Genomic DNA, 1,153,433 nt, shown 5'->3' on the forward strand with positions numbered 1-1,153,433 from the left:
CTAGACAAAATGCAGTGTCCTGGATAAGTTTGTTCTGCCGTGGTCATGAAACCTCTGCTGGACAGAGTAGTTTCCGACTGAGCCTGGGCATTGGAGGCAGCTCAGCCTCACCCTTCCCCCCACAGAGCCACAGTGCTGGGAGGCAGGGGCCATATCTGAGAGTCATCAACTTGGCTCACACAGTTTGTTCCACCCTGGGGAATCCCTGAGCCTCTGCCCTACCCAATTTATGGCCAATCAAAGATGTTAACAGTGCCTTTTTCATATGAATGACTGGTCTCAGGTCAAGCTTCACATCTTCCTAAGTCCTCTCAAACAGGCAACGACCAGCCTCAGCAAACCCCCAGCCCCTGTACATCTGGCTACATCGCCCCAGGCATGGCACTAGCCGCACCTAACTTTGGATCACGTTTGGCTTTGCCTGGGAACCTCCAAGCCCAGCACAAGTAGCAGCCATCTCAGATTGCTTCATAGCTCAGGCAGGGTAGTCCCAGGTAAAATACAGGTTAGGGATGACCCTGGCATGCACCATCTGGGAAACCTCAGAACCTGTGCACCCAGTGGACAGCTACAGAGTACATCAGAGCACCACCACACTGCGCCTGCACTGCTGATGCTCCATGGAGAGCAGAAGGTGGTGGTCAGTGGTCACAGCCAGTCCTTGCAGCTGACTGGCCTGGGTAAATCCATCCCATTGACCTGCCAACAGCAATCGAGGCCCAATTACAAGAGGATTGTGTACTCATCCCACATGGAGGGCACACCTCAAGTACCTAGCTTGGATGATAGGGGAGGCTATTCCACCAAAGCCTACAGGACAGCTACTATATTAGTCCACGCCACCAAGACACAGAGTCAAAGGACCTCTATTTATACATAGAAACAGAGAGAGGTTGCCAAAATGAGGAGACAAAGAAACATGGTCCAAATGAAAGAACAGATCAAAACTTCAGAAAAAGAACTAAACAAAATAGAGATGAGCAATTTATCAGATGCATAATTCAAAACACTGTTATAAGGATGCTGAAGGAACTTAGTGAGTACCTCAACAGCATAAAAACACCCAGGCTGAAATTAATGCTATATTAATGAAAATAAAGAACAATTTACAGGAAATCAACAGTAGAATGAATGAAGTCAAGAATCAAAACAATGATATGGAACACAAGAAAATGGAAAACAACCACGCAGAACAACTAGAAGAAAAAATATTCCAAACAAATGAGGATAGTGTAAGGAGCCTCTGGCACAGCTTCAAGTGTACCAGCATTCGCATCATGAGGGTGCCAGAAGAAGAGAAAGAGCCATAAATTGAATTTATTTGAAAAGAATAATGAAAGAAACTTCCCTAATTTGGCAAAAGAAATATACATGCAAGTCCTGAAAACACAGAGAGTCCCAAACAAGATGGATGCAAAGAGGCCTACTCCAAGACACATCATAGTTAAAAATGCCAAAGGTTAAAGATAAAGAGAGAATATTAGAAGCAGCAAGAGAAAAGATGTTAGTTCCCTACAGGGGACTTCCCATAAGACTGTCAGCTGATTTCTCAAAAGAAACTTTGCACACTAGAAGAGATTGGCAAGAAATATTCAAAATCATGAAAACAGGGACCTATAGCCAAGATTGCTCTACCCAGCAAAGTTATCATTTAGAATTGAAGGGCAGATAAAGAGCTTCCCAGACAAGAAAAAAAACAAAAACAAAAACTAAAGAAGTTCATCATCACCAAACCATTATTATATGAAATGTTAAAGGGACTTATTTAAGAAAAAGAAGAAGCTCAAAACTATGAACAATAAAATGGCAATAAACATATACTTTTTCACAATTGAATATAAAAAACAAACTAAGCAAACAAGAACAGAGACAGAATCATGGATACTAAGAATGTTTTCATGGTTGCCAGATGGGAGGGAGGGTCTGAGGGAATGGATGAAGAGGTGAGAGGATTAAGAAGTACAAATTGGTAGTCACAGAATAGCCATGGGAATGTAAAGTACAGTACAGGAAATGAAGTAGCCAAGGAATTTATACACATGACCCATGAGCGTGAACAAAGGTATGGGGATTACCCTAGAGAGTGAGGGGTGTGGGGTGGGGGGGGGCAAAGAGGAAAATTTGGACAACTGTAACAACACAATCCATAAAATATAATTTAGAAGAAAAAAATAGAAATAAATAAATAAATAAAATATTTAGAAAAACGCTAAGATCACAGCAGAAAATGAAAATACAGATAATTCACAGAAAATGCTAAATGAACAAGTGAAAAATTAAGCATGATAAAAGCATATACTAAAACCATAAAATATTTTAATAAATTTTGCAAAGAAAATTGAATTACACTATTTCTTACTTGCAAGGGTGAGGTGAAAAGAACAATTATTATGCACTGGATTTTCTTACAACATTGTTGTGTAGCAACTAAGACACTCTAAAGGTGCATATTCTTTAACCATAATTTTACTGCTAGGGACCCATAATTCTACTTTTAAGAAGTAGATACATATTCGTACTCACAAGAGGATGCAATGACTAATGTCTTAAAAGCAAAGGATGGTTAGAATCTGTCTCTAATCCACATCATCCTTGATTTCCAAGACACATTCAGTGGTTATTTATTGAGCTGAATTAAGATGAAAAAAAATGAATAGAGTCCTGAAAAAGCATAATTAGACTACTTTGTCTCTATTAGTTGTCTCCTACTCACTCTAAAGTTCACCAAAACTTAGGCGGTGGAGGTGTCTACCTACTAATACAAGCATGGTTGAACCAAAAAGACCAACACACTTGAAAGAGAAACCCTAATACCAGACACATAAGAGATGCTTGATAGTTTTGGTCACTTATCTCCTGCCCGTGTTAAGAAGAAGAAAAAGAAGAAGGATGAGGAGAAGAAAGAGGAGGAGAATGAGAAAAAGAAGAAAGCAGCATATTTATTTTAAAAAGATATTGATTTGCAGCATCATTTACAGTAATGAAAAATAGAAAAAAAAACTAAGTTTTCAATTACCTGAGGAATTATTAGGTAATTGAAATCTCCCTATGCACCTGATCTCATCCCCAGCAATTTTTTTTTCCCTTGATGAAAAAAAGTCTTCAAAGGGAAACATTTTCCTGATGTGGAAGAGGGAAAACAAAAACTGACAGAAACACTAAAAGGTATCAAAATCGAGTTCAAAAACTGTTTTGAGCAGTGGAAAAACATGACAGATGTATTGCATCAAATGGAGAGCACTTTTAAGGTGACTGAAGTATAAACATGTAAGAATAAGTGCATAATTTTAATAAATAAATTCTGGGTTTTTTGAGTCCATCCTCATATGTATAATATAATATAATATAATATCGTCGTCGGCAGCCGTCCGTCTCGAGAGATGATGGTGTAGCTTCTTAAGAGTCTATCTGCACCGCCGAGAATGGCTGTGCAGTCCGACTCGGGAGTGACACGGTATCTGTCTCCTCCCGTGTTGAATCGACATCTTACGATGACGCTGAAGTGTCCTCTCCAGTGAAGCTGAAGCTACAGAGCCTGGGCAGGGTGATATGGAGGGTCTGCTGTTGCCCATGCAGCAGACCCCCCCTCTCTTCGCAGCTGAAGGGTCCAAGGGAAAGACGGAGTCAATACAGCTTGGCTTCAGGTGCGCCGCAGGAGTTGCCGGTGTTGACTACAACGTCAAACCGCCTTAGGGACTCCGGCTCCGGATTTCCTGTTGGGGTTTACTCCCTTAGCCTTTCCCCTGAAGAGGTATGCCGCAAGGCAGCGGAGGTTTTTTGGAGTCAGAGTTTTCCTTCTCTGATGTGCCCTGACTGGAAGATCGAACCAGTGACACTTAGCTCGCAGGCCGACGCTCAATCCACTGAGCCAAACCAGCCAGGGCTTATAATATACAGTATGTGTTAACATATATAATGTTATATATTCTATATATAAACTACACATAAAACATTAAATATGCAGAATCTATAAGAAAACTAGAAAACGTTACCGAGGAACATCACACAAAATTTAGGAAAATAAATAAGATTTCCAAGAACTCCATTGAAAATATTTATATTGTAAATATGACAGTTTTCCCCAAATTTAATTTATGAACTTGATGCAATTACTGTACCACCAAGATAACAATGGTATTATTTTTTGTGACTTTATTAAATTAATCTAGAGTTTAGATAGAAGAGTAAGTAAACAATAATGAACTTTGGGAGGGAAAGAAGTAGAAATATTTGGGAGCAAGGGTTGAGAGGGTGCTTGATCCACTATATATTAACAGGTGTGTTAAAACTGCACTGGTCTTGATGGTCTGTGACTAGCTTAGGAAGAGATGGACTAGACCAGCAGATTAAACTAGAAACAGACAACAATATATAAGACATGGTAGGACTGGTGCTTCCATCCATATGGCATAGCTGTAGCTCCAGAATTCCTTTGGAAACATTTTTAGGGTGGCTCTCTGGTGAGCAGGGAGGGCAGGAGATTCTTGAATCCCAAGGAAATATTAATTGTGCATATCAAAGAAATGTCCAGAGATGGTTAATGGAATATTATATGGCCTCATGTGACCTAAGCTACCCCTTCTCTCCCATGCTGGTGGAAAAATGATGTGTACCACAAACAGATTGAACAGTTAGAAAAAATATGGCTAATCCCTATCTTAAATCTTAAACCAAATTCAATCCTAGACAGATTAAAAATATACATGTCAGCTAATGAAAGTATAAAAGTATATGGTGAAAATAATTTTTTTTAAATGTTGGGGATGGAGAAGGTCTTTGCAAGCATGAAAGCAAAAGGAGAAAATGGTCAAGTGTCAAAGATATGTGTTTAAGCAAGGTCATAACAACATTCTTTATAGGGATAAAGAAAGAAATGGGAACAAGAGTAGGAAAGGCATAAGCTATATAGTAGGGAGTGTTGGTTCAACTACACTCTGTACTGCATTGATAAGGAGAGATGTCCACAAGATCACCAGTTCTTGTTAAGGGGAAAAAATCAGTTCACAAATCCTTTGTGTTTGTGAGAAAAATGCGTACATGGAAGAAAACATACAGAGGGATCCATCCCAAATAGCAAACTGATTCTCACCAGATAGTGGGATTATGGTGCTTTTTAACTTTCTATTTGCCTTAATATTTCTACAATGTGAATGTTATATCTTTTATAATCAGGTAAAAAGGGAAATAAAAATCTGTATGTTGTATGAACTAAATAATGTAAAATTGGATTTCTGTAGTAAAAAAGTGGAAGCCAAATTTTATATACAAATTTTAATGATGGCTTTCTCTGGTTGATGGGATTGTGAGTGGTTATTTCTAAAATTGCTACAATGGAAGCCAATAGATTTTATAATCAGAACAGAAAAAATACAATTTATAGGCTATGTGGAGGAAAAAGAGATTAGAAAGGCAGGAAGGAGCTGAGGCTACAGAAAGGAACTGACAATCTGGTAGGGGCAGCAAGGAAATCTGAGTGAACCAGAAAAATTACAGAGTAGCAGATGTGGTGAAGGAGAGAAACCAGGATGTGGGAAGTAATACAGAAGGGAAGAAGTAGCTTCATCTGCTCTCCTCTTTACCACTCTTCCACACTGAGCTCCTATTACCTCTTTGTGTCCCTAGTTCCACAAGGGTCAAGTGACAGGCAAAACAAGTGGTTGGGTACTCTGTTGCTGAGAAACCAATTCCATAGTGCAGCAAAACAGTTGCATAGCAATTGTATGTAAGGTGAAGAGATGGCATGGTGGAGAGTTCCATCCTTCACAAGAACCAAGGAAGTGGATGAGAAGCTGCCTCATGGCACTATCACATGAGAGAGAAAGTCAAATGAGAAAGGGTCTTATGACAGCCTCTCAAAAGACTGTTCATCTTCTGATGCTCCTGGGAGGATCATGGGCCATTCCACCAAGACTTTAGTCAGGCTGTGGTGTGCCTTGCTTACATGACCTGTGTGGAGACATGCAAGGTCACCAGAGTGCCATGGCAGTTTTTCCCTTGCATTTATTGTGTCTCAAACATAGGAAAAACACTCCTGCCTTGGGGCTTTTTAACTTGTTGTTCCTGTTTTCTAGAATACTCTTTCCCCATTTGTCTGCACAGCTATCCCCATTGCCTGCTTTAAATGTTCAAATATTACCTCTCAGTGTCACCCCTTACCTCTTTCCATACCCCCTTTCTGCTTTATTTTTCTCCACGGGCCTTATCACCACCTAACATGCTACAAAGTACATATTATTGTGAGTTGAAATTAAATTTTAATTAGAAATTTTTTACAGAATATCAGACTTGTGAGCCTACAATACACCCAAATAGGAAAAAAAAGTCTTATTCAATCACAATTATATATTAGTTACCCTTCCTGGATATGAGAATTCTTAGAACAAGTGTAAGCTCAGATTCAGTTGACTGAGGTACATCTCTTTAATATTACCTCTGTTAATTTCAGAGACTCATTTCTGTAAAGACTCATATTTAAGAAGTACATTTTTATTTTTATGTTTTGTTCACATTTCAGTATCTGAAATAAGATTGCCTGTTATCTTACAATAAATACTGCCATGTGGACAACAACCACGACACACATGCAAACTTCAAAAGGATCAACCTAAAGACAGCAGGGTGAGTTTCCGTGTTGGAGAAAATCCCTGACTCAAAAGAGGACCACTCCTTTAACCTCTAGGAACCAATGGCAATGGGGACAGGGTGGGAAGGTAGTGCTAAGGTGGTGAATCAAATGTGATCAGCTAGATTAACTATATTCCGCAAGCAGGAGTCCAAAGTGGGCTAGTGTCTGAGAATCACAAAGCCTGCTTTAGAGCCTACAGGGCACCTCCCCAGTGCTCCTGCTGGCAAAGAGGACTATCCTGGGTGGGAAAACAGGCCACCTATAAGTCTCAGTCAAGAAGTAATTCAAGTAAGATAGCCTCAGAATGTGAGCAAGTTTACTTTAACCAATTTATTTTGCTTATATTTTCCTTTTTATGCAAGCACCAGAGAGATCCATGATAAAAATCAATGCCTTGGAAGGAAGATGGCGGAGGAGTGAGAGGAGGCTGCACTTTCAGGATCCTGAGACCCGTCTGTAGTTTGGACTAATTGCAGACAGAACATCTCATTGAGCAGCTGGACACTGGCAGGAGTCGAGCCTTGGCACTGCTGGATTAGAGAAAAACCATCTGGGAACAACCTGTTTGGTGAGGATAGTGGAGGAAAAAGGGATGAGATGGAATTCCTGACTGGGGTGGCTGCCTGAGCTGTGGCTGGAAGTACACAAAGGCATTTTGGCAACCACAGGCTTCCCCAGAGAGGAGTCGGGAGGAGAGCGGATCTCTGCCCTCTGGCAGAGACAGGACTCGACCAGGTGGCATTGGTGCTGAAGGACAGGAGACAACATACTGCTGTGCAAGTGAGAATGTAATTTTACTTCATATTTTTCTCTTGTGGACTGCAGAGAGGGGTGGAAAGTTTGGGGGTGGTAACACATTCTTGAGGAGCGCAACCCTCAACCCTCCCCAACCCTTCCCTTGGGTCGCTAGGGTGCACATAGGGAAGTGCCCTCATTCACTGGCCCAGGTGCATGGGGCCACGAGACCAGGTGCTCCTCGGACACGCCCCAACAGACATAAGATCAGTGCCCCAATGGGCACAGGGAGGGCCCACTGGACATGCAGAAGACCATGCGCAGACACCCCTGGCCAGCTCCAGTGGGCGCCAGGCCAGAGTGCCAGGCCGGAGTGCAGACCACTTGCTCAGGCTCTGCTCGTGCCCGCCCAGGCGGGTGTGGAACGGCGGGCGAATGCGATGCGGGAACAGCGGGCAGCAGCGACTCACAGATGCTCACTTCCACAGTGCACAAGTGTCCGGGGCCCCACCCTAAGAGGAGAGAGACCAACTCCCGGAGCTTGGCTCAGCAGGGGCGCACGCGCAAGGGCACCTTGGCTAGCTCCAACAGGTGCCAAAGGAACACGCCATGCCGGCCACTGCAGGCACACACCACTGCTGCAAGGAACAGGAACCTCTGACCTGTCTCATTAGACCAGCTGTGGATGCAGAAAAAAAAAGATGACACACAAAGGCTGAACTGAGTAAAAACTTTTTTTTTTCCTTAAAGGGAAAGAGGAAAAAAAAAATCTTTAATCTGTTTCATACAATCTCTCCCTCTCATCATTTCTCTTTAATTTTTATTTGTTTGTGTGTCTAGTTTAGGCTCCCTTTCACTCTAAATAAACAGAATATAATTACTATATAAATCGAATACTCTACAATCCCACTTTCTTACTATATTCTGCATTCTTTCCTCCTTTTCTTCTATTGTTATTAACATACAATGTAAATATTACCTACTGGCTTGCATAGTCTCAAATATTATTAATCTATCATCCTCTCTCTCAAAAATCATATTTTTCCTCCCTAAAAACAACTCTTATTCTATTCTTCCTATAGTACAAAAGCTCTAATCTCTCTAAATTTATATTAATACTGGCTCGTTTGTTGACGAAAGTAGGGTAGAGGGTGGGGGATATTTTTGAGGGTGCGGGTCTCCTGCCTAGGCTTTGTGTTTACATTTTTAACAGCATCTCCACAAAAGAACTCAAGACAAAGTGCATAAAGTGACTCTCAATTAACTAGCCAGAAGGAAGATCCTACCAAAGAGCATTTGAAATATAACCAGACAACATAAACAACTGACAGAAAGGGTACCCCAAGAACATCAAGCTCAGGAGATCAAAGAGACTGCACCACTGAAACCCCAGATCTCCTATAAAGAATCTCATACCACAAAGGTGGGAAGTCAAAGCTAACAAAACCCAAAAACAAAAACAAACAAGAAGAATCCAACATGGTAAGATGTAGAAATAACCTCTCAATGAAAAGAAAAGAGGAATCCCCAGAAAAAGAAGTAGATGGAACAGACATAGCCCAAATGTCAGACATGGAATTCAAAACAATGATAGCGAAGAAGCTCAATATACTCAGCAACCTCAAAAAACAACTACAACAACCTCCAAGAACGTTACCAACAGCTCCAAGAAAACTAAAGGGAATTTACAGAGAACTACACCAGCATTAAAAAGGACATAGAAACTATTAACAAGAACTGGGAAGAAATGAAGAATTCAATCTCTGAACTGAAAAACACAGTAGAATCAGTCAAAAGAAGACTAAATGAAGCAGAGGATTGGCTTAGTGAGTTAGAAAATAATGGAGAGAAAAATTCCCAGACAATACAGCAAAATGAAAAATGAATGAAAAAGTACAAAGAAGAAGTAAGGGAATTACAGGATAGCATAAGAAAAACAATATCAGAATCATTGGAATTAAAGAGGGATCAGAAGAACAAGGAATAGAAAAAGTGATAAGAGAAATAGTGACAAAAAATTTTCCCAACCTGATGAGAGAAAAACTTATACAACTTCAGGAAGCACAGAGAGTCCCAATGAAGAGGAACCCAAAAAAAACCCCTCCAAGGCACATCATAATTAAAATGGCAACATTCGAAGACAAAGAGAGAATTCTAAAAGCAGCAAGAGAAAAACAGCAAATAACATACAAGGGAGCTCCGATAAGGCTATCGATCGATTTCTCAACAGAAACATTACAATCCAGAAGGGAATGGTCAAAAATATTTCAAACAATGAAAAACAAAGGCCTATGACCAAAAATACTCTACCCAGCAAGGCTCTTACTCAAAATGGAAGGTGAAATAAGGAGTTTCTCAGACAAAGGAAGACTGAAAGAATACATCTCCACCAAACCAGCATTGCAAGAGATGCTAAAGGGAATGTTGTAAGAAAAAAGAAGGAATAAAACAAAAAAAGAGTAGAGGAACAGAGGTACAAAGAGAAATGAATAAATACAGATCAATAATAACCTTAAATGTAAATGGATTAAATGCTCCAATTAAAAGACATATGGTAATGGAATGGATTAGAAAACAAGAGCCACATATTTGCTGTCTACAAGAAACACACCTCAAAACAAAAGATTTACATAGACTGAAAGTAAAGGGATATAAAAAAATATTCCAAGCAAATGGACCTGAAAAAAAAAAGCCGGGGTAGCAGTCCTCATATCAGACAAAACGGATTTCAAAGCAAGGGCAATAAAAAGAGACAAAGAAGGACATTTCATAATACTTAAAGGAACAATCAATCAAGAAGATATAACACTGATAAACATATATGCACCCAACATAGGAGCACCCAAATACATAAAGCAAATACTAGAAGACCACAAGAAGGAAATTAACAACAACACACTCATAGTAGGGGACTTCAACACTCCATTATCAACAATAGACAGATCTTCAAAGCAAAGAAACACCAAGGATATACAGGCATTGAACAACACACTAAACCACATGGACTTAACTGATATATATAGAACTTTTCACCCCAAAGAAGCAAAATATACATTCTTTTCAAAGGCACATGGGACATTTTCAAAGATAGACCACATGATAGGACACAAAACAGGCCTCAACAAATTCAAGAAAATTGAAAGCATGTCAAACATCTTTTCAGACCACGATACCTTGAAACTAAAAATCAACCTCAGAGAAAAAAATCAAAGACACCCAAACTCATGGAGAATGAATAACATGCTATTCTATAATGAATGGTTAACAATGACATCAAAGAAGAAATCAAGAAATTTCTGGAAACTAATGATAATGAACACACAACAGCCCAAAACTTATGGGACACAGCAAATGCAGTCCTAAGAGGGAAGTTCATATCAATACAGGCATATCTGAAAAGGATAAAAGAATCTCAAATAAAAAATCAAACTCTAAAGCTACAAGAACTAGAACAACAACAACAAACAAAGCCTAAGGCAAGAAGAAGGAAGGAAATCATCAAGATCAGAGGAGAATTAATGACATAGAAACTAAACAAACAATCCAACAGATCAACGAAACTAGGAGCTGGTTCTTCAAAAAATAAACAAAATCGACAAGCCTCTAGCCAGACTCATCAAGAAAAAAGAGAGAAGACGTAAAAAGAAAAAATCAGAAACAAAAAAGAAGAAATCACGACTGATACCACAGAAATACAAACGATTGTAAGGAATTACTACAAACAACTGTATGGCAAGAAATTTGACAACCCAGAAGAAATGGACAAATTTCTAGAAACATATAACCTTCCAAAACTGAATCAAGAAGTAGAAAGTATCAACAGACCAATAACAAAGAAGGAAATGGAAACAGTAATCAAGAATCTCCCTGCACACAAAAACCCTGGACCGGATGGCTTCACAGGCGAATTTTACAAAGCATTTAGGGAAGAACTAACTCCTACCCTACTCAAAGTATTTCAAAAAATTCAAGAAGAGGGAAAAATTCCAAACTTTCTATGAAGCCAGTATTATCCTAATCCCAAAACCATGTCAAGACAAAACAAAGAAAGAAAATTAGAGGCCAATATTACTGATGAACATAGATGATAAAATCCTCAATAAAATATTGGCAAACAGGATCCAGCAACACATCAGAAAGATCACACACCACGATGAAGTGGGATTCATCCCACGGATGCAATGGTGGTTTAATCAATAAATATGATACATCACTTAAATAAAATGAAAGACAAAAATCACATGATCATACCAATAGATGAAAAAAAAAAGTATTTGATAAAGTACAACACCCATTTATGATGAAAACACTCAGCAAAATGGGAACAGAGGGAGCATACCTTACCATAATTAAGGCTGTATATGAGAATCATGAAGCCAATATCATACTCGATGGACAAAAACTGAAAGCATTCCCCCTGAAATCAGGAACTAGACAAGGCTTTCCACTCTCTCCACTCCTATTCAACATAGTGTTGGAAGTCCTAGCCACAGCGATCAGACAAGAAAAAGAAATAAAAGGCATCCAAATTGGGAAAGAAGAAGTAAAACTATCATTATATGCAGATAACATGATAGTATACATAGAAAACCCTATAAACTCCACTAAAATACTACTCAACATAATAAGTGAATTTGGCAAAATAGTAGGGTAGAAAATAAATATATAGAAATCTAAGGCATTTCTGTACATTAACAATAAAATATCAAAGACAGAGACAAAAAAAATACCATTTAATATAGCAACAAGAAAAATAAAGTATCTAGGAGTAAACTTAACCAATGAGATAAAAGACTTGTACTCTGAAAATTATGTAACATTGAAAAAATAAATTAAGGAAGATACAAATAAATGGAAGTAAATACCATGTTCTTGGATGGGAAAAATCAACATCATCAAAATGGCCATACTACCCAAAGCAATTTACAGATTCAATGCAATCCCTATTAAAATACCAATGACATATTTCACAGACCTAGAACAAATCCTCCAAAAATTCATATGGAACCAAAAAAGACCCCGAATAGCAAAAGCAATCTTGAGGCAGAAAAACACAGCAGGAGGAATCACAATATCAGACATCAAACAATACTACAAAGCCACTGTGATCAAAACAGTCTGGTACTGGCATAAGTACAGACATATAGATCAGTGGAACAGAATAAAGAGCCCAGAAATAAACCCAGGTCTCTATGGTCAACTAATATTAAATAAAGGAGGAAGGAACATAAAATGGAGTGGTAAGAGCCTCTTTAACAAGTGGTGTTGGGAGAACTGGACAAGGACGTTCAAAAAAATGAAACTACACCACCAACTTACACCACACACAAGAATAAACTGAAGATGGATCAAGACTTAAATGTAAGCCATGGCACCATAAAAGTCCTAGAGGAAAACATAGGCAAGAAAATTTCAGATATCTCACGTAACAATATTTTCACTGGTACATCTCCTAAGGCAAGGGAAAAAAAGGAAAAAATATATAAATGGGCGTACATCAAGCTAAAGAGTTTCTGCTCAGCAAAAGAAAACATCAGCAAGATGAAAAGGAAACCAACCATATGGAAAAACATATTTGCCAATGGTATCACAGACAGGGGACTGATCTCTAAAATATATAAAGAGCTTATATGACTCAACATCAAGAAAACAAACAACCCAATTAAAAAATGGGCAAAGGACCTGAACAAACACTTCTCCGAAGAGGACATACAGAAGGTCCATTAGACACATGAAAAAATGCTCAACATCATTAGCCATCAGGGAGATGCAAATAAAAACAACAATGAGATACCACTTTACACCAGTCAGAATGGCCATCATCAACAAATCAACAAACAACAAGTGCTGGCGAGGATGTGAAGAAACGGGAACCCTACTGCACTGTTGGTGGGAATGCAGACTGGTGCAGCTGCTATGGAAAATAGTATGGAATTGGAGGAGGTAAGATGGCGGAGGAGTGAGGAGAGGTTGCGGTTTTAGGCTCCGGAGACCCATCTGCAGTTTGGGCTAATTGCAGACAGAACATCTCAGTGAGCAGCTGGACATTGGCGGGAGTTGAGCCAAGGCAATGCTGGATTAGAGAAAATCCATCTGGGAACAACCTGTTTAGTGAAGATAGTGGAGAAAAAGGGGACAAAACGGGATTCCTGACTGGGGCGGCTGCCCGGGCTGCGGCGGGAAGCACACAAAGGATTTTTGGCGACCACAGGCTACCCCAGAGAGGAGTCAGGCGGAGAGCAGATCTCTGCCCACTGGCAGAGATGGGACTCGACCAAGTGGCATTGGCGCTGAAGGACAGGAGACAGCGTGCTGCCGGGCAAATGAGAACATAATTCTCCTTTATATTTTTCTCTAGTGGACGGTGGAGAGGGGAGGAAAGTTTGGGGGTGGTAGGCCGTTCTGGAGGAGCCCAGGCGCAGAGGCGGCTCATCCACTCCTCAACCCTACCATTGGGTCGCGGGGGCGCACATAGAGAAGTGCTCTCATTCACTGGCCCAGGTGCGCGGGGCCGTGAGTCCAGGCGTCCCTCGGACACTCCCCAACGGACATAAGATCAGTGCCCCAACGGGCACAGGGAGGGCCCACTGAACACGCAGAGGACTGTGCACAGACACCCCTAGACAGCTCCCGTGGGCGCAGGGCCCCAGGCCGGAAAGCAGACCACTAGCGCAGGCTCTGTTTGTGCCCGCCCAGACGGGTGAGGGAAGGCGGGCAGCTGCAGCACGGGAACAGCGGGAGGCGGCGACCCACTGACGCTCGATTCCACTGAGCACAAGTGTCCCCGGCCCTGCCCTAGGAGGCGAGAGACCAACTCCCGGAGCTCGGCTCAGCGGGACTGAGGGCACGGGGCGGCGCGTGAGCACGAAATCACCTCAGCCCGGGGTCAGTGGGCATCAATCCCGGGGAAAGCTCTCGGGCCGCCCGCGCGGGCAGGGACACCTCGGCGCGAACGGGGAACCGCCGCGGCCCAGCGAAAGCAGGAGCCAATCCCGGGGAAAGCGCTCGGGCCGCCGGCGCGGGCATGGACACCTCGGCGCGAACGGGGAACCGCCGTGGCCCGGCGGCAGTGGGCTCCAACTGCGGGGCAAACTCTCGGGCCGCCCGAGCGCACAGGGGCTTGCGCGCAAGGGCACCTCAACTGGCTCCAGCAAGCAGCAAGGGAGCACGCCGTGCCGGCAACCGCGGGCGCGCACCATAGCGGCAACCGGGGGCGCACACCAGTCCTGCAAAAAACAAGAACCTCTGACCTGCCACACTAGACCAGCTGCGGACCCAGAAAAAGAAGGCAACACACCAAGGCTAAAACGGAGTAAAAACATCGCTTTATTTATTTATTTATTTATTTTTCCAAAATTTTTTCTCTCTTGTTCTTTCTTTCTTCTTAATTATTTCTTTTCTTTCCTTCTTTCTTTATTCTTTTCCTGGGGTTTTTTTGGGGGGTTTTTTGGGGGTATATATATATATTTTTTAAATTTTTTTTCTCTCTTTCTTTCTTCTTTATTCTTTCTTTTCTATCTTTCTTTGTTCCTTTCTTTCTTCCCTTTTGGGTTTTTTTTTGGGGGGGGTTGTGGTAAATTTTTTATTTTCTTCTCTTTCTCTCTTCTTTTCTTTCTTCTATTTTCTTGGGGATTTTTTTGGGGGGGTGTTTTTCCTTCACCTCTTCCAATAATAACAAACTTTATCTCTAACGTGTTGCATATAACCTCTCCTTCTCATCCTTTCTCTTTAATCGTGGTTTATTCGTTTGTGTGTCTAGCTTAGCCCCCCTATCACTCTAAATAATATAATATAATTACTATATAAACCCCAATACAATACAATCCCACTTTCTTACTATACTATGTATTTTTCTATCCTTTTCTTCTATTTTTATTAACATACAATGTAAATATTACTAACTGGCTTGCACAGTCTCAACTATTATTAATCTATCAACCCCTCTATCAAAAATTATATTTTCCTCCCCCAAAACAACTCCTATCTATTCTTCTTATAGTATAAAAGCTCAAATCTCTTTATATTTATATTAATACGGGTTAGTTGGCTAACGATAGCAGGATAGAGTGGGGGATACTTTCCGAGGGTGTGGGTCTCCTGCCTGGGCTGTGTGTTTATGTCTTTAACAGCATATCCACAAAAGAACTCAAGACAAAGCAGATAGAGTGACTCTCAACCAAGTAGCCAGAAGGAAGATCCTATCAAAGAACATCTGAACTATAACCGAACAGCATAAACAAACGACATGAAGGGTAACTCAAGACCATCAGGCTCAGGATATCAAAGAGACTGCACCACTGAAACTCCCAGACCTTCGATAAAGAATATTACACCACAAAGGAGGGAAGTCAAAGCAGACTACCCCCCCAAAATAAATAAATAAATAAATAAATAAATAAATAAAAACAAAAAGAATCCAACATGGTAAGACGCAAAAATAACCCCTCAATGAAAAGAAAAGAGGAATCCTCAGAAAGAGAGATAGACGAAATAGACATAGCCCAAATGTCAGACATGGAATTCAAAACAATGGTGGTAAAGAAGCTCAATATACTCGACATCCTTAAAATCAACTATGACAACCTTCAAGGAAGTTACCAGCAGCTCCAAGAAAATTACAGGGAACTTGCAGAGAACTACACCAGCATTAAAAAAGACATAGAAATTGTTAACAGGAACCAGGAAGAACTTAAGAATACAATCTCTGAACTGAAAAACACAGTAGAATCAGTCAAAAGCAGACTTAACGAAGCAGAGGATCGGATTAGTGAGTTAGAAGATAATGTAGAGAAAAACTCCCAGACAATACAGCAAAATGAAAAACGATTGAAAAAATATGAACAAGATGTAAGGGAATTACAGGATAGCATTAGGAAAAATAATTTAAGGATCATCGGAATACGAGAGGGAGAAGAAAAGGAACATGGAATTGAAAATCTGATAGGAGAAATAGTGACAGAAAATTTTCCGAACCTGATGAGAGGAAAAGCTATGCAAGTCCAAGAAGCACTGAGAGTTCCAATCAAGAGGAACCCCCAAAAACCCACTCCAAGGCACATCATAGTTAAAATGGCAACATTCCAAGACAAAGAGAGAATCCTAAAAGCAGCAAGAGAAAAGCAGCAAATAACATACAAGGGAGCTCCGATAAGGCTATCAACTGATTTCTCAACAGAAACATTACAAGCCAGAAGGGAATGGTCAAAAATATTTCAAGCAATGAAAAACAAAGGCCTACAACCAAGAATACTCTACCCAGCAAGGCTCTCATTCAAAATAGAAGGTGAAATAAGGAGTTTCTCAGACAAAGGAAGACTGAAAGAATACATCTCCACCAAACCAGCATTGCAAGAGATGCTAAAGGGACTGTGCTAAGAAAAAAAGAAGAAAAAAACAAGAGAGGAGAGGAACAGAGGAAATGAATAAATACACGTCAATAATAACCTTAAATGTAAATGGATTAAATGCTCCAATTAAAAGACATAGGGTAACGGAATGGATAAGAAAACAGGACCCACATATTTGCTGTCTACAAGAAACACACCTCAAAACAAAAGATTTACATAGACTGAAAGTAAAGGGATATAAAAAAATATTCCAAGCAAACGGACCGGAAAAAAAAGCCGGGGTAGCAGTTCTCATATCAGACAAAATGGATTTCAAAGCAAGGACAATAAAAAGAGACAAAGAAGGACACTTCATAATACTTAAAGGAACAATCCATCAAGAAGATATGACTTTGATAAACATATATGCACTCAACATAGGAGCACCCAAATACATAAAGCAAATACTAGAAGACCACAAAAAGGATATCAACAACAACACACTCATAGTAGGGGACTTCAACACTCCATTATCAACAATAGACAGATCATCAAAGCAAAGAAACACCAAGGATATACAGGCATTGAACAATACACTAAACCACATGGATCTAACTGATATATATAGAACTTTTCACCCCAAAGAAGCAAAATATACATTCTTTTCAGGTGCACATGGGACATTTTCAAAGAAAGACCACATGATAGGTCACAAAACAAGCCTCAACAAATTCAAGAAAATTGAAATCATATCAAGCATCTTTTCAGATCACAATGCCCTGAAACTAGAAATCAACCTTAGAGAAAAAAAATCAAAGACACCCAAACTCATGGAGATTGAATAACATGCTATTAAATAATGAATGGGTCAACAATGACATCAAAGCAGAAATCAAGAAATTTCTGGAAACTAATGATAATGAGCACACAACAACCCAAAACCTGTGGGACACAGCACAAGCAGTCCTGAGAGGGAAGTTTATAGCAATACAGGCATATCTGAAAAGGCTAGAAGAATCTCAAATAAAAAACCTAACCACAATGCTACAAGAACTAGAACAACAACAACAAACAAAGCCTAGGGCAAGAAGAAGGAATGAAATCATCAAGATCAGAGCAGAACTAAATGACATAGAGACTAAACAAACAATCCAAAAGATCAACAAAACTAGGAGCTGGTTCTTCGAAAAAATCAACAAAATCGACAAGCCCCTAGCCAGTCTAATCAAGAAAAAAAGAGAGAAGACACAAATAAACAAAATCAGAAATGAAAGAGGAGAAATCACGACTGATACCTCAGAAATACAAATGATAGTTAGAAATTACTTCAGACAACTGTATGACAAGAAATTTGACAATCTAGAAGAAATGGACAAATTTCTAGAAACATACAACCTTCCAAAACTGAATCAAGAAGAAGTGGAAAGTCTGAACAAACCAATAACAAAAAAGGAAATTGAAACAGTAATCCAAAATCTCCCGGCACACAAAAGCCCTGGACCGGATGGCTTCACAGGCGAATCCTACAAAACATTCAGGGAAGAACTAACTCCTATCCTCCTCAAACTGTTCCAAAAAATCCAAGAAGAGGGGAAAATCCCAAACTCTTTCTATGAAGCCAGTATTATCCTAATCCCCAAACCAGGTCAAGACACAACAAAGAAAGAAAACTACAGGCCAATATCACTGATGAACATCGATGCTAAAATCCTCAATAACATATTGGCAAACAGGATCCAGCAATACATCAAAAAGATCATACATCATGATCAAGTGGGCTTCATTCCAGGGATGCAAGGATGGTTTAATATTCGCAAATCAATAAATATAATACATCACCTAAACAGAATGAAAGACAAAAATCACATGATCATATCAATAGATGCAGAAAAAGCATTTGATAAAGTACAACACCCATTTATGATGAAAACACTCAGCAAAATGGGAATAAAGGGAGCATATCTTAACATAATAAAGGCTATATATGAGAAGCCTGAGGCCAACATCATACTCAATGGACAAAAACTGAAAGCATTCCCCCTGAACTCAGGAACTAGACAAGGTTGTCCACTCTCTCCACTCCTTTTCAACATAGTGTTGGAAGTCCTAGCCATAGCAATCAGACAAGAAAAAGAAATAAAAGGCATCCAAGTTGGGAAAGAGGAAGTGAAACTTTCATTATATGCAGATGACATGATAGTATATATAGAAAATCCTATAAACTCCACTAAAAGACTACTCAATATAATAAGTGAATTTGGCAAAATCGCAGGGTACAAAATAAGTATACAGAAATCTAAGGCATTTCTGCACACCAACAATAAAATAGCAGAGACAGAGACAAAAAAGAAAATACCATTTACTATAGCAACAAGAAAAATAAAGTACCTAGGAGTAAACTTAACCAAAGAGATAAAAGACCTGTACTCTGAAAATTACATAACATTGAAGAAAGAAATTAAGGAAGAAACAAATAAATGGAAGCAAATACCATGTTCTTGGATGGGAAGAATCAACATCATCAAAATGGCCATACTACCCAAAGCAATTTACAAATTCAATGTAATTCCTATTAAAATACCAATGACATATTTCACAGACCTAGAACAAATACTCCATAAATTCATATGGAACCAAAAAAGACCCCGAATAGCAAAAGCAATCTTGAGACAGAAGAACACAGCAGGAGGAATCACAACACCAGATATCAAACAATACTACAAAGCCACTGTAATCAAAACAGTATGGTACTGGCATAAAAACAGACATATAGATCAGTGGAACAGAATAGAGAGTCCAGAAATAAACCCAGGGCTCTATGGTCAACTAATCTTTGATAAAGGAGGAAGGAACATAAAATGGAGTGAGAAGAGCCTCTTTAACAAATGGTGCTGGGAGAACTGGATAGGGACCTGCAAAAAAATGAAACTAGACCACCAACTAACACCACACACGAGAATAAACTCAAGATGGATCAAAGACTTAAATGTAAGCCGTGACACCATAAAAGTCCTAGAGGAAAACATAGGCAAGAAAATATCAGATATCTCACGTAACAATCTCTTCACAGATACATCTCCTAAAGCAAGAGAAATAAAGGAAAAAATAAATAAATGGGATTACATGAAACTGAAGAGTTTCTGCTCAGCAAAAGAAAACATCAGCAAGATGAAAAGGAAACCAACCATATGGGAAAACATATTTGCCAATGACATCACAGACAGGGGACTGATTTCCAAAATATATAAAGAGCTGATACGACTCAACATCAAGAAAACAAACAACCCAATTAAAAAATGGGCAAGGGACCTGAACAAACACTTCTCCGAAGAGGACATACAGAAGGTCCATAGACACATGAAAAAATGCTCAACATCATTAGCCATCAGGGAGATGCAAATAAAAACCACAATGAGATACCATTTTACACCAGTCAGAATGGCCATCATCAACAAATCAACAAGCAACAAGTGCTGGCGAGGATGTGGAGAAACGGGAACCCTACTGCACTGTTGGTGGGAATGCAGACAGGTGCAGCCACTATGGAGAACAGTATGGAAATACCTCAAAAGATTAAAAATGGAACTGCCTTTTGAACCAGCGACTCCACTACTAGGATTATACCCGAAGAATCTTGAAACCCCAATTCAAAAGAACTTATGCACTCCTATGTTCATTGCAGCACTGTTTACAATAGCTAAGTGCTGGAAACAACCTAAGTGCCCATCTGTAGATGAGTGGATCAAAAAACTGTGGTACATTTACACAATGGAATACTATGTAGCAGAAAGAAAGAAGGAACTCCTGCCATTTGCAACAACATGGATGGAACTAGAGAGAATTATGCTTAGTGAAATAAGCCAGGTAAAGAAAGAAAAATACCATATGATATCACCTAATACAGGAAACTAAAGAACAACACAAACAAAGGAACTAAATAGAACAAAGAGCAGAATAGCAGTCAATAGGGGGGAGGGGAGAGGGAGAGAAGGGGGATAAGTAAGGGAAGGGTTTAATTAAAGAGCCTGTATGAAAGACTCATGGACATGGACAACGGGGAGGGATATGATTGCGGGAGAGGGGGTGGGTTGGGTGGGGAGAGAAATTGGGGGAAAAGGGGACAACTGTAATTGAAAAACCAAAATAAAAAAATTTAAAAAAAAAAGAAAATAGTATGGAATTACCTCAAAAACTAAAAATGGAACTGCCTTTTGAACCAGCAATTCCACTGCTAGGACTGTACCTGAAAAATCCTAAAAACCTAATTCAAAAGAACTTATGCACCCCTATGTTCATAGCAGCACTGTTTACAATAGCTAGTGGTAGAAACACGTAAATGCCCATCTGTAGATCAGTGGACCAAAAAACGGTGGTACATTTACACAATGGAATACTATGTAACAGAAAGAAAGAAAGAAGTCCTGCCATTTGTAACAACATGGATGGAACTAGAGAGAATTATGCTTAATGAAATAAGCCAGCAAAGAAAGAAAAATACGATATGATATCACCTAATACAGGAAACTAAAGAACAACACAAACAAACGAACTAAACAGGACAAAGAGCAGAATAGCAGTCAATACGGGGGAGGGGGGAGGGAGAGAAGGGAGACAAGTAACGGAAGCAAGCGTTTAGTCAAAGAAGGTGTATAAATGACTCATGGTCATGGACAACAGGGAGGGATATGATTGTGAGAGAAGGGGTGGGGTGGGTGGGGGAGAGAAATGGGGGAAAAATGGGATGAATGTAATAGAAAAACTAAAAAAAAATCAATGTCTTGTAAAGTCTAAAAGAGCTCTTTTAATATCTACAGAATAAAAATCATATGTGCTAAAAGAGCATTATGTTATGGCTTAACTGGAAGCATGGCTTAGTTGCTAGATCATGCAATTGATGTCATCTTTGATTTGACGAAATATGATTTATATTTTGCTTATTTATTACTGTGTTATCTGTCTACCCTCACTGTACTGTCTATAAAGGCAAGGCCTTTATACAATTTGGTTCACTGCTTTACTTTTAGCCTCTTGAACATAACTGTGCATAGTGGGTGTTCAATAAGCATTTGTTATACACTTTGAACAAAGATAATTCCAGGTAAAAGAACCAGTATAACACATCCTGAGGTGAGAACTTGCTTATGGTGTTCCTGGAATAGCAAGGAGGCCACTGTGGCTTGAGCTGAGTGACAGAAGCTGTTCTATTTACTCTGACTGATACAGTTGTCATTTGACCTCTTGGTTCCTTCACCAGCATCTTCTACCCTAAAGTATCTACTTCCAAAAACCAGAGGCTGGTGGCTGGTGTTACCTCTGATGCTTCAAGAACTTTTCAGTTAAGGCAGTGGCTCCAGGAGGTTTAATTCTTTCTGAAAACCAACATGATGCTACTGCCTCACGCCAATCATAAGAGTCAGGAGCAAGGAATATATTAGGACTTGAGTTTGGAGTCCTTAAGCCTGGTTGATGAAAATTGTGTGATGTGGTATCCAGAGAGGCCTGGCATGCCCTTGCCTTGCCCATAGGCGAGTGGGGAGGGGGGGAAGGGAGTGGGAGAGTAGTGGTAGTGGTGGCAGCTCTGGTGCCCACATTGTCTAGGACATGGCAATAAGAAAAATAAAATGTACTGAGAGGTGGTGTGGAGGGCTGAGGTCCCTGGGAATTTGTTTGCTTAAGTGTCTTTTTCTGGAGTAGGGTGTGTGTGTGTATGTAGGGATGGAAGGGGTGTGTGGTTGTGACAGGCTATATTAATGGCCACTTAGCCCTAGATTGAACCTGGTTGTTCCAGGTAACCCTACTCAGACCTATCAGGAGCCTATCTCAGGCCCTGAGATGCTCTTGATGATTCCTAAATTTCTAAGGTTCCTAAAAACCTGATATACTTACTCACTGACCTCCTAAATCTGAGCTCAATCTGTTTCCTCTCACAGTCCATCTTCTGAGAGCCCTCTGCTGGGATGTGCACGTGTGTGTGTGTGTGAGAGAGAGAGAGAGAGAGAGAGAGAGAGAGAGAGAGAGATGCTTCTCATGCAGATTAGAGCTGTGTTTTTGAAAGTTTGGTCTACCTGGAGCCTTGCATCCATGTCATCAAATCGCTGGCACACTGGGTGTTGTACAGGATGTCAATCAAGACATGCAAATTTCCATGACTAAAAACAACTCAGATAATTCCTGTACATCACAGTTTTTGAGAAAAATACCATATGATATCACCTAATACAGGAAACTAAAGAACAACACAAACAAAGGAACTAAATAGAACAAAGAGCAGAATAGCAGTCAATAGGGGGGAGGGGAGAGGGAGAGAAGGGGGATAAGTAAGGGAAGGGATTAGTCAAAGAACCCGTATAAAAGACTCATGGACATGGACAACGGGGAGGGATATGATTGCGGGAGAGGGGGTGGGTTGGGTGGGGGAGAGAAATTAGGGGAAAAGGGGACAACTGTAATTGAAAAACCAAAAAAAAAAAAAACTGGTCTAGAGGTTCCTTTAACCCTAGTCAGGGCATATGGCCAAAGGGACAATGAATGCCCAGTGAAAGGAAGGAAGTTCCACTTCTAGGGCAGAGGTGTCAGGGACCATTCAGCCACTGAGGGAACTTTGTCTTCCTCTTTAGAGTACGTCCAGACTCCCATTTCCAGTAGTTCTTCAGCTGTTCTCAAGCTCCCAGGATTCTGGACCCTCAGGCCTTGGCTGTCCAAGGAACACACTGGGCCACATGGAGGAGGAATCTCTGCCCCTGAGCTGATTGCTGAGAGGCAGTTTAACATCAACTGGGAAGGAAAAAACTGCTCTGACACTCTTAGCCCTGCAACCTCATTTCTTGTCCCACTTTCCCTGCCAGAGTTTGTCAAAAGCACATCAGAGCTTGCTGGGAGCATCCCAAAGACCCAGGTGTGGGTAGAGGGTGAGGGGTAGAGACTCCCTTGTGATGATATGCAGATGTCTAGGCTGAGTCTCACCTTTGGGATGAAAGAAATCAACGTAGAAGCACCCAGTGTGCCAGAACATTTGCCCAAGACTAATATATTTTTGTAGCTAGCATTGACTGAGACCTCACTGGAGCAGGTGCTGTGCTAAACTCCTAACTTGCATTACCTCATCAGTCCTTATAAGGATTTTGGAAAGTGAGAGCTCTTTTTTCTTGTTTTGCTTTTAAGTATATTTTATTGGTTACGTTATTACACTAGCCCCAATTCTTTTTCCCTTTGCTCCCCTCCACCCAGTACCCACCTTCCCTCCAGCAATCCCACCCCCTTTAGTTCATGTCCATGGGTTGTGCATATAAGTTCTTTAGCTTCACCCTTTCCTATATTATTCTTAACTTCTCCCTGTCTATTTTGTACCAACCAATTATGCTTCTTAATCCCTGCACCATTTCACCATTTCTCCCCCTTCCCCCTCCCAGCTAATAACCCTCTAAATGATCCCCATACCTATGATTCTGTTCCTATTCTGGTTTGCTTACTTGGATTTTGTTTTTATTTTTTTGATTCAGTTGTTGATAGTTGTGTTTGTTGTCATTTTAGTGTTCATAGTTTTGATCTTCTTTTTCTTAAATAAGCCCCTTTAACATTTCATATAATAAGGGCTTGGTGATGATGAACTCCTTTAGCTTTACCTTGTCTGGGAAGCACTTTATCTGCCCTTCCATTCTAAATGACAGCTTTGCTGGATAGACTAGTCTTGGTTGTAGATCCTTGCTTTTCATCACATTGAATATTGCTTGCCAGTCCCTTCATGCCTGCAAAGTGACCTCTGAGAAATCAGCTGATAGTCTTATAAGGCACCCCTTTGTAGGTAACGCTCTGCTTTTCTCTTGCTGCTTTTAAGATTCTCTCTTTATCTTGAATCTTTGGCTTTTTAATTATGATTGTCTTGGTGTGGTCCTCTTTGGGTCTAGCTTGTTTGGGACTCTTTGTGCTTCCTCGACTTGTATGTTTATTTCCTTTGCCAAGTTTGGGAAGTTTTCCTTCGTTATTTTTTCACATAAGCTTTCAATTGCTTGCTCTTCCTCTCCTCCTTCTGGTACTCCTATGCTTAGGATGTTGGCACGTTTAAAGGTGTCCCAGAGGTTTCTAAGCCCTCGCCTCAATTTTTTCAATTATTGTTTCTTCATTCTGTACTGGTTGACTTTTTCTTCCTTATGTTCCAAATCATTGATTTGAACCCCGGTTTTCTTCCCTTCACCATTGGTTCTGTGTGGACTTTACTTTGTTTCATTTACCATTGCCTTCACTTCTTCCCTTACGTGTTTGCTGTACTTAAGCATATCTGTTAAGCCTGTGAGCATCTTTATCACCAGTGTTTTGAACGCTATGTCTGTTAGGTTGGCTATCTCCTCACCACTTAGTTCTCCCACTGGGACCTTGATCTGTTCCCCCTTTTGGGCCATACTTTTCTGTCTCCTCATCTTGACAGGCTCCTGTGTTTGTTTTCCTCTGTGTCTTAGGTAGAGCTGTCACACCTGTTACATGGTAAGGGGTGGAGCCTGAGGTATTCGTCATATGGGCGACCCATTTCACCATGTTGTGGCACTGTATGTGGGGGAGGGGTCTGAGAGGGAACAATGCTGCCTGCTCAGCACTCACCCCTTTTGCAGGCACTTCTCCCACCTCCGTATGGGACTGGTGCCTCTCTAGTTGTTGCCCTGGCCATCATTTCCAGAATGGGTGGATCTGCAGACGTTCTAGGACTGTGGGGGCCCTTTAAACAAGTGGACTCTGCTAGGAGACTGGCAGTTTCTTCATCTGCCCTAACCCTCACTGATTTTCACAGTCAGAAGAAATGAGGCTTTATTTACCCTAGTGCTGGAACCATGAGCTGTTCGGTCTGCCCTGGTGCTGGGAGCACTCTCCAGGGTGTCCCTTCCTGCTTTTTAAAACATGTGACTGTGCTTTCTGCCAGCCTGCCACTACTGCTGCTGCTGCCACCACCACTCCGAGTCCTATCTGCCCCAGCTCTGCCCCTCCTACCTGTCTGGGTGAGTATTTGTTATTTATATCTTTGTTCGTTGAACTTCCATGAAGCTTGATTTTCTGGAACTTCTGGTTGTCTCTAGTTTTGAGGTAGTTGAATTACTTCTTAGTTGTGGAGGGAGATGCAGCGTGTCTCAAGATTTCTTATCATTCTCATTTTTCATATGAGAAAACTGAGGTCTAGAGAGGTAGAGTCATTTGCCCAAGGCACACAGTTTGCAAGTACAAAGGCTGACTTTGAACCTGGTCAGCCTGACTCCAGAGATTGTGCTTCCTATCCAGGAATGGTATAAGAAATGGGGATGGAGGAAGTGTAGGGAGGTGGTGTGTGGTCAGGGATAGGATTGTGAGAAGATGCAAGATGAAGTGAGGGCCAGCCAGGGGTGTTGATGATCATTACAGTGGAAGAACACTGGAGCTAGAGTAGGAGTTGGGATGGGAACAAGGGAGGAGGCATGAGATACAATAGGGTCTGAGCAAGGTGATGTGTGGGTTTGGGGTAGGGCTCAGGGATAGACCTAGGATCAGGTGGGTCTTGGTCAAAGAGCCAGTAGGGCTCAGGGACAGGGCTTGGAGGGGCTCTGTCTAGAAGTGAGGGCCAGGAATGGAGGAGCTTCTTGGAAGAAGTAAGTGTTGGAACAGTGCAAAACTTAGGGAGCACATGAAGCTCGATGACGAAGCTCAGCTGAAGGTTAAGGAATAGATGATAGTCAAGGATGTCACTGGGGGCTAGCCTGAGGTCAAGCCCAGGAAGGAGGTGAAAGTCAGTGCAGGGTTTGGAGTAGGAAGGCTCTGGGGGAGTGATTGAAGCCACATATTTTCACCATGGGCTGGCCTGGGGTGAGAATCCCACAGCCTGGGAGGCTCCAGGCTTGGATTAGAATTAGGTTGAGGTATGAGTTTCTGTCTTGGTTTCCACCATTGCACCAACTGCCTTCTTAGATATTCTCTGTGTTTGCTTATTTATAGTCCCTCTCCGTCCAACTAGAATAGAAGCAAGGCAGAGACTTGGTCTGCTGGATTCACCCTATGTAAACAGCAGCATGCGTAGTGCCTGGCACATAGGAGATACTTAATTAAATGCTCAAGGGCAAGGCACATGAAAGGGATGGCAGATTAGGACATAGGGTGTGACTATCACTAGGGCATAGGCTCAGTGGGGGCATGACCTCCAGGGCAAGTGAGGTTGAGGGAGGGGTGAGAGTCTAATAAGAGGTGAAGCTTGGGAATGGGGTGCCCTTCAGGATCATGATAAGTCTGAGGAATGAAGTGAGGGGTTGGGGAGGAGATAAGCTTTCAGAGGACCTGATATATGTACATTCTTGATGATTTCAATATCTACATAGAAAATTCAACCTTCTGGTCTTTAAGTCTCTGGACCTACTCTCTACCAATGCTCTTTCCCTGCTCCCAACTGCAGCCACTTACCCCCATGGTCACATTTTAAGAATTTATCATGGTTTATCATGACCACCCTTCCATGATCTTCATCATATATGATGCTCTCTGAAAGCCAGTTCATTCCTTCTACTATTACATAAACTCCAAATATCTTTTAACCACTACTGGGACCCTTCAACTAATAACCCTACTCTTTTTTCCACTCTCTTTCATAAAATGCTGACTCTATCCTTACTTCTCTGCTTACCCAGGCTAACATTCATGATCAATTATCACAAATTTTACCTTAAATCCACAAGAAACTCCTGTGTCCCTCTGCCATGTATTTGTACTCATCTAACAAAATTCAACCTCATAAAATCCAGCTTTCCACCTACTCTGGGTCTACACCCATATGATTGAACATGGCTGGAGAAAACCATGCAGACATGCTGAGTAATTTCACTTTAAATTAATAGCCACTAAACCCCAATTAGGCACTTAATGCAGACCAACAATCACTCTACATTTCCAGCCTCCCCATCTCCCAGAAGGCTATTTCAAGCCTTCTCTCCTCAAACCACCCTTTCTCCCAGTTGGTGGTCTAGTGAGCTGTTTCACTGACAAAATAGAGGGAGGCCATCAGAAGAGAACTTCTCCAAGCTCTACCATCACCTCTCCTACCTACCTGCACCTTTGCACCTCTCTCTTGCATTAGAAGTTTTTCCCTTTTTACTGGCTCATTGGCATACAAACATCTAAACATGCTTTAATATTTCCCATGTTAAATACTTTTACCTTGTCTTCTTGTAGCTCCACAACCACCACTTTACCCTTTTTCTTCTTTTCTTTACAGCAAATCCTCAAAAGAGTGGTCAGTCAGTACTCACTGTTTCTAATTTTTTGCTTTCCACTCTTGATTGAAAACACTCAGATCTGTTTTTGTACCCCCACATGTCCCTGGATTTTGCTCTTGAAGGCCACCAATGACCTCCACATTGGTAAACACAATGGTCAATTCTTTGTCTTACTTTTACTTGCTCAGTCAGTAGGATTTGAATAACTTATCACTCTTTCCTGGTTTCATTTGTTCCTTTTCCTCTACTCCAACTGTAAATGTTGGACTGTCCCAGGGCTTGATTCTTGGGTGTTTTTTTTGTACTCACTCCCTTGCTGATCCCATCCAGTCTCATAACTTTTAATACTGATTAGATGCTACTTATTCTTCAAATGTATCTGCAGCCCTGATGTTGCTTTGTATTACAGACTCCTCATTCAAATTACTCCATCCTTCATCACTGTCTTCCTTAATTCAGCTAAGGTACCTATATCCTTCCCGTTCATCTGCCTAAAATCCTCAGAGCTATCCTTGACTCCTGTTTTTTCTGTCATATCCCAATATTAGCCTGTCATCAAAGTCTAATGACTCTACCATCAAAACCAACCCAGTATCTGCTTACCTCTCACCACCTCCACTGCATCACCTCACATAAGGCACCATTGTCTCCTACCTGTATTATTTGAATAGTCCCTAAATAGTCTCCCTGCTTCTACCCTTGCCTCTCTTCAATTATTCTCATAAAGCAGCCATATTAATCATATATAAAAAAATGGATATCAGATCATGGTACCCCTTACCTCAGACCCCTCAATATCTCTCCACATCACTTTAATAGCCAAAGTCCTCACAATGGCCTGAAAAACCCTACATAATTCCTCGCCACCCTTATCATGGCTTCTCTGGCCATGCCCCCCATCCTCCTCCTCTCTAACTCTCTCCATGTCAACATACCAGCTCCCTAGCTAACCCAAAGGTGTGCTAGGCATGCCTCTAATTCCAGGGATTTTGCACATGTAGGCCCCTTGACCTGGAGCAGTATGGCCCCTCATCTCCATTGGGTCTTGGCTCAAATGCTATCTTCTCAGTAGGGTCTTCCTTTACCACCATATTTAAACACTCCATGCCCCAAGAACCTTCTCTGGTTGATTTTTATCCATAGCACCTATCATCACCTAACATCCTGTATTTACAACTTTTTTTCCTTGTCTAATCTCTGTGACAGTAGGAGTTTTTGTTTGTTTTATTGGCTTCTGCAATCCTGGGTCCTAGAAAAGTCCCTGGCACGTAGTAGCTCTGAGTAAATATTGTTCACAAGCTACCATACAAAGTACCACAGACTAGGTAACTTAAACCACAGGCATTTATTTTCTTCTAGTTCTGGAGGCCAGGAGTTTGAGATCAAGGTGTCAGCAAGGTTGGTTTATTCAGAGTGCTCTCTCGGCCTGTAGATGGCTGTCTTCTCCCTGTGTCCTCACATGGTCTTCCCTTTATATGTCTGTGTACTAATCTTTTGTTATATTGGAGTAGGGCCCACCAAAATGGCCTGATTTTACCTTAGTTACCACTGTAAAGACTGTGTCTCCAAATATTCTAGGGTAAGGGGATTAAGACTTCAACACATGAATGGGGGGGGGTGCTACAATTCAGCCCATAACACTTGATTAAGTGGTTAATCAGTTTACAAAGATTAATTGAGGCTCTTATGGTATAAGGATCAGTGTTTAGGCTCAGGGATGGAGTGAGGCTCGGTGAAGACGTAAGGAAATGGGGAACAACAGAGCTCATAGAAGGGTTCAGTTCTGGGTGAATACAGGTTGGGTAGAGAGTGAAGTACCAGGGGTGAGTGAGGCTGCAAGAGGGTGAGACACAGAAATGGAGTTAGGGAGAAGCTATGTAGAGGAAGATGAAGAACTGGTGTATTGAGAGGTGAGAAAAGGAGGGATAGGTCAAGGCTTGAAGAGAGGAGGATGAGAAGGGTTAGAAGAGTGGCAAGGTAGTTGAGACCCTGGGATAGGATCAAGGATGTTGGGAATATCACTGATGGGCAAGATCACCTACATATTTTGCAGGGCCCAGTGTAAAATGAAAATACAAGTCTCTTGTTCAAAAAGTATTAAGAATTTCAAGATGGCAACAGCTGAGCCTTAAAACCAAGCACGGGGAACTCTTCTAAGTGCTGGGCCCTGTCAAAAGTTTGTAATTCCAACACTCAGGAAGCTGGCCCTGCCAGATGGGGTCTGGATCAGAAATGGAGGCAATTTAGAAGTTTTAACAACGTTGGGTGGAAGGTCTGTTGTCTCACACAGTACTAGGAATTTTTAAAAAAATCCTCACCTGAGGATATTTTTTAATTGCTTTTTAGAGAGAGGAAGGGAGAGAAAAAAACATCAATACAAGAGAGAGTCATTGATGTATTGCCTCCCATACGCGCCCTGACTGGGGATCTTCTGGGCCTGGATCGATGATCAAACCTGCAGCCTAGGCATGTGCCCTGACTAGAAATCTAACCTATAACTTTTCTGTTACAGGACAATGCTCCAACCAACTGAGCCACACTGGCCAGCCGGCCAGGACTTGGGCATTTTTATTGAAATATGATCTACCTTTTGTCATCTTTTGAAATTATTAGCAATTGTACTGCACTTTTTTTGTAGCTGGTTCCTCCTCCCATGATCCTTTGTACCCTACACATGTGGTTTTGATGTGTGTCAAGGTGTGTTTGTTGAGATTGCCAATGCAATGAGTAAGAGAAGGTGCATGATGAATGTGGCAGAGATAGGGGTGAGGGAGTCAATACTCACAGGAAGACCAGAATATCTCTCCAGAATTTGGATAATGAAGATCTAAACTGTGCCAGTAGCCTAGGGAAGGTTAAAGTAACCATGATTTTGTTGAAAAAAATAATTGCACCAGTAACTGGGCAAGGCAGTTAAGTCAGTGGCCAAGCCCTTTCTATCCTATTGCAGAGGCAGACTATTCAAATCAAGATCTAAGAGTAGGGTGGGGGCCCTGGGCCTGGGGGTAAAGAGGAAGGGCTTAAGACCTCCCCAGACAATCCCTGGTAGTGCCTGAACTCATCCTGAGGGAAGTTAGAAAACCCTCTAAGGAAGCCAAGATCTGGAGGAAGGCAGGAAGCCAAGACTCAGGCTCCCCATGGGGAGGGAGTAGGGGCCAGAGCCACTGGTGGTGTTGGGACACATCGGTGTTAAGTTGAAGGTTGAGCTCCACACCTCAGCCCACCCTCTCCCACCTCAGCTTTGCAAGCATCTAGTGACCTTACTGCAGATGAGGCTCTGTGTCGGTTGCTAGAGACACATGAGGAGACAAGGTCTCTGACTCCAAGGTAGAGGAGGCAAGTGTGCACCCTGTGAGCAACCAAATGAACACAATGCATCTGAATGTGGTCAAAACTGACTTCTACTAGGCTCATATTAAGCATCAGGCACTTAATGTGATTACCCACTTTGCCCTCATCACTTTTTGAGGCAGGTGCTATTATTATTCTCATTTAACAAATGAAGAAACTGAGATGCAGTCAAGTTAAATGACTTGCTGAGGATCATAGAGTTGATCAGTGGTGCAGCCAAGTATTGAAGCAGGCAGCATGATGCACAGGTGCTGCTTGGAATCCTTCCCACCCTTGGCATCTACAGAGGCCCCCCACTTATAGTTTCTGCAAACTGAGTACTGAAAATGTAACAGTTGACACAGGTGGGGGTAGAGAATCCCACAAGACCTCACAGTAGAGGTGTCAGTTCAGCTATGTGGGAAGAATGAATACAGTGCACAGAGGCCAATAGTGGGAGTAAAGGCATTCTGGGCTGGATGGGAACTATTAGACTGGTGGTGCTGCAGTCAGAAGCTTAGGTAGGGGGCTGGGAGGAGGGCAGAAGCTATAGACCCTTGCCTCATACACTGAAAGCTGTGTGAAGTGTCTTGTGAATATAGTGGTTGTTAAGATCAGGGTGGGGACATGGTAGTACATTAGGAGACCCAGAAAGTAGAGTCCTGAAGATTCCCAGTTTCCTCTATCAACCATGACCCAGGATCCTTCCCCCTGAACTGAGGATGCTTCCAAAACATATACAGTCTTTGGGCCCCAAAGGAGCCTCATTCTCATTCTCAGGTGACCTTGATTTTTTTTTTTTTTTTTTTGGAAGCCTGCCTCACAAGCTAGGGGCTTGTGGTGCTGCTGCCTTCAATTGGGGGGGGGGGTCGCCAAGGAGGTCTTTCCTGTGCAGGGAAGGAGCTCCTGCAGCCATGAAAGAGCAAGCAAGCCAGGAGAGGACTCTGAGAAACAAAGGCAGAGATGGAGGGAGAGTGCCATTGAAAATGGGGGGAAAGGAGAAAGAGGGGGAACTCACCTGCCCAAGAATAATTTCTGCTAATTCTTAGAGCTGGGCTGGCACAGGCCAGGCCCTGAAGTGACGGAAATCTCCCTCACCCCTATTTTTCCTGTCACCCTGCAGCAGGACAGGTTGGTGTTTCTCTGCCTGGAATCTGCCCCAAAGCACCAAATTGGGAGGGAGGGTGCACCAACTCCAGTGCTTGGCTGTGCTCCAGAGGTGCAGAGAACAAAGAGAGCCCTGAAAGCTCAGCAGGATGCACCTGGCCCCTCCTAGGAGGCTTTGGCAGAGGAGATCCTGAGCTCTCTTAGAACAGTCCACCTCGTTGCCTGGATTTCCCTAGACTTGTGTCATCCTTCTGCTACCAGTGTCTTGTCCTGTCATGCTGAACCTCTCACAGTGCTGCCTCCTGAGTATCCCCACTCCGCCGCCCACCCAGCAACTCCCCTTGCAGGCCCAGGAGATTCCTTCCTCTCCCCTTTCTGCACCTGAAGAGTTTTCCAAACCTATTTCCTCCTCTATTTCGCTGCAGTCCTGTTGCAGGATTCTCCCCATTTTCCAGATTTGACAGGAGAGAAGCCTGCTATTACTGGGCAGGGTGGGGATGGTATAAGTGAAGAAGCCAAGGTCACCCAGTCATTGGTGGAACGCGGCCCTGACTTGGACTTTCTTCTGCAGCTCCTTGGAGCCCTGACAAAGTGGACTCAGGCTGCTGTCCCACGCCCCTCTTTTCTCCACTGGCATTAGGAGGCAGGCCGTCAGGAATCACAGGTGAGCCAAGGTAGGGGACAGTTGGGGTGGGGGTTGGGGTTGGGCTGCGCGGGGACACCTGGTGCATGGGCCTTGGACTCGGCAGCGGAAACCGCCGCGGCGCCAGGGTTTCCGAGTGCCTGAGCCTGGGAGCACGACTGGAACCGGTGCCTTTGGCCGAGGGTCGCTAGCGCTCCTGACCTGCGGGCCAGGCCCCGCCCCACACCCCCGCTGTACGGGCGCGGACAGGGGCGGTGCTGGTAGAGTGGGGCGCGGGCGCGCTGTCCTTAGTGCGCGCAGCCGCCCCTCTGGCCCAGCTCGCCCGCCAGCCCTCCCTACCCCCTTGGACCGCTCTCATCGCCCCCACCCCTTCTCCTCTCCTCTGCCTGGCAGCCCGGTGCCTGGTGCGGCGCGACGATCTCGGCCTGGTCATCGGGTCACAGTGGTCGTGGCGCTCAAGGGTGGCGTGCCAAGCGCGGGGCGCGAGGCCAGGCCGGGCGCGGCGGGGTTTTGGGGGGGCGGGCAACAGCGGAGCCTCTAAAGGAGAGCAGGGCAGGGGGGTACCAAGGTAATAAACAGGCCTGGACTCCCAGCTGCGAGGGGTGGAGGAGCTCCAGGCGCACTTCGACCCCAGCCGGGGAGGCACCAAGGCGCCTGGGGCAGCGGGAGGGCAGTGGGGCGGGGAGGGAGGGAGGAGGCGGCTGGGTTGGGCCGGGGGCTTGGCCGACTGGGAGCAGGTGGGCGGGGACAGGGGCCCTGTTGGAAAAGGCGCAGCAGCGAGGTGGCGGGCTGCGTGCGCAAACAGAGCGGCCGCCTCCTGGGCCTGGAGAACGGTGAGGGGTGAGGCCGTTTGGGTTGGGCGCCCCAGCCCCGAGGGCATGGTTCGGTGTTCAGGACCACCGAACTGGGCGCAGGGCACTATTGGGGGAGGATCTGGAGGCCCGGCCGGGCCAAGGCATTGGGGGTCTGGAGCACACCCGTGAGAAGAGTGTTGTTGGGCCAGTGTCTTGGGCAGGGTGCTGGTGGTGGGCTATGGAGGGCAAGTATAGGCACTTGAGGACTGGCAGAGTTTCAGTTAGAGCATAATTTGAGAGTTCCGTGTCACTGGGTGGGTTGATGAGTCATAAGATTTGGAGACCACAGGAGCTTTCCTACTGATCAATTCTAAGTGAGGGAAATAAAAAGGACTTGGATTTGGAGAAGTGGTTTAGAGGCCATGTCTTGGGACTTCAGGTCTGACGGCCACCCGTCCCCATGTGAGGGATTTGGGGAGCCATGTCCCAGAGCACTAAGATTCAGAAGCCTGGGGTGGGGTTAAGGAAGGTCTCTGTGGTGGCCTTCCTTCCTAGGCCTTCAGGATTCAGCTGTGTTCCTGTGGGGAGTGGGTTAAAATTTCCTCTGGCCTGCAATCAGCCTTACAGTATCCACCAAAGGCAGGAGGAACATATACATGCATGACTGCTGCAGCATTCTCTGTGTTGGAGCCCTCATGTTGCCATAGTAACAGTCTATTGATGCTGTATTTATAGGGGAAGAAGCAGGCACTACATTTGGGGGAAGGCAGGGGAGGAGGCCTCATAGCAGCAGCAGCAGCAGCAACAGTGACATTCCTTGGCTATAGAATTGTTAATGGAGTGGGGCTATACCCTGTGAGTTGTTTGGGGTAGCTCTTGGCTCATTTGAAACTTAAAAAATCAACTAATGACTTTTGCAGGTGTCAGGATAGCACACATTTTGGGCTATGAGATGTGTGGATGTGCACGTACCAAAGTGAGGTGTTTTGAGGCAAGGGGTGACTATATATAAGCTGTTATGTAACTTTTTCACATATTTTTTTAAATGTTGCAGTTCTCTTTGAAAAACAATGAAACATATTTTTCTATATTCACTTATTAGCAAAACCTTTACTCATTCTCTTCAAACCCTGCCACAAAGGCTTCATTTTTCTTCAATCAAAAACCTTGCTGTTAGGCATGCCACACCCATACCCTGGTCACATGATCACAGTTCACTCTAGGGAAACCTCAGAGATCCACAATGAAAGCAGAATTTAGAGATAATGTTCCATTTTCACTCTCATAAACATTGAGGTTAACTTTTCTCACATTGCAGGCCCATCTGTTGACAGATTCACATGTTGATAGTTTTGGGTGGGATTGTTTTGGAATTCAAATGAGAAAAGGCTCCTTGACATGGTGTTTCCATAGATGAATGTTAGATTTACTGGTTTCCCTTTAGTTTGTGATTTATATCCTACGTGTTTGCCAAAAGGATTAGAAAATATATTTTAGATATATTTAATACTCTGAAAACAAAAAGTAAAAAGTGTATACCATGTCACGGGGGAGAAACATATGTACATAACAGATGGGCATTCAAGGTGCCTGTCCTTGATGGTCATTGTTAATGCTGAACTTTCGGGCAGCCTAGGCAAAAAGAGTAGCACAATGGCTTACACCATTCACGAGTCCTGCATCCTGTTAGTCATAACACCAGAACTTCTACTTGGGGAGGGAGCAGCGTGGTGATTGCTTCCAGGTGTGGACAGTTTGGCCAGTGCTCCAGAATATGTGTATGAGTGGGAGTATGTGTTGGGGAGAGCAGTGTGCTATGGCTGGGGTTTACATAGTGGCTGGATAATTCCTAAGCAGGAGCAAAGTTTTCAGATAATAGCTCATGAGGTGGAGTTGCCTTACACACCCTAGGCTCAGTTGGAAGTTGCTCTGTCCAGCAGAGGCTTCGTGACCATGGTGAAACAAACTTTTACCCAGGACACTTTATTATGTCTGGAGGAAGGAAAGTGACCGCTCTCTCTAGTGGAGAAGAGCGATTAGACCTTCTTCCCTCATGCCTTTTATTGAGGAGGATACACATGAGAGATACAAAATCAAGATTCATGAGTCATCAATAGTTTGGAGGTGTTAGGATTACAGTTGACAGTAACAGATTGCATGTACTGGTACAGAGGGTACAGTGACCAGTCTGTGTCAGAGTCTATCAAACATCTTGACGCCACACTGGCAGTAGGTGCAAGGTTTCATACATATCTTGCTAGAGATTGTTTATGTTATATTAAAAGATAAGCAGAGAAAGTTCTAAAGCATAATAAGCATTCTTTAAATCCAATTCCCACAGCAACCCTCTGAGTGGCTTTCGGTTATGTCTCCTGTGCAGCCTTATGTTGAGACTTAAAGACAAGCACAGCCGGGATGCTGGCAGCAGTCATGCTCAAGCTGGGGCTACAATTCCCTAAACCACAAGGAGTGGTTGCCCACAAGTTCACATCAGAAGTAACACTTGTATTGAGTTAGCATCTCAGTTTTGATCACATCAATCAATGTCTTGGTATTCTGCCGCAGTTTTCTTTAATGCAAAGAGTGGATAGATGACTGGTTTCAGGAGATCCTTGCCACCATGTCTGGTGAAAATGAATGTAGCATGTCACTTTTGAGATGGTGGTTGTTGCCACATACCTGTTTCTTAAACACATGCTGCCTTTTTTTCAAGGAACGTGCTTGTATAGAGGTATCTGGGACTTGCCATTGTGAGCAAAATTAGTTTTCAAAACAGGTCATCTCTCTATTGCTGTTGATTTGCTTAGCTTTGCCTAAGTCCCAGTATCTCTGAGGTCCTTTCCAACTTAAGAAATGCACAGATTCCTTGAAGGAAGCAAGGAAGGAGGAATCTCAGTCTGTAAGAGGTTTTCTTTATTAAAGAAAAAGTCAAGGTCTAGATCTTCTAGACCCTCAGAATATTCTTGGGGGAAAGAGATAGAAGGTTTGCTTTGGGCACTGCAGGGCCTCAGGGATCTCTGGAGGAGTGCTCAAGGTAGAATGGGAAGCAGTAGAGCCATGAGTGGCTATATAGAGAGTGCTGTGCCTCATAAGGTACTACATTGACCTTTGACCAAGCCAGTGGGGGTGTGGTTCATATTCTAGGGTCAAGAGGGTGCCCTATAAGTTTCAGGGTATGATTTCACTGTGACTCTTGCTTTTCTCCTTTGCCAGGCAAGTGAGACACTGGATCTGAGGGAACACTATGGCAGGTGAGTTTTTCTGACCCTAGGCCAAGTGGTGAAGGGCCATGCTTAAGGGCTCTGGGAAAAATGCACATCCACCTTTCAAGTCCTTCTCAGCTTTCTTCACCCCAGGTATTCCTGTGGCCCCTGTCTGATTAGCTTTTTCTGAAGTACATGTTCACCTGACGATGTGCACCTTCCCATACCACTATGAGAGAAACTAATATGACAGGTCATGAAGCCTGGAGAAGGGTGCCTACCTGCTGGCAAAACTCTACCTGCCTGGGCACAAGAGGGACTGGTTGACATGAGAACTAAGAAGTCTTAATCTCTAGGTGAATATCAGGAGCAGATGTTGCCTCTTCTTATACTCTCTAGTCTCAAGTCAGGCTTATGGAGGTACATAGTTCATATTATGCCAGTCAGCTCAACTGTAGCTGGGTTTCTTCCTTTGGAATAAATAGATATAGGTACCACTCCATGACATTTTTTTCAGGAGGCATTTGTACACAGTCAACAAAGGCTTAGATTCTCCCTATGAAATGTGTTACCCTCTTCCCAGGTTCTTGTACATTCAGTCCTGTCCTCTGATCCACCCTTTCCTGGGTTTGTGCTAGACTGTCTTGGGCAAGGCTATTAATGCCAGGTAATCTGATGGCACAGCTGGTCATTTGAGTGGAGGGAAGCTACCATGATAGAGACTTAGGATGTTATTTGGTATAGGTCACCAGCATCAGCCTCAAAGAAGAATAAATTTTTGTGATAAGGGCTGCAATTTTCTCATTTTGACATGAGGCAAGAAATACTGGTTGTTTTTTCACTGATGACTGCAAAACTCAAAATCCTTGATGCCCATCGTTTCTACACAACATGCACTCCCATTTTCCTCCATAGCACCAGAGACCTGAGTCTTATTTCGTCCATGGTATTCTAGGCAGATACATCATGGTATCACAGAAAATCAGTCATTCCATTCCTGTTACTAAATGACAGCTATGTCTGGGGTGGTGGCTAGCAAGATGGCTTTGCCTTGCTTCCCTCCATCATTGTGCTTCTGTGCCTGGTCTGAGTCTGGTTTGAAGGAGCCTCTGGGCACCTCCCCATCCCAGGCCTCAGTACAACTTTCTCCTCAGTGTTTCTGGAGGCCAAGAATGCCCATTCGGTCCTGAAACGGTTCCCTCGTGCCAATGAGTTCCTGGAGGAGCTACGCCAGGGTACCATCGAGCGGGAGTGCATGGAGGAGATCTGCAGCTACGAGGAGGTCAAGGAGGTGTTTGAGGACAAAGAGAAAACGGCATGTACTGCCCTGTGGCTGGGTTCTGGGAGCAGAAGTAACCTCAGGAATAACAAGAGCAGGCTCAGGTGCCTCAGATGAGTCAGAAGCAATGAAGGCAAGGCTGTTGGGACCATAGAAGAACAGACAACATGTCTTTAGAGTCCCATCTGCCTGGCTGTGGGGGCCTTCTCACTTGGGCTCATTGCTCTTTGTCATTGGTGCATTCCATAGCCTTTCTGATAGCTCTTAGGAGCTCAGTCAGATGGGTTGACATGGGAAGCAGCCTTGTGGAAGGTCTTTGAGGTCCATCTAGGACATGAGCACTTGTGTAGAAGTGTAAGTGGCTCTTTTTTTTTTTTTTTTTTTTTTCAGATGGAGTTCTGGAAGGGGTACCCGAATGCAGTCTACTCAGTCAGAGACCCTGCACAGAGCTCAGATGCTATGTATGTGGTGGTTCCTCTTCTGGGGGTGGCATTGCTGATTGTCATTGCCCTGTTCATCATCTGGAGGTGCCAGCTGCAGAAAGCCACCCGTCATCACCACTCATATGCTCAGAACCGGTACCTAGCCAGTCGCACCGGGCACAGCCTGCCCCGGGTCATGGTGTACAGGGGCACTGTGCATAGCCAGGGGGAGTCCTCTGGACACCGGGAGGCAGGGAGCAACCCACAAGTGGTGCTGGGGCCTAGTCGGGGGGGCAGAACCACGGTCCGCCTTGAGAGCACCCTCTACCTTCCTGAGCTCTCTCTTTCCAGGCTGTCCAGTGCCACTCCTCCTCCATCCTATGAGGAGGTGACTGCGCCCCTGGAGAGCAGCAGTGAGGAGGCAAGTGTCTCTTACAGCGACCCACCCCCAAAGTATGAGGAGATAGTGGCTGCCAACCCTGACTCAGACAAGTAGTGGACTTATGTCCTGTCAAGTATGAAAGCTTTTTTCAGGGTTCTTCTATTTTCTTTTTAACTTTTTAAAGACTGTGCCACCACAAAACAGCCTTAGCCTCCTTGTTGCCAAAAATTTCCTAACCATGGATTTGTAGGAAGTCAGTTTTCAGAGACAGGTATAGGGGGGTAGGGAACACATATACCCCTGGAATGAGCCACAGGCCGGAGAGGCCAGCTCTTCCAGAAGCATCTGTGCCCCACAATTCTGTCCTCCAGTCAGTGACTGGCTTCTATTATGCCAAAGGAATCACCCCATGAAGTTCATTGTGGCCAGAATGTCTGTAGGTTTGGGCCCCAAGGCCATGCAGCTGACTGGAGACCTGTTTGTGTCTGGAAACCTAGGCCACAGAGATGAGGGAGAGAAGACAGCCTTTTAGTACTCTTTCCCCTCAACTGTCCTGTGCTTACTGTCCTGGCTTACATTTTGAGGACAGGAACAGTACTGAACAAAAAACAAAATGAATAGCAGACAAATAATGAACACAATAAAATAAAACACTGTAAGATGATTTATTGGGAGCCAAGGGAAATTAACCTCAGAAGTATCTGTGATACTTCTCTCCCCCAATGCCCACCCCCACCCTCCTGACCAGGTTAAAAGGAATGTCTAGAGCAACTTGGAAGGAGGACAGGGTGTGTGAAGGATGAGGGGCAGGGATGTGGTTGACAGAACTGCCTCCTCCAGATTGAACTTTGCCATGCTGCAGTGGTAGCTCTGGTTCTGGTGTGCTTGGCCTCTCCCAGGCCTTGACTCTCAAAACGTGTACTGGCTGTGCTAAAACTGCTACCCACTGGCATGACCCCAGTCCTAGCCCTGGGAAAACCTATATGGCTGACTCTGGCTGCAGAGTCTATGGCCTCTGAATGGTTGGGGTACAGGCAGGGACAGAGAGCTGAAGTTTTCTCCTCATGAGATTGATTGGTCCATGGCATGATTAAACCCATGAACTTGGCCTCCTCAGCATTGGGCTCTCTAGTTTTGAACTTTTGAGATACTTGCCTTTTCATGAGTAGATATGTTGAGTTGAACTTGAACTTTATATGGCTCATTCCTCCTTAACAATGGTGCCCACCTGGGAAGAAGATCATAAGTGTCCCTTTTTAGAAATTTCTTTGTGAGGGAGATGGGGAAGCCCATGATCTAAGGTAGGAGGCCCATCTAGGATTAGCCCTGTCATTACCAGGTGCTGGTCCATTTTTAGTAACTCCTTCCTGTGGCCCAGGAGTTCTCCCTTTCCATTTTATTGAGGTTTTGGACAGCAGTGGGGCAGAGGTGACCTGTCTTTTAACTGTCAGTGACCACACAAAAGACTATCTACACCATCTCCCCCACCCCTCCATCTCTATTTCCTGGCCTTGGTGCCAAACCATTTCTCCTCTGTGGTGCTTTTATAAATGTAGCAAATTTTTGTGGAGCCCAAAAGAGTGCACAGCCAGGGTCTCTTGTCATCCACAGCAGTTTGAAAACCACTGAGAAGACAAGCTTCTTTCTGTTTAAACAGCTCTCCAAGCAGTCATCAGGCCTTCTTGTTTGAATGCAGCCCTGCCTTGGGGCCACAGATGACATCCGGAGGCCTCTTTAGTCCTGGACATTTGCCCTGAGACTTGCTGCATGTCAGGAAGCTTGTGTTCTTATCCCAGTGAGACCACCAGCTTGAACACCTTGACCCTGTGGCTGGGGTTTTCTATCCTTCCCCCTACCTCATAGGCCTGTTTGGAGGCTGACTGAGCTAATGCCTGTACAGAAGGTTTGCCTTTAGGAAGATTCTTCTAGAAATGTGTAGGTTATAGGGGACCAGTGTTAGTGGATGCTTTTGTATAACTCTCATGTTTAGTCTTGGTCTGGGGAGTCAATCTCTTGCTAGTTGACCCTTTCTATCCCCTCCCCCCTCCCCTGAGCGCTCACTAATGCCAGAGGTGCTGAAAAGGCAGCATTCCAATTTTCCTTCCTCTTTTCCTCCCTGTGGGTCCCTAGCACTATACTCCTACCCTTTCTCACAAAGACATTTTTGTCCTAGAAATCCCCTGCTTTTTTCCATAATGGAGGCTAGGGTCAATCCTATTTGGCCATATTGGAGAACCTGGGGCAGTCTGTAGCTCTGGAGCTAGCCTCTGCTCTCCAAGCATTTTCTCTTACGCCTATGTGTCTCCTCTCCACTGAGCAGAGAGCCAGGCATGGGCCCCATTCACCAGAGCCAAGGAATGCCTGCTGCCTTTGGCAACTGTTGAGCCCTTCTTTGCTGAGCTGCCAGGTAGTTTGCAGCTGGGTGGAGACAGAATAGATATGGAAGCAAGAACCTGGCCCTATGGAGGCTGGCACATATCCTTCAGACACAGAGCACAGGTCTTCAGGGAAAGCCTACTCAGAGGCAGTTCCTTAAGGCCTTGTGCTCCCTGGTTCCGGTGCTTTGCAGCATTCTTTTAGGTGGGGGTGCCACCATGGTCTCTGGGATTTTTTTTGCAGTATATTGTAGGAAAAGACTGTATAGTCCACAACGGTCATTATTCCTCACGGTGCACATTTTGGCTTTTATGAATGCTCTGTACATATCTTTCAAATTCTGTCTTTGTATGGATGTTGATTTGATATAGTGCTAATGCTGCAGTAGCCACATTTTTTGCTGTTTTTGAACTTCTGTGTGAGTGTGTGTGTATACACTTGTGCACGTTGCCTTTTTTTCACATTGCTTATCTGCAACAATAGCCAGTGTGTGGCTATACTTGTACCAGGAAAGAGGATTCCCATCTGAAGGGAAGAATGTCCCCTCCTGATAACAGGACTCTGAGTGAGGGAAGCTGAGATTTGCTGTCAGAGCCCCCCCCCCCCCCCCCCAAGTCACTGCCTTTTGCCATCCTCTCACAAAAAGCTTTGGAAGAAGATGAAGCATCTCCATCCTGGGGCCTCCACCTGCTGGGACCCTAACTCACACAGCCTTTTTATTTGGTGTCCTTGGCCTTGGTTTTTGTTCTGTGGGTGTCAGCAGCTGGAGGAATTCTGAGTGCTCCTGAGACTTTTTATTTTATTTTATTTTTTTGATGGAAAGATGTATGACTATTGACTCTGGGAATGGCAGGGCTAGTTATGTAGATATTTTTCATTAAAAAAGAAAAGGCTCTAAACATTTCTTGAAATATGACTGTCACTTGTTTCCAACCAAAAACTTTCTAAGAAGTTTTAAAACAAGAGTCACAATCTTGCCCCTCTCCTGCTGCTCCCCATCATCCAGGGATTTCAAAATGAAAGCACAAGAGAAAGAGTGGAGTGCACAGGTGCCCAGCATGAATGTGCAGTATCAGCATTGTGCCCTGGCTGATGGAAACACAACATGGAGCAACTGGAGGCCAGGGGCCTCCTCTTCTACTTGCCAATCCCATTGCCATTAGTGTGAATTCCTTAGGGTGCTTTGAAAAACAGGAATCTGCCTGATATGTTTGACTTTTTTTGTAGCCTGTGAGGAATTAAGGACAAGAAAGTGTCTGTTAAAAAGTTGGAGCCAGATAGTTTCTCTCTGGCTGGCTGAGTTTGATCTTTTGACAACCAAATAGCATCCCACGAGAAGAAGAAATAAACGACATTGCCTCTAGATTGTTCTTTTATCCCAGAGAGATCATCGAGAGAGACTGTGCTCTGTTTTTCTAGAAGTATGTGCTTGAGCTATGTCTCATGTGTGTGCCCTGACTTTCAAGGCCAAGCTGCTGGTGTAGGGTGCTTTTCAGCTAGACAAGTAATGATGCTCCATTTCTGGATTGTGTTGATTCAGAAATAAGTACATCCTCCCCACTGAACTCTCCTCATACTAAATAGTATAATTAGCTAATTTAAAAGTACTGTAATCAGACTGCCTGCAACTATGGTAAAAGCCCACTAACTTGAAGCCCACTAATTCAGAACTTAAAGAAAATAACAACTTAAGATAATTCATGGTAACTGTGATTCTTGATCCGTAGAAATATTTCAAATGCTCTTCCCTGTAGTCAATTTTCAGAATCATATGTGTAAGAGGGATCTAGTATAAAATGAATACCATTTTCACATAAAAGGCTCAAGATATTAAGGATCCCTGCACTGTGCCTTCAGCTTTGGTGTTCAGCAATTCTCATATGTAAGGCTTTTTCTGCACTGGATGATCTCTTGTTCTCTCTTCATTGTGAGGATGTTGGGTATTACAGGTTTTCACTCTATTCTTTTATTTACCCTAGGAGTAATACAGTTTGTGAACTAGACTGCAATTTAAAGTAATAAACTGTGTATCTTGCTAACTACTCTGTAAAGCAGATGTTTTGCTATCAGACTGTCCACTTCTATCACTTTCCCCCAAATAATCAAATGTAGAAAGTGTTTTCTTTCACAGGCTGTGGGTGGTGGGTCTCTTTAGCAAGAATTTCTCTGACAAAGATATCCAATCAGCACACCCCCTTGGGCTCAATGTCTCAACAGTTGTTCCACTGTACTGAGATATTTATCTGCCCATGGAACAGTGCCTCCCCTTCTCCCACCCTGGCCCCAGCATTAACACAGATATTCAAGATTGGGACAAATCCCACAGCTGCTTTTGCCTTCAAATCCACCTCCCCTTATGGATGCCACTTTCCCAGGCCTGAACACACCTGCTATTTCACTGTGTAACTGAATTTGTGATAGTGGAAACCCTGATTGTGCAACTGAACTTATTAGACATGATTACTGTGAAATGGATTAATTTTTGGTACCATTTTAAACTGTTCATATTCATGTGTTGACCCATGTCATCTGAGAAATCTGCATTCAGTAATAGGTCAGGATTTCACTGGAGCCTGGGGGCAACACACTTGCTTCTGATCTCCCCTCTCGTTGTAATTATTGAGTTTAGCTGTTATATTTTGTCTTTTCCTGTACAAGGACATAATGAATAATAATAATAAAGAGCAAATGCCGTTCACTTGTGTCATGTCCTCATCTATTTTGAATTTCCAGACCTCCACAGGACATGGATGATTGTGGGCCAAACTGGTTTTTCCAAAAGTCAGACTATAGATAAGGAAACAGCCTAAACAAGTTTGGAAGCGGGAAGCAGAGTTGTCCTGGGTCCTAATGTTTGTCCATGTGCATTTAAGATGATCTCCGACACACCCTCCTGGGATGAAGTTAGTAAGATTTGGCACAAATCACATCAACAACTTCCCTGTCACCTGATACCTGGTTACTCACAGAGTTGTCCCTTGCTAGAAGGATGCCTGCATTTCAGAGTTGGGGGAGGAACTGGAATGAAGGTTTTTTCTTGTGCCCTTTGTAGGTGGGATATGATACAGTACTCAGACTTTACTCTGGCTCAGCTTCCTGCATTTTGAGGATGGGAGGAGTGAGTCAGACACGATTCAGAGGGCAATGATATCCTAACCTCTTCCTTGGCGGAAGTGTGGTGTTAGCCCCAAACACTCAGCTCTTGGTGTGGAGCGAGATATGGCCATGGGACGTGTTCATCACAAGTTGTGTCAATCCCCAATAATGAAAGTAATCTGCTCATTAATAGGAAAAGCCATGGCTGTGATGACACAATAGCAATAAAATTCAGGGACTCCTTCAAGGATTGAATGTAGAGGCTAAATGCCAGAAATGACAGCCAGAGGCCTTTAGTTCCTTTCTTACCCCAGTCTGACTTACTGAGTGGTGCAAACCTTCTGGAGATGCTGGGCAGTGAAATGAAGACTTGTTAAACAGACTCCAACACACACATGGACTTGGAACTTTTGGCTTTTATGCCAGAAACAAGCATTCTAGGCAGTGACTTAGGGTCCCAGCCTAGCCTATGCAAGGAAGATAACTCATGAGGGAGGTCTCAGGCTTCAAGTGCCCTTTGGGATACTACCTAAGGAGCTCAGCCTCCATTTTTTATCTCCCAACTGTACAGTAATACCATAGATTCTAGAGCAAAGGCAGTTAGATTGCTTGGAGAGAGTGAGGGAAAATTTGAGGCAGGGAGGTACTTAGAGAGGTGATGGTGAGGAGAGATGGCCCTACCTTAGTCTCTCTCAGTCCCTGCTGGAGAAGACAAAGGGAATCAGGTGAGGGGCAGAGACTGTGCTTCAGGGGTGTGCCTCGGAAAGCTGGGACCCCTCTTTTTATCCTTTCCCCACTGCCACACTTTTAGCAGTTGACCTGAGACTGCATGGAGTGAAGGGACAGGAGGACATTGGGGAGAATCCATGAGTTGTGCTTGAAATGGGTACTGCCAAAGCAAGCCTCTGAGAAAGCTATGCCCGAGTTAAAGACTGAAGGATAAGTAGAAATAAGTTAGACAAAGAGCATAGAAGACAATTAAACCAGGTAAAGGAGCAGCCTGTGAAGAGGCCTGGAGTCCAGCAAGGCCATTGTGTTTTTAAGGAAACAGAAGAAGCCAGAGTGACATAAGTAGAAAGATTTGTGCAAGATGAGATTGGAAAGGTAGACGAAATCTCATGCAGAGCTCCCTAGGCCACACTCAGAGCTGTAGTTTTTATTTTAGTGATAATGGGAGGCCATTAAGGAGTGATTTAAAGAGCATGATGGCGATGGCATGACCAGGGCCTGTTATGTTTAAAACAATCTCTCTAATTATTATGTGAAGAATGGACTAGAGGGGCCATGATGGGATCAGAGAGATAAGGTATGAGGCTGTTACAGTCATTCAAGCAATAGATGATGGTGGGATTGGCTAGGTTGCTGACAGAAGACACAGAAGTGGACTAGTAAAAAGATTTTTGCTCAAATACTTAACTATCTATTGTGAAGGTTATATTGGGGTTCTTCAGAGATGCAGAACCAATAAGATATATAAATAAATATAAATATATATAGAGAGAAAGGTAAAATAGAGATATATAGATATATCTATTTGAAGTTGACCCTTGAACAACACAGGTTTGAACTGCACTGGTCCACATATACACAGAATGTTTTAAACAAATATGCTGTCAGCCCTCCATATCCCCAGGTTTTGCATCCACAGATTCAACCAACTTCAGATCCAAATCAGTATTTTTGATCTGTGAGGATATGGAGGGCTGACTGTATGCATTGTTCTCTGCCATTTCATATAAGGGATTTGCACATCCGTGGGGTTTGATATTTGTGCAGTGCAGGGGGCAGTCCTGAATGAAACCAATCCCCAGTGGGTACTTAGGCACTGTAGTTAAATGTTTTGTGAGTCAAATGTCATATGTGCATTTTCAACTGTGTGGAGATCAGCATCCCAAACCCTGTGTTGTTCATGATTCAACTGTATATCTATCTGTTTATCTATCTATTTATAAAGAGATTCATTTATTTTAAGGAACCAGTTCATGCAATTGCAATTATGGAGACTGAAAAGTCCCACAATCTGCCCTCTGCAAGCTGGAGATGCAGGAATGCCAATGGCGGAGTTCCAGTCTGAGTCCAAAGGTCTGAGAACTGCAGAACCAATGGTGTAAGTTCCAGTTCAAAGAGAGGAGAAGACCAGTGTCCCAGCTTAAGTGGTCAGGAATACATATATATAAGGTAGGGACCCAAAAAACCTGGAATTGTCTTCTAGAGGGTGGGCCCTTTGTAGTATAGGCTTCCTCCTGGATGAGAGTTCTAGGGACCAATCTGTGTCAGTGTGCCAGCTGGCATTGTCATGAGAGGCTGCATTTGGCTTCAGTGAATTTTTTTTCTTTAAGTATATTTTATTGATTATGCTATTAAAGTTGTCCTGATTTTTCCCCCTTTGCCCCCTTCACGCAGCACCCCTCACTCCCTCAGGCCATCCCCCACATTGTTCACATCCATGGGTCATGGGTATAAGTTATTTGGCTGCCTCATTTCCTATATTGTACTTTACATACCCTGTACTTTACATTGTGTAACTACCTATTTGTACTTCTTAATCCCCTCACCTCTTCACCTATTCCCCCATACTCCCCTCCCATCGGGCAACCTTCAAAACACTCTCCGTATCCATGATTCTGTTTCTGTACTTATCATTTGCTTAGTTTGTTCTTTAAATTCAATTCTTGATAGATATGTATTTTTGCCATTTTATTGGTCATAGTTTTTATTTTATTTTTCTTAAGTCCTTTTAACATTTCATATAATAAGGGCTTGGTGATGATGAACTCCTTTAGCTTTACCTTGTCTGGGGAGCACTTTATCCTCCTTTTGATTCTAAGTGACAACTTTGCTGGGTAGAGCAATCTTGGCTGTAGGTCCCTGCTTTTCATGATTTTGAATATTTCTTGCCAGTTCCTTCTAGCCTGCAAAGTTCTTTTTTTCTTTTTAGTTTTTAAAAGTATATTATATTGATTACGTTTTTACAGTAGTCCCAATTTTTTTCCTTCTGCTCCCCTCCACCCAGTACCCCTTTCCCTCCAGCAATTCCACCCCCCCCTTAGTTCATGTCCATGGGTGTGCATGTAAGTTCTTTGACTTTACCCTTTCTTGTACTACTATTAAGATCCCCTTGTCTATTCTGCACCCTCCTACTATGCTTATTAATTCCTGCGCAATTTCCCTCCTTCTCTCCCCTTCCCCTTCCCAGCTGACATCCCTCCACATGTTCCCCATACCTATGATTCTCTTCCCAGTTTGGTTGCTTGCTTAGTTTGTCTTTGTTTTTATTTTTTAGATTCTGTTGTTCATAGTTGTGATTGTTGTCATTTTAATATTCACAATTTTTCTTACATAAGTCCCTTTAACATTTCATATAATAAGGGCTTGGTGATGATGAACTCCTTTAGCTTTACCTTGTCTGGGAAGCACTTCATCTGCCCTTCCATTCTAAATGATAGCTTTGCTATATAGAGTAATCTTGGTTGTAGATCCTTGCTTTTCATCACATTAATATTTCTTGCCAGTCCCTTCTTCCCTGAAAAGTTTCTTTTGAGAAATCAGCTGATAGTCTTATAGGCACCCATTTGTAGGTAACTCTCTGCTTTTCTCTTGCTGTGTTTATGATTCTTTCTCTTGAATCTTTGGCTTTTTAATTATGATGGGTCTTGGTGTGATCCTCCTTGGGTCTAGCTGGTTTGGGACTCTGCGTGCTTTTTGGACTTATATGTCTGTTTCCTCCGCCAAATTTGGGAAGTTTTCCTTCATTATTTTTTCACATAAGTTTTCAATTTCTTGCTCTTCCTCTTCTCCTTCTAGCACTCTTATGATCTAGATTTTGGTATGTTTAAAATTGTCCAAGAGGGTCCTAAACATCTCATTTTTTTCAGTTTTTGTTTCCTCATTCTGTACTGGTTGACTTTTTTTCTTCCTTATGTTCCAAATCATTGATTTGAACCCAAGATTCCTTCCTTTCACAATTGGTTTTGTGTGGATTTTCCTTCGTTTCATTTAGCAGAGCTTTCATTTCTTCCCTTATATGTTTGCCATAGTTAAGCATATCTGTGAAGTCTGTGAGCATGTTTATCATCAGTGAGCTGGACTCTGCGTCTGTTAGGTTGGCTATCTCCTCGTAGCTTAGTTCTCCCACTGGAATCTTGATCCGTTCCCTCTTTTGGGCCATACTTCTCTGTCTCCTCATCTTAACAGGCTCCTGTATTTGTTTGCCTCTGTATTTTAAGTAGAGCTGTCGCACCTGTTACATTGTAAGGGGCAGAGGCTGAGCTATTGGTCAGTACAGGTGACCCATTCCACCATGTTGTGGCATTGAACATGGGGGAGGGATCTGAGAGGGAAAAATGCTGCCTGCTCAGCACTCACCTCTTTTGCAGGCACTTCTTCCACCTCCATATGGAACTGGCACCTCTCTAGCTGTTGCCCTGGCCATCGTTTCCAGAATGGATGGGTCTGCAGATGTTCTAGGACTGTGGGGGCCCATTAAACAAGCAGAATCTGCTGAGAGACTGGCAATTTCTTCTTCTGTCACTGATTTGCACAGTCGGAAGCAATGAAGCTTTACTTACCCTGGTGCTGGAACCATGAGCTATGCGGTCTGGTTTGGTGCTGGGAGCGCTCCCAGGTGTCCCTCCCTACTTTTAAAAATGTGTGACTGTGCTTTCTGCCAGCCTTCCACTGCCGCTGCTGCTGCCGCCGCCGCCACCACACCGCATCCCCTCTGCCCCAGCTCTGCCCCTTCTACCTGTCTGGATGAGTATTTCTTCTTTATATATTTGTTGGTTGGACTTCCATGCAGCTCATTTTTCTGGAACTTCTGGTTGTCTCTAGTTTGAAGTAGTTTTATCCATTCTTAATTGTGGGGAGAGATGCAGCATGTCTCTCTAGGCCTCTATCTTGGCCGGAAGTCTTGAAAAAAATGTTTTAAGACTCAACACGTTTGCTCATTTCATGATGGGTGATTTACAAGGGCACCTGCCCAACACCACGCTGAGTATTCAGCAGTTTTTGAGCAAAAAAGAGGATGACCCCAGTGCCCCACCCTCCCTATTCTCCTGATCTCACCCTGAGTAACTTTTTGTTGTTATTGTTTCCCTGGATAAAAAAAATTCTCAAAGGGAAATATTTTGCTGATGTGAAAAGGTGAAACAAAAAATGGCAGAAACACTAAAAGACATCAGAATCAATGAGTTCAAAAACTGTTTTGAGCCATGGAAAAAATATCTTGATAGGTGTATGTATTGCATTAAATGGAGAGTACTTTGAAGGTGGCTGAAGTTTAAACATATAAGAATAAATACACATTTTTTAAATAAATAAATTCCCAGTTTTTTGGCATACATATATATACATATGTGTGTGTGTGTGTGTATGAGAGCAAACTTCTTTATCTGCCTTTTTATTCTATTATTCAGGCCCTTAATGGAGGGTATAATGTCTGCCCATATTAAGGAGGGTCATCTGTTTTACTCTGTCCACTCTTATAAATGTTGATCTCATCTAGAAGTACCCTCACAGACATATCCAGAAATGATGTTTGACTAAATATCTAGGCACCTTGTGGCCAGTCCAGTTGACATATAATTTAATTATCACAGATGAGACATAATCATGCATAGTGACTAATTGCATTGCGAGGGGGTGGGGAGGAATCCTAGATAACCCTCAGATTTGGGGGATCAGACAGTGGGGTAGATGGTGGGACCATTCACCAGGAAGGATCACAATAGAGGAGGAACAGTTTTGTGGGGAGCATGTTGAGTGTGTGGTGTGGAGTCTGTCTGAAGGAAACTAAAGAGGGAAGACTAGGCTAAAGCAGTAGATATCAGAGTTCCTTAAATTACCATAAAGATAAGAACCAAAGTCTTGGGTGTGGACCCAATGGACCAGGAGTGAGGCCAGATAAGCAGGGGGGAAACTACGGGAGTGTGGAGTCCTGGAAACCAAAGGAGGAAGAAAACAATGATTTGAAAGGCTTCTAAGAAGTCAAGTAAGATGAAGAGTGCAGTGGATTCATTGGATTCAAGGAGGTCACTGGTGACCTTGGCCTGGGGGGTTTCAGCTGAGTGGTGTATGAGAAAGCCAGACTTGAATGAGGACAGGAATTTTTGGGGATGGAAACAGTGTGCATGGTGGGGGCAACACAATTAAGGTGTTGAGAGAGGACAGTGGGATGAGTGAGGACAGGTTAAAAAATATTCAGGTCATTTTAATTCAGGACCTATTCAATAAGTTCCTACCATAAGTGAGGCAGTGCACTAAGTTCAGGGGAGACAGACAGAGGTGAGAGAAGCTGACAAGGTGCTGGGAAAGATGTGACAAGTTTTCCATGTTGGAATCATCTTGGTGAGGCGAGGAGCTGAAGGCCCAAGAGAATGCAGAGAGGTCACTGATAGAGCTGGGGCTGGAGCCTGAGCACAGGGGCTACCAGACTTGTTAGTGGCATGGACAGCTCATCTTTTGTAAAAGGGCAACTGGGAAGGCCTTGTGGACTGTGAGAAAATCCTAGCAGCCTGGGCTTTAAGCACTAGCTCTGCTAGGAACTGGCTACTTTACATTCCATGAGCTCTTACCTGCCTTTTCTAGGTGGGATCACTGAGGCACAGCTAAGTGAGAAGCTAGAGCTCAAATGTCATGGCAGGGGTTGGGGGCTGTAGGACTGCAGAGCTGGACTCTGATCAACCCCACTCTCCCTGGTGTGCACTGCTTGTGTTATGACCTGTCTGCTGGCTCTGTCCTGTGAGAGTGAAGGCATGTCAGAATGGGGATGGGTCTGAAGGATGTTTGCTGAAATTCTCTTGAGTCAGTTCCTCCCTGGAACCTCCCCTTTTTCCAGCAAGAACCCTGAATTGCCTGTCTGAAGACATAATTTACATCTAAACTTTCCCACTGAATTGCTAGGTGAATGGAGTCATGTCCCAGCCCTCTCTGAGCCCCAGCTTGTCCATCTATAAAATGGGGGATACTGGGAAGACTGTATGCTTCATAGATAGGAGGGCTAGTTTCTTATCTTTAAAAAACATGCAATTTCTCAGGCCTGTTTCTCCTCTCCTCGTCTTTCTCCAGCTCAGAGGAGAGGCTGCTATTTGTGCTTTTGAGCTGGTCAGCGTCTCAGACTTGGCACTATTTTTTTCCAATTCTTCATTATTGTTGGCCGTTTCCCTTTGGCCTCTGATTCCCTTGAATTTTATGTACACATCACATTTCAGTCACTGGACATGGAAACAATTGAAATCAGATGCCTTTTGACCTGAGGAGTCACCCCCACAGGCAAAGCTGAGGGTTTCTTCAAAGTCACCTTGTCCAATGCCCTCCCTGAGGATCAGGAAAGAGATCCTTTCCCATCAGCTTCAAGGGTTCCTTGAACATGGGGTAAAGTTGACCAAATAGACAAGTGATTAAATCCCTCTGAGTTTCCCAATTTGCTTCCAGCTTTTGGGGGAAGGGATTCTTGGACTAGCAGAGAAGAAGAAGGAGCAGTAGGGACATCAGCTGGCTATACTATGAGGCATGGGGCAAGCTGCCCCCTTTTTGCTCTTTGTTGCTGCTCTTAGCTCCACATGCAGGGCCATTCTGAGTTACACAGTGGACTATCAGCCAGTAACAATTATCCTAAACTCACTGCAGATCCACCTGACTTATTCAGACAGCCCAACAGAGCAGAGGGAAAATTTAGGGGCTGATCTGAAGGAACACAGAGAAACATAGCATTTCGGTGGCCATGACCCTGCCTGCAGGTCTGTCAGCCAGGACTGTGGCTATGTATAAATGTCTTTAACCCACCTCTGCTGGAGCTGCTATCCACAGACTGGACCAGAGTTCAGGGGGCATGACCAGTGCCCCCTGACTTTCTACCAATCTGAGCCCCCTTGAGAAGTAGTGAGTCATCCTGGAGATGTGTAGTTAGAGCCTGAAGGTGCTAGGGAAAATGGTCAGGCCCTCCCTCTTAGGTTGACAGAGCTCTAGGGAAATACCATACTCCCTGGGAGGCAGAGTGTGGCAAGAGCAAGACTGCCACAAAAACAACTCCTGGTATTGTCCCCATGGACACATGGACTTTCTGACTGCCGACATGTTTCTATAAGCCCTCTACAGCATGAGCTCCATGAGGACTGAGACCTTGTCCTTACCTCCAGTGCCTGACAGTCATTCTTGATTCAAGACAGCCATAATGAATGAGAGGAACCCATGCTTGGAAATCGAGGTGCTCCCTATAATCTCCTGCTGGTTGCCTCATCCCCATGGGGGCTGTGTTCTAAGGGCGACCTCAGGTGGTTCTACCACTTATTTCCCTCTCTCTACTCATGAAGTGACCCTCCTTTCCTGGGCCAACTACAATTCCTGCAGTTTGCTGTCTTTCCTGTCTCTTCAAGAAAAGGAAAAACAGCTGCAAGGCTCTGCTAGTCCACCTTCCCCTTCCCCTCCCCCTTCTCCTTCCTCTCTGGCTGGGAAGGGCCTGGGGCTCCAGGGATGACCTCAGTACCAGCTGCTTCCAGGAGCAGGAAGGAAAATTATTTACAGGTTCATAAGTTTTGTTTTCAAGTGGAGAGGAAACTCCCTGATGCCTGGAAGATCTGGATTTGCAGCCAAAATTGGATTTGCTTGCTTGGGTTTGAGATAGTAGATGCCAGAGATAGGGCTCTGAGCAGAGAAGGCAGCAGACAATCGTGCCCATTGACTTTTTAATTTTATTTGTTTCTTTTTCTTTTTACTGAAAATCACACCTGCAGTTCAAGTGTAATAAAATTAAAGGGTTTTATAGAGCTACAGTTTAATAGTATTGCCTGTAATAATTGTTTCCTGTTTCTTTTTTAAATTTGTTTATTTATATTCAATATTATTTTGTATTAGTTTCAGGAGTACAGTATTCCCTCACTAATTGCGGGTATTATGTTTTAGACCCCACCGCGAAGTAGGAACCTTACATTTATTTTACACTCTTAAACCTACATAACTTTAACAACATACATATACAGTACCAAAAAATCCCATGATATAGGGAAAAATCCTCAATAAATAATTAAATATAATATTTTTTAAAATCCCATGATACAGTGAGGCCATGATAAGTGAACTGCAATATAGAGAGGGACTACTGTACAGCAGAGTGGTTAGACAATTATATACTTTACAAAGTATTTCCCCCTTATTTCCAGTATCTACCTGGCACCATACATAGTTATTATAATATTATTGGCTATATGCCCTATGATGTACTTTACATCCCTGGGACTATTCTGTAATTACCAATTTGTACCTCTTAATCTCTTCATCTTTTTCACCCAGCCCCCAAACCCCACCCCTCTGGCAACCATCAGTGTGTTCTCTGTAGCTATGAGTGTTTCTGTTTTGTTTGCTCATTTATTTTGTTCTTTAGGTTGCACATATAAGTGAAATTGTAAGGTATTTGTCTTTCTCTGACTTACTTCACCTAGCATAATAACCCCTAGGTCCATCCATGCTGTCACAAATAGTAAGATTTCATTGTTTTTTATGGCCAAGTATTATTTCATTGCATATACAGTAGTCCCTCTCTATATCACGATTCACTTAGTGTGGCCTCACTGTATCGCGGGATTTTAAAAAAAGATTATATTTAATTATTTATTGCGGGTTTTTTGCTATATCATGGGATTTTGCTGTACTATATACATATGTTGTTAAAGTTATGTAGGTTTAATAGTGTAGAATATGTTTAAGAATATAAGTAGTGTTTATAAAAATGTGGAAAAGGTTAATAAGGGACTGGGAACGGTTTATAAGTGTTTACAAAGCCTTAATATATATATAAATACTAAAATAAATGTAAGTTTCCTACTTCATGAATTTTCACCTATTGCGGGGGGTGGTGTCAAGAACTAATACCCGTAATAAGTGAGGGAATACTGTATGTACCCCAACTTTTTAATCTACTTATTTCCATGCCCATTGGTTTTGAATGCCCTCTTCCATGGAACCCCAGTATAAGAAAATGAGAAAGGCAGGACTGTTCTTGGAGAAGAGAAGCTGGAGTCTTCCCTGAAGTTCAGTTAGCCCCAATACACCTCTTTGAAACCAAGAAACAGAATTTGAAATATGATTTTAGCCCAATCTCCCATGTAAAGATGGGGATCTGAGGCTCTGAGCAGAAGCAACTTGCCAAAGGTGACACGATATCTGAGCTAGAAGTCACTCCCACAAGTACTAACACTAGGCCAGGGTCCTTGTCACCTCCCACTGCTGCTTGCAAGGGAGGTAGGAGCAGGTAGTACACAGGCAGGCCATCAGACCTCAAGCTGGTCAAGAGTCTGAAGAGAATACATGACTGGTTAAATAGCTGAAAGAAGCCAGTGGTGAGAAGGCATTGGTGGAGGCAGGTGGTGGGGCAGGCAGAGCGACAGACACAAGACAAGAGCAGACAGTCAGATAGGAAGGTACCATCTCTCTATGCTACACAGCTGCTCTGTGGGGTGCTGGATGCCCTCTAGATTTCAACACAAAATTGGATGCAATTAACTGTTTTGTCCCCAGTGGAGGTTCTGTGTTCACTGTCACCTTTAGGGAAAATGATGACATGTTTTCTTTGGAGATCCTTAGCTTGAAGAGAGAGAGAGCTTTTGCCCCTATTCTTTTCTGTTAATAAAACTGCTCTTATTTTAACAAAGATCCAAGCCCTCCAGCAGACAGGTCACAGGAAAGATACAAATAAGATCAATAAGCATGAAAAATTGCTCAGGTTTACTCATAATTAAAGCAATATAAATTAAGGCAACAATGCAATAAATATAATTTTCACCCATCATAATGATGCCTTTAGAAAGTTTCATAATGCAGTATCTTGATAAGGCCGTATAAAAACCAGCACTTTCTTCCCCTTAGTGAGGTCCCACTTGGTGCAGCCTCTTTGGTGGGGACATTGATCATATTAGTCAATATCAGTCAAAAAAACACACATATCCTAGGACTCCACAATACCTCTTGTATGCACCTGCTCTACAAAACCATTTACCCATGTGTGCCGAGGCATATCTAGTAATGTTCACTGCAACATTGTTTATAAAAGTCAAAAGCTCTAGATACCCCAAATGTCCATGAGCAGGTTAATAAACAGGGGTGCATCTGTGCAGCAAAATACTGTGCTGTGTTTAAAAGACTGAGGTACTTTTGTTCTGATGTGAGAGATCCCCAAGGCACACAGTTCACTTTAAAAAGTAAGTTGCAGAACAGCCCTATCTCAAATGCATGATCTCATTTGTGTAAAATACTGCAAACACACACACACACACACATTTAAACCAGATGTTCTCTAGACCCCTCCCTCATCTTCCCAGAAGCACCTGTCTAACCTCCTGGGGGAAGAGCTTTGGGTCCTGTGGTCCTCTGCTCTGGGAGCCTTCCACTGGGTTCTAGGTCTCTGTAGCCCATCACTTACGCTTGGCCATGGGTCATCCTTCTGGCCCCCATAAGGCTTGGCAAATCTCTCTGTACCCAGGGATGCTCTAGCCCTTCAGGACCCCAAGGCTGACATACCAGACAGTGAGGGCTTTTCAGAGTGTTTGGAATTGCAGTTTGGGGGCAATTTCAGGAGAAAATTATGATAGAGTGAAAAGTTTAGCATGCTAGAGAGACATGTTAAGGGACAAGTTCAAGCCCCTTCCTCTGCCTGACCTTAAAGAAGCCACATATCCTCTGCACTGTCTGGGCAGCTTACCTATGGCAGTTCACCTCCTATGTCCATACTCTTTTCTAGCCCAAAGCTCCCCCACTAAGAAAGAGTGAGAAAGAAACAGCATGCAGATTTTGTCACCTATCACCCAGTCATCTTTGGTTCCCAAGGTGAAATACTGGGGTTTCTGGGTGGGATTGAGACACTGGGATGGGGGAAGTCTCCCCATCCATTTTGCTTGGCTTTAGGTAGTGGGTACCTTTGCCACCAGGGGCCAGTGCTTCTGCGTGCACCTGGCCTAGTGCCCCAATACCCAGGAAGCCTTGACTGGTCAACGCCAGTTGGCAGTCAGAGGGGGTAATCTGATCTGAGGTTAATAATGCGAAGTCCTGCCTGTGCCTGTCCACACTATTTTGACTATGCCGACTTGAGTGCTCTCCTAATCCAGCCACCCTATAGGGGAAAGGATTGTTAGCTTTATTGTTCAATGGGGAAACTGAGACCCCAATAAAGGAAAGACTTGCTCAAGGTTAAATAGAGATCATGGCGAGGATGGGCAGGGCATAGGGTTGCTAGATAAAATACAGGGTACCCAGTTTAATGTGAATGTCAGATAAACAATGACTAATTTTTAGTGCAAGTATGTCCCAAATGTTACATGGAGCATACTTACACTAAAACAATTTTTGTTGTTTATTTGAAAAGTTCAATTGGCATCCTGTATTTTTACTTCTTCAGTGTGGCAACCCTGGTCCAGCAGAAACCAATGGTTCCTGGTTCTCAAACCCCTAAGGTGCCCTTCAGAAAGCTCAAATTTCATGGCAGCTGCTCTGCTGAAGCTGGAAAGAGCTTCTTTAGGGGACCTTGCCAACGCAGGAAAGACCTATGTCAGCTCTGCTCCAGAGAGCTTGGTCCCAGAGCTGAACAGGTGAAGCCAGGGAAGGGAACAAGGTGCTAATACCACACAGCCCTCTGTAAACAAGTCCTGACCCCACCTTTCCTCTTTTCTTGCCTTTTCCTTCCTTCCTTCCTCCTTCTCTGCACCTTACTTCTTTTCCTTCCACCTGGTCCCAGCTGTGCTTGGCTCCTATTACAAAAAGCCTCCTCTTTCCCTAGGGGCTCCGGGGCTGTTCCTAAGAGCTGAGGGTTCCCAAGGGCTGGTCCATACAACCTTTGGTGGTTGCATTAGCCAGGGTTCTTCAGAGGAAAAGAAACTAATAAGATGGATGGATATATATGCACATGCATGTGTATGTATATAGAGATTTACTTTAAGGAATTGGCTCATGCCATTGTGGGGCTAGACAAGGCCAAAATTTGTAGGGCAGGCCTGCAGTCTGGAATCTTAAGGAGGGGTTAATGCTGCAGTCTTGAGACAAAATTTCTTCTCTGGGTAAGCTTAGTATTTGCTCTTAAGGCCTTCCAACTGATTGGATGAGGCCCACCCACATTATCAATGGTTAATAGTCTTCAACACTTAAAGTTCACTGATTGTAAATATTAACTACAGCTACAAAATACCTTCACAGCAACACCCAGGCTAGTGTTGGATGGAATGAATTGGGGACTGTAGGCTAGCCAAGTGGCCACATAAACCTCACAGTGGTCTAATCACTAGGCAAGCTGAGGGAGAATTTGGACTTATATCAGAAGGTGCGGGGTCTAGGAACCCTAGAGATTCCAATGTCAACAGGCAGGTCCCTCTTTTCCTGCTTTCCCTCTTTTGGTTTTCATTGTTCCTGCACAAGCTGACTCAGGGCATCTAGAGACCAGCTCTTCTGCCTGCGAGCTCTGGAATGGGAAGGCAGGCTATACTCAGATGCCTTTGAAGGATGCCTCTACCCAGAGCTGGGCTTGCAGGATCCATGACAGGCCCGGGATAACCCTGCTTTGGCTACTGGCTGACTCCCTATGCTGCTTACAGAGTAGCAGGGGAGAAGGCCGCGAACCTAGCCAACAACATACAGCAGGAACAGAAGGTACTGGTTCAAGGCTTAAGTCCAAATGGGTATCTGGCTCCACCCTCATGTCAGGGTATATTGACCTTGAGTTATGACCCCTCGAAGGGCTGATTTTCTGAGTGCTTCCTCTCTGCCTTGCTTCCTGTGCATCCTTGGCCATAGCTTACAAGTGTACAGCTGGTTGTGATGGGAGGAGTCCCTCCTAGCCCCAAGGATGAGATAGAAATGTCCATGTCTGAAGACCTGGTTCCTGGAAGCCATGGGCAAAGTCAAGAACATCTGGTGATAACAGGTGAGGATCCCCTGAAATGGCCCTTTCCTTGGGTGTCTGCATCTGTGCATGTGTGTTGGAGAAAGTGTTGTGAGGCTGGGCAGACACTCATATATGCATGTATGTGTTTGAATGCATGCATGGGTTATGTGTTATTGTTTGTGCCTTGGTATGCATATACATGTATTTGTGGCCTGAGCGACAGGGAGCTGGGGTGAAAGGGATTGATGTAAACATTTTGCAGCCCATGAGGGAGGACATTTGCAGTCCTTTGGTCTCTTCTTTATCCAAGCCAACACTATGTGTATTGCAAAACATTCAGAAAGCTCAATTTATAAGATCAATCAGAGCAATTCTCTTTTAACCCTCTAATGTCTTCTGCCTTTTAGAGTGAAATTTAAACTTCTTATCATGATCTACAAGATCTGATCAAGGTCTACTCCTCAATATATTTCATGCCGTGGCATGGTAATCCACACTCCACACTGCATTTATGCTCATCCTTATAACACCCCAAGACTGGTTCTTCCTCACAGCCCTTGTGCAAGCTGTTCCCTCTGCCAGGAATGCCATTTCCCTAGATTTTCCATGGCTGGGCTTTGTCTGTTCAGGTCTCTGCCTCAATGTTGTTTCTGACTTTTCTAGAAGCAGTCCCTTCCTTCTGTCATGTTGTCCTGTTTTTATCATTTTGGAAACATGTGTCTCTTGATTTGAATCTACAGTGACAGATTGTTTTCTATTTTGCCCCATTACTCCCATTTATACAAAGACAGTCGGTTTCTTGATTGCTGCAATCTTATCTCTTGGTCATTGCTCTGTGCCCAGTAACTTAGTGAAGAGCTTGACCCTAACTAAATACTGGCTAATCTTTTGAATATATGAATAAGCTGAGGCCTGGGACTGGCAGTGGACAGCAGTAAATGGGTGTTGAGTTATTCCTAGGAATAACCCAACCTCTTTCTGGTCTATTCTGTGCCCAGGAAGCCTTGGTAAAGCCATAATGGGTGTTTCTGGGGCCTCTGTTCTTCTCCCCAGAAATACCAGAGCTTGGATCCTGGTCCCTGGGTGTCTCTCAGTGGCAACAAGAGATGAATTGAAAAGCTGCTGGCTCTGCTGTAGGCCAGCCGGTTTGGAATATGACTGCCACCTGACCCAAGAAGGTGGTATTCTATGGGATCCTTGGCACATGGTGCCTGGGTTGGGGTTGGGAGTACTGGCTATAGGGGCTCCAGCCTGACAATGGTGAAATATTTACTTGGGAGGGAGAAGGAAGCAGGCAAATGCAGGCAGAGGCATCCAGCAAGAGGTCAGAGCCATCCTTTGGTGGACTGGGAGTTCAACCTTGAGAGTCCAGAATGCCTGGAGCACATATTGCTTGAGGAGTACATACATACTTTATTCTGAAAAACTCTAGTGTGTGTGAAATGACACTTCCCTTTATTAAAAAATAAGTAACTATATCTTGCTCTCCATATATTATATACATATATCTATATTTAAATACTTATATTTTATTTATTATATACAAATATATTTCTACATATAAATATAAATATAAATATTTTAAGATACAAATGTATTTAAATAAAAAATTATATATCTCAGAGCTAGAACAATGATAAGGCAAGTGAGATTCCTATGCTTCTTGGCTGTTAGGAAATCCAGTCAATGGAACCTAATGATTTTGTAGCCAATGCTTTAAGCTACATTCACCTTGGTGAGGGAATATTCTAAGGAAAAAAAGGTGGCCTTATTGTTGGAAAGGAAAAGGCTGTTATTTTGGAGAGGATAAAGACCTGTTTGTTCTAAGAAATCACTTGAGCCCAGTACTTCTGTAGCCAATTCTGTTAGCTACATTCATGGGTGAGGGCAAGTTTTATTTTATTTTATTTTTTAAATGTATTTTATTGATTATATTGTTACAATAGTTCCAATTTTCTTCCCTTTACTCCCCTCCACCCAGCATCTCCCTCCCCCAGCAACCCCCCCCAAGTCCATACCCATGGTTCGTGAAAAATAACTATCACTCCCTCTCAGATATTAAGACCCTTTGTAATCTTGTAAAGGACAATGGGCGAAGGTCTCAAGCTCCTCTAGTTGCTTCAAGCTGGACATGGTCGTCGTCCTACCTACCCTTGGGTCCAGAAAACCCTAATAATAGTGGGGGTGTGGAGGGGAGGGTGGCCTTCCCACATGGGAAAGGATCGTGCAGACTCCAGGTCAGTTGGCTGTCTCCGGACAACTGCGTGCTTGGTTTACAAAGCTGGCATCCTTGTTCTGTTCTGGGGGCAACAGATTTGTCAAAAAGGGTTAAAAGACATCATTCAATCCTGACAAAAGGCAGGGATTAATTTTTCAATGTTCCACATTAGGAGAAAGAAGAAGAAAAAAAAAGAAAACAAGGGCTTCTTTGGAGGAAGGTGTGCTAGGCACCTCTCACCTGTCCAAAACCCTTTTGCCCACCATACTTAGTTTGGGCTGAGGGAAATAGTTTAGGTTTCCCCCCTCTCAGACCTCTGGGCCCTTTCTGTCCAAGCCATTAGGATAGAAAAGAGAAACCAGTTTTAAAGTGAAGCCCACAGACCACCCCATTCTTCACCAACCCAGCCATTTAGTTCAGCCAAACCATTGAGTCTCAGGAGGCAGCGCTACAGAGAGAATTAAGTGAGGCTTATGTGTACAGACAATCACTCAGGTAATGCGGTCATAGGCTTGTGCCCTTTGAAAACAAAAAACACATGTTAATTTATGTAACATAACCAACAAACAAGTCTCTAAATCTGTAAGACTGTCTTATTGGGAAGACATCCAGTTGCAAGGCACTTGACATTCTACTTGCCTGCAACTTGAATATCTTTGATGATATCACAGACATGGTTTAATTTTCAAGTGAAACCATATTTTAAATGAGAAGAAACTTTTAAGACTGTTAGTTGCCCTACTTTATACTCTACTACTGATCATTGTGATTTTCCTTGAATAATGATTTTTCTCCCTAAGATTACCCTCCTTGTCTTTAAAGGGACTACATTAAGTCCATTTTTAGTTTATCTTGTTCATTTGCATAAACATAACAAGAGCAGCAAGTGATCACTTATTATCTTTAGTTCTGCTTTGCTGGAACTTACCCAAGGAACATTTAGGGTGACCCTCAGTCTGCTCTTCATGGCACAGAAGCTGAGCCACATACCTGGCATTCATCCTTGCCTGTACACACCTGTCCTTTCCAAGTCTTTCTGGTTTTTCATTGTGCCTTAAGGTCCCTTCTAGCCATCTTTCAGGAAAACAGCCTTCGTTCCTTCCCTGGAAAGATTGCTGTGGACCGCACAACCGACCATGGTACCAGGCCTTTTATCTCGCGGGCTTTTATTACCTTCGAAAGTCATTCCCAGTTCCTCAGGGCTTTTTGGTAACAACCTGAGCCCAAGTATGTCTCCTTTAGGCTTGACATTTCAGTCCAAGACTTGGTCCAAAAAAAAGAGAGAGAAAAAAAATTAAGAACCTCTATTAACAACTGGTCTTATTAGTTTTATGCAAAGAAACTTATGTCATTACTTACTTGTTTAGAATGCCAAACTCTGGAGGAATCAAATAAGGAGAAAAATATACAATGTGAAGGAAAATCTTTGTCCTAATATTCACTGAACTGGCATTTCCATTCTTCATGTTTTCATTTTTCCTCCACTAAAAAAAAAAAAAAAAAAATTGTTTCTTTTTCCATTACAGTTGTCTCACTTTTTTCCCCCTCTTGCTTCCCTGCACCCTGCCCCTCCCTTCCCCCACATTCAGTCCCCACTCAGTTTGAGGGCAAGTTTTAGAAAAATGGTTGTTACACTGTTGCAAAGGTTACTATAGAAAGGCAACAAGGTTGGAGAGCAAGAAGACCTCATTGTTCTAGGGAATGGATTAAGATAAATGATGAAATTATTCCATCTCCAATGAATAAAGAGAAAAACGGCTTCCAGTTCAGAGACTTCCTGGGAATGAGAATAAGCCAGAAATATGAAATTGGCATCTTGTGTCCAAAGGCTGAAGCCAAATTAAGTTTCTCCACTGGTCAGGCTCCATCTAGCAACCCACTCAAGCCCCTAAAACTGAGAGAGTGGTGAGAGTGGTACAGCCTCTGGATTAATTAAAGTTACCTGTTCAGACTTCCGGCCAAGATGGAGGCTTAGACGGACACACTCGCTCTCCCTCTACAACTAGAGAGGAATACAACTACTTCAAAACAAAAGATAACTAGAAATTCCAGAAAATAAAACTACACGGAAGCCCAACGTATGAAGTTATAAACCACCGGTGCCTTTTGGGCAGGTAGGAAGAGTGAAAGTGGGTGGTGCTGTTTGCGGTCGCACCAGGGACAGCGGCAGGGAGAACAATCTCAGCAGCAGGGAGAACAATCCCAGCGGCAGGGAGAACAATCCTGGCTGCAGTCAAACCCCGGCAGCTTGCAACCCCAACGCTGGGGAAAGCAGCCACCACATCGTCTTGAACAGTGAGGCCCAGAGGGCGGGAGGACGGATCCGGTCTCCTCGCAGAATAACTGTGTGAATCCATCTTGGACCCCCGCCCCCACACAAAGCGCCACAGCGCTGCGAAATAGGTTGCGGACAGGCGCCGGTCGCTGGATTGTGACGACAAAGCACCACAGCGCAGCGAGAAAGGTTGCTGGACCACCGCCGGTCGCTGGGTTGTGACAACAAAGGGCCACAGCGCAGTGAAAAAGGTTGCGGATTGCTGCCGGTCACTGGGTTGTGACAAGTACACAGGCACTGCCCCCTATCGCCGGCCCAAGAAAGCAAAACGCATCTGTCAAAATGAGGCAGACAACTATAGAAATCCCGGTGGCGCAGCTCACCAGGCAACAGATGAAGAATCTGACAGATGAACAAATAAGAAACCTGTCAGAGGCTCAGTTCAGGGCCATTGTTATCAGGTGGCTTACAGAATTAACAAAAGATCTGGAAAAAGATGAGAAAGAATCGAAAAACACTCATAATGAAAGAAACAAAACCTCATACGAGACAGATGGTGAGGAAATAAAATCCAGAGTTCAAATCAACAAACCAGAACACAGAGAAGGAACAAACAGTCAACCAGTGCAGAGAGAGGAAACAGGAAGCAAAGAAAATGATGAGAGGATCAGAAACCTCTGGGACAGCTATAAAAGGCCCAACATAAGAATCATTGGTTTGCCAGAGGGCAAAGAAGATGAACTAGAAATTGAAAAATTAAGTGAAAACATAATAAAGCAGAACTTCCCAAACTTGGGGAAGGAAATAGACTTACAGGTCCAGGAAGCACAGAGAGTTCCAAAAAAAACTGGACCCAGGGAGAACCACTCCAAGACACATTATAATCAAAATGTCAAAAGTTAAAGATAAAGAGAGAATCTTAAAAGCAGCAAGAGAGAAGAAAAGAATCATGTACAAAGGGGTCCCAATTAGACTATCAGCTGACTTCTCAAGGGAGACCCTGCAGGCAAGAAGGGACTGGCAAGAAATATTCAAAGTAATGAAAAGCAAAAACATACAACCACGAATACTCTATCCAGCGAAGCTGTCATTCAGAATGGAAGGGCAGAGAAAGTGTTTCCAGGACAAAACAAAACGGAAAGAGTTCATTAGATCCAAACCACTGTTATATGAGATGTTAAAGGGACTGGTTTAGAAGAAGGAGGATCAAAACTATGAACACTAAAATGAAAACTGCATCACAAGAAACAACAACAGAAGCTAGAGAATTGAAACAAAGACAAGCTAAACAGGCAACAAGAGTGGAAAAAGAACTATAGGTATGGGGAACATATTGGGGGGAGGTCAGCAGGGAGGGGGAAGGGGGAGAGGGAGGGAGATGATATAGGAATTAAGGATCATGGTAGGAGGGAATGGAATAGACAGAGGTTGAGAAGAACTATATGCACAACTAATGGACATGGTCTAAAAGGGGGGGACAACTGGAGGGAGGGGGGCCACCGGGTGGAGGGGAGAAGAGGGAAGGGAAATTGGGACAAATGTAACATTATAATCAATAAAACACATTAAAAAAAAAAGTTACCTGTTCAGACCAGAGAAGTACACTTAAAAAAAATAAAGTCATTATATGAACCTTGGAAGTAAACTTAGACATTTAGAGTTCAGAAATTTAATTTATCAATTCTATTTATTTATCTATTATTTTGGAGTAAAAAAAGAATGGAACTCTTACTTCCTCTGAGAAAACCACACCATGAAAGGACAAACATATAATAATATTTTTCTGCTGATTTGGGGGAAATATGTAATGTGCCTTAAACGGTACATGAAGATAAAAATAATACTTTTAAAATTACTTAACAGAGGGAAGCTGGGACTATCTGCAGTTCAACAATTTTCCTAATATAAAACTCTATGTTTTACAATGTATATCATTCTAATTAGAGGGTTTCTAAAATAAAAAAAAAAGACAATTGTTTTTGAAGTTAGACCTATGTCATTATAGGTGATGGCAATAAATTATCATTGAATTGTAGATGTTGTTAATTCTTATTATATTGATGTTAAAACAAATTATATTATCACAAAGAAACTCTAGCCACCAGTCACTCACCTTTATTTTGCCTTCAAATCTCTCAAAAAAACCTTTCTGTCCTTCTAATGCCAATCTTTAGGAAAATCAAGGGGACGGTGTGGAAAATGTTCTAGGAGACACTGTCCATCAAGTTCCCCTTTGTAGTCTTGGGGTCTTCTTGACACGCACTGTCTTTTTAATGCTATTTTTGAGGTTTCTTAAGAAGAGGCAGAGGAAAATAAAATAGTATGGCTATGGGGTACTGTTCTCAAAAAAAATTGACACCAGTGTGCACTTTTGAGAAAGATAAATTTTGTATTATTAAAATAAATAGAGCATGATGACAGAGTTCCTATGAAAATCGTTTATACAGAAATTGTTCCAGCTTGCAGTTTAATGTTGTTTTAAGAACAAAGGAGAGTTGCAGCTCTTTCTCAGGTGACAGACAAGCCTAGGCTGTCTATTTGCTTTTTAATAATGAGGTAAATATAAAAACCATCCTGGGGCTCTGACTCTTGGTGAGGACTGTCAGATGGCAGGTTCTCCTTCAGCAAGGTGGGCAGGTGTGGAATTGGCTGTTATCCTGAGGTATCCTTAAATGACATAATGGAGAAGATTCTACTTTGTGGCACTACCACCTCTGCTTTCCCATTCATTTAGTTCAGGTTTGGAATTGGAGGTAAGTTCCTAGTTGCCAGCCAGGTTGAGTGGGAAGGGCAAATAACTATTCCATGTATATACCTTCAGTTAATGCCATTGTTTTCCACTTTGATCTTCAAGACCACGCTAGTGTCCTTGTAGCCTCCAAGCCCATGTCTTCTCTGGGTGCTGGCAGGTGGGGATTCTTCCTCACCTGCTCCCCATCTACTCCCAAGCCACACTGAGTCTTGCTTCATTTACTTTTGCCTTCATTATTGGCACTTTCTGAATTTTACAGTCTTGCTGAGCTCTTTCATTCTCTGTTAACTCTCCCATTATCTTCTTTCTTTTGGGCTTCTATCATTTTACTGTCTTCATTGTCTTCTTTTATATAATATATTTAAAGTATATTTTATTGATTATGTTGTTACAGTAGTTTCAATATTTTCTCCATTGTTGCCCTCTGCCCAGTATCCCCCCTTCCCTCCAGGAGTCCCACCCCTTTAGTTTATGTCCATGGGTTGTGCATATAAGTTCTTTGGCTTCACCCTTTCCTATATTATTCTTAACTTTCCCCAGTCTATTTTGTATTTACCAATTATGCTTCTTTGTATTTTTTTCCTGGAGTGTACTTTTATTTATTTTTTTTGTTTGTTTATTTTTTAGTTTTTCAATTACAGTTGTCCCATTTTTCCCCCATTGCTCTCCCCCACCCAGCCCACCCCCTCTCCCACAATCATATTCCTCCCCGTTGTCCATGTCCATGAGTCATTTATACACATTCCTTGACTAAACCCTTCCCTTACTTATCCCCGTTCTCTCCCTCCCCCCTCCTCCCTATTGACTGCTATTCTGCTCCTTGTCCTATTTAGTTTGTTTGTATATGTTGTTCTTTAGTTTCCTGTATTAGATGATATCATATGGTATTTTTCTTTCTTTGCCTGGCTTATTTCACTAAGCATAATTCTCTCTAGTTCCATGCATGTTGTCGCAAATGACAGGAGTTCCTTCTTTCTCTCTGATGCATAGTATTCCGTTGTATAAACGTACCACAGTTTATTCATCCACTCATCTACAGGTGGGCACTTGGACTGTTTCCAGCACTTAGCTATTGTAAACAGTGCTGCTATGAACATAGGGGAGCATAAGTCCCTTTGAATTAGGGTTTTAGGATTTTTCGGGTATAATCCTAGCAGTGGAATCGCTGGTTCAAAAGGCAGTTCCATTTTTAGGTTTTTGAGGTAATTCCACACTGTTTTCCATAGTGGCTGCACCAGTCTGCATTCCCACCAACAGTGCAGTAGGGTTCCCATTTCTCCACATCCTCGCCAGCACTGGTTGTTCATTGATTTGTTGATGATGGCCATTCTGACTGGTGTAAAGTGGTATGACATTGTGGTTTTTATTTGCATTTCTCTGATGGCTAGTGATATTGAGCATTTTTTCATGTGTTTATGAACCTTCTGTATGTCCTCTTCGGAGAAGTATTTATTCAGGTCCTTTGCCCATTTTTAAATTGGGTTATCTGTTTTCTTGATGTTGAGTCGTATAAGCTCTTTATATACTTTGGAGATCAGTCCCCTGTCTGATATCATTGGCAAATATGTTTTCCCATATGGTTGGTTTCCTTTTCATCTTGCTGATGTTTTCTTTTGCTGAGCAGAAACTCTTTAGTTTGATGTAGTCCCATTTGTTTATTTTTTCCTTTATTTCTCTTGCCTTAGGATATGTATCTGTGAAAATATTGTTATGTAGGATGTCTGAAATTTTCCTGTCTATGTCTTCCTCTAGGACTTTTATGGTGTCATGGCTTACATTTAAGTCTTTGATCCATCTTGAGTTTATTCTCGTATGTGGTGTAAGTTGATGGTCTAATTTCATTTTTTTGCACATCCCTGTCCATTCTCCCAGCACCATTTGTTAAAGAGGCTCTTCCCACTCCATTTTATGTTCCTTCCTGCTTTATTTAATATTAGTTGACCATAGAGGCCTGGGTTTATTTCTGAGCTCTCTATTCTGTTCCACTGATCTACATGTCTGTTCTTATGCCAGTACCAGACTGTTATGATCACAGTGGCTGTGTAGTATTGATTGATGTCTGGTATTATGATTCCTCCTGCTGTGTTCTTCTGCCTCAAGATTGTTTTGCTATTCGGGGTCTTTATTGTTTCCCTATGAATTTTTGGAGTATTTGTTCTAGGTCTGTGAAATATGTCATTGGTATTTTAATAAGGATTGCATTGAATCTGTAAATTGCTTTGGGTAGTATGGCCATTTTGATGATGTTGATTCTTCCCATCCAAGAACATGGTATTTGCTTCCATTTATTTGTATCTTCCTTAATTTCTTTCTTCATTGTTACGTAATTTTCAGAGTACAGACTTTTATCTCTTTGGTTACATTTATTCCTAGGTACTTTATTTTTCTTGTTGCTATAGTAAATAGGATTTTTTTTCTAGTTTCTATCTCTGATATTTTATTGTTGGTGTACAGAAATGCCTTATATTTCAGTATAATTATTTTGCACCCTGCTATTTTGCCAAATTAACTTATTATGTCGAGTAGTCTTTTCGTGGAGTTTATAGGGTTGTTTAGGCATACTATCATGTCATCTGCATATAATGACAGTTTTACTTCTTCTTTCCCAATTTGGATCCCTTTTATTTCTTTTACTTATCTGATTGCTGTGGCTAGGATTTCCAACACCATGTTGAATAGGAGTGAAGAGAGTGGACAGCCTTCTCTAGTTCCTGATTTAAGGGGGAATGCTTTCAGTTTTTGTCCATTATGCTGTTGGCTTCAGGCTTCTCATATATAGCCTTAATTATGTTAAGGTATGCTCCCTCTATTCCCATTTTGCTGAGTGCTTTCATCATAAATGGCTGTTGTACTTATCAAATGCATTTTCTGCATCTATTGATATGATCAAGTGATTTTTGTCTTTCATTCTTTTTAGGTGATGTATTACATTTATTGATTTGTTAATATTAAACCATCCTTGCATTCCTGGGATGAATCCCACTTGATTGTGGTGTATGATCTTTTTGATGTATTGCTGGATGCTGTTTGCCAATATTTTATTGAGGATTTCAGCATCTATGTTCATCAGTGATATTGGCCTGTAGTTTTCTTTCTTTGCTGTGTCTTGACCTGGCTTTGGGATTAGGGTAATACTGCCTTCATAGAAAGAGTTTGGAATTTTTTCCTCTTCTTGGATTTTTTGGAATAGTTTGAGGAGGGTAGGAGTTAGTTCTTCCCTAAATGTTTTGTAAAATTTGCCTGTGAAGCCATCCGGTCCAGGGCTTTTGTGTGCAGGGATATTCTTGATTACTGTTTCAATTTTCTTCTTTGTTATTGGTTTGTTGAGACATTCTACTTCTTGATTCAGTTTTGGAAGGTTATATGTTTCTAGAAATTTGTCCATTTCTTCTAGGTTGTCAAATTTCTTGCCATACAGTTGTTTGTAGTAATTTCTTACAATCCTTTGTATTTCTGTGGTATCAGTCGTGATTTCTTCTTTTTGGTTTCTGATTTTGTTTATTTGGGTCTTCTCTCCTTTTTTCTTGATGAGCCTGGCTAGAGGCTTGTCGATCTTGTTTATTTTTTTGAAGAGCCAGCTCCTAGTTTCGTTGATCTGTTGGATTGTTTGTTTGGTCTCTATGTCATTTAATTCTTCTCTGATCTTGATGATTTCCTTCCTTCTTCTTGCCCTAGGCTTTGTTTGTTGTTGTTGTTCTACTTCTTGTAGCTTTAGGGTTAGATTTTTTATTTGAGATTCTTTTATCCTTTTCAGATATGCCTGTATTGCTATGAACTTCCCTCTTAGGACTGCTTTTGCTATGTCCCATAGTTTTTGGGCTGTTGTGTGTTTATTATCATTAGTTTCTAGAAATTTCTTGATTTCTTCTTTGATGTCATTATTAACCCATTCATTATTGAATAGTGTGTTATTCATTCTCCATGAGTTTAGGTGTCTTTGATTTTTTTCCCTAAGGTTGATTTTTAGTTTCAAGGCATTGTGGTCTGAAAAGATGCTTGATATGATTTTAATTTTCTTGAATTTGTTGAGGCTTGTTTTGTGTCCTATCATGTGGTCTATGTTTGAAAATGTCCCATGAGCCTTTGAAAAGAATGTATATTTTGCTTCTTTGGGGTGGAAAGTTCTATATATATCAGTTAAGTCCATGTGGTTTAGTGTGTTGTTCAATGCCTTTATATCCTTGGTGTTTCTTTGCTTCGATGATCTGTCTTTTGTTGATAATGGAGTGTTGAAGTCCCCTACTATGAGTGTGTTGTTGTTAATACCCTTCTTGTGGTCTTCTAGTATTAGCTTTATGTATTTGGGTGCTCCTACGTTGGGTGCATATATGTTTATCAGTGTCATATCTTCTTGATGGATTGTTCCTTTAAGTATTATGAAATGTCCTTCTCTGTCTCTTTTTATTGCCTTTGCTTTGAAATCTGTCTTGTCTAATATGAGGACAGCTACCCCAGCTTTTTGTTCATGTCTGTTTGGTTGGAATATTTTTTTATATCCCTTTACTTTCAGTCTATGTAAATCTTTTGTTTTGAGATGTGTTTCTTGTATACAGCAAATATATGGGTTCTGTTTTCTTAACCGTTCTGTTACACTATGTCTTTTAATTGGAACATTTAATCCATTTACATTTAAGGTTATTACTGACATGTATTTATTCATTTGCCTTTGTACCTGTGTTCCTCTTCTCTTTTTTCTTCTTTTTCTGAAAGCATTCCCTTTAGCATCTCTTACAATGCTGATTTGGTGGAGATGTATTCTTTCAGTCTTCCGTTGTCTGAGAAACTCCTTATTTCACCTTCCATTTTGAATGAGAGCTTTGCTGGGTAGAGTATTCTTGGTTTTTCATTGCTTGAAATATTTTTTACCATTCCCTTCTGGCTTGTAGTGTTTCTGTTGAGAAATCGGTCGATATCCTTATCGGAGTTCCCTTGTATGTTATTTGCTGTTTTTCTCTTGCTGCTTTTAAGATTTTCTCTTTGTCTTGGAATGTTGCCATTTTAACTATGATGTGCCTTGGAGGGGTTTTTTTGGCGTTCCTCTTCATTGGGACTCTCTGTGCTTCCTGGACTTGCATAACTTTTTCTCTCGTCAGGTTGGGAAAATTTTTTCATTATTTCTCCTATCTCCCTCTTAATTCCAATGACTCTGATGTTGTTTTTCCTCATGCTATCCTGTAATTCCCTTATATCTTCTTCATACTTTTTCAGTCTTTTTTCATTTTGTTGTGTTGTCTGGGAATTTTTTTCTACATTATCCTCTATCTCACTGATCCGATCCTCTGCTTCGTTTAGTCTTCTTTTGATAGATTATACTTTGTTTTTCAGTTCAGAGATTGTATTCTTCATTTCTTCCTGTTTCTTGTTAATATTTTCTATGTCTTTTTTTATGCTGGTTTAGTTCTCTACAAGTTCCCTATAACTTTCTTGGAGCTGTTGGTAACTTCTTTGGAGGTTGTCATAGTTGTTTTTGAGGTTGTTGAGTAAATTGAGCTTCTTCACCACCACTGTTTTGAATTCCATGTCTCACATTTGGGCTATGTCTATTCCATCTACCTCTCTTTCTGTACATTCCTCTTTTCTTGTCATTGAGAGGTTATTTCTGGGTCTTACCATGTTGGATTCTTCTTGTTTTTTTTATTTTTTATTTTTTTATTTTTCTGCTTTGATTTCCCACCTTTATGGTATGAGATTCTTTATAAGAGATCTGGGGTTTCAGTGATGCAGTTTCTTCGATCTCCTGAGCCTGATATTTTTGGGGTGCCCTTTCTGTCATTTTTTAATGCTGTCTTGTTATATTTCAGATGCTCTTTGGTAGGATCTTCCCTCTGGCTAGTTGATTCAGAGTCAGTCTCTCCACTTTGTCTTGAGTTCTTTTGTGGAGATGCTGTTAACATAAACACAGCCCAGGCAGGAGACCCACACCTTCCAAAATATCTCCCACCCTCTATCCCGCTATCGTCAGCCAACAAGCAAGTATTAATATAAATGTAGAGAGATTAGAGCTTTTATACTATAGGAAGAATAGATAAGAGTTGTTTTTAAGGAGGAAAAATATGATTTTTGATAGAGGGGATGTTAGATTAATAATAGTTGAGACTATGCAAGACAGTAGGTAATATTTACATTGTATGTTAATAATGATAGAAGTAAAGGTGGAAAGAATGCAGAATATAGTAAGAAAGTGGGATTGTATAGTATTAGATTTATATAGTAGTTATATTCTATTTATTTAGTGTGAAAGGGAGGCTAAACTAGACACACAAACAAATAAACAAAAATTAAAGAGGAAGGATGAGAAAAAGAGATTGTATGAAACAAATTAAAGATATAGTTTTTTAAAGAAAAATATTTTAAAAAGTAACAATTAAAATTGAAATTAAATTAAAAATTAAAAATAAGAAATTAAAAAAAATTAAAATAAAATACAAATTAAAAACTCTAATAGAAATAAAAATTAAGAAAATATATAAAAGGAATGTTTTTACTCAGTTCAGCCTTTGTGTGTCGTCTTCTTTTTCTGCATCCACAACTGGTCTAATGAGGCAGGCCAGAGGTTCCTGTTCCTTGCAGCAGCGGTGTGCATCTGTAGTGGCTGGCGCAGTGCATTCCTTTGGCACCTGTTGGAGCTGGCCGAGGTGCTTTTGCGTGCACACCCTTGCGCGCACAAGGCGGTCTGAGCGCTACCCTCAGGTCTGCCGAGCCGCACTCTGGGAGTTGGTCTCTCGCCTCTTGGAGCGGGCTCCGGACACTTGTGCACGGTGGAAGAGAGCATCTGTGAGTCACTGCTGTCTGCCATTCCCTCACCTGCCTGGGCGGGCATGAGCAGAGCCTGAGAAAGTGGTCTGCGCTCCGGTCTGGTGCTCACTGGAGCTGGCCAGGGGTGTCTGCGCACGGTCTTCTGCATGCCCAGAAGACCCTCCCTGTGCCCATTGGGGCACTGATATCATGTCTGTTGTGGTGTGTCGGAGGGGCACCTGGATGCGCGTGGCCCCGCGCACCTGGGCCAGTGAATGAGGGCACTTCTCTATGCGCGCCTATGCGACCCCAGGGGAGGGTTGGGGAGTGCCCAGTTATGCTTCTTAATCCCTGCACCATTTCCCCATTTCTCACCCTCCCCACTCCGAATGATCCTCATACCTATGGTTCTGTTCCTATTCTAGTTTGCTAAGTTGAATTTTGTTCTTACTTTTTAGATTCAGGTGTTGGTAGTTTTGAGTTTGTTGTCATTTTAATGTTCATAATTTTGATCTTCTTTTCCTTAAGTAAGTCCCTTTGACATTTCATATAATAATAGCTTGGTGATGATGAACTTCTTCAACTTTACCTTGTCTGGGAAGCACTTGATTTGCCCTTCCATTCTAAATGATAGCTTTGCTGGATAGAGTAATCTTGGTTGTAAGTCCTTGCTTTTCATCACCTTGAATACTTCTTTCCAGTCCCTTCTTGCCTGCAAAGTTTCTTTTGAGAAATCAGCTGATAGTGTTATAGGCATCCCTTTGTAGGTAACTCTCTGCTTTTCTCTTTTTGCTTTTAAGATTTTCTCTTTATCTCGAACCTTTGGCATATTAATTATGATGTGTCTTGGTTTGGTCCTTTTTGGGTCTTCTAGCTTGTTTGGGACTCTCTGTGCTTCCTGGACTTGTATGTCTATTTCCTTTGCCAAGTTTGGCAAGTTTTACTGCATTGTTTTTTTTTACATAAGCTTTCAATGTCTTGTTCTTCCTCTTCTCCTTCTGGCACCCTTATTGTTCAGATGTTGGCATGTTTAAAGTTGTCCCAGAGGTTCCTAATTCTCTTCTCAGTTTTTTCAATTCTTGTTTCCTCTTTCTGTACTGACTGACTGTTTTTTTTTTTTTTCTTCATTATGTTCCAAATCATTGATCTGAACCCTGGTTTCCTTCCCTTCATCATTGGTTTTGTGTGGATTTTTCTTTGTTTCATTTAACATAGCTTTCAATTCTTCCTTTATGTGTTTGCTTTACTTAAGCATATCTGTCAAGCCTGTGAACATCTTTATCACCAGTGTTTTGAACTCTGCATCTGTTAGATTGGCTATCTCCTCCTTTGTTAGGTTGGCTATCTGCTCATTGCTTAGTTCTCCCACTGGAACCTTGATCCATTCGCTATTTTGGGCCATACTTCTGTCTCCTCATCTTGACAGGCTCCAGTGTTTGTTTGCCTCTGTGTCTTAGGTAGAGCTGTCGCTCCTATTATGTTGTAAGGGGCAGAGCCTTATGGTTTCTCATCAGTAGAGGGCAACCCATTTCTCCACGTTGTGGTGCTGTATGTGGGGGAGGGGTCTGAGAGGTAACAATGCTGCTTGCTCAGCACTCGCCCATTTCCCAGGCACTTCTCCCACTTTGTATAGGACTGGCGCCTCTCTAGTTGTTGCCCTAGCTGTCGTTCCCAGAGTGGGTTGGTCTGTGGACATTCTAGGACTGTGGGGGCCCTTTAAACAAGCAGACTCTGCTGAGAGACTGGCAGTGTCTGCCTCCACCCCAACCCCCACTGGTTTGCACAGTCAGAAGCAATGAGGCTTTATTTTCCCTGGCACTGGGACCATGAACTAAGTGGTCTGGTCTGGTGCTGAAAGTGCTCCCCAGGTGTCCCTCCTCAGTTTTTTTTTAATGTTAATTTTTTCACTTTTTAGAAAGTATATTTTATTGATTGTATTGTTACAATAGTTCCAATTTTTTCCCTTTTGCTCCCTCTGCCCAGTACCCGCCTTCCCCAGCAATCCTCCCCACCCCACTCCATGCCCATGGGTCATACATACAAGTTCTCTGGCTTCACCCTTTCCTATTTTTAAAAAAGAATAATAATTAAATAATTAGTTTTTTATAACAATAAAAAATAACACCCCCCTTCAGACTTAAGACCCTTTATAATCTTATAAAGGACAATGGGCGAAGGTCTCGAGCTCCTCTAGCTGCTTCAAGCTGGATATGGTCATCGTCCTACCTACCCTTGGGTCCTAATAAGAGTGGGAGTGTGGAGGGGAGGGTGACCTTCCCACATGGGGAAGGATCGTGCAGACTCCAGGTCAGTTGGCTGTCCCTGCACAATGGTGTGCTTGGTTTAACAGGCTGGCATCTTTGTTGTATTCTGCGGGCAACAGATTTGGCAACAGGGTTAAAAGACATCATTCAATCCATAACCACTAGATGACAAAAGGCAGGTATTAATTTTTCAATGTCCCACATTAAGAAAAATGGGGCTTCTTTGGAGGAAGGTGTGCCGGGCACATCACACCTGTCCAAAACCCTTTTGCCCATTATACTTAGTTTGGGCTGAGGGAAATATTTTAGATTTCCCCCCTCTCAGACTTCTTGGCCCTTTCTGTTTAACCCATTAGGATAAAAAAGAGAAACCAGTTTTAAAGTGAAGCCTACAGACCACCCCATTCTTCAACAACCAAGTAACTTAGTTCAGCCAAACCATTGAGTCTCAGGAGGCAGCGATGCATACAGGATTAAGTGAGGCCTATACGATGAGACCCTCCTCACTTTTTAAAATGTGTGACTGTGCTTTCTGGCAGCCTACCACTGCCACCACTGCTATTGCCACCACACCACATCCTCTCTGCCCCAGCCCCGCCCCTCCTACCTGTCTGGATGAGTATTTCTTCCTTATATCTTTGTTTGTTGGACTTCCATGCAGCTTGATTTCCTGGAACTTCTTGTTGTCTCTAGTTTTGAGGTAGTTGTATTTCTTCTTAGTTGTGGAGGGAGATGCAACGTGTCTGTCTTGGCCTCTGTCTTGCCCAGAAGTCCTTCATTATCTTCTTAATACAGCCTTAAGGGGAAGCAGTGTCATGTATGAGAGGTATCACAGTGTAATGGTTAAGAGTACAACTTCTGAAACAAAATGTCCTGGATTCAAATTTCTGCTCTGCTACTTACCTGTTAAGTGATGTGGACAAGTTATTTGACCTTTCTGTGTCTCAGTTTTCTCATCTGTAAAAATGATCTGATAAATAATACTTGTTTTCAAAGGGTCATGATGAGGATATAATGACTTGATATTGGTAAGGGCTTAGAGGATGACATGGTCGCTGGCATATGGTAGGTGTGTATTAAGTAATCATCTTGTGAGTTACTTATTCTTGCACTGGAAAGCCAGAGCTGAAATTCAAACCCAGGTGGGTCAGTCTCATTCTGCTTCTCTAGCTCACACTAACTCTTTAATGCATGAAATACTTCTGGTGCCAGAGCTCTGGGCAAGAGACATCTGCTGCAGAGAGTCATTAGCAGACAGAAATGAAAGACACAGGGATGGCTGGGTCCACCTAGAATAGGAGAAGGAGGCTATGGTTTCCCAGTAGTTAGGTTTCTATCCTGATTTCTGACACTTACCATGTATCGTTAGGAAGTGCAGTCACCTCTTCAAGAATCAATTTCCTTGGCTTTTAAAGTGAGGTTTTCTGTTCTTCATCAGTGGTTGCAGACACTCACCTGATGGCTGTATGTGATAGTGCTGGCATAGGACAGGGAACCCTGTCACTGATTTTTCTTTTCTTCAGCCTAGATGGCCAGGAACTACTGAGGATCATGATGTGGGTGGGGTGGTGTCATGAAGCCAACTTGTGAGGTTCCCAGGCTCCCCTACTGGTCTGAAGTTTCCAGCCTCTGATTCTGGAAGATGAGATACCATGTGACTCCTGGGGGGAGGTGTACCACTGGTCCTGGGCAAAGTGTAGGGCAGTCACATTTCTCAGACAGGTGTGAGAAAGTTACTTTGACTGACCATTCATTTACTTTAGGGTACTCAGCTGCCAATACCCAGAATGTCAAGAGAACCAGTCCATGGGGATATTTATCCCCAGGAGTATTCTGGCGGCTTCCAAATCATGAGATTTCATTAGGAGAGGTAAGATGGATCCTAGAAACCCTGAAAGAAGAAATGAGCTTCATGGCCAGGGATCGGGGGTGCTCCAGAGTGTCTAGTAAGCACACTGTCCAAGAAGGAATTGTGAGCAGCTGGCCATGATTGTTCGGGACCTGTTGCCTCCTCTCCATAGCCCCTGAGCCTTCTGGCCCCTTGCCTATTTGAGTTCTCCCAGTTCTCTGCAGCTGGGCTGGGCTGCACTGGGCAGGGTTGGCTCCCAGCCCTTAGCTACATGATCTTTTTACCAAGGTAGGGAAGGGCTGGAGGCTGACAGAATTACTGTCCAGAGAAGGATTTTACCTTACACATTTGCCCTTATAGCCTTCCTGCGCTTCTTGCCAGGCCTGGCCTGGGCCAAATCAGCAACTCTGAGTCACTATATTTTCTTATTTCCCAGTGACTCAGAGGCAGATATGATTGTAGAGATTGGCCTGGAAGAACCAAATGGACTGGAGATGGAAGTCATAAGAAGGAAGGTGAGTGTCTGCTGTACTGGGGACTCACTTGGAGGGTAGAGGCAGAATCATGGTGTTTTGCACAACCAGTCCACTCATCTTATCCTCAAGCAGCTGTGGTGATGTCAGGCTCCCATCCCCTACCTCTCAATCCCCAAGGCTGTGGAGTCCCATTTTGCTGTCCAGCCTTGAGACTGCCTCTCTCCCAAGATATGGGAAGGAAATGGAGAGGGAAAAAGATGACTAAGAGGGAATATAAGAGGATGGAGGCATCTATGCAGAGAGAGTGGCTTTGAGGTCTGAGAGAGGGGTCTTCTTGGGTGGGCAGAGTGTAGCAGCATGGATGTATGGAGGGCTATCGGTCTGGTGGCCCTTTCTCTCTGGCCCCTGAATGTCACCCCATCTTGGATCTTTCACTCCAGTGTGGCTGTTTCCCCTATGCCAGCCCTCCCCAGGATTAAAATGCCCTTCCCCACTCACCCTGCACAGCTGTGAAAAGCTGGCTTCATCCAAACAACCTGATGCACTTAGAGGAGGGTGCAAGGGAGATGGGCCTGCCAACACAGGCAGCCAAGAACACTCCAAGCCTCTGATCTCAGCTGCTTCTTACCCAGAGGCACTTTTGCCTCCCAAAAAGCATCACAGCCCCTTCCTGTTTTAACTTCATACTTTTTCCCACTGGTGGGCTATGGGCTCCCGTAGAACAGCCTTGCTCGCCAGCCTGCTCTTGGTCTCTCTGCAGCTGCGTGTGATCAATGGGCATCTGTGCTCCCTGGAGGACCAGGCAGCCATCAGTCACCAGAAAGAAGCTGTGTTCCTCACCATGCTACAGTCAGCCTGCATTGCTAACCTGTGGCCGTGGGTGCGCCAGTGATGCTTCACCTGCCATCCTGCTGAAAGAGCCCTCTACTTCTCCCCCTTTTTTTTTTCTGTCCCCAGGTCACCCTTGCCCTTCCTCTTTATGCTGCTGGACAGTGCAGGGAGATCTGAATGGGCTGAGATGCAGCCCTTTGGAGGTTGAGAAGGGGGGCACATGGTCCTCACAGTAACATCACTGGCAAGTGCTTCCTGTTTGTCCATCAGGACTCCACGGTGACCATATCCTCCCTTCTGTTCCATCCTATGTGGCAGGGGTTTAGTCGTGTCTTTCTATTTTTTTCCACATTGTGCATAGGGCTCTGCACAGAGAAAATGCTTAATGAAAGTTCAGTGATAGCAGCAAAACCTGGCAGCTGAGTTTCTTTAGTCCAGAACTTATGTGGGGCTCTTATTCCCTCTCTCTTCTCCCTGCCACTGTCCCCCATCCCAGGCAGGGGCCTCCTTAAAGGCAGACCTTGCAGATTCTTCCTGCTGGACTCAGGCCAGCAAGTACCTGTGGGGAAGTGTTTTCTGCGGCAGCTTGTCTGGGCCAGGTGTTGCAAAGACTCAAACAGAGGAAATCTCCTGGAAGGGGCCAGAAAACTTTTCATTTTCCCAGGAGGAAATTGAGTCCTTGAGAAGGGAAACACAGCCCCCAGACTGTCCAGCAAGATCAGGACAGGGCTCGGTCTAGGATATGTTCTTCTGAGTCCCTCCTACAGACTTGCTGAGGATAAGGCCCCTACTCATCTCTGGAGGATGGATGAGAGGCCACACGGAGGGGCTTTGAACTTCATTCATCATGTCTACAGCCCTGTGAAGCAGGGTTGCTGGGTAAGGCAGTGGAACTCAAACAAAGAGTGTCATTGCTTTGGGCCCAATCACAGAGCAAATGTGCTGGGTTGCAAGAGGCCTTCAGGAGAGCTGTTGTCCCTTTCCCTGGGACAAAGAGATAAATGCATGTCTCTTGGGAACAAGGACCCAGAACATTCTCATTGGCTTTAGTGGCTTGCCAGCCCATCCCTAACCCCCCAAATTTGTCATGAGTTCTCCGTTATAAAGAAGAGTGTGTTAGTCAAGAGATATAAAGTAAACATGACTACATGCGTGTGTTTTGGGGAGAGAGAGAGAAAGGGGGTGGCAGAGGGAGAAAGTGAGGGAAGGAGGGTGAAGAGAGTCAGAGAGGGAGAGACTTGAGTCCTTGAGCCTGTTCTGCCCCTGCCCCACCCCTCTCCGGTCCTCCATAGACCCTGTACAATGAGAGGGTTCTTCCACTCCTTACTCTTTGGAGCTTGCAATACTTCTAAGAATCAAAAGGACTGAAATGAACATGGAACCTCCCTGCCTCCTCCAAATAGGCTCTAGAGCCCCTGGAATCACCAGGGAGCTAGGAGGAAAACTGGGGTTCCTCCTTGCAGGCCACACCTCCACTCCCCTCAGCCTCAGGACAGACTCAGGTGTGGGAACTAATTAAGGGGAGCAGCCCGCTATTCAGGTTCAGTGAGGGTCAGCATGCATAGCTTCCTGCTGCCAGCCCCAAATGCCCGCTATCTTTGATGACATGGAAGGTAAGCCAAGCAGAGTGGAGTTGACTGAAGCTAAGGATGCCAGGAGGCCTCCCCTAGAGTGGCCCTCCTCAAGCTTCCCCATTCTTCTGCTCCAGCTGGGCCACACAAGAAAGCTAAGAGGAAAAGAAGGCTATTGTGGGTAAAGGCCTGCCTTCAGGACACGTGTATGTGTATGTGTGACCAGACACAGACATATTTGCAGGAAAAGTCTGGTTGGAAATATGTTGTGAAACAAAAGTTCACCTTTGGGAGCAATTTAGTTGAGATGCAAACAGAGTGGCAGTCCCTTGGAGAAATGACTTGTAGGCTGGGGGAACTGTTCTTCCACCCACCTTGAGGTGTGACTGGCTGTTCCTAGCCCTGCCTGTCTGCTCCATCTCCAGGGTCCTCTAGAGGGAAACCAGAGCCAGAGTTGTCCATGCTGGCCTCCATTGCAGTAGAACCCTCTGCAGGGTTCTGTGAGGGACTCTATTGTTGGGGATTGGCACCTCCTGCCTGACTCTTTGGATATTATCTGTCTGGAATGCCTGCCTTCTTGATGTTATTTCCATGCCAAGCTGCCTTGGCTCTCTAGCATGAGGCCAACCCTCTCCCAACAAGCCTGGAACTTCCCCGTGGATAAGTAGAGGGGAGGGTGGGACTCATTTATAGTTGAAGGTATAGAGGAGGTTCTTCTGCAGCATGTTGTTTATTGCTCCTCTGTGAAATTTTCTATAGGTTACCCAGGCTTGGTATTAGAGGGGTATACTGCCAGTCCACCTACCCCCCAACTGGATCAGGAGCTGCAAAAGTAAATGGCTGGCCAGAAGGCTTCTGACCAGGGTCCCCAGAGAACAATTCTAACCTGATTGCCTCCTGAAAGGAAGGCTGGCTTTGCCTTGGTCATAGAAGTCTGACATTTGGGGTATATGTTCTCTGTGAAGTCTGGCATTTGGGGTATATGTTCGCTGTGGAAAAGCTTTCTGCATAAATGTCAGTCAATTCTTACCACTACTTTCTCTGGTACATGTACTATGTGCCAGCATGTTGCATTTTTAAAAATATTGGATTATGCAATCCTACTTGATGATATCCTCCTGAAAAATGCAAACATTACAGGAGTAGCTAACAAAGTCCCTTGTCCCCAGTGTCATGCCACCCCAGAGAAATTCTCATGGTTGGCTTGGTGTGCATCTTTGCAAATTCTTGCTCTCACATGCAGATATGTGTACCTGGGCTTTGTGCACAGGTTCTCACAAAAGCTGCCTCCACAGTCCTCTGAGAGAGGGGAAAGTTCCCTAAACTGTGTGTGCAGGTGGGGAAAGCTGTAAGCCTCTGTACATGCTACTCTGCTGGGAAGACCCCAGACCCCCGCTAGCCCCAGCAGACACTGAAACTTAATATTCCAGGTTTTCTGTCTCAAGTTGGCTTCCCACAGCTGGAGGGAGGCAGGCAGAAGAAGGTGGGTATGTGGGTGCAGGAGATGAGGGTATACGAATGGGGGGTTATATTGTACACGGGAGCAACCTAAGATCCTGGCTTCTTCAAAATGAGCCAATCACTCGCCATCCAAGGGCTCTTGCCTACTTTCCTTTCCCCAACCCTGGATTTTCTTGGAGACCAAGTCCAGGCAGCCCTGGAGGGGAAGAAATGGATTTTATCTGAGTCCTGCCTCACTCCAGAAACCTCTTCTCTTTCAGGTTTCTCACTGGCCTGCCCTTGGCCAGGTAGGCTGACTGGGAATGTGACCAAGGCTGGAAGGCAAGTGCTTGAGGGCAGTGATCTGGTAGCTTTGAGTCCCCAGACACAAAACCCTGAGTGAGGCAGGCTCCGTGTAAGGGAGGACTCCTCAGGGAGCTTGGGAGGGGCTGCCTTCCATGTCTGGGCAGACAAGCAGCTTTCACAGCTGGGAATATCAGCATCCAGCCCTCATATGCTAACAGCTTAGGGTATGCAGGGCCCACAGTGAGAGGGTCAGCCATCCAACAAGCAGGCAAGACATCTCCAGTGGGCAGAGGCCACCCTGGGCCAGGGTCTCGAGCTTGCCTCTGCAGTGGACATGAGCTTCTCTGGGCCACCACCAGCCTCCTCTGCTGGCATCAGGCAAGGTGGGGCAGTTTTATGACTTGGAGGCTGCCAGCTGTGTGGGGGTTCAAAGAACCTACTAACATAAGGACAGGAGTGCCAGGTCATCTCTGGTGGCTTCAAGTGCTAATGAGTCTCCAGAGGCCCATCTCTGATTGGAGGCTTCACAGACAGACCAACAGGTGCTGATCCTGCCTCTGAAGTCATCTGATTGGTGAGGAAAGGGGCTGGGATTGGGCTGAGACACCCACTGACCAAGGGCTGATATCTTCTTGTGGCCACAGGCCAATGACTTCCATGGGGTTGGGGCTGGAGCTCATGAAATGTATGTCCTAGAGCCAGGCTTGGCATGGGCCCTCACGTGTCTCATCTGAGGGAAAGTAACTGTGTGAAGAACATTTTTTTTCTTGCCAAAGCAGACAAATGAAATTCTGGGGCTCTGGGAGTATGGAGGCACTGAGTGTTACGCTAGGCTTGTCCCAAGGCAGGTGAGCCTTTGTTTTCTCATAGAAGGGTGGCTGGAGAAGGTTTGAAACAGAGGGACCAAGAAAGGAACCTATGGGCCTCACCACTTGTGCCCACCTGTATTGCCTACCTACCCAGGACATTTCAGGGCATCCCAGCCTCAGAACATAGAGTGTGCTGCTTGGAGTTCCATGGCTCTCTGTGTACGAGGAGTAATTGAGATAGGGTTGTGGTTTATGTGTGCTTATCCTAGAAAGCCTGCTGGGATTGTGGCCTTTGCTTTCAGCCCTTTGAGCTGCATCCTGGCCTCCTCAGGAGAGCCTTGAGGTAAAGCATGCACTACAAGCCTCTTAGGCTTCAGGAGCCTGCTCCTCTGCCATTTGGGCAAATGCATCTTCAGTGAAGCCTTTGCAGCTTCTGACTGAGGGAAGATTCTAGGATCAAGCAGCAAGCCTGGGGCAGGGACAGGCTTCCCATTTTGGCTCTGCAGCTGAGCTTGCCCTTCATCTCCACTTGTGCCCAGACAAGCAAGTGTCAACTTCATCCATGTCAGATTGTAGCCATAGGAGGCAGTTACTGCTAGGGTAGCCTCTTTTCTAGATGTCCTGCCAGTATTGGGGCCCTGCTGTTGGAAGAGCATGGGCAAAGCCCTTAACACCACTTGTTAAATGGAGGCTTCCAGGGTGGTAGCTGCTTCCTCCAGAGGGAGAGACACTGAATGCTTGGACTGGGCACATGTACTTCAAGTTGAGCCCCAACTTTGGCTGACAAAATGTGTACCTGAATGGCCCTCAGGTGTCACAATGGCCTCAGAACTGCCAGGACCAGCCCTGGCCACACCTCACCAGGCTCTAACATGAGTTGACCCCACAAGAGATGAGACTGCAAAGATGAGTCTAGTGAGACTTACAAGGGATTTGAATTCCCAAGTGCAGAATTTAGAATTTATCATGTAGATGACATGTCCATCCATTCAACAGGTACCTGCCCACATGGATATGACCATCTTGTAGGGGACAGATAATAGGAAAGTAAATAATTGTCAGGACATGATAAATATGCTATACAACTAAAGTGGGGGACAGTGAACATGAAACGAGGTGTGGATCTGGGAAAATACAGATCAAGTTTAGGGAATGCATTCATTCATTCACTTCTAAATATGCACTGCATGCCATTGGGCTAGGCTCTAGGAATTAATGACTAAAATAAAACAGACAAGTCCTTGTCTTGAGAAAGTTTATTTCTAGGGTGAGGGCATCTGTCCACTGGTATTGGAAGGAGGACTGACACACAGACCCAGGCGTGAACTTACTGAACTCACCCTGGTGGTATGAAAGGTAGAGAAGAGGAAGGTCTGGAAATAGGAAGGCTAACAGGCAATAAATCAGAAGACTGTGACAAGGGTTGAGGCCAGGCCAAGGGTAGCAGCAGTCTGGCTGGACAGGGAAGAAGGTCCTGGAGAGGGATTTCAACAGAAGAGCCAAGAGAATTGGGTGGGGGTATTAAAGATGACTCCTAGGTTTCTGGATTGAGCGCATGCAGGGAGAGATGTGTTTTTCTTAAGATAAAGCACTGGGAAGATAGGAGCTGGGGCCAGGGTGAGAAAGTCATGTCGGTTTGTGATATGGTGAGTCTAGGAGTTCAGTGACTGCTCCCAGGAAATATAGATGGCCTCTGGGCACCTAGAGATGTGGAGCACAGGGGTAGTTTCTCAATGAGGACAGCAGGGACTGGGATCCAGCCCGCCCCCCTAGGAGGAGCCTTCCCTGGATGTGAACTGAATATGGCTGTTGTCAGATATAATGCCCAGCCCTATCTTTGTAAAGAAATTAAGACTCACTTGGCAACAGCAGCCCAGCCATGTCAAATTTCTGATGTAATGGTGTCTACACTAGAAGCTCCAGCCCTTTTTCAAAGTAGTGACTGACCACATTGGCCTGCCAGCCTCTTGGGCAAAACACTGCCTTCTCTGTGTCCTGTTGGAGATTTCATTTACTCAGTAAATAGTTCTCAAGCATTCGTTATATGAAGGTGCTAGGCTGGAGCCTGAGCTCATGGTAGCTAATTACAGCCAAAGGTAAATTAGCCTCTAGGACTGACTGCCTGACTGGTGAGTGCCAAACACTCTCTTCATCTATAGCTTGGGGCTGCACACCAGCTCCTACAAATCTCCTTTGTCATGGCTGGGCCCCCTCCAACTGTCCCTCCAGATCTGGAACACACAAGGGTCATTGTAGCTTCAGCTCCATGCTGAAAAGTCAACTCCAAGAGCCTGCTAAGCCTGGTGCAGTTATGACCTAACTCTCTTTTTGCTATTGTCCAGGTTCCTGGCTCTGTTTACCTTCCAGGTTTCCCCTGTGGTCCAGTATGCTTTGGATGCCAGATTGCTTGCTTTTGAATCTCTGCAATGGAGATAACAATTGTAGCAGCCTTGTCAGGTTTTTGTGAGGATTAAATTAGTTATTTTAGGTCAAGAGCTTAGACTGTGGTAGCTGCTGAATGAATAAAAAGTTGCCTCTTACCTCTTGGCTCTCCTTGCTGCTGTCTACTTGCCTGCCCACCTCCCTGATTTCCTGCCTGCCTGACCTATGCCCTGCCACCCATGATGTGTATGACCCTACCCTTGGCATCATTTTCTGCCTCCTGCACAGGACTTTTCACACTACAATGGCCAAAATTGAATATCTGCAGAACTAATTTCTGGATAAGACTTGGAGCCTGCCTCTTTAGGCTGGTAGTTATGGAAGAGTTCCCTTCCCAGTCACAGTGGAAAAACTTTGGCTGATATGAACATGAATCTGAGGCCAGGATGGCCTAGAGTTTAAAAGAAGCTGGGCTACCTGACCACCTGAAGGGTTTTATGTTCCTTTTGGGAAGACCCACTGGAGCTAGTCTCTCCTACTAGCAACTATGTCCTCCGAGATTCCTCAGAACTGCACCAAGGTCTAACCTTTATGTGTTCTTCTCCTTCTCCCTTCTTCCCTCCCACCCTCCTTTCTTCTTTTCACCAATATGTATGGAGTGCGGTCCAGGATCCATCCCCACTGCTATGTCAGGATGCAGTACATAACAATGCAGACAATGAAGCTTGCCCTCAGGCAGTGCAAACTCTAGTGTAGGAGGGTGCTGGCAAGAAAGGTGGCATAGTCTGGACTGAGGTTTTGTCCCAGGACCTTGGGAAGTTGACAGAAAACTGTTCACAGGCAGAATGAACATGGACATGATCTTCAGGGAGAATTTTGAGTGCCAAGACATCCTGAAGGTCAGAAGCTAAAGACTTGGAGCCTCAGTCTGCCACAACTGTCTAAGGACCAATGGTGGTGATGAATTCAGTGTGACTGGGGACAGGGTGAGTTGTGCCTGTCCAATGGCAGCCAGAGTGTAATGTTCATTTGGAAGATGTAAGAAAAGCCCGAAGCTCAGCAGAAAGGTGCTGCTGTTGTTCTCACCTTTATTACTAAAAATTTGATGCCATCCTTACTTTTGTGACTGTACATAATATGTTTTATTTCTCTGGCTACTTTAAAATTTTTTCCTGTTATCAATGAAGTGTGCAGTTTGCTCATAATGTACCTTGGTGTAGTTTTTTTTTTCATGTTTCTTATGTTTGGGTGTCATTGAGCTTCTTATATCTGTGGGTTTATAGTTTTATCAAATTTGGAAAACTTTTGGCCAGTATTTTTTAGTATCTTTTCTTGCCTCTCACTCCTTTGAGAATTTCAACTACGCCTATATTAAGCCACTTTAAGTTGTGCCACAATTTGCTGATATTTGCTCTCTCTTTTTCTGATTTGCTTTTCTTTCTGTGGTTCATTTTGGGTAGTTTTATTATGCTGTCTTAAAGTTCACTAATCTCATCTTCAGTATGTAATCTGTAGTTAATTCCATCTAATGTAGTTTTCATCTCAAAATATGTAGTTTTCATCTTTAGAAGATTGATTTGGATCTTTTCATATATTCTATAACCATACTTACCTTTTTGAATATATAGAATACAGTTATATTCAGTTTTTTAATACTCCTGTCTGGTAATTTTATATTTTGATTGATAGATTGTTTCTTCTTCATTATGGAGAAAGTATGTGCATGCCTGGTAGTTTTTGAGTGGATGCCACACTGAGTTTTCTCTTGTTGGATACTGGATACTTCTTTTACTTCTAAAAATATTTTTAAAAGTAAAATAAAATGAAAACGTTTTTGAGATTTGTCCCCATTATATATGCAAGACATTTCTGGATACGCTACTCTATACCCTGCAAATCATTAGCTTTTCCAGGCTAGTTGTTAACATCAGGCATTATTTCAAGCCTCGTGTTTGGGATGGGGACTATAAACTCTAATTTTGGGGGATGGTTCTTTCCCCAGCCATGGATAGCTTCCTCGTAGTGTGCACTGATAAATACTTGGCTGAATACTTGAGAGGGACAGTCTGCAGATCTCCAGAGTTTTCTTTCTGTGCAGCTCTCTCTTCTCTAGTATTCTATTCTGCAAATTCTAGCTGATTTGATCTCCTTGAATTCTCTGTCTTCTCAACCTAGGGAATCCATCAGGTTCCCCCCTCAGTTTCCCCTCTTTGTGTCATGGTTTGAAAACTCTCATGAGAGAGTAATCTGGGACAACTGTAAGGATCACCTCATTTGTTTCCTGTCTCTTAGGGATCGCTGCTCATTGTTTTCTAGTGTCTAGTGTCTTGAAAATTGCTGTTTCATATATTTGCTTAAGTTTGGTTATTTAATTCTGGAGGGCATATCTGGTCCCTTTTACTCCATCTTGTCCAGATGTAGAAGTGTTGTATAGTCCTTTAAAATCAGCTAATTCATATAGTGGAGGCCTAAGCTGAGTGATGGAAGTAGAAAGAAGTAATTGCCTGGGAAATGTACAGAAATTATTTATTGACTATTCATAAAAAGCTTACTTATTAAACATCTATCATGTGCCAGGCAATGAGAAATGGTAGTATTTTGGACTAAGGTGTTAATGGTAGAGATAATGAAAAGTGATTGGATATAGGGTATGTTTTGAAGGTAGATTTTACATAATTTGCATATGTAGAGTGTGGGGATATGAAAGAAAGAGAGGTGTCAAGGATGACTTTGAGGCTTTTAACTCAGTAACTGGGAGAATGATATAGCTTTGTTAAGATGCAGGTTAGTGTGGGAGGATACGATTTGGAGGGGAGATCAAGAGCTCAATTTTGGACATATTCAGCCTGAGATGCCTATTCAACATCCTAGTGGTAATGTCAAGGAGGAAAACTGGAGTACAGGGGAGAGGCTGGGCTGGTGCTATAAATTTGCAAATCATCAGCATACAGATATGTTTGAAGCCACAAGGCTGGATGAGGAAATAATTAAGACACAAAAAAATAAGGATTCCATCCAAAGACAGTTCAGGACACTCCAAACTTTAGAGTTGCAAAAAAGGAGGGGCTTCTTCAGAGGACGCTGTGAAGAAGTGGCTAGTGAGGCAAGATGAAAACCAGGAGAGGGAACCTATTGTGGATAGCTATGTCAAATGCTACTGAGAAATAGAATAGAGATGGACAAACAAGTGACCCTAAGATTGAATTGTGTTCCTGACTGTTTTCTCTTTTATTCTGGGAGCAACACTGAAGTCAGAGACTGCCAGATAAATCTCCCTAAACTAAAGTACCTAGCACTGACCTGGTACATAACAGATGCCTTGAGAATGAATATATATGTGATATATACACACACTACATGAGTAGTGGCCACCAGTGAACATTTGAAAGAGCCACAAACTGGGAGTGAGTAGCTCTTGCTTCTATTAACTTGTCCCTTTTGTCCCTGGCCTTAATATCTATAAAGGAATTGTCTGCATAATGCTTTCAGCCAGGGTCCAAGATACTTCTTAGACCAAGGTAGATTTTCTATAAAAGTCTTGGGCTGGTTGTTTAACTTGTGGATGAAGAGAAAAGACACCCAGAAGTATACCATGATTGATGTTGAGCTTTTTATAGAATCACTGTGTCTCACTCTTAGTTTAAAAATCTCCCTTCTTGAGGATCACACTTTCCACCTAGGACTTTTGCTTTTCTCTTTGTCATCTACATGGTCTGATATCTTCCTCACCCATTCCAGTCCTGCCCTCACACTTGTCTGGTTTCCCCTGTGCATCCCTGCAGCAGCTATTGCAAACTTTCTGGCCTCACCCATTTCACTGAGAATGCTTAGGTTTTGTATGAGTGAGCCTCTTCAGCTGTCTTTCACTGTAGCTCACAAACATCTAAAATGTTTGTGTATCACCTTTTTCTCTCCTGGCCAGTTAATCAGTGGACCCTCTCCTGTGTGCTTGATAAGTCTCTTCTCACCAACTCTCATACCTGAATCAACCCATTATATCCATCTTTCATGAGCTCCAGCCTTAACTGGAGTTGGTCACAAGCACAGATATTTTCATTATCTATTAAATCCCTCCTCAAAACCATTGCACTCATTTTATTATCTTCTTTCTATAAAAGGATAAAAATAATAGCAATACAGAGAAACTGTTGCAACCTCATATGCTCCAGTTCCCACCTTATCTCTCTCTTTTCTCTTGGTCAAGATTCTAAAAACAGTTAGATACATTTTCTATCTCCTGGCCTCACCTCCTACTACTTATTCTGAAACCCTGAAAATTATGCCCTTTTTTTTCACACCACTCCTGAGGCTGCTCTGGATAAGATAGCCAGTGAGATCCCTGTTGGTGGATGCAGGACCCCTTCAGCTTTCATCTCAGGGAGAAGAAGATGCAGGCTCTAGAGGTAGCCCTGCTCTTCCTCACATGGGGGCAGGGTATTGTCCCTACACACTCCTCCCTTCCTTAGACTCTTCCCTGATGCTTTTCTCCCTTAGACTCCTCCACTTGGTCAGTTCTTCAAGCCCTATGTCACCTTTGCAGCTCCTCAGAACTCTCCCTCAGCTTCCTCTCTGCTTTTATGCTATGGGAGGATCGCTCATCCCTCTGTGAGAACTTTAACCACCAGCAAACCCTGATGGTGTCCATGTCTCCCCTTTAGTCCAGACCCTAGTGAGTGCTGGGCCAGTCAGAGTCTGCTGCAGTAAGCCTGGAATGATAGTGAATGTTCAAGGCCTTGGGTACAGAGAGTAGTAGTTTGACACTTTGTGCGTACAGTCGGCTAAGGTCAGAGACTGCTTGGATGTGATAATTGAAGAAAGGAAGTTTCTGGCTTGGGTGACTGGGTAGAGGGCAGGCTCTTCTATGAGATGAGCAAATTGGAGGAGAAACCAGTTTGTAGTTAAGAGTGTCAAGTTCAGTTTTAGCTACATTGGGTTTAGGTGCCTCAAAAGAAAAGCAGCTGGAGATATGGATGAGCAGCTTGGGAGAGAGACACCTTGTTTGCAACATGATGGCAACTGAAGCCTTAGGACTAGATGAGATTTCTTGAAGAGAGTATGAGAAACACTGACCTGTTTCCTGGCAAGTGATCTGAAGGAGCAGTTCTGATGCAGGGGAGTGTGTATGGCAGAGCAGCCACCTCTGGGCAGCCAGACTCAGGGAAGGGCTCGTTTCTTGCAAAGAAGGATTGGGTATCATGGGAGAAGAATCTCTCTTGATGCTGGAACCTTAGAAAGGGCATAACTGGTGTCATGGCCCATGAGCTACTGTCTTGTGGGCTCAGGGTCACTGATATTGGGGATTATCAGTAAGGAGGGGAGGAATCCAACTGCTGGCAGGCAGAGACTACACTGTCTCTCTATCAGTGAGACGCTGTCCCAAGTTCTCTGCCTGGTGTTCACAGCCTCCCCAGTCTGTTCCTGGCCACCTCTGCCTTTTTCTTGTAAGCACAGCTCACTCTCCAGCCCAGATCCAGCCTTCCCCACACTAGTATCCCTTCCATCTGGACAATAGACTTCTCTTTCACTGTCTCTCTTCTATCCTTAACCTTCATTCACTGTGGTATAGCCTCTCTTAATCTTTAGGCTTTCAGGCCATCTTTGAGACCCTGATCAGTATGAGTAGCTACAGCTTTGTTTGTGTTGCTTGGAAGTTTTTGTCTCCATGGTCGGCTGCCTCTAGGGCCCAAGCAGGTTCCTTTCCCTCAGGTGTCCTTATTAGCATCCCAGTGCTGTAGTCCCACAGAGATCCTGGGGAGTCTCTCTGAGGCTGTTTGTTATTACCACTCACCACAGAGGCCAACATGCCTGCTCTCATCATGGTGACAGCTCCAGAAGCTGGAACAAACTATGGGGTAGTGCTCCAGCAGTAGGGACCACAGGCAATCTAGTGGGTGCTGACCATTTCTGAACAAATCTGGTGGGGCATAACAACCAGCTTCAGCAGGGAAGAGTTGCTCTGAGTCTCTTTTGATCCAGACTACCTGACTTCATGGCAGACATTTTGCAACACAATCTCCTGTCTCTCTTCTATTTTGCATCTCAAGTTGCTCCTTTTCAGTCTATTTTGTGGATACCTCCTACTCTACTCTGCCCTGGACCCTCACTCTGTATTCTTTTCCTGCATGATCCCACCCATTTGCTCTCCCTTGATTCCCACACTCAATCCTTCTCTGAGTGCTGTTCATTCTCCTTCCTAAATATTTTTCCATTCTGCTTTGTGTCACGCTTCAGTGACACCATCTTCTCCCTACCACCTCGTTTCCACTCTTTCTCCCCCTATAATCTAGTCTCCACAATGTAGCAGCCACAAGGATCTTTCTAGAATATAATGCTGTCCTTGTCATGTTCCTGATCAGCCCTTCCAAGACTCCTATAGCCAAAAGGTGAGAGTCCTGACTTGGACCACTGCCTATGAACCCTATTGGAGATCTCTCTTCTCTCCTCCTCACTCGCTTCCCCACTCACAGGGCACCTCTCTGTTCCTCAGCCTGAGTAATGCTATTTGAGGATGCTGGAGTGAATGTGATTTGAGCTGAAATGAAGGACCCCCAGAGATAATGCCTCTGGCTGAAAAAGTCAAAGTGAGATGGGACTCCTATCTGAAGAGCATGAATTCTGGGAAGGTCTTGGTTTAGGATAACCAGAGAGCACTTGGGTCAAAGAGATACATCTCCTCCCATGGAGCAAGAGTTTGGGGGCAGTGGCTGCTTTGGAGGTGCTCAACAGCCTAAGCATATGCCAAACATCTGCAAAGCAGGGCACCAGAAGATGGCTTAAGCAATTTTCTTGTTTCTTTTGTATTATCTCTGATAGTTAATGTCAAAAATTTTAATGGAGTAAAAGAAAAACACATTTTGCAATTTAGCATCATTTCCCTTTATATTATCTATCAGAGTGGGATGAGCACTATCATCTTCTTGATGATTGGACCCTGGCACTTAGACAATACTGGGTCCCCTTGCCCTGCACTGCCATAGCAGTACCCAGAGGTGCTGGTGTTTGCCAACTGGGCCCTTGTTCTCTTCGCACTACTCTCCTGCAGCTCCCCTGACTTATATGGGTGCCAGGGTCCTTTGTGACCTTCCTCCTTTCCCTCTCCCTGGCAGGTAAGGGACCCAATAGTACATGAAAGATGACAGAAAAATCTAATGTTGTGGAGAGCTCTCCAGCCAACAACCACAATCATCATGCACATCCTTTCATCAAGACCAATGGCAAAGATGACCGAAGGACCAGTGACAGGTAAGTCTTCTGAAGCTGAGTCATTTTAGAGATGGCCTGGAGGCTGCTACTCCCTCCAAACCCTACCTCATTGCCACAGAGTAAACAATCTTTGACTTAAGAACATCCTCTAAAGGAACCATGGGATGTCTAGGTGACCCATAGGAAGAGACAGTGCTGATAGGAGACAAGGTGTGATCACGGAACCCATGGTCAACTGCTTCTTCCTCTGCAGGCCACAGTCTGCAGCTGAAGATAACACATCCTCAGAACTGCAGAGGCTGGCGGATATGGATACCCCCCAGCAGGAGAGGTGTGGTTTCCGCAGGTGGGTTCCACAAAGGTCCTGCTTCTACACCCTCCCATCCATGGGGACTGTAAAAGTGGATATCATGACTCTCCTTTTTTCAGCCCTTCTGGGCTTTTCCATGAAGATATCTGGGAAGCACTGTCACTGCTGTCCTAGCTCAATGGTTTCCTCCTGAGGAAACTCATCTGAACAAGTTTGGAGTGACCAAAGGAGGTCTCCATTTAGACTTGCCTGTCTCAGCATCATGGGGGAGGGATCCTTCACAGTACAGGGCTCTGAGACCTGCAGCCCAGAGATGTAGGTTTTACAGGGAAATTGGGAAGTTTGGAACAACCCTCTTCCTGGCCTGTCCTCTCTTAGCACAACTTCCATCTTGCCTTGGAAACCTCCTATTTGTTTTTCACAACAAACTGAGATGGCACTTCCTACAGGAAGTCTTCTCTTTCACCTCAGGCTGCATTCCAAGTCATGCTTGAGCCCCATCTCCCTGCCCTCAGCACTAGTCTTGATCCCAGTTCTTAGCACTGTGAAATAATGGACTGGCTCATTTCCCATCTTCCACATCAGACACTAAGCTCTCAGGTGCAGGTTCCGATCACACAGTTCTCTCTGGTTCATAATTCCTCTCTCACCTCTAGGATTGCCCACCTGGTGGGGGTCATTAGAAAGTGGGCCATCAATAATTTCCATGAGGAGGAACCTAGACCTGACTCGTTCCTTGAGCGTTTCCGTGGTCCTGAGCTCCAGACCGTGACTACGCAGCAAGAGGATGACAAAGACGACAAGGACGGCGACGGCAAGGGCACTAAGTATACCTGTCCTGCCTGTGGGGCTAGATAGCCTCCCGAGCATGCAATTGGAGGGCTCAGTGGGGTTTTTTATGTCACCATCATGGGCAGACTGGGGTCTATACCAAGCCCTGCCATGTCAGGGGAAGGGGTGGGCAGAGAAGACCTGCTATGGTTTTAACTCTAGGATACTTTCATTGACCGAGCCAATAGCTTTTACAATAGCCAGTGACTCACTTGCCATCAGAGCTCCTAGTGGCTTTTCTCACCTAAGCTGCCATTTTCCAGGTGTCTTCTCACTGCTCATGAAGCAAGTAGCAAGAACACCTGAATGTAGGCAGAAGGAGGGCTCTACGGCAGCCCCTGTTCTAGCAGTCAGTAAATGCAGAAGAGGGTGCTGTTATGGACTGCTGTTGAAAGTGTGCTCCTACCAGCACCAATGTGGGTGCAGAGGTGGGTCTTTAAAGAGGTCATGCTGAAGACCTGCTGGCAGGGAAGGCCCAGAGGCAATTCAACAAGAGGGGCTGGGGAGAACAGAGAAGGTAGAGCTAGAAGGTCTGTTCTCAGAGGAATGAGCAGGCAACTGCAGATGTCTGGCCAAGCTGACATTCCTCACCTCTGGCCAGTATATTATAAGAGTTCTTGCCAAGGCAGGATACAGCATCTGGGAAAGTGATTTGAGGGCTGGAGGCCAGGCAGTAAATAAGAGTGGAGTGTGGGTAGGGGTTGGGCAGAAAGCACGTGGCACTCACTTGCTTGGAGAGCCTGTCTCTTCCTGGGAGGGTTGTAGGAACAGGTCCTGAGACCTCATTACCATTCTGTGATAGTCCCTCCTCAGGTTCTGAAGCCCAACCCAATAACAACGCTGTCCCTTCTCATTCACTCTGGGCAAGGGGCCTCCAGAAAGTATAGGAGCCAATGGGCATATGGGGGTTTAAATAGGAAAAGCAGTGTACTTTGCTCATTGGAGCTCTGCTCAGGTACCCAGCATCAGGTTGTGACTCCCTAAAAAACGGGGCCCTAAGCCAAACTACCCCTCAACCCATCCATCCCCTTAAGTATTGCTTTTTAGGGACCATTGGCCTCTGGGAGTGGGGATGTTACCACATGTGGGGCCTATTCTCCAAGCCTGGTCTTCGTCTCCTCAGGAAGAAATTGCAGCTATTTGTCTTGGACCCAGCTGGGGACTGGTATTACCGTTGGCTGTTTGTCATTGCCATGCCTGTCCTCTACAACTGGTGCCTTCTGGTGGCCAGGTGAGTAGGGAGAGTCTGGGAAGGGGTGGCCAAAGCAGCTCAGAGTCCACAGGCCCTGGAGTTGAGAGTATACCAGTTCCAGCTGTGGTCACAGAGCTTACCCCAGCCCAGTCCTCTCTCTGCATTCCATGCTTGCAAATGGCATCTTCTGCCCTATTAAAGCCACCTCCCCCAGCTTCCCGCGCTTGATTTAATATGCTACCAAAGCCTCATGTCTATCCTTTTGCTCTTTTTCTTGTTGTCTGTAATCTGTTCCTATTTTTTCATTGCCACCAAATACTATCCTACATGAGGCCACATTCCTCTTCCCCTGGAACAGCTACAACAGCCCCACACCCCTTCCTTGCAGGCACTCTTGCTTATCTTCCACACGTGTAACTAGCATGGTTGGTAGAAATTAGGATTTGATTATGTCACTTCCTCCTCACAAACTCTTCAGTGGCCCCCTATTGCCCACAGGAGGAAGTTCAAGCCCTCAGCATGACCTTCAAGGCCCTCTGGACCTGGCCTTCTCTCTAGCTCCACCTTCTGGATACATCCAGCTCCAGCATTTCCTATTTCTGAATCACAACATGGTGTTTCCTCAAAAGAAAATTCCCTCTCCCAGTTTTTAGGCTATGGAGATTCTTCTTGCAGTCTCAGTTCCAAAGCCACATTAGCTTTCCCTGACAGCACTTCCTACCCCACATACCCCCCACCCCACTCATTTATTCAGCAAGGAGTTGACTGAGCACCAGGCTGATTGTGACTCATCAGTTCCCCTGGTACCCATCCTATGCCCTGAACTCGGCTGGGGTCCTCTAGGAGACCTTAGATGGCTTTAAGGGTAAAGCCTAGCCCTGTTTTCCTGTAGAGCCTGCTTCAATGACCTACAGAAAGGCTACTACCTAGTGTGGCTGGTGCTGGACTACTTCTCAGATGTGGTCTATATTGCAGACCTCTTCATCCGATTGCGCACAGGTAAGTGAGCAACTGAGATGCACAGGCAGAAGCATGACCCATATGTCCAAAGGCCTGAGTCCAAATTTTCAGGAAACCCTCTCAACACAGTGATAGAATCAACTGCTTGGCTGGTACTTGGGTTGGTGCCTGCCCCTTTTGAACTTCATGGTCCTCACATGCTTGGTGAGGTACAGACCAGGGGGTTTTCTGTTAGGGTCCTTCTGGCCAGTCCTGCTACATGAATTTCCTATACCCCCCCTTGGGAAGGAACAGTTGTCCCTTGCTGTGTGATAGCCTATCAGGAGGGAGAAGCCTGAAGGCAGAGGTGATATGTTTGTTGGCTTGCATCTTTACTAGGTTTCCTAGAGCAGGGGCTGCTGATCAAAGATGCCAAGAAGCTGCGGGAGAACTATATCCACACTCTGCAGTTCAAGCTAGATATGGCTTCTATCATCCCCACGGACCTGGTCTATTTTGCTGTGGGCATACACAGCCCTGAGCTGCGCTTCAACCGCCTACTGCACTTTGCCCGCATATTTGAATTCTTTGACAGAACTGAGACACGCACCAGTTACCCCAACATCTTCCGCATCAGTAACCTGGTCCTCTACATCTTAATCATCATCCACTGGAATGCCTGCATCTACTATGCCATCTCTAAGTCCATTGGCTTTGGGGTTGACACCTGGGTTTATCCCAACATCACTGACCCTCAGTATGGCTACTTGGGTAGGGAATACATCTATTGCCTTTACTGGTCTACACTGACTCTCACTACCATTGGGGAGACACCACCGCCTGTAAAGGATGAGGAGTACCTATTTGTCATTTTTGACTTCCTGATTGGTGTCCTCATATTTGCTACTATTGTGGGAAATGTGGGTTCCATGATTTCCAACATGAATGCCACCCGAGCTGAGTTCCAGGCCAAGATCGATGCAGTCAAACATTACATGCAGTTCCGCAAGGTCAGCAAGGAGATGGAAGCCAAGGTCATTAAGTGGTTTGACTACCTTTGGACAAATAAGAAAACTGTGGATGAGCGGGAAGTTCTCAAAAATCTGCCAGCCAAGCTGAGGGCTGAAATAGCCATCAATGTCCACCTGTCCACACTCAAGAAAGTGCGCATCTTCCAGGATTGTGAGGCTGGCCTGCTGGTGGAGCTGGTATTGAAGCTCCGTCCTCAGGTCTTCAGCCCTGGGGATTACATTTGCCACAAGGGTGATATTGGCAAGGAGATGTACATAATCAAGGAGGGCAAGCTGGCAGTAGTGGCTGATGATGGTGTCACTCAGTATGCCCTGCTCTTGGCTGGGAGTTGTTTTGGAGAAATCAGTATCCTTAATATTAAGGGTAGCAAAATGGGCAATCGACGCACAGCCAATATCCGCAGCCTGGGCTACTCAGATCTCTTCTGCTTGTCTAAGGATGATCTTATGGAAGCTGTGACTGAGTATCCCGATGCCAAGAAGGTCTTGGAGGAGAGGGGTCGGGAGATCCTGATGAAGGAGGGGCTGCTGGATGAGAATGAGGTGGCAGCCAGCATGGAAGTGGATGTTCAGGAGAAGCTAGAACAGCTGGAGACCAACATGGAGACCTTGTACACTCGCTTTGGCCGCCTGCTGGCTGAGTACACAGGGGCCCAGCAGAAACTCAAGCAACGCATCACAGTTCTAGAAACCAAGATGAAGCAGAGCAATGAGGATGATTACCTTTCTGATGGGATGAACAGCCCTGAGCCAGCTGTTGCTGAAAAGCCATAAGGGCTTGGGCTTAACTGCCTCTCCAACCTTGGCCTTGACACCAGGAGATAGAAGAGCTGTGTAGGTCTTCACATTTGAATACATCACTCCCATGTCACCTTGAATTCTCCTCAAAGCCTTTCTGTCAGCAGGTTTTTGGCTCTACCATCCAGGAGTCCTCCTCTAAGTCCAGTTAACAGCTAAGATTTTGCAGAGTAAAGATTGTGTTGGCTTGCTTTCCAGGAGCTTCAGCCTGTCCCAATCTGAAGAAGGAAGAGGGGAGCAGCTGAACTGTCTTCAAAGGGCCTCTTCTGGGATGGGAGCCAAGGCAATACTCTTCTCTGAAGAAGCCCATCTGCAGTTGGAATGATATGTACTCTGCTGCAACACTCCCTTATCTCTGGGTGCCTCTGCACCTAGCCACTTCCCACTTGGTTCTAGCCCTTGCTTTTTCTAATATATGTTCTGAAGATCCCAATTTCCATGTGCATATATGTAATTTAAACGCTGGTTGCAAACCTTTGACACAGGTACCAAGTGTCTGTCTCCCAAGGCAGGAAAAGGGTGTGGAGGGGGGGCGAGGAGGAGGGTGCTTACTTACAGATGCCTCTCCATGCCAGGCACTCCAACTCCTGCTCTGGTCTGTCTATCTGCCAGCCAGGATTGGAATCTCTAGTCTTCTCTGGACCAGAGAGATTATGATGCTTCTAGCTTCTGGTCCACTTTAGGGCAGAGAGTGAGGAGCAAGGTAACTGCCAGTCAGCCAGCAGTTAATGCCACCGGGAGGAGGCGTCCAGAAGTTCTGGCTATCATTCCTCTATGCAGAACATTTCTGAAGAGGCCCTGAAGTCTTGTGATGGGTGGGAGACTCTCCAAGGCAATGTCTGCAGTAGAGGCCCATACAAGTTAATAAATTCCTTTGAACTATTGGTGCTTATTGCACAGCTCTGCTATTCACATTCTTTCCATTCCTCTCTCAACTTCTCTTTTCCCCCCATACTTTCCTTTCCCCCTTATTCTGGACTCACTCACCTAGAATACCCTCTGCTGTTTTTGTCCACCTGTCTAAGCCCTACTGGTCTCTTATGACTCAGCTCAGGTACCATATCTTCTTGGAGAAGGCCCGCTGACTGTAGTTGCTTCCATGCTATGCAGGCCATCACCCTCTCTAGGCATTCACAATGCTCATTGGCTCGTAGCACATGGTGTGGCTGGTTTTGAAGGATTTGATTTCCCCTGAAGATTGTGGGCTCTGATGGCAGGGCCAAGACAGTCTTATTGCTCTGCCTGTAGCCTTGGCACAGAGGAGAATGTTTATTCACCATGGCAGTAATCAAACACACCAAAGCTTCTATGCTTCTATTTGCCAGCAGCTATGTCTGGGAACTTGAAGAGGATCTCCTGGAGGAGCAAATATTTGAGTGAGTACCACCAGATGATCAGGAACCTAAATGACAAGTGCTAATTAGTGGGAAAGAAGATCTAGGTGCAGACTCAGATGCCTTTGTGTATACCAGTGCTCCCCTCTGCTTAATCATGGTACAATACACATAAAATTTACCATTTTGAATATGTTTAAGTGTACAATTTGGTAGTGTTAAGGATAGTCACATTGTTGTGAAACATATTTTCAGAACATTTATAATCTTCCCAAATTAAAACTCTGTTCCCATTAAATTATTTTCTTCCCCCTGCCACTTAGTCCTTGGCACCCAGCATTGTACTTTCTGTCTCTATGAATTTGACTACTTTAGATACTTCATAAAAATGATATTATACACTATTTATCTTTTTGTGGCTGGCTTATTTTACTTAATATAATGTCCTCAAAATTCACCCATGCTGTAGCATGTGTCAGAATTTCCTTCTTTTTAAAGGCTGAATAACTATTCTATTGTATTAAACCACATTTTGTTTAGCCATTCATCCATCAATGCACAATTGGGTTGTTTCCATCTTTTCATAACTGTGAATAGTGTTGCTATGCACATGAGTGTACAAATATCTGTTTAGGTTTATGCTTTCACTTCTTTTATGTGTATACCCAGATATGGAATTGCTATGTCATACATAATAATTCTATGGGGTTGGCCAAAAAGTCTGTTTGATTTTTTCCCATAAGATGGCTTCAGTATCATTAGTTGTCTTTAACTTCATTTAAAACAATCTTGTTAGATTGCATTGTGACAGCTGCCATATCAGCATGCATTAAAAAAAAAAAAATCTTATCGGGTGAAGAGAGGGACTTTGGCCAAGACGGAGGCATAGACAGACACACTGCATCTCCCTCCACAACTAAGAAGTAATACAACTACCTCAAAACTAGAAACAACCAGAAGTTCCAGAAAATCAAACTGCAGGGAAGTCCAGCAAACAAAGATATATAAAAAACAAACAAACTCATTCAGACAGGTAGGAGGGGCGGAGCTGGGGTGGAGAGAATGCAGTGTGGTGGTGGCAGCAGCGGTGGCAGCAGTGGCAGGCCGGATGAAAGCACAGTCACACATTTTAAAAAGTCAGGAGGGCCACCCGGGAAGCCTTCCCAGCTCCTCACCGCACCTTGCAGCCCATGGTCCCAGCACCGAGGAAAATCAAGCCATATTGCTTCTGACTGTGCAGACCAGTGGGGGTTGGGGTGGAAGTAGAAACTGCCAGATTCAGCAGAGTCTGCTTGTTTAAAGAGCCCCCAAGTCCTAGAATGTTCACAGACCCACCCACTCTGGTAACGATGGCCAGGGCAGCAGCTAGAGGGGTGCCATTCCAGTGCGGAAGTGGGAGAGGTGCCTGGAAAAGGTGCGAGTGCTGGGCAGGTGGCATTGTTTCCTCTCGGACCCCTCCCCAACAAACAGTGCCACAACGTGGTGAAACAGGTCATCCTGTACTGATGAATCCCTAAGGCTCCACCCCTTACAATGTAACAGGAGCGACAGCTCTACCTGGGATGTGGAGGCAAACAAACACAGGAGCCTGTCAGAATGAGGAGACAGAGAAGTATGGCCCAAAAGGGGAAACAGTTCAAGGTTCCAGTGGGAGAACTAAGTGACGAGGAGATAGCCAACCTAACAGATGAGGAGATAGACAACCTAACAGACACAGAATTCAAAACACTGGTGATAAAGATGCTCACAGGCTTGACAGACATGCTTGAGTATCGCAAACGCATAAGAGAAGAAGTGAAGGCTATACTAAGTGAAATGAAAGAAAATCCACACAAAACTAATGGTGAAGGGAAGGAAACTGGGGTTCAAATCAATGATTTGGAACACAAGGAAGAAAAAAAATAGTCAACCAGTACAGAAGGAGTAAGCAAGAATTGAAAAAAAATGAAGAAAGTTTCCCAAGTTTTGCAACGAAGATGGACATACACATCCTGGAAGCACGGAGGGTCCTGGGTGAGCTGGACCCAGAGAGGACCACACCAGGACCCATCATGACTGAGATGCCAAAGGTGAAAGATAAAGACAGAGTCCTGGGGGTAGCAAGAGAGAGGTGGAGAGTTGCCTACAGGAGGGTACCTATCGGACTACCAGCTGATTTCTCAGAGGACACTTTGCAGGCAGCAAAGGACTGGCAAGCAGTATTCAATATGATGAAAAGCAACCTACAACCAAAATTACTCTATCCAGCAAAGCTATAATTTGGAATGGAAGGGCAGATGAAGTGCTTCCCAGACAAGGTGAAGCTAAAGGGGTTCATCATCACCAAGCCATTATTATATGAAATGTTAAAGGGACTTACTTAAGAAAAGATCAAAACTATGAACAGTAAAATGACAACAAACTCATAACTATTCACAACTGAATTTAAAAAATAAAAACAAGAGGAGTCACAAAAATGGGGAGACAGAGAAACAACCCCCCATCGAAAGGAAAGGTAGAGTCCCCAGAAAGAGTGCTAAATGAAATAGAGGGGAGCCAACTATCAGATATGGAATTGAAAGCATGGATTATGGAGAAGCTCAATGAGCTCAGCGGAAACTACAAAGAACTCCAGAAAAACTACAGTGAACTCCAGAAGAACTATAAGGAACTTACTGAGAATTATACCAGCATCAAAAAGGACATGGAAGCTATCAATAAGAGCCAGGAGGAAATGAAGAATACGATCTCTGAATTGAAGAACATAGTAGAAGGAATTAAAAACAGGCTAGAGGAAGCAGAAGATCGGATCAGCGAGCTGGAGGACAATGTAGACGAAAACTCACAGACAGTGCAACGAAACGAAAAAAGACTGAACAAGACTGAAGAGGCTCTAAGACAGCTGCAGGACAACATGAAACGTAATAATATCCGTATCATAGGTATTCCAGAAGGAGAAGAAGAAGAGCAAGGGATAGAAAACCTCTTTGAAAAACTAATGACAGAAAACTTCCCTAACATGAAGAGAGGAAGAATCATGCAAGTCCAGGAAGCACAGAGAGTCCCAATGAAGATGAACCCCAACAGGCCCACTTCAAGACACATCATAATTAAAATGCCAACATTCAAAGACAAAGAGAGAATCCTAAAAGCAGCAAGAGAGAAACAACTAATAACATACAAGGGAGCTCCAATAAGGCTATCATCAGATTTCTCAGCAGAAACACACTACAAGCCAGAAGGGAATGGGAAAATATATTCCAAGTAATGAAAAACAAAGGCCTACAACCAAGAATACTCTACCCAGCAAGGCTCTCATTCAAAATGGAAGGTGAAATAAGGAGTTTCCAAGACAAAAGAAGGCTAAAAGAATACATCTCCACCAAACCAGCATTGCAAGAGATGCTAAAGGGTCTGCTTTAAGAAGATGAAGAAACAGAGAGAGACAGAGAGGAACATGAGTACAAAGGGGGAAAATGACAATGAATAAGTACTGAAAGAAAGAAGGAACTTTTACCATTTGCAACAACATGATTGGAACTAGAGAGAATTATGCTTAGCGAAATAAGCCAGGCAACAAAAGAAAATTACCTTATGCTATCACCTGTTACAGGAAACTAATGAACAACACAAACAAATGAGCAAAATTGAACCAGAGGGCATAAGCCTACAATCTCATTACCTGAGTGATTGTCTGTACGTATAGACCTCACTTAATCCTGTCTGCATTGCTGCCTCCTGAGACTCAACGGTTTGGCTGAACTAAGTGGCTGGGTTGGTGAAGAACGGGGTGGTCTGTGGGCTTCACTTTAAAACTGGTTTCTCTTTTCTATCCTAATGGCTTGAACAGAAAGAGCCCAGAGGCCTGAGAGGGGGAAAACCTAAAATATTTCCCTCAGTTCAAACTAAGTATAATGGGCAAAAGGGTTTTGGACAGGTGAGATGTACCTGGCATACCTTCCTCCAAAGAAGCCCTTCTTTTCCCTAATGTGGGACATTGAAAAATTAATACCTGTCTTTTGTCATCTAGTGGTTACGGATTGAATGATGTCCTTTAACCCTGTTGCCCCCAGAATACAACAAGGATGCCAGCCTGTTAAACCAAGCATGCCATTGTCCAGAGACAGCCAACCAACCTGGAGTCTGCACGATCCTTCCCCTTGTGGCAAGGCCACCCTCCATTCCACGCCCCCACTCTTATTAGGACCCAAGGGTAGGTAGGACGACGACCATGTCCAGCTTGAAGCAGCTAGAGGAGCTTGAGACCTTCGTCCATTGTCCTTTATAAGATTGTAAAGGGTCTTAAGTCTGAGAGAGAGGGATTGTTATTTTTTATTGTTAAAATATTTAACTAATTAATTAATTATTTTTAAAAAAGGAAGAAGAATATATGAAAGGGTGAGGCAGGAGAGCTTGTATGTACGACCCATGGGCATGGACTTGGGGAGGGGATTGTTGGGGAAGGGGGGTGCTGGGCGAAGGGGAGCAAAGGGGAAAAAATTGGAACTATTGTAACGATCAATAAAAAAAATATAAAAAAATAAAAACAAAATCCAACTAAGCAAACCAGAATACGAACAGAATCATAGGTATAGGGATCATTTGGGGGTTATCAATTGGGAGAGAGTAGGGGGAAAAATGGGGAAATGGTGCAGGGACTAAGAAGCATAACTGGTTGGTACAAAATAGACAGGGGGAAGTTAAGAATAATATAGAAAAAGGTGAAGCCAAAGAACTTATTTGCACGACCCATGGATGTGAACTAAGAGGGGTGGGACTGCTGGAGGGAAGGAGGGTACCGGGCAGAGGGGAGCGAAGGGGAAAAAATTGGAACTACTGTAACAACATAACAAAATATACTAAAGAAAAACTTATCAAAATTGGTAAATTTTGTGTAGCCATTTTATTATTGAAGATGGAAGAAAATACACAATATTTTTGACATATCATGATTTACTATTTCACGAAAGGTAAAAACACAACTAAAATGCAGAAAAAGATTTGTTAAGTGTATGGAGAAGGTGCTGTTACTGATTGAATGTGTCAAAAGTGGTTTGCCAAGTTTTGTGCTAGAGATTTCTCTCTGGACAATGCCCCATAGTTGGGTAGACCAGTTGAAGTTGATAGCGCTCAAATTGAGATATTAATTGAGAAGAATCAATGTTATATACCACATGGGAGAAAGCCAACATACTTAAAATAGCCAAATCAATAGTTATTGGTGAAAATAAAAAATGTATCTTTTATTTTACAGAAAAAATATATGAACTTTTTGGCCGACCCAATATTTTTAATTTTTTCAAGAACCACAGTACTGCTTTCTTTAAAAACTGCTCCATTTTACATTCATATCAACAAGTGCACAGGCTATTTACTAGTTTCTTCACATCCTCATCAACACTTGTTTTTCATAATATCTTTTTTTTATTGGTGTGAGGTGGTATTTCATTGTAGTTTTGATATTAATTTTCCTGATGATTAGCGATGTTAAGCATCCCTTCATATGCTTGTTCAGGCCATTTGTCTTCTTTAGAGACTGTCTATTTAGTATTTTGCTCAGTTTTTAATTGTGATGTTTGCTTTTTCTTGTTCTTGCTGTTGTTAAGTTATGAGAGTTCTTTATATATTCTGGATTAACTCATATTATCTATAGGATTTGAAAATTTTCTCTATTCCATACATTGCCTTTTCACTCTGTTTATTATGTCTTTTGTTGTACAATTTTAAATTTTGATGTAGTCCATTTATTAATTTTTTCCATTGTTTCCTGGTTTTTGGTATTACCATCCATTTTTAATTGGAATTCACTTTTTATCTTAAAAAAAAAGGTTTTTTTAATTTATTTATTTTTAGAGAGAAAGGAAGGGAAGGAGAAAGAGAATATCAGTTGGTTGCCTCCTGCACGCCCCTGAGTGGAGACCTGGCTCACTCAGGGCTTGTGCCCTGGCTGGTAATTGAACCAGCAACTTTTTGGATCGCAGGCCGGCACTCAACCCACTGAGTCACATCAGCCAGGGCTCTAGACTTCTTTTAAATTTAATGTGATTTCTTTTCCTCCTCCTTAGTTTACAGTAATAAATCTTAACCAAGCGCAAACTCACTTAAAGGGATCTGTAACATTACCCATGCCTAGGTCTTGGTTTCTGAGAGTGGTAGCACACAGGAAAGCAGCTTTCATGATGGAACAGTATTCTGTGTATGCTTTCCCTTTGGATGCTGGGTTTGAAGAAAAGGCTCTAAACCCTTTTACTACAAGAGAGGCTGAGCCAAAAGGAGGTGGAGTCCTTGGAGACCCAGCCAACTGCTTGCCCAGATGCTCATTGCTAAAGATACACTAAGGAGCTCAGTTTTCACCATGTGCCGGAACTTGAGTAGACGTTAGTTTTTCAGCCCTAGGAAGGCACTGCGCCAAGAGGCAGAGGGGGTAACTCTATTGAAAAATGTTGCCTTTGTTTCAGCAAGAAATCTGCAGCATTTCTCCCTGGAGCCTGGATCACCCTCAGTCAAGCCCAAAGGGTACCTGATTTCCAGCCCACTTCAATTGGGTGGACATTGCACCTTGTATCTGGTTTTCTCCAGGGCAAAGCAGGTGGTTCATATGGGTCACATGAGGAGCCCAATGGTTTGGTACACACACTTCATTCAGTCTCAACTCTCACCCTCCCCCAGCTTCCTTTTCCTCAAACGTCCTCAGGTCCAGTTACTCATGACTTTTCTCAGTGCCTCAAATATCTATGCTCTCTTAAACTTCCAGGACTTTTATCATGCTGATTATGCTGCCTGGATCACCCTTTCCTGTCTTTTCTTCCTCTCATGCTCAGTTCACAAGCCCCTCCTCTGAGCACCACCACAGCCTTCTATGTGAGACCCCTTGCACACTGGACTGCAAATATCTATTTAGCAATTGATCTCTTCTCATCTAAACACAGTTTGTTCATTGAGAAAGGATGAAGTAACAGAAAGACTATCCATGTATGTGTGTGTGTGTGTGTGAGAGAGAGAGAGAATGTCTGTGCATGTGTGTGCATGCACACCTGCGTGGACACCTGTGGATGTGGTGTGGGTGGTTAGGATGTTTTTCTGAGCACCTAGATGTCAGCCTAGGCAGACTGTCTATCTGTGCTGCTCTCTTCCCAACCCCGTTCCTGGTTGCTCTCTCTGCAAGTATGACTCTCTCCTGCCTGTTGCCAGCTGGCACCCCCACTTCTCTCCCACCACTGGGCATAAGAAGTGAAGTACATTTGTCATTATGTGTTGGATTTATTCAGCAGCCTGATGTTCTCTGCTCTTAATTTTAAAATGTTTAAATTGGAACATTTTTTATTTTCCTTTGAAAAAAAATCCACCTAAGGTATATTGCCCAATTTCCTTCTCTCTGCATTGGTAAGCTTCTATGGAAAACAAAAGCCCCTGCTCTCATCCACCACTCTTCTTCCCTATCAGGTCTGACCTTTGGTGGCCCCTGCCTATCTTGCAGACTGTTGCCCCTACTTCAGCCCAGCCTGAGTCACAAGCTTCAGCAGCATCTATCTGTCCCTCAGTCTGGATCTTAAAGCTAGTCTGGCCTCTAGTCCTTTCCCTCCAGGGAAGGCCAAGGCAGGGGGTCCTTCTCTTTGGTATAGCCTGGAAACTAGCTCAGAAGCCCCCAGTCCACAGAAACAGAAAACCCAACCACCAGAGGGCGCATGAACCTAAGGAAAGTGTTGTGACCTTTGCTCTGTGAACCTCCCTCTCCCCTGACAGTGAAAGCATAGGGCTGAGCAGAGCCTACTGAGGCAGTTATGTGGCTGCCCACTGGGCTTCACTGAGCTATAGAACCAGGCACTCTCCCTGAATGCCCCACCGTTATCCCTCTGAATGTCCTCAGAGATTCTTCAGTGTCAAAACCAATGTCCCAGTTCAAATTTGTATACGCTAGGTGCCCAGACTTTGCAGCGATTGATGATGGAGGACACAACAGAATTGAACTACAGTGGGACCTCAGAACTCTGGTTGTCATTATTTTAATGTGTATTCAGAAAAGATACTAGTAGTCCACAAAACCCTTGATGTTATGAATATTAGTGCTTAGCATGGAACTAAAGAAAAAAGTGACCTGATTTAACATTGATTTAAAGAAAACAATTGTGTAAATAATTGTTCTAATGGCACATGAAGGCAGAACACATGTAATGGTGAATATTCAAATGCTTACCTGACACCACCCTGGTATTTCAAAAATTAACACAGTTATAACTCACCTCTTGATAGCTTTTCTCCCAAACCAGCTCCCTCCCATCTTCCTCACATCAGTAATGGAATGTCCACCTTTCTATTTGTGAAGTAATCCTGGACTCCTCTCTTTCCTTCAACTACCATATTCAGTCAACCAAGAAATACTCTCTCTTTAATATTCTAAGTAAAATTAGAATTCATCCACCTCTCCTGTGTCCATTGACTCTACTCTGGTCCAGACCATGACCAGCTCTCTTCTTGATGTTTGCAATCACCTCTAGACTAGTGTCCTTGCTTCCACCTTGCCTTTCCACAATTCTCTCCACCCAGCCACCAGGGCTTTTTAAAAATGAAAATATTGTCACATCACTTCCCTGTTTAAAACCTCCCAGTGATTGGTTTCCTCTTATTCTTATAATAATGTCCAAACTCATGACTGTGGTCTCCAGGTTCTGTCTGTTATGGCCCCTGCCTGCATCTCTGACCCGACCCAGTCTTTCTCTCCTTTTGCTTCTCTCCACCCCAGGCCCTTCAGTCTCCATTTGATCCTTTGCACATGCCCACTAAGCTTCTTCCTATCTTGGTGGTCTGGCACTTGCTGTCCCTCTGCCTTGGTCCCTCTTCCTCTGGAGCTCCATGGCTGGCTCCTTGTCTTCAGGGCTCTGAAAAGGTCCTCACAGAAACCCCCATCTAAAATAGCCCCCTTTGGGAGGAAGATGGTGGAGGAGTGAGGGAAGGCTGTGCTTTCTAGCTCCCAAGACCCATCTGTAGTTTGGACTAATTGCAGGCAGAACATATCGGTGAACATCTGGACACTGGAAGGAGTTGAGCCTTGGCACTGCTGCATCAGAGAAGATTATCTGGGAATGACCTGTTTGGTGAGGATAGCAAAGGGAAAAGGGACAAGACGAGATTTCTGACTAGGTTGGCTTCCCGAGCTGCAGCTGGAAGTACAAAAAGACTTTAGTGACCACAGGCTTCCCCAGAGAGGAATCAGGAGGAGAGCGGGTCTCTGCCCGCTGGCAGAGCCAGGAGTGGGCCAGGTGGCATCTGGCACTGAGAGACAAGAAACAGCATACTGCTGTGTATATAAGAATGTGTTTTTCCTTTATATTTTTCTCTTGTATGCTGCAGAGAGGGGAGGTGAGGTTGGGAGTGATAGAAGATTCTTGAGGAGCGCAGGTGCAGAAGTGCACTCGCCCACTCCCCAACCCTCCCCTTGGGTCGCGTGAGCACACACAGGAAGATGCCCTCATTCGTTGGCCCAGGCGCGCAAAAAAGTCGCTGGCCACGTGTCCAGGTGCCCCTCAGACCCACACCAACAGGCATAAAATCAATGCGCCAACAGGCGCAAAATCAACCCGCTGGGCACACAGGAGACCATGCGCAGACACCCCTGACCCACTCCAATAGGCGCCAAACTAATGCACAGCCCACTTGCACAAGCCCTCCTCATGCCCACCCAAGCAGGTGCAAGAACAGCGGGCGGCCACAACTCACAGATGCCCACTTCCACCGTGCACAAGTGTCCGGGGCCCAGCCCCAAGGGGTGAGAAACCAACTTCCAAGGAATGACTTAGCAGGCCTCAGGCTAACATGCAGGCCACCGTGGCGCATGACCCAGCGAGCGCAAGGCTAGCCTGACTAACAAGGCATGAAGGTGCACACCGATGCTGCCATGATCAGGAACCCCTGGCCAGCCTCAATAGATCAGCTGTGGATCCAGAAAAAGTAGACTGCGCACAAGGCTGAACTGAGTAAAAACTTTCTTTTTTTAAAAATTTTAATTTCTATTTTAGCTTTTTTAGTCGTATTTTATTTTATTTTTATTTTTTAAATTTCTTATTTTTTATTTTAATTTTAATTTTTACTTTTATTAAAAAAATTTAAACTATATCTTTAATTTGTTTCATGTCATCTCTCCCTCTCATCCTTCCTCTTTAATTTTTGTTTGTTTCTTTGTCTGTTTTGATGAGCCTCCCTTTCACACTAAATCTATAGCATGTAACTACTATATAAATCTGATACTATACAATTCCACTTTCTTACTATATTCTATATTCTTCCCTCTTTTTTATTATTAACATACAATGTAAATATTACTTGCTGTCTTGCATAGTCTTGACACTACTTGCTACTATTATTATTCTGTCATCGCCCCTCTCAAAAATCATCTTTTTCTTCATTAAAAACAACTCTTATCTATTCTTTCTATAGTATAAAAGTCCTAACCTCTCTACACTTATATTAATACTGGCTCATTGGCTGACGATAGTGGGATCGAGGGTGGGGGATATTTTTGAGGGTGTAGGTTTATTGCATGGGCTGTGTGTTTATGTTTTAAACAGCATCTCCACAAAAGAACTCAAGACAAAGTGGGTAGAGTGACTCTCAATCAACTGGCCAGAGGAAAGGTCCCACCAAAGAGCATCTGAAATATAACCGGACAGTATAAACAAATGACATAAAGGGTATCCCAAGAACATCAGGCTCAGGAGATCAAAGAGACTGCACTGCTGAAACCCCCAGATCTCTTATAAGGAATTTCATACCACAAAGGCAGGAAGTCAAAGCAGTAAAATCCAAAAATTAAAACAAACAAGAAGAATCCAACATGGTAAGATGGAGAAACAACCTCCCAATGACAAGAAAAGAGAAATCCCCAGAAAGAGAGGTAGATGGAATAGACATAGCCCAAATGTGAGACATAGAATTCAAAACAATGGTGGTGAAAAAGCTCAATGTACTCGACAACCTCAAAAATAACTATAACAACCTCCAAGGAAGTTAGCAACAGCTCCAAGAAAATTACAGGGAATATATAGAGAACTACACAAGCATAAAAAAGGACATAGAAATGATTAATAAGAACCAGGAGTAAATAAAGAATATAATCTTTGAACTGAAAAACACAGTAGAATCAATCAAAATCAGGCTAAACAAAGCAGAGTATCAGATCAGTGATTTAGAGGACAATGTAGAAAAAAATTTCCAGACAATACAACAACAACAAAAAGATTGAAAAAGTATGAAGATCTAAGGGAATTACAGGATAACATGACAAAATAATATCCAGGATATTGGAATAAAAGAGGGAGAAGAAGAAGAACAAGGGATACAGAAGCCGGTTGGAGAAGTAATGGCAAAAAAGTTTCCTAACCTGATGAGAGAAAAAGTCATGAAGTCCAGGAAGCACAGAGAGTCCCAATGAAGAGGAACTCCAAAATGCCCATTCCAAGGCACATCATAATGAAAATGGCAACATTCCAAGACAAAGAGAGACTACTGAAAGCAGCAAGATAAAAAGAGCAAGTAACATACAAGGAAGCTCCAACAAGGCTATCAACCGATTTCTCAACAGAAACACTACAAGCCAGAGTGGAATGGTCAAAAATATTTTAAACAATGAAAAACAGGCCTACAACCAAGAATACTCTACCTAGCAAGGCTCTCATTCAAAATGGAAGGTAAAATAAGGAGTTTTTCAGACAAAGGAAGACTAAAAGAATACATCTCCACCAAACCAGCATTGTAAGATATGCTAAAGAAAATGCTTTCAGAAAAAGAAGAGAAAAAGAGGAACAGAGGTACAAAGGGAAATGAATAAATACATGTCAATAATAACCTTAAATGTAAATTAATTAAATGCTCCAATTAAAAGACATAGGGTAGCGGAATGTATATGAAAACAGGACCCACATATTTGCTGCCTACAAGAAACACATCTCAAAACAAAACATTTACACAGACTGAAAGTAAAGGGGTATAAAAAAGTATTCCAAGCAAACGAACATAAAAAAAAAGCTGGGGTAGCAGTCCTCACATCAGACAAAACAGATTTCAAAGCAAGGGCAAGAAAAAGAGACAAAGAAGGACATTTCTTAATACTTAAGGGAACAATCCATCAAGAAGACATAACACTGATAAACATATATGCACCCAATATAGGAGCACCCAAATACATAAATAAAATACTATAAGACCACAAGAAGGATATAAACAGCAACACACTAATAGTAGGGAACTTTAACACTCCATTATCAACAAAGACAGATCTTTGAAACAAAGAAACAACAAGGATATACAGGCATTGAACAACACAATAAACCACATGGACTTAACTGATGTATATAGAACTTTTAACACCAGAGAAGCAAAATATACCTTCATTTCAAATGCACATGGGACATTTTCAAAGATAGACCACATGACAGGACACAATACAAGCCTCAACAAATTCAAGAAAATAAAAATAATATCAAGCATCTTTTCAGACCACAATGCCTTGAAACTAAAAATCAACCTAAAAAAAAAAAAATCAATGACATCCAAACTCATGGAGAATGAATAACATGCTATTCAATAATAAATGGGTTAACAATGACATCAAAGAAGAAATCAAGAAGTTTCTGGAAACTAATGATAATGAACACACAACAGACCAAAACCTATGGGACACAACAAAAGCAATCCTAAGAGGGAAGTTCATAGCAATACAGGCATACCTGAAAAGGATAGAAGAATCTCAAATAAAAAATCTAACCCTACAGCTACAAGAACCAGAACAACAACAAACAAAGCCTAGGTCAAGAAGAAGAAAGGAAATCATCAAGATCAGAGCAGAATTAAATGACAGAGACTAAGAGGGGAAGATGGCGGAGGAGTGAGGAGAGGCTGCGGTTTCAGGCTCCCGAACCCGTCTGCAGTTTGGGCTAATTGCAGACAGAACATCTCAGTGAGCAGCTGGACACTGGCAGGAATCGAGCCAAGGCACTGCTGGATTAGAGAAAATCCATCTGGGAACAACCTGTTTAGTGAGGATAGCGGAGGAAAAGGGGACTAAACGGGATTCTTGACTGGGATGGCTGCCCAAGCTGCGGCTGGAAGTACACAAAGGCTTTTTGGCGACCACAGGCTACCCGTGAGAGGAGTTGGAAGGAGAGCGAATCTCTGCCCACTGGCAGAGATGGGACTCGACCAAGTAGCATTGACGCTGAAGGACAGGAGACAGCGTGCTCCCGGGCAAGTGAGAACATAACTCCCCTTTATATTTTTCTATAGTGGACGGTGGAAAGGGGAGAAAAGTTTGGGGGTGGTAGGCCATTCTTGAGGAGCGCAGGTGCAGAGGCATGCTCACCCACTCACCAACCCTACCCTTGGGTCCCGGGGGCACGCATAGGTAAAGGCTCTCAATCACTGGCCCAGGTGCATGGGACAGTGAGTCCAGATGTCCCTCAGACACTCCTCAATGGACATAAGATCAGTGCCCCAACGGGCACAGGGAGGGCCCACTGAACACGCAGAGGACCGTGCGCAGAAACCCCTAGACAGCTCCCATGGGAGCCGGGCCCCAGGCCAGAAACAGACCACTAGCTCAGGCTTTGTTCCTGCTGGCCCAGACGGGTGAGGGAAGGCAGTCGGCTGCGGCGACAGAACAGAGGGCAGCAGTGACTCACAAATGCTCACTTCCACTGAGCACAAGTGTCCGCGGCCCCGCCCTAAGAGGCGAGAGACCAACTTCTGGAGCTCGGCTCAGTGGGACAAAGGGCACGGGCACGCGAGCGCAAAAACATCTCAGCCCGGGGACAATAGGCGCCAATCGCGGGGCAATTTCTCCAGCCGCTCGCTCGCGTGCAGGGACGCGCACAGGGACACCTCGGCGCGAACGCGGAACCACCTCAGCCAGGCAACAATAGGCTCCAATCGCGGGACAAGCTCTCGGCCGCCCCGCCTATGCAGGGGCTCGCACCCAAGGACACCTCAACTGACTCCGGTGGGCAGCAAGGGAGCGTGCCGTGCCGGCAACCGCGGGCGCGCGCCATAGCGGCAACCGGGGGCGCACACCATTGATTCACGAAACAAGAACCTCTGAACCACCACACTAGACCAGCTGTGGACGCAGAAAAAGAAGGCGACACACCAAGGCTAAAACGGACATCTCCACAAAAGAATTCAAGATAAAGTGGATAGAGTGACTCTCAATCAACAAGCCAGGAGGAAGATCCTAACAAAAAAATCTGAAATATAACCAGACAGCATAAACAAATGATATAAAAGGTACCCCAAGAACATTAGGCTCAGGAGATCAAAGAGACTGCACCACTGAAACCCCCAGATCTACCATAAAAAATCTCATACCACAAAGGTGGGAAGGCAAAGCAGACAAATCCAAATAACAAAAACAAACAAGAAGAATCCAACATGGTAAGACGCAGAAACAACCTCTCAATGAAAAGAAAAGAGGAATCCCCAGAAAGAGAGGTAGATGGAATAGACATAGCCCAAATGTCAAACATGGAATTCAAAACTATGGTGGTGAAGAAGCTCAATATGCTCAAAAACCTCAAAAACAACTATGACAACCTCCAAGGAAGTTACCAACAGCTCCAAGAAAATTACAGGGAACTTACAGAGAACTACACCAGCATAAAAAAAGACATAGAAACTATCAACAAGAACCAGGAAGAAATGAAGAATGCAATCTCTGAACTGAAAAACACAGTAGAATCAGTCAAAAGCAGACTAAACGCAGCAGAGGATCGGATTAGTGAGTTAGAGGATAATGTAGGTAATAATTCTCAAATGATACAGCAAAATGAAAAACGATTGAAAAAATATGAACAAGATGTAAGGGAATTACAGGATAGCATTAAAAAATAATATCAGGATCATCGGAATAGGAGAGGGAGAAGAAAAGGAGCATGGAATTGAAAAACTGATAGGAGAAATAGTGACAGAAAATTTTTCGAACCTGATGAGAGAAAAAGTTATGCAAGTCCAAGAAGCACTGAGAGTTCCAATAAAGAGGAACCCCCAAAAACCCACTCCAAGGCACATCATAGTTAAAATGGCAACATTCCAAGACAAAGAAAGAATCCTAAAAGCAGCAAGAGAAAAACAGCAAATAACTTACAAGGAAGCTCCAATAAGGCTATCGACCGATCTCTCAACAGAAACATTACAAGCCAGAAGGGAATGGTAAAAAATATTTCAAGCAATGAAAAACAAAGGCCTACAACCAAGAATACTCTACCCAGAAAGGCTTTCATTCAAAATAGAAGGTGAAATAAGGAGTTTCTCAGACAAAGGAAGACTGAAAGAATACATCTCCACCAAACCAGCATTGCAAGAGATGTTAAAGGGAATATTCTAAGAAAAAGGAAGAGAAAAAACAAAAAAAGAGTAGAGGAACAGAGATACAAAAGGGAAATGAATAAATACATGTCAATAATAACGTTAAATGTAAATGGTTTAAATGCTCCCATTAAAAGACATAGGGTAACAGAATGGATAAGAAAACAGGACCCACATATTTGCTGTCTACAAGAAACACATCTCAAAACAAAAGATTTACATAGACTGAAAGTAAAGGGATATAAAAAAATATTCCAAGCAAATGGACCTGAAAAAAAAGCTGGGGTAGCAGTCCTCATATCAAACAAAATGGATTTCAAAGCAAGGGCAATAAAAAGAGACAAAGAAGGACATTTCATAATACTTAAAGGAACGATTCATCAAGAAGATATAACACTGATAAACATATATGCACCCAACATAGGAGCACCCAAATACATAAGGCAAATACTAGAAAACCACAAGAAGGATATTAACAACAACACACTCATAGTAGGGGACTTCAACACTCCATTATCAACAATAGACAGATCATCCAAGCAAAGAAACACCAAGGATATACAGGCATTGAACAACACACTAAACCACATGGACTTAACTGATATATATAGAACTTTTCACCCCAAAGAAGCAAAATATACATTCTTTTCAAAGGCACATGGGACATTTTCAAAGATAGACCACATAATAGGACACAAAACAAGCCTCAACAAATTCAAGAAAATTGAAATTATATCAAGCATCTTGTCAGACCACAATGCCTTGAAACTAAAAATCAACCTCAGAGAAAATAATCAAAGACACCCAAACTCATGGAGAATGAATAACACGCTCTTAAATAACGAATGGGTTAACAATGACATCAAAGAGGAAATCAAGAAATTTCTAGAAACTAATGACAATGAACACACAACAGCCCAAAACCTATGGGACACAGCAAAAGCAGTCCTAAGAGGGAAGTTCATAGCAATACAGGCATATCTGAAAAGGATAGAAGAATCACAAGTAAAAAACCTAACCCTAAAGCTACAAGAACTAGAACAGTAACAACAAACAAAGCCTAGGGCAAAAAGAAGAAAGGAAATCATCAAGATCAAAGCAGAATTAAACGACATAGAAAGTAAATGAACAATCCAAAAAATCAACAAAACTAGGAGCTGGTTTTTTGAAAAAATAAACAGAATTGACAAGCCTCTAGCCAGGCTCATTAAGAAAAAAAGAGAGAAGACCCAAATAAACAAAATCAGAAAAGAAAGAGGAGAAATCACGACCGACACCTCAGAAATACAAACAATTATAAGAAATTACTACAAACAACTATATGGCAAGAAATTTGACAACCTAGTAGAAATGGACAGATTTCTAGAAACATATAACCTTCCAAAACTGAATCAAGAAGAAGTAGAAAGTCTCAACAGACCAATAACAAAGAAGGAAATTGAAACAGTAATCCAAAATCTCCCTGCACACAAAAGCCCTGGACCGGATGGCTTCACAGGCAAATTTTACAAAACATTTAGGGAAGAACTAACTCCTACCCTCCTCAAACTATTCCAAACAATCCAAGAAGAGGGAAAAATCCCAAACTCTTTCTATGAAGCCAGTATTACCCTAATCCCAAAACCAGGTCAAGACACAGCAAAGAAAGAAAACTACAGGCCAATATCACTGATGAACATAGATGCTAAAATCCTCAATAAAATCTTGGCAAACAGGATCCAACAATACATCCAAAAGATCATACACCATGATCAAGTGGGATTCATCCCAGGGATGCAAGGATGGTTTAATATTCGCAAATCAATAAATATAATACATCACCTAAACAAAATGAAAGACAAAAATCACATGATCATATCTATAGATGCAGAAAAAGCATTTGATAAAGTACAACACCCATTTATGTTGAAAACACTCAGCAAAATGGGAATAGAGGGAGCATACCTTAACATCATTAAGGCTATATATGAGAAGCCTGAAGCCAACATCATACTCAATGGACAAAAACTGAAAGCATGCCCCCTGAAATCAGGAACTAGACAAGGCTGTCCACTTTCCTCACTTCTATTCAGCACAGTGTTGGAAGTCCTAGCCACAGCAATCAGACAAGACAAAGAAATAAAAGGCATCCAAATTGGGAAAGAAGAAGTAAAACTATCACTATTTGCAGACGACATGATAGTATGCCTAGAAAACCCTATAAAATCCACTAAAAGACTATTCGATATAATAAGTGAATTTGGCAAAATAGCAGGGTACAAAATAAATATACAGAAATCTAAGGCATTTCTGTATGCCAACAATAAAATATCAGAGACAGAAGCAAAAAAGATAATACCATTTACTATAGCAATAAGAAAAATAAAGTACCTAGGAATAAACTTAACCAAAGAGATAAAAGACCTGTACACTGAAAATTATGCAACATTGAAGAAAGAAATTAAGGAACATACAAATAAATGAAAGCAAATACCATGTTCTTGGATGGGAAGAATCAACATCATCAAAATGTCCATACTACCCAAAGCAATTTACAAATTCAATGCAATCCCTATTAAAATACCAATGACATATTTCACTGACCTAGAACAAATCCTCCGAAAATTCATATGGAACCAAAAAAGACCCCGAATAGCAAAAGCAATCTTGAAACAGAAGAACACAGCAGGAAGAATCACGATACCAGACATCAAAAAATACTACAAAGCCACTGTGATCAAAACAGTCTGGTATTGGCATAAGAACAGACATGTAGATCAGTGGAACAGAATTGAAAGCCCAGAAATAAACCCAGGCCTCTATGGTCAACTAATCTTTGATAAAGGAGGAAGGAACATAAAATGGAGTGAGAAGAGCCTCTTTAACAAATGGTGCTGGGAGAACTGGACAGGGACGTGCAAAAAAATGAAACTAGACCATCAACTTACACCACACACGAGAATAAACTCAAGATGGATTAAAGACTTAAATGTAAGCTGTGATACCATAAAAGTCCTAGAGGAAAACATAGGCAGGAAAATTTCAGATATCACACGTCACAATATCTTCACGGATACATCTCCTAAGGCAAGAGAAATAAAGGAAAAAATAAACAAATGGGACTACATCAAACTAAAAAGTTTCTGCTCATCAAAAGAAAACATCAGCAAGATGAAAAGGAAACCAACCACATGGGAAAACATATTTTCCAATGATATCACAGACAGGGGACTGATCTCCGAAATATATAAAGAGCTTATACAACTCAACATCAAGAAAACAAACAAACCAATTTAAAAAAGGGCAAAAAACCTGAACAAACACTTCTCCGAAGAGGACATACAGAAGGTCCATAGGCACATGAAAAAATTCTCAACATCATTGGCCACCAGAGAGATGCAAGTAAAAATCACAATGAGATACCACCTTACACCTGTCAGAATGGCCATCATCAACAAATCAAAAAACAACTTGTGCTGGAAAGGATGCGGAGAAATGGGAACTCTGGTGCATTGCTGGTGGGAATGCAGACTGGTGCAGCCACTATGGAAAACAGTATGGAATTACCTCAAAAAATTAAAAATGGAACTGCTATTTGAACCAGTGATTCCACTGCTAGGATTATACCCGAAAAATCCTAAAACCCTAATTCAAAAAAACCTATGCACCCCTATGTTTATAGCAGCCCTGTTTACAATAGCTAAGTGCTGGAAACAGCCTAAGTGCCCATCTGTAGATGAGTGGATCAAAAAACTGTGGTACATCTACACAATGGAATACTATGTAGCAGAAAGAAAGAAGGAACTCCTGCCATTTGCGACAACATGGATGGAACTAGAGAGGATTATGCTTAGTGAAATAAGCTAGGCAAAGAAAGCAAAATATCATATGATATCACCCAATACGGGAAACTAAAGAGCAACACAAACAAACGAACTAAATAGGTAAAGACTAGAATAGTAGTCAGTAGAGGGTAGGGGGGAGGGAGAGAAGAGGGATAAGTAAGGGAAGGGTCTAGTCAAGGAACGTATATGAATGACTCATGGACATGGAGAATGGGGAGGGATATAATTGTGGGAGAAGGGATGGGCTGGGAGGGGGGAGTAATGGGGGAAAAATGGGACAACTGTAATTGAATAACCAAAAAATAAAATTTAAAAAAAAGAAAAAAGCTGTGGTACATTTACATAATGTAATATTATGCAGCAGTAAAATAGAAGAAACTTTTACAATTTGGGACAGTACAGATGGACCTGGAGACTGTGATGCTAAGTGAAATAAGTCAGTCAATGAAAGACAAATGCCACGTGATCTCACTTATATGTGGAATCTAATGAACAAAATAGAAACAGTGGCATAGATATATGAATCTGACTGACAGCTGTCAGAAGGGAAGGAGGAGGGGAATCTGGCTGAAAGAAGGTAAACAGATTAGCAAAAAAAATATGTTCATAACACGTGGACATGAAAAGTGGTTTCAGAATTGCCTGGGGTGGGGTTGGGTAGAGACAGGCAAAGGGGGGAAAAGTGAGGAAAACTTTAATAGCATAAACAATAAAATATGTAAAAATGGGAAAGTTTATGGTCATACCACCCTTAACACACTAGATCTCATCTAAAAAAATTGACAAAAAAAATTAATGAACACTTCCCCAAAGATAAACAAATGGCTAATAAGTACATGAAAAGTTGCTTATATAATCAGTCATCTATCTTGGAAATAAAAATTAAACTCACAATGATACACCGTTACACACTTACCAGAATAGTTGCAGATAAAAAGACTGACAATACCAGATATTGATGAGGATATGGAGAAAATAACTGTCACACATTGTTGGTAAGAATGTATTCACTTTGGGAGTTTCTTATAAAGTTTGACATCTACTTACCCTATGACACAACCATTCAGTTTCTAGGTTTTTTCCCAAGAGTCACAAAAATACATGTCTATAAAAACAATCATACAAGAATGTTCATAGCAGTTTTATTAATAATAGCTTAAAATTGGAGTCAACAAGACAATGAAAAGCAAACTGGAGAGGATTGTATGTACCAGTTTGATAAAAAACTTGTGACATATATTTATTCAATAGACACTGCTCAGCAATAAAAGAAAATCACTGATACATGCAATGGCATGGATGTATCACAAAAGCATCGTGCTGAATGAAATAATTTAGACACAAAAGAGTACATTGTTGTTCAGGTTCAGATCCCTGCTTCTTTCATGAAAGAGATTAGTATAAGAGTGTGGCTTTTTTTGTTATTGTTTTTTACATAAGATTTAAATTAATTTCCCTCTAAATACCTACCCATTTATCTTAACATATTTTTATATTGATCTGAGATGCCTTCTTTCTCATGTGCTAGATATTTATATTTTTGAGTCTGCTTCTAGACCTATTCTGTACACTAATCTTTTTTATCACATCTTACTATAATTATTGTGACTTTAGAATACATTTTAATATCTGTTATACAAGTGTTTATTTATTTAAAAAATAGTTTCTAGGTATTATGAATTGTGTATATTCCATATCGGCTTAAGAATCATCCTGTCTAGGATCCCAAATATCCAGTTGGGATTTTGTTACATATGTAGATTTATTGGAGAAGAGTTGACATTTTTTTCTTTGATAATGAGGTTTCCCATATAGGAATAAGCTCTCTTTTGTTCATTTGTTTAATTGTCCTCTTAAAAAAAAAAAAAGGACAACAGGACTTGAGGGTAGAAGATGGCGGTGGTGTAGGTAGTAGTGTTGTCTGCTTGCTCCCATCGCGGAAGAACTTGGAGTACAAACACGGAGAGGAGTGAGTATGGATTTCAGATAGCGCGAACAAGGACGGTAACGTGGGAGTGGCATGCAAGAGGGCAGAAAGTTCGGCCTGTGCTCTCCAAGTAGAGTCACTGGGCCACCAAGCCCAGCATCTCTGCCACACTGCACCCGAAAGGGGCAGCTGCAAGCCAGTTCATTAGCCGGGATTTGCTTAGAAACTTTCCTATGCCATAGGCTCTCAGACCAGCAAAGTCCTGAAGGGAGACAATGAGAGAGTTTCATTGAAACAGCTGGAGGTGTGGGAAGACAGTGAATAGCCTGGACCATGAGAAACTGTATGAACTGAGTCTAGGTGGGGACTCCCTGGGCTGGCAACCCTGCACCCCAGGCGCTCACAGCATGGCTCCAACAAACAAAAAAGCAGAACTGAGCTGTGGAGAGGGGCCCCTACAGGAAAGCTGTGGCCGAAATGCAGACTTGATAGAGATCCCAGGCTGGCAAGTGGTACCCACAGGTGCACAATAAGGCATTGCCAGCCAGGGACGCAGACCAGTGCTGCAGGTGGGAGGCAACACAGAGACTTTTTTGAGGACCCGAGGTTGGGCAGGGACTAGGGGCTTGCGCACTGGCTTGCCAGCAGAAAAGCATTGCTAGATAAGCCTGAGGAGGGCTGGAGGGTGCCGCAGGACAAGTGGGGAGAGACCCAACTCAGTGCGACTCATAGCAGGAAGTGGCGGCAGGCCCACAAGTGAGAAAATAGCAGCCTCAGAATCCAGCTAGATCTCCTCACAGCCAGCCAGCCAGAAAACATTTGAACCCATGGATATTGACCAAGGACGGATCCAGAAAAAGAACAGTGTCCAAAGGGTGTACTGGAAAAAGAAATCTTTCTTTAATCTGTTCCCTACTTTCTCTCCCTCCTATTCTTCTTCTTTAATTTTTTTTGTTTGTCTGTTTTGTTTTCTTCCCTCTCACACTAAATATATAGTATAAAACTGTTATATAAACCTAATATTACACATTTAAAATTTCTCATTTTATTCTGCCTTCTTCCCTCCCTTTTTCAACATACAATGTAAATACTACTTACTGTCTCGCATAGCCTTGGCCCTACTCACTACTACTATTATTTCACCATCTTGCCTCTCAAAAATCATCTCTCTATCAGTTAAAACAACTCTCTTATCAGTTTTTCATATAGTATAATAGTCTTAACATTTTTACATCTACATTAATACTGACTTATTTGCTAATGACAGTGTGATTGTGGGTGGGGGATATTTTTGAGGGTGCAGTTTTCTTGCATGGGTTGTGTGTTTATGTTTTAACAGCATCGCCACAAAAGAACTCAAGACAAGGTGGACACAGTGACTCTCAATCAACTAGCCAGAGGGAAGGTTCCACCGAAGGGTAACTAAAATACAACCAGACAGTTAAAACAAACAACATAATGGGCATCCCAAGAGCATCAAGCTCAGGAGATCAAAGAGAACTGCACCACTGAATCCCCCAGGTCTCCTATACAGAATCTCATACAACAAAGGTGGGAAATCAAAGCAGACAAATCCAAGAAACAAAAACAAACATGAAGCATATAACATTGGGAGACACAGAAACAACCTCCCAATGAAAGGAAAAGGGGAATCCTGAGAGAGAGAGAGAGAGAGAGAGAGAGAGAGAGAGAGAGAGAGAGATGAAATAGAGGCAAGCAAACTATCAGACATGGAATTCAAAAGAATGGTTATAAGGAAGCTCAATGAATTTGAGAAACTCAGAGAAAACTACAACAAACTCCAGGGGAATTACAAAAAGCTCCAGGGAAGCTACAAAGAACTTACGGAGATCACACCAGCTTAAAAAAGGACACAGAAACTAACAATAAGAACCAGGAAGAAATTAAGAATACAATTTCTGAACTGAAGAACACAGTAGAAGCAATAAAAAGCAAGCTAAATGAAGAAGAGAATTGGATCAGTGAGTTAGAGGACAATGTAGAAAAAAATTCCCAGACAGTACAACAAAATGAAAAAAGTTTGGAGAAAAATGAAGAGGGTTTAAGAGAACTACAGGACAACATAACATGAAACAACATTAGAATCATAGGGATACAAGAAGGAGAAGAAGAGGAACAAGGTATAGAAAACATGATTGAAAGAGTAAAAATAGAAAATTTTCCTAACTTGGTGAGAGAAAAAGTCATCGAAGTCCCGGAAGCACAGAGGATCCTAATGAAGATGAACCCAAAAAGGCCCACTCCAAGGCACATCATAGTTAAAATGGCAACATTCCAAGAGAAAGAGAGAATCCTAAAAGCAGCAAGAGAAAAACAGCAAACAACTTACAAGGGAGCTCCAATAAGGCATATCGACCGATTTCTCAACAGAAGCACTACAAGCCAGAAGGGAATCGTCAAAAATATTTCAAGCAATGAAAAACAGAGGCCTACAACCAAGAATACTCTACCCAGCAAGGCTCTCATTCAAAATGGAAGCTGAAATAAGGAGTTTCTCAGACAAAGGAAACTAAAAGAATACATCTCCACCAAACCAGCATTGCAAGAGATGCTAAAGGGAATGCTTTAAAAAAAAAGAAGAAAAAGAGAGAGGGAGAGGAACACAAGAACAAAGGGAAATAAACAAATACCTGTCAATAATAACCTTAATATAAATGGATTAAGTGCTCCAATCAAAAAACATAGGGTAGTGAAATGGATACAAAAACACAACACACATATATGCTGTCTACAAGAAACACACCTTAAAACAAAAGATTTACACAGAGTGAAAGTGAAGGGATGGAAGAAATTATTCCAGGCAAATTGCCATGAAAAATAACAGCGGTAGCAATATTTATATCAGACAAAACAGATTTCACAGCAAAGGCCATCAAAAGAGAAAAAGAAGAGCATTTTATAATACTTAAGGGAACAATCTAACAAGAAGATATAACCCTGGTAACCATATATGCACCCAACATAGGAGAACCCAAATATATAAGGAAAACACTATAAGACTACAAGAAGGATATCAACAGCAACACACTCATAGTAAGGGTTTTTAACACCTCATTATCAATGATAGACCTTTGAAGCAAAGAAACACCAAGGATATCGAGGCATTGGACAACACTCTAGACAAAATGAACTTAATTGATACATATAGAACTTTTCACCCCAAAGAAGCAAAATATATATTCTTTTCAAATGCACATGGGACATTTTCAAAGATAGACCACATGGTAGGACACAAGAACAAGCTCAAAAAATTCAAGAAAATTGAAATCATATCAAACATCTTCTCAGACCACAATGCCTTGAAACTAGAAACCAACCTCAAAAAAAAAAAAAAAAAACCCAAAGATGTTCAAACATGGAGAATGAATAACATGATATTAAATAATGAATGGGTTAACAATGACATTAAGGAAGAAATCAAGAAGTTTCTGGAAACTAATGATAATGAGCACAAAACAGCACAAAACCTATGGGACATAGAAGAAGCAGTCCTGAGAGCAAAGTTCATAGCAATACAGGCATACCTGAGAACGATAGAAGAATCTCAAAGAAAAAATCTAACCTTACAGCTAAAAATCTAGAACAACAACAACAAACAAAGCCCAGGGCGAGTAAAAGGAACGAAATCATCAAGATCAGAGCAGAATTAAATAACATAGAGACTAAACAAACAATTCAAAAGATCAACAAAACTAGGAGCTGGTTCTTTCAAAAGATAAACAAAATCGACAAGCCTTTAGCCAGGCTCATCAAGAAAAAAAGAGAGAAGACCCAAATAAACAAAATCAGAAATGAAAGAGGAGAGACCACGACTGATATCACGGAAATACAAAGGATTGCAAGAAATTACTATAAACAACTGTAGGGAAAGAAGCATGAAACATAGATGAAATGGACAAATTTCTAGAAACATATAATATTCCAAAACTGAATCAAGAATAAGTAGTGTTACGGCAGATTCAGTGAGAATAAACCACTCAGAGATAGTGGATAAGGAAAGCAAAGGGTTTATTGCCGGCAGTCGGGCCGAGACCAAGTCTCAAAAATGGTGCCTATCCTGAATGGTTTTTAGGGCAGGGTTCATATAGGGTCTTTTCCTTCGGCGGGAAAATAACCCCAGCAGGAAGTGGTGGTGGGGAAGCTGCAGAAAGGTGTGTACGTGACATTTGGCAGCAAGGGACAAGGTTATCTTCAGTCATAGTCAGCTGCTTAGCCGTATTCTCTGCAAGACAGCTCTGCAAAAAGGTTAGATTCTCTCCAAGAGAAAAGCCTCAAAAAGGCAATTACTCAATACTAGCAGCAGACATTTACAAATTTTTACAGACCTTAGGCAATAGGGCCCTTAAGGGATGACTGAAATTCCTCACAAGGAATGGCTGAAGCCCCTACATAATCCCTCCTCTCAGACTTATGACCCTTTATAATCTTATAAAAAACAATGGGCAAAGGTCTCGTGCCCTTCTAGCTGCTTCCTGCTGGACATGGTCATCGTCCTACCTAACCTTGGGTCTAGAAATCCCTAATAAGAGTAAAGGTGTTTTAGGGGAGGGTGGCCTTCCCACATGGGGAAGGATCTTGCAGAGTCGAGATCAGTTGGCTATCCCTGGGCAGCAGAATGCTCAGTTTCCAAGGGTTGGCACTGTTGGACAAGCTGGCATCCTCTTCGTATTCTGGGGGCAATAGATTTAGCAACAGAGTTAAAAGGCATCATTAAAACCATAAGCACTAGATGACAAAAAAATGGTTTCTTTGGAGTAAAGTGTGCAGAGCATGTCACACCAATCCAAAACCCTTTTGCCCACTATACTTAGTTTAGGTTGAGGGGAATATTTTAGGATTTCCCCACTCTCAGACCTCTGTGCCTTTCTGTTTAAGTCATCAGGAGAGAAAAGAGAAACCAGTTTTTAAGTGAAGCCCAGAGACCACCCTATACTTCACCAACCCAGCCACTGAGTTCAGCCAAACCGTCGAGTCTCAGGTGGCGGTTATGCAAACAGGATTAAGTGAGGCCTCTACGTACAGACAATCACTCAGGTAATGAGATCACAGGCTTATGCCCTATGAAAACAGAAATAAGAACACACATGTTAATTCACACAACACAATTCACAAACCAGTATCTAAATCTACGAGACTGTCTTATTGGGAAGACATCCAGTTGCAAGGCATTTGACATTCTTCTTGCCTGTAAATTAAGCATCTTTGATAATGTCACAGATCTGGTTTAACTTTCAAATGAAAACAAAATTTAAATCAAAATAAACTTTATAGGTAGTTAACTGCACTAGTTCATAGTTTACCACTGAGCATTGTGATTTTCCTTGAGTCATGATTTTTCTCCTTATGATTACCCTCCTTGTCATTAAAGGGCTTGCGTTAAGTCCAGTTTTAATTTAGCCTGCTCATTTGCATAAACACAACAAAAGCAGTGATTCATCATATATGATCTTTAAGTCTGCTTTCTGGAACTTATATAAGGAACCTTCATGTTGTCTGCCATCAGGGCACAGAAGCTGAGCCACACACCTGTCATCCAGCCTTGCCTGTAAACACCTGTCTTTTACGAGTCCTTTGAGTTTCCCATTGTGCCTTAAGGTTCATTCTAGCCATCTTTCAGGAAAGCAACCTTCGTTCCTTCCCTAAAAAGTGCCACGAACTGCACAACCAACCAAGGTGCCAGGTATTTTTGTGGGCTTTTCTTAGCTTCAAAAGTCAAGTCAAGTTTCTCTGGGCTTTCTGGTAACAACCAGAGCCTAAGCATACCTCCTTCAGGCATGACATTGCAGTCAAAGTCTTGGTTAACAGAACCTCTATTAACAACTAATCTTATTAGTTTTATGCAAAGAAACCTAATGTCATTACTTATTTCTTCAAATTGCCAAATTCTGAAGGGATCAGGTAGGGAGAAAAACATACAGTGTGAAGGGAAAGCCTTGTCCTTCTAATATTCACTAAAATTGCATTTCCATGCCTTATAATTTGTTGTTAACTCTCCTACACGTGAAGTTTTTAACTTTCTCTGGAAAAACCTCAATTTTCCTTTTAGATTATATGGCTAACACCAATACAGAGAATTCTAGACCTTTCTCAATGGCCAATACCAAACCAATATAAGGCACATCACCTGAAGAGCATACTTAGCCCACCATTTTGCCCACTTCATAGATGGTGGCAGCACTACATCCAGCATCTTCAAAGATGGCAGCACCTATGTACCACCCACAAGATGGTGGGAAACACATGTAATTTATCCACCATGGTGGAGCACTCGCATGACTTAATTAGCTTGCTTTAAATTGGGAGGCCCCCAGTGTATACTGGGTTCCTTGGTGAGTTCTGGTGGGGGAGACCCACTCCTCCTACGGGGGTTAAGCCGTGGGCTTTGAAGTCACTTCAGAGGCCATAACCAAAAGGGGTGGTGGGAGGGAAGCGCCCTGAGTTTGCAGAGGGCTAGGCACTGTGGAAGCCACTCCCACCTGTGGAGGAGGTGGTGCGGTGGAAGTGCCTCCACCTGTAGAGAGGGAAGAGCTGCAGAAACCGCCTCTACCTGGGCATATTTTGGTGCCAAAATCGCTCCTTTTGTCTGTGAGTCTTTGTCCCCCGGATTCAGAGTGTTAATGGGGGCTATTTCCTCATTCTCTCTTTCTTTTGGTGTTTTCCTCTCAGAAAAAAAGCTTTGGGATCACTTTTTCCTCTCCACCATTCCATGGTCAAAACCCCTCCCATCTTCTTGGGACCTTGGAATAACCAAAGCCATTTGCATAACTGAGACACAATTTACTAGCCATAGTCATGCAAAGGCATCTTAAAAACTGTTCCGTTTCCCCCAACCTACAACCTGCAGGTTCTGGGGATTTTTTTTGGAGACACCCACTCTGTAACAGTAGAAAGCCTGAACAGACCAATAACAAAGAGCAAAATTGAAACAGTAATCAAAAACCTCCCAGCACACAAAAGCCCTGGATTGGATGGCTACACAGGTGAATTTTACAAAACACTTAGGGAAGAATTAATGCCTACCCTTCTCAAACTATTCCAAAGATCCAAGAAGAGGCAATACTCCTAAACTCTTTCTATGAAGCCAGTATTACCCTAATTCCAAAACCAGGTCAAGATGCAGCAAAGAAAGAAAACTCCAGGCCAATATCGCTGAGGAACATAGATGCTAAAATCCTCAACAACATATTGGCAAAAAGGATCCAGCAACACATTAAAAAGATCATATACCATGATCAAGTGGGATTCATCCAGGGATGCAAGGATGGTTTAATATTTGCAAATCAATAAATGTAATACATCATATAAACAAAATGAAAGACAAGAACCACATGATCATATCAATAGATGCTGAAAAAGCATTTGATAAAGTACAACACCCGTTTATGATGAAAACTCTCAGCAAAATGGGAATAGAGGGAGCATACCTCAACATCGTAAAGGCTATATACGAGAAACCTGAAGCCAACATCATACTCAATGGACAAAAACTAAAGGCATACCCCTGAGATCAGGAACAAGACAAGGGTGTCCACTCTCTCCACGCCTACTCAACATAGTCTTGGAAGTACTAGCCACAGCAGTCAGACAAGAAAAAGAAATAAAAGGCATCCAAATTGGAAAAGAGGATGTAAAACTGTCACTATTTGCAGATGACATGATAGTGTACATAGAAAACCCTATAGGCTCCACTAATAAACTACCTGACATAATGAGTGAATTTGCAAAATGTCAGGGTACAAAGTCAATATTCAGAAATTTAAGACATTTCTTTACACCAACAATAAAATGTCAGAGATAGAAACAAAAAAAAAATCAAATTTACTATAGCAACAAGAAAAATAAAATACCTAAAAATAAACTTAACTAAAGAGATAAAAGACCTGTACTTGGAAAACTATAGATCTCTGAAGAAAGAAATTAAGGAAGATACAAATAAATGGAAGCAAATGTCATGTTCATGGATGGGAAGAATCAACTTCATTAAAATGTCCATACTACAAAAGCAATTTATAGATTCAATGCAATACCTATTAAAATACCAGTGACATATTTCACAGCCCTAAAACAAATACTTCAAAAATTTATATGGAACCAAAAAACTCTGAATAGCCACAGCAATCTTGAGGAAGAAGAACACAGTAGCAGGAATCATAATACCTGACATCAAACTATACTACAAAGCCACTGTGATCAAGACAGCCTGGTACTGGCATAAGACCAGACATATATATCAGTGGAACAAAATAGAGAGCCCTGAAATAAACCCAGGTCTATATGGTCAACTAATATTCAACAAAGGGGGAAGGAACATAAAATGGGGTGAGAAGAGCCTCTTTAACAAATGGTGCTGGGAGAACTGGACAGGCACATGCAAAAAAATGAAAGTAGACCACCAACTTACAGCACACACCAGAATAAACTCAAGATGGATCAAAGACTTAAATGTAAGCCATGACAACGTAAAAGTCCTAGAGGAAAACATAAGCAGTAAAAGTTCAGATATGCCACGTAGAAATATTTTCAGTGATACATCTCCTAAGACAAGGGAAATAAAAGAAAGAATAAACAAATAGGACTAAATCAAACTAAAGATTTTCTGCTCAGCAAAAGAACACATCAGCAAGATGAAAAGAGAACCAACCATATGGGAAAATATATTTGCCAGTGATATCACAGACTAGGGATTGATCTCTAAAAAATATAAAGAACTTACACATCTGAACACCATGAAGACAAACAGCCCAATTATAAAATGGGCAAAGGTCCTGAACAAACACTTCTCCAAGGAGGATACACAGAGGGTCCATAGACATATGAAAGAGTGCTCAACATCACTAGTCATTTGAGATGCAAATAAAAACCACAATGAGATACCACTTTACAGCAGTCAGAATGGCCATTAACAAGTCAACAAAAATGGCCATTAACAAGTCAAGAAACAACAAGTGCTGATGAGGATGTGGAGAAACAGGAACCCTAGTGCACTTTTGGTGGAAATGCAGACTGGTGCAGCCACTATGGAAAACGGTATGGAATTACCTCATAAAACTAAAAATGAGACTGCCTTTTCAACCAGCAAATCCACTGCTAGGACTATACCTGAAGAATCCTGAAACCCCAATTCAAAAGAACCTATTCACCCCTATATTCATAGCAGTGCTATTTACAATACCCAAGTGCTGGAAATAGTTAAGTGCCCATCTGTAGATGAGTGGATTAAAAGACTGTGGTACATTTACACGATGGAATATTATGCAGCAGAAAGAAAGAAGGCACTCCTACCATTTGTGACAACATGGATGAAACTAGAGAGAATTATGCTTAGCAAAATAAGCCCCGCAATGAAAGAAAAATACAATATGATATCATGTAATACAGGACACTAATGAACAACAGAAACAAATGAACAAAATTGAACAAGGAGTAGAAAAACAGTTATTGGGGTGGGGGGAGAAGGGGTAAATAGGGTAGGGGTCTAGTAAAGGAACTAGTAGAAATAACCTATGGACATGGACAACGGGGTGTTGAATGACTATGGGAGAAGGAGTGTGCTGGGTGGGGGGGTGAAATGGGGTAAAATGGGACATCTGTAATAGAAAAACAATAAAATAAAATTTAAAACAATAAGAAATAAAAAAAGGTTTTTTTTTTTTTAATTTTTAGAGACGGGGAAAGGAGAGAAAATGAGACGGAGAGAAACATCAATGTGTGTTTGCCTCTCATGCAGCCCCCACTTGTGTTCCTGGTCTGCAACCCAGGTATGTGCCCTGAATGGGAATCAAACCTACTACCTTGGCTTATCAGGATGGTGCTCTAACCAAATGAGCCACCTGGCCAGGGCCCTGTGCCTTAGCTTTAGTTGTTTATATTTCTGAATCATCTACTAGACTGAGAGTTCAGGGCTTTTATTTTTCAAATTTTAATCCCCAAGGACCTAGCAAAATACTTAGCACATAAGATCAAAGTAGTCCATTGTGAGCACATGGATGCTTAATAAATGGCATCTTTGAAAAGGAGTAGAATGGAAATAAAATGACTTGAGAAAGCCTTACAAAATGTGCCTTTTATACACTCATTAGACATTATTCTCTCAATGTTTATTTATTTATTTTTAGAGAGAGAGGAAGGGAGAGAGAAAGAGGGAGAGAAACATCAATGTGTAGTTGCCTCTCATGCGCCCACAACCCAGGCATATGCCCTGACTTGGTACAAGACTGGGCTAACTGTCCTCTTAAATAACAATAGAATTTTATATTTTTTGTCATATAGTTGAAAGCTGAAATGGCCAATGAGTCAGGGATATAGCAAGGCAAGGTAGGGCCACCAGTCCAAAGTGCCTCAATAAGGAGAGAGCTAGCCTGGGAATAACAAAACACAATAATCTCTATCCCAAAATCAGCTTCCGGCCAAGATGGAGGCATAGATAGAAATGCTGTGTCTCCATCACAACTAAGAAGGAATTTACAACCACTTCCAAACTAAAAACAAACAAACAAACCCAGAAAATCCAGAAAATTGAAACTACAGGGAAGTTCATCAAAGAAATAAAGAAGAAATATTCAGCCAGAAAGGTATAACAGCTCTACTTACAACACAGAAGTAAACACAGAAAGTTGTCAGCCACAAAGTGGGGGTAGATCAAGGTTCCCATCATGGAACTAAGCGATGAGGAGATAGTGAACCAAACAGATGAAGAGATATCCAACCCAATAGATTCAGAGTTCAAAGTTCTGGTGATAAAGATGCCCACAAACTTGACAGAAAAAGTTCATCGGGATAGGGAAGAAATGGAGGCTATACTAAGTGAAATGAAGGAAAACCCACATGAAACTAGAGATGAAGGAAAGGAAACCAGAGTTAAAATCAATGAGTTGGAACATAAGGAAGAAATAAAGAGTCAAATAGTACAGAAGAAAAAAACAAGAATTTTAAAAAATGAGGAGAAGCTTAGAAGCCTCTGGGATAGCTTCAAATGTGCCAATATCCAAATCATAGGGATGCCAGAAGGAGAAGAGGAAGAGCAACAAATTGAAAAATTATGTGAAAAAATAATGAAGGAAAACTTCCATAATTTGGGGAAGGAAATAGACATATGGGTCCAGGAAGCACAGAGTGTACCAAAGAAACTAGACCAGGGAGGACCACACCAAGACATATCATAATCAAAATGCCAAAGGTCAACGATAAAGAGAGAATCTTAAAAGCAGCAAGCAAAAAGAAGAAAATTACATATAAGACTGTCAGCTGAGTTCTCAAAAGAAACTTTGCAGGCAAGGAGTGTCTGGCAAGAAGTATTAAATGTGATGAAAAGCAGGGACCTACAGCCAAGATTATTCTATCCAGCAAAGCTATCATTTAGAATGGAAGGACAGAGAAAGTGCTTCACAGACAAGGTAAAGCTGAAAGAGTTAATTATCACCAAGCCATTATTATATAAAATATTAAAGGGGCTTATTTAAGAAAAAGAATAGGCTCTGGCTGCTGTGGCTCAGTGGATTGAGCATTGGCCTGTGAACCAAGTGTTGCTGGTTCGATTCCCAGTCAGGGCACATGACTAGGTTGCACACCAGATCCCCAGTTGGGGGCGCATGAGAGGCAACCACATTGATGTTTTTCTCCCTCTCTTTCTCCTTTCCCTTCTCTCTAAAAACAGATAAATAAAATAAAAATTAAAACAAATTTACAGTATTAAAAATATATATCTTAAAAAAAAAACCATACAGGTTTCAATCATATAACTCTATAGACTTAAAAAAAAGAAAAAGAAAAAGAAGATCAAAACTATGAATGTTAAAATGACAACAAAATCACAATTATCAACAACAGAAGCTAAAAAACAAAAACAAAAACAAACTAAGCAGACACCCAGAGTGGGAAAAGAATCATAGGTAGGGGGAGCATGTGGAGCGGTGTCAGCTGAGAGGAAGAAGTTGGGAGAAGGAGGGAAATGATGTAGGAATTAAGAAGCATTGTAGGGGGGTGCAGAATAGACAGGGGGAGGTAGAGCAGAGCTTACACATATGTACCATGGACATGGGCTGAGGGGGATGAGACTGATGGAGGGAGGGGGTTTCTGGGTGGAAGGAAGCAAAGGGAAAAGAAATTGGGACAATTGTAACAGCATAATCAATAAAACATTTTTAAAAGTATCCAGCTCCTCATGCAGTACCAACCCCCTCCCCACTTCTGGTCTGGCCCCATTGATTAGTGAACTGTTCATGAGTCATTTGTGCATTTGTTCTGCATCCTTATTCTGGAAATTCCATTTGGGAAAAAAGATAATACTCTACATGTGCACTGTTTAATATGGTAGCCACTATTGGACAGTGTTGATCTGGGACACTGGTTTCTAGTTAAGTCTGGGATTTGGGAGGTGGTATGAATATTCTGATTACTCATATGAACACTTTGACCACCAAAAATGTAGCACTAGCAGGTTCTTAGTTGTCTTTAGTCCTAATGTCCCTATGTACTAATTCTACTTATGGGCATGCTTCTTTTGACCTCTCTTTTTGGCTATGAACCTCTGACTTAGTGCTCCTTGGACAATCCCAGCTCAGTCAGAGAACTCTCTGATAACTAATTAGACAGGAAGAGTTCTCCAGCCTCCTTAGTTTGACTAATTTTCACTCATCAGACCTTGGTGCTGTGAGCCAAGGACTTGGATAATTTGCTTTGCTATAATGCCACATAAAAGATAGAACACAGTCCTCTCTAAGCCTCTTCACTGTCACTGCCACATAGGCTGACCAGAAAATGGAAAGAACATTAATGTTGAAGGAGAGGTCCACACATCAGCATCTGGGCTGAGGCCTGGATTGGGGAAGGTATCCAGGAACTTGAGGCCCAGTATGACTGCTGTAAGTAATCAGTAATGGTATCCAACCAGCAGTCAGTGCCACAAGTCATAGAGCAAACAGAGTCAAGTCAAGCCACACATCAACAATGAGACACTGAGGTTCTGGGTTCAGGTAGTCCCTGCATAGACTTGACCAGGAGCAGTAGCAGGGAAAGCTAGAAACACAAAGCAGTATGGAAAAAAAAAAAAAGATACTGGCAGATACTAATCTTATGGGCATCCAGTGTCACTCTAAAGAAGATTGGTCATTTTTTCTGGAGTAGGGTTCACTTACAAGACTTCTCAGAGCAGGTCAGCTGAGACCAGAAGCCAGATGAGTGACTGAGGCAGGAGGGGAACTATAAACAGCAAAGTTAGGAGACCAATAATGTGGGATAGAGGCTTCTCTGAGTCTTGTCTGGAGATCTAGGCTTCTTGGTATGAACATCTAGCCAAACAAAGGCTCTTTAGGGGAATAGAGATACAAAGATAGGCCTCGTTGAAGAATCTATGCCAGTGCAGAGTAGGTAGAGGCCCTGATTGAAGCCAAGAGTCCCATACTGGTCATGGTAAAAATACCAGGTGAGCCCTGACTGGTGTGGCTCAGTGGATTGAGTGTCGGCTTGTGAACCAAAAGGTCACTGATTCAATTCCCAGTCAAACCACATGCCTGGATTATGGGCCAGGTCCCCAGTTTGAGGGATGTGAGAAGCAACTGAGATTAATGTATCTCTCACACATCTCCCTCTTTATCTCCCTCCCGTCCCCTCTCTCTAAAAATAAATAAATAAAAATAAATAAATTCCAAGGACTCATGGGATCTCAGATCAGTGTACTAACAATTAGGGAGTTACAAAGGGCTAATAGGGATCTCTGAGTTCTCTGAAACCCTCAAGATGTGTCCTAGGAAATGAGATTGTTCCTAGCACTCCCCTCACTTCCTTCATGTTGCTCTTAGGCCACTGTCTGTTTCCACTCCCTTCTTCTTGTTCTTTTGTGCTTCATGCTCCCCTCCTTCATTTGGGAAATGACCCGACAAAATTCCCCTGATTCCATTTTCATTTATCCAACCCCCCAAAAAAATCACCAGCATTTTGTACTAGGGACTTACGGAAAATGTTCTAGTATCCAAAGGTCCAGTCTTTATCTCTTCCATCTTCCACAACATCTGTATGATAATGCCCAGAATCCTATGCCTCAGGATTTCTCTATAATCTTGGAGGGAAAAACTCATCACACCTTTCCTGCTTCTAAGCATTTCTCCATTCTCTGCATCTACAGGTTCCTGCTTCCAAAGCTTTCTTTTCAGCTTTTGATCTAAACAAAAAACTGGAAGCCTCCCTTCCAATTAGACTCAGTGAGTCTTTTCCATCTCAGGAGATGCAGACCAACCAACTCCAAAGTCCCTGAGTTCCTATCCTCACCCCACAGAAAAAAAAAAAAAAAAAAAAGTCACAATTGGACATTTCCTACAAGGACCCTAGACCAGAGTTACAGTTGAGGACTCTGATGTTGGGTCTGATTTCATAGCACACATGAAAAAAAAAATTCACATATGCTTTTTTAGAAACCTGCTTATGCTCTTGGAATATTTTCTTAGTCATTCCATTCTGGCATAATTCAGTTTTCCAAGTCCAAATCCTAACAGAAAACAGTTTGAGGAGTGGTGATTGCTAAGGGATCACCCAACATATATTGTGAATTATATATGCATTACAGGGCAAGGAACTTATGTTGGGAAAAGGAACATTTAATTCCTCCTGGTTCGGAAAAAGACAATCACAGTTTCATGCTGGGAAGAAGCCCATACATAGCCATCTTTCTTTCTCTTTTGAATTCCCTCAGATTCCTTTTAAATAAAGGCAGAAGCACTTTGAAAAGAAGAAAATGGCATCTCTTATTAATGACTTCAGTAGAGGGCAAGGATGGTTCCTTCAACATCAGAGCTCATGATGAGGGAGGGTAGTGCCAAAGGAGAGGTAAACAAGTCATTCTTCTTCTTTAGATCCTTTGCTTGAGATGGCAGGCAGTCAAAAATTTGAAGTAAGCTCAATATAAACCTGATATAGAAACTAGCAGATTAATGCAAGGGAAAGAAGGAGAGTACTAGGTTGATTAGTTTAGGTTTAGCAAGTAAGTTTCTTTACAGTTCTTAGGAACTTGTGTTTCTCTAAAACTTGCTCTAATTGTGCATTCCATTAAGTCATTCTAGTTTATATTAATGCCCAGCTATATTAATGAAGTTGTCTCCTTGTTGGGTTACAATTAAGTAGTAAAGCTCATTAATACTTACACAACTTAAAACACTGTGTGAGGCCAGGTCAGGCCAGAACAATTGGAATACTGGGTCACCAGTTCCTCCCCATCATCTGCAGGCAAAGCCCAAGCTCCTCAGCCACTTTGAGAGGCTCTGTGAGCTGCTCTCAATCTACCTCTCTAGGTTCATCTGCCACCTCTGCCCCTCGCTCACAGACCCTTCCTTCTCTTCAGTCACACAGATTGACTTGCTAGTCCCCAAATTCACACCCCTCCCTGCTACTGTACTTTTGATCAAGCTTCTTCTATCATCCCTCCAACAACTCCACTACCCCTCACACACTGTTCACATACTCATTCTTCAAAGCCCAGTCTAAATGCTATTTATTTCAATAAGCCTATCTTGATACCTACACCTTCTGCTCTGCTTTTCCTCTGGTTGCAGAGTTAGCTGTATGATCTGGGGGAGCTGATGGTCGAAGTCGTCGAAGTCGAAGTCGGCAGCCGTCCGTCTCGAGAGACGATGGTGTAGCTTCTTAAGAGTCTATCTGCACCGCCGAGAATGGCTGTGCAGTCCAACTCGGGAGTGACACGGTATCTGTCTCCTCCCGTGTTGAATCGACATCTTGCGATGACGCTGGAGTGTCCTCTCCAGTGAAGCTGAAGCTACAGAGCCTGGGCAGGGTGATATGGAGGGTCTGCTGTTGCCCATGCAGCAGACCCCCCCTCTCTTCGCAGCTGAAGGATCCAAGGGAAAGACGGAGTCAATACAGCTTGGCTTCAGGTGCGCCGCAGGAGTTGCCGGTGTTGGCTACAACGTCAAACCGCCTTAGGGACTCCGGCTCCGGATTTTCTGTCGGGGTTTACTCCCTTAGCCTTTCCCCTGAAGAGGTATGCCGCAAGGCAGCGGAGGTTTTTTGGAGTCAGTTTTCCTTCTCTGATGTGCCCTGACTGGAAGATCGAACCAGCGACACTTAGCTCGCAGGCCGACGCTCAATCCACTGAGCCAAACCAGCCAGGGAAGGAGCTGATGGTAAAGAGGGACTAAAGCCGACTCAGCCCTGTGGCCCCAAGAGGATTTATCCAAATCCTGAGTTGGAGCAGGTTCCAGATACATTCTTGCTAGAATGAAATTCATTTCTTCCACTTCAGAGATGGAGAAAGTCTTTTTTTCCTTCTTCCAAACTTTTTCAGTTTTCACTTATGGAGTCAATTAACTTGGTTATTGTCCTCTCTTCTCATCCTTTATACCTGGCTCTCTAGAAGGCTGAATTTTTAGTTCCAAGGTAGAATTAAATAAGTGATCTTTGTGGGGCATTTTGTAGTTTTCAAAGCACTTTCCCAGCTACTACCTAATTGAGCCCCACAGTCACCTGTGAATTATTTCCAATTTAGAGCTGATAAAACTGGCTCCTGTGTGAAGCAACTTGTCCAGGTCAGTGCAATGAAGCGGTCAATCAGGGACAAGAGACCAGACTGTCTGCCTCTAAATCATGTGCTCCCCACTAACAGCAACTGCAACCACAGGAATAACAGATGTAAGTATTTATTGACCACTTACTCAGTGCCAGAAACAGTGCTAGGCACCTCACATGGGTTATTATGTTTTATTCCAATCACAATGTTATGAGGCAGGTGCTATTATTTCTGGTTTACAGAGGATTTGGGTGTTTAGAGAGCTTGGCAACAAACTGAAGGGCACATGGCTAGTGAGCGTTGGAGTTGGCACTTAAATCCAGACCTGGCAGACTCCACAGAGACTGGTTGGTTGAAACTGCAGTTTCTGAGTAGACCTGTGCAATGGTAAGGGCTGATGCCTTGGCATTCGTAGCCACCTGTGTGTATCCACTAGACTAGAAGAGCCAGTAGTACCCTGAGTCAGAAGCTTTGTGCACCATTCCTGGCTTGGCCATCTTTGCTAAGGAAATCACTGACTGTTCTTGGACTTCAGGTTTTCATTTGTAAAAGAAGAATGATATTTCTATGGATATGGACATTGAAGTACTGGAGACTCTAGGGCAACTGAGTGCACCCTGACTTTGGGCGAGGCTGCTGGTCATGCTTTGTTTGCTGGCGCCATCCTGTTTAAGCCAAACTCAATTCTGTTTCCAAATCAGTTCTTCTGAGGCCTTTCCATACTTGTCTTGCTCCCAAACACACTCTCATCCCCCTCACCTGCAGTAAACTTGCCTCCTACTTTTTCTGTAAGGCTGTTCAACATGAATGAGCAAGGGCTTCTTGGATCTTGTCCCATAGACCAGGGCTGAATTCCTGTCTCTTTCACTAACCAGCAGTGGGATATTTGATCTGTGTGATTTTTATTTCATTTCTCTGTAGAATATTAGTAATAATTGTACCTACTTCATGACATGAAATAATGCCTGAGGAGTACTCATACTGATGCCTGGCACCATGTATATGCTTAAAGAATGGTGGTTGCAAATGGCATCATTTCTTCCCTAGGTATAGAATATTGCATTTTTCCATCTCAATATTTCTCCTTTCCTCTGATCCTGAGGCCCCATCTCTCTACTGGCACTCTCACTGCCCTCCCATCTAGTTTTCTGAGGTCTCAGCTTTGTGAATCACCACCATCCATGCTTACTTTCCAGCCTCTGGCTTTATGGGCTTTTGCCCTGCGGTCTAGAAAATGCCTAAGCATATCCATCCTACTCTCCTGAACTAATTTTTTTTCCTTTGCTTTAACTCTAAACTCCGAAGAGTGGAGATTGCCTTCAGGCCATCCCATCCTCACCCTGGCTCCCTTCTCAGTTCCCAGCCATCTATTTCTGTCTCCCAATACTTCACAGAACCTGATCCCACAACAGGCACTGAATACCTCCTAACTCCAAATCCAGTGGCCTCATCTTGCCTGCTGCATCCTCAAGCCCTCAAGTATAGAGCTACTAGACCCACTTTCCTGTGATGAAGGTCTTTACTTCCCAGCTGCCATCTCTTACACTGCAGGCTTGGCCTTTTCTCTCACCAAGCACACCTTACATTTGAGTCTCCCAGAAAGTTTCTGAAAACTATCAAGAACAAAACACTGAGACAGGAATGCTGGCCTTTTCCCAACCCTGTTGACCCCCTTGGCTTCTCTCCCTCCTCCCATCTCCTAACATAAACATTCCATACGTTTCAGTCCTTGGCCCAGTTCTCTAGCTTGACACTTTCTCCCCTGGAGATCTCTCACACTCCCACTGTTTCTGTGCTCACTTACTTGTGGATGGTTTCCAGGTCCCTGTCTTCAGTGCTGTTCCCATCTGAGCCCCATATTCCTATCTCTAACTGCCTGTTAGATGCCCCACCAGCCACAGAATCTTCACACATTTGAAGCAACACTGTCTCCCCCATCAAACTTGTTCTGCTTGCTTAGCTTATTTCTGATCATGGCATCAACACCTCTTAATCACCCATGAGTCATCTAGGAGAGCCTTCTTTGTGTTTTTCCCCATTATAAACCAAGTCCTAGGAAATATGCTCCTGCACTAGAGCTTCTGCCCACCCATCCTCTCCGAGCTCGCTAACCTTGCCTCATTCAAGCTTTAATTATTTTCACCTGGATGACTGTGGTGGCTCTTAACTGGTCCCCTGACATCCAACCTTCTACCCCTTACTCTTTCCCCCATCATAGCAGCCAGAGGGATCTTCTTACAACATTGACACAATTCTTCTTTCCATTGAGGTGCCATGTTTTCTTTAAGAGATGACACCTTCTCTTAAGTTCGAGAGAAATTAAATTATATATTTTTGTTTAAGATATCATTTATATATGGATGCCACTGGAAATTGTTCACCTGTCTTCCCTCCTTGCCCCTTCCCTCTTCTCTATACCCATTTTCACTCCATGTATGGATATAAAGGCAAGGTTAGAATGAGGTTTGCCCTAACAATAATTATTGACTTTTAAAAATTTTTTCTTATTTGACATTCTCTGTATTGATTTAGTTTCTAAGTAGGAGACTACAAATTTTACAAAAACAATAAAGTCATTATTCAGGGGCAAAAATCTTCCAATGGCTCCCCATTGTTGCTAGAACAAAGTTCAAACTCCTTAACCTGGTGTTAGAGGCCCTCGGTTATTGACCTCTGTATACTTGTCTTCACTGAAGGCCACTCTCCCCTCCCTCTGCTGTCCAGAGCTCCAGCCCCTAAATCTCTTGAAGACTCACCATTCCTAGTACATACTTTGCCCTTCCTCTTCTTCATACTACCCTTTGAAAGCATGTCCTCCCTGGTGGATAAAACATACAATGAGAACAATTAGATATCTCTGTAGACTGATAAGTCTTTCTGTTTCTCAAGCATAGTCCTGGCCTAAGAGCCAGTCATTGACAGCCAGGAAGTCAACCCTCCTTTCAAGTGCAGCAGCCTTCTGATGGAGGAGCAGGACTGGGTACCAGGCATAGGTCTATTAAGTCCTGACTCTGGACAGGAGGCAGAAAGAGTGGCTCAAGAAAGAAGGACTTGAGATTCCTGGTGAACAAGGTCATCCTTGCTACAAGGTGCTCCTCTGGTATGTACATGAGCTTGGTGATCCATTTTCCTTCCCACACCAATCACATGAGGCATGAGGAGTATATGCCTTCAGGCACCAAATGGTCTTCAACTATCGAGATCCGAGGTAGCCCAATAGTCTCCACTCCAAACATGGGTCTTCTGTGGGGACAGAGAACTCTAAAACCAAAGGCACTACATTGGATAGCCTCTACCCATCTTTTCTCAATCCTGTTAACCTCTGCTGGTCTTATGCTACTGTGAAGGTGAAGGGCAAAGTGCCCTATGCATGCCACCGTCATCATCCCTTATAAGCCCAGCTCTGTTTCCACAGGGAGCTCTTTGTAGAGATTTCTTAACTATTCTTCCAGTACCTCAAACACAAAATGTTTAAGACATAACCCAACCCTGCCTCCCCCTAACTACCACCACAAGCTATTATGCTTTCTGTGTCCCAGATCACAACTAATGGTACTACTACCATCCTCCTCATCCCTGGCTCATAATTATCATCATGCTGTTTCACACCTTGCTGCCTTAAAATATACTGTGTACTTTCTTGCAATACCTGTACCCTCTTCCTTTCACCCGGTCCCCATCAAGATGCAGTTCAGCAATTAGCTCTTGTGACAATTTTCCCTTTTGCTTTCCAATATTCTTGATATTAGATTTGGAACCCCTCCTCTGTGCCCCTCAGCAACTAGGAATACACTACATTGTCACTTTCTTGCCTGTTTTTTTTTTTTTTTAAATCAGATCTCAAGCTACCTGAGTGCAGGCACCAAATATTATATATCTCTGAGAATTTCAAAGCACAAAATTCTTTTATATTCATCTGATGCTCAGTGAAAGCTAGTTAAAATATTTTATGAATTCATAAATCCTAGAAAATTTTCATGGCTTTTATGTATTAAATTCAGTCCATCACTATGTCCTGTTCCTCTGTCTTCTTAATGATCTCTGGATCAAGTCAGCTTCTCTTCAACCCTAGGATATTTGGACCATCATCATCTCAATCTCCAACCATCTCAGCCTCCTAAGTTGTGTTCCAAACACCACACAGTAGCAAGACAAAGCCTTTTAAAACATGAATTTGCTTGTCTCACCCCTCTCAAAACATTTAAGAGGCTTGGCACCACCTTCAGCACAAAGTGCAAGTCCTTGACAGCAGCTCATGTCAGAGACCTTGGGGGATTCAGCTCCTGCAGCTCTCTTCAGCCTTGATTCCCACACTCCTTTTCTAGAGTCCCAGAGCTCAAGAAAACAAAACAACTTGATGCTATTTTAAATCATTTATTTTCCAACTTCTATCACCCTGCTTGTGCTATTAGCTCAACTTGCAATCCCCTCCTCAATGTGGAATCCCCTCCCTTGTTTTCCTTCTGTTCAAACTGATCCCCTATTTCAAGGCTGTACTTCAGTGCTCTATTTCAGGAGCCACTGGGAATCCTGGACACCACCAGGTCCATAGCTCATGTAAATTCCTTGGACCATCTGAGAAAGAAGGATAGGCATTCTCTGGTTGGGACCTTGGCTGGTACATAGGACTTGCTGAGCTGCCCTGTTTCAGTAGAGAACTCTTTAGCCCAGAGAATCTCCTTCTCAGTTTGGGAGTTAGAAGGAGACCACTGAGCCCTCTGGATTACTCAAGGTCAGCACTCTGCCTTTTAGCTGCTGGCAAGGCTGTCAGTTCTTATCTCCATGTGTAGAAAGCCTTTGGGCCACTTTTATGGGTGAATAATGCTGGGTACTGGGACTCTTCCCAAAAATACAACTTTCCCATCAGCCAAGTCAAACTCAGTGCCTGATTTAGGAGATGAAGCTGAGGAAACCAAGTGAAAATGAACTTGATCTTATGATGCATTTTTGTGAGAGCTATGGTTTTTCTTGAGATTGGGAAAAATTTGGGCCCAGAGCTTTCCTTGCAGGCAGATGGATGACTTGGCTGAAGTGACCAGGAGACTCAGTAAAATAACTCTGTGCTATGTCAGAAAGAATAAAAAGGCAGTGACTGAATGACATGGGGGTGGAAGAGGCTCCTTTGTCCAGAGTTCTGCCAGTCCAGGATACATATGTGGGCAGAATTCAGTGACTGCTAAATCAGGGCTGTGTGATTCCTAGAAAAACAAATGTTATTCTGAATTCAGGGAGGCAGTCAATGAAAGCAATATTAACAGAGTGCCTACTCAGTGCCAGGCACTGGGGACACAGAAATGACACAGAAGTGACTCTTGCCCTGTTCCTTCAAGGAACTTCTGGTCTAGACTAGAAAGGTATTATATCCTTAGTGGACTTGTGTGCCCGGAGGTGGGAGCAAGGGAGGAGTAGATATTAGGAAGTGTTAGAGAGGTTCCCAAGCATGCTCCATGGAGACATTGATACCCCATTCCTCTCTCCCTTTTCAGCTTGGGTTGAGTTAGTGTCAGAAATGCTTTGCAATGTGAAGGGGAGGTGTAGGCAGGGGCTCTCTATTGGGTTGTTTCCAATTTTCTCATATTTCTGAGATCTAGAAGTTTTGAAAAATAACTCATGTGGAATTTATTGACCTATGCTTTTCTTTTTCTCATCCCTTCTGTAATGACTTAAACATCAACCCTCAGCCCTGCCTTCTTGTATTGATAGATGTAGTTATTGGGCCATTCTGGCTAGGAGGTAAAAAATGAAACACAGCTAGTTACAGTTGCTTGCTTTCTTAGGACCAAAGTGCTTTATTGACCGGAATAGCTATTGTCTTACTTCTCAGCTTGTCTCTGAGTTACTTTGGCTGTGTCAATAACAATACCACCAATGTGTTGTCTTAAGACCAATTGACTGTTTGCTCACCTGAATGATTTCTTGACTACCAATGTGAATCTGTCCCAAAATAGCACATTCAGTGGATCACACGGCTTCACTCTATGTGGTTTTCACACAATCACTTCAATCTTCTGTTCTATGGTTTTCCTGTCAAGTCAATAGTTTTGTTGAGTGGATGTGCTGATTTGCTGAGAATACCCACGGGTTTAGTGGAGGCTAAGGACAAATGTGCTAGAGCAAGCAAGCCTTGCTGGCCCCAAGATGTTTCTGGAGGCATGTTTTATGTCTTAGACAGGTCCTTTAGGACCTCTAAAGATGGAAGAATGGGTGAAAGCCATGTGCATATACACATACCTGTGTGTGAACACGAGGTTCTCTCTCCCTTGAATGCTCTCTCCATGTCCTCACTACCCAACCACCACAGGTATCTAGTTAACTCAGATTCCAATTTCCCCATTAATTCCTTGGGGAAACCTCTACTATCGCCCCTGGGCTAGGTCAGACCATCTTGGTATTCACTCTCAGAGCAGCTTGCAATTTTCCTTCTTAGCACTTACCTCTGCTGGCAAAGATAATTCATTTCTGTGACTGTTTGGTTAATATCTGTCTCTCCAGCTAAGAAGTTCCTCAAAGAAGTGACCACAATTCTCTTACCCCTTGAACACAGCACAGATCCCACTATTTAGTACAATCTCATTTTTTTCTACCTCTGTAGGTATAGTTGTAATTTATATATCATTTCCTCTCCTACCTACATTAGCCAATAGTTTATGTTTAGTCACTAGTCATAAGACTTCTCCCTTGCTTATCCTGCTTTTTCCCCAACTCTCTACAGCCCATTCAGATGCACAGAGGCCATATTCATCTTCTAAAAACATTTGTCTTTAATCATTCACATGGGCTCCTAGATCACCTAAACAGATGTGTCCCTTCTGCTATTACATTTTCCCTATTCTCCAGTCTAATTTTTCTGGTTTAGTCAAGCCAGTCATCTCAGGCACTGTATTCCATGAACTGAATCAACCTTTTTATGGCAGTCTAGGTCCACCACTGCTTCCTTATATAGTGTAAAATGTACTTTGCTTCCTGGCGTTTTTCTTGATTAAACCCATTCACGTCATACTTATCCTGGCTCAGTTCATCAAATACATTGCTCCCTAACAGATTCAATGCAGTTGCAATGAAGTTTATGTAATCACTTAGATTTTATTTGACTATGACTGAGCACTTACTGAGTTTCAGACACTGTTCTGGATCCCGGGGATATGGCTATGACCATGAACGACATAGTTCTCTCTCCATGAACTGAACAGTCCACTGGAGAATCTAGACATGAAGCAAGTAACTCCAAGTATGATGGATATCTCAAAAGTGCAAGTGCTCAGTGCTTGAGGGAGCTTATTCAGCCTGGAGTCAGGCAAGGCCTCCCTAAGGAAGGGCCATCTCAGCTGGAACCTGAACATGAGTAGGACTTAAACTCACCAAGGAGTAGGATAAGGGCAGGAAGGGGCAGAGTAGCAAAGGAGTTCTAGGCAGAGAAATGATGTGAAAAAGCCCTGCATGAAACAAAAGCAAAAGAAAACAGCAGTAAAGCGAGGCAAGGGCTGAAGCAAGCAGGGCTTTTAGGCCATGGGAAGGAGTTTGAATTTTATTCTGAGGTAAAATAAAGTGATAAGTTTTTCATTTTACAAAGATTACTCTGATTGCCACACGGCAAGTGGATTGCAGGCAGGCAATAATAGAAGCAGAGAGATTAGCAAGAAGGCTGTGCTGGTTAATTTTTAGCCCCTTAAATCCAAATTTACCCTTTTTGCTGGCTTTGTGAAATTGGATCTAGTTCCTCCAAATATTTTTTCCTTGCCAGTTGTCACAAAAACTTTGTCAGTAGAGGGCACTGAAGAGACATTGCAGGAGAGAAGAGGTGGTTTTGTGTGTGTGTGTCTGTGTGTGTGTGTGTGTCTGTGTGTGTGTGTGTGTCTGTGTGTGTGTGTTTCCCTTCCTAGTTCTTGTGTGTTCCTTTCTTCCTGGTTCTGGTGTGTTCTTTCAGCAGTCCCTTACACCTATGTGGATGGCTTCTTTGGGTCTCTCTGTAACACATATCCATATGGCTTCCCCAGTGCCTGGTTCCTATAGTACTTGTAGCTTTTACAGAACTCAGATCCTGCAGAAAACAGTGGTCAGCAGCACCCAGTGGCTAGCAGCTTCCTCTGGCACCTCCCTTGGAGAGTTTTAGTTAGACATCGTCCAGTGAACAGCTTTCCTCATCACCCTAAAGAGCAGATTTCTGACCAACAAGTTCCAGAGGGTGTATTTCCAGCAAGTTTAGCAGCATACCATCACAATGACTTCTCTGCCATTTAATAAGCCATGGTTATGCCCTCCCCAGCAAGGTATGCATCCCCAAGGTCAACAATGTCTAGAGGATATGAGGGGACTTTACATTGGGTGCTGTGCGTCATCCCTAGGGGTACTATCTGCTCCTTACTTCTGCTATTTCTATGATCTTTAGAGTTCTCTTTACTTGTTGCAAGCTAATCCTTTGTTAATCCAACCCCCTGTCATAGTTCATTTTCCTTTAAAAATAGTTTTATTGAGATAGAATTTTAAATATCATAAAATCTTTCATCTTAAAGTGCACAATTCAAAGATTTTAAATAAATTTACAGAGTTGTGAAACCATCACCACAATTTAAGAAATATTGTGTCCATTAGCAGTCGTCCTGTGAGAAATGCTCACAATAAAACACCGGGACACTGGATTTTAGCAGTAACCGAGGTAGTTGTTTATTCACAAATCTGCAGCTCTGAGCGCAGCCAAAAAGCCAAATCAAGGTGCACGCCAAAAAGATGGATCTGGCTGTTTTTATCTTATGCAAGTAAAGTCCCCCTTTCCCCTCTCCCCCTCCTTCCCCTTCTCCATTTTTCCATGCTGGATACTCTGGAGTTACAATCTAACACGATTAACTAAATTAACTGAGGGTGAAAACTAACTCAGGGTGATTTGGTTATAGGTCTGTCTCCAGTTCTTCTTTGAAATTTCCCTATCTTGTTTGCTGGGTTGTCTGGCTACATTTTCCCATTTCCCTGAGTTTAGTGATGACTATCTCCCCCTTCTTTTATCTCAGATATCCTTTGTTCTTAGAAGCATTTGTGCTGAGCTGAAGAATGCCCCTTTCCTGATTTGTAAATATGCTAATACAGTTAACTCTGGCTCAGAGACCCTCTAATTACATTTGCCCTTTGCTGCTAATTATTTTCTACTGGTTTTGGAGTCACCAGTTTCCTTGGCCCTTAAAATCCCCTGTCCCTATCCTCTGCCCTGGAGAACCACTTATCTAAATTCTGTCTCTATAAAAGAAGCTTTCTCTGGACATTTCCAAAACATGTGTTCTTCTGTGAGTGGCTTCATTCACTTGGCATACTATTTCATTTAAAAAATTGTGATTGGAACTGTATACTATATTCATGGATAGAAAGGATTAATATTATTAAAATGTCCATACTACCCAAGGCAATCTATAGATTCAATGTAATTTCTATCAAAATACCAATGATGTACATATTTCGCAGCACTAGAACAAATAATCCAAAAATTTATATGGAACCAAAAAAGACCCTAAATAGCTACCGCAATCTTGAAGGAAAACAAACAAACGAACAAACAAAGTTGGAGGAATTATCCTACCTGATACCAAACTATACTACAAAGCCATAATCAAAACAACATGGTTCTGGCAATAAAAACAAACACACAGATCAATGGACACAGTACAGAGAGCCCATAACTAAACCTATGCCTATATGGCTGGTTAATATTTGACAAAAGAGGCAAAAACATACAATGGGGTAAAGACAGTCTATTCAATAAATGGTGTCGGGAAGATTAGACAGATATGTGCAAAAATAACCCACTAGAACACTTTATTACACCATATATAAGGATCAACTCAAAATAAAGACATAAAAGTAATACTTGAATACCATAAAACTTCTAGAAGAAAATCTAGGTAGTAAAATCTCAGAAATTCCTCTCAGTAATTTTTTTTCTCTGATAGATCTCTAGATAAAGGAACAAAAGAAAAAGTAAACAAACAGGACTATATCAAACTAAAAATTTTTGTACAGCAAAGGAAACCATCAACAAAATAAAGACAACCCACTGAATGGAAGAACGTATTTGCCAATGATACATCTGATAAGGGGTTAATATCCAAAATTTATAAAGAACTCATAAAACTCAACGCCAAAAAATCAAACAATCCAATTTTTAGAAATGGGTAAAACACCTAAAGAGACATTTCTCCAAAGAGTACATACAGATGGCAATAGACATAAGAAAGATTCTCAACATCACTGCTCATCAGAAAAAATGCGAATTAAAACCACAATGAGCCCTGGCTGGTGTGGCTCAGTGGATTGAGCACTGGCTGGCAAACCAAAGGGTCACTCGTTCAACTCTCAGTCAGGGCACATTCCTGGGTTGTGGGCCAGGTCCCCAGTTGGAGGCACATGAGAGGCAACCAAACATAGATGTTTCTCTCCCTCTTTTTCTCCATCCCTTCCCCTCTCTATAAGAATAAATTTAAAAAATCTTTAAAAAAACCACAATGAAATATCACTTCACACCTCTCAAAATTACTATCATCAATAAATCAACAGAGAGGAGAGGAGGAAGATGGCCACAGAGTAGGGACAGTGTTCTCAGCTCGCTCCTGTTAAGGAGAGACTCCAGGAATGAATGCGGAGAGGAGTGACTGAGTGAGTGTGGATCTCTGATAGCGTGAACAGGGAGGAGGTCGTGGGAGCAGCGTGGAGGGGGGTGGAGGGGTTTACCACACACTGCAGGCTGAGTCATTCTGAGACTCCATGTGTTTGCAGTATCAAGCCGGAGAGCTCACTAGCTGGGAGTGAAATCTTGTAGGGTGTTAGGGAGAGGATTTGGCCGAAAAAGCAAGAGGAGGGAGAGAACAGTGAACAATCAGGACTGGGAGGAACTGTGTGATCTGAGTCTAGAGGGAAACCTCATCAGCTGCAACCTCCAACCGAAAGCTTGGCACTCCCGGGGAGCCCAGCACTAGCGCCAGGGCCCTACAGAACAAAGGAGCAGTTTGGGGGCAAGGAGAATGGCAGTACAGAAAAGCTGGTGGGGAACTCCAGACCGGGGGAGAACTGCTGAGCAATCGCGCTAGAATCCCACAGAACAAAAGGCCGGTTTGGGGCTAGGAGAGAAATAGGACGCGCAGGGTGTGTAAGTAGGGAAGAGAGCGGAGGCAGAGGTTCTGGAGTGGAGACAGTTTTAGGGCAGGGAGAAGGGGCCGCAGGGAAAGGCTGCTGCGGAGCTCCAGACTGGCGGAGAGCTCCGGGGTAGGAGAGCGCTGCGCTGACCGACCACACTAGAATCCTACAGAACAAAGGGACGGTGTTGGAGTGGGAAGAAAGATAGAGCGTGCAGGCCTATAGACAGGGAAGCCAGCGGAAGCTGTAGCTCGGAATAGAGACAGTTTTGGGGCAAGGAGAAGAGCACACGCAGGAAAGACGCTGCAAAGCTCCAGACTAGGGGAGAGGCCCTGGGCAGGAAAGGGCCACTGGGCCCGGCGCTTTCACCGACTGTGCCAGAGTCCTGCAGAATAAAATGACGATCTTGAGACAGGGAGAAAGGTAGGGTGCGCAGGCATATAGACAGGGAAGAGAGCAGAAGCTGTAGCCTGGGAATAGAGACAGGACTGGAGGCAGGGCGGGGATTGCTGGCAGGCACAGGCTGGACCAACAGAGGGAAGGAGTAGCTGGACAAGCCTGAGGAGGGCTGAGGCTGCCTCAGGAGGGGACAAATAAACGCAGCTCACAGCAGAGAGGTGGTAGGCCCACGAAAAAAAGACTAGCAATCCCAGAATCAAGCAGAACCCTCCCACAGCCAGCCAACCAACCAGAAAAGATTAGAAACTCATGGAATTTTGAATAGGAGCGGACTCAGGAAGGAAGCAAGGAAAAACAAAAAAACAAACAAACCAAAAATACCCAGAGACTGTGCCTAAAAGTTGAATTGAGTTAAAATCCTCATTCTTTTATCTCTCACTCTCTAACTGCCCCTACCGTCAGTCCCATCTTATTCTCTCTCCTTTCCTCCCCTCCTCTTCTCTCCCTTCTCTCCCCTTAGCATGTCTCCTCTGCATCCTATTCTCAGTTAATTTTTTAATTTTAAGTTCTCTCCCTTTCTCAACCTCTCCTTTCTCTGCGCTACGCACCTTCAATTTTATTAAATTTCTTTATTTATTTCGTCCCCCTTCAGTCTACATTCGTTTTTCTTTCATCCCTTGTCCTTATTTTCCTTCTCTCCCAATACATATTCTCTCTCTCTCTCCCTATTCCACTTTATATTCTAATCTTTTAATATTCAAATTATAATTCTAATCTATCCCCCTCTCCCTTTACTGTCCCATTCTTACCCCTTCTCTTTTTCTACCCCATCCCCTCACTTCTTTCTCTACCTCTTGTATTTCTCTCCCTCATCCTATCTTTTGTCAAATCTTCAATTTCAACCCTCCTATCCCTAATATCTCCTCTTCCTCCTGATTTCCTTCCCTCCTCTGAGCTCTTTTCCTCCCACATCCTCTTGCTTTCCTATCGCCTATTCCTCTCTCTCTATATTCACCCTTTCTCCCTATCTTGCAACTTTATATCATGTTTTAATCTCCTAATCTTTTTTATAATATATAATTTAAAAAAGAATTTTAATTCAGTCCCCCCTCTTCTACCTCCCCTTCTTCTTTCGTTCTCTCTCCTACCCTTCTCTTCTCTACTTTCTCTCTCTCTTTCCTCTCTCCCTTCCTGTCTTGCTATTTTCTACTCTGTATTTTTATTCTTAAAAAATTCTTTCTCAATCCGTTTCCTACCTTCTAACCTCCCCAGCCCTCTCTTTCAATTTCTGGCTGTCTGTCTGCCTGGATGTCTGTTGTGTCTACCCTACCTCCCATGCTAATCATATAGAATATACCGATTATATAATCCTAATACTATACACTTCCACTTTCTCACTCCACACTGTAACCCTTCCCCCCTTTTCAAACATACAGTATAAGTGTTAATTGCTCTCTTACATAACCTTGATCCCAATTGCTAATATTAATACTCTATCAACTTCCAGCTCAAAAATTACCCTTCCTTCATTTAAAACAACTCCTTTCTGTTTCTCCTACGAAATAAGAGTCCAAGTATCTCCACAAGTATATTAAAACGGGCTCATTTGCAGCCTATACTGAGATTGTAGTTGGGGGAGATATTGGAGGGTGTGGGTTTCTTGCCTGGGTTGTGTGATTATGTTTTAGCAGCACCTCCACAAAAGATCTCAAGACAAGGTGGGCAGAGTGACTCTCAATCAACTAACCAGAGAAAAAGATCCACCAAAAAGTAGCTGAAATACAACCAGACAGATTAAAGAAATATCATCAAGGACAACACACACGGAGATCCAGGAGGGCGGAGGAGTAAGTGGAAGCTACACTAACCTCCTCCCAGGACCAGCCAGTGCTGACTCAGCCCCAGTACAGCAGACAGACCATCCCCCTCCAAGTGGCGTCATACTAAGGGGAAATAAAAGCCCTGCCTACAGGAATTAAGATGCCACACCCACGGTCCTTAAGCCTGATGGCCAATCACAGATTGAGTATATTAACAACTAGAGAAGAGAGACAAAGGCAGTAGATCACTGGAAGTCTCCAATAGGCTGCCTAGGGCCAGTCTGGTACATGATCAGACGCTACCAGAGGTAGATCAAGGAAGAGCAGATCATTCTAAGAAGCACAAACAAACAATAGGAATCACAAAAATGGGGAGACAGAGAAACAACCCCCCATCAAAAGGAAAGGTAGAATCCCCAGAGAGAGTGCTAAATGAAATAGAGGGAAGCAAAATATCAGATACGGAATTTAAAACATGGATTATGGGGAAGCTAAATGAGCTCAGCGGAAACTACAAAGAACTCCAGGGAAACTACAAGGAACTCCAGAAAAACTACAAGGAACTCACAGAGAATTACACGAGCATGAAAAAGGACATAGAAGCTATCAAGAAGAGCCAGGAGGAAATGAAGAATACGATCTCTGAATTGAAGAACACAGTACAAGGAATTAAAAACAGGCTAGAGGAAGCAGAAGATCGGATCAGCGAGCTGGAGGACAATGTAGACAAAAACTCACAGACAGTGCAATAAAATGAAAAAAGACTGAACAAGACTGAAGAGGTTCTAAGACAGCTGCAGGACAACATGAAACGTAATAATATCCATATCATAGGAATTCCAGAAGGAGAAGAAGAAGAGCAAGGAATAGAAAACCTCTTTGAAAAACTAATGACAGAAAACTTCCCTCACATGAGGAAAGAGTCACACAAATCCAGGAAGCACAGAGAGTCCCAATGAAGATGAACCCCAACAGGCCTACCTCAAGACACATCATAATTAAAATGGCAACATTCAAAGACAAAGAGAGAATCCTAAAAGCAGCAAGAGAGAAACAACTAATAACATACAAGGGAGCTCCAATAAGGCTATCATCAGATTTCTCAGCAGAAACACACTACAAGCCAGAAGGGAATGGCAAAAAATATTCCAAGCAATGAAAAACAAAGGCCTACAACCAAGAATACTCTACCCAGCAAGGCTCTCATTCAAAATGGAAGGCGAAATAAGGAGTTTCTCAGACAAAGGAAGACAAAAAGAATACATCTCCACCAAACCAGCAATGCAAGAGATGCTAAAGGGTCTGCTCTAAGAAGATAAAGAAACAGAGAGAGACAGAGAAGAACATGAGTACAAAGGGGAAAAATGACAATGAATAAGTACTTATCAGTAATAACCTTAAAGGTAAATGGATTAAACGCTCCAATTAAAAGACATAGGGTAGCTGAATGGATTACAAAGAATGACCAACATATATGCTGTCTACAAGAGACACACCTTAGAACAAAAGATCTACACAGACTGAAAGTAAAGAGATGGAAAAAAGTATTTCAAGCAAATGGACATAAAAAAAGCGCCGGGGTAGCAATACTTATATCAGATGAAACAGATTTCACAGCAAAGTCCATAAAAAGAGACAAAGAAGGGCATTTCATAATACTTAAGGGAAAAATCCATCAAGAAGATATAACCCTTATAAATATATATGTACCCAACTTAGGAGCACCCAAATATATAAGGAAAATCTTGAAAGACTCCAAGAAAGATATAGACAGCAACACACTCATCGTAGGGGACTTTGACACCCCATTGTAAAAAATGGACAGGTCTTCAAAGCAAAGAAACACCAAAGATATTGAGGCACTGAACAACACTTTAGGTCAAATGGACTTAGTCGATATATATAGAAGTTTTCACCCCAAAGAAGCAAAATATACATATTTCTCAAGTGCACATGGAACATTTTCAAAGATAGACCACATGGTAGGACACAAAACAAGCCTCAATAAATTCAAGAAAATTGAAATTATATAAAGCATCTTCTCAGATCACAATGGCTTAAGATTGGAAATCAACCTCAAGGAAAAAACTCTAAGACATTCAAACTCATGGAGAATGAATAACATGCTATTAAATAATGAATAGGTTAACAATGTCATCAAGGAAGAAATCAAAAAGTTTCTGGAAACCAATGATAATGAACACACAACAACCAAAAACCTATGGGATACAGCGAAAGCAGTCCTAAGAAGAAAGTTCATAGCAATACAAGCCTACCTAAAAAACCTAGAAGAATCTCTAATAAAAAATTTAACCCTACAGCTACAAGAACTAGAGGAAGAACAACAAGCAAAACCCAGATCAAGTAGAAGGAAGGAAATCATCAAGATCAGAGCAGAATTAAATGACATAGAGTCTAAAGTAACAATTCAAAAGATCAACAAAAGTAGGAGCTGGTTCTTTGAAAAGATAAAAAAAATTGACAAGCCTTTAGCCAGGCTCATCAAGAAAAAAAGAGAAAGGGCCCAAATAAATAAAATCAGAAACGAAAGAGGAGAAATCACAACTGATACCACAGAAATACAAAGGATTATAAGAAATTATTACGAACAACTGTATGGCAAGAAATTTGACAACCTAGAGGAAATGGACAGAATCCTGGAAAACTATAGTCTTCCCAAACTGAATCAAGAAGAAGCAGAAAGTCTGAATAGACCAATAAAAACTAGTGAAATTGAAGCAGTAATCAAAAAACTCCCAGCACACAAAAGCCCAGGACCAGATGGCTTCACAAGTGAATTCTACAAAACATTTAGGAAAGAACTAACTCCTATCCTCCTCAGATTATTCTAAAAGATACAAGAAGAGGGAAGACTCCGAAACTCGTTCTATGAAGCCAGTATAACCCTAATTCCAAAACCAGGTCAAGACACAACAAAGAAAGAAAACTACAGGCCAATATCGCTGATGAACATAGATGTTAAAATCCTCAACAAAATATTGGCAAATCAGATCCAGCAACACATTAGAAAGATCATACACCACGATCAAGTAGGATTCATCCCAGGGATGCAAGGATGGTTTAATATTCGCAAATCAATAAACGTGATACACCACATAAACAAAATGAAAGACAAAAACCACATGATCATATCAATAGATGCGGAAAAAGCATTTGATAAAGTACAACACCCATTTATGATAAAAACTCTCAGCAAAATGGGAATAGAGGGAGCATACCTCAACATAATAAAGGCCATATACGGGAAACCTGAAGCCAACATCGTACTCAATGGGCAAAATCTGAGAGCATTCCCCTGAGATCAGGAACAAGACAAGGATGTCCGCTCTCTCCACTCCTATTCAACATAGTCTTGGAAGTTCTAACCACAGCAATCAGACAAGAGAGAGAAATAAAAGGCATCCAAATCGGAAAAGAGGAAGTAAAACTGTCATTATTTGCAGATGACATGATGGTGTACATAGAAAACCCTATAGACTCCACCAAAAAACTACTCAACCTAATAAGTGAATTCAGCAAAATAGCAGGATACAAAGTCAATATTAAGAAATCGAAGGCATTTTTATACACCAACAATAAAATCTCAGAGATAGAAACTGAAAGAAAAATCCCATTTACCATAGCAACAAGAAAAATAAAATACCTAGGAATAAACTTAACCAAGGAGTTAAAGACCTGTACTCAGAAAACTACATAACCATGAAGAAAGAAATTAAAGAAGATACAAATAAATGGAAGCATATACCATGCTCATGGATGGGAAGAATCAACATCATTAAAATGTCCATACTACCCAAAGCAATTTATAGATTCAATGCAATCTCTATTAAAATACCAGCAACATATTTCACAGACCTAGAAAAAATACTTCAAAAATTTATATGGAATGAAAAAAGAGTCCGAATAGCCACAGCAATTGTGAGAAAGAACACAGTAGGAGGAATCACAATACCTGATATCAAACTATACTACAAGGCCACGGTAATCAAAACAGTCTGGTACTGGCATAAAAACAGACATATAGATCAATGGAACAGAATAGAGAGCCCAGAAATAAACCCAGGTTCATATGGTCAACTAATATTTGACAAAGGAGGAGAGAACATCAAATGGAGTGAAAAGAGCCTCTTCAACAAATTGTGTTGGGAGAACTGGACAGGGACATGCAAAAAAATGAAACTAGACCACCAACTCACACCATACAGCAGAATAAACTCAAAATGGATCAAAGACTTAAATGTAAGCCGTGATACCATAAAAGTCCTACAGGAAAAAATAGGCAGGAAAATTTCAGATATCCCACGTAGCAACATTTTCACTGATAATATCTCCTAAGGCAAGGGAAATAAAGGAAAGAATCAACAAATGGGACTACATCAAACTAAAGAGTTTCTGCTCAGCAAAAGAAAACATCAGCAAGACAGAAAGGGAACGAACCATATGGGAAAACATATTTGCCAGTGATATCTCAGACAAGGGATTGATCTCCAAAATATATAAGTAACTTATGTGACTCAACAACAAGAAGACAGACAACCCAATTAAAAAATGGGCAAAGGACCTGAAGAAATACTTCTCCAAAGAAGACATACAGAGGGCCCATAGACATATGAAAGTATGCTCAACATCACTACCCATCAGAGAGATGCAAATAAAAACCACAATGAGATACCACCTCACACCAGTCAGAATGGCCATCATCAACAAATCAAAAAACAACTTGTGCTGGAAAGGATGCGGAGAAATGGGAACTCTGGTACATTGCTGGTGGGAATGCAGACTGGTGCAGCCACTGTGGAAAACAGTTTGGAATTTCCTCAAAAAGCTAAAAATGGAACTGCCTTTCGAACCAGCAATTCCATTGCTAGGATTATATCCAAAAAATCCTGAAACACCAATTCAAAAGAACCTATGCACTCCAATATTCATAGCAGCACTATTTACAATAGCCAAGTGCTGGAAACAACCTAAATGCCCATCTGTAGATGAGTGGATCAAAAAACTGTTGTACATTTACACAATGGAGTTCTATGTAGCAGAAAGAAAGAAGGAACTTCTACCATTTGCAACAACATGGATGGAACTATAGAAAATTATGCTTAGTGAAATAAGCCAGGCAACAAAAGAAAAATACCTTATGCTGTCACCTATTAGAGGAAACTAATGAACAACACAAACAAATGAGCAAAATTGAACCAGAGGTATGTAAACAAGAAGTAGACTAACAGTAACAAGGGGGGAGGGGGGAGAAAGAGAAGGGTGTAAGAAAGGGAAGGGTCAAGTAAAAAAAAAACAACATGAATGACTGACGGACATGGGCAACTGAGTGGAGACTGAATATGGGGGAAGGGAGGGGAAGGGCGCAGGGAAGCAAGAGGGGTAAAAAAGTGAGACAACTGTAATGGAAAAACAAACAAAAATTTTTTTTTAGTGGGGGAAAAATGAAAATATGAAGAATGGAAATGCCAGTTCAGTGAATATTAGGACAAAGATTTTCCTTCACGTTGTATATTTTTCTCCTTCTTTGATCCCTCCAGAGTTTGGCATTCTAAACAAGTAAGTAATGACATAAGTTTCTTTGCATAGAACTAATAAGACCAGTTGTTAATAAAGGTTCTTTTTTTCTTTTCTCTTTTTTTTTGGACCAAGTCTTTGACTGGAATGTCAAGCCTAAAGGAAACATACTTGGGCTCAGGTTGTTACCAAAAAGCCCGGAGGAACTGGGAATGACTTTCAAAAGTAATAAAAGCCCGTGAGATAAAAGGCCTGGTACCATGGTTGGTTGTGCGGTCCACAGCAATCTTTCCAGGGAAGGAACGAAGGTTGTTTTCCTGAAAGATGGCTAGAAGGGACCTTAAGGCACAATGAGAAACCAGAAAGACTTGGAAAAAACAGGTGTGTATAGGCAAGGATGAATGTCAGATATGTGGCTCAGCTTCTGTGCCCTGAAGAACAGACTGAGGGTCACCCCAAATATTCCTTGGGTAAGTTCCAGCAAAGCAGAACTAAAGATCATAAGTGATCATTTGCTGCTCTTGTTATGTTTATGCAAATGAACAAGATAAATTAAAAATAGACTTAATGTAGTCCCTTTAAAGACAAGGAGGGTAACCTTAGGGAGAAAAATCATTATTCAAGGAAAATCACAATGATCAGTAGTAGAGTATAAAATAGGGCAACTAACCGTCTTAAAAGGTTCTTCTCATTTAAAATATGGTTTCACTTGAAAATTAAACCATGTCCGTGATATCATCATAGATATTCAAGTTGCAGGCAAATAGAATTTCAAGTGCCTTGCAACTGTATGTCTTCCCAATAAGACAGTCTTACAGATTTAGAGACTTGTTTGTTGGTTATGTTACATAAATTAACACGTGTTTTCTGTTTTAAAAGGACATAAGCCTATGATCGCATTACCTGAGTGATTGTCTGTACGCATAAGCCTCACTTAAACCTCTCTGCAGCGCTGCCCCCTGAGACTCAACGGTTTGGCTGAACTAAATGGCTGGGTTGGTGAAGAATGGGGTGGTCTGTGGGCTTCACTTTAAAACTGGTTTCTCTTTTCTATCCTAATGGCTTGAACAGAAAAGGCCCAGAGGTCTGAGAGGGGGAAAACCTAAACTATTTCCCTCAGCCCAAACTAAGTATAATGGGCAAAAGGGTTTTGGACAGGTGAGATGTGCCTAGCATACCTTCCTCCAAAGAAGCCCTTTTTTTTTTTTCTTTACTTTTTCCTTTCTCCTAATATGGAACATTGAAAAATTAATCCCTGCCTTTTGTCATCTAGTAGTTATGGATTGAATGATGTCTTTTAACCCTTTTCACCAAATCTGTTGCCCCCAGAACACAACAAGGATGCCAGCCTGTTAAACCAAGCACGCTGTTGACCGGAGACAGCCTACTGACCTGGAGTCTGCATGATTCTTCCCCATGTGGGAAGACCACCCTCCCCTCCACACCCCCACTCTTATTAGGGTTTTCTGGACCCAAGGGTAGGTAGGACGACGACCATGTCCAGCTTGAAGCAGCTAGAGGAGCTTGAGACCTTCGCACATTGTCCTTTCCAAGATTACAAAAGGTCCTAATATTTGAGGCGGGGGGATAGTTATTTTTTACAAACCAGAGGTATGGACTTGGGGGGTGACTGTTGGGGGAGGGACATGCTGGGTGGAGGGGAGGAAAGGGGAGAAAATTGGAACTGTTGTAACAATATAATCAATAAAAAACATTAAAAAAATAAATCAACAAACAACAAGTGTTGTTAAGGATGTGGAGAAAAGGGAACCCTTGTGCACTCTGGGAAATTATTTGGAGGTCCCTCAAAAAACTTAAAAATAGAACTTAGACCCCAGTGATTTCACTTCTGAGTATATATCTGAAGAAACCCAAAATACTAATTTGAAAAAATATATACAACACTATGTTCATTGAAATATTACAATAGCCAAGTTATGGAAGCAACACAGGTGCCCATCAATAGATGAATGGATAGGGGGAGAAGATGGCAGAGGAGTGAAGGGAGGCTGCGCTTTCTGGCTCCCAAGACTTGTCTGTAGTTTGGACTAATTGCAGAGAGAACATCTTGGCAAGAAGCTGAACACTGGCAGGAGTCAAGCCTTGGCACTGCTGGATTAGAGAAAAACATCTGGGAGCGACCTGTTTGGTGAGGATAGCGGAGGAAAAATGGACGAGACAGGATTTCTGACGGGTGGATCCCTGAGCTGCGGCTGGAAGTACACAAAGACTTTTTAGTGACCACAGCATTCCCCAGAGAGGAATCAGGAGGACAGCAGATCTCTGCCTGCTGTCAGAGCCAGGAGAGGACCAGGTGGTATATCTGGCACTGAAAGACAAGAAACAGCATACTGCTGTGCATGTGAGAACATAATTTTATTTTATATTTTTCTCTTGTGTACTGTGGAGAGGGGAGGAAAGGTTGGGGGTGATAGGACATTCTTGAGGAGCACAGGCGCAGAAGTGCACTTGCCCACTCCCCAACCCTCCTCTTGGGTGGCACGGGTGCTCACAGGGAAGTGCCCTCAAACACTGGCCCAGGCCCACAACCAGGTCGCCGGTCACGCATCTGGGTGCCCCTCGGACAAATTCCAACAGACATAAGATCAGTGCCCCAATGGGCAGAAAGAGGGTCTGCTGGGCATGCAGAAGACCATGCACAGAAACCCCTGGCCAGCCCCAGAGGACACCAGGCCAGAGCACAGCCCACTACCGCTAGCCGTGCTCCTGCCTGCCCAGGAGGGAGTGGGAACACCGGGAGACTGCGGCTCCGGAACAGCGGGTGGCGGCGACTCACAGACACTCACTACTACCATGCACAAGTGTCCGAGGCCCCACCCCAAGGGGTGAGAGACCAATACTTGGGGCACGGCTCAGCAGGCCTCAGGCTTGCATGCAGGCCACCTTGTGCGTGGATGAGCACCCCTGCCGGCTCCAAACAGGTGCCAAACCTGCAAAGATCAGGAACCTATAGCCTGCCTCATTAGACCAGCTGTGGATCCAGAAAAAGAAGACAATACACAAATGCTGAACTGAGTAAAAACTTTCCTTATGTGTGTGTGTGTGTGTGTGTGTGTGTGTGTGTGTATATATATATATATATATATATATTTAAATTTTAAATTCTATTATAGTTTTTCTATTTGTATTTTATTTTAATTTTTTAAATTTCTCATATTTTAATTTTAATTTTTACTTTTATTAAAAAAATTTTAACCTATCTCTTTAATTTGTTTCATACCATCTCTCCTTCTCATCCTTCCTCTTTAATTTTTCTTTGTTTGTCTGTTTTGTATAGCTTCCCTTTCACACTAAATAAATGCAATATAACTACTATATAAATCTAATACTATACAATTCCACTTTCTTACTATATTCTATATTCTTCCCTCTTTTTCTTTTATTATTATTAACATACAATGTAAATATTACCTACTGTCTTGCATAGTCTTGACACTACTTGCTACTATCACTAATCTATCATCCCCTCTCTCAAAAATCATATTTTTCCTCCCTAAAAACAACTCTTATCTATTCTTTCTACAGTATAAAAGCCCTAACCTCTCTACATTTATATTTATACTGGCTTATTTGCTGATGATAGCGGGATAGAAGGTGGGAGATATTTTTGAGGGTGTGGGTTTCCTGGTTGGGCTGTGTGTTTATATTTTTAAATGCATCTCCACAAAAGAACTCAGGACAAAGTGGATAGAGTGACTCTCAATCAACTAGCCAGAGGAAAGATACTACCAAAGAGCATCTGATATATAACGAGACAGCATAAACAAATGACATAAAGGGTAACCCAAGAACATTAGGAACAGGAAATCAAACAGACTGCACCACTGAAACCCCCAGATCTCCTATAAATAATCTCATACCACAAAGGTGGGAAGTCAAAGCAGACAAACCACAGCCCAAAAAAACAAACAAGAAGAATCCAACGTGGTAAAATGCCAAAACAACCTCTCAATGAAAAGAAAAGAGGAATTCCCAGAAAGAGAGGTAGATGGAATAGACATAGCCCAAATGTCAGACATAGAATTCAAAAGAATGGTGGTGAAGAAGCTCAATATACTTAACAACTTCAAAAACAACTATGACAACCTCCAAGGAAGTTACCAACAGATCCAAGAAAATTACAGGGAACTTACAGAGAACTACACCAGCACAAAAAAGGACATAGAAACTATTAACAAGAACCAGGAAGAAATTCATTATAAAATCTCTGAACTGAAAAATACAGTGGAATCAATCAAAAGCAGGGTAATGAAGAAGAGGATCAGATCAGTGAGTTAGAGGACAATGTAGAAAAAAATTACCAGGTAATAAAACAAAAATGAAAAGAGATTGAAAAAGTACAAAGAAGATATAAGGGAATTAGAAGTTAGCATGAGGAAAAATAACATCCGAATCATTGGAATAAAAGAAAAAGAAGAAGAAGAATGAGAAATAGAAAAGCTGATAGGAGAAATAATGACAGAAAATTTTCCCAATTGATGAGAGAAAAAGTTATGCAAGTTCAGGAAGCACACAGAGTGCCAATGAAGAGGAACCCCCCCCCAAAAAAAAACCCACTCCAAGGCACATCATAATGAAAATGGCAACATTCCAAGACAAAGAGAGAATCTTAAAGGAAGCAAGACAAAAACAACAAATAACATACAACAGAGCTCCAATAAGGTTATCACCAATTTCTCAACAGAAACAATACAAGCCAGAAGTGAATAGTCAAAAATGTTTCAAGCAATCAAAAACAAAGGCCTACAACCAAGAATACTCTACCGAGCAAGGCTCTCATTCAAAATGGAAGGTGAAAAAATAAGTTTCACAGAGAAAGGAAGACTAAAAGAATACATATCCATCAAACCAGCATTGCAAGAAATGCTAAAGGGAATGTTTTAAGAAAAAGAAGAAAAAAAGAGGAGAGAAACATAGGTACAAAGAGAAATGAATAAATACATGTCAATAATAACATTAAATATAAATTAATTACATGCTCCAATTCAAAGACATAGGGTAATGGAATGGATAAGAAAACAGGACCCACATATTTGCTGTCTACAAGAAACACACCTCAAAACAAAAGATTTATACAGATTGAAAATAAAGGGATACAGAAAATTATTCCAAGCAAACGGACATAAAAAAAAAAAAAGATGGGGTAGCAGTATTGATATCAGAAAAAAATGGATTTCAAAGGAAGGACAATAAAAAGAGGCAAAGAAAGACATTTCATAATACTTAAGAGAACAATCCATCAAGAAGTTATAACACTGATAAACCTATATGCACCCAACATAGGAGCACCCAAATACATAAAGAAAATACCAGAAGACCACAAGAAGGATATTAACAGTACCACACTCATAGCAGGGGACTTCAACACTCCATTATCAACAAAAGACAGATCCTCGGAGAAATCATCTGGAATAACCAACCGAACACCAGCTGGAGAGAAGTCTTATAACCACGGAGAGACAAAAAAGGCCGCTACATCACAATGTGACCGGTAGGGAGTGCGGAGACGCAGAAGGGCTGGCTGGGCTCACACGGGTGGCAGCTGAAGGGAGTGAGAAACAGCTCAGCATCCGGGGATTCCCCCTGAGAAGGGCAGGGTCTAAATCCCCAGCTGAACTTCCCAGCCTACAGCAACAGAGTGGAAAGTAAAATAGTATCCAGCTGAGAAAAGCGAAAAGCCACAGGGTTTCTTGCTAGCCGGAGAGAAACAGCTGGAGAAAAAGAGCTCTTAAGCGGATCACATACAAAAATATTTTGGCCCCCACTTACTCTGGGCTCAAGCGGAGGAAAGGCAGAGAGGACTGGAGATGCTTGGGGAGAGTTTGGTGTGGTGGCTTTGAGGGGAGAGCTGGGGAAGCAGCCGGCCGGGACCCAGGGCTGACTCATCCCCACACTGCAGGCAGACCATTCCCGGCCAAGTGGCATCAGCCTGAGGGGAAGTAAAGGCCCAGCCTACAGGAATTAAGCTGCCACACCCACGGTCCTTAAGCCTGACGGCTAATCACAGATTGAATAGATTATCAACTAAAGGAGACAGACAAAGGCAGTAGATCCCTGGAAGTCTCCAACAGGCTGCCTAGGCCCAGACTGGTACAGGATCTGACGCCACCAGGGGCAGATCCAGGAAGTGCAGATCATTCTAAGAAGCACCAACAAACAATAGGAGTCACAAAAATGGGGAGACAGAGAAACAACTCCCCATTGAAAGGAAAGGCAGAGTCCCCAGAAAGAGTGCTAAATGAAATAGAGGGGAGCCAACTATCAGATATGGAATTGAAAGCATGGATTATGGAGAAGCTCAATGAGCTCAGCGGAAACTACAAAGAACTCCAGAAAAACTACAGTGAACTCCAGAAGAACTATAAGGAACTTACTGAGAATTATACCAGCATCAAAAAGGACACGGAAGCTATCAATAAGAGCCAGGAGGAAATGAAGAATACGATCTCTGAATTGAAGAACACAGTAGAAGGAATTAAAAGCAGGCTAGAGGAAGCAGAAAATCGGATCAGCGAGCTGGAGGACACTGTAGACAAAAACTCACAGACAGTGCAACAAAATGAAAAAAAGGCTGAACAAGACTGAAGAGGCTCTAAGACAGCTGCAGGACAACATGAAATGTAATAATATCCGTATCATAGCGATTCCAGAAGGAGAAGAAGAAGAGCAAGGGATAGAAAACCTCTTTGAAAAACTAATGACAGAAAACTTCCCTAACATGAAGAGAGAAAGAATCACGCAAGTCCAGGAAGCACAGAGGGTCCCAATGAAGATGAATCCCAACAGGCCCACTTCAAGACACATCATAATTAAAATGCCAACATTCAAAGACAAAAAGAGAATCCTAAAAGCAGCAAGAGAGAAACAACTAATAACATACAAGGGAACTCCAATAAGGCTATCATCAGATTTCTCAGCAGAAACACTACAAGCCAGAAGGGAATGGGAAAATATATTCCAAGTAATGAAAAACAAAGGCCTACAACCAAGAATACTCTGACCAGCAAGGCTCCCATTCAAAATGAAAGGTGAAATAAGGAGTTTCCAAGACAAAAGAAGGCTAAAAGAATACATCTCCACCAAACCAGTATTGCAAGAGATGCTAAAGGGTCTGCTTTAAGAAGATGAAGAAACAGAGAGAGACAGAGAGGAACACGAGTACAAAGGGGGAAAATGACAATGAATAAGTACTGAAAGAAAGAAGGAACTTCTACCATTTGCAACAACATGATTGGAACTAGAGAGAATTATGCTTAGCAAAATAAGCCAGGCAACAAAAGAAAATTACCTTATGCTGTCACCTGTTAAAGGAAACTAATGAACAACACAAACAAATGAGCAAAATTGAACCAGAGGTATGTAAACGAGGAATAAACTAACAGTAACAAAGGGGGAGATGGGAGGGAGAGAAGTGGTAAGAAGGGGAAGGGTCTAGTCAAAGAACATGTATAAATGATCCATGGACATGAACAGCTGGATAGGGACTGAATGGGGGAGAAGGGAGGGACAGGGTGCAGAGAAGCAAGAGGGGGAAAAAAGTGAGAAAACTGTAATGGAAAAACAAACAAACAGAAAATTTTTAGTGGGGGGAAAAATAAAAATATAAAGAATAGAAATGCAAGTTCTGTGAATATTAGAAGGACAAGGATTTTCCTTCACACTGTATATATTTTCTACCTATCTGATCCCTCCAGAATTTGGCATTCTAAAGAAGTAAGTAATGACCTAAGTTTCTTTGCATAAAACTAATAAGACCAGTTGTTAATAACAATTTATTTGACTAAGACTTTGACTGGAATGTCATGCCTAAAGGAGACATGCTTGGGCTTTGGTTGTTACCAAAAAGCCCTGAGCAACTGGGACTGACTTTCAAAGGTAATAAAAGTCCACGAGATAAAAGGTCTGGTACCTTGGATGGATGAGTGGTCCATAGCAATCTTTCCAGGGAAGGAACGAAGGTTGTTTTCCTGAAAGATGGCTAGAAGGGACCTTAAGGCACAATGGAAAACCAGGAGGACCTGGAAAAGACAGGTGTTTACAGGCAAGGCTGAATGCCAGGTATGTGGCTCAACTTCTGTGCCCTGAAGGGCAGACTGAAGGTCACCCTAAATGTTCCTTGCGTAAGTTCCAGCAAAACAGAACTAAAGATCATAAGTGATCATTTGCTGCTCTTGTTGTTTTTATGCAAATGAACAGGATAAATTAAAAATGAACTTAATGCAGTCCCTTTAATGACAAGGAGGGTAATCTTAGGGAGAAAAATCAAGATTCAAGGAAGATCACAATGCTCAGTGGTAGACTATAAAGTAGTGCAGCTAACCGTCTTTAAAGTTTCTTTTCATTTAAAGTTTGTTTTCATTTGAAAGTTAAACTATGTCTGTGACATTATCAAAGATGTTTAATTTACAGGCAAGAAGAATGTCAAATGCCTTGCAACTGGATGTCTTTCCGATAAGACAGTCCTACAGATCTATAAACTTGTGTGTGGGTTATGTTACATAAATTAACATGTGTTTTCTGTTTTCAAAGGGCATAAGCCTACGATCTCATTACCTGAGTGATTGTCTGTACGTATAGGCCTCACTTAATCCTGTCTGCATTTCTGCCTCCTGAGACTCAATGGTTTGGCTGAACTAAGTGGCTGCGTTGGTGAAGAACGGGGTGGTCTGTGGGCTTCACTTTAAAACTGGTTTCTCTTTTCTATCCTAATGGCTTGGACAGAAAGAGCCCAGAGGCCTGAGAGGGGGAAAACCTAAAATATTTCCCTCAGTCTAAACTAAGTATAATGGGCAAAAGGGTTTTGGACAGGTGAGATGTACCTGGAATACCTTCCTCTAAAGAAGCCCTTCTTTTCCCTAATGTGGGACATTGAAAAATTAATACCTGTCTCCTGTCATTTAGTGGTTACGGATTGAATGATGTCCTTTAACCCTGTTGCCCCCAGAATACAACAAGGATACCAGCCTGTTAAACCAAGCATGCCGTTGTCCAGATACAGCCAACCAATCTGGAGTCTGCACGATCCTTCCCCTTGTGGGAAGGCCACCCTCCTCTCCACACCCCCACTCTTATTAGAGATTTCTTGACCCAAGGGTAGGTAGGACGACGACCATGTCCAGCTTGAAGCAACTAGAGGAGCTCGAGATCTTCGTTCATTGTCCTTTATAAGATTGTAAAGGGTCTTAAGTCTGAGAGGGAGGGATCGTTATTTTTTATTGTTAAAATATTTAACTAATTAATTAATTATTTTTTAAAAAAAAGAAGAATATATGAAAGGGTGAGCCATGGGCATGGACTTCGGGAGGGGATTGTCGGGCAAGGGAGGTGCTGGGCGGAGGGGAGCAAAGGGGAATAAATTGGAACTATTATAACAATATAATCAATAAAATATACTTTAAAAAAATATTTTTCAGGTATTTTAAAGTAGAATTTTTAACTTTGTGTATTTAATTCAGCCAAAATTTGTTATAAAGTAGACTTTCAACTTTATCTCTGCCTTATAGATATCTAATTATTCTTATGTAATTTATTTAAGTATTACTTAAGCTGCCATCAAATAATGAGATCTAATTCATACATGGATTTGTTTATAGTCTTGCCATTGCATTTTATTTTAACCAGTGCCATACTGTTTAAATTATTATAACTTTTAAATTAATGAAATGGTGGGTCTTCTATCATCATTATCATCATCATCATATAATATTATTATTCAATTTTGGGGATATTTATGGACCATAATTTTAATATAAACTTATGTATTAGTTTGTCATGTATCATGAATAGACATTTCAGGATTTTATTGGGATTGCATTGAATTAATGGATTCATTTCAGAAAATTATATTGTCTTCTACCAAGAACATGTTATGCCTCTCAATTTATTTTAATTACTTATGTCTTTTAATAAAGTTTTATTTTTCTTCATAAAAAAAAAGACAGATCCTCGAAGCAAAGAAACACCAAGGATATACAGGCATTGAACAACACACTAAACCACATGGACTTAACTGATATATATATAGAACTTTTTACCTCAAAGAAGCAAAATATACATTCTTTTCAAATGCACATGGGACATTTTCAAAGATAGACCACATGATAGGACACAAAACAAGCCTCAACAAATTCAAGAAACTTGAAATCATATCAATTATCTTTTCAGACCACAATGACTTAAAGCTAAAAATCAACCTCAGAGAAAAAAATCAAAGACACCCAAACTCATGGAGAATGAATAACATGCTGTGAAATAATGAATGGATTAACAATGACATCAAAGAGGAAATCAAGAAATTTCTAGAAACTAATGATAATGAACACATAACAGCCCAAAACCTATGGGACACCAGCAACAACATTCCTAAGAGGGAAGTTCATAGCAATACAGGCATATCTAAAAGGATAGAAGAATCTCAAATAAAAAATCTAACCCTAAAGCTACAAGAACTAGAACAACAACAACAAACAAAGCCTAGGGCAAGAAGAAGGAAGAAAATCATCAAGATCAGAGCAGAATTAAATGACATAAAGACCAAACAAACAATTCAAAAGATCAACAAAACTAGGAGCTGGTTCTTTGAAAAAATAAACAAAATCGACAAGACTTTAGCCAAACTCATCAAGAAATAAAAGCCAGAAGACCCAAATAAACAAAATCAGAAACGAAAAATGAGAAATCACAACTGATACCAGAAATACAAGGGACTGTAAGAAATTACTACAAACAAGTGTATGTCAAGAAATTTGACAACATAGAAGAAATGAACAAATTTCTAGAAACATACAACCTTCCAAAACTGAATCAAGAAGACATAGAAAGTCTCAACAGACCAATAACGAAGAAGGAAATCAAAACAGTAATCAAAAATCTTCCTGCACACAAAAGCCCTGGACTGGATGGCTTCACAGGTGAATTTTACGAAACATTGAGGGAAGAATAAACTCCTACCCTCCTTAAACTATTCCAAAAAATTCAAGAGAAGGGAAAAATCCCAAACTCTTTCTATGAAGCCAATATTACCCTAATTCCAAAACCAGGTCAAGACACAACAAAGAAAGAAAACTACAGGCCAATATCACTGATGAACATAGATGATAAAATCCTCAATAAAATTTTGGCAAACAGGATCCAGATCCAGCAATACATCAGAAAGATTATATACTACAATCAAGTGGGATTCATGCCAGGGATGCAAGGATGGTTTGATATTCGCAAATCAATAAATATAATACATGACCTGAAAAAATGAAAGACAATAATCACATGATCATATCAATAGATGTAGAAAAAGCATTTGATAAAGTACAACACCGATTTATGATGAACATACTCAGCACAATGGGAATAGAGGGTGCATACTTTAACATAATTAAGGCTATATATGGGAAACCTGAAGCCAACATCGTACCCAATAGACAAAAACTGAAAGCATTCCCTCTGAAATCAGGAACAAGACAAGGCTACCAACTCTCCAATTTTATTCAACATAGTGTTGGAAGTCCTAGCCACAGTAGTCAGACAAGAAAAAAGAAAAGGGGGTGGATCCAAATTGGGAAAGAAGAAGTAAAACTATCATTATATGCAGATGACATGATGGTATACAAAGAAAATCCAAAAAACTCCACTAAGATTATTCGATATAATAAGTGAATTTTGCAAAAGAGCAGGTACAAAATAAATATACAGAAATCTAAGGTATTTCTATACACCAACAATAAAATATCAGAGACTGAGACAAAAAGGAAAATACCATTTACTATAACAACAAGAAAAATAAAGTACCTAGGAATAAACTTAACCAAAGAGATAAAAGACCTACACACGGAAAATTACGCAACGTTGAAGAAAAAATTAAGGAAGATACAAATAAATGGAAGCAAATAACATGTTCTTGGATGGGAAGAATCAACATCATCAAAATGGCCATACTACCCAAAGCAATTTACATATTCAATGCAATCCCTATTAAAATACCAATGACATATTTCACAGACCTAGAACAAATACTCCAAAAATTCATATGGAACAACAACAACAAAAAACCCGAATAGCAAAAGCAATCTTTAGACAGAGAACGCAGCAGAAGGAATCACAATACCAGACATCAAATAATACTACAAAGCCACTGTGATCAAAACAGTCTGGTACTGGAATAAGAACAGACATATAGATTAATGGAACAGAATAGAGACTTCAAAAATAAATCCAGGACTATAAGGTCAACTAATATTTGATAAACGAGGAAAGAACATAAAATGGAGTGAGAAGACCCTCTTCAACAAATGGTGCTGGGAGAATGGACAGGGACACGCAAAAAAATGAAACTAGACCACCAACTTAAACCACACACAAGAATAAACTCAAGATGGATCAAAGACTTAAATGTAAGCCGTAACACCATAAAAGTCCTAGACGAAGACATAGGCAGGAAAATTTCAGATATCCCACGCAACAATATTTTCATGGATACATCTCCTAAGGCAAGAGAAATAAAGGAAAAAATAAACAAATAGGACTACATCAAACTTAAAGAGTTTCTGCTCAGCAAAATAAAACATCAGCAAGATGAAAGGGAAACCAACCATTTCGAAAAATATATTTGCCAATGATATCTCAGACAGGGGACTGATCTTTAAAATATAGAAAGAGCTTATATGACTCAACATCAAGAATACAGACAACCCAGTTGTACAATGGGCAAAGGACCTGAACATGCACTTCTCCGAAGAGGACATACAGAAGGTCCATAGACACATGAAAAAATGCACAACATCACTGGCCATCAGCGAGTTGCAAATAATAACCACAATGAGATACCACTTTACACCAGTCAAAATGGCCATCATCATCAACAAATCAACAAACAACAAGTGCTGGTGAGGATGTGGAGAAACGGGAACCCTAGGGCACTGTTGGTGGGAATGCAGACTGGTACAGCCGCTATGGAAAACAGTGTGGAATTACCTCAAAAAACTAAAAGTGTAACTGCCTTTTGAACCAGTGATTTCAATGCTAGGATTATATCCAAAAAATACTAAAAACCAAATTCAAAAGAACTTATGCACTCCTATGTTCATAGCAGCAATGTTTACAATAGCTAAGTGCTAGAAACGGCCTAAGTGCCCATCTGTAGATAGTGGATGAAAAAACTGGTACATTTACACAATGGAATACTATGCAGCAGAGAGAAAGAAGGAATTCCTTCCATGTGCAACAACGTGGATGGATCTAGAGAGAATTATGCTTAGTGAAATAAGCCAGGCAAAGAAAGCAAAATACCATATGATATAACCTAATACAGGAAACTAAAGAACAACGTAAACAAACGAACTAAATAGGACAAGGAGCAGAATAACAGTCAATAGTGGGGAGGTTCAGGGAGAGAAGGGGTATAAGTAAGGGAAGGGTTTAGTCAAGTAACGTGTATAAATGACTCATGGACATGGACAACGAGAAGGGATATTATTGTGGGAGAAGGGGTGGGCTGGGTTGGGGGGAGCAATGGGGGAAAATGGGACAACTGTAATTGAAAAATAAAAAAATAAAATTAAAAAATGGACAAATTTCTAGAAAGATATAATCTTCTAAAACTGAATCAAGAAGTAGTAGAAAGCCCGAACAGACCAATAAAAAGGAGTTAAATTGAACCGGAAATAAAAAAATTCTTGACGTACTAAAGACCAGGACCGGATGGTTTCAAGGGTGAATTTTACAAAACATTTAGGGAATAACTGATGCCTAACCTTCTCAAACTATTTCAAAAAATCCAAGAAGAGGGAAGAGTTCCAAACTCTTCTTATGAATCCAGTGTTACCTTAATTCCAGAACCAGGTCAAGACATAACAAAGAAAAAAAACTGTAAGCTAATATCTCTGATGAACATAGATGCTAAAACTCTCAACAAAATATTGGAAAACCAGATCCAGCAACACATTAGAAAGATTATACGCCATGATCAAGCAGGATTCATCCCAGGGATGCAAGGATGGTTTAATATTTGCAAATCAATAAACGTAATACACCACACAGAATGAAAGACAAAAACCACATGATGATATCAATAGATGCAGAAAAAGCATTTGATAAGGTACAACACCCATTTATGATGAAAACTCTCAGCAAAATGGGAATAGAGGGAGCTTACCTCAACATAATAAAGGCTATATATGAGAAACCTGAAGCCAACATCAACTCGATGGGCAAAAACTTAGAACATTCCCCTTGAGGTCAGAAACAAGACAAGGATATGTACTCTCTCCACTCCTATTCAACATACTCTTGGAAGTTCTAGCCAGAGGAATCAGAAAAGAAAGAGAAATAAAAGGCATCCAAATTGGAAAAGCGAAAGAAAACTGTCATTATTTGCAGATGACATGATAGTGTACATAGAAAACCCTACTGACTCCAAGAAAAAAACTACTCAACCTCATAAGTGAGTTTGGCAAAATAGCAAGGTACAGAGTCAATATTCAGAAATCGCAGACATTTCTGTACACCAAGAGTAAAATTTCAGAAATAGAGACTAAAAGAAAATTCCATTTACCATAGCAACAAGAAAAATAAAGTACCTAGGAATAAACTTAACCAAGGAGGTAAAAGACCTGTACTCATAAAACTACATAACCCTGAAGAAAGAAATTGAGGAAGATACCAATAAATGGAAGCAAATACCATGTTCATGAATGGGAAGAATCAACATAATTAAAAGTTCCATACAACCCAAGCAATTTATAAATTCAATGCAATCCCTATTAAAATACCAATGACATATTTCACAGACCTAGAACAAATACTTCAAAAATTTATATGGCACCAAAAAAGACCCCAAATTGACACAGCAATCTTGAGGAAAAAGAACACAGTAGGAGAAATCACAATACCTGATATCAAACTATACTACAAAGCCACGGTAATTATAACAGTCTGATACTGGCATAAGAACAGACATATAGATCAATAGAACAGAATAAAGAGCTCAGAAATAAACCCAGGTCTATATGGTCAACTAAAATTTGACAAAGGGTGAAGGAACTTAAAATGAAGTGAAAAGCGCCTCTTCAACAAATGGTGTTGGGAGAACTAGACAGGGACATGCAAGAAAATGAAACTAGACCACCAACTTACACCATACACCAGAATAAACTCAAAATGGATCAAAGACTTAAATGTAAGCCATGGCACCATAAAAGTCCTAGAGGAAAACATAGACAGGAAAAGTTCAGATATCCCACGTAGCAACATTTTCACTGATATATCTCCTAAGGCAAGGGAAATAAAGGAAAGAATCAACAAATGGGACTACATCAAACTAAAGAGTTTCTGCTCAGCAAAAGAAAACATCAGCAAGACAGAAAGGGAATGAACCATATGGGAAAATGTATTTGCTAGTGATACCTCAGACAAGGGATTGATCTCCAAAATATATAAGGAACTTATGTGACTCAACAACAAGAAGACAGACAACCCAATTAAAAAATGGGCAAAGGACCTGAACAAACACTTTTACAAAGAGGACATACAGAAGCTCCATAGACATATGAAAGAATGCTCAATATCACTAGCCATCAGTGAGATGCAAAAAAAAAAAAAAAAAAAAAACAATACAAAACCACAATGAGATACTACCTCACACCATTCAGAATGGCCACCATCAACAAATCAACAAACAACTTGTGTTGGCAAGGATGCAGGAAAAAGGGAACCATTCTGCACTGCTGGTGGGAATGCAGACTGGTGCAGCCACTATGGAAAACAGTATGGAATTTTCTCAAAAAACTAAACATAGAACTGCCTTTTGAACCAGTAATTCCATTGCTAGGATTATATCCAAAAAATCCTGAAACACCAATTCAAAAGAACATATTCATCCCTATGTTTATAGCAGCACTGTTTACAATAGCCGAGTGCTGGAAACAACTAAGTGCCCATCTGTAGATGAGTGGATCAAAAAACTGTGGTACACTTACACAATGGAGTACTATATAGCAGGAAGAAATAAGGAACTCCTACCAATTGCAACAACATGGATGGAACTAGAGAGAATTATGCTGAGCAAAATAAGCCAGGCAATGAAAGAAAAATACCTTATGCTATCACCTATTACAGGAGGGTAATGAACAACATAAACCAATGAGCAAAGTTGAACCAGAGGTATGTAAACAAGAAATAGACTAACAATGACAAGTGGAGAGGGGGAAGGCAGAGAAGAGGGTAAAAAAGGGGAAGGGTCTTGTCAAAGAACATGTATAAATGACCACGGACATGGACAACTGGGTGGGGACTGACTGTGGGAGAAGGGGTGGGCAGGGTGTGGGGAAGCAAGAGGGAGAATAGTGGGACAACTGTAATGGAAAAACAAAAAAAAATTTTAGTGGTAGAAAAAAAAGAAAATATAAAGAATGGAAATGCAATTTTAGTGAATATTAGAAGGACAAGAATTTTCCTTCACACTGTCTATTTTTGTCCCTATCTGACGCCTCCAGAATTTGGCATTCTGAAGAAGTAAGTAATGACATATGGTTCTTAGCATAAAACTAATAAAACCAGTTGTTAATAGAGGATTTTTTACCAAGACTTTGACTGAAATGTCATGCCAAAGGAGACATGCTTGGGCTCTGGATGTTACCAAAAAGCCCCGAGGAAATAGGATTGACTTTCGAAGCTAATAAAAGCCCATGAGAAAAAAGGCCTGGTACCTTGGTTGGTTGTGTGGTCCACAGCAACCTTTCCAGGGAATAAATGAAGGTTGTTTTCCTGAAAGATGGCTAGAAGTGACATTAAGGCACAATGGAAAACCTGAAGGACTTGGAAAAGACAGGTGTTTACAGGCAATGCCGAATGGCAGTTATGTGGCTCAGCTTCTGTGCCCTGAAGGGCAGGCTGAAGGTCACCCTAAATGTTCCTTGTGTAAGTTCCAGCAAAGCAGAACGAAGGATCATAAAAGATCATTTGCTGCTCTTGTTGTGCTTATGCAAATGAACAGGATAAATTTAAAATGGACTTAATGCAGTCCCTTTAATTACAAAGAGGATAATCTTAAGGTGAAAAATCGAGATTCAAGGAAAATCACAATGGTCAGTGGTAGACTATAAACTACTGCAGCTAACCATCTTTAAAGGTTGTTTTTATTTGAAAGTGAAACTATGTCTGTGGCATCATCAAAGATGTTTCATTTATAAGCAAGAAGAATGTCAAATGCCTTGCAACTGGATGTCTTTCTAATAAGACAATCTTACAGATTTAGAGAGTTGTTTTTGGGTTATGTTTCATAAATTAACATGTGTTTTCTGTTTTCAAAGGGCATAAGCCTAGGGTCTCATTACCTGAGTGATTGTCTGTACATATATGCTTCACTTAATCCTGTCTGCATCACTGCCTCCCGAGACTCAGTGGTTTGGCTGAACTAGTTGCTGGGTTGGTGAAAAATGATGTGGTCTGTGGGCTTCACTTTAAAACTGGTTTCTCTTTTCTATCCTAATGGGTTATATAGAAAGAGCCCAGAGGTCTGAGAGGAGGGAAACCTAAAATATTTCCCTCAGCCCAAGGTATATAATAGGCAAAAGGGTTTTAGACATGTGAGACGTGCCTGGCACACCTTCCTCCTAAGAAGCCCTCTTTTTCCCTAATGTGGGACATTGAAAAATTAATCCCTGCCTTTTGTCACCTAGTGGTTATGGATTGAATGATGTCTTTTAACCCTGTTGCCAAATCTGTTGCCTGCAGAATACAACAAAGATGCCAGCCTGTTGAACCAAGCACGCCGTTGTCTGGGACAGCCAACTGACCTGGAGTGTGCAAGACCCTTCCCCATGTGGGAAGGCCACCCTCCCCTCCACACTCCCACTCTTATTAGGGATTTCTGGACCCAAGGGTAGGTAGGACGACAACCATGTCCAGCTTGAAGCAGCTAGAGGAACTTGAGACCTTCGCCCATTGTCCTTTATAAGTATATAAAGGGTCTTAAGTCTGAGGGGGGGGTTATTTTTTATTCTTAAAGAAATTAATTAATTAATTAATTTAAAAATAAAAAAAGAATAATATAGGAAAGGTGAAGCCAGAGAACTTGTATGTACAACCCATGGACATTGACTTGGGGTGAGGGATTGCTGGGAGAGGGGTGGTGGTAGGCAGAGGGGATCAAAGGGGAAAAATTGGAACTATTGTAACAATATAATCAACAAAATATACTTTAAAAAAAAGCAAGCCTGAAAAGGCCCTTAGAAGTATTGCTCATGATGAAAGCTCTGCCTATATTTCTTTGGCAAAAATTCTCTGAAGAGGAGGAAGAGTCCCAAGAGGTAAGACTCCAGAGGTTTGACATACCTAACTGTATACAACACTTTGCCATCCTTGTGGATGCAGACCATTTGGTTGGGCATGGTGATCACATATACTTGAGTCCTTTTAGAATTCCTAGAAAAAGTGTCTGGGATTTATAACTGGCTTACCATGTTGCCATTCAGAATAAAGCTGTCAAAGCTGCCATTGTGACGGGGGCGCTCATCATACCAGGTCTGGCAGAAGGTGATGTCAATGGAGTATTCCTGGTGGAAAGGATAAAATAAAGCATACACTTGGGATTGTACAAAGAACACTCCCATGGCATCCCATGACAGGCCTATCAAGCAGATAAGAACCCACTCAGCTTTGCATGGAGGAAAGCCGAATAAGTTTGGCTATAGGAGTTTTCTATTTCCTGGTATTCCAAAACGAAAGGAATATTCCTAAATGGAAAACAGTCTGGAAAGATACATTTCATGTAGAAACTTTCAACGGTGACTTAGTTGCACAGGCCGGACTCATCACATCACCACTGCCTTCTAGGAATGTGTTGCTACTCCAGCAAGTCAACACCCTCTCAGACCCCATAGTTTCATAGCAAATCAAAGATCTCAGCTCAAAATCATTTCGAACATTCACAAACACACACGACTTTGATTATGTACAGCAAAGTTTCTCCTTTCAGCTTTTATTTGGGGAATACAAGTGCTAATTAACCTAAATCCTTCATCCTCCAGAATTATATTTTACAAAAAGTACTTTGAGTCATGAGCGAAATGTCTATTTAGTCTCATGTTTTTTTTAATCGTTTTGTTTCTCCTTTTAAACAAAGGCAATTAACCTCTAAATAGGTGTGTGTGTATGTGTGTATGTGTGTGTGTGTGTGTGTGTCTGTGATTATTTGGTCTCCAGATACTGTCTATTCCATAAACTATTAAACATCAAGATGAATGTTTAATAAGAAGAAGCATGAGCAGCTAGAAGTTTGTACCACTGGCATTGAAAGGAGAGAAAACCACGCTTTACAGGACTGCAAGTAGCTTGAACAACAAGTACCAGAACTAGGCCAAGGTAGAACCTTGAACGTCAGCCCAACCGCTTTTACTTTAGAGGTAGGGAAACTGAGGCTCAGAGAAAAGGGGCCTGTCCAAAGTCACACAAATAATTATTGACAACACATTTATTCTCAGAGCACCATTACCATAGCCTTGTCCTGGGACAAGCTTCATCAATCTTCCTCTTCAGTGTTTACTTCACTAACACCAACCAACCCTTTGGGTACTGAGGTACAATTTCCCTTTGCATAATCCTTAGGTCTTTACCCTGAGTTATCCTTCATCAAACAATGGACACCAACCAGACACCCACAAACCTGGAGGCCAGTAGAGCCTGCAGGGAGATGGTGAAGACAATCCCTACTTGCCTTTCCTGCCTAGGCCAAAAGATGGTGAAAACTGCTGCCAGATTGCTGGGATCCTGCCTCTTAGACTGAGATTTTTCCCTGTGGTAATCCAGAGAAGCAGACAATAAAAGTGGCAGAGCCTGTCTACCATTCACATGGGACCCCTCAGCCCTGCCCTGCCTGGTCCCTCCAGCTTTCACAAGTGGCCTTCAGAATGTTTCTACAGTACCAAATGGTTGGAAGTTCCAACTTGGCCTGCAGAGCTTCTTATGTTTTGAGGCCATGTGAAGTGTTTGGTAATTAGGAGAATCCTTCCCCTCCACAATCCATGCTTGCTGAGAAGTCTGGCCTTCTACATAGTTCCAAATTGCTCTTTAAAGCTTTGAGAGATCCAAGATCTCATACAGTCTACTTTTTCCTGGTGACTCTAGAGTCCTATGGCTGGTGTTGCTCTCACATAGCCACAGCACTTGCTAATAAACAGAGCATATTTCTATCCTATGTTTTGGGGTACTTTGTTACATAGCAATACATGTTCTTTCATAATTTATTTGTTCAGCTAACATATACTGAGTCTTTGACATTAAGGGAGCAGAGCAAACAGAGCACATAATTACAACATAAAAAAGGGAGGAGGATCAAGTAAACAAGCAGCTGGAATATAAGCTAGAAAGATCTGAGTGCCAATGACAGGAGTATGATATAAGAAAGGAGTAATAAATAGCTGTGGAGATCAGGAGGAATGCCATGAAAGAGATGTTATTTGAGCTAGACCTTAAAGGATAAGGCTTATGACAAGTAGAAAACTGAAGCAATGGCATACTAAACAAGAAATAGCTTTAATAGTGACTCAGAAGAACAAGATAGCTTGGGAATGCCCATAGTCTAGTGTGATCAGAGCACATTATCTCTAAATGAGTTAAAAGAAATAAAACTCCAGCCATGGAGGGCCTTGACTGCTAGCAAATGGGGTTAAAATTCATGCTTTAAGCAGGGTCAGAATAGCAGGAGGCGCACATCACTCAGAAGGCTGGGTTAGTAGGTAGACAGGGGTAGGCAGAAACCTCAAATTTTGCGTATTTCAAATGGAAGATAATGAAAGCTAACTAAGGACAGTACTGACACTAGAAGGATAGCAGTGGAAAAAAGAGAAGGAACCATAGAAAAATTAGAGAAACAGTCTTAGAGTAAGAGTTGGTAACTATAAATATAAGGCCACAAAAATCATTATCAGAAGAAAAGAGCCATCCCATTGTGGTATATAAAGTTGCTTTATTATTTTTATTTTGAACGAAAGACTGGAAGATGTAGTCAGGACTCTGAAGGTCCTCTTCAGGCAGCAAGCATCTTACTTACCTTTCCCAGCCTCCTTCTAAAGTCAGTGTTGGTTAAAATATCTCCCCCCATCCCAAACTTGTGTCACAGATGTACAGAGTCCCCCAAATAAACAAATATGTAAAAGGACTCATGGATAAGTTATCTGGGCTAGGATAGTCTATATCAAAGCTCAGAACTCACCTTGTCCAGGATAGAGATAGGACCAAGGTTGTTGACAGAGAACTCAACAGTGATCACAGTGGACTTCTCTATAAAGGAAGCAGAAGTGGCAGAGGTAAGTGTCCAACAGAGGCATGGGGCAGGGAAGAGTGAGGTCTGAGGGGAGAAAAAGGGAGATAGATAAAGGTTAGACTATATGGTTTCAACATCCAATCCTATTTCTTTCTTTGTTCTTTCATGGAAAGAGCCATTTCATAGACTGCAAGAATCAGACATACCTCAAAGGTCATATCAACTAGTCCAGTCATCTCATTTTATAGCTGGAAAAGCTGGGGGTGAGAGAAGGAAAAAGTCTAGACCAAGGTCAATGGTATTGCTGAGACTACAGTTTACCTCTCTTACATGACAAGTGAGCAACAGATATTCCTGCCTGCATGCATGGCAACCTCACCTATACCCCAGGCTCATTCTCCATTCTTAAGCCCTCAAGTCACTCCCCTCTGGGAGGGAAGAACTATGTTCTGTTATTCACCACCAATGCCAGGGTGCAGTTTGTAATCATAGTTATTCAGGATACTGTCCAGGATTTGAGTGGCTGCTGGCAGTTTTCCAAGTCTGTTATGAGTATCAATAGTGGTGGGCTTTATTTCTTCAGAGGGGAGCTTCTTTTTGGAATCCTGGGGTTTGAGATCATAGACATCATTATGATAGGCAGAAGGTCTCTTTTCTGATTCAAGATGAGGTCTTTCAACCCTAGAACATACAGACAAAAAATGAAGCTCTCTCCTGCACTCTGTAGGCATCTCAGTTGATGCCTCTTGGGACAGAAGCAACCCAAAACAATCTGCAACCCAAGGCATAAAGAGTGACTAGCAACAGTAAATTATGAGCCAGTAACAGCACTTATTTCTTTTAAATCTTGCTGCTTTGGGGAAATTTCTATGCTCTTTTCTATGATATTTTTTTTAAATTAATTTAAAAACTGGACACTATTTTAAAATATTTTTTCTGTAAAATGATGAAGGCATCAGTGTATGAGCTCTAGTCAATCAATTGCAGTTACTAGGCTTGGTCTCTAGTCTTCCTGACCAGCACCACAGGGGAGTAAATAGGCAGGCAGAGGGCCAGGACTGCTGATGAATGCTCAGGAAGGCCAGAGAAGCCTCTCCCAGAGAGAGCTGGAACACTGTGGGAATATTCTGCATTTCTTTGCTTTCGTTATGCTCATTGCATTGGAGTTGGAGTTTGGGGTGGGGGGGTGGAGCTCTAAGCACTAAGAAAAGGCAGGAGTCCTTCACCCAGAAACTGTCATCCAGGAAACAGATGGACAAGAGTAATACAACATGAGAGCCACAGCCACGCACCATAGCCAAAATTAATAATAATAAAAACAAAAAATTCAAAAGCCACCTGCCAATGTATTTAGTCAAGGTTGTGCTACCTTTGCTGGGAGGCATTGGGGAAGTGGGTGTCAGGGGGTTTCTGAGGTTCTGGTCATGTTCCAGTTTCTAATGTGGGTGTCTTGATATCAGTGTGGTCATTTTCTGACAACTCATCAGCTGTATACTTATGATTTGTGCACTATTATGAATATAACGTTCTAATGCAATAAGAACTCTTTTAAAAAATAAAAATGCTAATATGTGGACCTTATTCAGACACTAATTTTGAAAGGCAGACTAAAAAAAAAAAAAACACAGCAAAAAACAAACAAACAAAAAAAACACAGCACAACAAAAAATATAACACAATAAGAGTGATCCAGACACTGACTGGATAGTTTCTTCAGCACAAAGAAATTATTCAAAAATTTTTGGTGTTAATAGTGGTATTTTATTATGTTTTTGGAGTACTTATGACTAGAAATGCATACTAAAGTAATTACACATAAAAATGACATAATGTCTGAGATTTGTTTTTAAATAAATTAAGTTGGAAATGGAGAGTGTGTTGGGTACAAAGAAAACAAGATTGGCCATGAGTTGATAATTAATGAGGATGGTGCTAGGTACAAGGAGATTCACTCTATTGTTCCCTCTACATTTATATATTTTTTAAAATTATAAGTAAAAGCTTTTTTAAAAAGCTATCAGAAGAACTTATCTGTGATACTGGAAGGCAAGATAGTGGTTTTATTTGGGGAGGAGTGGACTGGATGGGGGTGTGTGGTGAGGCTTGTAAGGTGTAGGGGTGAAAGTGATTGAAACGTTCTATTCCCTGGTCTAGTAGGGGTTACAGGGGCATGTTCACTTTGTGAACATCCACTGAGCTGTTCACTCAAATTTCCATACTTTTATATTTGTATATTAGACCTCCAAAATGATTTTATTTTTAAAAAAGCCATCAGGAGACTTGTTTCCTAAAATAAGGGGTTAACAGGGCAGGAGATATGGACATGGCTTCTATACTGTAGACCAAGGGATTGCCAACTTGAGCAGCAAAATGCATTTTCCTGTACTATTTCAAGCTCTTAGAATTGCTTAACTGGTGTACAGATGTGCTAAGTCTATGCCATTTCTCATGTCCAAAGTGGCTAATTCCCATTGTGGGTAAGGAGAGAACTGGTTTTAGGAAAAGCAGTTTCCATTTCCAAATACTAAATCCAAAGATGTTCTCTTTCCTTAAGGCCTTCCCCCAATCCCCTGAATAGATCATACCAACCAATTTTGGAGGGGAGGAGGGAGACCGGGGCCTGAGACCCCGCAAAATGAGTGACATGGCTGGAAATATGGAACACTCAGGATTGGCAATGCCAGCCAAGACCATCCAAGAACCTACAGCAGCCCCTCTTAGATGTCTTAAACCAGATACAAAAACCCCGAGGTTCAAGTGGCAAATAAGCAAAAGTCTGGAATGACCAAAGTTCCCCCCAACCCCTGCTTCTAGACTAATCTGCAATGAAAATGGTATCAGAGGGTCTTGAGATTGCTATAATCTTACAATTAGCTTTTCTCGGTAAAAACAACAACAGAACACTCATCCTGGGATCCTTGGAATTAAGGAGCTGCTACAATACATACTTTTCCTCAGCCTGCCATTAAGGCCACTTTCCAGCAAAGAAATAATAAAAAGTTGAAGAGCACTCATGCACTGGACTAGTGAGGTCATTCCATGAGAGCTTTTCAAGAATCCACATCCCTCCTTTAGATGTGATGGTCAAAGATGAAGCTGAATTTCTGCACCCCCTGCCCTCACTGAGCTAGCTGGGAGGAGGAAATGACCACTGGACTGTTTTATTTTTTTTTCCCAAAATCAGCCATCTTTTCCACCTTGCAGATGGAGAAACTGAGGCCCAGGTGGGGAAAGGGATGTGCCCAAAATCACACAATTGATTTGAGGCTGAACCTGGACCAGAACAAGTATTCCTGAATCGATGTGGCCCTTGCTAGCACAACCCACTGCCCCCTCCACAGCTTTTTCTTGACATCATGGGTTGCCATGTTGACAGTGTTTGAACATCAGTTACTGCAGCTCTTCCCCCATAGAAAGGTAGTTTTCATCTCAACAGCCCATCTTGTTTTTTTCCCTCTCTGTTCCCCCTACCTCCTTCTGTCCCCTTCCTACCCTACCCCTCTTTTGCCCTAGCCAGTCATCATGTCAGCTCGCCCAACCAGTCTATTTCACATCTAGATAAATGTGGATAACTAGAAAATCTTATCACAAATTCAGAAATATTTACCTAGCCCCTGCTGAGAGGACCACCCCCTCCCCAGGTCAGGCAACCAGTGAGTCAGCAGGGAGACATACAGCCTCTCCCTTGAGGAACTAAAGCGTTCTAAGGTGGGGAGAGAAGCCATCTTCCCTCAACCCAACACAGATAATCAACACACAAGCCCAGTGCCATAGAGACTTCAATAATGCTCCACAGATTAGGAAACTAGAGACACTTGACAGTTTTCGGTCAGTGGGAAACCCTCCCCAAAGTATGAAGCAGTCATCTTCCACCCTAAAATGCCAGAAATGCAGGGGACAATATTCCTAGCAAAGTCGCAGGGCCAGAAGAAGGTGCGAGGGAAGCTGGCCACTGAAAGGAAACCTGCTGATAGTCTTTGGAAAAGTGGGGAGAGACTGAAATTCAGGACCCAAACCACAGACCTCAGAGAATAACATTCTTGGCCTCTGGCTACAGTTGGCCCAAGACCAGCAGGGTGCTTTGAGGGGCTACCGGGGTGTGGATGGGGGAGTTATAAAGAAGAAAGGTGGAGGTTGCCGGTGGAGGGGGTGGGGTAGATAGCTGGGGTGGGAATCAAATCAAAGCTCCTACCTGGGCCTGGCACCTAGAGGAATGGAGGGAAGAGAAGCAAGTCAAGTGAGAGTTGTCCGGCACAGTGCTAGATACTCTGTCAGAGCTCAGGGGGGAAAAAAAACGAAGGAGAAGGCAGACTAGCCACTCAATACTTTAGGCACAGTTCTGCTCCCCAAGCTCTCGCGCCTTTCTGGGTGCTATCTTCCTAAAGCCATCCCCCTCCCACTCCAGTCCCATTGCCCAGAAGAGCGAGCCCGCGCTTTCCAGTTGCCCCGCGGAGCCGCTCTCCTCTCCCCACGGAGGACTCAAGAGGGAGAGGGTGTGCTGGCTCTTGGCCACCGCACTAGTTTGGAGAGGGGGAGTCCAGCGATGCGAGTGGCCAGGGGACAGGTGTCCTGCCTTCCTTCCCGGTCGCCCTATCAGTGGCCCAGCGTGCCTGCCTTAGACAAAGCAGTGTGGAGGCTGGCTGCACAATGGCTTGGGGCAAGGAGGGCGCGGGGTTCCCTGGAACTGGCCTCACTCCTGGGGAGAGGGCACAAACAGCTCCTGGGTTCCAGGATGGAAACTCACCTACATGAGAGAATTATGGACATGCCCAGGAGGATCAGGAGAACTTTGGTCAACATCCTGGCCTGGACTGGCGCGATCACCTGCGCAGAAGTCGCGGCGCATGGTCCAGCTGCACCAGGCGTAGTGTCGAGGGTTTTGTTGGGCTCCAACTTTCACTCCTCCCACTCGCCCTGCCCCGCCCCGCGCTCCCCACCTCCCGCTCCCCACCCTGGCCCTGCCCGCTGGGCCATATGGAAATCTACGCGATGGGGTGTTCCCTGCTGCAGCTGAGTAGAGGGGGTCGGTCAGCAAAGGCTGCAGGGGGAGGAAGGGGGGAGGGAACCCTGTCACCAAGGTTCCCCGCTTCCCTCGGCCTCTACCACTGCAGAGCTGCCAGAAAGTCAGGTGCGGGGGACAGGTGAGGAAGGAGAGGAGGGCCAGCCAGCTGTGTGCAGGCCCCAGGTAGGGGAAACCAGCAGTCCAAAGCCTGGGCCTAGCAGGGACTGGATGGGCTTCTTCTTCTATGACTCGCCGCCAGCCCTTGGCTCCCCACCACCACCTGTTGCATCCCATCGCTTCCCCAAGTCGCCTGGCCTCTGAGATTTTCTTCATCCTCACTCCACACTTTCCATTCCTTCAGAGCACATCTCTTGGCATCAGAAGGAAACTGGGTAACTTAGCACTTTTCTTAACACAGGAGAAGAAGGGAGACTTGGGGTTCTCCCTAGCAAGCTCTGATATGAGATACTACACAAGACAGTTTCCCAAGTATTTGGGGATGCAAGAGGACCTATCAACAGACAGCCAGGCTGAGGCATTCACTGGTAGACTTGTGCAGAGACACTAACACAACTGGCTCCTGGTTCAGCCTGGGGCCCTGGGTGGGAGATGGACCGCCTGGGGTGGAGGGACCTTGGAAATCACCTCTGCAAAATTAGCTGGTCAAACCTTTCTGGAGACTTGGCTCTCAGTGATGTCAGCAGAAGTGAGGAAGCACTGGGAATGGGGATGGGGGTCAGTGCCTTCATTCAGGGGGTACATTTCAAGAGTCTCAGACATCCTTGGACTTCCCCTTTCTTGCCTAGACCCTCATGATTCACTACAGAGGGGGAAGAATTGCGGAGATTTGTATATCAAGCTGATGCCAAACACTAGCAGCATCCTCACCTATTGCTCTAGAATAGGCTCTGTGCATCCCAGCTCATCTGGTGGCTCCTTGGAGAGGCTTTGCTGTACCACGCTAGTCTAATACACCTTTTCATCACCCACCCCTATCCCATCACCCTGCTTTGTCATCTTCATAGCATTGCTCATTAACTAATATTTTTTTTGGACGGTTCTTTGTGAGCTTGTTTATGGTGGGTTCCCACTACTGGAGTAAACTCAGTGACAAAAACAAAACAAAAAAAAAATGTGTTTGTTTTTCCACCACATCTCTGAAGCTTAGATGAGTTCTGGACACAGAGCAGGCACTCAACAAATATTTGGTACTGGCCTTTGTGTAGTACCATTAAGTTCACTGAGATACGAGCTCTCTTCAGGCTCTGTGCAATAGAGAAGAAGACTTCAGGACACATTCAGACCTCCTGTTTGTATGCTTCCTAACCCTGTAACAGGGCCAGCCTCATGGACATAGGAACTGTGTAATCTCACAGGGACCTGCACATGGAAGAACCCCATGTTTTGTTTACTCCTTTGCTGTCACCCTTTTTAAATTCTTAATAATTTTTGAACAAGTGGCCTTGCATTTTAATTTTTCCCTGGCCATGCAAATTATATAGGCATTCTTGCACTAAGGAGACATGCTCCAGATCCGGGAACAGGCAAACAGAGCATTCCTGACCCTCTAGACAGAGAAAGATGTCTGGCCATCTGCCTACCTTTCTGTTCAGCAACAGACTGCTGCACAGGTGGGCAATTCTTCCCTAGCCAGCCTTGGACTTGAAGTTTCTTGTATGCATGTCTCTTCCTCCAGTGACATTGGAGCTCCAGGAGGTGGAGGTTTGCCTGATTTACCTGTCTTCTGGATTGAGTGCAGTGTCCAATGACTGGCATTAATTATATTTGCTAAATGAGAGACTGAATTCCAGGCAGCCAAAAGACAAGTGGTTACAGAATCCTAATCAAAGGACACACACAGGGCACCATTCTTTTAAGAATTTAGATTATTCACACTTTGCAGTTCTTCAAGTATGGGTTGGTCAAAAAGCCTGTATGGTTTTTTCCATAAAATAAAAGACACATTTTTTATTTTCACCAATAACTTTACAGAATTAGATATTTGGAGTATGTCCACTATCTTCCATGTGGTGTATCATTGATTATTCTCAATATCTCAATTTGATCACTATTTTTTTATTTATTTTATTTTTTTATTTTTATTTTTGGTTTTTCAATTACAGTTGTCCCATTTTTCCCCCATTTCTCTCCCCCACCCAGCCCACCCCCTCTCCCGAAATCATATCCCTCCCCGTTGCCCGTATCCATGAGTCATTTATACAATTTCTTTGACTAAACCCTTCCCTTACTTATCCCCCTTCTCTCCCTCCCCACTCCCTCCTATTGACTGCTATTCTGCTCTTTGTTCTATTTAGTTCTTTTGTTTGTGTTATTCTTTAGTTTCCTGCATTAGGTGATATCATATGGTATTTTTCTTTCTTTGCCTGGCTTATTTCACTAAGCATAATTCTCTCTAGTTCCATCCATGTTGTTGCAAATGTCAGGAGTTCCTTCTTTCTTTCTGCTACATAGTATTCCATTGTGTAAATGTACCACAATTTTTTGATCCACTCATTTACAAATGGGCACTTAGGTTGTTTCCAGCACTTAGCTATTGTAAACAGTGCTGCAATGAACATAGGGGTGCATAAGTTCTTTTGAATTGGTGTTTCAAGGTTCTTCGGGTATAACCATAGTAGTGGAATCGCTGGTTCAAAAGGCAGTTCCATTTTTAATTTTTTGAGGAAATTCCATACTGTTTTTCATAGTGGCTGCACCAGTCTGCATTCCCACCAACAGTGCAGTAGGGTTCCCGTTTCTCCACATCCTTGTTAGCACTTGTTGTTTGTTGATTTGTTGATGATGGCCATTCTGATTGGTGTAAAATGGTATCTCATTGTGGTTTTTACTTGCATCTCCCTGATGGCTAATGATGTTGAGCGTTTTTTGATGTGTCTATGGACCTTCTGTATGTCCTCTTCGAAGAAGTGTTTGTTCAGGTCCTTTGCCCATTTTTTAATTGGGTTGTTTGTTTTCTTGATGTTGAGTCGTATAAGCTCTTTATATATTTTGGAAATCAGTCCCCTGTCTGTGCTGTCATCAGCAAATATGTTTTCCCATATGGTTGGTTTCCTTTTCATCTTGCTGATGTTTTCTTTTGCATAGCAGAAACTCTTTAGTTTGATGTAATCCCATTTGTTTATTTTTTCCTTTATTTCTCTTGCTTTAGGAGATGTATACGTGAAGAAATTGTTATGTGAGATGTCTGAAATTTTCTTGCCTATGTTTTCTTCTAGGACTTTTATGGTGTCATGGCTTACATTTAATTCTTTGATCCATCTTGAGTTTATTCTCGTGTGTGGTGTAAGTTGGTGGTCTAGTTTCATTTTTTTGCACGTCCCTATCTAGTTCTCCCAGCACCGTTTGTTAAAGAGGCTCTTCTCACTCCATTCTATGTTCCTTCCTCCTTTATCAAATATTAGTTGACCATAGAGGCCTGGGTTTATTTCTGGACTCTCTATTTTGTTCCACTGATCTATATGTCTGTTCTTATGCCAGTATCAGACTGTTTTGATCACAGTGGCTTTGTAGTATTGTTTGATATCTGCTGTTGTGATTCCTCCTGCTGTGTTCTTCTGTCTCAAGATTGCTTTTGCTATTCAGGGTCTTTTTGGTTCCATATGAATTTTTGGAGTATTTGTTCTAGGTCAGTGAAATATGTCATTGGTATTTTAATAGGAATTGCATTGAATCTGTAAACTGCTTTGGGTAGTATGGCCATTTTGATGATGTTGATTCTTCCCATCCAAGAACATAGTACTTGCTTCCATTTCTTTGTATCTTCCTTAATTTCTTTCTTCAATGTTGCATAATTTTCAGTGTACAGGTCTTTTATCTCTTTGGTTAAGTTTATTCCTAGGTACTTTATTTTTCTTGTTGCTATAATAAATGTTTTTTTCTTTTTTGTCTCTGTCTCTGATATTTTTTTATTGGTGTACAGAAATTCCTTAGATTTTTGTATATTTATTTTGTACCCTGCTATTTTGCCAAATTCACTTATTATATCGAGTAGTCTTTTAGTGGAGTTTATAGGATTTTCTAGGTATACTATAATGTCATTTGCATATAATGATAGTTTTACTTCTTCTTTCCCAATTTGGATGTCTTTTATTTCTTTTCGTTGCCTGATTGCTGTGGCTAGGAGTTCCAACACTATGTTGAATAGGAGTGGAGAGAGTGGACAACCTTGTCTAGTTCCTGAATTCAGGGGTAATGCTTTTAGTTTTTGTCCATTGAGTATGATGTTGGCCTCAGGCTTCTCATATATAGCCTTAATTATGATAAGGTATGCTCCCTCTATTCCCATTTTGCTGAGTGTTTTCATCACAAATGGGTGTTTTACTTTATAAAATGCTTTTTCTGCATCTATTGATATGATCATGTGATTTTTGAATTTCATTTTGTTTAGGTGATGTATTATATTTATTGATTTGCTAATATTTAACCATCCTTGCATCCCTGGGATGAATCCCACTTGATCGTGATGTATGATCTTTTTGATGTATTGCTGGATCCTGTTTGCCAAAATTTTATTGAGGATTTTAGCATCTATGTTCATCAGTGATATTGGCCTGTAGTTTTCTTTCTTTGTTGTGTCTTGACCTGGTTTTGGGATTAGAATAATACTGGCTTCATAGAAAGAGTTTGGGATTTTTCCCTCTTCTTGGATTTTTCGGAATAGTTTGAGGAGGATAGGCGTTAGTTCTTCCCTAAATGTTTTGTAGAGTTCGCCTGTGAAGCCATCCAGTCCATGGCTTTTGTGTGCCAGGAGATTTTTGATTACTGTTTCAATTTCTTTCTTTGTTATTGGTCTGTTGAGACTTTCCACTTCTTCTTGATTCAGTTTTGGAAGGTTGTATGTTTCTAGAAATTTGTCCATTTCTTCTAGATTGTCAGTTTTTCTTGCCATACAGTTGTCTGTAGTAATTTTTAACTATCATTTGTATTTCTGTGGTATCAGTCGTGATTTCTCCTCTTTCATTTCTGATTTTGTTTATTTGGGTCTTCTCTCTTTATTTCTTGATTAGACTGGATAGAGGCTTGTCGATTTTATTTATTTTTTCGAAGAACCAGCTCCTAGTGTTGTCGATCTTTTGAATTGTTTGTTTAGTCTCTATGTCATTTAGTTCTGCTCTGATCTTGATGATTTCATTCCTTCTTCTTGCCCTAGGCTTTGTTTGTTGTTGTTGTTCTAGTTCTTGTAGCTTTATGGTTAGGTTTTTTATTTGAGATTCTTCTATCCTTTTCAGATATGCCTGTATTGCTATGAACTTCCCTCTCAGGACTGCTTTTGCTGTGTCCCATAGGTTTTGTTCTGTTGTGTGCTCACTATCATTAGTTTCTAGAAATTTCTTGATTTCTTCTTTGATGTCATTGTTAATCCATTCATTATTTAATAGCATGGTATTCAATCTCCATGAGTCTGGGTGTCTTTGATTTTTTTCTCTGAGGTTGATTTTTAGTTTCAAGGCAATGTGGTCTGAAAAGATGCTTGATATGATTTCAATTTTCTTGAATTTGTTGAGGCTTGTTTTGTGTCACACCTATTATGTGGTCTATCTTTGAAAATGTCCCATGTGCCTTTGAAAAGAATGTATAATTTGCTTCTTTGGGGTGGAAAGTTCTATATATATCACTTAGGTCCATGTGGTTTAGTGTGTCGTTCAATGTCTGTATATCCTTGGTGTTTCTTTGTTTGGATGATCTGTCTATTGTTGATAATGGAGTATTGAAGTTCCCTATTATGCGTGTGTTGTTGTTGATATCCTTCTTGTGGTCTTCTATTATTTTCTTTATGTATTTTGGTGCTCCTATGTTGGGTGCATATATGTTTATCAGTGTTATATCTTCTTGATGGATTGTTCCTTTAAGTACTATGAAATATCCTTCTTTGTCTCTTGTTATTGCCCTTGTTTTGAAATCCGTTTTGTCTGATATGAGGACTGCTACCCCGGCTTTTTTTTCCGGTCCATTTGCTTGGAATATTTTTTTATATCCCTTTTGCTTTCAGTCTGTGTAAATCTTTCATTTTGAGGTGTGTTTCTTGTAGACAGCAAATATGTGGGTCCTGTTTTCTTATCCATTCCGTTATCCTATGTCTTTTAATTGGAGCATTTAATCCATTTACATTTAAGGTTATTATTGACGTGTATTTATTCATTTCCCCTTATACCTCTGTTTCTCTCCTCTTTTTTTTTTTTTTTTTCTTCTTTTTTCTTAGAACACTTCCTTTAGCATCTCTTGCAATGCTGGTTTGCTGGAGAGGTATTCTTTTAGTCTTCCTTTGTCTGAGAAACTCCTTATTTCACCTTCTATTTTGAATGAAAGCCTTGCTGGGTAGAGTATTCTTGGTTGTAGGCCTCTGTTTTTCATTGCTTGAAATATTTTTGACCATTCCCTTCTGACTTGTAATGTTTCTGTTGAGAAATCGGTCGATAGCCTTATTGGAGCTCCCTTGTAAGTTATTTGCTGTTTTTCTCTTGCTGCTTTTAGGATTCTCTCTTTGTTTTGGAATGTTGCCATTTTAACTATGATGTGCCTTGGAGTGGGGTTTTTTTGGTTCCTCTTTTTTGGAACTCTCTGTGCTTTCTGGACCTGCATAACTTTTTCTCTCATCAGGTTCGGAAAATTTTCTGTCACTATTTCTCCTATCAGTTTATTTATTCCTTGTTCTTCTGACCCCTCTTTAATTCTGATTACTTTTATATTGTTCTTCCTTATGCTATCCTGTAACTCCCTTACCTCTTCTTCATACTTTTTCAATCTTTTTTCATTTTGCTGTATTATCTGAGAATTTTTTCCTGCATTATCTTCTAACTCACTAATCCGATCCTCTGCTTCGTTTAGTCTGCTTTAGACTGATTCTACTGTGTTTTTCAGTTCAGAGATTGCATTCTTCATTTCTTCCTGGTTCTTGTTGATAGTTTCTATGTCTTTTTTTTTATGCTGGTGTAGTTCTCTGCAAGTTCCCTGTAATTTTCTTGGAGCTCTTGGTAACTTCCTTGGAGGCTGTCATAGTTGTTTTTAAGGTTGCCGAGTATATTGAGCTTCTTTACCACCACTGTTTTGAATGCTATGTCTGACATTTGGGCTATGTCTATTCCATCTACCTCTCTTTCTGGGGATTCCTCTTTTCTTTTCATCGAGAGGTTGTTTCTATGTCTTACCATGTTGGATTCTTCTTGTTTTTGTTATTTGGATTTGTCTGTTTGCCTTCCCACCTTTGTGGTATGAGATTCTTTATGGAAGATCTGGGGGTTTCAGTGGTGCAGTCTCTTTGATCTCCTGAGCTTGATGTTTTCGGGGTACCCTTTATGTCATTTGTTTATGCTGTCTGGTTATATTTCAGATGCTTTTTGTTAGGATCTTCCTTCTGGCTAGTTGATTGAGTCACTCTATCCACTTTATCTTGAATTCTTTTGTGGAGATGTCAGTTCAGCCTTTGTGTGTTGTCTTGTTTTTCTGTATCCACAGCTGGTCTAATGAGGTGGGTCAGAGGTTGCTGTTCCTTGCAGCAGTGGGCCCCCGCAAGGCGCATTCCTTCAGTGCCTGTTGGAGCTAGCCAAGGTGTCCTTGCAGGCATGCCTGTGATCCCGTAAGGTGGCCAGAGACCTTGCCTCAGGCCTGCCGGGCAGCGCTCCGGGAGTTTCCCAAGGTGGCCGGGGAGCTAGCCTCAGGCCTGTCACACTGTGCTCCGGGAGTTGGTCTCTCGCCTTCCAGTGCTGGGCCCCAGACACTTGTGCACAGTGGAAGTGAGCTATTAGTGCCTATTGATGTCCGCGAAGTGCTTTTGCACTCGCGTGCCCATGCTAGCCCAAGGGGGCCGGGGAGCTAGCCTCAGGCCTGCTGAGCAGCGCTCCCGGAGTTGGTCTCTCGCCTCTTAGGGTGGGGCCCTGCACACTTGTGCTCAGTAGAAGCGAGTTCCTGTGAGTCGCTGCTGCCTGCTTTTCCAGCACCGCAGCCGCCCACCTTTCCGGCAGCCGCCCACCGTTCCCACACCCGCCTGGGCAGGCATTAGCAGAGCCTGAGCAAATGCTTTGCGCTCCGGCCTGGTACTCATGCCTGGCACCCACTGGAGCTGGCCAGGGGCGACTGCACGCAGTCTTCTGCATATCCAGTGGGCCCTCCCTGCGCCCATTGGGGCACTGATCTTATGTCTGTTGGGGTGTGTCCGAGGGGCACCTGGACTCGTGGCCCTGCGCACCTGGGCCAGTGAATGAGGGCACTTCCCTATGCACGCCTGCAACCCAAGGGGAGGGTTGGGGAGTGGGCGAACGCACTTCTGCGCCTGCGCTCCTCAAGAATGTCCTATCACCCCCAAACTTTCCTCCCCTCTCCGCAGTTCACAAGAGAAAAATACAAAGGAAAAATTACGATTTCACTTGCTCAGCAGCACGCTGTCTCCCATCTTCCAGCGCCAGTGCCGCCTGGTCGAGTCCCGTCTCTGCCAGCGGGCAGAGATCCGCTTTCCTCCTGACTCCCCTCTGGGAAGCCTGTGGTCACCAAAAAGCCTTTGTGTCCTTTCAGCCACAGCTCGGGCAGCCACCCCAGTCAGGAATCCCATTTCTTCCCTTTTTCTTTCACTATCCTCACTAAACAGGTTGTTTCCAGATGGTTTTTCTCTAATCCAGCAGTGCCAAGGCTCAACTCCTGCCAGTGTCCAGTTGCTCACTGAGATGTTCTGTCTGCAATTAGTCCAAACTACAGACAGGTCTCAGGAGCCTGGAGTGCAGCCTCCCCTCACTCCTCCACCATCTTCCCTCTCCCTGTATTCTTAAAGTGGGTTTAGCTACACAGCTTTAATAGGTTTGGGTTGAGATCAGGGAAGATAAATATAAGCCAATGAGATTGTGTGTCAACTTGGGAGCAGAGGAAACAGGTGAAAGTAAAATGAGGCAAGAGCCATGTTTTGGTTGAGTGTGTTTCATTGTGACCTAAAAATAATTTCAGAAGATGGAAGTACAGGTGGAAAAACAGAAAGAGCCTACTAAATTACTTAGTGCTGAGATGTTATTAGTTTAAGGGAGGGATCTCTTTTCCAAGTGAGAATTTGAAGCAGGCCCAGGCCTAGGAAAACAGAGATAGGGATTGGGATCAGTAGGAAGAAAAAGCCTGTGCAAAACCGTAAGGGGGCTGCCTGATTGGAAAGAGAATTGCCGGTCTTATGCTGAGAATATAGAATAGACGAGTAGGTAGGAGGACAGTGTGGGCTTATGTGTATCTAGTTCAGAGGTTATAATTGATGACGACTTGGGGAAACAAGAAATGGAATGGGAAAATGTGCTAGGGATACAGAGGTGGGAGGTGGGGGGCCACAAGTTGGCACTTCTGGCAAGCCAAGAAGAAAAGTTGGCATTCAGTGCATTGGACAGAATGGAGTTTATATCTATATACCTGCACAGGAGCATGAGGAAGTCCATGTCTGAAGAAAGGTCTTTTAGCAATGAACTTTCTCAGCTCTGTTTAGGGAGAAACTTAGAGTTCTGTGGCTGGTGCCAGGACCCACTGTCCCCAAAAGGGAAGAAAAGGCGCTGAACTAACAGGACTCTGGGTTTATAGTCCTCATTTCAACCAGACTACTCTATCATCCTCATGTTCATTGTATGGATTAGCATGAAAGGCTTTAGTTGGAATAAGATGGGTTTTTTTTGTTGTTGTTGTTGCACTTATTCTTCTACTTATGACTTTCACTCTTTTTCTGCCTTTTGTGGTTTTAATTTCTCAGTTTATATGATTTCATTTTTTCTCTTAGTATAGCAATTATTTTTTGGAGGGGTGGGAATCATATTATTGTTTTATTTTTTTATTTTTATTTTTTATTGTTTTTCTATTACAGTTGTCCCACATTTTTCCTCATGGCTCCCCGCCACCCGGCCCACCCGTTCTCCCACAGTCAAACCCAACCCCATTGTCCATGTCCATGGGTTATTTATACAAGTTCCTTTACTAAACTCTTCCCCTACTTATCCCTCTACCCTATCCTCCCCTACCCCCTGATAACTGTTACTCTGTTCCTTGCTCAGTTTTGTTCATCTGTTTGTGCTGTTCTTTAGTCTCCTGTATCAGGTGATATCATATGGTATTTATTCTTTCCTTGCCTGGCTTATTTCACTAAGCATAATTCTCTATAGTTTCATCCATGTTGTTGCAAATGGAAGGAGTTTCTTCTTTCTTTCTGCTGTATAGCATTCCATTGTGTAAGTGTACCACAGTTTTTTAACCCACTCATCTACAGATGGGCATTTAGGCTGTTCCCAGCACTTGGCTATTGTAAACAGTGCTGCTATGAACATAGGCGTGCATAAGTTCTTTTGAATTAGGGTTTCAGGATTCTTCAGGTATAATCCTAGCAGTGGAATTGCTGGTTCAAAAGGCAGTTCCATTTTTAGTTTTTCTGAGGTAATTCCATACTGTTTTCTATAGTGGCTGCACCAGTCTGCATTCCCACCAACAGTGCAGTAGGGTTCCCGTTTCTCCACATCCTCGCCAGCACTTGTTTGTTGATTTGTTGATGATGGCCATTCTGACTGGTGTAAAGTGGTATTTCATTGTGGTTTTATTTGCATCTCTCTGATGGCCAATGATGTTGAGCTTTTTTTCATGTGTCTATGGACCTTCTGTATGTCCTCTTCGGAGAAGTGTTTGTTCAGGTCCTTTGCCCATTTTTTTTTTATTGGATTGTCTGTCTTCTTGATGTTGAGTCGTATAAGCTCTTTATATATTTTGGAGATCAGTCCCTTGTCTGAGATATCATTGGAAAACATGTTTTTCCATATGGTTGGTTCCTTTTTCATCTTGCTGATGTTTTCTTTTGCTGAACAGAAATTCTTTAGTTTGATGTAGTCCCATTAGTTTATTCGTCCTTTATTTCCTTTGCCTAAGGAGATATTTCAGTGAAAATATTGTTATGTGGGCTATCTGAAATATTCCTGCCTATGTTTCCCTCTAGGAATTTTATGGCTTACATTTAAGTCTTTGAACCATATAGAGTTCATTCTGGTGTGTGGTGTAAGTTGATGGTCTAGTTTCATTCCTTTGAATGTCCCTGTCCAGTTCTCCCAACACCATTTGTTGAAGAGGCTCTTCTTACTCCATTTTATGTTACTTCCCCATTTGTCAAATATTAGTTGACCATATAGAATGGGGTTTATTTCTGGGCTTAATCTTTTTTTCCCCATTAATCTATATGTCTGTTCTTATGCCAGTACCAGGCTGTTTTGATTACAGTGGCTTTGTAGTATAGTTTGATGTCAGGTATTGTGATTCCTCCAACTGCGTTCTTCTGTCTCAAGATTGCTGTGGCTATTTGGGGTTTTTTTGGTTCCATATAAATTTTAGAAGTATTTGATTTAGGTCTGTGAAATACGTCACTGTTATTTTAATAGGAATTTTTTTGAATCTCTTAATTGCTTTGGGTAGTATGGACATCTTAATGATATTGATTCTTTCCATCCATGAACATGGTATATGCTTCCATTTATTTGTATCTTTTTGATGTCTTTATTCAGTGTTATGTAGTTTTCTGAGTACAGGTCTTTTATCTCTTGTTTTTTTTTAATGTTTTTTATTGATTATATTGTTACAACAGTTCCAATTTTCTCCCCCTTGTTTCCCTCCACCCAGCACCCCCCTCCGCCAGCAATCCCCCCCAAGTCGATACCCCTGGTTCGTAAAAATTAACTATCTCCCCCCTCTCAAATATTAGGACCCTTTGTAATCTTGTAAAGGACAATGGGCGAAGGTCTCAAGCTCCTCTAGCTGCTTCAAGCTGGACATGGTCGTCGTTCTACCTACCCTTGGGTCCAGAAAACCCTAATAAGAGTGGGGGTGTGGAGGGGAGGGTGGCCTTCCTACATGGGGAAGGATCGTGCAGACTCCAGGTCAGTTGGCTGTCTCCGGTCAACGGCGTGCTTGGTTTAACAGGCTGGTGTCCTTGTTGTGTTCTGGGGGCAATAGATTTGGCAAAAAGGGTTAAAAGACATCATTCAATCCATAACTACTAGATGACAAAAGGCAGGGATTAATTTTTCAATGTTCCATATTAGGGAAAAAAAAAAAAAAGCTTCTTTGTAAGAAGGTGTGCTAGGCACATCTCGCCTGTCCAAAACCCTTTTGCCCATTATACTTAGTTTGGGCTGAGGTAAATAGTTTAGGTTTTTCCCCCTCTCAGACCTCTGGGCCCTTTCTGTCCAAGCCATTAGGATAGAAAAGAGAAACCCGTTTTAAAGTGAAGCCCACAGACCACCCCATTCTTCCCCAACCCAGCCATTTAGTTCAGCCAAACCGTTGAGTCTCAGGAGGCAGCGCTGCAGAGAGGATTAAGTGAGGCTTATGCGTACAGATAATCACTCAGGTAATGCAATCATTGGCTTATGTCCTTTGAAAACAAAAAACACGTGTTAATTTATGTAACATAACCCGCAAACAAGTCTCTAAATCAGGAGAAGAAACTTTTAAGACGGTTAGTTGCCCTGTTTTATACTCTACTACTGATCATTGTGATTTTCCTTGAATAATAATCTTTCTCCCTAAGGTTACCCTCCTTGTCTTTAAAGGGACTACATTAAGTCCATTTTTAATTTATCCTGTTCGTTTGCATAAACATAACAAGAGCAGCAAATGATAACTTATGATCTCTAGTTCTGCTTTGCTGGAACTTACCCAAGGAATATTTGGGGTGACCTTCAGTCTGTTCTTCAGGGCACAGAAGCTGTGCCACATATCTGGCATTCATCCTTGCCTGTACACACCTGTTTTTTCCAAGTCTTTCTGGTCTTTCCTTGTGCCTTAAGGTCCCTTCTAGCCATCTTTCAGGAAAACAACCTTTGTTCCTTCCCTGGAAAGATTGCTGTGGACCGCACAACCAACCATGGTACCAGGCCTTTTATCTCACGGGCTTTTATTACCTTTGAAAGTCATTCCCAGTTCCTCAGGGCTTTCTGGTAACAATCTGAGCCCAAGTATGTTTCCTTTAGGCTTGACATTCCAGTCAAAGACTTGGTCAAAAAAAAAAAAAAAAAAAGAACCTCTGTTGACAACTGGTCTTATTAGTTCTATGCAAAGGAACTTATGTCATTACTTACTTGTTTAGAATGCCAAACTCTGGAAGGATCAAATAGGGAGAAAAATATACAACGTGAAGGAAACTCTTTGTCCTAATATTCACTGAACTGGCATTTCCATTCTTCATATTTTCATTTTTCCCTCACTAAAAAATTTTTGTTTGTTTTTCCATTACAGTTGTCTCACTTTTTTAGCCCTCTTGTTTCCCTGCACCCTGTCCCTCCCCTCCCCCACATTTAGTCCCCACTCAGTTGCACCTGTCTGTGGGTCATTCATATATATATATTTTTTTTAACGACCCATCCCCTTACACCTTTCTTTTCCTCCCCCCCCGCCCCCCTTGTTACTGTTAGTATACTTCTTGTTTACATACCTCTGGTTCAATTTTGCTCATTTGTTTGTGTTGTTCATTAGTTTCCTGTAATAGGTGACAGCATAAAGTATTTTTCTTTTGTTGCCTGGCTTATTTCACTAAGCATAATTTTCTCTAGTTCCATCCATGTTGTTGCAAATGGTAGAAGTTCCTTCTTTCTTTCTGCTATATAGAATTCCATTGTGTAAATGTACCACAGTTTTTTGATCCACTCATCTACAGATGGGCATTTAGGTTGTTTCCAGCACTTGGCTATTGTAAATAGTGCTGCTATGAACATTGGAGTGCATAGGTTCTTTTGAATTGGTGTTTCAGGATTTTTTGGATATAATCCTAGCAATGGAATTGCTGGTTCAAAAGGCAGTTCCATTTTTAGTTTTTTAAGGAAATTCCAAATTGTTTTCCACTGTGGCTTCACCACTCTGCATTCCCACCAGCAATGCACCAGGCTTCCCGTTTCTCCGCATCCTCTCCAGCACAAGTTGTTTGTTGATTTGTTGATGATTGCCATTTTGACTGGTGTGAGGTGGTATCTCATTGTGGTTTTAATTTGCATCTCTCTGATGGCTAGTGATGTTGAGCATACTTTCATATGTATATGGGCCCTCTGTATGTCTTCTTTGGAGAAGTGTTTGTTCAGGTCCTTTGCCCATTTTTTAATTGGGTTGTCTGTCTTCTTGGTGTTGAGTCGTATGAGTTCTTTATATATTTTGGAGATCAATCCCTTGTCTGAGATGTCATTGGCGAATATATTTTCCCATATGGTTGGTTTCCTTTGCATCTTGCTGATGTTTTCTTTAGCTGAGCAGGAACTTTTTAGTTTGATGTAGTCCCATTTGTTTATTCTTTCCTTTATTTCCCTTGCCTTAGGAAATATATCAGTGAAAATGTTGCTACGTGGGATATCTGAAATTTTCCTGCCTATTTTTTCCTCTAGGACTTTTATGGTGTCACAGCTTACATTTAAGTCTTTGATTCATTTTGAGTTTTTTCTGGTGTATGGTGTGAGCTGGTGGTCTAGTTTCATTTTTTTGCATGTCCCTGTCCAGTTCTCCCAACACCATTTGTTGAAGAGGCTCTTTTCACTCCATTTGATGTTCTTTCCCCCTTTGTCAAATATTAGTTGACCATATGAACCTGGGCTTCTTTCTGGGCTCTCTATTCTGTTCCATTGATCTATATGTCTGTTTTTATGCCAGTACCAGACTGTTTTGATTACCGTGGCCTTGTAGTATAGTTTGATATCGGGTATTGTGATTCCTCCTACTGTGTTCTGCCTCAAAATTGCTGTGGCTATTCGGGCTCTTTTTTGGTTCCATATAAATTTTTGAAGTATTTGTTCTAGGTCTGTGAAATACGTTGCTGGTATTTTAATAGGGATTGCATTGAATCTATAAATTGCTTTGGGTAGTATGGACATTTTAATGATGTTGATTCTTCCCATCCATGAGCATGGTATACGCTTCCATTTATTTGTATCTTCTTTAATTTCTTTCTTCAGTGTTATGTAGTTTTCTGTGTACAGGTCTTTTACCTCTTTGGTTAAGTTTATTCCTAGGTATTTTAATTTTCTTGTTGCTATGGTAAATGGGATTTTTCTTTCAGTTTCTATCTCTGAGTTTTTATTGTTGGTGTATAAAAATGCCTTCGATTTCTTAATATTGACTTTGTATCCTGCTATTTTGCCGAATTCACTTATTAGATTGAGTAGTTTTTTTTGTGGAGTCTAAAGGATTTTCTATGTACACTATCATGTCATCTGCAAATAATGACAGTTTTACTTCCTCTTTTCCAATTTGGATGCCTTTTATTTCTCTTTCTTGTCTGATTGCTGTGGCTAGAACTTCCAAGACTATGTTGAATAGGAGTGGAGAGAGCGGACATCCTTGTCTTGTTCCTGATCTCAGGGGGAATGCTCTCAGTTTTTGCCCATTGAGTATGATGTTGTCTTCAGGTTTCTCATATATGGCCTTTATTATGTTGAGGTATGCTCCCTCTATTCCCATTTTGCTGAGAGTTTTTATCATAAATGGGTGTTGTACTTTATCAAATGCTTTTTCCGCATCTATTGATATGATCATGTGGTTTTTGTCTTTCATTTTGTTTATGTGGTGTATCACGTTTATTGATTTGCGAATATTAAACCATCCTTGCATCCCTGGGATGAATCCTACTTGATCGTGGTGTATGATCTTTCTCATGTGTTGCTGGATCCGGTTTGCCAATATTTTGTTGAGGATTTTAGCATCTATGTTCATCAGCGATATTGGTCTGTAGTTTTCTTTCTTTGTTGTGTCTTGACCTGGTTTTGGAATTAGGGTTATACTGGCTTCATAGAATGAGTTTGGGAGTCTTCCCTCTTCTTGTATCTTTTAGAATAGTCTGAGGAGGATAGGAGTTAGTTCTTTCCTAAATGTTTTGTAGAATTCACTTGTGAAGCCATCTGGTCCTGGGCTTTTGTGTGCTGGGAGTTTTTTTATTACTGCTTCAATTTCACTAGCTGTTATTGGTCTATTCAGACTTTCTGCTTCTTCTTGATTCAGTTTGGGCAGACTATAGTTTTCCAGGAATCTGTCCATTTCCTCTAGGTTGTCAAATTTCTTGCCATACAGTTGTTCATAATAATTTCTTATAATTCTTTGTATTTCTGTGGTATCAGTTGTGATTTCTCCTCTTTCATTTCTGATTTTATTTATTTGGTTTCTCTCTCTTTTTTTCTTGATGAGCCTGGCTAAAGGCTTGTCAATTTTGTTTATCTTTTCAAAGAACCAGCTCCTACTTTTGTTGATCTTTTGAATTGTTACTTTAGACTCTATGTCATATAATTCTGCTCTGATCTTGATGATTTCCTTCCTTCTACTTGATCTGGTTTTTGCTTGTTGTTCTTCCTCTAGTTCTTGTAGCTGTAGGGTTAAATTTTTTATTAGAGATTCTTCTAGCTTTTTTATGTAGGCTTGTATTGCTATGAACTTTCCTCTTAAGACTGCTTTCGCTGTATCCCATAGGTTTTGGGTTGTTGTGTGTTCATTATCATTGGTTTCCAGGAACTTTTTGATTTCTTCCTTGATGTCATTGTTAACCCATTCATTATTTAATAGCATGTTATTCATTCTCCATGAGTTTGAATGTTTTTGAGTTTTTTCCTTGAGGTTGACTTCCAATTTTAAGGCATTGTGATCTGAGAAGATGCTTGATATAATTTCAATTTTCTTGAATTTATTGAGGCTTGTTTTGTGTCCTACCATGTGGTCTATCTTTGAAAATGTTCCATGTGCACTTGAGAAATATGTATATTTTGCTTCTTTGGGTTGTAAACTTCTATATATATCGACTAAGTCCATTTGATCTAAAGTGTTGTTCAGTGCCTCAATATCTTTGGTGTTTCTTTGCTTTGAAGATCTGTCCATTGTTTACAATGGGGTGTTAAAGTCCCCTACGATGAGTCTGTTGCTGCCTATATCTTTCTTGGAGTCTTTCAAAATTTTTCTTACATATTTAGGTGCTCCTAAGTTGGGTGCATATATATTTATAAGGGTTATATCTTCTTGATGGATTTTTCCCTTAAGTATTATGAAATGCCCTTCTTTGTCTCTTTTTATGGACTTTGCTGTGAAATCTGTTTTGTCTGATATAAGTATTGCTACCCCGGCTTTTTTTTCATGTCCATTTGCTTGGAATACATTTTTCCATCCTTTTACTTTCAGTCTGTGTAGATCTTTTGTTCTAAGGTGGGTCTCTTGTAGACAGCATATATGTGGGTCATTCTTTCTAATCCATTCAGCTACCCTATGTCTTTTAATTGGAGCGCTTAATCCATTTACGTTTAAGGTTATTACTGATAAGTACTTATTCATTGTCATTTTCCCCCTTTGTACTCGTGTTCTTCTCTGTTTCTCTCTGTTTCTTTATCTTCTTAGAGCAGACCCTTTAGCATCTCTTGCATTGCTGGTTTGGAGGAGATGTATTCTTTTAGTCTTCCTTTGTCTGAGAAACTCCTTATTTCGCCTTCCATTTTGAATGAGAGCATTGCTGGGTAGAGTATTCTTGGTTGTAGACCTTTGTTTTTCATTGCTTGGAATATTTTTTGCCATTCCCTTCTGGCTTGTAGTGTTTCTGCTGAGAAATCTGAGGATAGCCTTATTGGAGCTCCCTTGTATGTTATTAGTTGTTTCTCTCTTGCTGCTTTTAGGATTCTCTCTTTGTCTTTGAATGTTGCCATTTTAATTATGATGTGTCTTGAGGTGGGCCTGTTGGGGTTCATCTTCATTGGGACCCTCTGTGCCTCCTGGATTTGCGTGACTCTTTCTCTCCTCATGTGAGGGAAGTTTTCTGTCATTAGTTTTTCAAAGAGGTTTTCTATCCCTTGCTCTTCTTCTTCTCCTTCTGGAATTCCAATGATACGGATATTGTTACGTTTCATGTTGTCCTGCAGCTGTCTTAGAACCTCTTCAGTCTTGTTCAGTCTTTTTTCATTTTGTTGCATTGTCTGGGAGTTTTTGTGTAGGTTGTCCTCCAGCTCGCTGATCCGATCTTCTGCTTCCTCTAGCCTGTTTTTAATTCCTTGTACTGTGTTCTTCAATTCAGAGATCGTATTCTTCATTTCCTCCTGGCTCTTATTGATAGCTTCCATGTCCTTTTTGATGCTGGTATAATTCTCAGTAAGTTCCTTATAGTTCTTCTGGAGTTCACTGTAGTTTTTCTGGAGTTCTTTGTAGTTTCCGCTGAGCTCATTTAGCTTCTCCATAATCCATGTTTTAAATTCTGTATCTGATATTTTGCTCCCCTCTATTTCATTTAGTACTCTTTCTGGGGATTCTACCTTTCCTTTTGATGGGGGTTTGTTTCTCTGTCTCCCCATTTTTGTGATTCCTTTTGTTTGTTGGTGCTTCTTGGAATGATCAGTTCTTCCTGGATCTGCCTCTGGTAGCGTCATATCATGTACCAGACTGGCCCTAGGCAGCCTGTTGGAGACTTCCAGGGATCTACTGCCTTTGTCTCTCTTCTTTTTTTTTTTTTTATTTTTTTTTATTTTTTAAGTATATTTTATTGATTATATTGTTACAATAGTTCCAATTTTTTCCCCTTTGCTCCCCTCCGCCCAGCACCCCCCCTTCCCCGACAATCCCCTCCCCAAGTCCATGCCCATGGCTCACCCTTTCATATATTCTTCTTTTTTTAAAAAAATAATTAATTAATTAGTTAAATATTTTAACAATTAAAAAAACAATCCCTCCCTCTCAGACTTGAGACCCTTTACAATCTTATAAAGGACAATGGACGAAGGTCTCGAGCTCCTCTAGCTGCTTCAAGCTTTAGTTGTTACTATACTCAATCTGTGATCAGCCGTCAGGCTTAAGGACCGTGGGTGTGGCAACTTAATTCCTGTAGGCAGGGCTTTTATTTCCCCTTAGTATGACACCACTTGGAGGGGGATGGTCTGTCTGCTGTACTGGGGCTGAGTCAGCACTGGCTGGTCCTGGGAGGGGGTTAGTGTAGCTTCCACTTACTCCTCCGCCCTCCTGGATCTCCGTCTGTGTTGTCCTTGATGATATTTCTTTAATCTGTCTGGTTGTATTTCAGCTACTTTTTGGTGGATCTTTTTCTCTGGTTAGTTGATTGAGAGTCACTCTGCCCACCTTGTCTTGAGATCTTTTGTGAAGGTGCTGCTAAAACATAATTACACAACCCAGGCAAGAAACCCACACCCTTCAATGTCTCCCCCAAATACAATCCCGCTATAGGCTGCAAATGAGCCCGTGTTAATATACTTGTGGAGATACTTGGACTCTTATTTCGTAGGAGAAACAGAAAGGAGTTGTTTTAAATGAAGGAAGGGTAATTTTTGAGCTGGAAGTTGATAGAGTATTAATATTAGCAATTGGGATCAAGGTTATGTAAGAGAGCAATTAACACTTACACTGTCTGTTTGAAAAGGAGGGGAGGGTTACTGTGTGGAGTGTGAAAGTTGAAGTGTATAGTATTAGGATTGTATAATCGGTATATACTATATGATTAGCGTGGGAGGTACGGTAGACACAACAGACATCCAGGTAGACAGACAGCCAGAAATTGAAAGAGAGGGCTGGGGAGGTTAGAAGGTAGGAAATAGATTGAGAGAGAATTTTTTAAGGATAAAAATACAGAGTAGAAAATAGTAAGACAGGAAGGGAGAGAGGAAAGAGAGAGAGAAAGTAGAGAAGAGAAGGGTAGGAGAGAGAACAAAAGAAGAAGGGGAGGTAGAAGAGAGGGGACTGGATTAAAATTCTTTTTTAAATTATATGTTATAAAAAAGATTAGGAGATTAAAACATGATATAAAGTTGCAAGATAGAGAGAAAAGGTGAATATAGAGAGAGAGGAATAGGAGATAGGAAAGCAAGAGGATTTGGGAGGAAAAGAGCTCAGAGGAGGGAAGGAAATCAGGAGGAAGAGGAGATATTAGGGAGGGGAGGATTGAAATTGAAGAGTTGGCAAAAGATAGGATGAAGGAGAGAAATACAAGAGGTAGGGAAAGAAGTGGGGGGATGGGGTAGAAAAAGAGAAGGGGTAGGAATGGGAGAGTAAAGGGAGAGGGGGATAGATTAAATTATAATTTGAATATTAAGAGATTAGAATATAAAGTGTAATAGGGAGAGAGAGAGATTATGTATAGGGAGAGAAGGAAAATAAGGACAAGAGATGAAAGAAAAATGAATGTAGACTGAAGGGGGACAAAATAAAGAAAGAAATTTAATAAAGTTGAAGGTGCGTAGCACAGAGAAAGGAGAGGGTGAGAAAGGGAGAGAACTTAAAATTATAAAATTAACTGAGAATAGGATGCAGGGGAGAATGCTAAGGGGAGAGAAGGGAGGGAAGGGGAGGGGAGAAAAGGAGCGAGAATAAGAAGGGACTGACGGTAGGGGTAGTTAGAGAGAGAGTGAGAGATAAAAGAATGAGGATTTTAACTCAATTCAACTTTTAGGCACAGTCTCTGGGTATTTTTGGTTTGTTTGTTTTTTGGTTTTTCCTTGCTTCCTTCCTGAGTCTGCTCCTATTCAAAATTCCATGAGTTTCAAATCTTTTCTGGTTGGTTGGCTGGCTGTGGGAGGGTTCTGCTTGATTCTGGGGTTGCTAGTCTTTTTTTCGTGTGCCTACCACCGCTCTGCTGTGAGCTGCCTTTAGTTGTTCCCTCCTGAGGCAGCCTCAGCCCTCCTCAGGCTTGTCCAGCTACTCCTTCCCTCTGTTGGTCCAGTCTGTGCCTGCCAGCAATCCCCGCCCTGCCTCCAGTCCTGTCTCTATTCCCAGGCTACAGCTTCTGCTCTCTTCCCTGTCTATATGCCTGCGCACCCTACCTCTCTCCCTGTCTCAAGATCATCCTTTTGTTCTGCAGGACTCTGGCACAGTTGGTCAAAGTGCCGGGCCCAGTGGCCCTTTCCTGCCCAGGGCCTCTTCCCTAGTCTGGAGCTTTGCAGTGGCTTTCCTGCCTGTGCTCTTCTCCTTGCCCCAAAACTTTCTCTATTCCGAGCTACCGCTTCCACTGGCTTCCCTGTCTATCGGCCTGCGCGCTCTATCTTTCTTCCCGCCACAGCACCGTCCCTTTGTTCTGTGGGACTCTAGTGTGGTCGGTCAGCGCAGCACTCTCCTTCCCCGGAGCTCTCTGCCGGTCTGGAGCTTCGCAGCAGCCCTTCCCTGCGGCCCCTTCTCCTTGCCCTAAAACCGTCTCCCCTCCAGAACCTCCGCCTCCGCTCTCTTCCCTACTTACACACCCTGCACGTCCTATTTCTCTCTTAGCCCCAAACCTGCCTTTTGTTCTGTGGGATTCTAGCGTGACTAAAGAGCAAACACTGATTTCAAGAACACAGTTCTCCCCCGGTCCGGAGTTCCGCAGCAGCTTTTCTGTGCGGCCCGTCTCCTAGCCCCAAAACTGCTCCTTTGTTCTGTAGGGCCCTAGCGCAAGTGCTGGGTGCACCCGGGATGCCGAGCTTTCCGTCGGAGGTTGCAGCTGAGGATGTTTCTCTCTAGACTCAGGTCACACAGTTTCTCCCAGTCCTGGTTGTTCACTGTTCTCTCCCTCCTCAGGCTTTTTCAGCCAAATCCTCTCCCTAACTCCCTACAAGAATTCATTCCCGGCTAGTGAGCTCTCTGGCTTGATACTGCAAACGCACGGAGTCTCAGAATGACTCAGCTTGCAGTTTGTGATAAACCCCTCCACCCCCCTCCACGCTGCTCCCACGATCTCCTCCCCGTTCACGTTATCAGATATTCCCACTCACTCAGTCATTCCTCCCCGAGTTTGTTCCTCCTGGATTGTCTCCTTAACAGGAGCGAGCTGAGAACACTGTTCCTACTCCGCGGCCATCTTGGTCCCCTCTCCAGGTCTTTTATCTCTTTGGTTAAGTTTATTCTTAGGTACTTTATTTTTCCTGTTGCTATCGTAAATGGAATTTTTTTTCCTAGTTTCTATCTCTGGTATTTTATTGTTGGTGTAAAGAAATGCCTTTGATTTCTGAATATTGACTTTGTATCCTGCTATTTTGCCAAACTCACTTATTATTTGAGTTTTTTTTTGTAGAGTCTATAGAGTTTCCTATGTACACAATTATGTTATCTGCAAATAATGACAGTTTTACTTCCTCTTTTCCAATTTGGATGCCTTTTATTTCTCTTTCTTGTCTGATTGCTGTGTCTAGAACTTCCAAGACTATGTTGAATAGGAGTGGAGAGAGTGGACATTCTTATCTTGTTCCTGACTGCAGGGAGAATGCTCTCAGTTTTTTTTACCATTGAGTATGATGTTGGCTTCAGGTTTCTCTGTACATGGCCTTTTTTATGTTGACGTAAGCTCCCTCTATTCCCATTTTGCTGAAAGTTTTCATCACAAATGGGTGTTGTACTTTATCAAATGCCTTTTCAGCATCTATTGATATGATCATGTGGTTTTTGTCTTTCATTTTGTTTATGTGATGTATTATGATTATTGATTTGTGAATATTAAACCATTCTTGCATCCCTGGGATGAATATCACTCAGTTGTGGAGTATGATCTTTTTAATGTGTTGCTACATCTGGGTTGCCAATATTTTGTTGAGGATTTTAGCATCTATGTTCATCAGTGATATTGGCCTGTAGTTTACTTTCTTTGTTGTGTCTTGACCTGGTTTTGGAATTAGGGTAATATTGGCTTCATAGAAAGAGTTTGGGAGTCTTCTCCGTTCTTGGATTTTTTGGAATAGTTTGAGAAGGGTTGGCATTAGTTCTTCCCTAAATGTTTTGTAAAATTCACCTGTCAAGCCATCTGGTCCAGGGCTTTTGTGTGCTGGGAATTATTTGATTACTGCTTCAAATTCACTCTTTGCTATTTTTCTGTTCAGGCTTTCTGTTTCTTCTTGATTTAGTTTTGGAAGATTATACGTTTCTAGAAATTTGTCCATTTCATCTAGGTTGTCAACTTTTTTGCCATACAGGTGTTTGTAGTAATTTCTTATAATCATTTGTATTTCTGTGATATCAGTTGTGGTTTCTCATCTTTCATTTCTGGTTTTCTTTATTTAGGTTCTCTCTCTCTGTCTCTCTCTTTTGTTGAGCCTGGCTAAGGTCTTATCAATTTTATCTTTTCAAAGAACCAGCTCCTACTTTTGTTGACCTTTTGAATTATTTGTTTAGTCTCTATGTCATTTAATTCTGCTTTGGTCTTGATGATTTCCTTACTTCTACTCACTCTCGGCTTTGTTTGTCATTGTTGTTCTAATTCTTGTAGCTGTAGTGTTCAATTTTTTATTTGAGATTCTTCTATCCTTTTTAGGTATGCCTGTACTGCTATGAACTTTCCTCTCAAGACTGCTTTTGCTGTGTCCGTAGGTTTTGCAATGTTGTGTGTTCAGTATCATTTGTTTCCAGACACTTCTTGATTTCTTCCTTGATGTCTTTGTTAACCCATTCATTATTTAATAGCATCTTGTTTATTCTCCATGAGTTTGAATGTCTTAGAGTTTTTTCCTTGAGGTTGATTTCTAGTTTCAAGGCATTGTGATCTGAGGAATAAGAGGTTTTACCTTTAATATGTTAACAATAAGCTATCAGTAGATACAGGATACATCGCAGACATGTTCTAGTTAAATATAGGTTGTGTATGATCAATTCATGAAATATTAGCCTCCTTGACTCAATGTTACCTCCAGCCACTTGCATTAATTGGTATAAGCAACTTTAGTTACTACAGCACTGCTATCTGCCTAAACAAGGTTAGAGAAAGTAAGTGTCTGAGTATTGGTAGATGTATGCTTGGCCTTGACAAGAATGCCAGGAGCAGAGGATTAGAAGTAACCTGAAATGGCATATATGTGCCTGTACTCAACAAGAAATCCACTAATCAGATTTTTTTTCTGTTTTATATAATATAATGATTGAAGGGGACCATTCACTTGCTCAAAATGTGGAACCTGCCCACTGCCTGAGCCTTCTGCCTCCATGGAAGAAAACCAGTGTTCAACTGCTCACATAACTTTATTTTTGTTTAATTTGTATTGAGAGAAAGAGAGAGATAGAGAAAGGAAGGGGAGGAAATAAACATCAATTTTTTGTTCCACTTACTTATGCATTCACTGGTTGATTCTTTTATGTGCTCTGACCAGGTATCAAACTGGAACCTTGGCATATTGGGATGATGCCCTCACTAACTGAACTACCTGCCCTGGGTCATGCTCACATAACTTCAAAATCCCTGTGGTAACCTATTACAAAGGGTGCCATTATGAATATCTGTTCCCTAGGCCTAAACACCATCTTGCAGATGGGGGTTCTCACAACAGTATAGTCCATGGTGCTTCCTGCATTGAACCCCACACATCCCCAAGTTAAGATTACAAGTTAAGGTGCCATTGCTATATATTTTCCATCCATCCAGAAAACATATGCACCCAGGGCCAGTCCTGCATCCCATACAACATCTGGTGGCAAGATAGGCCAGCAGTCATAGTCACAGGACACCTGCTTCTGTTTTGCCAAGAATCCAGAAACCCTGGAGGCAGTGGGAGGCAGGAACAGCATATAGACAGTTTTTCCAAGCACATCCACACCCATCCCTTTATCTGCAGAGTCTGAGGTTGTTAGTCTTGCAACTTTCCCCTTAAGATTTCACACTCCTTGTAGCTGAACACCCACTCCACTTCTTATGGGTATTCTTGACCTATCTCAGCTGTCAGTCCCCAGTCACCAACTCCACTCATTTACACAGTCCCGACCTCTATGTGGGGTTCCACTGCATGCGGGGGGAAAGTCCCCAGCCTCTAGAAGACATCATGACAGTTCCCATCCCTGGGACACCACTAGAGTAGTAAAGAGATGTAGCTAATCTTAATGATTCACGGATCCAGGTATACTCTTTCTGACAAAGGCAGGGAAATGCTAAGGTTAGGGAAGAGTATTTGGCATTCCACTGGGCCATTCATCAGAAAGACACAGCACCTTCTAGCTGGTGAGTATGTTTCAGAGATTTTCCCAACATATTCTTGTTCCTTGTCTTCAGGCTTTTCATGTTCCTAGTCTAGTATCTCTCCCTTCCACACATTCTTTCCTTCAGGTTTTTCCCCCTAAACTGAACTGTGAACCTGGAAATCTGACTGCCAGCCTGTCTGGGGCTCTATGAACTTGCTTCTTCACATAGTCTCTCTTGCAGATTCTGGCAATCACTCTCCCCTCAATGTTGCAATGTCCTTCACTGGCTGAGGCTGTATTGTCAGGGCTCCTTCCCTGACCACTGACCAAATCATTGCTTCTTAAAGTAAAAGGAAAGTGTCTTTTTGACACTTCAGAATTTCAGAATTTTAACTCAGGATATCACTGCATAAATAGAGTTTTATATGGGTGAGAAATAAAGTCAATGTTCTGTTTTGGCTAATTAGAAAATGGGAGAGACAAATTAATGCAACAGTGAGAAATATATTTACCCATAATTTTAATCAAAATATAAAGGAATAATAAAATGTATTTGAGGGACTTCTGGCCAAGATGGAGGCTTAGACTGACATGCTCAGTCTCCCTCTACAACTAAGTAGAAATACAACTACCTCAAAACAAACGATAACCAGAAATTCCAGAAAATAAAACTACATGGAAGACCAACGTATGAAGTTATAAACCAGCCGTGCTTGTCTGAACGGGTAGGAGGGGCGAGAAACCGCGGTCCTCTCTGTGGTAGCAGCGGGGTTAGAGGAGGGACTACAAGAACTGCCAGGGGAGCAATCCTGGCTGAGGTCAAGACCCTGCAGCTCGCTATTCCAATGCTGGGAAAGGCAGCCCCCCCCCCCCCATTGCCTCAGACGGTGAGGCCCAGAGGGCAGGGCGTTGGATCCCAATCTCTCAGCAGAGAGTAACGGCAGGAATCCATCTTGGACCCTCGCCCCCACACAAAGCACCACAGTCCAGCAGCGGTCGCAGGGTAGTGACGAGTGCACGGGGCTCCACCCCCTACAGCCTTCCCGGGAAGCAAAGCTAAACACAACACTGTCAGAATGAAGCAGACAAGGATTGAAATCCTGGTGACACAGCTCACCAGGGAGCAGATGCAGAACCTGACAGATGAACAAATAAGAAACCTTTCTGAGGCTAAGTTCAGAGCTATAGTTATAAGGTGGCTTACAGAATTAACAAAAGATTTGGAACAAGACAGGGAAAGAATGAAAGCCACTCATACTGAAATGAATGAAAATACATAGGAGACAAGTGGTGAGGAAATAAAATCCAGAGATCAAATCAACAAATCAGAACATAGGGAAGGAACAAACAGTCAACCAGTGCAGAAAGAGGAAACAAAAAGTAAGGAAAGTGAGGAGAGGCTCAGAAACCTCTGGGACAGCAATAAGCAAACAAACATTTGAATAATAGGATTGCCAGAGGGAGAAGAAGAAGAACTATAAATGGAAAAATTATGTGAAAAAATAATGAAGAAGAACTTCCCAAACTTGGGGAAGGAAATAGACTTCCAGATCCAGGAAGCACAGAGAGTTCCAGAAAAACTGGACCCAGGGAGAACCACTCCAAGACACATTATAATCAAATTGTCAAAAATTAAAGATAAAGAGAGAATCTTAAAAGCAGCAAGAGAGAAGAAAAGAATCATGTACAAAGGGGTCCCAATTAGACTATCAGCTGATTTCTCAAAGGAGACCCTGTAGGCAAGAAAGGACTGGCAAGAAATATTCAAAGTAATGAAAATCAAAAACCTACAACCATGAATACTCTATCCAGTGAAACTGTCATTCAGAATAGAAGGACAGAGAAAGTGCTTCCAGGACAAAGTAAAACTGAAGGAGTTCATTAGATCCAAACCACTATTATATGAGATGTTAAAGGGACTGGTTTAGAAGAAGGAGGATCAAAACTATGAACATTAAAATGAAAACTGCATCACAAGAACCAACAACAGAAGCTAGGGTACTGAAACAAAGGCAAACTAAGTAGGCAACGAGAGTGGGAAAAAAAAAACTATAGCTATGGGGAACATATAGCTATGGGGAAGGTCAGCAGGGAGGGGGAAGGGGAAAGCGAGGGAGATGGTACAGGAATTAAGAAACGTAGTAGGAGAGAATGGAGTAGACAAGAAGAGGTTGGGAAGCATTATATGCACAACCAATGGACATGGACTAAAAAAGGGAGACAACTGGAGGGAAGGGGGCCACCGGGTGGAGGGGAGTAGAGGGAAAAGAAATTGGGACAACTGTAACAGCATAATCAAGAAAACATATTAAAAACATTTGAGAGTGAAAGATATTCATGTATAATAACAGAATATGAATGGTATAGCAATTTTGAAAATGTCATCAATACTTATAAAAATTTAGAATAGTCACATCCTTTGCACTTTAACCTTATAACAATGTTAATATGCTAGCTATGGTTACCTATGAGTAGGAGGTTGAAATTTGGAGAAACTTTACAAAGAGGGCAATTATCTATTTTTACAAGTATTTTTTCCAGTAGAATATGTGTGCATTATTATACACTATTACCTTTGTAGTTAAATTATTTACATATACCTAAGAGCAGATAAAGTTGCTGTGTATTAGTTGAAGTAACTGCAAGCTGATGGCATAGAAAAAAAACACATTTAAACATCTTAACATAAAAAAGTCTTTTTTGTGCATATAAATTTGAATGCAGTTGGGCAGGAGATCTCTATCAGGTGACTGAAGGATTTAGGATACTTCAAGATTGTAGTTCCACCATCTCAATATAGGGATACTATGTTTGCTGATAAATGAAAAAGGAAAGATAAAATTGTCATATTCGTTCCCAAATTTCTGGATGTGACAATGCTTCTGCTCATGTCTCAGTGACAATGGGTGAATGACCCTTCCTAACTACAAATGAACTGGCAATGTAGTTTTTCCCTGTGCCCCCAAAGAAGAGAAAGACAAGATATGGATGAGACCTGTAGTCTCTCCCATACACCCTTAATAGTAGTTGCTTTAAAAACCAATTATTATAATTTGTTATGACAGTAACCTTTATTTCTTACAGGAATTTCTAAGAATGCCTAATTTGCTTTAAATTCTCCAACTTTTTCAGATGTCTACTATGTGTCAGGTGATTTTGAATACAGGATCACCTGTAATTTTCTTTCTTTCTTTTCTTTTTCTTTTTTCTTTTTTATTTTTATTTTTTGAGAATATGAGTTTTTTTTAATTAAGGAGGAAAACTTTTTATTTGTTTATTGTTTTTTTATTACAGTTGTCCCACTTTTTTCCCCATTGCTCCCCCCACCCAACACACCCCTTCTCCTACAGTCAGTCAATCCCCACCCCATTGTCCATGTCCATGGGTCATTTATACTAGTTCCTTGACTAGACACTTCCCTTACTTAACCCCTTTCTCTCCTTCCGCGCTTCCCCCTGGTAACTGTTAGCCTGCTCCTTGTTTACATGCCTCTGATTTAATTTTTCTCTTTTGCTTGTGTTGTTCATTAGTTTCCTGTATTATGTGATATCATATGGTATTTGTTTTTCATTGTCTGGCTCATTTTGCTAAGCATAATTCTCTCTAGTTCCATCCATGTTGTTGAAAATGGTAGGAGTTCCCTCTTTCTTTCCGCTACATAGTACTCCAGTGTGAAAATGTACCACAGTTTTTTGATTCACTCATCTACAGCACCTGTAATTTTCAGAGGACCCTGTAAGTATCAGCTGAGAAGCCTTGCCATCTTCACTCACTTTTCTACATTTCCCTTTGCGAACCTATATAATCTCAGTTGGCTGAGCATTTTTCCTTCTTTTTGATGCATGTCCAAAATCTTGTGAGTTTCTGCTACACTCAGCATGACTAAACATATCTGAATACCTAAACAGGTGCCACCAGGCACACTAAAAATGATTGTTTGCCTATGGAACAGATTCACAGACAAAAAAAAACAGTGGAAGTATGCATCATAAATGTTTTATATTTTTAATTAGGGTGATCATGTGTGTCAAGAAACCATTTTTCACCTATTAAGGGCTCCAGGTTTGGGGAAATTTAGCCTCGGCCAATGATTGCTCCACAGTGATTTCCATGATCTTTCTTCATCTAAGTAAGCTGATCCACCTGTGTACATGTTCAGCGACCTGTTTCAAATAAAATACCTAATTAAAATCTTACTTTAAATATCAGTATTTTCAAAAACCTCTCTAACTTCAGGGTTACATCCCAACATTGGTAGATTATGAGCCAAATTGGACTCTACTCACCATTTCATTTTGGAAAACATTTTAAGAATGTGTTGAAGACACCCAACAGGATACCAAGTACCTAAAGGTCATTGTTCAAATTCAAAGGGATTTTTGCCATCTGAGGGGTTTTAGGGTAAGGGATGAATGATTAGGGAACTTCAGCAGGCAGCAGAAATGCTTTATGCAGGTTCAGGGCAGGAGATTTGGGGCTGTTCCACTGTGAGTGGGCACAACCTCCAGAGGAGGCAGCAGCAATGAGCTGGTCAGCATACCAGGTTCCAAATTTGGACAGGATGACACACAGGGGAATACTAGAGGAAGGGTGCTGTCATGTGGGAAAGTGCTGGGACTGGACAGAAATGCCAGCACCTCAGGTCTCAAGGAATGCTGGGACTTGATCAGGAGGGTCTTAGGTAAATAAAGGCCACAGACAGTACCCAGACTGTGTTTGATTTGCCTTGTCACCTTCCTTCCTGAGGCCTGCTTTTAGTGTCTTAGCCACAGGGTCCCTCTTTTTGTTGCCAGAGAGATATAATGCATAGTACTGAGAAGAGAAATGATTTATAAGTCAGAAGGTCAGCCACAGGATGGGATACATAGAAAGAGCATGAAGTCTAGGTGAGTTCAAACCAGGGGTCCAGTCTCTGCCCTGTCACTTATTAGCCATGTGATACTGGGAAAATTACCAGGCCCTGTGAGCCACAGGTTCTTCATCTGTGAAGTAAGTGGGTTTGATAAACGCTATCTAGTAGGATCTCAGGAACATATGGAGGGTTTGTAAAGCACGTCATACAGTGCCTCATGTATATTGAAACTTTGATGAATGGCAGGGTTTTTTTCCTGGTATTGTATTACCCCCAAGCCTTACTACCCTGTACTCTGGATGGGTTTATGTTATTGTTGTTATCTAGTACATCTTATAGAGTGTGCAGGTCAGTAGGACATGGAATACTAAACCAGCCAAAGGTGCTGCTTTGTAAATAAAACTCAGGAACTTTTCCTTCCTTCTTAAAGAATACATTTTTAAATTTAGGTGTGGGGAAGTCTTCTTCAACTGGATGAATTTGAGTCAAAGACCAACTCTATTTCTCCTTCACAGCTGGTCTTCTATCAAAACTATTATTTTCATTCATTTTACTCCCAACAAAAATCTATACATTGTTGAGAGAAACAAGATGGCGGAGGAGTAAGTGGAAGCTCCACTAACTTCCTCCTAGAACTAGTCTGGATTTACAATGTAATTTTGGAAAAATCATCTGGAATAACCAACCGAACACCAGCTGGAGAGAAGTCTTATAACCACAGAGAGACAGAAAAGGCCGCTACATCACAACGTGACCGGCAGACCTTTCCTGGCCAAGTGGCGTCAGCCTGAGGGGAAGCAAAGGCCCTGCCTACAGGAATTAAGCTGCCACGCCCACGGTCCTTAAGCCTGACGGCTAATCACAGATTGAATAAATTAACAACTAAAGAAGCCAGACAAAGGCAGTAGATCCCTGGAAGTCTCCAACAGGCTGCCTAGGCCCAGACTGGTACAGGATCTGACGCCACCAGGGGCAGATCCAGGAAGTGCAGGTCATTCTAAGAAGCACCAACAAACAATAGGAGTCACAAAAATGGGGAGACAGAGAAACAACCCCCCATCAAAAGGAAAGGTAGAGTCCCCAGAAAGAGTGCTAAATGAAATAGAGGGGAGCCAACTATCAGATATGGAATTGAAAGCATGGATTATGGAGAAGCTCAATGAGCTCAGCGGAAACTACAAAGAACTCCAGAAAAACTACAGTGAACTCCAGAAGAACTATAAGGAACTTACTGAGAATTATACCAGCATCAAAAAGGACATGGAAGCTATCAATAAGAGCCAGGAGGAAATGAAGAATACGATCTCTGAATTGAAGAACACAGTAGAAGGAATTAAAAACAGGCTAGAGGAAACAGAAGATCGGATCAGCGAGCTGGAGGACAATGTAGACAGAAACTCACAGACAGTGCAATAAAATGATAAAAGACTGAACAAGACTGAAGAGGCTCTAAGACAGCTGCAGGACAACATGAAACGTATTAATATCCGTATCATAGGAATTCCAGAAGGAGAAGAAGAAGAGCAAGGGATAGAAAACCTCTTTGAAAAACTAATGACAGAAAACTTCCCTAACATGAGGAGAGAAAGAATCACGCAAGTCCAGGAAGCACAGAGGGTCCCAATGAAGATGAACCCCAACAGGCCCACTTCAAGACACATCATAATTAAAATGCCAACATTCAAAGACAAAGAGAGAATCCTAAAAGCAGCAAGAGAGAAACAACTAATAACATACAAGGGAGCTCCAATAAGGCTATCATCAGATTTCTCAGCAGAAACACTACAAGCCAGAAGGGAATGGCAAAAAATATTCCAAGCAATGAAAAACAAAGGCCTACAACCAAGAATACTCTACCCAGCAAGGCTCTCATTCAAAATGGAAGGTGAAATAAGGAGTTTCCAAGACAAAAGAAGGCTAAAAGAATACATCTCCACCAAACCAGTATTGCAAGAGATGCTAAAGGGTCTGCTTTAAGAAGATGAAGAAACAGAGAGAGACAGAGAGGAACACGAGTACAAAGGGGGGAAATGACAATGAATAAGTACTGAAAGAAAGAAGGAACTTCTACCATTTGCAACAACATGATTGGAACTAGAGAGAATTATGCTTAGCAAAATAAGCCAGGCAACAAAAGAAAATTACCTTATGCTATCACCTGTTACAGGGAACTAATGAACAACACAAACAAATGAGCAAAATTGAACCAGAGGTATGTAAACAAGGGATAAACTAACAGTAACAAAAGGGTAGATGGGAGGAAGAGAAGGGGTAAGAAGGGGAAGAGTCTAGTCAAAGAACATGTATAAAAAACCCATGGACATGGACAACGGGGTGGAGACTGAATGTGGAAGAAGGGGAGGGCAGGGTGCAGGGAAGCAAGAGGGGGAAAAAAGAGACAACTTTAATGGAAAAACAAACAAACAGAAAATTTTTTAGTGGGGGGAAAAATGAAAATATAAAGAATAGAAATGCAAGTTCAGTGAATATTAGAAGGACAAGGATTTTCCTTCACACTGTATATTTTTCTCCCTATCTGATCCCTCCAGACTTTGGCATTCTAAAGAAGTAAGTAATGACCTAACTTTCTTCGCATAAAACTAATAAGACCAGTTGTTAATAGAGGTTTTTTTTTTTCTTTTTTAACTAAGACTTTGACTGGAATGTCATGCGTAAAGGAGACATGCTTGGGCTTTGGTTGTTACCAAAAAGCCCTGAGCAACTGGGACTGACTTTCAAAGGTAATAATAGTCCACAAGATAAAAGGCCTGGTACCTTGGATGGATGAGCAGTCCATAGCAATCCTTCCAGGGAAGGAATGAAGGTTGTTTTCCTGAAAGATGGCTAGAAGGGACCTTAAGGCACAATGGAAAACCAGGAGGACCTGGAAAAGACAGGTGTTTACAGGCAAGGCTGAATGCCAGGTATGTGGATCTGCTTCTGTGCCTTGAAGGGGAGACTGAAGGTCACCCTAAATGTTCCTTGGGTAAGTTCCAGCAAAGCAGAACTAAAGATCATAAAAGATCATTTGCTGCTCTTGTTGTGTTTATGCAAATGAACAGGATAAATTAAAAATGAACTTAATGCAGTCCCTTTAATGACAAGGAGGGTAATCTTAGGGAGAAAAATCAAGATTCAAGGAAGATCACAATGCTCAGTGGTAGACTATAAATTAGTGCAACTAACCGTCTTTAAAGTTTCTTTTCATTTAAAATTTGTTTTCATTTGAAAGTTAAACTATGTCTGTGACATTATCAAAGATGTTTAATTTACAGGCAAGAAGAATGTCAAATGCCTTGCAACTGGATGTCTTTCTGATAAGACAGTCCTACAGATTTAGAGACTTGTATGTGGATTATGTTACATAAATTAACATGTGTTTTCTGTTTTCAAAGGGCATAAGCCTACGATCTCATTACCTGAGTGATTGTCTGTACGTATAGGCCTCACTTAATCCTGTCTGCATTGCTGCCTCCTGAGACTCAACGGTTTGGCTGAACTAAGTGGCTGGGTTGGTGAAGAACGGGGTGGTCTGTGGGCTTCACTTTAAAACTGGTTTCTCTTTTCTATCCTAATGGCTTGGACAGAAAGAGCCCAGAGGCCTGAGAGGGGGAAAACCTAAAATATTTCCCCCAGTTCAAACTAAGTATAATGGGCAAAAGGGTTTTGGACAGGTGAGATGTACCTGGCATACCTTCCTCCAAAGAAGCCCTTCTTTTCCCTAATGTGGGACATTGAAAAATTAATACCTGTCTTTTGTCATCTAGTGGTTACGGATTGAATGATGTCCTTTAACCCTGTTGCCCCCAGAATACAACAAGGATGCCAGCCTGTTAAACCAAGCATGCCGTTGTCCAGATACAGCCAACCAACCTGGAGTCTGCACGATCCTTCCCCTCGTGGGAAGGCCACCCTCCCCTCCACACCCCCACTCTTATTAGGGATTTCTTGACCCAAGGGTAGGTAGGACGACGACCATGTCCAGCTTGAAGCAGCTAGAGGAGCTTGAGACCTTCGTCCATTGTCCTTTATAAGATTGTAAAGGGTCTTAAGTCTGAGAGGGAGGGATTGTTATTTTTTATTGCTAAATATTTAACTAATTAATTAATTTTAAAAAAGAAGAAGAAGAATATATGAAAGGGTGAGGCAGGAGAGCTTGTATGTACGACCCATGGGCATGGACTTGGAGAGGGGATTGTTGGGGAAGAGGGGTGCTGGGCATAGGGGAGCAAAGGGGAAAAAATTGGAACTATTGTAACAATATAATCAATAAAATATACTTTAAAAAATCTATACATTGTTTATAATTGCCCAAATTACATTAACAGCAATCTAATTAAAGTATCTTCTAATGAAGTCAGCTCTGGCTACCTCAGATTGTGGAAAAGAGTGCCTGGCACATCAGAGAATCTAGCCACTGCCACCACCCAGTTTAATACAATCAACATCTACAGAGGAAGTCACAGGTTCCCAAAGCCCCGAACTTCCCTGGCTCAGGCCATTTACAATTAAGGGCTCTCTCTTGTAATCCCACCACCTCTCACCTTCTTTTACTTGTTATGTAAGATTTAGGGGACCCCTCACCACTTTCCTTATATGACTGCAGCTCCCATCCTGTCATTCTATGGGTGGATATGTCCTGCTTATCCTTATGTCCCCACTACTAACACAGGGCCTTCCAGAGGACAGAAGCTCAGTGACTGGGGAGTGAATGAACCACTGAGAAGGGGTCATCTTTCTTCATATGAAATGTCTCTCCTTTCTTGAATGAATCAAGCAAATCCAATGATACTTACATAATTTGTTTCGTGGAATGACAGACAGAAGGGATTAGAAGCAAGAATTAAAAACCTTTTGCTTTTATTACCCTATTTATTGACCCCATCGAATACACTGATGATTTCTTTCTCATTTGCAAGGAAATCTGTTCTAATGTCATGTTACCTAACTTGAGATCACAAACTGCAATGGGACGGAAGGTGTCCCAATTTGTTTTACACAGTAGCAAAGCTCTTGATCTTGAGCTGGACAAGTACAAATACATCTATGACCAATGTCATTCACAAACTTAGATGCTGAAGCTCATGAAAACTTCTATTAAAAGTAATAACATTTGAAAAATTCCTAAAGGAAACAAAGATCAATTTTTAAATCATCACAGGAGCCCAAAGATGCTACATACACATTCCCCTGGCTCTCACTACCTAGAATGTTGACTGTCCCCTCTCCTCAAACAGAGTGAAGAATGGGCCTCACTTCATGCCTGGCAGAAACTGACAGATGGATGTGGGCCTTAAGTGTGGATTCTGGCTCAGGCCCCTGTTTCCTTACTGCTCTCAGACTCTTCAGATAGGGACAGGGAAGAACTGGGCCCCCTGCTATTGACCTTGAGCAAATAATCCAGGACTTTAAACATGGTGGTTTCAGCATGAACCTTGGGACCCCGCAGGAACTCATAGCATGCAAGATTGTTGTTGGGCACCCACCAGTACTCCGAGTACTGTGACTGCACCCAAACTTTGGTGATGAGCTCCCTAGGCTCCTCATAGTTGTAAAGCTCCTTCCCATTATGCACCCTGATGGCATGCAGTGCTTCCCAGACATCCTTCTCAGGGGCACAGTTTCCCTCCAGGAAGACCAAGCCCCAGAGCATGACCAGAGGGCTGGACTTGGGCATTGTCTGCCAATTGCTCACCATCTCATCATAGGTGAGGTCCAGGGTGGTGAGCAGAATATAAGAATGGTTGCTGGGGTCCACTTCCTTCACATCAATGCCAATGACCATTTGCATGCACTCAGGCTGTGCTGAAGACCTCAGAGAAGTAATCCTGGTACACTTTGATCACTACTCAATATTTCTGCCTTTGTGGTGGGCTCCTTTGCATGAGACTTTAGGAGCAGGAACCCCAGAAAGTTGTCCATCTTCAAACAAAGTGCATCTTAGAATGAGGACTCAACATCTTCTGAGTCATCGTTGTTGCTTGGCCCCTCCTCATCTTGGCTTCTGGAACCTTCATCTTCAAATTGGCTCCATGGAAGGGCTGCCATGGCAGAGGGGAGGGAAGACACTCTGAGGGCTCTGGGAAGGAGTAGGTGCCTCAGCAGCAGACACCTCCTTCAGGCTGTCTAGTAACAAGTCAGAGAGAGAGAGAAAAGAAAGGAAGAGGCAGACATGGTCACCTCCTCCTCAGCCCTGATCAGCTGCACCTCCAACAGGCCTTGGTTTTCTCTTTGATCCTGATGTTCTTCCTCAAGCTTGCAGAGCTCACTCATCTGACCCAGAGGCATGATGACTTGTGTTGGGTGGCAATAAGAATGTGAATGGGAGGTGGGTGATGGGGACCCACAGACCTGGAAAAGAGAGTGTGTGAGTGGCTTCCACTGAAAACTGCACTCTAGGTGGCTCTGACAAAGGAAACTTACAAGTCTCCTTTACAGGGCTGCTATCTGGCTTCACAGGGGTCTTACCTCCTGAGTGGCCTGTCCGTTAAGAACCTGAAGGAGGAAGTGAGATAGATCCTCAGGGTGAAGCTGGAAAAATCCAAAGTACTGGGGTTGACAGTGGGGTGATTTGGGGTCAAAGCCTGCTGGGCCTGCTCTGTTCTGGGTGGATAATCTCTTTGCTGACCACTCAAGTCCCCCACTTCTTCCTTGGCAGAGCCTGGTCCCCACCCCTCTTCTGGTCTGAAGCAAAACTGTCAGAACAAGACCACACATTCCTGAGACTAAATTGAAGAAAGTGAGGGGGCCTTATACTTGGCCATACCTGCCCAGGGCCTCCTAGTGGTCCTGGGACGGGGAGACTGCTCAGCTTTCACTGGGACTCACACAAGGGCCTCACATCCTACCTTAGTTGACCTGAGTCCAGACCTGCAGACAAAGGCCCTCTGGTGCCTGAAAACACTGATCTAGAAATGAGGAGGGACTCAGCCTGACAGCCTTGCCTGGAGTTTCCAGGGCTGACAGTAGGGGAAGGCCACAGTTTCTGTGAGGCCCTCCTCTTTGTTCCAGGGATTGGGGTACACTCACTCCTTCCTCATTATCCTCACCTTGACTTTGCCAGGACCTGGAACTCTTCTCACTGTTAAGCAGAAATGCTTTCTCAGATGACCTAACTTATCCTCTCAGACCAAGGACCTCATTTCCCTGAGACCCCCAAGAAAAGAACCCCAAGATCACAAATGTTTGGCATCAGGGACTGGGTCCTCTGTCTTGGGGTGGTGTTTTCAGTCCTCCTGTAGGTAATTCATGTTCACTTCTGCCAAGGTCTGCCCTACATCTTGGCACCCAACATAGGAGTCTACTTCTCCTTACTTAGGCCAAGACCTCACTTCACCTCACTTTTGCGCCCATGGTAGAAGTAAGCTTGCCACTTAAGGCCACCAGTTACTATTTCTTTCAGGTATGAAGACAGAAGACAACCATATTCTGTGTCATTCTTTCTTTTCTGAGATGGGGGCAGAGAGCACATTCAGGTTTCATGAAGGGCCTGCACCTTGACATCTGACTGATGCTGGGACTCTTCCTCTCACTTCACTTTTCCTCTTAGACCAAGGTTCTGACATCCCCAAAATCCCCCATCCTCAAGCCAAGAGGCAGTAGTGGGAAGTTGCCAGGATCTGAGAACAGGATAAATTGGACTCTATATAGTCCCTTCACTTTTAAGGTAGTCCTTTTCCTGACCTGGGAGATCCTGGAATTCCTTTGTCTGTTGAACAGAGGTGTCCCCTACTGCTGACCTGAAATTGGCCCTCATGGCCTCACTTTCATAAGAACTCAAGACAGAGGTGAGGGTGTATAACCTGCAGCCACCCCTGCCTGGGGACTTCATGGATGACAGGGGCAGGACTCCGTTCAGTGAGACCCCTGGGTCTGCTGTGCAAGTCACTTCAGTGACCTCAAGATGGGACCTAGATCTATCCCTATACCTAAACTGAGGGTGCATCCTGAAGGCCAAGGCCAGTCTCTGTTCTCCTGAAACCACACTGCTCAGACCAAGGCCTTCAGCTCCTGAAGATCCCTGATGTAGAAGTCAGGAAACATCGCATTTGGTAATCCTTCTCTGGAACCTTTAAAGACCAAGTGCAGGGACACAAAATCCATCTCTGCATTGGGGCCCTAGGTCCTCAATGCTCCTTAAAGGTCCTCACCTTACTCCCTCCAGAATCTGAGCCCTCCTCTCTAGCAACCTGAGGTCCTGATCCTTATACCATACCCACAGAGTCTCCTAGACCCAGATGCAGAAGTCAGGAAAAAGTACATGTGATTAATAGCTCAAAAAGTGTCTCCCAGGGCTGACAGGAGGAATGGACTCCTATTGGGTCACTTCTATTCTGAGGTTCAAGTTTCCCTCAGTCTTTCCTCAGCGTCCTCGCCCTAATTCCAGCAGGACCTGGGATTCTCCACTCTGCTGCCTGAGGCCTTGCTCCTTATAACAACCCACCAGAGTCTCCTAGACCCAGATATGGAAGTTGGGACATGCTGCACGTGGTCACCCCCTCTTCTGGGCCTCCAAGACCTGACTGTTCTGGGGTTTAAGGTCATTAGGCTTTTCCCAGGGTCCTTACCTTGACTTTTGCAGGACTTGGGACCCTCCCTTCTGCTCCCCAAGAGTGTCCTAGACCTGGGATCAATGTCAGGAAATGCCAAATTTCATCACCCTCCTGTGACACCTGCCAGAATTGACTCTGTTCTGGGGTCCACCATTCCTCATCTTCCCTCAGGATCCTAACCTTGATTCCAGACAGCACCTCCACCCTTACATCTGTGGACCTGAGTCCTTATTCTTTTTACCAAGTCCCCAGTCTCTGTCAGACCTAGAGGTACAGGTCAGGACATACTGCACCTAGTCATTGGCCATAGGGCCTCATGGCCGAAGGCAGGGGCTTGCTTTGGTGGCATCCCCTCTGTTGTGAGTTCTGAGTCCCCTTTCCCTTCCTCAGGATTCTCACATGGATTCTGGCAGGTCCTGGGCCCTGCCTCTGCCAACCTGAGGCACTTCTTCTTATATGAAATGCCACAGACTCACAGACCTGGATGCAGAAAGTCAGGAAATGCAGTGTGCGGTCATCCTGCCCTTTGGGCGTCCCAGAACTGACTGTTCATGGTTCAGGGTCCCTTTGTCTTCCCTTCTGTCTTTCACCTTGAGCCCTGGAAGGTCCTGGGAATCCCCTTCTGTTAACCAGGAGGCTGGGCCAATCAGACCAAACCTCTCAATGCCTTGAAGTCTGTCAATATTGCATCAGGGCACCAAGCCGGGGGATTCCCAGCGCTGCCAGCAAAGGCTGAGATGGATTCTGTGGGGTCCCTCAGCCCCCTCTCTGGACCCCACTTTGACTCCAGGCAGAGTTGCGGCCACATGCCCTGTGGACCTGAGGTTGCTCCCTTCAGACCTTGTCCTGGACTCCAAAGTTCCCTAAGGAGGTGGGGGATTATGAGAAATTGTACTCAGTCTGACAACCTAGCCCTGGACTCTGTGCTGACAGCAGGGGCAAACCTGGGTTCCGTGGTAGCAGGGTGGGGGTGGGGGCTCAGTCCTCCCTCAGGGTCATACCTTGAATCTCTGCAGGACTGGGCTCCTTCCCTCTATGGACCAGAAGCAGGCCTCCCAGATTCAGACCTCACCTCTCTCAGACTTCTTGGGCAGAAGTCACTGAAAGTCACATTAGTAAAGCATATCTGGGGTCCCCCAGTGCTGAGAGCAGGAGTAAAACTAGGATCCATGGAGGCCGAAGTACTTCCTCTGGTGCTCGCCTTGATCCTGAGGGAAGTGTACCCCCACCCTCTGCTGACCTGAGTCTGTGACCAAGGCTGTGACTCCTCAACTTCCCTAAGAAAGTGCTCAATCTTCCCATGTAATGATGTCAGGGAGGGGAGATTTTCTCCTCTTGGATACGGGGTCTGCTGGGTTGTACAAACACAACCTGCTTACATGAAATGATTTTCTGTGTGGCTGGCTAGGCCATCATGTGTTCTCTGACCAGGTAGAGGAGGAAGAGAGCCCCTGCCATGATTAGCAGAACCAAATCGTGAGTGAGGGGTCATGTGTGTTTCCTGTCAGTTGGAATCTCCTCCTTCCTGGTGGTTTCCAATCCCTGCTGAGTAGAAGACTGTTATGGTATATTTTAGTCAACATTGCTTTCATGTCTCTAATGACCTTTTCTCATTAACCCCCTTGTCCTTGTGCAGATGAAGAAGCAGAGACAATGTGGAAGAGTGTTTCGTCCTCAGGCCACAAAGCAGGTACTCTGCATTGTGTGGCAGGAGGGCCCACAGCCCCCTTCATGCCTTTACAGTTATCTTAGTTCTTCCTGGTGATGCCACCCACACTTCAGGTCTCCTTGTTGTGATAGTGTCCTTTATAGTGGCAGGAAGTGCAAAGCAGCCTTCAACTCTTTATCAGTAAGGGAAACTTAGTAAATTGTGGGGCAGCCAACAATGGGATACCATACAGGCAGCAAAAAATAGGATAGAAGAAAATGTACAGAGTAAAGGGATGTGCTTGAGGTGCTGCCAATGACAAAATCATTCTCTACCCTGTGGGGATACACGGGAAAGAACCTGTGCCTCTGTAGTCGTTTGTTCAGCTGGTCATCACATCAAAGAGCCACAACCTGAGTGGCTTAAATAACACACAGGTATTGTCTCACAGTTGCAGAGGCTGGAGGTCCGAGTTTGCCTCTTCTGATGATGGTGAGAGAATCTGTCCGTTCCTGTCCCCAAGGTTCTGGTGGTTTGCAGGCAAGCTTTGACATCCCTTGGCTTGTAGACATCAGACTTCATCTTCATAAAGTATTATTCTCCTGAGTGCATGCCTGTCTGTAAACTCCCCCCTTAGGTGAGGACACCAGTCATTGGATTAGGGTCTCATTTTAATTTTATTACCTCTGTAAAGTGCTTTTCTTAATGGGTACGGTCACAGGGGCAAGGTACTTGAGTGAGCAAGAGGGGTGGGGTGCAGAGTACAGGGGAAGGGGGACAAGCCAGAGAAAGGGAGGGAAGACAGAGGAGCTGGGCACAGGGACTGGCAGGACAGTGGATTGGGAAGTGAGTGAACATGAGGCAGCTTCGTCCCCTAGGCCTTGCTTTTGAGAGTGAGTGTGTTTTCATAAACACAAGGACATAAGAGCTGAGGTGAGGTTTATGTCCTTTAAAGACCCGAGGGGAGAGACAAACAAGTGGGAGTGCTCATGGGCCGAGTCTCAGGCCCCATGATGGTGATGGGTAGCCACCGGTTGGGACTCTCCTGTTAGGTAAGTGCCAGGTACTCACAACCCCTTGGTGGCTGAGACTCCACCAGGTACTAGGACCCGGCTGAGTCTCTGGCCCGGGGCTCAGGTCCTCCCATGGCACATCTCTGTCCTCCAGTGAGGAGAAAGGAACCCTTCCCAGGTCGTCGTCGTCGTCATCGTCGGCAGCCGTCCGTCTTGAGAGACGATGGCGTAGCTTCTTGAGAGTCTATCTGCACCGCCGAGAATGGCTCTGCAGTCCGACTCGGGAGTGACAATCCCTGCCGCACTTGTTACAGGTGAAGGCAGATGGCTGTTGTTGCTGCTGTTGACGCTGCTTCCGCCTTGATCTTTTCTGGACCGCCTCCTCGTTGCGCGCAGCCTCTGCGCGTGACGTACCTTGCCTGACCGCGAGCCTCCAGGCTAGGCGGTCGTCTGCTTGAACTTCCCATGTGTTGAGATTGATGGAGCATTGTGTCATGTCCTTTTTACAGATGTCTTTGAACCGCAGTTTTGGGCGCCCTGTCATCCTCTGGCCTTCTGCTAGCTCGCTGTAGAGGAGGTCTTTGGGAATACGGCCTGCATCCATTCTTTTGACATGGCCGAGCCACCTGAGGCGTCTCTCACTAAGAACTGCATGCAAACTGCTCATGTTGGCTCGCTTCAGCACCTCGGTATTGGGGACCTTATCCTGCCAGGCGACATGCAGGACGCGTCGCAGGCACCTCATGTGGAAGCTGTTGAGTTTCCTTTCGTGCCTTCCGTAGGTGGTCCACGTCTCGCTGCCATAGAGGAGAGTGCTGAGTACGCAGGCTTGGTAGATGCGCAGTCTGGTTTTCTCAGTGAGGCTGGAATTGTTCCACGCTCGCCGGTTCAGTTTGGCCATAACTGTGGCTGCCCTGGCGATTCTCCGATTGACCTCCAAGTCGACTGACAGAGAGCTCGAGATGGTGGACCCGAGGTAAGTGAAATCGTTGACAACCTCCAGGGTGTATCCGTCGATGGTGATGCATGGGGGAGTCCCCGTGCCTTGAGCCATAACGTTCGTCTTCGTCAGGCTGATGGCTAGTCCGAACTCCTTGCATGCGTGGGAAAGGCAAGTGACTAACTGCTGGAGTCCCTCTTCGGAGTGTGATGTCAAGGCTGCGTCGTCGGCGAAGAGCATCTCACGGATGAGCACCTCTTTGACTTTGGTCTTGGCTCGTAGACGGGCCAGGTTGTAGAGCTTGCCATCAGATCTGGTGTGAATGAAGACACCCTCGCTGCAGTCCTTAAAGGCGTATTGGAGGAGCAAGGAGAAGAAGATTCCAAAAAGCGTAGGCGCGAGGACGCAGCCCTGCTTTACTCTGCTGCTGACTGGGAAGGCCTCAGAGGTTGCGCCGTTGTAGGACACCGTGCTGTGCATGTTGTCGTGAAAGGACATGACCACAGCAAGCAGATGTGGTGGACAGCCAATCTTCCGTAGCAAGCTGAAGAGTCCGCTTCGACTGACCAGATCAAACGCCTTCGTGAGGTCGATAAAGGCGAGGTAGAGTGGTTTATGCTGCTCGTGACACTTCTCCTGCAGCTGGCGTAGGGAGAAGATCATGTCCACTGTTGATCGGCCAGCTCTGAAGCCACACTGGGACTCTGGGTAGATGCGGGAAGCAAGGGTCTGCAGGCAGGCAAGAGCAACCCGGGCGAATACTTTGCCGACAACGCTGAGGAGAGAGATGCCCCGGTAGTTGTTGCAGTCGCTGCAGTCTCCTTTGTTCTTGTACATGGTGATAATGTTGGCGTCTCTCATATCCTGGGGGATGTAACCCTCCTTCCAACAGAGACAGAGTAGATGGTGGAGCGGCTGTAGCAGGACTGGTTTCCCGCTCTTTAGGATTTCTGGAGGGATTCCGTCGCTTCCTGGTGCTTTCCCGCAAGCGAGGCGATCGATGGCTTTGCCGAGCTGTGCCGCAGTAGGTGGGGTGTCTAGCTCCTCCATGACTGGTAGGTCTGGGATGGCGTTAAGAGCAGTGTCTGTTACGGGGTTCCTCGCTGCGTACAGCTCGAGGTAGTGCTCGGTCCACCGCCGCATTTGCTGTTCCTGGTCAGTGATGACCTCACCTGTCTTGGACTTAAGGGGGGCGATCTTGGAGGGGATTGGGCCTGTTGCCTTCTTGATACCCTCATACATTCCTCGTGCGTTGCCTATATCGGCGGCTTCCTGGATGCTTCTGCACAGGTTTAGCCAATAGGTGTTGGCACAGTGGCGGGCGGTCTTCTGGACTTTGTTCCTGGCAGCCCGCAGAGCTTGAAGTGTACTGGGAGTGGGCGTGGCCTTGTAAGTCAGTAGGGCCTTCCTCTTAGCCTCGATCACGGGTTCCATTTCTTCCCAGTGAGCCTCGTACCAGTCAGCGTTCTTCCGCTCTTTCTTCCCGTAAGCAATAATGGCGGAGTTGTATATGGCGTCGCGGAGACGTGACCAATTGGATTCGATAATGTCATCTGCCGCCATTCCCTCGCCGAGTGCATCTTCCATCCTGTTGATGAATTGCTGGGTCTTAACTGGGTTGCTGGCACAACTGGTGTTGATGCGTGGGAGACCCTTCATCTTGGAGTGGTGCAACCTCTTCGGCGTTATGCGCACCTTGCTTACCACGAGGGCATGGTCCGTGTCGCAGTCTGCACTGTGGTAGCTGCGGGTGAGGAGGGTGCTGCCAATATCCATTCTTCTGGTGATGACGAGGTCAAGCTGGTGCCAGTGGCGGGAGTGGGGGTGCCTCCATGACACCTGGTGGATCTCTTTGCACTTGAAGAATGTGTTTGTCACGCACAGGCCATGGTGACACGAAAGCTCAAGCAGTCGCTGACCATTCTCATTGATCTTTCCTCTCCCAAAGTTTCCGAGGCAGGTGGGCCAGGCCATGTGGTCGGCTCCTACTCTTGCATTGAAGTCTCCAAGGAGATAAAGAGCGTTACTTCTGGGGATCTTGGATAACGCTTCGTCCAGTGCATGGTAGAACTGTTCTTTCTCTTCGGTGGTGGCGCAGAGGGTTGGGGCATACGCGCTAAGAATGCTGACTGGGCCGAAAGTTGTTGACAATCGGAGGGTAAGTAATCTCTCTGTGCCTCCTGTGGGTGGCTCTATGGAGTTAACAAGCGTGTTCTTCACAGCGAACCCAACACCGTGCTGTCTTGGTTGGTCCGGAGACTTCCCTTGCTAGTAGAAGGTGTAGTTGGTTTCTCTGATAGTTCCGTTGTCGGCCAACCGGGACTCCTGTAGAGCCGCAATGTCGATGTTTAGTCGTGCCAGTTCCCTGTCGATGACGGCGGTTTTCCTGGCATCATTGATCCACGGAAGGTCTGCAGTAAGTCCGGGACACATGGTCCTGATGTTCCAGCTAGCGAGGCGAAGAGCTGGAGGCTTCTTTCTTGTTTTTTGCTTGGAATTGCCTGATGCGAGTGTTTTGTGGCCCACTTTTCGAGAGACGCCTCTCTGATCCCCACGCACCCAGTGGGGCAGGCGAGCCATGGCGAGACGGCACCTAATTGGCTGGGGGCTGCCCAGCTTGAGGCAGGCGGTAGCTGTCCAGTGAGGTGCGATGACCTCTCCCACCGTCAGAGGAGACCCCTGGCGCTCGTTTCCTTCGCCAATCGGATGAGCTTATAACCGGTATCTGTCTCCTCCCGTGTTGAGTCGACATCTTGCGATGACGCTGGAGTGTCCTCTCCAGTGAAGCTACAAAGCCTAGGCAGAGTGATATGGAAGGCCAGCTGTTGCCCATGCAGCAGACCCCCCCCCTCTCTTCGCAGCTGAAGGATCCAAGGGGAAAGACAGAGTCAATACAGCTTGGCTTCAGGTGCGCCGCAGGAGTTGCCGGTGTTGACTACAACGTCAAACCGCCTTAGGGACTCCGGCTCCGGATTTTCTGTCGGGGTTTACTCCCTTAGCCTTTCCCCTGAAGAGGTATGCTGCAAGGCAGCGGAGGTTTTTTGGAATCAGAGTTTTCCTTCTCTGATGTGCCCTGACTGGAAGATCGAACCAGCGACACTTAGCTCACAGGCCGACGCTCAATCCACTGAGCCAAACCAGCCAGGGTATGTTTAGAAAGTAGGGAAACGGTATCTCTAACTTTTCTAAAACTAGCCTGATTTGGTAGGGGGAGGCAGAAATATGTGTTTGTGGGTGCTTTAAGGAACATAAGACTTAATGGCAGAAATCCGCAAATCTAAATCTATATAACTGTTAAATAAACAGTTCTTTTTTTCTTTTCACTAAACTCTGGCATTAAGAGTTATAATTCTGGCGGCAGGCAATCGGGCCCCTAACTAAACAACCCGTGGGTTCTGTTTCAATTGGAGCAGCCCAGGGGTTCTGTAACATCCTGACCCAAGGTCCTATTCCTCCAAAGTCCTAAACTTTAGAGCGATCTTCTCTAGAACTCTTCGTGCATGCTCAGCATAATCCCCTAACTCCTCATTTCAAAGTCCCTTTCATCTTGTTCTTACAGAAATCTGGCTGTCCCTTCCTTTCCCTGCTGGTCTCCCAAATGATGGCTATTTTCTTTCCCAACACCCCATGTACCAATGCACCTAATGGGTAATGCTCCTCATCACCACTTCCGGATCACTGCTCTCCCTGCCCCCAAGTGCCTTTGACTATGCTATTTGATACCGCTCCTTTTAATAAACACTTACCATCCTTCCAGTCTTCACCTTTATTAGTTGAAGAATTAGGGCCATGAGCTACTGGAAGTTTTCCTCCCATTATTCTATTATCATCCTTTGTGATTTTAATATCTATATAGATATTAACAAGCTTGTCCTTGCCTCCAGTGATTTTATCTTTCAGTTCACCTAAGTTATCCAAACTCATGGTATGTTTTGTTACCCAGTGTACATGTTTTCTACAAAATCTCAATTTCAGACATCCCACCCTGATCACTACTTCCTACTTTTCTCATTTATTCTAACACTCCCATACCAATATTTTTTACTCTCTGGACCTTCTCTCCATTGACACTTCCTCTTTCTACTCTCCATCACTGCACTATGTGCTCATGCCCCTCTTTTATCCAACTTAGACGACATAGTCCATATTTAAAATTCCCCCCTTGCATCAACATCAGCTCCCTTCTTTCCTTCTCTCTCCATAGTGTTTACATTCAAAACTCTAACCCTGATTAAATCCAGCTTTTCACATCCTCCATTATTGCTCCCAAGCAGCTGATCATAACTAAGGAAAAAAATATGCACATGACCCTTCTGGCTTTAAATTAATGACTACAAATCTCAAAAACTATCAACCCTGCCCAGGAAATCTACGATATTTCCATAGTCAATGCATTCTCTCACTCTGAAATAAATATTTCACAGTTATTTCTCTCTTCTCTAACTCCCTTCCCTCTTCCCTCCCCCACCAATACACACACACTTAGCATTGCCTTGCTTCTTGTTCCACCAGGGAAATAGGTACAATGTACTGGTATTCTACATTCATCTCTTCCCTCTTGTTCCACCTTTCCCTTGTTACACAGAAGGAATGGTGCCTGTTCTTATCAAAGATCACCACCCCTCCACATATGGACTGGATCCTATTGCCTTCTTGCCCAGCCAAGAACTTTGTCTCTGCTTTTAATCCATTCTCTTTATTAGACTATTCCCATCAGCACACCTTCCCAGGTACAAGGAAAGAAAGCAAGGTTCTCAGTGACCGTGGGTTTTCTATTCATCCCTCGGTCCCACCTTCTTAACTGTAGAATAGGGTGACAGTGTTGCTACCCTTACCTAGTTATTTGAGGATTGAAATCTAAGATCTGTGGATCATGCTCATCCCAGGGCCAGGCATGGGGTCGGGATGTGAATACCAGTGCCAATTGTTCTTGCTCCTGTTATTCATTTCTCTAAGCTCAGGTGGGGGCCAGGGGTGTCTGCTGACAGTCGATAGCAGTGAGGTAGCAAGGGGATAGAGGAGGGTGGCACCCAAAGCAGTCCGGAGGAGACATCTGACAGGATTATCTGAGATCACATTGTGTCCCCAGGGTCCACCTGAGGTTGGATCCCAAGAACTTGCATTCAGCAGCCCTGGGAGAGAGACCAGGGTGCTTGGACTGGATCCTATTGCCTTCTTGACTAGCCAAGTTCCTTGGGGATGGCAGACCAGGCAGCTGAGAGTGTAGGGGTGGGGAGAAGAAGCAAAGTGCAAGATGGTCACTCCTGGGAGAGGACTAGAACCCATCCACCCGGGGTGAAGCCAAGGGACCCTCCCTCTCCCTCTCTGTGCTCCCTGTCTTCAGTGACTTTCTTTGTAGAACTGACCACACCCTTTCCTGACTGCGTTTCTGTAGCTGTCTCCACCCTCCTCCTTGAGCTCCCCAAAGACTCCGTGTGATGCATGAGGCTCCCCATCACCAGCCCCTTTCCTTGGGCCTGTCAGCTGAGTGTGTGGTGATAGGGAGAAGGAGCCAACGCTATCTGCTCCAACACCATCCCTGTCGGTGGGGTTCCTGGGTCCCCAGGGGACACTGGGTGGGGTCAGCCCACAGGTTATGAGCTTGGAGGGCTGGTGCACGATGCTTATTGACATTGGTGCTTCTGTATTTCCACCGGCCACGTGAGGTCCACGAATCTCTGGGGAGATGAAGTATTGCTGCCTCTCCTCTGGCAGCCTTATGCAGGTTTTGTCTTAAATAGGGTCAAGACTTGAGATTCATTGGTGTGCCTTGCTGAGCAGCCACTGGCACTGTACCATTACCATTCACATTGCCCACAGGGACTGGGAAGATGCCATCTGAAGGGAACTGCTGCTGCAGAGGCTGGGGAGGAACCCAGCTCAGATTTAGGTCTTGCTTTGGGAAGGGGAGAAGTGTGGCTGTGGAGTGATCACTGGCAAGTAGCGACACCCCAAGCGCTGCTCAGACACCACTAAGGGCACCTCCAAGACCTGGCTCAGGAGACTTGGCGCTTGTTTTCTTTTGAGCCTGCTGGGGTGAAGTTGTGGTTTTTTTAAGCAGCACACCTTCAGAGGGGTAGGTAGTAGGGGGCCCTGGGCTGGGCATCCATGGGACAAGTTTCCCTGACCTTGGACGAACCCTTGTGTCCACGCTGGGCCTCAGTTCTCAGTGGTGATCTGAGAGGCAGGGACCAGTCCAAGGCTGCATGTGTTGTTTTCTGTGTGTACACATGTGTTTGTGTGTACATGCATGTGTTTGTGAGAGAAAAAGACAGTCCACGAGAGGCTGCACAGCACATGGAGAGGGTTGGGTGACCTCCAGACTCAGGCTTCACACAACTGCCTCATTCCCACCACACACAGGCACCTGAACAAGTTCCCTTGGCCCTCATGGGTTGAAGCCCCACATCAGCTCCTTTCACCTGATGAAGTGCTTGGGACATGATGGGCTGTGGGTTTTCCACAGCAGCCAGGGCACTTCTGTCCTGTATATGCTTCCCTCAGAAATCTGGCTGGAACCTGCCCATTTCTGGGTGGACTTGTTGAGGACGAGACCCTGCCGTCTTCATTTCTCTCTCTGCCCTGGCCTCACCCAGAATTCCCTGAACAGAGTTGGACACATCGCAAGTGCTGAGTGAGAGAAACCCTGTTCACTCCGTGTCCATTTGATGATATCAGCTTAGTCTCTAAGGGTTTTACTTTGCATAACCATTTTTCTCTCACAGGCAGGCCTTGGTTTATGGAAGGAAAAATATCTCTGCACTTCTCTCTTGGTGTACAAGGCTCATTGACATTGGGAAAACTTCACAGTGCCTGGAAAACTTAGCTTCTGATGAGCGTGTGCAACTGGAAAATCAAGCTGTACTGACCCACCTGAAGCAGAAGTACCTGACTGCACTTTCAAACCCCAGGTGGTTACTGGAACCCATACCCAGGAAAGGTGGAAAGGATTATTTCAGGTGGACATCCCAGAGCACCTGATCCTTTTGGGGCAGGAGGACTCCTCACAGGGAAGTTACTGAAAAACCAGCTGTCTCATGACCATCAACACACTATTATGCCATGGACATATAAATCAGGCTCAATCTTAATTGGCACCGCAGTGGAGAGCACTACCCACCAACTGCTGTTCATTCAAAGAGCCTTCTGCGCTCCAATGAAGGGGACTGTCCTCAGGAGATGATTCTCTGGACTCATAGACACTCTCAAGGACTTTGACCATTAGGAAGATGTGAAAGCTTCCCCTAAATATCTTGGTGTTGTCACTCATTTAGGTCTTGCTCATTTCTCAGTTGTACAAAATAAATAAATAAATAATATGCTTTAAGAGAACTGGATAGTGTTCAGGGTTCCTCTACATGTTTTATCCTCTCTTTTTTCTGGTCAAACTCATAGGACGCTTCAGTAGCATCCAGGGGATGTTGTGAGAGGGCTGGGAGCAGGCACTGAATGATTGCCTGAGGGTGACCAGCCAGGGATGGCCTCATGCACCATGAAGAGGACATCAGACTTTGAAACATAGAACTTGTCTGTCCTGGCAAGTGATTCTTGTTCTGTTGTTAAAGTGTCCCTTGGCTCATGAAACCATGTGTTAGACATGCCAGACAGCTACTTCGTGACAAAGAAAGGGTCTGAATTAGAGCTTTGATGGAAAAGTGATGAATAGTGTTCTTTTTGTTTGTTTGTTTGTATGTTTTGTGGGCAATCTTTTATTTCTTTGGGTCTCTTCTAGTGGAGTTACTAGTGGTTGTTAGCTGTGAGGGTGATGGTCTTTCTCCCAGGTGTTGACTGGAATGGCCCATCTTCTGAGCCAGACTGCCATGGTCATATATGGCTTAGCAGATACGGTGGCCCTACTTTTAGGTGCGTCTCTCTGGAAGGCTCCTGGAAATTGGGCTGGAGACACTCAGCTGCTGATCAGAAACTTCCTGGCATCCCAGGGGAACCTGTGAGGAAAGACCCTCTTGTTTTAAGGTACATGACTATTATAAGGTGACCATCCCCAACCTCCAGGATCAGGAGCCAGGTAGCTCTGTCTCCTGACCAGCAGGAAAGGCTCAGGGGACCCAATCTTCCTGAGCTTGCTTCAGAACTCCCTAGCCCGACCTTTGGCTGAGTGTGTGAAAATGAATGAGGACAACGGGGACAAAAACCTGTCTTGGGCCAGGATTATTAGCCTCCTAGGGCTCGTCTGATGGGGTATGTGTAGTATGGAAACAAAAGAACATGGACTCACAATTCTCATTGTTAATTTACTACCATGGAGTTGCGCTTTTCTTTATTAAAGCCAAAAATGGATTCATGGTTACAAAGTTGTGGCCGTTTTCTGTCACCTGGGAGCCTAAGGACTTGCATTGTCAAATTTCTCCCAGAGTGCACACAAGTTATCTAAGGAGTCCTCCTCCTCCTCTCCTCTTCCTCATCATCGTCATTGGGTGGGGCCATGACTGAAAGAGCAGCCATCAGGATGGAATAACACAAATTGTACAAATACATCACTAAATCAGAAAGTGAGTAATGTTGGTGGTGGGTGGGCAGTTGTCCCGTGCCATTGGTTCCAGCAGGAGCCGTGGGCACAAAAGTGACATTTCCAGATGTTCCCTCCCTACTTGGGTCACCTGGCTCACTTGGGCACTGGACTATAGTGGCACTGCTTGTGAATCGCAAACCCAAGAATTTGAATGACCAGGTACCACTGGGTCTCTGAGCACCTGGGGAATCCTTTTGGGTCTTTGGGCCAGCTGCTTTGGTGGCTTTTCTATGACTAATTCTTGGGGAATGTCTTGTAGGGGCTACCTGCTGTTTCTTCCTCTTTAGAGTTGTGGGGCTGGTCCCTGGCCGAGTAGCCATAGACATCCAATTTCCCTTTCTCTTAATATTTTTGATGAGCCAAGGATTGTCTCTTCGAAGGTTGCAATTGTGGTAAATCTGAAACAAAATCATTTTAGTCATTCTAGAAGAAAATATATCTGTTTGACAGACATTAACTGGCCTCTCAGAGTCTTAGTCTTTAAGTCATCCTTGTAGGTTATCTCTAAGAGGATGATGGTTTCACATGAAAATCTATACTTTCTTATCTTTTGATAAATACTGTGTTATGTGAAAAAGAGTTAACCCCTAAAATAAAGCCCTTTTTTTATATCATTCCTCTTTGTCTACTAGGAAGATATTTGAGTAACAGAAAACATGGGAAATGGGAGGGCTTTCTACTTTACCAACGATCTGTTTCCTGAAGAATGAATTGAAGAGCTGCTTGGGCATATTTTGCTGAATCCATACAGGTTTATAAGATGGATGAAACTCTTCAGGCTGTCTGATTCAAAGACTTTCTCTGGGCCCCTGCGGCCCAGAACCTCCCTCTGGAAAAGTTCTTCCTCGATGATCACGGTGTCTCCATTTTCATTCCAGTGCACAGATGTGAAGGCCTCATCCTCCACTAGCCTCCAAAGCTTTCTTGGGAAGGACAGCCCAAGAAGAATGTTGTTTCCTTGGTTTGGGTTCTGTGATTGCAGATTCCCTTGGGGGCTTGGATCTTGGCCCCAGGCTTGGTCCCCATGCCCCTCCAAAGCCTCCCTTGGGTCCACATTTGAGTCCAGGGATTTACAGGACAGCTTGGCTTTGTCCATCTCATCGATATTTGGACTAGCCATTAATCTAATTTAGATCAAAAAGCATTTGCCACACAGTATCATATCACTGAACACTAGGGTCAGATATGACTTTTGCTACAGCAGGGATGCCCAATATATACTATCCCCAAAGTTTTAGAGTCTCAGTCATAGGGCAACCAGCTGCTGAAGTCACAGTCCTCTTTATTAGTCATGTGATGTCACAAAGGTGGTTCACAGCTTGTCTGGGGAGTGGGCCCTGGTCAAGTGTGGAAGAGTGGACAGTTGTAGGGTCCCCAGCTTCTCTCTTTTCAGAAAGTACAGAAAATAGGGTTCAGATGGCCAGAAAGGGCTTTCCTCTGCTGCCAAGCACATTGTTTCATGTTGCTAGGCACTGGCCAAGTTGAGAAGTCATGATCCTAGCTCCACTCCCACTCCTACAGTTGGAGGAGGCCTGTTGATGGTTTCTTTGATTGCTCAAGGGCAAGACCCTAGTTAGTCCTAGCTTGCCTACCACCAGGACTGCCTGGGTCAGATGGGCCCCTGGGGGACTGTACCTCCCAGAAGATGGTGGTGGGACCAGTCTCAGCTGGTAGCCCACCCCTCATCACCCCCCCAGCTTCCTCCTTTGGTCTCTTCCAGCTGCTCCTCCTGGTTAGTTGGTCCTGCTCAGATGGGTCCAAACTAAGAGTCTTATTTTCTTACACTGGGTCAAGTTGTCCCACAGGTGGGAGCGCTCCTCTTGTTCCTCAAACTCAGTGCTTCCCCAAGCACCTCAGATACACTGTTACCCATGGTGTTGGTGTGCAGTGGGCAGCCCCATCCTCCACTCTGCTGGGCAGTCCCCTCTTGAGCACTTCTTGCCCCGGAATATCACCCCTCTCTAGATCACAACAGGATTGGCTTTAGTTCCCATTTCTTTCCCATAGAAACTCTCCTCGTTCCTTAAGATGTGCTCACTTTGGGACACCTGCACTTGCCTTCTCAAATCACCCTCCCCAGACCTTCAGGTTCAGCCTCCCTTGACATCTCCTCTATGCCCCATTTCCTTTCTTCAACCAGGTGGTTGGGATTTTGCCTTCCCATATTTCTGGCCTCCCACTTCCAAATTGGATCTCCCTTGGTACTTCCCCTTTTAATTACTGATTTGGGGGGTAGGCATAGATTCAGTTCTGTTGAAGCAAATCATTGCTGGTTAACAGTCACACCAGCTTTGTTCTCCTTGCCAGAAACCCCCCCACCTGTGTGTCCCTCTCCTGCCATTGCCTTAAGGTGGGTACATTAAATCATTTTGTTTGCTCTTGGGTTAGATACTTCTCAAAGATCTTACTTTACACAGACTCACTACCAAGGAAAATTATGACTTGTTTATCTAGCTGTGACTGAGGGAAGCGGATATAAAGATAATCATAAATATGTACTTGAATGTAGATGAGAGTCTGGGTGTGAGATGGGACAAAAGCCAAATTCAAGTCATCTTCACTGTAGAGGAGAGGACACTATAGTGGTTTCCTAGATGTACATCATGTTCCCTAGATGGTGTGGACAACATTGGTCTTAATACTCGCTCTGAATAGGGAGATAGAGTGGTACCATGGGAAGGCCTCATCTGCACGGGTCTTTGGTTATTGTCCCAGCTCTACCATTAAGTGGGGTCATTTGCCCTTTCTGAGGGTTAAACCTATGTTTCTAAAAGGGGAGTGCAAAGACATTTGGGAAGAGAATCTCCAAAGGTGTTCCTCAGTGTAAAGACTACTTTCTTAATAGAGCCCCCAGACTTAGATTCAGGCTTGGTTCATGGTCCTTGGCTTCTAAAAAGCCTTACAAATCATTCACTCAAAAAATAAGTTTATTCTGGGAGGACATGCCTCGTAATCTAAGAATTGAAGTGGAGGCCATTGGTACCATATCAAAGTGGGGCTTCTAGTGTCGCTGGTTAAATAGCCAGCTCCCTTCAGTTCCCTACCAAAGTATTATTTAAGTAAGTCCTTTAAGGACTGAAAATGAGAACTCCTTGTGACCTTTGCTAGCTCATGGACTCTGTTGCTGACTTATTCAAAGGGATTACCAGTTTTATGGGAGAGAAATTGGAGAGAAGTCTCTGAAAACCACAGTCTTGCACTTTGTGGATAACAGGTGTTTATTTAATATGATTTAGTCCTTCTTGAGTCCCAGGGCTTCTGTAAGACCATTAGCTAATGTCCTTTGACTCAATTCACTGAATTTCCACTGAATTACCCAGAATCTAGGGCATCAGGTTCACCTTGTCCTCCGAAGATGAAATAGTCACTTTGCTGACTTCAGTGGATTCTAAGAAAGGTATTACCGAAATGGGTTTCCTCGGCTAAGTCTGCTCAGTCCCAGAATTTTGACCCTGGGACCCGTGGCTGACATGCAGTCTTTATTAGGCACCTACAGTGTTCTGGACCCTTTGAGAGAAGTGATTGGTTTGCTCTTCAGAGCTCCAAAGGTCCTAGAGGTAACACCTATGTGTTGCCACCTAATGAAACGAGTCTCCTGAGTCAGGTGACTCTAGTGCAAGCATAGCTAACTGGACTACCAGGACATCCACCCCCAAGGGAAAGTGCTTTCCTTCCTGACTTGGCTTTGGCTTCTGCACAGCCTTGCAGCCATAGAGAAAGTGCTGAGCTCTGGGCTATGGGGCTGTTGGGGTTAGCCTGCCTTCTAAGAGTAGATAAGACAGAGCCTTGTGGTTCTAAGACCCCAAGCCACTCCCCTTAGCTGCTGAGCGACATCAGTTAGACACGACAGGCCCTCTCTGATGTCACTCTTACTACTATTCCCTTGCTTTCTTCCCTTAGTCCAATCAGGCTGCCATAACAAAATACCACAGATCTGGTAGCTTATCGGCTGCAGAAATTTATTCCCCACCGTTCTGGAGGCTGAAAGTCCAAGATTAAGGTGTCAGCATGCTACAGTGAGGGCTTTCCTCGCCATGTCCTCACATGATGGAAGGAGCTGGGATCTCTCTGGAGCCCCTTTATCAAGTGCTACTCCCACCCCTGAGGGCTCAGCCTTCATGACTCAAGCACCTCCCAAAGGCCCAACCTTCTAATGCCATCATCTTTGAGGGTTAGGATTTCAACATCAGCCTTCTAGGGGGCACACAAACATTCAGACCATAGCACTCCTTTCTAGACAGTACCCTCCTGACCCAAACACCCATGGCGGGACCCCTGCTGCAAGGGACTCCCCTCGACCTCAGCCCATTTCAGGCCCCATGCAGTAAAGCCCTTTGTGCGCCTACCCTGGTGATATCTTCTTCCTGACCAGCCCCCAATCCTGTAACCCTACAGTTTGCTAATGAGCTCTCCTGCAATCCCATGGTTGTCCCTTAGAGGCTGATGGTTACTAGAACTGAGGTGCATGTTTTGCAGGGATCCATTCAGGGAAGGACTTAAAGGATGACAAAGCAGGAAAATAAACCCTGAGTTTTTGGACCCCAAACCCACAAATCCTGATTGACTGTCTTTCAACTCTAATCTACAACCTGAAACTGTCCACTAAAGGCTGGTTCAGCTTCAGCAGGACGGGTGTTGAATGGAAGCCAGGAAAGCTCAGTGAATGGGTTCTGGACCCTTGCACTGTTGCAGACTTGGAATACCACTCTGTGGAGTCTGAATTCACCAAATATCATGCATGCTGTCCTGTGCCATCTGGGTCCCTTGTAGGTGCTGGGGATGAAGGGCTTGATCTCTAATGGGATCCAGTGAGCCGGAGTTGGTTGTGGACACTGCATTTCTCATGCAGAAGACAATTGCACTCTTCACTAGAGATATAGTAGCAAGGCCTCTCACAGTAACTAGGAGCCCTCCACTCTCTCTGACTTGGAGTCCCTCTCTTCTCGGGAGGGTTTTCTGCATTGACTTGCCATGAAGGACTGGCCCGATTAGTTGCAGTTTGCAACAAGGTCTGATTGCTTCCTCACCTCTCTCCTGGTTCTCACACCAGTACTCACTGAGTCGCCTCCAGAAAGGCATTGCCTTTTTTTCCTACCCCTCAATGGAAAATTAGGAAAGATGAAAAAGGTTATGGAAACCCATTTTGAAACTGGAAAATTTAGGATTTCATCCTGACCACTTCCTGAACATGATGTGTTCTGCTGGTTCACTTGTATGACAATGTTTGTGAAAATGCTTTTTGTTCCTCTTGCATACAACCCTTCCAGTTGAAGCAGACTGGGGGAAAAGAGAGGATGACTGAGGAAGGTAACAATTTAAAGTTTGCTAACTAAATGGGACTCCCACCCGCACCCCCACATTTCACTGCTTTGGTAAGGATGGAGGAAAACCTACACCTGAAACCCAACACCTGTGGAGTGCTTAATGATCTAGGTTTTCCAGAACTGCTCCTGGAAGCTTTGTCCTCCTCCTGAGGAAAACTCACCTTGCTTCCTTTGCAAGTGCTGGGAATCCAAACAGACTTTCTGAGCCTGGGGGTACACCTCACAGTGCTGACTAGGACACAGCCAGGTGGGTCCAGCTCTGGTATTTTCTACGCACACCTGTACTGGTCGTCTAGACTGGTCATGGACAGCCTAAACTGCTTGAAACTGACTGCCTTCACCACTCTCTCTGGCTCCCAGGGGACCCCCTTCTGGTTCTCTAGCTCCAAGCTGGGACTTCAAATTCCCACACTACTGTGTACTTCCCTCCAATGGATCTGACTCACTGGCCAAATGGTAGGGGCACAGGCAGAGAAGTAACAAAATAGATTCCACTCACACTTTTGGTTAACTCGACTTCTGTTAGGTTTCCTTTCTCTTTGATTTTCCTCACTTTGAATATGGTATGCCTAATGCAGATGTTTGTTGCTGTTGTTGTTTATCTACTTGGATTTCTCCACACTTCCCGAATGTGTGGTTTCATGTCACTAATTGATTGTGGCAGATCCTCAGCCATTACCACCTGAAATATTTTTTCTGTTCCTTTCTCTCTCCTCCTTTTCCCTTCTTCCATTTAGGCATACCTAACAACATTTGTACTTGTTCAGCATTTCTTGGATATGTTCTTCCATTATTTGCATTCTTTGTTCTCTTTGCATTTCAGTTTTGGAAGTTTCTGTTGACATTTTTTCGAGCTTGCTCACCATGTCCGCAGCTGTGTCTGTTTAGTCTATTGATGAGATGATCAGAGACACTTGATTTCTGTCACATTGTGTGATTTTAAATAAAATATATTTTCTTGTGGTGGTAAAATACACAAAACATAAAATCTGTCATACTAACAAGTTTTAAATGTAGTGTACAGTGGTATTAAGTACAATTCTTTTTGTTGTGCAATCATCACCACCACCCTTCTTCAGAATTCTTTTCCTCTTTCAAAATGGAAACTCTATACCCACTAAACCATAATTCTTCATTGCCCCTTCTCCTCAGCCCCTGGCACTTACTTTTTTTACTTTCTGTCTCTATGACTTTGACTACTCGAAGTACTTCATATCAGGGGACTCATACAGCATTTGTATTTTCTGTCTGGCTTCTTCTTAGCATAATGCCCTAAAGTCTCATCTGCGTTGCAGCATATGTCAGAATTTTCTTTCTTTTGGAAGATGAATAATATTCCATTAAACTACAGTTTGATTATCCATTCGTCTATTGATAGATGTTTGGTTTATTTTTACATTTTAGCTATTATGAACAATGCTGCTATGAACATGGGTGTGCAAATCTCATTCTGAGTCCCAGATTTCAATTTTGGAGGGGCATATATATTCAGCAGCAGGATTGCTGGATCATATGGTAATTGTTTTCTATTTCAGAGGCAACACCATACTGTTTTCCACAGTGCCTGTATCATTTTACAGTCCCACCAATAGTTCACAAGGGTTCCAATTTCTTCCAATATTTGTTAACACTTGTGATTTCCTAGTCTTTTATTTTTATTATTATTAGTGATGTGGAGCATCTTTTCATTTGCTCATTGCTATGTGAATACCTTCTTTGGAGAAATGTCTGCTCAATTCCATTGCCCACTTTTGAATAGGATTGATTGTTTTTCTTGCAAAGGTCAGGTATGTCTATGTGTGCTGTCATGGGAATATCCTGTATCCAAATTATTAAGTGGTAAAGGCATGTGACAAATCAATATGTACATCATGGGTGATGCACCACATTTCATAGCACATCTGTGTATGAAAAAAGCTAGTATAAGCTTTGAAATTATATACACCAATATGGCACTTGGGGTGACATCTGAGGAGGGGGTTGAATTTGTGAGAAGTTTTGAAAAGGGAGAACTTGTTATTATCTGTACTTTTAGAGTTTTTGTGCAACAGGCTATATGTAGTATGTGTAACATATAATATATGTAACATATAGTAATCTTTATGTTACAAAACATTTATATAAATCTAATAATGGAAATAGCATAATAGAAAAACATTCTGATGCAGTTTGGCATGGGCCCCCTGCTCTAGGTGACAAGGGATCCAGGCTGTTTCTGTCTTATGGTTCCCCTACCTGAATACAGAGTTGCCGTATTTGCTGGTGAACCAAGGGAGAAAGCACGGAACAGGCATACTGGCTCTCAAATGGGTGGATGTGACAAACAATTCTTCTGCTCATGTCTCAGTGGAAAAATGTTGTCACATGACCCTTCCTAACTATAAATGGACTGGCAATGCAGTGTGCATTGTGTCTAGGGAGGAAAGCAAGAGAAGATACGGGTGAGCCCTGAAGTCCTTCCCAGGCACCATTACATTGTAGGTGCTCACTAGAAAGCAACCATCATAATTGGTCATGATGACAACAACCTTCATTGCTTGGAGGATGTCCTGTGGTCAGATTTCTCTTGAACTTTTCTGAACTTTTAAGTGCTTACTATGTGACAAATGCCTTCAAATGCAGAACCACATGTAACTGTAAGAGGGTCTTGTAGATCTCCTCAGGGAGGGTTCCCCTTCTTCACTCAATAGAGTCTTTCTGCACTTTCCTGTGCAATACTGTCTATATTGTCAGTAGGCTGAGGATGTTCTCCTTTCTTTGGGTGCATGAGCAAATTTTTAACCTGTGAATCTCTGCTATCTTCTGTATATCTGAACTTTGCCTAAACACCTGCACAGATGCATTTAGATTCACTGAAAGTCAGGTCTTTCCTGTGGGGCAGGGACCAGATAAGAGTGTGGGAGGGTGTCTAATTTTTATTTTTTCCTTTTAAATTACACCTAACATGTCCACCAAGGAATCATTTCTCACATCCTAGGAGAAATCCAGGATTTGTTTCTTTCTTTGTTTTTTAAGAAATTTAGTTTCAGTCAATGTTTGCTCCTCATCTACCTTTTATTTATATTGAGGCATTAATTTCTGACCAGCTAAATAAGTTTTTTGGGAGCTCAGCTCCCAGCTTCAAATAAGAAGCCCATTAAAGTCCTACTGCAAGCATCAGGATGGCTTCGTATATCTTCTGTGTATCTTCAAGATTATATCCCAAGGCCCAGTAGGTTATAGGCACAATCAGACTGTACTCAAAGCCCATTTGCAAAACTGAGAGTGTGTTGGAAGACTCTCAAAGAGGGGTGACAAGGAGTCTAAACATCAGGGTCTAAAGTAACACTTTCCACTTAAAGGGTTGTGGCTATCAAATTGCATCTAAGGTAAGCTATGGGACAGCAGGGGACTCCTGCAGGGAGTGGGAAGCCTCTGCATCAGGATGAGGGCAGGATATTCTGTGCATCCCTCAGAAGAAATAGCAGTGATGAGCAGGTCAGCCTACCAGGTTCGAGTGTTGGACAGAAGGGCACATGGGGGAAGGCCAGGGGAGGGGTGCTGTCATGCAGGAAAGTGCCTGGACAGGGCAGAAATGCCGGCACCTCGCAGACTCAGCTCTCAACAAACCTCAGACAATACCCAAATTGTGTTTGATTCTCATTGTCACCTTCCTTCCTTAGGGCCTGGTTTTACTACTTGGTCCTCAGGGTCCTCTTTGTCATCTGAGAGATGTCATTCATAGTACTGGGAAGAGAGATGGTTTATGAGTCAGGAGATCGACCATAGGGTGGAATTGGTAGAAACAGAATGAACTCTAGATGAACTCAGACCAGGGGTCCAGTTTCCACCCTGTCACTTTCTAGCCATGAGATACTGGGAAAATTACCAGGTCTTATGGTCCTCAGGTTCTTCATCTGTGAAGTAAGTGGGCTTGATAAGCCCTGTCTTGTAGGGCTTCAGGGATGTACGGAGAATATGTAAAGCACCCCTCGCACAGTGCTTGATATATATAGGAACTTTGATAAATGGCAGTTATTTCTAGAATTATATTACCCCCAAGCCTTACTATTCTCTACTGTGGAAATTTGTTTGTTTTTCAGATATCAGAGAATATGCAATACAATAGGACACATAATATTAAAGTAACCAAATAGTGCTTCTTAAAAAAAAAAAAAAACAGTACAATTTCCCTCCTAGATTATCTGTTATTTAATTAGGGTGTGGGAGAGTCTTCCCCAGCTAGATACAACTAAACGCTTCCATAATTTGAGTCAAAGACCAACTTCTTCCCTTCCTCCCAGCAGCTCTTACATCTTAACCATATTTTTTATTCATTTCAACCCCATCAAATAGCCTTTGCCTAGATCTGTGCAAATTATACTCAATATAATCTAATTAATATCATTTTAATACAGTGGGTCTGGTGTCTGTGGCCAGGGAAGAGTATCAGTCTAGAGGCTTCTGGTCACTACTTCAAAGGAATATCACTGGGTTTTCCAGAAATCCTTGAAGATGATGGGTATAAAACATCCAGTTTATACAGTGTATTTAAGTGTACAGGGTCAAGAATGTGAACACCTCCCCTATCTATCCCAGGTGGACACTGTGTTCTGGTTTATCCTCTACCCAACAATAACTTCTAAGACCAGTTGTCCATTCCAGGCTTTTCTCTCATTCCCCAAGACATGGTGTCTGTGAGTCTGGCCACTGCCACCACCCAGCTTCATTACAATCAACAACACAAAAGAAATCACATTTTCCCAAAGCCCCAAGATGCCCTTGTTCAAGCCACTTACACTGGAGGGCTCTCCCTTGAAGCCCCACCACTGCTCCCCTTCTTTTCCTTGTTATGAAGGACTTATGGCTCATCTCACATAGTCCTTATATGACTGCTGTTCTCATTCTGTCATTCTATGGATAGGTGTCATTCTATGGATAACATTCTATGTTATTCTAGTGTCCCCACTACTAACACAGGGCCATCTGGAAGACAGAGTCTCAGTGATTTTTTAAATTTTATTTTTATTGTTTTTTTATTACAATTGTCCCATATTTTCCCTCATTGCCACCCCCCCCACCCAGCCAATGCCTTCTTTCACAGTCAATCCCCACCCTGCTGTCCATGTCCATGGGTTATTTATACAAGTTCCTTTACTAAGCCCTTCTCCTACTCACCCCCTTTCTTACCTCCCCCTTCCCCAATAACCCTTACTCTGTTCCGTGTTCAATTTTGTTCATTTGTTTGTGTTCATTAGTTTCCTGTATCAGGTGATATCATATGGTATTTGTCTTTTGATGCCAGGTTTATTTTGCTAAGCATAATATTCTCCAATCCCAACCATGTTTTTGCAAATGGTAGGAGATTCTTCTTTGTTTCTGCTGCATAGTATTCCATTGTGTAAATGTACCACAGTTTTTTTATCCACTCATTTACAGGTGGTCACTTAGGCTGTTTCCAGCACTTGGCTATCATGAATAGAACTGCTATGAACATAGGGGTTCATAGAAACTTTGAATAGGTGTTTCAGGATTCTATGGGTATAATTCTAGCAATGAAATCACTGGATCAAAAGGCAGTTACATTTTTAGTTTTTTGAGGAAATTCCATACTGTTTTCCATTGTGGGTATAGCAGTTTGCATTCCCACCAACAGTGCACTGGGGTTTCCATTTCTCCACATCCTCGCCAGCACTTGTTGTTTGTTGATTTGTTGATGATGTCCATTCTGACTTGTGTAAAGTGGTATCTCATTGTGGTTTTTATTTGCATCTCTCTGATGGCTAGTGATGTTGAGCATTCTTTCATGTGTCTATGGACCCTCTGTATATCCTCCTTGGACAACTGTTTGGTCAAGTCCTTTGCCCATTTTTTAATTGGGCTGTCTGTCTTCTTGGTGTTGAGTATGTAAGTTCTTTATATATTTTAGAGATCAATCCCTTGTCTGAGGTATCATTGCAAATATGTTTTCCCATATGGTTGGTTCCCTTTTAATCTTGCTGATGTACTCTTTTGCTGAGCAGGAACTTTTTAGTTTGATGTAGTCCCATTTGTTTATTTTTTCCTTTATTTCTCTTGCCTTAGGAGAAGTATCAGTGAATATATTTTTGGGTGGAATACCTGAAATTTTCCTGCCTATGTTTTCCTCTAGGACTTTTATGGTGTCACGGCTTACATTAAAGTCTTTGATCTATCTTGAGTTTATTCCGGTGTATGGTGTAAGTTGGTGGTCTAGTTTCATTATTTTACATGTTCCTGTCCAATTCTCCCAGCAAAATTTGTTGAAGAGGCTCTTCCATTCACTTTATGTTCCCTCCCCTTATGTCAAATATTAGTTGACCAAAGAGGCCTGAGTTTATTTCTGGGCTCTCTATTCTGTTCCATTGATGTATATGTTTGTTCTTATGCCAGTACCAGGCTGTTTTGATTACAGTGGCTTTGTAGTATAGTTTTTTTATTTTATTTTTTGGTTTTTCAATTACAATTGTCTTATTTTTCCCCAATTGCTCCCCCCACCCAGCCCATCCCTTCTCCCACAATCATATCCCTCCCCGTTGTCCATGTCCATGAGTCATTCATACACATTTCTTGACTAGACCCTTCCCTTACTTATCCCCCTTTTCTCCCTCCCCCCTTCCCCCCTACTGACTACTATTCTAGTCTTTGCCTATTTATTTATTTATTTATTTTATTTTTTTTATTCAATTACAGTTGTCCCATTTTCCCCCCATTGCTCCCCCCTCCCAGCCCATCCCTTCTCCCACAATTATATCCCTCCCCGTTGTCCATGTCCATGAGTCATTCATATACGTTCCTTGACCTGACCCTTCCCTTACTTATCCCCCTTCTCTCCCTCCCCCCTCCACCCTACTGACTACTATTCTAGTCTTTGCCTATTTAGTTCGTTTGTTTGTGTTGCTCTTTAGTTTCCTGTATTAGGTGATATCATTTGGTATTTTGCTTTCTTTGCCTGGCTTATTTCGCTAAGCATAATTCTCTCTAGTTCCAATCATGTTGTTGCAAATGGTAGAAGTTCCTTCTTTCTTTCAGTACTTATTCATTGTCATTTTCCCCCTTTGTACTCGTGTTCCTCTCTGTCTCTCTCTGTTTCTTCATCTTCTTAAAGCAGACCCTTTAGCATCTCTTGCAATACTGGTTTGGTGGAGATGTATTCTTTTAGCCTTCTTTTGTCTTGGAAACTCCTTATTTCACCTTCCATTTTGAATGAGAGCCTTGCTGGGTAGAGTATTCTTGGTTGTAGGCCTTTATTTTTCATTGCTTGGGATATTTTTTGCCATTCCTTTCTGGCTTGTAGTGTTTCTGCTGAGAAATCTGATGATAGCCTTATTGGAGCTCCTTTGTATGTTATTAGTTGTTTCTCTCTTGCTGCTTTTAGGATTCTCTCTTTGTCTTTGAATGTTGGCATTTTAATTATGATGTGTCTTAAAGTGGGCCTGTTGGGGTTCATCTTCATTGGGACCCTCTGTGCTTCTCAGATTTGCGTGACTCTTTCTCTCCTCACGTTAGGGAAGTTTTCTGTCATTAGTTTTTCAAAGAGGTTTTCTATCCCTTGCTCTTCTTCTTCTCCTTCTGGAATTCCTATGATACAGATATTATTACGTTTCATGTTGTCCTGCAGCTGTCTTAGAGCCTCTTCAGTCTTGTTCAGCCTTTTTTCATTTTGTTGCACTGTCTGTGAGTTTTCGTCTACATTGTCCTCCAGCTCGCTGATCCGATATTCTGCTTCCTCTAGCCTGTTTTAATTCCTTCTACTGTGTTCTTCAATTCAGAGATCGTATTCTTCATTTCCTCCTGGCTCTTATTGATAGCTTCCGTGTCCTTTTTGATGCTGGTATAATTCTCAGTAAGTTCCTTATAGTTCTTCTGGAGTTCACTGTAGTTTTTCTGGAGTTCTTTGTAGTTTCCGCTGAGCTCATTGAGCTTCTCCATAATCCATGTTTTAAATTCTGTATCTGATATTTTGCTCCCCTCTATTTCATTTAGCACTCTTTCTGGGGATTCTACCTTTCCTTTTGATGGGGGGGTTGTTTCTCTGTCTCCCCATTTTTGTGATTCCTTTTGTTTGTTGGTGCTCCTTAGAATGATCTGCACTTCCTGGATCTGCCCCTGGTGGCGTCAGATCCTGTACCAGTCTGGGCCTAGGCAGCCTGTTGGAGACTTTCAGGGATCTACTGCCTTTGTCTGTCTCCTTTAGTTGATAATCTATTCAATCTGTGATTAGCCGTCAGGCTTAAGGACCGTGGGTGTGGCAGCTTAATTCCTGTAGGCTGGGCCTTTACTTCCCCTCAGGCTGACGCCACTTGGCCAGGAATGGTCTGCCTGCAGTGTGGGGATGAGTCAGCCCTGGGTCCCGGCCGGCTGCTTCCCCAGCTCTCCCCTCAAAGCCACCACACCAACTCTCCCCAAGCATCTCCAGTCCTCTCTGCCTTTCCTCCGCTTGAGCCCAGGATAAGTGGGGGCCAAAATATTTTTGTATGTGATCCACTTAAGAGCTCTTTTTCTCCAGCTGTTTCTCTCCGGCTAGCAAGAAACCCTGTGGCTTTTCGCTTTTCTCAGCTGGATACTATTTTACTTTCCACTCTGTTGCTGTAGGCTGGGAAGTTCAGCTGAGGATTTAGACCCTTCCTTTCTCAGGGGGAACCCCCGACTGCTGAGCTGTTTCTCAGTCCCTTCAGTTGCCACCCGTGTGAGCCCAACCAGCCTTTCCGCGTCTCCACACTCCCTACCGGTCACGTTGTGATGTAGCGGCCTTTTCTGTCTCTCCGTGGTTATAAGACTTCTCTCCAGCTGGTGTTCGGTTGGTTATTCCAGATGATTTCTCCAAAATTGTGTTGTAAATCCAGACTACTTCTGGGAGGAAGTTAGTGTAGCTTCCACTTACTCCTCCGCCATCTTATTTCTTGAAGTATTTGTTCTTGATCTGTGAAATACATCGCTGGTATTTTAAAGGGATTGCATTGAATCTATAAATTGCTTTGGATAGTATGGACATTTTAATGATGTTGACTCTTTCCATCCATCAATATGGTATATGCTTCCATTTTTTTGTATTTTCCTTAATTTTTTTCTTCAATGTTATGTAGTTTTCCGGGTACAGAACTTTTACCTCTTTGGTTAAATTTATTCTTAGGTACCTTTTTTTTCTTGTTGCTATAGTAAATGGGATGTTTTTTCTAGTTTCTATCTCTGATATTTTATTGTTGGTGTACAGAAATGTCTTTGATTTCTGAATATTGACTTTGTGTCCTGCGTTTTTTTGCCAAATTCACTTATTAGGTCGAGTAGTTTTTTCATGGAGTCTATGTCATCTGCAAATAATGACAGTTTTATTTCTTCTTTTCCAATTTGGTTGCCTTTTATTGCTTTGTCTCCTCTGATTGCTGTGGCTAGAACTTCCAATACTATGTTGAATAGGAGTGGAGAGAGGGAACATCCTTGTCTTGTTCCTGATCTCAGGGGAAATATTTTCAGTTTTTGTCCATTAAGTGTGATGTTGGCTTCAGGTTTCTCATATATAGCCTTAATTATGTTAAGGTATGCTCCCTCTATTCCCATTTTGCTGAGTGTTTGCATCAAAAATGGGTGTTGTGCTTTATCAAATGTCTTTTCAGCATCTATTGATATGATCGTGTGGTTTTTGTTTTTCATTTTGCTTATGTGGTGTATTATATTTATTGATTTGTGAATATTAAAGCATCCTGGCATCCTGGGATGAATCCCATTTGAGCACGATGTATGATCTTTTTAATGCTTTGCCAATATTTTGTTGAGGATTTTAGCATCTTTGCTCATCAGTGATATTGGCTTGTAGTTTTCTTTCTTTGTTGTGTCTTGACTTGGTTTTTGAATTAGAGTAATCCTGGCTTCATAGAAAGCGTTTGGGAGTCTTTCCTCTTCTTGGATTTTTTGGAATAGTTTGTGAAGGATAGGTGTTAATTCTTCCCTAAATATTTTGTTAAATTCACCTGTGAAGCCATCTGGTCTGGGGCTTTTGTGTGCTGGGAATTTTTTTATTACTCTTTCAGTTTCACTCTTTGTTGTCTGTCTGTCCAGGCTTTCTGCTTCTTCTTGATTTAGTTTTGGAAGATTATATGTTTCTAGAAATTTGTCCACTTCATCTAGGTTGTCAAGTTTTTTGCCATATAGTTGTTCCTAGTAAGTTCTTACAATCCTTTGTATTTCTGTGGTATCAGTCGTGATTTCTCCTCTTTCATTTCTGATTTTGTTTATTTGGGTCCTCTCTATCTTTTCTTGATGAGCCTGGCTAAAGGCTTGTCAATTTTCTTTGTTTTTTTTTAAACAACTAGCACCTGGTTTTATTTACATTTTGAATTGATTTAGTCTCTAAGTCATTTAATTCTGTTCTGATCTTGATGATTTTCTTCCTTTTACTCACTCTGGGACTTGTTTTTTGTTGTCCTAATTCTTATAGCTGTAGGGTTAGAATTTTCTTTGAGATTATTCTATCCTTTTTAGGTAGGCCTGTATTGCTATGAATTTTCTTCTCAGAACTGCTTTTATTGTGTCCCATAGGCTTTGGGCTGTTGTGTGCTCATTACCGTTTGTTACAACTACCAACATATCACAACCAATGCATAAAGATTGATCAAGGTAGAGAGAGAATGATATTTTGTGAACGAGAAAAAAAATGTGAGATGACTGATGACAAGAAAAGTGGTTTTGAGAGGCTGTAGTGGGGAAAAATACTAGTTGTTTTAAAAGAAAAAAAATAAGACAAAATCAAGAAGATGAGATTGGATGTTAAAGAGGATTAATAAAAAGGAGGAGCAACATACGGTATTTTGAATAAACTATAACAACTGGTGACTTGAAATGCATAATCTGGGAGGAAAAGAAAATAACTCATGATGACTACTGCAGTGGAATTCATCCCAGTAATATATGTTTTTTACCCCTTTCTTCTCTTTCTGGATCTGACCCTGGTCAAAGTTCCATGGGTTTCATACCTTTCTTTCTGGTTGGCTGTCTGTGAGAAGATCCAGTTGGATTCTGGGGCTGCTATACTCTTGCTCATGGATCTGCTGACCTTTCCTCTTACTGAAGCCCCCTGCTGTGAGCCACACTGAGTTGGGTCCCCCTGAATGGCCCCGTGGTACCCTCTAGCCATCTTCAGTTTTGTTTAGCAGTGTTACTATGTCAGCAAGCTGGTGTGCACGCCTAGAGTCTTTGCCAAGTCTCAGATCTTGTTTAAGCTCTTCTTCCAAAAAAGCCTGTGCACACGCAAAATTTCCAGCCCAGGGTTCCCTACCAAGTCTCCATCCTTCCTCAGCTTTCCTGCTAAAAGAGTCTCTCTTTGGCCCCCATGCTTCAGCAGCAGTCCCTAGGGACTCCATTTGTTTTGCTTATAGTACTTCTCAACCTCTTCCTGTCTACTCCATTCCCTCCTACCATGCTTCTTAATTTCTGTACCATCTCCCTCGCTTTCTCCCTTTCCCCTCCCTGCTGACCTCCCCCCAATATGTTCCTCATACCTATAGTTTTTTTTTCCATTCTCGTTGCCTACTTAGTTTGCCTTTCTTTCAATTCCCTAGCTTCTGTTGTTGGTTGTTGTGATGCAGTTTTTATTTTTATGTTCATAGTTTTGATCCTCCTTCTTCTAAACCAGTTCCTTTAACATCTCATATAATAGTGGTTTGGATCTAATGAACTCCTTCAGTTTTGCTTTGCCTTGGAAGCACTTTCTCTGCCCTTCTATTCTGAATGACAGTTTCACTGGATAGAGTATTCATGGCTGTAGGTTTTTGATTTTCATTACTTTGAATATTTCTTGCCAGTCCTTTCTTGCCTACAGGGTCTCCTTTGAGAAATCAGCTGATAGTCTAATTGGGACCCCTTTGTACATAATTCTTTTCTTCTCTCTTGCTGCTTTTAAGATTCTCTCTTTATCTTAATTTTTGACAATTTGATTATAATGTGTATTGGAGTGGTTCTCCCTGGGTCCAGTTTTTCTGGAACACTCTGTGCTTCCTGGACCTGTAAGTCTATTTCCTTCCCCAAGTTAGGGAAGTTCTGCTTCATTATTTTTTTCGCATAATTTTTCCATTTCTAGTGTTTCTTCTTCTCCCTCTAGCAATGTTATTATTCGAATGTTCGTTTGCTTATAGCTGTCCCAGACGTTTCTGAGTCTCTCCTCGCATTCCTCCCTTTTTGTTTCCTCTTTCTGCGCTGGTTCACTGTTTGTTCCTTCTCTATGTTCCAACTTGTTGATTTGATCTCTGGATTTTATTTCCTCACCACTTGTCTCGTGTGTGTTTTCATTCATTTCTGTATGACTAGCTTTCATTCCTTCCCTGTCTTGTTCCAAATCTTTTGTTAATTCTGTAAGCCACCTTATGACTATAGCTCTGAACTGAGCCTCAGAAAGATTTCTTGTTTGTTCGTCTGTCAGGTTCTGCATCTGCTACTTGGTGACTTGTGTCACCGGGATTTCAATCCTTGTCTGCTTCATTCTGACAGTGTTGTGTTTAGCTTTGCTTCCTGGGCATGCTGTAGGGGGTGGGTCCCAATGCACTCATCACTATGTGGCAACCGGTGGTGATTGGCAACATTTTTCACCACGCTGTGGTGCTTTGTGTGAGGGTGAGGATCCAAGAGGGATTCCTGCCATTACTCTCAGCTGAGAGACCAGGATCCTCTTCCTCCATCTCCCCCCTCCCCCACCCTCTGGGCCTCACCGTCCAAGGCAATGGGGGGTCTTCCTTCCCCAGCGTTGGAATCGCGAGCTGCCGGGTCTTGACTGCAGCCGGGATTGCTCCCCTGGCGTTTCTCGCAGTCCTGCCACTATCCCTGCTGCTACCACAAATAGCACCGCAGTTTCTCATTCCTTCTACCCGTCTGGATGAGCACTGCTGGTTTATAACTTCATACGTTGGGCTTCCATGAAGTTCTATTTTCTGGAATTTATGGTTATCTTCTGTTTCGAGGTAGTTGTATTCCTACTTAGTTGTGGAGGGAGACCGAGCATGTCAGTCTAAGCCTCCATCTTGGCCAGAAGTCCTTCAAATTTGTACTTCTTAATCACTTCACTCTTCACTCATTCCCACTCCCATCTGACAGCCATTGAAATACTCTCTGTGTCTATGAGACTGTTTCTATTCTTCTTGTATGTGAAATCATCTGGCATTTGCCTGTCTGACTTACTTCACTCAATACAATTCCCAGTAGGCCCTTCCATGTTGTTTCATGTGGCAAATCTATTCATTTTAATGGCTGAGTCATATTCTATTGTATATATGCATGAATTCTTCTTTATTCATATATTGATTGACACCTAGGTAGCTTCCATATTTTAGCTATTGTAAATAATACTTCAATGAATACATGGATGTACAAGGTCTGTCCAGCCATGCAATATAAAAAATAGAGACATTTATTGAAGAAGATACAAGATCCAAGAAACTTTGTATATAGGACAGTGACACCTCAGTCCCGTTCAAAGTAGGCACCTTGGGATCTCACACAGTTCTCCCAATTGCCATCAGGTGCCCCATCGTATTTTAATGAATCTCATCAATGGTCTGAAATCTCCTCCCTTTCAAAGGTGATTTTAGTTTCAGGAAATGCCAGAAGTCTCAGGGTGCCAAATCTGGGCTGTAGGGGGGCTGAATCACCTGAATGGTTTGAAGTTTCACCAAAAAACTCTGCACAAGATGTGACGCATGAACAGGAGTGTTGTTGTGATGAAGCTGCCAATCACCAGTTTTCCATAGCTATGACCTTCTGAATCATCTGAATAGTTTCTGTGGAGGAATGTTCAGGCTTAATGCAAAATTTTATGCAAATCAATTGCTCTACTTGCTGAGTAATTTTGAATGTGATGGCCACACGGTACAGGTAACCCCTGTATAACACAGTTTTTAGGTTCCTAACAAAAGCCATGTTATGTGAATCCATGTTATATAAAACAAAGAACTTGTACAAAAAGGGGGGTTAAGTTCCAAATATTTAAAAAACATACCGTTATATATTTCTAATTAAGAGAAATATCTATTAAAACAATTTTCATCAAAAGTATTACTTATTAATATGAATTAAGTAATGTTTTCTTCTTCATCACTACTAAGCTTCATTAACCGAATGCATTTTCTTTTTGACAAGATATCCTCATCCTTTGAACTTTCTTCAGCATTATCTTAATTTCTATGCTCTAATTTTTGCAAAAAATCTGTTATTTTAGATTGCTTGCTTTTAGCTGAGAGATCTTTATAAATTTTGTTATATGGTGCTAAGCACTTTTGAAGTTCTCTCTTAAACTTTGTGCTCCTTTCAGTGCAAGGATCTTCATTTAAGAAATATGACTCTAACTGCTTGGCTAAGTCTAGGCCTTTATATATGCTTTTTACAGTAAACTGATATGATGTATGCCCTTGAATGAAAAATTTTAAATGAGTTATCTTTTGCTCTTAAAAGCTTTTATCATGGTCATTACTGTACAGGGATTTCCCTAATTTTGTGGGGAGTTTTATAATTTTATATGGGAGTTTTCCCCAATTCTCTAACCGTGTTAGAGTGAAACTGTGTTATATGGGGGTTTCCCCAATTTTCTAACTGTGTTAGAACAAAACCATGTTGTAGAAGTACCATATTATAGAAGTGCCATGTTATATGGGGGATACCTGTGCGCATGTTCACTCAATGTTATCTACCACCCACACTGACTAGTACAGTAAGTTCATCGTTGTTCATGCATGCACATTCCAGGCCACTCTCCTTGGCTGCCAAGTTGCATCAATGTCACACAAACCATTCTCATTATATTAACAATGGTTGGGCTTTTTCTGAATAGACCTTGTATATGTCTTTTCAATTCAGTGTTTTGGGTTTCTTTGAATAAATACCAAGAAGTTCAATTATTGCGTTCTTTGTTGTCTCTTGTTATAGTCTTTGTTTTATAAGTATATTTGGTCTGGTGTAAGTATTGCTACCTCAGCTTTTTTTGTTTGTTTCCATTTTCATGAAGTATCTATTCCATCCCTTTACTTTCCATCTCAGTGTGTCTTTTGATTCAAAGTGAATGAGTCTCTTGTAGACTGCAGAAGTATGGGTCTCGTTTTGTTATCCATTCGGCTACAACATATCTTTTGATTGAAGAACTTATCCATTTGCATTTAAAGTAATTGTTGATAGATATGTATTTATTGCCATTTTGTTATTCATATTTTTCTCCCCCTTCTCTATTCCACCCTCCCCTCACTCCCCTCCCACCCTTCCTCTTCTTGCTTCTTCTTTTTCAAAATCTCCCTTTAATATTTCTTGTAATACTGGTTTGGTGGTGATAAACTCCTTTAGCTTTTTCATGTTTAGGAAGATCTTTATCTGTCATTCCATTCTAAATGATAGCTTTGTTGAGTGAAGTAATCTTGAATGTAGGTCCTTGCTTTTCATTGCTTTGAATATTTTGTGCCTATCCTTTCTTACCTGCAATGTTTCTGTTGAGAAATCACTTGGTACTTTTATGGGAGCTCCCTTGTAGGTAACTAACTGTTTTTCTCTTGCTTCATTGAAGATTCTCTTTTTCTTTAATCTTTTGCATTTTAATTGTGATGTGTCTTGGTGTGGGCCTCTTTGGGTTCATCTTGTTTGAGACTCTGTGTTTCCTGGACTTGTATGTCTATCACTTTCACCAGGTTAGGAAAGTCATCCATCACTAATTTTTCAAAGAGGTTTCAATTTCTTGTTTTCTATCTTCTCCTTGTGACACTCCATAATGTGAATGTTGGTATGCTTTAAATTGTCCCAGAGGCCCCTTAAACTGTCTTCATTTTTTTTGTATTCTCTTTTTCTTTGTGCTATTCTGACTGTGTTTTCTGCTTCCTTATCGTCCAGATAAATGGTTTACTCTGCTTCATCTGCTCTACTGTTGATACCTGTAATGTATTCTTCATTAATTATTGTATTCTTCATTTCTGACTGGTTCTTTTGTATGTTTTGTATATCAATTTTTAAGTTTCCTATCTCTTTGTTGAAGTTCTCACTAAGTTCACCTACTTTCTCCCTATGTTTATTGAGCATCCCTATAACCAGTGTTTTGAACTTTGTATCTAGTAGATCACTTGTCTCCACTTTGGTTCTTTTTTTCTGGCATTTTGTTCTGTTCTTTTATTTGGGACATATTTTGTTGTCTCCTCACCTTGGCTGCCTTCCTGAGTTTGTTTCTATGTATTATGTAGAACTGCTACATTTCCCAGTCTTGATAGAGTGGCCCTAAGTATTAAGTGTCTTGTATGACTCAGTGGTGCAGCCCCTCCAGTCACCTGAGTTGGGTGCTCCAGGTGTACCTCCCCTTGTAGGCTGTGTGTATCCTCCTGTGGTAGTTGAGCTTTAATTTCTGTTGGGACGTCAATGGGAGGGATCTACTCCCAAGCCAATCAGCTGTGAGAACCATCTACAACTCCAGTAGTCTGATGAGGCTGTCCTACCTCCAACGCCCCAGGTTGGATGGAAACTCCCTGTCCAGCAGAGGTTTCAGGACCATGGCAGAACAGATTTATCCAGGACACTGTATTTTTTCTGCAGGGATGGGAGGCGGCTAATCTCTCTAGTGGAGAAGAGCACCAAACTTCCATCTCCCATGCCATTTATTGAGGAGGGGATTCGTGAGATACAAGGTTAAGACTTATGAGTCATCAATAAGCTTTCAGATGCTTGGGTTACAGTTGACAGTTACTCATTATAAATATCAATATAGAGGACACAATGACCAGTCCGTGTCAGGATCTGCAAAGCATCCTGACACCATGCTGACATCAGGTGCAAGGCTTTGTACATTTTTAGCTACATATTGTTTATAGTTAACTAAGAGATAAGAAAAGCAGAACAAACTCTAAAGCATAATATACATTCTTTAAATCTAATTCACATGGGAACCCTCTGAGTGGCCTTCAGTCCTGTCTGCCACACAGCCTTTCAGTTTTCCGTTGAGATTTTGAGGCCTTCCTTGGGGTGGGGGGTGGGCTGGCTCACAGCTTGGACTACAATTCCCGAAACCACAAGGAGTGGTCCCCTACAGTCTGACCACATGGGGTAGGACTCAGTTCAATGAGTTGCTTGCATTGGTAGTTGAGTTATATTTTAGTGTCATCTGAATATTTCCATGATGTGATTTGGCTCTGGGGCCTCCCAGGAGCTGCTGGCCAATGTCAGCCACCACCTGTGCCTTGTCTGGGGCCACCTGACTTGAGCTACAAAGTGACTTGCAGATGACTGCTACTTTTGCTGGGCTTAAAGGTGTCCAGGAACAACCAAGCTGTGAAACAAGGCCAGCTACTACTAGTGCTTAGCTAGGACCAACTTAGCAGGAGGTATGGTGCATCCCAAGGACACATGCTGCTTATTTGAAAGATTTTAGGAATGTCTGCTCTATGATTTGTTTGTATGTAAAAGCCACAGGAAACAACTTAAGTGGGTCTGCAAATTGAGCAGGGTCTCAGGCATCACCAGGACTGATTGATCAGTTAACAGGTTGATTAAAACTCAGATATAACACCTGCCTGCTAGCTCTGTGTAAGGAGGTCTCAGCAAAGGAAGAACAAATAGCCTCTGCCTGCACTTTTGTTTGGGAGAAAGCTATTCCCTGCAGAACTTGCCCTGATGACAGACAATTCATTTCCTGCCAATATATCCCTGAACACTTTCCAGGTGTACTGCCTTAGAGTTTTGAGCAAGTGAGTGTAAGTCTGTGTGTGGGCCATTTAAGAGGAAAGCTTGGGACTTCAGAAGCCCTCTGTCTAACTCATCCAAAAATCTGTGCTGCTATTTATAAACAGAAGTTATGGAAACTTCTTTCCCTTCTGGAAATCTGGGCTGGGGAGCCTGGTGTGAGGTTGTGACCACTTACTCCTCAGGGGGAACCTCCACAGCTGAGATATCCTCAGTTTTAACTACCTTTTTGGGTGTGGGGCCTGTTCAGTTAGTGCCCCTGCTCCTCCTATCAGTCTTGATGTGGCTTCCTCATATTTTTACATTTTTATTGAATATTTTATTGTTGTTCTATTACAGTTGTTCCAATTTCCCCCCTTTGCTCTCCACAGCCACACCTACCTTCCACTCTCACAGTTAACCCTATTTTGTTGTCCATGTCCATGTCCATGGGTCATTGACACATGTTTCTTGCCCAGTCCTTTCCCCTTCTTTATACCCTTATTCCCCTCCACCATCCTCTCTCGTCACTGTCAGTTTGTCCTTGTTTCCATGTATCTGGTTCTATTTTGCTTGTTTGTTTGTTTTGCTCATTTGGTTCTTCTTATAGGTGAGATCATATGGTATTTATTTTTTGCCACCTGGATTATTTCATGTAGCACAACACTCTCTGGTTCCATCCATGCTCTCCCAAAGGTAGAAGTTTCTTCTTTCTTTCTGCTGTGTAGTATTCCACTGTGCAAATGTGCCACAGTCTTTTGATCCACTCATTTACTCATGGGCACTTAGGTTGTTTCCAGCACTTTGTTATTTTAAATAATGATGCTATAAACACAGGGATGCCTAGGTTCTTTTGAATTCATGTTTCAGATTCTTCAGGTATAATCCCAGCAGTGAAATTGCTGGATCAAATGGCATTTCCATTTTTAGTTTTTTGAGGAAATTCTATACTATTTTCCACAGTGGCTGCAACAGTCTGCATTCCCTCCAGCAGTGTATTAGGGGTCCCTTTTCTTCACATCTTCATCAGCACTTATTGTTTGTTGACTTGTTAATGATGGTCATTCTGACCGGTGTGAGGTGGTATCTCATCGTGGTTTTGATTTGCATCTTTCTGATGGCTAGTAATGTTAACATCCTTTCACATGTCTATGGGCCCTCTGCATATCTTCCTTATAGAGTGTCTATTCAAGTTCTTTGCCCGTTTTTAAAATTTGATTGTTTGTCTTCCTGGCATTGATTTGTATGAGTTCTTTATTTTGGAGATCAAATTCTTGTCTGAGGTAACATTGGCAAATATGTTTTCCCATACTGTTGATTCCCATTTTATCTTGATGATGTATCCTTTAGCTGAGCAGAAGATTTTTAATTGGGTGTAGTCCCATATGTTTATTCTTTCCTTTATTTCCGTTACCGTAGAGGATGTATCAATAAAAATATTGCTTCATGGGATATCTGAAATTTTACTGCCTATGTTTTTCTCTAGGACTTTTATGGTATCATGGCTTATATTTAATCTTTTATCCATTTTGAGTTTATTCTGGTGTGTGGTGTCAGTTGGTGGTCTAGTATCTTTTTCTTGCACATACCATTCAAATTCTCCCAGCACCATTTGTTAAAGAGGCTATTTTTACTCTATTTTATGCTTCAGCCCCCTTTGTCAAATATTAGTTAACTATGGAAACCTGAGTTTATTTTTGTGCCCTCTGTGCAGTTTCATTGATTTATGTGTCTGTTCTTATGCCAGTAGCAGACTGTTTTGATTACAGTGGCCTTGTAACATAGCTTGCTATCAGGTATTGTGATTCCTCCTACTTTGATTTTCTTTCTCAAGTTTGCTGAGGTTATTCAGGGTCATTTTTCAGTCCATATAAATTTTTGAAATATTTGTTCTAATAATGCAAAATATGTCATTGGTATTTTAATAGGGATTGCATTGAATCTATAGATTGTTTTGGGTCGTATGGACACTTTATTGATGCTAATTCTTCCAATCCATGAGCACAGTACATGCTTCCTTTTATTTGTATCTTCCTTAATTTCTTTCTTCAGTGTTCTGTGGTTTTCTGAGTATAGTTCTTTTACCTTCTTAGTTAAGATTATTTCTAGGTACTTTATTTCCCTTGTTGCTACAGTAAATGGAATTTTTTTCTAGTTTCTTTTTCTGATATTTCATTGTTGGTGTACAAAAATACCTTTGATTTCTGAATATTGACTTTGCATCTCACTATTTTGCCAAATCCACTTATTAGGTTGAGTAGTTTTTTGGTGGAGCCATAGATTTTCTATGTATTCTATCATGCAATGTGCAAATAATGAGTTTTACTTCCTTCTTTCTAATATGGATTCCTTTATTTTTTTCCTATCTGATCTCTGTGGATGGAACTTCCAATACTATGTTGAATAAAAGTGGTGAAAGTGGACACCCTTGTCTTGTTTCTGATGTTAAGGGGAAAATCTTTATATTTGGCCCATTGAGTATGATGTTGGCTGTAGATTTCCTGTATATGGCTGTTATTATGTTGAGATATGCTCCCTATATTCCTACTTGCTGAGCGTTTTTATCAAAAATGGGTGCTGTACTTTATCAAATGTTTCTTCAGCACCTATTGATATGATCATGTGCTTTATTCTCTTTCATTTCGTTTGTGTGATATATAATGTTTATTGATTTGCAAATATTGTACTATCCTTGCATCCCTTGGGTTAGTCCCACTTGATCATGGTGTATGATATGTTTAAGGTATTTCTGGATCAAGTTTGCCAATATTTTGTTAAGGATTTTAGCATCTATGTTCTTCAGCGATATTGGCCTGTAGTTTTCTTTCTTTGTTGTGTCTTGACCTGGTTTTGGAATTAGGATAATATTAACCTTATAGAAAGAAAGAATTTGGGATTCTTCTCTCTTCTTGAATTTTTTTGGAATAGTTTGAGAAAGATAGGAGTTGGCTGTACCCAAAATGTTTGGTAAAATTTGCCTATGAAACCATACAGTCCAGGGCTTTTGTGTGCTGTGAGTGCTTTGATTATTGCTTCAATTTTATTAGTAGTTATCATTCTATTCAGGCTTTCTGCATCTTATTGATTCAGTTTTGGAAGGCTATATGTTTCTAAAAATTTGTCCATTTCACCCAGGTTGTCAAATTTCTTGGCATGTAGTTGTATATAGTAACTTCTTACAATCCTCTGTATTTCTGTGGTATTTGTTGTAATTTCTTCTCTTTTATTTCTGATTATTTATTTGCATCTTCTCTCTCTATTTTTTTTCCTGATGAGTCTGGTTAAAGGTTTGTTGATTTTGTTTCTCTTTTCTGAGAACCAGCTCCTGGATTCATTGATCCTTTGAATTGTTCTTTTAGCCTCTATGTCATTTTATTCTGCTCTGATCTTGATTATTTCCTTACTTCTGCTTGATCTAGGCTTTGTTGTCGTTTTTATAGTCTTGTAGATGTAGTTAGGTTGTTTATTTGAAAATTTTCTAAATTTTATATGGTAGGCTTGTATTGCTGTGAACTTCACTGTCAGGACTGTGTTTGCTGGGTCCCACAGGCTTTGGCTTGTGGTGTGAATTTTATTTTGTTTCTGGAAACTTTTTTATTTCATCCTTAATAGCATGTCATTCAATCTCCATGAATTTAAATGTTTTTGGATCTTTTCCTTGAGATTGTTTTCTAGTTTCAAGCCACTGTAATTTGAGAAGATGCTTCATGATGTCACTATTCTTGAATTTGTTGAGGCTTGTTTTGTGTCCCACCACGTGGTCTGTCTTTGAAAATGTTCCATGTGCAGTTGAAAAGAATGCATATTTTGCTTGAGGTGAAAGTTCTGTATATATCAGTTAAGTCCATTTGTTCTAGATTGTTGTTCAATGCCACAATATTCTTGTTGATTCTTTGCTTTGAAAATCTATCCATTGTTGACAGTGGGGTGTTAAAATCCTCTACTATAACTGTGTTGCTGTCCATATCTTTATTGAAATATTCCAAGATTTTGCTTCTATATTTGGATGCTTTTATGTTGGGTTCAAATATGTTTACAAAGATTATATCTTCTTGATCAATTTTTCCCATCAGTATTAAGAAATGAGAACTATGAGATGACTAGCTAAAAGAAAAATGATTTTTGAGAGGGTACAGGAGGAAGCAATAATAAGAGAAGTGAATAGGAACTTCCAGCCAAGATGGAGGCACAGACAGACATGCTGGGTCCCCCTCAACAGTTAAGAAGGAATACAACTACCTCAAAACTAGAAAGAACCAGAAGTTCCAGAAAATCAAACTGCATGGAAGTCTGGCAAACAAAGATATAAAAAGAAATACTCATCCAGACAGGAGCAACAGCTCTACCTGGAACGTGGAAGTAAACACAGGAGCCTGTCAGAATGAGGAGACAGAGAAGTATGGCCCAAAGTGGAGAACGGATCAAGGTTTCAGTGGGAGAACTAAGTGAAGAGGATATAGCCAACCTAACAGATGAAGAAATAGACAACCTAACAGATGCAAAATTCAAAACACTGGTGATAAATATGCTCATAGGCTTGATAGATATGCTTGAGTACGGCAAACACATAAGAGAAGTGAAGGCTATGCTCAAGTAAATGAAGGAAAATCCACACAAAACTAATGGTGAAGGGATGGTAACCAGGGTTCAAATCAATGATTTGGAACATAAGGAAGAAAAAAACAGTCAACCAGTGCAGAATGAGGAAGCAAGTATTGAAAAAAATGAGGAAAACTTCCCAAATTTTGCGAAGGAGGTGGACATACACATCCTGGAAGCACAGAGGGTCCTGGGCAAGCTGAACCCAAAGGGGACTACACCAGGACGCAACATGATTAAGATGCCAAAGGTGAAAAATAGAGACAGAGTCTTGGGGGCAGCAAGAGAGAGGCAGAGAATTGTCTACAGGGGGGTGCCTATAGCACTACCAGCTGATTTCTCAGAGGACGCTTTGCAGGCAGGAAGGGACTGGCAAGCAGTATTCAATGTGATGAAAGCAACCTGCAATCAGGATTTCTCTATTCAGCAAGGCTATCATTTGAAATGGAAGGGCAGATGAAGTGCTCTCCAGACAAGGTAAAGCTAAAGGAGTTCATAATCACGAAGCCATTATTATATGAAATGTCAAAAGGACTTAAGAAAAAGAAGGTCAAAACTATGAACACTAATTGACAACAAACTCACAAGTATCAACTGAATCTAAAAAATAAAAACAAAATGCAACTAAGCAAACCAGATTAGGAACAGAATCATAGGTATGGAGATCATTTGGAGGGTTATCAGCTGGGAGGGGCGAGGGGGATAAATGGGGATATTGTGGATTAAGAAGCATAATCGACTGGTACAAAATAAACAGGAGGAAGTTAAAAATAATATAAGAAAGGGTGAAGCCCAGGAGCTTATACGCACACCACATGGACAAGAACTAGGGGGCATGGGATTGCTTGAGGGAAGGTGGGGTACTGGGCAGGGGGGAGAAAAGGGAAAAAATTGGAACTACTATAACAACATAATCAATAAAATATACTTTTTAAAAAAGAGTAGTGAAAAGGGACAAGGCAATGAGAGAAAGTAATGTTTACATTGTAAATGAAAACAGGAGGGAAGAAGGCAGAATAAAGTACGAGAAGGGAAGACTATAGTATTAGGTTTATACAGAAATTAATATATATGGCCAGAGGGAGGATAAAATAAAATAAGAAAGGAAAAGAAAAAATAGGAAACAAATTGGGGGAAAATATTCACCACAGCAATATCAACATGTGAGCAAAGTTTAACATAGGTGGGATGGGTATAAGAGGGGAAAATGAATGAAAGAAAGAAAAGATAAGAGATGTCTTGAGGAAAGGGAAGGATTTTGAAATTATAGAGGGAGAAGGCATACTAAGAGTGAGTAATGAAAACCAGACTATCATGGGGGAAAATTCAAATTTAAAATAAAACAAAACAAAACAAAAGGCAGGAGGAAGGCCAAATGGAGTAGGAGAGATGAATGGTAAAATTTGATATTTGAAATACAAAAGTAGTGAAGATCTAGGAATAAAATTGAAGAAATGCAATAATAACCATCATGTCCACAACCAACGAGTAAAGATCGATCAAGGTGGAGAGAGGATAAGGGTATTTTAAGAATGAGAAAAAGAATGTGAGTTGACTGGTGAAAAGTAAAAATGGTTTTGAGAGGCTGGATAGGGGAGAAGTAGTAAGAGCGTGGAATGGAAACAAGTCATAGCAAGAGAGGATAGAATTTTTTTTTTTAAAAAAAGAGGAAACAAGAGCAAGAGAATGGAGGAGCAAAGTATGAGATTTGAAATAAACTATAATATAAAAACTAGTGACTTCAAATGCACAAACTGGGAGGGTAAGAAATGAATGATAAAAAGCTACGCAGGAGAGAAAATAAATAATGTGGATACTGTGGTGGAATTTGTCTCAGTAGTATCTAGTTTTTACCACTTTCTTCTCTTTCTGGATCTGCCTCTGTTGTGACAGATGGTGTCCCAGTCTGGCCCTAGGCAGCGTGTTTGAGACTACCAGTGATTCACAATCTGTGGCTGTCTTCTTCAGTTGTTAATCTAGTCAATCTGTAATCAGCAGTCAGGTTTAAGTACCACAGGGTGGGGCAGAGTAAATCCTGTGGGCACAGCTATTGCTTCCCCTCAGGCTGATGCCACTTGAAAGGAAATGCTCTTCCTGAGCAAGATGGTTCCTGCAGTATAGGGGATGAGTCAGTATGGGGATCCTATCAACTGCTCCCTCAGTTCTCTCCCCAAAACCTCCATCCCCAAACTCCCCTCAAGCATCTCTAGTTCACTCTGCCCTCCTGTGTCAGAGCTGAGGGTAAGTGGGTGCAAAAAAGTTTTGTGCATTGGCCCTTTAAGAGGTTCTATGTGTCTCCATCTGTCTCTCCCTGGCAGCCATAAACCCTGCCACTTTTTGTAGCTGGATGCTATCTGTGTTCTTTTCCAGCTCTGATGCTATAGCCTGGGGAGCCCAGCTTGAGGTTTAGACTCCACACTTCTCAGGGGGAACCCCTGAAATATATTTCCAGAACTTCAGCTGCCACCCATGGAAGCCCAGTGAGTCCTCTCTCATCTCCTCCACACTCCGTACCAGTCACATTGTGATGAAGTGCTTTCTTCTGTCTGTCCGTGGTTATAAGGCTTTACTCGAGTTATTGTTCAGTTCGTTATTCTGGATGTTTTCTCTACAGTTTAGTTGTTATTCTAGACTGGTCCTTGGAGGAAGTTAGTGTAGCTACCACTTACTCCTCCACCATATTGGATACTCTCACCATTAGAATCTTGATAGGGATTGCAGTTAATGGTTTTTGATAATATTGACACTTTAACAATATTAATTCTTTCAGTGCATATAGAATACCTTCCCATTTATTTGTGTATTCAATTTTCTTCATCAGTGTTTTGTAATTTTCAGAGTAATGATTTTTGACCTCTTTGTTAGTTTGTTCCTAAATATCTTATTCTTTTAATGATATTTTAAATAGGTTTATTATTTTAACTTCTTTTTCAGGTAATTCATTGTGAGTGTGTAGAAATACTACTGGTGTTCACATGCTAATATTTTATCCTGCAGCTTTACTGAATTTCTTATTAAAAATAACAGTTATTTGCAGATGACATAATCTGCAGTAGGGACCATTTTACTTCTTTCCTTCCAATTCTGATACTTTTTATTTCTTTTTCTTTCTTGATTACTGTGGCAAGGACTTTTAGTGTTATGTTGAATAAGAGTGGTGAATGTGAGCATTCTTGTCTTGTTCCTAATCTTAGAGGAAAAGTTTTAAACCTTTCACCATTTAGTATGATGTTAACTGTGGGCTGGTCATCTATGGCTTTATTATGTTGAGTTGTGCTCCTTCTATATCTAATTTCTTGAGTTTTTTTTTGTTTTTAAATCATGAATGAATGTTGAATTTTGTCAAATACTTTTTTCTGCATGTATTGATTGATTCATGTATGTATTCATGTATGGTAAACCAGGTGTAAATACCACTTGATCATGATGAATAATCTTTATACTGTGCTACTGAGTTAAGTTTACTAGTATTTTATTGAAATATTTTTGCATCTATATTCGTCAGGGATATTCGTATGTAGCCAACCAACCAACCGCCACCGAGGTGCCCGAGTGAGAGCAAAGGAGGCGGCATGAGCGAGGCCACCACCGCCGCCGCGGCCCCCCAGGACCCCGCGCCCAAGAGCCCGGTGGGCGGCGGCGCGCCCCAGGCCGCTGCCACTGCGCCCGCTGCCCTCGCCGCACGAAACCCCGGTGGGGACGCGACCCCCGCAGCCCCAGGCTCTTCAGCCCCCGCTGGCAGTGAAGACGCGGAAAAAAAAAGTTCTCGCCACCAAAGTCCTTGGCACTGTCAAATGGTTAACGTCAGAAATGGATATGGATTTATTAACTGAAATGACACCAAAGAAGATGTATTTGTACATCAGACCGCCATCAAGAAGAATAACCCACGGAAATACCTGCGCAGCGTAGGAGACGGAGAAACTGTTGGGTTTGGTGTGGTTGAAAGAGAGAAGGTTGCTGAGGCGCCAATGTGACTGGCCCAGATGGAGTTCCTGTAGAAGGCAGTCGCTATGCTGCCGATCGGCGCCGTTACCGACGTGGTTACTACAGCAGACGCCATGGGCCTCCCCGTAATGCCGGGGAGATTGGAGAGATGAAGGATGGCGTCCCAGAGGGAGCACTTCAAGGTCCAGTCCACCGAAATCCAACTTACCGTCCCAGGTACTGTAGGGGACCTCCTCTCCTGCGACCCACCCCAGCTGTGGGAGAGGCTGAAGATAAAAGAGAATCAACAAGTGGCCACTGGTCCAAAGCAGCCATCTGTTCGCCGTGGATATCGGCACCCGTAGACCTATCAGCGTCGTTCCCACCCTCCGAATGCTCCTTCACAAGATGGCAGAGAGACCAAGGCAGGTGAAGTGCCATCTGAGAACCCTGTTCCGGCCACCGAGCAGAGCAGTGCTGAGTGACACCAGGCTCCCCAGGCACCTTCACCATCAGCAGGTGACCTAAAGAATTAATGACCATTCAAAAAATAAAACAAAAAGCAGACCACAAACTTACCAACACCAAAGAAACATCCAAGCAATAAAGTGGAAGACTAATAACCAAGATGTGGATGTTAGAATGTTTACAGCTATTCTTTACAAAACAAACAAGTACAAAAGGAGAATGTCAGTCAATGTTTCCAGCAATTTGCCTGCACAGAAGACAAGGGAGCAGCCTCCCCAGTTTCAGCACCCACTAGGTGGGTACTGCGTCATAGCGGCCGGGCCTTAGCACGATGCAGCCGTGCCGCACCAGTGCGGTTTGCACAGCCATGCTGTATGACCCTCGAGCTGTTTGCACTACATGAACTTTCCTTCTTCACTGCACCTCAAACTGGGGGTTTCTGTTGGCGTTTCAATTGACGCCAGGGACCTCCGGTTGACATTCCATGGAGCCCAAGGTGGGACTCTGAAGCCAGGACTGGATCTCCTGACACCGCCCTGAACCGAACTCCTCGGAGGAGCCTGAACAATCCCTGTGCTGCAGTTGTCTTCCTGGAAGCAGCTAAGCAACGCGGGAGCTGGAACTGTGACTCTGAATTCAACTTGAGACTGATTGACCCTTCACGACATCCTGTTAATTAGGTTTTAGTATCATTATCTCTCAGGCCCTGGCTGGTTTGGCTCAGTGGATTGAGCGTCGGCCTGCGAGCTAAGTGTCGCTGGTTCGATCTTCCAGTCAGGGCACATCAGAGAAGGAAAACTCTGACTCCAAAAAACCTCCGCTGCCTTGCGGCATACCTCTTCAGAGGAAAGGCTAAGGGAGTAAACCCCGACAGAAAATCCGGAGCCGGAGTCCCTAAGGCGGTTTGACGTTGTAGTCAACACCGGCAACTCCTGTGGCGCACCTGAAGCCAAGCTGTATTGACTCCGTCTTTCCCTTGGATCCTTCAGCTGCCAAGAGAGGGGGGGTCTGCTGCATGGGCAACAGCAGACCCTCCATATCACCCTGCCCAGGCTCTGTAGCTTCAGCTCCACTGGAGAGGACACTCCAGCGTCATCGCAAGATGTCGATTCAACACGGGAGGAGACAGATACCGTGTCACTCCCGAGTCGGACTGCACAGCCATTTTCGGCGGTGCAGATAAGACTCTTAAGAAGCTACACCATCGTCTCTCGAGACAGAAGGCTGCCGACGACGAGTGTTCTTTTCTGTCTTTTGTAACACAGCAAATGCTGGTCTCATAAAATGAGTTTGAGACTGTTTACTATTCTTCAAAATTTTTTGAAGAGTTTGAGAAGTAGTGTTATTTTTTAAATGTTTGGGAAAAGTCACCAGTGAAGCTATCTGGTCCTGAGCTTTTTTTCATTGGGAAATTTTTGATTACTGATTCAATGTTTTTACTAGTAATTGGTCTATTCAGACTTTTTATTTCTCCTGATTCAGTTTTGATAGTTTGTATTTCTAATATTTTTTCCATTTCTTCTAGGCTTCCCAGTTTGTAAATTGTATAGTTGTTCATAGTATCTTATAATTTTGTTGATTTGGGTTCGGTCTCTTTTCTTTGGTATGTCTATCTAAAGTTTTCTCAATTTTCTTTTTTTTTTTTTAAAAGAAGAAATTATTGGTTTAGTTAATCTTTTCTTTTTTTGTTCTCTGGTTCATTTATTTCCGCTTTAATCTTTATTATTATTTTTCCTTCTGGTAACTTTGGGCTCAGTGTGTTTTTTTTCTAGTTCTTAATGGTGTATAGTTAGGTCATTTATTTGGTATATTTCTTGTTTCTCAATGTAGGCATTCATTGCTATGAACTTTCCTCTTTGAATTGCTTTTGCTGCATCACATAAGTTTTGGTATGTTCTGTTCCCATTACATCTGTTTCAAGACACTTTTTATTTTACCTTTAATTTATTCTTTGATCAATTGATTGTTCAGGAGAGTGTTGTTTATTTTCCATGTATTTGTGAATTTTCCAGCTTTTTCTCCTATTATTGATTCTAGTTTCATACCATTGTGGTAAAAGAAGAGACTTGTTATGATTTCCATCTTTTTGAATTTATTAAGAACCTGTTTTGTGGCCTACATATGTTCTATCTTAGAAAATGTTCCATGTGCACTTTAGAACAATGTGTATTCTGCTGCTGTCAATTGAATTTTCTCTATATATCTGTTAGGTCCATATGTTCTATCATGTTGCCCAAATTTGCTGTTTTCCTGTTGATTCTCTGGATGACCTATCCCAGTAGTTCTCAACCTTCCTAATGCCACAACCCTTTAATACAGTTCCTCGTGTTGTGGTGACCCCCAACCATAACTAAAGCATAGTGATTAATCACATTTCTGATCGTCTTAGGTGACCCCTGTGAAAGGGTCGTTCGACCCTCAAAGGGGTCACGACCCCCAGGTTGAGAACCACTGACCTATCCATTATTGAGAGTGGGGTATTAATGTCTCTAACTATTATTGTATGTGGGGGACCCCCAAAATCGAATTTATTTGTAAAAAAAAAGTATATTTATTCTTACATGTTTAAACTTCAGTCATCTTCGAAGTACTCTCCATTTGATGCAATACACCTATCAAGATGTTTTTTCCACTACTCAGAACAGTTTTCGACTTCATTGATTTTGATCTTATAGTGCTTCTGCCATTTTTTATTTCACGTCTTCCATATCAGCAAAATGTTTCCCTTTAAGGACTTTTTTCATTTGGGAAAACAAAAAAAAAGTTGCTTGGGGCAAGATTGGGTGAATAGGGATGGTGGGGCATGGAGGAAACGCCATTTTTGGTAAAAAGCTGCTGAACACTCAGCATGCTGTGGACAGGTGTGCTTATAAATCACCCATCATGAAAGGGGCAAATGTGGTGAGTGTTTTCAAAAAAAATCACTGAAGCTGAATGCAGGCTCTCACAACAATGCCAGCTGGTACACTGATACAGATGAGTTCCTAGAATACTCACCTAGTGGGCAAAGCTTGTACTATAAGGGGCCTGCTCTTCAGAAGATAATTCTGTTTTTTGGGGGGGTCTTCCCTCATATTGTTGATTACTTCCGCTTTTAGCTCTGTTAGTATTTGCTTTATATATTTAGGTGCTTTGAGGATAGTCACACAGACATTTACAGTTTTTATACCTTTCTAGAAGATTAAGCCCTTTATCATTACATAATAACCTCATCTCTTAATATTTTTAGTTTAAATTCCATTTTGTCTGAGTATAGCTACCCTGCTTTTTCTTTGGTTACCATTTTCTTAGAATGTCTTTGTGCATTTCTCCACCCTTAATCTATGTGCATTTTTAAGGCTAAAGTAAGTCTCTTATAGGCAGCATATCATTGGATCTACATATTTAAATCCATTCAGCCCTTCTGTATCTTTTAATTAGAGAATCTAATCCGTCTATATTTACAGTAATTACTGACATATAAGGACTTGCTATTATCATTTTGTTTATTGTTTTCTGATTGTTTTGTAGATCCCACTGTTCCTTGTTTCTTATCCTGCTATCTGTTTCGTGTTTTCCTGTCTTGTGGTATCAGCATGCTTTGATTTATGATGTTCTTTTGTATGATAAGTACAGATTTTCCCTTAGTGGTTTCCATGAAACTTACATATAAATCTTAAAATTATAATGACCTAGTTTAAACTAATAACAACTTAACTTTAATAGAATTTCTAAGTTTTACACCTTTATTCCCCCCCCCCACATTTGAGGTTATTGATGCTACAGTTTACATATTTCTTATATTGTGTAACTAATAACAGATTATTCTAGTTATAATTATCTTTACTACTTGTTTTTTAACTTTTAAACTAGAGCTGTAAGTGAATTGTGTACCACCATTACCATGTTACATATTCTAAATTTAACTATACATTTACTGTTACCAGTGAGTTTTGTACTGCCTTCATGTATTTTTATAATGTTCATTAGAATCTTTTCTATCTCCACTCAGAAAACTCCCTATAGCATTTCTTGTAAGGTATATCTAGTGGTGATAAATTCTCTCAGTTTTTGTTTTTTTCTTGGAAGGGGGAGCCATATCTCTCCTTTTTATCTAAAGGGCAAACTTCTCCAGGTATAGTATTATCGCTTGACAGTTTTTTCTTTCAGTATTTGAATATGTCATCCCATTTTTTTCTGGCCTGAAAAGTCTCTGTTGATAAATCTGCCAATTTTCTTATAGAGGTTCCCTTATATGTAACTTTTCTCTTTTCTCATGCTACTTTTAAACTTCTTTATCTTTGACTTTTGACAATTTAATTATAATGTGTCTCATTGTAGCCCTATTCAGGTTCAACGGATTTGGGTGTCTTGGATCTGGATATCGTTTCTTTCCCCAGGTTTGGAAAGTTTTCAACCATTATTACTTTATACAGGGTGGGAGAAAAAGTATGTTTACAGTTGTTCATATGAAAAATAATACATTAATTAATAAATAATAATACAAAAAATATACCGTTTCATATACTCAGAGCTGTAAATGTATTTTCCCTCCACCCTGTACATACCTCTTTTTCTTTTCTCCTTCTCTTCTCCTAAAATTCTCATGCTAATTTTTTTATTGTATTTTATAAGTCCCATAGGATTTCTATACTCTTTTTCATTCTCTTTTTCTATTTGTTTCTCTGACTGGCTTATTTCAAATGTCTTATCTTTATGGTCACTGATTCTTTCTTCTGCATGGTTGAGTCTGCTTTTGAAGCTCTCTATCAAATTCTTCAGTTCAGTTATTGTATTTTTCAGATCCACAACTTTTGTTCATTTTTTCTTTTCTTTCTTTTTTTTTCTGTTTATTTGTTGAATTTCTTTTGGTTTTGCATTGTCTTCCTAATTTTGTTTAGTTGCTTGTCTCTGTATTCTTATAGTTCACTAAACTTCTTTAAGAGGATTGTTCTGAATTATTTCACACTTCATAGATCTCCATTTCTTTAGGGTCAGTTATTAGAACATTACTAGTTTTCTTCAGTGGTATAAATATTTACCTGATTTTTTCATGACTCTTGATTTCTTTCATTAGTATTTGCACATTTGAGTAAGTAGTGTCCTCTTCCAAACTTCGCAAGTTCACTTTGGCAGACAGTTCTTCACCAATCAGCTCAGTTTCATTTTCTAGATATGACTGCTGGCAATGGCCTTGGACAGATGGTGCCTGCGATTATAGTCTATTTTTCAGTGAGGCAACTGTTTGAGCTTTGAGGTCAGGTATACGGGTATGTCACTGGCTGAGAGCAGCTGGCTTTGTTCCCTGCTCAAGGGAGGCTGTAGAATAAATTCTTTTTTATAAATTTTTTAACTATATTGTATTGATTATGTTGTTACAGTAGTTCCAACTTTTCCCCCTTTGCTCCCCTCTTCCCAGTACCCTCCTTCCCTCCAGCAATCCTACTGCCCTTAGTTCATGTCCATGGGTCATGCATATAAGTTCTTTGGTTTCATTCTTTCCTATATTATTCTTAACTTCTCCCTATCTATTTTGTACCAACCAATTATGCTTCTTAATCCCTGCACCATTTCCCTATTTCTCCCCCTTGCCCCTCCAAGCTGATAACCCTTCAAATGATCTCCATACCTATGATTCTGTTCCCAATCTGATTTGCTTAGTTGAATATTTTTTTTTATTTTTTAGATTCAGTTGTTGATACTTGTGAGTTTGTTGTCATTTTAGTGTTCATAGTTTTGACCTTCTTTTTCTTAAGTAAGTTCCTTTGACATGTCATATAATAATGGCTTGGTGATGATGAACTCCTTTAGCTTTACCTTGTCTGGGAAGCACTTTATCTGCCCTTCCATTCCAAATGACAGCCTTGCTGGATAAGTAGTACTGGTTGCAGGTTGCCTTTCATCACGTTGAATACTGCTTGCCAGTCCCTTCCTGCCTGCAAAGTGTCCTCTGAGAAATCAGCTGATAGTCCTATAGGCACCCCCCTGTAGGTAACTCTCCGCCTCTCTCTTGCTGCCCCCCAGGACTCTGTCTTTATCTTTCACTTTTGGCACCTCAATCATAATGCATGCTGGTGTGGTCCCCTCTGGGTCCAGCTCGACTGGGAGCCTCTGTGCTTCCCGTACCTGTATGTCCACCTCCTTCACAAAATTTGGGAAGTTTTCCTCATTTTTTTCAATTCTTGCTTCCTCATTCTGCACTGGTTGACTGTTTTTTTCTTCCTTATGTGCCAAATCATTGATTTGAAGCCCAGTTTTGTTCCCTTCACCATTGGTTTTGTGTGGATTTTCCTTCATTTCCTTTAGCATAGCCTTCACATTTTCCCTTATGCGTTTGCCATACTCAAGCATATCTTTCAAGCCTGTGAGCATTTTTATCACCAGTGTTTTGAATTCTGCATCTGTTAGGTTGTCTATGTCCTCATCTGTGAGGTTGGCTATCTCCTCCTTGCTTAGTTCTTCCACTGGAATCTTAATCTGTTCCCCCTTTTGGTCCGTAATTCTCTGTCTCCTCATTCCTACAGGATCCTGTGTTTATTTGCCTCTGTATCCCAGGTAGATCTGTCATTCCTATTCTGTTGTAAGGGGCAGAGCCTTAGGGATTCCTCAGTGCAGTGCGACCTGTTTTACCACGTTGTGGTGCTGTATGTGGGGGAGGGGTCTGAGAGGGAACAATGCCACCTGCCCTGCACTTGCCCCTTTTCCAAGCACCTCTCCCACTTCCTCACCAGACTGGCGCTCCTCTAGTTGCTGCCGCAGCTGTCGTTCCCAGAGTAGGTGGCTCTACGGATGCTCTAGGATCATGGGGGTCCTTTAAACAAGCAGGCTCTACTGAGAGACTAGCAATTTCTGCCTCTGCCCCAACCCCCACTGGTCTGCACAGTCAGAAGCAATGAGGCTTGATTTTCCCCGGTGCTGGGACCATGAACTGCGATGTTGGTTGAGGAACTGGAAATGCTTCCCAGGTGTCCTTCCTGACTTTTTAAAATGTGTGACTGTGCTTTCTGCTTGCCTGCTGCTGCCGCCGCTTCTGCCAATGCTGCTGCCACCACCACTCCAGGTCCGTTCCACTCTGGCTCCGCCCCTCCTACCTGTCTGGATGAGTATTTATTCTTTATATGTTTGTTTACTGGACTTCCATGCAGTTTGATTTTCTGGAACTTCTGGTTGTTTCTAGTTTGAGGTAGTTGTATTCCTTCTTAGTTATGGAGGGAGATGCAGTGTGTCTGTCTACACCTTCATCTTGGCCAGAAATCTGTAGAATAGATTCTGTGGTTGCCTGGTTTCTCTTGTCAGGCTTACTAGATGGTTGGTACTGAGTACTATATTAAGTAGTAGATAGGGCTATGAATTAGCTTTCTTGCCATGGTGGGCAACAGGATAGGACCCAGTATCAGCATGGTTCATTGTTTGGTGATGCAAATCAGGTGAGCATGCACCAAATATCCTGGTCAGGTGAAGTCAACAATTTTGCTTTGAAGACATGGAAAGCCATGGGTTACTAATCTGGTTTATGGTTCAAAAAACTAGCTCTGTAGTGATCCAGTGACAGATTATGATAGAAACTTGGACTGGGTGCTGGCAGTGGAAGTAAGGAGGAGGGAGTACAATATGGACTTTAACTTAGAGACTGAGCACACAAGATTGTCAGACATGCTGGATGTGGGGAGGAGAAAGAGGTATCAGTAATTCCAGATTTTTGGCTTGAGCACCTGGGTGAATTATACTTCTATTTATTGATAAATGAATGATCAAGGGAAGAATTGTGTGGCTTAAGGAGTCAAGAGTGCTGATTTGAACACGTTGAATTTTACATGAAAGAACTAGGCTAGAGATGTCAATTTGTCAGTCATCAGCATAAAGGTTTTCATACATGTCTGCACATTTTTAAGTACTCCTATTATTAAGAGGTGAAGTTTGTGCCCCTGCTCTTGAATGTGGGTTGGCTTTACTGACTATGTTGTAATCTACAAAATGCAGGTATTTCTCAAGTTAGGACAGTAAACATCATGCAGCTTCCACCTGGTTCTCATGGAATGCTTGTCTTCCAGAGGCTCTCTTTCAGTATTCAGCTACCATGCTCTGAGAAGCTGTGAGGAAAGGCCATGTATAGTTGAACCTGCCTGTCAACCATCACTGTCCAGCTCCCAGACATGTGAAGAACCCCTCTTCTTGGTCTTGCACCCAGAACCTTCTTAATCACCTCAGGTTAGGATCCAATATATACCCAGCTGAACAGGACTGGAGGCTAGGCAACTACTACATCTGCATCTCACCATAGAATTCCCTTCCATATGGAATTTGGAAGTGGATGCTCCATCTTCATATGTTCCAGTCAGTTAAGTCACCTCCACTTGTTTGAGTCTTCCTTTCTGAGGTCCTTGGCATTGTGGAGCAGAGACATGACATCCCTCCTGTGCCCTGTCCATATTCCTGACCCATGGGAACAATTAACGGTTGTTTTATGCCACTAAATTTGGAGGTGGTTTGTTGTACAGCAAATGATTATTGAAATATACAGTAACTGAAGCTGTCAGAACATATAAGATCATTCAGGGAGAATGTGTAGAATGAAAATAAAAAAAGGGGAAACACTGTAGGGAACCCCAGCCTTTTAGAGATGGAAGAAGTTATCCCTGGCTGGTGTGGCTCAGTAGATTGAGTACTGGCCTGTGAACTAAAGGGTTGCCAGTTCAATTCCCAGTCAGAGTACATGCCTGGGTTGCAGGCCAGTCCCCATTTGGGGTCAGGTGAGAGGCAACCATACATTAATGTTTCTCTCCCTCTCTTTCTCCCTCTCTTCCCCTTTCTCTAAAAATTAATAAATAAAACATTTTTTTAAAAGTTAAAAAACAATATGGAAGAAGTTAAATAAGAAAAACACAAGAATCAAAAAGGTAGCAAGGAAAAAAACGAGGATATCAGAAGATTGTAGTATCATGAAAACCAAAGAATAAATTTATTGTGAACAGTATCAAATTCTGATGATAGATCAAGTAAGATAACTGAAAGATGTCATTATGTTTTAGTAACCAGGGCAGTGGTGACTCAGCAAGAGCAGCTTCACTGAAAACAGATAAAAGAAGTAAGATTCTTATAGAAGAGAGAAGTAAGGATGAAGAACAAAGGAGGGACTGGTTTTGGACAGAAGGGAGGCCACCTTTTGCCTGAAAGAAGGGAAGGCAGAGGTGGTATGTGTAGATCTTATGATTTTTTTTTTTTGAGTTAGTGACAAAAAAGTTTAGGGAGTTCCCTTCTGAGGGCTTTTTTCTTCCTTAAGCTTAACTTTCGGAGGAAAAACAAAGTGGGTGGGTTTTTTTGTACCCAATCTGTGCTCTTGGCTTACTTAACATCAGTACTTCATTAGAACTCTCAGTTTAGGACCCAACTTTACCTATGTAGGGACTCAAGCTGGACAACTAATAATCTGGTATCTCTTCACAGAAGGCACTGTGACATGAAGCTCAGGCCAAACATATGCTGGGGATATTGAAGAGGTCACTACTGGAACTGAGAGCTTGTCCTCTGCATTCCCAGGTTTAGCCTCTTAGCTGTCCTTACTTGGTGTTAAATCAAAACTTTTTGCAGCTGCTAACCCATCTGAGTTGTTTGACAGGAAGCCAAAGGATGATGTTTGTGTTCCTGGGTTGAGGTTTTTTTTTAAGGTTTTGTTTATTTATTTTAGAGAGAGGGGAAGAGAGAAAGAGCAGAAGAGAAACATCAATTGGTTGCCTCTTATTCATGTCCCAACTCGGGACCAAACCCGCAACCCAGGCATGTGCCTTGACTGGGAATTGAACAGGCGACCTTTCCCTCTGTAGGATGATGCCAATCCAACTGAGCCACATTGGTCAGGGCCCTCAGCTGAGCTTTACGGGTGGGTGTTCCAGTATATGGTGATATTCAGGGGTAGAGTGGAGTACTAGGGAAGCTGCTGGAAAGGGTAAGGTGTTGACTTGGCTCTGATAAGAAGCTCATTTTACTAATGGGGAAACTAAGTCTCAGCTCAGGGGAGGGGCTTGCCACCCCCACGCCCCACATCACATAGCAACTGTGGTGGGATCAAGCCCTGGCTTAAATCTAAGTGTTCATTTTTCTGAATAATTTTCAAACTCTAGAGGAATTCATCAGTGGAAGAGCTTTGGGGAACAGCTTGAACTTTTCCCAAGGACTAGGGAAATATTTTTCAGAAGCAAAGTGGTTTCAGAAGCTTCTCAAGGAAACAACACTTAAATATTGGTACTGATACCTTTTGCTTGGAAGTCAGCCATATGTGTCTCACATGGTTGTTCTGGGGGTATAATGGAAATGGGCAGGGACTGTGGAATACCTGCAGCAGCAAGACATCCATCAGAAGACCACAGGGCTGGAACATGCACCAAGGATCAGATTGTCCAAGTCCCTGATGGTATTTCAGACAAGAAAGCCTTTTATATTATTTGAAATGCTCTCCCAAGGAGACCTTCACCATCTCTTAGGATTCAGATGATTTCCTCAAGTACATATCATGAGATTATTCCCTAGAGTTTTCCTAATTCTAATAAATAAAGATCATCATACTTTCCCAACACATGAATCAACCAGATACTCACTCTCTCTCTGTCTAAGGGAACTATTTCCTAATCAATGGAAAAGGAAAGCCGATAGAACTGTAATGAAAATACCTTTCTCTATTTCCTGAAAGTGGGTCAATTTTGCTGAAGAAGCAATACAGGTGTTTCCTTCATTGTCATATTGAGTAATAAGACCCTTCAATTAATCAAGCTATGTTTTCACCTGGGTTCCATTTTGGATCACTATAATAGATTTCTTGCTCAGAGTATGCATTTTTTCCCAGTATATTCCAGTGGTGTTAAAAGCAGAAAATAAGGGCGGCATGAGAATGGGGGCGAAAACCAAGAACAGAGTACCACCTACATTAGGGAAAGAATGATCAAAAACAGTTCTCCAGCCTGAGTACAATTCAGAAAGAGTTTAATAAACAGCCGCTAAACATTGCACCAAAGCATTTGGAAACACAATATCTACAAAGAGGCAAAGGTTATGCTTCCATTCTAATTCCTTAATACAATCATTAACAGCCCCACCCCACTCCCACCCCCACATATCCACAACACTACTACTCTTCTAGTCATAAATTTACCTACCGACACAGTCTTAGGAATAATGGGACTGGCATGCATTATCCCAGCAATGGCAAGGAAGCAGGGGGTAGGGAGAGGATGGCTGAAAAGGCAACCAGCAGCTAATGATAGACCCCTTAAGGGCTTTGTTCAGGGGTAGACAGGGAAAATATGTTTTTGGTACCATCTGTAGCTTTACTTTGGATTTCTAGGATATTCTGGATGAGTGGCTGGGGCTGCCATCTTAATCTCATTTCCTTAAGCCATGACTATTAGAACTGTTCTCCTTGGGTAACACATTGTGACTTTCTAAAAAATATTTTTGGTGTCCAAGCAAACTGCATTCAGGACCCATCAAGCCTGTTAAGATGGTGCTGATTCTGAGGTTAATGTGGACTTTCCTTCTCAATCTTGTATTCATTTTGGCCTTTGGAAAGAGGCACATGATGATTCTGTATTGCAGACACTTGTGAGGAGCCTAGGCAAGTCATTCAAATGTCAAAGACTTAGTTTATCTACCTTAAAAAAATTTATAATTATAACTGTCTCTTTTACTCACATTAAGAATAAAATCAAATGTCCCCTAAATAATAGATTATCAAACTGGTAATAAACTTAATGGTTTAGTTGATTCAAAAATTGACTTGACTCTGATTCATACCCCTTGCTTAGAATCAGCATTAATAGAGGACCAGAGTTTCCTGACTTAGTGGGACCAAAGTTCTTGGGCCTGGCCTAGGGTGTGAAATGTGGAGGGTGTAGATGGAAGAATTTGATTTTCATCTGCTGGTGGCTCTCTCTCTTGAGTAAGACTTCAAGCACCAACTACCACCCAGCCCAAATCTCTTGCCCCATTCAGTTCTTGACTAGTTACCTTGGCAGGGTAGTAATTTTTCCTATCACTCTAATATTTTAAAAATTATTTGTGTAGGTTTTTGATCTAGATCTTTTTTGTTCCTATTTGTACCTTTTTAGTATAAATTTTAAAAATACTTGTTCCTTTCCCTAAAGAGTTTGCAGGCAGCAATGAGTCCAAACTAAACAGTATCCAGCTGGCTAGAAGGTTGAAAGCTTGAGTGAAGAGGGCTTTCCTGGAGGAGAGATATACCAACTAAAGATATTTTCCTGAGGGGTTAGACATGGCAGGGCACCAGCCACCTTGGTGTCAGGCTGGCCCAGTTTGTTCTATTGGTTTTGGCCATACATGGAAGACAGTGGTGAGCCTCAATTGTCCCCACTAACCTCCAAGCCAATAGAGGCTGGGGGCCATGTTCATAGAATAGCACTGGCACCTGACTTTGATACTAGTACTTGTGCCTAGTGGGGAAGGTGGTAAGCAGGCCTATATAGGATAGTGCTGTCTGGCTCCCTACTGAGTCAGAATCATCTCATCTGGACCAGTCAATAATCCTCCTTGGTGTGGACCTTTCAAACAGCCAAGGCCCCCACTACAGGTAATAGTCTCTCTTTCTCAGTGGGCAGGGTGCAATGAAATACATGCATTGCCTTCAGCTGGGGTGACTGGCAGACTAAGATGAGCATCTGGACAAATGGCAGTGTTTGGTTCTGATGAGAGTATACTCAGCAATGTTAGAGTGACAAGTAATTTTTCTGTTTTTTTTTTTTTTTCATTGAGAGTCATGAATATGAATTGAGAGTCACAGCTTGGTAGAAGGTTAAAAAGAAGAATACTGAAACACATGAAGGGGAGCCCTGGGGTTTTGTTACCTAGATACTGCCTAGGGCATACTGTGCTCTGGTTGCTGTGCTGCCACTATCTACTGTTTGCGGATCATGCCCTTGATAGCTGACTCCCGGTTGACATATGTGGCCCAATAGACCAGATTGAAAATGGCAAAGAGCACAGGAAAAATGATGCGGGAAATTTTGTCAACTTTGCTGACACTGTTGTAGGTCTTGGTCTCAGTTGGGATGTCCTGCACGTAGGTGGTCTTGGGTGAAGCAATGATTGTTGGGGTTGAGGAGGCACTGGAAGCAGCACCCTTGGAGATGGTGGAAAACTCAGTGTCCTTAGCCAGGTTGATGGGATAGGTTGTCCCCACGATGTTGAAGGTGCTGCTGGTTTTCTTTGTCGGGGCAGCTGTCGTTTTCTTCTAGGGGCCAGGAAATGTAGGGGAGAAGAGGGAACAAAAAAAAATCTAATTAATTCTTTACACTGAGCACCTTCAGAGGTTATGGAAAGGATGAACCCTCAGGGAAGTTAAGAAACAGGGACCCTGAAGCTAATAACACTGAGTAGTCAGGGTTGTGTCTAGAAAACTTGCATCATCCTGGTTTACTAGCTATGTGGCTTTGGCTAAGTAACTTGTCCTCTTTGAGCTTTAGTTTCTTCATCTGTAAAATGAGGATCAAAATACTTGACAGGGTTGGTGAGAGAATCAGATGAGAAAATGGTGGTAGAAATCACTTGAAAACTGTAAAATGTTGGTCACAGGATCCTATATCATCATGTGATTTGATCATCACAATAACCCTAATAAGGTAGGTAGGTGAGATTACTCCCATTTTACAGATGAGAAAAAGCCTCAGACTGAGTGACAGAGCTCACAAAAGCCACTTGGGCTCCTGGCTTTTATCCAGGGCTGCTCCATGCTGCTTTCTATAGGCACAAGACACTTTTTGGTTACCCGAGAAATAACTCCAAAAGGCTTCAGCCACCAACTGGCACATCTCCTGTGGGGAAGAGAGCTCAGTGAGTCTGACTGAAAGTCATTTTGTCTTAAAGACACAATAAATACTATGGCATGTTTATATGCATCATTACAACAGTATCTCACCCTTGATGCATGGTAAATGTGTTCAGCAAGCAAAGGGGCAAACCAGGTTTACCACTCTTGCAAGGCTGCCAACCAGAGTCACAGCCTCCCCAAGGAGCTATGCAAATGCTCCCCTCTGACACAGTAAGGGCAGGGACAGCAGGAGGCTTGCTATGACTCTCTCCTTTGGATTTTTTTTCAGAGTAAAAACTAAATGGGAAACAAATATGCACACATGTGCCCATTAGTTCTCACATATATAACTTGTGTATATATGAGCCCTCCATGTAGAAAAGAGAAGAGACAAAGCTCAAGCCTGGGTTAGAAGAGAAAGGCTGAGGAAGGGGAGGCCAAGGGAGCAGGTCAGTCCCAGATTCAGACCAAAGCCAATGGTCAAGTTCACAGTCTGTAGTGTTTGCTGCCACACTCTCCACTCTGGCCTTTCTTCTTTCCATCCCTGTTTGTTTCTAGGGACAAGTGGGGATAGATGAGCTTCAGAAATGCACAAGAGTATCTGAAAAAAGGTAATGACTAGTTTCATTTCCCTAATTTCACACACCTCAAATTGTTCCATTTTTCAGGGTTACTTTGCTTCCCAGCATCTGTGTTTCACATCTTTACCCCTCTATTTCTTTTGTGTTTCCTTCCTGGGTTTATCTACTTCTACCCTCTCTTACTGACCACTTTATCCTAATCTCTTTATATTTTTCTTATTTAGAGTCCCAATCACAGGGAGGCAGAACAGGAGGACATAGCATCCAAGGCCTTTGCCATGCACACTGTGATTCAGCTGTAGCAGACTTCTTGTCCTCAAACAAGCAGTTCCTTTGCCCTGTGCACTTGCTTGTGCTGCATCTTTATCTTATGAGCTTCTCCTCTTTTTCTGAGACCCAGCTCATGTCGTCCTGTTCTGTTTCCCTATGTTAGCTTCAGGGTTTTCAATCAGAGAGGGAGAGTAGGACAAATGAAGGAGTGATGGTTTAAGTAAATGAAAAGTCTGACTAATAGAACATTTAAAAAGCAATACTGGTCTTTCTCTTTGAGGATTGCTAAAAGGAGAAGGGGACAGAACTCTAAGGCTTCTAAAGTTCTTGTAAATGCTTTAAATACTACAAGGGACTAATTTATAATTAGCAAGTTAATTGTGTGAATAGAGGCCTGCTGCTAAATGACCTTGGCTAAATGACCTTGGCTATTAGATACAAGTGTACTTTACTTGTTTGCCTGCTTACTTATTAATTTGCTTAGTAATCTCTTTTTCTCATGGGAAGACACAAAAAAAGAAAGAAAAAGAAAAAAGAAAAGAAAGAAAACAACCTACTACCCTAACGTTGCTGGAAGCTTTCACATGTTATTTCATTCAGTCATCTTATAAGCTGGTTATGACCAAGTCTCCAAAACAATCATTCTGAGCAGCAAACACTTTCTTTAGCACCATAGGTGCTTTGTTTTCTATAGGTGGGGAGAAACAGCATTTGCTTTAATTGCAGATTTTTTTTAGTAATAAAGAAAAATTAGAGGTAAGATGGCAGAGGAGTGAGGAGAGGTTGCGGTTTTAGGCTCCGGAGACCCGTCTGCAGTTTGGGCTAATTGCAGACAGAACATCTCAGTGAGCAGCTGGACATTGGTGGGAGTTGAGCCAAGGCACTGCTGGATTAGAGAAAATCCATCTGGGAACAACCTGTTTAGTGAGGATAGCGGAGAAAAAGGGGACGAAACGGGATTCCTGACTGGGGCGGCTGCCCGAGCTATGGCGGGAAGCACACAAAGGATTTTTGGTGACCACAGGCTGCCCGGAGAGGAGGCAGGCGGAAAGCAGATCTCTGCCCGCTGGCAGAGACGGGACTCGACCAAGTGGCATTGGCGCTGAAGGACAGGAGACAGCGTGCTGCCGGGCAAGTGAGAACATAATTCTCCTTTATATTTTTCTCTAGTGGATGGTGGAGAGGGGAGGAAAGTTTGGGGGTGGTAGGCCATTCTGGAGGAGGCCAGGTGCAGAGGCACGCTCATCCACTCCCCAACCCTACCCTTGGGTCGCGGGGCGCGCATAGGGTAGTGCTCTCACTCACTGGCCCAGGTGCGTGGGGCCGTGAGTCCAGGCGTCCCTCGGACACTCCCCAACAGACATAAGATCAGTGCCCCAACGGGCACAGGGAGGGCCCACTGAACAGGCAGAGAACCATGCACAGACACCCCTAGACAGCTCCCATGGGCGCAGGGCCCCAGGCTGGAAAGCAGACCACTAGCGCAGGCTCTGTTTGTGCCCGCCCAGACGGGTGAGGGAAGGCGGGCGGCTGCAGCACGGGAACAGCGGGAGGAGGCGACCCACGGATGCTCGCTTCCACTGAGCACAAGTGTCCCCGGCCCTGCCCTAAGAGGCCAGAGACCAACTCCTGGTGCTCAGCTCAGCGGGACTGAGGGCATGCGGCGACGCGCGAGCGCGAAATCACCTCAGCCCGGGGTCAGGGGGCGCCAATCCCGGGGAAAGCTCTTGGGCCGCCCGCGAGTGCAGGGACGCGCGCAGGGATTCCTCGGTGCGAACACAGAACTGCCGCAGCCCAGCAACAGCAGGAGCCAATCCCGGTGAAAGCTCTCGGGCCACCCGCGAGTGCGGGGATGCGCGCAAGGATTCCTCGGCGGGAACGCGGAACTGCCGCAGCCCAGCGACAGCAGGAGCCAATCCCGGGGAAAGCGCTCGGGCCGCCCGCACGGGCAGGGTCGCGCGCAGGGACACCTCGGCGCAAACGGGGAACCACCGCGGCCTGGCAGCAGTGGGCTCCAACCTCGGGGCAAACTCTTGGGCCGCCTGAGCGCGCAGGGGCTCGCGCGCAAGGGCTCGAGCGCAAGGGCACCTCAACTGGCTCCAGCGGGCAGCAAGGGAGCGCGCCGTGCCGGCAACCGCGGGCGCGAACCAGTCCTGCAAAAAACAAGAACCTCTGACCTGCCACACTAGACCAGCTGCGGACCCAGAAAAAGAAGGCAACACACCAAGGCTAAAACGGAGTAAAAACATCGCTTTAAAAAAAAAATTTTTTTTTCCAAATTTTTTCTCCCAAATTTTTTCTCCCTTGTTCTTTCTTTCTTCTTAATCATTTCTTTTCTTTCCTTCTTTCTTTATTCTTTTCCTGGGGTTTTTTTGGGGGGTTTTAGGGGGGTATATATATTTTTTTTTTCAATATATTTTTTTCTCTCTCTTTTTTCTTTCTTTCTTTCTTCTTTATTCTTTCTTTTCTATCTTTCTTTGTTCCTTTCTTTCTTACCTTTTGGGGTTTTTTGGGGGGTTTGTGATAAATTTTTTATTTTCTTCTCTTTCTCTCTTTCTTCTTTTCTTCTATTTTCTTGGGGATTTTTTTGGGGGGGGTGTTTTTCCTTCACCTCTTCCAATAATAACAAACTTTATCTCTAACGTGTTGCATATAACCTCTCCTTCTCATCCTTTCTTTTTAATCATTGTTTATTCGTTTGTGTGTCTAGCTTAGCCCCCCTATCACTCTAAATAATATAATATAATTACTATATAAACCCAAATACAATACAATCCCACTTTCTTACTATATTATGTATTTTTCTATCCTTTTCTTCTATTTTTATTAACATACAATGTAAATATTACTAACTGGCTTGCACAGTCTCAAATATTACTAATCTATCACCCCCTCTATCAAAAATTATATTTTTCCTCCCCCAAAACAACTCTTATCTATTCTTCTTATAGTATAAAAGCTCAAATCTCTTTACATTTATATTAATACGGGCTAGTTGGCTAACGATAGGAGGATAGAGTGGGGGATACTTTTTGAGGGTGTGGGTCTCCTGCCTGGGCTGTGTGTTTATGTCTTTAACAGCATATCCACAAAAGAACTCAAGACAAAGCGGATAGAGTGATTCTCAACCAACTAGCCAGAAGGAAGATCCTATAAAAGAACATCTGAAATATAACCAAACAGCATAAACAAACGACATAAAGGGTAACTCAAGAACATCAGGCTCAGGATATCAAAGAGATTGCACCACTGAAACTCCCAGACCTTCGATAAAGAATATTACACCACAAAGGAGGGAAGTCAAAGCAGACTACCCCCCCAAAAAATAAATAAATAAATAAACAAAAACAAAAAGAATCCAACATGGTAAGACGCAAAAATAACCCCTCAATGAAAAGAAAAGAGGAATCCTCAGAAAGAGAGATAGACGAAATAGACATAGCCCAAATGTCAGACATGGAATTCAAAACAATGGTGGTAAAGAAGCTCAATATACTCGACATCCTTAAAATCAACTATGACAACCTTCAAGGAAGTTACCAACAGCTCCAAGAAAATTACAGGGAACTTGCAGAGAACTACACCAGCATAAAAAAAGACATAGAAATTGTTAACAAGAACCAGGAAGAACTTAAGAATACAATCTCTGAACTGAAAAACACAGTAGAATCAGTCAAAAGCAGACTAAATGAAGCAGAGGATCGGATTAGTGAGTTAGAAGATAATGTAGAGAAAAACTCTGAGACAATACAGCAAAATGAAAAACGATTGAAAAAATATGAACAAGATGTAAGGGAATTACAGGATAGCATTAGGAAAAATAATTTAAGGATCATCGGAATACGAGAAGAAGAAGAAAAGGAACATGGAATTGAAAATCTGATAGGAGAAATAGTGACAGAAAATTTTCCGAACCTGATGAGAGAAAAAGCTATGCAAGTCCAAGAAGTAATGAGAGTTCCAATCAAGAGGAACCCCCAAAAACCCACTCCAAGGCACATCATAGTTAAAATGGCAATGTTCCAAGACAAAGAGAGAATCCTAAAAGCAGCAAGAGAAAAGCAGCAAATAACATACAACGGAGCTCCGATAAGGCTATCAACTGATTTCTCAACAGAAACATTACAAGCCAGAAGGGAATGGTCAAAAATATTTCAAGCAATGAAAAACAAAGGCCTACAACCAAGAATACTCTACCCAGCAAGGCTCTCATTCAAAATAGAAGGTGAAATAAGGAGTTTCTCAGACAAAGGAAGACTGAAAGAATACATCTACACCAAACCAGCATTGCAAGAGATGCTAAAGGGAGTGTTCTAAGAAAAAAGAAGGAAAAAACAAGAGATGAGAGGAACAGAGGTACAAAGGGAAATGAATAAATACACGTCAATAATAACCTTAAATGTAAATGGATTAAATGCTCCAATTAAAAGCCATAGGGTAACGGAATGGATAAGAAAACAGGATCCACATATTTGCTGTCTACAAGAAACACACCTGAAAACAAAAGATTTACACAGACTGAAAGTAAAGGGATATAAAAAAATATTCCAAGCAAATGGACCGGAAAAAAAAGCCGGGGTAGCAGTCCTCATATCAGACAAAATGGATTTCAAAGCAAGGACAATAAAAAGAGACAAAGAAGGACATTTCATAATACTTAAAGGAACAATCCATCAAGAAGATATGACTTGGATAAACATATATGCACCCAACATAGGAGCACCCAAATACATAAAGCAAATACTAGAAGACCACAAAAAGGATATCAACAACAACACACTCATAGTAGGGGAATTCAACACTCCATTATCAACAATAGACAGATCATCAAAGCAAAGAAACACCAAGGATATACAGGCATTGAACAATACACTAAACCACATGGATCTAACTGATATATATAGAACTTTTCACCCCAAAGAAGCAAAATATACATTCTTTTCAAGTGCACATGGGACATTTTCAAAGATAGACCACATGATAGGTCACAAAGCAAGCCTCAACAAATTCAAGAAAATTGAAATCATATCAAGCATCTTTTCAGATCACAATGCCTTGAAACTAGAAATCAACCTCAGAAAAAAAAATCAAAGACACCCAAACTCATGGAGATTGAATAACATGCTATTAAATAATGAATGGGTTAACAATGACATCAAAGAAGAAATCAAGAAATTTCTAGAAACTAATGATAATGAGCACACAACAACCCAAAACCTGTGGGACACAGCAAAAGCTGTCCTGAGAGGGAAGTTTATAGCAATACAGGCATATCTGAAAAGGCTAGAAGAATCTCAAATAAAAAACCTAACCACAATGCTACAAGAACTAGAACAACAACAACAAACAAAGCCTAGGGCAAGAAGAAGGAATGAAATCATCAAGATCAGAGCAGAACTAAATGACATAGAGACTAAACAAACAATCCAAAAGATCAACAAAACTAGGAGCTGGTTCTTCGAAAAAATCAACAAAATCGACAAGCCTCTAGCCAGTCTAATCAAGAAAAAAAGAGTAAAGACACAAATAAACAAAATCAGAAATGAAAGAGGAGAAATCACGACTGATACCTCAGAAATACAAATGATAGTTAGAAATTACTTCAGACAACTGTATGACAAGAAATTTGACAATCTAGAAGAAATGGACAAATTTCTAGAAACATACAACCTTCCAAAACTGAATCAAGAAGAAGTGGAAAGTCTCAACAGACCAATAACAAAGAAGGAAATTGAAACAGTAATCCAAAATGTCCCGGCACACAAAAGCCCTGGACCGGATGGCTTCACAGGCGAATTCTACAAAACATTCAGGGAAGAACTAACTCCTATCTTCCTCAAACTGTTCCAAAAAATCCAAGAAGAGGGGAAAATCCCAAACTCTTTCTATGAAGCCAGTATTATCCTAATCCCCAAACCAGGTCAAGACACAACAAAGAAAGAAAACTACAGGCCAATATCACTGATGAACATCGATGCTAAAATCCTCAATAAGATATTGGCAAACAGGATCCAGCAATACATCAAAAAGATCATACATCATGATCAAGTGGGCTTCATTCCAGGGATGCAAGGATGGTTTAATATTCGCAAATCAATAAATATAATACATCACCTAAACAGAATGAAAGACAAAAATCAAATGATCATTTCAATAGATGCAGAAAAAGCATTTGATAAAGTACAACACCCATTTATGATGAAAACACTCAACAAAATGGGAATAAAGGGAGCATATCTTAACATAATTAAGGCTATATATGAGAAGCCTGAGGCCAACATCATACTCAATGGACAAAAACTGAAAGCATTCCCCCTGAACTCTGGAACTAGACAAGGTTGTCCACTCTCTCCACTCCTTTTCAACATAGTGTTGGAAGTCCTAGCCACAGCAATCAGACAAGAAAAAGAAATAAAAGGCATCCAAATTGGGAAAGAGCAAGTAAAACTTTCATTATATGCAGATGACATGATAGTATACCTAGAAAATCCTATAAACTCCACTAAAAGACTACTCGATATAATAAGTGAATATGGCAAAATCGCAGGGTACAAAATAAATATACAGAAATCTAAGGAATTTCTGTACACCAACAATAAAATAGCAGAGACAGAGACAAAAAAGAAAATACCATTTACTATAGCAACAAGAAAAATAAAGTACCTAGGAGTAAACTTAACCAAAGACATAAAAGACCTGTATTCTGAAAATTACATAACATTGAAGAAAGAAATTAAGGAACAAACAAATAAATGGAAGCAAATACCATGTTCTTGGATGGGAAGAATCAACATCATCAAAATGGCCATACTACCCAAAGGAATTTACAGATTCAATGCAATCCCTATTAAAATACCAATGACATATTTCACAGACCTAGAACAAATACTCCATAAATTCATATGGAACCAAAAAAGACCCCGAATAGCAAAAGCAATCTTGAGACAGAAGAACACAGCAGGAGGAATCACAACACCAGATATCAAACAATACTACAAAGCCACTGTAATCAAAACAGTCTGGTACTGGCATAAGAACAGACATATAGATCAGTGGAACGGAATAGAGAGTCCAGAAATAAACCCAGGCCTCTATGGTCAACTAATCTTTGATAAAGGAGGAAGGAACATAAAATGGAGTGAGAAGAGCCTCTTTAACAAATGGTGCTGGGAGAACTGGATAGGGACCTGCAAAAAAATGAAACTAGACCACCAACTTACACCACACACAAGAATAAACTCAAGATGGATCAAAGACTTAAATGTAAGCCGTGAGACCATAAAAGTCCTAGAGGAAAACATAGGCAAGAAAATATCAGATATCTCACGTAACAATCTCTTCACGGATACATCTCCTAAAGCAAGAGAAATAAAGGAAAAAATAAATAAATGGGATTACATCAAACTGAAGAGTTTCTGCTCAGCAAAAGAAAACATCAGCAAGATGAAAAGGAAACCAACCATATGGGAAAACATATTTGCCAATGACATCACAGACAGGGGACTGATTTCCAAAATATATAAAGAGCTGATACGACTCAACATCAAGGAAACAAACAACCCAATTAAAAAATGGGCAAGGGACCTGAACAAACACTTCTCCGAAGAGGACATACAGAAGGTCCATAGACACATGAAAAAATGCTCAACATCATTAGCCATCAGGGAGATGCAAATAAAAACCACAATGAGATACCATTTTACACCAGTCAGAATGGCCATCATCAACAAATCAACAAGCAACAAGTGCTGGCGAGGATGTGGAGAAACGGGAACCCTACTGCACTGTTGGTGGGAATGCAGACTGGTGCAGCCACTATGGAGAACAGTATGGAATTACCTCAAAAGATTAAAAATGGAACTGCCTTTTGAACCAGCGACTCCACTACTAGGATTATACCCGAAGAATCTTGAAACACCAGTTCAAAAGAACTTATGCACTCCTATGTTCATTGCAGCACTGTTTACAATAGCTAAGTGCTGGAAACAACCTAAGTGCCCATCTGTAGATGAGTGGATCAAAAAACTGTGGTACATTTACACAATGGAATACTATGCAGCAGAAAGAAAGAAGGAACTCCTGCCATTTGCAACAACATGGATGGAACTAGAGAGAATTATGCTTAGTGAAATAAGCCAGGCAAAGAAAGAAAAATACCATATGATATCACCTAATACAGGAAACTAAAGAACAACCCAAACAAAGGAACTAAATAGAACAAAGAGCAGAATAGCAGTCAATAGTGGGGAGGGGAGAGGGAGAGAAGGGGGATAAGTAAGGGAAGAGATTAGTCAAAGAACCCATATAAAAGACTCATGGACATGGACAACGGGGAGGGATATGATTGCGGGAGAGGGGGTGGGTTGGGTGGGGGAGAGAAATTAGGGGAAAAGGGGACAACTGTAATTGAAAAACCAAAATAAAAAATAAAATAAAAAAGAAAAATTATATTTTAATTTACCTCTCCCTTTCCAACATGGCACATTTTAATCAGCCAGCTTAATTTTTACCTAACTTATCAAAGAAGGAAATCAAACTGAATATTGTGATGTCAATAAACAGGAACAGGAGTCAGAGATTATTGGTTAACATTTCTGCATCTAGTTTTCTAATACTTCTTTATGTTCTGGAATTTGATAGATACAAACTAGGCTGACTTAACTTTGACCAAGTTGCAATTTTATTCCTACCTTCTCAGCCAAATGCCTGGCTCTTAATAATGCAATAGATAATTACTAAATGAAAAAATGACAGACACACCCCGCTGAAAATTATCCATGTGGTTTGCAGTTTGTTTCTCCTGAGTCTCGACCTCTCCTATACAGAGTGCATATCTCTATAGTTTAGTAATTCCCATACCACAAAATTGAAACTGACCTCTCCAATTTCCCTCAAGAAGTCTGACCCCAGGACAAGGATAACTTTCCTCCTAGAAAGCTACCTCATGTGGGTTTTGAGATGAGGCAATGAAAACTTTTATGGACCAATGCATGTCCAATTCAAGAGTTTTCCTCAAGTGGCACTCCTATCTATTTCCAGAAGCACAAATTAGAGGGTCAGTTGTAGCCCTGAATGTACTTGACACCCAGCCAGGACTACATAGTGTATGGAGATATGGCCCAGTGCCACTAGGTCTATTCCCTCATAGCCATCCAACTTTCCTGTATCCCAGTTTTCAGAAGTGGGGCAAAGTAATAGAGTATATCATAACTGGTATTCAAAGAAGAAAAAGAGCAATGAGAAAACAATAAGCATCCCAGTTTTTAAAATGGGGAAAGGTCTTGAATAGACATTCATCTGAAGAAGTTATGCAAATGGTCGGCAAGCACATGAAAAGATGCTTAACATCACTGGTCATTAGGGAAATATAAGTCAAAAACCACAATGAAATGTCACCTCATACCCGTTAGGATGCCTACTATCAGCAACAACAATGAACCAGAAAATAACAAGTGTTAGAAGAAATGGAGAAGTTGGAACCCTTGTTCAATTTGAGAAATATAAAATGGTTTAGCCTCTATGGAAAAATGGTTTGTTGGTTCCTCAAAAATGTAAAAATAGAATTATAGAATTAAAATATGACCCAGCAATTCCACTTCTGGTTATATACTGTCCCAAATTGAAAGCTAGGTCTCAAAGAGATATTTGCACATCCATGTTCATAGCAGCATAGTTCCCAATAGCCAAAATGTGGAAGCAATCCAAGTGTCCACAGAATAATAAATTTGAAAAATGGTCTATCATACAATGGAATGTTATTCATACTTTAAAAAAAGGTAATTCTGACACATGCTACAATATGAATAAACCTTGAGGATATTATGTTAAGTTAAATAAGTCAGCCACAAGACAAATACAGTATTATTCCACTTATACGAGAATACTTAAGAGTAGTCAGATTCATAGAGACAGAAAGTAGAATGGTGGTTGCTAATGGAAGGGAGCATGGGAATCTGTTTTTTAATGGGTACAAAGTTTCTGTTTTGCAAGATGAAGAGTTCTGGAAATTGGTTGTACAGTATCATGAATATACTTGACACTACTGCACTGTATACTTAAAATGGTTAAGACTGTAAATTTTAGGCTTTTTAATGAGGAAAGATTAATTAAAATAAGAGGGAACTAAAATATAAGGGGGAAACCACAAGACACATGCAGAGAGTTAAAAATAATTAGTCAAGGGAATTGAAAAGAAGAAGGGAGCATGTGAGATTAGGGGTAGGTCAATAAAACAATAGAAAGGTGAGAAAATGCAGGTGGAAGAAAAGTAATCACTTGGACCAATTTTCTGAGAGGCTGGGAGGTATCCAGAGCATAAATGGGGAATTATCTGAGGCCAGATCACAGCTAAGGAAAGAATGGATGAGACTGAAATACTATCTGTGCTTTGATGGAATGAAAGGTACACAGTAAGTTAAGGCAAGTTTCATACAATGGTTTTTACATTCCCAATGTATAAGTTGAAGGGAATGGTCAATAATTAAAATAGATTTTATAGGGAATGGAGACAGAATGATCAGAGACAGAGAAGAATTTAAGGCACAAGTTGAAGGACCAGAAGAATTCAAGAGTATAAGCTCATAAATATCAGTAATCCATCAATTGTGGAATTTTTTTCAGAGGATTTGGATTAAAGTGAGTGAGAAAGTCCAGTGACTGCAGTGATGCTCCATGAAGCCAAGGCTGGATTAGCAAAGCAAGGAAAAGAGATGGAATCATGGATTTTAGGAAACTTCAGAGATTATTCAGTTATTCATTTGTTAAGTATTTACTGAATATCTACTACATGGCAGGTCTGTGCTAGGTGCTGGGGCTGTAGCAGTGAAGAGAAAAACATGGCACTGCCCTCAAGGAGCTCACATTCCAGAGAAGGGGGGCAGGTAATAAACATGTAAGCAGATAATATACACAGCAATGTAACATGAGGAGATGAGAAGTATATGCTGATACATAAAGCAGGGCAGGGACAGAGAAAGATGATGAGTCCTAGTCAGAGGAAGTCCTTCTGAGAAGGTGAGCAGAGATCTGAATAAAATGAGAAAAAAAGACATGAAAAGATCTGAACAACAAAACTTCCAGAGAGAGAAAATTGTAGAGAGAAAGCACTTGAGGTTGGAATGAGAGTAATGTGTACCAGGGTCATCAAGGAGTCCACCTGTGATAAGTGAAGTAAATCTGGGGACCAGATCCTCTAAGGCTTTGAAATCTGTGGTAAGAATTATGAATTGTGCTCTATGTGTAGTGGGAAGCCATTAAGTATTTTGAGAGAAAATTTTCTTTTTTGCTTTTTTAAGTATATTTTATTGATCATGCTATTACAGTAGTCTCAATTTTTTCCCTTTCCCCACCTCTGCCTGGTAACCCCTTCCCTCCAGCAATCCCCCCTTAGTTCATGTCCATGGGTCATCCATATAAATTCTTTGGCTTTTCCATTTCCTTTACTATTGTTAATATTAGTTATAGGGATTATACTTCTTAATCCCTGTACCTTTCCCCCCATTCTCTCCCTTCCCCTTCCCTGCTGATAGCCCTCCATATAGTCCCTACATCTAGGATTCTGCTCCTGTTCTAATTGTTTGCTTAGTTTGTTTTTGCTTTTGTTTTTTAGATTTTGTTGTTGGTAGTTGTGAATTTATCATTCTACTGTTCATAGTTTTGATCTTCTTTTTCTTAAATTAGTCCCTTCAACATTTCATGTAATAGTGGCTTGTTAATAATATACTCCTTCAGCTTTACCTTCTCTTGGAAGCACTTCCTCTGCCCTTCTATTATAAATGATAGCTTTGCTGGATAGAGTAGTCTTGCTTTTCATCACTTTGTATACTTCTTGCCAGTCCCCTCTTGCCTGCAAAGTTCCTTTTGGGAAATCAGCTGATAGTCTTATAGGCACCCCTTTGTAGGTAACTTTATTCTTTTCTCTTGCTGCTTTTAAGATTCTCTTTAGATTTCTGGCCTAAATGGAGGCAAACATAGACATGCTGCATCTCCCTCACAACTAAGAAGGAGTTTACAACCACCTCGAAACTAAAGAAAACAAGAAGTTCCAGAAAAAATTAACAATATGGAAGTTCAAAAAGTGAAAAAATAAAGAAGCAATACTCAGCCAGATAGGTATGAGGGGCAGAGCTGGGGAGAGGACATGGTGTGTTGGCAGCAGCAGCTGCAGCAGTGACAGGGAAGCATACATTTTAAAAGCATGGAGGGAAACCTGGGAAGTGATCCCAGCCCCATACCAGACCACACAGCTCACAGTTCCAGCACTGGGGAAAACAGAGCCACATTGCTTCTGACTGTGAAAACCAGTGGGGGCTGAAACAGTCTCTCAACAGAGCCTACTACGGAAAGTGGGAGAAGTGCCTGGAAAAGGGGCAAGTGCTGATCAAGTGGCATTGTTTCCTCTAAGACTTCTCCCCCACATACAGTGTCACAACGTGGAGAAATGGGTCACCCAGCACTGACAAATACCTAAGGCTCCACCCCTTACAATGTAACAGGTGTGATAGCTGTACCTAAGACACAGAGGCAAAGACAGAAAGCTGTCAAGTTGAGGAGACAGAGATGTAAGACCCAAAAGGGGAGGCAGATCAAGGTTCCAATGGGAGAACTGAGCAACGAGGAGATAGCCAACCTAACATATGAACAGTTCAAAACACTGGTGATAACTGATGCTCACAGACTTGACAGACAAAATTAAGCATGACAAACACATAAGGAAGGAAATGAAGGCTATGCTAAGTGAAACCAAATGGTGAAGGGAAGGAAGCCAGGGTTCAAATCAATGAATTGGAACATAAGGAAGAAATAAACAATCAACCAGTACAGAATGAGGAAACACATATTGAAAAAAATGAGGAGAGGCTTATAAACCTCTGGGACAATGTTAAATGTGCCAACATCTGATCATAGGGGTGCCAGAAGAAGAGGAAAAGCAAGAAATTAAAAACTTATGTGAAAAAAAATAGAAGGAAACCTTCCCTAATTTGGCGAAGGAAATAGACATAAAAGTCCAGGAAGCAGAGACACTCCCAAACAGGCTAGACCCAACTAGGACCCCACCAAGACACATCATTATTAAAATGCTAAAGGTTAATGATAAAGAGAGAATCTTAAAAGCATCAAGAGAAAAGCGGAGAGTTACCTACAAGGGGATTCCTATAAGACTATTAGCTGATTTTTCAAAAGAAACTCTTCAGGCAAGAAGGGACTGACAAGAAGTATTCAAAGTGATGAAAAACAAGGACCTACAATCAAGATAACTCTATCCAGCAAAGTCATCATTTAGAATGGGAGGACAGATAAAGTGCTTCCCAGACAAGGTAAAGCTAAAGGAGTACATCATCACCAAACCACTATTATATGAAATGTTAAAGGGACTTAGGAAAAACAATATCAAAACTATGAGCATTAAAATGACAACAAACACACAACTATCAACAATTGAATCTAAAAAATAAAAACAAAAACTAAGCAGACAACCAGAGTGAAAACAGAATCATAGGTATGGGGAGCATTTGGAGGGGTGTCATCAGAGAGGGGAAGAGGGCAGAAGGAGGAAAATGGTGCAGGAATTAAGAAGCATAGTAAGAGGGTGCAGAATAGACAAGGTGATGTTAAGAATAGTACAGGAAAGGGTAAAGCCAAAGAACTTATATGCAAAACCCACATACATGAACTAAGTGGGGTGGGATTGCTGGAGGGAGGGGAAGTCCTGGGCAGAGGGGAGCAAACAGAAAAGAAATTGGGACAACTGTAAATGCATAATAAATAAAATATACTTAAAGATTCTCCCAAAGGGTAACCAGTTCAATTCCCAGTCAAAAAGGTACATGCCTGGATCGCAGGGCAGGTTCCCAGTTGGTGGAGCTCAAGAGGCAACCACATATTGTTGTTTCTCTCCCTCTCTTTCTCCCTCCCTCCCCCTCTTTCTAGAAATAATTAAATAAAATCTTTTTTAAAAAGCCTTCTCTACATATTTAATCTTTGGCATTTTAATTATGATGTGTTTCGTGTGGTCCCCTTTGGGTCCAATTTATTTGGGACTCTGTGCTTCCTGGGCTTATATGTGTATTTCCTTCATCAAATTAGGGAAATTTCCTTTCATGATTTTTTCAAATACTTTTTCAATTTCTTGCTCTTCCTCTTCTGCATCCCTGATTCGAATGTTGGCACTTTTGGAGATGTCTTAGAGTCTTCTTACTCTCTTGTTTTTTTTTGTGTGTGTGTGGGGGGGGGTGTGGTTTTTTTTTTTTTTTTGAATTCTTGTTTTTTCATTCTGTACTAGTTGCCTCTTTATTTCTTCCTTATGTTATAGTTCATTGATTCGAACCCCAGCTTCCTTCCCTTCACTATTGGTTCCCAGTGGATTTTTCTTTTTTTTTTCTAAATGTTAAACCTTTTTTGTTTTTAAATTATTATTTGTTTGTTTGTTTATTTTTAGAGAGAGGGGAACGGAGAAAGAGAGGGAGAGAAACATCACTGTGTGGTTGCCTCTCACTCGCGCCCACAACTGGGGACCTGACGTGCAACCTAGTCATGTGTCGCGACTGGGAATCGAACCAGCGACACTTGGCTCGCAGGCCAATGCTCAATCCACCGAGCCACAGCAGGCAGGTCTTGGATTTTTCTTTATTTCACTTGGCATAGCCTTCATTTTTTCCCTTATGCATTTGTCCTAATGAGTTATCTGAGCTTCCTTATCACCAGTGTTTTGAACTCTGCATCTGATAGGTTGGCTATCTTCATTTTGCTAATTCTTTTTCTAGAGTGTTGATCTGTTCTTTCATTTGGGCCATATCTGTCTCCTCAACTTTGCAGCCTCCCAGTGTTTGTTTCTGTGTATAGGTAGAGCTCTTCTTTGACTCCCTGTATGGGTACACCTGTCATGTTGTAAGGGGTGGAGCCTTTGGTGTTCATCAGTGCAGGGAGACCCATTTCACCAATTTGTGGCACTGTATTTGGGGGAGGGGTCAGAGAGGGAACAATGTCACTTGCTCAGCTTGCTCCTTTTCAAGTCACTTCACCCACTTCCCATATGTGACTGGCGCCCCTGGTGGTGGTAGAGTGCATGGGCTTGTCTGCATTCTAGGACTGTAGGGGCCCTGTAAGTCGACTCTCCTGATAGACCAGCAATTTCTTTCACTGCCCCAACTCCTATTTGTTTTCACTGCCAGATGCTATGTGGCTTTATTTTTCTGGTGCTGGAACCCTGGGCTGTGCAGTCTGGCCTGGGGTTGGGATCACTCTCCAAGTGTCCCTCTGACTTTTATACACCACAAGTGAATGTGGGATCACTTGTTCTGTCAGCCACCACTGTGGTCTTGCCGCTACCTTGCCGCTGCAACCTCACCACTGCCGCACTGCATTCTCTCCACATCAGCTCTGCATCTCTGCCCCTTCTACCTGTCTGGATGAATATTTCTTCTTTAAATCCTTGGTTGTCAGACTTCCATACAGTTTTTTTTTTCCCCAAGACTATTTATTTATTTATTTATTTATTTATTTTGGTTTTTCAATTACAGTTGTCCCCTTTTCCCCTAATTTCTCTCCCCCACCCAACCCACCCCCTCTCCCGCAATCATATCCCTCCCCGTTGTCCACGTCCATGAGTCTTTTATACCGGTTCTTTGACTAAACCCTTCCCTTACTTATCCCCCTTCTCTCCCTCTCCCCTCCCCTCTATTGACTGCTATTCTCTTTGTTCTATTTAGTTCCTTTGTTTGTGTTGTTCTTTAGTTTCCTGTATTAGGTGATATCATATGGTATTTTTCTTTCTTTGCCTGGCTTATTTCACTAAGCATAATTCTCTCTAGTTCCATCCATGTTGTTGCAAATGGCAGGAGTTCCTTCTTTCTTTCTGCTACATAGTATTCCATTGTGTAAATGTACCACAGTTTTTTGATCCACTCATCTACAGATGGGCACTTATACATACAGTTTTATTTTCTGGAAGTTCTGGTTGTTTTTTTGTTTCCAGATTAATTGTGATCCTTCTTATGGTTATGCGAGAAGGCAAAGCATGTCTATCTATGCCTCCATCTTGGCCAGAGATGTTGGGCAGAGAATAGACATATGACATGAAAGCAGAGGAATAAAATTAAGAGGTTAAATTCAACGAAGCTAGTGAGATATGGAAACTTGAGCACAATGAAAAATATCAAGGAAACAAAGGAAAAACAGGAAATGATAACATGTAAGGATCTAGGTGAAGATCTGGGGCTTCAAAGAAACTCTTTAGTGTAAGAGATGTAAGAGTAATGGTCTGAGAGCAATATTGGGGATTAAGATGACATGAACTACATTTCCTGAAAATGGGAGTGAGAAGATTAGCAGCTCCTCCCAAACAGAAAGGCAGTAGAAGAGAATTTTCACCTGATAAATGGGTGTCAGTTAAGAGAGGAGTTAGTTGGAGGGGTCATTCAGTGAAGAAGGTGGTGGTGTTGAATGGTGAATTTTCCAGTGAATAGTATTTCCTAAGGTAAGTGAAGGAAAGTTTATGAGGGGTGGGAAGATAAGTCTAGAATAAAGCATAGCAAAGTATAAAGATAAGAAGTGAGGGGAGGAGACTTCTGGCCAAGATGGAGGTGTAGACAAACATGCTGCATCTCCCTCCACAACTAAGAAGGAATACAACTACCTTAAAATTAGAAACAACCAGAAGTCCCAGAAAATCAAAATGTATGGAAGTCCATCAAACAAAGAATAAAGAAGAAATACTCATTCAGACAAGTAGGAGGGGCAGAGCTGTGGCAGACCTGGGGCAGAGAGGACACGGTGTGGTGGTGGCGACAGCAGCAACAGCAGCAGGCCAGTGGAAAGCGCAGTTACACATTTTTAAAAGTCAGGAGGGAAACCTGGGGAGTGTTCCCAGCTCATCACCATGCAGACCGTGCAGCTCATTGTCCCAGCACTGGGGAAAACCACGCCTCATTTCTTTTGACTGCAAACCAGTGGGGGTTGGGACGGAGGAAGAAACTGCTGGTCTCTCAGCAGAGTCCACTTGTTTAAAGGGCCCCCACAGACCTAGAACATCTGCAGACCCACCCACTCTAGGAACGATGGCCAGGGCAGCAGCTAGAGAGGTGCCAGTCTGGTGTGGAAGTGGGAGAAGTACCTGGAAAAGGGGCGAGTGCAGGGCAAGCAGCATTGTTCCTTCACTGACCCCTCCCCTGCATCCAGCACAACAACGTGGTGAAACAGGTCACCCATTACTGACGTACACCTAAGGCTCCGTCCCTTACAATGAAATAGGAGTGACACCTGTGCCTGGGACACAGAAGCAAACAAACACAGGAGACTTCAGGCTGAGATGGAGGCCTAGACTGACATGCTCTGTCTCCCTCCACAACTAAGAAGGAATACAACTACCACAAAACCAGAAATAACCAGAAGTTCCAGAAAAATAAATGGAAGTCCAACGTATGAAGTTATAAAGAAGTGGTGCTCGTCCGGACAGGAAGGAGGGGCAAAGCCAGGGAGTAGAGGTCAAACTGTGCTGTCTGCAGCAGCATCAGCGACAGTGGCTGGACAGTGATAAGCACAGACACCCGTATTTAAGGGGAGGTGAGAAGCACCTGGGGAGCACCCCCGGCTGCAGACCAGACCTATCAGCTTGCGATTCCAAAGCCAGGGAAGGCAGACCTCCATTGCTTTGGACTGTGAGGCCTGGAGGGAGTGGGATGGAGGAGAAGGCTCCCAGTATCTCAGTGGAGAGTGAACAGCAGGAATCCATTTTGGACCCCCACCCCCACAGAAAATGCCACAGTGTGGTGAGATGGGCCACCCGGTTGTGACGAGTGCACGGGGCTCTGCCTCCTATAGTGCAGGACGTGTGACAGTCCTGCCCAAGAAGCAAAAGTAAACACAAAACAGTCAGGATGGCACAGATCATGATAGAGATCCCGGTGACAGAGCTGACCAGACAGCAAATATCTAATCTAATGAAGCAGCAGATAGAAAATCTTTCTGAGGCACAGTTCAGAGCTTTGGTTATAAAAATGCTTACAGACCTAACAGCAGATATTAAACAAGACAGGGAAGGAATGAAGGGTAGTCCTGCTGAAATGAACAAAAACACATATGAAACTAGTGGTGAGGGCAAGAAAACCAGGGATCAAATCAAGAAATCGGAACATAGAGAGGGAGCAAATAGTCAACCAGTGCAGAAAAAGGAAATGAGAAGTAAGGAAAATGAGAAGAGGCTCAGAAACTTATCGGACAGATATAAGCGGGCCAACATCCAAATCATAGGGTTGCCAGAAGGTGAAGAAGAAGTAGAAATGGAAAAATTATGTGAAAAAATAATAAAGCACAACTTCCCGAACTTTGGGAAGGAAATAGACTTACAGGTTCAGGAAGCACAGAGAGTTCCAAAACAACTGGATCCAGGGAGAACCACACCAAGACACATTATAATCAAAATGTCAAAAATTAAGAGTAAAAAGAGAATCTTAAAAGCAGCAAGAGAGAGGAAGAGTATTACATACAAAGGGGTCCCAATAAGACTATCAGCTGATTTCTCAAAAGAAACTGGCAAGAAATATTCAAAGTAATGAAAAGCAAAAACCTATAACCTCGGTTACTCTATCCAGGGAATCTGTCATTCAGAATAGAAAGGCAGAGAAAGTGCTTCCATGACAAAGTAAAACTGAAGGAGTTCATCAGATCCAAACCACTGTTATATGAAATGTTAAAGGGACTTGTTTAGAAGAAAGAGGATCAGAACTATGAACATTAAAATGAAAATTATATCACAACGACCAACAACAGAAGCTAGGGAACTGAAACAAAGGCAAACTAAGTAGGCAACAAGAGTGGAAAAAGAATTATAGGTATGGGCAACATTATGGGGGAGGTCAGCAGCGAGGAGGAAGCAGGGAAAGGGAGGGAGATGGTACAGGAATTAAGAAGCATAGTAGGAGGGAGTGGAGTAGATAGGAAGATGTTGAGAACTATATGCACAACCATTGGGCATGGACTAAGTTGGGGGGAAAACTGGAGGGAGGGATGTCATTGGGTGGAGGGGAACAAAGGGAAAAGAAATTGGGACAACCATAACAGCATAATCAATAAAGCATATTAAAAAAAAAAGTGAGGGGATTATAAATAAGCATGAAGCAAACTACAATTTGACCATTGACCAAGGATGACATGGAGCACTCTGTAGAACATATGACCTTACATGTCTACGAAGAAGTTTATCATGAGGTTTTCTGATATCAGGTGACAGTTCCAAACATAATAATGCTGACTTAACTCTTATGGGCTTCTTAAAAAACAAAACACTACAACAAGTTACAGGAAATCAGATTGGTTCATTTGCAAAGTCCTTAGCTAGCAGTGAAAATAGTAACAGTGACTGGGAGGGCAGACAACTGAGACCATTTGGTAAAACTGGCCACAGGCTCATTCTAGTTTATGTTAGATCAATCATGAAATTTAAAAACAAAGACAGAACTTGGGAGTGCTTGCAAATAATGTATACTAGTTATAAAAATCCTGTATATGAAATGATCATGGAGGCAATAATATTAATAGGAAGGTGAAGAAAAATAGAGTGAGATGACCAGATGGGGTCAGCATTAAGGCACAAAACAGTTTACATGAAGTAAAGGAGTAGGCGATGACCTGGATGCTTCCCCTGGATGCAGAGAAGGAATGGAAGGGTGACTTTTACTTGCAATGGCAGCTAAAGAAGTAGTGTCCTCAGAAAAAAAACCCAGCCAAGTTAATGTTAAAAAGAAAAAATATATGAGGGAGAATTTTGGTTTTCTCTCTTAGACATTCAGCAGTTGGCCCCATATCAGGGCTCTATATGTATATCCTCATATACCTTACTTTCTTCCTTAGATCGTCAGCTCCTGAGCACAGGGGTCATGGAATGTTTAGCAGTACATCACCAATATTCCAGAAATGATAGCTGTTTTTTGTTTGCTTCAATCAATTTACCAGTGGGAGAATATGATTGTTATCAGGGCATTCATGCATACTGTAGAAATGGGATGGGAAGATCACCAGTTTATGAGTACAACTTAACATACAGTGATTATCATTTACCCCAAAGAGAAAATACTAAGGTGTGACTTGATCTGTGGCTATGTTCACAGAAATGCCCAATAAATGTAAAAGCCATTAATGATAAGAAACTAAAATTTTCCAAGATCTGGATGGAAGTTGACCATTTTCTCTAATGTAGAATAAGATAAAATATTATTCTAGACTATTAAAATAGTCTTATTTGAAAATAAGAAAAAGAGATTACAAATTACTATTTCCAAAATTTAGGTACAAATTTATGAATATTTTAAATGCAGTTCTAAGAATACTGATTATATTATTGTTAAATGTAGAGCTTATTACTTCCTTTTAATTTGCTTTTATTTTTCAAAAACATAGTCAACATAATATACATCTTTGAAAAAACAGAACTTAAAGGCTTATAATGAAAATCAGGAAATCCACACACAAATACATCCAACTTTGTCCAACAACTCATAATTATTTTAATTCTTTTAGATGATACTTCTAGTAGTTATAAATAATATGCTCATACTTCCTTCAGTTTTATACATAATCACAAGATGAAAAATGATTTTCCTTCACTTATGCCACCCCCTCCATCCTCCAATACAATTATAGCACTATTTTTTAGTTCAATCAATAATCAGTGGTAATATCATTACAAATGACTAAATAAATACCTCCTATTTCAATCTTTGGACCCCTTCATTTATCTCCCCTGTTAGATCTCCTCTTTTCTGGATCCAATGCCATTCTCTTTTATATTGTACTCTATTGTTTTAACAGACCATATTCTCTAATATCTTTGTATGATGGAGTACTGGGAAGTGACATTTCTGAGGTTTTCCAGGTCTGAAAATGACTACTATACCTCTTCACTTAATTGATACTTTGACCAGGTATAGGATTCTAGGTTGAAAATCATTTGTCTCTCAGATTTATGAGATTTACTGCTCCACTGTCTTACAAAATTCAATGCTGTTGAGAAGTCTGATGCCATTGTATGAATCATTTATTTGTAAATAACATTTATTTTCTCTCTTAAAAACTTTTAGACTATCACTTTATTTCTGATTTTCTGAAAAATCATGATGTGCCTTTACGTGGGCCTATGAGAACATTTTCAATCTGGAGGTTTGTGTCTCCATTTTGTAAAAATGTCTTGTATTAGTTCTTCATTAACTTCCTTTATCCCCCTCCCCCCTTTCTGTGTTCACTCTGTAGTTTCAGAGTTGGATGAACGTCCTTAATTCATCACTAAGTCTCTTACCTTTTACATTCTTCATGTTTTTTTTTTCATTTTTCCCTACTTGTGTATGGAGATTTGTTTCAGTTTATTTTCCCACCTCTACATTGACATTTTTAATTTAGCAATTTTAAGAGGTTTTTCTTTTCTTTTTTATGCATGTAAATGATTTTATGTAGAAACAAGTAGCTATTTGTATTATAGATCATAAAACTTGAGTTACGTTCTATAAAAAATAACCAATATCTAAATTCAAGAGAGCTAGCATTTATAGGACACACAATGTAGGTCTGTAGCTACTGTCCATCAGCCCCATACTTGATTTAAACCAAAAAGTAATCCAGGGGGATCATTAGAGATTAGAGCACAATACTTCCTGCTAAGTACCCAGCATCTAGAAGTTTCTGTCTTAGTAGATGAAGATTTACTTTCTAAGTGTGTGACTTTAATATAAAGGCCTGGGTTCTCTACTGCTAGTTAACTGTGAGGCTCTCCTGCCCCCTAGTCATGCTGTCTTCTCTCTTAAGCCAGGGTTGGTGGCATTATTAGTTATCTCTGGTCTTCTTAATAAAAATGGGGAATCTGGAGAACAGAGAATTTCCATTCCCCTATACAAGGGTTAAATTTAAAAGAGTATATCCATTCTCAACAGCTTAATGTAAAGGCTGGGGTGAAATTACATGATATCTGGCTTTTTACCAGGTCAAGTGTCCCACACCAACATGATCTTGTAACACCAAGAATACACCTAGGTTCAGATTATACTAATCACCTAGCACTATCTAAATATTATCCAGAAGGATATATAAAATAATAAAAGTTAAATGTACATATGCTTATCTTTGTAACCTGAAGGCTAAAAACTTGTAATACAATAAATTCTTAAGAGCTCTTTCTTATTCTCTGATTTCCTTTTATATCAGCATTTTATTTCTGTTTTATGGATATGATATATTGACAAATATAAGGTATCAGTTAATTTTTTCTTAAATTCTCTTTAATTCTCTAAATTTTTTCTGTTCTTTCCAAGATGAGTTGGTTTTGATTTTGATTTTTTAAATTTTTGCTATCTCTTTAACATTGCTAATTTCATTTTGAAAATCCTCGGTATCACAATATTATTCGGGAACATAAAAGATGTCTGTATGTTCAGTGTACCTCAGCTGGGCTTGTTGATTGGTAATCTATGATTTAAAATCAGTTGAAAGCAAGTCATTTTATGGAGTACTCCCAAGTGTCAGTGTGTAAAGGGGTTTTCTCTGGAGACATACAGCTTCTTTAGAAAGAAGAGAAACTTCTACTGTTTTTCTGGGAAGTATATATCTGGCTGCAGACATTTCACATTGGGAAGGCTCTGAGGTCTTGATTACTCTGTACAGACTTTTAACCAGTCCCTCTAGTTGCACTCTTGTACTTTATTTTCTGCTACACCAACTGCCGCAAACACTGGGGTTCTATATTTTTTCATGTGGCAGTCTGCTACTACCTGGTGAAGATGACCCTGTCCCACAGAAGTCTCCCAATCACGGCTGAAAGAAATAACCTATCCCAGACACAATCTTTTGTCTGGAAGGTGAAGATAGGTGACAATTCCCTCAAGAGGAGAAGAGCCCTGAACTCCCTTTCCTTGTGCTTTTTATTGAGAAAGGTATGAGTAGGGGTATACAGTCAGGATACATAAATCACCAATTAGCCTCAAAAGCTTTGCTTACTATCAACTTCTATGGATTACAGATAACAATGAAAGTAACACAGTGATTACTTTAAGTCAAGGTCTGCTGGTCACTCAGGCATCAGATGATCACCAGATTTTCATAGTTTTTGTTGGTCTGATATTTTAAACACTTTGTTTATGATAAGCATGAGGTATATAGAACAGAGCAAACTTCGAAGCATAATATACATTCTTTAGGCCTGATCTCCCATGGGAACCCTTGGTGCAATTATTAGGTCATGACTGCCTCCAGCTTTCCTGGTTTTCTGCTTGAGACTTACAGGCCTTTTGCAAGGCCTAGCTCCTAGCGAGGCTACAGTTCCCAATACCACACAAAGTGGTCCCCTACAATTTCAGCTTAATAAATCAGTTCTTATTCTTTTCTCATGCTTTTCTTCTAAAAATGCATTAAAATCTCTTTTCTAACTGAAATTCCTTCTCCAGTTCTCCTGGTCATTGTGATTTTATACCTATTTCATTTCTTTATTCTCATTTTAGTGGGATATTCAAAGGAAGCAGTGATAAATGCATGAAGTTGATCCTCAGAAGTCATCTGTTTTTGAGTGCTAGTGTAAGACAGTTTTTTGTCTTTATATTAAAATGAAGTTTTGTTTCCACCTATTTCTTATTTTCTGTTCCTTTATAATTTTCCCCTTACATTTTTATCTAATTCCTAATCATAGTACAGATCAGAAATAGATTTTTAAATAAGTTGTATTATTTTTAAACAGTTCTATGCCAACCCTTCTAGCTTTATGAAGTAAATAAAATTTAATATGTCTCTCTAAAGGATGGAAAAGAAACTAAAGTAAGTTATTATTAAATTCTGACATCTTTACTTTCAATTAACTTCATTTTTCTTCTATGGGTCAGTGGTTCTTACTGTTATTTCCTCCACATTGTTGCAGTGTGGACCAAGTATAGCACCCTCACATTAGAGATCCATTTTTTATGAATTCAGTAGCTTTTTGCAAATCTCATAAACTACTTCTTTTAGAAAATTTAAATGGATTGACCAAGGTGAGGGTCTAAGGAAGAAGACTGAGATCACATCTTTGCAGAGAGTTTTTTTTTTTTTCATTTTTCTTCAGAGTTGGAGAAATGATCATTGTTTTTGACATCTACAGTCTCTTAACAATCTATTCTAGTTCTCTCTCTGTCTTCAAACAATGCTTGCACTTCTTCCCAGCCACAAAAGTACAAGTATACCATATTTCTCACAAGACATCCATGACATCCTTTCAGATATCTGAAATGAGCAATCATCCCATTGAAGCATCTGTCCTTGTTCCACTGCAGTAGCAACCAAACTAAAACAGTGTACTTTAAACATGGCCCAAACACCACAGAATAAAAATGACTTACCATCTCAATTTCTCTAAGCAGTTCTTAAATCAATTTTGTTTTTTTGGGGGGGTGGAAGTTACACCACAAGGAAGGCTTACATTAAATTTGCTTCCCCCTATATCCTATCATCTTATTTATAATGTACAACTGTTAAGCTTTTCTATCCCTGAAATATTTTTGCATCTATGTATAAAAATTTGATTTGGCAAATCTTAATCTTTTGATTTTAGCCTGTTCTCTCAAACTTGAGAAATTCTTTCTCAGATCCAAGATGGCAGAGAAGTAAGTGGAAGCTACACTAACCTCCTCCTAGGACCAATCTGGTATTACAACTAATTGAGGAAATCATCCTGAATAACCAACTGAATGTTAGATGGAGAGAAGCCTTATAATCAAGGACAGACATAAGAAACCACTTCATCACAATGAGACTGGGAGGGCAGGGGAGGTGGGAGAGGGCTGAATGGGCTCCCATGGTGCATAGCTGAAGTTCCAGAAGAATATTTCAGCAGGTGGAGGGTTTCCCCTGAGAAGTGTGGGGTATAAACCCCAGGCTGGGCTCCCCAAGCTACAGCATCAGAGTCAGAAAGGACTCAGATATCATCTAGCTATGAAAAGCAGTGGGTTTCTAACTGTCAGGAAGAGATGGATAGAGACACAGAGAGTCTCTTAAAGGACCAACACACAAAACTCACTTGGCAGCTGCTTACTCTTGGTTCTTGTTAAGGGAGGGAAGAGTGGGCTAGAGATGCTTAAGGAGAGTCTGGGGTTGGTGGCTCTGGGGAGACAACTGAAGTAACAGCTGGAAGGATCCCTGGGCTGAGTCATCCCCCATACTACAGAAGTCATCTTTCTCAGGCAAAGCACTCCTCTCCAAATGGCATCAGCCTTAGTGAAAGCAATAGCCCCCCATCCACAAGAGTTACTTTGCCCTAACCTATGGTTCTTAAACCAGGCTGCTGATTACAGATTAAGGTTCTATCACTGATCAGTTTAACAACTAAGGCATAAATACAAAGAAGCAGCCAAAATGGGAAGAAAAATAAACAAACTCCAAATGAAAGAACAAGAAAATTCTCCAGATGAACTAACGAAATGGAGGCAAGCAAGTTATCAGATAGAGTTTAAAATAATGATTATAAGGGTAATCAACAGCATGAGAAAAGACATAGAAACCACAAAGAGGACCAGTCAAAAATAAAGACTGCAATATCTGAAATAAATAATACACTGAAAGGAATAACCTGTAGGTTTGAAGAAGTAGAGGGACAAATCAGTAATTTGGAAGACAAGGTAGAGAAAAACATCAAGGTAGAGCAACAAAAAGAAAAAACATTTAAAAAGGAGAGCTTAAGAAACATCTTGGACAATATGAAGCATGAAAACATCCACATCATAAGAATACCATAAGGAGAAGAAAATGGGCAAGGGATCAAGAACCTATTTGAAGAAATAATGACTGAAAACTTCACCAATCTGGTGAAGGAAAAAGACACACAAGTCCAGGAAGCTCAAAGAGTCATAAAAAAGTTGGACCCAAAGAGACCTACACTGAGACACATGATAATTAAAATAACAAGACTTAAAGACAAGGAGAGAATCCTAAAAGCTGCAGGAGAAAAGCAGGTAGTTATATACAAGGGAGCACCAATTACACTGTAACCTGATTTCTCAACAGAAACATTTCAGGCCAGAAGGGAGTGGTATGAAATATTCAAGGTGATGAAAAGCTAGGACCTACAACCAAGGCTACTTTACCCAGCAAAGCTATCATTTAAAATTGAAAAAGAAATTGCAGAGAGAACATCTCAGTGAGCATTTGGACACTGGCAGGAGTCAAGCCTTGGCAATGCTGGATTAGAGAAAACCATCTGGGAATGACCTGTTTGGTGAGGATAGTGGAGGAAAAAGGGACAAGACGTGATTTCTGACTGGGTTGGCTTCCCAAGCTGCGGCAGGAAGTACACAAAAATTTTTTGGTGACCACAGGCTTCCCCAGAGAGGAATTGGGAGGAGAGCGGATCTCTGCTCACTGGCAGAGCCAGGAGTGGGCCAGGTGGCATCTGGCACTGAAAGACAGGAAACAGCATACTGCTGTGCATGTGAGAGCATGATTTTCCTTTATATTTTTCTCTTGTGTATTGCAGAGAGGGGAGGAAAGGTCAGGGGTGATAGGACATTTTTGAGGAGCACAGGCGCAGAAGTGCACTCACCCACTCCCCAAATCTCCCCTTGGGTCATGCGGGCTCAAACAGGGAAGTGGCCTCATTCACTGGCCCAGGTGTGCAGCCGGGTCTCTGGCCGAGCGTGTGGGTGGCCCTCGGACACACCTCAACAGACATAAGATCAGTGCCCCAACGGGCGCAGGGAGGTCCCGCTGGGCACATAGAAGACCATGCACAGACACCCCTGGACAGCACCAGTGGGTGCCAGGCTGGAACGCAGAACATTTGGCGGGCTCTGCTCGTGCCTGCCCAGGTGGGTGTGGATATGGCGAGCGGCTGCAGTGAAGGAACAGTGGGCGGTGGCAATTCGCAGACGCCCACTTCCCCTGTGCATAAGAGTCTGGGGCCCCGCCCTAAGGGGCGAGAGGCCAACTACCAGGGTGCTGCTCAGAAGGCCTGAGGCTAGCACGCAGGCCACCTTACACGCACACATGCGTGCATACACAAGCACTCTGGCCAGCCCCAACAGGTGCCAAAGGAATGCACCAGCCACCGTGGGTGCACACAAATGCTGCAAGGATCAGGAACCACTGGCCCACCTCATTAGACCAGCTGTGGATCCAGAAAAAGAAGATGACACACAAAGGCTGAACTGAGTAAAAACTTTCCTTTTGTATTTTTTACAATTTTTATTTCTATTTTAGTTTTTATTTGTATTTTATTTTATTTTAATTTTTTCTTAATTTCTTAATTTTAATTTTAATTTTTGCTTTTATTTAAAAAAATTTTTTAAACTATCTCTTTAATTTCTTTCATACCATCTCTCCTCATCCTTCCTCTGTAATTTTTGTTTATTTGTCTGTCTAGTGTAGCCTCCCTTTCATACTAAATAAATAAAATATAACTACTATATAAATCTAATATTATACAATTCCACATCCTTACTATATTCTGCATTCTCCCCCCTTTTTCTTTTATATTATTAACATACAATGTAAATATTACCTACTGTTTTGCATAGTCTCAACACGATTTGTTACTATTTTAAGCTATCATCCATACTCTCAAAAATCATATTTTTCCTCTCTAAAAACAACTCTAATATATTCTTCCTATGGTATAAAAGCCCAAATCTCTCTAAATTTATATTAATACTGGCTCATTTGCCGATGATAGCGGGATAGAGGGTGAGAAATATTTTTGAGGGTGTGGGTTTCCTGCCTGGGCTATGTGCTTACGTTTTTAACAGCATCACCAAAAGAAAACTCAAGACGAAGTGCACAGAGTGACTCTCAATCAACTAGCCAGAGGGAAGATCCTACCAAAGAGCATCTGAAATATAACCAGACAGCATAAACAAATGACATAAAAGATATCCCAAGGACATCAGGCTCAGGAGATCAAAAAGACTGCACCACCGAAATCCCCAGATCTCCTATAAAGAATCTCATACCACAAAGGTGGAAAGTCAAAGCAGACAAATCTAAAAAACAAAAACAAGCAAGAAGAATCCAACATGGTAAGAAAAAGAAACAACCTCTCAATGAAAAGAAAAGAGGAATGCCCACCAAGAGAAGTAGATGGAATAGACATAGATCAAATGTCAGACATGGAATTCAAAACTATGGTGGTGAAGAAGCTCAATATACTTGACAACTTCAAAAACAACTATGACAACCTCCAAGAAAGTACCAACAGCTCCAAGAAAATTACAGGAAACTTGCAGAGAACTACACCAGCATAAAAAAGGATATAGAAACTATTAACAAGAACCAGGAAGAAATGATTCATACAATCTCTAAACTGAAAGACACAGCAGAATCAATCAAAAGCAGGCTAAACGAAGCAGAGGGTCAGATCAGTGAGACAGAGGGTAATGTAGAAAAATATTCCCAGACAATACAGAAAAATGAAAAAAGATTGAAAAAGTACAAGGAAGTTGTAAAGAAATTACAGGATAGCATGAGAAAAATCAAAATTAGAGTCATTGGAATTAAAGAAGGAGAAGAGAAGCGAGAAATAGAAAAGCTGACAGGAGAAATAATGACAGGAATTTTCCCAACCTGATGAGAGAAAAAGTTATGCAAGTTCAGGAAGCACGGAGAGTTCCAATGAAGAGGAACCCAAAAAAACACACTCCAGGGCACATCATAATTAAAATGGCAACATGCAAAGACAAAGAGAGAATCCTGAAAGCAGCAAGAGAAAAACAGCAAATAATACACAAGGGAGCTCCGATAAGGCTATCGACCGATTTCTCAACAGAAACACTACAAGGCAGAAGGGAATGGAAAAAATATTTCAAGCAATGAAAAACAAAGGCCTACAACCAAGAATACTCTACCCAGCAAGGCTCCCATTCAAAATGGAAGGTGAAATAAGAAGTTTCACAGACAAAGGAAGACTGAAAGAATACATCTCCACCAAACCAGCATTGCAAGAGATGCTAAAAGGAATGTTTTAAGAAAGAGAAGACGAACACAGGTACAAAGGGAAATGAATAAATACATGTCAATAATAACCTTAAATGTAAATGGATTAAATGTTCCAATTAAAAGACATAGGGTAACAGAATGGATAAGAAAACAGCACTCACATATTTGCTGTATACAAGAAACACACCTCAAAACAAAAGATTTACACAGACCAAAAATAAAGGAATATAAAAAAGTATTCCAAGCAAATGGACATGAAAAAAAAAAAAACCGGGGTAGCAGTACTCATATCAGACAAAACGGATTTCAAAGCATGGGCAATAAGAAGAGACAAAGAAGGACATTTTATAATCCTTAAGGGAATAATCTATCAATAAGCTATAACCCTGATAAACATATATGCACCCAACATAGGAGCACTCAAATACATAAAGAAAATACCAGAAGACCACAAGAAGGATATTAACAGCAACACGCTCATAGTAGGGGACTTTAACACTCCATTATCAACAATAGACAGATCTTCAAAGTAAAGAAACACCAAGGATATACAGGCATTGAACAACACACTAAACCACATGGACTTATCTGATATATATAGAACTTTTCACCTCAAAGAAGCAAAATATACATTCTTTTCAAATAAACATGGGACATTTTCAAAGACAGGCCACATGATAGGACACAAAACAAACCTAAATTAATTCAATAAAATTGAAATCATACCAAGCATATTTTCAAACCACAATGCCTTGAAACTAAAAATCAACCTCCGAGAAAAATGTCAAAGACATCCAAACTCATGGAGAATGAATAACATGCTATAAAATAATGAATGGGCTAACAATGACATCAAAGAAGAAATTTAAAAATTTTTGGAAACTAATGATAATGAACACACAACAACCCAAAACCTATGGGACAAAGCAAAAGCAGTCCTAAGAGAGAAGTTCATAGCAATACAGGCATATCTGAAAAGGATAGAAGAAGCTCAAATAAAAAATCTAACCCTAACGCTATAAAACCTAGAACAACAACAACAAACAAAGCCTAGGGCAAGAAGAAGGAAGAAAATCATCAAGATCAGAGCAAAATTAAATGACATAGAGACCAAAAAAACAATTCAAAAGATCAACTCAACTATGAGCTGGTTCTTTTAAAAAATTAAGAAAATTGACAAGCCTTTAGCCAGTCTCATCAAGAAAAAAAGAGAGAAGGCCCAAATAAACAAAACCAGAAACAAAAGAGGAAAAATCACAACTGACACCACAGAAATACAAAGGGTTGTAAGAAATTACTACAAAAAAACTATATTGAAAGAAATTTGACAACCTAGAAGAAATGGACAAATTTCTAGAAACATATAACCTTCAAAAACTGAATCCAGAAGAAGTAGAAAGTCTCAACAGACCAATAACAAAGAAGGAAATTTAAACAGTAATCATAAATCTCCCGGCACACAAAAGCCCTTCACAGGTGAATTTTACAAAACATTTACGGAAGAACTAACTCCTAACCTCCTCAAACTCTTCCAAAATATTCAAGAAGAGGGAAAAATCTCAAACTCTTTCTGTGAAGCCAGTATTACCCTAATTCCAAAACCAGGCCAAGACACAACAAAGAAAGAAAACTACAGTCCAATATCACCAATGAACATAGATGATAAAATCCTCAACAAAATATTGCAAAGAGATCAAAAAGATCATACAGCACGCTCAAGTGGGATTCATCCCAGGGATGCAAGGATGGTTTGATATTCGCAAATCAATAAATATAATACATCACCTAAACAAAATGAAAGACAAAAAGTACATGATCTTATCAATAGATGCAGAAAAAGCATTTGATAAAGTACAATACTCATTTATGATGAAAACACTCACCAAAATGGGAATAGAGGGAGCATACCTTAACATAATTAAGGCTATATATCAGAAACCTGAAGCCAACATCATACTCAATGAACAATAACTGAAAGCATTACCCCTGAAATTAGGAACAAGATAAGGCTGTCCAGTCTCTCCACTCCTATTCAACATAGTGTTGGAAGTCCTAACCACAGCAATCAGACAAGAAAAAAAAAAAGACACCCAAATTGGGAAAGAAGAAGTAAAACTATCATTATATGCAGATGACATGATAGTATACATAGAAAACCCTAGAAACTCCACTAAAAGACTATTCGATATAATACACGAATTTTGCAACATAGCAGGTTACAAAATAAATATACAGAAATCTATGGCATTTTTGTACACCAACAATAAAATATCAGAGAGAGACAAAAATGAAAACACCATTTACTATAGTAACAAGAAAAATAAAATACCTAGGAATAAACTCAACCAAAGAGCAAAAGACCTGTACTCTGAAAATTACGTAACTTTGAAGAAAGAAATTAAGAAGATACAAATAAATGTAAGCAAATACCATGTTCTTGGACGGGAAGAACCAACATCATCAAAATGGCCATCCTACCCAAAACAATTCACAGATTCAATGCAATCCCTATTAAGATACCAATGACATATTTCACTGACCTAGAACAAATATTCCAAAAATTCATATGGAACCAAAAAAGACCCCGAATAGCCAAAGCAATTTTGAGACAGAAGAACACAGCAGGAGGAATCACAACACCAAACATCAAACAATATACAAAGCCACTGTGATCAAAACAGTCTGGTACTGGCATAAGAACAGCCATATATATCAGTGGAACAGACTAGGGAGTCCAGAAATAAATCCAGGACTATAAGGTCAACTAATATTTGATAAAGGAGGAAGAACATAAAATGGAGTGAGAAGAGCCTCTTCAACGAAAGGTGCTGTGAGAACTTGGCAGGGACATGCAAAAAAAATGAAACTAGACCACCAACTTACACCACACACGAGAATAAACTCACAATGGACCAAAGACTTAAATGTAAGCCATAACACCATAAAAGTTCTAGAGGAAGATATAGGCAGGAAAAGTTCAGATATCCCATGTGACAATATTTTCATGGATACATCTACTAAGGCAAGCAAAAAAAAAAAATCAAATGGGACTACATGAAAATAAAGTTACTGCTCAGCAAAAGAAAACATCAGCAAAATGAAAAGGAAACCAACCATATGGAAAAATATATTTGCCAATGATATCTCAGACGGGGGACTGATATCCAACATATATAGAGCTTATACAAGTCAACATCAAGAAAACAGACAACCCAATTAACAAATGGGCAATGGAACTGAACAAACACTTCTCCAAAGAGGACATAGAGAAGGTCCATAGACACATGAAAAAATGCTCAACCTCACTAGCCATAAGAGAGATGCAAATGAAAACCGCAATGAGATATCATTTACACCAATCAGAATGGCCATCATCAACAAATCAACAAACAACAAGTGCTGGCGAGGATGTGGAGAAACGGGAAACCTACTGCACTGTTGGTGGGAATGCAGACATTGCAGCTACTATGGAAAACAGTATAGAATTACTTCAAAAAACTAAAAATGGAACTGCCTTTTGAACCAGCGATTCCACTGCTAGGACTATACCCAAAAAATTCTAAAACCCTAATTCAAAATAACTTATGCACCCGTGTGTTCATAGCAGCACTGTTTACAATAGCTAAGTGCTGGAAACAGCCTAAGTGCCCATCTGTAGATGAGTGGATCAAAAAACTGTGGTACGTCTACACGATGGAATACTATGCAGCAGAGAGAAAGAAGAAACTCCTTCCATTTGAGACAACATGGATGAAACTAGAGAGGATTATGCTTAGTGTAATAACCTAGGCAAAGACAGAAAAATACCATATGATATCACCTAATACAGGAAACTAAACAACAACATAAACAAACTAAATAAGACAAGGAGCAGAATAACAGTCAATATGGGGGAGGGGCGAGGGAGAGAAGGGGGATAAGTAAGGGAAGGTTTTAGTCAAGGAACGTGTATCAATGACTCATGGACATGGACAACAGGGAGGGATATGATTGTGAGAGAAAGTGTGGGCTGGGTTGGGGGGGCAGCAATGGGGGAAAAATGGGACACCTGTAATTGAAAAACCAAAAAATAAAATTATAATAAAATAATAATATTCAAACTTAAAAAAACAATAAAACCAAGCTAATTTTCAACTATTCAAAACAAAAAATAAAATAAAATAAAATTGAAAAAGAAATAAGGAGGACTTCTGGCCAAGATGGAGGCTTAGACAGACACGCTCGGTCTCCCTCTACAACTAGAGAGGAATACAACTACTTCAAAACAAAAGATAACTAGACATTCCAGAAAATAAAACTACACGGAAGCCCAACGTACAAAGTTATAAACCAGCAGCGCCCTTTGGGCAGGTAAGAGCGAAAGGGCGCGGAGCTGTTTGCGGTAGCACCAGGGACAGCAGCAGGGAGAGCAATCTCAGCTGCAGTCTAACCCCGGCAGCTTGCGACCCCAACGCTCGGAAAAACAACCACCACATCGCCCCGAACAGTGAGGCTCAGAGGGCGGGAGGACGGATCCCAGTCTCCTAGCAGAATAACTGCGGGAATCCATCTTGGACCCCCGCCCCCACACAAAGTGCCACAGCGCTGCGAAATAGGTTGCGGGTAGCCACTGGTTGCTGGGCAGTGACGACAAAGGGCCACAGAGCGGCGAAAAAGGTTGCAGATTGGCGCCGGTCGCTGGGTTGTGACGAGTACACAGGCACTGCCCCCTATTGCCGGCCCAAGAAAGCAAAACGCATCTGTCAAAATGAGGCAGACAACTATAGAAATCCCGGTGGCGCAGCTCACCAGGCAACAGATGAAGAACCTGACAGATGAACAAATAAGAAACCTGTCAGAGGCTCAGTTCAGGGCCATTGTTATCAGGTGGCTTACAGAATTAACAAAAGATCTGGAAAAAGATGAGAAAGAATTGAAAAGCACTCATACTGAAAGGAACAAAACCTCATACGAGACAGATGGTGAGGAAATAAAATCCAGAGTTCAAATCAACAAACCAGAACATAGAGAAGGAACAAACAACCAGTGCAGAGAGAGGAAACGGGAAGCAAGGATGAGAGGATCAGAAACCTCTGGGACAGCTATAAAGGGCCCAAAATAAGAATCATTGGTTTGCCAGAAGGCGAAGAAGATGAACTAGAAATTGAAAAATTAAGTGAAAATATAATAAAGCAGAACTTCCCAAACTTGGGGAAGGAAATAGACTTACAGGTCCAGGAAGCACAGAGAGTTCCAAAACAACTGGACCCAAGGAGAACCACTCCAAGACACATTATAATCAAAATGTCAAAAGTTAAAGATAAAGAGAGAATCTTAAAAGCAGCAAGAGAGAAGAAAAGAATCATGTACAAAGGGGTCCTAATTAGACTATCAGCTGACTTCTCAAGGGAGAACCTGCAGGCAAGAAGGGACTGGCAAGAAATATTCAAAGCAATGAAAATCCAAAACCTACAACCACGAATACTTTATCTAGCGAAGCTGTCATTCAGAATAGAAGGGCAGAGAAAGTGTTTCCAGGACAAAACAAAACTGAAAGAGTTCATTAGATCCAAACCACTGTTATGTGAGATGTTAAAAGGACTGGTTTAGAAAAAGGAGGATCAAAACTATGAACACTAAAATGAAAACTGCATCACAAGAACCAACAACAGAAGCTAGGGAATTGAAGCAAAGGCAAACTAAATAGGCAATGAGAGTGGAAAAAGAACTATAGATATGGGAAACATATTGGGGGGGAGGTCAGCAGGGAAGGGGAAGGGGTAGAGGGAGGGAGATGGTATAGGAATTAAGAAACATCCTAGGAGGGAATGGAATAGACAGAGAGAGGTTGAGAAGAACTATATGTACAACCAATGGACATGGACTAAAAGGGGGGGGACAAGGGGAGGGAGGGGGGCCACTGGGTGGAGGTGAGCAGAGGGAAGGGAAATTGGAGCAAATGTAACACTATAATCAATAAAACACATTAAAAAGAAAAAGAAAAAGAAATAAGGAGCTTCCCAAATAAGAAAAAGCCAAAGGAGTTTAACACCACAGCAGTACTGCAACAAATGCTAATGGGCTTGCTTTAAGAAGAAGAAAAAGAGAAAGAAAAAGATAGAGAAAAACAGTCTAACAGTAAAATGACACTAAATATATATCTATCTATAATCACCTTCAATATAAATGGTTTAAATGTTCTAACCAGAAGACATTAACCTGAATGGATAAGAAAACAAGACCCTCCAAGAGACACATCCAAGATCAAAAGATACACAGACTAATGGTAAAGGGATAGAAAAAGATATTTCATAAACATGGAAAGAAAGAAAAAAACAGCTACAGAAGTAGTACTCATATTCCACAAAAATAGACTTTAAACAAAGGCTATAGTAAAACACAAAGAAGAACACTACATAACAATAAAGGGAACAATCTGACAAGAGGATAAAACCCTAGTAAACATTTATGCACCCAACATAGGAGCATCTAAATATGTGAAGTAAATCTTTATGGACATAAAGAGAGATATAGAAATACAGTCATAGTCAGGAATTTTAACACCCCTTTGACGTCAATAGGTAGATCTTCCTGGCAGAAAATCAACAAGGTGACAGCATCCTTAAATGATACAGTAGTTCAAGTGGATTTATTTGATATATTCAGAGCATTTCACTCCAAAGCAGCAGAATATACAGACTTTTCAAGTGCAAATTGAATGTTTGCTAGAATAGACCACATGTTGGGACACAAATCAACTCTCAATATATTTAAGAAGACTGAAATGATATCAAGCATCTTCTCTGACCACAATGCTATAAAACTAGAAGTCAATCACAAGATTAACACTGAAAAACACACAAAAACATAAAAGCTAAAAAAATGTTATTAAACAATGAATACACCAACAATGAGATCAAGAAAGAAATCAAAAGGTACTTTGAAACAAATGAAAATGAGGACACAAAAGATCAAATAAATGATCTAACTTCACACTTAAATGAACTTGAAAAACAACAACAAACAAAGCCCAAAGTAAGTAGAAGGAAGGAAATAATAAAGATCTGAGCAGAACTAAATAAAATAAGAGTCGAAGAAAACAATATAAAAAATCAACAAATCCAAGAGCTGGTTTTTGAAAAGATAAACAAGACTGATAAACCTTTATAACCGCACTCATCAAGAAAAAAAGAGAAGGGACCCAAATAAATAAAATCAGAAATGAAAGAGGAAAAATAACACCTGACACCAAAGAAATACAAAGGATTGTAAGAAAATATGAATAACTGTATGCCAACAAACTGGACAACCGGGACAAAATGGATAAATTCCTACAAATGTACAATCTACCAAAACTAAACCAGAAAGAATCAAAGAATCTGAATAGACAAATTACACCTAGTGAAATTGAAACAGTAATAATAAAAAAAAACTCCCAGCAAACACTGGATCAGATGACTTCACAGGTGAATTTTACCAGACACTCGTGAGAAGAACTAACACCTCTCCTCAAACTATTTCATAAAATTCAAGAGGAGGGAAGGCTCCCAAACTTATTTCATAAGACCAGCATTATCCTTATTCAAAGAGTAGAGAAAGACACTACAAAGAAAAAATTATAGGACAATATCCCTGATGAACATAGACACTAAAGTCCTCAACAAAATATGAGCAAAGCAAGTACAACAATAAATGAAAAAGATCATACACCATGATCAAGTGGGATTTGTTCTGGGAATGCAAGGTTGGTGCAATATTCACAAGTCAATAAATGTGATTCACTATATAAACCAAATGAAGGATAAAAAAACACATGAACATATCATTAGATGCAGAAAAAGCATTTGATAAAATTCAGCGCCCATTTATGACAAAAACTCCCAGCAAAGTGGGATTAGAAGGAACATACCTAACCATAATAAAGGTCATATATGACAAATCCACTGCCAGCACCATACACAATGGGAAAAAACTAAAAGAATTACCCATATGATTAGGAAAAAGACAGGGATGTGCGCTTTCACCTCTCTTAATCAACATAGTACTTGAAGTCCCAGCTACAGCAATCTGATGAGATGAAATAAAAGGCATCCAAATTGAAAAGAAAGAAGTAAAACTGTCATTATTTGCAGATGACATGATACTGTACATAGAGAACCCCAAAGATTCCATCAAGAAACTACTAGAAATGATAAATGAATTCAGCAAAGTATCAGGATACAAAATTAATATCTAAAAATCAGTGTATTTTTTTCCTTTTTTAAAATATGCTTTATTGATTATGCTGTAACAGTTGTCCCAATTTCTTTTCCCTTTGTTCCACTCCACCCAGTGACATCCCTCCCTCCAGTTTTCTCCCCCACACTTAGTCCATGCCCATTGGTTGTGCATATAGTTCTTCTCAACATCTTCCTATATACTCCACTCCCTCCTACTATGTTTCTTAACCTGTGCCATCTCCCTACCTTTCACCTCTTCCTCCTCCCTGGTGACCTCCCCCCATAATTTTCCCATGCCTATAATTCTGTTCACACTCTCATTGCCTACTTAGTTTGTCTTTGTTTCGGTTCCCTAGCTTCTGTTGTTGGTTGTTGCGATACAGTTTTCATTTGAATGTTCATAGTTTTGATCCTCTTTCTCCTAATCAAGTCCCTTTAACATTTCATATAACAGTGGTTTAGATCTAATGAACTCCTTCAGTTTTACTTTGTCCTGGAAGCACATTCTCTGCCCTCTATTCTGAATGACAGCCTTGCTAGATAGAGCAATCGTGGTTGTAGGTTTTTGCTTTTCATTACCTTGAATGTTTCTTGCCAGTCCCTTCTTGCCTGCAGTTTCTTTTGAGAAATCAGCTGAGAGTCTTATTGGGATCCCTTTTTATTTAATTCTCTTCTTCTCTCTTGCTGCCTTTAAGATTCTCTCTTTATCCTTAATTTTTGACATTTTGGTTATAATGCGTCTTGGTGTGGTTCTCCCTGGGTCCAGTTGTTTTGGAACTCTCTGTGCTTCCTGGACCTGTAAGTCTATTTCCTTCCCCAAGTTAGGGAAGTTCTGCTTCATTATTTTTTCACATAATTTTTCAATTTCTAGTTCTTCTTCACCTTCTGGCAACCCTATTATTTGGATGTTGGCCTGCTTATAGCTGTCCAATAAGTTTCTGAGCCTCTCCTCATTTTCCTCTCTTCTTGTTCTCTGTCTCTCTACTGGTTGACTGTTTGTTCCTTCCCTATGTTCCAATTTGTTGATTTGATCCCTGGTTTTCTTGCCCTCACCACTAGTTTCATATGTGTTTTTGTTCATTTCAGCAGGACTAGCCTTCATTCCTTCCCTGTCTTGTTTAAGATCTGCTGTTAGGTCTGTAAGCATTTTTATAACCAAAGCTCTGAACTGTGCCTCAGAAAGATTTTCTATCTGCTGCTTCATTAGAGTAGAAATTTGCTGACTGGTCAGTTGCATAACTGGGATCTCTATCATGATCTTTGCCATCCTGACCGTTTTGTGCTTACCTTTGCTTCCTGGGTGGGGCTGTCACACCTCCTACACTATAGAGGGTGGAGTCCAATGTAATCGTCACAACCCGGCGACCCGTCTCACCACGCTGTGGCGTTTTCTGCAGGGGTGGGTGTCCAAGGTGGATTCCTGCCATTCACTCTCCGCTGAGAGACCGGGAGCCTTCTCTTTCATCTCCACCCCTACCAGGCCTCACAGTCCAAGGCAATGGAGGTCTGCCTTCCCTGGCTTTGAAATCACAAGCTGACGGGTCTGGTCTTCAGCTGGTTGTGCTCCCCAGGCACTTCTCACCTCCCCTTAAATACGAGTATCTGTGCTTACTGCTGTCCTGCTGCCATCTCTGCTGCTGCTGCGGAGAGCACTGCTTGACCTGTCCTCCCCAGCTTTGCCCCTCATACCCGTCCCGATGAGCACCACTTCTTTATAACTTCATATGTTGGACTTCCATTTATTTTCTGGAACTTCTGGTTATTGCTGGTTTTGCGGTAGTTGTATTCCTTCTTAGTTGTGGAGGGAGACGGAGCGTGTCAGTCTAGGCCTCTATCTTGGCCGGAAGTTTCCTGTGTTTGTTTGCTTCCATGTCCCAGGGAGAGCTGTCGCTCCTGTTACATTGTAAGGGGAAGAGCCTTAGGGATTCGTCAGTAACTGGTGACCTGTTTTGCCACGTTGTGGTGCTGTATGCAGGGGAGTGGTCTGAGAAGGAACAATGCTGCTTACCCAGCACTCACCACGCTTCCAGGTACCTCTCCCACCTTCGCACCGGACTGGCACCCCTCTAGCTGCTGCCCTGGCCATCGTTCCCAGAGTGGGTGAGACTGCAGATGTTCTAAGTCTGTGGGCGCCCTTTAAACAAGTGGACTCTGCTGAGAGACCGACAGTTTCTGCCTCTGTCTCAACCCCCACTGGTTTGCACAGTCAAAAGCAATGAGGCTTGATTTTCCCTGGAGCTGGGACAGTGAGGTGCTCTGGTGAGGAGCTGGGAATGCTCCCCAGGTGTCCCTCCTGACTTTTTCAAATATGTGACTGCACTTTCCGCCATCCTGGTGCTGTTGCCGCTGCTGCCACCACCACAACAGGTCCTCTCCACCCCGGCTCCACCCCTCCTACCTGTCTGGATGAGTATTTCTTCTTTATTTCTTTGTTTGCTGTACTTCAATGCACTTTGATTTTCTGGAACTTCTGGTTGTTTCTAGTTTTGAGGTAGTTGTATTCCTTCTTAGTTGTGGAGGGAGACACAGCATGTCTGTCTACACCACTATCTTGGCCGGAAGTCCCAGAAATTAGTGGCATTTTTATATGCCAATAACAAACTAACAGAAATGGAAATTAAGAAAACAATCCCATTCACTATTGCTACAAAAAGAATACCCAGAAATAAACATAACCAAAGATGTAAAAGAACTGTACTTAGAAAATTATAAGGAAGTGAAGAAAGAAATAGAAGAAGATACAAATAAGTGGAAGCATATACCGTGTTCAAGGATGGAAGAATTAACATTAAAATTTCCACACTACCCAAAACAATCCTTAGATTCAATGGAATTCCTATCAAGATTTCAATGATTCATTTCACATAACTACAACAAATATTTCAAGAATTTAGATGGAACCACAAAAGGCCCCACATAGCAACAGGAATCTTGAGAAATAAGAACAAAGTTGGAGGAATCATGCTACCTAATATCAAACTGCACCATAATGCCATAGTAATCAAAACAGCAGGGTACTTACATAAAATCAGACACATAGATCAGTGGAACAGAATAGGCATCCCAGAAATAAACCCACAACTTTATAGTCAATTAATTTTCAACATAGGAAGCGAGTACATATAATGGGCTAAAGATAGTTTATTCAATAAATGGTATTGTGGAAAATTGGACAGATACATGCAGAAAAATGAAACTAGACCACCTTTTTACACCATACACAAGAATAAATTCAAAATGGATCAAAGACTTAAATGTTAGACCTGGAACCATAAAAATCCTAGAAGAAAATATAGACAGCAGAACCTTGGACATTGCTCATAGTAATATTTTATGAGATATAACTCCCCAGGCAAGGGAAATCAAAGAAAAAATAAACAAATGGAACTGCATCAAACTAAAAATTTTTTGCACAGCAAAGGAAATCATCATCAAAATAAAAAGCTATCCCACAGAATGGGAGAACATATTCACTGATACTTCTGATGAGGGGTTAATATCCAAAATTTATAAAGAACTTTAAAAACTTGACACCAAAAAATCAAGCAAACCAATTAAAAAATTATCAAAGGACCTGAATAGACACTTCTCCAAGGAGGACATACAGATGGCCAGTAGACATATGAAAAGATGCTCAACATCACTAATCATTAGAGAAATGCAAATGAAAACCACAATGAGATATCATCTCCCACCTGTCAGAATGGTTGTCATTAATAAATTAACAATAGCAGTTGCTGGTGAGGATGTGGAGAAAGGGGAACCCTTTTGCACTGTTGGTGGGAATGCAGACTGGTGCAGCCACTGTGGAAAGCAGTATGGAGATACTTTTAAAAATAAAAAATGGATCTACCTTTTGATCCAGTGAGCCCACTTCTGGGAATATATCCAAACGAATCCAAAACACCAATTTGAAAGAACATAAGCACCCCTATGTACATTGCAGCATTATTTACAATCCCCAAGATATGGAAGCAGCCCAAATGTCCATCAGTAGATGAGTGGATAAAACAACTATGGGGTATTTACACAATTGAATACTACTTGGCCATAAAAAAGAAAATTCTACCCTTTACAACAGTATGGATAGACCTGGACAATATTATGCTAAGTGAAACAGTCAGTCAGCGAAAGACAAATACCATATAATTTCACTCATATGTGGAATCTAATGAACAAATAGAACTTACATGGAACATGGGGATAGGCTCATACATGGAAAGCAGCATGACAGCTATTGGGCAGGGAGGTGAGAGATTAGAAGGATTGAGCAAAAAGGGAAAAGGACCCATAGACATGGACAACAGTGTGGTGATTGCTGGGGTTGAAAGGGTATAAGGGGGCTAAATGGTAATGTAAAAATGCAATAAAGATTAAATAAAAATAAAAATAAAGTTTTCTCTAATTCATGTAGATTGAACTATGGCAAAAAAGAAAAAAGAAATTCTTTGCAATTCATAATTCAGAAGATACTGCTTTCCAGCCAACATTCTCTAATGCCAGCTTACCAATTTGAATCTGCTATCTTATATGTGTTCATTTGTGTCAGCGATGAAAACATTTAAGAGGAAAGGGTCAAAGATGAATCCCTATGTATTATCATAGGAATGTCCTTCAGGATGATATCTACCCATCAGTCAATTCTATTTGACTTCAATTGGTCAACCAACTATATCAACCTAACTGTAATATCTTTCAACTGCTGTTTCTTCTTCTTGAAGGTATAATTTTAAAAAGTTATTCAAATGTCTTGGTAAAGTCTATGATATTTCCTGTTCCATCAGTCTAGCAAATTTTTCATAAAATTTCTAAAGATTAGTTTGGTAAAATTTCTTCTTAGGAACTCAGGCTGGATATCAATTGCTAATGGTAGCTTCTCTTAAAACATCTGTTTAATAATATAATCTAGGGACCTTTCGATTTAATATGTCAGAGTAAGGATATCTTTGCTTTCTACTCCTCTCTGGAACTACCCAAAAACTTTGATGAAACTTGAAAGCATTTTTAACCGTGATCCCAAAAGGTAAGGGCTCCCAAATGCAGTAAAAATTAGATCTGAGTAAAGAAGACACTGAATATGACTGCTGTTCTGTATTTCAGGCCATGAATAGAGTCCTAAAAGATTTCTGGCATGATCAGAGTGAGAAAAAAAATGACCCATTTTAAAACAAACCAGTTTTCAGGCTGGTAGTGAAAATAGGCCTGTAGTGAGAAAATCACATAATGGGAAAGAAAGTAGACACTGAAAATATTTAAAAATATAATACTACACATTCACTCTCAAATATATAGAGGGTTTTCCTTTGAGCAAGGGAAACTTCTTGATAGAAGCAGAATAAAAAACTATAAGGAAGGATATTAGTAAGAATTTATATAGACAACAGATGGTGCTCAAATTACTCTCAAGTATTCACTCTCAGCTACTTATTACTATCCAACTTATTTCTATCAGTCCTTCCACAAAATTATACTTTCACACATAGGAGTGTTGGTAAAGAACTCTAAGGAAATTTCAAGTAATAATTGAAAACAAACTAATACAGTTACTGATGCAAAATATGTGGAACAAATAAGGAAAGAGGAAGAAGAAACGATTGTGGAACATGACACTAAACAAACATAGAACACATATAAATAAGTCAATAGAGATCATAAAGTTAACACAGGAAAATAATATTGTCGAGAATCCAAGATGGCAATGGAGTAGGTGGAAGTGACACATTCACTCAGCACTTCCCAGGACCAAACTGGATATTACAACTAAATTATAGGAAAAATCGTCCTGTATAACCAACTGGACACTAGCTGGAGAGAAGCATTATAACCAAGGAACTACAGAAGAAGCTACATCGAGACTGGTAGGAAGGGAGAGATGCAATAAAAGCGGGCTCTGCACCCACATGAGGTGGCTGATAATCTGGAGGGATATCTTAGCTGCAAAGGTCTCCCTTAAGGAGCATTATGTGTCAACTTCAAACAGGGTTCCCCAGCCCAGAGCACTAGAACTGGGAAGAAAACGACCACATAAATCTGGCTGTGAAACTCAGTGGGGTTTCTGTCCCAAGGGAGAGATAGGAGTCTGCTAGAAACTTAGGTGCTTTCTCAAAGGACCAGCACACAAAATCTTGTTCACAGCCACTCACCCTGGGCTCTAGCATAGAGACCGTGACTCCAAGTGTACTGGAGTTCTATGAGGAGATACTGAGTTGTGTGGCTCTGGGGAGAGGACTGACAGGACAACCATCAGGGTTGCTGTACTGAGTTCCTCCATGGTACCACCCATAGATGGAATCTTTCTTGGGTTGAGCACTCCCCTCCATATGACATCAGCCTGGGGGAATGCAACAGCCCCACCCTCCTGACTTTCTATTGCTAGCCTTGAGAGCTCACACCCTGTGAAGGAGTCAGCTGTTTGGGGCCAGGGTACAGAGTTCTGGGCAGACCGAGGGGATGTCACAAACTGAGTTCTATGGCTCTGGGGCAAAGAGCATCCCCCCATCTTCCTGCAAGCCTGACCAGTGCCAGCCCCCACCACCGGATATCCACTAGCCCCATAATCCCAGCTACCTTCAGTGCTGCCCTTCCGAGCTGCATCTCTCCAGGAGGCCCAGGTAGAATCTGGGACAGAATTATGTGGTCTAGAATGGGGGCCATTTTTCCCTGGTATGCCCAACCTCTGGAGAGTCATCCCCTTACATGGCCAAATCTTGGTCTGTCTGGGCCTGATAAACTCTTCGAGCTTCCCCCTAACAACTTCCTGAGACCCTATCTCACTACAAAAGTCCGAGGGCACTTAGTGGGTGGCAGCTGGCCTTGGTGTACCCTGGGACTTTTGCTGAGAGGCCTCACATCCACCACTGGCACCAAGTTTGAGTGTGTATCAATCTGGGGCACACCACACAGCCCTACCTAGTGACCCACTAAGAATCTACCTTATGCAACTATAGTACCACCAGAGACTCTTTCAGTGACAGCCTGACAGGCAACTGACAGGAAGAGACAGGTGGAGGGAGAACTCTGGAGGTTCAGGCCTTTTGCTAACTTGATGTTGAGCTTGCTGCTAGTGCTAGCCCACCTTGGTGTATACCTTAAGCCTTCCCATGAACATCCATTTTCTGCAGAGGCAGTTAGAAACTTTGGATCACTTTGTAGCTCTAAACAGGTAGTGCATGGACAGTTACAGGCAGCATCTGACATTGCTCTGCACCAGAGTGCCTCCCAAGAAACCCCAGAAGCAACATACCTTGTGGCAGGCTTCAGACAACATTATAGAAGGACCCAATTAGGTCCACAAGTGGCACATCCAAACAGAGAACTCAGCAGGCACCAGACCTTGCTGGGACAAATTCTACTTTGTTTGGTCAGCACTGGCATAGCAGCTCTTACACTGTTGTTGAAGTCAATCCTCATAGTCAGTCAACCTGAGAGTTGACCTCATGCATGGATGGGCCAACAGAAATCAAGACTCAACTACAACAGTAGAGGTCACATAACCCATGCAAGAGAGATTCTTGGAGCACCTTGCTTGGAGATAAGGGAGCCTGTGCTACTGAACCCTGGTGGACACCTACTAGGTAATGCCACCAAGCTAGTACTGGAAGACATAGCAGACCTATCTACACAGAAATAAATACAGAGAGGTAGCCAAAATTGGAAGAAAAATGAATATACCTCAAATCAAAGAACAGGCAATATCCCCAGAAAAGGAATTAAATGAAATGGAGGCAAGCAACCTATCAGATTATACAGTTCAAAACAATGGTTATAAGGATGCTAGAGAAACTTAGGAGAAGAATGGATGAACTCAGTGCGAACTTAAAAAAGGAGATAATAGGCATAAAAGAGGACATAGAAACTATATAAAAAATAACCAGTCAGAAATGAAAAATACAATATCTGAAATGAAGGACACACTGAAAGGAATCAATAGTAGGTTAGAAGAAGCAGAGGACTGAATCAAAAATTTGGATTATGAGGTAGCAGAAAACACTCAATAAGAGCAGCAAAAGGAAAAAAAATTAAAAGGAGAGAGTCTAAGTAACCTATAGGTAACATGAAGCATAAAAACATCCATACCATAAGGGTATCAGAAGGATGAGAGAGAGATAAAAAATTTAAGAACTTATTAGTAATGACTGAAAACTTCCCTAATTTGGTGAAGGAAAAAGTCACACAAGTCCAGGAAGTGCAGAGAGTCCCAAACAAGATGAATCCAAAGAGACTCATACCAAAAAAAATCATAATTAAAATGGCAAGTGTTAAAGACAAAAAAAAAAAGAATCTTAAAAGCTGAAAGAGAAAACCATTAGTTACCTACAAGTGAGCTTACTTAAGACTGTCAGCTGATTTCTCAACAAAAATTTGTCAAGACAGAAGAAGATATTGGCACGAAATATTCAAAGTGATATAAAGCAAGAACCAACAATCAAGACTACCATACACATCAAGGCAATCATTTAAAATTGAAGGAGAAATAAAGAGCTCTTCAAACAAGAAAAAGTTAAAGTAGTTCATTACCACCAATGAGTATTATAAGATATGTTAAAAGGACTTCTTTTTTTAAATTTTCTTTTTATTTTTTTTCTATTACAATTGTCCCACTATTTCCCTTATTACTAGCCCCCACCCAGCCCACTCCTTCTCCCACAGTCAGTCCCCACCCTGTCGTCCGTGTCCCTGGGTTATTTAAACAAGTTCCCTTACTAAACCCTTCCCCTATTTAACCCCCTTTCCTCCTCCTCCCTTGCCCCCCACCCCCCAATAACTGTTACTCTGTTCCTTGTTCAATTTTGTTGTGTTGTCCATTAGTCTCCTGTATCAGGTGATATCATATGATATTTTTCTTTCATCGTCTGGCTTATTTCACTAAGCATAATTCTTTCTAGTTCCATCCATGTTGTTCCAAATGGCAGGAGTTCCTTCTTTCTTTCTGCTGAAGACTATTCCATTGTGTAAATATACAAAAGGTGTTTTTAATTTTATTTTTTGGTTTTTCAATTACAGTTGTGCCATTTTTCCCCACTGCACCCCCCCATCCAGCCCATCCCTTCTCCCACAACCATATCCCTCCCGTTGTCCATGTCCATGATTCAGTTATACACGTTCATTGACTAAACGCTTCCCTTACTTATCTCCCTTCTCTCCCTCCCCTTCCCCCCTATTGACTGTTATTCTGCTCCTTGTACTATTTAGTTTGTTTATGTTGTTGTTTATTTTCCTGTATTAGGTGATATCATATGGTATTTTTTTTTCTTTGCCTGGCTTATTTAACTAAACATAAGTCTCCCTAGTTCCATCCATGTTGTCGCAAATGGAAGGAGTTCCTTCTTTCTCTCTGCTGCATAGTATTCCGTTGTGTAAATGTACCACAGTTTTTTGATCCACTCATCTACAGATGGGCACTTAGGCTGTTTCAAGCACTTAGCTATTCCAAACAGTGCTGCTATGAACATAGGGGTGCATAAGTTCTTTTGAATTAGGGTTTTCGGATTTTTCAGGTATAATCCTAGCAGTGGATCGCTAGTTCAAAAGGTAGTTCCATTTTTAGTTTCTTTGAGGTAATTTCATACTGTTTTCCATAGTGGCTGCAACAGTCTGCATTCCCACCAACAGTGCAGTAGGTTTCCCACATCCTCGCCAGGACTTGTTTATTCATTTGTTGATGTAGATGGCCATTCTGACAGGTGTAAAGTGGTATCTCATTGTGGTTTTTATTTGCATCTCCCTGATGGCTAATGATGTTGAGCATTTTTTCATGTGTCTATGGACCTTCTGTATGTCTTCTTCGGAGAAGTGTTTGTTCAGTTCCTTTGCCCATTTGTTAATTGGGTTGTCTGTTTTCTTGATGTTGACCTGTATAAGCTCTTCATATATTTTGGAGATTGGTCCCCTGTCTGAGATATCATTGGGAAATATATTTTTCCATATGGTTGGTTTCCTTTTCATCTTGCGGATGTTTTCTTTGGCTGAGCAGAAACTCTTTAGTTTGATGTAGTCCCATTTGTTTATTTTTTCCTTTATTTCTCTTGCCTTAGGAGATGTATCCATGAAAATATTGTTGCGTGGGATATCTGAAATTTTCCTGCCTATGTTTTCCTCTAGAACTTTTATGGTGTCACCGCTAACATTTAAGTCTTTGATACATCTTGAGTTTATTCTCATGTGTGGTGTAAGTTGGTGATCTAGATTCATTTTTTCGCATGTCCCTGTTCAGTTGTCCCAGAACCATTTGTTAAAGAGGCTCTTCTAACTCCATTTTAAGTTTCTTCCTCCTTTATCAAATATTGGTTGACCTTATAGTCCTGGATTTATTTCTGGACTCTCTATTCTGTTCCATTGATCTATATGTCTGTTCTTATGCCAGTACCAGACTGTTTTGATCACAGTGGCTTTGTAGTATTGATTGATGTCTGATATTGTGATTCCTCCTGCTGTGTTCTGTCTCAAGATTGTTTTGGTTATTCGGGGTCTTTTTTGGTTCCATATGAATTTTTGGAGAATTTTTTCTCGGTCTGTGAAATATGTCATTGATATTTTAATAGAGATTGCATTGAATCTGTAAATTGCTTTGGGTAGTATGGCCATTTTGATGATGTTGATTCTTCCCATCCAAGAACATGGTATTTGCTTCCATTTATTTGTATTTTCCTTAATTTCTTTCTTCCATGTTACATAATTTGCAGAGTACAAGTCTTTTATCTTTTTGATTAAGTTTATTCCTAGGTATTTTATTTTTCTTGATGCTATAGTAAATGGTATTTACTTTTTTGTCTCTGTCTCTGATATTTTATTGTTGGTGTACAATAAAATCTAAATTCCTTAGATTTCTGTATATTTATTTTGTACCCTGCTATTTAGCCAAATTCACTTATTATCGAGAAGTCTTTTAGTGGAGTTTATAGGGTTTTCTATGTATACTATCAGGTCGTATGTGTATAATGATAGTTTTACTGCTTCTTTCCCAATTCGGATGTCTTTTATTTCGTTTTCTTGTCTCATTGCTGTGGCTAGGACTTCCAACACTATGTTGAATAGGAGTGGAGAGAGTGGACAACCTTGTCTTGCTCCTCATTTCAGGGGGGATGCTTTCAGTTTTTGTTCATTGAGTATGATGTTGGCCTCAGGCTTCTCATATATAGCCTTAATTAAGTTAAGGTATGCTCCCTCTATTCACAATGTGCTGAGTGTTTTCATCATAAATGGGTGTTGTACTTTTTCAAATGCTTTTTCTGCATCTATTGATATGATCATGTACTTTCTGTCTTTCATTTTGTTTAGGTGATGTATTATATTTATTGATTTGCAAATATCAAACCATCCTTGCATCCCTGGGATGAATCCCACTTGAGCGTGCTGTATGATCTTTCCGATGCATTACTGGCTCCCCTTTCCCAATATTTTGTTAAGGATTTTCACATCTACGTTCATCAGTAATATTGACCTGCTTTTGGAATTAGGGTAATACTGGCTTCATAGAAAGAGTTTGGGATTTTCCCCTGTTTTTGGATTTTTTGGAATAGTTTGAGGAAGGTAGGAGTTATATCTTTCCTAAAAATTTTGTAAAATTCACCTGTACAGACATGCAGTCTAGGGCTTTTGTATGCTGGGAGATTTTTTATTACTATTTCAATTTCCTTCTTTGTTATTGGTCTGTTGAGACTTTCTAGTTCTTCATTCAGTTTTGGAAGGTTATATGTTTCTAGAAATTTGTCCATTTCTTCTAGGTTGTCAAATTTCTTGCCATATAGTTGTTTGTAGTAATTTCTTACAATCCTTCGTATTACTGTTGTTTCAGTCGTGATTTCTTCTTTTTTGTTTCTGATTTTGTTTATTTGGGTCTTCTCTCTTTTTTTCTTGATGAGACTGGCTAGAGGCTTGTCGATTTTGTTTAGTTTTTCAAAGAACCAGCTCCTAGTTTTGTTGATCTTTTGAATTGTTTGTTTACTTCATGTCCTTTAATTCTGCTCTTATCTTGAAGATTTCCTTCCCTCTTCTTGCCCTAAGCTTTGCTTGTTGTTGTTCTAGTTCTTGTAGCTTTAGAGTTAGAATTTTTATTTGAGATTCTTCTATCCTTTTCAGATATGCCTGTATTGCTATGAACTTCCCTCTCAGGACTGCTTTTGCTGTGTCCCATAGGTTTGGGGCTGTTTTGTGTTCATTATCATTAGTTTCGAGAAAGTTCTTGATTTCTTCTTTGATGTCATTGTTAACCTATTCATTATTTAATAGCATGTTATTCATTCTCCATGAGGTGGATGTCTTTGATTTTTTTCTCTGAGGTTGGTTTTTAGTTTCATGGCATTGAGGTCTGAAAAGATGCTTGATATGATTTCAATTTTCTTGAATTTGTTTAAGCTTGTTCTGTGTCCTACCATGTGGACTATCTTTGAAAATGTCCCATGTGCATTTGAAAATAATGTGTATTTTGCTTCTTTGTGGTGAAAAGTTCTATATATATCAGTTAAGTCCATGTCGCTTAGTGTGTTTTTCAATGCCTGTATATCCTTGGAGTTTTTTTGCTTTGAAGATCTGTCTATTGTTTTTTTTTTTTTAATGTTTTTTATTGATTATATTGTTACAACAGTTCCAATTTTCTCCCCCTTGTTCCCCTCCACCCAGCACCCCCCTCCCCCAGCAATCCCACCCAAGTCCATACCCCTGGTTCGTAAAAATTAACTATCCCCTCCCCTCTCAAATATTAGGACCCTTTGTAATCTTGTAAAGGACAATGGGCGAAGGTCTCAAGCTCCTCTAGCTGCTTCAAGCTGGACATGGTCGTCGTCCTACCTACCCTTGGGTCCAGAAAACCCTAATAAGAGTGGGGGTGTGGAGGGGAGGGTGGCCTTCGAAGATCTGTCTATTGTTGATAATGGAGTGTTAAAGTCCCCTACTATGAGTGTGTTACTGTTAATATTTTTCTTGTGGTCTTCTAGTATTTGCTTTATGTATCTGTGTGCTCCTATTTTGGGTGCATATAGGTTTATCAGTGTTATATCTTCTTGATAGATTGTTCCCTTAAGTATTATGAAATGTCCTTCTTTGTCTCTTTTTATTGCCCTTGCTTTGAAATCCATTTTGTCTGATATGCGGACTGCTACCCCAGCTTTTTTTAATTTTGTTTGCTTGGAATACTTTTTTGTATCCCTTTACTATTCAGTCTGTGTAAATCTTTTGTTCTGAGGTGTGTTTCTTGTAGACAGCAAATATGTGGGTCCTGTTTTCGTATCCATTCTGTTACCTTATGTCTTTTAATGGGAGCATTTAATCCATTTACATTTAAAGTTATTATTGACAGGTATTTATTCATTTCCTTTTGTACCTGTGTTCCTCTCCCTCTCTCTTTTTCTTCTTTTTCTTACAGCATTCCGTTTAGCATCTCTTGCAATGCTGGTTTGGTGGAGATGTATTCTTTTAGTCTTCCTTTGTCTGGGAAACTCCTTATTTCACCTTCCATTTTGAAAGAGAGCCTTGCTGCGTAGAGTAGTCTTGGTTGTAGACCTTTGTTTTTCATTGTTTTGAAATATCTTTTGTCATTCCCTTCTGGCTTGTAGTATTTCTGTTGAGAAATCAGTTGATAGCCTTATCAGAGCTCCCTTGTATGCTATTTGCTGTTTTTCTCTTGCTGCTTTTAGGATTCTCTCTTTGTCTTTGAATATTGCAATTTTAATTATGATGTGCCTTGGAGTAGGCCTTTTTGGATTCATCTTCATTGGGACACTCTGTGCTTCCTGAACTTGCATGACTTTTTCTCTCATCAAGTTAGGAAAATTTTTGGTCATTACATTTTCAATAGGTTTTCTATCACATGCTGTTCTTCTTCTCCCTCTTTTATCTCTATGGTATGGATATTGTTTCGTCTCATGTTGTCCTGCAGTTCTCTTAAACCCTCTTCACTCTTTTTAAGTCTTTCTTCATTTTGTTGCATGGCTTGGGAAATTTTTTTCTACATTGTCTTCTAACTCACTGATCCAGTTTTCTGCTTCATTTACCCTGCTTTTGATTTATTCTACTGCGTTCTTCAGTTCAGAAATTGTATTCTTAATTTCTTCCTGGTTCTTGTTGATATTTTCTATGTCCTTTTTAATGCTGGTGTTATTCTCAGTAAGTTCCTTTTAGCTTCCCTGGAGCTCTTTATAGTTCCCTTGGAGTTCGTTATAGTTTTCTTTGAGTTTGTCGAGTTCATTGAGATTCCACATTACTATTGTTTTGAATTCCGTGTCTGATAGCTTGCTTGCTTCTATGTCATCTATTTCTCCTTCTGGGAATGCTTTTTTCTTTTTGACAGAGTGTTGTTTCTGTTTGGTGGGGTGTTATTCCCCATTTTGGGCACTGGTCTTTTTTTCTGCTTCTTAGATTGATCTGCTTTTATTTTATGCCTTTGTGGTGTAAACTTCTTTTATACAGTTGTTTAGCTGCTGTCTCCAGTTAACGCCACTTGGAGGGGAGCAGTCTGCTTAAGTGATTTCCCCCGTAGCACTTGGGATGCTTCTGCACTAGGACCTAGTCCGCTGCTCTCCCAGCTTTCTCTCAAAAGCCAGCACCCAAGACTTATTACAAAGTACCTCTAGTTCATTTCACTGTCTTTTGTTCTCAGCCAGAGGTGCATGAATTCCCTCGTGAAGGCCAGGGACGGGTTGACCCGTTGTGCACCGGGGCAGGTGGGTCCAAGGCAGACTGGTTGCTCTCCTGTTCCAGAGGAGGGGGAGTCCTCTACTCACTGGTGAGCGGGTTTGTTGTGGGCCTATTGGGGTGGGTGGTGCGTTGGTTTCACGCCCATTGGGGTGGGTCCATGTGGCAACTGTGCCCATGTGTGGTGGCTGGCATGTTGGTTTTGTGTTCATTGGGGCTGGGCCATGGGCACCTGTTTGCGGGGGTGGTGGGCGCCTATGTGTGGGGGCCAGTCCGCTGGTCTTGCACCTGCTGGGGCGTGCCCGGGTTGCACCTGGGCGCAGCAGCGAGTGCGTTGGTTTGGCACCTATTGGGGTGGGCCAGAGTTGCCTGGGTGTGGCAGTGGCAGTGTGTGCCTGCGCGTGGCATTGCGCATGCTAGCCTCACACCTGCTCGGTCACGCCCAGATGGCACCCGTGCGCAGTGGCAGGCGTGTTGGTTTGTCACCTATTGCAGCAAGCAGGGGTGCTTGCACGCGGTGGCCGGCGCACTAGCCTAGCACCTGCTGAGCCGCGCCCGCGGGAGTTGGTTTTTCACCCATTTGGGTGGGGCCCTGGACACCTGTACGTGTTGGAGGTGGGCATCTGTGAGCTGCGGCCGGCCTGCTGTTCTTGCACCTGCTGGGGCATATGCAAGTAGTGCCTGGGCAAGTGGCAGGTGCGTTGGTTTGGAGCCTATTCGGGCAGGCCAGGGGTGCCTGTGCACGGTGGCTTGTATGCCCAGCGAGTTGATTTTGCGCCCATTGGGGCGGGGCCGCAAGCAGTTGAACATATCAGTAGTGAGCATCTGTGCTGGACGGCTGGCACATTGATTTTGTGCCTGTTGGGGCAGGCCCCAGGGGCACCTGGGTGCAGCAGCCAACGAGTTGGTTGTGCACCTGAGCAGGCGGACAGGGCAGCTCACAAAATGTCTTCTTTAAGCATAAGAAAGGAACATAGTTATAAAGAATAAAATGTCAATAAACATGTACCTGACAATAATCAATTTCAATATAAATGGCTTAAATGCTCCAATTAAAAGACACAGGGTAACTGAATGGTTAATAAAACAATACCCATCTATATGTCATCTATAAGAACCCAACACAAAACAAAAGAGACACACAGACTGAAAGTTAAGGGATGGAAACAAGATATTTCATACAGGGGTGGCGTGCATTTGGTGGCCGCAGCCTCCAGGCTGGGATGAACAGTGCTCCTGGGGGAGGCAGCGGCCAAGCCAGAGCCATGGTGAGTTGGACTGACCATTGCTGTTGCAGGATTTGCAGGTCACTATATTTTGCAAGCCTTCAAGCATATGGAGCCTCAAGTCAAACAACTTTTTCAAAGTGTACCAAAATCTGCCTTCAGTAGCAGTTATTACAGAGGTTGGTTTGAACCCAAAATGACAAAACAGGAAGCAGCATTAATACTAGGTGTAAGCCCTACTGCCAATAAAGGAAAAATAAGGTATGCTCATTGACAAATTATGCTTTTAAATCACCCAGACAAGGGAGGATCTCTTTATACAGCAGCCAAAATCAATGAAACTAAAGATTTACTAGAAGATCAAGCTAAAAAATGAAGTAAATGATGAATTTTAAGTTCTTAGTTATGTGTATAAGTATCAGCTTTTTATGAAATGTCCCAAAGCTACACATTTTAAAAATGATTTAGCACAAACTGAGTCAAAGCCATTATAAGTTTAAATTTGAGGAATTTAAATCAGATTATAGAATATTTGGAGCTTACTGCTCAATAATTATGGGTAAATACATACCATTTGAATGGAAATATTGTTCATTACTCATTCAGGAAGGCAAAGTGAACATGAAAGTCTCTACTCTTAAGGAACCCCAATTGAACAGGAGACTGATAAACTGGTAATTCAACTACAATGTGATAAATACTACGATGGAATTAGTATAGGTTGTTATAGAAAACTCATCTCATTGGCAAGAAAGTTTGTCAAGGTACAGAGCTCTTGGAATTGTGAATTTAAAAGTGAATTTAGCCACAACTTTGACCTAAAAAATTGATGTAGGTATGTATGTCACTTGACAGAATTCGGATTTCATATTAAAAACTTGATAAAAAAAAAAGATATTTCATACAAATGGAAATTTTAAAAAGCTGAGGTAGCAATACTTATATCAAACAAAACAGATTTTAAAAGAAAGCCTATAATAAGAGAAAAAGGACATTACATGATGATAAAGAAATCAATTCAAAAAGAAGATATACCCTTGTAAACATTTATGCACCCAACATAGAAACACCTAAATATTTAAAGCAAATCATGTTGGATGTAAAGGGAGAGACTGACAGTAATATAGTCACAGTAGGGGATTTCAACAACACATTGACACAAATGGGTAGTTCTTACAGACAGAATGTCCATAAGGAAAGAGTAGCCATCAATGACACACTAGCAGAACGATTTTCAACCAGTGTGCTGTCAGGATTTTTAGAACATGCAATACCTGAACTCTTTTCCCTTATATCGTCAAATTAAAAAAAACGACAGCAACCAACACAATAGCTATCTAGTATGAATGCCATGTCTTGAACTATACATATATAGGTCATATAATAGTTACATTTATTGGTCACTTTGGAACAAAACGGGTAGGTAATTATTATGTTTATTATTTTTTAATGAGTCAATATTATACATAATTTTTTGTCAGATTAGCAAAAAAACATATTTTTGGTGTGCTGCAGAATTTTAGTAATTAGTTTATGTGTGACATGAGAAGAAAAAGTTTCAAAATCACTGCACTAGATCGATGGATTTAATTGATATTTTCAGAGCACTTTTTATCAAAGTAGCAGAATATATAGGGTGAGGCAAAAGTAGTTTACAGTTGTTTGAAAAAATAATGCAATAATTAATAAATAAAAATGTAAGAATAAACTCTATGTTTTGCATACTCACAGTGGTAAACCTGCTTTTGCCCCACCTGTATATTCTTTTCAAGTACATGTGAAACATTTTCTAAAACAGACCACTTTTTAGAAAACAAAACAACTCTCAATAAATTTAAAAGTATTGACATCATATCAAACCTCTTCTCTGACCACAATGGAATGAAAGTAGAAATCAATTATAAGAAAAAAACCCTGAAAAACAAACACACACATGGAGGCTAAATAACATGATACTGCACAATGCATGAGTTAACAGTGACATCAAGGAAGAAATCACAAGATACCTTGAGACAAGTTAAAATGTAAACACGAAAATAAAAATCTATGGGGAACAATGGAAGCAGCCCTAGGAGGGAAATTCATAGCATTACAGGCCTACCACAATAAATAATAAAAATCTGAAGTGAAGAGTCTAATCTTATAACTAAAGGAACTAGATAAAGAACAATACAGCCCAAAGTGAGTAGAAGGAAGAAAATAATAAACATCAAAGCAGAACCAAATGAAATGGAGTCTAAAAAATATGAAAGATCAATGAAATTAAGAGTTGGTTTTGTGAAAAGATAGACAAAATTGATAAACCTTTAAGTAGACTCACTAAAAAAAAAGAGAGGACCCAAATAAATAAAACTAGAAATGAAAGAAAGATAACCACTAATGCCACAGAAATACAAATCATTATAAGAAAGTATTATGAACAACTATATGCCAACAGCTTGGACAGTCTAGAAGAAATGCATAAATTCCTAGAAACATAAAATCCTCTAAAACTGAATCAAGGAAACATAAAATCTGAACAGACCAATTGCAACTAATGAAATGGAAATGGTAATAATTTAAAAACAAAAATAAAAACAAAAAAAACCTCCTAACAAAGTTCCTGGACAGGATGGTTGAATGGTGAATTTTACCAAACAGTCAAAAAAGAACTATATCTATATTTCTCAAACTATTACAAAAAATTCAAGAAGAGGGAATAATACAGAGAAATCTGATTAAAATTACTAGGGAGAAGTAGGAGGGTCCATAAGAGGAGTTTGCTCCCAGCATCAGGCCAGATAGCACAACCCATGGTTCCAGCCAGGGAAAATAAAGGCTCATTGCTTCTGACTGTGCAAACTAGTGGGGGTTGGGGCGGAGGAAGAAACTGCTGGTCTCTCAGTAGAGTCCTCTTGTTTAAAGGGCTCCCATGGTGCTAGAACATCTGCAGACCCACCCACATTGGGAACAATGACCAGGGCAACAACTATTGAGGTGCCAGTCCCATACAGAAGTGGGAAAAGTGCCTGGAAAAGGGGCCAGTGCTGAACAAGCGTCATTGTGCCCTCTCAGGCCCCTTCCCCACATACCGTGCCACAACATGGTGAAATGAGTCGCCCATACTGATGAATACCTAAAGCTCTGCCCCTTACAATGTAAGAGATACAACAGCCCTACCTAAGACACAGAGGCAAACAAACACAGGAGCTTGTCAAAATGAGGAGACAAAGAAGTATGGCCCAAAAGGGGGAACAGATAAAGGTTTCAGTGGGAGAACTAAGTGATGAGGAGATAGCCAACCTAACAGACACAGAATTCAAAACATTGCTGATAAAGATGCTGACAGGCCTGACAGATATGCTTAAGTACAGCAAATGCATAAGGGAAAAAAGTGAAGGTTATGCTAAATGAAACGACGGAAAATCCACACAAAACCAATGGTGAAGGGAAGGAAGCCGGGGTTCAAATCAATGATTTGGAACATAAGGAATAAAAGAACAGTCAACCAGTACAGAACAAGGAAACAGAAAAAATGAGGAGAGTCTTAGGAACCTCTGGAGCAACTTTAAATGTGCCAACCTCTGGATCATAGAGGTGCCAGAAGGAGAAGAGGAAACGCAAGAAATTGAAAGCTTATGTGAGAAAATAATGAAGGAAAACTTCCCTAGTTTGGTGAAGGAAATAGACATAAAAGTCCAGGAAGCACAGAGAGTTCCAAACAAGCTAGACCCAAAGAGGACCACACCAAGACACATCATAATTTAAATGCCAAAGGTTAAATATAAAGAGAGAATCTTAAAAGCAGCAAGAGAAAATCAGAGACTTACCTACAAAGAGGTGCCTATAAGACTATCAGCTGATTTCTCAAAGGAAACTTTGCAGGCAAGAAGGGACTGGCAAGAAGTATTCAATGTGATGAAAAGCAAGGACCTATAACCAAGTTTATTCTATCCAGAAAAGCTATCATTTAGAATGGAAGGGCAGATAAAGTGCTTCCCAGACAAGGTAAAGCTAAAGGAGTTCATCATCACCAAGCCATTATTATATGAAATATTAAAGGGACTTATTTAAGAAAAAGAAGATCTAAACTATGAACATTAAAATGACAACAAACACAACTATCAACAACTGAATCTAAAAGAGAAAAATAAAATCTAACTAAGCAACCCAGAATAGGAACAGAATCATAGGTATGGGGATCATTTGGCAGATTATCAGCTGTGAGGGGGAAGTGGGAGAAATGGGGAAATGGTGCAGGGATTAAGAAGCATAATTTGTTGGTACAAAATGGACAGGGGGAAGTTAAGAATAATATAGGAAAGAGTGAAGCCAAAGAACTTATATGCCTGACCCATGGACAGGAACTAAGGAGGATGGGATTGCTGGAGGGAAGGGGGGTACTTGGCAGAAGGTAGCAAAGGGGAAAAAAATTGTGATACTCTAACAACATAATCAATAAAATATACTTAAAAAAAAGAGGGTTGGCTATTTGGCTCACCAGCTTTTCTGGCTCCTGAGCGGGCTCTCTCTCAGGCTCAGGCTCTGGCTCTGGCTCTGGCTCTGGCTCTGGCTCTGGGTCTCAGGCTTTTCTTCCTCAAAGATGCTCAGATGACATTTTTCATACAAAGAACTGTATTTTGTATGGGAAGGAAATCACATAGGATGGTGCTGTCCTGGCAGAGTATGGTTGGTTTACTCCTTGGGTGATGGAGAGGGAACAGGCTCTGAGGCAGAAGCCGGCCATTCTTCTGGAATTGTGTAGCTTTTGTGTATCATGTTGTTTTAATTTGTAAACTAACCCCACAGAAACTAACAGGGGAAATGATAGGAGAACTCAGGTTTTGGAGTTTAGCCTTAATTGATAGGCATAAGTGATTAAAGCTGTGACTTGATAGGCTCAAGTGACTGCTTTTGAATAAAGATTCCTTTCCTTTACCACCAAACATTTGTATCTGGAATTTTGCCTAGAGGGTGGTGGCAGGCAGCAGACTGCAACTTGCTATTCTGTAACGAAGACTCACAAGCTCATTTTACAAAGCAAGCATTATCATAATTCCAATCCAGAAAAGGACACTACAGATAATGAAAATTATGAGTAAATATCTTTGATGAACAGATGCAAAAAAGTTCAACAAAATATTAGCAAACCAAATCTAGTAAGATCACACACCGTGATCAAGTGGGGTTTATTCCTGGGATTCAAGATTGGTACAGTATCAATACATCAATTAATGTCATAAACCAAATAATCAAAATGAAGGATAAAAATCATGCAATCATATCAATAGATGCAGAAGAAGCATGTTACAAAATCTCACTCCCGTTTATGATTAAAAAAAAACAAACTCTTAGCAAAGTAGGACTAGAACATGCCTTAACATACTAAAGGCCACTAAAATCACTTCTCAATATCAGAAATAGGACAGGGATGTCTACTATCACCAGTCTTATTCAATATAGTATTGGAAGTTCTAGGCACAGCAATAAGAGAAGATGAAAAAATAAACTGGAAAGTAAAACTATTATTATTTGGAGATGACATGATATTGTATATAGAGAACCCTAAAGACTACACCAAAAACTGCAAAATCTGATGAATGAACTCAGTAAAATAGGGCACTACATAGTTAGAAATTGTTTACATTTTTATACACCAATAATGAACTATCAGAAATAGAAAGTATGAAAGCAATCCATTTATAATTGCATCAAAGAATAAAACACCTAGGAATAAATTTAAGCAAGGGGGTAAAAGACTTGTACTTGGAAAACTATAAAACACTGAAGAAAAATTCTGAGAAAACACAATTAAATGGAGGCACATACTATGCTCATGGATAGAAAGAATTAAATTAAAATGTCCACACTACTCAGAGAAATCTAAAGAGTCAATGTAATTTGTATCAAATTACCAATTGCATATTTCACAGAACAAAAATAAATAACCCCAAAATGTATATGGAAACACGAAAGACACTGGAGAGCCATAGCAATGTTGAGAATGAAGAACAAAGTTGGAAGTATCATGCTATCTGATATCAAACCATACTACAAAGCCATAGTAATCAAAACAGTATGGTAATGCCATAAAATACATATGCATAGACCAATGCAACAAATTAGAAAGCTCAGAAATAAATCCACATCTTTATCATCAATTAATATTTGACAAAAGGGGGCAACAACATACAATGTGGTAGAGACCGTCTATTTAATAAACGGTGCTGGGGGAAACTGGACAGATACATGCAAAAAATGAACTAGACCACCTTCTTATACCCTATACAAGAATAAACTCAAATTGGATTAAAGACTTAAATGTAAGACTGAAGACCATAAAACACCTAGAAGAAAACATAGGCAGTAAAATATCTGACATTTCTCTTAGCAATATTTTTTCTGATGTACCTTCTCAGGCGAAGGAAACAAGAAAAATAGGTGGGGTTACATCTAACTAAAAAGTTTTGGCACAGCAAAGTAGACCATCAATAAAACCAAAAGACAACACACTGAATGGGAGAACATATTTGCCGATGAGATATCTGATACAAGGTTAAGATCCAAAATTTATAAAGAATTCATACAATGCGATACCCAAAACACAAACAAATCCAATTTAAAAAATGGGCCAAGGACCTGAATAGACACTTCTCCAAAGAGGACACACGCATGGGCAATAGACACATGAGAGGATGCTCAACATCTCTAACTGGCAGAGAAATGAAAATTAATGCCACATGAGATATCACCTCATACTTGTCAGAATGGTAATCATCAATAAATCATAAACAACAAGTGTTGGCAAGGGTGTGGAGAAAAGGAAACCCCTGTGAACTGTTAGTGGAAATGCACATTGGTGCAGCCACTATGGAAAATAGTACAGAGGTTACTCAAAAACTTAAAAAATGGAACTGCCTAATCGTTACAGAGCAGGGCCCCAAAATTCCCAAGAGCCTGTGGTTGGGGGATGGGGAAGGAGACAGCTTTCAAGATGTCTTTGCATATCTATGGCTGGTAGCTAGTGTCTTAGGCATGCAAATGGCTTTGGTTCTATCAAGGCCCCAAGGATGTGGGAGGGGTTTTGATCATAGAATGGTGAAGAAAGAGCTTATGGGGCCTGCACAAGGTTCTGTGAACCAGTTACCACACCCACTGCATCACAAGCCAGTCAGGTATTGAAAAATAAGGCAACAGCCATTTGCAGAGGGAGAACCATGTAGTTTTGAAAAGGAAAGAGGGAGACCCATGCAGCTTTGAAAGGCAGGAGAGAACCATGTGTGATCCAGTGCAACATGGCACATGTTTTGCTGGATTTATATGGAGGCTGATGACATTGTATCCCAGATCCTAAAGGAGAGAGCTGACAGATAAGGGATGGGGAACTATTGGGCTTGGTTTTAGTTTATAGCCTTTTGGGGAGCAAGGGAAGTGTTGGGTTCCATGAGAGAACAGGGCTCTGAGCAGGAATGGAATATTGTAAATAAAGGCCTGTTTTCCTCAACACTACTTGTTGGGTTTTACACCAAGGCGCCATGTGAAAGAACCCCTTTTCACTCAGTAACATTATGACCCAGCAATTCTACTTCTGGGCATACATATGAGGAAACCCAAAACACTAATCCAAAAGAATACATGCACCCCTGTGTTCACTGCAGTGTTATTTAAAGTAGCCAAGATATGGAAGCAACCTCAGCGTCCATCAGTAAGTGAGTGGGTATAAAAGCAGTGGTATATTTGTACAATGGAATGTTACTTGGACATAAAAAGAATAAAATCTTACCATTTTCATCAGCATGGATGGACCTAAAAGGTATTATGCTAAGTGAAATAAGTCAGTCAAAGAAAAATGCCATGGGATTTTACTTATTTTTGGAATCTAAAGAACAGAATAAATGAACAAACAAAAACAGAAACAGACTCACAGAGAATACAGAACAGATTGAGTTCCCAGGCAAGGTATTGGGAGACTGGGAGAAGAAGGTAAAGGGATTGAGAAGTACAGATTGGTAGTTTCAGAATAGTCACAGGGATGCATAAGGAATATAGTCAATAATATTGTAATAACTCTATATATTGTGCCTTGTAGGTCCTGGAAATATCAGGGGAATGTTTTGTAACGTATATTATTATGTAACTGCTATGCTGTATACCTGAAATTAATAATAAAAAGTTTTGAATGTAAAAGAAAGAAAGAAAGAAAGAGAAAAAGAAAATAATACTACCATAGAGATGAACATGAATAGACAGTAGTGAAAATTGGTCACAGAAATGAAAGACGGACTTTAGAAAGATGAGCAAAAATGAAATGGAAGATAACAGAGGTAAAAATGGTTAGGGAGCCCTGACTAGTGTGGTTCAGTGGATTCATTGCCAGCCTGTGTACCAAAGGATCCCTGGTTTGATTCCCAGTCAGGGCACGTGCCTGGGTTGTGGACCAGGCCCCCAGTTGAAGGAAAGCAAGAGGCAACCACACACTGATGTTTCTCTCCCTTTTTTTCTCCCTCCCTTCCCTCTACAAATAAATAAATAAATCTTTAATAACTTATTAAGGAAGATCCAAGATGGCAGAGGAGTAAGTGGAAGCTACATTAACCTCCTCCCAGGACCAATCTGGAATTACAACTTAATTGTGGGAAAATCAACTGGAATAACCAACTGAACACTAGCTGTAGAGTAGGCTTATAACCATAGACAGAAGAGGCTGCTTCATCACAACATGACAGGTAGGAAGAACAGAGAGAGAAGAGGGCTTGCTGGGCTCCCATGGGCAGCAGCAGAAGGGACGAAGAAACATCTCAGCAGCTGGAGGACCCCCCTGGGAGGGTGGAGTGTAAACCCCCAGCTGGGCTTCCCAGCCTACACTGACAGAGCCAGGATTAAAGCAGCATCCAGCCATGAAGCAAAAAGCCGTGGTATTCTGGCAGCCTGAGATAGACAGCTAGAGACACAGAGAGATTGTTAAAGGAACCACAAATGAAACTACATTGGCAACCACTTATCCTGAGCTCCAACAGAGGGAGGGCAGAGTGGAATAGAGACACTTAAGGAGAGATTGGGGTGGTGGCTTTGTGGAGACATCTGAGGGAGCAGGTGACAGGGTCTGAGTGCTGACTTATCCTCCATACTGCAGGCAGACCACTCCTCTCCAAGAGGTGTCAGACTGAGGGGAAGCAATAGTCCTGTCCCCAGGAATTAATCTGCTCCACCCCCAGTGCTTAAGCCTGATGTTTGATCACAGATTGAATACATTAACAACTGAATGAAATAGACAAAGACAGTGGATCTCTGGTAGTCTCAAACAGGCTGCCTACGCCCAGACTGAGACATGATCTGATGTCACCAGGAGCAGATCCAGGAGGTAAACAAAGTGCACCTCTACAACAGTATACAAGATGTGGTGGGCGGAATGATTCTGACAGCTAGCCAGAGGGTAGGACCCACCAAGAAGCAGCACAAAAACAATCAAAATCCAAGTACAACCAGATAGCCCAAATAAATGGCATAAAGGGAAGCCAGAGAGCATAAAGTTCAGGAGATCAAGGAGACGGAAAAACTGAATCACACAGGTCTCCTACAACAGGACACACCATGAAGACAGGATGTCAAAGCTGATCAATCTAAGAAGCAGAAACAAACAGGAATAGTCACCTAAAACAGGGAGACAAAGAAACAATCTCCCATTAAAAGGAAAGGAAGAATCCTGAAAAAGTCCTAAATTAAATAGAGACAAGCAAATTACGAAATACTGAATTCAAAATAATGGTTATAAGGAAGCTCAATGAGCTCAGTGAGCTCAAAGAAAACAACAAAGAAGTCCAGGGGAATTACAAAGTACTCCAGGGAAGTTAACAAAGAACTTACTGCAAACTACACCAGCATTAAAAAGGACACAGAAACTATCAATAAGAGCCAGGAGGAAATGAAGAATACAATTTCTGAATTGGAGAACACAGTAGAAAGAATCAAAAGCACGCTAGATGAAGCAGAGGATTGGAACAGCGAGCTAGATGACAAATCGAAAAAAAATTCCCAGAAAGTGAAACAAAATGAAACAATACTGAAAAAGAATGAAGAGGTTTAATGAGAGTTGCTGGATAACATGAAATGTAATAATATCCACATCATAGGGATACCAAGAGCAAAAGAAGAGCAAGAGATAGAAAACCTGTTTGAAAATGTAATGACAGAAAACGTCCCTAACTTGATAAGAGAAAAAAATCACACAAGTCCAGGAAGCACAGGGGGTCCCAATGAAGATGAACCCAAAGAGCTCCATTCCAAGATACATCATAATTAAAGTGGCAACATTCAAAGAAAAAGAAATAATCCTAAAAGCAGCAAGAGAGAAACAGCTAAGATAATACAAGGGAGCTACAATAAGACTATAACCTGATTTCTCAACAGACACACACAAGCCAGAATGGAATTGCAAAAAAAATACTTAAAGCAATGAAAAACAAAGGCCTACAACCAACACTACTCTACCCAGAAAGGCTCTCATTCAAAATGGAAGGTGAAATAAGGAGCTTCCCAAACAAAAGAAGTCTACAACAATACATCTCAATCAAACCAGCATTGCAAGAGATGCTAAGGGGAATGCTTTAAGAAGATAATGAAACAGAGAGAGAGATGGACACAGGTAAAGGAAAAAATGGCAATGAATAAGTACCTATCAATAATAACCTTATATGTAAATGTATTGAATAGTCCAATCAAAAGAAATAGGGTAGCTGAATGGATAAGAAAAATGACCAAATATAAGTTGTATAAAAGAAACCCACCTCAGAACAGATCTACATATACTGAAAGTGAAGGGATGGAAAAAATATTTCAAGTAAAAGGACATGAAAAAAAGCTGGGGTAGCAATACAGACAAAACAGATTTCACAACAGACCATCAAAAGAGACAAAGAATGACAGTTCATAATACTTAAGGTAACACTCAATCAAGAAGATATAACCCTTGTAAATACATATGCACCCAACACAGGAGCACCCAAATATATAAGGAAAATATTGGAAGACTACAAGAAGGATATTGACAGCAACATACTCATAGTAGGGGACTTTAACATGCCATTATCAACAATGGACAGATCTTCAAAGCAAAGAAACACCAAGGATATTGAGGCATTGAACAATGCTCTAGATCACATGGACTTAGTTGATATATAGAACATTTCACCCCAAATAAGCAAAATATACATTCTTTTCAAGTGCACATGGAACATTTTTAAAGATAGACCACATGGTAAGACACAAAACAAGCCTCAACAAATTCAAAAAATTTAACTTATATCAAGCATCTTCTCAGATCACAATGACTTGAAACTGAAAATCAACCTCAAAGAAAAAACTCAAAAATATTAAAACTCATGGAGAATGAATAAATACTTCAACAATTTATATAAAGCCAAAAAGACCCCAAATAGCTACAGCAGTCTTGAGCAAGAAGAACACAGTAGGAAGAATCAAAATACCTGATATCAAAATATATTACAAGGCCACTGTAATCAAAACAGTCTGGAAGGAGACTTCCAGCCAAGATGGAGGCCTGAACTGACATGCTCCAGCTCCCTCAACAACTAAGAAGGAATACAACTACTGCAAAACCAGAAATAACCAGTAGTTCCAGAATATAAATGGAAGTCCAACATATGAAGTTATAAAGAATTGGTGCTCATCTGGACAGGTAGGAGGGGCGAAGCCAGGGAGGAGAGGTCAAGCTGTGCTGTCTGAAACAGCAGCAGTGACGGAGGTAGGACAGCAGTAAGCACAGACACACATATTTAGGGAGAGATGAGAGGCCCCTGGGGAGTACCGCTGGCTGCAGACCGGACCCATCAGCTTGAGATTCTGAAGCCAGGGAAGGCAGACCTCCAATGCCTTGGACTGTGAGGCCCGGAGGGGGTGGGGACAGAGCAGGAGGCTCCTGGTTTCAGCGGAGAGTGAACAGCAGGAATCCACCTTGGACCCCCACCCCCACAGAAAATGCAACAGTGTGACGAGACAGGTCGCCTGGTTGTGATGAGTGCACAGGGCTCTTCCCTCTATAGCATATAAGGTGTGGCAGCCCTGCCGAGGAAGCAATGGTAGACACAAAACGGTCAGGATGGCACAGATCATGATAGAGACACAGCTAACCAGATAGGAAATATCTAATCTAATGGAGCAGCAAAAAGGAAATCTTTCTGAGGCTCAGTTCAGAGCTTTGCTTATAAGAATGCTTACAGACATGACAGCAGATCTTAAACAAGATGGGGAAGGAATGAAGGCTAGCCTGCTGAAACGAACAAAAACACATATGAAACAAGTGGTGAGGAAGAGAAAACCAGGGATCAAATCAACAAATCAGAACATAGGGAAGGAACAAACAGTCGACCAATGCAGAAAGAGGAAACGAGAAGTGAGAAAAATGAGGAGGGGCTCAGAAACTTATTGGACAGCTATAAGCGGGGCAACATCCAAATCATAGGGTTGCCAGAAGGTGAAGAACAAGAACTAGAAATTGAAAAACTATGTGCAAAATAATGAAGAACTTCACTAACGTGGGGAAGGAAATAGACTTACAGGTCCAGGAAGTACAGAGAGTTCCAAAACAACTGGACCCAAGAAGAACCACACCAAGACACATTATAATCAAAATGTAAAAAATTGCCCTGGCTGTTGTGGCTCAGTGGATTGAGCGCCGGCCTGCGAGCTAAGTGTTGCTGGTTCGATTTCCATTCAGGGCACATTACTAGGTTGCACGTCAGGTCCCAAGTTGGGGGCATGAGTGAGAGGCAACCACATAGTGATGTTTCTCTCCCTCTCTTTCTCCTTCCCCTCTCTTTAAAAATAAAATAAACAAATTATTTATTTAAATGTAAAGTATTAAGGATAAAGAGAGAATCTAAAAAGCAGCAAGACAGAAGAGAATTACGTACAAAGTGGTTCCAAAAAGACTCTCAGCTGATTTCTTAAAAGAAACTCTGCAGACAAGAAGGGACTGGCAAGAAATATTCAAAGTAATGAAAAGCAAAAACTTATAACCACGAGTACTCTATCCAGTGAAGTTGTCATTCAGAATAGAAGGGCAGAGAAATTGCTTCCAGGACAAAGTAAAACTGAAGGCGTTCATCAGATCCAAACCACTGTTATATGAAATGTTAAAGGGACTTATTTAGGAGAAGAAGGATCAAAACCATGAACATTAAAATGAAAACTGTATCAAAACAACCAACAAGAGAAGCTAGTGAATTGAAACAAGGGCAAACTAAGTAGGCAACGAGAATGGGAAAAGAATTATAGGTATGGGGAACCTTATGGGGGGAGGTTAGTGGGGAGGGGGAAGGGCGGAAAGGGAGGGAGATGGTACAGGAATTAAGAAGCATAGTAGGAGGGAGTTTGCCCTGGCTGGTTTGGCTCAGTGGATTGAGCGTCGGCCTGCGAGCTAAGTGTCGCTGGTTCGATCTTCCAGTCAGGGTACATCAGAGAAGGAAAACTCTGACTCCAAAAAACCTCCGCTGCCTTGCGGCATACCTCTTCAGGGGAAAGGCTAAGGGAGTAAACCCCGACAGAAAATCCGGAGCCGGAGTCCCTAAGGCGGTTTGACGTTGTAGTTAACACCGGCAACTCCTGCGGCGCACCTGAACCCAAGCTGTATCGACTCCGTCTTTCCCTTGGACCCTTCAGCTGCGAAGAGAGGGGGGGTCTGCTGCATGGGCAACAGCAGACCCTCCATATTACCCTGCCCAGGCTCTGTAGCTTCAGCGTCATCACAAGATGTCGATTCAACACGGGAGGAGACAGATACCATGTCACTCCCGAGTCGGACTGCACAGCCATTCTCGGCGGTGCAGATAGACTCTTAAGAAGCTACACCATCGTCTCTCGAGACGGACGGCTGCCGACGACGACGAGTAGGAGGGAGTGGAGTAGACAGGAAGATGTTGAGAAGAACTATATGCACAACCAATGGACATGGACTAAGTTGGGGACAACTGGATGGAGGTTGTGTCACTGGGTGGAGGGGAAAAAAGGGAAAAGAAATTGGGACAACTGTAATAGCATAAACAATGAAGCATATTTTTTTTTAAAAAAGAAAGCACACAACTTAGAAGCGAAAAAAATAGTCTGGTACTGGCGTAAGAGCAGACATATACATCAATGGGACAGAATAGGGAACCCAGAAATAAACCCAGGTGTATATGGTCAATTAACATTTGAGAAAGGGGAATGGAATATAAAATGGAGTGAAAATGGCCTCTTTAACAAATCGTGTTGGGAGAACTGTACAAGGACATGCAAAAAAGTGAAAGTAGACCACCAACTTACACCACACACCAGAATAAACTCAAGATGGATCAAAGACTTAAATGTAATCCATGATACCATAAAAGTCATAGAGGGAAACATAGGCAGTAAAATCTCAGATATCCCACACAGCAATATTTTCGCTGCTATATTTCCCAGGGCAAGGAAAATAAATGAAAGAATAAACAAGAATAAACAAATGGAACTACATCAAACTAAAGAGTTTCTGCTCAGCCAAAGAAAACACCCGCAAGATGAAAAGGAAATCAACTATATGGAAAAATATATTTGCCAATGATATCTCAGGGGACTGATCTCCAAAATATAAAAACAACTTATATGACTCAACAGCAGAATTGTTACAGAACCCCTGGGCTGCTCCAGTTGAAAACAAACCCACGGGCTCTTTAGTTAGGGGCCCGATTGCCCGCCGCCAAAATTATAACTCTCAATACCAGAGTTTGGTGAAAAGAAAAAGAATTGTTTATTTAACAGTTATATAGATTTAGTTATTTGTGGATTTCTGTTGTTAAGTCTTATGCTCTTTAAAATACCCACAAACACATATCCTTGCCTCCCCCCCTTCCAAACCAGGCTAGTTTTAGGGAAGTCAGAGAAACCGTTTCCCTACTTTCCCAACACAGTTCAGCTTTACCAGCAGCTGCCAATCATTCAATCTGATTGGGGAGGTCCTTTCTGTGCTGTGGTGCCCTCCAGCTCTCAATGCAGAACCACCTGGATTCTCAGCCTCCTTGCAAACTGCCTTCTTCCTGCAAACTGTGCGGATCTCCTTTCCTTCTCAAAACCGCATGGCGAGAGCCTCTTAAAGCAGCCTGGAGACCCCTTCTCCAAGCCACGTGGAGAAGGCCCCTTCACCAAGCCACGTGGAGGGAGCACACGAGAGAGCGAGAGAGCGAGAGCGAGCGCGCGAGAGCACCAGAGAGAGTCTGAGCGCCAGAGCCAGAGCGCGAGAGCGAGAGCCACAGCGCCAGTGAGAGCCAGAGCCTGAACGAGAGCTTGAGAGAGTCTCAGAGCCAGAGCCAGAGAGAGTCTGAGAGCGAGAGTCCCAGAGTGAGAGCATGAGCGAGAGCCAGAGAGAGTCTCAGAGTCCGAGCTAAAATGTCTGCAGCTGCTTATATATCCCTGACTGCGTCATCTGACGCAGTGGGTGTTGCAAACAGTTCTGACCATTCACAGAACCTTAGGTAGGCTCTGTGTGCTTTCCATACCGTCCCCTGGTTCAAGACTCCTCCCATCTGCCTGAGGCTTTGGATGCATTAAAGCCATTTGCATAAGAAAGACAGTAGCCACCAGCCTCAGGCATGTGGAAGCATTTGAAAAGCTGCTTACTTCTCCCCATCCCCCAGCAGCAAACTCTGGGGATTTTTGGACTCCCCTGTTTCTGTAACAGGAAGACAGACACCCAATTATAAAATGGCCGAAGGACTTGAACAAACACTTCTCCAAAGAGGATATACAGAGTGTCCATAGGCATATGGAAGAATGCTCAACATCTCCAGCCATCAGAGAGATACAAATTAAAACCACAATAGATACCACCTCACACTGGTCAGAAAGGCCATCATCAAGAAATCAACAAACAAGTGCTTGTGAGGATTGAAGAAAAGCGAACCCTAGTGCACTGTTGGTGGGAATGCAGACTGGTGCAGCCACTATGGAAAACAGTATGTTATTTCCTCAAAAAAACTGAAAATGAAACTGCCTTTTGATCTAGTGGTTCCATTGCTAGGATTATACCCAAAGAATCCTGAAACACCAATTCAAAAGGACCTACGCACTCCTATGTTTCAGCAATGCTATTTACAATAGCCAAGTGCTAGAAACATCCTAAGTGCCCATCTGTAGATGAATGGATCAAAAAACTGTGGTACATTTACACAATGGAATGCTATGCAACAGAAAGAAAGAAGGAACTCCGATGGGGGACCAAGATGGCCGTGGAGTAGGGACAGTTTTCTCAGCTCGCTCCTGTTAAGGACAGAATCCAAGAACAAATTCGGAGAGGAGTGAGTGTGGATATCTGATAACGTGAACGGGGAGGGGGAGGAGATCGTGGGAGCAGCGTGGAGGGGGGTGGAGGGGTTTATCACAAACTGCAGGCTGAGTCATTCCGAGACTCCGTGTGTTTGCAGTATCAAGCCGGAGAGCTCACTAGCCAGGAGTGAATACTTGTAGGGAGTTAGGGAGCGGATTTGGCCGAAAAAGCCAGAGGAGGGTGAGAACAGTGAACAATCAGGACTGGGAGAAACTGTGATCTGAGTCTAGAGAGAAACATCCTCAGCTGCAACCTCCGACCGAAAGCTCGGCACCCCGGGCAAGCCCAGCACTAGCGCTAGGGCCCTACAGAACGAAGGAGCAGTTTTGGGGCAAGGAGACGGGCTGCACAGAAAAACTGCTGCGGAACTCCGGACCGGGGGAGAACTGCGTTCTTGAAATCAGTGTTTGCTCTTTAGTCGCGCTAGAATCCCACAGAACAAAAGGCCGGTATGGGGCTAGGAGGGAAATAGGACGCGCAGGGTGTGAAAGTAGGGAAGAGAGTGGAGGCAGAGGTTCTGGAAGGGAGACGGTTTTAGGGGAGGGAGAAGGGGCCGCAGGGAAGGGCTGCTGCGGAGCTCCAGACTGGCAGAGAGCCCCGGGGTAGGAGAGTGCTGCGCTGACCAACCACACTAGAATGCTACAGAACAAAGGGACGGAGCTGTGGCGGGAAGAAAGATAGAGTGCGCAGGCCGATAGACAGGGAAGCCAGCGGAAGCTGTAGCTTGGAATAGAGAAAGTATTGGGGCAAGGAGAAGAGCCCACGTGGGAAAGCCACTGCAAAGCTCCAGACTAGGGGAGAGGCCCTGGGCAGGAAAGGGCCACTGGGCCCGGCACTTTGACCAACTGTGCCAGAGTCCTGCAGAACAAAAGGACGATCTTGAGACAGGGAGAGAGGTAGGGTGCGCAGGCATATAGACAGGGAAGAGAGCAGAAGCTGTAGCCTGGGAATAGAGACAGGACTGGAGGCCGGGCGGGGATTGCTGGCAGGCACAGGCTGGACCAACAGAGGGAAGGAGTAATTGGACAAGCCTGAGGAGGGCTGAGGCTGCCTCAGGAGGGGACAAATAAACGCAGCTCACAGCAGAGAGGTGGTAGGCCCACGAAAAAAAGACTAGCAATCCCAGAATAAAGCAGAACCCTCCCACAGCCAGCCAACCAACCAGAAAAGATTGGAAACTCATGGAATTTTGAATAGGAACGGACTCAGGAAGGAAGCAAGGAAAAACCAAAGAACAAACAAACCAAAAATACCCAGAGACTGTGCATAAAAGTTGAATTGAGTTAAAATCCTCATTCTTTTATCTCTCACTCTCTCTCTAACTACCCCTACCGTCAGTCCCTTCTTATTCTCTCTCCTTTTCTCCCCTCCTCTTCCCTCCATTCTCTCCCCTTAGCATGTCTCCCCTTCATCCTATTCTCAGTTAATTTTATAATTTTAAGTTCTCTCCCTTTCTCACCCTCTCCTTTATCTGCGCTACACACCCTCAACTTTATTAAATTTCTTTCTTTATTTTGTCCCCCTTCAGTCTACATTCGTTTTTCTTTCATTTCTTGTCCTTGTTTTCCTTCTTTCCCTATACATATTCTCTCTCTCTCCCTATTACACTTTATATTCTAATCTCTTAATATTCAAATTATAATTCTAATCTACCCCCCTCTCCCTTTACTCTCCCATTCTTACCCCTTCTCTTTTTCTACCCCATCTCCTCACTTCTTTCTCTACCTCTTGTATTTCTCTCCTTCATCCTATCTTTTGTCAACTCTTCAATTTCAATTCTCCCCTCCCTAATATCTCCTCTTCCTCCTCATTTCCTTCCCTCCTCTGAGATCTTTTCCTCCCAAATCCTCTTGCCTTCCTATCTCCTAATCCTCTCTCTCTATATTCACCCTCTCTCTCTATCTTGCAACTTTATATCATGTTTTAATCTCCTAATCTTTTTTATAATATATAATTCAAAACAGAATTTTAATCCAGTCCCCTTTCTTCTACTTCCCCTTCTTTTTTCATTCTCTCTCCTACCCTTCTCTTCTCTACTTTCTCTCTCTCTTTCCTCTCTCCCTTCCTGCCTCGATATTTTCTACTCTGTATTTTTATTCTTGAAAAATTCTCTCTCAATCTGTTTCCTACCTTCTAACCTCCCCAGCCCTTTCTTTCAATTTCTGGCTATCTGTCTACCTGGATGTCTGTTGTGTCTACCCTACCTCCCACGCAAATCATATAGTATATACCGATTATATAATCCTAATACTACACACTTCCACTTTCTCACTCCACACTGTAACCCTCCCCTCCTTTTCAAACATACAGTGTAAGTGTTAAATGCTCTCTTACATAACCTTGATCCCAATTGCTAATATTAATACTCTATCAACCTCCAGATCAAAAATTATCCTTCCTTCATTTAAAACAACTCCTTTCTGTTTCTCCTACGAAATAAGAGTCCCAGTATCTCCACAAGTATATTAACACGGGCTCATTTGCAGCCTATAGTGGGATTGTATTTGGGGGACTCATTGGAGGGTGTGGGTTTCTTTCTTGGGTTGTATAATTATGTTTTAGCAGCACCTTCACAAAAGAACTCAAGACAAGGTGGGCAGAGTGACTCTCAAATCAACTAACCAGAGAAAAAGACCCACCAAAAAGTAGCTGAAATACAACAAGACAAATTAAAGAAATATCATCAAGGACAACACAGACGGAGATCCAGGAGGGCGGAGGAGTAAGTGGAAGCTACACTAAACCCCTCCCAGGACCAGCCAGTGCTGACTCAGCCCCAGTACAGCAGACAGACCATTCCCCTCCAAGTGGCGTCATACTAAGGGGAAATAAAAGCCCTGCATACAGGAATTAAGTTGCCACACCCGCGGTCCTTAAGACTGACGGCCAACCACAGATACAGTATAGTAACAACTAAAGAAGAGAGACAAAGGTAGTAGATCACTGGAAGTCTCCAATAGGCTGCCTAGGGCCAGTCTGGTACATGATCTGACGCTACCAGAGGCAGATCCAGGAAGAACTGATCATTCTAAGAAGCACCAACAAACAAAGGGAATCACAAAAATGGGGAGACAGAGAAACAACCCCCCATCAAAAGGAAAGGTAGAATCCCCAGAAAGAGTGCTAAATGAAATAGAGGGGAGCAAAATATCAGATACGGAATTTAAAACATGGATTATGGAGAAGCTAAATGAGATCAGCGGAAACTACAAAGAACTCCAGAAAAACTACAGTGAACTCCAGAAGAACTATAAGGAACTTACTGAGAATTATACCAGCATCAAAAAGGACATGGAAGCTATCAATAAGAGCCAGGAGGAAATGAAGAATACGATCTCTGAATAGAAGAACACAGTAGAAGGAATTAAAAGCAGGCTAGAGGAAGCAGAAGATCGGATCAGCGAGCTGGAGGACAACGTACACAAAAACTCCCAGACAATGCAACAAAATGAAAAAAGACTGAACAAGACTGAAGAGGTTCTAAGACAGCTGCAGGACAACATGAAACGTAACAATATCCGTACCATTGGAATTCCAGAAGGAGAAGAAGAAGAGCAAGGGATAGAAAACCTCTTTGAAAAACTAATGACAGAAAACTTCCCTCACATGAGGAGAGAAAGAGTCACGCAAATCCAGGAGGCACGGAGGGTCCCAATGAAGATGAACCCCAACAGGCCCACCTCAAGACACATCATAATTAAAATGGCAACATCCAAAGACAAAGATAGAATCCTAAAAGCAGCAAGAGGGAAACAACTAATAACATACAAGGGAGCTCCAATAAGGCTATCATCAGATTTCTCAGCAGAAACACTACAAGCCAGAAGGGAATGGCAAAAAATGTTCCAAGCAATGAAAAACAAAGGTCTACAACCAAGAATACTCTACCCAGCAAGGCTCTCATTCAAAATGGAAGGCGAAATAAGGAGTTTCTCAGACAAAGGAAGACTAAAAGAATACATCTCCACCAAACCAGCAATGCAAGAGATGCTAAAAGGTCTGCTCTAAGAAGATAAAGAAACAGAGAGAAACAGAGAAGAACACGAGTACAAAGGGGGAAAATGACAATGAATAAGTACTTATCAGTAATAACCTTAAACGTAAATGGATTAAACGCTCCAATTAAAAGACATAGGGTAGCTGAATGGATTAGAAAGAATGACCCACATATATGCTGTCTACAAGAGACACACCTTAGAACAAAAGATCTACACAGACTGAAAGTAAAGGGATGGAAAAAAGTATTTCAAGCAAATGGACATGAAAAAAAAGCCGGGGTAGCAATACTTATATCAGACAAAACAGATTTCACAGCAAAGGCCATAAAAAGAGACAAAGAAGGGCATTTCATAATTCTTAAGGGAAAAATCCATCAAGAAGATGTAGCCCTTATAAATATATATGCACCCAACTTAGGAGCACCCAAATATGTAAGGAAAATTTTGAAAGACTCCAAGAAAGGTATAGGCAGCAATACACTCATCGTAGGGGACTTTAACACCCCATTGTCAACAATAGACAGATCTTCAAAGCAAAGAAACACCAAAGATATTGAGGCACTGAACAACACTTTAGATCAAATGGACTTAGTCGATATATATAGAAGTTTACACCCCAAAGAAGCAAAATATACATATTTCTCAAGTGCACATGGAACATTTTCAAAGATAGACCACATGGTAGGACACAAAACAAGCCTCAATAGATTCAAGAAAATTGAAATTATATCAAGCAACTTCTCAGATCAGAATGCCTTAAAATTGGAAATCAATCTCAAGGAAAAAACTCAAAAACATTCAAACTCATGGAGAATGAATAACATGCTATTTAATAATGAATGGGTTAACAATGACATCAAGGAAGAAATCAAAAAGTTCCTGGAAACCAATGATAATTAACACACAACAACCCAAAACCTATGGGATACAGCGAAAGCAGTCTTAAGAGGAAAGTTCATAGCAATACAAGCCTACCTAAAAAAGCTAGAAGAATCTCTAATAAAAAATTTAACCCTACAGCTACAAGAACTAGAGGAAGAACAACAAGCAAAACCCAGATCAAGTAGAAGGAAGGAAATCATCAAGATCAGAGCAGAATTAAATGACATAGAGTCTAAAGTAACAATTCAAAAGATCAACAAGAGTAGGAGCTGGTTCTTTGAAAAGATAAACAAAATTGACAAGCCTTTAGCCAGGCTCATCAAGAAAAAAAAAGAGAGAACCCAAATAAATAAAATCAGAAATGAAAGAGGAGAAATCACAACTGATACCACAGAAATACAAAGAATTATAAGAAATTATTACGAACAACTGTACGGCAAGAAATTTGACAACCTAGAGGAAATGGACAGATTCCTGGAAAACTATAGTCTGCCCAAACTGAATCAAGAAGAGGCAGAAAGTCTGAATAGAGCAATAACAGCTAGCGAAATTGAAGCAGTAATAAAAAAACTCCCAGCACACAAAAGCCCAGGACCAGATGGCTTCACAAGTGAATTCTACAAAACATTTAGGAAAGAACTAACTCCTATCCTCCTCAGACTATTCCAAAAGATACAAGAAGAGGGAAGACTCCCAAACTCGTTCTATGAAGCCAGTATAACCCTAATTCCAAAACCAGGTCAAGACACAACAAAGAAAGAAAACTACAGACCAATATCGCTGATGAACATAGATGCTAAAATCCTCAACAAAATATTGGCAAACCGGATCCAGCAACACATGAGAAAGATCATACACCACGATCAAGTAGGATTCATCCCAGGGATGCAAGGATGGTTTAATATTCGCAAATCAATAAACGTGATACACCACATAAACAAAATGAAAGACAAAAACCACATGATCATATCAATAGATGCGGAAAAAGCATTTGATAAAGTACAACACCCATTTATGATAAAAACTCTCAGCAAAATGGGAATAGAGGGAGCATACCTCAACATAACAAAGGCCATATATGAGAAACCTGAAGCCAACATCATACTCAATGGGCAAAAACTGAGAGCATTCCCCCTGAGATCAGGAACAAGACAAGTATGTCCGCTCTCTCCACTCCTATTCAACATAGTCTTGGAAGTTCTAGCCACAGCAATCAGACAAGAAAGAGAAATAAAAGGCATCCAAATTGGAAAAGAGGAAGTAAAACTGTCATTATTTGCAGATGACATGATAGTGTACATAGAAAATCCTTTAGACTCCACAAAAAAACTACTCAATCTAATAAGTGAATTCGGCAAAATAGCAGGATACAAAGTCAATATTAAGAAATCGAAGGCATTTTTATACACCAACAATAAAAACTCAGAAATAGAAACTGAAAGAAAAATCCCATTTACCATAGCAACAAGAAAAATAAAATACCTAGGAATAAACTTAACCAAAGAGGTAAAAGACCTGTACGCAGAACACTACATAACACTGAAGAAAGAAATTAAAGAAGATACAAATAAATGGAAGCATATACCATGCTCATGGATGGGAAGAATCAACATCATTAAAATGTCCATACTACCCAAAGCAATTTATAGATTCAATGCAATCCCTATTAAAATACCAGCAACGTATTTCACAGACCTAGAACAAATACTTCAAAAATTTATATGGAACCAAAAAAGAGCCCGAATAGCCACAGCAATTTTGAGGAAGAACACAGTAGGAGGAATCACAATACCCAATATCAAACTATACTACAAGGCCACGGTAATCAAAACAGTCTGGTACTGGCATAAAAACAGACATATAGATCAATGGAACAGAATAGAGAGCCCAGAGAGAAGAACAGGTTCATATGGTCAACTAATATTTGACAAAGGGGGAAAGAACATCAAATGGAATGAAAAGAGCCTCTTCAACAAATGGTGTTGGGAGAACTGGACAGGGACATGCAAAAAAATGAAACTAGACCACCAGCTCACACCATACACCAGAATAAACTCAAAATGGATCAAAGACTTAAATGTAAGCCGTGACACCATAAAAGTCCTAGAGGAAAAAATAGGCAGGAAAATTTCAGATATCCCACGTAGCAACATTTTCACTGATATATCTCCTAAGGCAAGGGAAATAAAGGAAAGAATAAACAAATGGGACTACATCAAACTAAAAAGTTTCTGCTCAGCTAAAGAAAACATCAGCAAGATGCAAAGGAAACAAACCATATGGGAAAATATATTCGCCAATGACATCTCAGACAAGGGACTGATCTCCAAAATATATAAAGAACTCATACGACTCAACACCAAGAAGACAGACAACCCAATTAAAAAATGGGCAAAGGACCTGAACAAACACTTCTCCAAAGAAGACATACAGAGGGCCCATAGACATATGAAAGAATGCTCAACATCACTAGCCATCAGAGAGATGCAAATAAAAACCAAAATGAGATACCACCTCACACCAGTCAGAATGGCCATCATCAACAAATCAACAAACAACTTGTGCTGGAGAGGATGCGGAGAAACGGGAATCCTGGCGCATTGCTGGTGGGAATGCAGACTGGTGCAGCCACTGTGGAAAACAGTCTGGAATTTCCTCAAAAAACTAAATATGGAACTGCCTTTTGAACCAGCAATTCCATTGCTAGGATTATATCCAAAAAATCCCGAAACACCAATTCAAAAGAACCTATGCACTCCAATGTTCATAGCAGCACTACTTACAATAGCCAAGTGCTGGAAACAACCTAAATGCCCATCTGTAGATGAGTGGATCAAAAAACTGTGGTACATTTACACAATGGAATTCTATGTAGCAGAAAGAAAGAAGGAACTTCTACCATTTGCAACAACATGGATGGAACTAGAGAAAATTATGCTTAGTGAAATAAGCCAGGCAACAAAAGGAAAATAACTTATGCTGTCACCTATTACAGGAAACTAATTAACAACACAAACAAATGAGCAAAATTGAACCAGAGGTATGTAAGCAAGAAGTAGACTAACAGTCACAAGGGGTAAGGGGGGGGAAAGAAGGGTGTAAGGGGAAGGGTCAAGCAAAAAAAATATATATATATGAATGACCCACAGACAGGGGCGACTGAGTGGAGACTAAATGTGGGGGAAGGGAGGGACAGGGTGCAGGGAAGCAAGAGGGCTAAAAAAGTGAGACAACTGTAATGGAAAAACGAACAAAATCATTTTTTTAGTGGGGGAAAAATGAAAATATGAAGAATGGAAATGCCAGTTCAGTGAATATTAGAACAAAGAGTTTCCTTCACGTTGTATATTTTTCTCCCTATTTGATCCCTCCAGAGTTTGGCATTCTAAACAAGTAATTAATGACATAGGTTAGGTTTCTTTGCATAGAACTAATAAGACCAGTTGTTAATAGAGGTTCCTTTTTTTTTTTTTTTTTTTTTTGACCAAGTCTTTGACTGGAATGTCAAGCCTAAAGGAATCATACTTGTGCTCAGATTGTTACCAAAAAGCCCTGAGGAACTGGGAATGACTGTCAAAGGTAATAAAAGCCCGTGAGATAAAAGGCCTGGTACCATGGTTGGCTGTGCGGTCCACAGCAATCTTTCCAGGGAAGGAAGGAAGGCTGTTTTCCTGAAAGATGGCTAGAAGGGACCTTAAGACGCAATGAAAAACCAGAAAGACTTGGAAAAAACAGGTGTGCACAGGCAAGGATGAATGTCAGATATGTGGCACAGCTTCTGTGCCCTGAAGAACAGACTGAGGGTCACCCCAAATATTCCTTGGGTAAGTTCCAGCAAAGCAGAACTAAAGATCATAAGTGATCATTTGCTGCTCTTGTTATGTTTATGCAAACGAACAGGATAAATTAAAAATGGACTTAATGTAGTCCCTTTAAAGACAAGGAGGGTAACCTTAGGGAGAAAAATTATTATTCAAGGAAAATCATAATGATCAGTAGTAGAGTATAAAATAGGGCAACTAACCGTCCTAAAAGTTTCTTCTCATTTAAAATATGGTTTCACTTGAAAATTAAACCATGTCTGTGATATCATCAAAAATATTCAAGTTGCAGGCAAATAGAATTTCAAGTACCTTGCAACCGGATGTCTTCCTAATAAGACAGTCTTAAAGATTTAGATTGTTGGTGGGTTATGTTACATAAATTAACACGTGTTTTCTGTTTTCAAAGGACATAAGCCTACGATCTCATTACCTGAGTGATTGTCTGTACGCATAAGCCTCACTTAATCCTCTCTGCAGCGCTGCCTCCTGAGACTCAACGGTTTGGCTGAACTAAATGGCTGGGTTGGGGAAGAATGGGGAGGTCTATGGGCTTCACTTTAAAATGGGTTTCTCTTTTCTATCCTAATGGCTTGGACAGAAAAGGCCCAGAGGTCTGAGAGGGGGGAAAACCTAAACTATTTCCCTCAGCCCAAACTAAGTATAATGGGCAAAAGGGTTTTGGACAGTTGAGATGTGCCTAACACACCTTCTTACAAAGAAGCCCTTTTTTTTTCCTAATATGGAACATTGAAAAATTAATCCCTGCCTTTTTTCATCTAGTAGTTATGGATTGAATGATGTCTTTTAACCCTTTTCACCAAATCTGTTGCCCCCAGAACACAACAAGGACACCAGCCTGTTAAACCAAGCACGCCGTTCACCGGAGACAGCCAACTGACCTGGAGTCTGCACGATCCTTCCCCATGTGGGAAGGCCACCCTCCCCTCCACACCCCCACTCTTATTAGGGTTTTCTGGACCCAAGGGTAGGTAGGACGACGACCATGTCCAGCTTGAAGCAGCTAGAGGAGCTTGAGACCTTCGCCCATTGTCCTTTACAAGATTACAAAAGGTCCTAATATTTGAGAGGGGGGGAATAGTTAATTTTTATGAACCAGGACTATGGACTTGGGGGGGATTGCTGGGGGAGGGGGCTGCTGGGTGGAGGGGAGCAAGGGGGAGAAAATTGGAACTGTTGTAACAATATAATCAATAAAAAACATTAATAAAATAAAATAAAAAGAAAGGAGGAACTCCTACCATTTGTGACAACATGGATTGAAATAGAAGGAATTATGTTTAGTGAAATAAGCCAGGGAACAAAAGACAAATACCATATGATATCACCTAATACAGGAAACTAATGAACAACAGAAACAAATTAGCGAAATTGAAGCAGAGGCATGTAGACATGGAGCAGACTCACAGTTACCAGGGGGCAGATCGGAAAGAGAGAAGTGGAGTAAGTAGGGGAAGGGTCTAGTCAAGGAACTAGTATAAATGACCCATGGACATGGACAATGAGGTGGGGATTGACTGCAGGAGAAGGGGTGGGTGGGGTAGGGGGGAGCAATGAGGGACATAGTGGGACAACTGTAATAAGAAAACAATAAATAAATGAAAAATATTACTTGGGATATAGTAGTTATGAAAGAGAAATTTCTATATTATATATATGTATATATATTGTATTATATATGTATATGCATGAATATATATATATATATATGTATATATATAAAATAGAAAAAAATATATAGTGCCTCCAGCAAGAGAACAGAACAAAGATATGTTTTAGGAAAACTTTCCTAAAATAAAGACAGCTATAAATCTATTTGCTTATAGGTTAACATGCTTTCCTGGGAAAAATTCATACAGATAGAATAAGATATATCCTTGTTGAGTAACTAGAGTTTGTAAATAAAGCAAACATGCATATTGTCTTCCAGGCCATGAAATAAAGTCCATATCTGCGAGATTCTCAGGCTAGTTTTAAATTTCTTCATAACCACATTTAGTGGTAGAATTGAATATAACAATCAATGTCTACATGCACATCAGAGAAAGAGAATATGACCCACGAATAGTAAAACTGCCCAATTATAATTTGTGTACACATAATTAACAATTTTACACATGTAAGATAGTAAGAAATATGGTTCCCATGAGACTAAATTAAGTAAGCAATAAATGAAAAAATGAATAAAAGGAATACTTTGAGAAGAGAATTAATTTAAATGTAGAGCTATGACTAATCGTCTATAAGAATTATAGCTGTGGCCCTCATTCACTGGCCCAGGTGTGCGGGGCGCACGTCCAGGAGCCCCTCAGACATACCACAACAGACATAAGATCAGCGCCCCAACGGGCACAGGGAGGGCCCACTGGACATGTGGAAGACCATGCGCAGACACCCCTGACCAGCTCCAGTGGGTGCCAGGCCAGAGCGCAGACCACTTGCTCAGGCCCTGCTTGTGCCCACCCAGGCAGGTGCGGGAACGACAGGCGGCTGCAGTGCAGGAATAGCGGGTTGCAGCGCCTCACAGATGCACACTTCCACTGTGAACAAGGGTCCAGGGTCCCACCCTAAGAGGTGAGAGACCAACTCCAGGAGCTTGGCTCGGCAGGACTGAGGCTAGCTCTCAGGCCGTCTTGAGCGCGCATGGGCGTGCGAGTACAAGAGCACCTCAGCCCGGTTTCAATAGTCACCAATCGCTCACTTCCACTGTGCACGAGTGTCCAGGGTTGAGCCCAGGGAGACGAGAGACCAACTCCCGGAGCAAGGCTTGGCATGCCTGAGGCGGGCTCTCGGGCCGCCTTGCACACGCAGGGGCGCATGCGCAAGGGCATCTCAGCTAGCTCCAACAGGCGCCAAAGGAATGCGCCGTGCCAGCCACCCCGGGGGCACACCTCTGCTGCAAGGAATAGGAACCGCTGACACATCTCAATAGACCAGCTGTGGACGCAGAAAAAGAAGACAACACAGAAAGGCTGAACTGAGTAAAAACATTCCTTTTTTTTTTTTTTCCTTTTTCTTTTTCTTCCTTAAAGGGGAAGGGAAGCAAGGAAAAGGGGGAAAAAAACCTATATCTCTAATTTGTTTCATACAATCTCTCCTTCTCATCCCTCCTCTTTAATTGTTGTTTCCTTGTTTGTCTGTCTAGTTTAGCCTTCCTTTCACTCTAAACAAATAGAATATAACTACTATATGAATCCAATACTATACAATTCCACTTTCCTGCTATATTCTGCATTCTTCCCTCCTTTTCTTCTATAGTTATTAACATACAATGTAAATATTACCTACAGTCTTGCACAGTCTCAACTATTATTAATCTATCATCCCCTCTCTCAAAAATCATATTTTCCCTCCCTAAAAACAACTCTTATCTATTCTTCCTATAGTATAAAAGCTCTAATCTCTCTACATTTATATGAATACTGGCTCATTGGCTGACGATAGCGGGATAGAGGGTGGGGGATATTTTTGAGGTTACGGGTCTCCTGCCTGGGCTTTGTGTTTATGTTTTTAACAGCATCTCTACAAAAGAACTCAAGACAAAGTGGATAGACTGACTCTCAGTCAACTAGCCAGAAGGAAGATCCTACCAAAGAGCATCTGAAATATAATCAGATAGCAAAAACAAATGATATAAAGGGTACCCCAAGGACATCAGGCTCAAGAGATAAAAGAGACTGCACCACTAAAACCCTAGATCTCCTATAAAGAATCTCATACCACAAAGGTCGGAAGTCAAAGCAGACAAACCCAAAAAACAAACATAAACAAGAAGAATCCAACATGGTAAGATGCAGAAACAACCTCTCAATGAAAAAAAGAGAGGAATCCCCAAAAAGAGAGGTGGATGAAAAAGGCATAGCCCAAATGTCAGGCACGGAATTCAAAACAATGGTGGTGAAGAAGCTCAATATACTTGACAACCTTAAAAACAACTATGGCAACCTCCAAGGAAGTTACCAACAGCTCCAAGAAAATTACAGGGAACTTGCAGAGAACTACACCAGCATAAAAAACGACATAGAAACCATTAAAAAGAACCAGGAAGAAATGAAGAATTCAATCTCTGAACTGAAAAACACAGTAGAATCAGTCAAAAGCAGACTAAATTAAGCATGGGATCGGATTAGTGAGTTAGAAGATAATGTAGAAAAAATTCTCAGATGATACAGCAAAATGAAAAAAGATTGAAAAAGTACGAAGAAGAAGCAAGGGAATTCCAGGATAGCATAAGGAAAAACAATATCAGAGTCATTGGAATCAAATAGGGTTTAGAAGAACAAGGAATAGATAAACTGATAGGAGAAATAGTGACAGAAAATTTTCCCAACCTGATGAGAGAAAAAGTTATGCAAGTCCAGGAACCACAGAGAGTTCCAATGAAGAGGAGCCCCCAAAAACCCACTCCAAGGCACATCATAATTAAAATGGCAACATTCCAAGACAAAAAGAGAATCTTAAATGTAGCAAGAGAAAAACAGCAAATAACACACAAGGGAGCTCCGATAAGGCTGTCGAGCAGTTTCTCAACAGAAACACTACAAGTCAGAAGGGAATGGTCAAAAATATTTCAAACGATGAAAAAAAAAAGGCCTACAACCAAGAACACTGTACCCAGCAAGGTTCTCGTTCAAAATGGAAGGTGAAATAAGGAGTTTCTCACACAAAGGAAGACTAAAAGAATACATCTCCACCAAACCAGCATTGCAAGAGATGCTAAAGGGAATGTTCTAAGAAAAAAGAAGAAGAAGAAAAAAAAAGAAAGAGGAGAGGAACACAGGTACAAAGGAAAATGAACAAATACATGTCAATAAAACCTTAAATGTAAATGGATTAAATGCTCCAATTAAAAGACATAGGGTAATGGAATGGATAAGAAAACAGGACCCACATATTCGCTATCTACAAGAAACACATCTCAAAACAAAAGATTTACACAGACTGAAAGTAAAGGGATATAAAAAAATATTCCAAGCAAACGGACCTGAAAAAAAGCTAGTGTAGCAGTCCTCATATCAGACAAAACGGATTTCAAAGCAAGGCCAATATAAAGAGACAAAGAAGGACATTTCATAATACTTTAAGGAGCAATCCATCAAGAAGATATAACACTGATAAACACACATGCACCCAACATACAGCACCCAAATACATAAAGCAAATACTAGAAGACCACAAGAGGGACATTAACAACAACACACTTATAGTAGGGGACTTCAACACTCCATTATCAACAATAGACAGATCATCGAAGCAAAAAAACACCAAGGATATACAGGCATTGAACAACGCACTAAACCACATGGATTTAACTGATATATATAGAACTTTTCACCCCAAAGAAGCAAAATTACATTCTTTTCAAAGGCAAATGGGACATTTTCAAAGACAGACCACATGATAGGACACAAAACAAGCCTCAACAAATTCAAGAAAATTGAAAGCATATCAAGTATCTTTTCAGACCACAATGCCTTGAAACTAAAAATCAACCTCAGAGAAAAAAATCAAAGACACCCAAACTCATGAAGAATGAATAACATGCTATTAAATAATAAATGGGTTAACTTTGACATCAAGGAAGAAATAAAGAAATTTCTAGAAACTAATGACAATGAACACACAACAGCCCAAATCCTATGGGACACAGCAAAAGCAGTCCTAAGACGGAAGTTCATAGCAATACAGGTATATCTGAAAAGGATAGAAGAATCTCAAATAAAAAATCTAACCCTAAAGCTACAAGAACTAAAACAACAACAGCAAACAAAGCCTAGGGCAAGAAGAAGGGAGGAAATCATCAAGGTCAGTGCAGAATTAAATGACATAGAGACTAAATAAACAATCCAAAAAATAAATAAAACTAGGAGCTGGTTCTTTGAAAAAATAAACAAAATCGACAAGCCTTTAGCCAGGCTTATCAAAAAAAAAAAAAAAAAAAAAAAAAGAGAGAGAGAAGACCCAAATAAACAAAATCAGAAATGAAAGAGGAGAAATCACGACTGATACCACAGAAATACATACAATTATAAGAAATTACTACAAACAAATGTATGGCAAGAAATTTGACAACCTAGAAGAAATGGATAGATTTCTAGAAACATATAACCTTCCTAAACTGAATCAGGAAGAACTAGAAAGTCTCACCAGACCCATAGCAAAGAAGGAAATTGAAACAGTAACCAAAAATCTCCCTGCACACAAAAGCCCTGGACCGGATGGCTTCACAGGTGAATTTTACAAAACGTTAGGGAAGAATTAACTCCTACCCTCCTCAAACTATTCCAAAACATCCAAAAAGAGGGAAAAATCCCAGACTCTTTCTATGAAGCCAGTATTACCGTAATCCCAAAACCAGGTCAACAAACAACAAAGAAAGAAAACTACAGACCAATATCACTGATGAACATAGATGCTAAAATCCTCAATAAAATGTTGGCAAACAAGATCCAGCAATACATCCAAAAGATCATACACCACGATCAAGTGGGATTCATCCCAGTGATGCAAGGATGGTTTGATATTCACAAATCAATAAATAGAATACATCACCTAAACAAAATGAAAGACAGAAAGTACATGATCATATCAATAGATGCAGAAAAAGCATTTGATAAAGTACAACACCCATTTATGATGAAAACACTCAGCAAAATGGGAATAGAGGGAGCATACCTTAACATAATTAAGGCTATATATGAGAAGCCTGAAGCCAACATCATACTCAATGGACAAAAACTGAAAGCATTGCCCCGGAAATCAGGAACTAGACAAGGCTGTCCACTCTCTCCACTCCTATTCAACATAGTGTTGGAACTCCTAGCCACAGCAATCAGACAACAGAAAGAAATAAAAGGCATCCAAATTGGGAAAGAAGAAGTAAAACTATCATTATATGCAGATGACATGATAGGATACCTAGAAAACCCTATAAACCCCACTAAAAGACTACTCAATATAATAAGCGAATTTGGCAAAATAGCAGGGTACAAAATAAATATACAGAAATCTAAGGCATTTCTGTACACCAACAATAAAATATCAGAGACAGAGACCAAAAAGGAAATACCATTTACTTTAGCAACAAGAAAAATAAAGTACCGAGGAATAAACTTAACCAAAGAGATAAAAGACCTATACACTGAAAATTACGCAACATTGAAGAAAGAAATTAAGGAAGGTACAAATAAATGGAAGCAAATACCATGTTCTTGGATGGGAAGAATCAACATCATCAAAGTGGCCATACTACGCAAAGCAATTTACAGATTCAATGCGATCCCTATTAAAATACCAATGACATATTTCATAGACCTAGAACAAATACTCCAAAAACTCATATGAAACCAAAAAAGACCCTGAATAGCAAAAGCAATGTTGAAACAGAAGAATACAGCAGGAGGAAACACGATACCAGACATCAAACAATACTACAAACCCACTGTGGTCGAAACAGTCTCGTACTGGCATAAGAACAGACATATAGATCAATGGAACAGAATCAAGAGTCCAGAAATAAACTCAGGTCTATATGGTCAATTAATATTTGACAAAGAGGGAAGGAACATAAAATGAAGTGAGAAGAGCCTTTTTAACAAATGGTGCTGGGAGAACTGGACAAGAACGTGCAAAAAAATGAAACGAGACCACCAACTTACACCTCACACGAGAATAAACTCAAGATGGATCAAAGACTTAAATGTAAGCCGTGACACCATAAAAGTCCTAGAGGAAAACATAGGCAGGAAAATTTCCGATATTCTACATAACAATATCTACACGGATACATCTCCTAACGCAAGAGAAATGAAGAAAAATGTAAACAAATGGGACTACATCAAACTAAAGGGTTTCTGCTCAGCAAAATAAAACATCAGCGAGATGAAAAAGAAACCAACCATATGGGAAAACATATTTCCCAATGACATCACAGACAGGGGACTGATCTCCAAAATATATAAAGAGCTTATACGACTCAACATCAAGAAAACAAACAACCCAATTAAAAAATGGGCAAAGGACCTGAACAAACACTTCTCCAAAGAGGACATACAGAAGGTCCATAGACACATGGAAAAATGCTCAACATCATTAGCCATCAGAGAGATGCAAATAAAAACCACAATGAAGCCCTGGCTGCTCTGGCTCAGTGGATTGAGCGTCGGCCTGCGAGCCAAGTGTCGCTGGTTCGATTCCCAGTCAGGGCACATAACTAGGTTGCACGTCAGGTCCCCAGTTGGGGGCACAAGTGAGAGGCAACCACACAGTGATGTTTCTCTCCCTCTCTTACTCCTTACCCCTCTCTCTAAAAATAAAATAGATAAACAAACTAACAAATAAATAAATAATTTAAAAAATTAAAAAAAAAAAAAACTACAATGAGATACCACTTTCCACCTGTCAGAATGGCCATCATCAACAAATCAACAAACAACATATGCTGGCGAGGATGTGGAGAAACAGGAACCCTACTGCACTGTTGGTGGGAATGCAGACTGATGCAGCCACAATTGAAAACAGTATGGAATTACCTCAAAAAACTAAAAATGGAACTGCCTTTTGAACCAGTGATTCCACTGCTTGGATTATACCCAAAAAACCCTAAAACGCTAATTCAAAAGTAGTTATGCACCCCTATGTTCATAGCAACCTTGTTTATAATAGCTAAGTGCTGGAAACAACCTAAATGCCCATCTGTAGATGAGTGGATCAAAAAACTGTGGTACATTTACACAATGGAATATTATGTAGCGGAGATAAAGAAGGAACTCCTGCCATTTGCGACAACATGGATGGAACTAGAGGGAATTATGCTTAGTGAAATAAGCCAGGCATAGAAATAAAAATACCATATGATATCACCTAACACAGGAAACTAAAGAACAACACAAACAAATGAACTAAATAGGACAAAGAGTAGAATAGCAGTCAATAGGGGGGGGAGGGAGGAGGGAGAGAAGGGGGATAAGGATGGGAAGGGTTTAGTTAAGAAATGTGTATAAATGACTCATGGACATGGACAATGGTGAGGGATATGATTGTGGGAGAGGGGGTGGGCTGGGTGGGGGGGAGCAATGGGGGAAAGAATGGGACAACTGTAATTGAAAAACCAAAAAATAAAAGAGTAAAAAAGAAAGAAAGAAAGAAAGAATTATAGCCACATAATATTATGTAAATGATATAAAACTGTACAATTCTAAAATGGTAGTAAACCAAACCAAATTTGGGAGGTGACAGGAACTGGTAGAGGGACAAGGTAAAAAATAGGACAAGTATACTAATTTTCTTATATCTTTGTGATAAGTGAGAAGTCAATTGACCTTGTTTATAACTGATAAGTCAAGTATTAGATAGGTAAATATTTTAAGGACTTAAAGGTAACAACTAGTCTAAGTATAATAATAAAACCAACCAAAAGTTCTGCTAAGAGTAGATGGAGGAAGTATAAACATGCTTATTTCTTTATAATTTATGGCAAGGAACTAATAAATTCTATCTAAATGAACAGTTAAAATATATTTTAATTTTTTTGCCAACTCACCAGTGTGTAATCTATGGAATATATACCTTTCCCTCCAGTTGGAAAAAATCATTTTTTTCTTCTCCATGATTCTTCATGGAATGGTTTTGTGACCACATCTGCCAGACTTTGTTTAGTGTGTTTGAATTGTCTTCATGTAGATCTAGAGATCTGAACTCTTAAATCAGCCAAGGACAAAAATCTTGATTTCACTATATTCATGTTTTATTCCCACCAATTCCAGTTGGTTTATGGTTTTTTTTCTCCCTTCCCATCTGTCCACCAACCCAACGAATATTTGTTCAGTTTTTACTATGAGTCAGATGCTATGCAAGGATGCTAGCTAATTAGAAACATGATGCAGAGAGGCCTCCACTCTCAAGAACTTCAGTCTAGGGAGGAAGCAAATAACTAATACAAATATGCTTTTAAGATCAAGAGTAGCCTCCCCACCCCACCCCCAAGGAAAGCTAAAGCTATCTGGATTATTCTGGATAGGCTCTGTGAAGAAAATAGCATTTCCTCTGGGTCTTAAAGAATGAGTAGGTCTTTACCAGGCAGGAAGAAACGAACATTCTAGATAGAGTAAAAAAATAAGCAAAGACACAGAAGTAATTATGATCCCTTTGGCTTGACTAAAATGGAACATACTGGAAGGTGAGGGGCAGATATGGCCCTAGAGATTGTTCTCTGGGTTGAAAATAGAGTTCACTCTTCTAGATGACTTTGTAAATACAAAGGGTTCCCTTTGAGTCTAGCGGTATCACACTTAGTTCGGTCTCTCACCACAAGACATCAACCCTCTACGATACCTACCCTCTTTACTTTGCCCCCAGCAAACATTCCACATTGCCAAGAAGCACTCCAGTTGAGAACTGGATTGATGACCCCAGTGAATAGCACACAGCCTTGGCCAGTTCCCACAGGCTGCAGGCTGCCCACTCCTGGTTCCAATACAGTTCTCTCAGGGAGTGCTTCCCAGCCCCAACCCTTGCCATATATCACCTTCATCTCCAGGGCTTCTGGCACCTTCTTGCCTTCCCAAGCCCAACTTCGCTTGGTGAAGTAGTTGACAGTGGCAAATTCAATCAGCGCAGAAAATACAAAGGCATAACAGACGGCTATGAACCAATCCATGGCCGTCGCGTATGCCACTTTAGGTAAGGAGTTTCTGGCACTGATACTCAGAGTGGTCATGGTGAGAACAGTGGTGACACCTAGGGAGAGAGAAGACAAGAACCAGTTGCCATTCAAAGACATTTAGAGGATATTTCGTAAGAGCATCAACTTTCTACTTAAAAGGAGGAGCTGGCCACTTTAAAGTAAAAAGTAGAGAATGTCAAGGTGGGATGGGTCTACCTACTAACCACCCCATCCCAGTTCTCACAGTAATAGGGATTTCCAGTACATTTCTAAAAGTTGTCCTCTGGCCTCTGCTTAAACATTTCCATTAAAGAGTAGGTAGCATATTTTATTGTAAGAGAGCATTTTAATTAGGAAAAAAAAAAAACCTATCTTATAAGCTGAAGCCTGCCTTCCTCTAACTCCTAGTCAACTGACCGATCTCAGAGTTCTCTCTCCGGCAACACAGGAAAGAAAAGCCTGTTCTGTCCTATTCAAGACAGGCCTTCAGAGACTTGGAAAGGGTGGCTATGGTTCCTTATGAACTTGTTTATCTCCAGAATGACAATGGCCAATTCCCTCTCTCATTTCTCCTTCTCCCTTAGTCTAGTAGGTCTCTTCTGAACAGCCCAGAACTGAGCCCAAGACTCAGGACATGGTCTGAGGTTAGTAGGATATTTACTTCCATTATTATGGACACTATTCTCCTTACAATGCAACAAACTATTGTGGGAAATGGTTCATTAGCTAGATCACAGTCTAGGTTCTGTTGAGTCTAGGACAACCAAAGCTGTTCCAGTACATATTTATTTTTTTGTGAGTTTTTGCCAAACCACATCTTCCTTTTGGGTCAATTGATTCTTTTTCTTGGTAGTATTATTAACCTAAATTTAAGACTTTCCTTTATTCATTTTAAAATTATATTTTTTCTATTCTTTTCAAATTGTAGATATAAATTTGAATTCTATAGTGTTGTGGTTAACATATGAGCTTTAGACTGAAATAGACAGAAAATATGGCAATACCACTTACCAGTAATATGACCTTGAACAAAGTGTTTTCCCCCCCTCAGCCTCAGTTTTATCATGTGTAAAATGTGTGTGATGATACCAGACTCAGAGATTTGTTGGGGAATCCAGTGAGATGATGTTTACAAAGCCCACAGCACAATATCTGTCACATGGTAATCAATCAATCAATAGTAGCTTCTATAATTAACATTGCTCCTAATTTTACTGTTATTAACAATAGTATTGTCATAATTTTATATGATGAATTATAGTAGTATAATTATTAACACATTTTAAACAAAGTTATAATAATTTTATACTTGTTAGCAATAGTATTCTGGTCTCGAGTGCATACATACCTACACTAGAAGTTAGAAGTCCCGAGTTCTGCCAATTAGTTGCTTTTTATCTTGGGAAATTTCCTTAATTTACCTGTGCCTTTATTTTTCCCCTCTATGAATATTCCCTACAGTCTCTAGTCCCAAGAATGGTGATGAGGCATTTACTCTACCAAAAGTCATACAGACTTAGGGGAGGGGGTATAGTCAGAACCTTTAAGTGTTGGCATGTTCAAGAGGATGGGAATATGAGCCTCATGATCTAGGTCAAATAGGGCATGGAAGGAAGTCCTACTTGGGTGAGAGATGCTATATAAAAGAAAAACCAAGAAGGTAAGGCCTATTAACTATTAACTCCACACAGAAAGTCAGCCATGCGTGCTGCAGCTTTTGAGGCTTCCTCTCATATCTTGCCTCCCTGAATACCTTACTAATATATCTGCTATGTAAGTGAAAATCTAGACTGGAAAAGACACTAAAGTTTCAAAAGTGACACCCTAAAGGAGCACCTTTGAACAAATTAGGCAGAGTCATCAAGGCAAAAACATATGTTGAATTTATAGCTGCATAATATCTTAGAATAGACCCAAGATTCAGTAACCTACTAATCGCACCAAGAAAGGAGTAATTCATGGGAGAAAGAAGTTATCTCATTTATGGTTATCATCATCTGCAGTAGTCCACCCTTGGCACATTCATAACTCTATGCCAATGTATGGATGGGGAGAACTACACTGAAATGCAAATGTCTCTGTGCCATATAGCAGTAGAGACTTTTAGAGCTCTAGCCTCTAGGGCTTAATTAGAATTGTCATGAAAAGCTCTTAGCTACTCAAAACTGGTAGCATCCTCAATAAAGCATTTGGTATACTTCATGGACAGACAAAAAGGTTTGACATTTTAAGAGAGACCTAGGCCTGTCACCCAGGGCTTCTTTCAAGACTCTTCTAGAAAGTTTGTGTGTGTGTGTGTGTGTGTGTGTGTGTGTGACTGCCCGGCCTCACTGCCTTTGAGCACTTCTAGAAGTGTGGTACATTTCTTCAATAACAAGACTGTTACACCAAACCGAGAGTCTCTTGAAAGCAGGGACCATGGGTAATGTCTCTATTTCCTCAACCCTGAACCAATAGAGTAGGCCACTAGTGAGTTTGTAATGAGTGCAACTGCTCTGCCCAGCCTACAGCCCATGGATTGCATGATACTTGCTCCCATCAGAGTGAATAAGGTACTTCTTATAGTAACTATATTGTTGTTATTATCAATAATATAGTTCTTATTCTTTTCTTTTCCCCAACATTAACTGTCTGTTCTGTGTCTTGCAGAGTTAGGTCCTAGGGATACATAAATTAAAATATTTCAGACTACAGTATTCAAAATGAGCACTGACTCTCCATAGGAGATCAATAAAAATTAATCTGTTGTGCTCAGATACCATCACAAGGGCAAGACTTTTTGTTAATTCTGTTTTATGGAGAACATTACTAAATATGACCAAGTGCCCCATTCCTTCTTTACAATTTTCTTCCAAACTCTTCTAACTCCCCAACTCTGCTGCTCTATGACAAACAAATTCACCTGTCTTCTCAACCCCTACTCTGAATGCACATTTCTCTTTTGATCTTTGCTGAAACCTGATTGTCCTATTGAGTATACCATTTTGGTTCTCAAAAGGTGGTTGATCACTCAGAATCAAGGGCTCAGGTGGTAGGGGTTCATATTTTCCTTGATCTCTATTATTTTTTAGTCCATTACATTATCATAGCCATGTGTTAAACTGCTTCTATGATATTTCTACTATCTGGTGATATCCCTTTACACTTTTTTTCCTTTTTATTGAATTTATTGGGGTGACACTGGTTAACAGAATTATATAGATTTCAAGTGCACAATTCTACGACACATCATCTGTACACTGTACTGTGTGTTTACCATCCCAAGTCAAGTCTCCTTCCATCACCATTTATCCTCCCTATACCATTCCTCATAAGTATCATCTATAGAATACTTCCATTATCTCAAAGGTTCTTTTGAGACCATTTTAGCTCCTCCTTGGCCCCAGGTAATCACCTCATTCTTTTCTAATGCCCTGCTCTGCTTTCTTTCACTAGAGATTAGATTCTCTCCCTAGAATTTTATATAAATATCATACAGTATGTACTCATTTTTGTCTGGCTTCCTCCACTCAGCTTAATATTCTTTAGGTTCTTTTATGTTGTTATATCTATCTAGCTTTACTTCATTCCTGTTAATTTCAGAATAGTATTCCATTGTAATGTTTAGCCATCCACCTATTAATGGACATCTGGACTGTTTCCAGTGTTCAACTATTTTGAAGAAAGCTTCTGGGAGGGTTTACATATTATACAAGTCTTTGTGTCAGCATACACTTTAATATCTCTTGGTAAATACTTAGAGAGAAAACTGCATAATTATATAGTAAGCATAGTATGTTTAACTTTGTATGAGACTGCCAAATGTGTTTTTTTTTTTGTTTGTTTTTTTTTTTTTTAACATTCCCATTAGATGTATGAGAGTTTTGGTCAGGATGCATCTTTGACTTATGAAAATTAAATATTAATTGGTACTTTTACACACTTTCTTGACAATAAAAGTCCTTAGAACATTTTATCTCCATATATCCCCATTTCAACTTATATAGATTACATTATAGTCTAATATTTTATTTTAAATATATTGTATACCCCACAAGTCACTGTTATCATTTAATACATTTAATAGTCATTTAGCATTACCTATATATTATTTTCATTTTTAAAAAATGCATCTTACAACTTCTTTCTGGGATAATTTTTCTTTTGTTTGAAGATGTCCCTTTATTGAGGGTTTGATGCTAATGAATTTTTAGTGTTTTTTTTTTTTTCTCTCTCTGAAAATATCTTTATTGTTTCTGCTGAAGTCAGCTGGTACTGTGGTTATTATAACTTTAAAGGCAATGTACTTTATTTTCCAGGCTAACTTTTAAGATTTTTCTCTTTGTTTTTTGTGTTCATAAATTTTACTATGTTGTATCTCTTTTTGTACATTTTAAAAATTTATCCTACTCAAGTTCATAGAGCTTTTTGTAGTTTTGCCTTTATGTCCTTCATCAGGCTTGGAGAGCATTCAGCCATTATATCTGTAAAAATTCCTTCTGTACAGTTCTCTCATGTCTCACCTAGGATTCCAATGACTCTATATTAGGTCCTCTCAATAAATCACATATTTTTTATCTCTCTTATGTATTTTACCCAGCTTTTATTTTCTGGGTTTCAGTCTAGATATTTTCTTCAATGGTATCTAATCCACTGAGTTTTGTCTATTTTCCAGTTTTAGCATTTCCAATGTGCTTACTCTCTCATGAATGCTCACTCCCCACATTGCCATTATATGATGAAATTCTCATGTCCCTTTCATCTACTTAAACATATTTATCATAGCTATTTGAAAGTTTAAGTATCTCAAATATTTGTAGTTTCAGTATACCTGTGTTTTTAAAGTGGATTATATTTATATACAATAAAATAATTTGTACATTTCAAAGTGTTTGAGAAAGTGTGTACAACTGTATAACTACCACCCCAATAAGATTTAGAATAGTGTACCACACCATTAAATTCCCTTATGCCCATTTTCAGTCAACCAACTACCCCAGAAAAAAGCACTGCTTTGGTCACTAACACCATACCTCAGTTTTGCCTCTTTGGGAATTTCATATAAATAAAACCATATATTTCATAATACTATTTAGTGTCTGTCTTCTTAGTCTGATATAATTTTTCAGATTCATCCATATTGTTACGTGAATCAATAGTCATTAATTCACTGGATAAGTATGCCAAAATATGTTCACACATTCACATGTAGATGTATATTTGGATGTTTTCTGGTTTGGGACTTTTGTAAATAAAGCTGTTATGAACATTCTTGTATAAGTATTTTATGGGTATATAGTTTCATTTCACTTGTGTATATACCTAGGAGTGAAATACCTATATTTTAGGGTAAATGTACTACTTTATAAGAAACAGCCAAACTGTTTTTCTTAAGCAGTTTATATCCTCACCACAGTGTGAGCGTTCTAATTGCTCCTCAACCTCAAAAATATTTGGAATTGTCAGTCTTTTTAATGTTGCCATTCAGTATTTATAAAGTGATGTCTCCATGTGATTTTACTTTGCACTTCCCTGATATAAAATGACCAACTATATTTTCATATGCTTATAGGCATTTATATATTTTGTTCTTTCTCCAGTTTTTAAAACTGGATTCTTTGTATTTTATTACTTAACTGAAGGAGCTCTTTACATTTGTGGAATAGATGTTTTGTTAGATCTCCATACATATAAAATATATTCTTCCAGTTTATGGTTTGTCTTTTCATTTTCTTAATGTTATGCTTTGATGAGTGGAAATTTTTAATTTTGATGAAGTCCTATTTGTTCTTTTTTCTTCATTGTTACTGCTTTTTTGTGCACAAAGGAATTTTTGCCTTCCAAAGGTTGCAAACATATTGTCTTATATTTATTTCTATTTTTAGCTTTTATATTTAAGACCATGATCGATCTCAAATTAATTCTCTGCAATTCCATCTCTGTCATAAATTAAGTTTTCATATATATGAATATACTTTAACTCTCTCTATAATGTTTCATTTATTTATTTATTTTTTACCTTATGCCAGTAACATATTGCCTTAATTACTATAGTTTTTAAATAATTTTTGACATTTTGCAGGGCAAGTCCTTCCACTCTGTTCTTCTTCTGTAGGAGGATATGGCTCTTCTTGGCTCTTTGTTCTTTCATAAAAATTCTGCAATCACTTTTTAAAGTAATATTTTATCTTGGAGATTCACATCAACACAGTGTAAATATGAACTATAAACTTACATGAGGCCATTTGATTGAAAAAATTAATTCTTAAGGAATCCTATATTTTACAGAGCCCATACCAAAACAGACATGTTTCCTTATTGTCTACCTGCACTGATTACTATATTTTTTCTGGTGCTTTCTGGCATTGAGGGCATAACTCTTTAATTGTATTAGATTTATAAGATGAATTCTTGTATTTGTTTCTTATGGCTGCTGTTAACTAATTACCACAAATTTAGTAGTGGCTGACAACAACACAGATATATCCTCTTACAGTTTTGGATGCCATAAATCTGATGTCAGTTTTACTGGATTAAAGTCAAAGTGTTGACAGAGCATCACTCCTGGAAGCCCTAGAGGGATAATCTATTGCTTTTTCCAGTTTCTAAAGCTTCACTACTTGGCTCATGGGCCCTCACCTCTTCTTTCAAAGCCAACAGCATAGCATCTTCAAATGTCTCTTGTTTCCTTCATCTCACTGCCTTCTGCTCTATAGACAAGTATCCCTCTGTCTCACTCTTATAAGAATACTTGTAATTGTATTTAGGGCCCATTCAGATAACCCATGATAATTTCCCCATATCAGGATCCTTAACTTAGTTCACATCTGAAGTCTCTTTTGGTACATAAGGTAACATGCACAGGTTCCAGGGATTAGGACATGGATAACTTTGAGGATCATCAATCAGCCTACCACAGTCCTAATTGTAATCCTTAACTTCACTTAGGCTAAAAGCCTTTCTTGTGTAACCTTAAAACTTGAACTCTTACTTACCAGAACTAATAGTGCGTCTACTCATCTTTCTGCTGCAATAGTATCAGCTCATGTGATTAACACTCCAATTTTCAGTTAATTATACTATTTGGATTCTGGAGTATATCCTTCAACTTATTATGAGCTCAGATATTAAAAATAATATTTTCTATGTTTTAGCTAGTTTTTCTAGGATTTTATAAAGAAAGATTTTTTTCAGGGTATCTAGTTTGTTATATTTTCAAAAATGGGAATCTTTAATATACTCCTCCACTTCATTAGAACTCTTCCTTCCACTTCATTAGAACTGTTCTTTTCAAAATCACTAACAACCAAGCATATCACCATGCTCAATAGACAGTTTCTATCTGCATCTTACATAAACACACAGTAGAATTCACCCCACGTGATTATTCTCTGCTTCTTGAAATACAGTTCCTCTCTTGACTTCCATGATAACGCATTCCAGTTTTTTCTTCTTTTTTTTTTCTTATTTTACAGGTTATTTTTTCTCTTTCTCAACTGCTATCTCCTCCTCTATATGACAGAAAGTGCTGCTTCTTTCTGAAACATTATTTACTATTTAATTACACAGTATAGCTTCATAATATTTATAGGAAATATTGGCCTTCTGTGTGGGTATGCAGCAAATCCAAGTATATGACTTAGCTACCATCCCATAGAAGAAGGTTAGTAGGCTAAAAGAATTCATTGATATTTATCTCCTAAAAAATGTTACATTGGAAAAAACAGAAAATGTTTTATATACTGTAAGTCTCCCAGGGAAAAGGGCTCATGATATGTAAGTTTCTCTCCCTAGGCATCAGTAAATTCGTATTGAAGAAAATTTCTCCAATTGTGGGTACTATTGAAAAACCCTTAAAACTCTGTGTAGCATTTACTAAATATCAGATAATTCATACTTTCAAAAAGACTAGAGGAGATGCAACAAAGTGAAATGTGCAAAAAAAATGAGTTATAAAAATGACCCCAATCCACCTATCTCTTGTCAGCTTAGTTTCCAACCCCTTACCTTCTCGAGCTCTGCTCACTAATTTCCTCTTTTTTACTGTACTCTCCAACCTTCCCCAGCTCTTGAAGCAAAATGACTGAGACAGGAAGCATTTCAGTAACCTTACCACTCCAACACTCTTCTTATTCCCACTTTCTTGTTAAGAATTAAGTTGCCTAAAATACCAGGATCCAATGATAATAATGCCGGGCTCAGGTGTTGCTCCCATTATCGCTAGTAATGGTTCTTCTACCTTCCTCACACCTACCCTGAGTGCCCATCATAAGACTTTGGAAATGCCCCCCCCCATTCTCCATAAAACAACACTCACCGAAGACTGTGCGGGCAGGGACAGACTCTCTGTTGAGCCAGAAAGACACTTGTGAGAGAATGACAGTCATGATACATGGCAAGTAGGTCTGGATCACAAAATAGCCAATTTTTCGCTTGAGATGAAAGTGGGTTGTCATTACCACATATTCTCCTGGAGAGAGAGATTAACATTACGTAGTATGTAGCCGAACAAACATTGTTGGATTGAGGTGGGCTCCAACTCAGTTCACAAAGCTTCTTAACCTTATAATCAAAACAAGACATCCTGGCATCTCCCAAGTCCATGAAACTAGATCTCATGAAGTAGTAAAGTGTGTATGTGTGTGAAAATATATGCTAACAGAGTACCAACAGAGTTTGCTCAGAGTGATTTTGATAAAGTCATTCAAATAAATTAGTGTCCTCATTTGAATAAATTTAACAAGAAATAATATCTTCTATAGCATTTGCTATGTGATTAGCAGTCTTCTAGAATTTTTACTCCTTAAAACACTTAATCTTAACAACCTTATGAGGTAGGTACTATTGTTATCTCATTTTATGGGTCAATAAACTGAAGCAAAGAGAGATTGTGCAACTTCCACAAAGTTACCCAGCCTAGTAAGTAGTGAAGCCTGAATTCAAGGTCAGATAGGTTGGCTCCATAGTTTATGCTTTCTAACCACTATGCTCTGCTGTTTGAATGGATTTATTGGGTCACAACCAAAAGTTGAAGACTATAGCAGAATATAGATTGGCCTACATCATCCCACTCCAAAATAAGAGTGAACACTTATTAAGATCTTACTATGTGCCAAACAACTTTGAGTGTTCTTGTAGTATTTACTTTATAGCTTCCCGACAACCCTGTAGTGAAGGTACTAATTATTACCCCTTATTGTTAAATTCAATAGTTAATTACTCTTCCTGGATTTGTCAGAAGCATTTTATACTTGAGCACTCCATCCTCCTGGAATGACTCTCTTCACTGAATTCTTAGGCCATGATGCTTTTCTGTTTTCCCTCATATCTCATCAACTCTCCAGTCTCCATTGCTGGTTTCTTTAAATTTCTTAACACTTGAAGATGTCAGGACTCATTCTTGTATTCTTTTTTGTTTCACTCACTGTCTTTACATTCTCAGTCTCTGTCTTTAAATAATACCTTAAACTCTGATAACTCCCCAATGTATATCTTTTGATTGAGGTTTCTACTTGTTATGGGTTGAATTATGTCTTCTAAAAAGGTATGGCAAAGCCCTAACCCTGAGTAGCTCAGAATGTGACCTTCTTTAGAAATAGGGTCATTGCAGATATAGTTAGCTAAGATGAGGTCATATTGGAGTAGGATGGGCTGTAACCCACTATAACTAATGCTCTTATAAAAGATAGACACACATAGGGTGATGTGTGATGACACGTGATGACAGAGGCAGATACTGGAGTAATAAATCACAAGGCATGGAATGCCAAAGATTGCCAGCAAGCTTCGAAAACTAGGAGAGAAGGGTGCAGGACAGATTCTCCTTCAGAATCTCCAAAAGGAACCAATCCTGCCAATACCTTTGTCTCAGAATTTTAGCCTCCAAAACTGGGGGGCAATAAATTTCTATTATTTTAAGCTACCCAGTTTGTGATACTTTGATACATAGACTTAGGGCTCCCTAACTACTCTATACCTATGTATTCAATTACCTATTAGACGTCACCACTTGGGGATCTAATAGGTATCGGGATGTAAGATGTCCAAGTTGTAGCTTTTATTCTCTATATCTCCCACCTCCTCCAACTGGCTCCTCCAACAGATTTTTCCCATCTCAGTAAATGGTAGCTCCCAAGAGCATAGGCCAAAATAAAATTCTTCAAAAATTTAGCATCATCATTGACTTCTCTTTTTCTCCCTCCCTCCCTTGTATATGCCTTCATATGTGCACATGCATGCAAACACAGATACCAAATCAATTAGCAAACCCTGAAGGTTCTTTCTTCAAATACTGTATATCCATAATTTGACAACTTCTTCACCACCTACACCAACTACCACTCTAGTCTAAACCACTAGAGTACTGTAATAGCTTTCTAACTGGTCTTGTTTTTATTTTTGCCCTCTTCAATGCATTCTTTTCACAGTAGCTAAAATGATCCTATTAAAACATAAGTCAGACTCAGTCTCTCTTTTTTTCAAGACTTCCATCACTGAATGAGTACAAGCCAAATTCCCCTAACTGGTCTCCAAAGATCCATGCAATCTGACTGCTCTACTACCTCTCTTGTTAGAAATTCTTATTTTTCACCTCTCTCCCTCCATCCACATTTGGTTTTGGTAGGTCTTCCAAATGAGGCAATTTCTCACTTTCCTACCCAACACACTCCCTTCTCCCTGAGCCAAGGAAGCAACATCTGGCTATCCAAAGCTCAATATACAATATATATAGTGTGTGCATTCACAATCTAGCTTGCTTAGGTTGTGAATACAATCTAAATATAAGTAGGCTTATAGCTAAGAATTTTCATAGAAAATTATAGAATGTGTTCACTATAACTTAGGAGTTTCTGTCTTCTTTATCTTTGCTTCTTTTTCAATCTTTTAATTTGTGTCGTTGTTCCCCATTGCCTCCCACTCCCTCCTCCCTCTTCACTACTTTCCTGTCTGCGTCTATTCTATTCCTCTCACTCTCTGTCTTTCCTTTCACTCTCTTCACTGAGAAGACATGGGACAACTCTAATTGAAAAACCAAAGAAATAAAAATAAATAAATTAATTAAATTTAATTTAAAAAAACAAACAAACTAAAAATAAATAAAGAAATTGCAGTAAGACTTCAATTAGTTTGGGAAATTTTCCCCATTCCCCATCTTAGTCTCACACCCCTAAACTCCTCTCTATTGATCTATATCTCATCATCTGAAATATTTAATGGAAAAATATATGGTAAATATTCATGTTATATTCTGTAGATATGAAAGGCAAAGCAAGTCAACTTTGCAAAAGCTTATCGAACTATCTATTTGTTTAAAATTACTAGATATATTTTATTCAATCCCCTCCTTTTATATACTTTTTTCCTTCAATTTCTGTCTTCTGTCTCTCTTCCAAAGAAGCAAAGAGGATGATGAGATCAGCAAGATGGTGGAATAAGACATTCCAGCTCTAGTACCCAATCACAAAAATATGCATTAGCAACTATCCATAGACAAGAAGGTCTTTTTGAAAATCTTAGAACCAGGACGTAAGGCTTTTGAAGTACCCTCTTGGAGCATAAAACAAAGCAACATTAGAAGGATAAGAGAAGTGGTTCACTTTGTTGCCTTTTTCCCTCCCACAGACGTGGCAGATACAGACTTCTAGCTTTCTGGGGCATTCCTCTGAAGACCTACTTCTGTCTTGCTTCATGGGGAACACTGAGGGAAATTGGCAGGGATAAACCACTTGTGGTCAGCTAAGAACAAAGAAGAGAGGGATGGTGGAACTTACAGCCATTAGTTTGCAGATTTGTCGGTGGTATCAAGTTCCTGCCAGCAATCTCTTCTGATCAGACTCCAGCAGCCCAGCCTTGCTTGCTCAGAAACCCAACCTCTGAGAGCATTCTGCAGCTCTAGCAACCAGATAAGTACAGGCAGAGGCCCTGCCCAACAGCAGAGCTCTGGCCAATAGCAAAACTCCAGCAGAAGCCTCGCGCAACGGCGGTGGGCCAATCAAAAGGGTCACACTCCTTGGAGTCCTGACATGGTTCAAGAGCGACCTCTGGTGGTTCAAACCTGTCAACTGCGCAGCCTAGTGGTCGCGGTGTACCCACCCACCAACTATGCCATCCCTGGGAATCAAAAAAGGTGAAGGGATTAAGCAAAGAAAAAGATACAGACATCAACAACAGTATGGTGATTACCAAAGGGAAAAGGGGGTGGGGGAGGTAGAATCAGATAAAGGGGGGAAAATGGTGATAGAAGGAGACTTGATTTGGGGTGATGAACACACAATATACAGATGATGTATTATAAAATTGTACACCTGAAACCTCTATAATTTTATTAACCAATGTCATCCAACAAATTCAATTAAAAAACAAAAACAAGAAAAAAGTGCTGGCCATATTACCTACAGCTCCTCTGTCTGCTGACAAGGTGATCCTTGGGAGTCAAAACCAGCTGGTTGAAAATCTTGGTGGTGACAAAACTTGTCACCAACATGGCATCCCTGGGGGTCAAAACCAACAGGCCATGCATCCTGGGCACGTGGAAGATCCCCCTGCTCACCCACAAGGGATTTCTAGAGATCAAAACCCTCCAGCTGCACAGCCTCGAGGTGACAACCCCTCTGTCCACCTATATGGCAATCCCTGGGAGTCAAAATGGTCACATAGTCTAGGCGCAGGAGCGCCCTCCACGCCTATGCACAAGGCAATCTCTTAGGGTCAAAACCCCTAACTGTGCAGCTTAGGGGCAGCAGCGACTCCCACATGCAGGCATAGCAACACTGCCTGCTGAGAAGGCAATGCCTGGGGAACAAAACTAACCCTCCTCCGTCACCAGCCTGGGGGAAGTAGCACCTCTGCCCACCAACAAGGTGATCTCTGGGATCCAAAACCACTGGCCATGCAGCCTGGGGACTATGCTGTCCTCCCACCATCCACCAACCAGAAGGTGATCCCAGGGTAACAAATCACGCTGATCATGCAGCCTGGGTGCAGCAGCTCTGGGGGTCAAATCTGCCCGCCTTTCAGCCTGGGGGTGGTGGCGATCCTGCCAGCCAACACAATGACCACTGGGAGTCAAAACCCACTGACCAAGTGGCCTAGGGGCGGCAAGGCCAACTGCCGACTGCAGACAAAGCAAATTCCCTGGGGAACAATACATGTCAGATAAGTTGGTGGTATTGCCACATGCCCGGCAACCCCTGGGAGTCAAATCTACTGGCTGTGCAGCCTGAGGGTGGAGGCGACCTTGCCCACCAATACAGTGACCCCTGGTAGTCAAAACCCGTTAGACACGCGGTCTGGAGTTGGCAGTGTCCCCACGTACCCCCACTGTGATCAGTACCTGGGGAACATGACAAGCTGGTTGCGCAGCCTGAGGCAACATCTCTGCTGTTGATATATATGGCAACCTCTGGGTCTCAAACCTGCCAGCTGTGAAGCCTGGGGTTGGCGATGACCCCTTTCTGAAGACACGACAACTCCACCTACCAACACAGTGACCCCCTTGGACTCAAAATCTGCTGCCCTTGCATCCTTGAAGTGGCAATGTCACCCACCTGCAGCAAACAAAGCAATTCCCTGAGAACAAAGCATGCCCAGACACGCAGCCTGTGGTGGCAGTACACCTGCCTGATAATAAGGCAACCCCTGGGTATCAAAACCCACCAGCACAGCCTGGGGGGTTGTAGCTCCACTGTCCTTCCACAACATGATCCCTAGGGATCAAAATCAGAAGGCCACTTGGCCTTGGGGGGCGGTGACCACACCCCTCTGCTGACCATACACAAGGCAATCCCTGGGGAACAAATCCCGCTGTATGTATTGCATGAACTGGGGGCTGCAATGCCCCCACTTTGCCCAAAGACAAGGCTACCACTGGGTGGTGATTTTCCCATCCTCTGACAAGGTGTCCCCTTGGAGTCAATCTTTTGGCCATGGGGCTTGGAGGTGGTAGCTCCCACTTCTTCAGACACAGTGACTCGAGGGTCAAAACCTGCAAGCAGCAGTAACCATATCCACCAGAACAGCCCATGGCCAGGTCACTGTGCTGCTTGAGAGTCCCCCACCAAAAAAAAAAAAAATGTACAACATGCCTGGCCCACAGATACATGAAAAGGTGCTCAATATCATTAATCATCAGAGAAATGCAAATCAAAACTAGAATAAGATATCACGTAACACCTGCTAAACAATGGAGCATCATAGCCCACTGAATTGAGAAGAAATGTGAATATCATGTAAGCGATATAATCAGTAATTAACAGTTAATGGATTGAAGACTTAAACGTAAGATCTGAAGTCATGAAACTCCTAGGAAAAAATATAGGAAAGAATCTCCTTGACATTGGTCTTGACAATGAACTTTTGGATACAACACAAAAAGATCAAGCAACAAAGCCAAAATAAACAAATGGGATTATATCAAACTAAAAAGCTTGTACACAGCAAAGGAAACAATGCACAAAATGAAAAGGAAATCTGCAGAATAGGAAAAATATTTGGAAACCATATATCTGATAAGATATTATTATTGAAAAAATATAAAGAACACCTACAACTATTAGCAAAAAATAAAAATATAAAATCCAATTTTAAAAATAGGCAAAAGACCTGAATGGACATTTTTCCACAGAGGATTTACAAACAGTCAATAGGTACATAAAAAGGTGCTCAGCATCACTAATCATCAGGGAAATGAAAATCAAAACCACAATGAGATATCACCTCACAGCTGTTAGAATGGCCATTATCAAAAAGACAAGAAATAACAAGACAAGAATAAAGGAACCCTTGTGCACCATTAGTGGGAATGTAAATTGGTTTAGCTATTACAGAAAGTAGTATAGAGGTTCCTAAAAAGTTAAAAATAGAGCTACCATATAAAATAGCAACCTCTCATCCCTCTTCTACATATACGTCTAAAAGGAATAAAATCAGTATCTAGAAGAGATATTTGTTCATTGCAGCATTATTCACAATAGCCAAGACATGGAAAGCCAAGTGCATATCAACAGATGAATAGATAAAATGTGAATATATGTATATATATACGAACACATACATATATATATATGCATGCACACATACACACAAACTTTTATACAAATAGAGTATTATTCAGCCACAAAAAAGAAAATCCTGCAATTTTTAACAACATGGGTGAATCTAGAGAACATCATGCTGAATAAAATAAGCCAGGCAGAAAAAGACACATAGTGCATGATATTATTTGTATGTGGAATCTAAAAAAGTTGTACTCATACAAACAAAGAGTAGAATAGTGGTTTCCAGGGGCTGAGGGTAGGGAAAATGGGGAGAAGTTGATTAAAAGGAACAAATTTTCAGTTTTAAGATGAATAAGTGCTAGGGATCTAATGTACAGCATGAAGACTATAGTTAATAATACTGTATTATATACTTAAAATTTTCTGAGAATAGATCTTAAGTTTTCTCATCACACATGCACACCCAAGATGATTGTGAGGTGATAGATACTGGATTGTTGTGAATATATATATAATCACACTCTAGACCTTAAATGTGTACAGTTTTTTCACTTATACCTAAATAAAGTTGGAGGGTGGGCAGAGGCAAAAAGAATTCTCCTCAGTTATAACTGAACCCTTCTACTCTATTGAGAAGATTCCCCATTTCTGCCCTGGTATTGCAGACTATCTGAGTCCACTGTAGAATAGACAAAGGGACAATGGAAAGCTACTTTAGCACATTCATAGGTATTCATAGTCTAGATACTTTGTGTGGGGGAAATCACAAGTGGATGTTTAGAAACCTTAGCACGTAAATTCATAGCATCAATTAACTGAATAGGTTCTGTCAAATACAACTCTGATATTTTGTATCTCATTGCATCTTCTTTTCTGCCAAGTGGGAACTGAAGCTTTGATCAGATTAGAAGGTTTTATTCGAAGTCCCCTTCTGTCTCAGTTTATTAAGAGTATTAAGTACCATCTATACTGTGTATGAAATATAAAAAGTACAATGTAAAACATGAAATATCAAAGGTACAAATATCAAGGGTACAATATAAAACATATAATGGATATATATTCACTAATTACTATCTATGGATCAGAAGTACAGAACAGCTTAGCAAATTAATGTTTTACATAGCTACTCATATTTTCATTATTATTTATTCCTCCTCTTCTTGTCTCTATTGCTTCCTTTCTCTGTGTGTCTTATTATGAAGGATGACTCTTGGAGTGGTTTGGGGAATCTTCTCCTACCTTTGCACAACATCCTACTATGCTCCATCTGTGTTAAGTGTGAAATATTTGAGAATACAATGTAAAACACAGTCACAATTTAACCACTTTCTGAGGATGTGAAAGACACAAGAGGCTTCTTTAAGAGCTTGGCAGAGTAACTCATACTAAGTGAGTGGATATATTTTCTTAAATTCATGCTTAGTATTTTTCCAACTGTGTTCCTTGAACTTTTTGCCTCCTATAGTCTTTTAATCCTTATACCTCTGACTTGTCTTTGTGTTTCTTTCACTCTCTTATTTTCTACTTTGTCTTTACTTACCTATGCTATATGTCTAAAGAAATAATATATACGATGACAGTAATACACTTTTTCTAACAAATGGCCAAATCTGTAGGAAAGATGGAAGAATAAGATCATACATCCAAGTTCTCCTCTCAGAAAATTAATGCAATGATTTTCCAAATGAAGGAAAATGGAATCAGTGCTGAAATGGAGAATGGTATGAACAACTAGCCACATATTGGGAGGAATTTTATTCATTTATTTAACATGTTTGAATCTGGAGCAAAGAACAGGGGGCTTCTGCTTAGAATTACTTTATACTGAGGACTGACGGCATTCAAAGAGAAAGCTCTTCATACTGAAATGGGGGAGGGATCCCCAAAGTCCCCACAATCCATGGTTTGGGGGATAGAGGAAGGAAATAATACAGCTTTTAAGGTACTTTGCATATTTATGGCAAGATGGTATTTGGATAATAGCTGTGCTACCACCCTGAGGCAAAAGGTGCACCTGACTTTCAGGATTTAAAAGGAAGGGTGGGCAGCCTTAAGAGAAGGAGCATGTTGTAGCAGCTATGTGAGAAGAAGCTGAATGCAGCAGCCATGTGAAAAAGAGCAAGCATCTATGCAGTTTGTAGTCAAGATTAGGTCATGTGGCCTGGACTAGTAAGAAAGCAGGCATGCTGCTGCTTTAATTGTGCCCACTCTAGCTGACTCCAAAGCTACCAAGGACTCTGCCTTGCATACCTGGAATCTATCTGAACTCTTGGAAGTTGGGACATATGGAAAGGACTCCCTTAGGACTTGTGCCTTTTCTGGACTTCACCATGATCCAATGTAACATGACACATGCTTTGCCAGACTATTATACAGAGGTTGAGGACAAGATACCCCAGATCCTGAAGGAGAGAGCTGACAGATAAGGAATGAGGAACTATTGGGTTTGGGTTTTGGCTTATAGACTTTTGGGGAGCAAGGGAAGTGCTGGGTTTTGTGGGAGAACAGGGCTCTGAGCAGGAGTGTTCCAAGCCCCTCAGGGTTGGAATATTGTAGATAAAGACCTGTTTTTCTCAACACTAATTGTTGGGCCATACACCAAAGTGCCACATGAACAAGCCTCAGTTTGCTCAGTCACAATACAAAACAGAATTTCCATGAATTATAGGTCTTTCTTTCCTTAGCCCAGCTATCCATTAACATGTTATACCTCATTAATATACATAGAGGAGCATATCCAGAATTCAGAAAGGAATATCCAGAAGTTATGACATAAAAAGAAGATACATATATGTGATATAATATTTATATGGTACCTAAATCAAAGGGTATCAAATGGTATACAGCTAGGTCTCCATCTCAAAACTGCCCTAAACCACTCATCACATTTCTCCCTCCTTTAACTACAATTAATAGCTTCTTGTGTATATTTCTAGAAATATTATCCCTATATAAACATATATTCCTATACTCTTCAGTGTTTTGTGCTTTGCTTTTTTTTACTCTACAATATATCCTGCAGATATTCCCATTGAACAGTAACATAAAGGATTATACCTGAAGAATCCTGAAATACCAATTCAAGAGAACCTATGCACTCCTATGTTCATAGCAGCGCTATTTACAAGAGCCAAGTGCTGGAAACCACCTAAGTGCCCATCTGTAGATGAGTGGATCAAAAAACAGTGGTATATTTACACAATGGAGTACTATGCAGCAGAAAGAAAGAAGGAACTCCTACCTTTTACAACAACATGGATGGAACTAGAGAGAGTTATGCTTAGTGAAATAAGCCAGGCAACAAAAGACAAATACCATATGATATCACTTAATATAGGAAACTAATGAACAACACAAACAAATGAGCAAAATTGAACCAGAGACATGTAAACAAGGAGCAGACTAACAGTAACAAGGAGGGAGGATGGATTGAGAGAAATGGGTAAGAAGGGGAAAGGTCTAGTCATGGAACATGTATAAATGACCCATGGACATGGACAATGGGGTGGGAATTGACTGGAGAAGGAGTGGACATAAAAAAAAACAAACTTCTTCATTACTTCTTATGTAGTATTAAATTGTGCAAATGCATTTTAATATATTAAATCACCTTTTACTGATATACATTGTATTGTGTTTTTAAACTAATTTGAAATATAATCTAATTATATCTGCAATGACCCTATTTTCAAATAAGGTTACATTCTGAGGTACTCGGGATCAGAGCTTCAATGTAAGAGGGAATATAATTCAACCTGTGACACATACATTGCCAAGAGTGAAAGGAAATGGTCATGCTTATATACTGATAATGGCAATGTGAATTGTTTAACCTCTTAGAATGGCAATTTGTCAATACATATTAAAATTTTTAAGTGTGTCTACTTTCTAAAATAACAATCTTGATATTCTATCTCTATTCTAGGCAGATAATTACACAGGAACAAATATATATATGGAAAAAAGGTCTACAGTGTTGGTTATAGTATTAAAACACAGAAAATAATAGTAGATAATAGGATAGATTATGAATCACATATATGAGTTCATTAAAAATGAAGATATTATTTTATTGAGTTTCATAATGTTATTACTTCCCAGTGATAACAACACTTACCACTTCATTGTCAAGAATGTTGTGGCCTTGAAGGAGGCTTCTCTTTTTAAATTTAAAGTAATAATTAATGTATGTCCACTCTAAGTATTAAAACATTTATAACTAAAAAGAAACAAGTATTGGTAAAGATGTGGGGAAAGGGGAACACTTCTGTACTGTTGGTGGGGATATAAATTGGTGTAGCCAATAAAATATGGGAATTCTCTTCCAAGTTAAATATAGAATGAGCATATGCTACAGCAATTCCACTTCTCAGTATTTATTCAAAGAAAACAAAAAACACTAACTCAAAAAGATACATGCCCTCTGATATACACTAAAGTATTGTTTACAGTAGCCAAGATATGGAAGCAATCTGTGTCCATGGATAGATGAAAGGATAAAAATGTGGCACATATATACAATGCAATATTATTCAGTCATAAAGAGAAGAAAATCTTGCCGTTTACGACATCATGGATGGAACTTGAGGGCATTATATTAAATAAAATAAGTTACACAAAGACCAATATTGTATAATCTCACTTATATGTGGAATCTGAAACAAAACACACACACACTCATGAACAAGCTCACAGATACAAAGAAGAGATTGGTAGTTGTCAAAGACAAGAGTATGTGGGGTGGGGGGCAGTGCGTGAAATGGATGAAGAGGGTCAAAAGGTATAAACTGCCAGTTATAAAATAAGTCCTGGGATAGTTAATAATGCCATATTGCTTACTTGAAAGCTGCTAAGAGAATAGATCCTAAAAGTTCTCATTACAAGAAGAAATAATTTGTAACTATATATGGTGATGGATATTTACTAGACTTACTATGGCAATTATTTGGCAATGTATACAAATATCTAATCACCATGTTGTATACCTGAAACTGATATAATGTTATGCCAGTTCTATCTCAATTAAAATATTATTAACTTGTGTGTACATTTTTTGATAAGAAAACATGCTTATAATATAAAATTAAATAAAAATAACATAAAACAGTATCAGTAATATGGTCCCATTTATGTAAAAATCACAAAGGGAACATTTTTAAAGGTTATATACCAAAAAGTACAATAATCAGTTAATGTATCAAAACCTGAGAATATTTTTTCTAGATGGTGGAATTAAAGAATATTTTTATTTTTTGCTCCTCTGTATTTCTTTTTTTTTTCTATTTTCTTTTCTTTTTTTTTTTTTGATTTTTCAATTACAGGTGTCCCATTTTTCCCCCATTTCTCTCCCTTACCCAGCCCACCCCTTCTCCCATAATCATATCCCTCCCCTTTGTCCATGTCCATGAGTCATTTATACATGTTCTTTAACTAAACCCTTCCCTTACTTATCCCCCTTCTCTCCCCCCCCCCATTGACTGCTGTATTTCTAACTTTCATGAACATGTATTGCCTATGTGATAGACTAAAGAAACAGTAATTTAAGCAAATGAAGTGGGAGCTGGGGCTACTTGGATAAATTGAAACTAGGTGAGAAATGCCAAGGAGGGACTGAATGTGAGGAGAGTGCATGCATGCAGCTGCAGTGGTCCTGGGAATTCCCTCCCCCTGGCAAGGTGGACATCCCAAAGGTGGGGGGGGAGGGGAGGGTGATGCCCTGGGCACCTAGGGGTCCCCTATGCTGTGCGCCACTGTACAGAGCCTTGACTCTGGCACACATGGCCTCTTCCAGGAGCCTTGGTCCTCTGCTCACAAGCTCAGGGTAGGGGAGAGCAGGTGGTATGTTTAGGGTCTGATCTCAGTTGGGAGGTCACAGCAGCAGCTGCCCCAACAGTACAATGCAGAAGCACCCCGGGAGTAGGAGTCCAGCTTCCCTCACAGAGGCAAGGGGCACAGTAGGACAGAAGGAATGCACTGTTCAGGTGCTGAAGACAACTTCCTATCCTCAGGCCTATTCCCTCTCATCCTACTCACCACACCTCCCTCTCTTCCTCCAACCCCCACACCCAGGCTATCTATCACTGTTTCCAGGGAGGAGACTAGGGGTAGGGGGTGCTCTGAGCCTGGATGTTGGCAGTGATGGTGCAAGAAAACCCAAGTAGCAGGATCAGGGCTCCAGCCCCACCTTTCCATGGGGCCCCAGGATGCAGGTCACGGGCAGGCTAACAAGGCAGATGCCCAATCCAGGGGTCAGGACTTGCAAGCCCAGCAGCAGGTCAGCAACCAGCAGGCAGCAGTAAGTGTACTGTCATTGCTTCTTCACCATGAGCAAAGGAGCCCAGAGAGGTTGGGCAAGTGGCCCCAAGACACATTTCCAATACTTCTAGAGTATGGAGTGTGCAGCCAGAATCTGAGCTGCAGCCACACAGTAGCCGTCCTGACCCCTAAGCTCCATGGCTTGGAGTGCTCCTTGGAGCAAAATGCCAAGGTGCAGGTGGCCCAGGAACACCCCCACTGGCACCTGTATGTTTCCTATAAAACCAGGCACTTGGCCTCAGCAGCTGACTCACACCTGCTGGGGGGAGGGGACCCTTGGACTTGGGTCAGCCATACACACAGTGTCTGTCTGGCCTCTCAGCCTGGTCCAGCCACTACTGACTCTCTTCACCAACTCCAGAATTCCCTCCAAGGAGGGCAGCCCACACACTGGAGGCCTCGGACTCTCTATCTCATCCAGCTTTTCCACTAGGTCATGCTCTCATGTACTTTTGGCTTTTTGACACCGCTGTATTGCCTTTCTCAAGTATAACATTTTCCCATATCAAATTCCAAATCACTAAATCCTGTTATCCTTTAAATTCATTTCAAATACTGATTGTTTTTAGGTAAACTTCTCTGGCCCAAGGGTGGAAGGAGAACATGGCATAGACAAGAAGACATATGTAACATCATAAGAAGAGGGAACAGCAATGCCCAGATACTGAACTGAAAGGACAAGAGTACCCCAATTCATTCATAACTGTAGATTCAGAGATGTTACCTGGAGACAAATGTTGAAAGTTCCCATGCTTTCATGGCAGAAAAATATTATAAAGTATATGGGCCTCAAGATATACTTCATTTTGCCAGATACCCTAAGATTAGTCAGAAATGAGGATTTCTCCTTCTTCAGGCCTCTACATCTTGTCATTTTCTAGATAGACAGGATTTTAAGACTACAGAATATGTTCCTATGTTCTATTTACCAATATCCAAGGATGAGCCATTGATTGGACCTGGCAAGCTTTGCCAGACAGACTTGTTTCTCAGATGGTTGGTTTACTTAATAAAATAATTCCAGGCCTGACCAGTGGATTCAGTTGGTTGGGCATCATCTTGCAAAGCCAAAGGTTGCCAGTTCGGTTCCTGGTCGGACACATGCCTGAGTTGCAAGTTCATTCCCCAGTGGGGCAGTTAATCAATGTTTCTCTCTCACATCGATGTTTCTCTCCCTCTCTTTCTCTTTCCTTTCCCCTGTCTCTAAAATTAAATAAATAAAATATTTTAAAAATAGAACAATTGATGGCTCATCCTTGGACATCCTGGATGTGTATCTGGGTTCTCTTGGTGTCAATAACTTGTCACTTCAGCATTGGTGGAGTTAAGCAAATGTCTTTATGAAACCTTTACTATCAGTTCCATCTGCCTTCTCTTCTGCTACAGTCCAGTCCTAATTCCTGTGACCTTCTAACCCACTCCCCAAGAGACAGTGTGGCATGGTGGTTGGGAATCAATCTGCACAGATTCAGATCTTGGCTCTGATGTTATGTAGCTGTGGTGTGGGGTACAGTACTGAATAGCTCTATGCTTAGTTTCCTTACAAGACTATTTTGAGGATTACAGAAATTATCATAAACACTTAGAATAGTGACTGGTATGTGGTACAGATTACAAAAATCCTTGTTTAATAAAATAAATACCTGTACTAGAGCGGATAATCTCTGTCCCAACAACATGGCCCAGCAAGTCATACTGATTCAGGCGAGAGCCATCCTGTGCTACTTCCACAGATTTGTTCTTCCCAAGAGTCCAAGAATAAACCACTTCAGCTGTTGTATAGGCGTCTAAGGCAGAAAAGGATCAAGAAGGAGAAGTTGAAGGGAAAGAAAAATGATTATCCTTGACACTAAACTTGCATGAGATTTAAATATAACTTCCATCCCCAAAGAGTTCTGGGTAGGTGTTCTCTCTTCAAATGAAGTACATTTACTCATCCATCTAATAAACAATCATTGTATAACTACAGTATCCCCTCACATTGTGGATATCATGTTCTAAACCCGCCTGCGAAGTAGGAACCTTACATTTATTCTACACTCTTAAACCTACGTAACTTTAACAACATACATATACAGTACCGCAAAATCCCGCAATATAGCAAAAAATCCATGTTAAATAATTAAATATAATATTTTTTAAAATCCCACAATACAGTGAGGTCGCGATAAGTGAACTATGATATAGAGAGGGACTTCTGTTCTATAAATTATTCCAGAAATGAACCCAAAGTGATCTCCTCTTTCAATTACTCACAGTCTTTTGGACTGTCAATAAATTGTTAAACTTTTCCTTCTCTTAGAGTGTAGAGAGTAGGGACAGGGGGAGGAATGGATAAAATATTATCTAATGTAGTTATCACAAATTCAAATGCCTACAGGAGCTAGAGAGGTACCTTAAATAAGTAAATCAGGCTAGTTGTAAGAAAATTTAATGGCCAGAATTGTAATAAGTTTTCTTTAATTAATTATAGGGTGACCATATGAGATAAATTAAAAAATCATAGAGGTAATATTTTAAATTAAAAAAAAAAACAAATTGAAGTAGCAATAATTAATAATTACTATTTTTTTAAAAAATTTATTACCACTCTGATTTGCAAAAAATAAACTTGCCACCTTTTTTTCTATATCAGGGTGTTAATGTCAGGTTTTGTATTGAGAATTCAAATGTCAAGTACATAATTTAGCACAGGTTAGGAAAACTCTGACTCCAAAAAACCTCCGCTGCCTTGCGGCATACCTCTTCAGGGGAAAGGCTAAGGGAGTAAACCCCGACAGAAAATCCGGAGCCGGAGTCCCTAAGGCGGTTTGACGTTGTAGTCAACACCGGCAACTCCTGCGGCGCACCTGAAGCCAAGCTGTATTGACTCCGTCTTTCCCTTGGACCCTTCAGCTGCGAAGAGAGGGGAGGTCTGCTGCATGGGCAACAGCAGACCCTCCATATCACCCTGCCCAGGCTCTGTAGCTTCAGCTTCACTGGAGAGGACACTCCAGCATCATCACAAGATGTCGATTCAACATGGGAGGAGACAGATATCGTGTCACTCCCGAGTCGGACTGCACAGCCATTTTCGGCGGTGCAGATAGACTCTTAAGAAGCTACACCATCGTCTCTCGAGACAGACGGCTGCCGACGAGTTTTAACAGAGGTGTGGATAAGGGGAATGGATTGGGAATGAGGGGTGAGGCTATTTTTAGTCAGTATCTTAAAGGAAGAGAGACTTGCTTTCTTTCAAGACATGGGTTGACTCTTTGCACAGTGGGCTTTATATTTGGGATGAGCATCTTGACCTAACTTTGGCAACTAGGCTCATAAAGAGAAGTTGATCACTATATTGTTCACCAATTTGATCCAAATTTGGGCTGTTTATTGTTAAAGTCAGTGGAGGGTTTCCAGCTTATGGTGGCAGCTGCTCTATCCATAATATGCCCTATTTAAACCTTTACCACGAAGTGAATAACTCCTAGTGAATTTACCAATGAACAAATATAAGCTCTGTGTCCCTAAAAAACATTGCAACTTGGATATACATTTTATAACAATCTGACATTAACCCTTACTCACACATACTAATTGCAATATGCTTATATTACACTACTTAGGACTTTTTCAATATATCAAAGGAAACAATTTCCTGATGTGCTTGTAATGGAAAACATGCCAAAAAATTCTTTATTCACATAAATGTTCTTATTAAAATCACAAAAATATATATATAACTCTATGGTATTTTTATATGTATATTCTCATAACATACAAAAGAAAATGCCACATAAAACCTAATGCTTCCACATAATATACCCTGTTTGGTCTCAGTCATTTTTTCAATACACTGACAGAGATATTTCTAGTTCAACATAAAATTTCTGTTGTGATTAATAAACATTTTAAAAAATTTAGCATCTATAAAATATTATGATGCCCAGGAAGGTTTGTTGCTTAATACATAACTGCATTTCCCAGTAGCACATTTACTGCATGTATTCAAACAAAAAAAACTATCAAAATTTCAGGCTAAATAAACAAATACACAATAAATACAATAAATAAACAAATTGGAATTTTATGTGACATTTCCCAAGTTTCAAATGTTGGCAAACAATTTTAAAAGTTATAAACACTGGGGCAAGCTCTCGGGCCGCCCGAGCGTGCAGGGATGCACACACAAGGACACCTCAGCGCCAGCACGAAAACACCTCGGCCCGGCTACAATAGCCACCAATCATGGGGCAAGCTCTCGGGCCGAACCACGTGTGCAGGGGCGAATGCGCAAGGACACTTCAGCTGGCTCCAGCGGGCAGCAAGGGAGCGCACCCTGCCGGCAACCGCGGGTGCACACCATTGCTACAAGAAACAAGAACCTCTGAACTGCCACACTAGACCAGCTGCGGACGCAGAAAAAGAAGACGACACACCAAGGCTGAACTGAGTAAAAACATTCCTTTTTTCCCCTTTTTTTTCTTCCTTTCTTCTTTTCTTTCTTCTTTTTTCTTGTTTTTTCCCTTCCTTAAAATATTTGTTTGTGTGTCTAGTTTAGCCCCCCTATCACTCTAAATAATAGAATATAATTACTATATAAACCCAAATACAATACAATCCCACTTTCTTACTATATTATGCATTTTTCCATCCTTTTTTTTCTATTTTTATTAATATACAATGTAAATATTATCTACTGGCTTGCATAGTCTCAACAATTATTAATCTATCATCCCCTCTCTCAAAAATCATATTTTTCCTCTCTAAAAAAAACTCTTATCTATTTGTCTTATAGTATAAAAGCTCTAATCTCTTTACATTTATATTAATACTGGCTCATTGGCTGACGATAGCGGGATAGAGGGTGGGGGATAATTTTTGAGGGTGTGGGTCTCCTGCCTGGGCTGTGTGTTTATGTTTTTAACAGCATCTCCACAAAAGAACTCAAGACAAAGTGGATAGAGTGACTCTCAGTCAACTAGCCAGAAGGAAGATCCTACCAAAGAACATCTGAAATATAACCAGACAGCATAAACAAACGACATAAAGGGTAACCCAAGAACATCAGGCTCAGGATATCAAAGAGACTGCACCACTGAAACCCCCAGAACTCCCATAAAGAATCTCACACCACAAAGGAGGGAAGTCAAAGCAGACTACCCCCCGAAAAAAAAAACAAATAAATAAATAAATAAATAAAAACAAAAAGAATCCAACATGATAAGACGCAAAAATAACCTCTCAATGAAATGAAAAGAGGAATCCTCAGAAAGAGAGGTAGATGAAATAGACATAGCCCTAATGTCAGACATGGAATTCAAAACAATGGTGGTAAAGAAGCTCAATATACTCGACATCCTTAAAAACAACTATGACAACCTTCAAGGAAGTTACCAGCAGCTCCAAGAAAATTATAGGGAACTTGCAGAGAACTACACCAGCATAAAAAAAGACATAGAAACTATTAACAAGAACCAGGAAGAAATGAAGAATTCAATCTCTGAACAGAAAACAGTAGAATCAGTCAAAAGAAGACTAAAGGAAGCAGAGGATCGGATTAGTGAGTTAGAAGATAATGTAGAGAAAAATTCCCAGACAGTACAGCAAAATGAAAAAAAAGATTGAAAAAATATGAACAAGATGTAAGGGAATTACAGGATAGCATGATAAGAAATAATATCAGGATCATCGGAATTAGAGAGGGAGAAGAAAAGGAGCATGGAATTGAAAAACTGATAGGAGAAATAGTGACAGAAAATTTTCCGAACCTTATGAGAGAAAAAGTTATACAAGTTCAGGAAGCACAGAGAGTTCCAATGAAGAGGAACCTCCCAAAACCCACTCCAAGGCACATCATAATTAAAATGGCAACATTCAAAGACAAAGAGAGAATCCTAAAAGCAGCAAGAGAAAAACAACAAATAACATACAAGGGAGCTCCAATAAGGCTATCAACTGATTTCTCAACAGAAACATTACAAGCCAGAAGGGAATGGTCAAAAACATTTCAAGCAATGAAAAACAAAGGTCTACAACCAAGAATACTCTACCCAGCAAGGCTCTCATTCAAAATAGAAGGTGAAATAAGGAGTTTCTCAGACAAAGGAAGACTGAAAGAATACATCTCCATCAAACCAGCATTGCAAGAGATGCTAAAGGGAGTGTTCTAAGAAAAAAGAAGAAGAAAAAAAAAAGAGGAGAGGAACAGAGGTACAAAGGGAAATGAATAAATATACGTCAATAGTAATCTTAAATGTAAATGGATTAAATGCTCCAATTAAAAGACATAGGGTAACAGAATGGATAAGAAAACAGGACCCACATATTTGCTATCTACAAGAAACACACCTCAAAACAAAAGATTTACAGAGACTGAAAGTAAAGGGATATAAAAAAATATTCCAAGCAAACAGACCAGAAAAAAAAAAGCCGGGGTAGCAGTCCTCATATCAGACAAAATGGATTTCAAAGCAAGGGCAATAAAAAGAGACAAAGAAGAACATTTCATAATACTTAAAGAAACAATCCATCAAGAAGATATAACATTGATAAACATATATGCACCCAACATAGGAGCACCCAAATACATAAAGAAAATACTAGAAGACTACAAGAAAGATATCAACAACAACACACTCATAGTAGGGGACCTCAAGACTCCATTATCAACAATAGATCATCAAGGCAAAGAAACACCAAGGATATACAGGCATTGAACAGCACACTAAACCACATGGACCTAACTGATATATATAGAATTTTCCACCCCAAAGAAGCAAAATATACATTCTTTTCAATGGCATATGGGACATTTTCAAAGATAGACCACATGATAGGTCACAAAACAAGCCTCAACAAATTCAAGAAAATTGTAATCATATCAAGCATCTTTTCAGACCACAATGCCTTGAAACTAAAAATCAACCTGAGAAAAAATAACAAAGACACCTAAACTCATGGAGATTGAATACCATGCTATTAAATAATGAATGGATTAACAATGACATCAAAGAAGAAATCAAGAAATTTCTAGAAACTAATGATAGTGAGCACACAACAGCCCAAAACCTGTGGGACACATAAAAAGCAGTCCTGATAGGGAAGTTCATAGCAATACAGGCATATCTGAAAAGGATATAAAAATCTCAAATAAAAAACCTAACCATAAAGCTACAAGAACTAGAACAACAACAACAAACAAAGACTAGGGCAAGAAGAAGGAACGCAGTCATCAAGATCAGAGCAGAACTAAATGACATAGAGACTAAACAAACAATCCAAAAGATCAACAAAACTAGGAGCTGGTTCTTCGAAAAAATAAACAAAATCGACAAGCCTCCAGCCAGGCTCATCAAGAAAAAAAGAGAGAAAACCCAAATAAACAAAACCAGAATTGAAAAAGGAGAAATCACAACTGATACCACAGAAATACAAATGATAGTTAGAAATTACTACAGACAACTGTATGGCAAGAAAAACTGACAATCTAGAAGAAATGGACAAATTTCTAGAAACATACAACCTTCCAAAACTGAATCAAGAAGTGGAAAGTTTCAACAGACCAATAACAAAGAAGGAAATTGAAACAGTAATCAAAAATCTCCCTGCACACAAAAGCCCTGAACCAGATGGCTTCACAGGGGAATTCTAAAAAACATTTAGAGAAGAACTAACTCCTATCCTCCTCAAACTGTTTCAAAAAATCCAAGAAGAGGGGAAAATCCCAAACTCTTTCTATGAAGCCAGTATTACCCTAATCCCAAAACCAGGTCAAGACACAACAAAGAAAGAAAACTACAGGCCAATATCACTGATGAACATAGATGCTAAAATCCTCAATAAAATATTGGCAAACAGGATCCAGCAATACATCAAAAAGATCATACATCACGATCAAGTGGGATTCATCCCAGGGATGCAAGGATGGTTAAATATTAGCAAATCAATAAATATAATACATCACCTAAACAAAATGAAATTCAAAAATCACATGATCATATCAATAGATGCAGAAAAAGCATTTTATAAAGTAAAACACCCATTTGTGATGAAAACACTCAGCAAAATGGGAATAGAGGGAGCATACCTTATCATAATTAAGGCTATATATGAGAAGCCTGAGGCCAACATCATACTCAATGGACAAAAACTAAAAGCATTACCCCTGAATTCAGGAACTAGACAAGGTTGTCCACTCTCTCCACTCCTATTCAACATAGTGTTGGAACTCCTAGCCACAGCAATCAGGCAACGAAAAGAAATAAAAGACATCCAAATTGGAAAGAAGAAGTAAAACTCTCATTATATGCAGATGACATGATAGTATACCTAGAAAACCCTATAAACTCCACTAAAAGACTACTCGATATAATAAGTGAACTTGGCAAAATAGGAGGGTGCAAAATAAATATACAGAAATCTAAGGCATTTCTGTACACCAACAATAAAATATCAGAGACAGAGACCAAAAAGAAAACACCATTTACTGTAGCAACAAGAAAAATAAAGTACCTAGGAGTAAACTTAACCAAAGAGATAAAAGACTTGTACTCTGAAAATTATGTAACATTGAAGAAAGTAATTAAGGAAGATACAAATAAATGGAAGCAAATACCATGTTCTTGGATGGGAAGAATCAACATCATCAAAATAGCCACACTACCGAAAGCAATCTATAGATTCAATGCAATGCCTATTAAAATACCAATGATATATTTCACAGACCTAGAACAAATACTCCATAAATTCAAATGGAACCAAAAAAGACCCCAAATAGCAAAAGCAATTTTAAGACAGAAGAACATAGTAGGAGGAATCACAACACCAGATATCAAACAATACTACAAAGCCACCATGATCAAAACAGTCTGGTGCTGGCATAAGAACAGACATATAGATCAATGGAACAGAATAGAGAGTCCAGAAATAAACCCAGGCCTCTATGGTCAACTAATATTTCATAAAGGAGGAAGGAACATAAAATGGAGTGAGAAGAGCCTCTTTCACAAATGGTGCTGGGAGAACTGGATAGGGACTTGCAAAAAAAATGAAACTAGACCACCAACCTACACCACACATGAGAATAAACTCAAGATGGATAAAAGACTTAAATGTATGCCATGACACCATAAAAGTCTTAGAGGAAAACATAGGCAAGAAAATATCAGATATCTCACGTAACAATTTCTTCATGGATACATCTCCTAAAACAAGATAAATAAAGGAAAAAATAAACAAATGTGATTACATCAAACTAGAGAGTTTCTGCTCAACAAAAGAAAACATCAGCAAGATGAAAAGGAAACCAACCATATGGGAAAACATATTTACCAATGACATCATAACAGGGGACTGATTTCCAAAATATATAAAGAGCTTATACGACTCAACAGCAAGAAAAGAAACAACCCAATTAAAAAATGGACAAAGGAACTGAACAAACACTTCTCCGAAGAGGGCATACAGAAGGTCCATAGACACATGGAAAAATGCTCAACATCATTAGCCATCAGGGAGATGCAAATAAAAACCACAATGAGATACCATTTTACACCAGTCAGAATGGCCATCATCAACAAATCAACAAACAACAATTGCTGGCGAGGATGTGGAGAAATGGGAACCCTACTGCACTGTTGGTGGGAATGCAGACTGCTACAGCCACTATGGAAAACAGTATGGAATTACCTCAAAAGATTAAAAACGGAACTGCCTTTTGAACCAGCGATTGCACTACTAGGATTATACCCGAAGAATCTTGAAACACCAATTCAAAAGAATGTATGCACCCCTATGTTCATTGCAGCACTGTTTACAATAGCTAAGTGCTGGAAACAACCTAAGTGCCCATCTGTAGATGAGTGGATCAAAAAACTGTGGTACATTTACACGATGGAATACTATGTAGCAGAAAGAAAGAAGGAACTCCTGCCATTTGTGACAACATGGATGGAACTAGAGAGAATTATGCTTAGGGAAATAAGTCAGGCAAAGAAAAAAAATAACATATGATATCACCTAATACAGGAAACTAAAGAACAACACAAACAAAAGAACTAAATAGAACAAAGAACAGAATAGCAGTCAATTGGGAGGAGGGGGGAGGGAGAGAAGGGGGATAAGTAAGGGAAGGGTTTAGTCAAAGAACCTGTATAAATGACTCATGGACATGGACAATGGGGAGGGATATGATTGCGGGAGAGGAGGTGGGCTGGGTCGGGGAGAGAAATGGGGGAAAATGGGACAACTGTAATTGAAAAACCAAAAATAAAAAATAAATGAAAAAAAAGTTATAAACACTACATATATCAAGTATATCACATCTGCAACCACCAATGTGCAACCTGTGGTCTGGAGACTTTCTTTTGTAGATGGCTATTTTCTTTTGTGATTCAGTCTTGGAAACAAAGCATCCTCTATTGCCTATGGGGTATCTAGGGCTCCAGTTGGAATTGCAGATCTTTAAACTACTATCACCAAGAAGAAAATCTCAAAACCCTTCTCACACACTTACCCAAAACTGATTCTAAGACTCTTTTGTGAGGACTATAACAGAGCTATTAATGATATGTGATTCCATGTCTTCTTATTTTCCTCAGCACATTCCATCTTTAGTATACAAGGAGGACCCCTCAAAAACTAGAACTATCTTTTGGAGGGTGGGCCCCTTGTAGTACAGGCTTCCCCTGTTATGTGAGTGTTCTAGGAACCCATCTGTATCAGTGTACCAGCTGGCATTATTGGGAGAGGCTGCATTCAGCCTCAGTGAATTATTTTTGAGGACCCTTTCAACACGTGGGCCCATTTCATGATGGGTGGTTTATGAACTAACCTGTCCACACTGCTCTGAGTGTTTAGCAGTTTTTGACCAAAAACAGCATGACCCCTGCTTCCCACACTCCCTAGTCACCCAATTTCACCCCGTGCAAATTTGTGTTTGTTTGTTTATTTCCCCAGGTGAAAAAAGTCCTCAAAGTGGAACGTTTTGCCAATGTGAAGAGGTGAAACAAAAAATGGCAGAAGCACTAAAAGGTATCAAAATCCATGAGATGAAAATCTGTTTTGAGAAGTAGAAAAATTTTCTTGATAGCTGTACTGCATCAAATTGTGAGTACTCTGAAAGTGACTAAAGTTTAAACATGTAAGAATAAATACAAATTTTTAAATAAATATATTCTGTTTTCGGGGGGTCCCCCTTCACATATGCTTGGGTCCCACTGCTTCAGAGAATCATCTATATATGTGTTCTTATCTTTGCTGTGTAACTGGTTGTAACTCCCTATCCTTAAAGGACAATGCAATGTTGTGCCTAATATACCTAAGTGTTTGAAAGTGTAAAAACTAGAACAGGTTGGTTCAGGGAAAGAGTAGGATATGAAAGATATCTTCCACTCTTAGGAACATAAATTTCTTGCTTGATCTCAACTTAAGCTGAGTACCTTGAGCAGACAATCCTGAGTGTTTGCCCCCAAATCCAAACATGTCCAACTATAGATTTGACAATAAATTGTACAGTTAAATTATGTATCTCAGAAATTTCACTGGGCCAAGAGTGACAACTTGCTTAATGCAAAAAGCAATGTTTTAATATATTTGACTATAATATATGGTAACAGAGGGAATTATGGAGGAAATATTCTCTTCTTCTATGGTGGAGGTCAAAGCAGGAAAGACATGAAGTAATAATGGAAGACAAAGATGAAAGAGAAATATTTTTTTGAAATTGAAAACTACCTTGTTGTCTTTTCAGCCTGACCCTGCACTGGTAAATAAAGGTTAATAAGGCACAGTAATGGCTATCAGGGTTCCCACAATCTATTGGGGAGGACAGAGTGCTAACAATAATCACAGTACAAGCCTTAACATGAAAAGTATGCACACTAGTGGAACAAAAACAACTGTTAAAAAAAAACCAGAAGAAGATGCTATAGCTTCTGCTTCAAGTGGAGTGTTAGAGAAAGATTTCTAAAGTAGATATTAGAAGATGAGACCACCTTTTATACCTGAAAGGACATTCCTAGCAAAAAAACAACTCATTAAAGGCAAAAAAGCATATGAAAACATGGAGTGTTAGGGAATCCATCGTATCCCTGGACTTAGAGGCTGGAGAAAAGTTGAGGTAATATTATAACATATCCTAATTGCTCACACTAAGAAATAAGGGATTTAGTCCATAGGCTATAAGTTATTGTGGACATGAAGTAGAGAGATGATATATCCAGATATATTCTTTGGAAGGCTCACTCTAGCTGTAGTATGGATGACTAGTTGGAAAAAGTGAAGCTGTACTCAAGACAACAGTTAAAAAGCCATCACAATGTTTAGAATGATTGTCCCTTAGGGCATAATATATAGTAGTAGATGGTGGGTTGAATTGAGTGGAACAAAGAAGAGGTTTAAGAGGTAGAACAGATTATAACTAATGGTTAAGGAAAGGAGGAAGTTTAAGGAAGGATTCTAGATGACCCTGAGAGTGTAGCATTTGCAAGTAGATCTTTCCCTTCAGGCCTTCTCTTTCTTCTCTCATTCACCCTATGCTCCTTTGGGTTCTTTTAACCCCTCAGATGCTCTCCCATAGAGTCCTTCCTCTTCTTCTCAGTTCCAATCATTGTATCATATTTTCATAAAGGAGCAAAGGTAGAGTGTGTGTGTGTGTGGGGGGGTACTGCCAAAAGGATACCTACCAAACCATAAAAACTACTTCATTGTCAGAATGGCCCCTTCAATATATATTGCATGGGCTGATGGCACAAGCATGTCATTGTCTTTGTTGCTTTTCCAAATGTCTCCTTTTGTTACTTGAGCCTTGGTATGTGTCAGGCTACAGTAAAATGTGAAGTAAACAACAATCTTGCCACAATAACACCAATGAGAAAGCATATTGTCAGAGTTTGTTTGCTTGCCTGCTTGATTCAGCTAGTCACTCATTAAAAAATATTAATATTAAGACATTATTTTAGCTAGTTAAGGTACAGAGGTCATAATACATTTGAGGTCACAAACGTTCATTGAGCTTATAGTGTATTGGAGAAAGAAATAAAATAAATTCTTAAATAAGGAAGATAATATTAGACACTAATATGTGCTATAAAAAATAAAAATTTATGAGGCAGGGAGGGGTTTTATTAAACACAGTGATCAGAGAAGACCTCTTTGATGGAGTAGCTTTTAAAATGAAACATGAAAAAGGAAAAAGACCCAGAGGTAGATGGAGAATATTTCAGGTCAAAAAAGTAACAGGAAGTGCCAAAAGATTTCTAAGTGGCAAAGATCCTGAAGTCTTCTAGGAACTGATAGAATGCCAACATAAAGGAGAGAGAGGTATGAGATGAGGTTGAAGAGGTAAGTACAACCAAAATACACAATCTAAATCAAGACAGGGAACACAGAAGAAACTTTTATAGAAAAAAAACTAATAATCAGCTTAATTTGAACACACTCAGTAAAAATACAAGGGTCTTATGAACCTAACAACTACAGCCTAACATTGGCATACAAAACATAAGCACCCCTATGTTCATTGCAGCATTATTTACAGTCACAAAGATATGGAAGCAGCCCAAGTGTCCATCAATAGATGAGTGGATAAAACAACTCTGTGACATTTGCATAATGGAACACTATTCAGCTGTAAAAAATTTTTAAAAAATACCCTTTGTAACAATACAGATGGACCTGGAGAACATTATGCTAAGTGAAATAAGCCAGTCAGAGAAAGACAAATACCATATTATTTCACTCATATGTGAAATCTAATGAACAAACTGAACAAGGAAAATGGAGGCAGATGCATAGATGGAGAGCAAGATGACAGCTATGTTAGTGGGGTGGTTAAAGTGTGGAGGGATTAAGCAAAAAGGAAAAAGAACTCACGGACGTGGACAACAGTGTGGTCATTGCTGTGGGGAGTGGATATAAGGGGGCTAAACGGTAATGGAAAAAATACAATAAATGTTAAATGAAGAATAGAAACCAAATGGAAATACATACTATTCAGGTTTATAAATATGTATATAATTCACAGGACTTTAAATTATCCAAGTTGACAGGAGATGTTATAGGCATTAGTTACTGGCAAATTACGACAAATTTTTAAATTTCTAGCATGAGGTAATTATGTTTTTCTATCTACTAAGATGATCATGTGGTTTTTGTCCTTTATTAGATTAATATAGTGTATTACATTTACTGCTTTTCAGAGAAAGTTTTCAGTTAACAATATCTGCACCTCAGATAAAGTTCATTGGCTGAGATATTCTCCTGCTCAAAGCTACATTCAATAATTTTTGGATGTTAAGTCAAGTTTATATTCCTGGGATAAATTCCACTGAAAGATAGTGTCTAATCCATTTATAAGTTGCTTGATATTTGTCTGTAGTTTTCTTGTGATCTTTGGTTTTAGTACCTGAGTAATAGTGATCTAATTGAATGAGTTAAAACTGTTACTTACTCTTCCATATTTTAAAAAAATTTGTGAAGACTTAGTATTAATACTTTTTTATTTTTATTTTTATTTATTTTTTTATTGTTTTTCTATTACAGTTGTCCTATTTTCCCCCCATTACTCTCCCCTATTCTGCCCAACACCCTCTCCCACAGTCAATCCCACTCAGTTGTTCATGTTCATGGGTCATTTATACTAGTTTCTTAACTAAACCCTACCCTTTTTTTCCCTCATTTCCCCCTCTTTCTCACCTCTAGTCACTGTCAGTCCATTCCTTGTTTACATGCCTCTGGTTCTTTTTATCATTTGTTTGTTTTGTTCATTAGCTTCCTGTATTAGGTGAGATCATATGGTGTTTGTCTTTGATTGCCTGGCTTATTTCACTAAGCATAATAGCCTTCATTTCCATCCATGTTGTTGCAAAATGTAGGAGTCCTTTCTTTCCGCTGCATGGTATTCCGTTGTACAAATGTACCACAGCTTTTTTGTTGTTGTTGTTATTCAATTACAGTTGTCCCATTTTTCCCCCATTGCTCCCCCCTCCCAGCCCATCCCTTCTCCCACAATTATATCCCTCCCCGTTGTCCATGTCCATGAGTCATTCATATACGTTCCTTGACCTGACCCTTCCCTTACTTATCCCCCTTCTCTCCCTCCCCCCTCCCTCCTAACGACTACTATTCTAGTCTTTGCCTATTTAGTTCATTTGTTTGTGTTGCTCTTTAGTTTCCTGTATTGGGTGATATCATATGGTATTTTGCTTTCTTTGCCTGGCTTATTTCACTAAGCATAATTCTCTCTAATTCCATCCATGTTGTCACAAATGGCAGGAGTTCCTTCTTTCTTTCTGCTACATAGTATTCCATTGTGTAGATGTACCACGGTTTTTTGATACACTCATCCACAGACGGGCACCTAGGCTGTTTCCAGCACTTAGCTATTGTAAACAGGGCTGATATGAACATAGGTGTACATAAGTTCTCTTGAATTAGGGTTTCAGGATTTTTTGGGTATAATCCTAGCAGTGGAATCACTGGTTCAAATGGCAGTTCCATTTTTAGTTTTTTGAGGTAATTCCATACTGTTTTCCATAGTGACTGCACCAGTCTGCATTCCCACCAACAGCTTTTTGACCATTCATGTACTGATGGACATTTAGGCTGTTTCCAGCACTTGGCTATTGTAGATATCCCTGCTATAAACATTGTGGTGCATAGGTTCTTTTGAATTGGTGTTTCAGGATTCTTCGGGTATCATCCTAGCAATGGAATCACTGATCAAATGGCAGTTCCATTTTCAGTTTTAGGAGGAAATTTCATACTGTTTTCAATAGTGACTGTACCAGTCTGCATTCCCACCAGCAGTGCGCTAGGATTCCCTTTCCTCCATAACCTCACCAGCATTTGTTGTTTGTTTATTTGTTGATGATGGTCATTCTGACCAGTATGAGGTGGTATCTCATTGTGGCTTTAATTTGCATCTCTCTGATGGCTAGTGATGTTGAGCATTCTTTCATATTCCAATGGGCCCTCTGTAAGTCCTCCTTGGAGAAATGTCTGTTCAGGTCCTTTGTCCATTTTTTAATTGGATTGTCTGTCTTCTTGGTGTTAAGTCATATAAGTTCTTTATATAATTTCAAGATCAAACCCTTCTCTGAGGGATCAATGGAAAATACGTTTTCCTGTATGATTGGTTCCTTTTTCATGTTGCTGATTTTTTTTCACTGAGCAGAAACTCATTAGTTTGATGTAGTCCCATTTGTTCATTCTTTCCTTAGTTTCCCTTGGCCTAGGAGATATATCAGTGAAAATATTGCTATGTGGAATATATAAAATTTTACTGCCTGTTTTTTGCTATGAATTTTATGGTGTCAGAGCTTGCATGTAAGTCTTTCAGCCATATTGAGTTTATTCTGGTGTATGGTATAAGCTGGTGCTTTAGTTTCATTTTCTTGCATGTTCCTGTCCAGTTTTCCAAACACCATTTGTTGTACAGGCTATTTTCACTCCATTTTGTGCTCCTTCCACCTTTGTCAAATACTAAATGACCATAGAGATTTGGGTTTATTTCTGGGCTCTCTATTCTGTTCCACTGACCTATGTGTCTGTTCTTATACTAGTACCAGACTGTTTTGATTACAGTCACCTTTAATATAGTTTGATATCAGATATTGGGATCCCTCCTACTTTGTGCTTATTTCTGAAGATTGCTGAAGTTATTTGTGGTCATTTTTGGTTCCATATGAATTTTTGAAGTATTTGTTCTAAATCTGTGAAACATGTCATCAAACAAGGGTTTGACCCCCAACATATATAAAGAACTCATAGGACTCAACATAAGGAAGACAAACAATCCAATTTAAAAATAGGCAAAGGACCTGAATAGACACTTTTCCAAGGAGGACACAGAAAAGGCTCATAGACATATGAAAGGATGCTCAACATTACTAGCCATCAGAGAGGTGGAAATTAAAATCATAATGATATACCACCTCCCACAAGCCAAAATGGCCATCATTAACAAATCAACAAATGACGAGTGCTGGCAAGGATGTGGAGTAAAGGGGTCCGTAGTGCTCTGTTGGTGGGAATGCAGACTGGTGCAGCCACTGTGGAAAACAGTATGGAATTTACTCAAAAAACTAAAAATGGAACTGCCTTTTGATCCAGCAATTCCAGTTCTGGGATTATACCCAAAGAACCCTGAAAGGCCTATTCAGAAGACTTACCTATGCTCCCCAATGTTCATAGTTAAGTGCTGGAAACAGCCTAAGTGCCAATCAGTAAATGAGTGGATCAAAATACTGTGGTACATTTATGCAATGGAATACTACACAGCAGAAAGAAAAAAGGAACTCCTACTCTTAAGGACAGCATGGATGGTAATGGAGAGTATTATGCTAAGTGAAATAAGGCAGGCGGTGAAAGACAAATACCATATGGTTTCACCTATAAGAAAAACCTAATGAACTAAACAAACAAATGAACAAAATAGAACCAAAGGCATGGAGACAAGGAAAAGACTTATAGTGACCATAGGGGAGTGAGGAGAGTGACAAGGAGGGAAAGAAGGGGAAGAGTTTAGTCAAGGAAAATGTATAAATGACCCATGGATATGGGCAACAGGGTGGGGATTGACTGTGCATACAGGGGATGGACAGGGCAGGAGAGAGCAACAGGGGGAAAATTGGGAAAACTATAAAAGAACAACAATTAATAAAGGCAAAAGAAATTAGAACTACCTCTTACCGAAGGTCTGTTAAGTGCAAGCTATTATGAACTTTTAAGAAAAGCAGAATCAGTAAACTACAAGTAACCTTACATAGAAAAAAGATTAAATTTAAAATAATACTGATTTATGTTTGGAAATATACTCAGACCTAGAGATGCTAGGTTATATGATATGTGTGTGTTCAGCACAAGTTAATAACAAACAATTTCCCAAAATCTTTGTACAAATTTATACTACTATCGGTAGCACATGATAGTATAATTATGTTCTACATCTTCATCTACATTAAGTATTTTCTATCTTTTTTCATTTTAGCCATTCTATTGGGTGTGGTATTGTATCCACTGGATATTAATTTATATTTCACTGCTGGTTAATGTAATTGATCAATTTATATGTGTGTGCGATTGGGAAACTGTTTTATAAGGTACCTATTAAACACTTTTTTAAAAAATTTTTTTTTGGTTTTTCAATTACAGTTGTCCTAATTTTCCTTCATTACTCCCCCATACACAGAGCACCCCTTCTCCAACAATCATATCCTTCCCCGATGTCCATGTCCATGAGTTATTTATACACACACGTTCCTTGACTAAACCCTTCTCTTATTTATCCCCCTTCTCTCCCTCCCACCTCTCCCCTATTGACTGTTATTCTGCTCCTTGTCCTATTTACTTCATTTCTTTATGTTGTTCTTTAGTTTCCTGTATTAGGTGATATCATATGGTATTTTTCTTACTTTGCCTGGCTTATTTAACTAAGCATAATTCTCTCTAGTTCCATCCATCTTGTCGCATATGGCAGGAGTTCCCTCTTTCTCTCTGCTGCATAATATTCCATTGTGTAGATATACCACAGTTTTTTGACCCTCTCATCTACAGATGAGCACATAGGCTCTTTCTAGCACTTAGATATTGTAAACAGTGCTGCTATGAACATTGGGGTGCATCAGTTCTCTTGAATTAGGGTTTTAGGATTTTTCAGGTATAATCTTAGAAGTGGAATCGCTGGTTCGAAAGGCAGTTCCATTTTTAGTATCGTATCGGCAGCCGACCGTCTCGAGAGACGATGGTGTAGCTTCTTAAGAGTCTATCTGCACCGCCAAGAATGGCTGTGCAGTCCGACTCGGGAGTGACACAGTATCTGTCTCCTCCCGTGTTGAATCGACATCTTGCGATGACGCTGGAGTGTCCTCTCCAGTAAAGCTGAAGCTACAGAGCCTGGGCAGGGTGATATGGAGGGTCTGCTGTTGCCCATGCAGCAGACCTCCCCTCTCTTCGCAGCTGAAGGGTCCAAGGGAAAGACGGAGTCAATACAGCTTGGCTTCAGGTGCGCCGCAGGAGTTGCCGGTGTTGACTACAACGTCAAACCGCCTTAGGGACTCCGGCTCCGGATTTTCTGTCGGGGTTTACTCCCTTAGCCTTTCCCCTGAAGAGGTATGCCGCAAGGCAGCGGAGGTTTTTTGGAGTCAGAGTTTTCCTTCTCTGATACCATTTTTAGTATTTTGAGGTAATTCCATACTGTTTTCCATAGTGTCTACACCAGTGTGCATTCCCAGAAACAGTGCAGTAGGGTTCCCATTTTTCCACATCCTTGCCAGCACTTGTTGTTTGTTGATTTGTTGATGATGGCCATTCTGACAGATGTAAAGTGGCATCACATTGTGGTTTTTATTTGCATCTCTCTGATGGCTAGTGATGCTGGACATTTTTTTATGTATCTATGGACCTTCTGTATGTCCTCTTCGGAGAAGTATTTGTTCAGGTCCTTTGCTCATTTATTAATTGGGTTGTCTGTCTTTTTGATGTTGAGTAGTATAAGGTCTTTATATATTTTGGAGATCAGTCCCCCATCTGAGATATTATTATTGGCAAATATGTTTTCCCATATGGTTGGTTTCCTTTTCATCTTCCTGATGTTTTCTTTTGCTGAGCAGAAACTCTTTAGTTTGATGTAATCCCATTTGTTTATTTTTTCCTTTATTTCTTTTTTTAAAGTTTTTATTGATTATATTGTTACAACAGTTCCAATTTTCTCCCCCTTGCTCCCCTCCACCCAACACCCCCCTCCCCCAGCAATCCCCCCCAAGTCCATACCCCTGGTTTGTAAAACTTAACTATCCCCCCCCCTCTCAAATATTAGGACCATTTGTAATCTTGTAAAGGACAATGGGCGAAGGTCTCAAGCTCCTCTAGCTGCTTCAAGCTGGACATGGTCGTCGTCCTACCTACCCTTGGGTCCAAAAAACCCTAATGAGAGTGGGGGTGTGGAAGGGAAGGTGGCCTTCCCACATGGGGAAGGATCGTGCAGACTCCAGGTCAGTTGGCTGTCTCCGGTGAACGGCGTGCTTGGTTTAACAGGCGGGTGTCCTCGTTGTGTTCTGGGGGCAACAGATTTGGCAAAAAGGGTTAAAACACATCATTCAATCCATAACTACTAGATGACAGAAGGCGGGGATTAATTTTTCAATGTTGCATATTAGGAAAAAAAAAAGGGCTTCTTTGTAAGAAGGTTTGCTAGGCACATCTCACCTGTCCAAAACCCTTTTGCCCATTATACTTAGTTTGGGCTGAGGGAAATAGTTTAGGTTTTCCCCCTCTCAGACCTCTGGGCCTTTTCTGTCCAAGCCATTAGGATAGAAAAGAGAAACCAGTTTTAAAGTGAAGCCGACAGACCACCCCATTCTTCACCAACCCAGTCATTGAGTTCAGCCAAACCATTGAGTCTCAGGAGGCAGCGCTGCAGAGAAGATTAAGTGAGGCTTATGCGTACAGACAATCACTCAGGTAACGCGATCATAGGCTTATGTCCTTTGAAAACAGAAAACACGTGTTAATTTATGTAACATAACCCACAAACAAGTCTCTAAATCTGTAATACTGTCTTATTGGGAAGACATCCAGTTGCAAGGCACTTGAAATTCTATTTGCCTGCAACTTGAATATCTTTGATGATATCACAGACATGGTTTAATTTTCAAGTGAAACCATATTTTAAATGAGAAGAAACTTTTAAGACGGTTACTTGCCCTATTTTATACTCTACTACTGATCATTGTGATTTTCCTTGAATAATAATTTATCTCCCTAAGGTTACCCTCCTTGTCTTTAAAGGGACTACATTAAGTTCATTTTTAATTTATCCTGTTCGTTTGCATAAACATAACAAGAGCAGCAAATGATCACTTATGATCTTTAGTTCTGCTTTGCTGGAACTTACCCAAGGAACATTTGGGGTGACCCTTAGTCTGCTCTTCAGGGCACAGAAGCTGATCCACATATCTGGCATTCATCCTTGCCTGTGCACACCTGTTTTTTCCAAGTCTTTCTGGTTTTTCATTGTACCTTAAGGTCCCTTCTAGCCCTCTTTCAGGAAAACAGCCTTCCTTCCTTCCCTGGAAGGATTGCTGTGGACTGCACAACAAACCATGGTACCAGGCCTTTTATCTCACGGGCTTTTATTACCTTTGAAAGTCATTCCCAGTTCCTCAGGGCTTTTTGGTAACAATCTGAGCACAAGTATGTTTCCTTTAGGCTTGACATTACAGCCAAAGACTTGATAAAAAAAAAAAAAAAAAAAGGAACCTCTATTAACAACTGGTCTTATTAGTTCTATGCAAAGAAACTTATGTCATTACTTACTTGTTTAAAATGCCAAACTCTGGAGGGATCAAATAGGGAGAAAAATATACAACGTGAAGGAAAATCTTTGTCCTAATATTCACTGAACTGGCATTTCCATTCTTCATATTTTCATTTTTCCCCCACTAAAAAATTTTTGTTTGTTTTTCCATTACAGTTGTCTCACTTTTTTAGCCCTCTTGTTTCCCTGCGCCCTGTCCCTCCCTTCCCCCACATTTAGTCTCCACTCAGTTGCCCATGTCCGTGGGTCACTCATATATATTACTTTTTTACTTGACCCTTCCCCTTCGTAAACCCTCTCTTCCTCCCCCCTCCCCCCTTGTTACTGTTAGTCTACTTCTTGTTTACATACCTCTGGTTCAATTTTACTCATTTGTTTGTGTTGTTCATTAGTTTCCTGTAATAGGTGAGAGGATAAGGTATTTTTCTTTTGTTGCCTGGCTTATTTCACTAAGCATAATTTTCTCTAGTTCCATTCATGTTGTTGCAAATGGTAGAAGTTCCTTCTTTCTTTCTGCTACATAGAATTCCATTGTGTAAATGTACCACAGTTTTTTGATCCACTCATCTACAGATGGGCATTTAGGTTGTTTCCAGCATTTGGCTATTGTAAATAGTGCTGCTATGAACATTGGAGTGCATAGGTTCTTTTGGATTTGTGTTTCAGGATTTTTTGGATATAATCCTAGCAATGGAATTGCTGGTTCAAAAGGCAGTTCCATTTTTAGTTTTTTTAGGAAATTCCAAACTGTTTTCCACAGTGGCTGCACCAGTCTGCATTCCCACCAGCAATGCACCAGGGTTCCCGTTTCTCCGCATCCTCTCCAGCACAAGTTGTTTGTTGATTTGTTGATGATGGCCATTCTGACTGGTGTGAGGTGGTATCTCATTGTGGTTTTTATTTGCATCTCTCTGATGGCTAGTGATGTTGAGCATACTTTCATATGTCTATGGGCCCTCTGTATGTCTTCTTTGGAGAAGTGTTTGTTCAGGTCCTTTGCCCATTTTTTAATTGGGTTGTCTGTCTTCTTGGTGTTGAGTCATATGAGTTCTTTAAATATTTTGCAGATAAATCCCTTGTCTGCGATGTCATTGGCGAATATATTTTCCCATATGGTTGGTTTCCTTTGCATCTTGCTGATGTTTTCTTTAGCTGAGCAGAAACTTTTTAGTTTGATGTAGTCCCATTTGTTTATTCTTTCCTTTATTTCCCTTGCCTTAGGAGATATATCAGTGAAAAAGTTGCTACGTGGGATATCTGAAATTTTCCTGCCTATTTTTTCCTCTAGGACTTTTATGTTATCACGGCTTACATTTAATTCTTTGATCCTTTTTGAGTTTATTCTGGTGTATGGTGTGAGCTGGTGGTCTAGTTTCATTTTTTTGCATGTCCCTGTCCAGTTCTCCCAACAGCATTTGTTGAAGAGGCTCTTTTCACTCCATTTGATGTTCTTTCCCCCTTTGTCAAATATTAGTTGACCATATGAACCTGGGCTTCTTTCTGGGCTCTCTATTCTGTTCCAGTGATCTATATGTCTGTTTTTATGCCAGTACCAGACTGTTTTGATTACAGTGACCTTGTAGTACAGTTTAATATCAGGTATTGTCATTCCTCCTACTGTGTTCTTCCTCAAAATTGCTGTGGCTATTCGGGCTCTTTTTTGGTTCCATATAAATTTTTGAAGTATTTGTTCTAGGTCTGTGAAATATGTTGCTGGTATTTTAATAGGGATTGCATTGAATCTATAAATTGCTTTGGGTAGTATGGACATTTTAATGATGTTGATTCTTCCCATCCATGAGCATGGTATATGCTTCCATTTATTTGTATCTTCTTTAATTTCTTTCTTCAGTGTTATGTAGTTTTCTGTGTACAGGTCTTTTACCTCTTTGGTTAAGTTTACTCCTAGGTATTTTATTTTTTTTGTTGCTATAGTAAATGGGATTTTTCTTTCAGTTTCTATCTTTGAGTTTTTATTGTCGGTGTATAAAAATGCCTTCGATTTCTTAATATTGACTTTGTATCCTGCTATTTTGCCGAATTCACTTATTAGGTTGAGTAGTTTTTTTGTGGAGTCTAAAGGATTTTCTATGTACACTATCATGTCATCTGCAAATAATGACAGTTTTACATTCTCTTTTCCAATTTGGATGCCTTTTATTTCTCTTTCTTGTCTGATTGCTGTGGCTAGAACTTCCAAGACTATGTTGAATAGGAGTGGAGAGAGCGGACATCCTTGTCTTGTTCCTGATCTCAGGGGGAATGCTCTCAGTTTTTGCCCATTGAGTATGATGTTGGCTTCAGGTTTCTCATATATGGCCTTTATTATGTTGAGGTATGCTCCCTCTATTCCCATTTTGCTGAGAGTTTTTATCATAAATGGGTGTTGTACTTTATCAAATGCTTTTCCCGCATCTATTGATATGATCATGTGGTTTTTGTCTTTCATTTTGTTTATGTGGTGTATCACGTTTATTGATTTGCGAATATTAAACCATCCTTGCATCCCTGGGATGAATCCTACTTGATCGTGGTGTATGATCTTTCTAATGTGTTGCTGGATCCGGTTTGCCAATATTTTGTTGAGGATTTTAGCATCTATGTTCATCAGCAATATTGGTCTGTAGTTTTATTTCTTTGTTGTGTCTTGACCTGGTTTCGGAATTAGGGTTATACTGGCTTCATAGAACGAGTTTGGGAGTCTTTCCTCTTCTTGTATCTTTTGGAATAGTCTGAGGAAGATAGGAGTTAGTTCTTTCCTAAATGTTTTGTAGAATTCACTTGTGAAGCCATCTGGTCCTGGGCTTTTGTGTACTGGGAGTTTTTTGATTACTGCTTCAATTTCACTAGCTGTTATTGGTCTATTCAGAATTTCTGCTTCTTCTTGATTCAGTTTGGGAAGACTATAGTTCTCCAAGAATCTGTCCATTTCCTCTAGGTTGTCAAATTTCTTGCCATACAGTTGTTCGTAATAATTTCTTATAATTGTTTGTATTTCTGTTGTATCAGTTGTGATTTCTCCTCTTTCGTTTCTGATTTTATTTATTTAGGTCCTCTCTCTTTTTTTCTTGATGAGCCTGGCTAAAGGCTTGTCAATTTTGTTTATCTTTTCAAAGAACCAGCTCCTACTTTTGTTGATCTTTTGAATTGTTACTTTAGACCCTATGTCATTTAATTCTGCTCTGATCTTGATGATTTCCTTCCTTCTACTTGATCTGGGTTTTGCTTGTTGTTCTTCCTCTAGTTCTTGTAGCTGTAGGCTTAATTTTTTATTAGAGATTCTTCTAGCTTTTTTAGGTAGGCTTGTATTGCTATGAACTTTCCTCTTAAGACTGCTTTTGCTGTATCCCATAGGTTTTGGGTTGTTGTGTGTTCATTATCATTGGTTTCCAGGAACTTTTTGATTTCTTCCTTGATGTCATTGTTAACCCATTCATTATTTAATAGCATATAATTCATTCTCCATGAGTTTGAATGTTTTTGAGTTTTTTCCTTGAGGTTGATTTCCAATTTTAAGCCATTGTGATCTGAGAAGATGCTTGATATAATTTCAATTTTCTTGAATTTATTGAGGCTTGTTTTGTGTCTTACCATGTGGTCTATCTTTGAAAATGTTCCATGTGCACTTGAGAAATATGTATATTTTGCTTCTTTGGGGTGAAAACTTCTATATATATCGACTAAGTCCATTTGACCTAAAGTGTTGTTCAGTGCCTCAATATCTTTGGTGTTTCTTTGCTTTGAAGTTATGTCCATTGTTGACAATGGGGTGTTAAAGTCCCCTACAATGAGTGTGTTGCTGTCTATATCTTTCTTGGAGTCTTTCAAAATTTTCCGTATATATTTGGGTGCTCCTAAGTTGGGTGCATATATATTTATAAGGGTTATATCTTCTTGATGCCCTGGCTGGTTTGGCTCAGTGGATTGAGCGTCGGCCTGCGAGCTAAGTGTCGCTGGTTCGATCTTCCAGTCAGGGTACATCAGAGAAGGAAAACTCTGACTCCAAAAAACCTCCGCTGCCTTGCGGCATACCTCTTCAGGGGAAAGGCTAGGGGAGTAAACCCCGACAGAAAATCCGGAGCCGGAGTCCCTAAGGCGGTTTGACGTTGTAGTCAACACCGGCAACTCCTGCGGCGCACCTGAAGCCAAGCTGTATTGACTCCGTCTTTCCCTTGGACCCTTCAGCTGCGAAGAGAGGGGGGGTCTGCTGCATGGGCAACAGCAGACCCTCCATATCACCCTGCCCAGGCTCTGTAGCTTCAGCTTCACTGGAGAGGACACTCCAGCGTCATCGCAAGATGTCGATTCAACATGGGAGGAGACAGATATCGTGTCACTCCCGAGTCGGACTGCACAGCCATTCTCGGCGGTGCAGATAGACTCTTAAGAAGCTACACCATTGTCTCTCGAGACGGACGGCTGCCAACAACAACAATATATCTTCTTGATGGATTTTCCCCTTAAGTATTATGAAATGCCCTTCTTTGTCTCTTTTTATGGACTTTACTGTGAAATCTGTTTTGTCTGATATAAGTATTGTTACCCCGCCTTTTTTTTCATGTTCATTTGCTTAAAATACTTTTTTCCATCCCTTTACTTTCAGTCTGTGTAGATCTTTTGTTCTATGGTGTGTCTCTTGTAGACAGCATATATGTGGATCATTCTAATCCATTCAGCTACCCCATGTCTTTTAATTGGAGCGTTTAATCCATTTATGTTTAAGGTTATTACTGATAAGTACTTATTCATTGTCATTTGTCCCCTTTGTACTCGTGTTCTTCTCTGTCTCTCTCTGTTTCTTTATCTTCTTAGAGTAGACCCTTTAGCATCTCTTGCATTGCTGGTTTGGTGGAGATGTATTCTTTTAGTTTTCCTTTGTCTGAGAAACTCCTTATTTTGCCTTCCATTTTGAATGAGAGCCTTGCTGTGTAGAGTATTCTTGGTTGTAGGCCTTTGTTTTTCATTGCTTGGAATATTTTTTGCCATTCCCTTCTGGCTTGTAGTGTTTCTGCTGAGAAATCTGAGCATAACCTTATTGGAGCTCCCTTGTATGTTATTAGTTGTTTCTCTCTTGCTACTTTTAGGATTCTCTCTTTGTCTTTGAATGTTACCATTTTAATTATGATGTGTCTTGAGGTGGGCCTGTTGGGGTTCATCTTCATTGGGACCCTCTGTGCTTCTCAGATTTGCGTGACTCTTTCTCTCCTCATGTGAGGAAAGTTTTCTGTCATTAGTTTTTCAAAGAGGTTTTCCATCCCTTGCTCTTCTCCTTCTCCTTCTGGAATTCCTATGATACGGATATTATTACGTTTCATGTTGTCCTGCAGCTGTCTTAGAACCTCTTCAGTCTTGTTCAGTCTTTTTTCATTTTGTTGCATTGTCTGGGAGTTTTTGTGTACATTGTCCTCCAGCTCGCTGATCCGATCTTCTGCTTCCTCTAGCCTGCTTTTAATTCCCTCTACTCTGTTCTTCTATTCAGAGATCGTATTCTTCATTTCCTCCTGGCTCTTATTGATAGCTTCCATGTCCTTTTTGATGCTGGTATAATTCTCAGTAAGTTCCTTATAGTTCTTCTGGAGTTCACTGTAGTTTTTCTGGAGTTCTTTGTAGTTTCCGCTGAGCTCATTTAGCTTCTCCATAATCCATGTTTTAAATTCCGTATCTGATATTTTGCTCCCCTCTATTTCATTTAGTACTCTTTCTGGGGATTCTACCTTTCCTTTTGATGGGGGGTTGTTTCTCTGTCTCCCCATTTTTGTGATTCCTTTTGTTTGTTGGCACTTCTTAGAATGATCTGTTCTTCCTGGATCTGCCTCTGGTAGCGTCAGATCATGTACCAGACTGGCCCTAGGCAGCTTATTGGAGACTTCCAGTGATCTACTGCCTTTGTCTCTCTTCTTTAGTTGTTACTATACTAAATCTGTGGTTGGCCGTCAGTCTTAAGGACCGTGGGTGTGGCAACTTAATTCCTGTATGCAGGGCTTTTATTTCCCCTTAGTATGATGCCACTTGGAGGGGAATGGTCTGTCTGCTGTACTGGGGCTGAGTCAGCACTGGCTGGTCCTGGGAGGAGGTTAGTGTACCTTCCACTTACTCCTCCGCCCTCCTGGATCTCCGTCTGTGTTGTCCTTGATGATATTTCTTTAATCTGTCTGGTTGTATTTCAGCTACTTTTTGGTGGATCTTTTTCTCTGGTTAGTTGATTGAGAGTCACTCTGCCCACCTTGTCTTGAGATCTTTTGTGAAGGTGCTGCTAAGACATAATTACACAACCCAGGCAAGAAACCCACATCCTCCAATGTCTCCCCCAAATACAATCCCACTATAGGCTGCAAATGAGCCCGTGTTAATATACTTGTGGAGATACTGGGACTCTTATTTTGTAGGAGAAACAGAAAGGAGTTGTTTTAAATGAAGGAAGGGTAATTTTTGAGCTTGAGGTTGATAGAGTATTAATATTAGCAATTGGGATCAAGGTTATGTAAGAGAGCAATTAACACTCACACTGTATGTTTGAAAAGGAGGGGAGGGTTACAGTGTGGAGTGAGAAAGTGGAAGTGTATAGTATTAGGATTATATAATCGGTATATACTATATGATTAGCGTGGGAGGTAAGGTAGACACAACAGACATTCAGGTAGACAGACGGCCAGAAATTGAAAGAGAAGGCTGGGGAGGTTAGAAGGTAGGAAAAAGATTAAGAGAGAATTTTTTAAGAATAAAAATACAGAGTAGAAAATATCAAGACAGGAAGGGAGAGAGGAAAGAGAGAGAGAAAGTAGAGAAGAGAAGGGTAGGAGAGAGAACGAAAGAAGAAGGGGAGGTAGAAGAAAGGGGACTGAATTAAAATGCTTTTTTAAATTATATATTATAAAAAAGATTAGGAGATTAAAACATGATATAAAGTTGAAAGATAGAGAGAAAGGGTGACTATAGAGAGAGAGGAATAGGAGATAGGAAAGCAAGAGGATTTGGGAGGAAAAGAGCTCAGAGGAGGGAAGGAAATGAGGAGGTAGAGGAGATATTAGGGAGCAGAGTATTGAAATTGAAGAGTTGACAAAAGATAGGATGAAAGAGAGAAATACAAGAGGTAGAAAAGAAGTGAGGGGATGGGGTAGAAAAAGAGAAGGGGTAAGAATGGGAGAGTAAAGGGAGAGGAGGATAGATTAGAATTATAATTTGAATATTAAGAGATTAGAATATAAAGTGGAATAGGGCGAGAGAGAGAATATGTATAGGGAGAGAAGGAAAATAAGGACAAGAGGTGAAAGAAAAACGAATGTAGACTGAAGGGGGACAAAATAAAGAAAGAAATTTAATAAAGTTGAAGGTTCGTAGCGCAGAGAAAGGAGAGGGTGAGAAAGGGAGAGAACTTAAAATTATAAAATTAACTGAGAATAGGATGAAGGGGAGACATGCTAAGGGGAGAGAAGGGAGGGAAGAGGAGGGGAGAAAAGGAGAGAGAATAAGAAGGGACTGACGGTAGGGGTAGTTAGAGAGAGAGTGAGAGATAAATGAATGAGGATTTTAACTCAACTCAACTTTTATGCACGGTCTCTGAGTATTTTTGGTTTGTTTGTTTTTTGGTTTTTCCTTGCTTCCTTCCTGAGTCCGCTCCTATTCAAAATTCCATGACTTTCTAATCTTTTCTGGTTGGTTGGCTGGCTGTGGGAGGGTTCTGATTGATTCTGGGATTGCCAGTCTTTTTTTCGTGGGCCTACCACCGCTCTGCTGTGAGCTGCGTTTAGTTGTCCCCTCCTGAGGCAGCCTCAGCCCTCCTCAGGCTTGTCCAATTACTCCTTCCCTCTGTTGGTCCAGCCTGTGCCTGCCAGCAATCCCCGCCCTGCCTCCAGTTCTGTCTCTATTCCCAGGCTACAGCTTCTGCTCTCTTCCCTGTCTATATGCCTGCGCACCCTACCTCTCTCCCTGTCTCAAGATCGTCCTTTTGTTCTGCAGGACAGCACAGTTGGTCAAAGTGCCGGGCCCAGTGGCCCTTTCCTGCCCAGGGCCTCTCCCCTAGTCTGGAGCTTTGCAGTGGCTTTCCTGCGTGTGCTCTTCTCCTTGCCCCAAAACTTTCTCTATTCCGAGTTACAGCTTCCAATGGCTTCCCTGTCTATCGGCCTACGCACTCTATCTTTCTTCCCGCCACAGCTCCGTCCCTTTGTTCTGTGGGATTCTAGTGTGGTCGGTCAGCGCAGCACTCTCCTACCCCAGAGTTCTCTGCCAGTCTGGAGCTCCACAGCAGCCCTTCCCTGCGGCCCCTTCTCCCTGCCCTAAAACTGTCTCCCCTCCAGAACCTCTGCGTCCGCTCTCTTGCCTACTTACACACCCTGCGCGTTCTATTTCCCTCTTAGCCCCAGACCGGCCTTTTGTTCTCTGGGATTCTAGCGCGACTAAAGAACAAACACTGGTTTCAAGAACGCAGTTCTCCCTTGGTCCGGAGTTCCACAGCAACTTTTCTGTGTTGCCATTCTACTTGCCCCAAAACTGCTCCTTTGTTCTATAGGGCCCTAGCGCTAGTGCTGGGCTCACCCGGAGTGCCGAGCTTTCGGTTGGAGGTTGCAGCTGAGGAGGTTTCCCTCTAGACTCAGATCACACAGTTTTTCCCAGTCCTGATTGTTCACTGTTCTCTCCCTCCTCTTGCTTTTTCGGCCAAATCCTCTCCCTAACTCCCTACAAGATTTCACTCCTGGCTAGTGAGCTCTCCGGCTTGATACTGCAAATACACGGAGTCTCGGAATGACTCAGCCTGCAGTTTGTGATAAACCCCTCCACCCCCCTCCACGATGCTCCCACGATCTCCTCCCCGTTCACGTTATCAGATATCCACACTCACTCAGTCACTCCTCTCCGCATTTGTTCCTGGATTCTCTCCTTAACAGGAGCGAGCTGAGAACACTGTCCCTACTCCGCAGCCATCTTACTTCCCTCTTATTTTTTTCTTTATTTCTCTTGCCTTAGGAGATGTATTCGTGAAAATATTGTTACATGGGATATTTGAAATTTTCCTGCCTATATTTTCCTCTAGGAATTTTAGGGTTTCACGGCTTACATTTAAGTCTTTGATCCATCTTGATTTTATTCATGTGTGTGGTGTAAGTTGGTGGTCTAGTTACATTTTTTTCCACATCCCTGTACAGTTCACCCAACACCATTGGTTAAAGAGGCTATTCTTACTCCATTTTATGTTCCTTCCTCCTTTATCAAATATTAGTTGACCATATATTCCTGGATTAATTTCTGGACTCTCTATTCTGTTCCATTGATCTATATATCTGTTCTTAGGCCAGTACCAGACTGTTTTGATCACAGTGGCTTTGTAGTATTGTTTGAGGTCTGGTATAGTGATTCCTACTGCTCTGTTCCTCTGTCTCAAGATTGATTTGGCTATTCGGGGTCCTTTTTGATTCCATATGAATTTTTGGAGTATTTTTTCTAGGTCTGTGAAATATATCATTGGTATTTTAATAGGCATTGCATTGAATCTTTAGATTGCTTTGGGTAGTGTGGCTATTTTGATGATGTTGATTCTTCCCATCCAAGAACATGGTATTTGCTTCCATTTGTTTGTATTTTCCTTAATTACTTTTTTCAATGTCATGTAATTTTCAGAGTTCAGGTCTTTTATCTCTTTGGTTAAGTTTACTCCTAGATACTTTATTTTTCCTGTTGCTATAATAAATGGTATTTTCTTTTTTGTCTCTGTCTCTGCTATTTTATTGTTGGTGTACAGAAATGCCTTAGATTTCTGTATATTTATTTTGTACTCTGCTATTTTGCCAAATTCGCTTATTATATTGAGTAGTCTTTTAATGGAGTTTATAGGGTATTCTTTGTATACTATCATGTCATCTGCATATAATGATAGTTTTACTTCTTCTTTCCCAATTTGGATGCCTTTTATTTCTTTTTCTTGTCTGATTGCTGTGCCTAGGACTTCCAACACTATGCTGAATAGGAGTAAAGAGAATGGACATTGTTCTTTTTTTCCTGGTTTGAGGGGGAGTGCTTTCAATTTTTGTCCATTCAGTACAATGTTGGCTTCAGGTTTCTCATATATAGCCTAAATTATCTTAAAGAATTCTCCCTCTATTCCCATTTTGCTTAGTGTTTTCATCATAAATGGGTGTTGTACTTTATCAAATGCTTTTTCTGCATCTATTGATATGATCATGTGATTTTTGTCTTTCATTTTGTTTGGGTGATTTATTATATTTATTGATTTGCAAATATTAAACCATCTGTGCATCCCCTGGATGAATTCCACCTGATTGTGGTGTATGAACTTTTTGATGTATTTCTAGATCCTGTTTGCCAAAATTTTATTGAGGATTTTATCATCTCTGTTCATCAGTGATATTGGCCTGTAGTTTTCTTTCTTTGTTGTGTCTTGACCTGCTTTTGGAATTAGGGTAATACTGGCTTCATAGAAAGAGTTTGGAATTTTCCCCTCTTCTTGGATTTTTTGTAATATTTTGATGAGGGTACTAGTTAGTTCTTCCCTAAATGTCTTGTAATATTCTCCTGTGAAGCCATCCGGTCCAAGGTTTTTGTGTGCATGGAGATTTTTGATTACTGTTTCAATTTCCTTCTTTGCTATTGGTCTGTTGAGGCTTTCTACTTCTTCTTGATTCAGTTTTGGAAGGTTATATGTTTCTAGATATTTTTCCATTTCTTCTAGGTTGTCAAATTTCTTGCCATACAGTTGTTTTTAGTAATTTCTTACAAATCTTTGTATTTCTGTGGTATCAGTCATGATTTCTCCTCTTTCATTTCTGATTTTATTTTGTTGGGTCTTCTCTCTTTTCTTCTTTCTTTTCTTTTTTTTTTTTTTTTGATGAGCCTGGTTAAAGGCTTGACAATTTTGTTTATTTTTTCAAAGAACCAGCTCCTAGCTTTGTTGATGTTTTGATATTTTGTTTGGTCTCTATGTCATTTAATTCTGTTCTGATCTTGATGATTTCCTTTCTTCTTCTTGCCCAGGCTTTGTTTGTTTTTGTTCTAGTTCTTGTAGCTTTAGGGTTAGATTTTTCATTTGAGATTCTTCTATGCTTTTTAGATATGCCTGTATGGTTATGAACATCCCTCTTAGGACTGCTTTTGCTGTGTTCCATAGGTTTTGGGCTGTTGTGTGTTCATTATCATTAGTTTCCAAAAACTTGTTGATTTCTTCTTTGATGTCATTGTTAACCCATTCATTATTTAATAGTATGTTATTCACTCTCCATGAATTTGGATGTTTTTGGTTTTTTTTCTCTGAGGTTGATTTTTAGTTTCAAGGCACTGTGGTCTGAAAAGAAGCTTGATGTGATTTCAGTTTTCTTAAATTTATTGTGGCTTGTTTTGTGTCCTATCATGTGGTCTATCTTTGAAAATGTCCCATGTGCATTTGAAAAGAATACATATTTTGCTTCTTTGGGTTGCAAGGTTCTATATATATATATATATATATATATATATATATATCTGTTATGTCCATTTCATTTAGTGTGTTGTTCAATGTCTGTATATCCTTGGTGTTTCTTTGCTTCAAAGATCCCTCTATTGTTGATAATGGAGTGTTAAAATCCCCTACTTTGAGTGTGTTGCTGTTAATATCCTTCTTGTGGTCTTCTAGTATTTTCTTTACGAATTTCGTTGCTCCTATGATGGGTGCATATATGTTTATCAGTTTTATACCTTCTTAATGCATTGTTCCCTTAACTATTATAAAATGTTCTTCTTTGTCACTTTTTATTGTCCTTGCTTTGAAATCTGTTTTGTCTGATATGAGTACTGCTACCCCAGCTTTTTTTTCATGTCTGTTAGCTTAAAATACGTTTTTATATCCCTTTACTTTCAGTCTGTATAAATCTTTTGTTTTGTGGTGTGTTTCTTATATAGACAGGCAATATGTGGGTCCTGTTTTCTTATCCATTCCGTTACCTTATGTCTTTTAATGGAAGCATTTAATCCATATATATTTAAGTTTATTATTGACATGTATTTATTCATTTCCCTTTGTATCTGTGTTCCTCTCCTCTTTTTTTCTTCTTTTTCTGAAAGCATTCCCTTTAGAATCTCTTGCAATGCTGGGTTGGTGGTGATGTATTCTTCTTTTTTCTGGGAAACTTCTCATTTCATCTTCCATTTTGAAAGAGAGCCTTGCTGGGTAGAGTATTCTTGGTTGTAGGCCTTTGTTTTTCATTGCTTGAAATATTATTTTGCCATTCCCTTCTGGCTTGTAGTGTTTCTGTTGAAAAATTGGTAGACAGCCTTATTGGAGCTCCCTTTATGTTATTTGCTGTTTTCTCTTGCTGCTTTTAGGATTCTCTCTTTGTCTTTGAATGTTGCCATTTTAATTATGATGTGCCTTGGAGTGGGTTTTTTTTGGTTCCTCTTCATTGGGACTCTCTGTGCTTCTTGAACTTGCATAAATTTTTCTCTCATCAGGTTGGGAATATTTTCTGTCAATATATCGCCTATCAGTTTTTGTATTCCTCACTCCTCTTCTTCTCCCTCTTTTATTCCGATGATCCTGATACGGTTTTTTCTGATGCTATCCTGTAATTCCCTTACATCTTGCTCATATTTTTTCAATCTATTTTCATTCTGTTGTATTGCCTGGGAATTTTTTTCTACATTATCCTCTAACTCACTGATCCAATCCTCTGCTTCGTTTAGCCTGCTTTTGATTGATTCTACTGTGTTTTTCAGTTCAGAGATTGTATTCTTTATTTCTTCCTGGTTCTTGTTAATAGTTTCTATGTCCTTTTTTATGCTTGTGTAGTTCTCTGTAAGTTCCCTGTAATTTTCTTGGAGCTGTTGATAACTTCCTTGGAGGTTGTCATAGTTGTTTTTAAGTATGTCGAGTATATTGAGCTTCTTCACCACCATAGTTTTGAATTCCATGTCTGACATTTGGGCTATGTCTATTCCATCTATCTCTCTTTCTGGGATTCCTCTTTTCTTTTCATTGAGAGGTTGTTTCTGTGTCTTACCATGTTGGATTCTTCTTGTTTGTTTTTGTTTTTTGAATTTTTCTGCTTTGACTTCCCATCTTTGTGGTATGAGATTCTTTATAGGAGATCTGGGGGTTTCGGTGGTACAATCTCTTTGATCTCTTGAGCGTGATGTTCTTGGAGTACCCTTTATGTTGTTTGTTTATGCTTTCTGGTAATATTTCAGGTGCTCTTTGGTAGGATCTTTTCTCTGGCTAGTTGATTGAGAGTCGCTTTGCCCAACTTGTCTTGAGTTCTTTTGTGGAGATGCTGTTAAAAACATAAACACACAGCCCAGACAGGAAACCCACACCCTCAGAAATATCCCCCAACCTCTATCCTGCTATCATCAGCAAATTAGCCAGTATTTATATAAATGTAGGAAGTTTAGGGCTTTTATACGATAGGAAGAATAGATACGAGTTGTTTTTAGGGAGGAAAAATATGATTTTTGAGGGAAGGGGTGACAGACTAATAATAGTAGCAAGTAGTTTCGAGACTATGCAAGACAGTAGGTTATTTACATTGTATGTTAATAATAATAAAAGAAAAAGAGGGAAGAATGCAGAATATAGTAGGAAAGTGGAATTGTATAGTATTAGATTTATATAGTAGTTATATTCTATATATTTTGTGTGAAAAGGAGGCTAAACTAGACAGACAAATAAACAAAAATTACAGAGGAAGGATGAGGAGGAGAAATGGTATGAAATAAATTAAAGACATAGTTTTTAAAAAAATTAAACAGAGAAGAATGAAGATGGCAGCAGAGTAAGTAGCAGTGTTGTCTGCTTGCACTAATTGTGGAAAGCTTGGCAGACGGACAGGGAGATGAGTGAGTGAGTACAAACTTTGGACAGCTTGAGTGGGGAAGGGAGAGTGAGAAGGAGGGGAAAAGGGCAGAAGGCCTGCCAGTGCTCTCAGGAGGTGTGCTAGACCACCAGGCCCCGTGCTTCTATGGGACCGCACCCCAGAGGAACAGCTGCCAACCAGCTCACCGTCCAGAATCTGCTTGAAGATTGCTGCCTACTGTGGGCGTGGCAAACAGCAGAGTCCCATAGGAAAATAATAGAAGTGTTTCTGTGAACCAGCCTGAGGTGCTGGAGGACAGCGAGTGGCCCAGACTGTAGGAAACTGTATGATCTGAATCCACGTGGAGATCCTCCAAACAGGGAGGTCTGGGCCAGCAACCCCACACCCCCGGATGCACGCATCATGGCACCACTTAAAAGAGAGCAGAACTAGGCCAGGAGAGCTGCGTTAGAAACAGATTCTCGGTCAGAGCTCCAGACTGACAGGCAGGGAGCGCAGATGAACAGGGAAACAGCGAGTGACCCAGACTTTGGGAAGCTGTGTGAACTGAGACTGGTGCTGGCGGTACCACATACAAGGCGCACGCATGCATCGCGGCACCACTGATCAGAAAAAAGTGGAATTGGCCTGAGAAAGCTGCGTTAGAAAGACGGTTTTGATCAGGGTCCAAAGCAGGTGGGCAGAGCATGCAGGTGAATGGAGAGGAGCTGCCGGCCAGAAACAAACACAGCTAGGTGCTTCAGCTCAGAACAAAGAGACTTCTTGGGTGGAGGAGCAAAGGCAGGATCCAAGGCAGGGAGGGGACTAGGAACATGTGCACTGGTGTGCCAACAGAACAGCGTTACTAGAGAAGCTTGAGGACTGCTGAAGGACGCCACAGGACAAGTAGGGAGAGACCCAACGCTGCGGCTCACAGCAGATAGTTACAGCAGGCCCCTGAGTGAGAGAAAAGCAGCTGCAGAAACCAGAAAGAGCTCCTCAGAGCCACCCAACCAGGAAAAAATTGAAACTCATGTAATTTTGGCCAGGTGTGGATCCAGAAAGAAAAGACTGCACACAAAGACTGAACTGAGTAAAAACTTTCTTTTTAATTTTAAATTTAAGTGAAAGAAGGAAGGAAAAAAAATTTTAAAGGATAAGAAAGGAAGGTGAAGAAGGAGGAAAAATTTTTTTTCTCTTTAAACTCTCTTTAAACTGTTTCATACCATCTCTCTCTCCCATTCTTCATCTTTAATTGTTGTTTGTTAGTTTTGTTTAGTATCCCTTTCACATTAAATATATAGCATACAACTACTATATAAATCTAATACTATACACTACCACTTTCTTACTTTACAGTGCATTCTTCCCTCTCTCTCTTTTTTATTTTTATTTTATTTACTTTATTTTTTATTACATACAATGTAAATATTACTGTTTTGCATATTCTCAACACTACCTGCTACTATTACTACTCTATCATCCCCCCTCTCAAAACTGATCTCTTTCTTCATTTCAAATAACTCTTACCTATTTCTCCTATAATATAATAGTCCTAACCTCTATACATGTATAGTAATACTGGCTCATTTGCTACCGATAGTGACATAGAGGGTGGGGGATATTTCTGAGGGTGTGGGTTTCTTGCCTGGACTGTGTGTTTATGTTTTTAACAGCATCTCCACAAGAAACTCAAGACAAGGTTGGCAGAGTGACTCAATGAACTAGCAAGACAGAAGGTCTCACCAAAGAGTAACAGAAATATAACCAGACAGCATAAATAAATGACATAAAGTGTACCCCAAGAACATCAGGCTCAGGAGATCAAAGAGGCTGCACCACTGAAACCCCCAGATCTCCTATAAAGAATCTCATACCACAAAGGCGGAAAATCAAAGCAGACAAATTCAAAAACAAAAACAAATAAGAAGAATCCAACACAGTAAGACAGAGAAACAATCTGCCAATGAAAAGAAAAGAAGAATCGCCAAAAAGAGAGGTAGATGGAAGAGACATAACCCAAATGTCAGACTTGGAATTCAAAACAATGGTGATGAAGAAGCTCAATGTACTCGAAAACCTCAAAAATAAATGTGACAACCTCCAAGGAAGTTACCAACAGCTCCAAGAACATTACAGGGAACTTACAGAGAACTACACAAGCATAAAAAAAGGACATAGAAACTATTAAGAACCAGGAAGAAATAAAGAATACAATCTCTGAACTGAAAAACACAGTAGAATCAATCAAAAGCAGGCTAAACGAAGCAGAGGATTGGATCAGTAAAATAGAGGACAATGTAGAAAAAAATTCCCAAACAATACAACAAAATGAAAAAAGATTGAAAAAATGTGAAGAAGGTCTAAGGGAATTACAGAACATCATGAGATAAAACATCCGGATGATTGGAATATGAGAGGGGGAAGCGGAAGAACAAGGAATAGAGGGCCTGATAGAAAGAATAATGACAAAATATTTTCCTAACCTGATGACAGGAAGGGTCATGCAGGTCCAGGAAGCACAGAGAATCTCAAAAAGAGGAACCTCAAAAGACCCATTCAAAGGCACGTCATAATTAAAATAGCAACATTCCAAGACAAAGGGAGAATTCTAAATGCAGCAAAAGAAAAACAGCAAATAACATACAAGGGAGCTCCGATAAGGCTATGGACCAATTTCTCAACAGAAACACTACAAGCCAGAAGGAAATGGTCAAAAATATTTCAAGCAATGAAAAACAAAAGCCTACAACCAAGAATACTCTACCCAGCAAGGCTCTCCTTCAAAATGGAAGGTGAAATAAGGAGTATCTCAGACAAAGGAAGACTAAAAGAATACATCTCCACCAAACCAGAACTGCAAGAGATGCAAAAGGGAATGCTTTAAGAAAAAGAAGAAAACAAGAGAAGGAGAGGAACAAAGTACAAAGGGAAATGAATAAGTGACTCTTAATAATAACCTTAAATAAAAATGGCTTAAATGCTCCCATTAAAAGACATATGGTAAAGCTCTAGCTGCTGTGGCTCAGTGGATTGAGCATTGGCCTGCGAGCCAAGTGTCGCTGGTTTGATTCCTAGTCAGGGCACATTACTAGGTTGCACGTCAGGTCCCCAGTTAGGGGCACAAGTGAGAGGCAACCACACAGTGATGTTAAAAAAAAAAAAAGACATAGGGTAGCATAATGGATAAGAAAACTAGACCCACGCATTTGCTGTCTACAAGAAAAAAAATCTCAAAACAAAAGATTTACACAAACTGAAAGTGAATGGATTTAAAAATTATTCCAGCCAAGAGACATTAAAAAAAAAAAAGGTGGGAAAAAGGCTTTTTGGTGACCACAGGCTTCCCCAGAGGGAAGTCAGGAGGAAAGCGGATCTCTACCAGATGGCAGAGACAGGACTCGACCAGGTGGCATAGGCGCTGAAAGACGGGAGACAGTGTGCTGCTGAGCAAGTGAAATCGTAATTTTTTTCTTTATATTTTTCTCTTGTGAACTACGGAGAGGGGGGAAAAGTTTGGGGGTGAAAGTACATTCTTGAGGAGCGCAGGCACAGAGGTGTGCGCGTTCACTCCCAAACCCTCCCCTTAGGTCGAGGGCGTGCATAGAGAAGTGCCATCATTCACTGGCCCAGGTGCGCAGGGCCGAGAGTCCAGGGTCCCCTCGGACACACCCCAATAGACATAAGATCAGTGCCCAAACGGGCACAGGGAGGGACCTCTGGATACACAGAAGACTGTGCGCAGTTGCCCCTGGCCAGCTCCAGCGGGAGCCAGGCCCGAGTGCCAGGCCAGAACGCAGACTATTCTCTCAGGCTCGGTGCATACTCGCCCAAGCGGGTGCGGGAACTGTGGGCGGCTGTGGCACCAGAACAGCAGGCAGCAGTGACTCACAGACATTACCCAGAGCGCTGCGCTGAGGCTAGCTGCGCGGCTGCCCTGGGTGAACAGGGGGGAACGAGGAACAGCAGGCAACAGCGACTCACACTCACTCGGAGCACTGCACTGAGGCTAGATCCCTGGCTGCCTTGGGCAAGCAGGGGTGCACAAGTGCCAAAATACCTCGCCGACATCAATAGGCACCAATCGCTCACTTTCACTATACACGAGAGTCTAGGGCCCAGCACTGGCAGACGAGAGACCATCTCCTGGAGAACAGTGCAGCAGACCTGAGGATAAATCAATGGCCACTTTGAGAAACTCCCGGAGCACTACGCGACAGGCCTGAGGTGGGCTCTCGGGCCACCTTACCCACTCACAGGCGTGCTTGCAAAGACACATTGGCTAGCTCCAACAGACACCCAAGGAACACGCTGTGTGGGGGCCCACTGCTGCAAGGAACAGGAACCACTGACCCACGTCATTAGACCAGTTTTGGGTACAAAAAAACAAGACAACACACAAAGGCTGAACTGACATCTCCACAAAAGAATTCAAGATAAAGTGGATAGAGTGACTCTCAATCAACTATGCAGAACACAGATCCTAAAAAAAGCATCTGAAATATAACGAGACAGCATAAACAAATGATATAAAAGATACCCCAAGAACTTTAGGCTCAGAAGATCAAAGAGACTGTACCACTGAAACCCCCAGATCTACCATAAAGAATCTCATACCACAGAGGTGGGAAGGCAAAGCAGACAAATCCAAATAACAAAAATAAACAAGAAGAATACAACATGGTAAGATGCAGAAACAATCTCTCAATGAAAAGAAAAGAGGAATCTCCAGAAAGAGAGGTAGATGGAATAGACATAGCCCAAATATCAGACATGGAATTCAAAACTATGGTGGTGAAGAAGCTCAATATGCTCAAAAACCTCAAAAACAACTATGACAACCTCCAAGGAAGTTACCAACAGCTCCAAGAAAATTACTGGGAAATTGCAGAGAATTACACCAGCATAAAAAAAAGACATAGAAACCATCAACAAGAACCAGGAAGAAATGAAGAATGCAATCTCTGAACTGAAAAACACAGTAGAATCAGTCAAAAGCAGACTATATGAAGCAGAGGATCGTATTAGTGAATTAGAGGATAATGTAGGAAATAATTCTCAAACAGTACAGCAAAATGAAAAAAGGTTGAAAAAATATGAGCAAGATGTAAGGGAATTACAGGATAGCATTAGAAAAATAATATCAGGATCATAGGAATAAGAGAGGGAGAAGAAAAGGACCACGGAATTGAAAATCTGATAGGAGAAATAGTGACAGAAAATTTTCCGAACATGATGAGAGAAAAAGTTATGCAAGTCCAAGAAGCACTGAGAGTTCCAATCAAGAGGAACCCCCCAAAACCCACTCCAGGGCACATCATAGTTAAAATGGCAACATTCCAATACAAAGAGAGAATCCAAAAAGCAGCAAGAGAAAAACAGCAAATAACTTACAAGGGAGCTCCAATAAGGCTATCGACCGATTTCTCAACAGAAACATTACAAGCCAGAAGGGAGTGGTCAAAAATATTTCAAGCAGTGAAAAAAAAGGCCTACAACCAAGAATACTCTACCGAGCAAGGATCTCATTCAAAATAGAAGGTGAAATAAGGAGTTTCTCAGACAAAGGAAGACTAAAAGAATACATCTCCACCAAACCAGCATTGCAAGAGATGATAAAGGGAATATTCTAAACAAAAGGAAGAGAAAAAACAAAAAAAGAGTAGAGGAACAGATATACAAAAGGGAAATGAATAAATACATGTCAATAATAACCTGAAATGTAAATGGATTAAATGCTCCAATTAAAAGACACAGGGTAACGGAATGGATAAGAAAACAGGACCCACATATTTGCTGTCTACAAGAAACACACCTCAAAACAAAAGATTTACATAGACTGAAAGTAAAGGGATATAAAAAAATATTCCAAACAAATGGACCTGAAAAAAAAAGCCGGGGTAACAGTCCTCATATCAGACAAAAAGGATTTCAAAGCAAGGGCAATAAAAAGAGACAAAGAAGGACATTTCATAATACTTAAACGAACAATTCATCAAGAAGATATAACACTGATAAACATATATGCACCAAACATAGGAGCACCCAAATACATAAAGCAAATACTAGAAGACCACAAGAAGGATATCAACAACAACACACTCATAGTAGGGGACTTCAACACTCCATTATCAATAATAGACAGATCATCCAAGCAAAGAAACACCAAGTATATACAGGCATTGAACAACACACTAAACCACATGGACTTAACTGATATATATAGAACTTTTCACCCCAAAGAAGGAAATATACATTCTTTTCAAGTGCACATGGGACATTTTCAAAGATAGGCCACATGATAGGACACAAAACAAGCCTCAACAAATTCAAGAAAATTGAAATCATATCAAGCATCTTTTCAGACCACAATGCCTTGAAACTAAAAATCAACCTAAGCGAAAAAAATCAAAGACACCCAAACTTATGGAGATTGAATAACACGCTATTAAATAATGAACGGGTTAACAATGACATCAAAGAGGAAATCAAGAAATTTCTAGAAACTAATGACAATGAACACACAACAGCCCAAAACCTATGGGACACAGCAAAAGCAGTCCTAAGAGGGAAGCTCATAGCAATACATGCATATCTGAAAAGACTAGAAGAATCTCAAATAAAAAATCTAACCCTAAAGCTACAAGAACTAGAACAACAACAACAAACAAAGCCTAGGCAAAAAGAAGAAAGGAAATCATCAAGGTCAAAGCAGAATTAAATGACATAGAAACTAAATGAACAATCCAAAAAATCAACCAAACTAGGAGCTGGTTCTTTGAAAAAATAAACAAAATCGACAAGCCTCCAGCCAGGCTCATCAAGAAAAAAAGAGAGAAAACCTAAATAAACAAAATCAGAAATGAAAGAGGAGAAATCATGACTGATACCTCAGAAATACAAACAATTATAAGAAATTACTACAAACAACAATATGACAAGAAATTTGAAAACCTAGTAGAAATGGACAGGTTTCTAGAAACATATAACCTTCCCAAACTGAATCAAGAAGAAGTAGAAAGTCTCAACAGACCAATAACAAAGAAGGAAATTGAAACAGTAATCCAAAATATCCCTGCACACAAAAGCCCTGGACCGGATGGCTTCACAGGCCCATTTCCCAAAACATTTAGGGAATAACTAACTCCTACCCTCCTCAAACTATTCCAAAAAATCCAAGAAGAGGGAAAATTCCCAACTCTTTCTATGAAGCCAGTATTACCCTAATTCCAAAACCAGGTCAAGACACAGCAAAGAAAGAAAACTACAGGCCAATATCACTGATGAACATAGATGCTAAAATCCTCAATAAAATTTTGGCAAACAGGATCCAACAATACATCAAAAAGATCATACAGCATGATCAAGTCGGATTCATCCCAGGGATGCAAGGATGGTTTAATATTCACAAATCAATAAATATAATACATCATCTAAACAAAATGAAAGATAAAAATCACATGATCATATCAATAGATGCAGAAAAAGCATTTGATAAAGTACAACACCCATTTATGATGAAAACAGTAAGCAAAATGGGAATAGAGGGAGCATACTTTAACATAATTAAGGCTTTATATGAGAAGCCTGAAGCCAACATCATACTCAATGGACAAAAACTGAAAGCATTCCCCCGGAAATCAGGAACTAGACAATGCTGTCCACTCTCTCCACTTCTATTCAACATAGTTTTGGAAGTCCTGACTACAGCAATCAGACAAGACAACGAAATAAAAGGCATCCAAATTGGGAAAGAAGATGTAAAACTATCACTATTTGCAGACGACATGATAGTATACCTAGAAAACCCTATAAAATCCACTAAAAGACTACTTGATATAATAAGTGAATTTGGCAAAATAGCAGGGTACAAAATAAATATACAGAAATCTAAGGCATTTCTGTACACCAACAATAAAATAGCAGAGACAGAAAAAAAAAAGAAAATACCATTTACTAGAGCAACAAGAAAAATAAAGTACTTAGGAATAAACTTAACTAAAGAGATAAAAGACCTGTACTCTGAAAATTACGTAACATTGAAGAAAGTAATTCAGGAAGATACAAATAAATGGAAGCAAATACCATGTTCTTGGATGGGAAGAATCAACATCATCAAAATGGCCATACTACCCAAAGCAGTTTACAGATTCCATGCAATCCCTATTAAAATACCAATGACATATTTCACTGATCTAGAACAAATCCTCCAAAAATTCATATGGAACCAAAAAAGACCCCGAATAGCAAAAGCAATCTTGAAAAAGAAGAACACAGCAGGAGGAATCACGATACCAGACATCAAACAATACTACAAAGCCACTGTGATCAAAACAGTCTGGTAGTGGCATAAGAACAGACATATAGATCAGTGGAACAGAATTGAAAGCCCAGAAATAAACCCAGGCCTCTTTGGTCAACTTATCTTTGATAAAGGAGGAAGGAACATAAAATGGAATGAGAAGAGCCTCTTTAACAGATGGTGCTGGGAGAACTGGACAGGGACGTGCCAAAAAATGAAACTAGACCACCAACTTACACCACACACGAGAATAAACTCAAGATGGATTAAAGACTTAAATATAATCCGTGACACCATAAAAGTCCTAGAGGAAAACATAGGCAGGAAAATTTCAGATACCCCTGTAACAATATATTCATGGATACATCTCCTCAGGCAAGAGAAATAAAGGAAAAAATAAACAAATGGGACTACATCAAACTAAAAAGTTTATGCTCAGCAAAAGAAAACATCAGCAAGATGAAAAGGAAACGAACCATATGGGAAAACATATTTGCCAATGATATCACAGACAAGGGACCGATCTCTAAAATATATAAAGAGTTTATATGACTCAACATCAAGAAAACAAACAACCCAATTAAAAAATGGGCAAAGGACCTGAACAAACACTTCTCCAAAGAGGACATACAAAGGGTCCATAGAGATATGAAATAATGCTCAACATCACTAGCCATCAGAGAGGTGCCTATGAAAACCAAAATGAGATACCACCTCACACCAGTCAGAATGGCTATCATTAACAAATCAACAAACAACTTGTGCAGAGAGGATGCAGCGAAATGGGAACCCTGGTGCACTGCTGGTGGGAATGCAGACTGGTGCAGCCACTATGGAAAACAGATTGGAATTTCCTCAAAAAATTAAAAATGGAACTACCTTTCAAACCAGCAATTCCATTGCTAGGATTATATCCGAAAAATTCTGAAAGACCAATTGAAAAGAACCTATGTACCCCTATGTTCATAGCAGCACTATTTACAATAGCCAAGTGCTAGAAACATCCTAAGTGCCCATCTGTAGATGAGTGGATCAAAAAACTGTGGTACATTTACACAATGGAGTACTATGTAGCAGAAAGAAAGAAGGTACTCCTGACATTTCCAACAACATGGATGGAACTAGAGAGAATTATGCTTAGCGAAATAAGCCAGGCAACAAAAGAAAAATACCTTATGCTGTCACCTATTGCAGGAAACTAATGAACAACACAAACAAATGAGCAAAATAGAACGAGACATATGTAGACAAGAAGTAGACTAACAGTAACAAGGGGGGAGGTGGGAGGAAGAGAAGGGGGTAAGAAGGGGAAGAGTCTAGTCAATGAACATGTATAAATGACCCACTAACATGGACAACTGAGTGGGGACTAAATGTTGGAGAAGGAGGTAACAGGGTGCAAGGAAGCAAGAGGGGGGAAAAAAGGGGGACAACTATAATGGAAAAACAAACAAAAAAATTTTAGTGGGGGGAAAATAAAAATATGAAGAATGAAAATGCCAGTTCAGTGAATATTAGAAGGACAAGGATTTTCCTTCACTCTGTATATGTTTCTCCTATCTGATCCTTCCAGAATTTGGCATTCTAAAGAAGTAAGTAATGACATAACTTTCTTTGCATAAAACTAATAAGACCAGTTGTTGATAGAGTTTTGTTTTTTTTGACCAAGACTTTGACTGGAATGTCATGCCTTAAGGAGACATGCTTGGGCTCTGGTTGTTACCAAAAAGCCCTGAGGAACTGAGAATGAATTTTGAAGGTAATAAAAGCCCATGAGAAAAAAGGCCTGGTATTGTGGTTGGTTGTGCGGTCCACAGCAATCTTTCCAAGGAAGGAATGAAGGTTGTTTTCCTCAAAGATGGCTAGAAGGGACCTTAAGGCACAATGGAAAGCCAGAAGGATTTGGAAAAGACAGGTGTGTACAGACAAGGCTGAATGCCAGATATGTGGCTCAGCTTCTGTGCCCTGAAGGGCAGACTGAAGGTCACCCTAAATCTTCCTTGTGTAAGTTCCAACAAAGCAGAACTAAAGATAAGTGATCATTTACTGCTCTTGTTGTGTTTATGCAAATAAACAGAATAAGTTAAAAATGGACTTAATGCAGTCCCTTTAATGACAAGGAGGGTAATCTTAGGGAGAAAAATCATTATTCAAGGAAAATCACAATGCTCAGTGGTAGAATATAAACTAGTGCAGCTAACCATCTTAAAAGTTTCTTTTCATTTAAAATATGTTTTCACTTGAAAGTTAAACTATGTCTGTGGTATCATCAAAGATATTTAATTTACAAGCAAGAAGAATGTCAAGTGCCTTGCAACTGGATGTCTTTCCAATAAGACAGTCTTACAGATTTAGATACTTGTTGGTGGGTTATGTTACGTAAATTAACATATGTTTTCTGTTTTCAAAGGGCATAAGCCTATGATCTCATCACCTGAGTGATTATCTGTACGTATAGGCCTCACTTAATCCTGTCTGCAGCATTGCCTCCTGAGACTCAAGAGTTTGGGTGAACTAAGTGGCTGGTTTGGTGAAGAATCTGGTGGTCTGTGGGCTTCACTTTAAAACTGGTTTCTCTTTTCTATCCTAAAGACTTGGACCGAAAGGGCCCAGAGGTCTGAGAGGTGGGAAACCTAAACTATTTCCCTCAGCCCAAACTAAGTATAATGGGCAAAAGGGTTTTGGACAGGTGAGATGTGCCTGGCACACCTTCCTCCAAAGAAGCCCTTTTTTACCCTAATGTGGGACATTGAAAAATTAATACCTGCCTTTTCTCATCTAGTAGTTATGGATTGAATTATGTCTTTTAACCCTTTTGCCAAATCTATTGCCCCCAAAATACAACAAGGATGCCAGCCTGTTAAACCAAGCACACCGTTGTCCAGGGACAGCCAACTGACCTGCAGTCTGCATGGTCCTTCCCCATGTGGGAAGACCACTCTCCCCTCCACATCCCCATTCTTATTAGGGATTTCTGGACCCAAGTGTAGGTAGGACTATGACCATGTCCAGCTTGAAACAATTAGAGGAGCTTGAGACCTTCGCCCATTGTCCTTTATAAGATTATAAAGGGTCTTAATATATGAGAGGGAGGGATTGTTATTTTTTATTGTTAAAATAATTAATCATTTATTTACTTAAATAAAAGAAGAATAATATATGAAAGGGTTAAGCGGGAGAGCTTGTATGTATGATAAATGGGCATGAACTAGGAGGTGGGGATTGTTGGGGGAGGAGGATTGCTGGGTGGAGGGGAGCAAAGGGGAAAAATTGGAATTATTGTAACAATATAACCAATAAAATATAATAAAAAAAGAAGGTCCATAGACATGAAAAAATGCTCAACATCACTAGCCATCAGAGAGATGTAAATAAAAACCACAATGTGATACCACTTTACACCTGTTGGAATGGCCATCATCAACAAATCAACAAACAAGTGCTGGCAAGGATGTGGAAAAATGGGAACACTACTGCACTGTTTGTGAGAATGCAGACTGGTGCAGCCACTATGGAACTGCCTTTTGAACCAGCGATTCCACTGCTAGGATTATACCTGAAAAGTCTGAAAACCCTAATTCAAGAGAACTTATGCACCCCTATGTTCATAGCAGCCTTGTTTACATTATCTAAGTGCTGGAAACAGCCTAAGTGCCCATCTGTAGATGAGTGGATGAAAAAACTGTGGTACATTTACACAACTTATGCACCCCTATGTTCATAGCAGCCTTGTTTACAATATCTAAGTGCTGGAAACAGCTTAAGTGCCCATCTGTAGATGAGTGGATGAAAAAACTGTGGTACATTTACACAATGGGATACTATGCAGCAGAGAGAAAGAAGGGACTCCTGCCATATGTGACAACATGGATGGAACTAGAGAGAATTATGCTTAGTGAAATAAGCCAGGCAAAGAAAGCAAAATACCATATGATATCACCTAATACAGGAAACTAAAGAAAAACATAAACAAATGAACTATACAGGAGAAAGAGCAGAATAACAGTCAATAGGGGGAGGGGGAAGGAGAGCAGGGGGATAAGTAAGGGAAGGCTTTAGTCAAGATACGGGTATTAATGACTCATGGACATGGACAACGGGGAGGGATATGATTGTGGGAGAAGTGGCAGGCTGGGTGGGGGGGAGCAATGGGGAAAAATGGGACAACTGTAATTGAAAAATCAAAAAATAAAATTAAAGAAATAAAAAATAAAATATAAATAAAATATTATGGTCAATCCTCAGTTTTCCTCAGAATAAAAATCAAAGACCTTTAATGTCCTATAAGACTCTAGATGACCTGGACTTCTCTGATCACATTCTCTCCTAGTGCTTCCTCCCTTATTCATTCTGTCCACACTAGCCACTTTGATGCTCTTAGAACAAATTCCATACTTTTATGATTAGGGCCTTGCCCTGACTGTTCCCTCTACCCCGATCATGACTGTCTCAGATACCTGTGTTGTTAACACTTTTATCTCATTAAAATTTTTGCTCAAATGTCACTGTTTCAAAGAGGCCTATGCTGGTCACCCTATTAAAATTTCCATCGCAATACCTATTCCCTCCTAGACATGACTTGTTCCCCTTATTCTGTAGTACTTTCATGTCTTCCTATGGTGCTTCTCACTTTACAATATACTTTACTTTTTTATCCATTGTTTGCCTTATCTTTCACCATCACTCTCTCCTCTATAATATAAGCTCCATAAATGCAGGGTCTTTGTTTTATTCATGAGTGCATTTTAAACTCCTAGAATAGAGCCTGGTGCATGATTTGTAAATATTTGACAATGATTGGAAAAATGTGTCACACATAATTATTTGGGTCTTTTCAAATGTGCTGTCTACTACAAAATACAGAGCTAAATCTAATTTAGACATGATCAATACAGACTTTGATGTATTGCTCCGATGACTCATAGAAAACTTATTCTTGAATTTTTAGAGTAAGAAACTCATTTAAATTCTGGTTAATTTTTGATTTGTCTAATTCATTTGAAAATGGCTATGTATCTACTCATTTCTCTGTCAGAGTTAAGCTACCAGCAAAGGCAATATTCTAAAATGAGAAAATCTCCAGAATCTCTTCCTGTCTACCATTTACTGTAAAGAATTGGAGAGAAGTATATGAGGATGCAGGTATAATAGGCATTTCAAAAATATAATAACATTCTATTTGAGGGATACTGTCCTTGGGAAGTTGCTCCTATACTCTATATCAGCTCTGTCTTCTGGATAATTTATATTTTAAATATTTTATTTTTTATGCTATTACAGTTGTCCCAATTTTTCCCCCTTTGCCCTCCTCCACCCAGGCTACCCCCACTTCCATAATCAGTCCCCTCACCATTGTCCATGTCCATGGATCCTTCATATATGTGTCTTCTGAACAATTTAAAAAACAGATTCAATATTTCAATCTATGACAAAGTAATTAATCTGAAATAGTGAAATAAAGTTAAGTTTCTAGAAAAAAATATTTTATTAAAGGATAAGTTTCCTTCTCTGATCAGTTAGTACTACTCAATCTCACATCCCCTTCTCCATTCTCATACCAGCCTGGATTAAAGTCCTCATCTTTTGAAATTACTAGGGGAACAAAATAGGAAACATTCATTTTATTTTGGAAAAATATAAAGCAAAGAGAAAGTGAAAAAATACATACAGCTTCCAAACTTCAGTGGGCAGGCATGCACATCCATGGGAAAATCTTCCAAATGCATGGGACACTCGGCATGAATTGTTAACCTAAAAGTAAGAACAGAAAATGAAGTCAAGCTGAGTTTCCATTTATCAGCAAAGTAGTACCCTTAAGAGTACTAAAGAACAATATAAACAAATGAACTAAATAGGACAAAGAACAGAATAGCAGTCAATAGGGGGGAGGGCAGAGGGAGAGAAGGGGGATAAGCAAGGGAAGGGTTTAGTCAAGGAACATGTATAAATGACTCATGGACATGGACAACGGGGAGGGATATGATTGTGGGAGAAAGGGTGGGCTGGGTGGGGGAGAGCAATGGGGGAAAAATGGGACAACTGTAATTTAAAAACCAAAAAAAAAAGGAATACTTGGATTTTGTTTGTTTAGGTTCATTGAGTTTCAAATCTTTATAAACACAAACACAAAAATGGACTAAATGAACTAGATAGCCTCTAAAAGCAGCATTCAGTACTTATATATCTATTTTTCTTTTTACTTATATTTTATTGATTATGTTGTTACAGTAGTCCCAATTATTTTTTCCCTTGCTCCCCTTCACCCAGTACCCTCCTTTCCTCCAGCAATCGCACCCCTCTTAGTTCATGTCCTTGAGTTGTGCATGTAAGTTCTTTGGCTTCACCCTTTCCTATATCATTCTTAACATCCCCTTGTGTAATTGTACCAACAAATTAGGCTTCTTAATCCCTGCACCATTTCCCCATTTCTCCCCCTTCCCCTACCAGCTGACAGCCCTCAAAATGATCCCCATACCTATGCTTCTATTCCTATTCTGGTTTGCTTAGTAGATTTTGTTTTTATTTTTTAAATTCAATTGTTCATAGTTGTGAGCTTATTGTCACTTTAGTGTTCATAGTTTTGATCTTCTTTTTCTTAAATAAGTCCCTTTAACATTTCATATAATAATGGCTTGGTGATGATGAACTCCTTTAGCTACACCTTGTCTGTGAAGCACTTTATCTGCCCTTCCATTCTAAATGATAACTTTGCTGGGTAGAGTCATCTTGGTTGTAGGTCCTTGCTTTTCATCACATTGAATATTTCTTGCCAGTCCCTTTTTGCCTGTAAAGTTTCCTTTGAGAGATCAGCTGATAGTCTTATAGGCACCCCATTGTAGGTAACTTTCTGCTTTTGCTGCTTTTAAGATTCTCTCTTTATCTTTAACTTATGACATTTAAATTATATGTCTTGGTATACTTATGTTTTTTATCAGAACTGAATCCCACCTTACCACCTTTAGAAAAACAAATATAACTTATCTGACCTAGCTGAGCCTAGAAACAGCAGGTCCTGACTCATTCACTAATGATAGCAGTTTAATAATTTCTAAAATAATTTTCCTTAGTATCATGTACATTAACCAATTTAAAGATTACATTAGAGAGGTGAGACATGTAGAAAGATTATCTTTTCCTGATAAAGAACAGGTACAAAAGATGGCTCTGCTGTTCACATGCTCACAGCAACTACTAAAGCTTTGAGAAAACACACACACACACACACACACACACACACACACACACACACAGCAACTGACCAGAAAGACACAAAGGTAATGGAAGACATCAAAACTCAGAGATCAAGTCTGAAGAGATGATGCTTTCTTACAGGGACAGTACATGGGAGAGATTATTTATGGATTCCTCAATAGAAATCTGGATGGGGTATGATTTGCCATGCTACAACTTCATTACCTTGCATTAGTCTGTCCAAATAATCTATTCCAAGGTTTCTTCTCTAGTTTTTTTTTTCAAAAATTTTAAGCCTCAATTTTCCTTGGCCTGGATAGTAGCCTTCTATGTAGAAATGAAACCCACACAGCAAAATTCTCAGTTCTTTGGAACCTAGCTTGATGAGCTATTTCTAGTTAACCTATATATACCCTGCTTATATTGGATTCAATCATTGCCATGTTCTTGGAGTTGCAAGTTGCCAACTGGTAAGCATCTCCAATCCTGGTTAATTTTTAAACCAGACCAATATATGACACCTCACAAATGATCAGAGCAGCAACACTAGATATTGGTCAAAGCAGGATGACTAAAGCAAACATACTCAGGTGTGTATTAGCAATAACTACCTAGGCTGTTAGACAGAAACCAAGTATGTGCTCTTCAGAAAATACTTACTTATCCACCTTTTATTTTCACTTTCCCTATTTAAGCAATAAAGGTTGGAACTAGATAGCAAGTATCTTTCCAGATCTAACTAATCCCTTAGATATTTACAAAATATCTTATGCGTCCTGGAAAAAAAAAAACAACTTCAATTCTCAAATTATCCTACAAAATTTCACCAATCCACCCTTTACTCTTAAGACATAAATGGGGGTTTATGACTCAAGGAGATTGACACAAGATAACTGTATTTCACTGAAAAACCTGTTCTGTGTGTTGAATACTTAAAAAATACTATGAGTTTAATAATAAAAATTATTTTTCTCTCTATTTATATTAGTATTTTAAAAATATTTTATTTATTTATAGGGAGAGGGGAAGGGAGGGAGAAAGAGAGGGAGACAAATATCAATGTGTGGTTGCCTCTCACACAGTCCCAACTGGGGACCTGGCCCACAACCCAGGAATGTGCACTGATGGGAAATTGAACCAGCAACCCTTTGGTTTGCAGGCCAGTGCTCAATCTACTGAGCCACACTAGCCAAGGCTATATTAGTTTTTTTAAGATACTGCCTCTTATGAGTAATTCCAGTGGGAAATTATATCTACCCTGTAGTCCTGGGGACATGGAAAATAAGACCATGACAAATGGGTAATAAAAGAAATATGTAACAGGTGCTCTTTTATGATTAGAGACAGAACTGATTTATAACTTTCCTGTCCTCTTCCTATCAACTTCTTGACCATCCCTCCTAAGCAGACCAGAGAGGAGAAAGCAGAGGCTGATGAAGGCAGGGTACTTCACAAGCCACATTATGCTGTGTTCTTTTCATTGGTTCACTTTTTCAAATGTTTATTTTTATTGTCTTTTTCCATTACCAGTTGCCCCCTCTACTCTCTACCATGTCTACCCACCTTCTCCTCTGCTGAAATCACCACATTTTTGTCCATGTTCATGAGTTCTTTTTCTTTTCTGCTCCACCCCTCCACCCCTGCAATGCCCCCAGATATAAGCCTGCTCTTTATCTATGAGTCTGTCTCTACTTTGCTTGCAATTTCTTTTCGTTGGTCCTTAAACAAACACTAGAGCTTTCTAACTTCCTGCGCAATACTGTCTTGTTCTCTTGCTTTCCCTCAACTTTACCACAACTTTTAAGGCCCCTTCAAGCTTTTTCAGCAGCAGAAAACATTCTGACTGTACTCAGGCTATTATACTAATTACCATGATCTATGTCATAACCATCTCTATCCCCTCCAAAAATTGCCTACTGCTCTCTTTTTTAAATAACAATTATCACTATGTGTGACAAGCACATTTAACTAATATCTGTCCACTTTGGAACATTTAAATATACAATATAGTATTATTAATTGGCAAAGTATCTGAATAGACATTATTCCAAAAAGACATAGAAATGGCCACAGATGTATGAAAAGGTGCTCAACATCATTAATCATCAGGGAAATGCAGATCAAAACCACAATGAGATACATCACATCACATCTTTTAGAATCACTAAAAAAATCAACAGATGAAAAGCACTGATGAGAATGTGAAAAAAGGGAGCCTTTATGCACTGTTGGTGGGACTATAAATCGGGGCAGCCATTCTGGAAAACAGTATGGAGATTTCTCAAAAAATTGAAAAAAGAACTGCTATAGGATCCAGTAATCCCACTTCTGGGCATATATATTCAAGGAATTGAAATCAGGATCTCAAAGAAATTGCTGCAGTCCCATGTTTACAGCAGCATTATCCACAATAGCTGAAAACATGGAAGCAACTAAGTGCCCATCACCAGATGAATGGATAAGAAAATATATATACATATAATGGAATATTATTTAGCCTTAAAAAAAAATCCAGAAACTTCCAGCCAAGATGGAGGCTTAGACAGACACGCTCGGTCTCCCTCTACAACTAGAAAGGAATACACTACCTAAAAACAAAAGATAACCAGAAATTTCAGAAAATAAAACTACATGGAAGCCCAACATATGAAGTTATAAACCAGCAGTGCTTGTCCGGATGGGTAGGAGGGGCAAAATCGGAACCGGAACGGAAAGGTCAGGCGGCGTTGTTTGTGGTAGAAGCAGGGATAGCGGAAGGGGGAACAATCCTGGCTGCAGTTGAGTCCTGGCATCTCGCAACCCCTATGCTGGGAAAGGCAGCCCCCTCATTGCCTCGGACGGAGAGGCCCAGAGGGCGGGGTGACGGATCCTGGTCTCCCAGCGGAGAATAATTGCAGGAATCCATCTTGGACTACCGCCGCCACACAAAGCACCACAGCGCAGCAAAAAAGGTTGAGGACCGCTACTGGTCGCTGGGTAGTGATGAGTACATGGGGCTCCACCCCATACATCCTGCCCAGGAAGCAAAGTAAAACACAAATCTGTCAAAATGAAGCAGATGACGATTGAAATCCCAGTGACGCAGCTCACCAGGCAGCAGATGAAGAACCTGACAGATGAACAAATAGAAAACCTTTCTGAGGCACAGCTCAGAGCTACAGTTTTAAGGTGGCTTACAGAATTAAGAAAAGATTTGGAACAAGACAGAAAAAGAAAAAAAGCCACTCATACTGAAACAAACAAAAACACATATGAAACAAGTGGTGAGGAAATAAAATCCAGAGATCAAATCAACAAACCAGAATGTAAGGAAGGAACAACTGGTCAACCAGGAAGGGGTTGAGAAGAACTATATGCACAACCAATGGACATGGACTAAAAGGGGGGGACAATTGGAGGGAGGGGGACCACTGGGTGGAGGGGGGCAGAGGGAAAAGAAATTGGGACAACTGTAACAGCAAAATCAATAAAACATATATTTTAAAAAAAGAAGAAAATCCTGCCATTTGCAACAACATCAATGAAATTGGAGGACAATACACTAACTCAAATAAGCCAGAGAAAGACAAATAGTGTATGGTTTCATTTATAAGTGCAATATAAAATAGTCAAATTAACAGAAGCAGAAAATAGAATGGTAGTTTCCAGGGGCTGCAGGTTTGGGGGAGAGAGGGAGGTATACACAAATCATTAAATGTAATACAAGACAAAAGTCACATGATCATATCCATAGATGCTGAAAAAGCATTTGATAAAGTACAACACCCATGTATGATGAAAACACTCAGCAAAATGAAAATAGAGGAAGCATACCTCAACATAATAAAGGCCATGTATGAGAAATTGAAACCAACAATATACACAATGGACAAAAACTGAAAGCATCGCCTCTGAGATCAGGAACAAGACCAGGGTGTCCACTATCTCCACTCCTATTCAACATAGTATTGGAAGTTCTAGCCACAGCAATCAGACAAGAAAAAGCAATTAAAAGGCATTCAAATTGTAAAAGAGGAAGTAAAACTGTCATTACTTGCAGATGACATGATATGCATAAAGAAAATGCTATAGACTCCACGAAAAAACTACTTGACATAATATGTGAATTTGGCAAAATAACATGGTACAAAGTCCATATTCAGAAGTCAAAGGCATTTCTGTACATCATCAATAAAATATCAGAGATAGAATCTAAAAAAACCCATCACAATTACTATAGCAACAAGAAAAATAAAGTACCTAGGAATAAATTTAACCAAAGAGCAAAAGACATGTACTTGGAAAACTATGTTACACTGAAAAAAGACATTAGGGAGGTACAAATAAATGGAAGCATATACCATGTTCATGGATAGGAAGAATCAACATTATTAAAATGTCCATACTACCCAAAGCAATTTATAGATTCAACACAATCCCCATTAAAATACCAGTGACATATTTCACAGACCAAGGACAAATACTTCAAAATTTTATATGGAACCAAAACAGACCCTGAACATCCACAGCAACATTACTACAAAGCCACTGTAATCAAAATAGTCTGGAATGCCATAAGAACAGACATTTAGATCAATGGAATAGAATAGACATCCCAGAAATAAATCCAGGTCTATATGATCAACTAATATATGACAAAGGGGAAAGGAACATAAAATGGAATGAGAAGAGCCTCTTCAACAAATGGTGCTGGGAGAACTGGACGGGGACATGCAAAGAAATGAAACTAGATCACCAACTTACACCACACATGAGAATAAATTCAAGATGGATCAAAGACTTAAATGTAAACTGTGACACCATAGAAGTCCTAGAGAGAAATATAGGCAGGAAAATTTCAGATATTCCACAAAGCAATATTTTCACCAATATATCTCCTAAAGCAAGGGAAATAAAGGAAAGAATAAACAAATGGGACTACCACAAACTGAAGAGTTTCTGCTCAGCAAAAGAAAACATCAGCAAGATGAAAAGGAAACCAACCATATGGGAAAACATATTTGCCAATGATACTCAAAGGATTGATGTCCAAAAACTCCAAAATATATAAAAAACTTATATGTCTCAACACCAAGACAGACAATACAATTTAAAAAATGGTCAAAGGACCTGAACAAACACTTCTCCAAAGAGGACATAGAGAGGGTCCATAGACATATGAAAGAATGCTCAACATCACTAGCCATCAGAGAGATACAAATAAAAACCACAATGAGATACCACTTCACACCAGTAAGAATGGCCATCATCAACAAATCAACAAACAACACGTGCTGGCAAGGATGTGGAGAAAAGGAAACCCTAGTGCACTGTTGGTAGGAATGTAGACGGGTGCAGCCACAGCCACTATCAAAACAGTATGGAATTACCTCAAAAAACTAAAAATGGACCTCCTTTTTTAACCATGCAATTCCATTGCTAGGGTTATACCTGAAGAGTCCTGAAACCCCAATTCAAAAGAACTCATGCACCCCTATGTTCATAGAAGCGCTATTTATAATACTAAGTGCTGGAAACAGCCTAAGTGCTCATTTGTAGATGAGTTGATCAAAAAACTGTGGTATATATACACAATGGAATACAATCCAGGAGAAAGAAAGAAGGAACTCCTATCATTTGCAATAACATGGGTGGAACTATAGAGAATTATGCTTAGCGAAATAAGTCAGGCAATGAAAGAAAAATACCATATGGTATCAAATAACTCAGGACACTAATGAACAACACAAACAAATGAGCAAGACTGAACCAGAGGCATGTAAACCAGAAACAGACTAACAGTTACCAGAGGGGAGGAGGAAGCGTGAATAGGAGAAAAAGTAGGGGAAGGGTTTAGTAAAAGAACTATGTAAATAACCCATGGACATGGACACCGAGGTGGGGGTTGACTGTGGGAGAAGGGGTGGGCTGGGTGGGGGAAGCCATGGGGCAAAAAGTGGGACAACTGTAATAGAAAATCAATAAATCAAAAATTTAAAATAATAACATAATACTTCAATCTATCTTTTTTCAATAGGCATATAGCCCCTTTCCTAGAACTCGAGAGCTGAAAGAGCCTTACAGAAAGCATCCAGTTTTATTCCCACATACATTTTACATGTGATACAACATAAGGAAAGGAAATTGCCTGAATCACACAACCAGTATGGGACAGAACTTACTAAAGGTTTCCTAACTCATTGGTGTAGTCAACAAATATTTTTGATCACCTACCATGTGCCAGGTATTATTCTAAGTAATGAAAGTACATTAGCAAGCATATGAAGATGGTTGAGCTTATATTTGAATAGCAGGAAGACAAAAAATAAATAAAATAAGTAAACTATAAGTAGTAAAAAGCAATATGCCTCAGGAAGAAAAATAAGATGTGAGTACAAAATATTGGGAAAGAGTTGCCCTTTTCAATAGGGTGTTCAGGAAATAACTCACTGAGAAGGTGACTTGAAGGAAATGACAGTGACTCCTGTGGACACCTGGATAAATAACATGCAAACTAAAAAAAAGCAGAAAATACAAAAGCCCTGAGGTATAAGCGTGCCCAAAGTATTCAAGGAATAGCAACTACACCACTGTGGTTGTAATGGAGATATCAAGGGATAAAATTAATAGAGGATGAATTCAAAGAAGAAACTGGGGAATGGTCTAGATAGGGTAAGGCCTCCTGAGATATTTTGGTTTTCAATTAAAGTAAAATGTGAAGGTATTGCACGATTTTGAGTAGACTAGCCTTGATCTAACATTTTAGAATTAATTGGGCAGTTATGTGAAGAATAACTTGAAGGAGGGCAAGGGGAAAAAAAAGAAAGATAAAATCCAACATCCATTCGTGGTATAAAACTCTCAAGAAAAAAAAAAGAAGAAAACTCTAGGAATAGAAGGGAACTTTCTTAATTGGCAAACAACATTTATGAAAATGCTACATCTAGCATCACACTTAATGATGATAGACCATTTCCCCTTAAAATCACAAATAAGACAAGAATGTCCACTCTCTCTTATTTAACATTGTCTTGGAGATTTTATTTTATTGTTTTTAACATTTACTATTAGTTTTTATTAGTTTCAGGTGTAAAACATAGTGGTTAGATAATCATATACTTTATAAAGTGTTTCCTTTGATATTTCCATTACCCAGTGATGCCGTATACATTTAGTAAAATAATATTGACTGTATTTCTTATGCTGTACTTCACACCCTCATGAATAGTTTGTGACAACCAATCTGAATTTTTCAACCCCTTCACCTTTTTACCAAGTCCCCCAAACCCCCTCATCTCTGGCAAACCATCAGTTGGTTCTCTGTATCTATGACTCTGATTCTGTTTTGTTTGTTCATTTTTTAAGACTTCACATGTAAGTGATATATGTCACTTAGAATAATTCCCTCTAGGTCCATCCAAGCTGTTGCAAATGGTAAAATTTTGTTCTTTTTTATAGGCAAGTGATACTTCTTTATCCAATCATCTATTGATGGGCACTTGGGTTGCTTCCATAATTTGGCTATTGTAAATAATGCTTCAGTAACATAAAGGGTGCATATATTCTCTCAAATTAGTGTTTAGCGCTTATTAGAATATATCCCCAGAAGTGGAATCACAGGAGTATAAGAAAGTTCCATTTTTAATTTTTTGAAAACCTCCATACTGTTTTAATAGTTGCTGTACCACCCTGCATTCCCACCAACAGTGCATTAAGATTTTTTTCTCCACATCCTTGCCATAACTTGTCTATTGGTTTATTGATGGTAGGCATTCTGAGAGATGTGAGATGATATATAACTTTGGCTTTAATTTGCATTTCTCTGATGATCAGTGATTTTGAGCTCTATTGGCCATCTGTATATTTTCTTTAGAGATGTGTGTATTCAGGTCCTCTGCCCATTTTTTAAATGGCCTGATTTTTTGGTGTTGAGTTGCATGGTTTTTTCAAATAAATTTTGGATATTAACTCCTTATCAGATGTATCATTAGTAAATATGTTCTCCCATTAAGTGGGTTGTCTTTTCATTTTGTTGATGGTTTCTTTCATTGTGTAAAAAAAATTTAGTTTGATGTAGTCCTATTTGTTTATTTTTTTGTTTGTTTCCCTTGCCTAAGAAGATATATCAGAAAAAAATATTATTAAGCAAAATACCCAAGAATTTACTGTTTATGTTTTGTCCTAGTATTTTTATGGTATTGAAAGAAGGGAAAGGGTCTAGTCAAAGCATTAGTATGAATGACCCATGGGCATGGACAACAGGGTGGGGATTCAATGTGGGAGGGGTGGGAGGGGAAGGGGAAACAACAGCAGAAAACTGGGACAACTGTAATAGAAAAACAATTTAAGAGGGGAGGAAGATGGCGGAGGAGTGAGGAGAGGCTGAGGTTTCAGGCTCCCGAGACCCTTCTGCAGTTTGGGCTAACTGCAGACAGAACATCTCAGTGAGCAGCTGGACACTGGCAGGAGTCCAGCCAAGGCACTACTGGATTAGAGAAAATCCATCTGGGAACAACCTGTTTAGTGAGGATAGCGGAGAAAAAGGGGACGAAACGGGATTCCTGACTGGGGCGGCTACCGCAGCTGCGGCTGGAAAGACACAAAGGATTTTTGGGGACCACAGGCTTCCCCGGGAGAGGAGTTGGGAGGAGAGCGGATCTCTGCCCGCTGGCAGAGACCGGACTCGACCAAGTGGCATTGGCGCTGAAGGACAGGAGACAGCGTGCTACCGGGCAAGTGAGAACATATTTCTCCTTTATATTTTTCTCTACTGGATGGTGGAGAGGGGAGGAAAGTTTGGGGGTGGTAGGCCATTCTTGAGGAGTGCAGGCGCAGTGGTGTGCTCATCCACCCCCCCAACCCTCCCCTTGGGTTGCGGGGGCACGCATAGGGAAGTGCCCTCATTCACTGGCCCAGGTGCGCAGGGCTGTGCGTCCAGGTGCCCCTCGGACACATGCCAACAGACATAAAATCAGTGACCCAACGGGCACAGGGAGGGCCCACTGGACACGCAAAAGACTGTGCGCAGTCACCCCTGGCCAGCCCAGTGGGTGCCAGGCCGAAGTACCAGGCCGGAATCCGGAGCGCAGAGCACTTGCCCAGGTTCTGTGCGAACGGTGAGCAACAGGACTCACAGACACTCACTTCTACTGAGCACAAGTGTTTGCAGCCCTGCCCTAAGAGACGAAAGACCAACGCCCAGAACGGCGCTGTAGGCCTGAGGCTAGCTCCCCAGCCGCTTGGGTGCACACTGGCACTTGAGCTAAAAAACACCTCAAGGGCTTTCCCGGAGCGCAGCGCGGCTGGCTTCCTTGGAGCGCGGCTGCGGCTGGCTTTCTAGGAGCATGGCGCGGCAGTCCGGAGCTTAGTTCCCCAGCCGCCTTGGGCGCTAAACTGGTGTTCGAGCCAAAAAAAAACACCTGGAGGGCTTTCCTGGAGCTTGGCATGGCCTGCTTTCTGGGAGCGCGGCACGGCAGGCATGACCTTAGTTCCCCAGCTGCCTTAGGCGCGCACTGATGCTTGAGTGAAAAAAAAAAAAAAAAAACACCTTGCCAGCTTCCCCAAAGTGCGGCGTGGCCTGCTTTCCTGGAGCTTGGCATGGCAGACCTGAGGTGGGCTCTTGGCTGCCTTGCATTGCACCTTGCCGGCCACCTCGCGCACACCACTGCTGCAAGGAATAGGAATCTCTGACCCATCACATTAGACCAGCTGTGGACGCAGAAAAAGAAGACGACACAAGAAGGCTGAACTGACATCTTCACAAAAGAATTCGAGATAAAGTGGATAGAGTGACTCCCAATCAAAAAGCCAGAAGGAATATCCTAACAAAAAAAAAAAAAAAACTGAAATATAACCAGACAGCATAAACAAACGATATAAAAGGTACCCCAAGAACATCAGGCTCAGGAGATCAAAGAGACTGCACCACTGAATCCCCCAGATCTACCATAAAAAATCTCATACCACAAAGGTGGGAAGGCAAAGCAGACAAATCCAAATAACAAAAACAAACAAGAAGAATACAACATGGTAAGACGCAGAAACAACCTCTCAATGAAAAGAAAACAGGAATTCCAGAAAGAGAGGTAGATGGAATAGACATAGCCCAAATGTCAGACATGGAATTCAAAACTTTGGCGGTGAAGAAGCTCAATATGCTCGAAAACCTCAAAAACAACTATGACAACCTCCAAGGAAGTTACCAACAGCTCCAAGAAAATTACCGGGAACTTGCAGAGAACTACACCAGCATAAAAAAAGACATAGAAACTATCAACAAGAACCAGGAAGAAATGAAGAATGCAATCTCTGAACTGAAAAACAGAGTAGAATCAGTCAAAAGCATACTAAACGAAGCAGAGGATCGGATTAGTGAGTTAGAGGATAATGTAGGTAATAATTCTCAAATGATACAGCAAAATGAAAAAAGATTGAAAAAATATGAACAAGATGTAAGGGAATTACAGGATAGCATTAGAAAAAATAATATCAGGATCATAGGAATAAGAGAGGGAGAAGAAAAGGAGCATGGAATTGAAAATCTGATAGGAGAAATAGTGACAGAAAATTTTCCGAACCTGGTGAGAGAAAAAGCTATGCAAGTCCAAGAAGCACTGAGAGTTCCAATCAAGAGGAACCCCCAAAAACCCACTCCAAGGCACATCATAGTTAAAATGGCAACATTCCAAGACAAAGAGAGAATCCTCAAAGCAGCAAGAGAAAAACAGCAAATAACTTACAAGGGAGCTCCAATAAGGATATCGACCGATTTCTCAACAGAAACATTACAAGCCAGAAGGGAATGGTCAAAAATATTTCAAGCAATGAAAAACAAAGGCCTACAACCAAGAACACTCTACCCAGCAAGGCTCTCATTCAAAATAGAAGGTGAAATAAGGAGTTTCTCAGACAAAGGAAGACTAAAAGAATACATCTCCACCAAACCAGCATTGCAAGAGATGATAAAGGGAATATTCTAAGAAAAAGGAAGAGAAAAAACAAAAAAAGAGTAGAGGAACAGAGATACAAAAGGAAAATGAATAAATACATGTCAATAATAACCTTAAATGTAAATGGATTAAATGCTCCAATTAAAAGACACAGGGTAACGGAATGGATAAGAAAACAGGACCCACATATTTGCTGTCTACAAGAAACACCTCAAAACGAAAGATTTACATTGACTAAAAGTAAAGGGATATGAAAAAATATTCCAAGCAGATGGACCTGAAAAAAAGCTGGGGTAGCAGTCCTCATATCAGACAAAACGGATTTCAAAGCAAGGGCAATAAAAAGAGACAAAGAAGGACATTTCATAATACTTAAAGGAACGATTCATCAAGAAGATATAGCACTGATAAATATATATGCACCCAACATAGGAGCACCCAAATACATAAAGCAAATACTAGAAGACCACAAGAAGGATATTAACAACAACACACTCATAGTAGGGGACTTCAACACTCCATTATCAATAATAGACAGATCATGCAAGCAAGGAAACACCAAGGATATACAGGCATTGAACAACACACTAAACCACATGGACTTAACTGATATATATAGAACTTTTCACCCCAAAGAAGAAAATATACATTCTTTCCAAGTGCACATGGGACATTTTCAAAGATAGACCACATGATAGGACACAAAACAAGCCTCAACAAATTCAAGAAAATTGAAATCATATCAAGCATCTTTACAGACCACAATGCCTTGAAACTAAAAATCAACCTCAGGGAAAAAAATCAAAGACACCCAAACTCATGGAGAATGAATAACACGCTCTTAAATAACGAATGGGTTAACAATGACATCAAAGAGGAAATCAAGAAATTTCTAGAAACTAATGATAATGAACACACAACAGCCCAAAACAAAAACCTATGGGACACAGCAAAAGCAGTCCTAAGAGGGAAGTTCATAGCAATACAGGCATATCTGAAAAGGCTGGAAGAATCTCAAATAAAAAACCAAACCATAAACTACAAGAACTAGAACAGCAACAACAAACAAAGCCTAGGGTAAAAAGAAGAAAGGAAATCATCAAGATCAAAGCAGAATTAAACGACATAGAAACCAAACGAACAATCCAAAAAATCAACAAAACTAGGAGCTGGTTCTTTGAAAAAATAAACAAAATTGACAAGCCTCTAGCCAGGTTCATTAAGAAAAAAAGAGAGAAGACCCAAATAAACAAAATCAGAAATGAAAGAGGAGAAATCATGACTGATACCTCAGAAACACAAACAATTATAAGAAATTACTACAAACAACTATATGGCAAGAAATTTGACAACCTAGTAGAAATGGACAGATTTCTAGAAACATATAACCTTCCAAAACTGAATCAAGAAGAAGTAGAAAGTCTCAACAGACCAATAACAAAGAAGGAAATTGAAACAGTAATCCAAAACCTCCCTGCACACAAAAGCCCTGGACCGGATGGATTCACAGGCGAATTTTACAAAACATTTAGTGAAGAACTAACTCCTACCCTCCTCAAACTATTCCAAAAAATCCAAGAAGAGGGAAAAATCCCAAACTCTTTCTATGAAGCCAGTATTACCCTAATCCCAAAACCAGGTCAAGACACAGCAAAGAAAGAAAACTACAGGCCAATATCACTGATGAACAAAGATGCTAAAATCCTCAATAAAATATTGGCAAACAGGATCCAGCAATACATCAGAAAGATCATACACCATGATCAAGTGGGATTCATCCCAGGGATGCAAGGATGGTTTAATATTTGCAAATGAATAATATAATACATCATCTAAACAAAATGAAAGACAAAAATCACATGATCATATCTATAGATGCAGAAAAAGCATTTGATAAAGTACAACACCCATTTATGTTGAAAACCCTCAGCAAAATGGGAATACAGGGAGCATACCTTAACATCATTAAAGCTGTATATGAGAAGCCTGAAGCCAACATCATACTCAATGGTCAAAAACTGAAAGCATTCCCCCTGAAATCAGGAACTAGACAAGGCTGTCCACTCTCCCCACTTCTTTTCAACATAGTGTTGGAAGTCCTAGCCACAGCAATCAGACTAGACAAAGAAATAAAAGGCATCCAAATTGGGAAAGAAGAAGTAAAACTATCACTATTTGCAGACGACATGATAGTATACCTAGAAAACCCTATAAAATCCACTAAAAGACTACTTGATATAATAAGTGAATTTGGCAAAATAGCAGGGTACAAAATAAATATAGAGAAATCTAAGGCTTTTCTGTACACCAACAATAAAATATCAGAGACAGAAGCAAAAAAGAAAATACCATTCACTATAGCAACAAGAAAAATAAAGTACCTACGAATAACCTTAACCAAAGTGATAAAAGACCTGTACACTGAAAATTATGCAACATTGAAGAAAGAAATTAAGGAAGATACAAATAAATGGAGGCAAATACCATGTTCTTGGATGGGAAGAATCAACATCATCAAAATGGCCATACTACCCAAAGCAATTTACAAATTCAATGCAATCCTTATTAAAATACCAATGACATATTTCACTGACCTAGAACAAATCCTCCAAAAATTCATATGGAACCAAAAAAGACCCCGAATAGCAAAAGCAATCTTGAAACGGAAGAACACAGCAGGAGGAATCACGATACCAGACATCAAACTATACTACAAAGCCACTGTGATCAAAACAGTCTGGTACTGGCATAAGAACAGACATATAGATCAATGGAACAGAATTGAAAGCCCAGAAATGAACCCAGGCCTCTATGGTCAACTAATCTTTGATAAAGGAGGAAGGAACATAAAATGGAGTGAAAAGAGCCTCTTTAACAAATGGTGCTGGGAGAACTGGACAGGGACGTGCCAAAAAATGAAACTAGACCACCAACTTACACCACACACGAGAATAAACTCAAGATGGATTAAAGACTTAAATGTAAGCCATGATACCATAAAAGTCCTAGAGGAAAACATAGGCAGGAAAATTTCAGATATCACACGTAACAATATCTTCATGGATATATCTCCCAAGGTAAGAGAAATAAAGGAAAAAATAAACAAATGGGACTACATCAAACTAAAAAGTTTCTGCTCAGCAAAAGAAAACATCAGCAAGATGAAAAGGAAACCAACCATATGGGAAAACATATTTGCCAATGATATCACAGACAGGGGACTGATCTCCAAAATATATAAAGAGCCTATACGACTCAACATCAAGAAAACAAACAACCCAATTAAAAAATTGGCAAAGGACCTGAATAAACACTTCTCCGAAGAGGACATACAGAAGGTCCATAGGCACATGAAAAAATGCTCAACATCATTGGCCATCAGAGAGATGCAAGTAAAAACTACAATGAGATACCACCTTACACCTGTCAGAATGGCCATCATCAACAAATCAACAAACAACAAATGCTGGCGAGGATGTGGAGAAACAGGAACCCTACTGCACTGTTGGTGGGAATGCAGACTGGAGCAGCCACTATGGAAAACAGTATGGAATTACCTCAAAGAACTAAAAATGGAACTGCCATTTGAACCAGTGATTCCACTGCTAGGATTATACCCGAAAAATCCTGAAACCCTAATTCAAGAGAACTTATGCACCCCTGTGTTTATAGCAGCCCTGTTTACAATAGCTAAGTGCTGGAAACAGCCTAGGTGCCCGTCTGTGGATGAGTGTATCAAAAAACCGTGGTACATCTACACAATAGAATACTATGTAGCAGAAAGAAAGAAGGAACTCCTGCCATTTGCGACAACATGGGTGGAATTAGAGAGAATTATGCTCAGTGAAATAAGCCAGGCAAAGAAAGCAAAATACCATATGATATCACCCAATACAGGAAACTAAAGAGCAACACAAACAAACGAACTAAATAGGCAAAGACTAGAATAGTAGTCAGTAAGGGGGAGAGGGGAGGGAGAGAAGGGGGATAAGTAAGGGAAGGGTCAGGTCAAGGAACGTATATGAATGACTCATGGACATGGACAACGGGGAGGGATATAATTGTGGGAGAAGGGATGGGCTGGGAGGGGGGAGCAATGGGGGAAAAATGGGACAACTGTAATTGAATAACAAAAAATAAAATTAAAAATAAATAAATAAATAAATAAATAAATAAATAAAAGAAAAGAAAAACAATTTAAAAAAGAGACATGTAGATTAATTGAACAGATAGAGATCCCAGAAATAAACCCACGCCTGTGTGGTCAATTAATACTTAGAAAAGAGTAGAACATATTGTAATAAAATGTGGTAAAGACAGTCTATTAAATAAAGGATGTTGGGAAAATTGGACAGATAAATGAAAAAACATGAAACTAGACCACCTTTATTCGCCATAAACAAGAATAAACTCAAAATGTATCAAATACTTAAATTTCTTGGAGATTTTAATCAGTACAAGAAGGAAAGCAATGGGAGTGACTGCTAATAGATATGGAGTTCTTTTTTGGAGTGACTAAAATCTTCTGAAACTGGATATTGGTGATGGCTACACAGTGCTGTAAATACACTAAGAACATTTATTTGTATACTTAAAATGGTGAAATATATGGCACTTAAAGCATATCTCAATATAGTTGTTTAAAAATTTAGGCAAGCAAATTAATTAATGACTAAAAACGAAAAGCAAGAAGCAAAACATTTGAATGCAAATTGCATGTTCAGACATTCTATGATCATAGATATCCTAATATCATTAAGTTTCCCTCTAATTAATCTATAGATTCAACACATTCCTTACCAAAATCTCAGAAGCTTTTCTTTTTTTAAGAATGACAAACAGATCTTAAAAGTTATATAGGAATACACAGGATGTAGAGTAGCCAAAACATCTTTCAAGACAAAAAGGAAAAACTGATGAATACTTTCACTTCCCAATTTCAAAATGTACCATAAAGCTACTGTAACCAATATAGTGTGAGTTTGGTATAAAGATAAATAATGTAGACCAAAGAAAATAATAGAAAGTATAGAAATGAACTTTCACATTTATGGTTAATTGATTTTTTACCAATGTGTCAAGGTAATTCAGTGGAGAAAAGATAGCTTTTTCATTAAATTGTGCTGGGAGAACTTGATATATACATGATTTTCAAATGAACATTGAACCTTACAACACACCATATGCAAAAAAATCAACTCCAATGAATCATAAACAAAAATATAAGAACTAGAACTTCTATAAAGACTCATAGGATAAAATCTTTGTTACCTTGAGTTAGGCAAAGTTTTCTTAGATAGAATACTGAAAACATGATCCATAAAATTAATATAAGTAACTCTTTTCCCTCATAAATGAGAAGAGAAACAGCCTGATTTTAAAAATGAGCAAAACATATAAATATACATTTAATAAAATATTTTGTTAACTAATACATACCTAAAACGATGCCCAACATTATTAGTCATTAGGGAAATGCAAACTAAAATCACCAAATTGCTATCTGTGGAACTATAATGGCTAAAATAAAAAAGAATGACAATATCAAGTGTTGATAAAAATTTGGAGAAAACAGAACCTCATAAATCACTGGTGGAAATATATAACACTAAAGGACAATTTGGGAAATATTTTGGCAGTTTCTTTAAAAGTTCAACATAAACTTTCTTTAAAATCCTGTGGTTCTGCTCTAATTCTCCATTACCCAAGAGAACTGAATACATATGTCCATAAATACCTGTTCATAGCAGAATTATTTATGATAACCAGAAGACAGAAACAACCTAAATGTCCATCAAATGATGAATGAATAAATAAAATGAAATATCCATCTGATGAAATATTAGTCATCAATAAAAAGGACTAAGCACAACAATATGGATGAATCTCAAATGTATTATGCTAAGTGAAAGTATCCAGACACAAAAGGTCACATATAGTATGATTCCATTCACGTTAAGTATCCAGGAGAGGAAAATCTATAGAAGCAGGAAGCAGATTAGTGGTTGCCTCAGGCTGGGATTGAGACTGGATGGTAACTGAAAATTTTTGAAGCAGTTTTTGGAGGTGATGAAAATGTAAATTCAGGTTTGGTTACTGTTACACACTCTGTATATTTACTATAAATCTCTGAATTTTATGCCTAAACAGATGAATTTTATCATATGTAAATGGTAGTTAAAAAAAACCTCTTATGAAATTAAAAAAGCAAAAGAAGCATTTAATCATGGCCTTTAAGATCATGGATTTCTGGCTGAACTAAATGGCTGGGTTGGTGAAGAATGGGGTGGTCTGTGGGCGTCACTTTAAAACTGGTTTCTCTTTTCTATCCTAATGGCTTGGACAGAAAGGACCCAGAGGTCTGAGAGGGGGGAAACCTAAAATATTTCCCTCGGCCCAAACTAAGTATAATGGGCAAAAGGGTTTTGGACAGGTGAGATGTGCCTAGCACACCTTCCTCCAAAGAAGCCCTTGTTTTCTTTTTTTTTCCCCTAATGTGGAACATTGAAAAATTAATCCTTGCCTTTTGTCATCTAGTAGTTATGGATTGAATGATGTCTTTTAACCCTTTTTGCCAAATCTGTTGCCCCCAGAACACAACAAGGATGCCAGCCTGTTAAACCAAGCATGCCGTTGTCCGGAGACAGCCAACTGACCTGGAGTCTGCACAATCCTTCCCCATGTGGGAAGGCCACCCTCCCCTCCACACCCCCACTATTAATAGAGATTTCTGGACCCAAGGGTAGGTAGGACGACGACCATGTCCAGCTTGAAGCAGCTAGAGGAGCTTGAGACCTTCGCCCATTGTCCTTTATAAGATTATAAAGGGTCTTAAGTCTGAGAGGGAGGGATTGTTATTTTTTATTATTAAATTAATTAATTAATTATTTTTAAAAAGAAGGGGAAGAATATATGAAAGGGTGAAGCAGGAAAGCTTGTATGTACGAACCATGGGTATGGACTTGGGAGGGGATTGCTGGGGGAGGGAGGTGCTGGGTGGAGGGGAGTAAAGGAGAGAAAGTTGGAACTATTGTAACAATATAATCAATAAAATACATTAAAAAATGAAAGAAAAAAAAAAAGATCATTGATTTCAAAGTCAGACCACCAGATTTGCAACACAGCTCTACCTCTTAGTAGTAGTGTACAAGTTGTTTTTGTTCTTCATGCCATGTTAACTTACATTTTATAGACACTAATTAAAGCTCTAAGACAGGATGGTATTATGAAGGGGGTTATGGCAGATAGGGAAGACAAGAAGTCTGAGGACTGAGATCCAGGGTAAAATAACTGGGTTAATGTCTTTCCTACTGAATCCCAACACACCGGTGATTCTCATGATTTTATCTGTTTCCTGTGGTATGCACTACCCATGGGTAATATTGCTTTTACCTCAGGCAAAAGGTACAGGCATCAGAATCTAGAAGTGGTAAGGAGATATAAAATAAGATATAAACAGTAAACTGAATATGGTAGTTTGAAAATGTTTACACCAGGGATTATGCTGTGCTATCTCATTGAGTTTAGAATCCCTACTATTCAATTGTTTTCCAGAAGCTCTGGAGGGGAATCTGTTTCTTTGCCTTTCTATCTTCTTAGATGCTGTCTATATTCCTTGGCTCATGACCCTTTCCTCCATCTTCAAAGCTAGCATGTTGCAGCTCTCTGATCTTTTTTTCTATAGTCATATCTCCCTCTCAACACAGCTAAGAATTATTCTTAGCTTTCAGGACCCTCGTGATTATACTGAGCCCACATGAATAATCCAGGATACTCTTTCCATCTGAGGGTCTTTAATTTAATCACATCTACCAAGTACATTTTGCCGTGTACATTTTTAGGTTCTGAGAATTTAGGACATGGATATCTTTGGGGGACATTACTATGTCTACTATACATAACAACAACAACAAAACACACACACACACACACAAACAAAAAAATCAAAAGACTACTGACAAGCTGGGAGAAAATATTTGTAATATATCATAAAAGGGCTAATATCCCTGATACATAAATAACTCTTAAAGGTGAAATGCCAAAAATGTTATGGAAAATTGGACAAAAACCATGGGCATGCAATACACAAAATTATATAAAACTGACCTCTGTAATACATGAAAAGATATTCAAGCTCACTTCTAACTAGAGAAATGCAAATTAAAATTACACTGAGATACCATTTCTCATCTATTGGATTAGAGAAAACTTACACATTTAATAACTCATCATATTGGTGAGACTGCATAAACAAACAGTCTCATACATTGCTGGTGAAAATAAAAACTGGTAAAGCCTTCTTGGAAAAAATGTGGCAACATCCAACAAAACTCCATGTGCATTTACAATTTGAGTGAGCATTCTCACTTTTTGGAATTTACTCTGAAAGTACACTTCAACAATACAAAATACTTAGGCACATGGTTGTTCATTGCTACACATTTTACAGTTTTAAATTGTTGCTTAAAATGTCTCAAACTTTTGTTTGCTCTACAAATATTCATATGTATTCTTATTTTATGGCTTGTCCTATCACTTGAGTTGGATTAAAATTATTAACTGCTATTTAATTTTGTAATCCTTCATGGGCAGTTTCTACACTATTGTCTACATAATAGCACTGAGTAAATGTTTGCTGATTTAAAAATTACTGGGACTAAACAGTCATTTGTTATAAGAAATTTCATTTTGGAATAAAGCTCTCATATAACTTTTAGAAAAGGATCCCTGTTATTGAGTTAAAGCCACTAAGTAAATAGTTTCTTTTCTACTCCCCTGGAATTGAGACAAGTTAGTGACTTGGTTATTTGGTGCCATTATCTCATCCTCACTGGAAATATCTAAGCACATTTTGGAAGTGAACACACATAGAGATTATTCTTACTATGCTATTTTATGATTATTTTTATTGTATTATATCATTGATGCAAAAACCAGTATTTATATTGAATTAAACAATGCTTTGCATTTTTAGGATTTTTAGGCACATGCTTCTTGAATTAGATGGACTGCCACATGTAAGTCATGTGTTTTAAATGGGAATTCACCTAATGCACTTACCCAACAAGAAAATATTCCCAACTCAGAAGCTATTACATTCATGACCTCAGTGCCCATTGCTTTTGGCCTAGTGGAAGCAGCCCTTCTGGAAAATGAAGCTCTTGTTTTCATATCTTGATAGCACCTCTCACTTTACTAAGATACTTTCCCATTTCTTTACCCTTCTACTACAGCAATGTCTAGAACACATTCCTTACCCAGAATGCTGTGGAGCTATGAACATTACAGTTGCACACCTTAAACTATACATGCTATGCCTCAAATAATTCTAAAAATGATAAAATAAATATGAATCAAAATGAATCACCTAGTTCTTAACAACTTCCTTAAAGAAAACTTCAAACTATTTCTAGATTTTTGTATTTAGAATAAATTTTTTAAAGATGAGGCATATAATAGGGAAAAAAATCTAGAGGACAAAAATCTCTAGAGGAAAAATAAAGTTCCTGAACTAACTGGAGCCCTAAAAGTTAAACATCATATATATATATATATATATATATATATATCGGTCAGCAGTCGTCCGTCTCGAGAGACGATGGTGTAGCTTCTTAAGAGTCTATCTGCACCACCAAGAATGGCTGTGCAGTCCGACTCGGGAGTGACACGGTATCTGTCTCCTCCCGTGTTGAATCGACATCTTGCGATGACGCTGGAGTGTCCTCTCCAGTGGAGCTGAAGCTACAGAGCCTGGGCAGGGTGATATGGAGGGTCTGCTGTTGCCCATGCAGCAGACCCCCCCTCTCTTCGCAGCTGAAGGGTCCAAGGGAAAGACGGAGTCGATACAGCTTGGGTTCAGGTGCGCCGCAGGAGTTGCCGGTGTTGACTACAACGTCAAACCGCCTTAGGGACTCCGGCTCCGGATTTTCTGTCGGGGTTTACTCCCTTAGCCCTTCCCCTGAAGAGGTATGCCGCAAGGCAGCGGAGGTTTTTTGGAGTCAGAGTTTTCCTTCTCTGATATATATATACTTATTTATTGATTATGCTATCATATTACACAGAGAAGGAAAACTCTGACTCCAAAAAACCTCCGCTGCCTTGCGGCATACCTCTTCAGAGGAAAGGCTAAGGGAGTAAACCCCGACAGAAAATCCGGAGCCGGAGTCCCTAAGGCGGTTTGACGTTGTAGTCAACACCGGCAACTCCTGCGGCGCACCTGAACCCAAGCTGTATCGACTCCGTCTTTCCCTTGGACCCTTCAGCTGCGAAGAGAGGGGGGGTCTGCTGCATGGGCAACAGCAGACCCTCCATATCACCCTGCCCAGGCTCTGTAGCTTCAGCGTCATCGCAAGATGTCGATTCAACACGGGAGGAGACAGATACCATGTCACTCCCGAGTCGGACTGCACAGCCATTCTCGGCGGTGCAGATAGACTCTTAAGAAGCTACACCATCGTCTCTCGAGACGGACGGCTGCCGACGACGACGATCATATTACAGTTGACCCAAATTTCCCCCCTTTTCTTCCCCTCCACCCAGTACTCCCCATTCCCTCTGGCAACCCCTCCCTTAGTACATGTCCATGAGTCACGCATATAAGTTCTTTGGTGACTCCATTTCCTATACTGTTTTTAATATCTCCCTGTCTATTCTGAACCTATCAATTTGTACTTGTTAATCCCTGCATCTTTTCCTCCATTTCTTCTCCCTCCCAACTGATAAAACTCCAAATTATCTACATATCCATGCTTCTGTTTCTGTTCTGCTTGTTTCCTTAGTTTTTTAGATTCAATTATTGATAGTTGTTATTGTAATTTTAATGTTCATAGTTTTGATCTTTTTTTTTTTTTTTCTGAAATAAGCCCCTTTAACATTTCAGATAATAAGGGCTTGGTGATGATGAATTCCTTTAGCTTTACCTTGTCTAGGAAGTACTTTATCTGCTCTTCCATTCTAAGTGACAGCTTTGATGGATAATCTAGGTTGCAGGTCCTTGCTCTTCATCATTTTGAATACTTCTTGCAAGTCCTTTCTTGCCTGCAAAGTTTCTTTTGAGAAATCAGCTCTTTTATAGGTAACTATCTGCTTTTATCTCTGGCTGCTTTTAAGATTCTCTCTTTAACTTTTGGCATTTGAGTTATGATGTGTCTTTGTGTGGTCCTCCTGGTGTCCATCTTGTTTGGGATTCTCTGCTTCCTGGACTTGCATGTCTATTTCCTTCACCAAATTAGGGACATTTTCTTTATTTTTCACATAAATTTTCAATTTCTTGTTCTTTCTCTTCTCTTTCTGGCACTCCAGTGATTTGACTGTTGGTATGTCTGAGGTTGACTCAGAGGCTCCTTAGCCTATCCTCATTTTTTTCAATTGTTTTTACTTCTTGCTGTTCTAATTGAGTGTTTTTTCTTCATTATGTTCCAAATCATTTATTTGATTCTTGCCTTCACCTACTCCACTGTTTGTTCCCTGTAAATTTTTCTTCATTTCACTTAGTGTAACCTTCTTTTCTGCCTGGATCTTGAAGTACCCAATGAGTTCCTTGAGCATCCTAATAACCTATATTTTGAACTCTGCATCTCATTGATTGCTTATCTCCATTTTATTTAGGTCTTTTTCTGGAGTTCTGTTCTTACATTTGGGCCATATTTCTTTGTCTCCTCATTTTGTAAGTCTTCCTGTGTTTGTTTCTATGTATTAAGTAGAGCTGTTCTGACTCCCTGTCTTAGTAGCATAGCCTATTATAGAAAAGTGCACCTGTAAGTTAGATGGGGTGGAGACTTAGGTAATTGACAGGATAGGGCAACCTATGTGAACCAGGTTGATGGAGTCTCACATATGGTGTCTCTGCTCTGTGGCTCTGTGCAAGAGAGGGGTCAGAAAAGGGACTATGGCCACTGCCTGGCCTCTGGGGTTTTTTCCAGGAGAAAGCAGTTCCCTAGCACTCGCCCTAATGCCAGACACTTTCATTTCTCCCCATATTCCTGGTGCCCTTCAAGCTGCTGCCTTGGTGCTGGAGTCCAGAGGAAGTGAGTATGGGTAAATCCTAAGTTCATTTATGGCCCTTTGAGAAAAGATGCCTGAGAATCCCACATTTTCTTTTTCCATCACAACCCTCACTGGTTTTTACAGCCAGAAGTTATGGAGACTTATCTGCCTGGCACTGGAGCCCTGGGCCAGGTGGTCTGGTGTGAGGCAGGCATCCTTCACTCCTGAGATATCCCTTTCAATTTTTATCCACCACATGTGCTTGTGAAATTGCCCTTTCCAGGTTTCCATGTCTCTGTGTCTCTGCATCTCTGTCTCTCCTACCTGTCTGAATTAATGTGATTTATTTAATTCCTTGGTTGTCAAACTTCCGTACAGCTTGATTCTTTGATGATTCTGGGTGATAGCTCTTTTGTCTGTTAGTTGTAATTTTTGCCGTGGTTGTGTGAGGAGGTGAGCTGTGTTTACCTATGCCTCCATCTTGACTGGAAGTCCTAAAGGTTAAACATCTACATTTTGTTGAGTATATGCACTCAATGTTCAGTTAGACTATCAACATGTTGAGAGTAATGGAGGAAGGAGAAACTTAAATTTATAGGGGACAAGGGTCTCTGGAAGTCAGTATGAACCCCTATGCAATATGTCACCTAGGCCTTTTAGAAGTAGAACAATCTGCTCTGTGTTCTGAGAAATGTTCTTTCTAAAAACCAAAGGGTAGAAAATATTACTTCAGGAGTGGTTGAGATGCCAAGCAGGCTATTTCTATAATCATGGAATAAAGGGCAGGATCTTGGATTTATGTTGAAAAAGAAAAGATAATAAATCATTTATAGCCATTATCAGTAGAGGAGTAGAAGATGAGTCACTTGAAATACACCACCATTGAACACCGAAATCAAGCAGCATATTAGTCACATGTCAGAACACGGTGGCGGCTGGACTGCCCACCAGGACTTCTGATGTAAACAAATGAACCATATGCAAATTAACCTGCCCAAAGTGTTGGTGGGAAAACTCACCCTAACTGAAATGTATGTTTGGAAAGGTGTGGCAACAGCGCTTGTAGGGGCACAGGCACGGGCTCCTACGGGCCCTCAAGGTGGACCAGGAGTTTTCTCTTACCACTAATCCCTTTCCCTCCCTTCCTTTAATAAACCTGGTATAAGATTTTAGACTGTGTTCTGGGTGATTTCTCAGAGCAAGGCTACCTGACATTTTGGTTCCGAAACCAGGGAAGGGCTCTGAGAGTGGTCACCAACAGCTTGCAACCAGGGAACAGTGGACTGTGGCAGCATGTCCCAGGCTTACTCCATGATCCTGTATGTCAGAACCCTCTCACCCCATTTCCTCCTGCCTTGCTCAAGAGATCTACACATCTGACGACCTCCACCTTTGGACCCTTTGTCATGCATGGCCTGTCCTCCATCCACATCGGACACCGACTAGTCATGTTTCGTCTCATGGGATGAGTCTCTTGTTAGGTTGATTGTCTTATTTCTGAGTCTACTGTGGCTCTGCTTGAAAATTCTAGGCCTAGGTCAGTCTTCCTTGGAGCCTTGCACCTCATTGAACTTCCAGCAGTGGTTGGGGATGCCAACCCCGTGGACAGTTTGTTTGAGGTCTTTATGGCTTGGAGCCTTCGCACTCAGCTGAACTTCCGGAGATGACTGGGGATGCCCTCCCCCTGGAGAGTTTTCTCAGAGCCTTTGCACCTCATAGAATCAGTGGCTTAAGTGGGGACACCCCTTAACCCTCCTGATTCATTTCATCTGAGGCTCACCCTCTGGGTCGTTACTCTCAGTACCATGGGAGCACGTCAGTCCCTACCTCCAAAGGACTCCCTTTTGGGTTACCTCTGTTGGAACCTCAGGACCCTTCAAATAGAATCCCAGGTAAAGCTAAAAAAGCTAAATTCTCTCTCCACTGTTACTTGGCTTCAATACCCTCTTGATACCAAATACCATTGGCCAGAACATGGAACATTTGACCTCCAAATTCTTACCGATCTTGACAACTACCTCAGGCGTAACAGCAAATGGTCCGAAATTCCATATGCAGAAGGCTTTTTGACTCTTTGCAGCAGACTGTCCCTTTGCTCCTCCTGCTTCCAACTCCAACTTATTCTCTTTCAACTGACCTCTGTCCACAGTTCCTCTGCATTGACAAGCTCCCCCAACTCCCACTGCCCTGTCTTTGTCTTTTACAGAAGCAGACACCTTGGACCTTGGACACCCTTATCCCCACCCCCACCCCATATGCCCTCTCCCAGTCAACAGCGCCCGCCGTGGTAAACCTTTCTTCCTTCTTCCCCTTCCTTTCTGATTTTCCAGCCAAAGACAAGGCATTGCCATCCCAGACTCCAGCCCTCTCATGTCACCTCTCCACACCCATTCTCAGGTTGCCCTCATGCCATCGTTCTCCCCACAATCCTTGGACCTGTACCCTCTTCATGAGCTGGCAGGAGCCAAAGGCATTGTTTGGGGCATATGTCCTCTTTTCCCTCATGGATTTAGCCCAAACTGAGCACCATCTAGGGTTATATACTGCAGATCCTACCCACTTTTGCAAGGAGTTTCAATATATAGCTCAGACCTATTCATTAACATATCAAGCTATGTCATCCTAACCTCCTCCACCACCCCAAAGGAAAAATATTGTATTCTGTCCACTGTCTCCACATTTTCAGACACTCTGTGTGTCCGGAATCCCAATAGGAATCCAGCCAGCCTCACTGCAGTCCCAGCTGAAGGTTCTCACTGGAACTATCAGTCAGGGTCTCCTGATTTGGCTAAGATGTCTCATTTTCTCACATGCCTAGTTGAAGGCATGCATAGGGCCCCCCTTAAGGCCATGAATTATAACAAAATTCTAGAAATTATGCAGGAGGCTTCTGAGAACCCAGCCTCATTCACGAACCACCTTACAAAGGCCGTTCTCAATTACACTAACTTGGACCCCAACTCAGAAGAAGGCAAGGTCTATATTAATACCCATTTTATTACATACTCCACCCCAGATATTAGGAGAAAGTTACATAAGCTGGAGGATGGACCCAAAACTCCCCAAAGGGACCTAATTTGGATTGCCTTCTGAGTCTTTAATAAAAACAACATAAATTAAAAAGGGATCAGCAGAAGTACCCTATGTTAGCTACTGCAATTAAGGATCAAGGGAATAAAGGCTTGCATAAGCCTCCACTAGGACCATGCTTCAAGTGTAAGTAGATAGGTCATCGGGCACAATGCCCCAACCGCAGCCCCCACTGGGTCCCTGTCCATCCTGCATGCAGAAGGGACATTGGAGGGTCGACTGTCCTCTCGCCTCTAACCAGGGGGCCAGTAGACTGCTCCAGTTCAGTTCAGCTCAACCTCAAAGGGATAAAGATTTCAGCATCCCCAGTCTGTTGGGGCTTGCCACAGATGACTGACGGTGCTCAGGCTCAGAGCCCCCATTTCTGACCATATCAACGGCTGAACCCAGGATAATTATGGCGGTGGCAGGTAAGTCGGTCTCTCTTCTTGTAGGCATGGGGGCAGCTATTCTATCTTTATTAAACATGTGGTGTTTTACATCCATCCCCCATCTCTGTTATTGGAGTTAACGGGGTCAGTACTAAAACCTTAGCTACCAAATCCCTCACATGTACATTAGGGTCCTTAACCTTTGTGCATTCTTTCCTAGTTATGTCTGAATGCCCAGTCTCCCTCTTGAAAAGAGAAATCCTGGCCAAACTAGGGGCATCCCTGTCTCTTAATCTAGATGGAGTGGCTAAGGCTGACTCCATTTTCCTTTAGGTTTTAGCACAAGAAGCTTCTCGGGGGGATACCCCTCATCAGCTATGTCATTGTTGTGTGAATGTTGACCCCCTTGATTGAGATACTGAGAACCCAGCAGTAGCCAGACACCACCAGCCATCAAGCCTGGAGTTTCATTCCCCAGTTAGTCTCAGTATCCTCTCAGTTCACAAGCTATGCAGGGTCTACAGCTAATCATTCACCACCTGCTCAAAGCCAGACTCCTATGACCAGCAAACTCTCCTGCCAACACTCCCATCCTAGCTGTTAAGAAATCTAAAGGGTCTTATTGCCTAGTACAGGATCTTCCAGCAGTTAAATGAAGTTACTATCCCAATTCCTCATGAAATCTGCCTTTGAATATTTGCTGTTAAACAAGTTCTGTAGGGAATTTGACTAGTAATCTCTCTTATTTTTGAGTCATAATGTATACCTCCCTTTTATTTTTCCCCCTTCTCACTGTTCTTTCATCTACCTACCTCACCCCTACTCCTGATCTCTCAAGACCATGAAGTTTGCAGGCTAACAATTATTCTGACTCTCAGTGTTGAATTTCCATAACCCTGAATCCACAGGCACACTCAGCTGTTCCTATACCAACTGTAATGTGGAGATCTGTTAATATTTCTCTTTTCTCCAGTGACTAATGGAAACCCAACATCCTTTGGTTCCCTGCTCTCCAGTGATCAGAGGTCTTAGCCAACCAATATCTGAAAAACCTCTCAAGTTGTTTCTAAGTCCTTATCTATTGCAGGATCAGTCTTCACCAGGGTCTCCATCTCCCAAAGCCAGTGAGTACCCATTTGTGTTTCTCGTACTTAACAGTCAGGATCTTTTAGCCTGGTAGGTCACCTACCAGCTCTCCTGTACAACTTCACGATCAATATAACACACCAGGAGCAACATGAGGATCACCCGGACTCTCATTTGAACCTGGCATCAAAATTTACATACCCTCTCTGGTTCACCACCCCTCCCCTACTAAAACTCGCTGAGACTTCCAATCACACCCTTTGTTCCAGAAGCCTCTCTCCCATGCTATTCCCCCTTGGCATCTCCAATCCCGGCTTCCCTGTGAGTGCCAGCTGTCACTAGTGGACTAATCTTATTCTTAACCTACAAGGTCCTTTCATAGCAAATACCTCAGTACATGACCCTATCTAGGGAATTATCTGGGAAGAGGCTATCTTGGTCTGGGAAAAAAGAACCAAGACAATATGTTTAGGAGGTACCTGGAACATCTACAGGGCACTCATTACAGGCACATCTCCAACAACTCTCAGACTGGCCTACCACCTACATCTTCAGGTATGCCTTCAACATTCTAGTGTTTTCTTTCTGTGTGGATCACAAGCCTACATCTGTCTACTTACCAACTGGACAGGGACCTTCACAATTGCCTTTCTAGCCTGTCCCCTATAGGTGATGCCACCCGACTTGGAGATTTCTATTCACCTTTCTACAGCAATAAGAGTAAAGCAAGCTCCAGTACTAATCCCCATCCTGGAAGCCCTTGGCATTACTACTGGAGTTGCAACAGGAGTGGCAGGGATGGGAACTTCCCTCAAATATCATCAGGAGTTTTCCCTAGAACTTGAACAAAGCCTAGAGCATATAGCACAGGCTATTTCCAAACTTGAATATTAGGTAAACTCCCTAGCTGGAGTTGTCCTTCAGAATAGAAGGACTTTAGACCTCCTTACTGCCCATAAAGGGAGTATCTGTGCTTTTGGGGGGGAAACTGCTGTTTTTATATTAATCAATCTGGAAAAGTACAAGGCATAGTTAAAAGGCTAATGGATCGAGCTGCCCAATTAAGGAATAAGATAAGCAGCTCATCAAATTCATGGTTTGACTTAATTGTCCCTCTGAAGTCCATCCATCTACCCCTCCTTGCACCTTTGCTAACACTACTTTTAGCTCTTATTCTAGGACCTTGCCTCCTGCGATTCCTTGTAAGCTTCATCAAAAGAACCGTCAATACAGCATGGTACAGACAGCCCACAACCTCATGCTCCTGTCTACTCCTCGGTACCAACCCCTGCCAGCACAAGAAACATCAGAGACATAGATACAGAGGGAAATATACACTCTAAGTATGGCCCTATGTCAGCAGGAAGTAGCCAGAACAACTGCAACGCCCTTTTCCCTTAAAACACTACATCCTTGACACTGGACCTCAGCACCATTCTTTTTATGACAAAAGACTGGAAATGTCAGAACACGGTGGCAGCTGGAATGTCCACCCAGACTTTTGACATATACGCAAATGAACCATATGCAAATTAACCTGCCAAAAGTGTTGATGGGTAAACTCATCTTAACCGAAATGGATGTTCGGAAAGGTGTGGAGATGGCGCCTGTAGGCACACAGGCAGGGGACTCTTATGGGCCCTCAAGGTGGACCCGGAGTCTCCATTCCCCTTCCCTTGCTCCTATGGGCCCTCGAGTTGGTCCGGGAGCTTCCTCTTATTTTTAACCCCTTTTCCTTCCTTCCTTCAATAAACCTGGTGTAAAATCTCAGACTGTTCTCTGGGTGATTTCTCAGAGCAAGGCTATCTAACAACAAGAATCTCAGTTGTCTGCAGGCTTCTCATTAAATTGTGGAAGTATAGGCAAAAAGCTTCAGTACACTGGGATACGAATACTATACCATTGCATTTAGTCTTTAAAGGGAGGACATCTCAGTTTTAACAACTACCTCAGACACGTAGCTCCAGCCTCATTTTCTGACATTTCACACTGTCCTCCACTCTCCAGACATCTGCAAATCTTTGTGATTTCACCAAACAAAGCTTTCATGATTCTGTCTTTGTATACGTTGTTTCCCCCCTGCCTGAAATGCCCTTTTTTCTTTATACATGCAAAACATTTTCTTCAAATCTTTGCTCAAGTGTTACCTCTTTCATGATGTTTTATATGTGCCCCCACAGGTGTAGTGAGTTGTCCACCTCACAGAAATACCGGAGCACTTTGGAAAAATACTTAAGCTTCTAACACTGTTGAAATAATCTCTAGCCCCAAGATGAAACCACTTCTGCCTGCAGGGCTATGTCAACAAACTGAAGCTGAAATAATTCATATCCCCATAAAAGCTCTGCTTTACTAGAAACATAGTATATGCAGTCAGCCAATCCCTAAATGCGAAGCCAACTCTGGACTTTCTCATCCAAAACATGGTTGACTATGTGGCCCCTGCCAATCAGATCTTTTTTATTTTTCTCTTCTTTGTTGTTTATTTTTTATCCCATAAAAGCTTCCTGCCTTCTACCCCATTTTGCAGTTCTTCCAATGGAGACTGTTTACTTCGTGAAGTGTTAAATAAAGTTTGTTTGTATCACCTAAATTGTTTTCTTTAATCATTTTTTACCAGCATATAATATTATCAGTCTGTTTATGTGTCTTTCTTTGACACTGGACTGTGAGAAACTTGAAAAAAGGCTTCTTTACCATTTTAATTCCATCCCTAGTATGGTGGTTGGACAGTCACTGAATCCTTCTTAATTTAATTCATATTTCTGCAACATAGGCAGAGCAAGTATTTTCATCCCATTTTCCAGAAAAATAAACTGAGGCTCAGCGAGGAGAAATGCCTTATACTGTTGCTCTGTGCAAGTTTCTAACTTTTATTGTAAAGTCCACTTCACTAAAACATAGTTCTCCACTCTATCTAGGGGTAGCATCTAAAATAACTTTGTTCTTTAGACCAGCAGGAATCTTCTGGTGATCTAAAAATTCCCTTTGTGTTAGAATGATCTTTTTAACATAATCTGCTTGGAGACCAGCTTCTTCCTTTTCAGAATAAAGGAAATTCTTGTTATTGCCAGACCCCAGTTTTGTCCTTCAGCTGACAAAAATGAAACAAATGTGAGAATACCTATTGGGAGTATATTATTTCTTCCCTCCCTCCAGTTTAAATATTAGTTCTTCTGTGATGCCCTCCCATTTTTGGGCCCATACCTCCAAGTCATGATGGAACCTGTAATTTTTGGGCTCACAGCACTTCATTTTTGGCTGTTTGTGAAACTTCTGTTATGCCTGTGGTGAATAATGTGTCTTATCTTTCCTGTAGGATGTGAACTCTTGGAGGGTAGGGGTTGATGTCATCACATGCAGTACACAGAGTAATTTGTGACTGACTGAAGACTTGTATTATTACTTTTTCTCATCTTGTTTCAAGCTTTTTCGGAGTCCAAAATGAGCCACTCTATCTTCTATGCTCTTGCTTCTGTTCATTAAAATGAGGTTCACTAAGAATGGTTCTGTGAATCAGTTGCTACTTTTATGAATAAGGAACTACAGGTGGAATGTCCTAAAGCCATTACAAAAAAAAAAGGACCTTGTGAAACAAAGCTCTGAATGCTTGGTTTTGCTTATATTAAATACTATACAACTAACAATGTGACCTAAATGCTTTCCCTGATTTCTGACCATTTCAGAGGTAGGCTCTATGAGGAAGACTCAAGTGTAATAAGATATTTCCATGTAAAATAGGAAGAGATGAGCTTTACTGTTAGTTAACAATTGGGGTGAGGGGTGTTCTAGCATTTGTCTTTGGAATATCCCAAGTATATAACCAAAACTGACTCAATCATATGATCAAAGAATAAAGAATGGCATCAAGATCTGAATATGACAACAAGCCTCTTAATTGGTTCAAATACACCACTTTATTCTTGATGATGCAAATAGATAATGAATGCTTATTTTCTTTAATTTCCAATTAAGTGTAAGACACTGTTACTGTGAAGCCTAATACAAAGAAAACACTTTGTTCAGTGTATTAAATGTTACAAAATCCCATCATATCAAAGGTCTGAATTCCACACACCTGCATTTCCAACTGCAGCTTGTCATGTCCATCTCAGACTCATTATACTTAAAATTAATATCCCCTACATTCCTTTCTTAGGGTAATTAGTGCTATATATGGGGAGGTTGCTTTAACATAAGAGTGACTTGGGTTTCTGTACCAGCCCTGCCACTTATTAGTGGTATGATTTCTGGCTCTACTGAAATTTCAGTTCAGTAATTATATGAACACATTAATGCAAACACCTCCACAAAGTGGAGATATCCCAGGACATATGTCAAGAAATTGCATGGCTTATTATATTTAATTGTGAGGCAGGTATTGTTATCACTCACCCTATTTTACAGAGCAAGATCCAGGGGTAGTCTTACCACAGACCTACATTCTTAACCTGTCATGTTTGAACTGTAGCATGAATGATCTGATCATGTTGCTCACATTTTTTCTTTATATTGTTGACACTAAAGATGTCCCCATCCCACTCACTCCCTCTGCCCACCTCCACCCAGCCCTTGCCCCTTACACTCTGGCTATCACCACACTGTGATGTATGTCTATGAGTTATGCATATACGTTCCTTGACTAATCCCTTCACCTTCTTTCATCCAGGAACTGCCTTTTGACCTAGCAATCCAACTTCTGGGAATATATCCTAAGAATCCTGAAACATCAATACAAAAGAACATGAACACCTATGATCATAGCAGCAATATTTACAAGAGCCAAGATCTGGAATTATCCCAAGTGCCCACCAATAGATGAGTGGATAAAAAAAAAAAACTGTTGTTCATCTGCAGATTCAAAAATATTCCTATCAAGATTACAATGACATATTTTTTAAATCATTTTTATTGTTATTCTATTATAGTTATCCCAATTTTCCCCCTTTGCCCTCCACCATCCATCCTACCCCCCACTCTCACAATATATTTCCACACTGTTGTCTTTGTCTGTGGGTCAGTCATACATGTTCTATGTCTAGTCCTTTCCCCTCCTTTCCATTATTATCTCCCTCCCCCTGCCCCTCTGGTCGCTTTGAGTCTGTTCCATGTTTCCATATCTGTGATTCTATTTTGTTCATTAGATTCCTCTTATAGGTGAGATCATATGGTACTTGTCTTTCACCTACAACAAACAAGTACCGGTGAGGACGTGGAGAAAAGGGAACCCTAGTGCACTGTTGGTGGGAATGCAGACTGGTGCAGCCACTGTGGAAAACATTACAGAATTTTCTTGAAAACAAAACAGAATGTGGAACTGCCTTTTGACCCAGCAATTTCACTGCTGGGGATATATCCTAAGAATCCCAAATTGCCAATTCAAAAGAACTTATCCACCCCTATGTTCATAGCAGCACTATTTACAATAGCCTAGTGATAGAAACAGCCTAAGTGCCCATCAGTAAATGAATGGATCAAAAAAACTGGTACATTTACACCATGGAATACTACACAGCAGAAAGAAAGAAGGAACTCTTATCTTTTGTGACAGCATGGATGGAACTGGAGAATATTATATTAAGTGAAATAAGCCAATGACATATTTCACAGAGCTAGATCAAATACTTCAAAATTTCAGATGGAATCACAAAAGGCCCCACATAGCAACAGTGACCCTGAGAAAGAAGAACAAGGTTGGAGGAATCATACTACCTAATATCAAACTATACTATAAGGCCATAGTAATCAAAACAGCATAGGACTGGCATAAAAATATACATAGATCAATGGAACAGAATAGGGATCCCAGAAATAAACCCACAACTTTATAGTCAATTAATTTTCAGCAGAGGAAGCAAGGACATACAATGGGCTAAAGATAGTTTTTTCAATGAATGGTATTAGGAAAAATTGGACAGATACATGCAGAAAAATGAAACTAGACCATCTTCTTGCACCACACACAAAAATGAATTCAAAATGGATCTGAAACCATAAAAATCCTAAAAGAAAACATAGGCAGCAAAATCTTAGACATTTCTTGTAGCAATTTTTATCAGATATATCTCCCCAGGCAAGGGACACAAGAGGAAAAATAAACAAATGGGACTGTATAAAAAGTTTTTGCATGGCAAATGAAATCATCAACGAAATGAAAAGACAACCCAGAAAATGGGAGAACATATTCCCTGATACATCTGATAAGGGGTTAATATCCAAAATTTATAAAGTACTTTCAAAACTCAACATAAAAAAAAACAAGCAATCCAATCAAAAAATGGGCAAAGGATCTGAATATACTCTTCTCCAAGGAAGACTTACAGATGGCCCATAGGAATATGAAAAGGTGCTCAACATCACTAATTATCAGAGAAATACAAATTAAATCCACAATGAAATACCATCTCACCTGTTAGAATGAATATCATCAATAAATCAACAAACAAGTGCTGACAAGGATGTGAAGAAAGGGGAAAACTTTTGCACTATTGGTGGGAATGCAGACTGGTGCAGCCACTGTTGAAAGCAGTATGGAGAAAATTTAAAAGTGGAATTTCCTTTTGACATAGTGACATAGTGATCCCACTTCTGGGAATATACCCAAAGGAACCCAAAACACTGAGTTGAGAGAACCCTTATGTTCACTGCAGTATTATTTGCAATCACCAAGATATGGAAGCAGCCCACGTGTCCATCAGTAGATAAGTGGATAAAACAACTATGGGACATTTACACAGTGGAATACTACTCAGGCATAAAAAGGAAGAAACTTTTACCCTTTGCGACAGTACGAATGGGTCTGGGGAATATTATGCTAAATGAAATAAGCCAGGTGGTGAAAGACAAATACCATATGATTTCACTCATATGTGGAATCTAATGAACAAACTGAACTAACAAGGAAAATAGAGAAAGACTCACAAATAGAGAGCAGGATGACAGCTAGTAGGAGGGGAGAGGGGCATGGAGGGATTGAGCAAAAAGGAAAAAGACTCATTGACAATGGATAAAACAGTGCGGTGATTGCTGGGGGGTGGGGAGCTTAAGGGGACTAAATGGTAATGGAAAAAATACAATAAAGATTAAAAAATAAAAAGTAAACAAAAGAAAATAAATAAAGGAAAAGCTGTTGCTCACTTAAAAAAAAAACAAAAAACAATAATGCTTTCTTGCAACTACAAGATAAACAAATGCTGTTTCACTTCCAGACTATTATCCTTCATGTGTCATGCAGAAATCTTTCCAAAATCTTTCCACGTAGGTATTCTGTTTAGCTATATTTCCCACTATTCTTCCTTATCACTGCCATTTTCCAAAGGCTTATTTACTCCTCCACATGCAATAAAAATGTTAACACTTGGATTATTATTATTTTTCTAACCCTTAGTACTTCCATTATTTTAGAGGAATATTTTAGTTACAGGAACCACTCATACAACACCCTGACCTCCACCAACTTCCAGTCAGTCACCAAATACAGTCAGTGCTGCCTTTTGTAGACCCATATATTTCTAAAAAACTTTATTTAGTGGAAAAAGCAATAGTATCAAGCTAGACAGACCTGAATTTGCGAAATAAGTATAACATCTTGGGAAAGTCATTAATTTTTAAGTCTTACTTTCTGGATCAATTCAACAGAAATATTGGGTTGGCCAAAAAGTTCTTTTGGTTTTTAGATTGTATACTGACAGCTGTGATATCAGTATGAATTTTAAAAAACATCAAAATGGATGAATTTTTGTGTAGTCATTTTAACATCAAAAATGGAAGAAAATAAGCAACATTTCCATCATATTATGCTTTATTATTTTAAGAAATGTAAAAATGCAACTTAAACACACAAAAAAAGATTTGTGTAGTATTTGAAGAAGGTGCTGTGACTGATCGAACATGTCAAAAGTGGTTTGTGAAGTTTTATGCTGCAGATTTCTTGCTGGATGATGCTCCATGGTCAGGTAGACTGGTTGAAATTAATGGCAATCAAATTGAGACATTAGTTGAGAACAATAAAAGTTTACCATGAGGGAGATAGCTGACACATTCAAAATATCCAAATCAATAAAGTTATTGCTGAAAATGAAAAATGTGTCATTTTTTTACAGAATAAACTAAGGAGACATCTTGGCCTACTCAATAATAACATCTACTTTGAATAGTTTTTGTGAAGATTAGAGATGTTTTATATAAAGTGTCTGACACATAGTAGATGTCTAATACACACCAATTATTATTAATATTATAAGTTGTACCATATAAAACTAACCTGGCTGGTTTGGCTCAGTGGATTGAGCGTCGGCCTGCGAGCTAAGTGTCGCTGGTTCGATCTTCCAGTCAGGGCACATCAGAGAAGGAAAACTCTGACTCCAAAAAACCTCCGCTGCCTTGCGGCATACCTCTTCAGGGGAAAGGCTAAGGGAGTAAACCCCGACAGAAAATCCGGAGCCGGAGTCCCTAAGGCGGTTTGACGTTGTAGTCAACACCGGTAACTCCTGCGGCGCACCTGAAGTCAAGCTGTATTGACTCCGTCTTTCCCTTGGACCCTTCAGCTGCGAAGAGAGGGGGGGTCTGCTGCATGGGCAACAGCAGACCCTCCATATCACCCTGCCCAGGCTCTGTAGCTTCAGCTTCACTGGAGAGGACACTCCAGCGTCATCGCAAGATGTCGATTCAACACGGGAGGAGACAGATACCGTGTCACTCCCGAGTCGGACTGCACAGCCATTCTCGGCGGTGCAGATAGACTCTTAAGAAGCTACACCATCGTCTCTCGAGACGGACGGCTGCCGAGACCATATAAAACTAGGCACTTCACCTTCATCCTTGCTTTTCTCTTATCTAGTTGCCACACTGTTCTCAGAGTGATCTATCTAAAATGCAAATCTGTTTGTGTCATTCCTTTGTAATAAACTTCTCAGTGGATCCTTATCATTTTGATGTCAACATAGCCATACCTCTTCTCCAATCCAGGCCATTTTCTTGTACTTTACTTTGTGGCCCAGTTACACTGAACTTCTTTCAGTTGCTTTAATATATTATCACCAACTCCTCTCCTCATTCCCCTGGCCTCCTTCGTACCTTCATACCTTATGTTTCCTCTCTGTCTCTCCTGCCCCCCTCTGTTTGAAACATTTTCTCCCTCTTTCTCTAATTTACTTTTACATTTCATTTAAGTCTTGGTTGTAAATTGATTTTCTCTAGAATTTATTGTGGCTATTCCCCACAGACTCATTTTATTGCCCCTGCTAAATGCTCCCATACTACTCTGTACTTCTCTGATCATAGCACTTACTCTACTTCAGCATCATAATCTATTTCATAGTTTTCCCCACTAGAATGTAAGTTATGTGAGGGCAGAAACCTCATCTATTTTTGCTTTTCACTTTATCTCTAGTTTTCTGATGCATGATATCAATTCATGAATACCTGCCTTGTGCATGCTGTTTCCTCTATATGGAATACCTTTCTAAACCTCATCCTTTTCCTCATCTGTTTGATAGTTACCTACATTTTCTTCAAGATTCAAGATACAGGATAAGCATTGCCTCATTTCTACAACTTTCCTTGATCCTCCACATGATTTTGGATGCTCCTTGCACTGTAATTACATAACATTTTGTACCTCCCTCAGTTTAAGGGCTTTTTAAAATTATTGTACAGCTATCTGTGCACATATTTGCTTTAACAACTAGGCTGTAAGGTCATTAAGACATTATCTATGTATTATTTATCTCTGTAGCTTAGCATATATTTCAAAGCCATAAAATAAACACTCATAAATGTGCTGAATAAATGATTCAAGTCAATGGGATAAAATCTATTTAAATTCAATGAATACTTGTCTTTCCTACTCAAATAACAAATCAGTGGAACTTTTTTACTGAAAAATATTATGCAACATTTATACACAATAGGTATAAGTAAAAATGCAATGAACCTATTTACTCATATCTTCATCAATAAATAAAATGTCAATAGAAATGTAGTTTTCTATATGTTTATGTCTAAAGAAATGGAAAATACATAAACATGTGTGTCATTTTGATTTGGGCTCTGTTCATCTTCCTGTATTGTTCTAATTCTAGTATATGTGCTGCTGAAGTAAGCAGTAGGTAATGAGCTTTGGTCTGCATTTTTATGGTTATCTCAAGATGAGACAAGACAAGGCTTCATTCTAAACTGTCCTAGTTACATAGCCACGTAATCCTTGGTAAGATTTTTCTAAGCTGTCCTGAAGTTTTCCAATGGAATCCAGATAAGATTTCTGAACGTCAAAAATAATAAGAGGTATGCTGTAGGATAACAAACACTTTCTAAAAAATTCTGTTCTTCAGACCTTATTCAACTTGCACTTTTTATGTGTCTGCAAAAGGCAGCAGGTACATTGTTACGTGAATGAGAAAGCAGATAATCTGTACCTTATAAAAGGTCACCAGATGAATAAATTGTGGGGTTATAAATAGAGCCAAGCTTTTATTTTCAGTCTCGAACCTAGGTCTCCCTCCAGACCCATCGTCCCGAGTTCAAAGTGAAGTAAATACTGCGTTAAGGGAACCAGTGGCTTCATCATGTTTCTAAACTCCTGTACTTTAGCATGAGCACAAGACCATTCTGCATGGACTCCTATCTTCCCAAATTCCACTTTCTTGTCCAATTCAGACTAAAATGAAGGGCCCAATGGTCATCTTCTCCCCTTTCATCCAACTATATTTTCAGGTGACTAATCCTTTGGTCAGCTTCATCTTCTGCCCTCCTCAATCTTCTTCCTCAGTCTTCTTCAGAGTTCAACATCCCTATTCCCCCTTTCCTTTCTTCTTTCCTTTTTATCCCACCTCCAAAGCTCAAACTTATCCTCTATCTGTTTTTTCTTTTATTATTCAGTTTTTCCACTATCCTATTCTCTTCATCCACTTTCTATTCTTTCTCATGTACTATTCTCATTCTGTGTTCATTTTCTTTTCTGCCCATCAATTTCTCTTCTAGCGACTCTTCCATTTTCTTACTGTCTTTTACCCATCCATATCTCCTCATCATCATTCCATCCCTCCAACCACCTCATTCTTCTTCTTCTGTTTATATCTACCCCACTCCATTCTTTCCACAATTGTGTACACTCCTATCTCCTCTTCAGACCTTTTTATTTTATTCACTTTATTGCAAGTGTATCTATATCTATTCCTCCAAAATTTTCTTCATACATTATAACTACACTGCTGTCCTGTCTTCCCCAACTCCTTTTTAAATTTCATATTTAACCTCATATCATTTCATGCAGTGTGAAGAGAGGTATCCTTCCTTTACAAGTAAAATTTTCACTATAGTTTTGATATAATCTCCTTATGGTTTTCTCTGGAAACTTGATGTCAGAAAAACCCTGTTTATACCATATCTTAAATCTTTGTCTTTTTACTAGCTCCCTTCTTCTGTCTCACAAATATGTGCCAGTCTCTCCATTCAAAAAAATACAGCAATTATTTCTTGTACTCCTGAGTATATCTATTATATACATATCACTTTCATTTTCAAACAAGCTCCCAGAAAGTGTTTTCTTTCTTTCTTTAACCATTTTATTTATTTGTTTGTTTGTTCATTTATTAATGAGGTGACATTGGTTTGCCAAACTATACAGGTTTTAAGTGTACAGTTCAATAAAATATCTGCACACTACATTGTGTGCCCATCACCCCAAGCAAACTCTTTTCATCCCTATGCCACTGCCCTTTGACCACCTCCACTTACTCCCCTATCCCTTTTCCTCTATCACCACACTGTTGTCTGTGTGTCATGTATATATGTTTATGGATGAAAGAAGGTGAAGGGATTAACCAGAAAGTATTCTCTATGTTTACTATCTCCACTATTCCTATGCCAACTGCTAAAAACTTCACATTACACTAACCACTCCATTGAAGCAGTGTATGTAAAGAACTCCAATGTCTTCCATGTCACCAAACTTAATACATACTTATTTTTTTTTCTGTTATTGATTATAAATAGAGGGGAAGGGAAAGAGAAAGACAGGGAGGAAAGTATCAATATGAGAGAGAAACATTGATTGGTTGCCTCGCTGCCTGTGTCCCAACTTCGGACTGAATCCACAAAAAAGGTATGTGCCCTGACTAGAAATCAAACCAGCAGCCTTTAGTTTGCAGGACAATGCCCAACCAACTGAGCCACACTGGCTAGGGCCATAATTTTAATTCTCTATATTAATTGAGATCTCTGTAATTGCCAACAATGTTTTTTAAATGTAATGGGACAACTGTAATTGAAAAAACAAAAAATAAAATTAAAAAAATAAATATAAATAAATGTATAAATAATAATAAAGAGCACGAAGTTACAATGGAACTGCCAGAGTATAAGTGCTGGCTTGACTATTTCCTACCTAGGTGATCTTGGAAATTTTTCTTACCCACTCTATCTCGGTTTCCTCATCTGCAAAGTGGGAATAATAGTACCTATCTCATAGAGTTGTTATAAAGTTTATACAAGTAGCATTATTAGAAGAGTGCCTGGCACATTGCAGATACTATATTGATATTAACTATTGTACTTATTATGCTATTATTGGTGTTATTGACCCTGGCTGGTTTGGCTCAGTGGATTGAGTGTCGGCCTGCGAGCTAAGTGTCGCTGGTTCGATCTTCCAGTCAGGGCACATCAGAGAAGGAAAACTCTGACTCCAAAAAACCTCCGCTGCCTTGCGGCTTACCTCTTCAAGGGAAAGGCTAAGGGAGTAAACCCCGACAGAAAATCCGGAGCCGGAGTCCCTAAGGCAGTTTGACGTTGTAGTCAACACCGGCAACTCCTGCGGCGCACCTGAAGCCAAGCTGTATTGACTCTGTCTTTCCCTTGGACCCTTCAGCTGCGAAGAGAGGGGGGGTCTGCTGCATGGGCAACAGCAGACCCTCCATATCACCCTGCCCAGGCTCTGTAGCTTCAGCTTCACTGGAGAGGACACTCCAGCGTCATCGCAAGATGTCGATTCAACACGGGAGGAGACACTGTCACTCCCGAGTCGGACTGCACAGCCATTCTCGGCGGTGCAGATAGACTCTTAAGAAGCTACACCATCGTCTCTCGAGACGGATGGCTGCCGACGATACCTGAAAACATGTTAGGAAGTACACACTTATATGTGCACTTATAATCTGTAAACTTGAAAGAATTTTCAATGGATAATTTAAAACATGCTGCTTTCAACTCCAGTCCTACTCCCAAGTATACTTCAGATATAAGTAGCATTTTCTGACCTCATTGTGTAGAGGAGGGTTCCATTGTCCACCAGTCTGAGCAACTTGTTAGGAGTGGTCATGTTATGGGCCACTGATTTCTTGCCATTGTGAAAGAAGGTGTCAGGGGTCCAGATTTTACTAGCCAGAAGATTGTTCAGTGGAAGGATCTTCATGGGTCCATCAAATTTGAGTCTTTCATCATGCCATGTCTGTCGAAAAAATACATCAATGGTGTACTCCTAGGGACAAAATAGAAAAAGATCAATGTTTGAATAGAGTTCTAGTAAAGATCTACAGTATCCTTAGCAAATACTAATTACCTTGCAATATTTACTCTGATGCAGAGATGCAGGAGCCTATTAACAGTAGTGGTAGGTGAATACAACAAATGATTATTATTGAAAAATGGACACCAGTAAGAACAGAGATAATACATCTGACAAGATTTTGCTTAGGAAGGTCACTGCTAACACTGTCCTGCACATCATAAAACCTAACCACAAGACCTTACCTTATAAAAAGGCAAGAGATCCCTTCTCTATGCAGTGGAATCTCTAGAAAGAACAAATTCCTTACCTTGTCTGTTCTACTAAATGATCCCAATATGAACATGAAAAGCCAATAAAACAATCACTATAAATCCAAAACCTTAAATTTTAAAAGGTATTTTATTTGACCCTCAGAAAAAGAATGTTTGATGAATTAATATTTTCTTGTTTTTTCTTTATTTTTTGGTTTTTCAATTACAGTTGTCCCATTTTTCCCCCATTGCTCCCCGCCACCCAGCCCACCCCTTCTCCCGCAATCATATCCCTCTCCATTGTCCATGTCCATGAGTCATTTATACACATTCCTTGACTAGACCTTCCCCTTACTTATCCCCTTCTCCCCTCCCGCCTCCCCCCTATTGACTGCTACTATTCTCTTTGTTCTATTTAGTTCTTTGGCTTGTTCTTTAGTTTCCTGTACTAGGTGATATCATATGGTATTTTTATTTCTTTGTCAGGCTTATTTCACTAAGCATAATTGTCTCTAGTTCCATCCATGTTGTCACAAATGGCAGGAGTTCTTTATTTCTCTCTGCAGCATAGTATTCCATTGTGTAGATGTACCACTGTTTTTTTTTTTTTATACCTTTTTTTTTTCTTTTACTTTCTGGTTTTTCAATTACAGTTGTCCCATTTTTCCCCCATTGCTTCCCGCCACCCAGCCCATCCCTTCTCCCACAATCATATGACCCCCTTGTCCATGTCCATGAGTCATTCATACATGTTCCTTGACTACACCCTTCCCTTACTTATCCCCCTTCTCTCCCTCACCCTCCTCCCTACTGACAACTATTCTAGTCTTTGCCTATTTAGTTCGTTTGTGTTGCTCTTTAGTTTCCTGTATTAGATGATATCATATGGAATTTTGTATTCTTTGCCTGGCTTATTTCACTAAGCATAATTCTTTATAATTCCATCCATGTTGTCGCAAATGGCAGGAGTTCCTTCTTTCTTTCTGCTACATAGTATTCCATTGTGTAAATGTACCACGGTTTTTTGATCAACTCATCTACAGATGGCCACTTAGGCTGTTTCCAGAACTTAGCTATTGTAAACAGTGCTGCTATGAACATAGGGATGCATAAGTTCTTTTGAATTAGGATTTTTCGGGTATAGTTCTAGCACTGGAATCGCTGGTTCAAAAGGCAGTTCCACATTTAGTTTTTTGAGGTAATTCCATACTGTTTTCCATAGTGGCTGCACCAGTCTGCATTCCCACCAACAGTGCAGTACTGTTCTTGTTTCTCCACATCCTCGCCCGCACTTGTTGCTTGTTGATTTGTTGATGACGGCCATTATGACTGGTGTAAAATGGTATCACATTGTGGTTTTTATTTGCATCTCTCTGATGGCTAATGAAGTTGAGCATTTTTTCATGTGGATATGGACCTTCTGTATGTCCTCTTCAGAGAAGTGTTTGTTCATGTCCTTTGCCCATTTTTTAATTGGGTTATTTGTTTTCTTGACGTTGAGTCGTAGAAGCTCTTTATATATTTTGGAGATCAGTCCTCTATCTGTGATATAATTGGCAAATATGTTTTCCCATATGGTTCGTTTCCTTTTCATCTTGCTGATATTTTCTTTTGCTGAGCAGAAACTCTTTAGTTTGATGTAGTCCCATTTGTTTATTTTTTCCTTTATTTCTCTTGCCTTACGAGATGTATCAGTGAAGATATTGTTACATGAGATATCTAAAATTATCCTGCCTATGTTTTCCTCTAGGACTTTCATGGTGTCATGACTTATATTTAAGTCCTTGATCAATCTTGAGTTTATTCTCGTGTGTGGTATAAGTTGATGGTCTAGTTTCATTTTATTTTGGAAGTCTGTCCAGTTCTCCCACAACAATTTGTTAAAGAGGCTCTTCTCATTCCATTTTATGTTCCTTTCTCTTTTATCAAATATTATTTGACCATAGAGGCCTGAGTTTATTTCTGGACTCTCTGTTCTGTTCCACTGCTCTATATGTCTGTTCTTATGCCAGTGCCAGACTGCTTTGATCATAGTGGCTTTGTAGTATTGTTTCATATCTGGTGTTGTGATTCCTCCTTTTGTGTTCTTCTGTCTCAAGATTTCTTTTGCTATTCGGGGTCTTTTTTGGGTCCATATGAATTTTTGGAGTATTTGTTCTAGGTCAGTGAAATATATCATTGGTATTTTAATAGGGATTGCATTGAATCTGTAAATTGCTTTGGGTAGTATGGCCATTTTGATGATTTTGATTCTTTCCATCCAAGAACATGGTATTTGCTTCCATTTATTTGTATCTTCCTTAATTTCTTTCTTCAATGTTACATAATTTTCAGACTACAGGTCTTTTATCTCTTTGGTTAAGTTTGATCCTAGGTACTTTATTTTTCTTGTTGCTATAGCAAACAGTATTTTCTTTTTCGTCTCTGTCTCTGATATTTTATTTTTGGTGCACAGAAATGCCTTAGATTTCTGTATATTTATTTTGGACCCTTCTATTTTGCCAAATTCACTTATTATATACAGTAGTCTTTTAGTGGAGTTTATAGGATTTTCTAGGTATACTATCATGTCGTCTCCATATAATGATAGCTTTACTTCTTCTTTCCCAATTTGGATGCCTTTTATTTCTTTTTCTTGTCTGATTACTGTGGCTAGGACTTACAACGCGATGTTGAATAGGAGTGGAGAGAGTGGACAGCCTTGTCTAGTTCCAGAATTCAGGGGGAATACTTTTAGTTTTTGTCCATTGAGTATGATGTTGGCTTCAGGCTTCTCATATATAGCCCTAATTATGTTAAGGTATGCTCCCTCTTTTCTCATTTCGCTGAGTGTTTTCATCATAAATGGGTGCTGTACTTTATCAAATGCTTTTTCTGCATCTATTGATATGATCATGTGATTTTTGAATATCATTTTGTTTAGGTGATGTATACTATTTATTGATTTGTGAATATTAAATCATCCTTGCATCCTTGGAATGAATCCCACTTGATCGTGGTGTATGATCCCTTTGATGTATTGCTGGATCCTGTTCGCCAATATTATATTGAGGATTTTAGCATCTATGTTCATCAGTGATATTGGCCTATAGTTTTCTTTCTTTGTTGTGTCTTGACCTGGTTTTGGGATTAGGGTAATACTGGCTTCATAGAAAGTGTTTGGGATTTTCCCTCTTCTTGGTTTTTTTTTTTTTTTTTTTTTTTTGGAATAGTTTGATGAGAGTAGGAGTTAGTTCTTCCCTAAATGTTTTGTAAAATTCTCCTGTGAAGCCATCCTGTCCAGGGCTTTCGTGTGCAGGGAGATTTTTGATTACTGTTTCAATTTCCTTCTTTGTTATTGGTCTCTTGAGACTCTACTTCTTCTTGATTCCGTTTTGGAAGGTTATATGTTTCTAGAAATTTGTCCATTTCTTCTAGGTTGTCAAATTTCTTGCCATACAGTTTTTTGTAGTAATTTCTTACAATCGTTTGTATTTCTTTGGTATCAGTCGTGATTTCTCCTCTTTCATTTCTGATTTTGTTTATTTGGGTGTTCTCTCTTTTTTTCTTGATGAGCCTGGCTAGAGGCTTGACAATTTTTTCGAAGAACCAGCTCCTAGAATTTGTTGATCTTTTGGATTGTTTGTTTTGTCTCCATGTCATTTAATTCTGCTCTGATCTTGATGATTTTCTTCCTTCTACTTGCCCTAGGCTTTGTTTGTTGTTGTTGTTCTAGTTCTTGTAGCTTTAGGATTAGATTTTTTATTTGAGATTCTTCTATCCTTTTCAGATATGCCTGTATTGCTATGAACTTCCCTTTTAGGACTGCTTTTGCTGTGTCCCTTAGATTTTGGGCTGTTGTGTGTTCATTGTCATTAGTTTCTAGAAATTTCTTGATTTCTTTTTTGATGTCATTGTTAACCCATTCATTATTCAATAGCATGTTATTCACTCTCTGTGTGTTTCGGTGTCTTTGATTTTTTTCTCTGATGTTGATTTTTAGGTTCAAGGCATTGTGGTCTGAAAAGATGCTTGATATGATTTCAGTTTTCTTGAATTTGTTGGGGCTTGTTTTGTGTCCTATCATGTAGTCTATGTTTGAAAATGTCCCACGTGCATTTGAAAAAAAATGTAATTTTGCTTCTTTGGGGCAAAAAGTTTTATATATATCAATTAAGTCCATGTGGTTTAGTGTGTTGTTCAATGACTGTATATCCTTGGTGTTTCTTTGCTTTGATAATCTGTCTGTTGTTGATAATGCAGTGTTGAAGTGCCTACTATGGCTATGTTGTTGTTAATATTCTTCTTGTAGTCTTCTAGTATTTTCTTTATGTATTTGGGTGTTCCTATGTTGGGTGCATATATGTTTATCAGTGTTATATCTTCTTTTTTATTTTTTATTTATTTTTATTTTTGAAATGTGTTTTATTGATTATAGTGTTACATTGTTCCAATTTTCCTTCACTCTGCTCCCCTCCATCTGGTGGCCCCCTTCCCTCCCCTTGTCCCCCCCTATTAGTCCATGTCCATTGGTTGTGCATATAGTTCTTCTAAACCTCTCTCTGTCTATTCCATTCCCTCCTACGATGTTTCTTAATTCCTATACCATCTCCCTCCCTCTCCCCCTTCCCACTACCTGCTGACCTGTCCCCAATATGCTCCCCATACTTATAGTTCTTTTTCCACTCTCATTGCCTATTTAGTTTGCCTTTGTTTCAATTCCCTAGCTTCTGTTGTTGTTTCTTGTGATACAGTTTTCATTTTAGTGTTCATAGTTTTGATCCTCCTTTTTCTAAACCAGTCCTTTTAACAACTCATATAACAGTGGTTTGGGTCTAATGAACTCTTTCAGTTTTGTTTTGTCCTGGAAACACTTTCTCTGCCCTTCTATTCTGAATGACAGCTTCGCTGGATAGACTATTCGTGGTTGTATGTTTTTGCTTTTCATTACTTTGAATATTTCTTGCCAGTCCCTTCTTGCCTGCAGGGTCTCCCTTGAGAAGTCAGCTGATAGTCTAATTGGGACCCCTTTGTACATGATTCTTTTCTTCTCTCTTGCTGCTTTTAAGATTCTCTCTTTATCTTTAACATTTGACAATTTGATTATAATGTGTCTTGGAGTGGTTCTCCCTGGGCCCAGTTGTTTTGGAACTTTCTGTGTTTCCTGGACCTGTAAGTCTATTTCCTTCCCCAAGTTTGGGAAGTTCTACTTTATTATATTTTCACTTAAGTTTTCAATTTCTAGTTCTTCTTCTTCGCCCTCTGGCAATCCGATAATCCATATGTTCGTTCTCTTATAGCTGTCCCAGAGGTTTCTGATCCTCTCATTTTCCTTGCTTCCCGTTTCCTCTCTCTGCACTGGTTGACTGTTTGTTCCTTCTCTATGTTCTGGTTTATTGATTTAAACTCTGGATTTTATTTCCTCACCATTTGTCTCGTATGAGGTTTTGTTCCTTTCAGTATGAGTGTTTTTCAATTCTTTCTCATCTTTTTCCAGATCTTTTGTGAATTCTGTAAGGCACCTGATAACAATGGCCCTGAACTGAGCCTCTGACAGGTTTCTTATTTGTTCATCTGTCAGGTTCTTCATCTGTTGCCTGGTGAGCTGCGCCACTGGGATTTCTATAGTTTTCTGCCTCATTTTGACAGATGCGTTTTCTTTTCTTGGGCCGGCTATAGGTGGCAGTGCCTGTGTACTCGTCACAACCCAGCGACCGGTGGCGATCCGCAACCATTTTCGCCACGCTGTGGCCCTTTGTGGTCACTACCCAGGAACCGGTGGCGGAGCAGTAACCTTTTTCTCTGCGCTGTGGCGCTTTGTCGTCACTGCTCAGTGACCAGTGGCAATCCGCAACCTATTTCACAGCGCTGTGGCACTTTGTGTGGGGGCGGGGAACCAAGATGGATTCCTGCAGTTATTCTGCTAGGAGACCGAGATCCGTCCTCCCTCCTTCTGGGCCTCCCTGTTCGGGGCAATGTGGTGGCTGCTTTTCCCAGTGTTGGGGTCACAAGCTGCCCAGGTTCGACTGCAGCTGGGATTGCTCTCCCTGCCATTGTCCCTGGTGCTACCGCAAACAGCACTGCCCCCTTTCGCTCTTCTTACCTGCCCAAAAGGCACCGCTGGTTTATAATTTCATACGTTGGGCTTCCGTGTAGATTTATTAGCTGGAATTTCTAGTTACCTTTTGTGTTGAAGTAGTTGTATTCCTCTCTAGTTGTAGAGGGAGACCGAGCGTGTCCGTCTAAGCCTCCATCTTGGCCGGAAGTTCCAGTGTTATATCTTCTTGATGGATTGTTCCTTTAAGTATTATAAAATGTCCTTCTTTGTCTCTTTTTATTGCCCTTGCTTTGAAATCTGTCTTGTCTGATATGGGGACTGCTACCCCAACTTTTTTTTCAGATCCGTTTTCTTGGAATATTTTTTTATATCCCTTTACTTTCAGTCTGTGAAAATCTTTTGTTTTGAGGTGTGTTTCTTGTAGAAAGCAAATATGTTGGTCCTGTTTTCTTATCCATTCCTTTACCATATGTCTTTTAATTGGAGCATTTAATCCATTTACATTTAAGGTTTTATTGACATGTATTTATTCATTTCCCTTTTTACCTCTGTTTCACTTCTCTGTCATTTTTTTTTCTTCATTTCTCTTAGAATATTCCCTTTAGCATCTCTTGCAATGCTGGTTTGATGGAGATGTATTCTTTTAGTCTTCCTTTGTCTGAGAAACTCCTTTTTTCACCTTCCATTTTGAATGAGAGCCTTGATTGAAATGTTTTTGACCATTCCCTTCTGGTTTGCAGTGTTTCTGCAGAGAAATCGGTCGATAGCCTTATCGGAGCTCCCTTGTATGTTATTTGCTGTTTTTTTCCTGCCTCTTTTAGGATTCTCTCTTTGTCTTGGAATGTTGCCATTTTAATTATGATGTGCTTTGAAGTGTGTTTTTGGGTGTTCCTCTTCATTGGAATTCTCTGTGCTTCCTGAACTTGTATAACTTTTTCTCTCTTCAGGTTGGGAAAATTTTCTGTCAGTATTTCTCCTATCAGTTTTTCTATTCCTTGCTCTTCTGATCCCTCTTTAATTCCAATGATTCTGATATTGTATTTTCTTATGCTATCCTGTAATTCCCTTTCTTCTCCTTTGTACTTTTTCAATCTTTTTTCATTTTGCTGTATTGTCTGGGAATTTTTCTCTACATTATCTTCTAACTCACTAATCCGATCCTCTGCTTCACGTAGTCTGCTTTTGACTGATTCTACTGTGTTTTTCAGTTCAGAAGTTGAATTCCTCATTTCTTCCTGGTTCTTTTTAATAGTTTCTATATCTTTTTTTATGCTGGTGTAGTTCTCTGCAAGTTCCCTGTAATTTTCTTGGAGCTGTTGGTAACTTCCTTGGAGGTTGCCATAGTTGTTTTTAAGGTTGTCGAGTATATTGAGCTTTCTCACCACCATTGTTTTTAATTCTGTGTCTCACATTTGGGCTATGCCTATTCCATCTACCTCTCTTTCTGGGGATTCCTCTTTTCACTGAGAGATTGTTTCTGCATCTTACCATGTTGAATTCTTCTTGTTTATGTTTGTTTTTTGTGTTTGTCTGCTTTGACTTCCCACCTTTGTGGTATGAGATTCTTTATTGGAGATCTGGTGTTTCAGTGGTTCAGTCTCTTTTATCTCCTGAGCCTGATGTTTTTGGGGTACCCTTTATGTCATTTGTTTATGCTGTCTGGTTATATTTCAGATGCTCTTTGGTAGGATCTTCCTTCTGGCTAGTTGATTGAAAGTTGCTCTATCTACTTTGTCTTGAGTTCTTTTGTGGAGATTCTGTTAAAAACATAAACACACGGCCAAGCAGGAGACCCGCACCCTCAAAATTATCCCCCACCCTCTATGCCGCTATCGTCAGCCAATGAGCCAGTATTAAAATAAATGTAGAGAGATTAGAGCTTTTATACTATAGGAAGAATAGATAAGAGTTGTTTTTAGGGAGGAAAAATATGATTTTTGAGAGAGGGGATGATAGATTAATAATAGTTGAGACTATGCACGACAGTAGGTAATATTTACATTGTATGTTAATAACAATAGAAGAAAAAAGAGGAAAATGCAGAATATAGTAAGAAAGTGGGGTTGTACAGTATTGGATTAATATAGTAGTTATATTCTATTCATTTAGAGTGAAAGGGAGGCTAAATTAAACACACAAACAAATAAACGACAATTAAAGAGAAAGGATGAGAATGAGAGATTGTATAAAACAGATTAGAGATATAGTTTTAGTTGTTTTTGTTTGTTTTTTCTTCTTTCTCCTTCCCTCCTTTTAAGCAAGAAAAAAAAAAAGGAATGTTTTTACTCAGTTCAGACTTTGTTTGTCGTCTTCTTTTTCTCTGTCCACAGCTTGTCTAATGAGGCGGGTCTGAGGTTCCTGTTCTTTGCAGCAGCGGTGTGCACCCACAGTGGCCAGCATGGCGCGTTCCTTTGGCGCCTGTTGAAGCTAGCTGAGGTGCCATTGTACGCACGCCCGTACACGCGCAAGGCGGCCCGAGAGCCCGCCTCAGGCCTGCCGAGCCGCGTTCCAGGGGTTGGTCTCTCGCCTCTTAGGGTAGGGCCCCAGACACTTGGGCACAGTGGAAGTGAGAGATTGGTGCCATTTGAAGCTGGCCGAGGTGCTCCTGTGCTCGCGCAACTGTGCGAGCACAAGGCGGCCCAAGAGCCCACCTCAGGCCTGCTGAGCCACGCTCCGGGAGTTGGTCTATCACCTCTTATGGCAGGGTCCCGGACACATGTGCACAGTGGAAGTGAGTGTTTGTTAGTCACTTCCACCTGCACATGCTTGGGTGGGTACAAGCAGAGTCTGAGTAAGTGGTCTGTGCTCTGGCCTGGCGCCCACTGGAGCTGACCAGGGGTGTCTCTGCACGGTCTTCTGCCTGTCCCGTGGGCCCTCCATGCGCCCGCTGGGGCACTGATCCCACGTCAGTTGGGGCGTATCCGAGGGGCACCCCGACCCGTGGCACCACGCACTTGGGCCAGTGAATGAGGGCACTTCCTTATGCGCACCCTAGAGACCCAAGGGGAGGGTTGGGGAGTGGACGAGCATGCCTCTGTGCCTGCGCTCTTCAAGATTGTCCTACCACCCCCAAACTTTTCACCCCTCTCTGCAGTCCACAAGAGAACAATAAAAAGAAAATTACATTCTAACTTTCACAGCAGTACGCTGTCTCCTGTCCTTCAGTGCCAATGCCACCTGGTCGAGTTCTGTCTCTGCCAGCGGGCAGATATCCGCTCTCCTCCCAACTCCTCTCTGGGGAAGCCTGTGGTCGCCAAAAAGCCTTTGTGTACTTCCAGCTGCAGCTTGGGCAGCAACCCCCATCAGGGATCCTGTCTAGTTCCTTTTTCCTCCCCTATCTTCACTAAACAGGTTGTTCCCAGATAGTTTTTCTCTAATCCAGCAGTGCCAAGGCTCGACTCCTGCCAGTGTCCAGCTGCTCACCGAGATGTTCTGTCTGCAATTAGTCCAAATTATAGACGGGTCTCGGGATCCTGAAAGCGCAGCCTCCCCTCACTCCTCCGCCATCTTCTCTTCTCCATCTTTTTTTTTTTTAATATGTTTTATTGATTATGGTGTTATAGTTGTCCCAATTTCTTTTCCCTCTTCTCCCCTCCCTCCAGTTGTCCCCCCGTTTCAGTCCATGCCTATTGGTTGTTCATATAGTTCTTCTCAACCTCTTCCTGTCTATTCCATTCCCTCCTACTATGCTTCTTAATCCCTGCATCATCTCCCTCTTTTCCCCCTTCCCTCTCTCCGCTGACCTCCCCACAATATGTTCCCCATAGTTATAATTCTTTTTACACTCTTATTGCCTACTTAGGTTGCCTTTGTTTTGATTTCCTAGCTTCTGTTGTTGGTTGTTGTGATACAGTTTTCATTTCAATGTTCATAGTTTTGATCCTCTTTCTTCTAAACAAGTCCCTTTAACATCTCATATAAGTGATTTGGATCTAATGAACTCCTTCAGTTTTACTTTGTCCTGAAAGCGCTCTCTCTGCCCTTCTATTCTGAGTGACAGCTTGGCTAGGTAGGGTATTCGTGGCTATAGGTTTTGGATTTTCATTACTTTGAATATTTTTTTGCCAGTCCCTTCTTGCCTGCAGAATCTCCTTTGAGAAATCAGCTGATAGCCTAATTGAGACCCCTTTGTACATAATCCTTTTCTTCTCTCCTGCTGCTTTTAAGATTCTCTCTTTATCTTTAATTTTTGACATTTTGATTATCATGTGTCTTATAGTGGTTCTCCCTGAGTCCAGTTTTTCTGGAACTCTGTGCTTCCCGAAACTGTAAGTCTATTTCCTTGCCAAAGTTAGGGAAGTTCTGCTTCATTATTTTTTCACATAATTTTTCAATTTCTAGTTCTTCTTCTTCACCTTCTGGCAACCCTATAATTTTAATGTTTGTTTGCTTATAGCTGTCCCAGAGGTTTCTGAGCCTCTCCTCATATTCCTCACTTTTTGTTTCCTCTTTCTGCACTGGTTGACTCTTTGTTCCTTCCCTATGTTCCGATTTGTTTATTTGATGTCTGGTTTTTGTTTCCTCAGCACTTGTCTCGTATGTGTATTCATTCATTTCAGCAGGACTAGCCTTCATCCCTTCCCTGTCTTGTTCAATATCTTTTGTTAACTCTGTAAGCTGCCTTATGACTATAGCTGTGAACTAAGCCTCAGAAAGATTTTCTATTTGTTCATCAGTTAATTCCCATATTTGCTTTTTGGTTAGCTGCATGATTGGTAGTTCAATCATTATTCCTGCCATCCTGACCATTTTCATTTATCTTTCCTTCTTGGGCAGGGCTATCACACCTCCTACACTATCGGGTGCAGAGCCCTGAGCACTAATCACAACCCGGCGACTCTTCTCTCCACACTGTGGTGCTTTTTGTGGGTGCGAGGGCCTGAGATGTATTTCTTCCATTACTCTTCCCTGCAAGACTGGGAGCCTTTTCCTCTGTCCCCACACCCTCTGGGCCTCACAGTCCGAGGTAATGGGGGTCTGCCTTCTTCAGAGTTAGAACCGCAAGCTCATGGGTCTCGACTACAGCCGGGAGTGCTCCACTGGCATTTCTCGCAGTCCCGCCACTGTTGACACTGCTGCCACCGACAGCACAGCTTGACCTCTCCACCCTGGTTTCGCCCCTGCTATCCGTCCGGATGAGTACCCCTTGTTTATAACTGTAGGGAACTAAAAAGTTCCTCAGCTGAAGTCTTACTAACTGGCATCCTAAAGTTCTGCTTGGCATGGCCTCACCATCCCATAATAGTTGTTTACTCCTTACTAGGGCAACGACCCTCTTTCTGTTCCTGGGATTGTTGTCCTGCGGTTTAACTCATATCTACCAGATAACGCCCAAGCTGCAGCTGCGTTCCCACCGAATGAAAAATTCCTCCTCTCCTGAGCTATAAGAATACTGTTTTGACTAAGAATAAATGAGACTTGATCAGAGCACTGTCTTGTCTCCATTCTTTGTGCCTCTTGTCCCTTTCTCATCCTCACTCCCCCTCTAGGGTCCTCGTTGCTCGACCTGCGGGACGGGTCAAGTGGCGCCCAACGTGGGGCCTGAGAACGGGGGACTCAGTGAAGGACGCCGTTCGAGGAGCCGGCCAAGTAGAGAAGAGGAAAAGGCTACGCGGGAACCTGCCGCGTTGACCTCACCTCGGTAAGTGAACGGCGATCATGGGTCAAGAAATGAGCCGACATGAGCTTTTTGTTGAACAGCTCGGAAAGGCATTAAAGGCACGAGGAGTAAAGGTTAAAGTAAAACAGTTGCTGAAATATTTTGATTATATCAAACACTTATGTCCCTGGTTTCCCACTGAAGGGAACATTGATCCACGACGGTGGAAAAGAGTAGGAGATGCTTTAAAAGACTTTTATGATACATTTGGTCCAGAGAAGGTTCCTGTAACTGCCTTCTGTTATTGGAATCTAATAGATGAACTCCTTTCTCAAAGGCATAGTGATCCTGTAGTAGCTAATGTAGTAGAAAAAGGTCAAAATATCTTAGAGACAGAGCATAAGGAGGAAAGTAGAAAAAATAAGGGAAATGACAGCCGAGAGGAGGATGATTTAATATCTCTTGAGAGTGACGGTGAGGACAAGGTAGTCAAACTGAAAGGAAAACAGAACAGTCCAAAGAGTAAGCTGTCAAAGGGTCAGACTACTGAAGGGGGAGCTGCGGCACCTAAAGAAGTGTTGGTAAAATCAAAAAAGAAGTTATATCCAGACCTATCAGAATATACTGCAAATAATTCTGATGAGGAAGAGGTTGATTGGGATAGCTTGGCGGAAGAGGCAGCCAGATACAATAACCTTGGCTGTCCGCCTCTGAAAACAAGGCCACTGCCCTATACCTCACCCTCTGCTCCCCCTTCTGCGTACCCTGTCCTTGATCCTCGAAAAGAACTGAGGGATAAAATTGAACATTTAAAAGAACAAATAAAATTAGAGAAGGAACATCAGGAATTAATAAGACAATTAGAGGGGCTAAAAATAGGAAACCAGAAAAAAGAAGTTGAGCCTTCTCTGGAGGGCCCTCCGAGCCAGAGGCCCCCAGTCAGAGGAGCAGCCCCTAAAATACCCCAAAATACCCCAATACTAGGCTTAGAAGAAATGGAAGCATTTCCGGTATCAGAAACAGTAGATGCCCAGGGACAGGCCTGGCAACACCACACTGGATTTGATTTCAAAGTCATAAAAGAATTGAAAACAGCAGTAGCTCAATACGGAGCCACGGCTCCTTACACTATGGCCATCTTAGAATCGGTCACAGATCAGTGGCTCACTCCAAGTGATTGGCAAACTTTGGCTCGAGCGACCCTAGCTGGAGGAGACTATCTCCTCTGGAAATCAGAATATGTAGAAATCTGTAAGGATACTGCTAGGCGCAATATACAAGCAAATAATGGGTGGAATTTTGATATGTTAATTGGAGAAGGCAACTATGCAATTAGTGACAATCAAATGCAATATGATCCAGGACTTTTTGCTCAAATTCAGTCAGCAGGTACAAGAGCATGGAGGAGGCTCCCCACTAAGGGTGATATGAGCTCCTCTCTCACTAACATTAAACTAGGACCAGATGAGCCTTTTGCAAATTTTGTCCATAGACTCATTACTGCAGCTGGTAGAATTTTTGGCAGCGCCGATGCAGGCACAGATTTTGTCAAGCAATTGGCCTTCGAAAATGCAAATGCTGCCTGCCAGGCAGCTATTAGGCCATACAAAAAGAAAACTGATTTAAGCGGCTATATAAGCTTGTGCTCTGACATCGGAGCGGCCTACCAACAAGGCCTACCTCGCATATGATGTAACTGATACAGGGGTTTCTAAACCGAGGTGGTATTGTGTAAATAAGCCTCCTGTCATACCCGCTACCAATGACAAACCAGGAGCATGTCCCAAGGAATGCACCACCATCTATAATCAGATGCATTCTACCTGTTATAAGTCAGTACAGGAATGTACCTCCTCTAATGTCATTTATTTTACTGCCATACTGCAAAAAGTGCAAAATGGTATTGACCAAGGAGATTGGGGGTCTAACCCTTCACCAATTGGGTCTACTAAGTATCTGCAGGCCTCTTGCCAAGGCACTGTTGGAAAGCCAGTATGCTGGCATAAGAAGGCCCCTGTACATATTTCTGATGGTGGTGGTCCTCAAGATAGAATAAGAGAAATCTCAGTACAAAAACAAATAGAACACCTCATAACAAACCTGCATCCAAAAATCAATTACCACCCTCTGGCGTTACCTAAACCACGGGGTATAGATCTAGATACCCAGACCACTGACATCTTGACGGCCACCCACAGAGCCCTTATCATCTCCAACCCCCAACTAGCAGCAGAATGCTGGCTATGTATGACTTTAGGCACACCTATGCCCTTAGCCATTCCTGCTAATATCGCCTCCTTTAATAAGTCTCATCAAAATTGTAGCCCCAGCTTGCCCTTTAGAGTACAGCCCATGTATTTTCCTGCTTCCCTCTGCCTCCAAGGTAAGTCTCAAAATAATAGCTTTGATATTCATGTTGGATTTGTTGAATTTGCTAATTGTAGTAGCATAGTGAACCATGGCAGCTCCCTCTGCCCAGGCAAAGGGCAGGTGTTTGTTTGTGGAGGAAATTTAGCATTTTCATCCTTGCCCAACAATTGGACAGGAATATGCGTCCTAGCTACCTTATTGCCAGACATAGATATAATTTCCGGAGATGACCCTGTTCCCATTCCCAGTTTTGACTACATTGCAGGTCGCCACAAAAGAGCAGTATCATTCATCCCCCTACTAGTAGGGTTAGGCGTTTCAGGAGCGTTAGCTACAGGGACAACAGGGTTAGGAATTGCAGTTCACTCCTACACAAAGCTCTCTAATCAGCTAATCGATGATGTTCAAGCTTTGTCCAGCACCATTAATGACATCCAAGATCAGTTAGACTCCCTAGCTGAAGTAGTTCTCCAAAATAGGAGGGGACTAGACCTGCTAACAGCAGAACAGGGAGGAATATGCTTGGCTTTGCAGGAACGTTGCTGCTTCTATGCCAACAAATCGGGCATCGTCCGAGACAAAATAAAGAAGCTGTAGGAAGACCTAGTGAAAAGAAGAAGAGAACTCTTCGAAAATCCCCTGTGGAGCGGACTTAATGGGGCCCTTCCCTATCTCCTCCCACTTTTAGGACCTCTCTTAGGGCTACTCCTGCTGCTATCCTTAGGACCTTTCATTTTCAATAAGGTGATGGCCTTTATCAAGCAACAAATAGATGCCATAAAAATGCAGCCAATACAGGTCCATTATCATAAATTAGAACAAGCTGAGACTGCAACTTACCATGATGCTCATACACGTAACTAATGCCTCGGTGAGCTGGACTGGACAGTCAATGACGGGCAACTGGAGACCACACGCCTTGCCAGCCGCCGCCTAAGACAGGTATCTGGCCAAAAAGAAGCTGCCTTAGATAACCAATGACGGGTAAGGTAAGGCTGGCTCCGTGTGGTGATCTCCTGACCTAAGACAGGCGCAGTCCCCGCGAGGCTCTCAGCTTACATAAAATAAAAAAGGGGGACCTGTAGGGAACTAAAAAGTTCCTCAGCTGAAGTCTTACTAACTGGCATCCTAAAGTTCTGCTTGGCATGGCCTCACCATCCCATAATAGTTGTTTACTCCTTACTAGGGCAACGACCCTCTTTCTGTTCCTGGGATTGTTGTCCTGCGGTTTAACTCATATCTACCAGATAACGCCCAAGCTGCAGCTGCGTTCCCACCGAATGAAAAATTCCTCCTCTCCTGAGCTATAAGAATACTGTTTTGACTAAGAATAAATGAGACTTGATCAGAGCACTGTCTTGTCTCCATTCTTTGTGCCTCTTGTCCCTTTCTCATCCTCACTCCCCCTCTAGGGTCCTCGTTGCTCGACCTGTGGGACGGGTCATATAACATTATACGTTGGACTGCCATGTAGTTTTATTTCCTGGAACTTCTGTTTATTTCTGGTTTTGCAGTAGTTGTAGTCCTTCGTAGTTGTGGAGGGAGACAAAGCGTGTCAGTCTAAGCCTCCATCTTGTCCGGAAGTCCTGAAACTATCTTGAGAGCAGAAGAAAAGATGAGGATATGAAAGGGAATGGCCCCATTTCTACCAGCAGCAGGCTGGCTAAGATTACAGCACAGCTCTTGGAGCTTCCCCTTGACAGGAGGGAAGCACAGACCCTGGACTGGACTGGGCTCTCAAGCATGGAGCAGCACCAGCACTGGGATCAGCTACCCATGTAACACCCAGTGGTGAAAGGCGATGGAGTTTTTGTCTAACAAGGATAGAGCCTGCTGGAGACAAAATCACTTTTTTTCTGTGGGGTTAAAGCACCGGTTTTTTGTTCACAGCCACACTCCTTGGGCTCAGGAGAAGTAAATTTTGTATGCACTGGTGTCACAGGAGAGTCGGGAGTGGGAGGGGTTGGAGAGAGACATAGGGGAATGGTTTTTAGGTTCTCCATGACAGGACATGCGTTCATACCACAGCAGCCATTTTTTTTTTTTTTTTTTTTTTGGAGAAGAGTAAGCCTCTCCAGGGGAAAAGCAATTACCTTACCCTGTGAGAAAAGTGCTCCCCCCACCCTCTGGAATCCTGCTTGCCACATCCTCTGGATTCCCACTTGTCTCACCTTCTGAAATCCTGCTCACCCCACCCTGCATTATTTTCATCTTAACCCCTGCTGAGGAGACAGCAACATACAAAGACTGAGGGTGTGTTAGAGACTGGCTTCAGGGCATGACCATATCATATACTTTCCTGGGAACCAGACTGGCACTTTCCCCTCATGGGAGAGCCACAGAAGAAATATCCTCCAGGTTTCTGGAAGACCAAAATTTGGGCTCTGGAGGCCACAACCACTCTTCTACTAGGGGCTTTGCCCTGCTGAGTTCAGGGAAACAATCCAAGACATACTCAGATGTGTGATGTGGGCATTGGGGAACACATCCACCATCTTCCCTGAAGTCTGAATGGCACCTCTTATGGGAGGTCCAGGAGACCTATCCTTATTCCACCGGAAGCTTTCTCAGAAACAGTCAGTCAGTGGCTAGAACAAGACTAAGAGCAGGCCAGCAGGTAGAGGCAGGTGGAGGTGCGTCCTGCAGTGCCTCTGTTCATTTTCTGACCCATCTCTTGGCCCTGTGCTGATAAAAGCCAGTCTTGCAGTGCAGGGAGGCCTATCCCAGGTGCTGCCCAGCCCAAAGGAGACAGCCACAAACAGTGGATCACTTGTAGCTTTTAACAGGCTGATGTAGGCTGGATGTGGACAACACCTGACATTGGCTTACAGCAGCTTCAGAAAACATAGAGCTGTATCCAAGCAAACACTAAACTCTGCTGACATAAATTACACTTCATTCTTTTTCAAAAAGGATTTTATATTTTAAGATTTTATTTGTTTGGTTTTAGGGATGGGGATAAAGGGAGAGAGAAATAGCAATGTGTGAGAGATATATGGATTGGTTGCCTCTCACATGCCCTCAACTGGGTACCTGGCCTGCAACCCAGGCACATGCACTGACTGGGCTGACATTCAATCCACTGAGCTACAGCAGCCAGGGCACTTCATTCTTTTTCATTATTTTAATTATTTTTTTTCATAGCTTTTTTATTATTTTTCTTCAATGTTTTATTTGTTCCTTTTATGTATCTTTTATTTCATATCCCTCATTTTACTCTTCCTTTTTTTTTACTCCATTTGTTCCTTCTTCTTTCCTTTTTAAAAAATTTTAAAGACTTTCACTTTCTTTGTTCCTTTTTGGTAATCTCTTTCTATTTTTTATTCTTATTGTTTCTCTCCCTTATCTCCTCTAATAATAATTTTTCTTTCATTTGGTCCCCTTGTATTCTTTTTTCTTCCTATTCTATTTCTTTTATTATTCCTTGCTATTGTGGTGTTGATTTTCCTGTTGTTGGGGATCTTTTGTGTGTGTGTGCTTGTTTTGGTTATGTTTTGTTTTGTTTTATTTTATTCTGTCGGCACCTGTACAATAGTGTAGATGATGTGAAGGGGGTTGAGCCACTCTGATAAGCCAGCCAGAGGGGAGATTCCACTAATGAACATGCCTACAACAATCAAGACCCAAATACAACATAAGAGCCCACATAATCCACACAAAGGACATTCATAGAGAATCTACCTCAGGAGATCAAGGAAACTGCACCATTGGCTCCCACAGGACTTCTACCACAGAAGATCAAATGACAGAGACAAAAACAACAAAAAGAGTCAGCTAAAATGGGGGTACCTAGAAACAACCACCCACAAATAGAAAGGAGGAATCCATAGAAAAAAGAGCTGAATGAAATTGAGACAAGCAATATTCATAGAGTTCAAAGTAATGGTTACAAAGATAATCCAAGAACTTAGTGAAAACTATAAGAAACTTAGTGGGAACTACAACAGCCTGAAAAAATGACATAAGAACTATGAATATGAACCAGTTGGAAATGAAGAATGCAATATCTGAAATGAAGAATACACTAGAAGAAATTAAAAGTAATCTAGATGAAGCAGAAAAAAAAATCACCATTTTGGAAGACAAGGCAGGAAAAAACACCCAATCAAAGCAACAAAAAGAAAATAGACTTAAAAAGAACAAGGATGATTTAAAGGAACTTTGGGACAACATCAAACATAACAATATCCATATGACAGAGATACCAGAAGGATAAGAAAGTGAGCAAGGGATAGAAAATCAGTTAGAAGAAATAATGGCAGAAAGCTTCCCTAACCTGGTGAAAGAAAAGTCACACAAGTTCAGGAATCACAGAATTCCAGTCAAGATTAATCCAAAGAGACCCACACCAAGACATGTAATGAAAATGTCAAAGTTTAAAGATAAAGAGAGAATCTTAAAGGCAGCAAGAAAGAAACAGTTAGTTACCTACAAAGGAGTTGCGTTAAGACTGTTATCTGATTACTCAACAGAAACACTTCAGACGAGAAGGAATTGGCATAAAGTATTCAAATAATGAAAATAAAAAGGATCTACAACTGACTACTTTATTCAGTAATGCTATAATTTAAAATTGAAGACAAAATAAAGAGCTTCTCAGACCCTCCGTCACAAAAAAGGACTTAATTAACACCAAACCAGCATTGCAAAAAAAATGTTAAAGAAACTGCTTTAACTCTGCAGAGGTCACAGAGGATCTGAAAAATACAAACTATTTTCTTAAATATCATTACATATATATAATTGTACATTTACACATGACAAATGTTAAGCCACAACATTTAAGCTGTCAGTTTGGTTATAACACATATTTCATAAGAGTGTGTGACATTCAATAGTAAATTGTATCTGAGAGATACCACAAACTCTGAAGTTAGTGTTGGTGTAGTTGTTTACTTTTTTGAAAATTTGAAGTCAGTGTTGTTGTTTTGTTTTGTTTATTCATTTACCATTGAAAATGGCTGGACTAGTGAGAGAAGATGGCAGAGGAGTGAGGGGAGGCTGCACTTTCTGGATCCCGAGACCCGTCTGTAGTTTGGACTAATTGCAGACAGAACATCTCAGTGAGCAGCTGGACACTGGCAGGAGTCGAGCCTTAGCACTGCTGGATTAGAGAAAACCATCTGGGAGAGACCTGTTTGGTGAGGATAGTGGAGGAAAAGGGGACAAGACAGAGTTTCTGACTAGGTTGGCTCACCGAGCTGCAGCTGAAAGTACACAAAGACTTTTCAGTGAATACAGGCTTCCCCACAGAGGAATTGGGAGGTGAGCAGATCTCTGCCCACTGGCAGAGCCAGGAGTGGGCCAGGTGGCATCTGGCACTGAAAGACAGGAAACAGCATACTGCAGTGCATGTGAGAAAATGATATGCCTCTATATTTTTCTCTTGTGTACTGCGGAGAGGAGAGGAAAGGTTGGGGGTGATAGGACATACCTGAGGAACGCAGGTGCAGAAGTGCGCTCAACCACTGGTCCAGGAGCGCAGACAGGTTGCTGGCCATGCGTCCGGGTGCCCCTCGAATATACCCCAACAGAGATAAGATCAGTGCCCCAACGGGTGCAGGGAGAGCCCACTGAGCATGCGGAAGACTGTGCACAGACACCCGTGGCCAGCCATGGTGGGCTCCAGGCCGGAGCACAATCCACTTGTGCAAGCTCTACTCATGCCCATCCCAGCGGGTGCAGGAACACTGGGTGGCTGTGGCATGGGAACAACGGGAAGCAGCAACTCACAGACACCCACTTCCACCTGGCATGTGTCCAGGACCTGCCCCAAGGGGTGAGAGACTGACTCCCGGGGCGCGGTTGGGCAGGCCTGAGGCTAACGCACAGACGACCTGGCACACGCACAAGCAGCCCAGCTGGCTCCAACAGGCGCCAAACGAACACACTGACCACCACGGGCCCGTGGGAGTAACCCAGGAACGTGACCAACAACGCACGAAACAATACCACATGCAGGTACACACTGCTGTTGCCAGGATCAGGAACCTCTGGCCTGCTTGATTACACCAGCTGTGGATCCAGAAAAAGAAGATGACACACAAAGGCTGAACTGAGTAAAAATTTTCCTTTTGTATTTTTTTGGGTTTTTAAAAATTTTTTATTTCTATTTTAGTTTTTTTATTTGGATTTTATTTTATTGTATGTTTTTTAATTTCTTATTTTTAATTTCAATTATTACTTTCTTTAAAAATTTTTTAAACAATCTCTTTAATTTGTTTTATACCATCTCTCCTTCTCATCCTTCCTCTTTAACTTTTGTTTATTTGTATGTATGTTTTGTTCAGCCTCCCTTTCAAATGAAATAAAAAGAATATAACTAACATATAAACCTAATACCATACAATCCACTTGCTTACTATGTTCTGCATTCTTCTCTCTTTTTCTTTTATTATTAACATACAATGTAAATATTACCCACTGTCTTGCATAGCCTTGAAACTACTTGCTACTATTATTAATCTATCATCCATACCCTCAAACATCATATTTTTCCTCTTGGAAAACAAATCTTATCTATTCTTGCAATAGTATAAAAGCCCAAATATCTCTACATTTAAATTCATACTGGGTCATTTGCTGATGATAGCGCGGTAGAGGGTGGGAAATATTTTTCAGGGTGTGGGTTTCCTGCCCAAGCTATGTGTTTATGTTCTTAACAGCATCTCCACAAAAGAACTCAAGACAAAGTGGACAGAGTGACTCTCACTCAACTAGCCAGAGGGAAGATCCTACCAAAGAGCATCTGAAATATGACCAGACAGCATAAAAAAATGACATAAAGGGTAACCCAAGAACATCAGGCTCAGGAGATAAAAGAGACAGCACCACCGAAACCCCCAGATTGCCTATAAAGAATCTCATACCACAAAGGTGGGAAGTCAAAGCAGAAAAATTCAAAAAACAAAAACAAACAAGAAGAATCCAACATGGTAAGACACAGAAACAACCTCTCAATGAAAAGAAAAGAGGAATCCCCAGAAAGAGAGATAGATGGAATAGACATAGACTAAATGTCAGACATGGAATTCAAAACTATGGTGGTGAAGAAGCTCAATATACTCAACAACCTCAAAAATAACTACGACAACCTCCAAGGAAGTTACCAACTGCTCCAAGAAAATTACATGGAACTTACAGAGAACTACACCACCATAGAAAAGGACATAGAAATTATTAATGAGAATCAGGAAGAAAGGAATAATACAATCTCTGAACTGAAAAACACAATAGAATCTATCGAAAGCAGGCTAAACAAAGCAGAGGATTGGATCAATGAGTTAGAAGACAATGTAGAAAGAAATTCCAAGATTAAAAAAAATGAAAAAAAGATCGAAAAAGTATGAATAGATTTAAGGGAATTACAGGATAGCATGAGACAAAATAACATCCGGATCATTGGAATGAAAGAGGGAGAAGAAGAAGAGTGAAAAATAAAAAAGCTGATAGGAGAAGTAATAACAGAAAATTTTTCCAACCTGATGAGAGAAAAAGTTATGCAAGTTCAAGAAGCACAGAGAGTCCCAATGAATATGAACCCAAAAAGTACCACTCCAAAGCACATCTTAATTGAAAAGGCAACATTCCAAGAAAAAGAGAGAATCTTAAAAGCAGCAAGAGAAAAACAGCAAATAAAATACAAGGGAGCTCCGATAAGGCTATCAACTGATTTCTCAACAGAAACACTACAAGCCAGAAGGGAATGGTCAAAAATATTTCAAGCAATGAAAAACAAAGGCCTACAACCAAGAATACTCTACCCAGCAAGGCTCTCATTCAAAATGGAAGGTGAAATAAGGAGTTTCTCAGACAAAGAAATACTAAAAGAATACACCTCCACCAAACCAGCATTGCAAGAGATGCTAAAGGGAATGACCTAAGAAAAGAAGAATGAAAGAGGAGAGGAACAGAGGTATAAAAATAAATGAATAAATACATGTCAATAATAACCTTGAATGTAAATGAATTAAATGCTCCCATTAGAGGACATAGGGTAACAGAATGGATAAGAAAACAGGACCCACATATTTGCTGTCTACAAGAAACACCTTAAAACAAAAGATTTACGAAGACTGAAAGTAAAGGGATATAAAAAAGTATTCCAAGAAAACGGACATAAAAAAAAAAGCTGAGATAGCATTACTCATACGAGACAAAATGGATTTCAAAGCAAGGGCAATAAAAAGAGATAAAGAAGAACATTTCAAAATACATAGGGGAACAATCCATCAAGAAGATATAACACTGATAAACATATATGCACCCAACATAGGAGCACCCAAATACATAAAGAAAATACTAGAAGACCACAAAAAGGATATTAACAGCAACACACTCTTAATAGGGGACTTTAACACTCCACTATCAACAATAGACAGATTTTCGAAGCAAAGAAACACCAAGGATATAAAGCCGTTGAACAACACACTAAACCACATGAACTTAACTCATATATATAGAACTTTTCATCCCAAAGAAGCAAAATATACATTCTTTAAAAATGCACATAGGACATTTTCAAAGATAGACCACATGATAGGACACGAAACATGCCTGAACAAATTCAAGAAAATTGAAATTATATCAAGCATCTTTTCAGACCACAATGCCTTGAAACTAAAAATCAACCAGAGGGAAAAAAAATCAAAGACAACCAAACTCATGGAGAATCAATAACATGCTATTAAATAATGAACGGATTTACAATGATATCAAAGAAGAAATCAAGAAATTTCTGGAAACTAATGATAATGAAAGCACAACAACCCAAAAACTATGGGACAAGCAAAAGCAGTCCTAAGAGGGAAGTTCATAGCAATACAGGCTGATCTGAAAATGATAGAAGAATCTCAATTTAAAAATCTAACCTTAAAGATACAAGAACAACAAAAAGCCTAGGGCAAGTAGAAGGAAGGAAATCATCAAGATTAGAGCAGAATTAAATGACATAGAGACCAAACAAACAATTCAAAAGATCAACAAAACTATGAGTTGTTCTGTGAAAAAATAAAATAATTGATAAGCCTTTAGCCAGGTTCATCAAGAAAAAAACAGAGAAGACCCAAATAACAAAATCATAAATGAAAAAGGAGAAATCACCACTGATTACACAGAAATACAAACAAATGTAAGAAATTACTACAAATAACTGTATGGAAGAAATTTGACAACCTAGAAGAAATGGACAAATCTAGAAACATATAACCTTCCAAAACTGAATAAAGAAGTAGAAAGTCTCAACAGACCAATAACAAAGAAGGAAATTGAAACAGTAATCAAAAATCTCCTGGCACACAAAAGCCCTAAACCAGATGGCTTCACAGGAGAATTTTACAAAACATTTACAGAAGAACTAACTCGTATCCTCCTCAAACTATTCCAAAAAATACAAGAACAGGAAAAAATCCCAAAATCTTTCTATGAAGCCAGTATTACCCTAATCCCAAAACCAGGTCAAGACACAACAAAGAAAGAAAACTACAGACCAAAATCACTGATGAACATAGATGCTAAAATCCTCAACAAAATATTGGCAAACAGGATCCAGCAATACATCAAAAAGATCATACACCACGATCAAGTGGGATTCATCTCAGGGATGCAAGGATGGTTTAATATTTGCAAATCAATAAATATAATACATCACCTAAATAAAATGAAAGACAAAAATTATATGATCATATCAATAGATGCAGAAAACGCATTTGATAAAGTACAACATCCACTTATGATGAAAACATTCAGCAAAATGGGAATAGAGGGAGCATACCTTAACATAATTAAGGCTATATATGAGAAGCCTGAAGCCAACATCATACTCAATGGACAAAAACTGAAAGCATTCCCCCAGAAATCAGGAACTAGACAAGGTTGTCCATTCTCTCCACTCCTATTTAACATAGTGTTGGAAGTCCTAGCCACAGCAATGAGACAAGAATAAGAAATAAAAGGCATCCAGATTGGGAAAGAAGAAGTTCGGCAGCCGTCCGTCTCGAGGGACGATGGTGTAGATTCTTAAGAGTCTATCTGCACCGCCGAGAATGGCTGTGCAGTCCGACTCGGGAGTGACACGGTATCTGTCTCCTCCCGTGTTGAATCGACATCTTGCGATGACGCTGGAGTGTCCTCTCCAGTGAAGCTGAAGCTACAGAGCCTGGGCAGGGTGATATGGAGGGTCTGCTGTTGCCCATGCAGCAGACACCCCCTCTCTTCGCAGCTGAAGGGTCCAAGGGAAAGACGGAGTCAATACAGCTTGGCTTCAGGTGCGCCGCAGGAGTTGCCGGTGTTGACTACAACGTCAAACCGCCTTAGGGACTCCGGCTCCGGATTTTCTGTCGGGGTTTACTCCCTTAGCCTTTCCCCTGAAGAGGTATGCCGCAAGGCAGCAGAGGTTTTTTGGAGTCAGAGTTTTCCTTCTCTGATGTGCCCTGACTGGAAGATCAAACCAGCGACACTTAGCTCACAGGCCGACGCTCAATCCACTGAGCCAAACCAGCCAGGGTGAAAAAGTAAAGAAAAAGTAAAACTATCATTATATGCAGATGACATGATAGTATACTTACAAAACCCTATCAACTCCACTAAAAGACTACTCAATATAATAAGCGAATTTGGCAAAAGAGCAGGGTAAAAAATAAGTATACAGAAATCTAAGGCATTTCTGTACACCAACAATAAAATATCAGAGACAGAGACCAAAAAGAAAATACCATTTACTAAAGCAACAAGAAAAATAAAGTACCTAGGAATAAACTTAACCTAAGAGATAAAAGACCTGTACTCTGAAAATTATGTAACATTGAAGAAAGTAATTAGGAAGGTACAAATAAATGGAAGCGTATACCATGTTCTTTGGTGGGAAGAATAAACATGATCAAAACGGCCATATTACCCAAAGAAATTTACAGATTGAATGCAATCCCTATTAAAATACCAATGACATATTTCTCAGACCTAAACAAATACTCCAAAAATTCATATGGAACCAAAAAAGACCCCAAATAGAAGAGCAATCTTGAGACAGAAGAACATAGCAGAAGGAATTGAGATACCAGACATCAAACAATACTACAAAGCCACTGTGATTAAAACACTCTGGTACTGGCATAAGAAAAGATATATAGAGTAATGGAACAGAACAGAATCCAGAAATAAATCCGGGACTTTCCAGTCAACTAATATTTGATAGAGGAAGGAACATAAAATGAAGTGAGAAGAGCCTCTTCAACAAATGGTGCTGGGAGAACTGGACAGGGACGTGCTAAAAAATGAAACTATACCACCAAGTTACACCTCACACGAGAATAAACTCAAGATGGATCAAAGACTTAAATGTAAGCCGTGACACCATAAAAGTCCTAGAGGAAAACATAGGCAAGAAAATATCAGATATCTTACATAATAATCTCTTCATGGATACATCTCCTAAAGCAAGAGAAATAAAGGAAAAAATAAACAAATGGGACTACATCAAACTATAGAGTTTCTGCTTAGCAAAAGAACACATCAGCAAATGAAAAGGAAACCGTCCATATGGGAAAACATATTTGGCAATGATATCTCAGACAGGGGACTGATCTCCAGAAAACATAAAGAGCTTTTACTACTTAACATCAAAAAAACAGACAACCCAATTAATAAATGGGCAAAGGACCTGAACAAACACTTCTCTGAAGAGGACATACAGAAGGTCCATAGACACATGAAAAAATGGCCAACATCACTACCCATCAGAGAGATGCAAATAAAAACCACAACAAGATACCACTTTATAGCTGTCAGAATGGCCATCATCAACAAATCAACAAACAACAAGTGCTGGTGAGGATGTGGAGAAATGGGAACCCTACTGCAGTGTTGGTGGGAATGCAGACTGGTGCAGCCACTATGGAAAACAGTATGGAATTACTTCAAAGAACTAAAAATGGAACTGCCTTTTGAACCAGCAATTTCACTGCTAAGATTATACCCCAAAAACCCTAAAACCTTAATTCAAAGGAACTTATGCACCCCTGTGTTCATAGGGGCACTGTTTACAATAGCTAAGTGCTGGAAACAGCCTAAGTGCCCATCTGTAGACGAGTGGATCAAAAACCTATGGTACATTTACACAATAAAATACTATGCAGCAGAGAGAAAGAAGGAACTCCTGCCATTTGCGACAACATGGATTGAACCAGAGAGAATTATGCTTAGTGAAATAAGCCAGGCAAAGAAAGAAAAATACCATATGATATCACCTAATACAGGAAACTAAAGAACAATATAAACAAATGAACTAAATAGAATGAGGAGAAGAATAGCAGTCAATGGGGGGAGGGGGGGAGAGAAGGGGGATAAGTAAGGGAAGGGTTTAGTCAGTGAACATGTATAAATGGCTCATGGACATGGACAACGGTGAGGGGTATAATTGTTGTAGAAGTGGTGGCCTCAGTGGGTGGGGAGCAATGGGGAAGAAATGGGACAACTGTAATTGGAAAACCAAAAAATAAAATTAAAAAAAAATGGCTGGTAATCCAGGAGATGTTGTACAACTCCAGTGAATGCTACTTGAGTAGCTTATGAAAATATTTTTGCAAGTGCTGTGAAAAGTATTTATGCCTTGAGCATAGCAATATTGTTTGCAATGACTGTTACAAATATTTTGCAAAGTCAACTATCAAAAATTCTTATTAAGTAATGTTAAAATCATTTTTTATTGTATTTTTAGCAAGATCCATGTTTCTGTTATTTGATGAGAAAACTTTTATTCTATGCCTTTATATTTCTTTGTTCAATAATTTCTAGATAGTATCTGAAAATAAATTAAAAATCATGTATTTCATTATATAAATTTAATAAATGCAAATTTCAGTGTTTTTAATTTTTTTCAGCACATACTAGTAATGAATGTATCTCTTGGATACACACAACCTACACTGTAATTTTTTACTGTGACCTCTACAGGATTAGGAAAATAAGGACATAGATAAAAAGGAACACATGTATAGAGGAATAAAATGATAATGAATAAGTACTTATCAGTAATAACATTAGCCCTGGCTGGTGTGACTAAGTGGATTCGGCACTGGCCTGTGAGCCAGAGGGTCACCCGCTTGATTCTCAGTCAGGGCATATGCCTGGGTGCGGGAAGGGTCCCCAGTTGAGGACACAGGAGAGGCAACCACACACTGATATTTCTCTCCCTCTTTCCAGTCCATTTCCCTCTCTCTAAAAATAATAAATAAACATTTAAAAAATAATATTCTTAAATGTAAATGGATTAAATACTCAATCAAAAGACCTGGCGTAGCTAAATGGATAAGAAAGCATTACTCATATATGTGCTGTCTACAAGAGACCCACCTCAGAATAAAAGATTTACACTGGCTGAAAGTGAAGAGATTGAAAAAAATACAATACTTATATCTGGCAAAATAGACTTCAAAATACAGGCCACAACAAGAGTCAAAGAAGATCACTACAAGAATACTAAAGGGATCAATCCAACAAGGGTATATAACACTTGTAAACATATATGCACCTAATATAGGAGCATCTAAATATATAAAAAATATTGGTAGATTTAAAGAAAAGATCAACAGCAATACAGTCATTGTAGGGGATTTTGTAAGTATATTTTATTGACTATGCTATTTCAGTTGTCCCATTTTTTCCCCTTTGCCCCTCTCTGTCTGGCACCTCCCTTACCTCCAGCAATCTCTCTCCTTAGTTCATGTACATGAGTCATATATATGTTCTTTGGCTATGCCATTTCCTTTACTATTCTTAATGTCCCCTGTCTATTTTGAACCAACCAGTTATACTTCTAGATCCCTGTACCTTTTCCCCTATTCTCCCCCTTCACCCTCCCCACTGATAACCCTCCATCTGATCTTTATATCTATGATTCTGTTCCTGGTCTAGTTGTTTGCTTAGTTTGTTTTTGTTTTGTTTTTTAGATTCATTCATTGATAATTGTGAGTTTGTTGTCATTTAACTGTTAATAGTTTTTATCTTCTTCTTTTTCTTAAGTCCCTTTAACATTTCATATAATAAGTGCTTGGTTATGGAAGGGCAGATAAAGTACTTTCCAGAGATTGTAGGGGATTTTAACACCCCAATGTCACAAATGAATAGACCTTCCACATGAAAAATCAACAAGGAACAAGTGACCTTAAACAACACACTAGTCAAGTGGATTTCATTGATATTTACTTAACATTTTATCACAAAGCAACAGAATGCACATTCTTCTCAAGTGCACATGGATCATTCACAAAGACAGAACACATGGGAGGACACAAAAAAGTCTTTAAAATTTCAAGAAAACTTAAATCCAATGAAGTGCTTTCTTGGATCACAATGGCTTGAAACTAGGAAAAAACCTCAATAAAAACACTCAAAAACATTCAAATACATAGAGGCTAAATAACATGTTATTAAATAGTGAATGGGTCAACAATGAAATCGAGGGAAAAAATTAAAAAGTACATTGAAACAAATGAAAACATACACAAAAAAAAACCCCAAAACCTATGAAACACAGCAAAAGCGGTTCTGAGAGGGAAGTTCATAGCATTGCAGATCTACCTCAAGAAGACTGAAAAATCTCAACTAACATCTTAACCTCACACCTAAAAGAACTAAAAAACACATACACAGAGACACACACACAAACACACGCACAAAAAACAGCAAATAAAGCCCATAGTGTGTAGAAGAAAGGAACTAATCAAGATCAGAGCAGAAATAAATGACCACAAAGACTAAAAAACAATTCAAAAGATCAATGACTCCAGAAGCTGGTTCTTTGAAAAGATAAACAAAATCGACAAACCTTTAACCAGACTCATCAATAAAAAAAGAGAGAGGACCAAAATTAATAAAATCAGAAACAAAAGAGGAGAAATCACAACCAATACCACAGAAATACAAAGGATTGTAAGAAAATACCGTGAACAACTCTATGCCAAGAAATCAGACAACCTGGACAAAATGGATAAATTTATAGAAACATAAAATCTTCCAAAACTGAATCAGAAAGAGGCAGAAAACCTGAATAGACTGATAACAACTAATGATAACAACTGATAACAAAAGTCCTGGACAAGATGGTTTCACAGGTAAACTCAGAACTCTTTTCACAATGCCAGTATTATTGTAATTCCAAAACAAGATCAAGAAATAACAGAGAAAGAAAATCACTGGTCAAAATCCCAGATGAATAAAAGGATCATACCTCAACATGATAAAGGATATACACAAAAAAACTATAGCCAACATCATAGTCAATGGGCAAAAACTAAAATTTAAGATCAGGAATAAGACAAGCATTTCTACTTTCACCACTCTTATTCAAGATAGTGCTGGAAGTCCTAGCCACAACGATTAGACAAGAAAAAGAAATAAAAGGCATCCAAATTGGAAAGGAGGAAATAAACCTGTCATTATTAACAGATGACATCATACTGTACATAGAAAACTCTGTGGACTCCATCAAAAAGGTACCAGACCTAATAAATAAATTCAGCAAAGTAGCAGGATACTCAGAATTCAAATTCAATACTCATAAATCAATGGCAGTTTTATACACCAATAATGAACTATCAGAAAGAAAAACTAAGAAAGCAATCCCACTTACTATTGCAACAAAAATAATAAGGTACCTAGGAATACGTTTACCCAATGAGGTAAAAGATGTGCGCTTGGAAAACTATAGGACACTGAAGAAAGAAATTAAGGAAGATACAAATAAGAGGAAGCATATACTGTTTTCATGGATTGGAAGAATTAACATCATTAAAATGTCCATATACCCAAAGCTATCTATAGATTCAATGCAATCAACATTAAAATACCAATGGCATATTTCACAGATTTAGAACAGTGTTCCAAAAATTTCAATGGAATCAAATAAAGTCCCCAAAAGCCTCAGCAGTCTTCAGTAAAAACAGTCTCTTTGTTAAATGGTGTTCAGAGAACTGAACTGGTACTTAAAAAAAAATGAACCTAGACTATCAGCTTACACCATACACCAGAATAAACTCAAAATGAATAAAAGACTTAAATGCAAGTCATGATATCACAAAAATCCTAGATGAAAACATAAGCAGTAAGTGTCAGATAGCTCATGTAGCAATATTTTTGTTGATATATCTCCTAGGGCAAAACAAAGGAAAAAAATAAACAAATGGGACTATACCAAATTAAAAAGCTTCTGCACACCTAAAGAAATCATCATCAAAAAGAAAAGGAATGCACTACATGGAAGAACATATTTGCCAATTGTATGTCAGACAAAGATCTAATCTCCAAAATATATAAAGAAATCATAAGACTCAACACCAGGAAGATAAACAATTAAAAAATGTACAATGTACATGAATAGACATTTCTCCAAAGAGGCCATAGAGATGGCCCAATAATATCTGAGAAAATGTTCAACATCCTTAGCCATCAGAGAAATATAAATTAAAACCTCAATAAGGTACCACCTAACACCTGTCAAAATGGCTATTATTAATAAATCAACAAATAACAAGTGTGCAGAGGATGTGGAGAAAAGGGAATTCAGTGCATTGTTGGTGGGAATGCAGACTGGTGCAACCACTCTGGTAAAGGGTATAGAGTTTCCTCGAAATATTAAAAATGGAACTGCCTTTTGTCCCAGTGATTCCACTTCTTGGAATATATCCTAAGAATCCTGAAACACCATTTCAAAATAATATATGTTCCTCCCCTATATTCCTAACAGCATTATTTACAACAGTCAAGACTTTGGAACAGTGTAAATGCCCATCAGTAGATGAGTGTATAAAAAAGCTGGGGTACATGTCGTCGTCGTCGGCGGCGGCGGCGGCAGCCGTCCGTCTCGAGAGACGATGGTGTAGCTTCTTAAGAGTCTATCTGCACCGCCGAGAATGGCTGTGCAGTCCGACTCGGGAGTCACATGGTATCTGTCTCCTCCCGTGTTGAATCGACATCTTGCGATGACGCTGAAGCTACAGAGCCTGGGCAGGGTGATATGGAGGGTCTGCTGTTGCCCATGCAGCAGACCCCCCCTCTCTTCGCAGCTGAAGGATCCAAGGGAAAGACGGAGTCAATACAGCTTGGCTTCAGGTGCGCCGCAGGAGTTGCCGGTGTTGACTACAGCGTCAAACCGCCTTAGGGACTCCGGCTCCGGATTTTCTGTCGGGGTTTACTCCCTTAGCCTTTCCCCTGAAGAGGTATGCCGCAAGGCAGCGGAGGTTTTTTGGAGTCAGAGTTTTCCTTCTCTGATGTACCCTGACTGGAAGATCGAACCAGCGACACTTAGCTCGCAGGCCGACGCTCAATCCACTGAGCCAAACCAGCCAGGGACAATTGGGGTACATGTATGCAGTGGAATACTATGCAACAGTAAACAAGGAGCTCTTACCTTTTGTGACAACATGGATGAAACTGGAGACTATTATGTTAAGTGAAAAAAGCCAGTCAATGAAAGACAAATACCATATGATCTCACTTATAAGTGGAATTTAATGAATAAAATAAACTAATGAGCAAAACAGAATCAAGGGCATAGAAACATGGAACAGACTGACAGATCTCAGAGGGGAGGAGAAGGTGAGAACTAATTAAAAGAAGGTGAAGGGATTAGTCAAATAACATATATGCATGACCCAAGGACATGGACAAAGATGTCGGGACTGACTGTGGGAATGTGGGGAGGGTTGTGTTGAGGGTGGGGGGAGGGGGGAAAATTGGGACAACTATAATAGAAAAACAAAAAATAAATCAAAAATAAAAAGTAAAACAAAATAATTGTTCCTAAAATAAAAAAAATATATATATATACATATATATATACATATATATATATATATACATATTTAAAGAAAAAAGATATACTCTAACAAAATATCAGTTGTCAACCTTTGTACCTTCCTTTCCAGTTACTGAGCATATGCATAGCATGCCATTCTTAAACCAGTATCCCACTTTTCTCTGCATTCTAATTCAAAGAATCTTGGAAGACCAGGGAAAATTTCTACTTGCCAAGTGTCATTACTCACTGGCAAGGAATAAACAGACCCAATCTGTGAGAGAAGTGACAATGAAACTGAAGTTTTACTAATTTTTTTCAGCCTTCCTCTTATTGTTACTTCTACCATCTTTCCATACATTGATTGTGAAAATGGTCTAAACTCTCCTAAAAGTAGAAAATCATAGAAGTTCATATGGCCTCAGTTTACTCAAATTTGAATTATATCCTTTATTCTGTTTCTCTCATAGGAGTGAATTGACCCGGGATTGGTGTTTCTACTGAGGAGCAATGTATGGTGTGAACATCAAAGTCCATTTATTGCAAATGGTTAACACAGGCCTTTCTCTCATGATGCCTATAAAATTACCATTGTAACAAGTTTCAAAGTTATATCTTATACTCTGCATTTAGTTTCTTTCTTTCTCTGATTTTCCCCTTAGAAAGACCTACAACTCTTCAGTTTTCAATTATGCCCAATTCCCTATAGTCACAGTTTCTTATTTTCATAAATGGAGAAGCAACCAAACTAGTAGCCCAAAGCTTGGAGCCATCAATTAGTGACTCATTAGTCTGCTGATCAACAGCATCCCCTGTAGAAAGATACTATTTCCACTCTATCTGCTTGCTACTAATGTTTCATTTCATCTCAATAAACACAGAGAACCTGTGTCAGTTCCTGTGCCAGGTGCTGGAGATACAAAAATGTACCTGTCATGTTTACTACCTTTGAAGAACTTCTAGTCAAATGGAGAAACACAGTCATAATTTTACCCTCAAATTAAATTGTTCCCATCTTGTTTATTTTTGCATTTAACAAATAGTTGAGAATTTACCATATACTAAATAATGAATTAGGCATTGGTGGTACCGAGAATAACAAAACAGACTGGAGCTTTCTATGAAAATCAAGATCTATGTCTCTGGAGGTCAGTGTTTGACCAAGAAGTGCAATGACTCCAAAGAAATATTGGTGATGCTAGTTCAATGCTCAAAATGGCACCACAATTTCCTCTCCCCCTTTATGAACAAAAGACTGTCTCTATTTCCTTAAGAAAGTATTCTGGTTCTGGCCAAGATGGAGGTGTAGGTAGACACGCTTCACCTCCTTGCACAACCATAGGAAGAATTACATCTACCTCAAAACAAAAACAACCAGAACTGAAAGAAAATAAAACTGCATGGAAGTCCAACAAACAAAGATTTAAAGAATACTCATCCAGATGGGTAGAAGGAGCGGAGATGGGAATCTGGGATGAGAGGATGCAGTGTGGCAGTGGGCAGCAGTGGCAAGGCAGTTGCCACAGCCAGTTTGCAGAATAAGCAGTCACACATTATAAAAGTCTGGAGGGACACCTGGGGAAATATCCCAGCCCCAGGCCAGACCATAAAGCTAAGGGTTCCAATGCCAGGAAAATGAAGCCTCGTTGCTTCTGGCTGTGAAAAACAGTGGGGGTTGGGGTGACGGAAGAAACTGCTTGTCTCGCAGGAGAGTCCATTTAGAGGACCCCCATGGCCCTAGAATGTAGACAAATCCACCCACTCTGGGAACCATCAACAGGGTAACAGCTAGAGGGGTGCCAGTTGCATACAGGAAGCAGGTGAAGTGATTGGAAAAGGGGCAAGGGCCGAGCAAGTGTCATTGTTCCCTCTCTGACCTCTCCCCAACAGACAGCACCACAAGGTAGTGAAATGGGTCGCCCAGCACTGATGAATACCTAAGGCTCCACCCCTTTCAACATGCCAGGGTCAACAGCCCTACCTAATACACAGAGGCAAACACAGGAGGATGTCAAGTTGAGGAGGCAGAGAAGTATGGCCCAAAAGATAGAGAGGATCAAGGCTCCAGAGGGAGAATTAAGTGAGGAGAAGATAGCCAACGTAATAGACACAGAGTTCAAAACACTGGTGATGATAATGCTCAGAGAAATGATTGAGTACAGCAAATGCATAAGGGAAGAAGTGAAGGCTACACTAAGTGAAATGAAGAAAAATCCACACAAAACCAATAGTGAAGTGAAGGAAGCTAGGGTTCAAATCAATGTATTACAACATAAGGAAGAATTAAACAGTCAGCCTGTACAGAATGAAGACAGAAGAACTGGAAAAAAAAATGAAGAGAGGCTTAGGCAACTCTGAGACTATTTTAAACATACCAACATCTGAATTATAGGGGTGTCAGATGAGAAGAGGAAGAGCAAGGAATTGAAAACTCATTTGAAAAAATAATTAAGGAAAACTTCCCTAATTTGGTGAAGGAAATAGACATGCAAGTCCAGAAAGCACAAAGTATACTAAATAAGTGGGACACAAAGAGGACCACACCATAATTAAATGCTAAAGGTTAAAGATAAAGAGAGAATCTTAAAAGCAGCAAGAGGAAATAAGAGAGTTACCTACAAAGGAGTTCCCATAAGACTGTCAGCTGATTTCTCAAAAGAAATTTTGCAGGCTAGAAGAAATTGACAAGATGTATTCAAAGTGATGAAAAGCAAGGACTTAAAACTAAGATTACTGTATCCAGCAAAGCTATCATTTAGAATGGAAGCCATTATTATATGAAATGTTAAGGGGACATATTTAAGAAAAAGAAGATCAAAACTATGAACAGTAAAATCACAAAAAACTCACAACTATCAACAAATGAATCTAAAAAACAAAAACAAACTAAGCAAACAACTAGGACAGGAACAGAACAGTAGATATGGAGATCATATGGAGGGTTATCAGTGGGGAGGAGGAAAGGGAGAACAGGAGAAAAAGGTGCAGGGATCAAGAAGCATAACTGGTAGGTAGAAAATAGAAGGGGATGTTAAGAATAGTAAAGTAAACGGGGAAGTCAAAGAACTTATATGAATGACCATGGACATGAACTAAGGGGGGGAGAATTTCTGGAGAGAAGGGAGGTACTGAGCAGACGGGGGGAATGGGGTAAAATGGGTCAACTGTAATAGCATAATCAATAAAATATACTTGAAAATAGTTTTGTCAAAAAAAGAAAATATTCTGTACCAAAACTTTCTGTTTGGATGGAAGTAAGTCAAAAAGACTCAGCCAAATAGTATTTTCATCTACTTTTCCAAGTACTCTGTGATCTCAGAGGAGCCTAGTTTCATGCTTCAACTAATTTCTAAAGCCTGATGCTTCAACAAAAATTATCCCTGACCCTGAGTCAATTGTCCAATCCACCAAGTAGTACATGAAGATTTTTTTTTAATATCAGAAATATGTTTCCCAGTGATCATAGCTATTTTGCCTTGTGACAGGATTGAAGTGCAGCTAAAAATAACCTGAAATTTATTTGACCAAAGTATTCCCTTCTTATTAAGAAGATCCATTCTATTGCTTCTGCTTAATCATGAGGAAGAAAAACAACTAAGCAAGTGGAACAGAAAACTTCAAAAGAGGTAGAAAGTCTGGATTGTTTGAAATGCCTCCAGGCCTCTGAACACCCATGTGTGCCTGCTTGCGTGGGGGAAGGAGCAAGGAGAGGAGCTGGTTTGGGCAAGAACTGTGTGTGTGTGTTTGTAGTATGTATTAGGTATATATTTGTACATGTGTGTCTATGGAGTGCCTAGGATAATATGTGGGCTGTTATTCTCTGTGTTTTTTTGTACATGCATGTACCTTTTTCTGCATGTATTTGTGGATGTTGGTGCATGAGTGAGAGTGAGTGAGTGTGTGAGTGTGTGTGTGTATGTGTGTGTTCAAAGAGTAGCTTTGGTCACTTTCTTGTAAAAATTCTAATCCATCTCTGGTGAATCTGGTTATACTCAATAGCCCATGAGCTCTCTGGATATAGGGGTCCCTAGAACTCTTTAATGCAGATTTTGGCTTTTAAGGAGTACTTGTTGAATTAACAACTGGCAACAGTTTTAATGCATACTTGGATCTGAAACTGTGGGAGTAGTAAACAGGTTGAAAAGGGGAAAGATATACATAAAGTGTTTCCTGCTTACCCTATGAAAGACCCATCTCCTCTGTTCTTGTATGTCAAACAGGCCCCTCACTGAGTTCTCTCTATGTGTCAAATATTCTTTTAAGTGCCAGGGAAACCATGAAGACTTGGCACTTTCCCTTAAGGAGTGTACAGGGAGTCTACTATATGTGTGTTCCCTTCTCTTTATTCCATGCTTGAAAAATGAAGTTCAGACTGTTACCTTCACCCTCTCTGGCCTCACAACCACTCATGACTCCCTCTCCTGAGAACTAGCCTGCTTCTCCAAGTGACTCCTATTCCTTGTCTGACTGAAGGAAGAGTCATGTAAAATCAATGTGCCTAAACCAATTTTCATCCTCTAGTCTTTTGCCCCTTGTAGTCCATCTGTTCAGTGTGCCAGGTTAATCATTCAAATACAAAATATATTTTTACTGAACTACTCAAATCCACTGAATGGTTCTGTATTACCTACAGGGCAAACTTTATCATGTCCCTACACAACCATTTGTATTTACTCCACATGATTAAAGAAGCCTTGTCCCTTGCTAAGTAGTAGTATCACTGATGATAAAGATACAGAGAAAAATCTAAGTGATGAACATGGACATTTCATATTTTAAAATACATATTTTTCTGTTTTCAAAATTTTCATTTTCAACACAAAGTCACTCATTCAACAAAAATTTATAGCATCTGGTAACTGCCAGGCATACTAAAAACATAAAATCTTTTTTGTTTCTTTACATAATAATTATTCAATCAAATATCTGATACTTTGTAAGTACGTATTAATCAAGTGGCCCATTAAGATGGGGGTCTCCTGTCTCAACTCTCCTCTGCATTTTTTGCTTTGGCAGCAATGAAGAATTATAGAAGAAAAATCCTTGCAAATTATTCATGAGTCATCACCTTTCTAGCTCAACTGTGCTCTCCTCTACCCCTTGAATCTGCTCCAAAACTCTCCCACTGCTTATATCTGTAGAATGATCAGTTTCCAGAAGTGGCTTTTAGTCTTCCTCCACTTTTCATCACTCTGGTCAGTCCATGTCCCTAGTGAATGTCCCCAGGGCCTGTTGAAAGGAACGGACTTAGATATTAGATAACACAACTGGCTGCTTTACTGGGAGTCCCCACCAAAATGCTTTCTTCACATGACCTAGCAGTACTAATACATGTGTGGTAATCACAAAATGTGAAGAGAGAGGTCAGGGAAAGTTTAATTGAGGATAGGGAGTTAAGTTGATTTTGAAAGGTGTGTTGGGAAAAAAGGGAACTGGTGTTCCTGATAAGGGTCTATGCTTTTATGTAAATAGGTAGGGAGAGCAGGGCAAGAGATCAATTTTGCTAAATGTAGGAGAGTGGGGGTAGGGAATTTATCTGAGACAAAATTTTCCATAAAACATAGCTATAAGGCTTTGCCATAGGGGAGAAAACATTTTATTCTATGTGTTGTATCATTTTCCACTTTTACTTTACCAGGAACTATACTTACCATGTCAGTGTCTGACACGGGGCCAAAACTGGTCACGTAGATATCAGTCTTCACTTCAGTCACTGCATCTGGGAAAACGAAAGTAGAAAAGCAGAGTGTCATAAAAACCTGTTGCCTTAGCTCTAAGAGAGACCAGTGCAGTATTCTGAATGACAGCCAGCTTGTTACTTCTGAGAAAGGATATTTGGCACAGTCAGAAGTAAACCCCTGAAAAAAGTCTCACCTCTACTATTTCTTCGTGAAGAACATGCTAGGTACAAGTACGAAGTCCATCACTTTAGGTATCATTGAGAATGACAGCAGAATCCCAAAGGTTAGGGAGAGCCCTTAGAGATCTTTGGCATTCACATGCAGTGGGCTTCTACACTGGGATTACCCTTACCTGCAGTAGATTACAAATATTCTAATATTCAACTCTCCTCTACCTCCAGGAAGATAGGATGATTGCACTCCCTTTCACCTACCCACTTACAGAAGAGAGGGGCCATGTGATTGGTTTTGCTTATGGGAGGAAGTAATATGTGTTCCTCTATGACTGGAACAATAATGTCCCATACAAGCCCATCCCTGCCATAGTCATCATGGAAACATGTTGATGTAGAGCTACCATAAGGCTGAAACAGCCTGGACATGGAGAATAACTGCCCTAAAGAGTTGCCTGGATCTACAACAGACTGCATGAATGAAAAATACATTTGTGTTGGGTTAGTGACAGGTTTGGAGATGACTGATACCACCTGATACACTCTCTTTGCATTTATTTTTCTCTCTTGTAACTATCTGCTTACATGTCTGCCTACCTAACTCAAGAATCCCTGAAGGGCAGTTTCCTTGTTTTGTTATTTCTGTATCCTCAATACATATAAAAAGAACCTGTTACTCAGATAGTGATGACTGAGAAATTTGGTATGAATGGATGAATCTCATCACATATTTGCCAAGGTGGAAAATAATACCCAAAAAAGTAAAGTTATTCCACTATTAAGTTTCTCTTTTCTTGCTTGTGTCAGCTTCGTTTACCCCTTTGCAGCCAAGACTAGCACATGTACTCCAGCATACCTCAAACAGAGCATAGGAAAGCCTACTCCACCCTAACAAGCTCGTTCCAGCCTATCAAAAACCTCATCATTACAGTAAATTTCAAACAAGTCCCACTCCAGTGCACCACACCTGATTGCAATAAGCTTACCAGTAGCACAGCTAACACCAACAAAGCTGACAGAAAACTTGATGTATGTATACATATATATAATGAGACTCATCAATACAGTCTATAGCACTATTTCTTTTCCCTCGTGGAGAAGTGAAATATATTCCATCTGTAGCATATTTACTATATTCATCCAGTCCTGGGTGCTTTCCCAGATGTACTTTATTTTTTTGTTTTCTTTAAAAAAATTTTTTATTGTTGTTCAACTACAGTTGTCCCATTTTTCTCTCCTGCCCCACCCACCCCCATTCCCAGATGTACTTTAGATCTGCATGTCTTCCCAGTTTCCAGAACCACTGCTTAGGCTTAATACACTCACTCCCTACTCGAATGCTGAGTTTACTAAAGGCCACTGCATGCATTCATGAACATTTTATTTTCAGAAGAGATTATGAGCATCATTTAATTATAACATTATAGTCAATTCACCAAAACATATAATTTACCCCTAAGCTTAACCAGCAAATGATATGCCTCTGAAAAAAAGAGCTGTGCCTCAAATAGGTTCGCATCTAGAACACAGGCATCCCTCAGAGCCATTAATGTTCTTAAAGAAGAGACAACACTTCAGAACCCAGAGCTTGCATCCTAAAGACTTGGCCCATTCAGATAAAATGCCAGGTTCATCAGCAGGAGACGTGTAGGGGCACCAAATATTCCCTGTAAAGAGTTTCAAAGGTCTGATAAATATGTAAATAGGTAGGGGCTTCAGATGTTCTTTGTAAAAAGTAGCAAAAACTTTCTAAAAAGCCTTGAAGAGAGGAATGTAGGAAGGAGTGTAGCAATTGGTGATTTACAGGCTAAAAGGACCTCAGCCTCTAGCACCTTCCATTTACTTGTGTCTGGTTTATAACATTTGTGAAGGCTGTGCTTTGCAGAATGTCTAGCCCTTTGAAGATAGATTGCTTTGCAAGGAGTTCGTCCCTGGCTGATGAGCTATGCTGTCACCAGAGATAACCTTATAGCCTTTTGAATATCTGTTTCTGTTACTGCCAAGACATTCCTGCAGTCCTGCCCAGTCCCCTCTTCCTAAGGCTGTTTCCCACCAAAGAAGAAACAAAGGGGGTCTCATCAGATTAAAAACTCAGCGTTTTAGACTCCATTGGAGGCTGGAGCATGTTAGAGACCAGCTCAGGGTCTGCCCAACTCCTGGCCATTATTAAAATCCTTTGCTCACTTTATACACCGTTTCAGAGTGTTCAATCTTGCCTATGTAGCCATAACAGAAGCACTGCCCTTCCTCCAAGTACATAAAACAAAATTCATTAATTTATGGGAGAGACCACAATTAGATTTGAATCCAATATTCCAGGCAGGACATAGTTAGACACAGGACAACTATCTTAAACCAATATAATCACAAAATTATAAGGTAGTTATGCGGCCTAAAAACTGAGAACCCAGACTATAGGGAAAAGGGGGAGAAGAGAGATAATTGTGGCAAAGTTAGGTGGCAGGAGACTGTTTTCATTTCAAGGGGAGAGTAGATTCACCAGAGAAAAAAAGGGAAGTGGCTAAAATAAAAGAGCCTTGGAGTGGAATGGGAAGGCTTGGGTTCTGGATTTCTGCCCCCTGGATTGCTGAATGCATTAAACAAGACGGTTTATTTTTGGTTGCTCTTTTGTACAACAAGGGTTTGGGATCAGCCAAATGCTTAGTTTTCACTCTTCTAACTAGGAACTCTTCTGACTGTAGCACCAAGCAAAAAGAATCTGACAAAAGGTGTCCGATGGTAACAAGAGACAAGGTTTCTCTGCTGCCTGAGGAAGGTGAGAGGTTTTGTGCAAATCTGATGTTCCTCCTCTCTCAACTGTTCACTTTCATTTAAAAGGCATCCATTGATTGCTAAGAAATAAATTGTGGGAAGAGTCTGCTTTCCCAAATTACGGCTTACCTAAGCTGCAGAACTTTCTCTAACTTTACTGAAGGAAAATAGAGTTGGAAAGTTTTGTGTAGTACACTGAACACTAAATTCCTTCTTATCCTTTCTCCTGTCCCATTTGGAAGTAATCTGACAGGTAAGAGAATTAGAGGAAGTGGTGTAAAATGAAGGGGAGTGAGAAAAAATAAGCAGGAAAGAAAGGAATAGGAGAGAAATAATTAGAAGAGGAATGGAGGAAAAAGCAGGAAAGGATGAACAGGAATAAGTAAAGCAATATGACACTGGAAAAGAGAGTGAGAAGAGAAAATAAAACTAACTAAACAGAAAGAGAGCAAGAGCCGAGCGAGAGAGAGAGTTGCTAAGAGAAAAAAAGAGGTAATGCTGTTTTCACCAAAGGAGCCAGAAATCTCTCATGTAGTAGGATGTGGAGACAGGAATTATTACTTATATCCTAGCAGCACTAATAAGTGAGGGTTCTGAGTTTATCTTACTATCCTTAAATCTCTGGCCCTCTGCTCTAAGGCCAAGTAAGCACAGGGATATTTGAGAGTGCTCCAGTGATTTATACAGGGACCACCAAGCCTCGATGGCTAAATCCCATTTTTGAACTAGGAAATCCAGCTGCCTTGAATCAGGGTATATGACAACATTAGAGAGGTACTCTGCAAAAGTACATGGTACAGTGGTTAAAAGCATGACTAACTGTGTTTGAGTTAGGTTCTATCATTTATTTTTCATGTGTCTTTTATCACTTTTCTGTGCTTGTTTGTTCATCTGGAAAATTGGGATGATAGCACCTACCTCAGAATTGTTCAGAGGAATTTAAAAAGATGATATGTAGGCCAGTAGTTAGAACAGATCCAGTGTTCAGTATATATTAACTGCTGCTCCTGCTGCTGCTGCTGCTGCTGCTGCTAAATACTATTCCGGAGGTGAGACAACATGAGCCACTGATAAGTTCAGGTGGACAGAACTCGCCAAGGAGTTTAAGGTCTTAGGTTCCAGAAATAGGAGTATCCACCCACCACTACAGCCCCTCGGTGTGAAGGAATGATTAGGATTTTATTTCATTTAACTAAATGAAAAAATAAGTAAATTAGACTAAAACTGGTAATGGCTATAATTTGTAGTCTAGCCCTTTTTTACAACCTTCTTAATAGAGACAAATGTAAAATAAATTAATAGGCAGATAAGAGGATTTCCCCCTTGTTTTAACAAGTGTTTTCAGATGCTCCTTGGCTCTTTCTTTGTTTGCTTTGCAGACCCAATTTCCCTCCAATGTCACCCTCTGAAACCAAAGGTAAATGAAAGTATAATTTCCTTTTATAAATATACTATGGCTTTGGAAGTGCTTGAGAGTTACTATATCTAAATGAACACACACCTCCTTAGCCCTGTGATAAGTAGAAAAAGGACAAAGTGCCTCTCAAACTTAGAGTAGAAAATGACTAAGCACCCCTCCTGAGCTAGCTGTCACCTGCCCCAAGAGTTTTATTTCCCAGATGGAACTGAAGTTGGGCAACCATGAAACAAATATGGCCTGTAGTTAGGCAACCGTGAAACAAATATGGCCTGCAGGACCTGAGGTACACCTGTGCTAAAACAGAGTATCCATCATTGGCCATATACCTGGTCACAAAGTTCCCTATTGTCAGAGGCATCTGAGGTATAGCTACCAGAACCCTGCTGAGACCTAGTTTCTTCCTGCTTGAGCATTTCCCAAGAGCAAGGGCCATAGATCTCCTGGACTTTCTGTTCCCACAGTAACCATCCCTAACCAGAGGGCATTGTTATAGAACTGATCATCATGGTGATTCAGTAGAATGAATCAGTTTTAGACACCTCGTGCTTAGAATGTAATTATGGACTACTCAGCCAATGAAGAAACAGGGAAGGGCACCCTGCATTAGAGCTTAAATACCCCTGTCTGTCCTGACAACGGTGTGCCAGCTTCTGGCAGCACACCCATTTCTGCAGACTCATGAATAAATGCTTTGCTTTTCTGCTGAAGTCCTGTGTCCCAGTGTCTTATTGTGAGTGTTTCTCACAGCCCTAAGTGGATCTCTTATTAGTGGGGCACTCATCAACCAGTCTCTATGTCATTTCTGCTTGCTTTTGATATGAAAAACTAAAGATAAGCCAATAAGTAATTGCCGTTTATATTAAATATGTTGCTCATAACAAACCATAATTTTTAGCTTAACTTCAAATACATCCTCCAAGAAACTGAATTTTCTCCTTTGAGCAGAAACCAGAAACCAGAGTAGGTTCCCCAGCTGTAGTGGTTCAACCCCAGCATATACACAAACACTGGTCTTACTTAGCACTGCCCTTTGGATCCACATAACCAAGTCAGCTTCTTGTTTTTTGGAGTTTTCGTTTGTGTGTTTGTTTGTGTTTGTTTGTTTGTTTTTTGAGATTTAAATACCTTCAGAAATCAAAACAAAGTGATTATGGTATCCCTTAGTCTGTTTCTCTTGTTCATTTTCAGGCTAAAATCCTGACTTCCTTTGACTAAGTCTTCCCTCTTTTGACATGGTATTAAGCACCCTCACTATCCCACATTCACTTTCCTCTACTCAGGTCTGAATTTTTACTGTCATTCCTGAAATATGTTTTGTAGAAAGGTTTGTTACAATTCCATTAGAGACAAGGTCCTAAGATGAGTATGTGAACAAAAGCCAACTGTACCACTTTGTCTCATAGACCATGATGAACTTTTCAGTCCTTCCCAATGACAGTCTTCTTAAGAATAGTGAGACTTTCCCTGGCTGGTGCAGCTCAGTGGATTGAGTGCTGGCCTGCAAACCAATGGGTGGCTGGTTGAATTCCCAGTCAGGGCACATATCTGGGTTGTGGGTCAGGTCCCCAGTTGGGGGTGCATGAGAGGCAACTCCACATTGATGTTTCTCTCCCTCTCTTTCTTTATCCCTTCCCCTCTCTCTAAAAACAAATAAAATATTTTTTAAAAAAAGAATAGTGAGGCTTTAAAAATTGGGACATTACCAAGAACAAAAACAAACAAAAAAACCTTTGCCTTTTCTGTTTTCTTACTTCCAGATCACTGGACATTTCGGAGAATAAGTGCTTATTGTGCACACTTTTCAACTTGAAGAGAGACTAAGATGCTGGAAATGACCTCCCTTGTGACCAGCTGTCTGGGTCTGCTAGCTACATGGATTTAGGGAGTGGGCTATGGTGACATTGACAGGCTCTCACAGATTGGAGAGCTGGATCACTCTGTTCTTATGCTAATGACCTTTCCATTTGTGTTTGACAATCCTCAGGGGATGAGATACCATAAGTAATCAGTGACCCATTTCCCAGTAGCATTAATTACAGATAAGTCTCTGGAGGATCAGAAACAGGTGGCCTAAGGAAACAGAAGTTGCAACTCTATGTCAAAGGTCCTGAGCTATAATTTAAACTTTGCCATTGGCTCACACCACATTTTCCAGGCTGTTTAGACAGAACTCATAACTTCTGACATTTGGTAGCCTAGAAATCTAGCACTGTGTTTATGCTACTCCATCTAGTATCTGGTACCTAAAATGTACAGCAAATCTTTAATAGCCACCTTTAAAAAATGCATGTTTATAACACACCAGTAAAATACACAAGATTTTTAAAAGACCATAATCACCCCCAACCTAAGTACTGTGGGTTGTCATTATTGATCTTGATCCTCCCAAAGGTAGTACAAAACAAAATTCACTGCCTGTTTCCCAATATTTTCAGAAACTTAAGTTTTATTGAAGCCCCAAAATATGCCTTTCAGTCCCAAGCCAGATACAGATATGAGCAGTAGACAACGCTTTAATCACTCCCTTCCCTGGTTCGACAAAAACACTGATTCCTTTACCAAATCCCTCAGCATTCCATCTTCCTTTTAATCTGGTATTTAATATTTAAATTTTAAAGCACCAACACATATTTCAAGTGTCCATTCAACTGGTTGCATTTGTCTTTCACTCATTTTAGATGTTTTCCTCCTGTAACCTTTCCCCCACACCTATTATTTGTTAATTAACCCAACACTTACCCAGAATGTACAGTATTCCCTCACTTATCACAGGTATTACATTCTAGATCCCCCTGTGAAGTAGAAACCTTGCATTTATTCTATACTCTTAATCCTACATAACTTTAACAACATACATATACAGTACTGCAAAACCCCACGATATAGCAAAAAGTCTGCGATAAATAATTAAATATAATATTTTTAAAAATCCCACGATACAGTGAGGCCACAATAAGTGAATCGCAATATAGAGAGGGACTACTGTAATGCAAAAAGCATTGAATCTTATTTCTGAAGATGTTGGTACAAACCCAAGCAGTGCTACTGACAAGCTCTATTATCCTGAATGACACTTTTTAAAAAGATTTTAATTATTTATTTTTAGAGAGGGGGTAAGGGAGGGAGAAAGAGAGGGAGAAAAACATCACTTGTGGTTGCCTCTTGCACACCCCCAACTGGGATCCTGGCCTGCTACCTAGACAGGTGCCCTAATTGGGAACTGAACTGGCAACCCTTTGGTTGTTTGCAGGCTGGAGCTCAATCCACTGAGCCGCACCAGCCAAGGCTTGAATGACACTTTTATCACCCTGATCCTCAGTTTCCTTATTAGAATATAAAGCATTTCAGCACAGAGATCTCTAAAGTTCATTTAAAAAATAGTATATAAATCTTTGGTTTCCTGGTTTCTAAGCCCAGAGTAGATCAAAGGCACCAAATCAGAACAAAAGAGATAGGCCCAGTAGAATAAACAAGAAATAAGCACTACTGTAGTAAAGAAGGATATAGAACAAATAATAATATCAAGGCTTTGGTCTCCATAGAAAGAAAATACTCAAATTATATTTTTGACTTTTCTCTAGAAAGGATGCTATGTTCAATGCTCCCAGTGGTGTTACTATAGATTTCTGGAATCACCTCTGAGAATATCTTTGCCCTCAGACTTTCTTGCAATGGGTACCAAAGGCAATATTTGGAAATATATCTCCAGAGGAAAGGGGTAAATATGTGAAACTATCCACCCACATAGAAAGAAATGTCAGTAACAGGTGTAGAAGAATTAAAAACATCAGAGAGGAGCTTCTTCAGCAACTCATAGCCTTCACTACAAATAAGAATCCATTTCCAAGTGCTAATAGGGTTTTCATGGGGCAACATTATATAAATTATACAGGAAAGTTGATGCAGTGCCCAAATAATGACCAAAAAATAAGTCAGAAGCTCACTACACAATGTCTTCTCCTACTCTAGAGGCACATCCTTGAGCCACAACAAGCTGAGAGCCAGGGAGAAGCAATAGAATCTTTAAAACAGCTGAAATATCCACAAATGTTACAAGGATGCTCTGGTAGTTTTCCAGGGTCTGCTGATATTTAGCTCCAACATAAAATTAATAAATGGTAAAACCACTGGTATAGGAATCTGGAGACTTGAATTAGTCCTGGTCCTACTACAAGTTAATTATTCCTTAGTTTCCTTATCTATAAAAATGAGAGTTGCTTTTGTTATGATTCCAATATTAAAAATGTAGTTTCCAAGGCCATAATAGATAAGAAAAGGCTACCAAACTCACACACATTGCCATCCTTAGAAGTGTTTGGGACTTCCAAATGAGATGACACAAGTAACTCGACATCTCAGTATAACCCCTCTGCTTCAAATACACAATAATGACATAAAATATAAAACATATAACACAAAGATATAGTTATTTCAAAAAAAGGATAAAAATATCATGGAATAGAAACAAAACAAAGGTATAAGCAATAATGAAGCCAAAGTTCTTGGTCTAAAAGGAAGTGTAGTGAAAGAAGAAACTGGAAAAAGGCCAAGTACTCATTGGTCAGAGCTGAAGCTCTCTGTTTAAAGAATAGTTAAAAAGCAAAGTTAAACTGATGCCTAAGGCATGACTCTGAAGCTACAAGATTGGGTTAGATGGTCGGTAAGGATAGCATGATATAAAAAGACATATTCTTGGGATTAAGAATTGAACCAAGAAGCTTTTTGGACCAAAAACAGATAAGGAATATCATAATGGAGAAGAAGCTTCAAAATACTATTGAAAGTCCAGTTTTGAATAGGAATCAGAGTAGAAGCAAACCACAAAATCACTAGACAGTAAGAAAAAGAGGGTGAAAAACTAAAATTAAAACAAAACTAAACTGGTTTCTGGGCATGGTGAGTTAAGTGCATTACAGCCTTTCTCTCCCACTGATTATAAATAAGATCTCTGAACAAAATATAAAAGCAACTACTCAAGGACTCTGAAAAGTTAAAAAAAAAAAAAAGAATGAGTGGATTATGGAGGGGATTCAAAACATAACAAAGCAACCCACAGAGAAATAAGGTTACTTTTTCTTTTCTCTCCCAGTTCTGCCTCAAAGGCAAAGCAACATAAAGGGACAGTGGCACAAAGAGCCAGAATTCTGATTAAAACAAACAAATAAACAAAAAAAAAACCCCATCTTCTGTCTTAACAGAGAGTCAGTGAAAAAAACCTGCAGGCTGGAGAATCTAGAGAAACCCAGAATGTAGTTATATAAACTCCAACAAATCATAGGTTTATCCTTGAGCACATGCACAAAAGAGACCCAAGGCAGCATGCCAAAGACCTTGAGAAGTACACTATGATTTAAACCACCACCTGAATTTAACACTAATCCTGAATATCACAAGTATAGGACAGAGCCAAAGTACCATAGCAAAGATTTTGATAATTAAACTACAACATAATATATAAAACCATGGCCCAATAATTACATTATTCATTAAATGATACATATATGAGATAAACCAAATGCAGCATAAGAAAATCCTTGAAAATTAAAAGGGATGGGCATCACTACCCATAGAAAGTAAGACAGGCTTTGCAGACTGAATTTAACCAAGTTGATTGTCTGTTAAAATGAGAAAAAGGAAAGGGGAAAAAAAAAAAAAGAACATTCTCCACAGCATTATAACAGGGCACTCAGGTTTCACATAACATATTAATATTCAAAAGTTTTCAGAATATAATCCAACATTATTTGGCTTACAAAGAAACAGAAAAATATGGCCAATTTTCAAGAGAAAAGACAATTTAAAATGTCAACTATAAGATGATTTAGGAAGGAAGGAAATCATCAAGATCAGAGCAGAATTAAATGACATAGAGTCTAAACTAACAATTAAAAAGATCAAGAAAAGTAGGAGCTGCTTCTTTGAAAAGATAAACAAAATTGACAAGCCTTTAACCAGGCTCATCAAGAAAAAAAGAGAGAAGACCCAAATAAATAAAATCAGAAACGAAAGAGGAGAAATCACAACTGATACAACAGAAATAAAAAGGATTATAAGAAATTATTATGAACAACTGCATGGCAAGAAATTTGACAACCTAGAGGAAATGGACAAATTCCTGGAAACCTATAGTCTTCCCAAACTGAATCAAGAAGAAGCAGAAAGTCTGAATAGACCAATAACAGCTAGTGAAATTGAAGCAGTAATCAAAAAACACCCAGCACACAAAAGCCCTGGACCGGATGGCTTCACAAGTGAGTTCTACAAAACATTTAGGAAAGAACTAACTCCTATCCTCCTCAGACTATTCCAAAAGATCCAAGAAGAGGGAAGACTCCCAAACTCGTTCTATGAAGCCAGTATAACCCTAATTCCAAAACCAGGTCAAGACACAACAAAGAAAGAAAACTACAGGCCAATATCGCTGATGAACATAGATGCTAAAATCCTCAACAAAATATTGGCAAACCGGATCCAGCAATACATTAGAAAGATCATACACCACGATCAAGTAGAATTCATCCCAGGGATGCAAGGATGGTTTAATATTCGCAAATCGATAAACATAATACACCACATAAACAAAATGAAAGAAAAAAACCACATGATCATATCAATAGATGCGGAAAAAGCATTTGATAAAGTACAACACCCATTTATGATAAAAAACTCTCAGCAAAATGGGAATAGAGGGAGCATACCTCAACATAATAAAGGCCATATATGAGAAACCTGAAGCCAACATCGTACTCAATGGGCAAAAACTGAGAGCATTCCCCCTGAGATCAGGAACAAGACAAGGATGTCCGCTCTCTCCACTCCTATTCCACATAGTCTTGGAAGTTCTAGCCACAGCAATCAGACAAGAAAGAGAAATAAAAGGCATCCAAATTGGAAAAGAGGAAGTAAAACTGTCATTATTTGCAGATGACATGATAGTGTACACAGAAAATCCTTTAGACTCCACAAAAAAACTACTCAACCTAATAAGTGAATTCAGCAAAATAGCAGGATACAAAGTCAATATTAAGAAATCGAAGGCATTTTTATACACCAACAATAAAAACTCAGAGATAGAAACTGAAAGAAAAATCCCATTTACCATAGCAACAAGAAAAATAAAATACCTAGGAATAAACTTAACCAAGGAGGTAAAAGACCTGTACACAGAAAACTACATAACACTGAAGAAAGAAATTAAAGAAGATACAAATAAATGGAAGGATATACCATGCTAATGGATGGGAAGAATCAACATCATTAAAATGTCCATATTACCCAAAGCAATTTATAGATTCAATGCAATCCTTATTAAAATACCAGCAACATATTTCACAGACCTAGAACAAATACTTCAAAAATTTATATGGAACCAAAAAAGAGCCCGAATAGCCACAGCAATTTTGAGGAAGAACATAGTAGGAGGAATCACAATACCTGATATCAAACTATACTACAAGGCCACGGTAATCAAAACAGTCTGGTACTGGCATAAAAACAGACATATAGATCAATGGAACAGAATAGAGAGCCCAGAAAGAAGCCCAGGTTCATATGGTCAACTAATATTTGACAAAGGGGGAAAGAACATCAAATGAAGTGAAAAGAGCCTCTTCAACAAATGCTGTTGGGACAACTGGACAGGGACATGCAAAAAAATGAAACTAGACTACCAACTTACACCATACACCAGAATAAACTCAAAATGGATCAAAGACTTAAATGTAAGCCGTGATACCATAAAAGTCCTAGAGGAAAACATAGGCAGGAAAATTTCAGATATCCCAAGTAGCAACATTTTCATGATATATCTCCTAAGGCAAGGGAAATAAAGGAAAGAATAAACAAATGGGACTACATCAAACTAAAAAGTTTCTGTTCAGCTAAAGAAAACATCAGCAAGATGAAAAGGAAACAAACCATATGGGAAAATATATTCGCCAATGACATCTCAGACAAGGGATTGATCTCCAAAATATATAAAGAACTCATACGACTCAACACCAAGAAGACAGAAAACCCAATTAAAAAATGGGCAAAGGACCTGAACAAACACTTCTCCAAAGAAGATATACAGAGGGCCCATAGACATATGAAAGTATCCTCAACATCACTAGCCATCAGAGAGATGCAAATAAAAACCACAATGAGATACCACCTCACACCACTCAGAATGGCCATCATCAACAAATCAACAAACAACTTGTGCTGGAGAGGATGCGGAGAAACAGGAACCCTGGTGCACTGCTGGTGGGAATGCAGACTGGTACAGCCACTGTGGAAAACGGTTGGGAATTTCCTCAAAAAACTAAAAATGGAACTGCCTTTTGAACCAGCAATTCCATTGCTAGGATTATATCTGAAAAATCCTGAAACACCAATTCTAAAGAACCTATGCACTCCAATGTTCATAGCAGCACTATTTACAATAGCCAAGTGCTGGAAACAACCTAAATGCCCATCTGTAGATGAGTGGATCAAAAAACTGTGGTACATTTACACAATGGAGTTCTAAGTAGCAGAAAGAAAGAAGGAACTTCTACCATTTGCAAAAACATGGATGGAACTAGAGAAAATTATGCTTAGTGAAATAAGCCAGGCAATGAAAGAAAAATACCTTGTGCTGTCATCTATTACAAGAAAGTAATGAACAACACAAACAAATGAGCCAAATCAAACCAGAGGTATGTAAACAAGAAGTAGACTAACAGTAACAAGGGGGGAGGGGGGAGGGAGAGAAGGGGGTAAGAAGGGGAAGGGTCAAGTAAAAAATAAAAACATGTATGAATGACCCACGGACATGGGCAACTGAGTGGAGATTGAATGTGGGGGAAGGGAGGGTCAGGGTGCAGGGAAGCAAGAGGGGGAAAAAAGTGAGACAACTGTAATGGAAAAACAAACAAAAACATTTTTTTTAGTGGGGGTAAAATGAAAATATGAAGAATGGAAATGCCAGTTCAGTGAATATTAGTACAAAGATTTTCCTTCACTTTGTATATTTTTCTCCCTATTTGATCCCTCCAGAGTTTGGCATTCTAAACAAGTAACGACATAAGTTTCTTTGCATAGAACTAATAAGACCAGTTGTTAATAGAGGTTCCTTTTTTTTTTTTTTTGACCAAGTCTTTGACTGGAATGTCAAGCCTAAAGGAGACACACTTGGGCTCAGGTTGTTACCAAAAAGCCCTGAGGAACTGGGAATGACTTTCAAAGGTAATAAAAGCCCGTGAGATAAAAGGCCTGGTACCATGGTTGGTTGTGCGGTCCACAGCAATCTTTCCAGGGAAGGAACAAGGGTTGTTTTCCCGAAAGATGGCTAGAAGAGACCTTAAGGCACAAGGAAAAACCAGAAAGACTTGGAAAAAACAGGTGTGCACAGGCAAGGATGAAAGCCAGATATGTGGCTCAGCTTCTGTGCCCTGAAGAACAGACTGAGGGTCACCCCAAATATTCCTTGGGTAAGTTCCAGCAAAGCAGAACTAAAGATCATAAGTGATCATTTGCTGCTCTTGTTATGTTTATGCAAATGAATAGGATAAATTAAAAATGGACTTAATGTAGTCCCTTTAAAGACAAGGAGGGTAAACTTAGGGAGAAAAATCATTATTCAAGGAAAATCACAATGATCAGTAGTAGAGTATAAAATAGGGCAACTAACCATCTTAAAAGTTTCTTCTCATTTAAAATATGGTTTCACTTGAAAATTAAACCATGTCTGTGATATCATCAAAGATATTCAAGTTGCAGGCAAATAGAATTTCAAGAGCCTTGAAACTGGATGTCTTCCCAATAAGACAGTCTCACAGATTTAGAGACTTGTTTGTGGGTTATGTTACATAAATTAACACGTGTTTTCTGTTTTCAAAGGACATAAGCCTATGACCGCATTACCTGAGTGATTGTCTGTATGCATAAGCCTCACTTAATCCTCTCTGCAGCGCTGCCTCCTGAGACTCAACGGTTTGGCTGAACTAAATGGCTGGGTTGGTGAAGAATGGGGTGGTCTGTGGGCTTCACTTTAAAACTGGTTTCTCTTTTGTATCCTAATGGCTTGGACAGAAAAGGCCCAGAGGTCTGAGAGGGGGAAAACCTAAACTATTTCCCTCAGCCCAAACTAAGTATAATGGGCAAAAGGGTTTTGGACAGGTGAGATGTGCCTAGCACACCTTCCTCCAACGAAGCCCTTTTTTTTTATTTTATCTTTTTTTCCCTAATGTGGAACATTGAAAAATTAATACCTGTCTTTTGTCATCTAGTGGTTATGGATTCAATGATGTCTTTTAACCCTTTTCGCCAAATCGGTTGCCGCCAGAACACAACAAGGATGCCAGCCTGTTAAACCAAGCACGTCGTTGTCCGGAGACAGCCAACTGACCTGGAGTCTGCACGATCTTTCCCCATGTGGGAAGGCCACCCTCCCCTCCACACCTCCACTCTTATTAGGGATTTCTGGACCCAAGGGTAGGTAGGACGACCACCATGTCCAGCTTGAAGCAGCTAGAGGAGCTTGAGACTTTTGCCCAATGTCCTTTATAAGATTATAAAGGGTCTTAAGTCTGAGAGGGAGGGATTGTTATTTTTTATTATTAAATTAATTAATTAATTATTTTTAAAAAGAAGGGGAAGAATATATGAAAGGGTGAAGCGGGAGAGCTTGTATGTATGACCCATGGGCATGGACTTGGGGTGGGGAAGTGTTGGGGGAGGGGGAGTGCTGGGCGGAGGAGAGCAAAGGGGGAAAAATTGGAACTATTGTAACAATATAATCAATAAAATATACTTTTAAAAAAGTATCCAGTTCTTTTGAGTTTGTTTCTTTTTTTGAGTCATCGTTTCTTTATAAACATATTATTTAGTTTCCAAGAACTTGTCTATTTTTCAGATGTATTTCAGTTGTTGATTTCTATTCCACTTTGTCAAGAAAACATACTTTGTATGCTGTGGATTCTTGTAATTTTTAACAGCACATGATATGGTCTATCATGGTAAAAGTTGTAGGTGCACTTGAAAATAATGTATATTCTGCTGTTATCGGTTGAAATGTTCTATAAATGCCAAGGAAGTCGTAGGTCTCCTTGGATTGCATTTTTCAGCATGGACTACTACCCCATGAGCCAGATCAAGGGCCCCTGAGTCCACAGTACTCTCAGCCATGCCATGCCCAAGTTGAGGTCCTGGTCCCATTATTTTGGGCTAAGTAGATGAAAGGATCTCCTACCTCTTGGGCAAACTTTCTTAGAATTTAGCCTCAGCATAGGTAACTAGCTTGCTCCAGGGTAAGAAATGCTGGCATCCTGCCTTTCCCAGAAAGATCCCTCCAACTAGGACCTGGGAGAAGAGAGAGTCATGTGTTCTTTCTTGGATGCACCAGTATGGAGCAGAGTTTCTGTCTCACTGAGCTGGGGAGGTAGAGGGTGGAAATAGGTCTTGTTTTAAATATATGGACTCTTGATTGCCTTACTGAGTTTTATTAGATTTTCTTTAATAATACTTGCTTTTCTTCTGTTGTATACCCTTGGGACTATTTCCAGAAACTTTAAATGGTTGTTTTAAAAGTATGTAAACAAGGAGCAGACTGACAGTGACCAGGAGGGAGGGGGCTGGGGAAAAGGGGATTAAGAAGGTGAAAAGTCTAATCAAGGAACTAGTGTAAATGAATCATGGACATGGACAATGGGTGGGGATTGATTGTGGGATAAGGGTTGTGCAGGGTGGATGGGAAGCAATCGGGGGAAAAGTGGGACAACTGTAATAGAAAAACAATAAGTTAATTTTAAAAATAAAAATAAATTTCACCAGTTTCACTGAAGAGATGGTTTACAGAGCTCATCACACTTTCATACCAGAAGTGGAAGTTCTAAAAACTTTCTTTTACATTTCATCAGATTATATACATTGATGATTACGTCATATGAGAATAAAGAAATTTTTAATTTTTCCTGTGCAAGATGCATAATTATTTCTTATTGCACTAACTAGATTTCACATATAATGTTGAATACTTAGGATGAAAATAGATGCCATTGTCATGTTCTTGATCTTAGGGAGAAAACTTCCAGATTTTTTTTTTTAATCAGAAAGTATAATGTTAGGTATAAGTTTTTCTGAGATGTGCTTATATCAAGTTCAGAAAGTTCTACTCCAACCTTGTTGAAAGTGTTTAACAGGAATGAATGTTGGAATCTTTCAAATGCTCTTGCTGTGTCTACTGAGTTGATTATATGGCTTTTCTGATAACAGGTTAATTTCTAAAATATGTAAAGAACTTATACAACTCAACATCAAGAAGACAAACAATCGAATTAAGAAATGAGCAAAAGACCTGAATAAACACTTCCCCAAAGAGGACATACAGATGGCCAATAGACATATGAAAAATTCTCAACATCGCTAATCATCAGAGAGATGCGAATTAAAACTACAATGAGATATTACTAACACCTATCAGAATGGTTATAATCAATAAATCAACCAACAAGTGTTAGCAAGGATATAGAAAAAAGGGAACTGTCATGCAATGTTGGTGGGAATGCAGATTGGTGAAGCCACTGTGGACAACAGTATGGGATTTCCTCATAAATTAACAATAAAATGTTCTTTGACATACTGATCCCACTTCTGGGAATATAGCCTAAGAATCATAAAACACTAATTCAAAAGAATGTATGCAATCCTATGTTCAATGCAACATTATTTACAATAGCCAACATCTGGAAACAGCCCCAGTGCCCTTCAGTATATGAGTAAATTAAAAATCTGTGGTAAAATTACACAATGGAATACCACTTGCCTGTAAAAAGAGAAGGAAACCTTACCCTTTGCAACAGTAACATAAATTATTATACTAAGTAAAATAAGCCACTCAGAAGAAAACAAATAACTTATGATCTTACATATGCTGTATGTGTACTCTAATAAACAAAATAGGAGATCGGAAGATGGTGGAGGAGTGAGGGGAGGCTGCACTCTCAGGCTCCTGAGACTTGTCTGTAGTTTGGACTAATTGCAGACAGAACATCTCAGTGAGCAGCTAGACACTGGCAGGAGTCGAGCCTTGGCACCGCTGGATTAGAGAAAAGCCATCTGGGAACAACCTGTTTAGTGAAGATAGTGAAAGAAGAGAAAAAGACAAAACGGGATTCCTGACTGGGGTGGCTGCCCGAGCTGAGGCTGAAAGGACACAAAGGGTTTTTGGTGACCACAGGCTTTCCCAGAGGGAAGTCAGGAGGAAAGCGGATCTCTACCTCCTGGCAGAGACAGGACTCGACCAGGTGGCATAGGCACTGAAAGACGGGAGACAGCGTGCTGCTGAGCAAGAGAAATCGTAATTTTTTTCTTTATATTTTTCTCTTGTGAACTACGGAGAGGGATGGAAAGTTTGGGGGTGATAGGACATTCTTGAGGAGCGCAGGCGCAGAAGTGCGCTCACTCACTCTCCAACCCTCCCCTTGGGTCGCCGGTTCGCGCATAGGGAAGTGCCATCATTCACTGGCCCAGGTGCGCAGGGCCGCAAGTCCAGGGGGCCCTCGGACACGCCCCAACAGACATAAGATCAGTGCCCAAACGGGCACAGGGAGGGACCTCTGGATACACAGAAGACTGTGCGCAGTTGCCCCTGGCCAGCTCCAGCGGGAGCCAGGCCCGAGTGCCAGGCCAGAACGCAGAGCATTCTCTCGGGCTCAGCGCATATTCGCCCAGGCGGGTGCGGGAATGGTGGGCATCTGTGGCGCCAGAACAGCAGGCAGCAGCGACTCACAGACACTCACTAAGAGCACTATGCTGAGGCTAGATCCCTGGCTGCCTTGGGCAAGCAGGGATGCACAAGTGCCAAAATACCTCGCCGACATCAATAGGCACCAATCGCTCATTTCCACTATACACGAGAGTCTGGGGCCCAGCACTGGCAGATGAGAGATCATCTCTGGAGCACAGTGTGGCAGACCTGAGGATAACTCCCTGGCCACCTTGGGAAACTCCCGGAGCGCTACGCGACAGGCCTGAGGCGGGCTCTCGGGCCACCTTACCCACTCACAGGCGTGCCTACAAAGACACATTGGCTAGCTCCAACAGACACCCAAGGAACATGCAGTGCGGGGGCCCACTGCTGCAAGGAACAGGAACCTCTGGTCCATGTCATTAGACCAGCTGTGGGTACAAAAAAACAAGACAACACACAAAGGCTGAACTGACATCTCCACAAAAGAATTCAAGATAAAGTGGATAGAGTGACTCTCAATCAACTAGGCAGAACACAGATCCTAACAAAAAGCATCTGAAATATAACCAGACAGCATAAACAAACAATATAAAAGATACCCCAAGAACTTCAGGCTCAGGAGATCAAAGAGACTGCACCACTGAAACCCCCAGATCTCCCATAAAGAAACTCATACCACAAAGGTGGAAAGGCAAAGCAGACAAATCCAAATAACAAAAACAAACAAGAAGAATCCAACATGGTAAGACGCAGGAACAACCTCTCAATGAAAAGAAAACAGGAATCTCCAGAAAGAGAAGTAGATGGAATAGACATAGCCAAAATGTCAGACATGGAATTCAAAACTACGGTGGTGAAGAAGCTCAATATGCTCGAAAACCTCAAAAACAACTATGACAACCTCCAAGGAAGTTACCAACAGCTCCAAGAAAATTACCGGGAACTTGCAGAGAACTACACCAGCATAAAAAAAGATATAGAAACCATCAACAAGAACCAGGAAGAAATGAAGAATGCAATCTCTGAACTGAAAAACACAGTAGAATCAGTCAAAAGCAGACTAAATGAAGCAGAGGATTGTATTAGTGAATTAGAGGATAATGTAGGAAATAATTCTCAAACGATACAGCAAAATGAAAAAAGATTGAAAAAATATGAACAAGATGTAAGGGAATTACAGGATAGCATTAGAAAAAATAATATCAGGATCATAGGAATAAGAGAGGGAGAAGAAAAGGAGCATGGAATTGAAAAACTGATAGGAGAAATAGTGACAGAAAATTTTCCGAACCTTATGAGAGAAAAAGTTATGCAAGTCCAAGAAGCACTGAGAGTTCCAATAAAGAGGAACCCCCAAAAACCCACTCCAAGGCACATCATAGTTAAAATGGCAACATTCAAAGACAAAGAAAGAATCCTAAAAGCAGCAAGAGAAAAACAGCAAATAACTTACAAGGGAGCTCCAATAAGGCTATCGACCGATTTCTGAACAGAAACATTACAAGCCAGAAGGGAATGGTCAAAAATATTTCAAGCAATGAAAAACAAAGGCCTACAACCAAGAATACTCTACCCAGCAAGACTCCCATTCAAAATAGAAGGTGAAATGGGGAGTTTCTCAGACAAAGGAAGACTAAAAGAATACATCTCCACCAAACCAGCATTGCAAGAGATGATAAAGGGAATATTCTAAGAAAAAGGAAGAGAAAAAACAAAAAAAAGAGTAGAGGAACAGAGATACAAAAGGGAAATGAATAAATACATGTCAATAATAACCTTAAATGTAAATGGATTAAATGCTCCAATTAAAAGACACAGAGTAACGTAATGGATAAGAAAACAGGACCCACATATTTGCTGTCTACAAGAAACACACCTCAAAACAAAAGATTTACATAGACTGAAAGCAAAGGGATATAAAAATATATTCCAAGCAAATGAACCTGAAAAAAAGCTGGGGTAGCAGTCCTCATATCAGACAAAACGGATTTCAAAGTAAGGGCAATAAAAAGAGACAAAGAAGGACATTTCATAATACTTAAAGGAACAATCCATCAAGAAGATATAACACTGATAAACATATATGCACCCAACATAGGAGCACCGAAATACATAAAGCAAATACTAGAAGACCACAAGAAGGATATTAACAGCAACACACTCATAGTAGGGGACTTCAACACTCCATTATCAACAATAGACAGATCATCCAAGCAAAGAAACACCAAAGATATACAGGCATTGAACAACACACTAAACCACATGAACTTAACTGATATATATAGAACTTTTCACCCCAAAGAAGCAAAATATACATTCTTTTCAAAGGCACATGGGACATTTTCAAAGACAGACCACATGATAGGACACAAAACAAGCCTCAACAAATTCAAGAAAATTGAAATCATATCAAGCATCTTTTCAGACCACAATGCCTTGAAACTAAAAATCAACCAGAGGGAAAAAAAATCAAAGACACCCAAACTCATGGAGATTGAATAACATGCTATTAAATAATGAATGGGTTAACAATGACATCAAAGAGGAAATCAAGAAATTTCTAGAAACTAATGACAATGAACACACAACAGCCCAAAACCTATGGGACACAGCAAAAGCAGTCCTAAGAGGGAAGTTCATAGCAATACTGGCATATCTGAAAAGACTAGAACAATCTCAAATAAAAAATCTAACCCTAAAGCTACAAGAACTAGAACAGCAACAACAAACAAAGCCTAGGGCAAAAAGAAGAAAGGAAATCATCAAGATTAAAGCAGAATTAAACGACATAGAAACTAAATGAACAATCCAAAAAATCAACAAAACTAGGAGCTGGTTCTTCGAAAAAATAAACAAAATCGACAAGCCTCCAGCCAGGCTCATCAAGAAAAAAAGAGAGAAAACCCAAATAAACAAAATCAGAAATGAAAGAGGAGAAATAACGACTGATACCAAAGAAATACAAACAATTATAAGAAATTACTACAAACAACTATATGGCAAGAAATTTGACAACCTAGTAGAAATGGACAGATTTCTAGAAACATATAACCTTCCCAAACTGAATCAAGAAGAAGCAGAAAGTATCAACAGACCAATAACAAAGAAGGAAATTGAAACATTAATCAAAAATCCCCCTGCACACAAAAGCCCTGGACCGGATGGCTTCACAGGAGAATTTTACAAAACATTTAGGGAAGAACTAACTCCTACCCTCCTCAAACTATTCCAAAAAATCCAAGAACAGGGAAAAATCCCAAACTCTTACTATGAAGCCAGTATTACCCTAATCCCAAAACCAGGTCAAGACACAACAAAGAAAGAAAACTACAGGCCAATATCACTGATGAACATAGATGCTAAAATCCTCAATAAAATTTTGGCAAACAGGATCCAGCAATACATCAAAAAGATCATACACCATGACCAAGTGAGATTCATCCCAAGGATGCAAGGATGGTTTAATATTCACAAATCAATAAATATAATACATCGCCTAAACAAAATGAAAGACAAAAATCACATGATCATATCAATAGATACAGAAAAATCATTTGATAAAGTACAACACCTATTTATGATGAAAACACTCAGCAAAATGGGAATAGAGGGAGCATACCTTAACATAATTAAGGCTATATATGAGAAGCCTGAAGCCAACATCATACTCAATGAACAAAAATTGAAAGCATTCCCCCTGAAATCAGGAACTAGACAAGGCTGTCCACTCTCCCCACTTCTATTCAACATAGTCTTGGAAGTCCTAGCTACAGCAATCAAACAAGACAATGAAATAAAAGGCATCCAAATTGGGAAAGAAGAAGTAAAATTATCACTATTTGCAGATGACATGATAGTATACCTAGAAAACCCTATAAACTCCACTAAAAGACTAATTGATATAATAAGTGAATTCGGCAAAATAGCAGGGTACAAAATAAATATAGAGAAATCTAAGGCTTTTCTGTACGCCAACAATAAAATATCAGAGACAGAGGAAAAAAAAGAAAATACCATTCACTATAGCAACAAGAAAAATAAAGTACCTAGGAATAAACTTAACCAAAGAGATAAATGACCTGTACACTGAAAATTATGCAACATTGAAGAAAGAAATTAAGGAAGATACAAATAAATGGAAGCAAATACCATGTTCTTGGATGGGAAGAATCAACATCATCAAAATGGCCATACTACCCAAAGGAATTTACAGATTCAATGCAATCCCTATTAAAATACCAATGACATATTTCACTGACCTAGAACAAATCCTCCAAAAATTCATATGGAGCCAAAAAAGACCCCGAATAGCAAAAGCAATCTTGAAACAGAAGAACACAGCAGGAGGAATCACGATACCAGAAATCAAACAATACTACAAAGTCACTGTGATCAAAACAGTCTGGTACTGGCATAAGAACAGACATATAGATCAGTGAAACAGAATTGAAAGCCCAGAAATAAACCCAGGCCTCTATGGTCAACTAATCTTTGATAAAGGAGGAAGGAACATAAAATGGAGTGAGAACAGCCTCTTTAACAAATGGTGCTGGGAGAACTGGACAGGGACGTGCAAAAAAATGAAACTAGATCACCAACTTACACCACACACGAGAATAAACTCAAGATGGATTAGAGACTTAAATGTAAGCCGTGACACCATAAAAGTCCTAGAGGAAAACATAGGCAGGAAAATTTCAGATATCCCACGTAACAATATCTTCACGGATACATCTCCTAAGGCAAGAGAAATAAAGGAAAAAATAAACAAATGGGACTACATCAAACTAAAAAGTTTCTGCTCAGCAAAAGAAAATATCAGCAAGATGAAAAGGAAAACAACCATATGGGAAAACATATTTGCCAATGATATCACAGACAAGGGACTGATCTCTAAAATATATAAAGAGCTTCTACAACTCAACATCAAGAAAACAAACAACCCAATTAAAAAATGTTCAAAGGACCTGAACAAACACTTCTCTGGAGAGGACATACAGAAGGTCCTTAGGCACATGAAAAAATGCTCAACATCATTGGCCATCAGAGAGATGCAAGTAAAAACCACAATGAGATACCACCTTACACCTGTCAGAATGGCCATCATCAACAAATCAACAAACAACAAATGCTGGCGAGGATGTGGAGAAACAGGAACCCTACTGCACTGTTGGTGGAAATGCAGACTGGTGCAGCCACTATGGAAAACAGTATGGAATTACCTTAAAAAACTAAAAATGGAACTGCCTTTTAAACCAGCGATTCCACTGCTAGGATTATACCCCAAAAATCCTAAAACCCTAATTCAAAAAAACCTATGCACCCCTATGTTCATAGCAGCCCTGTTTACAATAGCTAAGTGCTAGAAACAGCCTAAGTGCCCACCTGTAGATGAGTGGATCAAAAAACGGTGGTACATCTACACAATGGAATACTATGTAGCAGAAAAAAAGAAGGAACTCCTGCCATTTGCGACAACATGGATGGAACTAGAGAGAATTATCCTTAGTGAAATAAGCCAGGCAAAGAAAGCAAAATAGTATATGATATCACCTAATACAGGAAACTAAAGAGCAACACAAACAAACGAACTAAATAGGCAAAGACTAGAATAGTAGTCAGTAGGGGGGAGGGGGGAGGGAGAGAAGGGGGATAAGTAAGGGAAGGGTCTAGTCAAGGAACTTGTATGAATGACTCATGGACATGAACAAAGGGGAGGGACATGATTGTGGGAGAAGGGATGGGCTGGGAGGGGGGAGCAATGGGGGAAAAATGGGACAACTGTAATTGAAAAACCAAAAAATAAAATTAAAATAAAAAAATAAAAATAAACAAAATAAAGTAATGAACAAAATAGAAACAGAGGCATAGATACATGGAAGAGACTGACAGCTATCAGAGGGGATGGAGGTTGAGAGATCTGGATGCAAGAAAGTAAAGAGATTTAGCACATACACACATACAGTTTTCCTTCACTTATCACAGGTATTACATTCTAGACCCGCCCCCCCCGTGATAGGTTAAAATCCGCAAAGTAGGAACTTCACATTTATTTTAGTATTTGTATATATTTTAAGGCTTTATAAATCCTTCCCGCACACTTATAAACCATTCCCAGTCCCTTATTAACCTTATAGCAAAAAATCCATGAAAAATAATTAAATATAATATTTTTTAAATCCCGCAATACAATGAGGCCATGATAAGTGAAACGCAATATAGAGAGGGACTACTGTACATATATCTGTATATATAACACATAGACACAGACAACAGTGTAGTGATAGAGGGAAATGGGAGTGGGGGTAAGGGAAAGTGGGCAAGGGGGTGATAAATGTGGAAAGAGACTTTGCTTTGTGCGATGTGTGCATGATGCTGTGTGACAATGATGTTTTGTTGAATTGTACCCTTGAAACCTATATGGTTTTGTGAACCAATATCATTCCAATGAATTCAATTAAAAATTAAGAAAACATAAAAAAACAAAACAGAAGCCAGGATGAAAGGGCTCCACTTAGCAAATATGGGAAATTATGAGTAAAAGTTTTAAACAAATGTAATTAACCAAAGAACATTTATGCACAACCCACGGACAGGGACAACAATATAGGGACTGGCCTGACATTGTAAATAGGATCAATTGTAAATAGGATAAGGAGAGGGTGGGGAAGGGTGGAGGTAGTGAAAGGGAGAAAATTGAGAACAACTGTAACAGCATAAGCAATAAAAATAAAACTAAAAAATAATAATATTAATAGATTTAAGTCTACTGAATAAGAATACACATGTTTATGCCAACAATTACCTAATTAATTTTTTAAATGAAATATTTTTTACAATAGAATCCCATGTCATAAACATAGAGATAATACAGTTAGAAAATCACCATTTTGCAAAAAAAAAAACAAAAAAAACTCAATTTTTTAAAGATTTTATTTATTTATTTTATATAGAGAGGAAATAAAGGAGAAAGAGAGGGAGAGAAACGATGTGCAAGAGAAACAGTGATCAGTTGCCACTCTCACACTCACAACTGGGGACCTGATCCACAACCCAGACTGGGAATTGAACCGGCAACCTTTTGGTCTGTAGGCTGGTGCTCAATCCACTGAGTGACACCAGCCAGGGCACAAAACAACAGTTATTATGTAATAATCAATAGTGTTAGAACTGTTGGGACTATTGGGTGCAAGAACATAACAATCTTAAAGCACTGTCCCAAAATTATTTATAATTATATAGTGAAAACATGGCAAGTTTATATGTAATAACCTGGCGAACATCAAAACTGAAAGTACTTACAATGGGGCAAACAGACATCATGTCCCTTTTTTGAGTAATGCACTGAGAAAAACACAATTAACTCTTGTATTTCTTCCAGAAATTAGTAAGGAAAATTGAATCAATGTCATAAAAGACAAAGAAAGACTGAGTAACTATACCAGATTATAAACTAAAGAGATGAGAAATAAATTCAGTATATAATTCTGGACTGAATCCTATGTCAAGGAAAACTGCTATAAGGAACACTTTGGAGATGATTGACAAACATTGAATATGGACTACAGATTAGAAAATAGTTTATTTCAGGTTACGCCTTCTGAATTTATAATTCCATTGCAATTTTATTACATAATTTTTCTTCTAAGAAGATACACACTGAAGTGTGTATGAACAAAAGGGGTATGATATCTCTAGCTAAATCCTTCTTGGTTCAGGAAAAAATTAAACACATATACATTTATATACTTGCCCTTTAAATACAGCCATGACGTATTATAACGAATTTACCTTCATTGAGATGATATTGCTGATCACACTACACTTACAGACAGCTGAGATCCAAACTTAGCCAGCAGATTGCTCCTATTTACAATGTCAAGATGATATGTGCTCAGGGTTTTGAGGTATGTTTCCTAGTTGTTCCTGGGCACACCTGACATCCAGTAGACTGGAATATTATTACCAGAAATGGCTTGGGAATATTTTGAGATGACAATAGCCAAGTAGGAGGAGATCTCAAAATAATAACTGACCTCCAAGCCCAGGTCGCAGCCTGTTGTCATAGCCATCCAGAAGACGATCCAAGATTCTGGTGAAGATAGTGATATTGTCAGTGCTGTCATCAGGAATATCTGGGGCATGCTTGGGAGAGAGTCTGGGGCAGTAGAAGAAAAAGAAATGAAAAATGATAGGAAACAATTACAAGTCTAAACATCTTAATTCAAGAAGATTTCAATAAATAGACTGGGTCAATTAAATATCCTTGTACCTTAACCAAACCAGCAAGCACTTCCTGCTTTTCACAATGATTACCTGTGTAGGAGGCAGACAGTGGTCACTATACTTGAGCTCTTATCCAACATTGACATGAGCTTTACCAAACAAATGGTCCATCTCCAACAAAGCAGTAGAGAAACACAAGCAGAAATCCTGGACAGAATGTCCCTGGAAACCATACCTGGCATAAAGTTGATTTAGCAAATTTTGTTGAATAAATTAAAGGGCCTCAAAATAAAACAAGGAAAACTTTGTTACTAAGTACTTATCTCTTCTACCATAGAGAAACATAAGTTCACAGAACAACAGAACCAGACAAATCTTTGAATTGCATCTAGTCTATCTACCTCTCACCCTATGGAAATAGGTCAACAAAGCAATAGCAGTCCATTAAATGTTAAAGCTACCAGGACTCTTTTTAATTATGTTTTATTGTTTATGTTATTACAGTTGTCCCAATTTTCCACCTTTGCCCTTCCCCTATTCAATGCCCCCCACTCCCTCAGGCAATCCCCACACCATTGTCCATGTCCATGGTTCACACATATATGTTCTTTGGCTACTCTCTTCTCTATGCTGTGCTTTACGTTCCTATGACTATTCAGTAACTACCAATTTGTACTTATCAACCCCTCATTTTTTAGCCCATCCCAGCAACCATTACAATGTTCTTTGTATCTATGATTCTGTTTCTGTTATGATTGTTTTTTTATTTAGTTTTTCAGATTCAATTATTGATAGTTATACATTTATTGCCATTTCATTGTTCATATTTTTTATCTTCTTCTTAAAGAAGATTCATTAACATTTCATATAATACTGGTTTGGTGGTGATGAACTCCTTTAGCTTTTTCTTGTCTGGGAAGCTGTTTATCTGCCTTTCCATTCTAAATGATAGCTTTTCAGGGTAGAGTAATCTTGGTTGTAGGTCCTTGCTTTTCATCACTTTGATTAGATTATTTCTTGCCCATCCCTTCTTGCCTGCAAGGTTTCTTTTGGGAAATCAACTGACAGTCTTATGGAAGCTCCCTTGTAGGTAATACACTGCTTATCTCTTGCTACTCTTAAGGTTCTCTCTTTGTCCTTCTTCGTCTTTAACCTTCAGCATTTTAATTATGATGTGTCTTGGTGTGGTACTCTCTGTAATTCTTGAGCCTGTATGTCTATTTCCTTCACCAAGTTAGGAAAGTTTTCTTTCATTATTTTTTCAAATAGGTTTCCAATTTCTTGCTCTCTCTCTTCTCCTTCCAGCACCTCCATGACGTGAATGTTGACACAGTAGAAGTTGTCCCAGAGGCTCCTTATGCTATCCTCATTTCTCGGATTCTTTTTGCTTCTTATTGTTCTGATTGGTTGTTTATTGCTTCCCTATATTCCAAATTGCTGGTTTGATGCTCAGCTTCATTCACTCTTCTGTTGATTCCCTGTAGCTTGTTCTTTATTTCAATTAGTGTATCCTTTGTTTCTCACTGGATTTTTTAATGCTATTGAGGTCCTCCCTAAGTTCCTTGAGCATCCTTATAACCAGTGTTTTGAACTCTCCATTTTTTTAGTTCTTTTCCTGGAGTTTTGTTCTGTTCTTTCATTTGGGCCATGTTTCTGGCAGACTCCCTGTGTTTGTTTCTATGTATTAGGTAGAGCTACTACATCTCCCAGGTTTGGTAGAGTTACCTAATGTAATAGGTGTCCTGAAGGATCCAGTGGCACAGCCTCCCCTACTACCCAAGCTGGGTACTCAAGGTGCACCCTCAATTTGGGCTGTATATGCCCTCCTCTAGTAGTTGAGCCTTGATTGCTGTTGGCACATCCAAGGTCAGTCGCTGACTGTGTTCCATCTGGGGTCACACATCATAAGCTACAAAGCTATCTGCAGATGGTTGCTACTTGTGCTGGGCTTGGAGGTGTCCAGGAGAGACAAGCTGTGAACCAAGGCTGGATACTGCTAATGCCAGGCCTGGGGCAACTTAATGAGAGGTACAGAGCTTGCTGAAGCAACATGCTGCTTGCTTGAGGTAATTAAGGAAAATGAGCTAAGGTAAGCCATTTGTATGGAAAAGACACTGGAGACCACTTGGGTGGACCTGAAAGTTGGGTGGGACAGGGCCTCAGGGAATCACCAGGGTAAGGCAAACAGTGAGATCCAGGTTGGTGGGAGTTTCAGATATGGTGCCTACCTGTCAACTCCGTGTCTCTGTTGGGAGATGGTTCAGAAAAGGAACAATGGCCTCTGCTATCACTTCTCTCTGGGAAAAAGCTACATCCCAGCTCTCACCCTGATGCTGAAAAAATTCAATTCCTCCTTGTATGTCTCTGATGTCTTTCAATCTGCTGCCCCCACACTAGAGATCAGAGGGAGTAAGTTCAAGTGAACTTGTGCATAGGTGCTTTAAGAGGAAATTCCAGGCAGTCCAGTGGTTTCTGTCTTCCTCAGCCTCAATCCCCACTGATTTTTACAGCCAGGAATTATGGGGACTTCTCTTCCTTGCACTGGGGCCCTGGGATGGGGGCTTGATATGGGGCCGGGACCTCTAACTCCTGAGATACCCCTCCCGATTTTTTCCACCACAGATGGGTGTGGGACCAGCCTGTGTCATGTCTTCATCCCTCCTTACAGTCTTGATGTGGTTCTTCTATAGTTTCATAGTCATAGAACTTCCATTAAGCTCAGTTTCTGATGGTTTAGAATGACAGTTTTTCTATAGTTTAGTTATAATTTTGATGTGGTCATAGGAGGAAGTGAGCCATGTTTACCTACACCACCATCTTGACCCAAGCTACTTGGTATTTTAAGAGATTCCCTAAACTCTCTCATTTCATACAAAAGTAAATGAGTTCAGAGAAAATACTAAATTTTCCCACAATCATATTGCTGGTGAGAGGCAGAGATAGGACTATAATAAAAGTTGTATTTTTTTTCTTTTTTTTTTTTTTTTTTTAGTGATGCTTAACTACCTCCTACTTATCTAGTTTGGACTCCTTCTATAAGCCTTTCAAAGCACTAGGCACTTTACTAACCACCTAATCAGGTCCAGGCTGTGACTGATACTTTCCCTTTCTGAGGAGGGCTTGGTGTGATCTGACAAGACTAGAAATAAAGAAAATCTCTGAGTAGTTTAGGGAAAAGAGAAATATGTGAAAGAAATGGCTGTTGACAAGGGTCAAAAAGCATAGTGTGAAGGTACATCATAAACTAAAAGTTAGAAGTCCTGAATCCTTGTGCCAGTTGTGTTTGTGATTTCAAGTAGACCATCAAGCATGTTATAATACTGTATCTCTTTAGATCTGTTTTCCTTGTTCTTACTTTGGACCCAGAAGGTTGCAATGAATAGATATATTATAAATAACCTTAGCATCCAGGTAATGAGAGCTATAAAAAACATAAGTTAGCAGTTAAGAAGGAGTCTTAAGAGACAGTCAATATGTATTTCTACCAATATTTATCTTTAGCAATAAGGAAGATTCCTGTTCTGAAAAAGACACTGAGAAAGATCCACAGAATAGTAGAAACATCTAAATTGAATAACTTTCTCTACATTGTCACTCTCTAGTTAATAGACTCAGAAAAGTCATTTTGATCCCCATTTCCCACCTTAATTCATTAACTTAATTAAATTCACAGGATAACTTAATGTATCTTTATTAAGCATCACCTATGTACCTATTACTGCTGTACATGTTGTGATAAATCAAGAAAAAAATGTAAAACAATTTGAGTAATCTTTCCCTGCTTATAGGGTTTCTGAGATAATCAAATAATAGAATAGATACACATGGAAGGAAAAGGGGAATTAGGCTTAAAGAGTCTGGAGGTATGTACTTGAATTTATTAATTGTGTGGCCTTAAGCAAGTTATATAGCACCTCAAGTAACCATTTTATCACCTTTAAAATTAACACAACTTTGCAGGTATGTTGTGTTATTATTAAATATTAAAATTGCCAATCAATGCTTAATATTCAAAGTTTGTTTTTTCAAAGTTTTTTTTTCTTTAAAAAATAGCATTTTGTGTACTGAAATGCATTATTCAAATGTAAATAGTAACAAAATATTGGCACCCCTATAGGCCAAAAACCATAAAGAAAGTTTTGGACAGAGAGGCATTGAAATCCAGTGGAGAGTAGAAATGATTGGTTGGTTTAGTGGCCAGAGTGTTAGAAGTGATGCAGATTCATCAGGAAGGGGGGAGAAAGAAGAGTGCTGTAGTGCAGAGATACCTGACATCAATATGCTGAAGAAATAAATACAGATTCTCTTTAAGGTAACATCCCATACCTGGCTCAATCCACCAATATTCTGAATCCAAATTACATGAGCTGTTGGGAGAGAGGCCATTTGAGCTCAACTAATTTTGTGCAAAACTCTTTCATTATCCCTTAACTCTCACTGTGGAGAATCTTGACCCTGGTTAGTCTAATTTGAGTTCTCAGAAATAGGTCTATGAATTGAATAAAAAATCATTTCTTGGATTACTAGAAGGAGGTAGAAAGGAGAATCCTCACAGGGTCACAGATGAGCTATAAAGGACCTCAGATGATCTGATCCAGGTGGAGGTATACATGGAAACTCTAAAGCTCCTGAACATAAATTTTAACCTCCCTGAGTATTGATGGGAAAGCTAAAATTTAAATCTCTAATTCCTGAACATACAGTCAATACATTGTGTTCCTTTTCTTACTGAAGTACTTCCTTAAAAGTGCATTTTCATCCCTTGCTGACTCTGATGATATGTTAGCAGCATTCTGCACTAACACCTTTTAACATTTTAAGAATAAAAACAATGCTAAATTCACTCAAAACCAAATATCAATAGATTTCTCTATGATATTGCACTTCATTACTGAAAAAAGTTTGTTCTGATGTGCAGTAAATTATTGCATGGGGAGATGGATAATGGTTAAACCTATAACCCAAATCAGCACTCTCTCTTCCTCAGTAACTAAACTGCAACAAGCTGAAGAGTCTGTAGTTTGTGCCAGTCCAAAGTATTTCAGGGGAACAATGAGAAGAATGATATGTCAGGATTATAGAAGACTTTAGAGATCATGTAAGTCTTTACCTTCATTGTACAGATCAAGCACCTAAGACACCAATGAAAGAAAGGAATTTTCAAAGCCACATGCTAATTAAGTTGATGAGATTGATGTCATTACCATGCCTGTTTTGCCTCATATCTGTCATTATTGGTTTAATTAAATATTACACTAATAATCTATTATTAAAACATGAAACTATGTAACTAATAAATTATCTGTAGGTTAGGCAGATTTAGTCATTTTTCTGAGGATCTGATCTGCTGGATGATTCTACCCTAAGCCCCACTCCCTGGATTCCAAGTCATGCTTTGACTGTCTTTAGTGCCTTGCTGCTGCCACCCTAGACCCCACCCACCAGGTGCTAGGTCCCTGTTCTGGGTCTTCATTGCAAGGGGTGTTGTTGCTACTCTGGGCCCCACCTGACCCCTGTCTTAGGTCAAGGCTCTGAACTGTCTTTGCTGAGTTGGTTCTCTCTGACCTGAACCTGTGACCTAGATTTCATGTTATAACTCTGATCCATCATTGCAAGGAGTGCAACTACTACCCTGAGCTTCATCCTCCATAGCATGTTGTGGGTACGATCCATCATTGCTTGGGCAAGGCTGCCTCTACCCTGAGCTCCACCCCCATTATATATTGAGGTTCTGAACTATCACTGCCAGAGGTGCTACCTCTGCCATAAATATTACTCCCCCAAGTTTCAGGTAGCTACCACTGCCCTGAGCACCACCTTCCAAGTCCAAGGCCAGGACTCTGTCATTGCTAGGGTTGTGCTGCCATTGCTTTGTGTCCAGCTCCCCATGTCCTGACATATGGTTTTAACACAACATCAGCATAATTGTGCTTTTATTATCCTGTGACTGTCCCTGAGTACAGAGTTAAAATTTTACCAATCACCACCAAACTGTGTTACTACAGCACCCTAGCCCAAGGGCCCAAGCCATCATGCACATTGTCATCCCATGACTGCTGCGTGCCTCCCACCAGTCTATCAAAATGCTGAACCCCTGAGACCCAGGTACTTGTTCCATGGGATATCTACAAATTCTCAAACCCTAGACATCAGTTCCAAGGCCACAGCAAGTGCATCTGTTCCCCAGGACTAAGCTGCCATAGTAGTTCCAGACTGCCTGATTCTACAACACAGGCCCAGTACTGCTCTGAAGGTTCTGAGTGTCAGTATGCCATACCAGGTACTGAAAAGGATAGAAAACAGGAAGACCCCAGCAGTCTTAGCCTCTGGAGATCATAGCCCTACCTGTCACTGCCACCTGAAGGTCCTCGGCAGCCTTGGGCACAGACTATCCCACAGTGTGGCTAATGGCAACCTCAGGCAGTGAAGTGGCACAGAGACTACACCATGGTTTCTTCCCAGAAACCAAAAATGTTGCATTTCACCCAGCCAGTGTCCTTAGAGCTACCTCCAGGTGAAAGTTGTTTATTACTGAAGCCGATCCAAAAAGACTAGAAGAAGTAACAGCACTATTAAATGTGAAAACTAAGGCAAACCCATCAGAAACGTGAAACAGTAAAAAAATATGACACCACCAAAGGAACAAAATAATACTCCAGTTACTGAGTGCAAAGAAATGGAGATCTGTGAGTTATCTGAAAAATAATTCAAAATTCAAAATAATTATGTTATGGAAGCTCAGAAAAATTCAAGAGAACACAGATAAGTCAATGAACTAAAGAAAATAATACATGAATAAAATGAACAATTCAACAAAAAAGAGAAATCACAAAAAGGAATCCAACAGAAATTTAGGAGATGAAGAATGCAATAAACAAAATGAAAAAACAATGCAATAGATAGCTTCAACAGTAGGCTCAATAAGGCATAAGAAATAAACCTTGAGCTTAAAGACACATCTCTAGATATTATCCAATCAAAAGAGCATAAAGAAATTGGAATGAAAAATAGTAAATAAAGCCCACATGAACTGTAGGATCAATTAAAAAACAATATCTGCATTATGTGAAGAGAGAGGGAAAAAGAGACATAAACCTTTTTTTAAAATTATGGCTGAAAATTTTCCAAATCTAGGGAGAGATATGACTATCCCACTACAGAAAGATCAAAGATTCCCGGACAGTTTCAAACCAAAAATATCTCCATTGAAACACATTATAATCAAGCTCTCAAAAATCAAAGACCAAGAGAAGATCTTGAAAGCAGTAAGAGAAAAAAGAATCATTACATACAACAGAATCCCAATAAGGCTATAAGCAGATTTCTCATCAGAAAACTGCAGGCTAGGAGAGAGGGGATGACATACTCCAAGTGCTCAAAGAAAAAGCTTTCAACCAAGAATACCCAGAGATGTTGTCATTCAGAAATGAAGGAAAGATACTTTACCCAAAAAATAAAAATTAAGTAAATTCTTAACCACTAGACCTTCCCTATAAGAAATACTACAGGGAGTTCTTCAAAGTAAAAGAAAAAGATGCTAATTAGTAAATGAAAACATGTGATAGTATAAAATACACTAGTAAAAGTGGATATATAAATCAATACAAATACTCTCATAATGCAATTTCACTTTGAAATCTAGCATATAGTTTTAAAGAAAAAATTGTTGAAAATAGCTAGAGCTACTGTATTATGTTACTATATACACAATATAACAAGATGAATAGTAGGACATCAACAAATTGTGGAAGGGAAAATAAGTGGGTAAAGTTTTCTTATGCAATTTAAGTGTTATCAGCTTAGACTAGATAATTATAATTATAATATACATCATGAAAGCCATATGATAAACACAGAGCAAAAACCTATAATTGGCACACAAGTGATAAAAAGAATGAAATAAACCACAACAACAACAACAAAAAATAACCAGATCACAGAGAACAACTGAAGAGAGTAAGAAACTAAGGAAATGCTTAAAAATAAAAAAAAAAGTTAATAAAATGGCAATAGTTAATCTTTATCGATCAATAATTACTTTAAATTGGAATGGTTTAAATTTTCTAATTAGAAGACAAAAAGAGGCTTGAATGGATTAAAGAAAAAGACCCAATGATATGCTGCCTACAAGAAACCTGATTAAATATTAAAACCACTCATAATCTGAAAGTGAAGGAATGGAAAAAATATATTTCAAGCAAATGGAAGCCAAAAGAGATAAGAGGTAGTTATACTTGTATCATACAGAATAAACTTTAAATCAAAAAGTAACAAGAGAAGAAAGGTAACTACACAATGATGAAGGGGTCAATTTATCATGAATATGTAACTTGGAACATCTAAGTATATTAAATAATTAATAACAGATATGAAGGGATAAACAGAGAGCAATGCAATAATATAAGGGCTTCAATTCCCCACATTCAATAATGAATATATCACCCAGACAGAAATCAGGAACTAATGGGTTTGAATCACACTTTACACCATAAAAACCTAACAGACATATTTTTACCATAAAACAGTCAATTGAGCACCAGGGGAATTTCCAACAATCGGCCAACATGGCAGCAGGGGGAGGTTCTTACACTGAGTGCTCTGAGAGCCAGAAACATGAATGGATAGGACCCCAAGCATGCCAAAAGCTATAAAGATAATTGGATTAGGAAAAATGTCCTCTCCTCCTTATCCCTATGGGAACTGCTGGCTTGAGCAGGAGGATTGAGATGGTCTTTGAGATGGGAGCCCATCATTCTTCCAGGTTGTGCAACACCTGAATAAACCTTTTTCCTTTTGCACCAGTACCTGAGTTTGGCTTTTTGTGGCGACAAGCCGCTGAACCTCCATTTTTGTTCAGGACCAATATACAAAATGTTTCATCCAACAGCAGCAGAATACACATTCTTCTCAAGTGCACATAGACATTTTCTAGAATAGATTACATGATAGATCACAAAACATGCCTTAGAAATTTTAAAAATACTAAAATCATACCGACTATCCTTTCCAATCTCATCAGCAAGAAACTACAAATTAATAACAGGAGAAAGCTGGAAAATTCATAAACGTGGAGATTGAAAATATGCTCCTGAACAAATAAAAGGTCAAAGAAATAATCAAAGGGAAATTAAAAAATCTTGAAGCAAAAATGGAAGCACAACATACTAAAACATATGTGATATTGCAAGAGCAATTCTAAGAGAAAAGTTTATAGTAATAAATGCCCATATTAAGAAACAAGAAAGGCCACAAATAAACAATCTCATTTTACACCACAAAGAACTAGAAGCAGAACAAACACCCTAAAGTTAGCAGAAGGAAGGAAATAACAAAGATCAAAGCAAAAAATTAAAAAGAGTCCATAAAAATCAATGAAACTAGGAGATAGTTTTTGAAAAAAATAAACAACATTATAAACCTTTAGCTAAGTTAACTAATAAAACAAGAGTGAGAATTCAAATAAGTAAGAAATATGAAAGAGGAGACCTCAGAAATACAAAGAGTTATGGAACATTACAATTACATGCCAACAAACTGTATAACAAAGAAGAAGTGGATAACTTCCTGGAGACATATGACCTACCAACAATGAATCTCTGAGAAATACAAAACTAATAACAAGTAAGGAGATTGAATCAGTAATCAAAACCTCCCAGCAAAGAAAACCTCATGACCAGATGGTTTCACCAAATATTTAAAGAATCAATACCAATCCTACTCAAATTGTTCCAAAAGTTGGAGAGTAGGAAATACTACCAAATTCATTTATGAGGCCAGCATCATATGATACCAAATCAGATAAAGACACTATAAGTAAAAAATTACAGGCCAATATCACTGGTGAATATACAGTGTGGGAAAATGTAGGTTTACAGTTAGGAGTACACAAAACACAGCATATTCTTGTATTATTATTTATTAATTATTGTATTATTTTCCATACAAACCACTGTAAACCTACTTTTACCCCACCCTATAGATGTAAGTGTTCTCGGACTTCCAGCCAAGATGGAGGCTTAGACGGACACGCTAAGTCTCCCTCTACAACTAGAGAGGAATACAACTACTTCAAAACAAAGGATAACTAGAAATTCCAGAAAATAAAACTACACGGAAGCCCAACATATGAAGTTATAAACCAGCGGTGCCATTCGGGCAGGTAAGAGTTAAAGAGGGCAAAGCTGTTTGCGGAGCGGCGGGGCGGCGAAACCGGTGGCAGTCAAGCCCCTGGCAGTGCGCGACCCCAGCGCTGGGGAGAGCGGCCACGCATCGCCTTGAACAGTGAGGCCCAGGGGGGCGGGAGGACGGATCCCGGTCTCCTAGCTGAATAACTGTGTGAATCCATTTTGGACCCCCGCCCCCAAAGAAAGAAAGCACCACAGGGCTGCGAAATAGGTCGCAGACAGGCGCCGGTCGCTGACTTGTGACGCCAAACGGCGCCGGTCGCTGGGTCATTACGAGTACACAGGCACTCCCCGACAGCCGGCCCAAGAAAACAAAACGCATCTGTCAAAATGAGGCAGACAACTATAGAGATCCCGGTGACACAACTCACCAGGCAGCAGATAGAGAACCTGACAGATGAACAGATAAGAAACCTGTCAGAGGCTCAGTTCTGGGCCATTGTTATCAGGTGGCTTACAGAATTCACAAAAGAGCAGGAAAAAGATAAGAAAGAAGCGAAAAACTTTCATAACGAAAGGAACAAAACCGCATACGAGACAGATGGTGAGGAACAAAAATCCAGAGTTCATTTCAACAAACTGGAATATGGAGAAGGAACAAGCAGTCAACCAATGCAGCGAGAGGAAATGGGAAGCAACAATGAGAGGATCAGAAACCTCTGGGACAGCTATAAAAGGCCCAACATAAGAATCATTGGTTTCCCAGAGAATGAGGAAGATGAACTAGAACTTGAAAAATTGAGTGAAAATATAATAAAGGAGAACTTCCCAGAATTGGGGAAGGGAATAGACTTGCAGGTCCAGGAAGCAAGGAGAGTTCCCAAGAGACTGGACCCAGGGAGAACCACTCCAAGACACATTATAATCAAAATGTCAAAAATTAAAGATAAAGAGAGAATCTTAAAAGCAGCAAGAGAGAAGAAAAGAATTATGTACAAAGGGGTCCCAATTAGACTATCAGCTGACTTCTCAAGGGAGACCCTGCAGGCAAGAAGGGACTGGCAAGAAATATTCAAAGTAATGAAAATCCAAAACCTACAACCACGAATACTCTATCCAGCGAAATTGTCATTCAGAATAGAAGGACAGAGAAAGTGTTTCCAGGACAAAATAAAACTGAAAGAGTTCATTAGATCCAAACCACTGTTATATGAGATGTTAAAGGGACTGGTTTAAAAAACAGAAGCTAAGGAGATGAAACAAAGGCAAACTAAACAGGCAACGAGAGTGGAAAAGGAACTGTGGGTACGGGAAGCATATTGGGGGGAGGTCAACAGGGAGGGGGAATGGGGAAAGGGAGGGAGATGATATAGGAATTGGGGATCATGGTAGGAGGGAATGGAATAGACGGAGAGAGGTTGGGAGGAACTGTATGCACAACTAATGGACATAATCTAAAAGGGGGGGACAACTGGAGGGAGGGGGGCCACCGGGTGGAGGGGAGCAGAGGGAAGGGAAATTGGCACAAATGTAATATTTTAATCAATAAAACACATTAAATCTGAAAAAAAAAAGATGTAAGTGTTCTCAAAAAAAAAAATTAAAAAACTGTTGTCAAAAGCATATGAGGAGACTTCCGGCCAAGATGGAGGCCTAGACAGGCATGCTGCATCCCCTGGGGAGGGTTTCCAGCACCAGACCAGACCACATAGCTCACAGTTCCAGCACTGGGGAAAATAAATCCTCATTGCTTCTGACTGTGCAAACAAGTGGGTTTGGGGAAGAGGAAGAAACTGCTGGTCTCTCAGAAGAGCCCACTTATTTAAAGGGCCCCAATGGTCCTAGAATATCCGCAGACTCACCCACTCTGGGAACGATGACCAGGGCAACAGCTAGAGAGGCACCACTCCCACAGGGAAGTGGGAGAAGTGCCTGGAAAAGGGATGAGTGCTGAGCAAGTGCCATTGTTCCCTCTCAGACCTCTCCCCAACATACAACGCCACAACGTGGTGAAATGGGTCGCCCTGTACTGACAGATACCTGAGGCTCTGCCCCTTACAACGTAGCAGGTATGACAGCTGTACCTAAGACACAGAAGCAAACAAACATAAGAGCCTTTGGAGATGAGGAGACAGAGAAGTATGGCTCAAAAGGGGGAATGGATCAAGGTTCCAGTGGTAGAACTAAGCGATGAGGACATAGGCAACCTCACAGATGAGGAGATAGCCAACCTAACAGACGTAGAGTTTAAAACACTGGTGATAAATATGCTTACAGACTTGACAAATATGTTTGAGTATGGCAAACGCATGAGGAAAGAACTGAAGGCTATGCTAAATGAAACGAAGAAAAATCCACACAAAACTAATGGTGAGGGGAAGAAACCCAGGGTGCAAATCAATGATTTGGAACATAGGGAAGAAAAAAGCAGTCAACGAGTGCAGAATGAGGAAGCAAGAATTGAAAAAAATGAGATGAGTCTTAGGAACCTCTGGGACAGCTTTAAACATGCCAACATCCAAACCATAGGGGTGCCAGAAGGAAAAGAGGGAGAGTAAGAAAATAATGAAGGAAAACTTACCAAAACTGGCAAAGGAAATAGACATACAAGTCCAGGAAGCACAGATAGTCCCAAACAAGCTAGACCCAAATAGGACCACACCAAGACACATCATAATTTAAATGCCAAAGATTAAAGATAAAGAGAGAATCTTAAAAGCAGCAAGAGAAAAACAGGCAAGAAGGGGCTGGCAAGAAGTATTCAAGGTGATGAAAAGCAAGGATTTACAACCAAGAGTATCCAGCAAAGCTATAATTTAGAACGGAAGGGCAGATAAAGTGCTTCTTAGACAAGGTAAAGCTAAAGGAGTTCACCATCACCAAGCCATTATTATATGAAATGTCAAAGACACTTACTTAAGAAAAAGAAGATCAAAACTATGAACATTAAAATGACAACAAACTCACAATCAACAACTGAATCTAAAAAATAAAAACAAAATCCAATTAAGCAAACCAGAATAGGAACAGAAGCATAGGTATGGGGATCATTTGGAGGGTTATCAGCTGGGAGGGGGAAGGAGAGAAATGGGGAAATGGTGCAGGGGTTAAGAAGCATAATTGGCTGGTACAAAATAGACAGGGGAGAGTTAAGAATAATATAGGAAAGGGTTAACCCAAAGAACTTATATGCATGACCCATGGACATGAACTAGGGGTGTGGGGTTGCTGGAGGCAGGGTGCTGGGAAGAGGGGAGAAAAGAGAAAAATTAGGACTACTGTAACAACATAACCAATAAAATATACTTTAAAAAAAGCATATGAAGAGTGTCAGCCTGCAAAACAAGTGTCGTTGGTTCAATTCCCAGTCACGGCACATAACTAGGTTGCACGTCAAGTCCCCAGTTGGGGGCGTGAGTGAGAGGCAATCACACAGTGATGTTTCTCTCCTTCTCTTTCTCCTTTACTCTCTCTCTAAAAATAAATAAATAAACAAATAAATTGTTTAAAAAAATATAAAAATACCATTCACCATGATTTATCCCTGGGATACAAGGATGATTCAACACATACATAAAAACAATAGATGTAATACACAATATTAACAGAATGAAAACAAATATCATGTGATCATCTCAATAGAGACAGATAAAACTATTCAACAAAATATAGCATCCTTTCATAATAAAAAATGTTTCATGGAATAATAAAAGCTGCTTACAAGTCCACAGCTAACATTATACTGAGTGGTGAAAAGTTAAAATTCTTTCCTCTAATATCAGGAATAATACTGGGATGCTTACTCTCACTATTTCTATTCAACATAGCACTAAAAGTGTTAGCCAGAGCAATTTATAAAAAAGAAAAGAAAAAGAAAGAAAGAAAGAGAAGTTATTTATATAAGAAAAGAAGTAAAATTATCTCTGTCTGTAGATGACATGATCTTATATATAGAAAACCCTAAAGATCCCACTAAAATCTGTTAGGATAAATGAATTCAGGAAAGTTGGAGAAATCAGATACTTTTCTTTTGAAATATTTTATTCATTTATTTTTAGAGAGCGGGGTAGGAAGGGAGAAAGAAAGGGAGATAATCATCAATGTGTGGTTCCCTCTCACATACTCCCAACTGGGGACCCGGCCCACAACCCAGGCACGTGTTCTGACTGCAAGTTGAACCAGTGACCCTTTGGTTTGCAAGCTGGCACTCAATCTACTGAGCCACACCAATCAGGTCCTGATACATTTCTAGACACTAAAAAGAAATTATCTGAAAGAGAAATGAACAAAACAATCCCATTTACAATAGCACTGAAAACAATAAAATACTTTGGAATAAATTTAATTGAAGAGGTGAAAGATCTATACACTAAAAACTATAAGGCACTGTAGAAAAAGATCAAAGAAGGCACAAATAAATGGAAACATATTTCATGTTTCTAGATTGGAAGAATTACTATTGTGAAAATATCCATTCTACCTAAAGCAATATACAGCTTCGATGAAATCCCAATCAAAGTTCCAGTGAAATTTTTTTACAGAAATAGGAAAAACTATCCAAAAAATTTGTTTAGGACCACAAAAGACCCTGAATATCTAAAACAACCCTGAGAAAGAAGAACAGAGTTGGAAGCATCAAAATAACTGATTTCAAGTTATAGTACAAAACTATAGTAATTAAAACAGTATGATACTGGCGTAAAAACATGCATGTATAATAGCAGAACAGAACAGAGAGCCCAGAAAGAAACCGTCATATTTAGGGTCCACTGATCTTCAACAATGGTGCCAAGAACACACAATGAGGAAAGAATGTCTCTTCAATTAATGATGTTGGGAAAATTAGATATGCACTTGCAAAAAAAAAAAAATGAAATTGGACCACTATCTTACACCACTCACAGAAATTAACTTGAAATAGATCAAAAATTTATATATAAGACCTGAAACCATAAAACTCCTAGAAGAAAACACAGGGAAAATGATTCTTGACATTCATCTCTAGGTAATGATTTCTTGATTAAGTTACCAAAAGCACAGGTACCAAAACTAATATAAACAGGTGGTACTATATTAAACTAAAAAGCTTCTGCACAACAAAGGAAACATCAATGTTGAAAAGATAACCTACAGAATGGGATAAAATATTTGCAAACCATATATCTGATAAGGGCTTAATATCCAAAATACATAAAGAGCTCATATAACTCAATAGCAAAAGAGAAGATACTCAAATTAAAAATAGGTAAATAACCTAAATAGACATTTTTCAAAAGAAGATATACTAGCTCTGTCCATAAAGTATCCAGCCTCATATTATGAAAAATAGAGACATTTATTGAAGAAGATATAATAAACCTTGTACACAGGACAATAACACCTCAGTCCCCTTCAAAGTAGGTACCTTGGGACCTCACATAGTTCTCCCAATTGCCATCAACTGTGCCACTGTATTTCCCTGAACCTCACTGACAGTTTGAAATCTTTTTCCTTTCAAAGGTGACTTTAGTTTTGGGAAAAGCTAGAAGTTGCAGAGCACCAAATCTGGGCTGTAGTGGAGCTGAGCCACCTGGGTGATTTAATGTTTCACAAAAAACTCTGTGGGAAGAAGATGACTGCAGGGTAGTTAGCAGCCTTGTAAGTGTGCTTCCATTGTGAAATGGACTTGGAGTACAAGCATGGAGCAGAGAGTGAGAGTGGCTTTCAGGTAGAGCAAACAGGGACAGGAGCATGGGAACAGCATGGTGGAGAGCAAAAACTGCAGCCTGAACTTTCTGAGCAGAGTTGCCCAGACCCCCAACCCAGCCCAGCACCTCGGGCTGCACTGTGTAGTGATGCTGGCAGACCAGTTCAATAGCTGGGATCTACCAAAGTGAAGAGAGAAGGCCAGGGCATGCAGAGGTCAAGAAACTGCACTCCCACAGTAGGTGCCCTTTCCAGCGATACCCAGGAGGGACTCAGTGAAAAGGTGTGCTGGCCTCCCAGGTCTGGAATTTTGGCTTAATTATTGAGAAATCATAATGGACGATCAACTGGATACTGGCTGGAGTTAAGCCTTGCAGCTGCAGGCAGACAAATGAGGCCACTTCGTAGCAATCTGTCGGTAAGGAGCGCAGAGGAGATGCCAGCAGGAGTCCTTTAAGTTCCAGCTTGGCACCCACAGGCAGCAGCTCCATGTGCAGAGGGATTTTACGGTTGCTGGAAGATTCTCCCTGAGAGGTTTCGGGGCTGAAAGGCTAGGCCTGCTGGCAGAGGCAAGAGTAAGCCAAGTGGGGTCTGGCTCTAAGAGGCATAAAGCAACATGTCTTTTATTTGTTTAATTTTGGTGACTGAGGAGGAACAGCTGGAGGTGCGGTAAGATTCTTAAGGGGAGCATGCTGCAGGAGTGGAGGAGCATGCACTTGCCCCAGGCTCCCGCAGAGGGAGGGTGAAGTGGACTAGAGAAGCTTGAGGAACGTTTGGGGCAGTGGTGTTAGGGAGAGAGACCTGGGAGACAGTGGATCAGACCCCAGTGCAGACTCATTCCCAGTGCTGCTGGAGAAATCATTTAAGCAGATCACTCCCCGCCAAGTGACAACAGCTGGAGGGGAAGCAGTAGCTCTTCCCGAAGAAAGTATTCGGCCCCACCCCATGGTGCTTAAGCCTGACTGCAGATAAAAAAGCTACTAGAGTAAAAAGCGAAAGAGACAGACACAGGAAGAAGAGCACTGATACTGATAGTAGGGATCAGGCTGCCTAGATCCAGACTTGGACAAGGGCTGATACCAACATGGGTGGATCCAGAAAGAGAAGCAAGCGGAAAAATCCAGATACTATGGAGACAAATGTCACTGTGATCTACAGGAGTTATTTGTCTCCTGCATATCCTTTCAACAGCCATTTCTTGTCCTCCCAGTCTATGCATTATAAGTAACTAGTCTTTATAATATAATTTATTTCAAATCTCATAGTTTGCTCTTCCCTTTTCTCAATCAATTTTACCATCTGATTTTCTCCTCTCATTTTTGTTTTAAATTCCATCTTTTCCCTCACTACGATATTTTTCAAATCTGCACTCATTATTTTACACCTCTCCAGCCCCTCCATACCATTTTTTTTGTCAATAGTAACCGCAAACACTTCTCCCATCATAAAATACAGTTATTCTCTCTCCACCTTGATCAATCTGTGTTCATTGAGTGGGATAGGGTGTTAGTTGTGACATGTCTGCAACTTTATTCATAGATCTTCACTATTCCGGTATTTCAAATCCCAAATATTATTGTGCCCCCTTCCTATTCCATTTGTACCTTCCTCCAGCCCTTTTCTTCTTTCATTTTAAATTTGAATTTTTCCATCAGCCTGGTTTTCATTACTTACTCTTAGTATTCCTTCTCCCTCTATCATCTCAAAATCACTTCCCTTTCCCCCAAGCATCTCTTAAGCTTCTCTTTCTTTCTTTTTTACCTCTTACTCCCATCCCACCTATAGCTCACAGGTTATATATAGTACTGTAGTGAAAGTTTTTCTCTAATTTGGTGTCTACATTTTTTATTATTCATATTCCTTATTTGTGTGTGTGTTTGTTCTCTCACACTATATATATACATAAAAAAACAACTTCTGTTTAGGAGAAAAAAGATGGAGGCAAAATAGGTGGCAGCAGTGTTGTCTTCTTGCTCCCAGAGTGGAGTGAGTGAGTGTGGATTTCAGTGAGGGAGAATAAGGATGGGAGTGTGGGAGCATTATGAAAGAAGGCAGAAATCTCAACCCGCACTCTCCAAGCGGAGTCGCTGGGCTTTCCCAGCCTGGTGCCTCTGTTGTACTGCACCCAAAAGGGGAAGCTGCTGACCAGCTCATTAGCTGGGATTTGCTTGGAAACTTGCTCCTGCCATAGGTGCCCTAACCAGCAAAGTCCCAGAGGGAGTCACGAAGAAGGTTTGGTTGAAATAGTCAGAGGCGTGGGAAGACAGAGAACAGCCGAGACTGTGAGAAACTGTGAACTGATTCTCGGTGGAGATCACCTGGGCAGGCAACCCTGTGCCCAAGGGCACTCGCATCGAGGCTCCACCAAACAAAAACACAGAACTGACCTGCAGAGAGGGACCCATGTAGGAAAGCTGCATCAAATACCCAGACTTGATGGGGATGCCAGGCAGGCAACACTGTGTCCACATGCGTGCACGCATGCACCAAAGCTCCAGCAAATAAAAATACAGAATTGAGCCATGGAAAGGTGCCAATATGGGAAAGCTGTGGTGGAACCCCAGACTTGATAGGGCCCCCAGACAGGCAACTCTGTACATGTAGGCACACAACAAGACAAGGTTCTACCAGGCAGGGACGCAGGTCGGTGCTGCAGCTTGAAGGCAACACAGAGACTTTTTTGGAGGAGGAGCACAGACAGAACCCAAGGCTGGGAAGGGACTATGGGCATGTGCACTGGCTCGCCAGCAGAGTAGTGTTGTTAGACAAGCCTGAGGAGTGCTAGAGGGTGCCACAGCACCAGTGAGGGGGACTCAACTCAGCGTAGCTCACAACAGAGAGCTATGGCAGGCCAACAAGTGAGAGAATAGAAAGCTCAGAATCCAGCTAGATCTCCTCACAGACAACCAGCCAGAAAAGAATACTTGAAACTTGTGGAATTTTGTCCAGGGACAGATCCAGAAAAAGAAGACAGCACACAAAGGTTGTATTGGGGAAAAACTCTTTCTTTACTCTATTATCTGCCTTCTGTACCTCCTATTGTTTTTTTTTTTTTATTTTTTTGTCTTTTGTTTTGTTTATCCTCCCTCTAGCACTAAATATATAACATATAACTGCAATATAAGACTAATAATATACACTTCCACTTTATCCCTTCACTCTGCATTCTTCCCTCCCTTTTTCAACATTCATTGTAAATATTACTGTTTCACATAGCCTTGACACTACTTGCTACTGTTTTTATTCCACCATCTTCCCTCTCAAAACTTATCTTTATTTCAGTGAAAACAACTCTTATCTGTTTTTCCTATATTATAACAGTCTTAACTCTTTACATGTATATTAATACTGGCTCATTTGCTGCTGATAGTGTGATTGTGAATGGGGAATATTTTTGAGGGGGTGGGTTTCTTGCTTGGGTTCTGTGTTTATGTTTTAAAAGCATCCCCACAAAAGAACTAAAAATGTGGTGGGCAGAGTGACTCTCAATCAACTAGCCAGAGGGAAAGTTCCATCAAAGAGTAACTGGAATACAATCCGACAGCTTAAACAAGTGGTATAAAGGGAGTCCCAAGAGAATCAAGCTCAGGAGATCAAAGAGACAGCACCATTGAATCCCCCAGGTCTTCTATAGAGCAGCTCATACCACAAAGGTAGGAAATCAAAGCAGACAAATCTAAGAAACAAAAACAAACAAGAAGAAGCATCCAAAATGGGGAGACACAAGAAACAACCTCCCAATGAAAGGAAAAGAGGAATCTCCAGGAAGAGTGCTACATGAAACAGAGGTAAGCAAACTATCAGACATGGAATTCAAAAAAACGGTTATAAGGAAGCTCAATGAACTTGACAAACTCAGAGAAAACTACAACTAACAAAAGGGGAACTACAAAGAACTCCAGGGAAACTACAGAGAACTCCAAGGAAGCTAAAAGGAACTTGTGGAGAACCACCACATCATAAAAAGAAAATAGAAACTATCAATAAGAATGAGAAAGAAATGAAGAATACAATTTCTGAGCTAAAAACACAATAGGAGTGATCAAAACCAGGCTAAACAAAGCAGAGGATCAGATCAATGAGTTAGAGACAATGTAGAAAAAAATTCCCAGACAATACAACAAAATAAAAAAAGATTGAAAATAAATGAAGGGGGTTTAAGAAAACGTCAGGACAACTTGAAATGAAACAATATCCATATCATAGAGATACAAGAAGCAGAAGGAGAGAAACATGGGATAGAAAACCTGATTGAAAAAGTAATGACAGAAAATTTTCCTAACTTGATGAGAAAAAAATTCATGCAAATCCAGGAAGCACAAGGATCCCAATGAAGATGAACCGAAAGAGGCCCGCTACAAGGCACATTATAATTAAAATTGCAACATTCAAAGATAAAGAGAAAATCCTAAAGACAGCAAAAGAAAAACAGCGAATAACATACAAGGGAGCTTCGATAAGACTATCAAATGATTTCTCAACAGAAACACTACAAGCCAGAAGGAAATGGCAAAAAATATTTGAAACAATAAAAAACAAAGGCCCACAACCAAAACTACTCTACCCAGCAAGGCTCTCTTTCAAAATGAAAGGTAAAATAAGGAGTTTCCCAGACAAAGAAAAACTAAAAGAATACATCTACAGCAAACCAACATTGCAAAAGATGCTAAAGGGAATGCTTTAAGAAAAAAAAAAAAAGAGAGAGGGAGAGGAAAACAGATACAAAGGGAAATAAATAAATACCTGTGAATAAAAACTTTAAATGCAAATGGATTAATGTTCCAATCAAAAGACATAAGGTACCAGAAAGGATACAAAAATATGAACCACATATATTTTGTCTACAACAGACACACCTCAAAAGAAAAGATCTACACTGACTGAAAGTGAAGGGAGTGAAAAAAGTATGCCAAGCAAATGGACATGAAAATAAAGGTAGGGTAGCAATACTTATATCAAAAAAAAACAAAACAAAACAGATTTCAGAGTAAAGGCCATAAAAAGAGACAACGGAGGATATTTCATGATACCTAAGGGAAAAATCCATCAAGAAGATATCACCGTGGTAAACATATATGCACCTAACATAGGAGCACCCAAATATATAAGGAAAATATTGGAAGACTACAAGAAGGATATCAACAGCAACACATTCATAATAGGGGACTTTAATACCTCATTATCAACAATGGACAGATCTTGGAAGCAAAGAAACACCAAGGATATTGAGGCATTGAGCAACACTGATCAAATGGACTTAGTTGATATATATGGAACCAATCACCCCAAAGATGCAAAACATACATTCTTTTCAAGTGCACATGGAACATTTTCAAGGATAGACCACATGGAAGGAAACAAAACCAGCCTCAACAAATTCAAGAAAATCGAAATTATATCAGCATTTTTTCAGACCACAATGCCTTGAAAATAGAAACCAACCTCAAGAAAAAAACTCAAAAACATTGAAACTCATGAACAATGAATAACATGCTATTCAGTGATACATTAGTTAACAATAACATCAAGAAATAAATCAGAAAGTTTCTGGAAACAAACGATAATGAACACACAACAACCCAAAACCTATGGCACACAGCAAAAGCAGTCCTGAGAGGGAAGTTCGTAGCAATACAGGCCTACCTAAAAAAGATAGAAGAGTCTAAAATAAAAAATCTAACCTTACAACTACAAGAACTAGAGGAACAACAAACAAAGCCCAGAGTGAGTACAAGGAAGAAAATCATCAACATAAGAACAGATAACTGACATAGAGACTAAACAAACAATTCAAAATATCAATAAAACCAGAATCTTATTCTCTGAAAAGATAAATAAAATTGCCAAGCCCTTCACCAGGCTTATTATGCAAAAAAGAGAGATGACCCAGATAAACAAAATCAGAAATGAAAGAGGAGAAAGAAGAGAAGTACAAATTATTTTAAGAAATGACTATGAGCAGCTATATAACAAGAAATTTGACAGCCTGGTGGAAATGGACAAATTTCTGGGAACATGATCTTTTGAAACTGAATCAATAAGAAGCAGAAATCTTGAATAGACTGATAATAACTAGTGAAATTGAGGTGGTCATCAAAACACTCCCGGCACACAAAAGCCACAGACCAGATGGCTTTACAGATGATTTTATCAAACATTTAGGGAAGAACTAACTCCTATCCTCCTCAAACTATTCCAAAAATCCAAGAAGAGGGAAGGCTCGCAAACTCTTTCTATGAGGCCAGTATTGCCATAATTCCAAAGCCAAATCAAGACACAATAAAGAAAGAAAACTACAGGCCAATATCACTGATGAACATAGAAGCTAAAATATCAATTATATCTCAAGTTTTTAAAAAGTGTTTTTTAATTACTTTTCAGAGAATGTCTCAGCACAACTCACAAATTTTCTATAACTTCCTGGCTTACCAAATAAAATCCAGCTCCTTAGCCTGATGTTCCTAAACTGCTGTAAGTCTTCAATTTGTTCCCATTATACTTTTACAGCTGCATATGTTACTACTTCTCCTTATAACCAGAAATAACAGCCAAATAAGATTACTCACCATTTCTCAATACTGCCCACATTTTCATTTTCCATACTCAGTCATTCCCATAAGCAAAAAGGTCTAGATTAAGATTCAGCACAAGGGACAGAGACTTCTAGCCAAGATGGAGGCTTAGACTGACACGCTCTGTCTCCTTCTACAACTAAGTAGGAATACAACTATGTCAAAACCAAAGATAACCAGAAATTCCAGAAAATAAAACTACATGGAAGTCCAATGTATGAAGTTATAAATGAGCAGTGCTCGTCTGGACAGGTAGGAGGGGAGAAATCAAAATTGGGACAGAAAGCTCAGGCTGTGCTGTCTGTGGTAGCAATGGTGATAGCAGCGGAACTGTGAGAAATGCCAGGGGAGCAATCCTGGCTGCAGTCAAGACCCGGCAGCTCGCAATTCCAACACTGGGGAAGGCAGACCCCCCATTGCCTTGGACTGCGAGCCGGTCTCTCAGAAGAGAGTAATGGCAGAAATCCATCTTGGACCCCACACAAAGTGCCACAGAGCAGTTAAAAAGGTCACTGGTCGCCGGGTAGTGATGAGTGCACAGGGCTTCGCCCCCTACAGCCAGCCCAGGAAGCAAAGGTAAACAGTAAACTGTCAGGATTAAGCAGACCATGATTGAAATCCTGGTGATGCAGCTAACCAGGAAGCAGATGAGGGACCTAACCAATGAACAAATAGGAAATCTTTCTGAGTCTCAGTTCAGAGCTATAGTAATAAGGTGACTTAGAGAATTAACAAAAGATTTGGAACAAGACAGGGAAGGAATGAAAGCTAGTCATACTGAAATGAACGAAAACATATACGAGACAAGTGGTGAGGAAATGAAAACCAGAGATCAAATCAACAAATTGGAACATAGGGAAGGAACAAACAGTTAACCAGTGCATAAAGAGGAAACAAAAAGAAAATAAAGTGAGGAGAGGATCAGAAACCTCTGGGACAGTTATAAGAGATCGAACATTTGGATTATAGGATTGCCAGAGGGTGAAGAAGAAGAACTAGAAATTGAAAAATTATGTGAAAAAAAATAATGAATCAGAACTTCCCTAACTTGGGGAAGGAAATACAGACTTACAGGTCCAGGAAGCATAGAGAGTTCCAGAAAAACTGGACCCAGGGAGAACCACTCCAAGACACATTATAATCAAATTGTAAAAAATTAAAGATAAAGAGAGAATCTTAAAAGCAGCAAGAGAGAAGAAAATAATTATGTACAAAGAGGTCCCAATTAGACTATCAGCTGATTTCTCAAAGGATACCCTGCAGGCAAAAAGGAACTTGCAAGAAATATTCAAAGTAATGAAAATCCAAAACCTACAGCCACAAATATTCTATCCAGTGAAACTGTCATTCAGAATAGAAAGGCAGAGACAGTTCTTCCAGGACAAAGTAAAACTGAAGGCGTTCATTAGATTCACACCACTATTATATGAGATGGTTTAGAAGAAGGAGGATCAAAATTATGAACATTAAAATGAAAACTGCATCACAACAACCAACAACAGAAGCTAGGGAATAGAAACAAAGGCAAACTAAATAGGCAATGAGAGTGGAAAAAGAGCTATAGGTATGCGGAACATATTGAGGGGAGGTCAGCAGGGAGGGGGAAGGGGGAAAGGGAGGGAGATGGTACAGGAATTGAGAAGCATAGTAGGAGGGAATGGAGTAAACAGGAAGACGTTGAGAAGAACTATATGCACAACCAATGGACGTGGATTAAAAGGGGGGACAAATGGAGGGAGGGGGGTCACTGGGTGAAAGGGAGCAGAAGGAAAGGAAATCAGGACAACTGTAACAGTATAATTAATAAAACATTAAAAAAAGATTCAGCACAAGGGATGCCAATTACATACTGGGTAGGGTATGAAAAGTAGCTGAAATTTAGTAATACACATTCTAACATCTTTACCAGAGCCACCTAAAAGAAGAGCCCTGACTGGTGTGGCTCAGTGGATTGAGCTCTGGCCTGGGACCCAAAGGTTCACCAGTTTGATTCCGTCAGGGAACATGCCTGAATTGCAGGCAAAGTCCCCAGTTGGGGGTGTGCAAGAGGCAACCAACTAATGTTTTTCTTGCACATTGATATTTCTCTCCCTCTCTTTCCCCCTCCCTTCCCCTCTCTCTGAAAATAAATAAATAAAATCTTTTAAAAAAAGAAGAAACTGATTTTTGGCTAAACTATGCAAAATTCATCTCAAAAAGACAGCTATCCTTTTCTTAAGTAGCTTCTGTAGACTGGTAATAAACGTAAAGAAGTATTGGCTGAAGACATACCTACTCAACATGTTCTCTTATTTACATTATTTGCTGAGTTAAAGTAAAATAAAATCAAGTTTTTTATGCCTTCTAAGTAACTGAAAGCCACTACTTCACAGACTTCAAAAATACAAAGGAAAATTTGACTAGTATATGTTGTGCATGATTAAATAACAAGGTACTAGACCTTAGAGATATGATTCCTCGTGTAAACATAAGCATACCTGCCCCAACTTAAAATGGGTTGTTCCAAAGCTCACAAAGAATTAAAGGTTCTTTATTTCTTTGAAGCAATGTCATATAAAGGGTAGCTTATTTTCCAGGCAAGGCTACACAAGTCTTTACTTCTCATAATTTATCTGAATGATTGTAACTATATTGCCAATGCATGAGCACTATTTTATCAACATTTCTAGTTAAGTAAATTTTCATAGGCCACCCTCAGAACCATTTATGTGAAGAAAAGAATTATGACACACCAGAAGGGGAAACTGCAATACTAGACATCTCTTTTTCCCCACTATTATTTACTCTCTACCCCGCTCCCATGGCTGCCAACTCAAATATCTTAATCAATCCTTGTGGCTGGTATCCTTACAATGGAGAGTCCTGATGATCACCCCCTTAACCAAGAGATCAAATTTAGAATCAGTAATACTGAGACAACCTTGCCTTCTGGCATGATGCAATAGAAATTCATAGCGAGAAGGGAGGATGGTGGAGGAGTGAGGGGAGGCTGCGGTTTCAGGCTCCTGAGACCCGTCTGTAGTTTGGACTAATTGCAGACAGAACATCTCAGTGAGAAGCTGGACACTGGCAGGAATTGAGCCTTGGCACTGCTGGATTAGAGAAAAACCATCTGGGAACAACCTGTTTAGTGAGGAAAGCGGAGAAAAAAGGGACAAAACTAGATTCCTGACTGGGGTGGCTGCCCGAGCTGTGGCTGGAAGTACACAAAGGCTTTTTGGTGACCACAGGCTACCCCGAAGAGGAGTCGGGAGGAGAGCGAATCTCTGCCCGCTGGCAGAGACGGGACTCGACCAAGTAGCATTGGCGCTGAAGGACAGGAGACAGCGTGCTCCCAGGCAAGTGAGAACATAACTCTCTTTTATATTTCTCTATAGTGGAAGGTGGAGAGGGGAGGAAAGTTTGGGGGTGGTAGGCCATTCTTGAGGAGCGCAGGCGCAGAGGCGCGTTCATCCACTCCCCAACCCTACCCTTGGGTCCCGGAGGTGCGCATAGGGAAGTGCTCTCATTCACTGGTCCAGGTGTCTGGGGCAGTGAGTCCAGATGTCCCTCGGACACTCTCCAACAGACATAAGATCAGTGCCCCAACGGGCACAGGGAGGGCCCACTGAACACGCAGAGGACTGTGCACAGATACCCCTAGACAGCTCCCGTGGGCGCCGGGTCCCAGGCCGGAAAGCAGACTACTAGCACAGGCTCTGTTAGTGCCGGCCCAGACGGAAGATGGAAGGCCGGCGGCTGCGGCGCCAGAACAGCGGGGGGCAGCAACTCACAGACGCTCACTTCCACTTTGCACAAGTGTCCGCGGCATCGCCCTAAGAGGCGAGAGACCAACTCCCGGAGCTCGGCTCAGCAGGAATAAGGGCACGGCATGCGAGTGCGAAAACACCTCAGCCGGGTGACAATAGGTGCCAATCGCGGGGCAAGTTCTCGGGCCGCTCGCGCGCGTGCAGGGACACTCGCAGGGACATCTCAGCGCGAAGGAAGAACCACCTCTGCCCGGCAACAATAGGCGCCAACTGCGGGGCAAACTCTCGGGCCGCCTGCCCATGCAGGGGCTCACGCGCAAGGGCACCTCAACTGGCTCCAGCGGGCAGCAAGGGAGAGCGCCATGCCGGCAACCGCGGGTGCACACCATTGCGGCAACCGCGGGCGCACACCAGTGCTGCAAGAAACAAGAACCTCTGAACCACCACACTAGACGAGCTGCGAACGCAGAAAAAGAAGGCAACACACCGAGGCTAAAACTGAGTAAAAACATCGCTTTTTTTTTTCCAATGTTTTTCTCTCTTTCTTCTTTCTTTCTTTCTTCTTTATTCTTTCTTTTCTTTCTTTCTTTATTCCTTTCTTTATTCTCTTTTCTTGGGTTTGTTTTCAATTTTTTCTCTCTCTTTCTTCCTTCTTTCTTTCTCCTATATTCTTTCTTTTCTTTCTTTCTTTCTTCTCTTTTCTTGGTTTTTTTTTGGGGGGGTTCCTCCCTTTCCAAAAGGAACAACAAACTTTATCTCTAACGTGTTGCATATAACCTCTCCTTCTCATCCTTTCTCTTTAATCGTTGTTTATTCATTTGTGTGTCTAGTTTAGCCCCCCTATCACTCTAAATAATAGAACATAATTACTATATAAACCTAATACAATACAATCCCACTTTCTTACTATATTATGCATTTTTCCATCCTTTTCTTCTATTTTTATTAACATACAATGTAAATATTACCTACTGGATTGCACAGTCTCAACTATTATTAATCTATCACCCCCTCTATCAAAAATTATATTTTTCCTCCCCCAAAACAACTCTTATCTATTCTTCTTATAGTATAAAAGCTCTAATCTCTTTACATTTATATTAATACAGGCTTGTTGACTGACGATAGTGGGATAGAGAGTGGGGGATACTTTTTGAGGGTGTGGGTCTCCTGCCTGGGCTGTGTGTTTATGTTCTTAACAGCATATCCACAAAAGAACTCAAGACAAAGTGCATAGAGTGACTCTCAACCAACTAGCCAGAAGGAAGATTCTACCAAAGAACATCTGAAATATAACAAGACAGCATAAACAAACGACATAAAGGGTAACTTAAGAACATCAGGCTCCGGATATCAAAAAGACTGCACCACTGAAACCCCCAGATCTCCGATAAAGAATCTCACACCACAAAGGTGGGAAATCAAAGCAGACAAATCCCCCAAAATAAAAGCCAACAAGAAGAATCCAACATGGTAAGATGCAGAAATAACCCCTCAATGAAAAGAAAAGAGGAATCCTCAGAAAGAGAGGTAGATGAAATAGACATAGCCCAAATGTCAGACATGGAATTCAAAACAATGGTGGTGAAGAAGCTCAATATACTTGACAACCTTCAAAACAACTATGACAACCTCCAAGGAAGTTACCAACAGCTCCAAGAAAATTACATGGAACTTGCAGAGAACTACAGCAGCATAAAAAAAGACATAGAAACTATCAACAAGTACCAGGAAGAACTTAAGAATGCAATCTCTGAACTGAAAAACACAGTAGAATCAGTCAAAAGCAGACTAAACGAAGCAGAGGATCGGATTACTGAGCTATAAGATAATGTAGAGAAATGCTCCCAGACAATACACCAAATGAAAAACGATTGAAAAAATATGAACAAGATGTAAGGGAATTACAGGATAGCATGAGAAGAAATATTATCTGGATCATAGGAATTAGAGAGGGAGAAGAAAAGGAGCATAGAATTGAAAAACTGATAGGAGAAATAGTGACAGAAAATTTTTGGAACCTGATCAGAGAAAAAGTGATACAAGTTCAGGAAGCACAGAGAGTTCCAATAAAGAGGAACCCCAAAAACCCACTCCAAGGCACATCATAATTAAAATGGGAACATTCCAAGACAAAGAGAGAATCCTAAAAGCAGCAAGAGAAAAACAGCAAATAACACACAAGGGAGCTCCGATGAGGCTATCAACTGATTTCTCAACAGAAACATTACAAGCCAGAAGGGAATGGTCAAAAATATTTCAAACAATGAAAAACAAAGGACTACAAACAAGAGTACTCTACCCAGGAAGGCTCTCATTCAAAATAGAAGGTGAAATAAGGAGATTCTCAGACAAAGGAAGACTGAAAGAATACGTCTTCACCAAACCAGCATTGCAAAAGATGCTAAAGGGTGTGATCTAAGAAAAAAGAAGAAAAGAACAAGAGAGGAGAAGAACAGATGTACAAAGGGCAATGAATAAATACACATCAATAATAACCTTAAAGGTAAATGGATTAAATGCTCCAATTAAAAGACATAGGGTAATGGAATGGATAAGAAAACAGGACCCACATATTTGATGTCTACAAGAAAATCACCTGAAAATGAAAGATTTACACAGACTGAAAGTAAAGGGATATAAAAATATATTCCAAGCAAACGGACCGGAAAAAAAGCCGGGGTAGCAGTCCTCATATCAGACAAAATGGATTTCAAAGCAAGGGCAAATAGAAGAGACATAGAAGGACATTTCATAATACTTAAAGAAACAATCCATCAAGAAGATATGACTTTGATAAACATATATGCACCCAACATAGGAGCACCCAAATACATAAGGAAAATACTAGAAGATCACAAAAAGGATATCAACAACAACACACTCATAGTAGGGGACTTCAACACTCCATTATCAACAATAGACAGATCATCAAAGGAAAGAAACACCAAGGATATACAGGCATTGAACAACACTCTAAACCACATGGATCTAACTGATATATATAGAACTTTTCACCCCAAAGAAGCAAAATATACATTCTTTTCAAGTGCACATGGGACATTTTCAAAGATAGACCACATGATAGGTCACAAAACAAGCCTCAACAAATTCAAGAAAATTGAAATCATATCAAGCATCTTTTCAGATCACAATCCCTTGAAACTAGAAATCAACCTCAGAAAAAAAAATCAAAGACACCCAGATTCATGGAGATTGAATAACATGCTATTAAATAATGAATGGGTTAACAATGACATCAAAGAAGAAATCAAGAAATTTCTAGAAACTAATGATAATGAGCACACAACAGCCCAAAACCTGTGGGACACAGCAAAAGCAGTCCCGGGAGGGAAGTTCATAGCAATACAGGTATATCTGAAAAGGATAGAAGAATCTCAAATAAAAAACCTAACCATAAAGCTACAAGAACTAGAACAGCAACAACAAACAAAGCCTAGAGCAAAAAGAAGGAATGAAATCATCAAGATCAGAGCAGAACTAAATGTTTTAGAGACTAAACAAACAATCCAAAAGATCAACAAAACTAGGAGCTGGTTCTTCGGAAAAATAAACAAAATCGATAAGCCTCTAGCCAGTCTAATAAAGAAAAAAGAGAAGACCCAAATAAACAAAATCAGAATTGAAAGAGGAGAAATCACGACTGATACCCCAGAAATACAAATGATAGTTAGAAATTACTACAGACAACTGTATGACAAGAAATTTGACAACCTAGAAGAAATGGACAAATTTGTAGAAACATACAACCTTCCAAAACTGAATCAAGAAGAAGTGGAAAGTCTCAACAGACCAATAACAAAGAAGGAAATTGAAACAGTAATCCAAAATCTCCCTGCACACAAAAGCCCTGGACCGGATGGCTTCACAGGTGAATTCTACAAAACATTCAGGGAAGAACTAACTCCTATCCTCCTCAAACTATTCCAAAAATCCAAGAAGAGGGGAAAATCTCAAACTCTTTCTATGAAGCCAGTATTATCCTAATCCCCAAACCAGGTCAAGACACAACAAAGAAAGAAAACTACAGGCCAATATCACTGATGAACATAGATGCTAAAATTCTCAATAAAATATTGGCAAACAGGATCCAGCAATACATCAAAAAGATCATACATCAAGATCAAGTGGGCTTCATTCCAGGGATGCAAGGATGGTTTATATTCGCAAATCAATAAATATAATACATCACCTCAACAGAATGAAAGAGAAAAATCACGTGATCATATCAATACATGCAGAAAAAGCATTTGATAAAGTACAACACCCATTTATGATGAAAACACTCAGCAAAATGGGAATAGAGGGAGCATACCTCAACATAATTAAGGCTATATATGAAAAGCCTGAGGCCAACATCATACTCAATGGACAAAAACTGAAAGCATTCCCCCTGAAATCAGGAACTAGACAAGGTTGTCCACTCTCTCCACTCCTTTTCAACATAGTGTTGGAAGTCCTAGCCACAGCAATCAGACAAGAAAAAGAAATAAAAGGTATCCAACTTGGGAAAGAGGAAGTAAAACTTTCATTATATGCAGATGACATGATAGTATACCTAGAAAATCCTATAAACTCCACTAAAAGACTACTCGATGTAATAAGTGAATTTGGCAAAATAGCAGGGTACAAAATAAATATACAGAAATCTAAGGCATTTCTGTTCACCAACAATAAAATAGCAGAGACAGACAAAAAAGAAAATACCATTTACTATAACAACAAGAAAAATGAAGTACCTAGGAGTAAACTTAACCAAAGAGATAAAAGACCTGTACTCTGAAAATTATGCAACATTGAAGAAAGAAATTAAGGAAGATACAAATAAATGGAAGCAAATACCATGTTCTTGGATGGGAAGAATCAACATCATCAAAATGGCCATACTACCCAAAGCAATTTACAGATTTAATGCAATCCCTATAGAAATACCAATGACATATTTCACTGACCTAGAACAAATCCTCCAAAAATTCATATGGAACCAACAAAGACCCCGAATAGCAAAAGCAATCTTGAGACAGAAGAACACAGCAGGAGGAATCACAACACCAGATATCAAACAATACTACAAAGCCACTGTGATCAAAACAGCCTGGTACTAGCATAAGGACAGACATATAGATCAGTGGAACAGAATAGAGAGTCCAGAAATAAACCCAGGCCTCTATGGTCAACTAATCTTTGATAAAGGAGGAAGGAACATAAAATGCAGCGAGAAGAGCCTCTTTAACAAATAGTGCTGGGAGAACTGGATAGGGACCTGCAAAAAAATGAAACTAGACCACCAACTTACACCACAGACGAGAATAAACTCAAGGTGGATCAAAGACTTAAATGTAAGCCGTGACACCATAAAAGTCCTAGAGGAAAACATAGGCAAGAAAATATCAGATATCTCACGTAACAATCTCTTCACGGATCCATCCCCTAAAGCAAGAGAAATAAAGGAAAAAATAAATAAATGGGATTACATCAAACTAAAGAGTTTCTGCTCAGCAAAAGAAAACATCAGCAAGATGAAAAAGAAACCAACCATATGGGAAAACATATTTGCCAATGACATCACAGACAGGGGACTGATTTCCAAAATATATAGAGAGCTGATACGACTCAACATCAAGAAAACAAACAACCCAATTAAAAAATGGGCAAAGGACCTGAACAAACACTTCTCCCAAGAGGACATACAGAAGGTCCATAGACACATGAAAAAATGCTCAACATCATTAGCCATCAGGGAGATGCAAATAAAAACCACAATGAGATACCATTTTACACCAGTGAGAAAGGCCATCATCAACAAATCAACAAACAAGTGTTGGCGAGGATGTGGAGAAAAGGGAAACCTACTGCACTGTTGGTGGGAATGCAGACTGGTGCTGCCACTATGGAGAACAGTATGGAATTACCTCAAAAGTTTAAAAATGGAACTGCCTTTTGAACCAGCGACTCCACTACTAGGATTATACCTGAAGAATCTTGAAACACCAATTCAAAAGAACTTATGCTCCCCTATGTTCATTGCAGCACTGTTTACAATAGCTAAGTGCTGGAAACAACCTAAGTGCCCATCTGTAGATGAGTGGATCAAAAAACTGTGGTACATTTACACAATGGAATACTATGTAGCAGAAAGAATGAACGAACTCCTGCCATTTGTGACAACATGGATGGAACTAGAGAGAATTATGCTTAGTGAAATAAGCCAGGCAAAGAAAGCAAAATACCATATGATATCACCTAATACAGGAAACTAAAGAACAACACAAACAAAGGAACTAAATAGAACAAAGAGCAGAATAGCAGTCAATAGGGGGGAGGGCAGAGGGAGAGAAGGGGGATAAGTAAGGGAAGGGTTTAGTCAAAGAACCCGTATAAATGACTCATGGACATGGACAACGGGGAGGGATATGATTGTGGGAGAGGGGATGGGTTGGGTGGGGGAGAGAAATTGGGGGAAAAGGGGACAACTGTAATTGAAAAACCAAAAATAAAAAAAATAATTTAAAAAGAAGAAAAGAAATTTATAGCATCAACTACCCAGCATTCTTGATCCTTGTTTCAATGCCCATCCATGTTCTATGTCACAAATGCTACATTTCTACTGGATAGGTTAAAAAGTCTGTAACATTTTTCATATGATGGCCTTAGAAGTGCTTAGCTGTCTTTAACTCCATTTGAAATGGTTGTGTTAGATTATATTATAACAGTTGTCATATCAGTTGTATTTTTAAAAACATCAAAATCGGTGAATTTTTATGGTCATTTTAATATTGAAGATGGAAGGAAATATGCAACATTTTTGGTGTATTATACTTTATTTTTTCAAGAAAGGTAAAACACAACTGAAATGCAAAAAAAATTATGCAGTGTATGGAGAAGATGCTATGACTGGTTGAACAAGTGAGAAAAGTGGTTTGTGAAGTTTCTTATATTATTGATATTGTGACCAAATAATTCTTTGCTGTGTGGCTATCTTATGCATTAAAAGATTTTTAAAGAAAGTTTGTAGCACCTCTGGCCTCTACCCACTAGAAGGCAATAGTGGGAGATATCTGACATAACTCAAAATATCCAAATCAATGAAGTTACTGGTGAACAGTAAAAAATGTGTCTTTTATGGGAAAAAAAACATAATGGACTTTTTGAACAACCCAATACTTCAAAAGGGAAATGTATTTCTTATTTTCCCAGGTCCTATAAGAAAATTGCATTTGTCCCATTTTAGCACAGATCATGTGGCTGAGATATTAAGTGTTCAGAGATTGAAGGATTAGTATATGGAACTAAATGTTGATGCACATAAAATAAATGGGCATGTGCCTAATTCTTACTTAAAAGTGACCAAATGAATGAAATGCAGTATGTTTTAGAAGTTAATCACATTGATTCTAGAGCCAGGCTGTCTGGGTTTCAGTCATGGCTCTGATACTTTCTAGCTGTGTGAGCTTTGGCAAGTTACTTGACTTCTCCATGCTTCCATATTTTAACTGTAAAACAGAAATAATAGCAACACCTAATAAATATTATGTGAATTAATATGTAAAGGGTTTAGAATAATGCTTGATACATAGTAAGAATTATTTAAACATAAGCTTTAAACTAGCATGATAGAATATGAAAACTATAAATAAAAATAAATTCTTGAACTGAGTTTTAAAATCTCTAGAGAACAAAGGAGAGTGTCCAGTTTGAAGCAATGTATGGAAAACCATATCATGTAAGAATAGTTGAAAGTAATGAGTTTTTCTGTATACAAAAAAAGCATGGAGAAGCTGTGAGAGCTCTGATGTGTAAAAGGAAGCAAGTTTTATAGGGACATATAACTGATAGACATTAGAGGAAGATGAACTCCTGCTTAATATAGGAAAACACTTTCCAACCTCTAGAGCTATACCCTGTCAGAGTAGTGCAGTTTATCACTGGAGGGATTGAAACTGGTAAGTCAATCATTAAGAAAAATGTAGGAGAGATTCTTGACCAGTGTAGGAGTTTAAGACTGACAGCCTCTCAGGACTCAGATCTGGTTCTGCAAATGAAAGACTTGATGATTGGTAAATGTATTAATGCGTTGATTCCATAATGCAGGTTGTATGTAAAGAGAAGGGATTGGACTTTTCCTACTTATACTTTTGTGGGAGAAGGGGTGGGCTGGGTCGGGGGGAGCAATGGGGGGAAAATGGGACAACTGTAATTGAAAAACCAAAAAATAAAAGAAAAAAAATCACAATCAGCTTGTGATATATTCACCCAACATGTTCCACACCTATTCACACTATTTGTTGAGTTAAAGTAAAATAAAAACCAAGTCTTTCATGTCTTATTAGTATTTACACATGTGGCCACAGGTACAAGTTTATTCTGAGATTAAGAGGACTTACAAAATATCTTTCAAGGTGAAAATAGACACAAGGACTGACACCTTTGGTACAGTGGCACCAAGTCAGGCTATGGATGTGCCAAGGTAACAAATAAACAACATCTCCAACCATTTTCTTTTAAGTCTACAGTATCTGCTGTCACCACTGCCAATACCTTATAATCCTGATGCAGTAATTGTTGACATGGTATCACGTTCCTTCAAAACCATTACCTCCACTCTACTCTTAAATGTGTAAATATAAGGCCTAGTGCCAATGTCTTTCATTTCCCCTTCCTTATATATTCTCCACTCTTCTCATCCTGTTGTGTTTCCTATAAAGCTGACCTATATGAACTACATCAACAGAGCTCCCATGGTCTCTGGCTTCAACTTGGGTTTGACCTCTTTCCTGAAGATCAGAGGGAGAAATAGTAAAGTCCGACCATGTACCATGTGCCATGTACCATGTATTCCCTTGGCTCTCTCTCTCTCTCTCTCTCTCTCTCTCTCTCTCTCTCTCTCTCTCTCTCTCTCTCTCTCTCCTCTCTCTCTCTTTCTGAAACCTCTTCCACTAAAGGTCTCTCCACTTCTTAAGAAAACTTGTTTTATATGACATATATGATGTTTAGTTTCTTACTCTATCCCTTAGTGTGCTCTTATACCCAGACTATATTTTGGAATTAGTCCCTTTGCAAATCCTCAAATAATCTTAATTTAAATGCTTCATCTGTTTTCTTTGGAAACCCGACTGATAAACATTCCAAGTTTCAACAAATTTCTGTCAGATATGGACAGGAGATCCATTTGGCACTTACTTGCTACTTAGGCTGAACCATTGTAAAATTGCTTACATTCTGCCATTTTGACCCAAGGAGTGACAGATTCCTAATGGTCCAACTTAACACTGTTCATATATAGAGTTCTCATTTGTTGATGGTCAACAGGAAGCAGAACTATAAGAAATGTCTTTATTACATGAAGCTAAAATTGTTCTCTGTTTTTTCTTAAGATTATGGGACTGAGAATCAGAGACTCGTGTTCAAGACTTATCTCTACTATTAATTTTCTATAAGCTCTTATAGTAGTCAATTATCCTTTCTGAACCTCAATTTATTCATACACAAAAGGAGGGACCAGACTATATGCCCTCTATGAGTTTTTCCATGTTTGCTATTCTAAAGAAAGAATCCCATATTGCTAACTATATTATTAGTTCCTTGAAAACAAGAACTGTGTCCCAAAGTACTGTCCAAAGATTTCTCCCATTATAATATTCTGGGGCAGTTAATAATATATATAATTTAGGCACTATCCCCAAAGATACTAAATCATAATCTCCAGGTATGGAGCCTACTTCCTTGCTTACACATACTGAATGTTGAGACCCAAAGCATTAAGCCCATGATTTATACTAAGTACTGGCCAATAAACCACCATCTGCTTGAGTAGCCAACCCAAGTGATTTAAGTGAGTAAGCCACAAAAGATGGATAAAATAATGTAGCATGTAGATTTTTTCCAAGAAGCAAAACATCATTAAGAAGGTATGAAAACAAGAAAACAAAAAGAATTAGCTGCTTTAAGTAATAAAACTATGAGCATATACCATATCTTTTAAAGTTGTATTAGTTCATGGATAGAAAAAAATAACATCATTAAAATGTCCATACAACCCAAAGTTATCTATAGATTCAATGCAATCACTATCAAGATACCAATGGCATAATTCACAAAACAATAACAAATAATCAGAATATTTATATGGAACCACAAAAAAAAGAGTAGCCTTAGCAATACTGAGAAAGAAGAATGAAGTTGAAGGTATCACACTACCTGATATCAAACTATATTACAAGGCCATAGTTATCAAAACAGCATGATACTGACATAAAAACAGATGTATAAGTCAGTGGAACAGAATAGAAAGCCCAAAAATAAACCCACACCTTTATGGTCAATTAATGTTTGAAAAAGGAGGCAAGAACATACAATGACATAAAAACAGTCTGGGAAACTTGGAAAGATAGATATAAAAAAATGAAACTAGACCACCTTCTTAAATCATGTAAAAGAATAAACTTAAAATGCATTAAATACTTAAATGTAAGACTTGAAACCATAAAAATCCTATAATAATATATAGTGAGTAAAATTTCTGACATTTCTCTTAGCAATATTATTTTTCTGGTTATCTCCCTGGGTAAGGGAAACCAAAGGAAAAAAATTAACAAATGAGACTACATTAGACTATAAAGATTTTTCAGCAAAGGAAATCATCAACAAAATGAAAAGACAACTTACTAAATGAACATATTTGCCAATACATCTGATAAGAAGTTAATATTCAAAATTTATAAAGAACTCATACTACTAACCATCAAGAAAACTAACAATCCAAATAAAAATTGGCAAAGGACCTGAATAGACAATTTACCAAAGAGGACATACAGATGGCCATGGCGAAGGTGCCTCACACACCCTAGGCTCAGTTGGAAGTTGCTCTGTCCAGCAGAGGCTTCGTGACCACGGCTAAACAAACTTTTACCTGGGACACTTTGTTATGTCTGGGGGAAGGAAGGTGACTGCCTCTCTAAGTGGAAACCAGCAGCTAGACCTTCTTCCCTCGTGCCTTTTATTGGGGAGGGTACACATGAGAGATACAAGGTCAAGATTCATGAATCATCAATAGTTTGGAGGCATTAGGGTTACATCTAACAATAACAGATTACATGTACGAGTACAGGGGGCACAGTGGCCAGTCTGCGTTATGGTTTATGAAACATCTTGGTGCCACACTGGCATTAGGTGCAAGGTTACATAAATTTCTACCCAGAAATTGTTTATATTATACTACAGATAAAGAAAGCAGAGCAAGTTCTAAAGCATAGTAAGCATTTTTCAAATCTAATTCCCATGGCAACCCTCTGAGTGGTTTTCAGTCATGTTCCACACACAGCCTTATGTTGAGACTAAAAGACAGGTGCGGCCGGGATTGCTAGCAGCAGTCATGCTTTGGCCAGGGCTACAATTTCCTAAATCACGAGGAGCGGTTGCCCACAGATGGCCTATAGACTAATGAAAAGATGCCCAACGTCACTAATTGTCGGAGAAATGTAAATTAAAATGATAATTAGATATTATCTCACACCTGTCAGAATGGCTATCATCAATAAATCAAAAAACAAGTGTTGGTGAGAATATGGAGAAAAGGAAACCCTCCAGCACTGTTGATGGGAATGCAGGTTGCTGCAATTTCTATGGAAAAAAATATGAAGATTCTTCAAAAAATTAAAAATGGCACTGCCTTATCCACAAATTCCAGTTCTAGGTCTATATCTGAAAAAACCCAAAATACTAATTTGAAAGAATATATGTACACCTATGTTCATTGCAGTGTTATTTACAAAAGCCAAGCTATGAAAGCATCCCAAATGCTCATCAATAGAAGAGTGAATAAAATGTAGTGATAAATACATCTGGAATATTACTTGGCCATAAAAAAGAAATAAATCTTACCATTTGCTACAGTATGAATGTACCTAAAGGGTATTATGCTAAGTAAAATAATTCAGTCAGTAAAGACAAATACCATATGATTTCAGTTATATGTAGAACCCACACAACAAAATTAATGAACAAACAAAATAAAAACAGATTTGCTGTGGCCCAGCTGCTCAGTTGGTTAGAGCATCACTCCAATATGCAAAGGTTATGAGTTCAGTCTCTGGTCAGGGTATGTATAAGAATGAACCAATGAATGCATAAGTAAGTGAAACAAAAACTTGATCTCTCTCTCTCTCTCTCTCTCTCTCTCTCTCTCTCTCTCTCTCCCCCTTCATCCCTCTCTCTCTCACTCTTTCCCTCTCTAGAATCAATTTTTAAAAATAAAAGAGACTCATAGACACAGAGAGCCAACTGACTGGGTAAAGACGGTGAAGAGATTAAAAAGTACAAATTAGTGGGTACAAAATAATTACAGGATGAAGAGTAAAGCATAGGGACTACAGTCAATAACACTTTGATAATTATGTATGGTGCCATGGTTACTGGCAATATCAAGGAGAACACTGCGTAAAGTCTAAACACTAAGCTGTACACCTGAAACCAATATGAATAACATTTAAAGTATAATGTTATTGAAAAAATTTAAAAATAGTGACAATAAAATACAAAACCAAAGCAGAAGAAATAAAGTTGTATTGGTTACCTTATTTCTAGGAAATGTAAATATAGCACCAACCCTAATATTAGGATACAGGCTTTTAGTAGTCATATTCCTCAAACATGAATTGCATTGAACTTGGAAGAAAATAATCCACCCCCTCAAAAAAAAGAAACATGTCTAATGTTTCTGTATTAAATCCAAGGTCTTCTCTCTACTGTTTCAATGAGGATCCGTTGGCATCCTCTTTAATAAGAGTATTAAAAGTCATGAAAATCTGATTTTCTAAGCATCAAAAAGATGTCAACAACCCAATGTAAACAAGAAAGGTGACAACACTTAACATGGAGATACAAAAGGAAAAAGTAGATATAGAGTTAACATAATAAATTTTCTTTAAAATGATCATATAGTCATCAAGAAAATAAACTATTTTGTTGAAAATTCTTGTTTTGGATTATAAGAAAAGGTGCCATATACTTTCAGAAAACTTTATTATCACTGTTAAAATTAAAACAGCCTGAACACTTGAAGAGGTGACGTTCATGTATTTGGAATTTTCATCTTATTTAGAACATCTATCATTGCCCAATAAACTCAGAATATGAAGAATTAATAAAATAAAATTAACCTGCTTTTCTAGACTGTGGTAAAGTACAAAAAGGACATCATGGTTCAAGTTTCTAAAGATATATTAGTCCAGTTCTATAGTCCTCTGCCCAGAGATTACTGTTGAAAACCCTGATAAAAGATGGAAGGACTCAGAGTACATTAACATAATCAACCCTGCAAAACTAATCAGGAATAAGTCTTAATGCTTCCAAAAACATTGGACGGTAGCCAACGGTAAAACAACAAAAGAAAAGCCACTATCGGGGCTACTTAGGCTGACTGTTCAATGAAGGGCAGCCTTCCACATTCCCTTACACCAAACCTTATCTTTACAGATAGAAAAACTGAGACTCCAAGAACTTGGGTGACTCTGTCAAGGCCACAGTGATTCAGAGGCAGAATCCTTTTAACACCAACTCCCTTGGATTGAGAAAAAGAATAAATTTTGGCATCTGAAAGGGATTTTTGTACTCAGAGCAATATGTTAATGCTTCATATAAGAAAGAAAATTCATTAGAGAGAAGATGGTGGAGGAGTGAGGGGAGGCTGCAGTTTCAGGCTCCTGAGACGCGTCTGTAGTTTGGACTAATTGCAGACAGAACATCTCAGTGAGAAGCTGGACACTGGCAGGAATTGAGCCTTGGCACTGCTGGATTAGAGAAAAACCATCAGGGAACAACCTGTTTAGTGAGGATAGCAGAGAAAAAAGGGACAAAACTAGATTCCTGACTGGGGTGGCTGCCTGAGCTGTGGCTGGAAGTACACAAAGGCTTTTGGCAACCACAGGCTTCCCCAGAGAGGAGTCAGGAGAAGAGCGGATCTCTGCCTGCTGGCAGAGATGGGACTCGACCAGGTGGCATTGGCACTGAAGGACAGGAGACAGCGTACTGCACTGCAAGTGAGAACGTAATTTTTTCTTTTATATTTTTCTCTTGTGCACTGCAGAAATGGGTGGAAAATTTGGTGGTGGTAGGACATTCTTGAGGAGTGCAGGTGCAGAGGTGTGATCGTCAACTTCCCAACCCTCCCCTTGGGTCACTAGGGTGTGCATAGGGAAGTGCCCTCATACACTGGCCCAGGCACACAGCCACAAGTCCAGGTGCCCCTCGAACACACCCCAACAAACATAATATCACTGCCCCAACAGGCAAAGGGAGGGCCCACTGAACGCGGAGAAGACCATGTGCAGACACCCCTAGCTAGCTCCAGTGGTCGCCAGGCCCCAGGCCGGAGCTCAGACCACTTGCTTAGGCTCTGCTCATGCCTGCCCAGATGGGTGCGGGGATGGCGGGCGGCTGTGGCAGGGGAAAAGTGGGCAGCAACAACTCACAGACGCTCACTTCCACTGTGCCCAAGTGTCCAGGGCCCCACCCTAAGAGGAGAGAGACCAACTCCCGGAGCATGGCTCAGCTCCGCTGAACTGAGACTAGCTCTCCAGCCCCCTTGCATGTGCACGGGTGTGTGAGTGCGGAAGCACCGCGGCTTGGCTTTAATAGGCGCCAATTGCTTACTTCCACTGTGCCCAAGTGTATGGGACCACACCCTGGGAGGCGAGAAACCAGCTCCCTGAGCGCTGCTCGACAGGCCCGAGGCAAGCTCTCAAGCCACGTTGTGCCCGCAGGGGCTCATGTGCAAAGGCACCTCAGCTAGCTCCAGGGGGCGCCAAGGGAGCGCGCCTTGCTGGCCACCAAGGGCGCACACCACTGCTGCAAGGAACAAGAACCTCTGACCTGCCACATTAGACCAGCTGGGGATGCAGAAAAAGAAGACGACACACAAAGGCTGAACTGAGTAAAAACATTCCTTTTTTTTTTTCCCTTTTTTATCCCCCTTCCATAAAAAAAGGGAAGAAAGGAGAGAAGAGAGGAAGGGAAAAAAACAAACAAACCTATATCTCTAATTCATTTCATATAATCTCTCCTTCTCATCCTTCCTCTTTAATCATTGTTTATTTGTTTGTGTGTCTAGTTTAGCCTCCCTTTCACTCTAAATAAATAGAATATAATTACTATATAAATCCAATACTATACAATTCCACTTTCTTACTGTATTCTGCATTTTTCCATCCTTTTCTATTTTTATTAACATACAGTGTAAATATTACTTACTGGCTTGCATACTCTCAACTATTATTAATCTATCATCCCCTCTCTCAAAAATCATATTTTTCCTCCCTAAAAACAACTCTTATCTATTCTTCCTATAGTATAAAAGCTCTAATCTCTCTAAATTTATATTAACACTGGCTCGTTGGCTGACAATAGTGGGATAGAGGTTGGGAAATATTTTTGAGGGGGTCGGTCTCCTGCCTGGGCTGTGTGTTTATGTTTTTAACAGCATCTCCACAAAAGAACTCAAGACAAAGTGGATAGAGTGACTCTGAATCAACTAGCGAGAAGGAAGATCCTACTAAAGGGCATCTGAAATATAACAACACAGCATAAACAAATGACATAAAGGGTACCCCAAGGACATCAGGCTCGGGAGATCAAAGAGATTGCACGACTGCAACCCCCAGAACTATAAAGAATCTCATACCACAAAGGTGGGAAATCAAAGCAGACAAATCCCCCAAAATAAAAGCCAACAACAAGAATCCAACATGGTAAGATGCAGAAATAACCCCTCAATGAAAAGAAAAGAGGAATTCTCAGAAAGAGAGGTAGATGAAATAGACATAGCCCAAATGTCAGACATGGAATTCAAAACAATGGTGGTGAAGAAGCTCAATATACTTGACAACCTTCAAAACAACTATGACAACCTCCAAGGAAGTTACCAACAGCTCCAAGAAAATTACATGGAACTTGCAGAGAACTACAGCAGCATAAAAACAGACACAGAAACTATCAATAAGTACCAGGAAGAAATGAAGAATGCAATCTCTGAACTGAAAAACACAGTGGAATCAGTCAAAAGTAGACTAAACGAAGCAGAGGATTGGATTAGTGAGTTAGAAGATAATGTAGAAAAAAACTCTCACACGATACAGCAAAATGAAAAAAGATTGAAAAAATATGAACAAGATGTAAGGGAATCACAGGATAGCATAAGAAGAAATAATGTCAGGATCATCAGAATTAGAGAGGGAGAAGAAAAGGAGCATGGAATTGAAAAACTGATAGGAGAAATAGTGACAGAAAAATTTTCCAACCTGATGAGAGAAAAAGTGATGCAAGTTCAGGAAGCACAGAGAGTTCCAATAAAGAGGAACCCCCAAAAACCCACTCCAAGGCACATCATAGTTAAAATGGCAACATTCCAAGAGAAAGAGAGAATCCTAAAAGCAGCAAGAGAAAAACAGCAAATAACTTACAAGGGAGCTCCAATAAGGCTATTGAACAATTTCTCAACAGAAACACTACAACTCAGATGGGAATGCTCAAAAACATTTCAAGCAATGAAAAACAAAGGCCTACAACCAAGAATACTCTAACCAGCAAGGTTCTCATTCAAAATGGAAGGTGAAATAAGGAGTTTCTCAGACAAAGGAAGACTAAAAGAATGCATCTCCACCAAACCAGCATTGCAAGAGATGCTAAAGGGAATGTTCTAAGAAAGAAAAAAAAAAAAAGAGGTGAGGAACAGAGGTACAAAGGGAAATGAATAAACACACGTCAATAATAACCTTAAATGTAAATGGATTAAATGATCCCATTAAAAGACATAGGGTAACGGAATGAATAAGAAAACAGGACCCACATATTTGCTGTCTATAAGAAACACACCTCAAAACAAAAGATTTACACAGACTGAAAGTAAAGGGATATAAAAAAATATTCAAAGTAAACGGACCAGAAAAAAAAGTCAGGGTATCAGTCCTCATATCAGACAAAACGAATTTGAAAGCAAGGGAAATAAAAAGAGACAAAGAAGGACATTTCATAATACTTAAAGAAACAATCCATCAAGAAGATATAACAATGATAAACATATATGCACCAAACATAGGACCACCCAAATACATTAAAAAATATATATATTACAAGACCACAAGAAGCATATCAACAACAACACACTCATAGTAGGGGACTTCAACACTCCATTATCAACAATAGACAGATCATCGAAGCAAAGAAACAACAAGGATATACAGGCATTGAACAACACACTAAACCACATGAACTTAATTGATATATATAGAACTTTTTGCCCCAAAGAAGCAAAATTACATTTTGTTTCGAATGCACATGGGACATTTTCAAAGATAGACCACATGATAGGTCACAAAACAAGCCTCAAAAAATTCAAGAAAACTGAAATTATATCAAGCATCTTTTCACACCACAAAGCCTTGAAACTAAAAATCAACCTCAGAGAAAAAAAATCTAAAACACACAAACTCATGGAGAATGAATAACATGCTAGTAAATAATGAATGGGATAGCAATGACATCAAAGAAGAAATCAAGAAATTTATACAAAATAATGATAATGAACACACAACAACCCAAAACCTATGGAACACAGCAAAAGCAGTCCTAAGAGGGAAGTTCATAGCAATACAAGCATATCTGAAAAGGATAGAGAATCTCAAATAAAAAATCTAACCCTAAAGCTACAAAAACTTGAACAACAACAGCAAACAAAACCCAGGGCAAGAAGAAGGAATAAAATCATCAAGATCAGAGCAGAATTAAGTGACATAGAGACTAAACAAACAATCTAAAAGATCAACAAAACTAGGAGCTGGTTCTTCAAAAAAATAAACAAAATCGACAAGCCTCTAGCCAGTCTAATCAAGAAAAAAAGAGAGAAGACACAAATAAACAAAATCAGAAATGAAAGAGGAGAAATCAAGACTGATACCACAGAAATACAAACGATAATAAGAAATTACTACACACAACTGTATGGCAAGAAATTTGGCAACCTAGAAGAAATGGACAAGTTTCTAGAAACATATAACCTTCCAAAACTGAATCAAGAAGAAGCAGAAAATCTCAACAGACCAATAACAAAGAAGGAAATTGAAACAGTAATCAAAAAATCTCCCTGCACACAAAAGCCCTGGACCGGATGGCTTCACAGGCAAATTTTACAAAACATTTAGGGAAGAACTAACTCCTACCCTCTTCAAACTATTCCAAAAATTCCAAGAAGAGGGAAAAATCCTAAACTCTTTCTATGAAGCCAGTATTACCCTAATCCCAAAACCAAGTCAAGACACAGCAAAGAAAGAAAACTACAGGCCAATATCACTGATGAACATAGATGCTAAAATCCTTGAATAAAATTTTGGCAAACCTGATCCAGCAATACATCAAAAAGATCATACACCACGATCAAGTGGGATTCATCCCAGGAATGCAAAGATGGTTTAATATTCACAAATCAATAAATATAATATATCACCTAAACAGAATGAAAGACAAAAATCACATGATCATATCAATAGATGCAGAAAAATCATTTTATAAAGTACAACACTCATTTATGATGAAAACACTCAGCAAAATGGGAATAGAGGGAGCATACCTTAACATAATTAAAGCTATATATGAGAAGCCTGAAGCCAACATCATACTCACTGAACATAAACTGAAAGCATTTCCCCTGAAATCAGGAACTAGACAAGGATGTCCACTCTCTCCACTCCTATTCATCATAGTGTTGGAAGTCCTAGCCACGACAATCAGACAAGAAAAAGAAATAAAGGGCATCCAAATTGGGAAAGAAAAAGTAAAACTATCATTATATGCAAATGACATGATAGAATACCAAGAAAATTATATAAACTCTACTAAAAGACTACTCGATATAATAAGTGAATTTGGCAAAATAGCAGGATACAAAATAAATATACAGAAATCTCAGGCATTTCTGTACACCACAATAAAATATCAGAGATAGAGACAAAAAAGGAAATACCATTTACTATAGCAACAAGAAAAATAAAGTATCTAGGAGTAAACTTAACCAAAGAGATAAGAGACCTGTACTCTGAAAATCACATAACACCGAAGAAAGTATTAAGGAAGATACAAATAAATGGAAGCAAATAGCATGTTCTTGGATGGGAAGAGTCAACATCAAAATGTCGTACTACTCAAAGCAATCTACATATTCAATGCAATCTCTATTAAAATACCAATGACATATTCCACAGACCTAGAACAAATACTCCAAAAATTTATATGAAACCAAAAAAGACCCCAAATAGCAAAAGCAATCTTGAGACAGAAGAACACAGCAGGAGAAATCACAGCACCAGATATCAAACAATATAACAAAGCCACTGTGATCAAAACAGTCTCGTACTGGCATAAGAACAGACATATAGATCAATGGAACAGAATAGAGAGCCCAGAAATAAACCCAGGCCTCTATGGTCAACTAATATTTGATAAAGAAGGAAGGAACATAAAATGGAGTGAGAAGAGCCTCTTTAACAAATGGTGCTGGGAGAACTGGATAGGGACTTGCAAAAAAGTGAAACTAGACCACCAACTTACACCACACACGACAATAAACTCAAGATGGATCAAAGACTTAAATGTAAGCCATGACACCATAAAAGTCCTAGAGGAAAACATAGGCAGGAAAATTTTAGATATCCCACGTAACAATATCTTCACGGATCCATCTCCTAAGGCAAGTGAAATAAAGGAAAAAATAAACAAATTGGATTACATCAAACTGAAGAGTTTCTGCTAAGGAAAAGAAAACATTAGCAAGATGAAAAGGAAACCAACCATATGGGAAAACATATTTGCCAATGACATCACAGAGAGGGGACTGATTTCCAAAATATATAAAGAGCTTATATGACGCAACATCAAGAAAACAAACAACCCAATTAAAAAATGGTCAAAGGTCCTGAACAAACACTTCTCTGAAGAGGATACACAGAAGGTCCATATTGGCAGCCGTCCGTCTCGAGAGACGATGGTGTAGCTTCTTAAGAGTCTATCTGCACCGCCGAGAATGGCTGTGCAGTCCGGCTCGGGAGTGACACGGTACCTGTATCCTCCCGTGTTGAATCCTCATCTTGCGATGACGCTGGAGTGTCCTCTCCAGTGAAGCTGAAGCTACAGAGCCTGGGTAGGGTGATATGGAGGGTCTTCTGTTGCCCATGCAGCAGACCCCCCCTCTCTTCGCAGCTGAAGGGTCCAAGGGAAAGACGGAGTCAATACAGCTTGGCTTCAGGTGCGCCGCAGGAGTTGCCGGTGTTGACTACAACGTCAAACCGCCTTAGGGACTCCGGCTCCGGATTTTCTGTCAGGGTTTACTCCCTTAGCCTTTCCCCTGAAGAGGTATGCCGCAAGGCAGCAGAGGTTTTTTGGAGTCAGAGTTTTCCTTCTCTGATGTGTCCTGACTGGAAGATCGAACCAGCGACACTTAGCTCGCAGGCCGACGCTCAATCCACTGAGCCAAACCAGCCAGTGTTAATTGACTTCAAATACTTGATTGGAGAAAGTCCATAGATACATGAAAAAATGCTTAACTAGCCATCAAAGAGATGCAAATAAAAACCACAATGAGATACCATTTTACATCAGTCAGAATGGCCATCATCAACAAATCAACAAACAAGTGCTGGCGAGGATGTGGAGAAACGGGAACCCTAGTGCACTGTTGGTGGGAATGCAGACTAGTGCAGCCACTATGGAAAATAGTATGAAATTACGTCAAAAAACTAAAAATTGAACTGCCTTTTGAACCAGCGCTGCCACTACTAGGATTACACTCGAAAAATCCTAAATCCCTAATTCAAAAGAACTCATGCACCCCTATGTTCATAGCAGCACTGTTTACAATAGCTAAGTGCTGGAAACAGCCTAAATTCTCATCTGTAGATGAGTGGATCAAAAAACTGTGGTACACTTACACAATGGAATACTATGTAGCAGAAAGAAAGAAGGAACTCCTACCATTTGCAATAACATGGATGGAACTAGAGAGAATTATGCTTAGTGAAATAAGCCAGGCAATGAAAGACAAATACCATATGGTATCACCTAATACAGGAAACTAAGGAACAGCACAAGCAAAATAACTAAATAGAACATAGAGAAGAATAGCAGTCAATAGGGGGGACGGGGGAGGGAGAGAAGGGGGATAAGTAAGGGAAGGGTTTAGTCAAAGAACGTGAATAAATGACTCATGGACATGCACAACGGGGAGGAATATTATTGTGGGAGAAGGGGTTGGCTCGGTGGGGGATAGAAATGGGGAAAAATGGGACAATGTAATTGAAAAACCAAAAAAAAAAAAAAAGTTAAAGCATTAAGTGTTAAACATAAAGTAAAAATAATAATTACATAGTTATACTATAAGGATTATAAACAGCCAGGTGTTTTATCTCAGGAAGGAAGCAAAAAGATAACTCACAATTAACTTAGTTAAAAAACAATGCCATTTGAACCAGTAACATTTTGAAATTAGAACTTGAGCTAAGAGAAGCAAATAAGTAAAGGCCCAGGGTAACTTAGCTTTTCTTTTAATAGAACTGAGTCAAAATCACTTCAAGTATACTAATGTATGGATATTTGACAAGCCCTATCTGTCTCTTAGTTATCAGATATGTGTAGACACTTAATTCCATCTCTGAAATATCATGCTGTCAACTTTTCCTGGTTGACTGGAAAATGGTCATTATATAGTACCAATGTGTGGCTACTGGGTTCTATACAAGACATTCATAACTCTTGGGCATGGAAAATAGCTGGTTGACTTTGAGATTCCTTCCATTCATTCAACAACCATTTATCAAGGCCCTCCTCATGTCAGGTACTCTATCAGTAGCTAAAGATCCAGCTAGATATGGTTCCAGTTCTCCTGGAATTCTCAGTGTAGACAGGGAACAAGTCACTTAAGCCATTATCTAGAGTGCTATAAGAAACCAAGGTCCCATAAGTTAGGAAATGGGTTGTCAATACTTGGTGTAAGGAATGAATTTCAGAAAGTGATTTTTTTGAAGTTGGAGTTGAGGAGGTAACTGGCATGGATGAGCATGCATGCCAGAAAGAAAATAGAATGTAGAAAAAGATTAAGAGGTAAAATATGATTAGGACAATTAAAACAGCCTATGTAGATGCTCTAAAATATTTGACAAGAATTAAAGCTAGCATAAGGTGAATATAATTCCTTTCAAAAAGCCATTTGTTTCCGCCTTTACATGTAATTGTTGCCATTTTAGAATTGTCAAACACACAGCTCTTCATTCAAATGATTTTGTAATTTGTAACACTCATTAAATATGTTAATAGATTTTAAAAAAATAAAGAAAATTCAATACACAGGAGACTTACGGCCAAGATGAAGGCCTAGACTGATACATTTTGTTTCCCTCCACAACTAAGAAGGAATACAACTACCGCAAAACCAGAAATAAACAGAAGTTTCAGAAATTAAATGGAAGTCCAATATATTAAGTTAAAAAGAACTGGTGCTTGTCTGGATGGGTAGGAGGGGTGAAGCTGGGGCAAAGAGGTCAAGTTATGCTGGCAGTGGCAGATGAAGCAATGGCAGTGGGACAGCAGTAAGCACAGACACCCATATTTAAAGGGAAGCAAGAAGGGCCTGGGGAGCACCCCCGGCTGCAGACCAGACCCATCAGCTTGCGATTCCAATGCTGGGGAAGGAAGAACCCCATTGCCTCGGACTGTGAGGCCCAGAGGGAGTGGGAACAGAGGAGGAGGCTCCCAGACTCTCAGCGGAGAGTGAACAGCAGGAATCTATCTTGGACCCCCACCCCCACAGAACACATCACAGCCCTGTGATGAGTGCACAGGGCTCCGCCCCCTATTGTGTAGGAGGTGTGACAACCTCACCCAGAAAGCAAAGGTAAACACAAAACAGTCAGGATGGCACAGATCATGATAGAGATCCTGGTGATGTAGCTGACCAGACAGCAAATATCTAATCTAATGAAGCAGCAGATAAGAAATTTCTCTGAGGCACAGTTCAGACCTTGGGTATAAGAATGCTTACAGACCTAACAGCAGATATTGAACAAGATGGGGAAGGAATGAATGCCAGTCCTGCTGAAATGAACAAAAACACATACAAAACTCATGGTGAGGGAAAGAAAACCAGGGATCAAATCATCAAATCGGAACATAGGGAAGGAACAAACAGTCAACCAGTGTAGAAAGAGAAAACGAAAAATCAGGAAAGTCAGGAGAGGCTCAGAAACATATGGGACAGCTACAAGCGGGCCAACATCTGAATCATAGGGTTTCCAGAAGGTGAAGAAGAAGAACTAGAAATGGAAAAATTATGTGAAAAAATAATGAAGCAGAAGTTCCCTAACTTGGGGAAGGAAATAGACTCGCAGGTCCTGGAAGAACAGAGAGTTCCAAAAAAACTGGACCCAGGGAGAACCACACCAAGACACATTATAATCAAAATGTCAAAAATTAAGAATAAAGAGAGAATCTTAAAAGCAGCAAGAGAGAAGAAGAGAATTACATACAAAAAGGTCCCAAAAATATTATCAGCTGATTTCTCAAAAGAAACTCTGCAAGCAAGAAGGGACTGGCAAAAAATATTCAAAGTAATGAAAAACAAAAACCTACAACCATGATTACTCTATCCAGCAAAGCTTTCATTCAGAATAGAAGGGGAGAGAAGGAAAGTGCTTCCAGGACAAAGTAATAATAAAGGAGTTCATCAGATCCAAACCACTGTTATATGAAACGTTAAAGGGACTTGTTTAGGAGAAAGAGGATCAAAACTATGAACGTTAAAATGAAAACTGTATCACAATAACCAACAACAGAAGCTAGGAACTGAAACAAAGGCAAACTAAGTAGGCAACGAGAGTGGAAAAATAATTTAGGTATGGGGACTATTATGGGGGGAGGTCAGTGAGGAGGGGGAAGCAGGGAAAGGGAGGGAGATGGTATAGGAATTAAGAAGCATAGTAGGAGGGAGTGGAGTAGACAGGAAGATATTGAAAAGAACTCTATGCACAACCAATGGGCATGGACTAAGGGGGGGCAACTGGAGAAAGGGGGGTCACTTGGTGGAGGGGAACAAAGGGAAAAGAATTTGGGACAACTGTAACAGCATAATCAATAAAGCATATTAAAAAAAGAAAGAAAAACCATTATTAAATAATAAAATACTCTGTGGAATACTGAAATATTTCAAAGCTAAGGGTATAATCCTAGTAATAATATTGCTTGAATGAAGTGGAATTTTAAAGTCAAAAGAAGTTTTTAAAAAGTCAAAAGAAGTTCACTAAAGCTGAAGAACACAGAAGTTAGTGACAGGAAGACTAAGAAATAAGGCTTACAAAATTGGTAGAGCCTGGGTAATAATTAGCCTTATAAAATCATGTGAAAGAGTTTATATTTTAATATAGGGACAATAGAAACCCATTAATTACTCTAAACAGGATAGACATAATTCAACATACATTGTAGAAAAACACTGGTTACTGAATGATGGTTATTTTGGATGGAAGCAAGGCTTTAGAAAGTAAAACCAATTAGAGACTCTTGCTATAGTCCAACAAGAATAAAATATTAAGTTAAACTAAGGTTGTAGCAGGAAAGTTGGAAAAAAGTATATGAAGTCAAGGGATGTGGCAGGTAGAAATGACAGATCTTAGTGGTTAATTCAATCTGGAGAGTAAAGGGCAGAAAATAGGCAATAATGGTTCAAAGTTTCTGGCTTGAGCAATGGCATACATGGTGGGTCCATCAACTAAAACATGAAAAAATGGAAGAGACATGTTATGTTTGTTTGTTTGTTGTTTGTTTTTAGAGTTGAAGGAAGGAGATGAAGATAATGAGACCTTTTTGGACATGATAAATAGTTTATGGAATAGTCAAATGGACATGTACAATATATAATTGTATTTAGAGTTCTGACACTAAAAAGTTAGAAACAGTGATTGAAATGAGTCTTTGGTATATATATATATACCAATATATAAGGTAACAAAGTCATTGGGATGGATGAAATCACTTAGAATCTGTAGAGTAAGAAGAGTGCCTAGTACAAAAAAAAAAAAACAAAAAACAAACTACATGAGCAATGAACAAAGGAAGAAAAATTACAAAGAGATTACAAAAGATCTTTATATCACAGAAGCCTTGATAGAGCTGTGTAGCATTGTAGAAAACATAGTCATAAAAGTATAAGAAACCCTGGTGTAGTATTTACTGTTGGTACTATGTCCAGATCTCTTTCACTGGGCCAGTGAAACTATCTCCCAACTACTTCAGAGTATTGCCATCATCTAAAGAGAGCCTAGGAGGTTATAACTTCCTCCAGTCAGTCCTCAGGCAATGACTGATTGAGGTAAGGCTACAAAAGCTCTAGCCCTCTGCTTCAAGGTAGGCCAAATCTATGGTGCAATTTCTGTTCCATATCTCCCTGTGGGGTCAAATGGAAGCTCTACTTCTTCCCCTTCCCAACTCACTTCCCTTACTTCCATACAACTTTCTCTCAGAGAACTCTCAATAAATAATTTGCTTAAGATTCCTTGTTTCAGGTACTGCTTCAAGAGAACCTAATCTGAGAACCAGGGAATTGTGGTATCTCTGAAGTTGAAAAAATTTGTTTAAACTTAGATTTATTTTATGCACATATACATACATATATGTGTTTGTGTGTATGTGTGTGTGTGTGTGTGTGTGTGTCTGTGTGTTATTTCATAATACAAAGGAGTAAAAGAGGGAGAAAAGAGTAAATGATGCTGAATGTTGCCAGATGGTACTAGAGATATTAAGTTATATAAGAACAGACAAGTGTTCATTTTAGCAACAGAGCCAACATTGGCCATAATGATTTTATGTTGCCTTAGAGTTCTGGGGTTGGAAATCAGACAGCATCAGTGGTAGAGTGGTAGAACAGAATGAGAAGTAATAGGGAAAATAAAGAAAACCACTTCTTCAAGATGTATAACCGTAAAGAAAAGGAAAGATTTAAGGCACTATTGGAGGAAAGATTTTAAAATGTAAGATGAAAGATTCTTGATCGCATTTTTAATGCTAATGGGATAGAGCCAATAAAAAAAAAAAGACAGGTTGAAGATCCAAGAGAGATTGAGAGCAAATACCTTGACAGAATTGCTTTTAAGGTGTTACAGAGAGCATTCAAACCTTGAGAGTCTGAGCTAATGATGCTTTTCCAAATGCAACATCTAGTTTCAAGTTCTGGAGTATATTAGTTAATCTGGGGAAAAAATAAAATTTTGGTCCAAGGCAAGAATTTATCACAGTATTCTTCTGTTGTAAGAGTTAAGTGTTCTTACCTGCCAATATCCTGCTTCACAAATTCCCCAGGTTCTTGTCGTCTTGATTCCCCTTGGCCAGCTGTTCCAGGGACAATATTAATCAAGAAGAGAAGCCCAAGTATGGTCATGTAGAAGTTACTCATTTGTGTGATTATCATCTTCTTAGGCATCAACATGCAGAGTCCTGTGAGATCCATGTTAAAGAAAAGAGGAAGGGGAAAGGAGCAGACAAAAGGAAAGGAGAAAGAAGGAGATTTTATTTAACTATGAGAATCACTTAACTTCCTTAGTATTTAGTTATTAAATGCTTAATGTGACAGTTCCTTTTCTTCAGTTTATCAATGTCACCAAAATTTACTCCCAACCTACCCTCTTTAAATATACTGGAGTCCATCCAAGTAAAGGTAATGTAAAGAGCTCTAAATCAGTAATCAGTACTCTTAAATCAGTTCCATTTCTTTCTGTCTTCCCATGACTAGGTGACTCAGCGAACTTCTCTCAGCCTTCTCTCGTCTTCATTTTATTTTCCACTAATATTGTCTGATCTTTACTATCACAAATTCCTGTGCCATAGTTAATGGTAGTATTGTAGAAAATACCAGAACATTAGGACCTAGAGTCTCTTCATAGCATATTTAGGATTGATTCTCATCTTAATACAGTTAAGCAATTTTCCTGCAAACCTTGTGTGGGTGGTTTGTGCCTTCTCATTCAGCAGGTTACATAATCTGGATATTCTTAATTTAATACACCAGCTACAGGATCCCCAACAAAATCTGACATAGGCAAAGAAAACTATAATATTGGAGAAGATGGACTTCTGAGATGAGGAAATGTCCACATTATAAATAGAAATAGTCATAGTATTAGGTTGCTTTACCTAAAATTATGGGCCAATATGTAACACTTTTTATTTCATGAAACAGCTATTTCTTTTTAAATATACTTTATTGATTATGCTACTAGAGTTGTCCCTATTTTCTCCCTTTGCCCCTCTCCGCCAGTACCCCCCTTCCCTCTAACAATTTCCCCACCTTAGTTCATGTCCATGTGCTGTGCATATAGGTTCTTTGGCTCCTCCATTTCCTACATCATTCTTAGCATCATCCTGTTTATTTTGTACCTATCAATTATGCTTCTTAATTCCTCCACCTTTTCTCCCATTCTCTTTCTCCATACCTATGATTCCATTCCTGTTCTCGTTGTTTGATTAGCTTGGTTTTTTAGAATCAACTGTTGATAGCTGTGAATTTGTTGCCATTTTAATGTTCATAGTTTTTATCTTTTTCTTAAATTTAAGTCCTTTTAAGATTTCATATAATAATGGATTCATAATGATAAACTCCTTTCTTTTCATCAGTTTGAATACTTCTTGCAGCCCCTTCTAGCCTGCAAAGTTTCTTTTGAGAAATCAACTGATAGTCTTAAGGGAACTTCATTGTAGGTAACTGCATTTCTCTTGCTGCTCTTAAAAGTCTCTCTTTATCTTTAATCTTTGGCATTTTAATGATGATGTGTCTGGGTGTGGTCCTCTTTGTGTTCAACTTATTTGGGACTCTCTGTGCTTCCTGAACTTGTATGTCTATTTCCATCACCAAATTAGGGAAGTTTTCTTTCATTACTTTTCAACTAAGTTTTCAATTTTTTACTCTTTCTCTTCTTCTGGCATCCCTAAAATTCAGATGTTGCTACATTTGAAGATGTCCCTGAGGGCCCTTATACTATCCTCATTTTTTTTGAATTCTTATTTCTTCTTTCTGTTATGGGTGAATGCATATTTCTCCCCTCTACTGATGGTCTCCTGTAGACTTCTTTATTTAATTTAGTGTAACCTTCATTTCTTCATGTTGTTGCCATAGTTCTTTGAGCATCCTGATCATTAGTGTTTTAAACTCTGCATCTGATAGGTTGGTTATCCCCATTTTACTTAGTTCTCTTTCTGGGGTTTTGTTCTGTTCTTTCATTTGGGCCATATTTCTTTGCCTCCTCATTTTGGCAGCCTCCCTCTCTTTGTTTCTGTGTCTTAGATAGAGATGCTTTTACTCCCTGTATTAATAGCATGCCTATTGCAGAGGAGGCACCTGTAAATTGTATGAGGCAGAGCCATAGGTAATCGCCAGTGTGGGGCAACCCACTTCATGCTTTGTGGCTCTGTGGGGGGATGGCTCAGAGAGGAGACAGTGTCACTTCTTGGCTTCTGGAAGTTTGCTTGGCACTAACCCTGTTTTCAGTCACTTAACCCACTTCCCATATGTGACTGGAACCCTTCCAGCTGTTTCCCTGTTGGTTAATCCTAGAGTGGGTGGATCTGTATACATTCTAAGTTTGTGCAGGCCCTTTAAATGGAGTCTCCCAAAAATCCGGCAGTTTCTTCTGTTGCCCCAACCCTCAGTTGTTTTTACAGCCAGAAATTATGGGGATTTATCTTCCTGGTGCTGGAACCCTGAGCTGTGCAGTCTGGCCTGGGCTGGGATTGCTTGCTCCCAAGGTATCCCTCCTGAATTTTATCCACCAGTGTGAATGTGGGACCATCTGTTCCTCCACTGCCACTTCCTCTCTACACCACACTGCATCTCTGAGACTCTCCACCTGTATGCAGGACTCCACCCCTCCTACCCGTCTGTGGATTCTTTAAATCTCTGGTTGCTGGACTGCCGTACAGCTCGATTTTATGACAGTTCTGGGTATTATATGTTTTGAGATCTAGTTGTAATTCTTTTTATGATTGCGTGAGGAGGTGAAGTGTGTCTACCTACAACTTCCTCTTGACCAGAAGTCCTCTTGACTACAAATCCCAAATGACTTGGGCCAAAACAGCAATTTCTTATGGTTAACTTAATATGTGTGCTATGATATCTATGATTCATTAGCTGTACTGTAGTTGATAGTCATTTTACAAAAATGAATAGAAAAAGAACGGTTCAGAAAACCATTGAATATCAGTAAGAAAATATTGTACATGAGCAGACAACTCTAAGGCATGAGAAACATTCATAGTATATACAGGAACCATGATGTATGCTCAAACATCCATAGTGCTTTTGCATACCCTAAGGTTGGATATTATCGCATAATAGAGATCAATGCTTAGTTAATCATGATATATGACTGACAATTACTATACAAGAATAAAGAGAATTGGTACAAGATATGAAGTCCAAATTATAGTAATGATCCACAGAATATAAACCAGAACGATGATGGGTGCTCAACAAACATGAGTGCATAAATAATGATCCTGGATATAGGAAAAGATGGCCATGCTGTATGAGCAAAGAGACTCATAGTGAGTGTTCAACTATGCTATTCTAGTATGTAAGTATCGGTTATGTTCAAACAATCATGATAAATAAGCAGCACAACTTCACACTAAGAATGGGTGCCAATGAACAGAAGCAAATACCCATGATTTGGAAGGAGAAACTATAATATATAGTGTGGATGTATAAGAAGACAAGAATGTTATATGAATTTATGACTAAGGGACATGTTCAAACAACCATTATGCACGAGAATACTGCTATCATACATAGAAGAGGTTGGACATATGTGTGCTCCAACTACCATGACAAATTGTTAACAAACATCATTCTTATAATGCATGTGGAGACACTTATGGTATAAAACAATATAACCACGGGGAGGGATATAATTGTGGGAGAAGGGATGGGCTGGGAGTGGGGAGCAATGGGGGAATAATGGGACAACTGTAATTGAATAACAAAAAATAAAATTAAAAAAATAAATAAATAAATAAAATGACAACAAACTCACAACTATCAACAACAGAATCTAAAAAATAAAAACAAAATCCAACTAAGCAAACCAGAATAGGAACAGAATCATAAGTATGGGGATCACTTGCAGGGCTATCAGCTGGGAGGGAGAAGGGGGAGAAATGGGGGAAATGGTGCAGGGATTAAGAAGCATAAGCGATTGGTACAAAATAGATAGGGGGAAGTTAAGAATAATACAGGAAAGGGTGAAGCCAAAGAACTTATATGCATGACCCATGGACATGAACTAAGGAGGATGGGATTGCTGGAAGGAAGCGGGATACTGGGCAGAGGGGAGCAAAGGGGAAAATAATTGAAACTACTGTAACAACATAATCAATAAAATATACTTAAAAAATGAAAAAAAAATAAAACAATATAACCATTGTAAACGTCAGGAAGCCATAGCACATGAGCATAATAGTCACTGAACAAGAGAAGAGGGGATTGCTACTCACTCCAGTAAGATATTGTACATGATCAAAAGTATGGTATCAGACTTGTACAACAAAATTAATATACTTAATGCTACTAAAATTTACATTTAAATTAAGATTTGTTATGTTTTTCTGCTATGATTAAAATTTTAAATTAAATTTATTGCGATGATACTGGTTAATAAAATTGTACATGCCACTGGAACAGGTAGCCATATCAAGTTAGCAAATTTCTACAAAGCAGGCCTCAACTCTGGTACGCACACAGAGGAATGTAGCACAAAAGCAAATATTAGCATTAAATGAACATACATACATCCATGGTACATGCTCAGATGGCCATCAACAAGTGCAGATAAGTAATTTGAGGAGAGCCAACACTGATAAGTCTCATGACAAACTTGATGAATTTTCAAGTGACTGTAGTGCATAAACTGAAAACCATGACACTTGAACAAAGAGACTTAAAACATGATAAAGTATACATGTAGCTTGAGACAACTATGGTATATGCTTAGAAAACCATGATGCATGTGAAGAGGCATTTGGTATATTAGTCCTTAACCATGATGGGTGCATATACAATGTTTTTATTATGGCAACCCTGATACAGGATTAAGCAATATGGTTTAGGAGCCATGCTAGGGGAGCAGACTGTCGTGATGCAGGAACAAAGGGCCATGGTCTAAGAGAAGGCAGAAATACTCAAAAAAATGGGGGGAGTGGGAGACAAAAAGTATTCTTTATTGGTTATTTGCTATTATACTAATGGTAACAAACTGGTGTAGTTATGTATACAGGCAGGGGCCACCAAACACATTAACAAATGAAATACAAACTGTTATGGTAAAAGTTTTTTTGGAGCATTGTATACCTATGTCACTATATGTCTTGTGATGCCTCGTATTCTCCACCAGTGTTTTTATTTTTTATTTTTAATACATGACTTAGCAAATTTTTATTATTAATTTATGATAATGTTACATACAAATAAATCAAAATCTAGGTTCTTTTTATTAAAAACGTAAACTTGTTATTTTTTCTTTGCAATAACATTCCCTTTTCTCTGTGGCTTCATTTTTAAATAAACCTATTTAAAAACCAAACCGAAACCTAATCCTAGATGCGACTTTAACCTTAACCTCAATTTAAATCTAACCCTGATCTTATCCTCAACATTAAATCTACATTAATTCTAACACTAACTTTAAATCTAACCTCAAACCATATGTTAGGCCTAACCCTTACTCTAGCCCTAATCCTAATGTTAATCCTTTTTAACCTTTAAATTAAAAAATTTTATTTCTCAATTACAAGTTAAATTTAATATTATTTTTATTAGTTTCACATATACATACAGCTTAGTGGTTTAGACAATCATATTTTATAAAGTGTTCTCAATATTTCCAGTAACCACCTGGCACCATAGTTATTACAATATTATTGACTATATTCCTTATGTTGTATCAACACTTTACATTCTTGTGACTATTCTAAAACTATCAATCTGTACAATTCAATTCCTTTACCTTTTTCACCCAGTCTCCCAAACCCCTTCCTACTGGCAACCATCAGTCTATTTTTCATATCTAAGAGTCTGTTTTTGTTTTGATGTTCATTTATATTGTTCTTTGTAATCCACACAAAAGTGAAATCATATGGTATTTGTCCTTCTCTGGCTGACTTATTTTATACAGCATAATACCATCTAGGTCAACCCATGCTGTCACAAATGGTAATATTTCATTTTTTTATCACTGCTTTTTTTATCCACTAATCTATTGATGGACACTTGGGTTGCTTCCGTAGCTTGGCTACTGTAAATAATGCTGCAATGAACATAGGTGTGCATATATTCATTTGAATTAATGTTTTGGGTTTCTTCAAATATATGCCCAGAAGTAGAATTGCTGGATCATAAAGCAAGTTCATTTATAAATTTTTGAGGAACCTCCATACTGTTTTCCACAGTGGCTGCACCAATCTGCATTCCAACCAACAGTGCACAGAGGTTCCCTTTTCTCCACATTCTCACAAACACTTATTTGTGCATTTACTGGTGATAGCATTCTGATAAGTGTGATGTGATATTCTCATTGTAGTTTCAATTTGTATTTCTGTGACAATTAGTGACATTGGGCATATTTTCATTAGTCTATTGATCATCTGCATCTCCTCTTAGTAGAATTGTTTATTCAGGTCCTCTTTCCATTTAAAATTTTTTTAATTAAAGTTTGTAATCAATATTATTTTGTATTATTTTCAGATGTACAACAGAGTGGTTAGATAATCATATGCATTTCAAAAAACTGTTCCCCTCAATATTTTCAGTACTCAACTGGCACCATACATAATTACTACAGTGTTATTGACTATATTTCTTCACTGTATTTTACATCCCCATAACTGTTTTGTAACTACCAATCTGTACTTACCAATTCCTTCACCTTTTTCACATAGTCCTCCAATTCCCTCCCTGCTGGCAAACAGTCTATTCTGTCTACATATGACACTTTCTGTTTTGCTTGTTTGTTCATATTGTTCTGTAGATTCCACATATAACTAAAAATATATGATATTTTTCTTTCTCTAACTTATTCCATTTAGCATAATACCCTCTATGTCCAGCCACACTGTCACAAATGGTAAGAGTTTATCCTTTTCATGTCAGAGTAATATTCGATTGTACATATGTGCCACTACTTTTTTTTAACCACTCATCTACTGATGGGCTCTTGGTTTGCTTCCATAGCTTGGCTATTGTAAATAACACTGCAATGAATATAAGGGTTCATATATTCTTTCATATAATGTTTTGATTTTGTTCAGATAAATCCCCAGAGTGGAATTGCTGGGTCGTAAAGCAGTTCCATTTTTAATTTTTTTCAGAAACTTCATATTGTTTTCCACAGTGGCTGCACCAGTCTGCATTCTCACCAACAATGCATGTGTGCTCCCTTTTCTCCACATCCTCGCCAGCACCTGTTTGTTGATTTATTGATAATGGCCATTCTGACAGGTGTGAGATGGTATCTCACTGTGGTTTGAATTTGCATTTCTCTGATGCTTAGTAACATTAAGCATTTTATCATATGTTTATAGGCCATCTGTATATCCTCTTTGGAGGAGTGTTCATTCAGGTCTTTTGCATATTTTTAAATTGGATTGTTTGTTGTGTTGAGTAGTATGTGTTCATTATAAATTTTAGATATTAAACCTTTATTAGATGTATCATTAGAAAATATATTATCCCATTTAGTAGGTTGTCTTTCATTTTGTTGATGGTTTCCATTACTGTGCAAAAACTTTAGTTTGATGTAGTCCCATTTGTAAATTTTTTCTTTTGTTTCCTGTTCCTGAGGAGATATAAAAAACATTACTAAGAGAAACATCTGAGATTTTAGTGCCTATGTATACTTCTAGAAGTTTTATGGTGTTAAGGCTTACATTTTTAAGTCTTTAATTTATTTTTAGTTTATTCTTGTATATGGTGTAAAAAGGTGGTCTAGTTTCACTTTTTGGCATGCATCTGTCCAATTTCCTCAGCATCGTTTATTGAATAGACTGTCTTTATCCATTATATGTTCTTGCCTAATCTGTAAAATATTACTTGATCATAAAGGCATGGGTTTATTTCGGGGCTCTCTATTCTGCTCCATCATTCTGTATGTCTGTTTTTATGCCAATGGTATGCTGTTTTTATTATATAGCCTTGTAGTAGTTTTATATCAGGTAGTATGATACATCCAACTTTGTTCTTCTTTCTCAATATAGCTGTAGCTATGTGTGGTCTTTTGTGGTTCCATATATTGGATTATTTATTCTTGTTCTGTAAAATATGTCATCGATATTTTGATAGGAACTGCATTGAATCTATAGATCCCTTTGTGTAGTATGGACATTTTAATGATGTTAATTCTTCCTATCTATGAGTATGGTATATGCTTTCATTTACTTGTATCTTCTTCAATTTTTTCTTCAGTGTTTTATAATTTTCCAAACACAGGTCTTTTACCTTCTTGGTCAAATGTATTCCTAAGTATTTTATTTTATTTGGGTGTAACTGTAAGTGGGCATGTTTTCTTAGTTTCCCTTTCTGATAGTTTATTATCGGTGTATAAAAATTTAACTGATTTCTGAGTATTTATTTTGTATCCTACTACTTTACTTAATTCATTCATCAATTCTAATAAATACTTTTGGTGTATTTTTTATGGTTTTCTATACACAGTATCATGTCATCTGCTAATAAAGACAGTTTTACTTCTTTCTTTCCAATCTGAATTTCTTTGGCTAGAACTTCCAGTACATTGTTGAATAAGAGTGGTGAAAGTGGACAACCTGTCTTATTTGTAATCTTAAGAAAATTTACTTTAGTTTTTTCTAATTAAGCAGGATGTTAGCTATGGGTTTGTTGCGTATGGCCCTCATTATGTTGAGAATTGTTCTCTCTATTCCCGTTTTGCTCAAAGTTTCTTATTACAAATGAGTCCTAGATATTATCAAAATTTTTCTCTGAATCTGTTGGTATAATCATATGATTTTTATTCTTGACTTTGTTTATGTGGTGTATCACATTAATTGATTCTTAGATATTATACCAACTTTTCATCCCAGGCATAAGTCCCACTTTATCATGGTATTTAATCTTTTTAAATGTTGTGATAGATTTGGTTTGCTAATATTTTGTTGAGGATTTTTTTATCTGTGTTCATCGGGGATATTGGTTTATAATTTCCTGTCTCTTGGCAATTGAAAAAATGTATATTCTGCTACTTTGTGGTGAAATGCTCTGAAAATATCAATTAAATCTATTATTTAATTGATTAAGTTAAATCTTGTGTATTATTTAAGGCTGCTGGTTTCTTGTGGATTTTCTGTCTGGCTTTTGAATTAGGATAATGCTGGCCTCATAAAATGAGATTGATTTTCCTCTTCTGAATTTTTGGAATAGCTTCAGAAAGATAGGTGTTACTTCCTTTTTGAATGTTTGGTAAAATTCACCAGTAAAGATATCTCATCTAGTACTTTAGTTAGTTGAAAGTATTTTTATTCCTGCCTCAATTTAATTATTTGTAATCAGTTTGCTCAGACCTTCTGTTTCTTCTTAATTCAGTTTTGGAAGATTATATGTTTCTAGTGATTTATCCATTTCTTCCAGATTGTATAATTTGTTGGCATATGGTTGTCTGTAATATTTCCTTGTAATTCTTTGTATTTTTGTGGTGTCAGTTGTTGCTTCTCTTTCATTTTTTATTTTATTTATTTGGATCCTTTTTGTTTTATCTCAATAAGACTTGTTAAAGATTTAGAAATCTTACGTTTTCAAAGTATCAGCTCTTAGTTTCATCAACCTTTTGTATTGCTTCTTTGACTCTATCTCATTTATTTCCATTTTGATCTTTATTATGTCCTTCCTTTTACTCATTTTGTGCTTTGTTGTTGTTCTTTTCTATGACTTATTTATTTATTTTTAGAGACAGGGGAAGGGAGAGAGAAAGAAAGAGGAAGAAAGATCAATATGAGAGAGAAACATTGATTGGTTGCCTCTCATATGCCCCTAACCAGGGAGCCAGCCCGCAACCCAAGCATGTGCCCTGACTGGGAATTGAACCAGTGACTTTTTGCTTTACAGATTGACACCCAATCCATTGAGCCACACCAGTCAGGGCCTTTTCTAGTTCTTTTAGGTGTAAATTTAGATTATTTATTTGAGATTTTTTTCTCGTTCTTTGAGGTAGGCCTATAACACTATGAATTTCTCACTTAGGTCTGCTCTTGCTATGTCTCATAAATTTGGGGTTCCTGTGTTTTTGTTTTCATATGTCTCAAGGCATCTTTTAATTTCTTCCTTGATTTCATTGTTAACTCATCCTTTGTTTAGTAACATCTTTTTTAGCCTCCATATGTTTGTGTTTTTATATTATTTTCCTGTAATTACTAGTTTTACGTCATTGTGTGTGGAGAAGATGCTTGATACTACTTCAACCTTCTTAAATTTACTGAAACTTGTTTTGTGTCCTAAAATGTGATCTATCATAAAAACTATTTCGTGGAAACTGAAAAAAAATGTATTTTCTGCTACTTTGGGATGAAATGCTCTAAAAATATCAATTAAATCCATCCAGTCTGGTGTGTTATTTAAAGCTGCTGTTTTCTTCTTGATTTCCTGTCTGAAAGATCTATGCATTGATGTCAATGGACTGTTAATATTACCTACTATCTATATTACTCTTAATCTCTTCCTTTATGCCCATCAAGATTTGCTTTATATATTTAGGTGCTTCTATGTTGAGTACATAACTGCTTACAAGGATTATATCCTCTTACTGAATTGATCCCTTAATCATTATGCAGTGTCCTTCTTTGTCTCTTATTTTAGTCTTTGTTTCAATATATATTTATTTGTCTGTGTGTGTGTGTGTGTGTGTGTGTGTGTGTGTGTGTGTATAGGTAATGGTACTATTAATTTATTTTATTTATTTATTTTTATTTAAAAATCTCTCCTATCCCCAACCCGTTGCCCATGTCCATGGGAAATTTATACATATTCTTTGGCTAGACCCTTCCCCTTTGTACCTCCCTTCTCTCCCTCCCTCCTCTCCCCTTGTCACTGTGAGTCTGATCCTTGTTTACATGCCTCTGGTTCACTTTTGCTCTTTTGTTTGTGTTATTCATTAGTTTCCTATATTAGGTGAAATCATATAGTGTCTGTCTTTCATTGCCTGGCTTATTTCACTAAGAATAATGCTCTCTAGTTCCATCCATGTTGTCACAAATGGCAGGAGTTCCTTATTTGTTTCTGCTATATAGTACAGCATTGCATAAATGTAACACAGTTTTTTGATCCACTCATCTCCATATGGGCAATTAAAATGTTTCTAGCACTTGGCTATTGTAAATAGTGCTGCTATGATCATAGGGGTGCATAGATTCTTTTGAATCGGTGTTTCAGGATTCTTTGGGTATAATCCTAGCAGTGGGATCACTGCATTAAAAGTAAGTTCCATTTTTAGTTTTCTGAGTACATCCCATACTGTTTTCCATAGTGGCTACACCAGTCGGCATTCCCAACAGCAGTGTACAAGGGTTCCCTTTTCTCCGCATCTTCACCAGCACTTGTTTGTTGATTTGATGATGATGGCCATTCTGACCGGTGTGAGGTGGTATCTCATTGTGGTTTTAATTTCCATCTTGCTGATGGCTACTGACGTTGAGCTTTCTTTCATATGCCTATATAACCTAGGCATGTACCCTTTGGAGAAGTGTTTGTTCAGGTCCTTTGTCCATTTTTAAATTGGGTTGCCTCTCTTCTTGGTGTTGAGTCATATATATTTTGGAGATCAATCCCTTGTCTGGGGTATCATTGGCAAATATATTTTCCCATATGGTTGGCTCCTTTTTCATATTGCTGATGTTTTCTTTTGCTGAGAAGAAACTCTTTAGTTCGATGTAGTCCTATTTGATAATTCTTTCCTTTATTTCCCTTGCTATAGGAGATATATCAGTGAAAATACTGTTACGTGGGATATCTTAAGATTTCCTGCCTATGTTTTCCTCTAAGACTTTTATGGTGTCACAGCTTACATTTAAGTCTTTGATCCATCTTAAGTTTATGCTTATTTGTGGTGTAAGTTGGTGGTCTATTTTCAGTTTTTTTGCATGTCCCTGTCCAGTTCTCGCAACACCGTTTGTTGAAGAGGCTCTTTACACTCAATTTTATGTACCTTACCCCTTGGTCAAATATTAGCTGACCACATAGACCTGGGTTTATTTCTGGGCTCTCTATTCTGTTCCATTGATCTATATGTCTGTTCTTATGCCAGTAACAGGCTGTTTTGATTACTGTGGCCTTGTAGTATAGTTTCATGTCAGATATTGTGATTATTCCTATTGTGTTCTTCTTCCTCAAGATTGCTGAGGCTACTCGGGGTCTTTTTCGGCTCTGTATAAATTTTTGAAGTGTTTGTTCTAGGTCTGTGAAATATGTCACTGGTATTTTAAAAGGGATTGTATTGAATCTATAAATTGCTTTGGGTAGTATGGACATTTTAATGATGTTGACTCTTCCCACCCATGAACATGGTATATGCTTCCACTTATTTGTATCTTCCTTAATTTCTTTCTTCAGTGTTATGTAGTTTTCTGAGTACAGGTCTTTTTACCTCCTTGGTTAAGTTTATTCCTAGGTAATTTATTTTTCTTGTTGCTATAGTAAATGGAAATTTTTTCTAGAGTCTATATCTGATATTTTATTGTTGGTGTACAGAAATACCTTTGATTTCTGAATATTGACTTTGTACCATGTTATTTTGCCAAATTCACTTATTAGGTAAAGTAGTTTCTTAGTGTAGTATGTAGGGTGTTCTATGTATACTGTCATGTCATCTGCAAATTATGACAGTTTTACTTCTGTTTTTCCAATTTGGATGCCTTTCATTTCTCTTTCTTGTCTGATTGCTGTGGCTAGAAGTTCCAAGACCGTGTTGAATAGGAGTGGAGAGAATGGACATCCTTGTCTTGTTCTTGGTCATATGGGGGAATGCTTTCAGTTTTTGTCCATTGAGTATGATGTTGGCTTCAGCATTCTAATATATAGCCTTTATTATGTTGAGGTATGCTCCCTCTATTCCCATTTTGCTGAGTGTTTTCATCATAAATGGGTGTTGTACTTTATCAAAAGCTTTTCCTGCATCTATTGATATGATCATGTGATTGTTGTCTTTCATTTTGTTTATGTGGTGTTTTACATTTATTTATTTGCAAATATTAAACCATCCTTGCATCCCTGAGATGACTCCCACTTGATCATGGTTTATGATCCTTTCAATGTGTTGCTGGACTCAGTTTGCCAATATTTTGTTGAGGATTTTAGCATCTATGTTCATCAGTGATATTGGCCTATAATATTCTTTCTTTGTTGTGTCTTGATCTGGTTTGGGGATTAGAATAATACTGGCTTCATAGAAAGAGTTTGGGATTTTTCCCTCTATTTGGATTTTTTAGAATAGTTTGAGAAGGATAGGAGTTAGTCCTTTTCTAAATGTTTTGTAAAATTCACCAGTGAAGCCATCCAGCCCAGGGCTTTTGTGTGCCGGGGGTTTTTGGATTACTGCTTCAGTTTCACTCATTGTTATTTGCCTGTTCAGGCCTCCTGCTTCTTAATTCAGTTTTGGAAGATTATATGTTTCCAGAACTTTGTACATTCCATCTAGGTTGTCTAATTTCTTGGATCACAGTTGTTCATAGTAATTTCTTACAATCCTTGGTATTTCTGTGGTATTGGTGTGGTTTCTACACTTTTATTCTGACTTTATTCCTTTGGGTCTTTTCTCTATTTTTCTTGATGAGCTGGGTTAAAGGCTTGTCGATTTTATTATTCTTTTCAAAGAACCAGCTCCTGGTTTTATTGACCTTTTAATTGTTTCTTTGGTCTCTATGTCATTTAATTATGCTATAATCTTGATGACTGCCTTCATTCTACTTCCTTTGGACTTTGTTGTTATTCCTCTAGTTCTTGTATCTGTAGGGTTAGGTTTTTTATTTGAGATTCTTCTATCCTTTTCAGGTAGGCCTGTATTGCTATGAACTTTCCTCTCAGTACTGTGTTCGCTGTATCCCATAGGTTTGGGGTTGTTATATGTTCATTATTATTTGTTTCCAGAAACTTTTTGACTTCTTCCTTAATGTCATTGTTAATCCATTCATTACTTAATAGCATGTTATTCGTTGTCCATGAGTTTGAATGTTTTTGAGTTTTATCCTTGAGGTTGATTTCCAGTTTGAAGCTATTGTTATCTGAGAAGTGCTTGACATAATTTAAATTTTCTTGAATTTGTTGAGGCTTGTTTTGTGTCCTACTATGCGGTCTATCTTTGAAACTGTTCCATGTGCACTTGAAAAGAATGTATATTTTGCTTCTTTGGGGTGAAAAGTTCTATATATATCAACTAAGTTCATTTGATCTAGAGTGTTGTTCAATGCCTCAATATCCTTTGTGTTTCTTTGTTTCCAAGGTCTGTCCATTGGTGACAATGTGGTGTTAAAGTCCCCTACTATGAGTGAGTTGCTGTCTATATCCTTCTTGAAGTCTTTCAAGATTTTCCTTATATATTTGGGTGCTCCTATATTGGGTTCATATATGTTTACCAGGGTTATATAATCTTGATGGATTTTTCCCTTACATATTATGAAATGTCCGTTTTCATCTCTTTTTTTTGGACTTTGCTGTGAAATCTGTTTTGTCTAATATAAGTATTGCTAGCCCAGCTTTTATTTTTTCATGTCCATTTGCTTGAAATATTTTTTTTCCATTCCTTCACTTTCAGTCTGTGTAGATCTTTTTTTTCTGAGGTTGGTCTCTTATAGACAATATAATATTATTGGGTCCTGCTTTCTAATCTATTCAGCTACCCTATGTGTTTGTATTGGTGCATTTAGTCCATTTACATATAAGGTTATTATTGATAGGCACTTATTCATTGTCATTTTTCCCCTGTTGTACGTGTGTTCCTCTCTGTCTCTGTCTGTTTCTTCATCTTCTGAAAGCAGAACCTTTAGTATCTTTTGCAATACTGGTTTGGTGGAGATATATTCTTTTAGCCTTCTTTTGTCTTAAAAACTCCTTATTTCACCTTCCATTTTGAATGAGAGCCTTGCTGGGTAGAGTAGTCTTGGTTGTAGGCCTTTGTTTTTCATTGCTTGGAATATTTTTTCCATTCCCTTCTGGCTTGTAGTGTTTCTGTTGAGAAATCTGATGTTAGCCTTATTGCAGCTCCCTTGTATGTTATTAGCTGTCTCTCTCTTGCTGCTTTTAGGATTCTCTCTTTATCTTTCAATGTTGCCATTTTATTTATGATGTGTCTTGACGTGGACCTGTTGGGGTTCATCTTCATTGTGATGCTCTGTGCTTCCTGGACTTGCGTGACTTTTTCTCTCATCAAGTTAAGGAAGTTTTCTGTGATTACTTTTACAAATAGGTTTTCTATCCCTTGCTCTTCTTCTTCTCCTTCTAGTATTCCTACGATATGAATATTATTACATTTAATGTTGCCCTGCAGCTCTCTTAAAATGTCTTTGTTCTTTTTCAGTCTTTTTTCGTTTTGTTGCGCTGTCTGGGAATTTTTTTCTATATTGTCCTCCAGCTCGCTGATCTGATTTTCTGCTTTCTCTAGCCTGCTTTTAATTCCTTCTACTGTGTTCCTCAATTCAGAAATTGAATTCTTTATTTCATCCTCACTCTTATTGATAGATTCTATGGTCTTTTTCATGCTGGTTTAATTCTCATTTAGTTGTTTGTAGTTTCCTTGGAGTTCTTTTTAGTTTTCTTTGAGCTTGTTTTCAATTTCATATCTGCTAGTATGCTTTTCTCTATTTCATTTAACACTCTTTCTGGAGATTCCTCCTTTCCTTTCGGTGCAGTTTTTTTTTTCCCTTTCTTTGTCTCCCTGGTTTATTTTTACTCTTCTTGTTTGTTTCTGCTTTTTAGATCTATCTGCACTTCTTGGATCTGCCCCTGGTGGCATCAGATCATGTACCAGTCTGGGCCTAGGCAGCCTATTGGAGACTACCAGAGATGTACTGTCTTTGTCTGACTCCTTTAGTTGTTAATTTATTCAATCTGTGATCAGCTGTCAGGAGTAATCACTGAGGGTGGGGCAGATTAATTCTTGTGGGTGGGGTTTTTTCTTCCCCTCAGGCTGAGGCCACTTGGAGGGGAATGGTCTGCCTGCAATATGGGGAATAAGTTGGTTTCTCCCTCAGTTCTCTCCTCAAAGCCACCACCCCAAATTCACCCCAAGCATCTCTAGTCCTCTCTCCCCTCTCTCTGCTTGAGCCCAGGGTAAGTGGGGGCCAAAATATTTTTGTACGTGATATGTTTAAGGGCTCTTTGTCTCCAGATGTTTCTTTCAGGCCAGCAAAAAACCCTGTGGCTTTTCATTTTCACAACTGGATGCTATTTTATTTTTCACTCTGTTCCTGTAGGCTGGGAAGCCCAGCTGGGGTTTAGACCCTGCCCTTCTCAGGGGGATCCCCCAGCTGCTGAGCTGTTTCTCAGTCCCTTCAGCTGCCCTCGTGGGAGCCCCCCCAGCCCTTTTATGTTTCCACACTTCCTACCAGCCACGTTGTGATGAAATGGCCTTTTCTGTCTCTCTGTGGTTATAAGACTTCTCTCCAGCTAGTGTTCAGTTGGTCATTCCAGATGATTTCTCCACAATTAAATTGTAATTCCAAATTGGTCCTGGGAGGAGGTTAGTGTAGCTTCCACTTACTCCTCTGCCATCTTGTATCCTCTACTTTTTCATATAAGCATTGCTACCCCATCTTTTTTCTCCATTTTATTTCCATTAAATATCTTTTTCCATCCCTTTAATTTTAGTCTGTGTGCACCCTCTTTATCCTGAGGTAGGTCTCTTGTTTTGTTATCCATTCTGGTTGAAGTATTTAAGCCATTTACATTTAAAGTGATTATTGATATTTACATATTTATTGTCATTTTATTCTTTATATCAATGTTCCTCCTTTTTTCCTTTTTTATTCTTAAAGAAGACACTTTTACATTTCTTGTAATTCTGGTTTAGTGGTGATGAACTCCTTTATCTTTCTCTCATCTGGGAAACTCTTCATTTCTTTTCTTTTTGCCAATATAATTTAAAAAAATTTTTAATTTATTAGTGTTTTGATTTTATTTTTTGGTTTTTCAATTGCAGTTGTCCCATTTTTTCCCATTGCTCCCCCACACCCCACCCACCCCTTCTCCCACAATCATATCCCTCCCCGTTGTCCATGTCCATGAGTCATTTATACATGTTCCTTGGCTAATCCCTTCCCTTACTTATCCCCCTTCTCTTCCTTCCCCCTCCCCCCTATTTACTGTTATTCTACTCCTTGTTTTATTTAGTTCATCTGTTTATGTTTTAATTTCCAAGTATAGCCTTGCTGGGTAAAGTAGTCTTGGTTGTAAGAGGTCCTTGCTTTACATCACTTTGAATATTTTGTGCCAGTCCCTTCTGGCCTGAAATATTTCCAGTGATAAATCAGCTGACAGCCTTATGGGAGCTCCCTTGTAGGTAACTGACTTTCTCTTGCTGCTTTTAAAATTCTCTTTGTCTTTAACCTTTGTCATTAATTACGATGTGTCTTGGCATGGGCCTCTTTGGGTTTTTCTTGTTTGGGTCTCTCTGTGCTTCCTGGACCTGTGTATCTATTTTCTTCACCAGATTAGGAGAGTTTTCAGTCATTATCTCTTCAAATAAGTTCTTGATTCCTTGCTCTGTCTCTTCTTGTAGACCCCTATGATGCAGATATTTTTACACTTCATGTTGTCCCAAAGCTCCTTTAATTAATCCTTGTCTTTTAATATTCTTTTTTCTTTTTACTTCTCTGATTGGGTGTTTCTTCTACCCTGTTTTCCAAATTGCTGATTTGATCCCCTGCTTTACCTAACCTATTTATTCCTTCTAGCATATTTTTTGCCAAATTTTATTTTTATTAATGAACTAATAATCATTTTACATGGAAATAAAAGTTATAATTATTTTTTAATCTTTTTTATTGTTATTCTATTACAGTTGTCCCAATTTATTCCCCTTTGCCCTCTTCCACCCATCCCATACCCTACTTCCACAGTCAATTCCTTCACTGTTGTCCATGTCTGTTGGTCAAGTGAAGTAAGCCAGTCAGTGAAAGACAAATACTATATGATCTCACCTATAAGAGGAATCTAATGAAAAAAATATAACCACTGGCATGGAAATATGGAACAGACTGAAAATGACCATCTAGTATATTCTTCATTTCAGATATAGTATTCTTCATGTTTTACTGTTTTTTTTAACATGGTCTCTAGGCCCTCTTTTATGCATATTATCTTTGTTTAAGTTCTCACTGAGTTTACCCGTTTTCCCCTAGGTTCCTTATGCATTCTTATAACCATTTTTGGAAATCTGTATCTCATTGATTGCTTGTTTCCATTTTGATTATTTGTTTTTCTGAATATTTCTCTGTTCTTTCATTTGGGGCATATTTCTTTGTTCCCTACTTCAGCTGTTTCTCTGTGCTTGTTTCTGTGTATTAGGTAGAGCTGCTATGTCTCCCAGCCTTTTCAGGGTGGCCTTATGTAGTAGATGCCTTATAGAACCCAGTGGTACATTCTCCTTAATCACCTGAGGTGGGGAATGTGTGGATAATATGAGCCCTCCTATTGCAGTTGTCTTGATTTCTGCTGACTCATTTGTGCATGGGGCTGATCGTCAGGCTGGCTGACTGTAAAGATAAACCCCAACCACAGCATATGAGCTACGGTGCAGGTGCTGACCATACAAAGCAGAATTTGCTTCAGCAAGGCCTGGTCCCTACTGAGATCTCCCTTTGGATGTGCCACTTGTGGACTTAACTGGATCCTGCTCTGATGTTGCCTGAAGCTGAATACTAGGTATATCTTTTCTGGAACCTCTTGGGACAGACTCTGATGCAGGTAAATGTCAGATGCTAGCACTGAGCCCAGAGGGCAGGTCAGCAAAAGGCCCACCAAGGCACCCTAAGATCTGCCTCCACCTGCTGGATGCCAGTTAGGCTCAGTTCTCAATAATTCACCAGGTAGGGGCAAGTGGTATTTTCCTTATTGATATTGACTCATACTCAGTGCAATTACTAGGTCTGAATCCACTCAATAAAAGTCCCAGGGTATGCCAACTTAGCTGCCACCTTCTGGGTACTTGTAGACCTTTGTGATGGGGTGGGGTCTCAGGAAGTCATCTAGGGGAGACAATCAGAGTTTATGAGGCCAAACAGACCAAGATTTGGCCATGTGAAGGGAATGCTATGCATTGGTTGGGTGTTCAAGGGAAAAATGACTCCTGTACTAAAGCCACACAACTTAGTCTGACCTAGATTATGCTTGGATGACCTGGAAAGCCAGAGCTCAGCAGGGTGGGGATATAAGCAGTTGTGAGGGTGGGGCTAGTAGATCTCTTGTGAGGGTGTGGTGCTGGTCAGGCTAGTGGGAAGATGGAGGGAATGGCCTACCATCAGCGTCAAGCAACTCCGTTTCTGACAATCCCTGAGTCTTCCAGGACTTCTACACAGGGGTAAACTCTGTAGGTAGGACAACAGGGAGGGTAGGGCTATTGTATTCCATCAGGCTGGTGCCATATGGAAGGGAGTGCTGGACCAAAAAAAGTGACAGTGTGGGAAAGGGACTCAGCTCTGAGACACTGATGGCTGTCCCTTCAGCTCTATTTCAGGAGACACCCAACCCAGTCTCTCCTCATAGGACTCTAGTCCACTCTGAGCAACCCTCCCTCTGTTGGAGCCGAGGGTGGGTGGCTGCAAACAAAATTTTTGTGTGCTGGCCCTTTAAAAGGACACCTAATCTCTAGCAGCATCCTGTCCCACCCTGATGGATAGAATCCTTATTAATTTTCACAGCCAGATATTATATGGGAGCTTCTTATGAGCTCTAGTGCTCTGGGATGAGGGCTTAACATGGATTTGAGACCCCGTGCTCCTCAGGGGCTACCTTTGCAGCTGAGATACCCCACTGGAATCTCAGCTACCACACGTGGGAGCAGAGCTAGCCCTTTTTGTGTCTACCCTTCCTGTCAGTCTCAATGTGGCTTCTTCTGTAAATCCTTGGTTATAAGACCTCTGTTCATCTAATCTTTAATTGATTATCCAGGTTGATTATTCTATACTTTAGTTATAATTCCAGTTTGGCCTTGGGAGAAAGTGAGTATAACTTTCACCTACTTCATTTCTTTGCCTCATTTTGTCTCCAGAGTTTCATTTGAGGCCATCTAATTCTACCCATCCTCAAAGCACTGTTATTGTTAAAGGTTTTCAAGTCATAAACCTCTCAGTTTTAATTCTTGATATACCACATAGAAATCCCACATTGGAGTGACTTGGATCAACATTCTCATCTATAAACTGTCAATAATAATAACAATACTGCCATATAGTAGTATTATGAGAATTAAATGACATAATTTATGTACAGCATTGTTTGACATATAGTAATACTTGGTCACTATACACTACAGATCAATTATTTGACCTCTTGACCTCCAATAAGCCTCAGCTCTATCCTTATCAAGTTACTCATCTCCATGGTTCTAAATCTTGTTGTTTATAAATTCATGATCTCAAACAAGTATCTAACCATCCTTCTAACCTTTTTCACTCAGTACTTCATACTATCAATTCTTGTATACATCTAATCTCTAATTTCTTGATCCTACCACCTTTAAAGTTTTCATCATCACCTTTATGCTCTTTCTTTCTTTCGTATCTTACTTGAATTACATACATAGTCCATAATTAAAATCACTACACTCATTCTGTGATATATAATCTGAACACATTTGCCACTCTCTTACTCTGTTGTAACTGCTTGGAAAATATATAAACGCTAATTAAATCCATCTCTTTGCTTTCAAATGAGTAGCTAAATACAGCTTGATAAAAATGCATAATCATGCCTAACTCGTTTCTCTTTAATTTTTTTCAACATACTTCAAATTTACCATGATCCTTTTATATTTGCCAGACAAATTTATTCTCCCACTTTCTGAAGTAATTTTTTTTTTTACTTTCTTTTCTCTCCTCCAATCTCCAATAACATCCCACAGGATCTCAGCAGAAGAGTATCCTTCTTATTTTACCAAGAAAAATGAAACAATCAGAAGACTTCGTTTTCCTAATGTTAGTTATATCAAACTACATGAATCTGAGCCATATACTCTACCTTTCCTTTGTTACCAGGGTAGTCTATGGTGCTCTGGAGTTCATTCCCTATCCCCTGCTTAAGGATTTTATTTCACTAATTTTCTTATCTCTCCCACACTTGACAGAATTTTTCTTTTCTACTGGTTTATTCTCTGAAGCATAAAAGATGATGTGATATCATCCATCCTTAAAAAAATTAAGCCCTCCCATTTGAACTTCCTCCTAACTTCTCTTTCTCTCATACCACTTACACCAATCAGGCATTTTCACTTATTACTCCACTGAAACCACTCTTATTATTCATTCATTCAAAAATATGGAGTACTATAGGTCTCTGGCACTCTTCTAAGTGATGGGAATACAGCAGTGAACAAAACAGCCAAAAAACGGAATCAGCAAAGAAAGAAAAGAACACTGGACCAAGAATTCCTTTCTTTCACACAATCCTCATCAAATCCATCCATATCCAATTCACATCTACACTTTGATTTCTCTCTTTCACACCCTACATACAAACTATCAGCTTATCCTGTTAACTTCAAAAAAGATTCAGGCTCTGGCTACTTCTCACCACCTGCAATGTACACAAATTGGTCTAACCTTCATGATTACAATGAATGGCCTCCTAAATTGTCTCTCTGGTTCCTCTCCTGCCCTCTACAGTCCAATTTCTGCACACCAGACAGAGTGAGCTTTTTAAAATTCAAACCAGATTATATGACCCCATTCTCAAATTTTTTCCAGTGTATTTTCACTGTATCTAAAGTACTTGCCATGGCCTATAAGATTCTACATGATTTGACCACTACCTGTAAATCTCACCTCTTTCTACTTTCGTTCTCCCTTACTTACATCAAGTTAAACTGATTCCCCTAATGTTCCTTGAAATCACCCAGCATGCTCCTGCCTTAGAGGTTTTTAACTGGCTCTTCCCTCTGCCATAAATGTTCTTCCCCCATATATCAGTTTGCCTCACTTCTTCACTTTATTTAAAATTATAATCCTGTGTCACCACCTCAGAAAAACTTTCTCTGTTCACTCTTATCTAGAATTACACGCTCCTTCTTCATCTCTCTTTTCTCCCTTACTCGGTTTATTTTTTCTTATAAGACATAGCACTACCTAAAATTACATTATGTACTTATTTGCTTATTCCTCCCCATTAGATATAAGCTTCATTAGTACGGAGACCTCATCTCTATTTCCAAACTATAAAATAGCATATAGTAGCTACCCAATACAATTTTTTTTAGGTGAAGTCTATCTGGAGTTCATGCTCATGCTACTTTAAGCATCTTTTCAGGGATATATTCTTTAGACTACCTTTCCCTTCTAAACCTTTCCCGCATGACTTTTTAATCCTTCATTTTATGGGAAACAAATGCTCCTATGCCCTCAACCTTTTGACAGAAAACTTTCCCCCTTATCCTTGTCTTGAATAAATTGGGGTTTATGTCAAAGATACTACTTCATTAACTTTCCTCTGAAGTGTAGTATGTGCATATTTTAGAATATAAGGTTAACCTGTCACCTTTAAGGAAAATCCCTGAACCTAAGCTCCTGACTTCATTGACTCCTTTCCCCTCCATCGACTCTCCTACTCCTATTCATTTCTGTTTTAAATCTCTCCTTTTCTAATGACTCCTTTCCTTATACTATAAACATAATCAATTTTCTCTCACCTTAAAATATTTTTTATTAATACGTTTCTTTCTAGTTATCTTTTTTCTTTCTTTGTTAATCAAGCTTCTTCAATGAGTAACTTACAATTGTTAACTCCACCTTACTCATGTTCTATTACCTCTCTTATCAACTACATTCTTCCTTTTTCCTTGTTCATTTTACTAAAACTATTATGTCAGTGATTACCAATAATTTTGGTATTAAAAATATAACCCACCAGGATGAGGAGGGGGATTGTGGGTCTGGGTAAAAAAGGTGAAGGGATTAAGAAGTACAAATTTATATTTACAAAATACTCATGGGGATTTAAAGTACAGCATAGGGGATATAGTCAGTAATATTGTTATCAGAGAGAACACTTTATTAAGTATATGAATTTCTAACCACTATGCTGTGTGCCTGAAACTAATGCAAAATAATATTGCATGTAAAATATAATTTTTAAATGTTTTAGACTTAAAATATAATAATAATATTGTAATAACTATGTATGGTGCCAGGTGTATACTAGAATTATGGGGAGGATCACTTCATAAATTATATAATTGTCTGACAACTATGCTGTATACCTAAAACTAATAAAAAATAACACTGAATGTCAATTATAATTAAAAGGAACCTTACAGTTAAAACATACAGCTAACATAATTCTTAATGGTGAAAGTCTGAATACTAAAATGTATATATAATAACTCACTTTAAAGCACCTTTAGGGTTGAACTACCTTTCTTGTCTTTTATTTTTATTTGTTCTGATAGCACTGACCACAACCTACTCTTTTGAGGTTCCTTAGACTCCATGTTACCATCCTAGTTATATTAGACCTCTATCTATTTCTACTTCTCTTTTTTTTGGGGGGGTTCTATATGGATATCTGTAAAATTTTGGATTCCCTTGTTTTAGATTAATACAATTCAAGATCTGTGGTCACTCAGTTTCTCATTAAAAGAGGTAAGTAGCAAAATAAAACATTGGCAGAAGAAAGGTTTGGTTGTCAAAGGTAATGGAAAACAGGAAAAATTCAATGACTAAAAGAAATTTCATTATACATTGCTGTTGAGGGTGAATTAAGAGAAACATTCTTGGACTATGTGTGATACATCCTCTAAAACAAAATATAGACCCAAAGACTGTTATGGGAAGACAAACTAATATCATATAAATATCATAACTTGGAAATTTAGGAGTAAGCCAAAATACATTCTGTTCTCTACTATTCCTTGAAGCATATACAGGTATAGGTGCTATTTTTCCCCACTCCTACTATTAGCAGCAACACATAAAATTCCTGATTTCAATAACACTACTTCAGAATAAATAAAATAAAAACTTAGAAATAAAAGATAAGTGAAAGGATTTGGACTGTTGAAATAAATTAACACCCTAATTAGTTTGCAATAATTAAGCTACATTATTCAGTTTACAACAGATTAAGCTGACAAAAATGCAAACTCAAAAAATTATAATTAATACAACTAAAAATAGAAATTGACATTTGTTCACAAAATAACACATAATATTACTTCTTTTCAAACACCATCTCAAGAAAAATTAAAAAGGTAAATCTATAAAACAAAACTTTATTGGGGGGCATAAACTCAGTGTTGACATATAGATAAATTCATAAGCTGACATTCTTCAATGCCTTTATAATTAATCAAAGTAGATGAAAAAAGTAAGAGAAAAAAAGTGTTACAAAATTAGGTTTTGACAGACATCAACCAAAACTTAGTATTTTCAAGTGATGGGTGTTACATGAGTTAAGATGCTCCAAGAGCTACAATTTCAGGGTATTAATAAATCAGAAGTGAGTCTGTATCTCTTCTTCAACCTTGGGGGGTGCAGATTAATTGCTTCAATTTGTACTCAACATGGAGAAAGAAAGACATACATAAAACAGACAGATCGACCCCCCCCCCAAAGATTTTAAACCACAGGCAGGTTTGTCTCTTAGGTTTGCAACCTAAATTCACATTAATGTTTGGTTCAGGATACCTCAAGTCATAAATTAGCTTAAAGTAACTGCAAAGTATGCCCAAAGAAACGTAAGGCGGTAAATATGAATAATATCTGGAAGATAATATCTTCCTATTTGGCTTTGTTGAACCTACATAAATAACATTTTCAGAGGCATCAATCAGTATATAGACAAAGATAACCAAGAACATGAGGAATCTAGGCACTATGAGAAAGAAACAAAAAAAAAAAAATAAGTAGAACAGAAATCTAACCACACATATTTCAGATGTTGAATTTTCAGACAGATATATTAAAAAACTATGACCTTCACAAAAACTTAAAATATCTGCATAAAATAAGACATTATGAATAATAAACTAGAAGACTTGAAAAAGAACCAAATACAACTTCTGGAAACAAAAAAGACTTTGAAAATTAAAGTATGTCTTACTAGGACACACACTAAATACAAATAGAAACAGACTTTATATCTTCTATACTTGAAGAGGAGAAAAATAAAACGATTTGAGTAATATCAATCCAAACAAAGAAGAAATGAAAGAAAAATTAACATAAAATAGGCTGGCTAAATAGAAAGCATCAAGAGAAGATGGTAGTTTCAGACTCAGATATATCAGCAATTCTATTATGTTACGTAAATAAGATAAAGGTCTCAGTTCAAATAAAAGTTATCAGACTAGATTAAAAAAATAACAAAATAAATTAATTGCATGTAGTTTATAAGAGTCGTATCTAAAATATATGGGAAAAGTTGAAAGTAAAAACAAAAGGATATACTATGTAAATATTAACCAAAACATTATTTTAATATTTAGGAAATAAAAGCTTTAATTCAAAGGTTTTACTAGAGATAGAGAAGAAATCTTCACATAATAAAACATTCAACTTACTAAGGAGTATAATAAAGTCTTATAACACAGCTTCAAAATATGTAAAGCAAAAATTGACAGAAATACAAAGAAACATAGAAGTATTTATATGGTCATAATGGGAAACTTTCACACAGATTTTTAAAATCAGGACAGATATAGAAGATTTTAACAAGATGAGTAACAAATGTTACCTAATGAAAACATATAAAATAACTATAGTCATTGATGGCAAAAAAATGCATATTATTTTTAATCTCACAGATATAAATATGAGTTTATAAACCAAATCATGAAAAATTTTAAATAACTGAAACAATAAGATATATATAACTCATGGTAAAATAAAATCAGAATACAATTTAGAACACCTTAAATGTATAATAACAAATCACTATTAAAATTTATAGCATGTAGCTAACAGTACTTAAGGAAAAACATGTGGCCTCATATGCATATATACCTCACTTATCGCAGGTATTATGTTCTAGACTGCCACCCCCCATGAAGTAGGAACCTTATATTTATTCTATACTCTTAAACTTATGTAACTTTAACTCACATGTATATAGTACTGCAAAATCCCATGACATAGCGAAAAATCTGCAATAAACAATTAAATGTAATATTTTTAAAATCCCGTGATACAGTGAGGCTGTGATAAGTGACCTGCAATATAGAGAGGGACTATTGTATTAAAAAGGAAAAAGACTTAATGAGCTAGAACACATTTCCTGATAACTTAAAAAACAGATCAAAGTGAGCTCATAGAGAAGAAAGGTATTAATAAAGATATTAATATGTATCATTTTTGAAATAGAAAAAAACCTATAAAAGAGATGGTTAAGTAAACTAAAAGTTGATTCATTGAAACAACTAACAGTAAGTAGAACATTGGGAGGCTGGGTAAAAAAGTGAAGGGAGGAGCAAAAAAAAGCAAAAATAACTCATAGACAGACAATAGTATTGTAATTACCATAGGGAATTGGGGGATCAGGGGGAAGTAGAAGAGAGTAAAGAGGGGATAAATGGTGATGGAAGGAGACTTGATTTGGGGTGGTAAACCCATAATACAATATGCAGATGAAGTATTATAGAATTGCACACCTGAAACCTATATAATTTTATTAACCAATGTCAACTCAATATATTCAATTTAAAAAAGTGAAGTTGAACAACTTCATGACAAATTGTTTGAAGACTTACACCAAATGAACAAATTCTTTGAAAAATATAACATTAAAAAACAGAATCATGAAGAAATTAGAGAAAATAAATAGTCCTATAAGCAGTAAAATAACTGAAATAATAGTAAAATATATGTCCACAGGAAGTTCCCAGGACCAGATGGCTTTTCCAGAGACTTTTGCTAAACATTCATGGAAGAAACAGTATAAATTATATGTGAATTTATCCACAAAATAACACAAGATTCAACATCCTTAATTTGTGTTACTAGATTAGCATAATCTTAATACTAAAACCTGACAACTCCAGCAAGAGAAAAGAAAACTACTAGCGAAATACAAAAGAAATTCAGCAAATTATATCCAATATATAAAATGAATAATACATCATGGCTAAATTGGGTTTATACTAGGCACTCAAGGATTAAATATTAGAATATCAATTAAAATAATTATTTAATATCAACAAATTTTTGAAAGTTATGATATCAATATAAGTAAGACTAGCAAGGAATTGCTTTTATCTAATGAGGGATATTTACAAAACAATCTACAGAAAAGAACATACTAAAAGGAGAAATTATGAAAATTGTTCCTTTGAGTACAGAAGCATGATGTAACTCTTACCTTCTATTGAAAGCTCAGATCGTAGAGTAAAATAACAATTAAAAAAATAATAAGAAAAGAAATAAGGTTGCGAAAGAAAGAACAAAACTTTAATTATCTGCATACGATATGAATGTACAGATAGAAAATCCTAGAAAATCAACAGATAAATCATTAGAATTTATAGTTTATCAGTGTATCTAGATAAGAAATTAATATCCAGAAATCAATTAAATTCTAAAGACAAATAATTATATACTGAATTTTTAAAATTACATCTATAGTAGAATAAAATTAAGTACCTAGGCCTAGGAATAAATCTAACAAATAATGTAGATAGCCTATGAAGGGTAAAAGTATAGAACTTTATTTTGAGAAATGATAAAGACCTAAATAAATGCAGAAATACAATTTTAAACACAATATTGTCAAGATTCCAATACTGCTCAATTTAATGCATTTTTGATTGATTAATTGATTAGGCTTGACAAGATGATTCTAAAATTTAGATGGTATTGCAAAGGGTCAAGAATAGCGTTTAGAAGTCTTGAAGAAGAATAAGGTAAAAGAAACTTAATCTACTAATATCAAGACTTTTTAAAAATTAGAATCGGGGCTCGAGCCAGGCAAGTTTGTTAAGGCATAATCTCATGTACTAAAAGGTTGTGCCTTGATTCCTGGTCAGGGCACATACCTAGGTTGTAGATTCAATCCCCGTTGGGATGTGTATGAGAGGCAACCAATCAATGTTTCTCTCCCCTCCTTCCTTTCACTCTAAAATCAATAAATGTATCCTCAAGTGAGAATTTAAAAAATTGCAGTTGGGACAGAATGATATTGATGCCAGGAAAGACAATCGATGAAAGAGATCAGAGTTCACAAACAAATCAAGACATAGATGGACACCTGACTTATGAATGAGGTAACACTGAAGAAATGTCTAGTAAATATAGGAATTTCAATAAATGCTGCTAGGACAATTGGTCATTTTTATAGCTATTACAACAATTGGAACTTTAACTATACCATATAAAAATCTATTACAGGTGGGCTGAAGATGTCGGAAAGTCAAAGCTCTAAATACTACATAATGGAAATGAACTTCAAAAATTTGAAGAAAGTGTATCTTAAATGTACACAAAGTGCTAACCATAAAAGAAGCAATTGGTAAAACAAAATACAGTAAATTCAGAATGTTGTTTATCAAAAGATGCAACAAAAAAGTAAAGAACAGCTTAGAGTGGTATATATTCTGATCATATACCATATATATATATATCTGCTAAAGAAATATTATCCAAATTTCATGAAGAATTCCTACAATACCATAAAAAAAGAAAGAAAATCCAATAGCGAAAATGAACAAAAGACTTGAAGAGGTATGCCACAAAAGGGGAACTTCTAATTGTCATTAACCTTAAGAAAGGTGCTTATTTCGGCAGAAGAAGATGGCGGAGGAGTGAGGGGAGACTGCGCTCTTGGGCTCCCGAAACCCATCTGTGGTTTGGACTAATTGCAGACAGATCATCTCAGTAAGTGGCTGGACACTGGCAGGAGTCGAGTCTTGGCATTGCTGGATTAGAGAAAAACCATCTGGGAGCGACCTGTTTGGTGAGGATAGCGGAAGAAAAAGGGATGAAATGGGACTCCTGACGGGTGGCTGCCCGAGCTGTGGCTGGAAGGACACAAAGGCTTTTTGGTGACCACAGGCTTCCCCAGGGGGGAGTCGGGAGGAGAGCAGATCTCTGCCTGCTGGCAGAGACAGGACTCGACCAGGTGGCATTGATGCTGGAAGACGGGGGACAGCGTGTTACTGTACAAGTGAAAACATAATTTTTCCTCTGTATTTTTCTCTTGTGAACTGCGGAGAGGGGGGAAAAGTTTGGGGGTGATAGGACATTCTTAAGGAGCACAGGTGCAGAAGTGTGCTTCCCCACTCCTCAACCCTCCCTTTGGGTCACGGGGGCGCGCATAGGGAAGTGCCCTCATTCACTGGCCCAGGTGCACAGGGCTGCGCATCCAGATGCCCCTCGGACACACGCCAACAGACATAAAATCAGTGACCCAGCGGGCGCAGGGAGGGCCCACTGGACACGCAGAAGACTGTGCGCAGTCGCCCCTGGCCAGCCCAGTGGGCACCAGGCCAAAGTACCAGGCCAGAATCCGGAGCGCAGAGCACTTGCCCAGGCTCTGCACGTGCCCACTCAGGAGGTGCAGAACGGTGGGCGGCTGCAGCGTGGGAACAGCGGGCAGCAGCGACTCACAGACACTCACGTCTACTGAGCACAAGTGTCTGTGGCCCTGCCCTAAGAGGCGAAAGACCAACTGCCGGAACATGGCACTGCAGGCCTGAGGCTAGCTCCCCAGCTGCTTGGGTGCACACCGGCACTCGAGCGAAAAACAAACAAACAAACAACAAAAAAAAAACACCTCTCTGGCTTTCTTGGAGCAGAGCACAGCAGGCCTGAGCTTAGTTCCCCAGCCACCTTGGACGCGCACCAGTGCTTGAGCAAAAAGCACCTCAAGGGCTTTCCTGAAGTGCGGCGTGGTAGACCTGAGCTTAGTTCCCCGGCCTCCTTGGGCGCGCACTGATGCTTGAGTGAAAAAAACACCTCGCCAGCTTCCCCAGAGCGCGATGTGGCCTGCTTTCCTGGAGGGCAGCGTGGCAGACCTGAGGTGGGCTCTTGGCTGCCTTGCATTGCGCCCTGCTGGCCACCTCGCGCACACCGCTGCTGCAAGGAATAGGAATCTCTGACCCATCACATTAGACCAGCTGTGGACGCAGAAAAAGAAGACGACACAAGAAGGCTGAACTGAGTAAAAACATTCCTTTTTTTTTTCTTTTCCCCTTTTTCATTTTTCTTTTCTTCCTGAAAGAGGAGAGGAGGGGGGAGGAGGGGTAGGAAGGAAGACAAAACAAACTATATCTCTAATCTGTTTTATATAATCTTTCCTTCTTATCTCTCTTCTTCAATTGTTGTTTATTTGTTTGTGGGCCTAGTTTAGCCTCTCTTTCACTCTAAATAAATAGAATATAACTACTATATAAATTCAATACTATATAATATAATTCCACTTTTCTACTATATTCTGCACTCTTCCCCCTTTTTTTCTTCTATAGTTATTAACATACAATGTAAATATTACTTACTGTCTTGCACAGTCTCAACTATTATTAACCTATTATCCCCTCTCTCAAAAATCATATTTCTCCTTCACTAAAACAACCCTTATCCATTCTTCCTATAGCGTAAAAGCTCTAATCTCTCTACATTTATATTAATACTGGCTCGTCGCCTGACGATAGCAGGATAGAGGGTGGGGGATATTTTTGAGGGTGCGGGTCTCCTGCTGGGGCTGTGTGTTTATGTTTTTAACAGCATCTCCACAAAAGAATTCGAGATAAAGTGGATAGAGTGACTCTCAATCAACAAGCCAGAACAAAGATCCTAACAAAAAGCATCTGAAATATAACCAGACAGCATAAACAAATGATATAAAAGGTACCCCAAGAACATCAGGCTCAGGAGATCAAAGAGACTGCACCACTGAAACCCCCAGATCTACCATAAAAATCTGATACCACAAAGGTGGTAAGGCAAAGCAGACAAATCCAAATAACAAAAACAAACAAGAAGAATCCAACATGGTAAGACACAGAAACAACCTCTCAATTAAAAGAAAAAAGGAATCCCCAGAAAGAGAGGTAGATGGAATAGACATAGCCCAAATGTCAGACATGGAATTCAAAACTATGGTGGTGAAGAAGCTCAATATGCTCAAAAACCTCAAAAACAACTATGACAACCTCCAAGGAAGTTACCAAAAGCTCCAAGAAAATTACAGGGAACTTGCAGAGAACTACACCAGCATAAAAAAAAGACATAGAAACTATCAACAAGAACCAGGAAGAAATGAAGAATACAATCTCGGAACTGAAAAACACAGTAGAATCAGTCAAAAGCAGACTAAACGAAGCAGAGGATCGGATTAGTGAGTTAGAGGATAATGTAGGTAATAATTTTCAAGTGATACATCAAAATGAAAAAAGATTAAAAAAATATGAACAAGACGTAAGGGAATTAGAGGATAGCATGAGAAGTAATAATATCAGGATCATAGGAATAAGAGAGGGGGAAGAAAAGGAGCATGGAATTGAAAAACTGATAGGAGAAATAGTGACAGAAAATTTTCCGAACCTGATGAGAGAAAAAGCTATTCCAGTCCAAGAAACACTGAGAGTTCCAATAAAGAGGAACCCCAAAAAACCCACTCCAAGGTACATCATACTTAAAATGGCAACATTCCAAGACAAAGAGAGAATCCTAAAAGCAGCAAGAGAAAAACAGCAAATAACTTACAAGGGAGCTCTAATAAGGCTATCGACCGATTTCTCAACAGAAACAATCCAAGCCAGAAGGGAATGCTCAAAAATATTTCAAGCAATGAAAAACAAAGGCCTACAGCCAAGAATACTCTACCCAGAAAGGATCTCATTCAAAATAGAAGGTGAAATAACGAGTTTCTCAGAAAAAGGAAGACTAAAAGAATACATCTCCACCAAACCAGCATTGCAAGAGATGATAAAGGGAATATTCTAAGAAAAAGGAAGAGAAAAAACAAAAAAAGAGTAGAGGAACAGAGATACAAAAGGGAAATGAATAAATACATGTCAATAATAACCTTAAATGTAAATGGATTAAATGCTCCAATTAAAAGACACAGGGTAACGGAATGGATAAGAAAACAGGACCCACATATTTGCTATCTACAAGAAACACACCTCAAAACAAAAGATTTACATAGACTGAAAGTAAAGGGATATAAAAAAAATATTCTAAGCAAATGGACCTGAAAAAAAAGCCGGGGTAGCAGTCCTCATATCAGACAAAATGGATTTCAAAGCAAGGGCAATAAAAAGAGACAAAGAAGGACATTTCATAATACTTAACGGAACAATTCATCAAGAAGATATTACACTCATAAACATATATGCACCCAACATAGGAGCACCCAAATACATAAAGCAAATACCAGAAGACCACAAGAAGGATATTAACAGCAACACACTAATAGTAGGGGACTTCGACACTCCATTATCAACAATAGACAGATCATCCAAGCAAAGAAACACCAAAGATATACAGGCATTGAACAACACACTAAACCACATGGACTTAACTGATATATATAGAACTTTTCACCCCAAAGAAGCAAAATATACATTCTTTTCAAATGCGCATGGGACATTTTCAAAGATAGACCACATAACAGGACACAAAACAAGCCTCAACAAATTCAAGAAAATTGAAATTATATCAAGCATCTTTTCAGACCACAATCCCTTGAAACTAAAAATCAACCAAGGGAAAAAAATCAAAGACACCCAAACTCATGGAGAATGAATAACACGCTCTTAAATAACAAATGGGTTAACAATAACATCAAAGAGGAAATCAAGAAATTTCTAGAAACTAATGACAATGAACACACAACAGCTCAAAACCTATGGGACACAGCAAAAGCAGTCCTAAGAGGGAAGTTCATAGCAATACAGGCATATCTGAAAAGACTAGAAGAATCTCAAATAAAAAAAATCTAACCATAAAGCTACAAGAACTAGAACAGCAACAACAAACAAATCCTAGAGCAAAAAGAAGAAAGGAAATCATCAAGATTAAAGCAGAATTAAACGACATAGAAACTAAACAAACAATCCAAAAAATCAACAAAACTAAGAGCTGTTTCTTTGAAAAAATAAACAAAATCGACAAGCCTCTAGCCAGGCTCATTAAGAAAAAAAGAGAGAAGACCCAAATAAACAAAATCAGAAATGAAAGAGGAGAAATCACGACTGATACCAAAGAAATACAAACAATTATAAGAAATTACTACAAACAACTATATGGCAAGAAATTTGACAAACTAGTAGAAATGGACAGATTTCTAGAAACATATAACCTTCCAAAACTGAATCAAGAAGAAGTAGAAAGTCTCAACAGACCAATAACAAAGAAGGAAATTGAAACAGTAATCAAAAATCTCCCTGCACACAAAAGCCCTGGACCGGATGGCTTCACAGGATAATTTTGCAAAACATTTAGTGAAGAACTAACTCCTACCATCCTCAAATTATTCCAAAAAATCCAAGAACAGGGAAAAATCCCAAACTATTTCTATGAAGCCAGTATTACCCTAATCCCAAAACCAGGTCAAGACACAGCAAATAAAGAAAACTACAGGCCAATATCACTGATGAACATAGATGCTAAAATTCTCAATAAAATTTTGGCAAACAGGATCCAACAAAATATCAAAGAGATCTTACACCATGATCAAGTGGGATTCATCCCAGGGACGCAAGGAAGGTTTAATATTTTCAAATCAATAAATATAATACATTACCTAAACAAAATGAAAGACAAAAATCACATGATCATATCTATAGATGCAGAAAAAGCATTTGATAAAGTACAACACCCATTTATGATGAAAACACTCAGCAAAATGGGACTAGAGGGAGCATACCTTAACATAATTAAGGCTATATATGAGAAGCCTGAAGCCAACATCATATTGAATGGACAAAAACTGAAAGCATTCCCCCTGAAATCAGGAACTAGACAAGGTTGTCCACTCTCTCCACTCCTTTTCAACATAGTGTTGGAACTCCTAGCCACAGCAATCAGACAAGAAAAAGAAATAAAAGGCATCCAACTTGGGAAAGAGGAAGTAAAACTTTCATTATATGCAGATGACATGATAGTATACCTAGAAAATCCTATAAACTCCACTAAAAGACTACTCGATGTAATAAGTGAATTTGGCAAAATAGCAGGGTACAAAATAAATATAAAGAAATCTAAGTCTTTTCTGTACACCAACAATAAAATATCAGAGACAGAGGCAAAAAAGAAAATACCATTTACTATAGCAACAAGAAAAATAAAGTACCTAGGAATAAACTTAACCAAAGAGATAAAAGACCTGTACACTGAAAATTATGCAACATTGAAGAAAGAAATTAAGGAAGATACAAATAAATGGAGGCAAATACCATGTTCTTGGATGGGAAGAATCAACATCATCAAAATGGCCATATTACCCAAAGCAATTTACAAATTCAATGCAATCCCTATTAAAATACCAATGACATATTTCACTGACGTAGAACAAATCCTCCAAAAATTCATATGGAACCAAAAAAGACCCTGAATAGCAAAAGCAATCTTGAAATGGAAGAACACAGCAGGAGGAATCACGATACCAGAAATCAAACAATACTACAAAGCCACTGTGATCAAAACAGTCTGGTACTGGCATAAGAACAGACATATACATCAGTGGAAAAGAATTGAATGCCCAGAAACAAACCCAGGCATCTATGGTCAACTAATCTTTGATAAAGGAGGAAGGAACATAAAATGGAATGAGAAGAGCCTCTTTAACAAATGGTGCTGGGAGAACTGGACAGGGACGTGCAAAAAAATGAAACTAGACCACCAACTTACACCACACACAAGAATAAACTCAAGATGGATTAAAGACTTAAATGTAAGCCATGATACCATAAAAGTCCTAGAGGAAAACATAGGCAGGAAAATTTCAGATATCCCACGTAACAATATCTTCACGGATACATCTCCTAAGGCAAGAGAAATAAAGGAAAAAATAAACAAATGGGACTACATCAAACTAAAAAGTTTCTGCTCATCAAAAGTAAACATCTGGGGGGGGACCAAGATGGCCGTGGAGTAGGAACAGTGTTCTCAGCTCGCTCCTGTTAAGGAGACAATCCAGGAGGAACAAACTCGGGGAGGAATGACTGAAACACAACAAGGACACCAGCCTGTTGAACCAAGCACGCCGTTGACCGGAGACAGCCAACTGACCTGGAGTCTGCACGATCCTTCCCCATGTGGGAAGGCCACCCTCCCCTCCACACCCCCACTCATATTAGGGTTTTCTGGACCCAAGGGTAGGTAGGACGACGACCATGTCCAGCTTGAAGCAGCTAGAGGAGCTTGAGACCTTCGCCCATTGTCCTTTACAAGATTACAAAGGGTCCTAATATTTGAGAGGGGGGGGATAGTTCATTTTTACGAACCAGGGGTATGGACTTGGGGGGGATCGCTGGGGGAGGGGGGTGCTGGGTGGAGGGGAGCAAGGGGGAGAAAATTGGAACTGTTGTAACAATATAATCAATAAAAAACATTAAAAAAAAAAAAAAAGTAAACATCTGGAAGATGAAAGGGAAACCAACCACATGGGAAAACATATTTGCCAATGATATCACAGACAGGGGACTGATCTTCAAAATATATGAAGAGCTTATACAACTCAACATCAAGAAAACAAACAACCCAATTAAAAAATGGGCAAAGGACCTGAACAAACACTTCTCTGAAGAGGACATACAGAAGGTCCATAGGCACATGAAAAAATGCTCAACATCATTGGTCATCAGAGAGATGCAAGTAAAAACCACAATGAGATACCACCTTACACCTGTCAGAATGGCCATCATCAACAAATCAACAAACAACAAATGCTGGCAAGGATGTGGAAAAACAGGAACCCTACTGCACTGTTAGTGGGAATGCAGACTGGTGCAGCCACTATGGAAAACAGTATGGAATTACCTCAAAAAACTAAAAATGGAACTGCCATTTGAACCAGTGATTCCACTGCTAGGATTATACCCGAAAAATCCTAAAACCCTAATTCAAAAATACCTATGCACCCCTATGTTCATAGCAGCCCCGTTTACAATAGCTAAGTGCTGGAAACAGCCTAAGTGCCCATCTGTAGATGAGTGGATGAAAAAACTGTGGTACATCTACACAATGGAATACTATGTAGCAGAAAGAAAGAAGGAACTCCTGTCATTTGTGACAACATGGATGGAATTAGAGAGAATTATGCTTAGTGAAATAAGCCAGGCAAAGAAAGCAAAATACCATGTGATATCACCTAATACAGGAAACTAAAGAGCAACACAAACAAACGAACTAAATAGGCAAAGACTAGAATAGTAGTCAGTAGGGGGGGGGAGAGGAGGGGGATAAGTAAGGGAAGGGTCTAGTCAAGGAATGTGTATGAATGACTCATGGACATGTACAATGGGGAGAGATATAATTGTGGGAGAAGGGATGGGCTGGGATGGGGGAGCAATGGGGGAAAAATGGGACAACTGTAATTGAATAACCAAAAAATAAAATAAAATAAAATAAAAAGAAAGGTGTTTATTTCATTTGTAATCATGGAAATGAAAATTAGAGCCACAGGCTCTCATTACATTTTCATCAATTAACAAATGTCTTAAAGTCTTATAACATCAAGTTTGGCAAGGATGTGAAACAACAGTAATTCTCCTACACTGTCAGTGAGAGTACAAAAATGGTACAAACTCCTTGGAAAAGTTTGGCATTAGACTGTAAAGTTGATGGCCCATGATCCACCGTTTCCACTGATAAACATATATCTTAAAGAAACTTAGGTACAAATACACCAGGACTCGTCGGCAGCCGTCCATCTCGAGAGACGATGGTGTAGCTTCTTAAGAGTCTATCTGCACCGCCGAGAATGGTTGTGCAGTCCGACTCGGGAGTGACACGGTATCTGTCTCCTCCCGTGTTGAATCGACATCTTGCGATGACGCTGGAGTGTCCTCTCCAGTGAAGCTGAAGCTACAGAGCCTGGGCAGGGTGATATGGAGGGTCTGCTGTTGCCCATGCAGCAGACCCCCCCTCTCTTCGCAGCTGAAGGGTCCAAGGGAAAGACGGAGTCAATACAGCTTGGCTTCAAGTGCGCCGCAGGAGTTGCCGGTGTTGACTACAACGTCAAACCGCCTTAGGGACTCCTGCTCCGGATTTTCTGTCGGGGTTCACTCCCTTAGCCTTTCCCCTGAAGAGGTATGCCGCAAGGCAGCGGAGGTTTTTTGGAGTCAGAGTTTTCCTTCTCTGATGTGCCCTGACTGGAAGATCGAACCAGCGACACTTAGCTCGCAGGCCGACGCTCAATCCACTGAGCCAAACCAGCCAGGGTAACACCAGGACTATTGTAAATATAAAAGAATTTTCATAGCAGTGCTGTTCTAAAAAATAACTGGAAACAACTTTAATGTTCATCTTAAAATAATATGGATAATCATGGTATATTCGTACAATTGAATACCATACAATAAAACAAAATGAAGAACTGCATGCAACAAATTGGGTACATCTCACAAACCTAATGTTAAGAAAACAAAGCAAGATACAAAGTAACAGTATTGTTCCATTTATATAAAATTTAAAAAGAGGCTGAACTAGGCCATATTTTGATATGCATGTGATAAAGCTATAAAGAAAAACAAGTTAGATTGAGGACAGTGGTTACTTCCAGGGAGGGAAGAATAGATTGAGATAAGAAATGGGTTATTTACAGGCTTCAGTAGTACCAACAGTGTTGTAGATCTTTACTTGCATAATGCTTGTACAGATGTTCATTTTATACTTATAATTATTTTATTTATAATTATTCCTAAACAGTGTATACTTTTCTTTTTTAATTAAATCTATTGGGGTGACAATAGTTAATAAGATTATATAGGTTTCAAGTGTACAATTCTGATACATCATCCAAAGTCATATCTTCAGGGGATCCAAGATAGCAGAATAATAGCTGGCACTCATCCACTTGCTCCCAGACCAGACTGGACTGACAGTCAAAACACAGAGTAGAGAATGAGTTAGAGCACCTGTAAGTGAGTGTGAATGCAGATGAGAGCATGGGGAGTATGTGGGAGCTGACAAGAACCATACTGCTTGCAGGGCTCCTGGGAACCAGCAGCCCATGCTCACTAAGTGGAGCCTCAATAGCTGCCCAGCCAGCACTTCTGGCTTCACAAAGGAGAGGCAGCTATAGATTGGTTTAGGAGCCATGCACCATCAGGGCAGAGAGAAGGCCTGGGTTTTACATTATAGTTCATTTCAAATCTCATATTTTGCTCTTCCCTTCTCTTACTCCATTTTACCTTCTTCCTTTCTCTTCTTATTGTTAATTCAAATTCTATTTTCTCTGTTGCTGTGAATTGTTTGTACTCTTCACTCTTACTATTTCTATCCCTGTCCAGGCTCTCAAAACCATTTGTGATTGTCATTAGTCATATCACATTCTTTTACCCATTTTAAAATACCCTTATTCTATCTCCACCTTTATCGATCTTTGTTCATTAGTTGTGGATATGGTGATTGTTGTTGAATTTATTCAATCTTATTTCAAGACAGTGACTATTTTTGTATTTCAAATATCAAAATTTACCATTCCCATCTCCTACTCCATTTTGCCTTTCTCCTGTCCTTTCTATTTTTTAAAAAACGTTTTTTCCTGTCTTAGCCTGGTTTTCATTCCTCACTTTCACTATTCCTTCTTCCTCTAGCCTCTCAAAATAACTTATCTTTCCTCTAGACATCTCTTAAGCTTTTGTTTCTTTTTTCCCTCTTATTCCCAACCCACCTATATAAATCTTAGCTCATTTGTTGTTGATAGTGCAGTGCTAAATCTTTTTCTCCAATTAGGTCCCTATAAATTTTTATATATAATTTTTTTGGTTGTTGTGTTCTCTTTCTCTCTCTCTCTCTCTCTCTCTCTCTCTCTCTCTCTCTCTCTCTATATATATATATATATATATATATATACACACACACACACATATATATGTATGTGTGTGTGTGTGTGTGGCAGGCCTGCTTCCCTCCTCCCTTTTTTATATACAATGTAAATTTTACTTTCTTTCTTTCTGCTTTGTCTCTATTTTCTACTCTTATTATTGCTCCTCCCTTGCAAAATCAATTTTCTTTTAGTAAGTCATCTCATATTCACTTTTCCATCCTTATAATAGTCTTAATTACTTTACATCTTTATTAATATTGGCTAATTTTCTGTTGATAGTGTGGTTGTGGGAGGGAGTTGTTTTTTAAGTTGTGGATTTGTTTTCTGGGCTGTTTGGTTTTGTTCTGGTAGCACATGTACAACAGTATAAAAGACATGGTAGGCGGACTGACTCTTAGTCAGCCAGCTTGATGGAAGGACCCAACAAAGAATAACCCTAAAACAATCAAAACCCAATAACAATCAGAGAACTCACAAAAATGGAATAAAGGGTAGCCCAAGAGCTTCCAATTCAGGATCTCAAAAGGAATCCACCACTGAGTTCCACATATATACCAAAGAAGGTCACACCACAAAGACAGGGAGTCAAAGCAGGTCAATCTAAGAAGCAGAAACAAACAAGAAGAGTCACCTGATGTGAGACAACAAAGAAGAAAACCCCAATCAAGGGAAAAGGAGGGACCCCCAGAAAGAGTGCTAAATGAAATTGAGGCAAGCAAACTATCAAACACCAAGTTCAAAATAATGTATATAAGAATGCTCAAGGAGCTCACTGAGAACTACAAATGACTACAGTGAAGCTATAAGGAACTTACTGCACACTACAGCAGCATAAAAATGACATAGAAACTATCAATAATAGCCAGTAGAAAATAAAAAACAAAATATCTGAAATGAGAAACATAGTAGAAGTAATTAAAAGCAGGTTAGGTGAAGGAGAGGATCAAATCATAAGCTGGAATACAGGGTAGAAATAAAATTCCACACAAGCAATAAAAAATAATCAGAAATAAAAAGAATGAAGAGGGTTTCAGAGAACTGCAGGACAACATGAAACATAATAATATCAATATAATAAGGATACCAGGAAGAGAAGAAGAGGAGCAAGGGATAGAAAACCTGTTTAAAAAAGTAAAGACAGAAAACTTCCTTAACTTGCTGAGAGAAAAAGTCATGTAAGTTCAGAAAGCACAGAATGCCCCAATCAAGATAAACCCAAAGAGGCCCACTCCAAGACACCATAATTAAAATGGCAAAATTCAAAGAGAAAGAGAGAATTTTGGAGACAGCAAGAAAGAAACAGCTAATAGCATACCAGGGAGCTCTGATACACCTATTATCAAATTTCTCAACAGAAACACTATAAGCCAGAAGGGAATGGCAAAAAAAATATTCCAAATAATGCAAAGCAAAGGCCTGCAACCAAGACTACTCTATCCAGCAAGGCTCTCACTCAAAATGAAAATTGAAATAAGGAGTTTCCCAGACAAAAGAAGTCTAAAAAAATACATCTCCACCAAAACAGCATTGCAAAACAGGCTAAAGGGACAGCTTTCAGAAGATGAAGAGAGACTGAAAGGAACATAGATACAAAAGGAAAAACTGGATGAACAAATACCTATTAATAATAAATGGATTAAATGCTCCAAATAAAAGATATATGTTAGCTGAATGGATAAGAAAACGTGACCCACATAAATGCTGTATACGAGCGACCCACCTCAAAACAAAAGATCTACGCAGACTGAAAGTATAGGGAAGAAAAAAATTTCCAAGCAAATGGACATGAAGTAAAAGCTGGGGTAGCAATACTTATCTCAGACAAAACAGACTTCAAAACAAAGGCTATAAAACAAACAGAGGATACTTTATAATGACTAAGGGAAGATCCATCAAGAATATGTAAACAGAGACTTCCAGCCAAGATGGAGGCTTAGAATGACATGCTCAGTCTCCCTCTACAACTAGAAAGGAATACAACTACCTCAAAACAAAAGATAACTAGAAATTCCAGAAAATAAGACTACACAGAAGCCCAATGTATGAAGTTATGAACCAGTGGTGCTTGTCGGACAGGTAGGAGGGGCAAAATCAGGTGGTGCTGTTTGCGGTAGCAGCGGGGCCAGCAGAAGGGGGAGCAATCCCGGCTACAGTTGAGCCCAGGCAGCTCGAGACTCCAACATTGGTAAAGGCAGCACCCCCCATTTCCTCGGAGAGTGAGGCCCAGAGGGCAGAAGGACGGATTCTGGTCTCCCAGTGGAGAATAATGGCAGGAATCCATCTTGGACCCCCACCCCCACACAAAGCACCACAGTGTGGCGAAAAAGGTTGCAGATCAATGCCGGTAACCTGGTAGTGATGACTACATGGGGCTCCGCCCCCTACAGCCTACCCAGAAAGCAAAGCAAAACACAAATCTGTCAAAATGAGGCAGACAACTATAGAAATCCTGGTGACGCAGCTCACGAGGCAGCAGATGAAGAATCTGACAGACGAACAAATAAGAAACTTTTCAGAGGCTCAATTCAGAGCTATAGTTATTAGGTGGCTTACAAAATTAACAAAAGAGGGATCCAAGATGGCGGAGGAGTAAGTGGAAGCTACACTAACCTCCTCCCAGGACCAGTCTGGATTTACAACTTAATTTTGGAGAAATCATCTGGAATAACCAACGGAACACTAGCTGGAAAGAAGTCTTATAACCACGGAGAGACAGAAAAGGCCGCTACATCACAACTTGACCGGTAGGGAGTGCGGAGACGCGGAAGGGCTGGCTGGGTTCAAATGGGTGGCAGCTGAAGGGACTGAGAAACAGCTCAGCAGCCGGGGATTCCCCCTGAGAAGGGCAGGGTCTAAACCCCCAGCTGGGCTTCCCAGCCTACAGCAACAGAGTGGAAAGTAAAATAGTATCAGCTGTGAAAAGCGAAAAGCCACAGGGTCTCTTGCTAGCCGGAGAGAAACAGCAGGAGAAAAAGAGCTCTTAAGTGGATCACATACGAAAATATTTTGGCCACCACTTACCCTGGGCTCAAGCAGAGGGAAGGCAGAGAGGACTGGAGACACTTGGGGAGAATTTGGCACGGTGGCTTTGAGGGGAGAACTGGAGGAGCAGCTGACTGGGTCCCAGTGCTGACTCATCCCCAGTACTGAGGGTAGACCATTCCCCTCCAAGTGGCGTCAGCCTGAGGGGAAGCAAAAGCCCTGCCGACAGGAATTAAGCTGCCACACCCACAGTCCTTAAGCCTGACAGCTAATCACAGATTGAATAGATTAACAATCAAAGAAGACAGACAACAGCAGTAGATCCCTGGAAGTCTCCAACAGGCTGCCTAGGGCCAGACTGGTACATGATCTGACGCCACCAGAGGCAGATCCAGGAAGTGCAGATCATTCCAAGAAGCACCAACAAACAATAGGAGTCAAAAAAATGGGGAGACAGAGAAATAACCTCCCATCAAAAGGAAAGGTAGAATCCCCAGAAAGAGTGCTAAATGAAATAGAGGGGAGCGAACTATCAGATATGGAATTCAAAACATGGATTATGGAGAAGCTGAATGAGCTCAACGGAAACTAAAAGAACTCCAGAAAAACTACAAGGAACTCACAGAAAATTACGTGAGCATGAAAAAGGACATAGAAGCTATCAATAAGAGCCAGGAGGAAATGAAGAATACGATCTCTGAATAGAAGAACACAGTAGAAGGAATTAAAAGCAGGCTAGAGGAAGCAGAAGATCGGATCAGCGAGCTGGAGGACAACCTACACAAAAACTCCCAGACAATGCAACAAAATGAAAGAAGACTGAACAAGACTGAAGAGGTTCTAAGACAGCTGCAGGACAACATGAAACGTAATAATATCCGTATCATAGGAATTCCAGAAGGAGAAGAAGAAGAGCAAGGGATAGAAAACCTCTTTGAAAAACTAATGACAGAAAACTTTCCTAACATGACGAGAGAAAGAGTCACGCAAGTCCAGGAAGCACAGAGGGTCCCAATGAAGATGAACCCCAACAGGCCCACTTCAAGACACATCATAATTAAAATGGCAACATTCAAAGACAAAGAGAGGATCCTAAAAGCAGCAAGAGAAAAACAACTAATAACATACAAGGGTACTCCAATAAGGCTATCATCAGATTTCTCAGCAGAAACACTACAAGCCAGAAGGGAATGGCAAAAAATATTCCAAGCAATGAAAAACAAAGGCCTACAACCTAGAATACTAAACCCAGCAAAGCTCTCATTCAAAATGGAGGGTGAAATAAGGAGCTTCCAAGACAAAAGAAGGCTAAAAGAATACATCTCCACCAAACCAGCAATGCAAGAGATGCTAAAGGGTCTGCTCTAAGAAGATAAAGAAACAGAGAGAGACAGAGAAGAACACGAGTACAAAGGGGAAAAATGACAATGAATAAGTACTTATCGGTAATAACCTTAAATGTAAATGGATTAAACGCTCCAATTAAAAGACATAGGGTAGCTGAATGGATTAGAAAGAATGACCCACATATATGCTGTCTACAAGAGACCCACCTTAGAACAAAAGATCTACACAGACTGAAAGTAAAGGGATGGAGAAAAGTATTTCAAGCAAATGGGCATGAAAAAAAAAGCCGGGGTAGCAACACTTATATCAGACAAAACAGATTTCACAGCAAAGTCCATAAAAAGAGACAAAGAAGGGCATTTCATAATACTTAAGGGAAAAATCCATCAAGAAGATATAACCCTTATGAATATATATGCACCCAACTTAGGAGCACCCAAATATATAAGGAAACTTTTGAAAGACTCCAAGAAAGATATAGACAACAACACACTCATAGTAGGGCACTTTAACACCCCATTGTCAACAATGGACAGATCTTCGAAGCAAAGAAACACCAAAGATATGGAGGCACTGAACAACACTCTAGATCAAATGGACTTAGTCGATATATATAGAAGTTTTCACCCCAAAGAAGCAAAATATACATACTTCTCAAGTGCACATGGAACATTTTCAAAGATAGACCACATGGTAGGACACAAAACAAGCCTTAACAAATTCAAGAAAATTGAAATTATATCAAGCATCTTCTCAGATCACAATGGCTTAAAATTGGAAATCAACCTCAAGGAAAAAACTCAAAAACATTCAAACTCATGGAGAATGAATAACATGCTATTAAATAATGAATGGGTTAACAATGACATCAAGGAAGAAATCAAAAAGTTTCTGGAAACTAATGATAATGAACACACAACAACCCAAAACCTATGGGATACAGCGAAAGCAGTCCTAAGAGGAAAGTTCATAGCAATACAGGCCTACCTAAAAAAGCTAGAGGAATATCTAATAAAAAATTTAACCCTACAGCTACAAGATCTAGAGGAAGAACAACAAGCAAAGCCCAGATCAAGTAGAAGGAAGGAAATCATCAAGATCAGAGCAGAATTAAATGACATAGAGTCTAAACTAACAATTCAAAAGATCAACAAAAGTAGGAGCTGGTTCTTTGAAAAAATAAACAAAACTGACAAGCCTTTAAGCAGGCTCATCAAGAAAAAAAGAGAGAGGACGCAAATAAATAAAATCAGAAACAAAAGAGGAGAAATCACAACTGATACCACAGAAATACAAAGGATTATAAGAAATTATTATGAACAACTGTATGGCAAGAAATTTGACAACCTAGAGGAAATGGACAAATTCCTGGAAACCTATAGTCTTCCCAAACTGTATCAAGAAGAAGCAGAAAGTCTGAATAGACCAATAACAGCTAGTGAAATTGAAGCAGTAATCAAAAAACTCCCAGCACACAAAAGCCCTGGACCAGATGGCTTCACAAGTGAATTCTACAAAACATTTAGGAAAGAACTAACTCCTATCCTTCTCAGACTATTCCAAAAGATACAAGAAGAGGGAAGACTGCCAAACTCATTCTATGAAGCCAGTATAACCCTAATTCCGAAACCAGGTCAAGACACAACAAAGAAAGAAAACTACAGGCCAATATCGCTGATGAACATAGATGCTAAAATCCTCAACAAAATATTGGCAAACCGGATCCAGCAACACATTAGAAAGATCATACACCACGATCAAGTAGGATTCATCCCAGGGATGCAAGGATGGTTTAACATTCGTAAATCAATAAACGTAATACACCACATAAACAAAATGAAAGACAAAAACCACATGATAATATCAATAGATGCGGAAAAAGCATTTGATAAAGTACAACACCCATTTATGATAAAAACTCTCAGCAAAATGGGAATAGAGGGAGCATACCTCAACATTATAAAGGCCATATATGAGAAACCTGAAGCCAACATCATACTCAATGGGCAAAAACTGAGAGCATTCCCCCTGAGATCAGGAACAAGACAAGGATGTCCGCTCTCTCCACTCCTATTCAACATAGTCTTGGAAGTTCTAGCCACCGCAATCAGACAAGAAAGAGAAATAAAAGGCATCCAAATTGGAAAAGAGGACGTAAAACTGTCGTTATTTGCAGATGACATGATAGTGTACATAGAAAACCCTATAGACTCCACAAAAAAACTACTCGACCTAATAAGTGAATTCGGCAAAATAGCAGGATACAAAGTCAATATTAAGAAATCAAAGGCATTTTTATACACCAACAATAAAAACCCAGAGATAGAAACTGAAAGAAAAATTCAATTTACCATAGCAACAAGAAAAATAAAATACCTAGGAATAAACTTAACCAAGGAGGTAAAAGACCTGTACTCAGAAAACTACATAACATTGAAGAAAGAAATTAAAGAAGATACAAATAAATGGAAGCATATACCATGCTCATGGATGGGAAGAATCAACATCATTAAAATGTCCATACTACCCAAAGCAATTTATAGATTCAATGCAATCCCTATTAAAATACCAGCAACATATTTCACAGACCTAGAACAAATACTTCAAAAATTTATATGGAACCAAAAAAGAGCCCGAATAGCCACAGCAATTTTGAGGAAGAAGAACATAGTAGGAGGAATCACAATACCTGATATCAAACTATACTACAAGGCCACGGTAATCAAAACAGTCTGGTACTGGCATAAAAACAGACATATAGATCAATGGAACAGAATAGAGAGCCCAGAAATAAACCCAGGTTGATATGGTCAACTAATATTTGACAAAGGGGGAAAGAACATCAAATGGAGTGAAAAGAGCCTCTTCAACAAATGGTGTTGGGAGAACTGGACAGGGACATGCAAAAAAATGAAACTAGACCACCAACTTACACCATACACCAGAATAAACTCAAAATGGATGAAAGACTTAAATGTAAGCCGTGATACCGTAAAAGTCCTAGAGGAAAAAATAGGCAGGAAAATTTCAGATATCCCACATAGCAACATTTTCACTGATATATCTCCTAAGGCAAGGGAAATAAAGGAAAGAATAAACAAATGGGACTACATCAAACTAAAAAGTTTCTGCTCAGCTAAAGAAAACATCAGCAAGATGAAAATGAAACCAACCATATGGGAAAATATATTCGCCAATGACATCTCAGACAAGGGATTGATCTCCAAAATATATAAAGAACTCATACGACTCAACACCAAGAAGACAGACAACCCAATTAAAAAATGGGCAAAGGACTTGAACAAATACTTCTCCAAAGAAGACATACAGAGGGCCCATAGACATATGAAAATATGCTCAACATCACTAGCCATCAGAGAGATGCAAATAAAAACCACAATGAGATACCACCTCACACCAGTCAGAATGGCCATAATGAACAAATCAACAAACAACTTGTGCTGGAGAGGATGCGGAGAAACGGGAACCCTGGTGCATTGCTGGTGGGAATGCAGACTGATGCAGCCACTATGGAAAACAGTTTGGAATTTCCTCAAAAAACTAAAAATGCAACTGCCTTTTGAACCAGCAATTCCATTACTGGGATTATATCCGAAAAATCCTGAAACACCAATTCAAAAGAACCTATGCACTCCAATGTTCATAGCAGCACTATTTACAATAGCCAAGTGCTGGAAACAACCTAAATGCCCATCTGTAGATGAGTGGATCAAAAAACTGTGGTACATTTACACAATGGAGTTCTATGTAGCAGAAAGAAAGAAGGAACTTCTACCATTTGCAACAACATGGATGGAACTAGAGAGAATTATGCTTAGCGAAATAAGCCAGGCAACGAAAGAAAAATACGTTATGCTGTCACCTATTACAGGAAACTAATGAACAACACAAACAAATGAGCAAAATTGAACCAGAGGTATGTAAACAAGGAGTAGACTAACAGTAACAAGGGGGGAGGGGGGAGGGAGAAAAGGGGTAAGAAGGGGAAGTGTAAAATCAAAGAACATGTATAAATGACCCACAGACATGGGCAACTGAGTGGGGACTGAATGTGGGGGAAGGGAGGGGCAGGATACAGGGAAGCAAGAGGGGAAAAAAAAAAGTGAGACAACTGTAATGGAAAAAAAAACAAAAAAATTTTTTTAGTGGGGGAAAATGAAAATATGAAGAATGGAAATGCCAGTTCAGTGAATATTAGGACAAAGATTTTCCTTCACGTTGTATATTTTTCTCCCTATTTGATCTCTCCAGAGTTTGGCATTCTAAACAAGTAAGTAATGACTTAAGTTTCTTTGCATAGACCTAATAAGACCAGTTGTTAATAGAGGTTCCTTTTTCTGACCAAGCCTTTGACTGGAATGTCAAGCCTAAAGGAGACATGCTTGGGCTCAGGTTGTTACCAAAAAGCCCTAAGGAACTGGGAATGACTTTCAAAGGTAATAAAAGCCTGCGAAATAAAAGGCCTGCTGCCATGGTTGGTTGTGCGGTCCACAGCAATCTCTCCAGGGAAGGAACGAAGGTTGTTTTCCTGAGAGATGGCTAGAAGGGACCTTAAGGCACAATGGAAAACCAGAAAGACTTGGAAAGGACAGGTGTGTACAGGCAAGGATGAATGCCAGGTATGTGGCCCAGCTTCTGTGCACTGAAGAGCAGACTGAGGGTCACCCTAAATGTTCCTTGGGTAAGTTCCAGCAAAACAGAACTAAAGATCATAAGTGATCATTTGCTGCTCTTGTTGTGTTTACGCAAATGAACAGGATAAATTAAAAATGGACTTAATGTAGTCCCTTTAAAGACAAGGAGAGTAATCTTAGGGAGAAAAATCATTATTCAAGGAAAATCACAATGATAAGTGGCAGACTGTAAAGTAGGGCAGCTAACCATCTTAAAAGTTTCTTCTCATTTAAAAAATGGTTTCACTTGAAAATTAAACCATATCTGTGATATCACCAAAGAGATTCAAGTTGCAGGCAAGTAGAATGTCAAGTGCCTTGCAACTGGATGTCTTCCCAATAAGACAGTCTTACAGATTTAGAGACTTTTTTGTTGGTTATGTTACATAAATTAACATGTGTTTTCTGTTTTCAAAGGGCATAAGCCTATGACCGCATTACCTGAGTGATTGTCTGTACGCATAATCCTCACTTAATCCTCTCTGCAGCACTGCCTCCGGAGACTCAACAGTTTGGCTGAACTAAATGGCTGGGTTGGTGAAGAATGGGGTGGTCTGTGGGCTTCACTTTAAAACTGAATTCTCTTTTGTATCCTAATGGCTTGGACAGAAAGGGCCCAGAGGTCTGAGAGGGGGGAAACATAAACTATTTCCCTCAGCCCAAACTAAATATAATGGGCAAAAGGGTTTTGGACAGGAGAGATGTGCGTAGCACACCTTCCTCCAAAGAAGCCCTTTTTTTTTTTTTTTTTTTTTTTCTCCTAATGTGGAACATTGAAAAATTAATCCCTGCCTTTTGTCACCTAGTAGTTATGGATTGAATGATGCTTTTTAACCCTTTTTGCCAAATCTGTTGCCCCCAGAACACAACAAGGATGCCAGCCTTCTAAACCAAGCACGCCGTTGTCCGGAGACAGCCAACTGACCTGGAGTCTGCACAATCCTTCCCTATGTGGGAAGGCCACCCTCCCCTCCACACCCCCACTGTTATTAGGGATTTCTGGACCCAAGGGTAGGTAGGACGACGACCATGTCCAGCTTGAAGCAGCTAGAGGAGCTTGAGACCTTCGCCCATTGTCCTTTACAAGATTACAAAGGGTCTTAATATCTGAGAGGGAGGGATAGTTATTTTTTACGAACCATGGGTTTGGTCTTGGGGGGGGATGCTGGGGGAGGGAGATACTGGGTGGAGGGGAGTAAAGGGGAAAAAAATTGGAACTACTGTAACAACATAATCAATAAAATATACTTTTAAAAAAATTAACAAAAGATTTGGAACAAGACCGGGAAAGATTGAAAGCCACTCATACTGAAATGAATGAAAACACATATGAGACAAGTGGTGAGGAAATAAAATCCAGAGATCAAATCAACAAACTGGAATATAGGGAGAGAATAAACATTCAACCAGTGTAGAAAGAGAAAACAGAAAGTAAGGAAAGTGAGGAGAGGATCAAAAATCTCTGGGACAGCTATAAGAGATTGAACATATGGATTATAGAATTGTCAGAAGGCGAAGAAGAAGAACTAGAAATTGAAAAATTATGTAAAAAAACAATGAAGCAGAACTTCCCTAACTTGGGGAAGGAAATAGACTTACAGGTCCAGGAAGCACAGAGAGTTCCAGAAAAACTGGTCCCAGGGAGAACTACTCCAAGACACATTATAATCAAATTGTCAAAAATTAAAGATAAAGAGAGAATCTTAAAAGCAGCAAGAGAGAAGAAAAGAATTATGTACAAAGGGGTCCCAATTATACTGTCATCCGACTTCTCAAGGGAGACCCTGCAGGCAAGAAGGGACTGGCAAGAAATATTCAAAGTAATGAAAATAAAAAAACCTACAGCCATGATTACTCTATCCAGCAAAGCTGTCATTCAGAATAGAAGGGCAGGGAAGGTGCTTCCAGAACAAAGTAAAACTGAAGGAGTTCATTAGATCCGAACCACAGTTATATGAGATGTTAAAGAAACTGGTTTAGAAAAAGGAGAATCAAAACTATAAACATTAAAATGAAAACGGCATCACAAGAACCAACAACAGAAGCTAGGGAATCAAAACAAAGGCAAACTAAATAGGCAACAAGAGTGGAAAAAGAACTATAGGTATGGGGAACATACTGGGGGGGTCAGCGGGGGGGAAGGGGGAGAGGGAGGGAGATAGTACAGGAATTAAGAAGCATGGTAAGAGGGAATGGAATAGACAGGAAGAGGTTGAGAAAAACTATATGCACAGCCAATGGACATGAACTAAAAAGGGGGCGACGACTGGAGGGAGGGGTCCACCAGGTGGAGGGGAGCAGAGGAAAGGAAAATTGGGACAACTGTAAAAGCATAATCAATAAAGCAAATTTTAAATATATATATATATATATATATATATATAAAATATACAAGTAAATATACATGTGACCAACATAGGAGCACCCAAATATGTAAGGAAAATCTTGGAGGACTTCAAGAAACATATAGACAGCAGCACACTTATAGTAGGGGCTTTTAACACCTTACTGTCTACAATTGATAGATCTTCCAAACAAAGAACCAACAATGCTATTATGGCACTGAATGACACTCTAGATTAAAGGGATTTAATTGATATGTATAGAACCTCCCACCGTAAAGAAGCGAAATATACATTCTTTCCAAATGCACGTGGTACATTTTCAAAGACAGGCCTCATTTCAGGATACAAAACAAATCTCAACAAATACAAGAAAACCGAAATCATATGAAGCATTTTCTTGGAACATATTGTCTGGAAACTAAAATCCAATTTCAAGGAAAAAACTCAAAAACATTCAAATTCATGGATACTAAATAACATGCTATTAAACAATGAATATGTTGACAATGAGATCAAGGAGGAAATAAAAAAGTTTCTGGAAACAAATGAAAATGAATACACAACAGCCCAAAGCCTATGGGACACGGTGAATGCAGTCCTGCAAAGGAATTCATAGCAATACAGGCCTACCTAAAAAAGGCAGAAAAGTTCAAAATAAAAAACCTAACCCTATATCTACAAGAGCAAAAGAAACAATGAAAAACAAAGCCCAGAGAGAGTAGAAGGAAGGAAATAATAAAGATCAGAGCAGAATTTAATGACATGGAGGCTAAAAGAATGATTCAAGGGTTCAAGGAATCCAGGAGCTGGTTCTTTGAAAAAGATATACAAAATCAACAGGCCTTTAATGAGATTCATCAAGAAAAAAGAAGAGAGTACCAAAATAAATAAAATCAGGAATTAAAGAGGAAAAATTACAACTGATATCACAGAAATACAAAGGATTGTAAGAAATTAATACAAACAATATATGCCAAGAAATTTGACAACCTAGGCAAATGGACAAACTTTAGAAACATGTAATCTTCCAAAAGTGAATCAAGAAGAAGCATAAATCCTGAAAAGATTGATAACAGCTAGTGAAATTGAAGCAGTAATCAAAAACTTCCAACACGATAGCCCAGGACTGGGTGGTTACACAGTCAAATTTTACCAAACATTTAGAGATGAGTTAACTCCTATGCTTCTCAAACTCTTTGAAAAAAGTCAAGAGGGAAGACTCCAAAACTCTTTCTATGAGACCAGTATTATCTTAATTCCAAAACCAGGTAAAGACACAATAAATAAAACTAAAGGCTAATATTGCTGATGAACATAAATCCTAAAATTCTCAACAAAATATTGTAAAACTGATCCAGCAATACATAAAACAGATCATGCACCATAATAAAGTGTGATTTATCCCAGGGTACAAGGATGGTACAATATTCACAAATTATTAACTGTAATACATCACATAAACAAAAGAAAAGACAAAAATCACATGATCACATCAATAGATATTAAAAAACATTTGATAAAGTAGAGCACCAATTTATGATAAAAACTCTCAGCAAAATGGTAATAGAGGGAGCATACTTCAACATAATAAATGCCATATACAAAAAATTTACCACCAACATCATGCTCAACAGGCAAAAACTAAAAGCTTTCCCCTTAAGATCAAGAACAAGACAAGTGTGGCTTATTGGAAGTCCTAGCCACAGTGATTAGACAAGAAAAAGGAAAAGGCATCCAAATCAGAAAGGAGGAAGTAAAACTGTCATTGTTGCAGATGACATGACAGTGTACCTAGAAAACCCTATAAACTCTTCCAAAAAACTACTCGACCTAATAAGTTAATTTGGCAGAATAGTGAGATAAAAGTCAATATTCAGAAATCAAAGGCATTTTTGTACACTAACAATGAAATATTAGAAACAGAAACTGGGAAGAAAATCCCATTTACTACAGCAACAAGAAAAATAAAGTACCAAGGAATAAACTGAACCAAGGCGGTAAAAGAACAGTATTCAGAAAACTACAGAATACTGAAGAAAGAAATTAAGAAAGACAAATATATGGAAGCATATACATGTTCATGGATTGGAAGTATTAACATCATTAAAATGTCCACACTACCCAAAGCAATAAATATATTTAACACCGTCGTCGGCAGCCGTCCGTCTCGAGAGACGATGGCGTAGCTTCTTGAGAGTCTATCTGCACCGCCGAGAATGGCTGTGCAGTCCGACTCGGGAGTGACAATCCCTGCCGCACTTGTTACAGGTGAAGGCAGATGGCTGTTGTTGCTGCTGTTGACGCTGCTTCCGCCTCGATCTTTTCTGGACCGCCTCCTCGTTGCGTGCAGCCTCTGCGCGTGACGTACCTTGCCTGACCGCGAGCCTCCAGGCTAGGCGGTCGTCTGCTTGAACTTCCCATGTTTAACACCATCTTTATTAAAATACCAATGAAATATTTCACAGAATTAGAACAAATATTTTAAAAATGTATATGGAACCCAAAATGACCCCAATTAGCCTCAGCAGTTTTGAGAAAGAACAAAATAGCAGGGATCACAATACCTGATATCAAACTATATTACAAGGCCACTGTAATGAAAACACGCTGGTACTGGCATAAGAACACAGATCAATGGAACAGAACAGAGAGCCCAGATAAACCCAATTTTCTATAGTCAATTAGTATTTGACAAAGCGAGTCAGAGCATAAAATGGAGTAAAAATAGCCTCTTCAATAAATGGTATTGGGTGTTCTGGACAAGTACATGCAAGAAAAATGAAACTAGACCACAAACTTACACCATACAAGAATAAAGTCGGGATGGATAAAAGTCTTATATTTAAGTTGTGACACCACAGAAGTCCTAAAAGAAAACATAGGCAGTAATATTTCATATCTCATGTAGCAATATTTTTATTGATATATCTCCTAGGGCATGTGGTATAAAGGAAAGAACAAACAAATGGGACTACATCAGATTAAAAAGCTTCTGCATGGCTAAGGAAGACATCAGCAAAATGAAAAGAAAACAAACGAGCAAAATTGAACCAGAGGCATGTAAACAAAAAGCAGAATAACAGTGACCAGAGGGGAGGGCGAAAGAAGAGAAGGGGAGTAAGTAGGGGAAGGGTCTAGTCAAGAAACTAGTATAAGGACTTTCAGCCAAGATGGAGGTGTAGACAGACACGCTGCATCTCCCTCCACAACTAAGAAGGAATACAACGACCTCAAAACTAGAAACAACCAGAAGTTCCAGAAAAATCAAACCGCACTGAAGTCCAGCAAAGATATAAAGAAGAAATACTCATCCAGATTCAGCTTCACTGGAGAGGACACTCCAGCGTCATCGCAAGATGTCGATTCAACATGGGAGGAGACAGATATCGTGTCACTCCCGAGTCGGACTGCACAACCATTCTCGGCGGTGCAGATAGACTCTTAAGAAGCTACACCATCGTCTCTCGAGACGGACGGCTGCCGATGACTCATCCAGACAGGTAGGAGGGGTGGAGAGGACGCGGTGTGGTGGTGGCAGCAGAGGCGCAGCAGCGTCGGCAGTGGCAGTCCGGCAGAAAGTGCAGTCATACATTTTAAAAAGTCAGGAGGGACACCTGGGGAACGTTCCCAGCTCCTCACCGGACCTTGCAGCTCATGATCCCAGCACCAGGGAAAATTAAGCCTCATTACTTCTGACTGTGCAGACCAGTGGGGATTGGAGACAGAAACTGCCAGTCTCAGCAGAGTCTGCTTGTTTAAAGGGCCTCCATGGTCCTAGAACATCTGCAGACCCACCCACTCTGGGAACAACAGCAAGGGCAGCAACTAGAGGGACCCCAGTCAGTGCAGAAGTGGCAAAGGTGCCTGGAAAAGGAATGAATTCTGGGCAGGTGGCATTGTTCCCTCTGGAACCCCTCCCCGACATACAGCTCCACAACGTGGTGAAACAGGTCGCCCTGTACTAAAAAATCCCTAGGGCTCCACCCCTTACAATGTAACAGGAGTGACAGCTCTACTTGGGACACAGAGGCAAACAAACACAGGAGCCTGTCAGAATGAGGAGAAAGAGAAGTATGGCCCAAAATAGGGAAGGGGTCAAGGTTCCAGTGGGAGAACTAAGCAAAGAGGAGATAGCCAACATCACAGATGAGGGGATAGATAGCCTAACAGACACAAAATTCAAAACACTGGTGATAAAGATGCTCACAGGCCTGGCAGATATGCTTGAGTATGGCAAACGCATAAGAAAAGAAGTGAAGACTATGCTAAGTGAAATGAAGGAAAACCCACACAAAAAGAACGGTGAAGGGAAGGAAACCAGGGTACAAATCAATGATTTTGAACATAAGGAAAAAAAAAAACAGTCAATCAGTACATCATGAGGAAGCAAGAATTGAAAAAAATGAGGAACACTCCCGAAATTTTGCGAAGGCGATAGACATAGAGGTGCGGGAAGCACAGAGGGTCCTAGGCGAGCTGGACCCAGAGGGGACCACAACAGGATGTATCATGATTGAGGTATCAAAGGTGAAAGGTAAAGACAGAGTCCTGGGGGCAGCAAGAGAGAGACGGAGAGTTGCTTACAGGGGGGTGCCTATAGGACTATCAGCTGATTTCTCAGAGGGCACTTTGCAGGCGGGAACGGACTGGCAAGCAGTATTCAATGTGATGAAAAGCAACCTACAACCAAGATTACTCTATCCAGCAAAGCTATCATTTGAAATAGAAGGGCAGATGAAGTGCTTTCCAGACAACGTAAAGCTAAAGAATAAAGAAGTTCATCATCACCAAGCCATTATTATATGAAATGTCAAAGGGATTTACTTAAGAAAAAGAAGATCAAAACTATGAACACTAAAATGACAACAAACTCACAACTATCAACAACTGGATTTAAAAAATAAAAACAAAATCCAACTAAGCAAACCAGAATAGGAACAGAATCATAGGTATGGGAATCATTGGGAGGGTTTTCAGCTGGGAGGGGGAAGGGGGAGAAATGGGGAAATGGTGCAGGGACTAAGAAGCATAATCGGTTGGTACAAAGTAGACAGGGGAATGTTAAGAATAATATAGGAAAGGGTGACGCCAAAGAACTTATACGCATGACCCATGGACATGAACTAAGGGGGGTGGGATTGTTTGAGGGAAGGGGGGTACTGGGTAGAGGGGAACAAGGGGGAAAATTGGAATCACTGTAACAACATAATCAATAAAATGTACTTTAAAAAAAAGAAACTAGTATAAATGACCCATGGGCATTGACAACGGGATGGGGATTGACTGTGGGAGAAGGGGTGGGCAAGGTGGAGGGGGAGCAATGGGGGAGAAAGTGGGACAACTGTAATAGAAAAAAAATTAATTTTTAAAAAAGAATAGTATAGGAAAGGGAGAAACCAAAGATCTACATGCTTGACCCATGAACATGAACCAAGGGTGGGTGGGATTGCTGGAGGGAATGGGAGTAACAGGTGGAGGGAGGCAAAGGAGAAAAAATTGGCACAACTATAACAGCATAATTAATAAAATATACTTTAAAAAATAAAAAATAATTAAAAAAAAAAAAACAGAAAAGAGAACCAACCAAAACATATTTGCCAAGAATACCTCAGACAAGTGTTTGTTCTCTAAAATATATAAAGAACTCATATGACTCAACTCGAGAAGGACAACCAATCCAATTGAAAAATGGGTAAAGGGCCTGAACAGACACTTCTCTAAGGAGGACATACAGAGGGCCCATAGACATACGAAAGGATGCTCAAAGTCACTAGCCATTAGAGATGCAAATTAAAACCGCAATGAGATACCACCTCACATGGGTCAGAATAACCATCATTAACAAATCAAATAACAAGTGCTGGCGAGGATGTGGAGAAAAGGGAACCCTAGTGCATTGTTGGTGGGAATGCAGGCTGGGGCAGCCACTGTGCAAACAGTATGGAATTTCCTCAAAAAACTAAAAATGGAATTGTCTTTTGATACAGTGACCGCATTGCTGGGATTATATCCAAAGAATCCTGAAACACCAGTTCAAAAGAATCTATGCACCTCAATGTTCATAGGAGCACTATTTACAAAAGCCAAATGCTGGAAACAGCTTAAGTGCCCATCAGTGGATGAGTGGATCAAAAAAATGTAGTACATTTACACAATGGAATACTGTGCAAAAGAAAGAAGGAACTCCTACACTTTGAGACAGCATGGATGGAAATGGAGAGTATTATGCTAAATGAAATTAGCCAGGTGGTGAAAAACTACCATATTATATCGCCTATAAGTGGAACTTAATGAACTGAACTAATTAACAAAATATAGCCAGATATACAGAAATAAGGAACAAACTGACAGCAACCAGAGGGGAGGGAAGAGGAAGATAAGAGGGGAAAGAAGGGGAAGGGTCTAGTTAAGGAATATGTATAAATGATCCATGGACATGGAAAACAGATTGGGGATTGAGTATGGAAGTTGAGGGGTGGCAGGGTAGGGGAGAGCAGTGTGGAAAAATTTGGACAACTGTAATTGAATAACAATAATATAAAATAATATACACTAAAAAAGTAAAATCTTTTGTCACCATATACTTGAACCCCTTTATATTTTACTACTCCCTACCCACCTTCCCTCTGGTAACCACTATATTGTTGTCTGTGTTTGAGTTTGTTTGCTTTTCTTGTTTGTTTACTTGTTGTTTTCAGTTTTATATACCACATATGAATGAAATATATGCTTCTTAACTTTTTCTCTCTGAGTTATTTCACTTAGCATGACATTCTCAAGATTCATCCATGTTTTCACAAATGGCAGTAATTAATCCTTTCTAATGGCTGAGTAGTATTCCATTGTATATACATATGCCACATCTTCTTTATCCATTGGTTAGCAAAGGACACTTCAGTTGTTTCCATGTCTTGGCCACCATGAATAATGCTGCAGCGAACAAATGGATGCATATAGTAATGTCTGACTTTTTTAAAAGAAAGTTTTAGATAGTATTTATTAAATTTGTGCTCCTTCTTATAAGTGACTAATTTATATCTTATTTTTCCAGATTATCAAAGTATTTTTCATAATCATTCGCAATATTTGCACCCATGTTCGTCCCATTTAAAGACCACATTAGAAATATTTTACTCTATGAGTTTCATAAAGGTGCCAATTCAAGTACATCAGCAAATCTATTCAGAGCGCTTACAGGGGCAATGCAGGAACTGAAAAAAGTTGCAGGAGGTGGTTTTCCCATTTCTAAAGTGGGGGTTTCAGTTTGAAAAATGAGCCAAAAGAGGGTCATCCAAAAACAACTTGATTCCGAAGTGTTGGAAGCAGTTGTCACAGAAAAAGCCACCATTACCTCTACAGAACTTGCAGAACAATTTATCATAGCCCATACAACCATGATTCACCAACTGAAAAGGACTGGAAAGGTTTCAGTAGTTGGAAAATGGATCCCACACTGTCTCCAGAGAATCTGCAACAGCATGTTGCTCGTTGTGAATCATTGCTTTCATGACACCTTCAGTCACCATTTTTAGGTAGGCTTGTCACAGGTGATGAGAAGTAGATCCTTTATCATAACGTTAAAGGCCACTGATCATGGATCAGTTGAGGAGGAAGAAGAGTTCAACAACCAAGAGGAGGACTTCATTAAAAGGTCATGTTGAGTGTATGGTGAGATATGGAAGAAATTTTCCATTATGAACTGCCAGCAACAATCAAACAATTACTGCTAATCTTTACTGTGAACAACTTCATCATTTGAAAGCAGCTTTGAACCAAAAGCTACTCTCCTTAGTCCGCAGAAAGGGTGTCATCTTCCATCATGATAATCTCATCCTCACACAGCTCGACTCACCAAAAATTTCTTGAAAGAGCTTGGCTGGAAAATATTGTTTCATCCTCCATATTCTCCTGATCTTGCTCCTTCTGATTATCACTTGTTTCGGGCTATGGAACAATTTTTATGGTCTTAGGTTGAGATCAAGAGAAGAGGGTGAAAATGAATTGGATTCATACTTTGCTCCAAGCCTAAAGAATTTTACAAGCATGGCATTTATAAGTTAGTTGAAAGATGGAATGCGGTTCTAGAAAGCAAAGAAGGTTATGTTAATGAATAAATATTTTCATAATTATGAGCTTTATCATTTTTAAAATAGAGCTCAAAATCAGACATTATGTTTGCACCAACCTTTTATATTTGTGAATAAATACTTTCAAATTTTTTGGATAGATACCTAGAAGAGGGGTTCAATGGGTCATATGGTAACTCCAGTTTCAATTTTTTGAGGAGTCTCCACATTGTTTTCCACAGTGGCTATGGAATAGTGTAAAAGAGCATAGATCAAAAAGTCACTTGAATACCCACAAATGGGTTTTGAGAACTTTTTAAAGATTTTATTTATTTACTTTTAGAGACAGGGTAAGGAAGGGAGAAAGAGAGGGAGAGAAACAGCAATGTACAAGAGATACATGAATAGGTTGGCTCTTGCACAGCCCCAACCAGGGATTTGGACCACAACCCAGGTATGTGCCCTTACTGGAAATCAAACTGGTGACCTTTGGGTTCACAGTCTGGCACGCAATCAACTAAGCCACACCAATTAGGGTATGTTTTGAGAATTTAACCATGATGTATACCAAACTATCTCAGAATATGAATTGAAACTTATGGAACAGAAAGAAGCAGCCATGGTGCAGTAATAAATGGACAAAGTACAGACACAATCACAAATGCTGTGTCATATAAAAAAGACATGGAGCATGAGATTTTAAAAAATAGCTTCAGTCCATGAGCTAAAGGAATCAATGCAAATTGATACATGCCCAAATAACCATAGCCTATGATCAAGAGGCACAATGGGAGTCTGAGCATTTCAACAGATGCATTATCAGAAATCCCTGAAATGTAAGCCTAGAGCCATTATAGAGAAGGAGCTAGCACAGATAAAAAGCATATCTATATGGCCAAAATAAAGACAGTAATTGCTATATGAAGGAACAGAGATGATGATGTAAAAGGAGACTACAAATATCATATGATTAAAATGACCCTCAGACAACTGTCCAAAATGAGCTCTTAGCCATGATATGGGTAGATGGTCAAGGAGCAGACAGCAGTGATGGAAGAAAAGAACACCTCGATGTGTGATCTGAGAAAACACATGCATTAGTTAATGCATGGTCCAGATACAGAAGATGGCATTCTCAGTGCAGGATTAAACTATAATTGTTCATGCTAAGAAAATTTTGATATATGATATGTAGTATGCACAGGAAAGCATAGTGAATGATCACTTGGAAAGAAGAGGTGTGTACAGGCAAGGATGAATGCCAGGTATGTGGCTCAGCTTTTGTGCTCTGAAGAGCAGACTGAGGGTCACCCTAAATGTTCCTTGGGTACGTTCCAGCAAAGCAGAACTAAAGATCATAAGTGATCATTTGCTGCTCTTGTTGTGTTTATGCAAATGAACAGGATAAATTAAAAATGGACTTAATGTAGTCCCTTTAAAGACAAGGAGGGTAATCTTAGGGAGAAAAATCATTATTCAAGGAAAATCACAATAATCAGTGGTAGACTATAAAGTAGTGCAGCTAACCATCTTAAAAGTTTCTTTTCATTTAAAATATGGTTTCACTTGAAAATTAAACCATGTCTGTGACATCATCAAAGATATTCAAGTTGCAGGCAAGTAGAATGTCAAGTGCGTTGTAACTGGATGTCTTCCCAATAAGACAGTCTTACAGATTTAGAGATTTGTTTGTGGGTTATGTTACATAAATTAACATGTGTTTTCTGTTTTCAAAGGGCATAAGCCTAAAACCGCATTACCTGAGTGATTGTCTGTATGTATAAGCCTCACTTAATCCTCTCTGCAGCACTGCCTCCTGAGACTCAATGGTTTGGCTGAACTAAATCTAAATGGCTGGGTTGGTGAAGAATGGGGTGGTCTGTGGGCTTCACTTTATAACTGGTTTCTCTTTTCTATCCTAATGGCTTGGACAGAAAGGACCCAGAGGTCTGAGAGGGGGGAAACCTAAACTATTTCCCTCAGCCCAAACTAAGTATAATTGGCAAAGGGGTTTTGGACAGGTGAGATGTGCCTAGCACACCTTCCTCCAAAGAAGCCCTTGTTTTCTTTTTTTTTCCCCTAATGTGGAACATTGAAAAATTAATCCCTGCCTTTTGTCATCTAGTAGTTATGGATTGAATGATGTCTTTTAACCCTTTTCACCAAATCTGTTGCCCCCAGAACACAACAAGGATGCCAGCCTGTTAAACCAAGCATGCCGTTGACCGGAGACAGCCAACTGACCTGGAGTCTGCACGATCCTTCCCCATGTGGGAAGGTCACCCTCCCCTCTACACCCCCACTATTATTAGGGATTTCTGGACCCAAGGGTAGGTAGGACGACGGCCATGTCCAGCTTGAAGCAGCTAGAGGAGCTTGAGACCTTCGCCCATTGTCCTCTACAAGATTACAAAGTGTCTTAATATCTGAGAGGGAATGATAGTTATTTTTTACGAACCATGGGTATGGACTTGGGGGAGGGGATTACTGGTGGAGGGAGATGCTGGGTGGAGGGGAGTAAAGGGGAGAAAATTGGAACTATTGTAATAATATAATCAATAAAATACAGTAAAAACACTTAAAGGAGCTGGAAAAACATAACTTAGAGCTTGCTCACATGAATATAGTAGGAGATCAAAAAACTATAATACGGAAACAATGATTTGAAGGTAAAAGCAGATGAAAATAGTTAAAAAGGAAAACAACACAGTATATGTTCAAATAGCAATGGGGTATGAAGAAACATCACAGGTTTCTGAGCTTCTAATATACAGTCAACTTCAAAATATATGCTGAGATCCAGGATACAAAGTCAAAAGGATGTAACAGAGAAACTGTCAGCAATAATGGGAAACTAAAAAAGGGAGTTCAAAATTAAATAAATCTGCTATATAAAATTATTTCTTTTTAAATATACTTTATTTATTATGCTATTACAGTTGTCCCATTTTTCCCCCTTTCCGCCCTCATCCTGATACCACCATTCCCTCCAGCAATACCCCCCTTAGTTCATGTCCATGGGTAACGCATATAAGTTCTTTGGCTTCATATATCCTATACAATTCTTAACATTCCCCACTCTATTTTGTAGCTATAATTTATGCTGTGTAGTCTCTGCAACTTTTCTCCCATTCTTCTCCTTCCTCCTCCCAGCTGATAATTCTCCAAGTGATCCTCATATCTATTATTCTTTTTTTTATTTTAAATTTTTATTTTTATTGTTTTTCTGATACAATTGTTCCACTTTTTCCCTCATTGCTACCCCCCACCCAGCCCACCCCTTCCCCCATGGTCCATCCCAAACTCGTTGTCCAGGTTCATGGGTTATTTATATTAGTTCCTTTGCTAAACCCTTCCCCTACTTAACCCCTTTCCTCCCTCCCCCTCCTCCCTGATAACTGCTACTCTGTTTCTTGTTCAATTTTGTTCATTTATTTGAGTTGTTCCTTAGTCTCCTGTATTGGATGATACCATATGGTATTTTTCTTTCATTGCCTGCCTTATTTTGCTAAGCATAATTCTCTCTAGTTGCATCCATGTTGTAACAAATAGCAGGAGTTCCTTCTTCCTTTCTGCTGCATAGTATTCCATTGTGTAAATGTACCACAGTTTTTCAATCCACTCATCTACAGATGGGCACTTGGGTTGTTTCCAGCACTGGGCTATTGTAAACATACCTATAATTCTATTCCTATCCTGGCTTTTCACTTAGTTTTGTTTTTTAGATTCAGTTGTTGATAGTTGTAAATTTGTTGACATTTCAATGTTCACAGTTTTGATCTCCTTTTTCGTAAATAAGTTCTTTAACACTTCATATAATAATGCCTTCATAATGATGAACTCTTCTAGCTTTACCTTGTCTGGGAAGCACTTTATCTGCCCTTCCATTCTAAATGATAGCTTTGCTGGATAGAGTAATCTTGGTTGTGGGTACTTGCTTTTCATCACTTTGAATATTTCTTGCCAGTACCTTCTAGCCTGCAAAGTTTCTTTTGCGAAATCAGCTAACACTCTTATGGGAACTCCTTTGTAGGTAAATCTCTGCTTTTTTCTTGCTGCTTTTCAGATTCTCTTTTTATCTTTAACTTTTGACACTTTAATTACTATGTGTCTTGGTGTGGTCCAACTTGTTTGGGACACTCTTCTTCCTGGAATTGCATGTCTATTTCCTTGAACAAATCAGGGAACTTTTCTTTCATTATTTTTGCAATGAAGTTTTCCTTTTTCTCTTCCATTTTTTGGTTTTTCAATTACAGTTGTCCCATTTTCCCCCCATTGCTCTCCGCCACCCAGCCCACCCCTTCTCCCACAATCATATCTCTCCCTGTTGTCCATGTCCATGAGTCATTTATAAACGTTCCTTGACTAAACCCTTCCCTTCCTTATCCCCCTTTTCTCCCTCCCTCCTCCCCCCTATTGACTGCTGTTCTGCTCCTTGTCCTATTTAGTTCGTTTGTTTATGTTGTTCCTTAGTTTCCTGTATTAGGTGATATCATATGGTATTTTTCTATCTTTGCCTGGCTTATTTCACTAAGCATAATTCTCTCTAGTTCCATCCATGTTGTCACAAATGGCAGGAGTTCCTTCTTTCTCTCTGCTACATAGTATTCCATTGTGTAAATGTACCACCGTTTTTTGATCCACTCATCTACAGATGGACATTTAGGCTGTTTCCAGCACTTGGCTATTGTAAACAGTGCTGCTATGAACATAGGGGTACATAAGTTCTTTTGAATTAAGGTTTAGAATTTTTTGGGTATAATCCTAGCAGTGGAATCACTGGTTCAAAAGGCAGTTCCATATTTACTTTTTTGAGGTAATTCCATACGTTTTGCACAGTGGCTGCATTAGTCTGCATTCCCACCAACAGTGCAGTAGGGTTCCCTTTTCTCCACATCCTCGCCAGCACTTGCTGTTTGTCGATTTGTTGATGATGGCCATTCTGACTGGTGTAAAGTGGTATCTCATTGTGGTTTTTATTTGCATCTCTCTGATGGCTAATGATATTGAGCATTTTTTCATGTGTCTATGGACCTTCTGTATGTCCTCTTCGGAGAAGTGTTTGTTCAGGTCCTTTGTCCATTTTTTAATTGGGTTGTTTGTTTTCTTGATGTTGAGTCATATAAGCTCTTTATATATTTTGGATATCAGTCCCCTGTCTGTGATATCATTGGCAAATATGTTTTCCCACATGGTTGATTTCCTTTTCATCTTGCTGATGTTTTATTTTGCTGAGCAGAAACTCTTTAGTTTGATGTAGTCCCATTTGTTTATTTTTTTCCTTTATTTCCCTTGCCTTAGGACATATATCAGTGAAAATGTTGCTACGTGTGATATCTGTAATTTTGCTGCCTATGCTTTCCTCTAGAATTTTTATGGTGTCATGGCTCACATTTAAGTCTTTGATCCATCTTGAGTTTATTCTCGTGTGTGGTGTAAGTTGGTGGTCTAGTTTCATTTTTTTGCATGGCCCTGTCCATTTGTTAAAGAGGCTCTTCTCACTCCATTTTATGTTCCTTCCTCCTTTATCAAATATTAGTTGACCACAGAGGCCTGGGTTTATTTCTGGGCTCTCTATTCTGTTCCAATGATCTATATGTCTGTTCTTGTACCAGTACCATTCATTATTAATAGCATGTTATTCATTTGGGTGTCTTTGATTTTTTTCTCTGAGGTTGATTTTTAGTTTCAAGGAATTGTGGTCTGAAAAGATACTTGATATGATTTCAATTTTCTTGAATTTATTGAGGCTTGTTTTGTGTCCTATCATGTGGTCTGTCTTTGAAAATATCCCATGTGCATTTCAAAAGAATGTATATTTTACTTTTTTGGGGTAAAAAGTTCTATATATATCAGTTAAGTCCATGTGGTTTAGTGTGTTGTTCAATGCCTGTATATCCTTGGTGTTTCTTTGCTTCGAAGATCTCTCTATTGTTGATAATGGAGTGTTAAAGTCCCCTACTATGAGTGTGTTGCTGTTAATATCCTTCTTGTGGTCTTCTAGAATTTGCTTTATGAATTTGGTTGCTCCTTTGTTGGGTGAATATATGTTTATCAGTGTCATATCTTCTTGATGGATTGTTCCCTTAAGTGTTATGAAATGTCCTTATTTGTCTCTTCTTATTGCCCTTGTTTTGAAATCCATTTTGTCTGATATGAGGGCTGCTGCCACAGCTATTTTTTCATATCCGTTTGCTTTGAATACTTTTTATGTCCCTTTACTTTCAGTTTATGTAAATCTTTTGTTTTGAGGTGTGTTTCTTGTAGACTGCAAATATGTGGGTCCTGTTTTCTTATCCATTCCGTTACCCTATGTCTTTTAATTGGAGCATTTAATCCATTTACATTTAAGGTTGTTATTGATATGTGTTTATTCACTTCCCTTTGTACCTGTGTTCCTCTCCTCTTTTTTTCTTTTCTATTCTTATAACATTGCCTTTAGCATCTCTTGCAATGTTGGTTTGGTGGAGATGTATTCTTTTAGTCTTCCTTTGTCTGGAAAACTCCTTATTTCACCTTTCATTTAGAATGAGAGCCTTGCTTGGTAGAGTATTCCTTGTTGTAGGCCTTTGTTTATCATTGCTTGAAATATTTTTGACCAATCACTTCTGGCTTGTAGTGTTTCTGTTGAGAAATCAGTCGATAGCCTTATCGGGGCTCACTTATATGTTACTTGCTCTTTTTTTCTTGCTGCTTTCAGGATTATCTCTTTGTCTTTGAATGTTGCCATTTTCATTATGATGTGCCTTGGAGTCGGTTCTTTTGGGTTCCTCTTCATTGGACCTTTCTGTGCTTCCTGAATTTGCATCACTTTTTCTCTCAACAGGTTGGGAAAATTTTCTGTCATTTTTTCTACTATCAACTTTTCTATTCCTTGTTCCACTTCTCCCTGTTTAATTCCAATGACTCTGATGTTGTTTTTTTTCCTTATGTTATCCTGTAATTCCCTTTCCTCTTCTTCGCACTTTTTCAATCTTTTTTTCATTTTGTTGTATCATCTGGGAATTTTTTTCTACATTAGCTTCTAGCTCACTAATCTGACCCTCTGCTTCGTTTAGTCTGCTTTTGACTGATTCTACTGTGTTTTTCAGTTCAGAGATTGGATTCTTCATTTCTTCCTGATTCTTGTTAATAGTTTCTATGTCTTTTTCTCTGCTGGTGTAGTTCTCTGCAAGTTCCCTGTAATTTTCTTGGAGCTGTTGGTAACTTTCTTGGAGGTTGTCATAGTTGTTTTTAAGATTGTCGAGTATATTGAGCTTTTTCACCACCATTGTTTTGAATCCCGTGTCTGACACTTGGGCTATGTCTATTCCATCTACCTCTTTCTGGGAATTCCTCTTTTCTTTTCATTGGGAGGTTGTTTCTGCATCTTACCATGTTGGATTCTTGTTTGTTTCTGTTTTTTGTATTTGTCTGCTTTGACTTCCCACCTTTGTGGTATGAGATTCTTTATAGGAGATCTGGGCATTTCAGCGGTGCAGTCTCTTTGATCTCCAGAGCCTGATGTTCTTGGGGTACCCTTTATGTCATTTGTTTATGCTTTCTGGTTATATTTCAGATACCCTTTGGTAGGATCTTCCTTCTCGCTAGTTGATTCAGAGTCACTCTATCCACTTTGTCTTGAGTTCTTTTGTGGAGATGCTGTTAAAAACATAAACACACAGCCCAGGCAGGATACCCACACTCTCAAAAATATCCCCCACCTTCTATCCCGCTATTATCAGCCAATGAGCCAGTATTAATATAAATCTAGAGAGATTAAAGCTTCTATACTATAGGAAGAATAGATAAGAGTTGTTTTTAGGGAGGAAAAATATGATTTTTGAGAGAGGGGATGATAGATTAATAATAGTTGAGACTATGCAAGACAGTGGATAATATTTACATTATATGTTAATAACAATAGAAGAAAAGGAGGGAAGAATGCAGAATTTAGTTAGAAAGTGGGATTGTATAGTATTACATTCATATAGTAGTTATATTCTGTGAATCGCTGCAGCCCGTTGTTCCCGCACGGCTGCCGCCCGCCGTTCCCGCCCCCGCCTGGGCAAGCATGAGCAGAGCCTGAGCAAGTAGTCTGCGCTCCAGCCTAGAGCCCACTGGAGCTGGTCGGGGGTGTCTGCGCACGGTCTTCTGTGTGTCCAGCAGGCCCTCTCTGCACCCATTGGGGCACTGATCTTATGTTTGTTGGGGTGTGTCCGAGGGGCACCTGGACGCGTGGCCCTGTGCACCTGGGCCAGTGAATGAGGGCACTTCCCTATGCATGCCTGTACACCCAAGGGAAGGGTTGGGGAGTGGGTGAGCGCACTTCTGCGCCTATGCTCCTCAAGAATGTCCTATCACCCCCAAACATTCCTCCCCTCTCTAAAGTTCACAAGAGAAAAATATAAAGGAATTACGTTCTCACATGCACAGCAGTACACTTTTTCTTGTCTTTCAGCACCAATGCCACTTGGTCAAGTCCTGTCTCTGCCAGTGGGCAGAGATCCGCTCTTCTCCCTGTTCCTCTCTGGGGAAGCCTGTGGTCACGGAAAAGCCTTTGTGTACTTCCAGCTGTAGCTCGGGTAGCCACCCCAGTCAGAAATCCCATCTGGTCCCTTTTTCCTCCTCTATCCTCACCAAACAGATCATTCCCAGATGGTTTTTCTCTAATCCAGCAGTGCCAAGGCTTGACTCCTGCCAGTGTCCAGCTGCTCACTGAGATGTTCTGTCTCAAATTAGTCCAAACTACAGATGGGTCTCAGGAGCCAGAAAGCGCAGCCTCTTCTCACTCCTCCACCACCTTCCTACCAATCAAAAGTCTCAATGAAGTTTTCAATTTTTTGCTCTTCTTCTTCTCCTTCTGGCATCCCTATGATTTGGATGTTGATATGTTTGGAGAAATCCCAGAGGTTTTTTATTCTACTCTCATATTTTTTAAAGTCTTTTTTTTCTTGCTGTTTGAATGAATGATTTTTTTCTTCCTTATGTAGCAAAACATTGATTCGATATTAACTTTCATCCCCTCCGCTGCTGGTTCCCTGTAGATTTTTCTCTGTTTCTTCATTTTTCTTTATTTTCTTCATTTCTGCATGGGTCTTTTTTATGCTTTTGCCATACTCAATGATTTGAGCATCCTGACAACCATTGCTTTGAACTCTGCATCTGATAGGTTGGTTATCTCCATTTTGTTTAATTGTTTTTCTGAATTTTTGTTCTGTTCTTTCAATTGGACATATTTCTTTGTCTCTTAATTTTGACAGCATCCCTGTGTTTGTTTTTGTGTATTATGTGGAGCTACTTTGACTCCTTGTCTTAGTAGCATGGCCTATTGTAGAAGAGTGGACCTGTAAATTGTGTGTCGCAGAGCCTTACGTGATCGCCAGGGCAGGGCCACCTATTTTACTGCTTTGTGGCTCTGTGTTTGGGAATAGCTCAGAGAGGGGACAATGGCACTACCTGGCTTCTGGAGGTTTGTCTGGGAGGAAGCTGTCTCCCAGCACTCACCCTGATTCCAGTCTCCTCACTTTCTTCCTGTATGCCACTTCTGCCCTTCTAGCTGTTGCCCTAGTTCTGAATCCCAGAGGATATGGATCTGCATAAGTCCTATTCCATGTGGGCCCTTTAAGACAAGTCTCCTGATATTCTGGCAGCTGCTTCCACCACCCAAACCCCCACTGTTTTTTTACAATCAGAAGTTATGGTTATTTATCTTCCTGCTGGTGGAACTGTGGGCTGCTGGGTGATCTGGTTTGGGGCCAGGATCCCTTGCTCCTGAGGTATCCCTCCCAGTTTTTACCCACCACATGTGAATGTGGGACCACCCATTCTGACACCTCTTTATGCCACTCCCATGGCTCTATGCCTCTCTGTGCCTTTCCAACTCTCTCCACATCTCTGCCCCTCCTATTCATCTGGATAAATGTGCTTTTTTAAATACTTGGTTGTTGGACTTCCATAAGGCTTAATTTTCTGTGGCTCTGGGTGGTATTTGTTTTGTAGTCTAGATGTAACTTTTTCTGTGATTATGCACAGAGGCAAAGCATGTTTGCCTATGCCTCCATCTTCCATACACTTATTTTTCTAATATGGAAAATGGCTACCTTGTTACAACGGCAGACACTATTTTTTCACATGCAGAAAATAGAAATGGTAGGTAGAGAAAACTATAGAATGATACTGACATGGACATGGTACAACACTTAATAAATTATATAATGTGACATGGTATGCTCCAGTAGCAGATGACAATAACACAATTGATAACATGGCAAATGCTCAAACTAATTTGTATGCTGTAAAAACACCACCAGTGATTAAGCATTTGACAATAATGTAAACCAAGGCAATCTCAAAACATAGGTTGTCACTCATGACAGAGAACAAAGAAAACAGTATTAGCATAATAATAACAATGATGATGATGATGGTTTATACTTATATAGTACTTATTATATGCCAGGAATTAAAAACTTTATATACAATAACTATTTTACTCTCACAACAAGCATATGAAGTAAGTATTATTTTCACTATTATTTTAGGATCAAGAAAACCAGAGCAGAAAGGTAGTAAGAGACTAGTACATCAAGCAGTCTAACATCACTTTATATCAGTTGTGCTATGGTACCTCTGATGGACATGGTAGGAGATTTAAACACACACACATACACTAAAGGAATCAACAGCTATATTGCTGATATGGGCAGCAGGCACTGCTGCATATGTAGATATATATACTCCATTATCAAACATCCATGGTACACAAGCAGTCACCACAGTAGTCAGAATATTTGACCACAAGACACACTTTAATGATCCTGCACTATGAACTGATATCTAGGATAATGGGGCTATAGGAAAATTAGAGGCTGTCACAATTAGTAAACTATTATTCATGATACAGAAGATTCCATTCTCAATTCAGAAGTAGACGATGACTGCATTTTCACAGAATCAAAGTATATGAGTAGAAATCTATATACAACCCCAAACACAGTATATGAACAGAAATTCCCTATGCATGTTCAGACTAACACAGAAAATAAAACAACACCTATATATAAGAGAAGACAGAATGGTACAAAAAATATAATCACATGGTGGAAATTGCACAGTCACAATATATGATCAAAAGCTACAACACAAAAGGAATTACTTTGTCTGGGAGTAGATAGTAATGGTGGGAGACACCATAATCTATGCTTAAATGATCACAATGTAAAAAAAAAAAATCACTGGTGTTTGAGTATTTGAACATGATACATATCAATATGAAACATGAACTATCAATTATGATCCAGGTACAAGTGAAAATGGAACAGTAATCGTCTACTGTGCTCCTCTTGCTCTGGGAGATGTGATGGGTAATGAAGAACACAACACCACAAGAATGGCTCTGTTGAAGTAGTAGAGGCATTATTGAAAAGGAGAAATCAAGGCATGACATCAGATGACCATGTTGTAAAGACAGCTACCTCCAGCAATTTAGCATGTGACAAAGATGCACAACAAGATGCAACCTGACAGTCATTATAAAGAGACATAGTAGTGTAATACTATCATCAAATACTTAGCATTTACCATGTGTTAATCTAAGCATTTTATATTTAATGCTGAATCCTCACGACGACCCTATGAGGTAAGTATTATTATCATGATCATTTTAAAAATTGAGAAAACAGACACAAAGGGGTGGAATGACTTGCTTAGGAACACCAAACTGTTAGATGGAGGAACTGGTAATAAGCACTAGAACTCTAACTTCAGAATTTGCACTTTATATATATACTGATGGTGCCATGCTTCTTCAGTTGGATGTGGTACAAGATTAAAAACACAGAGTACAGAAACAAATGACTTTGGTCCAGAAGTAGACGGCAATGTAGCAAAAGTAGACACCATAGCACATGCTCACACATCCGTGGTGCATGAACAGCCACCACAGGAGTCTGAGCATTTGACTACGATGCACACTCAGAAGGTCCTGCAACATGAGCCGACATCCAGTGTATGGGAGCAGATACTGAAGACAAAGGAGGAAAACAACATATTGAGGTAACAAATAACATGGTGCATAAAATAATATTTATGGTACATAAATTTCCATTCTTAGTACAAAGCAGACAATGACAATACATTTTCACACACAATAAATAAGATTGTAGTAAAATATCAAACACAGTAAAAGAACAAAATGCCTTATGCATGTTCATATAGCCATGCATAATGAGCCAACTCCAATTTAGAACCAAGAGACAAGGTACAGTAGAAAATAACCATGAGTGGAGACACCACAGATGAATATGGTACATGGCCAAAACACTACTATGAATGATTGTTTTAGAAACAGATGGCAAAGATGCACAAAGAGATGCCATGGAATAAGTTCAGGGGAAAACAGTTGATAAAAGCCATCAGTGACATTTGATCATTTGATCATGATGTACAAAAAGAAAATCACTCTACCTTGTATCAGAGCAGTCATGACACAGAAGGTAAGAGACATTGAATATGGTACACAAAATTGTTTTCTGAGAACAAAACCACATTTGGTGCTCATAACACGTGGTACTCAGATATTGTGTTTTACAAAAAAAGTCCATAGTACAGAGTGAACACTTTTGTCCATGAGTAGATGTCAGATATGGCAAAGGAGGAGTTACAGAAATAGAGAATAAACTGATGGTTGCTGCAGGGATGAGTGGGTAATGGGTAAAAAGGTGAAGGGGAATTTGTTAAAGGATAACTAACTAAATAAATAACTTAGCAGTTTTGTACACAGAGAGAAATAAGGAAAAGTTTAAAGGACAGTTTTATGATCCAGAACATGAATAAGAAATACCAGGCTTGATTTCCAATGCCCATTACAAAATAATTATGTGCCACTCTTGAAAATCTTAGTATTCAGCAGATAATTTTTTTAAAGTTCTCATTTGCAGAGAATTTGGAACAGTGCCAAGAATTCAGTCCCCATGAATTTGAAAAGAGTAAAAAAAGAGAACTGACACCAAATATGCATACAACCATGTTGCATTAACCACCACAACTAGTGGTTGAGCACTTGATTATGATGCTTACCTACATATTACTATTCCATGATATGAACTGAGAGTGATGACAGAGAAGCATGTCACTATAATTTCTGAAATGAATATGGTTGGTGGTTTTAAAAACACAACAAGTTCCTTTAGTTTTAGGAGCAAGTTGCAATAATGAAACAGGTGAAATCATGGTAATATTTAAATAACCAGGTGTATGAATAGCCACCATGGGCATTTGAGCACTTGACTTCGATGCACACTCAAATAAGCCAATGACATGCAATGACATCTATCATTTGAAAATATATAGACTCAACGCAGGGAGAGGCAGGAGTGATTGAAAAGTAGAGAGTGATGGAATAGGAGCAAATTACCATAAAGCAAAAAATAATATACATAATATATAAAACATAATTTCCACATTGACCCTGGCTGGTTTGGCTCAGTGGATTGAGCGTCGGCCTGCGAGCTAAGTGTCGCTGGTTCGATCTTCCAGTCAGGGCACATCAGAGAAGGAAAACTCTGACTCCAAAAAACCTCCGCTGCCTTGCGGCATACCTCTTCAGGGGAAAGGCTAAGGGAGTAAACCCCGACAGAAAATCCGGAGCCGGAGTCCCTAAGGCGGTTTGACGTTGTAGTCAACACCGGCAACTCCTGCAGCGCACCTGAAGCCAAGCTGTATTGACTCCGTCTTTCCCTTGGACCCTTCAGCTGCGAAGAGAGGGGGGGTCTGCTGCATGGGCAACAGCAGACCCTCCATATCACCCTGCCCAGGCTCTGTAGCTTCAGCTTCACAGGAGAGGACACTCCAGCGTCATCGCAAGATGTCGATTCAACACGGGAGGAGACAGATACCGTGTCACTCCCGAGTCGGACTGCACAGCCATTCTCGGCGGTGCAGATAGACTCTTAAGAAGCTACACCATCGTCTCTCGAGACGGACGGCTGCCGACGACGAATTTCCACATAGAGGGGTAGGTAATGAAGATTTCTTCTCAGGAACCATGGGATATGAACAGACAAGTATGTTGCATGCCCAGATAACCATGGTGCATGAGCAAAAACCTATAATACAAAAACACGCTGAATGTGCTACAAAAGCAAACAACATGTCACAGAATATGATGAGATGAACTGAGCATATGAATAAAGGAAACAATACATGAATACATTCTCCTTAGGCCAGTAGCATATGGCAATAATTCTAGAGGGGATACCATGACACATGCTCAGACAGCCATAGTGCATGAACAACTACCACTGATGTCTGAATATTTTGCTACAGTGTACATCCAAACACCTCAAGAAAATGAGCTAATGACTGCAATATAGAGGCGGATGAACAAGGATATTAGGGAAGATAATGATGATAGAGGAGAGAAAACAATAGTGCAGGAGCTGATAGAACAGTACAGATGGCAATAATTCAAAGGGAAACCCCCTAGCATATGCTCATGTCATGGTTCTTTAAATACTATCACAAGGATTTAAGCATTTTACCATAATGCATACCTAGAGAACATCAGAATTTGAGCTGACAATCATGATACTGAATCAAGTTACACACTATCATCTTCAACATCATTATCATCACCATATATATCTTAGTATATGCTAGGCAGTTTTGAAATATTTATGTATAACTCATAATACAATGACATTATGAGGTATTATTTTTGTTGTTTTGCAAGAAAATGAAGCATGGAGATGTGAATTGATATGGCCAAGATCTCACATCTAAATTCAGGACTCAAATCCACTCATTTTGGCTCTACTACCATTGTCTTAAATACAACAGTAAATGACAATATGCTGTGATTCTTCTGACAGACATGATTCAAGATTTAAAAAAGGAACAATCAATGACCTTATTCCAGAAGCAGATGGCAATGTTGCAAAAATAGAAACCATAGCACATGCTCAAACATCCGTGGTGCATAAGCAGCCACCAAAGAGTCTGAGCATTTGACCATCACACACACACGCACGCACACACACGCACGTGTGCACACACACACACACACACACAGAAGATACTGCAACATGAGCTGACAGCCAGGTAATAGGAGTAGACAATGATGACAAAGAGAGAAAACTCACTGCAACAGCAAAACCATGGTATACAGACTAATATTGAAGGTACAAAATATTAATCCTCAGTACAAGAGTAGACAATACTTGTGTATTTTCACACATAGTATTTTAGTGAAAATCCACAGTATAACTTTGAACACAACATATAAACAGAAACTCATTATGTACATTTAGACTATCATGGAGAATGACTCAATTCACTTATGAAAAAAGGGACTGATATGGGAGACCAGGAAAGAAAACACTGAGTAAAAAATAGCTCAAATAACTTTTAAAAATTATCAAAATACATGGCATTGGTCCAAGAGATTACCCTCCCATAGCTAGAGGACATAGGTTGTCAATTAAGATAAAGGTGCAGATAGGCATGGTATAAAAATAAGCTGTGGTGCAATTCTTACTCAGATATAGTGTATTAAAAAAATAACCATGCAAACAATGAATAGCTTTGGTCCAGGAGAAGATGATAATGGTAAAAAAGGAGATTCAGATGGATATAATGCTTAATTTAAAATAATTATGGTGTATAAATGTCCAGAATTTATGTTTGGGCCTTTTATATACACAAACTATGCCATTAGAAGAGTTAACAGTTATGATATATTCAGGTAACAGACACATTACAGGAACAGATAGGAAATATGGAGTAAACAACCATTGTGTAGGAGCTAATGGCCACAATCCAAGAGCTAACATCTATATTATAGAAATCGTCATTCTCTACATAGAAGATTATGATGCTTCTCTTTTACAACTCATGATAAATGAGCAGCATCCATACATTTACATATACATATACAAGGGGGGGAGGCAAAAAACTGGAATTATCTTATGAAGAGCAGGCCCCTTGTAGGACAGGCTTCCTCCACTAGGTGAGTGTTCTGGGAACCCATCTGTATCAGTGTACCAGCTGGTATTGTTTTGAGAGGCTGTGTTCAGCTTCAGTGAATTTTTTTTGAAGACTCTTTTAGCAAGTTTTCCCATTTAATGATGGGGGATTTACAAATGTAACTGCCCACACTGCACTGAGTGTTCAGCAGTTTTTGACAAAAAATGGCATGACCCCCATGCCTCACCCTCCCTATTCATCCAATCTCTCCCCAAGTGACTTTTTTGTTTATTTCCCCAGATGAAAAAAGTCCTCAAAGGGAAATGTTTTGCTGATGTGGAAGAGGTGAAACAAAAAACAGCAGAAGCACTAAAAGGCATCAAAATCAACAAGTTCTAAAACTGTTTTGAGCAGTGGATAAAACATCTTGATAGGTGTATTGCATCAAATGGAGAGTACTTTGAAGGTGACTCAAGCTTAAACATGTAAGAATAAATACACAAATTTTTATAAATTCTGGGATTTCTTTTGGGTCTCACTTGTATATCTATACATACACACAGCCATCACCAATGAGTAAATAAATATAGCACACAAAGAGTTGGATCTCCTGTAAGAGCAAATAAATATTGAATGATAGTTATTCAGATGCACATCAGTATTCAATACCCATAATATAGAACCAAGTTATTTCAGTCACGGATAAGATAAAATTGATACAAAATGAGGCCCCCATGCTATATATTCAGATGGCTATTGTACATGAAGAGCCACCTCTTGTGTTTGAGCATTCAATCATGATGTACATTCTGACAACCCCAAAATGTGAGGCACAATGATGACAAAGAAGAATGTATCACAAGAAAATATCCAAAATACAGGGTAAGAGATTAATATATATTACACATAGACACAGACAACAGTGTGGTGATAGCCATAAGGAAAGAAGGTTGGAGGGTAGATATAGGTGGGCAAAGAGGGGGGATGCGGACAGGAGTCTGTTTGGGGCAATGGGTGCATGATGCAGTGTGCAGATGATTTGCTGAGTTGTACACTTGAAACCTGTATGACTGCAAACTGTCACCACAATTAATTCTATAAAAAATAATGAAAAAACAAAAAACAAAATACAAGGGAAGTTGGACATGGTACAGAAGCAAAGAGCAATGTTGGAATAGGAGGCAAATGTGACTGCTGTATGAGTTACTAATAATGTTGCCCAACATGATAATTATGATAGAAGGTGGACAATTATGAATCAAGCTTAAAAGATCAAGGGTATATGAATATATTGTAGTGCTTACTCAGATGGACATAATGCCTAATTTAAAAACCATAATGCAAAAGCAGATATCAAAACAGTTGAATGTCAGATAATAGAGATGGACTCTAAATCTATATTACAACACTCTAAGAATTTTGGTACTTAAAAAATTCTACTCGATGCTTCATTAGGTCTAAAAATGTTATATTTTAAGTAATATATATTATTCAAAAGTTTTCTAATAAAATATCTTTAAGTATAGATGTTGATATGGGTTGTGTTACACCACCCCCAAAAGAGATGTGTATGTTCTAATTTCTGGTACCTGTAAATGTGACATTTTTGGGTAACAGAATCTTTGCAGGCATAATCAAGTTAAGATAAGGCATACTGGATTAAATCCAATAACTGATGTCCTTATAAGAAGAGGGAAATTTAGACACATTCATACAGGGAGATAATATTATGTGATGACAGTGGCAGGGATTGGAGTGATGATGTCACAAGCCAAGGAATACCTGTAACTACCAAAAACTGGAAAAGGCAAGAATAGACTCTCTTCTAGAGCCTCTTGAAGGAGTACTGCTCAATCAACACCTTTATTTTGGACTTCTATCCTCCAGAATTGTGATAAAATATATTTCAGTTATTTTAAGCTACTCAGTTTGTTGTACTATGTTAGAGCAGTCCTAGAATACAAATACAAATGGCATTGTTGCAAAAAGAGATGTCAAGGCATGTGCTTAAATGATTCTGGTATATAAATATCTCTTTCTGTAGTTTTACAACCTGAATTGCACACTCATAAAACCCCAAATATTATCAGTCAGCCAAAATATATAAGTTGACACCCCAGAACAGTGTGCTGACAGTCATCTGTTAGACATAGAGAGTAGTCACTTACAAGTATCTTATTATCTTGTGTCTGTACTCAACACTCTATGTGAGAACACCACATTGATATATAAGTTTAAATAATAGAGCATGTCAAGAAAATAATGATTCATGAGCTAGTAATCATATTACAGTGGCTTATAGCTCCAGTACAAGTATACAATATCATGGTGAATGTTAAGGTAAACTGCAAACAACATAACTTGTACATAAAATGGATGTTATGGGTCCTGCCTCTACCCAAAGAATCATGATATTAAGAGATGATCAGAGTAAGTGCTCAAATAAGAATGATACGTGGGCAGACATAACTGACATATGATTTAAAATCATGATAATGACATCATGACCATTGTTTAGGTTCATGTGCATAAGTTCTTGCTATACAGGAACAGATACTTATGATTCAGAAACAGAAAACCATGGTCCTGTTTTGGATGTCATAACGTACAGAGACTCTGAGTGGAAAAGGCATACTGCAGGGAAGAAAAATGATAGATATAATTAAATTATTAGATAAGTAGTTTGTGATTTGTGCCAAGATAACCATGATATGTGCTCAAGTTGTGGTATGACCTTAGCACAGGAAATTATAGTATAATTAAGTTCAGACTGCCATGAACATAAACCTTGGAATATGCTCACATCACCATACTTCTTAATAAGGTGCCTATGGCACAGGAGTGACTATAATGTATTAGCAGCTGACCATGTTACACAACCAAACATGATATCTGTTTGTGTTGATGTCCAATATGCAGGAATATTAAAGTTATTGTAAATATAACCATTGTTTAAAAATAGCATAAGACAGTGAAGCAGAAACTAAAGGTCATAGTGAAAAATCAGATAATTATAATGAAACAATCATGATCCATAAAACTAAGTCCAAAATTTCACAGAGAAAAAGTCATAATGCACAAGCAAACAACCATAGTATTGGCCTAGATAGTCCTTAGGTAGACATAGACAATCATAATAGATTTAAAAAATAAAAAACAAAGATTCATGATAAGTGTCCAAAGTGTATGAAAAATCATGTTTATGCAGCCATGGTACATGAAAAAATGGCCATGGTGCAGGAGAAGGTAACCCTAAATATAAAAGCATACAATCATGCTGTATACTCAGAATACTACAGTACACAAACAAACATGGAAAGGGGTTAAATGGCCACAGTAACGAATAAAGAAAAAAGAAACAAGAAAAACATTATACAGGAAAGTATCCCAAAGATGCTAGTGGAGATAGTCATAACATACCAATATTAAGTAACTGTGCAAGGGAAAACCTTTAAAGTCTCAGAAGCCATGGGAAAAGTTTGTTGATTTTGGGAGAACTATCATCCGGTCAGGTTACAGCACTGTTCCAAAGAGGCAAACATCCTAATCTGGTAAAGACCACACAGATAAGGGCTGGGGCAATAGATTATGAAGAGTTAATCACAGTCCCAACTCTTGTATTTTAAAAATATAGAGATGGAGCATCACACCCACCAGGAGAATAAATGCTTGAACATACACAGGTATTTATTTATTCATCTTCTGCATGAAATATTTCACAATTGTGCTAAGTTCTTACAACACAACACTCAACAAAGTAAGCATGATGCTCACCTTCAAGGACTTGATAGTTTACTGGCAGAACAGAAAATTATAGCAAAGTATGATGAAAGTGCAATAATAGGAAAAATAGAGTGCTATGAAAAAAATTTTTTTAAAAAAGAGTTATCTTTCAGGAAGATGGCGGAGGAGTGAGGGGAGGCTGCGCTTTCAGGCTCCCGAGACCCATCTGTAGATTGGACTAATTGCAGACAGAACATCTCAGTGAGCAGCTGGACACTGGCAGGAGTCGAGCCTTGGCACTGCTGGATTAGAGAAAAAACACTTGGTAACAACTTGTTTACTGAGGATAGCAGAGGAAAGAGGGACAAAACGGGATTCCTGACTGGGGTGGTTGCCACAGCTGCGGCTGGAAGTACACAAAGGCTTTTTGGCAACCACAGGCTTCCCCAGAGGGGAGTCAGGAGGAGACCAGATCTCTGCCTGCTGGCAGAAACGGGACTCGACCAGGTGGCATTGGCACTGGAAGATGGGGGACAGCATGCTGCTGTGCAAGTGAGAACGTAATTTTTTCCTTTGTATTTTTCTCTTGTGAACTTCGGAGAGGGAAAATTTGGGGGTGATAGGACATTCTTGAGGAGCGCAGGTGCAGAAGTGTGCTTGCCCACTCCCCAACCCTCCCCTTGGGTCGCGCAGGACGCATAGGGAAGTGCCCTCATTCACTGGCCCAGGTGTGCGAGGCTGCGTGTCCAGGTGCCCCTCGGACACACCCCAACAGACATAAGATCAGCGTCCCAATGGGCGCAGGGAGGGCCCACTGGACATACGGAAGACCGTGCACAGACACCCCTGACCAGCTCCAGTGGGAACCAGGCAGGAGTGCAGACCACATGCTCAGGCTCTGCTCATGCCCGCCCAGGTGGGCGCGGGAAGAGCGGGCGGCTGCGGCACGGGAAGAGCGAGCAGCAGTGACTCACAGACACACACTTCCACTGTGCACAAGTATCCAGAGCCCCGCCATAAGAGGTGAGAGACAAACTCCTGGATGGCAGCTAGGCAGGACTGAGCCTACCTCTCAGGCCACCTTGTGCGGGCACGGGCAGGTGAGCTCAACAGCACCTCGTTGGGCTTCAATAGTCCCCAATCTCTCACTTCCACTGTGCAGGAGTGTCCGAGGTCTAGCCCTGGAGGCGAGAGACCAACTCCCAGAGTGCAACTCCGCAGGCCTGAGGCAGGCTCTCAGGCTGCCTTGCGAGCGCAGGGGTGCGCACTCAAGGGCACCTCAGCGAGCTTCAACGGGCGTCAAAGGAACGCGCCTTGCAGGCCATGGCAGGCGCACATAACTGCTGCAAGAAATAGGAACCACTGACCTGCCTCATTAGACCAGCTGTGGAAGCAGAAAAAGAAGGCAACACACAAAGGCTGAACAGAGTAAAAACATTTCTTTTTCTTTCCCACTTTTTCTTTTTCTTCCTTAGCGGGGAAGGGAAGGATGGAAAGGGGAAAAAAAACAACTATATCTCTAATTTGTTTCATACAATATCTCCTTCTCATCCTTCCTCTTTAATTGTTGTTTATTTGTTTATGGGTCTAGTTTAGGCTCCCTTTCCCTCTAAATAAATAGAATATAACTACTATATGAATCCAATACTATACAATCCCACTTTCCTACTATATTCTGCATTCTTTGCTTCTTCTATATATTAAAATACAATGTAAATATTACCTACTATCTTGCACAGTTTCAACTATTATTAATCTATCATCTCCTCTCTCAAAAATCATATTTTCCTCCATAAAAACAACTCTTATCTATTCTTCCTATAGTATAAAAGCTGTACTCTCTCTAGATTTATATTAATACTGGCTTGTTGGCTGATGATAGTGGAATAGAGGGTGGGGGATATTTTTGAGGGTGTGGGTCTCCTGCCTAGGCTGTGTGTTTATGTTTTTAACAGCATCTCCACAAAAGAACTCAAGACAAAGTGGATAGAGTGACTCTGAATCAACTAGCGAGAAGGAAGATCCTACAAAAGAGCATCTGAAATATAACCAGACAACATAGACAAACAACATAAAGGGTACCTCAAGGACTGCACCACTGAAACGCCCAGATCTCCTATAAAGAATCTCATACCACAAAGGTGGGAAATCAAAGCAGACAAATCCAAAAAACAAAAACAAACAAGAAAAAACCAACACAGTAAGATGCAGAAACAACCTCTCAATAAAAAGAAAAGAGGAATCCCCAGAAAAAGAGGTAGATGGAACAGATATAGCCCAAATGTTAGACACGGAATTCAAAACAATGGTGGTGAAGAAGCTCAATATACTCAACAACCTTAAAAACAACTATGGCAACCTCCAAGAAAGTTACCAACAGCTCCAAGAAAATTACAGGGAACTTGCAGAGAACTACACCAGCATAAAAAAAGGACATAGAAACTATTAACAAGAACCGGGAAGAAATGAAGAATTCAATCTCTGAACTGAAAAACACAGTAGGAGACTAAACAAAGCAGAGGATCGGATTGGTGAGATAAAAGATAATGTAGAAAAAAATCCAAGACAATACAACAAAATGAAAAAAAAATTTAAAAAATTGGAAGAATATGTAAGGGAATTACAGGATAGAATAAGGAAAAACAACAACAGAGTCACTGGAATTGAACAGGGAGAAGAGGAACAAGGAATAGAAAAGCTGATAGTAGAAAAAATGACAGAAAATTTTCCCAACCTGGTGAGAGAAAAAGTGATGCAAGTCCAGGAAGCACAGAAAGTTCCAATGAAGAGGGACCCAAAAAATCCCACTCCAAGGCACATCATAATGAAAATGACAACATTCAAAGATAAAGAGATAATCCTGAAAGAACCAAGAGAAAACCAGCAAATAATATACAAGGGAGCTCAGATAAGGCTATCGACCGATTTCTCAACAGAAACACTACAAGCCAGAAGGGAATGGTCAAAAATATTTCAAACAATGAAAAACAAAGGCCCACAACCAAGAATACTCTACCCAGCAAGGCTCTCATTCAAAATGGAAAGTGAAATAAGGAGTTTCCCAGACAAAGGAAGAATAAAAGAATACATCTCCACCAAACCAGCATTCCAAAAGATGCTAAAAGGAATGTTTTAAGAAAATGAAGAAAAAAAGAGGCGAGGAACACAGATACAAAGGGAAATGAATAAGTACATGTCAATAATAACCTTCGATGTAAATGGATTAAATGCTCAATTTAAAAGACATAGGGTAATGGAATAAATTAGAAAGCATGACCCCCATATTTGCTGTCTACAAGAAACACACGTCAAAACAAAAGATTCACATAGACTGAAAGTAAAGGGATATAAAAAGTATTCCAAGCAAATGAACATGAAAAAATAGCCGGGGTAGCAGTCCTCATATCAGACAAAACGGATTTCAAAGCAAGGGAAATAAGAAGAGAAAAAGAAGGACATTTCATAATACTTAAAGGAACAATCCATCAAGAAGATATAACACTGATAAACATATATGCACCCAACATAGAAACACCCAAATTCATAAAGCAAATACTAGAAGACCACAAGAAGGATATTAACAACAACACACTCATAGTAGGGGACTTTAACACTCCATTATCAACAACAGACAGATATTCGAAACAAAGAAACACCAAGAATACACAGAGATTGAACAACACACTAAATCACCTGGACTTAACTGATATATATAGAACTTTTCACCCCAAAGAAGCAAAATATACACTCTTTTCAAATGCACATGGGACATTTTCAAATATACACCACATGATAGGACACAAAACAAGCCTCAACAAATACAAGAAGACTGAAATCATATCAAGCATCTTTTCAGACCACAATGCCTTGAAACTAAAAATCAACCTCAGATAAAAAAACAAGATACCCAAACTCATAGAGTATCAATAACACGCTATTAAATAATGAATGGGTTAACAATGACATCAAAGAAGAAATCAAGAAATTTCTAGAAAATAATGATAATGAACACACAACAGCCCATAAACTATGGGACACAGCAAAAGCAGTCCTAAGAGAGAAGTTCATAGCACTACAGGCATACCATAAAAAGATAGAAGAATCTCAAAAAAAAAAAAAAATTCTAACCATAAAGCTACAATAACTAGAAGAACAACAACAAACAAAGCCTAGAGCAAGAAGAAGGAAGGAAATCATCAAGATCAGAGTAAATTAAATGACATAGAGACCAAACAAAGAATTCAAAAGATCAACAAAACTAGGAGACGGTTCTTTGAAAAAATAAACAAAATCGACATGCTTCTAGCCAGGATCATGAAGAACAAAAGAAAGAAGACCCAAATAAAAAAAAAAAAAACCAGAAATCAAAGAGGTAAAATCACGACTGATACCACAGAAATACAAACGATAGTAAGAAATTACTACAAACAACTGTATGGCAAGAAATTTGACAACCTAGAAGAAATGGACAAATTTCTAGAAACATATAAACTTCCAAAACTGAATCAAGAAAAAGTGGAAAGTCTCAACCGACCGACAACAAAGAAGGAAATTGAAACAGTAATCTAAAATCTTTCTGCATACAAAAGCCCTGGACCGGATGGCTTCACAGGGGAATTTTACAAAACATTTAGGGAAGAACTAACTCCTAACCTCTTCAAACTATTCTGAAAAATCCAAGAAGAGAAAAAAATCCCAAACTCTTTCTATGAAGCCTGTATTACCCTAATCCCAAAACCAGGTCAAGACACAACAAAGAAAGAAAACTACAGGCCAATATCACTGATGTACATAGATGCTAAAATCCTCAACAAAATACTGGCAAACAAAATCCAGCAATACATCAAAAAGATCATACACCACGATCAAGTAAGATTCATCCCAGGAATGCAAGGATGGTTTAATATTCGCAAATCAATAAATATAATACATCACCTAAACAGAATGAAAGACAAAAATCACATGATCATATCAATAGATGCAGAAAAAGCATTTGATAAAGTACAACACCCATATATGATGAAAACACTCAGTAAAATGGGAATAGAGAGAGCATACCTTAACATAATTAAGGCTATGTATGAGAAGCCTGAAGGCAACATCATACTCAATGGACCAAAACTGAAAGCATTCTCCTGAAATCAAGAAATAGATAAGGCTGTCCACTCTCTCCACTCCTATTCAACATAGTTCTGGAAGTCCTAGCCACAGCAATCAGACAAGAAAGAGAAATAAAAGGCATCCAAATCAAGAAAGAGGAAATAAAGCATCATTATATGCAGATGACATGATAGTATATCTAGAAAACCCTATAAACTTCATTAAAAGACTTCTCGATATAATAAGTGAATTTGGCAAAATATCAGGGTACAAAATAAATATACAGAAATCTAAGGCATTTCTGTACACCAATAATAAAATATCAAGAGACAGAGACAAAAAAAGAAAATATCATTTAGTATAGCAACAAGGAAAATAAGGTACCTAGGAATAAACTTAACCAAAGAGATAAAAGACCTTTACTCTGAAAATTATGCAACATTGAAGAAAGAAATTAAGGAAGATACAAATAAATGGAAGCAAATACCATGTTCTTGGATGGGAAGAAACAACATCATCAAAATGGCCATACTACCCAAAGCAATTTACAGATTCAATGCAATCCCTATAAAAATACCAACGACATATTTCACAGACCTAGAACAAATACTCCAAAAATTCATATGGAACCAAGAACGACCCCAAATAGCCAAAGCAATCTTGAGACAAAAGAACACAGTAGGGAGAATCACAATACCAGACATCAAACAATACTACAAAGGCACTGTGATCAAAACAGTCTAATAATGGCAAAAGAACAGACATATAGATCAATGGAACAGAATAGAGAGTCCAGAAATAAACCCAGTACAGTATGGTCAACTAATATTTGATAAAGGGGGAAGGAACACAAAAGGGAATGTAAAGAGCCTCTTCAAGAAATGGTGTTGGGAGAACCGGACAGGGACGTGCAAAAAAATTAAACTAGACCATCAACTTATACTATACACCAGAATAAACTTAAGGTGGATCAAAGACTTAAGTGTAAGCCATGACACAATAAAAGTCCTAGAGGAAAACAAAGGCAGGAAAATTTCAGGTATCCCACATAGCAATATTTTCACCAATATACTCCTAAGGCAAGGGAAATAAAGAAAAGAGTAAATAAATGGGACCACATCAAACTAAACAGTTTCTGCTCAGAAAAGAAAAAATCAGCAAGATGCAAAGATAACCATCCATATGGAAAAATATCTTTGCCAATGATACCTCAGACAAGGGACTGATCTCTAAAATATATAAAGAAGATATACAACTCTACAACAAGAAGAGAGGCAATCCAATTTAAAAAATTTGCAAAGGACCTGAAAAAAAATTCTCCAAAGAAGACATAGGGTACATAGATATATGAAAGAATGCTCAACATAACTAGCCATCAGTGAGATGCAAATAAAAACCACAGTTTGATACCACCGCACACCAGTCAGAATGGCCATCATCAACAAATCAACAAACAACATGTGCTGGTGAGGATGTGGGAAATAGGGAATGCTAGTGCAGTGCTGGTGGGAATGCAGACTGGTGCAGCCACTATGGAAAACAACATGGAATTTCCTCAAGAAATTAAAAATGGAACTGCCTTTTGAACCAGCAATTCCTTTGCTAGGATTATATCCAAAGAATCCTGAAACACCTATTCAAAAAAACTTATGCACCCTTATGTTCATAGCAACACTATTTAGAATAGCCAAGTGCTGGAAACAACCGAAGTGCCCATTTGTAGATGAGTGGATAAAAAAAACTTTGGTACATTTACAAAATGGAGTACTATGTAGCAGAAAGAAAGAACTTTAACGATTTGCAACAACATGGATGAAACTAGAGGGAATTATGCTTAGTGAAATAAGCCAGGCAATGACAGAAAAATACCATATGCTATCACCTATTACAGGAGACAAATGAACAACACAAACAAACAAGCAATTTTGAACCAGATGCATGTAAACAAGGAGTAGGCTAACAGTGACAAGAATTCGAGGGGGAGGGAAAGAAGGAGGTAAAAGGCGAACGTCTAGTCAAAGAACATACATAAATGACCCATGGACATAGACAACTGGGAGAGAACCGACTGTGGGAGAAGGGGTGGGCCGGGTGTGGGGAAGCAATAGGGGAAAAAGTGGGACAACTTTAATAGAAAAACTAACAAAAATTTTTACTGGGGAAAAAATGAAAGCAAATTAAATTAATAACTGAGCCAGCAAATCCTTCCTCCCGCAAAATAACCTTCACATGTAGGAAAGTGAGCAAAAGAAAGTGTAAAGCATGGAAATGCAATTTTACTGAATAATAGAGGACAAGTATTTTCCTTCACACTGTATATTTTTCTCCTTACCTGACCCCTCCATAATTTGGCATCCTGAAGAAGTAAGTAATGACATAAGGTGCTTTGCATGAAACTAACAAGTTAATACAGGTTTTGTAGACCAAGACTTTGACTGGAATGTCATGCCTAAAAGAGGCATCCTTGGGCTCGGGTTCTTACCAAAAACCTCTGAGGAATAGGGATTGACTTTCAAAGGTAATAAAAGCCCAACAGAAAAAGGCCTGGTGCCTTGGTTGGTTGTGTGGTTCATCGCAATATTTCCAGGGAAGAAACAAAGGTTGCTTTTCTGAAAGATAGCTAGAAGGAACCTTAAGGCACAATGAAAAACCCAAAAGACTTGGAAAAGTCAGCTGTTTACAGGCAAGGCTGAATAGCAGGTATGTGGCTCAGCTTCTGTGCCCTGAAGGGAAGACTGAAAGTCACCCTAAAGATTCCTTGTGTAAGTTCCAGCAAAGCAGAAATAAAGATCATAAGTGATCATTTCCTGCTCTTGTTGTGTTTATGCAAATGAACAGGATTAATTAAAAATGGACTTAATGCAATAGTTTAATGACAAGGAGGGTAATCTTAAGGAGAAAAATCGTGATTCAAGGAAAATCACAATGCTCAGTGGTAGACTATAAAGTAGTGCAGCTAACTGTCTTTAAAGTTTATTTTCATTTAAAGTTCGTTTTCATTTGAAAGTTCAACTAGATCTGTGACATTATCAAAGATGCTTAATTTACAGGCAGTAAGAATGTCAAATGCCTTGCATCTGGATGTCTTTCCAATAAGACAGTCTTGCAGATTTAGAGACTGGTTTGTGGCTTATGTTGCATAAATTAACATGTGTGTTCTGATTTCATAGGGAATAAGCCTATGATCTCATTACCTGAGTGATTGTCTACCTGAGTATTTGTCCATACATATAGGCCTCACTAATCCTGTCTGCATCACTGCCTCCTGAGACCCAATGGTTTGGCTGAACTAAGTGGCTGGGTTGGTGAAGTATGGGGTAGTATGTGGGCTTCAGCTTAAGACTGGTTTCTCTTTTCTATCCTAATGGCTTCGGTAGAAAGGGCCCAGGGGTCTGAGAGGGGGGAAACCTAAAATATTCCCCTCAGCTCAAACTAAGTGTAGTGGACAAAAGGGTTTTGAACAGGCGTGATATACCTGGCACACCTTCCTCCAAAAAAGCCCTTTTATTCCTAATGTGGGACATTGAAAAATTAATCCCTGCCTTTTGTCATCTAGTAGTTATGGATCGAATGATGCCTGTCAACCCTTTTGACAAACCTGTTGCCCCCAGAATACAAAAAGGATGGCAGCCTGTTATACCAAGCATGCCGTTGTCTGGGGACAGCCAGCTGACCTGGAGTTTGCAAGAGCCTTCCCCATGTGGGAAGACCATCCTCCCTTCTGCACCCCCACTCTTATTAGGGATTTCTGGACCCAGGGCTAGGTAGGACAACGACCATGTCCAGCTTAAAGCAGTAAGAGGAGCATGAGACCTTCGTCCATTGTCCTTTATAAGATTATAAAGGGTCTTAAGTTTGAGGGGGATGAATTGTTACAGAGCGGGGGCCCCCCTCCAAAATAAATTAATTAATTTAAGATAAATAATCATAGAATTGATAACTGAAAATTGAAATGGCCTCAATTAAAGAGAGTTGCAAGAAGTTGTAATGGCTTGAAAATATTCTGTTGTACTAGAAGTCACCCAAATCAACTTTTCTAGGGCCGTGTGTTATCTCAGACAGCAAACTTATGTTTAAAGGGTCAGGCACTCTCATACAAGAAGCAGACACTTTTGCAGATGACAGAGTGTAGCTTAATGGAACAGAAAGTTCAGTACTGAGATTAAAGTGTGCCTGGAAACGAAGTTCCAAGTTATGCTTTTCCTGGCCCAAATAGTTGATTCTGACTCATGCATGGTGTCTTCTCAATTCCTTGCAAGCTGTCATCTCTCTTTTTCATCCCTCTCATAGACTTGTTCTGAGGCTCTCCTGGCATTTACAAAGGAGTGCCTGGTAACATAGCAGAATGGGTTTATGGCTTGTCTCTTCTTGGATATTGGGCTCCTTCAGCTCAAAATATGAGCTCAATACATCCTCAATAAACACCAGGTACATGAATAAAGTACAACAATAACCTCTTGAGAGGGATATTATTAGTCCTATTAGATAAATAAGGAAAAGGGATTATAATGGATTAATGAGTTATCTCATGTCACAAATGTAATATGTGGCTATTTCCAGATATAAACACGTTTGTTTAGAGTAAAACCTTATATTAGAAACTTACTCTCTAAAACAATGATATAAAATTAGGATATAAGGACAACACCTCATACTACTACCTGAAATCATATAACATGATTCCAAATGTATATCTTTGGACTTCCGGCAGAAATGGAGGCTTAAACAGACATGCTGCGTCTCCTTCCACAACTAAAAGGAATACAACTACCTCAAAACTAGAGACAACAGGAAGTTCCAGAAAATTAAGCTGCATGAAAGTGCAACAAACAAAGATATAAAGAAGAAATACTCATTCAGACAGGTAGGAGGCACGGGGCCAGGGTGGATAGGACATGGTGTGGTGGCAGTGGCAGTAACAGCAGCGGCAGTGGTGGCAGCAGCAGGCCAGCAGAAAGCGCAGTCACACATTTTAAAAAGTCAAGAGGACACCTGGGGAGTGTTCCCTGCTCCTGACCAAACCTCCCAGCTCACAGTCCCAGCACCAGGGAAAATCAAGCCTCATTTCTTCTGACTGTGCAAACCAGTGGGGGTTGGGCAGGAGGAAAAAACTGCCAGTCTCTCCGCAGAGTCTACTTTTATAAAGGACCCCATGGTCCTAGAACGTTCACAGACCCACCCATTCTGGGAACCAAAGCCAGGGCAAGAGCTAGAGAGGCGCCAGTCCCCTATGAAAGTGAGAGAAGTGCCTGAAAAAGGCCAAGTGCTGTTGAAGCAGCATTGTTCCCTCTCTGACCCCTCCCCCACATACAGCACCACAACGTGGTGAAACAAGTCACTCTGTACTGCTGAATACCTAAGCTTCCACCCCTTATAACATCAGGGGAGCGACAGCTCTACCTAAGACACAGAGGCAAACAAACATGGGAGCCTGTTATAATGAGGACACAAAGAAATATAGCCCAAAAGGAGTAATCCATCAAGGTTACAGTGGGAAAACTAAGTGACAAGGAGATATCCAATCTAACAGATCAGGAGATAGACAACCTAACAGATACAGGATTCAAAACAGTGGTGATAAAGATGCTCACAGGCTTGACACATATGCTTGAGTAAGGCAAACGCATAAGGGAAGAAGTGAAGGCTATGCTAAGTGAAACAAGCAAACAAAAAAATCCACACAAAACCAATGGTAATGGGAAGGAAACCAGGATTAAAATCAATGATGCGGAACACAAGGAAGCAAAAACAGTCAAACTTTACAGATTGAAGAAACAAGAATTGAAAAAAAACTGAGGAGAGGCTTAGGAATCTCTGGGACAACCTTAAACGAGCCAACATCCAAACCATAGCAGTGTTGGAAGGAGAAAGGGAACTGTAAGAAATTGAAAGCTTATGTGAAAAAATAATGAAGAAAAACTTCCAAAATTTGGTGAAGGAAATAGACATACAAGGCCAGGAAGCACAGAGAATCCCAAACTAGCTAGACCCAAGGAGGACCAACCACACCAAGGCACATCATAATTAAAATGCCAGAAGTTCAAGATAAAGAGAGAATGTTAAAAGAAGCCAGAGATGAACAGAGGGTTAATTCAAAGGGGTTCCTATAAGACTATTAGCTGATTTCACAAAAGAAACTTTGCAGGCAAGAAGGGACTGGCAAGAATTATTTAATGTGCTGAAAATCAAGGACCTACAGCCAAGATTACTCTATCCAGCAAAGCTATCATTTGGAATGGAAGGGCAAATGAAGTGCTTCCCAGACAAGGTAAAGCTAAAGGGGTTCATCATCACCAAGCCATTATTGTATGAAATGTCAAAGGGAGTTGCTTAAGAAAAAAATAAAAAATATGAACATGGAAATGACAACAAACTCACAACTATCAGCAACTGAATCTAAAAAATAAAAACAAAATCCATCTAAGCAAACCAGAATAGGAACAGAATCATAGGTATGGGGATCATTTGGAGGGTGGACAGCTGGGAGGGGGGAGGGAGAAATGGGGAAAGGGTGCAGCGATTAAGAAGCATAATTGGTAGGTGCAAAACAGACAGGGGAAAGTTAAGAATCATATAGGAAAGGGTGAATCCAAGGAACTTATATGCATGACCCATGGACATGACCTAAGGGGGCAGAGATTGCTGGGGGAAGGAGGGTTATGTGCAGAGGGTAGCAAAGGGGGAAAATTGGGACTACTGTGACAACATACTCAATAAAATATACTAAAAAATAAAAAAATAATGTATATCTTCTTGCATGTGATTTTGTAGAGATAAGATATAGATTATGTTATTATATAGTAAAAAATAATCCCATCTCAGTGCTATAAAACACCAACAGTTTATTTCTCATATATGTTATATTTCTATTGCAGGTAAGCTGGAGGCTCTGCTCAATGTATTGCACATGGAGCAGCCATCATTGCAAACACTGCTTATCATTATGCCAAAGGGAAAAACAGAGTTTTAGAATGCTTTCTAATTAAATGCTCTATCCTGGAAGTGACACAATGTCACTTCAGTTCATAACTCATTATTCAGAACCAGTCATATGTCCCTATGTTCTCTACTAGAAGATGGAAAGGCATAATATTTGGCAAGCACAAATGACTCACACACATTAAATAATTTGTACTTCTTTTACATGGTCATCAATTAGTTATCAGGTACTTATTATGTGCCAAGATCTTTGAACATAATAATAGAATAGTTTGTGCATAACAATCACAGAATCTCAGTGACACACATAACATGCATTTACTTCTGGAAAAAAGCAAAAAAAAAAAAATATATAAAAACAATTCAACTAAAAAATGGGCAGAGGACCTGAATAGATATTTTTCAAGTGAAGACATACAGATGGCCAACAGACCCATGAAAAGATGCTCAACATCATTAATCATCATAGAATGCCAATCAAAACCACAATGAGCTTTCACCACACACCTGTCAGAATGGCTATTATCAGAAGTACACCGCAGTTTAAATGTTGGCAAGAATGTGGAGAAAGGGAAACCTTCATGTTCTGCTGGTGGGATTGTAAACTGGAACAGCTACAATAGAAAATAGTATTCAGATTCCTAATAAAATTAATAATAGGACTTCTATATGACCCAGCAATCCCATTTCTGGGTATTTATCTGAAGAAATCAAAAACACTAATTTGAAAAGATACATGCATCTGTATGTTCATTGTAGCATTATTTACACTAGCCAAGATATGGAAGCAACCTAGGTGTTTATCAATAGATAAATGGTAAAAAAAAAAAAAAAAAATGTGAGTATATATACAATGGAATATTTCTCAGCCTTAGAAAAATCTTGCCATTTGCAACAATATGGATAAACCTAGACGTATTATGATAAGGGAAATAAATCAGACAGAGAAAGACAAATACCTTATGATTTCACTTTCATGTAGAAGCTGGAAAAAAATAAATGTACAAATAAAAAAACAGAAACACACTCATATATTCAAAGAACAAACTGACTGTTGCCAGGTGGAATGGGTTGTGAGGAATGTGACTAAAGTAAAGGGGAACTTCCAGGCAAGATGGAGGCCTAGACAGACACGCTGCATCTCCCTTCACAACTAAGGAGTACAACTACTTCAAAACTAGAGACAACCAGAAGTTTCAGAAAATCAAGCTGCATGGAAGTCCAACAAAAACAGATATAAAGAAGAAATACTCATCCAGACAGGGCAGAGCCCGGGCAGATAGAACACGATGTGGTGGCAGCAGCAGCAGCAACAGGTCAGCAGAAAGTGCAGTCACACACTTTAAAAAGTGGGGAGGGACACCTGGGAAGCGTTCCCACATCCTGACCAGAACACACAGCTCACAGTTCCAGCACCATGGAAAATAAAGCCTCTTTGCTTCTGACTGTGCAAACCAGTGGGGGTTGGGTCACAGGCAGAAACTGCCAGTCTCTCAGCAGAATCTGCTTGTTTAAAGGGCCCCCACAGTCATAGAACATCTGCAAACTCACCCACTCTGGGAATGACGGCCAGGGCAACAGCTAGAGAACCACTGTTGTCCCATACAAAAGTGGGAGAAGTGCCTTGAAAAGGGGCAAGTGCTGAGCAAGCAGCATTGTTCCCTCTGAGAACCCTCCCCAACATACAGCACCACAACGTGGTTAAACAGGTAGCTCATACTGATGAATACCTAAGGCTCTACCCCTTACAATGTCACAGGAGCAACAGCTCTACCTAAGACATAGAGGCAAACATACACAGGAGCCTGTCAAGATGAGGAGACAGAGAAGTATGGCGCAAAAGGGGGAACGGATCAAGGTTCCAGTGGTAGAACTAAGCCACGAGGAGAGAGCCAACCTAACATGAGGAGATAGACAACCTAACAGATGCAGGATTCAAAACACTGGTGATAAAGATGCTCACAGGCTTGACACATATGCTTGAGTATGGCAAGCGCATAAGGGAAGAAGTGAAGTCTATGCTAAGTGAAACAAAGGAAAATCCACACAAAACCAATGGTGAAGGGAAGGAAACCAGGGTTCAAATCAATTATGTGGAACACGAGGAAGAAATAACCAGTCAACCAGTACAGAATGAGAAAAGAAGGATTGAAAAAAATTAGGAGAGGCTTAGGAACCTCTACTTTAAACATGCCAACATCCAAATCATAGGGGTGCCAGAAGGAGAAGAGGAAGAACAAGACATTGAAAGCTTATGTAAAAAAAATAATGAAGAAAATCTTCCAAAATTTGGTGAAAAAAATGAACATACAAGCCAAGGAAGCACAGACGGTCCCAAACAAGCTAGACCCAAGGAAGACCACACCAAGACACATCATAATTAAAATGCCAAAAGTTCAAGGTAAAGAGAGAATCTTAAATGCAGCAAGAGAAAAGCAGAGAGTTACCTACAAAGGGGTTTCTATAAAACTATCAGCTGATTTCTCAAAAGAAACTTTGCAGGCAAGAAGGGACTGGCAAGAAGTATTCAATGTGCTGAAAAGCAAGGACCTAAAACCAAGATTACTCTATCCAGAAAAGCTATCATTTGGAATGGAAGGGCAAATGAAGTGCTTCCCAGACAATGTAAAGCTAAAAGAGTTCATTATCACCTGGCCATTATTGTATGAAATGTCAAAGGGACCTACTTACGAAAAAGAAGATCAAAACCATGAACACTAAAATGACAACAAACTCACAACTATCAACAACTAAATATAAAAAGTAAAAACAAAATCCAACTAAGCAAAGCAGAATAGGAACAGAATTATAGGTATAAGGATCCTTTGGAGGGTTATCAGCTGGGAGGGGGAAGGGGGAGAAATGGGGGAAGGGTGCAGGGATTAAGAAGCATAATTGGTTGGTACAAAACAGACAGGGGAAAGTTAAGAATAATTTAGGAAAGAGTGAAGCCAAAGAACTTATATGCACAACCCATGGACATGAACTAAGTGGGGTGGGATTGCTGGGGGTAGGAGGATATTGTGCAGAGGGAAGCAAAGGAGATAATATTGGGACTACTGTAACAACATAATCAAAAGAAAAAAATAATAAAGTAAAGGGTGTATAGAAATACAAATTGAGTTAAAAAATAAGTAATAGGGATGTAATGTACAGCTTAGGGAATATAGTCAATAACATCCTAATAACTATGTGCAGTGACAAATTGGTAGTAAATTTCTTGTGATGCTCAATTCATAAGTTATATAATGTCTGATCACTGTGTGGTACACCTGAAACTAGTATTATATTCTATGTCAACTGTAATTGAAATAAAATTAAAAAATAAGTAAGTGAAATAAAAATAATATCGACATTAAAATTAAATAAAAATGGCTCTCTTCGTGCGGTATCAAGTTTTTTGCCCCATGATCTTCACCCATTAATATCATGACTATGTATATCTTAATGTTACCTGGTCAAAGACACTCTACAAATTGAATTACTTAAAAATTAACTTACCTTAAAATAGAGAGATCATCCTAGGTTATCTAGATGAGCCCAGTATAATCACAAGGTTCCTTAAATGAAGAAGAGGTAGGCAGAAGAGGAAGTTAGAGATACAGAAGAGGAGGCACTGATACAGAGAGATCTGATTAAGATGACTGGGGAGAAGTATGAGGGGTCAGAGGAGGAATTTGCCAAGGCAATGGAGAGCAGTCCAGGATGGGATTGGCTGAGAAGCTGAATGCTTCCAGAGCCAATGGAAACAAAAAGAGGATTGGCTCTTTGACTCGTGAGTTTTTCTGTTTCTTGAGCAGGCTCTCTCTCTCAGGCTCTGGCTCTCAGGCTCTTCTTTCTTGAGGATGCCTGGATGATTGTGCTGCAGCTGCCTGGTATTTTGTATGGAAATGACCTCTGGGCACAGCCTAGGATTGGGCTGACCTGGCAGAGGGTGGCAGGTGTATTCTTTGGGTGATCTAGAGGGAAAAGGCTCTGAGGCAGAAGCTTGCCATTATTCTGGAATTATGTAACTTTTGTGTATCGTGTTGTTTTAGTTTGTAAACTAACCCTACGGAAACTACCAGGGGAATGATAGAAGAATTCAGTTGTTAGAGTTTAGCCTTAATTGATAGAATTATGTAATTAAAGTTGCAGTAATTGCTTTTGAATAAAAACTCCTTACCTTTATCACGAAACCTTTGCCTCTGGAATTTTGCCTAGAGTATGGTGGTGGGGCAGCGGGACCTCAACTATACTGTTCAGGAACAGCAGGATAGATTCAAAGCATCAGAGCAACTCAATCCCCTATTGCTGACTTTGAAAATGAAGGAAACCATGAGTGAGGGGAAGTAAGTGGCCTCTAGAAGCTGAGAAAAACTTCGGGCCAACAGCTAGCAAGTGTTAAAGGGTATTTCTTAGATGTCCAGCCAGTAGGGTAATCAGCTGAACTTGGGTCCCGGGAACCAGACCCCCACGGTTGCATGCTTCAACCAAGCAGAACAAGGAACTTAACCTGTTATTCCTTTGAGCAGTGACCTATTCCTTTGAGCAATGACTTGGGGAATAGCAGTGACCTATTCCTTTGAGCAATGACCTGGGGAATAGTAGAAAATTTTTTTCTATACAAGTTGTATTTCTGTCCAAGTTTCTGCACCTGCAGGAACAAGAATGCATCTGAAATGCTTTATAAACCCCCCAATCCCTAAGGTTGGGGCTGTCCACCTAAGTCCGGCTTGTGGATGGGTGGGCAGTCACTGGCCAGCTAATAAAGGCTCTTTAAATTCTAATTTGTTTGTCTCTGACCGTTTGGTTCTCGCGCTTGCTCCACAACAGCAAGGAAATGGGTAACCCCACAGAGCTGAAAAATTTTAAGTATATTTTATTGATTATGTTGTTACAATAGTCCCAATTTTTTCCCTTTGCTCCCCTCTGCCCATACCCTTCTTAACTCCAGTAATCCCATCCCCCTTAGTTCATGTCCATGGGTCATGCAGATAAGTTATTTGGCTTCACCCTTTCCTATATCATTCTTAACTTCCCCCGTCTACTTAGTACCAACCTACTATGCCTCTTAATCCCTGCATCCTTTCCCCATTTCTCCCCCTGCCCCTCTCAGCTGATAACACTCCAAATAATCCCCATACCTATGATTCTGTTCCTATTCTGGCCACTTAGTTGGATTTTGTTTTTACTTTTTAGATTCAGTTGTTGATAGTTGTATGTGGAGAATGGCTCCTTGTGGTTTTGGGAATTGTAGCTCAAGATGTGAACCAGGCTGCCCCCACCCCAGGAAGCCTCTAAGTTTCAACAGAAAACTGGAAGGTGGGGCAGACAGGACTGAAGGCCACTCAGAGGGTTTCCATGGGAATTGGATTTAAAGAATGCTTCTTATGCTTTGGAGCTTGCTCTGTTTTCCTTATCTCTTTGTTAACTATAAACAATCTCTAGCAAGGAGTGTATGAAACCTTGCACCTAATGCCAGTGTCGCATCAAGATGTTTAATAGACCATAACACAGACTGCTCACTGGGTTCTCTGTATTGATATCTATAATAAGTAACTGTCAACAGTAATCCAGGGGCCTAAAATCTATTGATGATTTATTAATTTTTACCTTTTATATCCATGCATACCCTTCTCAATAAAAAGAATGAGGGACAGAGGCCTTGCGCTTTCTCCTCTAGAGGGAACAGCCACCTCCTTTTCCCCACAGACAAAATACAGTGTCCTGGATTAATTTGTTCCACTGTGATCATGAAACCTCTGATGGACAGAGTAGTTTCCAACCAAGCTGGGGCGTTGGAAGCACCTCAGCCTCAGTCGTGAGTTTGTTGTCATTTTAGTGTTCATAGTTCTGACCTTCTTTTTCTTAAATAAGTCCCTTTAACATTTCATATAATAACAGCTTGGTGATAATGAACTCTTAGCTTTACCTTATCTGGGAAGCACTTTATCTGCCCTTCCATGCTAAATGATAACTTCACTGGGGAAGGACACCTGGGTTCAAATCAATGATTTGGAACAGCAGGAGGAAAAAAACAGTCAACCAATACAGAATGAGGAAACAAGAATTGAAAAAAAAATGAGGAGATGCTTAGGAACCTCTGGGACAACTTTAAACATGTCAACATCCGAATCATAGGAGTGCCAGAAAGAGAAGAAGAAGAGCAAGAAATCGAAAGCTTATGTGAATTAATAATGAAAGAAAACTCCCCAAATTTGGTGAAAAAAATAGACATACAAGTCCATGAAGCACAGAGAGTCCCAAACAAGCTAGACCTAAAGAGGACCATACCAAGACACATCATAATTAAAATGCCAGAGGTAAAAGATAGAGAGAGAATCCTAAAAGCAGCAAGAGAAAAGCAGATATTTATGTACAAAGTGATGCCTATAAGACTATCAGCTGATTTCTCAAAAGAAACTTTGAAAGCAAGAAGGGACTGGCAAGAAGTATTCAATGTGCTGAACAGCAAGGACCTACAACCATGGAGCTGAACTTGATTAGTAATGTAAGTAAGCTTGGAAGCAGATTCATCTTCACAGCTTCCAAAAGAGAAATTCAGCCCTGACACTTTTTTCAGCCTTGTGAGGCTCTCTAAGCAGAAGACTCAGCTCAGTCAACCAAGCTTTTGACCTACAGGAATAGTGAGATTAAAAATGTGTACTAATCTAAACTGCTAAATATTTAGTAGTGTGTTACATCAGCAATAGAAACTAATACACTTAGTTTTTTCATCTATAATGAGAGAGTTATAATAGCTACTCCTTTTGGATTGTGTGATGAGTGTTGGGGGAGAGAGACAGAGAGAGAGAGAGAGCAGAATTTATTAGAATACATAGCATATAATGGGCATCCAAAATGGTTGCAATGATGTTATATTAATAATAAACTATCACACACTTATATTTTTCCCTTCATTATCATATTTTGTTCTTATCATAATCCTGATAGGTAAGCAGGGCAAGAATTTTTTAACTTATATAATGAATAAGAATCTAAAACATAAAGAGGTTTTTACTTGGTCACAAATTAAGAACTAATATGTGTCAGACAGGGACTGAACACAGTACTTCTGACTCCTGATTAAGCGTTATTTCCATACACCATGAAAAAGAGGAAGAGATTAAGAAGTACAAACTGGCAGTTACAAAATAGTCATTGGGATGTAAAGTACAGCATAGCAAATTTAGTCAATAATATTATAATAACTATGTATGGTGCCAAGTAGGTACTGAAAATGTTGGAGAAACACTTTAAGTATATGACTGTCTAACTGATATGCTGTACACCTGAAACTAATACAAAATAATATTCAATAAAAACTAAAATTTAAAAAGTTAAAAATGTAAAATAAACAAAAAGTGAATACTTCCTAGGGATTACTATGATGGTGAGAATACAGTTATACTATTGGGATATGGGGTTGTATATTTGGCCAAGTTGTTTCTTTATACCTCCCATATAGCACAGGGCTGATCTAGGCTCTGGGAATGAATACTGAGTATTGGCAAGAAACACAGGTCCACAATGGGTGTACTTGGGACCACTTTAGGAAAGCAGCAGAGACTATATAATAGAGAGATTTGGATAAGGCCATGTAGAAACAAGCAATAAGGGATTTAGGAATCTGATATAGCTGCCTGAAGTACAAAAACTGTAGTTCTTCAACCCAGAGTGTTCTGATTTCAGCCCAAACCATTAATCCTCTCTGCCCCATGCTTTTTCAGCTCACTCACACACCACTCCCTAAAGTTCTACAATTCAGCTTTATTTCAAGGGTTAAGAAGGTCTGCTATAAACAGGATACATGAAGGTAGAAAGTAACTAAAGGTAACAAAAAACAAAGTCTATGGTACTTTCATTTCTCCAAATCCAGAAACACAATAGTATAGAATCCTTCTAAAGAATATTGTTCATACTTGGATAAATGGTGAACCAAGGCAGAGTCTGCTATATCAGAAACTGACAGAAATAAATTCCTTTCTCTCCTACAGGTTGTGCCAATGCCTTAAGCCAATACTAATATTTACCCAGCCATTGTACATTTTCTACATGTCAAGAGGAGAAATGACACTAGAAAATTCATGTCAATTACCACACAGCAAAAGCAAGATGTCTGTATGATGCCATCTCCTTCTCCTACACAGATAAATTTACAGAATACACTTAATATTAGCTCTTAGTTTGGGGCAACTCACTTCCCCTACTGGGCCTCAGTTTTCTCATTTGTAAGATGAATGGGTTGAACTAGATGAAGAATAAACCCAGAATCTTATACAGATTCTGTACCTCAGAGAAATTTCAACTGAGAACAAGACTGGAGTATAAGCAGCTCTGGGTCCATATTTACCTTTCTTTCCCTAGGTCTAAGCTTTACTTAGGATTAGAAACCTCCAACTCTACCAATTCTGGGGTAATAGTAAAGAAATAGAAGAATGTGAACAATTAAATATTATGACAAAGTAATCAATGTGACAATTAATTCCATAAAAATTACTGACTATATAGCATGGGACAGATACTGGACCAAGAATAGAGATGTAGATTTTTAAAAGGTAAAAAGTCCTCAAGGGGATAAATGAAAAATAACATTTACTTTAAGGCAGAATTAAATAACTGAAACAACATTATAAGCACTGTTCTGGTAGCCAATTGGAGGATGAGAAATTAATCATAATTTGGAAAGAGCAAAGAGTGTAAAATTGGAGAAAAAAGGTGGCAGTTTAATTTAAAACTTGAAGAAATGAGATATGTTTATAATAGTTAATACTTATAGCTATGGCTGGTGTGGCTCAGTGGATTGAGTGCCAGCCTATGAACAAAAGGTTCACTGCTTCAATTCCCAGACAGGTCCCCAGTTTGGGGGATGTGAGAGGCAACCACACATTGATGTTCCTATCCCTCTCTTTCTCCATCCCTTCTCCTCTCTCTAAAAATAAATTTAAAAATCTTTTTTAAAAATAAAAATAAAAGATTTAATACTTGTAAAAAGAGATAACTAGTCTTAAGGAATATACCTTTAAGAACATCCAGATTCAGTAAAAAAATTTTATATGAAGTGTACAGAAAACTGTATATGTAATTGTGAAACCATAAAAGAATGCCCGATAAAGTATGGAAGGAGATAAAACTGACTAACACTACTATTCAGCATGTTATAAAGTCCTAGCTTATTAATTAAGCTGAAGAAAATATGAATACATATTAAAAAATAAAAAAAATGATCAGTTTGCAATGGAATAAAGAGTTTACTATAAAATGGACCAATAGTAGGCCAAAATACACTAGTCGATATCCTTTGTAAACACCAACAAGAACCAATTAGAGAATGTAATGGAAGGAAAGGATAATTTATATTAACAAAACTATAAAATAAGATATATACATATATAGATATAGATATATGTAGATACAGATATACATACACACATGTATATGTGTGTGTTTGTGTGTGTGTGTGTGTGTGTATGTATATAAATCAGCCCTGGCTAGTGTGGCTCAGTGAATTGAGCACCAGTTTGAGAACAGAAAGGTCACTGGTTCGATTCTCAGTCAGGGCACATGCCTGGGTTGTAGGCCAGGTCTTCAGTTCAGGGTAAATGAGAGGCAACCAATTCATGTATCTCTTGTATGTTTCTTTCCCTCTCTTTCTCACTCTATTCCCCTCTCTCTAAAATTTAATAAATAAAATCTTTTTAAAAATCTAAAGAAAACTATAAAACTTTACTGAAAACTTCTGCATACAGCTGTGAGGGACCACTTTATACAACAGAATAACTCACCCACTAAGAAAATCTAGAAAAGTAAGGTAAAATGTGTGTGTGTATGTGTGTGTGTGTGTGTGTTTTATTCCATCAGAGAGCTATGAAAACAAACAGAATCTGAGGGGCAAAGATCCCAGAATGAAGGAAAACTCACTGAGGTGAATCCAACAGTCTATGTCCCCTTAACCCTTCTAGTGATTAACTGACTGGTGAGAAACACAGGCAGAGAGGGTAAAATTTTTATTTTGGAGAAACCACCTGCTAAGAGAGAAGTTTACCACCGTCTCAGGGGGATTGTGAGACAAAAATCAAAGTTCAGAAATTCAAGCAATCACTTTTTTTTTGTTTTTTTTTTAAAGATTCAGAAGAAAGGAGAAGTGCAGAGAAATAGGTCTGATAGTTTTAGCCTCATTCTCCATACAGGCATTTACTTATTTCTAAATGGCTGTGTTAGAAAGGATATGCTAAAGGAGTGATAAGCAAAGAAGAGTTATCAGCAGTCTCATGGAGCTTGGAGCCCAAGATGATGAAGAATGCCGAATAAAGCCCCCAAATTTCATCTGGGATGCAAAGGACTACCAAAAAGTGTAAGGGGTGGGTAAAAAGACATAATGCATTACCAAAGAAAACAAATAAAAATCTCATTCTTGAAGTAACTCAATCTCTAATTGGATTAAAGTTCCTGCTTCTACTCTATATAATTGTCCAATAGCAGGTAAAGTAACTTTATAGTCCTCTCTATGTCAATACCATGCTGTTTTGATTATTATGTTCTTACAATAGAGTTTGATATTAGTGTGATTCCTCCAACTTTGTTCTTCTTTGTCAGGATTGCTGTTGCTATGCAGGGCCTTTTGTGGTTCCATATAAATTTTTTAGTTATTTGTTCTAGTTCTATGAAATACATCATTGGTATCTTGATAAGAATTGTATTGAATCTACAGATTGCTTTGGGTAGTATGGACATTTTCATGATGTTAATTCTTCCATTCCATGAACACAGTATGTACTTTCACTTCTTTGAATTTTCTTCAATTTCTTTCTTCAGTGTCTTATAATTTTCCGAGTACAGGTTTTTTACATCCTTGGTTAGATTTATTCCTATGTATTTTATTCTTTTTGAAGCATTTGTAAATGGGATTTTTTAAATTTCCCATTCTGTTAATTTGTTATTGACATTTAAAAATGCAACTCATTTCTCAATATTAATTTTGTATCCTGCTACTTTGATGAATTAATTTATCAGTTCTAGTAGTTTCTTGATAGAATCTTTGGCGATCTCTCCATACAGTATCATGTCATCTGCAAATAAAGACAGTTTTTACTTTTTTTAAATTTGGATGCCTTTATTTCTTCTTCTTGTCTTATTGCTGCATCTTGGACTTCCAGTACTATGTTGAAAAAGAGAGGTGAAAGCGGACATCCCTGTCTTGTTCCCAATCTTAAGGGGAACATTGTAGTTTTTGCCCTTTGAGTATGATGCTGGCAGTGGGTTTGTTATATATGGCCTTTATTATGTTTAGGCATGTTCCCTCTAGTCCCACTTTGCTGAGTGTTATTATCATAAATGGGTGCTAGAGCTTGTCAAGTGTTTTTTTGTGTATCTATTGATATGATCATGTGGTTTTACCCTTTATTTTGTTTCTGTGGTGTATCACATTTATTGATTTGCAAAGTTGTACTAACCTTGCATTCCTGGAATGTATCCCACTTGATCGTGGTGTATGATTTTTTGGTGCATTACTGTATTTAGTGTGCTCATATTTTGTTGAGGATTTTAAAATTTATGTTCAACAGAGACATTGGCCAATAATTTTCTTTTTTGTAATGTATTTAACAACTTTTGGAATTAGGATGATGCTGGCCTCATAAAGAGCTTGGGAGCCTTCCCTTATCTTGAATTTTTTGAAATAGTTTGAGAAGAAGGCGTTAGTTCTTCTCAGAAAGGTTGATAAAATTCACCTGTTAAGGCATCTGGTCTAGAGCTTTTGATGTGGGAGTTTTTGATAACTGCTTCAATTTCACTAAGTATAATTTCTATGTTCACATTCTCTGATCCTTCCTGATTAAGTTTGGGAAAACTGTACATTTCTAGGAACTTATACATTTCATCCAGGTTGTCCAGTTTGTTGGCATATTGTTGTTCATAATATTTTCTTACAATCCTTTGTATCTCTTTGGTGTCAGTTGTTATCTTTTCTCATTCATATCTGTTTTTATTTATTTGGATCCTATTTTTTTCTTTATAAATGTGGTTAAAGGTTTGTGAATCTTGTTTATCTTTTCAAAGAACCAGTGGGTTGTCTTTTTATTTTGTTGATGATTTCCTTTGCTGTGCAAAATCTTTTTAGTTTGCTTTAGTCCAGTTTGCTTATTTTTTCTTTTGTTCCCCTTGTCTGGGGAGATATGAACCTATGCACCCCTATATTCATAGCAGCACTATTTACAATAACCAGTGATGGAAATAGCCTAAGTGCCCATCAGTGGATGACTGGACCATACAATTGTGATACATTTACACAATGGATAGTACACAGCATAAAGAAAGAAGGAACTCCTACCTTTTGTGACAGCATGGATGGAACTGGAGAGTATTATGCCAGTGGAATAAGCCAGGAGACAAACGACAAATACCATATGATTTTGCCTATAATAGGAACCTAATGAACAAAACAAACAAACAAATGAGCAAAATAGAATCAAAGGCAGTGAAATAAGGAACAGACTGACAGTGACCAGAGAGGAAGCGTGGACTTGGGGTGGGGGGGAGAGCAGGGGGGGGAAAGAAGGGGAAGGTTCTACTCAATAAACTAGTATAAATAACCCATGGACATGGACAACAGGGTGGGGATTGACTGTGGGAGTGGGTGGGTGGGAAAACAGAGAGCAACAGGGGGAAACTCAGGACAACTGTAATACAACAACAATAAAAAAAGATATTAAAAACTTTTTAAAATAGGACTTCTGGCCAAGATGGAGGCATAGACAGACATGCTGCATTTCCCTCCACAACTAAGAAGGAATATAACTACCTCAAAACTAGAAACAACCAGAAGTTCCAGAAAATCAAACGGCATGGAAGCTCAGCAAACAAATATATAAAGAAGTAATACTCATCCAGACAGGTAGGAGGGGAGGAACCAGGGCAGAGAGGACAGGGTGTGCTGGTGGCAGTGGCAGTGGCAGCGATGGCAGCAGGCCAACAGAAAGTGCAGTCACACATTTTAAAAAGTCAGGAGGGACACCTGGGGAACGTTCCCAGTTCCTCACCGGACCTCGCAGCTCACTGTCCCACCACCAGGGAAAATCAAACTTCATTGCTTCTGACTGTGCAGACCAGTGGGTGTTGGGGTGGAGGCAGAAACTGCCGGTCTCAGCAGAGTCCGCTTGTTTAATGGTCTTAGAATGTCCGCAGACCCACCCACTCTAGGAATGACGACCAGGGCAGCAGATAGGGGTCACCAGTCCAGTGCGGAAGTGGGAGAGGTGCCTGGAAAAGGGGTGAGTGCTGAGCAGGCGGCATTGTTCCCTCTCGGACCCCTCCCCCACACACAACGTGGTGAAACAGGTCGCCATATACTGATGAATTCCTAAGGCTCCACCCCTTACAACATAACAGGAGCGACAGTTCTGCCTGGGACGCAGAGGAAAACAAACACAGGAGCCTGTCAGAATGAGGAGAAAGAGAAGTACGGCCCAAAAGGGGGAACAGATCAAGGTTCCAGTGGGAGAACTAAGCAACAAGGAGATAGCCAACCTCACAAATGAGGAGATAGACAATCTAACAGACTCTGAATTCAAAACACTAGTGATAAACATGCTCACAGGCTTGACCGATATGCTTGAGTATGGCAAACGCATAAGAGAAGAAGTGAAGGCTATGCTAGTGAAATGAAGGAAAATCCACACAAAACCAATGGTGAAGGGAAGGGAACCGGGATTCAAATTAAGGATTTGGCACATAAGGAAGAAAAAAATAGTCAACCAGTACAGAATGAGGAAACAAGAATTGAAAAAATGAGAAAAACTTCCCAAATTTTGCGAAGGAGATGGACATACAGGTCTGGGAAGCATGGAGGGTCCCAGGCGAGCTGGACCCAGAGGGGACCACAACAGGATGCATCATGACTGAGATTCCAAAGGTGAAAGATAAAGACAGAGTCCTGGGGGCAGCAAGAGAGAGGCAGAGAGTTGCCTACAGGGGGGAGGTGCCTATAGGACTATCAGCTGATTTCTCAGAGGACACTTTGCAGGCAGGAAGGGACTGGCAAGCAGTATTCAATGTGATGAAAATCAACCTACAACCAAGGTTACTCTATTCAGCAAAGCTATCATTTGCAATGGAAGGGCAGATGAAGTGCTTCCCAGACAAGGTGAAGCTAAAGGAGTTCATCATCACCAAGCCATTATTACATGAAATGTCAAAGGGACTTACTTAAGAAAAAGAAAATCAAAACTATGAACACTAAAATGACAACAAACACAACTATCAACAACTGAATCTAAAAAATAAAAACAAAATCCAACTAAGCAAAGCAGAATAGGAACAGAAGCATAGGTATGGGGATCATTTGGAGGGTTATCAGCTGGGAGGGGGGAGGGGGAGAAATGGGGATATGGTGCAGGGATTAAGAAGCATAATCGGTTGGTACAAAACAGACAGGGGGATGTTAAGAATAATATAGGAAAGGGTGAAGCCAAAGAACTTATATGCATGACCCATGGATATGAACTAAGAGGGGTGGGATTGCCGAGGGAAGGGGGATACTGGGAAGAAAAGAGCAAAGGGGAAAAAATTGAGACTACTGTAGCAACATAATTAATAAAATATATTTTAAAAAGGAAAAAATTAAAAATAGAGGTGCTGTCACATATAGTATTTATTTTGATCCTCAAAAATAAACAAACAAACAAAAAAAAGACAACCCACAGAGTGAAAGAATATACTCACCAATACATCTGACAAGGGGTTAATATCCAAAATTTATAAAGTACTTACAAACTCAATACCAAAAAAACAGACAACCCAATTAAAAAATGGGCAAAGGACCTGAATAGGAACTTCTCCAAAGATGTCATAGAGATGGTAAATAGACATATGAAAACATGCTCAACAACAGTGCAAAGATTAACTATGGGAGCAGCGGTGGTGGGGCAGGGAAGAGCAATGGGAGAAAATTTGGGGAAACTGTAATTGAACAATAAAATTAAATAAACAAACAAACAAAAAAGCACAGTGAGATACCATCTCACACCTGTCAGAATAACTATCATCAATAAATCAACAAACAAGTGCTGGCTAGGATGTGGAGTAAGGGGAACCCTTTTACACTGTTAATGGGAATGCAAACTGGTGCAGCCACGGTGGAAAGCAGTATGGAGATACCTCAAAAATTAAAAATGGATCTGCCTTTTGACCCAGTGATCCCACTTCTGGGAATATATCCAAAGGAACTCAAAACACTAATTCAAAAGAACATAAGCTTCCCTATGTTCATTGCAGCATTATTTACCATTGCCAAGATACAGAAGCAGACCAAGTGTTCAGCAGTAGATGAGTGGATAAAACAACCATGGGACATTTACACAATGGAAAACTACTTGGTTGTAAAAAATATAAAAAAAATTTACCCTTTACAACAGTATGGATGGACCTGGAGAACATTATGCTAAGTGAAAGACAGAGAAAGACAAATAACACATTTCACTCATATGTGGAATCTAAAGAACAAACTGAACTAATGAGCAAAATAGAGATAGACTTATAGATTGCAGGATGACAGCTAAGGTAGGGGGTGGGTAGGCAGTTGAGGGATTGAACAAAAGGAAGAAGGACTCATGGGCATGGATAACAGTATTGTGACTGTGGGGGTAAGGGGATACAAGGGGACTAAATGGTAATTAAAAAATAATAAAAATATTAAATAAAAATTTTTTAGATTAATAAACTTAATCACCTCTGAAAAATAAAGTAAGTATGTAGACCACTGTTAACACATATAATAGAGGACTTCTGTTTCCAGGTATAAACAGATTTATTTCTCCCTATGTCTCCCAAGTCATTACAATTAAAATTCCAGACATAATACAACAGAAAATCATTAGGGGCTACTGAGTGGTGGAAAAAGAAAAATTCCAATGAAAGTGATAGATCACCAGCAACCCTGATGAATAACAAAGGAGAGAAAACAAATGACCAATATTAGAAATGGAAAAAGGTATATCACTGAAGATTCAACAGACATTAACAAGATAAGATGATGTAATTTTTAAATACTTTATGACAATAAATGCAAAAATTGAGAAGATGGACATTTCCTTACAAATATAACATAAAACCAATAAAAATGATAATTTAAAAATAAAAAACCTGGGTGGAGGAGGGCAGAGGGGGGTAAATGGGGGTATCTGTAATAATGTCAACAATAAATATAAAGAAAAATATATAGCAAAACCAATAAAAGTGGACAATAAAAAATCTGAATACTCATAACTCTTAAAGAAACTGAATCTAAGCCCTGGCTGCTGTGGCTCAGCAGACTGAGCATCGGCCTGCGAGCCAAGTGTCGCTGGTTTGGTTCCTAGTCAAGGCACAAGACAAGGTTGCACGTCAGGTCCCCAGTTGAGGGCGTGAGTGAGAGGAAGCCACACAGTGATGTTTCTCTTCCTCTCTTTCTCCTTTCCCCTATCTCAAAAAATAAAATAAGCAAACAAACAAATAAATAAATAATTTTAAAACAAAGAAACTGAATCTATAACTGAAAACTTGCCCAGACGGCATTACCAGCGAATTCCTCTAAACTTTTAAAGAATAAATGGGATTATTCTTACATAATCTCTTCCACACTATTAAAAAATTAGTTTGGCATCCCAATTCATTTTTGAAGCTAATTTAACCTTAATAACAAAACCTAATAAAGGAAGATTAAAGGCCACGCTCACTTATAAACAGTGATGCAAAAGTTTTAAAATACACACATACCTATATATGCACACACAATATACTATACTGTTACGCCAAATAACTAGAAAACCAGCATTTACAACAAGAATAAAATGTTGATTTAACACTTGAAAATCTATTAATGTAGCTTGCCATATTAACAAAACAAAGGAGAAAATGTGATCAACTCATAAGATGCAAAAATTATCTGATAAAAATCTACACCCATTCATGTGTTAACTAACCTTATGGTGGTAATAATTTTTAACATATATGTCTGTCAAATCATCAGTGTATGCACCTTTAACTTATACAATGTTATATGTTAATTATATCTCAATGAAGCAGGGGGAAAAATTCACCACACATTTATGGTTAAAAAAAAAAAGAACTCTGCAAACCAAAAATAAAAAGAAACTTTCTTAATCTGATGAAAGAAAACCTACAGCAAAATTCATACTTAATGGTGAAATAATAAAAACTTTCCTTCTGGTCAAGAATAAAATAGAAGATGCTTGTAATCCCTACTTACATTCAGCATTATATGGGAAGTCTTAGGCAAAACAATAAGGCATGAAAAAAATAAATATATAAAAATTTGAAATAAATTATTTAAATATTTCTAGAAATAGCAGATAAATTAATACTATTAATAAATTCATCTCTATCTCTGACTATAAGGTCAATATTTAAAAATGAATAAGTTAATTGTATTTCTGTATGACTACAAAATTATTTAGAAAATGAAAAAATTTTAAAGATACATTTATAATAGCATCAAATAAATATGTAAGAGTAAATTAAAAATTTGTATAAAGTACACAGGCAATAAACTGCTTAATATATTAAGGAAAAATAAAAATCTAAGTAAATGGACAGATATACATCTTCTCAGATTGAAAGACTCCTTTTTGGAAAAATAACAGTTATCTCCACATTTATCAATAGATTCAGTGCAATTACAATACAAATTCCAAGGAGTCCCTTACCTGATGGATATTGGCAACTTTATTCTAAAATTCAGGAAACAGATGAAGATAATTACATTATCAGAGTATTAAAACTTATTGAAATATTTGATAATTAATTGAATGTCTATAGGATAGCCAAATAAAAAAGAATGATTCTCAAACTATCTGACTCATGCATACACACACACAAGGTCTGTCCAGAAGGTATCCAGTCATGTAATATGAAAAATAGAGGCATTTATTGAAGAAGATACAAGATACAAGAAACATTGGACATGTGTTATCAACACATTTAGGAGAAGCAGAAGATTGCAGCCAAGTAGGTGGAAGTTGAGTCCACCTGCTCTTGCCCCAAACTTAGATTCTCAGCTGATCTTTAGACAAATAACTTAACAATCAATGGAATCTTAGCTGATATGAAGTTTGAAAGCCAAGGAGTACAGAAGACACTTCACAATGGGCTGCAAGGAGATTTTATAAGTTGAAGGGGAAAGACCCCATGTATGATGCCTGCAGCCACAGAGAAACTAGTCAGAAATCACAGTTTTGTGGCTCCCTCCCTTCCCAGAGCATAAAACCCTGAGACCTGGGCCAGGAGTGACTTGGGAGGATGCACAAAGTCAGAGAGATCTATGCTACATACACACCGTGAGCAGCATGTCTGTAGCTGCAGTGCCAAATGCCAACTGGGAGACTGCAGGAGAGATAGAAAGGAACTCTATCTCCCAAAAGGATCAGGGGCCACACCTGGGTCTGAGGGGTTCAGGCTGTGTCCAGCCATGTCTGTAAGTGACTTTTATCTTTCTGGAGAGGAAAGCCAGACAGTGACTCAGTACTGCAGTGGGAGTGCCACAGAGAAACTTTTTAAAAGGAGAGCTGAAGCGTGCTTGGAAGGGACCCCATGCACAGCTGCCCTGCCAGCAGAGACAAGATTGAAAGTGCAGTTGCTCCCACTGAATACAGCTGGGCAGCGAGATCAGGAGGGTGCACAGAAAGGATTTCTGGTCCCCAGACCAGTGCAGCTAGCATGCCAGGGGCTATGCAAAATGGAGAGGTTGGGATTGTGTCTACTGTAAGGGCAGTAGGCTGGGAATTAGACTGGCAAGAGTTGAGCACCTCAGATTATTTACAGCCAGGAAGAAACCCCTTCCCTGGCAGAGTTCAAACCTCTGGGAATGGAAGGACAGGACATACCCAGCCCCCTCCTCCTGCAGGATCACAAACATTATATCCAATGGAGAAGCTTCGCAGACCAGGCAGGACAGGCTCAAGAACCCCTTGCAGGGTGCATATCCCCAAGATAGGAAGAAAAATGTTTAAAGGGCCCATTTTGTACTTCTCTCAGGGAGACAAAATACAGTGGTTCCTAGCACCCTATTCCACTGAAGCCAGCAAGACAGGGAGATCAGATATCTGTGCCCTGCTCAGCCCCGGCTCATACACAGCACCAAGCAGGAAGGAGCTGACCCTCTTACACAGACTGGCCCTTCCCTTGAAATATACAGCTAGTTCATCAGAAACTATACATTATTGGAAATAACCTGGAACAGACCAAGATGGGTGTTGCAGGACAGGGGGACCACATCCACAATTTACTCAGAAGACTGAACAGCACTTCCTGGGGGAGACCCAGGAGTCCCATCCTCAAAATTGCAATAGAAGCCCTCTAAAGGCAAATGAAGATGGTATATGTGGTGCCACCAGAAGTTGGAAGACCTACCCCTGGACCTTGAAATGATAAAGAGCCAGAGGCAGATCCAGAAGGAGAAGACAGAAGGCAAACACCAAGGTCTGCTGAGATAAATTCCACCTCATTCTTCTTCAGAATTTGTGTTATTTTTTTCTCATGCATAGCCTTTTAACGTTTCTTATTTTTCTTCAATTTTATTTCAACTAATTCATTATTATTGTCTTTTATTATTTTTATTTAGTTTTATATATGTTATTTTATTTTTAGTTCAAATATCACATTATACCCTTGCCTTGTCTTACTCCATTTTGCCTTCTTTCTGCCCTCTTATTTTCATTTCAAATTTTATTTTTCCCCTTTCTACACCATATACCTATTCCTTAATCTTACTATTTCTCCCTCTAACCTCTCAAAATCACTTTTATTTCCTTTAGTCAGCTCACATTCTTTTTTCCTTTTCTTATAATATCCTTATTTTCTTTCCACCTTTGTTAATCATTGCTTGTTTGGAGTGGACGTTGTGGTTATTGCTGTTTTTCTTCAATGTTTTCATATTTGTTCATTATTTTTTACTTCAAATCTTATGTTACTCTTTCCATCTTACCCCATTTTGCCTTGCTTCTGCCCTTGCTTATTTAAGCATGGAATTTTATTTTTTCCTTTCTTAGCCTGAATTCTATTCCTTACTCTTATTATTTTTCCTCCCTCTATCCTCTCAAAATCATTTTTCTTTCTGTAGACACTTCATATTCTATTTTCTCATTCTTACAACATTCATATTCTCTTTCGACCTTTATTAATCTTGGCTTCTCTGTCCTTGTTATTTACCCTGTTGTAGTTTTTCTTCAAATTTGTTTATATTGGTTCAATATTTTTTAAATTTTATTTCAAACTTCATATTATACATTTCCCTTTTCTTACCCAATTTTGACACCACCATTCTTTTTACTTATATTTTAAATTTTATTTCCTCCCTTTCATTGCCTTGTTTATATTCCCAACTCTTATTATTTCTCTTCCATCTTCCTCTCAAAATAAGGTTTCTCTCTTTAAGTCATATCATAATTTTTTCTTATCTTATAATACCCTCAATCTTTTTCAAACTTACTAATTTTTGTACATTTGCTGTTGTTATTGCTGATGTGGTAGGGGGGTATTTTTGTCAGTGTGGGTTTGGTTTCTGGGAGTTTTTATTTGTTCTTCCAGCACCTACACAACAGCATACAAGACAGTAAGCTGGCAGGGAGAATCCACCATCAAATGAGCAATCAATAATCAAAGCCAAAGTACAATAACAGAGCCCACATAAGATGAATAAAGGGCAACCCTAGAGCATCCAAATCAGGAGATCAAAGAGACTGCAGCACTGAGTTCCACAGAACTCCTACAACAGAAGGCCATCCCACAAATATAGGCAGACGAAGCAGAGCAATCTTAGATGCAGAAACAAACAAAAAAAGTCACCTAAAATTGTGATACAAAGAAATAACGCAATGGAAAGGAAAGGAGAAATCCCCAGCAAAAGACCTAAATGAAATTTGAGGCAAGCTGCTATCAGACATAAAGTTCAAAATAATGCTTATAGGATGCTAAAGGAACTCAGTGAGAGCTACAAGGAACTTTATGGGAGCTACAAAGAACTTTATGGGAGCTACAAGGACTTAATGGGAACTACAGCAGCAGGAAAAAGGACACAGAACTATGAATACAAACAATAAGGAAATGAAGAATACAATATCTGAAATGAAGAGTACACTAGAGGGAATTAAAAGCAGGCTAGATGAAGTAGATAATTGAATCAGTGAAATGAAAGAAAAGGAATAATTAAAAAAAAAAAACAAATAAACACCCAGTCAGAGAAACAAAATAAAAAACACTCAAAATGAACAAGCACAGCATAATGGAATTTCAGGACAACATGAAAAGTAACAACATTCACATCAGAGGAACACCAGAACAAGAAGAAAAGAAGCAAGGCATAGAGAACCTGTATGAAAAAATAATGACAAAAAAACTTCCTTAATGTGGTGAGGGAAAAAGTCATACAAGGTCAGGAAGCACAGAGAGTCTCAATCAAGATGAACCCAAAGGAGCCCACTCCAAGACACATCATAATTAAAATTGGAAAATTTAAGGCAAAGAGATTTTTAAAGGCACCAGGGAGAAACAGCTAGTAATATACAAGGGAGCTCTGACAAGGCTATCAGCAGATTTCTCAACAGAAACACTACAAGCCAGAAGGGAATAGTCAAAAATATTTCAAGCAATAAAAAACAAAGGCCCACAACCAAGAATACTCTACCCAGCAAGGCTCTCATTCAAAATGGAAGATGAAATAAGGAGTTTCCCAGACAAAGGAAGACTAAAAGAATACATCTCCATCAAACCAGAATTGCAAGAGATGCTAAAGGGAATGTTTTAAAAAAAAAGAAGAAAAAAACAGGAGAGAAACAGAGGTACAAAGGGAAATGAGTAAATACATGTCAATAATAACCTTAAATGTAAATGGATTAAACGCTCCAATTAAAAGACATAGGGTAGCTGAATGGATTAGAAAGAATGACCCACATATATGCTGTCTACAAGAGACCCACCTTAGAACAAAAGATCTACACAGACTGAAAGTAAAGGGATGGAAAAATGTATTCCAAGCAAATGGACATGAAAAAAAAAGTCGGGGTAGCAATACTTATATCAGACAAAACAGATTTCACAGCAAAGTCCATAAAAAGAGACACAGAAGGGCATTTCATAATACTTAAGGGAAAAATCCATCAAGAAGATATAACCCTTATAAATATATATGCACCCAACTTAGGAGCACCCAAATATGTAAGGAAAATTTTGAAAGACTCCAAGAAAGATATAGGCAGCAACACACTCATCGTAGGGGACTTTAACACCCCATTGTCAACAATGGACAGATCTTCAAAGCAAAGAAACACCAAAGATATTGAGGCACTGAACAACACTTTAGATCAAATGGACTTAGTCGATATATATAGAAGTTTACACCCCAAAGAAGCAAAATATACATATTTCTCAAGTGCACATGGAACATTTTCAAAGATAGACCACATGGTAGGACACAAAACAAGCCTCAATAAATTCAAGAAAATTGAAATTATATCAAGCATCTTCTCAGATCACAATGGCTTAAAATTGGAAATCAACCTCAAAGAAAAAACTCAAAAACATTCAAACTCATGGAGAATGAATAACATGCTATTAAATAATGAATGGGTTAACAATGACATCAAGGAAGAAATCAAAAAGTTCCTGGAAACCAATGATAATGAACACACAACAACCCAAAACCTATGGGATACAGGGAAAGCAGTCTTAAGAGGAAAGTTCATAGCAATACAAGCCTACCTAAAAAAGCTAGAAGAATCTCTCATAAAAAAGTTAACCCTACAGCTACAAGAACTAGAGGAAGAACAACAAGCAAAACCCAGATCAAGTAGAAGGAAGGAAATCATCAAGATCAGAGCAGAATTAAATGACATAGAGTCTAAAGTAACAATTCAAAAGATCAACAAAAGTAGGAGCTGGTTCTTTGAAAAGATAAACAAAATTGACAAGCCTTTAGCCAGGCTCATCAAGAAAAAAAGAGAGTGAACCCAAATAAATAAAATCAGAAATGAAAGAGGAGAAATCACAACTGATACCACAGAAATACAAAGAATTATAAGAAATTATTACGAACAACCGTATGGCAAGAAATTTGACAACCTAGAGGAAATGGACAGATTCCTGGAAAACTATAGTCTTCCCAAACTGAATCAAGAAGAAGCAGAAAGTCTGAATAGACCAATAACAGCTAGTGAAATTGAAGCAGTAATCAAAAAACTCCCAGCACACAAAAGCCCAGGACCAGATGGCTTCACAAGTGAATTCTACAAAACATTTAGGAAAGAACTAACTCCTATCCTCCTCAGACTATTCCAAAAGATACAAGAAGAGGGAAGACTCCCAAACTCGTTCTATGAAGCCAGTATAACCCTAATTCCAAAACCAGGTCAAGACACAACAAAGAAAGAAAACCACAGACCAATATCGCTGATGAACATAGATGTTAAAATCCTCAACAAAATATTGGCAAACCGGATCCAGCAACACATTAGAAAGATCATACACCACGATCAAGTAGGATTCATCCCAGGGATGCAAGGATGGTTTAATATTCGCAAATCAATAAACGTGATACACCACATAAACAAAATGAAAGACAAAAACCACATGATCATATCAATAGATGCGGAAAAAGCATTTGATAAAGTACAACACCCATTTATGATAAAAACTCTCAGCAAAATGGGAATAGAGGGAGCATACCTCAACATAATAAAGGCCATATATGAGAAACCTGAAGCCAACATCATACTCAATGGGCAAAAACTGAGAGCATTCCCCCTGAGATCAGGAACAAGACAAGGATGTCCGCTCTCTCCACTCCTATTCAACATAGTCTTGGAAGTTCTAGCCACAGCAATCAGACAAGAAAGAGAAATAAAAGGCATCCAAATTGGAAAAGAGGAAGTAAAACTGTCATTATTTGCAGATGACATGATAGTGTACATAGAAAATCCTTTAGACTCCACAAAAAAACTACTCAACCTAATAAGTGAATTCGGCAAAATGGCAGGATACAAAGTCAATATTAAGAAATCGAAGGCATTTTTATACACCAACAATAAAAACTCAGAGATAGAAACTGAAAGAAAAATCCCATTTACCATAGCAACAAGAAAAATAAAATACCTAGGAATAAACTTAACCAAAGAGGTAAAAGACCTGTACACAGAAAACTACATAACACTGAAGAAAGAAATTAAAGAAGATACAAATAAATGGAAGCGTATACCATGCTCATGGATGGGAAGAATCAACATCATTAAAATGTCCATACTACCCAAAGCAATTTATAGATTCAATGCAATCCCAATTAAAATACCAGCAACATATTTCACAGACCAAGAACAAATACTTCAAAAATTTATATGTAACCAAAAAAGAGCTCGAATAGCCACAGCAATTTTGAGGCAGAACACAGTAGGAGGAATCACAATACCCGATATCAAACTATACTACAAGGCCACGGTAATCAAAACAGTCTGGTACTTGCATAAAAACAGACATATAGATCAATGGAACAGAATAGAGAGCCCAGAAATAAGTCCAGGTTCATATGGTCAACTAATATTTGACAAAGGGGGAAAGAACATCAAATGGAGTGAAAAGAGCCTCTTCAACAAATGTTGTTGGGAGAACTGGACAGGGACATGCAAAAAAATGAAACTAGACCACCAGCTCACACCATACACCAGAATAAACTCAAAATGGATCAAAGACTTAAATGTAAGCCATGACACCATAAAAGTCCTAGAGGAAAAAATAGGCAGGAAAATTTCAGATATCCCACGTAGCAACATTTTCACTGATATATCTCCTAAGGCAAGGGAAATAAAGGAAAGAATAAACAAATGGGACTACATCAAACTAAAAAGTTTCTGCTCAGCTAAAGAAAACATCAGCAAGATGCAAAGGAAACCAACCATATGGGAAAATATATTTGCCAATGACATCTCAGACAAGGGATTGATCTCCAAAATATATAAAGAACTCATACGACTCAACACCAAGAAGACAGAAAACCCAATTAAAAAATGGGCAAAGGACCTGAACAAACACTTTTCCAAAGAAGAAATACAGAGGGCCCATAGACATATGAAAGTATGCTCAACATCACTAGCCATCAGAGAGATGCAAATTAAAACCACAATGAGATACCACCTCACACCAGTCAAAATGGCAATCATCAACAAATCAACAAACAACTTGTGCTGGAGAGGATGCGGAGAAACGGGAACCCTGGTGCATTGCTGGTGGGAATGCAGATTGGTGCAGCCACTGTGGAAAACAGTTTGGAATTTCCTTAAAAAACTAAAAATGGAACTTCCATTGCTAGGATTATATCCGAAAAATCCTGAAACACCAATTCTAAAGAACCTATGCACTCCAATGTTCATAGCAGCACTATTTACAATAGCCAAGTGCTGGAAACAACCTAAATGCCCATCTGTAGATGAGTGGATCAAAAAACTGTGGTACATCTACACAATGGAATTCTATGTAGCAGAAAGAAAGAAGGAACTTCTACCATGTGCAACAACATGGATGGAACTAGAGAAAATTATGCTTAGTGAAATAAGCCAGGCAACAAAAGAAAAATACCTTATGCTGTCACCTATTACAGGAAACTAATGAACAACACAAACAAATGAGCAAAATTGAACCAGAGGTATGTAAACAAGAAGTAGACTAACAGTAACAAGGGGGGCGGGGGGGAGGAAAAGAAAGGTGTAAGGGGATGGGTCAAGTTAAAAAATATATATATATATGAATGACCCACAGACAGGTGCAACTGAGTGGGGACTAAATGTGGGGGAGAGGAGGGACAGGGTGCAGGGAAACAAGAGGGCTAAAAAAGTGAGACAACTGTAATGGAAAAACAAACCAAAATTTTTTAGTGGGGGAAAAATGAAAATATGAAGAATGGAAATGCCAGTTCAGTGAATATTAGGACAAAGATTTTCCTTCACGTTGTATATTTTTCTCCCTATTTGATCCCTCCAGAGTTTGGCATTCTAAACAAGTAAGTAATGACATAAGTTCCTTTGCATAGAACTAATAAGACCAGTTGTCAACAGAGGTTCTTTTTTTTTTTTTTTTTTTTGACCAAGTCTTTGACTGGAATGTCAAGCCTAAAGGAAACATACTTGGGCTCAGATTGTTACCAGAAAGCCCTGAGGAACTGGGAATGACTTTCAAAGGTAATAAAAGCCCGTGAGATAAAAGGCCTGGTACCATGGTTGGTTGTGCGGTCCACAGCAATCTTTCCAGGGAAGGAACGAAGGTTGTTTTCCTGAAAGATGGCTAGAAGGGACCTTAAGGCACAATGGAAAACCAGAAAGACTTGGAAAGGACAGGTGTGTACAGGCAAGGATGAATGCCAGATATGTGGCACAGCTTCTGTGCCCTGAAGAACAGACTGAAGGTCACCCCAAATATTCCTTGGGTAAGTTCCAGCAAAGCAGAACTAAAGATCATAAGTGATCATTTGCTGCTCTTGTTATGTTTATGCAAACGAACAGGATAAATTAAAAATGGACTTAATGTAGTCCCTTTAAAGACAAGGAGGGTTACCTTAGGGAGAAAAATTATTATTCAAGGAAAATCACAATGATCAGTAGTAGAGTATAAAACAGGGCAACTAACCGTCTTAAAAGTTTCTTCTCCAGATTTAGAGACTTGTTTGCGGGTTACGTTACATAAATTAACACGTGTTTTTTGTTTTCAAAGGACATAAGCCTATGATCTCATTACCTGAGTGATTATCTGTATGCATAAGCCTCACTTAATCCTCTCTGCAGCGCTGCCTCCTGAGACTCAACGGTTTGGCTGAACTAAATGGCTGGGTTGGGGAAGAATGGGGTGGTCTGTGGGCTTCACTTTAAAACGGGTTTCTCTTTTCTATCCTAATGGCTTGGACAGAAAAGGCCCAGAGGTCTGAGAGGGGGAAAAACCTAAACTATTTACCTCAGCCCAAACTAAGTATAATGGGCAAAAGGGTTTTGGACAGGCGATATGTGCCTAGCACACCTTCTTACAAAGAAGCCCCCCCCCTTTTTTTTTTTCCCTAATATGGAACATTGAAAAATTAATCCCTGCCTTTTGTCACCTAGTAGTTATGGATTGAATGATGTCTTTTAACCCTTTTCGCCAAATCTGTTGCCCTCAGAACACAACAAGGACACCAGCCTGTTAAACCAAGCACGCCGTTGACCGGAGACAGCCAACTGACCTGGAGTCTGCACGATCCTTCCCCATGTGGGAAGGCCACCCTCCCCTCCACACCCCTACTCTTATTAGGGTTTTCTGGACCCAAGGGTAGGTAGGACGACGACCATGTCCAGCTTGAAGCAGCTAGAGGAGCTTGAGACCTTCGCCCATTGTCCTTTACAAGATTACAAAGGGTCCTAATATTTGAGAGGGGGGGGATAGTTAATTTTTATGAACCAGGGGTATGGACTTAGGCGGGATTGCTGGGGGAGGGGGGTGCTAGGTGGAGGGGAACAAGGGGGAGAAAACTGGAACTGTTGTAACAATATAATCAATAAAAAACATTAAAAAAAAAAATAAAAAAAAACAATAAAAAAAAAGTTTCTTCTCCAGATTTAGAGACTTGTTTGCGGGTTATGTTACATAAATTAACACGTGTTTTTTGTTTTCAAACGACATAAGCCAATGATGGCATTACCTGAGTGATTATCTGTACGCATAAGCCTCACTTAATCCTCTCTGCAGCGCTGCCTCCTGAGACTCAACGGTTTGGCTGAACTAAATGGCTGGGTTGGGGAAGAATGGGGTGGTCTGTGGGCTTCACTTTAAAACGGGTTTCTCTTTTCTATCCTAATGGCTTGGACAGAAAAGGCCCAGAGGTCTGAGAGGGGGAAAAACCTAAACTATTTACCTCAGCCCAAACTAAGTATAATGGGCAAAAGGGTTTTGGACAGGCGAGATGTGCCTAGCACACCTTCTTACAAAGAAGCTTTTCTTTTTTTTCTTTTTTTCCCTAATGTGGAACATTGAAAAATTAATCCCTGCCTTTTGTCATCTAGTAGTTATGGATTGAATGATGTCTTTTAACCCTTTTCGCCAAATCTGTTGCCCCCAGAACACAACAAGGACACCAGCCTGTTAAACCAAGCACGCCGTTGACCGGAGACAGCCAACTGACCTGCAGTCTGCACGATCCTTCCCCATGTGGGAAGGCCACGCTCCCCTCCACACCCCCACTCTTATTAGGGTTTTCTGGACCCAAGGGTAGGTAGGACGATGACCACGTCCAGCTTGAAGCAGCTAGAGGAGCTTGAGACCTTCCCCCATTGTCCTTTACAAGATTACAAAGGGTCATAATATTTGAGAGGGGGGGGATAGTTAATTTTTACGAACCAGGGGTATGGACTTGGGGGGGATTGCTGGGGGAGGGGGGTGCTGGGTGGAGGGGAACAAGGGGGAGAAAATTGGAACTGTTGTAACAATATAATCAATAAAAAACATTAAAAAAATGTAAATGGATTATATGCTCCAATTAAAGACATAGAGTAATGGAATGGATAAAAAAACAGGACCCAAATATTCGCTGTCTACAAGAAACATACCTCAAAACAAAGATTTACACAGACTGAAAGTAAAGGGATACAAAAAAGTATTCCAAGGAAATGGACATGAAAAAAAAGCGGGGGTAGCAGTCCTCATATCAGACAAACAGATTTCAAATGAAGGGCAATTAAAAGAGACAAAGAAGGACATTTCATAATACTTAAGGGAACAATCCATCAAGAAGATATAACACTGATAAACATATATGCACCCAACATAGGAGCACCCAAATACATAAAGAAAATACTAGAACACTACAGGAAGGATATAAAGAGCAACACACTCGTAGTAGAGGACTTTAACACTCCATTATCAACAATAGACAGATCATAGAAGCAAAGAAACACCAAGGATATACAGGCATTGAACAACACACTAAAACACATGGACTTAACTGATATATATATAAAACTTTTCACCCCAAAGAAGCAAAATGTACATTCTTTTCAAATGCACATGGGACATTTTCAAAGATAGACCACCTGATAGGACACAAAACAAGCCTCAACAAATTAAAGAAACTTGAAATCATTTCAAGGATCTTTTCAGACCACAATGCCTTGAAACTAAAAGTCAACCTCAGAGAAAAAAATCAAAAACACCCAAACTCATGGAGATTGAATAACATGCTATTAAATAATGAATGAGTTAACAATGACATCAAAGAAGAAATCAAGAAATTTCTGGAAACTAATGATAATGAACACACAACAGCCCAAAACCTATGGAGCACAGCAAAAGCAGTCCTAAGAGGGAAGTTCATAGAAATACAGGCAAATCTGAAAAAGATTAAAAAATCTCAAATAAAAAATCTAACCCTAAAGCTACAAGAACTAGAACAACAACAAACAAAGCCTAGAGCAAGAAGAAGGAAGGAATTCGTCAAGATCAGAGTAGAATTAAAGGACATAGAGACTAAACAAACAATTCAAAAGAGCAACAAACTAAAAGCTCGTTCTGTGAAAAAGTAAACAAAATCGACAAGCTTTTAGACAGGCTCATCTAGAAAAAAAAACAGAAGACCCAAATAAACAAAATCAGAAATGAAAAAATGAGAAATCACCACTGATACCACAGATATAAAAAGCATTGGAAGAAATTACTAAAAACAACTGTACGGCAAGAAATTTGACAACCTAGAAGAAATGGACAAATTTCTAAAAACATATAACCTTCCAAAACTGAATCAAGAAGAACTAGAGAGTCTCAAAAACCCAATAACAAAGAAGGAAATTGAAACAGTAATCAAAAATATCCAGGCACACAAAAGCCCTGGACTGGATGGATTCACAGGCAAATTTTACAAAATATTTAGGTAAGAACTAACTCCTACCTTCCTCAAACTATTCCAAAAAATCCAAGAAGAGCGAAAAATCCCAAACTCTTTCTATGAAGCCAGTATTACCCTAATCCCAAAACCAGGTCATGACACAACAAAGAAAGAAAACTACAGGCCAATATCACTGATGAACATAGATGCTAAAATCCTCAACAAAACATTGGCAAACAGGATCCAGCAATACATCAAGAAGATCATACACCACGATCAAGTGGGATTCATCCCAGGGATGCAAGGATGGTTTCATATCTGCAAGTCAATAAATACAATATATCACCTAAACAGAATGAAAGACAAAAATCACATGATCAGATCACTAGATGCAGAAAAAGCATTTGATAAAGTACAACACCCATTTACGATGAAAATACTTAGCAAAATGGGAACAGAGGGAGCATACCTTAACATAATCAAGGCTATATATGAGAAGCCTGATGCCAGCATCATACTCAATGGACAAAAACTGAAAGCATTCCCCATGAAATCAGGAACTAGACAAGGATGTGCACTATCTCCACTCCTATTTGACATAGTGTTGGAAGTCCTACCCACAGCAATCAGACAAGAAAAAGAAATAAAAGGCATCCAAATTGGGAAAGAAGAAGAAAAACCATCATTATATGTAGATGACATGATAGTATACATAAAAAACCCTATAATCTCCACTAAAAGCCTATTCTATATAATAAGTGAATTTGGCAAAATAGCAGGGTACAAAATAAATATACAGAAATCTAAGGCATTTCTGTACACCAACAATAACATTTCAGAGATAGAAAAAAAAATACCATTTACTACAGCAACAAGAAAAATAAAGTACCTAGGAGTAAACTTAACCAAAGAGATAAAAGACCTGTACTCTGAAAATTATGTAACATTGAAGAAAGAAATTAAGGAAGATACAAATAAATGCAAGCAAATACCATGTTCTTGAATGGGAAGAATCAACATCATCAAAATGGCCATACTACCCAAAGCAATTTACAGATTCAATGCAATCCCTATTAAAATACCAATGGAATATTTCATAGACCTAGAACAAATACTCCAAAAATTCATATGGAACCAAAAAAGACCCCAAATAACAAAAGCTATCTTGAGACAGAAGAACACAGCAGGAGGAACCACAATACCAGAAATCAAACAATACTACTGTTTTGTGATCAAAACTGTCTGGTACTGGCATGAGAACAGACATAGAGATCAATAGAAGAGAATAGAGAGTCCAGAAATAAATCCAGGACTATATGGCCAACTAATATTTGAAAAAGGAAGAAAGAACATAAAATGGAGTGAGAAGAGCCTCTTTAACAAATGGTGCTGGAGAACAGCACAGGGACGTGCAAAAAAATGAAACTAGACCACCAACTTACACCACACACGAGAATAAACTCAAGATGGGTCAAAGACTTCCATGTCAGCTGTGACACCATAAAAGTTCTAGAGGAAAACATAGGAAGGAAAATTTCAGATATCCCATGGAACAATATCTTCATGGATACATCTCCTAAGGCAAGAGAAATAAAGGAAAAAGTAAACAAATCGAACTACATCAAACTAAAGAGTTTCTGCTCAGCAAAAGAAAACATCAGCAAGATGAAAAGGAAATCAACCATATGAGAAAACATATTTGCTAATGATACCTCAGACAGGGGACCGATCTCCAAAATATATAAAGAGCTTATATGACTCAACATCAAGAAAACAAACAACCCAATTAAAAAATGGGCAAAGGACCTGAACAAACACTTCTTCAAAGAGGACATACTGAAGGTCCATAGACACATGAAAAAAGGCTCAACATCACTAGCCATCAGAGAGATGCAAATAAACACCACAGTTAGATAGCAATTTACACCAGTCAGAATGGCCATTATCAACAAATCAACAAACAACAAGTGCTGGCGAGGATGTGGAGAAACGGGAACCCTACTGCACTGTTGGTGGGAATGCAGACTGGTGAAGCCACTATGGAAAACAGTATAAAATTACCTAAAAATACTAAAAATGGAACTGCCTTTTGAACCAGTGATTCCACTGCTAGGATTATACCCGAAAAATCCTAAAACCCTAATTCAAAAGAACTTATGCACCCCTATATTCATAGCAGCACTGTTTACAATAGCTAAGTGCTGAAAACAGCCTAAGTGCCCAACTGCAGATGAGTGTATCAAAAAAACCATGGTACATTTACACAATGGAATACTATACAGCATAGAGAAAGAAGGAACTCCTGCCTTTTGGGACAATATGGATGGAACTAGAGAGAATTATGCTTAGTGAAATAAGCCGGGAAAAGAAATAAAAATAGCAAACTAAGTAGAACAAGGAGCAGAATAACAATCAATAGGAGGGAGAGGGAGGAAGAGAAGGTGGATAAGGGAAGGGTTTAGTCAAGGGCTGTGTATAAATGACTCATGGACATGGACAATGGAGAGGGATATGATTGTGGGAGAAGGAGTGGGCTAGGTGGGGGCTAGAAATGGGGAAAATATGTGACAACTATAATTAAAAAACCAAAAAATATATTTTAAAAAAATGAAATCGTATCAAGCATCTTCTTAGATCACAACGGCTTGATACTAAGAAACAACCTCAAGGAAAACACAAAAACATTGAAATTCATGGAGAATGAATAACATATAATTAAATAATAAAATGGTTAACAATTACATCAAGAAATAAATCAAAAGGTATCTGAAAGCATGTGAAAATGAGCAAACAACTCCAAAGCTACTGGAAACAGAGAAGGCAGTTCTGAGTGGGTAGTTCAGCAATACAGAAAAACCTAAAGAATATTTAAAAATCTCAAGTAAACAACTTAACCATACATCTAAAAGAACTAAAAGAAAAAGCAAAAACAAATTAAAACCAGTGAGTAGAAGACAGGAAATAATCAAGATTAGAGCAGAATTAAATGGCATAGAGACAAAAATAATTCAGAGAATCAATGATGCAAGGTCTCAACAATTTCCTCCTGTATTTTTATTTTTCTATACTTTTTAAAATTTTTGATTTATTGTTTTTCTATTAGTAGTCAAAAATTTTTAATTACTTTATTGATTATGTTGTTACAGTTGTCCCAACTTCTTTCCCCTTTGTTCCACTCCACCCAGTGACCCCACTGCCTCCAGCTGTCCCCCACCTTAGTCCATGCCCATTGGTCATGCATGTATTTCTTCTCAACATCTTCCTATCTACACTCCCTCCTAATATGATTCTTAATTCCTATATCATCTGCTTCCATTTTCCCACTTCCCTCTACCCACCGACCTCTCCCCATAATGTTCCTCATACCTATAATTTTTTTCCCACTCTCATTGCCTGCTTAGTTTCCCTTTGCTTCAGTGCCCAGCTTCTATTGTTGGCTGTTGTGATACAGTTTTCATTTTAATGTTCATAGTTTTGATCTTCTTTCTCCTAAACAAGGCCCTTTAACATTTTATATAACAGTGGTTTGGATCTGATGAACTCCTTCAGTTTTACTTTGTCCTGGAAGCACTTTCTCTGCCCTTCTATTCTGAAGGACAGTTTTGCTGGATGGAGTAATCGTGGTTGCAGGTTTTTGTTTTTCATTACATTTAATATTTATTGCCAGTCCCTTCTTGCCTGCAGAGTTTCTTTTGAGAAATCAGCTGACAGTCTTAGTGGAACACCTTTATATGTAATTCTTTTCCTCTCTCTTGCTGCTTTTAAGATTCTCTCTTTATCCTTAATATTTGACATTTTGATTATAATGTGTCTCAGAGTGGTTCTCCCTGGGTCCAGTTTTTTTGGAACTCTCTGTGCTTCCTGGACATGTAAGTCTATTTCATTCCCCAAGTTAGGGAAGTTCTGCTTCATTATTTTTTCACATAATTTTTCAATTTCTGGTCCTTCTTCTTCACCTTCTGACAACCCTATGATTCGGATGTTGGCCTGCTTATAGTTGCCCCATATGTTTCTGAGTCTCTCCTCATTTTCCTCACTTTTCATTTCTTCTTTCTGCACTGGTTGACTATTCCTTCCCTGTGATTCAATTTGTTGATTTGATCCCTGGTTTTCTTTCCCTATCACCAGTTTCATGTGTTTTCATTCATTCCAGCAGGACTAGCCTTCATTCCTTACCCATCTTGTTTAAGATCTGTTAGGTCTGTAAACTCTTGTATAACCAACACTCTGAACTGTGCCTCAGAAAGATTTCCTATCTGCTGATCCATTAGATTAGATATTTGCTGTCTGGTCAGCTGCATCACCAGGATCTCTATCACGATCAGTGCCATCCTGACAGTTTTGTTTACCTTCGCTTCCTGGGCAGGGCTGTCACACCTCCTGCGCTATAGGGGGGTGGAGCCCCATGCACTCATCATAACGAGGCAACCTTTCTCACCATACTGTGGCACTTTGTGTGGGAGCAGGGGTCCAAGATGGATTCTTGCTGTTCACTCTGCTGAGAGGCCAGAAGCCTCCTCCTCCGTCCTTATGCCCTCCGGCCGTCACAGTCCGAGGCAATGGATGTCTGCCTTCCCTGGTGTTGAAATCGCAAGCTGATGGGTCTGGTCTGCAGTCGGGGGTGCTCCCCAGATGCTTCTCACCACTCTTTAAATATGGGTGTCTGTGCATACCGCTGTCCTGCCACCATCACCGCAGCTGCTGCCACCAGCACTGCTTGACCTCTCGACCCAGGCTTCGCTCCTCTTTCTTGTCCGGATGAGCACCACTTCTTTATAACTTCATATGTTGGACTTCCATGTAGTTTTATTTTCTGGAACTTATGGTTATTTCTCATTTTGTGGTAGTTGAATTCCTTCTTCGTTGTGGAGAGAGAAGGAGTGTGTCAGTCTAGGACTCCATCTTGGCTGGAAGTCCTACAGTTGTCCCACTTTTTCTCCCATTGCTGCCCCCCACCCAGCCCACACCTTCTTTCAAAGTCAATACCCACCTCTTGTATATGTCTGTGGGTTATTTATACCAGTTCCTTTAGTAAACCCTTCTTCTACTTACCCTCTTTTTCTCCCTCCCCCCTCCCTTATAGTAAGTGTTAGTATGTTCCTTGTTTACATGCCTCTGGTTCAATTTTGCTTGTTTCTTTGTATTGTTCATTAGTGTCATGGCTTACATTTAAGTCTTTGATCCATCTTGAGTTTATTCTGGTGTATGCTGTAAGTTGGTGGTCTAGTATCATTTTTTTCCATGTCCCTGTCCAATTCTCCCAGCACCATTTGTTGATGAGGCTCTTCTTACTCCATTTTATGCTCCTTCCCACTTTGTCAAGTATTAGTTGATCATACAGAACTGGGTTTATTTCTGGGCTCTCTATTCTGTTCCACTGATCTATATGTCTGTTCTCATGCCAATACCAGACTGTTTTGATCACAGTGACTTTGTAGTATTGTTTGATGTCTGGTATTGTGATTCCTCCTGCTGTGTTCTTCTTCCTCAAGATTGCTGTAGCTATTCAGGGTCCTTTTTGATTTCATATAAATTTTTGAAATATTTGTTCTAGGTATGTGAAATATGTCATTGGTATTTTAATAGAGATTGTGTTGAATCTATAAATTGTTTGGGTATTATGGACATTTTAATGATGTTTATTCTTTTCATCCATGAATACGGTATATGCTTCCATTTGTTTGTATCTTTTTAAATTTCTTTCCTCAGTATTCTCTCGTTTTCTGAGTATAGGTCTTTTACTTCCTTGGTTAAGATTTCTAAGTACTTTAATTCTTTTGTTGTTGCTCAGAGTAAATTGGATTTTTTCATAGTTTCTATCTTTGATATTTTATTGTTGGTACAGAAATGCCTTCTATTTCTGAATATTGACTTCGTTCCCTGCTCTTTTGCCAAATTTACTTATTGGGTATAGGGTTTTTGTGGAGTATAGGGTTTTCTATGTACACTATCATGTCATCTGCACAATAACAGTTTTACTTTTTCTTTTCTAATTTGGATGTCTTTTATTTATTTTGCTTATCTGATTTCTGTTGCTAAAACTTCCAAGACTATGTTGAATAAGAGTGAAGAGAGTGGATATCCTCGTCTTGTTCCTGATCTGTGGGGAAATGCTTTCAGACAACAAGCAAAACCCAGAGTGGGTAGAAGGAATTAAATCATCACATTCAGGGCAGAATTAAATGACATAGAGACTAAACAAAGAATTCAAAAGATCAATAAAACCAGTAGTTCATTCTGTGAAAAGACAAACAAAATTGACAAGCCTTTAACCAGGCTCATCAAGGAAAGAAGAGAGCAGACCCAAATAAACAAAATCAGAAATGAAAGAGGAGAAATCACCACTGATACCACAGAAATACATAGGATTTTAAGAAATTACAATGAACGACTGTATGACAACAAATTTGACAAGTTGGATGAAATGGACAAATTTCTGAAAACATATAATCTCCCAAAACTGAATCAAGAAGAAGCAGAAAGCCTGAATAGATTGATAATAAGTAGTGAAATTGAAGCAGTTATCGAAAATCTCCTGGTACACAAAACCCGAACTCATTTCATGAGGGCAGTGCTTTCCTTATTCCAAAACCAGGTAAAGACACAATAAAGAAAGAAAATTACAGGCCAATATCCCTGATGAATATAGATGCTATAATCCTTGAAAAAGCTATTGGCAATCTGGATCCAGCAATATACTGAACAGATTATACACTATGATCAAGTGGGAGTATTCCCAGGGATGCAGAGATGATATAACAGTCACAAATAAATAAATATAATATATCACATAAACAAAATGACAGACAGAAATCACATGATCACATCAATAGATGCTGAAAGAAAATCTGATGAAATCCAGCACGCATTTATAATTTTAAAAAACTTTCAGAAAAGTGGGATTAGAGGGACCATAGTTGAACATAATAAAGGCTATATATGATAAACATACTGCAAAGGTCATACTCAATGGGCAAAACTATACATGTTTCCCTTAATTTCAGGAACAAGACAAGGGTATCCACTTGAACTACTCTTGTTCAACATTGTACTGGAAGGTCTAGCCAGAGAAATTAGACAAGAAAAAGAAATAAAAGGCATGAAAATTGGAAAGGAGAAAGTAAAACTGTCATTTACAGATGACATGATACTGTACATAAAAAAACCCCACCAAAAAAACTACTCAACAGAGCAAGTGAATTCAGCAAAATAGCAGGATACAAAGCCAATATTCAAAATTTATGGCATTTTTGTACACCAACAATGAATTACAAAAAAGAAAAGCTAAGAAAAAGCTCATTTACTATAGCAACTAGAAAAATAAAGTACCTAGGAATAAATTCAACCAAGGATGTAAAAGACCTGTACTTGGAAACCTATAGAATACTGAACAAAGAAATTAGGGAAGATTAATATAGGTGGAAGAATATATTGTGTTCATGGGTTGGAAGAATTAACATCATTAAAATGTACATACTAACCAAAGCAACCTATAGATTCAATGTAATTTCCATTAATATACCAAAGTCCTATTTCAAAGATCTAAAACAAATATTCCCAAATTGATATGGAATGACAAAAAGACTCCAAATAGCCTTATCAATTCTAAGAGGAAAAAAATTGAAGGAATCAAAATACCTGATATTAAACTATACTATGAGGCAACTGTAACAGACACATACATAAATGGAACAGAATAGAGAGCCCAGAAATAAATCCATGACTCTATGGTCAATTATTATTCCACAAAGGGGAGCAAGATCATACAATGAAGTTAAAACAGTCTCTTCAATAAAAGATGTTGGAAGAATTGGACATTAAAAAAAAATAGATTACCATCTTACACCATAAACCAGAATAAACTCAAAATGGATAAATGACTTAAATATAAGTCAAGATACCATAAAAGTCCTAGAGGAAAACATAGGCAGTAAAACTTCACATTCCACACTGGAATATTTTTTCTGATATATCTCCTAGGGCAAGGGAAATAAAGAAAGAATAAACAAATGGGACTACATCGAATTTTAAAGTTCCCGCACAGCTAAATGAAGTAACATCAAAATGAAAAGGGGGATTCAATACTCTCATTCAGGAAGAGGAAGATGGTGGAGGAGAGAGGGGAGGCTGCACTTTCAGGCTCCCAAGACGTGTCTGTATATTCGACTAATTGCAGACAGAACATCTCAGTGAGCAGCTGGACAGTGGCAGAAGTCAAGCCTTGGCACTGCTGGATTAGAGAAAAAACATCTGAGAACAACGTGTTTAGTGAGGATAGTGGAGAAAAAAGGGGTAGACGGAATTTCTGACTGGGGTGGCTACCCGAGCTGTGGCTGGAAGTACACAAAGGCTTTTTGGCGACCACAGGCTTCCCCAGAAGGGAATCAAGAGGAGACCAGATCTCTGCCGCCTGGCAGAGACAGGACTCGACCAGGTGTGATTGGCGCTGAAAGACAAGAAACAGCGTACTGCTGCGCATGTGAGAACGTAATTTCTTTATACTTCTCTTGTGAACTGCAGAGAGGGGTGGAAAGTTTGGTGGTGATAGGACATTCTTGAGGAGCTCAGGCGCAGAAGTGCACTCGCCCACTCCCCAACCCTCCCCTTGGGTCATGCGGGCACACATAGGGAAGTGCCCTCATTCATTGGCCCAGGTGCGCAGGGCACATCCAGGTCCCCTCGGACACACCCCAACAGACATAAGATCAGTGCCGCAATGGGGACAGGGAGGGCCCACTGCACACTCAGAAGACACTGCGCAGACACCCCTGGCCAGCTCCAGAGGTCGCCAGGCTGGAGCACAGACCACTTACTCAGACTCTGCTTGTGCATCCCAGGCAGGTGCAGGAACGGCGGGAGGCAGCAACTCACAGATGCTCACATCCACTGTGCACAAGTGTAGGGGCCCCGTCCTATGTGGTGCGAGACCAACTCCCAGAGCGTGGCTTGGCAGGCCTGAGGCTAGCTCTCCGACCACCGGGTGCGCGCATGGGGGCATACGGCACAAAATCACCTCAGCTGGTTTCAACAGGCACTAAAGGAAAGCGCCGTGCCAGCCACTGCTGGTGCACACAGCTGCTGTAAGAAACAGAAACCTCTGGCCAGCCTCATTAGAAGAGCTGTGGATGCAGAAAAAGAAGATGACACACAAAGGCTGAACTGAGTAAAAGCATTCCTTTTATATATTTCTTAAAATTTCCATTTCTTAGCTTTTTATTTGTATTTTTATTTTCCTTTAAATTTTTTTTTAATTTCTTATTTTTCATTCTAAATTTAATTTTAATTATAATTCTTTTTTCTTTCTTTCCTTAAAAAAAACCTACATCTCTAATTTTTTTCATACCGTCTCTCCTGATCATCCTTCCTCTTTAATTTTTATTTGTTTGTGTATCTAGTTTAGCTTCCCTTTCACTCTAAATAAATAGAATATAACTACCATATAAATCAAATACTATAAAATCCCACTTTCTTACTATATTCTGCATTCTTCACTCCTTTTTTCTATCATGATTAACATACGATGTAAATATTACTTACTGTCTTGTGTAGTCTCAACTATTATTAATCTATCATCCCCTCTCTCAAAAATCATATTTTTCCTCCCTAAAAACAACTCTTATCTATTCTTCCTATAGTATAAAAGCTTTAATCTCCCTACATTTATATTAATACAGGCTCGTTGGCTGACAATAGTGGGATAGAGGGTGGGGGATATTATTGAGGGTGTGGGTCTGCTGCCTAGGCTTTGTGTTTATATTTTTAACAGCATCTCCACAAAAGAACTCAAGACAAAGTGGATAGAGTGACTCTGAATCAACTAGCGAGAAGGAAGGTCCTACCAAAGAGCATCTGAAATATAACAAGACAGCATAAACAAATGACATAAAGGGTACCCCGAGGACATCAGGCTCAGGAGATCAAAGAGACTGCACCACTGAAACGCCCAGATCTCCCATACAGAACTCCCTATCACAAATGTGGGAAGGCAGAGCAGATAAATCCAAATAACAAAAACAAAAAAGAAGAATCCAACATGGTAAGATGCAGAAATAACCCCTCAATGAAAAAAAAGAGGAATCCCCAGAAAGAGAGGTATATGGAATAGACATAGCCCAAATGTGAGACATGGAATTCAAAACAATGGTGGTGAAGAAGCTCAATATACTCGACAACCTCAAAAACAACTATGACAACCTGCAAGAAAGTTACCAACAGCTCCAAGAAACTTACAGGGAACTTGCAGAGAACTACACCAGCATAAAAAAAGACATAGAAACTATTAACAAAAACCAGGAAGAAATGAAGAATTCAATCTCTGAACTGAAAAACATAGTAGAATCAGTCAAATGCAGGCTAAACATAGCAGAGGATCGGAATAGTGAGCTAGAAGATAATGTAGAAAAAAATTCCCAGACAATAAAGCAAAATGAAAAAAGATTGAAAAAGTACGAAGAAGAAGTAAAGGAATTACAGGATAGCATAAGAAAAAACAACATAAGAATCATTGGAATTAAAGAGGGAGAAGAGGAAGAAGAAATAGAAAAACAGATAGGAAAAACATTGACAGAAAATTTTCCGAACCTGATGAGAGAAAAAGTGATGCAAGTTCAGGAAGCACAGAGAGTTCCAATGAAGAGGAACACCAAAAATCCCACTCTAAGGCGCATCATAATGAAAATGGCAACATTCAAAGACAAAGAGAGAATCCTGAAAGCAGCAAGAGAAAAACAGCAAATAACATACAAGGGAGCTCTGATAAGGCCATTGACTGATTTCTCAACAGAAACACTACAAGACAAAAGAAAATGGCAAAAAATATTTCAAGCATTAAAAAACAAAGGCCTACAACCAAGAATACTCTACCCAGCATGGCTCTCAATCAAAATACAAGGTGAAATAAGGAGTTTCTCAGAAAAAGGAAGACTAAAGGGATACATCTCCACCAAACCAGCATTGCAAGACATGCTAAAGGGAATGTTGTAAGAAAAAAGGAGAAAAAAAGGAGAAGAGGAACAGAGGTACAAAGGGAAATAATAAATACAGGTCAATAATAAACTTAAATGTAAATAAATTAAATGCTCCATTTAAAAGACATAGGTAACAGAATGGATAAGAAAATAGGACCCACATATTTGCTGTCTACTAGAAACACACCTCAAAGCAAAAGATTTACATAGACTGAAAGTAAAGGGATATAAAAAAATATTCCTAGCAAAAGGACCTGAAAAAAAAGCTGGGGTAGCTGTCCTCATATCAGACAAAGCGATTTTCAAAGAAAGGGCAATTAAAAGAGAAAAAGAAGGACATTTCATAACACTTAAGGGAAAAATCCATCAAGAAGATATAACACTGATAAACATATATGCACCCAACATAGGAGCACCCAAGTACATAAAGCAAATACTAGAAGACCACAAGAAGGATATCAACAACAACACACTCATAGAAGGGGACTTCAACACTCCATTATCAACAATAGACAGATCATCAAAGCAAAGAAACACTAAGAATATATATGCATTGAACAACACACTAAACCGCCTGAACTTAACTGATATATATACAACTTTGCACCCCAAAAAAGCAAAATATACATTCTTTTAAAATGCACATGGGACATTTTCAAAGATAGACCACCTGATAGGACACAAAACAAGCCTCAACAAATTCAAGAAAATTGAAATCATATCAAGCATCTTTTCAGTCCACAATGCCTTGAAACTAAAAATCAACCTCAGAGAAAAAAATCAAAAACACCCAAAATCATGGAGAATGAATAACATGTTATTAAATAATAAATGGGTTAACAATGACATCAGAGAAGAAATGAAGAAATTTATGGAAACTAATGATAATGAACAAACAACAGCCCAAAACCTCTGGGACACAGCAAAATCAGTCCTAAAAGGGAAGTTCATAGCAATACAGGCATATCTGAAAAAGATAAAAGAATCTCAAATAAAAATTCTAACCCTAAAGCTACAAGAACTAGAACAACAAGAAAACAAAGCCTAGGGCACGTAGAAGGAAGGAAATCATCAAGATTAGAGCAGAATTAAATGACATAGAGACTAAACAAACAATCCAAAAGATCAACAAAACTAGGAGATGGTTCTTCGAAAAAATGAACAAAATCGACAAGCTTCTAGCCAGGCTCATCAAGAAAAAAAGAGAGAAGACCCAAATAAACAAAATCAGAAATGAAAAACAAGAAATCACGACTGATACCACAGATATACAAATGAGTATAAAAAATTACTACAAACAACTGTATGGCAAGAAATTTGACAACCTAGAAGAAATGGACAAATTTCTACAAACATAACCTTCCAAAACTGAATCAAGAAGAACTAGAAAGTCTCAACAGACCAATAACAAAGAAGGAAATTGAAACAGTAATAAAATATCTCCCTGCACACAAAAGCCGTCGACTGCATGGCTTCACAGGCGAATTTTACAAAACATTTAGGAAAGAACTAACTCCTACCCTCCTCAAACTATTCCAAAAAGTCCAAGAAGAGGGGAAAATCCCAAACTCTTTCTCTGAAGCCGGTATTACCCTAATCCCAAAACCAGGTCATGACACAAGAAAGAAAGAAAACTACAGGCCAATATCACTGATGAACATAGATGCTAAAATCCTCAATAAAATATTGGCAAACAGGATCCAGCAATACATCCAAAAGATCATACACCACGATCAAGTGGGATTCATCCCAGGAATGCAAGGATGGTTTAATATTCGCAAATCGATAATTATAATACATCACCTAAACAGAATGAAAGACAAAAATCACATGATCATATCAATAAATGCAGAAAAAGCATTTGATAAAGTACAACACCCATTTATAATGAAAACACTCAGCAAAATGGGACTAGAGGGAGCATACCTTAACATAATCAAGGCTATATATGAGAAGCCTGAAGCCAACATCATACTCAATGGACAAAAACTGGAAGCATTCCCCCTGAAATCAGGAACTAGACAAGGCTGTCCACTCTCTCCACTCCTATTCAACACAGTGTTGGAAGTCCTAGCCACAGCAATCAGACAAGAAAAAGAAATAAAAGGCATCCAAAGTGGGGAAGAAGAAGTAAAACTATCATTATATGCAGATGACATGATAGTATACATAGAAAACACTATAAACTCCACTAAAAGACTACTCCATATAATAAGTGAATTTTGCAAAGTAGCAGGGTACAAAATAAACATACAGAAATCTAAGGCATTTCTGTACACCAACAATAAAATATCAGAGACAGAGACAAAAAAAGAAAATACCAGTTACTATAGCAACAAGAAAAATAAAGTACCTAGGAGTAAACTTAACCGAAGAGATAAAAGACCTGTACTCTGAAAATTATGTAACATTGAAGAAAGAAATTAAAGAAGATACAAATAAATGGAAGCAAATACCATGTTCTTGAATGGGAAGAATCAACATCATCAAAATGGCCATACTACCCAAAGCAATTTACAGATTCAATGCAATCCCTATTAAAATACCAATGATATATTTCACAGACCTAGAACAAATACTCCAAAAATTCATATGGAATCAAAAAAGACCCCAAATAGCAAAAGCAATCTTGAGAGAGAAGAACACAACAGGAGGAATCACAATACCAGATATCAAACAGTACTACAAAGCCACTGTGATCAAAACTGTGTGGTACTGGCATGAGAACAGACATATAGATCAGTGGAACAGAATAGAGAGCCAGAAATAAACCCAGGCCTCTATGGTCAACTAATATTTGATAAAGGAGGAAGGAACATAAAATGGAGTGAGAAGAGCCTCTTTAACAAATGGTGCTGGGAGAACTGGACAGGGACGTGCAAAAAAATGAAACTAGACCGCCAACTTACACCACACACCAGAATAAACTCAAGAGGATTAAAGACTTAAATGTAAGCCTTATATAACACCATAAAAGTCCTAGAGGAAAACATAGGCAGGAAAATTTCAGATATCCCTCGTAACAATATCTTCACGGAGACATCTCCTAAGGCCACAGAAATAAAGGAAAAAATAAACAAATGGGACTACATCAAACTAAAGAGTTTCTTCTCAGCAAAAGAAAACATCAGTAAGATGAAAAGGAAACCATCCATATGGGAAAACATATTTGTCAATGATATCACAGACAGGGGACTGATCTCCAAAATATATAAAGAGCTTATATGACTCAACATCAAGAAAACAAACAACCGAATTAAAAAATGGCCAAAGGACCTGAACAAACACTTCTCCGAAGAGGACATACAGAAGGTCCATAGACACACGAAAAAAGGCTCAACATCACTAGCCATCAGAGAGATGCAAATAAACACCACAATGAGAACAATTTACACCAGTCAGAATGGCCATCATCAACAAATCAACAAACAACAAGTGCTGGCGAGGATGTGGAGAAACGGAAATCCCAGTGCACTGTTGGTGGGAATGCCAGCTGCTGTCCCCACAATGGAAAACAGTATGGAATTACCTCAAGAAAGTAAAAATGGAACTGCCTTTTTAACCAGTGATTCCACTGCTAGGATTATACCTGAAAAATCCTAAAACCCTAATTCAAAAGAACTGATTCACCCTATGTTCATAGCAGCACTGTTTACAATAGCTAAGTGCTGGAAACAGCCTAAGTGCTCATCTGTAGATGAGTGGATCAAAAACCTGTGGTACATTTACACAATGGAATGCTATGTAGCAGAAAGAAAGAAGGAACTCCTGCCATTTGCGACAACATGGATGGAACTAGAGAGAATTATGCTTAGTGAAATAAGCCGGGCAAAGAAAGAAAAATACCATATTATATCAGCTAATACAGGAAACTAAAGAACATAAACAAATGAATTAAATAAGACAAAGAGCAGAACAGCAGTCAATAGGGGGGAGGAGGGAGGGAGAGAAGGGGGATAAGTAAGGGAAGGTTCAGTCAAGGAATGTGTATAAACGACTCATGGACATGGACAACGGGAAGGGATATGATTGTGGGAGAAGGGGTGGGCTGGGTGGGGGAGAGCAATGGGGGAAAAATGAGACAACTGTAATTGAAAAACCAAAAAATAAATTTAAAAAGAAGTCAAAAGGGGAATGACTATATGGGAGAACATATTTGCCAATGATACATTGGACAAGGGTTTAATCTCCAAAACATATGAATAACTCATACAACTCAACACCAAGAAGACAAACAACCCAGTTTAATAATGGGCAAAATAAAAGCTGAATACACACTTCTCCAAGAAGGACATACAAATGGCCCATAAACATATGAAGAAATGCTCAACATCACTAGTCATCAGAGAGATGAAAATTAAAACCACAATGAGATATCATCTCTCAACTGCCAAAATTCCTATCATTAATAAATGAACAAACAGCAAGTGCTTGTGAGGATGTGGAGAAAAGCGAACTCTAGTGCACTGTGGTGGGAATGCAGACTGGTGCAGACACTGTGGAAATGGTATGAAATTTCTTGAAAAATTAAAAATGGAACTGCCTTATCATCTAGTGATTCCAGTGCTGAAGAATCTGCCTTAAGAATACTGAAACACCAATTCAAAATAATTTATTCACCCCTATGTTCACAGCAGCACTATTTACAATAACTAAGTGTTGGAAACACCCCAACTGCCCAACAGTAAATTAGTGAATTTAAAAATGTGGTTTATTTACACAATGGAATATTATGCAGCAGAATGAAAGAAGGAATTCCTACCTTTTGTGACAGCATCGATGGAACTGGAGACTATTATACTAAATAAAATAAGCCAGTTGGCAAAAGAAAAATACCATATGACCTCACTTATAAGTGGAATCCAATTTAAAAGGTAAACTAATGAGAAAAATAGAACCAAGAATGTGGCAATATGAAATAGAATGTAGGAGGGAAAAAGGGAGGGGAAAGTGGTGGAAGTAACGGAAAGGGATTAGTCAAAGAATATATATGAATGACCTATGGATATGGACAACAAGAGGGGGTTGACTGTGGGCCAGAGGGGTGGGCTGTGTTGAGGGGGGCAAAAGGGTAAAAATTGGGACAACTCTAATAGAATAAACAATAAAAAATAAAAAGATATGCAAAAACTAAAAAAAAAAAAAAAGAAAAGAAAAAGAAGAAGAAATATTGTACATAGGACACTGGTGCCTAAGTCTTCTTCAAACTAGGCACCTTGGGACCTCACACAGTTCTCCCAGTCACCATTAGCTGCCCCATCATATTTTCCTAAATCTCAATGACAGTCTGAAATCTTCCCTTTCAAAAGTGAGTTTAGTTTGGGGAAAAGCCAGAAGTTGCAGAGTGCCAAATCTGGGCTGTAGCAGGGCTGAGTCACCAGGGTAATTTTATGTTCACCAAATAACTCGTCAAGGAATGTGATGCATCAGTGGGTATGTTGTTGTGATGAAACTGCCAATCACCAGTTGCCCATTGCTGCAGCCTTGTGAATCATCTGAATAGTTTCTGTGGAGGAACGTTCAAGCTTAATGCAAAATTTCATGCAGATTGTTGCTCTACTCACTCAGTTATTTTGAATACAACAGCCACACAGTACACATGTTCACTCTACAGCATCTAACACCCCCACTGACTAGTACAGTGAAATTGTCATTGTTAACACATGCACATTCCAGGCCAGTCTCTTTGGCTTCCAGGTTATATCAATATCACACAAACTGTTCTCATTATATTAACAATGACTTGACTTTTTTCTGATACCTCATATATCTTAGTATGTATATTGATATGTCCCCCTGGCTAGTTTGGCTCAGTGGATTGAGCGTCGGCCTGCGAGCTGAGTGTCGCTGGTTCGATCTTCCAGTCAGGGCACATCAGAGAAGGAAAACTCTGACTCCAAAAAACCTCCGCTGCCTTGTGGCATACCTCTTCAGGGGAAAGGCTAAGGGAGTAAACCCCGACAGAAAATCCGGAGCCGGAGTCCCTAAGGCGGTTTGACGTTGTAGTCAACACCGGCAACTCCTGCGGCGCACCTGAAGCCAAGCTGTATTGACTCCGTCTTTCCCTTGGACCCTTCAGCTGCGAAGACAGGGGGGGTCTGCTGCATGGGCAACAGCAGACCCTCCATATCACCCTGCCCAGGCTCTGTAGCTTCAGCTTCACAGGAGAGGACACTTCAGCGTCATCGTAAGATGTCGATTCAACATGGGAGGAGACAGATACCGTGTCACTCCCGAGTCGGACTGCACAGCCATTCTCGGCGGTGCAGATAAGACTCTTAAGAAGCTACACCATCGTCTCTCGAGACGGACGGCTGCCGACGACGACGACGATATTGATATGTACATCAATATGTGTATATATGTGTGTCTGTATGATATTTATAGCTTCTAGAAGATAACTTAGAACAATATGTTTATGATATTGTGGTAGGCAAAATTTATTAAATGGAATAAAAGTGTACTAACCATGAAATGAAAGACTGATCAATTAAATTACGTTAAGACTAACAATCACTTACACACAAAACAATATACATATGATGTATTATAGAATTGCACACTTGAAACTTATATAATTTTATTAACCAATGGTCACCCCAATAAATTCAATACATTTAAAAAAAACATTAAAAGAGTAAAAAGGCAAACCCCACAGGTTTGAAGAAGATATATGTAATATATATATCTGGCAGTGGACTAGTACTCGGAATATTAAGAGCAACAAATCAATAAGAAAATTATAAGCAATTGAACAGAAAAATACCTAAATGGCTTGAACAGACTTTAAAATTTCAAAAAATTTTAAAAACATTGAATTGATATACAGCAAATGAAACCATAATAAAACTCATAAGGAATCAAGGAAATACAAATTTGAACTACAATGAGATACCAAAACATGCATATTTTTTGAGAATTTTTGAGTTTATTTAAGCCAAATTGACAATTCCACTTGGAAGCAAGATCTCAAATGCTCCAAGAATGACAGTTTTGCAGTTTAGTTTATACCTTTAGAGTTAAGGAGAGAATGTAAGAATGATTACATGAAGGTAAGAGGAAACAAGGCAGGCACTGGGTTACAGGAGAGTTAAGATTATGTGATCTCTTAGGCTAAATTTTTAAAGTATAACCACAAAAAATACTGAAAAGGATGAAGAGCTATAGGACTTTTGTATACTGCTGGTGGATGTGCAAATTGATGCAAATACATTGGAAACTCCTTGTCAGTCTAATAAGTTGAACATAGATATATCCTATGACACCTAGTTATACAAACAACAGAAATTAAGACGTGTTCAGAAAAAAAAGTGTACACTTGTTTTACCACAGAATTACTCATCATAGCATAAAACTAGACACAACCCAAATTCCAATCACAGTAAAATGGATATATAAATTATGGTTTATTTATAGAATGCAATACTATACATCACTGGAAATTAATGAACTATAGCTAGTGTAAAAACATGAATGAATCTCAAAAATATTTTGTTGAATGAAATAAGCCATATGTAAAGTAGTACATACTGTATTATTCTGTCTATATGTAGTAAAAGAAATCAAGATATTAGTTGCCTTTGGAGAGGGGAGTATGGACAGTGACTGAGAAAAGGCAGGAAGGTATGGATCAGAATATTTGTTTCCTATTTCCTGATCCAGATTGTGGTTACATGGGTTTGTACATTTGAAAAATATTCATTGAGCTAAACACTTTTTTGCATGTTCTATGTATATTATACTTCAGTAAAAAAGTTTAAATAAAATTATGCTGAAAAGAAGATCTGAATAAATGGTAGTATAGCCTGTTTCTGGCAGGGGAAAGCCAACTAAGTAAAAGATACCAATGTTCCCAAGTTTATTTATAATTTAATGTAATCCTAATAAAAGTCCCAACACAATTTTCTTAAAATAAAAACTTGTCTAGTTTATTTTAAAGTTCAAAAGGAAATACCTGCAACTATTTTTTTAATTGTAAGAAGGCATATGACCTACTAAATAACAAAACATACCATAAATCTAACAAAATAAAACATTTCAGTACAAGAATATTTACATGCTGATGTGTGTATACACCAAAATTCTGGAAACAGCTGTTGCCTCCTAGAAGTGGAAATAGGTGGCTGTTTGGGTTAATAAGGAGATTTACTTTTCAATACATACCACTTTATACCCTTTGGATAATGACCCTTGTGCATTAGTTAAAAAAGCAAATTTTAAAGAAAGTAAAGCTTAGTACTGAGGTAAAATTAGAAAAATAATCAGTGAAATTAAACATAGGATCCCAGAAACATACCCATGTGTGTATAGGAATTTAGTGTAGGTAAAAAAGCAATTTATGATCAATGAGGTGATTATGAACTATTTAATAAACTTCACTGGACAAATATCTATCCATTTAGAGAAAATCTGAGACCCATTATGCACAATGAAATATAATGCTATTACATGTAAACAACAAATGCAGAATGTACTTTTGAGGTGGAAAAGAGCAGCCTAAGTAAACGTGAAACTCATTTGTCATGAAAAGAAAGACCAAGAGATTTAGGTACACATTAATTCTAAACTTCTCTGTAATAAAATGACCTCACCAATAAAGTGAAAGGAGCAGACTGGAATTTGGAAACAAAATATTAACATTCTTGATATATAATTAGCTACTATGAGACAGTTGTAAGAGATGAAAAAATATAAAAATTGAGCAAAGGATGTAGACAATTCACAAGTGAATATGACAAATGGATAATAGTTGTATAAAAATATAATCAACCTCGATAAGAATCAGAGATAGACCTCTAAAACAACAAGATATTTGCACTTAAAACCTATGAAAAAAACCTAACACATCAATTTAAAAGTTAGCTGTTGTAGGATTAAATGAAGAAAACAAGATTGATGAGGATTGTGATAAAAGCCAGATTTCTGTTGTATATCTTTTATTTTATATTTGAACTATGCAACTGAATTCATTTTCTCTAGGTTCCAGAATTATCCCCAAAGAAATTACTATTTCATTATTTCCTATCTCAGTGAATGGTACCATCATCCACCCAACTTCAGATTCAGAAACCTAGAAATCATTTTTCTCATCTCCCTTTCTGATGACACCCATATCAATCTATCTAAAGTTCTTACCAATTTTACCTCCAAATCATTATGTAAAAGTTAATTGCTCTTTACATGTTCCACCAAAATCTTAGTGTAAGCTGTTATGAACTTACTCTTGACCACTGCTAAAGCTTCATTCACATAGAAAATATTTAATAAACACCTACCTTGTATCTGATACCGTGCTAACTGATTTCCTGGAATCCATTTGTTTCCTTAAAATGCATTCTATACATTGCAGCAATGTTTAGTATCATATTATAAAACTTAATTTTGTCAGCAACTCCCCCACCACTATACTTCAATGGCTTCAGAATAATCTTAAGAAAATTATTAACCTAAGTAAAAATTAACTGCTTCTAAAGCTTTATATTGGGTTGGCCAACAAATCTATTTAGTCGTCGTCGGCAGCCGTCCGTCTCGAGAGACGATGGTGTAGCTTCTTAAGAGTCTATCTGCACTGCCGAGAATGGCTGTGCAGTCCGACTCGGGAGTGACATGGTATCTGTCTCCTCCCGTGTTGAATCGACATCTTGCGATGACGCTGGAGTGTCCTCTCCAGTGAAGCTGAAGCTACAGAGCCTGGGCAGGGTGATATGGAGGGTCTGCTGTTGCCCATGCAGCAGACCCCCCTGTCTTCGCAGCTGAAGGGTCCAAGGGAAAGACGGAGTCAATACAGCTTGGCTTCAGGTGCGCCGCAGGAGTTGCCGGTGTTGACTACAACGTCAAACCGCCTTAGGGACTCCGGCTCCGGATTTTCTGTCGGGGTTTACTCCCTTAGCCTTTCCCCTGAAGAGGTATGCCACAAGGCAGCGGAGGTTTTTTGGAGTCAGAGTTTTCCTTCTCTGATGTGCCCTGACTGGAAGATCGAACCAGCGACACTCAGCTCGCAGGCCGACGCTCAATCCACTGAGCCAAACCAGCCAGGGTCAATCTATTTAGTATTATCTATAAAATAAAAGACATTTTTCATTTTTACCAATAACTTTATTGATTTGGATATTTTGAGTATATCAGCTATCTCCCACTATTGGCTTCTAGTGGACAGAGGCCAGGGGGAGCTGCTAAACATCTTCCAATGCAGAAGACAGCCCTGTAGCAAAGAACTGTTTGGAAAAAATGTCAATAGTACCAAGAAACTTCACAAACCACTTCTGACATATTTTATCTGCCACAATACATTCTTCATACACTGCACAAATATATACTTTTTGCACTTCAGTTGCATTTTTTACCTTTCTTGAAATAATAAAGCATAACATGCTGAAAATGTTCTGTATTTTCTTTCATCTTCAATATTAAAATGGCTGCAAAAAATTCACCAATTTTGATGTTTTTTAAATGCACGCTGATATGACAGCATCATAATACAATCTAACAAATTGTTTTGAATGACGTTAGACAACTAAGCACTACCAGAGCCATCATACAGAAAAAACTAAACAGACTTTTTGGCCAACCCAATATTTACATCAGGCTCATGCTTATCATAACCTCAAATCACATGGTCTTCCTTTCAGGTATCACAGTGCACCATGTTTTCTATCTTGCATAGACATCCTGTTCCCCCAAAATCAGTAGCCCTTTGCCTAGAAAACTCTTAAGAATCAATAAAGGAAACAGAACAAATAGAAATCATTCTATAATAATGTGTATTTATAATCAAATATGCATATAATTATATATATACATAAGCTTATTAAATGCTCTGGTTAAAGGCACATATTATCAGACTACCTGTTACAAGACCCATCAAAATATAAGAGTGCAGTCATGTTGAAAATAAAAAGATGGAAAAAGGAACACCAATCAAAAATTAATCAAAAGAAAGCTGGTGTGATTAATATCAGACAAAAATCATTACTAGTTATAAAAAAATTCAGAATGATAAAGGATTCCATTCACCAGGAAGATATAAAAAATTTAAATATGTATGCTCCTAATATTTTCTCAAAAGATATGAGGAAATGTATACAATGAAGAAAAACTAGACAAAACTACAATAAAGAACAATGGACTTCCGGCCAAGATGGAGTCGTAAACAGACATGCTGTGTCTACCCCCACAACTAAGAAGGAATACAACAACCTCCAAACTAGAAACAACCAAAAGTTCTAGAAAACCAAAGTGCATGGAATTCCAGCAAACAAGAATATAAAGAAGAAATACTCATCCAGACAGGTAGGAGGGGCAGAGAGGACACAGTGTGGTTGTGGCAGCAGCGGCAACAGCAGCGGCAACAGTAGCAGCAACAGCAATGGCAGGCCGGTGGAAAGCAAAATTACACATTTTAAAAAGTCAGGAGAGACACCTGGGGAGTGCTCCCAGCTCCTCACCAGACCATGCAGCTCACTGTTCCGGCACTGGGGAAAATCAAGCCTCATTGCTTTTAACTATGCAGACCAGTGGGGGTTGAGACGGAGGCAGAAACTGCCAGTCTCTCAGCAGAGTACACTTGTTTAAAGGGCCGCCATGGACCTAGAACATCCGGAGACCCATCTACTCTAGGAACCACAGCAAGGGCAGGAGCTAGAGGGGTGCCAGTCCGGTGCGGAAGTAGGAGAAGTGCCTGGAAAAGGGGCAAGTGCTGGGCAAGGGGCATTGTTCCTTCTCAGACCCCTCCTACGCATATAGAGCCACAATGTGGTGAAACAGGTCGCCCGTTACTGTCGAATCCCTAAGGCTCCACCCCTTAAACTTAGTATGAGCGACAGCTCTCCCTGGGACACAGAAGCAAACAAATACAGGAGACTTCCAGACAAGATGGAGGCCTAGACTGACATGCTCTGTCTCCCTCCACAACTAAGAAGGAATACAACTACCGCAAAACCAGCAATAACCATAAGTTCCAGAAAATAAATGGAAGTCCAACGTATGAAGTTATAAAGAAGTGGTGCTCATCCGGACAGGTAGGAGGGGTGAAGCCGGGGAGTAGATGTCAAGCTGTACTGTCCTCGGCAGCAGCAGTGATGGTGGCAGTACAGCGCTAAGCACAGGCACCTGTATTTAAGGGGAGGTGAGAAGCACCTGGGGAGCACCCCCGGCTGCAGACGAGAGCCGTCAGCATGCAGGGGAAGGCAGACCCCCACTGCCTTGGACTGTGAGGCCTGGTAGGGGTGGGGACAGAGGAGGAGGCTCCCAGTCTCTCAGTGGAGATTGAACGGCAGGAATCTATCTTGGACCCCCACCCCCACAGAAAACACCCAGTTGTGATGAGTGCACAGGGCTCTGCCCCCTATAGCATAGGAGGTTTGACAGCCTTGCCCAGGAAGCAAAGGTAAACACAAAACTGTTCAGGATGGCACAGATAATGATAGAGATCCCAGTGATGCAGCTGACCAGACAGCAAATTTCTAATCTAATGAAGCAGCAGATAGGAAATCTTTCTGAGGCACAGTTCAAAGCTTTGCTTATAAAAGTGCTTACAGACCTAACAGCAGATCTTAAACAAGACAGGGAAGGAATGAAGGCTAGTCCTGCTGAAATGAACAAAAACACATACGAAACTAGTGGTGAGGGAAAGGAAACCAGGGATCAAATTAACAAATCAGAATGTAGGGAAGGAACAAACAGTCAACCAGTGCAGAAAGAGGAAATGAGAAGTGACGAAAATGAGGACAGGCTCAGAAACCTATCGGACAGCTATAAGCAGGCCAATATCTGAATCACCAGAAGGTGAAGAAGAAGAACTAGAAATGGAAAAATTATGTGAAAAAATAATGAAGCACAACTTCCCTAACTTGGGGAAGAAAATAGACTTACAGGTCCAGGAAGCACAGAGAGTTCCATAAAAACTGGACTCAGGGAGAACCACTCCAAGACACATTATAATCAAAATGTCAAAAATTAAGCACAGAGAGTTCCATAAAAACTGGACCCAGGGAGAACCACTCCAAGACACATTATAATTAAAATGTCAAAAATTAAGGAAAAAGAGAGAATCTTAAAAGCAGCAAGAGGGAAAAAGAGAATTACGTACAAAGGAGTCCCACTAAGACTGTCAGCTGATTTCTCAAAAGAAACTCTGCAGGCAAGAAGGGACTGGCAAGAAATATTCAAAGTAATGAAAAGCAAAAACCTACAACCACAATTACTCTATCCAGCAAAGCTGTCATTCAGAATAGAAGGGCAGAGAAAGTGCTTCCAGGACAAAGTAAAACTGAAGGAGTTCATCAGATCCAAACCACTGTTATATGAAATGTTAAAGGGACTTGTTTAGGAGAAAGAAGACCAAAACTATGACCATTAAAATGAAAACTGTATCACAACAACCAACAGAAGCTAGGGAACCAAAACAAAGAAAAACTAAGTAGGCAACAAGAGTGTGAAAAGAATTATAGGTATGGGGAACATTATGGGGGGAGGTCAGCAGGGAGGGGGAAGGGGGAAAGGTAGGGAGATGGTACAGGAATTAAGAGGCATAGTAAGAGGGAGTGGAGTAGACAGGAAGATGTTGAGAAGAACTATATCCGCAACCAATGGGCATGGACTACAGGGGGTGGGCAACTGGAGGGAGGGCAATCACTGGGTGGAAGGGAACAAAGGGAAAAGAAATTGGGACAACTGTAACAGCATAATCAATAAAGCATATTAAAAAAATAAAAATAAAAAATAAATCCAGAACAACATAAAAAAAAAAACTATAATAAGAAAAAAATGAATAAAGTATCATAGTGAGAGATTTCAATAAATCTTTATCAGTAACTTGTGGAACAAGGAGAAAAAAACATCAGTAAGAATATACAGCATCTGAATAACATTAATAAATTGAACCCTAATTAAACACCATACTCAACAACTGCAGAATATACATTCTTTTCATAAGCACATGGAATATTTACTTGAACTGAAGATATTTAAGGTCAGGGGTCAGCAAACCCCTTCTGCACAAAGCCATATTATGAATACTTCAAGCTTTGTAGGCCTCATAAAATTACTGTCACATATTTTTTAACTTTATTTATTTGTTTGTTTGCTTATATTTGATTGCTTATGCCATTACAGTTGTCCTAGTTTTTTCCCTTTGACACTCTCTGCCCCACCCACCCCACACTTTCATAGTCAATTCCTAAACGGTTTTGCATGTCCATGAATCCTTCATATATACTTTAACTAATCCCTTCCCTTTCTTTCAATCAGTCCTCACCTCCCCACTCCCCATTCCCCACTTACAGCTGTCAGTCTGTTCCATGCTTCTATGCCTCTGTCTCGATTTGCTCATTAGTTTATTTTGTTCACTATATTCCTCTTATAAATGATATCATATGGTATTTGTCTTTTACAGGCTGGCTTATTCCACTTAACATAATAGTCTCCAGTTCCATCCATGCTGTCCCAAAAGGCAGCAATTCCTCCTTTGTTTCTGCTGCACAGTATTCCACTGTATAGACATACGCCAGTTTTTTTAATCATTCATCTACTGGTGGTAACTTAGGCTGTTTCCAAATCTTGGCTATTTTACAATAAATAGCACCGCTATGAACATTAGAGTACATAAACTCTTTTGAATTTGTGTCTTGCAATTCTTAGCTATATTCCCAGCAGTGGAATCACTGGATCAAAAGGAAGTTCCATTTTTAGTTTTTTGAGGAAATTCCATACTGTTTTTTGCAGTGGCTGCACCAGTCTGCATTCCCACTAACAGTGCACTGGGATTCCCTATCTTCCACAGCCTTGCCAGCATTTGTTGCTTGTTGATTTATTTTTTAATGATTTTATTTATATATTTTTAGAGAAAGGGGAAGGAAGTGAGGAAGAGAGGGAGAGAAACATCAATGTGTGGTTGCCTCATGTGCACCCACAATTGGGGACCTGGCTCACAACCCAGGCATGTGCCCTGATTGGGAATCAAACCATCAGTACTTTGATTCACAGGCCAGCACCCAATCCACTGAGCCACACCAGCCAGGGCTGATTTATTAATGATAGCCATTTTAGCAGGTGTGAGATGATATCTCACTGTAGTTTTAATTTTCATCTCTTTGATGGTTAGTGATTTTGAACATTTTTTCATATGTCTATGAGCCATCTGTATGCCCTCCTTGGAGAAGTGTCTATTCACATCCTTTGCCCATTATTTAACTGGATTGTCTTCCTGCCGTTGAGTCTTATGAGTTCTTTATATATTTTGAAGATTAAACGCTTGTCTGATGAATCACTGGCAAATATGTTCTCCCATATTCAGTTCCCTTTTTATTTTTATGGTTTCTTTAGCTATGCAGATTTTTAATTTGATATAGTCCCATTTGTCTATTTTTCCTTTATTTCCCTTGCCTTAGGAGACAGGTCAGTAAAAATGTTGCTACATGAGATATCTGTAATTTTACTGTCTATTTTTTCCTCTAGGACTCTTATGGTATCATGACTTATTTTTAAGTCTTCTGTCCACTTTGAGTTTATTCTTTATGGTATAAGATGGTGGTTTGGTTTCATTGTTTTGCTTGTACCAGTCCAGTTCTCCCAATGCCATTTGTTGAAGAGGCTCTTATCACCCCATTTTATGTTCCTTCCCTCTTTGTCAAATATTAGTTGACCATATAGATGGGAGTTTATTTCTGGGCTCTCTCTTCTGTTCCATTAATCTGTATGTCTGTTCTTATGCCACTACTAGGCTGTTTGATTACAGTGGCTTTGTAGTGTAGTTTGATGTCAGGTTTTGTAATCCCTCCAACTTTGTTTTTCTTTCTCGATATTTCTGCAGTTATTTGGGGTCTTTTTTTGGTTCCATATAAGTTTCTGAAATATTTGTTCTAGACCTGTGAAATATGCCATTGGTATATTAATGTAAATTGCATTGAATCTATAGATTGCTATGGGTAGTATAGACATTTTAACAATGTTAATTCTTCCAATCCCTGAATATGCTATATGTTTCACTTATTTGTATTTCCTCAATTTCATTCTTCGGTGTCCTATAGTTTCCTGAGTGCAGATCAAGAATTCAATATTGGAAATGAATAATACACTAGAAGGAATTAAAAGCAGCATAGACAAATCAGCGGATTTAATCAGTCATTTGGAAGACAAGGTGGAAAAAAACACCTAGTCAGAGCAACAAAATGAAAAAAGACCAAAAAAGAATTAGAATAATCTAATAGAGCTCTGGAACAATATGAAAGAGAACAATATTAACATCATAGGGATACCAGAAGAAGAGGAAAAGGAACAAGAAATATAAAGCTTATTTGAAGAGATCATGACAGAAAACTACCCTAATTCGGTGAAGGAGAGAGCCTTGCAGGTTCTGAAATCACAAAGAGTCCCAATCAAGATGAACCCAAAGAGGCCTACACCAAGACACAACAGGATTAAAATGGCAAAGTTTAAAGACAAAGAGAATCTGAAAGGCAGCAAGAGAGAAACAATTAGTTTCCTACAAAGGAGCTCCAACAGGGCTCTCAGATGATTTCTCAACAGAAATACTACAGGCCAGAAGGGATTGGCATGACATATTCCGACTAATGAAAAGCAAGGACCTGCAACCAAAACTACTCTATCTAGCATGGTTCTCATTTACAATGGAGGGGAAATAAAGAGCTTTCCAAACCCCCCTGCCCCCAGAAAAAAGGCTAAAGTAGTACATTTCCACCAAACCAGCATTACAAAAGATGCTAAAGAGATTGCTTGAAGAAGAAGAAGAAATACAGAGGAAAAGGAACACAGGTACAAAAAATGGCAATAAATAAGTGCACATCATTAATAACGTTAAATATAAATGGATTAAATGTTCCAATCAAAAGACACAGGTTAGCTGAATGTATAAGAAAATACAACCTGCATATATGCTATCAATAGGGGAACCATCTCAGAACAAAAGATCTACACTGGCAGAAAGTGAAAAGATGGAAAAAATATTTCATGCAAATGGAGGCAAAAGAAAAGCCACGGTAGCAATACTTATATCTGAAAAAAATGGATTTCAAAAGAAAGACCATAACAAGAGACAAAGAAGGTCACTATATAATACTTAAGGGGGTAGTCCAACAAGGGGATATATCCCCAGTAAACATATATGTACCCCATATAAGAGAACATAAATATATAAAGAAAATATTGGAGAACTTTAATAAAAAGATTGACAGCAATATAGTCATAGTAGGAGATTCTGATATCCACTGTCAACAATGGACAGTTCTTCCAGACAAAAAAATCTACAAGATTATAGAGGCATTAAACAACACACTAGATCAAATGGATTTAATTAATATTTACAGAACATTTCATCCCAAAGAAGAAGAATATAGATTTTTCTCAAATGTACATGGAACATTCTCAAAGATAGACCACATAGTAGGACACAAAATTAAGCTTTAATAAATTCAAGAAAATTTAAGTAATATCAAGTACTCTCTTAAATCACAATGGCTTGAAACTGGAAATCAACCTCAAGGGAAAAACTCAAAAATCATTTCAATAAATGGAAGCTAAATAACATGTTATCAAATAATAAATGGTTTATCAATGAGTTCAAATAAGAAATCAAAAAGTACCTGGAAACAAGTGAAAATGAGCACACAACCACCCAAAACCCATGGGACACAGTGAAAGCAGTCCTGAGAGGGAAGTCCAAAGCATTACAGGCCTACCACAAGAATATTGGAAAATCTCAAATAAACAACCTAACCAAACACCTAAAAGAAAAAATGACAAACAAAGTCCAGAGAGAGTAGAAGAAAAAAGATAATCAAGATCAGAGCCAAAATAGATGACATAGAGACCAAAAAGATCAATGAAACCAAGAGCTGGTTTTTTGAAAAACCTTTAACCAGACTCATCAAGGAAAAAAGAGAGAAGACCTAAATAAATAAAAGTAGAAGTGAAAGAGAAGTTACAGGTGATACTACAGAAATACAAAGGATTGTAAGAAATTACTATAAACAACTGTATGCCAAGGAATTTGACAACCTAGGCAAAATGAATAAATTTCTAGAAATGTCCAATCTTCCAAAATTGTATCAGGAAAAAGAAAACCTGAAAAGCCCATAACAACTAGTGAAATCAAAGCAGTCATCAAAAAACGCCCAGCACACAAAAGCCCTGGACGAGATGGCTTCACAGGTGAATTTTACCAATCATTTAGAGAACTAACACCTATCTTTCTCAAACCATTCCAAAAAATTCCAGAAGAGGGAAGACTTCAAAACCCTTTTTACAAGGCCAGTATTATCCTAATTCTAAAACCAGGTAAAGACACAACAAAGAAAGAAAATTAATGGCCAATATCTCTGATGAACATAGATGCTAAAATCCTCAGCAAAATATAAGCAAACCAGATCCAGCAATATATTAAAAGATCATACTCCATGATCAAGTAGGATTTATTCCAGGGATTCAAGGATGGTACTACATCCACAAATCAATAAATGTGATACATCACATAAACAAAATGAAATACAAAATTCACATGATCATTTTAATCCACCTTTTAATCATGCAAAAAAAGCTGTCAGAGCCATACTATAACAGTCCATAAGCCAAATTTGACCTGTAGATCACAATTTGCTGGCCTCTGTTGTAGCCCAAGAAGCAAATCTCAACAAATTTCAAATAAATGAAATTGTTCAGAGGATGCTCTCTGGCCACAGTGCAATTAAGCAATAAATAAATAATGAAATGACAAATAGAAACACTCCATCACTTCAAAATTAAGAAGTATATTTCTAAAAAACTCTGGATTTAGGGAAAAATCACAATCAAAATTAGACAGTATTTTAAACTGAATAGCATTGAAAATAATCCATATGAAAACTTGTGGGCTATTGCTAAAGTCATGCTTAGAGGGATATTTGTGACCTTAAAAGCAAATATTAGCAAAGAAGAAAAGTTGAAAATCAGTGATCTAACCATCACCTCATTAAGCAAAAGCCAAAAACGTTAGGCCTAAAGAAAGTAGAAGGAATTAAGTAAGAAAGACAAGATTAGAAAGAAATGAAACAGAAAACATAGGCAACAAGCGGATCAACAAAACCAAATGTTCTTTAAAAGGAATAACTATTGAACCCCTAGAAGGACCAGTGAAGAAGAAAAAAAAAAGCACAAATAAAGCTTAGAATTAAAAAATATCTTTAACCACAGGTCCTACAAATATTAAAAATATTATAAGGTACTATAAAAAATGTTATGTCATTAATTTGAAAGAATAATTAAAATGTACAAACTGATAGCAACATGCAACTTAGCAAAACTGACTCAAGCCAAAATAGAGAATCAGAATAGTATCATAATATTAAAAAAATGGAACCTGTAACTTGAAACACTCTTAAGGATGTCACCAAGATGCAAAATAGGAGACCCCAGGTTCTGTCTTCCCACATAAATCAACAACATGATCCATGAATAAAAATGACTCCAGGGGAGTTCAGGAGTCCACCTAAGAAACCAGCAACAGAGTGGAAAAAACAACTGAGAATAACTGCATAAGAAAAGTTGGATGAACAGCTTCATTTTGCAGGCAATATCTTATCCTCCAGGCTGGCATTGCTTAGTGCAAAAAGGAAACTCAAAAAGGGAGAATGGGGTGAGAGAGTGTTCCCCAGTCTTAAAACACCAGAAAAGGACAACTAGTAAAGATGAGGCATATAGAGATGGTTAGGATCAAGGAAGAAGAGCAGGGGTTGCCCCATAGCAAAAAAAAAAAAAATTCTTGTGGTTCTTAGTGAACTGCTTTGCAGAAGGCTTCCACAGCTTTACTCACTGAAGAAGCCAATGGTCAGCACAGCCACAGCCACCACAAACCAACTGCACATTTCTGAATTCACAAATGGAAACCACCTGAGTCCCTCCCTGTTTTCTTCCCAACCTCTGCCAGACACCAGGATCCACACTGGCAGCCACCTCAGGACTCTTCAGCTGTTGACTACAAGACATCAGACTAGATCCTCATGGCTGACCTCCATTGCTATGTGCACACTTGAGGCTAACCCCTACAGCTGTGCACCTACCCTGAAGTCAAACGAGTGCACACCAACAGCCATGGATCCCACAGGTGCATGGGGACCAGATCTGGCCACGTCTCCTGTTACTGGCCTACACCACCAGACTCATCTGCACCTATCCTTTCCAGCTGTGCATCTGCACCACACTGGCCCAACTTCTATAGCCAGCCTCTAATGTTATGTGTGAGCTTGAGGGGAGACTCTGAAGACACATGAAAGCATCTGATAGCCAAGGCCCTTGTAGCTGCCAGTGCATCCACAGATGTTCTTGACCCTTCCTGCTGGCCCTGGCCCCCACCACTCTATGTGCATCTGAAAGCATTCCACACCATTACACAGGCAACTGCTGTGGGTTTCTGCAGCTGACTGTAGGTACACCACTGGCTCTGGTCACTATTACTGCCTACCCTTTTCCCTAACACCAAAGCCAGAAGGTGCTTTTGAGAACCTAACAGCTCTTGCAGCCATTATGGATGCCCCACGGTGGTCACAAGGGATCAAACAGCTGTTGATACCGTGGACCACATTGCCTGAGCTGATGAGACACAATGACCCCCCTGCACCCAGCTACAGAGTCATCACATACTCCTGCACTTCGTGCCCTTAACCACTAGACCTGGGGTCACAGCATGGCCCAACCACAGATGAAAGTCTTTCCTTACCAAAGTCAGTCCATAAAGTCTGGAATAGCTAATTGCTTTTTCAAATACACAGATGGCATAGATGAGCATATATTGGAAGTATATACTGTGCTCATGGGTAGAAAAATTAACATTGTTAAAATGTCTATACTACCCAAAACAATTTATAGATTGAATATAATTCCTCTCACAATACCAATGGCATATTTCACAGAACTAGAACAAATAATATAATAAGGTACATGGAACCACGAAAGACCCCAAATACCCACAGCAATCTTCAGAGAGAAAAACAAAGTTGGAGAAATCATGCTAGGTGATATCAAACTATACTACAATGCCATAGTAATCAAAACAGCATGGTACTGGCATAAAAACAAATGTATAAATTGAGTAGAAAGAGCTAAAAAATAAATCTATGCCTATATGGTCAATTAATATTTGACAAAAGAGACAAGAACATATAATGGGTAAAGATGGTTTATTCAATAAATAGTGCTGGGAAAATGGAACAGATATGTGCAAAAAATGAAAATAGACCAAGTTCTTACACCATATACAAGAATAAATTCAAAAATGGATTAAAGACTTAAGTGCAAGACTTGAAACCATAAAAGTCCTAGAAGAAAACATAAGCAGTAAAATCTCAAATACTTCTGTTAGTAATATATTTTATGATATATCTCCTCCAAAGAGGGAAACAAAAGAAAAAGTAAACAAAGGTGACTACATCAAACTAAAAAGCTTTTGCACAGCAGAGGAAACCATCAACAAAAAAAAACAGACAACACACTAAGTTGGAGAACATATTAGCCAATGGTTCATCTGATAAGGGCTTAATGTTCAAAATTTATAAATAAGTTATACAACTCAATACCAAAAAATCAAACAATCCAATTTAAAAATGGGCAAAGGACCTAAGTAGACACTTCTCCAAAGAGGACATACATATGGCCAATGGACATATGAAAAGATGCTCAACATCACTAATCATCAGAGAAATGCAAATTTAAACCACAATGACATATCACCTCACACCTTTCAAAATGGCTATCATCAATAAATCAACAAACAACAAGTACTGGCGATGATGTGGAGAATGGGACCCTCATGCACTGTTGGTAGGAATGCAGATTGGTGCAGCCACTTTGGAAAACACTATGGAGTTTCCTCAAAATACTAAAATTGGAACTGCCTTATGACCCAGCAATTCAACATCTAGGTATATATCCAAAGAAAGAAGAAACACCAATTCAAAAAAACATATGCACCCCTTATGTTCATTGCAGCATTATTTATTAATAGCCAAGCTATGGAAGCAACCCATGTCTATCAGAGGAGTGGGTAAAAAAAAGTGGTGGTACATATATACAATAGGATATTACTTGGCCATAAAGAGAATGAAACCTTACCACTTGTGACAACATGGATGGACCTAGAAAGTATTGTGCTAAGTAAAATAAGTCAGTCAGAGAAAAACAAATACCATATGATTTCACTTATATGTGGAATCTAAATTGCAATTTAAACAAACAAAAACAGAGGGGACCAAGATGGCCGCGGAGTAGGGACAGTGTTCTCAGCTCGCTGCTGTTAAGGAGACAATCCAGGAGGAACAAATGCGGGGAGGAATGACTGAGTGAGTGTGAATATCTGATAATGTGAAGGGGAGGAGATCGTGGGAGCAGCGTGGAGGGGGGTGGAGGGGTTTATCACAAACTGCAGGCTGAGTCATTCTGAGACTCCGTGCGTTTGCGGTATCAAGCCGGAGAGCTCACTAGCCGGGAGTGAATTCTTGTAGGGAGTTAGGGAGAGGATTTGGCTGAAAAAGCCAGAGGAGGGAGAGAACAGTGAACAACCAGGACTGGGAAAAACTGTGTGACCTGTGTCTAGAGAGAAACATCCTCAGCTGCAACCTCCGACGGAAAGCTCAGCATCCCGGCGCTAGCGCTAGGGCCCTACAGAACAAAGGAGCAGTTTTGGGGCTAGGAGACGGGCCGCACAGAAAAGCTGCTACGGAACTCCGGACTGGGGGAGAACTGTGTTCTTGAAATCAGTGTTTGCTCTTTAGTCGCGCTAGAATCCCACAGAACAAAAGGCAGGTTTGGGGCTAAGAGAGAAATAGGACGTGCAGGGTGTGTAAGTAGGGAAGAGAGTGGAGGCGGAGGTTTTGGAGGGGAGACGGTTTTAGGGCAAGGAGAAGGGCCCGCAGGGAAGGGCTGCTGCAGAGCTCCAGACCGGCAGAGAGCTCCGGGGAAGGAGAGTGCTGCGCTGACCGACCACACTAGAATCCTACAGAACAAAGGGATGGTGCTGGGGCGGGAAGAAAGATAGAGCGCGCAGGCCTATAGACAGGGAAGCCAGCGGAAGCTGTAGCTTGGAATAGAGAAAGTTTTGGGGCAAGGAGAAGAGCACACGCAGGAAAGCCACTGCAAAGCTCCAGACTAGGGGAGAGGCCCTGGGCAGGAAAGGGCCACTGGGCCCGGCACTTTGACCGACTGTGCCAGAGTCCTGCAGAACAAAAGGACGATCTTGAGACAGGGAGAGAGGTAGGGTGCGCAGGCATATAGACAGGGAAGAGAGCAGAAGCTGTAGCCTGGGAATAGAGACAGGACTGGAGGCCGGGCGGGGATTGCTGGCAGGCACAGGCTGGACCAACAGAGGGAAGGAGTAATTGGACAAGCCTGAGGAGGGCTGAGGCTGCCTCAGGAGGGGACAACTAAACGCAGCTCACAGCAGAGCGGTGGTAGGCCCACGAAAAAAAGACTAGCAACCCCAGAATCAAGCAGAACCCTCCCACAGCCAGCCAACCAACCAGAAAAGATTTGAAACTCATGGAATTTTGAATAGGAGCGGACTCAGGAAGGAAGCAAGGAAAAACCAAAAAACAAACAAACCAAAAATACCCAGAGACTGTGCATAAAAGTTGAATTGAGTTAAAATCCTCATTCTTTTATCTCTCACTCTCTCTCTAACTACCCCTACCGTCAGTCCCTTCTTATTCTCACTCCTTTTCTCCCCTCCCCTTCCCTCCCTTCTCTCCCCTTAGCATTCTCCCCTGCATCCTATTCTCAGTTAATTTTATAATTTTAAGTTCTCTCCCTTTCTCACCCTCTCCTTTCTCTGCGCTACGCACCTTCAACTTTATTAAATTTCTTTATTTTGTCCCCCTTCAGTCTACATTCGTTTTTCTTTCATCTCTTGTCCTTATTTTCCTTCTCTCCCTATACATATTCTCTCTCTCTTCCTATTACACTTTATATTCTAATCTCTTAATATTCAAATTATAATTCTAATCTATCCCCCTCTCCCTTTACTCTCCCATTCTTACCCCTTCTCTTTTTCTACCCCATCCCCCCACTTCTTTCCCTACCTCTTGTATTTCTCTCCTTCATCCTATCTTTTGTAAACTCTTCAATTTCAATCCTCCCCTCCCTAATATCTCCTCTTCCTCCTGATTTCCTTCCCTCCTCTGAGCTCTTTTCCTCCCAAATCCTCTTGCTTTTCTATCTCCTATTTCTCTCTCTATATATTCACCTTTTCTCTCTATCTTGCAACTTTATATCATGCTTTAATCTCCTAATCTTTTTTATAATATATAATTTAAAAAAGAATTTTAATCCAGTCCCCCCTCTTCTACCTCCCCTTCTTCTTTCGTTCTCTTTCCCACCCTTCTCTTCTCTACTTTCTCTCTCTCTTTCCTCTCTCCCTTCCTGTCTTGCTATTTTCTACTCTGTATTTTTATCCTTAAAAAATTCTCTCTCAAACTATTTCCTACCTTCTAACCTCCCCAGCCCTCTCTTTCAATTTCTGGCTGTCTGTCTACCTGGATGTCTGTTGTGTCTACCCTACCTCCCACGCTAATCATATAGTATATACCGATTATATAATCCTAATACTATACACTTCCACTTTCTCACTCCACACTGTAACCCTCCCCTCCTTTTCAAACATACAGTGTAAGTGTTAATTGCTCTCTTACATAACCTTGATCCCAATTGCTAATATTAATACTCTATCAACTTCCAGCTCAAAAATTACCCTTCCTTCATTTAAAACAACTCCTTTCTGTTTCTCCTACAAAATAAGAGTCCCAGTATCTCCACAAGTATATTAACACGGGCTCATTTGCAGCCAATAGTGGGGTTGTATTTGGGGGAGACATTGGAGGGTGTGGGTTTCTTGCCTGGGTTGTGTAATTATGTTTTAGTAGCACCTTCACAAAAGATCTCAAGACAAGATGGGCAGAGTGACTCTCAATCAACTAACCAGAGAAAAAGATGCACCAAAAAGTAGCTGAAATACAACCAGACAGATTAAAGAAATATCATCAAGGACAACACAGACGGAGATCCAGGAGGGCGGAGGAGTAAGTGGAAGCTACACTAAACCCCTCCCAGGACCAGCCAGTGCTGACTCAGCCCCAGTACAGCAGACAGACCATCCCCCTCCAAGTGGTGTCATACTAAGGGGAAATAAAAGCCCTGCCTACAGGAATTAAGTTGCCACACCCACGGTCCTTAAGCCTGACGGCTGATCACAGATTGAGTATAGTAACAACTAAAGAAGAGAGACAAAGGCAGTAGATCCCTGGAAGTCTCCAACAGGCTGCCTAGGGCCAGTCTGGTACATGATCTGACGCAGATCCAGGAAGAACTGATCATTCTAAGAAGCACCAACAAACAAAAGGAATCACAAAAATGGGGAGACAGAGAAACAATCCCCCATCAAAAGGAAAGGTAGAATCCCCAGAAAGAGTGCTAAATGAAATAGAGGGGAGCAAAATATCAGATACGGAATTTAAAACATGGATTATGGAGAAGCTAAATGAGATCAGCGGAAACTACAAAGAACTCCAGAAAAACTACAGTGAACTCCAGAAGAACTATAAGGAACTTACTGAGAATTATACCAGCATCAAAAAGGACATGGAAGCTATCAATAAGAGCCAGGAGGAAATGAAGAATACGATCTCTGAATTGAAGAACACAGTAGAAGGAATTAAAAGCAGGCTAGAGGAAGCAGAAGATCGGATCAGCGAGCTGGAGGACAACCTACACAAAAACTCCCAGACAATGCAACAAAATGAAAAAAGACTGAACAAGATAGAAGAGGTTCTAAGACAGCTGCAGGACAACATGAAACGTAACAATATCCGTATCATTGGAATTCCAGAAGGAGAAGAAGAAGAGCAAGGGATAGAAAACCTCTTTGAAAAACTAATGACAGAAAACTTCCCTCACATGAGGAGAGAAAGAGTCACGCAAATCCAGGAGGCACAGAGGGTCCCAATGAAGATGAACCCCAAAAGGCCCACCTCAAGACACATCATAATTAAAATGGCAACATTCAAAGACAAAGAGAGAATCCTAAAAGCAGCAAGAGAGAAACAACTAATAACATGCAAGGGAGCTCCAATAAGGCTATCCTCAGATTTCTCAGCAGAAACACTACAAGCCAGAAGGAAATGGCAAAAAATATTCCAAGCAATGAAAAACAAAGGCCTACAACCAAGAATACTCTACCCAGCAAGGCTCTCATTCAAAATGGAAGGCGAAATAAGGAGTTTCTCAGACAAAGGAAGACTAAAAGAATACATCTCCTCCAAACCAGCAATGCAAGAGATGCTAAAGGGTCTGCTCTAAGAAGATAAAGAAACAGAGAGAGACAGAGAAGAACACGAGTACAAAGGGGGAAAATGACAATGAATAAGTACTTATCAGTAATAACCTTAAACGTAAATGGATTAAACGCTCCAATTAAAAGACATAGGGTAGCTGAATGGATTAGAAAGAATGATCCACATATATGCTGTCTACAAGAGACCCACCTTAGAACAAAAGATCTACACAGACTGAAAGTAAAGGGACGGAAAAAAGTATTTCAAGCAAATGGACATGAAAAAAAAGCCGGGGTAGCAATACTTATGTCAGACAAAACAGATTTCACAGCAAAGTCCATAAAAAGAGACACAGAAGGGCATTTCATAATACTTAAGGGAAAAATCCATCAAGAAGATATAACCCTTATAAATATATATGCACCCAACTTAGGAGCACCCAAATATGTAAGGAAAAATTTGAAAGACTCCAAGAAAGATATAGACACCAACACACCCACCGTAGGGGACTTTAACACCCCATTGTCAACAATGGACAGATCTTCAAAGCAAAGAAACACCAAAGATATTGAGGCACTGAACAACACTTTAGATCAAATGGACTTAGTCGATATATATAGAAGTTTACACCCCAAAGAAGCAAAATATACATATTTCTCAAGTGCACATGGAACATTTTCAAAGATAGACCACATGGTAGGACACAAAAGCCTCAATAAATTCAAGGAAATTGAAATTATATCAAGCATCTTCTCAGATCACAATGCCTTAAAATTGGAACTCAATCGCAAGGAAAAAACTCAAAAACATTCGAACTCATGGAGAATGAATAATATGCTGTTAAATAATGAATGGGTTAACAAAGACATCACGGAAGAAATCAAAAAGTTTCTGGAAAGGAATGATAACGAACACACAACAACCCAAAACCTATGGGATATAGCGAAAGCAGTCCTAAGAGAAAAGCTCATAGTAATACAAGCCTACCTAAAAAAGGTAGAAGAATCTCTCATAAAAAATTTAACCCTACAGCTACAAGAATTGGAGGAAGAACAACAAGCAAAACCCAGATCAAGTAGAAGGAAGGAAATCATCAAGATCAGAGCACAATTAAATGACATAGAGTCTAAAGTAACAATTCAAAAGATTAACAAAAGTAGGAGCTGGTTCTTTGTAAAGATAAACAAAATTGACAAGCCTTTAGCCAGGCTCATCAAGAAAAAAAGAGAGTGAACCCAAATAAATAAAATCAGAAACGAAAGAGGAGAAATCACAACTGATAGAACAGAAATACAAAGGATTAGAAGAAATTATTACGAACAACTGTATGGCAAGAAATTTGACAACCTAGAGGAAATGGACAGATTCCTGGAAACCTATAGTCTTCCCAAACTGAATCAAGAAGAAGCAGAAAGTCTGAATAGACCAATAACAGCTAGTGAAATTGAAGCAGTAATCAAAAAACTCCCAGCACACAAAAGCCCAGGACCGGATGGCTTCACAAGTGAATTCTACAAAACATTTAGGAAAAGAACTAACTCCTATCCTCCTCAGACTATTCCAAAAGATCCAAGAAGAGGGAAGACTCCCAAACTCGTTCTATGAAGCCAGTATAACCCTAACTCCAAAACCAGGTCAAGACACAACAAAGAAAGAAAACTACAGGCCAATATCGTTGATGAACATAGATGCTAAAATCCTCAACAAAATATTGGCAAACCTGATCCAGCAACACATTAGAAAGATCATACACCACAATCAAGTAGGATTCATCCCAGGGATGAAAGGATGGTTTAATATTCGCAAATCAATAAACGTAATACACCACGTAAACAAAATGAAAGACAAAAACCACATGATCATAACAATAGATGCGGAAAAAGCATTTGATAAAGTACAACACCCATTTATGATAAAAACTCTCAGCAAAATGGGAATAGAGGGAGCATACCTCAACATAATAAAGGCCATATATGAGAAACCTGAAGCCAACATCATACTCAATGGGCAAAAACTGAGAGCATTCCCCCTGAAATCAGGAACAAGACAAGGATGTCCGCTCTCTCCACTCCTATTCAACATAGTCTTGGAAGTTCTAGCCACAGCAATCAGACAAGAAAGAGAAATAAAAGGCATCCAAATTGGAAAAGAGGAAGTAAAACTGTCATTATTTGCAGATGACATGATAGTGTACATAGAAAATCCTTTAGACTCCACAAAAAAACTACTCAACCTAATAAGTGAATTCGGCAAAATGGCAGGATACAAAGTCAATATTAAGAAATCGAAGGCATTTTTATACACCAACAATAAAAACTCAGAGATAGAAACTGAAAGAAAAATCCCATTTACCATAGCAACAAGAAAAATAAAATACCTAGGAATAAACTTAACCAAGGAGGCAAAAGACCTGTACTCAGAAAACTACATAACACTGAAGAAAGAAATTAAAGAAGATACAAATAAATGGAAGCATATACCATGCTAATGGATGGGAAGAATCAACATTAAAATGTCCATACTACCCAAAGCAATTTATAGATTCAATGCAATCCCCATTAAAATACCAATGACATATTTCACAGACCTAGAACAAATACTTCAAAAATTTATATGGAACCAAAAGAGAGCCCGAATAGCCACAGCAATTTTGAGGAAGAACACAGTAGGAGGAATCACAATACCTGATATCAAACTATACTACAAGGCCATGGTAATCAAAACGGTCTGGTACTGGCATAAAAACAGACATATAGATCAATGGAACAGAATAGAGAGCCCAGAAATAAATCCAGGTTCATATGGTCAACTAATATTTGACAAAGGGGGAAAGAACATCAAATGGAGTGAAAAGCGCCTCTTCAACAAATGGTGTTGGGAGAACTGGACAGGGACATGCATAAAAATGAAACTAGACCACCAACTTACACCATACACCATAATAAACTCAAAATGGATCAAAGACTTAAATGTAAGCCGTGATATCATAAAAGTCCTAGAGGAAAAAATAGGCAGGAAAATTTCAGATATCCCACATAGCAACATTTTCACTGATATATCTCCTAAGGCAAGGGAAATAAAGGAAAGAATAAACAAATGGGACTACATCAAACTAAAAAGTTTCTGCTCAGCTAAAGAAAACATCAGGAAGATGCAAAGGAAACCAACCATATGGGAAAATATATTCGCCAATGACATCTCAGACAAGGGATTGATCTCCAAAATATATAAAGAACTCATACGACTCAACACCAAGAAGACAGACAATCCAATTAAAAAATGGGCAAAGGACCTGAACAAACACTTCTCCAAAGAAGACTTACAGAGGGCCCATAGACATATGAAAGTTTGCTCAACATCACTAGCCATCAGAGAGATGCAAATTAAAACCACAATGAGATACCACCTCACACCAGTCAGAATGGCCATCATCAACAAATAAACAAACAACTTGTGCTGGAGAGGATGTGGAGAAACAGGAACCCTGGTGCATTGCTGGTGGGAATGCAGACTGGTGCAGCCACTATGGAAAACAGTTTGGAATTTACTCAAAAAACTAAAAATGGAACTGCCTTTTGAACCAGCAATTCCATTGCTAGGATTATATCCGAAAAATCTTGAAACACCAATTCAAAAAACCTATGCACTCCAATGTTCATAGCAGCACTATTTACAATAGCCAAGTGCTGGAAACAACCTAAATGCCCATCTGTAGATGAGTGGATAAAAGAAACTGTGGTACATTTACACAATGGAATTCTATGTAGCAGAAAGAAAGAAGGAACTTCTACCATTTGCAACAACATGGATGGAACTAGAGAAAATTATGCTTAGTGAAATAAGCCAGGCAAGAAAAGAAAAATACCTTATGCTGTCACCTATTACAGGAAACTAATGAACAACACAAACAAATGAGCAAAATCGAACCAGAGCTATGTAAACAAGAAGTAGACTAACAGTAACAAGGTGGGAGGGGGGAGGGAGAGAAGGGGGTAAGAAGGGGAAGGGTCAAGTAAAAAAAAATGTATGAATGACCCACGGACATGGGCAACTGAGTGGAGACTGAATGTGGGGGAAGGGAGGGGCAGGATGCAGGGAAGCAAGAGGGGGAAAAAGTGAAACAACTGTAATGGAAAAACAAACAAAATAATTTTTTTAGTGGGGAAAAATGAAAATATGAAGAATGGAAATGCCAGTTCAGTGAATATTAGGACAAAGATTTTCCTTCACGTTGTATATTTCTCTACCTATTTGATCTCTCCAGAGTTTGGCATTCTAAACAAGTAAGTAATGACATAAGTTTCTTTGCATAGAACTAATAAGACAAGTTGTTAATAGAGGTTCGTCTTTTTTTTTTTTTTTTGACCAAGTCTTTGACTCAATGTCAAGCCTAAAGGAAACATACTTGGGCTCAGGGTGTTACCAAAAAGCCCTGAGGAACTGGGAATGACTTTCAAAGGTAATAAAAGCCCATGAGATAAAAGGCCTTGTACCATGGTTGGTTGTGCGGTCCACAGCAATCTTTCCAGGGAAGGAACGAAGGTTGTTTTCCTGAGAGATGGCTAGAAGGGACCTTAAGGCACAAGGAAAAACCAGAAAGACTTGGAAAAAACAGGTGTGTACAGGCAAGGATGAATGCCAGATATGTGGCTCAGCTTCTGTGCCCTGAAGAACAGATTGAGGGTCACCCCAAATATTCCTTGGGTAAGTTCCAGAAAAGCAGAACTAAAGATTGTAAGTGATCATTTGCTGCTCTTGTTATGTTTATGCAAATGAACAGGATAAATTAAAAATGGACTTAATGTAGTCCCTTTAAAGACAAGGAGGGTAACCTTAGGGAGAAAAATCATTATTCAAGGAAAATCACAATGATCAATAGTAGAGTATAAAATAGGGCAACTAACCGTCTTAAAAGTTTCTTCTCAATTCAAATATGGTTTCACTTGAAAATTAAACCATGTCTGTGATACCATCAAAGATATTCAAGTTGCAGGCAAATAGAATGTCAAGTGCCTTGTAACTGGATGTCTTCCCAATAAGACAGTCTTACAGATTTAGAGATTTGTTTGTGGGTTATGTTACATAAAGTAACACTTGTTTTCTGTTTTCAAAGGACATAAGCCTATGATCGCATTACCTGAGTGATTGTCCGTACGCACAAGCCTCACTTAATTCTCTCTGCAGCGCTGCCTCCTGAGACTCAATGGTTTGGCTGAACTAAATGGCTGGGTTGGTGAAGAATGGGGTGGTCTGTGGGCTTCACTTTAAAACTGGTTTCTCTTTTGTATCCTAATGGCTTGGACAGAAAAGGCCCAGAGGTCTGAGAGGGGGAAATTCTAAACTATTTCCCTCAGCCCAAACTAAGTATAATGGGCAAAAGGGTTTTGGACAGGTGAGATGTGCCTAGCACACCTTCCTACAAAGAATCCCTTTTTTTCTTTCTTTTTTTTTTTCTTTCTCCTAATATGGAACATTGAAAAATTAATCCCTGCCTTTTGTCATCTAGTAGTTATGGATTGAATGATGTCTTTTAACACTTTTCGCCAAATCTGTTGCCCCCAGAACACAACAAGGATGCCAACCTGTTAAACCAAGTACACTGTTGACCGGAGACAGCCAACTGACCTGGAGTCTGCACGATCCTTCCCCATGTGGGAAGGCCACCCTCCCCTCTACACCCCCGCTATTATTAGGTTTTCTAGACCCAAGGGTAGGTAGGACGACGGCCATGTCCAGCTTGAAGCAGCTAGAGGAGCTTGAGACCTTCGCCCATTGTCCTTTACAAGATTACAAAGGGTCTTAATATCTGAGAGGGGGGGATAGTTATTTTTTACCAACCAGGGGTATGGACTTGAGGGGGATTGCTGGGGAGGGAGATGCTGGGTGGAGGGGAATAAAGGGGAGAAAATTGGAACTGTTGTAACAATATAATCAATAAAATACATTTAAAAAAATGAAGAAGGCACTGTCTGAAATGATGAATACGAAGTCTTTCCAGAAGGTATCTAGCCACGTAATATGAAAAATAGAGACATTTATTGAAGAAGATACAAGAAATGTTGTACATATGACAATAATGCCTCAATCCCCTTCAAAGTAGGCACCTTGTGACCTCACACAGTTTTCCCAGTCACCATCAGCTGCCACATTGTATTTTCTTGATCTCATCATCAGTCTGATATCTCTTCCCTTTCAAAGGTGATTTTAGTTTGGGAATAGCCAGAAGTTGCAGGGTGCCAAATCTGGACTGTAGGGGAGTTGAGTCACCTGCATGAAGGCCACAGTTGCCCACTGCTGTGGCCTTCTGAATCATCAAAATAGTTTCCACAAAGAAATGTTAAAGCTTAACACAAAATCTGATACAGACTCATTGCTCTACTTGCTCAGTCATTTTGAATGTGACAACCACACAGTACACGTGCTCATTCAACAGCGTCTACCACCCCCATTGACTAGTACAATAAAGCTGTCATTGTTCACACGTGTGCATTCCAGTTCACTTTCTCTGGCTGCCAGGTCACGTTGATGTTGCGCAAACTATTCTATTAACAATAGCTGGACAGACAGACCTTGTACATTATAGGGAATCAAGTAAAGGATCAAATCAGAGATTTGGAAGATATGGAATCAGAAAAAAACAGAATAGCAAAAAGAAAAAAATTCCAAAAAATGAGGACAGTTAAGGAGCCTCTGGGACAACTTCAAGCATACCAACATTTGCCTCATGTGGGTGCCAGGAGAAGAGAGAGCAAGGAATTGAAGAACTATGTAAAACAAAAATGATTGAAAACTTCCCTAACCTGGTGAAGGAAATACACATACAAGTCCAGGAAGAACAGAGATACCAAACAAGATAAACCCAAAGAGACCCACACAAAAACACATCATAATTACAATGCTAAAGGTTAAAGACAAAGAAAATCTTAAAAGCAGCAAGAGAAAAGCAGTCACTTACCCACAAGGGAGCTCCCATAAGACTGTGTCACTGATTTCTCAAAAGAAACTTTGCAGGCCAGAAGGGATTGGCAAGAAATATTCAAAGTGATGAAAAGCAAGGACCTACAACCAAAATTACTCTACCCAGCAAAGCTAACATTTACAATCAAGGGACAGATAATGAGCTTCCTAGACAAGAAAAACCTAAAGGAATTAATGACCACCAAACCAGTATTACAAGAAGTTTTAAAGGGTCTTCTTTAAGAAGAAGAAAACAAGATAAAAAATATGAATAATAGCTCTGGATGGGTAGCTCAGTTGGTTGGAGCATTACCCTGTACACCAAAAGGTTGCAGGTTCAATCCCCGATCAGGGCACATATGGCATATACCTATCAATGTTTCTCTCACATTGATGTTTCTCTCTCTCTGTCTCCACTTGCTCTCTCTCCAAAATCAATGAAGAAACATAACTTTGAGTGACGATTAAAATATATGTATATAAATAATAAAATGGCAATAAATACTATCTTTTAACAATTGAATCTAAAAACAAACTAAACAAACAAGCAGAACAGAAACAGGCTCAGAGATAGAGAACATTTTAAATATTACCTGATGGGAGGGGTATTGCAGCTTGATGAAATTGGTGAAGGAATAAAAGTACAAATTGGTAGTTACAGAATACAGTAGTCTCTCTATATATCGTGGTTCACTTACCATGGCTTCACTGTACCGCAGGATTTTTTAAATATTATATTTAATTATTTATTGCAGATATTTCACTATATCACGGGATTTTGTGGTACTGTATATATATATATGTTGTTAAAGTTACATAGGTTTAAGAGTTAGAATATGTTTAAGAACATAAGTAGTGTTTATAAAAGTGTGGAAAAGGTTAATAAGGGAGTGGGAAAGGTTATTAAGGGACTGGGAATGGTTTATAAGTATGTGGAAAGGGTTTATAAAGCCTTAAAATAAATATAAATACTAAAATAAATGTAAGGTTCCTACTTCATGGATTTTCACCTCTCGTGGAGGGGGGGCGTCTAGAACATAATACCTGCAATAAGTGAGGGAATACTGTAATCATGGGGATATAAAATACAGCATAGAGAATATAGTTAATAATATTGTAATAACTATGTGTGATGTCAGATGGGTATGAGATATGGGGATGATCACTTAGTGGGTTATATAATGACTGATCATCTGGGTTGTACATCTGAAACTAATAATTTGTATGTCAACTGTAATTGAAAAATAAAAAATTATTTTAAAGAACAGATTTTTAAAAGACACTGCATATGACCTGCATAATATTCATCAATATATTCTCATTCTTCTCTCCCCAAATTCTAGTCGTACTGACCTTCTCTTACCTCCCAAAATGGAACATAAATTTTCCTATAAACAGGGCCTTCACACAACCTGTTTCCTCTCCCTGAAATATTTTCTTCTCCATCTCCCACCTCCCATCTCTATCACCACTGGTATGGCTAACAGCTATAGATCTTTACTTTCCAAGCTTGAGCATCATTTCATTAAAGAAATTTTGCCTGTCATGCCCCACTCCCACTAGGCTAGGTTTATATTTTAATTATTTTTAACACTTTATTCCATAGCATTCATCTCACCTGAAAATTACTTGTTCAAAATATGCCTTCCCGTTTAAGTTGTGAGCTCCAAGAGAGCAGAGAGCAGATCTATCTGATTCATTTATCATATCCTCAATACCTAGGCCAGTGAACTTATATATTTCACATACTCGATAAGCAGATATTAAAATAAAAATCTCTTTTGTCTCTTGCCAAGAAAAACAAAATGCTCAGGAAAGGAGTTCATGAAGTAAAACTTGAATATATCTGAAAAGTTCTGCAGAGATTGATGAAACAGGAGCTCCAGTAAGCAAAAATTGAACTTAACAATTCTGGCCACAATGTTCACAGCCAAATCTTTCCTGGAGCTGCAGCACACCAAAACATGTGGAGAGCTGTCATCCACCAATACGTATTGCTTATAAGACCCTAAACAGCTTTATATGAGTATAAGATTATAGCTCAAATTATTCTTTTACTTAACACTAGGAGATACTTGGCAAAGCAACAAAACCATTAATAGGTAGAAACTCACAGACCCACCAATTAGAGACAGTTATTCAAGAACTAAATCACCAGGGAAGGAGAGACAAACTGTGTCATTTACACAATCACCTCAGGCTGTTGGCCTGATTTACAACTGGCCCTATTCTAAGAGAGCACTGATTCATAGTCCCTTCCAGCTCAGCACCCAGATTCCACAAACACACCTTACATATAGTGATGCAGAGCCCTGAGGCTATGCTACACTGTTCTGCCTTTCATCCAAAGGGCTACTCTCAACAGTAGTCCCTGGGGCTCCAGGCAGACAGATGAAGCTGTACACTAAGAAGTAGCTGCAGATTTGTAGTTTGTCCCTGGGTTTTGGGAGCTATAATCAGGAATACATAATGTACATTGTTCAGGCAACCTACCTTCATCTAAAAATGGGGACTCTGTAGACCAGACACAAAAATAGAGGAAGGTAACATTCATATACAGCAATTTCAGCTCCCAGACCCCATTGAGCTTATAACTAGTAACATTGCTATATCATGGATACTGCCCAGCAGCAATCCTCAACCTTTTTGGCACCAGAGACTGGTTTTGTGGAAGACAATTTTCCAAGGAATGGGACTGATGAGGTCATGGTTTCAGGATGATTCAAGTGCATTACATTCAAGCTCACCTCCTGCTGTTCGGCCAGATTTCTAACAAGCCAAGGATCAGTACTTGTTCGTGGCCTGAGCGTTGGGGAACCCTGCTGCCAAGGATCCCCAAATGCATCCAAAGACTGCATCATTTATACATTTCTAAACAGGCATTCAGAATGATGGAGGAAATCACTCCTCAAGTAAAGATGAGAATGAGTTCTAAGATTGAGTATTTCCTTCTTTCTGCCTAGGTGTTAATGCAGCTGGAATGCCACTTGTAACAACCAGGTACTTTTTGCAAACAATTGGAAAACATATACCCACTCCCCAAGAGCAATTTTCCTTCTCAAACTAATCCCAGCTGAAAACTGGGAAAGATCACTTGAAAGCAAGCAAGTAATAAGGAAGAAGTTACAATACAGACCACTGAAAATGAAGAATACTCTTAATGGGTCTCCAATGTGGAAAAAGAAAGAAAATGGAGAGGAGTTGATAAAACATTCCAGACACAAAAACAGCCAAGACATTGTGTCAGTGAGACAAAGCAGAGACTCAAAGGTTAAAGGAGAAGAATGGAATTAAAGGAGAGATGAGAAGAATAACAGTATATATGGGCAAGTGAGGCAAGTCAGGAACTGGTAGACAACAAATTTAGTGAAAGAAACACAATCAGAATGCCAAGTTCAGCCACATAAAACTTGTTTGCTAAATATTCCATTTACTATTTCTATCAATCTGCCTCCAATATATCTCTTAAACTCAATCTCTCTCTCTCTCTCTCTTTTCTTCTCTCTCTCTCCCTCATCCTCTTCCTCCTCCTCCTCTTCTCCTCTCCCTTTCACCAGTCACCACCCTACAAAAGTAGCATTATTGACCTCCTCCAATTCACTCTGACTACCCTTATGATGCATTAATCCATTCTTCACAGAGCAACCAGAGGAGATCATTAAATTGTAAATAAGATTACTTTACTCCCTTGAATTTGGCCTATAAGGTTTTTTAAGAATTAGCAAAATCCTACCTCTCCAGCCTCAGCTGCTACTACTTGGGAGTTCACTGTCAGTGCCACACCAGCATCCTCTCATTATTTCTAATGCATTGGCACCATGCTTTCCCACCTTAGAGATAACTTAAGACCATGGCAAAAGCTCCATTAGCCCATTCACTTCTGGAACCAATAAAAACCCTTTTCAACCCAAAGATTAGTTGCTTCCTCATCCATGTTCTTCATTTCCATTTAAAGTCCCAACATCAACCTGGGGATTATGGCTTTTTCCACTCCTATTCTCTCCTCTTCCCATAAGTCACAATACTCTCCTGCTGAGGTAACAGTTGCTACCAAAAACATTTACAAAAATTTCTTGGCCATCAGTCTCGGGCCCTAGTTTTATGCAAGTCCATTGTTCCTGCCTTCATATTCAAAAACACCTGCCTGCCTGATCCAGCATGAAAAGACTCATGCTTCCATTGCTTCACATCCTAGAGTGATATGCATATATACAAATATTAGAATATATCATTACAAATTAAGCTTGGAAAACTAATTAAGAAGAACCCTTCATAACTAAGACTCCAAATGCTGAGTAGTCATTACATGAAGAGAAATTTTTACTTACCCAGAAATCCCAAGGTACATACCATTGTGTCAAGCTGGCACTGTAGTTTCACAAAGAAAAATTTCCCTCTTTTAGCTCTAAACATACACTATAGCAATGTTACAGGGTGGAAGGAGACCATCCCTAAATTTCCCACAGCCCATGGTTTTGCAAATGGGGGAAGGGAACAGTGCAGTCTTTAAGGTACTTTGCATATCTATGGTGGATAGCTAGTTTATTAGTTTTGCATGTAAAAGCTAGGCAGCTTTGTAGGAGAGCTGGTTCACCATGGGAGAGGGACATACTGCCTAGGCTAGTAAGAAAGCAGGCATGCTGCTGCTCTGATTGTGCCAGCTCCAGCCAACTCAGAAGCCACCAAGGACTCAGCCTTGTAGACCTGGACTCTCTGGGCACTTGGAACTTGGGACATGCAGAGAGGACTCTCTTAGGACTTGTGCCTTTCCTGGACTTCACCATGATCTTGTGCAACATGTCACATGCTTTTCTGGACTATTATACAGAGGCTGACTACATCATACCCCAGATCCTGAAGGAGAGAGCTGACAGATAAGGAATGGGGAAATGTTGGGCTTGGTTTCGGCTTATAGCCTTTTAGGAGCAAGGAAAGTGAATGCTGGGTCTCATGGGAGAACATGGCTCTGAGCAGGAGTGCTCCAAGCCCCCCCACTCCCAAGGTTGGAATATTGTAAATAAAGGCCTGTTTTTCTCAGCACTAACTTTTGGGTCTTATGCCAAGGCACCACGTAAATAAATGCCCTTTTGCTCAGTAACAGTAATGATAGCTAAATCATAAAACATACTTAAAAAAAAAAAACCGACCACAATTGTTTTAAAAACTAGAGAACTATGTCCATGGAGCTAAAAAAGAAAGAAGGAAGGAAGGAAGGAAGGAAGGAAGGAAGGAAGGAAGGAAGGAAGGAAGGAAGGAAGGAAGAAAGAAAGAAAGAAAGAAAGAAAGAAAGAAAGAAAGAAAGAAAGAAAGAAAGAGAAAGAAAGAAAGAAAGAAAGAAAGAAAGAAAGAAAGAAAGAAAGAAAGAAAAAAGAAAGAAAGAAAGAAAGAGAAAGAAAGAAAGAAAAAAAGGAACGAAGGAAAGAAGGAAGAAAGAAAAGAAAGAAAAAAAGAAACTTAGCAACAGAAGGATCTAAAGCCACTCACCCAGTAGAAAACAGGCAGAGAGCCAGGAGTTCAGCTCCTATGGGGTAATATAAAACAACAGTATTGAATGTGTGGTGGGATATCAAAGTTAGATCACTACAGGAACCAGGAGGTGAAGAAGGAATATAATCAATATTAAACAGAGAGTATGGGGTGGGATAAGAAACTTGTGTATGTTGTGTAAGCAGGGGGTTTTAAGTACCTAAATCTTGCCCTGGGTGGGTGACTCAGTTGGTTGGATCACTGTTCAGTATACCAAAAAGTTGGGGGATCAATCCCTAGTCAGGGCAAATACCTAGGATGCAGGTTCAACTCTTGGTGGAGTGTGTGAATGTGGAAGGCAACCAATCAATGTTTCTCTCTCACATCAATTTTTTTGTAACAGTTTTATTTTTATTGTTTTTCTATTACAGTTGTCCCATTTTTCCCCCATTGCTCCCCCCTCCCAGCCCGCCCCTTCTCCTGCAGTCACTCTGTACCCTGTTGTCCATGTCCAGGGGTTATTTATACTAGTTCCTTTACCAAACCCTTCCTCTACTACCCCTCTTCTCTCAATAACCCCTCCCCTCTGATAACTGTTATTCTGTTCCTTGTTCAATTTTGTTCGTTTGTTTTTGTTGTTCGTTAGTCTCCTGTATCAGGTGATAACATATGGTATTTTTCTTTCATTGCCTGGCTTGTTTTGCTAAGCATAATTCTCTCTAGTTCCATTCATGTCGCGAATGGCAGGAGTTCCTTTTTCTTTCTGCTGCATAGTATTCTGTTGTATAACTGTATCAAGTTTTTTGATCTACTCATATACAGATGGGTACTTAGACTGTTTCCAGCACTTGCCTATTGTAAACAGCGCTGCTATGAACATAGGGGTGCATAAGTTCTTTAGAATTTGGGTTTCAGGATTCCTTGGCTATAATCCTAGCAGTGGAATCGCTGGTTCAAAAGGCAGTTCCATTTTTAGTTTTTTGAGGAAATTCCATATTGTTTTCCATAGTGGCTGCATCAGTGTGCATTCCTATCAACAGTGCACTAGGGTTCCCATTTCTTCACATCCTCTCCAGCACTTGTTGTTTGTTGATTTCTTGATGCTGGTCATTCTGACTGGTGTGAAGTGGTATCTCATTGTGGTTTTTATTTGCATCTCTCTGATGGCTAGTGATGTTGAGCATTCTTTAATATATCTATGGACCTTCTGTGTATCCTCTTTGGACAAGTGTTTGTTCAGGTCCTTTGCCCATCTTTTAATTGGGTTGTCTGTTTTCGTGATGTTGAGTCATATAAGGTCTTTATATATTTTGGAGATCAGTCCCCTGTCTGAGATATCATTGGCAAATATGTTTTCCCATATGGTTGGTTTCCTTTTCATCTTGCTGATATTTTCTTTTGCTGAGCAAAAACTCTTTAGTTTGATGTAGTCCCAATTGTTTATTTTTTCCTTTATTTCTCTTGCCTTAGGAGATGTATCCGTGAAGATATTGTTACATGGGATATCTGAAATTTTCCTGCCTATGTTTTCCTCTAGTACTTTTATGGTGTCACGGCTTACAATTAAGTCTTTGATCCATCTTGAGTTTATTCTCGTGTGTGGTGTAAGTTGGTGGTCTAGTTTCATTTTTTTGCACGTCCCTGTCCAGTTCTCCTTGCACCACTTGTTAAAGAGGCTCTTCTCACTCCATTTTATGTTCCTTCCCCCTTTATCAAATACTAGTTGACCGTAGATCCCTGGATTTATTTCTGGGCTCTCTATTCTGTTCCATTGATCTATATGTCTGTTCTTATGCCAGTACCCTGGCTGGTTTGGCTCAGTGGATTGAGTGTCGGCCTGCGAGCTAAGTGTCGCTGGTTCGATCTTCCAGTCAGGGCACATCAGAGAAGGAAAACTCTGACTCCAAAAAACCTCCGCTGCCTTGCGGCATACCTCTTCAGGGGAAAGGCTAAGGGAGTAAACCCCGACAGAAAATCCGGAGCCGGAGTCCCTAAGGCGGTTTGACGTTGTAGTCAACACCGGCAACTCCTGCGGCGCACCTGAAGCCAAGCTGTATTGACTCCGTCTTTCCCTTGGGCCCTTCAGCTGCAAAGAGAGGGGGGGGTCTGCTGCATGGGCAACAGTAGACCCTCCATATCACCCTGCCCAGGCTCTGTAGCTTCAGCTTCACTGGAGAGGACACTCCAGCGTCATCGCAAGATGTCGATTCAACACGGGAGGAGACAGATATCGTGTCACTCCCGAGTCAGACTGCACAACCATTCTCGGCGGTGCAGATAGACTCTTAAGAAGCTACACCATCGGCTCTCGAGACAGACGGCTGCCGACGACGATGCCAGTACCAGACTGTTTTGATCACAGTGGCTTTGTAGTATTGTTTGATGTCTGGTATTGTGATTCCTCCTGCTGTGTTCTTCTGTCTCAAGATTGCTTTTGCTATTTGGGGTCTTTTTTGGTTCCATATGAATTTTTGAGGTATTTTCTCTAGGTTTGTTAAATATGTCATTGGTATTTTAATAGGGTTTGCATTGAATTTGTAAATTCCTTTGGGTAGTAGGGCCATTTTAATGATGTTGATTTTTCACATCCACGAACATGGTATTTGCTTTCATTTATTTGTAGCTTCCTTAATTTCTTTCTTCAGTGTTATGTAGTTTTCAGAGTACAGGTCTTTTATCTCTTTGGTTAAGTTTATTCATAGGTACTTTATTTTTCTTGTTACTATAGTAAATGGGATTTCTTTTTTTTAGTTTCTATCTCCAATATTTTATTGTTGGTATACAGAAATGCCTTCGATTTCTGTATATTTACTTTGTACCCTGCTATTGTGCCAAATTCACTTATTATGTCAAATAGTTTTTTAGTGAAGTCTATAGAGTTTTCTATGTACACTACCATGTCATCTGCAAATAATGACAACTTCACTTCCTCTTTTCCAATTTGCATGCCTTTTATTTCTTTTTCTTGTCTGATTGCTGTGGCTAGAACTTTCAACACTATGTTGAATAGGATTGGAGATAGTAGACATCTTTGTCTTGTCCCTTATCATAGGGGGAATGTTTTCAGTTTTTGTCAATTGAGTATGATGTTGGTTTCAGGTTTCTCTTATATAGCCTTAATTATGTTGAGGTTTGCTCCCTCTATTTCCATTTTGCTGAGTGTTTCACATCAAATTTGATCCCTCTCTCTCTCTCGCTTGCTCTCTCTTTCTCTCTACCCCCTCTTCCTCTTTCTCTAAAATCAATAAACATCCTCAGGTGAGTATTAAAAAGTAAATAATAAAAGGCACCTAAATCTTTTTTTGCCAATAGGAAATTAGTAAATAGTGCCTAAACATTTAAAATTAAGAAGGATATATTTTTCCTTTTTTTTTTTTGCTTGATTCCTCCACCCGCTAACCCCACCCCTCACACCTAGAGCTGTCAACCTGCTCTCTATCTATAAGTCTGTCTCTATTTTTCTTGTTAGTTCAGTTTGTGGACTCAGAACATGGACAAAAGTGTGATGATTGTGATGGGGAGAGGGGGGTATAAGGGGAATAAATGGTAATGGAAAAAATACAATGAAAAAAGAAAAACAAATTTAAAAAAATTAAGGATAAATATGAGCATGTTAATTAAAGATAGGATATAAATACCAAAAGAATTGTCTGAAAATGTTGAAAATGGTTGCTTCTGAAAAGAAGGCAAGGAATTGCTATTTTTTCTTTTTAACAAACCTTGAAGAAATATTTGATTTTAAACTAAGTTCCCAGATAATTTGAAATTTTTTATTGTATTTTTTCCATTACCATTTATCCCCCTTATACCCTTTTTTATAAAGATCAAAACAAAATTTTTCATAACAAAACATTATAAATAGCTGTTGGCAGTTACATCAAAAAACATAAGAGACTTCCAGCCAAGATGGATGTGTAGGTAGACATGCTGCATCTCCCTCACAACTAAAGAAATTTACAACAACTTCAAAGTTAAAAACAAAAACAAAAAACAAACAGAAGATCCAGAAAATCAAACTACATGGAAGTTCAACAAACAAAGAAATAAAGAAGAAATATTCAACTGGACAGGTAGGAGAGGCAGAGCTGGGATGGAGAGAATAAGGTGTGGTGCTGTGGCTGTGGCTGTGGCTGCAGGGTTGGCACTTGATGGCAGCAGCTGGTGGCACTGCTAGCAGCAGTGGCAGCAGCACAGGGACTATAGCTGTCTCGGAAAGTACAGTCATACATTTTCAACCTGGGAAGCAATCCCAGCCCCAGACCAGATGGATCCCAGCCCCAGACAAGACCAGGCCACACAGCTCATGGTTCCAGCACCAGGGGAAATAGAGCCACATTGCTTCTGACTGTGAAAACCAGTGGGAGATTGGGGCAGAGGAAGAAACTGCTGGTCTCTCAATCGAGGCCGCTTGTTTAGTATGAGAAGGGAGAGAAGTGCCTGGAAAGGGGGCGAGTGTGGAGCAAGCGACACCGTTACCTCTGAGACCCTTCCCCCACATGCAGCACCACAACGTGGTGAAACAGGTCACCAGCACTAACGAATACCTAAGGCTTGGCCTCTTACAATATAACAAGTGAAACAGCTCTACCTAAGACACAGAGGCAAACACAGAAAGCTGTCAAGAGGAGGAGACAGAGAAGTACGGCCCAAAGTTCGGGGCAGATCAAGGTTCCAGTGGGAGACCTGAGTAACAAGGAGATAGGCAATTTAACTGATTCACAGTTCAAAGCACAGGTGATAACAATTCTCACAGACTTGACATAAAAGATTAAGCATGACAGGAAAGAAATGAAGGCTATACTAAGTGAAATGAAGGAAAATCCACACAGAACTAATGGTGAAGGAAAGAAAACCAGGGTTCAAATCAATGAGTTGGAACATAAGAAAGAAATAAACAGTCAACCAGTATAGAAGGAAAAAACAACATTGAAAAAAATGAGGAGAAGCTTAGAAACCTCTGGGATAGCTTTAAACGTGCCAACATCTGAGTCATAGGGGTGCCAGAAGGAGAAAAGGAAGAGCATAAATTGAAAACTTATGTGAAAAAAATAATGAAGAAAAACTTCCTTAATTTGGAAAAGGAAATAAACATACAAGTCCAGGAAGCACAGAAAGTCCCAAACAAACTAGACCCAAAGAGGACCACATCAAGACACATCATAATTAAAATGCTAAAGTTAAAGATAAAGAGAGAATTTTAAAAGCAACAAGAGAAAAGAAGAGAGTTACCTACAAATGGGTATATGTAAGACTATCAGCTGATTTCTCAAAAGAAGCTTTATATGCAAGAAGGGACTGTCAGGAAATATTCAAAGTAATGAGAGGCAAAGACCTACAACAAAGGCTACTCTACCCAGCAAAGCTATCATTTAGAATGGAAGGGCAGATAAAGTGCTTCCCAGATAAGGTAAAGCTAAAGAAGTATATCGTCATCAAGCCATTATTATATGAGATGTTAAAGGGACTTATTTAAGAAAAAGAAAATAAAACTATTAAAATTAAAATGACAACTATAACAACAGAATTTAATAAAACAAAAACAAAAACAAACTAAGCAGACAACTAGAGTGGGAACAGAATCATAGGTTTGGGGAGCATGTGGAAGGGTTTCAGCTGGAAGGGGGAAGGGGGAGAAAGAGGGAAATGGTGCAGGAAATAAGAATAGTAGGAGGGTGCAGAATAGACAAGGACATGTTAAGAACAGTACAGGAAAGGGTAAAGTCAAAGAACTTACATGCACAACCCATGGACATGAACTAAGGGGTGTGAGACTGCTGGAGGGAGCGGGGGTGAGACTGCTGGAGGGAGGGGGGTGCTGGCTGGAGGGGAGCAAAGGGAAAAGAAATTGGGACAACTGTAATAGCATAATCAATAAAAGATACAAATAATATCATTTGCCATAAAAATGGAAAAGAATAACATTTTTTAAAAGTTTAATCTTAAAAATAATAAAGGAAATGCAAAAAAAAATTTTAAAAACAGAATAAATACATAATTTCCTATTAAAAATAATAGGAAAAATAGCAAACTGAAATAGAACAGAAATTGAACCAGGATGTTAAACATAAAATCCCCCTTCATACACCTATAGTGAGAAGGAATAGGATCATACCAGAATCAAAAGTCAATTTTATTAAACTATCAGGAAATTGAATCTTACCTTCTGCAAACTTCCATAAACTGGAAAAAGATGAAAAGCTATGTAACCTACTTTGCGAGCTAGTGTAATATTGATTTCAAAATTGTACAGAAATAATAAAATCAACTTATAAACATAGATAGTATTTTAAAGGCCAAGCAAATAAATATGGCCACATGTAACCCATAATCAGGTAGATTTATCTGAGGACTAATAGAAAAATTTAATATCAAATAATCTATCAATGCAATTCACAATTCAGAGAAAAAAAGGAGACTAGAGGGGTTGTATTACCTCTAATAATTTTAAAATATATATTAACATATTATTTCAAAAAAGTATATAAACATCTCAATTAAGAAAATAGCATGCAATGAAATTCTCTTATTGGTGTTAAAAATCTTAGCATATTAAATATACAAGGGAATTTCCTTCATTTTATGAAGAATAGCTGCCAAAAACCTACACCAAATAATAGACAATCTCACCCAAGTTGGGAACAAGACTAGGACTGTGCCATCCCTATACTAAGCACATTTTATTCTATTTTTTAGCCAAAACAAAATAAGAAAAGTAATACATCAATATAAGGATTTTAAAAGGAAGTAAAATTCATTGATATTTGCAGTAGATATTTTAAAAGCAGTGGAATATTATACAGCAATAAAAAGAAAACATTTCCATTTTGTGACAGTATGGATGCACCAGGAGAAAATTATGTGATGTGAATTAAGCCAGTCAGTGAAGGAAAAATACCACATGATATTACTTATACGTGGAATCTAAGAACACAATAAACCAACAAACAAAATAGTAATGGAAGCTTAGATACAGATAACAGACTGACAGCTGCTGAAAAGGAATGGTGGGGCAGGAACGAAGATGGTGAAAGGATTAACCAAAGAATATTTATGCACAATCCATGGACATAGACAACAATATGCAGATTGGCTTGTGGAGGGGAGTTGGTGGGGCTGGGTGCAGGTGGAGAAAGGGAGAAAAAGCAGGAACAACTGTACCAGCATAAATAAGAAAAAAGAAATTTTAAAAAGATCAATAACAAATTATAAGAATGAATAAGAATCTTCATAGTTGCTAGACATAAGATTAACTTACAAATACCAATTAGAAAATCTAATAAAAAAAAGGTTCTAATTAAAACGGCCATTAAAAAAAGAAATTTATTAAAAATTATAAAACAGCTAAATAAGTGTATATAGGAGTATTTATAGCATCAAATGCTTATATTAGACAAGAAAAAATAATGTCAATAATCTAAGATTCTACCTTATGAAACTTGAAAATAAAGAGCAAATTAAATACAAAGCAAGAAGATGGAAGAAAATACTAAAGAAAATTTCAATGAAAAAGAAAAACAATCAATGAAACAAAAAGCTAGTTGTTTTAAAAGATTAATAAAAATAGTAAACTTCTACACAGATTGATAAAGAGAGAAGATAAAAATTACCATTATCAGTAATAAAAATAAGCATGTCACTACAGAGTTTACAAGCATTAAAAGGATAATAAGAAAACATTATGAACAAATTTATGGAAATAAACTTAATAATGTAGATGAAGTTAACAAATTCCTTGAAAGACATTAATCACCAACCCTCACTCAAGAAGAAATAGATAACCTGGACATCCTTTTATGTATTAAGTAACTTATATTCCAAGTTTAAAACCTTACCAAGGATATGAAGTAGTACAGCATAGAGAATATAGTCAATTACACACACACACACATACACACTCACTCACACAGAGTGCAAGGTATAAATAAGGTTTATTATGTTTTACTTTATTTTTATTGTCTACATTATTACAGTTGTCCCCATCTCCCCCCCCACCTGCTTACCAGCCTCACTTTGGCCCCTCTTCCCTCTGGCCATCACCACACAATTGTCTGTGTCCACAGGTTATGAACATATGTTCTTTAGCTAATCCCTTCATCTTTTTTCATCTAGTCCCTCCTCCTTCCTCTGATAGCTCAATCTGCTGGTGCCAGGTGGATACTAGGTTTATCTGAGGGATCACTTTGTAAGTTGTATAAATGTCTAATCACTATGCTGTATACCTGAAACTAATATAATATGGAATATCACCTGAAACTTAAAAAAATAAAATTAAAATAAAAAGAAAAATCTTATAATGAATAAAATAACAAATAAGAAAACTTCAAAAGCCCAGATGGCTTCACTAGTGATTTCTGCCAGGCACTTAAGGAAGAAACAGTACCAATTCTACATAAACTCTTCCAGAAAATAGAAGATGAAGAAACTGCCCAACTCATTTTATGAGGTTGGAATAACTCCTTACCAAAACCAAATTAATATGAGAAAAAAGAATTAAAGGTCAATATCCCTAATGTAACATTGACACCAAAAAAATAACAAAATATTAGCAAATGAAATCCAGAAATGAATAAAAGGTAATATATAATAATCAAGTACAGTTTTATCCTGGGAATGCAAAGGTGGCTCAACACTTGTAAAATAATTACTGTAATTCATCATATCAACAGACTTAAAAAGATAATTTCGACTTCTGGCCAAGATGGAGGCATAGACAAATATGCTGCATCACCCTCCACAACTAAGAAGGAATACAACTACCTCAAAATTAGAAACAACCAGAAGTTCCAGAAAATCAAACTGCATGAAAGTCCAGCAAACAAGAATATAAAGAAGAAATACTCGTCCAGACGGGTATGAGGGGTGGAGCGAGGGCAGAGAAGACACCATATGGTGGTGGCAGCGGCAGGCCAGGAGAAAGAGCAGTCACACATTTTAAAGTCCAGAGGGACACTTGGGGAGCTTTCCCAGCTCCTCACTGGACCTAGCAGCTCATGGTCCCAGCACCGGGGAAAATGAAGCCCCATTGCTTCTGACTATGCAGACCAGTGTGGGTTGGGGTGGAGGCAGAAACTGCCAGTCTCTCAGCAGAGTCCTCTTGTTTAAAGGGCCCCCACGATCCTAGAATGTCTGCAGACCAATCCACTGTGGGAATGACGACCAGGGCAGCAGACAGAAGGGTGCCAGTCCGGTGCGGAAGTGGGAGAGGTGCCTGGAAAAGGGGCAAGTGCTGGGGCAGGCACCATTATTCCCTCTTGGACCCCTCCCCCACATACAGCAACACAAGGTGGTGAAACAGGTCACCCTATATTGATGAATCCATAAGGCTCCTCCCCTTACAACATAACAGAAGTGACAGCTCTACCCAAGATGCATAGGAAAACAAACACAGGGGCCTGTCAGAATGAGGAGACAAAGAAGTATGGCCCAAAAGGAAGAATGGATCAAGGTTCCAGTAGGAGAACTAAGAGACCAAGGTTCCACTGGGAGAACTAAGCGATGAGGAGATAGCCAACCTAACAGATGAGGAGATAGATAACCTAACAGATGCAGAATTGAAAACACTAGTGATAAAGATGCTCACAGGCTTGACAGATATGCTTGAGTATGGCAAACACATAAGAGAAGTGAAGGCTATGCTAAGCGAAACGAAGGAAAACTCACACAAAACCAAGAGTGAAGGGAAGGAAACCGGGGTTCAGATGAATGATTTGGAATGTAAGGAAGAAAAAAAACAGTCAAACAGTGCAGAATGAGGAAGCAAGAATTGAAAAAAAATGATGAAAACTTCCCAAATTTTGTGAAGAAGATGGACATACAGGTCTGGGAAGCACAGAGTGTCACGGGTGAGCTGGACCCAGAGGGGACCACACCAGGACGCATCATGATTAAGTTGCCAAAGGTGAAAAATAAAGAGAGTCCTGAGAGCAGCAAGAGAGAGGTGGAGAGTTGCCTACAGGGGGTGCCTATTATAGGACTATCAGCTAATTTCTCAGAGGACACTTTGCAGGGAGGAAGGGACTGGCAAGAAATATTTAATGTGATGAAAGGCAACCTGCAACCAGGATTACTCTATCCAGAAAGGTTATTATTTAGAATGAAGGGCAGATGAAGTGCTTCCCAGACAAGGTAAAGCTAAAGGAGTTCATCATCACCAAGCCATTATTACATGAAATGTCAAAGGGACTTACTTAAGAAAAAGAAGGTCAAAACTATGAACACTAAAATGACAAAAAACTCATAATTATCAACAACTGAATCTAAAAAATAAAAACAAAATCCAAGTAAGCAAACCAGAATAGGAACAGAAGCATAGGTATGGAGATCATTTGGAGGGTTATCAGCTGGGAGGGGGTAGGGGGAGAAATGGGGATATGGTGCAGGGATTAAGAAGCATAATTGATTGGTACAAAATAGACAGGGGGGGAGTTAAGAATAATATAGGAAAGGGTGAAGCCAAAGAATTTATATGCATGACCAATAGACATGAACTAAGGGGGGTGGGATTGCTGGAGAGAAGGGGGATACTGGGCGGAGGGGAGCAAAGGGGGAAAAATTGGAACTACTGTAACACATAATAAAATATACTTTTAAAAAAGATAATTTCAAGAGATACAGAAAAAGCATTTGAAAATCCCAACAAACATTTATGATAAAATCCCTCAGCTCTCTTAAATGGAGTGTTCATTATTGTTGCTGACTAGAGTATCCACTCACCACTAGAAGGACATTTGTTTTGTTTACACTTTTTATCTATTACAAGTAATGCTCTTATAGATGTTCTTGTACAGGTTTTTGTTTGTATGTATGTTTGCCTATCTAGGTAAATATCTGTGAGGGGGATTTCTTGGTTTTATGAGAAGCGAATGCCTGACTTCATGAGAAACTGCTGAAGAGGAAATCAAGAAGGAATGCACCTGGGGACTTGCACACAAGCCCCAACGTCCAGATGCCTTGTGAATCATCTGGCCCTGACTCACACACGAGTTCCCCTGATGCCAGCAGCTGCACACAGTTCCTGGTGGCTGGATCACAAGCCTCTGAGGACAAAGAAGCAAGAAGAACAGTGTCTCCTTTCCCATAGTGATAACATATCTTGTGGAACGGACCCCTATGGTTACTGCTTTGCTTTATAAATTTGCAAATTAACACTTACCCTCATTCCGCGGGAAGAATGTATGGCACGTAAGCTTTTCTTTTTTCTTGATTCTATTTTTAGTAACGTTTGTAACTCAATAAAAGGAATGGTTGGACTGTTAGTCTTTGCTGACAGCCTGAGCAAGCTACGGCCCTCCATTCATTGCTGATCACTCAATCTGCCTGCTGGTATTGCCTCTGCATCTCCATTCCACAAACTACAACAACAACTTCCAAACTCTTTTCCAAATTAATAATTAAATAAATATATTATTTTATATTCCCACTAGCAGCATATAGTTCTACTTGCTCACCATCTAAAATTATAAAGTAAGAAAACAGATCCATGGTTGCCCAGGGTTGAAGGTGGAGGTAAAAAAATGACTGTAGAGAGACACAAGTGAACCTTTTGAGGTGAGGAAAATTTTCTGTAGTTTTATTATGATCGTGATTGTGGTTATCATGCGCTTGTCAAAACTCTGAAATGTATACTCTCAAAAGGGAACTTTTATGTAAGTTATAGCTTAATAATCCTAACTGGAAAAGTAAAAGATGCTGAGGAATATGTCTTATATGTAAAAGTAATATTAATAAAATTACAAACTGCTGTCAATAATTGTAAAAATAGATGAATAAATACCAAAAGTAAAATATTTATAAATAGGAAATCATTTTATCAAAGAATGTCAATTTTTCTCTAATTCATTCTACAGATTCAATAAAATTTCAAAAAAAACATGATTTTCTTGAAGTTACAAAAAATATTATTTTGGACTTCAGATTAAGATGGAGCCATAGGTAAACACAGCTTGCTTGCTTGCACAATCACATCAAGACTACACCTAAAAGTCCAAAGATGGTGGCAGAGTAGGTAGCAGTGTTATCTGCTTGCTCTCATCATGGAAAGGCTTGGAGTACAAACACAGAGACGAGTGAGTGAGTGTGGATTTCAGATAGTGCAAGCAGGAAAGGGAATAGGGGAGTGGAGTGGAAAAGGGCAGAAGGCTCCACCCATGCTCTCAAGGGTAGTTGCTGGGGCCCCAGCTGGGCGCTGCTGCTGCACTGCACCCCAAAGGGGCAGCTGCAGACCGGCTTATTGGCTGGGATATGCTTGGAAACTGCCACTTGCCATAGGTGCTGGGACCAGCGGAGTCCTGGAGGTAGACAATAGGAAGGTTTCCTTAAAACAGCTGGAGGTGTGGGAGGACAGCGAGTGGGCAGGACTGTGGAAAGCTATATGAACTGAGTCTATGTGGGGACCCCATGGGCTGGCAAATCTGGGCTGGCAACCCTGCGCCCAGGCACATGCATCACAGCACCACTAAAAAAAAAGGAGCAGAACTAAACCAGGGAGAGGGTCCCATACAGGAGAGCTGCGGCAGAAACGAAGACTCAATGGGGACCCCAGGCAGGCAAGCAGTGTGCCCAGGCGAACAGTGAGATGCTGCCAGCCAGGAACAGATGCAGCCGGTGCTATGGCTAGGAGCACAGAGACTTCTTGGGAGGAGGAGCAAAGAAAAGACCAAAGGCTGGGCGGGCACTAGGGACATGCGCACTGGCTTGCCAGCAGAACAACTTCGCTAGAGAAGCCTGAGAGTTGTTGGAGGATGCTGCAGGACAAGTGGGGAGAGATCCAACTCAGCGCAGCTCACAGCAGGAAGTTGCAGTAGGCCCATGAGTGAGAAAAAAGCAGCCACAGAAACCAGCCAGATCTCCTCACAGCCAGCCAGCCAGAAAAAATTTGAAACTCATGGAATTTTGACCATGTGTGGATGCAGAAAAAGAAGATTGTGCACAGAGGTTTAACTGAGTAAAACCTTGTTCTCTTTTTTTATTTTTCTTTTATTTTTTCCCTTTTTTATCTTCCCTTTTGCTTTCTTCCTTTTTTTATTCCCTTTTTCTCTTCCTTTTTATTTTATTTTTTTTCTTCCTTCTTAAAAACTCTTTTTTAAATCTGTTTCCTACCTTCTCTGCCTCCTATCTTTCTTCTTTAATTTTTGTTTGTTTTCTTTAGACTCCCTTTCACACTAAACATACAGCATATAATGCTATTTAAACCTAATACTATACACTTCCACTTTTTCATTTTATTCTGCAGTCTTCCCCCTCTTTTGTAACATAGAATGGAAATATTCCTTACTGTCTCACATAGCCTGGACCCTATTTGCTGTTATTATTATTCAACCATCGTCCCTCTCAAAATTCATTTTTCTTTTATTTATAACAACTCTTGTCTGTTTTTCCTATAGTATAATAGTCTTCTTAATCTCCCTACATTTATATTAATACTGACTCATTTGCTGCCAATAGTGGGACTGTGGGTGGGGGATATTTTTGAGGGTGTGGGTCTCTTGTCTGTGTTGTGTGTTTATATTTTAACAGCATCTCCACAAAAGAACTCAAGGCAAGGTGGGCAGAGTGACCCACAATCAACTAGCCGAAAGGAAGGACCCACCAAAGAGTAACTGAAATACAACCAGACAGCATTAAAAAAATGGCATAAAGGGCATCCCAAGAGCAGGCTCAGGAGATCAAAGAGATTGCACCACTGAATACCCAGGTCTCCTATAAAGAATCTCATACCACGATGGCGGGAAATCAAAGTAGACAAATCTAATAAAGAAAAACAAAGAAGAGGAACCCAACATGGGAAGACACAGAAACAACCTCCCAATGAAAGGAAAAGAGGAATCTCTAAGAAGAGAGATAGCTGAAATATACATAAGCCAACTATCAGACATAGTATTAAAAATAATGGTGATAAAGGAGCTCTATGTACTTCACAATCTCAAAGAAAACTAAGACAAACTCCAGGGAAATTACAAGGAACTCCAAAGAACGTACAAAGAATTGCAGGGAACTGGCAAGGAACTTACAGAGAACTACACCAACATAAAAAAGGACATAGAAACTATTAATAATAACAAAGTAGAAATGAAGAATACAATTTCTGAATTGTACAACACAGTAGAATCCAACAAAAGGAGGCGAAACAAAGCAGAGAATCGGATCAGTGAGTTAGAGGACAATGTAGAAAAAAGTTCCCAGACAATACAACAAAATAAAAAGAACTGAAAAGAATGAAGAGGGTTTAAGAGAACTGCAGGACAACATGGAACTAAACAGCATTAGAATCATAGGGATACAAAGAGGAGAAGAGGAGCAAGTGATAGAAAACCTGATAGGAAAAGTAACGATAGAAAATTTTCCTAACCTGATGAGATAAAAAGTCATTCAAGTCCAGGAAGCATAGAGGGTCCTGATGAAAATGAACCCAAAAAGGCCTACTCCAGGCACATCATAATTAAAATGGCAACATTCAAGGACAGAGTGAGAATCCTAAAAGCAGTAAAAGAAAAGCAGCAAATAACATACAAGGGAGCTCCGATGGGGCTATCAACCAATTTCTCAACAAAATGCTAAAGCCAGAAGGAAGTGGTCAAAAATATTTCTAGTAATGAAAAAAAAAAAAAAAGGCCTATAACCAAGACTACCCCACCCAGCAATCCTCTCATTCAAAATGGATGGTGAGTTAGATACAAGATGGCAGAGGAGTAAGTGGAAGCTACACTAACCTCTTCCCAGAACCACTCTGGATTTACAACTTAATTTTGGAGAAACAATCTGGAATAACAAACCGAACACTGGCTGGAGAAAAGTCCTATAACCACAGAAAGACAGAAAAGGCCGCTATATCACAACATGACCAGTAAGGAGTGCGGAGACGCGGAAGGGCTGCCTGGGCTCCCACTGGTGGCAGCTGAAGGGACTAAGAAACAGCTCAGCAGCTGGGGGTTCCCCCTGAGAAGGGCAGGGTCTAAACCCCCAGCTGGGCTTCCCAGCCTACAGCAAAAGACAGGAAAGTAAAATAGTATCCAGCTGAGAAAAGCGAAAAGCCACAGGGTTTCTTGCTAGTCAGAGAGAAACGGCTGGATAAAAAGAGCTCTTCAGCAGGTCACATATGAAAATATTTTGGCCCCCATTTACCCTGGGCTCAAGCAGAGGGAAGGCAGAGAGGACTAGAGACACTTGGGGAGAGTTTGGCGCAGTGGCTATGAGGTGAGAACTGGGGGAGCAGCCAAACGGGTCCCAGTGCTAACTCATCCCCACTACTGCAGGCAGAGCATTCCCCTCCGAGTGGCATCAGCCTAAGGGGAAGCAAAAGCCCTACCTACAGGAATTAAGGTGCCACACCCTCGGTTTTTGAGCCTGATGGCTAATCACAGATTGAAAAGATTAACAACTAAGGAGACAGACAAAGGCAGTAGATCCCTGGAAGTCTCCAACAGGCTGCCGAGGGCCACACGGATACACGATCTGATGACACTAGGATCAGATCCAGAAAGTACAGTTCATTCTAAGAAGCAGCAACAAACAGTAAGACTCACAAAAATGGAGATACAGAGAAACAAAGCCCCATCAATAGGAAAGGTAGAATCCCTAGAAAAAGTGCTAAATGAAATAGAGGAAAGCAAACTATCAGACATGGAATTCAAAACCTGAATTATGGAGAAGCTCAACGAGCTCAGCGGAAACTACAAAGAACTCCAGGGAAACTACAAGGAACTCCAGAAAAACTAAAAGGAACTTACTGAGAATTCCATCAGCATGAAGAAGGATATAGAAGCTATCAATAAGAGCCAGGAGGAAATGAAGAATACAATCTCTGAACTGAAGAACACAGTAGAAGGAATTAAAAGCAGGCTAGAGGAAGCAGAAGATCGGATCAGCGAGCTGGAGGACAACGTACACAAAAACTCCCAGACAATGCAACAAAATGAAAAAAGACTGAACAAGACTGAAGAGGTTCTAAGACAGCTGCAGGACAACATGAAACGTAACAATATCCGTATCATTGGAATTCCAGAAGGAGAAGAAGAAGAGCAAGGGATAGAAAACCTCTTTGAAAAACTAATGACAGAAAACTTCCCTCACATGAGGAGAGAAAGAGTCACGCAAATCCAGGAGGCACAGAGGGTCCCAATGAAGATGAACCCCAACAGGCCCACCTCAAGACACATCATAATTAAAATGGCAACATCCAAAGACAAAGAGAGAATCCTAAAAGCAGCAAGAGGGAAACAACTAATAACATACAAGGGAGCTCCAATAAGGCTATCCTCAGATTTCTCAGCAGAAACACTACAAGCAAGAAGGGAATGGCAAAAAATATTCCAAGCAATGAAAAACAAAGGCTTACAACCAAGAATACTCTACCCAGCAAGGCTCTCATTCAAAATGGAAGGCGAAATAAGGAGTTTCTCAGACAAAGGAAGACTAAAAGAATACATCTCCACCAAACCAGCAATGCAAGAGATGCTAAAGGGTCTGCTCTAAAAAGATAAAGAAACAGAGAGAAACAGAGAAGAACACGAGTACAAAGGGGGAAAATGACAATGAATAAGTACTTATCAGTAATAACCTTAAACGTAAATGGATTAAACGCTCCAATTAAAAGACATAGGGTAGAGATCCAAGATGGCGGAGGAGTAAGTGGAAGCTACACTAACCTCCTCCCAGGACCAGTCTGGATTTACAACTTAATTTTGGAGAAATCATCTGGAATAACCAACGGAACACTAGCTGGAAAGAAGTCTTATAACCACGGAGAGACAGAAAAGGCCGCTACATCACAACGTGACGGGTAGGGAGTGCGGAGACGCGGAAGGGCTGGCTGGGCTCACACGGGTGGCTGCTGAAGGGACTGAGAAACAGCTCAGCAGCCGGGGATTCCCCCTGAGAAGGGCAGGGTCTAAACCCCCAGCTGGGCTTCCCAGCCTAAAGCGACAGAGTGGAAAGTAAAATAGTATCAGCTGTGAAAAGCGAAAAGCCACAGGCTTTCTTGCTAGCCGGAGAGAAACAGCAGGAGAAAAAGAGCTCTTAAGTGGATCACATACGAAAATATTTTGGCCACCACTTACCCTGGGCTCAAGCAGAGGGAAGGCAGAGAGGACTGGAGACACTTGGGGAGAATTTGGCACGGTGGCTTTGAGGGGAGAACTGGAGGAGCGGCTGACTGGGTCCCAGTGCTGACTCATCCCCAGTACTGCGGGTAGACCATTCCCCTCCAAGTGGCGTCAGCATGAGGGGAAGCAAAGGCCCTGCCTACAGGAATTAAGCTGCCACACCCACAGTCCTTAAGCCTGACAGCTAATCACAGATTGAATAGATTAACAATCAAAGAAGACAGACAACAGCAGTAGATCCCTGGAAGTCTCCAACAGGCTGCCTAGGGCCAGACTGGTACATGATCTGACGCCACCAGAGGCAGATCCAGGAAGTGCAGATCATTCCAAGAAGCACCAACAAACAATAGGAGTCAAAAAAATGGGGAGACAGAGAAACAACCTCCCATCAAAAGGAAAGGTAGAATCCCCAGAAAGAGTGCTAAATGAAATAGAGGGGAGCGAACTATCAGATATGGAATTCAAAACATGGATTATGGAGAAGCTGAATGAGCTCAGCGGAAACTTCAAAGAACTCCAGAAAAACTACAAGGAACTCACAGAAAATTACGTGAGCATGAAAAAGGACATAGAAGCTATCAATAAGAGCCAGGAGGAAATGAAAAATACGATCTCTGAATTGAAGAACACAGTAGAAGGAATTAAAAGCAGGCTAGAGGAAGCAGAAGATCAGATCAGCGAGCTGGAGGACAACCTACACAAAAACTCCCAGACAATGCAACAAAATGAAAAAAGACTGAACAAGACTGAAGAGGTTCTAAGACAGCTGCAGGACAACATGAAACGTAATAATATCCGTATCATAGGAATTCCAGAAGGAGAAGAAGAAGAGCAAGGGATAGAAAACCTCTTTGAAAAACTAATGACAGAAAACTTTCCTAACATGACGAGAGAAAGAGTCACGCAAGTCCAGGAAGCACAGAGGGTCCCAATGAAGATGAACCCCAACAGGCCCACCTCAAGACACATCATAATTAAAATGGCAACATTCAAAGACAAAGAGAGGATCCTAAAAGCAGCAAGAGAAAAACAACTAATAATATACAAGGGTACTCCAATAAGGCTATCCTCAGATTTCTCAGCAGAAACACTACAAGCCAGAAGGGAATGGCAAAAAGTATTCCAAGCAATGAAAAACAAAGGCCTACAACCTAGAATACTATACCCAGCAAAGCTCTCATTCAAAATGGAGGGTGAAATAAGGAGCTTCCAAGACAAAAGAAGGCTAAAAGAATACATCTCCACCAAACCAGCAATGCAAGAGATGCTAAAAGGTCTGCTCTAAGAAGATAAAGAAACAGAGAGAGACAGAGAAGAACACGAGTACAAAGGGGAAAAATGACAATGAATAAGTACTTATCGGTAATAACCTTAAATGTAAATGGATTAAACGCTCCAATTAAAAGACATAGGGTAGCTGAATGGATTGGAAAGAATGACCCACATATATGCTGTCTACAAGAGACCCACCTTAGAACAAAAGATCTACACAGACTGAAAGTAAAGGGATGGAAAAATGTATTCCAAGCAAATGGACATGAAAAAAAAGCTGGGGTAGCAATACTTATATCAGACAAAACAGATTTCACAGCAAAGTCCATAAAAAGAGACAAAGAAGGGCATTTCATAATACTTAAGGGAAAAATCCATCAAGAAGATATAACCCTTATAAATATATATGCACCAAACTTAGGAGCACCCAAATATGTAAGGAAACTTTTGAAAGACTCCAAGAAAGATATAGACAACAACACACTCATAGTAGGGGACTTTAACACCCCATTGTCAACAATGGACAGATCTTCGAAGCAAAGAAACACCAAAGATATGGAGGCACTGAACAACACTCTAGATCAAATGGACTTAGTCGATATATATAGAAGTCTTCACCCCAAAGAAGCAAAATATACATACTTTTCAAGTGCACATGGAACATTTTCAAAGATAGACCACATGGTAGGACACAAAACAAGCCTTAACAAATTCAAGAAAATTGAAATTATATCAAGCATCTTCTCAGATCACAATGGCTTAAAATTGGAAATCAACCTCAAGGAAAAAACTCAAAAACATTCAAACTCATGGAGAATGAATAACATGCTATTAAATAATGAATGGGTTAACAATGACATCAAGGAAGAAATCAAAAAGTTTCTGGAAACTAATGATAATGAACACACAACAACCCAAAACCTATGGGATACAGCGAAAGCAGTCCTAAGAGGAAAGTTCATAGCAATACAGGCCTACCTAAAAAAGCTAGAGGAATATCTAATAAAAAATTTAACCCTACAGCTACAAGATCTAGAGGAAGAACAACAAGCAAAGCCCAGATCAAGTAGAAGGAAGGAAATCATCAAGATCAGAGCAGAATTAAATGACATAGAGTCTAAACTAACAATTCAAAAGATCAACAAAAGTAGGAGCTGGTTCTTTGAAAAAATAAACAAAATTGACAAGCCTTTAAGCAGGCTCATCAAGAAAAAAAGAGAGAGGACCCAAATAAATAAAATCAGAAATGAAAGAGGAGAAATCACAACTGATACCACAGAAATACAAAGGATTATAAGAAATTATTATGAACAACTGTATGGCAAGAAATTTGACAACCTAGAGGAAATGGACAGATTCCTGGAAACCTATAGTCTTCCCAAACTGAATCAAGAAGAAGCAGAAAGTCTGAATAGACCAATAACAGCTAGTGAAATTGAAGCAGTAATCAAAAAACTCCCAGCACACAAAAGCCCTGGACCGGATGGCTTCACAAGTGAATTCTACAAAACATTTAGGAAAGAACTAACTCCTATCCTTCTCAGACTATTCCAAAAGACACAAGAAGAGGGAAGACTGCCAAACTCATTCTATGAAGCCAGTATAACCCTAATTCCAAAACCAGGTCAAGACACAACAAAGAAAGAAAACTACAGGCCAATATCGCTGATGAACATAGATGCTAAAATCCTCAACAAAATATTGGCAAACCGGATCCAGCAACACATTAGAAAGATCATACACCACGATCAAGTAGGATTCATCCCAGGGATGCAAGGATGGTTTAACATTCGTAAATCAATAAACGTAATACACCACATAAACAAAATGAAAGACAAAAACCACATGATCATATCAATAGATGCGGAAAAAGCATTTGATAAAGTACAACACCCATTTATGATAAAAACTCTCAGCAAAATGGGAATAGAGGGAGCATACCTCAACATAATAAAGGCCATATATGAGAAACCTGAAGCCAACATCATACTCAATGGGCAAAAACTGAGAGCATTCCCCCTGAGATCAGGAACAAGACAAGGATGTCCTCTCTCTCCACTCCTATTCAACATAGTCTTGGAAGTTCTAGCCACAGCAATCAGACAAGAAAGAGAAATAAAAGGCATCCAAATTGGAAAAGAGGAAGTAAAACTGTCATTATTTGCAGATGACATGATAGTGTACATAGAAAATCCTTTAGACTCCACAAAAAAACTACTCAATCTAATAAGTGAATTCGGCAAAATAGCAGGATACAAAGTCAATATTAAGAAATCGAAGGCATTTTTATACACCAACAATAAAAACTCAGAGATAGAAACTGAAAGAAAAATCCCATTTACCATAGCAACAAGAAAGATAAAATACCTAGGAATAAACTTAACCAAAGAGGTAAAAGACCTGTACACAGAAAACTACATAACACTGAAGAAAGAAATTAAAGAAGATACAAATAAATGGAAGCGTATACCATGCTCATGGATGGGAAGAATCAACATCATTAAAATGTCCATACTACCCAAAGCAATTTATAGATTCAATGCAATCCCTATTAAAATACCAGCAACATATCTCACAGACCTAGAACAAATACTTCAAAAATTTATATGGAACCAAAAAAGAGCCCGAATAGCCACAACAATTTTGAGGCAGAACACAGTAGGAGGAATCACAATACCCGATATCAAACTATACTACAAGGCCACGGTAATCAAAACAGTCTGGTACTGGCATAAAAACAGACATATAGATCAATGGAACAGAATAGAGAGCCCAGAAATAAGCCCAGGTTCATATGGTCAACTAATATTTGACAAAGGGGGAAAGAACATCAAATGGAGTGAAAAGAGCCTCTTCAACAAATGGTGTTGGGAGAACTGGACAGGGACATGCAAAAAAATGAAACTAGACCACCAGCTCACACCATACACCAGAATAAACTCAAAATGTATCAAAGACTTAAATGTAAGCCGTGACACCATAAAAGTCCTAGAGGAAAAAATAGGCAGGAAAATTTCAGATATCCCACGTAGCAACATTTTCACTGATATATCTCCTAAGGCAAGGGAAATAAAGGAAAGAATAAACAAATGGGACTACATCAAACTAAAAAGTTTCTGCTCAGCTAAAGAAAACATCAGCAAGATGCAAAGGAAACCAACCATATGGGAAAATATATTCGCCAATGACATCTCAGACAAGGGATTGATCTCCAAAATATATAAAGAACTCATACGACTCAACACCAAGAAGACAGACAACCCAATTAAAAAATGGGCAAAGGACCTGAACAAACACTTCTCCAAAGAAGACATACAGAGGGCCCATAGACATATGAAAATATGCTCAACATCACTAGCCATCAGAGAGATGCAAATTAAAACCACAATGAGATACCACCTCACACCAGTCAAAATGGCAATCATCAACAAATCAACAAACAACTTGTGCTGGAGAGGATGCGGAGAAACGGGAACCCTGGTGCATTGCTGGTGGGAATGCAGATTGGTGCAGCCACTGTGGAAAACAGTTTGGAATTTCCTTAAAAAACTAAAAATGGAACTGCCTTTTGAACCAGCAATTCCATTGCTAGGATTATATCCAAAAAATCCCGAAACACCAATTCAAAAGAACCTATGCACTCCAATGTTCATAGCAGCACTATTTACAATAGCCAAGTGCTGGAAACAACCTAAGTGCCCATCTGTAGATGAGTGGATCAAAAAACTGTGGTACATTTACACAATGGAATTCTATGTAGCAGAAAGAAAGAAGGAACTTCTACCATTTGCAACAACATGGATGGAACTAGAGAAAATTATGCTTAGTGAAATAAGCCAGGCAACAAAAGAAAAATACCTTATGCTGTCACCTATTACAGGAAACTAATGAACAACACAAACAAATGAGCAAAATTGAACCAGAGGTATGTAAACAAGAAGTAGACTAACAGTAACAAGGGGGGCGGGGGGGGAGGAAAAGAAAGGTGTAAGGGGATGCGTCAAGTTAAAAAATATATATATATATGAATGACCCACAGACAGGTGCAACTGAGTGGGGACTAAATGTGTGGGAGGGGAGGGACAGGGTGCAGGGAAACAAGAAGGCTAAAAAAGTGAGACAATTGTAATGGAAAAACAAACCAAAATTTTTTAGTGGGGGAAAAATGAAAATATGAAGAATGGAAATGCCAGTTCAGTGAATATTAGGACAAAGATTTTCCTTCACGTTGTATATTTTTCTCCCTATTTGATCCCTCCAGAGTTTGGCATTCTAAACAAGTAAATAATGACATAAGTTCCTTTGCATAGAACTAATAAGACCAGTTGTCAACAGAGGTTCTTTTTTTTTTTTTTTTTTTTTTTTTTTTGACCAAGTCTTTGACTGGAATGTCAAAGGAAACATACTTGGGCTCAGATTGTTACCAGAAAGCCCGGAGGAACTGGGAATGACTTTCAAAGGTAATAATAGCCCGTGAGATAAAAGGCCTGGTACCATGGTTGGTTGTGCGGTCCACAGCAATCTTTCCAGGGAAGGAACGAAGGTTGTTTTCCTGAAAGATGGCTAGAAGGGACCTTAAGGCACAAGAAAAGACCAGAAAGACTTGGAAAAAACAGGTGTGTACAGGCAAGGATGAATGCCAGATATGTGGCACAGCTTATGTGCCCTGAAGAACAGACTGAAGGTCACCCCAAATATTCTTTGGGTAAGTTCCAGCAAAGCAGAACTAAAGATCATAAGTGATCATTTGCTGCTCTTGTTATGTTTATGCAAACCAACAGGATAAATTAAAAATGGACTTAATGTAGTCCCTTTAAAGACAAGGAGGGTAACCTTAGGGAGAAAAATTATTATTAAAGGAAAATCACAATGATCAGTAGTAGAGTATAAAACAGGGCAACTAACCGTCTTAAAAGTTTCTTCTCCAGATTTAGAGACTTGTTTGCGGGTTATGTTACATAAATTAACACGTGTTTTTTGTTTTCAAAGGACATAAGCCTATGATCTCATTACCTGAGTGATTATCTGTACGCATAAGCCTCACTTAATCCTCTCTGCAGCGCTGCCTCCTGAGACTCAACGGTTTGGCTGAACTAAATGGCTGGGTTGGGGAAGAATGGGGTGGTCTGTGGGCTTCACTTTAAAACGGGTTTCTCTTTTCTATCCTAATGGCTTGGACAGAAAAGGCCCAGAGGTCTAAGAGGGGGAAAAACCTAAACTATTTACCTCAGCCCAAACTAAGTATAATGGGCAAAAGGGTTTTGGACAGGCGAGATGTGCCTAGCACACCTTCTTACAAAGAAACTTTTTTTTTTCCCTAATATGGAACATTGAAAAATTAATCCCTGCCTTTTGTCATCTAGTAGTTATGGATTGAATGATGTCTTTTAACCCTTTTCGCCAAATCTGTTGCCCTCAGAACACAACAAGGACACCAGCCTGTTGAACCAAGCACGCCATTGACCGGAGGCAGCCAACTGACCTGGAGTCTGCACGATCCTTCCCCATGTGGGAAGGCCACCCTCCCCTCCACACCCCCACTCTTATTAGGGTTTTCTGGACCCAAGGGTAGGTAGGATGACGACCATGTCCAGCTTGAAGCAGCTAGAGGAGCTTGAGACCTTCGCCCATTGTCCTTTACAAGATTACAAAGGGTCCTAATATTTGAGAGGGGGGGGATAGTTAATTTTTACGAACCAGGGGTATGGACTTGGGGGGGATTGCTGGGGGAGGGGGGTGCTGGGGGGAGGGGAGCAAGGGGGAGAAAATTGGAACTGTTGTAACAATATAATCAATAAAAAACATTAAAAAAAATAAAAAAAGACTGAATAAAAATGAAGAGGTTCTAAGACAGCTGCAGAACAACATAAAACATAATAATTTTCATACCATAAAAACTCCAGAAGAAGAAGAAGAGCAAGGGATAGAAACCTCTTTGAAAAACTAATGACAGAAAACTTCCCTAACATGAGGGGAGAAAGAGTCATGCAAGTCCAGTAAACACAGAGGGTCCAAATGAAGATGAACTCCAACAGGCCCACTTCAAGACACATCATAATGGAAATGGCAACATTCAAAGACAAAGAGAAAATCATAAAAGCAGCAAGAGAGAAACAACTAATAACATACAAGGGAGCTCCAATAAGGCTGTCATCAGATTTCTCAGCAGAAACACTAGAAGCCAGAAGGGAATTGCAAAAAATATTCCAAGCAATGAAAAACAAAGGCCTACGACCAAGAATACTCTACCGAGCAAAGTTCTAATTCAAAATGGAAGGTGAAATAAGAAGTTTCCAAGACAAAAGAAGGCTAAAAGAATACATCTCCACCAAACCAGCATAGCAAGAGATGCTAAAGGGTCTGCTATAAGAAGATGAAGAAACAGAGAGAGACAGAGAGAAACACAAATACAAAGGGGAAAAATGAAAATGAATAAGTACCTATCAGTAATAACCTTAAATGTAAATGGATTAAATGATCCAATCAAAAGACATAGGGTAGCAGAATGGATTAGAAAGCATGACCCACATATATGCTTTCTACAAGAAACCCACCTTAGAACAAATGATCTACACAGACTGAAAGTGAAGGGATGGAAAAAAGTATTTCAAGCAAATGGACATGAAAAAAAGCTGGGGAAGCAATACTTATATCAGACAAAACAGATTTCACAGAAAAGTCCATAAAAAGAGACAAAGAAGGGCATTTCATAATACCTAAGAAAAAAATCCATCAAGAAGATATAACTCTTGTAAACATATATGCACCCAACTTAGGAGCACCCAAATATGTAAAGAAAATTTTGAAAGACTCCAGGAGAGATATACAAAGCAACACACTCATAGTAGGGGATGTTAACACCCCATTGTCAACAATGGATAAATATTCAAAGCAAAAAAGCAGCAAAGATATTGAGGCATTGAACAACACTCTAGATCAAATGGGCCTAGTAGATATATATAGAAGTTTTCACCCCAAAGAAGCAAAATATACATTCTTCTCAAGTGCACACGGAATATTTTCGAAGACAGACCACATGTTAGGACACAAAACAAGCCTCAACAAATTCAAGAAAATTGAAATTATATTAAGCATCTTCTCAGATCACAATGGCTTAAAATTGGAAATCAACCTCAAGGAAAAAACTCAAAAACATTCAAAATCATGGAGAATGGATAACATGCTATTAAATAGTGAATGGGTAACAATGACATCAAGGAAGAAATCAAAAAGTTTCTGGAAACGAATGATAATGAACACACAACAACCCCAAACCTATGGGATGCAGCGACAGCAGTCCTGAGAGGAAGTTCATAGTAATACAGGCCTACCTAAAAAAGCGAGAAGAATCTCTAATAAAAAATTTAACCCTACGGCTCCAAGAACTAGAGGACAAACAACAAGTAAAGCCCAGAGTGAGTAGAAGGAAGAAAATCATCAAAGTCAGAGCACAATAAAATGACATAGAGACTAAACAAACAATTCAAAAGATCAACGAAACTAGGAGCTGGTTCTTTGAAAAGATAAACAAAATTGACAAGCCTTTAACCAGACTCAAAAAGAAAAAAAAGAGAGGACCCAGATAAATAAAATCAAAAACAAAAGAGGAAAAATCGCAACCGATATCACAGAAATACAAAGGATTGTAAGAAACTACTACAAATAACTGTATGGGAAGAAATTTGACAGCCTAGAGGAAATGGAAAAATTACTGGAGACATATAATCTTCAAAACTGAATCAAGAAGAAGCAGAAAACCTGAATAAACCAATAACAACCATTGAATTTGAAGCAGTAATCAAAACACTCCCGGCACACAAAAGCCCTGTACCGATGGCTTCACAGGTGAATTCCACAAAACATTTTGGAAAGAACTAACTCCTATCCTCTGCAGACTTTTCAAAAAAATCCAAGAAGAGGGAAGACTCCCAAACTCGTTCTATGAAGCCAGTATTAACCTTATTCCAAAACCAGGTCAAGACACAACAAAGAAAGAAAACTGCAGGCCAATATCGCTGATGAACATAGATGCTAAAATCCTCAACAAAATATTGGCAAACAGGATCCAGAAACACATTAGAAAGATCATACACCACAATCAAGTGGGATTCATCCCAGGGAAGCAAGGATGGTTTAATATTCTCAAATCAATAAACTTAATACACCACATAAACAAAATGAATAACAAAAACCACATGATCATATCAATAGATGCAGAAATGTCATTTGATAAAGTAAAACACTCATTTATGATGAAAACTCTCAGCAAATGGGAACAGGGGGAGCATATCTCAACATAAGAAAGCCCATATATAAGAAACCTGAAGCCAGCATCATACTCAATGGGCAAAAACTGAGAGCATTCCCCCTGAGGTCTGGAACAAAACAAGGATGTCCACTCTCTCCATTCCTATTCTACATAGTCTTGGAAGTTCTAGCCACAGCAATCAGACAGGAAAGAGAAATACAAGGCAACCAAATTACAAAAGAGGAAGAAAAACTGTCATTATTTGCAGATGACATGATAGTGTACATAGAAAACCCTATAGACTCGCCAAAAATATATTCCACCTAATAAGTGAATTTGGCAACATAGCAGGGTAAAAAATCCATATTCAGAAATTGAAGGGATTTCTGTACACCAACAATAAAATCTCAGAGATAGAAACTACAAGAAAAATCCCATTTACCATAGAAACAAGAAAAAAAAAAAGTACCTAGGAATAAATTTAACCAAGGAGGTAAAAGAACAGTATTGGGAAAACTACATAGCACATTGCTGGTGGGAATGCAGACTGCTGCAGTCACTATGGAAAACAGTTTTGAATTTTCTCAAAAAACAAAAAATGGAACTGCGTTTTGGACCAGCAATTCCATTGCTAGGATTATATTTGAAAAATTCTGAAACCAATTCAAAAGAACCTATGCAACCCTATGTTCATAACAGCACTGTTTACAATAGCTAAGTGCTGGAAAAAACCTAAGTGCCCATCTGTAGGTGAGTGGATCAAAAAACTATGGTCCATTTACACAATGGAGTACTATGTAGCCAAAAGAAAGAAGGTACGCCTGCCATTTGCAACAACATGGATGAAACTAGAGAGAATTATGCTTAGCGAAATAAGCCAGGCAACAAAAGAAAAATACCTTATGCTGTCACCTATTACAGAAAAGTAATGAACAACACAAACAAATGAGCAAAAGTAAACCAGAGGTTTGTAAACAAGGAATAAACTAACAGTAACAAGAGGGGAGAAGTGAGAGAGAGAAGGGGGTAAGAAGGGGAAGGGTCTAGTCAAAGAACATGTATAAATGACCCACGGACATGGACAACTTGGTGGGGACTGAATGTGGGAGAATGGGGGGCCAGGGTGTGGGGAAGCAAAAGGAGGAAAAATGTGAGACAACTGTAATGAAAAAACAAACAAAAAAATTTTTAGTGGGGGAAAAAATTAAAATATAAAGAATGGAAATGCAAGTTCAATGAATATTAGAAGGACAAGAAATTTCCTTCACACTGTATATTTTCTTCCTATCTGATTCCTCCAGAGTTTGGCATTCTAAAGAAGTAAATAATGACATGAGTTTCTTTGCATTAAACTAATAAGACCAGTTGTTAATAAAGGGTATTTTTGATGAAGAATTTGACTGGGGAGAGAAGGTAAGACGGCGGAGGAGTGAGGAGAGGCTGCGGTTTCAGGCTCCCGAGACGCGTCTGCAGTTTGGGCTAATTGCAGACAGAACGTCTCAGTGAGCAGCTGGACACTGGCAGGAGTCGAGCCATGGCACTGCTGGATTAGAGAAAATCCATCTGGGAACAACCTGTTTAGTGAAGATAGCGGAGGAAAAGGGGATGAAACTGGATTCCTGACTGGGGCTGCTGACCGAGTTGCTGCGGGAAGCACACAAAGGCTTTTTGGCGACCACAGGCTGCCCTGGAGAGGAGTCGGGAGGAGAGCGGATCTCTACCCACTGGCAGAGACGGGACTCGACCAAGTGGCATTGGTGCCGAAGGACAGGAGAAAGCGTGCTGCCGGGCAAGTGAGAACATAACTCTCCTTTATATTTTTCTCTAGTGGACGGTGGAGAGGTTAGGAAAGTTTGGGGGTGGTTGTCCATTCTTGAGGAGCGCAGGCGCAGAGGCGCGCTCATCCACTCCCCAACCCTACCCTTGGGTCGCGGGGGCGCACATAGGGAAGTGCTATCACTCACTGGCCCAGGTGCGTGGGGCCGTGAGTCCAGGTGTCCCTCGGACACTCCCCAACGGACATAAGATCAGTGCCCCAACGGGCACAGGGAGGGCCCACTGAACACGCAGAGGACCGTGCGCAGATACCCCTAGACAGCTCCCGTGGGCGCCGGGCCGCAGTCCAGAAAGCAGACCACTAGTGCAGGCTCTGTTTGTGCCTGCCCAGACAGGTGAGGGAAGGCGGGCAGCTGCAGCATGGGAACAGCGGGCGGCAGCGACTCACGGACACTCACTTCCACTGAGCACAAGTGTCCGTGGCCCTGCCCTAAGAGGTGAGAGACCAACTCCCGGAGATCGGCTCAGCGGGACTAAGGGCACGGGCAGCGCGCGAGTGTGAAAACACCTCAGCCGGGGGACAATAGGCGCCAATCCCAGGGAAAGCTCGCAGGCCGCCCGAGAGTGCAGGGACGCGCGCAGGGACACCTCGGCGCAAACACAGAACCACCGCGGCCAGGCAACAATAGGCTCCAACCGTGGGGCAAACTCTCGGGCCGCCTGCCCGTGCAGGGGCTCGCGCGCAAGGGCACCTCAACTGACTCCAGCAGGCAGCAAGGGAGCATGCCATGCCGGCAACTGCGGGCGCGCACCATTGCTGCAACCGCGGGCGCACACCAGTGCTGCAAGAAACAAGAACCTCTGAACTCCCACACTAGACCAGCTGCGGATGCAGAAAAAGAAGACAACACACCAAGGCTAAAAAGCAGTAAAAAAAATCGCTTTTTTTTTTTTTCAATTTTTTCTCCCTTTCCTCTTTCTTTCTTTATTTTTCTTTCTTTTCTTTCTTTCTTCTCTTTTCTTGGGTTTTTTTGGGGGAAGTGGTTTTGGGGGGTATTTTTTTTTCAATTTTTTTCTCTCTTTCTTCATTATTCTTTCTTTTCTATCTTTCTTTGTTCCTTTCTTCTCTTTTCTTGAGTTTTTTTTTGGGGGGGGGGTTGTGTTTTTTTTCCTTTTCTCTCTTTCTTCTTTCTGTCCTTCTTCTATATTATTTCGTTTCTATCTTTCTTTCTTTCTTCCATTTTCTTGGTTTTTTTAGGGGGGGGTGTCTTTTTTCTCCCCTTCCAAAAAGAATAACAAACTTTATCTCTACCGTGTTGCATATAACCTCTCCTTCTCATCCTTTCTCTTTAATCGTTGTTTATTTGTTTGTGTGTCTAGTTTAGCTCCCCTATCACTCTAAATAATAGAATATAATTACTGTATAAACCCAATACAATACAATCTCACTTTCTTACTATATTATGCATTTTTCTATCCTTTTCTTCTATTTTTATTAACATACAATGTAAATATTACCTACTGGCTTGCACAGTCTCAACTATTATTAATCTATCACCCCCTCTATCAAAAATTATATTTTTCCTCCCCAAAAACAACTCTTATCTATTCTTCTTATAGTATAGAAGCTCTAATCTCTTTACATTTATATTAATATGGGATCATTGGCTGACGATAGCAGGATAGAGTGGGGGATACTTTTTGAGGGTGTAGGTCTCCTGCCTGGGCTGTGTGTTTATGTTTTTAACAGCATATCCACAAAAGAACTCAAGACAAAGCTGATAGTGTGACTCTCAACCAACTAGCCAGAAGGAAGATCCTATCAAAGAACATCTGAAATATAACCAAACAGCATAAACAAATGACATAAAGGGTAACTCAAGAACATCAGGCTCAGGATATCAAAGAGACTGCACCACTGAAACCCCCAGATCTCCGATAAAGAATCTCATACCACAAAGGAGGGAAGTAAAAGCAGACTACCTCCACAAAAAAACCAAACAAATAAATAAATAAATAAAAAATTCAACATGGTAAGATGCAAAAATAACCCCTCAATAAAAAGAAAAGAGAAATCCTCAGAAAGAGAGATAGATGAAATAGACATAGCCCAAATGTCAGACATGGAATTCAAAACAATGGTGGTAAAGAAGCTCAATATACTCGACATCCTTAAAATCAACTATGACAACCTTCAAGGAAGTTACCAGCAGTTCCAAGAAAATTACAAGAAACTTGCAGAGAACTACACCAGCATAAAAAAAGACATAGAAACTGTTAACAAGAACCAGGAAGAACTTAAGAATGCAATCTCTGAACTGAAAAACACAGTAGAATCAGTCAAAAGCAGACTAAACGAAGCAGAGGGTCGGATTACTGAGATAGAAGATAATGTAGAGAAAAACTCCGAGACAATACAGCAAAATGAAAAAAGATTGAAAAATATGAACAAGATGTAAGGGAATTACAGGATAGCATGATAAGAAATAATATCAGGATCACAGGAATTAGAGAGGAAGAAGAAAAGGACCATGGAATTGAAAAACTGATAGGAGAAATAGTGACAGAAAATTTTCCGAACCTGATGAGAGAAAAAGTTATACAAGTTCAGGAAGCACACAGAGTTCCAATGAAGAGGAACCCCAAAATACCTACTCCAAGGCACATCATAGTTAAAATGGCAACATTCCAAGACAAAGAGAGAATCCTAAAAGCAGCAAGAGAAAAACAGCAAATAACGTACAAGGGAGCTCCAATAAGGCTATCAACTGATTTCTCAACAGAAACATTAAAAGCCAGAAGGGAATGGTCAAAAATATTTCAAGCAATGAAAAACAAAGGCCTACAACCAAGAATACTCTACCCAGCAAGGCTCTCATTCAAAATAGAAGGTGAAATAAGGAGTTTCTCAGACAAAGGAAGGCTGAAAGAATATATCTCCACCAAACAAGCATTGCAAGAGATGCTAAAGGGAGTGTTCTAAGAAAAAAAAAAAAGAAAAGAACAAGAGAGGAGAGGAACAGAGGTACAAAGGGTAATGAATAAATACACGTCAATAATAACCTTAAATGTAAATGGATTAAATGCTCCAATTAAAAGACATAGGGTAATGAAATGGATAAGAAAACAGGACCCACATATTTGCTGTCTACAAGAAACACACCTCAAAACAAAAGATTTACACAGACTGAAAGTAAAGGAATATAAAAAAATATTCCCAACAAACGAACCGGAAAAAAAGGCCGGGGTAGCAGTCCTCATATCAGACAAAACGGATTGCAAAGCAAGGACAATAAAAAGAGACAAAGAAGGACATTTCATAATACTTAAAGGAACAATCCATCAAGAAGATATGACTTTGATAAACATATATGCACCCAACATAGGAGCACCCAAATACATAAAGCAAATACTAGAAGACCACCAAAAGGATATCAACAACAACACACTCATAGTAGGGGATTTCAACACTCCATTATCAACAATAGACAGATAATCAAAGCAAAGAAACACCAAGGATATACAGGCATTGAACAACACACTAAACCACATGGATCTAACTGATATATATAGAACTTTTCACCCCAAAGAAGCAAAATATACATTCTTTTCAAGTGCACATGGGACATTTTCAAAGATAGACCAAATGATAGGACACAAAACAAGCCTCAACAAATTCAAGAAAATTGAAATCATATCAAGCATCTTTTCAGATCACAATGCCTTGAAACTAGAAATCAACCTCAGAGAAAAAAATCAAAGACACCCAAACTCATGGAGATTGAATAACATGCTATTAAATAATGAATGGCTTAACAATGACATCGAAGAGGAAATCAAGAAATTTCTAGAAACTAATGATAATGAGCACACAACAGCCCAAAACCTGTGGGACACAGCAAAAGCAGTCCTGAGAGGGAAGTACATAGCAATACAGGCATATCTGAAAAGGATAGAAGAATCTCAAATAAAAAAAACCTAACCATAATGTTAGAAAAACTAGAACAACAACAGCAAACAAAGCCTAGGGCAAGAAGAAGGAACGAAATCATCAAGATCAGGGCAGAACTAAATGACATAGAGACTAAACAATCCAAAATATCAACAAAACTAGGAGCTGGTTCTTGGAAAAAATGAACAAAATCGACAAGCCTCTAGCCAGTCTAATCAAGAAAAAAAGAGAGAGGACCCAAATAAACAAAATCAGAAATGAAAGAGGAGAAATCACGACTGATACCAAAGAAATATAAATGATAGCTACAAATTACTACAGACAACTGTATGGCAAGAAATTTGACAATCTAGAACAAATGGACAAATTTCTAGAAACATACAACCTTCCAAAACTGAATCAAGAAGAAGTGGAAAGTCTCTACAGACCAATAACAAAGAAGGAAATTGAAACATTAATCAAAAATCTCCCTGCACACAAAAGCCCTGGACCAGATGGCTTCACAGGCGAATTCTACAAAACATTCAGGGAAGAACTAACTCCTATCCTCCTCAAACTGTTCCAAAAAATCCAAGAAGAGGGGAAAATCCCAAACTCTTTCTATGAAGCCAGTGTTATCCTAATGCTCAAACCAGGTCAAGACACAACAAAGAAAGAAAACTACAGGCCAATATCACTGATGAACATCGATGCTAAAATCCTCAATAAAATATTGGCAAACAGGATCCAGCAATACATCAAAAAGATCATACATCACGATCAAGTGGGCTTCATTCCAGGGATGCAAGGATGGTTTAATATTCGTAAATCAATAAATACAATACATCACCTAAACAGAATGAAAGACAAAAATCACATGATCATATCAATAGATGCAGAAAAAGCATTTGATAAAGTACAACACCCATTTATGTTGAAAACACTCAGAAAAATGGGAATAGAGGGGGCATACCTTAACATAATTAAGGCTATATATGAGAAGCCTGAGGCCAACATCATACTCAATGGACAAAAACTGAAAGCATTCCCCCTGAACTCAGGAACTAGACAAGGTTGTCCACTCTCTCCACTCCTTTTCAACATAGTGTTGGAAGTCCTAGCCACAGCAATCAGACAAGAAAAAGAAATAAAAGGCTTCCAAATTGGGAAAGAGGAAGTAAAACTTTCATTATATGCAGATGACATGATAGTATACCTAGAAAATCCTATAAACTCCACTAAAAGACTACTCGATATAATAAGTGAATTTGGCAAAATCGCAGGGTACAAAATAAATATACAGAAATCTAAGGCATTTCTGTACACCAACAATAAAATAGCAGAGACAGAGACAAAAAAGAAAATACCATTTACTATAGCAACAAGAAAAATGAAGTACCTAGGAATAAACTTAACCAAAGAGATAAAAGACCTGTACTCTAAAAATTACATCACATTGAAGAAAGAAATTAAGGAAGAAACAAATAAATGGAAGCAAATACCATCTTCTTGGATGGGAAGAATCAACATCATCGAAATGGCCATACTACCCAAAGCAATTTACAGATTCAATGCAATCCCTATTAAAATACCAATGACATATTTCACAGACCTAGAACAAATACTCCAAAAATTCATATGGAACCAAAAAAGACCCCGAATAGCAAAAGCAATCTTAAGACAGAAGAACACAGCAGGAGGAATCACAACACCAGATATCAAACAATACTACAAAGCCACTGTGATCAAAACGGTCTGGTACTGGCATAAGAACGGACATATAGATCAGTGGAACAGAATAGAGAGTCCAGAAATAAACCCAGGCCTCTATGGTCAACTAATATTTGATAAAGGAGGAAGGAACATAAAATGGAGTGAGAAGAGCCTCTTTAACAAATGGTGCTGGGAGAATTGGACAGGGACCTACAAAAAAATGAAACTAGACCACCAACTTACACCACACATGAGAATTAACTCAAGATGGATCAAAGACTTAAATGTAAGCCGTGACACCATAAAAGTCCTAGAGGAAAACATAGGCAAGAAAATATCAGATATCTTACGTAATAATCTCTTCACGGATACATCTCCTAAAGCAAGAGAAATAAAGGAAAAAATAAATAAATGGGATTACATCAAACTAAAGAGTTTCTGCTCAGCAAAAGAAAACATCAGCAAGATGAAAAGGAAACCAACCATATGGGAAAACATATTTGCCAATGACATCACAGATAGGGGACTGATTTCCAAAATATATAAAGAGCTGATACAACTCAACATCAAGAAAACAAACAACCCAATAAAAAAATGGGCAAAGGACCTGAACAAACACTTTTCCGAAGAGGACATACAGAAGGTCCATAGACATATGAAAAAATGCTCAACATCATTAGCCATCAGGGAGATGCAAATAAAAACCACAATGAGATACCACTTTACACCACTCAGAATGGCCATCATCAACAAATCAACAAACAACAAGTGCTGGCGAGGATGTGGAGAAACGGGAACCCTACTGCACTGTTGGTCAGAATGCAGACTGGTGCAGCCACTATGGAGAACAGTATGGAATTACCTCAAAAGATTAAAAATGGAACTGCCTTTTGAACCAGCAACTCCACTACTAGCACTATACCCGAAGAATCTTGAAACACCAATTCAAAAGAACTTATGTACCCCTATGTTCATTGCAGCACTGTTTACAATAGCTAAGTGCTGGAAACAACCTAAGTGCCCATCTGTAGATGAGTGGATCAAAAAACTGTGGTACATTTACACAATGGAATACTATGTAGCAGAAAGAAAGAAGGAACTCCTGCCATTTGCAACAACATGGATGGAACTAGAGAGAATTATGCTTAGTGAAATAAGCCAGGCAAAGAAAGAAAAATACCATATGATATCACCTAATATAGGAAACTAAAGAACAGCACCAATAAAGGAACTAAATAGAACAAAGAGCAGAACAGAGGTCAATAGGGGGGAGGGGAGAGGGAGAGAGGAGGGATAAGTAAGGGAAGGGTTTAGTCAAAGAACCTGTATAAAAGACTCATGGACATGGACAACGGGGAGGGATATGATTGCAGGAGAGGGGGTGGGTTGTGTGGGGGAGAGAAATTAGGGCAAAAGGGACAACTGTAATTGAAAAACCAAAATAAAAAAAATAAAAAATAAAAAAATAAAAAATAAAAAATAAAATAAAATAAAATAAAAAGGAGAGACAACCAAAACTATGGGACCAAGGAGAGAGATGCTCTAATAGACCATTGACTGATAAATTTAGAGCATTGTCATACCACTGACCTGTAAATAAAATCCTGCTTACCTAAAAAAAAAAAAAAAAAAAAAAGAATTTGACTGGAATGTCATGCCTAAAGGAGACATGCTTGGGCTCTGGTTGTTACCAAAAAGCCCTGAATAACTTGGATTGACTTTCAAAGGTCACGAGATAAAAGGCCTGGTAACTTGGTTGATTGTGCGGTCCGCAGCAATCCTTCCACGGAAGGAATGAAGGTTGTTCTTCTGAAAGATGGCTAAAAGGGACCTTAAGGCACAATCAAAAATACAGAAGAACTTGGAAGAGACAGGTGTGCACAGGCAAGGCTGAATGGCATGTATGTTGCACAGCTTCTGTGCCCTGAAGGGCAGAGTGAAGGTCACCCTAAATGTTCCTTGCATAAGTTCCAGCAAAGCAGAACTAAAGATCATCAGTGATCATTTGCTGCTCTTGTTGTATTTATGCAAATGAACAGGATAAATTAAAAATGGACTTAATGCAGTCCCTTTAATGACAAGGAGTGTAATCTTAAAGAGAAAAATCGTGATTCAAGGAAAATCACAATGCTCAGTGGTAGACTATAAAGTAGTGCAGCTGTCTTTAAAGTTTATTTTCATTTAATATTTGTTTTCATTTGAAAGTTAAACTATGTCTGTGGTATCATCAAAGATGTTTAATTTACAGGCAAGAAGAATGTTGAATGCCTTGCAACTTGATGTCTTTCCAATAAGACAGTCCTACAGATTTAGAGACTTGCTTGAGGGTTATGTTACATAAATTAACATGTGTTTTCTGTTTTCAAAGGGCATAAGCCTATGATCTCATTACCTGAGTGATTGTCTGTATGTATAGGCCTCACTTAATCTTGTCTGCATCACTGCCTCCCGAGATTCAACGGTTTGGCAGAACTAAGTGGCTGGGTTGGTGAAGTATAGGGTGGTCTGTGGGCTTCACTTTAAAACTGGTTTCTCTTTTCTATCCTAATGGCTTGGACAGAAAAAGCCCAGAGGTCTGAGAGGGGGGAAACCTAAAATATTTCCCTCAACCTAAACTAAGTATAATGGGCAAGAGGCTTTTGGACAGGTGAGATGTGCCTGGCATACCTTCTTACAAAGAAGCCCTTCTTTTTCCTAATGTGGGACATTGAAAAATTAATACCTGCCTTCTTTCATCTAGTGGTTATGGATTAAATGATGTCTTTTAACCCCATTGCCAAATCTGTTGCCCCCAGAATACAACAAAGATGCCAGCCTGTTAAATAAAGTATGCTGTTGTCTGAAGACAGCCAACTGACCTGGAGTCTGCACGATCCTTCCCCATGTGGGAAGACCACCCTCCCCTCCACACCCCCACTTTTATTAAGGATTTCTGGACCCAAGGGTAGTTAGGACGACAACCATGTCCAGCTTGAAGCAGCTAGAGGAGCTCGAGACCTTCGCCATTGTTGTTTATGAGATTATACAGGGTCTTAATTCTGAGAGGGAGGGATTGTTATTTTTTTATTGTTAAAATAATTACTTAATTTTTTTAAAGAAGAATATATGAAAGGGTTAAGCAGGAGAGCTTGTATGTATGACCCATGGGCATGGACTTGGGGGGCAGATTGCTGGGGTAGGGGAGGTGCTGGGCAGAGGGGAGTAAAGGGGAAAAATTGGTACTATTGTAACAATATAATCAATAATATATACTTTAAAAACATGGAAGTTGAAATAACGAGTTTCTCAGACAAAACAAGACTGAAATAATACATCTCCAGCAAACCATCATTGCAAGAGATGCTAAAGGAAATGCTTTAAGAAAAACAAGAAAAAAGAGAGCGAGTGAGGAAGACAGGTACTGAAGGAAATGAATAAATACCTGTCAATAACAACCTTAAATATAAATGGATTAAGTGCTCCAATTAAAAGACATACGGTTGCAGAATGGATACAAAATAATGATCCACGTATATGCTATCTACAAGAAGCACACCTCAAAACAAAAGATTTACATAGACTGAAAGTGAAAGGATGGAAAAAAGTATTCCGAGCAAACGGACATTAAAAAAAGCTGGGGCAGCAATACTTATATCAGACAAAACGCATTTCACAGCAAGGGCAATAAAAAGAGACAAAGAAAGACATTCCATAATACTTAAGGGAACAATCAATCATGAAGATGTAACCCTGATAAACATATATGCCCCCATATAGGAGCACCCAAATATATAAGGAAAATACTAGAAGACTACAAGAAGGATATCAACAGCAACATATTCATAGTAGGGGACTTTAACACTATTATAAGCAGTAGACAGATCTTCAATGCAAAGAAACACCAAGGATATTGAGGCATTGAACAACACACTCAACGAAATGGACTTAACTCATATATATAGAACTTTTCACCCCAAAGAAGCAAAATATACATTCTTTCCAAATGCACATGGGATATTTTCAAAGATAGACCACAGGATGGGACACAAAACAAGCCTCAACAATTTCAAGAAAATTGAAATTATATCAAGCATCTTTTCAGACCTCAATGCCTTGAAACTAGAAATCAACCTCAAGGAAAAAAAATCAAAAGACATACAAAGTCATGGAGAATGAAGTACATGCTATTAAATAATAAATGTGCTAACAACGACATCAAAGAAGAAATCAAGAAGTTTCTGGAAACTAATGATAATGAACACACAACAACCCAAAACATATGGGACACAGCAGAAGCAGTCCTGAGAGGAAAGTTCATAGTAATACAGGCCTACCTGAAAAGAATAGGAGAATCTCATTTAAAAAAATCTAACTGTACAGCTACAAGAACTAGAACAACAACAACAAAAAAAAAAGCCCAGGGTGAGTAGAAGGAAGGAAATCATCAAGATCATAGCAGAACTAAATGACAGAGACTAAACAAACAATTAAAAAGATCAACAAAAGTAAGAGCTCGTTCTTTGAAAAAATAAACAAAATTGACAAGCCTTTAGCCAGTTTCATCAAGGGAAAAATGAAGAGGACCCAAATAACAAAATCAGAAATGAAAGAGGATATATCACGACTGATATCACAGAAATACAAAGCATTGTACGAAATTACTACGAACAACTCTATGGCAAGAAATTTAACAACCAAGATGAAATGTACAAATTTCTAAAAACACATAATCGTCCAAAACCAAATCAAGAAGAAGCAGAAAGCCTGAACAGACCAATAACAAAGAATGAAATTGAAACAGTAATAAAAAATCTCCCAGCACACAAAAGCCCTAGACCTGTTGGCTTCATGGGTGAATTTTACAAAATATTTAGGGAAGAAACTATTCTCAAAGTATTCTCAAACTATTCCAAAAAGTTCAGGAAGAGGGAAATCTCCCCAAACTCTTTCTTTGAAGCCAGTATTACCCTAACTCCAAATCCAGGTCAAGACACAACAAAGAAAGAAAACTACAGGTCAACAGCACTGATGAAAATTAATGCTAGAATCCTCTACAAAATATTGGCAAACCGGATCCAGCAACACATTAAAAAGATCATATACCAAAATCAAGTGGGATTCATCCCAGGAATGCAAGGATTGTTTAATATTCACAAATCAATAAATATAATACACCATTTAAAAAAATGAAAGACAAAAATCACATGATCATATCAATACATGCAGAAAAATCATTTGATAAAATACGACACCCACTTACGATGAAAACACTCAGCAAAATAAAAATAGAGGGAGCATACCTCACCATAATTAAGGCCATATATGAGAAACCTGAAGCCAACATCATACTCAATGGACAAAAACTGAAAGCATTCCCCCTGAGATCAGGAACAATACAAGGCTTTCCACTCTCTCCACTCTTATTCAACATAGTGTTGGAAGTTCTAGCCACAGCAATCAAACAAGAAAACGAAATAAAAAGCATCCAAATGAGGAAAGAGGAAGTAAAACTGTCATTATTTGCAGATGACATGATAGTATACATAGAAAACCCTATAGACTCCACTAAAAAACTAGTTGACATAATAAGAAAATTTGGCAAAAGAGTAGGGTACAAAGTAAATATCCAGAAACCTAAGGCATTTCTGTACAACAACAATAAAATATCGAAGATAAAAACTAAAAGAAAAATCCCATTTACTATAGCAACAAGAAAAATAAAGTACCTAGTATTAACTTAACCAGAGATAATAGACCTGTACTCAGAAAACTATGTAACATTGAAGAAAGAAATTAAGGAAGATACAAATAAATGGAAAAATATACCATGTTCATGGATTGGAAGATTCAACATCATTAAAATGTCCATAGTACCCAAAGCAATTTACAGATTCAGCATAATCCCTATTAAAATACCAATGACATATTTCACAGACCTAGAATAAATACTTGAAAAAATTATATGGAACCAAAAAACACCCCAAATAGCAAAAGCAATCTGAGACAGAAGAACACAGCAGGAGGAATCACTACACCAGACATCAAATTATACTACAAAGCAACTGTGATCAAAACACTCTGGTTGGCATAAGAATAGACATATAGATCAATGGAATGGAATAGAGAGCCCAGAAATAAACCCAGGACTATGTGGCAACTAATATTTCACAAAGGGAGAAGGAGCATAAAATGGTGTGAGAAGAGCCTTTTCAACAGATGGAGCTGGGAGAACTGGACTGGAATGTGCAAAAAAATGAAACTAGACCACCAACTACACCATACACCAGAATAAACTCAAGATGGATGAAGGACTTAAATGTAAGATGTGACACCATAAAATCCTAGAGGAAAACATAGGCAGGAAAATTTCAGATATCCCACGTAACAATATTTTCACTGATAAATCTCCTAAGGGAAGGGAAAAAAAAGAAAAAATAAATAAACAGGACTATATCAAACTAAAGAGTTTCTGCTCAACAAAAGAAAACATCAGCTAGATGAAAAGGGATACAACCATATGGGAAAACATATTTGCCAATGATACATCAGGTAAGGGATTGATCTCCAAAATATATAAAGTACTTACACATCTCAACACAAAGAAGACAGACAGACTAATTAAAAAAGGGCAAAGGACCTGAACAAACACTTCTCCATGGAGGATATACAGAGGGTCCAGAGGCATATGAAAAAATGCTCAACACCACTAGCCATCAGTGAGATGCAAATAAAAACCACAATGAGATACCACTTTACACCAGTCAGAATGACCATCATAAACAAATCAACAAACAACAAGAGCTGGCGATGATGTGGAGAAATGGGAACCCTAGTGCACTGTTGGTGGGAATGAAGTCTGGTGCAGACACTGTAGAAAACAGTATGGAATCTCCTCAAAAAACTAAAAATAGAACTGCCTTTTGAACCAGCGTTTCCACTACTAGGATTATACCCGAAGAATTCTGAAACCCTAATTCAAAAGAACTTATGCACCCCTATGTTCATAGCAGTGCTGTTTACAACAGCCAACTGCTAGAAGCAACCCAAGTGCTTATCTGTAGATGAGTGTATTAAAAAACTGTGGTACATTTACACAATGGAATACTGTGCAGCAGAAAGAAAGAAGGAACTCCTGCCATTCGCGACAACATGGATGGAACTAGAGAGAATTATGCTTAGTGAAATAAGCCGGGCAATGAAAGAAAAATACAATATGCTGTCACCCAATACAGGAGACTAATGAACAACAAATGAACAAAATTAAACAAGGAACAGAGTAACAGTTATCAGGGGGGAGGGGCGAGGAAGTGAAGGGGCTAAATATGGGAAGGGTTTAGCAAAGGAAGTAATATAAATAACCCATGAGCATGGACAACGGGGTCAGGATGGACCGTGGGAGAAGGGGTGGGTTGGGGGGGGGGTAGCAATGAGGGAAAAAGTGGGACAATTGTAACAGAAAAGCAATAAAAATAAAATAAAAGTTTCTGCTCAGCAAAAGAAAACATTAGCAAGATGAAAAGGAAACCAACCATATGGGAAAACATATTTGCCAATGATACCTCAGGCAAGGGATTGATCTCCAAAATATATAAAAACTTACACATCTCAACACCAAGAAGACAGCCAAATTTAAAAAATGGGCAAAAGACCTGAAAAAACACTTCTTCAACGAAGATACCCAGAAGGTCCACAGACACATGAAAGAATGCTCAACATCACTAACCATCAGAGAGATGCAAATAAAAACCACAATGAGATACCACTTTACACCTGTCAGAATGGCCATCATTAACAAATCAACTAACAACAAGTGCTGGCGAGGATGTGGAGAAACGGGAATGCTACTGCATTGTTGGTGGGAATGCAGACTGCTGGCGCTACTATGGAAAACAGTATAGAATTTCCTCAAAAAACTAACAATAGAACTGCCTTTTGAACCAGCGATTCCACTGCTAGGATTATACCTGAAAAATCCTGAAACCCCAATTCAAAAGAACTTATACACCCCTATGTTCATAGCAGTGCTGTTTACAATAGCTAAGTGCTGAAACAGCCTATGTCTCCGCCCATCTGTAGATTAGTGGATTAAAAAACCGTGGTACATTTACACAATGGAGTACTATGCAGCTGAAAGAAAGGAGGAACTCCTGCTATTTGCGACAACATGGATGGAACTAGAGAGGATTATGCTTAGTGAAATAAAGCAGACAATGAAAGAAAAATACCATATGATACCACCTAATACAGGAGACTAAGGAATAACACAAACAAATTAACTAAACTGAACAAGGAACAGAATAACAGTTATCAGGGGGAAGGGGTGAGGGAGAAAAGGGGATAAGTAAGGAAAGGGTTTAGTCAAAGAACATTTATAAAAGACTCATGGACGTGGACAAAGGGTGGGGTATGACTGTGGGAGAAGGGGTTGGCTGGATGGGGGGAGCAATGGGGGAAAAATGGGACAACTGTAATTGAAGAATAATAATAATAAAAAAAAAAGACTGTACCTAAACTACAGACCAAAGATCACTCAGAACTCTCAGAAATTGAATTGAATGGAAATCCTACAACTACAGGACTAAAGAAACTACATCAATCCAGAAGGGCAGGAGACATGGAGATGAGAAACAGGCGGGTCCCACACACATGTGTGGTGGATAAAAATTTTGGGAGGGATATCTTGGGAAGGAAGGACCCAAGCCCCACACCAGGCCCCGCAGTTCAGGGTACCAGTACCAGGAAGAGAAGCTCCCCTAAATTCTGGCTGTAAAAAACAGCAGGATTGGAGTTAGTGAAAAAAACTACTGGACTCCCTGGCAGTTCCTCTCAAAAGGCCTATGCCAAACACTCAGATGCACACCCTCTGAGCTCCAGCACCAGTGGATTAGCAGCTTGAAAGGCACCAGTGTCATACTGGAAAGAACTGAAGTGTCTGGCGACAGGGTGAGAGCCAGGGGATAGATCGCTCTCAGAAAAAATTCAGTCAGAAGCCATTGTGCTTTTTCTGAGCCTTTCCCCAGCAGAGCCACGGAACTGGCAGGCTGGTCCCATATCTGAAACTTCATCAACCTTGCTTACAGTTTGCCCCACCCTGGCGTTTACCTGAGGCTCCATCCCACCCAATTTACTGGCGTGCCCCAGCCTCATACTTCTGGCTAAGCAGCCCCAGACCTGGCACTAGCAGCAGCCAGCTTGGGATCACAATTTGCCTCCTCCTGGGAACCTCCAAGTGCAGCACAAGTGACAGCCATTTCAGATTGCTTTGTAGCTCATTCTGGGTGGCTCTGGGTAGAACACAAGTAGTGGCTTCCCCTGACTTCCACCACCTGGGAAACCCCAGAGCCTGTGCACCCAGTGGGCAGTTACAGACCATGTCAAAGTACCACCACCCTGCCCCTGCACAGCTGATCCTCCACAGAGGGTGGAGATTAGTGGTCAGTGGTCACAGCCAGTCCTTGCAGCTGACTAGCCTGGGTAAATCCCTGCCATTGATATGCCAATAGCAAACAGGCTTAACTACAAAAGGAGGATGTACTAAGCCCACAAGAAGGGCACACCTTGAATACCCAGCTTGGGTGATAGGGGGGCACCTACTACATTAGGCCACACTACCAAGATAGGGAGTCATAGCAGCTCTACCTAATGCATAGAAACAAACACAGGGAGGCTACCAAAATGAGCAAAGAAACATGGCCCAAATGAAAGAACAGATCAAAACTCCAGAAAAATAGCTAAACAAAATGGAGATAAGCAATCTCTCAGATGCAAAGTTCAAAACACTTGTTATAGGATGCTCAAAAAACTCAGTGAGTACTTAAACAGCATAAAAAAGATCTAGGCAGAAATGGAGAATATATGAATGGAAATGGACAATTTACAGGGAATCAACAGTAGAGTGGATAAAGCCAGGAATCAAATCAATGATATGTAACATAAGGAAACAAAAAACAACCAAGCAGAGCAATAAGAAGAAAAAAGAATTTAAAAAAAAAGGATAGTGTAAGGAGCTTCTGGGACAACTTTAAGTGAATCAACATTCACATCATAAGGGTATTAGAAGGAGAAGAGAAAGAGTAAGAAATTGCAACTCTATTTGAAAAAATAATGAAAGAAAACCTTCCTGATCTGGTGAAGGAAACAGACATGCAAGTCAAGGAAAGACCGAGAGTCCCAAACAAGATGGAGGTAAACAGGCCCACATTAAGATACATCATAATAAGTGCCAAAGGTTAAAGGTAAGGAGATAATCTTAAAAGCAGCAAGAGAAAAGCAGAGAATTATCTACAGGTGAGTTCCCACAAGGCTATCAGCCAATTTTTCAAAAGAAAGTTAGCAGGCTAGAAGGGATTCGTCAAAGTCATGAAAAGCAGGGACCTACAACCAAGATTGCTCTACCCAGCAAAGCTATCATTTAGAATTGAAGGGTAAATAAAGAGCTTCCCAGACAAGAAAATACTAAAGGAGTTCATCATCACCAAACCATTATATAAATTGTTAAAGAGATTTATTTTAGAAAAAGAAGATCAAAACTATGATTAATAAAATGGCAATAAACACATATGTATCAACAAGTAAATCTAAAAAAACAAACTAAGCAAATAAGAACAGAGACAGAATCATGGCTATTGAGAGCTTTTGATGGTTACCAGAGGGAGGGGGTTTGAGGGAATGGGTGAAGAGGTGAGGGTATTAAGAAGTATAAATTGGTAGTCACAGAATAGCCATGGGTATGTAAAGTACAACATAGGAACTGGAGTAGCCAAAGAATGCATATGAAAAAAGGTGGCAGAATTGTCTGAGGGCAGTAGGGGGTGCTGGGTGGGGGCCAAAGGGGAAAAATTGAACAATCGTAACAGCATAATCAATAAAATATTTTAAATGTTATTTTAAAATTAAGGTAAGGGAGCAAGGGTCCAAACATAAGACAATTTCAGAAAGAAAAGATAAGTGGTGTGGGTGTGGGTTGGGTGAGGGCAGAGAGTGAACAATGACTGACTTTTCAAATGTCAGGATTCATAAAGTATTCATAATTAAAACAACACAAATATAGACAAATGGATTACTGGAGCACACAGCCTAGAAATAGACCCAAGTATGTGTAGAAACTGGGTAATATGATGGAGTTTGCATTCTAAATCAGTTATGCATAAATTATATTGAAACAAGTGATATGTGACATAGAGAAATTTGACCCATATTTTATATCACATGCAATAATAAAATCCAGATAGTTTAAAAAGTAAATGTAAAGCAAAAATTGAAAACACTGCAAAGAAAATTTGGAAAACAGTTTTCATGTTCCAGGATAAGATTTCTTAATATTTCTTAAATGTGACACAAAAATCACAATTCCTAAAGAAAAAGATTAATAAAATTATCATGAGAATTTTAAACCTTTGTATGATAAAGGACCACATAAACAAAATAGAAAGCCAAGGTGACATATAGAAGCAAATATATGCAACATGTAAAACTGACCAATAATTAGTATCCAGAATATATTTTAAAAATTCATATGAATCACTAAGTAAAATGTGTCTAAGCAAAAAAAAAAAAAAAAAAGTGCAAATGTGGGTGGCTCTGGATATTGTGTTTTAGAAGGATGTGGAAACAAATGAAGCTGGAGCTAGACACAAGGAAAGACATAGTTTATCCATAATATTTTATTTTATTAAAATATACCTGAAGCAGAAATGACAAAATGCTGACACTTGTTCATTCTGAGAAATATATGGTAGTTATTTGTTCTAGGTACATCTATGAGTTTCTTTCAAAATATTTTAAATTCTTCCAAAATTAAAAAGAAAAAAACAAGAAAATAAACTTGTAAACTATAAATTCATAATAATAAATTTGAGCAAAGTGAAGGAATAGAAGTTAAAATTATAAATAACAGTTTCCCTCTATACCAATCATAATAAATAAGCAGAAATAATGATTGAAAGATTCTCTTCACATAATTAAAAGCATAAAATAAATGTTACTGCTCTTAAACACTCTATACAGATAGACAAATTGAAACATAGAGATCACACAGCTAGTAAGTGGAAAAGTTAAAGTGATAACAATTATTTTAAAACTACAATAATATTTAAACTTTGAAACTAGAACAAGAAGTGGCAGACTAAAAGGCATGGAAAATAGATGAATCCCAAGGAGAACTTACTATACATAACAATTTATATATATATATATATATATATATATATATATATATATATATATATATATATATACACACACACACACACACACACACACACACACATACATATATATATTAAATGTGGCATGACAGACAGCAGGAAAAGATGAATTATTTAATAGTTTGTATTATAAAACAATTGAGAGGGGAAACAACTTAGAATATTATACACCAAAAATTAATTCCAGAAGGATTAAGCAATTAAACATAAGCAACAAAAACAAAATCCCTTTAAATATTGTACTTACCCAATTTTAGATCAGGAAATTCTTAAACATCAACTCATCAGAAAAAAATTACAAATGAAAAGATTATATAATTACATAAAAATTACTTTGTATATAAAAGTTAATTTAAAACACAAACTTGGAAAAACATTTTCCACATAGACCACAGAAGAAAGGTCTTATGTCTACTAAATATAAATATTGTTCATATAACTTAATAAGAAACACATAAAATCTCAATAGGAAAATATATACATATATGAGGTCTGTCCAGAAAAGTCCAGTCACTGTTAAAATAATGAGACTGGTTTGCACGGCATCGATGCAACCTTGCAGCCAAGGAGAGTGAACTGGAATGCACATATGTGAACAATGACGATCTCACTATACTGGTCAGTGGGGACAGTAGATGCCATTGAGTGAGCATGTGTACTGTGTGGCTGTCACATTCAAAATGACTGAGCAAATAGAGCAATGAACCTGCATCAAATTTTGTGTTAAGCTTGAACATTCCTCCACAGAAACTATTCAGATGAATTCAGAAGTCCACAGTTATGGGCAATGGGTGATTGGCAGCTTCATCACAACAATATACCCACTCATGCACTATGTCTCAAGCCGAAATTTTTGGTGAAACATCAAATCACCCAGGTGACTCAGTTGCCCTACAGCCCAGATTTGGCACCCTGTGACTTCTGGCATTTCCCAAACTAAAATCACCTTTGAAAGGGAAGAGATTTCAGACCATCAATGAGATTCAGGAAAATACAGTGAGGCAGCTGATGGCGATTGGAAGAGCTGTGTGAGGTCCCAAGGTACCTACTTTGAAGGGAACTGAGGCATCATTTTCCTATGAACAATGTTTCTTGTATCTTCTTCAATAAATGTCTCTATTGTTCATATTATATGGCTGGATACCTTCTGGACAGACCTTCGTATGTTCATAGGAAGGAAACAACAGTGACCAAGAAACACAAGAAAGTATTGATGCTCACTATAATAAAAGAAATAAACTAAAACAGTAAGATACCATTTACCTCTGTTAGATTGGCAACGTTATTAAAAGAATGACAATAGCCAGCATTGGTATAGATATAAGAGCAGAAATTGACCACCTTATATAATGTGACAACTTCACACACATATCAAGAGCCTTTAACATTTTAATATCCTTAGGCCCAATAATGCCTCATAAAAACCCATCCTAAAAAAATCATTGACTTAAGAAATATTTAGTAAGGATCTATAGCATGTCACTCATTGTTCTAGATATTGGGAGATACTACAGTGAATAAAATAGGGAAAAGTCCCCATGTTCAAGGGGCTTACATATTAATGCAAGGATCTAAACAATAAATAAGTAAAATATTTAGTCTATTAGATGATAATACAAACTAAGGAAAAAATAAATAAAGCAAGGAAGGAGAAGAGTAAGTGTGTGTGGGAGAAGGGTTTGCATTTTATATGTAGTCATTATAGAAGACCTCACTAAGGTGACTTTTGAATAAAGATCTGAAAGAGATGAGGATCAAAGAAGCGAAGATATATATCTAAAGGTATATATTGCAGGACTATTAATGATAACTTACAATAGAAAATAATTTAAACAACCAATATAAAATATGTTAAAGAATTATGGCATAAATTGTACAACTGAAAATTATGCAGCCCTTAACATTGTTTAAAGGCTATTGAATGGTGTGAGGAAATGCTCACAATATAATACCAATAGAGAAGCCAGATATAAAATAGTACACATAAGAGAGAATCCTAATTATGTAAACATGGAAACACATCTGGAAGGAAGTAAAGCAAGTGTTCATTGGACTAATATTTAGAGGTTGTATTAACTTCTCTCCATTTTCAAAATTGTTCATTATGAGGCTGTTTATTTTTCTAACTAAAAAAAACATTTTAAAGGTAGATATTACAGCTTTAATATAGATTAATAGCCCTGGCTGGTTTAGCTCAGTGGATTGAGCGTCGGCCTGCGAGCTAAGTGTCGCTGGTTCGATCTTCCAGTCAGGGTACATCAGAGAAGGAAAACTCTGACTCCAAAAAACCTCCGCTGCCTTGCGGCATACCTCTTCAGGGGAAAGGCTAAGGGAGTAAACCCCAACAGAAAATCCGGAGCCGGAGTCCCTAAGGCGGTTTGACGTTGTAGTCAACACCGGCAACTCCTGCGGCGCACCTGAACCCAAGCTGTATCGACTCTGTCTTTCCCTTGGACCCTTCAGCTGCGAAGAGAGGGGGGGTCTGCTGCATGGGCAACAGCAGACCCTCCATATTACCCTGCCCAGGCTCTGTAGCTTCAGCGTCATCACAAGATGTCGATTCAACACGGGAGGAGACAGATACCATGTCACTCCCGAGTCGGACTGCACAGCCATTCTCAGCGGTGCAGATAGACTCTTAAGAAGCTACACCATCGTCTCTCGAGACGGACGGCTGCCGACGACGACGACGACGACGACGACGAATATAGATTAATAAATATACAGAAGTTTTCAAATGACCATACTGGTCAGCCATGCCTAGAGTACCAGATCTAGATTTTAACATAGTGTATTAAGGGTGGTACTGAAAACTGATGCATCTCCTATAGCAGATACTCAAAATTCATGTCATATGAGCTCAAGAATTGGGAATATATGAAGCCAGGCAATGAAAGAAAAATACCATATGATATCACCTAATACAGGAGACTAATGAACAACACAAACAAATGAGCACAATTGAACCATAGGGCATAAGCCTTTGATCTAATTACCTGAGTGACTGTCTAATACAACAAGGATGCCAGCCTGTTAAACCAAGCACGCCATTGTCCGGGGACAGCCAACTGACCTGGAGTCTGCAAGATCCTTCCCCATGTGGGAAGGCCACCCTCCCCACTGCACCCCCATTCTTATTAGGGATTTCTGGACCCAAGGGTAGATAGGACAATGACCATGTCCCAGCTTGAAGCGGCTAGAGGAGCACAAGGCCTTCGCCCAGTGTCCTTTACAAGATTATAAAGGGTCTTAAGTCTGAGAGGGGGGAATTGTTATTTTTTATTGTTATAAAATTAATTAATTAAAAAAATAATAATATAGGAAAGGGTGAAGCCAAGGACTTGTATGCATGATCCATGGACATGAACTAAGGGGGGTGGGATTGCTGGGGGAAGGGAGGTACTGGGTGGAGGGGAGCCAAAGGGAAAAAACATTGGAACTATTGTAACAACATAATCAATAAAATATACTTTAAAAAAAAACAAAAAGAATTGGGAATATATGGTCTGGAAAATAAGATTAAAAAAAGAACAAACTATCTTTAAACTTTGAAATAAGGATTGCAGGGAAGGGAAATGGAAATTACTCAGCATTCCTAGTTGCTCCAAGGAGCAAGAACAATGGGTTAGATTCAGAAGACAGATTTTAAGTCAGTATGAAGAAGTTGCTAACAATTACAACTATTATCAGATGGTTTTAAGAAACCTTTCCTGGAACTATTTACACAGAAAAAAAGACCATATGTACTGGATGATAAGACTCGTATTACATAATTGGTAAGAACCCTGCTATTTCTGAGCTTCTCTTGTAATATTTTTAAAAGTTCCTTCATGTTATGATCACATTCACCTCCCCTTCTGTTAAAAAAAAATCTATGTAATACTTGATTCCTTTTAAGAAATCATTTTAAAATAGAAAAGCACCTTCAAAATATACATCCTGAAGATTTTTAGTCTTCCTTCTGTGTATGGTGAGGACACATACTGTGTACAAACAACAATACCTTTAAAATCAAGTGGTTTTGTTTTTATCTTATTTATTGTTAATTCAGTCCTGTACACCTTCTCTCAGCTTAAAAAAAGATTTGAAGCTAAACAGTCTGTCATCCTGTATTATACATATTTGAGGCAGACATCACAGATGCCCATAAGACAGTCTTTCTAATGCTAGAGAAGTTCCCATCCTCTCTCGATCCTCACAGAGGGTCGGGTCTTGGGCTATGAATCTATGGAGGAACAAGTTCCTGACAAAGCCCTGCCCTGGGGTAAAGTACCTGTTCTGTCTCAAATGAGAAGCAGAGGATGTTCTTTAATTCCATATTTATTACCCTTTGTTTGCTCTTAAATATACTACTGTTCTTAAACACAGGTGACAGGATGAAGGTATTTAGGGTCAAGATCAAATCATAAGCATTGTGTTTGGAAAGGTCATGAGAAAAAGTGAAGCTGCAATGTACCAGAGATGTAATAAACAACAAACTAGGAATATAGAAACTGGAGGTGAGGTAAGAGCTGGTGTAAGAGAGATCCTATCATCCTCGATCCTCTATCCATGGAATGAAAATGAATTTTGGATAAGGAGAAGTTCTGGGAATGAGGCTGAACCTAGGCTAGTTGAATTTTGAGCTGAAGCTGAAGCATCTCTCCTTTTTTCCATTCTGTCCAGTATCTCACGACTATGCCTTTATTCAATAAATATGTGAGCACCTCTCACGACTATGCCTTTATTCAATAAATATGAGAGCACCTCTCATGTTACAAGAATTGGGAGAGGCACCAAGGGCATAGCAGTTGGCAACACAAGAAACATCCAAACCTGTAAGAATTTTTATGAGTTTATTTGCGCCAAACCAATAACAATAGTCAGGAAGCAAAACATCATAAAAATATTTTTTTATTGCTAACCAAAATTTCCCTTTAACTATATATCTTTTCCCATAAGAAGAGATTACCTGTATCATTACATTTCAGAATATGAGATAATTATCTTGCCTCTATTTCACAATACTCTGTCCTATTTTCTTTTCAGTGCCCTTAGTTTATTTCAAACCAGCACTAGTGGAAATATCACCCAATACCCAGATTTACCAGAGATTTTAGAATACAGTGAGTTCTTTCCTTGGTTTTCAAGACAGTCATGATTTCAGCAATCTCAGGAATGAAACAAGGTAGGGGCCTTCCTATAATCACTTCCAAACCAAAATTAGCAATCTTCAGAATTCTGTATAAAATACTTAGTGTTGCATAAATAAGTGACTGAGCCTGAACTTATTTAAGTAACAAAGGACCATGAGAATGTACTATAGAACAGAGCATCAATTGGAAGCTTACAGCTGGGAGGGTCTTTATAAATCATCTAGGTCTGGTCCAACCTTCTTCATATTATAATTATGGAAACTGAGGCTCAAACAAGACAAGTGATTTGTCACAAGAGAGTAAGTTACATCTAAGCCAGGACTAGAATCTAGAGTAGACTATCTGAATTCCCATTTAAAAAGAGACTTTTAATATTCAGTTATTCATTTTTTTCGTATCAAGTGCCTCTTTTCTAACTTGTTAAATGGGGAGAATCAGGGTATCTGGAGAGAGGTTCATCCAGAGTTTCTGTTAAGCAACATGATATATAACCTGGTTTTCAAGTAAGCCTGTGCTCTTGTGGGCATGAGGCTGGAGGGAAACTTAATTTCCCTTACAGAAGTATTATCTGCCAAACATCTGCAAAATAGATATGTATCATCCTGTCTTAACCATTAATAAGCACTGCGAGCATCAGAGTAAGGAGAACTTATTAGTAGGGAGGAGTGTCATTTATCAATACTCAACTCTGCTGAAAAGTCTAATAATGTTAACCATATCTTTCTTCTTAAAGCAGTACATTTTCCTCTACACAGTAATCACAATGTATAACTATATAGTTCAATAGTTTGTAGAGCAACATCTATCTCCCCATCTAAACCATGACCCAAAGGTGGCAACAACCATGTCTATTTTTCTCACCATTATATTCTCCATGCCTAGTAAATAGTATGTATTCAAAAGTATTTGTCCAACCAATGGATGAGGCCTCTTGTCTCTGGGCTCTTTCATAATACTGTACTCTCCTAATTTTCCTTCCATATATCTGACCTCTCTTCCTTTGTAGTCTTCACCCAGGTTCATCTTTTTGTTTTCCCATATCCTTGGATCCCTTCTTCCTATTTCAAGTACCACCTCTTTATAAATGACTTTTAAGTCACTCTAGCTGACTTCTCTCCAGAGTTTCAATTCCAGATTTTTTCAACTGTACCCAGCAGCTCTTGCTGGGCTATAGCAGTAGTACTACCTATGTGACCTCAGTCAAGTTAAGTCACTTCCCTTCTCAGGATCAGTATGCTCATCCATAAAATGAGAAAGTTGCTCCTCTACAGTATATAGACCAAAATCCTAATCTTCCAAGCTAGCATTCTATCTTATTTACAGTCAAGCTTTCAACCTATCTTGCCAAACAATTTTCAAATACTTTCACCATGCACTTTACTCCAACACAACTGAGCCCTTCACTGTTCCCAATGCATGCCCTCTGCTTTTCTTGCCTCTGACTAGAAAGAACACTTTTCCCATCCCCAAACTCTGCATGTTCAAAATTTGTCTAATTTTTCAAGCCTGGTTCAAACGTGACTTTCAGAAACTGTCTTTGATCTCCTTGGCTGCAAGCCCTTTGCCTCTCTTTTATGGGTGTGGATCTCATTCTTCAAGTATAATAGTTGTCTGTATATTTCTCTCTCTTATTTTTAACTCTGTCATCTTGGAGGGTAGAGGCCATACCTAAATCAGCCTGTATCTCCCGCATTTCCTTTGGTTCATAATATGCAGGTAGAAACATACTAAATGGATTCAGTTTAGGCCATATCACTAGCCCTGATTAAAAGCCTTTCATCAGTCTGTGTTTCTGTAATAAAGACCAAAACCTTTATAACAGCCCACTCCAGCTATCCCAGCTTTTGTTCAATTTTTCAAATTCACTATGCTTTTCTCATCTAGGGTGCTCCTGCATGCTCTTCCCCTCATCTAGAAAACTACTACACCCCCTCCATCACTCCCATCCAACCCTTATGTTTCTACTCAGCCTTAATATCACTGCTTCAATGAAGCTTTTCTTAAACCCAAAGCTAAGATCAGTTTCCTCTGTTATATGCCTTCATAGCCCCCCACCCCCATACCTTTCCTTCATAGCATTTATCGCTGCTGAAATAACACCGTTGTGTGATAATTTGACTTATTGCTTCTTCCCCATCAAACCATAAGCTCCAATAAGCAAGGATGGTGTCTGTTTTGCTCACCTTTGTATTATATACATGGTGCCTAATCACATTACTGAATAAATAGCTGTTGAACAACTGAATTGAAGGTAAAGACTTGGGACTTGGCTTCCTATAATTCCTTCAAAGTAAAATTGAGATGCCAGGTAGCTCTTTGGGATAGGTAAGCTGGCCTTCTATTCACCATAAGAAATTTATAAAATAGGATAAATACGCTGGAGGAAATCAAAATTACTTTTTCTTTAATGACAGTATGACCCCAAAAGACATAACTAATACAAAGTGGTTTATTCATTCACTTAACCAACATTTTTTAAGTACCTTCTCTATGCAACACACTAGGCTTGTAGGTGATGGTACAATAAATTGGACAGATACAGCTTCTACTTGATTGGAATATTTAATCTAAGAATGGAATTTATATAGGCTTAAAAATACTTTAATGACACTCACAACACCTATTGCATAAGGATATTAAGTTCTTTATCAAAGAAGACATTTAACCTGAGGGTGAAAGATCATGTTGTAACTGGGTCCAATCTGGGCCTCTAAAATTAGTTAGGCAGGTAGCCTAGACCAGTGCTGCTCAGTGTGGTCCATAGAGCAGTACCTGTCTATGAACATTAATTACGAGGCAGCAGCACTGTAATCACAGAAATTGAGAATACTTAAAAAATGTTACAGCAATTTGGCAAAAGTAATTTCTGTGTTGAAGCTAATAACAACACTATGAACTTATATTTTGTATGTTTTTTCTTTTTTTTTTTTTAGTAACATAGTTAATGTATTTTACTAAAGTTACAGTCTTTAATATATTAGAATATTTGAGGGGGGAAAAAACCTGGTACTTCTCCAAGATAGTTTGTAAAGCGCTGGAACAGCAAGTTCAGGATTACTACCTGGCAGTTTGTTATAATGTAAAATCTCAGGTGCCACCCCAGATCCTCTGAATTAGAATTAGCATTTTAACAAGATCCCCAGGAGATTCTTTTGCACATTTAAGTTTTATGAGCACTGGCTAGATGATTTCTGAAGCCCCTGTAATTTATAGTTTACTTCAGATTTTAAAGAAATACTGCAGAGGTGATAGTCTCCACCTCAGCATTTTATAGATGAAAAAACTGAGGTCCATAGAAAGAAAGTCATGTGTCCAAGATAACTGGCAAAAGAGCAGAGCTAGGGAAAGAATTCATGTTTGTTAACACCCAAGTAAGTTTTCCACTCTAGCATACTGCATACTCACTCCTATTCTACCTAATCCCATTCTGTACCATCCCTCATTGATGTCTTTATTTTATCAGAAAGTATCTCAGAAATAATTTATTCTTCCTTCCAAATAGTTTGTGAACTTTGAATCACCATTATTTCAACTGTCTCTTTTATAATACCTGCTCTTGACCTCTGCTTCTCAAATATTCCCACATGCCTATTGTCTGACTGCTAAATGGATATTCTGAGCCTTCAGAAGGACTAGAACTAACTGATTCCTGGTTTTTAGGAAAAGAAAAGAGAGTTTCTTTGTTCCCATCAATTCACTTCATATTGCATAGCAAGCTTTTCCAAGGAGAAGAAAATACACTATCAACACTGCTTTAGAAAGCTCAGTACAATCAGTTTGTGGCAGACAATCAACAGAATGGGACACTAGACCATACTAATAAAAGTCTAGTTACCAAAATGAGACAAATGATAAACCTTTAGTTGTGATCTTGTCAGATCTGACCCTTGAGGGGAAAGGTGTGATTGCTACTGTCAACTACCTGAAGAGCTATTATTAAGAAACAAATTTGTTCCATATGGTTGCAAAGAACCAATGAATAAAGGTTATAGGGAGCCAGAGCTTGGTTTATAATGGAGATCATTTTCTGACAACCAGAGTTCCTCAAAGACAGAAAGAGCCATCTAATGAGCTCTCTGTCTCTGCAAGGGAATTCAAATAGGAATCGGTCAATGAATTGAATGCTCAGAGAAAATTAAAGAACTGGGTGGAGAAATAAAGCTTAATGATCTTAAGCAACCATTCCAGTTCCAAGGTTTTAGTATTCTAAAATTTTCAAGACAGAGTGACCCTAAAACCTCAGAAAATAAAGAGCAAGATGTGGTTCTAAAAGAATTAGTTTTTTGCTCAATGTGAGGTGGATGAGGCTATGACAGTGGCAAAGTGAGGTCTTTCCAGGCATCCTTTCAAAGAAAAACAAGCTGGCCAAGGAAATCTTTTTGGGCACTCCCTACAGCAAACTCAGCTGAGGATTGGCTCCACAATTGCATCACTATGCCCCAATCTAAGTTCCTCTTATTCTACACAAAGAGCTGGCTACTACTTTTGCCACCCCACCCCACCCTGCCTCCAAATCTTGCCAAGTATCACCCTACCCACTATACCTTTATTTGCCTAACAGAAAAAGGGCCAAAATTCTTCCCAAGGAGGCAGTGGTGCTTAACTGTCTAGGTTATGCATTATGGAACCAGGTACTGTGTGTTTTAATTCCCAGTTGGGACATTTAATTACTTGGTAACTTGGACAAGTTGCTTAACCTTTCTGTGCCTCAGTTTCTTCATCACTAAATCAAAGATAATAATATCTACTTCATATGGTTGATATAAGAATAATACACATTAAACCTAAGCCCAAGATTCAAAACTTACTAAGCAGTCAGCAATATTAGCAATAAGTAATATTGATGTTATAATTACTATCATGGACACTTTAATGTTGATAACCCAAAAAGCCCCCATCAAGCAACCAGATCCCTTCCCCCTACCAGTTAAGAGAGGCTCTACTACAAGAGCTTCAGCCAGTCCTTGCATAGCTCCAGACATGCATACCTGCTAACCCTCAATAAACCATATTATTCACAACAGGAATACTGACTCCTCAGCCTGTCTCTCTAAATCCAACAGCCACCCCTCCCCCAATCCTCCTGCCTATGCCACCCTCAACCACAGTGAGAGAAGCAGTAAACTGGAAGCCAGTTCCAGACAAACCATCAGGTGTTTCTTCCCTCCCAAGGACACAGCTGGACTAAATACCATGCGTGCCAGCAGGATGGGGTAAGGCATATGAATCCCTAGTCTAGCCTGTCAGCTCAACTACCTGGGATTGGGAGTGGACAGGCAATGGGGTTTCCCACAGGGAAGCAAGAGAAGCCTCCTAAGTTTGTGAAGGAACTCAGGCCTAACCCCACAATGAGCCTCTTAAAGAGAGGGGGAGATCTCAATCTGCCTTTAAAGAAAGCAGTTATTAACAACTTTCTACTCGCCTGTATCTGGGGAAGGTAACAGAGAGATGGGGAAAGGAATTGCACGGTATTCTTATTTCTCATTTCCAGCAATGAGAAGCAGCTGCAGGGAAAGAGTTAAAAGAGAAAGGAAGCTCCAGCTATTACCCCATCTCCGCGCCTAGGGCTGTCTGGAGGGTCATGACAGTGCTGTCTGCTTTGGCTAAGGGCCACTGGATGGCTTTCTGCAGCAGCTGCTGGGCCCCCTCAAGCAATTTGCAAGGTCAGTACTGACCTGCTTCCAAAGAAGAACAAAACAATTCAGTGACAATGAAGCAAATCACGCATACACCACAACACCCCCTCCCTAAATCAGGTTTTACCCCAGTGCTTCCCTGCCCAGATGCAGACTCTGCTTCCACCAGCCCCACGGAGAACCCAGGATAGCATAACAGCCTCAGAGCATGTCTCGCCTTCCCAGCCAACCCAAGGAGACTCTCAGTACAGGGGAGAGATGCTATCGCTAGAGAAGACCTGAGATTGGGGGAGGGGGAAGGAGGGACATCTAGGTTTCTTACCAAGCGCCACAGTTATAGAAGTGGACAGAAGAAAAGGATGAACGAACTGAAACAAGTTGGAGGTTGAGCCTTCACAGAGGTCTTCTTCCTCTTCTCTTTCTCTGGGTCTCTATTCTGGTCCCTCTCTCTGTCTCTCCGGTTTGCTTGCTGGCTTGCGCGCGCTCACGCTCTCCCTCACCCTCCCTTTCCCCCTCTTCCTCTCTCCTCCCCCTTCTCTCTCCCTCTCTTTCTCTCTCTCTCCCTCTCTCCCTCCTCCCTCTCTTTCTTCTCTCTCCCCCCTTTCTCCTCCCTTCCTTCCTTCCTCCCTTCCTTCTTTCCTTCCTTCCCTCTCCCCTCCCCCTTTGCTGGCTTCGGATTCACCACTGAGCACGCGGCTGTGCTGGGGCTCCGAATACAGAGCTGCAAGGCTTTGGATCTGTGATTGTTTTAGGAAACACTAAAGTAGTGTTTTATTCCTTAACGTATCCAGCAGAGAAATCAAGGGAAGCTCAAAGAGAAGGGGAGGAGCAGAGGAAGCAAACGGAAGAGAAATAGAGCAAAAGAGTAAAAGCGAATAGGAGGATAAAGGAGGTATGGATTACCTTAGCTGATGTGCTATGCTTACTAGCTGCTTCAAGACAGAGAAAAGCATACATCCTTATGGATGCGCATTCTTAGCCCAGGCTCCAAATAAAGATTTGACAATACTGTCTGTTAACATTCCACATCTGAGGACAAAAATGAGTTTTAAAAAAGCATATATCAAGGATTGTCATTCCTACCCCACTAAGACAAAAAAGGTTCAGCCACATTGATCCCCCAATGACCTAATGGCCATCCCACCCCCAACCAAGTAGAATTATGAACCCAATTCAGAGCTGTCAGTTGGAGCTTCCCTTCAGGCAAAATAGAAAAGCTGCAGAACCACAATGCTTTCCTTTCAATAACCTCTGATGAGAATATAAGTGTACATAAGTGTGTGAGCCCACGTGTGAGTTTGCACAAGGGGGAAGAGGAGGGGGGAAGAAGGAGATTAATTTACTCAAAGTATAAAATAATTATATTCCCATTGGGATAAAATAAATAAAACCTGGGCAAAGTATAGTAACTGCAACAGAAGGTGAAAAGCAACCTACACCAAAAACTCACTTAAGAGATTTGAGTTCTTCCTCTGAAAATCACTGTTATCTTCAAGTCATTTCTTTAATCTGGCCCTCATTATCTCGATGGCACAATGGATAGTTGACAGATGTAGACGATCTTGAAAGACCCCTTGGAACCTAACAATCGAGGCCCTAAAACAGGAAAATCCCAGGTGAAGAAGGAATTGATCTATAGAGAGTGACTATATAGACTATCAAATTTCAAAGGTTCTAGAAAGGTTAGTACCCAAATTAGACCCCTAATCACACTTGAAAGACATTCCATTTTGAGTTTTCAGGGGTAAAATGAATATGAGCATATGTGTAAAAATCTGCTCCTATCAAAGAATTCAGCTTCCACCTACATCTAATTATTAGCATTAAAAATTTCTTAACAAAACCTGTCATAATGTGTTTTCCAGACCATTTAGTCAGAGAATCAAAATGGTCATTCAGGGTATTTGACTGAATGTGAGTTATGTTGTGTGTGTTAAATAGGAGTACTGGCCTCAATATACATACAGTGACTAGGACATGATAGGCATTTAAAATTTTTTCCCGTAGTGTGCTATTTCTATCTAAACAAATATCCTATTGGGTCCACCCCACTCCCCAAAAAAATTCCTAACACTCTAATCCTATTCAGTGTGACCCATGTGCTTGACTCCAACTACATACTTCTTTAAAAGCATATACCCAACGTTGAGTAGAGAGAGAGAGACAGGAATCCATAGACCCAAAGTCACTGAGCTGAAAGGACACATAAAGATAACCATCTCATTGTGCAGAAAGAGAAACTGGCCTACATAAGAAATATACTTTATACAATGTCATAGTGAATCAGTGACTGAATTAAGACCAGCACCCAGACTGATAACCATAGGTATATTATTTTTGTTTACCAAAGCAACATGTAAGTTGTATATAAAGCAAATGTTTATGTGGACACATAGTTAATCACACTCCTTCCTGCAGAATTACGCATTTTTGTGTGTATATTTATTTATATAAGCATCCATTCAAATTAACAGATTAGCAAAATGGCAAAAAGAAATAGTATGAACTGGCATAAAGTTGCTGTATTATTTCCTAGGGCTGCCACAAATAAATTATCATCAATCTGTTGGCTTAAAAAATAGAAGTTTATTGTTCCACAGTTCTGGAGGCCAGAGCCTGATATCAAGATACTGACAGGGCCACACTTCCCCCAAATATTCTAGAAGGAAAATTTTTCCTTGCATCTTCCATGTTCTAGTGGTATTTTGCATTCCTTGGCTTATAGAAGCATCACTCCAATCTCTGCCTCAGTCGTCAGATTATCTCCACCTTTGTGTCCCTGTGTGACCAAATCTCTCCATCTTTTCTCTTATAAAACACCAGTCACTGGATTAAGGGCCCACCCTAAATCCAGGGTTATTTCATTTCAAGATCTTTAACTGATTACTTATTCAAAGACTGCACATCCAAATAAGACCCATCCTTAGGTTCTGGGAAGACATAATTTTGGGGGAAACATTACTCAACCCACTACAGTGAATGGCCGACTTTTTGTTTTCAAATAGACACTAAACAAATAAACCCTCTTACAGGACCATAATTTTTTAAAGAAAAGATATTTTAATACAAATAAGTTGGATGAAGATACTCTCATAACAAAAACTATTCTTTATATTATATAATTTTAGCTGTGTAAAAAATTAATAGCATTTTCATAAATGTTCTCAGTTCACTGCAAACCACAGAAAAACTTCATGAGAACTATTTCTGATAGCAGTGAAGTAGTTTCTATCAAACCAAAACTGTTTCAGATAAAAATAATAAACTCTGGACAAAAAATAAATTAAAACAACAATCTGAATGCATTGGAAAGTAATAACAAGTAGGCATAAATTGGAAAAGAGTTGACAATTGCAAGAAAGGAATAATGCTAGGTGAGTCCTCCCACCTTTTTCAGGAATTTTTGCCTGAGGGCAGGCCCCAGGCCAAAGCAGTAACTAAAACTGTAGAGAAACCACAGGTGTTGTAGCTGTTAAACATTTAACAACTGGCTCTCCAGGAAAAATAAATAAAATCCTGATTTGTAGCATTTCCCAATTTCCATAGTGTAAATACTCACACCATGGCCAATTCTATTAACATGAACTTGGGTAGAGATGTGCACAGTTGGTTCTCACAGGCCAGTGTTACTTGGCTACCTAACCCAACTACTCACAGTCCTTGTGGCTTAAAGAGCTAGCAGACAGAATTTAGATTGACCTCTTTAGCTGGAATGTGATGAGAGAAATCTAAGAATGGACAGAATTACAAAGTGGGAGGTCCAAATTCTATGTAAAAACTTCCCAGGTCTTTGGTAGAACTATAAATTATGCATGTGGGTACAGAGTCCAAAGAACCTAAATAAAGCTGACAGTATTAGAGTTTTCAGAGCTGCCTACCATAAGGGAGAGTTTAGAATTGCAGTTAAGTCATATTAACTGCCTACTAAAACAAATAAACAAAGGCAATATTCCATAAATAAATTTAAAAATATAGAGATTCTACATTCACAAAGTTCAGAGTACACTCCAAGATAAGTAGGAAATAAACAAGAGACAGAAAAATATTACCTATATTCAAGAGAAAAGGCAATCAGTGAAGACCAGTCCTAAAGTGGACCAGATGTTAGAATTAGTGAATAGGATTTTATCATAACTATACTAATGGATGTAAAAAAATACACTTTTAATAAGCAAATGAAAGAACTCATAGCAGAGAAAATCAATTTAGGAGAATCAGATGCAAATTCTAGAACTGAAAATTAAAATATCTGAAGCAAAATTCACTGGGTGGGCTAACAACGAATCTGAAGTGAAAGAAGAAAGAGTAAGTTAACTTGAAGACCAATTAATAGATATTATTTAATCTAAAGCACACAGAGGGAAAATTATGAAAGATTAACAGAGCCTCAGTGATCTGTTGGGTATTATAAAAGTTCAAATATATTTTAATTTGAGTCCCAGTGGCAAAGAACAAAATAAGAAGAAAAATATTTGAAAAATAATGACCAAAATATTTCCAAATATAATGAAATAAATATTTAGAGTTTCAAGGAGCTCAGTGAACCCCAAGTAGGATACCATATCCAGCTGCATCACAGTAAAACTATTGAAAACTGACTATAAAGGGGAAAACTTGAAAGAATAAAAATAAATAAATAACTGAGGGAAAAATTACAATTGACCATTAACCCTCATCAGAAAAAAAGAAAACTTTAAAGTGCTGAAATCTAAGAAAAATAATCTATAATCATTGACTTTTATATCCAGCAAAAGTGTCCTTATGAATAAAGGCAAAATAATGACCTTTTCATATAATTGAAAATTGGGCCAATTTGTCACCAGCATATTGACAGTATCAAAAATATTACAGAAAATTCTTAAGCTTGAAAGAAAAAAATACCAAATGAAAAGCTTGATCTTTAAGAAAGAATGAAGAATATCAGCAATGGTAATATGTATATAAATGTAAAACTATTTTCATTTATTTGATATATATACGAGTTGAAAGGGGAAAACATTGTAATATACAGTATATAATGTATATAGAACAATACACATGGCAACAAAAAATGAAAGAGGGGCAAAGATAAGTAGAACAAGGCATTGGAAAGGCCCTTATATTTTACATGAGGCAGTACAAAATAGACTCTAAGCAAACTTTGAAAAGTTAAGTGTGGACTTCCAATTTCCACTTCCCCATGTAAGGTACTTGGAAGTCACCACTCCATCCTAACAAGTAAACCCCAAACAAACTGAAAAACACAACTCTTGGATACATAAGAGAGTTGAAGACACAGGGCAAACCACTGCCTCCAAGACCAGAGAGACACAAAGGCAAGTACAGGGAGTCACAACGTACCACAAAAGAGACTCACTAGCTGAAACTAGCAGGGGACCCAACACAAGGGTAGGAAAACCTGAATTATACTTGGCAAGTTGCTGGAGGCTCAGCATAGACAAGTATGAGTATTAAATTTTCCAGGGGGACCCAATATATTATGAGATTTACCTCCAGAAGCTTAACCAGGTTCTCACAATAAATGTTGAAGAAAAATCTGCTCATGCTTTCTGTGGCAGAGGAGTGGCAGAGGAACCATTTTAAAATACAACTGATCACTTGTCTTCTTATTATCAAGGTCTGTCTACAGCAGAAACTAGTTAATCCAAGCCCAACCTGCTAGTGTAATATCAAAGTGTAACTGATCAGGAAGAAGGGAAGTACTCTAGTTAGCTCTAGTCTTTCGTGTGAAAGAAGGAAAATACTCAACTCAGGTCCACTCTAGCTATCCTGACCCAACAAAGAGGAGGATAAAATACTGAGAAGCACCATGAAGTTTACAGCACAGAGGCACAAGCTCACCAAAGATTGAAACCTAATCATAGGAATATATAACACTATTCCTACCCACACACCTCACCATATTACTAACAGCCTATATAAAGCAGTTCCTTACACCTGGAACAGAATGTCCAAATATTAAGAAAAAATTACAAGGCATGCCATGCCAAAGGCAATAAAAACACCACAGTTTGAAGAGGCAGAGAGAGCTAGAAACAGGCACAAGGATGTTAGAATAATCAGACCAGAAATTTAAAGCACCTGCAATTAATATGCTAAAAACTCTAATGGATAAAATAGAGAGCATGCAAGAACACATGGGCAATATAACTAGAGAGATGGGAATCCTAAAAAATAACCAAAAGGAAATGCAGAAATCAAAAACACCATAACAGAAATAAGGGATACCTTTGATGGGCTTATTAGTAGGCTGGACACAGCTGAGGAAAGAATCTCTGAGCTAGAAGACATATCAATAGAAAACTCCAAAATTGAAAAAGCAAAGAGAACAAGGACTGAAAAAAAGATAGAATAGCCAAGGATTTAGGACAACTACTAAAAATATAATATATGCACAATTGGAATACCAGATGAAGAAAAAAGAGAGAAAGGAAGAGAAGAAATATCTAAAACAATAATGACTGAGAATTTCCCCAACATAATGTTAGACCCCAAACCATAGACCCAGGAGCTCAGAGAAAACTGAGAAAGTAAAATGCCATAAAACTACACCTAGAAATATCATTTTTAAACAGAGAAAGTCAAGGACAAAGAAAAAAACCCTGTTTTAATCACTATAGCTTTGTAGTATAGAAACCAGGAAGTGTGATGCCTCTGGCATTCTTTGAATAGCTTTCGTTAGTATAGACATTTTAACAATATTAATTCTTCCAATCCTTGAATACAGGATATCTTTCCATTTGTTTATGTTTTCTTCAATTTCTTTCATCACAGTTTTTAGTTTTCATTGTAGAGATCTTTCACCTCCTTGGTTAAATTTATTCCTAAATATTTTATTGTTTTTGATGCTATTGTAAATAAAAAGTTTTATTTTTTAGATACTTCATTGTTAGTATATATAAAAATAGAAATGCAACTGATTTCTATATGTTGATTTTATATCCTGAAACTTTAATGAATTCATTGATTAATTACAGCAATTTTTTTATTGAGTCTTCAGAATTTTCTATATACAAGATTATATCATCTGCAAATAATGATGACTTGCTTCTTTTTCTACTATTTGGATGCTTTTTTATTTCTTTGCCTTGCCTGGTTGCTCCAGCTCAGACTTCTAGTACTATTTTAAATAATAGATTAGCGTGAGAGCCCTCATCTTGTTCCTAGTTTTAGAGGAAATGCTTTCAGTTTTTTACTGTTGAGTATGATTTAAGCTGTAGGTTTCCCTTATATGGCCTTTATTATGTTGAGGTACCTTCCTATTATACACAATTTGTTAAGGGCTTTTTTTTTTTTATTTCATGAAAGAATGTATTTTGTCAAATACTTTTCTGCATCTATTGAAATGATCATAAAATTTTGATCTTTCATTCTATTAATGTGGTGTATCACACATTCATTTGTGTATGTTGAGCCATCTTTGCATCCCAGGAATAAGTTCCACTTGGTCTTGATGTGGGATCCCAATGTATTGTTGCATTTGGTTCGCTAATATTTTATTGAGAATACTTGCATCTATTTTCATCAGGGTACTGGTGTGTAGTTTTCTTTTCTTCTGTGTCCTTTTCTGGATTAAACATCAGGGTAATGCTGACCTCACAAAATGAGTTTGGGAGTATTCCCTCCTTTTAAATTTTTTGTCCAACCTCTGGCAACCACTTGTTCCTATTAATGCAGTTTTTTTAGATTGTACATTTGAGTAAGGTCATACAGTAGTTGTCTTTCTCTGCCTGATTATTGTACTGTGCATAAGACCTCAAGTTTCATCCACGTTGTAAAAAATGTCAGGATTTTCTTCTTTTTTCATGGCTGAATAATATCTCATCGCATATATGCCACATTTTTTACCCATTCAGCCATCAACGAATACTTAGGTTGTTTCTATATCTTGGCTATTGTAAACAATTTTGCAATGAAAATGGAAATGCATATACCTTTTTATGACTTAGTGCTTTGATTTTTTTTTCAGATAAATACCCAGAAGTGCAATTCATGAATCATATGACAGTTTTATTTTTAATTGTTTTTAGGAACCTCAATACTGTCTACCATGTTTGTCCCAATTGACTTTCCCACCAACAGTGCAAAATGGTTCCCTTTTCTCCACATCCTCGTCCAAACTTGTTACCTCTTGCGTCTTCAAATAATAGCCATCCTAACAGTTGTGAGCTGGTGTCAAATAATGATTTTGATTTGCATTTCCCTGAGGATTTTTTTATATTGAGTTACTTTTCATATACCTGTTAGCCATTTGTATGTCTTCTTTGAAAAAATTCAGTTTCTTTGCCCAATTTTAATTGGATTACTTGTTTTGTTCTGTTGTTCTGTTGAATACTATGAGTTTTTAAACAATGCTTCAGATATTAGCCTCTTATCAGATATATGGTTTGTAAGTGTTTCCTCCCATTCTGGAGATTTCCTTTTTATTGTGATTATTGTTTCTTTATCTATTCAGAAGCTTTAAAGTTTGATGTATTTCCACCTGTTGACTTTTGAATTGTTGCTTGTGCTTTGGTGTCATATAAAAATAATCATTGCTAATCCCAATGCCAAGGAGCTTTTCCCCATGTTTTCTTCTAGAAGTTTTATGGTTTCAGATCTTATATTTAAGATTTAATTCATTTGAAGTTAATTTGTATGAATTATGTCCAATAAAGATCCAATTTCATTCTTTGCATGTGGATATCCAGTTTTCCAATGCCATTATTAAAGAGATTCCTTTCTCCATTGAGTATTCTTGGCTCCCTTGTCAAATATTAGTTGACTGTACATGCATAGTTTTATATCTGGGCTCTCAATTCTGTTTCATTGGTCTATGTTTCTGTTTTTATGGAAGTGTCATACTGTTTTGATTACTGTTATTTTGTAATATAGTTTGAAATCAGGAAGTGTGATGCCTCCAGTTTTCCTATTCTCTCTCACAATTTCTTTGGCTATTCAGTGACTTTGGTGATTTTATAAAAACCTTAGAGTTTTTTCTATTTCCTTAAAAATGCCATTGGGATTTTGGTTTTGATACTATTATAAATGGGATTATTTTCTAAATTACTTTTGCACGTTGCTTATTTTCAGGGTATAGAAATACAACTGATTTTTGTATGTTGATTTTGTACTCTACAAGATTGCCAAATTTATTAGTTCTAACATTTTTTATGGAAACTTTAGGATTTTCTATACATAGATCACATCATATATAAACAGAAAATTTAACTTTCCCTTGCCAATTTTGATGCTTTTTATTCCTTTTTCTTGCTTTACATGCTCTGGATAGGACTTCCAGTACTATGTTGAATAGGAGTTCTGGAGAATGAGCACACTTGTCTTGTTCCCAATCTTAGAGGAAAAGCTTTCAGTCTTCCACCATTGAGTATTATGTTACCTGTGGGTTTCCCATACAGGTGGGGCAAAAACAGGTTTATGCTTGTTCGATTGGAAAATAAAATAATTAATAAATAACAGTATAAGAATAAACTCCATGTTTCATGTACTCACAACTGTAAACCTACTTTTGCCAAACACTGTATATCAATTTTATTTTGTTGAGGTACATTCCTTCTATACCCAATTTGTTGAGAGTTTTTATTATAAAAGAATGTTAAATTATTTCTAATGCTTTTTCTGAATTTGTTGAGATTATCTTATGATTTTTATCATTCATTTTGTTAGTGTGGTTAACACACTTATTGATTTGTGTGTGTTGAACCATTCCTTGCATTCCAGGGGTAGATCCAACTATATCATTGTATATACCTTTATTAATATACTGTTGAATTATGTTTTTTAGTATTTTTTGGAATATTTGCATCTATATTAATAAGAGATTTTTGTTCATAGTTTTCTCTTCTTGTAGTAAGTTTATCTGGTACTGGCATTATGGTATTGCTAGTCTCATAATTAAATTTAGTAGTGTTCCTTCCTGTTGTAAGACATGTTCTGTATATGTCTTTAAGACCTACTTGGTCTACAGTATGACTCAAGTCTGCTGTTTCATTATTGATTTTGTTTCAGGACCTATTCAATGTGGAAAGTGAGGTAGTGAAGTCCTCTGCTATTATTTTATTACTGTTTCTTTTCCTATTCTGTTCTGTAAATTTTGTTACATTATTTTCATTAATTTACCCCTTTTATCACTATATAGAGACCTTCTTTGTCTCTTGTGATCAATTTTATCTGAAAGTCTATTTTACCTGATATAAGTATGACCACTCCTGCACTTTTTTGGTTATCAGTTTCATAGATATCTATTTCCATTCATTTACTTTGAGCCTATATGTGTCCTTAAAGCTAAAGAGAAACTCTTGTATAGGCAGCATAGTCTTTTTTCTAAAAAAATCCATTCAGCAAATCTGTGTCTTTTTATTGAAGAATTTAATCCACTTATGTTTAAAATAATTATTGCTGTGTAAGGACTTAATATTGACACCTTATTGTTTTCTGACTATTCTGTAGTTCTTTTGTTCCCTTCTTCATCTCCTACTATTTTCCTTAATGATTAAATGATTTATGTAGTGATACCCTTTGATTCCCTTCTCTTTATCTTTTGTGCATCTTCTCTAGGTTTTGATTTTGTGATTACCATGAAGCTTACATAAAGCATATTATGTTTCTAATAGTCAATTTGAAACTAATAACTTGGACTGCATATATAAACTCTACTCTTACTCTCCCACACACATTTTATAATTTTACTTCTAAAATTTTTATTTATTTTTAGAAAGAGGGGAATGGAAGGAAAAAGAGAGGAAGAGAAACATTGATGAGAGAGAAACATTGATCAGTTGCCTCTTCGAATACTCTCCCTTCTGGGAACTGAACCTGCAACCTAGGCATGTGCCGTAACTGGGAATTAAACCAGTAACCATTTGCTCCGCAGGATAACAAATGCCCAACAAAATGAGCCACAATAGTCAGGGCAATTTTATATATGTTTTAAGTATATTTTATTGATTATGTTGTTATAGTAGTCCCAGTTTTTTCCCCTTTGCTCCTCTCTGCCCAGTACCCCACTTCCTTCCAGCAATCACATCCCCCTTAGTACATGTCCATGGGTCATAAATATAAGTTCTTTGGTTTCACTCTTTCTTATATTATTCTTAACTTCCCCCTGTCTATATTATACCAACCAATTATGCTTTTTAAATCTCATTTCTCACCATTGCCACTCCCAGCTGATGACCCTCCAGAGATCCCCATACCTATGATTCTGTTCCTATTATAGTTTGCTTAGTTGGATTTTGTTTTTATTTTTTAGATTCAGTTGTTGACAGTTGTGAGTTTGTTGTCATTTTAATGATCATAGTTTTGATTTTCTTTTTCTTAAATAAGTCCCTTTAACATTTCATATAATAATGGCTTGGGGATGATGAACTCTTTTAGCTTTATCTAGTCCTGGGAAGTACTTTATCTGCCCTTCCATTATAATGATAGCTTTGCTGGATAGAGTATTCTTGGTTGTAGGTTCTTGCTTTTCATCACATTGAATTCTTGCCAGTCCCTTTTTGCCTGCAAAGTTTCTTTTGAAAAGGCAGCTGATAGACTTATAGCACCACTCTGTAGGTAACGCTCTGCTTTTCTCTTGCTGCTTTTAAGATTCTCTCTTTATCTTTCACCTTTGACTTTTTAATTATGATGCGCCCTGGTGTGGTTCCCCTCTGGGTCCAGCTCGCCCTGGACTCTCTGTGCTTCCCGGACCTGTATGTCCATCTCCTTCGCAAAATTTGGGAAGTTTTCCTAATTTTTTCAATTCCTGCTTCCTCATTCTGCACTGGTTGACTGTTTTTTTCTTCCTTATGTGCCAGATCATTGATTTGAACCCCAGGTTCCTTCCCTTAACCATTGGTTTTGTGTGGATTTTCCTTCATTTCACTTAGCATAGCCTTCACTTCTCATGTGTTTGCCATACTCAAGCATATCTGTCAAGCCTGTGAGCATCTTTATCACCAGTGTTTTGAATTCTGCATCTGTAAGGCTGTCTATCTCCTAGTCACTTAGATCTCTCCCTGGAACCTTGATCCGTTCCCCCTTTGGGCCATACTCTTCGGTCTCCTCATTCTGACAGGCTCTTGTGTTTGTTTGCCTCCACATCCCACGTAGAGCTGTCACTCCTGTTATGTTGTAAGGGGCGGAGCCTTAGGGATTCATCAGTACAGGGCACCCTGTTTCACCACATTGTGGCACTGTATGTGGGGAAGGGGTCCGAGAAGGAACAATGCCGCCTGTCCAGTACTCTCCCCCTTTCCAAGCACTTCTCCCTCTTCCATATGAAATTGGCGCCTCTCTAGCTGTTGCTCTGGTCATCGTTCCCAGAGTGGGTGGGTCTGCAGATGTTCTAGGACCCTGAGGGCCCTTTATACAAGCGTACTCTGCCGAGAGACCAGCAGTTTCTGCCTCCACCACAACCCCCACTGGTCTACACAGTCAGAAGCAGTGAGGCTTGATTTTCCCCGGTGCTGGGACCTGCCAACCTGCTAGTGGCGCCACTGCTGCCACCACAACACCACGTCCTCTCTGCCCTGGCTTCGCCCCTACTACCTGTCTGGATGAGTATTTCTTCTATATATCTTTGCTGGAATTCCATGCAGTTTGATTTTCTGGAACGTCTGTTTGTTTCTAGATTTGAGGTAGTTGTATTCCTTCTTAGTTGTGGAGGGAGAAGCAGAATGCATGTTTACGACTCCATCTTGGCAGGAAGTCCTCAGTGTGGTCATTTTAATGATGTTAATTCTTCCAATCAATGAACATGGTATACATTACCATTTATTTGTATCTTCTTTAATTTCTTTCTTCAGTATTCCATAGTTTTCTGAATAAAGGCCTTTTACCTCCTTGGTTAAGTTTATTCCTAAGTACTTTATTTTTTTGTTGCTATAGTAAATGGGAATTTTTTTCTAGTTTCTGTCCCTGATTTTTCATTGTTGGTGTACAAAAATGCCTTCAGTTTCTGATTATTGACTTTGTGTCCTCCTATTTTGCCAAATTCACTTAGTAGGTCAAATAGTTTTTTAGTGGAGCCTGTAGGGTTCTCTATGTACACTAACATGTCATCTGAAAATAATGGCACCTTTACTTCCACCTTTCTAATTTGGATGCATTTTATTTATTTTTATTCTCTGATTGCTCTGGCTAGAACATCCAAAACTATCTCAAATAGAAGTGGAGAGAGTGGACATCTTTGTCTTCTTCCTGATCTTAGCGGGATAGCTTTCAGTTATTGCTCACTGAGTATGATGTTGGCCGCAAGTTTCTCATATACTGATTTTATTATATTGAGGTATGCTCCATTTATTCCCACTTTGCTGACCTTTTTTATTATAAATGGGTGGTGTTCTTTATCACATGCTTTTTCAGCATGTATTGATATGATCATGTGATTTTTCTTTCATTTTGTTGATCAGATGTTTTACACTTAATGATTTGTGGATATCATACCATCCTTGCATCCCTGGCATTAATCCCACTTGATCATGGTGTATGATCTTCTCCATGTATTGTTAGATCCAGTTTGCCAATATTTTGCTGAGTATCTTAGCATCTATGTTCATCAGCGATATTTTCTTTCTCTGTCATGTCTTGACCTGGTTTTGGAAGTAGAATAATACTGGCCTCATAGAAAGAATTTGGGAGTCTTCCCTCTTCTTGGATTTTTTGGAATAGTCTGAGAAGGATAGGATTCAGTTCTTCACTGAATGTTTGGTAAAACTCACATGTCAAGCCATCCAGTCTGGGGCTTTTGTGTGCCAGGTGTTTTTTGATAACTGCTTCAATTTCACTAGTTGTTATTGGCCTGTTCAGGCTTTCTGCTTCTTCTTGATTCAGTTTTGGAAGATTACAAATTTCCAGAAATTTTTTCATTTCACCCAGGTTGTCAAATTTCTTGTCATATGGTTGTTCATAGTAAATGCTGACGATCCTTTGTATTTCTGTGGTATTGGTTGTGATTTTTCTTTTCTTTTTTGTCCAATTTTATTTATTTGGGCCCACTCTCTTTTTTTCTTGATGAGTCTGAATAAAGACTTGTCAATTTTCTTCATCTTTCAAAGAACCAGCTGTTGGATTTATTGATCCTTTGAATTGTTCTTTTAGTCTTTATGTCATTTACTTCTGCTCTGATCTTGATTGGTTTCTTCCTTTACTTGCTGTAGGCTTTGTTTGTTGTTGTTTCTCTAGTTCTTGTAGATATAGGGTTAGTTTGTTTGTAACAGAAAAACAATAAAAATAAAAATTTAAAAAAGAAAAAGAAAAAGAAAAAAAATAGGGTTAGTTTGTTTATTTGAGATTTTTCTCCCCTTTTTAGGTAGGCCTGTATTGCTATGAACTTCCCCCTCAGAACTGACTTCGCCATGTCCCATAGGTTTTGGGTTGTTGTGTGTTCATTTTCATTTGTTTCCAGATACTTTCCTATTTCTTCCGTGATCTCATTGTCAACACATTCATTGTTTAATAGCATGTTATTCTGTATCCATGAATTTGAATGATTTGGGTTTTTTTTCCTTGAGGTTGGTTTCTAGTTTCAAGCCACTGCGATCAGAGAAGATGCTTGATATGGTTTCAATTTTCTTGAATTTGTTGAGGCTTGTTTTGTGTCCGACCATATGGTCTATCTTTGAGAATGTTCAATGTGCTTTGAAAAGAATGTATATTTTGCCTCTTTGGGGTGAAAAGTTCTGTATATATCAATTAAGTCCACTTGATCTAGAGTGTTGTTCAATGTCACAATTTCCTTTGTTGTTTCTTTGCTTTGAAAATCTGTTCATTGTTCACAATGGGGCGTTAAAATCCCCTACTATAAATGTGTTGTTGTCAATATCCTTCTTGAAGTCCTCCAAGATTTTCCTTATATATTTGGGTGCTCCTATGTTGGGTGCATATATATTTACAAGGGTTCTCTCTTTTGGATGGATTATTCCCTTAAGTATTACAAAATGTCCTTCTTTGTCTCTTTTTAAGGCCTTTGCTTTGAGATCTATTTTGTCTGATATAAGTATTGCTACCCCAGCTTCTTTTTTTTTCATGTCCGTTTGCTTGAAATGTATTTTTTTCCATCCCTTCATTTTCAGTCTACATAGATCTTTTGCTTTGAGGTGGGCCTCTTGTAGACAGCACATATGTGGGTCATGTTTTCTCATGCATTCAGCTACCCTATGTCTTTTAATGGGTAAATTTAATCTATTTACATTTAAGAGTATTATTGACAAGTACTTGTCATTGTGACTTTCCCCCCTGTGTTCCACTCTATGTCTCTCTGTTTCTTCATCTTCCTTATAGATTGTTTTGTCTGAGAAACTCCTTATTTCTCCTTCTCCTGAATGAGAGCCTTGGTGAGTAGAGTAGTCTTGGTTATAGGCCTTTGTTTTTCATTGCTTGGAATATTTTTTGCCTTTCCCTTCTGGCTTGTAGTGTTTCTGTTGAGAAATCTTGTATATTTTTAACTGTTTCTCTATAGCTGCTTTTAGGATTATCTTTGTCTTTGAATGTTGCCATTTTAATTATGGTGTGCCTTGGAGTGGGCCTCTTTGGGTTCATCTTCATTGAGACCTTCTGTACTTCCTGGACTTGTGTGACTTTTTCTCCCATCAAGTTAGGGAAGTTTTCTGTCATTACTTTTTCAAACAGATTTTCTATTCCTGGCTCCCATTTTGTTTCTGGTACTTCTAATATATGGATATTATTACATTTCATGTTGTCCTGAAGCTCTCTTAAAACCTCTTCATTTTTTTTTTCAGTCTTTTTTTGTTTTGTTGCACTGACTGGAAGTTATATTTTACACTGTCCTCCAGCTCACTGATCTGATCCTCTGCTTTATCTGGAACTGCTTTTGATTCCTTCTACTGTGTTCTTCAATTCAGAAATTGTATTCTTCATTTCATCCTCACGCTTATTGATGGATTCTATGTCCTTTTTAATTCTGGTGTAGTTCTCAGTAAGTTTCTTGTAGCTTCCTTGGAGTTATTCATAGTTCCTCTGGAGTTCTTTATAGTTTTCTTTGAGCTCACTGAGCTCATTGATCTTGCTTAGAATCATTATTTTGCATTTCATGTCTGATAGTTTGCTTGCCTCTATTTCATTTAGCAGTCTTTCTGGGGATCCCTCCTTTCCTTTTGATGGAGGGTTGTTTCTTTGTCTCCCCATTTTAGGTGACTCTTCTTGTTTGTTTCTGTTTCTTAGATTGATGTGCCTTGACATCCTGTTTTCATGGTGTGACCTTCTGTGGTAGGAGACTTTTGGGATTCAGTGGTGCGGTGTCCTTGATCTCCTGAACTTGATGCTCTTGGGATGTCCTTTATGCCATTTATTAGGGCTGTCTGGTTGTACTTCGGTTTTGGTTGTTGTAGTGTTGCTCTTTGGTGGGTCTTTTCCTCCGGCTAGCTGACTGAGAGTCACTTTGCCCACCACACCTTGTATACCATTGTATAGATGCACTTTCTTTACTTTCTGGATCTGCCTCTGGTGATGTCAGATCATGCTCCAATCTGGGCCTAGGCAGCTTCTTCAAGACTACCAGAGATCCGCTGTCTTTGTGTGTCTCCTCTGGTTGTTAATCTATTCAATCTGTGATCAGCTGTCAGGCTTAAGCAGTGCTAAGTGGGACAATTAATTCCTGTGGGTGGGGCTACTGCTTCTCCTCAGGCTGGTGCCACTTGGCGGGGAGTGCTCTGCCTGCTCTGAGGGGGATGAGTCAGCACAGGGGCCCGTCAGTTGCTCCCTCAGTTCTTTCCTCAAAGCCACCACCCCAAACTCTCCTTAAGCATCTCTCCTCCACTCTGCCCTCCCTCTGCAGGAGCCCAGGGTAAGTGGGTGCCAATGTATTTTTGTGCATGTTCCCTTTAAGAACCTCTCTGTGTCGCCAGCCATCTCAGGCTGGCAAAAAAAAAAAAAAGCCCTGGCTTTTCACTTTTCAGAGCTGGATGCTGTTTTACTGTCAGCTCTGTTGCTGTAGGCTGGGAAGCCCAGCTGGAGGTTTAAACCCAACCCGTCTCAGAGAAACCCTCAGCTGCTGAGATGTTTCTCCATCCCTTCAACTGCCACCTGTGGGAGCCCAACCAGCCCTCTTGTGACTCCTCACTCCCTACCGGTCTCATTGTAATGAAGTGGCCTCTTCTGTCTGTCCATGATTATAAGGCTTCTCTCCAGCTGGTGTTCAGTTGGTTATTCCAGACAACTTCTCCACAATTAAGTTGTAGTTCCAGGTTGGTCCTGGGAGGAAGTTAGTGTAGCCTGCATTTACTCCTTTGCCATCTTGGCTCCTAAATCTATTTAGTTATTTGTAAAATACACTTTGTTTATGCTATTACAGTCATCCCAACATTTCCCCCCTTGACTCCCTCCATCTGGTACCCCTATTCTCTCCAGCAACCCCCTCCTTAGTTCATGTCTATGGGTCATGCACATGAGTCCTTTGGCTACTCTGTTTCCTATACTGTTCTTAACATCCCTCTGTCTATTTTGTACATGCCAATTTGTGCTTCTTAATCCCTGCATCTTTCCCCCCATTCTTCCCCTTTCCAATCCCAGCTGATAACCCTCTATATGATTTCCATATCTATGACCCTGTTCCTGTTCTGTTTGTTTGCTTAGTTTGTTATTTGGATTCAATTCTTGATAGTTGTGAACTTATTGACATTTTAAAGTTGATCATTTTGTTCTTCTTCTTTTTCTTATATAATTCCCTTTAGCATTTCATATAATAATGGCTTGGTGGTGATGAACTCCTTTAGTTTTACCTTGTTTGGGAAGCACTTTATCTGTCTTTCCATTCTAAATGATAGCTTTGCTGAATAGAGTAATCTAGGTTGTAGGTCCTTGCTTTCCACCACTGTCAATACTTCTTGCCAGTCCCCTCTAGCCTGCAAAGGTTCTTTTGAGAAATAAACTGACAGTCTTATGGGAACTCCTTTGTATACAAATCTCTGCTTTTCTCTTGCTGCTTTTAATATTCTCTATCTTTAATCTTTAGCATTTTAATTATGCTGTGTCTTGGTGTGGGCCTCTTTGGGTCCAACTTGTTCGGGGCTTTCTGTGCTTCTTGGACTTGTATGCCTATATCCTTCACCAAATTAGGGAAGTTTTCTTTCATTATTTTTTCAAAGACGTTTTCAATTTCTTGCTCTTCCTCTTCTCCTTCAGGCACCCTTGTGACTTGGTTTGTCGGTACGTTTAAAGATGTCCCAGATGCCCCTAAGCCCATCCTTGTTTTTTTGAATTTTTTGTCCTTCCAGCTGTTCTCATTGAATGCTTTTTCCTTCCTTGTGTTCCAAATCATTGATTTGATTCTTGGCTTCATCCCCTCCACTGTTGGTTCCCTGTAGCTTTTTCTTTATTTCACTTAATATAATCTTTATTTCTGCCTGGGTCTTTTTTATGCTGCTAAAGTACCCAATAAGTTCCTGGAGCACCCTGATAACCAGTGTTTTGAACTGTGCATGTGATAAGATGCTTATCTCCACTTCACTTAGTTCTTTTTCTGGAGTTTTGTTCTGTTCTTTCATTTGGGCCATATTTATTTGTCTCCAAATTTTGGCAGCCTCCCTGTGTTTGTTTCTGTGTATTAGGGAAAGCTGATTTGACTCTCTGTCTTAGTAGTGTGGCCTAATGTAGAAAAGTGCACCTGTTAAGTTATATGGGGTGGAGCTTTAGGTAATCACCAAGGCAGGGCAACCTGTGTCATTGCTCTGTTGCTCTGCATATGGAGGTCTCAGGGAGGGGATGGTGCCCCTTCCTGGCCTCCGGAGTTTTGCCTGGGAGAAAGCTGTCATTTGGCACTTGCCCTGTTGCCTGTCTGTTCACTTTCTCCTTGTATGCTACTGGTGCCCTTCCAGCTATTGCCATGGTGCTGAAACTCAGAGAGAGTAGTTATGCATGAGTCTTAAGTTAATTGTGGGCCTTTTAAGAGGAATCTCTTGAGAATCCCACAGTTTTTCCTGCCGCCCTAACTCCCACTGGTTTTTATAGCTAGAAGTTCCTGGATCTGGAACCCTGGGCTAGGTAGTCTGGTCCAGGACTGGGATCCCTCTCTCCTGAGGTATCCCTCCTGACTTTTATCCACCACATGTGGATGTGGGACAACCTGTTCCTGCCTCCATACCTCTCCACATCTCACCAATTCTCTGAGCCCCTCAGCAACTCTCCATGTGTGTCCATGTATCCACCCCTCCTACCCATCTGGATGAATGGGGCTTCTTTAAATCCTTGGTTGTTAAGAGTCACACACAGCCTGATTTTCTTACAATTCTGGGTGACATTTGTTTTTTTAGTCTGGTTGTATTTTTTGTTATAGTTGTGCGCAGAGGTGAGGTGTGTTTGCATGTTCCTTCATGTCTCTTTGCAATATTTTTCTGGTATATCTCCTTGGGCAAGGAGAACAAAATAAGTAAATAAATGAGATTACATCAAACTAAAAGGGTGTTGCGCAGTCAAGGAAACCATCAACAAAATGGGAATAAAAAATACAATGAAGACTAAATTTAAAAAAATGCAACCCACTGAATGGGACAGCATGTTCAGTGATACATCTGATAAGGGCTTAATATCCAAATTTTATAATGAACCTATCAAACTCAACACGAAGAAACAATCCAATTAAGTAATGAGCAAAAGGCCTGAATAGACAATTCTTCAAAGAGAACATACAGATATCCAATAGACATACGAGGAGATGCTCAGTGTTGCCAATTGCCACAGAAATGCAAGTTAGGAATAGATCCAAGATGGCGGAGGAGTAAGTGGAAGCTACACTAACCTCCTTCCAGGACAAATCTGGAATTAGAACTTAATTGTGGAGAAATCATCTGGAATAACGAACTGAACACTAGCTGGAGAGAAGCCTTATCACCATGGACAGACAGAAAAGGCTCTTCATCACAACATGACTGGCAGACCACTCCACTACAAGTGCCATCAGCTTGAGGGGAAGCAACTGCCCCACCTGCAGGAATTAATCTGCCCCACCCTCGGTGCTTAAGCCTGATGGCTGATCACATATTGAGTACATTAACAACTAAAGGAGACAGACAAAGGCAGTAGATCTCTGGTAGTCTCCAACAGGCTTCCTAGGCCCACACTGGTACACGGTCTAATGCCACCAGGAGCAGATTCGGGAAGTGCAGATCAATCTAAGAAGCAGAAACAAACAAGAAGAGTCACGCAAAAATGGGGAGGCAGAGAAACAACACCCCATCAAAAGGAAAGGAGGAATCCCAGAAAGAGTGCTAAATGAAATAGAAGAAAGCAAACTATCAGACATGGAAATCAAAATATGGACCATAGGGAAGCTCGATGAGCTCAGCGAGCTCAAAGGAAACTATGAAGAACTCCAGGGAAACTACAAAGAACTTACTGAGAATTATACCAACATGAAAAAGGACATAGAAACTATCAATAAGAGCCAGAAGGAAATGAAGAATATGATTTCTGAATTGAAGAACACAGTAGAAGGAATTAAAAGCAGGTTAGAGGGAGCAGGAGATCAGATCAGCAAGCTAGAGGACAGTGTAGAAAAAAAAAATCCCAGACACTGCAACAAAATTAAAAAAGAATGAAAGGAATGAAGAGGTTTTAAGAGAGCTGCAGGACAACATGAAATGTAATAATATCCATATCATAGGAATGCCAGAAGGAGAAGAGGAGCAAGGGATAGAAAACCTGTTTGAAAAAGTAGTGACAGAAAACTTCCTTAATTTGATGAGAGGAAAAGCCATGCAACTCCAGGAAGCACAGAGGATCCCAATGAAGATGAACCCAAACAGGCCCACTCCAAGACACATTATAATTGAAATGGCAACATTGAAAGACAAAGAGAGAATCCTAAAAGCAGCAAGAGAGAGACGGCTAATAACATACAAGGGCGCTCCGAAGAAGCTATCATCAGATTTCTCGATAGAAACACTACAGACCAGAAGGGAATGGCAAAAAATATTCCAAGCAATGAACAACAAAGGTGTACAACCAAGCCTACTCTACTCAGCAAGGCTCTCATTCAAAACGGAAGGTGAAATAAGGAGTTTCCCAGACAAAAGAAAAAGGGGGGGTGGGGGCTAAAAGAATACATCTCCACCAAACCAGCATTGCAAGAGATGCTAAAGGGTCTGCTTTAAGAATATGAAGAAACAGAAAGAGACAGACAGGAACACAGCTACAAAGGGGAAAAATGACAATGAATAGGTACCTATCAATAATAACCTTAAATGTAAATGGATTAAAAGCAGCAATCAAAAGACATAGGGTAGCTGAATGGATTTAGAAAGCATGACCCACATATATGCTGTCTACAAGACACCCACCTCAGAACTAAAGATCTACACAGGCTGAAAGTGAAGGGATGAGAAAATATATATTTCAAGCAAATGGATATGAAAAAAAGAATCTGGAGTAGCAATACTTACAGCAGACCAAACAGATTTCACAGCAAAGGCCATAAAAAGAGACAAAGAAGGAAATTTTATTATACTTAAGGGAACAATCCACCAAGAAGGTATAACCCTTAAAATATATATGCACCCAACATAGGAGCACCCAAATATATAAGGAAAATTTTGAAGGACTTCAAGAAGGATATCAACAGCAACACACTCATAGTAGGGGACTTTAACACCCCATTGTCAACAATGGAGAGATTTCCGAAGCAATGAAACACCACGGATATTGAGGCATTAAACAACACTCTAGAACAAATGGACTTAATTGATATAGAGAGAACCTTTCATCCCAAAGAACCAAATATACTGTCTTTTCAAGTGCACATGGAACATTTTCAAAGATAGACACAGAACAAGCCTCAACAAATTCAAGAAAATTGAAATTATATCAAGCGTCTTCTCAGATCACAATGGCTGGAAACCAGAAAGCACCCTCAAAGGAAAAAAACTCAAAACATTCAAACACATGGAGAATAAAAAACATGCTACTAAATAATAAATGGGTTAACAATGACATCAAGGAAGAAATCAGAAAGTTTCTGGAACCGATGATAATGAACACACAACAACCCAAAACCTATGGGACACAGCAAAAGCAGTCCTGAGAGGAAAGTTCATAGCAATACAGGCCTACCTAAAAGGGAAAGAAGAATCTCAAATAAGAAATCTAATGTGACATCTACAAGAACTAGAGGAACATCAGCAAACAAAGCCCAGAGAAGGAAGGAAATAATCAAGATCAGAGCAGAACTAAATGATAAAGAGACTAAACAAAAATTGAAAAGATCAATAAAACCAATAGCTGGTTCTCTGAGAAGATAAACAAAATTGACAAGCCTTTAATCAGACTCATCAAGAAAGAGAGAGAGAGAGAGGACCCAAATAAATAAAATCAAAAACAAAAGAGGAGAAATCACAACTGATACCATAGATATACAAAGGGTTGTAAGAAATTACTATGAAGAACTGTATCACAAGAAATTTCACAACCTAGATGAAATGCACTAATTTCCAGAAACATAATATTCCAAAACTGAATCAAGGAGAAGTAGAAAGCCTAAACAGATCGATAACAAAGAGTGAAATTGCGGCAGTAATCAAAAAACTCCTGGCAGACAAAAGCCCTGGACCAGATGGCTTCACGGGTGAATTTTACAAAACATTTAGGAAAGAACTAACTCCTATCTTTCCGAAACTATTCCAAAAAAGCCAAGAAGAGGGAAGACTCCCAAACTCTTTCTATGAAGCCAGTATTACCCTAATTCCAAAACCACATCAAGACACAACAAAAAAAGAAAACTACAGGCCAATATCACTGATGAACATTGATGTTAAAATCCTGAACGAAATATTAGCAGACTGGATCCAGCAACACATTGAAGAGATCATACACCACGATCAAGTGGGATTCTTCCCAGGGATGCAAGGATGGTACAATATTCACAAATCAATAAACGTAATACACCACATAAACAAAATGAAAGACAAATATCACACGGTCATATCATTAGATGCTCAAAAAGCATTTGATAAAGTACAACACCTATTTATGATGAAAGCACTCAGCAAAATGGGAATAGAGGGAGCATACCTCAATATAACAAGGGCCATATGTGAGAAACCTGAAACCAACATCATATTCAATGGGCAAAAACTGAAAGCATTCCTCCTAAGACCAAGAACAAGACAAAAATGTCCACTCTCTCCACTCCTATTCAACATAGTGTTGGGAGTTCTATCCGCAGCAATCAGACAAGAAAAAGAAATAAAAGGCATCCAAATTGGAAAAGAGGGAGTACGGCTGTCATTATTTGCAGATGACATGATATTGTTCATAGAAAAGCCTACAGACTCCACTAAGGAACTACTCCACATAATAAGTGAATTTGGCAAAATAGTAGGATACAGAGTCAAATTTCAGAAATTGAAGGCATTTCTGTACACCAATGAAAAAATACCAGAGATAGAAACTGGAAAAAAGACCCCATTTACTATAGCAACAAGAAAAATAAATTACCTAGGAATAAACTTAACCAAGGAGGTAAAAGACCTGTACTCAAAAAAACTGCATAACACTGAAGAAAGAAACTAAGGAAGATAGAAGTAAATGGAAGCATATACCATGTTCCCGGATGGGAAAAATCAATGTCATTAACACGTCCATATTACCCAAAACAATTTATAGATCCAACGCAATCCCTATTAAAACACCAGTGACATACTTCACAGACCTAGAACAAATACTACAAAAATTTATATGGAACCAAAAAAGACCCCGAATAGCCAGAGCAATCTTGAGACAGAAGCACACAGTAGGAGGAATCACAATACCTGATGTCACACTACACTACAAGGCCATTGTAATCAAAACAGTCTGGTACTGGCATAGGAACAGACACATAGATTAATAGAACAGAATAGAGGACCCAGAAATAAACCCATTGGGGGAAAAGGGGACAACTGTAATTGAAAAACCAAAAATAAAAAAATTAAAAAAAAAATAAAATAAAACATGTATTATAAAAAAAAAAAGAAAGAAAGAAAGAAATTAACCCAGGTCTGTATGGTCAACTAATATAAGGGAGAAGGAACATAAAATGGAGTGAGAGAGGCCTCTTCAACAAATGGTGCTGAAAGTACTGGACAGGGACATGCAAGAAAATGAAACTAGACCACCAACTTACACCACACACCAGAATAAACTCAAGAATGATCAAAGACTTAAATGTAAGTCATGACACCATAAAAGTCCTAGAGGAAAGCATAGGCAGGAAAATTTCAGGTATCCCACGTACCAATATTTCCACCACTATATCTCCTAAGGCAGGGGAAATAAAGGAAAGAATAAACCAATGAGACTACATCAAACTAAAGAGTTTCTACTCAGCAAAAGAAAACATCAGCAAGATGAAAAGGGAACCAACCATATGGGAAAATATATTTGCCAATGATACCTCAGACAAGGGATTGATCTCCAAAATACATAAGGAACTTATATGTCTCAACACCAAGACAGACAACCCAATTAAAAAATGGGCAAAGGATCTGAACAAACACTTCTCCAAAGAGGCCATACAGAGGATCCACAAGCATATGAAAGAATGCTCAACATCACTAGCCCATTGGAGAGATGCAAATAAAAAAACAATGAGATAGCACTTCACATTAGTCAGAATGGCCATCATCAACAAATCAACAAACAACAACTGCTGGCAAGGATGTGGAGAAAAGGGACCCCTAGCGCACTGTTGGCGGGAATGCAGACTGGTGCACCCACTATGGAGAACGGTATGGAATTTCCTCAAATAACTAAAAATGGAACTGCCTTTTGAACCAGCAACTGCATTGCTAGGATTATACCCGAAGAATCTTGAAACCCCAATTCAAAACAACCTATGCACCCCTATGTCCATAGCAGTACTCTTCACAATAGCCAAGTGCTGAAAACAGCCTAAGCGCCCATCTGTAGATGAGTGGATAAAAAAACTCTGGTACATTTACACAATGGAATAGTATGCAACATAAAGAAAGAAGGAACTCCTGTCATTTGCGATAACATGAATGGAACTAGAGAGAATTATGAATAGTGAAATATGCCAGGCAATGAAAAATACCATATGATATCAGTTAATACAGGAAACTAAATGAACAATTCAAGCAAACGAGCAACATTGAACCAGAGGCATGTAAACAAGGAACAGGCTAACAGTTACCAGGGGGGTGAGGGGTGGGGAGGAAGAGAAGGGGGGTAAGTAGGGGGAGGGTTTAGTAAAGGAACTAGCATAAATAACCCATGGACATGTACAACAAGGTGGGGAACTGACTGTTGGAGAAGGGGTGGGCTGGGTGGGGGTGGTAGCAATGGGGGAAAAAGTGAGACTACTGTAATAGAAAAACAAAAAATAAATCAAAAATATTTTAGAAAAGGAAATACATTGAAAAAGAAAGAAAAAAAAAACTACTACAAATAACTATATGACAAGAAATTTGACCACCTTAGTTAAATGGGCAAATTTCTGTTAATATATAGTCTTCCAAAACTGAATCAAGAAGCAGCAGAAAGCTTATGTAAACCTATAACAACTAGTGAAATTGAAGCAGTAATCAAAACTCTCCCGGCACACAAAAGCCCTGTATCAATGGCTTCACAGCGAATTTTACTAAACATTTTGGGTAGAACTAACTCCTATTCTTCTCAAACAATTCCAAAAAATTCCAGAAGAGAGTAGACTCCTAAACTCTTTCTATGAGACCAGTATTATCCTATCTCCAAAACCAGGCAAAGACATGACAAAGAAAGAAAGCTATTGGTCAATATCATTGAAGAACATAGATGCTAAAATCCTCAACAAAATATTGGCAAAACAGATCCAGCAATACATTAAAAAGATTATACACCATTATTAAGTGGGACTCATTCCAGGGATACAAGGATAGTATAACATTCTGAAATCAATAAATGTAAAACACCACACAAACAAAATGAAAGACAAAAATCACATGATCATATCATTGGATGATGAAAAAGCATTGGATAAAGTACAGCACCCATTTATCATAAAAACACTCAGTAAAGTCTGAATAAAGGAAGCATAACTCAACGTAATAAAGGCCATATGAAAGAAAATTACAGCCAACATCATACTCAATGAGCAAAAACTAAAAACTTCCTCCCTATGATCAGGAACAAAAGAAGGGTGTCCACTTTCTCCACTTCTGTTCAACATAGCTTTGGAAGTTCTAGCCACAGAGATCAGACAAGAAAAAGAAATAAATGGCATCAAAATTGAAAAAGAGGAAGTAAAACTGTCATTATTTGCAGATGACATTATAGTGTACATGGAAAACCCTAGAGTCTCCACCAAAAACTACTCAACATAATATTTGACAAAATAACAGGATACAAAGTCAATATTCAGAAGTTGGAGGCATTTTTGTACACTGACAATGAAATATCAGAAATAGAAACTAGAAAAAAATCCCATTTATCAACAGCTAAAATAAAGTACGTAGGAATAAACGTAACCAAGGAGGTAAAATTTCTGTACTCAGAAAGGTACAGAATATTAAATAAAGAAACTAAGAAAGATATGAATAAATGGAATCATATACTGTGTTCATGGATTGGAAGAATTAACATCATTAAAATGTCCATACTACCCAAAGCAATTGATAGATTCAATACAATCCCTGTTAAAATATCAATGACATATTTCACAGATCTAGAATAAATATTTCAAAAACATATATGGAACCAAAAACGAAACAAAATAGCCTCAGCAATCTTGAGAAAGAAGAACAAAGTAGGAGGAATCACAATACCTAATATCAAACTATATTACAAGTCTACTGTAAGCAACACAGTCTGGTAGTGGCATAAAAACGGACACACAGATCAATGGAACAGAATAGAGAGCTCAAAAATAAATTAAGGTCTCTACGGTCAATTAATACTTGACAAAGGTAGCAGGAGCATAAAATGGAGTGAAAGTAGCCTCTTCAATAAGTGATGTTGGGAGACCTGGACAGGTACATGCAAAAAAATGAAAATAGAACACCAACTTACACCATACACCAGAATAAACTCAAGATGAATAAAAGACTTAAAAATAAGCCTTGACACCATAAATGTCCAGAGGGAAACATAGGCAGTAAAATTTCAAATATCCGGCTCAGCAATATTTTCTCCTAGGGCAAGGGAACTAAAGGAAAGAATAAGCAAATGAGACTACATCCAACTAAAAAGCTGCTCAGCTAAAGAAAACTTAGGCGAAATAAAAAGGGAACTAACTATATGGGAAAACATATTTGCCAATGATTCCTTGGACAAAGGTTTAATCTCAAAAATATATAAGGAACTTATATAACTCAACACCAGGAAGACAAAAAAATCCAACAGAAAAGTAGGCATTGGACCTGAACAGACACTTCTTCAAGGAGGACATACAGAGGACCCATAGACATATGAAAGGATGCTCAACATCACTACCCATCAGAGAGATGCAGGTTGAGGTCACAATGAGATACCACTTCACACCTGTCAGAATGGCCATCATTAATAAATCAACAAACAAGTGTTGGCAACGATGTGGAGAAAAGGGAATCCTAGCGCACTGTTGCTGGGAATACAGACTGGTGCAGCCACTGTGGAAAACATTATGGAAAATCCTCAAAAAACTAAAAATGGAACTGATTTTTGATCCAGAAATTGCACTGCTGGGATTATACCCAACGAGTCCTGAAACACCAATTCAAAAGAAACTACGCACCTAAAACTCATTTTATGGGCCCTGCATTATCCTAATTCCAAAACCAGATAAAGATACTACAAAGAAAGAAAATTATAGACCAATATCTCTGATGAACACAGATGCTAAAATCCTCAACAAAATATTAGGAGACCGACTATGGCAATGCAACGCATGATAATGCACCATGATCAGCTTGGATTTGTTCCAAGAATGCAAGGTTTGTAAAACATTCACAAATCAATGAATGTGATTTACCACATAAACAAAACGAAGGCTCAAAACCATGTGATCATATCAATAGATGCAGAAAAAGCATTTGATAAAATCAAGTCGCCGTTTCTGATTAAAAAAACAAACTCTCAGCAGAGTGGGATTAGAGGTAAAATAACTACTCATAATAAAAATCATATAAAATAAACCCACTGCCAGCATCATACTCACAGGACAAAAACTACAAGCATTCCTCTTAAGATCGGAAACAAGACAGGACTGTCTGCTTTCACTTCTCTTCTTCAACATAGTACTGGAAGTCCTAGCTAGAGTAATCAAACAAGAAGAAGAAATAAAAGGCATCCACATTGTAAAGGAAGAAGTAAAACGGTCTTACTTTACAGATGACATGATACTGTACATAGAGAACCCAAAAGATTTCACCAAGAAACTCTAGAGAGCATAACTGGGAAACTTCCAGCCAAGATGGAGGCGTAGAGAGACATGCTGTGTCTCCCTCCACAACTAAGAAGGAATACAACTACCTCAAAATGAGAAACAATCAGAAGTTCCAGAAAATCAAACTGCATGGAAGTCCAGCAAACAGAGATATAAAGAAGAAGTACTCATCCAGACAGGTAGGAGGGGTGGAGGTGGGGCAGAGAGGACACAATGTGGAGGCGGCAGCAGCTGCGGCAGTGGCAGGCCAGCGGAAAGGGCAGTCACATGTTTTGAAAAGTCAGGAGGGACACCTGGGGAGCATTCCCAGCTCCTCATCGGACCTCGTAGCTCACGGTCCCAGCACTGGGGAAAATCAAGCCTCATTGCTTCTGACTGTGCAGACCAGTGGGGGTTGGAGTGGAGGCAGAAACTGTTGGTCTCTCATCAGAGTTCGCTTGTTTAAAGGGCCCCTACAGTCCTAGAACGTCTGCAAAACCCACCCACTCCGGGAACGATGGCCAGGGCAGCAGCTGGAGGGGCGCCAGTTTGGTGCAGAAGTGGGAGAGGTGCCTGGAAAAGGGGCGAGTGCTGGGCAGGCGGCATTGATCCCTCTCGGACCCCTCCTCCACATACAGTGCCACAACGTGGTGAAAGAGGTCATCCTGTACTGACGAGTCCCTAAGGCTCTGCCCCTTACAACATAACAGGAGCGACAGCTCTACCTGGGATGTGGAGGCAAACAAACACAGGAGCCTGTCAGAATGAGGAGACAGAGAAGTATGGCCCAAAACACAGAACAGATCAAGGTTCCAGTGGGAGAACTAAGCGACGAGGAGAGAGCCAACCTAACAGATGAGGAGATAGACAACCTAACAGACACAGAATTCAAAGCACTGGTGATAAAGATGCTCACAGGCTTGACAGATATGCTTGAGTATGGCAAACACATAAGGGAAGAAGTGAAGGCCATGCTAAGTGAAACGAAGGAAAATCCACACAAAACCAATGGTGAAGGGAAGGAACCCCGGGTTCAAATGAATGATTTGGCACATAAGGAAGAAAAAACAGTCAACCAGTACAGAATAAGGATATAAGAATTGAAAAAGACGAGGAAAACTTCCCAAATTTTGCGAAGGAGATGGACATACAGGTCTGGGAAACACGGAGGGTCCTGGGCGAGCTGGACCCAGAGGGGACCACACCGGGATGCATCATGAATGAGATGCCAAAGGTGAAAGATAAAAAGAGTCCTGGGGGCAGCAGGAGAGATGCGGAGAGTTGCCGGTGGGGGGTGGGTTGTGTATGCCTATAGGACTATCAGCTGATTTTTCAGAGGACACTTTGCAGGCTGGAAGGGACTGGCAAGCAGTATTCAATATGATGAAAGGCAACCTGCAACCAGGATTACTCTATCCAGCAAGGCTATCATTGGGAATGGAAGGGCAGATGAAGTGCTTCCCAGACAAGGTAAAGCTAAAGGAGTTCATTATCACCAAGCCATTATTACATGAAATGTCAAAGGGACTTACTTAAGAAAAAGAAGATCAAAACTATGAACACTAAAATGACAAAAAACTCACAACTATCAACAACTGAATCTAAAAAATAAAAACAAAATCCAACTAAGCAAAACAGAATAGGAAGAGAATCATAGGTATGGGGATCATTTGGAGGGTTATCAACTGAGATGGGTGAGGGGGAGAAATGGGGATATGGTGCAGGGGTTAAGAAGCATAATCGGTTGGTACAAAATAGACAGGGGGGTGTTAAGAATAATATAGGAAAGGGTGAAGCTAAAGAACTTATATGCATGACCCATGGACATGAACTAAGGGGGGTGGAATTGCTGGAGCGAAGGGAGATACTGGGCAGAGGGGAGAAAAGGTGGGAAAATTTGGAACTACTGTAACAACATAATCAATAAAATATACTTTAAAAAAAGAAACTGTAGAACTGATAAATGAATTCAGCAATGTAGCAGGATACAAAATTAATATATAGAAATCAGTTATATTTTTATATGCCAATAACAAACTAACAGAAATGGAAATCAAGAAAACAATCCCACTCACAATTGCTACAAATAGAATAAAATACCTAGAAACAAATGTAGGGAAGGATGTAAAAGACCTGTAGTCAGAAAATTATAAAACACTGAAGAAAGAAATAGAAGGATATACAAATAAGTGGAAGCACATATCACGTTCATGGATAGGAAAAATTAACATGGTTAAAATGTCCATACTACCCAAAATAATTTTTAGATTCAAAGCAATTCTTATCAGGATTTTAATGATGTATTTCACAAAACCTGAACAAATATTTCAAAAATTTATAGGGACCCTTCCCCTTTTCCTATGTTATCCCCCTCTGCCCTCCCCTCTGGTCACTGTCAGTCTGTTCCTTGTTTCCATGGGTCAAGTAAAGGAACATGTATAAAGGACCTATGGAGCCCTGGATGGCATGGCTCAGTGGATTGGGTGTTGGCCTGTAAACTGCAAGGTCACCAGTTCAATTCCTGGTCAGGATGCATGCCTGGGTTGAGGGCCAGGTCTGGTTTCCTGGTTGTGGGTATGTGAGAGGCAGTTGATTGATGTTGCACTCCCTTTCTCCCTCTCTTCCCCTCTTTAAAAATAAATTTAAAAAAATATTTTAAAAAAAGGACCTATGGACATGGACAACAGGGTGGTGATTGACTGTGGGAGTGGGGGGGCAGAGTAAGGGAAAGCAACAAGGGGAAAGCTTGGACAACTGTAATAAAAAGCAATTAAAAATAAACAAATAAAAATAAAAGCAAAATATATATATATGTGGAACCCAAAAATCCCCGCATAGCAACAACGATCCTGAGAAAGAAGAATAAAGTTGGAGAAATCACGCTTCCTAATATCAAACTATACTATAAGGCCATAGTAATCAAAACAGCATGGTACTGGCATAAAAACAGACACATAGGTCAATGGAACAAAATAGAGAGCCCAGAAGTAAGCCCACACCTTTATAGTCAATTAATATTCAACAGAGGAAGCCAGCACATACAATGGGCTAAAGTTAGTTTATTCAATAAATAGTGTTGGGAAAATTGGACAGATATATGCAGAAAAATGAAAGTAGACCACCTTCTTACATGACACACAAGAATAAATTCAAAATGCATCAAAGACTTAAATGTTAGACCTGAAACCATAAAAATTGTAGAAGAAATCATAGGCAGCAAAATCTTGGACATGCTCATAGCAATATTTTATCGGATATATCTCCCTAGGCAAGGGAAACAAAATTTTAAAAAGTGGAACTACCTCAAACTAAAAGGGTTTTGCACAGCAAAGGAAATCAACAAAATAAAAAGACAAGCCACTGAATGGGAGAACATATTTACCAATACATGTGATAAAGAACTTACAAAACTCAACACCAAAAAACAAAACAAAACAAACAAAAAAACAAAAAAACAGGTAGAGCAGATGGCGGAGGAGTGAGGGGAGGCTGCACCTTCTGGCTCCCGAGACCCGTCCGTAGTTTGGGCTAATTGCAGACAGAACGTCTCGGTGAGCAGCTGGGCACTGGCAGGAGTCGAGCCTTGGCAATGCTGGATTAGAGAAAACCATCTGGGAGTGACCTGTTTGGTGAGCGTAGAGGAGGAAAAAGGGACGAGATGGGATTTCTGACTGGGGTGGCTCCCTGAGCTGCAGCTGGAAGTACACAAAGACTTTTCAGCGACCACAGGCTTCCCCAGAGATGAATCGGGAGGAGAGCGGATCTCTGCCACCTTGCAGAGACAGGACTCGACCAGGTGTCATTGGGGTTGAAAGACAAGAAACAGAGTACTGCTGTGCATGTGAGAACATAATTTTCATTTATTTTTTTCTCTTGTGTACTGCAGAGAGGGGAGGAAAGGTTGGGGCTGATAGGACATTATTGAGGAGCGCAGGCGCAGAAGTGCACTCACCCACTACCCAGACCTCCCCTTGGGTAGCGCGGGTGCGCACAGGGAAGTGCCCTCATACGCTGGCCCAGGCATACAACCAGGTCGCCAGCCATGCATCTGGGTGCCCCTCAAACACACCCCAACAGACATAAGATCAGTGCCCCAATGGGCGCAGGGAGAGCCCGCTGGGCACACAGAGGACCGTGCACAGACACTGCTGGCCAGCCCCAGTGGGCACCAGGCCAGAGGGCAGACCACTTGCGCGGGCTCTCCTCGTGTCCACCTAGGTGGGTGCGGGAACAGCGGGCGGCTGCACTGTGGGAACAGCGGGCGATGGCGGCTCACAGATGCTCACTTCCACTGTGCACAAGTGCCCAAGGGGCGAGAGACCAACTCCCAGGGCACAGTTCTGCAGGCCTGAGGCTAGCACACAGACCGCCTTGCGCGCACACGTGTGCGCGCGCACAAGCACCCTGGCCAGCTCCAAACAGGCGCCAAACCTCCAAAGATCAGTAACCTCTGGCCCACCTCATTAGAGCAGCTGTGGATCCAGAAAAAGAAGACGACACACAAAGGATGGACTGAGTAAAAGCTTTCCTTTTGTATATATATATTTTTAAATTTTTATTTCTATTTTAGTGTCTTTATTTGTATTTTATTTTATTTTATTTTTTAAATATCTTAATTTTAATTTTAATTTTTACTCTTATTAAAAAAACATTTTAAACTATTTCTTTAATTTTTTTCATACCATCTCTCCTTCTCATCCTTCCTCTTTAATTTTTGTTTATTTGTTTGTCTGTTTTGTTTGGCCTCCTTTTCACACTAAATAAATAGAATATAACTACTATATAAACCTAATACAATACAGTTCCACTTTCTTACTATATTCTGCATTCTTCCCTCTTTTTCTTTTATTATTATTACATACAATGTAAATATTACCTACTGTCTTGCATAGTCTCAACACTACTTGATACTATTACTAATCTATCATACTCTCTCTCAAAAATCATATTTTTACTCTTTAAAAACAACTCTTATCTATTCTTCCTATAGTAAAAACGCCTTAATCACTCTACATTTATATTAATACTGGCTCATTTGCTGATGATAGCGGGATAGAGGGTGGGGGATATTTTTGAGAGTGTGAGTTCCTACCAGGGCTGTGTGTTTATGTTTTTAACAGCATCTCCACAAAAGAACTCAAGACAAAGTGGACAGAGTGACTCTCAATCAACTAGCCAAAGGGAAGATCCCACCAAAGAGCATCTGAAATATAACCAGACAGCATAAACAAACGACATAAAGGGTACCCCAAGAACATCACGATCAGGATATCAAAGAGACTGCACCACTGAAATGCCCAGATCTCGCATAAAGAATCTCATACCACAAAGGTGGGAAGTCAAAACAGACAAACCCAAAAAAACAAAAACAAACAAGAAGAATCCAACATGGTAAGATGCAGAAACAACCTCTCAATAAAAAAAAAAAAAGGAGGAATCCCCAGAAAGAGAGGTAGATGGACTAGACATAGCCCAAATGTAAGACATGGAATTCAAAGCAATGATGGTGAAGAAGCTCAATATACTCGACAACCTCAAAAACAACTATGACAACCTCAAAGGAAGTTACCAACAGCTCCAAGAAAATTACAGGGAACTTACGGAGAACTACAGCAGCATAAAAAAGAACATAGAAACTATTAACAAGAACCAGGAAGAAATGAAGAATACAATCTCTGAACTGAAAAACACAGTAGAATCAATCAAAAGCAGGCTAAACGAAGCAGAGGTTCGGATCAGTGAGTTTGAGGACAATGTAGAAAAAATTTGCAGACACTACAACAAAATGAAAAAAGATTGAAAAAGTATGAAGAAGATGTAAGGGAATTACAGGATAGCATGAGGAAAAACGACATCAGAGTCATTGGAATTAAAGAGGGAGAAAAAGAAGATTGAACAATAGAAGAACTGATAGGAGAAATAACGACAGAAAATTTTCCCAACCTGATGAGAGAAAAAATTATGCAACTTCAGGAAGCTCAGAGAGTCCCAATGAAGAGGAACCAAAAAAAACCCACTCCAAGGCACATCATGATTAAAATGTCAACATTCAAAAATGAAGATAGAATCCTAAAAGCAGCAAGAGAAAAAGAGCAAATAACATACAAAGGAGCTCTGATAAGGCTATCAACCGATTTCTCAACAGAAACACTACAAGTCAGAAGGGAATGGTCAAAAATATTTCAAGCAATGAAAAACGAAGGCCTACAACCAAGAATACTCTACCCAGCAAAGCTCTCATTCAAAATGGAAGGTGAAATAAAGAGTTTTCAAGACAAAGGGAGACTAAAAGAATACATCTGCACCAAACCAGCATTGCAAGAGATGCTAAAGAGAATGTTTTAAGAAAAAGAAGAAAAAGAGAGGAGAGGAACACAGGTACAAAGGAAAATGAATAAATACATGTCAATAATAACCTTAAATGTAAATGGATTAAATGCTCCAATTAAAAGACATAGGGTAACGGAACAGATAAGAAAACAGGACCCACATATCTGCTGTCTACAAGAAACACACCTCAAAACAAAAGATTTACATAGACTGAAAGTAAAGGGATCCAAAAACGGACATGAAAAAAAAGCTGAGGTAGCAGTCCTCATATCAGACAAAACGGTTTTCAAAGCAAGGGCAATTAAAAGAGACAAAGAAGGACATTTCATAATAATTAAGGGAACAATCCATCAAGAAGATATGACACTGATAAACATATATGCACCCAATATAGGAGCACCCAAATACATAAAGAAAATACTAGAATACCACAAGAAGGATGTTAACAGTGACACACTCATAGTAGGGGGCTTTAATACTCCATTATCAACAATAGATCCTCGAAGTAAAGAACCAGCAGGGATATACAGGCATTGAACAACACACTAAACCACATAGACTTAACTCATATATATAGAACTTTTCACCCCAAAGAAGCAGAATATACATTCTTTTCAAATGCACATGGGACATTTTCAAAGATAGACCACATGATAGGACACAAAACAAGCCTCAACAAATTCAAAAAAATTGAAATCATATCAAGCATCTTTTCAGACCACAATGCCTTGAAACTAAAAATCAACCTCAAAGAAAAAAAAAATCAAAGACATCCAAACTCATAGAGAATGTCGTCGTCGTCGGCAGCCGTCCGTCTTGAGAGACGATGGTGTAGCTTCTTAAGAGTCTATCTGCACCGCCGAGAATGGCTGTGCAGTCCGACTCGGGAGTGACACGGTATCTGTCTCCTCCCGTGTTGAGTCGACATCTTGCGATGACGCTGAAGTGTCCTCTCCAGTGAAGCTGAAGCTACAGAGCCTGGGCAGGGTGATATGGAGGGTCTGCTGTTGCCCATGCAGCAGACCCCCCCTCTCTTCGCAGCTGAAGGGTCCAAGGGAAAGACGGAGTCAATACAGCTTGGCTTCAGGTGCGCCGCAGGAGTTGCCGGTGTTGACTACAACGTCAAACCGCCTTAGGGACTCCGGCTCCGGATTTTCTGTCGGGGTTTACTCCCTTAGCCTTTCCCGTGAAGAGGTATGCCGCAAGGCAGCGGAGGTTTTTTGGAGTCAGAGTTTTCCTTCTCTGATGTACCCTGACTGGAAGATCGAACCAGCGACACTTAGCTCGCAGGCCGACGCTCAATCCACTGAGCCAAACCAGCCAGGGCACAGCAAAAGCAGTCCTGCGAGGAAAGTTCATGGCAATACAGGTTTACCTGAAAAAGACAGAAGACTGCAAAATAAAATATCTAACCCTACAACTACAAGAACTAGAACAACAAACAAAGCCTAGGGCAAGAAGAAGGAAGGAAATCATCAAGATCAGAGCAGAATTCAATGACATAGAGACTAAACAACCAATTCAAAAGGTCAATGAAACTAGTAGCTGGTTCTTTCAAAAGATAAACAAAATTGATAAGCTTTTAGCCAGGCTCATAAAGAAAAAAAGAGAGAAGACCGAAATAAACAAAATCAGAAATGAAAGAGGAGAAATCACGACCGATATCAAAGAAATACAAAGGATTGTAAGAAATTACTACAAACAACTGTATGGCAAGAAATTTGACAACCTAAATGAATTGGACAAATTTCAAGAAACATATAATGTTCCAAAACTGAATGGAGAAAAAGTAGAAAGCCTGAACAGACCAATAACAAAGAAGGAAATTGAAACAGCATACCTCAACATAATAAAGGCCATATATGAGAAACCTGAAGCCAACTTCATACTCAATGGCCAAAAACTGAGAGCATTCCCCCTAAGGCCACGAACAAGATAAGGGGGTCCACTCTTTCCACTCCTATTCAACATAGTGTTGGAAGTTTTTCCCACAGCAATCAGACAAGAAAGAGAAATAAAAGGCATCCAAATTGGAAAAGCGAAAGTAAAACTGTCATTTTCTGCAGATGATATGATAGTGTACATAGAAAACCATATAGACTGTACAAAAAAACTACTCGGTAAAATAAGTGAATTCAGCAAAATAGCAGGGTACAAAATCACTATTCAGATATTGAAGTCATTTCTGTATACCAACAATAAAATGTCAGAGATAGAAATTTTAAAAAATTCAATTTACTACAGCAACAAGAAAAATAAAGTACCTAGGAATAAACTTAACCAAAGAGATAAAAGACCTGTTCTCTGAAAACTACATAACACTGAAGAAAGAAAATAAGGAAGATACAAATAAACAGAAGCATATACCATGTTCATGGATGGGAAGAATCAACATTATTAAAATGGCCATACTACCCAAAGTAATTTACAGATTCAACGCAATTCCAATTAAAATACCAGTGACATATTTCACAGACCTAGAGCAAATACTTCAAAAATTTATATGTAACCAAAAAAAGAGCCCGGATAGCAAAAGCAATCTTGAGACAGAAGCACACAGTAGAAGGAATCACAATAACTGACATCAAACTATACTACAAAGCCACTGTGATCAAGACAGCCTGTTACTGGCATAACAACAGACTTATAGATCAATGAAACAGAATAGAGAGTCCAGATATGAACCCAGGTCTGTATGGTCAACTAATATTCAACAAAGGGGGAAGGAACATAAAATGAAGTGAAAAGAGCCTCTTTAACAAGTGATGCTGAGAGAACTGGACAGGGACGTGCAAAAGAATAAAACTGGACCACCAACTTACAGCACACATGAGAATAAACTCAAGATGGATGAAAGACTTAAATGTAAGCCATGACACCACAAAAGTCCTAGAGGAAAAAATAGGCAGTAAAATTTCAGATATCTCACATAGAAATATTTTCACCAATATATTTCCTAAGGCAAGGGAAATAAGGGAAAGAATAAACAAATATCACTACATCGAACTAAAGAGTTTCTGCTCAGCAAAAGAAAACATCAGCAAGATGAAAAGGGAACCAACCATATGGGAAAATATATTTGCCACTGATACCTCAGACAAGGGATTGATCTCCAAAATATATAAAGAACTTACACGTCTCAAAATGAAGAAGACAAACAGCCTAATTAAAAAGTAGGCAAAAGACCTGAACAAACACTTCTCCGAGCAGGATACACAGAGGGTCCATAGACATATGAAAACATGCTCAACATCACTAACCATCAGAGAGATGCAAATAAAAACCACAATGAGATACCACTTTATACCAGTTGGAATGGCCATTACCAACAAATCAACAAACCACAATTACTGGCGAGGATGTGGAGAAATGGGAACCCCAGCGCACTGTTAGTGGGATGCAGACTGGTGCATCCACTATGAAAAACAGTATGGAATTTCCTCAAAAAACCTAAAAATGGAACTGCCTTTTGAACTAGCGATTCCACTGCTAGGATTATACCCGAAGAATCCTGAAACCCCAATTCAAAAGAACCTATGCACCCCTATGTTCATAGCAGCGCTATTTACAATAGCCAACTGCTGGAAATAGCCTAGGTGCCCATCTGTAGGTGAGTGGATTAAAAAACTGTGGTACATTTACACAATTGAATACTATGCAGCAGAGAGAAAGAAGGAACTCCTGCCATTTGCGACAACATGGATGGAACTAGAGAGAATTATGCTTAGCAAAATAAGCCAGGCAATGAAAGCAAATACCATATGATATCTCCTAAAACGGGAGACTAAGGAACAACACAAAAAAATGAACAAAATTTAACAAGGAACAGAAAAACAGTTATCGGGGGTGGACTGTGGAGACAAGAGGTAAATAGGGGAAGGGTCTAATAAAGGAACTAGTATAAATAACCCATGGACATAGACAACGGTGTGGGGAATGACTGTGCGAGAAGGGGCGGGCTGGGTGAGGGGAGAAATGGGGAAAATTGGGACAACTTTAATAGACAAATAATAAAATTAAATTTAAAAGTTCGAAAAAGATGAGTAAAGTAGGAGGAATCACAATACCGACCTCAAACTATATTGTAAGGCCATGGTAATCAAAACTGTATGGTACTGGCATAAAAACAGGTGTATAGATAAATGGTACAGAATAGAGAACCCTGAAATAAACCCAGATCTCTATGGTCAATTAATATTTCACAAAAGGGGAATGAGCATAAAATGGAGTGCAAATAGCCTCTTCAACAAATTGGGTTGGGAGAAATGGACAGTGACATGCAAGAAAATTAAACTAGAACACCAACTTACATCATACACCAGTATAAACTCAAGATGGATAAAAGACTTAAATGTAAGCCATAACATCATAAAAGTCATAGAGGAAAACATAGGCATGAAAATCTCAGATACCTTATGCAGCAATATCTTTGCCAATGTATTTCCCAGGGCAAGGGAAGTAAAGTAAAGGATAAACAAATGGGATTACATCACACTGAAAAGTTTCTGCTCTGCTAAAGAAAACATCAGCAAGATGGAAAAGGAATCAACCATAAAGGAAAACATATTTGCCAATGATACCTCAGAAAAGGTTTGGATATCTAACATATATAAAGAACTTATATGACTCAACACTAAGGAGACAGACAATACAATTAAAAATGGGCAAAGAACCTTAAACACCTTCATCAAGGAGGATATACAGAGAGCTCATAGTCACATGAAAGAATGCTCAACATCACTAGCCATCAGAGAAATGCAAATTAAATCCACAATGAAATACCACCTCACAAGGGTCAGAATGGCCATGATTAACAAGTCAACAAACAACAAGTGCTGGTGAGGGTGTGGAAAAAGGAGACCCTGCCCTAGTGCACTATTGGTGGGAATGCAGAATGGTGTCGCCTCTGTGGAAAACTATGGAATTTCCTCAAAAAACTAAAAATGGAACTGCCTCTTGACCCAATGGTTCCTCTGCTAGGATTATGCCAGAATAATCCTGAAACACCTGTTCAGAAGAACCTGTTCACCTCTGTGTTCATAGCAGCAGTATTTACAATAGTCAAGGGGTAGAAACAGCCTAAGTGCCCATCACTGAATTAGTAAATTAAAAAACTGTGGTACATTTACACGATGGAATTCTATGCAGGACAAAGAAAGAAGGAACTCTTGCCTTTTGCAACCACATGAATGGAACTGGAGAGTATTATGCTTAGTGAAATAAGCCAGGCAAAGAAAGAAAAATACCATATGATCTCAACTAATACAGGAACCTAATGAACAAAACAAATGAGAAAAATAGTACTAGAGGCATGGAAACAAGGAACAGACTGAAAGTGACCAGAGGGGAGGGGTGTGGGGAAGAGGGGGTGAATGAAGGGGAAAGGTCTAGTCAAGGAACTAAACTAAATGACCCATGGACATGGACAACAGGGTGGGGATTGACTGTGGAAGTGGAGGGAGGGGTGGGGCAGTGAAGAGCAATGGGGGAAAGATGAACAACTTTAACAGAACAACAATAAAAAAGGGAAAAAAACGAAAAAGAAAAGTTTAACAAATTAAAAGAGAAGTTAGAGCTTCTTTCAAAAAAGTGGTGAAATTGGACACTGTCTTGTTCCTGATCTTAGGTGGAAATCTTTTAGAATTTCCCACTGAGCATGATGTTAGCTGTAGTTTTCTCATATATGGCCTTTATTACATTGAGGTATGCTCCCTCTACTCCTACTTTGTGGAATTTTATCATAAATGGATGCTCTACCTTATCAAATGCTTTCTCAGCATCGATTGATATGATCATGTGTTTTTTGTTTTTCATCTTGTTTATGTGGTGTATTACATTTATTGATTTGCTAATGCTATACCAGCCTTTCATTCCTGAGATGAATCCCACTTGATATATTTAATGTATTGCTGGTTCCAGTTTACAAATATTTTGTTGAGGATTTTATAACTATATTTATCATTGATAATGGCCTACAATGTTCTTTCTTTGTCATGCCTTTACCTAGTTTAGGAATTAGGACAATACTGGTCTCCTATAAAGAGTTTGGAAGTCTTCTCTCTTCTTGAATATTTTGGAAAAGTTTGAGAAGGGTAGGAGTTTGTGTTTTTCTAAATGTTTGGTAAAATTTCCCGTGAAGCTGTCTGGTCCTGAAGTTTTTTGATGAGTCCTTCAATTCAGTAGTTATTATCAGTCTACTCACACTTTCTACTACTTCTTGATTCAGTTTTGGAAGATTATATATTCTAGAAATTTGTCCATTTTGCCCAGGTCGTCAAATTTCTTGCGATATAGTTGTTTGAAGTAATTTCTTACACTCATTTTTGTTTTTGTGGTATCAGTTGTGGGTTCTCCTCTTTGTTTCTGATATTATTTATTTGGGTCCTCTCTTTTTTCTTGATGAATCTGGTTAAAGGCTTGTCAATTTTGTTTATATTGTCAAAGAAACAGCCCCCAGATTTATCGATCCTTCGAATTGTTCTTTTAATCTCTATGTCGTTTAATTCTGCTCTGATCTTGATTATTTCCTTCCTTCTAGTGTCTCTGGATTTTGTTTGTTGTTGTTCCTCTAGTTCTTTAGATGTAGTGTTAGGTTGTTTATTTAAAAAATTTAAATCTTCTTTTGGTAGGCCTGTATTGCTATGAATTTCCCTCTCAGGACTGCTTTCACTGTGTCCCATAGTTTTTGGGCTATTGTTTGTTCATTTTCATTTGTTTCCAGAAACCTTTTGATTTCTTCCTTGATGTCATTGTTAACCCATTCATTTTTTAATAGCATATTATTTAGTCTATGAATCTGAATGTTTTTGAATTTTTTTCTTGAGATTGGTTTCTAGTTATAAGCCATTGTGATCCAAGAAAATGCTTGATATAATTTCAGTTTTCTGGAATGTATTGAGGCATGTTTTGTGTCCAACCATGTGGTCTATCTTTGGAAATGTTCCATGTACATTTGAAAAGAATGTATATTTTGTTTCTTTGTGATGAAACATTCTGTATATATCAATTAAGTCTATTTGACCTTCACTGTTGTACAATGCTACAATATCCTTGTGGTTTCTTTGCTTAGAGGATCTATCCATTATTGATAGTGGGGTGTTAAAGTCCTCTACTGTGAGTATAATGCTGTTGATATCTTTCTTGAAGTCCTTCAAGATTTTCTTTACATATTTCAGTGCTCCTGTGTTGGGTGCATATATGTTTACAACGGTTGTATCTTCCTGATATATTGTTCCCTTAAGTATTATGACATGTCCTTCTTTGCTTCTTTTTATGCCCTTTGTTTTGAAATCCATTTTGTCTGAGATAGGTATTGCTACCCCAGCTTTATTTTCATGTCCATTTATTGAAATAGTTTTTCTATCCCTTCACTTTTAGTCTGTGTAGATCTTTTGTTCTGAGGTGGGTCTCTTTTAGACAGCGTATATGTGGGTCATGGTTTCTTATCCATTCAGGTACCCCGTGTCTTTTGATTGGAGCATTTAATCCATGTATATTTGTTTATTATTGATAGGTGCTTATTCATTGTCATTTTTCCCTTTGTTCCTGTGTTCTCTCTGTCTCTCTGTCTCTGTCTCTGTCTCTCTCTCTCTCTCTCTCTCTCTCTCTGTCTTTCTTACAGCAGTCCCTTTAGCATTTCTTGCAATACTGGTTTGGTGTAGATGTATTCTTTTAGCCTTTTTTTGTCTAGAAAACTCATTTCAGTTTTCATTTAAATAAGACCCTTGCCAGGTAGAGTAGTCTTGGTTGCAGGCTTTTTGTTTTTCGTTACTTGGAATATTTCTTCCAGTTCTTTCTCCTTTGCTGCATCTGAGATTCTCGCTTATCTTAGAATTTTACCATTTTAATTAAATGTGTCTTGGGTGAACCCCTTTGTGTGTTCATCTTCATTGGGACCACTTTGCTTCCTGGATTTGCATGATTTTTTCTCTCGTCAAGTTAGGGAATTTTTCTGTCATTACTTTTTCCAATAGATTTCCTATCCCTTACTCCTCTTTCTCTCCTTCTGGTATCCCTATGATATGTACTATTATGTTTCATGTTGTCCTGTAGCTTTCATACCCTCTTCATTCTTTTTCAGTCTTTTTTCATTTTGTTGCATTGTCTGGGAATTTTTTTCAACCTTGTCTTCCAGCTCATTGATCTGATTCTCTGCTTTATCCTGCCTTGATTTTAATTCAATCTACCATGTTCTTCAATTCATAACTTGTATTCTTCATTTACTCCTGACTCTTAATGATAGTTTCTATGTCTTTTGTCATGGTAGTGTAATTTGCAGTAAGTTTCTTGTAGTATCCCTGTACTTCTTTGTAGTTGTCATTGAGCATGCTTATAACCGTTATTTTGAACTCAATATCTGATATTTCCCCTCTCTATTTTGTTTAGCACCCTTTCTGGGGATTCCCCATTTCATTTTGATTGGAGCATGTTTCTTTATCTCCCCATTTTACGTGACTCTTCTTATTTTATTTATTTATTTATTTATTTATTTATTTTATTGGTTTTTCGATTACAATTATCCTATTTTCCCCCAATTTCTCCCCCCACCCAACGCACTCCCTCTCCCGCAATCATATCCCTCCCCGTTGTCCACGTCCATGAGTCATTTATACAGGTTCTTTGACTAAACCCTTCCCTTACTTATCCCCCTTCTCTCCCTCTCCCTTCCCCCCTATTGACTGCTATTCTGCTCTTTGTTCTATTTAGTTCCTTTGTTTGTGCTGTTCTTTAGTTTCCTGTATTAGGTGATATCATATGGTATTTTTCTTTCTTTGCCTGGCTTATTTCACTAAGTATAGTTCTCTCTAGTTCCATCCATGTTGTTGCAAATGGCAGGAGTTTCTTCTTTCTTTCTGCTACATAGCATTCCATTACGTAAATGTACCGCAGTTTTTTGATCCACTCATCTACAGATGGGCACTTAGGTTGTTTCCAGCACTTAGCTATTGTAAACAGTGCTGCAATGAACATAGGGGTGCATAAGTTCTTTTGAATTGGTGTTTCAAGATTCTTTGGGTATAATCCTAGTAGTGGAGTCGCTGGTTCAAAAAGCAGTTCCATTTTTAATTTTTTGAGGTAATTCCATACTGTTTTCCATAGTGGCTTCACCAGTCCGCATTCACACCAACAGTGCAGCAGGGTTCCCGTTTCTCCACATCCTCGCCAGCACTTGCTGTTTGTTGATTTGTTGATGATGGCCATTCTGACTAATGTGAAGTGCTATCTCATTGTTTTTTTATTTGCATCTCTCCAATGGGCTAGTGATGTTGAGCATTCTTTCATATGCTTGTGGATCCTCTGTATGGCCTCTTTGGAGAAGTGTTTGTTCAGATCCTTTGCCCATTTTTTAATTCTTTTGTTTGTTTTCTTGATGTTGAGTCATATAAGCTCTTTATCCACTTTGGAAATCAGTCCCCTGTCTGTGATGTCATTGGCAAATATGTTTTCCCATATGGTTGGTTTCCTTTTCATCTTGCTGATGTTTTCTTTTGCTGAGTAGAAACTCTTCAGTTTGATGTAATCCCATTTATTTATTTTTTCCTTTATTTCTCTTGCTTTAGGAGATGTATCCGTGAAGAGATTGTTACGTGAGATATCTGATATTTTCTTGCCTATGTTTTCCTCTAGGACTTTTATGCTTATGATATACTGTTAAGTGAACAAAAAGCAAATTGCAAGACAAAATGTCTGGTAAGTTCCTTGTCTACTTAAAAACACACACACACAAAAAGAATATACTTAGAGCTATACCCCCCCACACACACAGAGAGAGAGAGAGAGAGAGAGAGAGAGAGAGAGAGAGAGAGAGAGAGAGAGAGAGAGACTTATTTGTAGAAGAAGAGAAAAAATTAGAAGCATGTGTAACGAACTTGTAAACTATGGTAGACAGAATAATGACCTCCTGAATATATTCACATTCTAATCCCTAGTATCAGTGAATATGTTACCTTACATGGCAAAAAAGGTTTTGTATATGTGACTAAGGATGTGTCCCTTAAGATAGGGAGATCATGCTGGTTTATCTAGGTGAACCCAATTTAATCATGTAAGTCCTTAAAAGTGGAGAAACTTCCCAATCTGAATCAAAGAGACAGCAGCATGAGAAAGACTTGACACCTTGTTGCTTGTTCTGAGACAAAAAGCAAATTCTGCTCTGGGTTTCACAACAACAACAAAAAAGATCCCAAGAAGAGAGAGACAGAGACCAAGACCGAGACAGACAGAGAGATAAAAAAAAACTAGATTAGTTAGGTCAAATTTCAAATTGCTGACTTCCGTGGCAGACTGGCTAGGCCAGCAGATCTGGGGGAAGTCTTCAGAATTTGCATTTTTAATGAGTTCCCAAATGCTGCTGATGCTGCTGGTCTAGGAACCACACTTTGAACACCACTGGTTAAGACAATGGGGTCTGGAACCAGCCTTCCTAGAATCAAATTTTGGTTCCAACAATTTACTAGCATTTGATCTTGAGCAAATTATTTAACTTCTTTTTGCCTATAATTTCTTCAACTACAAAATGGGGATGATAATTCTGGTACCTGTCTCACAATATTATTGTGAGAATAAGTGAGTTAATACATGTAAAACATTTAGAACAGTGTATGGCATATAGTTATAATTAGGTAACTATTAACCATTTCTACTTTACTATTTACTTACTTTGTGTCTTGTTTTAAGTCATCCAGAATTATGTCTTGAAAGTCATTCATGTCCTTCTCCAATTGCCTCCTTTTTTCTCACTTTCTCTGACTTTTTGGTGAGAGTGTCATTAATAAAGCTTTTGTTGTAGCTTACCAATTAAACTTTAGACCTATATCTTCGTAGATAGACCTGTTTCTTCAGCAAACCTGGCCCTCACTAGTTTAATGAAAGCCTCTAGCTACAGACCAACAATTGTCCTTCTTCCTCTCCCTGCACCTTATCCCCTTCCCTTGAAGTGAAAACTACTTTAAGAAAATGGGACTGCTGTAGCATCAAATATTTCTTGCTTAGTCTTCTCTTGCAATAGTTTAATAATTGGCTAGACCATCCCACTCTAGGTTGACCAAAATTATTGCTATGGTGAATATTTGTTGAGATATTGAAATATCAAGTGTTATTTACTTCAACTTTCACTAAACTAAATAGTTAAGGCATCATGCCATGCCTTTTTTTTTTTTTTTAATACTGTGTCTTTTTTGTAAGCTGCCTCAAATCATGTTCCAAATTGTGGCTTATAAATAAATTCAATCAACCAATAAGGAACTGTCAGCTCTTCGAACTGTGGATCTCTATTGCCAGCCACCGCACTTTCATCTAAACACCCTGAACACCAAGGAGGAGGAGAATGTTGGCAGGCCAGCCCTCCCAGCCTCCCTTCCCATTTGCAAACTGAGCCTGAATATGGCCTCTGTGAACTCCTCACCCACACACACTCTTCTTTCATTGGCCCCTGTAAACCCCTTGGGCACACTCTTTCTCCACCAGTCCCCAGTAAGCAGGTTATCACGATAGTTATATCATCTGCTACAACTTTGAACCCAGGGAAATTTACACTGAGTGTTGCAAATTTTTCTGATGATAAGTTAATATACACAGATGGTTGTGTTTCTCCTTCCTCTCTCCAGCCCCTCTGCCAGAAAAAGCAGGAAGCTAGTTACAAAGGAGTATTGGCAGGGGATGGAAAGGAGAAGAGATTTAATTATAAGTACTTTTTAAATCACAAGAAATCCATCTTTGCAATTGCTAGTGTTATATTTTCAACCCAGAAGGCCTCAGATGTGCGCTAACACATTCTGTGAAAGTGCTAATGGGGGACACATCACCTCTGAGTCAGACATTGCCAAATATGGCACCCTCTAGCAAATAAAAAGGCGACTTCCTTGCTGTGTGAAAAGCTCTGGGTTACATAGTTGTGTAGACAAGGTGGCTCACACTGCATCTCAGCCCACCCACTCTCCTTTGAAAGCTGATGGGAAATTTTACTGATAATGACAATATATACTATTATATATAATGTTATATGTAATGACAGTGTAACTGTGTCAAATATAATTCATCCTTTGTTAACATTTAGTCCTCTATGCCTTAACCCAGTGATTCCTAAATTTGTTTAAACATTACAATCACCTATGGAGCTTTGTTAAATCCAGACGCCCAGTAACACCCCATACAAATCAAATCAGAATCCCTGAGGTCAGGAGTAGTATTTGCTAAAGATAATTTCAGGTGATTCCAATATAGAGCAAAGTATAAAAACCACTCCCCAAACCCAAAGGAGAGACACTGAGAACCCTGGACAGACAGTGGAGGCTAACATTTTGAGCTGAGCCAACTCTCTACATAAACAATTATCTTTTCCATCCTCTTGCCTGTTTCTACCCTGCTGTTTCAGAATTTGTGTATGTGTGAGGAGGGTGCGAGGGTCCCCAAGGCAAATAATATCCTTAAGGCAGGGGCTGTACAAAACTATGCTTTACGAACCCACCTACTAGCAGCCTTTTGGCTGCTGCCAGTCTCCATTACCCATTCTGGGCCCCAGTCAACCTGAGCCACATTTTGCCTCTCATCTACCTCTTACCTCACAGTCTATGACCACCTCATTCCCTCCACTGCAGTGCATTCCCTAAATCCTTGCTCCTAATGACCAATGCAAGTACAACCCAAATGCTATTTCCCCATGAAATTTACCCTGATTTTCTCTCCACCTTCACACTTCAAATTTAAGAGTCAAGTCTACAGATTTAAAGAAAAGAGCATTGTATTCGATCAGTAGACCTGGTTTGAGGAGTTTGCCACCATAGTAGAAATGCTAGTCATCAAGTCAATTTTTATCCTCTCCTTCTTCCCTAATAACTGACTTGAGAGAACAATACACTCAACTTGAATGGATCAGAAAACATGAGTCATATATACAAAAGATACACACAGACTGAAACTGAAGAGCTGGAAAAAATATTTCATGAAAATGGAAACAAAAAAGGCTGGGGTAGCAATACTTATATCTGACAAAATAGTCTTCAAAACAAAGACCATAATAAGACACAAGGAAGGTCACTATATAATACTAAAGGGATTGATCCATTAAGAGGATATAACCCTTATAAAAATATATGCACGGACAACTGTAATTGAAAAACCAAAAAAAAAAAAAAAAAAACCAAAAAAAAAAAAATATATATGCACCTGATATGGGAGCACCTAAATATATAAGGAAAATCTTGGTGGACATTAAGGGAAAGATAGATATCAATACAATCATAGTAGGTGATTTTAACACCCCACTGTCATCAATGGATAGATCTTCCAGGCTAAAAAAAAAAAGAAAAAGAAAAAATCAACAACGTCATAGTGGGGTTAAATGGCACACTGATTTGGGTAGATTTAATTTATATTTAAAGAACATGTCATTCCAAAGAAGCAGAATATACATCCTTCTCAGGTGCACAAAGAACATCTTCAAAGATAGACCACATGTTAGAACACAAAATAAGTCTTAAAAAATTAAATGAAATTGAAATCATATCAAGCATCTCAGATCACAATAGTATGAAAGTAGAAATCAATTACAATTAGAAAACTGAAAAACATTCAAACACATGGTGGCTAAATAGCATGTTATTAAACCATTAATGGGTTAAAACAGAGAAGGAAAACTCTGACTCCAAAAAACCTCCGCTGCCTTGCGGCATACCTCTTCAGGGGAAAGGCTAAGGGAGTAAACCCCGACAGAAAATCCGGAGCCGGAGTCCCTAAGGTGGTTTGACGTTGTAGTCAACACCGGCAACTCCTGCGGCGCACCTAAAGCCAAGCTGTATTGACTCCGTCTTTCCCTTGGACCCTTCAGCTGCGAAGAGAGGGGGTGTCTGCTGCATGGGCAACAGCAGACCCTCCATATCACCCTGCCCAGGCTCTGTAGCTTCAGCTCCACTGGAGAGGACACTCCAGCGTCATCGCAAGATGTCGATTCAACACGGGAGGAGACAGATACCGTGTCACTCCCGAGTCGGACTGCACAGCCATTCTTGGCGGTGCAGATAGACTCTCAGGAAGCTACGCCATCGTCTCTCGAGACGGACGGCTGCCGATGACGATGAATGGGTTAAAAATGAGATCAAGGAAAAAATAAAAGATTATCTAGAAACAAATGAAAATGAACACGTAACAACCCAAAATCTATGAGAAACAGCAAAAACAGTCCTGAGAGGAAAGGTCATAGTATTACAGTTCTTCCTCTAGAAGCAAGAAAAATCTCAAATAAACAATCTAACCCTACACTTAAAAGAAACAGAAAAAGAACAACAAAGCCCAGAATAAGTAAAGGGAGGAAATAATAAAGATCAGAGCACAAATAAGTTACATACACACTAAAAAAACTTAAACCCCCCAAAACCCCACAAGAGATCAATGAAACCAATAGTTGGTCCTTTGAAAAGATAAACAAGATTTATGAACCTTAACCAGACTCATCAAGAAAAAAAATAGAGGATGCAAATAAATAAAATAAAAAATGAAAGGAGAAGTAACAACTGACAACATGGAAATGCAAAGAATTGTAAGAAATTACTATGAACAACTATATGCCAAGAAGTTGGATAACCTATGCAAAAGAGATGAATTTCTAGAAGCTTAAAATCTTCCAAACCTGAATCAGAAGGAATAAAAAAAAAATTGAATAGGCCAGTTACAACTAATGAAATTGAAGCAGTAATAAAAAAGAAATCTCACAGAAAATAGCTCTGATCGGTGTGACTCAGTGAGTTGAGTGACCTCTCACTAACTGATATGTCGCTGGTCTGATTCCCAGTTAGGGCACGTGCCTGGGTTTCAGCCAGGTCCCTGGCTGGGGGCATAGGAGAGGCAACCAATTGATGGTTTTTTGGCACATCCATATTTTTCTCCCTCTCTCTCTCTCCCTCTCTTCCTTCTCTCTAAAAATAAATAAATAAAATCTTAAAAATAAAACACTCCCAGCAAACAAAAGTCTGGAACTGGATGGCTTCATGGGAAGATTTTACAAAACATTCAAAAAAAAAAAACAAAAACAAAACAAAACAAAAAAAACTACCAATCCTTCCTAAACTATTCCAAAAATTCAAGGGGGAAGACTTTCAACTCATGTTACAAGGCCAGTATTATCTTAATTCCAAAACCAGGTAAAGATACTACACAGAAAGAGAATTATAGGCAATATCCCCTGATGAACAGAGATGTTAAAATCCTCAAGAAAATATTAGCAAACTGGATACAGCAACACATTAAAAAGATCATACACCATGATCAAGTTGGATTTATTCTGTGGAGGAAAGATTGGTACAATATTCACAAATCAATAAATGTGATTCATCACATAAACTAAATGAAAAGTAAAAAATACATGATTATATCAATAGACGCATAAAAACATTTGAAAAATCCAGCACCCATTTATGATAAAAACTCCGAGCAAAGTAGGAAAAGAGGGATCATAGCTCAACATAACAAAAGCCATGTATGACAAACCCAGAGCCAACATCATACTCAATGGGCAAAAACTAGAAGTGTTTCCTTTAAAACCAGGAATAAGACAAGGGTGTCTGCTTTCACCACTCTTTTTTGGCATAGTACTGGAAGTCCTAGCCACAGCAATCAGAAAAGATGAAGAAATAGAAGGCATCAAAATTGGAAATGAGACAGTAAAACTGTCATTATTCACAGATGACATGATACTGGTCATAGAAAATCCTAAAGACTCCAGCAAAAAAACTACTGAATCGAATAAATGAATATAACAAAGAAGCAAAATACAAAATTAATATTCAGAAATTGATAGCATTTTTTAAATTTATTTTCTATTTATTTTTATTTTATTTTATTGATTATGCTGTTACAGTTGTCCCAAATTATTTTCCCTCTGCTCTCCTCCACCCTGTGACCCCCCTCCCTCCAGTTGTCCTCCTACTTAGTCCATGCCCATTGGTTGTGCATATAGTTCTTAACATCTTCCTCTCTACTCCACTCCCTCCTATTATGCTTCTTAATTCCAGAATCAACTCCATCCTTTTTCCCCCTTTCCCCTACCTGCTGACCTCCCCCCAATATGTTCCCCATGCCTATATTTCTTTTTTCCCTCTCGTTGCCTACTTAGTTTGCCTTTGTTTTGATTCCCTAGCTTCTGCTGTTGGCTGTTGTGATACAGTTTTCATTTTAATGTTCGTAGTTTTGATCCTTCTTCTTCTAAACCAGTTCCTTTAACATCTCATATAACAGTGATTTGGATCTAACAAACCCCTTCAGTTTTACTTTGTCCTGGAAGCACTTTCTCTGCCCTTCTATTTTAAATGACAGCTTTGCTGGATAGTGTAATGGTGGTTGTAGGTTTTAGATTTTCATTACTTTAAATATTTCTTGCCAGTCCCTTCTTTCCTGTAAAGTCCCCTTTGAGAAATATTCTGATAGTCTAATTGGGACCCCTTTATACATAATTCTTCTCTTCTCTCTTGCTGCTTTTAAGATTCTCTCTTTATCTTTAATTTTTGACATTATGATTATAATGTGTCCTGGTATGGTTCTCCCTGGGTCTAGTTTATCTAGAACTCTCTGTGCTTCCTGGACCTGTAAGTCAATTTCCTTCCCCATGTTAGGGAAGTTCTGCTTCATTATGTTAGGGAAGTTCTGCTTCATTATTTTTTCACATAATTTTTCAATTTCTAGTTCTTCTTCTTCACCCTCTGGCAATCCTATAATTCAAATGTTCATTCGCTTATAGCCATCCCAGAGGTTTCTGAGCCTCTCCTCATATTCCTCACTTTTTGTTTCCTCTTTCTGCGCTGGTTGACTGCTTCCCTTCCTATGTTTTGATTTGTTGATTTGATCCATGGCTTTCCCTTCCTCACCACTTGTATGTATTTTTGTTCATTTTAGCAGGACTAGCCTTCATTCCTTCCCTGTCTTGATTAAGTCCCGCTGTTAGGTCTGTAAGCTACCTTATGACTATAGCGCTGAACTGAGCCTCAGAAAGATTCGCTATTTGTTCATTGGTCAAGTCCTTTATTTGCTTTTTGGTTAGCAGTGTGATTGGTATTTCAATCATTAATTCTGCCATTCTGACCATTTTGTTCATCTTTCCTTCTTGAGCGGAGGGCTGTCACACCTCCTATACTATATTGGGCGGAGCCCCGTATACTCATCACAACTTGGCTACCTTTCTCACCACACTGTGGTGCTTTGCGTAGGAGCAGGGATCCAGGACGGATTCCTGTTGTTACTCTCCGCTGAGAGACAGAGAGCCTCCTCCTCCATCCACATGCCCTCCGGGCCTCACAGTCCAAGACAATGGGGTCTTGCCTTTCCCAGCATTGGAATTGTGAGCAGATGGATCAGTCTGCAGCCAGAGCCAGCTCCCAGGCACTTCTCTTCTCCGCCCAAATACCGGTGTCTGCTTACCAGGTCCCGCTGTTTGTTGTTGCAGCTGCTGCTTCCAGCACAGCTCAATCTTTCAGCCACAGGTTCACCCCTCCTACCCGTCAAGACAAGCACCACTTGTTTATGACTTCTTATGTTGGACTTCCATGTAGCTTTATTTTCTGGAACTTCTGGTTATTTTTGATTTTGTAGTAGTTGTAGTCTTTCTTAGTTGTGGAGAGAGACAGAGCATGTGGGTATATGCCTCCATCTTGGCCAGAAGTTGTGATAGCATTTTTATACACCAACAATAAACTATCAGAAAGAGAAACTACGAAAACAATCCCATTTACTATTGCAACAAAAATATATAAGGTACCTAGGAATAAATTTAACCAAGGAGGTAAAAGACTTGTACTAGGAAAACTATAGAACAGTGAAGAAAAAAATTAAGGAAGGTACAAATAAATGAAAGCATATACTGGATTCTTGGATTGAAAGAATTAACATCATTAAAATGTCTGTACCACCCAAATGAATCTATAGATTCAGTACAATTCCTACTAATATACCAATGACATATTTCACAGATCTAGAAAAAATATTCCAAAAATTTATATGGAACCACAAAAGACTATGAATAGCCTTGGCAATCTTGAGAAAGAAGAACAAAGCTGGATGTAACACAATACCTGGTATCAAACTATATTACAAGGCCACTGTAATCAAAGCAGTCTGGTACTGGCATAAGAACAGGTATATAGATCAATGTAACAGAAGAGGGAGCCCAGAAATACACCCACATATTTATGTTCAATTAATATTTGACAAGGAGGCAAGAGCATACAATGGAGTAAAGGCAGTTGTTTTTTTTTTTTCAATAATGGTGTTGAGAAAATTGGACAAGTACATGCAAAAAAATGAAACTAGACCATCAATTTAAAAATACACAAGAATAAACTCAAAATGGATTAAAAACTTAAACGTAAGTTGCAAAACCATAAAAATCCTGGAATAAAATGTAGGGAGTAAAATCTTAAACATCTCTGATAGCAATATTTTTGCCAATATCTTTCCTAGGGCCAGGGAAACAAAGGAAAAAATAAACAAATGGAACTACATCAAACCAAAAAGCTTTTGCACAGCAAAAGAAACCGTCAACAGTGCTGGCTAGTGTGGCTAAGTTGGTTGGAGCATTATAGTGTACACTAAAAATTGGGGGGTTTAATCCTCAATCAGTGTGAGAATTGGGAAGGAACCAATTAATGTTTCTCTCTCACATCAATGTCTCTCTCTCTCCCCTTTCTTCTCTCTCTAAAATTAATAAATATATTTTTAAAAAATTTTAAAGATCAAAATATAACCAGAGACATGGAAATATGGAACAAACTGACAGCTGTAAGAGGGGTAATGGCAGAAAGAAGGGAAAGGGCTTAATTAAAGAATATGTATGAATGACTCATAGACATGGACAATGAAATAGAAGTTGACTGAGGGATGGATGGGTGGGCAAAGTGGAGGGAGGAGAAAGGGAAAATATGAAAAACTATAATAGAATAAACAATAAAAGAAGAAGCCATCAACAAAATGTAAAGGGAACCCATTGTATGAAAGAACATATTTGCCAATGATACATCTTATAAGGGGTCAATTTTCAAAATATATCATGAACTTATACAATTCAACACCAAGAAGACAAACAACCCAGTTTAAAAAAATGGGAAATGAACATAAATAGACACTTCTCCAAAGAGGACATACAGATGACCAATAGACATATGAAAAAAATGCTCAACATCGCTAATAATCAGAGAGATGCAAATTAAAACCACAATGACATATCACCTCACACTGGTCAGAATGGCTACCATCAATAAATTAACAAACAAGTGCTAGTGAGGATGTGGAGAAAAGAGAACCCTAGAGCACTGTTGGTGGGAATGCAGACTGGTGCAACCGCTATGAAAACAGTACGGAATTTCCTCAAAAAATTAGAAAGTGAATTGCCTCTTGACGCAGTGATTCCACTTTGGGGAATATATCCTAAGAATTCACCCAAAATGTGTTTCCCTATGTTCGTACTAGCACTGTTTATGATAGCTAAGTGCCCATCAGTAGATTAGCAGATAAAAAAGCTGTGGTAGAAAAGAAGATGGCGGAGGAGTGAGGGCAGGCTGCGATTTCAGGCTCCCGAGACCAGTCTTCAGTTTGGGCTAATTGCAGACAGAACATCTCAGTGAGCAGCTGGACACTGGCAGGAGTCGAGCCATGGCACTGCTGGATTAGAGAAAATCCATCTGGGAACAACCTGTTTAGTGAGGATAGCAGAGGAAATGGGGATGAAACAGGATTCCTGACTGGGGCAGCTACCCGAGCTGCGGCTGGAAGTACACAAAGGCTTTTTGGCGACCACAGGCTACCCCGGAGAGGAGTCAGGAGGAGAGCGGATCTCTGCCCGCTGGCAGAGACAGGACTCGACCAAGTAGCATTGGCGCTGAAGGACAGGAGACAGCGTGCTCCCGGGCAAGTGAGAACATAACTCCCCTTTATATTTTTCTATAGTGGACGGTGGAGAGGGGAGGAAAGTTTGTGGGTGGTAGGCCATTCTTGAGGAGCGCAGGTGCAGAGGCGTGCTCACCCACTCACCAACCGCACCCTTGGGTCCCGGGGGCACGCATAGGGAAAGGCTCTTAATCACTGGCCCAAGTGCATGGGGCAGTGAGTCCAGATGTCCCTCGGACACTCCCCAATGGACATAAGATCAGTGCCCCAACAGGCACAGGGAGGGCCCACTGAAAATGCAGAGGACCGTGCGCAGATACCCCTAGACAGCTTCAGCGGGCGCTGGGCCCCAGGCCGGAAAGCAGACCACTAGCGCAGGCTCTGTTCGTGACCACCCAGACGGATGAGAGAAGGCGGACAGCTGCAGCATGGGAACAGCGGGCGTCAGCGACTCACAGATCTTACTTCCACTGTGCACAAGTGTCCGGGGCCCCACCCTAAGAGGTGAGAGACCAACTTCCGGAGATCGGCACAGCGGGACTAAGGGCACGAGCACGCGAGTGCAAAGACACCTTAGCCCGGGGACAATAGGCACCAATCGCAGGGCAAGCTATCGGGCCGCCTGCACGTGCAGGGGCACACGCGCAAGGACACCTCAGCTGGCTCCAGTGGGCAGCAAGGGAGCGCGCCGTGCCGGCAACCGCGGGCACACACCATTGCGGCAACCACGGGTGCACATCAGTCGTGCAAGAAACAAGTACCTCTGACCTGCCACACTAGACCAGCTGCAGACGCAGAAAAAGAAGGCAACACACCAAGGCTAAAACATAGTAAAAAAATCCCTTTTTTTTTTCACTTTTATTTTCTCCCTTTCTTCTTTTATTCTTTCTCCTTTATTTTTTCTTTTCTTTCTTTCTTTTCTTTCTTTCTTTCTTTCTTTCTTCTTTTCTTTCTTCTTTTTCCTTGGGATTTTATTTTTTTTAATTTTATTCTTTTATTTTTTTTATTTTTTCTTCTTTTTTCTTTCTCTCTTCTTTCTGTTCTCTCTTTCTTTCTTTCTTCTTTTTTTGCTGGTTATTTTTTCCCCTCCAAAAGAAAAACAATCTTTATCTCTAACGTGTTGCATAAAACCTCTCCTTCTCATACTTTCTCTTCAATCGTTGTTTATTTGTTTGTGTGTCTAGTTTAGCCCCCCTATCACTCTAAATAATAGGATATAATTACTATATAAACCCAATACAATACAATCCCACTTTCTTACTATATTCTGCATTTTTCCATACTTTTCTTCTATTTTTATTACCATACAATGTAAATATTACTTACTGGCTTGCATAGTCTCAACTATTATTAATCTATCACCCCCTCTATCAAAAATTATATTTTTCTTCCCTAAAAACAACTCTTATCTATTCTTATTATAGAATAAAAGCTCTAATCTCTTTACATTTATATTAATACAGGCTAGTTGGCTGACGATAGTGGGAGAGAGAGCGGGAGATAATTTTTGAGGGTATGGGTCTCCTGCCTGGGCTGTGTATTTATGTTTTTAACAGCATCTCCACAAAAGAACTCAAGACAAAGTGGATAGAGTGACTCCCAACCAACTAGCCAGAAGGAAGATCCTACAAAAGAACATCTGAAATATAACCAGAGAGCATAAACAAACGACATAAAGGATAACTCAAGAATATCAGGCTCAGGATATCAAAGAGACTGCACCACTGAAACCCCCAGATCTCCCATAAAGAATTTCATACCACAAAGGAGGGAAGTCAAAGCAGACCATACACCCCGAAAAAACAAACAAATAAATAAATAAATAAAAACAAAAACAATCCAACATGGGAAGACACAAAAATAACCCCTCAATGAAAAGAAAAGAGGAATCCTCACAAAGAGAGATAGATGAAATAGACATAGGCCAAATGTCAGACATGGAATTCAAAACAATGGTGGTAAAGAAGCTCAATATACTCGACATCCTTAAAAACAACTATGACAACCTACAAAGAAGTTGCCAACAGCTCCAAGAAAATTACAGGGAACTTGTAGAGAACTACACCAGCATAAAAAAGGACATAGAAACTGTTAACAAGAACCAGGAAGAATTGAAGAATTCAATCTCTGAACTGGAAAACACAGTAGAATAAGTCAAAAGCAGACTAAACAAAGCATAGGATCGGATGAGTGAGTTAGAAGATAATGTAGAGAAAAACTCCCAGACAATACAGCAAAATGAAAAAAGATTAAAAAAATATGAACAAGATGTAAGGGTATTACAGGATAGCATGATAAGTAATAATATCAGGATCATCGGAATTAGAGAGGGAGAAGAAAAGGAGCATGGAATTGAAAAACTGATAGGAGAAATAGTGACAGAAATTTTCAAACCTGACGAGAGAAAAGTTATACAAGTTCAGGAAGCACAGAGAGTTCCAATGAAGAGGAACCCCCAAAAACCCAATTCAAGGCACATCATAATTAAAATGGCAACATTTCAAGACAAAGAGAGAATGCACATGGGACATTTTCAAAGATAGACCACATAATAGGACAAAAAACAGGCCTCAACAAATTCAAGAAAATTGAAATCCTATCAAGCATATTTTCAGATCACAATGCCTTGAAACTAGAAATCAACCTCAGAGAAAAAAATCAAAGACACCCAAACTTATGGAGATTGAATAACATACTATTAAATAATGAACAGATTAACAATGACATCAAAAAAGAAATCAAGAAATTTCTAGAAACTTATGATAATGAGCACACAACCACCCAAAACCTGTGGGACACGGCAAAAGCAGTCCTAAGAGGGAAGTTCATAGCAATACAGGCATATCTGAAAAGGATAGAAGAATCTCAAATAAAAAAACCTAACCATAAAGCTACAAGAACTAGAACAACAACAACAAACAAAGCCTAGGGTAAGAAGAAGAAATGAAATCATCAAGATCAGAGCAGAACTAAATGGCATAGAGACTAAACAAACCATCCAAAAGATCAACAAAATTAGGAGCTGGTTCTTCGAAAAAATAAACAAAATCGACAAGCCTCTAGCTAGTCTAATCAAGAAAAAAAGAAGACCCAAATAAACAAAATCAGAAATGAAAGAGGAGAAATCACGACTGATACCACAGAAATACAAATGATAGCTACAAATTACTACAGACAACTGTATGGCAAGAAATTTGACAATCTAGAACAAATAGACAAATTTCTAGAAACATACAACCTTCCAAAACTGAATCAAGAAGAAATAGAAAGTCTCAACAGACCAATAACAGAGCAGGAAATTGAAAAAGTAATCAAAAATCTCCCTGCACACAAAAGCCCTGGACCGGATGGCTTCACAGGCGAATTCTACAAAACATTCAGGGAAGAACTAACTCCTATCCTCCTCAAACTGTTCCGTAAAATCTAAGAAGAGGGGAAAATCCCAAACTCTTTCTATGAAGCCAGTATTATTCTAATCCCCAAACCAGATCAAGACACAACAAAGAAAGAAAACTACAGGCCAATATCACTGATGAACATCGATGCTAAAATCCTCAATAAAATATTGGCAAACAGGATCCAGCAATACATCAAAAAGATCATACATCGCGATCAAGTGGGCTTCATTCCAGGGATGCAAGGATGGTTTAATATTCGCAAATCAATAAATACAATACGTCACCTAAACAAAATGAAAGACAAAAATCACACGATCATATCAATAGATGCAGAAAAAGCATTTGATAAAGTACAGCACCCATTTATGATGAAAACACTCTGAAAAATGGGAATGGAGGGAGCATACCTTAACATAATCAAGGCTATATCTGAGAAGCCTGAAGCCAACATCATACTCAATGGACAAAAACTGAAAGCACTCCCCCTGAAATCAGGAACTAGATAAGGCTGTCCACTCTCTCTACTTCTATTCAACATAGTGTTGGAAGTTCTAGCCACAACAATCAGACAGGAGAAAGAAATAAAAGGCATCTAAATTGGGAAATAAGAAGTAAAACTATCTCTATATGCAGATGAAATGATAGTATACCTAGAAAACCCTATAAACTCCACTAAAAAACTACTCAATATAATAAGTGAATTTGGCAAAGTAGCAGGGTAAAAATTAAATATACAGAAATCTAAGGCATTTCTGTACACCAACAATAAAATATCAGAGACAGAGACAAAAAAGAAAATATCATTTACTATAGCAACAAGAAAAATAAAGTACCTAGGAATAAACTTAACCAAGGAGATAAAAGACCTGTACACTGAAAATTACACAACATTGAAGAAAGAAATAAAGGAAGATACAAATAAATGTAAGCAAATATCATGTTCTTGGATGGGAAGAATCAACATCATCGAAATGTCCATACTACCCAAAGCAATTACAAATTCAATTCAATCCCTATTAAAATACCAATGATATATTTCACTGACCTAGAACAAATACTCCATAAATTCATATGGAACCAAAAAAGACCCCAAATAGCAAAAGCAATCTTGAAACAGAAGAACACAGCAGGAAGAATCACAATACCAGACATCAAACAATACTACAAATCCACTGTGATCAAAACAGTTTGGTACTAGCATAAGAACAGACGTATAGACTTCTGGCCAATATGGAGGCTTAGACGGACACACTCGGTCTCCCTCTACAACTAGAGAGGAATACATCTACTTCAAAACAAAAGATAACTAGAAATTCCAGAAAATAAAACTACACAGAAGCCCAACGCACACAGTTATAAACCAGCAGCACCCTTTGGGCAGGTAAGAGCGAAAGGGGGCGGAGCTGTTTGCGGTAGCACCAGGGACAGCGGCAGGGAGAGCAATCTCAGCTGTGGTCTAACCCCGGCAGCTTGTGACCCCAACGCTGGGAAAAACAACCACCACATCGCCCCGAACAGTGAGGCTCAGAGGGCGGGAGGACGGATCCCAGTCTCCTAGCAGAATAACTGCGGGAATCCATCTTGGACCCCCGCCCCCACACAAAGTGCCACAGCGCTGTGAAATAGGTTGCGGGTAGCCACTGGTTGCTGGGCAGTGACGACAAAGGGCCATAGCGCGACGAGAAAGGTTCCTGAACCACCGCCGGTCGCTGGGTTGTGACGAGTACACAGGCACTGCCCCCTATAGCCGGCCCAAGAAAGCAAAACGCATCTGTCAAAATGAGGCAGACAACTATAGAAATCCCGGTGGCGCAGCTCACCAGGCAACAGATGAAGAACCTGACAGATGAACAAATAAGAAACCTGTCAGAGGCTCAGTTCAGGGCCATTGTTATCAGGTGGCTTACAGAATTAACAAAAGATCTGGAAAAAGATGAGAAAGAATTGAAAAACACTCATACTGAAAGGAACAAAACCTCATACGAGACAGATGGTGAGGAAATAAAATCCAGAGTTCAAATCAACAAACCAGAACACAGAGAAGGAACAAACAGTCAACCAGTGCAGAGAGAGGAAACGGGAAGCAAGGATGAGAGGATCAGAAACCTCTGGGACAGCTATAAAAGGCCCAACATAAGAATCATTGGTTTGCCAGAGGGCGAAGAAGATGAACTAGAAATTGAAAACTTAAATGAAAATATAATAAAGCAGAACTTCCCAAACTTGGGGAAGGAAATAGACTTACAGGTCCAGGAAGCACAGAGAGTTCCAAAACAACTGGACCCAGGGAGAACCACTCCAAGACACATTATAATCAAAATGTCAAAAGTTACAGATAAAGAAAGAATCTTAAAAGCAGCAAGAGAGAAGAAAGGAATCATGTACAAAAGGGTCCCAATTAGACTATCAGCTGACTTCTCAAGGGAGACCCTGCAGGCAAGAAGGGACTGGCAAAAAATATTCAAAGTAATGAAAATCCAAAACCTACAACCACGAATACTTTATCCAGCGAAGCTGTCCTTCAGAATAGAAGGGCAGAGAAAGAGTTTCCAGGACAAAATAAAACTGAAAGAGTTCATTAGATCCAAACCACTGTTATATGAGATGTTTAAAGGACTGGTTTAGAAAAAAGAGGATCAAAACTATGGACACTAAAATGAAAACTGCATCACAAGAACCAACAACAGAAGCTAGGGAATTGAAGCAAAGGCAGACTAAATAGGCAATGAGAGTGGAAAAAGGACAATAGATATGGGAAACATATTAGGGGGGAGGTCAGCAGGGAAGGGGAAGGGGGAGAGGGAGGGAGATGGTATAGGAATTAAGAAACATCGTAGGAGGGAATGGAATAGACAGAGAGAGGTTGAGAAGAACTATATGTACAACCAATGGATATGGACTAAAAGGGGGGGACAAGGGGAGGGAGGGGGGCCACCGGGTGGAGGGGAGCAGAGGGAAGGGAAATTGGAACAAATTTAACACTATAATCAATAAAACACATTAAAAAAAAACACAGACGTATAGATCAGTGTAACAGAATAGAGAGCCCATAAATAAACCCAGGCCTCTATGGTCAACTAATATTTGATTAAGGAGGAAGGAACATAAAATGGAGTGAGAAGAGCCTCTTTAACAAATGGTGCTGGGAGAACTGGACAGGGATGTGCTAAAAAAATGAAACTAGACCTCCAACTTACACTACACACGAGAATAAACTCAAGATGGATCAAAGACTTAAATGTAAGCCATGACACCATAGAAGTCCTAGGGGAGAACATAGGCATGAAAATTTCAGATATCTCACGTAACAATATCTTCATGGAAACATCTCTTAAGGCAAGAGAAATAAAGGAAAAAATAAACAAATGGGACTATATCAAACTAAAGAGTTTCTGCTCAGCAAAAGAAAACCTCAGCAAGATGAAAAGGAAACCACCCATATGGGAAAACATATTTGCTAATGATATCACAGACAGGGGACTTATCTCCAAAATAGATAAAGAGCTGATACGACTCAACATCAAGAAAACAGACAACCCAATTAAAAAATGGGCAAAGGACCTGAACAAACACTTCTCCGAAGAGGACATACAGAAGGTCCATAGACACATGAAAAAATACTCAACATCATTGACCATCAGAGAGATGCAAATAAAAACCACAATGAGATACCATTTTACACCAGTCAGAATGGCCATCATCAACAAATCAACAAACAACAAATGCTGGTGAGGATGTGGAGAAATGGGAACCCTACTGCACTGTTGGTGGAAATGCAGACTGGTGCAGCCACTATGGAAAACAGTATGGAATTACATCAAAAAACTAAAAATGGAACTGCCTTTTGAACCAGCAATTCCACTGCTAGAATTATAACCGAAAAATCCTAAAACCCTAATTCAAAAGTACTTATGCACCCCTATGTTCATAGCAGCCTTGTTTACAATAGCTAAGTACTGGAAACAGCCAAAGTGCCCATCTGTAGATGAGTGGATCAAAAAACGGTGGTACATTTACACAATGCAATGCTATGTAGCAGAGAGATAGAAGGAACTCCTGCCATTTGCAACAACATGGATGGAACTAGAGAGAATTATGCTTAGTGAAATAAGCCAGGCAAAGTAAGCAAAATACTATATGATATCACGTAATACAGGAAATTAAAGAACAACACAAGCAAACGAACTAAATAGGACAAAGAGTAGAATAGCAGTCAATGGTGGGAGGGGGGAGGGAGAGAAGGGGGATAAGTAAGGGAAGGATTTAGTCAAGGAACATGTATAAATGACTTATGGGCATGGACAATGGGGAGGGATATGATAGCGGGAGAAGGGGTGGGTTGGGTGGGGGCGAGCAATGGGGGAAAAATGGGGCAACTGTAATTGAAAAACCAAAAAATAAAAGGAAAAAAATATAAATAAAGACCTTTCACAATCTGGAAAAAAAAAAAGTTGGAGATGGACCTGTAAGTAGATTACCCTTAGTTAATCTGACCCTGAGTTAAGTAGTTAATTGTGTTAGATTGTGAACCCTGATTAACCAGTAATGGAGAAACTGGGGAGAAGGAGAGGGGAGGGGAAGCTAATCACATTAGTATAAAACCAGTTTTCTTTGTCTACTTCACAGACACATGCTCCTGGTTGGCGGTGCGCCGGACTCTGCAGACTCGTAAATAAACACCTTGCTTTGCTGCTCAAGTCCTGTGTCCCGGTGTTTTATTGTGAGCATTTCTCACAATTTGGGGGCTCATCCAGGATTCTGTGCAGGAGGGGGCTCTGAGCCAAGGTGGGGAGATGCACCCTACCCACCTTTGGGTGGCCTGCTTGAACCAGGGACCACCCGCCTCACAGTGTCCAGAAATGGACTCAAGACTTCTTTTTGGGACAACAGTAGAACAGATGCAGGGGGGAAACAAAAGCAAACACCACAGTAACCAGGCAACTTCATACATGGGCCAAGGTAAGAAAATTGGGTTAATCACTGCCTTGGTAGTTGGGCATCCTCAGAGATCAAATGTGTGTGTGCAGCTGAGGGCTGCGTGCAAGAAATCTCCCCTACAGGGGGTTGAGCACACAGGGCATGGACAAGAAACCTCCAAAAAGGGTCGTTGAATTCATGAGCCATAGGCAAGAAACCTCCAGGATGGGGGGTTGAGCTCACAGCATTTCCATATACAAGAAATCTCCAGTAAGGGGGTGTTGAGTATTTGGGGTCTGCAAACAAGAAACTTCCAGTATGGGGGGTGAGTATACAGGGTGTGACCAGAAAAGTTCCAATACAGGGAGTTGAACTCATGGGTTTGTGTTCAAGAAATCTTCGGTAAGGGGGTGTTGAGAACACAACCAGATTCAGCCACAGCCACAGGAATCAACTGAGGATGGGAAATAAGCCTAGGGAAACTGAAGAATTAGGGAAAATGTTAGAGCACTGGGGAGAAGATCTCCAGACCCAGAATAAGGAAAAACAGAAAATGGTAAAATAGTGCTATCTCCTTTGGCCAAAGGAACCTAGTAAGGGGCAATTTGTTTTCTGGCCCCAATTTTGGGTCTGATGAAACTTGGGTTTGTCAAGCCCTGATCTTATATGTGAGCAATCAGGCATCAGCTTCTAAGGAAGAGAAGGAATATGCCCTCTGCTGGTTACAACCTACCATCTGGTCTACAGGTCTCTTTATTGTAAAAGAAAAAGAAGATAAAGCCTGGGACCCTCTGTCCTGTCTCCCGCTGCCTTATGTCCCTGGCCAGCTGGCGGCCAACTGGTCATAGGCACTGTGGACAAACAGTACAGACGAATCAAGCTAGGGATACCTAACAGGTGCCCAACTGGTAGCCATGCCCATGACACCCATGGCACTGGCAGGAACTTACTCTAAATTAAGAAAAGAATTAGAACAATGTAAGTAAGCAAGACCTGAAGAGCTTTCACATTCCCTCAGAGCAGCCAATGTTTCTTTCCCCTTAGGGAGGTCTCTATGGGCCCAGGACAAATTGGATATGTCAAATGCTCCTTTAACAAGCACTGAAGTTAGAAACTTCAAGCGTAATATGAAGCGCTTGGTAGAAGACCCCTTTGGATTGGCAGAACAAATTAGATCAGTTCTTTGGACCTAGCATATACACATGGGCAGAATTAATGTTTATACTAGACACCTTCAGTGGGGAAGAGAGTGGAATGACCAGATAGGCTGCTATGAGGATATGGGAAAGGGAACATCCTCCTGGTCAGGGAATTGTCCTGGCCAAACAGAAGTTTCCCAATATAGACCCTGAATGGTATAATAACAGGCTGGAGGATAGGGCTCAGGTGAGAGACCTTAGAAGCCTCATCATCAGGGGAATCAAGGAGTCCATCCCCCAAGTGCAGAATGTCTCGAAGGCATTCCAGATACACCAAGAAAGAGATGAAACTCCATCAGCATTCCTACAGAAGCTCAGGGTCCAGATGAGAAAGTATTTTGGTCTAAATTCAGAGAATGCTGTAGGGCAGGGACTCTTAAAAGTCAACGTTGTAACAGAAGCTGGTCAGGTATTTGTAAAAAATTACAGAAGGGAGATGAAGGGGCCAGATAAAATGATTAAAATACTCAGGAAAGCTCAGAAAGTGTACGTTAGAAGAGAGAAGAAGCAGGAACCTCAAAAAGCTGCAGGATATCTCTGCAAATCTAGGAACTTTTAACTGCCAGTTACTGAGTTTCAGTATACAGTAGTCCCTCTCTATATCGCAGTTCACTTATCACGGCCTCACTGTATCACAGAATTTTTAAGAAATATTATGTTTAATTATTTATCGTGGATTTTTCACTACATTGCAGGATTTTGCGGTACTGTATATGTATGTTGTTAAAATTACGTAGGTTTAAGAGTGTAGAATATAGTTAAGAACATAAGTAGTGTTTATAAAATTGTGGAAAATGTTAATAAGGGAGTGGTAAAGGTTAATAAAGGACTGGGAATGGTTTATAAGTGTGTGGGAAGGGTTTATAAAGCCTTAAATATATATATAAATACTAAAATAAATGTAAGGTTCTTACTTCACGGATTTTCACCTATCGTGGGGGGTCTAGAACATAATACCCATGATAAGTGATGGAATACTATAATCCTGGCTGGTTTGGCTCAGTGGATTGAGCGTCGGCCTGCGAGCTAAGTGTCGCTGGTTCGATCTTCCAGTCAGGGCACATCAGAGAAGGAAAACTCTGATTCCAAAAAACCTCCACTGCCTTGCGGCATACCTCTTCAGGGGAAAGGCTAAGGGAGTAAACCCCGACAGAAAATCCGGAGCCGGAGTCCCTAAGGCGGTTTGACGTTGTAGTCAACACCGGTAACTCCTGCGGCGCACCTGAAGCCAAGCTGTATTGACTCCGTCTTTCCCTTGGACCCTTCAGCTGCGAAGAGAGGGGGCGTCTGCTGCATGGGCAACAGCAGACCCTCCATATCACCCTGCCCAGGCTCTGTAGCTTCAGCTCCACTGGAGAGGACATTCCAGCGTCATCGCAAGATGTCGATTCAACACGGGAGGAGACAGATACCGTGTCACTCCCGAGTCGGACTGCACAACCATTCTTGGCGGTGCAGATAGACTCTTAAGAAGCTACACCATCGTCTCTCGAGACGGACGGCTGCCGACGACTATAATCCTTCACAGTGTAGAAAAGAACAAGGATTGGAAGCATGTTATGGTTAAATCTAAAAAAGTAAAGGGTATTTAGAAAGTTTGCGAATGTTGCAGAAGGTCTGTGAAAAGTCATAATGATAAAAAGGAAACAGTTATGAAAGTTTTAAACCTGGGAAAAGGAAACCAGAACTGCTTGTGTTCTGATTTTATAAAAGCATATTTTGGTCTGTTCTGTTGTGGAATCCTCTGTATCTGTTTTTGATCAATGAGACTTAGGAAAGGTTGTCTGTGAACCAGTCAGTGAAAATTCTTTTTGCCACCCAGGACCCAGGAAGGGTCATTCAGGGCTGCTGAGTGCTCCAGCCTGGGCAAGTGAACATGTCTCTGCCAAGGGCACGTCTCTCTAGGAGGCCAATGGACACACTGGAGAGGGAGGGCCTAGCTATCTGTGTTTTGAATTATTGCTCTGTTTATGCGCAGAAAGGAAAAATTGAGAATTCCCAGGGAAAGTTAAAACTTCACATGAAAGAAAGGGAACCAGGGAAAGTGTAAGGCATGAAAATGAAAAAGTTTTGTTAGAAGTTTATAAAGGTTTTGAAAAGAAATTCTATGGTTTTAGAAATGGAAGATATAGTGCATGGAAATGCAATTTTGAAGGACAAGAATTTTCCTTCATGCCTTTATATTTTTCTCCCTACTTGAACCCTCCAGTATTTGGCATTCTAAAGCAGTAAGAAATGACACAATGTTCCTTTGCATAAAATTAATAAGACCAATTGATAATGGTGGCTTTTTTCAACTGAGGCTCTGACTGGAACGTCATGCCTGAAGGAGGTATGTCTAAGCTCTGGTTGTTACCAGAAAGCCCCGGGGAAAGGAAGTTGACTTTCAAGGATAATTAAAGCCAAGGAGGTAAAAGACTAATACTCTAGTTGGTTGTGTAGTTTGTGGCAATCTTTCTAGGGAAGGAACGAAGGTTGCTTTCCTGAAATATGGCTAGGAAGAACCTTAAGGCATGATGGAAGACCTGAGGGTCTTGTAGAAAGAATGGGTTTTACAGGCAAGGCCAGATGGCAGGTGTGTAGCTCAGCTTCTGTGCCCAGAAGGGAAGACTGAAGGTCAACCTGAAGGTTCTTTGTGTGAGCTCCAGCAAAGCAGACTTAAAAGATTATATGTGATCAATTGTTGTTCTTGTTGTGTTTATGCACATGAACAAGCTAAATTAAAACTGGACTTAGTGCAGTCCCTTTAATAACAAGGAGGGTAACCTTAAGGAGAAAAATCACAATTTGAGGAAAATCACAATGCTCAGTGATAGACTATAAAGTAGTGCAACTGTCTTTAAAAGTTTGCTTTAATTTAGAAGTTAAAATTAGGTTTGTAACATCATCAAAAATGTTCAATCTACAGGCATGGTGGACCGGTCAAATTGCCACTGTTAAATATCATTCCAGCAAAGGCCCTGTGGCTGGATATCTCTACAGTCTTACAGATTCAGATGCTGGTTTGTGGGTTATGTTGTGTGAATTACATGTATATTCTTCCTTCTTTTTGCATAGGGCATAAGCCTATAATCTCATTCCCTGAGCAATTGTCTGTACAGAAGCCCGTCTGCTTCACCACCTTCTGAGACTCAATGGTTTGGCTGAACTAAGTGATTGGATTGGTAAAGTGTGGGGCACTCTGGGGGCTTCACTTTAAAACTGGTTTCTCTTTTTCTGTCCCATAGCTTGGACAGAAAGAGCCCAGAGGTTTGAGAAGGGGGAAATCCTAAAATATTCCCCTCAGCCCAAACTAAGTTTAGTGAACAAAAGGGCTTTGAACAGGTGTGACATGCCTTGCACACCTTCTGCCAAAGAAGCCATTTTTTTCTAATGTGGAACATTAAACATTAATCCCTGCCTGTTGTTATCTAGTGGTTATAATTTTAATTATGCCAAGTCTGTTGCCCCCAGAATACGACAAAGATGCCAGTTTGTTCTGTAGTGCCAGCCCTTGGAAACTGAGCATGCCACTGCCCAGGGACAGACAACTGACCTGGACTTTATAAAATCCTTCCCCCATGTGGGAAGGCCACCCTCCCCTCCTCACTTCTACTCTATTAGGGATTTCTAGACCCAAGGGTAGGTAGGACGACAGCCATGTCCAGCTTGGAGCAGCTAGAGGAGCATGAGACCTTCACTCATTGTCCTTTATAAGATTATAAAGTATCTTAAGTCTGATGAAGGGAATTGTTATAAAGTAAGGTCCCCCAGAATTCCCCAGAGTCTGCAGTTGGGGTGCAGGGAAAGGACAGCTTCCAAGATGCCTTTGTATAGCTATGGCTGGTAGCCAGTATCTTAATTATATAAATGGCTTTGGTTCTTCCAAGGCCCCAAGGAAATGGGGGGGATTTTGATTATAAAATGGTGATGAAAAAGAGGTCAACCGCCTTTGGTGGATCATTCGATCCTCACATCTTTATCGATGCCACTGAGCTCCCTAAAGGAGTTCCAGATGAGTTTAAGGCTAGAAATCAAATAACAGCAGGGTTTGAGTCAGTCCTCTTCTGGTTGGTGGTCAACAATTACTAAGAATGTTGATTGAGTAAACTATATTTATTATAATCAGCAGAGATTTATTTATTATACCAGGGATATTATGGAAGAAATAGCTCAACAGTTAGATGTCACCAATCGAATGACCTGGGAGAATAGGATGGCACTGGATATGATGCTAGCAGAAAAAGGAGATGTACGTGTACTGCTCTAGGGACAGTGTTGCACTTTTATCCCCAATAATATAGCTCCTGATGGAACTATCACTAAGGTTCTACAGAGACTGACTACCCTAGCGAATGAACTAGCAGAAAACTCAGGCATTGACAATCCTATAACAGGATGGTTAGAAAACTGGTTCAGCAATTGGAAAGGAATGATCACATCAGCTCTGGTGTAGTAGCAGGCGTCCTTACTGCTTTAGGCTGCTGTATTATTCCCTGCATCAGAGGTTTAGTTCAGAGATTAATTGAGACTGCACTAGCTAAACAGATGCCAGTAATTTACCAACAGAATAGTCTCCTCCTCCTGGCGACTGAAGAAAATCCTTGCTATGAGGCAGAGAATTGAGATATCCTCAAGAGTTTTGAAGGGACAAATTAGAGGTTTGATAGTCAATTTTCCAAAAGACACAGGGGGAATCATCAGGGATAAAGAAGCAAGCCAGTGATTCTCAAACCAGTAGGATATAATTAACAGATGAATCATGGAAAACGAGCGAGGAAATTATGTTTCACAGCTCCTCACACATATCTCTGGGATCAAAAGGAGGAAGATTGTCATCATCAAACACAGGGAAATGGGAAGATGTAGCTAGATAACTTCACAAATAACTTGGAGATAGACCTATAACTAGATTACCCTTAGTTAATCACACCCTGAGCTAAGTAGTTAATTGCGTTAGATTGTGAACCCAGATTAACCTGTAATGGAGAAACGGGAGAAGGAAAAGGGAGGGAAAGCTAATTGTATAGTATAAAACCAGTTTTCTTTGTCGACTTCACACACACATGCTCTTGGCTGGTGGAGCGCAGGATTGTGCAGACTCATGAATAAATGCATCACCTTGCTGCTCAAGTCCTGTGTCCCAGTGTTTTACTGTGAGCACTTCTCACATCTAACAGACAGAAATCCCACAGTTTTTCACAGATGTTTGTTATCTGGGTTCCTCTCCGGATCTGATGCTGTTGGCTGGTGAGCCCAGCCTGGAATTTAGACCACGCACTTCTCAGGGGGACACTCTGGCTGATGAAATTTCCCTCCTGCGCTTCAGCTGCCACCTGTGGGAGCCCAACCAGCCCCCCCATTTCTCCACACTCCATACCAGTCATGTTGTGGTGAAGCGGTTTCTTCTCTCTGTGGTTATAAGGCTTCTCTCCAGCCACTGTTTAGTTGGTTTGTCTGGATTATTTCTTCAGAATTTAGTTGTAATTCCAGATTGGGCCTGGGAGGATCTTGGATCTTGGCAGTCTCTGCTTTTATCTCAACCCTTTGGGCTGGCAGAGACCTTGTCAGGTCTTCATAGTAGTCTGACAGCTCCCTCTGCTCAGGTCTACTTCCTCCCTTTGCCTTACCCAGGTGTTACCCTACAAGCAACTTTTTGCATTTTTAACTCCATCTCAGTGTCAGTTTCCAATAGAACCCAAATCGATACATGTATCATTTTAAGAATCTGAGAAGACTTTATGCGTAGACTGACTCTACAAAATCAGTAGAAGAAAAATGTTTTACACTAATGAAAAATGGACAAACACTATTCTTAATGGGACTCTTAAAGGAATATCTGAACTTGGAGTAGTACACTAGAACTCTGAAAAAGGTAATGGACTGGGAACCAAGAGATTTTACCTCTAGTACCTGTCCAGCTACTCAATATCAACACACTTATGAACTGTTTCCTTAGACATGCTGGAGTATCCTTGATTATCTGACCTAAGTTTACAAATGAATGCCTGCATCACCAGCCCTACAGCTTCTACACTGTAGAAAAGGGGGACCCAAAGTGAATTCCTGAGGAATGCATGGACCCCTATGTCCATAGGTAATTTTCATTAATGTCTGAGATTCTAAACACTAATAATAATAAATGGTTATAAAGACGATTGAAATTAAAACATCATTAAACTTTCCTTTTACCAGCAATATTTAATAGTTCAAAAATATTCATTAATTTTAACACTGAGGGATGATATGACAAGAAAGAGAGAGAGATAATGGATTCCAAGGTTATCTAACATATATGTTAACCCCTCTTGTTTGTCACTTTGATTTCTAAAGAATAAAGGTCAAGTGTTGCAACCTTGTTCACAATACTGGAGACCTCCACTAAGATTAGAAGTTCAGTGTGGGAACTGACACTTCATTTCCTGACCAGAGAAAAATAAGACAAAGGAGAGAGGAAGGGAGGGAGAGAATGAGAGGGAAAAGGAGAGGGAGGGATTGAGGAAGGGAGAGAGAGAGAGAGAGAGAGAGCAAGAGTGAGAGAGAGAACGCCTAATAGAGCTCAGGAGGTAGATCGACCTATGACTTCTCCTCACCAACTTGTCTAGTTCCATAGAAAGCAACTGTCTTCAGCTTTACTTTAAATCAATGATATCCAAGCCAAGAATAGTTATTACATATAGAAAATGAAATGCAATTTGAAGCAAGAAAATATGATAGAATTAGGAAATGGGGGAGGGAATTACAGGAGATAAGAAATTTTTACTGATTTTTTTCTCTTTAAATCTATAGTAAGAAATTCAATAACTGATAGGAGGGCAAGACTCATTGCAGAGATGGTGTGTGATGTGAACCATGAAATTTCCTCCATCATTCTTCTTCCCAGTGCTCTGTTTGTGAAAAGTTATCCCTTTATTCACTTGCTCTGATCAAATTCACACAAATGACAACACTCTTGGTCCAACCTCTGCTTAGATTGAGAAGTTATTCCCTCCCAAAGCAGTCATTTGGTCCAACCCTCACACTGGACAAGAGAAGATAAGACTAGGGTTCAGGTTTCTGTGGGGTTGGAACTTCAGGAAGATCTGGAGATTCCTCCACCTGCACAAACTTACTTGTATGGCCCATCCAACTGCAAGGGGGCTGGGAAGTGTAGCTAAGCTGTGTATCCACGAAGGAGAGAAGAACGAGGTATTAGTGAGGAGGTTCTATATACCACTCTGATACCACTCTGACCATTCCCAACTATTCTTAAAGGCATATCAAGGCCACGCACATTTGTTAGACTGGAGGCAGCAAGAATATGAGTACATCTTACCTGAGGAATACTCACCTGCATCCCCCAGGATCTGACAATCCCAAATAAGTTAAGAGCTGATGTCTTCCTTCATACTCTCTCTTTGCTTATCACCCAGTCAGGTGGAGGGATTCAGTAGAGGATTCCCAAAGGCCATAGTCACAGTAGAGCCTGGATCTCTGAGTTACCACTTAGAAAACAACTACTGAAGAGAACCACCAAACTCTCATCAAATTGTGTTGTGTGCAAGAAGTACACTTGTATTGTGCTAAGCCGATGAAATTAAGAGTTGTTTATACAGCTGCTAGCATTAATTGTCTTGACTATTAAAGAATTCCTATTTCCTGAAAAGGGCCCAGGTTAAGCTTGTCAAAAGATTGGGTGTGATCCTGTACTATCCAGTGGTGTATTTATTTTCTAGGGCTGCCATAATGACCACAAATTGGGTGAGAGGGAAAAAAGCAGGAATGTATTGTCTCACAGTTATGGAGGCTGGAGGTCAAGATTAAGGTATCGTCAGAGTTGGTTCCTTCTGAGGGCTATTGGGGAAGAATCTGTAACAGGTCTTTTCTTGGCTTGTAAATATATCACTCCAGTCTCTTCCTTGGTCTTCAAATGTTCTTCTCACTATGCATGTGTCTATATCCAAATTTCTCCTTATAAGGATGCCAATCATATTTATTTAAGGCAGTTTAACCTTATCCTAACTTAGCTAATTACACCATCAATGACTCTACTTCCAAATAATGCCATTCTTGAAATATTGGGGACTGGGGCTTCAACATATGAATTTTTGGAGAATGTAATTCAACCCATAACAGATGGTATCATTGGTATGAAACTACCTTTGTGGGGACTTAAAAGTCCAAACACCATTTCACTGATGGGGAGAGTGATGTTGGGTTCCATGTTTAGCAGACCAAGCTTTATACAGTTACATTTGTGTTGTTGACCTAATGAAACTATTTTCTATGTATTGAACAGTGTCTTTTGATCACCATTACCTTTACGACAAGCACAGTCTCTGACAGAACTAAAGGCTGTGTCTGAAATGTCATTTTAGAACTTGTTATGGACTGAATTTTATCTAATCTGAAATACTCAGAATGTTAATATTTGGAAATTGTGTCTATACAGAGGTAAGTAAGGTAAAATTAGGTCAACAGAGTGGACCCTAATAGAATATGACTGGTGTCCTTATAAAAAGAGGGCATTAGAAAAGATACAGAAGGATTAGGACACAGACACACAGATGGGAGACAATGTGAGGAGAGAGAAGGAGAAGGCAGCCATCTATACACCAAGGAGAGGCCTCAGAAGGGACCAACCCTAACAACACCCTGATCTTAAACTTATAGTCTCCAGAATTGTGAGACAATAAATATTTGTTGTTTAAGCAGCTCAGTTTGTGGTAGTTTATTACTACAGCAGCCCAAGTAAATGAATATAGAAGTACCAAAGGGAAGAATCCTAGAGTATAACAAGAGCTTCATGAGGACTCCTATAGTCTGGGGAAAGCCTTTATATCCTCCTTAATAGTTACAGGGTACAGATGTATGGGAATGGTCCTCTTTAACAGCTAAGGAAATGCACTGTTGCTACTGCTGCTAGTGCCTCCATCCATACCCCCCTTCTACCCTTCCAACTTCAAAATCAGTTTGTCATCAACTTTTCCCATGATCTACCTTTCACTATGTCTGTAGATTTCAAATAATGAGCCCTGACTCTATATTCTGGATTTTATAAGAAAATAGTGAATGGACAAACTTGTGTGATCATATATCATAATGGGTACCACACCTCCAGTCATAAACCTTCCCCAAGTAGCTGGAAGATATGAAAGCTAGGCATGAGGGCAACTAACTTAGCATTTCATAGCCAATAATTCCTTCACTGTGAGCCACTAGTTTTTAGGCTATGATATATTACAAGGTCTGTCCTTATCACAAGCATACAAGCTGGCTCCTGGATCCCTGAATCACTGAATGTCAAATACTGTGAGATGCTGAGGTGGCACTGCTAAAGTTAGAAGGCTCAAGGTTGCCAATTAATTCTATGCAAAAAGTTTTTACATCAGCCTCCACTTTGGGCACAGCCTGACAGTCTCAAACTTCTGCCAGCCTGGGGCCTTCTCAGAAGCAACTAATTGCCTCGGGCCTGGACATAAAGTAATCACTTACGACAAAGTTATCAGCCTATTTGTTGGACAGCAACTAATTATATTTATCCTCTATCCTCCTTTCACTTCCTCTTGCCCTGTATTAGTTTTATTTTGCTGCATAACAAATTACCAGAAGACTTCAGTGAAGGTGTCAGTGAGGCTGCCTTCTCATCTGGAGCTTAGGGCCTTTTTCCAAGTTCTCATAGTTGCTGGTAGAATCTATTTCCTTGTGCTATATAACTGAGGGCCCCTGTTTTTGCTGACTCTTAACTGTAGACTTCCCTCAGATCCTAGAGGCTTAGGCAGTTGCAACATGTCTATTTGCTTCTTCAAGTCCAGCAATAGAATCTCTTCAATCTTCTAAGATGAAGTTTTAAATAACATAATAAGGTGGATGTTCCTCAAACACCCTAGGCTCGGTTGGAAGTGCTCTGTCCAGCAGAGTCTTCGTGACCACAGTGGAAAAAACTTATATCCAGGATATTTTATTATGTCTGGTGAACGCACTTTTACCCAGGACACTTTATTATGTCTGGGGTAAGGAAGGTGGCTGACTTTCTAGGGGAGAACAGCCATTAGACCTTTTTTCCCTCATGCCTTTTATTGAGGAGGATACACATGAGAGATACAAGGTCAAGATTCATGAATCATCAATAGCTTGGAGGCGTTAGGATTACAGTTGACAATAACAGATTACATGTACTAGTACAGAGGGTACAGTGACCAGTCTGTGTCAGGGTCTATCAAACATCTTGACACCACACTGGCATTAGGTGCAAGGTTTCATACATTCCTTGCTAGAGATTGTTTATGTTATATTATAGATAAAGAAAGCAGAGCAAGTTCTAAAGTATAAATAAGCATTCTTTAAACCAGAATGCCAGTGGCAGTCATGCTCAGGCCACGGCTACAATTCGCTAAACCACGAGGAGCAGTTCCCTACAACATAACATAATAATGGCAGTAACATCCCATTACCTTTGCCATATTATGTTCTTTAGTAACAAATTTTAGGTACTACCAATACTATAGGGGTTATTCAAGGGTGTGACTCACTGGAGATCCTCTTAGGGTGTGTCCACTATCTCTACCCCCTGACCACTCATCTCCTTGAGGGTAGCAAGCATGGCAGTTGCTGACTACTTCTGCTCATAATACCACAAACTAAATTTGGGATGGGACTCAACATGCCTTTTTTTGTTGTTATTTTGTTCTCCTTGCCTAGTTGTCATGACAGGTGCATTCCTTTATGGTCATCACTATCATGCCAAGTAATCACACATGGGTCATTACATTACCTTTGTGTGCACCAAGGCTCAGCTAATCCCACAAAATCATACATAAGGTCCTAGGACTAGCCACATCAGCATCCCCTGTAGTCTTATTAGAAATGCAAATTCTCATGCTCCATCCCCAACCTACCAAATTAGAAAGTATAAGGTGGGGCCCTGTGGCCTGTATTTTAATAAGGGAATGCTGATACATGCTCAAGTTTGAGTATTACAGAGTTAATAAAGACTTCATAGAGAAAAAAACTTAAATTACCAAAGAGCAGCATGAGAAGAAAAAATATAGTTCCCCCTGTGCATGAGTTTGTTGGGGCTGCCATAACAAAGCAAAAGGGGAAAATTGGATAACTGTAATAGAAAAACAATAAAATATACAAATTTAAAAATTAAAAGAAAAGACAAAGTATCACAGACTGAGTAGCTTAAACAGAGACTTATTCTCTCTTAGTTCTGGAGGCTAGAAGTCTGAGATCAAGATGTCAGCAGGGTTGGTTCCTTCTGAGGTCTCTCTCCTTGACCTGTAGATGACCATATTCTCCCTGTCTTCATCCAGGGTATCGTTGTGTCCTAACTTCTTTTTCTTATAAAGACACCCATCAGATTGGATTAAGGTCCACTCTAATGACTTCATTTAACCGTAGTCACCTTTTTAAAGAACCTATCTCCAAATACATTTACATTCTGAGATACAGGGGATCTGAAATTCAACATATGATTTGGGGATGCGAGAAGATGACGGAGGAGTGAGAGGACGCTGCGTTTTCAGGCTCCCAAGACCCATCTGCAGTTTGGGCTAATTGCAGACAGAACATCTCAGTGAGCAGCCGGATACTGGCAGGAGTCGAGCCACAGCACTGCTGGATTAGAGAAAATCCATCTGGGAACAACCTGTTTAATGAGGATAGCGGAGGAAAAGGGGACGAAACGGGATTCCTGACTGGGGCAGCTGCCCGAGCTGCGGCTGGAAGTACACAAAGGCTTTTTGGCGACCACAGGCTACCCTGGAGAGGAGTCGGGAGGAGAGCGGATCTCTGCCCGCTAGCAGAGATGGGACTCGACCAAGTAGCATTGGCGCTGAAGGACAGGAGACAGCGTGCTCCCGGGCAAGTGAGAACATAACTCCCCTTTATATTTTTCTATAGTGGACGGTGGAGAGGGGAGGAAAGTTTGTGGGTGGTAGGCCATTCTTGAGGAGTGCAGGTGCAGAGGCGCACTCATCCACTCCCCAACCCTATCCTTGGGTCCCGGGGGCGCGCATAGGGAAGTGCTCTCATTCACTGGCCCAGGTGTGTGGGGCAGTGAGTCCAGATGTCCCTCGGACACTCCCCAATGGACATAAGATCAGTGCCCCAACAGGCACAGGGAGGGCCCACTGAACACGCAGAGGACCATGCACAGACACCCCTAGCCAGCTCCAGTGGGCGCCGGGCCCCAGGCCGGAAGGCAGACCACTAGCGCAGACTCTGTTTGTGCCCACCCAGATGGGTGAGGGAAGGTGGGCGGCTGTAGCACGGGAACGGCGGGCGGCAGCGACTCACAGACGCTCACTTCCACTGTGCACAAGTGTCCGGGGCCTCGCCCTAAGAGGCGAGAGACCAACTCCCAGAGCTCAGCTTAGCGGGACTAAGGGCACCGGTGCACGATCGCGAAAACACCTTAGCCCGGGGACAATAGGCGCCAATCGCGGGGCAAGCTATCAGGCCGCCTGCACGTGCAGGGACGCGTGCGCTGGGACACCTCGGTGCGAATGCAGAAACACGTCAGCCCGGCAATAATAGGCACCAATCACGGGGCAGGGGCGCGAGCGCAAGGACACCTCAGCTGGCTCCAGCGAGCAGCAAGGGAACTCACCGTGCCCGCAACCGCGGGGGCACACCATTGCGGCAACCGCGGGCGCACACCAGTGCTGCAAGAAACAAGAACCTCTGAACCGCCACACTAGACCAGCTGCGGACGCAGAAAATGAAGGCGACACATCAAGGCTAAAATGGAGTATAAACATCCCTTTCTTCGTTTTTTTTTTTTCAATTTTTTTTCGTTCTTTCTTCTTTCTTTCTTTCTTCTTTCTTCTTTTCTTTCTTTCTTCTTTCTTTCTTTCTTTCTTTCTTTCTTTCTTCTTTTCTTTCTTCTTTTTCCTTGGGATTTTATTTTTTTATTTCTTTATTTTTTCTTTCTTTCTTCTTTTCTCTCTTCTTTTTTTGTTGGTCTTCTTCCCTTCCAAAAGAAAAACAAACTTGATCTCAAACGTGTTGCATATAACCTCTCCTTCTCATCCTTTCTCTTCAATCGTTGTTTATATGATTGTGTGTCTAGTTTAGCCCCCCCATCACTCGAAATAATAGAATATAATTACTATATACACCCAATACAATACAATCCCACTTTCTTACTATATTATGCATTACTCCATCCTTTTCTTCTATTTTTATTACCATACAATGTAAATATTACTTACTGGCTTGCATAGTCTCAACTATTATTAATCTATCACCCCCTCTATCAAAAATTATATTTTCCCTCCATAAAAACAACTCTTATCTATTCTTATTATAGTATAAAATCTCTAATCCCTTTACATTTATATTAATACGGGCTCCTTGACAGACGATAGCAGTATAGAGGGTGGGGGATATTTTTTGAGGTTCTGGGTCTCCTGCCTGTGTTGTGTGTTTATGTTTTTAACAGCATCTCCACAAAAGAACTCAAGACAAAGTGGATAGAGTGACTCCCAACCAACTAGCCAGAAGGAAGATCCTACCAAGTACATCTGAAATATAACCTGACAGCATAAACAAACGACATAAAGGGTAACTCAAGAACATCAGGCTCAGGATATCAAAGAGACTGCACCACTGAAACCCCCAGATGTCCCACAAAGAATCTCATAACACAAAGGAGGGAAGTTAAAGCAGACCACCCCCCCAAAAAAAAACAAATAAATAAATAAAAACAAACAAAAAGAATCCAACATGGTAAGATGAAAAAATAACCCCTCAATGAAAAGAAAGAAGGAATCCTCAGAAAGAGAGAGAGATGAAATAGACATAGCCCAAATGTCAGATATGGAATTCAAAACAATGATGGTAAAGAAACTCAATATACTCGACATCCTTAAAAACAACTATGACAACCTCTAAGGAAGTTACCAGCAGCTCCAAGAAAATTACAGGGAACTTGCAGAGAACTACACCAGCATAAAAAAAGACATAGAAACTATTAACAAGAACCAGGAAAAATTGAAGAATTCAATCTCTGAACTGAAAAACACAGTAGAATCAGTCAAAAGCGGACTAAACGAAGCAGAGGATTGGATTAGTGAGTTAGAAGATAATGTAGAGAAAAACTCCAAGACAACACAGCAAAACGAAAAGAGATTTAAAAAATATGAACAAGATGTAAGGGAATTACAGGATAGCATGATAAGAAATAATATCAGGATCATTGGAATTAGAGAGGGAGAAGAAAAGGAGCATGGAATTGAAAAACTGATAGGAAAAATAGTGACAGAAAGTTTTCCAAACCGGACGAGAGAAAAAGTTTTACAAGTTCAGGAAGCACAGAGAGTTCCAATGAAGAGGAACCCCCAAAAACCCACTCCAAGGCATATCATAATTAAAATGGCAATATTTCAAGACAAAGAGAGAATCCTAAAAGCAGCAAGAGAAAAACAGCAAATAACATACAAGGGAGCTCCGATAAGGCTATCAACTGATTTCTCAACAGAAACATTACAAGACAGAGGGGAATGGTCAAAAATATTTCAAGCAATGAAAAACAAAGGCCCACAACCAAGAATACTCTACCAGTAAGGCTCTCATTCAAAATAGAAGGTGAAATAAGGAGTTTCTCAGACAAAGGAAGACTGAAAGAATACATCTGCACCAAACCAGCATTGCAAGAGATGCTAAAGGGAGTGTTCTAAGAAAAAAGAAGAAAAGAACAAGAGAGGAGAGGAACAGAGGTACAAAGGGCAATAAATAAATACATGTCAATAATAACCTTAAATGTAAATGGATTAAATGCTCCAATTAAAAGACATAGGGTAACGGAATGGATAAGAAAACAGGATCCACATATTTGCTGTCTACAAGAAACACACCTCAAAACAAAAGATTTACACAGACTGAAAGTAAAGGGATATAAAAAAATCTTCCAAGCAAACGGACCAGAAAAAAAAGCCGGGGTAGCAGTCCTCATATCAGACAAAACAGATTTCAAAGCGAGGACAATAAAAAGAGACAAAGAAGGACATTTCATAATACTTAAAGGAACAATCCAACAAGAAGATATGACATTGATAAACATATATGCACCCAACATAGGAGCACCCAAGTACATAAAGCAAATACTAGAAGACCACAAAAACGATTTCAACAACAACACACTCATAATAGGGGACTTCAACACTCCATTATCAACAATAGACAGATCATCAAAGCAAAGAAACACCAAGGATATACAGGCATTGAACAACACACTAAACCACGTGGACCTAACTGATATATTTAGAATTTTTCCACCCCAAAGAAGCAAAACATACATTCTTTTCAAATGCACATGGGAAATTTTCAAAGGTAGACCACGTGATAGGACACAAAACAAGCCTCAACAAATGCAAGAAAATTGAAATCATATCAAGCATCTTTTCAGATCACAATGCCTTGAAACTAGAAATCAACCTCAGAGAAAAAAATCAAAGACACCCAAACTCATGGAGATTGAATAAGATGCTATTAAATAACGAATGGGTTAACAATGACATCAAAGAGGAAATCAAGAAATTTCTAGAAACTAATGGTAATGAGCACACAACAACCCAAAACCTGTGGGACACGGCAAAAGCAGTCCTAAGAGGGAAGTTCATAGCAATACAGGCATATCTGAAAAGGCTAGAAGAATCTCAAATAAAAAACCTAACCATAAAGCTACAAGAACTAGAACAACAACAGCAAACAAAGCCTAGGGCAAGAAGAAGGAACGAAATCATCAAGATCAGGGCAGAACTAAATGACATAGAGACTAAACAAACAATCCAAAAGATCAACAAAACTAGGAGCTGGTTCTTGGAAAAAATGAACAAAATCGACAAGCCTCTAGCCAGTCTAATCAAGAAAAAAAGAGAGAAGACACAAATAAACAAAATCAGAAATGAAAGAGGAGAAATCACGACTGATACCACAGAAATACAAATGATAGCTACAAATTACTACAGACAACTGTATGGCAAGAAATTTGACAATCTAGAACAAATGGACAAATTTCTAGAAACATACAACCTTCCAAAACTGAATCAAGAAGAAATGGAAAGTCTCTACAGACCAATAACAAAGAAGGAAATTGAAACGGTAATCAAAAATATCCCTGCACACTAAAGCCCTGGACCGGATGGCTTCACAGGCGAATTCTACAAAACATTCAGGGAAGAACTAACTCCTATCCTCCTCAAACTGTTCCGAAAAATCCAAGAAGAGGGGAAAATCTCAAACTCTTTCTATGAAGCCAGTATTATTCTAATCCCCAAACCATGTCAAGGCACAACAAAGAAAGAAAACTACAGGCCAATATCACTGATGAACATAGGTGCTAAAATCCTCAATAAAATATTGGCAAACAGGACCCAGCAATACATCAAAAAGATCATACATCGTGATCAAGTGGGCTTCATTCCAGGGATGCAAGGATGGTTTAATATTCGCAAATCAATAAATATAATACACCACCTAAACAAAATGAAAGACAAAAGTCACATGATTATATCAATAGATGCAGAAAAAGCATTTGATAAAGTACAACACCCATTTATGATGAAAACACTCAGCAAAATGGGAATAGAGGGAGCATACCTTAACATAATTAAGGCTATATCTGAGAAGCCTGAGGCCAACATCATACTCAATGGACAAAAACTAAAAGCATTCCCCCTGAAATCAGGAACTAGACAAGGTTGTCCACTCTCTCCACTCCTATTCAACATAGTGTTGGAAGTCCTAGCCAAAGCAATCAGACAAGAAAAAGAAATAAAAGGCATCCAAAGTGGGAAAGAGGAAGTAAAACTTTCATTATATGCAGATGACATGATAGTATACCTAGAAAATCCTATAAACTTCACTAAAAGACTACTCGATATAATAAGTGAATTTGGCAAAATAGCAGGGTACAAAATAAATATACAGAAATCTAAGGCATTTCTGTACACCAACAATAAAATATCAGAGACAGAAACGAAAAAGAAAATACCATTTACTTTAGCAACAAGAAAAATAAAGTACCTAGGAGGAAACATAACCAAAGAGATAAAAGACCTGTACTCTGAAAATTACATAACATTGAAGAAAGAAATAAAGGAAGATACAAATAAATGGAAGCAAATACCATGTTCTTGGATTGGAAGAATCAACATCATCAAAATGGCCATACTACCCAAAGCAATTTACAGATTCAATGCAATCCCTATTAAAATACCAATGACATATTTCACAGACCTAAAACAAATAGTCCATAAATTCATATGGAACCAAAAAAGACCCCGAATAGCAAAAGCAATCTTGAGACGGAAGAACACAGCAGGAGGAATCACAATACCAGATATCAAACAATACTACAAAGCCACTGTAATCAAAACATTCTGGTACTGGCATTAGAACAGACATATAGATCAGTGGAACAGAATAGAGAGTCCAGAAATAAACCCAGGCCTCTATGGTCAACTAATATTTGATAAAGGAAGTAGGAACATAAAATGGAGTGAGAAGAGCCTCTTTAACAAATGGTGCTGGGAGAACTGGATAGGAACCTGCAAAAAAAAATGAAACTAGACCACCAAGTTACACCACACACGAGAATAAACTCAAGATGGATCAAAAACTTAAATGTAAGCCGTGACACCATAAAAGCCCTGGAGGAAAACATAGGCAAGAACTTCCGGCCAAGATGGAGGCTTAGACGGACACGCTAGGTCTCCCTCTACAACTAGAGAGGAATACAACTACTTCAAAACAAAGGATAACTAGAAATTCCAGAAAATAAAACTACACGGAAGTCCAACATATGAAGTTATAAACCAGCGGCGCCATTTGGGCAGGTAAGAGTTAAAGAGGGCAGTGCTGTTTGCGGTGGCACCGAGCGGCGGGTGGCGAGGAATCCCGGCTACGCAAGCCCCTGGCGGTGCGCGACCCCTGCGAGGAGTCCCGGCTGCGCAAGCCCCTGGCAGTGCGCGACCCCGGCGAGGAGTCCCGGCTGCGCAAGCCCCTGGCGGTGCGCGACTCCGGCGCTGGGGAGAGCGGCCGCCGCATCGCCTTGAACAGTGAGGCCCAGGGGGACGGGAGGACGGATCCCGGTCTCCTAGCTGAATAACTGTGTGAATCCATCTTGGACCCCCGCCCCCAAAGAAAGCACCACAGGGCTGCGAAATAGGTCGCGGACAGGCAGGCGCCGGTCACTGAATTGTGACGCCAAACGGCGCCCGCCGGTCGCTGGGTCATTACGAGTACACAGGCACTGCCCCCGACAGCCGGCCCAAGAAAACAAAACGCACCTGTCAAAATGAGGCAGACAACTATAGAAATACCGGTGACACAACTCACCAGACAGCAGATAGAGAACCTGACAGATGAACAGATAAGAAACCTGTCAGAGGCTCAGTTCTGGGCCATTGTTATCAGGTGGCTTACAGAATTCACAAAAGAGCAGGAAAAAGATAAGAAAGAAGCGAAAAAAATTCATAACGAAAGGAACAAAACCGCATACGAGATAGAAGGTGAGAAAAAATCCAGAGTTCATTTCAACAAACTGGAATATGGAGAAGGAACAAGCAGTCAACCAATGCAGCGAGAGGAAATGGGAAGCAACAATGAGAGGATCAGAAACCTCTGGGACAGCTATAAAAGGCCCAACATAAGAATCATTGGTTTGCCAGAGAATGAGGAAGATGAACTAGAACTTGAAAAATTGAGTGAAAATATAATAAAGCAGAACTTCCCAGACTTGGGGAAGGGAGTAGACCTGCAGGTCCAGGAAGCAAGGAGAGTTCCCAAGAGACTGGACCCAGGGAGAACCACTCCAAGACACATTATAATCAAAATGTCAAAAATTAAAGATAAAGAGAGAATCTTAAAAGCAGCAAGAGAGAAGAAAAGAATTATGTACAAAGGGGTCCCAATTAGACTATCAGCTGACTTCTCAAGGGAGACCCTACAGGCAAGAAGGGACTGGCAAGAAATATTCAAAGTAATGAAAATCCAAAACCTACAACCACGAATACTCTATCCAGCGAAATTGTCATTCAGAATAGAAGGACAGAGAAAGTGTTTCCAGGACAAAATAAAACTGAAAGAGTTCATTAGATCCAAACCACTGTTATATGAGATGTTAAAGGGACTGGTTTAAAAAAACAGAAGCTAGGGAGATGAAACAAAGGCAAACTAAATAGGCAACGAGAGTGGAAAAGGAACTGTGGGTACGGGAAGCATATCGGGGGGAGGTCAACAGGGAGGGGGAATGGGGAAATGGAGGGTGATGATATAGGAATTGGGGATCAAGGTAGGAGGGAATGGAATAGACGGAGAGAGGTTGGGAGGAACTGTATGCACAACTAATGGACATAATCTAAAAGAGGGGGACAACTGGAGGGAGGGGGGCCACCGGGTGGAGGGGAGCAGAGGGAAGGGAAATTGGCACAAATGTAATATTTTAATCAATAAAACACATTAAATCTGAAAAAAAAATACCATGAAAAATAAAATCACATGTGATTTTATTGCCAAAAAAAAAAAGAAAACATAGGCAAGAAAATATCAGACATCTCACGTAACAATTTCTTCACGGATACATCTCCTAAAGCAAGAGAAATAAAGGAAAAAATAAATAAATGGGATTACATCAAACTAAAGAGTTTCTGCTCAGCCAAAGAAAACATCAGCAAGATGAAAAGGAAACCAACCATATGGGAAAACATATTTGCCGATGACATCACAGACAGGGGACTGATTTCCAAAATATATAGAGAGCTGATACGACTCAACATCAAGAAAACAAACAACCCAATTAAAAAATGGGCAAAGGACCCGAACAAACACTTCTTGGAAGAGGACATACAGAAGGTCCATAGACACATGGAAAAATGCTCAACATCATTAGCCATCAGGGAGATGCAAATAAAAACCACAACGAGATACCATTTTACACCAGTCAGAATGGCCATCATCAACAAATCAACAAACAACAAGTGCTGGCAAGGATGTGGAGAAATGGGAACCCTACTGCACTGTTGGTGGGAATGCAGACTGGTACAGCCACTATGGAGAACGGTATGAAATTACCTCAAAAGATTAAAAATGGAACTGCCTTTTGAACCAGCGACTCCACTACTAGGATTATACCTGAAGAATCTTAAAACACCAATTCAAAAGAACTTATGCACCCCTATGTTCATAGCAGCACTGTTTACAATAGCTAAGTGCTGGAAACAACCTAAGTTCCCATCTGTAGATAAGTGGATCAAAAAACAGTGGTACATTTACACAATGGAATACTATGTAGCAGAAAGAAGAAGGAACTCCTGCCATTTGCAACAGCATGGATGGAACTATAAAGAATTTTGCTTAGTGAAATAAGCCAGGCAAAGAAAGAAAAATACCATATGATATTACCTAATACAGGAAACTAAAGAACAACACAAACAAAAAAACTAAATAGAACAAAGAGCAGAATAGCAGTCAATAAGTGGGAGGGGGAGGGAGAGAAGGGGGATAAGTAAGGGAAGGGTTTAGTCAAAGAACATATATAAATGACTCATGGACATGGACAACGGGGAGGAATATGGTTGCGGGAGAGGGGGTGGGTTGGGTGGGGGAGAGAAATTGGGAGAAAAGGGGACAACTGTAATTGAAAAACCAAAAATAAAAAAAATAAAAAAATAAAAAAACAGATGATTTGGGGGCTGGGGGGTTACAATGCAGATCATAACACTTTTTTCTTCGATATATTACCAAAGAGAGATGTGCTGCGTAAGGGTGTCACTGTGCTCAGAAAGTGAGTGTTCATTACAGTAGAAGTGCAACTTCACACTATGGGTCTCTCTTTTTGTCCTCTTTAATAGGGGGTGGAGTAAGCTGATTGGTGCTTGGCAGTCAGGATCTGAGGTATCAACTGTTTCTATGCATTGTTTAGAAATTCTGATGGGGCAACATTGGGACATCTTGATACCCATGGGGTGTGCAGTCCCCTGCTAAAGGAGGAACAGCTGATGCTATTATAAGCTGAATTTGGAGATTGTTTACTGTCTAGAAGAATGGAAGGGCTGGTTCCAGTTAACTGCTCATCCAGCCCTTGGAGTGAGCTCTCAGTGTCACATTCAGATAATGCTGCCCACTGCCCTACATTAGTAGGCCTCTATTTTGGCTTCACTGGATTATTAAGACAAATGAAGTCAACTGACAGAAATAATTCAAATCTCACTGTCATGTTTCCAGAAAAGTCCACCTCAAGCATTTTTGGAGGTCTCTCGTGTGCTCACAAATAATTTTCTACCTCTGGGATGACCACTGTGCCCCTGGGCCATGCTGTTTCCTCCATGTTGCTGCTCCAATAAGCATTATTCACTCCACTGCTCTTCTGTTCCCTAGCTACCAGCACTGTCTTTCACCTTTCTTCTTCTAGTGCCCTTCTACTGCTGCTATCAGATAAAGCAGATATAGACTTGCATTGTTCTGAAAGGCAAGCCCCATCAAGCATTGCCAATTAAGTGCTGCTCAGCCAGATACAGCAGGCCTTACTAGGGCTATTGTTTTGTCAGAAATTGTCTTTCCTGCTGTACTTCTGGAAATAGAAAAGATTTATTTGTTGTCTCTGTAAGCTCTGATAATGACAGAACCAAATGTTATTTTTTTGAAAAAGTGGAGAATGTCCCTCTCCCTTTTGGGTTGCACTCTGTTATTGAGTCTCACATTCCTCTTGAGCCTATTGGAGAAACATTTTATATTCAGTTTGAAAGATCACATTTTATGTCAAGTATTATGTTTAAGCCAGTCAGCTATGTCAAGGGGGCAGGATCACATTGCCCAGACTATGTAATCACAAGCCACAGGGGTTTATCCTTGTTTTAAAGCCATTTCTAAGAAATTAGGGGGCCATCCAATTGTTCCTTTTTAATCTTTGATATATGTTTACTCTATATTTTTATGCAAATCATGTTTTCAACTTTTTAAAAAAGAAACATTATCAAAAATACAATTAAAACCAGGTTATGTTTCCTACCTAACATTTTTTTACACATAACATAAAATTTACTGTTTTAATCATTTTAAGTGTATAGTTCAATGGCATTAAGTACATTCACGTTGTTATGTTACAATCACCATCATCCATCTATAGAACTTTATCATATCACAAAACTGAAGTTCATTCTCATTAAATACTAATTCTATATTTCCTGCTCCCCTCAGTACCTTGCAACTACCAGCCTATTTTATGCTTCTATGAATTTAACTACTCTAGGGACCTCATACAAGTGGAATCATACAGTATTTATCCTTTTAGGGGTGGCTTATTTCATTTAGTAGAATGTCCAGTTGGCATTTACACTGTCCCGTTCTACTGGATTCTTGTCTTAGTGAACAAAGCACATCTGTTCTCTTCTCAGAATTAAAAAAAATACCTTAATCCTCCTCCAGTTCTGTAACTTGCCCCTCTCTTCAATTTATTTGACTACTCACTCTCTAAGCAGTTGTATTGTGGCTTTCAAGTCACTTTTAATGTTTACCAATGATCTACTAATCACTTAATTTAATGGTCTTTCTCCCTCAAATTCATCTATCTTTATGTCTTCATAGAATTAAATGTACAGTATGTCATTTGTTCTACAAACACCTGTGAGCTCTGCAGGACTGGTATAAATACTATTCAATGGAGAATCATCTTATCTCCATTTTACAGGTGGAAAAAACAAACCTCAGAATTTCATTTGTTCATTCATTTGTTCATTCAGCAAACATGTATTGAATTTATCCTACACACTTGACCTCTACTGGGTGCTAGAGGGAGAATGGTGAGCACACTGTCTATTTCTTCACTCAATTTACAGTCTAGTGAGAAAGATAGATGTTCTTGTGAAAATTATCACACATAGGAATATAATTACGAATTGTAGTTAGTGTTTTGAGGAGAATATATAGGGTTGCTGGAGGTTCATAGGAAGACCTGATTCAGATTGCAAGTGGAGTGCAGAAAAATGCTTCTTAAGGAGTAATACAGGAGCTAAGAGAGAAAGAGACAGAGAAACAGAGATAAAGATAGAGGGAAATGGAGACAAGAAAGAGGGAGGAGAGAGAGAGAGAGAAACCTAAGCAAAGGAAACAGCATCCTTTCCTTGTTTCTCAGAGAGGGGAAATGTGGTCACCTTTGGGTAACTGAAAGAAGACCAAATGGCTGGAGCAGACATAACAAGCAGGAGAGAGACAGAAGAAGAGGCTTCAGAAGGAGGCATGATTTCATTGTAAGTGCAATATGAAGCCTTATAAGACATTTAATCAGAATTAAAGGGAACTAATTTAATAGAGCAAATCTAAACCTACGAGCATAAACAACTTCTCACCCTTTTCCCCTATCCTGCACGCCAACCAAGACAAATGAATTTGCAGTTTGCTGGATAACTGAGTACTTGCTTTCCCTCCCTGAGGAATTTAAATATTTAAGGGTTAGGCAGAGGAGAAGGAAATACCAAAGGGCACTCAGAAGGAGTATCTAGAAAGGTGAGGAGAAGCCAAAGAGAATTCATTGTCTTAGAAAGCAAAAGTATTTTTCAAGAAGGGAATCCTCAATCTATTGAAGGTTCCTTAGAAGTTCAATGAGAGTAAGATTTGAGGGTGTCCATTTGATGTGGCAACAGGGAGTACTGTACTAATCTTAGAAAAAGCAGATTCCACAAAATAGAAGGAGAGAAGTCATATGAGAATAGGTGGAGAGATGTGTAGACTACTTTTCTGAAAATTCAGAGTAAAGGGGAAAAGAAAGATATGACAACAGTCTGAGGAAGGTGTAAATTAGAGAAAGAAGAATATTTAAAATTGGTGATATTAGACAATATTTGAATCCTGAGAATAACAAAATTGGAAAAGGAAATGTTAAGACTGAAGAAATGGAAGGGTATTAACAATGCAACATATCCCTTAGAAAGTGAGGGAGGAGAGGGATTGGATTTACAAACAGGTGTATTAACTAGCCTTTGATAGGATGAGAGACATCCCTTCTAGTAAAGTACTATTCAAACCATAACATGTCAGTGAAACCCCTGTGTATTATACTACAAGGAAAATCTACTTTAGCAGGTCTGGGGTGGGGACTGAGACACTGCATTTCTAACAGGCTTCCAGGTAAGACCAATGCAATTGGTCCACAGCCCACACTATAAGCTGTAAGGGCTAGACAATGTTTCTCATCCTTAGTTGTAAATTAAAATCACCTGGAGGAGCTTTTAAAACTCATGATGCTAAGATCCAAAATTTACTTAAAGACTTAAACAAGTCAACACCAAAATAAGAAACAACCCAATTTAAAAATGGGCAAAGCACCTGAATGGACATTTCTCCAAAGAGGACCTATAGATGGTCAATAGACATATGAAAAAGTGCTGAATATCACTATGCATCAGAGAAATGCAATTAAAACCACAATGAGGTATCACTTCACACCTGCCAGGTAGGCTATCATCAATAAATCAACAAACAAGTGTTGTCGAGGATGTGGGGGAAATGGAGCCTTCATATGCCTTGTTGGTGGGAAGGCAGACTGGTATAACCACTGTGGAAAACAATATGGGGTTTCCTCAAAAAATTAAAAATACAGCTGCTTTTTGACATAATGATCACTCTTCTGGAACTATATCCTAAGGACCCCAAAACACTAATTCAGAAGAATATATAAACCAGACTTCTCGCCAAGATGGAGGCCTAGACTGACACGCTCTGTCTCCCTCCCCAACTAAGAAGCAATACAACTACCACAAAACCAGAAATAACCAGGAGTTCCAGAAAATGAATGGAAGTCCGATGTATGAAGTTATAAAGCAGTGGTGCTTGTCTGGACGAATAGGAGGGGTGAAGCCGGGGTGGAGAGGTCAAGCTGTGCTGGCGGTAGCAGCAGCGGCGACAGTGGTGGGACGGCAGTAAGCACAGACACCCATATTTAAGAGAAGGTGAGAACTGCCAGGGGAGCACCTCCAGCAGCAGATCAGACCCATCAGCTTGCAATTCCCTTGCATTGGACTGTGAGGCCGGGAGGGAGTAAGGATGAAAGAGGAGGCTCCCAGTCGCTCAGGAAAGAGTGAACGGCAGGAACCCATCTTGGACCCCAACACCCACAGAAAATGCCACTGCGTGGTGAGCAGGGTCGCCCGTTAGAGATGAGTGAACAGGGCTCCGCCTCCTATAGAGTAGGAGGTGTGGCCCTGCCCAGAAAGCAAAGGTAAACACTAAACTGTCAGAATGGCACAGAACATGATAGAGATTCTGGTGATGCAGCTGACCAGACAACAAATATCTAATCTAACGAAGCAGCAGATAAAAAATCTTCCTGAGGCACAGTTCAGAGCTTTGGTTATACAAATGCTTACAGACCTAACAGCAGATCTTAAACAAGACAGAGAAGGAATGGAGGCCAGTCCTGCTGAAATGAACAAAAACACATACTAAACTGGTGGTGAGGGAAAGAAAACCAGGGATCAAATCAACAAACTGGGATATAGGGAAGGAAACAACAGTCAACCAGTGCAGAAAGAGGAAACAAAAAGTGAGGAAAATGAGGAGAGGCTCAGAAACCTATGGGACAGCTATAAGCGGGCCAACATCCGAATCATAGAGTTGCCAGGAGGTGAAGAAGAGGGATCATAAATTGTAAAATTATGTGAAAAAATAAAGAAGCAGAACTTCCCTAACTTTGGGAAGGAAATAGACTTACAGGTCCAGGAAGCACAGAGCGTTCCAAAAAAACTGTACCCAGGGAGAACCACACCAAGACACATTATAATCAAAATGTCAAAAATTAAGGATAAAGAGAGAATCTTAAAAGCAGCAAGAGAGAAGAAGAGAATTCCGTACAAAGGGGTCCCAATAAGACTATCAGCAGATTTCTCAAAAGAAACTCTGCAAGCAAGAAGGGACTGGCAAGAAATATTCAAAGTAAGGAAAAGCAAAAACCTACAACCATGATTACTCTATCCAGCGAAGCTGTCATTCAGAGTAGAAGGGCAGAGAAAGTGCTCAAAGGAACGAGTAAAACTGAAGGAGTTCATCAGATCCAAACCACTGTTACATGAAATGTTAAAGGGACTTCTTTAGGAGAAAGAGGTTCAAAACTATGAACATTAAAATGAAAACTGCGTCGGTCTGCTGTCCAACTGACGCTGATTCGATTCCAGGTCAGGGCACATTACTAGGTTGCACATCAGGTCCCCAGTTGGGGGCATGAGTGAGAGGCAACCACACAGCAATATTTCTCTCCCTCCCTTTCTCCTTTCACCTCTCTCTAAAAAGAAAATAAATAAACAAACAAACAAACAAATAAATAATTTTTAAAAAATGAAAACTGTATCAGAACAACCAACAACAGAAGCTAGGGAACCGAAACAAAGGCAAACTAAGTAGGCAACGAGAGTGGGAAAATAATTATAAGTATGGGGAACATTTGGAGGGGAGGTCAGTGGGGAGGGAGAGGTGGGGAAAGGGAGGGAGATGGTACAGGGATTAAGAAGCATGTTAGGAGGAAGTGGAGTAGATAGGAAGATACTGAGAAGAACTATATACACAACTAATGGGCATGGACTAAGAGGGGTACAACTGGAGGGAGGGGGATCACTGGGTGGAGGGGAACAAAGGGAAAAGAAATTGGAACAACTGTAACAGCATAATCAATAAAGCATATTTTTAAAAAAGAATATATAAATCCCTATGTTCATTGCAGCATTATTTATAATTGCCAAGATCTGGAAACAGCTCCTGTGCCCATCAGTAATGAGTAGATTAAAAAGCTGTGGTACATGCCTCTTGAACCAGCGATTCCACTGCTAGGATTATAATCGAAAAATCCTAAAACCCTAATTCAAAAAAACTTATGCACTCCTATGTTCATAACAACACTATTTACAATAGCCAAGTGCTGAAAACAGCCTAAGTGCTCATCTGTTGATGAGTGGATCAAAAAACTGTGGTACATTTACACAATGGAATACTATGCAGCAGAGAGAAAGAAGGAACTCCTGCCATTTGCGACAACATGGATGGAACTAGAGAGAATTATACTTAGCAAAATAAGCCAGGCAAAGAAAGAAAAATACCATATGATATCACCTAATACAGGAAACTAAAGAACAACATAAACAAATGAACTAAATAGGACAAGGAGCAGAATAGCAGTCAATAGGGGGGAGGGGGAGGGAGAGAAGGGGATAAGTAAGGGAAGGGTTTAGTCAAGGAACATGTAAAAGTGACTCATGGACATGGACAATGGGGAGGGATATGATTTCAGAAGAAGGGGTGGGCTGGGTGGGGGGAAGCAATGGGGGAAAAAATGGGGCAACTGTAATTAAAAAACCAAAAAAAATAAAATTAAAAAAAAAAAAAAAAAAAAGCTGTGGTACATTTATACAATGGAATATTGCTTGGCCATAAAAAGAAGGAAATCTTATTTTTGCAACAACATGAATAGACCTGGAGATTCTTATGTTAAGTGAAATAAACCACACAGAGAAAAACAAATACCACATTATTCACTTATATGTGGATTCGAAAGATCAGTATAAAAGAACAAACAAAACAGAAATGGACTGAGATAAAGAGAACAGACTAATGGTTTCCAGAAACGTTGGGGAAATGGGTTAAAAAATTGAAATATTGAGAAGTACAAGTTGGTAGTTACAGAATAGTCATGGGGATATAAAGTACAGCATAAAGAATATAGTCAATAATATTGTAATAACTGCATATGGTGTCAGGTGGGTACTGGAAATATCAGGGGGAACACTTTTTAAAGTATATTGTTTTGTAACCACTGTGCTGTACACCTGAAACTAAAACAAAATAATATTGAATGCAAACTAATTTTTTTTGTATTTTTAAAAATTAATTACACTAAAAAAAGAAAAATATCAACAAAACCAAGAGCTGGTGTTTTAAAAATGATAAAGCTGACAAACATTTAGCTAAGATAATTAAAAGAGAAAGAGGGAGGATTCAAGTAAATAAAATTATAACTGAAAGAGGAGACATTACAACTAATACCACAGGAATACAAGTGGTCATAAAAGATTATGATGAATAATTTGAGTAACAGAAGAAATGAATATATTCCTTGAAACATACAACCTACAAAATCTGAATCATGAAGAAACAGGAAATCTGAACAGATGAATGGCAAGTAATTATATTTAAGTAATTATTTTTAAATCTCCTAACAAAGAAAAGCCTAGGACCATGGCTTCATACTTAAATTCTACCAAACACTTAAAGAAGAATTAGCACCGATTCTACCCAAATTCTTCCAAACAATTGAAGAAAAAGGAATACTCCCAAACTCACTTTACAGGACCAATATTCCCTGATACTGAAGCCAGACAAGGATACCAAAAGAAAAGAAAATTGCAAGCCAATATCCATGATGAACATACATACAAAAAATATTAACAAAATACTAACAGGAGAAAATATGGCGGTGGAGTAGATAGCAGTGTTGTCTGCTTGCTCCCATCGTGGAAGGACTTGGAGTACAAACATGGAAAGAGGAATGAGTGAGTGTAGATTTCAGATAGCACAAACAGGGAAGGGAGTGTGGGAGCAGTGTGAAAAAGGTCAGAAAACTTGACCTGCATTCTACAAATGGAGTTGCTGGGCCTCCCAGGCCAGCGCCTCTGCCGCACTGCACCAGAAAGGGGCAGCTACTGACTGGCTCATTAGCCGAGATCTGTTTGGAAGCTTCCCCCTGCCATAGGCGCACAACCAGCAAAGTCACAGAGGAAGTCAGCAAGAAGGTTTGTTGGAAACAGCCAGAGGCATGGGAAGACACTGAAGAGCCCGGACTGTGAGAAACTGTATGAACTGAGTCTAGGTGGAAACTCCCTTGGCTGGCAACCCTGGGCTGACAACTCTGTGCCTCGGGCACTTGCAACAAGGCTCCACCAAACAAAAAAAACAGAACTGAGCCAGGGAGAGGGGTCCATGCGGGAAAACTGTGGCAGAACTGCACTCGTTAGGGACCCCAGGCAGGCAAGTGGCACAGGAAAGGGTACAGGCAGGGACGCAGGCTGGCGCTGCAGCTTGGACGCAACACAGAGACTTTTTTTGGAGGAGTGGAGACAGGATCTGAGGATGGGCAGGAACTATTGGCATGCACGTGCTGGCTCACTGCAGAACAGTGTTGCTAGACAAGCCTGAGGAGGGCGGAGAGTGCCGCAGGAACAGCGGGGAGGGGATTCAACTAAGTGCAGCTCAGAGCAGAGCTTCAGCAGGCCCACGAGTGACAGAATAGCAACCCGAGAATCAAGCTAGATCTCCTCACAGCCAGCCAGCCAGAAAATATTTGAAACCCATGGAACTTTGACCAGGGGCTGACCCAGAAAAGGAAGACAGCACCCAAAGGTTGTACTGGGGAAAAATTCTTTCTTTAATCTGTTTATTACCTTCTCTCATTCCTATTCTTCTTCTTTAATTTTTTATGTTTTGTTTGTCTGTTTTGTTTATCCTCCCTCTCACACTAAACATGTAACGTATAACTGCCATCAAACCTAATACTATACACTTCCACTTTCTCACTTCATTCTGCATTGTTCCCTCCCTTTTTCAACATATAATGCAAATATTACTTACTATCTCGCATAGCTTTGACCCTACTTGCTACTATTGTTATTCTATCATCTTCCTTCTCAAAAATCATCTTTCTTTCATAGAAAACAACACTTATCTGTTTCTCCTATTAGTATAATAGTCTTAAGCTCTTTACATTTATATTAATACTACCTCATTTGCTGCTGATAGTGATTGTGGGTGGGGGATATTTTGGAAGGTGTGGGTTTCCTGCCTGGGCTGAGTGTTTATGTTTTAACAGCATCTCCACAAAATAACACAAGACAAGATAGGCAGAGTGACAACCAACTAGCCAGAGGGAAGGATCCACCAAAGAGTAACTGAAATACAACCAGACAGTATAAAGGGCATCCCAAGAGCATCAGGCTCAAGAGATCAAAGAGACTGCACCACTGAATCCCCCAGGTCTCCTATACAGAATCTCATACCACAAAGGCAGGAAATGAAAGCAGACAAACCTACAAAACCAAAACAAACAAGAAGCATCAACATGGGGAGAAACAGAAACAAGCTTCCAATGAAAGGAAAAGAGGAATCCCCAGAAAGACAGATAGATGAAACAGATGTAAGCCAACTATTAGACATGGAATTCAAAAGAATGATTATAAGTAAGTTCAATGAACTTGACAAACTCAAAGAAAACTACAACAAACTCCAGGGGAATTACAAAGAACACCAGGGAAACTACAAAGAACTCAAGGGAAGCTACGAGGAACTTATGGAGAACTACACCAGCATAAAAAGGACATAGAAACTATCAGTAAGAATCAGGAAGAAATGAAGAATACAAATTATGAACTGCAGAACACAGTAGAATCAATCAAAAGCAGGCTAAATGAAGCAGAGGATTGGATCAGTGAGTTACAGGACAATGTAGAAAAATATTCCCACACAATACAACAAAATGAAAAAACACTGGAAAAGAATGAAGAGGGTGTAAGAGAACTGCTGGACAACATGAAACAAAAAAGTATGCGAATCATAGGGGTACAAGAAGGTGAAGAAGAGGAGCACAACATAAAAAACCTGATTGACCTTCTATGAGGCCAGTATTACCTTAATTCCAAAACCAGGTCAAGACACAACAAAGAAAGAAAACTACAGGCCAATATCACTGATGAACATAGATGATAAAATCCTCAATAAAATATTGGCAAACAGGATCCAGCAATATGTCAAAAAGACCATACAGCATGATCAAGTGGGATTCATCCCAGGGATGCAAGGACGGTTTAATATTCACAAATCAATAAATATAATACATCACCTAAACAGAATGAAAGACAAAAATCACACGATCATATCAATGGATGCAGAAAAAGCATTTGATAAAGTACAGCACCCATTTATGATGAAAACACTCAGCAAAATGGGAATAGAGGGAGCATACCTTAACATAATCAAGGCTATATCTGAGAAGCCTGAAGCCAACATCATACTCAGTGGACAAAAACTGAAAGCATTCCCCCTGAAATAAGTAACTAGACAAGGCTGTCCACTCTCTCCACTCCTATTCAACATAGTGTTGGGAGTCCTAGCCAAAGCAATCAGACAAGAAAAAGAAATAAAAGGCATCCAAATTGGGAAAGAGGAAGTAAAACTATCATTATATGCAGATGACATGATAGTATACATTGAAAACACTATAAACTCCACTAAAAGACTACTAGATATAATAAGTAAATTTGGCAAAATAGCAAGGTACAAAATAAATATATAGAAATCTAAGGCATTTCTGTAAATCAACAATAAAATATCAGAGACAGAGACGAAAAAGAAAATGCCCTTTACTATAGCAACACAAAAAATAAAGTACCTAGGAGTAAACTTAACAAAAGAGATAAAATACCTGTACTCTGAAAAGTACATAACATTGAAGAAAGAAATTAAGGAAGATACAAAGAAATGGAAGCAAATACCATGTTCTTGGATGGGAAGAATCAGCATCATCAAAATGGCCATACTACCCAAAGAAATTTACAGATTCAATGTAATCCCTATTAAAATACCAGTGACATATTTCACAGACCTGGAACAAATACTCCATAAATTCATATGGACCCCAAAAAGACCCCGAATAGCAAAAGCAATCTTGAGACAGAAGAACACAGCAGGAGGAATCACAATATCAGACATCAAACAATGCAATACAGCCACTGTGATCAAAACAGTCTGGTACTGGCATAAGAACATATAGATCAGTGGAACAGAATAGAGAGTCCAGAAATAAACCCATGCCTCTATGGTCAAGTAATATTTGATAAAGGATGAAGGAACATAAAATGGAGTGAGAAGAGCCTCTTTAACAAATGGTGCTGGAGAACTGGACAGGGACATACAAAAAAAATGAAACTAGACCTCCAACTTACACTACACACGAGAATAAACTCAACATGGATCAAAGACAAATGTAAGCCATGACACTATAAAAGTCCTAGAGGAAAACAGGCAGGAAATTTTCAGATATCCCACGTAACAATATTTTCATGGATACTTCTCCTAAGGCAAGAGAAATAAAGGAAAAAATAAACAAATGGGACTACATCAAACTAAGGAGTTTCTGCTCAGCAAAAGAACACATCAGCAAGATGAAAAGGAAAGCAACCATATGGGAAAACATATTTGCCAATGATATCACAGACAGAAGACTGATCTCCAAAATATATAAAGAACTCATATGACTCAACATCAAGAAAACAAACAACCCAATTAAAAAATGGGCAAAGGACATGAATAAACACTTCTCCAAAGAGGACATACAGAAAGTCCATAGACACATGAAAAAATGCTCAACATCATTAGCCACCAGAGAGATGCAAATAAAAACCACAATGAGATACCATTTTACACCTGTCAGAATGGACATCATCAACAAATCAACAAACAACAAGTGCTGGCAAGGATGTGGAGAAACGGGAACCCTACTGCACTGTTGGTGGGAATGCAGACTGGTGCAGCCACTATGGAAAACAGTATGGAATTACCTCAAAAAGCTAAAAATGGAACTGCCTTTTGGACCAGCGATTCCACTGCTAGGATTATAACCGAAAAAATCCTAAAGCCCTAATTCAAAAGAACTGATGCACCCCTATGTTCATAGTAGCACTGTTTACAATAGCTAAGTGCTGGAAACAGCCTAAGTGCCCATCTGTAGATGAGTGGATCAAAAAACGGTGGTACATTTACACAATGGAATACTATGCAGCAGAGAGAAAGGAGGAACTCCTGCCATTTGCAACAACATGGATGGAACTAGAGAGTATTATGCTTAGCAAAATAAGCCAGGCAAAGAAAAAAAAATGCCATGATGTCAGCTAATACAGGAAACTAAAGAATAACATAAACAAATGAACTAAATAGGACAAGGAGCAGAATAGCAGTCAAGAGCGGGGAGGGGGGAGGGAGAGAAGGGGAATAAGTAAGGAAAGGGTTTAGTCAAAGAACGTGTATGAATGACTCATGGACATGGACAATGGGGAGGGATATGACTGTGGGAGAAGTGGTGGGCTTGGTGGGGGAGAGCAATGGGGGAAAAATGGGACAACTGTAATTGAAAAACCAAAAAATAAAAGAAAAAGGCTTAAAACTGTTCTTGCATCCACTCGAGAAGTAGCTAAAGATTGGCTTTTCTCTCTCTCTCTCATGAAACATCTCTTTAGGTATTGACTCTGGTTCCCTCCTCTCCATTCTTCCTGCCTTAGTCTATACCCCATGACTTCTTTAACATTATGAAATAATTCATACATATGAAAAAGGAAAATATGAAGATTCAATTACCAATCGTTTGGAGGATGACACAGATCATCACAGTGCCAAACAGAACTCAAAGCCCACAGACCTTGGTGGTTTGGAGTTTCCAAGGAGAACTCAACACATAATGCATCTGTTAGAACAAGGCTTTCCTCACACACAGTAAAAGATACACAGAAAGGTCAGCATTGGTAGTACACTTGAATCTCCCATGGCCAGTGAGTTCTTCCTGATAGTTGACACAGGACAATCGGCTGCACAATCCCTCTCAGCTGCAGGTGAACACTCTACTCTTTTCCCACAGAAGGCAGATATATTGGTGGGGCTGGCCAGGTGACATATGACACATATACTTAAGCGATACAAGGATATTAACTGCATACCCATAACAGGGAAAGTTTTCTCCTGATAAGAAAGAAGAATCCAGGGTGAATGGACAGTTGTATTCATTATAGAATGTTCCAGGCCCAGGTAACTAATTGGGCAATCCCAAAGAGAGGTGGCAAGTCCTATAATTGCTGTTTCTACAACAGTCTACATCATAATAAAATGAAAACCTATATTTCCATCACCAATCTTGAGAACTAGAAACATAATCAATGCCTCTGAAACCTAAGTGTGTTCTCCCTGAGTCATCTCCTTATTCCCTCCCAGAGGTTACCACTATATTGAATTTTGTCATCATTCACTTGCCTTTCTTTATATGTTCACTCTTTTTTTCCTTAAATAATATCTTATTTCATTTTGTCCTTTTGGGGACTTAATATACATGCAGTAATACTATATGTATTCTATATTTGCTTCTTCCTTTTTTCTCCCAACTTTGGGGGATTTATCTATGTTAACGTGGGTAGCCATAGTAACTAATTTTTACTGCTGGATACTTATCCATTATATGAAAATCTCACAGTTTATTTAAGCTCATGTTGATGGACATGTAGGTTGTTTCTACTTTTATGCTTTTGCAAATCATACTGCTATGAACCTTCTCATGCATATTCCCTAATGTCCATGTACAAAAGTTTTTCTGGGACAGTGGTTCTCAACCTGGGGTGATTTTTATCTCCCCAAGGGACATCTGTCAATGTCTGGAGGCATTTTTGGTTATTGTGACTATGAAGGTGCTATGGGCATCTAGTGGGTAGAAGCCAAGGATGCTGCTAAACACCCTACAATGCACAGAACAGAATCCACAATAAAGAATTATCTAGTCCCAAATGTCAATAATGCTGAGTTTGTGGAACCCTGATTTAGAGTATATGCTTAGACATAAAATTCCTGTGTCATCAGGTTTTTCCAGTTTACTAGGTAATGCCAATTATCTTGAAAAGTAGTTGTACCAATTTGCACTCCCAATGGCAGAGGGCGAGAGTTCTACTTGTTTCATATTTTCACAAATTCTCAGTATCATTACCTTCACTACTTATTGCCTGAACGTTTGCTCCTGCTTTTCAAACTAACTTTTTTAAATCGTATCTCTTCCCTTACATATATATTCTTCATATTATTATCAAATTAAACTTCTTAAAACCCAACTTCAACCATGCCACAGTCTTGTGAGGAAAAATCTGTGGACTCTACTGCCTGCAAAATAAGTGTATGGACAAAACGTCTCCACTAATTCTAGATATCTAATTCTAGATACCTTGAATAAGCTCGGACCTTCCTCTGCTCTCTGTGCCACTTTTACTGTTAAAGTCTTGCCCTTTCTTATAGTCATTTGTTCACTCATTCATGTGTCCATTCATTCAGTCAGTTAATCATCTACTTTACTATATACTGGAGGTGTAGAAATAAACAGAACAGCCAAGAGAGCTCTCTGCCTATTCTTGTCTTGGCTTCTCTCATCCTCAAACACTCAAAGCTAAGAAGCATCCCCCAAGGTTAATTCCAGAAAACCTACACAGCCTGGGGCCTAATGCTTTCCAGTTTCCAATTAATCCTTGGTCCCCACCCCTTAGCATTTTTCTTTCAATTAAGACTTTTGAGGTGGGCATCCAAAAGGGGCTGGAGTAGAGAAAGGTTTCAGAGGAGCAGAAAAGGAAGAGCTGGGCCCTTCCCTGTGTATCTTGTGGGGGTTGGCCTTGGCTAGCTAGCGTATAGTCAGCCTCTCTCTTTGGACCTTCCCCAGGTGCTATCCTGCTCTTTGTGTTCTTGATGGCTATCAGACAGACATGAAGGAGCCTATGGTAAGAAAGCCATGTATTTCACCTGCCATGGCCTGGATCCTGAGCCCAATAAAGCTGATATGGGGACTGAGGCTCTAAGTAGGGATACTCCAGCCTGAGCTGGGTCTGAACTGAGAGAAGGCAAAAAGAGGTTTCCCATTGTTGTATCTTCTTTCAGATGTTATTTTTCCCCCATGAGAAGAGAGCTGCTGCTTCTAAGTTCCTAGTTTAGGGGGGAAGAGTGAAAGAATATCTGGAAAGTAAGGCCTGTATAAAGGTTGCCAATTTCCACTCTTCTTTCCCTACTCTATGTTCTGGGTCCATATATAACAATAGTAATGACCTGCAGTGACTTAACTTCTTTAAAACCTTTTTTTTTTCTGATTTTTTAGCTTTAGTCACTGTCTTGCAGGTCTCCTCACAACTGTACTAGGACTAACAACTTCATCTTTCAGTGAGACTGGGCTTTGGGGCCCCTCAATGTGTGGCTGAGGAAAGGTATATTTTAAACTATGGGGTAGTTTGTATGTTGACGTCCAAACAAGGCAGGTCTCCCTGGGCAATCTCCTTCACATATTCCAACTGTGCAGACTTCCAAGAATTATGTGCTTGTTAAATTCAAATTTGTTTATTTCTCTCTTAAGGTTCCCTAGTAAACTCAAGGACTCACTTTGAGGTGGTCTCTTGCCAAGATATATCTAAATAACAGATCTCTGGGCAGCCATTAGAGCTTTCTAGTTGACTCACATTTAAGATGAGGTACAAAATAAGAAGCTTTACTCTTATTTAGCTCTGTCATATGATAAAATAATTCTCTAAAACCTATAAAAATATTGTATTCATTAAACTAAGGCATCATTAGGGCCACACTATTTCATTTACGCACTCAACCAATAAAAATTTATCAAAAGAGCACCTTCTATGTACCCAGCCTTGATCTCACAAGTAGAGACAAAAATAAAAAGACATAATCTCTGACCTCAGAGTTCCTCAAAGTCTAATAACAAATAGAGTAATGACCATAATTCAGTTAGATAAGTACCATAATAATGCAAAGTGAGTACACAAGAGTATGAGGAAAGCTAAGTTTTGAACTATGAGGAGTTATTTAGAAAAGTGGTGAGGGGAAGAGCCATCTCCAAACAGAGGTAACAGTATGCTCAAAGAAATTTAAAGAAGTGTAAAAGAGAGCATTTTGCATTTGGGGTACGGTCAATGTTTCAGTGTGACTGCAACAAAGGATATTGTGAAGTAGAATGATGGTAAGCAAGAGTAAAGAGGCAGGAAGTGGACTTGGATATCAGAGTCAGTAGTTTAGGCTTATCTTAAAGGCTACAAGAAGTCATCAAAAGGCCTTAATTAGAAACGTGATTTGTGTTTTAAAAGTATCACTCTGGAAGCAATGTGGAGAAAGAATCAAAGAAGGTCAATAATGCAGTGCAGACTGTAGCAAAATGTATTTAAGAAGTATTGGAGGTAGTAGTAGAAGGCATGTTGAGAAGTACATAGAATTTAGAATCAACCATTTATTGCATGTGAGCTGTGATTGGGTGTGGGGATGCAGATATTGCTAATATAAGGGGATGTGTTAGTGGATGTATTGACCACTTAGTAAGTCTGCATGTAAATAAGGAGAAAAAGTATACAGGAGAATTTCAGCAAATCAAATCAATGAGGAAATGAGAAAGAAAAGCGAGAAGACAGACAGGAAATTAACTAGAACAAGGGAAGGAGGTCTCAGTAAGATCAATGAACAGGTGTAGAGAGAGTAGAAGAATGAGAGAGCAGAATGGATAAGAGTTTGTGATCTAGGGTATTTTAATTTATGCTGTCAGAGGTAGAATAGTTTCAGGTGAAAAATAAACCCAGGTTGTGTCTGCAGGATAGTGTGGCTAGTATGGACTAGAGAAGTTAGTTCACTGATGACAAGACCAAATAACTGGGTAATCAATGTAAATGTTAAAATATCCTGGAACATGGTAGGATGGGGCAGAGAGGAAGACCATGAGCCAGACTCTCACATCCTTGATAAGATGGAATCACAAGGAGGTCAGTAGATGATAGCATGAAGGGGTACAGAAGACAACATAGCAAAATGGCATAAACCTCAAAAGGGTAGGTATTATTTGGCCTAGAATCAACATGGAAGTGAAGAAGACCCATCTCTGTTCCAGCCTTAATATCCATGGTGTATGAGAGAACAAAGGCTCCCCTGGGGAGGGCTGCAAGATAAGCTATGTCTTCAGCAAATAACCAGGGTGTAATTAAAAGGCTGAAAATTAAGGATCATTCGGATAATATGTTGGAGTGAAGATGTCCTGGGTTTCCAATTCTGTTTCACTGATGTATTTATCTATCCCTCGGCTTCAGGACTTCACTGTTTTAATTATTATAGCATTATAATGACATTTGGCAGAGCAAACCCTCCCACCATCTTCTTTAGTAGTATCTTGATTATTCTTGAACCTTTGCTTTTCTATATAAATTTTACAATTAGGTTGACAAATTCTAGAAGATAAACCTGCTAGAATTTTTTACTTCATTGTATTGAATTATCAATAAATTAGGGGAGTGTTAACATATTAACAATATAGAACCTTTCAATCTATAAATATGACATCTGTACTTATTTCAGCCTTTTTTCATGTCTCCCAATAATTATCTTGCACATGTTTTATTAAAGTTGTTTCTAGGTATTTCATATTTTTAATATCTTTTAAAATTTATTTTAATTTTTTTTCTAACTATTTTCTTGAATTGCCATTGTTGTCCTTTTCCTAACTTCTTGGAAGAAATACTCAGCTCATTAAATTTCAGATTTTCTTTTCCATTTGATTACTACTGCTTTAACTACATTCCACAAATTTTGTTGTTTGCTATCTTTATTGTTTTTTCAGTTCAAATTATTTTCACATTCCCATTATTACTTCTTGATTTTTTTTTTTGAGTTGTTTTAAATTAACTATTTTCAAACATGTATGGACTTTTTAAATCCTCAACCTAGGATATATTTATTGATTTTAGAGAGAGGGGAAGGGAGGAAGGGAGGGGAGATAAAGGAGAGAGAGAGAGAGAAAAACATTGATGTGAGACAGAAACATCGATTGGTTGCCTCCCTGTGTACCCTGACCTGGGATCAAACTCACAACCTAGGTACGTGCCCTGTCCAGGATCAAACCCACAAACTTTTGTTGTATGGGACAATGCTCCAATCAACTGAGCCACTCTGCCAGGGTGGGATTTTTTTAGTTAGTGTCAGTTATTGATCTCTAGCTTAATTCCACAGTGGTCAGAGAAGATGCTCTGCATGGTTTTAGTCTTTTGCAATTTGTTGAGACTTGTTTTTTGGATATAGTAGGGTCACTTAAAAAAATATATTACACATATGTTGTAAAAAACTGTACTTAACCAGTTGCTTGGTAGATATAGGCATAAATGTATATGCAGATGAATAATATAGGTATAGGTATAGAAATAGATATATAGATATACATTCATACAGATATATGTCTATTAGGTTAAGTCTGTAAATCATTTTTCAGATCTTATATATACTTACTTATCTCTGGTCTGCTTGTTCTTTCAATTACAGAAAGAAGTGTGTTAAAATATCCAATATGATTTTTTTCTCCTACTAATTATGTCCACTTTTGTTCTTCTATTTTTAGACTACATTATTAGGTGACAAATTTTAAGACTGCTAAGAAAAAACATACACATTAAAAATCATAACTAGATATTTTTACCTACCAGTCTCAGAAACTAAAATTAAAAAAAATAATAAGCAGTGATATCAGCTGCAATAATAAATTTGAGATAATAAATAATATAAAACTCTACACCCAACAAAAAAAAATACGAACTCTTTACAGGTACATTGCCCATTATAGAAATAGAATATAAATTAGGAAAAGAAAGCCTCAATAAACTCCAAAGGATTAATATCATAAAAACTAGGCTCTCTGACATAATACTTATGGAGAAGTTAACACAAAGATGTCATTAAAAATGCAAGATGTGGGAGGTGGGGTGCATGGAGGAAACCTCCTGCGCTTGCTGCTGCAGTGTGGGAGCCACATAGAAGCTCTTTTTAAAAAGAAAAGGTGATACGAGAGACTCTACAGTGACCCTGTGTTTAGGGGCACGTTGAAGTGTTAAATATGGTCGGGGATGCTGAGATAATTACAGCAAGCAGGATGAATGGCCAGTACACACGGAGGACTGTGGCTCGCTCAGCGGGAAGCCTCATCCTCCTTTTATTAGGATTTCAAAAGTTACTAAAAATAGAATGGGGTGTGGGCTTTACAGCCAACAATAAAAGAATTTTTACAGGTGAAAGAATTCTTACAAAGTATCATTAATATGTAAAATACAGCCAGGGTAACTTCTGGTTTTGATAACATCTATCAGGGAAACAAAGCAGATCCACTAATCATCCAGGCCAGCCCCAATTTAAGACTTTATCTTCAAGGAGGAAGATGGAGTACTCAACATATCTCTTTGTCCTCAGGATTCCATGACCCAGTGGCCTGAACAGCTTAAAGCTGCAGGCGGAGACGAGATTAGCTCATCATCTCCTAAGTCACAGGACACTTGGGCGGAGGGACATGGGAATGCCCCTACCCAGAGATCTGTGTTCCTGCAACAGCACGTGCACGCTCACACAGTGGCTCTGCCAACAAGGAAATCAGAGTTATAGAGTCACACTGAAGGGACTGTGGGACCTGACCCCGCACGACTGGCAAGCACTGGGGACTGGCAATGCAAGGGGACTGTGCATTGTGGATAGTGAGGAGCTGAGTCTCCTGTGAAAGCTGCAGGCCAGGAGGTTAATGCCTGAGTTTCCTTGCAGCGAGGCAGGTACCGTCACCTGCGGGATTATAGGCTCTGCAAATCAGTGAGGCCAGGCTTAGGAGCCCACAGGGGAAAGAAGGAAAAGCTCTGAAAGGGCGCTTTCAGAACGTCTACCAGACACTACAAGCTACACTGGTCCTCGTGCTCAGATCCACTGAAACCAGCAGAGCAGAGAGATTAGAGACAGGTGCAACAAGGGGTGTTCAGGGCCCCACCTAGCCTTGCCTCTTAGAGCTGTCATCTGTGCCAAGCAGGAAAGAACTGCCCCTTTTACACAGACTGGCCCTCACAGGAAATGGACAGCTAATTCACCAGAAACAATACATTATTGGAAATAATCTGAAACAGACCAAGGCATGTGGCAAGGGGTCATGGAAACACTCCCAACATGTTTCCTGAAGACTGAACAGCACACCCTAGAGGTGATCCATGGATTTTACCCTCTTGATTGCACCAGAGGTCTCCTCTGGAGGTGGATGGAGGTAGTACTGACTGTGCTCTAGGACATTAGATGAACCACTCCTGGACACTGTACTGATGGAAAGCTGGCAGGGCAGAACAGTGGGGATCAGCCAAACCTGAAGGAGAGAACCACAGACTGTAGATCACTTATAGTCTTAAACAGGCTGCCTAGGGCCAGTCTAGGACACCATCTGACATTACCAGAGGTGGGTCCAAAAAGAGAAGAGTGGCAAATGATAGATTCTACTGAGATGAACTCCACTGTAGTCTTCTTCATTATTTAGGTTACTTTTCCACCTGCATAGCTTTTTAACATTTTTTTCTTCAAGTTTGTCCCTATTATTTCACTACTTTCTTTATTTTAGTTAGTTTATTGCAAATCTCATATTTTATTCCTCCCTTCTCTTACTCCATTCTGCCTTCTTCCTTCCTCTTCTTATTTTTGTTTTAATTATTTTTTTGCTTGCTATGACTTTTTTTTCCACACTCTTATTATTCTCCTACTTTAGACTCTCAAAGCCATTTTTATCATCATTAGTCATCTCACACTCTTTTATCTATTCTTAAAAGACCCTTATTCTCTCTCCACCTTTATTAATCTTTCCTTGTTGGTTGTTGACATAGTGGTTGTGGATGAATTTCTTCAATTTTATTTCTAGATCTACAATATTTTTGTATTTCAAATCTCAAATTTTACTGTTCACCTCTCCTACTCCATTTAGCCTTCTTCCTGCCCTTCCTTTTCTTTATTTTAAATTTCACTTTTTCCATCTCTTAGCCTTGTTTTCATTCTTCACTCTTGTTATTTCTTCTCCCTCTATCCTCTCAAAATCACTTTTCTTTCCTTTAGATATCTCATAATCTTTTTTCTTTTTTTTCCCTTGCTTATTCCTTTTACACCTATATTATCTTTAATATTGATGTGGTGGATGTTTTTCTTCAACTTGGCTCCTATTTTTCCACCATTTAAAAAAAATTACTTTAAATCTCATACTATATTTCTCCCCTTTCTTACTCCATTTTGCCATATTCCCTCCCATTTTTATTTACAATGTAAATATTATTTTCTTTCTTCCTTTGCATTATTTCTATTCTGTACTCTCATTATTTCTCTTTCTGCTACCCTCTCAAAATCATTTTTCTTTCAGTTACTTGTCTCATTTTTCAATTCTTATAATAGTCTTAATCTCTTTACACCTTTATTAACATTTGCTCATTTGTTGTTGATAGTGTGTTTGTGGGTGGGTGTTATTTTTGCAGGAGTGGGTTTTGTTTCTGGAGTTGGTTTGTTTTGTTATAGCAGCACCTGTACGACAGTGTACAAGACATAGTGAGTGGAGTGATGTTCAGTCAGTGAGCTGGAGGGGAATCTCATCAAAGATCAACCCAACAACCAAAACCCTGTCACAACAAGAGAGCCCACATAAAAGTGGCATAATGGGCATCCTAAGAACATCAAGCTTAGGATATCAAAGAGACTGCACCACGAAGTCCCACAGGTATCCTACCACAGAAGGTCACCACATGAAGGCAGGGAGTCAAAACAGGTCACTCTAATATACAGAAAAAAATCAGAAGAGTCACCTAAAATAATGCCAAATAAAGAAATAATCCCAAATCAGAAGGAAAGGAGGAATCTCCAGAAAAACTGATAAAGGGAGGAATCCCCAGAAAAACTGATAATGAAATTGAGGGAAGCAATCTATCAGAAACAGAGTTCAAAATAATGGTTATAAGAATGTTAAAGGAACTCAGTGAGAAAGACAAGGAACTCTGTGGAACCTACAAAGAACTTACTGAGAACTACATCAGCATGAAAAAGGACATAGAAACTACCAAGAAGAGTCAGGGAAAAATGAGGAATAAAATATCTGAAATTAAAATACAGTAGAAGGAATTAAAAACAGGCTAGGTGAAGCAGAGGATCAAATCAGTGAGTTACAGGAGAAGTAGAAAAAAAAAAAGAACCCAGACAATGCAAAAAAATGAAAAAAAGACTCAAAAAGGATGAAGATAGTTTATGGAGATGCAGGGCAATGTGAAATATAATATTATTTGTATCAAAGGAATACCAGAAGGAGAAGAAGAGGAGAAAGGGATAGAAAACCTGTTTGAAAAGTAATGACAGAAAACTTCCCTAATGTGGTGAGAGAAAATGTCATGCAAATCCAGGAAGCACAGAGGGTCCCAATGAAGATAAACTCAATGCAGCCCACTCCAAGACACATCATAATTAAAATGGTAAAATTTAAGCGCTTGCTGCTGTGGCTCAGTGGATTGAGCATCGGCCTGTGAGCCAAGTGTCGCTGGCTCAATTCCCAGTCAGGGCACATGATTAGGTTGCATGTCAGGTCCCCAGTTGGGGGCGCAAGTGAGAGGCAACCACACAGTGATGCTTCTCTCCCTCTCTTTTTCCTTTCCCCTCTCTCTAAAAAAATAAAATAAATAAACAAACAAATAAATAAATTATTTTAAAAAATAAAATGGTAAAATTTAAAGACAAAGAGAAAATCTTAAAGGCAACAAGGGAGAAATAGTAACGTACATGGGAGCTCTATAAGGCTATCAGCAGATTTCTCAACAGAAACACTGCAAGCTGGAAGGGAATGGCAAAAAGTATTTCAAGCAAATAAAAAACAAAGGCCTATGACCAAGACTATTCTACCCAGCAAGGCTCTCATTCAAAATGGAAGGGGAAATAAGGAGTTTCCCAGACAAAAGGCTAAAAGAATACATCTCTACCAAACCAGCATTGCAAGAGCTGCTACAAGGACTACTTTAAGGAGAGAGAGAGAGAGAGAGAGAGAGAGAGAGAGAGAGAGAGAGAGAGAGAGAGAGAGAGAGAGAAACACATGTACATAGGGGAAAATGGAAATGAATAAGTATCTATCAATAATAACCTTAAATGTAATTGGAATAAATGCTCCGATCAAAAGAGAGGGTAGCTGAATTGATAAGAAAACAAGACCCACATATATGCTATCTACAAGATACCCACCTCAGAACAAAAGATCTACACAGACTGAAAGTGAAGAGATGAAAAAAATATTTAAAGCAAATAGACATAAGAAAAAAGCTGGGATAGCAATACTTATATCAGACAAAATAGGCTTCAAAACGAAAGCCATAATAAAAGACAAAGGAGGTCACTACATAATACTTAAGGGAGTAGTCCAACAGAAGATTTAAGCATTGTAAACATATATGCACCAAACATAAGAGACCTAAAATATAAGGAAAATCTTGAAGGACTTTAAGAAAGATAGCAACAACACACTCACCATAGGGGATATTAAAACCCCATTGTCAACAATGGATACATCTTCCAAACAAAGAATCAACAAGGATATTGTGGCACTGAACAACACTGTAGATCAAATGAACTTAATTGATATATACAGAACATTTCACCCCAAAGAAGAAAAATATACATTCTTTTCAAATGCACATGGAACGTTTTCAAAGATAGACCACATGGTAGGACACAAAACAAGCTTCAAAAAATTAAAGAAAATTGAAATCATATCAAGCATCTTATCAGACCACAGTGGCTTAAAACTAAAAACCAACCTCAAGGGGAAACTCAAAAATATTCAAATTTTTGGAGACTGAATAACATGCTATTAAATAATGAATGGGTTAACAATGACATCAAGGCAGAAATCAAAAACTTCCTGGAAACAAATGAAAATGAACACACAACAGCCCCAAAACTATGGGCACAGCAAAGGCAATCCTGAGAGGGAAGTTCATAGCAAGACAGTCCTAACTAAAACAGATAGAAAAATCTCAAATAAACAATCTAACTCTACATCTAAAAGAACTAGAGGAACAACAACAAATAAAACCCAAGGATAGTAGAAGGAAAGAAATCATCAAGATCAGAGCAGAATTAAATGACATACAGACTAAAAAAAAAATTATTAAAAGCACCAATAAATCCAGGAGCTTGTTCTTTGAAAAGATATACAAAATTGACAAGGCTTTAACCGGACTCATCAAGAAAAAGAGAGGACACCCAAATAAACAAAATCAGAATTGAAAGAGGAGAAGTAACAACTGATACCACAGAAATACAATGGATTGTAATAAATTACTATGAACAACTACATGTCAAGATATTGGACAATCTGTGTGAAATGGACAAATTTCTAGAAACATACAATCTTCTAAAACTGAATAAAGAAGAAACAGAAAACCTGAGTAAGCTGATAACAACTAGTGAATTGAAGCAGTAATAAAAAAAATCCTGGCACACAGTAGCCTTGTACCAGACAGCTTCACAGACATATTTATCAAGCATTTAGGGAAGAGCTAACTCCTTTTCTTCTCAAATTATTCCAAAAAATTCAAGAAGAGAGAAGACTCCAACTCTTTCTATAAGGCCAGTATTATTCTAATTCCAAAACTGGGTAAAGACACAACAAAAAAAGAAACCTACAGGCCAATATCTCTGATGAAATAGATGCTAAAATCCTCAACAAAATATTGGCAGTCCAGATCAGGCAGTATATTAAAAATATCATACACCATAATCAAGTGCGATTCATCCCAGGGATGCAAGGATGTTACAGTGTTCACAAATCAATAAATATTATAAGCCACATAAACAAAATGAAAAACAAAAATTATACAATGATATCAATAGATGCTGAAAAGCATTTGATATAGTCTACTTATTTATGATAAAAACACTCATCAAAGTGGGAGTAGAGGGAGCATACCTCAACACAATAAAGGCTATATATGAGAAACCTAAAGCCAACATCATACTCAATGGGCAAAAACTGAAAGCTATACCCCTAAGATCAGAAACAAGACAAGGACATCCACTCTCTCCACTTTTGTTCAACATCGTTTTGGAAGTTCTAGCCACAGCAACCAGACAAGAAAAATAAATAAAAGGCATCCAAATTGGAAAGAAGGAAGCAAATCTGCTATTATTTGCAGATGACATGATAGTGTACATAGAAAACCCTATAGTCTCTACCAAAAATTATTTGACCTAATAAATGTAATTGGTAAAATAGAGAGATACAAAGTCATTATTCAGAAATAGAGAGCATTTTGTATACCAACAATGACATCAGAAACAGAAACTAAGGGGAAAATCCCATTTACTATAGCAACAAGAAAAATAAATTACTTAGGAATAAACTTAACCAAGGAGGTAAAAGACCTGTACTCAGAAAACTACAGAACACTGATGAAAGTAATTAAGGAAGATGCAAATAAATGGAAGCACATACCATGTTTGCAGATTGGAAAGATTAATATCATTAAAATGTCCATACTGCCCAGGCTGGTGTGGCTCAGTGGATTGAGCGCTGGCCTGTGAACCAAAGAGTTGCTGGTTTGACTCCCAGTCAGGGCACATGCCTGGATTTCAGACCGGGGCCCCAGTTGGGGTGCGTGAGAAACAACCACACACTGATGTTTCTCTCCCTCTTTTTCTCCCTCCCTTCCCGTCTCTCTAAAAATAAGTAAATAAAATCTTTTTAAAAAATGTCTCCACTGTATAAAAAAATAAAAGTAAATAAAATAAAATATCCATACTACCCAAAGTAATCTATAGATTCAATGCAATCCTTATTAAAATACCAATGACATATTTCACAGAACTAGAAGAAATATTTCAAAAATTTATATGGAACCATAAACAACCCTCAATAGCTTCAGCAATCTAGAGAAAGAACAAAGTAGAAAGGTTCACAATACCTGATATCAAACTATACCACCAGGCCACTGTAATCAAAATAGTCTTGTACTGGCAAAAGAACAGACACAAAGATTAATGGAACAGCATAGAGAGCCCAGAAATAAACCCAAGTCTCTATGTTTAATTAATATTTAACAAAGGAGGCAGGAGCATAAAATGGAGTAAAAATAGCCTCTTCAATAAATGTATTGGGAGATCTGACAGGGATATGCAAGAAAATAAAACTAGACCACCAACTTACACCATACACCAGAATAAATTCAAGGTGGATAAAAGACTTAAATATAAGTCATGACACTATAAAAGCCCTAGAGGAAAACATAGGCAGTAAAAATGCAGATAACCCACACAGTAATATTTTGACCAATATATCTCCCAGGGCAAGTGAGATAAAGGAAAGAATAAACAAATGAGACTACATCAAATTGAAACGCTCCTGCTTGGAAATAAAAATGGAACTCCTGCCTTTTGTGACAACATAGATGGAACTGGAGAGTATTATGCTTAGTGAAATAAGTCAGGCAGTGAAAGAAAAATACCATATGATCTCACCTAATACAGGAACCTAATGAACAAAAGAAATGAGCAAAATAGAACCAGAGGCATGGAAACAAGGAACAGACTGACAGTGACCAGAGGGGTGGGAGGAAGGATAGAAGTGGGGAACAAAAGAGAAGGATCTCATCAAGAAACTAATGTAAATTACACATGGATATGGACAACAGGGTGAGGATTGCTGTGGGAGAGGGGCAAGGTGGGCAGGGCAAGAGAGAGCAATGGGGGAAAAATGGGACAACTGTAATAGTACAACAATTAAAATGGGGGAAAAGCTTGTGCTCATCTAAAGAAAACATTAGCAAAATTAAAAGGGAACTGACCGTGTGGGGAAATATATTTGTCAATGACACTTCAGACAAAGATATGATCTCCAAAATATATTTAAAAACTCATACAACTCAACACCAGGAAGACAAGCAATCTAATTTAAAAATGGGCAAATAATCTGAACATTCTCCAAAGAGGAAATATGGATGGGCCATGGACACATGAATGGATGCTCAACATCACTAGCCATCAGAGAGATGCAGATAAAAACCACAATGAGATACCACTTCACACCAGTCAGAATGGTCATCATCAACAAATCAACGAACAACAAGTGCTGGTGAGGATGTAGAAAAAAGGGAATCCTAGTGCATTGTTGGTGGGAATGCAGATTGATGCAGCCACTATGGAAAACATTATGGAATTTCCTCAAAAAACTAAATTCCACTGCTAGGATGCCTGAAAAATCCTGACACACCAATTCAAAAGAACGTATGTACCCCTATGTATATAGTAGCATTATTTACAATAGCCAAGTGCTGGAAAAAACCTAAGTGCCCATCTGTAAGTTGGTGGATCGAAAAACTGTGGTACATTTACATTATGGAATACTACACAGCAGAAAGAAAGAAAGAACTCCTACCTTTTGCGACAGCATGGATGGAACTGGAGAATATTATGCTAAGTGAAATAAAACAGGCAGTGAAAGACAAATACCGTATGATCTCACCTTAAAAGGAACCTAATGAGCAAAGCAAACAAATGAGCAAAATAGAAACAGAGTCATGGAAACAAGGAACAAACTGATAGTGACCATAGGAGATGGGGGAAGGGGAGAATGGTGGAAAGAAGGGGAAGGGACTAGTTGAGGAACATGTATGAATGACCCATGGACATGGACAACAGGGTGGGAATTGACTATATGAGCAAGGGGGTTGGCTGGGTGGGGGAGGGCAAAGGAGGAAAAGTGGGACAACTGTAATAGAATAACAATAACGTATTAAATAAATTTAAAAATCACAAAACAACAAAAATGAAAATTTAAAGATAAAAATGCAAAATGTTTAGAAACAAAATAGCATCTTACTAATCCTTGGATTGAAATAAATTTATATTTTATTTTTTTACTTTTTTGACTTTTTTTCAGTTACAGTTTACATTTAATATTATTTTGTATTGGTTTCAAGTGTAAAGCATAGTGGTTATGTTACAGAAGTGGGGGTGTCCAAAACCCCCCAGAACTTGCGGCTGGGAGATGGGGAGACGGAAGCAGATTTCAGGATGCCTTCACATGCCTGAGGCTAGGGGCTAGTGTCTTTGTTATGCAAATGGATTCAATGCTTCCAAGGCCCAGGAAGATGGGAGGGGTCTTGGACTGGGAGATGGTATGGAAAAGCACACAGGGCCTGCGTGAGGTTCTTTGAATGGTCAGAACTGGTTACCATGTGGACTGCGTCACAGGACGCAGTCAGGGATTTAAAAATAAGTGGCAGACATTTTAATGGAATGGATCATGTAGTTTTGAGGAGGGGACTGACCTTGCGGTTTTGAGAAGTTCTCCTTGAGGATTACATAGGAGGGTACACCATGCAGTTTAAAAGGGTACACCATGCTGCTTTAAGAAGGGACAACTCCATGCAGCTTACAAGAAGGCTGGGAATTCACACGGTTCTTGATTGGAAGCTGGTGGGCACCACAACACAGAAAGACCTTCCCAATCAGAATTGAATGATTGGCAGCTACCAGTAAAGCTGAACTGTGTTTAGGAAGTAGGAAAACAGTATCTCTAACTTTTCTAAAACTAGCCTGGTTTGGTAGGGGGAGGAAGAAATATGTGTGGGGGGGGTGTTTTAAGGAACATAAGACTTAACAGCAGAAATCTGCAAATAATCTAAATTTATATTACTGTTAAATAATTCTTTTTCTTTTCACTAAACTCTGGTATTGAGAGTTATAATTCTGGCGGCGGGCAATTGGGCCCCTAACTAAGGGGGTGCTAGGTTTCAATTGGAGCAGCCCAAGGGTTCTGTAACAGTTAGACAATCGTATACCTTACAAATTGTTCCACCCTGATATTTCCAGTATCCAACCAGCACCATACAAAGTATTACAATATTATTGGCTATATTTGAAGGAAATTAATAAATATTTAGAAATGAATAAAAACACTGTGGGAGACAGGCAGACATGGTTCAAAAGACTTTGACCGCTGTGTGGAGCCCTCCCTGGGTCTTTATCAGCTGGTATTTTGTCTTTCATGCTTGCTATGAATCCCACCCTCTGGGGGATTTTAAAGATAGAATAGAAATACAAAGTGGCTTTTAAGTAAAAGGGAACCTGCTCTGTTTTTCTCTGAATAGCCTCAAATTTTTGTCAGTAGAATGTGAAAAACAGAACAATTAAGTAAGTGGAAATGTTTTTGAACTTGTGTAAAATACCTGGACGTTTCAACCCTGTATTGATCTGCATTCCCCTTTGTTATTACTCCCAGCCATTTGGTGAAGGGCTGCATGTTTTCCTTATGCATTTCCACATGTATAAAGTAGATGAAAGCCTGGCTAATAAAGAAATGGGGGCTATTTTCCTCAGAAAAAACCCCTCCATTCCTTCTTCAGATGGTGAATGTCTGAGTAGTTTCTTCATCCATTCTGAGGGACCCAGAGTCTCTCTCAGGAGGCGCACCAACATGGGGCAGAGGACTCGCTAAAATGCCACCAGCTACGATCCGAGGACTGTGGACAGCACACCTAACAGAGGGGGAAATTGGCCAAATCATCCTGAACGGAGGGACAGAGGCACCATCTTCATTGGTAAGGCCACCGGCGAACTTAAAGGAAGAGAGCTTTCTTTTCTTTTCTAAAATTTATTCTTTCCTTTCTAAATCTTTCTCAGCTGTTCTGTTCCTGTCTATATACTCACATTCATTTTCACTCTCTCTCCTCTCAAAAAATCGCCACAACACTAAAGGCACGGGATGAGTAGTTAACATGCCCGCTAGGGGTACTGCCGATACTCACATTCATTTTCACTCTCTCTCCTCTCAAAAAATCGCCACAACACTAAAGGCACGGGATGAGTAGTTAACATGCCCGCTAGGGGTACTGCCGATGAACAAGACTGCCATGACAGGATAAGCTGGAACATGGACCGGGACAGAAACACTAGGTTTCCCGCCAGCTGGAAGACAAAGTCCACACAACGCTGGGCACACTGTAAAAAAAATCACAGCCCCATCCCCGTGGCGTTTCCCCACTTAGGATTTATATATATAAGAGAAAGAGAGAGAGCTAAATAACTTTCATAAAAATTATGTTTCTATTTTCTTTCTATCATGGGGATGGGTCTTTCTAAAGAATAGGATGCTTATTTCTGCCGGTTCCTTCGGTTCCTAAAAGCTGCAGGATGTAAGGTAGGAAAAAAGAATTTACTTAATCTATTATGGGCAGTAAATTTGCACTGCCCCTGGTTCCCAGATAAAGGGTCATATGATTTAGAGGTTTGGGAAACAGTAGAACAAAAACTTAAATGTCTCCAGGAAAACGGGATCCCCATCGGTCATCAGAATTTAGTTATTTGGAGTGTAGTTTATACAGCTTTAATTCCCCTGCATATTCCTTCCATAAAAACTAAAAGCAAAGTAAGCAGGGAGGAGATTTTCAGTTTGGAGGGTTATCCTGCCATCTCAAATATTCAGAAGGAAAAGGAGAGATTAAATACCTATGATGAGAACTTCGCCAAGAAAGAATTAAATCTGCCACCCATGGGGGTGGTGGAAGATAGGACCACCCTGCCCACAGCGCGTCTCCCGCCCTGGGACAAAGAACCTGAAAGCTGGCGAGCACCAGTGCCACTACCGCCACTGCTGCCGCTTGTTAATGAAACCCCCATGGCTATGTACAGGTGCCTGCGGGAAGCCGACGATTGAAAGGCTATTTCAGCCTTTCCCGTAGTTGTAAAACAAGGCCAGAGAAGACAAGTAGCTTATGAGTCCTTACCTTTTTAAATATTCAAAGAACTAATAGTGTTCAAGAGAATGGGCTTCAGTCCCCTTTTACATCTGGAATAATTGAGGCAATAACAGAGGGGTACACTATGACTCCCTGTGACTGGAAGAGCTTAGTCAGAACCGTTCTCACACCAGCCCACAACAGTAGCTCTGCAGAGACAGGCAGCCAGTTATTTTGGCCTCAGGGAGGTGCCAAGTCACAGAACTCAGCACTGCAGCAGGGGAAAGCACAGGAATGGACCTCGTCTCCACCCGGGAATTGATCTTAAAGGAACAGGATCACATTTCCCTGGCTCCTACCAGGATATGGGGGCCATTGCCTAAAGGCACAGTAGGACAAATTATAGGAAAATCCAGTGTTACAACTAAAGGAATTTTAGTTCAACCAAGTATTATTGATTCAGACTATGACGGAGAAATTGAAATAATGCTTCAGGCTTCAGGATATCATGTTATCCCTCCAGGCACCCATATAGCACAGCTCCTTTTCCTCCTTTATATACTACCCAAAACCCAGAATGCTGTATGGGGATAGTGGAATGTTGGAAGTGCAAATAATCAATCTTTCTTTTGAACAACCTCTATTCAATTAGATACACCTATAATTGAGGTTTAAATTAAGGGTAAAGTCTTCCCCAGACTATTAGATACTGGAGCTGATGTTTCAGTGATTTCTAACCAATTCTGGCCCTCAGAATGGCCCTTAATAGAGGCTGATATTCCCCTAACAGTCATAGGAGGTCTCGCTCAGCCTGAGAGAAGCTCCTGGTCACTCTGGTGTTATGGCCCAGATGACCAAGAGGGGCATATTCAACCCTATGTCCTCCCGGCCCCATTAAACTTATGGGGAAGAGACCTTCTTACTCAATGGAAAATGAAAATTACCATGCCACATTTCCCTAATGGCCACTGGCCCAGTATCTCCTCTACCTCTCACCTACCTTAAAGACACGATGGTGTGGGTTGACTAGTGGCCACAAAAGTGGGAGAAATTAGAAAAACTTCACAAATTAGTTCAACAACAACTTGAGGCAGGGCATATAGAACCTTCTAATAGCCCCTGGAATACTCCAATCTTTGTAGTTCCTAAAAAATCTGGAAAATGGAGACTTGTACATGACTTCAGAAAAATTAATAAAATTCTTCAACCGATGGGAGCTTTTCAACCAGGCATCCCTAACCCAGCCTGCATACCTAAAGACTGGCCACTTTTAGTCATAGATTTAAAAGACTCTTTTTTTACAATACCTCTAGCAGTAAAGGATAGAGAGCGATTCGCTTTCTCCAACCCAGTGCTTAATAATTCTCAGCCACTGCAATGGTTCCAGTGGAAAGCCTTGCCACAAGGCATGCTAAATAGTTCTACTATATGTCAGCTTTTTGTACATCAGGCTTTACAACCCACTAGAGAGCAGCATCCTAAGTCCATTATATACCATTATATGAATGATATTCTGGTTGCTGCCCAATCTCAAGGGCAATTAGCTAATACCTTTGCTCACTTACAGCAATCTATAGCCCAAGAAGGCTTACAAATTACACCTGAAAAGGTACAGCAGTCAATGCCTTTGAAGTATTTAGGTTATGTGCCCTCTCATAGAACTATTGGGCCTCAAGTAATTCAAATTATTTCACCAAGGCCCTTAACTCTTACTACTCTCCAACAGTTGTTAGGCACTATCAATTGGATACGGCCCAGCCTTGGCATTACTACCCATCAATTAACTCATCTTTTTAACACTTTAAAAGGAGACTCTGATCTTAATTCTCCCCAAGCCCTTTCACCACAGGTGTTAGAAGAGTTAAACCTTGTCAATCAGCATATCAGTAGTTGGCAGCTAGAAAGAATTAGCTGTCAGTAACCTGTCAGGCTCTTCTGCTTTCCAACCTTAAGTACGCCTACTGGATTTTAGGCCAATTGCAGCCACACCTAAGCATGATCAAATGGCTATTTCTCCCTCATCAGCCTCAATGCACTATCACCACTTATATAACAGCTCTTTGCCACTTAATTGTAAAGGGCCATGAGAGGACTCAGCAACTTCTTGGCCAAGACCCAGAGGTCATTCATGTTTCTCTCACGCAGCTTTATTTACAGCAAATATTTAGCCAATCTTTAGAATTTCAGTGTGCTATGGCTGATTATATAGGAAAAATTGAACTCAGTCTTCCTTCTGACAAGCTTTTGCAAAGTATTCCAAAATTAAACATTCGACTAAAGGATAAATTAAACCAGGCACCAATATCGGGAGCAAAGACGATATTTGTAGATGGGTCAGGGAAGTCAGGCAGGCTGCCATTACCTGGCAAGAGGACCTAGAATGGAAACATTGTGTCACCCGTGGGCACTCAACTACACAACAGGTGGAGCTAGCAGGAGCCATTATGGCCATGCAGCAGTGGTTCCATGATCCCTTAAATTTAGTTTGTGACTCAGGGTATACTGTATATACTGTTATTCATCTAGACCAGGCTGTAATTAAGGGGTCTCTTGATCCTCAATTACTCAATCTGTTTTTGTCTTTGCAAAACCTATTGGATAAAAGGGAGCACTGTTTGTTTATCACCCATATTCTCTCCCATACAGGCCTTCCTGGTCCTATGGCAGAAGGCAACAGCTGAGTTGGCACCTTAGTAAGCATCATAACTACCTTTCAAAAGGCAGTTGCCTCGTATCAGTTTTATCATCAAAATAGTTATGTGCCAGGCCTGGCTGCTGTGGCTCAGTGGATTGAGCGTCGGCCTGTGAGCCAAGTGTCGCTGGTTCGATTCCCAGTCAGGACACATTACTAGGTTGCACGTCGGGTCCCCAGTTGGGGGCGTGAGTGAGAAGCAACCACACAGTGATGTTTCTCTCCCTCTCTTTCTCCTTTCCCCTCTCTCTAAAAATAAAATAAACAAACAAACAAGTAAATAAATTATTTTAAAAAATAGTCATGCGCTTCGCCGAGAATTTAGCCTTTCAAGCTCCCAGGCTAAGCAAATTATTAGAGTATGTGCAGACTGTCAGGCATGGGAAAGGCATCCCCAAGCATGGGTTAAACCCTTGGGGACTAGCTCCACGAATAATTTGACAGACAGACATCACTCATTACCCTTCTTTTGGAAAACTTAAATATATTTATGTTTCAATTGACACCTATTCTGGAGCATTACATGCCACTGCTCTTGCAGGAGAGTCAGCAAAGCATATTCAAACACACTAGCTCAAGGCATTGAGCAACTTAGGACGTCCACAACAAATAAAAACTTATGGTGGACCAGGCTATGTAGCTCGCTCCACCCAGGAATTTCAACAAAGATGGGATAATAAACATAAAACAGGCATTCCTTATAATCCTACAGGCCAAGCCATTGTTGAAAGAGCCCATCATACTTTTAAAAATCTTCTCCCAAAAATTTAACTATGTTAGCAGTGTATACTTATAATTTTTTAAACTGTGATGACTCTCTTACTTCAGCTATTGAATGGCATTTTTGCCACCATGGACCAGAGGATAGGGAAACTCGCCCCCTAGTGTTATGCGGGGACCCTCAAGGAGAAGGAACTTGGGAAGGCCCAGTTGACTTACTGACATGGGGAAGAGGGTATGAGTGTGTTTCTACCCCAACAGGTCCTTTGTGGCTTCCTGCAAAGCAAGTAAAACTGGTCCATCGGTGACAAACATCCGCTGTTCTCGTGGGAACCATCCCAGGACAAGCAGATCAGATGCCTGGAGAATGTGACCAAACAACTAAACAAGATGTCAATGAATGAGCGACGCCACTGGTACCAAAACCATTAGAGGCGTGATGCAAAAAAGAAAGCAGAAAGTCTTTCCCCTGGAATAACTTGAGAAAAGTTAACAGCTCTCAACAGAGAGGCTGAAAAGGTTCGCCAAAACACAGGGTCAGAGGACACCCCAGAGAATAGATTCCTGGCCTATATGGCCATAGTGTCCTCTAATTTGGCTAAAGTATTACTTATAATTGCCTTACTGACTTGCTTTGGAGGCTTAGACCTAGCCTCAGAGCCCCATCATATATATTGGGGCCATGTTCTGGACCCATCTACCTTTAAACTTCAAACCTGGTGGCACTCAGAGCCCCCACTGTCCTCTAATGACAATAAATGGACAGGGGGGAAATGGTTCCCACTTGATGAACCTCTGGAGGAAAAAGGACATTGGTTACATTCCCCAGCAGGCACCACTTTTCTAGCAGAACAATTACCCGCCTGTTTTTCTATCCTAACTAATACTTTATGTTTACCCCTTAAATTTCAATGGTATGTTTACACAATTGTCAAAGCAGCCTCCTCCCCTTCACTGTCTACTCACTTCCTTCTAACAAGTTCAGTTGGAATTAATCTGACTCAAAATGGAAACAGCAATAGCCCTCTAAATATTCCCTTTTGCCAGGCCAAGACTCAAATTCCCACCATGGTGGCTTGGACTTCGTGTTGAGGCAATAAGCCTTCATTTAAACAAATCACCTACACCCCATTAATAGCACAGGACTGGAGTGCAGGATGGGCTATATATACCAGTAATGGTCCAGCAAAACCTAATGAAAAATACCTCATCCTTGGCTGAAGTAAAGGAGGGTTGGGAACTCCAATCATTAGAATTGTTCCTCCAAAACATACCAGCCATTGTCACAGTAATTTGTGGCATATTGGCCTTCTATTTATTGAGTGTCTTAAAGGCCATGCCCATTATAAGGCAAAAGGGCCATATATGTTCTATACTCTTGATATTACTAATAATTCCTGGGTCACCATTTGCACTTCTCACCCATATCTCTTTTTAGCCACTCCAGGACTGCCTCAACTGACTTATGACAATGTTTCTAACTTATATAACCTTACTCTCTCAGCAGATTCTATTTATGCCAGCTTCCTTACTTGCAGCAATGTTACCCAGCTCAATTTAACCACTGTTTTTATAATCCATAGACAGGCTGAGTTGTGGCTGCCAGTTAATGTCACCAGAGAGTGGGAGGACCCAGGAGGACTCACAGCCATTAACCATGTACTTTCCCTGGAGTGAGTGCAATGCTTTCTAGGTGTTCTCATCTCATGCATTGTCTCTGCTATTGCCATTGCAGCAACAGCTGCCACCGCTGCCATTGCCCTGATGGAGTCCATTCAGACAGCTCATGCAGCAGACATTCTCCTTACTAACTCCACACAGGAAATGCTCCAACAAACATGGATTGACCAGGAAACCCTCCCCTGGCTTTTAGCGGTGGAGTCTACAATGATATGGCTTGGGGACCAGCAGGACGCCCTAGTCACCAGCCAATGGTTCACTTGTGATCCAGAGTTCTCCAAACTCTGTGTCACCCCTTTGAAATGGAACTCCAGCCAACATTAATTTTGAACAAACACACATGAAGATTCTTCTAATGCAGATGATCCAGGATGTGGGAAATCAACCTTCAGAACCTCATACTTCCTTTAGTTCTGGCTGCATAAATAAAAATGTCTGAGCAATTGAGTACCAGATGAGATTTGCTCATATAAACAAAAGCACCAAAACAGTAGAATTTTGCATTGTTAGAGGGACTCAGCCACAGCCAGTCAGTGACCCAGAAGTACCCTCTGTGTAAATTCTGTTTGAAAGCTACCATCATGCCTGAGCCAAAGAGGGAAAAGCAAGAAGCTGGAGATCAATGCAGACAGCTGGAGATTTGGTGATAGGAAATTGAGGGAATTCTCATTTGGAGTTTGAAGTTCTCTGTTTCCTCTGTGAATTAGGAGGGTGAGGTCATCTACTGAGGCAGAAGGCAAGTAAGGAGCATGTATAAGATAATATAATCATGAAGAGAGGATAAAATAGCTGGCTAGAAAAACAGAAGGAATGTTAAGTAGTGTTGAAGATCCAGATGAAACTGGTGATTATGAATTTATATAATGATATAGTTAATGTAACAGTGGCTGCAGCAATTAGCAAACAAAAGTTAGCCAACTGAGACCTTGGGCAGAGGTGGGAGAGAGGGAATTAATTGTCAGTGGTCCAGAGTAGTTCAGTTGATACCTATTCTCTCAGTGGCCTGAAAGCTGTTGGTAGTAGGGCCTAGAAGGTTAAGCATTTAATTCTTCCTTAATTCCAATGTACTTCAGTGTCTCTTGTTCACTGATGTCATGATTTCTGATACTCTGTCCTTCTGGACTCTTCCCTCTCTAGAGCATCCACTCTATCTGATTCCTACAGGCCAATCCTCTCTTAGTCAGTACTCTGACTTACATTGGACAGTACTTTGTTTATCCTCCTTTGCAGGGAGGGTCTGTGGCTTTTTTATTTCTTATTTCCATCCCAGAATCCCTAGTGATGAACTGAATAGAGACCAGAGGCCTGCAAAGTGTTTTTTGCTCCCTCAAAATTATATGAACCCAAACACCCTGTTTTATTTCTCCTCATATGACGTGACTAGATGAAATACATGATTTTACAGAAGAAAATGAGCTGCAGAACTGGTCATGAACAAGCCTTCTAATGGGATTCCAATGATGTAATGACACATATTGCCAATGTAGGTCTGGCTGTTATTTACACTTATTATATATATATAATTTTTATTTCACAAGTGCAAGATTGTTCTCCAGAAATTTCCACCTTTCTCGGGTGATTTGAGTTTGTAGTCTTTGGCACTTTGTTTTCTAACACTCCCTAAATACCTCAACAGTGCTCAGAAATGCCTTGTGTCTTTTGTTTCTTCTTCCCCCTCCTGAATTTTCAGATATTTTCTCAATGTGTATGGGTCACTGCTTTTCCCTTGGATCCACTAAAAGGGTCAGGCAATGTCTCTACCTTCATGTAACTTATATTCTACTGGGGAGAGACAGATGATGCACACACAAAAAATCAAATAAGCAAGACAATCTCAAAGACTAAAGCATGCTTTTCAGAAAATCAAGAGAGCAATGTCATAGAGAGTGAAGTTGGCTAATCTTAGATTACAAGGAGCTGGTTGGCATGAAGCAAAAAGTTGATCTATGTACCTTTCTGGAAGACAAGTTATACCAGATAGAAGGAAGAGCAAGTGCCAGGCTCTAAGACAGGAATGTGCCTGGTGTGTTTGAGAAATATCAAGAAAACAACTGAAGTTTCAGTGAAGTGAGCCAAGAGAGAGTGAAAGGAAATTAGGAATTTGACTTTTGTTGTCAGTGGCCAGGAAGCCATTGGAGGGTTTTGGGCAAATAAGTTATAGGATCTTATTTTTATTTTTAAACATTCCCTTTAGTTTTCTGTGTAGAGAGTAGAATGAAGAGTTATATTACAGATAATAGAAACCATGTTAACCCATTTAGGCAGAAGGATTCAGAATTAGGTGATTACAAAGTTCTTAAAAGAATCAAAATAACATAATGTAGGATGAATTTCTAGAACTGTTTTCATAATAACATCATATAATTGGCATCACCAGGAAGCTGGAAAATCAGGAAGCCACTATTCCAATCTCTGCCTCCAGGACCATACCACCTCTGCTGAGATCATCACAAATCTTGGCTACAAGACCATACTGCCTCATTCTCCATATACATAAACCAAGTGGGTAGTCCATGACCTGCTTTTTGATGCCCACAAAACTAAGAATTGCACATTTAGATGGTTGTTACTGCTCATGCAAAAGCACAAGCTTACAGGACAATACTCCCTAGCAAAATTCAAAAATCACAGGAGCAGAAGCATGGACTCTGCTCCACTCATCCTTCCAAATTGTATGCAGGTTATCTGCTTGACAGAGGCTAAAAAACATGCAGAATCCAGGTTATGAGGGAGTTCTAAAAATATAGTTTTTAGCTTTCCAACCTCTATCATTTAGTAAAGTATGCTATTATTGGGGTTGGAATGAAGTCAAGTGAGAGCCAATATATGTTATTTGCCACAGGAGACAAGATCAGAAGTGGGAAAGCCAGTTAAAGGCTATTATAGTAGTCTACCTGACAGATGATGATAATGACTTGGACTAGAGTGGAAAAAAAGTAAAGGTTTTGAAAAGTGGTTGGGTTTAATATTTTACTCTGAGATTAGGACTTGTTTCTAGATTGGGTCAGGGTTGATAAAAAGATATGAGTGAACATTAAGACTTCCTGTCCCAGCCACATTTGAGGATTTATTTATGAGCCAATAAGCTTGATCTAAGATACTATCTTGTGTATATCAGAGCATCACACTGTACTGGAATTCTTTGTTTCATCATCTATATTTCTACCAAGTTTTCATTTCCTCAGGAGCAGAGCATGTGTTTGATTGCATATGGTACAGTACCTGGCACATTATGCTATCTCAATAAATACTTTTCTAAAACTGGATGAAAAAGATGAGTGAACTAATTCTTAGAAGCAAACAAACTACCAAAATTGACTCAATAATAAATAGAAAATCTGAACAGACCTGTAACAAGTAAAAATATTTAGTCAATAATCAAAAACGTCCAACAAAAACAACAACAAAAAGCCTAAGACAAACTGGTTTAACTAGGGAATTCTACCAAACATTTAAAGAACTAACACCAATATTTTTCAAATGCTTCCAAAAAAACCCAGAAAAGTAAGGAGAACTTTCTAACTCATTCTACGAGGTCAGCATTACCCTCATACCAAAGCCAGACAAAAAAAGAAAACCATAGCCCACTCACTATCCCTTATGATCATATATGCAAAAGTCTTCAACAAAATACTAGCAAACTAAATCCAGCAGCAAGTTAAAAGGAGTACACATCAAGACCAAGCAGAATTTATCCCAGTAATTCAAGGGTGGTGGTTCTTTGATAAGTTAAGTTTAGAATATGTCCCATCAATTCAACTCCTAAGTATATACTCAAAAGAATTAAAAACAGATGTTTTCACAAGGTGTGTACAAGGTGAAGACATATATGAATGTTCATAGCAGCACTTTTTACACTAACCAAAAGGTGGACATCACCTAAATGTCCATCAACTGATGAATGGATAAGCAAAATGTAATATATCTATACAATGGAACATTATTCAACTTTGAAGAGAAATGAAGTATTGATACAGTGTACAACATGAGTGAACTTTGAAAACAATATACTAAGTGAAAGAAGTTAGTCACAAAAGACCACACATGGTATGATCCTGTTTATATGAAATGCCTAAAATATACAAATCCATACAATCAGAAAGCAGTTTAGTGATTGACAGAACCAGGAGGTGGAGGAGGAAGAATGGGAAGTGAATATTAATGGTTATGAGGTCTCTTTTGGGAGTGATAAAAATTTTTGTAACAATACTGTAAACATACTAAAATCCATTGAATTTTACACTTTAAAAGACTTGTGAGATATGTCAATTACATCCTAATAAAGCTGCTATTTAAAGAAGAGAGAGAGAGAGAGAGAGAGAGAGAGAGAGAGAGAGAGAGAGAGAGAGAGAGAGAGAGAGAAAGAAAGAAAGAAAGAAAGAAAGAAAGAAAGAAAGAAAGAAAGAGAGAAAGAAAGGAAGAGAGAAAAGAGGAAGAGAGAAGAAAGGAAGGAAGGGCAGAAGCAAGGAAGAAAGGGAAGAAAGAAAGAAAGAAAGAAAGAAAGAAAGAAAGAAAGAAAGAAAGAAAGAAAGAAAGAAAGAAAAGAATTGGATGAAGGAATACCATATCACCTTAAGTCCATCTATTGACTGGTCTGGTCAATATATCTGTATTAAGAGGCCTTCATGACTTCTCACTTATTGTCAGTGTTGCTGGGTACGGTTTTAGCTTCTAGTATACATTGTAAAATCCTTTGGGTAGTCAGAAACTAGAATCCAATTCTAATTAAAAGTCATAGGAATCAGGCCTACTAAAGCTCTGAAACAATATGTTGGGTTGAATTTCTCCTTTGCTGTCCAGGGGCATGTTTGGTCTTTTAAAGTATACTATATCTCATTATATGAAACCAAAAAATGAAGAAATCCTATATTTTGCCCTTGTGCTCCACTATGAACCAGAGCCATGTTTACATTTATACCTAAAATGAAGCTGCTGACAACATAAGATATAAATGCTAAAGCTGCTTCTGTAAAAGTTGCTCTGAAAGTGCTTCTAGAAAGTAAAGAAGAGGCATCAGTTACTTCTACATGGACTGATAGCTTTGAATAAAATCGTATTTGAAAGAAAAATACCATATGATATCACCTAATACAGGAAACTAAAGAACAACGGAAACAAAAGGACTAAATAGAACAAAGAGCAGAATAGCAGAAAATAGGGGGGCGGGGGGAGGGAGAGAAGGGGGATAAGTAAGGGAAAGGTTTAGTCAAAGAACGTGTATAAATGACTCATGGATACGGACAACGGGGAGGAATATGATTGCGGGAGAGGGGGTGGGCTGGGTGGGGGAGAGAAATGGGGGGAAAATGGGACAACTGTAAATGAAAAACCAAAAAAAAAAAAAAAAAAAAAAAAAGAAAGAAAACCAAAAATTAGGTAGAGAAAGTGAATTGTCCAAGGCCATGCAGATGCTGGGTAACAGAATTGGGATTTGAGCCCTTAGTTCTAACGGTTCCCTCCGTCAGAACTAAATCTAAGCCAAAACCTATTTACCTGTAAATTACACCCACTGACAAAGTTAGAACTCTTCTTGGGGGAGGATGCCCTCTTTGAGGTACAGTTAGAGATACAAATATGGACTACTTTCATCAAAATGAAAGCCAAATAAGGCCACATAGAAAAACTTGACTTCTTAACATGTGGCACTTAGGCTTATGCTCTCCCAGGAGTCACCTCTGAGCCCCATGACCAATAAATATGATGGAAACTTCCAAGTCCTCATCCTCCATGAACTCCAACTTCAAAAAATGCTCTCCTCTCTTCATTTCTGAGATGCTTTATTCAAAAAACATCTCTTAGGGTATAATCCCAGCAGTTGGATCACTGGATCAAAAGGCAGTTCCATTTTTAATTTCTTGAGGAAATTCTATACTGTTTTCCACAGTGGCTGAACACTAGTCTGCATTCTCACAAACAATGCAGTAGGGTTCCCTTGTCTCCACATCCTGGCCAGCACCTGTTTTTTGATTTGTTAATGATGGCCACTCTGACTGGTGTGAGGTGGTATCTTATTGTGGTTTTAATTTGCATCTCTCTGATGGCTAGTGATGTTGAGCATCCTTTCACATGTCTATGGTCCCTCTGTATGTCCTCCTTGGAGAAGTCTCTGTTCAGGTTCTTTGCCCATTTTTAATTGGATTGTTTGTCTTCCTGGTGTTGAGTCATTTGAGTTCTTTACATATTTTGGAGATCAAACCCTTGTCCGAAGTATCATTGGCAAATATATTTTCCCATATGGTTGGTTGCCTTTTAATTTTGCTGATGTTTTTGTTAGCTGTGTAGAAGTTTTTTATTTATTTATTTTTAATGTTTTTTATTGATTATATTGTTACAACAGTTCCAATTTTCTCCCCTTTACTCCCCTCCACCCAGGATCTCCCTCCTCCAGCAATCCCCCCTCAAGTCCATACCCCTGGTTCATAAAAAATAACTATCCCCCCCTCTCAAATATTAGGACCCTTTGTAATCTTGTACAGGACAATGGGCGAAGGTCTCAAGCTCCTCTAGCTGCTTCAAGCGGGACATGGTCGTCGTCCTACCAACCCTTGGGTCCAGAAAACCCTAATAATAGTGGGGGTGTGGAGGGGAGGGGGGGGCTTCTTTGGAGGAAGGTGTGCTAGGCACATCTCACCTGTCCAAAACCCTTTTGCCCATTATACTTAGTTTGGGCTGAGGGAAATACTTTAGGTTTTCCCCCTCTCAGACCTCTGGACCTTTTCTGTCCAAGCCATTAGGATAGAAAAGAGAAACCAGTTTTAAAGTGAAGCCCACAGACCACCCCGTTCTTCACCAACCCAGCCATTTAGTTCAGCCAAACCGCTGAGTCTCAGGAGGCAGCGCTGCAGAGAGGATTAAGTGAGGCTTATGCGTACAGACAATCACTCAGGTAATACGATCATAGGCTTATGTCCTCTGAAAACAGAAAACACGTGTTAATTTATGTAACATAACCCACAAACAAGTCTCTAAATCTGTAAGACTGTCTTATTGGGAAGACATCCAGTTGCAAGGCACTTGAAATTCTATTTGCCTGCAACTTGAATATCTTTGATGATATCACAGACATGGTTTAATTTTCAAGTGAAACCATATTTAAAATGAGAAAAAACTTTTAAGACGGTTAGTTGCCCTATTTTATACTCTACTATTGATCATTGTGATTTTCCTTGAATAATAATTTTTCTCCCTAAGCTTACCCTCCTTGTCTTTAAAGGGACTACATTAAGTCCATTTTTAATTTATCCTGTTCATTTGCATAAACATAACAAGAGCAGCAAATGATCACTTATGATCTTTAGTTCTGCTTTGCTGGAACGTACCCAAGGAATATTTGGGGTGACTCTCAGTCTGTTCTTCAGGGCACAGAAGCTGAGCCACATATCTGGCATTCATCCTTGCCTGTACACACCTGTTTTTTCCAAGTCTTTCTGGTTTTTCCTTGTGCCTTAAGGTCCCTTCTAGCCATCTCTCAGGAAAACAACCTTCGTTCCTTCCCTGGAAAGATTGCTGTGGACCGCACAACCAACCATGGTACCAGGTCTTTTATCTCACGGGCCTTTATTACCTTTGAAAGTCATTCCCAGTTCCTCAGGGCTTTATGGTAACAACCTGAGCCCAAGTATGTTTCCTTTAGGCTTGACATTCCAGTCAAACACTTGGTCAAAAAAAAAAAGGAACCTCTATTAACAACTGATCTTATCAGTTCTATGCAAAGAAACTTATGTCGTTACTTACTTGTTTAGAATGCTAAACTCTGGAGGGATCAAATAGGGAGAAAAATATACAACGTGAAGGAAAATCTTTGTCTTAATGTTCACTGAACTGGCATTTCCATTCTTCATATTTTCACTTTTCCCCCACTAAAAAAATTTTTTTGTTTGTTTTTCCATTACACTTGTCTCATTGTTTTCCCCCTCTTGCTTCTCTGCACCCTGCCCCTCCTTTCCCCCACATTCAGTCTCCACTCAGTTGCCCATGTCCATGGGTCATTCATACATGTTTTTTTTTACTTGACCCTTCCCCTTCTTACCCCCTTCTCTCGCTCCCCCCTCCCACCTTGTTACTGTTAGTCTACTTCTTGTTTACATAGCTCTGGTTCGATTTTGCTCATTTGTTTGTGTGGTTCATTAGTTTCCGGTAATAGGTGACAGCATAAGGTATTTTTCTTTTGTTGCCTGGCTTATTTCACTAAGCATAATTTTCTCTAATTCCATCCATGTTGTTGCAAATGGTAGAAGTTCCTTCTTTCTTTCTGCTACATAGTACTCCATTGTGTAAATGTACCACAGTTTTTTGATCCACTCATCTACAGATGGGCATTTAGGTTGTTTCCAGCACTTGGCTATTGTAAATAGTGCTGCTATGAACATTGGAGTGCATAGGTTTTTTGAATTGGTGTTTCAGGATTTTTCGGATATAATCCTAGCAATGGAATTGCTGGTTCAAAAGGCAGTTCCATTTTTAGTTTTTTTAGGAAATTCCAAACTGTTTTCCACAGTGGCTGCACCAGTCTGCATTCCCAGCAGCAATGCACCAGGGTTCCCGTTTCTCCGCATCCTCTCCAGCACAAGTTGTTTGTTGATTTGTTCATGATGGCCATTCTGACTGGTGTAAAATGGTATCTCATTGTGGTTTTTATTTGCATCTCTCTGATGGCTAGTGATGTTGAGCAAACTTTCATATGTCTTCTTTGGAGAAGTGTTTGTTCAGGTCCTTTGCCCATTTTTTAATTGGGTTGTCTGTCTTCTTGGTGTTGAGTCGTATGAGTTCTTTATATATTTTGGAGATCAATCCCTTGTCTGAGATGTCATTGGCGAATATATTTTCCCATATGGTTGGTTTCCTTTGCATCTTGCTGATGTTTTCTTTAGCTGAGCAGAAACTTTTTAGTTTGATGTAGTCCCATTTGTTTATTCTTTCCTTTATTTCCCTTGCCTTAGGAGATATATCAGTGAAAATGTTGCTACGTGGGATATCTGAAATTTTCCTGCCTATTTTTTCCTCTAGGACTTTTATGGTGTCACGGCTTACATTTAAGTGTTTGATCCATTTTGAGTTTATTCTGGTGTATGGTGTGAGCTGGTGGTCTAGTTTCATTTTTTTGCATGTCCCTGTCCAGTTCTCCCAACAGCATTTGTTGAAGAGGCTCTTTTCACTCCATTTGATGTTCTTTCCCCCTTTGTCAAATATTAGTTGACCATATGAACCTGGGCTTCTTTCTGGGCTCTCTATTCTGTTCCATTGATCTATATGTCTGTTTTTATGCCAGTACCAGACTGTTTTGATTACCGTGGCCTTGTAGTATAGTTTGATATCGGGTATTGTGATTCCTCCTACTGTGTTCTGCCTCAAAATTGCTGTGGCTATTCAGGCTCTTTTTTGGTTCCATATAAATTTTTGAAGTATTTGTTCTAGGTCTGTGAAATATGTTGCTGGAATTTTAATAGGGATTGCATTGAATCTATAAATTGCTTTGGGTAGTATGGACATTTTAATGATGTTGATTCTTCCCATCCATTAGCATGGTATATGCTTCCATTTATTTGTATCTTCTTTAATTTCTTTCTTCGGTGTTATGTAGTTTTCTGTGTACAGGTCTTTTACCTCTTTGGTTAAGTTTATTCCTAGGTATTTTATTTTTCTTGTTGCTATGGTAAATGGGATTTTTCTTTCAGTTTCTATCTCTGAGTTTTTATTGTTGGTGTATAAAAATGCCTTCGATTTCTTAATATTGACTTTGTATCCTGCTATTTTGCCGAATTCACTTATTAGGTTGAGTAGTTTTTTTGTGGAGTCTAAAGGATTTTCTATGTACACTATCATGTCATCTGCAAATAATGACAGTTTTACTTCCTCTTTTCCAATTTGGATGCCTTTTATTTCTTTGTTGTTTGATTCTGTGGCTAGGACTTCCAAGTCTATGTTGAATAGGAGTGGAGAAAGTGGACATCCTTGTCTTCTTCCTGAACTCAGGGGGAATGCTCTCAGTTTTTGCCCATTGAGTATGATGTTGGCTTCAGGTTTCTCATATATGGCCTTTATTATGTTGAGGTATGCTCCCTCTATTCCCATTTTGTTGAGAGTTTTAATCATAAATGGGTGTTGTACTTTATCAAATGCTTTTTCTGCATCTATTGTTATGATCATGTGGTTTTTGTCTTTCATTTTGTTTATGTGGTGTATCACGTTTATTGATTTGCGAATATTAAACCATCCTTGCATCCCTGGAATCAATCCTACTGGATCGTGGTGTATGATCTTTCTAATGTGTTGCTGGATCCGGTTTGCCAATATTTTGTTGAGGATTTTAGCATCTATGTTCATCAGCGATATTGGCCTGTAGTTTTCTTTCTTTGTTGTGTCTTGACCTGGTTTTGGAATTAGGGTTATACTGGCTTCATAGAACGAGTTTGGGAGTCTTCCCTCTTCTTGGATCTTTTGGAATAGTCTGAGGAGGATAGGAGTTAGTTCTTTCCTAAATGTTTTGTAGAATTCACTTGTGAAGCCATCCGGTCCAGGGCTTTTGTGTGCTGGGTGTTTTTTGATTACTGCTTCAATTTCACTAGCTGTTATTGGTCTATTCAGACTTTCTGCTTCTTCTTGATTCAGTTTGGGAAGACTATAGTTTTCCAGGAATTTGTCCATTTCCTCTAGGTTGTCAAATTTCTTGCCATGCAGTTGTTCATAATAATTTCTTATAATCCTTTTTATTTCTGTTGTATCAGTTGTGATTCCTCCTCTTTCGTTTCTGATTTTATTTATTTGGGTCTTCTCTCTTTTTTTCTTGATGAGCCTGGTTAAAGGCTTGTCAATTTTTTTTATCTTTTCAAAGAAGCAGCTCCTACTTTTCTTGATCTTTTGAATTGTTAGTTTAGACTCTATGTCATTTAATTCTGCTCTGATCTTGATGATTTCCTTCCTTCTACTTGATCTGGGTTTTACTTGTTGTTCTTCCTCTAGTTCTTGTAGCTGTAGGGTTAAATTTTTTATGAGAGATTCTTCTAGCTTTTTTAGGTAGGCTTGTATTGCTATGAACTTTCCTCTTAGGACTGCTTTCGCTGTATCCCATAGGTTTTGGGTTGTTGGGTGTTCATTATCATTAGTTTCCAGAAACTTTTTTATTTCTTCCTTGATGTCATTGTTAACCCATTCATTATTTAATAGCATGTTATTCATTCTCCATAAGTTTGAATGTTTTTGAGTTTTTTCCTTGAGGTTGATTTCCAATTTTAAGCCATTATGATCTGAGAAGATGCTTGATAAAATTTCAATTTTCTTGAATTTATTGAGGCTTGTTTTGTGTCCTACCATGTGGTCTATCTTTGAAAATGTTCCATGTGCACTTGAGAAGTATGTATATTTTGCTTCTTTGGGGTGAAAACTTCTATATATATCGACTAAGTCCATTTGATCTAGAGTGTTGTTCAGTGCCTCAATATCTTTGGTGTTTCTTTGCTTCGAAGATCTGTCCAGTGTTGACAATGGGGTGTTAAAGTCCCCTACTATAAGTGTGTTGCTGTCTACATCTTTCTTGGAGTCTTTCAAAATTTTCCTTATATATTTGGATGCTCCTAAGTTGGGTGCATATATATTTATAAGGGTTATATCTTCTTGATGGATTTTTTCCTTAAGTATTATGAAATGCCCTTCTCTGTCTTTTTTTATGGACTTTGCTGTGAAATCTGTTTTGTCTGATATAAGTATTGCTACCCTGGCTTTTTTTTCATGTCCATTTGCTTGAAATACTTTTTTCCATTCCTTTACTTTCAGTCTGTGTAGATCTTTTGTTCTAAGGTGTGTCTCTCTTAGACAGCATATATGTGGGTCATTCTTTCTAATCCATTCAGCTACCCTATGTCTTTTAATTGGAGCGTTTAATCCATTTACATTTAAGGTTATTACCGATAAGTACTTATTCATTGTCATTTTTCCCCTTTGTACTTGTGTTCTTCTCTGTCTCTCTCTGTTTCTTTATCTTCTTATAGCAGATCCTTTAGCATCTCTTGCATTGCTGGTTTGGTGGAGATGTATTCTTTTAGCCTTCTTTTGTCTTGGAAACTCCTTATTTCACCCTCCATTTTGAATGAGTGCTTTGCTGGGTATAGTATTCTAGGTTGTAGGCCTTTGTTTTTCATTGTTTGGAATATTTTTTGCCATTCCCTTCTGGCTTGTAGTGTTTCTGCTGAGAAATCTGATGATAGCCTTATTGGAGCTCCCTTGTATGTTATTGGTTGTTTCTCTCTTGCTGCTTTTAGGATCCTCTCTTTGTCTTAGAATGTTGCCATTTTAATTATGATGTGTCTTAAGGTGGGCCTGTTGGGGTTCATCTTCATTGGGACCCTCTGTCCTTCCTGGACTTGTGTGACTCTTTCTCTCCTCATGTTAGGGAAGTTTTCTGTCATTAGTTTTTCAAAGAGGTTTTCTATCCCTTCCTCCTCTTCTTCTCCTTCTGGAATTCCTATGATACGGATATTATTACGTTTCATGTTGTTCTGCAGCTGTCTTAGAACCTCTTCAGTCTTGTTCAGTCTTTTTTCATTTTGTTGCATTGTCTGGGAGTTTTTGTGTACGTTGTCCTCCAGCTCGCTGATCCGATCTTCTGCTTCCTCTAGCCTGCTTTTAATTCCTTCTACTGTGTTCTTCAATTCATAGATCGTATTCTTCATTTCCTCCTGGCTCTTATTGATAGCTTCTATGTCCTTTTTCATGCTCGTGTAATTCTCTGTGAGTTCCTTGTAGTTTTTCTGGAGTTCCTTGTAGTTTCCCTGGAGTTCTTTGTACTTTCCGCTGAGCTTATTCAGCTTCTCCATACTCCATGTTTTAAATTCCGTATCTGATATTTTGCTCCCCTCTATTTCATTTAGCACTCTCTCTGGGGATTCTACCTTTCCTTTTGATGGGGGGGTTGTTTCTCTGTCTCCCCATTTTTGTGATTCCTATTGTTAGTTGGTGCTTCTTAGAATGATCTGCTCTTCCTGGATCTGCCTCTGGTAGCGTCAGCTCATGTATCATACTGGCCCTAGGCAGCCTATTGGAGACTTCCAGTGATCTACTGCCTTTGTCTCTCTTCTTTAGTTGTTACTATACTCAATCTGTAATTGGCCGTCAGGCTTGAAGACTGTGGGTGTGGCAGCTTAATTCCTGTAGGCAGGGCTTTTATTTCCCCTTAGTATGACGCCACTTGGAGGGGAATGGTCTGTCTGCTGTACTGGGGCTGAGTCAGCACTGGCTGGTCCTGGGAGGAGGTTAGTGTAGCTTCCACTTACTCCTCCGCCCTCCTGGATCTCCGTCTGTGTTGTCCTTGATGATATTTCTTTAATCTGTCTGGTTGTATTTCAGCTACTTTTTGGTGGATCTTTTTCTCTGGTTAGTTGATTGAGAGTCACTCTGCCCTCCTTGTCTTGAGATCTTTTGTGGAGGTGCTGCTAAAACGTAATCACACAACCCAGGCAAGAAACCCACACCCTCCAATATCTCCCCCAACTACAATCTCACTATAGGCTGCAAATGAGCCCGTGTTAATATACTTGTGGAGATACTGGGACTCTTATTTCATAGGAGAAACAGAAAGGAGTTGTTTTAAATGAAGGAAGGGTAATTTTTTGAACTGGAAGTTGATAGAGTAATAATATTAGCAATTGGGATCAAGGTTATGTAAGAGAGCAATTAACACTTACACTGTATGTTTGAAAAGGAGGGGAGGGTTACAGTGTGGAGTGAGAAAGTGGAAGTGTATAGTATTAGGATTATATAATCGGTATATACTATATGATTAGCGTGGAAGGTAGGGTAGACACAACAGACATCCAGGCAGACAGACAGCCAGAAACTGAAAGAGAGGGCTGAGGAGGTTAGAAGGTAGGAAACGAATTGAGAAAGAATTTTTCAAGAATAAAAATACAGAGTAGAAAATAGCAAGACAGGAAGAGAGAGAGGAAAGAGAGAGAGAAAGCAGAGGAGAGAAGGGTAGGAGAGAGAATGAAAGAAGAAGGGGAGGTAGAAGAGGGGGGACTGGGTTAAAATTCTTTTTAAATTATATATTATAAAAAAAGATTAGGAGATTAAAACATGAGATAAAATTGCAAGATAGAGAGAAAGGGTGAATATAGAGAGAGAGGAATAGGAGATAGGAAAGCAAGAGTTTGTGGGAGGGAAAGAGCACAGAGGAGGGAAGGAAATCAGGAGGAAGAGGAGATATTAGGGAGGGGAGGATTGAAATTGAAGAGTTGAGAAAAGATAGGATGAAGGAGAGAAATACAAGAGGTAGAGAAAGAAGTGAGGGGATGGGGTAGAAAGAGAGAAGGGGTAAGAATGGGAGAGTAAAGGGAGAGGGGGATAGATTAGAATTATAATTTGAATATTAAAAGATTGGAATATAAAGTGGAATAGGGAGAGAGAAAGAGAGAGAGAGAGAATATGTATAGGGAGAGAAGGAAAATAAGGGCAAGGGATGAAAGAAAAACGAATGTAGACTGAAGGGGGACAAAATAAAGAAAGAAATTAATAAAATTGAAAGTGCGTAGCACAGAGAAAGGAGAGGGTGAAAAAGGGAGAGAACTTAAAATTAAAAAATTAACTGAGAATAGGATGCAGGGGAGACATGCTAAGGGGAGAGAAGGGAGAGAAGAGGAGGGTAGAAAAGGAGAGAGAATAAGAAAGGACGGTAGGGGCAGTTAGAGAGAGAGTGAGAGATAAAAGAATGAGAGGATTTAACTCAATTCAACGTTTAGGCACAGTCTCTGAGTATTTTTGGTTTGTTTGTTTTTTTGTTTTTCCTTGCTTCCTTCCTGAGTCCGCTCCTATTCAAAATTCCATGAGTTTCAAATCTTTTCTGGTTGGTTGGCTGGCTGTGGGAGGGTTCTGCTTGATTCTGGGATTGCTAGTCTTTTTTTTGTGGGCCTACCACCGCTCTGCTGTGAGCTGCGTTTAGTTGTCCCCTCCTGAGGCACCCTCAGCCCTCCTCAGGCTTGTCCAATTACTCCTTCCCTCTGTTGGTCCAGCCTGTGCCTGCCAGCAATCCCTGCCCTGCCTCCAGTCGTGTCTCTAGTCCCAGGCTACAGCTTCTGCTCTCTTCCCTGTCTACATGCCTGCGCACCCTACCTCTCTCCCTGTCTCAAGATCGTCCTTTTGTTCTGCAGGACTCTGGCACAGTCGGTCAAAGCGCCGGGCCCAGTGGCACTTTCCTGCCCAGGGCCTCTCCCCTAGTCTGGAGCTCCGCAGCAGCCTTTCCCTGCAGCCCCTTCTCCCTGCCCTAAAACCGTCTCCACTCCAGAACCTCTGCCTCTGCTCTCTTCCCTACTTACACACCCTGCACGTCCTCTTTCTCTCCTAGCCCCAAATTGGCCTTTTGTTCTGTGGGATTCTAGCGTCATTGCTCAGCAGTTCTCCCCCGGTCCGGAGTTCCGCAGCAGCTTTTCTGTGCTGCCGGTCTCCTTGCCCCAAACCTGTCCCTTTGTTCTGTAGCGCCCTAGCGCTAGTGCTGGGCTCGCCCAGAGTGCCGAGCTTTCAGTCGAAAGTTGCAGCTGAGAAGGTTTCCCTCTAGACTCAGATCACACAGTTTCTCCCAGTCCTGGTTGTTCACTGTTCTCTCCCTCCTCTGGCTTTTTTGGCCAAATCCTCTCCTTGACTCAGCCTGCAGTGTGTGGTAAACCCCTCCACCCCCCTCCACGCTGCTCCCACGATCTCCTCCCTGTTCACGCTATCGAAGATCCACACTCACTCAGTCACTCCTCTCCGCATTCGTTCCTGGAGTCTCTCCTTAACAGGAGCGAGCTGAGAACACTGTCCCTACTCCGCGGCCATCTTGCCCCTCGCATTGTGTGTGTAGAAGCTTTTTAATGTGATGTTGTCCCATTTATTTATCCTTTTTTTTCTTTTATCCCTTGCCCTGGGAGATATATTGGTGAAAATATTGTTAGATAGGTTATAAGAAATTTTACTGTCTATGTTTTCCTCTAGGACTTTTACGGTGTCATGACTTAACATTAAAGTCTTTTATCAATCTTGAGTATATTTTGGTGTATGGTGTAATCCTGAAACACCAGTTTAAAAGAACCTATGCACCCCAATGTTTATAGCAGTGCTATTTACAATAGCCAAGTGCTCGAAACAGCCTGAGTGCCCATCAGTAAATGAGTGGATAAAAAAACTGTGGTACATTTACACAATGGATTACTATGCAGCAGAAAGAAAGAGGGAATTCCTACCCTTTGCAGCAGAATGGATGGAAATGGAGAGTATTATGTTAAATGAAATAAGCTAGGTGGTGAAAGACAAATAAATGCCATATGATCTAACCTATAAGTGGAACCTAATTAACACAACAAACAAATGAGCAAAACAGAACCAGAGACATGGAAATAAGGAACAAACTGACAGTGACCAGAGGGGAGGGGGAAGGGAGATAATGGTGGAAAGAAGGAGAAGGGTCTAGTCAAAGAACATATATGGATGATCCATGGACATGGATAACAGGGGACTGACTGTGGGAGGCAGCGGTGTGTGGGTGGGGCAGGGAAGAGCAAAGGGAGAAAAATTGGGACAACTGTAATTGAAGAATAAAAAAGTAAGATCTATGAGAAGACATCCCTTGAATGCTCACTATAAGGCAGACTGTGAACTGGGTTCCAGGTAGCCACTAGATGAGTAAGAAACAGACTCCAGACTATAGAAGCTCCCAGTCTATCATGGAAGAGAGTTGAGAGGCAATAAAGACAACACAGGAGCAAAGTGATATTCTAGAGGACTGTCAAAGGTGCCTTGGAGCATGAAGGAGGGAGTCACTATCTCTGCTTGGCAAGTTAAGAAAAGGTTCATAACAGCTGGGCTGAGTCTTGAAGTGTAAGTATGAATCCATTGGTCAGAGAAGGGGAAATATCATATATTTAAATTTGTATTCAAACATCATCACTTAGGTACCTAATAGTCAAGCAAACTTCTAATGTTCAAAACCAAATCCTTGGTTTCCCATGTACCTTAACTTCTTCCCAGAATCTTACACAGTTCCATAAATATCAATTCTATTATCCCAACTGGTTGTGCCAAAATTCCTGGTTTCCTTTTTGACTTCTGCTTTCTTTCACATCCTACATCCAATTTGTCAGGGAATCCCTTTTTCTGCCTTGAAAGGATATCTAGAATCTGATCACTTCTGACCATTTCTACAACTACTCTTGGTTTGAACCCATCTTCCACCTGGGTTATTGCAATAGCTTCACAACTGGCCTCCCTGCTTTTGTCCTTGCTCCTCACAGCCTATTTCTTACACAGTGGTTAAAAGTGATCCCTCTAAAACATAAGTATAATCATGCCACTCCTACGTTCAAAATCTGCCATTGGCTTCCAAGCTCAGTCCATGGAAAAATAAGAGTTCTTATGATGGTTTACAAGGCCCTACATGATCTGCCTTCCCTGCTTACACTATAACGTCATCTCTTATTCCTCTCCCCCTCACTCATCTTCTTCTAGCCTCACTGACCTTCTTATTCTTCTTTGACCCTTGCTGTTCTCTCTCCTTGGATCCTCTTTCTTCTGATGTCTGCATTGCTTGCAAAAAGACTCTTTCAAGTCTTTTTGTTCTAATGCTACCTTCATAATGAACACTTTATTTAAAATAACATCCTTATCCTCCAATCACCACCATCCCATTTATCCAGCATTCTCTACCCCCAACTTCTCTGGTTTATTTTTCTTTGTTACACTTGTCATCATCTAACAGACAAGATATTTTACTCATTTCACTTGTGTGTTGTCTTCCTTCCCTCCTAGAATGTAAACTCTGTGATGGCAGGGATATTTTTACTGTTTTGTTGTTGTTGTTGTTGTTGTTGTTCTTGCTCTTTTTCCTACAACTATGTCCCAGTTCTCAGAAAAGTAGCTGGCACATAATAGGTACTCAATAAATAGGGAATGAATGAATGAAAGAATGAATATGAGGGTGGAGAAACAGAGGATATGGGATGGATAACTTCCAGGTCACTATCAGGTCACAACTGAATATCATCAGTTCACAGAGATTAAGAACACCCAAAAAGGACCATATTTTCAGGGGAATAAAATAATCTAGAATATTTTGGATTCAAGCTACCTATAAACATGCAAAAATAATTGTCCATGGGCCTTTATAACAATGGAACATATTGGGGAGAATCCTGGAGAAAGGGTGTATTCATCAAGGTTTGCTAGGTATTGCTGATATAATAAATAAGTCTCCAATTTCTGCAGCTTAGCATAACAAAGCTTGATTTCAAGCTCACACAATATCAAATGCAACTCATCAGCTCTCTCTTTTACATGAGGACTCAGGATCTAGGTTCCCCCTATCTTTGATATCACCATTTTCACATCTGGCCTTCAGCATCACCAAGGCAATAGAAGAGGAAGCTCATGGGCTTTTAAATGCCACATCCTGGAAATGGTATGCCCAATTATGTTTGCTTTACATTATCTAGAACTGGTCACATAGCCCCAGGTAAATGAAAGGGGGGTGGGGAGTATAGGCAGCACCTGAAATACTTTGTGAGCACTACCAACTGGCTCAGAGATCATGGAGAAAAGAACTGTTTTGAGCAATTTGGGGAAGTACACGGGTTGCTGAAAGAGCTGCTGACAGCTTAAATGCCTTATTATGAATTATTTCTGTTACCATAAATGTAAAGAGATCATAAAAGGAAACCCCCCTGGTTTTGTAGAACTTAACCCTAGGGAGGAGCAGAGAGAACATGGCTAAGGACACAAGAGGACAATAATTGGGAGACAAATGTGGGAGTGAGGAGAGTGGAACTGAAAAGGAATTGATGACTGGTTCAAGACCAGTGAAGGCCCTCTGACACCTGGGAGGGCTTTGAGAGTCACATAAGAAAGGAGCCCTTCTAACCAGGGGCACCTCATATGGTCACACAGATTGTGCCCTGCACAACTCCAGTAGCTACCCATTCACCATTTGCACAAGATCCCTGCTAATCATCCTCTGGGAATAGAAGCAGGGGTGCCCAAGGCCAGTCAGCTGCAGCCTCACTGAGGTGCAGAGTGGCTAATGGCAGCTAGGACTCCAGTATAGAAGTAGAGATCCATCCATTTGTGCACTAAAACTTCATCCCTGGAAAGATCTCTGCTCCTTGTGCTTATTCCCCTCTGTTTTACTGAGCTTCTGAAAAAGACTTGTTTCGTAAATGTCAGCCTGGCTTTCCTGGATTCAAGTAAACAATTTGATAAACAGAAAGGGTCAGTCCACAATTAGACCAAGAAAGCTGAGGACACCTGGCGGCTAGCAATGGTAATGACAGCAGTCTTTCCAGGTGGAGTTTATGAAAAACCTGATGGGGCTAAGAGAACAAGTGAGGTTAAGCCCTAGAGCTAGGAAATCGGAATAGACATGGATTCCTCTCTGTCCCAATTGTTCCATTAACAAGTAGAATTATTATCACCCTATATTTCATATGAGAGAACTAAGATTCAGAGGCCATGACACATGCCTAGGTAGCTGGTGATGATGCTCAATCCAGATCTTCAGATTTGTAGTCAAATGCCCTTTTCGCACACCATGCTACAACCAGTACCTGGCAGAAAACCTTTAAAAATAGTGAAGCATTCTTTCTATTCCTGTCCTTCCAAGCTAAGGGAGGGAGATACTGTTTGAAGAAGCTATATATTAAAGGGCAGGTTTCTGTCGACTTCGAGGGGAAATCGGTGTCCTCCACAAATTGTAACTGCCCATAAAAAGTAAAGAGAAACCCTGAAAACTCAGAATCAAAACTCCAGCGGCTCATCTCTCACTAACATTTGTTCAAAATTGGTGTCGATATATTGCATGCCACAAATGAAGCTGGACAGCTTTCTGATTGGCTTGGGGTTAGGCAATACCCTCACTCTACCTTCTCTTGAAGAGACAATTTTTAGAGAGAGGGATCCAGAGGGTTTATAAGAATGTTTGTCTCTCAAATAGAAGAAGTGAATGAAGAAGTCTGATCAAAAACACTTGAAATTCCTCTTAGAAGACATAATAGACAGATGTTTTCAGCTTAGGACAGTTGGTCATTGAGTTAGTCTTTGTATGAACAGCTCTAGTAACAAGTGAGAAGTTCATGCTCTCAAAATACAGTTAATTACATGTTTAGATCTCTGTGTTACAAATATAAGCCCCTTCAGGAATTTAACTGCAGTCCAGCATTAGATATCCCAGTGAGTGAGTATATATGGCCAAGCCTAAAGGGTGTAGTGAAACTGCCTGGGAAGCACAGAATAATTTATTTTATATACTTTTCCTTAGAAACAGAGTGAAAAGTTTGTAGGGGGGAAGTAAGCAAAAGACTTTTTACAAAAATCCACTTTCATTCTCATTACCCTTAGAAAGCCTTATATAAGGACATTTCTCGACCCTTAGAACTCAGCTGCAACTAGCATTTCAGGCCGATGGAGAAGATTTGCCTCCTCCATGGCGCGTGAGATGAGGGAAATACACTTATAGGAAGATGGTCTTCCAAGCTTGACAACTGGGAAGGTTGCTCTACATGTAAGGTTGCTCTAAATAATCTTATTTTTAACAAATGTATTTTATTAATTGAGAATGAAACAGGTAATATCTTTATTAAATTGTACTTCATGGTAAAACTGAATAAAAGGCATTTTAAAGATCAGGGTCTAACTCCCATTCCCTTGTCTCAATCTCTCCTGCTTGTACCTTCAATTGGACCATTATCATTGTTTTCTTTGTCTCTGATTTTTCACACTTTCACTCTGATGTCTCTAGGACTGGAATTACTTTTATTTATCCTATGCAAGATTCATTGGACTTCTGAAACTTGTGGATTCAAAATTTCAGCCATAATCTTCTTGCTCATATCTCTCTTCTCCTTCTGGAACTTTTATTAAATGTATGTTAATCTTCTCACTCTATTTCTTCTGTCTCTTTTCCACTTCTTTCCATATAATTTGTTTCTCCAGGCAGAAATGTGAACAATAGCTTGTGACTTATCTTTAAGTTCAGTAACTGTCTCTTCAATTGTGTTTTGCCTTCTGTTAAACCCATCCATCTATTAAATTCTCAATTTTCATTTTTTAAAAAATTTTACTTATTTTTTTAGAGAGGGGGGATGGAGGGAGAGAAACATTGACATGTGAGAGAAACATCAATCAGTTGCCTCTTGCATGTGCCCCAAACAGGACCAGCCTGCAACCCAGGCATGTGTCCTGACCAGGAATCGAACCAGAAACCATTTGCTCTGTAGGACAATGCCCAGTCAACTGAGCCACACTGGTCAGGGCTCAGTTTTCATTGTTATATTTTTTTAGCTCTAGTTCTCTATTTGGTTCTTTTTCAAATTGGCTGTATCATATTTCCTGTTCCCTGAAGACATTATCAAGCACTTTTTTTTTTTGAAATATATTCAATCATAGTTATAGTCTGTGTCTCAATTCTGATATCTGAAGTCTTTCTGATTTTGTTTCTATCACCTATTTTTTCTGTTAGTTGTAACTCACGATATATTTTTCTTGTATGTCTAGTTATTTTTTACTATGTGCTGACATATGGTTGAAAAATTGTAAGACTTATTTCAGGCCTACTATCACAGTACCTTCTTATAGAGAGTATGTTCACTTGCTTCTGACAAATGCTTGATGACACTGCCCATCCAAGGCCACTTTAATCTGAGTTCAGGGCTTCAGGTTCCTGCAACCACCCAGATGATGGGTACTTAGACTGCAAGCCCATGTAAGGGATGCCTACTTCTGGTTTACCATTAACCTGAAGGGGAACTACTCAGGGTCTCAGCTTAAAGTGGCAGAAAAGCTTATCAATTCTTCTACCTGTTTGGGCCTGAGGCTTCAACTCTGTCCCTTTTGTTCAGGAGGCCATCAAAAACAGAGCTCAGTTTCACAACATTCTTCTGAGTCATCAAATACCCTTAGGGCAAAAGTTGCTTCTAGTGCTGGACTTTCTGGATTCTTGTTTTCTAGATTTTAGCTCTATTATTTTGGGGGGTTTTCAGTTTTATTGAAATAGTACTGACATATAATATATGTAAGTTTAAGGTATACAACATGATGATTTTATATATGTATATATGATTTCATATATATATATACACACATATATAGTGAAATGATTACTGCAATAAGACTAGTTAGCATCTCCATCTTCTCACATAATTACCATTTATGTGTGTGTATGTGTGGCAATAACTTTTAAGATCTACTTTGTTAACAGCTTCCAAGCATATAATGCATTATTATTAATTGTAGTCATTATGCTGTATATTATATTCTCAAAACTTATTCATCTTATAGTTGAAAGTCTGTGCCCTGTGGCCAGCATCTCCCCATTTCCCGCACCTCCTAGTCCCTGCCAACCACCATTTTATTCTCTATTTCTTTGAGTTCAGTATTTTTGGAGTCCTCATATAAGTAAAAACACAGTATATTTCTTTATCTGTCTGACTTATTGCACTTAGCAGAATGTCCTCAAGATACATTCATGTTGTTGCCAATACCAGACTTTTCTTTTTATGGCTGAAAAATATTCTAATATATATCGTATAGCATGGAGTAAAAGTAGTTTTACAGTTGTGAGTGTGCAAAACAGAGTTTATTCTTGTATTATTATTTATTTATTTATTATTGTATTACTTTTCATATGAACAACTATAAACCTACTTAAGCCCCATCCTTATCCATTCATCCATTAATGAAAACACTTGGGTTGTTTCTATGTCTAAATTTTGTAAATAATGCTGGAATTAAAGTGGAAGTGCAGGTATCTCTTGAGATCCTGATTTAATTTCCTTCACATATATATATACCAAAGAGTGGAATTTCTGAATCATATAGTAGTTCTATTTTTAATATTTTGAGAAACTTCCATACTGTTTTATTTTATTTATTTATTTATCTATCTATCTATTTATTTATTAAATATGTTTTATTGATTATGCTGTTACAGTTGTCCCAATTTCCCTTCCCTCTGTTCCTCTCCACCCAGTGGCGCCCCTCCCTCCAGTTATCCCCCACTTTTAATCCATGTCCATTGGTTGTGCATATAGTTCTTCTCAACCTCTTCCTGTCTATTTCATTCCCTCCTACTACGCTTCTTAATTCCTATACCACCTCCCTCCCTCTCCCCCTTCTCCCTCCCTGCTGACCTCCCCCCAGTATGTTCCCCATACCTATAGTTCTTTTTCCACTCTCATTGCCTATTTAGTTTGCCTTTGTTTCGATTCCTTAGCTTCTGTTGTTGGTTGTTGTGATGCAGTTTTCATTTTAATGTTCGTAGTTTTGATCCTCCTTCTTCTAAACCAGTCCCTTTAACATCTCATATAATAGTGGTTTGGATCTAATGAACTCCTTCAGTTTTATTTTGTCCTGGAGGCACTTTCTCTGCCCTTCTATTCTGAATGACGGTTTTGCTGGATAGAGTATTCATGGTTGTAGGTTTTGGATTTTCATTACTTTGAATATTTCTTGCCAGTCCCTTCTTGCCTGAAGGGTCTCCCTTGAGAAGTCAGCTGATAGTCTAATTGGGAACTCTTTGTACACGATTCTTTTCTTCTCTCTTGCTGCTTTTAAGATTCTCTCTTTATCTTTAATTTTTGACAATTTGATTATAATGTGTCTTGGACTGGTTCTCCCTGGGTCCAGTTTTTCTGGAACTCTCTGTGCTTCCTGGACCTGTAAGTCTATTTCCTTCCCCAAGTTAGGGAAGTTATGCTTCATTATTTTTTCACATAATTTTTCAATTTCTACTTCTTCTTCGCCCTCTGGCAATCCTATAATCCAAAAGTTCGATCTCTTATAGCTGTCCCAGAGGTTTCTGATCCCTTCCTCACTTTCTTTTCCTTTTGTTTCCTCTTTCTGCACAGGTTGACTGTTTGCCCCTTCTCTATGTTCCGGTTTGTTGATTTGATCTCTGGATTTTATTTCCTCATCACTTGTCTCGTATGTGTTTTCGTTCTTTTCAGTATGAGTGGCTTTCTTTCCTTCCCTGTCCTGTTCCAGACTTTTTGTTAATTCTGTAAGCCACCTTATAACAATAGCTCTGAACTGAGCCTCTGAAAGGTTTCTTGTTTGTTCGTCTGTCAGTCAGATTCTTCATCTGCTGCCGGGTGAGCTGCGTCACTGGGATTTCAATCATTGTCTCCTTCATTTTGACAGATTTGTGTTTTGCTTTTGCTTTCTGGGCAGGCTGTGGGGGATGGAGCCCCGTGTACTCATCAATACCCAGCGACCAGCAGCAATCCTGACCTTTTTCGCTGCTCTGCCATGCTTTGTGTGGGGGCGGGGGTCCAAAATGGATTCCTGCCATTATTCTCCACTGGGAGACTGAGATCTGTCCTCCTGCCCTCTGGGCCTTACCGTCTGATGCAATGGGGGGGCTGCCTTTCCCCGCATTTGGGTTGCGAGCTTCCAGGGCTTGACTACAGCCGGGATTGCTCCCCTGGCATTTCTTGCAGTCCCACCGCTATTCCCGAGGCTACTGCGGACAGCTCAGCCCGGGCTTTCCATCCGGATTCTGATTTCGCCCCTCCTACCCATCCAGGCGAGCACTGCTGGTTTATAACTTCATACATTGGGCTTCCATGTAGCTTTATTTTCTGGAATTTCTGGTTATCTTTTGTTTTGAGGTGGCTGTATTCCTTTCTAGTTTTAGAGGGAGACCAAGCGTGTCTGTCTAAGCCTCCGTTTTCACTGGAACTCCTCCATCTTGGCCAGAAGTCCCATACTGTTTTCAATAGTGGCTATATCACTCCCAGCAAGTGTGCAATGGTTCCCTTTTCTCCACAACATCACCAACATTTATTGTCTCTTGTACTTCTGATCAGAACCATTCTAATAGATATGAGGTGATACCTCCTTGTGGTTTTGATTTGCATTTACCTAACATTTAGTGATATGGATCATGTTTTCATATACCTGTAGGCCGTTTGTATGTCTTCTTTGGAAAAATACCTATTCAGTCGCTCTGCCCATTTTTTAATGCGATCATTGATGCTTTTGCTATTGAATTGTGTGAATTCTTTATATACTTTGGATATTAACCCCTTATCAGATGTGTGGTTTGCAGATGTTTTCTCCCATTCTGTAGCTTGCCTTTTCATCTTGCTGATTGTTTCTTTTGCTGAGCAGAAACTTTTTAGTTTGATGTAGTCCTATTTTTTTTTGTTTTCATTGCTTATAATTTTAGTGTCATATAAAAAAATAGTTACCAAGACCAATGTAAAGGAGTCTTACATTTAAGTCTTTAATCCTTTTTGAGTTAACTTTTGCACTTGATATAAGATGGGTTCCAGTTTCATCTTCTGTGTGGCTATCCAGTTTTCCCAACACCTTTTATTGAAGATACTATTCTTTCTCCACTGAGTCTTCTTGGCTCCCTTGTCAAATGTTAGTTGACTTTATATGCTTGGGCCTTTTTCTGGGCTCTCAATTCTGTTCCATGTGTCTATGTGTCTATTTTATGCCAGTGTCATGCTATTTTGATTAATATAGCTTTAAAATAAAGTTTAAAATCAGGAATTGTGATGTTGACAGCTTTGTTCTTCTTTCTTGGGATTGCGTTGGCTATTTGGGGGCCTTTTGTGGTTCTGTATGAATTTTAGGATCGTTTGTTCCAGTTCTGCAAAAAGAATGCCTTTGGAATTTTGATAAGGATTTAGTTGAATCTATAGATTATCCTCATTATTTTAGCTTTTTATCAAGACTATTTGTTCTTATATTTCATCCAGTTTATTTACCTGAACTCATTCAGACAGTTAGTCCAAATCACCTAGGCTGCCACTATCAGAAGGAGAGGTATATAATATGCTCTTAACTACCCTTATTGTCCTCAGTCTCCCTTCCAGTTCTTCCTTTCCAAAGTAACCAGGGATTTTTCCAAGATACCACCTTGATTAAGTCATTCCCCTGCACAAAGATTTCAAAAGCTTATGGTTGACTCTAAAATTAAATCAAAATTCCTTATTTTGGACAATTAAGTACAAAACTATCTTCCTTGCAATATTTATTTATTGTGCACTGAATGTGTGGTGCTTACCAGGCCAGGTTCTGCCTAATCCCTTGCCTCTTACCTCTTGTTTAACTCCAAACTGACCCTACACTGCAGCCAAACTGGAATATTCATTGTCATGTGGGAGACCTGGGTCCAGAACACAGATGGGTTAATTTCCAGGTCAGTGTTCTTTTCCCTACACCATGATCCCATATTCAGGTTTAAGTCCATTCAATTTGTATATTTATGGATATTCTAATAAATTAACTAGACGAAAGTTTAACAAGTACTTTATTGTATTTTTTTGTTGTTGTTTTATTGGTATATATTTCTTATAAGGGCCCTTTGGGATGTAAGGTCTGGAAGTGAATTTATCATCATCATCAAGTTTTTGGCAATCTCAAGGGTACCTAAGAATAAAAGTTTAAGCTTCAGGCTTGTATTCCCTAACAAATGAGGGACTCGTTGCCTGTGAAATTTGATTCTAAAATGCGGGAACATCCTTCATCTAAATAAATCTACTTTTACCTGCTGGCAGTTGCCTGAACTCCCAGTCAAAGCTGAATCGCACTTTAAAAAGAAATAACATTCTATGTCTGAGATTTTGCTGTCTATGTTTTCTTCTAGGATTTTGGACATTGCTCGTAGCAAATTTTTATTGAATATATCTCCCCAGCCAAGTGAAACAAAAGAAAAAATAAATAAATGGGACTACATCAAACTAAAAAGTTTTTGCACAGCAAAGGAAGTCATCAACAAAATAGAAATACAACCCATAAGATGGGAGAACATATTCATGGATACATCTGATAAAGGGTTAATATCCAAAATTTATAGAGTACTTACAAAACTCAACACCAAAAAAACAAAGAACCCAATTAAAAAGTGGGCAAAGGACCTGAATAGACACTTCTCCAAAGAGGGTAAATAGATGGCCAATAGACCTATGAAAAGATGTTCAGTGTCACTCATCATCACATGTGTCAGAATGACTATCATCAATAAATCAATAACAAGTGCTGGCAAGGATGTGGGGGAAAGGGAACACTTTTTCACTATTAGTGGAAATTCAGACTGGTGCGACCACTATGGGAAGCAATATGGAGATACCTTAAAAATTTTTAAATGGATCTTCCTTTTGACCCAGCAACCCAACTTCTGGGAATATATATGAAGGAACCCAAAATACTAAGAACATAAGCACCCCTATGATCATTGCAACATTATTTATAATCACCAAGATATGGAAGTAGCCCAAGTGTCCATCAATAGATGAGTGGATAAACCAACTATGGGACATTTACACAATGGTATAATACTTGGTTATAAAAGAGAAGAAAATTTTACCCTTTGGAACAGTATGGATGGACCTGGAGAACATTATGCTAAGTGAAATAAGCTAGTCAGAGAAAGATAAATACCATACGATTTCACTCATATGTGGAATGTAATGAACAAACTGAACTAACAAGGAAAATGGGGACAGACTCATAGATGGAGAGCGGAATGACAGCTAGTGGGGGGTGGGGTTTAGGGAGTGGAGGGATTGAGCAAAAAGGGAAAAGGATTCATGGCCATGAACAACAGGGTATAAAGGGACTAAATGGTAATGAAAAAATACAATAAAGATTTAAAAATTTTTTTAAAGAGGGGTAACATTTTAAATCTTCCTTCCCAGCATATGTCATCACTTTGACTCAAATTAACTCATAAAAAAATTTAATGAAACAATAAATAATATCTGGAAATAGGCAAACCTGGAAACGAGGATTCTAGTTTGGACTTCTACGGTTATGTGACCTTTCTGTATGTGGTTAATCCGTTTTCCCCTTTTCCTTCTTTGGACCTCAGTTTCCTCATATTAAAATCCAGAAGTTTGGGAAAAAATGACCTAGAATGGCCCTTCCACTTTTATAAAGTAAGGATTGTCTCTACAAAGATGTCTGGGTGATCAGGGGCAATGGGGACAGAGCTATGAGCAGGAGGAGTGGGTTTTATTGATCCGCTCCTGTAGATGATAGTAAGTGACATAGATCCCACCATCCTTTTTTATTTCTGCACCCATGTGGGAAAGAGAGTATTGCTGCAATGTCAGGGGAAAGAAAGAAAAGAGGATATGAGGGTGCTGTGCTCATTAAAAGAAGGCCAAAAACTATGAGACCTTTTAAGTTCAATTCTAAAATGGTTAAGGAAGCAGGGATAAAGAATTAAACCCTTAACTGTGGGGAACCTCAGCCAACCAGGCAACTGAATCTCTGCTTGGCACTAGCAGTCCCAACTCACTTTGCCAAATACTGAGAAAAAGGGGAAGAGGGCTGTATTCCTGTGTGAATGTTCTAATTAACCAAGAGTGAACTAGAAATTTATTCTCATTGCAATCCTTCTCAATGGCATGCCTTAAGAGGTTCAACACTGGTGAACATAACTGAGGTCTATTTCTTGATTGCCCTTTTGGTCTATGGCTCTGAGGGACCTCTTTTTGAGCTTGCTTTATCATGGTTCTGAGATGGAAAAGACAGAGGGGATTGGGTGGAGAATTTTCCTTATCCTCTGAGATCCTTCTGTTTCATAGGACAGTATTCGATGTAGTAGAAAGAATAAGAGCTTTTCAACAAAATGGAGCCAGAATTTAGGAGCATTGGCATGGCCTGCTCTCCAGGGTCTAACTCCCTTGAACAACTGAAATGCTACTGGCATTCTTTCCTTTTCCATGGTGTCGGCCATGGACTCTCACTTCAACTCTGCATGCCCTGGCTATGGGGACAGAGTCACAACTCAGGGTGATCCCAGTTGGTAAACCCTTCCAATTCCCTGAACTTTGTCCTGGGGACCCAAACTTGGGTCAAGAATACTCTGAGAAATTAAAGTCTTCAAGAGACTCTTGGGCTCAATCGCCATCCTTAAAGAGAGGCATTTCTGTTATGTATGGCCATAGCTGTATCATAAAATCCGTTGGTGATTAGCGTCCACTCCACAGAGGCAAGGCACGTGGGGTTTACTGAAGGGTCAAGGGTTTGGGAATGAGTATCAATCAGATACCTCCTGATTCCCAAATGTGTCCAGCTCTTTAAGAACGCATATTCAGCCAGAGCAGTCAAATCACCTGGTTCCCTTCACAACAAAAACAAACAAACAAAAAAAAAAAAAACCTCTTGAACACAAGCTTTTCCAAAACAAATGCACATTTTACGTTTTGGCAGAAAGGAAAAAGCAGGCCCAAGCCTGTGCCCCTAGCCGAAGATCAGTGCCCAGCCCTCTCCCATCCGCGGTCCGGCCCCGCCCCTGTCTGTCAAAGGCTGGCCTGGGGACTACTGCAGAGGCCTGAAGGGGCGGGGGAAGAGGGGGCTGCCCGGTGGCGCGCAAGCTGCGGGCGGAGGAAAGAGTGCGCGCCTTTTAGTGCAGCTCCTGGCGACTGCCGGATTGGTTCGGCGGCGCTGCCATCTGAGTGGGTGGAGCCAGTCGAGCTTCCAGCTGGGTGCCCTGTCGCAGCCAGAAAGGGTAGAAGAAGGAGCGCACCATTATTGCTGCCAGGCGCGTCCAAGGGGCTTTGCGTGCCGCAGAGCAGCGGGGGCTGCTCCTCCCTTCATCCCTGCTCCCAGTACACTAGTCACTATCTCCTTAGAGACGACTCCTAGCGACCCCCGTGCTTCCTCTCTCCCTGCACTTCCCCCACTCCTTCCCTGTCCCCGGTGCGATTCGGCTCCATCCCCCAGAGCTCTGCGGCCATGGGAATCCGAGGGATGCTGCGAGCTGCTGTGCTCCTGCTGCTCATCAGGACCTGGCTCTCGGAGGGCTACGACACTACTCCCCTCCCAGAATTCCACTTCGAGCTCTCCTCTACCGTACCCGAAGTCGTCCAGAACGTCTTCAATTGGTAAGCCGGTGCCACAAGGGCGGGCAGGGCGGCGACAGAGTCAGGCGGGGAACCTCAAGCCTCCTGGACAGAGTAGGCTGGGAGAGACTTGGACCCGGGATCACTGAGCCCTGAAGCTTGGGCCCTCCCTGCTGGTCCCCGGAGGGGAGTTGGGTGGTAGTGGGGGTGACCGGTTGAAATAGAGTCCTTACTAGAGCCCACCTGTTAACTGTAGCGCCTGACAGAGCCCTGCGTGTGCCCAGACTGAAGCCCCGGGGGTGGGGAGAAGATGCTCTTACCCCAAGGTCTGCCATCCATCCCCAGGGACTAAGACCATGGACAATTTTTCCCAGTCACGTCTTTTGGCATCTGTGGGATTGAGATGGAGGTATTACAGGGTGATGGGCAATTCTCAAAGCATAGACACCTGTTTGAGTGCGCATTTTAGTCTGTTCTCTGAGGCGCGCATGTGTGTGTTCTTGCATGTGTGTGTTCTTGCATGTGCGTGTTGAATGGTGAGGAGCTTTTCTGATGCCAAAGATAGAAGTGATTGATTCGACATCACAGGAGCCCAGACAGGGCGATGGCTGGCTGTATAATGGTATAACTGGGTGGTCTAAGATGGATGCACATTTGTACATACTCCTAGGAGAACATTTGAAGACTCAGGGTTTTTTCTGTGTTTGATTTCAAGTCTGTTAGGGTCTGCAAATATGTGAAGAGGTGTTACACAGTCAGCCCTTACATGTATATCACAGAGAAATGTGTATTTGCAGTGGCCAGGGAACCTGAGCGCTGGCATATGGGTAATGCGTGGTCCTAAATAGGTGAAATGCATTACTTTAATTCGAGAATAATTTATGTGCCCATTTTGGAATGATGCAAAATGAAATTTTGTCATTAAAGATGATTGGAAATAATTTTTAATGGCAAGCCAGAAATGAACATGTATTCAGAAAAAAAGAGGGGGTAGTTGGGCAAGGTTCCAACAGACAGCTCTGCAATGGCCTCACCCGCAACCCAACATACCAGACTGCGCTACTAAACACACACACACACACACACACACAGTGAGATTTACAGGGGCTGACATTCTCTGGTCATTGCATCAAAGATTCTAGGAGTCATAGTGATACCTAGGGTCTTTCTAATCCACAAGATCCTCCTGGGGAAAAGAGACCTACCAAAGATCTAGGTGAATTGGGTGAGCACAACAGAGACTCTGGAAAGGCCAGCTCTGTGGGGCTGAGCTGGATTCACTTACCTGTGCTCACCCAAGACAAATCTAGGCTGGAAGTACATGCTTAGCCAGAGAGATTCCTGCTCCCAGAATACATGTCTTTTTGAGGACAGACCTGAGCCTCAAGGATCTGAAGTGGTTTGGTTGGGTAAGAGTCATAAATCTGCTACATGAGCCAGGCCCTGTCTCTGTGTCGTATGCAATATGTCAAATCTTAAAAACAGGTATACAAAAAGAAGGTTCACATAGATGTGATAACAAAATGCCTAGCCCTAGCCCAGCTAGGGACAATGTGACTGAGCCAGAGAATGTAAACTGGTTGGCTCAGCTCAGGAGGGCACTGAGGGAAGAATATGACCTTTCCTGGGGCAATTAGGTATCCCTGGAAGGATTCCCACCAACCCAGGAAGCTGTATCCAGGCTGATGTTAAGGTGGGGCTCCCTAGGGGGTTGAAGTAATCTGAGGGCTCCCACCTGCCTACTACGTCACCTCTTCACATCTCCTACAGGCCCCCCCTTCCCCACCCAGAATCCTGCCTGGTAACCAAGGTCCAATCTGTGTGCCCCATCCTCTGGATAAAAGCTGTGGGGGGGGGAGGGGAAAAGAGGAATCTGCGTCACTGCTTCTCTTCTAGCTGACTCACTGTGGGGAGGGAGGAGAGCAGGGAGAGGTGCATACATGTTTGACTGTACACGTCTGTATGTGTGTAAGAGAAGGGAAGGCCCTGGCAAGTTGATGCCTGGCATGCTCTTTGGTCTTTGTTCTCTGAGAAGCAACATGACATTTACTGATGACTTCTCTCTTTTAGCAAAAATTGTGCGAATGAAGCTGTGGTTCACAAGATTTTGGACAGGGTGTTAATGCAATATGATGCCCGTCTGAGACCAAATTTTGGAGGTAAGACACATCCAGACACTGGAGGCCTTCGTGTTAGGTGAAACAGAGGTGAGATACAATAAGCCAGCCACACTTAGTAAGCTGATCAGTGACACTCCCCTGGCTCAACACTTAATACCTCTCCCCTTAGGAGACCTACAGGGAGAACTCCCATGCCTTTTACTTTACCCCTGGAATTTTTCCCACTTCTCTACCTTCTTATGCAAGAGGCCTTCTGCCTCTACCCCCCTCCCCCACCACACACACACACACACACACACACAGATTCCATTGCAATGGTTCATAGCAAGCTTGAAGTGCACTTCCTGGTGAAAAGGTGCTAACCCCAGAAATGGGTTTACCAGACAAAACACAGGCCATACTTCTCAGGCTAGAGTTTTCTGCCCCATCTATGGGGAAGGCACACATTCTTCTACTTGAGCACCCATTCTGGGCACCCTGGACACTTGCCCTGTCAGCTAGTTCACAACTAAGGGCATGGTCTTCTCTACCTCACCCATCCACCCAGTCTTGGAAACTGCTGCCTCTGCCCCCTTCCCTTAACCTTTAGCTCCCACCAAGTTCATTTCATTTAACACACTGAAGGCAGCATGATCTTTATAAATCCAGCCTGATCACCTCAGGAACTTTATCACCTCAGGCAGTTTATTTTAAAATTTTTATTTATTGATTTGAGAGAGAGAGAGAGAGAGAGAGAGAAGGAAACAGTGATTTGCCATTCCACTTATTTATGCATTCATTGGTTGTTTCCTTTAAGTGCTCTAACCAGGGATCAAACCCACAACTGGTGTATCTGGACAATAGTCTAATCAACTGAACTACCTGGCCAGGGCTCAGCTCAGGAACTTTTGATACCTTTATTTAACTGCCAAATAAAATCCAAACTCCTTAGCCTAGCACTCAGATCTCAAGTGCAGAGATGAGAAATGACAAGGAAAGTGAAGCAGGAACCTCCAGAAAGCCAATACCTCAGTTTCTCCCTATATCTCTACTTAACCTCCCCCCTTGGAAAAGGCAACTGACCTAGATCACAGGGCCTTTAAGGTACAGGCAACCCACAGAACAGGAGAAGCATCCTCTGGCCCAGGGGACACCCAGGAAACCTAAACCAAGTATAAACAAAAGGAAGGGTACATTAAATAGAGGTTAGTCACATTTCTTCTCAAAGGGACAGAAAATGAGCTAAAAAGAAGTGAGTGGCTAAGTCAGAGAGAGCACTCCACTTCTTACAGGTGGTAGAAGTAGAGAACCCCACACTCCAATGGGTTAATAAATGCTAATAGTTCACATTTATGCATAGGAATAGAGGTCTTCTGAATACACAATGCCTCCACTCTAAAGGGTACACAGCTGCGGGGATTTTCCCTTGTAGTAGACAAGTGGTGGAAAGTGGTGATTTGCCTGGAGAGGCAACTTGAAAACCAAGGTGGTCACTCTGGGCTTAGCTTGGAGGGGGACAGTTCACTAGTGTCCCCTTTGCTGTGTGCTTCTTCTGTGAGGGCAAAAGGCGCAGCCCCAGGATCCAAGGTGAGAGTGCACTGGGACTGGGAATCAGGAGTGGAGAAAGCAGAAGGCAAGCTCTTTCAATATGGAAATTCAAGTGTTAGGGCACAGCAAGCATCCCACTGTATGACAGTGGTTTTGAATCAGTTGCACCAAGCACCAGTAGGTGTCAAGGGAGTAGTTACTACATTTTCTCTTTTCCTCATTCTCTTATTTCTCAGCAAAGGCTGACCATTTAAGTGCACCAAACTGTTTCAAGATGCTATCTCTGCAAGCACCCAGGGCCAGGGGGAGGGAGTAGGGGCAAGGACCAACCTCTGAGGATTGTCAGGTGTGGCTTGCTTACAATACCTTCAAGGCTCCTCACAACCATATTTCCAGTTAATTTGGATTTGATTACATCCAATGCCTAGCCTTTTGGGTTACACTAAGCTTTATGAGCATGCAGACTGGGCCATATGAGAAAAGATAGATTGCTATTTTGGCCAAACAGTAGATGAAGGTGGGAGTATTAGGACAATGTAAGACCTTCTAGCATTTAGACAGAAGGAGACACTATAGGCTCTAAGTCTAGGGCTATTGTATTGTCGGGGGAAGCAATCAATGGGATACCTGGGCCAGGGGAATCAGGGTTGGGGGAATCCAGGACAACATGTAAAGCCTCCCACCAGACAGAATCAGGTTCCCCTCTGTGTCTGCAGTAAAGGGGAGTTTCAAGACCGCACACACACACACACCACATGCAGAGGCCACACCTAACGGTGGTCAGGTTCAATTGGGGGTCTTATTATGCCTTTTTGAGAAGAGGAGGAGGAGGAACCAGGGAAAATCAACAACGTTGCTTCTTTCTGGGCAGTAGAAGTGGACTCCACAGTGTTGCCAAAGGCAGGTCCCTGAGGACTTCATGTAACCCAGCACCTGACATGACATAGGTGTGAAGTGAAGGAAGAAATGGGACATCATTATTATTCCTTTATTTATTTGTCTTCCTCTGGCATTCTGATGGATTCTAGGGAGGAAGAGGAGTTGGGGCAGCATAGTTGCCCAGAGCAAGGGAAGTGGTTACCCCTTGCCACTTTCCCTACCTGCCTGAGCCCATCAGGAGGGATAGCAATAGGTTATGGGGCAGAGGCCATCAACCCAGAGAGAACATTTAGACAGCTTATCTGGAAGCTTCTTGCTCCCCCTTTTTATGCTTTTAGGAATGTGGGATACTTTAGCTAAGCTCTCATCTTGAACCCCTGCTAGCACATAAGGTGTCCCCCTGTAGGTGGATAAACTTAAAAATGGTCCCAGGTCCCCTTCCTCCAGGCTATATCCCTGAACCAGGACACATGGCTTAGTGACTGCATTTCAGCTCCCACTTGCCCCTTTAACTGGGAGCCCTTGGGCAGTGCTATAGTCTGTAAGGCACTAATGGTGCCTGAGTGGCACTAATTGTCTAGAATGAGAAGTCTGACCGTGCAGTGAGGTGGTGAGGGGATGGCTGCCTGGCTTCTTTGGGCTTGATGCCTGCCTAACAGAGCTTCCATCCTCTGGAGGCATGTAGGACACCTGAAAGGCTGTAATAAATAATTTTGTTTCTAGAAACCCCTGTCACTACAGATCATTTTGCTAGGGATTATTCACAATAACCCTAAATGCTGGAGTCTGGCCTATGCCCTCACATAGAGGCCTATTTACTTCTCAGCTGTAATTCATACACTGATTCCCAGTAGCACTTTGCTTTTTGAAGCACTGGGATATACTTGCACACAAACAGGCTCATGCATTCACTCACACACAAGCACACTCATTCACACACACAAATGTGTCCACATATTTACCAGTTTGCACAAACAGCCTCATACATGAACATGTTCACTCATTAACACAGACATCTGCATGCACAAACATACATTAACATGCTCAATTCACTAATACCTGCACAGTGACATACTAACACACATGAACATGGTCATAGACCCAGTTGCACATCGGCATGGCCACACATTTACTCACACACAAACACACGCTCACACAGACATGCTCACACATTCACTCAAGCACATAAACATGCTTACATGCACTCATATATGATGAGTGTGAGTATATAAGTATGATCACTTATTACACTTATCTCTTATGTATGAACAAGGTCACACACAAACACATTCACATATTCAACAATGAACATGCTCAATCATATAAACACATACAGTCACACACTCATAAGTTCACCTGTATTCCCAAATATTTACTCACATAAACATACATCAACTCATATGCAATAATGTTCACACAAGCACACACACATGCATTCCCTTGCACACAGATTCACACGTGAGCATGCTCATACAGGTGAACACAGACACAGTGACTCTACACAAACATACACTCATGTAAACACAGCAACGTTACAAACACAAACATAACCATGTATTTACTCACATAAGGGCATGCTGACATACATGCTAACACATGAACTGGCTCACACAGACAACTCACATATTCATTCCCACACAATACACTCTAATACACGCACATGGTCACACATTCATTCATCCAGAAATGTGCTCATAGACTCACTGGCTCACAAATACACGTACCCTCATTCATATATCCACATGAATACACTTATACTTACAGAGATGCTCACACATGCACTTCCTCAAAAACATTTAAATATTTAATATTTAAATAATTATACATGCAAACATGCTCACATCCACTCATATATGTACATCATCACACATTCACTCACATACAAACATGCTGACATACATGAAAATACAAATTCACTCACATACAGACAGGCTCACAAGTGCAGAAATGCACATGAACACATTTCTACTGTCACTTCCACACACCAACATGCCTACATGATTGCTTGTGCTTACATATTTACTCACATGCAATATATGCAAACCCAGAAATATGTTCATGCATTCACTCATATGAAGACTTTACGGATTCACTTATATACATGACATATATACACACACATTCACACACAGATAAACTGCCAAATACACTCATACCCACACATTTCTTTGCATATTAACAAGTTCACATACACTCACACATAGTCTCACATTCATTCACAAGCAAACATTCATTTTCACATGAACCCACTCATAGATCACTCCCACACAACATGCCTACACACTTGTACTTGTGCTCACATTTACTCCCACACAACACACTGAAGGACACAATCATGCTCATGCATTCTCTTACAGACATGCTCACATGCATTTATATGCACACTGACATGTTCACCTGCACATACACAATCACATATTACTCATACATGTGAACATGCTTGCATAAACTCATGTACACAGCTCACACACTCATTCACACAAAGATATACATTTCCTCACATGTGTACATCCACATGCAGTCACACAAATATGCTCATACACACCCAAAATCTTAGCTCCTGTTTTTGGGCTCATTGCTCCTGAGTTTTTATCAGGAAAATATTTAGAACAAAAGTGCTTCATCGCCTTATTTTCTCTTTATATTGCCCTAATTTTTTTTTTGTAGTGTGTCAGGAGCCAGGCCTTGCTCTAAGTACCTGACCTGCATAAGATCAGTGCTATAAATGATCCCCACTTTATCCATGAGGTTAGGTAATTTATTCAAGGTTACACTAACTTACCATTAGTAAGTTTCAAAATAGGGTTCAAACCCAGGCAGTCTGTATTGTATCCTTTCCCTACCCTGTATATAATAGTGGTCTTTCTGTATTGTAGGTGCTCCTGTGCCCGTGGGAATATCTATGTATATCTCCAGTATTGACCATATCTCAGAATTGACTATGGTAAGTGTGTCAACTCCATCCATAAGACTGGGGGCAAAGTACATGGGACAAGGGGCAGTGTCATAAGCCAACTCCAGTTGTTCTGACCTGCAACAGAGCTCACACGGAGAAACACAGTAGGCTTTGGAAACTAAAACCACCTGGAATAAAAAATAAATAAACCCAGATGGATTCTAGACCTAAAAGGCTTATGAAGTTTTGAAAAGATAACATAGGATACCAACTTTGCACCTTTATGGTAACTAAGAGCTATAAGAAAAAAACAGAAAACACAAAACATAAAAATAAACACCGGTAACTTCAACTAAATTATAATTCTGTTTAGCCAAAGCTTCTGGAACTTCTCTTTTGTAAAACAAACAAACAAAACCAGTATACAAGTGTGAAAGGATAAGTCAGAGTAGACTTAAGATATTTGCAACACAAAGGACTGATATGGGAAATATACACAATTCCTGTGGATTAATAAGAAAAATATTAAAAAACAAAAATGATCATAAAATATGAATAGGAACTTCACTTTTGTGAAGATAGTCAAGTAGCAAATAAACATATGAAAAGATGCTTGAGTTTGTTATTATTCAGTGAAATGCAAAGTAAGACCACAATGAAACCCTATTACATGCCTACCAGATTGAAAAAATCAAAAGTCAGACGCTACCAATCTTGGCAAGACAGGAGCACTGGAAATTCCAATCTGCCCTTAGAGAGGGGTGTAACACAGAACTTTTACTTCATAGTTCTTATTGTGATTTTGGTATGAATGGTGTGTTCACACAATAATATACATAGTATATTCACATAAGGAAATATTATATAATGTGCAAGCAATGCAAGTGAACAAATTTTATGTACACACATCAACCTGAATGAGTATCACAAATACAATGTTCAGTGAAAGGAGAAAATTATGAATACATGTATGATGATTCCATTTGGAAAGACCTTAAATTAAGTCCAACTAAGCAATATGTTTCCTAGAAACACATGCATAGACAATAGAACTCTAACAAAAAGCAAGGGAATTGTTGTTATTTAAATATAACATTTAAATGGTTATTCCTGGGAGGTGTGGTAAATATATTCTGAAAGAGACACATTGAAACTTGAAAGTTATTGGTAATGTTCTATTTCTTAACCTAAGTTTTAATTATCAGAGGTTCATTTTATTATTCTTAACATTTAACATGTTTCATTACTCAACTATAGTTATGATGTATTTGTTACACCTGTATATATACACACACTCCCTGAGAACAGAGAGCTGGACAACCTTGCATACAATTGGGATTTACCTTTCTCTCCCCAGGACTATACTATCACAGTATTTTTTCACCAGACCTGGAAAGATCCACGTTTAGCATACTATGAGACCAACCTGAACCTGACTCTGGACTATCGGATGCTTGACAAGTTGTGGGTCCCCGACTGCTACTTTCTAAATAGCAAGGATGCCTTTGTGCATGAAATGACTGTGGAAAATCGTGTATTTCAGCTTCACCCAGATGGAACGGTGCAGTATGGCCTCCAGTGAGTTCCCAGGGGACCTGAGGACCCTCCTGGCAAGCTTTCTTCTTCCCACTGAGTGTCCCACAAACACACTCTAAGGGACACACAGAGGATCCCCCTTGCTTTTCAAACCTGTCTTGCACTGTTCCCTCACTCATCCTATCCAGTTTCCCACAGACATCCTTGGCTGTTCTGTCCCCACACCTTCTGCTGTTGCTTCTGTCTGGAAAGGCCCTTTCCATGAGTCCAAATCTTGGCCATCACTTAGTCACTAACTGAAATGCCTCTTTGCCAAGAAATCCTCCTTGATTCTCTCAACTGAAAGAGCTCTCCCTCTGCCTTAGGACTTTATACATTCTGTTATCTTTGTGTCTTTTCTTTCCCGTGAAGTGAGGGAGAGAGACAGAAAAATTCTGAAGCCCATGCAATGAGGGAAGGGGACCAATCTCTGCCACTGGTCATATTTGCATCATGTATGGGCCCAGGGATGTGAAGTATGGATCTGTTGCCTATGGCTCTGTACACACAGAGTGTGTACATGTTGGAACTCCTCACTGGTCTATTTATAGCATAGCATATGGCCAGCAGGGCTCTCCTCACAGCGTCATCTCTTACAAACCATCTCTTAAGACAACTGTGGCAGAGAAATTTAGCTCAGAAAATTTCTCCAAGGTGTAACTGCCAGGATTTAGCTCTATTGCTAGGTTTCTCTTTCTCTGGGATGCTCCTGCTCTGTCTCTTGTTTCCCTATTCTTTCTCCATCCACTTTCCCATGGACCAAGGCACTGGAGTAAGAGAACAACAAAGTTTGTAGGTAACAGGACATTGGTTAAAGGAGACTTCAGCTGATTAGTGCTGCATGGAGTATTCACAGAAGGGGACACACACACACACACACACACACACACACACACACACACACACACACCATACCCACTGCAAAATGGAAATCACCTCAAGGGTTGAAAGGCACTAGGCTGGGGATAGCAACTGGGAAGGGCAGGATGAGGGGTGGGGCAGAGCCTCCAGCTGAGGATGCAGAGAGCTTTTAAAATTATCCTCTTGGCACCAGTCACTTCTCCCATTTCCCTGGCTTCTCCAAGACCCCTCCTCAGATTCCTCTCACAAACCCAACATGTGGCAATTTGAAGCCCCTGCTCAATACTTCATGGCCCATCTCAGATATGCTAATCCCTCCTATATATTTATACTCACGGTCATTGTGCTAGTCCAGAGTATCCTCATAGACAGATGCATAGAGATGAGAGCACTGTGGGATGGGAGCTACTGCCATGGCCAAAGATGGGCCTGGGCCACTGCTCACATCCATACCTGAGGACTGCATATGAGCACTGCACAGCGAGCTGCTCCTGACAGCCTTACTGCTTCTTCAACAAAAAAGCCATCTTTCTATCTCTGCATTCAGTTTCCTCAAGGGCCCTTCTCATTCTGACATCCTGAGGTGTCCTGCCATGCCACACAAGTGTTCTTTGTTCAAGTCCTGCCAGATCTCATGGTTTCTTTGTCACATAAAATTTTCATCTCTCTTCCCTACACAACTGCAACTCGTCTTTCCTCTAGGAAGGAAGGAAGGAAAAAAGAAAAGATGGAGAGAGGGAAGGAGGGCCCAGCTCTAATTCAGTCAGTACAGGAAAGCATTGGATGGGTCAGTCCTTAGGATAACTCTCTTCCCACCCCTGCAGTGTTCTCAGGAACAGTTGCTTCACTGGGCTAGACTCACTTTCTCCTTCCTTTTTCTTTGCAGACTCACCACCACAGCAGCTTGTTCTATGAATCTGCAGAACTTCCCTCTGGACAAACAGACCTGCAAGCTGGAGGTGGAGAGCTGTATGTCTATTTTCTGTGGCCCCTTCTTCCCTACCTGTGGTTGTGGCCTTCGGGAAACCAAAGATAGACTTGACAGTGAGAGGGATGGCATATCTCCCTTACTCCCCTCCTCCCCCTTTCTCTTCTACCAGATATATAGATAGATGACACATACATACATACATACATGTGGCATCAGGGAGAAGGTGACTGCTAGGGTATAAATAGTCCCATAGGGAGATTGTACCCTGCTATTGGGAATTTGTGCACAAGCTAATGGGTAGGAGCATATATTTTTGCTGTGCTTTCCTTCCTGGCTAAAAATCTCCAAACTGACAATTCTCTTTCCAAGGTACCCCTACCCCATGCTAAGGCTCAGCAAAACACAAAGGAACCCCTAAAATGGCAGGTTCTAACCATCTTTTGGATTCCACAGACTGCGCTGGTGTGAACTCTGCCTATGCCTACTTTCTAACACTGCCTGACACTGTTACTCTCCATCTCCCAGATGGCTATACAGTTGAAGACATCATGTTATACTGGGAAGGTGATGAGAATGCTATCCAAGGTACTGAGAAGCTACACATCCCTCAGTTCACCCTCCTGGGAAAGACAGTAACTAGCAAACAAGAGCATTTCTACACAGGTGGGTTTAACCCCTTTCTTGTCTCCTGTCTCTTGTCTTTTTTTTTTTTTTTTTGTACCCTAGTAAACTCTTTGCGACCTCTGCCTTGGACCTCTACAGTCTGCACTGCCTCCTTTATCATTTCCTTCTGGTTCTGGGAGCTTCCAAAACCCACTTCATAAAGTCCCAGTTGTTTACCCTCTGAAAATAAGGAAATGGGTGTGGAAGCACTTGACCAAGTTTAACACTCCACAGGTGTTAAGGATTCATGCTCTTGTTGATAAAAAACAGGCCTCTTCTCAGGGCCAGCCCCTCACCCTCCTTCTCTTTGCAGCTTTGAAACACATCATATCTCTCCCATATCAAAACTTTAGTTGACATGGAGCAAGGAAGGAAGGAAGGAGATGAAAACAGGCTTGGTATGCCATATGAGTCTACTGACACATGCCATTGCCACTGACCTTAAGGAAGCAAATGTGGTCAGTTTAGCAGACTGCTCAGGCTGGAGTATTGGAGGCTGAACTACTCATTGGTTTCTCTTCCTCCATTTTGTACTTCACCCTGAAAATCCCCTTAGCCTTGCCACCCTGATATCAGTATATCTCCTTGCCAGGTTCCTATGTACGTCTGATACTGCGGTTTCTGGTCCAGAGGGGAATTCTTAGCTACCTTGTGCAGATCTATTGGCCTACTGTCCTCATCACTACCGGCTCTTGGATAACGTTTTGGATGAACTATAAATTCTCTGTAACCAGGGTGACAGTCGGTAGGTACTATCCTTCCCCATTCCCCAATCCCAGAGAGGAACTTGGATTATCTTGCTCAGAAAAACAGTTGAGAATAAGGGAAGAGTACTAGGAGCAGTGTGTGACTACACAAGCAATAAAACAAGATGGATCCTACCCAACAGGCATTTGTACAGCTATTTAGCCAATCCCCAACAGGGATACCCACATTGGAGACAGGTGTGAGAAAAATCAGGGCTGGGATCTTCATATGTTGGGCACAAAGTACCAGAATTCATTACTTTCTGGATACATAAATGAATGGGCAAATCATAAATACAGATCAGAAATGCAATACAACAAACAGTGATTAAGCAACATATTAAAATTCCCTACTATGCAGCACAGGGCTTCCAGAGGAGCTACACCCAATGAGTATCTAGTAGAATGCTGACACAAATGCCATTTGGAGTCCAGGAGGAAGTGACCCAGGTCTTGTTGGCTAAAACTGCACCAGGAAAGTGTTGCATGAACTGGGTTTTCAAGATTTGTAGGAGGCAGAGACACAAGACTTGGCATTCCCTAAAAGAGGAAATAGCTTAACTAAAGGCCCAAGGGCCCTAAAAAGGGGCTAAATTATAAGGTGCTTGGTGTAGGAGTTGGAGAAGTGGAGAGAGTAGCAGAAAGAAAGCCTGGGATGACTTGGAAAGACCTTAAAAATGCAGTATAAACAGTTAGAATTTCATGGCTAAGCAATAGGACAGATCAAAGGTTTCTGAGAAGTACCAAGGAGGGGCCTAAGAAATCAGCTCCTAAGTTTATCTGGGTCCAACCTGAAGAATGCAGTGTGTCTCAGATCCAGGTCTGATTTTTCTCCTTCACCATCTTTGAAGCAGACTTCACAGCCTCCTTCTTTAGGAGCACCTACTACACTAAAACTTTATGTTCTTGTAATATTTTAGGACTCACAAAACCTTCTAGGGACATGATCTCATTTAGTGTTGAGGGACTAAAGAAGTGCCTATAGACTAGAAGGCAAAAGGGAAAAGGGCTATTATAGGGGAAAATGAGGCTGGAGATGTAAATCACTGTGAAACCATAGCTAGAGACTTTTTACTTGATCCTAAGAGCAATAGGAAGTCACTGAACCATCAAAGCACAGGCTGGGTATAAAGATGGAGGAGCAGGAACAAAGAGCTAAGGCTCTCAGGCCCAGAGAACCAAAGGTTTTTTTTTGCTGAGGTTGCTCCCCACCCCAGATTGGCCTTTACTCCCTTCCTGTATGGTGTGAGCCCAATGGCTTGCCAAGAATTTCAGCCACCTGTGTCATGTTCTTTATAGGTCTGACTTCAATGCTCATCCTGAATGCCATCAATTCACATCTGCGAGATAAGCTGCCCCAATTTTCTTGTATCAAGGCCATCGACATCTATATGGTTGCATGCTTCTTCTTTGTGTTCCTGTCCTTGCTGGAATATGTCTTCATCAATTATCTTTTCTATAACCGAGGAGGAACTCGGCGCCATCATAGGCAACATAGGAGAGCCCGAAGAATTATGAACCGCTATCGCTACCAGGTATTGGGACTGCAGGTTTGACATTTTGACTAATAATCAGCTTTCTCTGAATACTTCTTTAGCTTAAGCTTAGGACTTGACCCTTTCACATTTTTAGTAATTCCTTTAACACACACACCATACCAGATAACAAAGAAGTAGAAAAATTTATCGTCACTCCTCTATAAACTGAGTCATTGCCAAAGTCACAAGGCTAGTAAGTGGTGGGGCTAGATTTCCCCAAACCTTTGGCCTTCAAATCCAGTCTGCTTAGCATGTTTCCAAGGGAAAACAATGAAGCCAGAGGGAAAGGGTGCACAGGAAGGCTGAAAGAAAGAAGCAGACACAATGTGGCTGGCCTACCCCTCCTTCCTTTGATGTTCCGACTCCCAAAGCCATGCTGAGGCTTCTGCTACTGGTGTTACATTAATGTCCAGCACCACCCCTTCCTTTACAGAGAACCCAATTCCACCTTCCTGAGGAAGCCTTGTCTCTGTCCACCACACAACACTCCAGAGGGGGCAGCTGCCGCAGGGTAACACAGGTTTGGCAGCCACCAAGGACTTCTCTTACATGCTAACAGCCTCTTGGTCCTGTTCCTCAGCCCTGTGTGCACCAGAGACCCCAGGAGGAGGAGATTTTGTCCGTGGAAGAGATCAACAATCACATTACAAGTGCTGATGAAGAAGGACCCGTCCCTCCTCCCTCCCCAAAAGTGCTTATACATGTAGGATTTGAATCTACTGACTTCATGAGCCTATCTACTGTCTCCTCAAAGGATGGTCAGGTTAACATCAAAGATGAAAGTGGCTCTCCCCCATTTAGACCAGTGCAGGCCTTCCAGGCAAGCCCAGAAAGCCTCAACTCTCTGACCTTCATCCCAGAGCAGGCCCCACTGGCTACCTCAGAAAGCCTCAGCTCAGTGTCTTCTCTCTCAGGCCAGTCCTGGCTAGCCATCAGAGAAAGCCTGAATGATCTTTCCTCCACCTCAGAGCAGGCCCTGCATGTCCATAGCCAGAGGTGTGTGCAAGAAGCACGTTGCAACCCTGGTAACATCCCTAGAAGGCCTGAGGAGTTCCTTAGCATGCCTGATGGTGTCAAAGTTGAATGCAGCTACCCCGACCTTAGGAAGCAATTCCAGCGTGATGATGACACTACCTGGAGCCGTAATGGTGACAATTTCATGGGCTTTGATCAAGATGAGGACAGTAATTCAGAGTCTGGTGATAGTTGCCCCCCTAGCCCTGGGTACTCCATCAGTGAAAGGTTTTTGTATGATCTCTTTGACCCTGACTACGTCTCTAAGGTTGATAAGTGGTCCCGGATCATCTTCCCTATTGCCTTTGTGGTGTTCAACGTTGTTTACTGGCCATATAATGCCATTTAGTCCCATAGTGCCCCAGAGCATCAGGGACACTTTCACAGTTTCTTCTGGTTTTATTTTGCCTTCTTTTCCTTGTTTGTTTTATTTCTGGTTATTTGGGCAGTTGAATCAGTCCTACCTTTCTCTTTATAAACATGAGGTGGGGAGTAGTTGAAAAGAATGTGTTCTGGCTTCAAGGAAAGGGATTGAGGAGTTGGAGGTAAATAGCTCATTGATTTTTCTTTTCTGCTAGAATACTGTCACCTTTTCAAAGACTTACAACATCTAATCAGCACAGAAAAGCCCCTGGAAATGTTGAGAGGACAGAGAGGAGCCAGATTTAGGGACAGGGGAAGGAACTGAGCCTTGCACACAGACATTTCTGGGGGCTGTTCTGTCCCCCTAAAGTGTTGATTTTTTTCATTCCTTTTTTTCTTCTGCTTTTTCCTGCTAAGGATTATGGTCCTTGCTCACCTGCTGCTTAGGGCTTTAGGGGAGAAAGTCAAGCTGGATTGGGCTAGCGTTCATGGGGCAGGGGGCCGCTGTGACTTGGAAGTGCAAGGGACTGGCTCTAGGGAAATTGAGGAATTTTGAAAGTGACTTTTCCCCACTATTTTTCTGTTGTATTTTGAGAATGTGCAGTTGTAGCACAGGGTCAAGAGTGGAATGCAGGTGGGTAATTAGGGGTGCTGAGTGAGATGTCAGGGTAAGGGAGAGCATTTTTCTAGCAGGAGCTTGTGGGGGGTGAGTGATATCAGTTTAGAGATTACCCAAATTTAACTGGCATCTTTGGAGGTATTGAAACTTCTCCTTTCGATATTTCTGCTTCAGAACACTTGGAAATAGGGAGTTAGTACACATGTATAGGTCAGATGCTGAGTTGATCACTAGTCAGAGCAAGCACTTGATGAACAAAGACTAGGGTTAGAAAAGTTCTGACTTGCTACTTCACTATCTGATCTAGAATAGCAGACGAACAACTGTTGTGAATCTCTATACCAATTCTATTTGTCTAGCACATAGTGTCAATGAGCTCACTGACCCATCATATTGTCAAACCCTCTCAGGGGCCCTGTGAGCCAGGGAAGGTGAAGCACATTGTCCCCAGTATTCTGAAGGAAAATAATGGAGCTTGAGGACATGCAGCCAGTAAGTGGTAGAGCCACCACACTTGCTCTTCCTTCTTTTTGTCCTCTTAACTCTCTCAATTAAAGTGCTCCCTTTTCTCCCTACCCCTTTAAAAATGAGGTGCTCCATCAGGTTCTGACAGGCACCCGACCTCATTCTATAGCTCCTGGACCATGTCTGCAGGAAGAGGCCGGTGATCAGTGTAAACTGAACATATGGAATATGGGCACTGCCCACCCAGTGGGGCTCCTAAGGGAAGTAGAAATTAGCTTGTGTTCCAACTTGCCAAGCAACTCCACCTCATTGATGGAGGCCGTGGGGGAACAAGATTTGCCAGGAATTCAGCCTGCGGACCTCCTTCCCCCTAGGCAGCCTCCCTTAAAACCTCTCAGCCACCTCCCCTTTTAACTGTGTTTCTGTGTTTGTTTCTGTGTATACCAGGGTGTGTATGTGTACATCAAGGTGGTTCTGTGTGCACTTACGACTATTTGAGAAGCTGTATATCTGTATGTATATCAGTGTAAATCTCTATTGGTGTGCATAAGAGTATATATATAACAATGTGTGGATACATACATGTGTGCGCGCACCCCTATGAAAGTGTGTTAACTTGTAAGTTGCATATGTGTGTGCTTGTGCATATACACATGGGTGTAATCTGTGTGTCTAAGTGCATGTGTGCATACCTATGTTTATTTATCTGATTTAAATAGGTGTGAAAGGAAATACACCTGAAAGCATATGTATTTCTTGTTGGTGGCTCTTCTAGAACCACCAGAATTCCCTTGGCCTGTTCCCACATAAGGAGGGGGAGCTATTTGGCCAGGCTGATTAACTGTTTCTTTCCAATTCCTGTTCCAGGGAGCAGCGTCTCCCAGTCCCCATCCATTTCTCTCTTTCTCCTTCCACCCATCTGTGCTATCTCCTGGATAGAAGACACAGAAGAAGTGAATGTAGTCCTAGAGTCCTAGGAAGTGATAATTTAGTGCCTTGAGGTAGGAAGTGCTCAATAGTGGGATAAACTGGGAGTAAAGAGCATTTTGCTTTGTCCTGGAAGGACATGTTTGGGATACCCTGAAGATGCATTAAGAACAGAAATATGATATAGAAAGCTAAAAAAACTGGAGAAATGGTTGTATATTGCCTTTATAACTCATCCCTTTATTCCAATCACCTTGTAAGCCTGACCTTGGAGGCAGCCCCAAGCAGGTAGGTGATGTGAGGAAATGGCCCAGGGAATTGGCTGCTAGCAACTGGATGCAGAGAACCAAAGGTGCCTGGGAGATGACTGCAGGCATGGACTGTGGTGGTGGGCCCATTCAGGGGCAGGGGCACTTTAGTAGTCATCCTGGGATGGTTGTTGGCTGAACATCAGCCTTGGATTTGGAATTTCCTCTTTCTACCTCCTCCAAGGAAAGAGATAGTCAAAGGGTTGAGAGGGCTGACCAAGGAGAGAAGTGCAAAGAGCCCCAGGGACTGACTGCCTAGATCAGCCCAGCTTGTCATTTCTCCTTTTCTATACATGCATCATATAAATATAGCCTCCTACATGTTCACATCTACAGAGATGTACATGCACATTGAGTGCTCACCCTCATCAGTATATACATACACAGACATGCACAAAACATACAGCCACACATATATTCACAAACACAATCACATGCATTTACATTTGTATGCACACACACACTAACAACCTTGTAAGACAGATAAAAACAAGAAAGTTGCCACTGGAAAGTCTAAGATTGCTTCTTTTTGGACACCCCTCACAGAGAGATCCAGGTTGAAAGGAGAACAATGACCCTACATATGAAGCTCCTACCTTGACTACAGAAAGGCTTAAGCATTGGTTGATTAGTTTGGATTTGGGTTTCCAGGATCCTGGAAGGTCTTTGAGCTCTGTAGGAGGTAAGCAGCTCATTTAGGGTGAGGTCATACTGGTGAAAGAGACTGGAGCAGTGAGGGACAAAAAAGGTGTTTTAAGATGTGTCTGACAGCAGTGCACAGGAAGACTTCAAACACTGAAGAAGGGTACAAAGGCCAGTTGTAAATATCTCTATAGATCCACGTAGCTAGATATAATAGTATACCTTAAAAAGACTATCTTGCCCTAATGTGCTGCAATGTGTTGAACTCTACTGCGACTCATACTGTGTGAGGGTAAGTGTCAAGGTGAGGTGGAGGTCTGGCAATGACACCTTTTCAGAAAGTTGAACCTTCTGAGTTCACCATGAAGTTGGTCATTTTAACCTGAAAATTGCCAGATCTCCTCTTGTCATATTCTATGTGTGTTCTGTCTTCAGCATCATCGTTGAGCCCCCTCCTTAGTTGTCCCTAGTGGTGCAAGCACACCCTCCTCTAACTGGCTGCCTATATCCCCTCCCACCCCATACCTCACACCAAGTAACTCTGGAAGTGCAGCGCATCTAGCAGGGCATTCCTGGGGTTCAGCCCATGGAGCTTTTCTCAGCCCCAGCAAATCAGAGAATGCTTGTGGTGATATTTGGAGCTTGGGTAGAGGGAAAAGTGTTGCTGAGTCTGGGATGGAGCAACTCCCACTTTACTCCTCTACCCACCTTCCCTTTCTTTTTCTCACATGGATTCTCCCTAGAATCCCCTGTCCATCACTACTATAGGAAAGACAACCTCTAGTTCTCCAAAGTGTCATTTTGTTGTGGAGATGTGTGACATGTTTCCTACCAAGTTCTCACCTGTTCCATCTGCCACTGTGGGGTGCCTTTGCAGAGATAACAGACAATCTGTGGGGTCATACCAGAGCTTGTCAAATGTATTCGTACAGTCCATGTCATCTTGTTAATAGCAAGGCTGCAAACTCTTTGCATATTTAGAACTGTGTTTTGCTGAAACTGTGGCCATTCCTTATTCTGTACATAAAAGAGGTAACCCTCTGAACTATTAACTAATTAATGAATTTGCTAAGTTATCCACCTGCATGGTACCCTACTGTGGTGTTGAGCATCAAAGGAAATCGTGACTTGTCCTACAAAGTGCAGTGTGTTTGTGTTTGTTGTATAGTGTCCTGTGATCAATATGAAATATTTATTATCAGTGTTGGGTTTTCAGGGTAGGGAGGGGGAGGGTATTATAGTGTCTCCCTCATATACTTCAATTATGAAATAGCCCCAGTTGGTCAGGGTCACCTTTGCTGATTCAGCATGTGTGAGACTTCACACCCACCATCTTGCCAGATTGTGTCCCTGGGCCCAATAGTCATCAGCAGAACTGAAATTGCCCAAGTGTAGTGCAACTGACCACAGTGCCAGAGAACTCTTCAGAAGGCAGCCAAGGCAGTGTCATTCTGAAGGCAGATGAAATAAAGTAAAACTACACTCGTACGCATATACATCTCCGGGACAGATGCTGGGCCCAGGCAGTGAAAACCAAGAAAGGAGGAGGACCAAGACCCACATGCCCTGGATGGCCTGACCCACAAAAGGGCACAGAGCAGCAAATACTCCACAAGATAACCTGGTACCCTTTGTCCTTATTAAATGTAAATTCTTGCATGAAAAAGATGACCATTCTGACTTCAAAAAAGAATAACATGAAGAAACATAAAATTATGCTTCTGAAAAATATGCTGAAGTAAAGTTTTGTAAATAGCCAAATGGGGAAAATAAATATATATATAATGGCAAATATGCTTGTGCATCATTGTGTTTCCTCTCTGTTTAGTTGGGTGGGAGCTTTATCTGAGCCCAGGAAGCCTCTGGTTTCCATTGCTCACTTTCACCTCCCCCCGGCTTTGGGCCTTGCCCTCCTCATACCCTGTGACATTTAAATCGATGGATTTCAAGCAGATGGGAAATGATAACATCACAATTGAAATTAGTTTCCACTTTTGTGCAAGCCATTTGAAACAAAATATTTTAAAACACAGCAAGCCATTGTGGTGCCAAAATACAATGTGGACATTTATTTCCATGGTGGTGGTGGGGGTCTTCATAAAAGGCATTTTTAAAAATCTTTGCAGATGTGGGTGTGCAGAATAGAGAACAAGAGAATCCTGTGAAGGTAGGATGAAGGTATCATGCTCAGGTTTTTAAAACTTTGTAGAGTCACATTACAGTGTTGTGCTGATGGTGCTGCGGATCCTCGCTGTGGCCCACATTTGTCAGAACACCTACCTTCAAGCACCTTTATTTTTTTTTAATATGCTTTATTGATTATGCTGTTATAGATGTCCCAATTTCTTTTCCCTTTGTTCCCCTCCACCCAGTGACATCCCTCCCTCCAGTTGCCCCCCCTTAGTCCATGCCCATTGGTTGTGCATATAGTTCTTCTCAACATCTTCCTATCTACTCCACTCCCTCCTACTATGCTTCTTAATTCCCTTACCATCTCCCTCCCTTTCCCCCTTCCCCCTCCCTGCTGGCCTCCCCCATAATGTTCCCCATACCTATACTTCTTTTCACACTCTCGTTGCCTACTTAGTCTCCCTTTGTTTCGGTTCCCTAGCTTCTGTTGTTGGTTATTGTGATGCAGTTTTCATTTTAATGTTCACAGTTTTGATCCTCTTTCTCCTAAACAAGTCACTTTAACATTTCATATAACAGTGGTTTGGATCTGATGAACTCCTTCAGTTTTACTTTGTCCTGGAAGCACTTTCTCTACCCTTCTATTCTGAATGACAGCTTCGCTGGATAGAGTAATTGTTGTTGCAGGTTTTTGATTTTCATTACTTTGAATATTTTTTGCCAGTCCTTTCTTGCCTGCTGAGTTTCTTTTGAGAAATCAACTGACAGTCTTATTGGGACGCCTTTGTATGTAATTCTCTTCTTCTCTCTTGCTGCTTTTAAGATTCTCTCTCTATCCTTTTGACATTTCGATCATTATGTGTCTTGGTGTGGTTCTCCCTGGATCTAGTTGTTTTGGAACTCTCTGTGCCTCCTGGACCTGTAAGTCTATTTCCTTCCCCAAGTTAGGGAAGTTCTGCTTCATTATTTTTTCACATAATTTTTCCATTTCTAGTTCTTCTTCTTCACCTTCTGGCAACCCTATGATTTGGATGTTGGCCCGCTTATAGCTGTCCGATAAGGTTCTGAGCCTCTCCTCATTTTCCTCACTTCTCATTTCCTCTTTCTGCACTGGTTGACTGTTTGTTCCTTCCCTAGGTTCCGATTTGTTGATTTGATCTCTGGTTTTCTTGCCTTCACCACTACTTTCGTATATGTTTTTGTCCATTTCAGCAGGACTAGCCTTCATTCCTTCCCTGTCTTGTTTAAGGTCTGCTGTTAGGTCTGTAAGCACTTTTATAAGCAAAGCTCTGAACTGTGCCTCAGAAAGATTTCCTATCTGCTGCTTCGTTAGATTAGAAATTTGCTGTCTGGTCAGCTGTGTCACTGGGATCTCTATCATGATCTGTGCCATCCTGAACAGTTTTGTGTTTACCTTTGCTTCCTGGGCAGGGCTGTCACACCTCCTATGCTATCGGGGGTAGAGCCCTGTGCACTCATCACAAGCGGGCATTTTCTGTGTGGGTGGGGGTCCAAGATGGATTTCTGATGTTCAATCTCTGCTGAGAGACTGGGAGCCTCCTCCTCCATCCCCACCCCCACCGGGCCTCACTGTCCAAGGCAATGGAGGTCTGCCTTCCCTGGCTTTGGAATCGGAAGCTGACGGGTCTGGTCTGCAGCCAGGGGTGCTCCCCAGGTGCTTCTCGCCTCGGCTTAAATACGGGTGTCTGTGCTTACTGCTGTCCTGCCGCTGTCATTTCTGCTACCACAGAGAACACAGCTTGATCTCTCCTCCCTGGCTTCGCCCCTCCTACCTCTCTGGATGAGCACCACTTCTTTATAACTTCATACATTGGACTTCCATTTATTTTCTAGAACTTCTGGTTATTGCTGGTTTTGCAGTAGTTGTATTCCTTCTTAGTTGTGGAGGGAGACGGGGCGTATCAGTTGAAGCCTCCATCTTGGCCGGAAGTCTCCTGTGTTTGTTTCCAAGCACCTTTTGATGGAGCTCTTGAAGTTGCAACAGGAATCCTAACCTAATGGCTCCTCTGTGGTTCCTTTTGTGTCCAAAGCAGGCCAGGAGAGAGTTGTACATTCACACCCTACAGGGGCTGCTTTGCTGATCTGCCCATGGGATGAGGGAGTTGGTGTTGTCACAGGTACATACAGAAGGAGGAAATGCAGTTGGGGGGAGGGCAGTTTTCACAGGATATCTGGAGCCTGCTAAGCTGTTGAGTTCTCTTCTGCTGGTTAAGTTGTTGCTGACGAGTCAGCAAGTCTGAATATGGCCTACGACCCCAGGTGGAGCTTGTGTCCCTTGAGTGGTCCGACTGTCACTACCCACTGATTATACAACTACCCTAAGCTATCAGGTAAGAGAAGGAGGGTGTGGTTTCCCTCCCCCTTTATTGCTTCTGTCTCAACCTCTCCAGGCTTTTACCAGGTCTCTCTTCCCAGCCTCCTACATTGGCCTAGCTTCCTCCAGACCATGGCAGGGCCTCCCAGGGACCCCTTGGTGCTGTTATGGTGCTTCTTACCCAGTCCAGGTCTGTCCCAAGCTCTCCTCCTGACCAGGATCTCAAGGAAATTAGTAAGGTAACAGGAGTGAGGCAAATTTGTTTTATTTTTTAATAACCTTAATTATATTTTTACATTCATAAGTTTAAAAGCAAAAGGGGATAAGGACCTATTCATCAGGAGACTCAAAGGAGGTTCTTTCTAGTTGTCTGGAAGCATCTCAGAGACTGCACGATGAACAAGTACCAGAATTTGAATATGAACTTTTCCAATAGCAAGGCTAAGCTTACAACAAGATGCGGTTTTACATCCTTAACTCTAGATTTTTAAATTTCAATTATAAAGCAGCTTATTACAAAGTTTCCCTTTAATAGCACATGGGGGAAATGGAGGTTAAAAATTTATTGGAGGTAGTGGACCCAGCCCACACTTCTGCCTGGAATAACCTGTTTCTCTTGGGCAAGACCCTGTTCATTTGGGGGTCTCTTCCAGTCCTCTCTTTTCCCACACCCTGACCTACTAGCCATCCCATCCTCACCCCAGGTGTGGTACACCACTGAAAGCTCTACCCATTAGGAAGATTTGCATTCCCCACATTCTTTCAAGTGCCATCCATTTTAACCTTGTACCCACACACTGAACCAGCCCATGCTTAAACCAGCCAGGGTCTAAAGGAAGCCCATATGGTCATAAGTGAAAGCTGGGAAAGGAGCTCTGGTACAACTATACTAGATGGTATGGGAGTCTGAGCTATATGCTCACATAATTGCTTGAGCTTTCTTGTCAAGAAAAGGCTGGATCAAGCATTATTATCCCTGCCATGCTAAATAATTGGATGAAAGCAGCCTGGGTAGAGTGTGGCCTCATCACAAACTCAGCTGCAACTGGCAAGCAACTCTGCCACCTACAATAGGTTATTTTGCTGGACATTCAAGTGGCACACCTCCATGGCCAAAATACAAATGTATCTATCTATTGTTAATGTTGGCCTACCTCTTTCACACACAATTTTACCCCTAACCGAAGACCCTCTTCTGTTACAGTGTTTGTAGTCTGGTGTAGGCAAAGACTCCAGAACAATCCCCATCCTGACACTCTACAGAGGAATAGAAGGGTCTCTTCCAGACAATGGCTGACCATGTAATGCCAAATTTGTTACAAGATAATAAGTCAGGAGAGGTTAGTGTGTGTGCTGTGGTAACAATCCTGAAATCCCAGTGACTTAACCCAAAAACATCTTTATTTCTTTCTCACTTTCTGTGTCCAACACAGGTCATCAAGGAAGCTTCTGCTTATTGTAGCCACTCCGGGACATGCTAACAGAGGCTTCATTGACATGTACTTCATCTTTGTAGTAAGGGGAAGGGAAAGTGGGAAGGGAGTCTCACACCAGTGATTAAACATTGCAGTGGTTGGAAAGGACACTCATCACTCACATTCACAACTCATTAGCTAGAACTTATAGCCTGACCCAACTATAAGGAGAAGTAATCTTCGCAGGGATGTTACTTGCTCCTCTTCCCACTCAGAGGCACTCATGGGCTCCTTTTGTTGTAGACTTCTCTCCTTTAACTTTCACACGAGTCAGCAACATACATTAAAATTCCAAACTGCTGCCATTCATCCATGAGAGTTTCTGCCATTCTTGAAAGAGGGCTTTCTGGTCTCTGGAGGAAATTGTATCTTCCCTAAGGATAGGGTTCCAATTTGTCCTTCCAGCCACTATAAGTCAATCACCACTACTCCCATCTAGAGCAGTTCCACTGGCTGAAGGTCACATCATTGTGTGTGGGTATGGGTTCAGTGTCCACTAGAAGCTTAAGGCAGGCAATCATGCCTCTCATCCCTTCCTCACAGAAAAAGGAAAGACAGCTTTTTACTATTTCAAACACCTGCACTACCAAAATTCCAGAGATCATAGTACCAAAAGCTGAAACCCATTCCTGAGCTGTGTCCAGGTTTGGGAGAAGACCTTTCTTATCTGAGCTTTCCACCTTTACAACTGAGGATTTATACCCAGTTGCAGCTACAAGAATAAGCTAACTGCATTTGAGACACTAAAACCAAAACTGAGGAAGAAAGCAAATCCTGCTATAGCTGAGTTGGTCCTGGACAAAGTGGACCTGAAGATGCCCCAAGACTTCAGTGAAATCTCTGAAAAACTACAAGTAAACTTTTGTAATCTCAGGGTTTCTGAATTCTTCTGAGAGTACTGTTAATAGTGGGGGCAGCTGAAAAGAAGTGTGGACTGGGCCCATTCCTAAGCTAACAACTCCCAATGGTTGGATGAGATGACATGGACTCTTTCCTCCTGTAGGGACCCCTCAGCCAACAAACTTGTGGCCCTATCTATGGGTAACCCAAATTTGATTCAGAGAATGAAACTGCAGCCTTTCTAAATCAGGTGCTTCAAATCCTATTTAGATGGTGCAGGGACTTCATTAAGACACTTACATGAAGTGCTGGAATCAGCCTAAGTGCCCATCTGTAGATGAGTGGATCAAAAAACTGTGGTACATTTACACAATGGAATACTATGTAGCAGAGAGAAAGAAGGAACTCCTGCCATTTGTGACAACATGGACGGAACTAGAGAGAATTATGCTTAGTGAAATAAGCCAGGCAAAGAAAGAAAAATACCATATGATATCAGCTAATACAGGAAACTAAAGAACAACATAAACAAATGAACTAAATAGGACAAGGAGCAGAATAGCAGTCAATAGGGGAGAGGGGGTAGGGAGAGAAGGGGGTAAGTAAGGGAAGAGTTTAGTCAAGGAACGTGTATAAATGACTCATGGACATGGACAATGGGGAGGGATATGATAGTGGGAGGAAGGGGTGGGCTGGGTAGGGAAGAGCAATGGGGGAAAAATGGGACAAATGTAATTGAAAAACAAAAAATAAATAAATAAATAAATAAATAAAAGACACTTACGTGACACATCCTTCCCAGACTGGTGGTAGTTCATGTGCTAGAGGAGGAGGTCGTCCCATTGCCATCTGGGGAAGCTCCTTGACCACTGTGAAATCATTCTGTGATCCCTATCTTCTCATCATCTAAAGTACCTTTGGCCTCAGGAAGGAAAGAGGCCTCTCTTGTGCTCCCTTAAGTAACCCAAGCCTCAATAGTGGGGATCTACATAAAGAGTTTTCTGAAAGACAGCAGGATATTCAGGATATCTTCTCCAGAGCAAAACATCCCCTTGTCATGAGTCTCTTGAGTCATACTGTCAAGTCATACACTACAGGTACATCAAGACATACTCTTCAGAGCTCCAGAGGTCATCAGAAAGATGGGTGTAGTGGGAAACTAAATAAACATATCCTTGGCCCAGGTAGCCTTCTCCCAAGCCATGGCTAAGTACCTGGTCCTGCTCTTTGAAAACAAAGTCCCATGAAGGTAGCAAGGCCATCAGTGTTGGAAACAAGGGAGAAGGAGCTACCATTTCCTATCCTCCTTCTCAATTCATATCAATTTCACCTTTTTTGTTATTGGTCTCACCAATGTCCCCAGGACCTTTCAGTCCTTTCCCCTCCAGCATCATTCATGCTCTACTTGACACAGATCAGCAATTTTCAACTGCAGAACTTTAGTAAATAGTTCATGTGTACCATGAGATGAAAAAGGTTGAAAATCTCTGCTCTAGATGATAGAATATATGAAGGTTCATATTACTATTCTGTATACTTATATGTATGATTGAACATTTTTATAATAACAAATTTAAAAGGAGGTCTTTAATCCCTCTGTAGTTGAAATATTGTATAGTGACAGGAGGGCTCCAGTTCCATTTTGGTTTCTATGTGGATTTCCAGTTGTTTGACTATCATTCATAAAAGACTTTCCTTTTCCTGCTGCTCTGAAATTGTACCCTTTTCATAAATGAAGGGTCCACATATAAGCATGTCTATTTTAGGGCTCTATTCAGTTCTATCAGTCTGTTAACCCCTGCACCCATACCACAAACTTAATTACTGTTGCATTTTAACAATCCTTATCTAGTAGCATAACTTGTCTTACTTCTAATATCTCAAGAGTGCCTTGGCCTAATTTATATCAATTTAAATTTTAGAAACACTGTGTTATGTTTTATACGCAAATGAACACAAATGCACACATTCACCCACAAAAGCCTTTTGGGATATTTATTGGGATTGCAGTCAATCTATAGATTAATTTTTGGAAGAACTAACATATTTACAATATTGAATCTTCACATCTATGATCATATTATATTTAATATTTATGTGGAACTTCATTAATTTATCTAAATAGCATTTTTGACATTTTTCATAAAGTTCTTAAATGTTCTTTGGCTAGAATTATTCTTACTTGATATTTTGGTATGATATGTTACAGAATACATTTTGTTTGTGTTCATTTTCATACTGTTCATTGCTGTTAAAACAAAGTTTACTTTCTGCATATTGATGTTAAATGCAGCAACCTTTATATACACTTTCATTGATTCAATAGTTTAACTTAAGCTCCTTTGAATTTTCTTCACACACAATCTAATCATCTATTGTGGCAGCTTTGTTTCTTTTATTTTTATGCTTCCCTTACTGCACTGGATAGTATTTCTCTCAAAATATTGAATAGAATTGGTGATAGCAGGTATCCATTTCAACTTAAAAGCTTTTAACATTTCCTGACATAAGTATAATGTTTGCTGTGGGTTTTTCAATATATATCCTTTATATAGTTTGCTAAATTTTCTTTTTTTAATTTTTAATAAACTTTTAACTTTAGAATGGTTTTAGATTTACAAAAATTTTTGCAAAAATAGTATATAGAGTTGCCCTATGCTCCACATCCATTTTCTTCTATTATTAACATGTTATATTATGGTACGTTTGTCACAATTAATGAAAATTGTTACAATGTTATTAACAAAAATCCACACTTTATTCAGATTTCTTTAGTTTTTATCTAATGTCCTTTTCTTGTTTCAGGATCCCATGAAAGATCTCACATTACATGCAGTCACCATGCCTTCTGGGGATGCTCTGGGCTGTGACAGTGTCACAGGTATTCCTTAGTTTTGATGATGAGAGGTCTTAGGACTAGTGGTCAGGTATATTGCAGGATGCCGCTCGAAATTTTTCTGGTGATTATTAGCATATGCAATAGAGCAGTGAATTAAATGAACAGTCTGTGTCTGAGGAATAAAAATATGATTTTACATTAGAAAATATTTTCCATGCTAATTCCCTACCCTAAAAAATTAGAGGAAATAAAAAACATTTGATCATGTAAATAAGTATAGAAAAAGTCTTTTAGTACTTCCAGCCAAGATGAAAGCTTAAACAGACATGCTGCATCTCCCTCCACAACTAAGAAGGAATACAACTACCTCAAAACTAGAGACAACCAGAAGTTCCAGAAAATCAAGCTGCATGGAAATCCAACAAACAAAGATATAAAGAAGAAATACTAATTGAGACAGGTAGGAGGGGGTGGAGCTGGGGCACAGTAGACATGGTATGGTGGTAGCACCAGCAGTGAGAGTGGCGGGCTGGGAGAAAGCGCAGTCACACATTTTAAAAAGTACGGGGGGGGGGACACCTGGGCAGTGCTCCCAGCACCACCTAGACCACACAGCTCACCTCACGGTACCAGCACCAGGAAAAATAAAGCCTTATTGTTTCTGACTGTGCAAACCACTGGGGGTTAGGAAAGAGGAAAAAACTGCTGGTCTCTCAGTAGAGTCCACTTGTTTAAAGGGCCCCCATGGTCCTAGAATGTCTGAAGACCCACCCACTCTGGGAACGGTGGCCAGGGAAACAGCTAGAGGGGCACCAGTCCCATATGGGAATTGGGAGATGTGCCTGGAAAAGGGACAAGTGCTGAGCAAGCAGCATTGTTCCCTCTAAGACCTCTCCCCCACATACAGTGCCACAACTACAACGTGGTGAAACTAGTCGCCCATACTGACATATACCTAAGGCTCCACCCCTTAAAATATAATAGGTGCAACAGCTCTACCTAAGACACAGAGGAAAACAAACACAGGAGCCTCTCAAGATGAGGAGACAGAGAACTATGGTGCAAAAGAAGGAACGAATCAAGGTTGCAGTGGGAAAACTAAGCAACGAGGAAATAGACAACCTAACAGGTGTAGAGCTCAAAACACTGGTGATAAAGATGCTCACAGGCTGGACAGATATGCTTAAATACAGCAAATGCATAAAGGAAGAAGTGAAGCCTATGTTATATGAAACGAAGGAAAATCCACATAAAACCAATGGTGAAGGGAAGGAAACCAGCATTCAAATCAATGATTTGGAATATAAGGAAGAACAAAAATAGTCAATCAGTACAGAATGAGGAAACGAGAATTGAAAAAAATGAGGAGAGACTTAGGAACCTCTGGGACAACTTTAAACACGCCAACATCTGAATCATAGAGGTGCCAGAAAGAGAAGAGAAAAAGCAAGAAGTTGAAAGCTTATGTGAAAAAATAATGAAGGAAAACTTCCCTACTTCAGCAAAGGAAATAGACATACAAGTACAGGAAGCACAGAGAGTTCAAAAGAAGCTAGAGTCAAAGAGGACCACACCAAGACACATCATAATTAAAATGCCAAAGGTTCAAGATAAAGAGAGAATCTTAAAAGCAGCAAGAGAAACGCAGAGAGTTACCTACAAAGGAGTTCCCATAAGACTGTCAGCTGATTTCTTAAAAGAAATTTTGCTGGCAAGAAGGGACTGGCAAGAAGTAATCAATGTGATGAAAAGCAAGAACCTACAACCAAGATTACTCTATCCAGAAAAGCTCTAATTTAGAACAGAAGGACAGATAAAGTGCTTCCCAGACAAGGTAAAGCTAAAAGAGTTCATCATCACCAAGCCATTGCTATGTGAAAGGGACTTCTTTAAGAAAAAGAACAAAACTATGAACATTAAAATGACAACAAACTCACAACTATCAACAAATGAATCTAAAAAATAAAAACAAAATCCAACTAAGCAAACCAGAACAGGAATGGAATCATAGGTATGGGAATCATTTGGAGGGTTATCAGCTGGGAGCGAGAAGGGGGAGAAATGGGACAATGGTGCAGGGATTAAGAAGCATAATTGGGCGGCCAAGATGGAGGCGTAGACAGACACTCTGCATCTCTTTCCACAACTGGGAAGGAATACAGCTGCCTTGAGACCAGAAACAACCAGAAGTTCCAGAGGAGTAGGCTGCATGGAAGTCCAGCAAACAGAGATATAGGGAAGAGATGCTCATCCAGACAGGCAAGGGGTGTGGAGCTGGGGCAGGGAAGACAACGTGTGGTGACGGCAGCAGCGATGGCAGCGGCAGGGCAGCAGAAAGCGCAGTCACATGTTTTAAAAGGTCAGGAAGGGCAATTGGGGAGCATTACCAGCTCCTCACCAGACCTCACAACTCGTGGTCCCAGCACTGGGGAAAATCAAGTCTCATTGCTTTTGACTGTGCAGGCCAGTGGGGGTTGGGGTGGAAGCAGAAACTGCCATTCTCTCAGCAGAGTCTGCTTGTTTAAAGAGCCCCACGGTCCTGGAACGTCTGCAGACCCGCCTACTCTGGGAACTGTTATGGTGCATTAGCGAGAATGGAGAGTCCGAGACAATTTGAATTTCAAATTGTGACATTTATTTTAGCTGGCCAGCGACTGTCCACCCATCCACAAGCTGGACTTAGGTGAACAGCCCCGACCCTAGGGATTGGGGGGGGGCGGTTATAAAGCATTTCAGGTGCATTCCTGTTCCTGCAGGTGCAGGAACTTGGACAGAAATACAGCTTGTATAGACAAAAATTTTCCACTATTCCCCAGTTCATTGCTCAAAGGAATAGGTCACTCCTCAAAGGAATAACAGTTAGGTTAAGTTCCTTGTTCTCCTTGGTTGGAGCATGCAACCACGGAGGTCTGGTTCCCAGGACCCAAGTCCAGCTAATTACCCTAAAGGCTGGACATCTGAAGAATACCTTCTAACAGAACGACAGCAGGGGCAGCAGCTAGAGGGGCGCCAGTCCAATACGAAAGTGGGAGAGGTGCCTGAAAGGGGGGCGAGTGCTGGGTGGGTGGCGTTGTTCCCTCTTGGACCCCTCCCCCAAATGTAGTGCCACAACGTGGTAAAACAGGTCACCCTCTACTGACAAATCCCTAAGGCTCCACCCCTTACAACATAACAGAAGTGACAGCTCTACCTGGGATGTGGAGGCAAACAAACACAGGAGCCTGTCAGAATGAGGAGACAGAGAAGTATGACCCCAAAGGGGGAATGGATCAAGGTTCCAGTGGGAGAACTAAGTGACGAGGAGATAGACAACCGAACAGACAAAGAATTTAAAACACTGGTGATAAAGATGTTCATAGGCTGGACAGATATGCTTGAGTATGGCAAATGCATAGGAGAAGAAGTAAAGGCTATGCTAAGTGAAAAGAAGGAAAATCCACACAAAACCAATGGTGAAGGGAAGGAAACCGGGGTTCAAATCAATGATTTGGAACATAAGGAAGAAAAAAAAACAGTCAACCAGTGCAGAATGAGGAAACAAGAATTGAAAGAAATGAGGAAAACTTCCCAAATTTTGCAAAGGAAATGGACATACAGGTCCAGGAAGCATGGAGGGTCCTGGGTGAGCTGGACCCAGAGGGGACCACACCAGGATGCATCATGTTTGAGATGCCAAAGGTGAAAAATACAGACAGAGTCCTGGGGGCAGCAAGAGAGAGGCAGACAGTTGCCTACAGGGGGATGTCTATAGGACTATCAGCTGATTTCTGAGAGGACACTTTGCACGCAGGAAGGGACTGACAAGCAGTATTCAATGTGATGAAAAGCAACCTACAACCAAGATTGCTATATCCAGCAAAGCTATCATTTATAATAGAAGGGCAGATGAAGTGCTTCCCAGACAAGGTGAAGCTAAAGGAGCTCATCATCACCAAGCCATTATTATATGAAATGTCAAAGGGACTTACTTAAGAAAAAGAAGATAAAAACTATGAACACTAAAATGACAACAAACTCACAACTATCAACAACTGAATCTAAAAAATAAAAACAAAATCTAACTAAGCAAACCAGAATAGGAACAGAATCATAGGTATGGGGAACATTTGGAGGGTTATCAGCTGGGAGGGGGGAAGGGGAGAAATGGGGAAATGGTACAGGGACTAAGAAGCATAATCGGTTGATACAAAATAGACAGGGAGGTGTTAAGAATAATATAGGAAAGGGTGAAGCCAAAGAACTTATTTGCACAACCCATGCACATGAACTAAGGGGGGTGGGATTGCTGGAGGGAAGTGGGATACTGGGCAGAGGGAGCAAAGGGGGAAAATTTGGAACTACTGTAACAACATAATCAATAAAATATACTTTTATAAAAAGCATAGTTGGTAAGTACAAAATTGACAGGAGGATGTTAAGTATAATATAGGAAAAGGTGAAGCCAAAGAACCTTTATGCACTACTCAAGGGCATGAACTAAAGGGGGTGGGATTGCTGGAGGGAAGAGGGGTACTGGGTGGAGGGGAGCAAAGGGAAAAGAAATTGGGACAACTGTCACAGCATAATCAATAAAATATACTTTAAAAAAAGAAACTTCACATAGATATATATTCTCACCTCTACCATTCATAACTACTGGTACACAAATCCAGAGCTGTGGATGTCACATAAGTAAGATTTACTGTATAAATATTGAAAATAAAGAGAGAGTATTTAGTGACAATCTCATTATCTATTATGAAAATTCAAAGGTATAGTTGACAAATGAGATATTCAAGTGAATGAGACTTCAGACAGTGTATGAAGGATTACCTAAGCAAAATAAAGAGCCCTGCCACTAATTCAGTAACTAATGAGAACATGTAATAGAAAACAACCCATTCACAACAACAACAATATCCAAAAGTCGCCTATGAAGAAGCCTACCAAAAATATACAAGATCTATGTAACTATTTATAAAACTATATAACTACAGTATATGTAATAATGTATATTATAAAACATATGACATAAATAAGATATATATTATAGCTGACATATCTAATACATCATATACTTACTGTGTGTGTGTGTGTGTGTGTGTGTGTGTGTGTGTGTGTATATATATATATATATATATATATATAATATCATATGAGGTCTGTCCAGAAGGTATCCAGCCATGTAATATGAAAAATAGAGACATTTATTGAAGAAGATACAAGATTCAAGAGACATTGTACATAGCACAATGACACCTTAGTCCCCTTCAAAGTAGGCACCTTGGTACCTCACACAGTTCTTCCAGTCACCATTAACTGCCCCATTGTATTTTCCTGAATTTCATCAACAGTCTGAAATCCCTTCCCTTTCAAAGGTGATTCTGGTTTTGGGAAAAGACAGAAGTCACATGGTGCCAAATCTGGGCAGTAGAGGGGCTGAGTCACCAGAGTGATTTGATGTTTCACCAAGAAAACTCTGCAGGAGATGTGATGCATGAGCAGGCATGTTGTTGTGATGAATCTACCAATCACCAGTTCCCTATACCTGCAGCCTTCTGAATCACTTGAATGGTTTCCACAGAGAAATGTTCAAGCTTAATGCAAAATTTGATACAGAGTTGTTCCTGAACTTGCTCAGTCATTTTGAATGCAATAGCCACACAGTACACATGCTCACTCAATGGCATCTACCACCCCCACTGACTAGAACAGTGAAGTTTTCATTGTTCACACATGTGCATTTCAGTCCACTCTCCCTGGTTGCCAGGTTACCTCGATGTCACACAAACCATTCTTGTTATATTAACAATGGCTGGACTTTTTCCAGACAGACATCATATATATGGAATATAGTTTTATATTACTGTGTAAATATATATAAATATGCAAGTTTACTGATACATTCAGGTAAAAGAAGCACCAAATAAATTAATCCATGTATGATATTCATTGATGGGGACCAGAATATTGTAAACATGTAGATACTGCTTAAGTGATTTACAGATATAGTGCCTTACCTATAACTGCCAAGATGACAACCAAGCACAGACCGCTGACTTCCACTTCCTAAGTCAAACCTGGAAAATCATGGAAGGAAGCAGAGGAGGATGGAAATCAACAAGAAAATCTTTTTTAAAAAACCATGAGAAAGCCTTGGGGGCATTTGAAGACTGTGGTGAGCTGTCTTGAAGAAACTGAAGACTTGTGTTTGGGATGGAGGTTTGGGGAGCAGGGGCATAGGGCTGAGCTGTAGCCTGCATAGATGCAGATTACAGGGTGGGTAGGGGAAAATATTTGAACTTCTTTTCTGCTTCATTGCACAGATCTGAGGCCCTCAGACTACACATGCAGGAAAGATGCTGTTGACTGAGGCATATGATTCTGGAATCTGGCTATAGCTATCTGAAACTGCCTTAGTACATAAGGACTAGTTTGTCAAAAAAAAATTAGTATTTAAATCTAATGTAAAAAATGGACTAGAAATAGAATAACCAGTGAACCACAGATAGTACAGGTAGGTATTCTTTCATGAAATGTTATATATACCGGTATATAAATTATTTTATATTTATATATGCAATTATATTCTAAAAGTACACTAGGTAGGGATGTAAAATGTATTACTTAACTATGAACGAGGATCAAAAAGTAAAAACGCTTGCACTGGACAAGGCAAAAGTAGATAATCACAAACCAGCAGGACCTCCTCAAATCCCTGCTGCTGCTCAGTGTCTTCAGTAAAAATGAAACATTTAGAACACATGGTTTCCAAAGTGTCAGCCACGCTGGTGAAGAGATGTCATGGGAAATGGGGTTTCTTTTCTGACCTTCCCCCTGGGTCCTGGGTGCTGCATCTCCCCCTCTACCATTTGTCTGTTTGGTTACTGCAGTGATCTCTGGAAGGGTTGTGAGGAGACTCCTGAGTGAGGCCTGAGGGATCCACCTGCCCTAGAAGAGAAGGCACTTCAGAATCCAACTCTAGGCATTACTGTCAGCTCTGGGGAATCCCAGGTAAGACTCTCAGGCTGAGTACCCCCATCCCTTCCACCTTCTCAGAGAACTCAGGAGTCCTGGACAAGGTCTGAAGGGAGCAACCTCAGGTCCACAGGGGGTGTGGCCCCGACTCTACCTGGAATCAAGGTAGGGGCCAGAGATGAGACTGAGGGACTCCATAGAATCCATCTTAGCCTCTGCCAACAGCTCTGGGAATCCCCAGACTTGGTGACCCGATGTGATGTCCACAGACTTCACCTGGGGCTCTTGAGGCATTGAGGGCTTCAGTCTGAGTGGCCCAGCCTTCCATTTAATGGAAGGTGGTTCCCAGGATCTGCCAGGGCTCCAAGTGAGAACCAGGAGGGAAGACAAAGGGACTGTGGTCCTTAGAACAGTCAGTCCTGGGAGGCCCAGAGGGCAAGATGACCAGAAATGGTGATTCATAACTTCTACACCTTCTGGTTATGATGCTCTGGGGGCTCTGTGTAAGGGCACAGCCTCTCAGGTTGGCAGAGGGTGTGTCCAGGACATAACCAGAGTCAGTGTGAGGACCCTGAGGAAGATCCAGTTTGAAAGTGGGAGGCCAGAAGTCTGGGAAAGCAAAAACCCAACCACCTCATTGAAGAAAAGAAATGAGGTATAGAGGAGGCCTCAAGGGAGGCTGTAACTGAGGGTCTGGGGAGGGTGATTTGAGATGGCAAGTGCAGGTGTCCCAAAGTGAGCACATCTTATGGAATGAGGAGAGCTCCTATGGGAAAGAAATGGGAACTAGACTTCCAGTCAAGATGGAGATGTAGGTAGACACGCTTTACCTCCTTGCGCAACCATAGAAAGATAACAGCTAGATCTCAAAACAAATAACACCCAGAACCATCAGAAAAGTGAACTGTATGGATGCACAACCAAGGATTTAAAGAAGCCATATTCATCCAGACAAGTAAGAGGAGCAGAGTCTCAGAGATGGGCAGAGAGGCATGGAGACACAGTGTGGTGTGGAGAGGCAGTGGCAGTGGCTAAATGAATGGTCCCACATTCATGCATGGTGGATAAAAATCAGAAGGAATACTTTAGGAGTGAGCAATCCCAGCCCCAGTCTAGATATCACAGCCCAGGTTTCCAGTACTGGGAAGATAAATCCCCATAATTTCTGGCTGTAAAAACCAGTGGGGGGTTGGGGAGGCAGAAGAAACTGCCAGATTTTCAGGAGATTGTTCAAAAAAACCTGCATGGACTTATAACGTCTGCAAATCAACCCACTCTGGGATTCACCACCAGGGCAATAGCTGGAAGGGTGCTAGTCATATACAGGAAGTGGGTTAAGTGGCTGGAAACAGGGTGAGTGCCAGGCAAACCTCCAAAAGCCAGGCAGCAGCACTGTTCCCTCTCTGAGCCCTCCCTGCACACAGAGACACAAAACAGTGAAGTGGGTTGCCCTGCCCTGGAGATTACATAAGGTTCCACCCTAGTGATTACCTAAGGCTTGACCCCACACAATTTACCAGTGCCTTTTCTACAATAGGCCATGCTACTAAGGCAATGAGTCAAAGCAACTATACCTAATATACAGAAGCAAACAGCGGGAGGCTGCCAAATTGAGAAGATTTAAAAAAAAGGCCCAAATGAAAGAACAGAACAAAATCCCAGAAAAATAACTAAACAAAACAGAAATAACCAACCTATCAGATGTAGAGTTCAAAACACTGATGATCAGGATGCTCAAAGAACTCATTGAGTATGGTAAAACATAAATGAAAAAATGAAGGTTACACTAAGTGAAATAAAGAAAAAACTACAGTGGAGGGGAGGAAGCTAGGATTCAAATAAATGATTTGGAACATAAGGAAGAAATAAGCATTCAACCAGGACAGCAAGAAAAGAAAAGAATTCAAAAAAAAATGAGGATACTATAAGTAACCTTAGGGACATCTCCAAACATACCAACATCCAAATCATAGGGATGCCAGGTGAAGAGGAAGAGCAAGAAATTGAAAACTTATTTGAAAAAATAATTTTAAAAAATCTTCCCCAATTTGGTGAAGGAAATAGAATACAAGTCCAGGAAGCACAGAGAGCCCCAAACAAGTTGGACCCAAAGAGGACCACACCAAGACACATCATAATTAAAATCCTAAAGGTTAAAGATAAAGAGAGAGTCTAAAAAGCAGCAAGAGGAAAAAAGAGTTACCTACAAAGGATTTCCCATAAGACTGTCAGCTGATTTCTCAAAAGAAACTTTGCAGGCAAGAAGGGACTGGCAAGAAGTATTCAAACTGATGAAAAGCAAAGACCTACAACCAAGATTATTCTATCCAGAAAAGCTCTAATTTAGAACGAAAGGTCAGATAAAGTGCTTCCCAGACAAGGTAAAGCTAAAGGAGTACATCATCACCAAGCTCTTATATGAAATGTTAAAGCAGGGGTTCTCAACCTTCCTAATGCTGTGACTCTTTAATACAGTTCTTCATGTTGTGGTGACCCCCAACCATAAAATTATTTTCGTTGCTACTTCATAACTGTAATGTTGCTACTGTTATGAATCATAATGTGAATATCTGACATAGAGGATGTATTTTCATTATTACAAATTGAACATAATTAAAGCATAGTGATTAACCACAAAAACAATATGTAATTAAATGTGTGTTTTCGGATGGTCTTAGGTGACCCCTGTGAAAGGGTCACAAAGGGGTCATGACCCACTGGTTGAGAACCGCTGTGTTAAAGGGACTCATTTAAGAAAAGGATCAAAATTAAACAATAAAATGACAACAAACTCTCAACTATCAACAACAGAATGTAAAAAACAAAAACAAACTAAGCAAACAACTAGAACAGTAACAAAATCATAGGTATGGAAATCATATGGAGAGTTATCAGTAGGAAGCGGGTAGGGGGACAATGGGGGAAAAGGTACAGGGGTCAAGAAGTATAATTGGTAGGTACAAAATAGACAGGGAGTTGTTAAGAGTATAGGAAAGGGTGAAACCAAAGAACTTACATGCATGACCCATGGATATGAACTAAGAGGGGTAGGATTGCTGGAGGGAAGGTGGGTACCTAGTGCTGGTGGGCAAAGGGAAAAAAATCAGGACAACTGTAACAGTATAATCAATAAAATATTTTTTTTAAAAGAAAAGAAATGGAAACTAAAGCCAATCCTGTTGTAATCTGGAGAGGGCTGAGTTTTGGGAGCAAGCAGTGCTCAAGTGGGGACTGCCCAGCAGAGCAGAGGGTGGGGCTGTCTACTCACACACAAACGCCATGGGTAGCACTGTCTCTGAGGTGCTTGGTTAGTACTGAGGTTAAGAAACAAGAGGAGTGCTCCCACCTCTAGGGGAGTGCAGCCCTACTCTAGGGACAACTTGACCCAGGGTAAGAAACAGGACCCTTAGTTTGGGCCCATATGAGCAAGACCAACCAACCAGCAGGAGCAGCTGGAAGACAGCAAAACAGGAGCTGGAGGGGAGGGGAATTGACAAGGTAGGGGCTATCAACTGAGACTGGGCCCACCACCATCTTCTGGGAGGTGCAGTCCCCCAGTGGCCCATCTGACCCAGGCACTCCTGGTGGTAGCTAAGTTAGGACTAACTAGGGTTCTTGACCTTAAGCAATCACAGAGACAATCAACAGGCCTCCCCACTCTGTAGGAGTGTGAGTGGAGCGGGGATCATAACTTCTCAACTCAACCCGCACCTAGCAACATGAAACAATGTGCCTGGCAGCAGAGGAGAGCCCTTTCTGGCCATCTGAACCCTATTTTCCATACTTTCTGAAAAGAGAGAAGCTGGGGACCCTACACCCATCTGCTCCTCCACTCTTGACCAGGGTCCACTCTCCAGACCAGCTGTCAACCACCTTTGTGACATCACATGGCCAATAGAGGACTGTGACTTCAGCAGCTGGTTGCCCCACGACTGAGACTCTAGAACTTTGGGGACAGTATATATTGGCTATCTGTGCTGTGACCAAAGGCATTTCTGATCCCAGTGTTCAGTGATATGATCTTGTGTGGCAAATGCTTTTTGATCTAGAGTAGATCCATGGCTAATCCAAGTATCGATGAGATGGTCAAAGCCAACCAGGTCCATAGATCCCTGGACTCAAATGTGGACCCAAGGGAGGCTTTGGAGTGGTACAGGGACAAAGCCCGAGGCCAAGATCCAAGCCCCAAAGAGAATCTGAAATCAAAGAACCCAAACCAAGGAAACAACATTCTTCTTGGGCTGTCCTTCCCAAGAAAGCTTTGGAGGTTAGTGGAGGACGAGGCCTTCACATCTGTATGCTGGAATGAAAACAGAGACACCATGATCATCGAGGAAGATCTTTTCCAGAGGGAAGTTCTGGGCTGCAGGGGCCCAGAGAAAGTCTTTGAATCAGACAGCCTGAAGAGTTTCATCCATCTTATGAACCTGTATGGATTCAGCAAAATATGCCCAAGCAGCTCTTCAGTTCATTCCCCAGGAAACAGATCTATGGTAAAGTAGAAAGTCCTCCCATTTCCCATGTTTTCTGTTACTCAAATATCTTCCTAATAGACCAAGAGGAATGATATAGCAAAAGGTTTTCATTTCAGGGGATAACCCTTTTTCACATAAGACAGTATTTATCAAAAGATAAGAAAGTATAGATTTTCATGTGAAACCATTATCCCCTTAGAGATAACCTGCAGGGATGACTAAAGACTAAGAGTCTGAGAGGCCAGTTAATTTCAAACAGATATATTTTCTCCCAGAATGACTAAAACGATTAATTTTGTCTCAGATTTACCACAATTGCAACTTTTGAAGAGACAAGCCTTGGCTCACTGAAAACATTAAGAGAAAGGGAAACTGGATGTCTACAGCTGCTCAGCCAGGGGCCAGCACCGCACCACCAAAGAGAAATAAGAAGCAGGTAGCCCCTACAAGACGCTCCCCAAGAATTAGCCATAGAGAAGCCACCAAAGCAGCCGGCCCAAAGACCCAAAAGGACTCCCCAGGTGCTCAGGGACCCGGTGGTACCTGGTCATTCAAGTTCTTGGGTCTGCGGTCCACAAGCAGTGCCATTATAGTCCAGTACCCAAGTGAGCCAGGTGACCCAAGTGGAGAGGGAACATCTGGAAATGCCACTTTTGTGCCCACAGCTCCTGCTAGAACCAATGGCACAGGGCAACTGCCCACCCACGACCCACATTACTCACTGTATGATTTGGTGATGTATTCAAACAATTCATGTTATTCCATCCTGATCGCTGTCCTTTCAGTCATGCCCCCACCCAATGAGGATGATGATGATGAGGAGGAGGAGGAGGAGGGCTCCTCAGATAATGTGTGGACACTCTGGAAGCAATTTGAGGACAATACATGTCCCTAAGCTCCCAGGTGACAGAAAACAACTACGACTTTGTAACCATGAATCCATTTTTGGCTTTAATAAAGAAAAGCACCACTCCATGGTAGTAAGTTAGCAATGATGATTGTGAGTCAGTGTTCTTTTGTTTCCATGCTACACATACCTCATCAGACGAACCCTAGGAGGCTGGTATTCCTGGCCTAAGATAGGCTTTTGTCCCTGTTGTCTTCATTCATTTTCACACACTCAGCCAAGGGTCTGGCTAAGGAGTTCTAAAGCAAGCTCATGAAGATCAGGTACCCTGCACCTTGCCTGCTGTTCAGGAGACAGGGCTGTCTGGCTCCTTACCTTAGGGGTATCACCTTACAATAATCATGTACCTAAAAGCACGAGGGTCTTTCCTCGGTGGTCTCCTGTGATGACAGGAAGTTTCTGATCAACAGCTAAGCATCTCCAGCCCAATTTCCAGGGGCCTTCCAGAGAGACCCACCTAAAACTAGGGCCACCCTATCTGCCAAGCCTTATACAACCATGGAAGTCTGGCTCAGAAAATGGGCCATTCCAGTCAACACCTGGGAGAAAGTCAATAATCCTCACAGCTAACAACCACTAGTAACTCTGCTAGAAGGGACCCAAAGAAATAAAAGATTGCCCACAAAACAAACAAACAAATAAACAAAAAAAATGACTCATCACTTTTACATCAGAGCTGTATTTCAGATCCTTTCTTTAGTCATGAAGTAGCTGTGTGACATGTCTAACACATGGCTTCATGAGCCAAGGGACACTTTTAACAACAGAGCAGGAGTCACTTGCCAGGACAGACAGGTGCTGTGTTACAAACTCTGATGTCTCCTTCATGGTGCATGAGGCCATCCCTGGCTGGTCACCCTTGGGCAACCATTCAGTGCCTGCTCCCAGACCTCCCACAACATCCCCTGGATGCTGCTGAAGCGTTGTATGAATTTGACCAGAAGAGAGGAAAACATGTAAGGGAGCCCTGAATACTAACCAGTTCTCTTAAAACACATTTCTTTGTACAACCAAGGAATCGGCAGGATCTAAATGAGTGATGACACCAAGATATTTAATGGAACCTTTCCCATTTTCCTAAAGGTCAAAGTCCTTGAGAGTTTCCATGAGCCCAGAGAGGCATCTGCCAAGGAAAGTCCACTAAATGTGAGCGCAGAAGGCTGTTTGCATGAACAGCAGGTGGTGGGGAATGCTCTCCATTGTGGTACCAATTCAGATTGAACCTGATTTATATGTCTGCGGCCTGATGGTGTGTTGATGGTCATGAGTCAACTGGTTGCTCAGTAACCTCCCTGTGAGGAGCCCTCCTGCCTCAAGGGGATCAGGTGCTCTGGGATGTCCACCTGAAAGATATCCTTTCCACCTTTCTTGGTATGGGCTCCAGTAAACACCTGGGGTTTAGAAGTGCAGACAGGTAAGTACAGCTTGATTTTCTAGTTGTACAAGCTCATCAGGAGCTAAGTTTTCTGGGCACTGAGAAGTTTTCGCACTAAGTTTTCTGGGCACTGCAAAGTTTCCCCACTAAGTTTTCCAGGCACTGACAAGTTTCCCCAATGTCAACGAGCCCTGTGCACCAATAAAGAAGCACAAAGATGCTTTTCCTTCCATAAACTAAGAACTGCCTGTGAGAGAAAATGGTTATTCAAAGTAAAACACCTAGAGACTGAGCTGATATCACCAAACAGACATGGAGTGAACTGGGTCCCTCTCACTCAGCACTTGCGATGTGTCCAACTCTGTTCAGGGAATTCTGGGTCAGGCCAGGGCAAAGAGAAACATGAAGAGGACAGGGCCTTGTCCTCAACAACTCTACCAAGAAATGGGCAGGTCCTAGCCAGACTGCTGAGGGCAGCACATACAGGACAGAAGGGCCACGGTTGCTTTGGGGAATCCACAGCCCATCAGGTAGGTCCCAAGCACTTCACCAGGTGAAAGGAGCTGATGCGGGGCCTCAACCCCTGAGGGCTGAGGGAACTTGCTCAGGTGTCTGTGGGCAGCGAGGGTGGGTCAGGTGTGTGAAGCCTGAGTCTGGAGGTCACCCGACCCTCTCTGTGTGCTGTGCAGCCTCTCGTGGCCTGACACACACATGCGCACACGTACATACACAAACACACATGTGTACACACAGGCAGCACCACACACAGCCTTGGACTGGTCCCTGCCTCTCAGACCACCACTGAGAACTAAGCCCCAGAGTGGACACAAAGGTTCACCCAAGGTCAGGGAAACTTGTCCCGCAGATGCCCAGCCCAGGGCCCCCTGCTGCCCCTTTGAAGGTGTGCTGCTTAAAGAAACCACAGCCCCACCCAAGCAGGCTCAAAAGAAACAAAAGCCCCAAGACTCCTGAGCAAGGTCCTGGCGGTGCCCTTGGAGGTGTCTGAGCAGTGCTCGGGGGGGTGTTGCCACTTGCCAGCTATCACTCCACGGCCATACTTCTCCCCTTCCCGAAGCAAGGCCTGAATCTGAGCGGGGTTCCTCCCCAGCCTCTGCAGCAGCAGTTCCCTCCAGACGGCATCTTCCCAGTCCCTGTGGGCAATGTGGATGGCGATGGTACAGTGCCGGTGGCTGCTCAGCAAGGGACGCCAACGAGTCTCCAGGGTCTTGACCCCATTTAAGACAAAACCGGCATAAGGCTGCCGGAAGGAGAGGCAGCAGAACTTCATCTCCCCAGAGATCCGTGGGCCTCACGTGGCCTGTGGAAACACGGAAGTACCAATGTCAATAAGCATCATGCACCAGCCCTCCAAGCTCATGGCCTGTGGGCTGACCCCCACCCAGTGTCCCCTGGGCACCCAGGAACCCCACCGACAGGGACGGTGGTGGAGCATAGCGTCAGCTCCTCCTTCCTCTCACCACACACTCAGCTGACAGGCCCAAGGGAAGGGGCTGGCAATGGGGATGCCTCATGCACAAAACGGAGTCTTTGGGGAGCTCAAGGAGGAGGGTGGGGACAGCTACAGAAAGGCAGGACAGGGTGTGGTGGGCTCTAAAAAGGAGGTCACTGAGGTCAGGGGAACACAGAGATGGGAGGAAAGGACCTTCGGCTTCACCCTGGGTGGGTCAGTTCTAGTCCTCTCCCAGCAGTGACCATCCTGGGCTTGCTTCTTCTCTCCACCCACCCCAACACTCTCAGCTCCCTGGCCCTGCCAGCCCCAAGGCACTGCATGCAGGTCCCCAAGCACCCCGGTCCCTCTCCCAGTGCTGCTGAGTGCAAATCCTTGGGATCCAACCTCAGGTGGACCCTGGGGCCATGGTGTGATCTCAGATTATCCTGTCCAGTGTCTCCGCCAGACCCCTTTGGGTGCCAGCCTCCTCCATCCCCTTGCTACCCCACTGCTATCCACTGTCAGCAGACACCCCTGGCCCCCACCTGATCTTAGAGAAATGAATAACAGGAGTGAGAACAACTGGTACTGGTACACACATCCCAACCCCATGCCTGGCCCTGGGATGAGCACGATCCACAGATCCTAGAATTCAATCTTCAAATAACTGGGTAGGGGTAGCGCCCCTGTCACCCTAGTCTGCAGTTAAGAAGGTGGCAACAAGGGATGAACAGACAATCCATGGGCACTAAGAACTTGACTGCATGACCCCCTGTCTTTGCCCCCTTTCCTTGTACTTGGGGAAGAGGTCCTTCCTCTTCACTGGAGGACAGAGCTGTGCCATCGGAGGATCCTGGTCCTGGGCCAGAGACTCAGCCGGGTCATAGTACCCACTGGAGCCTCAGTCTACAAGGGGTTGTAAGTACCTGACACCTACCTAGCAGGATAGTCCCAACTGGTGACTACCCATCATCATCATGGGGGCTGAGCCTCGGCTCTGCCCTCCACCCATGAGCACCCCCATTATCAGTCTAGATCAGTAATTCTCTATGTTGGCTGCATATTGTAAGCACCTGTATAGCTTTAAGTACTGACACTAAATAGTGGTTACCTTTGGGAAGACATTAACTGAGAGGGGCAAGTGCATGGGTACCACCTCCAGATAATCTTATTTAATCAGTCTATGGTAATGGTCTGTACATCAGGTTTTTTAAAGCCCCCAAGGTAATTGTAGTGAGCAAACAAGGTTGAGAACCACAGTCAGATCCTCATTTATATAAACAGACAAAGAAGGATCAGGAAATATTTAAATAAAACCAATCACATTGATGGGGGACTCAAATGTTAGAAAAGGTTTCATTTCAGGTAATAGATAATAAGCCTAGTAATCAATGTATGTAAAAGCTATTGCTTCAGGACATAAATGTATGACCCACCTTGCCTCCAGGACACCATAGCAGCTCCACCTTTGTGCCTCAGGAAGACTGCAAGCAATCAAGATGTTATCTAAGCCATTGTACTCCAGGGTGAGATGACCACTGCCCAAAAGAGATAAAACCCACAGCCCAGGGCACAGTTAAAGACTACCACCCAGGGCACAAAAACTACTAGGCAGGAAACAAACACCACCACCCAGGACACAGATGAAAGAATGCTGCAGCTTTTATCTGATTAGTTTTTTCCCTGAATTCCAAACCCCTTACCCACACTTTTCTTCTCCTTATAAAAAGGGTCAGTTTAAAATGGAATTTAAGATGGTCTGTTAGGGTACAAACCTGCCATCTTCTCAGATCACTGACCACCTGAATAATGCACCCATAAAGATTCAATCTGTCTCTGCTTATTGGGTCTGGTAGGTGACAGGCAGCATGAATGCCAGCATTTCTGGTTTCATATTCTGGCGACTACACTCCAGGACAGACTTTGGGAATCTCTGGTAAGTCTGGATATTTGCCATGGAGTGCCACTGGCTGCCTGGATTGGGAGGGGCCGGGGTGCAGATTTGGAGATTCACTAGCAGCTGCCAAGTGATTTCACTTGGGGACTCTCCTCCTCTGACTCTCAGCACCTCCCATCATCTTCATTTTGTATTGAATCACTGTGCTTTTTGGTTCAGGTTACAATCCCAGGTCACAACTAAGATCATTAGGAATTAAGGTGCCATCTGGTTTACAGAGCTCTGTCTGACAAAAAGGTGCCTTTCGTTTTAATTAAGGTGCTGTCTGGTTTAGAGAACTCTGTCTGGTTAAAAGGTGCCTTCTGATTTAATTAAGGTGCTTCTGGTTTTTGTGATATTATAGAGCTCTGGTAGAATGGGGGGAAAGCCTCTGTTCCAGGAAGTGGCCCTTTGGGGAAATTTTTGGCTGATTGGTTGGCCTATGCTTATAAACCTATGACTAAAAAGAAAGTAGTTTTTGTTGTAACACTGTTTAGCTTATGTATTGTATAATGGAGAATCAGGACAGCACTGGCCACTGAATGTGTCCTTAAATTACTGTATTATACTGTAACTAAAGTTGTTTTGTCAAAGATCAGGGAAGTGAGACAAAATGTCTTACCTAGAAACTTCCATGAGTTTACATAATAAAGATACAGGATTAGAAGGAAATAGATTAATGGTCCAGAGAAAAGGGAATTTGCCTGTGAAAAACAGCAGAAGCTCAGAGGAGAGGGACCAGGAAGATCTATATATTATGGCTGCTGTGAGCATGATCAGGGTTCCCATGGCCCCTCCAGCCCTGAGGAACCTTCCTCCTTACTCAGCTGAGGGAAGTGAAGAAAGTGAGCCTGAACTGGTCTCACCATCTTGAACCTGTCAGAGAACCAAATTTGGGGGAGGAAAAGCCCCTACTAGGGTAGGGCAATACCCTTTGTGAAAACTTCCAGTGGGAGTAGGGCCAAAGGGCAGCCTGCCGGATGTTATTGGGCACATAATCCATTTTCTACATCAGATATGTTAAACTGGAAAGACTCTGAAAGGACCAGAGTATATCACTTTAGAATGGATGGAGTGCACCCAGGCTTTTGAGGCCCTGAAGGTGCACCTGGCTTCTACAACAGCCTTGGAAACCCAAACCTACTAAAGCCCTCTCAGTTATATATTCATGAAAGGTAGGACATTGCCCTAGGACTCCTCACCCAAATGCTTAGTGACATTTCACAACCCCTTGTTTACTTGTCAAGGAAACTAGATCACACTGTCCAGGAGCATCCAGCCTGCTTGAGAGCTGTGCCAGCCACCTGCAAGTTCTTACAGAAAGCTGAAAATTTTCCTTGGAATAGCCTACCACCATTTATGCACCCCACCAAGTGTTGAGCCTGCCAGAGCAAAAGGAAAGTTTATGCCTTACTGCTGGAATAATGGGCAAGTACCAAGCCATTCTTCTCAACACTCATAACGTCTCCCTGAAAACTGTAAGTTAAATCCTGCCTCTTTTCTCCCAGAGCCTTATTACTTGGCTGTGCTAATACATGACTGTGCTGAAGTTTATTCTAGCAGAATTAATTTATAGGACCATTTTCCAGAAGAGGCAGACTGGACTCTATATGCAGATGGAAGCAGTTTTATGGACAAAGGAAACAGAAAGGCTGGTTATGCAGTTGTGACTGTTGAAGTAGTGTAGGCCAAGGCCTTGCCACCAGGAACCTCTGCCCAGAAAGCTGAACTGGTTGCATTGAGGAGGGCACTGGAATTGTCACACAAAAAGAAAGTGGATGTATATATCAACTCAAGGTAAGCTTTCCTAATTTTGCAATCACATGGTTCCAACTGGGAGGAAAAAGAACTATTAACCTTCAATAAAAAGGAGATTAAGCATGCAGCAGAAATTTTAAAATTATGAAAGGCTGTTCAGGTACCTTTACAGGTGGCAGTTATGCACTGCCCAAGGCATCAGAAAGGGAACATCGAGTGGCTAGGGGAAACAATCTGGCTGATCAAGCAACAAAAGAGGCTGCTAAAGGAATGTTTATAATGCCTTTGGTACTTATTCTAGACTTGTCAAATTTGACCCTGAATATTTGACTGCAGACTTAAAGGAAGCTGAGAGCTGGAGTTTTAATCAAGAAGGAGCTGATAGTGGATGAAGAAGAAATAAGAAAGGAGTTATACTGCTTCCTGAATATTTAGTAGAGCCAGGCACTATGTAAGGGACTCATTAACCACATATACTAAACAGTGGCTTACAAGTCCTGGAGTTTCTAAAGCCATATGAAAATTAATTGCTAGATGTGTTCTGTGTCAGAAGAACAACCCCAAGAAAGACAGATCCCCATAAAAAAATAAATAAATAAATAAAAAATAAAAAAAAGAAGAAGAAGAAGAGAAACAATACCAAGGGCAGAACCAATTTGAGGACTGGCAAATAGACTTTACCCAGGTGCCAGGGATTTAAGGATGAAAATATCTGTAAGTCTTTATTGACACCTTTTCAGGATGGGTAGAAGCCTATCCTACTTGAATGAAGAAATCCTCAGAGGTACTAAAAGACTTACTGAAGGAAATAATTCCTTGCTTTGGCCTACCCAGCAGCATCCAAAGTAATGGACCTGCTTTTGTTTCATAAATTACACAGAAGGTTAGTAAATTTTTAGGAATCAAGTGGAGACTCCACACAGCACGGAGACATCAGGCTTCTGGAAAGGAAGAGACAATGAATCACACCTTGAAGGAAACTATAGCCAAGCAGTGTCAAGAAGTTCATCTGTATTGCCCTGCTCAGGATAAGGGTGGCTCCTCAAAGTAGGATTCATTTGAGTCCTTATGAAATTGTGTACAGGTGACCGTTTCAGGCTATGATTCAGGTGGGAGATATGTATGTAGATCAAGAAATGAAGGTAAAGAAATATGTACAACAGTTAAGTCAGACCTTAGCTGTAATAATGACCTTTCTTGTATTAGGGACCTCTCCCTATAGGTGGGCTACATTTCTTTGAGCCTGGAGACAAGGTGCTACTCAAGACCTGGAAGACAGGATCTCAAGAGAGCCAACTAAAGGAAAAGTGGATTGGACCTTGGGACGTACTCCTCACCACCCCAATTGCAGTAAAATTGGCAGCTATAAAACTTTGGATTTAGGCCCTGGCTGCTGTGGCTCAGTGGATTGAGCATTGGCCTGCAAGCCAAGTGTCACTGGTTCGATTCCCAGTCAGGGCACATAATTAGGTTGCACGTCAGGTCCCCAGTTGGGAGCGTGAGTGAGAGGCAACCACACAGTGATGTTTCTGTCCCTCTCTTTCTCCTTTCCCCTCTCTCTAAAAATAAACAAACAAACAATTAAAAAAAAAAACAACTTTGGATTCATCACACCCAAGTAAAGAAAGCACTGGAAGAACAATGGACCACTGAACTGCAAGAAGACCTGAAGGTCATCTTTTGTAAACAATGATTTATGTTCTTTTCATTACTTTTTGTTTAACCCCATCTTATGGACAACTTATCCCTTTCAAAAAAGATGAAAGTGTTTGGGTATATTTAGCAAAACATGTTCTAAACATTTCTTATTTTTGTCTTGCAGGAGGAACTTATGTTGAACAAACTTTCACTTCACATCATGTAGATGTTCATACTCCCTTAGAAAGCCTGAGAAATTATATTGTGTTTGAGTATATTAATAAGAAAATGACCTACTCTGATATTTATAATTGGGCACAGGGAAATGTTTTCCTTAAAGGTCACTAATGTAGCCCCAGCTAGAGAGTGTGTAACTTTTGTTAACTGTACTAAAATCTGTTTTGTGCTTTCAGCAGATGTGAAGATGAATTGCACCACCACCACTAATGTGTCTTATGCTTTTGCTCATGTTAAATTGCCTGCAGGATGGTTTCTAATATGTGGAAGCACTGCTTATTCCTGTGTTGCAGCAAACAGTTCCGGGGACCATGTTCTCTGGGAAGACTGGCGGTGTTCATGCTTCAGAAGCCCCCATCCCACACAGCTCAATGGGAACTCTCCCTTGCACCCGATTGTAACAGTGATTTACACCTTTTTAACCCTGCTAAATATGTATCTTTGACTATATTTGTAATGCCAGACATGGTAACCTATTTGAATGTGAAAATAAGTAGGTTGGCCTGTGCTATGGCAAAAGCTTTGAATGCCACCTCACAAGCCATCAGCGCCATTAGTCAAGAACTAGGACAAGTTAGAGAAGCAGTATTAGAGAATCACACTGCTATAGACTATCTCTTTTTAAGACATAATCATGGATATGAAGAATTTAAAGGACTCTGCTCTTTCAACCTGACTGATAAATCACAGCTCATAGAGCATAAAATAAAGCAAATAAATGAAGTAGTATCCAACATAAACCAAAGAGAGGGATTCTTTGGTATTGATTTTTCTAAACTAATCTGGTTGCCTAGTATTACTGGTCTTAGAGAGGCATTTTCTTTTTCTTTTGTTTTTCACCTTTTCAGTACTGTAGCTTGTTGCTGCTTACAATGCATCACCATATGTATGTATATCTGCATTTAAGTATATTCCTAAGCCTCCTACCAGACAGTCTAATGCTAAAATATATGCAAAATAAGCACTTCCATATGAAATTGATCTCATAGAAATATGAAAGTTTAAATTAACAGTGGGGAAATTTGGGGGCCTCAAATGTTGGAAAAAGTTAAGTTTTAGGTAATAGATAATAAGCTTAGTAATCAATGTATGTAAAAAGCTATTGTTTCAGGAACTGAAGGTATGACCCACTTTGACTCCAGGAGACCATTAAGCAGTTTTGCCTTTGCCCCTCAGGAGGACTGCAAGCATCTGAGCCATTATACTCCAGGCCACAAAGACTACTATTGCCCAGGACACAGATGAAAGAATGCTGCAGCTTTATCTGATTAACTTTTTCCCTGAATTCCAAACCCCTTACTTACACTTTTCTTTTCCTTATAAAAAGGGTCTGTTTAAAATGGAATTTAAGATGGTCTGTTAAGGTACAAACCTGCCATCTTCTCAGACCACCAACCATCTAAATAAAGCACCCATAAAGATTTAATCCCACCTGGCTGCTGTGGCTCAGTGGATTGAGTGTCGGCCTGCGAGCCAAGTTTTGCTGGTTCAATTCCCAGTCAGGGCACATTACTAGGTTGCACGTCAGGTCCCCAGTTGGGGGTGTGAGTGAGAGATAACCACACAGTGATGTTTCTCTCCCTCTCTTTCTCCTTTCCCCACTCTCTAAAAAAATAAATAAATAAAAATAAATAAATAAATAAATAAATAATTTTAAAAAAAAAGATTTAATCCCTGTCTCTGCTTATTGGGTCTGGTAGATGACAAACAGCATGAATGCCAGCTTATCTGGTTTCAACATGAATGCAAGAAACTAAGTGCATAAAAATAACTAAACCCTGAGGAAATAGTTAATAAAGAAAACAAAGACAATTTTAAAATAAATGTCATTATTATTCTCTAAAAGCTTAAGAGGGTAACACATCCACTAAACAAGAGCAGTTCTTTTTTTAATTAGAGAAACTAGTTACTTTGAACTAATAATCATTATTGTCAAAAATTTCAGTAGAATGATTAAATAGCAGAAAGATAATATATGTATCACAAATTAGTGAACTGGAAGATTAATTGGTGGCATTCTCCCCAGATCTGATGTCAAAAAAAAAAAAAAAAAAAAGGATAGGAAGATTATGGCACAAAATTTAGGAGACTTGATGGGCAGATCTAAAAAGAGCAAATGTCTATCTAATAGGAGTCCCAGAAGGAGGACACAGAGAGAATGGAGACAACAAAATAATGCTGAACTAAGTTCCCTTGAATTAAATAAAGATTTAATATACAAAGTGATTAGATAGTATTGATTTGAGGGAAATATATCTATATAAATTGGAAGGGTTTGATTTGGTTAGCAAAACTAGAATGTTTCAAATTGGTAGATCAAGAGGGATCTAAAGAGAAAGAGATAAGTAGGCTGCAATGTGTACTTATTCCTGAGACCAAGACAAGCCAAGAACACAATTGGAGTTCAACTTGAGTGTCTAAGCAAGACTTATCAGAGCCAGTTGTTCTGATTTTAGGCTCATTCTTTATGTGAATTATATCACAGTGAGAAGTGCCATATGTAAGTAAAATAACGATAACTAGGGGGAGAAATTCATATGATCTACAGTATTCTCTCACTTATCACGGGTATTAAATTCTAGACCACCGCCCCCACGATAGGTGAAAATCCATGAAGAAGGAACCTTACATTTATTTTAGTATTTACAGTGTATATATTTTAAGGCTTTATAAACCCTTCCTACACACTTATAAACCATTCCCAGTCCCTTATTAAGTGTTTCCACTTCCTTATTAACCTTTTCCACACTTTTATAAACACTACTTATGTTCTTAAACATATTCTACACTCTTAAACCTATGTAACTTTAACAACATACATATACAGTACCACGAAATCCTGCGATATAGCAAAAAATCTGCGATAAATAATTAAGTATATTTTTTTAAATCCCACGATACAGTGAGGCCGCGATATGTGAACCGCGATATAGAGAGGGACTACTGTATATTACTTCCCCTTAGAGGAAGATCACAGCAAGAGGTTTGGAGGAAATGATACAGTAGAGAGAGGAAAAAATAACATAGGTGTATTCTGGGGCTAAATATAAAGGATTTACTGGGCCTATGGGGGCATATACATAAATAGTTCCTCTTTCTACACAGATAGGGCTTACAGAACAAATCTTGCTGAAACTTAGAACCTGGGATAAAAGGGCAACATTGTAAGGTAATTTACAACTGCATAGACCATGAAAGAACTCCAGAGGGATTTATCATCAGAGGTATATGTAACATTTCATTTCTAGATTGTAAAACTGTAGACAAGGGATTTATCTTTACCCTAGTGAGATTTATTTATTTTCCAAAAGGTTATAGTAAGAACACCAGATTCAACCCAAGAAAGGATTTTCTCCCTCCTTTCAACAGGGACAGCACCCTCTCTCTTCTATATAATTGCCCAGATTTACGTCTTCTGCATTCTTTGCAGGCAATATAAATTCAGTTTGTGTAGGGTGACATCCAACTCTCATCTTGTCATGCCAAGTGTAAGAAATTGGGGCACAGGAGAACTACAAAGTTATTTGCTTGAAAGTAAGTAAGGATTAATCTACTCTGCCCCAGAAATCTTGTATGTGCATTCAGGATAATATTAATAAATAGGGATATTACAACTTAGCTTGCAAACTCTGGACCTTCTTCACATCTCATTTAATGGTTACAGTGAGTATAAATAAATCAGATGTTTGTGCACTAATATTACTTCATGTGTTTTACCAAATACTTTTCTACAAGGGAGGAAATCCCAGAGATGGAAGACAAGAGATATGAGAGATATTAGGAGATATCATTTTCCTCCTAGCTTTTGTGGATTTCCTTGGATAAATAATAATTGTGGTACCCTTCTGTCTTGATCACTCAACATGTTCCTAGTTGCCACTAAGGAGAACCATGCTCATCCAGAGTCAGAATGGGTAGAATGGCCAAGAGACAGTACAGCAGAAATGAGAGACTGTATTGAAGAGAAGACAAAAGACCAAACAGCATTGGGCAGGCTAGCTTCCATTATGCTGTGGTAGTAAACTGCCTGCAACCACACAGCATAACCCATCAAAGTTTATTTCCTTTTCAAACTATGTGTCCATTGCAGGTCAACCAGTGACTCTGTTCATTATAATCACTCAGGGACCCACACTGATGGAGAGTTCATCACAGTACCTAATCACATGATTGCACATTGGCTCTTAAAACTTGTCTTTGGGTGAAATATACAACTTTGGTTAACTTTAGTTAACATTTCTTGGGCAAAGCAAATCATGTGGCAACACCTAAATTCAAAGAGTAGGGAAGAGTAATCCTGAAACATAGTGAAATAATTATTCTCTCTACCTTAATTCTAGTCTGTGTTTCTTCCATGGCCTTCAGTCTAGTAGCTCCTGCCTCAATATACTAATTAACTAGAGGGATTCTGCTTGAGGCTTGAGCAGCCCCTTATCAGACGGCACCTTTCTCTGAAGACACAGGAAAATATACACAAAGTAATGACTGTTTTTCAAAGATTACAGGAGTCTCCAGAATCAGGCTCAAATTAGTGTGGTTCAACAAACCCATCGGGAACAAAGGTATTTAGAAATTTTATGCTCTTCCTTGGATCCTTTTTTGGGTGCCTAGCTGTCTAGCTGCCTATGGCTCTCATCTACTTTCTGCTTTACCCCTCCACCCATGCCTTGACATAAAATATGCCTGAGTTCCAGACTCCCTTCAAATAGATTTGCAGAAGCCATAAGGACCCCCATCTTCTCCAGCTGAGTCTTCTCAATCAATAAACCTTCCCTGACTCCAAACTCTGAAATATTGGATTTTCTTTTGAAGCATGAAAGGTTTGTGAGTACCAGAATAACCAGGTGAAACAAAACTTTGCCCAACCTGGGTTACATCAGTTAAGATTGTCGTATGAAAGAGACATTAATGATTATTTCTCATAAGTCATGATATTTCAGATTATCTTTGTTACAAGAGCTTGAGTTTACCACAGATATATGATAGAGACATAGATAATAGATATTTAGATATAAAAAAATAGAGCTTTGTACCAAAACTACACAAAATATATATGAGACATTTGCAAAAGTTGATGATATACTAGGGCACCAAAAATTCCTCGATTTCCCTAAATAGAAACATACAAGCCATATTCTTGCACCATAATGGACAACAAAACTGACAATAAGGTAGATGGATAGATTACAGATAAGGGGTAGAAACATAGATGATTGATAAATAGATAGGTAGATAGATATGTAGATTGACAATACCACTATCCTTTTAAATAACTCTTGAGTAAAGAGGAAATAAGAAATAAAATATTTGAATATGTATCGAAGACAATGATATCATGACATACAAATACTCTAGTATGCATGCAAATAAAAACATTCACAGAAAATTTATAGTCTTAAATGCATTCGTTAGAAATTATTTATAATGCATGAAACACTGAAATTTAATAAATTAAATATTAATTCAAGAAGCTAAAGAACAATACTAACAGAAAAATATATAGGACAAAGGAAACAATCAAAATAATATAAGACACAAATGAAACAGAATATACACAAACAAGAAAAATAAATTTTATAAATGAACACAAACGTCAAGGTAGTTCTTTAAAAAATAAGACTTCCGGCCAAGATGGAGGCGTAGACAGACACGCTGCGTTTCCCTCCACAACTAAGAAGGAATACAACTACCTCAAAACTAGAAACAGACCCACCCAGTCTGGGAACGAGGGCAGGGGCAGCAGCTAGATGGGTGCCAGTCTGGTGTGGAGGTGGGAGAAGTGCCTGGAAAAGGGGTGAGTGCTGGGAAAGAAGCATTGTTTGTTCTCAGACCCCTCCCCCACATACAGCGCCTCAACATGGTAAAACAGGTTGCGACCTGTTACTGACGAATGCCTAAGGCTCCACCCCTTACAACATAGTAGGAGCCACAGCTCTACCTTGGACACGGAAGCAAACAAACACAGAAGACTTCCAGCCAAGATGGAGGCCTAGACTGACATGCTCCATCTCCCTCTACAGCTAAGAAGGAATACAACTACCACAAAACCAGAAATAACCAGAAGTTCCAGAATATAAATGGAAGTCCAACATATGAAGTTATAAAGAAATGGTGCTCATCCAGACAGCTAAGAGGGGCAAAGCCAGAAAGGAGAGTTCAAGCTGTGCTGTCCGTGGCAGCAGCAACGATGGAGGCAGGATAGCAATAAGCACAGACACCCGTATTTAGCGGGAGGTGAGAAGCGCCTGGGGAGTACCTCTGGCTGCAGACCAGACCCATCAGCTTGTGATTCTAAAGCCGGTGAAGGCAGACCTCCATTGCCTTGGACTGTGAGGCCCAGATGGGGTCGGGACAGAGGAGGAGGCGGGACAGAGGAGGAGGCTCCTGGTCTCTCAGCAGAGAGTGAATGGAAGGAACCCATCTAGGACCCCCACCCCCGCAGAAAACACCACAGTGTGGTGAAACGGGTCGCTGGTTGTGACCAGTGCATGGGGCTCCATCTCCTATAGCATAGGAGGTGTGACAGCCCTGCCCAGGAAGCAAAGGTAAACACAAAACGGTCAGGATGGCACAGATCATGATAGAGATCCTGGTGACACAGCTGACAAGACAGCAAATATCTAATCTAATGGCTCAGCAGATAGAAAATCTTTCTGAGGTACAGTTCAGAGCTTTGGTTATAAAAATGCTTTCAGACCTAACAGCAGCTCTTAAACAAGACGGGGAAGGAATGAAGTCTAGTCCTGCTGAAATGAACAAAAACACATACGAAACTAGTGGTGAGGGCAAGAAAACCAGGGATCAAATCAACAAATCAGAACATAGGGAAGGAACAAACAGTCAACCAGTGCAGAAAAGGAAAACAAGAAGTGAGGAAAATGAGGTGAGGCTCAGAAACTTATCGGACAACTATAAGCGGGCCAACATCCGAATCATAGTGCTGCCAGAAGGTGAAGAAGAACTAGAAATTGAAAAATTATGTAAAAAAATAATGAAGCAGAACTTCCCAAACTTGGGGAAGGAAATGAACTTACAGGTCCAGGAAGCACAGAGAGTTAAAAAAAACTGGACCCAGGGAGAACCACACCAAGACCATTATAATCAAAATGTCAAAAATTAAGGATAAAGAGAGAATCTTAAGAGCAGCAAGAGAGAAGAGAATTACGTACAAAGGTGTGGGGAACTAAAAAGTTCCTCGGCTAAAGTCTTGCTGACCAGCATCCTAAAGTTCTGCTTGGCATGGCCTCATTATCCCATAACAGTTGTCTGCTCCTAATTAAGGGCAACTTCCCTCTTTCTCTTCTTGGGAGTTGCTGTCCTTCATCTTAACTCTTATCTGTTAGATAAATGCCCCAGCTGCAGCTGCGCTCCTCCCTAGTGAAAAATTCCTCCTCTCCTGAGCTATAAGAATGCTGTTTTTACTAAGAATAAACGAGACTTGATCAGAGCACTGTCTTGTCTCCATTCTTTGTGCCTCTTGCCCCTTTCTCATCCTCACTCCCCCTCTAGGGTCCTCGTTGCTCGACCTGCGGGACGGGTCAAGTGGCGCCCAACGTGGGGCCCGAGAACGGGGGACTCAGTGAAGGACGCCGTTCGAGAAGCCGGCCAAGTAGAGAAGAGGAAAAGGCTACGCGGGAACCTGCCGCGCTGACCTCACCTCAGTAAGTGAACGGCGATCATGGGGCAAGAAATGAGCCGACATGAGCTTTTTGTTGAACAGCTCCGACAGGCATTAAAGGCACGAGGAGTAAAGGTTAAAGTAAAACAGTTGCTGAAATATTTTGATTATATCAAAGACTTATGTCCCTGGTTTCCCACTGAAGGGAACATTGATCCACAACGGTGGAAAAGAGTAGGGGATGCCTTAAAAGACTTTTATGATACGTTTGGTCCGGAGAAGGTTCCTGTAACCGCCTTCTCTTATTGGAATCTAATAGATGAACTCTTATCTCAAAGACATAGTGATCTGGTAGTAGCTAATGTAGTAAAAAAGGGTCAATATATCTTAAAGACAGATCATAAGGAGGAAAGTAGAAAAAATAAAGGAAATGACAGCCGAGAGGAGGATAATTTAATATCTCTTGAAAATGACGGTGAGGACAAAGTAGTTAAACCGAAAGAAAAACAGGACAGTCCGAAGTATAAGCCGTCAGAGTTTCAGATTACAGAAGGGGGAGCTGCGGCACCTAAAGAAGTGTCGGTGAAATCAAAAAAGAAGTCATATCCAGACCTATCAGAATATACTGCAAATCATTCTGATGAGGGAGAGGTTAATTGGGATCACTTGGCAGAAGAGGCAGCCAAATACCATAACCCTGAATGGCCGCCTCTGAAAACAAGGCCACCGCCCTATATCTCACCCTCCGCTCCCCCTTCTGCATACCCTGTTATTAATCCTCGAGAAGAACTGAGGAATAAAATTGAATATTTAAAAGAACAAATACAATTAGAAAAGGAGCATCAGGAATTAATAAGACAATTAGAGGGGCTAAAAATAGGAAAGCAAAGAAAAGAACTTGAACCCTCTGTAGAGGGCCCCCAAAGCCAGAGGCCCCCAGTCAGAGGAGCGGCCCCCAAACCCAAACAAATCTATGGGGCAGTAAGCTTTGTTCCATCAACCAGCAATCCGTTTCAAGCCTCCTCAGAGCCACAGCAGGAAGCGCAGGATTGGACCTCAGTTCCTCCACCCATACAGTATTAACCCCAGAAATGGGGGTTCAGGCTCTTCCCACGGGAATATTTGGCCCTCTTCCCGATAATACCTTTGGTTTAATAATAGGCCGCAGTAGTTCAACCATGAACGGTCTGCAGGTCCTCCCAGGAGTCATAGATAATGATTTTGCCGGAGAAATCAAGGTCATGGTTTCCTCCCCTAAACATATTAACACCATTGCTTCAGGCCAAAGATTTGCACAATTACTGCTCTTGCCTTTACTCTCTACTGCCAATACTGCCGTCTCGCAGTACAGAGGTGATCGTGGATTTGGGTCCTCTGACGTTTTTTGGACTAAAATTATTTCAGCACAAAAGCCCACTATGCTACTATGGCTAGACGGCAAGGAGTTCTCTGGCCTAATAGACACTGGGGCAGATGTTACAATTATAAAAAGAGAAGATTGGCCTGAAGCCTGGCCCTTAGACACAACCATGACTCACTTAAAGGGAATAGGACAAAGTCAGAACCCTGAGAGAAGCTCTAAATTATTAACTTGGAAAGATCAGGAGGGAAATCAAGGTACCATCCAACCATATGTTATAGCCGGTCTACCTATAAATCTTTGGGGAAGGGACCTCCTATCTCAAATAGGGCTAATAATAGGAAGTCCCAACACCACGGTCACCGCCCAAATGTTAAGAGCAGGATACATACCAGGTCAGGGACTAGGAAAGAATAGCACAGGTATAACGGCACCTATAAACACTCCTCCAAAAAATGACAGAGCAGGTTTAGGCCATTTTTCTTAGGGGCCATTGACACTCCTGTGGCCCATGCTGAAAAAATTACTTGGCTCTCCGATGAGCCGGTATGGGTCGATCAATGGCCTCTTACTAGTAAAAAATTGCTAGCCGCACAACAGTTGGTACAGGAGCAACTCGAGGCTGGCCATATTGTCCCCAGTAACTCTCCATGGAACACCCCTATTTTTGTTATCAAAAAGAAATCAGGCAAGTGGTGATTACTACAAGATCTAAGAGTAGTGAATCGGACTATGGTGCTCATGGGAGCCCTACAGCCAGGGCTCCCTTCACCCGTCGCCATACCATTAGGCTATTTCAAAATAGTCATAGATTTAAAAGACTGTTTTTTCACCATTCCCTTGCATCCGGAAGATCAAAAGCGCTTTGCGTTCAGCCTGCCAGAAACAAATTTTAGGGCACCCATGAAAAGATTTCAGTGGCGTGTCCTGCCCCAAGGGATGGCAAATAGTCCTACTTTGTGTCAATCTTTTGTAGCCACAGCTCTACAATCTATAAGAAACCGCTGGCCTAACATGTATATAATACATTATATGGATGATATATTAATTGCAGGCAAGACAGGAACTGAAGTTTTAAAATGCTATGATGAAATGCGCATTGCTCTGCAAAACAATGGTTTAGAAATAGCTCCTGACAAGGTACAACTCACTGACCCGTACAATTATCTAGGTTTCCAATTAAGGGGGTCCCAAGTTTCTTCTCAAAAATTAGAATTAAGATTAGACAAACTTAAGACACTGAATGACTTCCAAAAACTTCTAGGTGACATCAATTGGTTAATGCCCTATTTGAAAATCAGCAAAGGGGAACTTAAGCCACTATATGATATCCTTCACGGGGACGCTAATCCCACATCCCCCCGTGAACTCTCCCCTGAAGGGAGACAGGCTATACACAAGGTTGAACATGCTATTCATTCCCAGGCTACTACTTTTATAAATTATGACAAACCTCTAAAATTTATTATATGTAAAACAACACTCTCCCCTACAGCTGTATTTTGGCAAACAGCACCTCTTATGTGGATCCATCTACCGGCCACTCCTAAAAAGGTCATTGAACCATATTATCAATCTGTAACTGAGCTCATTATAAAAGGCCGTGATCAGGGTAAATGCTATTTTGGCAAGGAGCCAGACATAATAATCCAACCCTATAACCTTGATCAAATTAATTGGCTCATGCAATCTACTGATTCTTGGCCCATTTCTCTGGCTTCCTTTAAGGGGACGTTAGATAATCACTATCCTCCAGACAAACTCCTTAATTTCGCTAACAGGCATGAGTTTGTTTTTCCCCTACGCACGGCATCACAGCCGATAGCAAATGCCTTATTAGTATTCACTGATGGGTCGTCCACTGGCATAGCAGCTTACACATATCTAAATAAAGAGGTATCATTTATGACCAAAAGCACCTCTGCTCAAATAACAGAGCTGCAAGCAGTACTGGCGGTTTTTTCTGCTTTCCCCGACCGTCCGGTTAACATATACACTGATAGTGCTTACATTGCACACTCTGTACCCTTACTAGAGACGGCTGGCCAAATAAAGAGCACCTCCAATGCTGGAGAACTGTTTAGACAATTACAAAAATTAATCATTCAAAGGTTACATTCATTTTACATTGGACACTTACGTGCTCATTCCGGATTACCGGGTCCCCTAGCTGAAGGGAACGAAAAAGCTGATCTTGCCACCCGAACTCCCCAGGTCTCTCAATTATTTGTGGCCAATAACAGCATTCAGGACAAACTCGCTGCTGCACAAAATAGCCATCAACTACATCACCTTAATGCAAAAACATTACGTCTTATGCATCACATCACAAAAGAACAAGCTAGGCAAATAGTAAAGAATTGCCCATCATGTGCTATCCATTTACCAACCCCTCATCTAGGAGTAAATCCTAGAGGGCTAATTCCTAACGCTCTATGGCAAATGGATGTTACCCATTTTTCTGACTTTGGCAATCTTAAATACATACATGTTACTATAGATACCTATAGTGGATTCATTTTTGCTTCCCTTCAAACGGGTGAAGCCACCAAACATGTCATTAGCCATATGCTGGCCACCTTTGCAGTATTAGGATGTCCCCAACAACTAAAAACAGATAATGGGCCAGGATACATTAGCTCTAATTTCTCTCAGTTTTGCAAACGTCTCAACATCCAACACATTACAGGTATCCCTTATAATCCACAAGGGCAAGGAATAGTAGAAAGGGCAAATCAAACTCTTAAAATTACTTTAAATAAAATAAAAAAGGGGGAATGGTATCCCACGAGGGGGTCACCAAGAAACATCCTTTCCCATGCCCTCTTTATATTCAATTTTTTAAATTTAGATGCTAGTGGCCAGTCTGCAGCCACTCGCTTTTGGCAAACCGAAACTGAAAAGCAATTCGCTTCGGTCTTGTGGAAAGACCCACTAACTAATTCCTGGCATGGCACAGACCCAGTACTTATCTGGGGCCGAGGATCAGTGTGCATCTACTCTAAAGAAATGAAGTCCGCCAGATGGCTACTGGAATGTCTGGTTAAACAAATAAATAGCAAGTCTGACACAATAAATAACCACAACTAAACCCAGGGATAAGGATTTACCCTGAGGAAAATTTCCTTATTTTCTATTTCAGGACATGTTCAAGAAGAACGTAATCCTGCTGCTCGGGGTACTACTGCATTTTTGCCCAGACATAGAAGGTGGCCTTGGGGGGCCGCAAAATGGAGATCCCTACCTTGCATTATTCGGGCCCCCCTGCAGCTGTGGGGGAGGTATTGCCACCAATTACGCCACACCCAGTCACTATACCAAAATTGTAGATTGTGGCACAAAAAAGGCCTATCTCATATATGACATGACCTTTGCAGGGGTCTCTGAACAGAGGTGGTATTGTGTAAATAAGCCTCCTGTCATACCCGCTACCAATGACAAACCAGGAACATGTCCCAAGGAATGCACCACCATCTATAATCAGATGCATTCTACCTGTTATGAGTCAGTACAGGAATGTACCTCCTCTAATGTCATTTATTTTACTGCCATACTGCAAAAAGTGCAAAATGCTATTGACCAAGGAGATTGGGGGTCCAACCCTTCACCAATTGGGTCTACTAAGTATCTGCAGGCCTCTTGCCAAGGCACTGTTGGAAAGCCAGTATGCTGGCATAAGAAGGCCCCTGTACATGTTTCTGATGGTGGTGGTCCTCAAGATAGAATAAGAGAAATTGAAGTGCAAAAACAAATAGAACACCTCATAACAAGCCTGTATCCAAATATCAATTACCACCCTCTGGCGTTACCTAAACCACGGGGTATAGATCTAGATACCCAGACCACTGACATCTTGACGGCCACCCACCGAGCCCTTATCATCTCCAACCCCCAACTAGCTACAGACTGCTGGCTATGCATGACTTTAGGCACGCCTATGCCTCTAGCCATTCTTGCGGATATCATCACCTTTAATAAGTCTCATCAAAATTGTAGCCCCAGCTTGCCCTTTAGAGTACAGCCCATGTATTTTCCTGCTTCCCTCTGCCTCCAAGGTAAGTCTCAAAATAATAGCTTTGATATTCATGTTGGATTTGTTGAATTTGCTAACTGTAGTAGCATAGTGAACCATAGCAGCTCCCTCTGCCCAGGCAAAGGGCAGGTGTTTGTTTGTGGAGGAAATTTAGCATTTTCATCCTTGCCCAACAATTGGACAGGAATATGCATCCTAGCTACCTTATTGCCAGACATAGATATAGTTTCCGGAGATGACCCTGTTCCCATTCCCAGTTTTGACTACATTGCAGGTCGCCACAAAAGAGCCGTATCTTTCATCCCCCTATTAGTAGGGTTAGGTGTTTCAGGGGCATTGGCCACAGGGACAACGGGGTTAGGAATTGCAGTTCATTCCTACACAAAGCTCTCTAATCAGCTAATTGACGATGTTCAAGCTTTGTCCAGCACCATTAATGACATCCAAGATCAATTAGACTCCCTAGCTGAAGTAGTTCTCCAAAATAGGCAGGGACTAGACCTACTTACAGTAGAACAGGGAGGAATATGCTTGGCTTTGCAGGAACATTGCTGCTTCTACGCCAACAAATCAGGCATCATCCGAGACAAAATAAAGAAGCTACAGGAAGACCTAGTGAGAAGAAGAAAAGAACTCTTCAAAAATCCCCTGTGGAGCGGACTTAATGGAGTCCTTCCCTATCTCCTTCCACTGTTAGGACCTCTCATAGGGCTACTCCTGCTTCTATCCTTAGGACCTTTCCTTTACAATAAGGTGATGGCCTTTATCAAGCAACAAATAGATGCCATAAAAATGCAGCCAATACAGGTCCATTATCACAAATTGGAACAGGCTGAGACTGCAACTTACTATGATGCTCATACATGTAACTAATGCCTTGGTGAGCTGGACTGGACAGTCAATGACGGGCAACCGGAGACCACACGCATTGCCAGCCGCCACCTAAGACAGGTATCTGGCCAAAAAATGAAGCTGCCCTAGATAACCAATGACGGGTAAGGCAAGGTTAGCTCCGTGTGGCAATCTCCCGACCTAAGACAGGCGCAGTCCCTGCAAGGCTCTCAGATTAAATAAAATAAAAAAGGGGGACCTGTGGGGAACTAAAAAGTTCCTCGGCTAAAGTCTTGCTGACCGGCATCCTAAAGTTCTGCTTGGCATGGCCTCATTATCCCATAACAGTTGTCTGCTCCTAATTAAGGGCAACTTCCCTCTTTCTCTTCTTGGGAGTTGCTGTCCTTCATCTTAACTCTTATCTGTTAGATAAATGCCCCAGCTGCAGCTGCGCTCCTCCCTAGTGAAAAATTCCTCCTCTCCTGAGCTATAAGAATGCTGTTTTTACTAAGAATAAACTAGACTTGATCAGAGCACTGTCTTGTCTCCATTCTTTGTGCCTCTTGTCCCTTTCTCATCCTCACTCCCCCTCTAGGGTCCTCGTTGCTCAACCTGCGGGACGGGTCACAAAGGGGTCCCAGTAAGATTATTAGCAGATTTCTCAAAAGAAACTCTGCAGGCAAGAAGGGACTGGCAAGAAATATTCAAAGTAATGAAAAGCAAAAACCTACAACCACCACTATTACTCTGTCCAGCGAAGCTGTCATTCAGAATAGAAAGGCAGAGAAAGTGCTTCTAGGACAAAGTAAAACTGAAGGAGTTCATCAGATCCAAACCACTGCTATATGAGATGTTAAAGGGACTGGTTTAGAAGAAAGAGGATCAAAACTATGAACATTAAAATGAAAACTGTATCACAGCAACCAACAACAGAAGCTAGGGAATTGAAACAAACGCAGACTAAGTAGGCAACGAGATTGGGAAAAGAATTATAGGTATGGGGAACATTTTGGGGGGAGGTAAACAGGGAGGGGGAAGGGGGCAAAGGGAGGGAGATGGTATAGGAATTAAGAAGCATAGTAGGAGGGGGTGGAGTAGATGGGAAGATGTTGAGAAGAACTATATGCACAACCAATGGGCATGGACTAAGGGAGAGACAACTGGAGGGAGGAGGATCACTGAGTAGAAGGGAACAAAGGGAAAAGAAATTGGGACAACTGTAATAGCATAAACAATAAAGCATATTAAAAAAAAATAAGACAAACTTCTGGCAAGTCTTGAGAAAGAAAACTCAAACAGACATGAAAAAGAAGTGTCTTAGGAAATTTAAATCTTAAGATAATACAATGGACAATCACATTAAAATTACAGCAAAATACAGAGAAACCATCACTCAGAACCCTCAGAAATCAAGTTGAATGGAAGTCTGACAACTACAGAATTTAAAACCACATCTATTCAGACTGGAAAGAGGGGCAGAGATGTGGATCAAACTGACCCCAAATCAATGTGTAGTGGATTAAAACTCAGGAGGGCTATCTCTGGAGCAAGGTTTCCCAGCCCTACACCAGAATCCTCCAGGGTTCAAGTGGAAGGAAGAGAAATCCCCATAACTTCTGAGTGCAAAAATGAGCAGTGATTGAGTTCGTGGAAGAAACTTCTGGAGTCCCAACCAGTTCCCTTTAAAGAATCCACACACCAACTTACTCGGACTCACTCCGTCTGAGTGAGCTTCAGCACCTAGGAATCAGCTTGAAAGGCACCAGAGTCATACGGGAAGGAAGTGAGGTGTCTGAAGTCAAGCTGGGAGCTGGGAAACAGCTTTCTCCCAGACAGAAAGGTATGCAGAGGCCATTGTCTCATTTCTGAGCCTTCTCCCAATGAGCCACAGAGCCTGCAGGTGAGGGCTATATCTGAGACTCCATCAACCTGGATAACACTGTTTGCCCTGCCCTAGAGATCCCCTCAGACTTCTTCCCACCCAATTTACAAGCCCACCCAAGCTGTTAACCATGACTTTTCCATATGAATAGCTGGTCTTGGTTCATACTTCACAACTTCTTAAATCTTATCAAACAAGCAATTGCTGGCCTCAGTCAGTTTCCATCCCTCATACCACTTGCTAAGTGGCCCCAGGCCTGGCAATAGCAACAATCAGCCTAGACCAACAGCTTGGCTTCACCTGGAAATTCTCTAAGCTGAGCACAAGTAGCAGCCATCTCAGATTGCTTTATAGCTCAGGCAGGGTGGCCCTGGGCAGAAGACAGGTGGGGGCTGACCTTGGCCTGCACCACCCAGAAAACCCCAAGAGCCTGCACACCCAAGGGACAGCTACAGACCATGTTGAAGCACCTCCACCCTGCTCCTGCACAGCTGATCCCCCACGGAGGGCAGAGGTGGGTGGTCAGTGGTCACAATCAATACTTGCAACTGACTGGCCTGGGTAAATCCCTCCCATTGACCTACCAACAGCAATCAGGGCTCAACAAAAAAGGAGGGTTTACTCATTCCACATGGAGGGCACACCTCAAGTACCCAGCTTGGGTGATAGGGGAGGCTGTGCCACTGGACCCTACAGGACACCTACTACATTAGGCTATGTTACCAAGACAGGGAGTCATAGCAGATCTACCTGATACATAGAAAAAAAGAGAGAGGCTGCCAAAATGAGGAGACAAAGACACATGGCCCAAATAAAACAACAAATCAAAACTGCAGAAAAAGAACAAAACAAAATGCAGTTAAGAAATCTATCAGATGCAGAGTTCAAAACGCTGGTTATAAGAATGCTCAAAGAACTTAGTGAGGATCTCAACATCATAAAACAGATCCAAGGAGGTAAGATGGCGGAGGAGTGAGGAGAGGTTGCAGTTTCAGGCTCCCAAGACCCGTCTGTAGTTTGGACTAATTGCAGACAGAACATCTCAGCGAGCAGCTGGACAATGGCAGGAGTCGAGCCAAGGCACTGCTGGATTAGAGAAAATCCATCTGGGAACAACCAACCTGTTTAGTGAGGATAGCGGAGGAAAAGGGGACGAAACGGGATTCCTGACTGGGGCGGCTGCCCGAGCTGCGGCGGGAAGCACACAAAGGCTTTTTGGCGACCACAGGCTGCCCCAGAGAGGAGTCAGGCGGAGAGCAGATCTCTGCCGGCTGGCAGAGACGGGACTCGACCAAGTGGCATTGGCGCTGAAGGACAGGAGACAGCGTGCTGCCTGGCAAGTGAGAACATAATTCTCCTTTATATTTTTCTCTAGTGGACGGTGGAGAGGGGAGGAAAGTTTGTGGGTGGTAGGCCATTCTTGAGGAGCCCAGGCGCAGAGGCGCGCTCATCCACTCCCCAACCCTACCCTTGGGTCGCGGGGGCGCACATAGGGAAGTGCTCTCACTCACTGGCCCAGGTGCGCGGGGCCGTGAGCCCAGGCGTCCCTCGGACACTCCCCAATGGACATAAGATCAGTGCCCCAACGGGCACAGGGAGGGCCCACTGAACACGCAGAGGACCGTGCGCAGATACCCCTAGACAGCTCCCGTGGGCGCCGGGCCCCAGGCCGGAAAGCAAACCACTAGCGCAGGCTCTGTTTGTGCCCGCCCAGATGGGTGAGGGAAGGCGGGCGGCTGCAGCACGGGAACAGCGGGAGGCAACGACTCACGGACACTCACTTCCACTGAGCACAAGTGTCCGAGGCCCCGCCCTAAGAGGCGAGAGACCAACTCCCGGAGCTCGGCTCAGCGGGACTAAGGGCACGGGGCGGCGCGCGAGCGCGAAAACACCTCAGCCCGGGGACAATAGGCGCCAATCTCGGGGCAAGCTCTCGGGCCACCCGCGAGAGCAGGGATGCACACAGGGAAACCTCGGTGCGAACGCCGAACCACCGCGGCCCGGCAACAATAGGCGCCAATCCCGGGGAAAGCTCTCGGGCGCCCCCGCGCGGGCAGGGACGAGCGCAGGGACACCTCGGCGCGAACACAGAAACACCTCGGCCCGGCAACAATAGGCTCCAACCCCGGGACAAACTCTCGGGCCACCTGAGCGCGCAGGGGCACGCGTGCAAGGGCACCTCAACTGGCTCCAGCGGGCAGCAAGGGAGCGCGCCGTGCCGGCAACCGCGGGCGCGCGCCATTGCGGCAACTGCAGGCGCACACCAGTGCTGCAAGAAACAAGAACCTCTGACCTGCCACACTAGACCAGCTGCGGACGCAGAAAAAGAAGGCAACACACCAAGGCTAAAACGGAGTAAAAACATCGTTTTTTTTTTTCCCAATTTTTTTCTCCCTTTTTCTTTCTTTCTTCTTAATTCGTTCTTTTCTTTTTTTCTTTCTTTATTCTTTTCTTGGGTTTTTTTGAGGGGGATTTTTTTTAAGGGGTATAATTTATTTTTCTTTTCCAATTTTTTTCTCCCTTTCTCTTTCTTCTATATTCTTTCTTTTCTTTCTTTCTTTCTTTCTTCTTTTCTTTCTTCTATTTTCTTGGGATTTTTTTTGGGGGGGGGGTGTTTTTTTTTCTCCCCTTCCAAAAAGAATAACAAACTTTATCTCTAACGTGTTGCATATAACCTCTCCTTCTCATCCTTTCTCTTTAATCGTTGTTTATTCGTTTGTGTGTCTAGTTTAGCCCCCCTATCACTCTAAATAATTGAATATAATTACTATATAAACCCAATACAATACAATCCCACTTTCTTACTATATTATGCATTTTTCAATCCTTTTCTTCTATTTTTATTAACATAAAATGTAAATATTACCTACTGGCTTTCACAGTCTCAAATATTAGTAATCTATCACCCCCTCTATCAAAAATTATATTTTTCATACCCAAAAACAACTCTTATCTATTCTTCTTATAGTATAAAAGCTCTAATCTCTTTACATTTATATTAATACGGGCTCGTTGGCTGACGATAGCAGGATAAAGTGGGGAATACTTGTTGAGGGTGTGGGTCTCCTGCCCGGGCTGTGTGTTTATGTTTTTAACAGCATATCCACAAAAGAACTCAAGACAAAGCGGATAGAGTGACTCTCAACCACCTAGCCAGAAGGAAGATCCTATCAAAGAACACCTGAAATATAACCAAACAGCATAAACAAACGACATAAAGGGTAACTCAAGAACATCAGGCTCAGGATATCAAAGAGATTGCACCACTGAAACCCCCAGATCTCCCATAAAGAATCTCATACCACAAAGGAGGGAAGTCAAAGCAGACCATCCCCCCCCCAAAAAAAACAAATAAATAAATAAAAACAAACAAAAAGAATCCAACATGGTAAGATGCAAAAATAACTCCTCAATGAAAAGAAAAAAAGGAATCCTCAGAAAGAGAGATAGATGAAATAGACATAGCCCAAATGTCAGACATGGAATTCAAAACAATGGTGGTAAAGAAGCGCAATATACTCGACGTCCTTAAAATCAACTATGACAACCTTCAAGGAAGTTACCAGCAGCTCCAAGAAAATTACAGGGAACTTGCAGAGAACTACACCAGCATAAAAAAAGACATAGAAACTATCAACAAGAACCAGGAAGAACTTAAGAATGCAATCTCTGAACTGAAAAACACAGTAGAATCAGTCAAAAGCAGACTAAACGAAGCAGAGGATCGGATTAGTGAGTTAGAAGATAATGTAGAGAAAAACTCCCAGACAATAGAGCAAAATGAAAAAAGATTGAAAAAATATGAACAAGATGTAAGGGAATTACAGGATAGCATGATAAGAAATAATATCAGAATCATAGGAATTAGAGAGGGAGAAGAAAAGGACCATGGAATTGAAAAACTGATAGGAGAAATAGTGACAGAAAATTTTCCGAACCTGATGAGAGAAAAAGTTGTACAAGTTCAGGAAGCACACAGAGTTCCAATGAAGAGGAACTCCCAAAAACCCACTCCAAGGCACATCATAGTTAAAATGGCAACATTCCAAGACAAAGAGAGAATCCTAAAAGCAGCAAGAGAAAAACAGCAAATAACATACAAGGGAGCTCCGATAAGGCTATCAACTGATTTCTCAACAGAAACATTACAAGCCAGAAGGGACTGGTCAAAAATATTTCAAGCAATGAAAAACAAAGGCCTACAACCAAGAATATTCTACCCAGCAAGGCTCTCATTCAAAATAGAAGGTGAAATAAGGAGTTTCTCAGACAAAGGAAGACTGAAAGAATACATCTCCACCAAACCAGCATTGCAAGAGATGCTAAAGGGAGTGTTCTAAGAAAAAAGAAGAAAAGAACAAGAGAGCAGAGGAACAGAGGTACAAAGAGAAATGAATAAATACACGTCAATAATAACCTTAAATGTAAACGGATTAAATGCTCCCATTAAAAGACATAGGGTAACAGAATGGATAAGAAAACAGGACCCACATATTTGCTGTCTACAAGAAACACACCTGAAAACAAAAGATTTACACAGACTGAAAGTAAAGGGATATAAAAAAATATTCCAAGCAAACAGACCGGAAAAAAAAGCCGGGGTAGCAGTCCTCACATTAGACAAAAAGGATTTCAAAGCAAGGACAATAAAAAGAGACAAAGAAGGACATTTCATAATACTTAAAGGAACAATCCATCAAGAAGATATGACTTTGATAAACATATATGCACCCAACATAGGAGCACCCAAATACATAAAGCAAATACTAGAAGACCACAAAAAGGATATCAACAACAACATACTCATAGTAGGGGACTTCAACACTCCATTATCAACAATAGACAGATCATCCAAGCAAAGAAACACCAAGGATATACAGGCATTGAACAACACACTAAACCACATGGATCTAACTGATATATATAGAAATTTTCAGCCCAAAGAAGCAAAATATACATTCTTTTCAAGTGCACATGGGACATTTTCAAAGATAGACCACATGATAGGTCACAAAACAAGCCTCAACAAATTCAAAAAAATTGAAATCATATCAAGCATCTTTTCAGATCACAATGCCTTGAAACTAGAAATCAACCTCAGAGAAAAAAATCAAAGACACCCAAACTCATGGAGATTGAATAACATGCTATTAAATAATGAATGGGTTAACAATGACATCAAAGAAGAAATCAAGAAATTTCTAGAAACTAATGATAATGAGCAGACAACAACCCCAAACCTGTGGGACACAGCAAAAGCAGTCCTGAGAGGGAAGTTCATAGCAATACAGGCATATCTGAAAAGGATAGAAGAATCTCAAATAAAAAACCTAACCATAATGCTACAAGAACTAGAACAACAAAAACAAACAAAGCCTAGGGCAAGAAGAAGGAATGAAATCATCAAGATCAGAGCAGAACTAAATGACATAGAAACTAAACAAACAATCCAAAAGATCAACAAAACTAGGAGCTGGTTCTTGGAAAAAAAGGAACAAAATCGACAAGCCTCTAGCCAGTCTAATCAAGAAAAAAAGAGAGAAGACACAAATAAACAAAATCAGAAATGAAAGAGGAGAAATCACGACTGATACCTCCGAAATACAAAAGATAGTTAGAAATTACTTCTGATAACTGTATGACAAGAAATTTGACAATCTAGAACAAATGGAAAATTTCTAGAAACATACAACCTTCCAAAACTAAATCAAGAAGAAGTGGAAAGTCTCAACAGACCAATAACAAAAAAGGAAATTGAAACAGTAATCCAAAATCTCCCTGCACACAAAAGCCCTGGACCGGATGGCTTCACAGGCGAATTCTACAAAACATTCAGGGAAGAACTAACTCCTACCCTCCTCAAACTGTTCCAAAAAATCCAAGAAGAGGGGAAAATCCCCAACTCTTTCTATGAAGCCAGCATTATCCTAATCCCCAAACCAGGTCAAGACACAACAAAGAAAGAAAACTACAGGCCAATATCACTGATGAACATCGATGCTAAAATCCTCAATAAAATATTGGCAAACAGGATCCAGCAATACATCAAAAAGATCATACATCACGATCAAGTGGGCTTCATTCCAGGGATGCAAGGATGGTTTAATATTCGCAAATCAATAAATATAATACATCACCTAAACAGAATGAAAGACAAAAATCACATGATCATATCAATAGATGCAGAAAAAGCATTTGATAAAGTACAACACCCATTTATGATGAAAACACTCAGCAAAATGGGAATAGAGGGAGCATACCTTAACATAATTAAGGCTATCTATGAGAAGCCTGAGGCTAACATCATACTCAATGGACAAAAACTGAAAACATTCCCCCCGAACTCAGGAACTAGACAACGTTGTCCACTCTCTCCACTCCTTTTCAACATAGTGTTGGAAGTCCTAGACACAGCAATCAGACAAGAAAAAGAAATAAAAGGCATCCAAATTGGGAAAGAGGAAGTAAAACTTTCATTATATGCAGATGACATGATAGTGTATCTAGAAAATCCTATAAACTCCACTAAAAGACTACTCGATATAATAAGTGAATTTGGCAAAATCGCAGGGTACAAAATAAATATACAGAAATCTAAGGCATTTCTGTACACCAACAATAAAATAGCAGAGACTGAGACAAAAAAGAAAATACCATTTACTATAGCAACAAGAAAAATAAAGTACCTAGGAGTAAACTTAACCAAAGAGATAAAAGACCTGTACTCTGAAAATTACATAACAATGAAGAAGGAAATTAAAGAAGAAACAAATAAATGGAAGCAAATACCATGTTCTTGGATGGGAAGAATCAACATCATCAAAATGGCCATACTACCCAAAGCAATTTACAGATTCAATGCAATCCCTATTAAAATACCAATGACATATTTCACAGACCTACAACAAATACTCCATAAATTCATATGGAACCAAAAAAGACCCCGAATAGCAAAAGCAATCTTGAGACAGAAGAACACAGCAGGAGGAATCACAACAGCAGATATCAAACAATACTACAAAGCCACTGTAATCAAAACAGTCCAGTACTGGCATAAGAACAGACATATAGATCAATGGAACAGAATAGAGAGTCCAGAAATAAACCCAGGCCTCTATGGTCAACTAATATTTGATAAAGAAGGAAGGAACATAAAGTGGAGTGAGAAGAGCCTCTTTAACAAATGGTGCTGGAAGAACTGGATAGGGACCTGCAAAAAAAATGAAACTAGACCACCAACTTACACCACACACGAGAATAAACTCAAGATGGATCAAAGACTTAAATGTAAGCCGTGACACCATAAAAGTCCTAGAGGAAAACATAGGCAAGAAAATATCAGATATTTCATGTAACAATCTCTTCACGGATACATCTCCTAAAGCAAGAGAAATAAAGGAAAAAATAAATAAATGGGATTACATCAAACTAAAGAGTTTCTGCTCAGCAAAAGAAAACATAAGCAAGATGAAAAGGAAACCAACCATATGGGAAAACATATTTGCCGATGACATCACAGACAGGGGACTGATTTCCAAAATATATAAAGAGCTGATACGACTCAACATCAAGAAAACAAACAACCCAATTAAAAAATGGACAAAGGACCTGAACAAACACTTCTCCGAAGAGGACATACAGAAGGTCCATAGACACATGAAAAAATGCTCAACATCATTAGCCATCAGGGAGATGCAAATAAAAACCACAATGAGATACCATCTTACACCAGTCAGAATGGCCATCATCAACAAATCAACAAGCAACAAGTGCTGGCGAGGATGTGGAGAAACGGGAACCCTACTGCACTGTTGGTGGGAATGCAGACTGGTGCAGCCACTATGGAGAACAGTATGGAATTACCTCAAAAGATTAAAAATGGAACTGCCTTATGAACCAGCGACTCCACTGCTAGGAATATACCCGAAGAATCTTGAAACACCTATTCAAAAGAACTTATGCGCCCCTATGTTTATTGCAGCACTGTTTACAATAGCTAAGTGCTGGAAACAACGTAAGTGCCCATCTGTAGATGAGTGGATCAAAAAACTGTGGTAGATTTACACAATGGAATACTATGTAGCAGAAAGAAAGAAGGAACTCCTGCCATTTGCAACAACATGGATGGAACTAGAGAGAATTATGCTTAGTGAAATAAGCCAGGCAAAGAAAGAAAAATACCATATGATATCACCTAATACAGGAAACTAAAGAACAACACAAACAAAGGAACTAAATAGAACAAAGAGCAGAATAGCAGTCAATAGGGGGGAGGGGAGAGGGAGAGAAGGGGGATGAGTAAGGGAAGGGTTTAGTCAAAGAACCTGCGTGAAGGACTCATGGACATGGACAGCGGGGAGGGATATGATTGCGGGAGTGGGGGTGGGGTAAGTGGGGGAGAGAAATTAGGGGAAAGGGGACAACTGTAATTGAAAAACGAAAATTAAAAAAAAAATTAAAAAAAATAAAACAGATCCAGTCAGAAACAAGGGATACACTAATTGAAATAACAATTTACAGGGAAACAACAGTAATGTGTATGAAACCAAGAATCAAATCAATGATTTAGAACATAAGCAAGCAAAAAAAAAAAAAAAAAGAATCAAAGCAAGAAGAAAAAAGAATGAAAAAAAAAATGAGGATAGTGTAAGCAGCCTCTGGGACAACTCAAGCATTCCAACATTAGCATCATAGGGTTGCCATAAGAAGAAGAGAAAGAGCAAAAAATACATAAATCTATTTGAAAAAAATAATGAAAATGAACTTCCCTAATTTGGTGAAGGAAATAGACATGCAAGTCCAGGAAGCACAGAGTCCCAAGCAAGATGGATGCAAAGAGGCCCACTCCAAGACACATCATAATTAAAGTGCCAAAGGCTAAAGATAAAGAGAGAATATTAAAGCAGCAAAAGAAAAGCAGTTAGTTATCGACAGAAGAGTTCCCATAAGACTGTCAACTGATTTCTCAAAAGAAACTTTGCAGGCTAGAAGAGATTGGCAAGAAATATTAAAAGTCATGAAAAGCCAAGACTGTTCTACTGAGCAAAGAGCAGATAAAGAGCTTCCCAGACCAGAAGAAACTAAAGGAGATCATCATCACCAAGCCATTATTATATGAAACGTTGAAGGGACTTATTTAAGGAAAAGAAGATCAAAACTATGACCAGCAAAGTGTCAATAATTACATATATATCAACAATTGAATCTAAAAAAAAAAAAACTAAACAAGAAAAACAGAGAGAGTCATGGATACAAAGAGTGTATTGTTTTATTTTGTTTTGAAAATAATTAGATTTTAATTTAATAAAATAACGTATTTTATAATAATGTACATACTGGAGAATAGTTTATATATTAATATAAAATACATATTTCACATTTATAATTTAAATAATAATAAGACAAGAAGCTAGTATACACTTTACAGTTGAACAAATATAACATGGCTGGTGCCTTGAACTCCCTGTGTTTGTCTAATGGATTGCTTCACCCTACTAAGCACTTTCATAAGAAACTGTAATTCTATATATGATGTTAATCTTTCCCTTGCTTTTTTTTAAAGTATATTTTATTGGTTATATTGTTACAATAGTCCCAATTTTTTCCCTTTTGTTCCCCTCTGCCCAGCACCACCACTCCCCCAGCAATTCCACACCCGACCCCCAGTCCATTCCCATGGGTCGTACATACAAGTTTTGTGGCTTCGTCCTGTCCTATATTATTTTTTTCTTTAAAATAATTAATTAATTTTCTTTTTTAACAATAAAATATAACAATCTCCCCTCTCAGACTTAAGACCTTTTCTAATCTTATAAAGGACAATGGGTGAAGGTCTCAAGCTCCTCTAGCTGCTTCAAGCTGGGCATTGTCATCATCCTGCCTACACTTGGGTACAGAAATCCCTAATAAGAGTGGCGGTGTGGAGGGGAGGGTGGCCTTCCCACATGGGGAAAAATCGTGCAGACTCCAGGTCAGTTGGCTGTCCCGAGACAATGGCATGCTTGGTTTAACAGGCTGGCATCCTTGTTGTATTCTGGGGGCAACGGATTTGGCAACAGGGTTAAAAGACATAATTCCATCCATAACCACTAGATGACAAAAAACAGGTATTAATTTTTCAATGTCACACATTAGGGAAAAAAAGGCCTTCTTTGGAGGAAGGTGTGCCAGGCACATGTCATCTGTCCAAAACCCTTTTCCCCATTATACTTAGTTTGGGCTGAGGGAAATATTTTAGGTTTACATCCTCTCAGACCTCTGGGCCCTTTCTGTCTAACCCATTAGGATAGAAAAGAGAATCCAGTTTTAAAGTGAAGCCCACAGACCACCACATTCTTCACCAGCCCAGCCACTTAGTTCAGCAAAACCATTGAGTCTCAGGAGGCAGCGATGCAGGCAGGACTAAGTGAGGCCTATATATACAATCACTCAGGTAATGAGATCATAGGCTTATGCCCTTTGAAAACAGAAAACACATGTTAATTTATGCAACATAACCCACAAACAAGTCTCTACATCTGTAAGACTGTCTGATGGGAAAGACATCCAGTTGCAAGGTATTTGACATTCTTCTTGCCTGTAAATTAAACATCTTTGATGATGCCACAGACATAGTTTGACTTTCAAATGAAAAGAAACTTTAAAGATGGTTAGCTACAGTACTTTATAGTCTACCACTGAGCATTGTGATTTTCCTTGAATCACAATTTTTGTCCTAAAGATTACCCTCCTTGTCATTAAAGGGACTGCATTAAGTCCATTTTTAATTTATCCTGTTCATTTGCATAAACACAACAAGAACAGCAAATGATCACTTGTGATCTTTAGTTCTTCTTTGCTGGAACTTGAACAAGGAACATTTAGGGTGACCTTCAGTCTGCCCTTCAGGACACAGAAGCTGAGCCACATGCCTGCCATTCAGCCTTGCCTGTAAACACCTGTCTTTTCCAAGGCCCTCAGGTTTTCCATTGTGCCTTAAGGTTCCTTCTAGCCATCTTTCAGGAAAACAACCTTCATTCTGTCCCTGGAAATATTGCTGTGTACTACACAATCAACCAAGGTACCAGGCCTATTTTCCCGTGGGCTTTTTTATTACCTTCAAAAGTCAATCCTAGTTCCTCAGGGCTTTTTGGTAACAACCAGAGCCCAAGCATGTCTCCTTTATGCATGACATTCCAGTCAAAGTCTTGGTCAAAAAAACCTCTATTAACCTCTATTAGTTTTATGCAAAAAACCTTATGTCATTACTTACTTCTTCAGAATGCCAAATTCTGGAGGGATCAGATAGGGAAAGAAATATACAGTGTGAAGGAAAATTCTTTTCCTAATATTCACTAAAACTGAATTTCCATTTTTTATATTTTCTTTTTTACCCCCACTAAAATTTTTTTGTTTGTTTTTCTATTACAATTGTCCCACTTCTTTTCCTATTGCTTCCACTCACCCTGCCCACCCCTTCCCCAGTCAGTCCCCACCCAGTTGTCCACATCCATGGGTTATTTATATAGGTTCTTTGACTAGATTCTTCCCCTTCTTACCCAATTCTCTCCATCCCCCTACCCCCCTTGTCACGGTTAGTCTATTCCTTGTTTACATACCTTGGGTTCAATTTTGCTCATTTGTGTTGTTCATTAGTGTCCTGTAATAAGTGATAGCATAAGGTATTTTTCTTTTCTTGCCTGGCTTATTTCGCTAGGCATAATTCTCTCTAGTTCCATCCATGTTGTTGCAAATGGTAGAAGTTCCTTCTTTCTTTCTGCTACATAGTACTCCATTGTGTAAATGTACCACAGTTTTTGGATCCACTCATCTACAGATGAGCACTTAGGTTGTTTCCAGCACTTGACTATTGTAAATAGTGCTGCTATAAACATAGGGGTGCATAGGTTCTTTTGAATTGGTGTTTATGATTTCTCAGATATAATCCTAGCAATAAAATCGCTGGTTCAAAGGTAGTTCCATTTTTAGTTTTTTGAGGAAATTCCAAACTGTTTTCCATAGTGGCTGCACCAGTCTGCATTCCCACCAGCAGTGCACCAGGGTTCCCTTTTCTCTGCATCCTCACCAGCACAAATTGTTGTTGATTTGTTGATGATGGCCATTCTGACTGGTGTGAGGTGGTATCTCATTGTGGTTTTTATTTGCATCTCTCTGATGGTTAGTGATGTTGAGCATTCTTTTATATGTCTATGGACCCTCTGTATGTCCTTTGCCCATTTTTTAATTGGGTTGTCTGTCTTTTGGTGTTTAGTCATAGAAGTTCTTTATGTATTTTGGAGGTCAATCCCTTGTCTGAGGTATCATAGGGAAATATAGTTTCCCATACAGTTAGTTCCCTTTTCATCTTGCTAATGTATTCTTTTGCTGAGCGGAAACTCTTTAGTTTGATGTAGTCCCGTTTGTTTATTTTTTCCTTTATTTCCCTTGTCTTAGGAGATATATCAGTGAAAAAGTTGCTACGTGGGATATCTGAAATTTTCCTGCCTATGTTTTCCTCTAGGACTTTTATGGTGTCACGTCTTACATTTAAGTCTTTGATCCATCTTGAGTTTATTCTGCTGTACGGTGTAAGTTGGTGGTCTAGTTTCATTCTTTTGCATGTCCCTGTCCAGTTCTCCCAACACCATTTGTTAAAGAGGCTCTTCTCACTCCATTTTATGTTCCTTCCCCCTTTGTCAAATATTAGTTGACCATATAGACCTGGGTTTATTTCTGGACTCTTGATTCTGTTCCATTGATCTATATGTCTGTTGTTATGCCAGTACCACACTGTTTTGATTACCATAGCCTTGTAGTATACTTTGGTACCAGGTTGTGATTCCTCCTACTGTGTTCCTCCTCGGGATTGCTGTGGCTATTCAGGCTCTTTTTTGGTTCCATATAAATTTTTGAAGTACTTGTTCTAGGACTGTGAAATATGTCATTGGTATTTTAATAGGGATTGCATTGAACCTATAAACTGCTTTGGGAAGTATGGACATTTTAATGATGTTGATTCTTCCCATCCATGAACATGGTATATGCTTCCATTTATTTGTATCTTCCTTAATTTCTTTCTTCAGTGTTATATAGTTTTCTGAGTACAATTCTTTAACCTCCTTCGTTAAGTTTATTCCTAGGTACTTTATTTTTCTTGTTGCTATGGTAAATGGGATTTTTCTTTTAGTTTCTATCTCTGATATTTTATTGTTGGTGTACAGAAATGCCTTAGATTTCTGTATATTTATTTTGTACCCTGCTATTTTGCCGAATTCACTTATTAGGTTGAATAGTTTTTTCATGGAGCCTGTAGGATTTCCTATGTACAATATCATGTCATCTGCAAATAATAACTGTTTTACTTCCTCTTTTCCAATTTGGATGCTTTTATTTCTTTCTTGTCTGATTGCTATGGCTAGAACTTTCAAGACTATGTTGAATAGGAGTGGAAAGAGTGGACATCCTTGTCTTGTTCCTGACCTCAGGGGGAATGCTCTCTTTTTGCCCATTGAGTATGATGTTGGCTTCAGGTTTCTCGTATATAGCCTTTATTATGTTGAGGTATGCTCCCTCAATTCCGATGTTGCTAGTGTTTTCATCATAAATGGGTGTTGTACTTTATCAAATGCTTTTTCTGCATCTATTGATATGATTATGTGGTTTTTGTCTTTCATTTTGTTTATGTGGTGTATTATATATATTGATTTTCAAATATTAAACCATTCTTGCATCCTTGGGATGAATTTCAATTGACCGTGCTGTATAATTTTTCTAATGTGTTGCTGTATCCAGTTTGCCAATATTTTGTTGAGGATTTTAACATCTATGTTCATCAAAGATATTTTTTAATGTGTTTTATTGATTAAACTGTTACAGTTGTCCCAAATTCCCATCCCTCTGCTCCCCTCCACCCAGTGGCCCCCCTGCCTCCAGTTGTCCCCCCCCCCTTTTAGTCCATGTCCATTGGTTGTGCACATAGTTCTTCTCAACCTCTTTCTACCTACTCCATTCCCTCCTGCTATGCTTCATAATTCCTGTACCATCTCCCTCCCTTACCCCCTTACCCCTCCCTGCTGACCCCCCCCAATATGTTCCCCATACCTATAGTTCTTTTTCCACTCTCGTTGCCTATTTAGTTTGTCTTTGTTTAGATTCCCTAGCTTCTGTTGTTGGTGTTTGTGTTGCAGTTTTCATTTTAGTGTTCGTAGTTTTGATCCTCCTTTTTCTAAACCAGTCCCTTTAACATCTCATATAATAGTGGTTTGGATCTAATGAACTCTTTTGGTTTTATTTTGTCCTGGAAACACTTTCTCTGCCCTTCTACTCTGAATGTCAATTTCACTGGATAGAGTATTTGTGGTTGTAGGTTTTTGCTTTTCATTACTTTGAATATTTCTTGCCCGTCCCTTCTTGCCTGCAGGGTCTCCCTTGAGAAGTCAGCTGATAGTCTAATTGGGACCCCTTTGTACATGATTCTTTTCTTCTCTCTTGCTGCTTTTAAGATTCTCTCTTTATCTTTAACTTTTGACAATTTGATTATAATGTGTCTTGGAGTGGTTCTCCCTGGGTCCAGTTTTTCTGGAGCTCTCTGTGGTTCCTGGACCTGTAAGTCTATTTCCTTCCCCAAGTTTGGGAAGGTCTGCTTTATTATATTTTCACTTAATTTTTCAATTTCTAGTTCTTCTTCTTCGCCCTCTGGCAATCTTATAATCCGAATATTCAGTCTCTTATAGCTGTCCCAGAGGTTTCTGATCCTCTCCTCATTTTCCTTGCTTCCTCTTTCCTCTCTCCACACTGGTTGACTGTTTGTTTCTTCTCTATGTTCCGGTTTGTTGATTTGAACTCTGGATTTTATTTTCTCACCATCTGTCTCATATGTGGTTTTATTCTTTTCAGTATGAGTGTTTTTCAATCCTTTCTCGTCTTTTTCCAAATCTTTTGTTAATTCTGTAAGCCACCTGATAACAATGGCCCTGAACTCAGCCTCTGGTAGGTTTCTTATTTGTTCATCTGTCAGATTCTTCTTCTATTGCCTGGTGAGCTGTGCCACCAGGATTTCTATAGTTGTCTGCCTTATTTTGACAGATGCGTTTTGCTTTCTTGGGCCAGCTATAGGTGGCAGAGTCTGTGAACTCATCACAACCCAGCAACCGGCAGTGATCCGCAACCTATTTCGCGACGCTATGGCGCTTTGTGGTCACTACCCAGCAACCGGTGGCGATCCGCAACATATTTTGCGGCATTGTGGCACTTTGTGTGGGGGCGGGGGTCCAACATGGATTCCTGCCGCTACTCTTTGCTGGGAGACTCGGGTCCATCCTCCCTCCCTCTGGGCCTCACCGTCCGAGGCAATGCGGGTGTTGCTTTTCCCAGCATTGCGGTCAGGAGCTGCTGCGGCTCGAATGCAGCCAGGACTGCTCACTCGGCCGCTGTCCCTGGTGCTACCGCAAAGAGCACCGCCCACGTTCACTCCTCTTACCTGCCCGATGAGCGCCGCTGGTTCATAACTTTGTATATTGGGCTTCCGTATAGTTTTATTTTCTGGAATTTCTAGTTATCTTTTGTTTTGAGGTAGTCGTATTCCTCTCTAGTTGTAGAGGGAAACCAAGCATGTCTGTCTAAGCCTCCATCTTGGCTGGAAGTTCCTCATCAACGATATTGATTAGTAGTTTTCTTTCTTTGTTGTGTCTTGACCTGGTTTTGGAATTAGGGTAATACTGGCTTCATAGAATGAGTTTGGCAGTCTCCCCTCTTCTTATATATTTTTGGAATAGTCTGAGGAGAATAGGAGTTAGTTCTTTCCTAAATGTTTTGTAAAATTCACCTGTGAAGCCATTCAGTCCATGGCTTTTGGGTACCAGGAGTTTTTTTTTTATTACTGCTTCAATTTCACTAGATGTTATTGGTCTGTTCAGGATTTCTGCTTCTTATTGATTCGGTTTTGGAAGATTATGTTTCCAGAAATTTGTCCATTTCCTCTAGGTTGTCAAATTTCTTGCCATACAGTTGTTCATAATAATTTCTTACAATCCTTTTTATTTCTGTGATATTGATTGTGATTTCTCCTCTTTTGTTTCTTGTTTTATTTATTTGGGTTCTCTCTCTTTTTTTTCTTGATGAGCCTAGTTAAAGGCTTGTCAATTTTGTTTATCTTCTCAAAGAACCAGCTCCTACTTTTGTTGATCTTTCAAATTGTCCATGTAGTCACTATGTCATTTAATTTTGCTTTGATCTTCATGATTTCCTTCCTTTTACTCGCTCTGGGCTTTGTTTGTTGTTCTTCCTCTAGTTCTTGTAGCTGTAGGGTTACATTTTTTATTAGAGGTTCTTCTATCCTTTTTAGGTAGGCCTGTATTGCTATGAACTTTCCTCTCAGGACTCCTTTCACGATATCCCATAGGTTTTGGGTTGTTGTGTGTTCATTATCATTAGTTTCCAGAAACTTTTTGATTTCTTCCTTGATGTCATTGTTAACCCATTCATCATTTAATAGCATGTTATTCATTCTCCATGAGTTTGGATGTCTTTGAGTTTTTTCCTTGAGGTTGATTTCCAATTTTAAGTCATTGTGATCTGAGAAAATGCTTGACAGAATTTCAATTTTCTTGAATTTGTTGAGGCTTGTTTTGTGTCCTACCATGTGGTCTGTCTTTGAAAATTTTCCAAATGTACTTGAAAAGAATGTATATTTTGCTTCTTTGGGGTGGAAAGTTCTATATATATCAACTAAGTCCATTTGATCTAGAGTGTTGTTCAATGCCTCAATATCTTTGGTCTTTCTTTGCTTCGAATATTCGTCCATTGTTGACAATGGGGTGATAAAGTCCCCTACTATGAGTGTGTTGCTTTCTATATCCTTCCTGAAGTCTTTCAAATTTTCCTTACATATTTGGGTGCTCCTAAGTTGGGTGCATATATGTTTAATAAGGTTATATCTAATTGATGGTTTTTCCCTTATGTATTATGAAATGTCCTTTGTTGTCTCTTTTTATGGCCATTGCTGTGAAATCTGTTTTGTCTGATATAAGTATTGCTACCCCAGCTTTTTTTTATGTCCATTTCCTTGAAATACTTTTTTCCATCCCTTCACTTTCAATCTGTGTAGATCTTTTTTTCTAAGGTGGGTCTCTTGTAGACAGCATATATGTGGATCATGCTTTCTAATCCATTCAGCTACCCTATGTCTTTTGGTTGGAGCGTTTAATCCATTTACATTTAAGTTTATTATCGATAGGTACTTATTCATTGTCATTTTCCCCCTTTGTATTTGTGTTCCTCTGTCTCTCTCTGTTTCTTCATCTTCTTAAAGCAGACCCTTTAACATCTCTTGCAATGATGGTTTTGTGGAGATGTATTCTTTTGGCCTTCTTTTATCTCAGAAACTCCTTATTTCACCTTCCATTTTGAATGAGAGTCTTGATGGGTAGAGTATTCTTCGTTGTAGGCCTTTTTTTTTTTCATTTCTTGGAATATTTTTTGCCATTCCCTTCTGGCTTGTAGTGTTTCTGCTGAGAAATCTGATGATAGCCTTATTGGAGCTCCCTTGTATGTTATTAGTTGTTTCTCTCTTGCTGCTTTTAGGATTCTATCTTCGTTTTTTAGTATTGCCATTTTAATTATGAAGTGTCTTGAAGTGGTCCTTTTGGGATTCATCTTCATTGGGACCCTCTGTGCTGCCTGGACTTGTGTGACTCTTTCATCATTTTAGGTAAGTTTTCTGTCATTAGTTTTTCAAAGAGGTTTTCTATCCCTTGCTCCTCTTCTTCTCGTTCTGGAATTCCTATGATACAGATATTATTACGTTTCATGTTGTCCTGCAGCTATCTTAAAACATCTTCATTCTTGTCCAGTTTTTTTTCATTTTGTTACACTGTCTGGGAGTTATTTTTTACATTGTCCTGCAGCTCGCTGATCCGATCTTCTGCTTCCTCTAGCCTGTTTTTAATTCCTTCTACTTTGTTCTTAATTCAGAAATTGTATTCTTCATTTCCTCCTGGCTCTTATTGATAGCTTCTATGTCCTTTTTTATGCTGGTGTAATTCTCAATAAGCTCCTTGTTGTTTCCCTGGAATTCCTTGTAGTTTCCCTGGAGTTCTTTGTAGTTTTCCTCGAGCTCGCTGAGTTCATTAAGCTTCCCCATAACCCATGTTTTGAATTCCATATCTTATAGTTTGCTTTTCTCTCTTTCATTTAGCACTCTTTCTGGGGATTCTTCCTTTCCTTTCGATGGGGGTTGTTTCTCTGTCTTCCCATTTTTTTGACTCTTCTTGTATTTTGCTGCCTCTTAGATCGATCTGCACTTCCTTGATCTGCCCCTGGTAGCATCAGATCGTGTACCAGTCTGGGCCTAGGAAGCCTGTTGGAGACTACTAGAGATCTACTGCCTTTGTCTGTCTCCTTTATTTGTTAATCTATTCAACCTGTGATCAGCCGTCAGGCTTAAGGACCGAGGGTGGGGAAGCTTAATTCCTGCAGGCAGAGCTTTTGCTTCCCCTCAGGCTGACGCCAATCGGAGGGGAATTGTCTGCCTGCAGTATTGGGAACGAGTCAGCACTGGGACCGGGTCGGCTCTTCCCCCTGTTCTCCCCTCAAAGCCACTGCACCAAATTCTTCCCAAACATCTCTAGTTCTCTCTTCCTTCCCTCTGCTTGAGCCCAGGGTAAATAGGGGCCAAAATATTTCATACGTGATCCACTTAAGAGCCCTTTTTCTCCAGCTGTTTCTCTCCAGCTAGCAAGAAACTCTGGCTTTTCACTTTTCACAGCTGAATACTATTTTACTTTCAACTCTGTTGCTGTAGGCTGGAAAGACCATCTGGGGGGTTAGACCCTGTCCTTCTCAGGGGGAATTCCTGGCCGCTGAGCTGTTTCTCAGTCCCTTCAGCTGCCACCCATGGGAGCCCAGTCAGCCCTTTCATATCTCCGCACTTCCTACCAGTCATGTTATGATAGTATTTTAAAATACTAGGACTTTGGGGGGGGACCAAGATGGCCGCGGAGTAGGAACAGTGTTCTCAGCTCGCTCCTGTTAAGGAGACAATCCAGGAGGAACAAACTCGGGGAGGAATGATTGAAACACAACAAGGACACCAGCCTGTTAAACCAAGCACGCCGTTCACCGGAGACAGCCAACTGACCTGGAGTCTGCACGATCCTTCCCCATGTGGGAAGGCCACCCTCCCCTCCACACCCCCACTCTTATTAGGGTTTTCTGGACCCAAGGGTAGGTAGAACGACGACCATGTCCAGCTTGAAGCAGCTAGAGGAGCTTGAGACCTTCACCCATTGTCCTTTACAAGATTACAAAGGGTCCTAATATTTGAGAGGGGGGGGATAGTTAATTTTTACGAACCAGGGGTATGGACTTGGGGGGGATTGCTGGGGGAGGGGGGTGCTGGGTGGAGGGGAACAAGGGGGAGAAAATTGGAACTGTTGTAACAATATAATCAATAAAAAACATTAAAAAAAATAAATAAAATACTAGGACTTTGGGAATTAATTAAGTTTAAATGAGGTCATGAAGGTAGGGGTCCCATGATGGAATTAGTGCCCATGTAAGAAAAAGAGAGAGAGAGAGAGAGACTCTTCCACGTAAAGATATAGCAAGAAGATAGTCATCTGCAAATCAGGTAAAGTCTGTCATCAGACACCACACTTGCCCAGACCTTGATCTTGGACTTTCCAGTTTCCAGAACTATGAGAAATAAATGTTATTTAAGGCACCCAGTCTATGCTATTTTGTTATAACAGTCTGAGCCAAGACAAGTGCTAATGTTGAGCAATCCTGCAAACTGATAAAGTAATTGAGAACCAATCTCCTTCCTGCCTCAGGGCCTTTACACAAGCTATTCCTTTGGCCCAGAATGCTGTTCCTCTACTCTTTGCATGGCTCACTCCTGCTAGTCATCATGGTCTACTTTAGATCTTATTTTTCCAGAGTAGCCCTTTCTGATCACCCATTCTGATTTTTCAAATATACTACCTGATCATATTTTTTATTTTCTTTTTTTAATTGATTTGAGAGAGAAACATCAATTTGTTGTTCCACTTATTTATGCATTCAATAGTTGCTTTGTATATGTGCCCTTACGGAGGATCTAACCCACAACCTTGGCATGTTTTGGTGATGCTCTAACCAATTGAGCTACCCAGCCAGTGCTCCTGATAGTTTTCTTATTTTATCTGTAGCAGCCTTTCTCGTCTCTCCGTGGTTATAAGATTTCTCTCCAGCTAATGTTCAGTTGATTATTCCAGATGAGTTCTCCACAATTAAGTTGTAAATCCAGACTGGTCCTTGAAGGAGGTTAGTGTAGCTTCCACTTACTTACTCCTCCACCATCTTGGATCTCCTCCGAGAGTGTTTTGATGGTTGCCAGATGGGAGGGGACTTTGGGGAAATGGGTAAAGAGGTGATGGGATTAAGAAGTATAAATAGGTAGTTACAGAATAACCACAGGGATGTAAACTATAGTATAGGAAATGGAGTGGCCAAAGAACTTATACACATGACCCATGGACATGAACAATGGTGTGGGGATTTTCTGAGGAAGTGAGCATAGCTGGGTGTGGGGGCAAAGGGGAAAAATTGGGAAAACTGTAATAGCATAATCAATAAAATGTAATTTAAAAAGAAATAAAAATATAATTGAAAGTTTAAAAAAGATAATAATATGAACCTGTAGCCAGAAGACTTGACAATTTATATTAAATAGACAATATTTTAGGAAATCAATTATATATAACCAAATTTGACTGAAGAACAGACAATGCACATATCCTTTGATTTAGAAACATCCCACTACTATGATTCATTTTAAATATGTATTCACATTTGTGTAAAATAACATGCACACAAGATTCCTGGTAGTGCCAGGGTTTGTAGCAGCAAAAGAACAGAAATAACTTAATGATCAATGGAAGCTATAACTTTCTCCCTGGTAACACCAGGCCTCCCTAAGTCTGAGATCCAGAAATATTCCAATAGGCTGACTGGACTAAGAATCAAATCTCAGTCACTCAGTTTAAACTATAATATGTGGTTATAACAATGTGTTCAAAATAAAAACCTGGTAGTAGGTACATAGGTATGTGTATAATAATCTTGCACCTATTTTTTTTAATTATCAAAATGTTTAAAATGTGGTAGACTTTCCATTCCAGCTGTCACATGTAAAGTGCTTAGAAGTTTTCACTCCCATCATTACAATAAGAAAAATGCTGAATAAACTGAAAATCAATGACTTTTCTTAGACTCATCAGAGTTGAGGATGCATGTAAAACTGTCACTCCAAAACTAGGAGACAGTTGAATAAAGACAAACACTGATAAGACCAGCTTACCAGTAGTGGAAGTTGGAGCTCTACACTGGTAGGAACACTTAAATGGTCTTACATTAATTTACAAGGAGGCTTTAGGTTCAGGTGGCTGTAATGACATGGCAGCCTACATCAGCAATACAAATCTAAGCCTATATGGAAATGCACACCCGAAAGGCAGGGCCTGCAGGGCAAGATGGAGTTGCTGCAGGTCCTGAAGCGCGGACTGCAGCAGGTCAGTGGCCACGGTGGCCTACGAGGGTATCTACAAATCTTCTTCAGGGTAAATGATGTGAGGGTTGGTACATTAGTGGATGAAGACAAATATGGAAACAAATACTATGAAGACAACGAGTAGTTTTTTGGCCGTCACCAATGGGTCGTATATACTACTGAAATGAATGGCAAAAACACATTCTGGGATGTGGATGGAAGCATGGTGCCCCCTGAATGGCATTGTTGGCTTCACTGTATGACTGATGATCCTCCAACAACAAAGCCACCTACTGCTCATAAATTCATTTGGACAAACCATAAGTTCAACATGAGTAGCACTCCAGCACAATATGTATCTTATTCCACCACTAGAAGGAAGATTCAAGAGTGGGTCCCCCCTTCAACATCTTACAAGTAAAGACAATGGAAAACAGTTTAAACTTGTACAATATGGGGCTCTTCGTGTAATTGCACTTTCACTGCTTACTGTTAACTTGATTAAAATTATTTGATTAAAAAAAAAACACAAATCTAAGCCTATAAATGCCTCATGATTACACAATTGAAACCTAAGGACAACCAATCACAAACATTCAAATAGGCTTTAAAGTACAGCCAATAAATATTTTCTTTAGTCTACTTCTTCCTTTTCTGTATAAAAAGGCTCAGATATGACAAAGATGTTGAAATTATCAGACAAAATTTAAGATAATTATATGTTCAGAGCTTTCATAATGGAAAAAGTAGACAATATGCAAGACAGGTATGCAGATGTAGGCCAAGATTGGAAATTCTAAGAAAATTTCAAAAGAAAAATATAGAAATTAAAAAATGTAACAAACTAAAAATATATTTGATGAGCTCAGCAACAAGCTGGACATGGCTAAGGAAGAATTAATGAACTTGAAAATATGTCACTAGAGTGGACCCCAGGAAATGGAGAAAGATATGGGGGAGCACCTCGCCAGGTCAGCAGATTCCAAGGGTGAACAGATTTCAAGAGGCTGGCCATATAACCAGGTTACAGCAAACTGATGTATGGTGTATCAGAAAGACCTTGGAGGGCACAGAGGCTGCCTCCCACTCTGGCAGCCATCACCTGAGGTCCAAAGATTGAAGACACCACAGCAAGGGCATTTGGAGATTCTCAGAGCTATTCAAGCTGCCTTTCTGAACTCAAGAGCAAACCTCAGAGGAGGAAAGATGACAGTGGGGTAATTAGCAGTGTTCTCTGCTTGCTCCCATCATGGAAGGACTTGGAGTACAAACATGGAGCAGAAAGTGAGTGAGAGTAGTTTTCAGAGAGGGCAAACAGGAACAGGAGCATGGAAACAGCATGGGAGAGGACAAAAACCATGGCCCACACTCTCCAAGTGGAGTCACCAGGCTTCCCAGCCCAATGCCTCTGCCGTACCACATAGGGTCAGCTCCTGACCAGCTCATTAGCCAGGATCTGCCTGGAAACTGCACTCCCACCATAGGTGTCCTGTCCAGCGACATCCAGGAGGGAGTCAGCGAGAAGGTTTGGTGAAACAGTTGGAGGCGTGGGAAGACAGAGGCCAGCCCTGACTATGAGAGACTGTGAATTTTGGAGTGGGGGAAAGCACGGAGAGGGCAGAGTCCACAGGGACTGGTCCTGAAACAAGGAGGCCAAACAGAAACTCTTTTAGAAGGACTGAGACTTGGTAGGGACCCCTGGTCTTGCAAGCCTGTGCATGGGCACAAGGGCTCTGCTAAACAAAAATGCACAATGGGGCTGCAAAGAGGGGCCCATACAGGGGAAAGTTGAGGCAGAACCTGAGACTTGGTAGGGGCCCCCAGGCTGGCAAGCCTATGCATACATGCACAAGAGCTCTGCTAAATAAAACACAAACCAGTGCCACCGTTTGGAAGCCATGCAGAGGCTTTTTTGGAAGAAGAGCTGGAACAAGACCCAAGACTTGACAAGGAATCTGGGCATGCACACCAAGTCGCCAGCATAATAGCACTGCTAAACAAAAACAAAAAGGACTAGAGGGTACCACAGGACCAGTCAAGAGGACCCAACTCAGTGTGGCTCACAGCAGAGAGCTGCAGTAAGAGGAAAGGTCAGAAGACCCATGAGTGAGAGAATAGCAGCCCCAGAACCCAGCTAGATCTCACAGATAGCCAGCCAGTATGAAGATATGAAACCCATGGAACTTTGACCAGGGAAGGATCCAGAAAAAAAAGAAAGCAGTAAAAACCAGATATTACTGGGACAAATTCTACCATGGTCTGCTTCGTGAGTTATTAACTAGTCCTCCCAGTTTATGCATTTTAAGTCACTAGTTGTTATATTATAGTTTATTCCAAATATCGTATGTTGCTCCTCCCTTTCATTACTCCACTTTAACACCCAATCTCCTCTTCTTGCTTTTGTCTTAATTTCTATCTTCTCTCTTACTACAACTAGTATCCATTCTGTAATCATTCTATTTTTCCCCATTACAGCTTCTCAAAACCATTTTTCTTGTCGTTAGTCATCTCACGTACTTTTTCCTGTTCACAAAATACACTTACTCTATAACTTCTATATACACTACCCCTCTCTTACCTCATTCTGCTTTCTTCCCTCCCTTTTTCAACACACAATGTAAATTTTAATACTGTCTCGCATTGTCTTGTCTCTATTCACTATTATTATTGCTCTTCCACCTTCCCTTTCAAAAATCATCTCTCTTTCAGTTAGTAAACTCTTACCTGGTTTTCCTTCAGTATAATAGTCTTAATCTCCTTACATCTATATTAATACTGGCTCATTTGCTGTGGATAGTGTGATTGTGGGTGGGGGATATTTTTCAGGGTATAAGTTTCTTGCCTGGGTCATGTGTTTATGTTTTAACAGCATCTCCACAAAATAATTCAAGACAGGGTGGGCAGAGTGACCCTCAATCAGCTAGCCAGAGGAAAGGTTTCACCAAAGAGCAACACAACAACCACCAAAACCAATATACAACCAGACAGCTTAAACAAATGCATAAAGGGCATCCCAAGAGCATCAAGCTCAGGAGATCAAAGAGACTGCACCACTGAATCCCCCAGGGCTTCTATTACAGAAGGCCACACCACGAAGGCAGGAGATCAAAGTAGATGAATCTAAGAAAAAAAACAAAAAAACAAAAAGAGTCACCTAAAATGGGGAGACAAAGAAATAATCCCCATCAAAAGGAAAAGAGGAACCCCCAGAAAGTGTGCTAGATGAAACAGAGGCAAGCAAACTACCAGACATGGAATTCAAAAGAATGGTTATAAGGAAGCTCCATGAACTTGACAAACTCAAAGAAAACTATAATGAACTCCGGAGGAATTACAGAACTCCAGGGAAATTACAATGAACTCCAGAGAAAGCTGCAGGGAACTTACTTTGAACTACACCATCATGAAAAAGGACATAGAAACTATCAATAGAAGCCAGGAAGAAATGAAGAATACAATTTATGAACTGAGGAACATAGTAGAAGCAAAAAAAAGCAGGCTAGAGGAAGCAGAGGATCATATCAGCGAGCTGGAGGACAATGTAGAAAAAATTCCCAGACAGTGCAACAAAATGAAAAAAGACTGAAAAAGAATGAGGGTTTAAGAGAGCTGCCAGGACAATAGTAACATAGTAATATCCATATCATAGGGTTACCAGAGTGAGAATGAAGCTGACCTGCCTCCAACACCCTGGCTCAGTTGTAAACTCTTCAGCAGATGTTTCATGACCATGGCAGAACAAATTTATCCAGGACACTGTATTTTGTCTGGAGGTATGGGAGGCGGCTAATCTCTCTAGTGGAAAAGAGCCACAAACTTCCATTTCCCATGCCTTTTATTGAGGAGGGGATTCAGGAGATACAAGGTCAAGACTTGTGAATCATCAATAAGCTTTCAGATGCTTGGGTTAGAGTTGAAAGTTACTGATTATAGATATCAGTATAGAGAACACAGTGACCAGTCTGTGTCAGGGTCTGCTAAACATCCTGATGCCATGCTGACAGCAGATGCAAGGCTTCATGCATTTTTAGCTACAGATTGTTTATAGTTAACTAAGAGATAAGAAAAGTGGAGCAAGCTCTAAAACATAATATGCATTCTTTAAATCCAATTCCCATGGGGACCCTCCTAGTGGCTTTTGGTCCTGTCTGCCACCCAGTCTTTGTTTTTCGCCGAGACTTAAAGGCCTACCGGGGGGGGGGGGGCTGGCTCACAGCTTGGGCTACAATTCCTGAAACCACAAGGATTGAAGCCCCACATCTCCCCATTTTTTTGTTTTTTAATAAAGCTTGCTATTTGCTTTTATTGAACACAATTGTGGGAAAACAGCTTGCAAACACATTGGCAAACATGGAGTATAACAATGACCAATAAACATCCAGCTGCTCCTATTATCCATATACATAAATTTAGTTCCTGAAACCAATTTTTAGGGTTAAGCAGTGAGCTGAGTTCAAATTTTAGCCAACCAATTTGTCCTTTCAGGTTCATAGAAAAGGCATCCCATCCATTTTAATGGGGTGACACATAGTCTTGAGAATCTGGGATTGCAGGTAAACTGTTGTTGGGTGATCAGGGCATTTTGTCTTTCTCCCAGCCACAGCATGCTGATTCTGTGGTTGAGAGTCAGGCCAGGATTTCCTGATCAATACAGGTCTGCAACAGAATGTTATAGGGACCAATCTATGGGTTAGCCAGCCCAGGTCTTCAGTAAGATTTGATCCCCTGGTTGGAGTGGGTGTAGGGGCTTGCCAGGTGGATAGTTAAACCTGCAATGAGCAAACTTGTGCAAAATGGTTAATTTACATAATAACGAACCAGACTTTGAGAATGTAAGACTGTGGAGACACCCAGTCGCAGGGCCTTTGCTGAAATGATAGCATTTTTTTAATTATGTTACAAACTTAGGACTTTCTATGTGTAAAGCAGAAACGAGCCTATTTCTGTAAATAAGGGGTTAAACAGTGGCAGCTATTCCCTGGGAGGGAGTTGGGAGTGTAAAGTGCCCCCCACCCCATTCCTGCTTTGAAGCTAGAGAAAGAGAAACACTTTTATTTTTGGTGATTACTGCATTTCTTTAATGTGCTTAAAAGTGGGCTGTTTTTCTTATTTAGTGACCTTGACAATTTTCACAGAAGCTAGAGAAGGCAGGGGAAATAGCAAGCTTGCAACAGCTTAATCCTGGGACTGCAGCTTCTAGGTCTAAAATTTACAATGATTCAAAGATTTATATGCTTACTTTTCCTTCTTATTTCTTTTTCACTTTCATTTTCCTTCTTACATTACCCACTCAAGTGTCCTTTTTTCACATGCCATACACAATCTCTTTCCTTCATTCCTTCTTTTTCCTTCATTTTCCCTCATTTTATTTTTCTTTCCTTTCCCTATACAATCCTTCTTCAACATTCACAGACCATCTATGATTTACTGGGACTTTTTGAATCTTTTTGACCTAACATTTTGAAAGAAACATAATAAATTCTTTAAAACTTAAGCTTAATTAGGTCACTAAATTAGTCAGGTTCTTTGGGAAGGACTCCATACTTCCCCTTTTTGATTCTCTAAGATTTTTAAAGGTATAGTGGGCTGTGTAGCCTGGTTTATTATCAGTTTTTATTTGCTGTGGTTGGTCTAAGAAATTAAACGCCTCGAGCCAATGTGCTTGAATATGCTTGGCTGATTTTCCTGTAAGAGTAGAGGTATGCAACATTTTAGAGTAAGTATTTATTGATATATGGCGGTATTTAAATTTTTAAAGGGGGGGTAATGAGTGATATTTGTTTGCTAAATTACTTGGGAGGGGCAATCCTTGAGAGTTGGTTCCACTGCTGGGTGGTGCTGCACCCAGCACCTGGCAGTCCACACGTTCCCGGATAATTTGCTTAGCTTGAGAACAGGGAATGTCAAATTCTCTGTGAAGCACTTGAGAATTTTCGTGGTAAAATTGATGAGAGGCAACTGCTTTTTGGAAGGTAGTTAATACACTGAAGGCGTCAGCACATTTGTTGCCTTTTGCCATGGGGCCTGGAAGGCCTGAATGAGAGCAAATATGGGTGACAAATATGGGATGTGTTCTTATGTTAATTAAACTTTGCAAGGTTAGAAATAGACTGAGTAACAGGGGGTCTATAGACTCCGTGAGTAGAGCCTGGTTTATATGGAGTATCGTATACACCATATAGCCAGAATTACAGAATAGATTTAGGAGTTTATTTGGCCATTGTTGGAGGGCCATAATGGCCCTAGAGAGTTCAGCTTTCTGGGTGGACAAGTGATTGTGGGTTACACAATCTATCCAACTCGGTCCTTTTCTCTATGTGATGGCCACTTTTCCACTTTAAAAAAAAATCTATCTAAAGATAGTCTTGCCACAGATATTAGGGTAGGACTAATTTTGTTCTTAATATATAGATTTAATTGAGAAATATTTTGTAAAAGTTTATCTGAAGGAAAATTGATTTCAAGCTTTGTGACAATCAGCTAAGGTACATTGAAAATTCAGGGATTGACTAAAAATCTGTTGTAAATAAATGAGTTAAGGGTGTTGAAAAGATGAATAAGCTGGTGAGTAGTTATACCAAGGCTAGGCCTTAGCCAATTGATAATGCCTAACAATTGTTGGAGATTATTGAGAGTTAAAGGCTTTGGAGAATTAATTTGGAGCACTTGTGGTTGCCAAGGCTTCAATTGTTGTACTTTTTTAGGAGCTACTTGTAAGCTTGTCTGTGCTATAGATTGCTATAAATGGGCAAAGGTATTAGTCAGTTTGGTTTTTTTGGTTTTTTTTTTTTTTGAGCTTTTTTGTAAAATTTTCTTATTTGACAAAGCTTTCCAAGTATTTCAAAATGTATTAAACCTGATTGGTCTAGAGTTTTCTTCTTTTGGGTAAGGAGAAAATAATAAATCCTTGAGATACTTCAAGGGCACTTTGAAATATCTTAAGGCTATAAGGAAGTCTTCTAAATATTAAATTTTGAAAATTTAATCAACTAGGGAATATCTATTATGAAATGATATTTGAATTTTACTTAAAGTGATAATAAAAGGTATATATAGGTAACAGGAGCTACGGGTTCTACCTACGACACAGAGGCAAACACGCACAGGAGACTTCCAGCCAGAACGGAGGCCTAGACTGACACACTCTGTCCCCCTCCACAACTAAGAAGGAATACAACTACCACGAATAACCAGAAATAACCAGAAGTTCCAGAAAATAAATGGAAGTCCAACGTATGAAGTTATAAATAAGTGGTGCTCGTCCGGACGGGTAAAAGGGGTGAAACTAGGGCAGAGAGGTCAAGCTGTGCTGGCAGTGGCAGCAGCAGCGACGGCGGCAGGATAGCAGTAAGCACAGACACCCATATTTAAGAGGAGGTGAGAAACACCTGGGGAGCACCCCCAGCTGCAGATCAGACCCATCAGCTTGTGATTCCAATGCTGGGGAAGGCAGACCCCCATTGCCTTGGACTATGAGCCCAGAGAGGGTGGGGATGGAGGAGGACGCCCCCGGTCTTTCATCGGAGACTGAATGGCAGGAATTCCTCTTGGACCCCCACCCCCACAGAAAATGCCACAGCGTGGTGAGAAGTGTCGCCCAGTTGTGACGAGTGCACAGGGCTCTGCCTCCTATAGCATAGGAGGTGTGACAGCCCTGCCCAGGAAGCAACAGTAAACACAAAACTGTCAGGATGGCACAGATCATGATAGAGGTCCTGGTGATGCAGCTGATCAGATAGCAAATATCTAATCTAATGACTCAGCAGATAGAAAATCTTTCTGAGGCACAGTTCAGAGCTTTGGTTATAAAAATGCTTTCAGACCTAACAGCAGATCTTAAACAAGACGGGAAAGGAATGAAGGCCAGTCCTGCTGAAATGAACAAAAACACATACGAAACTACTGGTGAGGGAAAGAAAACCAGGGATCAAATCAACAAATCAGAACATAGGGAAGGAACAAACAGTCAACCAGTGCAGAAAAGGAAAACAAGAAGTGAGGAAAATGAGGAGAGGCTCAGAAACCTATGGGACAGCTATAAGCAGGCCAACATCCAAATCATAGGGTTGCTAGAAGGTGAAGAAGAAGGACCAGAAATTGAAAAATTGTGTGAAAAAGTAATGAAACAGAACTTCCCGAACTTGGGGAAGGAAATGAACTTACAGGTCAGGAAGCACAGAGAGTTCAAAAAAAATGGACACAGGGAGAACCACACCAAGATGCATTATAATCAAAATGTCAAAAATTAAAGATAAAGAGAGAATCTTAAAAGCAGCAGGAGATAAGAAGAGAATTACATACAAAGGGGTCCCAGTAAGACTATCAGCAGATTTCTCAAAAGAAACTCTGCATGCAAGAAGGGACTGGCAAGAAATATTCAAAGTAATGAAAATCTAAAACCTACAATCACAATTACTCTGTCAGCGAAGCTGTCATTTGGAATAGAAGGGCAGAGAAAGTGCTTCCAGGACCAAGTAAAACTGAAGGAGTTCATCAGATCCAAACCGCTGTTATATGAAATGTTAAAGGGACTTGTTTAGGAGAAGGAGGATCAAAACTATGAACATTAAAATGAAAACTGTATCACAACAACCAACAACAGAAGTTAGGGAACCGAAACAAAGGCAAACTAAGTAGGCAACAAGAGTGGGAAAAGAATTATAGGTATGGGGAACATTATGGGGGGAGGTCAGCAGGGAGCGGGAAAAGGAGGGAGATGGTACAGGAATTAAGAAGCATGGTAGGAGGGAGTGGAGTAGATAGGAAGATCTTGAGAAGAACTATGTGCACAACCAATGGGCATGGACTAACGGAGGGGGGGGACAACTGGAGGGAGGAGGGTCACTGGGTGGAGGGGAACAAAAGGAAAATTAATCGGGACAACTGTAATAGCATAATCTATAAAGCAATTTTTAAAATAATTTTTAAAAAGGTATATATAATAATATTTATATAGGCTGACAAAAATTCAGTCCTTAGCATTAAAAGACATGAATTTTTGAACATTAGTTGAGTATTTGAGTAATATACCACAATATGTAATTATTTTACTAAACAGAACCTTAGTTTTTAGGCAATTATAGTAAAATCTTTTTTACAGTTTTTCTGTCAAGGTCAGGGTCAGGTAGGAGTATGCGGGCCTGTGTCAGCCAACGGAGGCAGCAAGAGTTACTGTGGCTTTCCAGGATCCTAGCGGGGGAGGGGTTTGTAGAGCCAATTGTTTGGTAGCACTCCGTATCTTCCCTTCTCCCTTCTCCTTTCTTACTTCTATCATGGCTGTGGCACTTTTTAAGCATAAGTTATTTTCCTTACTTTCCTTTTGTTTTTCTGAGACCGCAATGCTTTAAGCCACAGCAGTATGCAGTAAATTAATTAGATGCCTTTCCTTAAGCTGGCATCCACTTTCTTTGATTAGTTGCTGCAGTAACAGAAAGTAAAGCATTTGTTTTTTGGATAACCCTGATCCCATCTTTTCATGGGTTGTGGGTCCCTTTTATTGATTTGGTTTCGCCCTTTTCCCTTGCCTCTCACTTAAAGTGGACCAGTAATTTTCCTAATTCTAAACTAGGAATTAATTGGTGTAGTGGGTCAGAGTGTGCTGCTTGTGAGGAGGGCTCCTAAGGGTGTCACCCCTTGGTTATCCCTATCTCTTTTACATGCCTCGGTTTTCTCCCAGTCACCTAAAACAACTGAAAGGTCTTGGAGTGCTGAATAAACAATTCTTATTTTGCACATCCCCAGACAAGCCAAGAATTATATTACCATGAGTGGGATTCCCTATGAGGCCCCTGCACGTCTCTGGGATTGACACCAGACACCTCTGCTAGGTACCAACTCACGTAGGAACACCTGAGAATTTGGGCCAGAGGGAGGAAGTGCCTCTTATCTTCAGAAATTGGTCATCACCATAGCTTTCATATAAATTCTATTTCTGGTTTAAAGCTTCTCTCAGTCTCACAAAATCCTATTTGTGGGGAGATGACACAGGGGTTGGGCAGTGAGTGCTTGTGACTGTGTTCCTGATGTTGCATGGACTTTGACTTGTGGCTGGTGGGAGACTAATGCTCAAACCCAGTCAGTGAACCTTCTTATCCTTTCATGGGAGTCTTTCCAGTGGCAAGCACCCTATCAGCTTTTTAAAATACTTGACCCGTGCCCGCATGCTTGTGGCAATTTATTGAATGAGAGAAGCCAAAATGGTCCTTTAGTGAGTGAGAGGAGACAAAGGCAAAACCAAAACCCCTGCCAAAGAGCACGGTGGAAAGAAGATCCTCCCTCCCCTATCTTAAACACACAGGCAGCTTTTTCCAGAAAGAGCCTGAGGGCTGCAATCCTTTACCATGGGCAGAGGCACCAAAATTCCCATCCATGCAGTGTGGTTGCCTGTGGTCAGGCTCTCGGGTCCTCCACTGTTACAGGTGTTAATTTATTTGAGTGCCCCACATTTGGGCGTCAGATGAGGCTGAGCTGCCTCCAATGCCCCAGCTCACTTGGAAACTCTCTGTCCAGTAGAGGTTTCATGACCACAGAGGAGCAAATTTATCCAGGATACTGTATTTTGTCTGGGGGGAAATGGGAGGTGGCTAATCTCTCTAGTAAAGAAGAGCTCTGAACCTCCATCTCCCATGCCTTTTATTGAGGAGGAGCAAATTTATCCAGGATACTGTATTTTGTCTGGGGGAAAACGGGAGGTGGCTAATCTCTCTAGTAAAGAAGAGCCCTGAACCTCCATCTCCCATGCCTTTTATTGAGGAGGGGCTTTGTGAGATACAAGGTCAAGACTTATGAATCATCAAAAAGCTTTCAGACACTTGGGTTACAGTTGACAGTTACTGATTATAGATATAAATATAGAGAACACAGTGACAAGTCTGTGTCAGGGTTGCTAAAAATCCTGATGCCATGCTGACATCAGGAGCAAGGCTTCATACATTTTTAGCTATAGATTGTTTATAGTTAACTAAGAGATGAGAAAATCAGAGCAAGCTCTAGAGCATAATATGCATTCGTTAAATCCAATTCCCATGGGAACCCTCTCAGTGCCCTTTGGTCCTGTCTGCCACACAACCTTTCAGTTTTCCACTGAGACTTAGAGGCCTTCCCCGGGGGGCCTGGCTCACAGTTTGGGCTACAATTCCCAAAACCTCAAGGAGCAGTCCCCCACAGGAAAAAGTAATGACAGAAAACTGGGAGGGAGGGAGATGGTACAGGAATTAAGAAGCATAGTAGGAGGGAGTGAACAGGAAGATGTTGAGAAGAATTATATGCACAACCAATGGGCATGGACTGGGTGGAGGGGAACAAAGGAAAAAGAAATTGGGAAAACTGTAACAGCATAATCAATAAAGCATATTAAAAAAATAAAAATTAAATAAATAAATAATTGGAGTACCAAAAAAGAAGTAATTTCATTTGTAAATTATACAACACACTTCCAAATATCTCTGTATCATTGAAGGAGTATCCATATTAATTTTTAAATATTTTAAATTATTTTAAAATAAAAATACAAAAAAATGTGTAGCAAATGCAGTATTTAAGGGTGAATTGACAGCACTGTTTATTAGAAAAAAAATATCTAAAATCAAAACCTATCATTATTCCTTAAGAGTCTAGAGAAAGAAGAACACAGTAAGCCTAAGACAAGAAAAGGAAATAAGAAAAAAATCTGCAGAAATAACGAAATTAAAAACAAGAAGACAATACAGAAAGTCAATGAAATCAAAACTAGATTTTGAAAATATCAACAATATTGATAATACTTTAGCAAGGTTAAGCAAGAAAAAAAGTTAAGACACAAATTACTAATACCACAGATGAGAAAAAGATCATCACAACTGATCCCATGGCTGTTAAAAAGGATACTGAAGGAATTGAAGGAATACTATAACAACTCTACGTTCACAAATGTAATAAATTAGATAAATTATCTTCAGTGACACAAACTCCAAAAACTCACACATGGATGAAAAGGTAACCTGAATAAACATACATCCACTAAATAAATTAGATCAATATTAATTATATCCTTCAAAAAAGAAACCGATAGACCCAAATGGTTTCACTGGAAAATTCTACCAAACATGTAAAGAATTAATAGCAATTCTGCACAAGCCCTTCCAAAAAATAAGGCACAGGGAATACTACTAACTCGTTCAACGAGACCATTAGCATAACCTCAAAAACAGTTACAAATATTACAAGAAAAAAATTATGTACCAATATCTCTCGTGAATGTAGAGCCAATGATATTTATTTATGTATTTATTTATCCTCACTTCAGGATATATTCATTGATGAGAGAGAGAGAGAGAAAGAGAGAGAGAGAGAGTGAGAGAGACATCTATGTGAGAGAGGAATGTTGATTGGTTGCCTCCTGTACACGCCCAATCAGGGATTGAACCTGAAACCTAGGTATGTGCCCTGATAGGGGATTGAACCCACAACCCTCTGGTGCACATAACGATGCTCCAACCAAATGAGCCACCTGGCCAGAGCTAGATCCAATGATCGTTAATAAAATATAAGCAAATTTAATTCAACATGTATAAAATAAGTATACCCCAGAATGAAGTAAGTTTCATTCCAAGTATCCAAGGCTGGCTTAACATTAAAAAATCTACTAATTAAATTAATGGCATCAATGAGCCAAAGGAAAATATCACATTAGCATATTGATTAATGCAGAAAAAGCATTTGATAAATCCAACACACGTTCATGATAGTATCAGTAAACTAGGAATAGCAGGAAAGTTTCTCAATGCTTTCCACCTGAGATCAGGAAAAAGGCAAGCAAGTCTCCTCTGACAACTCCTATTCAACATTGTACTGAAAGTCCTAGCTAGTACAATCAGAAGAGAAAAGGAAATAAGATATGTACATTTGGGGAAGGAAAAACATGGCTGCCTTTGTTTATCAATGAAATATTTGCCTATGTAGAAAATCACACAGAATTGCTATTAACAGCAAAATATTCTTGGAACTTAAAAGTGATTATAGCAAGGTCACAGAAAATAGGGTTAATATTTTAAAAAGCCAATTGCTTTTATATATACCACCAATGAACAAATGCAACTTTAACTCAAATATATCATTTGTAATACTTCCCCTAAAATGAAATACTGAAGTATAACGCTAAGAAAAGCAAGATATAAACCAAAATAAAATATTATACATTTCACAAAAATTAAACTAAAATAGCTTGTAGACCTAAGTGTAACATGAAGAAACTATAAAATATCTAGATGTAAACATAGGAGAAAAGCTATATGACCTTGGAATTAGTGATTAGTTTTTAAATACAACACCAAAGGCATGATCTATAAAAGAAAAGTTGCTAAACTGTATTATGTTTAAAATGTTTAAATATGTACTCTGTGAAAAACACTATTAACAGAACAAAAAGAGAAGCCATAGGAAGGGAGAAAATGGTTGCAAAACATCTATCTGATAAAAGACTTGCATACAAAATACAAAGAGCTTAAAATCACCAATGGAAAACAACTCACCTTAAAACTAGACACATGATTTAAGCAGGTACATCAAAATATACAGGTGGCAAAACAGGACTTCCGGCCAAGATGGAGGCTTAGACGGACAAGCTCAGTCTTCCTCTACAACTAAGAAGGAATACAACTACCTCAAAACAAAAGATAAATTGAAATTCCAGAAAATAAAACTACATGGAAGCCAAACGTATGAAGTTATAAACCAGCGGTGCTTGTCTGGATGGATAGGAGGGGTGAGATCAGAATCAGGAAAGAAGGATCAGGCTGAGCTGTCCACGGTAGCCTCGGGAATAGCAACTGGACTGGGAGAAATGCCAGGGGAGCAATCCCGGCTGCAGTTGAGACCCAGCAGCTCACGATTCCAATGCTGGGGAAGGCAGACCCCATTGCCTTGAATGGTGAGGCCGTGGGGAAGGAGCCTCCTGGTCTCTCAGCAGAGAGTAATGGCAAAAATCCATCTTGGACCCCCACCCCCACACAAAGCGCCACAGAGCAGCGAAAAAAATTGCCGATCGCCACCAGTCGTCGATCAATGCCGGTCGCCAGGTAGTGACGAGTGCACAGGGCTCCACCTCCTATAGCCTGCCCGGGAAGAAAGCTAAACACAAATCTGTTAGAATGAAGCAAACAACAATTGAAATTCTGGTGACGCAGCTCACCAGGCAGCAGATGAGAAACCTGACAAGAGGAACAAATAAAAAACCTTTCGGAGGCTCGGTTCAGAGCTATAGTCATAAGGTGGCTTACAGAATTAACAAAAAGTTTGGAACAAGACAGGGAAGGAATGAAAGCTACTCATACTGAAATGAATGAAAACACATAAGAGACAAGTGGTGAGGAAATAAAATCCAGAGATCAAATCAACAAACCAGAACATAGGGAAGGAACAAACAGACAACCAGTGCAGAAAGAGGAAACAAAAAGTAGGGAAAGTGAGGAGAAGATCAGAAACCTCTGGGACAGCTATAAGCGATCGAACATTCAGATAATAGGATTGCCAGAGGGAGAAGAAGAAGTAGAAATTGAAAAATTATGTGAAAAAATAATGAAGCAGTACTTCCCAAACTTGGGGAAGGAAATAGACTTACAGGTCCAGGAAGCATAGAGAGTTCCAGAAAAACTGGACCCAGGGAGAACCACTCCAAGACATCGTCGGCAGCCGTCCGTCTCGAGAGACAATGGTGTAGCTTCTTCAGAGTCTATCTGCACCGCCGAGAATGGCTGTGCAGTCCGACTCGGGAGTGACATGGTATCTGTCTCCTCCCGTGTTGAATCGACATCTTGCGATGACGCTGAAGCTACAGAGCCTGGGCAGGGTGATATGGAGGGTCTGCTGTTGCCCATGCAGCAGACCCCCCCTCTCTTCGCAGCTGAAGGGTCCAAGGGAAAGACGGAGTCGATACAGCTTGGCTTCAGGTGCGCCGCAGGAGTTGCCGGTGTTGACTACAACATCAAACCGCCTTAGGGACTCCGGCTCCGGATTTTCTGTCGGGGTTTACTCCCTTAGCCTTTCCCCTGAAGAGGTATGCCGCAAGGCAGCGGACTCTGACTCCAAGACATATTATAATCGAATTGTCAAAAATTAAAGATAAAGAGAGAATCTTAAAAGCAGCAAGAGAGAAGAAAAGAATCATGTACAAAGGGGTCCCAATTAGACTGTCAGCTGATTTCTCAAGGAAGACCCTGCAGGCAAGAAGGGACTGGCAAGAAATATTCAAAGTAATGAAAATCAACAACCTACAACCATCAATACTCTATTCAGCGAAACTGTCATTCAGAATAGAAGGGCAGAGAAAGTGCCTCCAGGACAAAATAAAACTGAAGGAGTTCAAACCACTATTATATGAGATGTTAAAGGGACTGGTTTAGAAGAAGGAGGATCAAAACTATGAACATTAAAATGGAAACCGTATCACAACAACCAACAATAGAAGCTAGGGAATCAAAACAAAGGCAAACTAAGTAGGCAACGAGAATGGAAAAAGAACTATAGGTATGGGGAACATTATGGGGGTAGGTCAGCAGGGAGGGGGAAGGGGGAAAGGGAGAGAGATGGTACAGGAATTAAGAAGCATAGGAGGAGGGAATGGAGTAGACAGGAAGAGGTTGAGAAGAACTATGTGCACAACCAATGGACATGGACTAAACGGGGGGGACAACTGGAGGGAGGAGGGTCACTGGGTGGAGGAGAGCAGAGGGAAAAGAAATTGGGGCAACTGTTATAGCATAATCAGTGGATTGAGCGTCGGCCTGCGAGCTAAGTGTCGCTGGTTCGATCTTCCAGTCAGGGCACATCAGAGAAGGAAAACTCTGACTCCAAAAACCTCCGCTGCCTTGCGGCATACCTCTTCAGGGGAAAGGCTAAGGGAGTAAACCCCAACAGAAAATCCGGAGCCGGAGTCCCTAAGGCGGTTTGACGTTGTAGTCAACACCGGCAACTCCTGCGGCGCACCTGAAGCCAAGCTGTATTGACTCCGTCTTTCCCTTGGACCCTTCAGCTGCGAAGAGAGGGGGGGTCTGCTGCATGGGCAACAGCAGACCCTCCATATCACCCTGCCCAGGCTCTGTAGCTTCAGCGTCATCGCACTTGATTCAACACGGGAGGAGACAGATACCATGTCACTCCCGAGTCGGACTGCACAACCATTTTCGGCGGTGCAGATACTCTTAAGAAGCTACACCATCGTCTCTCGAGACGGACGGCTGCCGACGACGACGACGATATATACAGGTGGCAAATAAGCATAGGAGAAGATGTTGACTATAATTTGTTATTGGGGAATGGCAAATGATACAAGAAGATACTTCTACACACCTATTGGAATGTCTAAAATTGAAAAAAATCTTACAAATCCAATGGCTGATGAGAATGCAGAGTAAAAGGAACTCTCCATTCATTTCTGGTAAAAATGAAAAATGGTACATCCACTTTGGAAGACAGTTTGTCATTTCAAAATGTAACCGAACATATTTTCACCATAAGATATAACAAGCACACTCCTAGACATTCACCTAACTGATTTAAAAACTTATGTCCACACAAAAACCTACACATGAATGTTTATCACAGCTTATTTGATAATCGTCAAAAATTTGAAGCAAACAAGATTTTCTTCAATAGATGAACCTTATAATACAACACAATTCATAAATTAAAAAAAATAACCTATAAGATGTGCAAAGACATGTATGAATTTTAAACGCATATTGCTAAGTGAAAGAAATCAGTTGGAAAAGGCTATATAGGGAGTGTAAGATTCCATTTATATGACATTTTGGAAAGGGAAAAAAATCATAGAGATGGTAAACATAGAAAGAGGTTTAAGTAGATTAAGCATAGAAGACCTATTTTGTATAATACAGTAATGGTGAATACATGACAGCATGTATTTGCCAGGTTGTATTGAAGATTGTTAATGTTGAGTGTCAGGTGTACTGGGTTCATTGAAGGCATACCTCAGACATATTGCTGGTACTGTTCCAGTCCACTGTAATAAAGCAAGTAAGTATCTCAATCAAGTGAGTTGTAATCTTTTTGCTGTTGGAGGGTCTTGCCTTCCATTTGTGTAAAAAAAAAAAAAAAAAGAAAGAAAGAAACACCCGTGAAGCACCATAAAATGAAGAGCAACAAAACAAAGTATGCCTTTAAGCTATTCTCTTTATTGTTGCATATGCTTAATAATTTCTGTATTAAAAGGTTCTTATTACAAATATCACACCATTGAATTTGAAATTCTAAATGAAACTGACCACTTAAAAGTTAATCAACCCTGGCTGCTGTGGCTCAGTGGATTGAGCGTTGGCCTGCGAACCAAGTGTCACTGGTTAAATTCCCAGTCAGGGCACATGACTAGGTTGCATGTCAGGTCCCCAGTTGGGGACACAAGTGACAGGCAACCAAACAGTGATGTTTCTCTCCCTCTCTTTCTCCTTTCCCCTCTCTCTAAAAATTAATAAATAACTAAAAATTAATTAATTAATTATTTTAAAGTTAATCAAATGATACCATTTGAACTGTATTTAAAACTCAAGCCACCATTAGATATTCCAGAATGGGGCAGTTTTAGAGGCCAGTTCTACAAAATAGAGAAAAACAAATTACCAACTTATGTAAACTCCTCTGAAGCACACAAAAATGGGCAGTTATTCAACTCATTTTACCAGGCTAGTGCTCCTTGATTTAAAAACCAGATGAGAACATCCCATAACAATAATACTTCAGCTAAGTTCATCACATAGCAACAAATATTCTAAATAATTTAATAGCATACCAATATAGCAGGGAATTAAGTGAACAAACAGGCTGTGTCTAAGGAATACAAATAGGATTCAACATTAGAAAAAACATTCAATTAAAATTCCTTGTACAAATTAAGGAGAAAAAACACAAAAGAGCCTTTGAAAGAAGTTTAGTTCAACTTCATGATAAAATACACATGGAGAAACATACACACAAGGTCTATCCAGAAGAAGTCCAGCCATTGTTAATATAATGAGAATGGTTTGTATGGCATTGATGTAACCTGATAGCCAAGGTGAGAGGACTGGAATGCACATGCGTGAACAATGATAACTTCATTGTACTAGTCAGTGGGGGTGATAGACACTGTTCAGTAAGCATGTGTACTGTGTGGTTGTTGCATTCAAAATGAGCCAGTAGAGCAATGAATCTGCATCAGATTTTGCATTAAGCTTAAACATTTCTCCATGGAAACTATTTGGATGATTCAGAAGGCCACAGCTGTGGGTAACTGGTGATTGGTGGTTTCATCACAACAACACTCTCGCTCATGCATCACGTCTTATGCAGAGTTTTTTTAGTGAAACATCAAATCACCCAGGTGACTCAGCCCCCCTCTACAGCCCAGATTTGGCACCTTGCAACTTCTAGTTTTTCCCAAAACTAAAATGACCTTTGAAAGGGAAAATATTTCAAACTGTCAATGAGATTCAGGAAAATACAATGGGGCAGCTGATGGTGATTGGAACTGTGTGAGATCCCATGGTGCCTACTTTGAAGGGAACTGAGATGTCATTGTCCTATGTACAATGTTTCTTGTACCGTGTATCTTCTTCAATAAATGTCTCTATTTTTCATATTACATGGCTGGATACCCTCTGGACAGGCCTCAGATATATTATATATATAATTAAAATATATAAAAGTAATATTAGAAGTCTATAACAAACACTTAAATGTGAAATGTTAGAAGAATTCCCATTAAAGCCAGCGACAGACAAGACAAAAATATATTATCTTGATTGACTGTGGGAGAAGGGGTGGGCAGGTGGGGGGAAGCAATGAGGAAAAAAGTGGGAAAACTGAAAAAAGTATATATATCTATATATATGATCTCTCCTCTACTGTTCAAAACTGCACTGGAACACATAGGATTATGAATGTCAAAATAAATAAGAGATATGAATAATGAAAAAGATAATATTTTGTGATATCATCTATAAAATATTTTTATCTGTAATATTATCTATATTGAAAGGAATAGGTATGTGAAATATCAAATGAGTAAGAGACTTCAGAAAAATGTTATGTAGAAAATCATCATAACAAAAGCAAGAGTCTTGCCACCTAAAACAAAAACTAATTACATGTAAGAGAAAATATCCCATTCACAATGGCAACAAAGCCCAAAAGTTATCTAAAAGGGATCTTAAAAAATTTACAAGATATAAATGGAGGCAAATATAAAAGTTTGCTGTTAGATTCAGCTAAAAGAATTCCCAAATAAATAGAGCAGTAAAACCTATTTATTAATGGGTAGCAGAATATTATAAAGATGTAAATGCTTTTTAAATTATTTACAGATTTAGTTCCCTACCTGTGGATGCCAAGATAACTGTTAAATTCAGACTGCTGATTTCCTTTGCCAAAATCAACCCTCAATAACTATAGAGGGGGGCGCAATCAGCAGCAAACTCAAAACAACAAAATATAAGGAAGCCCTGGAGGGTACTAAAGACTGTGGTGAGCTGGAACTTGTATTGGGATTGGGGCCATGGAAAGAAACAAGGAAGTTGGGAGGGGCTGTAGGCTTCATAGATGCAGGTGACAGGGTAGATTGGAAGAAAAGTTTAAAATTTTGCTCTTAACGTCTTGTGGAAATCTGAGACAGGCTCTCAGACCACACTCACCAGTAGCCCTGGAATAATACAGGCATGCCTCAGATATATTGTGGGTTTGGTTCCAGACCTCCATAATAAAGCAAATGTCACAATAAATCAAATTGTATAATATTTTTTGCTGGTGGAAGGTTTTGCCTTCAATTTGTAAAGAAAAAGAAAGGCAACATCTGTGAAGCACAATAAAGCAAAGAGCAATAAAGCAAGGTATGCCTATATCAGGAGAGCAGGAAAGTTGGAATGATTGAGGAAGGAGGACCCCAAATTCTATGCTAATAACTACCTGAAACAATTTTAGTGTGTTAAAAAAATGTAATACCAACCTAGAAAATTCAGAACAGACAAAACCAGTTTAGTCATATCGTCGTCGGCAGCCGTCCATCTCGAGAGACGATGGTGTAGCTACTTAAGAGTCTATCTGCACCGCCGAGAAAGGTTGTGCAGTCCGACTCGGGAGTGACACGGTATCTGTCTCCTCCCGTGTTGAATCGACATCTTGCGATGACGCTGGAGTGTCCTCTCCAGTGAAGCTGAAGCTACAGAGCCTGGGCAGGGTGATATGGAGGGTCTGCTGTTGCCCATGCAGCAGACCCCCCCTCTCTTCGCAGCTGAAGGGTCCAAGGGAAAGACAGAGTCAATACAGCTTGGCTTCAGGTGCGCCGCAGGAGTTGCCGGTGTTGACTACAACGTCAAACCGCCTTAGGGACTCCGGCTCCAGATTTTCTGTCGGGGTTTACTCCCTTAGCCTTTCCCCTGAAGAGGTATGCCGCAAGGCAGCGGAGGTTTTTTGGAGTCAGAGTTTTCCTTCTCTGATGTGCCCTGACTCATATAAACAAAGCATAATTTAGCTGATTTTGTAAGACTAACTTGACTTGGGTCATTTCTTGCTATGCCTCTGGAAACCATGAGGAAAACTTAAACTATTTCCAAAAACTGATTTGAGGTAACCACTAAACAATTCCTTATAATTTAAGAAAATTCTAATATTACAGCACATTTTTATGAATAATAGTCACTGTCTTCTCATTATATAAACTGCTTTTCAATAATACATCCCTGAGTCTCATTCAATGTTTGGTTTGAATGCTCCTGGTTCACAAACTGCTTTTTGGTCTATGCATGATAAACTTTTACTAATTACTATTTTGGTAACTCATTGGTTTTACTTCTCATATTCATGAAGTTTTGACAAGTGGGTGAAGACTGGCCTTTAAAAGAATATTTTATATAAGATAAAGACTGGAAATAGAAGTATCAGAATGATCCGTACACAGTAAGTGTAGGGTATTATTTCATGAAATTTTATATATTATGTATATATAATGTATTATACACTAAATATACACTTAGTAGAGATGTAAAGTATATATTTTTACTAATGAGGGTTGAGAAAATGAAAACCAAAATGACAACCTTGAAACAGAAGGAGCTCCCCCAATCCTATTGCTCAGCCTCTGTGTAGAAAATAAAATTTTGAGGTCAAAATGTTTCCAAAGTGTGCTGGCTGGTGAAGAAACTGTTTGGGAAGGTATTCTTCCTCTCCGACCCTCCTCTACAGTGAAGGGCATTGCAGCTCCCCCATATATCCCTTAGTCTGGGACCCAGAGTCATTCTTTGCAATGGCTGCAGCTTGGAAAATGCCCAGAGCTGACAAGGAGGGGGCAGATCAGACCAGCATTTATTCCACGGGGGAGTAAACAAGATGAGGACCAACATGAATAGGGACTGAGGGATACACCCTTCCTTGGGGAGGGAGGAAAAATATTCTGCTCCACTCCCTGGGAGACCCCTGACAACCTGGGAGATCCCAAAGGAGCAACAGGTGGAGGGCCCATCTCATTTCTGCCTGAGAGAGTGTCTCAGAGAAAAGATGGCCTTGGCTGGAACTAGAGGGACTCAAGTCAGCAGAAAAAAGTTTCAGGCCATGTCAGGTTTGAAGGTGAGAATCTTCAAAAAGCATTGAGGGAACCTCTGAAACCAGAAGAGAGGGGTTCCACCTACACCCTGTTCCGGTAGTCAGTGCCAGGAGGCCCCTGATTTCTCTCGGGGAAACAGAGATGCAGATCTCAGGGAAATGAAGCTTGGATAGAGGAGTGTGCCTTCGGATCAGGAAAAATAAAAAATAAAAATAAATGAGGCCCAGTACCTGCCAAAATTCAAGGAAAAGACCTGAGGAAGGACTGAAGAGACTTGGGATTAAGGTTAAGGAGGGGGACCTCAGATCGGTAGACGGCCAGCCCAGGACCTAGAAGAGTTAAGGTGAAGACCCCGGGGGAGGAGGGAGGGATCCTGAAACCTAGAACAGTAGGTGTGGGAGTCCCAGGCAGAGAGTTAGGGATTACTTGCACAAATGGTGGCATCTCCTGACTGCTTTACCTTGATCTGAGACTCTGGGATTTGTGTGAGGAGCAGTACCTCAGATCAGCAGAGGGTGGGGCCAGGACCTCCCAGAAATAGGGTGAGGCCCCTGGATCCCACAACACAGGTAAACCCAAGGAAGCCCACACCTGCTCTCAGCTTTGGAAGCCCCATGACAGACCACCAAGTACAAAGGGTCCTGATTCCACAGTGGGTCTTAGACAGGGACGTGGATAAAGAGAAGGGCTTCTGGGTTGCAGAGGAGAGGGCAAAAGAGCTGCCCAGAGTCAAGGTGAGGACACTGTGGGAGATTAAGGGACCCTGGAACCCACAACAGAGTCAATCCATCAGGCTTCACAGGGGTATGACCAAAGGGGACTTTTTGTACTTCCGTATCCAGGTCTCAGAGACTGCGGGTTTAGTATAAGGAGTAGGACCCCAGATCAGCAGAGGGCAGGTCCAGGATTTGCCAGAGTCGATTCGACAGGCCTCACTGCAGGGGGTGTTTTTCCCCTTTTGCATCTGGGTCTCAGGGACTCTGGGGGTTTGGTATAAGGAGTGGGACCCCCACATTGGCAGAGGGCGGGCCCAAGACCTGCCGGAGTCAGCCTGAGGCGATTCCTTACTTCCGCATCCAGTTCTCCGAGACTCAGGGTGTTACAGAAACAGGGGAGTCCAAAAACAAACCCCAGAGTTTACGGCTGGGAGATAGGGAGCAGGAAGCAGCTTTCAGGATGCCCTTGCATGCCTGGAGCTAGTGGCTGGATACATTGTTGCAAAGATCCGCTTTACTTCCAAGACTCAGGAAAATGGGAGAGATCTTGGACTGTGGGCTGGTTCGGAAGGAGCAGACAGAGCCTAGGTAGGGTTCTGTGAATGGTCAGAACTGCTTGGAACACCGACTGTGTGAGAGGACGCAGTGGGGGAGAGAGAGGAGGCAGGGAGGAAGAGAGAGGAGGCAGGGAGGAAGAGAGGGGAGCTGCGGACATTTTGGGCTGGCTCTGGCTCTAGGAGGCTCTCTCTCTCAGGCCCTCTCTGGCCCTCACGCCCTCACTCTCTGGCTCTTGTGGGCTCCCTCCATGTGGCTTGGAGAAGGGGTCTCCAGGCTGCTTTAAGAAGAGGCTCTTGCCAGGCTGCTTTGAGAAGGAGAGGAGATCCACGTGGTTTGCAGGAAGAAGGCAGTTTACAAGGAGGCTGAGAATCCAGGAGGTCCTGCATTGAGAGCTGGAGGGCACCACAGCACAGAAAGGACCTCCCCAATCAGAACTGAGTGGTTGGCAGCTACTGGTAAAGCTGAACTGTGCCTAGGAAGTAGGGAAATGGTGTTTCTGACTTTCCTAGGACTGGCCAGGTCTGGGAGGGGGAGGCAGGAGTATATGTAAATAAACAATTCTTTTTCTTTTCACCAAACTCTGGTATTAAGAGTTATAATTCTGGCGGCGGGCAATCGGGCCCCTAACTAAACAGCCCGTGGGTTCTGTTTCAATCGGAGAAGCACAGGGGCTCTGTTACAAGGGGGGTTGGTATAAGAAGGAGGACCCCCGATGGGCAGAGGGCAGGCATAGGACCTGCCAGCGTCAAGGCGCAGTCCCTGGGTGAGGACTGAAGGACCCTGCACCCCAGGCCAGTCCGTCCTGGGAGGGTGGCGAATTACCACACAAGGTGGCTTCTCCTGACTTTTTTATCCTGACTTAACAGGCGCTGAGGGCTTTGTGTAAGGTGCGGGCCTCAGTTCTACGGAGGGACCTCAGTTTGGCAGAGGGAAGGCTCAGAACATTCCAAAAGCAAGGTGAGGCCCCTGGATCCCACAGCAGAGGGAAACGCACGGAAGCCCACTCCTGCTCTCAGCCGTGGGAGGCCCCATGACAGATGAGTATGTGCAATGTGTCCTGACTTCCACAGTGGGTCTCGGAGTGGGGACATGGATAAAGAGTAGGGCATCTGGTGTGCAAAGGGGAGTGCAGAAATTTTCCCAGAGTCAAGGTGAGGACACTGAGGGAGAGACTTAAGGGAACCTGGACCCCACAACAGAGTCAATTCGTCACGCCTCACAGGAGGATGACCACATGAAGCGTTTCCTTACTTCTGCATCTGGGTCTATGAGGCCCTGGAGGTTTGTGCAGTATAAGGAAAGGGGCCTCATATTCACAGAGGTTAGGCCCAGCATCTGCCACAGTCAAGATAACACCCTAAGGTAGGACTGAGGGGACCCTGGATTCCCCCCCCCCCAACAGTAAGGTTTCCTACAGAAACCTGCACTTGCTCCCAGCCCTGAAATTTCTGGAATAGCTTTCACGTTGAGACCACCATTCTTATTTTCCCTTGGGAAAGAGTGTGGCATATGGCCAGCAAATCGAAGGCACTCAGGCACTACATTGAGTCAAGCCGTTGACCATGAGGGTGAATTCTACCTACTCCAGAACAAATTTGGACCACAGAATTCTGCCGCACTTCCACCTTCCGCTCTGAGAGACACAAGACAGGGCTGTCATACTGAGAGCACTCATTTTAGCTGGGGTGGTGGGCATTGGGTAGGTGAGAGACTTGGACTGAGGACCACATTTAAGTCCACAAAGGGAGAAATCCCAAGCCCTTACCTCTTTTAAGGTGTGGACTTTGAGAGAGAACAAAACTAACCCTGATGTCCAGAACATAGGGAACCCAGATATTCTCCTGCTCCTGAGTCTTGCTCCCTTTCTCGCAAGACTTGGGACTAGGACTGAGGGGACACCTCACATCAGAACACATGGAAACCCAGCCCCACTTTGCCACTTCCGTCAGCCATGAGAAGAAGTGGAACATGGTGGCTAGCTGTGTTTTCCCTCACTTCCTCCTTCAGTGTCTCTTGAATGTGAGATTTCATTTTAAAGGAAAGTGGCCTAAAGTCAACAGAGGGAGTTATCTGCCAGATCAAAGGTAAGACTGAGAGGACTCCCCATCCTGGGACTGATGGTTCCCACAGAGTTTGGCCATGTCTTGGTACCCCTCATGAGAGGTTCTGGGCAGGTGTGGCCAGGTGTGGGGCCCCCTCACTTTCTTCTGTTCAGTCTCGAGGGTGTTTGCCTTGTTCTGAGAGTTTTCTCTGAGCAGCAAAGGGGTCACAGGCCCTGCCAGGGAAAATGTGAGGACCCTGAGTGAGCACATAGGAGACCATCTATCCCTGAGCAGTGGGTTCACACAGAGTCTGGGCCCCTCTCTTGTCAATTCTGGAGGCCCATGGCTGTGCATACCCTTTAGACACTAAGGCACTCCTTCGTTTTCTTTCACAGGGGCTCTGAGAACCAGGAGGTAAAGGCTATTGTCTGAGGCACATGAACACAGGTGACAGAGCTGAGGAGGTCCAGGCAGTGCCAGCAGTCAAGGTGAGCTGCCTGCCCTGAATGTGTCCTTAGAGTCTTCTCCATGCCAGAATAGGGGAGACACCACAGCACCCAACCCCACCCCCTATCAGCCACAGAACTTCAGACTGTGCCAACTGCACTCTGAGAAATCATCTGACTTCTTCATTCAGGATCTTAGGGGACAGGCCACTCAGGAGGAGAGGCCCAAAAACACCCCTAAAGAGGATACCTGCAGGTCACCTTCATCAGAACTGCCAAGGGTGTACATCTCAGCTGAGGCCACTTACACTTCCTCTCTCCCCCAGCCCTGTGGGTCCTCATCGAGTACCTTCTGCCCACACTCCTGTGGCTACCCGATACAGAGTCATCATGCCTCGAGCCCCAAAACAACGATGCTACATGCTTGAGGAAGACCTTCCTTCCCAAAGGGAGGCACAGGGCCTTGTGGATGCACAGAGTCCTGAGGCTGAGGAAGAGGATACTTCCTCATCTTCTTCCACCTGCTGCTCCTCTTTCCCCTCTTCTTTCTCCTCCTCTTCTGCTTCCTGTTGCTATCATCTGAATTCAAGTACCCCTAGCACCCCAGAAGAGGTTTCTGCTGCTGCTGGGACAAGTCCCCCCAAGAGCCCTCCAAGTGCCTTCCCTTCCACCACTTCCATTGCCACTGCCACTCCTTTGAGCCAATCCAGCAGCCAAAAAGAGGAGGGTCTGAGTACCTCCTAGGCCCTGCCACACACACAGTTTTTGCCCATATGTGTGATTGATGGTAAGGTAACTGATCTGATTAGGTTCCTGCTCCTGAAGTATCGCACAAAGGAGCTGACCACAAAGGCAGAAATGCTGAGTTGCATCATCAGAGAGTACCAAAACCACTTTGCTGTAATCTTTAGTGAAGCCTTAGAGTGCATGCAGCTGGTTTATGGCATTGATGTGAAGGAAGTGGACCCCACCAGACACTCCTATGCCCTAGTCACTACACTGGGCCTCACCTATGATGGGTTGGTGAGCAGTGAGCATAGTAAGCCCAAGACCGGCCTTCTGGTACTTATCTTTAGTATAATCTTTGTGAAGGGTGATTGTGTACCTGAAGAGACTGTATGGGAAGCACTGAATGCCATTGGGGTGCATGCTGGGAGGAAACATTACATCTATGGGGAGCCCAGGGAGCTCATCACCAAAGACTGGGTGCAGGAACAGTATCTGGAGTACCGGCAGGTGCCTAACAGCCATCCTGCATGCTTCGAGTTCCTGTGGGGTCCCAGGGCCCGTGCTGAAACCAGCAAGATGAAAGTCCTGGAGCTTTTGGCCCAGATCAATGGGAGTGACCCCAGATCCTTCTCACAGTGGTATAAGGAGGCTTTGAGAGATGAGGAACAGAGAAACCAGGCCAGAAGTGGCACCACAGATAATACCACTACCATGACCAGTGCCAGTTCTTGTGCCATGTCCAGTAGTTTCTCCTGCCCTGAGTGAAGTCCAAAACAGATTCTTTATTTTGTATTTTAAGAAGGAAGTCAATGATCTAAGTAGTGGAGGGCCAGACTGGGGCTGAGGGAATCATAGTGAATAATATCTTTGTGTTTCTGTTCCATTGGCGTGACATAGGAATGTATCTTATTTTTGGCATTTAAAAATGTTACTTTAAGTAGAATGGTTATTATTAGCTTCAGGATGTAAGTTTACAAATGACACAGGTCACATTTATCCAAGTTAAGACAAAGAGTTTTCTATTCTGTAAAACAAATTGGGAAACCTTACATTTTCTTTGTAGTCTGTAATGAGGTAATACGACATTGGAATATGATTGTTTTTAATGTAAAAGAACTTAGCAGTAAAATAGAAACATTAAATAGGTAATTTTTTAATTCTTTTATCATTTTAGTCTGTTATTCTGTAAATATATATATATATATATATATATATATATATATATATGGATTTTCTTAGCTTATTCAAGAATGTAGAAAAATAAACAGTAATAAGTAAAATCTATTTTTTCTGGCTCATTTATACCCTAATTCAGCAGTTCCCAACCATTTCGGCACCAGAGACCTGTTTCATGGAAGACATTTTTCCACAGATTGGGGGGGGAGGACAGTAGGCAGAGCTCAGGTGGTAATGCCAGCAAAGCTTCACTACCTTGCCCGCTGCTCACCTCCTGCTGTGTGGCCCAGTTCCTAACAGGCCTCGAATCAGTAATGGACCACAGCCCCGGGGTTGGGGACCCCTTCCCTAAACATTCACTGAGCCATTGTCCTCTAGATGGCCCTGTGTTAGTAGTGGAGACACTAGAATAAGCAGGACACACCTACCCATCGAATGACAGAATGAGAGCAGCAGTCATATAAGAAAAATGGTGAGGTGACCCCTAAGTCCTTCATAACTAAAGAAGGGGAGTGGTGGTCAGGCTCCAGGGGAAAACCCTCCAGTGTAAATGGCCTGAGCCAGGGCAGTTTGGGGCTTGGGAAACTGATTTCCTCTGTGTTGGTTGATTGTAATGAAGCTGGGTGGTGGCAGTGGCCAGACTTACAGACACCATGTTTTGGGGAATGAGAGAAAAGCCTGGAATTAACAACTGGTCTTAGCAGTTATTTTTGGATAGTGGATAAACCAGAGCATAATCTCCACCTGGAACAGATAGGGAAGGTATCCACATTCTTGACCCTGTACACTTAAATACACTACAAACTAGATGTTTTATACCCATCGTCTTCAAGGATTTCTGAAAAGCCCAGTGATATTCCTTTGAAGTGGTGCCCAGAAGCCTCTAGACTGATACTCTTCCCTAGCCACAGAACACCAGACCCACTGCATTAAAATGATATTTAATTAGATTATCTTGAGTGTAATTTGCACAGATCTAAACGAAGGCTATTTGATGGGGTTGAAATGAATGAAAAATATGGTTAGGATGTAAGAGCTGCTGGGAGGAAGAGAAGAAGTTTGCCTTTGACTCAAATTATAGGAGCTTTCAGTTGCATCTAGCTGGGGAAGACTCCCCCACACCCAAATTAAATAATAGATAATCTAGGAGGGAAATTGCACTGTTTTTTTAAGAAGCATTATTTGGTTATTTTAATATTCTGTGTCCTATTGTATTGCATATTCTCTGATGCCTGAAAAACAAACATTACCAGAGTAGAGGATAGTAAGGCTTGGGGGTAATATAATTCTAGAAATAACTGCCATTCATCAAAGTTCCAATATATAGCAATTACTGTGCGAGGTGCTTTACAAATTCTCCATACGTCCCTGAAGTCCTACAAGACAAGGCTTATCAACCTCACTTACTTCACAGATGAAGAACCTGAGGATCATAAGACCTGGTAATTTTCTCAGTATCACATTGCTAGTAAGTGACAGGACAGAGACCAGACCCCTGGTCTGAGTTCATCTAGAGTTCATGCTGTTTCTACCAATTCCGTTCTGTGGCCGACCTCCTGACTCATAAACCATCTCTCTTCTCAGTACTATGAATGACATCTCTTAGATGACAAAAAAGACCCTGTGGCCCAAGTAGTAAAAGCAGGCCCTAAGGAAGGAAGGTGACAATGAGAATCAAACACAATTTGGGTATTACCTGAGGTTTGTTGAGAGCTGAGTCTGCCAGATGCCAGCATTTCTGCCCAGTCCAGGCACTTTCCTGCATGACAGCATCCCTCCCTGGCCTTCCCCCATGTGCCCTTCTGTCCAACACTCGAACCTGGTAGGCTGACCTGCTCATCACTGCTGTTTCCTTTGGAGATTGCACAGAATGTCCTGCCTTTGTCCTGACACAGAGGCTTCCCACTCCCTGCAGGAGTCCCATGCTGTTCCATAGCGCACCTTCGATCCAGTCTGATAGCCACTGTTATGGAGCATTAGCGAGCAAAGAGGACACGAGGCAATTTAGAAGTAAATTTATGGCGTTTATTTACCTGGCCAGGGACGGGTCTTCCCACTTTCAGAAGCAGAAGATGGGAGAGCTGCCCCGCCTTACAGACTAAAAGGTTTTTAAAGGCAACAGAACTATTCCTATGTCCTTGGGGTAACTAGATAACAACAAAAGAGAAAAAAAACTACACAGGCGTGAGAAACTACATATATACATACTTTCTAATTTAGAAGGAACTTCAGCTGATAAATATTTGGCCGGACACTATTCTCATGTCCTTGGGGTAGCCAGATAACAGCTAGAGTCAGCTAGCAAAAGGGGGCTCAAGGTTGCTAGGATACGTGAGCAAAAGATAACCTGCCACTGAGGTAAAACGCAAAAGATGGCAAAGAGTAAAAAAATAACCCATTACATTCCCCACTGATTTTTGTGACTGATTCAAATCCTTGAATCTTGAGTATTTAATTTATTATACTGGCTATGGAGAACTAGTAGCTTTACTGCTTGAATTCTACGTTTGATATACTTTACTAGGCAGTTAATAATGTAAGGTCCTACTGTTAACGTAAAAAGGAGAAGGGCAAGCGGCCCAGTTAAGGCTGTTAAAAGAGTTGTTGCCCAAGGGGACATAGATAACAATTGTTCATACTAATTTTCATCTTTTTTCCTGGCCTCTTCCCTATCCTGCAGCCTCTTACGAAGCTGGCTAAGGCTGTCTTTTATAACTCCAGAGTGGTTAGTATAAAAACAGCAGGTTTCTTCAAGAGCTAAGCATAATCCTCCCTGTTTAAGAAGCAAGTTTAGACCTCTTCTATTCTGTACACTACTTCTGCTAGAGAACTGAGTGAATTTTCTAATTTACTGATACTTTCTTCTAACATTCCTAAATTCTGATCTATTTGAGCACTTAAATCCTTAAAGTTCTTGTCTCCAACTAGTAAGGCCGAGGTTCCTATGGCAGCAGATCCTGCTATTCTAAGGCCAATGAGCGCCGGGACCAGTACTGGAGCTCTCTTATACCAGTATAAACCTTCTAACCTTAGGTGCTCTCGACCTTGACTGCTAGAATAATAGTATACTTGGGGAAGGATATGAGCTAAAATACACAATTCAGGAAAACTGGGATCTAGTGCAGAGGAAGAAATACAGGGAGTTAATCCACTTGTACATGCAAACTAGGTACCTGAAGGAGCAACTAAGACAAATTCCGCTGTACCTCTGGGGGGTAGGGTAGTCATATGGGCGCAGGAGCTACTATACGGGGAAGTGGTGAGGGCAAAACTGGAGGAGAGAACACAAGCTCCCTGGCCTTCAAAAGACCCTAAAGTTAGTTTAGGAGCATGGCCCCACCGGCAGTCTTGGGGTCTTTTGGCTAACTGGGATAGAGTTAAGTTCTGTATATTCTTATTTTGGTTACCAGAACTGCGGTTGGCACCTATGCCAACATAATATGGAGGCTCTGGGTTAAGGCACAGCCAGCAGTCTTTAGTCATGTTAGGCTGTGTCTTGTTTAGATATTGAAAGACAGTGCTCAGGGTCCTGAATATAGGCTGGGTCTCCGGCTCCGGGGTAGTAAGTGAGACTGGTCTGAAGGTGACCACCCTAATGCTTCGGGGGCCGGGTTTCCTATAAGGGGACGGTGAAGCTCTGGGCAGGGGCGGGGGTGCCTTGGGCTTCTCAGGTAACCCGAAACCTGCAAGGGGACTGACTGGGAGGCTAGGCTGGGAGATACGACGCTTCTGGATGGTAAGGAGAATTCCAGGATCCCAACCAACTGCGACAAGTCTCAGTCCCCAGGTTTTTCCACTTTCCCACTGTTTGTCCCAGGGTTCAAGAGGCCACATTGAGACAGGATTACAGGTGTGCAAGGTTTCACATGTCATCGGACCTTTAGGCCGGCTCTGGGAGAGGGATGTATCAGAGCTGGCTTGCTGGCTTATAGTAACACAAGACTATTGGGGACAGTAAAACTCTGTGGGTTTGTTACACGGTGGGGATTCTGAGAGGGGGCACATATAATATTGAATAGATTGTAACTGTTTTTCTCCTGGTAGGGTACCGTACCCAGGCCCGGTTAAAGCTTTATTAAAGGCCCTAGTACCTAGCCGGGCGCCTAACGGCCCTGGAGGGAGTCTTGGGGTCCACTTTTGCCCCCATTCTCCAGGGTAAAACTGATTACCGAGAAGGGCACAAAGGTCAAAAGTGGGGCTCTAGGAGTGCTAACCTGGCTGACGATTTTTCCGTCTCCAGTTCGGGAGAGATGCCAGGTGTAATTAATTAAGCGGTGGGGGTTTTCTGCAACTATAGTTAGGAGGGGGGAGAGGAAGAGGAAGAGTGCCACTGCAGCCGCACCCGCAAGGGGTGCTCTGTTTGCTCGACTGTCCATTTCTCAAGGTCCTTGTCTGATAGTTCTGCCGGCTTGACCTGGGAGCGGTGGATCCGGTACCTTTCCCGGCGACTTTAACTGCAGTGGGGGTACTGAAGATCACCTGGTGTGCTCCAGTCCACCTCGGTCCGAGCTTGTCCGGATTCTACTTATTTAGCTACATGAGGTCTCCCGGTTCCGCCAGTGGTTGTCCGGAGTTGTTGTCACTTGGAGCGGGCCGGCACTCTCGGATATAGGCGTGCAGTCCTCGGGTGTTTGCTGAAAAAGCCTGCAGGGCCTTAAGAAGTTCTTGGTTAGTTATAATAGCTGTAAAATCGGCCCTGAGCTTGGGGAGCAAGGGCGGTGGCCGTCCGAACATAATTTCAAAAGGAGTATACTTCTGAAAATAAGGAGTACAGCGGGCTCTTAACAGGGCAAAGGGAAGGAGGCTTAGCCAGTTATCGCCAGTTTCTAGCTTTGATTTAGTCAAAGTCTCTTTTAGGGTTCTATTCATTCTTTCTACCTGACCTGAACTCTGGGGTCTATATGTGCAGTGGAGTTTCCACTTGATGCCTAAAGCTTTGCTTAATTGTTGGGTTATTTGGCTAATGAAAGCCGGGCCATTGTCGGACCCCATAGCTACGGGGAGGCCAAATCGAGGGATGATAACCTGGAACAACTTCTTAGTTACTATTAGGGCTGTTTCTGACCGAGTGGGGAAAGCCTCAACCCAGCCCAAGAAGGCATCTATAAGGACTAGAAGATATTTGAAACCACCTCGAGCTGCAGGCATCTCTGTGAAGTCAACTTCCTATAGTTCTCCCCGAGTGAGTCCACACTTACAGTGATGAGGTGCTAACGGGTCCTTGGAGACTGGAGCTGGGTTGACAGCAGCACACTGGGGGCACAGGCGACTGACACTCTTTGCCTCTTGGTATAGTCCCGGGATATAATAGACTGTCTGCAGGAGTTCTGCTAATCTTGTTCCCCCTAAGTGTGTGCTTTGATGTACTTGCCTGATGAGCTCCCTCCCTAAAGCCTCTGGAACTAAGAGGCGGCTGTCCTTGAGGCACTTCTATCCGTCCTGGGTCTCCGGGGCTTTTAGTCTGATAGCCAGCACCTGATCTTTCTCTGAGTATACAGGAGGCTCTTGGAGAACTGGAGGTGGGATAAGCGGCAAAAGAGTGAGCGGTTCCACTGGCTGCAGGGCAACCTTCTGGGCCTCCTGATCAGCGAAGGCTTTTCCCCGGGCCTCTGGCGTCCGGATAACCTCGTGCCCTTTACAGTGAATTACAGCAACCTGCTTTGGGAGCCAGATAGCAGCAAGGAGGTTCAGGATTTCCTGAGCATTTTTTATATGCTTTCCTTCTGATGTTAAGAGTCCCCTTTCCTGATAAATGCTACTATGAACATGTACAGTAGCGAAAGCATACCGGCTATCTGTATAGATGTTTACCCGCTTCCCCTTTGACCAGCGCAGCGCTTGTGTCAAGGCTATCAGTTCCGCCTTCTGGGTAGATGCCCCAGGTCCTAAAGCCTGCGCCCAGATGACAGTATCTATGGTTACAACAGCTGCTCCTGTATACCAGATCCCTTCCTTGACAAAGCTGCTGCCATTGGTGTACAGGACGGCATCAGGATCTGTCAGGGGAATATCTGTTAGGTCTTCCCGGTAATTGGTGAGGGCAGTGAGCACATCAAGACAGTCATGAAGCGGCTAGCTGGGATCATCATCCGGGAGGAGAGTAGCTGGATTGAGGGCTGCAGACTGGAAAAACTTGACACGGTCTGGATCTAGAAGTAAAGCTTGATACTGTACAATACGAGCATTGGAGAGCTATCTATCAGGGGGGCTTTTTAGCAGAGTCTTTACTGCATGGGCAGTGATAACTTGTAGTTCTTGCCCGAAAGTTAACTTCGTGGCTTCCTTCACTAGTTGTGCAGTAGCCGCTATAGCCCGCAAGCAGTTCGGCCATCCCGAAGCAATGGGATCTAATCGCTTTGATAGATATGCTACGGGCCTCCTCCAGGGACTTAGTTGTTGTGTGAGCACCCCTTGGCGATTCCTTTGTTTTCTGCTGCATAAAGTTGAAAGGGCCTGTCAAGTTTGGGTAGGGCTAAGGCGGGGGCAGTTGCTAAAGCCTCCTTAAGCGCCTGGAATGCCTCCTCCTCTGTTTAGGTCTATTTTAGAGAAGATCTCGACCCAGGAGAGGAAACAGGCAGTCAGGCATGACTGAAAAGGAGTGCATGACTGTGCGGCCACCGAGGTCTGTGATTCTGGCCTCAGTCCAGGAGTACGACTTAGCCTTGCCTGTAGCCCCTTGTATAAGAGTCTTTTTCTGGCTGATTGGCCCCCGGGCTTCCTGAAGAACTGAGAAAGTCGAGCCTGTGTCCACTAAGAAATTGATAGGTTGGCCCCCTACTTTGAGACAGACCCTGGGCTCTTTGGGGGCATAAAGTAGAGAGCCCCGGCCCCATCAGTCCTGAGCTTCCTGTGCCAAGACTGGCTGATGGGGCATATGAGCCTTGCGCCTGGGGCACTCATGTTTCCAATGTCCTTCCTGTGTGCAGTAAGCGCACTGGTTTCTGCCAAGGGGGGAGTCTTTTCCTGTCCCATATACCTTGGTCCTTTAAACAGTCGTTTGTCCCTCAGTGGGGGATCTCCTGTCATAGTTAGAAGAACATGAGCCATCTTCTTATTCAAGTCCCTAGGATCCTCTCGGTTGATAAAGACACGCTGGGCAATCTCTACCAACTCGGTCAGGGGCTTTCCCTCAAAGCCTTCTAGTTTCTGCAACTTCTTCCTAATATCAGGGGCCGACTGGGATGCAAAAGCTATATTTAGAGCCCTCCAAGAAACGCGGCTGGCAACTCATCAGAGCCCTGACTTACCTCTGTGACCTTAGACAGATTAGTCAGCCAGAAAGCCGCAGCGCGGAGGGCGCAGAGGAGAATCTGGCGATATTGATTTAATGCCTCCTTACCTCATTCACTGGGTCCCAAGTTGGGCGCGTTAAGGGGAAGACGTGCTCTAGTCTCACCGGGTCCTCAGACAGTTGCCCGTCTGGCCCAAGGACGAGCTTCCGCCCTTCCCCTCTTACGCGCTCTCGCTCCTCCAAAGTGAAGAGGGTATGGAGCAACTGCTGACAGTCATCTCAGGTTGTCTGGTGAGTAAAGGAAACAGACTCTAAAAGGGAGATAAGTCCAGTAGGATTCTGTGAAAGAGACAGGTTTTGATTCTTCCAGTTATACAAGTTGCTGGTAGAGAAAGGGACATATACTATAAAGGGCCAACCTGAGGGCTCAGCGGGGGCTGAAGCCTCTCGCAGTGGGAGAAGGGGAGCTGGCCCTATTGTCGAGTCAGGGGGAGTGCAATCCCGGCCTGAACGGGTTTGGGAAGGACTGCAAGGAGGATTGCGGCCTGCCGCATTCCCCCCCAACAGAAGGCTCTGGAATCAGTTGGGTGTAGGGAGGGGGTCTCACAGGAAGGGGACTTTCCTGCGAGGCTGGGAGGACCGTAAGGGGACCCTTAAAGGGCTACCCTTCAGTTTAGATGTAAGCAAAATAGTTGCATTTCTCTTCTGACAATTTTGTAGCCATTTGGGCTTTTCTTCTAAGATTTCAATCTAAATTTGAATATATGGAATTTGGTCGGGGTGGCTAGGCTTCCCGGCACAGACCTGGCGGACCCCGTAGGCCGTTTGGAGGTCAAAAGACCCCTCAGATGGCCAGGAGGCCTCTGAGAATGTAGGCCATTCCAATTCATAAAATTCACAACGAGTCCGTAGTTGTCTGGGGGACACCTTCCCCCTAAAGAGGCTATAAGCCCTTCATTTAAAATCAGGAAAATTCTCGAGAAAACATTCTAAAGGAGAACAAGACGAACACGAAGAGGACTGACCTATTTCAGCAAAAAACAGACCAAGACCGAGACAGACAGCAAATAGAACAGCAAACAGAACAGTAACCAGAAAAGCTGAGGTTCGAACCCACCGTCGTGCGGTTCGACCTAGTCCGGGGAGTAAGACTGCGTCCAGTCCTCCACCGGACCCCCTGGGTGCACCAATTCCAGACCTGTCCAAATACACCTTTCCCTCGGTGTATTTGGCAATACCTGAACGCCAAACAGCCAATCAAGGATACAGTAGTGGTACGGCTCGGACTGCAGAGTCGGGGCCGAGAAAAATTTCTCGGAGATCTCCCCCTTACTCTCGTCCGGTGGCCGTCCAACCTTGACCTCCTTTCCCAACAAAGGTTGGGGATCTCGCTGGGGCCTCCAAATGTTATGGAGCATTAGCGAGCAAAGAGGACACGAGGTAATTTAGAAGTAAATTTATGGCGTTTATTTACCTGGCCAGGGACAGGTCTTCCCACTTTCAGAAGCAGAAGATGGGAGAGCCGCCCCGCCTTACAGACTAAAAGGTTTTTAAAGGCAACAGAACTATTCCTATGTCCTTGGGGTAACTAGATAACAACAAAAGAGAAAAAAACTACACAGGCGTGAGAAACTACATATATACATACTTTCTAATTTAGAAGGAACTTCAGCTGATAAATATTTGGCCGGACACTATTTTCATGTCCTTGGGGTAGCCAGATAACAGCTAGAGTCAGCTAGCAAAAGGGGGCTCAAGGTTGCTAGGATACGTGAGCAAAAAATAACCTGCCACTGAGGTAAAACGCAAAAGATGGCAAAGAGTAAAAAAATAACCCATTACACCACAACCTTTTAAGTGGAAAGTGTTACTTTAGACCCTGATGTTTATAGACACCTTGTCACCCCTCCTTGGGAGTCTTCAACATACTCTCTGTTTTGCAAATGGGTTTTGAGTAGAGTCTGATTGTGCCTATACCCTACTGGGCCTTGGGATATAACCCTGAAGATACACAGGATTTATGAAGCCACCCTGGTGCTTGCAGTAGGACTTTAATGGGCTTCTTATTTGAAGCTGGGAGCTGAACACATACACGGATGTGTATTATTTAGCTGGTCAGAAAGTAATGCCTCAGTATAAATGGTAGATGAGGAGAAAACATTGACCAAAGCCAAATTTCTAAAAATAGAAACCCTGGAATCCTCCTAGGAGGTGAGAAATGGTTCCTTGCTAGGTGAAACTTAAAAAGAAAAAATAATTAGCCACCCTCCCACTATCTCTTGTCTGGTCCCTGCCCCATAGGAAAGACCTGGTTTTCAGTGAGTCTGAGTGCATCTGTGCAGGTTCAGTCATATGGAGGGTAGCAGAGATTCACAGGTTAAAAATTTATCCATGTACCCAAAGGGAGGAGAACATTCTCAGCCTACTGACATTATAGACAGTATCGCACAGGAAAGTGTAGAAAGGCGCTATTGTGTGAAGAAGGGGAAACCTCCCTGAGGAGATTTACATGACCCTCTTACAGTTAGATGTGGTTCTGTATTTGAAGGCATCTGTCATATAGTAGGCACTTAAAAGTATAAGAATTTCAAGAGAAATCTGACCACAGGAAATCCTCCAACGAATGAAGATGGTGGTTGTCATAACCAATTATGATGGTTGCTTTCTGATGAGCACCTACAATGTAATGGTACATGGGAGAGACTTGAGTGCCCACCCATATCTTCTCTTGCTCTCCTCCCTGGACACTGTGCACATTGCATTGCCAGTCTACTTATAGTTAGGAAGGGTCATGTGATGACCCTTTGCCACCGAGACATGAGTGGAAGCACTGTTTGTCACATCCATGCCTTTGAGAGCCAGTGTGCCAGTTCTGTGCTCACTCCCTTGGTTCACCAGCAAATACGGCAACTCTGTGTTGAGATGGGGGAACCACAAGGTAGAAGCAGCCTGGATCCCTGGTCACCTAGAGCAGGGGGCCCCTGCCAAACCACATCAAAATTTAGGTGCACAAAAACACACTTTTTCTGTTAGCTTTTCAAATCTCAGAGTTTGTCTGTTGCATCAACTAGCAGTTAATTTGACACAGCTGCTTTTCTGTTGTTAGGTTTATGTAAATATTTTAATTACCAAAGTAGTAGTACATATGTTTTTATTGCAAAAAAATTTAAAATACAGATAAATCACAACATTTCTGTGAGGGCAGCCTTGCTCTGAGAAATCACCCAGAGACCACTGTGGGATTAGGCAATGGATTTATTGAGGGAACAAAGAGTGAAAGGGGAAAGAGGGAAGAGGCAGATCCTGGACCAACTCAAGGGCCCATAGGAGCAAGGGGAATGGGAAGCAAGGGAATGGGGAATGGGGAACAGGGAATGGGAAATGGGGAATAGGGAATGGGGAATGGGGACTCCTGATCCTCCTCGTGGACCCGTAGGAGTCCCACCTGCACTTCTGCAGGCACCTTTTTGATACTTGTCAACCACACATTTCAGTGAGGGTGAGTTTGCTTATCAACATATTCAGTAGGTCATTTACATCTCATTGCTTCCCCGCCCCCCCTCCCAACACACACACGAAGTTAGTTAATATATCAGGCTATGTCCATTACCATTTCCCCTGGGAATGGCTTCAGTCCATCAACATATCCTTTGGGAACTGCTAAGTCCATCAGCATACCTTTGGGAATGGCTAAGTCCAGGACCAAGTTGATTAACATATACCAAAAGTCCAGATGTGCATTCTAGCTGCCTCCATGTTCTGACAATTCCCTTTTCAACGTTTCACAATTCAGCCTCCTGCTCAGAGGTCACCACAATTACCAATCTAGCATGTGTTATTTTAAAGGTTACCACTGGGTTTTTCATATAGATATACTATAAAAATATACTGTTTTTATTCAACATATATAGGTAAATGATGTACATATTGATCTGCTACTAACCTTTGTCACTTAATAAAATGGATGCAGGATCTTCCCATAACAGCACATAGAAATCTACTTCACTTTTTAACTTCTTCCTAGAATTTTAAAGCATTGTTATACCATGGTTAATTAAACCATTCTCTTCCTGATAGACACACAAATCTTTTTCCATTCTTTGCTATAATTAATAAAACCAAAATCAACGTCTTTGAACCTTAATTCTAGTAGGGCAACTATTCATATTTTTTAATAAGAAAGACATATTGGAGACCCTGCCCAATCAAACTTGTGGGCCCACTCAAGCTGTTTCCAATGGCTTTCCATAGGAATGACCTTGGTTCATGCTTCAGACTTTCCTAAAATCTTTCAGGCAGCACCTGGCCTAAACATGCCCCAAACCTCTCACTAGTGGCAGCCAAACTTGGTTTGAAGCTTGGCCTTGCCTGGGCACCTCCAAGCCCAGCATAAGTAGCAGCCATCTGCAGATCACCTTATAGCTCATGCCAGGTGGCCCCAAGTAGAACACAGGCAGCAGCTGACCTTGGTCTGCACCTTCCAGGAGGCCCAAGAGCCAGTAAACCAGGTGGCTGTCTAATTGTACCAATATTGTAGTGCCAGCCTTGACATTTGTTTTTTTTTTTCTCTTTTGTAATGCAAGTGCCTGTAAAAAAGGAAATAGCGACTCCCAAACCAGTAGACAATGAGTAGCAACAAAGGGCAAATGTAATTAGAGGGTCTCTGAGCCAACGTTAACAGTATTAGCATATTTACAAATCAAAAAAGGAGCATCCTGCAGCTCAGCACAAATGCTTCTAAAAACAAAGGCTACCTGAGATCAAAAGGGGAAGAGATAGTCATCACCAAACTCAGGGAAAATGGAAGAATGTAGTTAACAGTATTAGTATACTTACAGATCAGAAAAGGGGCATCCTCAGATCAAAAAGGGGAGAGATAGTCATCACCAGACTCAGGGAAAATGGGAAAATGTAGCCAGACAGCCCCAGCAAACAAGTTAGGAAAATTTCAAAGGAGAGCTGGAGACAGACCTATATTCAGATCACCCTCAGTTAATTTCACCTTCAGTTAATTTAGATAATTGTGTTAGATTGTAACTCCGGAGTATCCAGCATGGAAAAATGGGGAAGGAGAAGGAGGGGGAGAGGGGACGGAGGGGTGCTTTTCTTGCGTTAGGATAAAACCACCCAGCTCCATCTTTTCGGTGCACACCTTGATTTGGCTTTTAGGCTGCACCCGGAGCTGCAGATCTGTGAATAAACAATTGCCTCAGTCACTGCTCAAGTCCTGTGTCCCGGTTTTTATTGTGAGCATTTCTCACAATTTAGGGGCTTGTCCAGGATCCTCCGCCTGTGTGCAGGTGTTACGGAAAATAATGACTCTGCGAGTTTAGAGGGCAGCGAAGGGATTTATTACTCATGCGGGCTCAGAGGAGTTCACTCCAAAGTCTGAGCCCCGAACAATTACTGCACACTCCTTTTAAGCATAGACATACGTATAGGGCAGAGCAGAGTTTTGGCCCAAAATGAGCTACAGCAGTAGAAGTCCTTTGTAATTCCGCATTTCTCCATGTTGGATACCCTGGAGTTACAATCTAACCAAATTAGCTGGGGTGCTAATTAACCGAGGATGATCTGGTTATGGTCCGTCTCCAGATCCTTTTTTGCACTCTGCACCTAGTTTGCTGGGCTGCCTGGCCACAATCCTCACTTCCCAGAGTCTGCTAATGGCTATTTTCCCCACTTTGAAGCTTAGAAATCCTTAGTGCTCAGAAGCATTTGTGCTGAGCTGCAGGATGCCCCCTTTGATTTGTAAATATGCTAATACTGTTAGCTTTGGCTCAGAGAACCTTTAATTTTAAATTTAATTACATTATGACCACCCCTGGTAACTTACACAGAAATGGACAGAGGAGAAGTGATGATTTTTACATTTCTGGGTATTCCTTTACACGGAAAGAGGCTCTGAGCCAAGGCAGGGAGATGCATCCTACCTGTTCTTGGGTGGTTCACTCATCCCAGAGCCCACCTGCCTCACAATTGCCAGAAATGACCCAATGCTTCTTGTTGGAACAGCAGTGGATCGATGCAGGGGGGAACTAAAAGTAAAAAAAGACAGAGAAAAGCAAACACCATGGCAACCAGGCAACCGCGTGCATGGGCCAAGGTACAAAAATTGGACTTAAGTACTGCCTTGGTGGTTGGGCATTCTCAGGAAGTTGATTGTGTGTGTGTGGCTGAGACGTGTCTCAGGAAACGAAGCAAGTGTGGAGTCTCGATCCGCAGTTCCGTTCTCCCACGAGGGAAATGGCTAGAGATGGACAAAGCGTCTCGGGCTGTGTGCAATGTCTCTGGTAAGAGGGTTGAGCACACAGGACTGTATACAAAAAACTCTGGTAAGAGGGGTTGAGTATACAGGGCATGGGCAGGAAGTCTCCAGTATAGGGGGATTGAGCTCACAAGGTCTGTGTTCAATAAATCTCTAGTAAAGGAGGTTGAGAACACAACCGGATTCAGTCACAGGAATCAACTGAGGATGGGAAATAAAAATTCTAGGCCTAGGGAAATGGAGTGGAGCCAAGGAAGGCCCCATGGACATTCTTCCCAATAGTCCATTAGGGAGAATGTACAGGGCATGGGGAAAAAAACTTCCCAGATGGGGGGGGGGAGAGGGTTGAGTTGTTACGGCAGATTTGGTGAGAATAAACCACTCAGAGACAGTGGATAAGAAAAGCAAAGGGTTTATTGCCAGCGGTTGGGCCAAGACCAAGTCTCCAAAATGGCACCAACCCCGAATGGGGTTTAGGGCAGGGTTTTTATAGGGTCCTTTCTCTAGGTGGAAAAATGACCCTGGCAGGAAGTGGGGGTGGGACAGCTGCAGGCAGGTGTGTACGTGACATCTAGCAGCAACAGGGACAAGGTTTACGGGGTTATCTTCAGTTGTAGTTGGCTGTTTAGCTGGATTCTCTGCAGGACAGACAGCTCTGCAAAAAGGCCAGATTCTCTGCAAGACAAAAGCCTCAAAGAGGCAATTACTTAATGCTAACAGCAGACATTTGCAAGTTTTTATAGGCCTTAGGCAATGGGGCCCTTAAGGGATGACTGGAATTCCTTACAAGGAATGGCTGAAGTCCCTACAGAGTTCACGGACCATGGGCAACAAATTTCCAATATGGGAGGTTGAGCTTATAGCGCGGTTAGTGGAGAGAAGATCCCCAGACCCAGAATAAGGAGAAAGAGAAAATGGTAAAATATTGTCTCCTTTGGCCAAAAGAACCCATTAAGGGGCAATCTGTTTTCTGGTCCCAATTTGGGTCTGATGAAACTTGGGTTTGTCAAGGCCTGATCTTATATGTGAATGATCGGGCATCAGCTTCTAAGGAAGAGAGGGAATATGCTCTGCTGGTTACAACCTATCAGCAGATCTACAGGTTTCTTCCCTGTAAAGGAAAAAGAAGATAAAGCCTGGGACCCTCTGTCTTGCCTCCCGTTGCCTTACGACCCTGGCCAGCCAGCAGCCAACCGGGCAGAGGCACCGCAGACAGACAATGCAGATGGAAGAGGCCAGGGACACCTAATGGGTGCCGACCAGTAGAGGTGCCCAGGACACCCAAGGCATAGGCAGAAATTTACTTAAGAAAGGAATTAGAACAATACAAGCAGGACCTTGAAAATTTCCCCAAAGAAACTGCTTGCAGCATTTCTTTCCACCCCAGGTCACTTCTAGCAATTCAGTTTGCATCTGAATACCCCCTGCTAGAGCTGCAAGGAGGGGCAATGTTAGGTTTGCTAGCCAGGCGGCCATCTAATCCCCTAAAAAGCTACTAGGTCCTAAGAACAATAGGATAATTAACTTGCTACAGATTACAGAAATAGCAGGATGTCTGCCTCTCCAACACGGAGAGAGGAGGGGAAAAAAAGTGACACTTTTAAAACTCAGGCCTGCTTTTCTTCAAACTGGTACAAGCAGCAGTGGTAGCGGCTTGGCTGCCAATGGACACCACCTCTAGAGCTGTAACTGGAGGGCCCTCAACCTCCTCACTGCTCCAGAAGGGGGGACATTGCCTGTATCTCAAGGGAGAGTGTTGTTATATGTGGACGAAACTAATGTCCATTCTAGACATCCTCTTCAGTGGGAAAGGAAAAGCGACAATCAGATGGGCTGCTATAAAAAATACGAAAAAGCAAGCATCTTCCTGGTCAGGGAATTGTCCCGGACAAACAAAAGTTACACAATACTCATCCTAGATGGGCTAATAACAGGCTGGTGGAGGATAGGGCCCAGATAAGAGATCTTAGAAGTCTCCTCATCAGGGGAATCAAGGAGTCCATTCCCCTGAGCCCAGAATGTCTCCAAGGCATTCAAAATACAGTACAGCAAGAAAGAGATAAAATTCCATCAGCATTCCTACAGAATCTCAGGGACAAGATAAGAAAGTATTCTGGCCTAGATCCAGAAAACTCTGTAGGGCAGGGACTCTTAAAAGTCACCTTTGTAAAAAATGCTGGCCAGATATTTATTTTTTAAGAAATTGCAGAAGGTGTAACAGAACCTCTGGGCTGCTCCAATTGAAACAGAACCCACAGGCTGCTTAGTTAGGGGCCCAACTGCCCGCCACCAGAATTACAACTCTCAGTACTCGTCGTCGTCGTCGGCAGCCGTCCGTCTCGAGAGACAATGGTGTAGCTTCTTAAGAGTCTATCTGCACCGCCGAGAATGGCTGTGCAGTCCGACTCGGGAGTGACACGGTATCTGTCTCCTCCCGTGTTGAATCGACATCTTGCGATGACGCTGAAGCTACAGAGCCTGGGCAGGGTGATATGGAGGGTCTGCTGTTGCCCATGCAGCAGACCCCCCCTCTCTTCGCAGCTGAAGGGTCCAAGGGAAAGACGGAGTCAATACAGCTTGGCTTCAGGTGCGCCGCAGGAGTTGCCGGTGTTGACTACAACGTCAAACCGCCTTAGGGACTCCGGCTCCAGATTTTCTGTCGGGGTTTACTCCCTTAGCCTTTCCCCTGAAGAGGTATGCCGCAAGGCAGCGGAGGTTTTTTGGAATCAGAGTTTTCCTTCTCAGTACTAGAGTTTAGTGAAAAGAATAAGAACTGTTTATTTAACAGTTAAATATTTAGATTATTTGCAGATTTCTGCTGTTGAGTCTTATGTTCTTTAAAATGCCCACAAACACATAGTTCTGCCTCTCCCCTACCAAACCAGGCCAGCCTTAGAAAAGTCAGAAACACCGTTTCCCTACTTCCTAGGCACAGTTCAGCTTTACCAGCAGCTGTGAATCACTCAATTCTGATTGGGGAGGTCCTTTCTGTGCTGTGGTGCCCTCCAGCTTTTAATGCAGAACCGTGTGGATTCTCAGCCTCCTTGTAAACTGCCTTCTTCCTGCAAACCACGTGGATCTCCTCTCCTTCTCAAAACCGCATGGCAAGAGCCTCTTAAAGCAGCCTGGAGAGCCCTCTCAAAACCGCATGGAGAACTCAGCTTCTTTAATCCGCATGGAGAACCCAGCTTCTCAAAACCGCATGGAGAAGACTCCTTCACCAAGCCTCATGGAGGGAGCACGAGAGAAACCTGGAGAGCCCCCTCCTCCAAACCACATGAAGGGAGAGCATGAGAGTGAGCGGGGAGAGAGAGAGAGAGAGAGAGACAGAGAGAGAGAGAGAGAGGGAGAGAGGGAGAGAGAGAGAGAGAGCTAAAATGTCCGCAGCTGCTTATATATCCCTGACTGCGTCCTCTGATACAGTGGGTGTTGCAACCAGTTCTGACCATTCACAGAACCCTACGCAGGCTTCAAGACTCCTCCCATCTTCTTGGGCCTTGGAAGTATCAAAGCCATTTTGCATAACGAAGACACTAGCAACAAGCCCCAGACATGCAAAGGCATCTTAAAAGTTGCTTCCTTTTCCCCATCCCCCAGCCGCAAACTCTGGGGTATTTTTTGTTTTGTTTTGTTTTGGACACCCCTGTTTCTGTAACAAAGGTAAATAAATGGGCCAGATAGAACAACTGAAAAACTCCTCAGGAAAGCTCAAAGGTGTACATTAGAAAAGAGGAGAAGCAAAAACTTTAAAAAGCTGCATAATATCTCTGCAAATCTAGGAACTTTTAACAGCCAGATACTGAGTTTGAGTATAGTCCCTTCACAGTGTGGAAAAAAAACAACAACAACAAAGATTAGAAGCATGTCATGGTTAAGTCTAAAATAAATAAATAAAAGGTATTTAGAAAGTTTGTAAATGTTGCAGAAAGTCTATGGAAAGTAATAATAATAAAAAGGAAACAATTATGGAAGTTCTAAGCCTGGGAAAAGAAAACCTCAGGTGCATGCATGCTGATTTCATAAAAGTGTATTTTGGTCTGTTCTGTTGTGGAATTCTCTATATCTGTTTTTGACCAATAAGACCTAGAAACGGTCATCTGTAAACCGATCAAGGAGAATTCCTTTTGAAACCCAGGACTCAGGAAGTCATTCAGGGCTGATGAGCATTCCAGCCTGAGCAAGTAAACATATCTCTGCCAAGGGTACATCTCTCTAGGAGGCCAGTGGACATATTGGAGAGAGAGGGCCTAGCTATCTATGTTTTGAATTATTGCCCTGTTTATGCTCAAAGGGAAAAATTAAGGATTCCCAGGGAAAGTTAAAACTTCACATGAAAAAAAGTAAACAAGGGAAAGTGTAAGGCATAAAAATTAAAAAGGTTTGTAGAAAGTATCTAAAAGTTTTGTTAAAAGTTTGTGAAAGTTTTGAAAAGAAATTGTATGGTTTTAGTAATGGAAGGTATAATGTATGGAAATGCAATTTTAAAGGACAAGAATTTTCCTTCATGCTTTTATATTTTTCTCCCTACCTAATCACTCCAGTATTTGGCATCCTAAAGAAATAAGCAATGGCATAAGGTTTCTTTGGATAAAACTAATAAAACCAGTTGCTAATGCTGGTTTTGTCAACCGAGGCTTTGACTGGGATGTCATGCCTGAAGGAGGCATGCTAGGCTGTGGTTGTTACCAGAACGCCCTGAGGAATGGGAGTTGACTTTCAAGGCTGATAAAAGACAAGGAGGAGAAAGCCTAATACCCTGGTTGGTTGTGTGGTTCATAGCACCCTTTCTAGGGAAGGAACAGAGGTTGCTTTCCTGAAAGATGGCTAGGAGAAACCTTAAGGCACAATAGAAAACGTGAAGGACTTATAAAATGCATGGGTTTTATAGGCAAGACCAGATGGCAAGTGTGTGGCTCAGCTTCTGTGCCCAGAAGGGCAGACTAAAAGTTCAACCTGAATGTTCCTAGCGTGAGTTCCAGCAAAACAGACTTAAAGATAATATATAATCAATTGCTGCTCTTGTTGTGTTTATGCAAATAAATGGGCTGAATTAAAACTGGACTTAATGCAGTCCCTTTAATAACAAGGAGGGTAATTTTAAGGAGAAAAACTTTGATTAATAAAATATCGCAATGCTCAGTGGTGGACTATAAATTAGTACAACAAACTGTCTTTAAAAGTTTGTTTTCATTTAAAAGTTAAAACTAGGTTTGTAACATCATCAAAAATGTTTCATCTACAGGCAAAGTGAACCTGTCAAATTGCCACTGTTAAATATCATTCCAGCAAAGGCCCGGTAACTGAATATCTCCATAGTCTTGTGGATTCAGAGACTGGTTTTGGGTTATGTTATGTGAATTAACATGCGTATTCTTCCTCCTGTATGCATAGGACATAGCCTATGATCTCATTACCTGAGTAATTGTCTGTACGTATAGGCCTCACTTAAGAAGCCCATCTGCATCGCCACCTCCTGAGACTCAAAGGTTTGGCAAAACTAAGTGATCAGATTGGTAAAGTGTGGGGCAGTCTATGGGCTTCACTTTAAAACTTGTTCCTCTCTTTCTGTCCCATAGCTTGGACAGAAAGAGCCCAGAAGTCTAAGAAGAGGTATATCCTAAAATATTCCTCTAAGCCCAAACTAAATTTAGTGGGCAAAGGGCTTTGAACAGGTGTGACATGCCTTGCACACCTTCTGCCAAAGAAGCCATTTTTTTCCTTAATGGGGAACATTAAACATTAATCCCTGCCTGTTGTCATCTAGTGGTTATAATTTTAATTATGCCTTTTAACCTGTTGCCAAATCTGTTGCCCCCAGAATACGGCAAGGATGCCAGTTTGTTCAGCAGTGTCAGCCCTTGGAAACCAAGCATGCTGCTGCCCAGGAACAGCCAACTGACCTGACCTGGACTTTGCAAAATCCTTTCCCATGTGGGAAGGCCACCTTCCCCTCCTCACTCCCACTCTATTAGGGATTTCTGGACCCAAGGGTAAATATAATGATGACCATGTCCAGCTTGAAGCAGCTAGGGGAGCACAAGACCTTTGCCCAATGTCCTTTATAAGATTATAAAGGGTCTTAAGTCTGAGAGGAAAAATTGTTACAGAGGAAGGTCCCCAGGAGTTCCCCAGAGCCTGTGGTTGGAGGGTAGGGAAAGAAGACAGCTATCAGGGTGCCTTTGTATGGCTATGGCTGGTAGCTAGTGTCTTGCTTATACAAGTGGCTTTAGTTCTTCCAAGGCCCCAAGGAATTGAGAGAAATTTTAACTATAAAATAGTGATGAGAGGTCAACAACATCTAATGGATCAGTCAATCCTCACATCTACATTGATATCATTAGGGTCCCTAAAAAAGCTCCAGATAAATTTAAAGCTAAAAATCAAATAGCAGCAGGATTTAAGTCAGTGCTCTTCTGCTGGTCAACCATTAATAAAAATATTAATTAGATAAATTATATTTATTATAACCAACAGAGGTTTATCAATTATACTCAAAATACTATAGAAAAAATAGCTCAACAATTAAATGCCACCAGTCGAGTGACCTGGGAGAATGAGTTGGCACTGAATATGATGTTGGCAAAAAAAAGGTGTATGTGCAATGCTCGGAGGCCAGTGTTGCACCTTTATCCCTAACAATACAGCCCCTGATGAAACCATCACTAGGGGACTGACCACACTAGCAAATAAACTAGCAAAAAACTCAGGCATTGACAATCCTATAACAAGACAGTTAAAAAATTGGTTTGGCAATTAAAAAGAAATGATCTCATCAGCTCTTGTATCCATTATTGTGGTAGCAGGCATATTCCCTGCATCAGAGGTGTAGTTCAGCGACTGGTTGAGACTGCACTAACTAAACAGATCCCAGAAACTTTTCATAGCCTCCTCCTCCTAGAAGCCAAAGGGAATCCTTGCTATAAGAAAAAAGTCGAGAAATCCTTCTTAGGTTTGAAGAAATAAATAAAATGGTTTGAGTAGTCGATCTCCAAAGAAAAAGACAGGGGGGAATTGTAAAAAAGGAAACAGTGACTCCCAAACCAGTATAAAATGATTAGCAACAAAGGGCAAATGTAATTAGAGGGCCTCTGAGCCAAAGTTAACAGTATTAGCATATTTACAAATCAAAAAAGGGGCATCCTGCAGCTCAGCACAAATGCTTCTAAAAACAAAGGCTACATGAGATCAAAAGGGGGAGAAATAGTCATCACCAAACTCAGGGAAAATGGGAGAATGTAGTTAACAGTATTAGCATATTTACAAATCAGAAAAGAGGCATCATCATGTTACAGAAACAGGGGAGTCCAAAAATCCACAGTTTGTGGCTGGGGGATGGAGAGAAGGAAGCAGCTTTTAGAATGCCTCCACATGCCTGAGGCTGGTGGCTAGTGTCTTTTTTATGCAAAATGGCTTTAATGCATCCAAAGCCTCAGGTAGATGGGAGGAGTCTTGAACCAGGGGATGGTATGGAAAAAGCACACAGAGCCTATGTAAGGTTCTGTGAATGGTCAGAATTCTTTGCAATGCCCGCTGCGTCAGAGGACGCAGTCAGGGATATATAAGCAGCTGCGGACATTTTAGCTCTCTTTGGCTCTCTCTCACGCGCTCTCGCTCCCTCCATGCGGCTTGGTGAAGGGGCCTTCTCCATGTGGCTTGGAGAAGGGGTCTCCAGGCTGCTTTAAGAGGCTCTCGCCATGCGGTTTTGAGGAGAGTGGATCCACGCGGTTTGCAGGAAGAAGGCAGTTTGCAAGGAGGCTGAGAATCCAGGCGGTTCTGCATTGAGAGCTGGAGGGCACCACAGCACAGAAAGGACCTCCCCAATCAGATTGAGTGATTGGCAGCTGCTGGTAAAGCTGAACTGTGTTTGGAAAGTAGGGAAACGGTTTCTCTAACTTTCCTAAAACTAGACTGGTTTGGTAGGGGGGTGGCAAGGATATGTGTTTAAGGGTGTTTTAAAGAGCATAAGACTTAACAACAGAAATCCACAAATAACTAAATCTATATAACTGTTAAATAAACAATTCTTTTTCTTTTTACCAAACTCTGGTATTGAGAGTTATAATTTTGGCGGCAGGCAATCGGGCCCCTAACTAAAGAGCCTGTGGGTTTGTTTTCAATTGGAGCAGCCAGGGGTTCTGTAACACTCAGATCAAAAGGGGGAGAGAGAGTCATCACCAGACTCAGGGAAAATGGGAAAATGTAGCCAGACAGCCCCAGCAAACAAGTTAGGAAAATTTCAAAGGAGAGCTGGAGACAGACCTATAACCTGATCACCCTGAGTTAATTTTCACCTTCAGTTAATTTAGATAATCACGTTAGATTGTAACTCCAGAGTATCCAGCATGGAAAAACAGGGAAGGAGAAGTGTAACAGAACCCCTGGGCTCTCTGATTGAAACAGAACCCACAGGCTGTTTTGTTAGGAGCCCAACTGCCCGCCACCAGAATTATAACTCAATACCTGAGTTTAGTGAAAAGAAAAAGAATTGTTTATTTAATAGTTATATAGATTTAGATTATTTGTGGATTTCTGCCATTAAGTCTTATTTTCTTCAAAACACCCACAAACACAGGCTAGTTTTAGAAAAGTTAGAGATACCATTTCCCTACTTCCTAGACACAGTTCAGCTTTACCGGTAGCTGCCAATCATTTGATTCTGATTGGGGAGGCCTTGTCTGTGTTATGGTGCCCACCAGCTTTTAATCCAGAACCGCGTGGATTCCCAGCCTTCTTGCATACTGCACGGAGTTCTCCCTTCTCAAAGCCGCATGGTATACCCTCCTTTTCCAAGTCACATGGTGTACCCAGTTAAAATGTCTGCCGCTTATTTTTAAATCCATGACTGCATCCTGTGACGCAGTGGGCATGGCACCCAGTTCTGACCATCCACAGAACCTCACTCAGGCTCTTGTGTGCTCTTTCCATACTATTCCACTGTCCAAGACCCCTCCCATCTTCTTGGGGCCTTGGAAGTATCAAAGCCATTTGTATAACAAAGACACCAGCCACAGGCATGTGAAGGCTTCCTGAAAGCTGTTTCCTTTTCCCCATCCCCCAGCCTGCAGGCTCTGGGGACCCCCGGTCATCCCTGTTCTGTAACAGAAGGAGGGGGAGAGGGGAAGGGGGAGTGCTTTTCTTGCGTTAGGATAAAAGCACCGAGCTCCATCATTTCGGTGCACACCTTGATTTGGCTTTTAGGCTGCGACCAGATCTGTGAATAAACAACTGACTCAATTACTGCTCAAGTCCTGTGTCCTGGTTTTTATTGTGAGCATTTCTCACATGCCTGACTTAAGCTTTGGTTGCAAAGGCATCCACTTCAAGGAAGGCTATCTGGAATAAACACATTGCCAGCCAAAGTGGGACAGGATAGTGAGAAGGTAGTAAAATTCCTTTTTAAGTGGAATAAGGAAACTGAAACAGATAGCTGAACACAATGGCAGAGCAATTTAGAGCCAGGAGCAGATGATCATCTGGGTGGAAGGCCCCAAGTGTCTGGCAGGGAGAAAAACTAGGAAAACAAGGACTTCACCTCCAAGGTAACCTCTTCTTCCCTGTCCTTTGCTCCCTAGAGAAAACATCTAGGCCTTAGTTGTATTTCAGCTCCACGCCCAGAAAACCAAAACCAGGTGGGAGATGCCAGAACCAACTGCAATGACTAAAATCCCCTGCCCTGCCACTGACCAATCAATGAAGACCATGATCCTGAAAGGGCATACCTGGAGAAGTTGATATATATTCTACTGAAACCCTACCCTGAGACCTCCCCTAAGATTCCCACCCATAAGAAAGATACAAAAGCCTTAAGACAAAGGACACAGTGTGGGTGCGCCCCAGAGGAAGAGACATTTCCTTTTCCTTCTCCTGTGTTCCCACGCACTTCTTTCTTCACAGGCATGCATCTTCTAAGCCCTAAGGCAATGTGCAGCTGGCAGCTTATCCCAGGCTAATACCCTGAGCCTGTCCCCAAAGCCCCCTTTTCTCTAACTTTCCAGTAAGCTAAGGCAACCCAGATAAGACTCTCCTGTTGCTGCTTCTATGCTAAGTCCTTTGTTTCACTGTCCTCAGCTTTAATAAATGTATTCTCATAGTCACCTGGACTCATGCTGTGAAATCTTTTGTAAATGAAGTCAAGAACCCACTCGCTACAGCTGTCTATAGGCAGACGCACACAGGGCCAGTCTCCTGCCCTGCAACAAGAAAACTAGATAAAGAACCAGGTTCCCTCCCCTTGCATAAGATCCTTTGTTTTAGAGATCCTGGTTGATTTCAGTAATTGACTATTGGGGCTACTTGTTTTTGTTTTCTTCCCATGCTTTAAATTTCCACCCTTATGTTTTAAATTCACCAGTAAAGAGTGAGTCTGCAAAATCCCAGGCCTTCAGACTGTTACAGAGTGGGGTCCCCAAAATTCCCCAGAGCCCACAGTTTGGGGATGGGGGAGGAGACTCAGTAAAGCACAGCTTTCAAGGTGCCTTTGCATATCTATGGCTGGTAGCTAGTGTTTTAGTTATGCAAATGGTTTTGCTTCTTCCAAGGCCCCAAGGAGATGGCAGGGGTTTTGACCATAGAATAGTGAGGAAAAAGGATAGGGGGCCTGAACAAGGTTCTATGAATGGTCAGAATCCGTTACTCTGCCCATTGCACCACAGGCCACAGTCAGGGAATTAAAAATAAGGGGGCAGCCATTTTGCAGGGAGAGCACCATGCAGTTTTAGAAAGAAAGAGAGCACCATGCGGTTTTAGAAGGAAAGAGAGGTCCATGTGGGTTTGAAAGGTCAGAGGGAGAACCATGTGGTTTTGAGAGGGAAAAGAAAGAAACATGCACGATCCAGTGCAACACGGAACACGTTTTGCTGGATTGTTATACAGAGGCTTATGACATCATAGCCCAGAGCCTGAAGGAGACAGTTGACAGATAAGGGATGGGGAGATTTTGGACTTGGTTTTTGTTTAGAGCCTTTTGGAAGTGCTAGGTCCCGTGGGAGAATAGGGCTCTGAGCAGGAATGCTAACAGCCCTCCCCAGGTCAGAATATTGTAAATAAAGACCTGTTTTCTGACAGCCTCAGTTCCCATGCCCTCCCCTTCCCCCCGCCCACCTGCAGCTGTCTGCGAGTTTCCCATGATTGCAGAATGTGCCAAACGAAACCTCGTTTGGCCTTGATCAGCCAGCTACAAGATAAATGACTAAATTCAATAGTACCCTTTTTCTTCCTCCTACCAAATAACCCCCTCCTTCCCTAGGAGCCCAAAGTCGGAGCCATTCGCCACATGGCTTCCTCCCCACTTGCTAATTCCCTCAATAAACTTCTTTTTTCTGCTCGCTTCTTCTTAATGGTTCTCTGAGCAACTACGTTCTTACATTATGGTGCCAAAACCCGGGATTGGGACACCAGCTCAATTGGGACTTCCGAGTCGGACTCAGGCCCGAGCAGACCCCAATCCTTGGACCCAGAGTTCCTCAGACCTCCATGAGTCAGTGGCTCGAGCTTCCCCTCTGGCTTGCTAAACCCATCTGCCTCCTTTTTCCTCCGACCCCTCCCCTGGCTGCCATCTACTCCCAGTGAACACCGGCCCTCACATTTATAGGTGAGTCTCAGCCTCTGTTTCCTCCAGTGATTCTGTTTCCTGGTGTAATCCAGGACCATTCCCGGCAGTCCGGTCCTAAATCTGAGCACTGTCAGAACCACTCCTCAGGGTCAATCTGGACCCTCTCTCCAGGGCCTGATGAAACCCAGGGATGCCTGGGACAAATCAGTGCCTCTCCTCTAGTTCTTTGGCATCTCCACACGGTGATCGAAATGGGGAAGCTCCCCTCGGCAGAGTGCAGAGCTGGAAACTTTGGCTTGGATTTGCCCTCACCTTCCCCCTCCTTCTCGGACCCACAATAACCGTAACCATCACCATGGGAATCAGCCAGTCCCTCCCACCCAAAAATACCCCTTGGGTGTTTAGTCCATAATCTCAGACCTCTCCAACTAAATGGAGAAGTCAAGGCACTGTCACGTGGCCCCAATATCCTCTAAATAACCAAAGTCAGTAGCCAAAAAACGGCAAACTTAACTTCGGAGTTCTCAAAGGCCTCCATAACTTTCACTGGCAGTTGTACAGGCGGTCAGAATTTCCCTAGGCTCAGGCTTTCTAGTCTCTTTGGACCAAACACTCTCTGCAAACAGCTCACTATCCACCAAATTCTCCTTATCCACAATCAGCCACCTTCTTCTCGACCTTCTGCACCCCCTCTAACCGCTTCTCCTTCTTCCTTGCATAAGAAACTACTCACAATAAAACACCGAAACACAGAATTTTAGCAATAACCAAAACATTTATTCACAGACCAGCAGCTTTGGGTGCAGCCAAGGACCAAGGGGACTGCATTTTCCCATTCCGAGTTTAGTAACGAATGTCCTCCCCTCGGATTTCAGATGTCCTTTGTTCTCAGAGGCGTTTGTGCTGCGCTGCAAAATGCCCCTTTTCTAATGCTAATATTGTTAACTCTGGCTCAAAAGAACACCTACACCTGGACACTTTCGCTCCCGCTACCACACTGCCGGCCCTGCTTTCCTGCCTCCATAGCTGCCAGCCAGTACCGGATCTCCCTGGTCGCGCTGCTACCAGGCAGGCGCCAAGTTTCTCCTCCTCTTGCCCCCGCGCGCATGCCAGTGCCCACCAGGTTACCCCAGCCACAGTCGCGATGCCCGCCACAGCTGGAGCGATCCATGGGAAGGGCCCGGCTCACGTCCAGAGTCGCCATCGCTGCCAGCCCTCCCGGGTGTCCGGGCCCCTGCCCGCGCGGGGAACCTCCCCAGCCGCCTTCAAAACCTGGGTCGCCTGACTCCTCACAGCTCCCGCCCTCTCTGCCGCGGCAGCCGCAGCAGCTGCTCCTTCCCGCCGCCTTTCCCCGCCTCGCCGTCGCCACCTTCTCCTCCCCATAGCCAAACCCAGGGGCCCATCCCTCCCTTCCCCGAGTCCCTCCCAGCCTCCAATGAGCCTCACCCCTCTAGTCTCCGTCCCCCCCGCGAGGTTGCTATCATATAAATACATGTCCCACTTCCTTACTATCTCCTTGCTAAAATGCGCAAGTTAGGCTTAAAACTACCAGCTATGACAGAACTCTCAAATTTACACAAATCCTCTTTTTACACACCCACCTCATCAATCGGCCCCAAACATTCAATAAAGCTCCAAAAATTACAGACAAGCCCCAATCCCTCCCCACCCCCACCCCCCCGCCAAGTAAACTTATTCATGTCGCCTTCCAGATATATGAAAACTGGCAAGAGCAGAGGGAGAAGGAGAGACGGGAACGGAAATACAAGCACTCTCTTTTGCTGGCTAATACCCTAAAAAACTCCTCCAAAAAACAAAAAATAAGTCTAAGAGCAAAGCCAACACCATCAGGCAGCCTCCGGGCCCCTATTTCCAGTACAGTCAGGAGAAACATTTGACAAAGCTCTGTCCAAACCCCCGCTTACTTCCTCCGGGTCCCTGCCCTTTCTGTCAACAGATAAGTCATTGGACTGTCCATCGGCCTCTAACCGAGGGACTAGCCTGCCTACCCCGGCAGTGGATCTGGACGCCGGCCTTACGGTTCCAGACCTCCTTGGACTTTCCACCGCCTGACGGGGCCTGGGTTCAAAAGCCCTGCCTTTCACCATCACGGCTGCAGAACCCAGGGTAAACATATTGGTGGCAGGTAAGCTTGTCTTCTTTATCCTTAATACGGAAGCTACATATTCTGTCCTGTCCAAATTTGGGGCGCTCCTAACTCCCTCTGCCATATCGGTTATAAAAATAGATGGCAAGGCGACCCAACCCCTAAGTACCCCTCCTCTAACCTGTCTCATTAAACATCAGGCGTTCACCCACTCCTTTCTAGTACTGCCCTACGGCCCAAACCCACTTCTCAGACACAATATTCTAACCAAACTGCACACATCTATATCTCTTAGTTATTTTAACTCCATGCCCTCACCAAATAATCCCACCCCTCTCATTCTCCTTCTAATTTTAGGGCAGTCCCTTCACTTTCCTAAACACTCCCTTACCATCCTAACTAACAGCAATCAATCCCAAAACTAAAACACAAACAATCCTTCTGTCGCCTCTCACCACGCTCTGTAACCCTAAAAAATACCTGCCATATCCCCAACAAACCTCAATACCCATTAACCCCCTTGGCCTTAAACAGTCTGAGGCCTATTATAAACCGCCTACTGGAAACAAGTCTGCTTCGACCGGCCACCTCTCCCGCCAATTCCCCCATCCTGGCAGTAAAAAAAAAAAAAACAACAAATCTCACCGTCTTGTCCAAAATCTATGTACAATCGATAAGGCCATCGTCTCTATCAACCCCATCGTCCCTAACCCTTATTCCCTCTTGTCATGCATCCCACATCAAACTTCCCACTTAACCCTCCTAGACCTCAAAAATGCCTTCTTCACCTGTCCCAGTCTCCCCATCCTCCCAAGACCTATTTACCTTCACCTAGACCGATTCAACCACAAAAATAACCCAACAACCGACATACACGGTCCTGCCTCAAGGGTTTTAAAATAATCCCCACCTGTTTAGTCAAGCCCTGGCAGCCGACTTACAACAGCTTGACCGTTCCCCAAGTGTCTTCCTACAGTACAGAGACGATCTTCTTTTCTGCAGTCCATCTAAAAGCTTTTCTCATCTTCATACTGCCCAACTCCTTAAGCTTTTCACCACACTCAAAATAGCACTCAGCCAAGCCCCAGCCTTAGCCCTTCAAAACCCAAATAAACCTTTCCTCCTATACACAGACACAAAAAATGGCTTTGCTCTCAGGCTATTAACACAGCAATATAAAGCAGACCAATGGATTATAACCTATTTTTCCAAACCACTCAATTCCCCCTTCCTGGGGTAGCCAGCCTGCCTCCCACGCCTTAGCAGCAGCAGCAGCAATTCTCAGTCAAGAAACCCTTAAGTTAGTTCCCTTTGCCCAGATAACAGTCCACTCCACTCATACTATTTCCAACCTACTAATGCACCAGACCATTGCTGCAGCCTCCTCTTCCCAAATTCAGTTCTTACATGCCCAACTACTTCAAAATCGTCAAATCTCCCTACATAAATCAGCTCTTCCCCTCAACCCTGCCTCATTACCTCCCTTCCCCAACTCCCACACCCATACCCATCAGTAGACTCAACATCTCTCCTCCTTTTTACACCCCTTCCCCAACATACAAGACACCCCTCGACCCCAGGTGAAATCCTGGTTTAGAGATGGAAGCTCCTGCAAGGTTGGCCCCAAAAGAAGCAGAATATGCTATCACTACCCTCGCCTCCATCATTGAGTTGAAACACTTGACCTCCAGTACCTCTTCCCAACAGGCATAACTTATTACCCTAACATGGGCCTTAGCCCTTACAAAAAATTGTCAGGTCACTATATACACTAACTCCAAATATACCTATCACATCATACATTCACACACATAAAAATCACCCAAGCCCAACCCCCCTCTAAATAAGCCTTCCATGGGCCCTACTCTTTACTCATCTCATCTTGCAAAAATTTTTATTATATGAAAAGCTCCCCCAGACTCTCTCAGTTTCTAGAACACATCTCAGATGCCTAGCTGCAAGGCACTCTCAGCAACTACACCCCTGACAAAATTTACTTTTACACTTTCATCATAGTTCTATCCCTTGCTGACTTACTTGAATCACCGTAACCATACTAGCTCCCCTCACAATTACAGTTATTGCCCTTCTAACGTTTTCCACCTCATATCAACATCCTTTAGCCCCCACAATACAGCAAATAGCGCCCTTAACCAACAAAACCAACTACTAAATCTGCCCCCACTCCTCCCATCACCCAGACATTGAGGTAACCGTCTTCCCACCCAGTCTCACCACCTTATATAACCTTACTGCCCACTTTCTCCCATCCCACTACTACAAAGGTTCAACAGATCTCCCTGGAGCAGCCCAGTCAGTAGCTACCATCACTCATATTATAGATACCGCCGCTCTCTGCATCAGCTTCAGACATGTCAACGACACCCACATTTAGCCTCACTCCTTAGGCGCATTCAACCCTTCCCTTCTCTATAACCACACCCTAAACCTAGCCTTCATACACTATAAAAGCTGACCAAAGACTCCTACTCATCCTTACATATTAGCCCAAGTTCACAATCATACCAACACTTCAAATTTTCCTACTACCCCTACATAAATCATAAAGTTTCGATTTAACCAATAAAGCCAAACATTTCTTCACAAAATCCTCCATAATATTTAATACCAGTCAATAAAAAACAAAACTCAAAATTGGAACTATTGTAACAATATAATTAATAAAATATACTTAAAAAAAACTCACCCCAGTTACATTGCCATCACCAAAACAAAACAGCACTACTATTTCCCTTCAAAAAACTTAAAATGCCACCCTCCAAGTTCTAAAAAACAGCAAAAATTCCTAAACAGCCTAGCAGCCATAGTTCTCTAAAACAGAAGGGCCCTAGACATCCTCACAGCTAAAGCAGGGGGGAAACCTGTGCCATACTCAATGAAACTTGTGGTTTTTATATTAACAATATAGGCATAATAATAAAAAAAAATTTACAAGTACTTAAAAAACACATTGACATTATTGCCCAAGCTAGGAAACAGGCATACGGAAAATCCTGGTTCAAAACCTTCTTCTCGTACTTCTCCTCTCCCTTCAAAGCAATCCTAGTGCTTCTCATAACCCCACTGCTTCTCCTTCTATTATTCCTTGCCCTTGGCCCTTGCTTCCTCAAACTGCTATTTAACTTTATTCAAAAAACGATCCAATCCATGACAGCCTCTACTGCCCATAATAAACTCTTATTAAGATCTTTCAGATATCAACCCATGGCAAGAAATGACCCCGAGCCAGGAGTCAATCCCCTCTCATCGCCCTAACTCAGCAGGAAGTTGTTATAGAAGAGAGATTTGACGACCCCTCTCCCAACCAGTCTCTGCCACCCCCAAAAAACAACACATCACACCCCTCACCTCCTTTTATTAAAACAAAAAGGCTAAAATGACAGCCTCGGTTCCCATGCCCTCCCCCTCCCCCTGCCCACCTGAAGCTGTCTGGGAGTTTCCCATGATCACAGAATGTGCCAAACCAAACCACGTTCGGCCTTGATCAGCCAGCTACAAGATAAATGACTAAATTCAATAGTGCCTTTTTTCTTCCTCCTATAAAATAACCCCCTCCTTCCCTAGGAGCCTGAAGTCAGAGCCATTTGCAGCATGGCTTCCTCTCCGCTTGCTAATTCCCTCAATAAACTTCTTTTTTCTGCTAACTGCCTCTTAATGGTTCTCTGAGTGACTTTGTTCTTACATTTTTCTCAACACTAATTGTTGAGTTTTACATCAAGGCGCCACACGAACGAACTCCCTTTTGCTCTGTAACAAGGTTATCAACCATAATACAAGCATAACCCCAGACCTGTGAGTGTGCTCTTGTCTCTGTCACTCTCTGTCTCTCTCTGTCTCTCTCTCTCCCTTCCTCCCCAACCTTGTTGTGTAGCTCCAGGTGTAATTTTGAGATCCTGTAAATAATATACCTTTATTTTTTTTAGTTTCTTAATGGTTATTGCTGAAGGGTGTCTTGCAATCCTAATAAGAACCACAAGGGCCAGTCCAACCACCACACTTATTATTGGTAAGCTGAGAACAGCACAACACAAAACTCATTTATTGAAAAGACCAGCATTTCTTAATTGAATTGTCTTAGTCATTTGCAAAGATTCAACTAGTAATACTGTGTGGGTCTATTTCTGAACTCTCTACTCAGCTCCATCGATATATGTGTCTGTTCTTTAGCCAATACTGCACTGTCTTGATTACACTAGCTGGGATTTTGATTGGCATTCCCTTGAATCTATAGATCAATTTAGTGAGAATTGACATCTTCATTATGTTAAGTCTACCAGTCCACAAATGCAGCATGTCTCTCTATTTATTTACTTTCAATTTAGGTCTTGATGTTTTTCATCAGCCTTTTGTAGTTTCTGCATACAGATCCTGTGCATGGTCTGGTTAGATTTATACCTACATATTGTGTTTTGGAGCTATTAAATAATAAGTTTTTAATTCTTGGTTTCTAATTTTTATTGTACGTGTATATAAATATGATTCATTTTTGCGTGTTGATCTTGTATCCTGCAACCTTGCTGAATTTGTAGTTTCCTTGGAATTTCCCCAGACTCCTCCTAAGTTGTGGATGTGAAAAGGCCTGCAAGGTGCCAAGCCATCAAATGAGCCCTATCCCTTCACTAAGTTATACCCTCATTACCAGAGGTTTCTTCCAGGTACCACAGTGTCAGGTGCCTCACCCTCTAAAAATACCATAGAAATAAGAGGTTAGAGTCATGATACATTCTTTGCACCAGAGAGGAGACTAAGGACATTTGTGTCCAGTCCCTATTGTATGCTGGCTTCTGATTAGTGCTCAAAAAACTGCTAGAGGTGGGGGGAGGCAAGGTCACGTCTGACCCTTGACTAAGGTAGGTTCTATGGAGTATTCCACTTCTATCCATTCTGAACCCACTGCAGCCACAGCCTCCACTCTAGTCAGCTTCCCGGTGAAATAGTGAAAAGAAAGCAATGGGAAGAGAAAGGAGGAATAAAAGTAGACCTGATCTCTAGGCTGAATATCAAGACTACAGAAATAGATAAGACATAAGGAAGCTCTAGGGAAAAGAGGAAAGGAGAGCCAATCCTTTTGTGTGTAAGAGGAAGTTACTGGAGCCAATAGTCTCTTATGTGATTTTATTTCAAATACAGAACTCTGACTTAGTCATGTTCTGAGGGTGCTGTGAAAGAGAAAGTGAAGATGTCTGACAGAGAGACAGCAGGAAAGTCGGAACTGGATGGTCAGCCCAGACCTGGTTCCCTGAAGAGGACACACCCCTCAAGTTGTAGAAAACACTACTGGTGGAACAATACTATCCTGCAGAGCATCTGCCCTTACCTAAGGTTTCATTTGCCTCCTTAGGACTATCTACACTGTGGCAAGACTTCAGGTATTAATGGATGCATTTCCCCACACCCCTTACCCACATCACTTGCTGCTGAAGGCCTCTTCTCTCCTTTATCCCAACAGCTAGACATGAGTCACCTCTAAACAATAAGAAACAAAAACTGCAAATACAAGACAGACTATTAAAGAGAAAAAATAGTGATTGTTGATCCAACTACCAGACAGAATCATTTAAATGCATATGCCCCAGTTTGAATATAAAGGTACACAACAACACTGAGGAGAGAAGAAAGGAAGAGATTAAGAAACTAAGACATTCAACTAGAGGGTGCATAGCTTCAGACTCATGTGGAATGATGATTTTTGCAACACTCTCCCACCCCCATCCTTGTGTGACAATCTTCCCCCACCCTCTTCCAGCTCTGCAATCCTCATTGCCTAGGGCACTCCTGAAGCAAAACCTGGAGAATGAATCTAACACTTTGAGGAATGATGGAGATTGAAGGGAAAATGTGCCTTAATTATGTAGACTATAAAGAACCAGTTGGAATAGCTCCCTGAGAAAATAGTAGCTCTGTTTTATAAAACAGTAAGGGAAGTGAGGGAGAAAGGGATGATGGGAGGAATGGAAAATAGGGAAAGAAGGAAGGGAGGGAAGGAAGGAAAATAATTATTTTAATCCATGAAACAAATAATTGAAAGAGCTGCTTTTGAGGGAGGGATGGGTGGACAGAAAGTAAGGGGAAGCAAAAAGAAGTTAAAATGTTAATGAAAAATTGTCCAGTGGTAAGCACCTTGGACAAGTGGTTAGAAGTTTCACATTCTTTTCACTGCTAAATTGCAAGTGATATCCCTTCTCTGGGTTTCAGTTTCCTCATCTGTGCAATGGTGCGGGGGGGGGGTGGGGGGGAGGCAGGGCTGAGAGTCGCTACCAAGACCCCTGCATGCTCTATCCTTACAGGAGAAAGGCAGACCTGATCACGGAACTAGGCTGTCAATGGGAATAGATATCATTGAATTAAATTAGTAATTTAATTCAGAACATACAAATGTTAGCTTTTTAAAAAAAATTATTGATTATGCTGTTACAGTTGTTCCAATTTCTTTTCCCCCTGCTCCTCTCCATCCTGTGACCCCCCTCCCTGCAGTTGTCTCCCCCCAACTTATTCCATGCCCATTGATTGTGCATATAGTTCTTCTCAAAATCTTCCTGTCTACTCCACTCCTTCCTATTATGCTTCTTAATTCCTGCATCATCTCCCTCCCTTTTCCCCCTTCTCCCTCCCCACTGCCCTCCCCGTAATATGTTCCCCGTACCTATAATTCTTTTTCCCCTCGCGTTGCCTACTTAGTTTGCCTTTGTTTCGATTCCCTAGCTTCTACCGTTGGTTGTTGTGATAGTTTTCATTTTAACGTTCATAGTTATGATCCTCCTTCTTCTAAATAAGTCCTTTTAATATCTCATGTAACAGTGGTTTGGATGTAACAAACTCCTTTAGTTTTACTTTGTCCTGGAAACACTTTCTCTGCCCTTCTATCCTGAATGACAGCTTCGCTGGATAGAGTAATAGTGGTTGTAGGTTTTTGATTTTCATTACTTTGAATATTTCTTGCCAGTCCCTTCTTGCCTGTAAAGTCTCCTTTGAGAAATCCGCTGATAGTCTAATTGGAACCCCTTTGTACATAATTCTTCTCTTCTCTCCTGCTGCTTTTAAGATTCTCTCTTTCTCTTTAATTTTTGAAATTTTGATGATAATGTGTCTTGGTGTGGTCCTCCCTGGGTCCAGCCTATCCGGAACTCTCTGTGCTTCCTGGACCCGTAAGTTCATTTCCTTCCCCATGTTAGGGAAGTTCTGCTTCATTATTTTTTCACATAATTTTTCAATTTCTAGTTCTTCTTCTTCACCCTCTGGTAATCCTATAATTCAAATGTTCATTCGCTTATAACTGTCCCAGAGGTTTCTGAGCCTCTCCTCATATTCCTCACTTTTTGTTTCCTCTTTCTGCACTGGTTGACTGTTTGTTCCCTTCCTATGTTCCGATTTGTTGATTTGATCCATGGCTTTCTCTTCCTCTCCATTTGTCTTGTATGTATTTTTGTTCATTTTAGCAGAACTAGCCTTCATTCCTTCCCTGTCTTGATTCAGCCCCACTGTTAGGTCTGTAAGCTGCCTTATGACTATAGCTCTGAACTGAGCCTCAGAAAGATTCGCTCTCTGTTCATTGGTCAAGGCCTTTATTTGTTTTTTTGTTAGCTGTGTGATTGGTATTTCAATAATTAATTCTGCCATTCTGACCATTTTGTTTATCTTTCCTTCTTGGGTGGGGCGCTGTCACACCTCCGACGCAATATTGGGTGGAGCCCTGTGTGCTCATCACAACCTGGAGACCTTTCTCACCACACTGTGGCGCTTTGTGTGGGGGCAGAGGTCCAAGGCGAATTCCTGCTGTTACTCTCCACTGAGGAACTGGGAGCCCACAGGTCTGGTCTGCAGCCAGGGCCGGCTCCCAGGCGCTTCTCTCCTCCCTCCAAATACGGGTGTCTGCTTACTGGGTCCCACTGTTCGCTGCTGCGGCTGCCGCCTCCAGCACAGTTTATTCAGCCGCGGTTTCGCCTTTCCTACCCATCCGGACGAGTGCCACTTGCTTATGACATCATACATTGGACTTCCATGTAGCTTTATTTTCTAGAACTTCTTATTAGTTTTGGTTTTGCGGTAGTTGTAGTCCTTCTTAGTTGTGGAGGGAGGCAGAGCATGTCAGTCTATGCCTCCATCTTGGCCAGAAGTCCAAATGTTAGCTTTTTATGAAAGGTTTCTAATACTCCTGACCATCCATTGATCTACATAAAGTCACATCATATTACTCATATTATGCTGTAATTTGCTTCTAGATCAATGGGGGGAAAATCGGGACAACTGTAATTGAACAACAATAAAATAAAATGAAATGAAAAAAATAAAATACAAAGCAGCTTTATTGAGATACAACTCACATATCATAAAATTCACCTAATAAAGTGTACAACTCAGTGGTTTTTAGTATGTTTGCAGAGTTGTGCAACCATAACCACATTCAATTTTAGAACATTTTCATCAAACCAATAAGAAACACTGCATCCATTAGTATTCACTCTCCATTTCTTCCCAACCCCACACTTCCAGCCATAGACAATTACAAATCTACTTTGTTTCTATAAATTTGCCTATTGTGGCCCTTTCATATAAATGGAATTATAAAATATGTGGCCTTTTGTGTCTATCTTCTTTCACTAAGCATAATTTTTCAAGGGCTTTGTTTGTGTTGTGACCTGTATTGTTACTTCATTTTTATGGCCAAATAATAGGTCATTGTATGGATATACCACTTGATGTTTATCTACTTATCTGTTGAACATTAGGTTGTTTCCATCTTTGGGGTATTGTAAATATTGCTGCTGTAAACATTCATGTTCATGTTTCTGTGTCAACAAATATCTGCATTTCTCGTGAGATATACCTAGGAGTACAATTGCTGAGTCAGACAATGACTCAGTGTTTAAATTTTTAACAACTGCCAAACTATTTTCCAAAGTGACTGCACCATTTTACAATACCTACAAAGAATATATATATGATCAGTGGTTGGAGTATTAGAAACCTTTCATAATATATGATGGCTCTAGTTTTGCCACATCTTGGCAACACTTGTTAACTGCCTTTTAGATTCTAGCTGTTCTAATGATTGTGTAGTGGTATCTAATTGTGGTTTTGGCTTGCATTTCCTTAATAACCACCATCTTGAGCTTGTTATTATATCGTTATTGGCCATTCACATATCTTCTTTGGAGAAATGTACACATGAATATTTTGCCATTATTTAATTGGGATATTTGTCCTTTTTTTGAGTTTTAAAAATTATTTATATGTACTTGATTCTTGAACAATTTATAAATTTTGACTCTGGAAACACTTAACTTCTCATAGCCCACTGTTGACCAGAGCCTTACTGATAGCATAAACAATTTATTAACACACATTTTGTATGTTATATGTATATTTATATGACATATTTACTATATTTTTACAATAAAATAAGAGAAAAAAGTTATTAAAAAAACATAAGTGACAGGATATACATGTACAAGAATTCATTGAAAAAATCCATGTATAAATAAGTCAAACTCATGCTGTTCAAGGGTCAGATGTACTCTGTATATCAGTGCCTTATAAAATATATAATTACAAATATTATGATCCTTCAGGGTATGATTTTTGCCTCTACCCAGTGCCAAAACCATAACACATTTCCTTGTCATCTCATCTATAAGACAGACTTGTTTTTACTTTTACTGATAATGTAGCAAGTTCCCAAGTAGGAGATCTTAGATGTCCTATTAATCTCCTGTTAGATTTTCTTTCTTTCTTTTTATTGTTATTCTGTTACAGTTGTCCTAATTTTTCCCCCTCTGCCCTCCTCTGTCCATCCCACCACCCTCCTCTGCTCCCACAGTCAATCCCCACACCATTGACTATGTCCATGGGTCATTCATACATATTCTTTGACTGGCCTCTTACCCTTCTTTCTACCATTATCCCCCTACCCCTCCCCTGGGTCACTGTCAGTCTGTTCCATGCTTCCATGTCTCTGGTTCTATTTTGCTTGTTAGCTTATTTGTTCACACACACACACAAAACAAACAAACAAACAAACAAAAAACCACATTTATATACTCACCAGAATGTAAGATCCTTGAGGGTAGGGACTTTGTCTTTTTAACTTGCTATGTCCTAATATCTAGACTGGTGCCTCACAATAGTTGGTCTTTAATAAATATTTGTTAGCTGACTGGGGTAGAAATAAAGAGTAGTGAATTGATTTGAGAAATTTCTAAGACCTGGAGTTGGATAGGGTGTAAAGACTGAAGGAAAAGAATGTGTCATGGATGACTCTCAGATATCTGGTTTGGATCATTCAGTGGTTGATGATATCAATGACAGAGATTTAAAACATTGGCAGCAGAGCAGGATTGAAGGCTCCAAATGACTAGAAGAAAATATAGTGAACAGAGCATGTGGGTGGAAGGCAACAAAACTGGGTTATAGTCTTGACTTTCCCACATGACTCTGATCAGGCCACTGCCAATTTCTGGGCCTACTTTTCTTTTGTGACGTAATGAGTTTATGCTGTACAATTTATTGATTTTTTGACATACAAATTTTGGTAACTATTTCAGGTCATATAGAATCTGATCACAAAGGTATGTTACATTGCTTATCCCTTAACTGGCCTCCAGCTGATAGTACAGACTTGTCAGTAACATCACTTTCACCTAGGGATCTCTGGGATTTCCCAAGTGTGGTGTATGGGAGCTTGCAAGCAATTCTCTCACCTATACTCAGTCTGGAACACAAGGTATGTTCTTCCTTTGGTATTCCTGCCCTCGCTATGCACTTTTATGTCCAGGGAAGTCAGATGACCAAAGCTCCTACCTCTTCCCACTGCCTGTGGTTCTCTGCCCAGCAGTGATGATGGGTTCAGCAAAGGTATTTATATATTTATGAATTCATATTTATATGAATTACAGTTTAACATTATAAATTATATTTATAAATGTATGTAAATCATATTTATGCCATTATAAAGCACATAAAATATTTATAATATAATTTCTTTTCTGTTCATATATAACAACAAGGACAATGATGACAGTGATGATAGTGATCATGATGAAGAAAATACTTAATTTGAGGAGAATAGAAACAAAGCAAAGTAATTGAACAACAGAAACATATGAGATGGGAAAAGGCAGCAAGAATTAAAATGTTCTAAGATCCTGTGAAGTTTGAGAGGAGTATAGAAATGGTAATTAATGATAATTTTGTTTAGTCAATTGTGCATGTTGAATACTCCAAGGTAACAAACTAACAAACTAGAATGTATAACTTCCAAACCAGTAAAGGGAAAAAGAAAGAATTAAATATTTTTTAAAACTTTGTTTATCTAATAGATAGCAGGAAAGGAGAAAAAAGAAGCATGGAAACAAAAAACACAAAATAAGATTGTAGAAATAAGTCCAAATATACCAATAATTACAATATGGGAATAGAAAAAAGTCAGAGAACAGTGGGTTCTCCCTAAGCAAAGCCCATGCCACTCTTACCATCAGGAGGCCATAGAACAGTTCTCTCCCCACCTCTGGGTTCAGCTTGCTTGGGACATGGTCTCCCAGGGTTCGGCAACCCAGCCAAGCCTATCTGTGAAAAGGAGAGTGGATTGGGTTATAAAGGCCCATTGGTAGGGTTTGTGACTCTCAGAGCCTCTTTCAGGAATTGAAGAGATAGAAGGGACATAAGTTTGTCACTGGACTTCTTCCTTTCTTTGAAACCTGGTTCTTCCCTTGTTCTTATTGTTCTTTATGTTCTGTTTTCCTTAACACTGAGTGTCACATAGCAGATGTTCAATACATTTTAGTTAAATGAATGAATGTAACCTCATCTCCACTGTCTCTGTTACTAATTACAATGGACAGTTTGCAGTTTTTTTTTTTTTCCTCATTGGATAACTCTGCAGAATGTGGTAATGATTGTGGCAGGTGGTATCCCTAGAAATGCATGATTTTCACAGTGATTTGAGCCCACGATGCTGGAAGTATGAAGCAAAGTTTCCAGTAGTCGAGCCTGAGAAGACACATGAGGCAAAAGTCCTGGGAAGAGAGTGCTTCTTCTTGAGGGTGAGACCAGTTCAACAGAGAGAAGTGGCAATGTTTGTATCTGCCCCTGCTCTCTCTCTACTTTTAGTCGTCTGGTTGCGTCTTTGCAGAGAGCCGGACTGCACACTGAATGCTGTCTTTGGGCAGTCATTCTGCAGAGGGCATCCAAGGGAGGAGCCCCTGACAACTGCTTTCCCCACCGGTCCTCCCAGCTGGCCCTGCTTCCCCAAGCCTGCTGGGGCACCCCTATGCTCACTAACTTGACTACTTTACAACTGATGCTTGGACCCAGAGCCCCAACTTACAAATGCAGAATCCCAAGCCAACATGGGCAGGGGACAGCAGGCCTCAGCCTCTGACCACTATGCCTCAGAAGTTGCCAGGAAAGGCCACTTGTGGGGAGGACTTTGTGAGAGTCCCATACCTGCATCCTGCATCCTGTCTACACAGTCATCAGATGGATTTTAACTAAAAATAAATAAATAAATAAGATCACATTTCTACCCTGCTTAAATCTTCCAGTGGCTCCCTACTATTCCTCAAAGTAAAATCCAAACCCCTTTCCATGGCCCACGGGGTCCTTTACAACAAGGACATTGGCCCCCTATCCAGTTGTACCTCCTGTCACTCTCCCCACAATCTGAGGCTCAAGGCTTCCCCATCCTTCAAGTGAAGCTGGGGGCCCCTATGCACACTGCCTTTGTGCCCTTGAGCAAGGGCTCAGACTTACCAGGCCCCCACTCCTGTGATGACCCAGTGGGATTGTGGGTTAACACCTTCTCTGGCTTCACTTCCCCCAGGGCAGTTGGCTAAGAAGCCACCTCAGCCCAGCCCATAAGAAGTTGGAAAGTGAGAAGGCTGGAAAACCTGGGAGCTGGTAGCTGTTGTCAGATCCTTCGGGACCTCCAAAGAGTTCCTTGTAGCAGGATGCCTTGTGGTAGGCATTCTTCTATGATATCTGATGAGGCAATTGGGTTATGCATGTCATTGGTCCCAAATACTAGCTCACTCATCCTCAAGTGGCAGGACCATGCAGGGAGCTTGATTCCCTAATGGGCCCTTTCCAGAATTCATGGGCAGCTTTTTGTCTGACAAAGCATTTTCAAGCCAAGAGTCTGCCTCCTCCTTTCCCTCAAATCTTTTTAATTGTGGTTAAAATGCACAAAACATAAATTCTGAATCCTTTTAAGTGTACAGTTCAGTGTTATTAAGCACATTCATTATTGTGCAACCATCACCACCACTTATCTCCAGAACTCTTTTCATCTTGCAAAGTGAAACTCTGTTATCATTAAATACTAACTCCCCCTCTCCCTCCCCCAGCCCCGGGCAAGCATCATTCTACTTTCTTTCCCTATGAATCTGACTCCTCTAGGGACCTCATACAAGTGGAATCATACAGTAGTCCTGTGTTTGGCTTCTTTAAATTAACATAGTGTCCTTAAAGGCTCATCCATGTCATAACATGTGTCAGAATTTCCTTCCTTTTTAAGGCTGAATAATATTTCATAATATGAACATACTGCATTTTGTTTATCCATTTACCACTTAATGGGCATTTGGCCCTGGCTGGTGTGGCTCAATGGATTGAGTGTGGGCCTGCAAACTGAAAGGTTGCTGCTTTGATTCCCAGTTAGGGTACATGCCTGGGTTGTGGGCCAGGTCCCCAGTTGGGGGCACATGAGAGGCAACCGATTGATATATCTCTCCCACATAGACGTTTCTCTCCCTCTCTTTCTCCTTCTCTTCCCCTCTCTCTAAAAATAAATAAATAAATAAATTTAAAAAATTGTTTAAAAAACTGGGCATTTGGGTTGTTTCCACCTTTTGGTTATTGTGAATAATGCTGCTTTGAACATGGGTGAACAGATATCTGTTCAGACTCTTTCAATTCTTTTGGATATATACTCAGAAGTGGAATTTGCTGAATCAATATGATAGTTCTCCACGTTCTTGCCAATACGTATTTCCTGTTTCTTTATATCCTTTTTTATAGTAGCTATCCTAATGGGTGTGAGATGGTATCTCATTGTGCTTTAGGCTTTCATTTCCCTAATAATTTGTGGTGTTGTGCATGTGTTTATTGGTCATTTCCATATCTTCTTTGGAGAAATGTCTATTTATAACCCTTTGCCCATTTTTAAATAAGATTTTATTTATTTTTTAGAGAGAGGGGAAAGGAGGGAGAAAGAGAGGGAGAGAGACATCAGTGTGTGGTTGCATCTTGCGTGTCCCCAACTGGGAACCTGGCCCACAACCAAGGCATGTGCCCTGACTGGGAATCAAACCAGCAACCCTTTGGTTCACAGGCCAGTGCTCAGTCCACTGAGCCACACCAGCCAGGGCCCTTTGCCCATTTTAAAATCAGATTGTTTGTTTTGTTGGTGTTCAGATGTAAAAGTTCTTTATATATCTTGGACATTAACTCCTTTTCAGATATATGATTTGCAAATATTTTCTCCCATTCCATAGGTTGCCTTTTCACTCTGTTGGTTGTTTCCTTTGGTACACAGTAGTTTTTAATTTTGATGTCATCCAATTTTTCTATTTGTCATTTTGTTGCCCGTGGTTTTATTGTCATATACTAGAAATCATTACTACATCAAAGGTCATGACGTTTCTCCCCTATGTTTTCTTCTACGAGTTTATAGTTTTAGCACTTAAGTTTAGGTCTTTGATTCATTTTGAGTTAATTTGTGTACATTGTATAAGGTGAAGGTCCAACTTCATTCTTTTGAATACAGATACCTAATCATTCCAAGACCATTTGTTGAAATTCCTCAGCTCTTAAAGGAAAAAGTGACAAGGAGCAGGGTAACTGAAGGTAACTGGATGACTGTGAACAAGGCCCTTTCTCACCCTGAGCCACTCACTTGCTCAAGCAAATTGGATAAGTTACTCAGCTCTAATTCTTTCATAATTTTTTCATTCTTCATTTGCCATTGATTCATTCATTCATACAGCATGCAATGACCAAACTCAAAGCTCACAAGTTACATAGAATTTAGAGGGTCTGTGGTATTAGATGGGGGAATAATATTCTTTATATTCACTAACCTCTAACTGAAATTTAGCATTATGGGTAATGAATGAAGACAACAAACTATATAGTAAGATTAGCAAGACCTGTGAGTTTTTCATCAAGAGAAAAATCCCTGATATTTTCATATCATGTTATTATGGCAGCAGCTCTCTCCAAATACCCTTTATGCTTGTCACTACTTAGAAATTACAGTAATCATTAGACCTGCCATTCTATCTTATTATTTAACTCATCAGTGAAAATACACATATATTGTATTTTACAATATCATAATTATGATTTTAAAAAGATTTTGATTTCTGTATTTTAATGAAAAACTTTCCTTTGTAATCCTACCTATTTTGTTTCACACACTAAAAAATACTATTCTGAGAAGAACCCCACAGGCTTCCCCAGATGGTCAAGGAAAATGTTCATAAGCCCTGCCCTACATTGGTTGCCTTGGTAAGATCCCAGCTGCTGGTAGTGGGAAGGAATACAGATGCATAGAGACAATATATGGTGATTTCTGTGCCAGGGCACCAGGCACTGTGGGAGCCCAGCAGACTGTGCAACTCCAAGTTGTCCAGTCTTTTCTTGGAGGTCTGTGTATGAGGAGAGACCATCCACTCGTCAGCCTTGAGGAGTCGTCCTGCCCTAATGACCTACCCCTCTTTGTGCAGGTAATGAGGTTCAGATAGTGCAGACCTTTCCCCTTGGCAGCAGAATATCAGCTCTGCCTTCCCCTCTTCTGCTGACACCAGATATATTTAACTGTAGTTGGAGATGCTCACTGTACTCTGGTAGCTATGGAAATCCCAGTGTCTCCCTAGCAACAGCTCTGGTTCAGCCTTGTTGCTAGGGAATGCTGGGATTTTCCAGTCTGCTACATGAGCAAGACTGCTCTAGCCCTTGAGAAGCAGCATGAGTACAGTTGTGTGCCTGCCTGAGCCCCAAGCAATGGATGGTCTGTCCCTTTTGGACCCTGATTCTATCAGATCATCCTGGCCTGTAGCTAAATGAAGGGCTGCACAATAGGTGAGAAGACTTGAGAGAAGGATGAGAAGGGAGTGCTGTGGAGTGAGAAAACTAATTAGAAAAGTCCAAATAGGCTCAGCAGACACCAGGAAATGGAAGACACTCTATTTCAAGAAGTTCTTAAATCTTCAAGTCCAGCACTTGTAATTTTTACAAGATTATCACATAGCATACACCTGCTTGGTTTCAAGAGCAGGCCCAAGGTTAGAACCAAGGCCAGCCTCATGGTTATGCAACCTAAGCATGCCCACAGGACCGCATGCTTAGTAGGGCTCTGCATGCTTGATATAATGCTCTGCTGTCACCACCTTGAAACTCAATTTTTAAACAAGAAGTCCCAAGTATTTATTTTGCATTGGGCTCTGCAGATTGTGTATACAATCCTAGTTATAACCCCCATTTTACAGAGGAGAAAATTGGCCCATGGGGAGCAGATGTAATTAGCCCAAGTTCACATGTCACAAAGTACACTTTATGGGCCACTGTATTTGATCTTAGCTGCTCTCAGACACTTTGTTATGGTAGCCCCTTCACTGCTACCACTCTTATAGTATAGAATATGACTATCTCACAGAGGAGAGATCTGAGGCTATGAGGGGTTAAGTATCTTGCTTAGGGTCATGTAAGCTACCACACAGCCATGCCAGGGCACAGATTCAGCTTAGTTTGACACCCAAGCTTGTGCTTTCAACTCAGCCAGCCAGGTGGGTTGCACCCCAGCTCACCCATCTCAGAACAATTGGAGCCCTTTCTTAGGTATTCCTGTATCTCTGCTGTCCTGTGGGCTCATGTACTTCTGGCATAGGTCACATGCTTCCAGGACCCATGACCAGCATATCTCTGTCTGGGATTCAGTTCCTCAAACTTCCTGGTGGTTGGCACCTGTGACCCAGCTGAGATCATTGCCCTGGCTGGATTCTTTCACACAAGGACTTTTGGCCCATATTGACATTTACTGTCCTAGATGAAACAAAAGAATACATATGAAAGGACTTCGAAAAGTATCACAAAGTAAAGTGGCAGCTGCATGAGGTCCTTAAACCCTTTAGCGCTATGGGGGCACTTTCTTTTAAGGTTAAAGTGGCTGCACCAGGAAATCCCAGATTCTGTTGTCCTCATGTAAAGGAGTAATTTAACTCTTTCTTTGGCTTTCTCCTTTTATCCCCAAGGCAGTCAAGTATCTCCCTAAGCAAAGAGCTATTTACTCAGAGAAAATCATTTCACTTTCCTGGGAAGCAAAAGCAACTGCAGGTAGTTAAGAGGGAGTTTGCTTCTTCTTCTTCTTTTTTTTTTTTTAATTTAAGTTAGCAGGGCTTTTCTTTTTTCTTGAGGTATAATGCACATACAATAAGCTGCACAGATCCTCAATATAAAGCTTGATGTGAAATTTAACAAACCTATAATCCCATTTAATCATCCAGGTCAAAATGGTAGTTGTGGTTTTAAATAGAAACCCCCAACTCTCTGCTGGAAGGTTTCCATGCACAGTGTACCAACTCTGGCCATGCCAGGTATTGAGCCCAAGAATGCAAAATTGAAGCACAAGGTCAAGTGGAGAAGATGGCCTTGTTAACCTAGCAGCACCAGAGCTATGATGGAGAGGACAGGGGCTGGAGGAGCACAGAGAGGCATATAGATCCAGCCAGGGCCAGTCACAAAAGATTGCCCTAGAGCATGTGATAGGTAAGCTGAGTCTTGTAAAATAAGAATGAGTTTGCTGAAGGGAGAGAAGAAATAGGGGGACATTGTGGACATAAAGATGTGTAAAGACTTAGGGGTATTATACAGCTTAGGAAAAAGAATTCACAGGGTGTCGTTGGGATCATCAGGAATAAGATATTGTGAGGTTAGCCTGTCCCGCAGATCCCTCAGCACGAATCAAAGAACTGACCCAGAAACAAATTGTCGGAAAAGAGAGAAAGGTGAGTGTCTCTCATAGGACATCACTGATCACTTTTTCCTCAGTCAGCATTTTTATTGAGTTTTTTACGTGCAGAAATGCATGGGAAAGCATGCATACCTTCACCAAATGGTTGGGAGTAAGAACAAATGGAAGCATAAATCATCATAGGGAGATAAGTAGCAAGAATGTGAGATGCCAAGGCATATCATAAAACTCTAGATGTCTCTTCTTACTTTAATATTTTGTTTTCACATTCTACTGATAAGAATTTGGGGCTACACACAGCAAGCAGGTTTCATTAGCTTCAAAAAGTACACTGCATTCCTATTCTACTTCTAAAACCCCCTGGATTGTGGGATTGGCAGTATGGCATGTGGGGCACATTTGCCAGCCAGTTAAGGCTTATGGACCTGTGTTTCAGTTCCAGCTCCACACAGTGGTTACAGCCCTCTTTACCATACATACCTGTCTCCCACAAGATATAATTACAGAGAAATGAAACTGAGCTTTTTGTCTAACTTAGAAGCTGCATCTGAGGCCGGAACAGTCAGTGGCTGTCTAATGGTCATGTCAGGTTTTATTGCTTGTGTTCTAAGGCTGCTGCTGCACAATACACAAGGCAAAGCACAGGAATGGCATGATTGTCATAGCAACATCCAGAATAAATGCGAGTCTCTGCCTGAAAAGTCGCATTGCAGAGCAAGTTACATAAACGGAATTACCTAAAAGATCCCAGCACAAATTGATCCAGGAATCTACGATCAGCTTAGCACTGCTGTTTAAAGCAGTGAGTATCAAAAATATGTTTAGGGTTACAAAACCTAAATGCATGTTTCACTTCATTGTTCCAACATGTCATTTTCTCCATATTTAAATATTTGTTTCATTTTATCACCAGAATCTATCTTTTTAAGATGCCTTAAATCCTTTCTGAAAAAAATAAAAACATACTCATAGATGACTACATACATACATACATGCATCAGAAACAGTCCATCATGTCACACCATGCCTGACATACACCAAATTGCAATATATACTTAAATCTGTTTCAAGGCCTTTATTCTGTTCCAATAGTCATTTATTTCTGGTCCTATACAACACTGTGTTTTTTCTTTAAATAATTTATTTATTTATTTATTTGTTTATTATTTTTAGAGAGAGGGGAAAGGAGAAAGAGAGAGAGAGAAACATCATTGTGTGATTGCCTCTCACTTGCACCCCCAACTGGGGACCTGACGTGCAACCTAGTTATGTGCCCTGACTGGGAATCAAACCAGCGACACTTGGCTCGCAGGCTGACGCTCAACCCACTGAGCCACAGCAGCCAGGGCTACAACACTGTTTTTATTTATTGTTGTTCCTCCTCTTTAAACATTCAAACGTTCTCAAGTCTCTCCCATTAAAAAAAAATTCTGCCCCATGCCCCTTCCACATGACCTCTAGCTACTATCTTTCTCTTACACTTTTACAGTCAAATTTATCAAAAATGTTCTATATGTAATCTTCTACTTCCTCACCCACATGTCACCCCTAAGCACCACAATTTAATTTCTTTTTAAATTAAATTTATTGGGATGACATTGGTTAATAGGGTCATATAGGTTTCAAGTGTACATTACTGCGTCACATAATCTGTATATTGCATTGTGCATCTATCACCCAAACTCAAATAATCTTCCATCACCGTGTATTTGGCCCCCTTTCACTCACATGTGAGATATAAAATAAAACACAGTCTGGTTTCCACAGAAATTGTTCTTGCTAAGGTCTGTCTCTTGACACACTCTCACCTTGCTTCTGTGACATTCCATTTCTTTGGGTTTCCTGAAGTCTCCTTCTTTATCTTCACTCTTTGCTCTGCCTCTACTCCTCTTCCCATTTCTTGAACACTGAAGCTCCTGGGACTTCAATCTTAGGTGGCCTTCTCTTAGCACACCCACTACACAGTGACCCTAGGAGTGCTCCGCACGTCTACATTATCTGTGACATAATTAATGCTACATGTTCATCAAACACCATTTCCTGTTCCTCCTTTACTTGAAGCTAGACCACATTTCCCAGAATCCCTTGTAATTCAATGTAGTCATGTGACTGAGTTCTGACCAATGGGGTGTGGGTAAAAGAGGCAATGACACTTGCAGGTCTGGCCACTTAAATATCACACATGGTTCTCCAAGATGTCTCTCTTTATTCATCTGCCAGTTGGGTGCAAAGAAGCCAGTGGAGACCTCCAAGTGCCTAAGGGCCTCTGAACCTACTGGACAGAAGGAAGATGGGTCTCTAATAACCTGAATGGAGCAGAGTTCAACCCCCATCCCAACCCTCCCCCACTGATGAACTGTAACATCAGTGAAAAATAATCCTTTAATTAGCCCACTGAGACACAGCGATTATTTGATACAGCAGTTAGCCTGCCCCAACTAATACAATTTCTCTATGCTACTGATAATCAAATATATGAATTTCAAGCCTGTATTTATTGTGTATTAAATAATTAACAGTAGTTTCCAAATGATAAGCTACAGAATGTTTTTTATTAGCAAGTCACAGAAATTCATTAATTCATTCAACAAATATTTGAGTGACTACTGTGCACTAGACTCTGTTCTAGGCTCTAAGGTTGCAATGATGAGTGAAGATAAATCTAGGTCTTGCTCTAACAGAGTTTAGCATGAACTGGGTGACAGCAGATCCTCAGGTCTCCTTATAACATTCCAACTGTCAGAAACCCCCTCAGTACAGCTGCTTCACACAAACACACCACCCATAAAACTGAAGCTGCCCCTCTATAGTCCCTAGAAACCACTCTTTTCCCCTTATAAAAGGGTACAACCAGATCTAATAGTACAACACCCCTTTCTTTTATGACTTTTTCATGTTTTTTAAATTGCATAAAATATATATAATATTTATCACTTTAATAATTTGTAAGTGTACAATTCAGTGACATAAAATATTGCAAAATATTGTATAACCATCACCATTATCTATACTCAAAATCTTTTCATAATCCCCAACAAAACTTTTCTATTAACTAATAGCTCCCCTTTCCACATTCCCTCAGCTTCTGGTAACATCTATTCTACTTTCTGTCTCTGTGTATTTGCCTCTTAGAAGTATGTCATATAAATAGACTCATACAATATTTGTCCTTTGATATAGCATATATCAAAATGTGATTCCTTTGTAGAGCTAAATAATATTCCATCGTGTATACATACAACATTTAGTTTATTCACTTGTCAACCAGCATTTAAGTTTTCCCCTTTTGGCTACTATGGATAATGTTGTTATGAATATGGGTATACAAATATTTTTTCAAGTCCCTACTTTCAATTCTTTGGTAATACACCTAAAAGTGAAATTGTTGGGTCATATGGTAGTTCAACACTTAACCTTCTGTGAAACCATCAAACTGTTTCCCAAAGTGACTACAACATTTTATATACCCACCAGCAAGGTTTCAGAGTTCCAATGTGTCCACATCCTTTTCTTAAATCTTTTTCAATATACTTTTAAAAAGATTTTATTTATTTATTTATTTTTAGAGAGAGGGCAACAGAGGGAGAAAGAGAGGGAGAGAAACATCAATGTGTGGTTGCCTCATGGTCATCCACAACTGGGGACCTGGCCTGCAACTCAGGCATGTGCCCTGGCTGGGAATCAAATTGGTGACCCTTTGGTTTGCAGGCTGGCACTCAATCCACTGAGCCAGCTGTCTCCACATCCTTGACAACACTTGTTACTTCTGGTTTTTTATTATAACCATCCTATTATGTGTGAATTGTTATTTAATAATTTTTAAAATATACAAAATCATACATGAATATAATCTCGTTTTAAGAAATTCAAACCCAGATTGGAATAAAAGGAGGAAGTCCATTTCAGTGTAGCTACCTCCAAGAACCTTCCTCTCTCTAGAGAAAATCACTGTTAAAAGCTTAGTATGCATCCTTTTAGACCTTGTTTTCTGCCTTTTTATTTTTACATAGGTATAATTGTAAGAATATACATAATATATGTGCATACATTATGCCAGTCATATCAGTTTCCAGTCTTCTTTCTATTCATTCCAGTGTTCTTTCTGTTAGAGAAGTCCCATCTCTGAAATCTATCTCACTGGTTATAATGCAGTCTTTGATTTCCTGTGTTGGTAATTTTGTCACGAGCAGAACTTCGGGGTTCACCACATGCAGAATGCATTTCCTAGGATGTCTCAAGCCTGTTCTGGAATGACCTTCTCCTATCAAATATACCAATAGCTATGCTCCTTTCTCTCTGAAATTACCAATTTTTGTTTGGGGAAAATGTAGTAGAAAGATTTTCTCACTTTTGAAGAAAACAACTATGCAACAATGGCAAATGGGAAATAGGCAGCACATGGTAAGAGATGGCCCTCTGCTGGCTGTCCCAGTTGGGGTTCCCCAGAGAAACAACCAATAGGAGGTGAGAGGAGTGGGGGGAGATTGAATCACATGATTATGGGGACTGACGAGTTTCAAGATCTGTAGGGTGAGTCAGCAAGCTGGAGACCTAGGAGAACAGATGTTGTAGTTCTAGTCTGAAGGCTGGCAGGCTTAAGACCCAGAAAAGAGCCCATGTTTCAGTACAAGTTCGAAGGCAGGAAAAAGCCAGGTCCCAGGTTGAAGGAGAGCAATTTGCTTTTCTCAGTCTATGGATTTAAATGTTAATCTCAAATGAAAACACCACCTCACAGAAACATACAGAATAATGTTTGACACCCCATGGCCCAGTCAAGTTGACACATAAAATTAAACATCACGCTGGTCATGTAAGCCTCCTTGGGGACCTAAACCCATAGCAGAAAGCTGTGATGCACTTAAATAATTGCCCTGATGGATGGTGTAGACAATCAAAATTCTAAGTAAGAAATTAATAATGGAAATCATGCAAACCAAACCAGGGAGAAAGAGGATAGGATAAACGACCCAGTTTTCACTTAAAAGTATTTAAGCTAATTGAAACAAGGAGTACATTGTCTTACTCAGAGAGCAGAGTGATAGAGTAGAAAGAGCGTGAACTTTAGAGTCAGAAACTCTGAGCTTGAGCTTCGGCTTCCATACTACATTCCTGAGGCTCAGCAGCTTCATCTGTAAAATGGGGTAATAATAACCCCTGCCTGACACTGAGAAGGCAAGGATCAAGTCCTTTCTAAACCATAAAGAGTTTGGGAATGCCTGGGTCTGGGAGTTAGAGGCCACTGTTCCTGGAATGATCTATTAAACCTGGCAAACCAGAGAGAAAAATTAGCTGTGGGTGAGGGAATGATTAGAACTTGAAAAAAAATAATAATGACATTTTGAAGCTTGAATGGACATCCATGAGCTTAGACTACAGGACCTGAGAAGGAAGACTCCGGGAGGAAAAAGGCAAAAAACATAATAGCATAGAACACAATCTGTGGTCCCACTGCTAGAAACTCAAGAAGGTAAGGTGGCTGCTGAAAGATGATGATTCTAAAAAGGGGAAATCTATCTCTATCACTTTAAATTCCAGATCAAAATTTACCCCCCAAATTTCCCAATCTCAAGTAATCCAAATGCAATTTTTTTTAAAAGTCAGCTATGTGGCTAGGCAAGGAGATACCTAAATGAACTCATACATGAAAAAGATATAACCTTCCACCCTTGCTTCTGTAGGCAGTTCTCAACATTCTCAACACAGCTACCAGCATAATTACCCACAGAACATTAACCCTTACTTGTGGGGTTTATGGAGTCTTACCTTACCCCTGCCTACTCAGCAACTTGCCATTTTTCAATTTGTTCACTTTGTTCCAGCCACATGGGCCTCCTTATTGTTCCTCACTCACACTGTAAGAAACAAGGACATAGTGACTCCCAAACCAGTAGAAAATCATTAGTAACAAAGGACAAATGTAATTATAGGGTCTTAAGGGACATCCTGAAGGGGGAAAGAGAGTCATCACCAGACAAAGGGAAAATGGGAGAAGGGAGTTGACAATAGTAATATATTTACAAATCGCAAAAGGGGGATCCTGAAGGGGTAAAGATAGTCATCACCAGACAAAGGGAAAATGGGAGAAGGGAGTTGACAGTAGTAACATATTTACAAATCACAATAGGGGCATTTAGATAATTGAGTTAGATTGTAACTCCGGAGTAACCAGTAATGGAGAAATGGGGAGAAGGAGAGGGGAGGGGGAGCTAATCACATTAATATAAAACCAGTTTTCTTCATCTACTTGGGGCGCACATTCTCCTGGCTTAGGGTGCCACCAACTCTGCAGACTCATGAATAAACGCCTCGCTTTGCTGCTCAAGTCCTGTGTCCTGGTTTTTATTGTGAGCATTTCTCACAACACCAAGCCCACTGGTGCCTCAGGGCCTTTGCACTTGATGTTTCCTCTGCCTGTGTATCTTTCCCCAGATGCCTGCATAACTTCAGGTCTTTGCTTGAGTGTCATCTCCACAGAGAGGCCTTCCCTGAACACCCTGTCTACAATAGTACCCCCTCTTTCTATCTCCTTATTCTGTTTCATTTTCTTGAGATTTTTTTCCTTTGTCTCCTTCACTAGAATGCAAGTCCCATGAGGCCAGGGACTGTATTTCTGTTATAGAACCCCGCCAATGCTGTTCTGGAACAGCTATGAGGTTCGATTGCCCACTGCCAAGAAGCAATGCAAGAGTTTGATGGAAAAGGAAAAGGAAAAGGGTTGTTTATGTAAAGGTTATACAGGTTTAGAATAAATGGTGGATTTCTGCCATTGCATCCGCTCCCTTTAAAAACACCCCAAAACACATAATCCTGCCTCCCTTTGCCAAACCAGGCCAGTTTAAGAATATGCCACTCAGAGGTACCATCCTTCAGAAAGCAGAAGTCTGAAAATCAGTTTTCCCAGTCACAGTTCAGCTCAAAGCATCTCTCACAAATCCAGGTGGCTGGGGAGGTCCTGCACAGCTCTGCCAGCTCTGCTGCTGTCTTCTCCAGGCAGGCTTCAAGGATGACCTCCTCGTAGTAGATTCTCTCAGTCCACCCCTCATGGCAGACCCTCTCTTCTTTTAGCCTGCCCTAATTTAAACACTCAGTCCCAAACTTCCCGTGTGACCTCATATCCAGCCCTTCCTATGGTGTGTTAGTGTCTGCCATTTTTCTCAGCTCCCCAGTGTCTTTTACCTCCTTTTGGCTGCCATCTTTAGTGAGGGCAGGAGTTTCCAGTGACACAGGGGCATGCAGGGTGGGCATCTGCATCCTCCCCCACCACCACCCCAGCTCTGTCAGGAGTCTCTGAAAGGTCTCACAGTCACATACATAATTCTCCAAAGGTGGTAGCCCTCTTCCCTTCAGGAAGGCATGGCTATTAATTTACCATTGTTATGCAATGTACTTTAAATGTTGTACTGTTACAGAACCCCTGGGCTGCTCCAGTTGAAAACAAACCCACGGGCTCTTTAATTAGGGGCCCGATTGCCCGCCGCCAAAATTATAACTCTCAATACCAGAGTTTAGTGAAAAGAAAAAGAATAGTTTATTTAACAGTTATATAGATTTAGTTATTTGCGGATTTCTGTTGTTAAGTCTTATGTTCTTTAAAACACCCATAAACACATATTCTTGCCTCCCCCCTACCAAACCAGGCTAGTTTTAGGAAAGTCAGAGAAACCCTTTCCCTACTTTCCAAACACAGTTCAGCTTTACCAGTAACTGCCAATCATTCAATCCTGATTGGGGAGACCTCGTCTGTGTTATGGGGTCCACCAGCTTTTAATCCAGAACCTCATGGATTCTCAGCCTCCTTGTAAACTGTATAGTTAGTCCTTTTGTAATCCGCACAGTCCGCCTTAACCTTAGTTAAATCCGCACAGTCCGCCTAAAAAATGTCTGCCACTTATTTTTAAATCCCTGACTACATCCTCTGATGTAGTGGGTGCGGTAACCAGTTCTGACCATTCACAGAACCTTATGCAGGTTCTGTGTGCTTTCTCCATACCATCCCCTGGTTCAAGACCCCTCCCATCTACCTGAGGCTTTGGATGCATTAAAGCCATTTTGCATAAAAAAGACACTAGCCACCGGCCTCAGGCATGTGGAGGAATTCTGAAAAGCTGCTTCCTTCTCCCCATCCCCCAGCTGCAAACTCTGGGGTTTTTTGGAACACCCCTGTTTCTGTAATAGTACCATCCACTCCCTCCTCCCCCAATCAAGGATTGTGGGGTTCTTCTATTTTCAGGAGACTTATGCTCTGCACCCTATTACATTTCTTCACTTCAAGGCCTGGGTCAGAATAGGTGCTCATTAAGTGTTTGCTGAATGAATGAATGAACATATATAATGATGGATTTAAAAAAGTAATGGTGTAGATCCCAAAGAATAATTTCAAGGAGGCTAAAGCTGAAAATGGATTGAGGCTTTCAAAAAATAAAACTTCTGAAAACAGAGAAGTAAAAGTTCTTCTGGGCAGTATAAGGAGGGGAAAGAGCAACTTTTTAGAAGAAAATAAATCCTCTTTTGATGAATTTTTCCTTCAAAAAGATTGATCCCAAGCTAAAAAAAAAAAAAAAAAAAGGCTGGAGGGAAGGGAGGGGAGATGCGGGAAATCCAGGGAAATCATGAAGTTGCTGGATCCCAGAGGCTCCAAGGAGTGAATGATTGCCAGAAGGTCTAGACAAGGACAGAGACAGCTTGGTAGAGCTTTCTGGGCCCCAGAGCAGCAGGGAAGCAGCATTTCCATGCCCTCGAGCATTACAGGAAGGGCCAGGAGATAAACAGACCTCGGGGAGTGCCTATGAAAACAGAGGATGTCAACACCAGTTGCCCCACACACATATGCACACACTTGATGATAAAATTTTGTGGGTTTGTGTAGTTCTCTCTTGTCCCAAAAAGCAATATCCAATTCCAGGGCAGTATCTGAAACTTTTTTTTTTTAATCTCATGAACTCTTTGACAAATCTGGTGAAAATTGCCCACTGCCTGTACCCACAAATTGTGCATCTTGTTTCAGGAGATTTAAGAATCTCCCCTGAGGGAAACTAAGAATCTAGAAAAGATGGCGGTGGAGTAGGTAGGGGTGTTGTCTGCTTGCTCCCATCACGGAAAGACTTGGAGTACAAACACAGAGAGGAGTGAGTGAGTGCGGATTTCAGATAGCGTGAGCAGGGAAGGGAGTCTGGGAGCGGCGTGAAGGAGGGCAGAAAGTTCAGCCTTGTTCTCCAGGCTGTTGCCAGGCTGAGCCGCTGGGCCTCCCAGCCCAGCTCCTCTGCCTCACCACACACAAAAGAGGCAGCTGCTGACCGGCCCAATAGCCGGGATCTGCTTGGAGGCTTCCCACTGCCAAGGGTGCACTGACCAGCAAAGTCCCAGAGGGAGTCAGTGAGAAGGTTTGGCTGAGGCGTGGAAGACAGTGAACAGCCCGAACTGTGAGAAACTGTATGAACTGAGTCTAGGTGGGGACGCCAATGGCTGGCAACCCTGGGCTGACAGCTCTGTGCTCTGGGTGCTTGAGCCAGGGCACCACCAAACAAAGGGGCAGAACTGAACCACAGAGAAGGGCCCACACCGGAAAGCTGTGGTGGAACCTCAGACTCGGTAAGAACCCCAGTCGGGCAGGTGGCGTGCGCAGGCAGTGCGCAGGTGGCATGCAGGTGTCGCGCACAAGCATACAGGCAGGGACGTGAGCTGGTGCTGCAGTTTGAAGGCAATACGGAGACTTTTTGGAGGAACGGAGACTGGACTTGAGGCTGGGCAGACACTATTGGCATGTGCGTGTTGCCCACCAGCACAACGGTGTTGCTAGACAAGCCTGAGGAGGGCTGAGGGCAACGCAGGACCAGGGGAAAGGGGACTCAACTATGTGCGGCTCACAGCAGAGCTGCGGCAGGCCCACGACTGAGAGGCTAGCAACCCCAGAATCAAGCTGGATCTCCTCACAGCCACCCAGCCAGAAAAGATTAGAGACCCATGGAATTTTGACCAGGGGTGGATCCGGAAAAAGAAGACTGTGCCCAAAGGTTGAACTGAGTAAAAACTTTCTTGTTTTCCTTCTCTTAAAAAAAAAACCTCTTTCTTTAATCTGTTTCCTACCTTCTCTCCCTCCTATCCTTCTTCTTTAATTTTTGTTTGTTTGTTTGTCTGTTTTGTTTATTTTCCCTCTCACACTAAACATATAGCATATAACTGCAATATAAACCTAATACTATACGCTTTCACTTTGTCACTTCATTCTGCATTCTTCTCTCCCTTTTTCAACATACAATGTAAATACTACTTACTATCTCGCATAGCATTGACCTTAGTTGCTACTATTATTATTCTATCATTTCCTCTCTCAAAAATCATCTGTCTTTCATTTAAAACAACTCTTTTCTGTTTCTCATATAGTATAATCATCTTAACCTCTCTACATTTATATTAATACTGGCTCATTTACTGCCGATAGTGGGATTGTGGGCGGGGGATATTTTTGAGGGTGTGGGTTTCTTGCCTGGGTTGTGTGTTTATGTTTTAACAGCATCTACACAAAACAACTCAAGACAAGGTGGGCAGAGCGACTCTCAATCAACTATCCAGAGGGAAGGAGCCACCAAAGAGTAACTGCAATACAATCAGACAGATTAAACAAACTGCATAAAGGGCATCCCAAGAGCGTCAGGCTCAAGAGATCAAAGAGACTGCACCACTGAATCCCCCAGGTCTCCTATAAAGAATCTAATACCACAAAGGTGGGAAATCAAAGCAGAAAAATCCAAGAAACAAAAACAAACAAGAAGAATCCAACATGGGGAGACACAGAAACAACCTTCAATTGAAAGGAAAAGAGGACTCCCCAGAAAGAGAGATAGATGGAACAGACATAAGCCAACTATCAGACATGAAATTCAAAAGAATGGTTATAAAGAAGCTCAATGAACTTGACAATCTCAAAGAAAACTATGACAAACTCCAGGGAAATTACAAGGAACTCCAAGGAAACTACAAAGAATTGCAGGGAAGCTACAAGAAACTTATGGAGAACTACACCAGCATAAAAAAGGACATAGAAACTATTAATAAGAACCAGGAGAAAATGAAGAATACAATTTCTGAACTGAAGAACAAGTAGAATCAATCAAAAGCAGGCTAAATGGAGCCAAGGATCAGATCAGTGAGTTAGAGGACAATGTAGAAAAAATTTCCTAGACAATACAACAAAATGAAAAAAGATTGAAAAAAAAAATATGAACAAGATGTAAGGGAATTACAGGATAGCATGATAAGAAATAATATCAGGATCATTGGAATGAGGGAGGAAGAAGAGGAGCTTGGTATAGAAAAGCTGATAGGAGAAGTATTGACAGAAAATTTTCCCAACCTGATGAGAGAAAAAGTTATGCAAGTTCAAGAAGCACAGAGAGTCCCAATGAAGAGGAACCCACAAAAACCCACTATAAGGCACATCGTAATTAAAATGGCAACATTCAAAGACAAAGAGAGAATTCTAAAAGCAGCAAGAGAAAAACAGCAAATAACATACAAGGGAGCTCAGATAAGGCTATCGACCAATTTCTCAACAGAAACACTATAAGCCAGAAGGGAATGGTCAAAAATATTTCAAGCAATGGAGACTTCCAGCCAAGATGGAGGCTTAGACAGACACGCTAGGTCTCCCTCTACAACTATAGAGGAATACAACTACTTCAAAACAAAGGATAACTAGAAATTCCAGAAAATAAAACTACACGGAAGTCCAACATATGAAGTTATAAACCAGCGGTGCCATTTGGGCAGGTAAGAGTTAAAGTGGGCAGTGCTGTTTGCGGTCGCACCCGGAGCGGCGGGCGGTGAGGAATCCGGGCTGCGCAAGCCCCTGGCGGTGCGCGACCCCGGCGAGGAGTCCCGGCGGCCAAGCCCCTGGCGGTGCGCGACTCCAGAGCTGGGGAGAGCGGCTGCCGCATCGCCTTGAACAGTGAGGCCCAGGGGGGCGGGAGGACGGATCCCGGTCTCCTAGCTGAATAACTGTGTGAATCCATCTTGGACCCCCGCCCCCAAAGAAAGCACCACAGAGCTGCGAAATAGGTCGCGGACAGGCAGGCGCCGGCCGGTCGCTGATTTGTGACGCGTACACAGGCACTGCCCCCGACAGCCAGCCCAAGAAAACAAAACGCATCTGTCAAAATGAGGCAGGCAACTTTAGAAATACCGGTAACACAACTCACCAGGCAGCAGATAGAGAACCTGACAGATGAACAGATAAGAAACCTGTCAGAGGCTCAGTTCTGGGCCATTGTTATCAGGTGGCTTACAGAATTCACAAAAGAGCAGGAAAAAGATATGAAAGAAACGAAAAACTTTCATAACGAAAGGAACAAAACAGCATACGAGACAGAAGGAAAGGAAATAAAATCCAGAGTTCATTTCAACAAACTGGAATATGGAGAAGGAACAAGCAGTCAACCAATGCAGCGAGAGGAAATGGGAAGCAACAATGAAAGGATCAGAAACCTCTGGGACAGCTATAAAAGGCCCAACATAAGAATCATTGGTTTGCCAGAGAATGAGGAAGATGAACTAGAACTTGAAAAATTGAGTGAAAATATAATAAAGGAGAACTTCCCAGACTTGGGGAAGGGAGTAGACCTGCAGGTCCAGGAAGCAAGGAGAGTTCCCAAGAGACTGGACCCAGGGAGAACCACTCCAAGACACATTATAATCAAAATGTCAAAAATTAAAGATAAAGAGAGAATCTTAAAAGCAGCAAGAGAGAAGAAAAGAATTATGTACAAAGGGGTCCCAATTAGACTATCAGCTGACTTCTCAAGGGAAACCCTACAGGCAAGAAGAGACTGGCAAGAAATATTCAAAGTAATGAAAATCCAAAACCTACAACCATGAATACTCTATCCAGCGAAATTGTCATTCAGAATAGAAGGACAGAGAAAGTGTTTCCAGGACAAAATAAAACTGAAAGAGTTCATTAGATCCAAACCACTGTTATATGAGATGTTAAAGGGACTGGTTTAAAAAAAAAAAAACAGAAGCTAGGGAGATGAAACAAAGGCAAACTAAATAGGCAACGAGAGTGGAAGAGGAACTGTGGGTACGGGAAGCATATTGGGGGGAGGTGAACAGGGAGGGGGAATGGGGAAAGGGAGGGAGATGATATAGGAATTGGGGATCAAGGTAGGAGGGAATGGAATAGACGGAGAGAGGTTGGGAGGAACTGTATGCACAACTAATGGACATAATCTAAAAGGGGGGGACAACTGGAGGGAGGGGGCCACCGGGTGGAAGGGAGCAGAGGGAAGGGAAATTGGCACAAATGTAATAATTTAATCAATAAAACACATTAAATCTGAAAAAAAAGTATAACAAAACAATGAAAAATGATTATAATTAAAAAGAATAAAAAAAAATATTTCAAGCAATGAAAAACAAAGGCCTACAGCCAAGAATACTCTACCCAGCAAGGCTCTCATTCAAAATAGAAGGTGAAATAAGGAGTTTCCCAGACAAAGGAAGACTAAAAGAATACATCTCCACCAAACCAGCATTGCAAGAGATGCTAAAGGGAATGCATTAAGAAAAAGAAGAAAAAGAGAGAGAGGGAGAGGAACACAGGTACAAAGAGAAATGAATAAATACCTGTCAATAATAACCTTAAATGTAAATGGATTAAATGCTCCAATTAAAAGACACAAGGTAATGGAATGGATAAGAAAACACGACCCACATATTTGCTGTCTATAAGAAACACACCTCAAAACAAAAGATTTACACAGACTGAAAGTAAAGGGATATAAAAAATATTCCAAGCAAACGGACCTGAAAAAAAAGCTGGGGTAGCAGTACTCATATCAGACAAAATGGATTTCAAATCAAGGGCAATAAAAAGAGACAAAGAAGGACATTTCATAATACTTAAGGGAACAATCCATCAAGAAGATATAACCCTGGTAAACATATATGCACCCAACATAGGAGCACCCAAATATATAAAGCAAATACTAGAAGACCACAAGAAGGATATTAAAAGCAACACATTCAAAGTAGGGGACTTTAACACCCCATTATCAACAATAGAAAGCTCTTTGAAGCAAAGAAACACCAAGGATATACAAGCATTGAACAACACACTAAACCACATGGATTTAACTGATATATATATATAGAACTTTTCACCCCAAAGAAGCAAAATATACATTTTTTTCAAATGCACATGGGACATTTTCAAAGATAGACCACATGATAGGACACAAAACAAGCCTCAACAAATTCAAGAAAATTGAAATTATATCAAGCATCTTTTCAGACCACAATGACTTGAAACTAAAAATCAACATCAGAGAAAAAAATCAAAGACACCCAAACTCATGGAGAATGAATAACATGTTATTAAATAATGAATGGGTTAACAATGACATCAAAGAAGAAATTAAGAAATTTTTGGAAACTAATGATAATGAACACAGAACAGCCCAAAACCTATGGGACACAGCAAAAGCAGTCCTAAGAGAGAAGTTCATAGCAATACAGGCATATCTCAAAAGGACAGAAGAATCTCAAATAAAAAATTTAACCCTGAAGCTACAAGAACTAGAACAACAACAACAAACAAAGCCTAGAGCAAGAAGAAGGAAGGAAATCATCAAGATCAAAGCAGAATTAAATGACATAGAGACCAAACAAACAATTCAAAAGATCAACGAAACTAGGAGCTGGTTCTTTGAAAAAAATAAACAAAATCAACAAGCCTTTAGCAGGCTCATCAAGAAAAAAAGAGAGAAGACCCAAATAAACAAAATCAGATATGAAAGAGGAGAAATCACGATTGATACCACAGAAATACAAACGATTGTAAGAAATTACTACAGACAACTGTATGGCAAGAACTTTGACAACCTAGAAGAAATGGACAAATTTCTAGAAACATATAACCTTCCAAAACTGAATCAAGAAGAAGTAGAAAGTCTCAACAGACCAATAACAAAGAAGGAAATTTGAAACAGTAATCAAAAATCTCCATGCACACAAAAGCCCTGGACCGGATGGCTTCACAGGCGAATTTTACAAAACATTTAGGGAAGAACTAACTCCTATCATCCTCAAAGTATTACAAAAAATTCAAGAAGAGGGAAAAATCCCAAACTCTTTCTATGAAGCCAATATTACCCTAATTCCAAAACCAGGTCAAGACACAACAAAGAAAGAAAACTACAAGCCAATATCACTGATGAACACAGATGCTAAAATCCTCAATAAAATATTGGCAATCAGGATCCAGCAATACATCAAAAAGATCATACAGCATGATCAAATTTGATTCATCTCAGGGATGCAAGTATGGTTTAATATTCGCAAATCAATAAATATAATACGTGACCTAAACAAAAAGAAAGACAAAAATCACATGATCATACCAATAGATGAAGAAAAAGCATTTGATAAAGTACAACACCCATTTATGATGAAAACACTCAGCAAAATGGGAATAGAGGGAGCATACCTTAACATAATTAAAGCTATATATGAGAAACCTGAAGCCAACATCACACTCAATGGACAGAAACTGAAAGCATTCCCCCTGAAATCAGGAACAGGACAAGGCTGTCCACTCTCTCCACTCCTATTCAACATAGTGTTGAAAGTCCTAGCCACAGCAATCAGACAAGAAAAAGAAATAAAAGGCATCCAAATTGGGAAAGAAGAAGTAAAACTATCATTACATGCAGATGCCTTGATAATATACATAGAAAACCCTATAAACTCCACTAAAAGTCTACTCAATATAATAAGTGAATTTAGCAAAATAGCACGGTACAATGCAAATATACAGAAATCTAAGGCATTTCTGTACACCAAAAATAAAATATCAGAGACAACGACAAAAGGGAAAACACCATTTACTACAGCAACTAGAAAAATAAAATACCTAGGAATAAACTTAACCAAACAGATAAAAGACCTGTACTCTGAAAATTATGTAACATTGAAGAAAGAAATAAAGGAAGATACAAATAAATGGAAGCAAATACCATGTTCTTGGATGGGAAGAATCAACATCATCAAAATGGCCATGCTACCCAAAGCAATTTACAGATTCAATGCAATCCCTATTAAAATACCAATGACATATTTCACAGACCTAGAACAAATACTTCAAAAATTCATATGGAACCAAAAAAGACCCCGAATAGCAAAAGAAATCTTGAGACAGAAGAACACAGCAGGAGGAATCACAATACCAGACATCAAACAATACTACAAAGCCACTGTGATCAAAACAGTCTGGTACTGGCATCGTCGGCAGCCGTCCGTCTCGAGAGACGATGGCGTAGCTTCTTGAGAGTCTATCTGCACCGCCGAGAATGGCTGTGCAGTCCGACTCGGGAGTGACAATCCCTGCCACACTTGTTACAGGTGAAGGCAGATGGCCGTTGTTGCTGCTGTTGACACTGCTTCCGCCTCGATCTTTTCTGGACCGCCTCCTCGTTGCGCGCAGCCTCTGCACGTGACCTACCTTGCCTGACCGCGAGCCTCCAGGCTAGGCGGTCGTCTGCTTGAACTTCCCATGTGTTGAGATTGATGGAGCATTGTGTCATGTCCTTTTTGCAGATGTCTTTGAACCGCAGTTTTGGGCGCCCTGTCATCCTCTGGCCTTCTGCTAGCTCGCCGTAGAGGAGGTCTTTGGGGATACGGCCTGCATCCATTCTTTTGACATGGCCGAGCCACCTGAGGCGTCTCTCGCTAAGAACTGCATGCAAACTGCTCATATTGGCTCGCTTCAGCACCTCGGTGTTGGGGACCTTATCCTGCCAGGCGACATGCAGGACGCGTCGCAGGCACCTCATGTGGAAGCTGTTGAGTTTCCTTTCGTGCCTTGCGTAGGTGGTCCACGTCTCGCTGCCATAGAGGAGAGTGCTGAGTACGCAGGCTTGGTAGATGCGCAGTCTGGTTTTCTCAGTGAGGCTGGAATTGTTCCACACTCGCCGGTTCAGTCTGGCCATAACTGTGGCTGCCCTGGCGATTCTCCGGTTGACCTCCAAGTCGACTGACAGAGAGCTCGAGATGGTGGACCCGAGGTAAGTGAAGTCGTTGACAACCTCCAGGGTGTACCCGTCGATGGTGATGCATGGGGGAGTCCCCGTGCCTTGAGCCATAACATTCGTCTTCGTCAGGCTGATGGCTAGTCCGAACTCCTTGCATGCGTGGGAAAGGCAAGTGACTAGCTGCTGGAGTCCCTCTTCGGAGTGTGATGTCAAAGCTGCGTCGTCGGCGAAGAGCATCTCACGGATGAGCACCTCTTTGACTTTGTTCTTGGCTCGTAGACGGGCCAGGTTGTAGAGCTTGCCATCGGATCTGGTGTGAATGAAGACACCCTCGCTGCAGTCCTTAAAGGCGTATTGGAGGAGCATGGAGAAGAAGATTCCGAACAGCGTAGGCGCGAGGACGCAGCCCTGCTTTACTCCGCTGCTGACTGGGAAGGCCTCAGAGGTTGCGCCGTTGTAGGACACCGTGCTGTGCATGTTGTCGTGAAAGGACATGACCACAGCAAGCAGATGTGATGGACAGCCAATCTTCCGTAGCAAGCTGAAGAGACCGCTTCGACTGACCAGATCAAACGCCTTCGTAAGGTCGATAAAGGCGAGGTAGAGTGGTTTATGCTGCTCGTGACACTTCTCCTGCAGCTGGCGTAGGGAGAAGATCATGTCCACTGTTGAACGGCCAGCTCTGAAGCCACACTGGGACTCTGGGTAGACGTGGGAAGCAAGGGTCTGCAGGCGGGCAAGAGCGACCCGGGCGAATACTTTGCCGACGACGCTGAGGAGAGAGATGCCCCGGTAGTTGTTGCAGTCGCTGCGGTCTCCTTTGTTCTTGTACATGGTGATAATGTTGGCATCTCTCATATCCTGGGGGATGTAACCCTCCTTCCAGCAGCGACAGAGTAGATGGTGGAGCGGCTGTAGCAGGACTGGTTTCCCGCTCTTTAGGATTTCTGGAGGGATTCCGTCACTTCCTGGTGCTTTCCCGCAAGCGAGGTGGTCGATGGCTTTGCCGAGCTCTGCCGCAGTAGGTGGGGTGTCTAGCTCCTCCATGACTGGTAGGTCTGGGATGGCGTTAAGAGCAGTGTCTGTTACGGTGTTCTTCGTTGTGTACAGCTCGAGGTAGTGCTCGGTCCACCGCCGCATTTGCTGTTCCTGGTCAGTGATGACCTCACCTGTCTTGGACTTAAGGGGGGAGATCTTGGAGGGGATTGGGCCTGTTGCCTTCTTGATACCCTCATACATTCCTCGTGCGTTGCATATATTGGCGGCTTCCTGGATGCTTCTGCACAGGTTTAGCCAATAGGTGTTGGCACAGTGGCGGGCGGTCTTCTGGACTTTGTTCCTGGCAGCCCGTAGAGCTTGAAGTGTACTGGGAGTGGGCGTGGCCTTGTAAGCCAGTAGGGCCTTCCTCTTAGCCTCGATCACGGGTTCCATTTCTTCCCAGTGAGCCTCGTACCAGTCAGCGTTCTTCCGCTCTTTCTTCCCGTAAGCAATAATGGCGGAGTTGTATATGGCGTCGCGGAGACGTGGCCAATTGGATTCGATAATGTCATCTGCCGCCACTCCCTCGCCGAGTGCATCTTCCATCTTGTTGATGAATTGCTGGGTCTTAACTGGGTTGCTGGCACAACTGGTGTTGATGCGTGGGCGACCCTTCATCTTGGAGTGGTGCAACCTCTTCGGCATTATGCGCACCTTGCTTACTACGAGGGCATGGTCCGTGTCGCAGTCTGCACTGTGGTAACTGCGGGTGAGGAGGGTGCTGCCAATATCCGTTCTTCTGGTGATGACGAGGTCAAGCTGGTGCCAATGGCGGGAGCGGGGGTGCCTCCATGACACCTGGTGGATCTCTTTGCACTTGAAGAATGTGTTTGTCACGCACAGGCCGTGGTGACACGAAAGCTCAAGCAGTCGCTGACCATTCTCATTGATCTTTCCTCTCCCAAAGTTTCCAAGGCAGGTGGGCCAGGCCATGTGGTCGGCTCCTACTCTTGCGTTGAAGTCTCCAAGGAGATAGAGAGCGTTACTTCTGGGAATCTTGGATAACGCTTCGTCCAGTGCATGGTAGAACTGTTCTTTCTCTTCGATGGTGGCGTAGAGGGTTGGGGCGTACGCGCTAAGAATGCTGACTGGGCCGAAAGTTGTTGACAATCGGAGTGTAAGTAATCTCTCTATGCCTCCTGTGGGTGGCTCTATGGAGTTAACAAGCGTGTTCTTCACAGCAAACCCAACACCGTGCTGTCTTGGTTGGTCCGGAGACTTCCCTTGCCAGTAGAAGGTGTAGTTGGTTTCTCTGATAGTTCCGTTGTCGGCCAACCGGGTCTCCTGTAGAGCCGCAATGTCGATGTTTAGTCGTGCCAGTTCCCTATCGATGACAGCAGTTTTCCTGGCACCCTTGATCCACGGAAGGTCTGCAGTAAGTCCGGGGCACATGGTCCTGATGTTCCAGCTAGCGAGGCGAAGAGCCGGAGGCTTCTTTCTTGTTGTTTGCTTGGAATTAACTGGTGCGGGTGTTTTGTGGCCCACTTTTCGAGAGGCGCCTCTCTGATCCCCACGCACCCAGTGGGGCAGGCGAGCCATGGCGAGACGGCACCTAAATGGCTGGGGCTGCCCAGCTTGAGGCGGGCGGTAGCTGTCCAGTGAGGTGCGATGACCTCTCCCACCGTCAGAGGAGACCCCTGGCGCTCGTTTCCTTCGCCAATCGGATGAGCTTATAACCGGTATCTGTCTCCTCCCGTGTTGAGTCGACATCTTGCGATGACCCTGGAGTGTCCTCTCCAGTGAAACTGAAGCTACAGAGCCTGGGCAGGGTGATATGGAGGGTCTGCTGTTGCCCATGCAGCAGATCCCCCCTCTCTTCGCAGCTGAAGGGTCCAAGGGAAAGACAAAGTCAATACAGCTTGGCTTCAGGTGCGCCGCAGGAGTTGCTGGTGTTGACTACAATGTCAAACCGCCTTAGGGACTCCGGCTCCGGATTTTCTGTCGGGGTTTACTCCCTTAGCCTTTCCCCTGAAGAGGTATGCCACAAGGCAGCGGAGGTTTTTTGGAGTCAGAGTTTTCCTTCTCTGATTTTAGAGATGTCCTTCCTCTTTCCTCCTTTACAGGAGTAGAGATGGCCCACTTGGTGTCTGAGCCACCTGCCCCCTCCAGGACCTGATTCCCTGATTCTGATCAGAGGGGGATGGGTGGAAGGCTTGGGCTTGATCAGCTCTCAGGAGTCAAGGTGGTGGTTGTATGAGGTCTCCTGGCCCCAGAGGGCATAGGTGATTCCTGGCATAAGAACAGACATATAGATCAATGGAACAAAATAGAGAGTACAGAAATAAATCCAGAAATATATGGTCAACTACTATTTGATAAAGGAGGAAGGAACATAAAATGGAGTGAGAAGAGCCTCTTTAACAAATCGTCGTCGGCAGCCGTCCGTCTCGAGAGACGATGGTGTAGCTTCTTAAGAGTCTATCTGCATCGCCGAGAATGGCTGTGCAGTCCGACTCGGGAGTGACACGGTATCTGTCTCCTCCCGTGTTGAATCGACATCTTGCGATGACGCTGGAGTGTCCTCTCCAGTGAAGCTGAAGCTACAGAGCCTGGGCAGGGTGATATGGAGGGTCTGCTGTTGCCCATGCAGCAGACCCCCCCCTCTCTTCGCAGCTGAAGGGTCCAAGGGAAAGACGGAGTCAATACAGCTTGGCTTCAGGTGCGCCGCAGGAGTTGCCGGTGTTGACAACAACGTCGCACCGCCTTAGAGACTCCGGCTCCGGATTTTCTGTCGGGGTTTACTCCCTTAGCCTTTCCCGTGAAGAGGTATGCCGCAAGGCAGCGGAGGTTTTTTGAAGTCAGAGTTTTCCTTCTCTGATGTGCCCTGACTGGAAGATCGAACCAGCGACACTTAGCTCGCAGGCCGACGCTCAATCCACTGAGCCAAACCAGCCAGGGCTCTCTTTAACAAATGGTGCTGGGAGAACTGGACAGGGATGTGCAAAAAAAATGAAACTAGATCACCAAGTTACACCACACACCAGAATAAACTCAAGATGGATCAATGACTTAAATGTAAGCCGTGACACCATAAAAGTCCTAGAGGAAAACATAAGCAGGAAATTTTCAGATATCCCCCGTAGCAATATTTTCATGGCTATATCTCCTAAGGCAAGAGAAATAAAGGAAAAAATAAAGAAATGGAACTACATCTAATTAAAGAGTTTATGCTCAGCAAAAGAAAACATCAGCAAGATGAAAAAGAAACCAACCATATGGGAAAACATATTTGTCAATGATATCTCAGACGGGGGACTGATCTCCAAAATATATAAAGAGTGTACACGACCTAACATCAAGAAAACAGACAACCCAATTAAAAAATCGGCAAAGGAACTGAACAAACACTCTCCGAAGAGGACATACGGAAGGTCCATAGACACATGAAAAAATGCTCAACATCACTAGCCATCAAAGAGATGCAAATAAAAACCACAATGAGATACCAGTTTACACCAGTCAGAATGGCCATCATCAATAAATCAACAAACAACAAGTGCTGGCGAGGATGTGGAGAAACGGAAACCCTACTGCATTGTTGGTGGGAATGCAGACTGGTGCAGCCACTATGGAAAACAGTATGGAATTACCTCAAAAAACTAAAAATGGAACTGTCTTTTGAACCAGACATTCTACTACTAGGATTATACCCGTAAAATCCTGAAACCCTAATTCAGAACCCCTATGTTCATAGCAGCGCTGTTTACAATAGCTAAGAGCTGGAAACAGCTTAGGTGCCCATCTGTAGATGAGTCGACCAAAAAACAGTGGTACATTTATGCAATGGAATACTATGCAGCAGAGAGAAAGAAGGAACTCCTGCCATTTGCAACAACATGGATGGAAGTAGAGAGAATTATGCTTAGGGAAATAAGCCAGGCAATGAAAGAAAAATACCATATGATATCACCTAATACAGGAAACTAAAGAAGAACATAAACAAATGAACTAAATAGGACAAGGAGCAGAATAACCGTTATCAGGGGGTGGGGGGAGGGAGAGAAGGGGGATAAGTAAGGGAAGGGTCTAGTCAAAGAACATGTATAAATGACACATGGACATAGACAACAGGGTGAGCTATGACTGTAAGAGAAGGGGTGGGCTGGGTTGGGGGGAGCACTGGGGGAAAAATGGGACAACTGTAATTGAAAAACAATAATAATAATAATGAAAGTATCTCCCCTGAAGTGTAAGTTTCCCAGGTGAGCAATCCCTGTTCTACCAGTATACCACTAAACTGCTCGACTGGGATAAATGATGCAACCCCTGAACACTGTAGTTGATGATTGCAGCCAAATTCTGAATTTATTCATTCAACAAATGTTTATTTAATGCCTACCATGTTCCAGGCTCTGTTGTTCTAAGCTCTTCAGATACATTAGCTTATTTAATCCTCACAGATACCCTTGAGGTGAGTTCTATTAAAAAACTCTCTTTGGCAGATAAAACCAATGAAGTAACTTGCCAGAGGTCGGGTAAAGGAACTGCACTAGTCCAGCTCCAAAGACATTTCACTGCTGCTCATGCTCATGGTGTCCTTCACAAGGTTTGTGTCAGTTCTTTCAGATAGCCAGGTTTATCCCAAAAGCATTTCTTTTCAACTATATAGAGCAGAAAGAACAACCCCACCACCAACCCACACAAGACTGTCACCTGCCTCTACTCACTCATCATTCCCATGATTTTGACTCAGTTTATATTCATTGGTGTATGTGTTGGACCTCTTTGTATGAGGAATTGCACAAATATTTCCCCATACTTACCATCACACAAGGAGATTGCCTCACATCCATGTATTGTATAAGCTTTCAGGCA

At 40.4% G+C, this 1,153,433-nt stretch overlaps 8 protein-coding genes and 8 pseudogenes across 8 annotated transcripts; 11 read left to right on the plus strand and 5 right to left on the minus strand.

The window, feature by feature from the left end:
- Positions 1-33,753: 33,753 nt before the first annotated feature.
- PRRG3 (proline rich and Gla domain 3) lies at positions 33,754-42,040 on the plus strand. Its single transcript, XM_090265110.1, has 4 exons — positions 33,754-33,815; positions 36,990-37,027; positions 38,134-38,294; positions 38,649-42,040. The coding sequence occupies exons 2-4, from the start codon at positions 37,021-37,023 to the stop codon at positions 39,174-39,176; spliced, it is 696 nt and encodes a 231-aa protein (XP_090121236.1). The 5' UTR covers positions 33,754-33,815; positions 36,990-37,020; the 3' UTR covers positions 39,177-42,040.
- A 16,285-nt stretch (positions 42,041-58,325) lies between these two features.
- FATE1 (fetal and adult testis expressed 1) lies at positions 58,326-78,896 on the plus strand. The gene is given in 5 exon segments (XM_090264082.1): positions 58,326-58,431; positions 59,446-59,573; positions 76,400-76,494; positions 76,922-77,000; positions 77,722-78,896. Coding segments are annotated over 5 exon segments (540 nt in total). The 3' UTR covers positions 77,854-78,896.
- A 12,536-nt stretch (positions 78,897-91,432) lies between these two features.
- On the plus strand, positions 91,433-96,580 carry CNGA2 (cyclic nucleotide gated channel subunit alpha 2). Its single transcript, XM_090264836.1, has 6 exons — positions 91,433-91,542; positions 91,757-91,849; positions 92,470-92,640; positions 93,768-93,875; positions 94,729-94,835; positions 95,175-96,580. The coding sequence occupies exons 1-6, from the start codon at positions 91,433-91,435 to the stop codon at positions 96,578-96,580; spliced, it is 1,995 nt and encodes a 664-aa protein (XP_090120962.1).
- Positions 96,581-111,705: 15,125 nt separating this feature from the next.
- Positions 111,706-180,487, minus strand: GABRE (gamma-aminobutyric acid type A receptor subunit epsilon). Its single transcript, XM_090264083.1, is given in 5 exon segments — positions 111,706-111,862; positions 172,759-172,979; positions 175,637-175,704; positions 176,148-176,368; positions 180,432-180,487. Coding segments are annotated over 5 exon segments (723 nt in total).
- A 35,211-nt stretch (positions 180,488-215,698) lies between these two features.
- LOC149991198 (melanoma-associated antigen 11-like) lies at positions 215,699-216,529 on the minus strand (annotated as a pseudogene).
- An 11,697-nt stretch (positions 216,530-228,226) lies between these two features.
- Positions 228,227-229,562, plus strand: LOC149991199 (protein EOLA1-like; annotated as a pseudogene).
- A 2,184-nt stretch (positions 229,563-231,746) lies between these two features.
- Positions 231,747-232,166, minus strand: LOC149991200 (heat shock transcription factor, X-linked member 3-like). Its single transcript, XM_090264084.1, has one exon. It carries the CDS (start codon positions 232,164-232,166, stop codon positions 231,747-231,749), a length of 420 nt encoding a protein of 139 aa, XP_090120210.1.
- Positions 232,167-262,223: 30,057 nt separating this feature from the next.
- On the plus strand, positions 262,224-263,337 carry LOC149991201 (Y-box-binding protein 3 pseudogene; annotated as a pseudogene).
- Positions 263,338-273,982: 10,645 nt separating this feature from the next.
- On the minus strand, positions 273,983-822,785 carry GABRA3 (gamma-aminobutyric acid type A receptor subunit alpha3). Its single transcript, XM_090264708.1, has 10 exons — positions 822,641-822,785; positions 595,736-595,901; positions 543,044-543,165; positions 516,899-516,966; positions 478,952-479,172; positions 436,716-436,798; positions 389,319-389,462; positions 374,679-374,831; positions 366,245-366,456; positions 273,983-276,262 (listed from the first exon to the last, which is right to left on the minus strand). The coding sequence occupies exons 2-10, from the start codon at positions 595,891-595,893 to the stop codon at positions 275,927-275,929; spliced, it is 1,497 nt and encodes a 498-aa protein (XP_090120834.1). The 5' UTR covers positions 595,894-595,901; positions 822,641-822,785; the 3' UTR covers positions 273,983-275,926.
- On the plus strand, positions 330,720-331,040 carry LOC149991203 (mitochondrial import inner membrane translocase subunit TIM14 pseudogene; annotated as a pseudogene).
- Positions 822,786-972,182: 149,397 nt separating the features above from the next.
- GABRQ (gamma-aminobutyric acid type A receptor subunit theta) lies at positions 972,183-989,140 on the plus strand. Its single transcript, XM_090264904.1, has 9 exons — positions 972,183-972,571; positions 974,600-974,688; positions 979,932-979,999; positions 981,309-981,529; positions 983,274-983,356; positions 983,844-983,981; positions 984,574-984,726; positions 986,027-986,262; positions 986,846-989,140. The coding sequence occupies exons 1-9, from the start codon at positions 972,423-972,425 to the stop codon at positions 987,626-987,628; spliced, it is 1,920 nt and encodes a 639-aa protein (XP_090121030.1). The 5' UTR covers positions 972,183-972,422; the 3' UTR covers positions 987,629-989,140.
- Positions 989,141-1,011,237: 22,097 nt separating this feature from the next.
- On the plus strand, positions 1,011,238-1,012,549 carry LOC149991205 (heat shock transcription factor, X-linked member 3 pseudogene; annotated as a pseudogene).
- A 1,292-nt stretch (positions 1,012,550-1,013,841) lies between these two features.
- LOC149991206 (protein EOLA1-like) lies at positions 1,013,842-1,015,389 on the minus strand (annotated as a pseudogene).
- A 5,380-nt stretch (positions 1,015,390-1,020,769) lies between these two features.
- On the plus strand, positions 1,020,770-1,022,200 carry LOC149991207 (uncharacterized; annotated as a pseudogene).
- Positions 1,022,201-1,058,161: 35,961 nt separating this feature from the next.
- On the plus strand, positions 1,058,162-1,058,615 carry LOC149991208 (NADH dehydrogenase [ubiquinone] 1 alpha subcomplex subunit 12 pseudogene; annotated as a pseudogene).
- A 25,283-nt stretch (positions 1,058,616-1,083,898) lies between these two features.
- LOC149991209 (melanoma-associated antigen 10-like) lies at positions 1,083,899-1,085,002 on the plus strand. Its single transcript, XM_090264931.1, is given in 1 exon segment — positions 1,083,899-1,085,002. A coding segment is annotated over 1 exon segment (1,104 nt).
- Positions 1,085,003-1,153,433: the final 68,431 nt, after the last annotated feature.

Source organism: Furipterus horrens, unplaced genomic scaffold (assembly GCF_987537825.1).
Source record: "Furipterus horrens unplaced genomic scaffold, mFurHor1.1.pri manual_scaffold_17, whole genome shotgun sequence".
NCBI lineage: Eukaryota > Metazoa > Chordata > Mammalia > Chiroptera > Furipteridae > Furipterus > Furipterus horrens.

What these genes read in the sequence shown, in the direction of transcription:
- LOC149991200 (XM_090264084.1), bottom strand. Translation starts at nt 232,166, where the DNA reads ATGGACAAAGCCAAGCTGTCCTGTAAATCCCTGGACTCAAATGTGGAC.
- PRRG3 (XM_090265110.1), top strand. An exon ending in TTGAGGACAAAGAGAAAACG is followed by an intron (nt 38,295 to 38,648) that starts GCATGTACTGCC and finishes TTTTTTTTTCAG; the next exon opens with ATGGAGTTCTGGAAGGGGTA.
- GABRA3 (XM_090264708.1), bottom strand. Translation starts at nt 595,893, where the DNA reads ATGTTGATGCCTAAGAAGATGATAATCACACAAATGAGTAACTTCTAC. An exon ending in ACCCTCCTCTACACAATGAG is followed by an intron (nt 436,799 to 478,951) that starts GTCAGAAAATGC and finishes TCTTACTTTTAG; the next exon opens with GTTAACAATTCATGCCGAGT. An exon ending in CAGAAGCCCTGGAGATGAAG is followed by an intron (nt 276,263 to 366,244) that starts GTGATATATGGC and finishes CCTGGCCCCTAG; the next exon opens with AAGAAAACGACAGCTGCCCC.
- CNGA2 (XM_090264836.1), top strand. Translation starts at nt 91,433, where the DNA reads ATGACAGAAAAATCTAATGTTGTGGAGAGCTCTCCAGCCAACAACCAC. An exon ending in GACCGAAGGACCAGTGACAG is followed by an intron (nt 91,543 to 91,756) that starts GTAAGTCTTCTG and finishes CTTCCTCTGCAG; the next exon opens with GCCACAGTCTGCAGCTGAAG. An exon ending in CTTCATCCGATTGCGCACAG is followed by an intron (nt 94,836 to 95,174) that starts GTAAGTGAGCAA and finishes CATCTTTACTAG; the next exon opens with GTTTCCTAGAGCAGGGGCTG.
- GABRQ (XM_090264904.1), top strand. Translation starts at nt 972,423, where the DNA reads ATGGGAATCCGAGGGATGCTGCGAGCTGCTGTGCTCCTGCTGCTCATC. An exon ending in TCTGAGACCAAATTTTGGAG is followed by an intron (nt 974,689 to 979,931) that starts GTAAGACACATC and finishes TCTGTATTGTAG; the next exon opens with GTGCTCCTGTGCCCGTGGGA. An exon ending in TGAACCGCTATCGCTACCAG is followed by an intron (nt 986,263 to 986,845) that starts GTATTGGGACTG and finishes CCTGTTCCTCAG; the next exon opens with CCCTGTGTGCACCAGAGACC.